The sequence below is a fragment of the Harmonia axyridis genome, chromosome 7 (assembly GCF_914767665.1).
Source record: "Harmonia axyridis chromosome 7, icHarAxyr1.1, whole genome shotgun sequence".
Lineage (NCBI taxonomy): Eukaryota > Metazoa > Arthropoda > Insecta > Coleoptera > Coccinellidae > Harmonia > Harmonia axyridis.
Window position 1 is genome coordinate 34694692 of NC_059507.1, and position 1153433 is coordinate 35848124.

General features: G+C 36.1%; 47 protein-coding genes, 1 long non-coding RNA gene, 3 other non-coding genes and 1 pseudogene across 108 annotated transcripts; 30 read left to right on the top strand and 22 right to left on the bottom strand.

Annotated features, from left to right (window-relative positions):
• The first annotated feature begins 1749 nt into the window (after positions 1 to 1749).
• On the top strand, positions 1750 to 135276 carry LOC123684830 (visual system homeobox 2-like). Its single transcript, XM_045624302.1, is given in 8 exon segments — positions 1750 to 2321; positions 8690 to 8694; positions 11647 to 11673; positions 31856 to 31912; positions 78342 to 78423; positions 78602 to 78725; positions 122951 to 123125; positions 133907 to 135276. Coding segments are annotated over 8 exon segments (1296 nt in total). The 5' UTR covers positions 1750 to 1914; the 3' UTR covers positions 134326 to 135276.
• Positions 20455 to 20853, top strand: LOC123684829 (annotated as a pseudogene).
• Positions 135277 to 156125: 20849 nt separating the features above from the next.
• LOC123684682 lies at positions 156126 to 173545 on the top strand. 4 transcript variants are annotated; one of them, XM_045624047.1, is made up of 7 exons: positions 156126 to 156220; positions 160320 to 162734; positions 163933 to 164020; positions 165997 to 166215; positions 166275 to 166501; positions 168740 to 169044; positions 170458 to 173545. In XM_045624047.1, exons 1-7 carry the CDS (start codon positions 156212 to 156214, stop codon positions 172001 to 172003), a joined length of 4809 nt encoding a protein of 1602 aa, XP_045480003.1. In that variant the 5' UTR covers positions 156126 to 156211; the 3' UTR covers positions 172004 to 173545. The 4 variants fall into 4 exon arrangements, with proteins under 4 accessions (XP_045480003.1, XP_045480004.1, XP_045480001.1 ...); XM_045624048.1 differs by lacking the exon at positions 156126 to 156220 and adding an exon at positions 158925 to 159080; XM_045624045.1 differs by lacking the exon at positions 156126 to 156220 and adding an exon at positions 159994 to 160141.
• A 607-nt stretch (positions 173546 to 174152) lies between these two features.
• LOC123684684 (malignant T-cell-amplified sequence 1 homolog) lies at positions 174153 to 175219 on the bottom strand. Its single transcript, XM_045624051.1, has 6 exons — positions 174996 to 175219; positions 174781 to 174933; positions 174627 to 174727; positions 174440 to 174573; positions 174318 to 174385; positions 174153 to 174259 (listed from the first exon to the last, which is right to left on the bottom strand). Exons 1-6 carry the CDS (start codon positions 175004 to 175006, stop codon positions 174178 to 174180), a joined length of 549 nt encoding a protein of 182 aa, XP_045480007.1. The 5' UTR covers positions 175007 to 175219; the 3' UTR covers positions 174153 to 174177.
• Positions 175220 to 175337: 118 nt separating this feature from the next.
• Positions 175338 to 254140, top strand: LOC123684683. Its single transcript, XM_045624049.1, has 12 exons — positions 175338 to 175784; positions 229059 to 229194; positions 240923 to 241118; positions 242767 to 243094; positions 243819 to 243901; positions 245279 to 245406; positions 245775 to 246044; positions 246104 to 246520; positions 248352 to 249409; positions 250405 to 250938; positions 250995 to 251193; positions 252800 to 254140. Exons 1-12 carry the CDS (start codon positions 175565 to 175567, stop codon positions 253104 to 253106), a joined length of 3876 nt encoding a protein of 1291 aa, XP_045480005.1. The 5' UTR covers positions 175338 to 175564; the 3' UTR covers positions 253107 to 254140.
• A 649-nt stretch (positions 254141 to 254789) lies between these two features.
• LOC123684137 (pre-mRNA-splicing factor 18) lies at positions 254790 to 256001 on the top strand. The gene has a single exon (XM_045623281.1). It carries the CDS (start codon positions 254900 to 254902, stop codon positions 255938 to 255940), a length of 1041 nt encoding a protein of 346 aa, XP_045479237.1. The 5' UTR covers positions 254790 to 254899; the 3' UTR covers positions 255941 to 256001.
• A 106-nt stretch (positions 256002 to 256107) lies between these two features.
• Positions 256108 to 271171, bottom strand: LOC123684136 (sarcosine dehydrogenase, mitochondrial). Its single transcript, XM_045623279.1, has 12 exons — positions 270864 to 271171; positions 268902 to 269158; positions 265629 to 265841; positions 263291 to 263617; positions 262798 to 262981; positions 261069 to 261334; positions 258777 to 258974; positions 258455 to 258703; positions 258185 to 258333; positions 257814 to 258070; positions 256421 to 256691; positions 256108 to 256365 (listed from the first exon to the last, which is right to left on the bottom strand). The coding sequence occupies exons 1-12, from the start codon at positions 270985 to 270987 to the stop codon at positions 256176 to 256178; spliced, it is 2685 nt and encodes an 894-aa protein (XP_045479235.1). The 5' UTR covers positions 270988 to 271171; the 3' UTR covers positions 256108 to 256175.
• Positions 271172 to 273819: 2648 nt separating this feature from the next.
• Positions 273820 to 279788, top strand: LOC123683942. The gene is made up of 6 exons (XM_045622952.1): positions 273820 to 273977; positions 274134 to 274277; positions 276335 to 276508; positions 276819 to 276931; positions 279198 to 279379; positions 279452 to 279788. The coding sequence occupies exons 1-6, from the start codon at positions 273936 to 273938 to the stop codon at positions 279733 to 279735; spliced, it is 939 nt and encodes a 312-aa protein (XP_045478908.1). The 5' UTR covers positions 273820 to 273935; the 3' UTR covers positions 279736 to 279788.
• LOC123683941 (targeting protein for Xklp2) lies at positions 277002 to 278966 on the bottom strand. The gene has a single exon (XM_045622951.1). The coding sequence runs from the start codon at positions 278777 to 278779 to the stop codon at positions 277157 to 277159; it is 1623 nt and encodes a 540-aa protein (XP_045478907.1). The 5' UTR covers positions 278780 to 278966; the 3' UTR covers positions 277002 to 277156.
• A 687-nt stretch (positions 279789 to 280475) lies between the features above and the next one.
• Positions 280476 to 288510, top strand: LOC123683940 (DNA topoisomerase 3-beta-1). Its single transcript, XM_045622950.1, has 11 exons — positions 280476 to 280656; positions 280715 to 281122; positions 281203 to 281551; positions 281614 to 281814; positions 281872 to 281972; positions 282289 to 282512; positions 284655 to 284927; positions 286383 to 286600; positions 286736 to 286960; positions 287338 to 287493; positions 287962 to 288510. Exons 1-11 carry the CDS (start codon positions 280566 to 280568, stop codon positions 288278 to 288280), a joined length of 2565 nt encoding a protein of 854 aa, XP_045478906.1. The 5' UTR covers positions 280476 to 280565; the 3' UTR covers positions 288281 to 288510.
• Positions 288511 to 291271: 2761 nt separating this feature from the next.
• LOC123684141 (lutropin-choriogonadotropic hormone receptor) lies at positions 291272 to 477274 on the top strand. 3 transcript variants are annotated; one of them, XM_045623286.1, is made up of 16 exons: positions 291272 to 291618; positions 408455 to 408526; positions 422469 to 422540; positions 443645 to 443716; positions 449663 to 449806; positions 450544 to 450618; positions 460194 to 460265; positions 462619 to 462687; positions 466665 to 466808; positions 469345 to 469485; positions 473047 to 473112; positions 473170 to 473313; positions 473612 to 473683; positions 473930 to 474222; positions 474282 to 474653; positions 475146 to 477274. In XM_045623286.1, exons 1-16 carry the CDS (start codon positions 291407 to 291409, stop codon positions 476732 to 476734), a joined length of 3609 nt encoding a protein of 1202 aa, XP_045479242.1. In that variant the 5' UTR covers positions 291272 to 291406; the 3' UTR covers positions 476735 to 477274. The 3 variants fall into 3 exon arrangements, with proteins under 3 accessions (XP_045479242.1, XP_045479243.1, XP_045479245.1); XM_045623289.1 differs by lacking the exon at positions 291272 to 291618 and adding an exon at positions 300721 to 300952; XM_045623287.1 differs by lacking the exon at positions 449663 to 449806.
• LOC123684142 (tigger transposable element-derived protein 4-like) lies at positions 314033 to 316270 on the top strand. The gene is made up of 2 exons (XM_045623290.1): positions 314033 to 314787; positions 314848 to 316270. The coding sequence occupies exons 1-2, from the start codon at positions 314393 to 314395 to the stop codon at positions 316067 to 316069; spliced, it is 1617 nt and encodes a 538-aa protein (XP_045479246.1). The 5' UTR covers positions 314033 to 314392; the 3' UTR covers positions 316070 to 316270.
• Positions 477275 to 480195: 2921 nt separating the features above from the next.
• Positions 480196 to 488718, bottom strand: LOC123684596. Of its 4 annotated transcripts, none has more exons than XM_045623911.1 (3): positions 488575 to 488718; positions 481460 to 481578; positions 480196 to 480692 (listed from the first exon to the last, which is right to left on the bottom strand). In XM_045623911.1, exons 1-3 carry the CDS (start codon positions 488654 to 488656, stop codon positions 480468 to 480470), a joined length of 426 nt encoding a protein of 141 aa, XP_045479867.1. In that variant the 5' UTR covers positions 488657 to 488718; the 3' UTR covers positions 480196 to 480467. The 4 variants fall into 4 exon arrangements, with proteins under 4 accessions (XP_045479867.1, XP_045479869.1, XP_045479868.1 ...); XM_045623913.1 differs by lacking the exon at positions 488575 to 488718 and adding an exon at positions 486397 to 486617; XM_045623912.1 differs by lacking the exon at positions 488575 to 488718 and adding an exon at positions 483384 to 483600.
• Positions 488719 to 490376: 1658 nt separating this feature from the next.
• LOC123683961 (uncharacterized protein CG43867) lies at positions 490377 to 743927 on the bottom strand. 17 transcript variants are annotated; one of them, XM_045622990.1, is made up of 14 exons: positions 743743 to 743927; positions 704147 to 704949; positions 513142 to 513204; positions 501206 to 501537; positions 500804 to 501113; positions 500154 to 500342; positions 499963 to 500077; positions 498502 to 498890; positions 497606 to 497944; positions 496307 to 496525; positions 496042 to 496242; positions 494364 to 494616; positions 493410 to 494302; positions 490377 to 491460 (listed from the first exon to the last, which is right to left on the bottom strand). In XM_045622990.1, exons 2-14 carry the CDS (start codon positions 704435 to 704437, stop codon positions 490993 to 490995), a joined length of 4062 nt encoding a protein of 1353 aa, XP_045478946.1. In that variant the 5' UTR covers positions 704438 to 704949; positions 743743 to 743927; the 3' UTR covers positions 490377 to 490992. The 17 variants fall into 17 exon arrangements, with proteins under 17 accessions (XP_045478946.1, XP_045478944.1, XP_045478939.1 ...); XM_045622988.1 differs by having other exon boundaries at positions 496012 to 496242; XM_045622983.1 differs by having other exon boundaries at positions 494364 to 494715; positions 496012 to 496242.
• Positions 662757 to 662830, top strand: Trnaa-agc. The gene has a single exon. It is a non-coding gene; the product is annotated as a tRNA-Ala (tRNA).
• A 1251-nt stretch (positions 743928 to 745178) lies between the features above and the next one.
• LOC123684546 lies at positions 745179 to 748448 on the bottom strand. Its single transcript, XM_045623840.1, has 2 exons — positions 747938 to 748448; positions 745179 to 746235 (listed from the first exon to the last, which is right to left on the bottom strand). Exons 1-2 carry the CDS (start codon positions 748270 to 748272, stop codon positions 745848 to 745850), a joined length of 723 nt encoding a protein of 240 aa, XP_045479796.1. The 5' UTR covers positions 748273 to 748448; the 3' UTR covers positions 745179 to 745847.
• Positions 748449 to 748800: 352 nt separating this feature from the next.
• On the top strand, positions 748801 to 750390 carry LOC123684595 (60S ribosomal protein L10a-like). Its single transcript, XM_045623910.1, has 4 exons — positions 748801 to 748920; positions 749048 to 749203; positions 749550 to 749871; positions 750182 to 750390. Exons 1-4 carry the CDS (start codon positions 748916 to 748918, stop codon positions 750350 to 750352), a joined length of 654 nt encoding a protein of 217 aa, XP_045479866.1. The 5' UTR covers positions 748801 to 748915; the 3' UTR covers positions 750353 to 750390.
• A 1922-nt stretch (positions 750391 to 752312) lies between these two features.
• On the top strand, positions 752313 to 765284 carry LOC123684114 (alpha-N-acetylglucosaminidase). The gene is made up of 16 exons (XM_045623244.1): positions 752313 to 752499; positions 754130 to 754296; positions 756350 to 756525; positions 757308 to 757526; positions 758403 to 758564; positions 759080 to 759209; positions 760562 to 760707; positions 760765 to 760849; positions 760970 to 761119; positions 761927 to 762142; positions 762325 to 762411; positions 762497 to 762690; positions 763972 to 764092; positions 764147 to 764240; positions 764846 to 765019; positions 765082 to 765284. The coding sequence occupies exons 1-16, from the start codon at positions 752439 to 752441 to the stop codon at positions 765264 to 765266; spliced, it is 2367 nt and encodes a 788-aa protein (XP_045479200.1). The 5' UTR covers positions 752313 to 752438; the 3' UTR covers positions 765267 to 765284.
• Positions 765285 to 765359: 75 nt separating this feature from the next.
• Positions 765360 to 765432, bottom strand: Trnak-uuu. Its single transcript has one exon. It is a non-coding gene; the product is annotated as a tRNA-Lys (tRNA).
• A 4909-nt stretch (positions 765433 to 770341) lies between these two features.
• LOC123684115 lies at positions 770342 to 804261 on the top strand. Its single transcript, XM_045623245.1, has 13 exons — positions 770342 to 770606; positions 792274 to 792437; positions 792933 to 793195; positions 793869 to 793886; positions 794582 to 794689; positions 795846 to 796043; positions 797610 to 797823; positions 798422 to 798842; positions 798929 to 799093; positions 800914 to 801083; positions 801859 to 802026; positions 803643 to 803840; positions 803905 to 804261. Exons 2-13 carry the CDS (start codon positions 792371 to 792373, stop codon positions 803982 to 803984), a joined length of 2070 nt encoding a protein of 689 aa, XP_045479201.1. The 5' UTR covers positions 770342 to 770606; positions 792274 to 792370; the 3' UTR covers positions 803985 to 804261.
• Positions 804262 to 804751: 490 nt separating this feature from the next.
• LOC123684303 (protein TIC 214-like) lies at positions 804752 to 815484 on the bottom strand. Of its 4 annotated transcripts, XM_045623504.1 has the most exons (6): positions 809469 to 810052; positions 808354 to 808882; positions 807750 to 808292; positions 806856 to 806994; positions 806397 to 806527; positions 804752 to 806135 (listed from the first exon to the last, which is right to left on the bottom strand). In XM_045623504.1, exons 2-6 carry the CDS (start codon positions 808759 to 808761, stop codon positions 804924 to 804926), a joined length of 2433 nt encoding a protein of 810 aa, XP_045479460.1. In that variant the 5' UTR covers positions 808762 to 808882; positions 809469 to 810052; the 3' UTR covers positions 804752 to 804923. The 4 variants fall into 4 exon arrangements, with proteins under 4 accessions (XP_045479460.1, XP_045479464.1, XP_045479463.1 ...); XM_045623508.1 differs by lacking the exons at positions 806856 to 806994; positions 807750 to 808292; positions 808354 to 808882; positions 809469 to 810052 and adding exons at positions 810960 to 811130; positions 813575 to 813728; positions 815178 to 815484; XM_045623507.1 differs by lacking the exons at positions 808354 to 808882; positions 809469 to 810052 and adding an exon at positions 813575 to 813649.
• A 3836-nt stretch (positions 815485 to 819320) lies between these two features.
• Positions 819321 to 830262, bottom strand: LOC123683775. 2 transcript variants are annotated; one of them, XM_045622663.1, is made up of 13 exons: positions 829881 to 830262; positions 828666 to 828838; positions 828547 to 828612; positions 825761 to 825820; positions 825238 to 825642; positions 825084 to 825185; positions 824942 to 825031; positions 824834 to 824890; positions 824524 to 824771; positions 824017 to 824165; positions 823657 to 823948; positions 822061 to 822256; positions 819321 to 820617 (listed from the first exon to the last, which is right to left on the bottom strand). In XM_045622663.1, exons 1-13 carry the CDS (start codon positions 829967 to 829969, stop codon positions 819482 to 819484), a joined length of 3063 nt encoding a protein of 1020 aa, XP_045478619.1. In that variant the 5' UTR covers positions 829970 to 830262; the 3' UTR covers positions 819321 to 819481. The 2 variants fall into 2 exon arrangements, with proteins under 2 accessions (XP_045478619.1, XP_045478620.1); XM_045622664.1 differs by lacking the exons at positions 828547 to 828612; positions 828666 to 828838; positions 829881 to 830262 and adding an exon at positions 825879 to 826399.
• Positions 830263 to 831410: 1148 nt separating this feature from the next.
• LOC123683779 (TBC1 domain family member 19) lies at positions 831411 to 834777 on the top strand. The gene is made up of 9 exons (XM_045622667.1): positions 831411 to 831527; positions 832081 to 832386; positions 832738 to 832832; positions 832894 to 832954; positions 833376 to 833606; positions 833711 to 833848; positions 833920 to 834079; positions 834230 to 834431; positions 834483 to 834777. The coding sequence occupies exons 1-9, from the start codon at positions 831426 to 831428 to the stop codon at positions 834742 to 834744; spliced, it is 1557 nt and encodes a 518-aa protein (XP_045478623.1). The 5' UTR covers positions 831411 to 831425; the 3' UTR covers positions 834745 to 834777.
• A 129-nt stretch (positions 834778 to 834906) lies between these two features.
• On the top strand, positions 834907 to 836090 carry LOC123683777 (protein YIPF1). Its single transcript, XM_045622665.1, has 2 exons — positions 834907 to 835208; positions 835259 to 836090. The coding sequence occupies exons 1-2, from the start codon at positions 835031 to 835033 to the stop codon at positions 836011 to 836013; spliced, it is 933 nt and encodes a 310-aa protein (XP_045478621.1). The 5' UTR covers positions 834907 to 835030; the 3' UTR covers positions 836014 to 836090.
• A 117-nt stretch (positions 836091 to 836207) lies between these two features.
• Positions 836208 to 837448, bottom strand: LOC123683778 (ragulator complex protein LAMTOR1). Its single transcript, XM_045622666.1, has 6 exons — positions 837354 to 837448; positions 837077 to 837161; positions 836941 to 837017; positions 836795 to 836884; positions 836536 to 836737; positions 836208 to 836479 (listed from the first exon to the last, which is right to left on the bottom strand). Exons 2-6 carry the CDS (start codon positions 837122 to 837124, stop codon positions 836393 to 836395), a joined length of 504 nt encoding a protein of 167 aa, XP_045478622.1. The 5' UTR covers positions 837125 to 837161; positions 837354 to 837448; the 3' UTR covers positions 836208 to 836392.
• Positions 837449 to 838643: 1195 nt separating this feature from the next.
• On the top strand, positions 838644 to 845093 carry LOC123684639 (ATP-dependent DNA helicase DDX11). Its single transcript, XM_045623961.1, has 13 exons — positions 838644 to 838770; positions 838803 to 838963; positions 839023 to 839448; positions 839536 to 839702; positions 840856 to 841145; positions 842181 to 842402; positions 843391 to 843527; positions 843585 to 843923; positions 843980 to 844180; positions 844237 to 844477; positions 844535 to 844665; positions 844728 to 844943; positions 845005 to 845093. Exons 2-13 carry the CDS (start codon positions 838814 to 838816, stop codon positions 845026 to 845028), a joined length of 2544 nt encoding a protein of 847 aa, XP_045479917.1. The 5' UTR covers positions 838644 to 838770; positions 838803 to 838813; the 3' UTR covers positions 845029 to 845093.
• Positions 845094 to 845826: 733 nt separating this feature from the next.
• Positions 845827 to 845900, top strand: Trnan-guu. The gene has a single exon. It is a non-coding gene; the product is annotated as a tRNA-Asn (tRNA).
• Positions 845901 to 846005: 105 nt separating this feature from the next.
• On the top strand, positions 846006 to 849127 carry LOC123684636 (nitrilase and fragile histidine triad fusion protein NitFhit). Its single transcript, XM_045623958.1, has 7 exons — positions 846006 to 846475; positions 846536 to 846706; positions 846765 to 846956; positions 847032 to 847244; positions 847301 to 847604; positions 847688 to 847863; positions 848913 to 849127. Exons 1-7 carry the CDS (start codon positions 846215 to 846217, stop codon positions 849090 to 849092), a joined length of 1497 nt encoding a protein of 498 aa, XP_045479914.1. The 5' UTR covers positions 846006 to 846214; the 3' UTR covers positions 849093 to 849127.
• Positions 849128 to 854339: 5212 nt separating this feature from the next.
• LOC123685389 lies at positions 854340 to 888941 on the top strand. Its single transcript, XM_045625044.1, has 24 exons — positions 854340 to 854782; positions 860700 to 860938; positions 862352 to 862569; positions 862631 to 862725; positions 863640 to 863833; positions 863905 to 864068; positions 864252 to 864420; positions 864477 to 864670; positions 869568 to 869899; positions 870664 to 870806; positions 871589 to 871712; positions 872840 to 872983; positions 877203 to 877466; positions 880427 to 880665; positions 882455 to 882672; positions 883178 to 883266; positions 883344 to 883537; positions 884091 to 884254; positions 884540 to 884708; positions 886178 to 886371; positions 886804 to 887135; positions 888234 to 888376; positions 888437 to 888548; positions 888601 to 888941. Exons 1-24 carry the CDS (start codon positions 854575 to 854577, stop codon positions 888753 to 888755), a joined length of 4497 nt encoding a protein of 1498 aa, XP_045481000.1. The 5' UTR covers positions 854340 to 854574; the 3' UTR covers positions 888756 to 888941.
• A 395-nt stretch (positions 888942 to 889336) lies between these two features.
• On the bottom strand, positions 889337 to 903648 carry LOC123684346 (tetraspanin-9). Of its 2 annotated transcripts, none has more exons than XM_045623573.1 (7): positions 903439 to 903648; positions 895290 to 895380; positions 892676 to 892867; positions 892431 to 892616; positions 890520 to 890750; positions 890080 to 890170; positions 889337 to 889567 (listed from the first exon to the last, which is right to left on the bottom strand). In XM_045623573.1, the coding sequence occupies exons 2-6, from the start codon at positions 895350 to 895352 to the stop codon at positions 890084 to 890086; spliced, it is 759 nt and encodes a 252-aa protein (XP_045479529.1). In that variant the 5' UTR covers positions 895353 to 895380; positions 903439 to 903648; the 3' UTR covers positions 889337 to 889567; positions 890080 to 890083. The 2 variants fall into 2 exon arrangements, with proteins under 2 accessions (XP_045479529.1, XP_045479530.1); XM_045623574.1 differs by lacking the exon at positions 903439 to 903648 and adding an exon at positions 897176 to 897306.
• A 2816-nt stretch (positions 903649 to 906464) lies between these two features.
• LOC123684347 (protein THEM6) lies at positions 906465 to 909412 on the bottom strand. The gene is made up of 3 exons (XM_045623575.1): positions 909111 to 909412; positions 907531 to 907745; positions 906465 to 906777 (listed from the first exon to the last, which is right to left on the bottom strand). The coding sequence occupies exons 1-3, from the start codon at positions 909292 to 909294 to the stop codon at positions 906544 to 906546; spliced, it is 633 nt and encodes a 210-aa protein (XP_045479531.1). The 5' UTR covers positions 909295 to 909412; the 3' UTR covers positions 906465 to 906543.
• Positions 909413 to 913512: 4100 nt separating this feature from the next.
• LOC123684211 (probable tyrosyl-DNA phosphodiesterase) lies at positions 913513 to 917890 on the bottom strand. Its single transcript, XM_045623381.1, has 9 exons — positions 917683 to 917890; positions 917532 to 917630; positions 917101 to 917478; positions 916947 to 917049; positions 916763 to 916888; positions 916587 to 916682; positions 916268 to 916435; positions 914367 to 914762; positions 913513 to 913909 (listed from the first exon to the last, which is right to left on the bottom strand). The coding sequence occupies exons 1-9, from the start codon at positions 917705 to 917707 to the stop codon at positions 913576 to 913578; spliced, it is 1725 nt and encodes a 574-aa protein (XP_045479337.1). The 5' UTR covers positions 917708 to 917890; the 3' UTR covers positions 913513 to 913575.
• Positions 917891 to 918999: 1109 nt separating this feature from the next.
• Positions 919000 to 944616, bottom strand: LOC123684212 (protein THEM6-like). Of its 2 annotated transcripts, none has more exons than XM_045623383.1 (4): positions 944581 to 944616; positions 940688 to 940826; positions 922016 to 922230; positions 919000 to 919489 (listed from the first exon to the last, which is right to left on the bottom strand). In XM_045623383.1, exons 1-4 carry the CDS (start codon positions 944599 to 944601, stop codon positions 919073 to 919075), a joined length of 792 nt encoding a protein of 263 aa, XP_045479339.1. In that variant the 5' UTR covers positions 944602 to 944616; the 3' UTR covers positions 919000 to 919072. The 2 variants fall into 2 exon arrangements, with proteins under 2 accessions (XP_045479339.1, XP_045479338.1); XM_045623382.1 differs by lacking the exon at positions 944581 to 944616 and adding an exon at positions 944394 to 944432.
• An 11181-nt stretch (positions 944617 to 955797) lies between these two features.
• On the top strand, positions 955798 to 973753 carry LOC123683999. The gene is made up of 3 exons (XM_045623059.1): positions 955798 to 956298; positions 969630 to 970172; positions 971966 to 973753. Exons 2-3 carry the CDS (start codon positions 969643 to 969645, stop codon positions 972639 to 972641), a joined length of 1206 nt encoding a protein of 401 aa, XP_045479015.1. The 5' UTR covers positions 955798 to 956298; positions 969630 to 969642; the 3' UTR covers positions 972642 to 973753.
• A 3991-nt stretch (positions 973754 to 977744) lies between these two features.
• On the bottom strand, positions 977745 to 991769 carry LOC123683997 (nucleoporin NSP1-like). 16 transcript variants are annotated; one of them, XM_045623042.1, is made up of 20 exons: positions 991614 to 991769; positions 985885 to 986011; positions 985581 to 985709; positions 984572 to 984748; positions 984031 to 984123; positions 983805 to 983912; positions 983648 to 983749; positions 983398 to 983505; positions 981883 to 981990; positions 981479 to 981586; positions 981317 to 981424; positions 981154 to 981261; positions 980991 to 981098; positions 980828 to 980935; positions 980665 to 980772; positions 980502 to 980609; positions 980340 to 980447; positions 980104 to 980211; positions 979391 to 979635; positions 977745 to 978039 (listed from the first exon to the last, which is right to left on the bottom strand). In XM_045623042.1, exons 2-20 carry the CDS (start codon positions 985994 to 985996, stop codon positions 977971 to 977973), a joined length of 2223 nt encoding a protein of 740 aa, XP_045478998.1. In that variant the 5' UTR covers positions 985997 to 986011; positions 991614 to 991769; the 3' UTR covers positions 977745 to 977970. The 16 variants fall into 16 exon arrangements, with proteins under 16 accessions (XP_045478998.1, XP_045479000.1, XP_045478999.1 ...); XM_045623044.1 differs by lacking the exon at positions 981883 to 981990; XM_045623043.1 differs by lacking the exon at positions 981479 to 981586.
• A 4231-nt stretch (positions 991770 to 996000) lies between these two features.
• Positions 996001 to 1000735, bottom strand: LOC123684317 (gamma-tubulin complex component 2-like). 2 transcript variants are annotated; one of them, XM_045623534.1, is made up of 14 exons: positions 1000560 to 1000735; positions 1000328 to 1000504; positions 1000137 to 1000275; positions 999832 to 1000087; positions 999539 to 999774; positions 999356 to 999484; positions 999062 to 999238; positions 998781 to 998955; positions 998325 to 998726; positions 997609 to 997955; positions 997414 to 997557; positions 997118 to 997192; positions 996415 to 996596; positions 996001 to 996185 (listed from the first exon to the last, which is right to left on the bottom strand). In XM_045623534.1, exons 1-14 carry the CDS (start codon positions 1000610 to 1000612, stop codon positions 996110 to 996112), a joined length of 2568 nt encoding a protein of 855 aa, XP_045479490.1. In that variant the 5' UTR covers positions 1000613 to 1000735; the 3' UTR covers positions 996001 to 996109. The 2 variants fall into 2 exon arrangements, with proteins under 2 accessions (XP_045479490.1, XP_045479491.1); XM_045623535.1 differs by lacking the exon at positions 997118 to 997192 and having other exon boundaries at positions 1000560 to 1000734.
• A 461-nt stretch (positions 1000736 to 1001196) lies between these two features.
• LOC123684318 (nucleic acid dioxygenase ALKBH1) lies at positions 1001197 to 1002568 on the top strand. Its single transcript, XM_045623536.1, has 4 exons — positions 1001197 to 1001449; positions 1001509 to 1001602; positions 1001658 to 1001848; positions 1001904 to 1002568. Exons 1-4 carry the CDS (start codon positions 1001345 to 1001347, stop codon positions 1002426 to 1002428), a joined length of 915 nt encoding a protein of 304 aa, XP_045479492.1. The 5' UTR covers positions 1001197 to 1001344; the 3' UTR covers positions 1002429 to 1002568.
• Positions 1002569 to 1003185: 617 nt separating this feature from the next.
• LOC123684169 (cytoplasmic dynein 2 heavy chain 1) lies at positions 1003186 to 1036618 on the top strand. The gene is made up of 62 exons (XM_045623326.1): positions 1003186 to 1003442; positions 1003545 to 1003702; positions 1003783 to 1003953; positions 1004017 to 1004134; positions 1004185 to 1004311; positions 1005385 to 1005515; positions 1006044 to 1006276; positions 1006328 to 1006427; positions 1006477 to 1006625; positions 1006990 to 1007372; positions 1007434 to 1007626; positions 1007884 to 1008111; positions 1008390 to 1008766; positions 1010445 to 1010639; positions 1010704 to 1010950; positions 1011397 to 1011546; positions 1011675 to 1011886; positions 1011981 to 1012248; positions 1012308 to 1012475; positions 1012669 to 1012827; positions 1013132 to 1013271; positions 1013327 to 1013543; positions 1013696 to 1013926; positions 1013981 to 1014181; positions 1014275 to 1014471; positions 1014528 to 1014666; positions 1014727 to 1014846; positions 1014895 to 1015077; positions 1015142 to 1015365; positions 1015823 to 1016147; positions 1016389 to 1016496; positions 1016552 to 1016708; positions 1016791 to 1017105; positions 1017172 to 1017350; positions 1017407 to 1017645; positions 1018849 to 1018951; positions 1019151 to 1019288; positions 1020611 to 1020747; positions 1021847 to 1021988; positions 1022040 to 1022174; positions 1022228 to 1022477; positions 1022844 to 1023073; positions 1023134 to 1023247; positions 1023300 to 1023408; positions 1023459 to 1023624; positions 1023695 to 1023872; positions 1023931 to 1024145; positions 1025040 to 1025483; positions 1027227 to 1027440; positions 1027953 to 1028053; positions 1028108 to 1028258; positions 1028370 to 1028506; positions 1029375 to 1029460; positions 1029637 to 1030346; positions 1031458 to 1031907; positions 1032166 to 1032553; positions 1033801 to 1034072; positions 1034128 to 1034251; positions 1034306 to 1034616; positions 1035928 to 1036124; positions 1036174 to 1036363; positions 1036418 to 1036618. The coding sequence occupies exons 1-62, from the start codon at positions 1003403 to 1003405 to the stop codon at positions 1036568 to 1036570; spliced, it is 12627 nt and encodes a 4208-aa protein (XP_045479282.1). The 5' UTR covers positions 1003186 to 1003402; the 3' UTR covers positions 1036571 to 1036618.
• Positions 1019253 to 1020621, bottom strand: LOC123684170 (cytotardin-like). Of its 2 annotated transcripts, none has more exons than XM_045623327.1 (2): positions 1020480 to 1020621; positions 1019253 to 1020313 (listed from the first exon to the last, which is right to left on the bottom strand). In XM_045623327.1, the coding sequence occupies exons 1-2, from the start codon at positions 1020492 to 1020494 to the stop codon at positions 1019312 to 1019314; spliced, it is 1017 nt and encodes a 338-aa protein (XP_045479283.1). In that variant the 5' UTR covers positions 1020495 to 1020621; the 3' UTR covers positions 1019253 to 1019311. The 2 variants fall into 2 exon arrangements, with proteins under 2 accessions (XP_045479283.1, XP_045479284.1); XM_045623328.1 differs by having other exon boundaries at positions 1019253 to 1020304; positions 1020480 to 1020619.
• A 294-nt stretch (positions 1036619 to 1036912) lies between the features above and the next one.
• On the bottom strand, positions 1036913 to 1042905 carry LOC123684403 (parathyroid hormone/parathyroid hormone-related peptide receptor-like). Of its 2 annotated transcripts, XM_045623653.1 has the most exons (9): positions 1042586 to 1042905; positions 1042262 to 1042528; positions 1040605 to 1040831; positions 1040390 to 1040552; positions 1038083 to 1038239; positions 1037906 to 1038030; positions 1037536 to 1037624; positions 1037341 to 1037485; positions 1036913 to 1037173 (listed from the first exon to the last, which is right to left on the bottom strand). In XM_045623653.1, the coding sequence occupies exons 2-9, from the start codon at positions 1042475 to 1042477 to the stop codon at positions 1036964 to 1036966; spliced, it is 1332 nt and encodes a 443-aa protein (XP_045479609.1). In that variant the 5' UTR covers positions 1042478 to 1042528; positions 1042586 to 1042905; the 3' UTR covers positions 1036913 to 1036963. The 2 variants fall into 2 exon arrangements, with proteins under 2 accessions (XP_045479609.1, XP_045479608.1); XM_045623652.1 differs by having other exon boundaries at positions 1042262 to 1042905.
• Positions 1040524 to 1040858, top strand: LOC123684405. The gene is made up of 2 exons (XR_006748145.1): positions 1040524 to 1040666; positions 1040723 to 1040858. It is a non-coding gene; the product is annotated as an uncharacterized LOC123684405 (long non-coding RNA).
• Positions 1042906 to 1043074: 169 nt separating the features above from the next.
• On the top strand, positions 1043075 to 1045793 carry LOC123684402 (DNA repair protein XRCC1). Its single transcript, XM_045623651.1, has 6 exons — positions 1043075 to 1043247; positions 1043325 to 1043871; positions 1043924 to 1044566; positions 1044622 to 1044864; positions 1045133 to 1045492; positions 1045562 to 1045793. The coding sequence occupies exons 1-6, from the start codon at positions 1043197 to 1043199 to the stop codon at positions 1045731 to 1045733; spliced, it is 2016 nt and encodes a 671-aa protein (XP_045479607.1). The 5' UTR covers positions 1043075 to 1043196; the 3' UTR covers positions 1045734 to 1045793.
• Positions 1045794 to 1047427: 1634 nt separating this feature from the next.
• LOC123683987 (calnexin) lies at positions 1047428 to 1051947 on the bottom strand. 2 transcript variants are annotated; one of them, XM_045623023.1, is made up of 7 exons: positions 1051897 to 1051947; positions 1051529 to 1051616; positions 1049369 to 1050529; positions 1048535 to 1048675; positions 1048040 to 1048174; positions 1047842 to 1047979; positions 1047428 to 1047779 (listed from the first exon to the last, which is right to left on the bottom strand). In XM_045623023.1, the coding sequence occupies exons 2-7, from the start codon at positions 1051589 to 1051591 to the stop codon at positions 1047708 to 1047710; spliced, it is 1710 nt and encodes a 569-aa protein (XP_045478979.1). In that variant the 5' UTR covers positions 1051592 to 1051616; positions 1051897 to 1051947; the 3' UTR covers positions 1047428 to 1047707. The 2 variants fall into 2 exon arrangements, with proteins under 2 accessions (XP_045478979.1, XP_045478978.1); XM_045623022.1 differs by lacking the exon at positions 1051897 to 1051947 and adding an exon at positions 1051732 to 1051890.
• A 247-nt stretch (positions 1051948 to 1052194) lies between these two features.
• LOC123683988 (arylsulfatase B) lies at positions 1052195 to 1057278 on the top strand. 2 transcript variants are annotated; one of them, XM_045623025.1, is made up of 7 exons: positions 1052195 to 1052441; positions 1052539 to 1052875; positions 1053123 to 1053422; positions 1054831 to 1055044; positions 1056558 to 1056703; positions 1056752 to 1057025; positions 1057079 to 1057278. In XM_045623025.1, exons 1-7 carry the CDS (start codon positions 1052310 to 1052312, stop codon positions 1057221 to 1057223), a joined length of 1548 nt encoding a protein of 515 aa, XP_045478981.1. In that variant the 5' UTR covers positions 1052195 to 1052309; the 3' UTR covers positions 1057224 to 1057278. The 2 variants fall into 2 exon arrangements, with proteins under 2 accessions (XP_045478981.1, XP_045478980.1); XM_045623024.1 differs by having other exon boundaries at positions 1052196 to 1052441; positions 1054735 to 1055044.
• A 146-nt stretch (positions 1057279 to 1057424) lies between these two features.
• On the top strand, positions 1057425 to 1060875 carry LOC123683989. Of its 2 annotated transcripts, none has more exons than XM_045623026.1 (5): positions 1057425 to 1058329; positions 1059244 to 1059356; positions 1059746 to 1060000; positions 1060559 to 1060686; positions 1060747 to 1060875. In XM_045623026.1, the coding sequence occupies exons 1-5, from the start codon at positions 1058083 to 1058085 to the stop codon at positions 1060766 to 1060768; spliced, it is 765 nt and encodes a 254-aa protein (XP_045478982.1). In that variant the 5' UTR covers positions 1057425 to 1058082; the 3' UTR covers positions 1060769 to 1060875. The 2 variants fall into 2 exon arrangements, with proteins under 2 accessions (XP_045478982.1, XP_045478983.1); XM_045623027.1 differs by having other exon boundaries at positions 1059247 to 1059356.
• Positions 1060876 to 1061802: 927 nt separating this feature from the next.
• Positions 1061803 to 1073899, bottom strand: LOC123684181 (uncharacterized protein KIAA0930 homolog). 5 transcript variants are annotated; one of them, XM_045623349.1, is made up of 8 exons: positions 1073765 to 1073899; positions 1069383 to 1069543; positions 1069141 to 1069323; positions 1067745 to 1067984; positions 1066804 to 1067203; positions 1063665 to 1064411; positions 1061962 to 1062111; positions 1061803 to 1061905 (listed from the first exon to the last, which is right to left on the bottom strand). In XM_045623349.1, the coding sequence occupies exons 2-8, from the start codon at positions 1069527 to 1069529 to the stop codon at positions 1061865 to 1061867; spliced, it is 1908 nt and encodes a 635-aa protein (XP_045479305.1). In that variant the 5' UTR covers positions 1069530 to 1069543; positions 1073765 to 1073899; the 3' UTR covers positions 1061803 to 1061864. The 5 variants fall into 5 exon arrangements, with proteins under 5 accessions (XP_045479305.1, XP_045479301.1, XP_045479302.1 ...); XM_045623345.1 differs by lacking the exon at positions 1073765 to 1073899 and adding an exon at positions 1070824 to 1071252; XM_045623346.1 differs by lacking the exon at positions 1073765 to 1073899 and adding an exon at positions 1070150 to 1070205.
• Positions 1073900 to 1073972: 73 nt separating this feature from the next.
• Positions 1073973 to 1080720, top strand: LOC123684180 (spondin-1). The gene is made up of 11 exons (XM_045623343.1): positions 1073973 to 1074207; positions 1074267 to 1074519; positions 1075746 to 1075881; positions 1076079 to 1076409; positions 1077828 to 1077958; positions 1078013 to 1078232; positions 1078423 to 1078597; positions 1078657 to 1078844; positions 1079795 to 1080055; positions 1080133 to 1080303; positions 1080361 to 1080720. The coding sequence occupies exons 1-11, from the start codon at positions 1074039 to 1074041 to the stop codon at positions 1080618 to 1080620; spliced, it is 2295 nt and encodes a 764-aa protein (XP_045479299.1). The 5' UTR covers positions 1073973 to 1074038; the 3' UTR covers positions 1080621 to 1080720.
• A 3422-nt stretch (positions 1080721 to 1084142) lies between these two features.
• Positions 1084143 to 1087752, top strand: LOC123684329. Its single transcript, XM_045623548.1, has 5 exons — positions 1084143 to 1084458; positions 1084546 to 1084888; positions 1084990 to 1085182; positions 1085237 to 1085518; positions 1086736 to 1087752. The coding sequence occupies exons 1-5, from the start codon at positions 1084312 to 1084314 to the stop codon at positions 1087541 to 1087543; spliced, it is 1773 nt and encodes a 590-aa protein (XP_045479504.1). The 5' UTR covers positions 1084143 to 1084311; the 3' UTR covers positions 1087544 to 1087752.
• Positions 1087753 to 1088801: 1049 nt separating this feature from the next.
• Positions 1088802 to 1092629, top strand: LOC123684328 (ER degradation-enhancing alpha-mannosidase-like protein 2). The gene is made up of 7 exons (XM_045623547.1): positions 1088802 to 1089000; positions 1089062 to 1089172; positions 1089226 to 1089411; positions 1089467 to 1089710; positions 1089861 to 1090191; positions 1090248 to 1090504; positions 1091829 to 1092629. Exons 1-7 carry the CDS (start codon positions 1088888 to 1088890, stop codon positions 1092549 to 1092551), a joined length of 1965 nt encoding a protein of 654 aa, XP_045479503.1. The 5' UTR covers positions 1088802 to 1088887; the 3' UTR covers positions 1092552 to 1092629.
• A 192-nt stretch (positions 1092630 to 1092821) lies between these two features.
• Positions 1092822 to 1102269, bottom strand: LOC123684544. 2 transcript variants are annotated; one of them, XM_045623837.1, is made up of 9 exons: positions 1101944 to 1102269; positions 1099386 to 1099570; positions 1096958 to 1097166; positions 1095570 to 1095823; positions 1094805 to 1095156; positions 1094408 to 1094662; positions 1093634 to 1093833; positions 1093389 to 1093578; positions 1092822 to 1093327 (listed from the first exon to the last, which is right to left on the bottom strand). In XM_045623837.1, exons 1-9 carry the CDS (start codon positions 1102053 to 1102055, stop codon positions 1093036 to 1093038), a joined length of 2049 nt encoding a protein of 682 aa, XP_045479793.1. In that variant the 5' UTR covers positions 1102056 to 1102269; the 3' UTR covers positions 1092822 to 1093035. The 2 variants fall into 2 exon arrangements, with proteins under 2 accessions (XP_045479793.1, XP_045479792.1); XM_045623836.1 differs by having other exon boundaries at positions 1099386 to 1099585; positions 1101944 to 1102268.
• A 7099-nt stretch (positions 1102270 to 1109368) lies between these two features.
• Positions 1109369 to 1119525, top strand: LOC123684271. Its single transcript, XM_045623457.1, has 6 exons — positions 1109369 to 1110084; positions 1113710 to 1113821; positions 1118654 to 1118677; positions 1118738 to 1118922; positions 1118975 to 1119085; positions 1119140 to 1119525. The coding sequence occupies exons 1-6, from the start codon at positions 1109731 to 1109733 to the stop codon at positions 1119380 to 1119382; spliced, it is 1029 nt and encodes a 342-aa protein (XP_045479413.1). The 5' UTR covers positions 1109369 to 1109730; the 3' UTR covers positions 1119383 to 1119525.
• Positions 1114134 to 1119898, bottom strand: LOC123684272. 2 transcript variants are annotated; one of them, XM_045623458.1, is made up of 3 exons: positions 1119675 to 1119898; positions 1118328 to 1118604; positions 1114134 to 1116097 (listed from the first exon to the last, which is right to left on the bottom strand). In XM_045623458.1, the coding sequence occupies exons 1-3, from the start codon at positions 1119748 to 1119750 to the stop codon at positions 1115632 to 1115634; spliced, it is 819 nt and encodes a 272-aa protein (XP_045479414.1). In that variant the 5' UTR covers positions 1119751 to 1119898; the 3' UTR covers positions 1114134 to 1115631. The 2 variants fall into 2 exon arrangements, with proteins under 2 accessions (XP_045479414.1, XP_045479415.1); XM_045623459.1 differs by lacking the exon at positions 1119675 to 1119898 and adding an exon at positions 1119395 to 1119528.
• Between the last annotated feature and the right edge of the window lie 33535 nt (positions 1119899 to 1153433).

Genomic DNA, 1153433 nt, shown 5'->3' on the forward strand with positions numbered 1-1153433 from the left:
AGTACTCATCTAATAAAGTACCTCCAAAAACTATTAAAACTTCAGAACTAGGTAATGCATTTCAAGGAATCGATTTCAATATTCTGTTTCATGTTTTCTATTGAGTGAAAATTTTTTGAAAGGGTTTAATTTAATTTTTGGAAATAGAGAATGATCTGCCGGAGTCATATCAAGGCAATACAGAATAGTAGGTATTCTGTTCAAAAGGAATCGTTCAGTTTTTGACGAAACATGCGTTTTCGTAGTTAAAAATTTGTATATAGGCACCTATTCTGCTCACTATTATGATATTTTTCTATAAATCATGTAGAATAAATTAAATAATTGTAAAACCAACATTCAACGTTATTAAACGTAGAAGAGAAAAGTCTACTAACTCGCTGATTCTGCAGAATATTCAGAGTTTTTTGAAATACTACATCATTAATTTTTATCTCTTCAAACACTGAACATCAACATCAATCAGTTATTATATTTTCGGAGAAATCAAAATTTCAACCAGGTTAAATCGAATCTTTTTTATACCTAAGCACAAAAATACTGATGTTAAAATCTTTAGGAGAACTTGGCGATGTGAATTTTTTTCTCAATTTTATTCTCGACTTGTAGTTATCCAACGTTAGGTATACTTATATCAATAATAATCCTTTATTTGATCCTTCACAACATACAAATAAGTCGTTTGGTAGGTCCAGTGGTTAGGATTTTTGGTAGAGAGTTCAAACCCATAATCCGAAATAAATTTTTTAGCTTTCGTTGTTGGTTAAAAATTTACAGTGTTGTGCCTTAAGTGGCATTGGACACAGTAACGAAGCCTACTCAGAACATAACTTATTCTCTTAGCTTGTAGAAACTCTTAGCTGCTGAAAGGTTTCAGAAAAGCCTAGGAAACATTCAAAATGAAACAGTGATAACCAAATAAATTTCCTAATAATCGATGCTTCAGGTAGTTACCTAAGTTATTGAACGAATTATCAAAAAAGAGAAAAAAGCTAGCGAAGTTTATACTCCTAGCTCAAATAGTTTGCAAGAAAATCGATTTGATTTGTAGAATCTGCACTATACCGAAGGAGAATTTAACACTTGCACGAATAAGCTTTATTACCAAGAATAACGAACTAAACGATCCATCACAGCTTCAAACATAAATCCAACCTCTCCAATACCCAATCAAGCCATCGATAAAATTGACTACTTAAAGAACCCCACACACCCCAACACCCCGCACCGGACTTATCGACTCCAACTTTCGACCGTCGTCCATCCTCCCAGAACTCCGCGCTGACCAACGCAACGTCCAATCAACCCCTGAAAATCGCACAACGAAAACACCATCTCATGTCAACCGTGCCCGAAATAACGCTGCGAAATTAGTCGGAGCCAATTAATCAGTCTTCCAATTACGACAGTCGAACACGTCACCACTAATTACGGCCCTAAACCCCTCCGAGCACTCGGAAAACGCGAAAAGCGCCCTTAAGACCGAGCTACATAGGGACGACACGTCGTTAGACAATCGGGCTTCGAGTCCCCACCCACCGAACGGCGGGAAACCGGCGAAACCGGCCCCTATCAAAATGGCGGTAGGGTCGAGAATCGCGCACGGGCCGGAAATCGACTTTGGGTTAGTTTATTGGACGGTACCCGGGCACGCCTCCTTCGAGGGAGCCTTTTCATCGTGGAATATTAGGGAGTATCTTGCCAAGTGAGGCCGTAGTGCGAGTTTGGGAAATTGGAGTCGTCAGTCTGTCTCCTCCACGGTCCAAGGCAACATCCGAACGGCCTACCACCGACGACACGATTTCTCCCCGGACTTGTTTGACGATTTGCCCGACGTGTGTTGGTGATAATGAGTGATTGAGTTTTACCGGTTTTTTTTTTGTTTTTGGATAATTTTCCGAGTGGCGTCGAAACATGAACAATGAGAATTTAGACACGATCCACGTGACAGCGCCCAGTATAATCAACAAGCCGTCGCAAACGATGCCGCAACGGTCGCCTTTCGCCATACAGGAGCTGTTGGGGCTGTCCGACAGCCACCACAGGTCGCCGACGGCGGCAGTGTCGGCGATCACGCCGAACATGTACCCCCAGCGACACATGCAAGGGCCTACTTGCTTCCCGACGGACCACGGCTTCAACCACCACCACATGACGATGGCGGCGAGTCGAATGGCCTACTTCAACGCCCACGCTGCGGTCGCCGCAGCGTTTCTGCCGCACAACATCGCGGCAGCGGCCGGTATGAACGCCGGTGCCGGCGGACACAATCCTGCGGCCGTTTTGGGCCTGGCGGGGCATCAGAACAATCCTGCTGGTAAGTGGACGATGGTTTTTTGGGGTTTTGTGTGGGTTAGGAGGTTTTTGGAGTCGATGGTCGATGGGGAAGTTGCCGAAGAATCGAAGCGGCGTTTAGACGGTTGAATTTTGACTGTTTTTGATGACGTGTATGCGGCGTTTGACTTAAATGCTTTGTTAAGAGTTGATAGGAGTCACAAAGAGTGCTCATTTTGTTTGGTTCTTTGATTATGGAAATTACCTTGAGAGAAATTGTAAAGAATTATAGCTGAGAATAGATAGGTATAGAGTTTCCGTTCAAATTTCAAGTACCCTATAACAAACCTAAAGAAAATGGTTGGAAACATTAGGTTTTTAATTATGGCCATTACCTACCTTGAGTTAAATTGTAAAGGATTAAGGCTTAGAATAGAGAAGAGTTATCCTTCAAATCAAGTCCCTTATGATAAACGTAAAGAAAACGGTTGAATACATTGCAAATACCTATTCCAAAACTTTCAGATGATTTGCTACTTTTCAAAGTATATACTTATTAGGCCGTTTTAGAATCTTCTGTGCATTATTATCTTCCTCTTTATTATTATTCTTCTATTTTACGTTTCCATCAATTGGTTCGAAATTCAAATATCAAATACCTACCTATAAGGAAAATGTTTTGCCTGCAGATTTGTATCTAATTTCCTTGGAAACTGATTATCTACGTGGAGATGTAATCAGTAAAAAATCTGAATTCTCTTATTGACAATATAATACCTATATCAATATGAAAAGCAGAAAGAAGATAATTCGAAAACACATACCTAGTTGAAATGTTATTTAATTTGATCAATTTTGGTTTAGTGCAGTAGGTATATAGATATCGAATGAAATTAGAAAAAGTTACTATAGATGTTGCTAGTTTTACACTCCGACATGATCATTTTCAAGACAGGAAAACAAGCGACAAAATTTGAAAGACATTAGTGTAAATAAAACTGAGTTCGAAGAACATAGGCTATTGGGTATATATTTATGAAACAATTATAAAATATCACTAATATCAGCCAGTATAACTAAATCTAAAAAGATTCTAAGTGTATCTAGTCTAGTTATTTAGGTAGGTATGAGTTGGATTAAGAAATAATGAATATTTGGGAAGAAAATAAATGCCTTATGGTGCTTCATATAACACTATAATTTTAATTTTTATGAATTTATGTGAAACACTGGTACGTTAAACTAATCAGGCTCTATATAATATTATTTAGAATAAACTCTAATGTTTCTCCTGTTGAGTCGGTATCAAAAAAGTACCATTTGAAGGCGTTTTCTATGCTAACTGTCATTTAGTGCTCATTTTTTGTAATTCATCTCAACTGTGTTTCTCGAATTTAAGAATGTACCAAACAAATAAACAATGAAGCAGTATCACATGGCAAATGAAAAAACTCATGATTTTTGCCTAAAACTGAACAAAACCCATCAAAAATTTTCAAGAGAACAGTTTTTATTCGATAGAAGACATCGAAGAAAATTAACCGAAAATACTTAGGATATCTAGGTAATGAAATAGGTTCAAGAAATAGTTATGAAATATTGGATTAGTTAACGACTTTGTAGGTACCTACTTAGAATATAGATTCAAGCCTACACAATCAGTTACGATGCTGAAGTTGTCAAAGAGGAGGTCTTGTTTAGTGATTGCTGGGTATTGGTAATTCATTTTACCGACGTATGCCTAGTCAGTAAAATGTTAATCATATTGCTTCTAGTGTGAGTGGATTGGTATTCCATAAACTCATATGTAGCAAAAATACCACTTTTATAAAAACGCCTAATTCAATTTTCAAGAATTAGATGAAAATAAATGTATTTAAATCAACGGCAAAATGATGGCATTGTATAGAAAACTCTATTGAGCATTACGAACGTTGAGACAATCGTTTTCCATCGCTAAAAAACCCCAACCGTTCTCGATACCCTCGATTTCGCGAACCGATCTGCGGAATTCAGATCTGGCCGGATTGTTGACCAAAATAAAGGGAGGACTTTTAGCGCGTCTGCAGACCGTCGTCGTCAGGTCCATTGAAAGGAAACGTAATCCAAGTTCCGGCGGGTGTAGAGGAGCGATTTCTCGCTGAATGGAATGAAAAGAAATAAGGCCCGTCGAGGCTGAGCCGGGTCATATTCAAGCCTGAATATTCTTACATAACGTACGAGATGTACTCGTGTCTATCTTCTTAGGCTCTTGAATGTGTGTGTATGTGTGTGTGTGTGTGTATGGTAAAGTGGCTGGATTGATATCATCCGAAATTCTGTCGGCGGTGATGCTGTGCCCTGAATGGTTTAATTTAGTTTTCCATTCGAGAAAGAGAGAGATTTCTTCTCGTTTTTGTGTGTGGAAAGTTGGAGTTTGGTGTGAATGGGGTTTGAGTGTTGAAATAATCTAATTTTTCTAAATTAAGCGCCTTTTTGATTACCCGCTTGATAAATTCCTTATTATTCAGATGATAAAACTAAAAATTAATTTTTTTATTAACTTCTTATTGAGTCTCCTATTCAGTTAGCCTAGTAGAAAGGTAAATATTTCATATAAAACCTACTTCAAATCTGTCGAAGTTTTGAAAACCTGAGCATTTTCTTTCACGTCTGTTGGTGTATTCATGTGTTTCTTTTTATATTACCTAATTCAATTCACTAATATTGTCGTACAATTTACTAGTCTCAACAGTTTATATATAAAAGATATCAATGATTATTTTACTTACAATACTTTTATTGTCTTCAGTTGTTATAAAATGAGCTACCAACATTAACTAAAATAGTTACTAGAAACATGTGTTTAATTATGTCCCATTGTATTTTCTGAAAATAAAACATTTTAGGTACATTAGGTATAATCAAAATTATGAGAACATTGCGCCAAAACCTTCACAATATGATAGGTATATCTTTTCGATATATACTTTTTCATCTTGAAGTACAAATCCAAATTTACGAAATATTGAAACCCAACCAAAGGAGAAATCAAAATATCCAAAACTGTACAAATTGAGTTAGCGGTTAACTAATTGAATCACTAAATTTACATAAAAATAGACGATTTTCTGTATTTTTAAAATAATTTTTCCTCATCAGTGTCTTTTAGTTCAAGAAACTCACCGAATTCACCAATTTGAAACTTGAATCTTTATTTCACAAAAATTGTAATGAATCGTAGGCCAACTGAAAGGAACTGTTTCTCTAGTACGGATTTACAGAGGAAGCAATAACAATATGTAATCATAGATTTTCTCTCTTATTCTTTTCTGTGGGATACAAATAAACATTTATAATTGAGACAACAATTTGTTAAATTTTATCTTTAGGTTGATGCTGTCTCATTCAATTTTTATAATTTACATTTTTCATTATACAAAAATAATTTACTGAATCCACAAAGTAGGTACCTACTGCTTCAATATAGTGATGATAATTTTATATACATAAAGAAGAAAGTGTGATAATCCGACAAATACGTTGGCTACATTTTTTGACAAGATAGAAAACAACGATCAGAACATATCCACAAGTCATCGTTTCAAACTACATAGGTATTTTGGATATTTTACTCTTGTAGATATTCGTTTCAATGCAAAATATTTTTTGATATCTGTTTTAATTTTCTATAGATATCTGTAGGCTATTGTTTTAATATATTCCTTAATTTAACTAAAATAACTTTCTATTCAGATTGAGAATAAAAACTGGAAGTTGATTAGAAAAAATAACCAACATCTTAGTTACAAAAATCAGAAATTTGTGAAGTATGACAACTTTTTGAGATATTGTATCTGCATTGAACGATAATATTATCGAATCCGAATTTGTTTAATTCTCGAAGATATGATTGAAATAAGCTAAGGATACAGGCTACCTATCCTCCTGTTTCCATAAATTCTAATTTTGGATTCATTGATTGAATCATTGATCGAATTTGAATTTCCCTGCTATCGTACCTATATTGTATGTAACATCTAATACGCTCATTTGAGACACAATATTGAAAAACTCTTTGAGTCTCACTACAAATTCTACGCAATGCCTAGTTCTTATTACACATAGCACAATATACATATACACAAGTTTAAACTCAAAATTGGAAATAACACAACTATTATGACTAGGAATATTAAGAATCTTTCTACTGTTACAAGTATTTGATATCACTGGATGAAATACTTATAAATACATATAAAAACGAGAAGATAGACAGAAATTTTGCATACCAACGGTCTAAATGAAAGATAACAGTACCCACTCAAAATTTCTGGATAATTTCCTTTCTTTAGTATAACTTTAAGCAAGTATAGGAGTTGGAAAATCATTGTAGCAAAGCTTAGGATTATTGTACCAAATTTCACCCAAATATCTCTCATACTTTTCGAGAAAACCACCGGACGCCAAAATGTCGTTACATGCATTCATTTTATACGATCAATATATTCGACCAATCTAAAACCGTAACTTGTAAATGAACCATCAAATCTGCAGTATACCTTCAGTGTGAATATCGAAAACAACTAACCTAAACCATTATAACCCAACTTTAAACTTTAGAACCACCTCGAACACGATATCCACGGCACGAGCTAGCAGAAGAAGACACCAGCCGCCGTCAGAAGGATCAATAGTTCATTATGGCGGCTGGTGAACATCAATACTAATTGGTAATTTGATGTGGCCCGTATAATTAGTTCGTGAAAGCGGTAGCTTGGCTGGCCTGGGAGCCGGGTATAGGCTCTGGTGCATCAATTTCCAACGCCGAGTCAGATCCGCTCAGGTCTGGAGACTTTGCACAGCCGGTTAATTCTGTTGGATTCGGATAGGAGACGACCAATCGGAGTATCTGGACGGTTCGGTGAAGGAGGCTGAACTTGGGGTTGTGTTGTTGTTTGGAAATGTGGATTCATGTTTGAAAATGTGGATTTTGGTTGTCGTTCTTTATTATCATTGTTTTCGCTAACTCTTTTAAAACTTAATTTCGGAAAATTTTTCATGTTTGTTGCCTCTATTTTAGAGAATTAAAATGCTGACCTCTGCAAAAACTATTATCGATATATCTGCAGAAAAATTACCGATGTACATAAGCGTACAACTTTGCTTCCGCAGTCCTATACCCTGCTGAACGATTCCCAAGGAATCGTCTACCACATTAGCAAATCTGGAAATAATAGCTTTGGCTATTACTTCGATAGGATTTGGAACTGGGTTGCTCATCAGAAGTGTGGTCTTTAGGCTGGCCAGTTAGAGATATTTGGGTAGTGTGCGTTCAGCATATCTACAGTACCACAATAACTTGAAGGTCAGCTGATGGAAGCTGCAGCTGCAGGAACAGATTGGGTCAGCTCTAGCTAGTTCCATCCTCTATGCCATTTGTACAAATTCTTTGGCTTGTTAATTGCCTTCATTATTGTTATGTCCTGACAAGAGTTATTTGATAGCTAGATATTTCATGATATTAGAGCATCTCTGGAAGATAGTTGTTTCCTGATCCAAGTCAGGGATGTAAATTAATTTAAAGAAATCTTTCTTTTCATTGCCTCTGGTTATGTTTTTATGTCATTTTGTAACAAGGGTTAAGTGGTAAAACACCTCAGGGTGAACTTCTCCTTTCAGAATAAAGACCTTCATTGTCATTACTATTATTATTAATTATATAAAGTTAGAGATACGCAGAATTCTTCTGAAGAAATTAGTTGCTATATCGAATTAATCTTCTCAACTAGCAATCAATATATTTTGAAGAAGGTTTTGAGATCAAATTTGAGAAAAATCTCATCCTGTTATCCTTCAAGAGATATCCAAGATTGTTTTCCTATTTATTTGAAAACTTCAAATTCGATCAGATTAAAATTTTGTATTTAGATGAGAAATGGCAATTTCAAGCAAGGTCCAAAATTGTATGTAGATGGCGTCACCAAACTCATAGAAAATTGAGGAAGAATTACCCGTGACCACGAAACTGTCGCAGATATTGATACCCTTAGATGAGAAATGGTTTTTGACTATTTTCGATAATTTATATTGATATAAACCATATGATGTTTTACATTTTTGAAATGAGTACAAATTAAGCTTTCAAAAAAGACAGCAATCTAGTGTTCCCAATTGAAAAAACATAACTTTAGGTCATATCTTCGTAATTGAAAATCCTGCTAAAGACTATCTCGCCACTGGATTATACGTAAAAAAAGTTCCTGTATAATGTTTCAACTTCAGAGCTCTATCATTAGTATTAACAGAGATATACATTTTTTCGATATTGCCGATATTTTCAATTTTCGCTTATAACTCGAAAAAAAAGGGCAACAAAAAATGAATACTACTCTTGTTAGTTCCTCAGGAATAGATAACGAGAATGGGGTATCAGATTTTGTCTATCTCCTCTAATTTTAAAGTTGTTATGCTAAAACATCGAAATTTGCGCTATGTGGTCTCCCAGCTCGTGCCTTCACGTCAGTGCTTTCCTTATTGTTTTTTTTTTGTTAAAACAGATCATGCCTGATTATACGCATAGTTAGCGAAAAACATAACTACAATATTAGGAACAAAAATTATTTAAGAGAAAAGTTTGCGAGAACATGTGTATATCAGAATTCTCTAATTTATCAGATTGTCGATGCCTTCCATTTTGTTCCAGTCTGAAATAGTTTCTAACAGAAATATCAAGGAAATGTACCCTGACCTCAAAGAGTCCCTTAAACTCCAATAGTGTATTGTTGTTTTATTTTTCGTTGAAATTGAATTATCGTCGTATAGATAGAAACTATTATGTAAACTTAGTCTCTGATACCTGCAGATTTTGCTGTTTGGGAGACTGGAATGAATGAATGAATAAATAAAAAATATAATAAAGTTGTATAACAGTTATTAAATAAATCATTAGTATAATCGCGGAGAAACAACATCGTCATCTACACATCAGTCACCAATTTAAAGACTAACAACATCCTTCCATATTAATCTCATAACTGTGAAACCCTCGAAACTGCGCCAATTTAACGATTCGATCGGAAATATACAGGGTAATCTCGTTCCTAACGCCCCTCCGTGTGTCCAAATTAACGACCAGGTAAGCCAACGGTGACTGAGCGATATTTTTTCCCGCAAGAAAATTGAGCACATGGGCGCGCGTGTTAAAGGTTCCGCTTAATTTTTGATCGCCGCTAAAATAAACAGGAAACGCTAAGTGGATAATTAATTTGTTGGCGTTATCTTGCGTTTTGATCGACCAATGATTTTAATTATAATTACACGATGATTGTGTGCTTTTTATCGGTTGGCGGGCAGGAGGGGGGGGGGGCACGGGTGGTCATTTGAATGAACCGGTAGCAGTTGCTGCGGTGTTGCAACACCTGAGTATCGATAATGCTATGGGCGTTCTTTGTGCGGTTTGAGGCGTTAATTGCTCGAGTTTGAGGTGGATATTTGAGGGGGAACGGGGGGATATGAGTGTCGTGAACAATCAATTTGAATATTAATTCTAATTTAATCAATCAAATTGAATATTAGGTTTTTTCTCGTTGAAAAATTGATTTGATGATGTCGAAATGTCGGTTGGTACGCCCTTATGCCGTAATATGCCACAGATAATGAGGTTTTGGGCATAGAATAATTTTCACGAAAGAGGTACTACGCACACTTTGTGTGCTAAATACTTTTTTGCCTTCTTCTTCTCAGTCTTGCTACCTATTTGGTGTAGATGAGTAGTGAAACCTACTAAAGGGCGTTTTTTTTAGAGCTATAGAACTTTAAATTGCAATAAAACAACGATGGATTATTCGATTGACATGAATTTTATTTATCCGCGAGATAATCTTGTGGCATTACATTTCAAATATGATTTCTGGCATATGACCGCCACGGCTGGCTCGGATGTAGTCCAATATGGACGTCCAATTTTCGATGACTTTTTCCAACATTTGTGGCTGTATATCGGCAATAACACGGCGAATGTTGTCTTCCAAATGGTCAAGGGTTTGTGGATTATCCGCATAGACCAATGACTTTACATAGCCCCACAGAAAGTAGTCAAGCGGTGTTAAATCACAAGATCTTGGAGGCCAATTCACAGGTCCAAAACGTGAAATTAGGCGGTTACCAAACGTGTCTTTCAATGAATCGATTGTGGCACGAGCTGTGTGACATGTCGCGCCGTCTTGTTGGAACCACAGCTCCTGGACATCATGGTTGTTCAATTCAGGAATGAGAAAGTTAGTAATCGTGGCTCTATACCGATCACCATTTACTGTAACGTTCTGGCCATCATCGTTTTTGAAGAAGTACGGACCAATGATTCCACCAGCCCATAAAGCGCACCAAACAGTCAGTTTTTCTGGATGTAACAGTGTTTCGACATACACTTGAGGATTAGCTTCACTCCAAATGCGGCAGTTTCGTTTGTTGACGTAGCCATTCAACCAGAAGTGCGCTTCATCGCTAAACAAAATAAAATGGACGTAGTGCGCGATAAGTATTCCGCACACAACCATTATTTTCGAAATAAAATTGCACTATTTGCAAGCGTTGTTCAGGCGTGAGTCTATTCTTGATGAATTGCCAAACCAAACTGAGAATAAATCACTTGACAGCTGTTAAATCGGTCGCCATCTTGAACAGTGATGCCAACGTAAAGTTATATACCTTGAAAAAAAAACACCCGTTACTTTAATGCCGAAGGTCGCAGCAAGATTTGAGCTTAATAGAGAATATCGACTAATATCATGATCCCAATTTCCAAAATCCAATCGGCCCAGCTCTCCAGAAATGACTAATTGACACTCGAACTTGGGACACCCTGTATAGAGATTAACATTCACGTTATGCAAAATTATTTCAATCTGACACTTGAAAGTAATATAAAATGACTATTGAAACAAAAAAAATTAATAAATACTGAAGTAATATGATTAAACAATCAGAAACGTAGAACAGTCTCAACATGACAAAATCAAAAATATCCAATCGAGAAACAGACCGGGGGCAATAAGCGAAATAATCCGTATGGATTACGGGGATTCCGGAGCACGGGGACCGTATAATTTGTAACCTCTAAGCGGATTCTGCATCTCGGAGACTTGGCGCACTGAGGAGATGACGTGAAGAGATTGGAATAATGCTCTCTTGACGTCGAGATAAGCCCTGAAAGGGGAATTGGGTTGCAGCTACGATTTTCGTCAGCCGAAATTAAAATCTTGAGACAATGGTGCAATATTTTTCGACACTTCTAGATTACTACTTCGCCTAGATTAAACATAGGACAATTGTGGGTCAACCGATCATGATGTCTGTAATTTTACTCTCAAACATCCTCAAATCCATGTTGAGTTCATTAATGTCAAAACACCACCAAGGGTTCAATAGTTACAGGGTGCAACTTGTAAAAATAATTACTATTCATGGTGTTTCCTAATTGTGGGGCAGAATTTTAGGAGGTCATAGTACTCATCAAAAAATAAGCAAAATGTTCTCATAAACATATATCCGAAAATGATTCCTCTTCGAATTACAGCCATCCAAAGTCTTCATTTGAAACATTTAGGTGTACAACTTTGCTTCCGCCGTTTTGCAATAGATGGCTGTAGCGGCAGGTGGTAGTCGAGATAAATAGAACGTAGATGGCATACAATAAGCTTAGGTATTTGTTAACATAACGCCATCGTAATATTAGTCGATATGTGTCTGCATCATAAAGTTATTCTCGATTGAACATGTCAGCTTACGAGCCAAATTCTCTTCATTTGCGGGTAGTTTTAATTTTCTGCTTTAAAATGAAGAAATCTGCGGCTGAGGCTGCTCTCAAATACCTATGGTGAGGCCGCTATTTTTGAAAGAACGTGCCGAGAGTGGTTTCAACGCTTCAAGAACGTTGATTGTGATGTGGAAGACCAGCATGGCGGTGGAAGAGAGAAGGTCTTCGAAGATGCAGAATTAGAGGCATTACTTGATCAATACTCGTGCCAAACGCAACAAGAATTGTCAGGACCATTGGGAGTGACGCAACAAGCCATTTGAAAACCTGCTTCCAATGCGAAGACGGAAGGGATTTCTGCATCGCATTGTGACTGGATACGAAAAATGTGTTCATTACGATGATCTCAAGCGCAGGAAATCATGGGGATATCCCGGTCATGCTTCCACTACGACAGCCAAACTGAATATTCATGGTTTTAAGGTCATGATCAGCATTTGGTGGGACCAGCTCGGCGTAGTGTATTATGAGACTGGAACAATCACAGGCGATCTTTAACGAAAGCAAAATAATGGTTCTGTGCGGAATACGTATCGCGCACTACGTCCATTTCATTTTGTTTAGCGACGAAGCGCACTTCTGGTTGAATGGCTACGTCAACAAACAAAACTGCCGCATTTGGAGTGAAGCTAATCCTCAATTGTATATCGAAACACCGTTACATCCGGAAAAACTGACTGCTTGGTGCGCTTTATGGGCTGGTGGAATCATTGGTCCGTACTTCTTCAAAAACGATGATGGCCAGAACGTTACAGTCAATGGTGATCGGTATAGAGCCATGATTACTAACTTTTTCATCCCTGAATTGAACAACCATGATGTCCAGGAGCTGTGGTTCCAACAAGACGGCGCAACATGTCACACAGCTCGTGCCACAATCGATTTATCGAAATACACGTTTGGTGACCGCCTAATTTCACGTTTTGGACCTGTGAATTGGCCTCCAAGATCTTGTGATTTAACACCGCTAGACTACTTTCTGTGGGGCTATGTAAAGTCATTGGTCTATGCGGATAAGCCACAAACCCTTGACCATTTGGAAGACAACAATCGCCGTATTATTGCCGATATACGGTCACAAATATTGAAAAAAGACATCGAAAATTGGACATCCAGATTGGACTACATCCGAGCCAGCCGTGGTGGTCATATGCCAGAAATCATATTTAAAATGTAATGCCACAAGATTATCTTGCGGATAAATAAAATTCATGTCAATCGAATAATCCTTCGTTGTTTTATTGCAATTTAAAGTTCTGTAGCTCTAAAAAAACACCTTTTATATTTAGGAATTTCCTGTTATGTAATGTAATTAAAAAAAACTCTTGACGACAATACATTTTAGTTTTAAAAATTCACACCACGTTTGTGCTAGCATTTATGGGCCACCCTGTAGGCGACAGGAACGTCACTTCAGGTAAATATAGGTGGTGAACCTTGAACACCTCTCATTGAGACGCGAGAGCAAAGAAATTAAATGCCATTGTGTAGTCGCACCAGGAAGTGATCCCCTTACCCCTCAATGCTTGATCGCTCTGTGTGTATTGAGCTTTTCACACGTCTTAATTCCTGGCTTAATAAGAGGCGTTCTTCGAATGTTTTTCTTCGATCGTTTGTATTTGGTTTTTTTTTGGGAATGTTAGAGTGGAATCGTCGTTGCCGAAGTTGAATTTGAAACGTTGTCATCATACGGAAATCGATATAGGTTATAAAAATCTTCCATTTGAAGGATACAGTTACATTTACATTACAGTTAGTTTGTTAGAAATTGTTTGATTTGATAAATACTCAGTTATGAAGATTTAACACAGGAATCTTTCAATAAAAAAATTTTCGATGACTTTTTCCAACATTTGTGGCCGTATATCCGCAATAACACGGCGAATGTTGTCTTCCAAATGGTCAAGGGTTTGTGGCTTATCCGCATAGACCAATGACTTTACATAGCCCCACAGAAAGTAGTCTAGTGGTGTTAAATCACAAGATCTTGGAGGACAATTCACAGGTCCAAAACGTGATATTAGGCGGTCACCAAACGTGTCTTTCAATAAATCGATTGTGGCACGAGCTGTGTGACATGTTGCGCCGTCTTGTTGGAACCACAGCTCCTGGACATCATGGTTGTTCAATTCAGGAATGAAAAAGTTAGTAATCATGGCTCTAAACCGATCATCATTGACTGTAACGTTCTGGCCATCATCGTTTTTGAAGAAGTATAGACCAATGATTCCACCAGCTCATTAACTTGAGGATTAGCTTCACTCCAAATGCGGCAGTTTTGTTTGTTGACTTAGCCATTCAACCAGAAGTGCGCTTCATCGCTAAACAAAATAAAATGGACGTGGTGCGCGATACGTATTCCGCACAGAACCATTATTTTCGAAATAAAATTGCACTATTTGCGAGCGTTGTTCAGGCGTGAGTCCATTCATGGTGAATTGCCAAACCAAACTGAAAATAAATCACTTGACAGCTGTTAATTCGGTCGTCATCTTGAATAGTAATGCCAATTTAAAGTTATATACCTCAAAAAAAAAACACCCGTTATATTCAGGTAGTTAAGATGATATTTCATTGTTCAGAAATTTAAGACATTGCACAATACATATCACCAAGAAGACCTGTTATATGAACGATATGAATTATTTCCACTCCTGAAAAATTTCTTTAAATTACCTTGTACATTCGATCTGAAATATAAAAAGATTTGTACTAGCTCTAAGACAAACTTTGACAGATCTGATGCATCCTTCCAATAAAGCGTTTATTATTATTTATTTATTTACTTCTTTATTCTTGACCTCTAATACAGTACAAGTACTGGTGACAAGGCCTATTTAACTTAATTTATTATTATTACTATCTCTAAGAAATATATTTCGTGTTGGTGCCAACCGACACTGAAAAAGTCATGTGATCTGGACTGCCTAATAAGGACAACGATTCTAACCTCACTAATATACTCGAATCCAAAATTGTCGAACAAAACTTCATATGAGCCCTGATGCCGCATCTACCGCCAGTTTCTGTCGAAACCCGTCCGTGGCATTGCTAAATAGTTGGTTCGAAATAACTGGAAATCAATAATGAACACCGAACGGGAAACACAATAGAGAGTGGTGTGATGATGGGAGAAAGGGGGGTGAGTGCCACAATGGAACTCCACCCCTTCGCAGGATCTAGAAATGATGAGATTTGGCTTAATATCATATGGTCTGGGCGGTTTGGACCCTTTCGAAAGAGCTCGATTTTCTCAATTTGTAACATGTTAAGGCACCCCAATTGATGATTAATTTGAAGAAATGAATGATAATGGCTATAAATATTGGGCGATTATTAAGCGATTCGTTTTAATATACCGTGCTAGACAACAAAGGATGACACTGGTTAAATATGAGACGTTCGGAAAGTGTTTCATTCTGCATTGTGCAGATATTTTTTCATTTTAAATTGTTTAGAAGTTTTTTTATTTTTTCGAAGGTACTTCTTTCGTTCAAGTTTATTGTATTTCCCTCTAGTTATTCTGCAATTATTTGAAATTTTTTTTTTTTTATTCTGAAACTATTTTAAATAGTCCAAGTGATTCTCATTGTATGAATTCAAAACGATTTTCACAAAGCTGAAGCTTCGACAGGGAAGAAAAAATGAGAAATTTGCAAATGTGACGTTGAAAACTTTTGTGTGTGTGTTTCAATTTTACAAAGTATATTTTTGATCGGGATATCTATAGTTTTCAAAAGGGACGTCATAAAAACATATAATTCCATAATGCTTTCAACACTTTTTGGGAACAAAGCATACAATAATTATAAATAACGGTTGTTTTTTTTAGGTATAAAACTTTAAGTTGGCATTACTGTTCAAGATAGCAACTGATTTAACAGCTGTCAAGTGATTTATTCTCAGTTTGGTTTGGCAATTCATCATGAATAGACTCACGCCTGAACAACGCATGCAAATAGTGCAATTTTATTTTGTTTAGCGATGAAGCGCACTTCTGGTTGAATGGCTACATCAACAAACAAAACTTCCGCATTTGGAGTCAAGCTAATCCTCAAGTGTATGTCGAAACACCGTTACATCCAGAAAAACTGACTGTTTGGTGCGCTATATGGGCTGGTGGAATCATTGGTCCGTACTTCTTCAAAATCGATGATGGCCAGAACGTTACAGTCAATGGTGATCGGTATAGAGCCATGATTATTAACTTTTTCATTTCGAATTGAACAACCATGATGTCCAGGAGCTGTGGTTCCAACAAGAAGGCGCAACATGTCACACAGCTCGTGCCACAATCGATTTATTGAAAGACACGTTTGGTGACCGCCTAATTTCACGTTTTGGACCTGTGAATTGGCCTCCAAGATCTTGTGATTTAACACCGCTAGACTACTTTCTGTGGGGCTATGTAAAGTCATTGGTCTATGCGGATAAGCCACAAACCCTTGACCATTTGGAAGACAACATTCGCCGTGTTATTGCCGATATACGGCCACAAATGTTGGAAAAAAGTAATCGAAAATTGTACGTCCAGATTGGACTACATCCGAGCCAGCCGTGGTGTAATGGCACAAGATTATCTTGCGGATAAATAAAATTCATGTCAATCGAATAATCCATCGTTGTTTTATTGCAATTTAAAGTTCTATAGCTCTAAAAAAACACCCTTTACGTCTCGTGACTCGGCGTATAATCGAATATTGTCTATGCTCTAGTGGTATTATAATTTATTATTCACTATCGCAATTAAATGGTAGATGTGAAGAAGAAGAATTAAACGGTAGTTATGTTTTTACCAATTTCCAATAATTAACTAAGTGAATAATGACTGTCGTTCGTATTTTTGTGCAAATACACGCTTAAAAAAATCTTATATTATAATAGTGGAACTTTTTTTGGAACGATTTCCTCACTTTATTATCGCAAATAATAAACGCGTCGCACAATATTGAAAGCGGTATTTATTCTCGCCACCTCTCTATCCATCACCTTGTGCGAGCGCCCCACCCCTTTTTCACACTTGTCCTCTTTGTGCGCGGGGTTGAAAATCCCCGTTATTTCGAAAAATCACCAGGCTCGTGTGTGTGTGCTCACTTGACTACTATAAACATGGAAAGACTTCATAGGAGCGCATATTATGCTTTTCGAGGTGAAAAGAAAAGAAGCGGAGCGGCTCGGCTCTCAAAATCGAATGGAAAGTTTTTTAATTATCAGCAGCGCGCGCGTAGCGAACGCTTTGCCGTTTCACCCTCATACCTTCCCTGAAAAGAGTCACGCTAACGATTTAATTGAGTCCAATATTAATTAATTATCCATTGTGATGGCACTGCGCGGTCCGACGACTGTGGAGGAACTTTCGAAAAATACGGCAGAGACGAAAATGTTGAAATTCCAATTACGCCGTTGTTCTTTCTACATCAGAGCCGAAGGCTTGTTCGCCCGAGGGCGGGGACTCAGGTGCGTAACGTATGCGTTGTAAAGGGTTAAAACAACAAGGAAATGTTGACGTTGTCAAAAAACGTTGATATTTCATTTTAGCTGTCCACATTTTCATTTTATCTTGAATTCAAGGACGGTTCAACCAGTACGCTTAGTACGCTGAAGACATATGGTAATAAACATAGATGGAGGAAGCATATGTCATTTTCAGTAAGCAAATTTCGTCCCCAACATGAACTATCAACTTTGACATGAAGCGCGCGGAAATGAGAACCTATCAGTGATACGATATTTCATTTCGTGTTTCTCGCGTGTTTCTCCACGAAAAAAGCACTTCTTATGTCCCATAGTGAATCAACGTTTCATATCAACTCAAAATATATTGAGATAAATACCTAAATATATGAGAAATTCAGAGAACAGACTTCAAGCGTGCCAAACGACGTGAAACAACCCTTGACACTAGGAAAGCAAAAGTTGCCAAACTTTGGATTTCAGCAGGTAGATACAGAAAATAATAAATATTCTGCATATTATAAATTCGACAATTAGGAAAAATATCGGATTCCAAATATTCAAATTTGCATATTCAATAGGGAATCAGTCAAATAAATATATTTCATTCAATATAATATACATTCTTAACGATATAGTAAAATTGTGGATTTGAAAATATATCATAATCCGACAACGTAATCTAACCATGTTGGGGACATGTGAAAATTTCTTATACTCTATCTATGTTCATTACTCTGTAATAGTACTCCATCCGATCGAATCAACTTTTCTTCAAAATGAAAATTTGTTCTGCAAGTGAAGAAGAAAAATAATGAAATAAGGAAGAATAACGCATAAATTGCCACTATCACACTAAACGCAAACAGACCCAGAGCAAAAATTCAGCAGCCATTGAGAAAATAGCATCAAATCAAAAAGGTTCAGCTTCTGCATGTTGTCTTCAATTATTTTCATCTGTCTGCAATAAATTCCCGCAACAGAGAAAATAAAGTTGTCAGCATCCCTTTGAGATCTAGGTACATGCCATCGTCGATATTTTGTGGAGGGATGCAAGACACTTGTTTGGCATTTCTTGGTTCTAAATATCTATCATATTTATTTTAACTGAACAGTGTTGGTGTGAATGAGCAATTTCTTGTCAACTTTGAACTTCTATAATAACAAGAAGTGTCGGTGGATTTGGCTCACAACATCATTGTGTCGTGAGTCCAATTTCCAATTCAAATACTTAGTTATTAGTTAAAGCAGCAGCATTTTAGTCACCGAAAGCATATAAAACCTGTCACTGTTTGGTATACGTTGCGTTCTGGAAGAATCATTGGCCTTTTTTTCTCAAGGCCAGCTAATGTAGTTATAAGTAGGAAATGGTGAGCCTTATCTCACGCCATAATTGTGGCATCATTTGACATAGCGTCTACAATGAATCGAAAATCTTCTTAAGTTTATCAATCAGTAGCATATTTCTAAAAACAACTGACAAATCGTTGAAAATAGCATAGAATAGAGCTGCGCGCCAAATGTGAACAATCCACATTGTGAATAATGTATTCAATGGTTGAGTGTTTTCGGATAGTTATAGACAGACCCATATTGTCTTGCATAAACTCGATATATTCTAGACGAAATGTAGCCACTAGAACCTCAAATTTACATCTATCTCCTCTTTTAGTGCCTCTTCTAGTGGAGATTGTCGACAATAAAAGCATATTCCTTCCTCTTTTGCGGTATGGACCAACCTTTGGTCATTTATTCCTGTCCAATCTCTTATATTCTTCACCCAGGACCTTTCTGGTCCTTGTTTTCTCTCTATTTCGTCCTTTATGGTCAACTGGAGCCATTGACACTGATAATTCCTCAATATTGATTCGAAGAAGGCCCCTTTCCGCCTTTTAATAGGTGTTAATACCTGTTTATCTGCATTAACACTGTTAATCACCCTCTCTGGCAAAAGAAGCATAGGTAAGTCGCAGATGCATTTTTTGGCTCCGAAATCTAAGATAATGTTCCAACTTATCTTCGGTACAACTTTTAAGAACCACAATAAATAAGATGAAGATAATCATGATGATTGTCAACCTTCGAAATGAGACAATAACTTGAGAAGAAGAAAAAGATCACCTTCTCATTCGATACTTTATCTTTCTAAGAAACCTTAACCATTTTCCGTAAGACCCATGTTTCAACTGCTTCAATTTGCCTGACAGTTGCCAAATTGTCCGTTCAGGCTTCCACCAAAAGAACAGGGTTTATAAAGTATTGCACCATTCGTTGACGTAGTTTCATGTACAAGAATGCGTTACTTAGAAGTCTTTGCTCAAATGCTGCTCTAGCATACTCCATTCTTGATATTATATCGATGTCTAGGTCTAGTCTAGACTGTCAGTTATCCAGCATCCCAATCATTAGATTTATTCACTTGTATAATTCATCACATTCTTGAATTAACCCAGTTTAGCAGATAGAAAAAGCCTTTATCTCCACGTGTCATGTTGTTCCCAAGCCGAGAATCCCCAAAACGAATTCCTCACCTTAATTTGCAGGCACAACACCTCGCATGCATTAAATAAGATTAGAAATTAGAAACGGATGCAGAAACGCCGGAATTCCAACGGCGTCCCTACCGCCGTATATTTCGGCCAGGAGACCGCAAGACTACTACGGAACCCCGACATTAAGTCCACGGAAGCGCGATAAGCCATCTTGAGACGAATAATTACGAATTACAAATAACGGAGAAGGCTCTCCTCTTAATTTGGAATTTCATCCGATGTACACAATGTCGCGAATCGGGGTTGAAGGGGGTAAGGGGGATTTGGACGTTTGTCGTCGTGTTCTGCGGTTTTGGAGACGCCACCGGGATGGTGGTAATTGAAAACGCATCAGAACTTGCGGTCTACCAGATACTAGGAAGTTATTTCGCGTTGTGAATGATAGGTAGTATTTCAGCATTTTTATCATTGTTTTCAAGAATTATGGCTGAGGTACGTGAGAGAACCTTCATTATGGTCAAACCTGATGGCGTCCAGAGAGGTCTCGTAGGAAAAATCATAAAAAGATTCGAAGCAAAAGGATTCAAATTGGTAGCTTTAAAATTTATGTGGCCAAGTGAAGAATTGCTAAGGAAGCACTACGCCGATTTGTCAGCGAAACTATAAGAGGAGACCTTTGCATTCAAACTGGTAGGAACATGATTCATGGATCAGATGCCGTTGAATCAGCTAAAAAAGGAATCGACTTGTGGTTCACTGAAAAAGAAGTGATTGATTGGAAACCAGCTGCAGAATCTTGGGTATATGAAAATTAATTGAATAATTTAATTCATGTATATTCAGGAGAACTAATTTAAATGAAAGTGTTAAAAACCTATTTCATGTTTTATGATACTGTTCCTCTGGATAGGGGTAAGTTGGTCAGGTCAGGTTGGTCTACTGGTTAAATCCCCGTTAATTCTAAACATGAGGTTGAGAGTTCAAGCCCTGAACTGGAAAAAGTATTCACGAGAGAATATTCAAAATATTCGTTTTTGGTAACGCATCCTTGGACACGACCTTACAAGACAAGAAATTACAACATCGAATGCCTAATGTTATGAATACCTATTCTGTTCTTTTTCGTGAGGTAGAAGCCTGGACAGTCAAATTGGAAACTCCCTAGCAAATTGGAAGATTTTATAAATGTGGGTCTTTCACAGAATGCTCAACATTTCTCTTAAAATGTTGATTGAGAGGGTGCTAGATACTGTTAATGCAGATAGAAAGCTATAAACATATAACGGGTGTTTTTTTCGAGGTATATAACTTTAAGTTGGCATTTCTGTTCGAGATGACGACCGATTTAACAGCTGTCAAGTTTGGCAATTCATCATGAATAGACTCACGCCTGAACAACGCTTGCAAATCGTGCATTTCCATTTCGAAAATAATGGTTCTGTGCGGAATACGTATCGCGCACTACGCCCATTTTATTTTGTTTAGCGATGAAGCGCACTTCTGGTTGAATGGCTACGTCAACAAACAAAACTGCCGCATTTGGAGTGAAGCTAATCCTCAACTGTATGTCGAAACACCGTTACATGCAGAAAAACTGACTGTTTGGTGCGCTTTATGGGCTGGTGGAATCATTGGTCCGTACTTCTTCAAAAACGATGATGGCCAGAACGTTACAGTCAATGGTGATCGCTATAGAGCCATGATTACTAACTCTTTAATTCCTGAATTGAACAACCATGATGTCCAGGAGCTGTGGTTCCAACAAGACGGCCCAACATGTTACACAGCTCGTGCCACAATCGATTTATTGAAAGACACGTTTGGTGATCGCCTAATTTCACGTTTTGGACCTGTGAATTGGCCTCCCAGATCTTGTGATTTAACACCGCTAGACTACTTTCTGTGGGGCTATGTAAAGTCATTGGTCTATGCGGATAAGCCACAAACCCTTGACCATTTGGAAGAGAACATTCGCCGTGTTATTGCCGATATACGGCCACAAATGTTGGAAAAAGTCATCGAAAATTGGTCGTCCAGATTGGACTACATCCGAGCCAGCCGTGGTGGTCATATGCCAGAAATCATATTTAAAATGTAATGCCACAAGATTATCTTGCGGATAAATAAAATTCATGTCAATCGAATAATCCATCGTTGTTCTATTGCAATTTGAAGTTCTATAGCTCTAAAAAAAACACCCCTTATTTTGAGTTAATATGAAACGTTGATTTACTATGGCACATAAGACGTGCTTTCTTTGTGGAGAAACTTGCGAATTGAGTGGAATATAGTATCACTGATATGTTTTCATTTTCGCGCGCTTCATGTGTAATTTGAAAGTTCATGTTGAGGACAAAATTTGCTTAGTGAAAATTACATAATATGCTCCCTCTATCTATGGTTTTTACTCTAAGCGTGGGCTCCTTATGTGACATCATCAGCTTCAATACTAATTACTAATATTTCACCACAGAAAACGCCTCAATTTCCTACCTTGAAAAAAAAAATACAACCCCGCCACTTTTTATCCAGTGCGGTACGAACAGGAGGGCCAACCGCCGACCCAATTTGCGGAGCGGCAACCACTCCTCCCCCTCTCTCCCACCAACCCCTCTACCTCACGTAATTCATCTGTTTGCCCAAAACCGGTCGGTTTTGGGAAAATCCATACTCGCGGAAAATTGAATTATACAGCAAACAATGGGGGGCCGACGGGGGCGGCAATGCCCCCCCTCGAAAGGGGTTGTCAGTTCGAGGGGGGCGGCGGGTCGGGGGAGGGCTTCGTTACGCCAGTAATTAACTGCGACTCGATAATTAATTAGTTCCAACGAGTACCGTTTGGCGTCGCCACCTCGACGCAGACAACTCGTGATGCGTTCTTGGGGCTGCTCTCGCCGGGGTGGTCAGTGGCGGACTGGCCTGATTGGCCAGCGAGGAGGCTGTTTCGTCGATTTTAATGAAATATAAGAAACATTTATTTTTTACTTTTTAATTTGTTTGAACAAAAAATTATTAAATTTACCGTCAACCACCTCTAATGGAATTTATTAAACTTAGACGTACAACTTTGCTTCCGTCGTTTTTTCCGAAATTCGAGGCTTTATTGTAAAAAACTGGTTATAACCGGTGTTTTTTTTCGAAGTATATAACTTTAAGTTGGCATTACTGTTCAAGATGGCGACCGTTTCAACACCTGTCAAGTGATTTATTCTCAGTTTGGTTCGGCAATTCATCATGAATAGAGTCACGCCTGAACAACGCTTGCAAATAGTGCAATTTTATTTCGAAAATAATGGTTCTGTGCGGAATACGTATCGCGCACTAGGTCCAATTTATTTTGTTTAGCGATGAAGCGCACTTCTGGTTGAATGGCTACGTCAACAAACAAAACTGCCGCATTTGGAGTGCAGCTAATCCTCAAGTGTATGTCGAAACACCGTTACATCCAGAAAAACTGACTGTTTGGTGCGCTTTATGGGCTGGTGGAATCATTGGTCCGTACTTCTTCAAAAACGATGATGGCCAGAACGTTACAGTCAATGGTGATCGGTATAGAGCCATGAATACTAACTTTTTCATTCCTGAATTGAACAACCATGATGTCCAGGAGCTGTGGTTCCAACAAGACGGCCCAACATGTCACACAGCTCGTGCAGCAATCGATTTATCGAAAGACACGTTTGGTGACCGCCTAATTTCACGTTTTGGCCCTGTGAATTGGTCTCCAAGATCTTTTGATTTAACACCGCTAGACCTCTTTCTGTGAGGCTATGTAAAGTCATTGGTCTATGCGGATAAGCCACAAACCCTTGACCATTTGGAAGACAACATTCGCCGTGTTATTGCCGATATACGGCCACAAATGTTGGAATAAGTCATCGAAAATTGGACGTTCAGATTGGACTACATCCGAGCCAGCCGTGGCGGTCATATGGCAGAAATCATATTTAAAATGTAATGCCACAAGATTATCTTGCGGATAAATAAAATTCATGTCAATCGAATTATCCATCGTTGTTTTATTGCAATTTAAAGTTCCATAGCTCTAAAAAAAACACCCTTTAGTATTAATTTATTCATTCATCAGAATACATTCCGAAAGATTTCTTGTAGTGAATACGGCCCTGCGCCTTCCCATGGAACCAGTAACTCTGCTGAAACCCTTTCTTTCCTTCCTATTCCCGCTTTTCTCTCTCTGTTTCGGACATTTGGCCTTAGGGGTTGTTTCGTTGGTGCTGCCGCTGTTGCAATGTTCTATTTACAAGGGCTTGAGAGAAATCGCGGAGAGCGTGAAAATTATACATTTTTCAGTGGGGAAATTCATCGAATTTCTCGCTTTGGATTCTGGGTCGCCTGGAAAAACATATAGGGTAGTTTTCGGGCGTTACAATGCCCGATTATTATCTTCGATAATGGAATTTCATTCGAGGTGTAGGAATTCTGGTAATTAATTAAATATTGGTCCAATTATTATTGAATGACAATTCAAGAAATGTACTGATTCTTCAAGTTGAGAAATTGAGCTTAATATTACGAAAATCTTCAGAATTATAATGTTTCCATAGACGCTTTCCTTTTTTTTTGTCCCCAACATGAACTATCAAACTTGACATAAAGCGCGCAGAAATGAAAACATCAAAAATACGATATTTCACTAAATTTGCGTGTTTCTCCACAAAGAACGAACTTCTTATGTCCCATTGTGAATCAGCGTTTCATATCAACTCAAAATATATTGAGATGAATACCTTAATAATTCAGAAATTCAGAAAACAAACTCCAAGCGCACCAAACGACGTGAAACAACGGATGACACTAGGAGAGCAATAGTTGCCAAACCTTGGATTTCAGCAGGTAGATGCAGAAAATAATGAATATTCTGCATACTATAAATTCGACAATTAGGAAAAATATCAGATTCAAAATATTCAAATTTGCATATTTAATTGAGAATCACTCAAATAAATATATTTCATTCAATATATGTACAGGGTGGGCAAATAAGCGAGGTAAGCGGCTATATCTCAGGATCCACTCATCGTAGAGACTTGCGGTAAAAAATTTTATGACCAAAGAGTGAAAAAAACACGCCCCGGCTAGGGGGCGTAATAGCTATCGTCGAGTAGAAATATGAATTTTACTTGAAAATGTTTCATATCAAGTTGATGACAAAATATCATCTCTAATCTAATCTTTGAAAAATTCTGTATCTATTTGAATTATCACTTTCGATTTTACGACATCAAATAAGGGTAGGGGAAGAATTTATTTATTTAATAAGAATAAGAAGTTACTTCATTAAAATCAACATTCTATTTTGGAAAGTCCAGATTTCCCATAAAGCCCATGTTTAAAAAAGTTTTCACAAAATAGTCCCATTATAATGACAACAATCAATATCCCACTAAAGACTGCTGCTATCGAACAATACTGTATTCTTCTTCTGGTCATGCAAACTCACATCGAAACATACCACTAAGTACATAATAGACAAATTTTCATGTGATTGAAATTGAATACTTTTATTCTTTTGCTATTCCATAAATTCATCATAGAGCATATGATTGACATACTTCCAAGAGTGCCATAATTATTTTAATATGAAAACAAATAGGTGAGTTGAAAGAAACAGGATATTCAATTGTGGATATTTATATTGAATACTTCTCATTTATTTTCAATGGCAAAATCAAGATAAATCAAGTGGTAGAGTTGGCTATAATGTAGGTACATATTATAGAACAAATTTGATTACAAGTGGAGTCTAACATTTTCCATTGATTACAGAGCCATAAAACTTCATTTCCATATTTCACACTGATGACTTCAAGAATATTGATGCAGATCATTATTTTTATTTTTATGAGATAGTTGGAACAAATCAAATGCTTCATTTCATAAAGGAATTACTTTCTATCAGAATGCACACTTATTTATTTTGTATTCACACAATTATTTTGGAAATTGTTTTTAAATTTCTTGAAAATATGTATGGAACTTCAATATTCTGTTGGGTTTCTTCAAATCTTGGATGATTTTCATTTTATGCAAATATAATATCAAATATCATAATAACAATAACAGTGTAAACTGTAAATGAATATTTTAGGTTAGAATATAGATTATTCGAAATGCTGTGTTTAAATTTGCAACACTCGAAATTTGAGGTTCAAACTTAAAACCACAGACTACTAGTCTGTGTTAGAACTTTCACAGATGAATATTATTCATTTGAGAATATGAGGTTAAATGGCAATTCTTGTACGAAATGAAATAAATAACGATATATTATAAATGCGATATAATAAATTTTGGATATGAATTATGAATATCAGAGCTAAGCTAATATGAGTGGTAGCGAGCTCAATTCGTTATGATTATCGAAAATGAAACAGAAAATCGAGAGAAAAATATTTAATCTTTATCGTCAATGAAATTGGAATAACTCATTTATTGTATTATAAATACTACTTTGTTCAACAAATGGAATGTTAAAAGTGAGTTTATGATGGTTTTTCCAATTTAGTAGCTTATTTCCAAGGTTCAAAAGGTATATCTTATGCTTGAGAAAACTTCAGTGTTCCGGTTTTCAGGGGTGAATTAGCTCATTTTGAAAATATATGTACAAGTCAAAGACTCACCCTGTATATGTAAAGCGAAAGTGTATACAGCTATAGTAAGAATATATACTCCAAATATCGCGTCCGCATAAGCCAGAGATCTCAGATATTCAAACAGAATGCCCGTTATCGCCCTCGAAAGCAAATCCTCTTTGATGCCAACCACATAAAGCGTTTAGTACGGTCAAAACACGTTTTAAATCGATCCAGCCGTTCTATAAAAGTGAAATAGGTGAACGCGCGCGTCAATTGTTGTTTTGGGGCACAAGATATGGCCCATTATTCTCGAATAGAGAGGACCCGGTATTCTCAGATTATCTAGGCTTTGTCAGATGACAACCACTTAACATGGGCGAGAACATAATAGAGTAATGCAGAAACTGTCTACTAGCGACCCCTGTAATTGGATACTATTATAGCTATTCGATTCTATTTTGTGAAGATTTGGGAAGTGGCTAACGGTAACCCCCCTGCTATAGTGGATTTGGGTAGATCTTTTTCGATATGCGGTATGTGAGAAAAATTGAGGAAATCACTGATGTAAAGTGAGTAGTTTTCAGTGCCAATTTTAATAAATTCATTTTATTTCATTGAAAGTAAAAGATTCAGAAATTTTATTTAAATACTCGAATGAAATTTACCTCAGTTTGTTTCGTACGTTATTTAAAAGAATTTTCTCTATTTCAGTGTGGTAACGAGTTCATTACAGTACCAAAAACAGTGCTGTAATCAACTCATTACGGCATTGTTTTCAGTTATATTTTTTGTTTTGTGGTTGTCTACACTGACTTCTGATCCTCTTGAATTTCAACACACGTCAATTGTCAGTTCAATATAATTTGGATGAAGTGGAATGATTCGCAACATTATTCGCGATTCCTCTTAATTCTGGTGGTGTTAACTCGATTTCGCTAGACATAATTCACGAATTTAATGTGTAATTATCAATTATTTCAAAATTCGAAACCTACGATTCAAAATGAAATTCCGTAATCTGTTGGTTTTCGTAACAGTTACACCAACTGTCAAGATACAATACGGAAGTCACTAGGATGTAACGGGTGTTTTTTTTCGTGGTATATAACTTTGAATTGGCATTACTGTTCAAGATGGCGACCGGTTTAACAGCTGTCAAGTGATTTATTCTCAGTTTGGTTTGGCAATTCATCATGAACAACGCTTGCAAATAGTGCAATTTTATTTCGAAAATAATGGTTCTGTGCGGAATACGTATCGCGCACTACGTCCATTTTATTTTGTTTAGCGATGGCTACGTCAACAAACAAAACTGCCGCATTTGGAGTGAAGATAATCCTCGAGTGTATGTCGAAACACCGTTACATCAAGAAAAACTGACTGTTTGGTGCGCTTTATCGGCTGGTGGAATCATTGGTCAGTACCTCTTCAAAAACGATGATGGCCAGAACGTTATAGTCAATGGTGATCGGTATAGAGACATGATTACTAACATTTTCATTCCTGAATCGAACAACCATGATGTCCAGGAGCTGTGGTTCCAACAAGACGGCGCAACATGTCACACAGCTCGTGCCACAATCGGTTTATTGAAAGACACGTTTGGTGACCGCCAAATTGCACGTTTTGAACCTATGAATTGGCCTCCAAGATCTTGTGATTTAACACCGCTAGACTACTTTCTGTGGGGCTATGTAGAGTCATTGGTCTATGCGGATAAGCCACAAATGTTGGAAAAAGTCATCGATAATTGAACGTCCAGATTGGACTACATCCGAGCCAGCCGTGGTGGTCATATGCCAGAAATTCAATTTTAAAATGTAATGCCACAAGATTATCTTGCGGATAAATAAAATTCATGTCAATCGAATAATCCATCGTTGTCTTATTGCAATTTAAAGTTATATAGCTCTAAAAAAACATGCTTTATAATTCAAAGTGCATCGTGTCCAAAGAAAAGTGCAACGAATAATCATCTTGCGAATATTTGCACTTCCTAGGAATTTCAAGAAGAAAACAGTGAAAATTTATCTCCATTTGTTATATCTGCAGTGACATATTCACAGAACGTTCACTGAAATAAATTCAAATATTTGAAATGACAAGAATCTGTCATAATTTGTTAATAGCGCTACCTACAGTTGACTTAACGAAGCTTAACTAATATTCTCAAATATGGCAAAACGAAATCTAATCAGTGCATTCACCAGGTTTTTAGACAAAAAGCACACCTCTGTGTGTGACTTTTTTCAACAGGAAACAACCGTCAACCGACCAAGTTGAAGCGAAAACTCTCAATCTAGCGAGGTCAACAGGAACGATTTCGAAATGCCTGATGCCAGAATGCTAGATTCTAATACCGCCGCCATGACACATACCTCAGCGGCGGGGTAGATATCTCATTCCGGTGGATAAATAAAAGGAATAAAGCCGGCAATTCCGGCGTACACAATGAAAGACGATGTCGAAATTAAGCCATTCGAAATAAAAGACGGCGCAAACTCAATTATGTCAAAAATGCAAAGAATTTCAACATCTTAATTAAATGCAATTTCGCGACGTACATCTTCCCACTTTGCCGCGATGAATAAGTTTAATTAAATCCTTGTGTTTTATTATGTCTTTCGCGTGCCCCCCTCTCCGCCCCCCGCCCCCGCGCTCGCGCCTCGACGCGCCCCGAGCGGCCTGGAGTGCTCGCAGATCCTCCAAATTTAAATTCATCTTCGTGATTCAACTTTGCGCGTCCCTTTCGTTCAGGTTTAGGTTTAGGTAAATATGCCTCGCTGGATCTAATTATGTTTTTCGGGGTGTGTCTTTCTCTCCCTTGTACTTGTAGGTTCGCGTTTCGGCGTTAGATGGAGTTGGGGGGATGTTTCAGGCTTTGCGACCGTGTTGGAGGGTGGCGACAGGATGAATTTTATCTTGGAAATGCGACGAGGTTCAAGTTTGGAATAGAAGTTTTGTTACATTCACCTGATATTGCTATCGTTATAATGGTTATTCATCTACGACTGTTTCGTTTTGATGTGTTTCGACCACTGAGTTTGATCTATTTGCATTACTTACCTAATGAAACTCATTACACAACTCAAATTTCATTACGTGACGTTTTTTTTTTCGGAAAAGAATTCAGACACTGAAAGAACTTATACTCAACCAATAATGCTTCTCCTATAGAGGATGGAAGCCTTTTTGAATCGCTCATTTCTACCAAACGCATCAAATACACCTACCAGTCGAAAATTTTACTTAATAGTTATTTATGCAACAAGTGCAAAAAGCAAAAAATTATTCATTGAGGTGCGGCACTAGGTGTAGGAAAATGAAAAGCGCAACTTGAATACTTTATTATTAATATCGATTTGCATTGAAACAGGAACTAATACGTTACGAACAATTTAACTCAAACTTTATTTTTACCCTCAATGTTGAAAGTGAATGAACAATTGGTGCAATTTTCAATATGAATATTTCGTAGTGAAGTACTTTTTAAATCCAGTTCTTGATTTGTTACTGCTGTGAACGTACTAGTACTTGGTAACTGTACATCGTTATTCCCTTCAGGCTTTAATATTTGACAGATATGAGTGCAATAAAAACTTTACTGAAATAGCACGAGAATAAGGAATTAAGAAAGATAATACAAATTGAAGTAAGAAAGACCGAAAAGAGGAAATACCTCTTTCAAAGAACTAGATAGAAGAAAAAAGTGACATGAAGTAGGGAGGAAAGCCTCCCGACCAGACAACAGCAGAAAATAGGAGAAATGAAATAAGAGGCGAAGGGAATGTAAATTCCGAAACTTAAACAAGAAAAAGATTTGAGCAATTATTTCAAGGTTTGTATTAAAAAAGAGGACATTTTTAGAATCCTATATTATTCTTCATGACCTCTAGTTCTTGCATTTTTTGATATTGTCGTCTAGCCTGTAATTGTGACGGATTGACTAACATTTTGTGAAATTCAAGTACATTATTGGTTTACAATAGATTGTTATCTTGCCTTCCAAAACCAGGCGATTTGTCAGGTGATGCCAAACCATTAGGAATAATAAAAGAAGTGTGCGGATATCGCCATTCACAAGGTCCAAAAATCCCTCATGAATACTCCTACAACTCCTAGACAATCGGGCGTCGTCGTCAAAACGCAATTCACACATTTCACCCTTTTTTTTTCATTCACTCCACAAATCGCGGCACAATGAGCAGGCACTTTGGATGTTCCATTCAGGCCATTCAAGGAAGGTGTGAGAGGTGAGATAGGATCGGACACCTGACCTGCCAGCTCAGGCACTCCTTCTTAAGTGGTCCCATTCTGCGGAATAAAAGACATTTGTCAAAATTTCGCGGTTTGTGGTCTCTCTCAATGGCCATACCCGTTGTGGATTGTGCTGGCGATTTCTGGTGTTTTGAGGGTTCTTTTTGCGGTTTGGGAGAATCGTCTTGGGGACCCAGGGGGTTTCAAAGGAGAATCGAGGAGGTAGATGTGTGAAATGTTATTATTATTATTATATATTATAATGTTGAACTCTTTATTTGATTTATTTTTATTTATTCATTTTAATTAATAAGGCTGACATGTTTCGCCACAATATGCCATTTTCAAAGCCATCTGAAAGATACAGAACAATGTGAAAGTTCATGTAGTTGAATCATTGTAAATACATTGACGAATTCACAATTATGTAGCATGTATTAAGTAGTAATTTCACGTTGTCTTCCCTGTTGAAATTGTGTTGGTTATCCCTAAGATGTACTCCGAATATGGACTTGTTATTGCTATTTCTGACTAAACAGATGTTCACTGATTCTGGTGTTTATGCTCCTTCCACTTCTGCCTATATACACTGTGCTACAATAATTGCAATTCAACCTATAAACTCCTGATTTATCAAGAACTCTTGTTCTATCTTTTTTATGTACTAATTGTTGGCCCAATGTGCTTGAGGATTTGAAAGTTATTTCATAATCACTATATTGTCTGAATAAATTTCCGATTTTGTGGGAGGCTAAGATACTTCTTATTCTTGATTTCATTATTTGTTGATTGATCATTTGTAACTGCTATTAGTTGTTCTATCTCCAACATATCTCCACAAAATCTGAAATTTATTCTGACAATATAGTGATTATGAAATAACTTTCAAATCCTCAAACACATCTTAATTTTCTATTACCCATTTAAATTCAGTATTTTTTGTTATTTTTTCATTTTATATTCAAACTAATATAATTTTTTTTTAGGTTTCACCCAGCTCAAGAACTCCTTCAGTTCCTCCGGACCAGGACCTTGCTTACCAGGTAAATACACGAACAAAAAATTTCCCAAATATCATTCCATTTACAATCTTCTCTATTTTTATCGATCATCATCACTAACAGAGTGTTGAAAGTTGAAACCTTCTGGTACATTTAAATACCCCAGCGTTAAGTGCTTTTAATGAACAGTTTAAAGTTAATTGAATTCTAACACTTGTTTTCATCCTGCGATTTGCATAATTCATCATTCGAAAGAGTTAATCGAATTAAAGGCCCCCTGTAACATTCTCGGTATGTTCAAAGGGATGACTATCTCGGGTGGAACACTCCAGGGATGTATCGAAAGATTGAAGAGATTAATGGGATTTGTTCCCTATATTTAATTATGTATTAACATAGACCAACGTCATCGTGGGTCTCTAATTTTTTGCATTCTGAACAAAAATTGATTGATTTTTATTTGAAAATCAACAGAAACTACCCATTGCAAAAATAGTACCAGAAACGGTAAGTAAGGGTAAGAGAAAATCCTAATTTATCGGTTCTACTTCCTTCTCAACAATTGAATCTTTCTCGAACAACAACATGAAAAAATTTGGGTTTACATCCTTATAAAATTCAATTTGTTCAAAAGCTGGTGTCATTAGGCTTCTATAAACGTCTTTTATTATCTAATTTTGCTCTTGAACAAATTGGAAATGATGCACAATTTTATAAAAAAAAATATATTCAGCGAAGAAGTTCATTTTTGGTTGAATGGTTATGTGAATAAAAAGAAATGCAGAATTTTGAGTGATGAAAATCCACATGAAACGGTTCTGACACCATTACATCCAGATGATGTTACTCTGTGGTGTGCAATTGATGCTGAGGGAGTGATTTTTTCATATTTCTTTGAAAAAGAATGGTCGGAGGGTAACATTCAATGGGAAATGATACAGAGTAGTGTTGAAAAAATTCTTATCCTGATCTTGTTGAGAATAATTCGCAGAAGTATTTTCGTAGGTAATTGCACAAGTGCATCAAAATTACCGATAATTTTGCATGACAGCGTGTTGTCATAAAAACTGCATGAGTTCATTTTCATTTTTGGAGAAAGAGCCCGACACCGAAGGTGGAGGGCTCTTTTTTTTTCGATAATTGTTCTCTAGATACATAGAATTTTTGACAGGAGGGAAATATTCATCAAAATGGTACCACCTGCCAAACAGCCACCTTAAAAATCGATTCATTGAAAACAAAATTTAAATACTTTACTTTGTGTTCCTAAATTGGGAATACAATCTGAAATGACAGATTCCTTGAATCAATTAATGAGAAAAAGGCCTATAAGATGAGGTGTTAAAGTTTGTTTTTTTTCCAAATTTTCTCCAATTTATCTTATAGCACCTTCACAATATATTTAACTTAAATTTGGCATAGATATCCAATTCAAAGTTTCTATAAAGTTATATGCTAATTTTGAATGAAAATTCAGAAGGTGATATTTTTTCTGGAACAGTGCCTGCATCTTTCTTTCAGAACTCTTTTTTGGTGAACCACTGGTAGTTTAGAAAATGTATAAACTTCGCTCTAGTATTACACTTTTTGGATTCTTGTTTGTTGTTTTCGTATCTGCTACCGATTAAAAAAAAATTCAAACAATTCTCTAGTAATCCCCAGAACAATCCAAAGTATTATGAGGATACAATGAGTGAGCTGTGATGAATAAATTAATTAGAAGTTTTCATACTTATTTACCCAATTTGCAGCGAAGATAAACGAAAATTCGCTAAACTGGTATACTAATAACAAAATTGTAGGACTACAAAAAACACCTTGTATCTTGAGAACAAAGCGTTTGCAGGATCATGTTTATAGGACTTTTTCCACTTAAAATTATTCAAGGAATCTGACATTTTCCTTTTTATTTACAAATATCCTGTATGCTGATAATCAAAAAAATAATGAGGAATTAAAAATTATAATTGAACATATTATTGATGATAAACAGCTTAAATGATGAAACCGAGGATGAAACATTAAGTTGACAGAATGCAGTACGTTGGCAGAAGTTGTGGTCATTTTTCATAGATAATGGCATAATGTAACCTTTCAAAAAAACTGTCCCATTGAATAATTTATCTGTTTCCCTTTTGTATTAATGAATTGTATAAATGCCGTTGAGAACTCTATATTTATTCTTAAAATTTTGAAAATAAAAAAAATCTTACAAAAAATTTCAAAAAGAAAGCAGAAAACCTTGATAGTTGGATGAGAATTTTAGAATTTCGACCAGAAATTGATTTTCTCCATGCAAATATGTATGATCTTTTCGACCAATTGAATTCTAGGAATTCGACACAAAAAGTCCATTTGCTATACAAAATATTCCGGTCTTCAAAAATTAGAAAGAATTGATATATATTTACTCTTTGAAATCATTATTTTAAGGAGCATATAGTGAAGTAAAAAAAAAACACTAAAACTGCCTATGTTTTTATGTACTTAGTTACATACACACATTTCAGAACATTATACAGGGTGTCCCGTAAAGACCACGTCAAACTGAGGGAGAATGTAGATCAAAGGATAACCCACCTGCTATGACAAAAAACTTGATTTTGTCAGAAACGTACCCATTTGGATAAAAACAGCCATATCTTTTTTCTTTGAATAACAAATGACTTGTGTGATACCTCTTTGAAATCACTATAAAATAGAAAATTTATTGGTGTAATGTGCAGCAGTAGCTCGGTACATTTTTTTTCCACTACGTTGGGCTAAACTTCATGAACAAAATAATCCACTACCAAAATTTCCAATAAAAATATTTCTCATAGTCCCCCTTTAAAATGTTCGGAGGATGTTTTTAATGTAAACGTTAAAATCATTCTTCAGCAATATTTTACTGAAAAAATTAACCAAAAAGATGTAAAATTGTACCAACCGTAAGGACAAAACTATTGAAAGGGGCAAAAAAATTCATTATTTTCAAAAAAAAAGAATATCTCGAAAACGGTAAGACTTTTATAATGGGAATTTTGTCATAGCAGGTGGGTTATCCTTTGATCTACATTCTCCCTCAGTTTGACGTGGTCTTTACGGGACACCCTGTATACGTGTGTTAGAAAAATTCAGAGTTCCCTAACTTTTGAAGAGCAGTATATTTGATATTTTCATCCTTTGTAGAAATCTCAAAACACACTTGAGATAAATATGGCAATGTAAATATACTTGAATGAGAGATGAAGCTCAAACTTCGTGTGAGAATGGATGAAATGTTGCCAACTTAACGACACAAAAACACTACTACAGTCCCCACAACCGTTCCTGCCACTAAATATAAATAAAAACAAATGACTCCACGATTAAGTGAACTATAATCTCGTCGATGCTTTATGCTCATTCTGCTACGGCAGATTCCCGCAAAAATAATTCGATTTCGAGGCATAAATTTGACGTTAACGTCATCGTCGAACCTCCCTTACTTCGACCCTGCACTGCGAAAACTCCGACCATTAATTCATATAAAAATGATAATGTTCGTTATTGTTGTTCGCTGGACCATTGTCTAACAAGTTTGGTAAATGGCGCAGAAAATGTACTTTGGGCCCTCTTGATGCAAACTGGTCCGCATGAAATCTGTGTCGTTTGTAAAATGCCTATTCGGTTTATATCATGCTTAATTATATTACTATCCAGATGATATATTTTCGGTTCTTATGGAGAGGTTGATGGGGGTGGGGGGAGGGGTAAATATGGAATCCGGGAATATCGAAAGGATGCTTGGTTTCCGTTATATCTGTAGATGAACGATTTCGGAATAGAGATTTTCAAAAAAGTAGTTTTGAAATACATATTCACAATTTTATCTACAAATGCAACTACGGCTTTCCAGTAAAAATTATACAATTTGAAATGGTTATAAAGGCAACACTGTGTACTATTTTTTGACATTTCTTATGTCATTTGTGTTCAGTAGGTTATGCCATTCAATCATAGAAAAATAAACGGCCCAAGAAAGTTCAGAAATTGTTCAATTGTTCAATCAAAATGAGAGTTCATTTGTGTTTACTTAGAGAAATTTAAGACAAACTCAAGGACGACGGTATTCAGTTAATCTACTGATTATTCGTCGTGTTGACAAATTTGCAAGTGAGTTCAAAAGAGTAAAGTGGATACCTACAAAAGTACCACTACCAAGTACTGAGTCGTACTTGACTGAATAATGTAATGGTGTAAAACTTCGCTTTCGCCGTTTTGCAATAGATGGCTGTAGCGTTGAGAGGTAGTCGAAGTAAATAGATCGTAGATGTCATACAATGAGCTTAGGTATTTGTAAATATAGCGCCATCGAAGTATTAGTCGATTTGTGTCTGCATCATAAAGTTATTCTCGATTAAACAACTTACGAGCCAAATTCCTGTCATTTGCGGGAGGTTTTAATTTTCTGCTTTTATATGATGAAATTTGCGGCTGACGCTCATCGAATGCTCTCAAATACCTATGGTGAGGCCGCTATTAGGGAAAGAACGCGCCGAAAGTGGTTTCAACGCTTCAAGAACGGTGATTTAGACGTCGAAGACCAGCATGGCGGTGGAAGAGAGAAGGTTTTAGAAGATGCAGAATTGCAGGCATTACTTGATCAAGACTCGTGTCAAACGTTACAAGAATTGGCAGGATCATTTGGAGTGATGCAACAAGCCATTTAAAATGCCTGAAAGTCATTGGAATGATTCAGAAACAAGGAAAATGGGTGCCGTACGAGTTGAAGCCGAGAGATGTTGAACGGCCATCTCATTGTGGAGACGGAAAGTGGGTTCATTATGATAATCCCAAGCGCAGAAAATCATGGGGATATCCCTGTCATGCTTCTACGTCGACGGCATAACCGAATATTCACGGTCCCAAGGTCATGCTCAGTATTTGGTGGGACCAGCTCGGCGTAGTGTATTATGGGTTGTTGAAACCGACTGAAAACAGGCGATGGTTATCGAATCCAATTAATGCGAATTTGGGACACACTGCATATATAACTTGTGCCTTTTTATTTCAATGCTCACTCAGTATTTGATGGAGACGAATTGATAGTCTTTATTTCCTCTTTTTCAATTACAACATTTTTCAAATTAACAGATTGACTGCATTTAATGTACAATCAGCCAGCGGTAGCAACAATATCTATCTTGATGCCATAATTAATTTATAATAAATAAATTCCAAGGAAATACCAAGGAAAGGTCAACTATTTCGTCCACTTATTTGTAAAATGTTTATGAGATCATGCACTTTTTTACGTTTTCTTGTTATAAACAGAAAAGTTCATTTCAAATGAGTGGAAATGAATGTAATCTCATTGAATATAGGCAGTTGATCATTACTGGTTAATAGAGACTTTTGGATTATTTTACATTATCTTGTTCACAACGTTCTATTGTGTGTTCTTTTCTTTTTTAAAATTTTCTTGTGGTTTGTTGGGTGGTAGAGACTCCAATCAGCTATAGTTCCGAATTTTAGTTGTCTTAATTATCGAATATTTTTTCTCGTATTTTCCGGAACCTATTCATTTTTAGAAAACCAAAGAGGTTGTTATTCAATTACTATGAAACGAAAGTCCTGAAATTTGATTGCAAAATCTCCTTCTGAACAAACGCAAGGCAGATGAAAGGCATTCAATGGAACTGCAACATGTAGTAGGCTTCTGACGTTTCTATAGTCTTATTCACTGTTCTGCTCACTGTGAATACACTGCGTAGTCATAATATAAACGATTCTGCACGTTTTGAAATTGGAGCTGAATTTGACGTTATTGCGAATGTAGAATGTGGAGTGTAAAAGGTCTTTCTAGTAGACAAATCTGTGAATTGAACGGTTCTCTATTCCTGGCATATTTCAACGGACAAACTGGAGTTTATTCATAATTGAGGAATGTCCCTTTTTATTAATTTTTTTGGAATAAGAAAAAAAATTAGATAAATTCTTCATTGAAGAATTAATAATGGGTGTTTTTTTAGAGCTATAGAACTTTAAATTGCTATAAAACAACGATGGATTATTCGATTGACATGAATTTTATTTATCCGCAAGATAATCTTGTGTCATTACATTTTAAATATGATTTCTGGCATATGACCGCCACGGCTGGCTCGGATGTAGTCCAATCTGGACGTCCAATTTTCGATGACTTTTTCCAACATTTGTGGCCGTTTATCGGCAATAACACGGCGAATGTTGTCTTCCAAATGGCCAAGGGTTCGTGGCTTATCCGCATAGACCAATGACTTTACATAGCTCCACAGAAAGTAGTCTAGCCGTGTTAAATCACAAGATCTTGGAGGCCAATTCACAGGTCCAAAACGTGAAATTAGGTGAAATTAGGTCACCAAACGTGTCTTTCAATAAATCGATTGTGGCACGAGCTGTGTGACATGTTGCGCCGTCTTGTTGGAACCACAGCTCCTGGACATCATGGTTGTTCAATTCAGGAATGAAAAAGTTAGTAATCATGGCTCTATACCGATCACCATTGACTGTAACGTTCTGGCCATCATCGTTTTTGAAGAAGTACGGACCAATGATTCCACCAGCCCATAAAGCACACCAAACAGTCAGTTTTTCTGGATGTAACGGTGTTTCGACATACACTTGAGGATTAGCATCACTCCAAATGCGGCAGTTTTGTTTGTTGACGTAGCCATTCAACCAGAAGTGCGCTTCATCGCTAAACAAAATAAAATGGACCTAGTGCGCGATACGTATTCCGCACAGAACCATTATTTTCGAAATAAAATTGCACTATTTGCAAGCGTTGTTCAGGCGTGAGTCTATTCATGATGAATTGCCAAACCAAACTGAGAATAAATCACTTGACAGCTGTTAAATAATTGGTCATCATCTTGAATAGAAATCCCAACTTTAAGTTATATACCTCGAAAAAAAACACCCCATGTAAAACTAGACGAATTTACACATCAAAATTTAGGCCAATGAAGTGTTATGGACACCCTACTCGCCAGATCTGGTACCCATCGCCTTTTTTCTATTTTCTCCATCGAAATTACCACTTTGAGTTGTCTTTTCCTCATAATTGGAAGTTGTACAGAATTTTCCATCTGAAATTGAGTGTAATAACCGCTTAGGAGACCGGAAAAACTGAACGTTTTTCCTCGAACCTCTCCAACGTTCATTATCAGGAAAAATAAAGCAGAAACGCGCAACCTGCGTCTCCGACGAAAGAATTAGAAGGTGGTAAAAGCCCGAAAGAATAATATAATGTCCAATTTGGCCTCCCATTATATATTTTCACTCGATTAGATATGCTTTGAGCGTAGCCGGGCTTCAGTAATTACTCCATAAAAAGATCGTTTTCTTTTTTTCATTTTTTCCGCGTCGGAAAATCCTTCGCCTGGCGTTTCTCTTCCGCCGAACGGGGACGATGGAGGGGGTTGGAGGCACCAGGGGGAGGGGGGGAAGCGTGCTCCAATTATAATATTATCAAGTTATCAGAGAGAAACTCTAATTGTCACTTTGGTTTGGCGCTAAGGAAGTTGTAGTAGCTCTTGAACGATCAATTATAGGGATTGGAGGAGTTGGGAGGTGATATTTTCGGGAGTAGACGTGGCTGCTGGATTGATGCGGAGAGGGGGGAAGGGTTGCTGATTGACTGTTTTCTCGCTGATCTGTCGTTTTAGCTACTCCGGGGTGTATAGGAGGGATGAGATCGATTCGATTGAATATGTTTCAACATCCGTTTTGTGCAATTTTCGGAAAAGTGGACTTACAAACTGAAAAAAGGTTTACTCAGCCCAAAAATTTCAATTACACAGCAAATTTTATATAATGGTTTATAATTTTCTTGAAGAATATCTCAAATTTTTAAGAAAGATATTAACCAATTGAAGACAGCATTGACAGAATTCAGTACATTTTTAGCGTTATTTATTGCATGCGTCTATTGCATCGTTTGGAACTCACAAAATAGTATACAGAGTGCTTCCGCGCGTTGGCTCTTTTGACGTTTATGGAAAATTGATCGAAATTTGGTGCTGACGATTTGCATGTTGGGATTTGAGACAATGATTTTTCCCTCTAAAATATTTTCAGATTTCTACAACTTCCGGTTATACCGGAAACCGACTGCTACTTCCTCATTTCAAATGGCACACCCAGTATATTATTCCATCATTAGATAGCTTTACTGATGACAATTTCAGCAATATGCCATGCCTTGGGTAAAAACTCATCGGTTCATGAGTTATATGAAAAAAATTGTGGTGACGAGAACTCGCATTTTATTGAATATTTAGCTGAAAAAGTTTTTTTCGAAAAAGGTAGGTATTCCCCATTTAAAGTTCTTGGATACCTTTCGAAATTTCCATTTTAGGTATAGGGTTTGCTTAAGTAACTTTCCGCTTTTTTTACGTAGAATTGACTGAAATAATAAAAAATATAGGTTCTTATTCTGAAATCTTGAGTTTTGATGAATTTGAGTGTCCAAGTTCATAATCTTCTCATAAACACTCTGCACATTTTTGGTCCAAACCCCAAACAGTCTTATAATAGGAGATTTTGGCAGAATCGAAAATGAAAAAAGGATTTTTCGAAAAAAAATTTTCTGCAGAAATATTTAAAAAAATGTGAGACCTCGTCGCCTCTCATAGGAATCCTATTAACTCATAAACCGTTGAGTTTTTAACCAAGGTATTGCATATCGCTGAAATTGTCATCAAATAAGCTATCCAATGATGCAATAATATACTGGGTGTGCCATTTGAAATAAGGAAGCAGCAGTCTGTTTCCGGTTTAACTGGAAGTTGTGGAGATCTGAAAATAATTTTGGGAGAAAGATCATTGTCTCAAACCACAACTTGCAAATTTTCAGCACAAAATTATGATGAGTTTTTCATAAACGTCTAAAAGGCCATCGCGGTGAATCACTCTGTATATGGTTCTAGCAGACATGCGATCACCTTGAAATATACATTGAGCTTTAAACTGTCAGTATTAATAAAAATATTATCTCCTCAGAATTCAAAGTTTCGAAATTATAAGGACAACAAAATTTTGAACGTAAGCCATTGCCAGTTTTTGTCCATTATAAAGTGTTTTTTAATTAGAATGGCAGCACTGTGTATTATTTTTTGACATTTCTTATGTCTTTTGTGTACAGTAGGTCATGTCATTTAATCATGGAGGAAATATACAAGCCTTGACAATGTTTAGATATTGTCTTTTAACGTGTATCTTTTCATGAATTAATAGCATACCCTACTGAACCATAATGTCATAATAAATGTCAAAAATAACACACAATGTTGCCATTATGATCATTTCAAATTGTATAATTCCTACTGAAAGATCCTACTGAAGACATTACGAACCTATCCTGAAAATTTCAAGGTTCTAGATCACTCCAAACAGCTTAATATCCATTTCCTTCTCATTTATCTATGTTGAATAAACATTATTATTATTATTATTATTAAATTCAAGCTCGACTACATTCGATAAACTGTAGGTACATCAAGCCCTCATATCTAGGAACCATCTCTATTCATACCACGCGACCTAGTTCTTAGCGTAGGAATTCGAAGATATTGTTTGGCAGTCCTGTTCTCTCTCAGAACAATCCAAGTTGATTGTTCTAGCGAAGAGCGAATGTATATCAAATTTCCTTCTTTTAGTGAGCTCTTCATAAAGGGTGTCACGGGAATCAAAATAGTATTAATGGCGTTCGAGAAGAGAAAGACTAGGTATAGACAATGGCGAATACCTTCACACGACACAGAATGAGAGCATTCAAATATGGAGGGTGGAATTCTTTCGTGTGGTACCTTGTATAGGATATTATGACGGTGATGGAATGTGTGAGGAATGTTGATTGTTTTTTTTTACCAGTGACCTCTGATTTACAAGTACATGGCAACATAATCCTATCTGGTCTAATCCATAGGGACACACGTGCAATCTAGCTCAGTCTTAATTTGTAATATGAAGGTTTTTTCCAATAGAAATTATGAATAGCACGCTATCTAGGCAGGTTATCACTTTTGAAGCTGACTTCTTTTGGCATTTGACAATAAGCCACTACTAAAAATGGAACGATATACGCTTCAACGACTTATTGAATTCGTTGAAAACAACTTAGAATCTTGCTATACTGTAAGCCGTACTGTTGAGAAAACTAAAGTTTGTCGATTTCTCGTCGATCTTGGGAATTAGTCATTCCACAACCGACATTTTGCATAAATGCTTTGGTCTTCTTCTTCTCAAGGTACCATCTCCACTCAATGAAGTTTGGTCACAATCTCAGCAAATCTGTCCGGTCTTTAGCAATCTGAAACAGGGAGCACTCGTTCATACCAGTCCAATCACGAATATTCTTCAGCCAGGAGTATTTTTTTCCAACCCCTCTACGAACTTCGATTTTACCTTCAATTGTCAGCTTCAAGAGGCCGCATCTGTTACTCCTCATCACATGACCAAAATAGGCGGTTTTTCTCCTCTTAACAATCGTTAGCAGCTTCTTATCTCTCTATGCCCTTCTCAATGCTTCGCAATTAGCAACATGTGCTGTCTACGGTATTTTCAGCATTCTTCTTTGGTGTTAAGACTTTCAAAATTCAGTTCACACAAGAACTCAAGCCGGTCGATCACCATCAACGTTGTATCTTCACTCTTTGGGTCCTTGAAATGCAGTAAAATGATCAGAATTTTAATCGAAAAACCATCTTTTGTGAGAAGACCAATTTTCACCTTGGAGGTTACGTTAATAAGCAGAATTTTAGAATTTTGGACTCGTAAAATCCGAGAATCATTGTTGATAACCCTCTCCTTCCTCAATGTGTCACTGTTTTGTACGGTTTTTGGGCTGTTGGCGTGATTGATCAATACTTATTCGAAAATTAGGCTGATTGAAGACTTTTTATGGTTGGAATTGAAAACATTGATGTGGACAACGTTTATTTTCAACTAGATGGCGCCACCTGTCACACAAGCAACGAAAAAATCGCAATTTAAAAGAAAGATTTCCTGTCCATGTTATTTGTCGAAGGTGATCACAATTGGCCACCGGAATCTTTTGATTAAGCATCTTCAAAATTTTTTATTTGGATCAAGTGAAAAATAAGGTCTACGCAAATGCTCCACAATCAATCCAAGGCCGTGAAGATGAGATTCGTGGAGATATCGAGGACATACAGCCGCAAATGTGCGAATTGGTAACGGAAAATTTCATGAAAAGAATATTTTGCTCCAACTATAGCTGTGACGGCCATTTGGCTGATATTTCTATCGTTGATGGCATACCTTCCTCTTGGAATAGATATACATTGATCAAAATGAAACATCTTGCACTCCATACCAGAGGCTATTAGCAACTCAGCTGAGCATAAATCATGGAGCCATACAAATCTATAACAAGATGACTAAAAAGCTAAAAAATGACTTGGAAGGAAATGAAGGAATACTATATGAAAAGTCATACTACACTTTGGATGTATTTTGGTCAAGAAATTTGGGATATTTTTTTCTTGAATTCAATGTTTGTGATTCACTTACATTTTTGTGTATTTATATTTTTATCTAGTCGATATGTATCTTTCGAGATTTTCAACATATTTTACTTGTCGCCTTCCGACGCCCCATGGAAAATGTTTATGGGTTGAAATTATTCACTTTTGGACCAATATTTCTTCGAATATTCCATGAACGAGGACAAAAAACTCAACATATTTCAATCGACCCAAACTACCCACTCGAGTCACTCCAGTTCAAACTTGATTATAATGATGACCTGTTCTCAGTGACTTAATCGAGAATTCTCGCCACCTTCACCCTCATTAAATCACCTCCACCAACCCCCCCAAAACCCTCCACTTTCTAGTGGGGTTCCTGTATGTGTGTGTGTTCAGGTCGTTGCCGGAGCGTCTTCAAGTGGCCACCAGGTCCTCGTGGTCCTCCTAATTGACCGGGCTAATAGCGGGCGTCCTCGAGGGCCGATTTTTCTCAGCTTATCGTCCTGCGGTTTGGCTACATGACTCCACGAAAAAAATTCCGGTCGAATTACGGGAAAGAATCTCGAGCATCGTACCTACCTCTTCGATCCTCGTTGGAGTGTTTGTTAAATATGGGTAACCGGGTGGAAGTTATGTGGTTCGATTGGGACACAATTTTGGCGCTGTGGAAATTGGGATCTGGGGGATGATGAGGCGGAAATAAATGCGTTTTTGGTGATGGGAGGTCGGAAATATGAAAAAAAAAGAATGAAATTAAAATGAACAATTCTTTGAAATGTTGATTTATAAAGCTAAGAATGTGAAACATAGCAGTCAACTCTGTATCAGGATTTTCGTCCATGTTATCGATGATAAAAACGAATTATTCAGGAATTTGGACCTTTAATGTGGTTGTTAAATTATTTCAAATCTTCGCCAACGTTTCGGATACAATTTTGATCCTTTATCAAGGCTAAAAATATAACAAAATCGTTATAGCAGTCAACCTTTCAGATACTGACACTGCCGAAGGCTTGCAATTGATGAAACATAAAAATCAAGGGCAAAATTACAACTATTTAAGGCTGTTCAGAACAAATTGAACACACTGATTTAACAGAGAATTTTGTGAATAGCCGAAATATTTTGCCAACATAATTTGGTATTCACGGCTTGGCTTGATTTTCAAGCTACTTGACTTGAGCTTGACTCGAAATAATGCGTTGTTGCTCTGATCAGCAGTGAAAAAACGCGTCACCCATACCCATTTCGAGCACATCTTTCTCATGGATCCATATTCACGCAAAAGAGTGAATACACTGCCTTCTGGTATCTTCAACTGCACCGTTATCTCAAGCAACTTCAATTTAGGATCGCCCAAAACACAAGACTTTTTTTGATGTTTTTTGAAATAACTGAATTTAGGGAACAGAGCGTTCAGCCAGGTTTTGTTGTAGATGGATCATCAGAGTCTGAATAACACTCATCAAGCCATTGCTTTGCTTTCACAGATCCAATTTTTACTTCTTCATAAAACCGGAAGTGCTGGTCAGTCAGACCGTGTACCATTGATCGTAACAAGTGATAGTCCGAGGAAGCAACATCTGGAGAATACAGCGGGTGGGGTTGGACTTCCCATTTCAACGTTTCCAAGTAGGTATGTCGCTTGACCACTTTCGCAACATGGGGTCGAGCATTGTCATGCTGTAAAATCACTTTATTATGTCTCTCGTTGTATGGCGGCCGTTTTTTTTTTTTCGATGTTCGGCTCAAACGCATTAATTGCGTTGGATAACGATTGCCTGTGATTGTTTTAGTCGGTTTTAACAACACATAATACACTACGCCGTGCTGGTCTCAGCCAATACTGATCATGACCTTGGGACCGTGAATATTCGGTTTGGACGTCGACTTGGAAGCATGGTCGGGATATCCTCATGATTTTCTGCGCTTCGGATTATCGTATTGAACCCATTTCTCGTCTCTAGTCACAATGCGATGCAGAAATCCCTTCCGTATTTGCCTTGCAAGCAGCCGTTCACAAGCAAACAAACGTCGTTCAACATCTCTCGTCTTCAACCCGTACGGCACCCAATTTTGTTGTTTCTGAGTCATTCCCATGACTTTCAGGCGTTTTGTAATAGCTTGTTGAGTCACTCCCGATGATCCTGCCAATTCTTGTTGCATTTACGAGTCTTGATCAAGTAAGTAAAAAAAAAAAAAAAAAAGTCTTCAATTCTGCATCTTCGTAAACCTTCTCTCTTTCACCGCCATGCTGGTCTTCGACGTCAATATCACATTTCTTGAAGCGTTGAAACCACTCTCGGCACCTTCTCTCACTAATAGAGCGACCTCAATATAGGTATTTGAGAGCATTCGATGAGCCTCATCTGAAATTTTTTCATATTGAGGCTGAAAATTAAAACCTCCCGATGAGGATTTGTCTCTTGAGTTGACATGTTTAATCGAGAACAACTTTATGACGTAGACACAAATCGACTAATATTTTGATGGCCTTATGTTCACAAATACCTAAGCTACGATCAAATTATTTCGAAAATAACGAAAAATACGAGGGGTATACCGAAATGGAATTATGCTGTACAAACATGTGGGATGCCATGGGATTCCCTGAAATTACGTGGGATTTCCATAAGAATTCATAGATCTTTCCGGGCATGCGCTGGAGTTTTTCGTCAGCATAATCTTTCAAAATACAACCATCATCTCTGCGTGTTTCGTCTTGAATTTTGCGATTTGTTTTCGTAAGAGAAAGATGTAGTATTTTATTAGAGTGCAATCGGAGTGTGATTATAGTTCAACTGGATTATTCTTCGAGATATTAGTATTTCTTCATAAGTAGCATGATCTTCTGTAACTGTTGATTTTTTTCGAAATTTATTCTTATGCTATCCGCTATATGACTCTGAAGTTATGAATTGTTTGTTCAGTTAATTCTACTAGACTGCTAATGAATTATTTACATTTATTTACTATGAATTATATATTCATTATTCAACTGCTTTTGAGCAATTAATAGTATCTATTAACACACAGTGTGAGTTATAATAACTCACTACTATAACTCACTATTCTTCTTCTTGGCGTGCCCTATCCGTTCCGGACGTTGGCAATCAACATGGCAAGTTTTATCTTGTTCGCTGCGTTTCTGAAAAGTTGTATGGATGTCTGGCCAAACCACTTCCTGAGATTGTGCAACCATGAATGTCTTCTTCTACCCATGAATGTCTTCTTCTAACTCACTATAATAAATCGAAAAATATGGATCTGTGCTTCTATACTTCTCTGCTTCTATTCCATTGGCTGAAAGGGAACATTCCATTATTGTTATTGAGGAGAGGAATGTACGAGGGAATGTCCCTTTAATAATTTTGAAGTTTTCAAATTAATTTGGTATCTAATTATAGTGAATGTTTTGCTGAAAACGATTAATTCAGATAGAGAAGATGAAATATTATATAGGTATACATTTCCGAAAGACAAACAGCTAATGTTACCATACAGAACTACTTGCCTGAAAAAATATGAAGGAGTTTGAAAAAGTTTTCAAGATTGGTGTAGCAGTAAGATCATTAAGTCATCGTTTACAGGGAATGTTTTTCGGTATATTTTAATGCATTTTATAGGCAACTATTGAGGATTTTCAATATAGTTCTATGTCTGTACTCTGTACTGGATTCGAGCTAGCCGAAGCTAGTTCGATTGTGATTGGTGACACTAAGTTTCCATCTCTCTTGTACTCGGGATCGAGCACATATGTATACTTCCCGTTCTTTCTGTCTATATTCTAAGTCTGTATTTTTTTCTTAGTATTTATTGATATAGTCGTAGATAAAGTATAGTATTCAACTTGCGGTAATGGTCATAACTCACTTGATGAATTACAGCACTCGCTTGCGGCTCGTGCTGCAAACTTCATCTACGTGAATTATGACCTACATTACCGCTCGTCGAATAATATACTATTTTCATCAGCATTCTAGTAGAATTCACTGGGATTCCGTGGGATTCTGATGGAATTCCGAGGAATTCCTTTGGATTCCATGGGATTCTTTGGAATTACGAGGGATTCTTGTGGGATTACGTGGAATTCCTACAGTAAGTGGTATTCTGGTGTACAACTTTTGGGATGCGGTTCGCCCCACGGAAAAATATAAAGCCCCTAATAAACAATATGAAACACTTTCCCAATAATTCTAATTCACCAGATTGCTTTTAAGGGCAATGCCCAATCAATCGACGTGTCCTTGTGGTTAACAAAGACTTGACTGAAACTCCCAATCTCCACCCGCTACTACAAGAATAATAATCCTCCACGAGTAGCCGCCGCAAAACGGAAGAATTAAAAGAAAAGTAAGTTTAGGGAAAATCCTCCCGCCGAGCTCATTTACCCTCAAAGGCGAGAGAGAGTAAAACCCCGAAGGAGACTTGTTGATCGAATGGAGCCTTTCATTCGGAGAAAATAGACTGCGTTAAAGAAACACCCTATTAGTCGATCGTTATTTTATTTGCGGCGTACGAACTCTCCGAGATAAAGAAGCCGTACAAGACACCCCATGTTCGCGCGTCATATTTAGGGGGGCGCGGTGCGGGGGTGGCATCCCCCCAGAAGCTCATTATCGACATACCCTCCTCGCCGCCAACCCGGACTTGTGTTCCGGAATCTACGCGGCCGTAAGGACCTGGGCGCCATTCACCGAGACCACGGTCGCCATGTTGACTCGATAATATCGCCCTCGAGTCGATATTTACCCTGGATTTATGAGAGGGGCGCGAGCGTACATCGGGGTGCGAAAAAATTGAAGACGTTTCGACGACAGGGATTTTTCAGAGAGGCGACTTCGTTTTCGGTAGTTTCAGTTGTCGTTTCAGTTTCCGTTTCTTTCTCCGTTTCAGTTTCATTCTTCGTTTCAGTCTCGCGGTATTGTTGTTGGGTGTTTTCAACTTGAAATGCCTCAGTGGCGTTTGATTTTTCCTTTCAAAGAGAGAGATCATTTGCGCTACGATAAACAATTAAGTCTTAATTGCATGTCAACCAATACCCATTAACTACATCTTGAAACCCATATAATAGTTCGTTTTTGAGAAAAACTGTAACTCCCCGTATTTCGGAATACGAAACATTTCCTTAAATATGGCCATCCGAGATGTTGTCTTCCCTATAATCGAAAGTAGGTACTATAATTCGATCGAAATGAAATGTTGCATTAAGATGTGAAATAATAATTTCTATGATTAATAAGGTGGTTTTGCTCGAAGTATATAACTTTAAGTTGGCATTACTGTTCAAGATGGCGACCGATTCAACAGCTGTCAAGTGATTTATTCTCAGTTTGGTTTGGCAATTCATCATGAATAGACTCACGCCTGAACAACGCTTGCAAATAGTGCAATTTCATTTCGAAAATAATGGTTCTGTACGGAATACGTATCGCGCACTACGTCCATTTTATTTTGTTTAGCGATGAAGCTCACTTCTGGTTGAATGGCTACGTCAACAAACAAAACTGTCGCATTTGGAGTGAAACTAATCCTCAAGTGTATGTCGAAACACCGTTACATCCAGAAAAACTTACTGTTTAGTGCGCTTTATGGGCTGGTGGAATAATTGGTCCGTACTTCTTCAAAAACGATGATGGCCAGAAGGTTACAGTCAATGGTGATCGGTATAGAGCCATGATTACTACCTTTTTCATTCCTGAATTGAACGACCATGATGTCCAGGAGTTGTGGTTCCAACAAGACGGCGCAACATGTCACACAGCTCGTGCCACAATCGATTTATTGAAAGACACGTTTGGTGAACGCCTAATTTCACGTTTTGGACCTGTGAATTGGCCTCCAAGATCTTGTGATTTAACACCGCTGGACTACTTTCTGTGGGGCTATGTAAAGTCATTGGTCTATGCGGATAAGCCACAAACCCTTGACCATTTGGAATACAACATTCGCCGTGTTATTGCCGATATACGGCCACAAATGTTGTAAAAAGTCATCGAGAGTTGGACGTCTAGATTGGACTACATCCGAGCCAGCCGTGGCGGTCATATGCCAGAAATCATATTCAAAATGTAATAATAATAATAATAATGAACTTTATTTAGCACAAGATTATCTTGCGGATAAATGAAATTCATGTCAATCGAATAATCCATCGTTGTTTTATTGCAATTTAAAGTTCTTTAGCTCTAAAAAAACACCCTTTATAACTCATTTTCTGATGAACCAATAGAATCCGTAAATTTCCCATGGTTAATTCGTATTGATAAGTGGACGACGTGCTATAATCGTTTTGGTGTATCGCTCAGAGTAATAAACATAGATAGAGGGAGCATATGTCGTTTTCAGTAAGCAAAATTTTGACCCCAACATGAACTATCGAATTTGACATGAAGCGCGCGGAAATGAAAACATATCAGTGATACGATATTTCACTCAATTCGAAAGTTTCTCCACAAAGAACGCACTTCTTATATCCCATATTGAATCAACGTTTCATATTAACTCAAAATATATTGAAATAAATACTTTAATATATCCAGGCGCGGATCCACGGGGGGGGAACTGGGGGAACGTTCCCCCCCAAATGACCCAGGCACCTCTTAAATTTTGCCGTCCCTCCTAGAATTTGACATACTTAGGCTCAAATAATTACAATATCAGCAAAAGTTTCACCTTCAATACATTTTGGGAAGATCCATATCTATGAACGGCAAGAAAAATGACGTCCCAAAATGGCGAAAGTGTCTGGGGTCCTCATTTTCAGTATCTAAAAGTTCCCCCCCCAAAAGTGGGGCCTGGATCCGCGCCTGAATATATCAGAAATTCAGTAAACAAACTTCAAGCGCGCCAAACGACGTGAAACAACCAATGACTCTAGGAGAGCAAAAGTTGCCAAACTTTGGATTTCTGCAGGTAGATTCAGGAAATAAGAAATATTCTGCTTATTATAAATTCGACAATCAGGAAAAATATCGGATTCCAAATGTTCAAATTTCCATATTCAACAGGGAATCCTTCAAATAAATATATTTCATTCAATATACTATACATTCATCATAATGATATAGTAAATTTATGGATTTGAAAATATATCACAATCCGACAACGTAATCTAACCATGTTGAGGACATGTAAAAATTGCGTATACTCCCTCTAACTATGTTTATTACTCTATGGGCAAAAGTATGTGGTCTCCAATTGGACGAATCAGTACCTAAAGCTCCTTTTGCAAAATCAGTAAGTACTTTTCCTCGAATCGTTTTCATCTTCTAACTCTATAAGTGTGTCAGTACACACAATATGTGAAATGTCGAAAGAAGGTTACAGGATCATTTGACAGGCGGCAAGCTACCCTTGTTTTAGCTCACAAGAAAATTAAAGAAAACAAAACTGAACGGAAACGCAACTCGATATTTCGATACAGCGAGGCGCCACTGTCACTCTGATGAGATGTTACGCAACTGTCACTACCTAACTAATGAGGAAAGTGCCTAATTTGTTGGCTAATTTGAACTAATTCTCTGAGTATAACGACTATGCTAGTAAAGAATTACTCAGAATGAAAATGAAAAAATTTTCTTGTTAGTATCAGAGGGATAGTAAATTTGAACGCTGTTTACTGTTTTTTTGTACCTGAGTAGAAATTTGACCTTTACAATAAACGTTTAGGTCATAGACATACTGAAATTTTCAATCTGGAAAATGAGAGTATTGCAAGAATTATAAATCATAGAGGTTAAATGAGTCTTCTTGATAAAGATAATTTAATATAAATATCAAAATTATGACATCATTGCAATAATGTCACGATGTTGATATTTATATTAAATTATGACACCGTTGTAGATATGTCATAATTTTATTATATACAGGGTGTCCCGTAGAGACCACGTCAAACCAAGGGAGAATGTAGATCAAAGGATAACCCACCTGCTATGACAAAATTCCCATAATAAAAGTCTTACCGTTTTCGAGATATTTTTTTTGAAAATAATGACTTTAGGTCCTTTCAATAGTTTTTCCCTTACGGTTGGTACAATTTTACATCTTTATGGTTAATTTTTTCAGTAAAATATTGCTGAAGAATGATTTTAACGTTTACATTAAAAACATCCTCCGAAAATTTTAAAGGGGGGCTATGAGAAATATTTTTATTGGAAATTTTGGTAGTGGATTATTTTGTTCATGAAGTTTAGCCCATCGTAGTGGAAAAAAAGTGTACTGAGCTACTGCTGCACATTACACCAATAAATTGTCTATTTCATTGTGATTTCGAAGAGGTATCACACAAGTCATTTGTTATTCGAAGAAAAAAGATATGGCTGTTTTTATACAAATGGGTACGTTTCTGACAAAATCAAGTTTGTCAATTCTGTTAAGAAATCTTCGATGTTGCATTACTTAGTGAACAATGGCAATTGTTTACGTGCGAAAATATTACTCGCATAATTATTCACCTCAACGAAATTCAATTTTGCCGCCAAATTTTGGAAAACATCATGCAGTTCCAAATTTTTTTGATAAGATCATTTGGAGCGACGAGCTTACCTGTACCAAGGATGGGTACATGAAGACCTAAATCCTCTGGATTTTTTCTTCAGCTCGCTTTCAAAAAAATAAAAACCTGATCAAAATCCAATCTGATCTAATCTAAATCCACAATTTACAAACCCCCCGATCCCAACAAAAGGCACAATTTCCGAAAACTAACGGACCGTACCCAGATTCTGCCCGAACAAAAAACCCTCCCCTTTCCTTTCTTCTCCCATAAACAACAACCCATATAATTCCCGGTTCTTCCCCGATCTTGGCCTCCCTAAAAGCTGGCCCGCTCGCCTCGTAACTAGTAAATTTCGGTTTTGTAATGTTGATAATGCGGCCATAACATCCAATCAGGCGGTATTTATGAATAGAGAGGCTTATAAATCGTGCCGAGGGAGGTCCCCAAATCCAATTGTGCCAACATAGTGGATTAAGTCGATTGATATTTTCGTCGACGGCGACCCTCGTTCATAATTCGTGGTAAACGTTGCAGTAATCGAATCCGGGCGGTTCTCTCTCATTGAAATTGATGAGTTATTTCGGTTTCGGCCAATGGAGCTGGTGACAAATCGCGCCAGTTAATGAATACACTGCACGAAAAGGATCCCTTCTTTAATAATAATAATGATAATAACATATATTCATCATCAAAGTTTACAGATACATGAATTAAACGAAAAGTACTCCCTCAAATTAAACTATCGATTTATATGAGGGACTAATGACATGAATATACAAAAAATAGAGAAAACCAAGTGAAATGGTTTTCTGTGAGTAAAATCACAAATATTACTAGTATATTATTCAACGAGCGGTAATGTAGGTCATAACTCACGCAGATGAAGTTTGCAGCACGAGCCGCAGGCGAGTGCTGTAATTCATCAAGTGAGTTATGACCATTACCGCAAGTTGAATACTATACTTTATCTACGACTATATCAATAAATACTTAGAGAGAAATACAGACTTAGAATATAGACAGAAGGAACAGGAAATAAACATATGTGCTCGATCCCGAGTACAAGAGAGATGGAAACTTAGTGTCACCAATCACAATCGAACTAGCTTCGGCTAGCTCGAATCCAGTACAGAGTACAGACATAGAACTATATTGAAAACCCTTAATAATTGCCTATAAAAATGCATTAAAATATACCAAAAAACATTTCCTGTAAACGACGACTTAATGACCTTACTGCTACAAACTCCTTTATATTGTTTTCGGGCAAGTAATTCTGTATGGTAACATTAGCTCTTTGTCTTTTGGAAATGTATACCTATATAATATTTCATCTTCACTATCTGAATTAATCGTTTTCAGCAAAACATTCACAATAATTAGATATCAACTCAACTTGAAAAAGTCAAAATTATTAAAGTGACATTCCCTCGGACTTTCCTCCCCTCAATAACAATAATGGAATGTTCCCTTTCGGCCAATCGAATAGAAGCATAGAAAAATGGAAGCACAGATCCATATTTTCCGATTTATTATAGTGAGTTATAGTAGTGAGTTATTATAACTCACGATGTTTGTTAATAGATCCTATTAATTGCTCAAAAGCAGTTGAATAATGAATATATAATTCAATAGGAGTAGATAAAAAATTTTACATTAGCCTTAGTGTGTAGGTAAATACAAAAAAATGATTATGTTACCACAGAGAGTCTACTAATACTTCTCAAATTCCACGTGAGTATAGAGGGCAGTTGTGCCAACTTAGCAACACAATTTTTTTTTTAACCAATTTCTTCCTTGAAACACGGCTAATCCCTCATCTAAGGCATCTTCTACTAGAAGGAAAACATTCTCTGCAAGCAAAGTAATGGCTATTAAATGAGTGTTATTTAGAGTTTGATGATCCATCGACAACAACGGTTAAAACGTGGCTGAACTCTCTGGTTACCTCAATTAGGTAGTTGTTTCAGATGTAAAGGGTGTTTTTTTTAGAGCTATAGAACTTTAAATTGCAATAAAACATCGATGGATTATTCGATTGACATGAATTTAATTTATCCGCAAGATAATCTTGTGGCATTACATTTTAAATATGATTTCTGGCATATGACCGCCACGGCTGGCTCGGATGTAGTCCAATCTGGACGTCCAATTTTCGATGACTTTTTCCAACATTTGTGACCGTATATCGGCAATAACACGGCGAATGTTGTCTTCCAAATGGTCAAGGGTTTGTGGCTCATCCGCATAAACCAATGACTTTACATAGACCCACAGAAAGTAGTCTAGCGGTGTCAAATCACAAGATCTTGGAGGTCAATTCACAGGTCCGAAACGTGAAATTAGGCGGCCCCAAACGTGTCTTTCAATAAATCGATAGTGGCACGAGCTGTGTGACATGTTGCGCCGTCTTGTTGGAACCACAGCTCCTGGACATCATGGTTGTTCAATTCAGGAATGAAAAAGTTAGTAATCATGGTTCTATACCGATCACCATTGACTGTAACGTTCTGGCCATCATCTTTTTTGAAGAAGTACGGACCAATGATTCCACCAGCCCATAAAGCGCACCAAACAGTCAGTTTTTCTGAATGTAACGGTGTTTCGACATACACTTGAACATTTTGAACGACTTTTATTGTCGAGGAAGGTTGATACAATCTGTCAGAGTTTGTCATAAAGAACACCCTGTATTAGTATTCTATAATTTGGAAACATTCCGATGAGACAAAAACACAGCTAGCCTAATCGTACCAACAGTTATAAAGAATTCAAACAAACGAGAGCGTTACATACCTCTATCCAGAACAAGTATACCAACATGACAAACGAAAAATCCCAACCTAGAATTTTAAATCTGTTCTCGGCTCAGTTTCCCAACCAATAGCGTCCCCAAAGAAAAACAAAGAAGGATCGCCTCCTCCATCCCGAAGTCACCTGGAGACGAGCCTGGACCGCAGGATATATGCAGGATATGTGCGCGGTTTGCGGAAAGCTCCCAGGAAGAAGTCAATTTCGGAATTGGGTGGCAATTTGCCTTGGAACAGCCATGCTTTGTTTCGAGAGCTCCTCTCTGCACGCAACTGCGGATCGATACCAACGCAAAACATTTTTATTCCACGGTCTGCGGAGCCCTGGCGTCCTCGCTGTGTAGGTGACACGGCAAGGTAGGTACGTAGATGGATTTAATGACGGCCTATGTGTGTGTGTGTCTGCTAATGAGCCAGACCGGGAGAAATTCTCTCTCAGTTTCAGCTTATCCCGTTCGGGGGGTATGTGTAATTGTTCATTTTCGATGTCGCAACAAGTAATCGCCCCCTAACGTCGGACGGGAATTATTAATGAGCGTCCTATCTGGGTCGAAGGACCATTAGGAGTGACCGCTAGGTCTTCGAGGAATAGCCTCGTTATGTTTGCTGAGTTCTCGAGATGTTTTGTGTAGTTGCGTTTCAAGAGATCAGAGCTGTCGTAAAAAAGTATCCGACTTACTATCTTAGTTTCTGAAGGGTGTTTTTTTTCGAGGTATATAACTTTAAAATGGCATTACTGTTCAAGATGGCGACCGATTCGACAGCTGTCGAGTGATTTATTCTCAGTTTGGTTTGGCAATTTACCATGAATAGACCCACGCCTGAACAACGCTTGTAAATAGTGCAATTTTATTTCGAAAATAATGATTCTGTGCGGAATACGTATCGCGCACTACGTCCATTTTATTTTGTTTAGCGATGAAGCGCACTTCTGGTTGAATGGCTACGTCAACAAACAAAACTGCCGCATTTGGAGTGAAGCTAATCCTCAAGTGTATGTCGAAACACCGTTACATTCAGAAAAACTGACTGTTTGGTACGCTTTATGGGCTGGTGGAATCATTGGTCCGTACTTCTTCAAAAACGATGATGGCCAGAACGTTACAGTCAATGGTGATCGGTATATAGCCATGATTACTAACTTTTTCATTCCTGAATTGAACAACCATGATGTCCAGGAGCTGTTGTTCTAACAAGACGGCGCAACATGTCACACAGCTCGTGCCACAATCGATTTATTGAAAGACACGTTTGGTGACCGCCTAATTTCACGTTTTGGACCTGTGAATTGTCCTCCAAGATCTTGTGATTCAACACCACTAGACTACTTTCTGTGGGGCTATGTAAAGTCATTGGTCTATGCGGTTAAGCCACAAACCCTTGACCATTTGGAAGACAACATTCGCCGTGTTATTGCCGATACACGGCCACAAATGTTGGAAAAAATCATCGAAAATTGGACGTCCAGATTGAGCCAGCCGTGGTGCTCATATGCCAGAAATCATATTTAAAATGTAATGCCACAAGATTATCTTGCGGATAAATGAAATTCATGTCAATCGAATAATCCATCGTTGTTTTATTGCAATTTGAAGTTCTATAGCTCTAAATAAAACACCCTTCACTTGTTCTCGATAGAGGTATGCAACGCTGTCGTTTGTTTAAATTCTTTCCAACTGTTGATACGATTAGGTTAGCTTTGTTTTGGTCGCATCGAAGTGTTTCCACATTATAGAATAGTAATACAAAGTGTTCTTCATGACAATCTTTGACAGATGATAGCTAAACTCATTCGGAACATTCTTTTTCCTAGGAATAATCCGAATCGTTTTCGTTTAGAAGTCACAATAATTGCAAGAAGTTCAAGTTCTTTTTTAGTCAAAGATATATTTGAACTTTAAACATTATATCAACCTTCCTCAACAATAAAAGTTGTTCGAAATGTTCATATTCGGCTTGAACGCAAGCCTCAGATCGACGAACTGAAGATTCTGTTACTCGATGGATCATATTTGGCAGATCATATGACAAGCGGAATAAATCTATTATTTTGTGCATGTTCTTGAAGTAACCATCAGCAAAAATCTAATAGTCATATCAAATGTTGTTTTCTTCAGTAGGCGTACTTTTGATTCAAAAATGAATAGAAATTATTTAATTCAAAAACGAATCGAACCTATGTTCATTGGAAAGAAAAGAATGTTCAGAATGAGCACAATTGATGTCTGTCAAAGTTTCTCAATAATTTTGTAGAAAACACCCTTCATAAAAATATCATAATTATCATCATTTATGCTTTTCGGCTGATTAGTTCACATTAAAGGACGATTGGTCAGAAAGCAGAATATAATAAACAAAATTCAAATGGAATGAGAAAAAAGAAAAAATGATAAAAGGAAAAATTAGAAAAATAAAACAGATAGGATGTATTTCGTGGAAAAAAATTATTACCTATTAATTCTTATACGCGATGAAATACTACTAACTGGTAACAAAGGTGAAGGCTAAAATTGAAGAATAAAAGAAACACAAAATCTGAAGCACCCTTCAAAAGCAAATATTTTCAAGTTATTGAATCATAACTTATTGTGGATTCATCTGTTTCAGAATTACCCATCAAGTTATCTCGAGTGCCTTGAGAACCGAAAACCCGTAAAAATAAACCAACAAAACTCATAATTGGCAACATCAGCCCTCTACGACCAATTTAAAAATCGTCAAAGTCGAGAAGTAACTTATTAAAACGACACAAAGTTGTTTCCCATCCCAGACCGACTAAAATAACACACATGTCACAGCTTTTGACAAGCTCTACCTGCTGGTCGCAAGAGGTTTTGAATAGTTTCTAATTACTTCACAAATACATAAGACAACAATGACGATAAAGTAAATATAGACGTAAAGGATTTGAGGCTGCAGTAGATCAACATATGTTCGAGTGTTATCTGGTGTTGTGATTGATCTTGAAATAGGAGAAATTGACTATCATAACCAATCTTCTAAATGGAAAAAAAATCTAGGACAGATTGTGACCAATCATTATTGAACTGATTGAAAAAAACTTGCGTAGTCATACAATGAATCGAAATATATGAAGCAATTTGTATGAGAAAAGTACAAAAATAACTTTTTAAGACAGCAAACGTGTATAAAATAAACTTACATTTAGAATAAAGACCAAATTTTCATTTCAATATAATGCTTGAACATTATTTGTGGAATACAATATCATTTATATGTATGTCCTCCGCGTGATCTCTTACTGGACTCGATCCTTATGGGATAACTTTCGATGATTTGCTGGTACATTTGGGGCAATATCTAAGCAATAACTTGACGGATGTTGATTTTCAGATCGTCAATATTCTGAGAATTATCGACTTGAAGATTCATTGCATAAACTCACCAAAAAAAAAAAAAAAACAAAGGTAAAAATCACGAGATCTTGGTGGCCAATTCACATCGTCTAAACGAGAAATTACAAGTCCTAGGAATGTTTCTTGCAATGAAGCCAAAACTGGTCTTGTGTGACCTGTTACACCATCTTGCTGGAACCATATATCTTCTAAATCCATATCATCAATTTCATGCCAAAAATATCGGTATTTTTTTGGTTATAGCGATGAGAGTTGATGGTTTGAAGGACAACTTCTTCATTTTCAAAGAAATACTGGCCAATCCTTCCACCTGACCAAATTGCACAACATATAGTGTCTTTTTGTGGATGTAATGGTCTCTTAGCAATAACATGAGGATTTTCACTGTTCCATATGCGACAATTTTGTTTGTTCACATAGTCACTGAAAAATTTGCTTTGTCGCTGAAGAAAATTCAATGCGAAAAATGTCTTCTAAACGTTGTTGTTCAAGCACCTAAGCAGCATATGTTCTAAGCATTCCATGGTCAGCTGGCTTTAGTTCTTGTGTCAACTGAACCTTATGAGGATGCATATGTAGATCCACATGCAAAATACGTCATAGCGTGCCGTAGAGAAGGCCCAAATGTTGTGCGCACTGAAGAAAGGATAAATTTGAACCTTTTTCAACACTTTCACTCTCAGCAGCTATATTTACCATCGAGAGTACCTTAAGACATCAGTAACAGATCCAGTCTCTTCGAATTTCATCACTTGTACGCTTATAAAGACGATTTTGTCTATCATAATCAAACTGTAGAACACGAAACGTACTCACTATAGAATCTTTTTTTTCACAACTTTCACATGATCAGCAGTAAATCAACGACTCATATTGTTAAATGGAAAATCTTCAACTAACCGGTTGAAGTTTCGGATAACAGTTCTGTTTGACATATGTCATTGAAACAGCGCTGTGAAATCTAGAACAGATTTTTTTTTTTTTGTGATCATTTTCATTGCTGATTCAATATATATCATTGTTCTTTTGTCATTATTGTCTCACTATATTTTGGTTTTCCTTTTTTTATTCATACTGTTTCATTATATATATATGTATCTATATATTTTTGTTTTGCAATTAAGTTAATTAAGCAATTAAGCACACTTTGAGTTTACAAATAGTGGATACTGTGTTGGGTGGTCATCACCTGTATGTATTCCTGTTTATATAAATAAATAAATAAACACGACATGGAAAACCCAGTATTCATAAATATACCACCATGGAAGGGATTCCACCTTCCAGTGGAAGCCAACAATTTTATAAAATACATGAAAACTCATATGAGGGGTTGAAATATCAAGATCACAACCTCCAAAAACACCCTCGTTCAATTTCCCGAAGACGTACGGGGGAAAATCAATAAGTAGAATTAACTTTGGTAGCGAGGGTGAGGGACGGGGTGGTTTATTAAAATTTTCAATTATATTTATTCGAATTTAACGTCTTCTGCCGATGCTGCGGGCTGTAGAGAAAGACCCAATCTCGAATTCTCCGAATTCCGCCGCACTTAATTCTGACCTCCCCGCACACCAAGTCCGGGGGTTTTGGGGGTTGATAAGAAGCTGTTGGGGCCTCAATTAGGAGCAAAACGAGGGGATCGATGGCATTCCATCGCTCCATCTGACGGTCTAGCGTGCAGATCCGTTTATCTCGTCGATTTATCGATTTCTCTCCCTGATTTTTTTTTAAATTGCCGATGTGGGAGGCGGCGAATCGAAGTATTAGAGTCCCTAACCCATTTTTATCGGTTAAAAAGTAATAAGCTCTGCTTGTGATGTAAAATTTGAGTGAACTTCTCCATGACATTTTATTGTAAAGGGTGTTTTTTTTAGAGCTATAGAACTTTAAATTGCAATTAAACAACGATGGATCATTCGATTGACATGAATTTTATTTATCCGCAGGATAATCTTGTGGCATTACATTTTATATATGATTTCTGGCATATGACCGCCACGGCTGGCTCGGATGTAGTCCAATCTGGACGTCCAATTTTCGAATAACACGGCGAATGTTGTCTTCCAAATGGTCAAGGGTTTGTGGCTTATCCGCATAGACCAATGACGTTACATAGCTCCACAGAAAGTAGTCTAGCGGTGTCAAATCACAAGATCTTGGAGGCCAATTCACAGATCCAAAACGTGAAATTAGGCGGTCACCAAACGTGTCTTTCAATAAATCGATTGTGGCACGAGCTGTGTGACATGTTGCGCCTTCTTGTTGGAACCACAGCTCCTGGACATCATGGTTGTTCAATTCAGGAATGAAAAAGTTAGTAATCATGGCTATATACCGATCACCATTGACTGTAACGTTCTGGCCATCATCGTTTTTGAAGAAGTACGGACCAATGATTCCACCAGCTCATTAAGCGCACCAAACAGTCAGTTTTTCTGGATGTAACGGTGTTTCGATATACACTTGAGGATTAGCTTCACTGCAAATGCGGTAGTTTTGTTTGTTGACGTAGCCATTCAACCAGAAGTGCGCTTCATCGCCAAACAAAATAAAATGGACGTAGTGCGCGATACGTATATCGCACAAAACCATTATTTTCGAAATGAAATTGCACTATTTGCAAGCGTTGTTCAGGCGTGAGTCTATTCATGATGAATTGCCAAAACAAACTGAGAATAAATCACTTGACAGCTGTTAAATCGGTCACCATCAGTAATGCCAACTTAAAGTTCTTTACCTCGAAAAAAAAACACCCGTTATATTGCTTATTACTGTTAAACGAAGAAAATCAAAAGAATATAATGCATTATGGTTCATGTTTCATTTTTTCGGTGGCTTGGTGACTTGTGGCATCGTCTATTGGGGACCACATGTTAGTTATATCCATAGAGTAATAAAAATAGATAGAGGGAGTATACGCAATTTTTACATGTCCCCAACATGGTTAGATTACGTTGTCGGATTGTGATATATATTCAAATCTACAATTTTACTATATCATTATGAATGTATATTATATTGAATGAAATATACTAATTTGAGTGATTCCCGATTAAATATGCAAATTTGAATATTTGAAATCCGATATTTTTCCTAATTGTCGAATTTATAACAAGCAGAATATTTATTATTTTCTGTATCTACCTGCTGAAATCAAAGGTTTGTCAACTTTTGCGCTCCTAGTGTCATCAGAAGTTTCACGTCGTTTGACGGGCTTGAAGTTTGTTTTCTGAATTTCTGATATATTTAGGTATTCATCTCAATATATTTTGAGTTAATATGAAACGTGTATTCACTATGGGACCTAAGATGTGGTTTCTTTTTGAAGAAACCAGCGAATTGTTTGAAAAATATCGTATCACTGATATGTTTTCATTTTGCGCACCTTATGTCAAATTTGATAGTTCATGTTCATGTAATTCACTTACTGAAAATGACATATGCTCCCTCTATCTAGTTTACTACTCTGAGGTTATATCCATACCATCAATATTACCAAAAAATTGAGTTTCAAACATATCCCGATTGCGTAATCCTTTCGCATTTTCAGTTTCTTGCTGTGTTTGTTCGAGAGTTTATGACTGGATGCACTGACTTCATCACTGATCCATCATCAATGTGTCAAACCTTATCGTTTAAGACCACTCCTGGCCCAAAATTGTAAATAACAATATGTCACAGCATGAAGAAATATTTGGTGCTAGACCATCCCAATATCCCCAGAAACATCGGATGTTATTCAAGACCCCGAACGATCGACGCAAAAAAAACCCCAAACACCGTCAACAGCCATCGTTGCAGGATCCCACTCGACACCCCGAGACAAAAGCCACCCATTCGCAGCTCATGGCTGATGCGATAGCACAATAAAGTCGACCATGATGTGTTTTCACACCTTGTCTAACCCTTTTTAACGAGGTGGGGCCTGCACGGATTCACACCTCGCCTCACGGCTCTCTAGACTTTTTCACATTAGCACACACATCGTGCACAATACGCCAGCAACGTCCCGTCCTGCTGCATTCTTGCAGGAAACGCGACACCACAAGCAAGCCATCGAGGCAGGCCGAGGTGTACGTCTTCCTCATTCACACCTACGTCACTGCCGAGTGGGTCCTTCAGTCATATTAGCGTGCTGGATGATGATGTGTGTGTGAGAGCAGATATCGGATTCAGCATATTTTGCAGCCTATTGTCTCTCTATGTTCTTTGGTCTTTTCGCATCCACTTACACGCTCGTTCCCGGTGTTTTGAGGTGGCGATTGGGCTTGTTGAGACTCGATTGAAGAGGCAGTTTTCGAAGAAACGCGAGGAGAGGTTGGGTTCTGAACAACTTGGAAGAGTGTTACCAGATTATCTTTTTTATCGAACTGTTTCAGTCGTTACTATTTGGTAATTGATCATGATTAAAACACGTTTTTTACTTTCTGACTGGTTTCAGAGTAGAATATATTTTAGGAGAAATCAATTTCATTTCAAAGAGGAAGGTATGTCTTCAATGATGGAAAACGGTATCAGACAAATGACAGTCACCTCTACGGTTGCTGCACCATATCCCTCTCATGAAATTTTCCATGACCAATTCGCACATTTGCAGCTGTATAAATAAAGGTCTTTATAATTATTATTATTATTATCCTCGATAACTTCACTAATTTCATCTTCAAAATCTTGACAGTGCCCAGAATGCGGTATATTCAATAAGAAACCCCTTATTGGAAAACTCTTTATACATGGTGTTTCCAAATTAGAATAAACCTTGGAGGACGTGTTAATATGACTCATTTGCTGTCGTTTGTGCCCATAGAGTCTTATACAGGGTGGGCAAATAAGCGAGGTAAGCGGCTATATCTCAGGGTCCACTCATCGTAGAGACTTGCGGTAAAAAATTTTACCACTAAAGTGTACAAGAGAACACACTGGAAATTGTTTTGAAGTTCATATCTGTACCGCTAGGGGGCGTAATAGCTACCGTCCAGTAGAAAAATGAATTTTACTCGAAAATGTTTCATATGAAGTTGAAGAAAAAATATTATCACTGTAATCCTTGGAAAATTCTCTATCTTTTTGAATTGTCACTTACAGTTACGTTACAGTCAATGGTGATCGGTATAGAGCCATGATTACTAACTTTTTCATTCCTGAATTGAACAACCGTGATGTCCAGGAGCTGTGGTTCCAACAAGACGGCGCAACATGTCACACAGCTCGTGCCACAATCGATTTATTGAAAGACACGTTTGGTGACCGCCTAATTTCACGTTTTGGACCTGTGAATTGGCCTCCAAGATCTTGTGATTTAACACCGCTAGACTACTTTCTGTGGGGATATGTAAAGTCATTGGTCTATGCGGATAAGCCACAAACCCTTGACCATTTGGAAGACAACATTCGCCTTGTTATTGCCGATATACGGCCACAAATGTTGGAAAAAGTCATCGAAAATTGGACGTCCAGATTGGACTACATCCGAGCCAGCCGTGGCGGTCATATGCCAGAAATCATATTTGAAATGTAATGCCACAAGATTAACTTGCGGATAAATAAAATTCATGTCAATCGAATAATCCATCGTTGTTTTATTGCAATTTAAAGTTCTATAGCTCTAAAAAAAAACAGCCTTTATATGATCTCAAAGTGTAACGAAGAACAATAAATTGCAGTGATGAGAGCAAAGCAATTGAATCTACCTGATTGTGCACAATTTTATAGAGAAATATCAAATCGTTAATTTCACGGAATTGAAATTTGAGAACCTGGAACATTATTATTCAGTCAAAAAATCCCAAGTCCTTTTTTATTCTACTTTCGAAGACCATTCACATCCTCAGGAATATTGATGCCCAGAGAATTCCACCACCCAATTCGAAGCCAAAAACAGTTGGCCTGTTTATGCCAGCGTCGTTCGTCGTTCGAAAATATACGTTGTCCGAAGAACGGGAAGCGAACAGAAAATAAATAATGGATGCTTCACTTTCCAAAGCCAATTTCCGGAGCGGCTATATGGCCTGCCAAGAAGAGGAAAACCATTTATTCGGTCCTGGAATTTTACAACCTTGCCCAGTTGGCGGCTGCGGAACTCCAGACTAAATACACTCCATGAGAAAAGTGAATATTTCAACAGTCTGTGTCGTGAAAAATCCATGAGGGGGGAAAGACGATACTTGCTGGGGTATTGTGGTTGTATGTCAGTTCTTATTTTGCCTGGTTGTTGTTGCTGAAACTTTCTTGTGAAATTGCAGAAGAACGATTAATTTATTCAAGAAGTATCTATATGGCTAGGTAGATGCATTTATTCATTTATTCAAGATACTAGGCCAATAATAGGTGCATTCAATAATAAATACGAAAAAAAAAGATACGTCGATGATGAATCGGATAAGAAAAAAAATTATGCATTAATCGGAAACAAAAGTGACAAAAAAGTCATATATGCCTTTAAGTTTCTCAGTGCATGGCTCACCTATCTCCTGAACTAAGATAATGTCAAGAAAAATATGTCAACAACTCTGAGGTTGTTGCAACTCTTTTACATTATTTTTAGTGACCAGAAGAAGTGATGATAGGAATTAGGTACCTTTATAAGAAATGCTGAATTGGAGTGATGAGAGCAAAGCGATTGAATATATCTAATTGTGCACAATTTTATGGAGGAATATTGATTTCACGAATTTTTTGAGTAAATTTCATTCAGAAGAGATTGATAACTGTGGTTTTATCTGGATAAGAACCATATTTTTCAACAAAAGGAATCAAACGAATTTTCTTTGTACCCTTCCTATAAAATCAACGTATTTTGTATCTATGACAAGGATTTAATACTACAGTGCTGCAATATCAGTTTACTTTTAACAAAGGCTTGATATACGGATGAAATTAGCTTTCAACGAAGAAAGAGAACTCCAATGAAATTGAAAATCAGAAAACCCAGATCTCACATGGCCCTAGAAGTTATGACTCTTATATGAGAAGTTAGTTTTTGATCGAAAAGATTTCTCAAGTCTCTCCTCTCAGGTAGGTACTCTCATCACATTCAAGTTATCAAGCTGATAATCAAAAATGACTTATGTCAATTTCCTCGTGAACGTAATCGTCTAACACTTCCTTACATTTATAAATAAATAATTCTGCACACACCTTCAACATAGTCAATTGAGATCATTTTGCAAATCAAGTAAATTCCTCATTTCTCTAAATATCTCAAAATTTTCGGCAGAATAGTTATTTGTTTTACTAGGCAGCAAAGTAGAAGATTGACTCCCGCGGCTGATAGTTCATAGCCGAGCAGAGCGAGGCTAGGAATTCAGCCAAGGCAGTCAATCTACTTTGCTGCCGAGTTGAACATATAATTTTTTCTTCGATTGTTTATAATGATCCATGTAGGATATTGTATTTGCAAATTATTACAATTCTCACAATCTTTTTATTTTTCCTGTAGTCATAAATGAAAACGAATCTTGATAGAAATCGCAATTGTTGGAATGGTTGATTGCTATGGAAAAGTATATGTCCATGATAATTTTAGTTTGACAACTTATGGAATATCTGACAGTTTTTGGAAGAATATTCATATAATGGACAGTGATAGCGACTTAGAAGTACTTACTTCTCCAGAAATAAGGAAGGTAGCAAAAATATTGATTGTCAGAAAATGTCGAATGTTTTATTCGCATTATGAATAATCACTTTGCTGCCTAAGCAGGAAATTAGTAACTTTGCTGCCTAGGCAGGAAAATTAATACTTTTTTGATTGATATGTGTCTGCAAAATCAATATTTGCTGTCAATCGGAGAAAAAGTAATTTATATCGAAAAATGATAACTGAAATATCATCAATAAACAGAATGAATCAAGTGTTCCCGAATTTGATCCCTGAGAAACGCCCTAGGTCATTTGTTTGGAAAAGACTGCAAGAGAGATATATGAACACCAGATAAACAATGTTCAGATAGCTTTCTGAGTAGTTGTTTATGATATAAACGATCGAAGGCATTGCTGAAGTCTGTGTTAACTACATCAACCTTATTTATTGAGTCCACCTTCCTTCATTGTAGATTTATCAATATTCGGTCGATCAGAAAATTAGAAAAGTTTGGCGAGTCGAGAATCTGCTCCAGAAGTGTTTTGACCTCCTTAATTGCTAGATTACATGGGATTTAACGTCTAAACAGACTAATCTAGCCTTTCGCAAAACGGACTTTCATTGACGCAAACTTTAGAACATCAAACACAAAAACTTCTCACGTAGTATAACTTTATATACATTTTAAAGCGTCACCGACGTCCAATCTTCCGAAATTGATCGACAAACGCTATATAACCACCCCATCTGGAAGGGTTGACTTCACCATCGCGTACAATCCAATAAACCCGTCATTTTAAATCCAATAACCAAATTACAGCTGCCTGTTCTGATTGGCCGATAGGAAATGCATTTACCTCTGTCGAAGTGCCAGGTTATCTGAACAAAAGATCGCGGAAATCGTTAACCCTTCTCGCTCTATACCCCCTACGGGAGGGCGTTACGGTAAATACCATATGGAGGCACAGATATAGAAGGTGAGAAGCAGAGCGATGGTCGCATATAGATATATTCGTGTAACACGACCGGTCTTTGTATACGATGAAAGGTAATGACAGGTTACCGGTAAAAAGGGAGGTCTGTTGACAGATGTTTACTCAACATTTATCCTAGGGTTTCTGTTAGGAGGGAGACGCACATGTTATTCTCGCAGAGAATGAGAGCTAGGATGCGAATCTATGAGTTTCAGGGTCATTAGCATTTGTTGGAGATCAAGTAGCTTTACAATGGGCTCGTTTTATTCGAGTAGCCAGCTCTGAAATTGGGAACGATGAATAGGGTTTTTCTATTTCAGTATCGTAATGAGTTCATTACAGTATTAAAGACAGTGCTGTAATGAATTCATTACAGCATTGTTCTCAGTTATATTTTTCGTTTTGTGGTTGTCTACACTGACTTCCGATCCTATCAAATTTCAACACACGTCAATTGTCAATATAAAATAATTTGGATATAGTGAAATGATTGGCAACATTATTCGCAATTTCTAATTCTAGTGGTGTTAAATCGATTTTGTCAGATATTATTCACGAATTTAATGTGTAATTATAAGTTATTTCTAAATACGAAACGTACGATTCAAATTGAAATTCCGTAATCTGTCAATTTTCGTAACAGTCATACCAACTGTCAAAATACAATACAAAACCATCCTCAAAGAATCATTGAATGATTTGATTGTTACCAAAATCAAAAGCAACGTATATCTCCAATCTGGATAGCATTTCCCAAAAAACTATCTGGATTTCAATGAATCAAAACAACATTTCATTCAATTAATTGGTTACAAATTCAAAACAATCGATCAAAGGAAAATTCAATAGAAAAATATAATAAATATAGTACGATTTTATGGAAAATCCAGAGAATATTTGCAACAAAATCTGAAATTCATTTATCTAAATGAAACTTGGATATTTGAAAATTGGAAATTTATTCAAAATTCAGATGTGGTGAATTCAAAACATATACCTTCTTCGAAAAGATTTCTAAAATTAGAAATTGAGTATCTCATACGAACCACTTCTTTACTTGCAGCAAATAAAATAGAACGGCCTAATGAAGACGTTTTTCAGCTTTTAAATCTTTCTCCTTAGTAATATCGTCCTCTGATGGTATCCCTGTTCATCCGCAACCCTCGTTTCCACGTTCCTTGCAAACATCCCCCTCCCCTAATTGAGAAATACCGAAAAAGTATTCATTTCACCGCAACGTCTTTATTTTTCTTTGGCTCATTTGGGGGTTTGCTTCGCTGTAATCAATATTCTTATTCGGTGTTTTTTTGAGGGGTGGTTGAAGAATGACTGGTGTTCTGCAGTTCAATGCTTCGATTGTTAGATTTTTCAAAGACTTGTTTTTGAGACGATCGTTCTCATTTTAGGCTGAAGAAGTAATTACTTCAACAGATTTTGACTGACGAAACGGGTGTTTTTTTTCGAGGTATATAACTTTAAGTTGGCATTACTGTTCAAGATGGCGACCGATTTAACAGCTGTCAAGTGATTTAGTCCCAGTTTGGTTTGGCAATTCATCATGAATAGACTCACGCCTGAACAACACTTGCAAATAGTGCAATTTTATTTCGAAAATAATGCTTCTGTGCGGAATACGTATCGCGCACTACGTCCATTTTATTTTGTTTAGCGATGAAGCGCACTTCTGGTTGAATGGCTACGTCAACAAACAAAACTGCCGCATTTGGAGTGAAGTTAATCCTCAAGTGTATGTCGAAACACCGTTACATCCAGAAAAACTGACTGTTTGGTGCGCTTTATGGGCTGGTGGAATCATTGGTCCGTACTTCTTCAAAACGATGATGGCCAGAACGTTACAGTCAATGGTGATCGGTATAGAGCCATGATTACGAACTTTTTCATTCCTGAATTGAACAACCATGATGTCCAGGAGATCTTGTGATTTAACACCGCTAGACTACTTTCTCTTATCTAGGGTCATTGGTCTATGCGGATAAGCCACAAACCCTTGACCATTTGGAAGACAACATTCGCCGTGTTATTGCCGATATACGACCACAGATGTTGGGAAAAGTCATCGAAAATTGGACGTCCAGATTGGACTACATCCGAGCCACTTCATCATATGCCAGAAATCATATTCAGAATGTAATGCCACAAGATTATCTTGCGGGTAAATAAAATTCATGTCAATCGAATAATCCATCGTTGTTTTATTGCAATTTAAAGTTCAAAAGCTCTAAAAAAAACACCCTTCAGCTGTAAATACCCCTGAAACATTGTAGGAACTCAGCATAATATGAGAATATTGCAAATCTTCTGTGTCCAATTTCCTCCAAAATTCAAACGTTCATTATCCCAAATGAAAAAAACAAGTTCCTCAGCCTTCGAAGGGATTGGTGATACTTGAAAGAAAATCTTATTGTAACTAGAACTATCACTGTATGAAGTTATGACCTGGATATTTTAATCATCTTCTTTATAGAATAACAATTTTCAGCTACGTGCAAAATATCGTGTTTATCGCACGACAGAACCATCGCACTAATATGTTCTATGTTTATCGCAACTAGAATATTTTCTTTCGGCATCTAAGCTTCATTTCATCAGTGCCGCCGAGCGCATTTGAGTAATTAGTAATGGACTCAGAGGCTCACAGGGGGGTGTAGATTTATATGAAAAGTTATTAAGTATCCTAGCTACGAAGGGGTAAACAGGACCGGCAATCGGGGATGAGGACATAAATTGTGCTAATGGCCTGCTGGTATTTCGGCTTTGGAATGTTGGCAATTCCTATCCTCATTTCTATGGTTTTTCCATTGGCCGAGTATTAAGGTTATTAATTGCGCGCTTTGGGGTTTTAGCGTTGGCGGAAGCTGGGATGATAATGGTCCAGGAATGATATGAGATCATCCGTTACCTATTTGGTTCATTGGTTTTCCGGAAAAGTCATACTTACGCGGATATACGCCTCGACTGCTTTATGTAGACCACTTTGTATGATATTTAAAGGATTTGGTCCTTGTTTGAAATTACATTGCGCAAAAAAATTAACGCACATTCTGAAAATCTCAATTTTAATGAAAGTTAACTCTACATTGACTTTATAACTTATTTTTTATGTTCTCTCGGGAAGGTTTTGAACGAAACAAGACACATTAAATGGAAGAAAAATTCAGGATTTCACCGAATCTTATGTGAAAGAAGAGAAATAAACAATTTTCAAAATACTGAAATGCTGAGAAGTGATTTAATATTTGGTATTTCCACCCCTTGCGTTAATTACAGCTCGGCAACGACGGTTCATACTCAAAATGAGTGATCTTAAAATGTTCTGATCTAATCCTTCCCAGATTTCTCTGAGTTGGATTCCTAAGTCAGTAAGAGTAGCTGGATGATTTCCTGAACTTCTCAGCCTTCTATTAAGGTTGTCCCAAACCTGCTCAATCGGATTGAGATCTGTACTACTTGCTGGCCATTCCATTCGAGAGACTTCAACCTCTTCAAGGTACTCCTGAACGATGCGCGCACGATGGGGTCTGGCATTATCGTCCATAAAAATGAAATTTTCACCAATGTATGGGGCAAATGGCACTACATGCTCTTCAAGAATGTTCCTTATATGCCTATTAGCATTCATAGGTCCGTCATCAACGACCACTAGGTATGTGCGAGCAGTCAAAGATATTCAACCCCATACCATAATCGATCCTCCCCCGAAACCATATTCCTTGAGGCGATTTCTTATTGTCTGAATGCTAATTTGCACCCCATGAGTTTGCTCAAGCTGATTTTGAAGGCGGCGAGCTGTTGCAAACCGTTGTCTCAACGAAGAAACTCTCAAGTAACGTTCTTGAATGGCAGTTGTTACCCGTGGTCTACCCTGTCCTGGTCTTCGGACATTCCTACCTATCTCCCTGAATCGCTGCAACATTCTGGACACACTTGTATGGGAAACTCCAAACCTTTCTGCAATTCTTGTGTATGTCCACCCTTCTCGCAAAACTACCGCTTGGGCACATTCCTCTTGGGTCAAATTGCGTGTTTCGCGTTGCATAGCGATCGAGTGTAGAAAATCAAACGAAAGAAAAACTATTGATCGCTAGAATTGATCGAGAACAACTGATTTCAGAATGGAGCCAATACATGCAAAATCTGATAATCTCATCTTTTTTCATTCCTGCTGGGAAAAAACATCTGTATTGAAGAAAAACGTTGAAAGTGGATAACATATGCATGCATAATTCTGATAAAAATAATTATCATTGAGAACACCTTCAGTTGTAGAATAAAATTGAGATTTCCATAATGTGCGTTAATTTTTTTGCGCAGTGTATTTCACCAAAACTGTAACAATACAACACAATCAAGAGAATCATATCGTATATGCAAAATGACAAATTGTAACAAGATAGTATATCTATACACATGATATCGTCAAATTTCGAACGCTAGAAGCTTTCAAATCACAACCTCATACATTTCTGACGACATCCACTACGTCCAAATCTAAAAATTTCGAACGATCTCCGATAAATCCGGCTCGAAGGACCAACACCAAAGCACGGACCGGATCGCGCGGGCTGCGTTAATCAATCAAGTTGCCCGGGTATCGGGGGCCCGCTTTATTTGTTTGACACATAATGTAATTCATTAAGTGAGTGTACGTCCACATGTTAGCAAGTGTATTACATTCCCTAAGCGGCTTTAATCGACCGTTAAGTCGGTCCCCGGGGATCGGGGGCCCTCGATCCTCGCCGGCAATCGAGAAAACCGTGTATCTGATGGTCCGCCCGGCTTTGTCCGCTCCCGATTCCCGTGTTGCCGGTGCTCCAGCACATGTTGCGTGGCCGTATCATAATCCTGATGGAGTGGCTCCTGAGGGAGCGACGGGTTGATTGGAATTAAGGCCCGTATCGGATCGAGGAAATTGTCTTTCGATTTTCGAAATACGGGGGGGAAGTTCGCTTGCCGGTTTGGGGTGGCGAAAGGGCTGATTTTACGCCGGGTGTCGATGATTGAAAAGTGAAAGGATCGAAACTTTCGTTTGCTCATTCGTAAAATCAGACTAGAAGAGTCTGGGCTAAAACCCAGATGGAAACGTGTCATTGAATGTGAGAAGCGATAGCGTTTTTTTTTTTTGAACATCAATATCAAGTCGTTTTATGCGGCTCTTGGCGTCCAAACACCTTAGTTTTCTGCCCAATAGTTACTAGATATCTGCGTTTTATGCTTTTCCTTGTCGAAAAACTTTTCCATGTGGTTAACTTTCAGCCTTGATTCTAGTAGCCTCATTCACTTATTGAAGTGTTATTTTCGTCTTCAACCAGTAAAAAGCATTGAACGCAAGGTGTGTTATTGCGAATCTACATTTTTGGGAAAGATGATGTATACAGGATGTTCCTTAATTAGAAGTACAAACGAAAATTAGAGTGTTGAAGTTTGATTGTTTTTTTCAAGTTTTTTCTCTTTAGCATCTGCATAAACAAGATATTCAACTGAAATTTGGCTTAGTTATTCCACTTTAGAGTTCACATCGCGTGAGATGCCAATTTCAATTGCAAATCTACTGAATGATATATTTTCTGGTACAGTGCACGCTTTTTTCCCCTAAAACTTTTTTTGGTGGACCACTGGTTGTTTTAAAAACTTAACTGTTACTGCAAACTAATATTGAAATATTTGGTTTCTTGTAGTTTTGTCCTATCTGCTACCGATTTCGAAAAAAAAAATGTCGAACAATAATTTCGAAATCCTTGGGATAATTCGAATTATCATGAAATCCAACCAGTAAGCTGTGTTGATAGTTGTAGGACTTTAGGACTTTTTTTCCGATATATAGCAATAATTCATCATAAAGATTCGATATACTACTCTTATAATCTTATAATCATCGCTTAGATATAGGATTACAAGAGACACCCTGTATCTCAAAAACAAAGCTTTTTCGGACCCATATTTATAGGACTTTTAATCAAGGAATCTATCTTTTCAATTTGTACCTCCAATTTAGGAACATTCTGTATATTGGGTTCTCCAACAGAAATTATACAATTTAAAACTCGATTCAAAATGGTTATAATAGCAACACTGCATTTATTTTTTGACATAATTTATGTAAATCATGTTCAGTATCTAATGCCATTTAATCATGAAATGTGAATTGTTTTATCAAAATCAATGCTCATTTGAGAATACTGAAAGAAATGTAAGAAGTATTCATGGAGGACATTATTCAGTTAATCGACCCATTATTCGTCGTATTATAGACAAATTTGAAAGTGATATCAAGTATGGCTCAAAACTTGGTACTAGTCGATACTCTTGTATCGTGTAAAGAAAATCCACTTTCAAATTTGCCTACAATACCAATACGACAAATAGTGAATCGTTTCACTAAATAATATCGTCCATAAATTCTTCTATCTACCGAATACAAATCACATAGGAAATGCCAAAAAAAAAACTGTTTTGCTATTGAAACCATTTCAAATTGTATAATTCCTATTGGAAAATCTTGGCTATAACTTCCTGAGTTCTAGGAGCCATATTGCTTAGTATGGTGCTTCTTAAGCACATTTGCATGGATTCATCTGTTTTCATGTCCTATTCGCAGATCCAATTTCACATGTCTACAGGTCTATGATTTACAGAAGATACTTCAGAAAATCATCTACAGTCCAACAATAATAAGACACTCAGCTAATGACAGCTACATGAGTTTCTTTGCATGTGAATTTTTTACTTGTCTGAAAGTCTGAGGCTGATTTCTAGTGTTTTATCCTAGCTCACAACCAAGTCGCTTTTAGTCTCTAACCAGGTGTTTTTTTGTTTATAACGGCACTTCCAGGTCAGTAAAAAGCTTTGGCAATGTCATTCCAAGTTCTTCAGCATTAACAGATCAAAACATATCGTGTCGAAGACTAATCAGGAATGTGTTGCATGATTTTTTGGTTACTCATAGTTCCACTCACAAATCGCTTTTCTCTTCACCAACGACCGAAAAATGATAAAACCTCCCATCTTCAGACGTCTCATCCCCAGGAAAAACAAGCACGCTCAGCATCCAGCGGCAGCTCCATCGATCAAGCGGCCAACTAGAGATAATTCCCATGTCTTCCAGTCCCTTGTCTCGTAACCGGATTCTGCCGCAATTTTCCAATTTCCCCCGCCAAGGCGTCTTTTCCGCGGAAATCGAAGTTTAGCCGAGTTTAAAATTACCCGCATATGTCGGCGATATTCCCGAAAACGAAAACGCAATAACGACTAATCGGCGCGCAATCCCCAGACCAATAATCCCTCTCTCTGGCGAAAATTCAATTATTCGAGAGTTGAAGAGTGTTGTGTCGGTCCCCCCCTGACTCTGGGGTCGGGAGGACGGGAGGAGGCGGTCTGGCCGCTCCCCGGGGGGCAGTAGCGCCATCACGGTGGAGCGGCCGGTCGGAGATACGACGCGCTGCGAGCGCCCTCTGCCGTCCCCTTGATTGAGGATAATCCACTTATCGCGGATTTTGGGGATGTATAAGGACGGTTTTTTGTTTCGGCTTTTTGGAGGGGAGGGGGGTGGTGGGGGTTGCTGTTGGTAATTAGGGGATGGGGTAGTTGTTTTGTGTTCTTTGAATAAACGCGGAGTTTTAGATTTTTCTCGAGTGGTTTTTTTGATTGGTTTATTTAATTGATTCGGTCCTCGCTTGATGGAGATTCATCTTAGATTCATCTTCAAATGAAGTCGAACTGTAAAATAAACTTGAAGAAGTCTCAGTGTAGGCAAAACAATTGTAGATAATGTTAAAATATTTGTGAAAATCGATTTTTTCATTTCTTTTGATCAATTTTAGTTACCTAGTTTTAGTAACCTCAGATTTTCTGAAGTACGCAGTTTGATGGTGATGAATGATACCTATAAGATTTCATATGATGCATTTGCTGCTTTCTAAGCTGTTGTGGTTCGGAAAGAGCTGCAGCCTTGTCAGAAGGCTCTTTGAAGTCTTGGAGATTTTTTCCTGATTTTTTTAGCTTTCTGAGTACATGTCCTTTTATGTCATTCGGGAAAATTCTTACAAATGGCGATAGCAGAGTCAACTATACCGAACCTAGAAGTTAAAATAACGTTTTTTCACGCTCATATTAAATGAACTAGTCAAAAGCTCCAGACTAGTTCAAATTATCGTAAGTAATTGCACAAGTGCATCAAAATTACCGATAATTTTGCATGACAGCGTGTTATCATAAAAACTGCATGAGTTCATTTTCATTTTTGGAGAAAGAGCCCGACACCGAAGGTGGAGGGCTCTTTCTCCAAAAATGAAAATGACCGAATGCAGTTTTTCAAAGAAACTGATGGAATGCGAAATTATCCGGTCATTTTGATGCACGAGTGTAATTCGGGGGAATATTTCCCGAATAAACCATTACATCACTTGTCAAACTGATGTAGAATGGAATTGCCATAGATTTGCACTGTGTAAGATGCATAGAAACTATGCATCTATGAACAGAACAATTATCGCAGTGCAGTTTCGCTTCCTACAATGCAATTATCGCTGTAATTTTCGATAATTGTTCTCCAGATACATAGAATTTTTGACAGGAGGGAAATATTCGCTGTAATTTTCGATAATTGTTCTCCATATACATAGAATTTTTGACAGGAGGGAAATATTCGCTGTAATTTTCGATAATTGTTCTCCAGATACATAGAATTTTTGACAGGAGGGAAATATTCGATAATTCATACTTGACTCTTGAATGAAACTGGACTGTCAAGTTCGGTATTTTCAAATGTGTGAGTGTAACAATTCGACAACCAATAGACTGATGATTTCAGGTTTTTTACCTTTCATTTTGTTTGTGTCTGAAAAATTTCTGTCATGATAGATTTGTCTTTTATTTCATAATTCAACTCACAGTTTCGTTATGAAATAAATCGAGACACTTATCCCAAAAATTCAATCATTTTTGGTATATTTCAAAACTATGTTTTCGGTCGAGATGAAATTTTTCATTCACATGTGAAAAAACAATATCATGCTTCATGCCAAATTGTGTCACCATAACCAGAGAAAGTTCAAGCAGAAATTACCCAATATTTCCGCAACAATAGGTACCTGATATTGAACTGTTTCAGTAATTGGTAGTTGATGATGATTAAAACAAGTCTTTTACTTTCTACGTTTTAACTACCTACCAAAAATTAGATATTACCACTTTGATAACAATTTGTTAACCGCGCGGTTCGAACTTCTGCTCATCAGATACAGATGATTCTGCGAATTGGTACATATATAGTAATTATTTTAGACAATTTTTCAGCTTTCCTGATTGAATATTTCTCGTATTCCTCGAAGCATCTTGATCCTCCTCTCCAATCATCCCCGAAAGAACCTGGCAATAAGACGACAATCGAATTTTCTTAATTTTTCCCAACGAACCAGTAAGCCAATCGCGAGACTCCGAACGGAAATTCGAAAAAGCTCTCCCCAAACGGGCGGAAGGGGGTCGAATCAAATTTTCCCCCTTTCTCCCCCTCCTCCTACTTAACCTGAAGGGTCCGAAGAGTGGGTACGTTCCGAAATTGCCGTTTTAAACTCGATCCAGAGCCCTCTCTATTGATCGTATCGTTCTCGGGATATGCCGGAATAAGGTTAGGCGAATTTCCCGGCATTTTTCCCAATTACGCCGGTTTGCTTGCTCTTTCTTCGATCAGGGGCGGGGGAGGGGGTGGTGAAGGGATGTCCGGACCGTTCGACGCGGACAGACGATTAGGGGCTCATCGTTAGCAGGATAGCCAACCGGAAATTCCTCCAGAAGGGAGTAAAAGGTGGGACACTTCCGGCGTGATTAAAATTATTTTTTCTACATTCATGCAAAAAGCCAAACTTTATTGAACTATATTTAATGGAAAAAAAGTTCTTTATTGCACTAGTGCAATAAAGTTTATATTGCACTCATCTGTCATTCTACTTCAAAGTGCTGTCATCATGACAAACAAATATTTCAGCCTGAAGGAAATAACGATGTACAGTTACCAAGTACTAGTACGTTTACAGCAGTAACAAATCAAGAAGTGGATTTAAAAAGTACTTCACTACGAAATATTCATATTGAAAATTGCACCAATTGTTCATTCACTTTCAACGTTGAGGGTAAAAATAAAGTTTGAGTTAAATTGTTCGTAACGTATTAGTTCCTGTTTCAATGCTTATCGATATTAATAATAAAGTATTCAAGTTGCGCTTTTCATTTTCCTACATCTAGTGCCGCACCTCAATAAATCATTTTTTGCTTTTTGCATGAACGTAGAAAAAATGTTGTATGCAACTCGTGCAAAAATTGTTTATTGCACTCGACGTGTTTTCCAACTCGGCCTAACGGCCTCGTCGGACAATTTCACGTCGAGTGCAATAAACATTCACTTTTTGCATTTGTGGCATAAATAACTATTTTTTGATTTGTAGAATATTGAATGAACCTTTTGTAAAGATATGTTTCGCTCCCATTCCCAATTCCCAAATCTAAATCTTAATATTCCAAAACTGTTAGATGCGTCATTTCGTTGTTAAAAATTTGGTCCTTCGAGACGGATTAATTAAGGATTTACGAACCTTATTTCAATCAGAGAAACCTACGCCCCTGAAGAAACTATCTGGTGTCACAGTGTCACATCCAACGCCCGGAAATAAACTTTCAAAGCCACACCCCACGAATATCAGAGGATATCTCGAGTCTGCTTGAAAGAAACCAGTACTCGAAAAAAAAAAGAAACTCCGGAAGCCAAACTACAACATTGATTTTTTTCAATCCCAGCCATGGAAGAACAGCTAGCAGAGCAATTCAAGATCGGTTAAAAACTTAAAAAAATCTCCCCAAAAAGGCGATTCCTCCCAAAATACTGAACAATATTTTAAGAAGATATCAATGAAGGCCGCATCGCCGAATTTCAAAAAATACACGATGATATCCATAGGTCACTGGTTCACATCCGGCTCGAAGGACCAAAAAATTTTGTTTTATGGTTAAACAACACTTGAGTCTAGGATGGGTTTTGTGCGACAAACTGAACAACCAGTTTCAGAAGTACAAAGGAATTATTTACTTCACAGTTTGTCGATAAGATCAAATGAACAGACATAAAGGGAATCCTCTTGAAACTCAAATCGTTATTACGTTTAAGGTACTTACCAATTCCTGTATTTCAACTGTAGTCACGGATTCCTCATTTTCAATGTTATAATAGTTATTTATAATACAAGTACAGAAGGCATTGATATTCTCCTACGAATTCAAAAACGAGCCACGAAGTGGCGAGTTTTTGAATGAACGAGTGGTAGAATGAGCCTTCTGTACGAGTATTATACATTATTTTCTCTAATTCGTTGCATTTTCATTGAAATTAATGAAATATTTCCATAAATATCATTTAGTGATTTTTGCATTGAAAAATGTTGGTTGGCAGAACTGATTTATTGAAGGCAAATTGATGAATTGACAGATAAAGCCATGGCGGAAAGTTCGGAGTACCAACATATAATAATAAAATATAACCATGAAACCTGTGTGTTTCTGATATATTCTCGCACGATTTTGTTCTAAAAGATGTGAAAGAATGAACGGAATAACCACAGAAATAGAGAAATATTTATATCATATCTTCAATATTTACAAATAATCACACCGCCAGGTACTAGTCAAGATAAGGCGAATAATTTTTAGATTTTGTTTCAGGTCAGTTAGATAGTTCCAAAGAATTCACGATAGGAGATGGTTTAGGTTTAAATAAAAAGAAGAAGAAGAAGCGGCGTCATAGGTGAGTATTTATTCCTCCTATTTCTCTAACAAAAATAGTTTTAATCTCTTTGTTAATTCATTACTTTCTCATCAAAATTTCCAATATGTTTCGGTATATCGAGTTTGAATGTCCCGTGAATAGATTTAAGGTTATACCCTCGTTGCTTTCTTGACTACCCTTAGTCGCTTTGTGGTAGGACGATCTTCACCAGCTACCAGCTGGAGGAACTGGAGAAGGCGTTCAAAGATGCCCATTATCCAGACGTTTACGCCAGAGAGATGCTCAGTCTGAAGACGGACTTGCCGGAAGATAGGATACAGGTGAGTCCCCTATAAGATAGAAACAAGCTCTGAATAGTCGAAAGGAATAAATAGTGATTCAAAAGATTCAATCTTAAGGGTAGAATTGTCTCATTTTGAGGCACTCGTTTGACGAAATACGTCTGAATTTATCTATTATTGTTTTTACTTACCACTAACCGATGGGGCCTTGACCAACAAATCCACTAATACACATGATGTTCTACAAGCTCTATTAGAAACTTTGACAGATGATAGTTGTACTCAGAGTGATTTTTATTTTCCTATGAATATAGGTTCGTTTCGTGCTTTCGTTTAGAAGTTACAAGAATTTGAAGTAACATATTTTCATGTTTCAATTAAAAGTAGGCCGATTAAAGACGATACCAGTTGTGCAACAACTAGAATTTCGTTGATGGTTAACAATTTCGTTGATGTTAACAACATGCACAAAATTTATTTCGCTTGTCACAACTGATCTGAGGAGACTTGCTTCACCATCAAGAACGTTATCAATAACACTCACAATGAACATGTATGGGCACTCCAAAATCCATAAGTCATTAGAAAAAACACTATTTCAGTAACGTTTTAGTGTCAACGTTTGAGTTGGATTTTCAACAATGATTATTAATGATTATGAATGATCGTTTGAATGTAGATTCGTATGAGCATTTTTTTAAGTTCAACCTTTTTCACTTTTCTCGGCTTGATGGCTACCACACAGAGAGAGACAAGTAGCTGTATGGTTACATAAAAATGTCCTGAATTAATGGTTAGGTCAAGGGAAACTGATACCATCAAAGCTATCTCTTCCGCTGAATCTCAATTCGTTAGAATTTTATTTACGGGAACATGAGGCAGCTTGTTTCTTATGTTGAAATGACGTTTTATCAACAATTGATAAAATTTAAGATGCAACAAACCAAATAAGAAAAGACCCAAATCTGATCTGCATCTGCATTATAACGGAATCTTCGATCTGAGGGCGAACAAGTTTCATTTTTGAAGGAGGGTGATTCAAATTTCAAACATATTTTTCACTTCAACAAGAAAAAAATTTTGTCTTAAGTTCATAGAAAAAATATTTCAAAATGAATACAGATAGAATCACTATCAAAGTTTGTCATACCTATAGCTTGTAGAACGTCCTGTATAACGTAAGTAGTAGGTATAAGTATTTGTGGTTATTACATTTTTTACTTGTCGAAATACAAACTTGTTCACTACAGTTCTTCAATTGTTCTATTATGTACCAATTATAATTTAATTTTTTTTTCAAATCTCGAATTGAAAAATCCTTCGTACCTGTAATAATAATATGACTACAATAATTGCTATTATCACCACTTCCGCGTCTTGGTTTGTAGCTATTCTTGTTTAATAATGTTTTTTATTTTTGACTCTAATATACAAGGTACACAGTGAATCCATTTATTCCAGGCATTCCATCCACTCTTTTTTATGCTTGTTCCGTTGCTAATGATTTCTACTTCTCTATCGACTTGTCTGTTATTTTCGAAAATTAGCCAAACAAAAGCTTTCAAACAAACCCGTTGTCGGCCTTTTTGTGGACGTTTTTGAAAGACACGCCGATACTACAGACCGATCAATATACTAATCTATCGTCTCCATGGATCTAACAACATTCAACAGACTTCAAGCATCTACCGGTAATGTAGATTGGATTGTTAGTTCAATTCTCGGTTCAATTAATTGAAAAATAAGGAAATTTAAGGTTATGATGAATTAGAGGCACTTCAAACTAATGACAAGTGACACTAATGACAGATATCCACGGCTACCAACGCATAAACATCAAATAAACCTCCAATGCGTACCTCCTTCAAATTCACGCAGAAATGGTGATATTCCTTCTCGGTATTGATGATGGCAGTCGTGCACGCTCGCGGGGCAAGAGAGAGGTGGGGCGGAAGGGGATGAAAAAACCGAGCGGAGGACCGGGGGCAAAAACAAAACACACGGGACCCCGCTAGACATTGTGAGCAGCCCACTAATTAAGCCAGTCGTCGCTCTCTCGCTATTCTGCCTCGGCGGAAGGTGAATAGTGCGGCGGTCTGACAGTCGGGTGCGCCACCGTCCGCGTGTCCTGATTGGTCCGGGCGAGACGCCTACCAATGGCTGCCGGTCTGGCCGGTATGAATGAAACAGTCACGAGGATTTCGCGATTCAGAGGCGGCCTGGCTTAAGGTGACAGGTGACGTTTGACAGATGTTTTGGCGCAGATATCTATGGCGTAGTATAGGTTGGTCAATTTAGGTTAGGTTGGGTTAGGATAGTATTTGTAGGTATTTAGATTCCAAAATTATTAGTGTGCGTTAGGATTGAATTAGGTTTTCGTTGTTTGAGATAAAGCGTTGATGACGAGGAATTATTTTTTCAATTATAATTATGAAATTCGCTCATTTCAAGTACAAACAGATTTTCAATGGCAATGCATAATTCAAGAGAAATTAGGTACGCCACGAATTCAAAGAACACAATTCCTTTCAAAAAAATCTGATGACTCTTACATTATGAAAATATGATTAAGTTTGTTCTTAAAAATGTTGTATTCCTTTGTATATTCAAAGTCCTTTGGTAATATAATGAGAGCTTTTATATTCATGTATGCAGGATTTTTTTTCATTAGAAGTAACCTACCTATATACATACAGGAAAAGATATATAACCTTGAGTTGTAGGTAAACATTGATATTTTCCTCAAATCAATGAAGGTTATAATTTTGTTGCGAGTCTGCTCTTCGAAACAATAAATTCCGTTAGCGATGAACATTCGATTCTCATTTTCATTCAGGTATTTACCTATTTCCCTAACTCTATTCAGATGATCTGAACAGTTGAAATTCAATCCTTGCTCGAGTATAAACGAAAGTTTTGTCAACTAAGCGATAAAAAAATTCACAAACCTTTTGAACGATCCCTTTGATTTGCCAGAACTTCCTTGACGTACTGTAAATAAATAAGTAGGTAAGTAGACCCAGATAATTCATTCTTGAATTAGACTTATCTGGCTTTCATTTAATTTATTATTCGCCAGTCGCTCATTTACATAATAGGTTGCACAATTTGCTTATTAGTTCCAAAATTTAACTTAACATCATATGAATCTCTAATTATTGAACAAGAGATTCGTCCACTCCACATTGGAAAGGCTGAATTTCTATTAACTTGTTGTCTCCAGGAATGATCAAAGGATTTCAGAAGGCGGGTTCTCTTATTATTATTGAATGTTGGTAATATGGGGAGTGGTTCCATAAGCAATCAGCATCACATTTTTATGTTCGTAGAGGATAATCCCCTAAGTCCTCAGGTCATTCCGTTTTTAATGAAGAAATATTTATGCAGAAGCACAAAGCACTTCAATATCCCCTTTTCTAACGGCCAACCAATAGTATAGTTCAGTTTTCACGGCACTTACATCCATAACAGAAATTCTGTATATTTTATAGCTGAAATCACTTCATTATACTGTAATAAATAATACGTTTATTTTTTATAATAATTATTCTCTGATAACAAATTAATTATTGAAAATATTGATGATTATCTAATCATCTATCATATCGTTGAAAAAACATTCTAATTTCTAGTTGACAGATCGAAATACTTGTAATGATTGTTGGAAATGGATATAATATGTTTTGAATAATGACTAGTATGTGAAATTTTCCATTTCTATATGTTGTTTTATCGACTTGTCCGATACGTATCTGCAATATGTCGCTATAAAAGAATAAATTAATATCTCTCTGAAAATAAGGAATAAAAATTCCTGTTCTCTGATGTGAGCCAATAGTTCGACGCTTCAATGTTGACATGATTTTGTTTCACCTCGTTGAAATGTCATCCATGTAGGGGCTTCTCCTCAGGCTAATAAACATAGATACAGGAAGCATATGTCATTTTCAGTAAGCAAATTTTGTCCGCAACATGAACTATCAAATTTGATATGAAGCGCGCGGAAATGAAAACATATCAGTGATACTATTTTTCACTCAATTCTCGAGTTTCTCCAAAAAGAACGCACTTCTTATGTCCCATAGTCAATCAACGTTCCATATTAACTCAAAATATATTGAAATAAATACCTAAATATATCAGAAATTCGGAAAAAAAACTTTAAGCGCGCCAAACGAAGTGAAACAATCGATGACACTAGAAAAGCAAGTTGTCAAACCTTGGATTTCAGCAGGTATAGATGCAGAAAATAATAAATATTCTGCTTATTATAAATTTGACTATTTGGAAAAATATTGGATTGCAAATATAATTGAGAATCACTCAAATAAATATATTTAATTGAATATAATATCATCATAACGATTTAGTTAAATTGTGGATTTGAAAATACCTATATCACAATTGGACAACGTAATCTAACCATTGAAAAAATGCGTATACTTCTTCTATCTATGTTTATTGCTCTATGAGTTTCTCTCCCCAGTTTTGCAGTTTTTCTTGGATTGTCTGGTTATTGTATGGAACTTGCTCTTTGTGCAGTTGTAAAGGTATTGACTCGTCTGCTTCAACAATGTTTGGTTATAGACCTCTGACGTATACTTGCTTGGTCTTTGAAGTGTATTCGTAGGCTTTCTATTTGCCAATGAGCAAGTTCCATGATGTCCAGCAGACCCCTGCCTTATTTATTCATTGATAATGTTGTCCTATCGATGCTACTTTTCGGATGGTGCTTGTTTACTCAAGATTTTCGATATCTGTTTTGGTCCATGGAATCTCATCGAAAGAATATACTTATTAGGATTGATGACTCTCGTAATCTTCCTACTGTCAAGGTTGGTTTTTAAAATTTTTCTGATTCTCCTAATGTTCCAAAGTCGTTGAGTAAGACAATTATATTATTATAACAGAATAATCCCTAGAATAACCCTCTAAAGGAAAATCCTCGAAACTCAACTCCGGATTTAATCCGGGAAGACTTCGAATGGAGACATCGAAGCGATCCCCGTCGAAATAACCAATTACATGTGCTCTAACTCCCCCCTCCACCCCATCCGGCTCCGGGTAGCTCATTAAAAGTGATCCAGGTCTGCCGGAGCCCCGTCCTGCACGTCTCCCGTTACGTCATTAGTCGCGTTAAACAACAGAAACGTCGGAACAAAACTTCCGCAACTCCGTGCCCGGACCATCAGCGCGCTCTATTATCAGCTACATAATTACTTCGTTAACGGGAATTCTTGCCAACTATGCTCTAGCTGCCTGGCTGACGAGCCATCTTTAAAGGTTTAATTTAATTAGAGTCTGAATCCCCCCCTGTCTCTTCATTGTGGAAAACGACGGTCGTCGTCGTTACATCTAACTGCTCCGCGAACGACGTTTTCGTTATATTCGTTTTGAGGTTGTTTTACGCTTCGTGTAGTTGCTACTGTTTGATTCGTTTTATTTATTTTTTTAAAGTTGTAGGAACGCCTGTTACTTTCGTGAAATTCTGGAATTCTGTGGCGTAGAATAACTTTCCGAAGAATTAATATAGGAGGTTGAAAATTTTTTCGATTCTTTTTCACAATTGAATGCCAATTTAATGGTGGTTGAGTGATTTCGAAGTTGTAGCCGACTGAAATTTTTGTCAACAGTAAAAACACAAGAGCTTTTTCTTCATCGGAAAAATCTCTCTCTGCAACGAAACAGTTTTGCCAATCACTAATTTTACGAGAAAAACTGACATGATAAAATCGCGACACCGATGGTGGAGCGATTTTATCTAATCAGTCAGTTTTTCGAGCAAATTTAGTGATTGGCAAAACTTTGAGAGTTACAGAGAAATTTATCTGACAGTTAGCTCGAGTTTATTTTGCCAAGATAAATTAACGATAGAATATGTGGATATAGATTTTTGTAGATTGCGGTATAGATTTCTCGATATTTGTCGTGATTTGCTCAGTCGAAACTTCACCAAAACGATTCATCTTTGGGTTTTTATATCAACAAAGTGAAATAATTACCACACCAATTCAAAATAGAAGCACTATAGATATGCTATATGTTTAAAATTCAAAAATCTGACTGACTAATTGACAGTTTTACTAGATATTGAGGAAGAGAAGTTTTTATCCGATAAAAAATGATGCACCTTTTTATCGATGTCAAAGTGACAACAACAATGCCAGGTATAAGACATTTTAACATTGGAGTTAATTTTCACTAGAAGATAAAGAATGTTTTCTTGAAAATGTTTGATTTTGTAGGAAACAAATCATAATCTCTACAACTTCCGGTTATACCGGAAACAGACTACTACTTCTTTATTTCAAATGGCACACCCAGTCTTTTGTTGCATCATTGAATAGCTTCTTTGATGATGATTTCAGAAATATGCAATACATTGGGTAAAAACTCAACGGTTCATGAGTTAATGGATTTTTATGGAAGAAATGGTGGTGATGATTACAATGTTATATATTTTTGAAATCAGGAAAAATTAAGCTTTCAAAAAATAGCACAGAAATCTAGTCCCATTCGAAAAAACATAACTTTGGGTCATAGCTTCGTAATCAAAAATCCTTTTGAAAAGACGAGCAAGCCACTAGATTCTACGTTAAAAATAGCCTCTGTGATGTTTTAATTTCAGAGCTCTATCATCAGTATTAACGGAGATATAAATGTTTTTCGATATCGCCATTTTTCCAATTCTCGCTTATAACCCGAAAACAAAAGAAGTTGGCCAAAAATGAATACTACCCTTGTTGGTGTCTCCAAAAAAAAACCGAGAAGGGGTATCAGATTTTGTCTATCTTCACTGGTTCAAAAGTTGTAGTGCTAAAACATTAAAATACGCCCACCCTGTACAGGATTTTCCAATAGGAGGTTTTATTTTGAATATCCCGCTATTTAGGCAGCTGTCAATTTTTGAAGACGTCATTTCTTCACATTTGACAAGTAAAAACTAAGCCGTTACTGAAAATGTAACAATATAGACTTCAACAACGATTTGACATTGTTGAAATTCACTACAAACATGATGAAAATTTTACAGAGTTAGATGGTACACTAACGCACTTTCAGATAATGGTGAAACACCTCCTTAGCCGGCAATGAATTTGAATTAGAGCTGTTGAGACAAGTTAGTGATGTGAAGAATCGAGATAGATTGCGTCGTTAATAGACAAGAAAGTCTAGGGTTTCAACTCAATCATAACTAGTTTCCGAGATACAGGATGTAGAATTTGGAAAATGGCATTTTTTAAAGTGATATTTCTCGTAGGGAAACATCTTGAATGAAACACATTTGCGAGACAAATATTGCTTACCCGCTTGAGATGATGGTTCAAGAAATTATAATTTAATGAAAATCATTTTTGAATGCGGGTTGAGTAAAACATTATTCGTTATAAAAATTGTTTAGTTCATAATTCACTCTGTAATTAAAAACTCGTTCGTGAAATTTTTCAATTTTTGGTATCACTCTTAGTTCGAGTACACTATTATAATGTCAAACAGTACTGGCCATTTTTAGATACACAAGGTAAAATATTGAGAGGTGCGACAGTTATTACAAAAGTTGTAAAAAAGTTGTATACCCATGAAAATTTCCTAGAGACACGTTGGCGTATACTTATTGTTATTGAAAAACAGTCTAAAATTATTACCTCATGGGTAAGCAATATTTGTCTCGCAAAGATGTTTCATTCGAAATATTTTTCTACGAGAAATGTTACTTTGAAGAAATACCATTTCTTACTTCGACACTCTGTATCTGTATGTAAAGGGTGTTTTTTTAGAGCTATAGAACTTTAAATTGCAATAAAACAACGATGGATTATTCGATTGACATGAATTTTATTTATCCGCAAGATAACCTTGTGGCATTACATTTTAAATATGATTTCTGGCATATGACCGCCACGGCTGGCTCGGATGTAGTCCAATCTGGACGTCCAATTTTCGATGACTTTTTCAAACATTTGTGGCCGTATATCGGCAATAACACGGCGAAAGTTGTCTTCCAAATGGTCAAGGGTTTGTGGCTTATCCGCATAGACCAATGACTTTACATAGCCCCACAGAAAGTAGTCTAGCGGTGTTAAATCACAAGATCTTGGAGGCCAATTCACAGGTCCAAAACGTGAAATTAGGCGGTCGCCGGTCACCAAACGTGTCTTTCAATAAATCGATTGTGGCACGAGCTGTGTGATATGTTACGCCGTCTTGTTGGAACCACAGCTCCTGGACATCATGGTTGTTCAATTCAGGAATGAAAAAGTTAGTAATCATGGCTCTTTACCGATCACCATTGACTGTAACGTTCTGGCCATCATCGTTTTTGAAGAAGTACGGACCAATGATTCCACCAGCCCATAAAGCGCACCAAACAGTCAGTTTTTCTGGATGTAACGGTGTTTCGACATACACTTGAGGATTAGCTTCACTCCAAATGCGGCAGTTTTGTTTGTTGACGTAGCTATTCAACCAGAGTGCGCTTCATCGCTAAACAAAATTCGCTCATGGAAATCGGGAACAACGGCAATTTTATTTTGCACTATTTGCAAGCGTTGTTCAGGCGTGAGTCTATTGATGATGAATTGCCAAACCAAACTGAGAATAAATCAATCGACAACTGTTGAATAGGTCGCCATCTTGAATAGTAATGCCAACTTAAAATTATATACCTCGAAAAAAAACACTTTTTAATACTAGTCATAGGATTGAGTTGGACCCATGGACTTTCTTGTTCAGGAAAAATACGAAAAATTCAGAAAAATTAACGGGAGAGAAGTTTTCCATTAGGCTGCTGCCTGGTTCTTTCAAACGACTATAGAATAAATTAATCAACCAAATGATGATCCTTCCTGTTTCATCTCCTATTTCACCAAGCATCATCTTCCCCACTCTGCCCTATCTAACAATGTCCATCCGACAATCCCGATTGATTTTTCACAGATTCATAACCGAATTCCGAATTTCACTTCGACTACAAACGTCACGCTTCTAGATCGTCCGATCGCACGTAATCTATCAATCACGCATCCCAGAAACGTGACTTAGAGCGTTCTGCTACTAAATTAATTCGATGGGGAAGTGCTAATGAAAAATTGATCCCTCCGGGGCATTCTAGGAACCCCAAGTTACATTTCCATCGACTTGCATGCAGTCAATTCTGCTCCGGGTGGTATTAAGAGCATTAGTTTTATCGATCGGATTCGGATTGTCTAGTTGTGAATTGCAGGTTCATTCTTTGTTGAGGGTAGTATCTGGTTTATGCTGAGCCTGACGAAAGCTTCTATTATCACGGTCATCGAAGAAATATTTGAACTCATTGATTTGGTTCATCCAGAATATGTCAGAAGAATCTCATGGTTGGAAGTTGGAAGTATCTAAATTATTCTATATTGATTTCTTTTATGTTACGAAATTGCCACTTATAGTTATTTATAATACAAGTGCAGAAGGCATTGATATTCTTCCACGAGTTCAAAATTCCAAAACGAGCCACGAAGTGACGAGTTTTTGAATGAACGAGTGGTAGAATGAGCCTTCTGTACGAGTATTATACATTATTTTCTCTAATTCATTGAATTTTTATTGAAATTAATGAAATAGTTCCATAAGTATCATTTAGTGATTTTTACATTGAAAAATGTTGGTTGGCAGAACTGATTTCTTTAAGGCAAATTGATGAATTGACAGATAAAGCCGTGGCGGAAAGTTCGGAGTACCAACATATAATAATAAAATATAACCATGAAAACTGTGCGTTTCTGATATATTCTCGCACGATTTTGTTCTACAAGATGTGGAAGAATGAACGGAATAACCACAGAATTAGAGAATAGTTATTTATAATACAAGTGCAGAAGGTATTGATATTCTTCCACGAGTTCAAAATTCCAAAACGAGCCACGAAGTGACGAGTTTTTGAATGAACGAGTGGTAGAATGAGCCTTCTGTACGAGTATTATACATTATTTTCTCTAATTCATTGCATTTTCATTGAAATTAATGAAATATTTCCATAAATATATTTTAGTGATTTTTGCATTGAAAAATGTTGGTTGGCAGAACTGATTTCTTTAAGGCAAATTGATGAATTGACAGATAAAGCCGTGGCGGAAAGTTCGGAGTACCAACATATAATAATAAAATATAACCATGAAAACTGTGCGTTTCTGATATATTCTCGCACGATTTTGTTCTACAAGATGTGGAAGAATGAACGGAATAACCACAGAATTAGAGAATAGTTATTTATAATACAAGTGCAGAAGGCATTGATATTCTTCCACGAGTTCAAAATTCAAAAACGAGCCACGAAGTGGCGAGTTTCTGAATGAACGAGTGGTAGAATGATCCTTCTGTACGAGTATTATACATTATTTTCTCTAATTCATTGCATTCTTATTGGAATTAATAAAATATTTCCATAAATATCATTCAGTGATTTTTCCATTGAAAAATGTTGGTTGGCAGAACTGATTTCTTCAAGGCAAATTGATGAATTGACAGATAAAACCGTGGCGGAAAGTTCGGAGTACCAACATATAATAATAAAATATAACTATGAAAACTGTGCGTTTCTGATATATTCTCGCACGATTTTGTTTTACAAGATGTGGAAGAATGAACGGAATAACCACAGAATTAGAGAAAGTATTTTATGAAACATCTAAAAACTTATGTATTTGAGTTTCTCTCTGAAAGAGTAACTAGATATCCAAACCAAAGTAAATTTAGATAGTTCCTTATCTTGTACTTTTCCAAAGTATTTTTAACAGCTCTGTATTTAATCAATTGTACGCATAGTTGTGACTTAACCTATCCCAAAAAAAAGGAATCACACGATTTGGAAGTATCATTTTTGAGAAAATGTCATCACCAAATTCTATTCCTATTTCCTTCAAAGACATTACATTTCGAAGACCAATTATTCTGCCAGTATAATTGCAGTTTATCTGGAGGTAATGTTGTCTCAACAGTGGATTTTCATCACTCCAAATTTCTATTTTTTTTCACAACCCCAAAAAATAACCTCAAAAATGAACTTTATCACTAAATACAATTTTTCATTGAAATTGTTCGTTTTGAAGTTGTTAAAGACTCAAGAGTAAGATCAGAAGATGAACAACGCTTTGTGGTCTAATGATTTCAGTTCTTCAACCAGTTGAAATTTGTAAGGATGCGAATCGAAATATTTCTAGAAATTATCCATGTTGTTGTATCTTATAAAGAAAATTTACTTTAAAATTTGTTTGCAATACGGACGCATAGTGAGTAGATTAAAATCATGACTTTGGGTCATAGCTTCGTAATTAAACACCCTTTTGAAAAGACAAGCACGCCACTGGATTCTACGTAAAAAAGTGTCTGTATAATGTTTTAATTTCAGAGCTCTATCATCAGTATTAGCGGAGATATACCTAGATGTTTTTCGATATCGCCATTTTTCCAATTTTCGCTTATAACTCGAAAACAAAAGAAGGTGGCCAAAAATGAATACTACCCTTGTTAGTTTCTCAGAAAAAGGGACCGATAATGGGGTATCAGATTTTGTCTATCTCCTCTGGTTTAAAAGTTGTAGTGCTAAAACATTGAAGTTTGCCACCCTGTACATTCGAAAGAAGATAAAATTGTGATTTTGATATGAAATATCAACCTCCATTCAATATACGTTTGACATTTAGATGAAAAATTCTCGTAGGTATCTATTTTTCATCTTAATTAGTGAAAAATATTATGGGAACAAATGCGCGAAATCTTCTGAATCGAAGTAACTAAAATGATATCAACCGAATAAAGAGCGAATTTTAGAAGTTGAATGAGTCTTCTTGATAAAGGATATTTAATATAAATCAAATAATTTGACAACTTTGTGTCTAATCCTTCACAATAATATATCTGTATAATATATTTAGTTTATTTTTGTCTTGGAATATATTCCAATTCTAAAAATGACAAATTTAATAATTAACCAAAAGAAAATTCAAAATGACTAAAACAAATTGAGCAAACGGTTAATAAATTGAACAACTAAATTAACATAAAGACAGACGTACGTTTCGGAATTTTTGTATTTAATAATACAATTTTTCCTCATCAGTGCCTTATAGTTCAATGAAATTAATTGAATTTACAAACTTACCACGTGTATATTCACCTAAACAAAATTGCAAGTAAGAAACTACAAACTAACTAAACGTATCGGTTGCTCTGGTGAGGATTCACAGAACAAGCCATTACTGAAGGTAGTCATAGATTTCTCCCTTGTTATTCTTTTGAAATAAATATACAAATCGACATTTACAATTGAATAAACAATTTCAGAAATTTTAAATTGATCAATTGGTTGATACTGACTCTCTAATCAATAAATGATTACATCAAATTATAGAAGTTTGCTCAATTTGTACAGTTTTAGTCATTTTGATTTTCTTTTGGTTGATTATTAAATTTGTCATTTTTAGAATTGGAATATATTCCAAGACAAAAATAAACTAAATATATCATACAGATATAATATTGTGAAGGATTAAAAAGACCGAATTGTTGAAATATTTATGAAATGAATAAAAAGCACACTATCATTATCGCCGAAATGGACCAAGTCCCGCAAACCGTCACTATACAGCATCCAGACAAAATAGAACAGTGGGATATTTTATGCCCCGAGAAAATAAACTTGGCGTTTTACAGCCCGTCTAGAGTCGTGTTCGAAATAACACTCCACTCCTTTATATTCTGATATTCAAAATTGAATTATCCGAGTTATTCTAGATGAAGTCGTAACCTCGACGTTTCTAGTTGTTAATTTTACATGGGGGGGACATAACTTTGAATCGTGCCACTGGCTGCCGTAAATGCTAATGTTTACTCTTGCTAGACTAACGTCGTTTTTTTTTCGACTTTTCTCTTGGCCGGATGAGATCGTGAAGAAGGGAAATAGGGAAATATGATAATGAGAAAATGGATGATAAGCAAGAGAGTGTATTAGATAGAAAAGTTTGATTCAATTTTTTTTTGATCGCTTGGATATGATTTTTTTTTTGACTTGTTCAAAAGAACAATTTCTACAATCTCTGAAAGTCATCTTCAATTTCTTAAGACTTTGATAAACTTAAAAATCGTTATAAGGCAGCACTGTGAATTATTTTTTGACGTTTCTTATGTCATTTGTGTTCAATAGGTTTAATCATGGAAAGATACAAGCTTCAACAACGTTTACAAACTATTAAATGATTGCATCAAAATCAGCGCTCATTTGTGAATACTGAAAGAGATTCAAGAAGAATTCAATCAACATAAAATTTTGAACGAATCTCATTATGATCGAATATGAAATTTTGACAAAAAACATAATTTCGAACGGCCATATTTACAGAACATTCGTTTTGGATTTTGCCCATCAACGAAATCTTTGTTATTTTAGTTGTTTTATACGTTCGCACACTACGATGTTAGGCGAGTTCTGCGATTTAAGTGTTCTGGAATTGTCGTTTCTCATTCTATCTCTTGTTCTTAGGTTATAATCATGATAGTTTTCTTCTTCTTCGTCAGCCTTTCCTTATCCACTTCTGGATGCAGGCCTCTTTCATGTTCCTCCATGCAGCCCTGTCCTGACTCCTGAGCTATCTAAAATCATCTATTTCTCGCATATTTTCTTATCATCAAGCCATCTGAAGCATGTGTTAGTCAACAGGGAATACAAATTTTTACTGACAGCGATCAAAAATGTTCTGAACTTTGTGATGAAACAGAAATCGAAGAAAATAGTGAAGAAGAACATAAAGCTACAATTATAGAAAAAAGTATTGAAACTATTGTAATTTGTGATTCACTAACAGAGAAAACTGATGAAATTAACAAGGAAGAAATCACTAAAACCACAAACATTGGCACACCAGCAATAGATGTAATTATTGCAGATAATTACTAAACAGAAATAAAAGAATTACAAGAAAAGAACGAAATATCTTCTGAAGTACGCAATAGTTATCAGGGAATAAAAATTTCTAATGAAAGCGATCAAAAATGTTCTGAACTTTGTGATGAAACAGAAATAGAAGGAAATAGTGAAGAAGAATGTAATACTACAATAATAGAAAAAAGTAAAGAAACAATTGCAGAGGAAATTAAAAGAGAAATGAGCCAAGAAGAACTGACTGAAACATATAATGCAATAGGTGAATATGTAGAAAAACTAGAAACAAAAGACTTTGATATGTTTGCTGAAATAGACATCACAGAAATGACAGAATCTCAAGAATAGAGTGAAAAATCTTCTGAAGTACATACTCAACAGGAAATAGAAATTGTGAATGAAAGTGATGAAAAAATTTCTGAACTTTTTGACGAAACAGAAATGGAAGCAAAAAGCGATCAGAACCATGTGATAATGCAATAATAGAACTGCCCCTTCAATTTTGCAATGTCAATGTTCAAGTTAGTCTTAGAGACAGAAAAAGAAATGAAGATATCCGATAAAGAACCAGAGACCCTATTCTCGACAAGTGATCTTTCAAAGCGTATACGTACTATCAGTGCTCTGAGCACTGAATGTACGTATGCGTTTTTAAAGATCACTTGTCGACAATACCGTCTCAGAGTCGTAGATAATATAATCATGATAGTAAATAACCTAATTACATTAATGAAAAAATTAAAAATGAACATTTGCTAAGACAAAATAACTTCATCATCACTACTATTGAAGGAAATTAAGCAAATATGAGATAGTGAAAAGTATTAGCATTTTTCTAAAATACTACAATAGAGCAGCAATTGATAAAAAAAATTGGTAACAACAACAAGGCGCTGCCATTGAAATCTGATAATGATGACAAACAAAATAAAAGGCCCTCCAGCCGCATAACCCCCAGCTATCTTCCCAAAAAAATCCACCAACACAACTGATGTGAGAATCATATCGTATATCTCCCCACACTCGCGCCAAACCGATCTTCCCATGCTCTAAATCCGCTCTAATCCCCGCCAAATTGGCGCCAAACGGCGAGAAACGGCCCCCAGAGGCCCCCGAAATCAAACGACCCGGTCCCCGTAATGAATCCTAAACATGTAATATTTCATAATTCGCGACAAAAAGACGCAGCGGGGCGCCACCGGTCGTTACATCAGAGGACCGCGCCCGTCCGGCAGGCCCGCGACGCGTCCCGACCCTTAGGCGACACGTGGCCGCGTGTTTGAAACAGTGTAAAACGCGCTAAAACACGCACGGAGCAAGGTCCGGACTAACGAAGCGGGGCGACGCGTGGCGAAACAACGCCCAATTACTTTGCGGTATCATTACAGGGCGATAATGGTGCGGAGGATTAGGCGACTGGGATGTTTTGGGTTGTTGTCCGAGTGATGGGTGAGTTGAGAACGTTGGGCGGCAAGTGCGGATGCGATGGTTGGAGTGGAGATGGTTTTATAGGGTTACCAAAAAAGAATCTCTGTTCACCTTCACGTCTTATACTCGTAGCATAAAATCGTGAGGGAATATGTCAATTTCACAAGGATTTCATGGTTATGAAGGGTGTTTTTTTTAGAGCTATAGAACTTTAAATTGCAATAAAACAACGATGGATTATTCGATTGACGTGAATTTTATTTATCCGCAAGATAATCTTGTGGCATTACATTTCAAATATGATTTCTGACATATGACCGCCACGGCTGGCTCGGATGTAGTCCAATCTGGACGTCCAATTTTCGATGACTTTTTCCAACATTTGTGGCCGTATATCGGCAATAACACGGCGAATGTTGTCTTCCAAATGGTCAAGGGTTTGTGGCTTATCCGCATAGACCAATGACTTTACATAGCCCCACAGAAAGTAGTCTAGCGGTGTTAAATCACAAGATCTTGGAGGCCAATTCACAGGTCCAAAACGAGAAATTAGGCGGTCACCAAACGTGTCTTTCAATAAATCGATTGTGGCACGAGCTGTGTGACATGTTGCGCCGTCTTGTTGGAACCACAGCTCCTGGACATCATGGTTGTTCAATTCAGGAATGAAAAAGTTGTTAATCATGGCTCTATACCGATCACCATTGACTGTAACGTTCTGGCCATCATCTTTTTTGAAGAAGTACGGACCAATGATTCCACCAGCCCATAAAGCGCACCAAACAGTCAGTTTTTCTGGATGTAACGGTGTTTCGACATACACTTGAGAATTAGCTTCACTCCAAATGCGGCAGTTTTGTTTGTTGACGTAGCCATTCAACCAGAAGTGCGCTTCATCGCTAAACAAAATTCGCTTATGAAAATCGGGAACAACGGCAATCTCATATTGGACCCATTCGACGAATCTACGCCTTACTTGATGATAGTTTGGCTTCAATTCTTGCACGAGTTGGATTTTGTAAGCACGCAAACCAAGATCCTTCCGCAAAATCTTCCATAAAGTGGAGGGACACAGATCTAATTTCTCTGCTCGATGGCGGATAGACTCATTCGGGTCTTCCTCATTGCTACGCCCTACAGCAGCAATAGCTTCTTTTGTACGCACCGTACGGCATCTTTGGGGATGCGAGTTTATATAAGAGTAAACGTGGTACGGAAACGTTCCATGGTTAATCGAATTAACTGCTCTGATGGACGATTTTGTCGACGATAAAATGGACGTAGTGCGCGATACGTATTCCGCACAGAACCATTATTTCGAAATAAAATTGGACTATTTGCAAGCGTTGTTCAGACATGAGTCTATTCATGATGAATTGACTAACCAAACTGAGAATAAATCACTTGACAGCTGTTAAATCGGTCGCCATCTTGAACAGTAATGCCAACCTAAAGTTCAATACCTCGAAAAAAAACACCCTTTATAATATTAGTTGTGGTATGATATACTATTATATGAAGGGAAAACATCATTCCCCGTCGTTCTAATCTCAATTTTCCGCACAATTCCACCAACTGCCATTCCAAACATTGCCGACCTCTCTCCTCATATCACAATTAGAAAATTGACCGAAGAGCAACTGAACCCTGCGTCCCACCCTCACTCCCTCAAGAATCAATTTCATCAAAACCCTTCTGGCAATTCAGTTAGTGGATGGACCAAGATGCACGATCTCATCTCCGATGTTCCATCGGGGATCTACACAACCTAGCCACAATGGTCATTGTGCATCCTGAGACCACTTTCCGAGAAGTTTTCCCAGGCTGGATGAAAATGCCGGTTTGAATGCAACGCTCCAAATTGCATTGATGGATCGGACCGTTCGGGGATGTTTTTGTTGACAAAATCGTATAGATAAAATCCGATAGAAGGAGATTACTTAAGGTTGGAAGTTTCTGCGGGATAGTTCAACTGTCCATTTAGGTTTTATCAGAGTATTTCTTAAAAACGGAACGTACTTTCAGTCATAATTTTTACATACAGGTTATTTATAACGGTTATAACATCGTAATGACGTTTGGAATATTCTTAAACGCTTTTCAGTGACGTTGGCAATGATGAAATTCTGAAATTGACAATTATGAATTAACAATTGATACTCTTATATTTTTGTACACTCCTTGTTTCCAAATGCACGATAACTGAATTAAGGAGAACCATTATTCACCAAATTGAAAAATTCCAACTGACTCTCAAAGCGTGTATAAAAAAATATCGACTTTAAAGTATATTTTGAAAGTTTGGGCTCAAATTTCTTCATACAATTTTCGAAAGAAAATATAGTTTTACGGCAATTTTTCAGAACAGTTTCACGAATCACAAAATTTCCAATTTAATTGGAATAATTCAAGGTCTTCAACAATATGATGCAGTTTTTTGGGTACATCATCTCGCATCAAGTCTTTTGGACCGTTCGAAAATGAATCTCCCAAATCTGCCATCTTAATTTTATTTCTCGTTTTCCACTTCTCAGCATGGAAGTTTTGAATGTAAATTTGACTGTTCACAGTTTCGCCTCTAACTTGTCCCACATATTTGAGGTCTGGAAACCTCACCAGTTAATATGGCGCATCAATTATTTTATCTTATAAAGGTTTAATTAGTCTACTAGATGAACTTTGTGTCTACTCCTCCACAATAATACAGGGTGTTTCCTAAACATGCGGCAAAAATTCAGGGGGTTGTTCCTTGGACTATTTTGAGCATGTTTTGTCCTTGGATGATTTTTGAAAAACCTCTTTGTTTCGAAGATACAGGGCGAACAACATTTTTCATATTTTTAAAATTGATAATAGTTTAAATAAAAATGCGTACCGCACTGTGTTTACTAAGTAGGTACAATTTATTTTTAAATTTGTTTAACAACATTCCAATTACTAAAAACGGCCAGTTTTTTGACTAAAAATTGATAAGTGCAGATGGTAAAGGAATACAGATTAAACACGGTTTTCATTTGAATTCGTGTTGTGATGTATTAGCAATTAACATTTTATCTTTGACAATGAGGAGAAGATTGGATGCTTGTATGCTGGCTAGAGGTGGTCATTTTCAACAGTTTTTGTAGGTTGAGTTGAATTTTCATGTAATTTTTCATAATAAAATGTTATTATCTGAAATTTTGTTTCCCCTAAATCTTCGAAACAAATAGGTTTTTCAAAAATCATCAAAGGACAAAATATTCTTAGAATAGTCCAAGGAACAACCCCCTGAATTTTTTCCGCATGTTTAGGAAACACCCTGTATATCTTTATGATTTATGATTTGTCGTAAGTTGGGTATAACAAATGTATAAGAACCTAAGATTTTTTTATTAATAGGTTGTGATTTATCTTTAAGAAGTATTTTATATATTTGGTTTATTTTTGTCTTTGAATATAATTCCACTTCTAAAAATGACAAAATTAATAACCAACCAAAAGACAATTCAAAATAACTAAAACTGTACAAATTTAGTGAACGGTTAACAAATCAAATAACTAAATTAACATAAAGGCAGACGTAGGTTTTGGAATTTTTGTATTTAATAATACAATTTTTCCTCATCAGTGCCATATAGTTCAACAAAATTGTATATCTACTTCACAAAAATTGCAATAGAGGAACTTCAAAGAGAATAACAAGAAAGAAATCTATGACTACCTGAAGTATTTGCTTTCTCTGTGAATCAATATTGGGGAAACAGTTACGTTTAGCTAGTATGAAGTTCCTCTATTGCAATTCTTGTGAAGTAGATATACAAGTGGTGAGTTGGTAAATTCAGTAATTTTGTTGAACTATAAGGCACTGATGAGGAAAAATTGTATTATCAAATACAAAAATTCCGAAACGTACGTCTGCCTTTATGTTAATTAAGTTATTTGATTTGTGAACCGTTTACTCAATTTGTACAGTTTTAGTTATTTTGAATTTTCTTTTGGTTGGTTATTGATTTTGTCATTTTTAGAATTGGAATTATATTCCAAGACAAAAATAAACCAAATATATCATAATAAATAATTATTATTCAACGAGCGGTAATGTAGGTCATAACTCACGCAGATGAAGTTTGCAGCACGAGCCGCAGGCGAGTGCTGTAATTCATCAAGTGAGTTATGACCATTACCGCAAGTTGAATACTATACTTTATCTACGACTATATCAATAAATACTAAGAAAAAAATACAGACTTAGAATATAGACAGAAGGAATGGGAAATAAACATATGGGCTCGATCCCGACTACAAGAGAGATGGAATCATAGTGTCACCAATCACAATCGAACTAGCTTCGGCTAGCTCGAATCCAGTATAGAGTACAGACATAGAACTATATTGAAAAACCTCAATAGTTACCTATTAAAATGCATTAAAATATACCAAAAAATATTCCCTGTAAATGACGACTTAATGACCTTACTGCTACAAACTCCTTTATATTTTTTTCGGGCAAGTAATTCTGTATGGTAACATTAGCTGTTTGTCTTTTGAAAATGTGTACCTATATAATATTTCATCTTCACTATCTGAATTAATCGTTTTCAGCAAAACATTCAGAGTGGTTAGATATCAAATTAATTTGAAAACGTCAAAATTATTAAAATGACATTCTCTCGGACATTCCTCCCCTCAATAACAATAATGGAATGTTCCCTTTCGGCCAATCGAATAGAAGCAGAGAAGTATAGAAGCACAGATCCATATTTTCCGATTTATTATAGTGAGTTATAGTAGTGAGTTATTATAACTCACGATGTTTGTTAATAGATACTATTAACTGCTCAAAATCAGTTGAATAATGAATATATAATTCAATAGGAGTAGATAAAGATATATTATTGTGGGGAGTAGACACAAAATTGTCAATTCTTTGATATTGTCATTAAAATGGCAAATCATTGAATGACTGTTTTTTCACAGTTGAAATTTATGTCAAAACGTTTGAGACGTCATCTGGCATATAGTATGTGTTTTTCAGGTCCAAATTTCAAATATCAAAAATTTTATCCTGAATTTTTTCATACAAACAGTTTCCGTTCTCAAATCTATATCAACCTCAGAAAGAAAGCCTGTAATCAAAGGCGGGCATCATCTCTATCCACGAATGGCTCATGAGCAATTAGAGCGCGGACTCAAACTGGATGCACGCAGTATAATGACAAAGCGAGTGTCTGAATGTTATCTTTTATGAGGGAAGAATGAAGAGCACCAGCTGAAAAGGACATCAAAGGATGTGGGGGGAGAATTAAGGAGGAAACTCCTGTTTCGAAAAGATCGTAATTCTTCGTTCTGATGGACATTGCGCGGCGAACCTTTTTGAGATCAAATTTTCCACATTCGTTAAGAGGCGGGACTCTCCGTTCCATTGTGACGAATTATCGTTTAATTCTGAGATGATGAAGAGGATAATAGGTTTGATATCTTGGAATATATGCTGGAGCCCTATGAAAATTTTTCTGGGCGTTTCTATTGGGAAGGGAGTGTTTTAATTCATGCAAAATTACTTATAACTGGAAAAAAATGGAGAAGCAGTGACGTAAATCCGAATTCATATTTAATTTTCGATCGAAATTACAATAACTTAATTAATCTGCAAAATGTATGAAATCATTGATATGTGATAATTTCAAGAAAATGTCATTTATAACTTTTTTTGAGGAAGAACATTCAAAAATAATGAATGCATGCTTGAAATATTCGGTGTTTTTCCTTTTCCACTTTCCACATAGTTATACCATCATAATTATATCGGCACCAAATCATCGAAGAAGAAGAATTCTGCATGCAAATTTATCTTTGGGCATATGACCGCCACGGCTGGCTCGGATGTAGTCCAATCTGGACGTCCAATTTTCAATGACTTTTTCCAACATTTGTGGCCGTATATCGGCAATAACACGGCGAATGTTGTCTTTCAAATGGTCAAGGGTTTGTGGCTTATCCGCATAGACCAATGACTTTACATAGCCCCACAGAAAGTAGTCTAGCGGTGTTAAATCACAAGACCTTCATTTTCATTTTTGGAGAAAGAGCCCGACACCGAAGGTGGAAGGCTCTTTCTCCAAAAACGAAAATGACCGAATGCAGTTTTTCAAAGAAAACACGCTGAAATGCGAAATTATCCGGTCATTTTGATGCACGAGTGTAATTCGGGGGAATATTTCCCGAATAAACTGTTACATCACTTGTCAAATTGATTTAGAATGGAATTACCATAGATTCGAACTGTGTAAGATGCATAGAAACTATGCATCTATGAACAGAACAATTATCGCAGGGCTGCTTCGCTTCCTACAATGCAATTATCGCTGTAATTTTCGATAATTGTTCTCCATATACATAGAATTTTTGACAGGAGGGAAATTTCCACATATATTGTTCTGGCAATACTGTGGCTTCGTCAGTGTACATTTTTGTCTCATAACTTTTGACTTACTGGAAATTACTTTTCCGCCACGTATAAGGACCGAAACTATTGAATATTTTAAGAACCATCAGTGTCTGAAGATCAACATTGACAAGTTCGAAACTGCGCGGTTAAAAAATGTAATCCCCAAATTGTTAATATCCAATAGTGAGCATAAAGCTTGTTTTTTTCTACGAAACTCCCAGCTAAAAAAGCATTTCCTAAACAATCCTCGCAACTTTCAACATAACAGGAGAACAGGTGGCCGGTAGGGCGTCAAAATACCGGCCATTATCATCTTTATATCGGTCCAAATTGGATTCCGCGAGCGCACAAAGGGCCAGCTCCGGTTCCTCCTCGATTTCATCATTTTCCGATAGGCGGGCATGCGGCTGACGTGCCCGGGAAATCCATTTTCCACGGCCCGAGCGTTTCGCCGCGAAAAATGCCCGATAAATTAACAATTTTCCCATATAAGTCCGTGTTGCGGGACCTCACGCTGGTTACTACGCGCGGAAATAAATTGCCGTTGACAGATCAATCCTGGTTGCTATATTTGCCGTTGCGGAAAAATGCTGAACGGTCTGACGCAGGGCCGGATTTTCCCGATTTTTCACCTTTTGCACGCTTATTTCGGGGAAAAATTGATCATAACGGGTGTTTTTTTCGAGGTATATAACTTTAAGTTGGCATTACAGTTCAAGATGGCGACCGATCTAACAGCTGTCAAGTGATTTATTCTCAGTTTGGTTTGGCAATTCATCATGAATAGACTCACGCCGGAACAACGCTTGCAAATAGTGCAATTTTATTTCGAAAATAATGGTTCTGTGCGGAATACGTATCGCGCACTACGTCCATTTTATGATTAAGCGCACTTCTGGTTGAATGGCTACGTCAACAAACAAAACTGCCGCATTTGGTTGGAGTGAAGCTAATCCTCAAGTGTATGTCGAAACACCGTTGAATCCAGAAAAACTGACTGTTTGGTGCGCTTTATGGGCTGGTGGAATCATTGGTCCGTACTTCTTCAAAAACGATGATGGCCAGAACGTTACAGTAAATAGTGATCGGTATGGAGCCATGATTACTAACTTTTTCATTCCTGAATTGAACAACCATGATGTCCAGGAGCTGTGGTTCCAACAAGACGGCGCAACATGTCACACAGCTCGTGCCACAATCGATTTATTGAAAGATACGTTTGGTGACCGCCTAATTTCACATTGTGGACCGGTGAATTGGCCTCCAAGATCTTGTGAATTAACACCGCTAGACTACTTTCTGTGAGGCTATGTAAACTCATTGGTCTATGCGGATAAGCCACAAACCCTTGACTATTTGGAAGACAACATTCGCCGTGTTATTGCCGATGTACGGCCACAAATGTTGGAAAAAGTCATCGAAAATTGGACTTCCAGATTGGACTACATCCGAGGCAGCCGTGGCGGTCATATGCCAGAAATCATATTTAAAATGTAATGCCACAAGATTATCTTGCGGATAAATAAAATTCATGTCAATCGAATAATCCATCGTTGTTTTATTGCAATTTAAAGTTCTATAGCTCTAAAAAAGAACACCCTTTACAAGGTATGGCAGATAATAGAGGAAGTATTTAAATATACATCGTTTGCAGTTGCAATTGCAAATGCTGCTGGCCACATGTGTCAAAGTCTATAGAGATTTTCTTAGAACTTTGGTATTGCACGAGGTGAAAACAATTTTTTTTATCTTTCGTTGTAATGAATAGGTAATATTATGACGTGTGAATTCCAACAGATATTATAAACTATTTTTCTCTATTTCTGTATCGTAATGAGTTCATTACAGTTCTAAAAAACAGTGCTGTAATGAACTCATTACAGCATCGTTTTCAGATATATTTTTCGTTTTGTGGTTGTCTATGCTGACTTCCAATCCTATCAAATTTCAACAAACGTCAACAATTGTCAATATAATATAATTTGGGGATATAGAGAAATTATTTGCTACATATTCGCTAATTCTCATAATTCTGGTAGTGTTCAATCGATTTTGTCAGACATAATTCCCGAATTTAATGTGTAATTGTAAATTATGTCTAAATTCGAAACATACAATTCATATTCAAAATCCGTAATCTGTCAATTTTCGTAACAGTCACACCAACTGCCAAGATACAATACAAAAGTCACTAGGATATATAATCTGAATTTTTCATTGAATTTCGACAATATTTCGCAAAACATGACTGAAATAGAGAAAATATCGTCTAATACTCGTTGCAGAAGGCAATTCCAACACTCATGCGTTCCAAAACTCGCTCCTTCGTCGCTCGTTTTCGAATTTCGCATTCGTGTTGGAATAGGAGCCCATTCTGCAACTTGTTTTAGAATATACTATTATATTTCATTCATTCATTGAGTTATCGTATGGAGCTGCTCTTTTTCGAAAATTATGCACATTCGAAAGCTCCATTTCTTCTTCTTTCAACCAATTGTGGCTCCTAACCTCTTCGTAGATCCTTCCAGAATATAATTTTAAAGTTTACCAACCTTAAATAACGAAAATCTCGACACACTCCTGTAACCCTGATGTCAGAATCCGCCGATACCTTCCAGAAAACGATAGACGAGCAACAAAACGGACGCCCTCTTCGTTATCGAGACGCCGAAGCGTCTGTTTTTGACAGACGAGCGAGGAATAAACTGGATACAATGAAAGGGAGCGCGTATGGTTAATAATTGGATAATGCGAGGAGAGAGGAAACAATTTTAGCCAGAGAAAGGCGTCGTCGGATGCCCGCTGAGCGTCGTTTTCGCCGCGGAGGCGTCTCGACGACGGCGACTGACAGCGTCTGAGGCGAGGGTTCGTTAGTCGCTTTCAGTCGGATGCTAGCCTGCCGCCTCCGGGGCCTCGGGCGGGCCCTGAAATTCGTGGAAGTTTACGTCGGTTTTTGGTTGATGAAAGTTTTTCCTCTTTCCCATTTATACACTGCGCAAAATAATTAACGCACATTCTGAAAATCTCAATTTTAATGAAAGTTAACTCTACATTGACTTTATAACTTATTTTTTATGTTCTCTCAGGAAGGTTTTGAACGAAACAAGATACATTAAATGGAAGAAAAATTCAGGATTTCACCGAATCTTATGTGAAAGAAAAGAAATAAACAATTTTCAAAATACTGGAATGCTGATAAGTGATTTAATACTTGGTATTTCCACCCCTTGCGTTAATTACAGCTCGGCAACGACGGTTCATACTCAAAATGAGTGATCTTGAAATGTTCTGATCTAATCCTTCCCAGATTTTTCTGAGTTGGATTCCTAAGTCATTAAGAGTAGCTGGATGATTTTCTGAACTTCTCAGCCTTCTATTGAGGTTGTCCCAAACCTGCTCAATCGGATTGAGATCTGGACTTCTTGCTGGCCATTCCATCCGAGAGACTTCAACCTCTTCAAGGTACTCTTGAACGATGCGCGCACGATGGGGTCTGGCATTATCGTCCATAAAAATGAAATTTTCACCAATGTATGGGGCAAATGGCACTACATGCTCTTCAAGAATGTTCCTTATATACCTATCAGCATTCATAGCTCCATTATCAACGACCACTAGGTCTTTGCGAGCAGTCAAAGATATTCCACCCCATACCATAATCGATCCTCCCCCGAAACCAGGAGTATTCAGGAAATTGCACTGAGTATATCTTTCATGTGGACGTCTGTATACAAGGGAACGTCGATCACAATGGTAGAGGCAGAATCTAGACTCATCTGTGAAGAGAACTGAGAAGAAGCGGGCACTGTTTGAGAAAAAATATCACCCTGTAGATTTGCATTCAGAATTGGCATAGCAGATGATGGAAACACTGTATCGCGAAAACAAAATTTTTCTCAAAATGATCCGAGGAATCTGCCATTTCCGTTTGTAGCTTCAATTTAGGAACACCTTGTATACAAAGGACACCGACATCTGGAATTAATATTAATATTCGCCATCTTGACGCACCAGTCATAGAAATCAACATTCTTCTTTTTTTTTTTGTACCGTATTCCACCCCTATTGACATTCGGCCAGTCTGCACATTCCCGGAATGAGGATCGTAGGATCCGGGCGATAATAAGCGGATCTCGGGAATAATGGCGGACCCGGAAGCTTCCGGTAATACGTCACGGACATAGCAATTACCCATTATGCCAGGAATTAGTTAATTAAGGCCAGACTGGACCGAGAGGCGGTATGCGAATATCTGAGGGATGACGAGTGGCTACGTGACCTGCCAGTGGCGTAGACACGGCGTCAATGGGCTGACAGTGGCGTAGACAGAATGGAAAAGCAGAGAATTCTACTCAAACAAAAAATAGGATTGTCTTCAAGCTGCTGTACAGCATCATCAAAGCCACGCTTGGATTAGATTGACTGAAGTAGTTTATTGGCTAGAGCATTTTCAGCAGTCTCACCACTTTAATTTTTGTTCTAGAGTTTTCGAGTAGATCATCTGGCAACTCACACAGCCTACTTACATGGAATAAGCCTTGGTATCACTTCGTGAAAACTGATCTGCCTTGAAAATAAGAGTGCTTCTTAGATTGGGAGGCTCAGTCTGTGGTTTGTTTTTACCATCTCCGATTTTTAGACTATGCCATTTACGATAGGTCCATGCGGTACAGAAAATAAACTGCTCGTCAAACAGTTAAGGGTGTTGATGGTTTCCGAAGATGAATTATCTCAAGATTTGTTCAATTACATAAACTTATAACGATTATAGAAACCTGTTTGAGTTCATTATGAAGCAAGTTCCATCAAGTTTAATCAGTTTTTGTCCATGTGTATCAGAAATGCAATCTGCAATATTAAGTACAAGTTGCAACATTATACAATGTTGGCCAAAAGGTGATATCACCATTACTGGGATGGTACTTCACCAATGGGCTGTTCATCGAAGACCCTAAAAGTGGTAGATCACTTGCTTCAACGCCAATAGAACACGGTCTATCGGTTTGAAAAGAGCCTCTCAGCACTTGCAGAATGGCAAGTTAACGTCTTCTAGAAGCCACAAGTACTTCAATTTCCCTAAGCACAGCCAGAAAACATCGTCATAAATTCAATTTAACATCAAGACGGGAGTTTGTTCGGATGACAGAACTGACTTATTAATAATTCCAAAAGCATGACGTCTCAGATGTTTGTTGCTGAAGTTATCAATGAAGTAGGTTCTTAATTTCACGCAGCTATTTTTGATAATTTAGTTTTTTTGAATGATAATGCATTTCCACATAGATCTAACCACATTATTATTGCTAGAGGGGAAAATTACAAGTACGAATTCAGGTTGTTCGTTAAATGTTCTACATTTTCAAAGGGGACCAAATAAAAACAGAGGCTATTTGCTTGAAAGCCAGTACATAATAGCATTCAAAGTTGTAAGATTTGATGCCTGCCTTTAACACACCTTAGTTTGCTCCCAATATTGACACAAAACTGGATACCTGCGTATAGTCTTTTTTTCCATATTAGGTTATACGATACTGATTAGCTCCAGAAGAAAAAAGTTGCTTCTTCATTTGCAATTTTTTGCCAGTTAGTTTTGAGGTTTTACAACACTCCCAGGTCAACTGGGGATTTCGAGGCTTAGTTCATCAATCTTATATAGGATCTTACACAATTTCTTCCTCCTTTTTCTTAGATAATGTTCATTAATTAGAGAAAAAACTGGTGAAGTTCAATTGCAACACCCTGGAACGAAGTAATGACGGTTCATAGTCAAAAAGAGCTTTTATTGCTAAAATGGTGAGATGAATGCGATCCCAAAGCATCAAGAGTATTATTATCAAAACATCCTGTATAGTCCATAAGAGGCTGATTCATTTTTTTCTATCTCTACGTCTTCCGAGTATTCCAAAAGCGCCTAACTCACGACGAGTAAAGCAAAATTAATTACTCGAACGTATCGTCAGGTTCTTTGAGACGCTAAAATCATTAACACCTCGCTCGCTGACGTGTCGGTCAAAGGAAGAAGAAGAAGAAACCCGCGCACCAATCAACACCCGGCCGAGTTGAAAGCGATTTATTAGTTCCTATGACGAGCCACTTCCTCCCAAGACAGGTGTCATGCATTTCCGGCCATTCACTACCTATCGAAAAGAGGCAAATAAAATTATACAATTATTATGTTATCACAGGCGATGCTTGAAATAATAAAAGACGTTTTCTGCTAATTGGACGCGGCCCGGTACGTAAGGCGTAAAATTCTATGCTCGTTCACAGACCTTTCGGCCTAACTGACAGCACAATCGAAAAAGCTGCTTGTCATCGTTCGATAGTCTCGTTGTTCCGTTTGTTCTGTGTTCTCTGTGGCGTTTCTGCTTAGTAATTTAGTCAGAATGGGTCGCGTCTTTGATACTGGTCCTTTTTTTTTCGGACTGATGGCAGTTGTTTTTCAACACGGCTAGGTGTGGTTGTTATTTTGATTGATATTATTATAAGCGTATTGCTTGAGAGAGATGGCATATTGGCTCTGATTCGTGTAACGAGGCCTTTTTGGCTTCAATTGGTACCAACATGACGGGATGAATGGTCGCTTTCTCTGTGGATGCGGAGATGTTGTTTTCTCTTCGGATGATGGATACGCTCTCGTTGCGCGTTGAGATAAATATGAGACGTCTTATTAGGGTTGACGTTTTGAATGGAAATCGTTTCTTGGCCTGTCACCGATATGACATTTGCGTATGTGATTGAGGTTGATGAAATCCGAACTTGTTCTCCATATCAATATTGTTTAGTTTTTTTAGAGTCATCGCCTAATCAAATAGGAAGTAACCTTATAATATCTTGAGATATTATTTTGAAAGCCCAGTTAAAGGAACTGTCGAAATTCTTTTGTCGCTCGGTTTGCACAACTGTCCTTTATAGCCATGCGGAGAGTTAAGAGTCATCTATAATTTAGTTCGTTCATAACTAATAGTCCATTTGATCAGTCTACCTCAAGTGAGTTTTTTCATTGACTTTAAGGATTTTACCAACACATTCGAAAATGTGAACTGAAAATTTCAAGGAATATTGAATTAATTTTTCTTTGAACGATTCCAAAGTGAATAATAATCCAAAATTGACATCAATAAGACATCAAGACATTTTTGAAGTATTACTTCGATGTTATTAATAGCAATATTAGTTCAGTATTTCTAATAATAAAGGGTGTTTTTTTAGAGCTATAGAACTTTAAATTGCAATAAAACAACGATGGATTATTCGATTGACATGAATTTTATTTATCCGCAAGATAATCTTGTGGCATTACATTTTAAATATGATTTCTGGCAAATGACCGTCACGGCTGGCTCGGATGTAGTCCAATCTGGACGTCCAATTTTCGACGACTTTTTGCAATATTTGTGGCTGTAAATCGGCAATAACACGGCGAATGTTGTCTTGCAAATGATCAAGGGTTTGTGGCTTATCCGCATAGACCAATGACTTTACATAACCCCACAGAAAGTAGTCTAGCGGTGTTAAATCACAAGATCTTGGAGGCTAATTCACAGGTCCAAAACGTGAAATTAGGTGGTCACTAAACGTGTCTTTCAATAAATCGATTGTGGCACGAGCTGTGTGACATGTTGCGCCATCTTGTTGGAACCACAGCTCCTGGACATCATGGTTGTTCAATTCAGGAATGGAAAAGTTAGTAATCATGGCTCTATACCGATCACCATTGACTGTAACGTAATGAGTAAGACTCATTCGGGTCTTCCTCAATGCTACGCTCTACAGCAGCAATAGCTTCTTCTGTACGCACCGTACGGCGTCTCTGGGGATGCGAGTTATCAATGAGAGTAAACGTGGTGCGAAAACGTTCCATGGTTAATCGAATTAATGGCTCTGATGGACGATTTTGTCGACGATAAAATGGACGTAGTGCGCGATACGTATTCCGCACAGAACCATTATTTTCGAAATGAAATTGCACTATTTGCAAGCGTTGTTCAGGCATGAGTCTATTCATGATGAATTGTCAAACCAAACTGAGAATAAATCACTTGACAGCTGTTAAATCGGTCGCCATCTTGAACAGTTATTCCAACTTAAAGTTATATACCTCGAAAAAAACACCCTTTACTTTGGCATAACCTACTGAACACAGCATAAGAAATGTGAAAAAAATAATACACAATAAAGCCATTATTATAACTAATTTAAATTGTATCCTTTCTATTGAAAAGTTCGAACAACTTTATAGAATTAAAAATGCATTAAAGAACGGAATTGAATGCTGAATCCTCCGAATAGCTACACATATTTCGAATACCCGTATCGAAACCTTCACCAAAAAGCTTACCAGGAACCAGCAATGCCTTGCAGTTGGCAGTTCGTTCACCATATGTGTAAAACCCAACTATCTATCTCGTAGCCAAATGAATATTACAAAGCTTTCCTACATAAAATCTCGTTTTATTAAACTTTCCAAACTTATCGATACTCCCTTCCAGTGAGGGAGAATCCGACTCAATATGTACTACCACCCCATTCAGCTGTACTAATCGCGACATAAAGCCACCGGCCCTAGGACAGACCCGCTGAATTATCCCAACATACCAAAGGGTCGCCGGGGCGATATAATTGACTAATCCCCGGATATTTTCCGAAACAACTAGCCCTGGCCCAATCGGCCAGAGGATCTGTCGTCGCCGCCACGACAGCACGTTCCCCAAACACCAGCCGGGCCGTCGAGGCCGCATGCCATCGGGGGCAGCTTCTGCGGACCTGGAAGGGTTATTGGAATAGCTTTCTGTAATCTTCTGCGGCTCGGGCAATCATCGCCCCGCTCGCTAATCTCCGTAGAACGAGTTGACAAATTGTTCGAATGCGCCCGGTTAGGCTGCACCGCCTCGGGGATAATCCCGTTTGTGGACCAGTTGGACTAATCCGTTTCCCGATTGCCGGAAAATTGGTCGGTGCCGTTTCTATTCGATTAGTCGCGGGAGCGGCGATTGATTCTTGTGGTTCGGAAAGATAGCAGTTGGAATTATTAGACTGTGTACAGGGTGAGCAAATTTCGATGTTTTAGCACTACAACTTTCAAACCAGAGGAGATAGACAAAATCTGATACCCCATTCTCGGTATCTTTTTCTGAGAAACTAACAAGGGTAGTATTCATTTTTGGCCACCTTCTTTTGTTTTCGAGTTATAAGCGAAAATTGGAAAAATAGCGATATCGAAAAACATTTATATCTCCGCTAATATTGATGATAGAGCTCTGAAATTAAAACATTATACAGGCACTTTTTCACGTAGAATCCAGTGGCGTGCTCGTATTTTCAAAAGGATTTTTAATTAGGAAGCTATGACGCAAAGTTATGTTTTTTTAAATAGGAACACTAGATTTCTGTGCCATGATTACTAACTTTTTCATTCCTGAATTGAACAAACATGATGTCTAGGAGCTGTGGTTCCAACAAGACCAGGCAACATGTCACACAGCTCGTGCCACAATCGATTTATTGAAAGACACGTTTGGTGACCGCCTAATTTCACGTTTTGGACCTGTGAATTGGCCTCCAAGATCTTGTGGTTTAACACCGCTAGACTACTTTCTGTGGGGCTATGTAAAGTCATTGGTCTATGCGGATAAGCCACAAACCCTTGACCATTTGGAAGACAACATTCGCCGTGTTATTGCCGATATACGGCCACAAATGTTGGAAAAAGTCATCGAAAATTGGACGTCCAGATTGGACTACATCCGAGCCAGCCGTGGCGGTCATATGCCAGAAATCATATTAAAATGTAATGCCACAAGATTATCTTGCGGATAAATAAAATTCATGTCAATCGAATAATCCATCGTTGTTTTATTGCAATTTAAAGTTCTATAGCTTTAAAAAAAACACCCTTTACTTTCGGAGCAGGTTTTTCGTGCACAGAACCTAATATCATTTTTTATGTTGGATGACATTTGAAATACGACCACCATGTCGTTATGAAAACACATCGTTCTTTTCAGAAAACCCATCACCTTTGAGTTACGTCCAACTGAAACTGGACCTCTTAAATCTTCCCTCTTCCGGAGCGCAAACATAATCGCCAATAAATATCCTCTCCCGGAGTCTGCCATCTCCGAAAATTACTTGTTTTCTCCGGAACCCGCCCCATCAGACTCACTCCCCGACCTCTCCCGCTCTCCTTCTCTTCATCCAGAAAAAAAAAAACGAAACGTTTCCGGGCGAAACACAAGGCCGGGAAACTCCCATAAATCAGATTAAAGTCCGGGGATTAGTTTTGGCCGGCTCCGGTCTCCGCCATTATGCTCCATCATCGTTCACTTACCGAGACTTTATGATGTTTCTTTTCCGGGCGATTTGATAGCCGGCAACTTAATCGGAAGTATCCGTTCGGAGCCCGGAAATCCGGAGTAGACGGCGTTTCGGCTTGATTTCTCTCCGGATCCTTCCGGCGCCTGGATGCGGATGCTGCGATAGACCAATCGCCGCTTTCTGACGCGCTGAAAATGGTTCGCATAACGGTTTGTTAATACTGCATGATCATCTCGTTTAGTTTGCTGTTATTCGGTTATTTTGTCATTACGTTATTCGGATATTCTCTTATCTGTTATTCCGTTATCCTGGTTAACTGCTATTTCGTTATTCACTGAATCTGTTATTTTCACTCTGAATTTTTTTTGACGAAAAGAGTATGGAAATTTCGTAACAATTCAATGAATGGTAACAGTTTTTCCATAGTTCTTGTAACTACAAGAGCTTCTTTTGAGATTAAATTATTAACTTCAAACGAAAAAATCATGTGTAAATGAAATCTATTTATTTATTTGCAGAGGAGATGTAACGGGTGTTTTTTTTTTCGAGGTATATAACTTTAAGTTGGCATTACTGTTCAAGATGGCGACCGATTTATCAGCTGTCAAGTGATTTATTCTCAGTTTGGTTTGGCAACTCATCATGAATAGACTCATGCCTGAACAATGCTTGCAAATAGTGCAATTTTATTTCGAAAATAATGGTTCTGTGCGGAATACGTATCGCGCACTACGTCCATTTTATTTTGTTTAGCGATGAAGCGAACTTCTGGTTGAATGGCTACGTCAACAAACAAAACTGCCGCATTTGGAGTGAAGCTAATCCTCAAGTGTATGTCGAAACACCGTTACATCCAGAAAAACTGACAGTTTGGTGCGCTTTATGGGCTGGTGGAATCATTGGTCCGTACTTATTCAAAAACAATGATGACCAGAACGTGACAGTCAATGGTGATCGGTATAGAGCCATGATTACTAACTTTTTCATTCCTGAACTGAACAATCATAATGTCCAGGAGCTGTGGTTCCAACAAACGGCGCAACATGTCACACAGCTCGTGCCACAATCGATTTATTGAAAGACACGTTCGATGACCGCCTAATTTCACGTTTTGGACCTGTGAATTGGCCTCCAAAATCTTGTGATTTAACACCGCTAGACTACTTTCTGTGGGACTATGTAAAGTCATTGATCTATGCGGATAAGCCACAAACCCTTGATCATTTGGAAGACAACATTCGCCGTGTTATTGCCGATATACAGCCACAAATGTTGGAAAAAGTCATCGAAAATTGGACGTCCAGATTGGACTACATCCGAGCCAGCCGTGGCGGTCATATGCCAGAAATCATATTTAAAATGTAATGCCACAAGATTATCTTGCGGATAAATGAAATTCATGTCAATCGAATAATCCATCGTTGTTTTATTGCAATTTAAAGTTCTATAGCTTTAAAAAAAACACCCTTTATTTCAAAATTTCCATGAATCGAGAATAATGTTCATAGACACTTTGGAAAATTTAAGAATGCAGCCATGCAAGGTAAGAAATCACGTTGGTACTAAGTTTTATTTCAATCTATGTTCATCTTTCTCATTACAATGGTTTTAATTTTGGTTCACTGCTCATAAATATATACTTCAAAATATAATCGGATTACCCACAACTTGTCCATCGAGATTAATTCGATTTAACCTTCGACTGTAACAGGCGAAATTAAATCTAATAACTGTTTCAATAAAACTCGAATTAAGAAGAATCAACCATCATCCCCTAGATATGAACCTCTCCCCGTCTCTCATCTATGTTTATCACGCGTTCTCATGAATATAATGAGGTGCCACCCCAACCAATATCACTGGTATCATTAATCACCAACGGATGCGGCACGCACAAAGCTCTCAATTATTAAATTAAAAGAGCCGTTTTCCACACTAACAAATAATTCTTTCGTTGAGATCGATCGAAGCGATCCCGAGGGATTGTCGAGAAATGGAAAAACCGTACGCAGATAGCTTTCCCCGAGGTCCTGATTTCATTATGCAAATGGAATTGTTTAATGAGCTTCGAACTGCCCTTGTTTGTGCCGCCCTGTATCATAAACGGATTATCGGGTTGTATGGGAAAGCTTAGGCGATTTCTGAATTGATTTTGTGATTTATTGTTCACTTGAATTAGTGCTGTGAATTAGTTTGCTGTTTAAGATAATATGCGGAGAAAGAAATTTTCAAGCTATGGTTTATGATATGTAATTATTTTCCTCTCGTTAAGACCAATTTCAAGTATTTTGTCTACGACTTATATAAATTATGTATGTGTGAATGTGTGTATCGAGTGTCCCAAATTCGTTGGATCTTAGATCCTTTTTCAGCTAGAAAACAATAAATGAAATTTTCGGGTTCGATTTTTGAGAGAATTAATTTGGTGAAAACCATAGAGTAATGAACATAGATAGAGGGAGTATACGCAATTTTCACAAGTCCCCAACATGGTTAGATTACGTTGTCGGATTGTAATTCATTTTCAAACCCAAAATTCAACTATATCGTTATGAAGGTATATTATATTGAATGAAATATAGGGTGTTTTTTTCGAGGTATATAACTTGTTGGCATTACTGTTCAAGATGGCGACCGATTTAACAGCTGTCAAGTGATTTATTCTCAGTTTGATTTGGCAATTCATCATGAATATACTCACGCCTGAACAACGCTTGCAAATAGTGCAATTTTATTTTGAAAATAATGGTTCTGTGCGGAATACGTATCGCGCACTACGTCCATAAGCGATGAAGCGCACTTCTGGTTGAATGGCTATGTCAACAAACAAAACTGCCGCATTTGGAATAAAGCTAATCCTCAAGTTTATGTCGAAACACCGTTACATCCAGAAAAACTGACTGTTTGGTGCGCTTTATGGGCTGGTGGAATCATTGGTCCCTATTTCTTCAAAAACGATGATGGCCAGAACATTAGTCAATGGTGATCGGTATAGAGCCATGATTACTAACTTTTTCATTCCTGAATTGAACAACCATGATGTCCAGGAGCTGTGGTTCCAACAAGACGGCGAAACATGTCACAAAGCTCGTGCCACAATCGATTTATTGAAAGACACGTTTGGTGACCGCCTAATTTCACGTTTTGGACCTGTGAATTGGCCTCCAAGATCTTGTGATTTAACACCGCTAGACTACTTTCTGTGGGGCTATGTAAAGTCATTGGTCGATAAGGTTCGATTCACTTATGAAAAGGCTTCTGAGTGTTAGGTTGACTTTACATCAACGAGTTTTCAATCACAAGATGTCCCAAACCAAACAAATATTTACTTACAATATTAAGCTTATGTGGGCGACTCTATTTGAAGCTTTTCATGCTCCCAATTATGGGCGTTTCTGAACTGTTTCTTCAAGCAATAAATAAGTTCTAGTTAGATCAGTATTAGTTAGTATTGAATATTTGAATAAACTCATTTATTATTATTATTATTATTATTATCAGATGGTTACTTTTCGAATCAGTTAGAAATACATACGTTTCAATACTGCTAAACGAAGATTGATAACCCCTTCACCAAACCCAACATCAACAATCCTAACCCTTCGAACCAGATCGCAAAAATTTCACTTCCACATCAAAAAGTAGGGGAATCTGTATTTCAGATATCGGTTACTCCGCCAGATCGTATAACCGTGTGAAAAAGACACCTGCTAAGAAAAGTGGCTGTTACTATAATAGACACTTAGTGCTCAAGCGTATTGGTTGGCAAATATTGTGTTTCACACCACTAACCTAACAATATGTAAACCTACACCCATTCGACAAACAGAGTCAAGATGATACTATCGCTGTTGTAGGGGCACTCGTTTGATAAGGTATGAGAAATTGATTTCTGGACTGAATCGGATTCAGTCATTCCTATTTCTACGTTTTTGTAGTAATTTTTTGTAGGGTTTTATTAGGTGGTCTTGTTGCGGGATGTGGTAAGATTGGCATGACCAACTAGTGCTAAAATCGTATAATCGTTCGTGTGAAATCTTGTGTATCTGGTAGTTCTAGATTATTTCTGTTTTGTTCTGATTTAACACCGTTAGATTTTTTCAACATTTGCAAAATTGTTAAATGTTTTTCTTTTAAATGTGGCCAAAAACAAAAATCTAAGGATGTGAACCTTGAAGTTCACAGATTATTATGGATAGGCATTTGGTTGATTTGCCGTGAGAAACTCAAAACTGAAGCATTTGATGATTTTTATAATTTAATAAGAAATTTATATACCTATGTATCACGTTATATATTTCTGAAAAAGGAAATAATGGACGATTTTATTACTTGTATACAAATTTTTGTACATTTCTACTATCATTTCCAAAAAGCTCGGTTCACATTTTTGACTCACCCTGTATATTACTAAAAAGGGAAAAATGAATCATTTTATTAGTTATACAAAGTCAGCTAAAGATAAAATCTAAGTATTAGCAGAGGAAATGTAAAAGGGGCATCATATATTTCAAAGTATGATACAAGAGTACCTACAGATAGAAACCTCAACAAAAACTCCGTCTCTCCGTATAGGTGTAGTGATTGGTTTGTGTATTCGTTTACAGAATAGGCTGACTTAACAAGCTGACATATTCATATTGAAGGGCTTCCTCTTAATCGAAACAAAGTTTTTTCCATCCTTCTTCTACAACAAAAGTTGATGACATATATAATATAATTGAATCTGAAATCAAAAAAGAAAAGAACCAGAAATTAGTAAAATTCAATATTTTCCATTATATTGATATAAAGTTAGTGACCCATTCTAAAAAAGAATTTGTAACTGAATGGATATCTTGGAAACCACCATGAAATTTATAAATTTGGCACGTATTCATCAAGTGTTCAATGGTTTCTTCTGTACACCACCCTCACATAGTGGGCTTGCAATAAAATGTCATTTGAAGAGCATACTATTGCAACAACCATGACCAGTCCTAAGTCCATTTAAAATACACCAATTTTGCCTAGGAATTTTCTTTTCTTTTTGTGAAGGATCAACTATTAGACCTTTGTTGAAGACAAATGATACAACGATCGGTTAGTAGAACAAACGCTGAAAAACCATATCATCATTTGAAATAACAAACCGACTCGATACATATCTGAAAATAATTAATTAAATCGACAAAGCAGAACTCCCACGCCCGAACCACCCAATTAACACCTTTTCTTAATCCAAACGTCACCTGTCAAAGTCAAGGACCTCTGATTGGCATCACCCACCACAACCGCGCCAAAAAAAAAATAACATATGAAATACGTCCAGCCTCCCATAAGTAGGTAACAAGGATCATTATACGGCCAGGGCAATGCTGAGGTGTTAATCTCTCAAGAATGTTCTAGTGGCACGGCTGACAGACACTCGAACGAGGTTTGATGAGAACACAAGGAGTCTTTGATACTCCGGCCGGTCAACAATGACTGGAACATTCAGGGATCCTGGCCGATGCCAATAGGCGTGAAAAGACCAATTTGAGATGATTAGAGATGAATGCAGATGTTTCTGTTACGTTACCTATCTGTAGGTGTGTAGGTTTGAGATGAGTGCCAGTAATTATGTCTGTTTTGAAACTGGAAATCATTCTAACGGATGATTAGGAGGAATAGATCTACATTTGGGCTTAACCAGTTAAACACATTTTTAATCTCTAATTCAACTTTATTTTTTAACAAAGTCACCTTCAAGAGTGATATATGTACTCTAAAGCTCCTTTGATACCTTTTCTTCAGAAAGATTCATCTTTGGTTTCGATGTAGGCTTCAACCTCGGCCATCACTTCTCCATAAGAGACAAATTTCTTTCCCTAGAGCATTCTTTTGAGATCTGTAAAAACCAGTAATTACCAGGGGCAAAATCTGGAGAATAAGTTGGCTGAATAAGCAGTTCGACCATTGTTTTCATCGATTTGTGTCTTGGAGGAAGAACGTTTTTTTGTTTGGCATCAGAGGACACTTTTCTTCATTGTTACACTCAATTTTACTTATAACGTTATGTAATATTCACTGTTGATGTAAGGTTGCACTTTTGTCAATATACCTACCACGTACGTCCCAAGAAGCATAAAGTGGTCTAGTTTTTTTTTAAGTAACATTTCAGGTGTTATTTCATTAAATGTCAGTACTATAATTTTACGAAGATCTTCTAGTGAAGTAAGTACCTACTGTCCTAAATAAGATATCTACTTTCTAAATGATCCTGTAGTGAAAATCTAGATGTCTTAATTTATCTTCGACAGTTTCGTGTTAACATTTAAAGCAAAAAGATCTGAAATTTTACAGAAAAAAATTGAATGATGACATCATTAATTTATTATTATTGCTAAAAATTCGATCCTTAACTTGACCACTAAATACCCGATATCACCACCAATGAGTTTATACACTGGAAGGAAGCTAAACAGGAATTTTTTAAAATTGAAGTAATTTTTACGTCCTAGAAACTATTGAGGGGGGTACTTTTTTTGCAGAAAATTCGAGTAAATCAGGAAATGGCTCTAAATAACCTTTTCCTTCATTGACGTAGAGGTTAAGGGTGACTGAAGACAAGACATCCCTGAAAACTACGCCACTGGTGCAATGTAGGAACTCAACAAAAACATTGGAAATTCTCCGAGTGAAATTTCATACAAAATTCAAATGCTAGTTATCCTAATTCGATCAGATTAATGGAAAAATAATTAAGTTCGTCGGCCTCTGTCTCCGAAGGGAGTCAAGATAGAAAAAATTTTACTTGAAAGAACTTCTTATTTTAACTAGAACTATCACTTCATAAAGTTATGACCTGGACTTTTGAAGCCCCCTGTATAGAAAAAACTTATCATTTATACCTATGAATATTAGGTATTCACATTGTTTGCGAATGAAATATCCAACATTTCAATAGAAACCTTATATCCCATTCACGCGGTGTGAATGATTTCAACGCCCCAGACAACCAGAAGTGAAACGCATACGCAGAGACGTTTTATTCGTTGCCTAAAACGCCGCACACTGGCGTTGGAATTCTATGTTATTATTCTTGGGACTTCTGCAACCCTGATTTGAAATGAGAGCAAATGAAATGGAAGTGGATTGTCGGAGACAAGTTGATACAAAATATCAATCAATATTCAATAACTAATATTTTACTGCAATTGAATTGAGTGGAATAATGACCTTGAGAAATTGAAAAAGATAAGTTCAAGATAACTCAGTCTAATAGAAAATCTTTTTATTTTCGTCCTTATCAACTGTTGGATCGCAGAGCTCCCACATTACTTTATTTTCAGACTTTTTGGACATAGAACTAGGAAACAATAGTAAATCATATGCAATATTTATTATTTTCAATATTAACAAAAATTCAAACCCCATGAAATTTAACAGTTTAGGTTTTGGAATGTGTAGAATACAAAATTCTATATTCTGTACTATACCTACATTTTGTGGTTGAAATCAAAAAATTGAATTGAAAAAAAAAATTTGGGAAACTTTCAAAACCTACAGGGTATTCTTAAATAAGAGGTTCAATGAAAAGAGAAAGAGATTCCTTGAAACAAAAAAAAAGTCCTATAGACATGGGTCCGCAAACGCTTTGTTTTCGAGATACAGGGTGTTTCTTGTAGTCCTATTTTTTTGTGATGATTATACAGTTTAGCAAATCTTCGCTACAGATTAGGTAAATAAGTACCACAACTTATAATCAATTTATTCATCACATTATACTAACTAGATATTTATAATAATTTGGATTTTCCTGGGATTATAAGAGAATTTTTGAAAGTTTCTTCTCGAAATCGGTCGCAGATACGGCAAATCTTCAAGAAATCAAAGAGTCTAGTACTGGACCAGAGTTTTGTTTCTACATTCTTCTAAACTACCAGTGGTCCACCAAAAAAAAAGTTCTGGAGGTAAGAAGCAGGCACTGTTCCTAAAAAATTATCAACCTGGTAGATTTGCATTCAAAACTAGCATACATCATGAAGAAAACTTTAAAGTGGAATATCTATTTCAAATTTAAGTAAAATATCTATTTCGAATTCAGGTTGAATCTCTTGTGAAAGGAAGGTGCAATAAGAAAAAAAATCAAACTTTAACAGTCTGTATCTCGAAAACAAAGCGTTTGCGGGCCCATGCTTATAGGACTTTTTTTCTTAAAATAATTCGAGGAATATGTTTGCACCTTCAATTCAGGAATATAATGATGAAATTGAAAAGATTTTTCGCTACGATACAATTAATACAATATTCTTCACAGCAAAATTGTAGTATTTATAGTTTCGGAATTTTCGAAAGTTTCATACGAATATCAAACAAATAACCCCGGATTCGAAAACTGCTGCTAGATATTGATTGAAAGGATTATACAGGGTGATTCACCGCGATGGCTTAATCATCTTTTTGCGCTGAAAATTGGCATATTGAGGTGATCTTTCCCCCTAAAATATTTTCAGACCTCTACAACTTCCGGTTGTACCGGAAACAGACTACTACTTTCTTATTTCGAATGGCACATCCAGTTTATTATAGTCCATGATTGGATATCTCATTTGATGATAATTTCAGTAAGATGCCATAACTTGGGTAAGAACTCAACTTACTCAACGAGTTAATGAGATTCTTATGAAATAAATTGTTTTGACGAAGTCACACATTTTTTTAAATAATTCTACGAAATAGTAATTTACGTAACAAGTCCGGAAAATAGGGTTTTTTGGACGAATAGATAAAATTCTGGAAGTCTGTGAGTCCAAAAAAACCATTTTCGGGCGTGTTGCGTACAATATTTTTTCGGCAACCGTGTAGAATAACACTATTGCTGCTACTTTCCCTATTTTATTGCGATTGCGATCAAAAAACATACAAATTGTTGACAACTGCCGTTTTCTCGGTTGGTATGCTAATGATCAACTGCATTTATTTAAAATATACCTACCAAGATTTTCATATTCACAATGACACGAACGACGTGATTCTTTTCCGGCCTAGTCCGGGAAGTACGTACTTTCCGGACTAGGCCGGGAAATGCTACTTTCTCAGAGAAAAAACGTCCGGGAAGTGAGCAATTTTCGATCCTGACAATATTTGAATTATGAGATTGTTTGCGGTTTGGATCAAAAATGTATAGGGTGTTTATCATTGGACAACTCAGATTCATAAAAACTCAAGATTTTCAAATTATAACCTATATTTTTCAATATTTCAGTCAATTCTACGTATAAAAAAAGTGGGTTACTTGAGCAAACCCCATATCTAAAATGAAAACTTTAATAGTTATCGAGAAAAACTTGAACTAAGGAAAATCGCGATTTTTAACTGAGTGGAGTAGTCTGTGACTTCCGGAAAACATAGAAAGGAAGGTATAACCGGAAGTTGTAGAGATCTGGAAATTTTTAGAGAGGAAGATCATTGTACCTCAACATGCAAATTTACAGTACCAAATCATGATTAGTCCAAAAGGCAATCTCAGTGAATCAGCCTGTATATTTCTTCCACGTGTCGAGATGCCATAGAGTAAAATTCCCAATCTTCTTTCCTTCGTGAAACTTCGCGAACGTCTTTGTCGAAACAACTCGAACAAATTTTCAAATCACAAACCCCGCTTCCAACAAATTAAGCCAGCGACGCCCCCAAAGACCTCCTGACAAACGCGCCACATAAATTAACACAAGTCAAACAGAGTAGCAGGAATGAATCGATATCACAGAGTGGAGGCGCGCCGAGCACCTCTATGGAACGAGTTAATTTCTAATTTAATTTGTTAATTAATTCTGCCAACGGCCCCTGCATGGGGGGCTAATCGCTTTTATTGTATCCGAAATTACACATTTTGGAGCACCCTCTTTATGTGTGCGGCCGCAGCTCCGAAATATGGCGTTCCTCCGTGCTGATGGGGACGCGTCGAGGGCCTGGTATTGACGTTTATTTGGTCGGGGGGATCGGTTGGATTTGGAGAGGAACGAAGGGTTCCGTACCCGAAGTGACGAGGGTAGACAATATTCGAAAAATTCAGCTCCGTTCGTCGATCGATAAAATTGAAAAATTCCTTAATTTTACGGATTTTCTGAGAAATGTTGCAACGTCGCATTTTCTCGGAGAAATTCTTAAAGGGCCAAGTTCTGATATGGATTTTAGAATTGATCGATATTTGGAAAAATCCTGAAATCTACGTACTTTCCGCAAAACGTGGCAATGTCGCAATTTTTCAGAGTAACTCTCAAAAAACTACTTACGGAATTGAACAGGTCTCGTCAGTTTAAATAATTAATACCGATTTTCATCTTCATTCATATATATCATTGATCGAAATTCTTGAAATCTACATATTTTCCGTGAAACGTGGGAACGTCGAAATTTTTCGGATTAACTTCCAAAATATAATCACAGGACTAAGCAGGTCCTTATATCGATTTCAGGATTGAACTTCCCAAAAGCTACCTATGTGATATAGCAGATCATGTCAAGTTCTGGTATCGATTTGGTCTGTCTGTTGTCGTTGATCGATTTATTGGAAATTCCTGAATTTTACATAGCTCAGCCAAAAGGGACACCTTTAGGATAAAGCAGGTTTTATCAAGTGCTGTTCTCGATTTTGTTTTTTCTGTTATCATTGACCAACACATGAAGGAAATTCCTAAATCTACATACTTTCCGCAAAACGTGGCAATGTCGCAATTTTTCGGAGTAACTCCCAAATTTACTTACAGGATAAGGAAGGTTTACTCAGGTCCAAGGCAGTACCAAGGCATAGAAATTAATGGAGGAAAAACCATTTTTCCAAAAAAAAAATTTTGCAAACTGACTGGTTTACAAAATGAGAAGGTCTAGAGACAATTTCTCACCAATTGTTTCTTCATTTGAACATCTGATTTTCTAGAAAAGAGAAAAAAATTTCTTTCCATGTACTAACAAATTGATGGCTCACTTTTCGATTTCGCTTGAGGAATAAGCCACAAAATCCAGTGACCCGTTTACGTAAAAAACACATGTACTCTCCGCAAAATGATTTTCTGGAAAAATTCTTAAAAGTAAACCTATGGGATAAAGCAGGTTTTGTCAAGTTCTGGAATCGATTTTGATCTATCTATTATAATTGAACGATAGTTAGGAAACTCCTGAAATCTACGTACTGCCGACAACACTTGGCCACGTCGCAATTTTTCGAAGAAATTCCTAAAGGGTCATCTATGGGGTAAAACAGATTTTATCAAGAGCTGTTATCAATTTTGGTTTTTCTGTTATCATTGACCAATATTTAGGAAATTCCTGAAATCTACATACTACATACAGAATTAAGCAGGTCCTTATATCGATTTCAGTATTTCTGTATAATTGGTCGATATTTGGGAAATCCTTGAAATCTACGTATTTTCCGTGAAACATCGCAACGTCACAATTTTTTGGCGGGATTCCAGTATTTATTTATATTTAGAATATTCTTGAAATTTTTGCAATTCCTGAGAAAGGTTGCAACATGGCATTATTTCAATATTATTTCCAAAAAAATATATATAGGAGAAGCATATTTAGGCAGTTTTCAGTAGGTATGAATTTGGCATTCTGTATTCTTAGACCAATATTAGGAAAATTCCTGGAGTTTTCGAATTTTCTGTGAGGTTCGGCAACATAGCATTATTTCAATAATATTTCCAAAAAAAAAACATTTTCAGGATGGAGCATATTTTGACAGTTTTCAGTAAGAATTTGACATTTCTGTATTCTTAGACCAATATTAGGGAAATAGGTATGGCAACATAGCATTATTTTGGATGAACCATCTAGAAAATAGCAGTATTTTCGAGTTCATTTGTATATTATCAGAATCCTAATTTTTAGTCAGTCAGTCGCGCCTCAGTCTCAACTCAATAATACAATTTTATTTATTCATAAAATGAATTATGTAGCGTGGTGTTGAAGAAACTAAACTCCTATTCACAGAATCTTTATGCACAACGAAACTGTGATCAACTTCGTATCAGTAACTTTTAGTTTTTGATGATAACAACATCTCATCAAATTCAAGTATTCAACCACAAATCAAGACCTGTTAACTCAATACTTGTATGCATTGCTGCACTACTCGCTGAGCCTTTTAGGATCTACCATCCATTCATACACAGATAAAATATTGTGTCCACTTCAATGGTTCTCCCTTTGCAGGTTTGGTTCCAGAACAGGAGGGCGAAATGGAGAAAAACAGAGAAATGCTGGGGCAGGAGTACAATAATGGCAGAATATGGACTGTATGGTGCAATGGTACGACACTCCCTCCCTCTACCGGACACGATACTGAAGAGTGCTAAAGAGAACGAATGTGTGGCTCCATGGCTGTTAGGTAATGACTGTATGTCCCTTTTTCACTTACAACGAAATACCAAATTCTGACCGCGAACCGGTATTCTCAAACTAGAGAGCTAAAAGTTATAAGACTGTTTTTTTGCACAGGATGCGATGTGTGAATTAATTTTCTAGGTTGGTATGACCACTGCGAATAACTAAATATGCATTTATACAGCGTCAAATAACAATTGTTCAAGTAACAATGTAACAATTAAACAAAATATTACCATTTATGCAGAACAGACAATAGTTATTGAAATGTCAGTCAAACCTCATATTTCCACGATAAATAACTCTCAGAATTGGTGAAATGGTAGTACATTAAGGTGCTTTTCGCGTAACTGTGATTTCTGATGTCTATACATGGTTTTCGAATATGAGGTTTCATTTTGAACTGCCAATTTTTGAATGTCACTTTTGACATTTGACAAGTAAAGGCTATTACTCAAAAACGGAACCATACACTCTTAAACGACTTATTGAAATTTTTAAAATTCACTACGAAAATGTTAAAAATTTTGCACTTTTGGGTTGTCGTGAAGCATCTTCTCCGGATCTTCTAGGACGGGAATAGTGAAACTGGTGGAAAAATTGGAGCTGTTGGGACAAGTTAGTTTTGTGAAGAATCGGAACCGTGTAATATTGCTTCTGTATTCCATTATTCTAGAAGTGCTCCAATGGTTTTTCTGCCCTTTGTTATTCTTTCTTGAATCTCATCTATACTACTTCCTTCTTTATTGAAGATGACTCCAAGGTCTTTGTTGACGTTTTTCGTTTTCTAGAGGTAGGTTGTTGATGTCATTTTTATAGCTACGGTTAAATATTCACATTTAGTAATATTCATTGTGAGATATGTGAAAAGGTTATCGAGGGTTTTCACATATCTTTACCAGGACTAGGTTTTCACGCAGGTAGCTATAGCTTCCCACGTGGTGATGTTTGTTGTTGCCCGAAAATCCATTGGGTCTTCCTGCGGAAACCAGAAATGGACGGCTGGCTTCTGTTGTGGACTCCGTTTGTTTGTTGCTTTTCTTCAAGTGTTGCTCATCTAACACTTTTTCACCGTACTGATGAGGGCCAAAAGCCCAAAACACGTGTCTACGGTTATTATTTCTCCTGAGGGAATATCCAATATTCTTTTTCCTTGGTGATTGTGAGACCTACCAAGGTTTACTCTTCCTTCAGTTTTCTGACCATATAATAACTCAAATCAGGCTGATTCTCTGCAATTACGATGTTACAGAAGCTGCTGATTTGTGTTAATGGCCTTGTTACTAATTAGGATGAATCAAAAAAATGTTTTCCTTGCTTGGCGCTAAGGCTTCCAACAGCAAGCTTTCTAATAGCAAAGCTGAGAAATGTCGGTATAAGGGGTATTGCTCCCAAATTAATGAAGAAGTATTTGAGAAATAGAACTCAGTATGTTAGTAGATGATTATGTTAGCGATTTATCAACGATTTTGTTGGGAGTGCCTCAGGGAGAAGTACTAGGGCCGTAGCTGTTTTCTGTTATATGAATGACAACATAAATGATATTGTTAAGCTGGAAAACATCCCTGGTAAAATTATTTCATATGCCAACGATACCGCAATTGTTATATATCATCTGAACAAAATATATGTCTTTTACTCTCTTTTAGAGTCGATTCTGAGGTATTGCATTGCATTTTGTAAGTGCTAAAAACTACTAGCAAATAACACAGAACACCTTGATCAAGATAATGCTGAAGAAATCAGGAAGGATAGTCTAAATCCAATAAGGAAATTTTATAGAATGAATCTAAATTAGTGCATGTTGAAAATCTTTTTATTTACCAGACAATGGTGTATAAATTTTTGAACAACTATCCTTTTGTTAAATATGGAAATAGGTAAATATGCGACTAGATCAGTTGGCAATGAGTCACTCCAAATAACATTATTCAAGAAAGGTCATTCTCAGCATTTCATCTTCTATCTAGGTCGGAAATTCAATAGAAGGCTTCTACTGTATGTAAGAAAAATGGGTTACAAGAGAGGATTTGAAAAGGAATTGAAAAAGCTTATGTTGGAAAGCCGACTTACCTTTGAGTCTTTGACACATGGATCTCGTAATTTAAATTAATAGTTTTGCCTGAAGATACTTCCGAAATTGAGCGAATTTCTTTTATATTATTCCTCCTTACAACCTTACAACCATACGCGCCTATTAGGTACTATTTTTTCATACTCCTAGAGTATAATGTTGTACTTCAATTTAATCAAGCATAGGCACAGTAGTTGGAATCAGTATATTTCAAAACAAATTACAGAATGGACTCCTATTCCAACATGAGTTTTGGAACTGCCTTTTGCAACGAGTATCAGACGATTTTCTCTATTTCAGTCAAGTTTTGTGAAATATTTTCGAAATTCGATGAAAGATTCAGATTATACATCCTAGTGACTTTTGTATTGTATCTTGGTAGTTGTATTCGAATCATACGTTTCGAATTTTGAAATTATTTATAATTACGCATTAAATTCGTGAATTATGTCTAAGAAATCGATTTAATACTACCAGAATTAACAGAAATTGTGTATAATCTTGCAAATCATTTCACTATATCCAAATTATATTATATTGACAATTGATGTGTATTGAATTTTGATAGGATTGAAAGTCTGTGTAGACAACCACAAAACGAAAAATATAACTGAATATTTCCCTCCTGTCAAAAATTCTATGTATATGAAGAACAATTATCGAAAATTACAGCGAATATTTCCCTCCTGTCAAAAATTCTATGTATATGGAGAACAATTATCGAAAATTACAGCGATAATTGCATTGTAGGAAGCGAAACTGCACTGCGATAATTGTTCTATTCATAGATGCATAGTTTCTATGCATCTTACACAGTTCGAATCTATGGCAATTCCATTCTAAATCAGTTTGACAAGTGATGTAACAGTTTATTCGGGAAATATTTCCCCGAATTACACTCGTGCATCAAAATGACCGGATAATTTCGCATTCCAGCATCAAAATGACCGGATAATTTCGCATTCCAGCGTGTTTTCTTTGAAAAACTGCATTCGGTCATTTTCATTTCAAAAATGAAAATGAACTCATGCAGTTTTTATGACAACACGCTGTCATGCAAAATTATCGGTAATTTTGATGCACTTGTGCAATTACTCACGATAATTGCATTGTAGGAAGCGAAACAGCACTGCGATAATTGTTCTGTTCATAGATGCATAGTTTCTATGCATCTTACACAGTTCGAATCTATGGCAATTCCATTCTACATCAGTTTGACAAGTGATATAACAGTTTATTCGGGAAATATTCCCCTGAATTACAATCGTGCATCAAAATGACCGGATAATTTCGCATTCCAGCGTGTTTTCTTTGAAAAACTGCATCATTCGGTCATTTTCATTTTTGGAGAAAGAGCCCTCCACCTTGTGTCCTCCTATGTGTCGGGCTCTTTCTCCAAAAATGAAAATGAGCTCATGCAGTTTTTATGACAACACGCTATCGTGCAAAATTATCGATAATTTTGATGCACTTGTGCAATTACTTATGAAAACAATGCTGTAATGAGGTCATTACAGCACTGTTTTTAGAACTGTAATGAACTCATTACGATACTGAAATAGAGGAAATGGTTCTGGTTATGCTATCAACATGAAATTTCGCAATAAGCGTCTAATAAAAAAAAACAAAATTCCGTATCCTAGTTTTACCCTGAAAATTTCAAGTTTCTCGGTTTCTCCAGTTTCTATTAGTGGGTCAAAATTGGACAATCATAGTCATTGTAACAAAATGATAGAGAGATCGTTGCGAACAAGAGCTCAGAAAATAACTCATTTTCCAACCCATCTATACGATAATCAGTTTCCCCAAGACCGGAAAACCCGTCGTATTTTCCGCCGTTTCAATTCCCAACCTCCTGTACATCCTGCACTTTGTGGCAGACAGAGTGAGAGAGTGAGACCCCGTTATCAACATTTATTCCGCCTAATTAGGTGCAGCGTTATTGTGGATCATTCCATTATATTTTATAAATAGCGGTTCTGAAGGAGAATCTAGCGCAATAACAGTATTTCTGGTTGGCGTCGTAGCCGCCTGATGGAGCCACAAGTCCTAGGACGAGTTATTCACGTCTGGTGCACGAGTGCAAAGTCCAGGGTACTGGACTTTTCAGCGGAGAGTGCACCTCGCTTTGTTTTTCAAGGATTCTCGATTGAAGAACGTGGGAGACTTGCGTCAATTAAGATCTATTGATTTTTTTTTATTTGGAGATAGGGAGGTATCTATGAGACGTATACGATGAAGAGGCTGTGCTCTGATACAACCAGGCACGTGGAAAACTGGATTTGATGGACTGCCAAGTCTAGTATACTAATGCCTGTTGTGTAACACTGCGAACACAACTCGTAGAATATCCAGAATCATCGAGAAGAAGAATATTGAAAAAGAAATATTTACCCAATATTTCCATGATTCTAGGTTCAATATGGTTGAAATACCTAAGTACCTAATAACCATTTCTTGATTTGTTAAAAATTTTGTATGGATAGCGTCATCAGAATCATAGAAATCTCAAGCGAAATACTGAACCAAAAATAAGAAAGCACAGAGTTTCTGGAGTTTATTCATTCATATTGCAAATTACGCCCTTGAAAAACCCAGAACTATATATACAGGGTGGTTCACCACAATGTACTATTATTAGACGTTTATGGAAAACTATCATGGTTTTGTGCTGAAAATTTGAATATTGGGGTTTGAGACAATGATCTTCCTCCCTAAAATATTTTAAGATCTCTACAACTTCCGGTTATACCGGAATTTACATTCTGAGTCTTTTATAGGTTTTACCCCAACTCTTTTCTGTAAATAAATAAATACCGGAAACAGACTGCTACTTTCCCATTCCAAATGGCACACCCAGTATGTTATTGCATCATTAGATAACTTTTTTTATGACAATTTCAGCAATTACCATAATTTGAATGAAAACTCAACGGTTCATGTGTTAAAGAGTTTCTTATGAAAAAAATGGTTGCGACGAGAATTTTCCAAAAAAATATATTTATTTTTGAAAACACCATTTGTAATTTCCGATGCTACCAATACGTAGTATTATAAGACTTTTTTCGGCTTGGACCAAAAACGTACAGGGTTTATGAGAAAATCATATTTAAGTCAATTCTACGTATAAAAAAGGTGGGTCACTCAAGCAAATCTTATACCTAAAATGAAAACTTTAAGAGTTATCGAGGAAAAACTTGAAATAAGGAAAAAACGCAATCTCTAATTGAGTGAAGTAGTCTGTGACTTCCGGAAAACACAGGAAGAAACTGAAATTCGATATTTCGATAACTAAATTTGATATTTCATTAATGAGTTTTCATTCATATTAATATGAGAGTTTATATTGACCTATCGATTCTCAACAATCCCAATGAACAATTAATTACAATTCATGAACTGTCAAATTAAGTTATCGAAAAATCGATATTTAGTTTCTTTTTGTGGTTTCCGGAAGTCACAGACTACGTCACAGTTTTTATTTTAGATCTAGAGTGTGCTTAGGTATTCCCATTTTTTTATGCGTAGATTTGATTGAAAAAACAAGAAATTTAAGTTGTAGTTTGAAAATCTTGAGTTTCGATGAATTTGAGTAGTCCAAGTTCATAATTTCTTCATGAATTCCCTGTAGGTTTTTGGTTCAAACCGCAAACAGTCTTATTGGCAGAATCGAAGATGAGAAAGTTCTTCTCGAAAAAAAAAATTTTCTGCAGAAAAATTCAAAAAAATGTGAATCCCCTTCGCCCCCATGTTTTCTTAAAAATCCCATTACCTCATGAACCGTTGAGTTTATACCCAAGTTATGGCTGAAATTGTCATCGAATATGCCATTTTGTGATCCGATAATATACTGGGTGTGCCCTTTGAAATAAGAAAGTATTAGTCTGTTTCCGTTATAACCGGAAGTTGTAGAGATCTGTAAATATTTTAGGGAGAAAGATCATTGTCTCAAACGCCAATATGCAAATTTTCAGCTCAAAATTATGATTAGTTTTGCAGTAACGTCTATTAGGCCATCGCGGTGAGTCATGCTGACTTGATTTCAAGTCAAGCCCAAGTCAAGTAATTCGAATATCAAGCCAAGTAGCCCAAGTAGTAGTTTCTCAACATTGGAATTTCGGATAGGAAACCCTATTTCTTATAACAGATCCGTATTCTACGACAAAAAAAATAAAAATTTTGTACTAACAATTTTTCTCGAAAGGTCACAGATGGATCTGTAATCAAATTTGAACGCACTTGATGTATCCGTTCCATTAATCTTTCACATGACATTTTAGTCGTAAATATCGAGCCATTTGTTGAAACGATGAAAAACTTTCTGCGCATAAATATTCTTCAATTTTTTTTTCTTTCAATGGATACCTTTCTTATTCTTCGAGTAGGTACCATCTCAAGATTAGTAATAATATTGACATGGATATATTTTCCAATTAATGGGAATCATTTCGAAACAAAAACAAATAATTTCGCCATTTCCCAATGATCAATGACATTAGATGTATACTGAAAGCAAACAGTTCAGAAGGAGAGGTCAGAATTTCATGTGAATTGTAAATGATCATAATGGAACGGATACGTTAAGATTGTTTCATTCGAAACATTTTTTCATAAGATGGTTCTTTTTCTAAAGATTTTTGAATGATTTAACTTAAAAAATTCACTCAGTATGTGGTCTCACAGGATGCAATTGGCGCATTGTTACAATTCATACACGCATTCTTAATCCAAACGCAAATTTTCTTCCCGATCGAAGATGCAGTTTTGAAATGAACAGTAGCACAAAATTAGGAGCGTCTTTTTTTCTGAATCCCTTGTTGTATTTTTCCCATCAACAATCTCAACGGCGGCATTCAAGATCTGAACCAACCCTGCAAATTTCAAGGTTCTAGGTCCTTACATTCGAAAGTTTTCGGCCAGACGGATGGACAGAATCGAATTTGAGAACGGATTCATTAGAATCCTCAGATACTGTGACGAAATGACAGGGCGATCTGTTCTGAGAACGAGCGCCCAAGAAGGGTGGCTTACAATATGGAAAAAAAATCTTATAGCATCGAAGATTCTCTCTACCACTGAGCCACTCATCCAAAAAGTTTTAAAAGCCATTACGTTGATCACTCCGGGTGATTCAGAAATACTTTGACAAACTTCAGGAGATGATCCCTCACAATAGTCTAATATGAATTGTTTCAAGAAATAGATGTCCGAAGACGCTTTGTTTCCATGAAACAAGGTGTTAAATTTTTATTTTCTTTTTATATTAACTTTCGAAATACTGACTTAATTGAAGGAAAATTGGTATTAAGAGGTTATTTGAGGTGTCGAATTGATGTTATTGTTGCTCCCATTCGTAGGGGGCGCCACTTACATCTTTTTTTATGGAGATACATATCTTCTAGTACTTCTAGCTCATTTTCCAGTAAAATAATCGATTCAAACTTATTTTAGATATTTGGATTTGAAAATTTCAAGTCTGATAATCAAGTTGAAGTTATTACCATTATTTTGCATTTTTCATAAGAATGAATTTGATATTTAAGTAAGTAGTTTTTGATTTTTTAGGGGGTGCCACCTATTATATTACTGTTTCCTCGTTTGAAGGATCATTACTTCTGGGTTAAACAATTCATTCATTTCAGAATATTGTGAGGAATCACCTCCTGATGTTTGTCAAAGTGCTTTTGAATCAACCTGTATTGGAAAAATTATATACCTAGTTGGGAATTTATGATTCCGAAAATATTGAGACTAGGACTTGTCGTTCCAAATCTTATTTTCGGAACAATCGTGACAACATATGTTTTGAATTCCGTCATAATGTGTGATATATTTATTATTCAATTCTTTTCTTCGAAAAGTGCTTCCGAACTAGTGGGATCAGTATGGTATAACAACTGTGATTTCATGCTAATAGCATTATTTCCATTGACTTTCAAGAGTTGCGACAAATTCTCTTACTTAGAACTTTCGGGAAGGATCAGAATGAGCGATGAGTTGGCATATTAAAACAAGAGAGGGGGACTTGAAATACCTATTTATAGATTAGTCCTCACACAAGGGGAGCTTCCTACCAGCATTGGTTGATGCTAGACAATTTAGCTGAAATGAAACAAGCTCCAGCCTAGCCAATATCGATCTCTCAGTAGAAGTCAATCTAGAATTGAACCTCAGAATAGTAGCTTTAACCACTTTGCGAGGATGTAACGATATCTAGTTAGCCTATATCGATTCCATAAATAAAGCCCCATCAATCAATCTCTTATAAAAAGTGAAACGTCAAACATTCAAACCGGAACTCGATCTATAACTTCAATGCACAAATTCAAGAATTGCAGTAGCGAGTCATCATCAATGTTGAGAGGAAAGCAGATTTCTGAAAATGCTCAATATAGGTACTCAACGATAAAAAATATCCTTAATATGCAACCATAAAAAATTGAATAGCAAGCTTCAAAAGAGGTGAACGTTTTCGTTCAAGATACTTTCTTTTTACAATGCTGATTGGGAATGTTTTCATTCAAGACACTTTCTTTTTACAATGATAAGGAAGGCTAGTTTTTGAAGACATTCTCAGACTATCGAATTTGGTCGGAACCAATAATATCTAAGACACTTGATATTTCATATGAAGGCAACTATCATAGAGTTCAAATTTCTGCAAAATTAATCCAAAAATGTTAGAATGGTGATCAGAACCGTGCGAAGCATACCGTTCGATTCGGGTTTGTTTAGAAGAAGATGCAGACTTCTTAAACAGTGCTGTTATTATGAATGGAACTAGATAACATTTCTACGACCCAGAAACAAAGCAACAATCGATTGAATGAAGACACTCGGGTACTCAAAGACTTGTTACTATTCAAATATCTAGGTACTGGAAAAGTTCTTGCTCCAGATTTTTGGGACTGGCATAAAATAATTATTATTCATTATCTAGATAGAAGAAAATTACTGGGAATTACTAGTTGGCATTACTGACTACGAGAAATTATTATTTGAAGAAGACTCATACACACAAGTCGGTACCAAGCGAAAAATTCGTGACGAAAATATGTTTTTGAAAAATCTAGTGGCGTTGCAGGGTCCTTACGATAAATGTATTCAATCAAGGGTGGAGTATATTGCATAATGAACCATTTTGACATTCAAGTTTTGTAGGATTATTTGGCTCAATCAATGAATAACTTTTATACGGGACTTTCCCCTATCCTCGAAGTTAAAATGAGATATGTTTCCTAAAGATGTTGTGATCTATTGACAGCCCTACCACCTTCTCGATTTCACTACTATTTAAATTTAGATTGGTCCTCCAACCAGCCTAATGTAATATAATACTGAAGGCGTTCCCATTTCAAATGAGTTATAGACAAATTCGAGCTTTCTTGCAGTGGTCAATTCTTCCACAGCAATCTTCGGTTGTGGGAAAATAAAATTCTTAAGGGAATATATCATTTTCCTATGCTAGCTGCTCAGAAAAATTCGACGAAAATACCCACTTACAGGAATTATCTTCATTAAACACTGAATTCAGATTTGAGGATTTCCGTTAACTCAAACTTCTATTCCAACCACATATTCATATCTCCTCTCTAAGTAGATATGGAGCGAGTGGAAATTTGGCTTCAGATCAAATTAATTGAGCTCCAAAAGGAAATGGTTCTAAAGCAGCTGTGTTCTGGATTACCATTGTAAGACTTTTATGTGAGGTATGTTTCTATGATATAACTGAGTTAGGCAGTATCTCTTACGCCCGCCACTCACGAGGCGGTTTTTCGAGCGTTTGGAAGCAGGCGTCCAAGTGGCTTGCGTCCAAATAGTAACTAGTCTACACTGACTGCCATCCCTTGCTGCCATCGAAATCTGCCACTCGAGAGGTTGTTTTATTGAGTACCCGGGTCGGATTTCAGATGATCACAGACAGCTAGCAATTTATCAGGTGCCGTCGAAACTTCGTAGCGTACCAAATTCTTGTGCAAAATGAAAGAATTTTTGATAGGTTTCATCGAAATACAACCTGTCGATGGAAAATAAAAAGTTCAGCATACGCAAACAGGAATATCAAAAATAAAGCCTATGGGGAACTAGTAGAATATTCCAAAGGAAAATTACAGAATGAAAGGGTAGATGTAAATTTCTATTTGGCCGATATCGTTTTCCATCGTCATTGACAAATCTTCCTCTATATTGAAATAAACATTCATTAATTTCTCTTAAAATATACTCGTTTTCTTTAATATCAAAATGACAGTTTTTTTTGGAAAACCCCTTCAGTATAACAACTGATATTTTAGCTAATTTCATTTCAAATTAGCTAATAACATTTATAGTTTTCGACATATTTTTTGATACGACTTTCGGATTCTTCATTCGATACGTAAACAGAAAATTACAGGCTAGGACAATCGCTGCTAATGCATTTTTTTGAGTTCCACAGTCGCAAGGTCGCCAGCATATTAATTTTACACACTTCTTAAGACTTGTTCTAATTGGCTCCATGCAAAGTCCTTAAAGAAGTTTCCTGGTTTCATCAGTAACTGAAAGTATCAAAAGTAAGCGGGCTATCTGCCTGGAAATAATTTCTGTAGTCCTATCCTTTCGTGTTTGTCGTCGTTATACCAGAACTGACTTACCTCTACCACCATACCACAAACCAAGCATGTTTCACTCTAACCAACCAAACCACCTCTAACCCTCCCTCCTTCTTCCAGGAATGCACCGGAAGTCCCTGGAGGCCGCCCAACACCTGAAGGAAGACTGTAACACGGCAACCAGCAGCGATCACGAAGAATCCGCCTCCATGAGGACCGAAGCCAGCGATACCAGCGTCACCTCCGGCCAGCAGCCAAACCAACCCCCCTTGGGCTCTTCCCACGCTCCCTCCGGCGGCACGGACAAGGAGCAGAAGCCAGTCGGTGGCTTCGCCGAAGACCCGGAGGCCTTCCGCAACAACTCCATAGCCTGCCTCCGGGCAAAAGCTCAGGAGCACAGCGCCAAGCTGCTGGGTCACAACCTGCTGATGCACCAGGTGAGTCAACAGGCGACGAGCAACGGCTGCGACGCCAACGCCAACAACCTGGTGCAGCACCAGGAGGCGGCGATGCAACAGGAGTCGGCGGCCATCTTCTGACAGAAGGATCATCTGGTCAAGTTAGAATAGTTATTTTTGTGATCGCGATAGGCTTCTGAAGGGTTAGAGGGGTGTGGTGTCGGCAGGGGAGCGATGGAATTCGTGACCTTGAGAACCAGGTGGTATGTAAGCAAAAATTTATAAAGGAACTCGCTTCAGCGAAGTGAAAATTCAACCATAAAATAATCGAAGAAACTTCGTTGTGTTTATTAACAGCCTTCAACTGGCTGATTTTCCATTGAAACCTAAAGACAATTGTGAAATTTTAGGAAGTTATATAAATTTCCACAGTTTTTCCATCAAAATATTGTTTCAATCAAATTTCGTTGCCAATGAAGTGACGGAAATGTTTTAAACAGTTCATAAAATAACAATTGTTTCGCCATACTGTGACTTCATCAGATCTTTTTCAACTGATACTGGATATAAATCGGGTCTAAGATAGGCTACAGTTGAAGTTGGAGGAAGTGATAAGAGTCATAATAAAAAGTGGGAGCTTTTTCTATCGGATAAAATAGATAGAGGAATTTTACGAAAACAAACGAGACTGATAAAAGACGACAACGAAACTGCATTGTTTTTATTTAGTATCGTTTGTTGGAGTCAAATTGGTAAAGGGAAATCTAATTCGAGTAGAAAAAATTAAAATTTATCTATTTTCAAAAAAATATTGATTGATTTTTAGCTTGATAAATTCAAGGAACCAAAACGATTGTGACAATATGTTGTGTTGCTTAGTAACGAAATATGTACAAAAAAATACGAAGCCAAAAGGCGTAGATTTTTTAAGGATAATTTTTCAATAATGCTAGGTATAGCAAATGGCACTAACAAATAACTTCTGATTGAATAGAGTGTAATTTCAGCAGTAGGTAACTCATCACTTATTTTTGAGTTGAAGAGGTTTTTTATCGTGAGTTATATCATAACGGCATCCTTTTTTCCGAAAAAATCGAAAAAACACGTTGCTAAATAATATTTTAACAAAAATCATGAGTGCTGGTGGCAACAAAAATCCGAGTCAAAGACGAGGATTTTTGCACCTGCACGAATGTTTTTCGTAAAAAATATATTACTTTGCATTGAGTTTTTTCGATTTTTTTCACAGGCAAAATTAAATAGCCGAATGGTATTTGACAAGTTTATTTGATGAGACCATAATTACTTGTTCTCAAATATATTGTAATTTTTCATGACAATAGCTGTCAAGTTTTGCCGCGGGTGAGATGCATAGAAAGCCTGGTGTGTCTACTCATACCTGTAAAACTTTCAGACAAAACGGGAGATTTTTCAGTTTTATACCTACTTGATTTCGAGGGATCGCGGTCTGTTTCAGATGGCGCATACATCGTTTACATTTGACATTTTTTTCAATTCTCAACTCTCGTGAACCAAGGGCGTAGGTCTTTTTTTTTGGGGGGGGGGGGGGATAATCGAAAAAAAATTTTTTGACGACAACTTCTTCCCATATCTGTAATGTTAGAAAAAGAAGTTTGATAACGAAGTTTTAACCAAATTACTGAAAATAACTTTTTTTATTACAAATTCGGTTGTTCTTACCTTATACTGGGTGTTCTCAAGTTACGAAGGAAAATGAGCAATTACTTGGATAGTTTTGAGAAAAAAAAGTTTCATGAATATGAGCCCACAAACACTTTGCTTTCAATATACAGGTTGTTTCTAGTGTGTCGTACTTTTTGTGATGCTTATATCAGTTTATCAAATATTTATTAATTTTCGCTACAGATTGGGTGAATAAATACAAAAACTTATAATTAATTCATTCATTAGAGCTCACTAGCTGCATCTTGATAATAATTTGGATTTTCCTGAGGATTACTAAAGATTTTTTTCTCGAAATCGATATCAGATACGACAAAACTATAACAAACCAAAATGTGTAGTACTGGACCAGAGTTTTTTCTACATTTTTCTAAACTAAAAGCCATTCACCAAAATATAGTTTTGGAGGAAGAAAGCAGGTATCCTTTCAGAAAAAATATCACCCTGTAGATTCAAATTCAAAATTAGCATATCACATTGTGAAAACTTTAAACTGGAATATCTATGGCGAATTCAAATTAAATATCTTGTGAAGGAAAGATTATACGAGAATAAAAATTAAACTTTAACACATGTATCTCAAAACAAAATGTTTGGGGACTCTTATTATAGGACTTTTTTTCTTAAAATGATCCGGAAATCTGTCATTTTCATTTGTATCTTCAATTTAGGAACACCGTGTAATTATCCCCAGTATCCCCCCATTACTACGTTCTTGTCGTGAACTTTACTTTGAGTATAGAACAATATTATTTTATATTCTATGGTCAGTCATTATATTCCATTCATTTGATTAAAAATTCGATATGAACTGAATTGTAATTTATTGTGAATTTTTGAAGTGTCTAAAATCAGTATTTCCTTTTTAAACGGCACCAGGCCAATGGAGGGAATTCAAAAATTTTGAAGAGCGTCACCTTACAGAACTCTGGTTAAGCTGAACACCAAAGCAACAGGTGGATCTCTCAAAAAGTCTGAAAAAAAAATCGCATCATTGCACACACCAGGTTTCCTATGCATCTTAGCCGCGGGTTAAGATGTCTAAAAACATGGTGTATGCACTCGTCAATTTTTGAATGCAATGACATTCGACCAAATTGAGAATATTAGTTTTATTTCGTGGCGGCGCCGCAATGTCATCATTGTCATTTCGATCTTTTTCTGTTGATTTTTATCAGAAATTGTATCAAATCAACAGATGAACTCCAAGGATCAGTTTCCTGTGTATAATAAACGTTTGTAATATGTATTTCATTAACTTCTCGTTATAAGAAAAATATGTAGACTGTCACTGTGGCGAAAGAAAATATAAACTCCACTAATGACAGGAAAAATACTAAAACATTAAAGGGGTTTTCATATTTTTTTTCTTTCATGTAAGGCCCTAATTCATGAAAACAAAGGTTTGTGAATTTTAATGAACTAATTGGCAAAACAAAATCTGATCAGTGCATTCACCAGGTTTTTAGACATCTTACCGCGATCAAACTCGAAAAAACTGCTGATCGGGGCTGTCGTATAGTTTTCCCATCTAGAAACCATTTTTAATTCAAAATTGAGCGTTTGTGATTAGTAGAAATCAAGACGAGGGAAATAGTCATATATGTAAATCGTCAATATTATAAGAGGATAATTTTTGCATTGAAAATGTTAGTCATTGTATTATTCCCAATTTATTTCTAATGAATAGTGCACGCTGAATGAATACCTAACTCATCTGATGTTCGTATGATCTCTTCCTCTTGTTCAAACATAAACCATAGGGTAATCATTAGGTACATTGTAGACTCCAGTTTTATTATCGTTATTTATTTTGTCTTTGTTATTTTTTCTAGATTATTCATGGTTCTGAAACAATTGAACTTTATCTTCAAATAATATTTTCGCATATTCCATGGACTAAGAATTCCTATAATATGTGATTAAAATAGCTATCACGTTCAGAGCATTTCGACAATTTGACAATCACGAAATTGTGTGTTCAGAGTACTTATAGGTTTGAAACAGAACTCGTTAAAAATTAAGATACAGAAACGAAAGGTGGACCTAGTATGGGATGAATATTTATTTTTTTTTTTACTTTATTGTTGACAAAATAATATCCAACCGTTGATCATACCAGTGTTAGCAAAAATCTGCAAAACTTCTTTTCTTATAGGGGTTCTAGGAGTTCCTCATTTATCGAGTAAATAGCATTGAATCCTATTACAACTTCGATTAATATTATTGAGCTCTGTTGTACCTGACAAATGAATTACCTACCAATAAACAACTCAATTGGTTACACCGTTAAGATCGATATTTATCTGCAGAATCATGCGGTACTCAATTGCTTAGAATAATTCTATAAATACTTCTCTTATCTTAGCAGGAACGTCCGAGATAACTGATATCGAGAAACATACATATTTCAATGATTATCGCCTTCTAGAATATTCCTCGACTATCTAAGGATACTGAAAACTTACATATACATATAAGGCATCAACAACTGTAGTGAATACTTATTATTGTTGGAATGAATTTGCCTACTAAAAACCTCAAAAATCGAATCTGATATCGTCCCTTTTTGGGTAGCAAATTGAAAATTGAATGTCAATAATCTTACAATCATTAAAATTAGACCAGTTTTAAATTTGTCGCAACTCTGAGCCAAAATATAAGTAGATACTATTTAGTCATCGAAATATAAGTATTTTGAAGCCCTATTCAAATTATTTTTGAATAGAAATCAATTCATAGTTGAATGGATTTTATTTTTTTTTATTGTACCACTATTAGCCAGCACACTGCAATCTACTACCGATATAAAGTATTCCCAAATTGATGGAAATATTTTAGTTAGAATGTCCATTTTTTTATTTCCTTCCCTGAAAATCTTTCAGGGAACTGCCTTCTTGATTCTTCAACAAATCAATCTTTAGATTTATGTGAAATGATTGTTTTGATATTTTTATTAATGTTTTGTAAGAAAAAATCAGAACAAGCAGTAACGTAATAAAACCATACTCAAATCAATTTTTTGATCGAAAAATGAGAACATTTCTTATGAAAATATTTGTGGGGTTGATTTTTTTAGCCTCTTATGTTATCATTTTGTTGATCCCTGTCCTTTTTTGCAAATAGTACAAGACAATTTTTGATATAAATGTCAAATTATTGAGTACAGTATTGTGTTAATTTCAAATATATCTTCACACAATACTGTTATATTTCGATAGTTATATTAAATAACCTTTATCGAGTGGACACCTTCGAACTTGATAATTTTTCATCCTCGACTTTGGTTGGCTAAAGTTTTCAGCTAAAATTCACGTCTATTTAAGCATCACTTGAAATGTTTTTTGTACTTTGACGTTTCCAAGACAACGTGGAAAAAACAATTCGAGAAATACACAATTTCAAGTTGCTGTCAGTACCTATCTTAAAATTGGTATAAATTGGCTTTAAATTTCAGCCATTCGAAGTTGCCAAACCTGTAAAAGTTTTCATTTCCATTATTATGGAAAAAGAGAAAAAGTCGTTTATCAATAATAACTCCTGAGGACTAGTAATATAAAATGAATGTTGACAAGGTTGTTTCTCTTTTCGATCAATTTCCAACAAATATCAAGATTTTTAAGCTTATTTATTTTAATTCAAAAACACGATACAGTTCGAAATTCACTTGAAGAAGCCATAGTATAACGAAACGAAAATAAATAAACTTTGATGTTATCCAAGAAGATTTTCTATCAAGTGAAGACCCAAATATTCAGAAAGAAAGTTCGAAATCAATCACCAAATCAATAAATTTAAAATTAACCCAGTCAGAAATCGAATCGAAATCAAAACAACGAACTTTTCGGTGCCTCAAAGCCTACTCTAAGCTCACCGATGAAGACTTTAATGAGGCATAATATTACCATTATATGAATACAACATTTCGTTCTCGTGAGAATGAATAACTCGCAGTTTAGAATGTTCGGCCTTGAAAGTTTTACATAATGAAAAATTGAGCGTACTTCAACTGCACATCGAACAGATATCCAACGAAAGTCAGCTCTGCCAACGTTAAAAAAAATATTTCTCTGACGGCCTCATTTTTATTCGAATCTAACAACGAGAGAATTTCAGAGACAACTCGATATTAGTAAATACTGAGTTGTGCCTGAAAATTATTTTTAGTTTTTCAGTTGAAAAAAACTATAAAATAGGGAAAAAAAGTAATTTAGTATATCCGAAAATAGTCGATAGATTTACATGAAATATTCAGATATTTCCTCAAAAAAGTTCACAAATAAAAATTTGATAATGACAATATTAGAACTTTCGTTATAATATAATTTCAAAGGGAAAAACTGAAAATTTGAAAGAAGACAAATACGATATTGGAGATAATCATATTGATTATATGTAGATCCTTATTTCTTCTTCATGTTCTCTCAATCTCTACATCTTGAAAACTCCAAAATTGTATTTTACCTTCCCCATAAATATTCTGTTCTCTTTCAAGTTAAATATACCACATACCAAAAATATCAATGAGTAAGTAGATCAGATCATCAAATTTGGTCAAAACAGTTGAGAAGTTCCTTCATAAGCTTTTGAGATAAGAATTTCAAAAATGTTAAATGTGTCCAAAAATGAACAGAAAAGCGTAATATCATTGCTTCTGGCGATACACACCCTGAACAACCCAAAACCTGTATATTTCAGTACTTAAAATGAATAGTTTATAATTTCGTGCAATATGGATTTTCGGAATATGAAAAATGCTTGAAAATATTCTTGAATCTCCCATTGATTTCGTATTATTCAAATTTCGAAAATGAATGATAGGTACTTTCAAGCATATTAGTTTCCTTGAGAACATCTATGTTTCTTTTGTAAATATTTGTACATTAGTTTTTGTAATTAAAATAAATTATTTTCAATATATTTTTTACTTCAAGAACGATATTTATATGAATGTTGAATATTTGAACAGTATTCGAGAAAATTTCCACGTGCAAAGTTAGAAGTTGTCTCAAATATCTTATTTCGCACATCGAAATGCAGATGTTGCCGAAAAACATTATGATCGAATTAGAATTTTAGATTCTGTAGCTCAGTGACTTGTAGATAATGCAATCATGTATAAAAAATAGAATTAAACGATGCAATTTTTTTCATATCTGTAAGTATGTGTACTCTTAAACTGATATGTATAAATAAATGAACAAATATTACTATGCAAAGTTGTGTTTTTCTATCCAAAACTTGGATAACCCCGTGTCGAATTTCTTAACAATATAGAGAGAAGATTTATTTAAAATTTCAAGAATAAAAACGCTGAGAATTCACAGAATTGATTTTTACTTGACTTCAAATACACTTGAAATGAAGTATCTTGAGTTGAAAATTAAATTTAAAAAAAATATCTATGTATAGCAAATGTTGAAATGTTGTTTTAGCACTCTCAGTAGATAATGGAGGTATTATTTTCACTGCAAAGGTAGATAAAGTGATACTTTAAGGGTGGATAAAACGTTTTAACTTTTTTATTCAAATTTACATCTCATGGCAGGTTTTCTTCTTGTTGTGTTAATTCTTTTCCATACATTTCGTATTCGCTTCGTACACAAAACGCAAAAATACTGAACACTGTAAAAATCAGAATGTAAAATTTGATTTACTTGTGTTGACATAGTAATTCATATCCCTATATAGATATGAACCAACACATCAGTTGCCATATTTGTGCCAAAAAATACAATTTTCTTTGAAATTTCATTTTTCACTTGAATTTGAAGTACCTATTGCCAAGAAAAAAATTTTTGTATTGCACACAATGATAAAATCGCATTATCTTCTGGAGCCTAATTAGCGTCACGACGCTAAAATATACTCTAAAAGATAAAGTACAAATTTATCGTCTTGTACAATAAATAACTATTAAATGATCAATTTCTTGAAATCCATTGGCTTAATATGTAGTTATTTATTATAGAAAGGGAAAAATATTATATTTCAAGTCGAGAGCTAATGTTTTTGCTGTGTATAATAGATACACTATTTTTTCTGTGACGGAAAAAACGACGTTCAAATATCACTAGGTATACATAAAACATATATAAAAAAAGAAAATTATCGATGTGCATTATGAAGTTTAAAAAGGGAAGGTTGTTGTACGACAATAATTAGACATGCGTTGCTGAGAAAACCAATGATGTAGGTAGCAAGTGATATCTGTCAAATTAATTGTGTAATTCGATTCAAAAATTGCGATCTTACTAGTTTTATAGCATCTAGTTATTTGAGTTCTGTGAAGGTAAAAAGGTCTGATTCCGAGTTTTCCCTGACTCCGCCAGAGTTGGTAGAAACAGCAAAAGTAACTTCTCAAAAATTATCACCAGCTAAATATAAAAATATATGAAATTACGAAGGTATATAAAAAGAATATGCAGTTCTTTGTCAAAAACAGTGTTATTAGCTTATTTTTCGGAACTGGCACTACAAAAAAAGCCATCAATATTATGGTCGAATAATTCAATGATTAAATCTATGTAACTATCCAATGATAATGTCGATAATACTCCAAATTATTGTTGTGGCCAAATGTTCACTATCGTTAGGAAGCTGTCTGAGTGTCTTTTAGGCAGAGATACTTCCAATAGAAAGATGTGTGGAAATTAACCTAGCAAGAAACTATCAGAATCAGATATACATTCTGATTGTTAAGCTGCAATCAAAACATTTAGCTCACATATCATCGATTCGAAGATGGTGTTGGAGTGCCGAAGAAAACTCAAAGAAATAGGCATGAATAACAAGGTCTTTCAAGCCTGGGTTCCCAGCCACTCGGGAATTAGAGGGAATGAAGAGGCCAACACACTTGCCGGAAAAGAAACACAAACTCCTTTTATCGGCCTGGAACCTTTCTGTGGTATAGACAAATGTACCTACTAAAAAGAGTCTCAGGAAAAGGAAAAATAGAAAGAAAAACACTCTGGCGGAATTTTCCTGGGTTGGATCATTTCAAAAAGTTGCTGCGAAACTTTGACACTGCGAGATTCAAGAAGTATCTTATCAAGAACCTTACTGGATTCCTCACAGGACACTGTCGCCTCAGGAAAAACCTCATAAGAATGTGTCTAGCAGAAAATGCAGTTTCTGTGGGGATCAACTGGTTATGTATTGCCTCGCCATCACTAGCCAACGCAAAATTTGCTTTGGACAAGAAATTTGTAGAAGTGAGGAAGTAGAATCCTTGAAGCCATCCCAGATATTGGAGTTCATTAGAATTCATGGGAAATCTAATAATAATAATTATTATCTTTATTTGAAGAGTCATTGCCCATTTGGACATTGAAATACAAATACGTCAATTACAAAATAGAAAAAAAAACAACTAAGCTAACAGAAAGTCCTTAACCTCATAAGCTTCCAGCTGCAACAAAAGCCGGTGAATCTCGATCTGAAAAGTGTTAAAATAAGTTATCTCATTTATATACCCAGGCACAGCATTATAAAGTCTCATGCACATGTATGTGCATTTTTTTTCATTTGATATGAGATCGTAATGTGGATAGATAAACATATCATGCCTCGTAGGACATGTCCTAGATTTCCTGAATCTCGCAAATGATTCGGAATGCTCGAACACAAACAATAAACACTTATACCGGATGTCCCAAGTTATTGTATACAGGCTTATTTGACGAGATATTAAAAAAATTAAAAATTGCTTCGATTAACATCAAAGTATCTTCCCAATGATTCATAAAATACAACGATAGCACATACTTGGTATTTTTTAGTAATAACAACAAAAAACAATAATATTTCGTGACTTCTTTTACGTTATTTAATTATCCTTATAAGAATGAAATGCCTCCACCCATGTTTATACAAACTTCACATATGAGAAGTAGATGAATTTTTTGTTTTAAAAAACCGAGAAATAATGAAATAATAAATAATTTGAAACACTTGCTTCAAATGTTTCTCCGTTTTTTGAATTGCAGGGTAGGTATTTTAGTTGCAATTCATACTCCGCAAAATGTTAATGTTATTGTTAATTGTTGTCATTAATAAAAAATATTAAGTATGTGCTATCGTTGTATCTAAATAGAATGACATGCAATTTTCATGGTCAATAACAGGAGGTGCCATTTGAAATTAAAAAGTGAGGGGTAGCTACCACAGGGCTGTCAAATGTGAAAACCTTTTTTAAAAATCATTGGGAAGATACTTTGATTTTATTCAAAGCAATTTCTTATTATTATTATTATCTCGTCAAATAAGCGAGATATTGCCTGTATAACAATAATAACAATAACAATCATATTTATTAATCTCAAAAATTATTCACAACATCAAAATCAATGCAAACGAATATAATAGAGAGAAGTCATAAAAGAGCTTATTTTCTACAAAATGAAATAAACTCATCAATTGAATAAGGTTCACAATCCAAAATAAAATTGTAAATGCACCTTCCTAAACAAGGTTATATCTCTGTAACGAATTGTATGTTTATTGACAGTTGTCTTAATAAACTTATTGATTGATTGATTGATTGATTGATCTTCAACAACCTGTAATAGCTTAGGAAGCAAATTAAATAAAGCATGGCCATATAAAGTGGTCCCCTTTCAAACCTAGCAGTACTGTGAATAGGAAGAAGGAAAGGATGAACCTGCCGAGTATTATTTTAATTAACATATGGCAAAAAATAGCTTTTACGTAACTCAAGAAAGATAAATAGGCGATAAATATAAAGACCAAAGACGGTTTAGATTCCATTGGATCTGAAAACTCCGCGGCAGGACTCACGAAATCCCAATCTACTCATTATTCTCATCACTCTTTTCTGAATGAGAAAAATTTCATCAGCACCAGACGAACTGCCCCAAAAAATAATTCCATATGCCAGCACAGACTGGAAACCAGCTAAGTAGAGAGTTCTCACCACAGCACTCTTCAATTTGTCCCTGATCATGAAAATCAAGTAAGCCGAAGAGTTGAGAGACTTTCCCAACTTAGACACTTGATGATCCCATTGCAGGTGTTTATTTAGAGCAACTCCCAGAAAATTAACAGAATCCTCCAATTTAATTCGACACAAAAAGGTGGATAGTTCTTCACCGACTGGCTGTCATAAAAGAAAATACCCTGAGTCTTGCCATGATTTAGAATGAGACCACTTTCATTACACCATCTATCAACAGACAAAACCGTATCCATTCCAGCCCTTCTACAGGACTCGACATCACCTGATATAAGCAAAAAATTGCTGTCATCAGCATAAAGAATCGACTTACAATTAGCAGAGGTCTTAATGTAACAAAGGGAATTCACGAAAACAATAAAAAGCAAAGGGCCCAATACACTTCCCTGAGGAATGCCCCTAGTAAGAGATCGTTCCCCAGAGAAGTGGACTGTACCATCTAGAGTGAGGGCAACCCTCTGACGTCGATTGCTTAGGTAGCTCTCAACAAATTTCAAAGAGATATCCCTAAACCCACATAACTCCAGTCTAGCCAATAAGGTTCTATGCTCGATGGAATCAAAAACCTTGGTCAAATCGAACATCAAAGCCAATGGAACTTCATCATTCTCAAGAGCCAAAAGAACAGAATTTAGCAACTCAAATATAGTAGTCTCGGTACCTTTATATTTCGTAAAACCATGCTGACTATCAGCAAGAACATTAAATTTTCGAAAAAAACTGATGAGTCTGACGGCAAAAACCTTCTCAAATATCTTAGAAAAACTAAATAAAATACTAATAGGTCGATAGCTACTGAGCTCACAGGTATTTCCCTTCTTGAAGAGTGGTTTGACCAGAGCACCTTCAGCTCGTCAGGAAAACAACCCTCTCGGAAAGCGCAATTAATAAGATGAGCAAGAGGGCCTACTATTATATGGATGGATTTTTTAATATAGAAATCGGAATTCCATTATGACCTGAAGAGTTAGTGCTCCATTTTACTTCTCCAGTCACAATACGATGCAGAAATCCCTTTCGTTTTTGCCTTGCAAGCAGCTGTTCACAAGCAAACAAACGTCGTTCAACATCTCGCGGCTTCAACTCGTACGGCAACCAATTTCCTTGTTTCTGAATCATTCCCATGACCATTGAAATGGTTTGTTGCATCACTCCCAATGATCCTGCCAATTCTTGTTGCGTTTGACATGAGTCTTGATCAAGTAATGCCTCCAATTCTGCATCTTCGAAAACCTTCACTCTTCCACCGCCATGCTGGTCTTCGACATCAAAAGCACCTTTTTTGAAGCGTTGAAACCACTCTCGGCACGTTCTTTCACTAATATCGGCATCACTAAAGGTATTTGAGAGCATTTGATGAGCCTCAACCGCAGATTTCTTATTATGAATGCAGAAAATTAAAATCCCCGCAAATTACGAGAATTTGGCTCGTAAGCTGACATGTTTAATCGAGAATAACTTTATAATGCAGACACAAATCGACTAATATTTAAATGGCGTTATGTTAACAAATATCTAAGCTTATTGTATAACATCTACGATCTATTTATTTCGACTACCAATTACCGCTAAAGCCATCTATTGCAAAACGGAGGAAGCAAAGTTGTATACCTAATACATCATATTTTCACGGGAAAAAAGTAATTTCTTAGAAAATGATATTTTGTGACCGGTCAACAAATTCAATTCTAAAATAAAATTTATAAGGACATGCATATTACTTCTTATTTATCAGTGAATTTTATAGATGAAGACTCCTATAGGAACTACTTCTTGTACTTGCAAAATATTCAGTGTGATCTTGTCTCTTAAGTATTGAAACAAGTTTTCAAAATTTTTGATCAATCGATACTATTCACGTGAAGGTTTTTTTTATTGATAATTAGGAAATTTTGAAAAAAATACCTAAACCTGAAAGAATCAAGAAATCGCAGATACTTCCTTATGCAGGCTCCTTCGCCAATTTGTATATTGCAATATTATACGTAGTATTTTTACAACACCATATTTTATGCATGTTTGATTATTTTCGAATGGAATTGTTAGAGTATAGAGTTTATATATAGAAAAATGTCCAAAAACATTTTTTTCATTTTTAAAAATTTTCTGCATAAAAAAATACTTAACTCAATATAAATTTAATTTGACTTGATTTTCCATTCGTAATGAATTTCTTGTTGAATTCTTTCTTATGGAATATGTCAGTTTATAATTTAAAGTACAACTTAACCCCCTTTCGAAAAACATTTAGGACTAAAACAAGTTTTTACAAGTACCTCTTTTGGTAAAATCTAAATCAATACTCTCGAACCTTTTTTTGTGGTAATTTTATTATTATCTCTGAATCAAGTAGTTTGAAAAAAAAAAGTATTTTTTTTTCTCACTTAAAAATGAAATGTTTCTGCCGATAAGAAGAAATCTTGGAAAAAATGTTTCTCCACCTGAACAAATTTTTTACTATTTCCCCAGTAGGAAGCAATATTTTAGAAGTAATTGATACTATCATTATAAAACAGGAATATGATATAGGAAATTTAGTGATGGAACAAGCTTTCGAGTTTGTACAGAAAAACACATTCGATAATTATAATTCATAAATAAATAATATTATTCATAATTCAAAAAATCTAAGAAACAGCAAATATATTTTACTCTTCAAAAAGTTTATCAGTGCTGTAAATGATGTCTTATATTATTTATTCAATTTTTAGCTTATTAAGATTGAATTCAACAAATTTCTAAATTACATAAAAGTAACTTCGAGTCCTTTGAATATATTTCGAAAAATTCGACTAGAGCACAGGAAGGCAAAAAATGAAATCAAAAATAATCTTTTCTGAAGAACTACACTATAAGCAATTACGAAATCAAAACTCATATTAATGAATCAATTATTTCAATCATAACAATTTTCGTAATTTCTAGTTGAGGAAAATTTCGATTATTTCAGACAGAATTCGAAAAATAACCCTAAGATCGCATTCATCATTATATTTCAACGACTTGAGATATATCCTGAATAGAAAAACATGGAGAAACAATTCAGCTAAAATAAAAACTGAAAAACGAGTGAATATTTTCGTTTTTATGGCTAGTTCTAGTTACTATATTTCTTTCGTTTAACGATTCATAATGTAAACAAACTAGTTTTATTTCAAAGTGATATTTAGGCGCCTATATTTAATTCAGCACTATCTATTTGTTTTTTTTTCAATCTTGCATCTATACACAGTTCCAGTAGTAGCGAAGGAATATAACATTGTTGAAAGGCCCTTCTTACTAGTTGAGATAGGGGACAGTCAGGTAGGTAATAATAGCTAACAGCTGCTTGTGCAAGCTCATCTGCAGAAGGCAAGGCACCCTCTTTGCTGAATTAAAATCTAAGATGAATCTACACACCCGATTCTGGTTTTATCAATGTTGGGATGCTTAAAACGTATATGTGACCGTTTTGAGACAGTTATCAATTTGGTAGAATGTATACCTTGAAGTTACAACTTTTCTCAGAGTATAAAAATTGATAGAAATCGAAAAAACTTGTCTACTAAAATATTCTCCGAAAAATGTGTAAGCAATTTTCGTTGGTGCTTTAAGCACTAGATGCATACTTCATTTAGCTTCACGAATGTATAACCTCGTATTAGGTTATTAAATAAAAAAATTAATTCTAAAAAAAATTAGAACGTAATATATGTAATTAAATTATGAACAAGTAAAGATCGGATGATATTGAATAATTTTCCACATTTGTTGAATAGAGATTTGAACTTTTCTTCATTTGATTATATAATGAACATTTATATTCCTATATTAAACAAGAACTAGGAATTGGTTAGTGACATACAAAATATATAGGTATTGATCCTCTGAAAATATAGTATCTAAGTTAACGTATCTTATTTTTTGGCAGAAATCTCAGATACTTTTCAAGAAGGAACTGTTTCGTGTAACTTGAAGAGTAACTATCTCAAATACTGAAAAGTATCTATCTAAGAAAAAAGTCACTGCACTAAATTTATAAAAAAAAACTAAAAATCGAGCATATAAAAAAGGGGGTAACTTATATTTTACACGCTAAAAAAAATAATCAAATCATTCTTTTCTAAACCACAGAATACTTTCGAGGAAAAGACTGAATTGTTTTTAATTTTTTCAGTTTTTTATAATAGGCATATATCGAAAGAGGAGAAATCGAACCTTTTTATCATTCTTTTTCAGCTGTATATTCATACTATGATACTCTTTTCATGGCTTGTCACACATTGAAGGTTAGTTTGAAGGTTCATGGAAAGATGGGGAAAATTTACGTGAGTACGATAAAACGAATTTGGGCAAGGGTGCAAAAGCTCCCACTATTTTTTAAACCATTTCTATAATCGTAAACTCTCTGATGTCCAATCCGTATTCAAATTCTAATCTGTCTGTCCATCCGGCCATAAACATGATATATTTCAAAAAGAAAGACCTAGAAATTTGCAGAGTAGGTTTGGACCTTGAATGTCACAGTTCAGTTCGATAATGGACAAAATCTGACTAGGGGTTCTTCAAAATATGGCCGTTAAAGATTTCGTTTTCTTGTTAATTTCAAAACTGCATATTCGATCGAAATGAAAATTTGCGTTTAGGTTTAGAATGTTAATTTATTAGCTCTTGTTAAATTGAATATTGGTCGCGTGACAAGAATCATAGAAAATTACAAAAAATATCGAAATAATTTACCCAATATTTCCGTGACTACACAACCGACGCAGTTGAAATTTCGCCTGTGGATATAGAATGACATTTTCAAGCTCCAAGCGAAATTTCAATCTGATAACCTCATCAGAACCATAGAAAATTCAAATAGAATATTGGAAAATAAATACCCGATATTTTCATGATTACATATCCGATCGGGTTAAAATTTTGCAAGTATGCATAGAATAACTATTTGAAGCTTCATGCGAAATTTCGTACGGATAGCGTCATCCTAATATCCTAATATTTCAGTGAAACCAGATCCTGATTTCACGTCAGTGTTTTCTCCATGTTATTGTCATCATTTGAATTTTTTTTACTATTCCCCTCAAAAAATTTTTGTGACGTTTCAAACCATCGAAAACATTCGGGATGATTGTTAAAGAAATTCTATTTAAATATTTGATTGATTCGGTCTTCACTTGATGGAAATTCATTTTAAATAAATAATAATACACTGCTGATTTCCACAAAATTCTATTTATTTGAATTCCAGTTAGTAATTGAACAATTGAAATTGGGTGAAATTTTTTTCAGGAAATAGGCGTAAACGAATTTTATCCAAGAAGCATTCTTCAAAAAGTTCTTCTCAATATTACACAACCATCGACACTTATTGGTATGACCAAAGAGTTTATTACTCTGGGGGTAGGTATGACAGACCTATTCATCCAAAATTAAAATTTTTTCGTTTTGTATTATTTCTTCCCTACAATTAAAATTAAGTGATTTTTTTTTCGGGAAATAGACCTTCACACCTCTCGTGCTTGGCAAATTATCGAATATTTTCCCAACTGCACGAAGTATTTGGCAAGCACTCGGGATATATCCACTGAGTATAAGTTATAAGATGCTTCTGAAGATAGCTGAAAATGAAGGAAGTTGAACAACAGAGAACGTCCATAGAATTTTCCTCGGAACCATCGAAATTCGACCGCCTCACCTCGACTCGATTCAGTGTAGACTCAGTCTGTGTTCTGTGTTAAACCGGAAGGAGGTTGGATGCCTCCTTCCTGAATCACTTCGCGTGGAGCATTGCTAAACACCAACGCCAACGTTGACCTCAAACCAGCAATCACAACAACCACGTGTGAGTGGAAAATGAAATTGTGGTTTCACTACACTGCATAGGTGTCGCCACTTCTGTTGGGTGACTGCCGGTCAAAGGATCATAATGAGCCAATCTTTCCGTCATAACTCGATGCTTTTGCTCGCGCTCACTAACAGCCAATTAAAGAAATTACAATTATTCCTTTCGACGTTTCAACACTTTATGGAAGAAGTCTATGGTTCAAGACATGTACCGGACTCTGTGTTCGAGATTCGAGATTCTTCAGGGGGTTGGTGGATTGATTCGATTCTGTGATTCACCCTTAAAATTATCTGTGAACTGGAGATTCTGTGGCTTTTACAGTTACAACTTTGCGAATTTTAGAATTCTCGTACATCGCCATTTAGTCACAGATTTTAACATCCCCTATGACAAAATTCAACTTCAAATGAAGAATTTGATGGGGTTTGTATTTGAGATCTCGATATTTCATTAGAAACTCAACTACGATTAAATGAATGCTGCGAATTTCTTCAAAATAGTCATTCTGTTCACATAAATGGAGCAAATATAAACATTTTTATGAAACTCAATTTTATGAGAACATGGTACAACTCGGTACAAACATATTATAGTTCAACAAATGTTTCCAGTTGATCAGCTGTCATATAACAGTCATGAAGGATTTCATAAAACTTTGAATGAATCATCAACTCATCGTTGATTGTAGTTTGAGATCTATGGTAGTATCAAAAATGAACTGAAATTGAACACAATAATGATTTGATCGAGAAAATCACCACGATAAAAGTTTTATGAAAACCATTAGAAGCAGTCAAAATCAGCCTATATCATCCGTTGGTCGAATATTTGCACATCCCGAAATTTATTATTCTTCTATCTTCTTATACTACTCTTCAAAAGTAATGGACTTTATTTTAAAGCCTAAGAGAATCAAATAAAAACGGATTTTCGTACTGAATTTCATGGATATAATTTGGCTCTCATGATCAAAGATCACTTTGGAATGGTTTTTAGTTGGGTAAAGTAACTTTCTGAAAGAGTAAATTTTGGAATAATTGCTGGAAAAGACATTGCTCAAAGTAGGTTCTCCTTCTTTCAAAAATTCGAGAAGTCATTTGTACCTTTATTGATTTAAAAATTGAGTACTAAGTGATATCGACTTGATAAAATCTTCTATGAAATAAAAAAAAACGATATTGACTAATAGGTCCAGTAAAAAATTTCCACTACAATATCATATCAGCGATGGATATTCATGTTTTATACAGTGAATTATATATTTATGAAAATTTGCTTCAAGAAAGTACCACATTTAAAATATATTGATAGATTAGGTACATTTCCCAGTTTTGAAATGTTATTCTTTTTTTCTGAATTTCACTTACATTTTTCCTATTCCAAGTCTTATATCCGTCTTCAAGACTTAGATATCCTTTCTGTCATGATGAAATTTGGTTTTCAATTTCTCCAATATATAGGGATAATCTAAAATCTAAATCGTACAGATCCTTCAATTGTAAATGGTTTTTCGAATTTTTTTCATCTGACAATAAATAGAAAATAATTCAATTTCCAATAACGAAAACAACGTTAATATTGTCATATCCATAAGTATGCAATGTTATGTCTTTATAACTTGGACTTCAATGGTGTTTATATCAAATTAAAACTTGAAAGCACTCGAATTAGAATCATCTATCTTTTTCATAAAACTTGCAAAAAATTCAGTACCTATTTCCATTGAACTTGATATCACCCCTCATTGAAATCACCTAGGAAACTAACAATGTAGATCACGTAGATCTTGAACAACACTTTCAGGTTTTGCAGTTGGACATTTTTTCATTTTCACTAAACAGCTCGATTGAAATCATGATAATTTTTTTTTCGAATTATTTCAAACGTACACAAAATTATGATGAAATTTTCTACTAGATATTTGAAGAATGAAAAATATACTTACACGAAGATACATCATGAAATTAGAAAAATAAACTATAAAACCACTTAAATATAAACCTTTGATCCAAAGATTCAAGGCATGAATAGAGTAGATATTTATTTATTTGTTGTAATAATTTCGAAAAGATGGAGATATTGCTAATTGAAAGGATAATAAAAACTTCTTACCCTAATTGATATTTTTAAATAGCGATCAAATTTAATTGGAGTCATAAACATAAATTCCATTGATATACAAATTATTATGATCTAGAATAAGATTGTATGGAATAACCGGAAATTTCTAGAATAAACAAAAAAATTTGCTCTATAACACAATAGATATAACTGAATAGTTTTGAAAAAAAATAGAGAAATAATCATTTCTGCTAAATGAAGATGTCAAGACTCTCCACTAAAAGAAAGAAACAAATAACAAAGTATCTAACAATAGCTCAATTTTATTCTTCAAACAATTCTGCAAATTCATAAGGGTGTGATGAACAAAAAAAAATCTGTTATCCATTTCAATTTTTTTAAGAATTCGAAAAAGAACCTACTGTTGAAAAATATCCCTCTTATTCCTGCTTTGGAATTTTCCTAAGGCTTCTTTTAGCAATATTCCCTCTAACCGACTTCTAGGAATTCAGAAATGTTACCGAAATCTGCAGGTAGATGGATTCGCCACAGCATTTCGTAAACCCAGTTGAATTGCAGATTGCCTCCATTTTCGAAAACTCGTTAGAAGTTCAAAAACATGGGTGCTTACAAATAGAGAATATTTATGTTCATTCACATTGAAGTTGTTTATAATCAAGAAATATTTATTGGAACTGATAAATAAGGTAAGTTTCTCAAATTTTTACCTAATTTTCGTTTGATTCTAATATATCTGTGATTTATACATTGAAAAATAATGGCAACGGCCAACAGTATTCATGCAAGCCGGTTTTTTTGTCAAAAAATCTCGAACTTCAGATCTTGAGATTTTTTACGACGAATTTCGAAGAAAAATACTTTCAGGTTTTGCAGGTAGACATTTTTTCATTTTCACTAAACAGCTCGATTGGAATTATGATAATTTTTTTTTCGAATTATTTCAAACGTATACAAATCATGATGAAGTTTTCTACTAGATAGAGAAATATTTATGTTTATTCACATTGAAGTTGTTCATAATCAAGAAATATTTATTGGAACTGATAAATAAGGTGAGTTTCTCAAGTTTATACCTAATTTTCGTTTGATTCTAATATATCTGTGATTTATACATTGAAAAAAAATGGCAACGACCAACAGTATTCATGCAAGCCGGTTTTTTTGTCAAAAAATCTCGAACTTCAGATCTTGAGATTTTTTACGACGAATTTCGAAGAAAAATACTTTCAGGTTTTGCAGTTAGACATTTTTTCATTTTTAATAAACAGCTCGATTGAAATTATGATAATATTTTTTTCGAATTATTTCAAACGTATACAAAATCATGATGAAGTTTTCTACTAGATAGAGAAATTTTTATGTTTATTCACATTGAAGTTGTTCATAATCAATAAATATTTTTTGGAACTGATAAATAAGGTGAGTTTCTCAAGTTTATACCTAATTTTCGTTTGATTCTAATATATCTGTGATTTATACATTGAAAAAAAATGGCAACGACCAACAGTATTCATGCAAGCCGGTTTTTTTGTCAAAAAATCTCGAACTTCAGATCTTGAGATTTTTTACGACGAATTTCGAAGAAAAATACTTTCAGGTTTTGCAGTTAGACATTTTTTCATTTTTAATAAACAGCTCGATTGAAATTATGATAATATTTTTTTCGAATTATTTCAAACGTATACAAAATCATGATGAAGTTTTCTACTAGATAGAGAAATTTTTATGTTTATTCACATTGAAGTTGTTCATAATCAATAAATATTTTTTGGAACTGATAAATAAGGTGAGTTTCTCAAGTTTATACCTAATTTTCGTTTGATTCTAATATATCTGTGATTTATACATTGAAAAAAAATGGCAACGACCAACAGTATTCATGCAAGCCGGTTTTTTTGTCAAAAAATCTCGAACTTCAGATCTTGAGATTTTTTACGACGAATTTCGAAGAAAAATACTTTCAGGTTTTGCAGTTAGACATTTTTTCATTTTTAATAAACAGCTCGATTGAAATTATGATAATATTTTTTTCGAATTATTTCAAACGTATACAAAATCATGATGAAGTTTTCTACTAGATAGAGAAATTTTTATGTTTATTCACATTGAAGTTGTTCATAATCAATAAATATTTTTTGGAACTGATAAATAAGGTAAGTTTCTCAAGTTTATACATAATTTTCGTTTGATTCTAATATAACTGTGATTGAAAAAGTATGGTAACGGCCAACAGTAATCATGTAAGTTGGTTTTTTTCGTCAAAAAATCTCGAACTTCAGATCTTGAGATTTTTTACGACGAATTTCGAAGAAAAATGTTTCGAGAACTTTATAGAAAAGTGTAAAACTGATATTGTATCGAATTAATTCTTTTTGGAAATTTCGAATAGTGAATATGCTTCCTACGAAACTTAAAAAATGAATTTTCCAGCAAATTACCACTTATTATCCTCTTGAAAATGTCACCATATATTGCTTAGTCATACAATTTGTCATATTTATCTAATTTTCCAATCGACTGCTCTCTAAAAATTGCAATGGATATAAAACAATACTATAAAATCAATCAAATCTCAAAAATCAACATCCAACCCCAAAAATTGGCAAACTTTATCATAATAACTGAAGGGGTTGAAAATGAAATTTTCAATTCAGCTGCAATATTTTTTCTATCAATTACCGAGTATCTACAGCGCCAATTCGCGATCTGGATGTGTATGATCCTTTGATTCTACCACCCAAGCAGAGGGGGCTAATAGGACCTCCATAAAAAATCAAACAATTTCCAATAAAACGCAAAGGTCCTGAAATCCAGCAAAGAACTCAATTTCAGATTCATCACGAGGATCCTGAAAGAGTAAACGATCAAAATGAACAATGGACGAACCCAAAAAGTAAATCACAAGCTGGAAAATGAATAACATAAAAGATATTAAGCAGCGATCCTGGTGTTGAACCAACGAACTAACGCATTCCTGGCGAAAGAACAGACATCCTCTTCTAATCAACGTGACAAGCCAAAATAATTGTAATAGTTTACTGATGAAACGTGTTACGCTAACAGAGTTGAAGACCCCGGAATCCCCGTAAAATATCGGGATATTTTCGAACTTCTTTGCATATTCTGTTACTATTAAGTGAACAGAACGAGAATCTTGCAGAAAACCGGAGCAATTTGGATTTCTTAGGTAGGAAATTTCATAAAATTTAGTAGCTTGTAAATCGCAACCATGCCATGTCGTTCAGCGTTCGGGTGTTGTCGGTCAGATTCGTCCGTGAATACGTGCTTTCGGTGAAATAGAGACGACGCACATAACAGCCTAGGTGGCGTTGGTGTTGTGAAACCACGATTCAGGGAAGGTAAGAGAAACCCTCGATTTTGTTGTTGTTTTTGGTGCTAATTCGAACCCCCATCGAGGATTTTCTGTTCTTTTTCATATGTGTTTGGTAGGTTTTCGCATAGATTCACTCTAGATTATAGTTTTAAAGTGTTCGGTTTAGGAATAAATTAGTTATTTGCTGTTGAAAATGGTCGGAATCGAGGAAATTCCCTAACAGGTCATTTACTTTGTTTTAAATAGTTTTAGTGATACTTCTGTCGTTTCGTACAGTGTTGCATGTTTCTGCAGTCACTTAGTATTTCGAGAATTCGCAACAAGGGTTGATTTGTTCGATTGATAGATTCTTGAGAAGGTTTTTTATAACCTGAAAATGATTACCGATAATGTCATTCTGAGAACTGTACAGATCGGCTTATTGTGAATTGATGGAGTTTCGTGATGTCGTTTATGATCTGAATGAGAAACTCCGGTTCTCGGCGGGAGACTTTACAGAGTCAATGGGGTGTTTGGGGGTTACTTTTTACTCGAGAGAGTCGTTTCTCAAGTCGTTTGAAGCGTTGGAAAGATAGTTTGTAGAGTTTATTCCTCCTTTCTAAATTTTCAAAAAGTGACGTCACGATTGATTCAGATTGCAAGGATGTGTCAGTACAGATACTTAGTCATAAGTTAAGGGGAGTGTTGGAGGGGGACAAAGAAATGACCTTTGATTTCACTGCAAAGTTGGAGGGAAATTTTATTGGCGTTGACTTCAGAAGTTCAACCCTTATAGTATAACTAACTTTGTCGCATTCATAAACTTTTTTTACTATAAGGTTTTTCGTTTTGAAGGATTGAAATAATCTAAATATGTCGAATTATTAGTGGAAGCTGATTGTTTTTGAGTAATAGTGGAAAAATTTAGGAAGTAGAAAAGAATTGCCATCAACTAATGACAACATCGTGTTTCTATATATCTCGAAACGTATTTTGATGTGCATATTCAACAGTTCCAAAATTCATTAAAATCCAATACACAATATCAAGAAGTGCTTTGAAAATATTACTATAGATGATAGTAGTCTTATCAATGAAACAAATGTATTTGCTATTTTACGAAATAAGAAAAAGTCATCGATTCTGTTTCAAAAATTGAAGGTTTCTTGTTTTTTTTTCTAAGAAATCAATGTAGAAATTAATACGTCGACTAAAATCTTTTCGAATATTTTTCGATCCGTTTACCAAAGCTTTGATTTCATTAAGCAGTGGCGTAAATTTTTTCAGTAATTTTTTGTTAGTAGGTACATGGAAGCTATTAAAAAGAAACAATTCCAGAATGCCTCGATATTGCCTTATGAATAAATATCAATGTAATAATGCAACGCCCTTATGCTTCTCATTTTCATCTAGTTAAGGGGAACTTAATTGACTATTATTTTGCATCTGGAGAGCTTGAGATGAGAGAATAATTTCTTTTTGAAGAAGTTCATTTAAGATACGAAAAATCTCTAGGTATTATTCAAGTTTTTTAAGTACAAATACTTCAAATCTTCTCATTTTATTGAATTTGTTGGAGGTTCACAGAAATTTTGAATTTGAATAACGTTAAAATGATTCAAAAATATCCTTCTTTCATATCCAAGGTTTTTACTCGAATTGAAGTAGCTGTTCCCAAAAAATTTAGAGCGAAAATTAGTCGACCCCCTGATCAAATTCTTTCCTATGAAAAAAAATTTCGATGGGGTTGTATTTTCCCCATACATTATTTCATTCTTTTTCTGGATTCCTGCTCTTATTTGGTACAAATGTACTAACATTTTTCTTATATTGTTTTTTTGAAAACACGTAATCAAATACAAAGAAAACCTAATGGGTAATGGATTATGTACTCGAAAACAAATTGAAGAGACAGAAAATTTGAAAGAAGTATTTCCAAATATTGAAATACTTCAAATAAAAATATTGATTGAAGAAATAAAACACTTGGCTATACGTTTCACCAAGTGATAAGCGAGAAATCAATTTGGATTACTTCAAATTAAATGGAAATGTTTTAATCAATTAACAAACGCATATGATAACTAAGAATTTATGCTAAAATCCCACTAAACAGCATTAAAATTGAGCCATTGACCAAAGAATATGTTTTGTTTTTATAATTTCTTTTTGAGGTGAACGCTCTCAATGTTGAAGTTTCATAAATTATCAATATATGGCCACTATAGTTGACTACAAAAGTTTGAAAAAATATTGACGAAAGAGATTATACAATTTTTGATAAAAATTGTTGCGCCTCAATGTGTCTTCTTCTGGTTCACATTTTGCCACGGTTAGAATGATTGTTTGATAATCCTCCAGGTCCCAAAAGAATTTTCACTAAATTTTGAATAATTGTTGGGAAAAAAATTATTTCTGATCTCCATATATCGAGACAGAATCATGATAGAAATCAATATTAGGCCTGAACTTTATCCATTTAATCAACTAGGTCACACCAAAATAATTGATTATAATAAATAATTTTCTTATTGCGACCAAGAAAATTTTCTACGACTTTCGATGAACTTCTATTATTCACTATTTCGAATTTTACCAACTCCATGTCATAATCATAAAGATATGATTATATTTGCATCATTGCATTTCGAAATTCAGATTAGTTCCGATATGTTTCAGATAAATGATATTGTTTGGAATAAACGGTGAATATAAAAAGCGATTCGACAGAAGAACTGAAAAACAACAGCTTAGTAAAAGGAAATTTATTCCATATGAATTATCTGCACTTGTATTCTGAAATTATGTTTACCTTATCTCACTTTTTCTCAACATCGCAAGAAAGCGTATAAACTATCAGATAAATTCAGAAATTCGACTAGTTTTTTCCAATTTTCGCTTACTATTGAAGAATAATACGAATATAAAACAATACAAATCGAGAAGATCGACATTCAAAATGGCTCCAAAGTCATTTGACGTAGGAGTTAGAGGTAAAAATATTTTATTCAGAATAATTGTACCATTACATTCCTCAAATTTAATTATTTTGTATTTGAAAATTTTATTTCTTGTATTTTTCCTTTGAAATTCTTCTTTCAGTTTCTTGGCTATCAACGGGATTAATATTGTTTACTGACTGATTTTTTCATAACGAAATTTCAAAGATGAAGGATTTTTTTGTTAAACTATTACTAATATTCAGAATTTTATTTCACCACTTTCTCTTCTATTTCCTCGTATTTTTCCACAATATTTCACCTCATAGTTGTAAAGTTACGACCTAAAAAACTGTATCTATCATCAACTGGTTGAACGAAAAAAATTTCTGAAAACTTCTATATTCATTTATTTATTCCTGGCCCTTAAACAGCTTAAAGCTGGTATCAGAGCCTACATTTACATAATATCTCTCATAAACAACAATATTTCTTAAATATAATTCATATCAGTCTTGTAAAAAAAAAACATTAATTTCCCATATATAAAGAAATAATCGAAGTTTAAGAAACTCTTTGAGGTCATGGCACATTTTTCTAATATTTCCACTGCATATAAGTTTTAAATACTCATCTAACAGTATTTTTTTTCTTGGTTTCATTTCATGATTGAGTACCTAGTTCCATCTTCTGAATTTCGACACTTATGACGCCAAGTAGAATATGGATGAATTTTCATAAAAAAATAAGAATTGCAATTTTGCTCTTTTAAGTGTCGAAATAATGTCTACAAAAATTCATCCTTTTTTTTTTCATTTTTTTTTTCACCTACCAATAAATTATTTTCCAACCGCACCCGTACATCCGATATTGAGAAATTTTCTTTAGATTTCTCTGAGATCACATCTCACTTCAATGACTTCGTTCTCTCGTATAAAGCTAGACAAGAGAGCGTGAAATTTATGTACAATAACACCATAGAAAATAACATTATGGCTTTCTGACACGAAAACATCAATTTTTCACCGTTAGTTATGTCAATATCTTATCGTAAATTAGCTTTATTTGGTTTGATTTCTTCAGAGATGCTTCTAGAACCAAGTTTCCAAAAAAGGGTGAGTTTGAGGAATAAATCCTACTACAAATCGGATTTTTCGACATTTTAAAGCGTTGGAACCAAAAAGACTTACAATTCTCGTTTCATTTGTAGATTTTTCTATCGAATACGCCATCATTTAGCAACTAGACTTTCGCATCAACTCATATTCATAAGAAATCTTTTCTCTTGCTTAGGTGGAAAAGGTGGTAAATGATATGGCAACTAAAGAAAGAAAGGTATCAATAGGAAGAAGGCAGCAAACAGCATCCCCCTCCCCAAAAGATCTCCGTTCCACCCCTGAACAAACAGTTAAGAACGACGCAACAGTAGATTCGCAAAAAGTAGCTCCCCAAAAAACAAAGACAATTACAAAAACAGCGTTGGTGCGAAAATTGACCAAGGGACAGAAAAAAAAGAACCAAAAAAAGAAACTATCGATAAAACTGACGTCGAAGGCCGCAAGGAAGGCAAAACAGAAAATAACAAAATCGTTGATCAATACTGCCAAAGTACTTGAAGCGAAAAAGTTGCTCAAAAACGGTAAAGTAGTACAGAAAAAAGAGGAAGAAGAGTTCGATTCACATATCCTAGAACCCATATTTCCAGAAGAGACCGAATTAGACAAGAAACCAAAAAATAAAAGAATTGTGAGGAACCCCGTAGCCAGAAAAGTCAAAACAGAGGTTGAAGACCCGGAAATATGCAGTGATAGTAGTACAAATTCCGTCAAATACTCTAGGAAAAGCAAAAACAGTATCAAAAACGATGAAATAGATACCATAAAAGAGACAATCGAAGGTGTTATTAGTGGTTTTACACTCAGACCGGAAGAAATAAAAAAAGAACCAGATTATTTATCCGAGAGCAGCAGAAGCGATATAATCAAACCAAAAAGGTTAACAAAGAAGCAAAAGTTATCCCTGTTACAAAAAGAAATAAAAAAAGAAAATATAGAAAATGCATTTACAATAATAGGCCAAAGTGATCAAAAAATCATTGATATGCTAGATTTGAATGTTCTAAAAGTGAAAAAGACATATCCAACACAAAAAAGAAGACATACCATAGAAAAATTCCCCATGGATTCTGATTATCCTGGCATCGAAGACTTCCCCCCCTTGATACCATTCTCAGGTATACCCCAAAGCCCTAAAAATAAAAGGAAACCTAGAAGTTGTGTGGAGACTAAAGTTTTGAATCCGTATACTATAAGACCACCAGCAAGGATGCTGAGAAATGGTAAACAAAGAAGAATGAAAGAGCATCTTTTAGAGGGTTTAGATGATAGAAGAAAAAAAAGAAGGCTGTGTTCGGAGGTGGTTGGTAGCGAAGTTTCAAAGCTCTCTGGGTATGATTCGGACAGTAGTTTCTCTGACTTGGTCCCACTCTCCGGTGCTGAGATCGATCTGAAGAGTGTCGAAGTTAAGAAAGAACAAATAGAAAATCACACTAACCTAACGCTTTCCGCAAATATCAGAAAAAGTCTTTCAGTGGAAAATCAATCCTATTGCACCGACTCCAATTCAAATCTGTGCGATGATCCTAGTGTACAAGAGAATAAGAATATCGAAAACTTAAAACAAGTCACGATGCTCAATGAGGACCTTTACCCAAATCCTAGTGCTAAAGTGCCTGAAAAACTGTTAATTTTGGACATAATGAAGCAAAACTTTAATGAAAAGGTCGATCTGATCAATGAAAATAATGCACCTAAGGTGCAACAAACTCAAAATAAACTTTCTCCGATAGTCGTAGAAGAAAAAGAATCTGGCCAGAAAAAAATGAGCGATATAATCTCGAAAATTGTAGAAACTATGGGTTCCGAAGAATTCACAGCTACAATCAACACAACTGAAGAGGGTCCAGCTGTGGTTATGCAAAATGGGGATATCAGAGAGAATATCCTGTGGGAAAACCAAAAGGATACTGTCAAAGAAGTATCTTCTCCTCCCGAACAACAACCTGTTGAGGAACAACTAAACGAAAATATCCCTGATGAGGTCATGCCACTTAATGATCAAATCACAGAAAATGTGAGTGTAATAGAGAACGATGTAGTTATGGAAGACAAAGCAATTACGGAGGAAGATAAAGAACCTCTCGAACAAAAACTAACACCTGAAGCTTCTGAAACTCTGGCCGAACCAGAAGTACCACCAGTTGTTTCTGCAAATATTCCTTTCGAAGCTGTAGCTGGACCATCGTCTGCTAAAGAATACTCCCCTCCAACATTCGAAGCTGTAGCTGGACCATCGTCTGCTAAAGAATACTCCCCTCCAGCATTGGAGCCTGATTGCTGCTTGCCATCAACCTTGAAGGTTTTGGAGCAGGTATCCGAAGAAGAAGCGGCTATCAAAGAGAGCATCTTGAACGCTCTTGGTCTTCAAAGTCTGAAGGCAGCAGAGGAGGCTAGATTAAGGGAAAAAGAGAAACCAGCGGGGGCAACAAAACCTGAATATACCGGAACCCTGAAAACTGTGATCAAGCTGAATCGTGATAGTAAGAAGAAGGGGAAGAATCACCCTCTGAAAATGACACTACAGAAGAATAAGGGTAAGAATGGAGAAGGAACTTCTGGAACTCAAGATGATTATAAGATAATGAAAGAGGTGAGAAATAACAATTTAAAAAATATTTATATATAACAACAAATCTAAAAAGTATTATGAAATTCTGTAAAGCCTTCAATTTTGATATTGGTTGATTTCAGTTGGCTAGAAATATAATTTCAGAAATAACAAACACCTTTATATCAACCAAAACAAAAAACTTAATTATCGAAATTAGAATTCAAAAATACAAGAAAATAAAACAAATATGTAAATATTAAAAGTAACGGCTTTACAGAAGTCTGCAATAATTTATTTCAAATAATCTTTATGGAGTTTACAGGCAGTCCTAGAGTATGAGTATCAGACTGATAGGCTAGATAGTCCTAATGAATATTAAAGTTTCTTACAAATTTGAAAAAAAAAATTTTTTTTTCAATTTCCGAATTGGCTGAAGAATATATTGATGAGACTCAAAACAGCTAGTATTTAAGACAATGGTGTTCATTTCAATCATAGTCTTCAATTTGCTCTTATTTTCATCACGTTGTTTTCAAGGTAATCCTTTTTTGATGAAAAATCAAATCTTAAAATTTTTCGAGTCGATTTTCTCGAAAATAATTGGGTTTAGAGCTTTCAACTAAGAGTATAACATTTTAAAGAATTCAAGAATTTAAATTCCATCACAAAAATTTACTGAATTGTCAGTGGTGTTCTGGTAGGAGACGCCATTGGAAAGTTTGAAAAAGGCAAGAAACATCAGAAGTTAACTTTTTACAAGGAATGTGGCTGTTTTGAGTCGCATTGAAATATACTCAGTTATTTGGAATTATTACAAAAACCCTTTTTTTTCCAACTTGAACACTCTGTATCTCGGTAGTGAAAAGAGTTAATGTTAATAGGAAATTTGTTGTTATATTCATTAAAACTATCTACCCTATCTGTCACATCTACTCTGGGATACTTTACATTAGTAATATATATTTATTATTCTAAAACATTAATTTTTTTCTGGAAAAAGATACTGATTTTATTAATGATTTTACTTTTTTTTATGATATCTTTTGACTTAAAGGATAATAATATAATAGATGTGACTTGGATATTTTCGATTAACGAATATTCATGAGAGTTGTAGCATTCGATATTTGCATATTGATTCAGAGTAATTGAATTATCTCAGGAATTTTTATGTTCAAGTTGAACACTTTCTCTTGCATGAAAATGTAAATTTTTAACAATGCTTTTGTTGTTGCAGGGCTCAACTTCCTGGAAAAACAGTGGACAGTCATCAGATTCGGCTGGTGCGCAAAGAAAAATACATTATTCTAACAGATCTAACCTGGGTAATTATTCGGTTTTGGGTTTTCCATATTCTCTTCCTTTTGCACTTTTTCTTTTAATCGCACTACATAGAAACACTTTCTCTTCTTCTGCTATTCCATCATAATATGGAACTTTTTGTATAATACAAAAATAATTTCACTCAAAGAGGCATAGAAAGGATAATTTTGTCATTAATGATTTTCACATTCTTTCTTCAAAACATCAAATTTCATCACTAAATTTTTCTTCGTTTATTTAATTATTCACTGATCACTTGAAATGATCGTTGCTATAACATTGGACAAAAAGTGATGACACAAAAAAATTCAATAATCGAAATGAAGAAAGTACATGAGTGAAGTTAGGAGCTTTCGAGTATTCTTATATTGCTTCTTTAGAAACATGTAATTAAATACAAAAAAAAACTTATGAGTAATGGATTATGTACTCGAAAACAAATTGAAGAGACAGAAAAATTGTAAGAAGTATTTCCAAACATTGAAATACTTCAAATAAAAATATTGATTAAAGAAATAAAACACTTGGCTATACGTTTCACCAAGTGATAAACGAGGAATCAATTTCGATTACTTCGAATTAAATGGAAATGATTTAATCGATTCACAAATGAATATGATAACAACTAAGAATATACGCTAAAATCCAAATACACAGCATTAAAATTGAGCCATTGACCAAGGAATATGTTTTGTTTTTATAATTCCTTTTTTAAGGTGAACGCTCTGAATGTGTCTTCTTCTGGTTCACATTGTGCTCGTGATTCATAGGCCATTCTGTTTTTTATTTTCCATTCTAATTATTATTTGTATTTTCTAATCATCAAAAATAAGTTTGACCAAGAAATTCAACTGTTGGCGAGTATTATTGTACGATCTTTCTTCTTGTATATAATACAAATTCAATCATAAAATTCAACTATCCCATCCAATCAGTTCACTTTCAAGATTATAAATATAATATAAGATGTTTTTGAATTTTTCGATATGATAGAATACATAGAAGGTTGAAATATACGCAGATTCAGTTCACAAAAGGTTATACTTAGTAAATTTATGAAAAGGCACAAAGGCTGAGGCCAACATAGTCTCTCAGGTGGAAGAGGACAAAAGCCTCTGCTGAGTAAATGTATAGCCGGGAAATCGAACTGAAAGATACTAGTTTCAAAGATTGTAATTGAAAAACAAGTATTTCACATACATTACTTTTATTTTGAATCCGATTAAGTCGAAACATAATCATAACACCTATCCAGTGGTAATCTTTTTGTGAAATAAATATATTCAAATCCCACTCTTTTAGTTGGGGAAAATTTCTTTCTCTAGTTCTGTGGTTATTCCGTTCATTCTTCCACATCTTGTAGAACAAAATCGTGCGAGAATATATCAGAAACGCACAGTTTTCATGGTTATATTTTATTATTCTATGTTGGTACTCCGAACTTTCCGCCACGGCTTTATCTGTCAATTCATCAATTTGCCTTAAAGAAATCAGTTCTGCCAACCAACATTTTTCAATGCAAAAATCACTAAAATATATTTATGGAAATATTTCATTAATTTCAATGAAAATGCAATGAATTAGAGAAAATAATGTATAATACTCGCACAGAAGGCTCATTCTACCACTCGTTCATTCCAAAACTCGCCACTTCGTGGCTCGTTTTTGAATTTTGAACTCGTGGAAGAATATCAATGCCTTCTGCACTTGTATTATAAATAACTATATTGGCATTTTCTTTAAGAACAGCATCTAATATAGTAATGAACCAAGATGAAGGATTTGTTTCATGTTATCCAAGACGTGAAAAGTATTGCACTTTCTGTCCAGTATTATAGTGAAAATTCAACCATACAATTGTTTGAAAAGGTTCAACTAAAATCCAAAATCAATTCTTCAATTTTCAATTATTTGTCCACTTAACGAATAGTTTTATGGTTATACAGCAATTTGATTTATATTGTTACAATCATAACAGACGTGAGCAGCGAACACACCACGGACGGTGAAGCAGCAAACCCCGAGGGACCAGCAAAAGCCTTAGTAATTCCAGAAAAAGCCAGTTCTTTCAGTATTCATCCGGAACGTTTGTGCAAAGACGAATGTTCCTTCTGTTACGGAAAATTTGGGCTTTTCGACACCCCATGTCACATAGCCTCGATCAAGACGATCGAGAGACAGGAAAAAATTTTAGCAAGTAAGTCTTGATTTCGTCTTTTGACCACTAGGCCTTCTAACCTGTTTCTCGTTTTACAGTCGAAAAAAATTTGACCAAAGACTCCTGCCTCTGCGATGCCTGCTATAGACACATCGACAGGAGGGCCAACACGCCTTCTTACACCAGTAAATCGGTGAAGAGGGGCCCGATGATTGCACCAGGTCCGAAGAAGAACCACTGTCATGTCTTGGGGTGCAAGAATGTTTCCGCGAACATCTTGCGCAGAAAGTGGATAATAAAAATGAGGCAGCAGGTCATGCAAACAGTAAGTTTGATTTGTTCTGCTAGACTTTCGGTTTTCGTTTCGGTGGCACAATAGATTTTGAAAAAGTGTAGAGCATGCCTTCATCAGGAGCAGCTATAAAACAATTGAACATTTAATATTACATACAGTTTTTTACCATTTACGTCACTTAAAAAATTGAGGGTCTTTTTTATGTTTCGAATTTGATGTACTGAACCATCATATATCAATGAAGGTTTATTATAAATATTCTTTCTCATATATATATTTTCGTATAGTTTATTGTATTCATTCATTTTAATAGTGTTGATATATATCACAAAGAATATTCATAATAAACCTTCATTGATATGTGTTGGTTCAGTACCACATCAAATTCGAAATATTAAAAAAGGCAAAAAACCTCAATTTTGTAAGTGACGTTAATAGTAAAAAACTGTATGTAATATTAAATGTTTAATTGTTTTTTTACAGCTGCTCCTGATGAAGGAATAAAATAATTTCAAAAGCTTGAGTATTAGAAAAAAGAGTTACCATTGGTCCATTGACTGCTGTTCCAATAAACCCCAAATCTTAGTGTAATTAAACAGTAAACTACACAAATATCCGAACTAATAATAGTAATTCCACTCTGTTCTTTGATCAGTTGAACTTGAATTGTTTGAATTACTCTCATTTTCTCTAAAATTCTTATCACAATTCTAGACATTCAATGTTTCAAGTAGTTTCAATATTTTCACTTATCACCTTTTTAAAATAATGATAGTAATAATATCAATTGAATATTAATAATAATAAGCTCTATTTATGATCCTAAAACTATTACAAAAACCTGCAAGAAGGCCTAGAATATTTGTTATGAAATAATGCTTCATTGTAGTGACTATTTTATCATTATTTTTGTTTTATGTATGAAGATTAACTGTATTGCTTGTTTTTCAAATCATAAAAAGCAGGTTTGATTTTCAAAGTAGAAACTGGATAGGGGATTTATCATAACTTGGGAGACCTTTTTTTATAAATGAAAAAAACTTAAAAAATGGAAATATGCAGTCATTTGTTCATTAATATCTTAAACGTGAACTGTCTATACATATTCAAAGTAGATGAATGTGAAAATGTTGCGTAACTTCTGAAATCAAGAAATATCAAGAGTTTTTCATATTATGTCGAAAATTATCAACAAAATACAACTATTTTTTATTATTTTTGACATTTTGCATTGTATTCTGCAAGGAAAATGATGATAGTGTTCTAACAAAATATTATGCTCCTTAATCAGATAATGTATGAGTATGGAGATTTAAATTCACCAAATCTATTTCATAACAATATTTTATGATGGTAGAATTGATAAGAATGGTAGTTGATGATGAAGAAGGAAATTATAGGGAATGACTTATTTTGAAACCACTCAAAAAAATTACTCTGTTTTTATAATAAATCAAGAAAATATCAAATAATTCGGAAATTACTGAAATAATTATTTTTCCATGCTGAATTCCATTCATTCATGCAAAAATAGAGTTTTAAGTTGAATTTTTTTTACAATTAGCACACAATATTTGAAACGCCCTATGATGGTATTTCCTGAATTCAAAAGTTGCACAACCCTTCCACATACTTCAACAAATCTGAAGACACATTTAGGATATTGAGAATAAGTGTAATGAAGAAATATACTATGCATATTTCCAGTATTTTATAGATATTTTGAAAACTATTCGTAATAAAGCAACAGTTGAAACAAAAAATCGTTCAGAATATCAAAGGAGAAAAAATATATATTACCTATATAACCAATAAAACTAAAGTCTTGCAACCATTTAAACTTATTACAGAAAATATAATATCAATATCCCAATTTTCAGAATTGAAATAGGTCCAGTTCTAATAGGCTCTTGAACTTAGAATACCCTGTATGATAATAGTATTAATGTATAGAAAATAACATGCAACATTATACTTCAAATTATTGTCGAATTTTTTATCTATTTTTCTCATAATTATATATACAATAATGTATTTTTGGGTTGCGTCTAGGTCTTTTAGCATTATTATTTGTGATCTTTTTGAAGTAGAGCTCTCTACTGTGTTGATTTTGACTGACTAGAATTTCTAGCTCTTTAGCACCCATTTTTTGTTGTTTATGGCCCTTTATTGAATTCCCAAAGGTAGCCATTCTTGCTGTAACTTCCAAAGTATTTTGCGTGTGAGGCTCGTTCACAATTTGGTACTAATAATTTTTATTTGTCACAGGTCAACATCGATTTGAACAACCTGGGCCTCCATTCGATTCCCATATGCAACGAACATTACTCCGCTCTGGAGCATCTGATGATCTGCTCGATGTGCAAGAGAAGACTTGCCAAGAATCACATCCACTATCTGGGACCCGAAGTCGATGATCTCAACAATGCCATGGAAGAGGAACGTATACCTCTGAAACTGAGTGAAAAACCGGTTGTTTGTAAGCTTTGCAGGTGTTTCGCCACTGTGATCTTGAAAAATCCCGAGGATAGGCCTGAGAACAGTATGCATTTCTTCGAGGAGTACAAGAAAAGGTATGCAATTTTATCGTAAACTTTTATAATTGTTTTCTGGATAAATATCTCTTTTGAATAAAATTGAAGGAAACCTTATTCCTGATTATCGACATTTTCTGATTCTGTGATGAAAATTCAGGCAGGTATTTGGTATAGAATTTTTTTCGGAAAAGTTAGACCCCTCCGAAGATTAACAAATAAAATTTTCAACAAATATTATAATTGTATTGTCGATATTCGACGGGTTTTTGTTCATTGTTCACTATTGTTTCAGTTGTAAAATTCTCAGCCTAGTTGAATCATCATAATTTGGTTGGCTCTTGTTCAATAAAATGCTATTTAACATGAGCTTGCAATACATTTATATTTTTCTCGTAAATGCTCAAGTTTTCGAAAAAACTTGTAGAGACAAAAATGTTAGTTAATAGATTGGGTTTTTCAGCCATATTTAAAAAAAAATTTGTAACAAAAAATATTTTACGGTTGACTATTTCAACCCCTTCTAAGCATACTTCTGGGTTGAAAAAATTCTGAAATGTGTAGTTGCATTGACAAATAATATTTACCAAGTTTTGTGTCTTTGGCTCAATAAACATGGAAAATAAAAAAGAAAAACAATTTTTTTGATAATTTTAGGGTTTTAGTTCAAAATTAAGGCTTCTACTTCCTTTTTCATTTCCATATCGAATTGTTTATCTGTGTCATATTGGTACGATTGATTTAGGTGATGTTCGAAAATATTAGTCTTTTCTTCCTTCTTCTATGCGTTCTTTGTTATTAGCATGGATGGAAGGAATTTTTGTCTTAAGCATGACACACTTCATATCTCCAGAGAAATTCATTTTGTGAAAAAGAACGAAAGAGAAAAAATATTTTTAGTTTTGAACTACTGTATATTTTGAATATTGTTTACTTGTAATAATGTGAATAATAACTGTAATTATTATACTCACTCTGTACCGCGAGGCGAACTGGTATGGTGACAAAAGTGCTCACTATGCCAATCGACGCGTCGATCGGGTTTGTCCAGCGTTGCGTTGCGTCGACTGTAGTATGGTTCTGCCTTAAAAGAGTAGTTACGTCAACCTTAGGAGAATAATGGGTCTAGTGTGAATTTGAATGTTTCATATTCAAATATCTCTTTATTAAACACCAACTCCTCAAATCGGTTTGTTGACATTCAAAATATGTTCAAGCCCATTATTTTCACCTCCGGTTTGCTGAATTATAACTGACAGTGTGAACCTAGCTTTCAGCTTACCTACGTTCTAGTAAACCAGTGCTGAAATGAATTGGCCTTGGTGATATTAGAAATGTCAGAGGAATCATTTTTTGGTAGTCTTCTTTTTCAAATCCTTCTGGTGTTTATTGAAAGCTACAACAAGTTAGAATATGGCAGATCAGCTGTTATCATGGTTTTTTTCCTTTCAGACTTCTGCATTTCAACAACATAGTGCCCATGGACAAAGCGGCAGCAGAAGAACCCATCATTGTGCCCACCAAGGAGAGAACCGACAAAGAACCATACAAGAAGAAACGCAAACTCTCCAAGAACCTCGTCGAAGGCGACTCCAAACCAGGATCTCCAACTGTTGAAGCGACAAACGCTTCCCACTCGAGAAGCGAACAAAACGGAAGCGCCAATTCCGGTTCCGAGTCCCCCTCGGACTACCTAGTCGATTATCAGAGCCTCATACCTTCAATAGCGATGGAATGCTCAGACACCGAAACAGACAAAGACAAGACCAGGAGGGTCATAACTTTGGAATCGCTCAAGAAGTCCGTGGAAGTAACCGCGAAGAGCCCCAGCAGTGAGCTTGCCGTCCAACGGTTAGGTTCCAATCCCTACCTTTCCGTTAGACAGCTGTTCCCTGGAGAGGAAGAGTTAGGTCTTCAGGGTCAGATAGAGTTCAACAACGTCAAAGAGAGGACCACGGAGGGTTGGGAGAAATGCAACATGTCCATTCAGTACGACAAGCCGACCAAGCAGCTGTGGCAAGAGCTGCAGAAGCCCTACGGAAACCCCAGCAGCTTCCTGAGGCACCTGGTCCTGCTGGAAAAGTATTTCAGGAACGGGGATCTCCAGCTCAAACCTAACGCCAGCAGGCAGTCGTCAAGTTACAGCGAAAGCGTTCAGAACAGACTCAGGGCTTACGATAACATACCCACCGGTGCTTCGAGGTCCATAAGTATCGTGGAATTGAACTCCCCCACCAAAAAGAGCTCAAGTGGAAGTCCAAGCAACAAAGAGACTCTGATTCCAACCGTATTGCCGGGACTGCCGATCATGTCGACACCAAGCGTTACGGTTACCTCTGTGAGACCGCCTCCCGTCACCATAACCCAACTAAACAACTCTCTACTGCCGATAACGATCACCAAGACCAAACCGCCACCGCCACCTGGTCTAATATCTCTGTTGCCGGGCACAAACAGACCTATAGCCCCCTTGACGAAACAGCCGCAGTCCCAGAAGATCAAGTTCCCGATAACGAAGAACTGGAGACCCGGTCTGATACCCATCGATCCCACCAAGCCTCCAGAGAAGAAGACCGGCCTGGTGCAGGTGATATCCGGGGGCAAACCGTTCCACATCACCCTGGAGGACTACAAGAAGATGTGCGCGATAAAGAGGAGCTTCGAGATGAAGCAGAAACAGATGGCTGAAGCGAAGAAGCCCCAATCGCCGACGGTTCCCGCTGGAACGACCTTGGTGAAGAGCAATAATAAGAGTCTGGTGATCACCAAGGGACCAATCAGCAAGGTCGAGCCGAAGATCGAGCAGGAACCCCCGGAGAGCATCTTGGACAAGCTGGATCAGCAGGTGGAGAGCTTGGAGTCGACGTTCAACGAGGGTACGACGTTGTTGAACATGCCGAGGATACCGAAATCTCTCACTGTAATACCGCAGACGGTTAGGAAACCTTCGAGACCAGCTAGTCCGGTGCTTGTGATCACTCCGAAAGGAAAATCATGATGGATTCCGCCATCGCCAGTCAAGTGCCTCAACCCCGTATCTCCCTCCTCTTTTTACACAGGAGCTTTCTTGGGGGGCGAGATTCCAGGAGCTCGTTCCAATTCTAGTTGTCTATCGATTTTTCTCGTCGAAAACCTATTTCTGTTTTCTCCGTTTAGTTCTCAATGATAGTTTTTCTCTTGCTTTTTACCAAAGCAGAATTATACATTAAAGGAGGCTGTGGTTACCTATGATGATTTTTAAAAAATTATTTACAAAGTTGAATGTGTATATGGTGCGGTATTTGATGTTTGTTGAAAATTTTGTTATGTATCGTTGGTTTTTTTCAGAGACTTTGGATATTTATTCAGATGTGTTTCCTATTTTTCGTCTGAACATACTAGGCAGTCCAACGAATATTGAGGTAGGGGTTTCAGGTGATATGACTGAAGGTATAAAAAATTGTTTGGCTACACTGACATACTGATAGTTTTTTCTTTCTTTTTTATCTTACATTACCACCTATCTATTATCACTTCAAAGATGGACTAACCGCACTCTTGTTGTAACAGACATAATGATTAAGGTGCTACCCCCGCCAGTAATTCTTATCTAGCCCGCTATTGGCTAGAACATTTAACTTTCTATGACGGGGCGTGACATATCGGAAGAGGCGTTATTAGATTCTAGAAAAACGTCGAAACGTGCGTCGAAAGCTTATTTAAAAAACCTGTGGCTATGAGTGTTGCTATTTGATCTTTGAAGTACAGCAAGTCCAAAGAAAATTGAATTAAATCTTACCTATCTATCACATTTGCTTAGGGCTAGCCTGCACTGTTGTGCTCATTAAGTTTTGAAGTTTATCTGAAAAAACTCTGAATTGAATCACGATGGAATGAAACTATGTTCGAAAGTAGACGTTTCTAAATTGAACGAAAAGTTGAATTTACAAACTGACACTTGAAGTTTATTCACTATGTTACTCAACGGCTGAAACCGTTCACTATTTTAAAATTGATTAGATCTTCACCTTTCACAAATGATTTATCAAAAAGAAAATTTGCAAGCTGTGATTTTGAACATATTGAGAAGGCTCCTGTGGTCTAAACCTCCTAGAAACACTTGTACAAGTTTACCATATTTAGAAGACATTTGTTTCTGTTATATATTGTTTAAATGGAATTGTTGAAAGCATAAATTGATTATTTGAAGAAAGAAAAAGATTGTTAAGACTATAAAACATTAAGAAGATATTTTTTTATTAAAATCTCTTAAGGAAAATTGTAAATAAAATAAATAGTGGTTATGCAACTACAGAATGTATATTGTAAAATATTTAGTATAATATTTATATAGTGAACCAACTTTTAAGAGTGGTTTGTATTTTGTAGTAACAGCAATAATTGCTTATTTGGTTCTATGATTTTCTGAATGACTTGTTTTTATTTATTTTTACATGGTGTAATTTGAATACTGATTTTCGGATATCCAAATTTTATTTACTGTACTGATTTTTATATGAAAGACTGTCTATTTTCTTAATATAATTGAATTTTTGCATTAGGTCTGCATTTCATTTCTGTATTGGAGTTCAGATTTCACCATATAAGGAAGAAACATAATGAAATGTTATTAGGATGAGGGAAATCTGGAAAACCAACAGCAATTATTCATTTATTATATATGCATGCCTTAAAAGCATTTGGCAAATTTTTAACTTCAGTTCGTTGAACATTAACCGCAGTTGGAATGGAAACAAATATGTATTTATGATGTTTTCATATTGATCAATTCAACTATACGTATTACGTTCTCCTTAAAATATTTAAATTTATATTCATAAAAATTCCTTGGTTTGAATACTTGTGGGAGCTCTTTCATATTTATTTAATATTCTCATAAGAATTTTATTTAGAAATCATTTAACTCTTATATGAATTTTATGTACCTTTATACATATTTTGTTTCATGAATCTTGATTTATTAAACAAATCAAAGTAAAATTTTTGGTCTCATATCAGCATCATAAGATACAAAACAATAAAATATTTTATAAAAAATTGAATAGGTTCAATATTTTCGCAATAAAATGTGAACCAACTTGATTTTCCATATCTAAGTGACAGAAAATTCAAATCAAGGAAAGGATAATATAAATAAAACATCGATATAAGAAATTATATTATTCTATTGAATTACTTAATAGGTTTCATTTGCCAAAGTCCATCATTCAAGTAATGGCAATTCTCAACACCTATTCCTTTGTTTACTTTTGCTCTGTAAATGAAGAAAATAAGCTTAATTCCTCAACTGAAATAATATTATTGAAACTTACATATCTTCTGTAGATAACATCGTTTTTCCAATTGCTAGAGCATGTTCTTTACCTTCCGCCATAATTGCCTAAAATAAATTATTCTACATATGGAAAGTATTTCAAATTGGAAAACATCATACCACAATGGTATCCTTGGGTACTTCAGTCATTTTAGCTCCTGGTGAAGTTAAACCAGGACACATTATATTTGCTCCACTAAGAACAAATTTGATTGCACCCTTGTCAACTTGTTGCATCGGTAAAAAGAATGGAACTGAAATAGATATAACGTTATGAAAGAACCCTCTTTCTCTTAGAGACACTCACATTTGTGATAAAGTTTCAGCGTTGGCATCCATTGCCCTTCTCTATGTCTAAAAAACAATAACTCTCCAGCAGAATTAATAATAATTTCTATGTGGTCATGGCTGAAAAAAGATCATTATAGATATGTTTAAGAGGACGTAACCCTTTGTTCTACCATTTAACTATACGCAATGTGTCTTTTTTGGGTAAAATAACATCAATATAATCTTCTAGATCCTTATAACACTCCACTAATTTAGTCCTAATACCCTTTTGAACAGAGGATTTCAGCTGTAGCATGCCAGACACGCTCTCTTTTTCGTCAAATCTGAAAAATGAGTGGAAAACATAATTGAATATTTGAAAGGTTGCGATTTTAATACAACTAACTTCTTGAACATTTTGGGGCCTAAAGTTTCACTGGGAACGCTGGACTGTGACAACTGAAAGTGAGGTTAGGCCACAGATCAGATCGGGATAAGTAAAATTATTATTTTTTGAGCGTCTAAAGAATTTATGATAACTCATGGCGAAAGAGAAAATTTGTTATAGAAACTCATGGTTTGTGTTCTATTCGAAATGTTTTAATCGGAAAAATTTGAATCGAGGTATTTGTTTAGTTGCCTACCGGATGGAATTGAAGGCGCAACCTATCGATCTTGACACTCCTACTGCGGACGCTTTGCGCAAAAGCGCGCAGGAATAGAGGCTTCAGCAGGACAAGTGTGATCCGCGAAAAGCTCACAAACACGACCGCTCTCTCAGTGAATCGAGAAGACGGCTTGGCGTGCAGAAAAACAATACGGTGTGTGTGTTTCGCGAGTTGTGCGTAAAGAAGCTGTACCTAAGGAGCGCTTTGGCGAAAAAGAGCGTTTCATGCCTGAGGGCCCACTCGACAGAACCTTGCGGGTCAGTTGACGGTTTTTCTCGGTATTTGGAGACAGTAACATGAGTGAAAAATGACTTCCACCACGACAATTCGCAAATCTTACGGCAACAGGAAACTGTACTCCCTGTATCCGGATGATTATCCCCTTAAGAACTCAAAGTTGAAGATCAGCCCAACCAGTCAGAATAGCCCGAAGAAAAGCGAGGATATCAATAAGCTCATCAAATATATCGAGGACAATGTCGTTGGAAAATCTAGTGCCTTTTTGGGACCTTTTGGACGACGAAAAGGTAACACGTTTTGTCCTTATCAACCCTTCTGATTTCCAGATTCATTCTGCGGCTAAAACATTAATTTAATAAACTTAAGTTATGGAGATTCTTCGATTTTCCTTTGGATTTTCATTTCAGTGACGTGACTTCCATTTCTATGATATTTGTGCTTCGAAACAATAAAAATCACGTAACAATGGGTATAATAAATAGCTTTCCACTTCATCAATATCCACTGCTTTCAGCCTGAAGCAGTAAAATCTGGGAAATTAATTCCAGGAGCTCAAGAAAGCCATTTTTAAACGGAAGTCATCGATGTTTCTTGAGTTTCCCTGGATTTTTTATTTCAGTGACGTGACATTCATTTCTATGATAATTCTACTTCGAAATATCAAAAAATTCACGTAACAATCGGAATGATGAATATATTTTCAAGTCGTCAATATACCTAAACTCTATGTTCTGATGTAGTAAGAACGTCTAGAACATTTATTTTAAGCGTTAAATAAGATAATGCCAGGATACTAATTTAATCAACTTGTATCTTCGAAAATTCTAGAGTTTTCCCTTGAATTTTCATTTCAGTATCGTGCCATCCATTTCCGGTATAATCCTATTTCGAGACATCGCATTATTTACGTAACAAATAGAATAACAAATATATTTTCATTTCATCAATATTAATTCTATGTTCAGAAGAAGTAAAATCGTCAGACCATTCATTCCATAGATTTTGAACAATTATTATTATTCGATGTCGTTAATTCTACCTATACATCAGTTGTGACAGCCGTCAAATATTTAAGAAAAGTTATAGTGAGTGAACAGAAATTTTCGGAACAATGTTCATTTTCACCAGGCTATCATCTCCGAGTAAGGTAAGATACGGTTTTTAAATTTGAATACCTATTTGATAGACCAATTTTTGAGCTACCCAAATTGGTTTCATTTGAGTGATCTGCGATCTATAGTTTCTTATAGAGGTCCAGTTCTTACTGATTTTTTTTTTAATTTGAGTTCAATATTTTGAAACTTGAGAAAACTAAGGGAGAACAGTGAAAGGTATCAGAATCTACTGATTTTTTTGGCGAGAAATTAAAAGTTCATTCATAAATATGATATCGCAGATTACGAAAATGCTACAAATAGTGAGATCGGTCTTTTATTTCATAATTTATAACAAGTGAACTGAAATTTTCGGAAAAGATTATTAATTTTTACCCGGCTTTCGTTTTCCAGTGGAGCAAGATACTAACTTCAAAGTTTAGTATGTTGTAGATTAACTCTTTTGCGATGAAAAAAAGTTTCATTTGATGTATAGTTTCGAAAAAATAACGTTTTTTGTAGAGGTCCAATTTTTACGATTTTTTACCAACTTTCAAGTTGTATATTTGGAAAACCACCAGGGCGCCGAAAAAACAGTGAATGGTGTTAAAATCTACGGTCCCAAATTACTAAAATTTTAACCAAATCGAAGACTCAAAATAATTTTCCCGAATTTTTCACACCTCCTTGAAAAAATGTCTTTTTCGAAAAATTAAATGTTCCAACTTCACAATTTTTTTCATTAATTGGATTAAATCACTAAAATACTATATTTAATATGGTGAGATAAATCTTTCATTCTTGAAGTCGAATTTTTCCATTTCCAAAAAAATTGTTCATTTTCACCAGGTTGTCCTTCCCAAGTTTGATAAGAAACGGATAAGAAATTTCAGTATGTTTTAGATCAAATGTTAAGCTACAAAAAACTTCTTCATTTGAGTATCCTGTAACCTACAGTTTCAGAGATATAACAACAATTCTGGTATCGAAATAAATAATTCATTTCAGAGTTTTGCTTTAATTTTCATTTCAGCGTCAGGCGATTCATTTCCGGTATAATCCTATTTTTAAACATCGAAAAAGTCACGTAACAACCTTAATAATGCATATATTCCCACTCATCACTATCGATTCTATGACGTGAATCAATAAGATCATCAGAAAAACGTAAATATTCGCTTAAATGTGGTCTTTAAGTTGATGTGCGAGACCACTTTGAAACACCTACTAGGCAACTTAAGGCTCGTCGAAAATGCAACTTTGAATAGCTCGGCGCGATAGTGCCAACAAAATACACGAGCATAACATAAACAATCGAAATTTATGATCGAATTTCGAAGTTATTCAAAGTTCATTACCGTCTAATGATGTCATGGATCGATTGAGCTCGCTACCCACCTAGCTTGTTCTCAGTCTTATCAATTCGAATAAACTGATGCTGCGATCGTGCTATACTAAAGGGTGTTTTTTTAGAGCTATAGAACTTTAAATTGCAATAAAACAACGATGGATTATTCGATTGACATGAATTTTATTTATCCGCAAGATAATCTTGTGGCATTACATTTTAAATATGATTTCTGGCATATGACCGCCACGGCTGGCTCGGATGTAGTCCAATCTGGTAGTCCAATTTTCGATGACTTTTTCCAACATTTGTGGCCGTATATCGGCAAAAACACGGCGAATGTTGTCTTCCAAATGGTCAAGGGTTTGTGGCTTATCCGCATAGACCAATGACTTTACATAACCTCACAGAAAATAGTCTAGCGGTGTTAAATCACAAGATCTTGGAGGCAAATTCACAGGTCCAAAACGTGAAATTAGGCGGTCGCCAAACGTGTCTTTCAATAAATCGATTGTGGCACGAGCTGTTTGACATGTTGCGCCGTCTTGTTGAAACCACAGCTCCTGGACATCATGGTTGTTCAATTCAGGAATGAAAAAGTTAGTAATCATGGCTCTATACCGATCACCATTGACTGTAACGTCTTGGCCATCATCGTTTTTGAAGAAGTACGGACCAATAATTCCACCATCCCATAAAGCGCACCAAACAGTCAGTTTTTCTGGATGTAACGGTGTTTCGACATACACTTGAGGATTAGCTTTACTCCAAAGTTATTGAAGTGTGTATCATTTTTACTTGTCAGCGAGCTATTCAAAATGAAACCTTTTATTGGAAACCCCTTTATTTATATTTTTGAAATTTCGGCTATGAAGGTAAATGAGGCAACAACTTGTTCTTTCCGAAAAAATTCCTTTCTGCAACATATTCTTCTTCATCAACTTCAGATATATATTGGAATAATTACTTAAGCGACGTTCAAAAGAAATTATAACATTGACATTTCCACTTGGAAGAAAGCATGTAGAATTTGATCAAGTCGGCTTCATCAATTAGTCAAGCTCATTTACAAAACCATTAAACCGAATAAAAAATTTATATTTATCGTCTCGTTTCGAATGGCCTGAAATCTAATTAACTAAATTTCACGCCTTTTAGGTAGCCGATGATGTAGATTATGAAAATAAACTTCGCTTTTATTTGAGTCGGCAAGAAATGTCAATGTCAAATTCACACTTCAACTAGAAAGTTCAATTAAATTCCGAGAAAGAGTCTAGTTAATAATATTTTCTGATAAGACAAAATCGTCTATATATTATTGAAATTAAGTATAAAATAAGTAATACTACTACTCATTCGTTATTCTAGCTTTAGAATCCGATCCATATATTTCAAAGGCTAAAATTTAGGTTTTCACCAAAATACTTCACAACATAAAGAAAACTTTCATGTAAATTTGCATCGTTTAGCTGATGGAAATTCATCATCATAAGCTTCTAGCATTCTACTGGGAAGTACTGGTATATGAGAGGAAAATTTAAAATTATTCTGTTCATGCTACGGTTAAAAAAGCAACATAACGCAGAAGTGAAACACAATGAAACCTTTAACTGTCAACATTAAACAAATCCCATGGTTTATTACTATTCAAGTCGTAAATATCATAAGCTGATTTTTCCTGTATTTCCGCGATCGATTATGTTTATCAATTTATTATATGGCAACGAACGTGTTTGTCCTCAAGGACTTTAAAACCAGCGTTAAGGTTACAGATTCATTGGCTTGAGAGTTATGGGTGTTGACCGATCAGTTTGAATAGTGAGATTAATAGCTTCTGGAATTTGAGATCTGACTGCGTGGGTCAAGTTCGTTTATAGATTAAATCCGTCCAATGGTTTCGAGGTTACAGCCATTTAATATTTTTTTCCAATAACTCAAAAATACCTATTTGATTGAATTGTAACATAGTAGTTAGTTGTGAAATATCGATATGAAGGCAATAAAGTTGCAAATCATTTAATTTTTTTCAAAACGGAAAATAGAACTGAAAACAATGCTGTAATGAGTTCCTTACAGCATTGTTTTTAGTACTAACGGTTTTTTTTTCAAGGTATATAACTTTAAGTTGGCATTACTGTTCAAGGTGGCAACCGATTTAACTGCTGTCAAGTGATTTATTCTCAGTTTGGTTTGGCAATTCATCATGAATAGACTCACGCCTGAACAACGCTTGCAAATAGTGCAATTTTATTTCGAAAATAATGGTTCTGTGCGGAATACGTATCGCGCACTTTTGTTTAGCGGTGAAGCGCACTTCTGGTTGATTGGCTACGTCAACAAACAAAACTGCCGCATTTGGAGTGAAGCTTATCCTCAAGTGTATGTCGAAACACCGTTACATCCAGAAAAACTGACTGTTTGGTGCGCTTTATGGGCTGGTGGAATCATTCATTCCGTACTTCTTCAAAAACGATGATGAGCAGAACGTTACAGTCAATGGTGATGGGTATAGAGCCATGATTACTAACTCTTTCATTCCTGAATTGAACAACCATGATGTCCAGGAGCTGTGGTTCCAACAAGACGACGCAACATGTGACACAGCTCGTGCCACAATCGATTTATTGAAAGACACGTTTGGTGACCGCCTAATTTCACGTTTTGGACCTGTGAATTGGCCTCCAAGATCTTCTGATTTAACACCGCTAGACTACTTTCTGTGGGACTATGTAAAGTCATTGGTCTATGCGGATAAGCCACAAACCCTTTACCATTTGGAAGACAACATTCGCTGTGTTATTGCCGATATACGGCCACAAATGTTGGAAAAAGTCATCGAAAATTGGACGTCCAGATTGGACTACATCCGAGCCAGCCGTGGCGGTCATATGCCAGAAATCATATTCAAAATGTAATGCCGCAAGATTATCTTGCGGATAAATAAAATTCATGTCAATCGAATAATTCATCGTTGTTTTATTGCAATTTAAAGTTCTATAGCTCTAAAAAAAACCCCTTCATAAGGAACTCATTACGATACTGAAATAGAGAAAACTGGTTTATATGAAAAGCAAGATTCATAAAGATGATTAAGATTTTTCTCAAAATTTCGTTCTATGCTAATGAATATATCTTTCGCCTTTTTCGATGAATGAATGTGACATCATCTTGACATATAAAATCAAAATTGATGGAAATAGAAGTCTATTCAAATCGGAGGCAGCGTGAGCGAAGTAATAAAAATCGAAAAATAAGCAATTATTTTGATTCGATGCACAATCTGTTCAATTCCGATCTAATTCTGTAGATTACAGATCTGAATGAACTTACATTACATTCAGTTCCAAATCTACAATGGATTGTTTTGAAACCTACTCATGAAAAATTGACTGAGATCGTAAAAAATTTAGAGAGCAGATATACGGGTTGAAGTATACTTATATATGACGCATTTAGGAACAATATGGTCCATAAAAACTCGATTGTATGTATTGATATATCGATGTTACATTTTATGAAGCTCCATCAATTTCTGGTTGTATTAGATTGAAGGTTTTGTTTTTGATTGTGAGAACTGAGGATATCTATTCCTATTCTAACACACGATGAAGAAATCTCTAGTTTACTGTTCCAATCAAGCTTCAGTTTATTGTGCTTGTTATATAGGAAGCACTCTTATATGCGGTTTCCAAGATTAGGTATATTTTTTTGATTTGATTAATTTTTTTTGTTTTTCAATTATGAATTGAGGATTTCTGATCATTTTCACAAATATTTAATGAAGAAATTGTAATTAAGCTTTGGTTTTTTGCGATTGTGATAGGACTATACATACATATAGGTTTCTTTAGTTTCCAAGAAACTATTTTTTGATTTGAATTGGCTTAAAGTTTGTTTTGTTTTTGAAATATACGAACTGACGATCTCTAATGATTTCTTCACATATGAGTGTAATGAATAAATCTTCAAGTCAATGTTTGAGTCAAGCATTGGTTTTTGCTTTTGTGTAGGACAAACATATATCGTTAGTTTCCAAAAATATATTTTTCATTCGACTCAGCCTAAAGTATGAGAGTTTTCAACAATAGGTTCTTTTGCCACTACTCAGACTCGAAACAAATCGAAAAGAAAAAATTCAAGATTTTCAAGCACTAACTTTTAATTTTCTTCTTATATTACTAGATTCAGGAATATTTTCGAAATATTGTGATATATTGCGTGTAGTGACTCATTCATTTTAGGTATTTATTTAAATGCTATCAATATCAACAACGGATGTTTCAATATGGGTCAAATCCGCCTAGTGGTTCTCAAGTTACAACCTCAGAATAATAAATATTGATAGAGGGAGTCTATGTCGTTTTCATCAGTAAGCGAATTTTGTCCCCAACATGAAATATCAAATTTGACATAAGGTGCGCAGAAATTAAAACATATCAGTGATATGATATTTCACTCATTTCGCGAGTTCATTCACAAAGAACGCAATTCTTATGTTCCATAGTGAATCGACGTTTCATATTTACTCAAAATATATTGAGAGAAATACCTAAATACAGAAATTCAGAAAACAAATTCAAGCGCGCCAAACGACGTGAAACAACCGATGACACTAGGAGAGCAACATTTGATAAACCTTGGATTTCAGCAGGTGGATTCAGAAAATAATAAATATTCTGCTTATTATAAATTCGACAATTAGGAAAAATATCGGATTCCAAATATTCAAATCTGCATATTTAATCGGGAATCAATCAAATAAATATATTTCTTTCAATATAATATACATTCATAATGATATAGTAAAATTGTGGATTTGAAAATATGTATATCACAATCCGACGACGTAATGGGGAACAAGTTAAAAATGCGTATCTATGTTTATTCCTCTATGGTCACAACCTGACTCATAGAAAATATTTCAATCAATGCATAGTCCTATTAGAAGCAGTTTTTCGAAATCCTTATCATTTTGAACTTCGGAAAAATGGCTGCGTTTTGTGCCAAGACACCGTACAAGCTGAAAGCTGGTTAATTGTCGACTTCTAAGGCCTAAAGACGTTCCGTGAGAAAACCATTGAAGAATGAAATAGCGACTACGGACAATAACCTTCCATTTCCGTATTGTCAAACAGGATGTACTATGCCACAGTAACCTGATGACTTGATTGGCTTTAATCATTCCTCACAATCTTCGTATTGACAACGCTAGGACAGGATATCCAGGATCTGGCACAAGCTCCGATCTTATAAGAGGTCTTGACGGGGCCTAAAGATTTGATTTTTCTCCTTATTTCAGTGAAAGTCTTAGAGAAAATTTTATTGTGGGTTCGTTTCATTACAAATGTTAGTTTTCATTTTGCTCCAATGTCTGGAATTTTCGGATTTTGAGCAGAAATTGTTCTTAAAAAATTGGGTTCTACTCAATGATGGAGATTTCTAGTTTAACATCGTTATTGCCCAACCGACCTTCAGCCCGTATTCATGATAACTCTCTAAGGAAATATGTCTTAACATTTTCAGGGTAGATCGAGTTTGTTGTCGCTGGATTTTGTTTTGAGTAATATTTTTTTTTTGTTTTGAGCAATATTGAAAAGTGACTCATCACAATGATAGTATTTTTCTCGGGCTATCCGCTTACGTGAAACACCCCGTTCATTTGAAGATTAATATTTTGTTGTGAAATATCGATATTTTAGAATCTATAAAAGTTTGAAATGCATCAAAAGAGTGAGTTATCCAAATATCCAGTTATGTACCCTGCATATGAGAAAGAATATTCAAGATTTTCTGATCTGAAAATTCTTCGAATCAATTTATATCTTTCGAATTGTTTTGTTTAGTATTTTTTAGCTGGTGGAAACTTTCAAGTATGCATTCATTGTTGTCATGATATACTTCTTCGTTTCGTCTAGAAAATTGTTCCAAAAAAGTGAATAATGATATCATATTGAAAATAGTAATTTGTTTAACTAGGCAGCAAAGTAGTAGATTGACTGCCGCGACTGAAAGTTCATACGAGCTCAGCGAGGCTAGGAATTCAGCCAAGGCAGTCATATATAATATAATTTTTTCTTCGATTGTTTATAATACTATTTGTAAGTTATCACAATTTCCACAATCTTTTTATTTTTCCTGTAGTGATAAAATGAAACGAAATTTGATAGAAATCGCAATTGTTGGAATGGTTAATTGCTATGGAAATGGATATGTCCATGATAATTATAGTTTGAAATATCTGACAGTTTTTTGGAAAAATATCGGATATATTTATATTATGGACAGTGATAGCGAATTAGAAGTACTTACTCCTCCAGAAATAACGAAGGTGGCATCAACAAATATTGATTGTCAGAAAATGCCGAATATTTTATTCGCATTGGGAATAATCGCTTTGCTGCCTAGATAGGAAAATTAATACTTTGCTGAAGTCTGCAAAATCAATATTTGTTATTAATCGGAGAAAAATAACACTTTATTATGACGGCTTGAAGGTTGCAGAATTTCGTGAAAAAAGCTAGATACTATTCTCAATTTTGTGTTCCTTAAAATTGTTCCTCAAATGCGATACTAGAATCTCCACGTAATGTTGAAACACCCTCTATATTAAATCAGCTGTTGCTTCAAGAATCCGAAAACAATAACGAACTTCCAAATCTCAAATAACACCCATAAAACAACGCAGCTAATAATATCCGATTCCCCCCAAAAAAGAACCATAATTCCCAAACCGAAATAAACGGGGTTTCGCATTCTCGTTTCGGAATTTTTGCACGTCATCAGGGTTCGCCAAACACAATACGGCCACGCTAAGATATTACGCCCGCAGCTGCCGTATCGCCTTCAACGTCACAACTTCGCCTTAACACTTGCTAATGGTGATTAAGATGCTGTTGACTGATCGCGGAATTTAATATTAGATTTTCGAACGGTCCCCGGACAGTTTTGGGACTGTAGCGTGTTTGGAAATTTCGTTCGGGCGGATTTTCTTTCTATTTTAAGGTGTACTTGATTAGTTTAACGTTCGAATCTCTAAATATGCGTGTGTACCATTCGTATTTTTACGGTATAATGAGTAACACAAGCTTTAGGATTTGGTTAGTCTTGATCATAGAGTAATAAACATAGATAGAGAGAGTATACGCAATTTTTAAATGTCCCCAACATGGTCAGACTACGTTGTTGGATTGTGATTTATTTTCATACCAACAATTTTACTATAATCCTTATGAATGTAAAGGGTGTTTTTTTAGAGCTATAGAACTTTAAATTGCAATAAAACAACGATGGATTATTCGATTGACATGAATTTTATTTATCCGCAAGATAATCTTGTGGCATTACATTTCAAATATGATTTCTGGCATATGACCGCCACGGCTGGCTCGGATGTAGTCCAATCTGGACGTCCAATTTTCGATGACTTTTTCTAACGTTTGTGGCTATATATCGGCAATAACACGGCGAATGTTGTCTTCAAAATGGTCAAGGGTTTGTGGCTTATCCGCATAAACCAATGACTTTACATAGCCCCACAGGAAGTAGTCTAGCGGTGTTAAATCACAAGATCTTGGAGGCCAATTCACAGGTCCAAAACGTGAAATTAGGCGGTCACCAAACGTGTCTTTCAATAAATCGATTGAGGCAGGAGCTGTGTGACATGTTGCGCCGTCTTGTTGGAACCACAGCTCCTGGACATCATGGTTGTTCAATTCAGAAATGAAAAAGTTAGTAATCATGGCTCTATACCGATCACCATTGACTGTAACGTTCTGGCCATCATCGTTTTTGAAGAAGTACGGACCAATGATTCCACCAGCTCATAAAGCGCACCAAACAGTCAGTTTTTCTGGATGTAACGGTGTTTCGACATACACTTGAGGATTAGCTTCACTCCAAATGCGGCAGTTTTGTTTGTTGACGTAGCCATTCAACCAGAAGTGCGCTTCATCGCTAAACAAAATAAAATGGACGTAGTGCGCGATACGTATTCCGCACAGAACCATTATTTTCGAAATAAAATTGCACTATTTGCAAGCGTTGTTCAGGCGTGAGTCTATTCAAGATGAATTGCCAAACCAAACTGAGAATAAATCATTTAACAGCTGTTAAATCGGTCGCCATCTTGAACAGTAATGCCACCTTAAAGTTATACAGGGTGTTTCATCATAAACTGGACAAACATATATATTCGTGTAGAGGACATCGGGAGAATCATTTTTGCCTTATACAATATATCCCGTTTTCGACGCATAAGCGAGATACAGGGTGTTAAACGTCAATTTTGAGCAAGATTCTTATGGGTGTGGTCAGTTTTGTATAACACTCAAAGAAACGGTTTTTGGTCAAATCTTAGTATTTTTGGGTCCTCTATTCAGAAAAGTTGATGAAATCCGAAAAAAGAATTACAAAATGGCGGAAAACCTGCAACGTTCCTAATTTTTTTTTCCGGTGGTCAAATTTAATTTTAGTTTCTAAATGAACACAATTTTCTAAGAATTTCTGTGCAAAAATTTTTTCAAAAATCGAACACAAATTTTTTTTTACATGTCTACAGCGATAAAAAAATTTCACCCGAAATGGATGAAATTTTGTACAATTGTACTCCTTCAATTATCAATCACGAATATGAAAACAGAATTGTAAAATGTCAAACGGTTTCGTTACTACAGCCATTCAAATGTTTCGTTCAAACCTCCAAAAAAAATTTAGAAAGGCTTCTTAGAGTCAAAATTATTAAATTGTTGCTATTTCCAAAAATTCCGGATGCTAAAATATATTTATACAAAAAAAATTCGGTGGTGAAACTTAGTTGGGAGTCGAACCCTCGATTCCAACGTAAGTATTAATGAAGAAATTAAGACAGTTCTAAGGATATTAATATTCGTTGCTAAGCAACGCAAGTTCGTAGCTCATAGAATTCTACTGGTTATTTGAATTTCACTGAATATAATTTCGCAAGTATCGTGACACGAATTTGTTTGGAAACGAAAATGAAATATTCTCTTTTGGAAAAAAATTATATTGTGCAGGCACTTGATTTTTATTTCTGGGGACATCTCAAAAGTTATCTCTTGTTTATGATAAGAGAGCTCCAGTAAACTCAAAGGAAGAACTTATTCAACGAATTGAATCAGCTGCCGAGGAGATCCGGCAAAACCCCGAAATGATACGTTCAGCGGTCGATAGTTTTGCGAAAAGGGCGAGAATGTGTATTCTTAAAAATGGAAACATCTTCGAAAACGATTCATAAATTGATTTTTCCAATAATCTGTTTTTTTTGTGTTTATAAAATGTAGAATTATTAGTAAAAAATTCAGGTTTATTCCTTGAATAATTCGTTTAATAATAAGCATGAACCATGACATTTTTTCCAAAAGAGAATATTTTATTTTCGTTTCCAAACAAATTCGTGTCACGATACTTGCGAAATTATATTCAGTGAGATTCAAATAACCAGTAGAATTCTATGAGCTACGAACTTGCGTTGCTTAGCAACGAATATTAATATCCTTAGAACTGTCTTAATTTCTTCATCAATACTTACGTTGGAATCGAGGGTTCGACTCCCAACTAAGTTTCACCGAATTTTTTTTGTATAAATACGTTTTAGCATCCGGAATTTTTGGAAATAGCAATAATTTAATAATTTCGACTCTAAAAAGTCATTTTAAATTTTTTTTGGAGGTTTGAACGAAACATTTGAATGGCTGTAGTAACGAAACCGTTTGATATTTTACAATTCTGTTTTCATATTCGTGATTGATAATTGAAGGAGTACAATTGTACAAAATTTCATCCATTTCGGGTGAAATTTTTTTATCGCTGTAGACATGTAAAAAAAAAATTGTGTTCGATTTTTGAAAAAATTTTTGCACAGAAATTCTTTGAAAATTGTGTTCATTCAGAAACTAAAATTCAATTTGACCACCGGAAAAAAAAATTAGGAACGTTGCAGGTTTTCCGCCATTTTGTAATTCTTTTTTCGGATTTCATCAACTTTTCTGAATAGAGGACCCAAAAATACTGAGATTTGACCAAAAACCGTTTCTTTGAGTGTTATACAAAACTGACCACACCCATAAGAATCTTGCTCAAAATTGACGTTTAACACCCTGTATCTCGCTTATGCGTCGAAAACGGGATATATTGTATAAGGCAAAAATGATTCTCCCGATGTCCTCTACACGAATATATATGTTTGTCCAGTTTATGATGAAACACCCTGTATACCTCGAAAAAAAACACCCTATATAACTGAAAGCAACGCTGTAATGTGTTTACAGCACTGTTTTTAGTACAAGTGAAAATATCCTCTTTATAATATTAAAAACAATCACAGATACAGATACAGGATATCAACATAAAACTTATCTTCCTTCTTCTCACTGTGCCACTACTACGTGTATCTAACCTCTCCCCTCCAGAACGTGACCCAATTTCTAGACAATAAAGTCCGCACGGCATGCCAAAACACGTCTTCGCAGTTCAGATTCCCAGAATTTCCCCAATAAAGCTCCGCCGCCCCTCGCGTTAAGAGAAGAAGAAGAAGTTGCGTTCGGCCGATGATGGCTCTTTGTCTCTCTCTCTGGGGATGGTTCCAACACGGAAGACCTTGGCTTTAACGCACTCCACGTGCCCGACTATCGATCCAGAGGTGACCTATCCCCTCAACTCGGGTTGTGTCAAATGTAAACAAAGCGACTCGGTGGTGTCATGAAAATTTGGGGGTTGGCGGTTTTTGTTTTTACGACGCGTGAAACTGATGGGGTTAGCTGCGAATTTTATGCAAATAGTCGCAGTTTTCACGCGTGGGAATTAATATACCGTGTTTTTTGGATCGATCGGGAGGTTTGATAGTAGCGCCAACTTGATTTTCGACGATTTCAATCGGTATAAAGTCGTGTTTTGTTGTCCCAATTTTTAATGCGGTGTTTTTCCAATGAGGTTTAGCTGTGTGTAGCTTTTTGGAGGTCGAATTTGAAATCCTTAATGATTGCAATCGATATTACCATTTGTTTTTTTATACCAATTTTTTTCAACATGGTATTCATTGCCCCCATAAAATTAGCCTATACAGGAGTATTCACCGCTAAAAATTGCCATGTTGGAGTTTGAGTCAATGATATTTGTCTCTATAACTTCCGGTTATACCGGAAACAGACAACTACGGAAATGATGGGTTAACGTCTGTGAATAAATATAAGAAAATAACATCATGACTTACAGACAATTTTTCAATTCTGGAAAAAAGAACCTCCTCGAGCGGAAATCGAACCCACAACCTCCGAATCAGTAGTTCAACGCTCTGACCAAAAGATTAACCATCTTCCGCTCCCTCGGTGGCTTGATTGGTCAGGACGTCGGACTAGAGATTCGGAGGTTACGAGTTCGAGTCCCGCTCGAAGAGGTACTTTTTCCAGAATTGAAATATTGCCTGCATGATGTTATTTTCTTACAGACTGCAACTTTCTCATTTCAAATCGTACACCCCGTATATTATTGCATCAGTAGATAACTTTTTCGATGAAATTATCATCAATATGCCATAACTTGTGTACAAACTCAACGGTTCATGAGTTAATGGAGTTCTTATGAAAAAATTGTTGCGATAAGGACTCAAAGTTTTTTTAATATTACTGGATATTTTTTTCGGATAAAACTTTTTTCATTTCCGATTCTGCCAATACGTAGTATTATAAAACTGCTTGCGATTTGGACCGAGAATATACAGGGTGATTATGAGAAGTTCATGAAATAGAACAACTCATATTAATCAAAACTCAAGATTCTCAACCTATATCTTTCATTCTTTTTTTTTTAAAGGAAGTGAAAAACGCAAAAAACTTTTTCTGCAGAAATATTCAGAAAAATGTCCTCGTCGCCACTATTTTTTTTTATAAGAATCCCATTATCTCATGAACCTTTGAGTTCTTACCTAAGGTATGGCTATTTGCTGAAATTTTCATCAAAAAACCTATTTAATGATGCAATAATATGCTGGATGAGCCAGTCGAAATAGGAAATTAGGAGTCCGTTGCCGTTATAACCAGGAGTTATAGAGATCTGAAAATTTTTTGAGAGAAAGATCATTGTCTCAAACCACAACATACGAATTTTCAGCACAAAATTGTGATTAGTTTTCCAAAAACGTCTTATAGGCCATCGCGGTGAATCACCCTGTATATGAATATCTTCAGGCTTCATGAAGCCATATTCTAAATGGCAGAAATGCTGTTACTTGTGTTTGACGATTCATTATCGCGGATTAGATGCCAAAAAAATATTGGCAGGCTATACTTTTTCAATAGTGGGAAGCACATACATGTGACAAGTCGATAGTAGCAATTGAAATAATCAAGTTTTCTTGATATTTCGTAGGAATAAAACGTGTAATTATTTTCATCACGTGATACGTAACGCGAATCATAATTGACGTCACAGTTTATATATAACGGGTTTCCCAATGAAAATGATACAATTTAAAATGATTTATAAAGGCAAGGTACTATTTTTTACATTTGTTGATATGAAATTCTGGCATTTCCACATTCAAAAGAAAAATTCACTATTCTTTTGTGAATTCAACTGAAAATAAGAATCATTAACTATGTAAATTTTTTCAATAATGCTAATCCAATTATGGAAATCAATTTTACTACCAAAAGCCGAAATTGTGCAAAAACAAAGTCTACGGAATTCACTTATAAACAGTTTTCCAAAAATTACAGATTATTGTATCACCTGACAATTGATTGTTTAAAAAATATCTTTGGTAGTACCTAATGAGCACAGGTACGTTAATATAACGTTGTGAAATGGTTAATGTCTAATCGTCATAAGAATTTTCTCAAATTTCTAATGCAGCAACATCTCGCTTCTGTCAAGGAGGAACACAGAATCACACAAAGAGCCCCCCCCCAAGGAAATCAATTAAAGCGTTCCACACAATGCCCATCAACTCTGTTGTTTTGACCAACCTGTTCAACATTTCTTCGGATACGTCACTGAATAATTCATGAATTATTCAACGATGGGTCGAGTGACGAAATCGTTACGAGAGAGCGTATATATCTGTATATAGTGGCAGAGAAGATTGTAATTTGCGGGCAGCAGACGCGTTTATGAAAATTCCAGATGCGTTCAAATTATATGACGGACGATAAATAATGCGTGGATTCGAGGCTTTGAGTCAAGGTCGATTTTCGGTAGATTTTCCGATGGGTCCGGACGAAAGACATTTTGCGTCCCATTATGGTTTCTCAAGAGAATAGCATCGCTGTTGATGTTTCGAAATATGGCTTTCGTAACTGCTTGTTTGATTAATGAACGGGAGTGTACATATAATTGGACGTCACAGACGAGCTGTCTAGCAGTGAAAAGAGAATGTTAGATAAGTCTAAGCATATTTGTTTCACTCGTTTTTGTTTGCGCTTTTCAAATAGCGTTTAGTATTTTTTTTAAACGTCCCATTCTGTTGGAATAGTTTATTTTGGTTTAATGCGACTTCGTCCTATTAGTGTTTTGAATTGTGTAAAACCGTTCGTAGAGCATTATGACTTTTGTTTTTATCGCAAAATAAAAAACCATTCCTTGTTGAGAATAATCTGCTATCGATTAATGAAAACAAAATTGGTTAATGCATAATTATTTCCAATTATTGCAATTATTTCTTCCCAGGTACGCTACGAGATCATTGATTTAAATGAGGTTTTTACATGGAGTAATAAACATAGATAGAGGAAGTATATGCAATTTTTATATGTCCCCAACATGGTTAGATTACGTTGTCGGATTCTGATATATTTTCAAATTCACAATTTCATTATATCAATGACTTTACATAGCCCCACAGAAAGTAGTCTAGCGGTATTAAATCACAAGATCTTGGAGGCCAATTCACAGGTCGAAAACGTGAAATTAGGCGGTCACCAAACGTGTCTTTCAATAAATCGATTGTGGCACGAGCTGTGTGACATGTTGCGCCGTCTTGTTGGAACCACATCTCCTGGACATCATGGTTGTTCAATTCAGGAATGAAAAAGTTAGTAATCATGGCTCTATACCGATCACCATTGACTGTAACGTTCTGGCCATCATCGTTTTTGAAGATTTACGGACCAATGATTCCACCAGCCCATAAAGCGCACCAAACAGTCAGTTTTTCTGGATGTAACGGTGTTTCGACATACACTTGAGGATTAGCTCCACTCCAAATGCGGCAGTTTTGTTTGTTGACGTAACCATTCAACCAGAAGTGCGCTTCATCGCTAAACAAAATAAAATGGACGTAGTGCGCGATACGTATTCCGCACAGAACCATTATTTTCGAAATAAAATTGCACTATTTGCAAGCGTTGTTCAGACGTGAGTCTATTCATGATGAATTGCCAAACCCCAAACCAAACTGAGAATAAATCACTTGACAGCTGTCAAATCGGTCGCCATCTTGAACAGTAATGCCAACTTAAAGTTATATACCTCGAAAAAAAAAACCCTATAGAAGAAAATGATGATGCGAAATTTGTGATGATTTTTATCGGATTACCCAGAAAATGAAAATTCGGAAAGCCCATTTTATACAAGAACTGAATACAATACAATATATGAGCTAATACCAAAATGAGGGACGTAGTCTTGATTCTTTTATCATCTCAGAAAATTCCAAATCGCGTTCTGAGAAACAACAAACCCAGCATGAACTTTGGGAACCACTGCCAACAATACAATGAAACAGACAACAAAAAGTTCGGAAATTTCGTTTTTGCCAGACCAGAGCCAAATCGAGCATCATACAACAACGTCTTATGACTCACTAAAAGGTGGAAATCGGGAATATACCAGAATCTGGTGAAAGCCGGTTGAGATCCTAATATTAGGAGTAACTCAATACAGACTATACATACGTACAATTGAATCATATCGAGTTTTTGATGCCATGTGCTCTCTCAAAGTTATTAGATCGACAACTGTTGGCTAGAAGCCAGAGAATGAAATCTGGCAAGGTGGTTTGAGTGGAAAACCGCCGTGAACATGTTTCAACTATCATAAATTTCTAGTTATTTATCAACAATCAAATGGAGTTTTCTACGAGTGGATGGAAAATTTCCGTTACGTAAAAATTTGGATGGTGTTTTTGATCGTTACTTTGCTGAACAGATCGCTCGATAATATCCCAATATCTGTTCTACTCACTGATGATGAATTATGTAGTGGTCAAATTCAAAAATGTACAGGGTGGGCAAAATTTTTCCAAATTTCCAATGGGTTTTCTGGAGAATTCACTCAACATGAGTGTTTTCCAGATGGAAATAGATGCAAAACTGCCGCATTTGGAGTGAAGCTAATCCTCAAGTGTATGTCGAAACACCGTTACATCCAGAAAAACTGACTGTTTGGTGCGCTTTATGGGCTGGTGGAATCATTGGTCCGTACTTCTTCAGAAACGATGATGGCCAGAACGTTACAGTCAATGGTGATCGGTATAGAGCCATGATTACTAACTTTTTCATTCCTGAATTGAACAACCATGATGTCCAGGAGCTGTGGTTCCAACAAGACGGCGCAACATGTCACACAGCTCGTGCCACAATCGATTTATTGAAAGACACGTTTGTGACCGCCTAATTTCACGTTTTGGACCTGTGAATTGGCCTCCAAGATCTCGTGATTTAACACCGCTAGACTACTTTCTCTGTGGTCTATGTAAACTAATTGGTCTATGCGGATAAGACACAAACCCTTGACCATTTGGAAGACAACATTCGCCGTGTTATTGCCGATATACGGCCACAAATGTTGGAAAAAGTCATCGAAAATTGGACTACATCCGAGCCAGCCGTGGCGGTCATATGCCAGAAATCATATTTAAAATGTAATGCCACAAGATTATTCTGCGGATAAATAAAATTCATGTCAATCGAATAATCCATCGTTGTTTTATTGCAATTTAAAGTTCTATAGCTCTAAAAAAAACACCCTTTACATATGACGCTACCGATTACAGTTCTATGTGACAAATGTCATTGGAACAGGGCTGTGAAATCCGGGCCATAACTTGGATTACCCAGAATAATAACAAATAGATTGATAATGACTCTTATATATAATTTTTTTTCAATAACTATACAAAAAAACATTGAATTTATAAATATTTTACTTAACTTATTAACTATCCAAGTCGTTTCATTTTTTGAACAACGTGGTTCATTGAAAAGATAATGAGGAAGCTGAAATACACATGATATTTTCAGATATAAATTTTTTTTGCAATAGCTGTTGTCAATTGGAACTATTCAAACAAGCATTGAATTGTTGAAAAATCTCAACTTATTTACAATACAAGCCGTTCCATTTTTCGAACAACGTGGTTCATTGAAAAGTTAATGAGGAAGCTGAAACACACATGAAATAGATATTATTACCAGACAATAAAATTGAAGGTTGCGTCCCATTTGAACAAGATATAAAAGCAATACATTCACGTCATAGCGTTGGACGTGAACAATTTTTTCTCTCAAACTATCCCATTATAAGAATGAAAAAACATAATTCAGTACCTATAATCGTATATGGAATCCGTAAACAGTTAACAACATTCGAGATGTGATAAATTCCTGTGCATGAACAATAACATTTAATTATAAGCTTCATTCGAACTAATGGGTCAATTGTTAGCGTATCACTTTCATTCATTACAACACTGGAATATTAATATGTTTGACTTTGTCAAACAAACTCCAAGTTTATTTGGCAATTCCTTTGATAATAATCTTGTGGTGGACAAATCGGCAAGGAAAACAAATGCGAGCGATAGTGTGTATCAATAACTACTCGAATAAATTAACAAACATATGATTTCGTTTCATGATTTATTATTTTGACAACAAACGAGAAATTGAGTATTCGACTTTATAAAGGTCTCCATGATGTTGTCATCCACCTAAAGTTGGCTGTTTCAACATTTCAACAAAATGAAAACCAATTTTTGGACTACCCCTTAAACATAAGGCAAAATCTCTAGTGTGGCCCCTCCCTTAGTGCCAAAAATTTGAAAACGAAAAACTTGGACAGTGATGGATTCTTCGAGATAGGAGATAAAATACGGACTAGAAGTCGACAGGTAAACATAATACGAATGCAAAAATGAAAGGTGGCCCCGAAACTACTTTTTTTTTCATCGACCCAAAAGAACACGACTTTGTCGAACTTCGAAACCTGCTAGCGAAATCAAGTTAGCGGTACTTTTTGAAGAATAATGGAGAATTCATTAGATCAATTGAGTAGGCAGACTCACATCTCTAGGCCTATTTCACATCTCTCTTCTTCTGACGTAGGAATTTGATTATATTATGTTGCTTGCTATTGAAAACTTTTGTTGCTAGATGGCTGTAGGTTATTGATTCACATTGTACGCAAATGATGGAAGGCATACAACTTTGCTTCCGCAGTTTTTTTCCGAAATTCGAGGCTTTATTGTCCATCGCTGGCCACTACTTTCTCCCATCTTTCGGGCAGCGTACGAATCCCGCGTTCAAAAAATTGGTCTTCTGAAGCGATCTACGAATCGATCCAAGATCCAGACCATGTGCCATTGATCGAAACAAGTGATTCGAGGGAGCAACGTCTGAAGAATACGACAGGTGGAGTAAGACTTCCCTTTTCAACGTTTCCAAGTATGTCTTGACTACTTTCGCAACATGGGGTAAAATCACTTCATCATGTTGTATTGTGGCCATTTTTCTTTCAATGCTCGGCTCAAACGCATTATTTGCGTTTGATAAAGATCTCCTGTGATTGTTTCAGTCGGTATTAACAACTCATGATACACTACGCCGAGCCGGTCCCTCCAAATACTGAGCATGACTTTGGAACCGTGAATATTTGGTTTGGCCGTCGACGTGGAAGCGTGGCCGGGATATCCCCATTATTTTCTGCTCTTGGGATTATCGTATTGAACCCATTTTTCGTCTCCAGTCGCAATGCGATGCAGAAATTCCTTCCGTATTCGCCTTGCAAGCAGCTATTCACAAGTAAACAAACGCCGTTCAACATCTTTCGGCTTCAACTCGTACGACACCCAATTTCCTTGTTTCTGAATCATTCCCATGATTTAGGCGTTGCGAAATGGCTTGTTGCGTCACTCCCAATGATCCTGCCAATTCTTGTTGCGTTTGACACGAGTCTTGATCAATTAATGCCTCCAATTCCGTCTACGACTTCAAAATCACCGTTCTTGAAGCGTTGAAACCACTCTCGGTGCGTTCTTTCACTAATAGCGGCCTCACCATAGGCATTTGAGAGCATTCTTTGAGCCTCAGCCGCAGATTTCTTCATATTAGAGTAGAGAATTAAAACCTCTCGCGAATGACGAGGATTTGGTTCGTAAGCTGACATGTTTAATTGAGAATAACTTTATGATGCAGACCCAAATCGACTAATATTTCGATGGCGTTATATTTACATATACCATATAATCGTTGAGTACATAAAATAGCTATAAATTTTTGTTAAAACACTAAAACTAATCATGAAGTATTGGTTCTGGACAGTAAAAATTACAGATAATAAAAACACCAAAGAGAGAGGAGTTTTTCACTCGAAAAAAGTTCTTTACAAACCGATGATTATATCTCTGAGAGTTCGTTGAAGATGATGTAAACCAAGACGGACAATAACTCTGAGTTTTTATAGCTTTTCCTCCACACATCGAACAGGAAAACGATACGAATTTTTTTGGCGCGACCCCCGATATTTCCGTATTTTTCCATCCAAAAATATCAACAAACCGCGTGAAGTAGAGTGATATAATTTTCTACGACATGGTTATTCACGATTGATGATATTGTTATTCTGTCTGATGTTTTATCTGTAGAGAAATTGAATTTACGATCTCCAGACTAGCGCAACCTTGAAAAACCTTGTTTTTTGGGAGTAGTGTCGTGGGAGAATCAAAATGCAATTTATTCGCCACATTTACATCGGAATAATAAAACTATAACACGTGTGGAGTGGATGATGTGACGTTGGAACATTTCTTGAATGAATTATGTTCTTTCATTTGGCCAACTGCAAACACGATAACTTCAGAAAGAAAACACCTAGAGACTTGAAATTTTCGGGGTACGTTCAAAAATTTTGGTATCTATTTGAAATTTTGTTTTTCCAATAACTTGAAAAATAGCATCTCGATTGAATTGAAACTTGGTAGCTAGCTTATTATTTTAAACAAATCGAATAAAGAGTTTTATCTAGGTACTCCTATTGAATTATATACTCATTATTCAACTGCTTTTGAGCACTTAATAGTATCTATCAACAAACAGCGTGAGTTATAATAACTCACTACTATAACTCACTATAATAAATCGGAAAATATGGATTTGTGCTTCTATTCGATTGGCCGAAAGGAAACATTTCATTATTGTTATTGAGGGGAGGAATGTCCGAGGGAATGTCACTTTAATAATTTTGACGTTTTCAAATTAAGTTGATATCTAATTATTGTGAATGTTTTGCTGAAAACGATCAATTTCGATAGTGAAGATAAAATATTATATAGGTATACATTTCCAAAAAACAAACAGCTAATGTTACCATACAGAATTACTTGCCCGAAAAAAATATAAAGGAGTTTGAAAAAATTTTCAAGATTGGTGTAGCAGTAAGATCATTAAGTCATCGTTTACAGGGAATGTTTTTTGTTATATTTTAATGCATTTTTATGGGCAACTATTAAGAGGTTTTTCAATAAAGTTCTATGTCTGTACTCTGCACTGGATTCGAGCTAGCCGAAGCTGATTCGATTGTGATTGGTGATACTAAGTTTCCATCTCTCTTGTACTCGGGATCGAGCACATATGTTTATTTCCCGTTCCTTCTGTCTATATTTTAAGTCTGTATTTTTTTCTTAGTATTTATTGATATAGTCGTAGATAAAGTATAGTATTCAACTTGCGGTAATGGTCATAACTCACTTGATGAATTACCGCACTCGCCTGCGGCTCGTGCTGCAAACTTCATCTGCGTGAGTTATTACCTACATTACCGCTCGTTGAATAATATACTATTATTTTTCTTTGGGCAATTCTTTTTTCGTTACCATTTCAGAAATTTCATGATTCTCATCTAAATTCTAAGTGAGAAAGGTATTTGAACAGTATCTAATGATCAGATGACCCCTTTTTCTGCTTGCCAGTTTATTCAAAAAATATCTTTTCTGAATATTTCTAGTGTGATCTCAGAAATTGTTCGCCACTTGGAACATAGAGTTGGTGTTCTCTGAAAACCTTATCCATATTTCAGAAGATTATCATGAACTTTGACCCGGAGTCAGTGCTCGATAGATTTTTTTGGAGGAGTGTTGAAATCGTCATGGGTGACCAAAAATGCAACTAATTCGCCACATTCACACTGGTATAATAAAACTGTAACACGTGTCTACCGAATGATCAGTCGGATCCTATCTTGAATGAATTGATTCGTTATTTTGTTTACATCGTTGGAATTCGAGATGGTCTGTTTTATAAAATGATCTGGTGTATCGGTGGAAGAGGACACGCTATATAGGCATCGAGTATCTGAAAATTTCCACAGATCTCGATCTTATCGGAAATAAACGAAGTTGGAGGTCACGGATTATTTAGATAAACAGTTGTGGCGAAAAATTCAAGATCGATCTGAACAAATAAAGAAACGTTTCTGTGAAAAGAAAACATTGTGCACGGCCTCCGCTGATCGGCCGATCTTTTTGTCCGAGTTCCTGCTGATATGAATTTAAAAAAAAAAAATAAAAATTCGATGCCTCTATCTAAACTCAACAAATGCAGATAAACAGTTTGACATCGATGTTTTTGCGTTATCTTGAGAGTGTCTGGGAGGAAAGTACCTTGACGCACTTATGACCTCAAGAAGATTTGCATTCGATTTGATGATTGGTATCGAAAAGATCCTGAAAGTGCCTCCTTCATTTTTTTTCCGTTAATATGCTTGAATTTTCTTTGGTTCTGACAAAGCTATTGACACGAAATTTTGCACGAAGCTTGGAATGGAACATATGATATATGTAATCAAATTTTGTTTACAAATTTCGACACAATATTTGAAACTCTCTGTAATGTAACTCCTTAAATTGAACGACAATTTCATGTTCTAAATGGATGGATTCTTCGATTGACATGAATTTTATTTATCCGCAAGATAATCTTGTGGCATTACATTTTAAATATGATTTCTGTCATATGACCGCCACGGCTGGCTAGGATGTAGTCCAATCTGGACGTCCAATTTTCGATGACTTTTCCAACATTTGTGGCCGTATATCGGCAATAACACGGCGAATGTTGTCTTCCAAATGGTCAAGGGTTTGTGGCTTATCCGCATAGACCAATGACTTTACATAGCCCCACAGAAAGTAGTCTAGCGGTGTTAAATCACAAGATCTTGCAGGCCAATTCACAAGTCCAAAACGAGAAATTAGGCGGTCATCAAACGTGTCTTTCAATAAATCGATTGTGGCACGAGCTGTGTGACATGTTGCGCCGTCTTGTTGGAAACACAGCTGCTGGACATCATGGTTGTTCAATTCAGGAATGAAAAAGTTAGTAATCATGGCTCTATACCGATCACCATTGACTGTAACGTTCTGGCCATCTTCGTTTTTGAAGAAGTACGATGATTCCACCAGCCCATAAAGCGCACCAAACAGTCAGTTTATCTGGATGTAACGGTGTTTCGACATACACTTGACGATTAGCTTCACTCCAAATGCGGCAGTTTTGTTTGTTGACGTAGCCATTCAACCAGAAGGGGCGCTTCATCGATAAACAGAATAAAATGGACGTAGTGCGCGATTCGTATTCCGCACAGAACCATTATTTTCGAAATAAAATTGCACTATTTGCAAGCGTTGTTCAGGCGTGAGTCTATTCATGATGACTTGTCAAACCAAATTGAGAATAATCACTTGACGGCTGTTAAATCGGTCGCCATTTTGAACAGTAATGCCAACTTAAAGTAATATACCTCGAAAAAAAAAAACACCCGTTACTTCGAAAATATAACGACATTAGCACTAGGCTTCATTTCCATTAGATCCACATTCTCAAATTGTTTGAAAATACACATCATTTTTTCAATATTCTTCCCGATTGTTCTATAGTTCTGACGATGTAATCATCTTGAAATTTTGCACGAAGTTTTATTTTAATTCATATAAACATCCCAAATTTCAACAGTTTCGGTTTTGTGACAAAACGGATCATTTTTTTTCTATATTCTTATTGAATTTTCTTCGGTTCCAATTACGCGTACGATATGAAATCGTGCAAGAAGCTTAAAATTCGCATCCTACATCGGAATGCAGATTTTCATCTCGATCGAATTTGCAGTTTTGAAATTAACAGGAAAACAAAAGTTCGAACGACCATATTTATGGAACCCCTAGCTGTATAACATTGACGAACTGCACTGTGGCATTTGGGATCCAAACTTCCTCGAAAATTTCAATTTTCCAAGAGACCATTCCCGGTTCAAAATTTGAAACTAACAGACATTGTGAGGAAATGATAAAGCTCAAAACTTTTGTTAAGACAGATATCGTTAAAACTAAAACTGACGTCAAATCGCAATTCTAGCAATACGAAAAACCACATATCGCTATAAAAAAAAAACATCAGCCGATACCATAAACACAATTGTTTTAATTGCAAACTACCAATTAAGTTCAGTCTCCGCCTCACTACCGTATCATTACGAAATCAAAACATTTATATTCAAGGAAAACCGACCACCGCTTGCCTTTTGTTCGGTCCAATTCATCATATTATTCGAAATAGTTGACACAGATTCTGAAAATCATACGATACGATCGTATACGACGTCCAGCGCCGATACGTCTGGCCCAAACGTATAATTATCTATCGAAATACGTCATGCCAATTAGTATTGACCAATTCTACGAACGGTGATTATGAACAGTAGCGGGACAGGCCTACTTGTCTTTCCGAGAACAAGTCACGTTATGAGAAATGCGAAAGGTTGGCTTCTTTCGTCAAATGAACGCATTTTCTGTATGCATCCTATTCGTAGGTCTTCTTGGAAGTAGTATCAGGCGATATGCTGACTAATTAAGATTGTGAAAACCCATAATTTTCAAGACAAAAAATGAAAAAAATTAGAAGTGACTTCGTAATGAATAATGATCACTCCTGATATAAAATAGAATGTATAAGGAGTGACTTATATGTGGATATATGTGGATTATAACGAGTAGTTACTCTTTATTTATTTATTTAATAATTTTTGAGAATATATAAATGGTGATCACTTTTCATTCACAAGGAGATATTTTAAAATAAATATTTCTTCATATGAATATAAGAATTAATAAATGGTGTTTTTTTTAGAGCTACAAAACTTTAAATTGCAATAAAACAACGATGGATTATTCGATTGACATGGATTTTATTTATCCGCAAGATAATCTCGTGGCATTACATTTTAAATATGATTTCTGGCATATGACCGCCACGGCTGGCTCGGATGTAGTCCAATCTGGACGTCCAATTTTCGATGACTTTTTCCAACATTTGTGGCCGTATATCGGCAATAACACGGCGAATGTTGTCTTTCAAATGGTCAAGGGTTTGTGGCTTATCCGCATAGACCAATGACTTTACATAGCCCCACAGAAAGTAGTCTAGCGGTGTTAAATCACAAGATCTTGGAGGCCAATTCACAGGTCCAAAACGTGAAATTAGGTGGTCATCAAACTTGTCTTTCAATAAATCGATTGTGGCACGAGCTGTGTGACATGTTGCGCCGTCTTGTTTGAACCACAGCTCCTGAACATCATGGTTGTTCAATTCAGGAATGAAAAAGTTAGTAATCATGGCTCTATACCGATCACCAATGACTGTAACGTTCTGGTCATCGTCGTTTTTGAAGAGGAACGGACCAATGATTCCACCAGCCCATAAAGCGCACCGAACATTCAGTTTTTCTGGATGTAACGGTGTTTCGACATACACTTGAGGGTTAGCTTCACTCCAAATGCGGCAGTTTTGTTTGTTGACGTAGCCATTCAACCAGAAGTGCGCTTCATCGCTAAACAAAATTAAATGGACGTAGTGCGCGATACGTATTCCGCACAGAACCATTATTTTCGAAATGAAATTGCACTATTTGCAAGCGTTGTTCAGTCGTGAGTCTATTCATGATGAATTGCCAAACCAAACTGGGAATAAATCATTGGACAGCTGTTAAATCGGTCGCCATCTCGAACAGTAATGCCAACTCAAAGTTATATACCTCGAAAAAAAACACCCGTTAGTTGTGGTTTAAAGTCAATGGATTTCGAAAATAACTAGCGATTTCGGTGATAAATCTTTGAAATATTAGTGACAATTTTTTAAATTATTGATATAAAATACTAGTCATTCTACAATTACACCATGTAAATGACTTTTGTGATTTGAATGAAAAAATGTCATAAATATGAGGAGTAATATTCTTCTCGATTTTTAGAAAATGAAAAATCGTGAATCTATTTTTCAATTAATCGAGTTTATTTCAGTTAAGATCCAGATGTAAGCTGCTAGAAGATTGTGAAGAAATTTTTTTAAATTGAAAAACGGTATGGTGAAACCTAATAAAATATTTCTTATTAAGAGTTGAGAATTTTTGCGAAAAATAATTTACGCATAAATGTATTCGTTTATAATTTTTTTGTTGATAAAATAAAATATTCCATAAAAAAAGGAAATAATAAATTTCTGTCTGAAATTTCAGTCGTTTTTTTTTTTAATTCCGTAACACCAACCTCGACCAGCGATTCGAAATATGACGGAAATCATTATTTAGCGCTTTCACGGGCTCATTAACTATTTCAGTTTCCTTACAATGAATCACCTTATTTTGATTTTTCCAGTCATATCTGCACAATGGCAGTTTCCATTGTTTCGATTCATTCGCGTTCTACGTTATGTGTAAACAAACTATGTAAAAATATTCAAATTTAGGTCTGAAGGTTTAACTGCTAATTTATGAGGTGGCTAACGATATTTTCCATTCTAGTCCTTTGAATCTCTCTCTCTCTCTCTCACTTTTATTTATCTTTTCCGTCCTATAGCGGTGAATCCAGACCGTTTTTTATTTGTTAATTGTATCAGTTAGATGGCTCAGTTTACATAACAGATTATTATTTCCTATGTCTTTCGAAATAGCTCTACTCATCTGAAGAATATCTGAAATAAATATCATTAGTTCTTAGAATAACTTATCAAATTTTCAGAATTTTTCTGAAAAATATTGACAATTCTACATATAATATAATTATAACGGGTATTTTTTTCGAGGTATATAACTTTAAGTTGGCATTATTGATCAAGATGGCGACCGATTTAACAGCTGTCAAGTGATTTATTCTCAGTTTGGTTTGGAAATTCATCATGAATAGACTCACGCCTGAACAACGCTTGCAAATAGTGCAATTTTATTTCGAAAATAATGGTTTTGTGCGGAATACGTATATCTCGCACTACGTCCATTTTATTTTGTTTAGCGATGAAGCGCACTTCTGGTTGAATGGCTACGTCAACAAACAAAACTGCCGCATTTGGAGTGAAGCTTATCCTCAAGTGTATGTCGAAACACCGTTACATCCAGAAAAACTGACTGTTTGGTGTGCTTTATGGGCTGGTGGAATCATTGGTCCGTACTTCTTCAAAACGATGATGGCCAGAACGTTACAGTCAATGGTGATCGGTATAGAGCCATGATTACTAACTTTTTCATTCCTGAATTGAACAACCATAATGTCCAGGAGCTGTGGTTCCAACAAACGGCGCAACATGTCACACAGCTCGTGCCACAATCGATTTATTAAAAGACTCGTTTGGTGAACGCCTTATTTTAAGTTTTGGACCTGTGAATTGGCCTCCAAGATCTTGTGATTTAACACCGCTAGACTACTTTCTGTGGGGCTATGTAAAGACATTGGTCTATGCGGATAAGCCACAAACCCTTGACCATTTGGAAGACAACATTCGCCGTGTTATTGCCGATATACGGCCACAAATGTTGAAAAAAGTAATCGAAAATTGGACGTCCAGATTGGACTACATCCGAGCCAGCCGTGGCGGTCATATGCCAGAAATCATATTGAAAATGTAATGCCACAAGATGATCTTGCGGATAAATGAAATTCATGTCAATCGAACAATCCATCGTTGTTTTATTGCCATTTTAAGTTCCATAGCTCTAAAAACACCCTTTATAATATCATGGACTCCGTCAGGAATAATTATTTTCAATCATAATTTAATAATTTTGAATTCCATACAGAGCTTGATTTCACGTTGAGGCGATCATAAATTCAATTTCAGTGTCAAATTGATGGCATCTAACTCTCGTAGTCGACGCTATCTGGACAAATTCCAACTATCAATAATCAAAATACCTTACAATCGTGTAACTCGATCCAATAATAAAATACCATCATCTTGCTTAGATCTCAGGAAACCTAAGACCATCATCCTGGGTAAGACGTTATTCTCTTCTTACTGAACAAAAAAAATTGATGCCTGTTGGTGTATTGTTTCCGTTCATGAAGCTATCAAATTGACGGAGTAGAATATGAAAATCTATCGGATGTTTATAGCGACAACGCGTTTTTTGAATGATCAATAGACTATTTTACAGTATGAAAAATATCGTCATCCTCATACATTAGACTTTTGACAACGATATACATTAATAAAGCGGAATACATGTGTTATTGAATACGCAAAAACAGCTGCAAAAACTTAAATATAATACAAACTTTCTTTTATCATGTAATCAAGAAAGATGATGATTTGGCGAACACGTGTTATTTAGATATTTTTTTGTTTTTTTTTTGCTGTTAGTAATTTGTAAATCTGTACAAAATATTATGTTGTTCAAACAGATGCATTTCGCTTATAAGGGCATTCAAAACAGCATTAAATTCTAACCTCAAACTGATTACTACAAGAATGTAATGAATCAAAGTTATTCTTTCAACGATATGCTTTACTTAGGAATAAATTCATTACATAAAAATCTTTACAGAAAAAAATGGAGGCTTCTTTACAAGAATAAAAATGGAGGCTTTCGTATATGTGACATTTGATTGTTGTACTTCCAAGTGACGTCACTTGTAATGTGGTGGACTCCGAATTTAATATTTCTTATCGTTATTTTCTTGAGGAATATTTGCGAAAATTGAAAATACCTATGCATTTTTTATGTGCTGAGTGATCTGAATAATTTGAAAAGATTTTGAAATTCTTGTAATTGCCTCTTCCAAGTATTGAAATCGTATGATCAAATTATTAGAAATCATAAATAACAGAATCAAGAAAATCTGTTCTAATGCTTATACGTCCTTTTATTTTTATGTGAAACTATAAACCTCTTTGTGAAGAATAAAAAAAATGAGAAATCTCGTATTTTAAGAAAAGTGAGAACACTGTCTGCTTGTTATCAAGTGTGTCAGAGACTGATCTCATTGCGGTTTTAGATAAAATCTTGATGCTCCGTTAACCCGCAGTGCTGATAAGTCTTGAAATACATTCTTTGATCTTTGCCGATTTTATAAGAATACTTCTTATGAGGGGTTTTACAAAGAGGTTTGTTTCAAGAATTGAACAAAATAGTAGATAATAAATAAAGGGTGTTTTTTTTTAGAGCTATAGAACTTTAAATTGCAATAAAACAACGATGGATTATTCGATTGACATGAATTTTATTTATCCGCAAGATAATCTTTTGGCATTACATTTTAAATATGATTTCTGGCATATGACCGCCACGGCTGGCTCGGATGTAGTCCAATCTGGACGTCCAATTTTCGATGACTTCTTCCAACATTTGTGGCCGTATATCGGCAATAACACGGCGAATGTTGTCTTCCAAATGGTCAAGGATTTGTGGCTTATCCGCATAGACCAATGACTTTACCTAGCCCCACAGAAAGTAGTCTAGCGGTGTTAAATCACAAGATCTTGGAGGCCAATTCACAGGTCCAAAACGTGAAATTAGGCGGTCACCAAACGTGTCTTTCAATAAATCGATTGTGGCACGAGCTGTGTGACATGTTGCGCCGTCTTGTTGGAACCACAGCTCCTGGACATCATGGTTGTTCAATTCAGGAAAGAAAAAGTTAGTAATTATGGCTCCATACCGATCACCATTGACTGTAACGTTCTGGCCATCATCGTTTTTGAAGAAGTACGGTCCAAAGATTCCACCAGCCCATAAAGCGCACCAAACAGTCAGTTTTTCTGGATGTAACGGTGTTTCGACATACACTTGAGGATTAGCTTCACTCCAAATGCGGCAGTTTTGTTTGTTGACGTAGCTATTCAACCAGAAGTGCGCTTCATCGCTAAACAACGTAGTGCGCGATACGTATTCCGCACAGAACCATTATTTCCGAAATCAAGTTGCACTATTTGCAAGCGTTGTTCAGGCGTGAGTCTATTCATGATGAATTGCCAAATTAAACTGAGAATAAATCATTTGACAGCTGTTAAATCGGTCGCCATCTTGAACAGTAATGCCAACTTAAAGTTATATACCTCGAAAAAAAAAACACCCGTTTGAAAGCCCCGCAATTCTATCGAAAGGGCCTTAAAATATCTAGTTTTGCAATATTTTACAGGCCTTTCAGTTTTCAAGGTTGTTCTAGTCACAAAAGACGCAGAAATCAAGTGGTATTATCGAAAACAAAATCGTAAAGAATTATGCGAAACTAATGTCCACTTTTACGATACGACCAGCTCGAAAAAAAAAATAACGACCGTACAATTCTCAAAAGTCCGGAAAATTCATTTTCCAAATTTCTTTTTACGATCGTATTCATCCAACTTGCGTTTTTTAATCTGGTTATGTTGTTGTCGCTAAAACGTTCTAGTTCTGAATATATCGAGTTGTTTTCATGTTTTTTACGACGGTGTTATCGTTCTCGCCGGGTATATTTCCGCGATCGGACATATACATATCGTCATCGCTGTATCCAGCCATGTTGATGTAAAGTGGGTCACGTTATTGTGATTCTATTTATCTGCTCGGACCGGGGACGTTTTTATCTGCGATTTTGTGGATGATATAAATATGGTGCAGAGTACGTTGTGTTGTGAAACGTCCGGTTTTGTCTGAGCCAAATTTGTAGATTCGCTGAAACTTGTTTCGCGACCCGTGTATGAATATTTTACACATATAATAATAATTATTATTTTATATTTTAGTTATTGTTATATTATATTTTATTATAATAAAGGGTGTTTTTTTTAGAGCTATAGAAATTTAAATTGCAATAAAACAACGATGGATTATTCGATTGACATGAATTTTATGTATCCGCAAGATTATCTTGTTGCATTACATTTTAAATATGATTTCTGGCATATGACCGCCACGGCTGGCTCGGATGTAGTCCAATCTGGACGTCCAATTTTCGATGACTTTTTCCAACATTTGTGGCCGTATATCGGCAATAACAAGGCGAATGTTGTCTTCCAAATGATCAAGGGTTTGTGGCTTATCCGCATAGACCAATGACTTTACATAGCTCTACAGAAAGTAGTCTAGCAGTGTTAAATCACAAGATCTTGGAGGCCAATTCACAGGTCCAAAACGTGAAATTAAGCGGTCACCAAACGTGTCTGGGTGTACAAACTAAAGGAGTGTTTGTTTGGATAATATCAAAAAAATAAGTGTCGTAATAATTTGTTGTTACAATTTGAATTTTTTCTATTATGGAATCTGTATTTCTCGAGATAATCAGCTGAAATTTGGTGAAGGGTTTATATTTTTAATGTTCATATCAGATAAATATGCCAATGAAATTATCGTGTTGATATTTATTTTTAGAGTGGAAATCTACAGGTTATTTCATATTCTTTTTTGGAGCTTCCTGTTATGTAATATAATACTAATCTGAAAAAGAACGTGTTTCATTTAAAAACTTTTTGTTATTGTGCAAATGTTCTTGATCTGCTACAATTTACCCAAATATACCATAGCTTACCGAATTTCTTCTAAAAATTTCAATTTGTCTGACGACTTAAAATTGTTTACTTATGATAATTTGCGGATATAAATTTATTTTACTTTTATTCATTTCAAGATGAATTTCTATCATGTAGAGACCAAAACAATCGAACAAACGAGTGTTTACAATTTTGTCATGATCAAAAAGTTGTCAAATGAAACAAAGATTCTTTTTTAAGCGACCATTAGCGTATTACGAATATTCTGTGGCTATTCACATTACATGTCATACGATCTGAACTTTGAGGGGTCAAATGTTATTTAAATAGAAATGCAGATACTAGAACAAAAAAGCCTCGAAAAATTCCATCTTCAAAACTTGTACCTCCAATTTAAAATGCTCCATAAGAAAAGGCATATGTTTGGTAATAAACACTTTCTTGGTACACCTTGTGTATTTCCAAATAATTTGAAAATGTAGCTCAAAAGGAGCCTATTGAAATTGTGTCCAAAAAAATTTGATAATTTCAACGCTTAACCGTAATAGAGCGTCGAGTCAATGGTAGACCACCTGTATATTACGATGCTAGACTGTTGAAAAACTTCTTATGAGTATAGAGAAGGGAAATTCTCTTCTTATGATCAATTTCGGATACAATAGTCACAGTGTAGGTATATGTTTATATTTATGTTAAATGTTTTTTCCATGATGATAATAATCCGAATGCAAACTTCGAGAAAGAGATGAAGATACTGTCCCATATTTCGATAAACATAACGTTTGTTCGTACAACAAATCCTTTCATCCCAAAAGCGTAAAAATGTTGGGTCAACACTGAAAGAATTGTGTTGCTCCAAAAAAAGATGTTGATTAAATTTTGATGTGGAATTTTGTTTTCACATGTTATCCTTATTTAATTGCTACTAATTCCCTATCTGATGAATTCCCCGAAGAGTTCACGGGTTACATCTCCAATTAATTCGACAATAATAGAAGGTCCTTGCCCTCATATACAATTATTTTGGTGTAGTAGGCATTCACGAAGACGTGTCAGGATCAAGGAACAAAAGTAGGACAAAAGTGGTAGTGCGATAGGCGGAGACTCGCGTGCCCAGCTTGGAGCATTGTCCTGTGAAAACTAAGGGTAATTTGCCCTGATCAATATCCAATTTTCCTGGAAAATCGTGAAGTCAGCTTCGACGAACATCACGAAAGCGGTTGAAGGTGTAGCAGGATATGCTGCTTTAGACGGGACCAATTATGGTAATTCGAAGTTTGAAATGTTTTATAGAAGTTTTAAACAGAAGTTTTAAAGTTTTAAAAAAAATGCGGATTCAATATCGAAACTTTTTGAATCCTATTCCACCTTTTGGCAACGTCGATTTCAGATTTCTTAAATACCAGCAGGAATATTAATATGATTAAAAATAACACAGTTTTTATCACTCATTTTGAAAACTGCTCTCGACAAATGGTTACAACAACGTCTTCATCTACAGGGTGGCCACTTTTTCAATGGGATTGTATTGGTAACTTTTAAACCATAAGAGTTAGAAGGTCAGTCAAATGGAGAAAAAGTTGCATGCATAGAAGCATTATCAAGCAGTCCAAACAAATCGAGATTATCAGAGCCGGTTATTGAGATATCATAAAAAAAGTAAATTCTGTCATAAGGATCAAAATCACCTGAAAATTAAATTTGAATGACATTGTATGATATGTCGTTGAATTCAGCGTTAAAAGTTATTTCGAAAAGTGTCATAAAATATACAGGTCCGTATTGAAAAAAATGAGGTTGAGGGTGGCCCAGAGAGCACGAAACGTTGGATACGAAATCTGATTACATCAAATTGAGAACAATTTACTGTCGAATAAAAAATTCCTGTAACATTTTTTGATAATATTTGAAATAAAGTGGGAAAAAAAGAAAAATCAAAATGACAGAATTTACTTTTCTTATAATATCTCAATAACCGGCCCTGATAATCTCGATTTGTTTGAACTGCTTGATAATGCTTCTATGCATGCAACTTTTTCTCCATTTGACCGACCTTCTAACTCTTATGGTTTAAAAGTTTTGCTACATTTAGCATTTTCTATCTTTAATAACTCAAACTGAAATTATTCCAGGGAAAAAATTCAATTGGTAATGTTTTAATGTTCAACAGAAATATTAAATAAAAAAAAAACATATTTGGCTTTTTTCAATATTTCGTATGTCCACCTCTACGTTTCGTTTATTTCAATACCAAAGAATTTATCTTCAATTTGGTGTAGGAACAATTGAAAACGACGAAAAATTACGAAAGTTCTTGGTCAACGAACTTCAGAAAAATTTTAGGTGGCCGAGTTTTTTTTGCTGGTGAGTGTAATTTTAATATCCTGATGGAATGTTTCCCCTGTTACTGTCGCTCAAATCATCCAAGTTTTCTAAAAAGTAGTCTAGGTAGCTGTGGAAGAAGTGGACTTGTTCATCTTTCAACCGTGAATTTTGAAATTTGAAAGCTTATTTTTCCATTAATTCTACGCAATTCGTTCATTGATGTGATGAATTGCGAATCTAACATGTTGCTTTATTTTAGAACATCAAACATACTGGCTTTTAAGTTTTAGTCCATCTTTGCTAACCTGACAAGTATCCAAAACAATTCCTATCTCGTTTAAAAGCATTCACAAAGTGCTCATCAGCCTCGACTAATAAGCAAAGCGGAAGTAATATTTTCTTTCTCGTAACCAAAGCGTTTTGTTTTCCTTGAATCATGACATCTCTTGAAGGCCAATTTCTGTTAATCCAGTGTTCATTTTTTGCTCTGCTATCCCAAAGGCATAAAAACAAGGAATTTTTCCACTTTGCTGTCCAAGAAGGGAATTTACCATTTTTAAATCATATAGTGCCTCTTCGAAATTTATTTTTTGGATTTTGGATAGTATTCGCAATTTTTACATGTTCCTAACATGGTTTAATTACGTTTTCGGATTTTGATATATTTACAAATCCACAAATTTACTATATCGTTAAGAATGTATCTTATATTGAATGAAATATATTTATTTGAGTGATTCTCAATTAAATATGCTAATTTGAATATTTGGAATCCGATATTTCTCCTAATTGTCGAATTTATAATAAGCAGAATATTTATTATTTTCTGTATCTACCTGCTGGAATCCTAGGTTTGACAGCTTGTGCTCTCCAAGTGTCATCGGTTGTTTCACGTCGTTTGGCGCGCTTGAAGTTTGTTTTCTGAATTTCTGATATATTGAGGTATCCATTTCAATATATTTTGAGTTAATATGAAACGTTGATTCACTATGGGACATAAGAAGTGAAGTTTGTGAAGAAACTCACGAATTGAATGAAATATCATATCACTGATTTGTTTTCATTTCCGCGCGCTTCTTGTCAAATTTGATAGTTCATGTTGTGGACAAAATTTGCTTATTGAAAATTATATATGCTCTATCTATCTATGTTTATTACTTTGAGGTCCATATCGTAACATAAAATCAAATGATTCCTTAGACCTGTAGATGGCATTGACGTAACATGTGATGATTCTTAATTTTAATTCGCTCGACAATTAGTATTTTCATCGAATGTCGACCGAAACCCTTGACTCGTCATTCCCACAAACAAGCCAAGTGGATCGTGGAAGGCTCCGAAGCTCGAAGGCGTGTGAAAACAAAGCCGGTATGTTATTACGTTGATCGTTCTCGGTACGCTAGACAGAATGGTGCCGATCTACTCAGATCATCGTTACTATGCGCACTGCTCACTCAAGGACTAATTTTATCAGTGTTTGTTTCTCAGCTATCGCTCAACGCACAAACAGCGGCTCCTCTAAAACCCACACAGAAAGCCGAATCGAAAAAAAAATCGTCGACGGATCAGCTGTCAAGAAGGCATCTCCCCCTGGGACGAATTTAGCACCGACGAAGAGCTATTTGCGTGCGAAATTTAGGTTAATTGAATAGTTTCGATTGATACGCCAAGCCGCTGCTAATGGACCGAAACTACTCTTCCTGATGCCTGGATGACACAGTACGTTCGGTTGTTTTTTTTTTAGGGAAACTGAGATATCCAGACATCTGGTCGGTAAATGGGTACCTTGACCCGGGAACAAGCGTTACTATGGTTGGCAACACTGTGGGATCGAGCTTGGCCTGCGTCGGGATTGTTGCTAGGAAGACGCTTTTGAAGGTTCGGGAATGAATCATAAATGTAATGAGACTGTTTTTTTTTAAATACTAGCGCTATGAATATCAATGAGTACCTTTATTTGTTTGTTTGGTTGGTGTTTGTGGCCGACATGACATTTGCCTTGTGAGTTTAGGGACGGCAGCGTGTTTCGCGTTAGCTTTATTTTAGATGGCGGTATGGGTTGCGAAGATCATGACTTCGAGATGAAGGATGAATTTTTTATCTGGTTGAATGGTTTGGCTGAGAAGCTTGACCTACTCGATGTGTTCTGACTGCTTCTTACAAATGCAAATGTCAATTTTAAAACTGCTAGTGAACCCCGCATAAATATTCTTATGACTACTCTATAGTGTTAATTACACTGCGCAAAAGAATTGGCGCACATTCTGAAAATCTCAATTTTAATGGAAGTTAACTCTACACTGACTTTATAACTTATTTTTATGTTCTCTCGGGAAGGTTTTGAACGAAACAAGACACATTAAATGAAAGAAAAATTCAGGATTTCACCGAATCTTATGTGAAAGAAGAGAAATAAACAATTTTCAAAATACTGGAATGCTGATAAGTGATTTAATACTTGGTATTTCCACCCCTTGCGTTAATTACAGCTCGGCAACGACGGTTCATACTCAAAATGAGTGATCTTAAAATGTTCTGATCTAATCCTTCCCAGATTTCTCTGAGTTGGATTCCTTAGTCATTAAGATTAGCTGGATGATTTTCTGAACTTCTCAGCCTTCTATTGAGGTTGTCCCAAACCTGCTCAATCGGATTGAGATCTGGACTTCTTGCTGGCCATTCCATTCGAGAGACTTCAAAACTTTCTCAAGGTACGACCACTAGGTCTGTGCGAGCAGTCGAAGATATTCCACCCCATACCATAATCGATCCTCCCCCGAAACCAGTAGTATTCAGGAAATTGCACTGAGCATATCTTTCATGTGGACGTCTGTATACAAGGGAACGTCGATCACAATGGTAAAGGCAGAATCTAGACTCATCTGTGAAGAGAACTCTTTCCCAATCAGCCTCTTCCCAATGGATAGGCTCTCTCGCAAAATCCAAACGCGCCCTTCGATGGGCTGGGGTAAGAGCTGGGCCTCTTGCCGCGACACGAGGCCTTAAATCATATTCTCTGAGGCGATTTCTTATTGTCTGAGTGCTAATTTGCACCCCATGAGTTTGCTCAAGCTGATTTTGAAGGAGGCGAGCGGTTGCAAACCGTTGTCTCAACGAAGAAACTTTCAAGTAACGATCTTGAATGGCAGTTGTTACCCGTGGTCTACCCTGTCCTGGTCTTCGGACAGAAGCTAAATCAACTCTCAGAAGCTAAACCAACCAATAATTCAAAACATAGCATATTTGGAGGCATCAACATATCAACAATCCATTGTTCCCCGCGCTCTTTGTTCGTGAAACTTAGATGAAACCTCAAGTGAATCAGTTAGCTCATTTTACACGTTTTTTCAAGCTATAGCACGTGATATACAACTTGATGAAATCGTCATTGTTTTAGAATTCTCATTTCATATTTGGAGTAGTGTAAAGTGAAAGACGAATCTCTCAATTTATAGCTGCTTAAATTATTTGGGCAAAATATGGTCTTACATTGGTATGACATAGATCTGAAAGATATACCAATAAAAATGCAAGATTCAAAGATTGAATGAAACCAGGGTTCTTTGACATGGTCTTCATTAGGTTATAAGGTAACGAGATTCGGAAATTATCTAGCAGTAAAACATTTGATGGATCCACCTACTTCGGTTGATTCGAAAATAAAAAAGTTTTTAAAACTCTTCTTCTGTATCGTCGTTATCGAAGTCTAGACAACAGAGTCGCAAATACCAAGTCGATAAGTTTGCCTCATCACCAGCTGACTCAGATGTGTTCAAAATATTTCAGATACGTCGACTGCGTCCAAGAGAAAACATATGATCGAATATCGAATATTCAGGTGATAATGAGCTGGGTAAATCGTCGTCATAAATATTTTTAAAGCTTTCTCATGGGCGTATGCTCGTCATTTGAATACAAAACAAGATTGTGGCGCTCAGTAAAAGTTTTATTATACGCCTGCTGGCTAAATCATAAAAATTTGATGGTATCGACTGGTTTCCAGTGAAAACAACATTGAAAAGTAACACTCCGTGAACTTCAGGAGAGGATTGTGTAAATAATAAGGTTTCTCGTAAAGAAACTGATGTTTGAAAATGTTTAAACATTTTGCTCGATCCAGGGGTCTATGGGAATATGATTTTGCCTAAATATCTGCAATTTTTGGTCTTAAATGATTAGATTTGACTCACCAATATAGGATTCAAGGTCAAAATTGATTGTGTCCGTCCATCTGCCGTGTACACGATAACTCTCGAATGAAATTGAAGTCAAGGAATAATTTTCTTTAAAAATTCATAGGGTGCTGATGCCAGCACTATTTGTATGCTTTGGCCTTGGTTTTTTGTTCTGTTGAAATTTAAAAGGTTCAGAAATATCTCAATAATACACAAACACTTCAACATTCAGATTTTTGAGTAACTTCTCCGCTCAAATTTATAAAAATAAGAGCATAAAATTTAGGAAACACCAAACAAATATCTGATAGTAACCGAAATTTTCCACCCATTATAATTATGATATAACAAATATCGCATTATAAGTAATCTAAATTGAAATCGATTTCCGCCAAAATGCAAACGCAAATAATCCAAAATAGATAAATTGACAGAATATACGTTGTGTAAACACTCATCACACGTGTAAAAATGAATATAACCTTCTGATAAGATAAACGCTATTAAGTTTCATGTTCGAATAGAGTTTTTAATCTTGTTTTCAAACAGGACTTAATATCTCTACAGACGGTTCCATGTGATGACAAAATATTTACTTTTTCAACGACACCTGCAATGTGTTGTTTGGAAAATAGAGTTTTCGGATTGAAAACTAAGTGTTTTTGTGAGATTTCCTGGAAAAAAGTTGCATACAACAAAAATTGAAAAATAAAAGGTTTTCCAATAAGAAGTTTTTTTATATTGAAAAACGAGTAAAGGGTGTTTTTTTTAGAGCTATAGAACTTTGAATTGCAATAAAACAACGATGGATTATTCGATTGACATGAATTTTATTTATCCGTAAGATAATCTTGTGGCATTACATTTCAAATATGATTTCTGGCATATGACCGCCACGGCTGGCTCGGATGTAGTCCAATCTGGACGTCCAATTTTCGATGACTTTTTCCAACATTCGTGGCCGTATATCGGCAATAACACGGCGAATGTTGTCTTCCAAATGGTCAAGGGTTTGTGGCTTATCCGCATAGACCAATGATTTTACATAGCCCCACAGAAAGTAGTCTAGCGGTGTTGAATCACAAGATCTTGGAGGCCAATTCACAGGTCCAAAACGTGAAATTAGGCGGTCACCAAACGTGTCTTTCAATAAATCGATTGTGGCACGAGCTGTGTGACATGTTGCGCCGTCTTGTTGGAACCACAGCTCCTGAACATCATGGTTGTTCAATCAGGAATGAAAAAGTTAGTAATCATGGCTCTTACCGATCACCATTGACTGTAACGTTCTGGCCATCATCGTTTTTGAGGAAGTACGGACCAATGATTCCACCAGCCCATTAAGCGCACCAAACAGTCAGTTTTTCTGGATGTAACGGTGTTTCGACATACCCTTGAGGATTAGCTTCACTCCAAATGCGGCAGTTGTTTGTTGACGTAGCCATTCAACCAGAAGTGCGCTTCATCGCTAAACAAAATCAAATGGACGTAGTGCGCGATATTTATTCCGCACAGAACCATTATTTTCGAAATAAAATTGCACTATTTGCAAGCGTTGTTCAGGCGTGAGTCTATTCATGATGAATTGCCAAACCAAATTGAGAATAAATCACTTGACAGCTGTTAAATCGGTCCCCATCTTGAACAGTAATGCCAACTTAAAGTTATATACCTCGCATAAAACACCCTATACAATGTTCCTCACGAAATTTCAAATATTTCTTCTTATGATTTTACAAATAATGTTAATAAGTTTCAAATCGATCGAATTTAGACAGAATTTCAGATGTAATAACTCTATAAGTTATAAGTAAAACTCTAAACCATTTTTAGGACTACTTCTTACTACTGAATGGAGAGGACCACAAAACAAGCGTACAAAACGACAAATCTAACTATGAACACGATGAATATGATTTCCAAAATTCTCGTTTCAATTACACAGACGCCCAGTGTCACAAGCGACCTCTTCACCAACTTTTTAATTGGTTTTTTATGCTCATAAACTTGGAATAGTCCCTAATTATAACCATTAGAACTTCCAAATATGATATATTATGATAGCAGAATTATAAGAGCGGTCAGAACAGGTGCATGGGCACGAATAGAGCATAGAGGTATGATCTAATTTAATGCGATCAGATTTATCTTACGACAGACATGAATCTGCATCGTGTGACCTTAACCTAATATGTTAATGGATCCAATTGAATGAAAGTAACCAATCTCCGATATCTCTCCATAGCCCACGTTATCTGATCTCGATGTTCAAACTCTATAATTATGTCCCTCTGAATAAACGACCCATTCTATGCTGAATTAATTCAATACAGCCGGTCTGAAAAACAGGGACAAACGAATCTCGAAAGAACTTAACTCTTGAAGAAAAAATCTAAAAATGCCAAGTTACTACCTACTAGAGGTTGGAATAATGCTTTTTAACGTATGTCTCAAAAGTTTTGGCACAAACATCAACTGAGTATATGAAAACATTTCATAAATTCAAAATGTCGACAAATTGAAAAGAAAAATCTTTCAATGATTTGTCATTTTAAAGACAGTTCAGTTTACGAAATCGATCGCTTATATGTTTTATAAATTGGAGCTTAAAATAAGTGTTTATAATTTAGTTGGGTAGATGCCTAAAGCTCAAATAACGGGTGTTTTTTTTTTCGAGGTATATAACTTTAAGTTGGCATTACTGTTCAAGATGGCGACCGATTTAACAGCTGTCAAGTGATTTATTCTCAGTTTGGTTTGGCAATTCATCATGAATAGACTCACGCCTGAACAACACTTGCAAACAGTGCAATTTTATTTCGAAAATAATGGTTCTGTGCGGAATACGTATCGCGCACTACGTCCATTAACGATGAAGCGCACTTCTGGTTGAATGGCTACGTTAACAAACAAAACTGCCACATTTGGAGTGAAGCTAATCCTCAAGTGTCGAAACACCGTTACATCCAGAAAAACTGACTGTTTGGTGCGCTTTATGGGCTGGTGAAATCATTGGTCCGTACTTCTTCAAAAACGATGATGACCAGAACGTCACAGTCAATGGTGATCGGTATAGAGCCATGATTACTAACTTTTTCATTCCTGAATTGAACAACCACGATGTCCAGGAGCTGTGGTTCCAACAAGACGGCGCAACATGTCACACAGCTCGTGCCACAATCGATTTATTGAAAGACACGTTTGGTGACCGCCTAATTTCACGTTTTGGACCTGTGAATTGGCCTCCAAGATCTTGTGATTTAACACCGCTAGATTACTTTCTGTGGGGCTATGTAAAGTCATTGGTCTATGCAGATAAGCCACAAACCCTTGACCATTTGGAAGACAACATTCGCCGTGTTATTGCCGATATACGGCCACAAATGTTGGAAAAAGTCATCGAAAATTGGACGTCCATATTGGACTACATCCGAGCCAGCCGTGGTGGTCATATGCCAGAAATCATATTTGAAATGTAATGCTACAAGATTATCTTGCGGATAAATAAAATTCATGTCAATCGAATAATCCATCGTTGTTTTATTGCAATTTAATGTTCTATAGCTCTAAAAAAAAACACCCTTTAGATAGAATGAGGCAGGACTTTTGATGATGTGTGTATATGCTCGAATACCGAGATCTTACTATGAAAAGTGTAAAATACTTTACTGGGAGTGATTCCGAAATTAAAGGAAACGAATGATTTTACACCTACATTATCAAAAATTGACTAGAAAATGTGAAATTTAAGTGAAAGGCAAAAGGACAAGGTAGCATATAATAGAAAAATTGTCACTGGTTAATTTTTCTGAATGTTGTAGAATATGAGATATCAAAATAGAACATCGTGGTCTAAGGCCAGTCGGAACATCTTGTATATAACCTAAACGACTCGGGCGCGTAGTTCTATACTGAGTAACGGTGTCTCGAGGATATCCTTGTAGTAAACTACTTCTGCGGCAGTTGTAGGTCTTTTAAACAGACTATTATCGTACGTAGGGTAAGAAGTTATGCAGTCTGGTGTTTCTTATATGGAAACGTTTATTGACTCGTTCTACGGGTCAATCCATGTAATGGATTTGATTTACTGACGGCAACTTACTGAAGAATTGGGTTTGACATGATGGACGTGGATCGATGTGATTCCATTTAATTAGTTGTCTGTCAGTGGGACATGGGATACTGGAGCAGCACTTCTTATGTGTTTACTTGAGGATTTAAGAAGAGCAGACGTTTTTCTACCAGACTGGGCTTTTGTTTCTGTTGCACAATCAATCGAGAAAATATGAAAAGTATGTCACCATCACAGATATCAAATTAAATTCACGGCGTTCAGACAATTTTTCAATTCTGGAAAAAGTACCTGCCCGAGCGGGGCTCGAACCCGCAACCTCCGAATTACATGTCCGATGCTCTCGCCGTTGAGCTACCGCAACGAGGAACCACTAATCCCATAATTGAGTGTAAATACACTTTGCGAACTAAATATATAATCAAGGGTTTTGGAAAGATGAAATTGATGGAAAATAACATAATAACAATCATTAAGATTCATCTAATCTTTCTTCTCGCACGACATGAATTTAATTTGATTTTTATTTTTATACAGACGTGAAATTTACCATCACAAATTACATTTGCATTTTTGATAAAATCTGTACAATGTTTATTTTCAATAGAAATCTGAAACTTATATTAAATTCTGACGGATGCATATAGAAATCCTGGAAATTTTTCGAGATTTCGAGAATTAAAATTCAAACAATTCTCAAGTAATCCTCAGGAAACTCCAAATTATTATAATCCAGTTACATAGGCGTACAACTTTTCTTCCGCCGTTTTTTTCCGAAATTGGAGGCTTTATTGTAAGAAACTAGTAATACATTTATGATTCAAAGTATTGTCCATGGCTGGCCACTACTTTCTCCCATCTTTCGGGCAGCGCACGAATCCCGCGTTGAAAAAACTGGTCATCTTTTGAAGCGATCCAATTCTTTATTTCTCCATAACACCGGACTGCTGGTCAGCCAGGCCGTGTGACATTGATCGAAACAAGTGGTAGTCCGAAGGAGCAATATCAGTAGAATACGGCGGATGGTGTAGGACTTCCCATTTCAATGGTTCCATATATGTCTTGATCACTTTCTCAACATGGGGTCCAGCATTGTCATGCTGTAAAATCACTTTATCATCTCTCTCATTGTATTGCGGTCGTTTGTCCCTCAATGCTCGGCTCAAACGCATTAATTGCGTTCGATGACGATCGTCTGTGATTGTTTCTGTCGGTTTCAACAACTCATGATACGCTACGCCGAACTGGACCCACCAAATACTGAGCATGACCCTTGAACTGCGAATATTCGGTTTGGCCGTCGACGTGGAAGCATGGCCGGGATATCCCCATGATTTTCTGCGCTTGGATGTAATGTAATGACCCATTTTTCGTCTCCAGTTACAATGCGATATAGAAATCCCTTCCGTCTTTGCCTTGCAAGCAGCTGTTCATAAGCAAACAAACGCCGTTCAACATCTTCTGGCTTTAACTCGTACGGCACACTATTTGCCTATTTCTGAATCATTTTCAAGACTTTCAGGCGTTTTGAAATGGCTTGTTGCGTCTTTGCCTTGCAAGCAGCTGTTCATAAGCAAACAAACGCCGTTCAACATCTTCTGGCTTTAACTCGTACGGCACACTATTTGCCTATTTCTGAATCATTTTCAAGACTTTCAGGCGTTTTGAAATGGCTTGTTGCGTCACTCCCAATGATCCTGCTGATTCTTGTTGCGTTTGACACGAGTCTTGATCAAGTAATGCCTCCAATTTGGCATCTTCGAAAACATTATCTCTTCCACGGCCATACTGGTCTTCAACGTTAAAATCACCGTTCATGAAGCGTTGAAACCACTCTCGGCACGTTCTTAAACTAATAGCGGCCTCACCATGGGTATTTGAGAGCATTCGATGAGCCTCAGCCGCAGATATTCTTAATATTAAAGAAGAAAATTAAAACCTTCCTTTGTAATTTGACATGTTTAATCGAGAATAACTATATGATGCAGACACAAATCGGCTAATATTTCGATGACGTTATGTTTACGAATACCAAAGCTTATTGTATGACATCTACGATCTATTTATTTTGACTACCACTTACCGCTACAGCCATCTATTGCAAAACGGCGGAAGCAAAGTTGCACACCATAGTAAGCTGTGGTGAATAATTTAATGCTGTGTTTGGTACTTATTTACCCAATTAAATTAATACGAGTAAAGATTCGATAAACTGGTGCAATCATCACAAAAGTAAGCCTAGAAGAAACATCCTGTACCTCGAAAAAAAAGCGTTGGCGATCCAATATTCAAAGACCTTTTTTCTTAAAATTATACAAGGAATCTTTTATTTTCCTTTCTTCCTCCAACTTAGGAACACCTGTATGTTCCCCAAAAGTGCAATTGGCGCAAGAATGAACTAGCGCTAAAAAGATCCTCACTTCACGTCAGTGCTTACCTCGTTTAAAACATTTTTTTCGTGGATTTGATGTTATATTACTTGATTTTCGAAGACCTACATACATCAACGTAGACCTACATACGTAGAAACGTAGTATCTCATTTCGACAATAACATCGATCAGCATTTTCAATAAGTGTTGCGAAACGATATGGCGGTATAAATGTTGAACCTTCAGTCGAAATGATCCTAGAAACACAGTAAACAAAGTCGTTTTCATTTACGATATCTCCTATGTAATGACTGTAATGGCGATTTGATTGGATATTCAGTTTCTACAACGTTTCTGTTTGTTGTTGGAAGTTTCGTTGGTCAATGCCTAACGTTGTTTTTTCGTGTTTAATTCGACCAGTTTTATTTTAGGGATCGTTATATGGATCATTGATTTTGAGAATTTGGTAAACAATCGTGTGGGAGGAGGTTTTTTACGTTGAAACTTTATAGGATTACCATACATTTCGATGGGGAACTAGAATGTCAACTTATTTTCTACGTGCTCGTTTCGATCATTTGGATTCGATGTATGTTTTTTTTTATCTATTTCAGTATCGTAATGAGTTCCTTACAGTACTAAAAATAGTGCAGTCATGAACTCATTACAGCATTGTTTTCAGTTATATTTTTCGTTTTGTGGTTGTCTACACTGATCACTATCAAATTTAAACACACTTCAATTGTCAATATAATATAATTTGGTTATAGTGAAATGATTTGCAACTTTATTTGCAATTTCTCTTGATTCTGGTGGTGTTAAATCGGTTTCGTCAGACATGAATCACGAATTAAGTGCGTAATTATAAATTATTTCAAAATTCGAAACGTACAATTCAAATTCCGTTAATTGTCAATTTTCGTAACAGTCACACCAACTCCAAAGATTCAAAAGCCACTAGGATGTATAATCTGAATTTTTCATTGAATTTCGACAATATTTCACAGAATTTGACTGAAATAGAGAAAATACCGTCTAATACTCGTTGCAGAAGGCAATTTCAACACTTATGCGTTCGAACACTCGCTTGTTTTCTAATTTCGCATTCGTGTTGGAATAGGAACCCATACTGCAACTGAAATAACTTATGTTTTTTTTTCGAGGTATATAACTTTAAGGTGTCATTACTGTTCAAGATGGCGACCGATTTAACAGTTGTCAAGTGATTTATTCTCAGTTTGGTTTGGCAATTCATCATGAATAGACTCACGCCTGAACAACGCTTGCAAATAGTGCAATTTTATTTCGAAAATAATGGTTCTGTGCGGAATACGTATCGAGCACTACGTCCATTTTATTTTGTGCGATGAAGCGCACTTCTGGTTGAATGGCTACGTGAACAAACAAAACTACCGCATTTGGAGTGAAGCTAATCCTCAAGTGTATGTCGAAGCACCGTTACATACAGAAAAACTGACTGTTTGGTGCGCTTTATGGGCTGGTCGAATCATTGGTCCGTACTTCTTCAAAAACGATGATGGCCAGAACGTTACAGTCAATGGTTATCGGTATAGAGCCATGATTACTAACTTTTTCATTCCTGAAGTGAACAACCACGATGTCCAGGAGCTGTGGTTCCAACAAGACGGCGCAACATGTCACACAGCTCGTGCCACAATCGATTTATTGAAAGACACGTTTGTTGACCGCCTAATTTCACGTTTTGGACCTGTGAATTGGCCTCCAAGATCTTGTGATTTAACACCGCTAGACTACTTTCTGTGGGGCTATGTAAAGTCATTGGTCTATGCGGATAAGCCACAAACCCTTGACCATTTGGAAGACAACATTCGCCGTGTTATTGCCGATATACGGCCACAAATGTTGGAAAAAGTCATCGAAAATTGGACGTCCAGATTGGACTACATCCGAGCCAGCCGTGGCGGTCATATGCCAGAAACCATATTTAAAATGTAATGCCACAAGATTATCTTGCGGATAAATAAAATTAATGTCAATCGAATGATCCATCGTTGTTTTATTGCAATTTAAAGTTCTATAGCTCTAAAAAAAACACCCTTTATTAGTTTTTTTACAATATCTTGCTTGAATCCTCTATGGTTCTGATGATGTTATCCACGCGAAGCTTAAAATGGCTATACAGGGTGTTCTTGAATTGGACATAATAATAAGTCTTTATTTTCCAACAGGTGAAAATACCCAATTACAGGAAAATATAATTCAAGAATACCAACATAATATTGAGAACTAGAAATTACCAAAAACCTTAATTAACGAATGCTTGTATTGTCCATGTCTTATAACAATATTTTCAAATAATACGCAGAGCGCCCTCTTTCAAGATATACCATAAATATCGCTCACATTTAGAACCGACTACGTCGCATTTAAAATATGGTCCGATCGCGATTTTTTTCTTGAATAATCTTAAACGACCGGTTCATGGAAATGGCCCAGCTCCAGTCGTTTCCGAATCAGGAAAAACAAACCTTGTATCGTCAGCCACAATTTCTCCATTCATAAATCAAACACAGCATCATGAAAGCGAGTTTTGAGTTTGGTCTCTCCTCGAACGAGAGAGCGCGAAAAGTCGCCGATTGGTGGTTGTTCAAAACCAGTTCAGGTCAATAAACAATACACATTGGTGGTACACCCAAATAAAAGTTAGTTCCAAGGTCGACCGGGTCGAAGAGCAAAAATGTACCAAAACCTAAAGGCGATCAGGCCACGTAGAACGACGTCATTTTCGAAGAATCAAGATCGATAAAATAAAATTATTGTCATTAAGGTTTTGGACGTGATCCGAGACGAAAAATTCGACGTAGGTATTTGCGCAGATAGGATTTTTTAGGGGAATTATTGAAGTGGTCCTACGACTCGGATTTTTGTCAGATTTGCAGCTTCCAGCTCTGCAATTACATAATAAAGGGTGTTTTTTTGGAGCTATAGAACTTTAAATTGCAATAAAACAACGATGGATTATTCGATTGACGTGAATTTTATTTATCCGCAAGATAATCTTATGGCATTACATTTTAAATATGATTTCTGGCATTTGACCGCCACGGCTGGCTCGGATGTAGTCCAATCTGGACGTCCAATTTTCGATGACTTTTTCCAACATTTGTGGCCGTATATCGGCAATAACACGCCGAATGTTGTCTTCCAAATGGTCAAGGGTTAGTGGCTTATCCGCATAGACTAATGACTACATAGCCCCACAGAAAGTAGTCTAGCGGTGTTAAATCACAAGATCTGGGAGGCCAATTCACAGGTCCAAAACGTGAAATTAGGCGGTCACCAAACGTGCCTTTCAAAAAATCGATTGTGGCACGAGCTGTGTGACATGTTGCGCCGTCTTGTTGGAACCACAGCTCGTGGACATCATGGTTGTTCAATTCAGGAATGAAAAAGTTAGTAATCATGGCTCTATACCGATCACCATTGACTGTAACGTTCTGGCCATCATCGTTTTTGAAGAAGTACGGACCAATGATTCCACCAGCCCATAAAGCGCACCAAACAGTCAGTTTTTCTGGATGTAGCGGTGTTTCGACATACACTTGAGGATTAGCTTCACTCCAAATTCGGCAGTTTTATTTGTTGACGTAGCCATTCAACCAGAAGTGCGCTTCATCGCTAAACAAAATAAAATGGACGTAGTGCGCGATACGTATTCCGCACAGAACCATTATTTTCGAAATAAAATTGCTCTATTTGCAAGCGTTGTTTAGGCGTGAGTCTATTCATGATGAATTGCCAAACCAAACTGAGAATAAATCACTTGACAGCTGTTACATCGGTCGCATCTTGAACAGTAATGCCAACTTAAAGTTATATACCTCGAAAAAAACACCCTTTATAAAGGAATTCATTTTCTGTTCTTCTTCTTCCACTCAATTTAGGGCTTGATTGATTTTCCGAGCGTGCATCTTTTCAGTTTTAGTAACGACGTAGTTTTCACTTGTCAAATGTCAAAAAGGTTATTCAAAATGAAACCTCTTATTAGTAAACTCTTTATATGGCGTTCAGAAGGTGCTGCTTTAGGTTCAGTGCTTTCCAATTTTTTTTTTTCATAATGTAGATATATATCCACATTTTACACATCTATATTATTCAGAATTTTGGTAATAACGTTGTTCTCTGTAAGAAAAATAATAACAAAATGAAAATATTGTCGTATTTATTGGGATTCATAAATGACACGTTTGATTTGTTAAAAAAAAGTCGAAATGAAAACTCAAAAGCGCTAGAATAATTCATACCTATCATTACGAGAATGGAACTGGATTGGACGAACCTACGATGACTTCAGTTTGAAGAAAGCACGTGTGTTAATTGCTTTTTCGTTCTTCTGCCTTTAAAGGATCATTTCAATAATAGGAAGAAACGCAAGATTGTTGCTAATCAGAAAGCATGTTTTTCGGTAATCATAAAACAGAAAATTGGGGAATAAACGTTGGATTTATGCTTTTCGGCAATGAGTTTTTTGATAATGATATAATAAACGTAACATTCATTCAATAATCGATTTAATAAAACAAACACATCCTTGAGACGAATCGCCGAATGTCATCTTGTATCATTGCCGAGATCAAAAACATCTCAGAAAGTTGAAAAATTTTCCAAAGTTTCGTTGTTCCGCGTCCTAAACGCTTCGTAAACAATAACATTTTCGTAAACCTTGTTTGACATACATATCACATGAAAGTCATAACTTCTATCGTCTAATTACCATAATTATGCATAATTTCTTCGATTATTGTTTTGTTGTATTGAAACCCGCGAACTCGAAACGACCTCAAGCTATCTTGCTTATGTAAGAGGTGCCCAGATATGCAAATGATGTGGTACGGACCTTTATCTAGCGATATGATAATATGTGATTTGAAGCTGGAAGGAGCTATGTTGAAATCCAGACTGATAAATCGGTGTTTTGATACAATGGACTGAGATATAATCAATTACTTTCCTGAGGCGTTTTGTATTACAGATCTCATTATTTTCCTCTTTCTGTGTTTTATGTAGGTATCCTATTGAACCGGCAGCGGTCGGGATCAGTGTCTGGATAGGTGACCAATTGAATTTTATTTAGAATAATTGAGAGGCTGGATATTTTCTTCATTCGAAAAAAGTAACAAATTATTCAAGATGTTGGAAATATTTCAGTTTGCTGTTTCGTTTTTTCGCGTTGAGTGTTTTTCTGCCAATTTCGATATTTCATCCAATAAAATATCCTAGTTATTTTTAGAGCATCAACAAATTCATTTTCTTTAAGCAAACTCATTGAAAAAGCATTTAATTGAAATCTAAAACGGATTACTCTGATGAAATGTAATAAATCAAAGCAATACAATAAATAAATAAATACATATTTAAAAGGAAATACTCTCAAATAATCATAAGTTCATTATTTGCATGAAAATGATGTTCATAAAAGGGTTGTATCATTGATGAAAATAAACGCTTTCAAAAATGACAATTATGTACAGGGTGTCCCAAATGCGATGTTCACTGAAAGCATTTCGAGAACTATAGGGTGTTTTTTTTCGAGGTATATAACTTTAAGTTGGCATTACTGTTCAAGATGGCGACCGATTCAACAGCTGTCGAGTGATTTAGGTATTCTCAGTTTGGTTTGGCAATTCATCATGAATAGACTCACGCCTGAACAACCCTTGCAAAGAGTGCAATTTCATTTGGAAAATAATGGTTCTGTGCGGAATACGTATCGCGCACTACGTCCATTTTATTTTGTTGAGCGATGAAGCGCACTTCTGGTTGAATGGCTACGTCAACAAACAAAACTGCCGCATTTTGAGTGAAGCTAATCCTCAAGTGTATGTTGAAACACCGTTACATCCAGAAAAACTGACTGTTTGGTGCGCTTTATGGGCTGGTGGAATCATTGGTCCGTACTTCTTCAAAAACGATGATGAGCAGAACGTTACAGTCAATGGTGATCGGTATAGAGCCATGATTACTAACTTTTCCATTCCTGAATTGAACAACCATGATGTCCAGGAGCTGTGGTTCCAAAAGACGGCGCAACATGTCACACAGCTCATGCCACAATCGATTTATTGAAAGACACGTTTGGTGACCGCCTTATTTCACGTTTTGGACCTGTGAATTGGCCTCCAAGATCTTGTGATATAACACCGCTAGACTACTTTCTGTGGGGCTATGTAAAGTCATTGGTCTATGTCTATGCGGATAAGCCACAAATCCTTGACCATTTTTAAGACAACATTCGCCGTGTTATTGCCGATATACGGCCACAAATGTTGGAAAAAGTCATCGAAAATTGGACGTCCAGATTGGACTACATCCGAGCCAGCCGTGGCGGTCATATGCCAGAAATCATTTTTAAAATGTAATGCCATAAGATTATCTTGCGGATAAATAAAATTCATGTCAATCGAATAATCCATCGTTGTTTTATTGCAATTTAAAGTTCTATAGCTCTAAAAAAAAAATCGTTTATATCGAAATATTTGAAACGGTAATTTTTCAGAAACGAATCAAGATATCTATGACCTGCTTTCTGATATTTCATTATTTGGAATGAGAAATTGGGGTTTCTTAAATTTTTTTTCTCTAAGTCTTATGGTTCTCGCGATACTTTCAGTGAGCATCAAATTTGGGACATCCTGTGCATAGTGACGTATTAAATAAAATTGCTTCTGCGAATTTCATTATTTTGAGTGCCATTTCTTCGAGAAACATTTATGCTAATTGAAAATATCCACTTTTCATGTGCTCAATGAACTGAATAACTTGAAAAGATTTATGTAAAATCGTTTTGTACAACTTTTTACGTTCCACATTTAAATTTACTGTTGTCTGCTATCTTCCTTCTACGACATCTCAGAAAGGATAATAAAATTTCGATAAGACACGTGTCGAGTCCATAATTATGTGGTTTTGATAAACAGAACTGGTGTTAAACAGAACATATTCATTACAACGCATCAAACTCGGTTTTAAGCATGACTAAAAGCTGTTTTTAGCGTTCTAAATTATTGTATTTATACTTCATTTGGATTTTGGAATGGATACAAAATATCTCATCACGAACATCTTTGTTCTCCACGAATTCCTTTTCTTTCAGGTTAGCACATGGGGATTTCTGGTTATCAGAATGATAAGTGGATATTTTACAGTGATCCGTCTGTAATCCTTGTAGGAATTAAGTGTAATTTCGGAAAGGAATTCAAAACAAAATTTTTCTGGATATATGTATATCTGCACGTAAACCTTGTCCGTGTTGATGTCTACGAAAGAGAGTTTCGGGGCCACTCTGTAGGTCTTTTTTCAGATATTTCTCCATACAAGATTGTTCTTAAACTTTTCATACACAAAGAGATACAATTCATAAAATTCTATGGATTCATTCTTAATGAAGGCGATTTGTAAATGTAAATTCATTTATTGTATTTGTTTGCTGTTTTCTTGAATTTGTAGTTTTGAAAATTATATTTTTTCTTTCGATTGATATAAAAATTATAGTATACTTATTCTAAAACAAATTGCACAATGGGCTTCTATTCCAACACGAATGCGAAATTCGAAAACGAGCGAGTTTTCGAACGCATGAGTGTTGGAATTGCCTTCTGCAACCAGTATTTGACGATATTTTCTCTATTTCAGTGTAGATTTGTGAAATATTGTCGAAATTCAATGAAAAATTCAGATTATACATCCTGGTGACTTTTGTATTGTATCTTGGCAGTTGGTGTGACAGTTACGAAAATTGACAGATTACGGAATTTGAATTTGAATCGTACGTTTTGAAATTAGAAATAATTTATAATTACGCATTAAATTCGAGATTTATGTGTGACGAAATCGATTTAATACCCCCAGAATCAAGAGAAATTGCGAATTAAGTTGCAAATCATTTCACTACATTCAAATTATATTATATTGACAATTGAAGTGTGTAGAAATTTGATCGGATCGGAAGTCGAAAAATATAACTGGAAGCAATGTTGTGATGAGTTCATTACAGCACTGATTTTAGTAATTTAAAGAACTCATTATGATACTGAAATAGAGAAAAGAAATGATACCTCGAGGCAAATAAATAAATATAGGTCAATCAAAATATGGTTTTTTCAATTATTTTTTTCTTTCAGTTGTGTATTGTGACTATGCTGCTGCTGGTAGATCGCTCCAATTCATAGAAGAATACATCCTGAGGGAAGTTCTTCCCTGCTATGGCAACACACATTCTACAACCAGCATAACCTCATTACAGTCAACCTCTTTCAGGTAATACATATGAAGTTCATATAGTTTTATTTCAGTGATTCCCATGATTTTCATCACTGCAAATTCTGCACTTCTTTTTTTTTATATAACCACTTAACCAAATAAGTGCTTCATGACTAAATACAATGTTTCTGTAATTTCAGAAACTGTTTTTCGTTGTATTTTTTCTGCTTCAATAAACTCATTTATTTATTAATTGTTGATCATTTTCAAGTTGTTCAAAAGCAAAATAAAGAAATAACGACCTTAATGGGGATCTACTCGCTTCAGTTGTTCAACTAGTTGAATTTTGTGAGGATCTAAACCAAAATCTTCCTTTGCTGCAATATTCTTTTGTGTGCGTTCATTTCTTTATCATTCTGGTACTTTTGTATCGTGTTTAGAAAATTCACTTTCAAATTTGTCTACAATACGACGAATAGTATGTCAATTAACTGAATAATGTCGTCTAGAAATTCTTGAATTTCACCCAGTATTCACTAAGGACTAATGATTTCAATAAACGTTTCTAAATAATCTAAACGTTGTTGCGCGTATCTTTCTATGATAAAATTGCATAACCTACTGAGCACAAATGACATAAGAAATGTCAAAATAATATACAGTGTTGCCATTATGACCATTTTAATTTGTATCGTTCCTTTTAGAAACCCCGTTATAATTTAATACAAGTTATTATCGCATAAAGCTTCCAAAACCATGATTCTCTTTTCCGAATGAAGTAGAATGCGATAAAATCCAAAAATATCTTATCGCTTATCTCATCTCAAAGTAGTACGGGTACTGAACGATCTAGATCTAGACAATACCGGAATATTTCCATTAAAATATGATGTGCATTTTATTATCCAGAATACACTGATTTCTATTAGTTTTTATCGCCTTGAAAATATCAGAAGTTGCCACTGAATCTTCCGAAGGTCTTAATTCAATTAGATAAGTGCTTGAATGGATTTGGTATTGAAATTATCGCGTATGATGTACTAAGTTTCCAAGAAACACAGCTTTTAATTCAGTCAATTACATTCGAATATCTTTTGAAAGCTATCTAAGAATTAATTTCGAAATGATGATTGATTATCGCTTTGTTTTACTTCTTTGGAATGTATGTAATAGAAAATCACGACTTAATTTTGAATTGCATTGCATAGGACTAGGATTTCACTCAGTATGGGGAGTTAGTGAATAAATGCAAGAAATTTGGGGAGGGGTGATTCTGCGTGCAAATATTATGACAGTTCGCTATAGAGATTCATCAAGCCAAATGGCTTGACATTTTAACCAACTACTTGACTTGAAAATCAAGGTGGCGAAAAATTACATACTTGAGTTTGACTTGCTTGGATTATTATCAAGCTGCTTGATATTACTTGAGCTTGATTTCCACCTGTCGCACGGAATATGAAGGGTGTTTTTTTAAGAGCTATAGAACTTTGAATTTCAATAAAACAACGATGGATTATTCGATTGACATGAATTTTATTTATCCGCAAGATAATCTTGTGGCATTACATTTTAAATATGATTTCTGGCATATGACCGCCACGGCTGGCTCGGATGTAGTCCAATCTGAACGTCCAATTTTCGATGACTTTTTCCAACATTTGTGGCCGAATATCGGCAATAACACGGCGAATGTTGTCTTCCAAATGGTCAAGGGTTTGTGGCTTATCCGCATAGACCAATGACTTTACATAGCCCCACAGAAAGTAGTCTAGCGGTGTTAAATCACAAGATCTTGGAGGCCAATTCACAGGTCCAAAACGTGGAATTAGGCGGTCACCAAACGTGTCTTCCAATAAATCGATTGTGGCACGAGCTGTGTGATATGTTGCGCCGTCTTGTTGGAACCACAGCTCCTGGACATCATGGTTGTTCAATTCAGGAATGAAAAAGTTAGTAATCATGGCTCTATACCGATCACCTTTGACTGTAACGTTCTGGCCATCATCGTTTTTATAGAAGTACAGACCAATGATTCCACCAGCCCATAAAGCGCACCAAACAGTATTTTTTTCTGGATGTAACGGTGTTTCGACATACACTTGAGAATTAGCTTCACTCCAAATGCGGCAGTTTTGTTTGTTGACGTAGCCATTCAACCGGAAGTGCACTTCATTGCTTAACAAAATTCTTTTATGAATATCGGGAACAACGGCAATCTCATTTTGGGCCCATTCGACGAATCTACGCCTTACTTGATGATTTTTTTTTTTGTTATTCATGATGAATTGCCAAACCAAACTGAGAATAAATCACTTGACAGCTGTTAAATCGGTCGCCATCTCGAACAGTAATGCCAACTTAAAGTTATATGCCTCGAAAAAAAAAAAACACCCGTTATATATCAAGAAAACAAAGTAACTGAATACATAATTTTAAGAGCTATGTTCTCTAGGGATCAACCTACAAAAAAAATAGCTTAAGAAGAATTGAAGAGAAAATTAACAAATTTTTTCTAGATTTTGTCCGTTCCCCAAATTTTGCCGGTGCGTATATATTTTTTTTTATAATTCTTCAACCTTTTTAGCGCTTGATTGAATTTAGAATTACATTCACAAAATATTTGAAAGTTAATAATACCCATTAAATAGAAATAGGTTTCTGTGTTTCATCATAACCTAACCTACTTTCAACCACTGAATCACAAGTCGAAAGCAAACATCGAGTCTTCTGTTTTAAGGGGAAAAACCCCAAAGTAATTGGTGAAATTACCGTTCCAGCGTTCGGTATTATCATTGAGACATCGCTCGCTCAAAAACGAGCATCGAATCCACTTAAATTCCAGGTATCAGGTACTTGCATCAGACATTATTATTTCGTTCGGACGGACTTAAGGAAATTTCCCAGAAAATCAGACATGGGCGGCATTTCAGCAGGGGTAAACGCACTGCTCGCCAAGTGCGCCTCCCAAAATGAATCGTAATTAGGCATTATAAATCTCGAGACTATCGACAACCAGAACGCCTGGCTTCTTCTTTTTCTACATCGTCTTTTTCGAGCCATCGAAGAATTATTGCAACAATATTTTAGGTTGGATAGTTTTTTTTGGTTAAGAAACATTATTCAGCTGTCGAAAAATATGTAGTGATTATAATGTCAGATTCAAGAAGACATCGCTTAGACAGTTTTATTCATTCAAAATACACTGCGCAAAAAAATTAACGCACATTCTGAAAATCTCAATTTTAATGGAAGAAAAATTCAGGATTTCACCGAATCTTATGTGAAAGAAGAGAAATAAACAATTTTCAAAATACTGGAATGCTGATAAGTGATTTAATACTTGGTATTTCCACCCCTTGCGTTAATTACAGATCGGAAACGACGGTTTATACTCAAAATGAGTGATCTTAAAATGTTCTGATCTAATCCTTCCCAGATTTCTCTGAGTGGGATTTCTGAGTCATTAAGAGTAGCTGGATGATTTTCTGAACTTCTCAGCCTTCTATTGAGGTTGTCCCAAACCTGCTCAATCGGATTGAGATCTGGACTTTTTGCTGGCCATTCCATTCGAGAGACTTCAACCTCTTCAAGGTACTCCTGAACGATGCGCGCACGATGGGGTCTGGCATTATCGTCCATAAAAATGAAATTTTCACCAACGTATGGGGCAAATGGCACTACATGCTCTTCAAGAATGTTCCTTATATACCTATCAGCATTCATAGCTCCATTATCAACGACCACTAGGTCTGTGCGAGCAGTCAAAGATATTCCACCCTATACCATATTTGTATTCCAAAGATTCCAAATTTTCTAAATTACGAAGGGGCGCATACAGTCATGATTTCATAAAATGGAATTCAGGTTTTATTATGTGAAAATATAGTGGAATGCTATCACATTTCAAGGAAATCCAATGAAGAAATATCAATTCCTTAAAGAATCGCCGATGGAAGATCCTATTTGAATATCATTAAAATAGGTATATTTCACTGAAGGCTCTTCAATAATTGTTGCATTCTTGATGGACACTGGATACCAACCTGCTTGCAAAATTCTAAACTCTTATGGATCATTTTAACTATCAGTCTGCAATATGTCAGTTTACTTTTAACAAGAGTTTTATAGAAGCATGAAATTGCTTTCAACGGAGAAAACTTTCCTACAGTTGCGTATCACAAAACCCATACTTTTCATGGCACTAGAAGTTATACTCGTATTTTTCATATGAGAAAAAACGTTAGTTTCTGATCGAAAAGTAACTCTCATCATATCATCCCAAGTCATTTAGTTGATAATCAAAAATAATTGTCAATTCACTCGTGAAGTTTATCTTCTTACACTTCCCTACATTTAGAAATAATTCATTCTCAACAAACCAACTACAAAGGGCAAAGTCTATTGAAATCATTTTTCAGAAAACTAAATCATGTAAACTCATTATTTCTCTCAAAATCTTAAAATCATCGTCAAAAAGTTATTTACATATGCGAACAAATGAAATCTAAATGTCATTAATAAAATAAAAGTGAGAAATTAGAACCCTCAGGACCACTTGGGGTCGCCTAGTTCTCAAATGGTTTCAACCCTTCATATTTTATGTAGTGCTCCCTATCAGTCAGAAAGATTTCCAAGGGAGATATGACATCACCAGGCAAACCATATCCACATAGCTTTCAGAGTACCTAGTTGTTTATGATCGATGGTCTATATGAAGTCGAAGTCACTACAGAAACTTGATTTCTTGAGTTGATATTTCAAAATAACCAATCGTCAACCAATTTTTTGATGATCAGATTATTCGTCTGAGTACTTAAAATAATGTTGAACTAGAATCCGATTTCTAGATGTTTACTCTGTACATTCTTACATTGAAAAGATAAAGGGAGTAGAATTCAATGGAACATTCGTTGTTAGTACTGCCCTTGGCACGAATAACTCTGTGATTGTGCCATAAAATTGATATTTTATTCACAACTATGAGCAGTAATAAAATTTATTACAATTTCAACTTATCCCACACTGCGGTTTGCAGCATTGAGGATGTGAATATGTAGTTAGTTACCGGTCGATTAGATATTCTGAGATTTCGAATTTTTACAAAAAATTAGACCGATTACAGGGATTTGAAATACTGGAAATGTCATCTTACTATTGGATTATCATTTCTGAAGATGAATCTCAAGAATTAAGTGGAGACAAAAAATTCAAACACCTCTCGGAATTTTCACGTTATGGCCGTTGGAAAATATGTGTTCCTTTTTATTTTGAAAACTGTAGATTTGATCAAGATTAAAATTTTTATGTAAAATGGCAATTTGAAGCGTAACGAAAAATTTTAATTTTTTTAAATCTTTATTCGCGTACCCGGAAACATAGAAAATACAAGAAGAATATCGAGGTGTTTCATGAAACAACAATTTCAAGCTGATAACATCATCAGAACTATAAAAATTCAAGAATAATATTGGAAAAAGAAATGCCCAATATAATCATGATTACAGATCCTATCGAGTTTAAGATTTTGCGTGCATATACCGGGTGAATTTTTAGAGTTGAAGATCTCGAAAATGAAACATCTTACAAAAAAATGTTTCGAATAAACATAAACATGATGTTGACGATTTTGAGGGGGAAGCCTACTTTTGATAAAACCTCCTCCATTTTTTTCACTCTTGTTGCGGGAATGGAGTCAACTTTGGAATTCAAAATATGAATCCCTGTTTCGATTGCAGATTCGTATTCTACGGCAAAAAATACAAGTTTTATACGATCGGTTTTTCATTCGTGATGCAGATTCCGTCTAAATTACCTTAACGTATCCGTTCCATTAATTTTTTTCTTTCTGCTGAACTGTTTGTTTTCAGTACATCTCCTGTCATTGACTATTTGGAAAAATTGAAATTTTCGTTCTTTTGAAGAAGTTTCAATAATAATAAGCAAAATATTTATTATTTTCTGTATCTACCTGAGGAAATACAAGGTTTGGTAACTTTTGCTCTCCTAGTGTCATCGGTTATTATTATTATTATTATTATTATTTGAACTGGGGTCGTTTTGCTTCGGTGAGCCTTCCGGGAACTGCGACCATGCAGATCTTTTGTTCACTACCCTACTCATTCATAGAAACCCAGGGAGGTCGTCAACGACGTTAATAAAATTGACAACCTCCCTAGGGGCCTTGTCATCGGTTGTTTCACGTCGTTTGGCGATGAAGTTTGTTTTTTAAAATATTAAGGTATTTATCTCAATATACTTTGAGTTAATATGAAATGTCGATTCACTATGGAACATATGAAGTGCGTTCTTTGTGAAGAAACTAGCGAATTGAGTGAAATATCTTATCACTTATATGTTTTCATTTCCGCGCGCTTCATGTCAAATTTGATAGTTTATGTTGGGGACAAAATTTGCTTACCTACTGAAAATAACATCTGCTCCCTCTATCTATGTATGTTTATTGCTCTGAGCAATTAATAAATGAAAATGAAGGAGAATATCAAATAATACATAGAATATAAGTCATGAAAAATTGTGGTTACGCCAATTGTAATAATCGATTTTATGTCCAACAAAAATAGAAATAACGAGTATACAGCTAGGGTTTTCACACGTCTCTGTGCCGACAAAAAAAACCATCGCTCAATTTTTCTTCATTCTTTGAACACCCTGGCTGTCACGCTCTTTGCTTCCTAAGCTAAGGTCGAATCGAGGCTATCTGTGACAAACCATTCATCTCTTCATTTTGCAATGGTCACCATTGTTGAGCTTTCCGATAAAGAACACGCCAAACCGCGTAGGTGTTGAAATATGGCCGTTCTTCGAAGCTTGAGGTTGCTCTGCCGTGGCCGCCTTTGAATATACTAACTGTCGAAGAAACTGCAACACCCAGAAGGAGCTGTTTAATTTTAATTTTTTTTTGTGAAACAGATATTATTGCAAGGAGTAAATGATTGAATTTGGAGAAAAATTCGTGAAGGTTTTTTTCATGTAAAAATTTTTGTTACTTAAATATTGTAGTCGTTTTTTGCAAGTTTTTTAAATTTTACAACAAACCAGCTGTTCGAGAAGATCGAAAGTCGATTTTTAGTTATTGTTAAAATGTCTAGAGCAAGTGTAAGCAGAATTTATCGACAGCTGAAGGAATTTAAAAGAGGTCGAATTATTGGTCTACAGGAAGCGGGATTGTCATTTAGAGAAATCGCTAACCGTACGAACAGAAATACAACTACTGTTATGAGATGTTGTGAAGCGTGGTTTGATAAAGCCCAAAATCAAAGAAGAGTAGGCACCGGACGTCGAAGGGGCACAAATGAAGTTCAGGATCGTCGTCTAAGACTTATGGCCATTAGAGACCGATTTGCGACAACTCGATCTTTGGCTGATGAGTGGTTAGGAGAACAAGGCCATCCTGTATCTGTGCGAAAAGTTTACCGCCGGATAAGGTCTTTTGGACTGCAGCATTATCGACCCCATCTTGTGTTACCTCTGACGGTTGAGCATAGCCGGCAACGATTACAGTGGTGCAGAAAAAGTCGACATTGGAATGTGGAATGGCATCAGATCGTCTTTTATGATTAGTCTCGATTTTTCTTGGGTACACATGATGGCCAAAGAAGGGTTAGACGACGTCGGGGAGAAATACGTGAACCTCAGTTTGATGTTGAGCATCATGTACACCCGACAGTAGGCGTTATGGTATGGGGTGCTATTGCACATGCAAGTAGGTCACCTTTAATCTTAATTCGAGGTAACATGACAGCGCTGCTTTACCTTCAAGAAATAGTAGAGCCATATGTTCTCCCTTACCTTAACTGGCTCGAGAATCCAATATTTCAGCAAGATAATGCCCGACCTCATGTTACCAGAGTTAGTTTAAACTTTTTCAAAGTGACCCATTGAATATTTTGCCATGGCCGCCCAAATCCCCAGATATTTCGCCCATAGAGCATGTTAGGGACATCATGGGTAGAAGACTTGGAAATTTACCCCAGCTCCCATGGACTTTGGCAGCTCTGAGACATGAAGTACAGGTAGCTTAGGTTAGGATATAATGCCTCAAGAAGAAATAGACCATCTTATTGCATCAATGCCGAGACGTGTTGGGGGAGTGTATAGATAATCGCGGTGGACAAACACATTACTTACAAATTTATTAAAGAAAAAATTGTAAACCCTTCGTTTTTTTCTCTAAATTTCAATCATTTACTCCTCGCTATACTATATCTATGTTTTACCGAAAAAAAATTAAATTTAAACAGCTCCTTCTGGGTGTTGCAGTTTATTTGTCGGTTAGTATAATTCCCCTCTTTACCTTCGATGCGAAACAACACCAAGAAATTGTGGCAGAAGACTATGAGGTCGATTATTTTACTACTCTTTGTTGCCTCCACTTCCGGTATTAAAAGAACTCTCGGCGTGTGCGACAGATTCGAGGTTTTAACGTCGACCTTGACGTTATTTTCGTTTTTGTGGAGATAGTTATAGCTGGCCACGTGGGTGAAGGAAGCTTTTTATGGTCGTTCGTGCTGTTTGCCTATCGGTATTTTATTGGGGGATTGTAACGAGCGAAAAATATAAGTTCACCATACACTGGCGAAAAATAATGTTTTTTTTTGTTGTTGAAACTACACGTTCCGAAAATATCAGTCTGTATATTTGGGTATTATTTGGTTGGCTGATTCGACGGTCTGCTTTGTTAGGTTATATTGAGAGCATATTGGCGGGGATTTTGTTGTGTGACTTAAAACGACGTCAAGAGAATACATCATACTAGTGAGGTTAGAATCTTTCTCTTGATGGAATATGGATTATGCGAATATTTTAAAAGATCTTATGAAGATTCAACATGCGTCTGAATCAAAAGTTTCAGTTTCCATCAGTAAATGGAAATATAATTGCCCAGATAGGCCACGAAATTCAAGATAGCTTAAGGAATAAATATTTGTCAAATAATGTATTGTAGATTGTTCATGGACGTATTTGCCTTTCATTCATTTGAAAAATGAGCCACCAAGAAGGGGATAAAATTGAAAATATATCTTCGAAAGAAAATCAAAATTGCCAAATTGTGTAGAATCAGTTTGCGCAATTCTTGCTGAAAAGAAACTAACCTTTAGATCTATAAAAACTTCAAAAAAACTCAATTGCAGAATTTTAGAAAACTACGTTTTTAATATGAAGGACAAAAACGGCGAAGATCATGAAGAATCCAGTTTAAAACCTTTGAATTTCAAGGTCCACTTGGAAAATTTGCGTATGAAATTGAAGTCGAAGAATAATATTCTTCCAAAATTAGCTGGTTCTTTATGGAGTGCTGATGCCAGCACTCTTCGTAAGGCAGCTTTAGCTTTGGTTTTTCCTGTTAATGAATACTGTTGTTCTGTTTGGTTCAATAGTGCTCATGTTTATAAAATTGATTTACAGCTTATGGTTTCTATGAGAATTATCAGTGGAACTATTAAATCTGCAGCTTTACATTGGTTACCAGTGCTATCATCAGGTTGCAGTCAAGAAATCTTGGAATAAATTTCAATTCTACCCGAACTTATTCCCAATAGATTTCCTGAGATTTATCAACACATACTCTTTTGTTAATGATTAATTGTTAATAATTTCTTTATATTGCTCTATCTCAAAACAAAAATGTCCATACCTATACTCCTACAAATTGGCTTGGCGTGGCAATGAAGCAGCTAATTGCTCAATTTATTACTTCCAAGAAGAGTGTGATCTTCTAGAATATTTTCCAAAACTTCCAAAGGTGCTTCGAAAATCTTATCTAATAGTAAATGGTTGGTGAATGATTACTTTAATTTTCAACCGAATAAAACAATTATTTCTGTCCTTATCATCTACCTTAACACACCTGTAAATACAATTTTAATTTACCTCGCAGCTTCAGTTTTTAACGTATTATATTTAAATTTCTCCTTATAGATATTTTGACTCACAGACGTGTGAGGCAACGGCTCAATAAAATTTGATTTTGTCGGGAATATAAAGTTGTTCATATAATAACATGCTATTTATGTTTTCATTGCCACCGTCCAACTATTTATAACGTTTATTCTAAATTGAATCAATGGAACATCAAAGATGCGTGCATATATAACATACATATTTCATTTATAAATAGTACGAGAGCCACATCTGAGAGAGGTTTGAAGAGGACTTATAGGTGTTCAGAAAAGATCCCATTTGTAATTCTCCAAAGTAAATATTGAATGAATAGAATATATGGAATTATGACTACTTGATGAATAATTGACAAAAAAAAAAACATCAAATACTCAAAGTAGTCGAAAATGCTTGTAAATTAATGTGTTTAACATCTCATCCCACATTCGAAATATGTATAATCATCTCATTTTCTTGGAATGTACACAAATGATTCTGCCAAAAATATAGATACCGTATTTTTTGTGTAGACAAACAAGTTATGGTTGAACTTGAACCATCAGAACTATAATGATGCATAACGATTTAGCTTCTTATATTTCAATTATACGATTATCATAACCATTCGCGTAAACAATGCTTTAAACATATTTGCACATACGTGAGTTGCATGATACCCACTTTATTATGAAAGTACGGGGATACGTCTAGTACATTTCAGACTTGCATGACATGCATAACTTGATCTTCACGTTAGACTAATGCTGAATAAATTATTGAGGATTAAAAAAATGCATGATCAAATATTTACTTGGATTGAAGAATGAATTCGTTAGTCTTCTTATTCTGAAAGTTAAACTGCAATTTCAAGGGAGTGTAGTAGAGTCTAACAAATGAGCTAAAACAATTAAGTTCATCTAATTGCATATTATACCTCAACTCAATATTTAGAGCCATATTTTTTTCAATATAATATTTTTTTCGAGATTCTACTTTATCTACGACTAATTTATTTTCATGAGATTTTTAATGAACAATTTCATTTGTCAACAACATTGAAACTAGTAATTTTACAATTAATAAATTGTCCTATTTTGACCATTGAATGATTTCCTTGGAATTAAAAGGTAAAAACCACAAGTGTAATGTGTAGGTAAAGTCGTAGACAAATGTCTAGTATGATTTGAGTTCAAATAAAATTGAATACAGCGTTGAGAATCCTAGTTTGTAAAAATATATGTACATACTTAGAATAGCAACGATTTTGCATACTTCAATTCATATTACTCTACTGGAGTTTGCAAAGACAAAGAAGTAATTTGTCAATTCATTGTACGTGATTGGTTCCCGATGAAGCAATGGTAATAGAAGTACTGTGGTTCCACCCCCCCTTTCCAAAATCTGGTATTTTAAAGGCTGAAAATAGTCTGCTGAAGAGGTTTCATCCTAGTCATCATGAAAGCTCAGTCAATCGGTGAAACCTGATTCATATATGTTAAGTTTTTTTCATTTCAAGTTTGTATAGAGTAAAAAAGGTCGACGTTTGTGAACTTTGATTTAATTAAATTCGTACAAATCTGGGTAGGAGTTTTGTTGCCAAATAAGCCAAACCAACCCTAGAAATCTGCCTTAGAGTTTCATCTCGACAATTTTTGCCAAGTGGCCAATTGTAACGTTACAGAATAAATAAATGTGTTCTGAAGAATATCGAGAATCTTAAAAGAAAAGCAGCAACGTTAAGAGATTCTCATAAGGTCTCACAAGTTTCAATATCCACTAGCTTCCATCCAGGTTTCATCTCATTCAGCGGTCCCCAATCAACTTCGATTGTGGGGCTTTACATCAATAATTCAGCGTTTCTAAGGGCTTCTTTCTGTTTCAGGCAAGAAGCCAGAGAACTTATAAAGAATGCCGTGAACGCAAACGATGAGGACGCTGTAATATTCACGGGACATGGCTGTTCTGACGCCATAAAGAAGATAATAGGCGCTTTGGACCTCAGGGAACAACCTGTAGTCTTCACCGGTCCCAGTGAACATCAAGATAACATACTTTTATGGCAGGAAGCAGGTGCCGAAGTAAGTTGAAATAATACGTTTGGTTTGAGTGGAAAACATTTGAGGGGAATGATAATAATCACCCACATTTTGGTTACTACTGTTTATGAATTTATTTATTTCTTATTTATTCATTTTATTGAATTTTTGTTTCTACTCCGCTAAATGTAGATACAATGAAAGAATGAGGTCATCATTAAATTTGGATTTTTTAGATTTGTGTAGTTTCTTTCCTAGTTCAACTTGGCAACAATGTCTAAAAGAACTTATCATGCCACTCTTACAAATATTCTGATATGTCAAAAAAAAAGCATTTTACTCGATCGTTCCTTATAAAGGGTGTTTTTTTAGAGCTATAGAACTTTAAATTGCAATAAAACAACGATGGATTATTCGATCGACATGAATTTTATTTATCCGCAAGATAATCTTGTGGCATTACATTTTAAATATGATTTCTGGCATATGACCGCCACGGCTGGCTCGGATGTAGTCCAATCTGGACGTCCAATTTTCGATGACTTTTTTCAACGTTTCTGGCCGTATATCGGCAATAACACAGTGAATGTTATCTTCCAAACGGTCAAGGGTTTGTGGCTTATCCGCATAGACCAATGACTTTACATAGCCCCACAGAAAGTAGTCTAGCGGTGTTAAATCACAAGATCTTGGAGGCCAATTCATAGGCCCAAAACGTGAAATTAGGCGATCACCAAACGTGTCTTTCAATAGATCGATTGTGGCACGAGCTGTGTGACATGTTGCGCCGTCTTGTTGAAACCACAGCTCCTGGACATCATGGTTGTTCAATTCAGGAATGGAAAAGTTAGTAATCATGGCTCTATACCGATCACCATTGACTGTAACGTTCTGGCCATCATCGTTCTTGAAGAAGTACGGACCAATGATTCCACCAGCCCATAAAGCGCACCAGTCAGTTTTTTCTGGATGTAACGGTGTTTCGACATACACTTGAGGATTAGCTTCACTCCAAATGCGGCAGTTTTGTTTGTTGACGTAGCCATTCAACCAGAAGTGCGCTTCATCGCTAAACAAAATAAAATGGACATAGTGCGCGATACGTATTCCGCACAGAACCATTATTTTCGAAATGAAATTGCACTATATGCAAGCGTTGTTCAGGCGTGAGTCTATTCATGATGAATTGCCAAACCAAACTGAGAATAAATCACTTGACAGCTGTTAAAGCGGTCGCCATCTTGAACAGTAATGCCAATTTAAAGTTATATACTCGAAAAAAAACACCCGTTATTAGATCTAATCTAATGAATCTATCAAACGATGCATCAGAAAGAACTACTCAATCTATAAATCCCATCTATTTAAAAGTTTTTCCAATAGGGATGAGTTCGAAATGGTTGCAATGGCAACACTGTGCATTATTTTTCGACATTTTCATGTCATTTGTGTTCAATATGTAATGCCATTCAATCATGGAAAGATACATGCTTCCACGAGGTTTAGTCCAAGACACTGTTCTTGGACTAAACCATTATAACCATTTCAATTTATATCATTTCTATTGGGAAGACCTCTATATTTCTTCATTGAGCATACCTATAGGTACTTTTATATGATTTTTCAAAAAGTTCAATAATGCAACACTTTGAAGGTCTATTCATTGATCTTTTCCTTCTATTTTGCGCAGATGATAAGGATAAGAGAAACGAAGGAAGGTTTCCTGGACCTGCAGTACTTAGAGAACCAGCTCAAATTCCACCAGAACTTCAACAGACTGATGATCGGCTGTTTTTCTGTAGCATCGAACGTAACGGGTATCATCACAGATGACGTTGCCTGTACAATCCTGTTGCACCAATACGGAGCTTTGGCATTTTGGGACTACAACAATGCAGCGCCTTCCATCAGTGTGGACATGAACCCGGTGGTACCCGGCGTAGAAGAGGGTACCAACGCAAACAAAGATGCCATATACTTCTCCGGTCATAAGTTTATCGGTGGAATCCAAACTCCAGGTAAGATTTTTTCATTTTTTTTTCTACATTCATGCAAAAAGCAAAACTTTATGGAAATATATTTAGTGGAAAAAGAAGTTCTTTATTGCACTAGTGCAATAAAGTTTTTATTGCACTCATCTGTCATTCTACTTCAACGTGCTGTCATCATGACAAACAAATATTTCAGCCTGAAGGAAATAACGATGTACAGTTACCAAGTATTAGTACGTTTACAGCAGTAACAAATCAAGAAGTGGATTCAAAAAGTACTTCACTACGAAATATTCATGTTGAAAATTGCACCAATTGTTCATTCACTTTCAACATTGAGGGTAAAAATAAAGTTTGAGTTGAATTGTTCGTAACGTATCAGTTACTGTTTCAATGCAAATCGATATTAATAATAAAGTATTCAAGTTGCGCTTTTCATTTTCCTACACCTAGTGCCGCACCTCAATAAATCATTTTTTGCTTTTTGCATGAACGTAGAAAAAATGTTGTATGCAACTCGTGCAAAAATTGTTTATTGCACTCGACGAGTTGTCGACAATTTCACGTCGAGTGCAATAAACAATTTTTGCACGAGTTGCATACAACATTTTTTCTACGTTCATGCAAAAAGCAAAAAATGATTTATTGAAACAATCACTTTTTGCACTTGTTGCATAAATAACTATTTTACTTTGTGTTTGTTGTTTTGTATATTATAATTTTATTGTTATTTCATTATTATTTCCCACAGGTATACTTATTGCGAAGAAAAGTCTCTTCCGTAGAATGAACAGATGCGAAGGAGATGGTTTCTTCGTAAACGAACAAAATAAGGTGAGTAATGTAGATCAAACAACAAATTTGAAAACCATTTTTAGTACTGAGCTTTCAAATATTAGGCCAATTGAAAAATCCCCGGTCTAATGCACAGATGACGTTGCTAGTATCGAATCCATATGATTTTTAGTTAGTACCAATCTTCAAACGATACGTGTCAAAATTTGACAGCAGTCCGACCATTAGTTTGTGAGATATTGCGTTGTGAGTGTAGCTACTTTTGTCATTTGAAAAAAGATAGAAGAAAAAAAATTCGTGATAAAATATTGCTTTTCGAAGGGAAAAAATACAGTTGCAGCAAAATCTTAGCTTGATGAAGAGTTTCCGGGGTCTGCACCAGGAAAATCAACCATCATTGATTGGTATGCTAAGTTTAAACGTGGTTAAATGAGCACCAAAAACGGCGATCGCAGTGGACGCCTAAAAAATCGTCACCGACGAAAAAATCAAGAAAGTTCACAAAATAATTTTGAATGATCGTGAAGTGAAGTTGATCGAGATAGCAGACATTGTGAAGATTTCATCTGAACGCGTACACCATATCATTTACGAATATTTGTACATGAGAAAGCTGTGTGCACAATGGGTGCCGCGCGAGCTCACAATCGATCAAAAGCAACAACGTTTTAATGATTCTGAACAGTGTTTGAAGCTGTTTAAGTGCAATAAACCTGAATTGTTGCGCCGATATGTGACAATGGCTCCATCATTTCACTCCGGAGTCCAATCGACAGTCAGCTGAGTGGACTGCACACGATGAACCGAATCCAATGCTAGGAAAAACACAACAGCTGGCAAGGTTATGGCATCAGTATTCTGGGATGCGGAAGGTATAATATTCATTTATTACCTCCAAAAGGGCCAGACCATCAACAACGATTATTATGTAGCGTTATTGGATCGTTTAAAGGATGAAATCGTTAAAAAACGGGCCCATTTGAAGGAGAAAAGGTGCTGTTTCATCAAGACAATGCGCCGTGTCACAAATCAATGAAAATAATGGCAAAAATGCATAAATTGGTCTTCGAATTGCTTCTGCATCCACAGTATTCGCCAGATCTGGCTCCCAGCGACTTTTTCCTGTTCTCAGACCTCAAAAGAATGCTCGCTGGTAAGAAATTTAGCGTCAATGAAGAAACCGAGGCCTATTTTGAAGCGAAAAACAAATCGTATTACAAAATGGTATCGAAAAATTTGAAGATCGCTATACCGCTGTATCGCCCTTGAAGATAACTATGTTCGATAATAAAAAATTTGTTTTAACTATATTAGACCGGGGACTTTTCAATTGGCCTGTTAGAGACCTTATTATCTGAGCCATTATATTACATCTATTCGAAGTAAACTAAGTACCTAATTTTTTTGAATTCACAGACTTTAGAATTGCAAGAAGAGGGAAGCTGTGCTGCCATGGTGGAATCCATAAGGGCCGGACTTGTGATACAACTCAAGGAAGCTGTCACCTCTACAGTTATCATGCAACGTCAAGAAAAAATCAACAAGTATGTACCTATATTCGCCTGTGAAATGTTCCACACATAAATAAAATTGTTGGCAGAAAACAAACAACTGAAATGTCTTATCTATCTCGATGATTCATTTTAACGTCATAATCTCATTTTTAATTATCTATTTGAGGTTGATAAATTAACCGGTTTTGTGCAAACGATTTATTTTTAAAAATTCGTCGTTATGTAATCCACATGAATGATAGTAATTTCATTAAAATTGTAGGTGTTTTTCTTGGCAATACTAATTGGCTACTTCATCAAATATGCATCGGACTATATCATCATATTAATATAATTTAATGTTATGAAGTTGTTGGCGGAAATAAACATCTGTAACGTATATTGCAATTTCTTTTCAGACAAATGTTGCAACACATTCGCACAATACCTGAACTAATATTACTAGGAAACAATTCTTCGAATCTAAAAAGACTGCCACTGTTCTCCTTCATGGTCAGACATCCTAGAGGATTGTACTTACATCATAACTTCGTCTGCGCCGTCCTAAATGATATCTTCGGCATCCAAGCTAGAGCTGGCTGCCCTTGTTCTGGACCTTATGCCCAAGAGCTTCTAGGAATCGACCACAGCCTGGCAGACCAATACGAAAACATTATTTTGGAAGACAGGTAATGACCATCGAAATAAACTAAGCCACCAAATAAGTCCATAAATCTGATTCTTGCAGACGTCTCAGCAGCTTGAACCTAGGCACCGATAACTCGACATTAGAACTCCTGAGGCCTGGTTTCACAAGAATCAGCCTTCCTTATTTCATCAACGACAACGAGTTGGCTTACATCATGGAAGCGGTAAAGATGGTTGCTACGGAGGGCTGGAAGCTGCTACCCCAGTACATGGTTGACCTGGAGACCGGAGAATGGCGTCATTACACCAACGCCATCACCAAAGACAGGAAGTGGCTATCCTCAATCCGTTACGTGGACGGTAAGATGACCATGAACGAGAGAAGGATATCTGGTCCTGGTCTGTTCCCCCAGAACTACTCGGAATGTCTTCAGACTGCCAGAAACCTCTTCAACAGGGCTAGGAAGTCGGCTAACAGGAAATCTTTGATAGAACAGGAGATAAATTTCGATTCGAGGTTAGTTTTGGTTGTCCTGACAGATTATCTACTCAGAGACTCAGAGACAGTGGTGAAAATCGACTACCTTCCCCTACAAACTCCTATTACTTTGCTTCTTTTCACCTTGAAATATTGAAGTACACTGCTCAACAATTGATAGGGATCACTTACTTGTTCTAAATTTATTTCTGAAATATTCGCTCCAAGATTATAAATTTAGTCAGCTATCAGAGTATTTTCAGTTGATAATATGGTTCACTTGAGAAAAGAATGAAAAAATGGAAAGTTGGAGAGAAAAAAAGACTTTATTAGGACCACTCAAAATTCTGTGTTTGAATAACATAAAAATTTTATGATGAAACCACAAGAAGGCTGAAGTTTCGGTTAAGCTAGTACCTAGTTGGTCCCCCACGAGCTCGTCTCAAGCATTCTACCCTATGAGGCATACTTTCGATCAAACGATTTATAAAATTTTGGGGCAAATTCGTCCAAATATCCCGTAAAGCGTTAGAAAGGTCCTCCAGGTTATTGATCGGTTGTTCTAAGGTTGACAATTGTCTAGACATCTCAGACCAGACATGTTCGATGCAATTCATGTCTGGAGACTTCATTAACCAGACGACTACGGTGTGGACGGGCATTATCGTCAATTAAAATGAAATTCTCGCCCACGGCAGCCGCAAACGGAACAATTATGGGTTCAATAATCATATCGTGATATCTCTGGCTGGTCATGGTGGTGTTCTGCAGAACAACCAACTCTGTGCGTTGGTTCAAACAAATGCCTCCCCATACACATATTGAACCTCCGCCAAAAGCTGTTGTGGGTACCATAAACTGTTCTGCATACCTTCGACCTCTTTCCCTCCAAGCAAGAATACGTCCATCGGAGTTGACCAAACGAAATCTAGACTCATCCGTAAATAAACATCGGCTCCAATCTTCAAGTGTCCAATTGCGGACTCCTCAGCCCATTGCCGTCGATGAACCCGGTGTTCCCTATTCAAACGGGGATATTGTACCCTCCTACGTGCTCTCAAACCACGAACATGTAGTCGTCGTCTTACAGTCTGGTTCGAAATTAGAACTCCTGTTGCAACTCTCAGTGATCTATTGAGCCGCGACGCCGGGTAAGTGGGATTTCTCCTAGCATTGAGGATCAAAAGACGATCTTGGGCAGCTGTTGTACTGCGCTGCCGACTTCCCCCATAAACATAAGCTACTGAGTCGTTTTGGATGAACCTATTCCAAGCCCGACTCACGACACTTTGCGAAACATTCAACCGCCGGGACACTTCTCGCTGGGACAAACCTTCTTGTATCCACCGTATGATTTGGTCCAGTTGCACAGGAGCCAAACGTCTTCTCGGCATGACTGATAAGCTGATATTGTTCTCATTTCTTCAATCATTGTCACCTTATGTGTTTGAACGAGAGAAAAAAACAGATTTAATAACAAATACCACATTGCTTTTCCCTCCACCTGTAACAGCCTACAGATAATAATCGATTTTGTGAACAAGAGCCGATGAAGTGAGGAAGACTTTGATATAATCAACTCAAAACATCTTACTTTTTCCTTAGAGGACATATAATGTACAGATATTCACGAGATAACTTGAAAAAAATACAAATGAAGAGAAGTTCATAAGTGATCCCTAGCAATTGTTGATCAGTGTATATTAAAAACTTCTATACAAAGAAAATGAGGCAATAACTCTAAAATGGTCTATCAATTCTATCTGACCAACATGGAGATATTACTTGACCCCAGAGTTTGCTCTCTTCTGCCCCTTATTTAAAAATGGCAGCATATCTGGCTATCTTTATCATTATTTTTCCATTCAAGGTGCGAGAAGATCAGATGGTTCATGCTGCAGCAAGAGGCCCAAGACCTGCTGACTAGCAACGCTCAGAACGTCAAGCAAAACGTCCCGTTCGACCCGTCGGCAAACTTCAAACAGTCGCCGGGAAGGGAGGATCAATCGCAATGCTCCAAAGTTCCCACTGCCAGCAACGGTTCTCCGCGCCACTACAGCTTCCCCTCCATCGAAGACCCCAACCTCCTCACCTGTTCGTCTCCAGTGCCATATTTCTTACGCGACGTCAACGGGGGTCTATACTACCCCCAAATCACACAAGCGCCTATGAACTTCGCCATAGGTGAAGCTGTGAACTCGGCCAACTTGAATCAGCTCCACCAGAACTTCGTCCGGGAGAGGTGTTTGAGTTTAGGGGCTCCGAACATGTCTTCTCCGGTGTTGAGCCCCTCTACTAGGGTTAGTCTAGGTATGGGACACTTCAGGACGAGAAACATGAGTTGTGGGAGTCAGAACGATAACTCTTTAGAATCCGACGCTAACATTTCACCCACCCATAGCTTAACAGTCTTGTCCAATGGAGGTTACGACGTGCACTCGCTAGGAAGGGCTTCGCCAGCTCCCGATCTTCAGACCTACGTCACGGAGATGACCAAAGAGCTGGCCACAAACATAAAATCCGAAATTCGGGAGGTTATAAATAAGGTGGAAGACGTGTTGGAGAACACGGACAGTCTGACATCTTACAACAATGAGAGACATGGCAGTGGCAGCGAAGATGGAAGGAGCGACTCTATATCGGCCATAGAGGTGGCGGAATACCTGGAGAAGGTGTCCATAGAGATGGCCAACGAGGTTAAGTCGGAGATAAGGGACGTAGTCAGTGCAGTTGATGTGTTTATAGCTCCGGACAGTCAGCATTCGTATTCCAGGGCTTCCAGTTACGGTGACGACTGTTCCGGAAACAAACATCAGTTCTACACGCCCGGTTCCAGTAGTGACACAGTGATCCAAGTGATGAGCAAGTCGTGTTCGAGTCAGACTACTGCCGAGGACGTCCAGGATGCTGACAAATACAAGATGAAGGGTGAGTATATATTCAATTTTCATTCTGATCTGAAATTTTTCGTGCTTAAATGGATGTTTTCGGGAACAAAACCTTCTCCAGCAGATGTTGGAAAAGGTTTTGAAGAATCTTCGAGATCAAAGATTCTTGTAGCTAGAACCCCATGAAAAGATGGTCCTGAATAAGTTTTTTCTGTGGATAAATTAATGAATTATGACTATTTGATAACCTTCTGATCATTCGCATTACCCCGATGTTTCATTATACATAGTGGCCATTTGAAAACGAAACAGACGAGATTACAGACGAAATAAAGTTTTTCGATAGAAATGCTCGGACAGGTCGATTTCTGTTTCGAGGGGGACAACTTAAGATGTAGGTTACGGACGCATAGCGCTTCAACCCTTGCTGCTACAACCCCCACCCCCAATTTTTGAATAGGGAAGATGGGGTGAGTGATACCTCAATTTAAAGGTATTTTTATACTGATTTCAGCACAGTAGTTATTTTTTCATTTTATGCATTAGTTCTCGAAATATTCATGCGTTAGTTAGTTAGGAAGGAAGCCACAGTCATGGTTGTTTTGAAGCTCAAAATGTCGATTTTTCACAAAACACTACAAGTGCCATGAAAACACCACTTCATTTTCGAATACTTTGTTAAGAATATTTCGAGAACTAATGCATAAAATGAAAAAACAAATACTGTGCTGAAATCAGTATAAAAATACCTTTCTAATGAGGTATCACTCACCCCATCTTCCCTATTCAAAATTTGGGGGTGAGGGTTGTAGTAGCAAGGGTTGAAGCGCTATGCGTCCGTAACCTACATCTTAAGTTGTCCCCCTCGAAACAGAAATCGACCTGTCCGAGCATTTCTATCGAAAAACTTTATTTCGTCTGTAATCTCGTCTGTTTCGTTTTCAAATGGCCACCCTGTATATGTTTTCGTTCAAAGTCTATTCATCACGAAAACAAGAGCCTGTACCAAATGATAATGAATTATTTTCATTTCAGTCCTTCCCAACTCCGTTACTAGCGTCAGTTCTCAAGACAGCGGCATCAACCTGTCCTTCCAAGAGGCGGATCCAACAAACCACGCCTACACCAAGGAGAGAAGCAGCTCCGAATCCCTGGGACACAGAAAGACCGACAAGTGCGAGATCAAGTTCTCCACCCTCCAAAAACAGAGACCCTTCAGGGAGAGTCAGGAGGACCCTGATTGTGGCAAGCCAAACAACGGCCTGAAGTGCCACTCCAAGAACATCTGGGAACCGTCCCTGGAGGCGTTGCAGGAGTTCAAGATGATCAAGGATGGCGATAAGGTGATGGTGTGTCTGTCCGGAGGCAAGGACTCTTTGAGTCTGCTGCATATCTTGCTGCAGTACCAAAATTACTGCACCAGCAAGGGACTTTTGTTCAGCCTGGGGGCTGTCACTGTGGATCCCATAAACTCCGGCTGCGATCCTTGTCTCCTTATGTCCCACTTGAGGAAGCTGGGGGTCCATTACATCATAGACGACAAGAAGAGCGACTTGGATGACATATCAGGTTAGTTGGTCTTGGTGGTGATTTTTTTAGGAGATTTTGAACCGTTTCGTTTGCAGAATCGATGGAGGAAGCTAAAGAGAGCGTTTGTACCTTTTCTTCGTCTTCGGTTAGACATAGGCTGTATGCGTCTGCCAGAAGTTCTGGTTATAACGTCCTCGCCATTGGTCAACACCTGGACGATCTCTGTGAGAGTTTCCTCCTATCTGTTTTCCATACTGGCAAGCTGCAAACCATGAAGAGTCATTATTATATCAAGTAAGTTGCAAGCAGATACTTTTTATTGTGATTTATTCTTGAGAAGGTGGGAACATTGATATTTTTCACAGAAATTGCATAGATCCTTATATTGCTATATACTTATAACCGACAAAGGAACAGCAACACCCAGAAGGAGCTGTTTAAATTTTATTTTTTTTTTGTGAAAAATAGATGGTAAAGCAAGGAGTAAATGATTGAATTTGGAAAAAAACCCTGACAGTTTTTCATGTAAAAAATTTTTGGTACTTAAATATTGTAGTCGTTTTTTGCAAGTTTTTTGAATTCCACAACAAACCAGCTGTTCGAGGAGATCCAAAGTCGATGTTTAGTTGTTGTTAATATGCCTAGTGCACTTGTACGCGAAATTTATCTCCTGCTAAGTGAGTTTGAGAAAGGTCGAATTATTGGTCTTGTGGGGTTGTCATTTCAAGAAATCGCTAAACGTACGAACAGAAATCCAACTACTGCTATGAGATGTTGTCAAGCGTGGTTTGATATTGCCAAAATCGAAGAAGAGTAGGCACAGGAAGTTCAAGATCGACGCCTAAGACTTATGGCCATTAGAGACCGATTTGTGACAACTCGATCTATGGCTGATAAGTGGTTAGGAGAACAGGGTCATCCTGTAACTGTCCGAACAGTTTACCACCGGATAAGGTCTTTTGGACTGCAGCATTATCGACCCCATCTTGTGTTATCTCTGACGGTTGAGCATCGCCTGCAACGATTACAATGGTGCAAGGAAAGTCAACATTGGAATGTGGAATGGCATCAGGTCGTCTTTTCTGATGAATCTCGATTCTCTTTGGGTGCACATGATGGCCGAAGAAGGGTAGACGACGTCGGGGAGAAAGACGCGAACCTCAATTTGATGTTGAGCGTCATCTACACCGGATAGTAGGCGTTATGGTATAGGTGTTATTGCACATGCAAGTAGGTCACCTTTAAACTTTTTTCGAGGTAACATGACAGCGCTACATTACCTTCAAGAAATAGTGGAGCCATATGTTCTCCCTTACTTTAACCGGCTCGAAAATCCAATATTTCAGCTAGATAATGCCCGACCTCATGTTACCAGAGTTAGTTTAAACTTTTTCGAAGTGACTCATGTGAATATTTTGCCATGGCCGCCCAAATCCCCCGATCTTTCGTCCATAGAGCATGTTTGGGACATCATGGGTAGAAGGCTTGGAAATTTACCCCAGCCCCCATGGACTTTGGCGGCTCTGTGACATGAAGTACAGGTAGCTTGGGATAGTATACTTCAAGAAGAAATAAACAATCTTATGGCATCAATGCCGAGACGTGTTGGGGAGTGTATAGATAATCGCGGTGGACAAACACATTATTAACAAATTCATTAAAAAAAGGTGAACTCTTCGTTTTTTTCTTCAAATTTCGATCATTTACTCCTTGCAATAATATCTGTTTTAACAAAAAAAAATTTAAATATTAAACAGCTCCTTATTCCGAGTGTTGTAATGTTTTTAACAGTTAGTATATTTATTTGGCATTTCATCAATGACAAAAATCATTGTGTCAATCAAAAGGAAGTTGGTACAAATTTTCCCACCAAATCTAAATGAATGCCTCGATGTTTCAGGGAACACGATCTCAGAATCATCAGGCCCTTCGTGTACGTTCGGGAAAAGGCAATCAGGCAATTCTCCAACGACCATAACCTGCCCGTGATGATGAGTCCATCCACTCTAGAAATAACCAAAGAGAAACAGCGCATCCGCCAACTTCTAGCTCAGCAGGAGATCATGTACCCGAAGCTGTTCAACTGTTTCAGATCCGCTCTGCACCCCCTTCTTATCCGTTCGGTGCAGGAGGAGAACAAGAAGAAAAAAGAGGAGGACAGCGATAGTGTCGACTACGAGACGGAGGAGGAGCCTGTTTCAAACTGAATTCAATTAAAAAAAAAAAGGAAATGTTTAGAGTCTGAAGAAGTGATATGTGAAAGGTGAAGATGAATCCTTTTCGCGGTTTTATTTATTTTAAGCTTGGGTCCCAGGGTCAGTGAAGAGAAGAAAAAGCAAAAGAAAATATCAAATTAGTGTTACAAAGTAGATTTTTTCTAACAAATTCTGGAGTTGCAAAAATGAACATTCCTCTAACTAGGGCTAAATTTCTGCGATCTGCACCCTGGACGTATGTTACATAAAAATAGACATTTCAAATTCTCCATGAAAAAACAATTAAACTAACCCAAAAAACTTATAGATATATGAATTTCTTTCTTAAAGTGTCATACAAAGAAATAACAGCATAAGAAATAAAAACAATGTTCTTTTGGTTTAATAAGCAGGTAAAATAGGTTAATGGAATGAATAAAAATGGCAACAGTTCTAACATTAATCGCCATTTATCAAATTACAGAAAAATACAAATAATCACTACATAACAAAAAAATAATAAAACTTCACAACTTTTGTTATACGTTGTGTTGTTTCTTATATTGCGTATCTCTTTATATGAATTCGGCTTAACAGATGGGCATAACCTTCAATATTCAAACGTTGTTTTATTTTATAACTTTGAAAATGTGTATATAAGCTTCCTACTTACTATTGAAAATTGTTTGTCATTGTCTCATTTAATTTTATTGTTTGAGAAATACTGAGCGTATTTCGATATTTTTTCCATTAAATGGAAACTTTTTTCTCGACTGAGTTAGGTTTTTAAAATTTTTATTATCGCATATAGCAAAAAATCGTATTTATAGTTATATCGACAGTTTAAGTTTTAATTTGTGATATTGACTTGATTTTTGAGCAATTTGAAATTATTGTTAATTTTAATTAAAAGAAAGATTTGGTCCTTTGTAATCTCGAAACTAAGGATGGTATATAATATTGTTGAAGGTGAGATAAGATATATTTAATAATGTTATGGATAAAATGTATTTTTTTCTTATTACATAATAAAATTGTAAAATCGATCTTTCGCAATTTTTTTCTAAACCTTTCACTTTACAACCTGAGTACACTTCACAAAAGTCCCAGGCGTAAAAGCACATTTCTTCGCCAACTCAGTCAACATATTTCAAGAGTTATACCTATACATGTATTCCTTTAACTTTTCAATGCCTTTTCTGTAGAAAGATTCGTCATTGCTTTAAAATAGGCTTCAACCTCGACAATCACTTCCCCTTTAAAGCAAAATTTTGAACTTTTAATTGTTGTTGTTAATGGGGCACAGTTTGAGCTAAACTTATCAGGCCATTGCTTTGCTTGCAATTTTTTTCCATCATAAAAGAGGGTTTTATCAAAACACAAAACTCATTTTTGTCCATTTTTTAAATAACAACGAATGTAGCGTCCCTTAACCTTCAATATATCGATCCAGACTTTACTCTATGTTCCGAAAATTTGACAAAAATTTTTTGGTAGTAACAAAAAAAATGTGGTATGGCATTGGCAGTGCCATCTGTGAACCAAGCCCGTGACTTATCTCCTCAAAAAATGATGTACTTCAATTTCCTCATTACGCTATTCGAAAAATTCGCCCATAATATAGTTTTTTGATTCGAAACGATATAATTATAATTAATTTGATATCAGACTAGAGAAGGGAAACTCTTTATTCCTCTATGGAAAAAACATAACCTAATCAGTTTCTGTCAACCTCAAAGATATTGTAAACATTAAGTTTTTCTCCCATATTTTACAAACTAAAACAATATAAAAGAAGTTTTACAATGGAGGCCCTTAAGGCAGAAATAGCCCGAAAACGCAAAATTATAGAAGAATTGACCGTAGTAGAACCTGCCAAGAAATATTTCAGCAAAGGCGATTTTATCGCGAAGGAACGAGAGGAATATATCAAAAAATTCGGACTCCCGCTGCAAGGAGAGGAGAAAACCTCGGTGGAAAATAAAAGTGATTCAGCAGAAAGTAACGTAGACGATCATCTTCTTCCACGTCAAGAAGTTATCACTAGATTAAGAGACAGAGAAGAACCAATTTTACTTTTTGGAGAAACGGAATTGGATGCATTCAAACGGTTACGTAAAGATGAATTATTGGAACCAGAAGCTAGAGGTTTCCGAAACGACTTCCAGGAAGCTATGGAGAAAGTTGACCAAGATTATTTACAGGATTTGCTCAAAAATGCTAAAGATGAGGACCAGAAAAAACCCTCTGGAAGTAAAGAACAGAAATGTTTGAGCCATGAAGAAATAGTTGAATTATCAAAAAAAATGGGCAGAGGAAACAGAGAGCATGATATGACAACAATTGTTCATTTCATAAATTTAATATTGAAGTTATGGAATGACCAACTACAGAATAGGATGACTGAAGAAAAGATGGGAACAAAAGGGAAACTTCAAAGAGCCACTTATACACAAACTCAAGTATATCTTAAACCTCTTCTGAGGAAATTGAAGTCATTTTCCTTACCTGATGATATTTTGGATAGTTTAACTGAAATTGTTGTACATTTACTGAACAGAAATTATCTGAAAGCAAGTGGTGCCTATCTCCAAATGGCAATTGGCAATGCTCCTTGGCCCATTGGTGTAACTATGGTGGGTATACACGCAAGAACAGGAAGAGAAAAGATTTTTTCCAAAAACGTGGCTCATGTGATGAACGATGAAACTCAAAGGAAATATATACAAGCATTGAAAAGACTCATGACCAAATGCCAAGAATATTTCCCTACCGATCCATCAAAATGTGTGGAATATGCTGCTTTCGGAGAGACTCAAGCTGAACCATCGACCTCACAATCTTGAATTGCTATTTCATCAATAGATAAGGTTTGTAAATAATTTGTTAATAAAGGTACAAAATATACTATTGTCGTATCATTTGACTGATCATGTTGCTTAATTAAAAGATACGTTTTTTGGTTTTAAACAACAAAAAGTATTTACTCTGCTGTTAAAATAAGTAGAGTATCTGATTGTAAAATGATTCAATTTATTTTAATTTAAATCCCACAATTTTAAATGTTCACATGTCAAAATATCAGTCTTCGAAATGGTCTTGTTCCTGCACTTCAAACTCGTAATCTCCTAAAATCCTATTGTGAGTTGGATCAAACGGGCTCTTCAAAAATAAGGTGGCAGGGTATCTTCTATTCGATACTTCTATTTCATATTTTCCACTCTTGAGGAATTCATCATCTACTACTTTACCTTTGGGATGTTGAACATATCTGCAAAGGGTTACAATATTGTATTATATAACTTCATAATATTAGATGTTCTTACCCAATACCAATGCTACAGTCTAAGCTGTAACCATAGTTGCCTCTTCTTAAGTACCCAACTATATGATCGTCTCTCCAAATGGTTTCATTGCCATGAACACATACATCATTTTGCAAGGTAAAGAAAGCTCTCCTTTTGTGGCATCCATGTTTCTTCAATTTATCTACATGCTGTTTGCCTAAGTATTGACCATTTTCTCTGCAGATACCTCTAAGGTCTGCCTCTACAGGGTTGTCATCTAATCTTATGTCGTGATTCCATAAGTGATAACCTGAAAGTTAATATCTACATAATTTAACTATTCATATCTAAATAATTTAACTATTTTCATAATATCTACATAGCTAAATATCTACCTTGTATCTATATGATTTAATAACATTTATATCATACTGTATATCACTTCATGTCTATTATACTAAAGGGTGTTTTTTTAGAGCTATAGAACTTTAAATTGCAATAAAAAAAACGATGGCTAATTCGATTGACATGAATTTTATTTATCCGCAAGATAATCTTGTGGCATTACATTTTAAATATGATTTCTGGCATATGACCGCCACGGCTGGCTCAGATGTAGTCCAATCTGGACGTCCAATTTTCGATGACTTTCTCCAACATTTGTGGCCGTATATCGGCAATAACACGGCGAATGTTGTCTCCCAAATGGTCAAGGGTTTGTGGCTTATCCGCATAGACCAATGACTTTACATAGCCCCACAGAAAGTAGTCTAGCGGTGTTAAATCACAAGATCTTGGAGGCCAATTCACAGGTCCAAAAAGTGAAATTAGGCGGTCACCAAACGTGTCTTTCAATAAATCAATTGTGGCACGAGCTGTGTGACATGTTGCGCCGTCTTGTTGGAACCACAGCTTCTGGACATCATGGTTGTTCAATTCAGGAATAAAAAAGTTAGTAATCATGGCTCTATACCGATCACCATTGACTGTAACGTTCTGGCCATCATCGTTTTTAAAGAAGTACGGACCAATGATTCCGCCAGCCCATAAAGCGCACCAAACAGTCAGTTTTTCTGCATGAAACGGTGTTTCGACATACACTTGAGGATTAGCTCCACTCCAAATGCGGCAGTTTTGTTTGTTGACGTAGATATTCAACCAGAAGTGCGCTTCATCGCTAAACAAAATAAAATGGACGTAGTGCGCGATACGTATTCCGCACAGAACCATTACTTTGGAAATGAAATTTCACTATTTGCAAGCGTTGTTCAGGCATGTGTCTATTCATGATGAATTGCCAAACCAAACTGAGAATAAATCACTTGACAGCTGATAAATCGGTCGCCATCTTGAACAGTAATGCCAATTTAAAATTATATACCTCGAAAAAAACACCCATTACAAGTAAAAAATAGGTGTTAAGGTTTCATACCTTTTTCACATTGTAAAGAATAGAACGCCCTGAAACCAATGTGTTGGAGGTCAAAACCTTTTCCAGCATCTGAAAGCTTGTTGTAGATAGGGATACAGAAGGCTACAGGTATATGTAGTTGATATCCTAATTCTCCTACAAAACTTATTCTCATAGCTCTGCAAATATGGCCATTTATTTTAATCAGTTGGGACATTCCCAAAGGAAACCTATCATCTGTTATAGGGAAATCTGTGACAGATTGTAGTAATTGCCGACTGAAAGTAAATAACAAATTTATATTTAAAATAACTATTATCAAATAAGCAACACATATAGATTGATTTTTTCATTCAACCAATATTAGTTGGATTAAAATGCAAGAAGTTTACCTTTTAGGTCCTTGAAGAGAAAGGATTCCCATTCTATCTGTAGTGTCTGTAATAACGGCCTTGAAATTTTTCTTTATCAATTCTTTCCTTATGTGATTTACTGCTTGTGGTCCACTTTCTCCGCAAGCTACTACATAATAGCCCTTGCCCTAGAATTAAAAAAAAATAAGAATAAAAGCTTTAATATGGAATAAACTCATGAAAATCTAATAGACGTCAGCTGACTCCAAGTTGTAGTTAATGATGACAAGTTTTACATAAGTTACAAACCTTCATAATTGGACCGACAAGGGTACCAACTCCTTCACTGAGTTGTGTTACAGTACAATCAGCTTCAATACCACCTTTGCTGTTCAAAAGACACGAGTAAGCAACCCTGCCTGTACCAAGATCTGTATCAACAGTGAACAGCCAGTCTGCAGCCTCTTGCGCGTCTGGACCAGTTAGGTACATCTTGGTGAAGTGGGAGAGGTTGAAGAGACCAACACTGTTTCTGATCGACAGAGCCTCTTCGCCGATCTGTAAAACAAGTTATTGAATTATCTAGTATTTGTTTTGAAAAGTTGGAGTTACAAAAATTTAACATTCTTACGGCATGATGGTGTGCAGAGAATCCAAAGGTCCTGTCTCCTTCAAGTTCTTTTTCGTATCTGTTATCCGGATTCTTGACATGATCGTAGGCTCCATACCAATCGTAACTCCTAACAGGAACTGTACGGTCTTTAACGTAGTAGGAAGGTCTCTCAACGCCCTGTACTTGCTCCATAACAGCTCCCCTAGCCACTAGAGCCTGTGAAAATAATGAATTATTAATATATTACCAGTTAGAGTGCTCTAGGAAGTTGTTGAGACATCAGTGAACCTTTTTATGGTATTTTATCTGCAAGCTCTGGTGATGGTACACCTTTCCCATTAGTGTTAAATCTATATACACGGTGTCCCGTAGAAACCACGTCAAACCGAGAGAGAATGTAGATCGAAGGATAACCCACCTACTATGACAAAATTCCCATTATAAAAGTCTTACCGTTTTCGAGATATTTTTTTTTTGTTTGGAAAATAATGAATTTTTGCCCCTTTCAATAGTTTTGTCCTTACGGTTGGTACAATTTAACACCTTTTTGGTTAATTTTTTTCGGTAAAATATTACTGAAGAATGATTTTAACGTTAACATTAAAAACATCCTCCGAACATTTTGAAGGGGGCTATGAGAAATATTTTCATTGGAAATTTTGGTAGTGAATTATTTTGTTCATGAGGTTTAGCCCATCGTAGTGGAACCAAAATGTACCAAGCTACTGCTGCACATTAAACCAATAAATTGTCTATTTTATAGTGATTTCAAAAAGGTATCGAACAAGTCATTTCTTATTCAAAGAAAAAAGATATGGCTGTTTTTATTCAAATGGGTACGTCTGACAAAATCAAGTTTGTCAATTCTGTTAAGAAATCTTCGATGTTGCATTACTTAGTGAACGATGGCAATTGTGCACGTGCGAAAATATTACTCGCATAATTATTCACCTCAACGAAATTCAATTTTGCCGGCAAATTTTGCGAAAACATCATGCAGATCCAGATTTTTTTAATAAGATCATTTGGAGTGACGAGTCTTTCTGTACCAAAGATGGGTTCATGAATCTCCACAATTTGCATAGCTGGAATATCATAAATCCACACGAGGTGAGGGAAGATATCGATTCAAGATCATTTTATGGACTGGAATATTTAATGGTGCAATTTTGGGCCCGATCGAACTGCCCCCATCACTGAACGCAAACAATTATTTGGAATTTTTAACCAATTTTATTGGAAGATGTGCCACTGACGCTGCGACGTAGTCTGTGGTTTCAACATGATGGATGCCCAGCACATTACGGACTCGAAGTTACCGCACATTTGAATAGAACTGATTCCTACCGGTGGATTGGAAGAGGAGGTGAAATTTTGTGGCCTCCTTGTTCACCTGACCTAAATCCTATGGACTTTTATTATTGGGGCTGCCTGAAAAACAAAATATACGCCACACCCATACGTGATGATGCCGAATTGAGAGAACGCATCCGCAATTCGGCTTCATCACGTATGGGTGTTGCGTATACTTTGTCTTTTAGGCAGCCCCAATATTACAAGTCCAGAGGATTTAGGTCTTCATGTACCCATCCTTAGTACAGGATGACTCGTCGCTCCAAATGATCTTATTAAAAAAATCTGGATCTGCATGATATTTTCGCAAAATTTGCCGGAAAAATTGAATTTCGAGGTGAATAATAATGCGAGTAATATTTTCGCACGTAAACAATTGCCATTGTTCACTAAGTAATGCAATATCGAAGATTTCTTAACAGAATTGACAAACTTGATTTTGTCAGAAACATACCCATTTGGATAAATACAGCCATATCTTTTTTCTTCGAATAACAAATGACTTGGGTGATACCTTTATGAAATCACTATAAAATAGACAATTTATTGGTGTAATGTGCAGCAGTAGCTCGGTACATTTTGGTTCCACTACGATGGGCTAAACTTCATGAACAAAATAACCCACTACCAAAATTTCCAATAAAAATATTTCTCATAGCCTCCCTTTAAAATGTTCGGAGGATGTTTTTGATGTAAACGTTGAAATCATTTTTCAGCAATATTTTACTGAAAAAATTAGCCAAAAAGGTGTAAACTTGTGCCAACCGTAAGGACAAAACTATTGAAAGGGGCAAAAATTCATTATTTTCTAAAAAAAAAAAATATATCTCGAAAACGGTAAGACTTTTATAATGGGAATTTTGTCATAGCAGGTGGGTTATCCTTTGATCTTTATTCCCCCTCGGTTTGACGTGGTCTTTACGGGAGACCCTGTATGTTGATATGGATGATTCTTACCTCGTGGAACATGTCTATCTTGTGATTTCTTCCAGCCAATTTCTGATCATTTGGGAAGACGATGTTATATTTTGTTACATAAGCTTCGTGACTACTTTCTGTAACCCAAGCTCTGTCGGATCTTTGCAGTAGACTGAATCTCTTGATGTCATAATTGAACATATGAACTTCAGGCCTTCCTGTTGCTATCCAGATGGCAAGTTGTTCGGTAACGCCTCCACTCAGCTGTATGCCTCCAGAGTTGTAACCGCAGTTGTGGAACATGCCTGGAAAAATATAGTCATAATGTGTTGCTTTAGACTCTACCGAAAGAACATGAAGTTTTGAGATGAAAAAACTTTCGGTCTTCGGGTATGTCTTTCTGTGTGTCCGCAAATCCTTATAACAGCGTTAAAGTTGAAGTTCCAAAATTGTCGTTACGGTGAGATGACTACTTTTCCTCACGTCGCGTTTTGGAACTCCATAGTTTGAAAGAGTCTTTGTGGCAGATTGTTTCAATGTGTCAATGGCGACCAGCTAAGCACATTGTTAAAAGATTGATGATGACGATAACAACGTTAATTTCTACAATACTTATCCTATTTCGATAGAATTTGGAATAGGTAGCATTGTTGAGCAATAGATTATACCATACGTAAAGGGTGTTTTTTAGAGCTATAGAACTTTAAATTGCAATAAAACAACGATGGATTATTCGATTGACATGCATTTTATTTGACCGCAAGATAATCTTGTGGCATTACATTTTAAATATGATTTCTGGCATATGACCGCCACGCCTGGCTCGGATGTAGTCCAATCTGGACGTCCAATTTTCGATGACTTTTTCCAACATTTGTCGCCGTATATCGGCAATAACACGGCGAATGTTGTCTTCCAAATGGTCAAGGGTTTGTGGCTTATCCGCATAGACCAATGACTTTACATAGCCCCACAGAAAGTAGTCTAGCGGTGTTAAATCACAAGATCTTGGAGGCCAATTCACAGGTCCAAAACGGGAAATTAGGCGGTCACCAAACGTGTCTTTCAATAAATCGATTGTGGCACGAGCTGTGTGACATGTTGCGCCGTCTTGTTGGAACCACAGCTCCTGGACATCATGGTTGTTCAATTCAGGAATTAAAAAGTTAGTAATCATGGCTCTATACCGATCACCATTGACTGTAACGTTCTGGCAATCATCGTTTTGGAAGAAGTACGGACCAATGATTCCACCAGCCCATAAAGTGCACCAAACAGTCAGTTTTTCTGGATGTAACGGTGTTTCGACATACACTTGAGGATTAGCTTAGTATTGTTTTTTGACGTAGCCATTCAACCAGGAAGTGCGCTTCATCGGTAAACAAAATAAAATGGACGTAGTGCGCGATACGTATTCCGCACAGAACCATTATTTTCGAAATAAAATTGCACTATTTGCAAGCGTTGTTCAGGCGTGAGTCTATTCATGATGAATTGCCAAACCAAACTGAGGATAAATCACTTGACAGCTGTTGAATCGGTCGTCATCTTGAACATTAATGCCAACTTAAAGTTATATACCTCGAAAAAAACACCCTATATTTGTCCGATTTCGATGCAAATCAGTACGGGTATTCAAGTTGGGAAATAATCATAGTTAAACCCTTTCGAATATAAGGTGTGCCTGCTACATGCACATGATGTCATTCTGTGTTTTCTTGAATGGTTTTTCTTCGAATTAGTCGAAAATATGGAATATGCTTCTTACCTAAAACTCTCGGATCTTCGCCAATCAGTGGTTTATGATCAGGGGTGAAGGATTCAGGTCCACATATATCAGATTTAATGCCAATCCTTTCGAATATTGGGCAGATTTCTCTTGCTCTTTCCATGTGGACATGGAATATGGATTTGTCCAATTCGTAAAGTCCAAAATTGAAATCAGATGGTACCTACATTAGATTGAGCTTCCAAAAGTTAATTATTTTTGTACAGTGTGGCCAGGTTTGAATAATCCAGTACTAAAACTCCTAAATAAAAAGATTTATAGGAAAAATAAAATACATTTCATAAAGGTACTCTTCTTTGGAAATTTTTTTTGAGAGTCACCCTGTATTAACCAATAAACCAGATGCTGTAGCAACTTTCTGCTTTCGGCTATTTCTGTAAGTCGCAGAAAGAGTACATGACAAGTATATTACTTTACCCCTATATCTCATAATTTAGGAGTTTTAGTACCCTGGTCTCCTGTTGAAATTTACCTCTTTCACTATTTCAGGATTCCTCTCATAACCTCCCAAATGGAAAGTATCCCCTTGCACTTTTAGATAAGTGTCGCCATCCAGATCTCTTAAATTTGGCGTACCCTTCAGGTCTGGTATACTGTCAGTGATAACATACGAGTGTTTGATGGCAGTCAAAGGTATATCAACCCCTACCATCTGACTGACGTTTCTAGACCAAACACCAGCAGAATTGACCACACAGTTCGTTTTGATGGTACCGTTGGTCGTCTCAACGGCTGTTACCTTTCTCAGATTGGCCACGGGTTCCGTAACGATGCTTGTGACTGCACAGTTCTCGAAAAGCTGCAAAATAGAGGAATTTTTGAAAGACTATAGGCATTATCTAATCTAATCTAATTAAATTTAAGAATGTCACATTTTTTTCTAATAAGTCTAGAAATGCAATTGCTGTAGCAATTTTTTAGAATTCAATTGTTGTCTAATGTTAAAAGTTTCAGTATTTAGGGTAACCTAATGAGGAGTCCGGGATTGGACATATGGGGATATTGAATCAATTAGATTTAAAGCTCTTGGCAAAACCCTCCGATGTGATGCCAACTAAAGGGTGTTTTTTAGAACTATAGAACTTTAAATTGCAATAAAACAACGATGGATTATTCAATTGACATGAATTTTATTTATCCGCAAGATAATCTTGTGGCATTACATTTTGAATATGATTTCTGGCATATGACCGCCACGGCTGGCTCGGATGTAGTCCAATCTGGACGATTACTTTTTCCATTATTTGTGGCCGTATATCGGCAATAACACGGCGAATATTGTCTTCAAAATGGTCAAGGGTTTGTGGCTTATCCGCATAGACCAATGACTTTACATAGCCCCACAGAAAGTAGTCTAGCGGTGTTAAATCACAAGATCTTGGAGGCCAATTCACAGGTCTAAAACGTGAAATTAGGCGGTCATCAATCGTGTCTTTCAATAAATCGATTGTGGCACGAGCTGTGTGACATGTTGCGCCGTCTTGTGGAAACCACAGCTCCTGGACATCATGGTTGTTCAATTCAGGAATGAAAAAGTTAGTAATCATGGCTCTATACCGATCACCATTGACTGTAACGTTCTGGCCATCATCGTTTTTGAAGAAGTACGGACCAATGATTCCACCAGCTCATAAAGCGCACCAAACAGTCAGTTTTTCTGGATGTAACGGTGTTTCGACATACACTTGAGTATTAGCTTCACTCCAAATGCGGCAGTTTTGTTTGTTGACGTAGCCATTCAACCAGAAGTGCGCTTCATCGCTAAACAACGTTCGCTTATGAATGGTTAGCAGTACCTTTTGAAACGGTCATTGATGACCGTCTCAGTTCAATGAACTTCGTAAATCGCTTAGACAAAAAGTCCTCCATATGGTATACCGATTGATCAAAATCAGAAAGAGGCTGAGGTATTGGAGTATATGGGCCTAAAATGAGAATCTCTAAATCCCTGGGAAGTGAGCCCTCTATCTTGCGAACCGAGACACTAGCTGTCTATACTTGCGCCCAAGAGTGTCTCAAAAGAAATCTCAAAGGGGCGCGTATTTCCATCACTATCGACAGCCAGGCCACGCTGAGATCCCTGGAATCATATAGCCAGGGGTCTCTTATGACATGGTAATATGCCGTAATACCATAAAGCAACTGGCCAGAGGGATTGAAGTAACTTTACTATGGGTACCGTGGCGCAATTGTGGTATTAAAGGAAACGAAAAAGCCGATGAACTTGCATCAAGATTTATACCTGTTGGTCCTGAGTCTTTCTGTGGGCTTGGAAAAGCCCAATATAAGACTGCGGTCCAACAATATGAGTGGGACAGTAAAAAACCCTCTGGGGAAACACTCCGGGTCTTGCTCAGGCAAAGAAATTTGTGGTGCTTTCATCGACCTATACCACTAGCTGAGTTTCGGGTAATGAGGAAACTGCTGAGAGGACACTGTCGGTGCAAAAAATACCTTTTGTACCACATGGATAAGTCAGCAGATGAGATCTGTAGGCTTTGTGGAAAAGAAGTAGAAACAGCATAACATAACACTAAGAATTACTCACATGGGAAAGTCAGTTCTGGGTACTCACGAAACAATAGCCAAGGCTGCTAAGGATGTCGTCGATTTCGTTAACCGTATCGACGGCCTCCTTGGGTTTGTATGAATAGGTAGGATTAAGAACAAATGATCAAATTGTTCCCGGAAGACTAACAAAGCCACAACAACCCCGATTCAGAGATTAATAATAACCTGGAGAACATTTCTAGCGATGAATAGAATTCCATTTTTCATAAAAATTGGTAGAATGTCTTGTGAATATTTACCTGTGCACCACGCTTAGTAGCTCCTTTCATCAAGGACGAACAAAGCATGCTGGGATCCATATGACCATCCCCTGGACAATACAAGGCAGCTTTGAAGGTCTTGGGGTTCAGAACTGGAGATAACTTTGCTGCCTCGGAGGGTGTTATCATCTGGGTCTCGATGTTGAAGTAGTGCCCTAGCGAATGGGCCCTTTTGTATTCTTCGATTCTTTCCTGAAAAAAAGAAAACCTGGGAACCACGAAAATAATTTTTTTTTATATTTATCTATACTCTGGTGGCAAGTCGGTATCTTGGGATGTAATATACAGGGTGGCCACTTTTTCAATGGGATTGTATTGGTAACTTTTAAACCATAAAAGTTAGAAGGTCGGTCAAATGGAGAAAAAATTGCATTCATAGGAGCATTGTCAAGCAGTTCAAACAAATCGAGATTATCAGGGCCGGTTATTGAGATATCATAGAAAAAGTAAATTCTGTCATTTTGATTTTTCGTTTTTTCCCACTTTATTTCAAATATTATCAAAAAATGTTTCAGAAAATTTTTATTCGGCAGTAAATTATCCTCAATTTGACGTAATCAGATTTCGTATCCAACGTTTCGTACTCCCTGGGCCACCCTCAACCTCATTATTTTCAATACGGACCTGCATATTTTATGACACTTTTCGAAATAACTTTTAACGCTGAATTCAACGATGTATCATACGTTGTCATTCAAAGTTGATTTTCAGGTGATTTTGACCCTTATCCAAATTTCTTTGGGTCGGATCTGTATTACATTTAGGTACTTTTAGTTTAATTAACAACATGCAATACATTTCGATAAGAAAATCAACTAACTCATCTTGAACTGAATGGAACATATTAGAATCAAAGCAAGAAACAAGTAAAAATTATTTACATATTTCAGTTCATACTAATTAAACGGAACTATCATTCAATCAAAGAAAATCTAATGATTATTCGGAAGTAAATGAAAATTAATGAAGTAATTGTCCGAAGTGCCCATCATTTTGTAAAATGCAATTTAAGGTTCTGGAAACCATACTCCTTATACATTTGCTTATTTCATCTCCTTGAATACCTTCCAATACATTCTCAATCTTCTCGCGGAGAATCTCGGTTTCGTAGTATCATGAATTTTATTTTTGAGATATCATTAATTTTCATTTAGGTAGTTACGAATAAAAATTTGATTTATCTTTGATTAAATGATAGTTTCGTTTAATTAGTATGAACTGAAATATGTAGTTAATTTTTACTAGTTTCTTTCTTTGATTCTAATATATTCAATTCTGTTCAAGATGAGTTAATTGATTTTCTTATCGAAATGTATTGCATGTTGTTAATTAAACTAAAAGTACCTAAATGTTATACAGATCCGACCCAAAGAAATTTGAATAAGGGTCAATATCACCTGAAAATCAACTTTGAATGACATCGTATGATATATCGTTGAATTCAGCGTTAAAAGTTATCTCGAAAAGTGTCATAAAATATGCAGGTCCGTATTGAAAATAATGAGGTTGAAGGTGGCCCAGGGAGTACGAAACGTTGGATACAAAATCTGATTACGTCAAATTGAGGATAATTTGCTGTCGAATAAAAAATTCCTGAAACATTTTTTGATAATATTTGAAATAAAGTGGGAAAAAAAGAAAAATCAAAATGACAGAATTTACTTTTTCTATGATATCTCAATAACCGGCCCTGATAATCTCGATTTGTTTGAACTGCTTGACAATGCTCCTATGAATGCAACTTTTTCTCCATTTGACCGACCTTCTAACTTTTATGGTTTAAAAGTTACCAATACAATCCCATTGAAAAAGTGGCCACCCTGTATACGTGTTAGAAAGAAATGCATAAAGAATTCCAATAGTCAAAGGAGAGCGAGAACGTTTTTACTTCCACAAACAGTGATAGTCCAATTAGAAAGAAGGCAGGAGGAGAGTACATCTCTCTATCTCACTAATGGTCTAATGTGCCCACCATCAGAGCTATTCTCACCATAACGTGATCTACAGCTCGCCTTCCACTTCCTGAGTTGTAATGAACTCCAGTATCTGGGATTGCTTCAAGGAAGCTAATTCCTCACTTCTACAATTTTCGTGTTCAAAGCAGGTTTTGAATTGGCAAGTGATGGCAAGGCATTCTGTACCAGGTCATCCGGAGTTTCTTTCTCCTCCCCACAGAATCTCCACTCGTCATTCTCTGTTAGACCCATTCTCATGAGGTGTTTCCTAAGGCCTCAATGCCCTGTGAGGAATCCAGTGAGGAGGTGTAGTACATTTTCACTAAGATCCAGATACTTCTTGGATCTCGCAGAGTCGAATTTTCGAAGAACTTTTTGAAGTGATCCAAACCAGAAATATTCCGCCAGAGTGTTTGACTTTTGGTTTTTTCCTTCTCCTGAAACTCTTTCTTGTGGGTACATTTGTCTACACCACAGCGAGGTTCCGGGTCGATGAAAGGAGTTTGTGCTCCTTTTCTGGCAAGTGTTTGGCCTGTTCATTCCCTCTAATTCTCGAGTGGCCGGGAACCCAGACAAAAAGACCTTGTTAGAATTGATGATATATGAGCTGAGTGCTTTAATTGCAGCCTGACTATCAGAATGTATCGTTATATCACATTTCTTGCAAGGTCAATTCCTACGCATCTTTCTATTGCCTGAAAGGCATCTAGACAGCGGCCTAATGATATTGAGCTTTTGGTAGCAGTCCCGAATACTCCAGCGCCAGTGGCTGTCATGGTTTTGGAACCATCTGTGTACCACTTGATCGTATTCTTTTTAAGAACTGATATTCCTTTTCTCAATATTCTTTTCTACTCAGTATCGTAATAAAGGTTTTTTTGGTGCAAATATTATTTATCATTTCGTCACTATAATATATAAGGTTATAATTACTTAGACCTCAATGAAAACAAATAATTCTTGTTATATACAGGGTTTCCCACTAGCAATGAATAATTTCTTTATAATGGCAACAGTGCTAATTATTTTTTGACATTTCTTATGTCATTTATGTTCAGTAGAGTAGGTTAAGTTAGGTTAGGTATAGCAAAATATACTCTTTAACAACACAATTGTTAAATTGTGTTATCAAAATTAGTGCTCGTTTGTGAGTTCTGGTAGAAATTTAAGATGTATGATATTATTCAAGTCAAAAAATAATATACAGTTTTGCCATTGTAACCTTTTTAAACTGTATAAGTCCTATTTGAAAAACCCTTTATATGTCATTTTATGTATTACAACCCTGTATACTTACATCAGTTCTGGCAATGAACAATCCCCCGTTCATAACATGACCTGGATTCACCCCTGTGTCTTGCTCCAGACCCATGTAAATGTTTCTGCTTGCCTCCAAAAGTTGGATATCCACATCTCCCGGGTTGCTGAGTCTCCACAACAAGCCACCTGTGTGCCATGTTGTGCCGTTTGTGACTTTTCCTCTTTCCAATAGCACTGCTTGTATTCCTCTTTTGGACAGTTGGTACAACAAGTTACACCCGGCAGTGCCGCCACCTTAAAAAAATAAAAGTCGTTATTTGTAAAGGTTGCTCAAGGAGAAATATGTGAATAAATATGTTTTATATATTTTTCGTGTTTTTATTCCGATAAAAAGGCATAGAGAGGCTTTTTTCCAAGCAAATAAGTAAAGGGCAGCACTGTATGACGACTTCCACGAAATCATAGTTTTAAGTCTTTTGTAATGATTTTTGGTAGCTTTTTTCACGAATATTTTAAAAATATATCAGTGCTTTGTACAAATTACATATTTTTCAATTTTTTTTGCGAAAAACAGGAATTTTTTCATTCCCAAATTGAAAATATTTACTTTCTCCCATGTAGATTATTGTTTAAGGAAATTATGTGAAAACCCCATAAAAAACGGTGATTTGTAAGAAGAAATATCTGTATATTCATTTTGAACTGAGCAGCCAAGTGATGGTGTTCCCTTTTAAGTATTCAAACTAAATAGGAGATTGTAAGTTTTACACAAATCTTCATAACTTCCATACTAATTACTCAGAACTTTTTATTGAGTACAGAAAAATATGAAGTTTGCTATATTTTTCGAATGTTAATTTTCAGCTCTATAAAAATATATAGAAATAAACGGAGTGTCCCATTTAAAAAAAATTCATGGCGATATCTCATGAAATATCAGTTTGCGGAAAATTCTATTAACGTGTTTAAATTTTACGTAAAAAGTTGCTACGAGACGGTTAAAACAGAAATGAAAAATTCCAAACAGAAAAAAGTTACAACAATAATTCGAAAAGTGAACATTTCCGAAAAACACCCTGTAACTATGTAACGGTGAAAGCTATGGAGTTGCGGTTTTCGCCAATGAGTTTCTCATAAACCCTCAAACTCCTACATCAGTTTTCGTCTATCTAGAATAGAAATAAAACTTCCCATTCAAAAGTGTCCAATTGGCCCAGCCTGTACATGCAAATATTTTTTATTTTGATTTCATGCCGATTTCAAGCAAAATATTTCATCGAAATCTCAGACAATAGTTTAAAATTTTACTCTTCATCGGGCATATTTTCGTGACATAATGAAACTTTGTGTGTATATTGAACTCAATTAGATAAATATAGCAGCTGATACGAGTTGTTTTGAACATATTCTTCATTATCCTTGCATAACTTGGAGGTTATCAATCTCGTATAAAACTCTTCCAAATAAAACATTTTTTCACTCCGAATTTGCCACAAAATTTAACAAGCATTTTGTCGTTAAAAGATGTTTACAAAAAATGTATATAAATACGAAGAAATTCACAACTCATAAACATATTATTTATATTTTACACAACATTGTTTTCACCGTAATATTTTTCAGTGAAGAAAGATATTCGATAAAATAATTGAAAATTTTAATATACCTAGTTATTCTACTTGTTGTTGAATATATTTCTTTCGTCCGTTCTTATATTGAATATTTATGGATATATTTTAAGTAGTTTTAATTATTTCACTGAAACAACCGTTTTCATTAAAGTATAAAATAATAAGAATAAAGAAGGAAGAGTTTTTTAAAAGATAAAGTGGGTAAAACGAATATAATTTAGAAATATATCATTTGCTCAATGTTAAATCAATTGGATTACTTACTTCTTTACGTTTTTATTCAGTATTCTCAATAATAATCGAAAAAACTTATTGCTTTCAATTTCCTATAATAACTATATAAAACACATTGTTTTTCTTTCCCTTACCTATGATCACGACATCGGCTTGTGAAGGAACCTGTGAACCAGTGCTAAAGTCACAAAAACCTAATTTTTTCAACAGTCTTTTCCTGGACTGTTTTCTCACGATGTTACCGGAGACTCGCAACATTTTAACCGGCTTTAAATGTGTTTATACGATACAAAAAATATTCAGAACATTATACGACCAACGACTATCGTACCTCTCGAATGAAAAGTTAAATTAGAAATGATTAGCTGCACTCATTCAATCAACAACTTTGACCCCTGGTTCGTCCATCCATTTTCTGATTATTATTGATTGTGTTTGAAAGACACTGATGTCAGTCGGCTGAAGAAATTCATCGGAATTTCGAGATTGAGAGTTAATATTATACAGGGTGATTCACCGCGATGGCCTATTAGACGTTTATGGAAAACTAATCGAAATTTTGTGATGAAAATTTGCATATCGGGGTTTGAAACAATGATCTTTTTCCCTAAAATATTTTCAGATCTCTACAACGTTTATACCGTATACTACTTCAAATGGTACACCTAGTATATTATCGCATCGCATTAGATAGATTTTTTGATGACAATTTAAGCAATATGCCATACTTTGGGTGAAAACTCAACGGTTCATGAGTTGATGAGATTTTTATGAAAAAAATGATGGCGACGAGGGCTCACTTTTTTTTTAATATTTCTGCAGAAAATGTTTTTTCGAAAAAACATTTTTCATTTGCGATTCTGCAAATACGTGGTATTATAAGACTGTTTGCGGTTTGGACCAAAAATGTACAGGATGTTTATCAGAAGATCCTGAACTTGGGGAATACATTTAAAAGTTATCGACTAAGAACTTTAAATGAAGAAAAACCGCAATGTCTGTGTGAAGTCTGTATAACTTTCGGAAAACACAGAAAGAAACTAAAACTCGATAACTTCATTGTCATTTCATGAATTGTCGTTGATTGTTCGTAGAGATTATTTGAAATCCATAAACCAATAAAATTTTCAATTACAAATAATTGATCACAATTCATGAAATGTCAAATTTAATCTGATATTCTTTTGGTGCATTTTCAATGGACGAATTTCCAAACTTTACATACTCATTTGAGACATTTTCCGCCTCAAAAATTTGTTTATTAATTTCAGAATTGAGATCTTTCATCTGAGCTGGCTACTTAAACGGGAATTGTTAGAAAGAGGATAAAAGCACACCAAACTTCTTTAAAATGAGCTGAAATCATGAAATCATTTTATCGCATATTACAAGTTCTGTCTAATCATTCACGGAGACATCTATATATTGATTTTATCTCCAAGTGTGTGCCTAAATTAAACTTTTCTTGGCGATGAGAGTCCGAAAGGTCAGAAAAATAAAATTTGGTCAGTAACTTTTCAGAGTCGATGGAAAGATGACTTGAAATATTTGTACGATTGTATCAATTCCCCTGAATCGAAGAATCACATCTACTGTTGGAATGAACACTGACACCCGAAAGTTATCTTTAGGATTGTTAATACGTTCGTCACATTGTTTTGTCACTTTTCTCTTATTTTTGAAATTGTGATCAAGGGCGTAGATCTTTTTTTTTCTTAGGAGGGGTAATCGAAAAAAATTTTTTTGACGACTACGTTTACCAATATATGTAATACCTTTGAGAAAGAAAGGTTTGATAACGAAGTTTGAACCAAAAATAATAGCATTTTTTTGATTCGATTGCTCATATCATTCGATTTTTTTCTGAATTGAAGGTACGCAGAAAAAAGAAAATTCCTTGAATAATTTCAAGTATAGAATGTTCTATTCATGGGCACGTAAATACTTTGTTTTCGAGATACAGGGTGTTTCTTGTAGTCCTACTTTTTTGTGATGCATATAACAGTTTATCGAATCTTTATTGATCTTCTCTACAGATTGGGTAAATAAGTAGGTACTAAAACTTAGAATTAATTATTTAGTCATCACAGCTCACTGGATCTTATAATAATTTGAATTTTCCTGAGGATTACTGAAGAATTGTTTGATAAGAAACCATAAAGTGCAGTACTGGACCAAAGATTTTTTTTACATTGTTCTAAACTACCAGCTGGTGAAGTTTTTTCAGATTTTTCTGATACGTTTGCACTCTGAAGAACAGAGTTTTATCTAAACTCTGGTGATATTTAGAATGTTATATTACAATACTATTATGAATACTTACTGTTTAAACTTTAAAATTCTTACAACTTTTTCTTGAGAGATTATTATTTACTGTCGTACCGATTTCAAAGAAAAATAAAATTATTATTGGTTCATTTTTATGTAGAAATTTTTGTTCTTCGTCTTGATTATCCAAAAAGCCTCCGAAATCCCTTTTTCATCAACTTTTCAAATAAATGTAGAGAACGAAAAGAAATTTTTTCCGAAAATCCAATAGCTACTTCTTGTAGAGAATTCATTCAAAATTCCAAAATATCCCTTAAATTTTCTGTGCAATCATTGATTGGGGAGATATTGATGGTTAAAGACAAAAAGATCCTTTTCAATTCAAAATTCGATATTTCAGCGAGAAGTGCTCGCATCGAAATTTTGAAAAAAGGAAATTGAAGCTAAATGAACAAGTTATCTCATCCATATAGTGGTTAAGTTGGAAACAAAATTTCCAAGTCTGTATGCAAAAAATGAAAACTGAAAAGATTTCGCAAAAATTTTAGATACTATATTCATTAGGATTGAGCGGTACACGTTGCTTGAAAAAATTTTTCATCATGAGATCTCTAAACTATAAACTTCAAGCTTCAAAATTTTTTTTTCAAATTGAGATACGACCATTGTTATCGAAAATACAGCCATTTGAAAAACCGCAAAAAATTTCGAAGTTTATTTTGATCCTTTAATTTATTCCACTAGTATATTCGAATTCATCATAACTACATGAATTGATTTAATATTGAAATTCCTTTCATTTACTTATATGTATTCCATTATACAGATTTCATTATTACTGAAATAACGTCAACCTTCTGACAAAAGTTGTTTAAATTCTCGTCTGACATATCTGAACCAAACTTCTAGCCGAATTCCAGGCTCTTTCAATTCGAAACATGAACACAAATGGAGGAGGTTGCAGCCCAAAATGTCCATCCGTATGTATAATCCCATAAATGTCTAATCTTTTATTTCTATCAGAGGTGTTTTCTTCTTTCCTTTATCATTGCGTCCTTCCACTTATTTCTGACTTCCTGCTGAGTATGGCTCTCACGAGACAGTCTAGAGGATCTTACTGTATATTGTGTTTTCAGAAGAAAGACACTGGAAGATCAAGAACTAGGACTACAACCAGAACAAATGTCGCTTCTGTTTCGAAAAGCCCCTTATATGTTGATGGCGCAACCCTGAACGCCATGATGGCAAACTTGGAAACATTTGGTCATGGTCTTGGACAGGTAAATCTAATGGGTGTTTTTTTTTAGAGCTATAGAACTTTAAATTGCAATAAAACAACGATGGATTATTCGATTGACATGAATTTTATTTATCCGCAAGATAATCTTGTGGCATTACATTTTAAATATGATTTCTGGCATATGACCGCCACGGCTGGCTCGGATGTAGTCCAATCTGGACGTCCAATTTTCGATTACTTCTTCCAACATTTGTGGCCGTATATCGGCAATAACACGGCGAATGTTGTCTTCCAAATGGTCAAGGGTTTGTGGCTTATCCGCATAGACCAATGACTTTACATAGCCCCACAGAGAGTAGTCTAGCGGTGTTAAATCACAAGATCTTGGAGGCCAATTCACAGGTACCAAACGTGAAATTAGGCGGTCACCAAATGTGTCTTTCAATAAATCGATTGTGGTACGAGCTGTGTGACATGTTGCGCCGTCTTGTTGGAACCACAGCTCCTGGACATCATGGTTGTTCAATTCAGGAATGAAAAAGTTAGTAATCATGGCTCTATACCGATCACCATTGACTGTAAAGTTCTGGCCATCATAGTTTTTGAAGAAGTACGGACCAATGATTCCATCAGCCCATAAAGCGCACCAAACAGTCAGTTTTTCTGGATGTAACGGTGTTTCGACATACACTTGAGGATTAGCTTCCCTCCAAATGCCGCAGTTTTGTTTGTTGACGTAGCCATTCAACCAGAAGTGCGCTTCATCTCTAAACAAAATAAAATGGACGTAGTGCGCGATACGTATTCCGCACAGAACCATTATTTTCGAAATAAAATTGCACTATTTGCAAGCGTTGTTCAGGCGTGAGTCTATTCATGATGAATTGCCAAACCAAACTGAGGATAAATCACTCGACAGCTGTTAAATCGGTCGCCATCTTGAACATTAATGCCAACTTAAAGTTATATACCTCGAAAAAAACACCCGTTAGAAATTATGTTGATAGGTATCGCTATTCACTTCTAATAAAAACAGCCCCTCACAATTTTCTATCTATAACACTTTAATACACCCCTAATTTATACAGGGTGATCAAGATTTTAGTTCAATAACATATTGGTGTCGGATAGAAAAACTCTCTTTATGAACTTTTTTATTTATACCTAACTCCAATATTATATTACATTCATTGTTTCAATTTTTAGGTACTCAAGTCTAGACAGTATAGTGTTTCGAATTAGGTAAGTGTCTCCTGCCAAAATTATCCAGTGGCTTAGATAGGGGTACTGATTCTTTTCCCATTGAAAATCTACACCACTGTCTTTTTTTCGAGACAAATTATTTCATTTCTGGAATCAACAGGTTTTTATCAAAAAAAAGGCAGTTAATTTCAGAAATGAAATAATTTTCCCAAAAAAGACAGTGGTGTAGATTTTCAATAGGAAAAGGATCATCGCACTTCTATATCTACGCCACTGGATAGTTTTGGAAGAAGACTTACCTTATTCGAAACAATACATTATCTATACTTCGATACCTAAAAATTAAAGCAATGAATGTAATAATACTAGAATTATAAGTAAAAACTCTTGTTAGTATACATGTTTATATGAACTTTTTTCATGAAAGAGTTGTTCTATCCGACGCCAAAGTTATTGAACTAAAATCTGGACCATCCTGTATATAAGAAAGAGGTGAAATTTCTATAGAACCATTTATGAGTTATGACCCAAACTGAATTTCTTCAAAATTTGATTAGTAGAACATACAATTAGCGAGTTTCCGAGAATTTCATGTTTGCGCCTGCTAAACACGCACTTTATATCTGGGAAATCTGGAATTCATAAGAGAATATCTAATTTCATTGAAATGGGAGAGAAATTGTAGAAGTTAATTTAAGGCAGTTATGATGATGTACGGACTCAGACCGACAGACAGACACGGTACTAAAGTTGCTCAGAATAATATCAAAGAAATTTTGTGGATGTTTTTCTCATTCCACTTTTTCTCCAAACGGATACGGAATTTTCTAACAAGATATAAAAACAATAATTCAGTATTTTTCCTTAATATCGAATTTTTTGCACACTATTTAGTTTTCACCCCAAAGAAGTGGAGAACGGTATGGCACTGGAAGAGTTCCCTATTCATCTCTTTCCTCCCCTCAAGGTATGAGCACTCTTCATAGTCACCATGAAGCTTTTGGGCCCCAAATGGATTATAACCTTAACTGGGCACCCAGGGATGCTGAATCAGAATTAGCTGATAAGGTATAAAAAATCGAGAAAAACTAAAGCTTTTCATCTTCATTCAGAAACTTTTTCCTTATTCATGTCGATCCCTTGATCTTGCATTGAATATTTGATACTAATTTTATCCATTAAAGTTTATAGAGTGTATCCATGCAATTAATTCTTGTACCAAATTTTTCATATTATTTGGATTAATTCTCTCACAAGATTACCTAAGAATTATTTTAAGAAATGAAAGTAAAAATAATTAGAGGTCGATAGACTAAACCAAAACTTGCAACTGATAATAGATATAAAAAGGTCCTTACTGAACAAAGTGATATTTTAGACTACTACTTCACAAGATGATACGAACAGGTTACTTTTGACGGAAGAAGAACTAGCTGCAGATGTAGGAGACGAATCAATAGACTCCAAGAGAAGAGAGTCCATTATAGAATGGTAAGTTATTATATCATTTGAGTAGTATTTGAGTATTCGACTGAAAAATTGGAAATAAAAACAATAGAAATAAAAATATATGGTAAATTTTATTCTGAAACCATCACAAATTCCATTGTTCATATTTGAAACAAAACAGTCATCAAAAGATATAAAGAAAGCTATATTATACATACATAATAGATAAAATTAATATTAATAGATTATCTTTAAAGAAAATAAATCTCAATGTTGCTCGTTTTCCTTATTTTTTCTACTTTTACCGGATAAGAATACGGGACTGATTGGTTCTGTCACTTTGCCGGAAGGTTTCAAAATAACCCCTTTGAATTTATGGACTGGCTGAGCTTTGAATTTCGTCTCTTCTCGTATTCTTCGTCTTTCCTCCTCCTCTTGTCTCAATTTCTCTTCTTCATCTTCCTTGATCAGCCTTGCAGCTAATTCCTCCTGTTCTCTTTTCTTCTGTTCAAACTTGTGTCTTTCCATTGCACGAACATCGCTGTTGAAATTGAATGGTTGTATTTCTGTTAATGGATGTTCTAATTTCTTCGGTTCAAATGGTTTCTGATAGAGAACAGTTGGCGGTCTGGCCTTGAAATGATCCTCATGCTCAGCCTTAACGTTATCACCCTGATTCAACGAAGAAGCACTGCCGTTATGAGATTTTTGCTTTATTTTGGTAATCATAGATATGATAGGTTTTGGGATTGGTCTGGCATGGAATTGACGGGCCTGCTTTTCCTCCTCAAGTGTTTTTTTGACCAACTCCTCCCTTTTCTTCATCAATTTCATATCACGTTTCTCGAAACTGAATGGTTCAGGTCTTGTAGTCTTAAGTGTGACTGTGTTTGGTTTATCGGTATTCTTCTTGACAGGAGATGCTTTTGGAATTTTTTTTATGAACGATGGTGTAACAGGTTGCGTTACCTTTATTTCTTGTTTTTTTGGTAATTTTGGTGGTTCAATTACTGATTTTGGTATTGGTCTTGCATGAAAATGATACTCGGCTTTTTTTGGAGATGAAATCTTTTTATGTTCAACTTCTGTCAATTTGAATGGTTCAACTACTGTAGGTTGTTTCTTTTCTTTAGGTAGAGCTTTCATAGGTTGAAGAATTCTTTTATTAACTGGATGAGCTTTAATCTTGAACTTCTGTTGTTCCTGAAATTCTTTCTGTAATTTTTCCTCATGAGACATGACGTGTTCATTCATTTTGACCCTCTTCTTTGTTAATAATCGGGGTGATATTGGTATCGTAGCTTTCAATTTAACCGGCATAACATTTTTAGGAGCTGAACTATTCTTATTTTGAGAATGATATCGATTAGGAGTTTTTTCATGAAACTTTCTGACAGCCTCAGCTACACTCACATATTCTTGTGATCCGTGAGCAAGGTTTCCATTAGAAGAATACATTTTTTTTGGAGCCGCCAGACGATTCAAACTCTCTTGCGAACAAAATTTTAATTTAGATTGACTTGCTGTATTTCCCTTCCTTAATTTACCATATTCAAAATCATCTTTCACTTTTGGTTTCTCTTCCTCCAAACGTAGGTTAGCCAAATTTTCAACTGGAATTTCAATATTGCCTGAGCTCAAAGATCGTTTTACTTTTCTACTTCTCAGCTCTAAAATATTTGTTGAAGATGTTTCCTCCGATGAATTCGTGTTCCTACATAAAGGTGAATAAAAACATTCCTCCACAGATGTATCCATGGGTTCATTATCTTCCATTGTTTTCATTCTTTCACTTTCGTGATCAATCTCGAAATATTGCTCTGCATTTTCTTGTTCAAAGTCTTCAAATGTCGAGAATTGGGGAGCATCCAAATCGTCAAATGAAGTCATCACTATTGAATTGTCCACATAAAAACACAGTCTCAATGTTTCGTGAAGTTTTTTAGATAAAATTTCAGCAGATTGTACCACAAATACCCAGTTAAACTTACAAATACAATGTGATAACTTAAAGTTCACTGTAGTCTGGAAACAGTCAAGTCAAACGGTCGTTTCTTATTTGAATCGAGAGTTGAAAACCTTGAAACTTCAAATTGGAGCACAGAGTTTTATAGATGTTTGGATTAGATGTCTTATTAACTATTGTGGTCAATTGGCCTCCTTTCAATTCAAATTGAATAACGTTAATGAAATCGATTGGAATCTTGAAAATTCTTATAAGAACATAATAATTATTTTCTGTTGAAGTTTATTTATCAGTCAGGAAATTTATTACATGCTTTAATAACAATCTAATTTTTCCTTTTAGGTTTGATCGTTCGGTAGAAAACGAATTAGAAAAACGTCGAGATAAAGATACCAGTGTAATAAAAAAATCGCCATGTGCGGAAAAAATAGAAGAAGCTGCTGCTGCAGCAGCTGCATCTCCTAAAAGTCCAAATGCTATGAGAGGACTTGCAGAAGCTACTGCAAGTGGAGTGGAGATAATAGGTCTTACTTAATTTTTTTCTAAACAAAAAGGTGATTTTCTCATGTGGATAAATTTATTTCTGGTTCTTACAGGAGAACTGTTGCGAGAGAAGGATGCCGACCTTATTGAAGCAGTAGAGAAGTTAGCCACAGCAGAGGCTATGTGTAATTTTGCTGGAGCAGTGGAAGCTGCGGAGGAAGCATGCAAAAGTGTTCCAGCAGAGTGTGCAGAAGAAGCTGCCGCTGCAGGAGTCAGGGGTTATCAAAGAGAGATTACAAATATCGTACAACAAACGATCCCCGGCGAACATCCCATTGAAGTTGTTGGCTATGTTGGTGTTACAAGACCAAAGAATCCTAGGAAACCTACGCACTAATTTTTGAAATTATATGTATATCTAAATAGATCAAATCATTTATTTTGATCCAATTTATGTTTTTATTAACCCATTTTCTACTTACTAAAAAGAGTCATGGAAACAATACGAATAATTGTTATTAATTGCAAGAAATTTGTCTTTTAAGAGAATGATGCAAAACTAGATTTTTTTGAAATTTTTGTGACGCCATCTATTCATAGGCTCTTGAACTATGGCCTAGTTGGTAAATTCATTGAAAGACGGCTTTTGAAGCATTACAGATATCTTTGAAAGGAAAGTCGAACTAAGTTACAATTCCATACAAATTATGTAGATGTCATTACAATACGTTATTTAGGTTTCTATAATATTTGAAAAATGGAGTAAATTAGTTCAATGCCACAATATTTCTCTGGAATATAATCGTTATTCAGTATATTTCATACCTTTTTGAAGAAATTTAGAAACATTTATGACAAATTAGGTATCAGAAGTAAGATTCGATTAGAGGTTGAGTAACTTTCGAGGTATTAAGATGGTATCGAGGATTAGAGCATACTACATCTCTAGATTCCAAATTCAGAATATTTTGAAAATGTCTTCTTCCAGAAATTAGTTTAAGATTTGTTTATATGAAAATACTATATTTAAATTTTTTCTATTCATCCATAGAAATTATTGTTATTGTTAATTAATTAATCACCTAGTAGTTTTTATTTCGATCTTTCGAAGAAAATCCGCTAGATAGCACCTCCTTGTCAAATTTTGATGATTGATTCGATTTCGAACAGTCTACAATATTAATAATTTAATTTTGGTTCATCAAATGGATAGCTTTTAATGAAATCATGCCATCTGTTTTTATGGTGGCTGAAAAGCCTTCTTTGGCTGCTTCGTTAGCAAATATATTAAGCAATGAAAAATCTTCAACAAGAAAAGGTATCCGGTTTTGTTCTCTTTACTTCTTTTTGGTTATTTATAATGTTATATATTTTAGGATTCAATGGAGCTTGTTCTGTACATGAATGGTATGGAACTTTCCAAAATGTTTCCTGTATGTTTAAAATGACTTCAGTTTGTGGTCATGTCATGGGTGTTGATTTCATCAGTAAATATAATAACTGGGACCGTGTTGACCCTGTGGAGCTTTTCTCATGTCCCATAGAGAAGAAGGAAGCAACTCCAAAGCTGAAAATGCCTGCTTTTCTAGCTGCAGAAGCTAGGGGATGTGATTATCTCGTTCTTTGGTTGGATTGTGATAAAGAAGGAGAAAATATTTGTTTTGAAGTGATGAACGCAGTGTCTACCTCAATAAAAGGAAATGTTTATTCCAACAGTGTAACCTACAGAGCCAAATTTTCGGCAATAACACAGAAGGACATCAAGGAAGCATTCAATAATTTATGTAGGTTCTTCCAGTCAAGAAAATTGAATTTTGAGATTTGTATAATGCACATTCGTTTTTATTATAATCAAAGATTTCAGCTCATCCGAATGAAAATGAGGCAAGAAGTGTTGATGCTCGGCAAGAACTTGATCTAAGGATCGGTTGTGCTTTCACGAGATTTCAGACCAAATTTTTTCAAGGAAGATATGGTGATTTGGATTCTTCATTAATATCTTATGGACCCTGTCAGACTCCCACTTTAGGATTTTGTGTTCAGAGGCATGATCAAATTCAAACATTCAAACCAGAGACCTATTGGGTTGTACAAGTCAATGTGGTTACAAAGGATAACTTTAAAGTTTCCTTAGACTGGTCTAGGGTTAGAAGTTTCGACAAAGAGGTTGCAAATATGTTTTTGCAGTTGGTCAAAGACCAAAAGGAAGCCAAGTGAGTGAAGATTTTCAAGTGTGCATGAATATATGAATATGCTCGTTACTCTTTTATTTAAGGGTGGTGAGTGTTGTGTCTAAGGAAAAATCTAAAGCTAGACCAGTAGCTTTAAATACAGTGGAACTTATGAGAATTGCAAGTTCGGGTTTGGGAATGGGCCCCCATCACGCAATGCAAATTGCAGAAAGATTATACACACAAGGTTACATAAGTTACCCTAGGACAGAAACAACCAGCTATCCCCCAAATTTTGATTTGATGTGAGTTATGGGTGAAATATATTAGAATTTTTTTTATTTGAATATTTGGACTTTCAGGGGAGTTTTGAAACAGCAACAGCATAGTGACGAATGGGGATCAGATGTGAAAGAGTTATTAAAAAGTGGGATGAATAAGCCTAAGCAAGGGAAAGATGTTGGTAAATATTTTTTATAATTGATTAATAGCTATTTTCAAATCCTCTCAAATTATTGTGGATACTTGCAATTTGCATGAATGTTCATTTATTTGATTTTTATCGAGGTTTTGGAGCTTTTTTCTGAATACTTTTATAGCATATTTTCTTGTTGAATTACATAATTAAGTTTATAGTACAATATTTTTCACAATGCCAATTAGTCCATTTAGTGATATTTTTCTTTGGGTTCAAAATTTCGAAAAATAAAATATAAAAAAAAAACAACTTAATATTGTTTTTGGTACAAGAAACAACAATCACTTGATTATTTATTTAGGCGACCATCCTCCGATTACACCGATGAGACTAGCTTCGAGAAAGGAACTTGAAGGAGATGCTTGGCGATTGTACGATTACATAACTCGTCATTTCATAGCAACAGTATCTAAAGATTGTAAATACATGTCAACTACAATTACTTTATCCATAAACGATGAAGTTTTCTCAGTAACTGGCAAAACTTTGATTGATCCTGGTTATACTGGAGTGATGACTTGGCAAGTAAGTATATTGTTGATCCCCAACATTTTCAAGTGTATTAATTCTTTAAAAAATATAGAATTTATTGGTTCAGTCAATAAATACCAAAAATAAAAACAATATAAATGAAAATAATGGAAAGTTTTACTCTAAAATGATTATCTTCATAACAAATTAAATCATTCATATTCTGAACAAAAAAGACATGAATAGTTATGATGAAAGCTATAATATACATACATAAAATAAATAATAAATTATTTTTGAAGGAAACGAATTTCAATGTTGCTTCTTCTACTTGTTTTTTCTGGTTTTACCAGATAAGAACAAAGGATTGATCAGTTCTATCACTTTGCCAGAAGGTTTCAAAATAACACTTTCAAATTTATAGAATGGCTGCACTTTGAATTTTGTCTCTTCTCGAATATCTCCTTTTTTATGCCCCTGTCTCAATTAGTCTTCTTCATCTTCTTTGATCAGCCTTGCAGCTAACTCTTCCTGTTTTCTTTTCTTCTGTTAGAACTTGTGTCTTTCCATTGCAAGAATATCTCTGTTAAAATTGAATGGTTGTATTCTGTTAATGGATGTTTTAATTTTTTTGGTTCAAATGGTTTCTGATTCTATCAAGATTTTATTTTTTACTTCTAATAAGGCCTTCAAGTAACTTATTTCCATTTTCATTAGTTTGTTCTCTACCTCAACGTTACTAGTATCTTCCCTCCCTTTTCTTCATCAATTTCATATCACTTTTCTCAAAACTGAATGGTTCAGGTCTTGAAGTCTTAAGTGTGACAATGTTTGGTTCATCGGTATTCTTCTTGACAAGAATTTTGACTGATTGGTTCTTTCACTTTGCCGGAAGGTTTCAAAATAACCCCTTTGAATTTATGGACTGGCTGAGCTTTGAATTTCGTCTCTTCTCGAATTCTTCGTCTTTCCTCCTCCTCCTGCCTCAATTTCTCTTCTTCATCTTCCTTGATCAGCCTTGCAGCTAATTCCTCCTGTTCTCTTTTCTTCTGTTCAAACTTGTGTCTTTCCATTGCACGAACATCGCTGTTGAAATTGAATGGTTGTATTTCTGTTAATGGATGTTCTAATTTCTTCGGTTCAAATGGTTTCTGATAGAGAACAGTTGGCGGTCTGGCCTTGAAATGATCCTCATGCTCAGCCTTAACGTTATCACCCTGATTCAACGAAGAAGCACTGCCGTTATGAGATTTTTGCTTTATTTTGGTAATCATAGATATGATAGGTTTTGGGATTGGTCTGGCATGGAATTGACGGGCCTGCTTTTCCTCCTCAAGTGTTTTTTTGACCAACTCCTCCCTTTTCTTCTTCAATTTCATATCACGTTTCTCGAAACTGAATGGTTTAGGTCTTGTAGTCTTAAGTGTGACGGTGTTTGGTTTATCGGTATTCTTCTTGACAGGAGATGCTTTTGGAATTTTTTTTATGAACGATGGTGTAACAGGTTGCGTTACCTTTATTTCTTGTTTTTTTTGGTAATTTTGGTGCTTCAATTACTGATTTTGGAATTGGTCTTGCATGAAAATGATACTCGGCTTTTTTTGGAGATGAAATCTTTTTATGTTCAACTTCTGTCAATTTAAATGGTTCAACTATTGTAGGTTGTTTCTTTTCTTTAGGTAGAGCTTTCATAGGTTGAAGAATTCTTTTATTAACTGGATGAGCTTTAATCCTGAACTTCTGTTGTTCCTGAAATTCTTTCTGTAATTTGTCCTCATGAGACATGACGTGTTCATTCATTTTGACCCTCTTCTTCGTTAATAATCGGGGTGATATTGGTATTGTAGCTTTCAATTTAACCTGCATAACATTTTTAGGAGCCGAACTATTCTTATTTTGAGAATGATATCGATTAGGAGTTTTTTCATGAAACTTTCTGACAGCCTCAGCTACACTCACATATTCTTGTGATCCGTGAGCAAGGTTTCCATTAGAAGAATAAATTTTTTTTGGAGGTGCCAGACGATTCAAACTCTCTTGCGAACAAAATTTTATTTTAGACTGACTTGCTGTATTTCCCTCCCTTTATTTACCATGTTTCACTTTTGGTTTCTCTTCTTTCAAACACAGGTTAGCTGAACTTCCAATCCAAATCTTAATATCACCATCATTTTCAAGTGTTTTATTTCTTCATAGGCTTTTGGGAAGAACGAATTTGTGCCAAATTTCACCGTCAACGAGATGGTTACCATAAGCGACGTCAAACTGGGCGAATACCAGACTAACCCACCGGATTATCTCACAGAATCGGAGCTTATCACCCTTATGGAGAAACATGGCATAGGAACGGATGCTTCGATTCCGGTCCACATCAACAACATTTGCCAGAGAAATTACGTGCAAGTTATAGCTGGAAGGAAATTGAAACCGACAACTCTAGGGATAGTTTTGGTGCATGGTTATCAAAAGGTATGTTATTAAGATTCAAAAATATTTTGTTTATTTCTTATTAATTTTGTTTTTTCGGCATCTACTATTTGAGTCACTTAAGCCAATTTTTAATGATATGTATATTATTTAATATAACGGCTGTTTTTTTTCGAGATAACTTTAAGTTGGCATTACTGTTCAAGATGGCGACCGATTTAACAGCTGTCAAATGATTTATTCTCAGTTTGGTTTGGCAATTCATCATGAATAGAATCAAGTCTGAACAACGCTTGCAAATAGTGCAATTTTATTTCGAAAATAATAATGGTTCTGTGCGGAATACGTATCGCGCACTACGTCCATTAGCGATGAAGCGCACTTCTGGTTGAATGGCTACGTCAACAAACAAAACTGCCGCATCTGGAGTGAAGCTAATCCTCAAGTGTATGTCGAAACACCGTTACATCCAGAAAAACTGACTGTTTGGTGCGCTTTATGGGCTGGTGGAATCATTGGTCCGTACTTCTTCAAAAACGATGATGGCCCTGAGAAGTATCTATCGAGTTCCATGGAATACTAGCTGCAGAAACTTATTCATTGAATCCAGAATATTGACCCTGTATGCAGTAATTATATACAAGAGAGTAACACAAATAAGAAAAAAATTCTAAACATGTATTTGAAACATTCAGAGCAACACAATTACAACACTAAAAACAAGGAAAATATCATACAGCCTAGTTAGAGACTGAGGAAAACTCATAATATTGGAGTGCAACTCTATAACCTACTGCCAGTGCAAATGCCTAACCTCCAATATACAACATTTAAGAGAAAACTAAGAACATTGCTATGTGGATATACCATATACAGCCTCACGAAATTTGAGGCCATTATTAGAGATCACTCTTCATTTTTATAAAGTTATAATTTGGAGCTTCATTAATTTATTTGGCAACTTTTTTGTTTTATGACTGTTCCCATACAAATTGTATTTGTCAATGAGGAAATTATACTATAATATATAATACTATACCGATCTATCGTATCACTGATATTTTTTCATTTCCGCGCGCTTAAATTTTATAGTTCATGTTGGGGACAAAATTTGCTTACTAAAAATGACATATGCTCCCTCTATCTATGTTTAGTACTCTGAGGTTTGGATAAACGTTGCCAGATCCACGAATCATGACGTTAAATTTACAGTAGATCATATTTTGCATATTATTTTAAAATTAAAAGGTGCATATGCTCAATCAGCTGTGGTCACATTTTATTGTTTGCCTTAAAGTAAAATACTGACTGAAAAAAAATGCGGGAAATGGCTTCAGCCGCATTGAAGGCATTTTCCCTGCTCAGGGGTGAGTCCATATTTGGGGCGTAGTTGTCTGTATCAATTTCTTTGATAAACTTGTATTTTCAGTTTTTAATTGTGCACATGAATCGTCTCACAATTCTGGTTCGATAAACCATTGTTAAAATTTTTTTCAGATAGATCCCGAGTTGGTTTTACCTACCATGCGTACAGCCGTTGAAGAACAACTGAACTTGATAGCCGCAGGAAAGGCCAACTTCAACGCTGTATTGAAGCACACTGTTGATATCTTCCGACTGAAATTTCAATACTTTGTTAAGAATATCGACGGGATGGATCAGCTCTTTGAGGTATCTTTCTCTCCACTGAGCGCCACCGGAAAGGCACATTCTAGGTAAGGAGTTTCTTAACTCGGCTTAGTTACGAGTAAACTGACAGAAATCGTCAAGTAAGGAAAAAGCCTAATACCTTTACTCAATCTTTTATTCCACTTTTTGTCGTAATAGAGTGTTGTTGCTTGTGTTTGCAGATGTGGAAAATGCAGGAGATACATGAAATATATACAGGCTAAACCGCAAAGGTTGCACTGTTCTCAATGTGACGAGACCTACAGTTTACCTCAAAACGGTACTGTGAAACTGTTTAGAGAACTGAAATGTCCCCTGGATGAATTCGAACTGTTGTGTTGGACAATGGGCAATAAAGGAAAGAGTTTCGTGTTTTGTCCATATTGCTACAACCATCCACCATTCAAGTAAGTAGGAATTATTTCAGCTCAATACTTATTTTAATAATAAATAAAAATGGGTTGAGTTATGCGGTGCTGATGATCCCTAACAAGGGTGAAACCGGTATATCGCTACTCTCCTTTGATGACGTGCATTCTCCTTGGGTTACGTTCGATTATGATTCTTACGTAACAGCGTGGAAATCTTCTGTTTGACAATGGTTATGTGGATGGTATTTTGCCGAAACATTAACCAGATAGTAAATTGATATCTTATGATATTACATACTTGGAAATCGTGCTTCTTTTTTCTTTTTGTATTTCTTCACTTATTTTAATGCCTGTTATCGTATATAACCATGAATGGTTTTTGTTCATTGAAACAAAAAAATTGATATTTTCAGAGACATGAAGAAGGGAACAGGATGTAATTCCTGCACTCATCCTACCTGCCCGTACAGCTTGAATTCCAACGGGATCTGCAATTGCTCCAACTGCGATTTCGGAGTGTTGGTTTTAGATCCATCGTCAGGTCCTAAATGGAAAATAGGTTGCAATCGGTAAGAATACTGAAAACTGCGAAAAGCAATATTAGTTATTTATAATACAAGTGCAGAAGGCATTGATATTCTTCCACGAGTTCAAAATTCAAAAACGAGCCACGAAGTGGCGAGTTTTGGAATGAACGAGTGGTAGAATGAGCCTTCTGAACGAGTATTATACATTATTTTCTCTAATTCATTGCATTTTCATTGAAATTAATGAAATATTTCCATAAATATAATTTAGTGATTTTAGCATTGAAAAATGTTGGTTGGCAGAACTGATTTCTTTAAGGCAAATTGATGAATTGACAGATAGAGCCGTGGCGGAAAGTTCGGAGTACCAACATATAATAATAAAATATAACCATGAAAACTGTGCGTTTCTGATATATTCTCGCACGATTTTGTTCTACAACATGTGGAAGAATGAACGGAATAACCACAGAATTAGAGAAAATAATTATTAAAATTAAATTTTTTCAGGTGCGATACTATCATCAATTTATTCGACGATGCACAGAAGATATCGGTTCAGGAAGAGTGCTGCGATGAGTGCGGGTCGCAGACTGTCAATGTCGAGTACAAACAAGAAAAAACCAAACTCCCAAACAGTGCTTTAAGCATGAAAGGATGCGTGTTTTGCAGTACTGAGTTTGGAAGATTAGTAGATAAGCCCAAAACTGCCGTTGCTTCGAGACCTAGAGTATTCAGGGGTGGTAAAACGGCTGGAAGAGGAAGGGGTAAAGGAAGACCTAAACAACCAAAAGACAAAATGGCGCAACTTGCAGCTTATTTCGTATAGCACGAGTGATGATCCTTGAGTGTAATGTTCGATGAAGATGATTAAAGTAAATAGTCTTAATGTTAAATGGGAAGTTTTTTAACCTACTATTTGGTGTAGTAGTTAACATAACCTAAACAACTAAAAGGCAAAGTGGTGCAACTTGCCGTTTATTCCCTGTAGCATGAAGTGATGATCATTGAATTTAATGTTCGATAAGGATGATTAAATGAAAGATATTCAATGTTAAATAAGTAGTTTTTTTTTACCTTCCACTTTGGTGTAACCTAACCTAAACAATTTGTGGACATAATTTGTTGCTTATTTGGTCTAGCAGCAAGGAATCTGATGATCATAAAGATGATTAAAATAAGTTTAATGTTAAACTGTTCGTTTTTTATCCTTTTTCTACACTTTGATGTATGAGTTGTGTTTGTTGATGCTAGATGGCGTAATTCATAGGAGTTGAGGTTTGAGAGAATGAATTTTCTCCCTAAAACATTTTCATTTCTCTACAGCTTCCGGTTATACCGGAAAGTAGGCTACTACTTCCTTATTTCAAATGACACACCCAGTATATTATTGCATCATTTAATAGCTTTTTTAATAAAAATTTGAGCAATATACCATACCTTGGTAAAAACTCAACAGTTCATGAGTTAATGGGATTCTTATGAAAAAAATGGTTGCGATGGGGACTCACATTTTTTTTTTTTATTATTCCGGCAGAAAATGTTTTTTCGAAAACTCCTTTTTCATTTTCGATTCTTCAAATACGGTAGAGTAGTGTGGCTTTGCCTACGGAGGTGACTTTGTCGAACTGCCTAATATTTTAAGTTTTCATTTTGTTGGTGTGCTACGGTATGTTATGTGAGCGGGAAATTTTTCAACGTGCGTATACATATATGTGAAATACTAGGAGTAGTGCAGAAAATATGCCGAACGGTACTTCAAAATATATTTAGCAGCTTACTTTACATTAATTTAGAGTCACGTTGAAAAAAACTGAGAACATTTGGTTGAGAGGATTTCGATATTTCGGGAAATTTTTCTATTGTGGCTCTTTGGCGGGAGACTTTGCCACATATCAGATTTGTTTCACCTGTTTTATTTTTAGGCGCAATTAGGGGTCGTCAATACAAAAATAAGAAGTTGGATGCAAGGAGATATAGTAATTACACGGAAGAAACACTAATCCGAGTTCGAAATGAAAACGTTTCAATACAGACAGCTTCCGAAGTGTACAGCATTCTCCAAAGAACTCTTTGGAATAAAATTAACAAAAGATATATGGGCGAACCCGGAGGCATTATCTATTGCACTAACATATACCGCCTGCACTTCATTAAATAGCCAAAAAACGCATTTTTAATGCATTGGCAAACTCGCACCGATTTGCGTGTCACTATGCCAAATTTTTAAAAATTAAAAAAAAAAGAAGTGGACACCTTTTCTTATGATTCTAACCACAGCAGTCGACAACTAAAATGTTCAAATTGAACATACTTTGCACAGAACTCATTTTACAAAAAAACGAAAAAGTTACACCAAGAATACTATAAAAAGTGGTGCAAACTCGCACCGCTCTACGGTACGTGGTATTATAAGACTGTTTGCGGTTCGGACCAAAAATATAAAGGGTGTTTTTTTTTAGAGCTATAGAACTTTAAATTGCAAAAAAACAACGATGGATTATTCGATTGACATGAATTTTATTTATCCGCAAGATAATCTTGTGGCATTACATTTTAAATATGATTTCTGGCATATGACCGCCACGGCTGGCTCGGATGTAGTCCAATCTGGACGTCCAATTTTCGATGACTTTTTCCAACATTTGTGGCCGTATATCGGCAATAACACGGCGAATGTTGTCTTCCAAATGGTCAAGGGTTTGTGGCTTATCCGCATAGACCAATGACTTTACATAGCCCCACTGAAAATAGTCTAGCGGTGTTTAATCACAAGATCTTGGAGGCCAATTCACAGGTCGAAAACGCGAAATTAGGCGGTCACCGAACGAGTCTTTCAATAAATCGATTGTGGCACGAGCTGTGTGACATGTTGCGCTGTCTTGTTGGAACCACAGCTCCTGGACATCATGGTTGTTCAATTCAGGAATGAAAAAGTTAGTAATCATGGCTCTATACCGATCACCATTGACTGTAACGTTCTGGCCATCATCGTTTTTGAAGAAGTACGGACCAATGATTCCACCAGCCCATAAAGCGCACCAAACACTCAGTTTTTCTGGATGTAACGGTGTTTCGACATACACTTGAGGATTAGCTTCACTCCAAATGCGGCAGTTTTGTTTGTTGACGTAGCCATTCAACCAGAAGTGCGCTTCATCGCTAAACAAAATAAAATGGACGTAGTGCGCGATACGTATTTCGCACAGAACCATTATTTTCGAAATGAAATTGCACTATTTGCAAGCGTTGTTTAGGCGTGAGTCTATTCATGATGAATTGCCAAACCAAACTGAGAATAAACCACTGGACAGCTGTTAAATCGGTCGCCATCTTGAACAGTAATGCCAACTTAAAGTTATATACCTCGAAAAAAACACCCGTTATAAAAAGTGGTGAAAAGTCACACCGCTCTACGTACGTGGTACTATAAGACTGTTGTGCGGTTCGGATCAAAAATGTATAAAGTGTTTATGAGAAGATCATGAACTTGGACAACTCAAATTCATCAAAACTCAATATTTTTGAATTAGAACCTATAAAAAAATGGAGTGGTAAGGGGTTAAGCTAGACTTCGCTCCTATATTACGTATAATATTTTTCAGGAATAAAGACACCATTATAATCATTATTATAAAAGAGCGCGCAAAATGTAATATTCACCGCATCAACATCCCGTAAAAGCGGATCAACCAGATGCTCGTCTTCGGGATCGTCTTCAGCGTGGCCGTTTCGCCACCGGCTATGATCCCGACCTGTGCCAACGCCGTCGCAAACCACGAGAAGAGCAGAATGTTTTCGCTCGTCGAGAGAGAACCGGTCCGTCAGCAGGCGGGCCAACAGCAGGAGCGCGGTGGCGATCCATCGCAGCAGGACGGCCACGGCAGTTTTCCTGCGAGCGCTGTCGAAGCACGTCCAGTGCATACAGTGGCGTGCGCCCACCACGCGCTACACCATGCTCGTAGTGCCCCCTTGTCTCGTGACGTTTCTAGTTATTGTTATTGGCAGTCTGATCTGTGGTGTTATGGGGGCGGAAGGCCCCACTCAACCTCCCTGTCCGGTCTTGGGACACTTATGCAAGTGTTCGGCCGATCTGCAGGAGTTTCAGTGCAAAGGTGCGGGATTGGAGGAGGTGCCCAGGAATTTGCCGTTTTCTATTAGCAAATTGTGAGTTTCTCAATGAAAAAGTCTCAGCGAAAATTTAAGAAGTCCTGGAGATAAATTCGAGAAGTTTTTTTTCTGATAGGTGCAGGAAAAGTTGGCGAAATCTTAGTTTCAATAAGACTGCAGAATGATGAGGAATAAGTTTTTAAACAAATAAATACCCTTGTCGAAAACAGCCAAAATTGAAACATCTGCATCGATTGTTACTCTCTGAGAAATCAAAAAATTTCTTCGACAATCAAGGAATTCGTTTTACAAGCTTCTTCTTATTTTCTTGATGATAATCAATAACAATATCATCAATTAAAAACAAATACATTTAACCCAAACAAAAATTTATGATATTCTATTCATAGAAATTACTAATTATTTCGAATGAAAATTTGTAGAATCTACATAACTATCTGTAAAAAAAACTGAAGTTGAATATAACTTTGGATAGTTGTAATATCCGAATTCTGAATTGAAATTCAAAAATTATCCACAATTAAACCATACTTGCTGGTTGAAAATCTATTAATTAAATTTTCTTTTGGATTTTAGTCTTTGAACTCCTCTAATAGACGAAACGTTTCTTTTATGTGATTTTAAAATTTTACAATCTCTGAAATTCGGAAAACTTTCGAACAGTTCTATTTATAAGTAGGAACGAAAATCTATTTGCTAATATATTTAATTAGAAAGTACAAGTTCTTAAAGATATTTTTTCGTCAAAGTGTAAGTACCTACTAAACGATTAAAACAATAAATCATCAGGTTGATACAACACGAATGTAATGAGGTAGCAGTCGAGGAATAATAAAAATTGGATACACTTACTTGGTTCGAAGATCGCAATCAATCTTCATGCGAATACATCCAACAAATGTTTAGTTTTTTTGGTTGTCCTAGTCTGCAACTTTTCAACAAACAATATATCTATGAAGGCATTTCTTGATAAAATAGTTGATGAGTGAAATATTGAAACAGGTCTGCGTTAATGCAAAGTTTCCATTGATAAAATGATGATTTATTTTTAGACACAACTCATTTGATATTCATAATTTTGAAATAACAATTTTGTTGTTGTTACAAATCTTGAGAATCAAACTTTTTTCTGATAGGTGCTGGAAAAGTTGGTGAAATCTTAGTTACACTAAGACTGCAGAATGATTAGGAATAAGTTATTGAACAATTCAATATCCTTGTTGGAAACAGTCAAAATTGAAACATCTGGATTAAAAGATACCCTGAAAAATCAAAAAGTTTCTAAGAATATCAAATAACTAGTTTTTCAAAGATCCTTCTTATTTTCTTGAAGCTAATCAATAAAAATATCATCGATGAAAAACAAATAGGTTACATGCAGACAAAAATGTATGATTTTCTATTTATAAATGCTGCTAAAAATGTCAGAATTAAAATGTGTGACTATCTAAAAAAAATTGACGCTAAATATCAACACCGAGATCAACACTCTCACTATACGAATTCCGAATTGAAATTCAAAATTTATATACAACAGAACAATTAAAGGAATGTTTTTGCGTTTTGAAATATTTATTGATCGGAACAAACTTCAACCGAATTTTGTCTTGGATTTCAGCTTTTGAAATACTCTGATCGGAAAAAACGTTTATTTATTCGATTTTTAAACTCTACAATCCCCTAAATTTGGGAAATTTTCAAACAGTCCCATTGGATTATTAAAAGGAACATAAAGAACGAAAATCTATTTGCGAAAATATTTAATTGAAAAACAAGCCCTTGAAAATATTATTTCGTCAAAGTGTAAGTACCTACTTAAATGAGTAAGACAATAAATCATCAGGTTGATATAACGCGAATGTTATGAGGTAGCAGTCGAGGAATAATAAAAATTGGATACACTCACTTGGTTCAAAGATCGCAATGAATCTTCATTCGAATACAACCAACAAATGTTTAGTTTTTTTTTTGGTTGTCCTAGTCTGCAACTTTTCAACAATTTATATATGTAGGCATTTGAAAATTTCTCTCTTGATGAAATAGTTGTTGAGTGAAATATTGAAACAGGTTTGCGTTAATGCAAAGTTTCCATTAATAAAACGATAGATTTATTTTTAGACACGACTCATTTGATATTCATAATTTTGAAAAAACAATTTTTCGGAATCAAACTGTGCGCTTTGAAATCCAAAAATCAAAGGATTTCCTCCAAAATCATTACATACTTGTGAAATAACCCAATAACATGTAGGTAATTTCATGAATCTGAAGGTACCTACTAGTAATTAATATAAAACATTCATTCCTAAGAATCTGAGGGGCGTTATTTTATCTGTTAAATTTGGTGTGCAGCTCAAAGATAAAAATTAATGTTCTAGCGGAAATGAAACAGATTATACACTCTGAATTGCCCAACACGATTAATCACTTCAAATTTCATATGCAGCATCCAAAATAATTCAGTTCACCTATATTCTTTCTATTAATAAAGTACTGTTGTAGTAACAATCTTTTCGATTGATTAAATTGTTTTTATTCAACATATGGTCCTATACTTTCAACACATTTTGCAACGTTTTGCAATTCAATTAAACCAATTGGATTAGAATGAGCAGTTGCAATTATTATTATTCATACAAAATATTTCTGAAGTTATAAAAAGAAAAAATCAGAAATATCAGACTGATATCGAGGTATCGAATATTACGACTAAAATATAAAATAGGAATTGTCCCATATATTAAATTCATTTCAACTTAATGAATTTCTTAACGTAATTTACAAGCTCGTTGTAAAGACGCGAAAAACTGAAAACAAATCAATATAAGATTGCAAACATCGGAATTAAATCTTCTCATTACGTATTAACATCTCATCGACATCTAATAAAGTACTTTGTATGACTCGAATGGAACTGCTTTTGATGTAACTATCGAAGAGAAAACGTTTGTAAAATGAATTCAATAGCCTAGTTCTGCGTCTATTGATAATCTCTTGCTTTATACGAGATGTCTCCTTAACACGACGATGAAAAAAATTAACTTTCACAGTTATCTACTTATAGCCGGTCGTTGAATGTTCCTGTTTGGGATTTTGGTTGGTTTTTCGTTACGATATATTTGAGGAGAGGGTCAAATGCACAATATATTTGACACTTTGTTCGTTTGTTATTTTTGCGTGCTTTCATTTTGTCAAAATATCTGTAATTTTTTAATTTTGAGCCAAAATGGTTGGAAATGATTGGATTCGACTCAATGCTGAAAAATTTGAGGTCAAATTCAATTTTCTCTATTTAAATATCGTAATGCGTTTAGTACTAAAAACAGAGCTGTAATGAATTCATTACAGCATTGTTTTCAGTTAAATTTTTCGTTTTGTGGTTGTCTTCACTGACTTTCGATCCAATAAAATTTCAACACACGTCAATTGTCAATATTATACAGGGTGATTCACCGGGATGGCCTGTTAGACGTTTATGGAAAACTAATCATAATTTTGAGCTGAAAATTTGCATATTTGGGTTTGAGACAATGATCTTTCTCCCTATAATATTTTCAGATCTCTACAACTTCCGGTTATACCGGAAACAGACTACTACTTCCTTATTTCAAATGGCTCACTCAGTATATTATTGCATCATTAGATAACTTTTTTATGGCAATTTCGGTAATATGCCATACCTTGGGTAAAATTCAACGGTTCATGAGTTATTGGAATTCTTATGAAAAAAAAAAGTGGCGATGAGTATTCACATTTTTTTGAATATTTCAGCAGAAAAAGCTTTTTTCGAAAAAATTTTTTCTTTTTCAATTCCGCAAATACGTAGTATTATAAGACTGTTTTTGGCTTGGACCAAAAATGTACAGGGTGTTTATAAGAAGATCTTGGACAACTCAAATTCATCAAAACTCAAGATTTTCAAATTAGAACCTATATTTTTATTATTTCAGTCGTTACTACGTCGAAAAATAGTGGGGGTTACTTAAGCAAACCCTATACCTAAAATGAATACTTTAAGAGTTATCGAGGAAGGCGTAATTATAAATTATTTCAGAATTCGAAAAGAACGATTCAAATTCAATTTCCGTAATCTGTCAATCTTCGTAACAGTCACACCAACTGCCAAGATACAATACAAAAGTCACAAGGATGTATAATCTGTATTTTTCATTGAATTTCGAACAATATTTCACAAAACTTTACTGAAATAGAGAAAATATCGTCTAATACTAGTTGCAGAAGACAATTCCAACACTCATGCGTTCGAAAACTCGCTCCTTCGTAGCTCGTTCTCGAATTTCGCATTCGTGTTGGAATAGGAGCCCATTCTGCAACTTGTTTTAAAATAATCTATTATGCGCTGATTACTGAAGATTCCGTCAAAATTCCAATTATTCTCCTACCCCAAAATTTACAAGAGTTATCGACCGATCGAGCATTATTGTCTCACCCTGTATACGAATGACAATCAAAATAATTTATTGACAACATTTGAACTGATAAGAAAACCTTTGAAATGCTTTCGCTTCAAGCATATATTTGAAATGAAATACTATAAAATACAAATGATAAATTCAGCTTCACCCTCTTACCTTTTTCGATTCAATTTTCATGTTTTATCTCCTTTTTATATGAAAATCAACGGAAGCCATATCAAGGATATACATATATCTACTTTTTACGATACGAAATCCAATACTCTGGAGAATCTCAATAGGCCGATTGCATGCTGCTTTGGCGTGGTATGCACTAGACATGCGAGTTTCCGAGCTTCACTCAATGCACATTTCGCTATCAACAATTAAAACGATAGTGAAATCATAGGCGGTTCCTTTTCGGGAGGATTTAAGAACCTTGGCGGGAGTATCGGATACATAATGTATGTTTGCGAACCGTTATTCTATCGGGACTCGGATAATCGGATCCAGACCAGCCAAAGTTCGGAATTTCTAGAAAGTATTATCCTTTTATCAGCCAGTTTGGTCTTTGAAAAATCAATTTTTAATTTTTTCTCTCTTGAATTCGATATTAGGGTTTCCAAAAGGAAGGATGGCAACACTGTGATTAGTTTTTGACATTTATTATGTCATTTGTGTTCAGTAGGTTATGTCATTCAATCATGGGAAAAAACAAGCTTCAACAACGTTTAATTCAGAAATTGCATGATTTTTTTAACAAAGTCAGTACCTATTATTGAATACTAAGAGAAATTTAAGAATAATTTATGGACGAAATACTAAAGGGTGTTTTTTTAGAGCTATAGAATTATAAATTGCAATCCAAAACGATGGATTATTCGATTGATATGAATTTTATTTATCCGCAAGATAATCTTGTGGCATTACATTTTAAATATGATTTCTGGCATATGACCGACACGGCTGGCTCGGATGTAGTCCAATCTGGATGTCCAATTTTCGATGACTTTTTTCAACATTTGTGGCCGTATATCGGCAATAACACGGCGAATGTTGTCTTCCAAATGATCAAGGGTTTGTGGCTTATCCGCATAGACCAATGACTTTACATAGCCCCACAGAAAGTAGTCTAGCGGTGTTAAATCACAAGATCTTGGAGGCCAATTCACAGGTCCAGAACGTGAAATTAGGCGGTCACCAAACGTGTCTTTCAATAAATCGATTGTGGCACGAGCTGTGTGACATGTTGCGCCGTCTTGTTGGAACCACAGCCCCTGGACATCATGGTTGTTCAATTCAGGAATGAAAAAGTTAGTAATCATGGCTCTATACCGATCACTATTGACTGTAACGTTCTGGCCATCATCGTTTTTGAAGAAGTACGGACCAATGATTCCACCAGCCCATAAAGCGCACCAAACAGTCAGTTTTTCTGGATGTAACAGTGTTTCGGCATACACTTGAGGATAAGCTTCACTCCAAATGCGGCAGTTTTGTTTGTTGACATAGCCATTCAACCAGAAGTGCGCTTCATCGCTAAAAAAAATAAAATGGACGTAGTGCGCGATACGTATTCCGCACAGAACTATTATTTTCGAAATAAAATTGCACTATTTGCAAGCGTTGTTCAGGCGTGAGTCTATTCATGATGAATTGCCAAACCAAACTGAGAATAAATCACTTGACAGCTGTTGAATCGGTCGCCATCTTGAACAGTAATGCCAACTTAAAGTTATATACCTCGAAAAAAATCACCCTTTATATTGAGGCGGTCAATTGTATTCTCAAACCGAAAATGTAACCGAAGTGTTGTAGGTCGATGAGAATGTTGCGTGTGCAAACGCATTTTTTCCTGGACAGAACATAAATAACAATTATACTCTCCATATCAGCTTAATGAAAGCTGAAACTTAAGCTTTTATGAAGATTTAGGACCCCTCAAGTGAAACCCAGTCCCAGAGAAGTTCGTGATTATTTCTTTTCATGGAACAGTCGATCTTATAATCCAGTAGGCGTTTTTCTAGAATTAATTTCATGTGGAGTTGGTAGGTAACTTCTTATCATGATTACGAATAGTAATACTTTTCTCATTGGTTTCTTAATATATAAATAAAGCAACTTCCACCAAATAACTGAAAATTCAAAAGTGGCGTTCACATAAAAGTAATATTTCAGCTATATCAGATTCAGGTTAGTCCAGACATTAATCATAAACAATAATTGTATTTACTAAACGTTGATATTCAATGTGTCTCTGTCGTTTCGTTAATAATTAAAGGGTTTTCCAATAGGAGATATCATTTTGAATATCCCGCTATCTGGGCAGCTGTCACTTTTGTAGCTGTCATATTTTGACATTTGATAAGTGAAAACTATACCTCAATGGAAAGCTCCTACCTGGAAACTGGGTTGGACATATGAGGATATTGAATCAACTAGATTCAAACCTCTTACAAAACTATCGGATATTATGCCAACCATGGTTCACAGAAAACTGTTATTCCTGTAAAAGCTACATTGCTAAACTTTTCTCAATTTATACAACTACACCAGTTAGAGAAAAATGAATGACACATTTTTAGCTCTTTTGCAGAAATGAAAGAAAATGATTACCTCTGTTGATATTATCTTATTTAATCGAGATACGAACGAAAATTCTAATAAACAAAAACATTATTTGATTGGAATTTTCCATAGAGTTTGAGGGTAATGCTGAAAAAATTTGTTTTTGACAAATTTCCCAGTTTCAATGTTACAAATTCTTTGCTTTTCATTGTGGATCCTAGTTTATCGAAAGCCGTTGACTTCTTCAAGAAACACCAGATATAGCACTGGAAACATCCACGTCCGAGGCAGTACAATAAAAATCCTCTTGGTACACGGTAATTCCACGACGACAGTGGCGTATAAATAGGCGGGCGCAAGAGTCTAACGTCCCACACCTGTCCAGGAAGTCGAATAACTCTATAAATCAAGGAAAACGCGAAAGGCTAATCTTAATTTCCATCACTTACTGGGATGGGATGAGTAACCAGTAAGTGTTTGATGTTTTACACGGCTTGTTTATAGTGTGTTTGTTAACCGATATATATGATGAAGAGGCTTATCTTGCACTCAACTGGCTTTGCCTCCTCATTTCAGCCTGACATGTGGATTAACAGCCAATTATATATGATACTTTGAGCAGGCTAGATCCTAATCCAAAATTATCGCGGTTTCTACGAAATACGAAGCAACATTCTGTGTTCACTTAGGTTTCTCAGTAGGGATCAAAAGTTGTCACAACGTCATGGCAGCCATATTTGACGTGGTACAAATGTCACTGCTTGTCTCCCATATTTGACGTTTATGTGACAACCTTCTCTACAATACTTTCATTTCATTTTTCTCAGCTTGATTGATATCAAATTAAAATGATCTTTCAATGGGCTCGTTCAGCAGAAAGATCGGTAGCCTAAGTAGCTGCGCTACTGATAGGTATCAGTTTGGTAACGTCAGTATTCTCTGCTGGACGGGTTGCTCCTGAGATGCATAGAAAACCTGGTGTGTGCAATGATTCGATTTTGTTTCAGACTTTTCTAGAGATCCACCTGTTGCTTTGGTGTTCAGCTTAACCAGAGTTCTGTAAGGTGGCGCTCTTCAAAATTTTTCGAATTCCCGCTATCTGCCTGGTGCCGTTTAAAAGGGAAATACTGATTTTAGACACTGCAAACATTCACAATAAATTACAATTTAGTTCGTATCAAATTTTCAATCAAATGAATGGAATATAATGACAGACCATAGAATATTAAATATTATTGTTCTCTACTCAAAGTTCACGACAAGAACGTAGAAATGGGGGGATACTGGGGGTAATGACACGGTGTTCCTAAATTGGAGATACAAATGAAAATGACATATTTAATCCTGAGGATTACCAGAGATTTTTTCTCGAAATCGGTAGCAGATACGACAAAACTATAACAAACCGAAAAGTGTAGTACTGGACCAGAGTTTTTCTCTACATTTTTCTAAACTAACAGCCATTCACCAAAATATAGTTTTGGAGGAAGGAAGCAGGCATCCTTCCAGAAAATATATCACCCTGTAGATTTGCATTCAAAATTAGCATATCACATAGTGAAAACTTCAAACTGGAATATCTATGGCCAATTCAAATTAAATATCTTGTGAAGGGAAGGTTATACGAGAAAAAAACTTAAACTTTAACACATGTATCTCAAAACAAAATGTTTGGGGACTCATGTTATAGGACTTTTTTTCTTAAAATGATCCGGAAATCTATCATTTTGATTTGTATCTCCAATTTAGGAACACCGTGTATTTACCCCCAGTATCCCCCCATTTCTACGCTCTTGTCGTGAACTTTGAGTAGAGAACAATAATATTTTATATTCTATGGTCTGTCATTATATTCCATTCATTTGAGTAGAAATTCGATATGAACTGAATTGTAATTTATTGTGAATGTTTGCAGTGTCTAAAATCAGTATTTCCTTTTTGAACGGCAACTGGCAGATAGCGGGAATTCGAAAAATTTTGAAGAGCGCCACCTTACAGAACTCTGGTTAAGCCGAACACCAAAGCAACAGGTGGATCTCTCAAAAAGTCTGAAACAAAATCGAATCAGTAAACACACCAGGTATTCTATCCATCTTAGTTGTGATCACATACCCTGTTTCAGTGACATAATTTGTCAAACAGAACTGTCATCCGAAGCGTTTTATGTTTTTTTGAACGTTAAACATTTAATAATATGAAAAGTTTATCTTTTGCTGAATGTGTGAAAATTGTGAAAACTCCGTCGGGCAGATTATGGTCAACATGATCGTCCATCTGAGCGTACAATTGGTATAACATTGAAAATATTCGAAGAGATTGGATCTGATACTGATGTCTTGAGGCCCATACATCATCGAAATGAACGCTGGACCAAAAATATTGTTGCTGTAAGTGAAACTCCAAATTTATTCATACCTTGGTGCGCCCAACATTTGGGCCTCTCTTACAGCATGATATGGCGTATTTTGAATCTGAATTTGCATCTTCACCCTTATAAGGTTCAGACCTAAAGCTAACTGACCATAGAATGCGTCGAATATATGCCGATTGGTGTTTGAACAACAACATTTGGATGATGATTTTTGCATCGAATTTTCTTCAGCAATGATTACCGAATTTTTCGGCTCGAAATTAATGATATCGAATTCGAAGAGATGTGGTTACATCAAGATTGTCGAACAAGCCACACAAAATTTATCGTTTCGGCGATGTGAATTGGCCAACAACATCTTGTGATCATTCGTTTTGTGATTTTTTTTGCGAGGTTTTGCGAGGGAATTTGTTCATGCCAATAAACCTTTCGAAAATTTCATTCTTCTTGTATATTTTGCAAATTAGCATTTGTCCCACCTTCCTGCAAATAACCGGAAAAATTCAATTATCAGATGCAAAAAAAATCGATTATTTTTTCCCATGTAAGATCTCTATTGTTTTATAACCATTACACACATAAAATTCAAGAGTGATTGGAAATCAATCTTAGTTTCGTTGCTTTAAAACTGGTTTATAAATTTCATTTTGATTAAATGGCTCCTTTTGCAATTATCGGAAAAACTAAATTTTAGATATCTATAACTTCATGATCATAGCGGATTTCTACTGTTCACCAATCCAACTGGTGCATTTAGATCTGCTACCTAGAAAATTTTGCATAATATTAATAAACATAGATAGAGGGAATATACGCAATTTTTACATGTCCCCAACATGGTTAGATTATGTTGTCAGATTGTGATATAAAGGGTGTTTTTTTAGAACTATAGAACATTAAATTGCAATAAAACAACGATGGATTATTCGATTGACATGAATTTCATTTATCCGCAAGATAATCTTGTGGCATTACATTTTAAATATGATTTCCGGCATATGACCGCCACGGCTGGCTCGGATGTAGTCCAATCTGGACGTCCAATTTTCGATGACTTTCTCCAACATTTGTGGCCGTATATCGGCAATAACACGGCGAATGTTGTCTTCCAAATGGTCAAGAGTTTGTGGCTTATCCGCATAAACCAATGACTTTACATAGCCCCACAGAAAGTAGTCTAGCGGTGTTAAATCACAAGATCTTGGAAGCCAATTCACAGGTCCAAAACGTGAAATTAGGCGGTCATCAAACGTGTCTTTCAATAAATCGATTGTGGCACGAGCTGTGTGACATGTTGCGCCGTCTTGTTGGAACCACAGCTCCTGGACATCACGGTTGTTCAATTCAGGAATGAAAAAGTTAGTAATCACGGCTCTATACCGATCATCATTGATTGTTACGTTCTGGCCATCATCGTTCTTGAAGAATTACGGACCAATGATTCCACCAGTCCATAAAGCGCACCAAACAGTCAGTTTTTCTGGATGTAACGGTGTTTCGACATACACTTGAGGATCAGCTTCACTCCAAATGCGGCAGTTTTGTTTGTTGCCGTAGCCATTCAACCAGAAGTGCGCTTCATCGCTAAACAAAATAAAATGGACGTAGTGCGCGATACGTATTCCGCACAGAACCATTATTTTCGAAATAAAATTGCACTATTTGCAAGCGTTGTTCAGGCGTGAGTCTATTCATGATGAATTACCAAATCAAACTGAGAATAAATCACTTGACAGCTGTTAAATCGGTGGTCATCTTGAACAGTTATGCCAACTTAAAGTTATATACCTCAAAAAAAACACCCGTTATTTACTTACGAACCCAACAGTCAAAAAATATATTTGTTTCGATAGATCCACTGTCCTTCCACCTCTTCAGAAAGCCATATTATATTCAATCAGATCGAAAGTGATAGTTCCAACTGATTCATACCTCCATTTTTGCAATCGCGTTTTAATACCATTGATTATAAATCTAATTGATATTACAGCCAGCTAATCATCGGGTATTTTACTCATTAACAACGTGGTAAAACCTAGATTAACTCCTGCTGATTGACAGCCGTTGGATCCATTGATGAATATTCAAATGAGAACGTACGTTTCTCTGTAATTAAATTAGCATTATTTTCATTTGGGGCAAGTACGTATAGGCGGAATGCGAATTATTATCTCGATGAATCTGCACTTTTAAAACGGTGGATCATGATGAAAAATGAAAAATGGGAAATGTTCAATCACGCACAGGGCACCTATATCGGATTATATCATCTGGAACATGACATAAATGCATTTTTTTTAACCTTTAGGCTCCGAATATAAAAACACTGGGAATATTACATAATGGTTTATTATTTCTGTTGGGAAAATATTCCGAATTCAAAGATTATTCAAGAAAAAGCAAATTGTGAATCTTAGGGTTCTCTCCTTTGCTGTGAGATGGCTCTTGGTTGGGCATAATGTAAACAGAGAAATGAAATTATATGAGTTTTATCATCAAAATTATAATATATTATGAAAACTATCAATACTGTTTTTATTCTAACGGGTGTTTTTTTCGAGGTATATAACTTTAAGTTGACATTTTTGTTCAAAAAGGCGACCGATTTAACAGCTGTCAAGTGATTTATTCTCAGTTTGGTTAGGCAATTCATCATGAATAGACTCACGCCTCAAAAACGCTTGCAAATAGTGCAAATGGGCCCAAAATGAGATTGCCGTTGATCCCGATTTTCATAAGCGAATTTTGTTTAGCGATGAAGCGCACTTCTGGTTGAATGGCTACGTCAACAAACAAAACTGCCGCATTTGGAGTGCAGCTAATCCTCAAGTATATGTTGAAACACCGTTACATCCAGAAAAACTGACTGTTTGGTGCGCTTTACGGGCTGGTGGAATCATTGGTCCGTACTTCTTCAAAAACGATGATGGCCAGAACGTTACAGTCAATGGCGATCGGTATAGAGCCATGATAACTAACTTTTTCATTCCTGAATTGAACAACCATGATGCCCAGGAGCTGTGGTTCCAACAAGACGGCGCAACATGTCACACAGCTCGTGCCACAATCGATTTATTGAAGGACATGTTTGGTGACTGCCTAATTTCACGTTTTGGACCTCTGAATTGGCTCCAATATCTTGTGATTTAACACCGCTAGACTACTTTCTGTGGGGCTATGTAAAATCATTGGTCTATGCGGATAAGCCTCAAACCCTTGACCATTTGGAAGACAACATTCGCCGTGTTAATGTCGATATACGGCCACAAATGTTGGAAAAAGTAATCAAGAATTGGACGTCCAGATTTAACTACATCCGAGCCAGCCGTGGCGGTCATATGCCAGAAATCATATTCAAAATGTAATGCCACAAGATTATCTTGCGGATAAATAAAATTCATGTCAATCGAATAATCCCTCGTTTGTAATTTAAAGTTCTATAGCTCTAAAAAAAACACCCTTTAATATAACGTCCTTCTCTATAGGTCAGAAAAAGCCTTTTTCCTGGAAAATCCCGTGGTCATAAAGATATATTATTATTCTCTTATCACTTTTGAACCATTTGTTATGTCTTCTTCAACAATTGTGACAACGAGCTTTATATCGGCTTTTGTCTCTGATACATTTACCAATACCAAAAGAATTCACTTTCAACCTTCTACGTGAGTAGCTAGCATATTTATAAGTTCTTGCTGTCGGCATCTACCAAATACTTACACCGAATATCAATGCAATTTTGTACATTGAAAAATCTGATTCGTTGATTTCTAGCCAGAACTTGTGAAAATCTTTGTCATAAGAATTTCGTGACTTTTTCTTTTCGGTAATGATAATATAATGAAACTGCCTTTTTTGCTTTTCCGGAAATTTTACAATTTCCTTCCATTTCTTCAATGTTTAAAATTGAATTTGGGCAGTCGATAGTCTTATAAAAAATCAATATATTTTCTCTATGAGCAAATTGAATTTCAAAATCTGTGGATGTAGTAATTAACTAGTAGATATAACAAAAAAGATTCTATTGTATTAAGAGGTGATCTCTCAATACCTAAACGGCTTGGTACTTAATACCCTTGGTACAAAAAAACTATTACATGCATTTTCTGTTCTTGAAGAATATTCTTTCGAAAAAGTGATAAATGACATTGTGTTGGAAATATTACGGCATTCTGTTTCCATGAAATGTCATAGAGCAAGAAGTTTCAGATTTGTGCTTAGAAAATTGAATTGATTACATCGAAGCAAAAAGTTACATGCGAAATTCAGTGATGAAATTCATTGAATACGAATTCCAAAAAAAAGCGCTAAAAAGCACCTGCTTTCACATTTCCCACAATTCCATCCTTTTCTTCGATCTAACATCCCCCCAAAGAGCCAGACTCGCCACCACCAGTCCGTCACCGCGCAGAATTCTCGAACAATCATATCAAGACTTCGAAACATTTAATTCATCGTCGATTTTTGTTACGCAAATGAGCTGTGTTCGGAAAGCGGGCCAAGGCGAAATTTCGGATATTCGAAATACGGTTATTGAACCTTTCTCTCTCGAAAGAGACGCACTCCACATGAGAGTGCACCTACTGGGCACGGTGCCGTTCCACAGCCTCTGGACCGGCATATAGCCCCGAAATTGATCGAATGTTTGGTGCTTTTTATTACGAAAGGTTAACCGAAGCGGAATGTTGACAATTTCAGTTGGTTAGAACACGGGCATTTATTGTTGCTTGGAAATTACGCGTTATTGGTTCTTCAAGGTGAAGGTTCTCGATTTTTGCGGTACGATTTGTGTTGTCGATCAAGGTTTTTCGATGGATTTTTCACGTGGTTTCCATACCGACGTGCAGTTTTCAATTAATTTTCTATGAGGTTGTAGTTAGAAGGACGGTATTTTTCTCTAAAAAAAAAGGTATATAATTTCAGTTGTCCTGGATTTAATGAATTCAATGGTACAGGAAGGTATGGTAGTGTATGTAACTAAAGGGTGTTTTTTTGAGCTATAATACTTTAAATTGCGATGAAACAACGATGGATTATTCGATTGACATGGATTTTATTTATCCGCAAGATAATCTTGTGGCATTACATTTTAAATATGATTTCTGGCATATGACCGCCACGGCTGGCTCGGATGTAGTCCAATCTGGACGTCCAATTTTCGATTACTTTTTCCTACATTTGTGGCCGTATATCGGCAATAACACGGCGAATGTTGTCTTCCAAATGGTCAAGGGTTTGTGGCTTATCCGCATAGACCAATGACTCTACATAGCCCCACAGAAAGTAGTCTAGCGGTGTTAAATCACAAGATCTTGGAGGCCAATTCACAGGTCCAAAACGTGAAATTAGGCGGTCACCAAACGTGTCTTTCAATAAATCGATTGTGGCACGAGCTGTGTGACATGTTGCGCCGTCTTGTTGGAACCACAACTCCTGGACATCATGGCTGTTCAATTCAGGAATGAAAAAGTTAGTAATCATGGCTCTATACCGATCACCATTGACTGTAACGTTATGGCCATCATCGTTTTTGAAGAAGTACGGACCAATGATTCCACCAGCTCATAAAGCGCACCAAACAGTCAGTTTTTCTGGATGTAAGGGTGTTTCGAAATACACTTGAGGATTAGCTTCACTCCACATGCGGCAGTTTTGTTTGTTGACGTAGCCATTCAACCAGAAGTGCGCTTCATCGCTAAACAAAATATAATGGACGTAGGGCGCGATACGTATTTCGTACAGAATCATTATTTTCGAAATAAAATTGCACTATTTGCAAGCGTTGTTCAGGCGTGAGTCTATTCATGATGAATTGCCAAACCAAACTGAGCATAAATCACTTGACAGCTGTTAAATCGGTCGCCATCTTGAACAGTAATGCCAACTTAAAGTTATATACCTCAAAAAAACACCCTTTACAAAGCTCATTATGATGACACAATCTCACGAAATCCAATCCAGTTCAGCTTCCGGTAAAAAATATAGGACATACACCATCCAAAGTTCCTCGACCTGTGTTTACAACTCACCTCGATTCGGGAATCATCTTTCATCCCGTCAAGGAACAAACTCCATCGAGTCCAAATCCCCATCCCGCGCTTCTCCCTTACTGACCCAATTGGAACCATCCAAAAATCCGGAACTACGTTATCCTTATCGTCCTCCGGTCTGTAAATCATACGAACGGATTGACGTGCATCCAGGAAAATAATATTGTTTACAGACGGATCAGACAACGTGCCAAGTTTTTGATACGCGCCAGGTCCTGTTTTATAGGAGTTCTTCAACTTGGCGTTATTCGGCAGCGCCAATAAAATAAAGGGATATAAAATAAGGGATGCAACTGCAGCGAGCACGCTTCGACTGACTTCGAAAACAAATTTCGTACGGGACTTAGAGCCCCTCGTTATTTATCTTGCACAGAGGCGGGTTGGAGCTGGTATCTTGAAGGATCGCCTTCCCTCTTTGACCTATTAAACCCAAGTAGGTGTTTGGAGAAAGAAGGTCTTCGTGATAAGTGGATGGTAACGAAGATATTACTGACTATCGTTTAGACGCTGAATACGTTGATTTTGAAAGAGTATATGCAACAATTTTGGGTATTTTTTATCAGATGAATTGCAGAAAGGTTTGGAGTGTCCCATACAAGTGTGTCTAGAATGTTGCAGCGATTCAGGGAGACAGGTATGAATGTCCGAAGACCAGGACAGGGTAGACCACGGGTAACAACTGCCATTCAAGAACGTTACTTGAGAGTTTCTTCGTGGAGACAACGGTTTGCAACCGCTCGCCTCCTTCAAAATCAGCTTGAGCAAACTCATGGGGTGCAAATTAGCACTCAGACAATAAGAAATCGCCTCAGAGAATATTTAAGGCCTCGTGTCGCGGCAAGAGGCCCAGCTCTTACCCCAGCCCATCGAAGGGCGCGTTTGGATTTTGCGAGAGAGCATATCCATTGGGAAGAGGCTGATTGGGAAAGAGTTCTCTTCACAGATGAGTCTAGATTCTGCGTCTACCATTGTGATCGACGTTCCCTTGTATACAGACGTCCACATGAAAGATATGCTCAGTGCAATTTCCTGAATACTACTGGTTTCGGGGGAGGATCGATTATGGTATGGGGTGGAATATCTTTGGCTGCTCGCACAGACCTAGTGTTTGTTGATAATGGAGCTATGAATGATGATAGGTATATGAGAAACATTCTTGAAGAGCATGTAGTGCCATTTGCCCCAAACATTGTTGAAAATTTCATATTTATGGACGATAATGCCAGACCCCATCGTGCGCGCATCGTTCAGGAGTACCTTGAAGAGGTTGAAGTCTCTCGAATGGAATGGCCAGCAAGAAGTCCAGATCTCAATCCGATTAAGCAGGTTTGGACAACCTCAATAGAAGGCTGAGAAGTCCAGAAAATCATCTAGCTACTCTTAATGACTTAGGAATCCAACTCAGAGAAATCTGGGAAGGATTAGATCAGAACATTTTGAGTATGAGCCGTCGTTGCCGAGCTGTAATTAACGCAAGGAGTGGAAAAACCAAGTATTAAATCACTTATCAGCATTCCAGTATTTTGAAAATTGTTTATTTCTCTTCTTTCACATAAGATTCGGTGAAATCATGAATTTTTCTTCCATTTAATGTGAACATAAAAAATTAGTTATAAAGTCAATGTAGAGTTAACTTTCATTAAAATTGAGATTTTCAGAATGTGCGTTAATTTCCTGCGCAGTGTATAAAATTTGAAACCAGGACGGTTTCAATTTGACTTCTCGCCTGTGGTTGTGGGTTAATAATTAACTTTCTTCGCCAATCACTTACTTAACCTTAAAATGTCAGCGATTAGTTCAGTACTGTCTCAGAACCGTTTCGAACAGACTCCAGCAGCCCACTTCTTACCCGAATTACAACACTCCCAAACACTCCAGCATGCGAAAACGATTACGGCAAAGCCAGTCGCTCCAAGATAACCCCAGAATAGAGCAGAATCCCACCCTTACGAAGCTCAAGCCCGGCAGACGCGATAATCTCTGTACGAAAACAATCCAGCCTTCTCCTTCTCTGAGCCCTGGCTCGAGCTCACGTCGTCCAATTCCACCTAAAAATTATCTGTCGACACTGTTGAAGCGAAACCGTCTGAAAACTGGAACACCAATTCGGATAAACTCTTTTTTATTGATATCGACGTTCCGGAATCTGGAAAATATACACCCTAATCCGAGGAAGTGGCTTCCGTCTCCGAGTGGTAGTGGTGGGGAGGCTTGGAACGCAATTTCGCCTCTCGCCAGAGGCGCTGTTTTAATTGAGTTAATTTTTTTTTGTGGGGTGCAGGGGAGATGGGAGGTTTGGATTTTCGATCGTCTGGATAGTAGTGGAGGTTCTTATCTTTCAATTCGTAGGAGTGCATGCATCGGTAGTTTTATCCAGATGCAGTTTCGTTTCGATGGGGATTTGAGAAGGGTTTGCATCGAAATTGTTTCGGTTTGTTGGAAACGATGGCCGAAAACGTATGAACTGTTTCGATTGAGTTTTCCAATATATGATAATTTTGACAAACAGATACACCTTCTAAGAAGGGGGTAGACGAACATCTAAAGCGTTTGACAGTGTGAAGCATGAAAAGCTCCTCCGAAAATTATATTTGTATGGCATTCGAGACTCCCAACTTGAATCAATACGAAGTTATCTAAAGAGTAGAAAACAAAGAGTTTCATTCTGGCGATAGTTTTCATATAAAGGGTGTTCACAAGATCTTGGAGGCCAATTCACAGGTCCAAAACGTGAAATAAGGTAGTCACCTAAGGTGTCTTTCAATAAATCGATTGTGGCACGAGCTGTGTGACATGTCCACAGCTCCTGGACATCGTGGTTGTTCAATTCAGGAATGAAAAAGTTAGTAATCATGGCTCTATACCGATCACCATTGACTGTAATGTTCTGGCCATCATCGTTTTTGAAGAAATACGGACCAATGATTCCATCAGCCCATAAAGCGCACCAAACTTTTCTGGATGTAACGGTGTTTCGACATACACTTGAGGATTAGCTTCACTCCAAATGCGGCAGTTTTGTTTGTTGACGTAGCCATTCAACCAGAAGTGCGCTTCATCGCTAAACAAAATTCGCTTATGAAAATCGGGAACAACGGCAATCTCATTTTGGGCCCATTCGACGAATCTACGCCTTACTTGATGATTGTTTGGCTTCAATTCTTGCAGGAGTTGGATTTTGTAAGCACGTAAACCAAGATCCTTCCGCAAAATCTTCCATAAAGTGGATAGACACAGATCCAATTCCTGTGCTCGATGGCGGATAGACTCATTCGGGTCTTCCTCAATGCTACGCTCTACAGCAGCAATAGCTTCTTCTGTACGCACCGTACGGCGTCTCTGGGGATGCGAGTTATCAATTAGAGTAAACGTGGTGCGAAAACGTTCCATGGTTAATCGAATTAACTGATCTGATGGACGCTTTTGTCGACGATAAAATTGACGTAGTGCGCAATACGTATTCCGCACAGAACCATTACTTTGGAAATAAAATTGAACTATTTGCAAGCGTTGTTCAGGCGTGAGTCTATTCATGATGAATTGCCAAACCAAACTGAGAATAAATCACATTACGGCTGTTAAATCGGTCTCCATCTTGAACAGTTATGCCAACTTAAAGTTATATACCTCGAAAAAAAACACCAGAACAATAAAGGGACCATTGGAAATTAAGAATTCAGAAATTCCTATTTAAAGGAAGATATGAATCAGCCAAATAATCTGTGTGCCAAAGTAATCGACCAGCTCATTAAACTTCGATTTTTTTTTAACATTGAGTATTATGTTGTGGTTTTGGCTTGATAATATAATTGAAACGTCTACATTAGTTAAAGGACTAATTGACTTCTAGATTAACTCAAAATTGAACCTGATTCAAGAAAAAAATTGTGGAATAAATTTCACCGATCAAATTGAAGAATACTGTTAATACGATTAAATACTGGTAACTCTTGATAAAGTTTATCTGGCGAATTTAGTAGTGACTAGCCCCTTGGATTCAAATGTGATTGAGCAAACATCATTTGATTACCGCCAATGGAGAAAAAAAGGGAGATTGGCTAATCATTAGTTTGCGTCATATATAATTTCTAAAGAAAAAGTGCACACTCCAGTTTCTCTAGACTTCTCAGTTATCCATATCACAGCCCTATTTCAATGAGATATATCAAGCAGAAATGTCATCCAAAGCGCCATACTTATGTTTCGTTGAAGGTTAGCCTATTAACAATATGGATCGCTCAGCTATAGCTGAACGTGTGAAAATTGTGAAAAATAATGATTCTGCAGTGAAGTACTTTTTGTTCATTACGCACAGATTGAGTTCGATAAAAGCGTACAATTGGTAAGACAGTGAAAAAACTCATAGTGGTTATTATTGGCTTAAGATCCATACATCTCCGAAATGCACGCTCGATCGAAAATATTATTGCTGTGAGTAAAAGTGTTGAAGTCAATGTAGAGTTAACTTTCTTTAAAATTGAGATTTTCAGAATGTGCGTTGATTTTTTTGCGCAGTGTATTTTGATCTCAAAGATTTTCCTTTATAAGAACATAAATATCCCTTTTTTCGTGAAGAAAATCAAAGAATTGAAGTGCTTGAAAAAGCTCAGTTCTAAACGAAAAAGATAAATTGAAATTTATTTCATATCGTATTGTTATTCTTTATTGCTGGAGAATGATAAATTTTTCACAAGCTACCTTCAAGATTAAAAACGTGGAAAAACCGAACCTTCATCTTTACAGCCTCCCTCCCAAGAATACCTGTCAAATTTGACTAATCCCCCAAGGTCCAACAGATCAATATCCCCAAAATGAAAATTCCTACGTTCCCCCTTGACCCTTCACCTTGGGAATTAACATATCGATATATCCGATAGATGGCCGAGAACCTTCATTTTTCACGGAAACGACCTTAGCGCCCATAAAAATTCGGGATGAGGGGCAAAAACGGATGCAAAAAATATATTTCTACGACCCGCCCGCTACGTTCTTAGTATTAGTAATAGGATATAGACCCTAGCGATTCTAGTTTCCTGCCTGCCCACGTGATTAATGGCGTCCAGTTATCTGGCGCGGGAAGATATTAAATTGACCCCGATACAATTCCGTGGGCCCCTTGATCTGCAAGGAGTCAGAGCAGGAAGAGATGGAATTCAATTCTTTTTTTTTGCAAAGGTGAGATTTTCGAGGGTTTGCTGTTCGGTGAGTCTCGATTAGGGGGGTTGTATTTGCTTGGTTGACCCTTTTGAATTCTCCTGATTTTACTACCTTTTTGACGGTTTTTCAATACCTGTCCTGGTCTTCGGACATTCATACCTGTCTCCCTGAATCGCTGCAACATTCTGGACACACTTGTATGGAAAACTCCAAACCTTTCTGCAATTCTTGTGTATGTCCACCCTTCTTCTCGCAAAACTACCGCTTGGGCACATTCCTCTTGGGTCAAATTGCATGTTTCGCGTTGCATAGCGATCGAGTGTAAAAATCAAACGAAAGAAAAACTATCGATCACTAGAATTGATCGAGAACAACTGATTTCAGAATGGAGCCAATACATTCAAAATCTGATAATATCATTTTCTCTATTCCTGCTGGAAATAAACATCTGTATTGAAGAAAAACGTTGAAAGTGAATAACATATGCATGCATAATTCTGATAAAAATAATTATCATTGAGAACACCTTCAGCTGTAGAATAAATTTGAGATTTCCATAATGTGCGTTACTTTTTTTGCGCAGTGTATTTTGGTTCTCATTTTAATACTCACACTAGGTCTATAGGTATCAAATAGAAGTAAGTATATGTGGATAAAGCAACTGACCAGAGGCAATAAAGTAACTCTACTATGGATACCGGGGCATTGTGGTATTGAAGGAAATGAAAAAGCCGATGGATTTGCAAAAAAGGCATCAAGGTTGGCACCTGTAGGTCCTGAGCTATTCTAAGGGCTTGGAAAATACCAATATAAGACTACGGTCCAACTATGGGAGTAGGACAATAGAAAAATCCTCTGGAGAAATACTGCGGGTCTTACTCAGGCAAAGAAATTTGTTACCTATATCAGAAAGCTCTTGAAGCTACCACGAGCAGAACTTAACAACTTAACAAAATACCGCTAAATAAAACGTTGTTGACTGTTTGGATTCGAAAGTAAAAGTAAAAAAAAAACACTTTCATTAAGACTATCGATCATAAGTTTATGTCAATATAAAGCTGGGAAATTATTCATTAATGATTTGAATATTCTCCGCGTGTTTCTGACAAGACTCGATTGTTGTAATGTAATTTTTTATGACTCGCCGGGACATTTCGGGCAATATCTCACCGATAACTTGACGGATGTTGGTTGTCATTGGAACAAGGCTCAGAAATCCAGACCACGCATGGATAAACCGGTATATGCAAAATCGTAATCAGAAAAGATTATATTATAACCCATTATCAATTAATCTTCAAATTTATTTAAATGAGATATGATTACTTCAAACATTATATTGATATTTCATTGAACCTTCCATTATTTGACTGAATTATACACTCTCTAATTAGAAGTCAATTTATCCAGAAATCTTCACAAAATACATATATAAAATTCACCAAATACCACCCTTATAAATTCTGAATTTTCCATAGAAACTTCCCAACAAAATCCAATCCAAATAAACTGCCCTAGATTTACATAACTCGGACGTTTAGAAAATTGGGTATGAAGAAAACTAGAATAACATAAAGGGCGAAACAAATTGAATTTTCACCACTCTTTTATTGGGTGAAGAACAAAGCTTCATTGCATGCGGATAATAAAGACTTCGGAGTCTTTCTTTTAGTGACGCTAAAAAAGATTCAAATTGACTTATTGACAACGGCAATTGCAGGCTTGAACTTTGATATACTCGTAATAAGACACTATCAAAATCTCTATAGCTGTTATTATTATCATCTAGTGTTGTCAGTGTCACAATGAATGTGTCTTAGTTACTTTTTCAAATGCTTGATATTTTCTTATTTTTTATATCTATTTTTATCAAGTTAAACTTTTTGATTATACAGTCGAACCTCTATAACTCGAACCTCTATAACTCGAACCCCTCTTCAACTCGTACTCTCTGAGCGTTCCCTTCACATTCTCGAAAATTCCCTGTATTTCGACCTCTATAACTCGAATTTCTATAACTCGAACACCTCTTCAACTCGAACTCAATGATGCGTCCGTTCAGAGTAAAGATCTCTTTAAGTCGAACATTCGAAAACAATCAAATCGGAGTTTTGGCTTCTTGCCACAAGGTGTCAGCGTAGCTGGCTGAGATGCTCGCGTTACCGACATTTTAGGGTATTCCCCCAACCAAGTGTGAAATACCGCGAATGAAACATCATAACAATAACACCAATCTGATTCTGGAATGAAATATGTTTGGAGTTGGTGAGATGTCGAAGCCGCGTAAACTGAAGTCTTTAACGATCGGAAAGAAGTTAGAAATTTTAAAAAAAGTGGAAAATCGTGTCAACAGAAAAATCATTTGCCAAGAATATGATATTCCGAAAAGTACATTATGCACTATAATAAAAAACAAAGATACAATAGCTAAGTTTGGTGCAGAAGTGAATAACCCTTGTGTAGTGAAGCGAAATAAGCCTAAGAAGAAAGTGAACACTGCATTGATCAAGTGGTTCGAAGCTTCAAGAAAAGCAAATTTGCCAATCTCAGGGCCCATTTTGCAACAGAAGGCATTAGATTTTTCCAGAAAATTGGGAGATGAAAATTTCAAGGCTAGCTCGGGATGGCTTGAAAAATTCAAAAAAAGGTAATGATTCTTATTGTTTCTGTTCGATACATGAGTACATGTTTATTTTTCCCGTTTTAGACATGGTGTATTGCAAAAAAAAGCGTGTGGGGAAAGTGCTGCTGTTAATCAAGAAGAGTGTGATAACTGGATTCGAGATGTTCTTCCTACAATTTTAGCTCCTTACGAAGCTGACGATATTTTCAACGCAGATGAGACTGGGTTGTTCTTCAAATGCTTACCAGATAAAACCTTAACTTTCAAAAATGAAAAATGTTACGGAGGCAAATTATCCAAGGAAAGGGTGACTCTTTTATTAGCAGCAAATATGAGTGGCAGTGAGAAATTGAAACCTGTAATAATAGGGAAAAGCGCAAAGCCACGATGTTTCGCAGGAGTGAAATGTTTACCCCTTACTTATTACAGTAACAAAAAGGCCTGGATGACGAGTGAGATATTTGAAAAGTGGTTGTTGAATCTAGACAAACATTTCCAACTTCAAAATCGTAGAGTTCTATTACTGATTGACAACTGCCCTGCTCATCCAAATATCGATCATCGATTGAAGGCAATAAAGTTGATTTTTTTTCCACCCAATACGACATCAAAATTACAGCCTCTTGATCAGGGAATTATAAAAAGTTTCAAATTTCATTATAAACGCAGGATCTTACAAACAGTACTAGATGGATTTGAGTCCAATGGCACTATCCCCAAAATTGATCTCTTGGATTGCATTCATACGTCGGCGGCAGTGTGGAGAGTAGATTTAACCCAGGAGACTATTCAAAACTGCTTCAGAAAGGCTGGTTTTGGGACACATAACTTCTATGACTATGAAGACGAACTGCCGCTATCAGAATTGAAAAAAATTATGACCAGTGAACAAAAGGTAGCTTTAGATCTCCAAGAGTCTGTTTTTAAATGTTTGGAGGTATTGAATGCTGATGATAAGGTTTCTTTGGAGGAATATATAAATGTGGACGTGGATCTTATAACAAGTGAAAATCCTTCAGAGGATGAGATCTTGGAATATGTGAACAATAAACAAGAAGACTTGGAAAATTTTTCAGAGACCATACCTGAAGATGACGATGAAGATGACAGTGTAGGAGCTGCAAGACAAAAGCCTTCTGACGCTGAAGTTGCTAAAGCAATTGAAACCATTCGGCTTGCGTTTTCAATGAATGAGGCTGCAACTGATGACGATTTAACTCTCATATTCGAAATAAGCAAGAAATTTGAAGCCTATCGTCTAAACAATAAAACATTTAGGCAAACTTTAATAACTGATTTTTTTTAATTCGTTATTGTTTTAAGATCATATTCTAGTTTGGATGATTCAAGTTATCAGAAATGAATTTTAGTTTGTTATATTATTATTATGAGGTAATAAATTTTTTTTGGAAAGTATGTGTTGGATATTTCTCTAAGTTGAACTCTCCATAACTCGAACTTTTTTCGCTTTCCCTTCAAGTTTGAGTTATAGAGGTTCGACTGTATTTGGTATAAGATAATTTTTCAAGTTCGTTTTGAAAAAATATATTGCATATTTGTTACTATCTAGCAAAAAATGAAATCCACGAAATGATTTTGGGTATTGCAAATTGAAGTAAATAATTGTCAATGAGGAAGCTTTTTGAAGCTTCGCCGGAAAAATAAGATTTTTTGCATTAATATGGATTCACTTCTGACTAGAAGAAAGCAGTTGAGTGAAAAACAGTCGGCGAAAGCCTTCCAAAGTGATCAAAATCTCAGATGAAGTTCTGTTGTTTTCAGAAATGAAAAAATTTTTTTTTCGAAAGAAGATAGTGGTGTAGGTTTCCAATAAGAAAAGGTTCCTCGCACCCCTATATCTACGCCACTGAGTAATTTTGGCCCTTACCTAATTCGAAATATCACATTATCAAGACTTCAATACCTAAAAATTAAAACAATGAATGCTAGTTTTTTTCAAACTTTAACAATCTGTATCTCGAAAACGAAGTTTGTTAGGATATAATATAGGATTTTTTCTCATGGAAGGAGTTGTTTTATATGACGCTGAAGTTATTGCACTGAAATCTGTATCACCCTGTATATTTACATGGAGAGTTAGATCATGGTGAGTAACTTGGAATCATCTAGCTACAGCTTTTTCTGTTAAATCATGAAGCATCTTGCTAAGAAGAGATAAAAACAAAACGATGAACATCCAAAAAGGGCATGAGAGTGATACCTAGCTGGACAGGCTGGACCTGACTCCTTCTTTGGGCTAGGAAAAGAACACAACATGGTAGTAGTTCAGCAATGAGTACATAGGATTGAAAGATCTTTCTGGAGGAATACTTGCGTTGATGAAAAATTTTCTCTGTTCTACACAAAGAAATTCATGTAGCTAACACAAGCTGAGCTTCGATATCTTGAGGGACTGCTGACAGAGCTTTGCAACCATAAGGTCTGTACTTTATGGGTCTGTGGAAGCATCGCCGCCTTAGGAAGCACCTCATGAGGTTGAGTCTACCAGAAAACGACCACTGCAGATGTTGTGAAGAGAAGGAAGAAACTCCGGATCACCTGGTGACGGAATGCCTTGCCATTGTTAGTCAATTTAAAAAATGCTTTAGACAAGAGACATGTTGAAGTGAGGAAGGAACGTTTTATGAAGCCATCCCAGATACTAGATTTCATTAGAACTATGCAACTGCAGGGCGAGATGTAAACTTAGATGAAGAGATCAGCTCTGATGAAGGGCATAATAGACCTTGAGGTCCCGGTGCGATGAAACTTCCTCCACTAAAGTCTAAAATGGGTCTATCGACAAATGAAATTTTGAAATTTTTCCTTGACATACGAAGAAATAAAAGGCTATCGAAACTTTCAAATACCTGATTAGAATCGTTAATGTCCTCGCAAAACCCCTATCCAACTTTGCCGGTCTCACTACAAAAACCTCATAAATACAGCACCACTTGAAGTTGCCAGATTGAGTGCCAACACAAAATTCGTATCGACTGCAAGCCGTAACAAGGCGTCCAATTCGGCCACTGCCGGGTCATAGAGGACGACGGGAATTCATAGAAGTGAATGGGCCGGAACCACTGGTGCAATTGATGATATCTCTCCCCAATTGCGCCAGTTAAAATACGCGCGCTGATGAAAATTTGAATATGGAATCGTTGAAATCCGTGGACTACGGGAGTTGCAGTGGTAATGCCGTTGGGAATATTGTGTTTTGTCGAATTAACGCTGACCTACATGAAGTCGACGGAGGACACTGGCCTCTATGCTCGAGTCTATGTGCAACCGCGGCCAGTGGCGTAGGGACGATGACCGATATATCGCTATATTAGCACTTCGTTAGTCCAGAACCCAACCAGCAACAAGACATATATTCTTTAAAATTCGAATTTATTCGTCAACAAAGTCACCTTCAAGAGTGAGTAGTATAGGGTGTTCTTTTTAGAGCTATAGAACTTTAAATTGCAATAAAACAATGATGGATTATTCGATTGACATGAATTTTATTTATCCGCAAGATAATCTTGTGGCATTACATTTTATATATGATTTCTGGCATATGACCGCCACGGCTGGCTCGGATGTAGTCCAATCTGGACGTCCAATTTTCGATGACTTTTTCCAACATTTGTGGCCGTATATCGGCAATAACACGGCGTATGTTGTCTTCCAAATGGTCAAGGGTTTGTGGCTTATCCGCATAGACCAATGACATTAGATAGCCCCACAGAAAGTAGTCTAGCGGAGTTAAATCACAAGATCTTGGAGGCCAATTCACAGGTCCAAAACGTGAAATTAGGCGGTCACCAAACGTGTCTTTCAATAAATCGATTGTGGCACGAGTTGTGTGACATGTTGCGCCGTCTTGTTGGAACCACAGCTCCTGGACATCATGGTTGTTCAATTCAGGAATGAAAAAGTTAGTAATCATGGCTCTATACCGATCACCATTGACTGTAACGTTCTGGCCATCATCGTTTTTGAAGAAGTACGGACCAATGATTCCACCAGCCCATAAAGCGCACCAAACAGTCAGTTTTTCTGGATGTTTAGGTGTTTCGACAAACACTTGAGGATTAGCTTCACTCCAAATGCGGCAGTTTTGTTTGTTGACGTAGCCATTCAACCAGAAGTGCGCTTCATCGTTGAACAAAATAAAATGGACGTAGTGCGCGATACGTATTCCGCACAGAACCATTATTTTCGAAATAAAATTGCACTATTTGCAAGCGTTGTTCGGGCGTGAGTCTATTCATGATCAATTGCCAAACCAAACTGAGAATAAATCACTTGACAGCTGTTAAATCGGTCGCCATCTTGAACAGTAATGCCAACTTAAAGTTATATACCTCGAAAAAAAACACCCGTTACATTTCTGCACTAACACGTTTTGTCAAGATAATAAATGAACAATATACCATGCACTCCAAAAATACGAAAACCATTACCTTTCTAGTTGATGTTTGAGATGTTGGTCGCTTTAGATGGCTTTCACAGACTGCTTTTCATACTTAGCTGACGCTCTCTTTGACTCAAAAATATATTGATGAATTCATGTTTTCTTCTCAGTTACCTATAAACGCAATATTGAGATTAAGCAATTTTAAGAATCGACGATTCATTCATTCACTGATGCTTTTGATCAGCGGTGAGCAAGCGGGACTAGGGATTCATCAAGCCAAGTAGCTTGACATTTTAACCAACCACTTGATTTGAAAATCAAGCTAGTGAAAATTTACATACTTCAGCTTGACTTGATTTTAGATATTCATTGCTTGACTTGATATCAAGCCACTTGATATTACTTGAGCTTGATATGCACTGGTCGCACGGCATATATTTCTGTAATCTCGTGCGCACTTAGACTAAATAAGAGGATTCCTCGAGCGCCGAGAGACTGAAGCATTCGCCAGTTTGACTTTATTAGTAGTTTTTTCACATTTCTATGAATTCTATTGATAGATTTTGGTAGTTTCAGAAATATCTTTCCAAACTTGGCCAAGGATTTTCATCAACGCTAGCATCTTCAACTCCTGTTGAAAAAAAATTTCTACAGCTGCTCTTACAGTTACAAAAAGCCGCAATAGCTTAGGCGATAAATCTATAAGATGCCTCATGTGTCTTAGATCCTGAATGGAAAATTATGAAATCAAACAAGGCCTGGAGGTTTTTCAATATTAAGAAACTTATTTTTTATTTTGTTATGATTTATAGTGATTTACTTGTTTCTATTTCCAAAACATTCATATCTCTGGTTTTTTCAGACTAGGGATCAAAAAGTACCATATAGTGGCTAGAACAATACACGAAACTCGTTTTTATCTATTTTCCATGCAACCAATGTAAAGCCACTTATCCATCAATATCTCGATACAGACTTATATCTTTTTTCTGAAAATTTGACAGGCATCTTTTAAAGCTTGACACAAACGAGGAATGAAGTGGTATCTGTGTGCCATGCTCGGAACTTATTGAGTGACTAGTTATGTTTGACCAAAGCCAGATATTGAACAGAATGTTGTAAAATTATTAAAATTTCTATTCAGATCGTTCCCAGAAAAGGAAGATCATCTTTAGCCTCTTAGCTGAGAATAAATCCAACAGCTATAAATTCACATTTGTCTCACATAACCCGCCACTGCGGGAGCAGTCTCGCCAGCCATATTACATAAATTAGAAAAATGTTGAGTAGGACTTGCACATGTACGATTGTCACGTTCAAGATATTTACAATACCAGAAACCGACGAGGATAATCGTCCAAGGCGAAGGATCTATGGATTCCTTGCTGTTCTAACACTGAATCAGATCTGAGAACAGGAATTTTTGTGGAAATCTCGAAGAAGATCTATGTTTTTGCGCGCCTATTGTTTCAACACAATATAGGCGATCTTTGGTGAACTCGATAACTTTTGAAATGAAGGACTTAGAGTCTTGTAATTTTTAGAAAAATTTTGAATTTGAATGCGCATGTTGAGTATAAGATTATGGGTCAAATATGTTTAGTGGTTTCGGAATAAGTCCCTTCAGAAATGTTCTTCTGCGATTGAATCGAAAACAATCGATGAGTTTGAATTGAAACTTTGTAGATAGTTGTATCGTTGATTCCTTCAAATGATCACAACATAAAAAAAATTCATAAATAGCTTTTACATAAGGGGTGTTTTTTTTAGAGCTATAGAACTTCAAATTGCAATAAAACAACGATGGATTATTCGATTGACATGAATTTTATTTATCCGCAAGAAAATTTTGTGGCATTACATTTTGAATATGATTTCTGGCATATAACCGCCACGGCTGGCTCGAATGCAGTCCAATCTGGACGTCCAATTTTCGATGACTTTTTCCAACATTTGTGGCCGTATATCGGCAATAACACGGCGAATGTTGTCTTTCAAATGGTCAAGGGTTTGTGGCTCATCCCCTTAGACCAATGACTTTACATAGCCCCACAGAAGGTAGTCTAGCGGTGTTAAATCACAAAATCTTGGAGGCCAATTCACAGGTCTAAAACGTGAAATTAGGCGGTCACCAAACGTGTCTTGCAATAAATCGATTGTGGCACGAGCTGTGTGACATGTTGCGCCGTCTTCTTGGAACCACAGCTCCTGAACATCATGGTTGTTCAATTCAGGAATGAAAAAGTTAGTAATCATGGCTCTATACCGATCGCCATTGACTGTAACGTTCTAGCCATCATCGTTTTTGAAGAAGTACGGACCAATGATTTCACCAGCCCATAAAGCGCACCAAACAGTCAGTTTTTCTGGATGTAACGGTGTTTCGACATACACTTGAGGATTAGCTTCACTCCAAATGCGGCAGTTTTGTTTGTTGACGTAGCCATTCAACCAGAAGTGCGCTTCATCGCTAAAATGGACGTAGTGCGCGATACGTATTACGCACAGAACCATTATTTTCGAAATGAAATTGCACTATTTGCAAGCGTTGTTCACGCGTGAGTCTATTCGTGATGAATTGCCAAACCAAACTGAGAATAAATCACTTGACAGCTGTTAAATCGGTCGTCATCTTGAACAGTAATGCCAACTTAAAGTTATATACCTCAAAAATAACATCCGTTAGATACAGAAAATAATGAACATTCTGCTTATTATAAATTTGACAATTAGGAGAAATATCGCATTTCAAATATTCAAATTTGCATATTTAATCGGAATTCACTCAGATAAATATATTTCATTCAATATAATATACATTCATAACGATGTAGTAAAATTGTGGATTTGAAAATGTATCACAATTCGACAACGTTATCTAACATGTGAAAACTGCATATACTTCTTTTATTTATATTTATCACTCTATGATTAAATCAAACGTCAATTTGACATCAAACACAGAAATGAGGGAAATATTGAACCATAACGTAAAATTAACCACATTTTTTTCTTTTTCAATGGTTTATGGCGTTTCAACCAGCGACCGCCATTATCTGGATTATACAGAGCCCCATTGAACGGCAAAGAAGAAAAGACAAGTTGATAGATGAGCCGCATTAAAACCTTATTAATCATCATTAACAACACCACTGATCTTCACACCTATACAAGAACTAATGAGCAGATTTACATCGACGATATTCGCACTATCAATGAAAGATTACATCTGTAGCAGCTCGGTAATAATCGAATAAAATTTCGATATTACTGTGGCGGTCAGTTTCAAAGGCGGCTAGATCGTACACAAGTTGTCCATGGGGCTTCATTATAAATAGAGTGGTTTTAATTAAATGAAATTGTTCAATTACTGCGCTATCAGTGTAGCCAACTTGCTAGAAGTGCAGGCTGATAATGAATATGGAAAATTGTCGTCGTTGCAAAACGTTCAGAGTCGTTTTTAGAGAAAAAAATTAATTAATGCAGTCCTTTGCGTATTCGTAAATGGATAACTGAGTGTTGCCATCTTCTTATACCTATGTATTAATCCAATGGAGTGGATATTATTGGTCTATGAAAGTTGATACTTGAGATTGATAATAACTGATAAAGGACGAATGAAAATTTAATTCAATCGCGATAGAAAGGCCTTGTACCGTATGTTACTTATCTAATTGTAATGGGTGTTTTTTTTCGTGGTATATAACTTAAGTTGGCATAAATGTTCAAGATGGCGACCGATTTAACAGCTGTCAAGTGATTTATTCTCAGTTTGGTTTGGCAATTTATCATGAATAGACTCACGACTGAACAACGCTTGCAAATAGTGCAATTTTATTTCGAAAATAATGGTTCTGTGCGGAATACGTATCGCGCACTACGTCCATTTTATTTTGTTTAGCGATGAAGCGCACTTCTGGTTGAATGGCTACGTCAATAAACAAAACTGCCGCATTTGGAGTGAAGCTAATCCTCAATTGTATGTCGAAACACCGTCACATCCTGAAAATGCGCTTTATGGGCTTGTGGAATCATTGGTCCGTAAATCTTCAAAAACGATGGAACGTTACAGTCAATGGTGATCGGTATAGAGCCATGATTACTAACTTTTTCATTCCTGAATTGAACAACCATGATGTCCAGGAGATGTGGTTCCAACAAGACGGCGCAACATGTTACACAGCTCGTGCCACAATCGAGTTATTGAAAGACACGTTTGGTGACCGCCTAATTTCACGTTTTGGACCTGTGAATTGGCCTCCAAGATCTTGTGATTTAACACCGCTAGACTACTTTCAGTGGGGCTATGTTGAGTCATTGGTCTATGCGGATAAGCCACAAACCCTTAACCATTTGGAAGACAACATTCGCCGTGTTATTGCCGATATACGGCCACAAATGTTGGAAAAAGTCATCGAAAATTGGACGTCCAGATTGGACTACATCCGAGCCAGCCGTGGCGGTCATATTCCAGAAATCATATTTAAAATGTAATGCCACAAGATTATCTTGCGGATAACTGAAATTCATGTCAATCGAATAATCCATCGTTGTTTTATTGCAATTTAAAGTTCTATAGCTCTAAAAAAACACCCTTCATATCTTTACCCCAAATTTTAACTTTATTGCATTTGTGCTCATAAAAATATTGGGTCTTCTTCTTTCGATATTCCTTCAGAATATATTATGAAGATCGCGTAGCTAGAAATCTAGCTACGCGGTCCTCATAAAATTTCGCACAAAGCTAGAAATGAACATTCTACATCCAAATTCGAATTTTCATCTCGATCTAATGAGCTGTATTGAAATGAATAGAAAATAAAGTATCCCCTATTATACTCATTAACGAACCTGCTCGCAGCATTCGATATCCACATCTACCTTGAAAATTTCAAGTTTCTATGTCTTTTCGTTCAGGAGTTATCGTGTTTACAGGCGGATGGACCGAAAAATACCTAGTGACGAAATGATGAAGCCACTGCTCAATAAAAAAATTCTTCCTAAATTTCTAATTCTCGTGTTAGATTGAATTGTAACTATTGCAATCTTCCAATGTACCAGGGTTCGATGTACGCCGCTCAGTCCGATATGGAAATAAGTAAAGTAGTCGATTTCCTGAATTGAATACCAATGATTTATATGCATTCTCCATACGAGTTCATTTGCATACCCCCAACCGAACGTATCTGTTCTTAAATAACTCCTATAGAAATTAATTATTCCAGATGAAATATTTGGATTGCCATTAAACGAATGTCAAATCGAGTTAAACGAGTGTGGGAATGATTTCGCAAGCTGTTCCGCTGATGATAAAGAAGTAAACTCGAGATGGCGCTATGGTCTACACCGGAAATGTACTACACTGAACGAGAATTTATTAGACGATTTTTTTTCGGGAATAAGATAGAAATGGCCGCACTTCTTGTGTAAAGGGTGTTTTTTTTAGAGCTTTAGAACTTTAAATTGCAATAAAACAACGATGGATTATTCGATTGACATGAATTTCATTCATCCGCAAGATAATTTTGTGGCATTACATTTTAAATATGATTTCTGGCGTATGACCTCCATGGCTAGCTCGGATGTAGTCCAATCTGGACGTCCAATTTTCGATGACTTTTTTCAACATTTGTGGCCGTATATCGGTAATAACACGGCGAATGTTGTCTTTCAAATGGTCAAGGGTTTGTGGCTTATCCGCATAGACCAATGACTTTACATAGCCCCACAGAAAGTAGTCTAGCGGTGTTAAATCACAAGATATTGGAGCTCAATTCACAGGTCCAAAACGTGAAATTAGGCGGTCACCAAACGTGTCTTTCAATAAATCGATTGTGGCACGAGCTGTGAGATGTGTTGTTACATTTTTTTTTTCATCTCGAACAGAAATCAATAGGTATATAGCGAAATATTTGAAACAGTCATTTGTCAGAAACTTGAAAACGAATCATAATATATATGACCTGCTTTTTGATCTTATAATCTTGAAAAAGAAATCAGGGTCCTTGAAGAATTTTTCTCCAAGTCGTATAGTTCCCGATATGCTTTCAGTGAGCATTGATATTGGGACAGCTGTAGATTTTTTGAATTGAAAATTAATAATCATCAAGTTAATTAATGAACTAAAATAATATATCAAGAAAGATGATTGTTCTGTCCGAAAACTCAACTGATTTCGAATTTTCAACGTACACCTTGCGAATCAATCATTTTTGATTGATTTCCAAGCTACCACTTCCATCCAAATCTCACTCAACCTAAAAGTCATATGTCATGTTATTTATCAATACAACAGATTTATTTTCCTACTGAATTACATAGATACGGATCGGTATTAATTGAAAAAGAAATCTCATTAATTTTTGTCCAGTATGGCAAAGAACTCCAATGTGTTTTAATTATTTCAGATGAATTATTTAGATTGCCATCGAAACGAATGTCAAACAGAGTTAAAGGAGTGTGGGAACAGTTTCGCAAACGGTTTCGTTAATTACTGAGAAAACTTGCGTTGGAGGGTAAATCTTGGTAGATATACATAATATTGATAGGATTTGGGAGGTGCTCGAATATTTGCATATAAAAGGCTTACTGAATTATGAATGACTTCGCGCTGTATCGTAAACACTGGAAATATTGGATTTATGCTAGGGAATTTAGACGTGGCTCGCAGAATGATGCAGCCATTCATCGTTTCTTACTTTAGGGAATATGAAATATTCTCATTTTTATTTTATTTTATCATCTTCATCATAATACACAGTAAGAGAGTAAAAAACACGTAGATGAGTATTTATTTTGAAAATTTCACAATAATTTGCCTGAAAAGACACATAAAAAAGTTGTGCGATGTGTGCCTGAACATATAAGGGATGTTTTTTTTCGAGGTATATAACTTTACTTTGGCATTACTGTTCGAGATGGCGACCGATTTATAAGCTGTCAAGTGATTTATTCTCAGTTTGGTTTGGCAATTCATCATGAATAGACTCACGCTTGAACAACGTTTGCAAATAGTGTAATTTTATTTCGAAAATAATGGCTCTGTGCGGAATACGTATCGCGCACTACGTCCATTAGCGATGAAGCGCATTTCTGGTTGAATGGCTACGTCAACAAACAAAACTGCCGCATTTGGAGTGAAGCTAATCCTCAAGTGTATGTCGAAACACCGTTACATCCAGAAAAACTGACTGTTTGGTGCGCTTTATGGGCTGGTGGAATCATTGCTCCGTACTTCTTCAAAAACGATGATGGCCAGAACGTTACAGTCAATGGTGATCGGTATAGAGCCATGATTACTAACTTTTTCATTCCTGAATTGAACAACCATGATGTCCAGGAGCTGTGGTTCCAACAAGACGGCGCAACATGTCACACAGCTCGTGCCACAATCGATTTATTGAAAGACACGTTTGGTGACCGCCTAATTTCACGTTTTGGACCTGTGAATTGGCCTCCAAGATCTTGTGATTTAACACCGCTAGACTACTTTCTGTGGGGCTATGTAAAGTCATTGGTCTATGCGGATAAGCCACAAACCCTTGACCATTTGGAAGACAATATTCGCCGTGTTATTGCCTATATACGGCCACAAATGTTGGAAAAAGTAATCGAAAATTGGACGTCCAGATTGGACTACATCCGAGCCAGCCATGGCGGTCATATGCCAGAAATCATATTCAAAATGTAATGCCACAAGATTATTTTGCGGATAAATGAAATTTATGTCAATCGAATAATCCACCGTTGTTTTGTTGCAGTTTAAAGTTCTATAGCTCTAAAAAAAACACCCTTTATAATATATACTTCATTTGCATTCATTGAAGAATTCTTATTCTATTTTTCAAAATAGCAGAATTTCTCGGTGAATGGAGAAACTACTAATAATCCAAAAACTCAAAAACACCCAACCTTGGAACGAAATCGATTCGTATTAAAAAGATATCGATCGATGATTAAAAAGCCTCCACACGAACAATGAAAACGAATCGTTGATTACCAATCAAAATCCCACATTTGAAATGTTTTGTATAGCCATTCTAACCTTTACCCACATACATACTAATCGAAGATCGGAGATTTATTTCTTCGATTGATACATCAACTCTACTTATTAGGGAATGACAAAATTCCAAACTAGAGACAACGGTTTTAACTACTACTTTCTTCAGATCATCTCTGTTGTATACACAGAAGTTTGCAACGTTATAGAATACCATAGAGTTATAAACATGTTTATTAATCATTCGAAATGTTTTGTTATTCGAGAAGCCGAAATAGGATATTTGACAGATTTTTTAAATGGTATGGAATTCTTTGATAATGTTGATTGAGAAGTGGATAATTGAAAGTCACATACATATTTTCCAAAAAAAAACATCTTTGCTTCCGCCGTTTTTTCCGCAATTCGAAGCATTATTGTAAAAAACTGGTTATACATTTATGATTCAAAGTATTGTCCATCGCTGGCCACTACTTAATTATCTATCTGGTTAATGAATCAACAAAAATGCCATCAACATAACCATTGTCAAACAGAAGATTTCCACGCTATTTCATAGGCATCATAATCGAAAGTAAACCGGTATATCGCTACTCTCCCTTGATGACATGCATTCTCTTTGGTTTACTTTCGATTATAATTCCTATGAAATAGCGTGGAAATCTTCTGTTTGACAATGGTTATGTTGATGCATTTTTGTTGATACATTAACCAGATAGATAATTAATATCGAATGTTATGATACACACTTGGAAATCGTACTCCTTTTTCTTTTTGTATTTTCTTAATTCTACATTATCAAATGGCCCATCCCTATCAATTGGACTTAAATTCCGAACTTCATAACTCGATAAACCGAAAGATAAATATTAAATTAAAATGATTTGTTGGAAGTGATAAGAAACTGAATGGTTTATATTCAGACAAGAATCTTTTGCTATCTCATCAAAACTTGAAGTTTCAAAAGGGATGCTGTGGACATTCTACACATAACCCATTTCAAGTCACATCAAACTTGAACGATTTAATCGAGTTTCAACAACTTGGTTAGTTTCCACACAAGATTGAATGTTGACATGGAAAATGAAGATGAACAGTAGAATAACCTACATTTTTGATATTCAACATTTCTCTTCTCATAGATTAAGCATGAAAAAAAATCCGAGTCAGAAAGACAAAACAAGTGATTTGTGAGAAAAATTGTTCGAGGCAACATCTGGAATTTAATTTATAATCACCTGGAATATTAAGGATTTATAACGTTACCTTAATCTTGCCTGGCGTCTTTATTTAATTACTTCCGTTTTGCGTGGGCCTTGATTAATAATATTACTGTGTTGAATTTAGCTTAATTGGATGCTGTTTCTGCTCATACTGAAACACGATTGTGTTTTGTGTGTCCCCTTGATGGATTATATACATTATAATTCGTTGTTTATATCCGATAAATGGATTTCAATTAAGAATGCTCCGGAATTATACCTCTCCAAGTTGATTGAAATAATATGAGAAATTTTCGTGATGAAGGTTGAGAATATGAACGAGTTCTACATATATTTCTGAAAAGATTAACTTCAATGGAAGGAAACTTATCAGTAGCGCATAGCTTGTGAATAGCGAATTTTTTCAAAAATAACTTTCATTCCTTTGCTGATAAAATGAGAAAACATTCTCTTTAAAAATTCTATGGGTCGGTGTTCACTCTTGAACGTTATACATAAACATTCACATGGAAACATGGAATAAATCATTATACTTTCAATTATATTAGCGACAATCTTTAGATAGTGGTAGCATTGAGCTAAATTTCTAGAGGCGTGTTGGAACAAGAAAAATTTTGAAGGTATAGAATGGATGTGATATTTGCTTAGTGCTTTTATAATTTTCTAGGAAGAAAAAACTGATTTTTTGAATCCTTTCACGATTGTCGAATTGATGAACATGCACTCAGAAGCTTCTGGCTTCACTCCAATGTTTTCTTCATTTCTTTCTTCGATTTCTTCTAAAGAGTGTTTTTTTTTTAGAGCTATAGAACCTTAAATTGCAATAAAACAACGATGGATTATTCGATTGACATGAATTTAATTTATCCGCAAGATAATCTTGTGGCATTACATTTTAAATATGATTTCTGGCATATGACCGCCACGGCTGGCTCGGATGTAGTCCAATCTGGACGTCCAATTTTCGATGACTTTTTTAAACATTTGTGGCCGTATATCGGCAATAACACGGCGAATGTTGTCTTCCAAATGGTCAAGGGTTTCTGCCCCACAGAAAGTAGTCTAGCGGTGTTAAATTACAAGATCTTGGAGGCCAATTCACAGATCTAAAACGTGAAACTAAGCGGTCACCAAACGTGTCTTTCAATAAATCGATTGTGGTACGAGCTGTGTGACATGTTGCGCCGTCTTGTTGGAACCACAGCTCCTGGACATCATGGTTGTTCAATTCAGGAATGGAAAAGTTAGTAATCATGGCTCTATACCGATCACCATTGACTGTAACGTTCTGGCCATCATCGTTTTTGAAGAAGGACGGACCAATGATTCCACCAGCCCATAAAGCGCACCAAACAGTCAGTTTTTCTGAATGTAACGGTGTTTCGACATACACTTGAGGATTAGCTTCACTCCAAATGCGGCAGTTTTGTTTGTTGACGTAGCCATTCAACCAGAAGTGCGCTTCATCGCTAAACAAAATAAAATGGACGTAGTGCGTGATACGTATCCGCACAGAACCATTATGTTCGAAATAAAATTGCACTATTTGCAAGCGTTGTTCAGGCGTTAGTCTATTCATGATAAATTGCCAAACCAAACAGAGAATAAATCACTTGACAGCTGTTAAATCGGTCGCCATTTCCAACAGTAATGCCAACTTAAAGTTATATACCTCGAAAAAAAACACCCTATACTTACTCCACTTTGAGCATGGATTTTCTCTTCAATTTATTATTTGAAGTTCCCAAGCCCTCAAAAAAACTCACATTACAAAAAAAAAATCCGAGAGAAAAGCAACAACACCAACTTTTTTCAGCGATTAACCCGAATTTCGGCGTCCGAAATGTTTCAGATGACGCCGCGACAAAGGGCCCGAGTTTGCGGCCCGTAACGACCTGTTATCGCCGTTCCGTTACCGTTACCGGAGCGAGGGGAAGTCGGGAACACGGCACAAAGTCCAGAACAACAAGACCGTGCCTAGTTCGCAGTCCGGCCGTTTGTCAAACAGCACGTGTGCGATCCCGTAACTTTCGACGATGTTACACACGCCATAAAACATTTCCCTTTCACGCAACTGAGGGTCCTAAATGCGGAGAACGACAAGGCCGTGTTTGCTTTACGATTCCGAATGGGTTCCAGAGAGGCCGTTTCGATTTCTGATGGTGTGGGAATTCCGGTCCGGCTGTATATGAGGATGTAACCGGACTTTTGGATGGGATAGGAACGGTTGAGTTATGGTTGTATTGTGGTGAATGGGCCTAAGGAAGATCGGTTGGGTTTTGACAGCGGTTGAGGAATATTGTGATGTCCAAAGTCTTCCTGAATTGCGATTCCTGGGATACTTTCAAGAAAATAAAGATAACATGAGCTCTTAATCGCTCTGTTTTCGAGATATATGGTGTAAAAGTTTGTTTTTTCCTCGAGTGTTTTCTTATAACGGATGTTTTTTTTCAAGGTATATAACTTCAAGTTGGCATTACTGTTCAAGATGGCGACCGATTTAACAGCTGTCAAGTGATTTATTCTCAGTTTGGTTTGGCAATTCATCATGAATAGACTCACGCCTGAACAACGCTTGCATATAGTGCAATTTTATTTCGAAAATAATGGTTCTGTGCGGAGTACGTATCGCGCACTACGTCCATTTTATTTTGGTTAGCGATGAAGCGCACTTCTGGTTGAATGGCTTCGTCAACAAACAAAACTGGCGCATTTGGAGTGGAGCTTATCCTCAAGTGTATGTCGAAACACCGTTACATCCAGAAAAACTAACTGTTTGGTGCGCTTTATGGGCTGGTGGAATCATTGGTCCGCACTTCTTCAAAAACTGTGATGGCCAGAACGTTACAGTCAATGGTGATCGGTATAGATCCATGATTACTAACTTTTTCATTCCTGAATTGAACAACCATGATGTCCAGGAGCTGTGGTTCCAACAAGACGGCGCAACATGTCACACAGCTCGTGCCACAATCGATTTATTGAAAGACACGTTTGCTGACCGCCTAATTTCACGTTTTGGACCTGTGAATTGGCCTCCAAGATCTTGTGATTTAACACCGCTAGACTACTTTCTGTTGGGTTATGTAAATTCATTGGTCTATGCGGATAAGCCACAAACCCTTGACCATTTGGAAGACAACATTCGCCGTTTTACTGCCGATATACGGCCACAAATGTTGGAAAAAGTAATCGAAAATTGGACGTCCAGATTGGACTACATCCGAGCCAGCCGTGGCGGTCATATGCCAGAAATCATATTTAAAATATAATGCCACAAGATTATCTTGCGGATAAATAAAATTCATGTCGATCGAATAATCCATCGATGTTTTATTGCAATTTAAAGTTCTATAGCTCTAAAAAAAACACCCTTTAAAATTGACAACCACCCACTTCAGCATTTCTATACATGTTTAATCAATTGCTACCTAAGAAACTTACCAAAAACTTGATACCAATATCTCTGAAATCTTAATTATCACTCACGTGCGTTCGATCCAATTTCTCCACAATAAAAAATGCCAAAAAAAGAAAAAACTCATGAAATGTACACGCCATCAAGGATGATGAGGTTGTCAAGAAGCAGAACAGGCTTAATTTCAAAATTATCGCTTTCTCGCACAAAATAACAGCCTGTCCGAGAAATTACGTAATAACACAGCCATTCGGATTGACCACAGTTATTGCTATGGCAATCGATACTTGTCACATCTCCTGACAATAATTGGAGGGAACGGTGAAAAGATGATTGACGTATCTTCGACAATCTTGACAGGTGAGAAGCGATCATAATTCTGGAAATTGTACACGGTTGGAATGATACAGAAACGTTGGACGGAGTTTTTGGCAGTTTTTTTTATCAGAAAACGGAATCTTTACTATACCGGTGGAGAATATCAAATATTCAGCTATATGAATAAATTGATACTGTATTTAGTTTAGAAGAACGCATTCGCCATTTTGTAACATTTCCCGAGTTTGGAAGATTAGAAATACTTTATTAGTTATTTGAATACATTCTATCAAAGCGTGATGTTTCAAAAATATCAAACATGTATTCCAAAGTGATTCAATCAAGTTCAAGTTCATTTTATAATTTTACAGGTTGGGTCAATAGTGCTCGATCGGTCGATAAGTAGATATTGGAAATTTTGGGTTGATAGAATGATTCAAAGTTTGACAAGATCCACAGTACTCAGTGCATAAGCTTTAATTATTTTTAACTCGTCAGGCTGGTCCGAAAGTGGCGAAACACGACACCACCCAGTTTTTCCTTTTAAATTAGAATGCCCAATTTGATATACTCATAATCATGAAATTCTGATTTCGAAATACCATACTTGTTTAAAGGACCCCGTACGTTTCTTATGGGAAATGGCTTTCCGTGAATTCGGCTGAATTTTTGATATGTTGTAGTTCTTGATAAACTGATCAGAAGTGTCCATAGCCACAAAGCTCAAAAATTGATAGTTTTCGACATATGGAGCTTTGAAAATGGATTTTTTGCAATTTTCGGGGTTTTTGCTCATCAATCGGGGAGCTCTCATTTCTGGTTGGGATGGAATTTGGATGTTCGACGGCCAGAACCCGACTGAGAAATGATCTTCCTTGGTTATATTAGGCACCGCCATCGATAATTTTTTATACACTGCTCCACATTGGCTATGAAATGAGATACAAAATCCAAGATCTTCCATACATCTTTTCATGCCACAAGATAACGCCAAAATAATTCACATGACCGAGAAACGACATATTGTGAGATTTTTTTAAGAGAGACCATAACAACTGAATCCTCATTTATCTGATGTCCAATAATATCAAATATGTTAGCCAAAATGTTCATAACCAGGCATCGCGAGCTGTAATGGGGGAAAATGGGAAAATCAAAATAATATATTCTCAGGGATAACAATTGTCATCACTATTGATGTCATTTACATATGATACGTGATTTGTTTCTCACAAATCTCGATAATCTGACATTGGGGTGCCAAGACATTTTCCTCAGAATGTCTCGAAATTGATGATAGCATCTCACAGACAAACGAATCCGTGAAAATGTCTGCAGTTTTGATACAATATAGTACTATCCGGGTAGAATATAGAAGTCCAAGTGTTGGAAGCTAACTATGAATGGAACTTCCGATATTGACCAACGACTTCTTGAAAATACAATTTTTTTTTAAATGAACTTTTTGAACTTCACACATACATCAAAAAGTACTACAGATAGATGACAAGTTAGGTATTTCGAAATAAAAACCTCATGGAGATTATAAGTATGAGATTTTCAATCGATTTCCAAATTGTTTCTTCGTATTTTCGTCGAATGATGTCGAAAAACCGACATATGTATAATTAAACAATCACTATCTTCAATGATCTCCTATTACTCATTCGATTATTATGTATCTGCCTGCAAGATCTCATTCGACAACCTTCGGAAAAGCTATTGATGACGAAAATTCAACCCAAATCGAAATTACCATGAATATTCGACAATTATACCACATGTGGCAACATTGTTCAGATAATTAATGTTCTGGGTTTGTCATTTTTGAACCGGCATCTTTTCGTGTTCCTCCTTATGCAACAAGAACGATGGAACCTTTTATGGTAGAAGTGTTGGAGCCAGCGTGATTATTATTATTATCCGAGACGATAATAGGCCCAATTCCAGTCGATTTCACGAGAAAAATCGCTCCAATTGGTCGTTTTTTTTAATCGCGCAGCCTTTTTGGAAATGATTTGTTGTGAGAATTGGAGTCTCTGATTGAGCAATCATCGGAAAGTGGAATATTTATTCTACGATTGCCTGCAGTCGTGGGAAGCTGTAGAATTTATGGGATTTTGTGAACTTTTGCACGAACGAGGGGAGAAAATCGTGAAAACGCTTGAGGAAATATTTGGAATTTCTACTTTTCGATGCTGTTTTATGTTCGGATCGTTGTTTGAATATTTATTATGTTTTGATGATTTGTAAAATTTCTCTAGAATGGCTGTAACATTTGCTTTTCACATTGATGTTATTTATTGGTGGACATCCATTCAAATGATTCGAATAAGAATCATTCTAATACGCATTACTTTATTATGTGAATAGCAATGGACTACTTTTCATTTTTTTGTTAAGGATTAATTCTAAAAATTTAAGTGAAATGAAACAAAAATGTGGAAGAATCATTGAAATATCTCTAGAAATGAAAAAGTTATGGGACTTTGAAGTTGCGCTTGGAAGAATAATTCCATAGTACGTGTAAGTGTCGTGACGTCACACACTAGACGACTGGTATTCGCAGAGTGCTTACGAATTCATTGGTGTACAATCACTTGTGCCGTTCGTGTCGTGTTTTGTTCTTTACACGATGGCTGAAATAACTTACTATATACATAGATATAAATTACTTTTTTCTATTTTTACTTTTTACTACTCACATAAGTATGTTTTGCCATTGAAAGACTTCAACAACCAGTACTCAACTACAAACTGTTTATGAAACGTTTTTTAAATAAATCATCGTTATAAGTTGAACCATGATGAAGCAAACTCAAAAGTAGATACTTACTCGAAAAGTTTAACTCCTTTTATTTCAGCACTGACATAAGATGGATTTGAAGAAAAAAACTCTATCACTGAGAATATATCTATTTTAGGCAAATTGTCACTTTGTCCTTTCACGAAGTCTTCTTCCATTATGGTGACATAAAAACAAAACTCGAGTTAAAACTACACTGTACAACTACAAACGGCGCGAGAGCCTTGGCGCGGCTAAGTATTTAAACGTAATTTATGGTGTAGCGATCACAGGAAAGTGCCGTGACGTCACAAACCAAAGACGTTCCGCGCTGAAATACGTAAATTTAAATAATCTATTTCTCAGTCATTTATTGATGGATTTTCAAAATTTTTTCACTGATTTATCAGTTTTGCTCTATACTTTAATTCTATCGTGTCAAATATAGTAGATATTATCAACATCACTAAACTAGTCCATTGTTTTGAAGTTTTTCGAAATATCAGAACTATAAAGAAACTAGTGTATACTGAAAAAGTTATTATTATTATTTTCTTATTCATTATTTTTATGGAAATTGGAATAAAATCGAAGTGGAATATTAAAACGCGTCTTTATACAGGATGATTCACCCCGATGGCCTATTAGACGTTTATGGAAAATGAATCATAATTGTGTGCTGAAAATTTGCATGTTCGGATTTGAGACAATGATCTTTTCCCCTAAAATATTTTCAGATATCTACAACTTCCGGTTGTACCGGAAACAGACTACTACTTCCTTATTTCAAATGGCATACCCAGTACATATATTATTGCATCATTAGATAGCTTTTTTGATGAAAATTTCAGCAATATGCCATACTTTGGGTAAAAACCCAACGGTTCATGAGTTAATGGAATTCTTATGAATAAAATGGTGGCGACAGGGAATCACATTTTTTTGGATATTTCTGCAGAAATTTTTTTTTCGGACAAACTTTTATCATTTTCGGTTCTGCAAATACGTACTATTCTGAAACACTTTGTGCAATTATCAAGGTGGAGAATTTTCTCGAATTTGAAAATTTTAACTTCAATAATTTTCGACGTATTCACTTCAGAGTATGGCTTGTGGTCTGTTTATTTACATTGTTACATATCATTTGGTAACCTACCGTTTCCGTAGTACCAATTTCACTGAATTACGAGGACGTAAATGTTCTCTCCACACTAAATAGACTATAAACATATCGATTAAGTCCAGATCACAGACAGATAGGTGAGTAAACATAGTAGACAGCTGTAAAGCGCGTACAGTTGAATGGAATAAATAAAGATTATTTTTATGGTTCTGACAATGGTAAGTTAATGTTCGTGAATGTCTCGGAGAATTATATAGTAAAATTACTCAACTCCACCCGTTGATGAAGAATTCATGGTTTAATCCAATTGTGTCAGTACTTTATCTGCCGTCAGATGATGCTGGCCAAATGCTCTATTTCCATGTAGTTTTATTATTTATGTTTCACAAGAAGTAGTTTCTATTCAGTATTGGTTGAAATTGAAAATAGGTATTTCGAAAAATGAGAGCACTCAAGTGAAATCATGAGATTTCGAACGCTCATTCATTCATCAATATATGGCCGTAATTGGCTCATGAATGACGAGCGGTCAAAAGCTCATTTTCTCGTTTCTTTCGATATTCTGTTTACTTTTGTTTTGGTTATGATGACGATGTTATCACAAAATTACGGACAAGGCTGGAAATGGTTATTCTATACTAGGTGTTTCCGAACTACGGAAATTTCACAGGGTGTTTCATTAGGTCGTTAAAAAAAGATCCTATGAACATATGTTCGGAGTTGTTCATTTTTGAGGGCGTCGAAGTTTAAAAAAAATCCTATTCAAATATCTTTTATTTTCATTTTTAATTTAGAACGAAATAAGGAAAAAATATAATTTAGATATGGATCATAATGGTGGCCATATACATATAACATATGATTTGGAATGTTCTGTTTGCTTTCAAAAAAATTATCTATTGTTATTGAAATATATCGTTTATTGAAAATAATATTAAAAAAAATGTTTGTTCCAAACCTCCTAGATTTTGAGAAACAAAATCTACAATATCTAAATTTTTGAATCAAGGCGCACTGTAAATGCAGAAAAAAAATGGAAACAAGAGAATTATCATAAAATACACTGCGGAATGATAAGGGTTCAAAACAAAAAAATGGCATTTGGAAAAGAAATGAAATAATCGAATTACAAAATGAAAAAGATGTACCTGGGAAAAAAAACTGACAGCGTCGCGACGCCTGGCATATTTATTTTTTCGCCAATTTTTACACCAATCTCGAGTTAACTTTGACCTGTACTTAAACTAAAAATGTCGTTCAAGAGGAAAAAACGGGTTACCATGATAACTTAATCACCCTGTACTTACAATTTCATTCTGACACATATGTAGGTATCTTCGAAATGTTATAAAATTATTTCTCTATTTCAGTATCGTAATGAGTTCATTACAGTACTGTAATGAACTCAATACAGAATTGTTTTCAGTTATATTTTTCGTTTTGTAGTTTCGTTTTGGATAAAGTGCAATGATTCGCAACATTATTCGTAATTTATCTTCATTCTGATGGTATCGAATCTATTTCGTCGTACATAATTCACAAATTCAATACGTAATTATAAATTATTTCGAAATTCGAAAGGTACAATTCAAATTGAAATTTCGTAATCTGTCACTTTTCGTACCAGTCACACAAATAGAGTAGAATCTAAATTTTTCACTGAGTTTCGACAATATTCCACAAAACTTGACTGAAATAGAGAATAGTTATTTAAAATACAAGTGCAGAAGGCATTGATATTCTTCCATGAGTTCAAAATTCAAAAACGAGCCACGAAGTGGCGAGTTTTGGAATGAACGAGTGGTAGAATGAGCCTTCTGTACGAGTATTATACATTATTTTCTCTAATTCATTGCATTTTCATTGAAATTAATGAAATATTTCCATAAATATAATTTAGTGATTTTTGCATTGAAAAATGTTGGTTGGCAGAACTGATTTCTTTAAGGCAAATTGATGAATTGACAGATAAAGCCGTGGCGGAAAGTTCGGAGTACCAACATAAAATAACAAAATATAACCATGAAAACTGTGCGTTTCTGATATATTCTCGCACGTTTTTGTTCTACAAGATGTGGAAGAATGAACGGAATAACCACAGAATTAGAGAAAATATCGTCTAATACTCGTTGCAGAAGGCAATTCCAACACTCATGCTCTCGAAAGGATTCTGCAACTTGTTTCAGAATATACTATTTTATGATTATCACATATGCGTTTAGTATTTGGGATACTTCCAATCAGATCAAGAAGAAATTTTTTTTTAGAGATACCTCCGTTTGTTGGCGCACAGCATCAGAATAACTGTTTAGTCATCATCCCAATGAAAATTACCACGGATTGAATGGCCTCTCTTACGACAGAATATTATCAGTCGAGTTGCCCAATTAAAATGTTACTTTATAAGGCAACCGACTTCGAATAAAACCCAATTTGATTCTTGGCGATCCGGTGTTCTCGTTATTTATTGCATAATCGGCTATTCCAATTATAATTTTCTACCTTGAAATGGCGGATAAACAGGTCTAAACACGCGGAGGAAATCTTCATTTGCTCCGGCTGCCGCCTTGGATAGTTTCTATTGTCGCTCGATTCATCTTCAGGTCATTGTTGGTTGTGATTGAATTCTCTTCAATTTGAGTTATCACATGGTATTAAAGTTTGATCTTAATCTCAATGAGTTTATTCGTAATAATGGGTTTTAAATTCTAAATTATATTTCGGCTAATTCACAAATAAATGGCGATACCCTCAGAGTAATAAACGTAGAAAGAGGGAGCATTTGACATTTTTGACATTTTCAGTAAGCAACATGAACTATCAAATTTGGCATTGAGCGCGCGGTAATGAAAACATACCTATCATTGATACGATATTTCACTCAATTCGCGAGTTTCTCCACAAAGAGCGCACTTCTTATGCCTATAGTGAATCAACATTTCATATCAACTCAAAATATATAAATATATCAGAAATTCAGAAAATGATATTCAAGCGCGCCAAACGACGTGAAACAACCGATGACACTAAGAGAGCAATAGTTTCCAAACCTTAGATTTCAGCATCAGGTAGATAAAGAAAATAATAAATATTCTGCATACTATAAATTCGAAAATTAGGAAAAATATCGGATTCCAAATATTCACATTTGAATTTTTAATCGAAAATCACTCGAATAAATATATTTCGATCAATACAATATAACGGGTGTTTTTTTTTCGAGGTATATAACTTTAAAATGGCATTACTGTTCAAGATGACGACCGATTTAACAGCTGTCAAGTGATTTATTCTCAGTTTGGTATGGCAATTCATCATGAATAGACTCACGCCTGAACAAAGCTTGCAAATACTGCAATTTCATTTGGAAAATAATGGTTCTGTGCGGAATACGTATCGCGTCCATTTTATTTTGTTTATCGATGAAGCGCACTTCTGGTTGAATGGCTACGTCAACAAACAAAACTGCCGTATTTGGAGTGAAGCTAATCCTCAAGTGTATGTCGAAACACCGTTACATCCAGAAAAACTGACTGTTTGGTGCGCTTTATGGGCTGGTGGAATCATTGATCCGTACTTCTTCAAAAACGATGATGGCCAGAACGTTAAAGTCAATGGTGATCGGTATAGAGTCATGATTACTAACTTTTTCATTCCTGAATTGAACAACTATGATGTCCAGGAGCTGTGGTTCCAATAAGACGGCGCAACATGTCATACAGCTCGTGCCACAATCGATTTATTGGAAGACACGTTTGGTGACCGCCTAATTTCACGTTTTGAACCTGTGAATTGGCCTCCAAGATCTTGTGATTTAACTCCGCTAGACTACTTTCTGTGGGGCTATGTAAAGTCATTGATCTATGCGGATAAGCCACAAACCCTTGACCATTTGGAAGACAACATTCGCCGTGTTATTGCCGATATACGGCCACAAATGTTGTAGAGAGTCATCGAAAATTGGACGTCCAGATTGGACTACATCCGAGCCAGCCGTGGCGGTCATATGCCAGAAATCATATTTAAAATGTAATGCCACAAGATTGTCTTGCGGATAAATGAAATTCATGTCAATCGAATATTCCATTGTTGTTTTATTGCAATTTAAAGTTCTGTAGCCCTAAAAAAACACCCTTTATGAATGAATAAGGCTGATAATTCCTTTGTCAATTTCTTCGATTCATACTGTAGACATTTGGAATTCATTAAAACTGAAATATGACTGATACGATGAACTTTACAGAAACAGCCTTCTGGATGATGCTTAATCTGAATTGAGGGCCATCAAAAGCTAAAAATACCCGCGATCTCCATAAGCGACGAAACAGCGAGAGTATACAGTCTCCAAACTTTCCCAAATTTTTTCCCTCCCATATTTCAAAACTGTCTCGTAAAGCATCGTAGAAAATCCGAGTCTCGAGTCAACGGATATTCTTGCCGGTCTGAATCGCACCCCCCCACCCTTATAATTCATTTCGACCCCGCCACTAATTTGCGATGAGCCTCGAATGTGGAAAGTTCGTGCACACTCCAGCAGCCCGAATGGACCATACATCTCGCCTTAATGTCCGATATAGCTTCCGGGATACTTCGACGATGCAGAAAAACCACAGATCCGAATATTTTATGTTATTAGTCCTTCCGGTATCGCCGTAGACGATCTCCGCGGAGTCACTGATTTCGGGATGGATGCCGTGGAAAAATCACCACTTTCCGAGATGAATCGGGGAGATTAGAAGGAGGTTATCGGCTGAATTATTGGTTTGGAGGGACGTGCCTCGAAGAAGAAGAAGATCTGACGTGAATGTCGATCGGAAATTCTTCTTTTTCTTCTAGGATGGCCATTAGTGATCATATTTGTTGATTCTAGGATATTTTGCGCCCCTTGAAGGTAATTACAAAGGTTGTTTAGTAAGTTTTGCGCTTCGATGAGATAGGGCGCTGCTACTAGCCTAAATTCTTTTTTCGTTATATTGGTACATTCAAATGAACTTGTGTGAAGTTTCATTTCAATCTGCCAATTCATTATTTGTTTACAAGCTATTTAGTTAGTATCGACGTGTCACAGTATTTTTTTTACTGAAAAATAAATCAAAAGCAAAGGAAATTTATTAACGAATAATGAAAGTGTATAAGAAGGACTTTTTGCCCACAATTATAAAGGGTGTTTTTTTTTCGAGGTATATAACTTTAAGTTGGCATTACTGTTCAAGATGGCGACCGATTTAACAGCTGTCAAGTGATTTATTCTCAGTATGGTTTGGCAATTCATCATGAATAGACTCACGCCTGAACAACGCTTGCAAATAGTGCAATTTCATTTCGAAAATAATGGTTCTGTGCGGAATACGTATCGCGCACTACGTCCATTTTATTTTGTTTAGCGATGAAGCGCACTTGTGGTTGAATGGCTACGTCAACAAACAAAACTGCCGCATTTGGAGTGGAGCTTATCCTCAAGTGTATGTCGAAACACCGTTACATCCAGAAAAACTTACTGTTTGGTCCAAAAAGCACTGATGTATTTCAAGAATATTCATGAAAAAATCCTGCAAACAATACTTATAAAAAGTGCAAAATACTAATTTTGAGAAAATTAAAAAAAAACACAATTTTTCAATGAAAGTTGGAACTGTTGTGATATTCCAAACTTTAACTTATCATGCAATCGTTCTGGCAATACCGCACATTATTTACGTCCTTTCTTTTCTGGAAAAATATCGACAAAATGACATATCACGAGAATGTTCCCTCTTAACTGCTAGCACTGATGTAGCGCGGCAGTAGATCATTTCCCGATCAACCCGCGTATATCACGGCAGAAAATGTGCCACGAGCAACATGTTTTCATTTCCTCGGCCGAATTTATGGCCTGTAATCCGAGTGTTTGTTCGCCACAGGAAGAGTCACTCATTCCAGAAACACATCACGTCGTCACTTCGGCAAGCCGAATTCGACCGAGATCGATGGGAGGCAGCATCCCTCCGTTTATTTATGGATCAGGAGGACGATATGCAAATTTTTCCCGGAGACACACGTGGGCCACGCAACTTTCTCCTTCGTTGAAAAGGAAAAAGTGAATTTTTTTCGGTTTGGGTCTGTTTCAATTTCGTGGAATCGGGGATTGGGATAGAGTTCGCAGATAGGGGTATTTTTGTGATGAAAAATAAAGATTAGGCTTCATTCCTCTGAAAATTTCCATAGTTATGTGGAAGAAATTATAAAGGGTGTTTTTTTAGAGCTATAGAACTTCAAATTGCAATAAAACAACGATGGATTATTCGATTGACATGAATTTTATTTATCCGCAAGATAATCTTGTGGCATTACCTTTTAAATATGATTTCTGGCATATGACCTCCACGGCTGGCTCGGATATAGTCCAATCTGGACGTCCAATTTTCGATGACTTTTTCCAACATTTGTGGCAGTATATCGGCAATAACACGCGAATGTTGTCTTCCAAATGGTCAAGGGTTTGTGGATTATCCGCAAAGACCAATGACTTTACATAGCCCCACAGAAAGAAGTCTAGCGGTGTTAGATCACAAGATCTTGGAGGCCAATTCACAGGTCCAAAACGTGAAATTAGGCGGTCACCAAACGTGTCTTTCAATAAATCGATTGTGGCACGAGCTGTATGACATGTTGCGCTGTCTTGTTGGAACCACAGATCCTGGACATCATGGTTGTTCAATTCAGGAATGAAAAAGTTAGTAATCATGGCTCTATACTGATCACCATTGACTGTAACTTTCTGGCCATCATCGTTTTTGAAAAAGTAAGGACCAATGATTCCACCAGCCCATAAAGCGCACCAAACAGTCATTTTTCTGGATGTAACGGTGTTTCGACATACACTTGAGGATTAGCTTCACTCCAAATGCGGCAGTTTTGTTTGTTGACGTAGCCATTCAACCAGAAGTGCGCTTCATCGCTAAACAAAATAAATGCGCGATACGTATTCCGCACAGAACCATTATTTTCGAAATAAAATTGCACTATTTGCAAACGTTGTTCAGGCGTGAGTCTATTCGTGATGAATTGCCAAACCAAACTGAGAATAAACTACTTGACAGCTGTTAAATCGGTTCGCCATCTCGAACAGTAATGCCAACTTAAAGTTATATACCTCGAAAAAAAAAACACCCGTTAGCTGAAAATTATGGGGGAGTCAGGAGAGCCAACTGCATCCGTAGAGACCTTAAAACTGTGTATAGGTCAATAGAATGTATTAATGATCTCTCAGCCTTCAGGACAGTATTTCCTCTTTTTTTTCGATATACGACTCTTCCAGGCTTGAAATAGTTATTCCATATTAACACAAAAAATCAGTAGCTGATCGCTTCTGGAGTCACGGAAAATAGTATATTATTTCACAAGGAGGAGAAGTGTCACTTTTCATGAAAAGTCACTTCAACTCCGAATGAAATATGCTATTTTTTTTTCAAACGTTTTGTAATTCATACAATCAAATTCTGAACAAAATCGTACGAGAATATATCAGATTTGCACAGCTCTCATGGTTACATTTCATCATTTCATGTTGGTACTTCCAACTCTCCGTCAGCCGTCGCGGATTTATCTGTCACTTCATCGTTTATTTTCATTTCTGCTCAGAAGTCAAGTCGTGAACAATAACAAATACAATATCTACTGTACACCTAGTAATATCGAAATTCCTGGAACTTTCCTAAATAGAAATATATCAAGTAGATCCTGTGTTATCTCGAACTTATCTAATAGTATAGAAGAAGTTGTTTCATGAAATGGAAGGTAGAATCAAGCAAAATTATTACATCTCGTATGGCTACTATTTACATTTATTTTGCAGAATTGTTGATCTCTCCAGGGTGAAAAGATTCGAAAATACTATTATGTACAATCCACACATAAGTATTTATATATTTAAGAACTGCATTTGATATCCAAAAGGATTGAAATAACTAAAAATATTTTTGATGAAGAATATTGTACACTATGTTTTCTTTACGGATAAGTTATCGTAAAGCATTGATGAAATATATTGTAACATAACTAACCTAACAATTTTAGCAGATATATCATTAGTGTTCAAAATAAATGATTGAGACAATTATAATTCTCATCAACAATATTAATGCACTTATATTTTTGATTACTAAAGAAGAATTACTGCAATTGTGTTAATATGTGATTTTATGAAAATAAATGAGATTTGTTTTGATATATTCTATTCATTCTATAATAATTTGAAAATTGAATGAACTCTCAGTCCATATTTTTTAAAGTAAAATTATTGAAAACTTTGATTGTTACATTAGAATGCATAATATATCCCTGCATTGAATGATAATCCAGGTATGAAGTGGTTACGTTTGTAGTACCTTTGTCAATTGTATTTATAATGGGAACGTTCAAAATTTGACTACTCGATGCAAGAATATAGCTAGCCAAAATTTTAGCAATATCCAGTTTTTTCTGTGCTGCTGTTCTACATAACTTTCAGCAACAGAAGAGCTCTTCCATCCTCCAAGTCATTTCAAGGATATTATATTTTCTCCTTTATTTAGCAGGTGAGAGGTAGATAATTATTTATTGTTATACTGCTCAGCTCGATTCTTCTGAATGCACCAGAATATCTGATAATTAATATTATCTGCAATTTTGTCCCAAAATTATGATCATGTCCTGCCAAACTTCAGATAAGATAATATTGAGGATGATATACATATCTTGACATCGAGGAATTCAAAAACTTTTCTGTCTTCAAATTCTAAAACCTCAGATTTTTTTGGAATATATTTTCTTGACAAAGATTTTAATAAAGGTTGTCATTTCGAATAATTCGATTTCGAAAATCAATATTATGTTATCGGTTGAGTACCTATACAACAATACAACGAATGGGTTTTCTCTTCCACAAATTTGACCACATTGAGCCATCAACTTTTGAACATAATTCTAACCGTCCATTAGTATGATATATGGTTTCAATTTTCATAATGCAACATTAATCAATTGTACAATATAACTTTGGTCAATAAAAATGAATTAGAATTATTCATTCTTGTCCTTAGTAACCAATTAATCATTTCCTTAGCAACCACTTTTCCCTCCGCCGGAGGGAAAAGTATTTTTCCCTCCGGCGGAGGAAAAGTAGAACTTTTCGATGATCCTGTCAGTCGAGAAAAGACGTTGTTATTGTACGTTTGAAAAAAAAAGATTTTTCGATATTCTCCTTGAATTTTCCATGGTTCCATGGTGATATGATCAGCTTGAAATTTCGAATGAAGATAAGAATTGTTGTTATAATCACAATAATATGATTTTTTTTCCATATTCATCTTCAATTCTGTATGGTTTTGGTAATGCAATCAACATGAATTTTTGTTAGAAGCTTGGAATTTTCATTGAACATTCAAATCTGCATTTTTTTAATTACCGAGAAAACAAAATTTGAAACCGCCAAATTTTCGAAACCCCTGGATTAATTTAGCTGATAAGCTAACTTTACTGCCGGCATTCGAGATTGGAATCTACCTTGATAATTTCAAAAGTCTAGTTCTTTCAGTTAGAGATTTATCGTATTTACGGATGAACAATGAAATAAAATCGAATTTGATGACAGATCAGTCATCAGCTAGTCTAACCTCTAGTCTCTAAGTTTAAAAAAACTTTTATCGAAAAATGTCATTGCTTTGTTATGTACCACATAGCGCTGTCATAGAGCAATAAACATAGATAGAGTAAATATACGCAATTTTATATGTCCCCAACATGGGTAGATTACGTTGTCGGATTGTGATATATTTTCAAATCCATAATTTCACTATATCGTTATGAATATATTTTATATCGAAGGAAATATATTTATTTGAGTGATCATCAATTAAATATGTAAATTTGAATATTTGGAATCCGATATTTTTCCTAATTGTCACATATTCAATAAGCAGAATAATTATTATTTTCAGTATCCACCTGCTGAAATCCAGGATTGGAAACTTTTGCTCTTCTAGTGTTGTCGGTTGTTTCACATCGCTCGTGGCGAGTTTGAAGTTTGTTTTTTGAATTCCTGATATATTTTTCTCAATATATTTTGAGTTAATATGAAACTTTGATTCACTATGGGAGATAAGAAGTTCGTTTTTTGTGGAGAAACTCGCGAATTGAGTGAAATATCGTATCACTGATATGTTTTCATTTCCGCACCCCTTATGTCACATTTGATAGATCATATTTGGAAAAAACTTCGCTTACTGAAAATGACGTATTTCCTCTATCTTCAGATATATTAATTGATAAATAAATAATTGTAGAAGGTACAGAACCTCTTCAAAGTCTCTAATATTTTTCAGGATGATAAATTCCTGTTTGAACCCTTGAGCGTCGCCTCATCGGATTCTCAAAATCGTAACACTATTCCTTTTAAATTCCCCATCTCCAAACATTTCCAAAGCTCCATTATCCGAAACAACAAACGGGAATACCGGAAGCAAGCAAAAACAATACAGGAAGCGTCCTCTCTATCACTCCACCCTATCTCATCTTCGTCCAGAATGAAAGTTTACTCGCAGCCTCCTCAATCGGTCCATAGAAAGCGTGTCGACTCATCCTAGAAAGGGATTAAAGCAACCCTCGGAAACCTCCGCACAGCATGCTGTTTAATTTATTATCCTGAATATTATGCAAATTATACGCTTCTTCGATAAACAGCGTTCCACATTTTCATCCTCACTCTAGACTCGTTTTCTGCTATTATTTCTATTTCGGGATTCTTCTTTTCGGTACTCGGAAGGCGTGATGGATCGCTTTGGCGAAAAAAATAGAATGATGGGTCTGTTTACGAGGAAATTTTCCGTTTCTTAGGCAGGAATAAACGTTGAGTTACTTTCGCAGGGTTATGATAGTTCTTTGAACTTCGTCAGATGAAATAGATGAGTACGAAATGAATAAAAAATAAATAATAATAATAATAATAATAATTTATTCACCACCAAATAGATTACATATTTCATATAAGTTCATTATCTCAAAATTAACATTACCTCGATTTAAAATGTTGTATATATGTGATCTCGAAGTTAAACGAGGAACACCGAAATACAGTGATGAGAGCAAACCCATTGAATCTACCTGATCGTTCACAATTTAATAAATTAAATCATTGATACCATGTTTTTTCCAAGTGAAGCGTTCTCAAACTCATGCAGATTACTGTAGTTTTTATCTGGATAAGAAGCAAGTTTTTTCAGGAAGAGGTTCTCAATGATATTTCTTTATACCCTTTCAATACAATCAACGTATTTTTTATTCCATACTACACTGCAATATGTCAGTTTACTTTTAACAAATTGTGGCAAACAAGAGTCAATAAACCGACGATCAAAGGATTATCTTCTCCCATGAAAACGTAGAATACGTGGTTTCCTTGACGACAATTTTTATCTCCGGAACAATAAAACAGATGACCATCACAATAGGATGGCCAATAAGTCCAGTTGAGCTTATTTTAACGAGAGGTTGCACATAAAAAAGCTATAACGATAATTGGCGCATTATTCGATCATAAAATTTAATGTTCACATTTGAATTCCAACGAAATTCCATTGGGGAAATGAATTGAGATCAAATGAGTTCAAATACAGACATTTTATATTCAACGTCATCCGAAGAAAGCGCATTCAAGTGATAGCCATATGTTTTTCTGTTTATTTTATATCATCAGAAAGACGTAAGCTTTGCCTTTGATAAAGAAGCACTCAAAATTTTCCGACTTCAAATTTCATATTCATAGCGTTTTTAGAATTCGTATGCTGATTCCGAAAATGTATCACATGTTGATTCCAATTGGTACAGGGTGGACAAAAATATAATAGTTTTGTGTGTGCTCATAAAGTAACGCATAACATTCTTCATCAGTTAAATTAACAATATTATCGAAAATACTTATTGTCTAGCGGCAATTGGTTTGAATGTAACACCTTGTAGTTTGTTTCATTTCCAGATTAATAAAAATGTATAAAAATAAGAAACGATTTCTTTCATATTCTGCCTGCTAGATCACAAGTACCAAACATGTTTGGAAACAGCTCATTTTTATTAATCTGAAAATGTAACAAACTACAGAGTGTTACATTCAAACCAATTGCCGCTAGACAATAAGTATTTTTGATAATATTGTTAATTTAACTAATAAAGAATGTTACGCGTTACTTTATGGTCACATACAAAACTATTGTATTTTTGTCCACCTGTACCAATTGAAATGAACACGTGAGACATTTTTGGAATCAGCTCAGCTAGAGTAATCGGAAAATTGAGACAAAATGGGGGTGTTCCGTTTGAAAAAAATTTCGGAAGTTCCATTCATAGTTAGCTTCCAACACTTGGACTTCTATATTTTACCCGGATAGTACTATATTGTATCAAAACTGCAGACATTTTCACGGATTCGTTTGTCTGTGAGATGCTATCATCAATTTCGAGACATTCTGAGGAAAATATCTTGGCACCCCATTGTCAGATTATCGAGATTTGTGAGAAACAAATCACATATCATATGTAAATGACATCAATAGTGATCACAATTGTGATCCCTGAAGATACCTATATGATTATGATTTTTCCATATTCCCCCATTACAGCTCGCGGTGCCTGGTTATGAACATTTTGGCTAACATATTTGATATTATTGGACATCAGATATATGAGGATTCAGTTATTATGGTCTCTCCTAAAAATTCTCACAATATGTCGTTTCACGGTCATGTGAATTATTCTGGCGTTATCTTGTGGCATGAAGAGATGTATCGAAGATCTTGGATTTTGTATCTCATTTCATAGCCAATGTGGAGCAGTGTATAAAAAATTATCGATGGCGGTGCCTAATATAACCAAGGAAGATCATTTCTCAGTCGGGTTCTGGCCGCCGAACATCCAAATTCCATCCCAACCAGAAATGAGAGCTCCCTGATTGATGAGCAAAAACCCCAAAAATTGCAAAAAATCCATTTTCAAAGCTCCATATCTCGAAAACTGTCCATTTTCGAGCTTTGTGTCTATAGACACTTCTGATCAGTTTATCAAGAACTACAACATATCAAAAATTCAGCCAAATTCACGGAAAGCCATTTCCCATAAGAAACGTGCGGGGTCCTTTGTCTCACTTATTCACTAACACCCTATATACTCTGTGTTCTCTGTGTCGCTATAAAAATTTCTGTTTCGCCCTCGATTACAAACCCTGATGGCTTTGCCGGTTCCAATCCAGCCCGATCGAACAAAAATCCCTGTTATCAATCGCCGATTCCAGAATCCCGGGAGAAAACAATCGAGGGAAAAACACGATATTAATGTTGGACGACCGAGCCTTCAATTCGGTTTTTTCTGGTCGTTGGAAGGCTCTGATTGAGTGCCGGAACCCTTGCCAGCCAGTGAATTATACAATCGCTGACTTAACTGCAGGATCCGGATATCCGATTTGTCCCGACGAATGTTTACTCTCTACGTTCTTTACGGGGTGGTTATTTATGCCTAGGGAAATGGAAAAGTTACGCGTTTAGCGCTGCACGAGAAGTTTCTTTTCGAATTGGGGCGGGGGTGAGTTTTGAAAGAGGGTAGGTATGGAATGTTCCGATTTCGTGAAAACAAGATTACAAGATGAGGGAATATTTAATGGTGTTTATCTTGACGCGATAAATGGAAATAGGGACATTTCTATGAAATAATATAAGGTTTTTTTTTTCGAGGTATATAACTTTAAGTTGACATTACTGTTCAAGATGGCGACCAATCTAACAGCTGTCAAGTGATTTATTCTCAGTTTGTTTTGGAAATTCATCATGAATAGACTCACGCCTAAACAACGCTTGCAAATAGTGCAATTTCATTTCGAAAATAATGGTTCTGTGCGGAATACGTATCGCGCACTACGTCCATTTTATTTTGTTTAGCGATGAAGCGCACTTCTGGTTGAAAGGCTACGTCAACAAACAAAACTGTCGCATTTGGAGTGAAGCTAATCCTCAAGTGTATGTCGAAACACCGTTACATCCAGAAAAACTGACTGTTTGGTGCGCTTTATGGGCTGCTGGAATCGTTGGTCCGTACTTCTTCGAAAACGATGTTGGCCAGAACGTTACAGTCAATGGTGATCGGTATAGAGCCATGATTATTAACTTTTTCATTCCTGAATTGAACAACCATGATGTCCAGGAGCTGTGGTTCCAACAAGACGGCGCAACATGTCACACAGCTCGTGCCACAATCGATTCATTGAAAGACACGTTTGGTGGCCGTCTAATTTCACGTTCTGGACCTGTGAATTGGCCTTCAAGATCTTGTGATTTAACACCGCTAGACTACTTTCTGTGGGGCTATGTAAATTCATTGGCCTATGCAGATAAGCCACAAACCCTTGACCATTTGGAAGACAACATTCGCCGTGTTATTGCCGATATACGGCCACAAATGTTGGAAAAATTCATCGAAAATTGGACGTCCAGATTGGACTACATCCGAGCCAGCTATGGCGGTCATATGCCAGAAATCATATTTAAAATGTAATGGCACAAGATTATCTTGCGGATAAATAAAATTCATGTCAATCGAATAATCCATCGTTGTTTTATTGCTATTTAAAGCTCTATAGCTCTAAAAAACACCCTTTAGTTGGTTAAAATGCCAAGCTACTTAGCTTGATGAATCCCTAATCGGGTGGTCCAACGAAGACCTATCACCTCGATTTTCCGACATTAAAATGAAAATGTGGAAAATCGCTCAGACCCATCAATTGCTGATTCGAGAGAAAATAACTTTTCCGCTCTTCGCATACCTGTAATTTCAACCCCCGGAGCGGAAAAACTGTTTTACTCTTCGAATCAGAAATTGACGTGTTCGAGCGATTTTCTACCTTTTCATATTAAAGCCAGAAAATCAAGGTGTAAAATTTTCATTGGACGATGTATATTGTTTCACCTAAGCATGTCACTGGATATTGTAACTTATTCATTAAGCAAAATTGAAAAATGAAGCGTTAATATGATATTGGTTCTTTCAACACTCCAAGATAGTATTAGGGTGCTTTAGATAACTTAACAAAATAGGTGGGAATAACAAGGTCTGTTTAGTCTAGATTCCCGGTTACTCGGGAATTAAAGAAAATGAAGAGCAATAAATAAAGGAATTGGAATTGGAAAATTGACAACACATTAACATGAAATTGAGAATATATAGGGTTAGAACTATATATAAGGGCACTCCCGGGAAAGTTTGAATGAGTATTCGGAGGGTACTCATAACTCCTGAAACATCTGACGGATTTTCCCACTATCTGAAACCAGTATGCGGAAAATCAAATCAATTTCCATCCCCTTTCCCCATCTCAGAGTCCGTCTCTGTCGCCGTTTTCTCATTATATTAACAAATTTCCCGGAGACCCGTTTTTCACCCTCTTAGGAAAATCACAAATCACCTATGAAAACCGTAAAGTTATCAGACCGGATACCCCATAAAATTTATTATTGTCATCGATAAAATAATAAACTACTGAAAATTTTACGACCGGCTATTGAAACTCTGATCCCCCTCCCCCCCACCAAGATCCCTTAGACAACGTGGTAGTCGATCGTAAAATTTTAATCAAATCGTAAAACCGAATTCTTTATTAATTCGGTCTCGTCTGTTCCCGCTGTACGGCCGAGGCGCGGTCGTGTGTGTGCCGGAAAAGTCGATTTTCCCGCCATAATTATGATTTTTATGTGCCGCCGCTTTGATGTTGCCGCTCGTACATTGTGAGCAGGCAGTTTTCGGGCCGGCAACGACGAGTTTGCGAAATTTTACGGTCGATTTGATTTCCTCGACGGCGGTTTCGGTTTTTCCGCGGTCGTCTTGAGATTTTCCGGGTTTTACGAGCCGCACGAGGGGTCAGGGTTTCGCCAGCTAGGTTTTTCTGGGTTTTTTTGCTTTGATACTGGACTGGATTGAAGGAATTTAGACCGATCCTTCATTTGATAGAAGAGAGCAATTTTGTTCCTCTAAAAGTGATGCCATTTTCTAATGGCAGTTGCCTGAATAGCTCCGTGCAGACCGGAGAAAATTCCTATGAATTTTTCCACTTCTGCTAGTCCAGGTGAACTCCTTCAGGGGAATCCTTTTTTCTGGGCTCCTATTGTTAAGGAGCTTGCCTGAAATATTATTCTTCAAACCTACAGAAGGTTTCAAGTCTGCCAGGTGTAACCCTTGATGCCAGTGATGCCACCTTGGGAAAATGATATCCTTCTGGTGGAGTGAATTTTTGAGGGAAACAAACTACGATTTTGAGTAGAAAAGACACATACCATCGATTCTGAGATGTATTGGACTGCAAAAGAAATAGGCAAGAATTAGAAGATTTGCTTAGTCTATAGGTTCCCGGTCACTTGGGAATTAAACGGAATGAAGAGACTTGCTAGAAAAGGAGCACAAAACAGTAAGTAATCATCCTGGATTGGATGATTTCAAAAAGTTTCTTCGAAACATACTTTGATACTCAGAGATTTAAAGTATCAGGAATTTAGTATCTGCTGCACCTATCACTGGGTGCCTCAGGAAGCACCTCATGAGAATGAGTTGAGCAGAAAACGAAGAGTGAAGATTCTGTGGCGAAGAGAAAGAAACTCCGGATAACCAGATGATGGAATTCCTCGCTAGCCAATGAAATGTTTTAGAAAAGAGACTTGAAGAAGTGAGGAAGTAATCTTCTTGAAGCCATCCCACATACTGGATCTCTGGAACTGGAGGGCGAGCTGTAGACTACGTCGATTAAAAGCGAAAGCAGCTCTGTTGGGGGAACAAGAGACTATCAAGTCGTGGTGCTTTGAAACCCCCTCAAATCTACATAAACATCTCACCCTTAATGCTATTTTGCATTCCTTAAAGAAATATATTCCATAAATTGTAATACTGAAAACTTTCCTTTTCCGTCCTAGCTACCCTTCTAATCACTCAAAATCGTACATCATGCATTCCTTTAAATCACGCCCATAAATAAAAAAAAAGGGGATGCTAGTGAGAAAAATTATGTTCGAAGTGTCATGACTCGTTATTGATGGATATGGGAGATGCATTTGCCGAAAGAACCTACAGTCTCCCCTCTAGGGTCCATAAAATCCCTCGAGTCTTGTTTTTCCGTACGTTGTCGTTTGTCTCTAGTCGGTTTAAGATGAAGTTAATTCCAATCGTGGATGGCCTCTTTAGCTGTCTCATATTTCGATAAATATTGTGGTAACTAGACTTTCTTTCTATGGAGTTGTAGAAGAACTTGATCCTCATAAGGTATTCCACAGAGAAGTTGGTTCAATTTCAATTGTATTTTAACTCTTTTAGGGTCTAGATTATTTTGAAGTTTACAGTGTACAAATACTTTCCTTCAACAATTATAACTCTTTATTGCATGTTGATTTTGCAAACTTCGTGATAAATAACAAACAAAATTATCAGCTGTATTGGGAGCGTCAAACCCGAAAGTAATGAAGTAGACGACGGGTAACTCTTTTCTATAAACTTGGAAAATAACACTACAAAGCAGCAAATCACCAATGGAAGTTCAGGAATGAGAAACCGTTCTGGAAGAATACACCAGGAATAGTACAAGTGAAAAATTCGTGCCTCTATTTCTGTAGTCTTTTTACCAAGCTCACAGAAGCTTTTTTACAAATTCTTTGGCTTCTATACCACTATGTCGTGGCATTCATGGCTGAGTCACTTGCGTGCCTCTTGTCAGATGTTTCAAGATGTGACTACACTGCCAGGTCGAAAAAAAGTTTTAGCTACGGGATTCCAAGTTCCACAGCGTGATCAGTAGAGGAAGTATAGTTTCTGCCTGTAAGACAAAGGGTCTCAGAAGTCTCTTAAATAGAGGCTATACTGATTCTCAGGCGAGGATAAGTAAAGCGTCAATTAGAACCCATAACCTTCTATGACTTATGCCACCAATGGATAACTTGCTGCCTAGTTGATTGCTGAAATCACTAACTACATGGAGTATTCTCTGCAAAAGACAATGTTGCCAATCCCAGCTAAAGTTCTTTTTGCTTTCTTCTGCTTGAGAAAAATTGATTTTGCTCCTTTGCATTATCCTAAAGGATATGGAACTGTGGAACCTAGCAAGGTAGAATTTTTATCAGAATGCCTTAATTGCTCAATTTTTTCAGCCTGTCTATGAAAAATATGACAAATAACAACTTTGGTTACATTACTTTCTGTTAGTTTCGAAATAATAAGAAAAACCTCGTTAATTTGTTCCAATTAAATTAAATTATTCGAGAACACGTACAAAAGCAAAAAATACATAAATTCTATTAATATTGATACTCCTATTCCCTCTAGGGCCGTTTACGGCCAAAACCTCCGTATGACCTTGAAACGTCCTCCACCCCGCTGCCAAACTCATTCCAACCTCTCCCAACCCCCCTCGAAACAAGCGGCGTATTTCCGCGTAAAAACCGGAATCTATTACCAGTCGTACGATCCCAAATTTTCCAGTTCCGGGACGTTTCACCCGATCCCGCCGGTTTTTCCAGTTTTGCGCCAGAAAGCGCCGTTGCCGCATATATCATAAAGTACCCCCCCGCTCCGCCCGACGACCGCCTGACAGATATCTGGGGGTCTGTCATTACGGGATGGCGTCGAGACACGTTTATGCCGTTTTTATGCTAAACAGGCAGGACGGAAAATTCGCCGGCATCCGCAACAATCGCCGAAACGTCGCTGGATTACGGCCTCGAGTTTTCCGGAATCGCCTTAATTTTCCCCTCGGACGGCATCGGTGTCGTCGTCAGCGCATCGACTTGGTTTATTTGGCCGGTTCTGTTTTCGATAGTTCGTTTGCGTTTCGGAGATTTTGAGGTTATTATCGCGTAGCCGTTTTTACGGATTTAACGTTTGTGGCAATTTCCAAAAAAATGAGGAGATAAAGGGTGTTTTTTTTTTAGAGCTATAGAACTTTAAATCGCAATAAAACAACGATGTATTATTCGATTGACATGAATTTTATTTATCCGCAAGATAATCTTGTGGCATTACATTTTAAATATGATTTCTGGCATATGACCGCCACGGCTGGCTCGGATGTAGTTCAATCTGGACGTCTAACTTTCGATGACTTTTTCCAACATTTGTGGCCGTATATCGGCAATAACACGGCGAATGTTGTCTTCCAAATGGTCAAGGGTTTGTGGCTTATCCGCATAGACCAGTGACTTTACATAGCCCCACAGAAAGTAGTCTGGCGGTGTTAAATCACACGATCTTGGAGGCCAATTCACAGGTCCAAAACGTGAAATTAGGCGGTCACCAAACGTGTCTTTCAATAAATCGATTGTGGCACGAGCTGTGTGACATGTCGCGCCGTCTTGTTGGAACCACAGCTCCAGGACATCAAGGTTATTCAATTCAGGAATAAAAAAGTTAGTAATCATGGCTCTATACCAATAACCATTGACTGTAACGTTCTGGCCATCATCGTTTTTGAAGAAGTACGAACCAATGATTCCACCAGCCCATAAAGCGCACCAAACAGTCAGTTTTTCTGGATGTAACGGTGTTTCGACGTACACTTGAGGATTAGCTTCACTCCAAATGCGGCAGTTTTGTTTGTTGACGTAGCCATTCAACCAGAAGTGCGCTTCATCACTAAGCAAAATAAAATGGACGTAGTGCGCGTTACGTATTCCGCACAGAACCATTATTTTCGAAATGAAATTGCACTATTTGTAAGCGTTGTTCAGGCTTGAGTCTATTCATGATGAATTGCCAAACCAAACTGAGAATAAATCACTTGATAGCTGTTAAATCGGTCGCCATCTTGAACAGTAATGCCAACTTAAAGTTATATACCTCGAAAAAATACACCCATGTTTCACAAAAAAAAATTGAAATTGAACAGCTCCTTCTGCGTCAAATATCGAACTGTCAAAGTTCCAGAGAGGGCACTCCTCTTTTTTCTCGTCGAACGATTCCGTTACAATTGAAAATAACAAACCAAAAGTTGAAATGTGACATTCCATGGATTATAAAGCTTTAATATCCCGTCCCAAAACTTTCCGGAACCGCAATCACATAAGAAACCGAACAGCCAACCAGTCCGTCGTAGATCACAAGAAAACGGCCCTCCGCGCGTCTCACCGAAGGATCGTGTTTTACAAATCACGTCCTGTTCGTTGAACGCCAAATCTTCCATCCTGATTCGACCCCGAACATGGATATGATCCCCCTTCCGAAATTATGAAACCGGAGAGAGGAGCTACCTCGTAAAAATGAGAAACGGGTTGATCCCGGACTTTTCCGGGAAATATGTCAGTGGCGCGCATCTGATAAATACGAATGGACCCCCGGGATCGTTGATCGAACGTCATATTAGAATTTTATCGGTTCCCCGCCTTGTCCCCCCTAGCATCGGATAACTTTATTGGAGTCGGCAAGTTTTCTAGCAGAAATGTACAGAGTCGGGGGGACGCCTATTTATGGGACGAGTTTTGGAGTTATTGAAAGGATTTGAGGAGGGGGTTGTACCCCCCCTCAATGTTGGTGGATTTGGGGATTCGATTGGAGTTTATGGGATGATATTGCTGTTTGGATGCTGTTAGGGGGGGAGGTTTGGTTGGTTAAATCAGGATGGTTTGATGAAGAAAATATAGATGAAGAGGGGGAGTTTACTTGAATGAAGGGTTTTTCGTTTGTTATTTTCATAGAGTAATTAACATAGATAGAGGGATTATACCCAATTTTTACATGTCCCCAACATGGTTAGATTACGTTGTCGGATTGTGATATATTTTCAAATTCACAATTTTACTATATCGTTATGAATGTTTTTTATGTTGAATGAAATATAGTTATTTGAGTGCTTCGCGATTAAATATACAAATTTGAATATTTGGAATACGATATTTTTCCTAATTGTCGAATTTATAAAAAGCAGAATATTTATTATTTTCTGTATATGCCTGCTGAAATCCAAGATTTGGCAACTTTTGCTCTCCTAATGTCATCGATTGTTTCACGTCGTTTCGAGCGCTTGAAATTTGTTTTCCTTATTTCTGATAAATTTAAGTATTTTTTTCAAAATATTTTGCGTTGATATGAAACGTTGATTCACTATGGGACATGAGAAGTGCATCCTTTGTGGAGAAACTCGCGAATTGAGTGAAATAACGAATCACTGATATGTTTTCATTTCCGCGCGCTTCATGTCAAATTAAATTTGATAGTTCATATTGGGGACAAAATTTGCTTACTGAAAATGACATATGCTCCCTCTATCTATGTTTATTACTCTGAGGTTATTTTCAAATAAAAAGCTTGGAAATCATTCGAGGAAAGAATTCGATCCCTACCCCTTTCATATCGATTTTTGACAATTTCTAAGATTGCAGAAGAGCCGAAATGAAAAACTGGCCACAGTTTTGATCTTATGGATAAGCATCTTCAGCGATTTTTAGGTTAGCAGTTTTCATGACAACACGCTGTCATGCAAAATTTTCGGTAATTTTGATGCACTTGTGCAATTACTTATGAATATTTTCCTCCTGTCAAAAATTCTATGTATATGGAAAACAATTATCGAAAATTACAGCGATAATTGCATTGTAGGAAGCGAAACAGCATAATTGTTCTGTTCATAGATGCATAGTTTCTATGCATCTTACACAGTTCGAATCTATGGCAATTCCAATCTACATCAGTTTGACAAGTGATGTAACAGTTTATTCGGGAAATATTCCCCCGAATTACACTCGTGCATCAAAATGACCGGATAATTTCGCATTCCAGCGTGTTTTCTTTGAAAAACTGCATTCGGTCTTTTTCATTTTTGGAGAAAGAGCCCTCCACCTTCGGTGTCGGGCTCTTTCTCCAAAAATGAAAATGAACTCATGCAGTTTTTATGACAACACGCTGTCATGCAAAATTATCGGTAATTTTGATGCACTTGTGCAATTACTTATGATACCATGCTCTCCATTTCCTCGAAATCAATACGACTGTAGCGAAAGCCGAGTTTTCAAAGAAAATTAGTAATAAAAATGCGATCCATTGATCAATTCCTACTATTCTTTTCACAGAACTAAGGCATTAATTTGTTGTTTGCATTAACTTGTCAACAGCGTGATATGTAAATATTTGTTTTGGCACTACCTAACAAATTAACATCAACGTGAATGTCAACATCTATAATTGGTAGTTAGACCATTATTTGTTGAGTAAATACTGTGTTTCAGGTTCAGCTCAAGTAACTTCATCGAAAGATGGATTGAGCATGAAATATTTCATAACAATTTAATACAAAGATTTTCCCATTTGATACACCTCATAAAAAATCCAACGAAAAAATATCATTTTAATCTCTATGAGTAATTTTTCGGTTTTATTTTCACGATTTGTTATTGTTCATTGTTCCGAGTAGAAATCATATATCTCTGCAGTTTTTTGTGAAGAACAACAATGTTTTTCTTGTGTTGATACTTGAAGCATCATTGCTGCCGATGTTTTGTCTGAAAATAAGGAATAAGGGAAGAACCCCAAATGGTGAGAAAACAGTGCCATATAGATACATGAACGTCAACATTTCCTTCAAACTGTAGAATTTATCTCATCAATATTCTGGTGACAAACAAGGCAATTTATAGCGATCCTCTTCTTCAGCTACGTCACATTCTGATTTGCATACAGAAATATCGGGATAGAAAAAGATGCATAGAATTGGTATTCGAATCCTTCACGTCAGAGATCTCGTAGACAGATAAGACAACTACCTTTCCACAGCATGAACCAACATTAACAAACGCCATAGAGGATAACAGTAAAATCACAGAAATGCAAAAAAAAACGTCAAATCCTGGCACGACAGTCCAAATTAGGTAGACGAGATTTTAATCGGATCTTCCATCTAGAGATCCAAGGCAAGAGATCAGCGAATCGCAGTCACTTCAAATTCTTCAGGCATCGGTACAAGCTGAATGCTATCCGATTACCTTGATGTTGCGACAGGTCACTTTTGGGAAATACGGATAGAAATAATCTAATCTCATTGAAATCCGATTCCTCGATATCGATCCCGATCTAAAGGTCCCCATAGCGTCACGATTTAAAAATAACTCGGTTTTATCGAAATTTACTTACCCAAAAAAATTTGAATCTCGATAAAAATCTAAAGGTTCCCATAAGTGTCAGAGTCGACACGATTATTTTAAGGGTAATGAACTCGGAGGACTTGAAAGAACCCGCATATGTCGTCGCTTCGATGGTAACCCGTTTCATTTGAACCTAGAGCTTCATTGAAATTCGCGAATCATCCTCGTATTCATTGTTTGATGGAAATGTATTCCGATCATGTCATAATGTTGAGCTGTCATTTTATGGCATCATGGTCTCGATACTACACAAAGTCGTCCGATATATTTCCGCATAATGCGAAGGTTGTGGTTTTTATCAAGGTGTAATGGTAAAAAATGGTGTTAAGGACTGCATTGAAAACTGAATTAAAGGGTTCAAAGAAGGAAAAAACTTTTGTTGATGATTTCTGATGATTAATGCATTTTTAACCTATTTATATACCATTTTACGCTTGGCGCGTAAAAGGTAGAAGATTATTTTTGAACGCTTGTTCTCCGAACAGATCGCTCTTTCATTTCGTCACAATGTTTGTAATTTTCGAATTTTGAGCAAATCATTTTCCAAATTGGTCGAGAACCTTGAGGGGGGTGAGCCATTTTTATTGATAACCGATTATGTTTCCGAGATATTTGAGTTCAAAAAGAATTCTCAACTTACTTAATTTTTCGTAAATTTTTTCTATGTAGACTTGGTTTTATTCAAATTTTAGATAATGTTCATCAGAAAAGGATATGATTAAAACTAGTTTTTATTACCACTAAGTTTTACTACCAATTGAATTAATTGGTAGTAAAACTTAGTAGTTAGTAATAAAAAAAATAAAAATGGCCACGAAAATAATTCAAAATTAAAACCAAATTTGGTCAACGTAGAAAAATTGACGAAAATGAAGTAGGATGAGAAACCTTTTGAAAATCACAAGAACTCAAATATCTCGTAAACTGTTAATTTTTAGTTATCACTAACTATGACTCAAACGACAGCAAAGGAGTCATACCCACACGTTCTCCAAGGTTTACGTCTGATTTGGAAACACCCTGTATAGGAGTCATATTCTGGCGTATATGTTACAAAATTGCGATATTTTGCGTGTAAATCATAACCTACATAAAGGTACACATAGATGCCTGAAAAAGTTTAACGGCAAAATGGTTAGGTTAGGAGGTAGACGAACTGTGTTGGCAACATAAACTTCGACATTTATAGCTTACAGAAAATGTTCAGTTGCAACTTTTTCCATAAAGCATTCCGCATTACCGGAGTTGGCATGTTCCTGAACTGTTAAATATGAAACTAGGCCGAAGTATGAATATTTAGTCATATTGGAATACTGTTCTAGTTGTTTCTTCGACAACAAAAGCTTCTGGATGGCAAAGCAAACAACAGCAATGAAAGTCGATGAGCATAAGACCGACTCGAATAATTTCCGAGAGAATTGGACCAGAAATAAAGGCTGGGGAGAACTCACGTTAAAGAGATTCTCTTGCATTATGCAATCGAATCAGCAAGATTCGTTCCAGCAGGGTTTTTGTAGTGCAATTATTCAAGTTGACCCTATCACAATAGCACAACCATTTTCCATCTAAAGGCAGCCACAAACTGGCATAGATGCGTGAAATGTATGATATCTCTGATATCCATTCGTGTCATTGATGGTCAACACACAGATCAGACTTCTCATGTCTATCTGAATGAGAACGATGAATGAAAAAGAGCAGTCATTTTGAAACTCGTTTAGGCTGTATATCGTGTTTTACAGCATTCATTCCTTCATTCTCTCATTGAAACTTTCGATATCATCGGGCAATTTTTAATAATTTTATACATGTGAAATTTGGGCCTTGCTGGGTTTTCTTAAGTCTGACATATAGAAGAGCAAAGTAGTGTTTCTCGAAAGTGTTATATTCATGGAATTGATAGTTGGTTGAAAATTTGTCTTTATTCTGATGAACATATTTCACTGAGGTAAGTATGAAACATGATAACACAGTGAGAATCTTCTCACTTTTAGAAACACCTCGGCAGCTTTCAGTTTGTTTCGGACCAAAGAGTGCTCTTATTGCCCTTTTTTCTTTCAGTAGAACCTTTTCGATTCAAGTACCTATATTGTCCCCACATAATGATTCCATATAACAGTGGAAAGACAAATAACATGTTAGTTTTGTAGTTTCCACATTTGAAATTTGTTTTATTCTTCTTATAATAAATATTACCGTCGAAAGCCGTTCACATAAAACATAATTCATCAACATATTATTTGTTCCAGACGAGTGAAGACTAGAAGTATTTTTTGACATCTTCTAGGGATTTTGCTGTCTTGTTTTTCAGGGTGTTTTTGGATATGTTGAGAACTGCTATATCGGCTTCATAGCTGCAGATTTCGTCAGCTTCTATGTTCACGTATAATTCATTCGCGAAGAGAATAAACAAGATAGGTCCCAATATAGAACCTTGTGGTACTCCGGTCTCGACATTCTTTGTGTTTGAAAATGAATAAGTCTACTTGACTTTTTGGGATTGATTTGTCAAGTTTGATGCGCATATTTCATAGACCTTTCCTCTTATGCCATAATATCGAAACAGCCGACTCTCATGTGGAATGCTATCAAAAGTCTAACTTAGATCGATGCCGGATAGCTCAATATCGTCACCACTTTTATATTCCTCAATGGTCTTCTCGAATACAGCGTCTGAAGCTATGTTGGGAGGGATGAATGAAACGATTATTTTCCAGGAACTCAATCAAACAGTTTTTCAAGATTGACTCGAAAACTTCAGATACAGCTGGTAGGATGGATACTGGTCTATAGTTCTCGTAACAATCTGGATCTTGCTTTGTTCTATTGATTTTGTTTACCACAGGCATGGGAAACAAAATGTTCCAAATCAGCCATTATGATAATTAGTAATTATGTATTGAACGTGAAATTGCAAGAAACTGATTTATCAGAAATATATATAAACTTCGTTTACAATTGGCCCATTCACCAACATTGAAGCGTGTTTCAACATTTGAGAAATAAAAAATAACTCATTACTGAAAATAGGACGATACTACAAAAATTGTGGAAATTTTGCAGGCACAGTTCCTTAAACTAAAGCACGTTTAGGTCGTCGTGAAGCATCTTCTCGACCGGCAATATTGAAACTGGCGGAAAAAATTGAGCTGTTGGGGCAAGATAGTGTTGTTGAAAATCGAAACCGTGTGCGTAGCTCAAGAATAACTAAGAATATTGCTGCTATAGGCGGTAGTGTTGAAACCCCAGGGTTGTCGATTCCTCGTCGAACTTAGGAATCAGGCATTCTACAAAACGACATAACACCGCATACTGCCTAAAGCCTTAGGTCTTAAGGCTTCAAAACTTCAGTTGAAACAAGAACTCAAGCCGGTCGATCACCAGCAATGTATCTGCACTGATTGGGGTCCTTGAAATAAATCAAAATGATCCGGATTTTCATCGAGAAATCATATTTAGCGATGAGGCCTATTTTCACAATGGAGGTTACTTTAATAAACAGAATGGTTTGGGGCTCGGAAAATCCAAGAATGATTGTTGAAATGCCTCTCCATCCTAAACGTGTCACTGTTTGGTGCGGTTTTTGGGATGGTGGAGTGATTAGACCTCAATTACCCGAAAATGAAACAGCTGAAAATGTTATGGTGGATGGCTTGCGTTACCGCGATATGAGTAATCATTTTTTATGCTCGAAATTGGAAGATATTGATCTGGATGGCTTTTATGTACAATAACAAGTTGCTTCGTACCACACAAGCAATGAAGCAATAGCAATTTTACAAGAAAAATTTCCTGGTCATGTTATTTCTTTGAAGAGATTATTTTACCAAGATGTTGTGATTAAACACCTTTTTACTTTTTTCTTTTGATGGAAGATGAGGTCTATACTAATGCTCCAAAATCGATTCGAGATCTAAAAGACGGAATTTGTGAAGTTATCGAGAACCTACAATCGCAAATGTGAGAATTGATCATGGAAAACTCTATGAAAAAGATTTAGTGATGCAACCGTAGCCGTGGCAGCCATTTTTCGTTAATGGCATACCTTCCTCTTAACTTCGAAGTAAACGGTCATTGATTTCTCCCAAAATGAAAAACCTCTTCTCTGAAAACCCTTTAGTGCAATCATCAAACTTGACCATATCACAACCATTATTCCATCTACATAACATAACGGTAAGAGAATCTTCGATGGAATTGCTACACCGAAGATGAGCTTGACAAGGTTGTAAAACTCGTTATGGCCATACGAGAAGAGCTAGTTTCTCGCAGTCTAAATCATTTATAGAATCTACATCCATAATAATAGAACTCCTCCTCTTGCAGATACCCGTACGAAAGAAAACACCGATTCTTATATTCCTATATACATGCAACATGTCGTAACGAACAAACACGTTCCGTAATCAATTCAGACCATCAATAGATTCTTTTCCAATTCGAACGCTCTATTGTGATAAGTTATGTTAATAACGAGGTGTTTTATGAATCGGGTAATTGGTGTGCTTTGGAACGCTGATTGGCAATAACTGTAACATTTTATATTCGGCGTAATCTAACACGACATCGTTAGTTATGGTAATTCCGACAAAGTATTTGCTTTACACGGATTGATAGCGATACTTGTGTTAGTGGGTGGTTGGGGCATTTGCATATGAGGTTCACGCGGTATCTATTATTGCTTGGTATATTCTGGTTTCCTCGGATTGGAGTTGGTTAAAACAAGCCCATTCCCGGCTTATCTGAGCCGACAAGTTCCTTTCTGAAGAATTTTAGTTCTAACGGAGTGGGTTCTTGCGAAAATTTACGGTCTTTAATCTTGATACTGACCCAGCCCGATCCTGACCTCAAGAAGAACTTCAGAGAATCAAGAAATTGGGTTTGAATATTCATTCTTCGAGGAATATAAAACATAAAATATCAAATTTGAAACGAGTATTCAAAGGATGAATGAAATATTTTTTCCGTGTATAGTAGGTACTATATCTGGTTGATTTTTTTGACATTTCTGGAAAACATACCTAGTCTTAATTCCAAAATTCCTCTAGATATTTCTCTGCATACTTTTGATATATAATTTCCCCCCGTCTTTTTCCTACATTATCTAGAGGAATTTTGGAATTAAGACTAGGTATGTGGTGAAAATGTTTGTATGAATCTTGATAATACACCTTCGGTGTCGGGCTCTTTCTCCAAAAATGAAAATGACCGAATGCAGTTTTTCAAAGAAAACACGCTGGAATGCAAAATTATCCGGTCATTTTGATGCACGAGTGTAATTCGGGGGAATATTTCCCGAATAAACTGTTACATCACTTGTCAAACTGATGTAGAATGGAATTGCCATAGATTCGAACTGTGTAAGATGCATAGAAACTATGCATTTATGAACAGAACAATTATCGCAGTGCTGTTTCGCTTCCTACAATGCAATAATCGCTGTAATTTTCGATAATTGTTCTCCATATACATAGAATTTTTGACAGGAGGGAAATATTCATCCCAAATTTAATTCTAATGGAGTCCCATACAATGTTTCCTTTCACTTTATGTTTATTTCTGTCAAAATTTCAAACTATTATTGAATTCTGAAGCAGCTTTTTTTTTGCAATTTGACATCGATTGTCGAAAAGAATATCATATTCTAATTTTTCGGAAAAAACTCGAAAAACCACTTTGCTAAGAAATATTTCAACAAGAAGCATGAGTACTGGTGGCAACAAAAATCCGAGTCGGAGACGATGAACTTTTGCACCTGCACGAATGCTTTTTGTTGAAAAAATACAGGGTGTTTCATTGGGAAACGGAAATACTTCACAGGTGCATAGGTGGCACCAAGGTGGTTCTGGAGATACCCCATTTATTGGGTCTTACTGTCTTCGTAGCCGAGATACAGGGTGTTTTATGAATTTTGTCCGTTTCTTTCTGAGGCCATATCGAACGAACCACCCGGTATATTTTCTTCATATATGGCAAATATGTTCCTAATTGAGAGCCGAAACGTATCATGCAACAACCACCCTGAAAATCCAGGTCCGGGTTAACAAAAAATTATGAATCGTTTGAATCCTTGTAACAACACCCTGTACATCGGAATTTTGAAAATCTGTTTTAATATTCGAAAACACCACTAAAAACTAAACTGAGACGTGTACTTCAAATTTTCGCGCAGACAGTTTTACTGCACAAATTTTCAACGTAAAAGTGAAGTTTTTAAGAACTTGGATACATGAAAGTGGTTTGAAGTGACTTTTAACAATGAATTATCAAAAATATTGAATCCATAATTATTTCAACATTACTTTGTAATTCATTTTTACATTGGTTTTCCTTTTTATAGCTGTACACCATTTCAGTTACTCCAAAAGTAACGTCTGTGCAGAGAGTGGGTTCTTCAAAATGTAACCTCTTATTCGAAAACCCTATATAATCCAAATTAATCATAAAGTTCAACTACTCAATATAATCCAAGTAGGTCACTTTCAATTCAAGATTATAAATATTATGAAAAATATTTCAAAATCTTTATTCATAATAGAATACACAGAAGATGGGGATATATGCAGGTTATTTCAATCAGAAGGTAATACTTTGCGATTACAAAAAAAAAAACATTAAAAGACACTTGCGTTTCAGGGAAATCACCTATCAGTATTTACTTCGAAAATCAAGAACCTTCATCAAGTGAGTTATGACTATTACCGCAAGTTGAATACTTTACTTTATCTACGACTATATCAATAAATATTAAAAAAAAAAGAAACAGACTTAGAATATAGACAGTAGGAACGGGAAATAAACATATGTGCTCGATCCCGAGTATAAGAGAGATGGAAACTTAGTGTCACCAATCACAATCGAACTAGCTTCGGCTAGCTTGAATCCAGTATAGATTACAGACATAGAACTTTATTGAAAAACCTTAATAGTTGCCTATAAAAATGCATTGAAATATACCGAAAAGCATTCCCTGTAAACGATGACTTAATGATCTTACTGCTACACCAATCTTGAAAATTTTTTCAAACTCCTTTATATTTTTTTCGGGCAAATAATTCTGTATGGTAAAATTAGCTGTTTTTCTTTTGGAAATGTATACCTATGTAATATTTCATCTTCACTATCTGAATTAATCGTTTTCAGCAAAACATTCAAAATAATTAGATATCAACTTAATTTGAGAACGTCAAAATTATTAAAGTGACATTCTCTCGGGCATTCCTCCCCTCAATAACAATAATGGAATGTTCCCTTTCGGCCAATCGAATAGGAGCACAGAAGTAAAGAAGCACAGATCCATATTTTCCGATTTATTGTAGTGAGTTATACTAGTGAGTTTTTATAATTCACGCTGTTTGTTAATACTTACTATTAATTGCCCAAAAGCAGTTGAATAATGAATATATAATTCAATAGGAGGAGATAAAAAAAATATATCCCCTTCGAAGGAAAAAACTGATTCCAGACTGCATCAAGTTGCTCTTCATTTTATCCAATAAAAAAGTGCAACAGTCTCTTGAAAACCGTTTACCATCCAAAAATACAGCTACAATATTTCCCCACACCAAAACCGTAAAAACTGCCGTAACATCAGCCGCCTCCAAAACTTTTATTCCGCGATGTTTCTCGCTGCAAACGCGCCTTCCGAATTTCATTACCGCTCCAATTACTTTTCTCTGGTCAAAGTACAAGCGAGCTCCGACTCCGGCAGCGCCCCATGGGAGCCCTAATGAAAATTAACGCTGTATCTCGGAATGAAAATGCCTCCGAATCTCGTTACTCCTTCAACCACTTCTTCGGAGGTTAAAGTACACACTATTTCGCCTATCAAATGCGCATAAAGGAATGCAACGACGCCCTCTTTGATGGCAATGGCTTTGTCTGGTCTCTTTTCGGGGAATCTGCGAAAGAACGATGTTTAATGGGGAAAACCTCGAGTGGGGAAAGACCTTTAAATAGATATCGTCGTGTGTGGCCATCTTTAGATCGGGAGAAATTTTTCGTTTCACGTGATTAATAGCTTTAGAATTATTATTCCACTATTAACTGCACTGCGCAAAAAAATTAACGCACATTGTGAAAATCTCAATTTTAATGAAAGTTAACTCTACATTGACTTTACAACTTATTTTTTATGTTCTCTCGGGAAGGTTTTGAACGAAACAAGACACATTAAATGGAAAAAAATTCAGGATTTCACCGAATCTTATGTGAAAAAAGAGATATAAACAATTTTCAAAATACTGGAATGCTGATAAGTGATTTAATACTTGGTATTTCCACCCCTTGCGTTAATTACAGCTCAGCAACGATGGTTCATACTCAAAATGAGTAATCTTAAAATGTTCTGATCTAATCCTTCCCAGATTTCTCTGAGTTGGATTCCTAAGTCATTAAGAGTAGCTGGATGATTTTCTGAACTTCTCAGCCTTCTATTGAGGTTGTCCCAAACCTGCTCAATCGGATTGAGATGTGGACTTCTTGTTGGCCATTCCATTCGAGAGACTTCTCAAGGTACTCCTGAACGATGCGCGCACGATGGGGTCTGGCATTATCGTCCATAAAAATGAAATTTTCACCAATGTATGGGGCAAATGGCATTACATGCTCTTCAAGAATGTTCCTTATATACCCATCAGCATTCATAGCTCCATTATCAACGACCACTAGGTCTGTGCGAGCAGTCAAAGATATTCCACCCCATACCATAATCGATCCTCCCCCGAAACCAGTAGTATTCAGGAAATTGCACTGAGCATATCTTTCATGTGGACGTCTTTATACAAGGGAACGTCGATCACAGTGGTAGAGGCAGAATCTAGACTCATCTGTGAAGAAAACCCTTTCCCAATCAGCCTCTTTCCAATGGATATGCTCTCTCGCAAAATCCAAACGCGCCCTTCGATAGGCTGGGGTAAGAGCTGGGCCTCTTGCCGCGACACGAGGCCTTAAATCATATTCTCTGAGGCGATTTCTTATTGTCTGAGTGCTAATTTGCAACCCATGAGTTTGCTCAAGCTGATTTTGAAGGAGGCGAGCGGTTGCAAACCGTTGTTTCAACAAAGGAACTCTCAAGTAACGTTCTTGAATGGCAGTTGTTTCCCGTGGTCTACCGTGTCCTGGTTTTTGGACATTCATACCTGTCTCCCTGAATCGCTGCAACATTCTGGACACACTTGTATGTGACACTCCAAACCTTTCTGCAATTCTTGTGTATGTCCACCCTTCTTCTCGCAAAACTACCGCTTGGACACATTCCTCTTGGGTCAAATTGCGTGTTTCGCGTTGCATAGCGATCGAGTGTAGAAAATCAAACGAAAGAAAAACTATTGATCATTAGAATTGATCGAGAACAACTGATTTCAGAATGGAGCCAATACATTAAAAATCTGATAATCTCATCTTTTTTTATTCCTGCTGGGAAAAACATCTGTATTGAAGAAAAACGTTGAAAGTGGATAACATATGCATGCATAATTCTGATAAAAATAATTATCATAAGTAATTGCACAAGTGCATCAAAATTACCGATAATTTTGCATGACAGCGTGTTGTCATAAAAACTGCATGAGTTCATTTTCATTTTTGGAGAAAGAGCCCGACACCGAAGGTGGAGGGCTCTTTCTCCAAAAATGAAAATGACCGAATGCAGTTTTTCAAGGAAAACACGCTGGAATGCGAAATTATCCGGTCATTTTGATGCACGAGTGTAATTCGGGGGAATATTTCCCGAATAAACTCTTACATCACTTGTCAAACTGATGTAGAATGGAATTGCCATAGATTCGAACTGTGTAAGATGCATAGAAACTATGCATCTATGAACAGAACAATTATCGCAGTGCAGTTTCGCTTCCTACAATGCAATTATCGCTGTAATTTTCGATAATTGTTCTCCAGATACATAGAATTTTTGACAGGAGGGAAATATTCATTGAGAACACCTTCAGTTTTAGAGTAAATTTGAGATTTCCATAATGTGCGTTAATTTTTGTGCGCAGTGTATAATAAATCTCAGAAAATCAGAAATTGTTTTTATCTGTCTTGAAAAAGTTCTGAAAATTCCCCCTCTCTCCCCATCAGTAACAATAAACAAATTTATACCCCTGCTGGAAACGAGCAGCTTTCACAGTAGTAAAATTCGAATGGAAGGTTCAAGTTCAAGTTTCTGTAATTTATTCGAAACGATGGACGCCAACATTTCTTCCAGTAATATCCACCTCGTTTATGACCAATACGTGAAAATGGCCCTATAAATATGCTTTATTTCCAAAGCGTAACATGTGATGGTTTCACCCCTAAGGTCGCACAGTGGCGGAATGTTGGGGAATTCGATTCTTCACCTTGAAGTAAAAATATCGAGAATCTGATTGTTCCGGTCTTGATCTTGAAATAATGATTAGAAATTATTGGCGTACAACTTTGTTTTCGCGGTTTTGCAATAGATGGCTGTAGCGGTAAGTGGTAGTCGAAATCAATAGATCGCAGATGTCATACAATAATAATTATTGTATGACATCTGCGATCTATTGATTTCGACTACCACTTACCGCTACAGCCATCTATTGCAAAACCGCGAAAACAAAGTTGTACGCCAATAATTTCTAATCATTATTTCATTATCATTATTATCATTATTAGTCTATTTGCATCATAAAGTTATTCTAGGTTAAACATGTCATTCTGGTCATTTGTAAGAGGTTCAAATTACTGCTTCAATATGAATAAATCTGTGGCTGGGGCTCATCGAATGCTCTCAAATGAGATAAGGTTTTCGAATATGCTGAATTGGAGTGGAGGCATTACTTGATCAAGACTCGTGTCAAACGCAACAAAAATTGTCAGGATCATTGGGAGTGACGCAACAAGTGATTTGAAAATACCTGAATGTCATGAAAATGATTCAGAAACAAGGAAATTGACTGCAGTACGAGTTGAAGACGAGAGATGTTGAACGGCGTTTGTTTGCTTGTGAACGGCTGCTTGCAAGGCAAAGAGGAAAGGGATTTCTGCATCGTATTGTGACTGGAGAGAAATGGGTTCATTACGATTATCCCAAGCGACATGGTTCCACGTCGAAGGCCAAACAGATTATTCAACGTTCCATAGTCATGCTCAGTATTTGGTGGGACCAGCTCGGCGTAGAGTATTATGAGTTGTTAAAACTGACTGAAACAATCACAGGCGATCGTTATAGAACGCAATAAATTCCGTGCATTGAAAGAAAAACGGCCCCCATACAACGAGAGTAATGATAAAGTGATTTTACAGCATAACAATGCTCGACCCCATGTTTCAAAAGTGGTCAAGACATACTTGGAAACGTTGAAATGGGATGTCCTACCCCAGCCGTTGTATTCTCCAGACGTTGATCCCTCGGACTGTCACTTGCTTCGATCAATGACACACGGTCTGGCTGACCAGCATTTCCGGTCTCATGAATAAGTAAAAAATTGGATTGATTCGTGTTTCAAAAGATGATCAGTTTTTTCAACGTGGGATTCGTACGCTGCCCGAAATATGGAAGAAAGTAGTGGCCAGCGATTGACAATACATTGAATCATAAATGTATAACCAGTTTTTTAAAATAAACCCTCGAATTTCTGAAGAAAACGGCGTAAGCAAAGTTGTATGCTTATATATATTCTACTTCCTATATTTCCTCATTTCACGCACGACAATTATTCGGTCATAATAAGATTTCTTCTGGTGAGTATTACTTGATACTTTTGTGAAAATATTAGTTGGTTATATCTGCAAAACCATTTGGCGGATTTTGAAAAAAAAATTTATCTGAAATTTTTGTTTCAAAAAACTCATTATAAATGGTTTTTCAATAAGGTTTCATTTTGATATTAAAAAAAGATTCCATTTAAAGCGAATTAAATGGATGTTTATTTCATTGTAAAGAGGACGGTATGTCATTTGAATGAAAAACGATAGTAGCCAATGGGCCGTCAAGTCAGATTTCAGCACTATAGCCTTTTCATGAAATTTTTCACACATTTGATGCTGTACATCCTTCATAACTTGACGAATTTCATCTTTGAGGTCTTAAATCGATTCTAAAGCATTGGCGCAGACCTCATCTTCCACGTGTCCTCAAACAAAAAGTCTAAAGGAAATTTTTTTTGTAAAACTGGTTAAACTGGTTAAAGTTCTGAAACACCAGAAATGATAAAACAATCGCTTTGGATAATGAGTTCACGAGTTCAACAAGATTTCGGAAAATAATTAAATTACAGAAGGCAACATAAACAGAATCTTCCAACTAGACAAGATCCAACATTGACTTTCAATTTCGGGAAAGTATGAGATGGGAGCGGAGAAAAAAAAATTAAAACGGAGAAATATCGTTTTCATAAAAGCGAAGGGCAGCGTTAACGTTTCCAGTTACAAGAAGTCAATATTGTCGATCAGGCTCAATTTTCAGAATAAGCGGCTTCGTCTGGTGATTCCCCTATTTACTTTTATGTTTATATCGTCTCGGCTCGGGGCAGAAAGTGAATCGGTTTCGAACTAACGGCCTTCTCTTTTGGCGGGGGAATGGACGTCGACTCCTTGGAGACGCCGCTACAGCCTCCTTTCTAGAGCCGGCGTTTTCTCAAACGATGATTCCAGGTGGTGGGCTCGATATTTATCATAAACTCTCATTTTTCCTTTTATTACTACTTTTTTTACCCTAGAATGCTCAACTGAGAGAGGTGATTCTGTTATCGATCTGTTTTGAAGTCTTACGTTGTAGGATAATTGGTTTAAACCAAGACTACAGATTCATTAACGAAATATTGCCTGACTTTAAGACTGACTCAAAAAAAAATATTAGGTGTAAAACTTTGCTTCCGCCGTTTTGCAATGGATGGCTGCAACGGTAAGTGGTAGTAGAGATAAATAGATCGTGAATGTCATACAAGAAGTTTAGGTATCTGTAAACATATCGAAAAGTTATTCTCGATTAAACATGTCAGCTTACGAGCCAAATTCTTGTCATTTGCGGGAGGTTTTAATTTTCTGCTTTAATATGAAGAAATCTTCGGCTGAGGCTCATCGAATGCTTTCAAGTACCAATGGTTAGGCAGCTAGTTAGTGAAATAATGTGCAGAGAGTGGTTTCAACGCTTCAAGAACGGTGATTTTGACCAATATGGCGGTGGAAGAGTGAAGGTTCTCAAAGATGCAGAATTGGAGGCATTACTTGATTAAGACTCGTGTCAAACGCAACAAGAATTGCCAGGATCATTGGAAGTAAAGCACCAAGCCATTTCAAAACGCTGAAATTCATGGGAATGATTCAGAAATTGAGTGTTGTACAAGTTGAGATCTAGAGATGTTGAACGGCGTTTGTTTGTTTGTGAACAACTGCTTGCAAAGCAAAGACGAAATTGATTTCTGCATCGTATTGTAACTGAAGACGAGGAATGGGTTCATTAGGATAATCTCAAGCGCAGAAAATCATGGGGATATCCCAGCCATGCTTCCACGTCGACGGCCAAACCGAATATTCACTGTTCTAAGGACATGCTCAGTATCTGGTGGCACCAGCTCGGCGTAGTGAATTATCAGTCGTTAAAAGTGACTGGAACAATCACAGGCGATCGTTATCGAACGCATTTTAAGCGTTCGAGCTGAGCATTGAAAGACAAACCGCCGCAATACAAAGAGAGACATGATAAAGTGATTTCACAGCATGACAATGCTCGACCCCATGTTACGAAAGTGACATGCTTGGAAACGTTGGAATGGTAAGTCCTACCCCACCCGCCGTATTCTCCAGACATTGCTCCCTCGGACTATCACTAGTTTCGATCAATTGCACATGGCTTCGTGGATCGCTTCAAAAGATGACCAGTTTTTTCAACGCGGGATTCGTACGCTGCCTGAAAGATGGAAGAAAATAGTGACCAGCGATGGACAATACTTTGAATCATAGTAATACAACCAGTTTTCTTCAATGAAGTCTCGAATTTCTTAAAAAAAACAGCGGAAGCAAAGTTGTAAACCTGCAAAAAATGCTAGCAGTACATATTACCGAATACGTAATAAAAATATCTCATTTTCCAACGAGGCTACACATTTCATAAAATATCTCTTGAAATTATCTCAGCAATAGACAAGACTACAGCAGTTCAATATTTCAAAAGATATGTGGAGGAGGTAACTTTTGTCAAGCCCTGTTCCCCCCAGTTCATGTAAGAATTTTATACGCAAACTTTCAACAGAGAACCCTACTCTAGCTCTAGATACAGAAATATTAATGCGCACCCTTCTCAATATTCAACGTCAGGGACACGCCAAAGACCAATTTGTAAAAATCCCTGGAGTGCACTTCCTAAACTCTTCCCGCTTCAAGGGGTAAGTGGAGTGACCCAGATGAGACGTATGCGAGAAGAATATGTCGTTAAGGATAAATAAATAAACAGATTAGGATTGATGATGGACCAGTGAGATGAAAATAAATTACGTGAGGCAGCAAAAATGATCCGGGCCTATTAGTTAGGATTCTAGAAGATTCTTAGGGCAAAATATACATTAAGGACTGTATTTATCCATCTCGAACTATATATTATTAATGGTAATAAGAGGAAGAGCTAACACTAAACACACAGGGATGAAATTCATCGATTTCAAAAGAGATATTCTCGCGTCCATACTGCAGAGGACGCCTCTGTTCTCTCACTTATGCACCAGCTAACTCGGTTATGATAATATCTTCGGGACATGATTGTTGCCTTGTTGTATGCAATTTCAGATCGGAATTGTAGCCTGGTGTTTGACACTTTGCTCCCTAGTGGAATATTATTAGGTAGCAACGGTGTCCCGTTATCATGCTTTGTTATGCGCAGTATATGCGATAGAGAGTCGAATTGGCCGAGTCTGATATCGCATCTTTGTGGCTTCTGATTCCGAATGGCTTTTGCCGGACCTATCCAATTCGATTCGTGGAGTTTCAGAATAGGAAACAGTTGTTCTACAATTTTGGCCGTGTATAAGTGAACGACATTCCATCCATTCATCTCAATACGAATACACAAACATCACTTGTCACTAACGATCTTGATATAGATAATTTTGTTTTCGAGGGAATATTAATAATAATGATAATAAAGGCTTTCTTTTATAGAAAGTATGATACAAAAAAATGCACAGATTTGAGACCGATATTTAGTTGATAATGAAACCGTTCCGAGATTTTGCGTCTATTCTTCCACCTAACTCTGAATAATTGAATCAGAAATAAGAACAGAAAAAGATTAGCTACTAATTTAAATCAAATGAGCTCACCAATGCCGCAAAACACCCAAATGGAATATCTATTTGGTACAGCCAAAGCACAAAAAAAAAATTAACAAGATCAAGATGGTGAGTTTAAAAGAACATAATGTATCAGTCAGTAGGAATAATCAAATTGCTTTTTCATATATACATGTAGGATCCAGTTATTGTTCCCTGTAAATAATTGAGATGGTCAACAGAATGCTTGGAGATCTATTGGTTTCTTCAAGTGTCGAGGGCATGACAGTTTCAATGAATTTACAATAACGAATTGTTATTGTACATATAATGTAAAAAGGATGTGTAATTCTTCGGGATGTCGAAAATGTGTCATGTCGGTTGTAAATCTTAAGAGACTTACTGGGGTTGGGAAAGGTCGAGAACAAGACGGTTGTACCAGATGTGTCACATCTGTGTATCAGGTTCTAGTTCGATTTCCAGGAATCCGCGAAGATCTTTGTGGGCGGTACGGCAAAACTATTATTGGACTAGAGGATGGTACTTTCCCTAAGGGTGTGGTCAAGCCAGAAGGAGGGAAGGATATTCAGAGTAGACGAAGTAAGTTCGGGTTGAGAGTCAGTTCAAGTTAAGTCGAAGACGAGTAAAGCCTTCTCTTTAGAGAAGGAGAAGAAAAGGAAGAGGAGGTGAAGAGGTTGGAGAACAAGCAGGAAAAGGAGAAGAAGGGGAAGAAGAAGAAGGAAAAGAAGAAGGAGAAGAAGTAGAAGGAAAAGAAGAAGGAGAAAAAGAAGGAGAAGAAGAAGAAGGAGACGGGGGAGGAGGAGTAGAAGGAGAAGAAGGAGAAGGTTAAAGAGGAGGTGATTAAGAAGGAAGAGAAGGAGAGGAAATAGGTAAGGAAGCAGAAAAAGGAGAGGGAGGTGGATAAAAAGAAAGTGGAGGAAAATAAGTAGAGTTCTACTTCGATAACTGAACATATCCTGCATTCACCGAGAAACAAAAAATGTTGAATGTATTTCTGTTTTAATCCACCAGCCTGATTCAACAATTTTCGAGTCAGTTCCGCCCATTTAATTGGCATTAATTTCCAGTCGAAAAGGAATTTCCATTATAACAGTTGACATGGCTCTGCTTTTAATTGGCGAAAAGCGTTTCAAACCGTTGTAACTCTTCCGCGAGGAAAAATTAATTGAAATTCAGGACGCGATCTATCTTTCCGCAGAGGAAGAGGGAATCAAATAATGAGAAAAATTGGGTTTGCGGCTGTTTCATTGATGAGGAGCAATAACTGAAACCGATAGAGACGTGTATTGGTTTTTTTTTTGTTGAGTTTCAGGCCGAAGTTGAAAGCATTTTTTTCTGTTTTACTCGAATAAATGATAACTCAACCCTTCGAAATTTGAATTATTGTTGATAATTGCAAATTGCTGCTACATATATTTCGTTTCGTTCAATATTTATCATTCGAAACCTTTGATTCGCTTCATGATATGAGATTTCACCTGTGCATTCAGAGAAATTGGCCGATACTCCTGGCTTGTCTACTGGCTGGAGTTTTCCTGTTTACATTTTAAATATAGACTCTTTCATTTATGACTGTCACGTGTACCTTCCATACTTCTAGCCGCTCGTTCGTTTGAGTGAGGATAATTCGAAAAATAAAGTCGGTAACTTGTTTTCTATATCAATGACTTTCATCATAATTTTATATGAAAACACTGCAAATGGTATAGTTCAAATCCAATTATTTTTCAATGAGGCAACGATATTTTCGACGTTAGACTTATAGCAAAGTATGTTAACCACTAGGTCATTAGAACGTGTTGATTGAAGATGTTATATTCAGAGGAAACCACTTACAAATTCATAACTCTTTCTTTTTGAATAGCCCGCTATCTGGGCAGCTGTCACTTTTGAAGCTGTCATCCTCTGACATTTGGAAAGTCAAAACTACGCCATTAATAAAAATGGGACGATATTCGCTTCAACATCATGAATTTTTTCCCCTTTCAATAGTTTTGTCCTTACGGTTGGTACAATTTTACACCTTTTTGGTTAATTTTTCCAGTAAAATATTGCTGAAGAATGACTTTAACGTTTACATTAAAAACATCCTCCGAACATTTTAAAGGGGGGCAATGAGAAATATTTTTATTGGAAATTTTGTTAGTGGATTATTTTGTTCATGAAGTTTAGCCCATCGTAGTGGAACCAAAATGTACCGAGCTACTGCTGCACATTACAACAATACATTGTCTATTTTATAGTGATTTCAAAAAGATATCACACAAGTCATTTGTTATTCAAAGAAAAAAGATATGGCTGTTTGTCAATTCTGTTAAGAAATCTTCGATGTTGCATTATTTAGTGAACAATTTTTGTTTTGATGTTTTCGCAAAATTTGCCGGCAAAATTGAATTTCGTTGAGGTGAATAATTATGCGAGTAATATTTTCACACATAAACAATTGCCATTGTTCACTAAGTAATGCAACATCGAAGATTTCTTAGCAGAATTGTCAAACTTGATTTTGTCAGAAACATACCCATTTTGATAAAAACAGCCATATCTTTTTTCTTTGAATAACAAATGACTTGTGTGATACCTTTTTGAAATCACTATAAAATAGACAATTTATTGGTGTTATGTGCAGCAGTACATTTTGGTTCCACTACGATGGGCCAAACTTCATGAACAAAATAATACACCACCAAAATTTCTGATAAAAATATTTCTCATAGCCCCCCTTTAAAATGTTCGGAGGATGTTTTTAATGTAAACGTTGAAGTCATTCTTCAGCAATATTTTATTGAAAAATTAACCAGAAAGGTGTAAAATTGTACCAACCATAAGGACAAAACTATTGAAAGAGGCAAAAATTCATTATTTTCCAACAAAAAAAAAATATCTCGAAAACGGCAAGACTTTTATTATGGGAATTTTGTCATAGCAGGTGGGTTATCCTATGATCTACATTCTCCCTCGGTTTGACGTGGTCTTTACGGAACACCCTGTATAATTGAAATAGGATTTCCCCTTAAAAAGTGTCCAATTTGGCTTTACTTAATTCCTCTATAGGCATCAGAACTCTTCAAAATTTGAGTTCCTGATTTCTTGCCTTCAAAATTTATTAGTTGGATTATCGAGCTATGCGGGTCAATTACATAATTTCTGAGAACAGCGGAGAGGTTGAAGTTTTCTCTCGAGTGATTCCAAAGGTGTGCTTGCGAAAAAATGTACTAAAAACCAAACAATCTCGTAGATGAGGTCCCTTTTTCCAGCCAGCTCTCCCATCTCGAAGCTATTGAAGTTGCTGCATAAAAGAGATACTACACCGGCCCCAATACAGAAAACACTAACCGAACAGGAAGCTCGGCACGAAACGAAAAACCCACCGATACCAAACGATATCTCCTGACCCATTTCGGGCTACAACAACATCGTAGCTCCGCCGCTCGCCGTTTTATCTATAACGCTGGAAAATCGCAGAAATATATGTGACAAACTATCGCAATAAACGCCGTCGATCCCAACAACAATGCCGCTGAAATGTTCATTAAACGCTGGCCGAATCCGATTTTCAACAACTTCCTGTCCCGCCATCGGTCATAAATCTTCCAACGGCGGGGAGGGGGGTGGGGAGAGAAACATTGTCTGCGCGCAAACAATAGACTGCCGAGCGGTCAATCAAACGAAAGCCGATAGTAGGCGCGATACATAATTCAATTACACTGCTACTTCGCTACTATCAATCGCTCCGAACCACGGCTATTAACAACTAGCCGGACTACGCAGCCTTTAACGCTGTTTCTGGCTGGGTAGGTGATAATGGTTGAGTCTGACTCATTCCACGTCTGCAGGATGGAATGGTTCCGTGAAGTAGCAACTGAACAGCCTTATATTCGTCATTAACTAGGTATAATGATTTGAAACATTCAATCAAGTGATTGAGTTGTAGACATAATTTAAGAAAAAGGGTATCCTCAATTCATCTATTTGCACGTGAGGATTGATGATTAAGTATGTCATTATGATTAGTTGACTCAATCATCAATATCACCACTGAGCTATTGATAATCAGAATAGTCTTTCCACCATTCATTAATAGTTTATATAGACATTAACACTATGAAAATGACAGCTTGATAGTCACAAAAAGATTAATATCCAATAATCTCAATACGGTTATTATGGACTGAGTAGTCTGTAATAGTATGTAATTGTCACAGTTCAATCATTGATAGTCAGAAAAGAGTAATTTATAGTCACAATAGAGTAACATATAGTGAAAATAGAGTCATTAATGACCACAGTAAGGAAATGATTTGAAAAGTCCTTGAAAAAACGTAACAGGTTCATCAATAGTCACTACCTGATTTTTGATAGCCATAAATATGTTTTTGATAGTCAAAAAAGTGTTTCTCAATAGCCACCATTAGGCAAAGTGATAAATAGCCACAAAAATATCAATAGTAACCATAGTGCCACTTATAATCACAATTGAATAATTAATACTCTCAGTAGAGTCATTATGCACTAAATGGTATGTAATTGTCACAATTGAATCACTAATAGTCAGAATAGAGTAATCTATAGTAAAAATAGAGTCAATGATAGCCATAGAAGGGTTCAATTATCATTTGAATAGTCTTTAAAGGTCACAATATGTTAATTAATAGTCACTATAAAATTTTCGACAGTCGTAAATAGGTTTTTGCTAGTGACAATAGTTTTGTAATATTTGCTATTAGGCAGAGTGTTAATATAAAGATCAATAGGAACAATCGTGCATTTATAATAACAATCGAATAATTATTAATCTCAATAGAGTCATTATGGTCTAAATAGTATGTAATTGTCACATTTGAATCCTTTCTAGTCAGGAAAGAGTCAGAATAGACTAATAATGATTTAAACAGTCCCGAAAAGTCACAATAGGTTTTGATTGTCACTATTAGACAGAGTGCTGAAAAACCACAAAAAGATTAATAGTATTTAATCAATTGAACAATTAATAATCTTCATAGAGTAATTATATTCTAAATAGTATGTATGTATGTCACAATTGAATCATCAATAGTTAGAAAAGAGTAATTTATAGGTACAATTGAGTGATTTATCGTAATAATAAAGTCATTAAGAGTCACAAAAGAGTCTAAGAATGATTTGAATGAACCTTTAAAGTCACAATAGGTTCATTAATAGTCACTACAAGATTTTTGATAGTCACGGATAGGCTTGTGATTGTCACAATAAGTTTTTCAATAGTCACTATTAGACAGAGTGTTAAATAACCACAGAAAGATTAATAGTAACCATCGTGCCATTTATAAACACAAATAAACAATCATTCCTGATAGTACTCAATGTTGACAATATGAATAATAAAAGTCAGAATAGCGTCATTATAGTCATAAAAGAGTGGATTAATATATTGATTGATTGATATAAATAAATGTCAAAATGGTACCATTTATATCCACAATAATCGTTTGAACTCAGAATCAAATGTGTGATTTTTAATAGTCAGAAATAACTAAGACCTTACCACTATCGTGTCATCAATAGCCTCGATACAAATTAATACGAGTAATCAAAAGCGATAGGACTAAAAGTCTCAGATCTGCTTAACCTAGATTTAGATTTTCCCTTTGAAAACTCTTTTTACCTCTGTAGTAATGGAAAATATAAGAATAATATTTTCATATAAAATATTCATATTTGAATATTTCAATCTTCAATCAAACTATGACAATCCCGAAAATTCCCCCACTGATTTCGTAAACTACTTTCGAGAAGTGTTTGAGATATTTCTAATTTTTTTTTCAATATATATTTACTACTGTTACAATTGAAGTTGATTGTGCAAGCTCCGTTCGACTTGAAGACAATCTACAAATAAACATGAAGGATTGTGTTCGTGCAGATCACAGACGAAAGATTGACGAAGGACAACCTAATCGATTATTTAAACATTTCGTCTCCATATGGAAAACGTAAATAACTCTTAAGTACCTCCGTTACTGCACAAACTCGACGCAACGTGACTGTTCAAGATAGACCACTATTCAATTATTCATCTATTCATCAATTTTAGTTTGCCACTGACGTGATTTATATCCGATAGGTATACAATAATGTCAGATGGAAATTATATATTTGTAACGTGATAGATATGTCTTCATATGATAGAAATACGATGCGGGGTTTAAGTGAGATATTTTTTGTTAGAGAAGTTCAGCCGCTTGATCTACTTTCGAAGCGTACCATTTTCTTTCAACGGATAAACTGGCTGAAGTTTTTGAGGCTAAGCTTCAAAAGACGCGTAGCTGAATTTTGGAACAGAGTGAGGTGTGGATATATTGAAAATCAAGTGACGGTTCATTTGTTGTTTTTTTGAGTGAATAAGAACTAATTTCGTGTAATGATAAAACTATGTTTTTTGCTGGAGAAAAAAACTGTGAAAGCAAAGTGATAGCTTGATTTATATTTTTAAATAAATCAATGGATGTTTAATTAATTGCAAAAGAAAAGTATGCAATTAACGACGGCAAATTTTATCATCCTAATGATCGCCACAGCTACGGTTGCAGCACCCACCCCTTTTCATAGAATTTTATATGACCAATTTGCATATTTGCGGCTGTGGAATTCCATCCATAAAGTCTTGAAGCGATTTGGGAGCTTTGGAATAGGTCTTATTCTTCACGTGGTCAATAAGAGAAAAGTCTAAATGTGTTAAATCACAAAATCTTGGTTGCAAGATTCATATTTAGTTAGGGAGGTTCTTTTTCATTGTGACCTAATGGTCTATTGTGCCCCCATCAGAGCTGTTCCCTTCATAACGTGATCTACAGCTCGCCTTTCAGTTCCAGAGTTCTAATGAACTCCAGTATCTAGGATGGCTTCAAGGAGGCTAATTCCTTACTTCTAAGATTCGGATCCAAAACAGATTTTGCGTTGTCTAGTGATGGCGAGGCATTCCATCACCAGGTGATCCGGAGTTTCTTCCTCCTCCCCACAGAATCTGCTCTCGTCGTTTTCTGCTAGACCCATTCTCATGAGGTATTTCCTAAGTCGACAATGCCCTGTAAGGAATCCAGTGAGGAGGTGTAGTATAGTTTTGTTGAGATCCAGATACTTCTTGGATCTCGCAGTTTCGAAGTTTCGAAGAAACATTTTGGAGTGATCCAAACCAGGAAGATTCCGCCAGAGTGTTTCTCTTTTGGTTTTTTTCTTCTCCTGAAACTCTTTCTTGTAGGTAAACTTGTCTACTCCATAGACTGATTCCCGGCCGATGAAAGGAGATTGTGCTCCTTTTCTGGCTCCTCGGTGGCTAATTGTGAGAACCTAGATATAACACGTCGAGGAGACTTTTCTTGCAACTTCTCATTTTCGAATAAGTGAGGTACAATCACACAACCAGACCAAAAACAGCACCAAATAGTGACATGTTGAAAATGGATGGGCTTCTCAGTAATCATTATGGGCTTTTCCGAGCTCCAAATGCGACAATTTTGCATATTAACGTAGCCTCTGAGGTAAAAATGGGCCTCATCACTGAAGATGATTTTCCGATGAAAACCCGGATCATTTTGATGCATTTTAAGGACTCAAGCAACGAAGATACGACTTTGCTGGTGATCAACCGGTTTGTGTTCTGGTGTTAACTGAACTTCAAAATCTTTAAAACTTAAGTCTTTATGCACAGAACGGTGTAATGTTTTTTGTGGAATGCCTAATTCACAAGATCGACGAGCAATTGACAAACCTGGGGTTTCGTCAACACTACGGGCTACAATAGCAATATGTTCTTAAGCGACGCCCAACAGCTCAAAGCTTTCACTATTGCCGACAGAGAAGGTGCTTCACGACGACCCAAAAGTGCTTCAGTTCTGCGAATTTTCACTGCAAAATTTTCACCATTGTTATAGAGAATTTTCAATGAGCTGTTGAAGCGGGTATCGTTCCATCTTTAGTGATGGTGTGGTTTTACTGGTCAAATGGCAAAAGAAGACAGCTGCCCAGAGAGTAGGTTTCTCAAAGCGATACCTCTTTAAGGAAAATCCTTTATCACTCTTGAGGGTGACTACTATATTGACGAACAAATTGGAATTTGTAGAAAAAAATGTTTTTTTCTTTGTTTGGCCCGAACCTCAGTGAATAAAATATTATAACTAATTAATCGGTGGTCTCTAACAGGTGCATGAATGATCTAACCTTCAAAAACTTCTGATACCAGATTAATGTTTCCTCCAATTAAATTTTTTTCTATAAATTGTAAAGAAATCCTTTTTTTTATTGTAGTTTAATATTGTTGGAATGTTCACAAAGAAATTTCAACACTTTTTTTACGCCACCGAGTGAGTTCTTTCCCGAGAATATCGGAAATAGATTAGAACCAAGCGATGACGGCTCCTTCGCGGATTCAAATTCAAATTTCTGCCAAGACAACATTAGAATACCGATAGGCCATAACCGTATGTAGATTCGCGCACACTTTGAAGCCTATATCTACCCTAACAATCCCCCTGAGTAAAAAACACCATAAATAAAGAGATTCCCCCCTCCATCCCTACCCGGACCACACAATATCCAGATTCGCCGCGTGGAACGCAGTAGTAGGCCGTTGAAAGAGGTATCGGAAAAAAGATCTGCCATACGCATCTAAAGGACGCGAAGATTTATTAGAGGCATTAAACTGAAGCGCCGCCCGGACAGGTGACGAAGTAGACCGCGCGATCTCTGGATTGAGGTATTGAAATGAAAGTGATACGGCAACATAAATCATCCGGATGCTGACACGGTGGCGGCGTTATCCAAGGACGGAGGACCAAACAAGGGTTCGATAACCCCTCCGCGATGTCGGATATCCGGCCTGTTCGGATCGGACGACTAGCTCATCGCTTTTTTCGATAGATAGGAAGTTATGTCTGAAATGGCGCTATGGATAGATTCGTTTTTGAGTTTCCGGTAGGATGTACAGGGTGTTCCGTAGATGGAGCACGGATGATTTGAATGAGAGTGAGAATGAGAATAGACAGTCGTGAAAACTGTGAATGGGTATACATAACGGGTGTTTTTTTTCGAGATATACAACTTTAAGTTGGCATTACTGTTCAAGATTGCGATCTATTTAACAGCTATCAGGTGACTTATTCTCAGTTTGATTTGGCAATTCATCATTAACAGACTCACGCCTAAACAACGCTTGCAAAAAGTGCGCTTTTATTTCGAAAATAATGGTTCTGTGCTGAATACGGATCGCGCACTACGTCCATTTTATTTTGTTTAGCGATGAAGCGCACTTCTGGTTGAATGGCTACGTCAACAAACAAAACTGCCGCACTAGGAGTGAAGCTAATCCTCAAGTGTATGTCGAAACACCGTTACATCCAGAAAAGCTGACTGTTTGGTGCGCTTTATGGGCTGGTGGAATCATTGGTCCGTACTTCTTCAAAAACGATGATGGCCAGAACGGTACAGTCAATGGTGATCGGTATAGAGCCATGATTACTAACTTTTCCATTCCTGAATTGAACAACAATGATGTCCAGGAGCTGTGGTTCCAACAAGACGGCGCAACATGTCACATAGCTCGTGCCACAATCGATTTATTGAAAGACACGTTTGGTGACCGCCTAATTTCCCGTTTTGGACCTGTGAATTGGCCTCCAAGATCTTGTGGTTTAACACTGCTAGACTACTTTCTGTGGAGCTATGTAAAGTCATTGGTCTATGCGGATAAGACACAAACCCTTGACCATTTGGAAGACAACATTCGCCGTGTTATTGCCGATATACGGCCACAAATGTTGGAAAAAGTCATCGAGAATTGGACGTCCACATTGGACTACATCCGAGCCAGCCGTGGCGGTCATATGCCAGAAATCATATTTAAAATGTAATGCCACAAGATTATCTTGCGGATAAATAAAATTCATGTCAATCGAATAATCCATCGTTGTTTTATTGCAATTTAAAGTTCTATAGCTCTTAAAAAGACACCCTTTACTTGCAAAATATTAACCCCACTAAGATCATGGAACGAGTTCAGAAAACTACCAACAGTGTTGCGTATTTTCAAAATGACCCTCCCATTACTTCCTGTCAGGCGAAGCACTCACAATATTTCACAAGACAAAAAACCCAGATCCTTCAGCGCAAACCCCTCTCTCTTAGTCAGACCGATAATTTGATTGCTCTTAACGCGAGAATTCCATATTTCACCTCATCTTTTAGTGCCTTCGGAAGATGGTGCTGCGATTAGATGAAGGGTATCGGATAGCCGCTGGAAACGACGTCGTAAAACGTCGCTGCTCCAAGGATGCTGTGAGCGGAACTGGATCTACCGACGAACTCTCTGGATCGTTCCAAGAGAAAAGCGGGGCAGATAAGAAGGCAAGTTTGGGTTCGCTGATGGCTCGAGACTCGCCTTAGATTAATTATTGTTAACTCAGCTGAGTTTATGATGGATTACGACCAGATTTGTGTTCCGGAAAGGTCTTGGGAGTTGGGGAACTCCATCTGAGATTGTTACTGGGTTAAATTGTTTTCTTGTGGTGGCTTCCACTTATGCTGTTAGAGCTTCTTATTAACTGAAGGAAAGATATGTATCAGAAGAAATGAGACTGCTTTTCTGGGGAATTTGAATCACTGATTAACTATTTCAAGCTTCAAACTGAATTTCAAGATCCATGCAGAATTTGAAGCTGCTCGCATCTTCAATAAAACGCAAATATGGATCAGAAGGAATAAAACTGATTATATAAAATTGAATGAGAGGATTGTCGTATGAGGACAAATTATATAGAATGTTGAGGTTGAAGGACCATTGAAATCACACAACAAATTGGACTAACCCAACGCTCCCACATTATCAAGGCTACAGGGAAAACAAACAAAATAGGTTTGAGTTCTAGTGAAAAAATTGGTAGAGGGTGGTTCAATAAAAGGTTTCATTCTGAAAAGCCCGCTATCTGGGCTCCTGTCACTTTAGAGGCTGTCATTTTTCGATATTTTACAAGTAAAACTACGCCATTATAAAATGCAATGATAAACACTTTTAACAAATGGTTGTAAATCGCTACAAAATTGTGAATATTTTTGCAGACACAGTTCGTAAAGTAACAGCACTTTTGGGTAGTTGTGACGCAACAGTGAAACTGGTGGGTTATTGGGACAAGTCAGTGATGTGAAGCATCGAATCCTTGTGGCAAAAAACAACTGAGAATATTGCTGTTGTAGACCGTAGGGTTGACGAAAATCTAGGTTTGTTGATTCCTCGTCGATCTTGGGAATGGACTAGTTTTCATTTTTTTGTTAAGGATTAATTCTAAAAATTTAAGTAAAATGAAACAAAAATGTGGAAGAATCATTGAAATATCTCTAGAAATGAAAAAGTTATAGGACTTTGAAGTTGCGCTCGGAAGAATAATTTCATAGTACGCAGCGCCTAGTGTGTGACGTCACGCCACTTACACGAGGCGACTGGTATTCGCAGAGTGCTTACGAATTCTATCTCCCTCATGTTTTAAAACAGTAACAAGACGATATGACGCCAGTCAATATTAAGTCCACTTAGATAGAATTGATTCATACCGGATTTTATACAGGCAGTAAACATTACTTTTTTCTCTTTTTACTTTTTACTCCTCACATAAATATGTTTTGCCATTGATAATGGATAGACTTCAACAACCAGTACTCAACTACAAACTGTTTATGAAACGTTTTTTAAATAAATCATCGTTATAAGTTGAACCATGATGAAGCGAACTCAAAAGTAGATACTTACTTGAAAAGTTTAACTCCTTTTATTTAAGCACTGACATAAGATGGATTTGAAGAAAAAAACTCCATCACTGCGAATATATCTATTTTAGGCAAATTGTCACTTTGTCCTTTCACGAAGCCTTCTTCCATTATGGTGACATAAAAACAAAACTCGAGTTAAAACTACACTGTACAACTACAAACGGAGCCTTGGCGCGGCTAAGTATTTAAACGTAATTTATGGTGTAGCGATCACAGGAGACCAAAGACGTTCCGCGCTAAAATACGTAAATTTAAATAATCTATTTCTCAGTCATTTATTGATGGATTTTCAAAATTTTTTCACTGATTCATCAGTTTTGCTCTATATTTTAATTCTATCGTGTCAAATATAGTATTATCAACATCACTAAACTAGTCCATTATGTATTTGAGAGTTCCTTAACCGCATTCATCGACTTTGCTACATTCCAAACTTCCAAAATCCACCAGATTCTTTTAACACCGACGAAAATCCCCAAATGCCAGAAGGAAAAACGCCCGCTTCTTCCAATAAGCAATAATCATCAGTGACAGAAAACAAAATTCGTATACGTCCAACGTTCAATCTAAGTCTCTCCCACAACCTGGTCCATTCCATCACACAGCAACCCTCTCCAGATTGTCTGGAGTAAAACTTGCCATCGAAAGTAAAAGTAATCGAACGTAGTATAGATAGCGAAGGTCTCTCAGACTAATGTCGGATCCCCAACGGTAATCCACGAATGGCGCAAGTTGCTCGAAAAACATCGCTGATCTACAAGATCGCATTAGGAATTTCGTCAATAATAAATTTGGTCGGCAACTTCTCTCATATCGGGTCCCCACGGGGGTGGGAGCGCCTTTCTTCATCTTAATGTGGAAAGTTAGAGACGCTGGTGTCTTCGTCCTTTCAATTACAGACCAGGACGTATTTTTTTTGCTACGGACGCCTGGTCTGGCTGGATTATTTCATTATCTTCGCGTTTTGGGCGAGGCAATGGAATAGGGGTTTTGCATTTTGATGAGTGGAAAATAATTGTAGGTTGGATAAAACAAGTAAACGCCAGAGTCATATCACTTTAGTTTTAGTACCGAGATTCAAAAGATGCCTGTCAAAATTGAGGACCTTGAGTAAACTCTGGTACCTTACATCTGTTGTTGTTGTTTCAAAAATGGATAAAAACTAGTTTCATGTATTCAAAAAAAACTGTTTTTTCATGGGAAAAATAGCAAAGCAAAACAAATGACTTGGTAAATGTTATCCAGACTTTGCTGCATCGATAACAATGGTTAAAAGGTGATATACTGACTTTAAATGTGGTCTCGAATTCAGCAGTTATTTCAGAAAACATAAAAAAAAGAACATGATATGGTGGCTATACATTGAAGCTATACGAAAAATTATTCACTTCAAACACTAAAGCAGGTGTAGATAAATCTCAGTATTAGTGAAGGAACTGTACACATTTCATCTTATAAGAGTACAGATAAAAACCTTATCAAAAACTTTGTCTTCCCGTATAGGTGTAGATTATTGGTTGGTGTATTTGTTTACAGAAAAAGCTGAAATATTTATATTGAAGGGCCTCCTCTTCATCCATATAAAATCCCTCCGTCCTTCCCCTTCACCAAAATTTGACGACATATATACACTGCGCAAAAGAATTAACGCACATTATGGAAATCTCAAATTTATTCTACAACTGAAGGTGTTCTCAATGATAATTATTTTTATCAGAATTATGCATGCATATGTTATCCACTTTCAACGTTTTTCAGCATGAATAAAAAAAGATGAGATTATCAGATTTTGAATGTATTGGCTCCATTCTGAAATAAGTTGTTCTCGATCAATTCTAGTGATCAATAGTTTTTCTTTCGTTTGATTTTCTACACTCGATCGCTATGCAGCGCGAAACACGCAATTTGACCCAAGGAGGAATGTGCCCAAGCGGTAGTTTTGCGAGAAGAAGAGTGGACATACACAAGAATTGCAGAAATTTGGAGTTTCCCATACCAGTATGTCCAGAATGTGGCAGCGATTCAGGGAGACGGGTATGAATGTCCGAAGACCAGGACAGGGTAGACCACGTGTGACAACTGCCATTCAAAACGTTACTTGAGACTTTCTTCGTTGAGACAACGGTTTGCAACCGCTCGCCTCCTTCAAAATCAGCTTGAGCAAACTCATGGGGTGCAAATTAGCACTCAGACAATAAGAAATCGCCTCAGAGAATATGATTTAAGGCCTCGTGTCGCGGCAAGAGGCCCAGCTCTTACCCCAGCCCATCGAAGGGCGCGTTTGGATTTTGCGAGAGAGCATATCCATTGGGAAGATGCTGATTGGGCTTATATTTTGGCGACACATAACGTAGAAATATTAAGGTTTCCATTTGATAACTAGAACTACATTTTGGCCGTTAAGAAGTTGAATTCTGAACACCTTCGGATTCTCCTAATTTGCTTTTATCTGAATATGCTCCAAAATTATACATTGGATGATTGGATGCCATAATAATCGAATAACACCTGATTCAAATGAAGATAATTCGAAAAACTGTAATTCTTCTGAATTAGATCGTTTTATAAGTCATTCTTCAAAATTGAAGAAAAGTTCAACTTCTCGTTAGAAATTCCTTCAACTGACGCAGGCTAAAATTGAGACGAAAAAAAAGTCCGCAGAAACCAGCACATCTTAATCTACTCCTCAACACTCCGGATAATTCTTTCCACAGTTTCATCCGAAATTCATCTGTTAATCGTTTTTTTTTTTACGAGAAAAAATCGAGCCTTAGGGGACAGCAAGGAATTTTTTATTCGCCCTTATTAACAACCTCTCTCCCGGCGTCACGTGATTGATGATTTCTCCCGTGACCCGCTCCTAATTTGGCTGATGTAATTTCAAACACGCCCACTCGATAACGTCGCGCTTTTGGGGACCAAACTACCATCCATCTGGATTTTACGAAATGAGAAATGCCGTAGACCGAACACCGAACCGACCCAGCAGTTTTGTTCGTGGCGCGGATGACACAATACAGGATTAATCCGTGAGACGACATCTTGAATCGATCATCCTCTCTCGTTCCTGTGCAACATTAGGTCTGGAATTAATAACGACACTCCCGATTTACAACACTGAATAAACAATTTGGGAACGGGGATTTATTTTCGAGATACCGATGCTATGAATATTCGGTGCGTCTGTTACTGGAACAACTCACGTGGAATTTACGCTGTTTGTTTTGTTAGGTTAGGATTTAAGGTGTGCCTTGGGTGAAAAGAGGATTTTTGTTGTTATTGTCGCCGCTAACGCAGCCCCCCAAAAATACCAACAATTCAGATAAAGTTTATCAATGGAAAGAACATTATGTCTCGAATGGATTTTCGTGTATTATTTATAACCCTGCTTCGATCGGCGACTTCAATATCTGAAAATTTTCTTGAGGATTGCTTCTCGAAAATAACCATAAAATTCGAATTTTATTGCCACCAGGTAGTAGTTTCGTAGTTGATCATCATCATTAGGTTATCCAATCCCTGATTCAGATTACCTAATCATGCTACAAAGAAATATTATCATTTCATTGTACAAAGAAATATTATTATTTCTTCGTATCACTATCATGGTTGAACATGTCCTACAAAAATACTTCTAAAGCCGACGAACTTGTTGACAGATGTTGGGATTGCTCGTTCATAAAAAATTATTCTACTCGGAAAAGGTTTCAAAGCAATGGAAACAAAACATCTGGCTGCAAAATTTCCGACTAAGTAACAAATTTCTCAAACGTTAATCTGTTATCATCATTCACGTGTTTGATTGATGGAAGTAATGAATATTCGATTGATTTAAAAAATCAACAGAATTACATGTAATGTGGGTATTTAGAAACAGCCAATGAAATAATCCTAAAATGTGTGGAAGAAGGAATTGCCGATTCGAAAATTAGTGCAATATCGATACTTTCTTAATATGATGTGCAGTTATTTCCTTACATATTTATAATGCAAAATATTCAGTACTTCACCAGTATCGATAGCCTTGCCATAAAGAACATATTTTACCATCATCAGTCATCATGAGACTGAAAATGTATTCAAAAAATACAATGGGAAGTGATATATTCACTTGGCTACATGATTCCCTAGATACTCCTAGATTGGCTGAAGAGCTTACATCAATGTCAAAAATATTGTTTGCTTTCATTAAATCCATACAAGGGATGTCATTGAACAATCTGACTTTTTTCCAACTATGATTGTGACTTGATATACTAACAATTTCTTCAAAAAACTGGTTAAGCAAAGTTTGCATGTGATTCTGAGGTATTTTCAAAGTCATGTCCAAATATTCATGTGATTATATAACTTATGTTCTGATGAACCAATAGAATCTGTAAATTTCCTATAGTTACGGCGTATTGATAAGTGGATACATCCTCGACGACGTGGTATAATCGTTTTGATGTTTCGCCTCCTGCCATATTGGGATCATTTCCATAGTAACATTATTGGACGTTCGCCAAAAAATAAAAGTCAAGCTCAGTGAAATGTCATTGAATTATCCAAACGCAGTGTTTTGGTTATGGTCATAGAAATTATTCGTTATATAAGCGTAACGAATACCACTCGAGCATAGACTATTGTCTATGCTCGAGTGGTATTCGTATGACAACACTCGAGCTGGGCTCTCGTGATGTTTCGCGAACTACATCTCGTGAATCGGCGAATAATCGAATATTGTCTATGCTCTTGTGATGTAAGAACTGAAAATTTGATCGATTTTGGTATTTCCGAAGGTAAATATTTTAATCATACCATTGATCAAGAATTGTATATTTTTCATGAAATGTTACGGAGGATAATGAGAATAACTGATAAATGACAAAAAAGTCTTTAATATTATGGACAATTAAAAAAATAAAGTGAATAAAAGGTATCGTAAACGGTTGAACAATAGAAAAATAATTATTTAAAACGGCAACACTGTATTATTTGATGACAGTTCTTAAATAATTTTTGTTCAGTTGCTTATGTCTTTCAACCATGGAAAGATACAAGCACAACAACGTTAAGTAATTATTGAATTGTTTAATCAAAATCAGTGTTCAGTATTCACAAAATAAAAATGAGTACTGATTTTGATATTATAATTCAAAAATTTCTGAACGTTGTTGAAGCTTGTATCTTTCCTTGATTGACATAAGAACTGTTAAAAAATAGTAGTAATTGCACAAGTGCATCAAAATTACCGATAATTTTGCATGACAGCGTGTTGTCATAAACACTGCATGAGTTCATTTTCATTTTTGGAGAAAGAGACCTCCACCTTCGGTGTCGGGCTCTTTCTCCAAAAATGAAAATGACCCAATGCAGTTTTTCAAAGAAAACACGCTGGAATGCGAAATTATTCGGTCATTTTGATGCACGAGTGTAATTCGGGGGAATATTTCCCTCCTGTCAAAAATTCTATGTATACGGAGAACAATTATCGAAAATTACAGCGATAATTGCATTGTAGGAAGCGAAACAGCACTGCGATAATTGTTCTGTTCATAGATGCATAGTTTATATGCATCTCACACAGTTCGAATCTATGGAAATTCCATTCTAAATCAGTTTGACAAGTGATGTAACAGTTTATTCGGGAAATATTCCCCCAAATTACACTCGTGCATCAAAATGACCGGATAATTTCGCATTCCAGCGTGTTTTCTTTGAAAAACTGCATTCGGTCATTTTCATTTTTGGAGAAAGAGCCCTCCACCTTCGGTGTCCGGCTCTTTCTCCAAAAATGAAAATGAACTCATGCAGTGTTTATGACAACACGCTGTCATGCAAAATTATCGGTAATTTTGATGCACTTGTGCAATTACTTATGAATATTTCCTGAATAAACTGTTACACTACTTGTTAAACTGATGTAGAATGGAATCGACATAGATTCGAACTGTGTACGATGCATAGAAACTATGAATCTATGAACAGAACAATTATCGCAGTGCTATTTCGCTTCCTACAATGCAATTATCGCTGTAATTTTCGATAATTGTTCTCCATATACATAGAATTTTTGACAGGAGGGAAATATTCATAGAAAATCGTTTGTGACCATTCCCGGCACAAAATTCGAAAATAACAGACGTTGTGAAAAAACGATCGGTCTGAAGAGGAGCGCTCAAAAACTCTTACTATCTATTATGTCCGTGTAGCGACGCCTACAACAACAACAAAAAAAAAATTGGCAGATACCTATCTCCCGATATAAGATATCTGGCATTTTTCGCTCGGAATCAGACCATTCGTTCCCGTATTCTTGGCTACCGCTCCCATTTGATTGAAAATAAAGACCCTAAGAGCGCCATAATTATGTCATCAAAGACGTAAAATATTTCTACGCGCGTTGAGAAATTCTAGAGTTTGGCTAGGATGGCTCTCTTTCAACTAGGAATGCATCTGGATTCCGGCCTTTTATTTTACGACCGATATAAAGGATGCGATGACACACCGGTTTTATTTCCTGGCGCTCTCGGACGGATGTCAAAAATGCTCGAGGGTTAGATTTTGCAATTTTCAGGCATTCCGTCCGTGCCGGAGGCTGTTATTCATCTCGGATTTTACGTTCCGTAGATGAGTGATGATCGACGTTGTCACATTAATTATTCTCGCGTTGCATCAACTCTGCATAAAACTCTATGTTTTGGAAATGTAGGTGTTGTCAAGTTCTATGTAGCTATATATCAGCCAACCAGAAGAGTTGTGGCGCTTTTATATAAAGGGTGTTTTTTTTAGAGCTATAGAACTTTAAATTGCAATAAAACAACGATGGATTATTCGATTGACATGAATTTTATTTATCCGCAAGATAATCTTGTGGCATTACATTTCAAATATGATTTTTGGCATATGACCGCCACGGCTGGCTCGGATGTAGTCCAATCTGGACGTCCAATTTTCGATGACATTTACCAACATTCGTGGCCGTATATCGGCAATAACACTGCGAATGTTGTCTTCCAAATGGTCAAGGGTTTGTGGCTTATCCGCATAGACCAATGACTTTAGATTGCCCCACAGAAAGTAGTCTAGCGGTGTGAAATCACAAGATCTTGGAGGCCAATTCACAGGTCCAAAACGTGAAATTAGGCGGTCACCAAACGTGTCTTTTAATAAATCGATTGTGGCACGAGCTGTGTGACATGTTGCGCCGTCTTGTTGGAACAACAGCTCCTGGACATCATGGTTGTTCAATTCAGGAATGAAAAAGTTAGTAATCATGGCTCTATACCGATCACCATTGACTGTAACGTTCTGGCCATCATCGTTTTTGAAGAAGTACGGACCAATGATTCCACCAGCCCATAAAGCGCACCAAACTGTCAGTTTTTCTGGATGTAACGGTGTTTCGACAAACACTTGAGGATAAGCTTCACTCCAAATGCGGCAGTTTTGTTTGTTGACCTAGCCATTCAACCAGAAGTGCGCTTCATCGCTAAACAAAATAAAATGGACGTAGTGCGCGATACGTATTCCGCACAGAACCATTATTTTCGAAATAAAATTGCACTACTTGCAAACGTTGTTCAGGCGTGAGTCTATTCATGATGAATTGCCAAACCAAACTTAGAATAAATCACTTGACAGCTGTTAAATCGGTCGCCATCTTGAACAGTAACGCCAACTTAAAGTTATATACCTCGAAAAAAAAAAAACACCCTTTATTTCTTAATTGAGCACGAGGTCTTGTTCGCAACTATTCGCAAAAATCTCGAGAGTAATAAAAGTTTTTCCAATAAAAAGATTCACCAAGAATATAAAAAAATGAGAAACGCATCTATCTGTCTTGAAGTCAGAAGCTTTCGAGTTCTCGTCTTTTATTCGCCAGTTGCACCTTTTGAGAACACATAACTGGAGCCTCCAATAACTATGAAGATAAATAAATTGTTTCTTTCTTGTTCTTCATAATATTTTCGGGTACAGAATGGTTATTTCAAAATGTTCTCCAACCAAGGAAAGTGAGAAGAAATTGAAAGCTCCGGTTAATCTGACAGAATACTTCCAATATTCCACAAAATTCCCACTAAAGGCACCCATACCCACCAGACCCAAAACCTCCATACTTACCTCATCCCGCAAATCGCGTCGTCTGTCCGCCTGTCCGTCCCAATTATTTTCACCGGGTAGCAAAACACATGTCGAAATTAGCGTGGGTCCGTGTTAGTTGGTCCCGCGCCTCTTAATTATGTTGTCGCCTTTCCAGATTCCTCTGGAAAGCCATCCGTCACCCGGATCGGCCAATAGGAAAGCGGAAATCGGCGGCGACACGTGGAAAGCGGGTCCCCGTAATAATTTCACAATGAAATAATTGGGATAACCTGAGTCGATCCCGTTTATAACGCGATCCCGTCTCGGGAGAGTTAATTCTGGTGTTTGGGAGGATGCTGCGAGTTTTCATTGAAAAATTTATGGCACGCTCGATTGGCGACAGATCTGAATAATCGGGAGATTCATTTATAATCGCGGCGGGTCGTTGTTTAGTCACTTCCAGTGGCGTGCGGTATAGCGGGATTCAAAGGGTGTTTGGTAAATATATCTCAAAAATTCAGGAGATGATTCCCAGATTGAAAAGTTTGTTTATTATTTTTTTCTTTTTTTATCAGCAAAATATTACTTTTCCTGCCTAGGCAGCAAAGTAATTATTCTCAACGCGGATAAAACATTCGAAATTTTCTGACAATCAATATTTTTTTCCAATTTCTTTATTTCTGGAGGACCTAGTAACGGGTGTTTTTTTTCGAGGTATATAACTTTAAGTTGGCATTTCTGTTCAAGATGGAGACCGATTTAACAGCTGTCAAGTGATTTATTCTCAATTTGGTTTGTCAATTCATCATGAATAGACTCATGCCTGAACAACGCTTGCAAATAGTGCAATTTTATTTCGAAAATAATGGTTCTGTGCGGAATACGTATCGCGCACTACGTCCATTTTATTTTCTTTAGCGATGAAGCGCACTTCTGGTTGAATGGCTACGTCAACAAACAAAACTGCCGCATTTGGAGTGAAGTTAATCCTCACGTGTATGTCGAAACACCGTTACATTCAGAAAAACTGACTGTTTGGTGCGCTTTAGGGGCTGGTGGAATCATTGGTCCGTACTTCTTCAAAAACGATGATGGCCAGAACGTTACAGTCAATGGTGATCAGTATAGAGCCATGATTACAAACTTTTTCATTCCTGAATTGAACAACCATGATGTCCAGGAGCTGCGGTTCCAACAAGACGGCGCAACATGTCACACAGCTCGTGCCACAATCGATTTATTGAAAGACACGTTTGGTGACCGCCTAATTTCACGTTTTGGGGCTGTGAATTGGCCTCCAAGATCTTGTGATTTAACACCGCTAGAGTACTTTCTGTGGGGCTATGTAAAGTCATTGGTCATTGCGGATAAGCCACAAACCCTTGACCATTTGGAAGATAATATTCGCCGTGTTATTGCCGATATACGGCCACAAATGTTGGAAAAAGTCATCGAAAATTGGACGTCCAGATTGGACTTCACCCGAGCCCGCCGTGGCGGTCATATGCCAGAAAATATTTAAAATGTAATGCCACAAGATTATCTTGCTGATAAATAAAATTCATGTCAATCGAATAATCCATCGTTGTTTGTTTGCAATTTAAAGTTCTATAGCTCTAAAAAAATCACCCTTTATATATATAAGGACGTTAAATTTGTATTGATAAGAATAATCAGGTTTTTTTCTGTAAAATGGAGATATATTAGCTATCATTTAAACTTTTTTTACATTAATTACAAAGTTACAAGTAAAACGAAAGAAACAACAATTAAAGTTTATTATTATCACTCTTTGCTTCACTTAATAAACAATCTTAACTGCTAGACTAATTATTCTCAAAACTTCGAAATCTGTTAGTCATCTTATCTGTTCTTCCATCTGGAGGGGTTAATTTGAAAGACGCACGTAATATGAAGCGCGACAAAATCAAATGAAGAAAGTACTTTGTTTACATACATATCAAATATGATCGCACTTTCGGTTACGTTTTATTGAAAGTGGACAAAAACCCGAAATCTACGCTACTGCTTTATTCTTTTTCGGTTTGCAGTTTCAATATATTTGTTGCAGGCTGTATTACTGTCACTGTTACATGCTTACTCACAATCTCGATAATTATGTTGTTGTTTCCTCAGGGTGTCGAAATTTTCATAGCTCATTGAAGCCATTTCTTCTTGGCAGTCGACTCGATATTGTCCGTATCTCAACACATTTTTTTGTCTGTCTACTTTGTATCGCATATACCGGATTCGGGCAGACTAAACAGATAATATTGAGTAAAACAGTTGTAAAGGGTGTTTTTTTAGAGCTATAGAACTTTAAATTGCAATAAAACAACGATGGATTATTCGATTGACATGAATTTTATTTATCCGCAAGATAATCTTGTAGCATTACATTTTAAATATGATTTCTGGCATATGACCGCCACGGCTGGCTCGGATGTAGTCCAATCTGGACGTCCAATTTTCGATGACTTTTTCCAACATTTGTCACACAGCTCGTGCCACAATCGATTTATTGAAAGACACGTTTGGTGACCGCCTAATTTCACGTTTTGGACCTGTGAATTGGCCTCCAAGATCTTGTGATTTAAAACCGCTAGACTACTTTCTGTGGGGCTATGTAAAGTCATTGGTCTATGCGGATAAGCCACAAACCCTTGACCATTTGGAAGACAACATTCGCCGTGTTATTGCCGATATACGGCCACAAATGTTGAAAAAAGTCATTGAAAATTGGACGTCCAGATTGGACTACATCCGAGCCAGCCGGCCGGTCATATGCCAGAAATCATATTTAAAATGTAATGCCACAAGATTATCTTGCGGATAAATAAAATTCATGTCAATCGAATAATCCATCATTGTTTTATTGCAATTTAAAGTTCTATAGCTCTAAAAAAGACACCCTTTAGTTATAATACTTATAACTCTAGTATTATTACTTGTTCATTGTTTTAATTTTTAGGTGTTGAATATTTCAATAATATGTAATGTTCCAAATTAGGTGAGTATCTCCTGCCACTTATCCAGTGGCGTATAATTTTATAATATAAATGATAGTACAAATATTGACGTAGTGTTTTATAATGCTTTCAGATGGCATTTGATTGAACATTTCTGAAAGGCACTCAAAAAATACAACATTTTTGTGAATATTTTTTATTGTTCAAGTGTCTGATGAATTTTCTGTCCACAATTTTCAATTAAATGGCATCTGAAAGCTTTATGATATAATACATCAATTTTTACCTTCATTTAATATTTTAAACCAAAAATATTTACAACAAGACCTGAAATCCAAAGAGAGAAAACTTTGGAAAAAAATTATATAAAAAAGGCTGCTACAATGTGAATAACTTCATGGCTGAGAGAGACTTAAGAGATATTTTCGGATTAAATAAAGAGCTATTATCATTATTATTATTATTAAAACAAAATTCTGTAAATTTCCGCTACGTTCTCGACATAGCATAAAGAAGAAATAATATTTATCTTCGCGATTTTTCCAGGCTTTTCACTGCACCGACTTCTGAGCGAGAAAGATGGAAAGATAAACCGAGCGATTCCTTTTGTTTGGACGCGCGATTTTTAGGTTGTTGGACCCGATAAAAATAATTTCGAGAGGCATGAATGATGCCGACTTGGGTCTGTATTGGAAAGACAATTCTTCACGTGCCGAGCGAATATTGCCGAAGATTTCGCGAAAACTGTTTCGTAGATCGTAAAGGGGCCCGTAAATATCAATTCGGCGAATCTGTGCAAGAAAGAGACAATAAACGGTTTATATTCAGCGTGGAAATTTTGCCAAAGGAAAATGCTGATCAATATATTGGGAATGAATAATCTCATCTTCATCATCAGCATTTTTTCAACTGCAACAACATAGTCATTTTATCTTTTGATTTGTTATATTCTCTCATTCAACTTTCATAGTAAAACAGGCCAATTGGAGAGTCCCCGGTCTACCATAGTCAAACACATTTTTTTGGCAAAATTCGATTTTATTATTCAACATAGTTGCCTTCAAGGGCGATACAGCGGATAAAGCGATCTTCCAACTTTTCGATACCAAAATAGGCCTCAGTTTCTTTGGCGCTAATTTTTTTTCCAGCGAGAATTCTTTTGAGGGGCAAAAGTTCAGGTTTGTTGCACACACTCCACTGCGTTCGCCGTCTTCGGTGCTTATTCCAGCACTTTTTAACTTTTTGCTTCAACTGTAATTTTTACCTACAAAAAGCAATATCAGCACACGAAATGTTTTTTTTCGAATAACAAAAGAAGCTAGGAAGCTACACTCACAAAGCAATATCTCACAAACTAATGGTCAGACATTTTTTCGTAACATCAGGAGATATTGAGGATATGATGCGTGTATAGGTGAACAGAAATATACACAATTCTTAATTTGATCTAGAGCAGAGAAATGTATCCAACAAACTTTTTGGTATAAATGCCATAGGTAGGTTTCCAAGACTTACCTATTTTCTCCATTTACCTTATCCAAAGGAATATAATGGGTACTGATTTCAGCGGTCTTCAACCTATCTCTTGACTGATTATGGAGTTAATCTTTAAACCGTGAAAACACATGGTATCAAGAAACCTAATTCGGTCGCTGAGGGATACATTGAAATTGAACGGCTATGGTAATTCTAGATGTCTTCCTTACAGCGGAAAATATTGCCTTAATATTTATAGATATTAATCACTTGAACGTGTATTCTGTAGGTCTTTCTTGTTAGGGAACTTTAAATATTTGCTAATCTTGATCAGTGTCCAATCTTTATCATTATGTGATAGTTTTGGATAAAATAATTCACCGACGCCTTTGACCTGGAATCCAGGAAACGAAACCTTTTGTCTTGGCAACAGATATCGTAAGTAATCCAGAAATCTGGATCGTGCAAAATAAGTTTTTTTTTAAGGCTTCAGCTACAACGGACAGTCTGAAGCAATGGAAATTCTCGTTGATCAACTTTCTGGCTACGTGGCTATCCAGAATCTTCATTGCATGCCGTCTCGTATCCAAAAAAACCGAGCAATCCAAATCGCCAATGCAATCTCATGTCAAACCAACAATCCATACACATCAAGGACTTCCGTCCCGTTCACAAAACAAGCTCATATTTCACAGAATCGAGAGATTGGAATCGAGAAAGACAGAGAGGTGGATAGAGAACGAACTCCTTTCATCACTCCACCATACCACCGCCATCACGTATATAGCTGGAGAAATACTGTAGCGCCATAAAGTATCGGGCCGAGGTGTAAATTACCTCTCGGCCCATTAATCATAATGGTAGAATGTTTGTTTCGGAATCTGTCGTGCAGTTTCCAATTTCTATCACTCCCGCACACGGCTCGAAGGAACTGGATCAATCGGAAAGGAGATGGCGAATTAGGGATGTGCCGTTATTCAAGATACGAACACGATAAAGGTGTTTCGAAAAACAGATTTATGCGATCGGGGTATTTTGGAATTTATGCGAGAGGTGGTATTTTTTTTTTTGGGTCGGAACATGTGTTTGTCGCGTCCGATACCGAGATTAACGGGTTCGGTTTTAGAAATTTGAGTTATGGTGCGAGTTACATTCGCGCCGGCTTGTTCTTGGAAACGGCTTTGGTGTTATTATGCACGAAAGTGTGTAATTTTCGGATTTTGGGATCTTGAAAGATCGGGATGCAGATCGTCGACCTTTCGAAGTTTGCGCTCATTATGGCGACGCGTCGCAAAGAGGAGATGCGTCATACTAAGCGAGTATACAGGATGACCTCGTAAAACAATCCTGCCGGATATTTATTTCCCTAATTATGAGATTTTCCGGAATACTCATGTTTTATTTGGAGATGTCATCTTGTGATTCCAAATTCATGATTCTATGATTACCCCTCAAACAGAGTGACAATCCCCAGACTCTAGTGAACTATATTCTGGACGAATTTCGATGTTCAAATTCAAATGTTCAAATTGCCATTCACTCATTCATTGAAAAATTATTGACTTTGTTCAACATGTTCTTTCACAAATAAAGAAAAATTATCTGCCAAGGAGAAGCGGTAACCGTAGACCTGTCTTTAGGGCCTTTGGACCTCTTTGGAATAGTGAAGGTGTTGGGATGGGCAACACTGGTTTAAAACAACAAACAAACGAAGTCAACAACAGAAGCCAGCCGCTCATTTGTGGTTTTGGTGGGAATACCCTATAGGTTTTGGGGTAACAACCAATAGTTGGCTCCTGTTGTCGACTTCAATTGTTTGTTGTTTCCCACAAAGGGTTACATCTCAATACTTTTTCATCGTACAGAAGAGGGCCGAAAGCCGAAATAACGTGTCTACGGTTAAGAAGGAGCACTACCACGTAGCTGCTCAGTTCAAAACGAAATTAGAGATATTTCTTTTTACAAATCTCTGATTTTTATAGTTTTCACATAATTTCCTCAAACACTAATTCTACATGGAAGAAAATGAATATTTTCAATGTGCGAATGACAAAAAAAATTCAGTAACTTTTCATTTTTCGAGAAGAAATTGATGATTTGTACGAAGCACTGACATATTTTTGAAATATCCGTGAAAAAATCTACCAAAAATCATTAAAAAAGAAATAAAATTACAATTTCGTGAAAGTCATCGTACAGTGCTGCCCTCTTCTCATTCGCTTCGAAGAAAAAAAGATGAAGTGAATATACAACTTCGTTCACCGTACAAAGTTTGGTCATCGCAGGAAATCCAGAAGAGGAAATACAAAGAGAAAATGAATGATATTTGACTGATGCGCGAAAAACCACGTGGTGTCAATCCCTCTCAACACTTCCGCTTGGGTGTATCTTTATTCTTTTTCTTTATTTTCAAACAATTCCTCTCAATAATTATGAAAGACACGGATATCCTCCTAAAAATTCGACTCTCTTCGTCAACAAATTAACCTTCAAGAGTGATAAATTTACTCCAAGGCTCTTTTAATTTTTCAATACTTTTTTTGTAGAAACATGCTTAAAACACGGCAATTACTTTATAGTTAGAGCTAAATTTCTTTTTCTGAAGCACTCCTTTCAGGTCCACAAAAAAACAGTAATCACTGGTGGTTCGATCTGGTGAGTAAGCTGGCTATTCAAGCAGTTGGAAACACAATTTGGAACAAGACGCATTGATGTCTGGATGAAAGAGAATTTTCGTCTTTGAATTTGAGGAAGGTTTTTCTTCATTTCTGCACTGAATCTACCCAAAAACGTTATGTAATATGCACTGTTGATAGTTCTACCTTTGTCGAAATGGTTTACGAACAATATAACATGTACGGCCCAATATACGGATGCCATAAACTTGTCAGTTGTATTAAAGATTTTGGTTGGTTTTGACGGCCTAACTAACTGCTTGTACACTCCTTGACTCAGAGGTGTTGTGATGGAACCATATTCCATCCTCTGTCACATAATGATATGAAAAAAATCCCATTCATTGCGATACGTTGTTGCCTTTTATCAAGTGCAAAAGCGCAGCACCTACATCGAGAAAAACTTTATAAAGGACAAATGTAAATCGAAACTTGCATAAGAGTAACTGCAGTTCACCAGCTGTTTCTCCCAGATTTCAATATCGTGTTCAGCCCATATTCGAAACGTCTTGTTCTGCATTCGTTCTTCCTCGAGAAGGGATACTTGACACTTACAATTGAATTCTAGAGGGATTTATTATCTGGAAACTTAACGTAGAAGTTGGGATTCGGGAATAGATTGATGCATTGGATTTTCGACATGAACATGTGATGGAAATGTAGACGCTTTTCTTTCGTTTTTGGTTTGAAGACATAAAAGTTCACCTATATCAGAAAATATCTTGATATTTTGGAAATTAGTACTATTTCGTTCTCTTTTCAAGTTTTTAATAAAAATTTGGCACTAGACTCTGATTGGCCTGTCAAGTTCGGTGTTTCCAGATTTGTGTATGTGACAGTTCACCGTCACATATAATAATTCTACTGAATGTCAGATGTTTATCTTTCACTTCGTTCACATAAAGTAGTCTAATGAAATTATTATTTCATTACTGAACTGAGTTACTTGAAGAAATAATCATCCTGCGGACTAGGGTGTTTCTAAGAAACTCAGTTGAGTGGTATTAATACAGATTATTTCGGAAAATGCCTAGTTTGTAAGCGATAAAATAAATTTGTACGAATTATACTGATTTTGTACAATTCGAGAATGACGTTTTGTCATAGTACTTAATACCTATCTAGAAATTTGTGATTTCAACTTGTTTGGCAATATTAAAAGTTAACTTTCATGGTTTCGAAACTGTATTTAATTCATTTTGCCTATGTTTCAATTCCAAATAGGATTATCCCCAAAATGAGAATTATTATACCTAAAATGAATACATTGTGAGTTATCGAGGAAGACCTTCCAATGAGGAAAGACCGCAATTTCTAACTGTGTGAAGTACTTTGTGACTACCGGAAAACATAAAAAAAACTAAAACTCGATGTTTCGATAACTAAATTCGAAATTTCATGAATTGTAATTAATTGTTCATTGGGATTGTTGATGAATCTGATGATGCAATAATGTACTGGGTGTACCATTCGAAATAAGGAAATTTCTGTACAAGCGAAAGTTCTTACAATATTTTAGGGAGAGAGATCATTGTCTCAAAACACCAACATGCAAATTTTTAGCACAAAATTATAATTAGTTTTCCATTAACGTCTTTGATAGGTCATCGCCACCCTGTATACAATTCTTCTGTATAAACCACAGTTCAGTTTCAATTGAAAGTTTTTCGTTGGAAACAAATCTCTCAACCTTCCAATAAATAATTCAACTATTCAGACGTGCTGTCCAAGAGATATCCTCGAACGTACCATGTATCTCGCTAACCGCGTTCGTACGAATAAGAATAATTGTAATTTCTGTGATTTATCTCTATGGATGGCCATTTATTTCGCGTTTGATGCATGTTGTCTGCCACAGAAGAACGTGAACTTTCTTCGAACTGGTATTCTCGAAAAACGTCGTCGATTTTTGAGAGACGGCGGTCTTATTTCTTCGGCAGACTTCGACAAGGTTCGACATTTTTCCGCGAATTAACGAATGCTATCAATGCGCATACCTAAGTAATTATTTCCAGATAAGGCATTTTGGAGAGAATTTATCTACTCTTGATCAGGTCTTCAAGGATCGACCTAAATCTCAACTGTTTGAGTGACAACGAGTTGTTGATTCGGTGATTGTTCTTCAGAATCTCGTGTTTATCGTTCTTTTCACGGCTTTGAAATCGTTCAGAAAAACAATGATCCAATTCTTTCCTTGAAAGGTCATTTCAGGGCAGCAACCTAAAGGAAAAATTGTCACCGGTTAATTTTTCTGAACCGTATGTTGTAAAATATGAACTCCTGAAGAAAAAAGTCTATGGGTCCAACGCAATCCTATGACTAGTTTTCGAGATACAGGGTGTCGAAATTGGAAAATGGCATTTCTTTAAAGTAAGATTTGTCTTAGGAAAACATCATGAATGGGTTAATTTTGCAAGACAAATATTGCTTATCCATAAAGTAATAATTTTAGACTGGTTTTTAATGAAAATTATGGTTAGATACGGAGTCTCTCAATTTGAGTACACTATTATATTGTCAAATAAAGGGTGTTTTTTTAGAGTTATAGAACTTTAAATTGCAATAAAACAATGATGGATTGTTCGATTGATATTTATTTAATTTATCCGCAAGATAATCTTGTGGCATTACATTTTATATATGATTTCTGGCATATGACCACCACGGCTGGATCAGATGTAGTCCAATCTGGACGTCCAATTTTCGATGACTTTTTTCAACATTTGTGGCCGTATATCGGCAATAACACGGCGAATGTTATTTTCCAAATGGTCAAGGGTTTGTGGCTTATCCGCATAGACCAATGACTTTACATAGCCCCACAGAAAGTAGTCTAGCGGTGTAAAATCAAAAGATCTTGGTGGCCAATTCACAGGTCCAAAACGTGAAATTAGGCGGACACCAAACGTGACTTTCAATAAATCGATTGTGGCACGAGCTGTGTGACATGTTGCGCCGTCTTGTTGGAACCACAGCTCCTGGACATCATGGTTGTTCAATTCAGGAATGAAAAAGTTAGTAATCATGGCTCTATACCTATCACCATTGACTGAAACGTTCTGGCCATCATCGTTTTTGAAGAAGTACGGACCAATGATTCCACCAGTCCATAAAGCGCACCAAACAGTCAGTTTTTCTGGATGTAACGGTGTTTCGACATACACTTGAGGATGAGCTTCACTCCAAATGCGGCAGTTTTGTTTGTTGACTAGCCATTCAACTAGAAGTGCTCTTCATCACTAAACAAAATAAAATGGACGTAGTGCGCGATACGTATTCCGCACAGAAACATTATTTTCGAAATGAAATTGGACTATTTGCAAGAGTTGTTCAGGCGTGAGTCTATTCATGATGAACTGCCAACCAAACTGAGAATAAATCACTTGACAGCTGTTGAATCGGTCGTCATCTTGAACAGTAATGCCAACTTAAAGTTATATACCTCGAAAAAGAACACCCTATATTATATGTTTTTTTTTTCAAACTTTAACACTCCTGGAAACGAAGCTTGTTAGGATATATGTTTGAAGGAATTTTTTTACATAAAAAGAATTTTTCTATTTAATTTTTTTTTCCATAAAAAGAGTTGTTCTATCCGAGGCCGCAGTTGCATTAAAATCAGGACCACCCTATTGAAATAAGAATTTGATTGATATTCTAAATGAAAGTGTATTTTATTAACGTTTACTTTCAGAACCATGATTTTTTATAGTTCATTTTATCAATCTGAAGGTACCACTTCTCTATGTAAATTTAACGGGTAGAAAATTTCAACTCTTGACATTCCTGCTAAAAATTTATATTTTGAGAAAAATGTTTACTTATCGTATTTTCTTGGATAATTGAAACAGATTAGCAAGCAATTCGTGAAAATACTGCAGGAAAGACAACACTCAGCAAAACGTAAATTTCAGGAACTATAATTTTTTTTATTTCAAAGGTTTATTTTCGTAAATAACGAACCGAAACCCCTCGTTATTTGAGATACATAGTGACCATCGAAATGATAGACGCCTCCATTAATTGCCCTGTTTTGAAATAATTCAACGATATAAATCGAGCAGGACAAATCGGCGATCATTAGGAGAGTGTTTATGTTTGCAGGAAACCTTGCAGGAATTTCAGATTCCGCAGGATCGTCGGATTTCTCTCCGATCGATCCGTGAAAAAGAGGAGAGAACACGGGCAGGTCTTGTTAGAACGGATAAAAGCGGCTCATATTGGTTTTTTTCTGCTGTCGGATACGAAACAGAAGTAATGAGAGACGTGATTAGTTGTCGCAGGAATTAACTAATTGAATGCTTGAGTTCTTCTAGAAATCCACGAGGAATCTCCGTTGCTTCTTGCCTTTCTTCGTTGTTCACGGTAGATCTTTAAGTGACAGGCCTCAGGATGAGGTCGATGTTTTTCTATTGTGTCTTTATCTTTTTTGGGAGAGATACTGTCTGAACGTTTCGGACGTATGTATTTCAACGTGTGAGGTTTTGTTAGAAAGGGTGTTTTTTTTTAGAGCTATAGAACTTTAAATTGCAATAAAACAACGATGGATTATTCGATTGACATGAATTTTATTTATCCGCAAGATAATCTTGTGGCATTACATTTTAAATATGATTTCTGGCATATGACCGCCACGGCTGGCTCGGATGTAGTCCAATCTGGACGTCCAGTTTTCGATGACTTTTTCCAACATTTGTGGCCGTATATCGGCAATGACACGGCGAATGTTGTTTTCCAAATGGTCAAGGGTTTGTGGCTTATCCGTATAGACCAGTGACTTTACATAGCCCCACAGAAAGTAGTCTAGCGGTGTTAAATCACAAGATCTTGGAGGCCAATTCACAGGTCCAAAACGTGAAGTTAGGCGGTCACCAAACGTGTCTTTCAATAAATCGATTGTGGCACGAGCTGTGTGACATGTTGCACCGTTTTGTTGGAACCACAGCTCCTGGACATCAAGGTTGTTCAATTCAGGAATGAAAAAGTTAGTAATCATGGCTCTATACCGATCACCATTGACTGTAACGTTCTGGCCATCATCGTTTTTGAAGAAATACGGACCAATGATTCCACCAGCCCATAAAGCGCACCAAACAGTCAGTTTTTCTGGATGAAACGTTGTTTCGACATACACTTGAGGATTAGCTTCACTTCAAATGCGGCAGTTTTGTTTGTCGACGTAGCCATTCAATCAGAATTGCGCTTCATCGCTAAACAAAATAAAATGGACGTAGTGCGCGATACGTATATCACTTGACAGCTGTTAAATCGGTCGCCATCTTGAACAGTAATGCCAACTTAAAGTTATATACCTCGAAAAAAAAACACCCGTTACTTATCTCAGGGTAATTGTAGAGTTTGCACAAAAAATATACAGGGTGTTTCTGATTTATAAGTATGAATTGAAGTGAGCGATTTCTCAGATGATTTCAAGAAAAAATTCTTTGAAGTTGAGTTTAATTTTTCCAAGATTTTTGTATGATCTACAGTCAACTTAATTCTGACATAGATATTCCAACTAAGGGTTTGCATATTGCAGTTATAAATAGGCCAATTTCGTTTGCAAATTCACTGGAAGGAAGTCCGTATCTCACAACAACAAAAAAGAGTTTGTAGGCCCATGCTTTCAGAAATATTTTTTATTATCCATTTCATTCGTTTGTACCTCTAATTTAGGAACACCCTGTATATTTTTTTCTAAGAACGTTTCTTGAAAAAAAATTCGATACTTCAATCAACTGGAAAGTGACTGGTTCATTTCTTTCAGTTGAGAGTTTTTCACCCATACGAAAATTCCTGTGTGCTGTTATAACAAATTGATAATATTTATAAGTCCCACTCAATTCGTTTAAAAGTAACTGTATAACTCATCACTGAACTAAATAAAGAAATCAAAAAGCGACATCAAAGAGTCTACGATCCTTTTCATCATATTCCAAATCTACCGAAACTCTTGGCGACCTTCATTCTAAATCCAAATATTTCATGAATATAGACTCCGATGTTTTGAACAGAACCTCCATCGTTTATGTTCGAATCTCAACAATTCTTTGTTCATTTCCAGATGAGGAATGATTCACCTAATAAACAAAATTGTTAGGAACAAGAAACTGTATCGTATAAATTTAGATATCCAGAGTTTATTGAATTTATTTCGATAGATGCATTCCTTGGCTCATCCTATATGTTTCTTCTTCGATATAGGTTTCGAAATAATCATCTATTCTGAGATTTGGTTCAAATTGTAATTATTACAAACAAAAATGTTCAAGTAGAGGTAATTAATGTGAAAGGTTTTTCAATAAGAGGTTTCATTTTGAATAGCCCACTATCTGGGTAGCTGTCACTTTTGAAGCTGTCATCTTTTGACATTTGACAAGTCAAAACTACAAAAATTGAACGAACACAAAAAATACTTTTTTCTACATTCATGCAGAAAGCAAAACTTTATTGAACTATATTTAGTGGAAAAAAAGTTCTTTAGTGCACTAGTGCAATAAAGTTTTTATTGCACTCATTTGTCATTTTACTTCAACGTGCTGTCATCATGACAAACAAATATTTCAGCCTGAAGGAAATAACGATGTACAGTTACCAAGTACTAGTACGTTTACAGCAGTAACAAATCAAGAAGTGGATTTAAAAAGTACTTCACTACGAAATATTCATATTGAAAATTGCACCAATTGTTCATTCACTTCCAACATTGAGGGTAAAAATAAAGTTTGAGTTAAATTGTTCGTAACGTATTAGTTCCTGTTTCAATGCAAATCGATATTAATAATAAAGTATTCAAGTTGCGCTTTTCATTTTCTTACACCTAGTGCCGCACCTCAATAAATCATTTTTTGCTTTTTGCATGAACGTTGAAAAAATGCAACTCGTGCAAAAATTGTTTATTGCACTTGTTGCATAAATAACTATTTAAGATCAAAATGGAACGTTTTATCGGAAAACTCTTTAATAACTTTTTTTTTAAATCGTTTTTTTTCGTATGTGTTGGCAATGATTTTGATGATATCTTTTTTTTCAGGGATTTATCCAACAACAACATAACGGTGTTGAATGAAACATCATTCTCAAACTACCCCAACCTAGAAGAACTGTAAGTAGCAACAATATAAATCCCCAATGAATTTTAATTTAGCAAAAGTTTCAATTTTAAGTCTTGAAGTTTCGGAATGAGCAGACATGATTTCCATTAAGTTCCATCTAACAAACCGAAAGGTCATCGTATTTAAATCCTGAGTAGTTCTGCTCGAGATGATGCAATCCATGAGATCGAAATAAATATTTCATACTTGTACTCAGCTTCTGAGACTCATTTCTCGTGAAAAATGGAGTTTAAACGAGGATGAAATTAAATTTTTCCATTACATCAACCTATTCATCCAGATATTCCGTTGTACGTCATATTAATACCAAATGAGAAAAAGATTCATCTCTAGACATTCTTCTAATATTCCTCGTTCCGGGAAAATCGAGAAAATTAAGACGGAATTAACCTCAACCGTACCGGCGGTGAATGTCCTTGCGGGAAAATCCACCCACGCGAGGATAGAACAGCGTCAGGAAGATCTTATTAAAAGTTTCTAGTGGTCCGATTGAACGACGAATGTTGAAAATTTCCCGGAAACCGGATGCATATTTCCGGAAGTAACGGATTAAAACTCTGTTGGCTTTGTGGGGAGGAAATTGCGGATATTTCATTATAACTTCAAAATTCGTGTTCGGAATTGCGAGAACGTTTTTATCGGAGTTTTCGGTAATGGCCGGATTTTTAAGTTGAAGAAGTTAATTCCATTTTCTTTTTATACAGTTTTCAACGGACTAGTATTCAGTTTTTTGTTAAGGATTATTTCTTAAAATTTAAGTAAAATGAAACAAAAATGTGGAAGAATCATTGAAATATCTCTAGAAACGAAAAAGTTATGGGACTTTGAAGTTGCGCTTGGAAGAATAATTTCATAGTACGTGTAAGTGGCGTGACGTCACACACTAGACGACTGGTATTTGCAGAGTGCTTACGAATTCATTGGTGTACAATCACTTGTGCCGTTCGTGTCGGGTTATGTTCTTTAAACGATGGCTGAAATAACTTACTATATACATACATATAAATTATTTTTTTTTCTTCTTACGTTTTACTCCTCACATAAATATGTTTTGCCATTGATAGACTTCAACAACCAGTACTCAACCACAAACTGTTTATGAAACGTTTTTTTAAATAAATCATCGTTATAAGTTGAACCATGATGAAGCAAACTCAAAAGTAGATACTTACTTGAAAAGTTTAACTCCTTTTATTTCAGCACTGACATAAGATCGATTTGAAGAAAAAACTCCATCACTGCGAATATATCTATTTTAGGCAAATTATCACTTTGTCCTTTCACGAAGCCTTCTTCCATTATGGTGAACTAAAAACAAAACTCGAGTTAAAACTACACTGTATAGGTACAACTACAAACGGCGCGAGAGCCTTGGCGCGGCTAAGTATTTAAACGTAATTTATGGTGTAGCGATCACAGGCAAGTGGCGTGACGTCACAGACGAGTCGGACACCAAAGACGTTCCGCGCTAAAATACGTAAATTTAAATAATCTATTTCTTAGTCATTTATTGATGAATTTTCAAAATTTTTTCACTGATTTATCAGTTTTGCTCTATATTTTAATTCTATCGTGTCAAAAATAGTATTATCAATATCACTAAACTGGTCCATTATTGAAAGATAATAAACTTTAGGGTGATCAAGTAAGTACCTGCTGTTTTTTTTTTACGAAAATGCATTTTTTGTACAAAAAAATAGTTCCCCATTGTTAGCTACAACTTTTTTCATATTTTTGGTAGAGCTCGAATCTTTTGGGGCTATCCACGAATCAAGCCATTTTTTGATGTCTTGGAGTCGCTTGGAGATGGCTTGGTGTGTAACTCTTGATGTCCTAATGCTGAAGAAAGCTCTTCTTGCGCTTGGCATGGATCTTAACCGATTCAATTCAGCATCTTAGAGAGTTTTTGGCCTTTCTTCACGCGGACGATGTTCAACATCGAAATCACCGTCTTTGAAGCGACGGAACCAATCACGCCACGTTGTTTTACGTAAACTTTTTGGAGCTCTCGATGCGCTTCAGCCACCGTTCTCTTCGAATGAAAGGAGAAAATCAACACCCCTCGCAAATGACAATTATCAGACAACCAAAATTATATCAAGCCAAAAAATAACTTACTGATGTGTTAAAACAGTTTGTTTACCATTTTCTAAGCATTGTTCATGACGTTAAAGATATGTCAAAAGCGACCAGAACTTACTACTGGAGCGATCTATTGATAAAAACCGGGAACTAAATTGCGCACCTCATTAATACATTCTTTCAACATAAATTTGAAGAAACCAGGAAATATCTGCGCATTCGCCATTTTGCAACTAAGCCCTGCTAAGGGTAATCAAGATGCAAGATTATCTTTCATTTAACATGTATATAGTTCTTTCCGGATCGAGATATTGAATTCCAATCAACGATACATTTGTTGTTGATGAAACAATGATTTTTATAGGACAAAATACTGTGCAATTCAAACAATAGTGTTATTCAGACGCTGCTATATTGGCAACATCGGTTAAAATATGGTATTTTGACTATAAACGTGGGCGAAGAATCACCTACGATGCTGAAGACTCTGATAGCCCGAATTTAGTAGTTGTTTCAGAAACGGAATGGTTATGAGCGATCTTAAAGTTGCTTGAGATAGCGGTGGGGTTGAAGATATCATAAAGCAGCGTTTCTACTATTTTGTGTCAACATTTGTCCATTACAAAACTTTGCTAGAGGAGCAACAACGCTGGCGAACACTGAGAGAACGATTATAGGAAGCATGGATTCATTACTACACTCCTAAAGAGCACCAGCTGAATGAAAAGCAATTAGTGAAAGTAGTCCAAAGCGACCAAAATCTTAAATATCTACTGGCAAGGTTATGGCATTCCTACTTTAGGACGTGCATGGTTTATTTTTCATCGACTATCATGGCAAAGGTAACCCATCAACAGTGAATATTACATAATTGTATTAGATAGATTAAGTGCAGAAATTAAGAAATTACGTCCTCGAATTCAAAGAAAAAATTCTCTTCCCCCCAGGACAATGTTCCTTGTCACGAATTGATGAAAACTAAATCAAATTGAACGAATTGCCCTTCTTAGTGCTTGACCACCCAACTCATTTTCCTGATCTGGCATCTAGTGATTATTGGCTTTTTGAAGACATCAAAAAAATGCCCAAGGGAAAGAAATATTGATCTGATAAAGATCAGATTAACTGATTGAGCCCCTAAAATTTGGCGTCCCCGTAAAATATCCTGTTTGCCGGTCCTGGCGGCGGCTCTGAATGGTAGTAGTTGTCTATGTTGAAAGTCAAATTTTTAATGAAAATTTTGCCGGTAGTGCATATCTATAGTGGATATCTTGTACTTTCACGATCCAAAGATCGAATATTGACACATAAAATTCTTTACTATCTACGATTCTTGTCTTCAAATGAGTTATTTTGCATTTTAAATTTAGGATAGAATTTATGATCCCCAGTTACAGAACACCCTGTAGAACGAAATGTCCCCATCACCCCCTAGTCTTCAAATCCCCAGGACCCCAGCTTGGAGTAAATACCAGAATAAACGAAGCAGTATATGCGATAGTCTGAATAACTCCCCATTCTATTCCTTCAGGGACTTTGATTACTGTTTACTCCTACCCTGATTGATTCTCCGTTTAAGCCAAGGATAACGAAACATTTCTTCGGAAGCTGAACAAATTCCGAGTTTTTCTGCAGTAAATTCTTCACATCTTGTTCGAACTGTATGGCAGAATATTCATCATTTTTTATATTTATATTCATTAGGCTTCAATATTTGTTCAAACGAATTCTGTTAGTTTTTGATAGTATAGTAGAAGCTTTAGCTGACCTGGGATTGCTGTATAGTATATCCACAGTCACTTGGAGGAAGCCTGAATATTTCAATTATACAAGGGTTGTCCAAGTTTTCAGAAATTCCTTTGGAATTTATGAAAATATTGCTATCAATACTCTCAAATAAACCCCGGTATTTAGCAAATCGTCTTGGAAACAAGAATGTCCCAATTTGATTGATCTTATTGGCTGAATATTTCCCCTTGTATTCCCCTTTCCAGTTTGAGAGCGTTTTTGGTTACACTCATTGGCTGCATCTATCACTTCTTAATTACTTTCTAATAATTCGCATAGACCAGTGTGATCCATAGGGGTATTATTGAAATGCATTTTTACGTAGTTTTAGTTCGTTGTGTGATGCTCTTAATGATTTCGACTATGATGTTTGGCATAATTCTATGGCTTATGTAAAAAAAGATGAATATTTCGCAATCAAATCTATTCCTCCATTTACTTTCAAAGTCAGAATTGATATATGACGGGTTCTGAAGAAATTAATTTGGCATCCTAAATATCTTCATTCCACTGAAAGAAGAATTGATTAAAACTAGATTAACCAACAAAATTTTAAGTATATTTTCTGATTTTGGCAATCTTATTACTGGTTTGAGAAACCATGCAGAATGGGCTCTTGGTACGTCAAATTAGCAGCTCCGTAGCCAGATCGAAAATTCGATCAAGTATTTTATAGAAAATAGAAATATGTCACCATTTCATGCCATCAATCGGGACAGTTTTAATAATAGGTTACATATATCTTTGAATATTTATTCTGAATACGAAAAATTTAAGAGTTATCGAGGAAAAACTTGAACTGAGGAAATACTACAATTTTTAACTGAGTGGAGTAGTCTATGACTCGGCCTATGACTTCCGGAAAACATAGAAATTTAGATAACTAAATTTGACATTTCATGAAATGTCATTAATTATTCGTAATTAAAGATTTTATTGCTTTATGGATTTTCAATCATCTTGACGAATAATTTATTACAATTCATGAAATTTCGACTTTTTTGTTTCTTTTTTTATGTTTTCTGGAAGTCATAGACTACTCCATTCAATGAGAAATTGCAGTTTTCCTTAGTTCAAGTTTTTCCTCGATAACTCATTAAGCATAGGATCTGCTCGAGACCCCTCTCTTTTTATACCTACGTAAAATTGACTGAATGAATAAAAAATATAGTATCTTGGCTAGCTAGTTCTAAAACCTCATGTAGTGATAGTCATTGCTCCTTTGGATGTTGTCAGGTCTATTTATTGGGTAGACGATCTTCTTGAAAACTGTTGAGCAGAGTATAGAACAAAAGTTGAGAAATAGTTGCAGCTTTTAATTATTAATGCCAATATAATCCCACATTCACACTAATCTAATATTCTGCAATGAAACGACAAATGATAGCACAAAGTACAACATTTAATTTCCTGTTTTCCTTCTTTATTCTGTCGAGTACCACATCCAGAAAAATAAGCAGGAAATATCCGGGATACGGTACAGTTCTGACGTAATTGGAAGAGCGAACGATCCTGACAAGTCGAAAAATACGGGCGCTATAATTTAAGACATGAGCTACGTACAGAGGTCTTCGTTGCATTCTGTTGACCTATACCCCCATTTTCGACGTTATGAAATCCGAGGATTCTGTGCCAACGATGAATCAATACACGATGTGGATTTTATTATCTTCGAAACAATCAACTGGTAAGGCTTCGTTGTGGATATATCTCATTCTTGACGGATTTAGATTTACGCGATTCTGGTGTAGTCATCTTTTATAAGCTTCGCTGGAACGGTACACGACGTTGAGTCTTCTTTTTCTATCGAGAAGAATGACTTCTGAGTTTGTTATTTCTCTGAATACTTACATTTAAGTAGAAGAGCTTTGGAATATTATTGAGTTGATGTTATAAAGTAGATATTTCACGGTTAGTTATGGAACAACAAGATATTCTTTATAATATTTATACCATAATCTTTGTTATAATGGGTGTTTTTTTTCGAGGTATATAACTTTAAATTGGCATTACTTTTCAAGATAGCGACCGATTTAACAGTTGTCAAGTGATTTATTCTCAGTTTGGTTTGGCAATTCATCATGAATAGACTCACGCCTGAACAACGCTTGCAAATAGTGCAATTTCATTTCGAAAATAATGGTTCTGTGCGGAATATGTATCGCGCACTACGTCCTTATTATTTTGTTTAGCGATGAAGCGCACTTCTGGTTGAATGGCTACGTCAACAAACGAAACTGCCGCATTTGGAATGAAGCTAATCCTCAAGTGTATGTCGTAACACTGTTACTTCCAGAAAAACTGCCTGTTTGGTGCGCTTTATGGGCTGGTGGAATTATTGATCCGTACTTCTTCAAAAACGATGATGGCCAGAACGTTACAGTCAATGGTGATTGGAATAGAGCCATGATTACTAACTTTTTCATTCCTGAATTGAACAACCATGATGTCCAGGAGCTGTGGTTCCAACAAGACGGCGCAACATGTCACACAGCTCGTGCCACAATCGATTTATTGAAAGACACGTTTGGTGACCGCCTAATTTCATGTTTTGGACCTGTGAATTGGCCTTCAAGATCTTGTGATTTAACACCGCTAGACTACTTTCTGTGGGGCTATGTAAAGTCATTGGTTTATGCGGATAAGCCTGCACAAACCCTTGACCATTTGGAATACAACATTCGCCGTGTTATTGCCGATATACGGCCACAAATGTTGGAAAAAGTCATCGAAAATTGGACTTGCAGATTGGACTACATCCGAGCCAGCCGTGGCGGTCATATGCCAGAAATCATATTTAAAATGTAATGCCACAAGATTATCTTGTGGATAAATAAAATGCATGTCAATCGAATAATCCATCGTTGTTTTATTGCAATTTAAAGTTCTATAGCTCTAAAAAAAACACCATTTATAATGTCATTTATGAAAAAAATTGTGCTCATTGTTTGGCGACAGATTAATTTGCTTTGTGAAATCTTGCAATTGCATATTAAATTTAGAAAACAAGCAGATACAAAATAAATTTTTTATGAGGGATGAGTTGAAGAATATACAAGTAATCAGGCCTTTGAAAAACATGTGCTGAGTGTATACCGATAACGAATGTAAAAATCATATATCGCAAAACAAGAGACGACAAACCAGATGAATAAAGAAAGATAATAAACCTCGGACGTAAACGTGTTCGTAGTGCATTGAAAATAATAATCTTGGAAGTGATAATAAGGTCAAATCGTAAAAAAATTTTTTTTTTTTTACCGTCGTGCCGATTTCAATGAAAAGTAAAATGATTATTGGTTCTTTTTTATGGAAAAATTTTCGTTCTCCGTCTTTACGAAAATTCTGAAAATTTATATTTTGGGGTTCAATTACCCCAGATTTCTCTCAAAATAAACTCTTACTTTTTTCAAAATCAAAGTGGAACCTCTTATTGAAGAACTTTTTAAGTGATAGTCAGAATCCTCAAGAAACTGGACAAACCATCTGAAATCGTAATTTTCAGATCCATAAGTAAATGATTTGTTGGTCGAATCCATAATGAATCGTACATTTGAATCATTACCTAACCGAACCGGTATGAATGAGAATTGAAAAAAAATCCGATCGAACCCTAATTTTCCAAAATGCACCTCAGAATCGCTGATTCGAGGATTCACGTCCAAATCACTTCAGCTGCGGTGATTGAGCCTTTCAGTTCGAATTGAAACCGAATGCAGAAATTGTGGTTTTCCCGGTCGAACGTAGATTTCTCGGCTTTTCTGCTTCGAATGGGTGGTGATTTCCAGTCTGCCCAATTTCAAACGTCCTGACACTAAAGAAATTGGTCTAGACCCATACTTTCACCGTTCCATAATGTTCTGTTTCTGTGTGTTTCAGTCGCCGTTTGCAGAAAAGTGGAAATGAAATTCGAGTTCTGAATTTTCATCGTTGGAATTCACCTGCTGCCTTGCCACGTGAATTACAATTCATATACAGGGTGATTAACCGGGATGGCCTATTAAACGTTTATGGAAAACTAATCATAATTATGAGCTGAAAATTTGCATATCGGCATTTGAGACAATGATCTTTCTCCCTAAAATATTTTCAGATCTCTACAACTTCCGGTTATACCGGAAACAGACTTTTACTGCATTATTTCAAATGGCACACCTAGTATATTATTGTATCATTAAATAACTTGTTTGATGGCAATTTTGGCAATATGCCATACCTTCGGAAAAACTCAATGATTCATGTGTTATTGGGATTCTTATAAAAAAAAATGGTAAAAATACGTAGTATTATAAGACTATTTGCGGTTTGGGCCAAAAATGTACAGGGTGTTTATAAGAGGATCATGAACTTGGACAACTCAAATTCATCAAAACTCAAGATTTTCAAATTAGAACCTATATTTTTCATTATTTCAGTCGATTCGACGTACAAAAATAGTGGGGGTTACTTAAGCAAACCCTATAGCTAAAATGAATACTTCAAGAGTTATCGGGGAAGAACTTCAAATGAGGAAAAACCTGTGTTTTTCGGAAATCGCAGACTACTCCACACAGTTATAAATAGCGGTTTTTCCTCATTTGAAGTTCTTCCTTGATAACTCTTGAAGTATTCATTTTAGATATAGGGTTTGCTTAAGTAACCCCCACTATTTTGAGCGTAGTATCGACTGAAATAATAAAAAATATAGGTTCTAATTTGAAAATCTTGAGTTTTGATTAATTAAAGTTGTCCAAGTTCATGATCCTCCTATGAACACCCTGTACATTTTTGGCCCAAACCGCGAACAGTTTTATGATACTACGTATTTGCGGAATCGAAAAAGATAAAAAATTTTTTGGAAAAAGCTCTTTCTGCGGTAATATTAAAAAAAATGTGAGTCCTCGTCGCCACCATTTTTTTCATGAGAATCCCAATAACTCATGAACCGTTGAGTTTTTTCCCAAGTATGGCATATTGCCGGAATTGCCATCAAAAAAGCTATCTAATGATGCAATAATATACTGGGTGTGCCATTTGAAATAAAGAAGTAATAGTCTGTTTCCGGTATAACCGGAAGTTGTAGAGATCTGAAAATATTTTAGGTAGAAAGATCATTGCCTCAAACCCTAATATGCAAATTTTCAGCTCAAAGTTATGATTAGTTTTCCATGAACCCCTAATAGGCCATCCCGGTGAATCACCCTGTATTTAATCATAATAATTTATATTTAATTGAAATATAGGGCGAAGAATGAATTAGCACTCATTAGAGTCGACATTTCAAACCAGTTTCACCTGAAATCTCCTGATTGACATTTAACGCAGAAACAATGAATATCTGCAGAGGGTCCACGGTCTTAGACGAATTGGAAAACAAAGGAAATTCGGATGACTTCATTTTGGTAATTAGGAACGCAGCCTGTAGTATGGAAAGCTATGATTAATTGCCATGAAAAAGCACTTTTCGTCGCTGAGCTAACCCCCAGATAAGTCACAGAAAAAAGTGCCTTTCTAAGGGGATTATTGTTTGTACAAGGGACGTCCACAAAAAATTAGTTGGAGGAAAAAAAAATTGGGCCAATAACTTTGAAGTTATTGAATTCTGAAGAATTATTTGAGTTAATGAAGCAATGGACTAGTTTAGTGATGTTGATAATACTATATTTGACACGATAGAATTAAAATATACAGCAAAACTGATAAATCAGTGAAAAAATTTAGAAAATCCATCAATAAATGACTGAGAAATAGATTCAGCGCGGAACGTCTTTGGTCTCCGACTTGTCTGTGACGTCACACCACTTGCCTGTGATCGCTACACCATAAATTACGTTTAAATACTTGTCCGCGCCAAGGCTCTCGCGCCGTTTGTAGTTGTACAGTGTAGTTTTAACTCGAGTTTTGTTTTTATGTCACCATAATATGGAAGAAGGCTTCGTGAAAGGACAACGTTATTTTTACTCAATAACTTATTTTAAACCAACTTACATCTTAGTATTTTTATTATCAGAAATAGACAGCTAGTACTGATAGATACTTACATCGAAATGATCTTCACACACATATGAAGTAGTTTTAGGTCCAATTAAGTCACGCCTCATTAATTTGCACCACTTCTTCCTTCGATTCATGTCATTTGGTACATGAAAAAACAATTTATTGGGGTTTTTAATTGTCGTGCTTGCACACATAGGCACAATACAATATTTGTAGGATTTTTTTTTATTTCAGCCATCGTGTAACGAACAAAACACGACACGAACGGCACAAGTGATTGTACACCAATGAATTCGTAAGCACTCTGCGAATACCAGTCGCCTCGTGTAAGCGGCGTGCCGTCACACACTAGACTATGAAATTATTCTTCCAAGCGCAACTTCAAAGTCCCACAACTTTTTCATTTCTAGAGATATTTCAATGATTCTTCCACATTTTTGTTTCATTTTACTTAAATTTTTAGAATTAATCCTTAACAAAAAAATGAAAACTGGTCCATTGTTGGAATAATAACTGAAAGAAACCTTCTTCAATGACTCAATTTTTACCAATCGATTCCGGAGTGGTTATTTTCCTCACTACCCTCGTACATTCCTACCAATCCATTTATGCCGTTATTCCGGGACTCCACCAAACTCGAAGGTCCACGCAGGAGGGGATGATGGAACAGCTGCTGCTAACAGTTTCCAGATCATGTCTCTCAGCGTTAATGAAAACTCCCCATTACTAAGACGTGATAGCCTACTCCGATAAGCCTTGGCACTTTTAAATGAGGTTCTGAAATCATTCCGCATCTCAGAAGAATATTACTTTGGAAAATAACCGGTTATTCTCAGCCCTCAAAATTTGCATCTTTTTCTCGGTTGCCTAGCAGTAGATTGAATTTTTGCAGGGTATTGATTACGTTTGTGTGGAAATGAAAAATATTTGAATTTACGCTATACTCTATAAAAAGAATGCTTCAAATATGGAGGAACCATAAACATCTTGTTAAAAACAAAGTAACTCTGCTATGAGTGGCAAGACTAAGTGATATTGAACAAGTCGAAGAACTTGCACAAAAGGCATCAAGTTGCTTCTTTCCAAATGTTTCAATATACGACACTCTCACATCAGCTAACAGCTTTTTGCTTTTGTGTTTTTTTATCACAAAGTTAGCAGTCTCAACACATGACAAAGAAAAATAATTCATAAAAGGATTTATCTGTATAGTATACCCAAAGTCACTTGGAGGAAACTATAGAATGAATTTAAAATCAATTGGAATATGCCAGTATATTTCTGATATACAAGGGTTTTCCAAGTTCCCAGAAATTGATTAGGAACCAAGGAGTATATTGTTACACCAGTTCTTTTGCATAAATTTCAGTCGATTTGGTCACTTTCATTGCTCGAAATAGTGCACGTACCTACTGCAGCTTGGCCATTCGGTCGCTCTCATTGTTGGGAGTTGTGCTCATCTCCAACATCTCATCAATAGAACTGATTACTTTCAAAGTCGATAATGATACGTCGAGTTTTGAAGAAAATTATTTCGCATACTACTGAAGAAAATATTTTTCGTTATCATCAGACAGAATATTTCCATGTTCATCTAAAATAATTTTGTGCGCTTATACTTTTATGCAACTATCATGTATGTCAGCATAGTTGATAATATTCGTTCCTAGTATAATACAGGTCTGAAATATAAGATAATCAAATTAAAACGCAATAGAATAACACAGTATTAATGACGTGACAACGAAAGCTATTCACATCGTGAATTATATGAAAGATTCGACAGCAGAGTTCAATAAAATCGTATAAATATTATTTTCAACTCTAGGGTGATCAAACGAACATCTAGACAAGCATTTTGGTGGAGTAGTTTTTTTTTTTAAATCATCTATACCCTGAAAGAGCTAAGATACGATTGAACTTGAAGCAAATTCTCCTTCAAATAATTCTGGAGGATCAAGTTCATCTTCCTCCCTATGGAATGAGAGTCAAGTTGCCATATTATTTATCGAAATATGAGACAGCTAAAGAGAACATCCACCGTTGGAATTAACTTCATCTTAAATCGACTAGAGACAAACGACAACGTACGGAAAAACAAGACTCGAGGGAGATTAGGGACCCTAGAGGGGAGACTGTAGGTTCTGTCAGCTTCTGCATCTTCCACATCCATCAATAACGGACTCACGACACTTCGGAAATAATTTTTCTCACTAGCATCCCTTTTTTTAGGATTTATAAGCGTGATTTATAGAAATCCATGATGCACGAATTTGAGAGATTAGAAGAGTAGCTGGGACAAGTTTTCAGTAATCCAATTTATAAAATATAGATTTCTTTGAGGAATGCTCGAAGAAGACAAAAAAACTGCATCACCCAACAGGAGCTGTTAAAATTTTAATTTTTTTTGGTTAGTAATGTGTTTGTCCACCGCTATTATTTATACACTCCCCAACACGTCTCGGCATTGATGCAATAAGATGGTCTATTTCTTCTTGAGGGATACTATTCCAATCACTTCAATTCTCAGAGCCGCCAAAGTTCGTGGGAACTGTGGTAAATTTCCAAGCCTTCTACCCATGATGTTCCAAACATGCTCTATGGGCGAAAGATCGGGGGATCTGGGCGGCCATTGTAAAATATTCAAATGGATCGCTTCGAAAAACTAACTCTGGTGACATGAGGTCGGGCATTATCTCGTTGAAATATTGGATTTTCGGACCGGTTAAGATAAGGGGGAACATAAGGCTCTACTATTTCTTGAAAGCGCTGTCATGTTACCTCGAATAAAGACTAAAGGTGGCCTACTTGCATGTGTAATAGCACTCCATACCATAACGCTTACTGTTCGGTGTTCAAGACGCTCAACATCAAACTGAGGTTCACATTTTTCTCCCCGACGTCGTCTAACCCTTTTTCGACCATCATGTGCACCCAAGGGAATCGAGATTCATCAGAAAAGACGACCTGATGCCATTCCACATTCTAATGTTGACGTTCTCTGCACCACTGTAATCGTTGCCGGCGATGCTCAACCGTCAGAGTTAACACAAGATGGTGTCGATAATGCTGCAGTCCAAGAAACCTTATCCGGCGGTAAACCGTTCGGACAGTTATAGGATGGCCTATTTCTCCTAACTACTCATCAGCCAAAGATCGAGTTGTCGCAAATCGGTCTCTAATGGCCAGAAGTTTTAGACGTCGATCTTGAACTTCATTTGTGCCTCTTAGACGTCCGGTGTCTACTCTTCTTCGATTTTCGGCATTAACAAACCACGCTTTACCACATCTCTTAACAGTAGTTGGATTTCTGTTCGTACTGTAAGCGATTTCTCGTAATGACAACCCTGCCTCCCGTAGACCAATAATTGGACCTCTTTCAAATTCTTTAGCTGGCGATAAATTCCGCGTACACGTGCTCTAGGCATTTTAGCAGCAACTCAACATCAACTATGAACCTCCTCGAACAGCTGGTCTGTTGTAAAATTTAAAAAACTTGCAAAAAATGACTCCAATATTTAAGTAACAAAAATTGTTTACATGAAAAAACCTTAACGATTTTTTTCTCCAAATTCATTTACTACTTGTATATTATTTATATTTTACCAAAAAAATTAAAATTTAAACAGTTCCTTTTGGGTGTTGCAGTTTCTTTATCAGTTGACAGTTAGTATATCTCTCAGAAAAAAGTTTCGAGGAAAGCTCTATCAGAATAGACTACATAACTGTTGTGAATATATGATGAAATTGTTATTTATTATGATGTAGTTGCCGCCGTTTATTTTATTCGATGATGCCACTAAGATGAACCTTGCTCTTATTACAGAGCGATCAAAAAGTTGAAATTTCAGCTCAGTACAAAGTGAAAACTGTCATTATGTCTTCCTTTTCTTTTCCGATCCCACCCTCAAAACCCAAATACTCGAAGATGCAAACCCAGCTCCCAGCATTGACGTAGTTGATCCGTTCACGTCCCAACCGAAAATGGAGTAATCCAGGTTACCCTCCTCACGTCCCACTAATAAACTGGGGCATTTATGTGTAGACTGTATTAACTTGAAACTGATGCCAGGCCATTTGTTGCAGGATCTTGTCGGATAACAAATTGGACTTCATCCATCCCAGGACTTTCATCAAGAACACCCTACTGAAGCGCCTGTAAGTATTTTAGGTTACGTACGCCGGTCTGATGCGTTCTACAGGACATTCTTTTCTCATGATGATAAAGCAGTGACGACGCCAGTTCTCAAGAATGAGAGGGCTCAGGCGGCTGGGATTTTTCAATGGAGACCAAGATTTTTGGGAGAGAATTGAAGCATGAAAGGAAAATAATAGTATATTATTCAACGAGTGGTAATGTAGGTCATAACTCACGCTGATGAAGTTTGTAATTCATCAAGTGAGTTATGACCATTACCGCAAGTTGAATGCTATATTTAACCTACGACTATAACAATAAATACTAAAATACAAGAATAGAGAATGAACGTTATTGGCAAACCCCAAAAGTTATCTATGAACGTCAAAATTGAAGTTCATAGTGACATTCCTCCCCTCAATAACAATAATAGAATGTTCCTTTTCGTCCAATCGAATAGAAGCACAGAAGTATAGAAGCACAGAGCCATCTTTTTCGATTTATTATAGTGAGTTATAGCAGTGAGTTATTATAACTCACGCTGTTTGTTAATAGATACTATTAATTGCTCAAAAGCAGTTGAATAAGGAAAATATAATTCAATATGAGTAGATAAAAATTATTATATCAATGAATTTGTGCTCACAATATGGCAGCTCTGAAATTTTTCATTAGAATTAGTACTTTTTCCCTCATTTTCCATTGAATTTCTATTCATTTCTATTTGAATGTCTACATTATACATTTCGACAAATTGAGATCAAGTAACCTTTTCTTCAAGGTCCATCAAGTTTACCAAAATCATGTTGTATTTTCTTTTATTTCATGCGATTTCAGCAAAAATTTAGAGGGGGCCCAGGGTTCTCTGGTGCTGATTTCTGAGTTTCGAACCGTTCTGAGCATAAGCAACTAAGCAAGCTCAATTCCAAGGTTGTTCCAAGATTGTTACACAGAATTGAAAAATTCCAGAATTTTCAGCCGTGATCTGGTCAATTTTTCACATGATGTCTCGCTAACTATTACGAAAAGCATCTTCGAAGGTTTCTTGGAGGTCGATGATTGTAACTCGACGCTGGATTTCTCCTATATGAATGAGAGTTCCGAATCTACTTTCTTAGAAGTGGAGGGGATGAGCCTTATAGCTTCGCCCTCTCCGGCGAAGAGAGTATAATAGTTATTTATAATACAAGTGCAGAAGGCATTGATATTCTTCCACGAGTTCAAAATTCAAAAACGAGCCACGAAGTGGCGAGTTTTGGAATGAACGAGTGGTAGAATGAGCCTTCTGTACGAGTATTATACATTATTTTCTCTAATTCATTGCATTTTCATTGAAATTAATGAAATATTTCCATAAATATAATTTAGTGATTTTTGCATTGAAAAATGTTGGTTGGCAGAACTAATTTCTTTAAGACAATTTGATGAATTGACAGATAAAGCCGTAGCGGAAAGTTCGGAGTGCCAACATAGAATAATAAAATATAACCATGAAAACTGTGCGTTTCTGATATATTCTCGCACGATTTTGTTCTACAAGATGTGGAAGAATGAACGGAATAACCACAGAATTAGAGAAAGATACATCCAGAGAAAACCTTCATTTATATTGAAGAAATCCAGCGTCGAGTTTCAATCACTGACATTCTGAAGACGCTTATCACAGTTGTAAGCGAATCATCAAATGAAAAATAGGCGATTCTCCGATTAATAGAAATACTATTTCTGTGACCTATGTTTGTAACATTTTTCACAAGAAAAAAGGATAAGGACATACCTTCAAGGAGAAGTAAACAAGTGTTTCAAAAAGTATTAGGATGAGCAACACTTGAAGGAAACAACAAACAAACGGAGACAAAAACAGGAACCAGCCACCCATTTGTGTTTTCCGTAGGCAAACAACCAACATCATCATGTCATAACAACCAACATCACCACGTGGGAAGCTAAAGCTACCTGCGTGACATCCGAGTCCGAATCTTCCAAAAGATTTAAAGCATTCTGGTTTGGAAAAGGCAGAAAAACCACATCTCGTGATTATACAGGTTGTTCCCAAATTGTAGGTACAGTGTGTTCCACGTAAGCGGGTCATTGGATTTTGTGGCTTATCCTTTGAGCAATATTGAAAAGTACAAAAAACCAAAAAGTGTAGTACTCGATCAAAGTTTCTTTTTACATTTTTCTAAACTGACAGTGGTCCACCAAAATAAATTTTGGAGGAAAGAAGCGGGAACTGTTCCAAAAAATCACCCTGTATATTTACATTCAAAATTAGCATCAAATGACAAAAACTTGTAATTGTAATATCTATGCCATATTTGAGTTCAATATCTCATCAAGGGAAGGTGCCAGGAGAAAAAACTTGGAAAAAATAAAACTGTAACACTCTTCACCTTGAAAAAAATGATCTGAGAAATCTGTCATTTTGTTCGTACCTCCAATTTAGGAAGACCCTGCATAAAATTGAGAGAAATACAGTAAAACATGTTTTAGATATTCGAGAAAAAATACACAATAAGTAGATTAACATTAGATGGTCTACAGAAAAGGAAACAATGAGAATAAAATTAAATGAAAAAAATGATAGATAATCAGAAATAATTAAAGAAGGAGAAAATAATACGAAAAAGAAGATCAATGTAAAAATAGGGATATCGAAGATTTTCGAAGAAAGTTACGAGGAGGGCTGTGCCACCCCTTGAGGTCGATGAAACAGGGTTGCAACGCCATTTCCGCCGGAAGTGCATAAGTCCCCTTATCAGAGGCAGCGCACGTAAATGGGCCAGAGCTGAAATACGTCGTGGGTCGTGTGTTTACATCAAGCGAGCGGAATATAAATTCGTTGACATATAAACTTGATACCGGTTCAGATTATTACGGATAGCTATTTTGCCACGGGCGTGATTGGCTATGTTGCGCAGCTGGATGGAGAGGGGATATTTCCCTTTCCAGGGTCCGGTACGAATCCAGTTTTGAATTTCGCTCGAAGTACGACAAGTAGAATCGTCTTGATGGAACAAAACACTTAATAATGTTTTGAGCTTTCATGATGTCTTATGCTGCCGTGTGAATTGAAAATGGCGTATCTGCAAAAAAGCACTTTGGAGATATTTGACTTTCCAGACAAAATGAAAGTCTGTAAAGTCAAATATCTCAAAAGTGTTTTTTTGCAGCTGCGCCCTTTTCAATTAACAAGGCATTATGCATTCAAAAACATATCTGGGCGTATTTCTAATGAGATGACCGATTTCCTCTTGCTCATCCCAGGTTATTTGTAAATGGTGTTTTTTTAGGGCTATAGAGCTTTAAATTGCAATAAACAACGATGGATTATTCGATTGACATGAATTTAATTTATCCACAAGATAATCTGGTGGCATTACATTTTAAATATGATTTCTCTAATTCTGTGGTTATTCCGTTCATTCTTCCACATCTTGTAGAACAAAATCGTGCGAGAATATATCAGAAACGCACAGTTTTCATGGTTATATTTTATTATTCTATGTTGGCACTCCGAACTTTCCGCCACGGCTTTATCTGTCAATTCATCAATTTGCCTTAAAGAAATCAGTTCTGCCAACCAACAATTTTCAATGCAAAAATCACTAAAATATATTTATGGAAATATTTCATTAATGCCAATGAAAATGCAATGAATTAGAGAAAATAATGTATAATACTCGTACAGAAGGCTCATTCTACCACTCGTTCATTCCAAAACTCGCCACTTCGTGGCTCGTTTTTGAATTTTGAACTCGTGGAAGAATATCAATGCCTTCTGCACTTGTATTATAAATAACTATTCTGGCATATGACCGCCACGGCTGGCTCGGATGTAGTCCAATCTGGACGTCCAATTTTCGATGACTTTTTCCAACATTTGTGGCCGTATATCGGCAATAACACGGCGAATGTTGTCTTCAAAATGGTCAAGGGTTTGTGGCTTATCCGCATAGACCAATGACTTTACATAGCCCCACATAAAGTAGTCTAGCGGTGTTAAATCACAAGATCTTGGAGGCCAATTCACAGGTCCAAAACGTGTAATTAGGCGGTCACCAAACGTGTCTTTCAATGAATCGATTGTGGCACGAGCTGCGTGACATGTAAACCACAGCTCCTGGACATCAAGGTTGTTCAATTCAGGAAGATCTTGGTTTGCGTGCTTACAAAATCCAACTCGTGCAAGAATTGAAGCCAAACGATCATCAAGTAAGGCGTAGATTCGTCGAATGGGCCCAAAATGAGATTGTCGTTGTTCCCGATTTCCATAAGCGAATTTCGTTTAGCGATGAAGCGCACTTCTGGTTTAATGGCTATGTCAACAAACAAAACTGTCGCATTTGGAGTGAAGCTAATCCTCAAGTGTATGTCGAAACACCGTTACATCCAGAAAAACTGACTGTTTGGTGCGCTTTATAGGCTGGTGGATTCATTGGTCTGTACTTCTTCAAAAACGATGATGGCCAGAACGTTTCAGTCAATGGTGATCGGTATAGAGACATGATTACTAACTTTTTCATTCCTGAATTGAACAACCATAATGTCCAGGAGCTGTGGTTCCAACAAGACGGTGCAACATGTCACACAGCTCGTGCCACAATCGATTTATTGAAAGACACGTTTGGTGACCGCCTAATTTCACGTTTTGGACCTGTGAATTGGCCTCCAAGATCTTGTGATTTAACACCGCTAGACTACTTTCTGTGGGGCTATGTAAAGTCATTGGTCTATGCGGATAAGCCACAAACCCTTGACCATTTGGAAGACAACATTCGCCTTGTTATTGCCGATATACGCCCACAAATGTTGGAAAAAGTCATCGAAAATTGGACGTCAAGATTGGACTACATCCGAGCCAGCCGTGGCGGTCATATGCCAGAAATCATATTTAAAATGTAATGCCACAAGATTATCTTGCGGATAAATAAAATTCATGTCAATCGAATAATCCATCGTTGTTTTATTGCAATTTAAAGTTCTATAGCTCTAAAAAAAACACCCTTTGTATTACAGGTCTAGAATATAGGATTAGGAAATTATAACTGAGTGGAATAAAATAGTAACATCAATGATTTTGCGGCATGAGATCAAACGAACATCTGGACAAGCGATAGCCATAGAGTAGTTTAAGTAAAATTGGAAAAAATATGAAAACTTCATGGGGTAGTAATAGAAAAATTGAAATATCTCTGGTGTGACAAGCATCAAAAAACGATGAATACCTCCGAAAAGCGGGTCGTAAACGTAACCCACATTTCAAAGTTGATCTGGGAACGAGTTCAAACACCTCTTTGTAGGAAACGGAACGCGGAGAAACAAGAATTGAAAAAAAGGCGCCACAATTTCCATCGAAATAAGTTTTGTGCCATCCGAGGCTGCAGCAGTTTAGCATCTTATTAGGTGTCAGAGCGAGTGCGCCACATAAATTCAGGCCAGCATCCCGGCGCGCGTAAAAATGGACCCTATTAGAGTCCGGAAACTTTTTAATTCTCTCCGTGATTTCAATTTATTCCGAACGGATCTAGTCGGTGCATCTGACTTACGGATTCCAACATGGCGGGATTAAGACGGTGGATTCCGGTCCTTTTGGATTCGTTTTTTGCGACTAGTCCGACTCTGTAAAGGAGGCAGCAGGAGATTGGATTTTTGAGCGGTTTTTTCCCAAATTGATCGCTCTATCATTTCGTCACTTGATATGTTAGTTTCGATGTATGGATCTGAATGTATCTGCTTATGTGTATAGTTATTAATAACAAAATAGGGTTTATAAATAATCATTGAAGGATGATTAACCAGGGCCGGCGCGAGCAATTTTGACGCCTGAATGAAATAATTTTCGGCGTCTCTATTTCAAAAGTATCAATAAGAACATGATCTTCCTCATAAACACCTCTCCCCCCTAAAAAAAAAAAAACTCTTGCTCCGATCATATAATATACAGGGTGTCCCGTAAAGACCACGTCAAACCGAGGGAGAATGTAGATCAAAGGATAACCCACCTGCTATGACAAAATTCCCATTATGAAAGTCTTACCGTTTTCGAGATAATTTTTTTTTTTGAAAATAATAAATTTTTGCCCTTTCAATAGTTTTGTCCTTGCGGTTGGTACAATTTTACACCTTTTTGGTTGATTTTTTCTATAAACTATTGATGAAGAATGATTTTAACGTTCACATTGAAAACATCCTCCATCCCTTAAAGGGTGGCCATGAGAAATATTTTTATTGGAAATTTTGGTAGTGGATTATTTTGTTCATGAAGTTTAGCCCATCGTAGTGGAACCAAAATGTACTGAGCTACTGCTGAACATTACACCAATAAATTGTCTATTTGATAGTGGTTTCAAGAAGGTATCACACAAGTCATTTGTTATTCAAAGAAAAAAGATATGATTGTTTTTATCCAAATGGGTACGTTCCTGGCAAAATCAAGTTTGTCAATTTCTTAAATAATAATAATTTCTTACATAACCTGATTTTGTCAGAAATGTACCCATTTGGATAAAAACAGCCATATCTTTTTTCTTTAAATAACTAATGACTTGTGTGATACCTTTTTGAAATCACTATAAAATAGACAATTTATTGGTGTAATGTGCAGCAGAAGTTCGGTACATTTTGGTTCCACTACGATGGGCTAAACTTCATTAACAAAATAATCCACTACCAAAATTTCCAATAAAAATATTTCTCATAGCCCCCCTTAAAATATTCGTAGGATGTTTTTAATGTAAAGGTTAAAATCATTCTTCAGCAATATTTTACTGCAAAAATTAACCAAAAAGGTGTAAAATTGTACCAACCGTAAGGACACAACTATTGAAAGGGGCAAAAATTCATTATTTTCCAAAAAAAAAAAAATTTCATAATGGGAATTTTGTCAAAGCAGGTGGTTTATCCTTTGATCTACATTCTCCCTCGGTTTGACGTGGTCTTTACGGGACACCCTGTATATCATATCATATATAACATATAATATCCAACCAAATATATAATAACAAGGTCAAGACCTATGGAAATAATCTTCTGATGCATCTTCCTTATTACAACTATCTCGATCGAAAAAGTCGTTATTTCCAAATCCATTTTAGAATCAAAAATTATAAAATATATCCTAATTCGAATTTTAGAGTAATTAGTAAGGACCAGTGGCGAACCCAAGGGATAAGGGGGATATATCCCACCCCAGGAAGAATATCCAGTATATGTAACAACACTTTATATCACAATCTTATTATAAGTAAGCAAACTTCTTCGGAAAACTTCTTCAAAAGAAGGAAAATTTGAAAATTTTTTTCTTTATCCCCCTCAATACTTATGTCTGGATACGCCAATGGTAAGGACCATAGAAATAATCCGATTGACGAAAGGACACTGCTCTTGTTATAGGAAGCTCTTTTTTTCTGTGCTCATCAACTGTTAAACCCATAGAAATATTGAGACCCTTAGATGAAAAAAGGTTTTTCACCATTTTCTATTATTCATATTGATACAAACCATACGATGTTATTTATTTTTGAAATCAGGAAAAATTAAGCTTTCAAAAAATGGCACAGAAATCTAGTGTTCCTATTTGAAAAAACATAATTTCGGGTCATTTCTTCTTATTTGGAACCCTAGTGAAGTGACTAGCACACCACTGGATTCTACATAATATAATAGTGCCTGAATGATGTTTTAATTTCAGAGCTCTATCATCAGTATTAGCGGAGATAGACCTACATTTTTTTCGATATCGCCATTTTTCCAATTTTCGATTATAACTCGAAAACAAAAGAAGGTGGCCAAAAATGAATACTAGTCTTGTTGGTTTCTCAGAAAAAATAAACGAGATGGGGTATCAGATTTTGTCTATCTCCTTTGGTTTAAAAGTTGTATACCTGGCTTAACCATCAAAATTTGCCTACCTTGTAAATTTTCCGGAGATAGAACAGTGTTGAATTCCTCTGCATAAATCATCGAAATCTTCTCATATCACTCTTCACCTCTATTTTATATAGCCTCTCTTATAAATATATATATTTTTGTTCATAGTCGAATACTGAAAAGACATCGATTGTTTAGAAACAAATCAAATGTGGATCGACAAAATACAAGCAGAACATAAGCGATTTAGGTGACTCACCATTACATAATCGTCTCATCTTATCAATTATTATCTGAGAGAATTCTTCAGTCCGGAAATATTTGAACCCAGTGATAATTCAGTAAAAAGATTATTTCTATCAATGTAATAATCAGATCACAATTTATACCGATTCTCTCAAGCACATAAACAAAGAAGTGAGAATTTTCGTAAGTAATTGCACAAGTGCATCAAAATTACCGATAATTTTGCATGACAGCGTGTTGTCATAAAAACTGCATGAGTTCATTTTCATTTTTGGAGAAAGAGCCCGACACCGAAGGTGGAGAACAATTATCGAAAATTACAGCGATAATTGCATTGTAGGAAGCGAAACTGAACTGCGATAATTGTTCTGTTCATAGATGCATAGTTTCTATGCATCTTATACAGTTCGAATCTATGGCAATTCCATTCAACATCAGTTTGACAAGTAATGTAACAGTTCATTCGGGAAATATTCCCCCGAATTACACTCGTGCATCAAAATGACCGGATAATTTCGCATTCCAGCGTGTTTTCTTTGAAAAACTGCATTCGGTCATTTTCATTTTTGGAGAAAGAGCCCTCCACCTTCGGTGTCGGGCTCTTTCTCCAAAAATGAAAATGAACTCATGCAGTTTTTATGACAACACGCTGTCATGCAAAATTATCGGTAATTTTGATGCACTTGTGCAATTACTTACGAAAACAATTGTTCGTTGTAAACAGGAAATGTCGCGGAAACAGATTCTGTTGAGAAATATAGGAAGCTATGACTACAAAATTATGATGATATCGAAATGTTTCTTACTTCGATACAGTTAAATGGTTTTCTCAATGAGATCAATATTACTTACATGATCATTCGAAAATCCAAATTCACTTGAATCCAATAACACTTTTGGCACTTATAACGATATATCATCACCCAGAAATCACTTTTCTATTCCTTATGTAAGAGTCGATTTTCTTAAGCATCCATCCATCCACTTCTTCAAGATGAATAAATAAATAAACATTTCAAATGAAATGTGCTTTTGATTATTTCCAAACCAACAACCCAAATACTTCACTTTGTCATTTATTTATATTAACTGATCATGAATTTTCATGCTAAATCTGCTGATAACAATGACTTACAATTTCTTCATGCAAGTTTCAAGACCATAGACCCAGCTAATTTCATTCGGTAGATTTATCACATCATGACAATTTTCCTTTTCAATTATATTTGTTGTAATTCGGTGGATTTCCTCAATTGAATACCGTCATAATTTCGATGTTTTATATTCCTGTGCTTCATAATATTCATTTTCAGGAAATATTTAAGTTATGGAAGATTTCTGTAATATCAATCGAGGCCACGATGCGTCAATTTCGAAGGTATTTTTGTATGTCTATGCTTCAGGTGTTTATTGTGCTGATTTGCTCGATAAAATAATTTCTGTGTTCAATTTCGGTTCATTTTTGAAACTTCCATAGATTTAAAACTAAAATAAACGAGTTTATCGGTCCATTCAAAGTCTTATGAAACCCGTTGTTAGAAATACCGGCCCGCAAGCAACTAAATCAATTGAAAAGATAGAAGAATAGATCTATAGGCTAGAACAACCATGCATAAAATTATTTTATGGCAGGGTTCCTATACACTTATCGTTTTTTCGCATTTCTACATCAAAATATGTTCTAACGGTAAACACGATAATTTTCCAACGATATCTCCTAGTGACTTGAAATTTTCAGGGTGGGCTCAGGGTCCAAATAGAAATATGAACAAATAATGCACAATTACTCTGATATTTCAAAATGAAACTTCATGGAAGAAAAATCTTCTAAGCTTTCTATAAATTTGCTCCAATTTTTTTAAATTGTAGAACTCATTATGCTGATCTAAATTGCATCACCCCTCTAAATTCAACTGTTTAGATTATATAACTTTTCTAAAATTTCAAATGGCCATGTCGAAAAAAATTTTTGATATACATGAACCAAATGTAGTATGCATTATTCCTGCACGCACAGAAGGTATACAGGATGAATCCAAAGATTCTGAAAGATCTTCAGTGATTTCTAAAAAATTGATCGGTGGAATTTCATTTATTTTCAAACATGATCTTATAATTATATAAAAATTCTGCCCTTTCATTGAGACATATCGTTTATCAATGCAATTCTACCAAGGAAAAAGTACAGCTCTGTACAGAGATCCTAGTTCTTTCAGAATTGTTTTTCTCCATCAGTAAACCTCGTTGCGCTTGTTTCGCAACACAAAGGAATAGGTTCCGTTAGAGGTATTAAGCGGAAAATGAGAATCCTTGATAGAGGATGCCAACTAATTAATTAATGCAAGAGAAAAGTTTTCGGTCATTCCGTTTTGGTTCTTTTGCTTTCGACGCTGGCTAACAAAGGAGAAAGGGTTGAACAATTACGTTACTTTTTAGTTTTTTAGTTTGCAGGTTGTAATGCATCCGACTCCAATGACGTCTTTCATTATTATTATTATTATTACCATCAGATCTTTTTCTGTTTAGACTGGGTTATCCATGCCGTGTTCCAGATTCCACATCCCTGTTTCAATGACATATGTCAAACAGAACTGTCATCCGAAGCGTCATATGTTTAGTTGAGTCTTTTAACAATATGGATGACTTATCTAATGCTGAAAGTGTGAACATTGAGAAAACTCACCACAAAAATGATGGTTTTGTAGTTATTAGGTACGTTTCGTGCACAATTGATCAGACAATGAAAACATTCTAAAATGCTGGATCTGTAACTGATGTTTTTGCCGTTATCGAAATGCACGCTAGAAGAAAATTTTGCTGCTATAAATGAAAGTATCCAGAACTAACGTTCCCATGCGAGTGGTTCTTATGCCAGTGAGCCTATTCAGGACATTTGCACACTATGTGTTCGGCTGTTTTGCCTCCTTTCGACAGACCCTGCAGATCTCATCTGATGACTTACCAATGCGGTGCAGAAGGAATGTGCACCGACATTGTCCTATCATCAGCCCCACCATTATACGAAGCTCAATGTGGTAGCTTCAGGATCTCCCTGGTATAGGTTGGTGAAACCACCACACATTTTTTTGCCAAGCAACCCGGAGTGTTTCTCGAGAGGATTTTTCTATTGTTGGACCGCTGTCTTTTCCAAGCCCATAGAAAGCCTCAGGATCAACAGGTCTTAACCTTGATGCCCTTCTTGCAAGTCCATCGGCTTTTTCGTTTCCTTCAATAGCACAATGCCCTGGTACCCATAGTAGAGTTACTTTATATTGGATATTAAGGGGTTTTAAATACAGAGTATTCACCAATACACAGATGATGATTTTAATAGTTTATTCTCGAACACTCTAGTAAGTCTAACTCTATCTCTAAGCAAGCATAGTTCAGAAGGCAGAACAGAAGGAAGTGCTTTCTCAGGTTATGTCCCTGACGTTTGCTCTCCATCATCGAAGGTCTTTCTTGTTCTTTCTCTCGATGGCCACGTAACTCGCTTAAGCGCTAGCAGCGCTACGGTCGTGAGATGAAGTAACAAGAATAGGTAGTGAGTAATGTTGGTTGCCTCTCTCGTAATTTGTTCAGATGAAGTAATACTCTTTATTTCCCAGAGAGAATAAAATGGTATTACGAAACACAAGAGAGTAGAGTAGAGTATATGATTCCAAGAAACTAAGCTAGACCTGGCTGTCCGTAGCGATGTGAATACGCCGCTGCTTCGAGGTTTCTTTGAAGACAACCTTGAGCGCAAGTATAGACAGCTATTGTCTCGGTTTGCAAGATAGAGGGCTTACTTCCCAGGGATCTAGAGAACCTTGTTTTAGGCACATATACCTCAATACCTGTGCGTTTTTCTTATTGTGATCCATCTGTATACCATATCGGGGACTTTTATCCAAGCAATTTACTAAGTTCATTGCACTGAGGCGGTCATCAATGACCGTTTCAAAGAGTACTTCGAAATCGAATATAGTTGACATCATATCCGACGGTTTTAATTTGATTCAATATCCCCATATGGCCAATCCTCATAGGCATATCAAGTATAACCTCATGCACTGTTGTAGGAGTTGTGTGTAGAGCTCCCGTAACACCAATAAAGGCCAGCCTCTGCAGTTTCTGCAGCCGGCTGCGTGTGATGACCTCTTCGGTTTTTGTCCACCATGTTGAAGACGCATAGGTGACAATGGGGCGCACTGTGGTGCCAGCGAGAAGGTACACCAAGCTTCACAACAAGACCCGTTTTGGCTTTATTGCAAGAAAATCCCAGAATTCGTAATTTCTCGTTTTGTTGATGAGAATTAGCCACCAAGATCCTGTGATTATTCGCCTTTAGATTGGATTTTGAGGGGTTATGCTGATAATCCTCGGACTATTCGCGGTTTGAAAACCAACAACCGTCAAGTTATTGATGAGATATTGCCCAAAAAGTGCCAGCTAGTCGATCGAGGAGAGACCAAATCCAAATGTAGGACTCTTAAATGATGTTGTTTTTTACACATAATAGCAAGGTCCAAGCATAATATTGAAATGAAAATTTGATCCAATGAGAATTTTAACTGGATCTTGAAACATCTCTCGAATTTGTTGAATTTTTTGTTAAAGCAGAGTTAATAACGTTGGTTTTCTCTTGGAGTGTTGCGATGAACTGAATAAGAAAATCCATGTAGATTTCACAAGAAAATTGCAACGATTTTGCACGCTTCATTTCATGTTACGCTACTGGAATTTTTGAAGACGCGGTAATTTGTCAATTAATCGTATCATATCGTGTACTATCGGTCGGAACGCAGATGCCCGTTTCTGGAGAGAACCTTCTGAAAGATTTTTAATGATTATTGAGACTTCAGCAAGAATACGTACCTAAGATTTAGATTTCAGTCATTAATAATTTAATTTGAGACTCGGAATCTTATTTATCGGCGAGAATTGTGTCGGGATTCTCGCACCTCCCGTGGGATTGGAACGAAGAAACCTCCCGTGGGATTAGAACAGAGAAAACCTTTCTTGGGATTGATAGATATCAAGAACTACTTCCTTGAGATACAGAATTTGGAATACTACGTATGTTAGACCACTTTAGTTCCTGAATCTGAGAGAACACCTGCGAAATACCTGGCATTATCACATCAACTTCGTTGAATAGGGATTGGAGTACTATAGCTTCCTGATAAGAATTGGTGTTCAGAAGGCTGAAGATAATTTACAGAAGAGGTTCCATCCTAGTAGCAGAGTAACTCATTTAAAATCGTTTTAAGTTAAGTTTCTATTTTATTATTTGTTTGGAGTGAAAAGGATCGATCATTGTATATTTTAATTTTATTAAATTTGTAAAAACCTGGGTAGGAGTTTTGTTGCCAAATAAGCCAAACCACCCCTAGAAATTAGTCCTTAGAGTCTTATGGGCAATTGTAACGTTACAAAATATATACTGAAATATAGCAGTTTGTCCAAAATCTTGCAGAATGGAATGAAATAAAAATGTAAGGAATATAAATCGCTAACTAATATCTATTCCGTATTCTACAAGACGATATGAAGCTTCGGATAAAACGTACAGATCAGTTCTGAACGTCTCGATACAAGAGGGAATAAAACAAGACACTAAGGGTAGAGAATGTAGCCTTCCCCTTACAGCACCCTTAAGATACATCAATTTCGGAATCATGACACTCTTGGCATAATTTTTTCGCACGCCTTCAGCATTATCCGTTGATTTATGAGCGATTCCACTTCATTGGAGTTTCCCATAAATCGGAAAAACTTCCTTTTTTCCTGTTGATGGATAGATGGAGCCACTTTTTGTGAAGCGATCTGTTTTGATGTGATTAGTCGAATCACACCTCATTTTATATTTGTTGGGGTTTAGTGATCAATTGAACTATTAAAGTAACACCATCAAGTGCATATAGGAGGTCTCTTCAATTTGTTACTTTACACAGAGTTTGATGGTAGATTATATTTTGAGCCAATAATGAAAGATATTACTATCTGAATTTTGGCAGGACGTGATCATAATTTTGGGACAAAATTGCAGGTAATATTAATTATCAGATATTCTGGTGCATTCAGAAGAATCGAGTTGAGCATCATAACAATAAATAATTATCTACCTCTCACCTGCTAAATAAAGGAGAAAATATAATATCCTTAGAATGACATGGAGGATGAAAGAGCTCTTCTGTTGCTGAAAGTTATGTAGAACTGCAGCACAGAAAAAACTGGATATTGCTAAAATTTTGGCTAGCTATATTCCTGCATCGAGTAGTCAAATTTTAAACGTTCCCATTATAAATACAATTGACAAAGGTACTACAAACGTAACCAATTCATACCTGGATTATCATTCAATGCAGGGATGTATTATGCATTTTAATGTAACAATCAAAGTTTTCAATAATTGTACTTTCAAAAATATGGACTGAGAGTTCATTCAATCTTCAAATTATTATGAAATGAATAGAATATATCAAAACAAATCTCATTTATTTTCATAAAATCACAAATTAGCACAATTGCAGTAATTCTTCTTTAGTAATAAAAAATATAAGTGCATTAATATTGTTGATGAGAAAAATAATTCTCCCAATCATTTATTCTGAACACTAATGATATTTGTGCTTAAATTGTTAGGTTAGTTATATTACAATATATTTCATCAATGCTTTTCGATAACTTATCCGTAAAGAAAACATTGTAAACAATATTCTTCATCAAAAATATTTCTAGTTATTTCAATCCTTTTGGTTATCCAATGCAGTTATTAAATATATAAATACGTATGTGTGGATTGTATATTTTAGTATCTTCGATTTTTTTCACCCTGGAGAGTTCAACAATTCTGCAAGATAAATGTTAATAGTAGCCATACGAGATGTAATAATTTTGCTTGATTCTACCTTCAATTTTATGAAACAACTTCTTCTATACTATTAGATAAGTTCGAGATAACACAAGATATACTTGATATATTTCTATTGAGGCAAGTTCCAGGAATTTCGATATTACTAGGTGTAGAGTCGATATTGTATTTGTTATTGTTCATGACTTGACTTCTAAGCAGAAATGAAAATAAACGATGAAGTGACTGATAAATCCGTGACGGCTGACGGAGAGTTCGAAGTACCAACATACAATAATAAAATGTAACCATGAAAGCTGTGCAAATCTGATGTATTCTCGTACGATTTTGTTCAGAATTTGATTGTATGAATTACAAAACGTTTGAAAAAAAAAAGCATATTTCATTCCGAGTTGAAGTGACTTTTCATGGCTTGCTTATATTACCTTATATTTATTTATATTAGCTTATGAAAATTCACACTTCTCCTCCTTATGAAATAATATACTATTATTTTTTGAAGTAATGATAACGATTATTTACAGGGAACGGAATTGAAACATCTCAGTCTGAACTGCAGCCAGCATCAATCATCCAGATGAGAACAGACGATTAAATTTGAACGACCAATGTAGCATTGTCGAGATTTTGATGGTCGTAATAATTATTATTTCACATATTTCTGGTTTTATGCTCATATAATGGCAACGTGGTCTTCAGTAAGCGAAGAAAGTTGATATATGAGGGTTATATACGACCTTTGTCTTGAATGCGGATGACATTGTCCTCGGTTTTATGCTGGTGTATTGCCCCTCACCAAATATATGTTTTCGTATACGAGAAACGAGCTTTTATTAGGGTTTATTGGTATCTGGGGGTTTTTATGTCGTTCTCCCGTTTCTCCAACCGATTTCACTCTCATTCTACTCGAGATCATCACTCATCTTGACATGATAACATCGACAAATCAAAGCGTGATATCATAGTTCTTTATTGAAGTAGGTACACTGCGCAAAAAAATTAACGCACATTCTGAATATCTCAATTTTAATGAAAGTTAACTCTACATTGACTTTATAACTTATTTTTTATGTTCTCTCGGGAAGGTTTTGAACGAAACAAGACAAATTAAATGGAAGAAAAATTCAGGATTTCACCGAATCTTATGTGAAAGAAGAGAAATAAACAATTTTCAAAATACTGGAATGCTGATAAGTGATTTAATACTTGGTATTTCCACCCCTTGCGTTAATTACAGCTCGGCAACGAGAGTTCATACTCAAAATGAGTGATCTTAAAAGGTTCTGATCTAATCCTTCCCAGATTACTCTGAGTTGGATTCCTAAGTCATTAAGAGTAGCTGGATGATTTTCTGAACTTCTCAGCCTTCTATTGAGGTTGTCCCAAACCTGCTCAATCGGATTGAGATCTGGATTTCTTGCTAGCCATTCCATTCGAGAGACTTCAACTTCTTCAAGGTACTCCTGAACGATGCGCGCACGATAGGGTGTGGCATTATCGTCCATAAAAATGAAATTTTCACCAATGTATGGGGCAAATGGCACTACATGCTCATAAATATCCAGATGTGGCGTGATCCCCTCATAGTTTACGATTGACGCTAAAAAAACATATGCACTCATCAGGATTCTCGGCGTTCCCTTTACGTTGCCGAATTTGATGGCCACTTGGGGTTCTGGATTATTTTCTTTTCAATTCCCTAATCAGAATGTTGATTCCTCAGAATGGAATGCAAGATATAAGAAAACGATTCCATTTCATCACTTCCAACCGATACTTCTCAAGAAATATAAGAAAATTTATTATTTCAGGTGATCACAATTGGCCACCGAGATCTTGTGATTTAACTAAAACCTGTAGACATTTTTCTTTGAGACCACGTGATAGATAAGCTCTATGCCAACGCTCCACAATCGATTCAAGACCTTGAAGATTATATTTGTGAAGTTGTCAAGGACCTACCTTCTTCTTCACGATGAAATAAACATCGGAATCCATTGATTTCTCTCAAATGTACTCGTTTCATATTTTTATGATTTTTTCATTACAAACCCAACGAATTTTTTAGCTAAGTCATGTAGTCCGGGAGCCAGTAACAGATATACGTGACCAAGTTCCTCTCAAACGGTAATTAGTAGAATGCATCAGGTAATAGTGATAAAAAGCCTCGTGAACGTCAGCTGCGACTCTGCTGGGGGGGAAAACGGCGGCAGCCCCCCAAACACGAAGAAAAAAAAATAAATTCAGTCATGGTGCCTCAAACAAAAAAAAAATATTTTCAATGACAGCTCTGACAGCGACTCTGTTAATGAATCAGAGAGTGCCACACTCGCTAGAAAAGGACTTTCTCCACATGTTGCACAAAAATATTTAGTTACTTCCACTCTCTGATTCAGTATCATAGTCGCTGTCAGAGCTGTCATTGAAAATATAATTTTTTTTTTCATGTTTGGGGCACCAGCTGACGTATAATCCACCATGCTATAGCCAGCTGATTGTATTTTTTCGTCTAGATATTGGGTTAGCTACAATTTGACAAATTTTCAGTTGGGAGGAAATGACTGAATTTTTTTTTTCGTGCCGCCGCTCTACCCCCCAACCGAGTCGTAGCTGACGTTCACGAGGCTCTTTATTACTATTATCTGATATATCTCACAAGTATCTCTCGAGAGGAAATAATCAACCAAATTTGCACCTGGCTCCCGGACTAATGCATATTTATGAAATTCATAAAGATGATAAATGAATCAATCGAACATATTCTATAATACTATGACGTTTCTGTCTAAAATGACATACGTGAAAAACGGTTCAACATGCGGTCGAAAATCGTCTATTTTATCCATTTATTGACTCTTTTTCTTCACCAAATCACCAGTACCCCTCTGCAAGAATGCAAAAACCGCGAATTCGACAAATACCTAGTCTCAATCCAAACCGACTTCAAGCACAGATGCACCGGGGTCATCGTTAATAAAAATACCGTCTTAACAACTGCGACATGCGTAACAGACCACATTTACAGAACCGGGGCGATAGGTTCCTGCGATTGCTCGATGAACATTTCAATCATTTACAGAGTATCTGCCAGCAACATGCAAGGTGGAAGCTGCGCTAGAGAAATACAGGTGGTGATGACCAAAATACATCATAAGTTGACAAAACTCGATTGGGGTCCTCGTAATAATGTAGCCATTTTGAAGACCAAAGGTGACATGGATTTGGATAGTAACTGGAGAGCGCCAGAGTTGTCTAAAGAACCTAACATGGTAGTGGACAACTGTGAAGCTGAGGCAGTGGTGACTGGCTACTGGATGAACAAGACCCAGAAAGAGCCATTGGTGGTAGCACCTTGCATAGACGTGTTGCTGTACAAAAACTTATGTGATGTTACTGGAAGTTATTCCAGTAATTCTAGTACTTCCAAACCACCGACAAGGGTGGATCTAGAACCAAGAGTCATATGTCAAGTTGCAAAGAATGTGAAGATTGCTTCTATCTGTAAGGCTTTTTATGGTTCCCCTGTCTTCTGCAGGGAGTGGAAGACTAATAGGACGGTGTTGTATGGTCTTTTGTCTCATCGCCCATATGAACGTGAGTGTGAAGTAGATGTGGAGTTACATTTTACAAGGATGCAGACCTTCACTGGTTTCTTGTACCCCGACCTGTAAAATCGTAGTTAAATAAAATCTACTGTGAAGAGGCTTGATTTTTTTAATTATCTCATACCAGTTTGTTAGTTTGATTGATACTTATGTATCAATTTCGTCATATTATGCGTTTCTGCAACATAGTCTATAGCTCAGGAAAAGTACTTTTTCTGGTCAATCTCGTGGGTAATAAGATTTCAGCTAAAGACTATTCATTTCATCTTCTTCAAAAATTGCTAGAACGCACTTTTTTTTTGTATTTGTCTTTGGTACATTTACCAAAAGGACATTCTTTTCATCAATAAACTCTATGATGATATAAATGAAGGTAAATGCATGGATTTGAGTAAAGCTTATGATTTTGTTTCACATGATTCGCTTCTCGAAAAAAAGGATAGATTTGGCCTTCGTGGTAAAATAAATCAACTTTCAAAATCTTACCCAAGTAAAAGAAAGCAATTAGTGGATGTCAATGGTTCCAAGTCTTCCATTCTGAACATGTCTTCGGGTGTTCCTCAAGGCCCGGTTGCTTTTTCATTATATATCAACGACCTGTCAGATATTGTTGAGGATACTGAGGATCTAACATTATTCGCAGATGACATAACATATTTATGCTCTGAAACCTCGCTTACTGACGTTTTATGTAAAGCACAGAGGTTTATCAATTTATGTTGTGATCAGCTTGAATCGAACAAGTTGTTTTTAAATTCCTCTACAAGGCTCTTTGTTTGTTTAAGGCTTCAGAACTTCGTAGAACAGAAAAATAGAAATTTTCTATTAAGGGCGATAGGTCAATTGAGCATGCTACCATCATACAATTTCTAGGTATAATCATTGATGATAGCCTCAACTGGCATCGGCATATTGAATGTTTATGTAAGCAGTTGTATTCTGTTTGTTATGCTCATCATATAGGTTAAAATCTATAATCAATATAGATATCTGCTTGGCTAATTACAATGGTCAATTCAAGTCAAGGATAATTTCTGACCTTGTATTCTGGGGGACCACTCCTGCGCGGAATCGAGTCTTTCTCCTTCAAAAGAGAGCATTACGACACATGGCTGGAGTTCCCATGAGACTATCTTTTAGAGAGCTTCACAAAAATTTAATGTTTTGCCTGTAGTATCTCAATTCATTTTGCAAGTTGTAACATATGTTGAAACTAATGATCATTCATTTCTGCGTATGAATTACATTCATAATTACAAACCAACACACTCCTCGTCATACTCATACCACGTCACACTCTGGTGGGATATGAGAGGTCTCCAAGATACAGGGTGATTCACCGCGATGGCCTATTAGACGTTTATGGAAAACTAATCATAATTTTGTGCTGAAAATTTGCATGTTGTGGTTTGAGGCAATGATCTTTCTTCCTATAATATTTTCAGATCTCTACAATTTTTGGTTATACCGGAAGCACACTACTACCTCCTTATTTCAAAAAACACACCCAGTATATTGCATCATTAGATAGCTGTTTTGATGACAAACTCAACAATATGCCATATCTTGGGTATAAACTCCATAGTTCATGAGTTAATGGGATTCTTACGAGGATTCTTATGAAAAAAAAATGGTGGCGACGAGGAATCACATTTTCTTTGAATATTTCTACAGAAAAAGTTTTCTTCGGAAAAACCTTTTTCATTTTTGATTATGAAAAAACGTAGTTTTATAAGATGGTTTGGACCAAAAATGTACAGAGTGTTCATCAGAAGATCATGAATTTGGTCATCGAAAATTCATCAAAACTCAAGATTTTCAAATTAAAACCTATATTTTTTAATATTTCAGTCAATTCTACGTATCAAAAGAGAAGGGGTTACCTAAACATACCCTATACCAAGCCCTATACTTAAAATGAGTTCTTTGAGAGTTATCGAGGAAGAACTCTAAATGAGGAAAAATCACAATTTCTAACTGTGTGGAGTAGTCTGTGACTTCCGGAAAACACAGAAAGTAACTAAATTCGATGTTTCGATAACTAAATTTGGCACTTCATGAATTATTCATTGGGATTGTTGAGAAATCGATAAACAAATAAAATTTTCAATTACGAATAATTGAATTGATAACAATTCATAGACTCCACACAGTTAGAAATTGCGGTTTTTCCTCAAAAGTTCTTCCTCGATAACTTTCGAAGTATTCTTTTTAGGTTAGGGTATGTTTGAGTAACCGCCCCTTTTTTTGGACGTAGAATTGAGTGAAATAATAAAAAATATGGGTTCTTATTTGAAAATCTTTGAATTTAGATCTTTGTTGTTGCCAAATATTTTTCTATTTGTTCTTTATGTAATATTTGTACTTGTTACTCAAATCGTGATTTGTCATGATGGAAATTTCTCTACAGAGATAGTATCCTTTGCTGCCTGATCAGCTTTTTTATTTCCTTTTATACCAATATGTTTCAACCGTTATGTAATGTTATCATCTTCGAATTGAATATTCAAATTAATATTCAAAACTGTTGTTTTTGTTGCAGGCTTCTTCAAAACTGTGATCTTTCTGAAATTCCAAAGGAAGCCCTTAAACCATTAAAGAAATTACAGACAATGTAAGTATGGATTTCATTGATTATAAGTTGAAAATGAGGCGCATCTATTGAGGTTCACCAGTCGGATGTCTTTGGAAGGTTATACTTATACAGTTGAGCACTTTCAAGGACATTTTATTTTTTATATTCAACAAAAAGGAATATCATCGCTCATGGGATTAAACTCGAGCCACAATTGTTTTACTTGAAATAATGTGAATTCGAGTATTATTTTTCAAGAGCCACCCTGATTTTTATTGCGAAAACGTAAACGTTCAACGCATAAGGACACAAGCCACATTCTTCAAATTGTATTCGATATTGGTATTGTTTGAACTGCATGAATTCTGCTCATACTGACGAATTCATAGAAACAGCAGGTATATAAGGCCAATCGAAAAGTCCCCGGTCTGATGCACAGATGGCGGTGCTAGTACTAAATCCATATGATTTTTAGTTAGTTCCAACCTTCAAACGATACGTGTCAAAATTTGACAGCAGTCCGACCATTAGTTTGTGAGATATTGCGTTGTGGATGTAGCTACTTTTGTTAATTGAAAAAAAAAGAATTTCGTGTGCTGATAAAATATTGCTTTTTGATGGGAAAAATACAGTTGAAGCAGAATCTTGGCTTGATGAAGAGTTTCCGGGGTCTGCATCAGGAAATTCAACCATCATTGATTGGTATGCTAAGTTTATACGTGGTGAAATAAGCACCGAAGTCGGGAACGCAGTGAACACCCAAGAAGAGGCTGTCACCGACGAAAAAATCAAAAAAGTTCACAAAATAATTTTGAATGACCGTAAAGTGAAGTTGATCGAGATAGTGTGGGGCAAATGGCACTACATGCTCTTCAAGAATGTTCCTTATATACCTATCAGCATTCATAGCTCCATTATCAACGACCACTAAGTCTGTGCGAGTAGTCAAAGATATTCCACCCCATACCATAATCGATCCTCCCCCGAAACCAGTAATATTCAGGAAATTGCACTGAGCATATATTTTATGTGGACGTCTGTATACAAGGGAACGTCGATCACAATGATAGAGGCAGAATCTAGACTCATCTGTGAAGAGAACTCTTTCCCAATCAGCCTCTTCCCAATAGATATACTCTCTCGCAAAATCCAAACGCGCCCTTCGATGGGCTGGGGTAAGAGCTGGGCCTCTTGCCGCGACACGAGGCCTTAAATCATGTTCTCTGAGGCGATTTCTTATTGTCTGAGTGCTAATTTGCACCCCAAGAGTTTGCTCAAGCTGATTTTGAAGGAGGCGATCGGTTGCAAACCGTTGTCTCAACGAAGAAACTCTCAAGTAACGTTCTTGAATGGCAGTTGTTACCCGTGGTCTACCCTGTCCTGGTCTTCAGACATTCATTCTTGTCTCCCTGGAACACTGCAGAATTCTGGACAAACTTGTATGGAAAACTCCAAACCTTTCTGCAATTCTTGTGTATGTCCACCCTTCTTCTCGCAAAACTACCGGTTGGGCACATTCCTCTTGGGTCAAATTGCGTGTTTCGCGTTGCATAGCGATCGAGTGTAGAAAATCAAACGTAAGAAAAACTATTGATCACTAGAATTGATCGAGAACAACTGATTTCAGAATGGAGCCAACACATTCTAAATCAGATAATCTGATCTTTTTTTATTCCTGCTGGGAAAAAACATCTGTATCGAAGAAAAACGTTGAAAGTGGATAACATATGCATGCATAATTCTGATAAAAATAATTATCATTGAGAACACCTTCAGTTGTAGAATAAATTTGAGATTTTCATAATGTGCGTTAATTTTTTTGCGCAGTGTATCTACTGGACTATCCGCGAGAATTCTGAAATTTTATATTTTGGAAATCTTGGGGGGGGGGGGGGTTAATTACACCCAACCCCCCCCCCCCCAATTTCTACGCCCTTGGATTATTTAGGAATCGTTGACCCACTCCGTCACTGTTTGTTTATCTGACCTCGACAAACATCAACCCCCTCCTTCAATAAAACTCCAAAACACATCGGAACCTTTGAACTCTGTTCTTTCGATGCCGAACCCCGTCGAAACTTTCCTAATTATCCTGCACAGGTTCCGACATCGGGAAATAACGTGAGTTATGTATCCTGGCGAACCCTTGGTCGGGTCCAAGGCCTGGAAATTTCCATGGCGTCCACGTTTTCGACCCGTCAAATTGTTCACAAACGTATCCTGATTTATGCGCTCATCAGGTCCGACTTTACTCCAAAGGCAATATCCGTCACGGGACCCTTTGGGGTGAAGGGGGAAGAAGGCAGGGGTGATCGAACGTTTGGCAATGTCAAGGTTGCCTATTCTTGTGGGAAATTGTGGTCTTCCTTTCGATTTTTGCGGTTGGGAGATTGGATTCGTGTGATTTGTCGTTGATTGGTATGTCTCTCAGAGTAATAAACATAGATAATGTCAACACGTCAACAAACAAAACTGCCGCATTTGGAGTGAAGCTAATACTCAAGTGTATGTCTAAACACCGTTACATCCAGAAAAACTGACTGTTTGATGCGCTTTATGGGCTGGTGGAATCATTGGTCTGTCCTTCTTCGAAAACGATGATGGCCAGAACGTTACAGTCAATGGTGATCGGTATAGAGTCATGATTACTGACTTTTTCATTCCTGAATTGAACAACCATGATGTCCAGGAGCTGTGGTTCCAACAAGACGGCGCAACATGTCACACAGCTCGTGCCACAATCGATTTATTGAAAGACACGTTTGGTGACCGCCTAATTTCACTATTTGAACCTGTGAATTGGCCTCCAAGATCTTGTGATTTAACACCGCTAGACTACTTTCTGTGGGGCTATGTAAAGTCATTGGTCTATGCGGATAAGCCACAAACCCTTGACCATTTGGAAGACAACATTCGCCGTGTTATTGCCGATATACGGCCACAAAAAGTCATCGAAAATTGGACGTCCAGATTGGACTACATCCGAGCCAGCCGTGGCGGTGATATGCCAGAAATCATATTTAAAATGTAATGCCACAAGATTGTCTTGCGGATAAATAAAATTCATGTCAATCGAATAATTCATCGTTGTTTTATTGCAATTTAAAGTTCTATAGCTCTAAAAAAAACACCCTATATAAGAACACCTGGAAGAAGATCCAAGAGAATGTGATTGGAACTCAAAAGATATGGAGCTACTAAGATACTGAAAGCAGATAAATAGAGCCAGGTTTAAAGTTGTAATTGTCACCAATATTAACAATGGTACACATGGTGATGATGAGGAATGGCTCCAAGTGACATTTTACTAGTTAAAGTTAAAATCCTCCATTTTAATGATACAATTTTCTTATCAGGTCATCACCTTAGTCTTTCCGCAATTGCAAGCTAGCACAAACAATGACCATTGTATTATTCGTAACTGGCATTATTCCACACTAAAAAAAAAAGTGTCCACACGAAAGCATCAACCCGGAAAACTGCCGAAATTTCAGATCAACTTTCACAAACGATCCTATTCACATCTTGCCAAGGAAAGCGCATTATCGCGCTTATATTTAGCACACAGGAAGTAACCCATTCATGAATCCGACAAATTTGAACAATGTGGCTTGAGGTCCTGCACGCTTCAGCGGGATTGGATATTTCAATTAGCCGTGCACACGTGGTTCCTTGAACGGTTTCCAAAAAAAAAAGACCGCCCGTCAATCTGTACAAGTTGAAAAATCTAATCTCTGCCAGTTTAACCGCAGATCGTTGTTTTCATTTTCGATTTATCCGTAACTAATTCCACAATCCATCATAACTCTCACCATATCATCTCACACATTGGCCCATTATCGTTTTTGAAGCGGTTTGAGGTTCAGCCAAAATGCATGATACGGTTAATGGTTGGGACGCGCTGTGGAAAGACCTGATAGCGGGATGATGAATCGTTGGATTGTTTTCAATTTGGGAATAATTCGAGGTTTCATTCCAGTATACAGAGTGGCCACTTTTTTAATCGGATTGTATTGGTAACTTTAAAACCATAAGAGTTAGAAGGTCGGTCAAATGGAGAAAAAGTTGCATTCATAGAAGCATTGTCAAGCAGTACAAACAAATCGAGATTATCAGGGCCGGTTATTGAGATATCATAAGAAAAGTAAATTTTGTCATTTTGATTTTTCTTTTTTTCCCAACTTATTTCAAATTTTATCAAAAAATGTTACAGGAATTTTTTTTCGACAGTAAATTATCCTCAATTTGACGTTATCAGATTTCGTATCCAACGTTTCGTACTCTCTGGGCCACCCTCAACCTCATTTTTTTCAATACGGACCTGCATATTTTATGACACTTTTCGAAATAACTTTTAACGCTGAATTCAACGATATATTATACAATGTCATTCAAAGTTGATTTTTAGGCGATTTTGACTGTTACCCAAATTTACTGGTGTGTATGTAAGAAAAAAACAAGTCTATCAACGATATCAATGTTCTGAACCAAATTCAAATGATACCAGAAAAAAAATCGAGAACTGTGACCAGTGAATGGAATTTATCAAAAACTACTGTTAATTAAATAGTCAAGAGACGCGAATACAATGATTTTAAATTTGAATACCAAGCCTTGCAAAAATTATATCGTAATGATGTCAAAATAAAATTCGATTCAGTAATTTGTTTCAACGGAACAAATGACAAATCCAACAATAGTGATTCCTCGCGAGAAGATTGAGAATGTATTGGAAGATATTCAAGGAGACGAAACAAGCAAATGTATAAGAAGTATGGATTCCAGAACCGTGAAGTGCATTTTACCAAATGGTGGACATTTCGAACACTTACTTCATTAATTTTCATTTACTTTCGATTAATCATTTGATTTTTCTTATATTAAATTATACTTTCGTTAAATTATTATGAATTGAAATATGTAAATAATTATTACTGGTTTCTTGATTTGATTCTGATATGTTCCATTCAGTTCAAGATGAGTAAGTTGATTTTCTCATCGAAATGTATTGCATGTTGTTAATTAAAGTAAAGGTACCTAAATGTAATACAGATCCGACCCAAAGAAAATTGGATAAGGGTCAAAATCACCTGAAAACCAACATTGAATGACATTGTATGATATATCGTTGAATTCAGCGTTAGAAGTTATTTCGAAAAGTGTCATAAAATATGCAGGTCCGTATTGAAAAAAATGAGGTTGAGGGTGGCCCAGAGTTTTTTACACCTGAATTCATAAATAAAATCTGTACCAGCCTTCAGTTTTTAAATACAAACATGAAATAAGTTCTAAACCTAAGCTGCGCGGTTACACAATATAATCCCCAAATTGTTAGTATTCATTTTTTGGTACTAAAAATGAGTATGAAACTATTTTTAATCAAGATATTTCATTGGTCGAAGAGGACATTCATGGGTATCCCTAGAAGAAAATTTGGAAACAAAATTGCATTTAGCAGTCAGTTCTTGACTCAACACCTTTTAGTCCATATTTCAACCTCAATAATGTTTGAATATACGCCAAGATGTCAATTCTCGGAAATTCTATTAGTCAATTGATATTTTTGGCAGTTATACTTTCTTCTGAGATTTCACAACTACCATCCAATAAAACGCACAAAACGGAAATGAGTTAAACAATAATTTTAATTAATATCACATAGTTTCATGATTTTTTCAAAAATCACTATACTTGATACGAATAGTAGACTTGTAACATAACTTATGTTTCAAAGATAAATCGCCTGTATTGGAAAGTCATTTCCCTCGAAAACCGGTCGCATCCGACAACTTGTCCAAGGAATTTTTCCGTCCTAATATCAATCCTCCGAAAATACACATCGGCCCCATGTTCCCCTGATCTTTATGCGATGTTTTTACAAATAATGTGAGAAATTTATACGTACCAACTGACAATCTGAACGAGCTCTGATAATTCCCTCGTAATTTCAACACCAAATGTTATGATTCCTCTTGGGTCGAACAGATTCGTGGGTGGTAACAGCATCTGGCACGTGGGACCAGAGACATTTCAAGATTTGAAATCTCTACGCAATCTGAGAATGGATAACAACAATTTGCGAGACGTGCCCGCTAAAGCTCTGGAGGCTGTGCCCCACTTGGAGGTCCTGTAAGTATCAGGATGTCTGCATTCCCGTAGATTTGGGCCTTGTAGATACCCCCCCTCGAGTTCTGGAGGAGTTAGTGACCAGTCTGAGTCCAAATTTGGTTTGGCGAACTAGGAGATATACGCAAAATTGTCTATTAGGCGTTTGGATGAAAATTTGTTTTAGAAATGGGGGATGTTCGGGGACAAAACACTCTTTCATTGCTACTACACATTGGTCATTGAACATTTTTAACAACTTTCGTTATTAACATTGAAATTTCATTACAACCATCAGTACTAACGCTTGATAACAAAAAGGCAAAAAGTGAGGATGTATTTCTATAAACGTTGTGTTTATCCGATTGGTTTGCTTGTTCATAATAGCTGCCTTGCTAGGTTAGAATATTCAGCTTTTTTTTTCATTGCTTACAACAAAAAAATCGAGTAATTCGAATAAAACAAGGCACAAAAAACAAAGCAACCGATCAAATGTATTTTAGAAATGCAATCATAACTTTTGTCCAATGTAGTATTTATTTATGCTAATTGAATTGTAGTGAAGTTTTCAGGAAGGTAGTCACCTTAAATTGATTCTTTTGTCTTACCAAAATACTCTTCAAACCAAATACTCATTTGAGATTTCAGCTTGATAGCCTTCTTGATGACACATCTGAGATATAAAGTCCCAGGCTTATTTTTGCATGATGGTCGTGGCTAAGCTGAAGTAATTGCAATAGCTCATTATCTTCATATTTCAGGAATATCGGCCACAATACGATCACTGTGCTGCAGAAAGATGCGTTTCCAGATGAAATGAAGAATCTTCTTGTTCTGTGAGTATATAATTTTTGTACCTTATCTTTTGATTTATTCATATCGATTATTATCGGTGATCCTTGTATCTAACAGTTTCAGTTCATTCATTTGTAATTTCTAACTAAAATCTCAATATTCTTTGAATCCCATTATGTCTTTTTGTTTTGGCTTTTTTCGGTAATACTTCTAAGTTTTTCTGAGCTCATATTTTATTTCATGTTACTTTCCATCGTTTGTTTTCCTGAAAGATATTTCCACCTTGTGTTCTATTGATTTTTCTATCTAGATTAAATTTATTATTTTATTTCATACCGATATTTTCATGTTATTAATTTTTTTAGTTTTTCTTGGTACTATTCCAGCTCAGATGTTCTTGTCAAATGTGCGTTTTTCTATACTACATTCTCTTTTTCTAGTATAAATTATGAACTTTTCTGACCTTTGCGACATTCTCAAACATTATATTATATGTTCCAAATTCAATGCTCACTGAAAGCATCTCGAGAACTAAAGGGTGTTTTTTTTTAGAGCTATAGAACTTTAAATTGCAATAAAACAACGATGGATTATTCGATTGACATGAATTTTATTTATCGCTGAAGATAATCTTGTGGCATTACATTTTAAATATGATTTCTGGCATATGACTGCCACGGCTGGTTCGGATGTAGTCCAATCTGGACGTCCAATTTTCGATGACTTTTTCCAACATTTGTGGCCGTATATCGGCAATAACACGGCAAATGGTCAAGGGTTTGTAGCTTATCCGCATAGACCAATGACTTCACATAGCCCCACAGAAAGTAGTCTAGCGGTGTTAAATCACAAGATCTTGGAGGCCAATTCACAGGTCCAAAACGTAAAAGTATGCGGTCACCAAACGTGTCTTTCAATAAATCGATTGTGGCACGAGCTGTGTGACATGTTGCGCCGTCTTGTTGGAACCACAGCTCCTGGACATCATGGTTGTTCAATTCAGGAATGAAAAAGTTAGTAATCATGGCTCTATACCGATCACCATTGACTGTAACGTTCTGGCCATCATCGTTTTTGAAGAAGTACGGACCAATGATTCCACCAGCCCATAAAGCGCACCAAACAGTCAGTTTTTCTGGATGTAACGGTGTTTCGACATACACTTGAGGATTAGCTGCACTCCAAATGCGGCAGTTTTGTTTGTTGACGTAGCCATTCAACCAGAAGTGCGCTTCATCGCTAATGGACGTAGTGCGCGATACGTATTCCGCACAGAACCATTATTTCCGAAATAAAATTGCACTATTTGCAAGCGTTGTTCAGGCGTGAGTCTATTCATGATGAATTGCCAAACCAAACTGAGAATAAATCACTTGACAGATGTTAAATCGGTGGCCATCTTGAACAGTAATGCCAACTTAAAGTTATATACCTCGAAAAATAACACGCTTTATAAGACTTAAAGGAAAAATCTTTGAGGAGCCCTCTCTTTTTTCGAAATATGAGATATCAGAAAGCAGATCGAACATAAATATTGATCGTTCTCAAGTTACTGGGCGTTTCCTCGAACATTTTTCTCTAAGTTTATAGTTTTTGAGATGATTGTAGTGAGCATTGAATTTGGGATACCCTGTACTGTACAATTTGTTTTTTATCAGGTATTGCATTATTATCTCAGCTGCATTTAGCAGACAATCAAAACTTTAAAACAGGCACATAAAAATCTCAAACTTAAAAAGCACATTACTCAAAAACGCTGCACCTCATTTGTCCGTGATTTCCACAGCTTAGTAACTTCTGATTCCGCCTTCGAACTTTGCCACTATTTCAAAGTTGCTCACGCAGCATCCAACCCATCATATTTCATCTCACTACCGAGGAATATTTGCGAAAACCGGCAGATCCCTGGTTATCTGTTTCAATTTTTAACGTTGGTATCGCTTTGAACCATGCCTGTTAGATGGCAGTATTTCATCTCGGTGCCACACGGTTCACTGGACGCCTTAATGTTTTTCCGGTGAAATCGCAGAGATCGGTTACATCAGGGAGGCTGTGGAAACCCGGAAATAGTCCAGGAGGATATTCCTACTTTTTGAGCTGTCGTTACTCGCATAGAGTGCATCACTTTGATCCAGGGATGGTGGACAAGGTTCAACGAAGTGATGACAAATTCAAGGTGAAATTCAATTCTGTCCGTCCAGTCGTGAAAAGGATAACTCTCGAAGGTGAAGAACTAGAAACTTGAAATTTTCAGGTTTGGGTCCTGAATACCACGTTTGAGTTCGTTAATAGGTGAAACACAATGAAACAAACATCAATTGATTACTTTCAAAATATACCCGTTTTTTTAATATCAAAATTAAACCTCCTATTGGAAAAACCTGCAGTTGTAGTTTGATTGTTGATTTATGCTTTGAATTATGAAAGTTAGTCTACATGATTGAATACCATCAAGTAGGACTGGCATAACCTACGGAACAAAAATTATATATGAAATGTCATAAAATAAGCATCGTGTAGCATTTCAAATTGTTTGATTTTTATTCTCAAACCCTAAAAAAACATTAATAAGAGGAATGGAAACCGCCTTGTAACTGCATTTGTTTTGATGCCAACATTCGTCACTCCTTGTCTGACGGGACACAATAGCAGTGGCGTAACATAATTTGATTGATTTCGAAATTATGAAGTGATGGTCAAAAATGGTTTACAATGTGATTTATTAATGAAAAGTCTTTCGTGTTTCAAAAGAGTCAATGTTTTTATCAGTTTAATGATTTAGCTATTGTGAAGTTATAAAAAAAGAATTCCTGATAGAGCATTCAACAATCAAATCAGGATTATCCACGCCTATGGCTCGCACACACAATCTGCTAGCCAATTGTAATTAGTGACACTAAACTTCGATCTCTTTTGTATTCGGGATCGAGCACACATGTTTAATTTCCGTTCCTTCTATCTATTTTCTAAGCTGAAACCCTATATTTAAAAAAAAAACCTAGAAATCAATTGAAACAAGAAGTAGACAAAATCTGTCTCTTTGCCATTTAATCTTGCAAACCATTCGAATTTGTAAAATCTTTTTGTTTGGAAAATATGTTTCTGTGAAATTACTTTCCAAGCCAATGTTGGATAGTGTTTTTTATAGGATATTTGGATAACACTATCATCTTGTTGGTTCATTTTTTATTTCGTTCAATGAGTGAGTCACAAAATCCGATGACCAGCTTACATGAAACGCATAGTCAAAAACAAGTCAAACAAACTTCAACATGAGAAAATATCACTGATATAGTCGAAATTTTCCGACGTTTGCGAAAAAACAACATTCCCCGTCCATAATTTACCCCCTCATCGCCGAAACTCAACGACACAATTATCCCATCCAACGATCTCAGTTCGGGACGTTCAGACGGCTAAGTTATCGCCCGACAATTCCACCATCCGCATTAATATTTCCAATGTGTTCTCCGCGCGGCAACGTCGCCGCACAGATTTCCATTTCTTCCGAATAAACAGCGTTATGAAGTGGGGAATACGAGGGGGATGACAGCGACAACCCCGCTCATTCCCGGGATATTGGAGTCCCGGAACGATCCCACTGACTGTGTAACTATTGCCCAGTCGGACGTTGCTTCGAAATTGGGGATTTTCCGAAGCTGGAATGGCCGGATGGGAATTTGTTTGTTTTTCTCGATTGTACGGGGATGGGGGTGTTATGCCTGGATAGGAATGGAGGTTCTGGGAGCCACGTTGGAATGGTGTGTGCGCTGGCATGTCGCTAAAAGTTGGACGATACACTGCTTCTCTGATTTTGAGGCTAATCGGTTCATTCTGCCTCACCCTGCGAGAATAACTTGTAACGTTAAAATTGCCCATGAGACTCTGAAGACTAATTTCTAGGGGTGGTTTGGCTTATTTGGCAACAAAACTCCTACTTAGGTTTTTACAAATTTAATAAAATTGAAATATACAATGATCGATCCTTTTCACTCTAAACAAACAATGAAATAAAAACTTAACTTAAATCGGTTTTAAATGAGTTACTCTGCTATTAGGATAGAACCTCTCCTGTAGATTATTATCAGCCTTTTAAACACCAGATCTTATCAGGAAGCTATAGTACTCCAATCCCCATTCAACGAAGTTGATATGATAATGCCGGGTATTACGCAGGTATTCTTTCAGATTCAGGAACTGAAGTGGTTTAACATACGTATTATTCCTAATTCTGTATCTTAAGGAAGTACTTCTTGATATTTTTCAATCCCAAGAAAGATTTCTGTTGTTCCAATTCCACGGTAGGTTTCTTTGTTCCAATCCCACGGTAGGTGCAAGAATCCCGACACAATTCTCGCCGATAAATTTGATTCCAAATCTCAAATTAAATTAATAATGACTACAATCGAAATCTTAAGTACGTATCCTTGCTGAAGTCTCAATAATCATTGAAAATCTTTCAGAAGATTCTATCTAGTTCCGCTCATCTGCGTTCCGACCGATGGTATACGATGATATACGATTAATTGACAAATTACCGCGTCTTCGAAAATTCCATTAGCGTAACAAGGAATGAATCGTGCAAAATCGTTGCAAACTCAGATTCACTGATATTTCATAGTTATATTTCATTATTATATGTTGGTTCTTGGAAGTCTTCTACCACGGATTTAACTATTATCTGTCAAAATTTTGATACAGAAAACAGTTTTACCAATCAACATTTTCCAATGCAAGAATCACTTAATAATATTTATGTAAATATTCCATTGAATTCAATAAAAACTCAGTGAATTAGAGAAAATAATGTATAATACTCGCGAAGAAAGCTCATTCCAACATATGTTTATTGAAAAACTGGCAAATTTGTGGCTCATTTTTGAATTTTGAACTAAAGAAAAAAAGAATATCGATGATTTTTGTACTTTTATTATGAAAGTTATTCAGATACAAGTGCAGAAGGCATTGATATTTTTCCACGATTTCAAAAATCAAAATCGAGCCTATAAGCGGCCCGTTTTTGAATGAACGAATCTGAGAATGTGCCTTCTGTACAAGTAAAGGGTGTTTTTTTTCGAGGTATATAACTCTAAGTTGGCATTACTGTTCGAGATGGCGATCGATTTAACAACTGTTAACAGTTTGTTTTGGCAATTCATATGAATAGACTCACGCCTGAACAATGCTTGCAAATAGTGCAATTTAATTTTGAAAATAATGGTTCTCTGCGGAATACGTATCGCGCACTACGTCCATTTTAGCGATGAAGCGCACTTCTGGTTGAATGGCTACGTCAACAAACAAAACTGCCACATTTGGAGTGAAGCTAATCCTCAAGTGTATCTCGAAACACCGTTACATCCAGAAAAACTGACTGTTTGGTGCGCTTTATGGGCTGGTGGAATCATTGGTCCGTACTTCTTCAAAAACGATGATGGCCAGAACGTTACAGTCAATGGTGATCGGTATAGTGCCATGATTACTAACTTTTTCATTCCTGAATTGAACAACCATGATGTCCAGGAGCTGTGGTTCCAACAAGACGGCGCACCATGTCACACAGCTCGTGCTACAATCGATTTATTGAAAGACACGTTTGGTGACCGCCTAATTACACGTTTTGGACCTGTGAATTGGCCTCCAAGATCTTGTGATTTAACACCGCTAGACTACTTTCTGTGAGGCTATGTAGAGTCATTGGTCTATGCGGATAAGCCACAAACCCTTGACCATTTGGAAGATAACATTCGCCGTGTTATTGCCGATATACGGCCACAAATGTTGGAGAAATTCATCGAAAATTGGACGTCCAGATTGGACTACATCCGAGCCAGCCGTGGCGGTCATATGCCAGATATCATATTTAAAATGTAAGGCCACAAGATTATCTTGCGGATAAATAAAATTCATGTCAATCGAATTATCCATCGTTGTTTTATTGAAATTAAAATATCTATAGCTCTAAAAAAAAACTCCCTCTGTTATACCTTATTTTCTTCAATTCACTCAATTTTTATTCCAATTTTGTAGAAATTAGTGAAAAGCATAGAAATATTCAGATTGACGGAAGGACATTGCTCTTGTTATAGAAAGCTCAATTTTTATGTGCTCATCAACAGTTGAAACCATAGAAATATTGAGACTCTTATGTAAAAAAGGTTTTTGACCATTTTCTGTTATTTATTTTAATACAAACCATACGATGTTATATATTTTTGAAATCAGGAAAAATTAAGCTTTCAAAAAATGGCACAGAAATCTAGTGTTTCCATTTGAAAAAACATAACTTTGGGTCACAGCTTCGTAATTAAAAACCCTTTTGAAAATACGAGCACACCAGTGGATTCTACGTAAAAAAGTGCCTGTATAATGTTTTAATTTCAGAGCTCTATCATCAGTATTAGGGAAGATATAAATGTTTTTCGATATCGCCATTTGTCCAATTTTCGCTTATAACTCGAAAACAAAAGAAGGTGGCCAAAAATGAATACTACCGTTGTTAGTTTCTCAGGAAAACGACCGAGAATGGGGTATCAGATTTTGTTTATCTCCTCTGGTTCAAAAGTTGTAGTGCTAAAACATCGAAATTTGCCCACCCTGTACATAGAGCTGTGTCACTTCTTTTCACTAAAAATAAGATAATTGTGGAAGATTCAAAAAAATTACTGACGTTAGGATCGTTCATATATTCGGATAATATCGATAAATTTCTCTTGATATTCTGCTTAAATTTTCTATGAAGCAATCGACAAAATTTAGTGGTGATAGCCAAAATCATAAATAATTCAAGAAGAATTTCGGAAAAAAATGAAGAAAGTTGCGCATCTATGTAGAACGTAGGAATATCCAAGAGTGCAATTAGGGTAGAATAACCGAGCACCGAAAGCTCCTGATTTCGCTTTATTTATTTTTCACGTCTTTTTGAAATGTCGCTTCTTGCAAGAATACATCCAAACAAATCCGCATCCACTTAACCTTATTATTCGCCCAGTCCCATGAAAAGAAAGGTAATGCCTTTCCTCCCCCAGTTTCAGCAATGTTGACCGTATATCTCGAGATGTGTGGCCTTGCAGGGTTCAAACCCACGCATAAGCGTATATGTCTGTTGAGGGAAAAGTGATTTTGAAAAGTGAACTCATATTCCCCCTCTCTCTCCCCCCGGAATAACGCTTCCCCATCCACCCTCCTATTCAGAATTTTTTCGTCGGTTGAATTTAAGAAGGCACTCAGGAAACATGGTCATTTTTCACCGAGCTAACTGGATATAATACAAATAGTTTGGAGGCAGAAGGGGGGCCTTGAACTTTGAAGAAAGGATGGCGGTATTGAGGGATTCGGAGGCAGTGGCGTGCTGGGGTTCTTTGGGATTATTTTTTGTTTGTGAACGAATATTTTGTCGATTTTTTGGATTGAACATTTGATAGCTATTAATTTCCATTAACTTCATAATGCTAAGATACCGGCTAGTTTCAACTCAATAATTATTGAAATATTTTATTTTCATAGTGAGTTTTCACAATTTTCATACTTTCAGCATTAACTAAACGATTCATATTGTCAAATTACTGATCATTAACTGAACGTATGATGCATCGGAAATACACTGCGCAAAAAATTAACGCACATTATGCAAATCTCAAAATTATTCTACCACTGAAGGTGTTCTCAATGATAATTATTTTTATCAGAATTATGCATGCATATTTTATCCACTTTCAACGTTTTTCTTCAATACAGATGTTTTTTCCCAGCAGGAAGAAAAAAAGATGAGATCATCAGATTTTGAATGTATTGGCTCCATTCTGAAATCAGTTGTTCTCGATCAATTCTAGTGATCAATAGTTTTTCTTTCGTTTGATTTTCTACACTCGATCGCTATGCAACGCGAAACACGCAATTTGACCCAAGGGGAATGTGTCCAACCGGTAGTTTTGCGAGAAGAAGGGTGGACATACACAAGAATTGCAGAAAGGTTTGGAGTTTCCCATACAAGTGTGTCCAGAATGTTACAGCGATTCAGGCAGACAGGTATCAATGTCCGAAGACCAGGACAGGGTAGACCACGGGTAACAACTGCCATTCAAGAAGGTTACTTGAGAGTTTCTTCGTTAAGATAACGGTTTGCAACCGCTCGCCTCCTTCAAAATCAGCTTGAGCAAACTCATGGAGTGCAAATTAGCACTCAGACAATAATAAATCGCCTCAGAGAATATGATTTAAGGCCTTGAGTAATGACAAGAGGCCCAGCTCTTACCCCAGCCCATCGAAGGGCGCGTTTGGATTTTGCGAGAGAGCATATCCATTGGGAAGAGGCAGATTGGAGAAGAGTTCTCTTCACAGATGAGTCTAGATTCTGCCTCTACCATTGTGATCGATGTTCCCTTATATACAGACGTCAACATGAAAGATATGCTCAGTGCAATTTCCTGAATACTACTGGTTTCGGGGGAGGATCGATTATGGTATGGGGTGGAATATCTTTGACTGCTTGCACAGACCTAGTGGTCATTGATAATGGAGCTATGAATGCTGATAGGTATATAAGGAACATTCTCGAAGTGCCATTTGCCCCATACATTGGTGAAAATTTCATTTTTATGGACGATAATGCCAGACCCCATCGTGCGCGCATCGTTCAGGAGTACCTTGAAGAGGTTGAAGTCTCTCGAATGAAATAGCCAGCAAGAAGTCCAGATCTCAATCCGATTGAGCAGGTTTGGGACAACCTCAATAGAAGGCTGAGAAGTTCAGAAAATCATCCAGCTACTCTTAATGACTTAGGTATCCAACAAAATTAGATCAGAACATTTTAAGATCACTCATTTTGAGTATGAACCGTCGTTGCCGAGCTGTAATTAACGCAAGGGGTGGAAATACCAAGTATTAAATCACTTATCAGCATTCCAGTATTTTGAAAATTGTTCATTTCTCTTCTTTCACATAAGATTCGGTGAAATCCTGAATTTTACTTCCATTTAATGTGTCTTGTTTCGTTCAAAACCTTCCCGAGAGAACATAAAAAATAAGTTATAAAGTCAATGTAGAGTTAACTTTCATCAAAATTGAGATTTTCAGAATGTGCGTTAATTTTTTTGCGCAGTGTATGTTGTATTTCACACATTATATTGTAAGGTCTAAGCATTTTATTAAAATGAAACCAGATTTTGCACCTGATTTACAAATCTCAGTACGATGATACGGAATCAGAGTAAGGATTTAGCATATCAATGAATTCGATTGAAAAATCGGATTCTGAACTTATACTGAAAAACTTCTTGCACATTCTGTTATTGTTTACACTGCTGTCGGGTAGAATTGATTTTGACTACATATTCTCCAACGTTGTTTCCCTAAATCATGCATGCAAAAACACTGATTTTATGTACCTACCCATAAACTGCTTCCACTCTATTGTATTTGACATAGAAATGGAGTTGAAATTTTCGAATCATCATTTCAGCAGAATAAGCAGGTTTCTGGACTATTGAACTGAAATAAAAGTGATCTATCATAAATACCTAATTTCAAGTTTATCTGAAGTATTCACGCACATGATATTTTCCATCACTTTTAATATCTTTACGACTGACCTAACACGCTTTTGATGTATTTTCAGGCTCCTGAAACGCAACCAGATAGCAGAAATATCGGAAAATGCATTCGTCAAGCTGACGTCACTTAAAGTTCTGTAAGTACACAATCGGGGTCATCATCCCGACCTATTCTCATTTAATGAATTTGCCATGTTTTGACTCCCCTCATCTCCCCCCACCCCCTCCAATTGAATTTCCGGAGTAAACACAATTTTCTCGATCTCTGCGTACGGGCCTTTTCACTTTAAGGGCCGCACTGATGCAATTTAAAAAAGTTTGAACGAATCCGCCCCTTTATCTCTCTAACTCATATAAGAATGGGCTCATCATTTGAGGCTATAAAAGTGTGAGGAGCCGACTTTGACGGAAATAAATATCAGGTTTTGGTGAGGAATTCCCCTGTGGATTTATTCGAACAGGGTCGGACTTGATATTGCGCCGCTGTGTTATTTATACCTGGGGGGTTTTAAGCTTGATTCCCCTAAATGCTTTCGTTTTGAATGTGAAATATTTCCCAAATTAGGCTATTATTCGACCGTTACCTGGCTAAGGCCTAAAATGAATTCCGGTAGGGGCAAGCATATTTTACGAGTAAAGTTTAACAAGAAAAAAAGAGGATTAGTTAAATCTTTTAAAGCTTCTGTTTGCCTCTACTAATATCTCTTATCTTAGGTACTTTATATTCCCCTCTAATAAAACGTTCAGTAATGGCTAGATTTTTCCTTGATAAAAAACACAATGGTAGATAATTATATCTTGTCTTATTAGCGGTAAAATGAGACTTCTTTTGTAAGGTTGAATGTTCGAAGAGCCACCAAAAAGGTTTTTTCTGAATTTAACTAGTCTATTTTGCAGAAAACGGCATTGAAAATGGAATCTACATGGTACTTGAAAAAAATGGAGGAGAGCCTATAAATTGGAAAAAATGTGAAACTGCATTTCTGTGATTGACAGTTTTGAGGTTGTAAAGAAGTAAAACTATTGACAATTCGAGAATATAATTGCAAAAATCATTTGAAACCGAACAGTTCTTTTTGAAAATTGGGTTGAGCGTTTTTGTTTTATTCAATATTATACACTAATCACTAGTCGTCGTATTCTAGGCAAATTTGAAACTCAAAATTCTATCTCTATTTCAGTATCGTAATGTGTCCATTACAGTTCTAAAAACAGTGCAGTAATGAACTCATCACATTATGTTTCGAAAAATTATACACGGTTTTGCCATTATCGCCATTATGGTTCTCACGATGTTCCTTGAACATTACAAGATATCTCCTTTCCTGGGAACCAGAACATAAAAAAAAAATTTAAATTCTTCTTTTCAAAAAATGTCCAACTATGGGCCATAGTCCCCTTGTCAGTCACCACAGCTGTAATTAGGCTAAGCAATAATGCTATGTACCCAAAATCAGTTTGACAGGATCCAGTACAGTATTAGAATTCATCCAGTAGAATAATTTCAGTGACTGTGGAGTCTAGATTTTAAATTCAATCATTATTTCTGCTTGAAGGTGAATTTTCAGATGGGTTTGTTCTCTTGAAAGGGAGGTTGAAGTCTCAAGTAGGAAATCATGAGAGGGTTTATACTAAAATATCTGCTTTTCGAAATTCCTTATATTCCGTATAACCTTTTATAAAACACCATATTAGATCTGAACCTGAAATTTATGTTATATTGGTTATGTTGTAATTGCGATTTTCCAAATCTATTTATCTAAAATCTAATATTTGTAAAAGCAAAAAATTTGACAAATGTATTCTGCATACTGTCTAGAATCCTCACATAACAATTATATTGAGGGTTCTCTATCACAGATGCAAAATTGAACATATATATGAATAGAATAAAGTGAAAACATTTTTGAATTCTCTGAAAAAATGGCTATATTGGAGTATATAGCCAAGCATCTTATAGCTGTTCCATATATCAACTCATCTATTTACATAAAGATGAAACAACAGTTCACGGTCCATAACAACACCAAAACCCTTACGCGTTGATGAATTTTCTCTTGAATAGAATATGAGAAATTGACAATTTTGAATTATTGGTAAAGATCATTGCAAGAAAACCTGAAAGCTACGATTAAATATAAACAAATTTGAATTCAATATTCATCGAAATAAATGAGAAACGAAAGTGCAATTATTTTATGGAACCTCTCCAAAATAACTTTCAAATTGCAATTTTCAAATCTGTATCAATCGAAAAGCTATTAATATTTCATCGGATTCTCCTTTATTTCTGAAAAGGCGCCCAGTATAGATTCTGTATCCCGAAAATAAAACCAGAAAGCTATCGATTACTCCCACATCAGGGAAATTATCGAGAGGGGAAAAATCATCTACCCCTAATCTTTTCCCCGATCCCCCTCTGATCCTCCCCTATCAAAAAACACTCCACTCAGGGAACAGCAGCAACTGTAACGTACTAATTTGTTCCAGAGAACTGGATGACAATTATTTGACACACATTCCACTGGCTGTAACGAAATTACCCCAACTACAAGAGCTGTAAGTATACACACGCGGGACTTTCCTCTATTTATCTACAATTTACCGGGACGTCTTTGCTAAACTTCCTGGAAGAAATAGAATGGGGGAATTTCAATGGATTCAACCCACCTGACTGAATCGTTCCTTTGTTGGGAAATAAAGTTTGGATCTACATAAGAAATAGAGTATTATTGGATTATGTCAATTGAATGGATAACGTGTTATGAATGTTTTATTTTGAGTGGAATGACTAGAAATTCACGAAAAGACGGAAAAAGTTAGTCGAGAAAATTTCATTTTAAAAGTTTCCCCATTTGACCTCGATGTTAAATGAAGAAATTGGAAAAACATCAAAGACTCTGATAACAGGTCAATTGAAAAGTCCCCGGTCTACCATAGTAAAATAATTTTTTTTGTCAAAATTCGATTTTATTATTCAACATTGTTGCCTTCGAGGGTGATACAGCGATTATAGCGATTTTCCAACTTTTCGATACCATTTTTGTAGCACTATTTGTCTTTCGCTTCAAAATAGGCCTCAGTTTCGGCGATTACTTCTTCATTGGCGCTAAATTTCTTTCCAGCGAGCATTCTTATGAGGTCTGAGAACAGGAAAACATCGCTGGGGGCCAGATCTGGGAATACGGTGGATGCAGAAGCAATTCATTCAATTTTGCCATTGTTTTCATTGATTTATGACACGGCGCATTGTCTTGATGAAACAGCACATTTTTTTCTTCAAATGGGGCCGTTTTTTAACGATTTCATCCTTTAAACGATCCAATAACGCTATATAATAATAGCTGTTGATGGTATGCCCCTTTTGGAGATAATCAATGAATATTATACCTTGCGCATCTTCGAATACTGATGCCATAACTTTGCCAGCTGACTGTTGTGTTTTTCCTCGCTTTGGATTCGGTTCATCGTGTGCTGTCCACTCAGCTGACTGTCGATTGAACTCCGGAGTGAAATGATGGAGCCATGTTTCATCCATTGTCACATATCGACGCAAAAATCCAGGTTCATTGTACTTAAACAGTTTCAAACACTGCTTAGAATCATTAACACTTTGTTGCTTCTGATCCATTGTGAGCTCGCTCGGCACCCATTTTGCACACAGCTTTTTCATGTACAAATATTCATGCAGGATATGATGTACATGGTCAGATGATATCTTCACAATGTCTGCTATCTCGATCAACTTCACTTCACGGTCTTTCAAAATCATTTTGGAACTATATGGATTTTTTTCGTCGGTGACAACCTTTTTTGGGCGTCCACTACGTTCACCGTCTTCGGTGCTCATTTCACCAAGTTAAATCTTGGCATACCAATCAACCGTATTTTTCCCTTCAAAAAGCAATATTTTATCAGCACACAAAATTTATTTCCATCTTTTCCAAACAACAAAAGAAACTACACTCACAACTCAATATCTCACAAACTGATAGTCGGACTGCTGTCAAAATTTGACACGTATCGTTTGAAGGTTGGTACTACTTAAAAATCGTATGTATTTGATACTAGCACCGCCATCTGTGCATCAGAGCGGGGACTTTTCAATTGGCCTAATACAGAGCACAGCATTTAAAAAAAATTTCATAATGTAAATGAAATTCTTCCTGATGTATCTTGATCTTGATGTATCGACTCGTGTGAACCAAGATTCTCAAAGTGACACACAGTCTGCACATTCATCCAGTTGACATAGTATCAAGAGTGAAAAATGTTCGGTCGTTAAGAAGTTATATAATTGAAACTTTTTTTCTAATTAGTGCCAATAAGCCTGTATATTTATCTAAGCTGTATGCTGAATTTACCCGTAATGAGATTGTTCTAATTAATTAGATGTATGAGAATCAATTGAGACTTGAGACCAAATACGACGTTGCATAATTAGTCCGTTGTATACGTTGAACATTGAATACCTTTTTTGGGAATATTTATCATTCGTTCCCCTATATACGAGCAAATTTTAATTTAATGTAGGGATTTTGTATTCAGAAGTCATAACACTCTCCCTCTCTCAGAAGTTATTATTTTATGTTCATTAATTGACGTCATTCAGATTCAACATTATGATGAATAATTTTACATTATAATCGAGTCTATGTTCATCGGTTGAAAATGACTGAATTCATCGATACAATTAATTTCATGGAATTTATGTACAGGGTGGGCAAATTTCGATGTTTTAGCACTACAACTTTTAAACCAGAAATCTGATAACCCATTCTCGGTCTCTTTTTCTGAGAAACTAACAAGGGTAGTATTCATTTTTGGCCACCTTCTTTTGTTTCCGAGTTATAAGCGAAAATTGGAAAAATGGCGATATCGAAAAACATTTATATCTCCGCTAATACTGATGATAGAGCTTTGAAATTAAAACATTATACAGGCACTTTTTTACGTATTTTTCGAATTTTGTAGAAATAAGTGAAAAGCATAGAAATAATCAGATTGACGGAAGGACACTGCTCTTGTTATAGAAAGCTCAATTTTTCTGTGTTCATCAACAGTTGAAACCATAGACATATTGAGACTTTCAGGTGAAAAGAGGTTTTTGGCCATTTTCTATTATTTATATTGATCCGAATCATACGATGTTATACAGGGTGTTTCCTAAACATGCGGCACAAATTCAGGGGGTTGTTCCTTGGACTATTTTAAGCATGTTTTGTCCTTGGATGATTTTTGAAAAACCTCTTTGTTTCGAAGATACAGGGCGAACAACATTTTTCATATTTTTAAAATTAATAATAGTTTAAATAAAAATGCGTACCGCACTGTGTTTACTAAGTAGGTACAATTTATTTTTAAATTTGTTTAACAACATTCCAATTACTAAAAACGGCCAGTTTTTTGACTAAAAATTACCACTCCAGTAGAAAATGTGGAAGACTTGCGAAATCGGATGATTGCTGGGTGTAACTTAATAAGAAATGATCCTGGTGTTTTTGAAAGGGTTCGGCAGTCAATGAGGAGAAGATTGGATGCTTGTATGCTGGCTAGAGGTGGTCATTTTCAACAGTTTTTGTAGGTTGAGTTGAATTTTCATGTAATTTTTCATAATAAAATGTTATTATCTGAAATTTTGTTTCCCCTATATCTTCGAAACAAATAGGTTTTTCAAAAATCATCAAAGGACAAAATATTCTTAGAATAGTCCAAGGAACAACCCCCTGAATTTTTGCCGCATGTTTAGGAAACACCCTGTATATTCTTGAAATCAGGAAAAATTAATCTTTCAGAAAATGGCACAAAAATCTAGTGTTCCCATTTGAAAGAACATAACTTTGGGTCATAGCTTCTTAATTAAAAACCCTTTTGAAAATACGAGCACGCCAATGGATTCTACGTGAAAAAGTGCCTGTATAATGTTTTAATTTCAGACCTCTATCATCAGTATTAGCGGAGATCTAAATGTTTTTCGATATCGCCATTTCTCCAATTTTCGCTTATAACTCGAGAACAAAAGAAGGTGGCCAAAAATGAATACTACCCTTGTTAGTTTCTCAGAAAAAGAGACCAAGAATGGGGTATCAGATTTCGTCTATCTCATCTGGTTTAAAAGTTGTAGTGCTAAAACATCGAAATTTGCCCACCCTGTACACTTTTGGTTCAGTGTATACATATTTGAATTAACTTTAAGAGTTTTGTGATTGAAAACATTAATTTCTCTTTCAACAATGATGGTGCCAAATGAAGTGATGATATTTCTCTCAAAATTAAGACATCGCAATTAGTAAAAAGAAGTTATGTTTAGAAAAGATTATGCAACATTTGAGCGATCAAAAACGTTCTCGGCTGTCAATAACTTTTAACTCTTTCTGTTCGCCCCTGTATATCTAAAAAATGAAGGAACTGGCGCCCTGGGCGACACCAGCAAACAATAAAAGCAACAAACGTACGAAAATACCGTAAAATCGTCCCAAGCCCCATACAGGGCGATCCGGCTTGTTCATTACATCTAATTTCTATCCCGTTTCTAGGTCTATCTCAGGAAACCGCATCAAGTACATCCCGGGGGGCCTTTTACAGCAGACCCCCGCCCTGGCCCTGTTGGAGCTCAAGGGGAACTCGCTGGAGGGTGTCGACTTCTACGCCTTCTCCCACCTGCCCCGTCTTCGAAAGCTGCAAGTATTATTTCTGTTTTCTCTCTGAACCATAAATATTTCCTTTTGATCGGGGGTTAGTCGGCTTAGGGGTGGATCAAACGAAATCGAGCGGGGTTATGAACGATTGGAGAGTTGTTTTTGTGAGGGGGGCAGGGGTTGAAATTGCTTTCGGGATCGGGATTATCGGGGGTTAAGGGTTGTTTTTCCGGAGTTTTGGGGAAATACTTTATATATATTTTTTTTTGTTGAAATATACGTTACGGATATCTAGGTGTTCTTTTTCTATTACCTTCATAGAGTAATAAACATAGATAGAGGGAGTATACGCAATTTTTACATGTCCCCAACATGGTTAGATTACGTTGTCGGATTGTAATATATACTCTGCGCAAAAAAATTAATGCATATTCTGAAAATCTCAATTTTAATGGAAGTTAACTCTACATTGACTTTATAACTTATTTTTTATGTTCTCTCGGGAAGGTTTTGAATGAAACAAGACACATTAAATAGAAGAAAAATTCAGGATTTCACCGAATCTTATGTGAAAGAAGAGAAATAAACAATTTTCGAAATACTGGAATGCTGATAAGTGATTTAATACTTGGTATTTCCACCCCTTGCGTTAATTACAGCTCGGCAACGACGGTTCATACTCAAAATGAGTGATCTTAAAATGTTCTGATCTAATTTTGTTGGATTCCTAAGTCATTAAGAGTAGCTGGATGATTTTCTGAACTTCTCAGCCTTCTATTGAGGTTGTCCCAAACCTGCTCAATCGGATTGAGATCTGGACTTCTTGCTCGCCATTCCATTCGAGAGACTTCAACCTCTTCAAGGTACTCCTGAACGATACGCGCACCATGGGGTCTGGCGTTATCGTTCATAAAAATGAAATTTTCACCAATGTATGGAGCAAATGGCACTACATGCTCTTCAAGAATGTTCCTTATATACCTATCAGCATTCATAGCTCCATTATCAACGACCACTAGGTCTGTGCGAACAGTCAAAGATATTCCATCCCATACCTTAATCGATCCTCCTCTGAAACCAGTAGTATTCAGGAAATTGCCCTGAGCATATCTGTCATGTGAACGCCTGTATACAAGAAAACATCGATCACAATGGTAGAGGCAGAATTTAGACTCATCTGTGAAAAGAACTCTTTCCCAATCAGCCTCTTCCCAATGGATATGCTCTCTCGCAAAATCCAAACGCGCCCTTCGATGGGCTGGGGTAAGATCTGGGCCTCTTGCCGCGACACGAGGCCTTAAATCATATTCTCTGAGGCTATTTCTTATTGTCTGAGTGCTAATTTGCACCCCATGAGTTTGCTCAAGCTGATTTTGAAGGAGGCGAGCGGTTGCAAACCATTGTCTCAACGAAGAAACTCTCAAGTAACGTTCTTGAATGGAAGTTGTTACCCGTGATATACCCTGTCCTGGTCTTCGGACATTCATACCTGTCTTCCTGAATCGCTGCAACATTCTGGACACACTTGTATGGGAAACTCCAAACCTTTATGCAATTCTTGTGTATGTCCACCCTTCTTCTCGCAAAACTACCGCTTGGGCACATTCCTCTTGGGCCAAATTGCGTGTTTCGCGTTGCATAGCGATCGAGTGTAGAAAATCAAACGAAAGAAAAACTATTGATCACTAGAATTGATCGAGAACAACTGATTTCAGAATGGAGCCAATACATTCAAAATCTGATAATCTCATCTTTATTCCTGCTGGGAAAAAACATCTGTATTGAAGAAAAACGTTGAAAGTGGATAACATATGCCTGCATAATTCTGAAAAAAATAATTATCATTGAGAACACCTTCAGTTGTAGAATAAATTTGAGATTTCCATAATGTGCGCTAATCTTTTTGCGCAGTGTATTTCATATATTTTGAGTTGATATGAAACGTTGATTGACTATGGGACATAAGATGTGCGTTCTTTGAAATATCGTTTCACTGATATATTTTCATTTCCACGCGCTTCATGTCAAATTTGATAGTTCATATTGGGGATAAAAATGACATTTGCTCCCTCTATCTATGTTTGTTACTCTGAGGTTACCTTACTATGAAAGTTGTGAACTATTGTACTATTTCAGCAGTTACTAAGAGTCAGTTCCATTCGATAAGTCTACTTTTGGTAAAAAGTGCTTCATTAGTTTTCGTTAAATTGGAAATTGCATCAATTTTTTCCTCGAAATTACCAGAAAAATGCAATCCTAGCACATCGAAACAGAGTTCTTTAACACCTCGAATCGTTTGCTAGTAATAACTTCTTTTTCTCAACTCGAAGTTTCAGGAATTTGATGCCAGACAGCACTTTATTTGACTCATGTAATGAGGAGTTATGTTTAAAAATCTCCGACTGTAGCCCAACCTTTAATCTAGAAGGCAGGGGGGGTAGTTTCTTCTCTCCAAACGTTTCTGAAAAAAATACTATTCAACGAACAAATTTATTGTTTCTAACCAAAAATGATTTAGCCACAAAAATATTACAAAATCCCAGTTTAAAGCCCTACATGGAACCCACGACTTTTGCAGGATCCTCTCAGACGCCAAGAACCTGTCAACCTTCCCGAACCTCAACGGCACATCGGCCTTGGAGGTCCTGCGGCTGGACAGGGCGAGCCTGGGCGACGTACCCTCGAATTTATGTACATTCTGCCCCAAACTTAAAAGTCTGTAAGTGAATTATTACGATTCAAACTGCCCGATAGATCGTTTCCCTTCTCGTTTTGTTCTCATGTCTACGAAGTTCGATACCGCCCGCCGTACTCGAACTCTCCGAAAACAATATTGCTTTAAGATATGCCAGAAGTAATGGCAGTCTCGGAAACTTTCAAATTGAAACTTAAAAATAATAGATAGATGGTGGTCCGGATGTTGATTTATTGTTTGGCTGGGATCATTTCGAGGAGTTTGTGCTGGTCTTTCGATTTCGGATTTTACGAGTGATGCTTTATTAATCATGTCTTGAGAGTCTGTGTTTGCGTATCGGAGAATGATAGGGCAAGACGTGAATAACGTAGCCAGCTGTTTTTGATGTGAGAACGAAGACAATTGAACATCGATATGAAGTTTTTCTTGACTTAGACTCATTTGTTATTCATTACCTAAAATAAAATCCAATGGAACCCTGAACTCCACTGTCCTTCGTTTTACGTGAGGACACGATATTTTGATTAAGTCTTTCAGAAAGTCTATCAAGCTCTAGATAAGAACCCTTTATGGTTACATTTTTGAAGTTTTTTGTAAATCAACAGTTAGAGATTGGACACCTTTTTCTTGAATGATTGATTTCGTTCACAGTTTGAAGGCCAATTCATTTTAAATAATTCCTTCTGATATTTTCCTACATGATGTAGTATGAGGTGTATTTGTTTGAAATCTAACTTGTTCTTACTTCTCGTTTCGACGCCCCCTCTCTAGGGATAACAATGTTCCATTCCGAGATCGCTGCTTGGGACACCCTCTTACACCATCGTGGAGAGGTCACTCTGCTGTAACGCGGCGACTTCCTTAAACTCACCGGGCCCGTAGTAGAATGAGGCGCTGCGCCCATAACTCCACCTCTCGGGCAGATAAAGTCACCACAACATGTTTTAACTGAAAATTAGCCCTGAAAATGATTTTTGAATGAAATCAGAATGTGTCAGCGATGTTTGACGATTTAGTTTTTATTTCAATAAATTCGCCTTCATCCTGTCAACAAAATCAATCATTCAAACTGAATATGTTCAAGAACAAACTACTATCTATACCTTTAGGAAGGGGAACCCTCTGTCTTGTAATCAGATACACTAGCTGTTGATATTAGGTGCTCGGTAACCTCAGAGGGTAGCAGATATAAATAACTCTGGATAGTCGCGTCACGCTGAAGAAGCCAAAAGCCATTGCTAATCTGACATACCGTCAAGCATCTAGCCAGAGGCACCAAATTGGCCTATAAAGGGTTTTCCAATAAGAGGTTTCATTTTTATATGAAAAAGAGATTATTTTAAGAGAAATCAGTGGATGTTTATTTCATTGTGAAGAGGAATGTATCAACGATGCAAAACGATATCAGCTGAATGGCCGCCAAGGCAACGTTTGCAGCACTATATATCCTTTTCATTGAATTTCCATGACCAATTCTCCCAAAAACTAATTCCATTTTTGAGGTCTAAAATTTATTGTGGATCATTAGAAGATGAGTTATCTTTCACGGAGGTGATCAATTATGATCACCATTTCGAGAAATAACACACCCAGGAAACTCCCTTGCAAAATTGAGCATAGCTCGATAGAGCAATTCAGTCAGCGTAACAGTTCTCATTTTTGAATAAGTGAGTAAGATCCAATCAAACCACCAGCCCAAAAATCCCACCAAACAGAGACTAGTTGAGGATGAAGGAGCTTTCCAACAATCATTCTTGGATTCTCCGAGCCTCAAATGCAACAATTCTGCTTATTAACGTAGCCTCCTTTGTAAAAATGGGCCTCGTTGCTGAAGATAATTTTTCGATGAAAATCCGGATTGCCGCCGAGAAGTTTTCACAATTTTTATGGTTTTAACAATTTCATTACGTTGTTGAAGCGTATCTCATTCCATTTTCAGTAATGGCGTAGTTTTAACTTATCAAATATCAAAGAATGAAAGCTTTAAAATTGATAGCTCAGATAGCGGATTATTCAAAATGAAATCTCTTATTGGCAACCCTATAGTTGGCAATTTTTTGCTTGCTTTTCGCTCAGTTAAAGTTTTTTCTTCAAATACAAACGCCGAGTTTTTCATGTGATGTACGTCAAATGTATGTATAATTTATTAGCGTGCACTTTGAAAATCGTTCACGTTACTATGAAAAATCAGTTAGTGAAGTTACCAATGGTCTTTTATGAGTATTAATAATTTCTATCGGTCGCGGTTATCCTCAACTCTCGTATCGAGAAACGAAAAGCAACCGATCTGGAATTCTCTCTCAAACTATGTGTGAAAATTAATCTACCGCAATCAGATCAGAAGAAATCGAGCCTGCGCAAGCGACATAGCGTTCCATGTCTCGAAAGATTAATTCCCGACCTTTAAAAGCCAGTTAGTGACTTATAATTAATGTTAGGGGGCTGAAACAGCAACTTTCCCGGAATTTGTGGCCTTTTTGGCCTCGAATCAAGGTCGTTCTAAACCGGATCATTACAAGCTTTTATACTAAATCAGCCCTAGGAAATCCTTCGAGATTATCTGCAACCGTCTCAGTAGGATAACTGGCTCCCGTAGGATTCGGATTTTTCTGACAGAATATTCGTAAAATGACAAATAACGGGTGTTTTTTTTCGAGGTATACAACTTTAAGTTGGCATTACTGTTCAAGATGGCAACCGATTTAACAGCTGTCAAGTGATTTATTCTCAGCTTGGTTTGGCAGTTCATCACGAATAGACTCACGTCTGAACAACGCTTGCAAATAGTGCAATTTTATTTCGAAAATAATAGTACGGATCGCGCACTACGTCCATTAGCGATGAAGCGCACTTCTGGTTGAATGGCTACGTCAACAAACAAAAGTGCCGCATTTGGCGTGAAGTTAATCCTCAAGTGTATGTCGAAACACCGTTACATCCAGAAAAACTGACTGTTTGGTGCGCTTTATGGGCTGGTGGAATCATTGGTCCGTACTTCTTCAAAAACCATGATGGCCAGAACGTTACAGTCAATGGTGTTCGGTATAGAGTCATGATTATTGACTTTTTCATTCCTGAATTGAACAACCATGATGTCCAGGAGCTGTGGTTCCAACAAGACGGCGCAACATGTCACACAACTCGTGCCACAATCGATTTATTGAAAGACACATTTGGTGACCGCCTAATTTCACGTTTTGGACCTGTGAATTGGCCTCCAAGATCTTGGGATTTAACACCGCTAGACTACTTTCTGTGGGGCTATGTAAAGTCATTGGTCTATGCGGATAAGCCACAAACCCTTGACCATTTGGAAGACAACATTCGCCGTGTTATTGCCGATATACGGCCACAAATGTTGGAAAAAGTAATCGAAAATTGGACGTCCAGATTGGACTACATCCGAGCCAGCCGTGGCGGTCATATGCCAGAAATCATATTTGAAATGTAATGCCACATATTTATCTTGCGGATAAATAAAATTCATGTCAATCAATAATCCATCGTTGTTTTATTGCATTTTAAAGTTCTATAGCTCTAAAAAAAACACCCTTTCCATATTCTCCTGTATGGCTTATTTTTTAGGGACCTGAAATCCAATCAACTCGAGAAGATCCCGGATATCAACGACTGCAAAGAGATGCGGGTATTGTAAGTTCGAAACCTGAAAGCCCTTACCGCTGAATCTAGTTTGCATTTGTTTTTCAGGGATCTGGCGAATAACAAAATAAGATCGGTGGAAGGGAAGGTTTTCCGTGGAATGTACCAGATGCACGATCTCCTGCTTTCTCACAATGAAATACAGTACATTCCTCAAGAGGCCTTTCACAATCTATCGAAACTACAAGTGTTGTGAGTATTCGTTTGGTTTCTTATTGTTTTTATTTTCCTTTCTTGATATGTTGTGTTGCAATGGATAAATCAAATTAGGCACTGTAAATAAACTGAATGATATAATTTGAATCTCAAATTCCACCTGTATACAGAGAGCAGTAAAAATTTTTTAAGATAATCTTCTATACATCATAGTCTTTTGATGAAATGATTGTCTACTAACTTCTTGTTTAATTGAAAAAACTAAAATGAATACTAGTCCTAATGTTAGAATTCTATCTCAGCTCTAAACTGACAATATTTATTATATTTTCAGAGATTTAGAGAGCAACCAGATCTCTTTCATCCATCCAGATGCTTTTTTATCGATCTCCAAAATAGAAGACTTGTAAGTATATAGGCATTCAACTTTGCCTCCGCTGTTTTTTTTTCCGAAATTCGAGGCTTTATTGTTGAAAACTAGTTATACAGGAATTTTTCAAATACCTAAGCTTATTGTATGGCATCTACAAACTATTTATTTCGAATACCGCTTACCGCTACAGGCATCCATTGCAAAACGGTGGATGCAAAGTTGTACACCTAATACATAAGCTCTTTCTGCTTCCAATATCATACCAATTATTTCTTCAAGGAACCTCGGAAACAACGTTTTTCCACACCTTCCTTCGGCTGGCCTAGAACGTCTGCTGCATTTGAAGACTTTCAACAACCCTCAACTCAAGGAATTTCCACCTCCAGAAGACTTTCCAAGGATCCAGACGCTTGTCCTTTCCTACGCCTACCATTGTTGTGCGTTCTTACCACTTATCCCGTCCAACCCTCCACCTAGAGCCAAAGATATCATCTACTTTCCGGACATAGACGACATAGATTTGAACATATGGAATTCCAATTCGAGTCCGATCGATCTGTGGCCTTCTCAACGTAAGTATCAATGTTTTTCAACTTCTTGAGAAATAATAATTTGCATAACTCATCCTCAGAGAACATCACTCACAAATTCGGAAAGAAGTTTGAAGCCATCTGGGAGACTATAGGGTCAGAATACACCTATCCCAACAATTTCCCTGCCTATATGGAGGAGTATGCCGAAGAAGAAGGTATACGCACTTACGCCAACGATTTCGCTCCTGGAAGGATACAATGCCTACCTCTACCTGGTCCTTTTCTTCCCTGTCAGGACTTGTTCGACTGGTGGACCTTAAGATGCGGCGTTTGGATCGTTTTTTTATGTGCTATGCTGGGAAATGGTATCGTGGTTTTCGTTCTGATCTTCTCCAGGAGTAAGATGGACGTTCCTAGGTTTTTGGTTTGCAATTTGGCGGCAGCTGACTTCTTTATGGGAGTTTATTTGGGTAAGTCAAGAAAGATTATAGTTAGGAAGAATTTTCCTTTTGTCATACTAATCTAGAAGAAATAAGTAGAGGTGAAAATAAGTATTAAGCTTTTGATTCTAAAGTTGTAGCTGTTACGAAAATATTTAATATCAGTTTATCAAATACTGATAGAAAAAAATCTCTTTTCAAGTGATACTTGTTGATAAGTTGGGAAATATCGTCCTCAGGAACAAAAAATTCTGAGAAGTCTAATTTCCTTCACAACATTTCGGCCTTCATTAGGCCTTTTTCAGGCGTTACGCCTCCTAAAGAAGAGGAGTAATTAAAACTTCAATATCTACAGAATAGTCATTCCAGAATGCAACAGGAAAACGGGTTCCAATGAACTTAAGCATCGATGTTTGTTGATTATTTGAGGTCATGACACATCACACATAAAATGAGAATAAATTTATCAAATACATGGACAAATATTGTTTGAGTGCCTACTCATCCACCTCTTGTTTTCAGGGTTTTTAGCTCTGGTAGACGCCTCAACGCTGGGCGAGTTCAGAATGTACGCCATACCCTGGCAGATGTCAGCTGGATGTCAACTTGCAGGCTTCCTTGGTGTCCTCAGCTCGGAACTCTCAGTCTACACCTTGGCTGTGATCACCTTGGAGAGGAACTATGCCATCACCCATGCAATGCACCTGAACAAAAGGCTATCCTTGAAACACGCAGGCTACATCATGCTTCTAGGCTGGACCTTCGCCATAGTCATGGCTACCTTGCCCTTGTTCAACGTCTCAGACTACAGAAAGTTCGCCATTTGTCTTCCTTTCGAAACTAAAGACACGGCCAGCTTAACCTACGTTGTATTCCTAATGTTCATCAACGGTGTCGCCTTCTTGATCCTGATGGGCTGCTACCTCAAGATGTACTGCGCTATTCGCGGTTCCCAAGCTTGGAACTCGAACGATTCTCGCATAGCCAAAAGGATGGCCTTGTTGGTGTTCACGGACTTCTTGTGTTGGTCGCCGATAGCTTTCTTCTCGTTGACGGCCGCTTTCGGTCTCCAGCTGATCAGTCTGGAACAGGCTAAAGTGTTTACCGTGTTCGTGCTGCCTTTGAACTCTTGCTGCAACCCTTTCTTGTACGCCATCCTAACCAAACAATTCAAGAAAGACTGCGTGATGATCTGTAAGGCCATAGAGGAGAGTCGCGTTACCAGAGGCATCGGAAGGTGTCGCCACAGTTCCAATTTTAGTAACAGGCAGACTCCAGCCAACACCAACAGTTTAGCCGATAGGTCTTCCAGGGAAAATCAGAACCATCACGTTCCAACATGTACGTGTAACACCAAACTGTTGAGCGACAAGAGCGTGACTCCAACTCCAATCAAAAGTGAGGCGAGGAAGAGCGCTACCAGGGACTGGTGGTTGAGCAAGGCAAGGTGGCTTCTGTGCGTGAAAAAGCAGAAAAGAAACAGGACGAGGAATGACCAGTACACGTACCAGATAGCGGAGATCCAGCAGAAGCAGCACAAGCGAGCTTCCTCTGTGTCCTCTAGTGAAAATTTCAGTTCCTCGCGATCGGACTCTTGGCGGCACCAGCACCATTGCGGCATTCCCTTAAGACTGTTAGATCCTAAGCGTAGGGCGTCGTCTTGGTTGGTGACGCGGAAGACTTCTCAAGACTCTAACCTCTCGAGTTCGCGTAACGATTCCAGCGGTTCCGCAACAACCGCATCCACGTCAACCTGGCGGATTTCGAGGTCCAGTGGTTCCAGCGAGCCTTCCAGGAACCGGTCCAAGCCTAGGTTGACGCGCCAGGCTGCCGTGTTGGACGACGAGCCACCCGGGTCGCCTGGTAGGTTGACGGTCAGGTTCCTGACCACCATACCTTCCGCTGCTGAGACCAGCATGCAGTTGGACGACGAACAGCCGTCCGCCATCTTAGTTAGTCCGACGAAGGAGTGCAACGGACCTATTTACGCGATCTTGCACACCCATCCTGTGACTCCGACGAGGAGGCAGAGCATCGTAACTCTGCATCCGATCGAGAGCGAGAAGAATTCGTCATCTAGTCAGAATGCTGAACCGGGTTCCTCAAGATAATTTATACGGATTGTTTCGTTGTGTGTTCGTGTGTTGTATTTATTGAGAATGAGAGTGTGAATATGTTGCTTTGTTGGGCGAGGAGCATTCGGAGAAATATTTTTCATTTGAGTCATTCCTTCGGATCATTTGATTAACACAGCGCAACGAATCATAAGATTCTCAAAAAAAGCCAATCTTCTTTAAATTTTGAAACGATTTTGTTCACTTTGACAAAATCTCGTCAAAAAAAAAGATATTCTCCTTAAGATTTCGAAAACAAACAATCACTTCTGATCAGATGATGCAAGATCCATTTCAGGTCACGTCAAATAACTATGGTTTCGAGATCTGATTTCGATGAGATTTGGTACAATGGTTATGGTACAAACATTGAAACAATAAAAAATTATTGCGACACAAGTAAATCGAATATTATTCTCATCCAAAATTTCAAGCTGAATTTCCTTCAAGTGAAGATCATGACAATCAAATAAATTTTATTATTCTCTTTCAGTATTCGTATTCATTTCAACTTGAGAGGAATGTCTATACTGAAGAACCATTTTTTTGGCATCTATGGCGTTTTGAAATAGTAAATTGTGCAACAAGTGGGGAAAGTCCAACTTTTCTTAAGAGTGTGGAAGTTTGTGGCTCGAGCCTGAAAGGCGAGTGCCGCAAACACACGAGTCAAAAAAGGACTTTTTCCACATGTTGCACACTATAATTTTCCTACAACTGCACAAATTTCAATAATTCAAGTGATGTACCTAATTCAATTTAAAATCTGGTGTGTCTACTCATACCTGTAAAACTTTCAGACAAAACGGGAGATTTTTCGGATTTATACCTACTTGATTTCGAGGGATCGCATCTTCTATACTCATTATATTCCATTAATTTCATTAAAAATTCGATAGGAACTGAATAGTAATCTATTGTTTAAGTTTGTAAAGTCTAAAATCAGTATTTCATTTTTAAACGACGCCAGGAAGATAGCGGAAATTCGAAAAGAGCGCCACCTTACCGAAATCTAGTGAAGCAAAACACCAAAGCAACAGGTGGATATCTTAAAAAGTCTGAAACAAAATCGAATCAGTGCACACACCAAGGATTCTATACATCTTACAGTATCTATGCATTTTTTGTGTTTCCATAGAAACGAGTTCTCAAAAACCTAATTTCATTGGTCTACCAAGCAATATGGGCAAAGTGCCGCGTGAAATAATATTTCTCACAATAAGAGCAATACATAGATTTGAAATTGAGTAGGCTATGAAGAATTAGGTACTTTCCATAGCAGTTGCAGGAAAACATATTTTTCAATGAGGAAAAATAGCGTTTGAAATATCTTTATGACATAAATATTTTTCCAGTTTGTCTACGTCTGTCAAAAGTATGCAGAATTCCCAGTATTATTAGTTTCATTTATTTAATTCAAACACTCGTAAATCAGTGAAAAATTTTTCAGAATGCTCTTCGCCACGTATCTCGATTTTATATTGAATATAGTTAAGTAATTTATTTCTACAAAATAATGTAATTAACAATTTTTTGGATGAAATATTGTGGAATCTTTTCCTACAAACACATTAGATTTTTTCTTCCTAGATATGTTTGCCACGAGAAGTATTCTTCACAAAATTCCAGGTTTGTCAATTTTATATTAACATCAAAATGTTATTATTTTTCAAATTTTTCTGAAATCTCAATGCATTTTCTCTGTTCAAACTTTTCACTTTTCATAATCTGCGAATTATTTGGTGTTGATGGCTGAAACATCTATGAATTTTAACATTGATAGGGGAAGAACTTCTCTGGGCTACATTCTATTTCGAAATTCTTCTTCATGAATTTTCGGCTTGAATCTGTCCACAATTCAGCTTTTGAATTTTCTCGAATTTTGGATAATCTTCGAAAGCATAAAATCCTAAAATATGGATAACTCAATATAGTTGTTAATGTATATAACAAACTGTGATTCTGTTACTGGCCAATAATGTTAAGGATTTTAGAATTAAGACTTTTGTAGATGATGCGTCATCGGCGGTGCTCTATTTTCATATGAATTTCTTAGTTTTACGTGTAGTCTGAGAGACCTGAAAAAAAAAATGGTGGAGATGATAAGAAGGTGTAATCGAATCGACTGATTAGAACTGATGGAATTGTATGATATTTCCCGCCGATCTGTGTTTGGAAAATAACGATTTTTTTTATACTGAAGGTAGTGAGGATTGGATAATGAAATAACCGGAATTTGAAAATTTCTATTATACATGAATAAAAAATGTTATTTACAATAAAATTATACGTTCCATGTTACTTTTAGGTGAATAAATTACACTCTACCTTGATGTTTTTGTTATTTCTTATTGATTTTTTTTTATTCGACAAATTTACAATACATTCCTTTCAGAGAGAATTGACCATTGAGTAACAAATATTATCATAGAAAAAATAGGAAAACATTAAATCTTACATATAAAAGTCCAACCAAATCTAGACTGAACGTAATATCTAAACTGCAATTCAATTTTCGAAAATACGTGCGCTATGAAAGTGATATTCCTTAGTTGAGGTGGGTTTGAACATTTCTAAACTTGCATCACAAATGTCATCAATAGTTATTCATAATACAATTGCAGAAGGCATTGATATCCTGCTACAAGTTCAAAATTCAAAAAGGAACTACAAAATTGTCGAGTTCTTGAATGAACGAGGTTAGAATGAGCCTTCTGTAAGAATATTATAAATTAATTTCTCTAATTCATTGAATTTTGATTGGAATTAATGAGATATATATTTCCGTGAATGTCGTTAAGTAGTTTTTGCATTGAAAAAAGATGGTTAGCTTGACTGTTTTCGGTATTACAAATTTGACAGATAATAATGAAATAAACTTATAATCTCTGTGTAAAACTGAAAAAATCCTAACAATATTAGGTTCTACAAGGTATGACAGAATGAACGTATATGCCACGGAATTAGAGAAATCACTATTCTCTAATTCTGTGGTTATTCCGTTCATTCTTCCACATCTTGTAGAACAAAATCGTGCGAGAATATATCAGAAACGCACAGTTTTCATGGTTATATTTTATTATTATATGTTGGTACTCCGAACTTTCCGCCACGGCTTTATCTGTCAATTCATCAATTTGCCTTGAAGAAATCAGTTCTGCCAACCAACATTTTTCAATGCCAAAATCACTAAATGATATTTATGGAAATATTTCATTAATTTCAATAAAAATACAATGAATTAGAGAAAATAATGTATAATACTCGTACAGAAGGCTCATTCTACCACTCGTTCATTCCAAAACTCGCCACTTCGTGGCTCGTTTTTGAATTTTGAACTCGCGGAAGAATATCAATGCCTTCTGCACTTGTATTATAAATAACTATGTTGACATTCGTTAACACTATACGTACCTAACAAAGTATCAAATATTCATAGTGCACATTGTTTCAAAAACGACAGGTACTGTTCTCTTAGTATCAACTAAAAAGGATCACTATTTCAAATCTACTGGCACTCTGATAGCATGGCTTGGATACTGGAGATGTTTGCATGGTAGCTGAGTTCTTTAAAACCTCTACACCAAACTGACAACCATAAACAATTCCTTAACCGATTGTAGAATTCAATATAAACTATAATAAATGCTGTTTTCTGTTCATCCATGAATTATCTAAGTGTGTATTTATTGCTTCGACGTCCTACAAAATTGAAACACTGAACTTGATTCTATCAGAATGACGTCCTAGTCGTCAATTTTGCATTTGGTCTTGTGTTAGTCAGGATTTTGGCTGCTTCGCTTATTCTATCGTCCAAGTCAGATTTTTCCAACTTTCCAAGGTCGACTGCGCGTTTGAACTCTTCGAATTTCTTGTTTAGGATGTTAAGTTCTATCTCTGACTTGGAGGAGCAACATGGTTGAGGAGTTGGGTCTTCAATATTATCCTCGTCCACTTCCTAAAAATAAATAAAATTATTCGTCACTTTCTGGAATGTAAACTGTTAATTACTCTAGGGATTAGAATTTGTATGGCCTCGAGCCAATGTGAAGGTTTTCCTATAATAATTATTAAACAATCAGCTGAAATATATACCTATTTGCGAGAGAACTTGATGAAAAGGCAATTTTCAAAACCTCACAATGCAATCCATAAATACCGATGTAAAATTAAAGCATCACTCAATATATCGATTGGAATAATAATCTTATGTTGATTGAAAGGATTCTACTATATATAACTTCAAAAACTTCAACGCGTGCATAGTTTTAATGCTGATTGTGATAAGCGAGGAATCAATTTCGGTTTCAATGCTGTTAGCAAATTTTAGAGAACCCATTGTTGGAATATACAATTTAGTTAATATGAATTTCACAAGAAACTCTAGGCAAGTGAGAGTGAAATTGAAAGATAGAAATTAATAACCTACCTTAGGAACGATAAGTGCTTTTATTAATAACCTACTTTCAATTTACAAGGTATACTGAATGGAAAGTAGGCTCTTGCTTCCAAAATATTATTGATAATTGGAATGAGGTGATTCAATTCTTACTGCTGTAAGGAATGACTCATAAAAGGCTTTTCAACTCAAAGGTCATCGAACAGAAGACAACATGATTCATCATCTCAAAAAGATCCACTCGAACTCTAAGAAGTGCGATGAATAGCAGAAGCTTCCCAAAATACAACCAAGAATGACTCAAATGAGAGAAGTGTGATACTCACTTGTATTTCTGAGAATGTTACAGGTTGTGTTCTGTATCTGAAAGAACCACCTCTTCGTTTCTTTGGTATAACTCTTCTATGTAGTCTAGACATTGGTTCTGGATACATGGTGTCCATTGCTGAAAGATTTCATCAATGAGTAAATAGTCTTTTTTTTAGCGCGTGGTAATGCTTCAAGGGGAAGTTTTATGTTATCTTTTTCATAGAGATATTTGAACAAAAATTCAAGCAATGATGGCCTACATCTAGAATACTAATGATAAATTCTAATGAAAGCACCCAAAGACCTTTTCACATAAACAAATGTTTAAAAATTTGAACGATGACGTAGAGTTATAATAGTATAGTATTCAACTTGCGGTAATGTAGGTCATAACTCACTTGATGAATTACAGCACTCGCCTGCGGCTCGTGCTGCAAACTTCATCTGCGTGAGTTATGACCTACATTACCGCAAGTTGAATACTATACTTTATCTACGACTTCATCAATAAATACTAAGAAAAAAATACAGACTTAGAATATAGACAAAAGGAACGGGAAATAAACATATGTGCTCGATCCCGTACAAGAGAGATGGAAACTTAGTGTCACCAATCACAATCGAACTAGTTTCGGCTAGCTCGAATCCAGTACAGAGTACCACAACTTTATTGAAAAATCTTAATAGTTGCCTATAAAAATGCATTAAAATATATCAAAAAACATTCCCTGTAAACGAGCACTTAATGATCTTACTGCTACACCAATCTTGAAAATGTTTTCAAACTCCTTTATAATTTTTTGGTCAAGTAATTTTGTATGGTAACATTAGCTGCTTGTCTTTTGGACATGTATGCCTATATAATATTTCATCTTCATCATCTGAATTAATCGTTTTCAGCAAAACATTCACAATAATTAGATATCAACTTAATTTGAAAACGTCAAAATTATTAAAGTGACATCCCCTCGGACATTCCTCCCCTCAATAACAATAATGGAATGTTCCCTTTCGGCCAATCGAATAGAAGCCGAGAAGTATAGAAGCACAGATCCATATTTTCCTATTTATTATAGTGAGTTATGGCAGTGAGTTATTATAACTCACGGTGTTTGTTAATAGATACTATTAATTGCTCAAAAGCAGTTGAATAATGAATATATAATTCAATAGGAGTAGATAAAGATTTTTATCTATTCAGTTAGAATTTGGTAAGCTACATCGAAACTTAACTAAAAGAGAAAATTGAAATAGAATAGAAGAACACAAAATTTACTGCAATTTTCCAATACTTGAGATATCTGTTTGAGGAATTCTTAATCCTCAAACTGTTTCAGCAGATCCCATTCAAAATAACATCAAGGAGGGTAGATTTGAAGTTATCTCTATCTAAGTATTAAAAATAAATATGACAAATCTACATCTAGATCAAATATGAAATTTTCATGTAATGCATGCAGGGAAATTTCAGTATGGCCACGAAAAGGTAAAAGGTGACTGTTCTTATATGGAAAGAGTGTTCCAGCTGATTCTAGCATTGAAGTATTAACTAGAGATATATTTCATTAGGAATGGATTGAATTAACTAGAGAAAATAACTTCAAAAAAGAGAAGATTTCGAATGAACTCGAATTGAATATTTGAAATAGATGTAACAAAAATAGAGATCAAATTTTTACGAGATGCCGATTGGGAAATTTGGGTACGTCATCTTGGACTTACAGATAATCAATTTCAGCAGGTAGTTCAGCTGAAATAAGGTAATAGAAAAAAGATTTCGACCTAGCACAATCCCAACAAACAAGTTTACATCTGAAACGTAGGTAGATCTAAGTTATTTATAATCCAAATGACTTGTGTTTTCGCCCTACATATCGTCGATCTGAATATCTATAAATCCGAAGGCCTAATCTAAATATATTCGACGGATTTTCTACTCACACTGTGTGGGAGACGACAAAGAAGGCATAACGGAGAAAAACACTAAACAATATATCACAGATTGACGACCAAGAGCACCGCGAAATTCGCACTTCTTATTTACAAAGATATTTGACGCGATTTTCTAATTTTGGACGACGTCGTGTCGTGACTGAGACAGCGTCGAAGTCTGAGCGTCTTTTCAGCTTTTCAGGTCGCGTGCGTTTTCCATTCTACGAAACGGCAGTAGTTGGGAAATACGCGTGTGTAGGTATTTTTAGCGATTTCTGTTTGTTTTGTAACGAGATGGAAAAATTTTATTGGGAAAATGTGTGCGAGATGTTTTGGGGGTAGGAAGGAGTGAATGAGCTCCTATTCTTGGATTAGTGTCTTGGTGTATACAGGTGTCCTCGAACTTTGTTCGCGAAAAACGGCAACATCATTTTGAGTGGATCACTTTACTTAGAAGTGACTGGGAATACCAGCACTTTTTAGAGCTATGTTTTTGGTTTTTTGACTGCTTGTCAGAAGTTAAATTTATTGAATTTATAAATTTGTGTCTCCTTACCGAAAAACCTCAATTTCCTTTTGAAATATATTTATGTAAAGTAGGTATTTCAGAAAGACCAGAATTCTACAATTTCATACTTGTATTTTCCCTCAATACAAAGTAGAGGGCTTTCCAATAAGAGGCTCCATTTTGAGAAGCCAGCTTCCTGGGCAGCTGTCAATTTTTGACATTTGACAACTACGTCAATACTAAAAATAAAAGGATCCACGCTTCAACAACGCAATGAAATTGTTACAATTCACTACGAAAATGATGAAAATTTTGCAGTCACAGTTTGCAAAACTATGAGAACAACTGATAATATTGATGCTGTAGTGTTGATGAAAACTCGGGTTTGTCGAGATCGATATTCTTCATTATCTTCAGTGATGAGGTCCATTTTTATATTGGAGTCTACGTTGATAAGCACAATTGTCACATTCAGGGCTAGAAAAATCCAAGATTGATTATTGGAGGTTTTCCAACAATCATTCATTGATGGAGAGGTTTTTCCATCATCAACATGTCTCTGTTGGTCTGTTTCGAACGAGTTTTGTGCTACTGGTGTGGTCGGAATTGGAAATTATTGATGTGGACGACATTTATTTCAACAAGACGGCGCTATGTGCCAACAAACAACGAACCAATCCCAATTTTGCAAGACGTTCCCTGACCGTCTTATTCCTCGAAGGGGTGATCAAAATTAGCCACTGAAATCTTATGATTTAACACCGTTAGTTCCTTTTCTTTGTTATCTTTTTCATAGAGATATTTGAACAAAAATTCAAGCAATGATGGCCTACATCTAGAATACTAATGATAAATTCTAATGAAAGCACCCAAAGACCTTTTCACATAAACAAATGTTTAAAAATTTGAACGATGACGTAGAGTTATAATAGTATAGTATTCAACTTGCGGTAATGTAGGTCATAACTCACTTGATGAATTACAGCACTCGCCTGCGGCTCGTGCTGCAAACTTCATCTGCGTGAGTTATGACCTACATTACCGCAAGTTGAATACTATACTTTATCTACGACTTCATCAATAAATACTAAGAAAAAAATACAGACTTAGAATATAGACAAAAGGAACGGGAAATAAACATATGTGCTCGATCCCGTACAAGAGAGATGGAAACTTAGTGTCACCAATCACAATCGAACTAGTTTCGGCTAGCTCGAATCCAGTACAGAGTACCACAACTTTATTGAAAAATCTTAATAGTTGCCTATAAAAATGCATTAAAATATATCAAAAAACATTCCCTGTAAACGAGCACTTAATGATCTTACTGCTACACCAATCTTGAAAATGTTTTCAAACTCCTTTATAATTTTTTGGTCAAGTAATTTTGTATGGTAACATTAGCTGCTTGTCTTTTGGACATGTATGCCTATATAATATTTCATCTTCATCATCTGAATTAATCGTTTTCAGCAAAACATTCACAATAATTAGATATCAACTTAATTTGAAAACGTCAAAATTATTAAAGTGACATCCCCTCGGACATTCCTCCCCTCAATAACAATAATGGAATGTTCCCTTTCGGCCAATCGAATAGAAGCCGAGAAGTATAGAAGCACAGATCCATATTTTCCTATTTATTATAGTGAGTTATGGCAGTGAGTTATTATAACTCACGGTGTTTGTTAATAGATACTATTAATTGCTCAAAAGCAGTTGAATAATGAATATATAATTCAATAGGAGTAGATAAAGATTTTTATCTATTCAGTTAGAATTTGGTAAGCTACATCGAAACTTAACTAAAAGAGAAAATTGAAATAGAATAGAAGAACACAAAATTTACTGCAATTTTCCAATACTTGAGATATCTGTTTGAGGAATTCTTAATCCTCAAACTGTTTCAGCAGATCCCATTCAAAATAACATCAAGGAGGGTAGATTTGAAGTTATCTCTATCTAAGTATTAAAAATAAATATGACAAATCTACATCTAGATCAAATATGAAATTTTCATGTAATGCATGCAGGGAAATTTCAGTATGGCCACGAAAAGGTAAAAGGTGACTGTTCTTATATGGAAAGAGTGTTCCAGCTGATTCTAGCATTGAAGTATTAACTAGAGATATATTTCATTAGGAATGGATTGAATTAACTAGAGAAAATAACTTCAAAAAAGAGAAGATTTCGAATGAACTCGAATTGAATATTTGAAATAGATGTAACAAAAATAGAGATCAAATTTTTACGAGATGCCGATTGGGAAATTTGGGTACGTCATCTTGGACTTACAGATAATCAATTTCAGCAGGTAGTTCAGCTGAAATAAGGTAATAGAAAAAAGATTTCGACCTAGCACAATCCCAACAAACAAGTTTACATCTGAAACGTAGGTAGATCTAAGTTATTTATAATCCAAATGACTTGTGTTTTCGCCCTACATATCGTCGATCTGAATATCTATAAATCCGAAGGCCTAATCTAAATATATTCGACGGATTTTCTACTCACACTGTGTGGGAGACGACAAAGAAGGCATAACGGAGAAAAACACTAAACAATATATCACAGATTGACGACCAAGAGCACCGCGAAATTCGCACTTCTTATTTACAAAGATATTTGACGCGATTTTCTAATTTTGGACGACGTCGTGTCGTGACTGAGACAGCGTCGAAGTCTGAGCGTCTTTTCAGCTTTTCAGGTCGCGTGCGTTTTCCATTCTACGAAACGGCAGTAGTTGGGAAATACGCGTGTGTAGGTATTTTTAGCGATTTCTGTTTGTTTTGTAACGAGATGGAAAAATTTTATTGGGAAAATGTGTGCGAGATGTTTTGGGGGTAGGAAGGAGTGAATGAGCTCCTATTCTTGGATTAGTGTCTTGGTGTATACAGGTGTCCTCGAACTTTGTTCGCGAAAAACGGCAACATCATTTTGAGTGGATCACTTTACTTAGAAGTGACTGGGAATACCAGCACTTTTTAGAGCTATGTTTTTGGTTTTTTGACTGCTTGTCAGAAGTTAAATTTATTGAATTTATAAATTTGTGTCTCCTTACCGAAAAACCTCAATTTCCTTTTGAAATATATTTATGTAAAGTAGGTATTTCAGAAAGACCAGAATTCTACAATTTCATACTTGTATTTTCCCTCAATACAAAGTAGAGGGCTTTCCAATAAGAGGCTCCATTTTGAGAAGCCAGCTTCCTGGGCAGCTGTCAATTTTTGACATTTGACAACTACGTCAATACTAAAAATAAAAGGATCCACGCTTCAACAACGCAATGAAATTGTTACAATTCACTACGAAAATGATGAAAATTTTGCAGTCACAGTTTGCAAAACTATGAGAACAACTGATAATATTGATGCTGTAGTGTTGATGAAAACTCGGGTTTGTCGAGATCGATATTCTTCATTATCTTCAGTGATGAGGTCCATTTTTATATTGGAGTCTACGTTGATAAGCACAATTGTCACATTCAGGGCTAGAAAAATCCAAGATTGATTATTGGAGGTTTTCCAACAATCATTCATTGATGGAGAGGTTTTTCCATCATCAACATGTCTCTGTTGGTCTGTTTCGAACGAGTTTTGTGCTACTGGTGTGGTCGGAATTGGAAATTATTGATGTGGACGACATTTATTTCAACAAGACGGCGCTATGTGCCAACAAACAACGAACCAATCCCAATTTTGCAAGACGTTCCCTGACCGTCTTATTCCTCGAAGGGGTGATCAAAATTAGCCACTGAAATCTTATGATTTAACACCGTTAGTTCCTTTTCTTTGGATCCACGTGAAATGTAATATCTATGGTAATGATCCACAATCAATTCAAGATCTTAAAGATGGAATTCGTAAAGTTAGCAAGGATATACAACTGCAAATGAACGAATTAGTCATGAAAAATTTCATGAAGAGGATGCTGCAACTGTATTCGTAGCGACCATTTGGCTGATAGCGTTTTCCATCATTAATACCTTCTAGGAATATTATTTGAAAAACTTTAATGATCACCACGTGCAACTGCTTGGCATTTTTTTCATGATTTCCTCCCAGTTATTAGATGTATTTTGCTAAATTCGTTGCTCAAAATTGTGGCTAAAGGTCCTGGAGCTGTTGAAGCGATTCCAGCTATAATATTTAGACTTCAAGGGTACTTTATAACTGGTACTAAGTGTTGTCGATTGACACAGAACTTCTTGTGCGATAAATTTGCTTCTTTTGAAGATGGCATTATTGTTTTATTTTAATTTCTGCTACTTCAAATCCATCAGTGTAATTTCGATATTGGCGAAATATGGATATGTTTTTTTTTTCTCGTGAAGAATAGATGGTCTTTTTCGAGAGAAAATGCTTTGGGAGATCTTTTTTACAGTCCATTTTTAGTTATCGAATCCAGATGACTCGAAAAAGAAATTGAAGAAGTAATTGCTGTGGGAATTTGAAAAGAATTGAAAAGTGAAAAGATTCATTGTTAACCAAAAGAGGGAAGATGACTACGGCAGAATTTTGAGAAATGAATTCTAAATGTTCTCTGAATATCTTTTTATAGATTAAGATTATGACTGAAAAGATACAATACTTCAATTCCTATAGATTTACCTTATGAAAAAGTAATCAAATTCGAAACTACGTAGGTATGAATGAAATGCAAGAATTACCATGGTAATCAAAATTCACTTACTCAGAGATTGGGTTTCATTTTCCAGAGGAATTTGTTTTTCTTCGAAAATATTTCTAAATCGAAATAGTTTAATTGACAACATTTGAATGATTTTATATTAACTACTACACACGAAACCATGCGAAAAACATTTCGATAGTTCCATTCCGTGTAATTCACATGACTGAATTATGTACTGCACAGCTTGAATTAATGCCAACAACATTCTTTGTTGATTTTTTATTGATGCTAAATTTCACATTTCTATTGTTAAATCCATTCAAAAGATGTTTTCGAATAAATGAGGCTTTGACAGTTATGTAAATGCATTAATCACTCATCTGAAAAATAATATTCGAAAAATGCTTGTCTCTTCATCAATTTCATTATCAAGGAAATAATTACCTGGATAGAAGATAATAAATTCCATGAAACATATACATAGGTAATATGTTTTGGCGGAATTACCAATATGTATAATCCTCTTTCAGTGCAGAACTACACTGCACATTATAGAAATCTCAAATTTATTCTGAAGCTGAAGGTGTTCTCAATGATAATTATTTTTATCAGAATTATGCATGCATATGCTATCCACATTCAACGTTTTTCTTCAATACAGATGTTTTTTCCCAGCAGGAATAAAAAAAGGTGAGATTATCAGATTTTGAATGTATTGGCTCCATTCTGAAATCAGTTGTTCTCGATCAATTCTAGTGATCAATAGTTTTTCTTTCGTTTGATTTTCTACACTCGATCGCTATGCAATGCGAAACACGCAATTTGACCCAAGAGGAATGTGCCCAAGCGGTAGTTTTGCGAGAAGAAGGGTGGACATACACAAGAATTGCAGAAAGGTTTGGAGTTTCCCATACAAGTGTGTCCAGAATGTTGCAGCGATTCAGGGAGACAGGTATGAATGTCCGAAGACCAGGACAGGGTAGACCACGGGTAACAACTGCCATTCAAGAACGTTACTTGAGAGTTTCTTCGTTGAGACAACGGTTTGCAACCGCTCGCCTCCTTCAAAATCAGCTTGAGCAAACTCATGGGGTGCAAATGAGTACTCAGACAATAAGAAATCGCCTCAGAGAATATGATTTAAGGCCTCGTGTCGCGGCAAGAGGCCCAGCTCTTACCCCAGCCCATCGAAGGGCGCGTTTGGATTTTGCGAGAGAGCATATCCATTGTGAAGAGGCTGATTGGGAAAGAGTGCACTGAGCATATCTTTCATGTGGACGTCTGTATACAAGGGAACGTCGATCACAATGGTAGAGATGGTATTGAATCTAGACTCATCTGTGAAGAGAACTCTTTCCCAACCAGCCTCTTCCCAATGGATATGCTCTCTCACAAAATCCAAACGCGAAAGATCACTACAATTGATCGAGAACAACTGATTTCAGAATGGAGCCAATACATTCAAAATCTGATAATCTCATCTTTTTTTATTCCTGCTGGGAAAAAACCTCTATATAGAAGAATAACGTTGAAAGTGGATAACATATGCATGCATAATTCTGATAAAAATAATTATCATTGTGAACACCTTCAGTTGTAGAATAAATTATAATTTCCATAATGTGCGTTAATTCTTTTGCGCAGTGTAATTTTGAGTGAGAATAAAAAAACCTTCGAAAATAATCTCTTTTACAGTGTGGTTAGACTTTTCAAATGAGGATATGCATCCAGGGCAGAAAATGCAAGAAATAGATTAACAATTTCGTCTTGAAATCTTGACACTCATCTATTGAAATCAAGTTCACCATTTCACTATTTCAAAAAAATATTACAAAATGCAGGTAAAAACGGAAGAAAAAACCTTAATATAAATGGGCATTTATTCGAATAAATTAATAATATCATAAGATGAAAATGAACAAATCATATCACTCATTGAATCTAATTCAACGTGGACTACTGTATAAGGTAAAAAAAATACAGTTCACATCTTCCAAAGTAGATAAAATTCTTATTGTGGTAACTATTGTCAAAACATGCATACATTACAAAATATGGACTAGATGGTGTTTTTCTTCACTTAATCTCGTACAAAATTCAATTGAACATCGATAATCAGCTATACAAAAGTTTGCATAATGACTTCCTGGAGGTTTGAAGGAAATTCTTTGCAATTCCTCCAAACCGCCTTCTATTTTAATTAGGAGTGATGTTGACAACACCAGTATTAGTTGGTTTGTTAGCTTGAGAGTTCCTAGAGGTATTCATTCATTATATAAAAATTATATTCATCTAAATAATGGCTAATACGATAAATCGAGTGTTAAATACAAAGTCCCTTCGGAATCAGCTGCACCTCTATCTTTATATATACATTTGCGATCTTAACTATTTACAATAAGGAAAGAACCTGCACATTGGCTTCACTTCGACTAAGGAAACGCATCAGTCCTATTTTTTGACGCAGGGATGTCTGTATCATGCCAAGCCAGAATCAACGTGCGTTCTCCTCTTGGAATCAGTCCTTTGCAGCCCACCGTGGTCAGGAGTCGACTTAAGGATGTCTGGTTGACTATGATTCGCCACAGTTTGACTCATAACAGACTGATTCACCATGGACTGGTTCACAGAGACGATGGTACCCCTACTGAGTGTACCAAGCAAGGGTGTACCAGGGTTGTTGATCAGCAAGTTCATGTAGTCGGCGATTAGAAGGGTCAGCTCCAATATCTTGGGTTTGCTAAGGTTGAAGATGAGTTTTTGGGAAGGCTGTTGGTCGTTTTGGGTCACGACGAGCATGAAGTCTTCTTGGCATCCTCCGAAAGTCAGGACGTTGGTGTAGGGGTACCTGGTGCGTTGCTGCATGGTCGCCAAGTCGAGGATTGTGATAGAATCCTCGTTGACGGCCATCCATGTCATTGGGGAGTCTGGTTGTTTTAGCTTCGCCTGGAAATGAAGAAAAGTCATAGAACAAAAGAAAAAGACAAAAAGTATTTGTTTACACAACTGTCGACACAATACTAGGTGTAGTAAAAAATAAATCCATTATTTTTCCAATATGACTTTAGTTATCTGTATCTCGCGTTGTATAAGTCCGATTGGGTTCCACTAGATGGCGTTAGAAAGATGAGATTTGGTACTACAGAATATTTGGTGAGAATTTTGTGATTACACGACTCAGTTTAGATGGAGCGCGCGTCAAAAATGGACACTAGCAAAGAGAATAAAGTCAAAAAGGGAAGCCAGGCGGCTGAAAATCTAAATAGTGCTTATGGTCTTGATACTATAATAGCCAATCAACCCCAATTTTTGTTTCGTCGGTTCTGTTCCGGTGATTTCGATGTCAAAGATGCACCACGCACTGGAGGGCAAATTGTCGAAAATATCGATAAAATGTGGTCCCACCATCATGTAAGCACTCTTTCGATTACCCAAGAGCTAAAGATTGAACAAAAGCCGTTTGAAACTATTTACACTCAAGAAGAACTTCGTATATGAGTACCACACGAGTTAACACAAAAAAACCTCATGGGCCGAGTTTCCATCTGAGAATAGCAGCTGAATCGCAACAATATCAACTTATTTTTGAAGCAGTTGGTGACTAGTGTTAAAAAGTGGATCTTACGATAACGTCAAGAAAAAACGGTTGGGGTCGGAACGCGGTGAGCAGGCGGAAACGTTGGTCAAGCTAGGATTGACGGCCAGAAAGGTTTTGCTGTGTGTTTGATGAGATTAACAGGGAATTATCTACTATGAGCTGCTCTCCTACGGCACAACTGTTAATTCGGAACTATACTGCCAACATTTGGACCGTCAGAGGGGCGCAATCGCCCAGAAGTGACCAAATTTGGGCAATAAGAGAAAAATTGTGTTCCATCAGGACAAAGCCAGGGCACACACATCGATAGTGGCTCGCCAGAAGCTCCAGGAGATTAGTTGGTAGGTTCTTATGAATTCACCTCATAGTACAGATATGGCATCAAGTGATTACTATCTGCTCCTGTCCATGGCGACCAATTTTTAAGGTGAAAAATTTGCTTCCACAGAGGCTTGTGAAAATCGACTGTCTCAATTTTTTGCCAAAATGACCAAGGACTTCTATGAGAGAGGCATAATGATATTACCTTGAAAATGGCGACAAGTTATCGAACAAAACGGCGCATATTTGACTAAATCAGATCATTTCAACTGTGGTAATTAAAGCCTTGTTTTTCATGCAAAAACAATGGATTTCTTTTGACTACACCTTATATTTGAAACACCCTGTCATGAAATTTATTGAATTCAAAGGTTATTCGACATTTCCGCATTATTCTTCTTGGAAAATGTGTAGTTGTGAAGACGGTTTACGTTTAGGATATTAAGAATAAGTGCAAGGAATGTTTTTTTAGTCTCATTGTTAATATTCGGAATAATGCAACAGTTGAAACAATAAATCGTTCAGAATTGAATACTCAATTATATCAGAGAGGAAAAAATAAAATGAATTGTATTTAAAACAAATATCTCCCGGAAGTATTCAAGTTCCAAAAATATTTTAGCTTGGTGGAGTATATCTGAGTTTTCAGATTTCAAATCGACCCCAGTTCTGCAGAAACGTCTAATAGGCACTTGAATTAAGGACACCCTGTATATTGAGCGAAGGCTCGTTTATTGGCAAGACAGTGCTGAAATAGCTGCACAAATTATTATGCTAGGTATAAAAATAAACAAACTGGCACAGTTTTGAAAGGTTTTTTTTTATCCCTGAAGAGTTTATATGAATAAACGAAACTTCGGCAATTTATTGAATTGGTTCTCGTCATCCTATTTCGCCAATAACCTGTAAAGAGACCCTACCACTCTTTTCTAACTATTCAGGTGGTTCAGGAAATAATTTAATTGAAGAAAGTTACCTGGAAGAGCGTTGCTCCGAAGAAGGGCCACTTCCTCGTGCACGTCAAGAAAATCCGAACGCAGTCCAGCTGGGTCCTCCCCTTCAATCCCCTCCATTTCTCCAGAAGTTTCGCCTGCAGATCGGCCAGACCCTCTTGGTTCAGCTGATCCCTGTACCTGTAGGGATAGAACTTATCTATGGCAGTCAGAGCTTGGTTGGAATGAGCGGCGAGGATGCTCTGCACGTTGCTCAAGGCATTCAAGGTGTTGGAGCAGGTGTTTTGGGGGCTGAAAGTACCCCTGATGGATTTGGGGCTCTGGTGTTTGTTGGAAGTAGTACCCGGGTGACTCTGGGAGATGTTGGTGGCCATCTGTTTGGTGCCCAGAGCGCACTCTCCTAAATCTAATTGAGCCATCAGAGCCGCCAGTTCTAAGGCTAGTTCTCTACTCAATGGGAACCTTCCAGCCACTATTTGCTTGTTGACCTGGTAGCAAAGTAGGATTCTCTCTTTATCCGTCTCCAATCTGGCACTGTTTTTCCACCAAAGTCTGTTCTTGTACGTCAGTCGTATCACCTTGGTGTTTTCGAACTTCCCTAGACCTTTCTCTCTAAGAGCAATCTCCCATTTGGAGATGATATCACATAGTTTGGCGTTGGGGTCTAGAGTGTGTTCCAGGTCTTTCTCTATAGGGTCGTCACTGAAAATAGCGAAACCGTTGTTTATCCTACAACCTATCTCTGTTGCCAGACTCTCTTGGAATTCCTTGATGGTCGTAGAGCCGTCGAAGCTGGTAATGTGGTAGGTGCCGTTGAGAAGATGGATAGGCATAGAATGTGGGAGAGAGTGGTGTTGCGGATTCTTCAGCAGTATGCTAAGGACTTCCATCCTAGATGGCTTCAGTTCTCTACCACCTATAAGACATCAAAAATGGTTAGAGAACTCGACTTTCCTGTTAGATAAAGATAGACAAACCTGTTAAAATAGTCCTCTCTAGAGCCCTCTCACAGTAAGAAGCATACTTTCCACACTCCGTCCTATTATCAGCGTTCTTCTGCAGATGCTGCTTCAAGAACCACAACAGTCTAGAAGACTTTGGCACGAATAGACTGACTGCCAAGGCTAATAATTGCCAGCCCTGCAAAAATGTGAAGCTGGGAGGTCCTTTGGTGTCCTTGTGCTCCTTGAAACACTCTTTGTGCTCTTTGTACTTTTCCTCCTGCGAGGCCTGTATTGCGGAAGAGGCAATTTGTTGGTCAGATGTGCTATTTATACTGGGCGTTGTTTCGCAAGTGAATAGGCTTTGAGTGGCGCAAAGGAGCAATTGCTGAAAAGAATTTTGGTGTTTCCATGTACAGTTCAACTTTCTCATGAGTGTGCGTGGCTAGCAGAAACGTACCAAGCAAGAATAGTTCACAGATGGGTGCCATAAAAATGTGTTTTGAGTGTCTGTGTCTATTTGATCAGTGTAAGTGAAATTTTATACCAATATTATTTCATCGATGTGTGTTATTTATATGCGTGTAAATATTCGAATTCGAATAGACTAAAAACTAATAGATAAATTAAAATAATGAACTAAAACTAGATATGACCACGAATGAATTTCTAATAGTTAATGTGAAATGTTCATGAATGAAAGAATTCAAGATAGTGTTCATGATTTATGTATTGTAGAATTTTTCAAGCAACTAACATGTAAGAACTAGACGTTACAAAAGATCTCAACAGACAACACATAATATGTACAGGCAATCTATTCTAGATCAGAGAACTGAAACATAAAAGAAGTAGACGAAAGAAAAACAAGAGAAACACCAACATTCTTGAAAATGAATAAATAACCTCCACTGGAGGATTGCTGTTCCTACATCTAGATGTATGTTGAAATTTTTACAGCGGCATGCTCAATAAGAAATGAATATACGAAACTATAAAATTATGTACAAAATGTACAACTAATACAGAATATATTTTTGTTTGTCTATCTATTAATTGTACTCAAAAAGTAAAACTAAACCCTTGCAGATTTATTCCATCTTGATTTGAATGATAATATATTTTCGATCGATTAGAAAAATACTAAGCCTTCGGGAACTTCTCGAAGTTGAATGTTTCTAAAACTAAAGGTTTTAATGCGAAAAACTACTTCTAAAATTTTTTTTGATGCTGAAGAATTGTTATGTGTAATATTTTTCGTTTTTGATAATGAATTCGTTGTTTCTCTAAATATTCTTCAGAGAGACCATCGGAAGAAATTATTTAATACCTGATATGAATCTTACTACTATAAATGAATCTGATTATTGTTTAATCCCAATAAATTTGACAAATTTGCCTAATATAAATGAAACAAATGAAAAAGATGAATGAAAATTGAAGAAGGATTTATATACAGAAATACTTTTATGTGTTCTTTCGATACAAATTCGCATAAAATAAAATGAAAGATGCTGCTAAAGCCATAAAAAATAAAGCAATCTGAAAGCAGGAATGAAATTTACAAAAGCGAATTTATTATATGAATTTACCTCGCCCGATTTTTTCGTAATGATACATGAGCACCTATGATCCCTTCTCCGAAAAGAATATAATAAAAACCAAATATAAAAAGCACACTTACACTTTTCTTAAGCAACTTAGAAGTTGATACCTGAACTCCAAGCTTAGGAAGGGGTGAACTCTTGCTGGTTTGCTTGATGAGGGCGCAGATCAGCTCTGCCTGCAACTCGGGCATGTCGAGGCATTGCTGAAGGGCATTTTGAGCTAGTATCACGTGATAATCTATACCGGCTTGGTCTACTTGAGCAGACATGAAGAGCTGGAGACACTTGAAGAGTTTAATGGCCTCGGACTGAGAAACAGAAGAGGATTCAATGTAGAAACGTCTATGAAATTGGAGAGGTGGTACTGCTTACCTGAAGAGCTTCTGTTGGTAACTTAGTGAGAGGGAAGTAGGAAGGAATTGCCCCGTCTTTGTTGCAAGGCACGTGGAGGAGCACCGGATGCCTCCATAGTACGCAATTCGGGTCTCCGTCCACTTCCATGAGCTTGTGGATGAGCTGTTCGTACTGCGTTCCCGTGCTTGGACCTCCACCGCTGGCCACAGTCAGGTGGTACAGCCAAGAATCCTTTTCCTGTAACCGAGATTAACATAAGTCTTCTACTCTCAACGCAGTTGAGCCTCAAGGGTGGAGATTCACAGCTTGACTTGATATTCAAGCAACTTGACTTGGCTTGACTTGAAAAGAAGTAAAGTAGTAGTTTTTCAATGTCAACTCAAGTCAAGTATTTAAATTATATCAAGCTACTTGATTTTTAGCATTGTGTAGTCATATTAATAAAAAAATTATGAAATGAGAAGAAACTTTGCAAAAAGCACTTCTATTTGTTGAACTAAAAATATCAACTATTATAAAATGGGAACCCAAATTAAGTCACTAAAAATAATAACAAAAATAAAAATATAAAAATAGCACTGTTTGATTACATGATTAGGCTTATAGGTTGTGCTAGGTTAACGTTGAGCCAGCAAGAGCTGCGATTTCTTCGACAAATTCAGGAAAAAAAAATGTTCAATGGGATAATAAATTAGCTGAAATTATGGCCAAAATTAAAGATCCAAAAGGGATTTTGCTAGCTTCACTGGGATAAAGTTCTCCCTTCCAAAACCTCTGAATATTCACAAAAGCAACGTATTGCTGGAAAAGATGTACAAGAGAAAATAATCAAATACAGAATTCTTTGAACACGAGTGTTCGAGGTACTAGATACAAAATACTGGATCTGAAATACTGAATAAAAAATACATATCTTATGGAAACGTCTTTTCAATTTTCAGATTTATAATTATCAATATTTTTTATGTTATTTTCAGATTTTGTGATTATTTCTTGCCCAAAAATTCAGAAATTGAACATATGCGCCTATATCTGCGTCTCATATTACGATCAATATTCTTCAATCTAGCTACTTGACTTGATAAATCTCTACTCAAGGATCCATTCTTTGGGTGTCTGTTTGGTAAAGATATACCAAAATCTCAATGACATATTTTTACCAGTACATAGAAATCAATATTTATATTCAACGAAAATCAACAAACTCCTTCATTTAAAAAAGTTGTTACAATTTAATGCTTAATGATGAATTAGTTCATCCTCTTTTGGGGTTATTACAGAACACAATATACAAAAATAATTCGCCGAGGTACTCACTTGTTTTCCAGGACACAGCAAATAGGTAGGCCCCTGATTGGTCGGGAATATGCCGATGGTGAGATCCGGCTGTTCTTGGTCCTTTTCTTCGGAATCCGAATCGGACATGTGTTCCACCTCTTCTACCCTGGCATCTCTCATGTTTATCTGACCTGCCGGTGTCTGATCGGAAGGAGCCTTGAAATATAGGAACATCTTGCCGATCAGCATGCACCAGCACTTCTTCGCGTGTCCATTCTTCACTTTGGTTAGCCACCCCTGCACGGCAGGCTTATTTTCTTCCCTGCTCAATAGTATCTTTGTTGCGTTTCTTCTTTGTACGTTCTGGAGGACTCTCACCTGAGGAAATTTGGGTTAGATTACTTATGATGCTCAGCAAAGTCAAACCAACAAAAGGCCACATAACTCTTAAAGAACACCAAACCATAAGTATCCTCAATGACTACAAATTATAATAATAACAATAACTTCCTAAGAAGATGAAGGAAATGCAATAGTGAAAATAGAGCTTATGGACCTATAAGGACCCCAAATAATCCATAACTACTTTATAAAACTGAAACCTTTCGTGAGTAACACTGACTCTTTCATATATGATCAGGCCAAAGCGTTAGCATCAATGCTGAAGCCACATAAAAAGAGATTCGGAAAGCTTCGTTAAGGATTTAGCTCACTTTGGTTGAAAACCATTAAATAAAGCTAGATACAAATGATATGCTTGTTTGTAAGTTCCTTCATTTTGTCCCTTTGCAGTAGGTACATATCGGTAATAGTTCTGAAAACTTTGCAAGCTTTGTCCAGCTATTTCCAGTGGAAAGTCCAACCAGAAATATCTCAACAATAATCAGACATCAAAAATGGATAGCGTATGAAGAGAAGAATCTAGGAGAACTTACCCAATCCTCCATAGCCGTTAAGGAGTCAGCAGTCAAGTAGTACGTCTTCTTGCCAGTATCGATCTCGAAGGTGTTTGATCCATCCGCTCTTGTTATCTTACAGATATCGTCCAAGATGATCTGACCCTGGGGTTTCCTATTCGTATCGTTCTGTCCCTTGTAGTACGTCAGTGTGCCGTTCTTCAGTACGAACCACCTCTTTCGCCACGTCTTCAACTTTCCTCCTAACTTGGCCAAAGATCCGGACTTCTCCAAGCTCTCCAGCCTCTTGGGACTGTCCAGGTAGGATGTTCTGAGTAACATGGAAGATTCCAAACTGGCAGTATCACAGCTCAGGGCGTCTGGTGGTACGGCGTAGTCATCGGACATACCAGACTCGAAGGATGTATCTGAAACACCTTTGCGTGAAGGTTGATTAAATGAAAAGCTAAGCGAAGCTGGAGTCATATGGTGGATGGTTCAAAAGATCCAGAGAGTCATTTAAGACATTATTTACAATCAATGGACTAGTTTAGTGATGTTGATAATATTATATTTGACACGATAGAATTAAAATATAGAGCAAAACTGATAAATCAGTGAAAAAATTTTGAAAATCCATCAATAAATGACTGAGAAATAGATTATCTAAATTTACGTATTTTAGCGCGGAACGTCTTTTGTCTGTGACGTCACGGCACTTGCCTGTGATCGGTACACCATAAATTACGTTTAAATACTTAGCCGCGCCAAGGCTCTCGCGCCGTTTGTAGTTGTACAGTGTAGTTTTAACTCGAGTTTTGTTTTTATGTCACCATAATGGAAGAAGGCTTCGTGAAAGAACAAAGTGACAATTTGCCTAAAATAGATATATTCGCAGTGATGGAGTTTTTTTCTCCCAATCCATCTTATGTCAGTGCTGAAATAAAAGGAGTTAAACTTTTCAAGTAAGTATCTACTTTTCATCATGGTTCAACTTAAAACGATGATTTATTTAAAAAACGTTTCATAAACAGTTTGTAGTTGAGTACTGGTTGTTGAAGTCTATCAATGGCAAAACATATTCATGTGAGGAGTGAAAAGTAAAAAGAGAAAAAAGTAATGTATAGGTATGTATATAGTAAGTTATTTCAGCCATCGTGTAACGAACAAAACACGACACGAACGGTACAAGTGATTGTACACCAATGCATTCGTAAGCACTCTGCGAATACCAGTCGTCTACTGTGTGACGTCACGCCACTTACACCTACTATGGAATTATTCTTCCAAGCGCAACTTCAAAGTCCCATAACTTTTTCATTTCTAGAGATATTTCAATGATTCTTCCACATTTTTGTTTCATTTTACTTGAATTTTCAGAATTAATCCTTAACAAAAAAATGAAAACTAGTCCATTCCTGGTATCTTTTGAACCATACAAAAGGTGTGGCACAGTGCACAGCTCTAAATGATATTGGTATAAAGGCTATGATAATTTACCTCTTGTTTTGCTCTTACTAGGAGAACCACTACTACTCGAGGCCGTTCTTTTGCCAGGACTTGATCCTGAGGTGTCTCCAGAGCTTCTGCTATTTGTATTGGTGCCATCCACAGCCTAAACAAAGCAAAAATATTAATTTCATCATCCTAAATATGGATATCGAATATCGATTGAAGATAATGACCCTTACCGTAGTGTTATTGCCTTCACCGTCACTGGAATCGTCCGATGAGTCGCCGGTGAAAGGCATTGAGCGAATTTGACTGGCCCTTCCTTTTACAGTGGCGTAGACCGGAACAGGAATGTCTTGGTAGCCGGCTTGTTCAGGCCCTAGGTCGCTTGGGGTTGTGCCTGTTAGTGTTAGGCCATCTGCGGCTACCTGGAAGGCATAAAATAGTATCAAGATGAAAATTCTAAGGCTTAAGTGTATGACCACCTCTCTCCGATTCAGGTAGTATATTCGAATTAGCTTTCTTGCTTTTTAAGCAGGAAGATATTCAGCTCTTCAACAATGATTACTATCACATTATAAACATTTTTTGAAGGATATACCTTTGAATGGTATATTTATAATGGGCTGAGAGTAACAAAGTCTTCTAGACTAAGATAAACTAGTCGGTAACTCTAGGTTATATCTCCCTAGTTGAATGAGAACCTTTTTGGGACATAAGGAAACAGCTATTGAGCAGAAATTTCTTTGATAGAGAAATGAGTGACATACTTCTTTGCTTGTACCTAGCTCAGTTTCAAAGCAAAATTTCAAAAACCTATTTGGATCTGAACAAGAACATGGTTAACCCACCAAAGAGCTAAAATTCTATATCAGCTCAGAGAAATTACCTGGTATATCCTATCTTCCCAGCTGGGAAACCTATGCAGAGGTGGTGTAGGTGCTCTAGGCCATGGAACTTTCTCTCTGCTTGGTGTATATATCTCGGCATAGTCATGAGCTAAATCAGGGTCGGAAGCACTACTGCTCGGCACCCTTCCTAGACTTAAGTTGTCAACGGCTGCCCTGAGGTCGTCCGTTAGAGGGTCCATACTGGATGTGCTGGTGCCGAAATTAACACTACTAACTAGGGCACTTGGAACCGCTGGTTCGAAGTTGCTGGAAAGGCACACCGATTGGTGTCTTCTGTGTTTGGAACTTCTGGGGAAGAGACTAGGAATTACTCTACATTTGGAAACTATAAATGCTTTCTTTCGTGTTGGATTTTTTTCCATTGGGTCAAGACTACTTACTTGTTACTGAGGCTACTGGTGGGCAGTTTGTGCCTATCTGGAGAGCAACTCTCCGACCTTCTCCTGTCGGCAGAAGCCAAGTGGTTTCTGAGTAGTTCCAACTGTTGATTGCACTTGATGTTCTGTTCTCTTAACGTCTGATTCTGCTGCTCCAGTTCCCTGAGCTTATTGGTAACCCATTCTTTGATGCGGGCAGCCTTGGCTTCCACCTGTCGCGCGTCGTGCAGTCTCAACTGGCGTTGCTCCTCAATCTCGCCCTCTAAACGGTGGATCTGTACGTTATTGGGGTCGCTTTTCTGAGACCATGCCAGTTTCTGTTCCATTATTCGGACCTGGAAAAGTGGAATACGATTAGTGGAAATCTACCAAAGGGTGGTTTAGATTCATTATTTTTGATAGAATATCCTTACGAAATGAAAGAGTCAAATATTCTTGCCGAGTTTGACTTGATGAAGTCATTCGATAAGATGTCAAAACATTGTTTGGGTAATCAACAAGCGAATTCGCTGAAATTGGCAAAGAAAAAACCGGATTTCTGTCGAGGAGGTACCGGGACATGCTTATTTCAAAATCTCTTATATTATCTGATTATCATGATTGAAGAAAACATATTAAAAAAAAAACAGAAGGATTATATACCATAATGAAACCCCATTCACAAGGCTATTATCATAACCATATTTTCGGATATAAATCAACAAATCTCATCGAACAACCACCACATTCTCCAGATATAGTTCCAGTCGACTCTATTCACATTATCTCTTCGAAGTACTTGCGTTTAGAAAATGTTTTGATGATAGATTTATTCGTTGAGATGGGTGAATGATTTGTGATATAACGGGTGTTTTTTTCGAGGTATATAACTTTAAGTTGACATTACTGTTCAAGATGGCGACCGCTTTAACAGCTGTTAAGTAATTTATTTTCAGTTTGGTTTGGCAATTCATCATGAATGGACTCACGCCTGAACAACGCTTGCAAATGGTGCAATTTTATTTCGAAAATAATAGTTCTGTGCGGAATACATATCGCGCACTACGTCTATTTTATTTTGTTTAGCGATGAAGCGCACTTCTGGTTGAATGGCTACGTCAACAAACAAAACTGCCGCATTTGGAGTGAAGCTAAACCTCAAGTGTATGTCGAAATACCGTTTCATCCAGAAAAACTGACTGTTTGGTGCGCTTTATGGGCTGGTGGAATCATTGGTCCGTACTTCTTCAAAAACGATGATGTCCAGAACGTTACAGTAAATGGTGATCGGTATAGAGCCATGATTTCTAACTTTTTCATTCCTGAATTGAACAGCCATGATGTCCAGGAGCTGTGGTTCCAACAAGACGGCGCAACATGTCACACAGCTCGTGCCACAATCGATTTATTGAAAGACACGTTTGGTGACCGCCTAATTTCACGTTGTAGACCTGTGAATTGGCCTCCAAGATCTTGTGATTTAACACCGCTAGTCTACTTTCTGTGGGGCTATGTAAAGTCATTGGTCTATGCGGATAAGCCACAAACCCTTGACCATTTGGAAGACAACATTCGCCATGTTATTGCCGATATACGGCCACAAATGTTGGAAAAAGTAATCGAAAATTGGACGTCCAGATTGGACTACATCCGAGTCAGCCGTGGCGGTCATATGCCAGAAATCATATTTAAAATGTAATGCCACAAGATTATCTTGCGGATAAATAAAATTCATGTCAATCGAATAATCCATCGTTGTTTTATTGCAATTCAAAGTTCTATAGCTCTAAAAAAACACCCTTTATATGGATAAATAATAATACAAATCATTGTGTATTTTATTCACAATTTTTGTTACCCCTTTAACAAAGTCATGGAATAAAAAAACATGGAAAATTATATTGAAGTGTTAAGTTTTTGAGAGTTTGATGTACAAAATTATGCAGAATTACAGGAAAATAAAGATCCTACCTCCAATATAATTGTATGCAATTGATATGAAAAGGTTTTTTTCAAGAACTTCGAACTGTTTGATCTTTGATCCTCTATTGACACATTTGAAGAAGTAACTAATCGTAAAGCGTTTGCTCAAGCGGTTAGAAGTTAGAAAATTATCCCACTCATCAATTCATAAAAATCAAGACCGGAAACGCTAAAGTTATTAATACACGAGCGGACAAATCTCAGGTACAAAAATAAAAACAAAATATTACCCATCTCGAAGAATGTTAGCGGGATCATCCACAAAGAGCACGAACCGACTAGACTAATCCTTCTCCACCTCCTTTCCCTGTCCACCCGAAGATACCGCTGAAGAGATTTTAGATTTCTAAAATTAAATGTCGCGCACTTCAGAATTAGATCGCACCTCGAAAACTTCGACCAAACAGAAGAACAACGACATCCTCTTCAGGGGCGCCGGATACGGACAAACGCGACAACTCGGCAACTTGTAAACAAAAACGACACTGGCCGTTGTCGGGACGGCGGAGGCAACTTTGAGCACCGCGATGACTAATAAAAAGCGGGGGGCGCCTGGACGTCCCGACGTTCAATTGTTCGGCTCACAGAACTTCCCCAAACGGCGGTTCGGTGCAGGGGTTGGTCTGGTGCATTGTTGCCGATTTGTTGTTGTGTCGCGGATTGCGGGGAAATTTGACACGATCGGCAATCGTGCATGCAAATGAACTCAGTTTTCTGGGATGGTAATTTATTTATTTCATTTTATGAAATATCCGAAGTAATTCCAAAAACACTGCTAATGATGAATTATTAACAATTTTGGAAAATTCTCAAATCGACAAATGTTTTAATTTTTAATATCTGTCTATCTCTAATATACCTCTATTTTAATCGATTAGTTCCTTCTGGTTACACATTTTTTGAGTCATCTTACAATAGGTTTTTGATAGTTTTCGAAAGAAATTATTGAAACAAAAAACAGAATAAAAATCAATATGGAATAAAAAATGTATGCATATCACAGGTGTATTTGACTGAAAAATCTAAATGAAAATTTTAAAACTCCAAGACTACAATCTTTCCGGTGAAATAAGAACATTATCAATATCACCCTGTATATTCGTATATTTCATGTTTTATCATTTTTGTGAGAAATAATTTTCTTCAAATTTGATTGCTTGAAATTGTTTTCTTAAAAATTCATCAAACGTGTTCTCGAACTGGAAACATCAGTATGATGTAGAGACTGACAGTTGTTTCAAACTTCCAAGTGTTTTTCTGCTCCATACGATTCCAAAGATTTTCATGGGAAATAATTAACTAAAATGAGAATCTTTCTACTACATTTTTAATAATATCTATCTAGAAAGGAATGAACACCCTCCCTTTGCAAATTTGTTGCTAAATGAGATAAAACAAAATTACGTTCCACATTTCTTGCCTAATGAGAAAAAACAAAATTTATTTCCACAAACATTTCAACATCACAATGAAAAATGTTTGATGAGATTTTGATTAACAACAACGAAAAGAATCATTACATTCATCATATCCCAACGTAAAACATAATGACATTAAAAAATGTTTCCAATAATATGTTGACAAAAATTTTTGAACCTTTAAAAGGAAAATTTAGTGGTTTGATATCTTTTATGATAATTAATAATTAGGAAATTTTTATCAAAACAATAAGGAAAAAACTGGAGAAGTGAATAAATCTGGAGTATACTAATATATTTGTAATTATTGACTTATGGTTAGGAATAGGAATAGAACAATATTATTAATAATACTTTCGAAATTCTTCATATGGAAATTAAGTACAAGATTGACACTCTCCGAATCTCCCGAAAAAAATAGTTATAATTCCCAAAAAATTTTTTTGAATCAACACACATTTTAAGACATCTTCATTTTTGAATATCTCTCAATAGTTTGAATATCCTACGGAGCAAACATCTAGTTTACCTATGAAGTTAATAAGGTTTTCTATTTTGGTTTTCAATGATTTTTCGGTCAACGTACAAAATTTGTTACTTCTAACGGGTGTTTTTTTTCGAGGTATATAACTTCAAGTTGGCATTTCTGTTCAAGATGGCGACCGATTTAACAGCTGTCAAATGATTCATTCTCAGTTTAGTTTGGCAATTCATCATGAATAGACTCACACCTGAACAACGCTTGCAAATAGTGAAATTTCATTTCGAAAATAATGGTTCTGTGCGGAATACGTATCACGCACTACGTCCATTTTATTTTGTTTAGCGATGAAGCGCACTTCTGGTTGAATAGCTACGTCAACAAATAAAACTGCCGCATTTGGAGTGAAGCTAATCCTCAAGTGTATGTCGAAACACCGTTACATCTAGAAAAACTGCCTGTTTGTTGCGCTTTATGGGCTGGTGGAATCATTGGTCCGTACTTCTTCAAAAATGATGATGGCCAGAACGTTACAGTCAATGGTGATCGGTATAGAGCCATGATTACTAACTCTTTCATTCCTGAATTGAACAACCATGATGTCCAGGAGCTGTGGTTCCAACAAGACGGCGCAACATGTCACACAGCTCGTGCCACAATCGATTTATTGAAAAACACGTTTGGTGACCGCCTAATTTCACGTTTTGGACCTGTGAATTGGCCTCCAAGATTTTGTGATTTGACACCGCTAGACTACTTTCTGTGGAGCTATGTAAAGTCATTGGTCTATGCGGATAAGCCACAAACCCTTGACCATTTGGAAGACAACATTCGCCGTGTTATTGCCGATATACGGCCACAAAAGTCATCGAAAATTGGACGTCCAGATTGGACTACATCCGAGCCAGCCGTGGCGGTCATATGCCAGAAATCATATTTAAAATGTAAATCGAATAATCCATTGTTGTTTTATTGCAATTTAAAGTTCTATAGCTCTAAAATAACACCTTTTATTTTCTTGCATTTTAGCATTTATTTAACATCCTTCATAATCAGAAATATTCGAAAGGAATCAGTGCGTTTTCAAAAAGATAATATGTGTTTATGAAGTAGAAATGTAATTATTTCTTTCGTAAAAGCTTCATAAGAAAATCTACTGTTTTCTCCGAAGACCCAAAGCCTCGGAGTGAACCCCCAAACTCCAGAACAATAACAGTAAAACGATAAAAAGGCTAAGTGAAAGGTCAAAAGTGAAGAATGCCTCCACTTCAAAGCTCCACCCAACTCGAATTTCCGTAAATCGGACACGGATTGATAATAAAACCTTCGAATCTCGGGCGAGTTATGGAAACTCCGAGAAAAAATCTCCTCTAACGTTCCCATAACGACGTCTGCCTTATAATTCATCCTTTTTTTCGACACGTCTAAAGGAAATCGCGACATAAATCCTGGAAGCATCTTCAGAAGTTCGGCGCCCTCTCTTTATCACTGTTTGCGACGTTCAATCCTCTGGACGGTCGCCAATCTGACTCTAAAGGGGTGGAGAACGCATGAACCCCTGGAACAAATGATCGGGGGGTGGAACGACTCCAGCGGAAGAGTAATCATCGCCGCCAATGGCAGGATGCCCGTATTTTATTCGGAGAGGTCTTGATGAACAGTCGTCCAGATGATTCTTGTTCGGGGATTATCGAAATGGCACTTAGTCATCGAGGTTTAAACAGGCGAAGGGAAGTGAAGAGATATGTCATGTTCCTTTTGAAAGATTGTGCCTGTATAGAACACTCAACTTGTCAGATGTGAAACAGACATTTTTTATCATCATTACACGTTCTTACTTCACTGATGATTTTTGTTGGAAATCAGATGTCACTGAGTGAAAAATATAGATAGATGGAGTATACGCAATTTTTACATGTCTCTAACATGGTTAGATTACGTTGTCGAATTGTGATATATTTTCAAATCCATGATTTTACTATATCATTATGAATGTATATCATATTAAATTAAATATATTTCTTTGAGTAATCCCCGATTGAATATGCAAATTTGAATATTTAGAATTCAATATAATTCCTAATTGTTATTGTTATAATAAGCAGAATATTTATTATTTGCTGTATCTACCTGCTGATATTCAAGGTTTGGCAACTTTCGCTCTCCTAGTGTCATTGGTTGTTTCACGTCGTTTGTAGCGCTTGAAGTTTGTTTTCTGAATTTCTGATATGTTTAGGTATTTATCCCAATATATTTTATGTTATATACTGATATATCCCGTAACAATCCTCATATATCTTAAGATAATACATAACTCATTAACAACGATAGTTTCGGCTGACATCCTCTCAAAGTCCTCACATAAACCATCTTTAAAAATCTAAATTAAGCTCGAACACCTTGAGGCAAGCCTACAAAAGGAACGTCGCGGGCCAATTGAAACCATCATCACGTAGAGTGTACTTCCTGGTAAGCGACTCACGTCACTTCACCAGCTGGCTGTTTCTCGGAAACACTTTCGTTTTTAAACGAAGGGTTGAGGGCCCACTCATACCGAATGAATCACATGGGTGCCCCGCTTCGCTTCCTCGTTGAAATGTATGTCGTTCATGCGTGCACCCCTCTGTATATAATCCGCACAGGGGTCGTTCGCAGTCTTACGCACTCTGTACACATGTGACGCGGAGGGGGGAAAGACCGGTTTGCTTTTAATTTGAATCTGATATTAATTTCGATTGAAAGGAGAGGGTGGTGAATGGTAGTGAAAGTAGTGGTCAGGGTTGGAGATTTTCATTTATGTTTTAGGGGGTGCAGTAGATACGATGAGAAATCATAGTTTTTTTAGAGTCGTCTCTCAACAGATCGCCGTATGATTCCGTCCTCAGAATAATAAACATAGATAGAGGGAGCGTATGTCATTTTCAGTATGCCAATTTTTTCTTCAACATGAACTATCAAATTTGACATGAAGCGCGCGGAAATGAAAACATATCAGTGATACGATATTTCACTCAATTCGCGAGTTTCTCCACAAAGAACGCACTTCTTATGTCCCATAGTGAATCAACGTTTCATATCAACTCAAAATACATTGAAATAAATACCCAGATATATCACAACTTCAGAAAACAAACTTCAAGCGCGCCAAATGACTTGAAACATCCAATGAGACTAGGAGAGCAAAAGTTGCCAAACCTTAGTTTTCAGCGAGTAGATACAGAAAATAATAAATATTCTGCTCATTATAAATTCGACAATTAGAAAAAATATCGGATTCCAAATATTCAAATTTGAATATTTAATGGGGAATCACTCAAATAAACATATATTTCATTCAATATAATATACATTGATGAAGACATAGTAAAATTGTGGATTTTTAATATTTATCACAATCCGACAACTTAATCTAACAATGTTGGGGACATGTAAGAATTGCGTATAATCCGTCTATCTATGTGAAGGGTGTTTTTTTTTAGAGCTATAGAACTTTAAATTGCAATAAAACAACGATGGATTATTCGATTGACATGAATTTTATTTATCCGCAATATAATCTTGTGGCATTATATTTTAAATATGATTTCTGGCATATGACCGTCATGGCTGGCTCGGATGTACTCCAATCTTGACGTCCAATTTTCGATGACTTTTTCCAACATTTGTGGCCGTATATCGGCAGTAACACGGCGAATGTTGTCTTCCAAATGGTCAAGGGTTTGTGGCTTATCCGCATAGACCAATGACTTTACATAGCCCCACAGAAAGTAGTCTAGCGGTGTAAAATCACAAGATCTTGGAGGCCAATTCACAGGTCCAAAACGTGAAATTAAGCGGTCACCAAACATGTCTTTCAATAAATCGATTGTGGCACGAGCTGTGTGACATGTTGCGCCGTCTTGTTGGAACCACAGCTCCTGGACATCATGAATGTTCAATTCAGGAATGAAAAAGTTAGTAATCATGTTTCTATACTGATCATCATTGACTGTAGCGTTCTGGATATCATCGTTTTTGAAGAAGTACGGACCAATGATTCCACCAGCCCATAAAGTGCACCAAACAGTCAGTTTTTCTGGATTTAACGGTGTTTCGACATACACTTGAGGATTAGCTTCACTCCAAATGTGGCAGTTTTGTTTGTTAATGTAGCCATTCCAGGGTGTTCCTTTATCGGATGTACAAAGGAAAATGAGAGAATTCTCCAGATTGGGAAAATGAATAGCAAAGTTTCTTTTTACATTTTTCTTAACTAACAGTGGTGGAACAAAAATAAATTCTAGAGGAAATAAATAGTACTGTCAACCTCTAGATTTATATTCAAAATTAGCATATCACATGATGAAAACTTTCAATTTGAATATCTATCCCGAATTTATGTCGAATATGTTGTGAAGAAAGGTTGTATGAAAAAAAATCAAAATCACCCTTCATCTCTAAAATACAATTTTTGCGGGTCCTTCTTATAGAACTTCTCTTCTTAAAATGATCCTGGGAATCTTTCATGTTCATTTGCACCCCCAATTTACTTTTATCAGCTTTTATACATCAACAAGTGAAACTAAATTTGCGCGAAACAATTTTTGTTTTTTTCTTCATTGAGAATATGTTAGAATAGACATTTGTCATTATGTTATTTACAGAGAATGCTCTCATCATATAACAACATTAAAAAAATTACTTGTAATAATTGTTCAATGAAATGAAATATATAATTATACATTCAAATTTATCACACAGCTCAAATAGCTCGAAGAGGAATTTTAAATTAAGGAAAGAAAGAAAGTCAACCGGGGTGATATCATTGTAACTCGGAGGATGTTCTACTAGATCTGTTGGCAATAAATAAATATTAAGAAAGTTCCTTAAAAACAAATATCGGGCTGGCTACTTCAATTATTATCAGAGGCAGTTTCAAAATTAGAAATACTCAGAGAATTCATAGAAAGGGCATAAGAGTATTGATTCTTGGTAATAAAAATTTCATCTCGATACAAAATAATTCTGAAAGAATCGATTTCTTCCTATGAACCAGATAAACCCAAATCGTTCAACCCCTATTTCTATCAAATACGTACTCAACAATTCTCATCCCTGGCAGCACAAAATTCCCCTACCAACTTCCACCGACTCAAAACTTTCCACAAAAACTCCACAACTATCACTCCAAACCGAAACTGCAACAGACATTTTTGGCCGATGGCACGGCCAACCTTGACCCTAATAGAACAACGTGCTCAAAACACTATCCCATCGCCCTACTCAGGGCTGGCAATCCTATTATCTTTACATATCAAAAACGCCGTACACAATTTCAAGATAATCCCCTGTCTTTGGTTACATCCCTTCTAAAAATAGAAAAATTGACCGAACCAATGTTTATGAATAAGTTAAAACCAAACGGGAAAAATCGAACGGTTCGCGCATACACGGTACGTCAAGTGTCAGACGTCAAACGTCAAAATTGGCAATAAAAAGAATAAACAACTTTCGGGAGCTCGAATATGAAAAATTGATAGGGGTAAGCAAAAAGAGAAATATGAAAGGATTCGAGACTTCAGCAATATAGTTTTTGTTGGATTAAACACAAGGTTTCAAAGACAAACCAAGCAAGAACTAAAAAACTCACATAATTCTACAAAAACTACAGATATTCAAGCCAAATCAAACTGTTTAAAAACGGCATAAATTAATCCTAAAACCAAACCTTCTACTACAAGCTAGGGTTACATTGACGCCAAAAATTGTCCGCCGACATCGAATCTGCAAAACTACACGGACTTACATGTTTCCAATGCGTGTCCCGCACTCGGTCGCCCTGCCACTCACAATTTAACGAAACCAAAACGACAACGAAAAAAACTAAGCAAGAACAAAAACCGTTCCTGTTATTCCCGTGTTGTTCCGTCAGCTGAAGACGCCATTACCGGCGCTGAGCGTCCCGACGACGAGAAATAATCAATATACTTATGATAGCGAAAGTAACGCGGTTGCTAAGCGACCGGGGCTCGTCTCTCTCTCGGATCCAGTGTGTGGTGAATCGGGAGGGCAGTGGCGTGGACGGTAACGGGGATTGACTCGTTCATTATATTTATAAAGGATGTTTTTTTTAGAGCTATAGAACTTTAAATTGCAATAAAACAACGATGGATTATTCGATTGACAAGAATAATCTTATGGCATTACATTTTAAATATGATTTCTGGCATATGACCGCCACAGCTGGCTCGGATGTAGTCCAATCTGGACGTCCAATTTTCGATGACTTTTTCCAACATTTGTGGCCGTATATCGGCAATAACACGGTGAATGTTGTCTTCCAAATGGTCAAGGGTTTGTGGCTTATCCGCATAGACCAATGACTTTACATAGCCCCACAGAAAGTAGTCTAGCGGTGTTAAATCACAAGATCTTGGAGGCCAATTCACAGGTCCAAAACGTGAAATTAGGCGGTCATCAAACGTGTCTTTCAATAAATCGATTGTGGCACGAGCTGTGTGACATGTTGCGCCGTCTTGTTGGAACCACAGCTCGTGAACATCATGGTTGTTCAATTCAGGAATGAAAAAGTTAGTAATCATGGCTCTATACCGATCACCATTGACTGTAACGTTCTGGCCATCCTCGTTTTTGAAGAAGTACGGACCAAGAATTACAGAAAGGTTTGGAGTTTCCCATACAAGTGTGTCCAGAATGTTGCAGTGATTCAGGGAGACAGGTATGAATGTCCGAAGACCAGGACAGGGTAGACCACGGGTAACAACTGCCATTCAAGAACGTTACTTGAGTGTTTCTTCGTTGAGACAACGGTTTGCAACCGCTCGCTTCATGGGGTGCAAATTAGCACTCAGACAATAAGAAATCACCTCAGAGAATATGATTTAAGGCCTCGCGTCGCGGCAAGAGGCCTAGCTCTTATCCCCGCCCCTCGAAGGGTGCGTTTGGATTTCGCAAGAGAGCATATCCATTGGGAAGAGGCTGATTGGGAAAGAGTTCTCTTCACAGATGAGTCTAGATTCTGCCTCTACCATTGTGATCGACGTTCCCTTGTATATAGACGTCCACATGAAAGATATGCTCAGTGCAATTTTCTGAATACTACTGGTTTCGGGGGAGGATCGATTATGGTATGGGGTGGAATATCTTTGACTGTTCGCACAGACCTAGTGGTCGTTGATAATAGAGCTTTGAATGCTGATAGGTATATAAGGAACATTCTTGAAGAGCATGTAGTGCCATTTGTCCCATAGATTGGTGAAAATTTCATATTTATGGACGATAATGCCAGACCCCATCGTGCGCGCATCGTTCAGGAGTACGAGTACCTTGAAGAGGTTGAAGTCTCTCGAATGGAATGGCCAGCAAGAAGTCCAGATCTCAATCCGATTGAGCAGGTTTGGGACAACCTCAATAGAAGGCTGAGAAGTTCAGAAAATCATCCAGCTACTCTTAATGACTTAGGAATCCAACTCAGAGAAATCTGGGAAGGATTAGATCAGAACATTTTAAGATCACTCATTTTGAGTATGAACCGTCGTTGCCGAGCTGTAATTAACGCAAGGGATGGAAATACCAAGTATTTAATCACTTATCAGCATTCCAGTATTTTGAAAACTGTTTATTTTTTTCTTTCACATAAGATTCAGTGAAATCCTGAATTTTTCTTCCATTTAATGTGTCTTGTTTCGTTCAAAACCTTCCCGAGAGAACATAAAAAATAAGTTATAAAGTCAAAGTAGAGTTTAACTTTCATTAAAATTGAGATTTTCAGAATGTGCGTTAATTTTTTTGCGCAGTGTATATTCTTCATACAAAATGTGATAAAAAGAGTAAGGAGACTCCTTGAAACGAAAAATATAACGTTGCCACTTGGACGGAATTCCTAAAAATTCATAACTTCTACGCTTTCTCATGGAAACGTTTGGTCCAATCCCTCAATCTTCTCGACTTCATATCCGTTCCCGAGAATCACACTCGATCAAATAACGAATATACCTAACGTAATACTTTCTTGTTCGGGTATTCCACCCCCAAAGTTTCATATAGCAGACTCAATCCGGACTTGGATATTAACTCACCTTATCCTCTGCCTCTTCGGCCCGTCCCTCCGCCTCCAACACCCTCTGCTCCAGTTCGGAAAGCTGCAACAAAAAATTTCATTAGTTCTGGAATCGCCTCGAAAATCAAATATTGGCCTTTTCAAAGGCTCGCATCGGCATTGAACGATGTGGAGACGCGGATGCCCTCTAGCGTCGAAAAAAGGTAGTAACGTAGTTCGCCTCAGGGTGTACAGATGGCGAAACCTACCGCGATTGGGCCGATTGGGTTCACTCATGTTTGGTCTAGGTGGCGCTATTGTCGTTACAGGTGTTCGAGAGAGCTTGTCGATGACGATAGGGCTTTATCACCCCTTTCAGCTTTCGGTATGGCCTTTTGGGGATGCTGATTTGAATGAGGAATACATAAATTATTCATTTGAAAGTATGAGCGCCCCTTTGTTTTTATTGAAAACACCTGGAAGGGCCTGTTTTATCGCCGGGAGCTTTGGTGTTTCGTATACCAGAATAATTTGCTTCTGTATTTGCAACCATTTTGAAGTTTACAGTCCTATGAACTCTCATATAATACTATCAACACTAATTGTTATTAGTTATTATAATTTATGGGGTTTTCCAAAAGGATTGATACAATTTAAAATGGTTATAATGGCAACACTGTAGGTATACTATTTTTCGACATTACATATGTCATTCGTTTTCAGAAGGTTATGTCATTTAATGTTCAAAAGTTTTGGAAATTGATTGATTATTTTATCGAAACCAGTAGTCATCAAGTGCAGATCGAGGTTATTTCACGACTTCCACATGTTCTGAACACTATTAGCTACTTCTGTCCTGTGTACTACACTACCGATTCATCAACATAAACCCTTCAGCAACAGTAAATGACTTCCAACCGCCATGTTTCTTTAGTTATGTATCAAATCTTCGAAATGCATGACCTTTATATCAGTCAGCATCATTATCGAATAGTAAGATAGTTTTAATCATTGAATAATTCGACATACTGTTGATGGCTTTTCTTGTTAGACCAGTTCCGAAAAAGAAGAGCAGGTCTTTTTCATTTTCTATTCAATGAACCTTGAATACGCGGTTTTTCAATTTGCCGCGATTTAGTTGATGATTATTTTTGAGAAGGTGATTTCGCTGCTACAACTAACCTTGGTGGAGTCAGGAAAAACTCGGAATCAGAAAATTTTTAACTTTATAGTACTCAAAATAACTAAATACTAGAGAACCACTAAGATCACAGTTTTCGAATCGAATTACAGAATTGAATTGAAAGATATCACTGCTTACTTCAAAAATGTCTTTAGCAATGCATGTCTTATTGCTGTACAACCTCCTACCATGCCAAAATTCATATTTCACGTTAAAAATTTTCTGACTTCAATATATTTCTATTGAGAAATTTGATTATTTAGACTTTTTCCAGTCACAGAAAAAAAATTGAGTTATATACACGGAAAAAATATTAGATTTTAGCTCTCTGTTTTTGAAAACTTCGAGCTGAAATTTAATACTTTTTTCTCTTGTATAATAAATAACAAAAAATTTCAATATTGGTGTAGCAGTAAGAACAAAGGTATCATTCACATAGAATATTCGTTGGGATATTTTAGTGAAATTAGCAATAAATACTTTCTACTTCATGCAAAGAAGCACACTCAATATAAATAATGTAATCGATATAGATGATTATTCGAAATTACGTGCGTTTTTGAACGTCAATCAGAGAAACATGTAGCTAAAAAGGGAAAACCTTTAAGTGGTTGTTCCAACTTCACCTTCAATTTTATTAATAAACAAAATAAGTAATTACAACTAAAATTTGTATAGCATTGTTATAGAGGTAACTATTAAGCTTTGTCAATGAAATTATTTCTCTGTACTTGAATCTTAGTATTTATTGTTATAGTCGTAGATAAAGTTTAGTATTCAACTTGTGGTAATGGTCATAACTCACTTGATGAATTACAAAACTTCATCTGCATGAGTTATGACCTACATTACCGCTAGCTGAATAATATAGGTATGTACTTTTCATCTTTCAATAAATGAATACGAATAAATAATAAAGATTTTTCCCAATTTCACCTTTATTTAATTTGAATAGGAGTATCATGCAGATATGAGTTGCTGTATCATTTTTCTTTTTTTTCTACCTTTCTCATTCCAATGTTTACCCAAGTGAAATGCGGTGATCTTGAATCTGATCAACTGAGGCATTTCAATTTATATCCTGAATCTGATAGGGGAAAACACATTTGCCACATATACAATGGATTTAATTTTCTCGAGCAAACGCCTCGGGTTACAGGGGTGGCTTTACCCCTCGTATACAAAGGCTCGAGAGTGGAATGTTTGTTGTTTGAGAATTGCTCACTGGGAAATTACAGCGGATAATGCCGATATTGATTGCGTTGAGTGGCGTTACCTTGGCGTGTATTGAGATGTTGATTGAAGGAACCAACTATTGGATCAATATGGGGTTTGAACAGGAGAGAATGAGCTGTAAATTACATTTAGATTTTCCGACTATTTCGAAGAAATTCATCGGAAAGCTGCTTTAAATGAAAGGACTCCTAGGAAAGTTATTCTTTGTTATACCGTTTGAACCTGAATAATAAGGAGTTTTCCATTAAAAGGTTTCATTTTCAATAACCATTACTGAAAATTAAACGACACACACTTCAACAACGCATTGAAAATGTTGAAATTCACAACAAAAAAGGTGAAAATCTAGCACTCTTTGTTCTCAAAACTAAGCAACTTTTGGGTTGTCGAGAAGTAGAAGGTGTTTTTTTTTCGAGGTATATAAATTTAAGTAGGCATTACTGTTCAAGATGGTGACCGATTCAACAGCTGTCAAGTGATTTATTCTCGGTTTGGTTTGGCAATTCATCCTGAATAGACTCATGCCTGAACAACGCTTGCAAATAGTGCAATTTTATTTCGAAAATAATGGTTCTGTGCGGAATACGTATCGCGATTTTCATGAGCGAATTTTGTTTAACGATGAAACGCACTTCTGGTGAAATGGCTACGTCAACAAAAAAAAATGCCGCATTTGGAGTGAAGCTAATACTCAAGTGTATGTCGAAACACCGTTACATCCAGAAAAACTGACTGTTTGGTGCGCTTTATGGACTGGTGGAATCATTGGTCCGTACTTCTTCAAAAACGATGATGGCCAGAACGTTACAGTCAATGGTGATCGGTATAGAGCCATGATTACTAACTTTTTCATTCCTGAATTGAACAACCATGATGTCCAGGAGCTGTGGTTCCAACAAGACGGCGCAACATGTCACACAGCTCGTGCCACAATCGATTTATTGAAAGACACGTTTGGTGACCGCCTAATTTCACGTTTTGGACCTGTGAATTGGCCTCCAAGATCTTGTGATTTAACACCGCTAGACTACTTTCTGTGGGGCTATGTAAAGTCATTGGTCTATGCGGATAAGCCACAAACCCTTGACCATTTGGAAGACAACATTCGCCGTGTTATTGCCGATATACGGCCACAAATGTTGGAAAAAGTAATCGAAAATTGGACGTCCAGATTGGACTACATCCGAGCCAGCCGTGGCGGTCATATGCCAAAAATCATATTTGAAATGTAATGCCACAAGATTATCTTGCGGATAAATAAAATTCATGTCAATCGAATAATCCATCGTTGTTTTATAGCAATTTGAAGTTCTATAGCTCTAAAAAAAACACCCTTTATCACCAACGATTTGAGGTGGACAGCTGATATCCCCGATTTGACACCATTTGGCCATTTTCTTTAGGTAAGTACTAGGCTAGGGTTCACAAAATACTCATTTCCAAGCTTTCAGAAAACCACATTTCCAGTTCCAATCCCAACAACTCCAAAGTGACAGAAAATGAATTTTCATTAAAGCAGGTGAATCGTTTTCCCTAGCTGAATACGCCACACCATTAAACTGGCACCATTGTGTTGACTGTAGTTTAATCAAAACCTTCCGTAATAGTCTGGCAAGCGTATGTGCATCGTAACAGTGAATTTTACATGCGAATAGCCAAATTAACTGCTTACCCGTATGACCTCGTGTACGAATACGCAAACAGGGGTGTCTAGTTTGATTAAAAATAAACAATGACCGATTTCGTTCACGCTTCCAAGTACAATAATGCAAATCCTGGTATGGATATCGTCACCGTGAGGGTGAATTCAAAGGAATTACTTTCAGATATATGGGATATTTCCATCGGATTTTCATCCAATTCGAATTAGATAGTGACTGTTCTAGAGTGGATACATATTTTCAATAACAATGTACAACAAGAATGCTCTGTTTTAAATACTCGATATTCACAAAATATAGGTCTATAAAAAATATAAAGGGTGTTTTCTTTAGAGCTATAGAACTTTAAATTGCAATAAAACAACGATGGATTATTCGATTGACATGAATTTTATTTATCCGCAAGATAATCTTGTGGCATTACATTTTAAATATGATTTCTGGCATATGACCACCACGGCTGGCTCGGATGTAGTCCAATCTGGAAGTCCAATTTTCGATGACTTTTTGCAACATTTGTGCCCGTATATCGGCAATAACACGGCGAATGTTGTCTTCCAAATGGTCAAGGGTTTGTGGCTTATCCGCATAGACCAATGACTTTACATAGCCCCCAAGAAAGTAGTCTAGCGGTGTTAAACCACAAGATCTTGGAGGCCAATTCACATGTCCAAAACGTGAAATTAGGCGGTCACCAAACGTGTCTTTCAATAAATCGATTGTGGCACGAGCTGTGTGACATGTTGCGCCGTCTTGTTGGAACCACAGCTTCTGGATATCATGGTTGTTCAATTTAGGAATGAAAAAGTTAGTAATCATGGCTCTATACCGATCACCATTGACTGTACCGTTCTGGCCATAATCGCCTTTGAAGAAGTACGGACCAATGATTCCACCAGCCTATAAAGCGCACCAAACAGTCAGTTTTTCTGGATGTAACGGTCTTTCGACATACACTTGAGGATTAGCTTCACTTCAAATGCGGCAGTTTTGTTTGTTGACGTAGCCATTCAACCAGAAGTGCGCTTCCGCACAGAAGTATTATTTTCGAAATAAAATTGCACTATTTGCAAGCGTTGTTCAGGCGTGAGTCTAGTCATGATGAATTGCCAAACCAAACTGAGAATAAATCACTTGACAGTTGTTAAATCGGTCGGCATCTTGAGGAGTAATGCCAACTTAAAGTTATATACTTCGAGAAATGATCCGAAGCATCTCTCATTTTCCTATTCACCTTCAATTTAGAAGCACCCTGATGCGTAAAAAGCGATATTTCGACAGATCATCCTCAAACCTCCAAGTCGTATCCCTACCACATCCCATTTCGAAAGAACAAAAAACCCACTGAACTCAACCTCTCCACATCCACACCTCCGAAAATCCCATCCGGAATTCGCCCACCATAAAAATCATTCCCACCGCTGTCGCTCAACAATTTCGCCGGAGAAGAAGGATCCGACGCCGCGCGTCTCGACGCCAGCGTAATACATTCCGGTTTTTGGCGTTCGCACCCTCGTCAGTTTCCCGTCGTGTCCGACCGATATTTGTGCGTGTATTTGTATTCACGAAGGACCATAAATAATCGTAGAAAGCGACAATTCCACGGGGATTCGCGTGCTATAGAACATGTCAATTGGCGAAAACGTTGAGGAAACCGCCAAAGAACACGTTCACGATATATGATCTACAGGAATACCTACGTGGAAATAACGATTGACGTCTTCTTGAAGTGAGACATCGATTTCGGGGATTTCCCGACATGGGGCGACAGAATAGTGACATATTTTTGGAGGGATTACCACCACGTGGATTTTCACGTATCAGTCAAACATTAGGTATCCATTTATTTACGCTCTGGCGGACCTGCGATGACCAAACACTGATATGGTGTACGAAGTTGTACCGGGTTTTTCACCATAATTTGACCCCCCCTTTAACTTTGTTACTAAAAGAGCTGCAAAAAAATGTTTTCTACAAAAGTTTCACAAAACCGACTAGTGTTTTTCAAAATGATTTCACAAAACGAAATATATACAGAGTGAGCAACATATTGATAGCAACTTCATTTTTTCAAATGGAATACCCTGTATATTTTTCTATAATTGACTAGCTCTTTTTCCCCTGATTTCAAATATATAACATATGTTTGGCCTATCTGTCTTATTCTGAGTACCACAGAGTTTCTAATTAAGAACCACCTAACATGCTCAGTAATCAGTTTTCTAGTGGTAGGCTGCGATAATTCAAAATGCCTTCTTTTGAGTTATCTCATTGGCAACGATATATAACATAAGTTTGTCATTGAATGAAAATATTCATCGCATATGCACTACACAAAAGCGGAAAAATTTGAAATATTTTCACTTTATGTGAAGAACAATAAAAATAAGAAGGCTACAAGGAGAGAAGAATATATGGAGTTGCATCCAAATTATCGAATTCCAATTAATAGTGAAAAAAGTATGTCATATCGTTGACAACGAGATAACTCAAAAAAGGGGATTTTGAGTTATCGCATTACTGAGCATGCTAGGTGGTTCTTAAAATTTGAAACTCTATGGTACTCAGAATAAGAGAAATAGACCAAACATATGTTATATATTCGAAGTCAGGGCAAAAAGGGCTAGTCAAATATAGAAAAATATACAGGGTGTTCCATTTGAAAAAATGAAGTTGCAATCAATATGTTGCCCACTCTGTATATATTTCATTTTGTGAAATCATTTTAAAAAACACTAGTCGATTTCGTGAAACTTTTGTAGAAAACATTTTTTTGTACCTCTTTCAGTAACACAGTTAAAGGGGGGGTCAAATTATGGTGAAAAACCCGTTACATTCACTTCATCTTCATTATACACGAAATGATGGTTTAACCTCTTTTGTAATGATTTTAGGTAGGGTTTTCTCAAGAATATTTTCAAAATTTCGATATTTTAGCACTACAACTTTTAAACCAGAGGTGATAGACAAAATCTCGGTCTCTTTTTCTGAGAAACTAACAAGGGTAGTAATCATTTTTGGCCACCTTCTATTGTTTTCGAGTTATAAGCGAAAATTGCTCGACATGTCAAGTAGAAGTCGATTTCGTCTGCCGACGCCTCAAGAAAATTGCCAAAAAACAGGTGAAGATCAGAGTTCATTGATCATCTTTGTCAAATAACCCAGATGAAAGATCCCTTGAATGAATACCCGACACATATTTCGCGAAATTCAAGTTATATAAATGTCAACTTTTAATTTCCTGAATGTTCAGAACTATCAACTCAACCGTTGAGGAATATTTCTTCCATCCTTATATTCCTATGCAACGTTTATTGGTGGAAACGAAGTAACAATACTATTTTATCCAAATCGATTACTCAACGGAATGGTGTTTTTTTTAAAGCTATGGAACTTTAAATTGCAATAAAACAACGATGGATTATTCGATTCACAAGAATTTTATTTATCCGCAAGATAATCTTATGGCATAACATTATAAATATGATTTCTGGCATATGACCGCCACGGCTGGCTCGGATGTAGTCCAATCTGGACGTCCAATTTTCGATGACTTTTTCCAACATTTGTGTTCGTATATCGGCGAATGTTGTCTTCCAAATGGTCTAGGGTTTGTGGCTTATCCGCATAGACCAATGACTTTACATAGCCCCACAGAAAGTAGTCTAGCGGTGTTAAATCACAAGATCTTGGAGGCCAATTCACAGGTTCAAAACGTGAAATTAGGCGGTCGCCAAACGTGTCTTTCAATAAATAGATTGTGGCACGAGCTGTGTGACATGTTGCGCCGTCTTGTTGGAACCTCAGCTCCTGGACATCATAGTTGTTCGATTCAGGAATGAAAAAGTTAGTAATCATGGCTCTATACCGATCACCATTGACTGTAACGTTCTGGCCACCATCGTTTTTGAAGAAGTACGGACCAATGATTCCACCAGCCCATAAAGCGTACCAAACAGTCAGTTTCTGGATGTAACGGTGTTTCGACATACACTTGAGGATTAGCTTCACTCCAAATGCGGCAGTTTTGTTTGTTGACGTAGCCATTCAACCAGAAGTGCGCTTCATCGCTAAATAAAATAAAATGGACGTAGTGCTCGATACGTATTCCGCACAGAACCATTATCTTCGAAATAAAATTGCACTATTTGCGAGCGTTGTTCAGGCGTGAGTCTATTCATGATGAATTGCCAAACCAAACCGAGAATAAATCATGTGACAACTGTTAAATCGGTCGCCATCTTGAATAGTATTGCCAACTTAAAGTTATATACCTCTTAAAAAAATACCCGATATAATAAAACCAAATTACATCCCTAAAATCATCTGCATTCACCTTACGACCCCATTGTAATGTTCAAATGCGTCAATTCCACTAATCGAAAAGCAAAAACTGACAGTCAGACGATAACACACCAAGTTGCACAAAAACACAGGGTTCTCGTGCTTCGGAATCGACATTTCACGCGATTGACAAAAAAAAACCGGGCGCGATAACGTAATAATTTTCACGCCACCGGTTAAAAGAACTGGGCGTTCCAGAGACTTGTAGAAGTCAACAGAAAAACATGGGACATTGAACAGGCCGCCAGGTGGAATGTCACGCAGCCAATTAAATAGCGTACTCAGAAGTATTTCGGTCGTTTTCGAGGCCTAAAGGAGCCACACACGATCGGTTCAACTCGTATTGTAAGTTCGTAGATGTCAGCGGCACTTTTCGTATCATAGAGCTCACGATGGAGAAGATAAATTATATTGCTACTTCTTGTTGTACCATATGTAATTAGATAATATCGACAGGAGCTTTTGAGAGCTAGAATTTGGAGGTTGTTATAAGCTCTGACTCTCTCGACTAAGAATTTCGAAATTTCACCTAGTTATGAAAGATTGAAGTTGTTCAACTTTGATGTTAGATAACAAGTTGATCCGCTTTGATGTTAAATAACTAAGGTTTTTTTTTCATTTTTTCGTTTCAAATTTTCACTTTGTGTTGTCATCATTCATGTTATCATTTTGAAGCACATAAAATTCGGTTTCTCCATGTTCATGTGTCACTGATTGTAACTTATTGGTTTTAGCCTGAGGAAGGCCTTATAAAGGCCAAAGCGTTGTGAAAGAATGGAGTGAAACTTGTTCACTTTTTGACTTTCTGAGACCAATATTTCCCAACTTTAGTTGTTCAACAGTTCCTGAATCAATAACATTTTCAGATCGTATAAGTTCCAAAAAGAGAATGAAGTCCTTATTACATACAAAATGTTTCAATAGCATAAACGATATTTCTATGATACCTTTCCTAATTGTTTGTTATTTGTTCTATTATTGTTGTTATTCTCTATAATAAATTATAAGTTTTTTTCTCTATGATGTGACTTGTCTCATGCATTTATAGTGTCTGAAGCGGTCAATAAATGTTATTTTAATATTTTTCTGTGGTGTCTCAAACTCAAAAAATTTCAAATATAATTTTCCTTCGATTTCTTCCAAAGAATCCGTTGAACTAGGTCACCTCGAATTTATTCTTCGACCTCTTCCGTATGAGAGAATTTTTATGTTTCTCTTTGAGACCTTTTCAGGTTTGAATCGAGCCACATGTTGCATTTCAACCCGCGGTTGTTACAAGAAGTTGTTACACGTATGTCTTAAAAGTGCCGTATAACCAGTGCAGTAAAAACTCGAGATGTTTTAGTGTTGGAGTAAAATGAGGTTTTCTAGCGTATAGTTAAGAGTGGGTAGTTTGGAAGTATGTGGATACATAAGTGGAGCTCAACTTGAAATTGTTATTCGGTTTCAAGAATGAAGTTTCTTAATCTTTCTAGAGTAACTAGAGTAGTAAAATTAAAGAATTAGCTCCAATTAGATGGATCAAACATAAAAGTAATTTCTTTTTGAGCAGATGTTCCCCGAACCGATCGCTTCATCATTTCGTTACAATGCCTATGTTTTTCGAATTTTTGAAATGATCTCAAACGATAATGATCGACTCACTGATGTCAAATCTGTCTTCACATTCAATTTCGTCCGTCCGCTTGGCCGTAAACACGATGACTCTAGAATTTAAAATCATAGAAAAATTGAATGGATAAAACCAAGTGTTTTTTCCACATATATATCCGTGGATGTTTAAAATTTGTTATCCTGTTAAATTCCAAACTGAAGATTCGATCTTTAGAAGAGTAATAACAATCACAATTAATGCGAAATATCGTGTTGATTGCGTGATCAAAACCATAAAAAATTACAGAAGAATATCGAAAAACGTAATGTAATGTAAATTCGCAGCTCATTCGAATAAGAAATCTCGAAAATGGTACTTCGTTTCCAATTTTTTTTTATTTTCTATGGTTCTGGTGAAGTGATCACCTTGAGATTTTGCGAGGAGCTTTCAATTATTATTTCATATCAACACCGAAAATTCCAATTTCCTCATTAGTGCGGTCACAGAAATATTCGGTAATTTTTTCTACTTTTCATTCCGACCATCAGTTACCAATATTTTAGGTTTTCCACTTCAACATCCAATTCAATTTTCGAAATTGGCACTTCCTAGAACAATCGTGCAAAAACCCAACCCTTCCAGCGGCGTAGAACTCGACGGTACCGCAATTGTCGACCGGATTTCCGGGTCCGAAACATCCGGTTTTGCCCCCTCTTTATCTGTTGCGGCACGTCGCGGTCGTCTGGAAATTGAAAACAATTCGCAATGGCACGTTAATGGATTCGATTCTGCAATTGTATTTTGCGGCAGATTCGGTTATTACGGGTCTACGTGATGAAACGAACCAGCGCAATATTTCGGAATCGATACGAGCGCTCTGCTCTGTTGTTGTGCCACGGTTCTGGCGGATAGACCTGCATGTTCAAGTGGGAATATCTGTTGGTCAAGGTATGGCGCTAATGAGATGTTATTGAGGATTCGAATTCTTCGATTCTATCAGAAAATAATAAAATTGTAGTTGTAACTATCAAGTCACAAAATGGCGAATGCGCTGCATGTTCAAGTGAGAATTTCTGTTGGTCAAGCTATAGCACTAATAAGATGTTATTGAGGATTCGAATTCTTCGATTATATCATAAAATAATTGTAGTAGGGAATTGGAATTCAATACCCAAAAACCGTAACAAACCTAAAATGACGTGCCTACTAAAATTGTAAGTGTAACTTTCAGGGCACAAAATGGCGAATGCGTTGCATGTTCAATTGGAGATTCCTATTAGTCAAACTATAGCGCTAATGAGATGTTATTGAGGATTAGAATTCTTCGATTATATCATAAAATAATCGTGGTAGGGTTGGAATTGGAAATTCGAATTCAATATCCAATAATCGCAACAAACCAACAATGAATGTCTACTAAAATTGTAAGTGTAACTTTCAAGAAACAAAATGAAGAATGCGCTGCGTGTTCAATTGGAGATTTCTGTTAGTCAAACTATAGCGCTAATGAGATGTTATTGAGGATTCGAATTCTTCGATTATATCATAAAATAATCGTGGTAGGATTGGAATTGAAAATTCGAATTCAATATCCAATAATAGTAACAAACCTACAATGAACGTCTACTAAAATTGTAAGTGTAATGTTCAAGTCACAAAATGGCGAATGCGCTGCATGTTCAATTGGGGATTTCTGTTGGTCAAGCTATAGCGCTAATGAGATGTTATTGAGGATTCGAATTATTCGATTTTATCAGAGATTAATTAATGTAGAGTTGGAATTGGAAATTGGAATTCAATTCCCAAAATCACGACAAACTTGAAATGACGTGTGTAAGAGTAACTTTGAAGCTACAAAATGGCGAATGCGTTATTTGTTCAACCCATCATACATCAACTGAAAATATGTTTCATACAGGGTGTAACTAAATAAGGGCTACAAACTTGAGGGGGTAATTCTGCATAAAAAAAATAATGACAGTTTGTATAATAATTTTTCAATACAAATTCTTTATACTCCTAGATGCGGTTGTTAAAGTTTTTCTTAAAAACCGACTATTTATTTATTGCTCAGAAAGCAGTCGAGATATTCTAATGAAATTTGATGGTTTTCAAGAGGTAGCTAATGCGCAATGTATTGAACATGCAATTGATAGTTTTATGTTCATCATTGCGCACATACGGGTACTGATCTCTTTGAAAAAAGCTACGGCATTGAAATATTCCAAGCTAAAAAACATTCTTGAATATATGAATAATTATAATTATATAATTATGACATGCCAAGTCCTTCACAATATGACATATCTTAATGAAATATTCGATTTTTGTCTTAAAATGCAATTCCGAAAATGACGATATATCAGTAACAAACCAAGAAAATTCAAAGTATCCAAAAGTGTACAAATTGAGTAAAAGGTTAACAAATTGTATAACAAAATTCACATGAAGACAGACGTATCTTCCATTGTACATATTTATATTTCACATAGAAGAGTAAGAGAGAAAATCTATAACTACTTGTCGTAATTGTTTTCTCTGTGAATTATTACTAGAGAAACAGTTCCTCTCAGTTAGCTCACGATTCCTTGATTGCAATTTTTTTGAAATAGATATACCTACGAGTTGTAAATTCAGTAAATTTTTGAACTAATGAGGAGACACCAATGAGGAAAAATTGTATTAAAAATACAATGATTCCAAAACGTAAATCTGTCTTTATGTTAATTTAATTGCTCAATTTATTAATTTTTTTTTCTGAATTTGTACAGTTTTGAATATTTTTTGATTTTATTTAGGTTGGTTATTGATATTTTGTCATTTTTGGTATTGTATTTCAATACAATGCATGATGCAGGGAACATATATCGCTCGGTGAAACTTCGATTTGTTTGCTTCTTTTAAAAATTACCTTTCCAAAGGTATAAATTTTCAAAATTCATTCAATTTCCCATAGGGAGTCACGGACATCAATATTTTTCAACCTCTTATTCATTTCATAATTTATTCGGATTGATTCATTTCAATTCGGAGGGAATAATCACATGAATCTCATAGCAAGAATGGTAACTTTACACCAAGCAACTTCCCAATTCATAGGTCTCCAGAAACCTTCAGAGAAAAGTGGTAGTTGTAGGACGACGCAAACAGATGGCATTCAGAGGGAAATATAACTTCTAGCTCCGCATCCGTTCACGACATGCAGAGAACTAAAAAAAATCGTATCTAAAATAGTAAAAGTTTCAATCTTCAACCCATCATTACCTTCCTGAGCATGTCCTCCAACGAGTCCATGTCGGAGCCTCCGTTGTTGTTGTTGCCGCTCGGCTGCACCATGGAAAATTGACAGTTGACGTAGACGACGACACCAGCCGGCACGTCGCAGCAAACAGTCCCTATCTGGTATTCCACCGACGAAGGGACGTTTCTCGATCACATATCACTGGGGGGCACACTTTCGCGCACGGGATCTCCTAGTCACGTGGATTCCGGGGGTGGGTGTTAGATTTCACCACGTACTATCACTCCTTCTTCTTCTTCGACGACGACGACGGGCGAAACTGAAACGTGCGATCTCACGTTGAGATTGGAGGGAAAAGACCGCACTGACACCATAGGGATGATTTTTGCGTGTGTGGTAGGTTTGGGGTTCGTCCCAATTGGTGAACTTGGGTAAGAATGGGTTGGATGGGCGACGATGCATAATTTGTTGTGGAGATTTGCCGAATTTTGAGATCATTGAATTTTCGTAGTTAATTAATATAAATTCAATCCCTAAGAAGAATTTTACTTGGGAGCTCTACTACTATTGTGAATATACTATAAAACTTTAAATCAGGTGCACCTCAAACTAGGTGTTTGAAGGATGAATATTTCATCAACTTTTCGTAACCTCAAATAAAATAAACTATTTTCTTTTCTTGAATGGATGCACCGTTTTCGAGAGTAATGTATTCATAGAATACATTGCATAAAAATTGGAAAATATCGAGGTGAGAAAATGTTGTTTGTTTTGAACTTTGCCCTCCAGTTTGAGAAGCATCTAATTGAAATTTTTATAGTATGTACATAATAGTAACTACATGTCCTAAGGAATTAGAGTCATACTGAATTCCATAATTTTTCTGCGTTAGTTCCGAAAAAAATAAATGAAGGTTTTACCTTTGAGAGGCAGTTTCTTCATCAAGAAACTTTTAAAGAAAAAATTATTTAAAATTGTCTCATATTTTTGTAGAAAACGCCGGAGAATTAAAGAAAGCTTATTCTGGAACACCCCATATCAATATTGTGGGTGGCTGAGTGGTGTAAAAATAAAGACGACTAATAATTTAAGATGTTAATACGGGAGCATAGAGATCAACAGTGGCAATAATTATATTCGACAATACTTTTATTTATTCATCTTATTCTTCTTTCAGCGGCGTCTCTAAATATAAAGTAGATATTCGAAATTATTAATCATAGAATGAAACACGAGTTTTAATGATCAGATTCTTTCATTAATTCAATTTTCCTACTAGTGATTCGAAAGTGATACTACACAAAAAGTACTAAAAACATACAAGGATTCTCAATCAATAAATCTAAGTTTTCACTAGTCGAAGATATAAAATGTATAAAATTAGGTTAAATATTTATTGACTGGATGACAGACGTAGAAATAACACAGGCATGTGTCAACCCGTATAGAAATATACATTTCTATTGATTGAGAATCCTTGTATGTTTGTAATACTTTTTGTGTTTTGTAGCTTGTTGCTGTGTTTAATGACAGTAAGATTTTGTTTTGTATATATATCTTTTCTTATTATACATGAGTGTCATTTCAGGACAACCTGATGATGGTGTGAGTTCTAACCGAAATCGATGGCTGAATAAATATAATATATATAACCAGTGTGTTTTTCTTCATTTCATATTAAATTATATGTACACACTGATGGAGAAATACATCAATTTCAATCACTCATGCCTTTTTGATGTATGGGGAGCCGTTTTTATGCAAGAGAATGAAACATACCTCAGTGGCGTTATTTGTTGCAATAAGTTGAGTGCAATAAATAATAGGTTTTTCAAGAAAATCTTCAAAACCCCATATCTCGGAATATGAAACATTTGCGTACAAAAATTATATAGCAAACTGTCAATATTATTCTCATGTAGAATCACCCCTGAAGATTATCGCACTTGTTCACTGACACCCTGTATAAGCAAAGCTCGTTTGTTAATTTTAGCGGTAAAAGCTTTATTTATACATGGATACTTTTCAAACCACCCTCTTCCATTACATTTCTAATTAAAAAGGGATAATCCATGATTAGACAACATTCAACCAACGAAACGAATCATTCAATTTGCAGCTAATCATCTCGATTCAACGAATCAGGGTCAACCGAATCATCCCCCTCATCAACTCTTTAACGAGTCCATCTGAAGAAATCGCGGATCGCAACCACACCGAATCATCCCCTTGATTTTACGACGGAACAGGGGGTTGAAACAGCAATCCGGTCTGTTTCTATCCCCCCCTCTCTTTCTCTCTCCGAATCAAATTAAGAGCAACAAGTAGCCGGGTCGATTTCATTTTCCGGCGTTCACTGAACAAATAAAGGATGTAAATGTTCTTGAAGAAGGTCGGTAAACATCTCACCTACAAGGGTCGCCACGCCGCGGCGTGATTTGGCCCGTATCCAACGCCGAGGCGGGGGAGATGGATCGACTTAGGTGAATTAAGAGATGCAATTAGCTATCCTTGCTAAAAAGCTCACGAGTCAGTAGATTATTGTGGTTTTCATGTTAATTTCGTGAATTACACTGCGCAAAAAAATTAACGCACATTATAGAAATCTCAAATTTATTCTACAACTGAAGGTGTTTTCAATGATGATTATTTTTATCAGAATTATGCATGCATATGTTATCCACTTTCAACGTTTCTCTTCAATACAGATGTTTTTTCCCAGCAGGAATAAAAAAAGATGAGATTATCAGATTTTGAATGTATTGGCTCCATTCTGAAATCAGTTTTTCTCGATCAATTCTAGTGATCAATAGTTTTTCTTTGGTTTGATTTTCTACACTTGATCGCTATGCAACGCGAAACACGCAATTTGACCCAAGAGGAATGTGCCCAAGCGGTAGTTTCGTGAGAAGAAGGGTGGACATACACAAGAATTGCAGAAAGGTTTGGAGTTTCCCATACAAGTGTGTCCAGAATGTTGCAGCGATTCAGGGAGACAGGTATGAATGTCCGAAGACCAGGACAGGGTAGACCACGGGTAACAACTGCCATTCAAGATCGTTACTTGAGAGTTTCTTCGTTGACAGAATGGTTTGCAACCGCTCGCCTCCTTCAAAATCAGCTTGAGCAAACTCATGGGGTGCAAATTAGCACTCAGACAATAAGAAATCGCCTCAGAGAATATGATTTGAGGCCTCGTGTCGCGGCAAGAGGCCCAGCTCTTACCCCAGCCCATCGAAGGGCGCGTTTGGATTTTGGGAGAGAGCATATCCTTTGAGAAGAGGCAGATTGGGAAAGAGTTCTATTCACAGATGAGTCTAGATTCTGCCTCTACCATTGTGATCGACGTTCCCTTGTTTACAGACGTCCACATGAAAGATATGCTCAGTGCAATTTCCTGAATACTACTGGTTTCGGGGGAGGATCGATTATGGTATGGGGTGGAATATCTTTGACTGCTCGCACAGACCTAGTGGTCGTTTATAATGGAGCTATGAATGCTGATAGGTATATAAGGAACATTCTTGAAAAGCATGTAGTGCCATTTGCCCTATATATTGGTGAAAATTTCCTTTTTATGGACGATAATGCCAGACCCCATCGTGCGCGCATCGTTCAGGAGTACCTTGAAGAAGTTGAAGTCTCTCGAATGGAATGGCCAGCAAGAAGTCCAGGTCTCAATCCGATTGTGCAGGTTTGGGACAACCTCAATAGAAGGCTGAGAAGTTCAGAAAATCATCCAGCTACTCTTAATAACTTAGGAATCTAACTCAGACAAATCTGAGAAGGATTAGATCAGAACATTTCAAGATCACTCATTTTGAGTATGAACCGTCGTTGCCGAGCTGTTATTAACCCAAGGGGTGGAAATGCCAAGTATTAAATCACTTATCAACATTCCAGTATTTTGAAAATTGTTTATTTCTCTTCTTTCACATAAGATTCGGTGAAATCCTGAAATTTTCTTTCATTTAATGTGTCTTGTTTCATTCGAAACCTTCCCGAGAGAACATAAAAAATAAGTTATAAAGTCAATGTAGAGTCAACTTTCATTAAAATTGAGATTTTCAGAATGTGCGTTAATTGTTTTGCTCAGTGTATATATCACAATCCGACAACGTAATCTAACCATGTATGGGACATGTAAAAAGCGTATACTCTTTCTATCTATGTTTATTACTCTATGATTCTAACTAAACGAAGAGCAACAACAGAAAAATCACCGAACACTATTCCGCGTGAGTTGGCACGGACCCAACGCCCAGGGCGGGGGATCGACCCCGACAAATTAAAAGCTGTCCGATAACGACGTTTGTTATCTTTTCATGAGGCCCCATAAATCGGGAAAGGCACTTCCGTAAGTCTGGCTTCTTCGGATTTATGTGCCCTCATGAATTTTTCGTCATAACGTATAGTGGGCGGAATTTATATTTCATTAGTGCCTTTATTATGTTGCTAATGAAATTCCCGTCGTGGACCGAATTGGCCCAGGGAGTGGAGCTCTTAAACTTTTTGCAATCTCACGCAAAGAGAACATCTGTAACGCGGAGATGTTGCCGTTGTTAATCTAGGTCTCGGGGACGGCAGGATTTATGGTTGCTTTTAAGGGAGAAAGTGTTTTCGAAGTTTTCTACGGTATCTCTTTCGTGTTGGCCGTTTTGAGGGTCTTCATTTCTTCGAGATCTACAAATTATTCTGTTGATTTTTTTTATTCAACCATCAAAAAATATTGCATGATAAGTTAAAATGAACATATGTATACTAACTGACAATTCTTTACTATTTCTTGAAAGTAATGCAGCGCTGTCATGTAACCCCGAATAAAGACTAAAGGTGATCTACTTGCATTTGCAATAGCACCCCATACCATAACGCCTACTGTCCGGTGTACATGACGCTCAACATTAAACTGAGGTTCACGTCTTTCTCCCCGACGTCATCTAACCCTTTTTCGGCCATAATGTGCACCCAAGGAGAATCGAGATTCATCAGAAAAGACGACCTGATGCCATTCCACATTCCAATGTTGACGTTCTCTGTACCACTGTAATCGTTGCCGGCAATGCCCAACCGTCAGAGGTAACACAAGATGGGGTCGACAATGCTGCAGTCCAAAAGACCTTATCCGGCAGTAAACCGTTCGGACAAATACAGAATGGCCTTGTTCTCATAACCACTCATCAGCCAAAGATCGAGTTGTCGCAAATCGCTCTCCAATGGCCATAAGTCTTAGACGTCTATCTTGAACTTCGTATGTGCCCCTTCGACGTCCGGTGCCAACTCTCCTTCGATTTTGGACGTTATCAAACCACGCTTGACATCATCTCATAACAGTAGTTGGATTCAATCATTCACTTGTTGCTATGCAATCTATGTTTTACCAAAAAAAAAAACACTCCTTCTGGGTGTTTCAGTTTTTTTGTCAGTTATTATATTTAACAGAAATTCGCAGAGCCCCTTAGATTATTGAAAAGTCAACAATAAAAACAATGACACATTAAAATTTTCAAAACTGAAATGCGATAAACTCATCAACAGAATAAACGTTTTTATCAATGAGAATCTCTTTCATTACTTTTACAAATTGATTTTTAAATAAAATTTACAGATATTACGAAATCTTGATGTATAACTTAATGCACATATCTCTACCTGAGTTCTTTTAATACGGCTATGTGGAATAAGCAAGTTAAATTGCAATGAAACAACGATGGATTATTCGATTGACATGAATTTTCAATTTTCGATTACTTTTTCTAACATTTGTTGCCGTATATCGGCAATAACACGGCGAATGTTGTCTTCCAAATGATCAAGAGTTTGTGGCTTATCCGCATAGACCAATGACTTTACATAGCCCCACAGAAAGTAGTTTAGCGGTGTTAAATCACAAGATCTTGGAGGCCAATTCACAGGTCCAAAACGTGAAATTAGGCGGTCACCAAACGTGTCTTTCAATAAGTCGATTGTGGCACGAGCTGTGTGACATGCTGCGCCGTCTTGTTGGAACCACAGCTCCTGGACATCATGGTTGTTCAATTCAAGACTGAAAAATATAGTAATCATGGCTCTATACCGATTACCATTGACTGTAACGTTCTGGCCATCGTCGTTTTTGAAGAAGTACGGACCAATGATTCCACCAGCCCATAAAGCGCACCAAACAGTCAGTTTTTCTGGATGTAACGGTGTTTCGACATACACTTGAGGATTAGCTTCACTCCAAATGCGGCAGTTTTGTTTGTTGACGTAGCCATTTAACCAGAAGTGCGCTTCATGGCTAATGGACGTAGTGCGCGATACGTATTCCGCACAGAACCATTATTTTCGGAATGAAATTGCACTATTTGCAAGCGTTGTTCAGGCATGAGTCTATTTATGATGAATTGCCAAACCAAACTGAGAATGAATCACTTGATAGCTGTTAAATCGGTCGCCATCTTGAACAGTAATGCCAACTTAAAGTTATATATCTTGAAAAAAACACCCATTACTTCAATTAGTGAAAAATTCCTTTTTTAATTCATTGCGTTATTTCAAATGTAGGAGCTACCAATGACAAACAACGTATAAAAATTTAACTTCATTTCCTCCTCCTCCATCAGAATCCTGTCTCATTTTCTTCGCCAAACAACCCCCCTCCAAGTATCGATGACATAATCTGCGAACACGCAGTGAAAAATCAACGTTTCAGCTCCTACGTATCATTTTCCAAGCCGGAAAATTGCGTTGGTCGTTATTCGGTTAGTTCGATGGAAATGGCGAAATGCGATTTTCGCGATTTTCTCTTTCCCCGTATCGTACGTTCTTCCCCCTTCTCCCCCGTACTCGAAAAGGGCATCTCGCTTCATAATTCCTTCGGTAATCCGAGGCAGATGTTATATATATCGTGACAGCCCCTTGAAGGGCAATTATTTGGGAATCAGCGGCGGAAATATTTTCATTACTCGCTGACGAGAACAGGTTATCGATGTTTCTGAAGGTTCTCGGGAGTTGTTAAGAGTAGAGGAACGGTCTGTTTTCTCTTTTTTGGCTGGATAAGGATAAAAGGGAGAATTTATCTTCATTCTATGTGAGGTATAGATGGTTTTTGGGCGTTCATCTCTGAACCGATCAGTCTATAATTTCGTCACAATTGCTGTAATTTTCCATACCTATACAAGATTAATTTTGAACGGAAGAACTTGGAAATTTGGACGTTTATGATTTTGTATTCTTGTTAATTTCAAAAGTGCTCGTTCGATAGATATGAATATTTTCATTAGGGTGCTAAATTTCATGTTGAATTATAAATAATGTGACTAACCCAATTTCATCTTATATAAGTTCAGGGTGGGCCAAATTGAATACTTTTGAATGGGGATTCCTATTTCTATACTAGATAGGTGAAAACTGATGTCGTTTTCATGAGAAACTGATTGGCGGAAACCGCAACTCCAGAGCTATTACTGTAGGATCCAGTTATTGTTCCCTGTAAATAATTGCGATGGTCAACCGGATGCTTGGAGACCTATTAGTTTCTTCGAGTGTCGAGGGCATGACACTTTCAATGAATTTACAGGGAACAAATTGTTATTGTACATATAATGTAGAAAGGATGTGAAATTCTTCGAGGTGTCGAAGATATGTCATGGAGTTGTAAATCTTGAAGAGATTTATTGGGGGGTTGAGAAAGTTCCAAGACAACACGGTCGTACCAGATGTGTCACATCTGTGTATCAGGTTCTAGTCCTTCGAGAATATTCGATTTCCAGGAATCCGCGAAGATCTTTGTGGGCGGTACGGCAAAATTCTTATTGGACTAGCGGATGGTACTTTCCCTAAGGGTGTGGTCAAGCCGAAAGAAGGGAGGTCGATATTCGAGACAGGGTAAGTTCCAATCGGCAGAGGATCAGTTCAAGTTAAGACGAAGACGAGTAAAGTTTAAGGCAAGTCTAAGACGAGTCAAGTTCGGTCGGTCAACTTGAGACGTAAGACGAAAAGACGGTTCGCGGACTAGATTAAGACGAGTCGCGAACGAGTTTAAGACGAGACGACCGAAACTTGTAATAAGACGAAGACGTGACATATCGAAGACGCTTCGAGTAATTAAAACTGGAGTTAAAGACGAAATTCAGTACCGTAGTGAGAAACTTGTAATTAGGACGTTATTTGGATCTTCTCAATACTGAGTTTGTACTGTATAATTGTGGCTTTGTAAATAGATGTAAATAATTCAAAAGAATTTAATTATTACAAATCCAACAGAGTCACGGAGAAAAAGACGAAAGGCCAGGTAATCGAATCATACCTCTAGACGATCGATTTACCAAGCCTACATTACATAGTTACAGGTGTTCTTCGAAAATGTTCATTCTCGAAATATTGCTGTTTTTTACAGAAATAAAAAATTCTCAACAGAAAAAACACAGCAATATTCCGAAAAAAACTCTGTAACAATGTAACGGTGATAGCTATGGAACTGAGGTTTTCGCCAATGAGTTTCTCATGAAAATTGGCCCCCAAACACCGACAATAATTGTCATCTATCTAGTATGGACACTATCAGATTGAGGTTTATATTTATTGTTGATATAAACGTATTACTTTCGAAATAATTTTAGGCATGTGTGTGATCATCATGTGTGTCATCTATTTCGACTCTTCTGGCCGCTGTCTAAGTGTCTTTCAAAGAGATACACATGCAATCGAAAGACATCTCATTGGTCTAGAACATTTTTTTGGAAATGTACCTACAAGAAAGAGTTTCAAGAGGAGGAAAAAACCGAAAGAGAACGAGCGAAATCTTCTTCTCTTCAGAAAGTTTCCTCGAAATTCTGATACTGCAAGTGCTATGAAGTATCTGAATCTTAGCAAGAATATGCTACACCTTCTCACTGGATTCTTCACAGGGCATTACTGCCTCAGGAAGCACCTCATGAGAATGGGTCTAACAGAAAACGACGAGTGCATATTCTGCGACGAGGAGGAAGAAACTCCGGATCACCTAGTGACGGAATGCCTCGCCATCTCTAGCCAACGCAAAGGGTGGTTTGGATAAGAGACTGATAGAAGTAAGGAAGTAACCTCCTTGGAGTCATCTTGAAACTGGAGGACGAGCTCTAGTCTTCCGTATATCTACAATCTATAATCGCTTAATCCTGGGTTGGATCCTCGGTTGGATCGTTCCAGACAGTTTCTTCGAAACTTTATACTTCAAGATCTAAGAAGTATCTGAATCTTAGCAAGAATATGATACACCTCCTCGTCTCCTTTTATGAAGTGAACAAACTCACAAAATTTCAATAAAACCTGACTGCTGATTTCCTTGTTATGGATATCAGATATTAAGTTGTATCTCCGAGTGTTTTTATTTATTTTTTTTATTAATATTAAAAAAAAATGTTTCACCAAGGGATATGCGAGGAATCCATTTCGAGTATCTCCGAAACTTAAAGTCTTGGGATACACAACCAGCCATTTTTCTGGATAACCTGCAGTCACTACTAGGCTATGACCAACCACTCATGTTACACCCGGTATATGTAATTCAATAATATTTTTCCGTCTAATATCAGGGCCGGATTTCGTTTCCAGGGTCGTACGAAAAGAAGAACGCACCCGAAACAGCGAAACAAACGAGGCCGATAACGGAATGTGGGTCGGCCTTTCGTCGTGTTTTAATCAATATTTGGCCACCTCGTCACGTCTTCCTCCTCTCCCGACACCGTGGAGACGTGGGAGGACCCTCCAACGACCTCCAAACGGTCCCTCGTATCTTTATTTCGGGAATAATGTCGGGCGAGATTGTAGACACGGAGAGGAGGGCAAAGGGAAAACTTTCTGTGCATCTGCAACAGCGCATCTCCAATGTACTGCCAAAATAACATTCACTTTTTTAGAACAACATTTAATGAAATTATTTTTAATTTAAATGTGAGGAATCCTTACAAAAAAAAATTGATGCGATCTGCGAGATTTCGGAGTATTAATTAATCTAAAAAAGACAAAGGTCATTGTTGCGTCAAGTGAATTTCACGCAAACTTTACGGGCAGTTGAATATTCAGAAAGACGCATTTAGGTCGAGAAACCAACCCCAGCAGGTACAGCGAGGGCTAAAAATAGAACAGGAACATCCTTGCCGCCACATTGGCGCTACATATGGTCATCCTGAAGTCACATCTAAGGGCAAGGAACGAAGACGTGGACCAATCAGGAACGTGGATTGCGCTTTGGTATGCAAAATCCAAAGCGATGCATAACATCCCCAGGAAATCGGAGTACAATATTCAGTACGCAATATATTAGTTAAGAAATCCAGTGTTTCATTATCCCAATTTAATAGAATTACAGTTGATCGATTCACATACAAAAACAGTCATGGTAATCTCGGAGACCAATAATATAACATCCAACATGGATCTATAAGGCCAGTGCCTAGAAAAAGTGGAATAAATCAAATACTTGGGATGCTGAATAACTGACATTCCAGACCCAGACATCGAATTAAGATCGAATGAACAGACTTTAAAGGAATGAGGGAATGCTAGACAGTGTTAGTGCAGAAAGATCATTCCAAAAAGGTTTTTAGAAACTTCGGCACTGCGAGATCTAAGAAGTGTCTGAATCTTAGCAAGAATACACTACACCTCCTAACTGAATTCCTTGCAGGACGCCTCAGGAAGCACTTGATGAGAATAGGTTCAGCAGAAAATGAGTGCAGGGAGGAAGGAGAAACTCCGGATCACCTGGTGACGGAATGCCTCGCCATCACTAGTCAACTTAAAATCTGCTTTGTACAAGATAATGAAGTTTATTAGAACTGTGAGACTGTAAGAAGAACTGTAGATCACGTTATGACCAGAATAGCTCTTATGATGGTACAATAGACCATTAGGTCGCAGTGCAATGGAGTCCCCTCAAATCTAAATCTAAAGCTCTGTTTTTTTGGACTATTTAATGAGCGGATCATTTTTTCAGATGTCGTTTGCTGAAAGGACCCCGCATGTGTGAAGTTCAAAAAGTTCATAAAAAAAAATTGTATTTTCAAGAATTCATGGGTTAATTTCGGAAGTTCCATTCATAGTTAGCTTCCAACACTTGGACTTCTATATTCTACCCGGATAGTACTATTTTGTATCAAAACTGCAGACATTTTCACGGTTTCGTTTGTCTGTGAGATGCTATCATCAATTTCGAGACATTCTGAGGAAAATGTCTTGGCACCCCATTGTCAGATTATCGAGATTTGTGAGAAACAAATCACATATCATATGTAAATGACATCAATAGTGATCACAATTGTTATCCCTGAGGATATATGATAATGATTTTCCCATTTTCCCCCATTACAGCTCGCGGTGCCTGGTTATGAACATTTTTGCTAACATATTTGATATTATTGGACATCAGATATATGAGGATTCAGTTATTATGTATGGTCCCTCTTAAAAAAATCTCACAATATGTCGTTTCTCGGTCATGTGAATTATTCTGGCGTCATCTTGTGGCATAAAAAGATGTATAGAAGATCTTGGATTTTGTATCTTATTTCATAGCCAATGTGGAGCAGTGTATAATAAATTATCGATGGCGGTGCCCAATATAACCAAGGAAGATCATTTGTCATTCGGGTTCTGGCCGCCGAACATCCAAATTCCATCCCAACCAGAAATGAGAGCTCCTCGATTGATGAGCAAAAACCCCGAAAATTGCAAAAAATCCATTTTCAAAGCTCCATATCTCGAAAACTGTCCATTTTTTAACTTTGTATCTATGGACACTTCTGATCAGTTTATGAAGAACTACAACATATCAAAAATTCAGCCAAATTCACGGAAAGCAATTTCCCATATAAAACGTGCGGGGTCCTTTGTTAAGAATACTAAAATTTCCAGAAAATAGAGTAATCTTAAAATTCTAAACTATTGAGAACGTTAATTACATCTCAAACGATTAGGAAGCTTTATCAGTGAGAACAATAAACCAAAACGAGTCCAGAAAGTGATTTTCACCCCAATTAGCTCTTAATCCATATCACAACAAACTTCAACCTCTCCATTTTCTCGCCAAACTTTTTCATACCGACTCTCCCAATTAATTCCCTAATACAACTACTCCGACCAATAATCCTGTCAAGTACACAAGTTCCCGGTGAAATTGTTGCATTAATTGAAAGGTCAGTCTGCATCCTGCGCAGTCTAGGGGGGGCAGAATTCGTATAATAAAACGGAAATTATAGCTTTCCCTAATTGGCCTCCGTAATTGAGTTCTTTAGGTGGACTAAAGCCTTACGGCCAGATTTATAGACAGTTTTATTAATTAGGGGTGCGGAGTTTGCTTCCACCCGGATATATGATCTTGAGGGAGGGGGATCCAATCACGTTTAGATATGGATTTTATGCTCATTGGAGAACCGATGAAAGCGTAAATGTTTTTTAATTGTCGCAAACTAGTTTAAAGGGGTACCAACAATTAGTCAATAAAGCATAAAATACGTATTATTTATACAAGTATATTGTATCTCCTCCAAAATAATACAGTCACGGAATCAACAAAAATCAACTAATAAGATCAAGAATAGTAAACATCTTTTTTACACTATAGAACGAATTTTGTAAATTACCTACCGCCTTTGTTGCTAGATCGGTGAATTATTTTTACTGGTTGCTAAGATAAACAGAACAGTAAGTGGATCACTCACCGTTCAGCGAACGGAATGCTCACATATTCATTGAAATAATGAAATAATTCACAAATATTGAACGTGAAAGTGCAATTATAAATTTTTCATTGATTTGGCTGCCTTTTCAAAGGACCCCGCACGTTTTATATGGGAAATGGCTTTCCGTGAATTTGGCTGAATTTTTGATATGTTGTAGTTCTTGATAAACCGATCAGAAGTGTCCACAGCCACAAAGCTCAAAAATGGACAGTTTTCGAGATATGGAGCTTTGAAAAGGGATTTTTTGCAATCGGGGAGCTCTCATTTCTGGTTGGGATGGAATTTGGATGTTCGGCGGCCAGAACCCGACTGAGAAATTATCTTCCTTGGTTATATTAGGCACCGCCATCGATAATTTTTTATACACTGCTCCACATTGGCTATGAAATGAGATACAAAATCCAAGATCTTCCATTCATCTTTTCATGCCACAAGATGACGCCAGAATAATTCACATGACCGAAAAACGACATATTGTGAGATTTTTTAAGAGAGACCATAATAACTGAATCCTCATATATCTGATGTCCAATAATATCAAAAATGTTAGCCAAAATGTTCATAACCAGGCATCGCGAGCTGTAATGGGGGAAAATGGGAAAATCATTATCATATATCCTCAGGGATAACAATTGTGATCACTATTGATGTCATTTACATATGATAGGTGATTTGTTTCTCACAAATCTCGATAATCTGACAATGGGGTGCCAAGACATTTTCCTCAGAATGTCTCGAAATTGATGATAGCATCTCACAGACAAACGAATCCGTGAAAATGTCTGCAGTTTTGATACAATATAGTACTATCCGGGTAGAATATAGAAGTCAAAGTGTTGGAAGCAAACTATGAATGGAACTTCCGATATTAACCCACGAATTCTTGAAAATACAATTTTTACAATGTGTTAGTATGATCCAGGGTTTAGGGTGTCGAATATCGAAGCTCCAAGAGTGAGCCTCGCTCTCCGCGGCAACCACCTTGTCACATATGCAGGGACCGGGCCTGTCTCTATGACGACCGCATCCCATCTCGCTCTCGCATACGTTATCAGATAAATGTATTGAAGGGCGCTAAAACAAATTGGGAGCAGATGCGACGCTCTGAGATATGGCGACAGCCGTCCTACATATTAATGATGCTGACCACCGACGGCGTCGCTGCCACATGGGCATATTCAATTGAGGACCGGTATTTGCACACAAACAGGCAACGATGTGTACGCTGGAAAAAGGGGGTCGAGGGTTTTTTTTCGCGTCCGGTTGAAAATAACGGCAATTCATGCGAATGGGATTAATTCAATCCTGCCGGGCAGCCGGCATCGATTTTTACGGGATATAAATCGCCGCAGGGGGTTGGGTAATGAGAAGACAGAGGGGGAGAGGGTTGTCGGCGATTTGTTTAACTTTTTTTTTAACTTCGGTCGTTGTTTGGATGGTGCTGGTATGGAGCTGTGGTCGAAGGAGAAAACGGTCAATATAATATTAAAAAAAATTTGATTTCTCTATCAAAATTTGATGAAAGTCGTGAAAAACATATCCTTTCCAAATCATACCTGAATATTGCCTTCAAACCAATAGATAAAATATCATCGTTGTTATTCAATGCTAAGGATTCAACCTCAAATAAATAAGGAGTATATGAGTTAACGTGTTCAACTAGCAATATATTTTAAATATAACTGGGTTTTTTTTCGAGGTATATAACTTTAAGTTGGCATTACTGTTCAAGATGGCGACCGATTTAACAGCTGTCCAGTTATTTATTCTCAGTTTGGTTTGGCAATTCATCATGATTAGACTCACGCCTGAACAACGCTTGCAAATAGTGCAATTTTATTTCGAAAATAATGGTTCTGTGCGGAATACGTATCGCGCACTACGTCCATTTTATTTTGTTTAGCGATGAAGCGCACTTCTGGTTGAATGGCTACGTCAACAAACAGAACTGCCGCATTTGGAGTGGAGCTAATCCTCAAGTGTATGTCGAAACACCGTTACATCCCGAAAAACTGACTGTTTGGTGCGCTTTATGGACTGGTGGAACCATAGGTCCGTACTTCTTCAAAAACGATGATGGTCAGAACGTTACAGTCCATGGTGATCGGTATAGAGCCATGATTACTAACTTTTTCATTCCTGAATTGAACAACCACAATGTCCAGGAGCTGTGGTTCCAACAAGCCGGCGCAACATGTCACACAGCTCGTGCCACAATCAATTTATTGAAAGACACGTTTGGTGACCGCCTAATTTCACGTTTTGGATCTGTCAATTGGCCTCCAAGATCTTGTGATTTAACACCGCTAGACTACTTTCTGCGGGGCTATGTGAAGTCATTGATCTATGCGGATAAGCCATAAACCCTTGACCATTTGGAAGACAACATTCGCCGTGTTATTGCCGATATACAGCCACAAATGTTGGAAAAAGTCATCGAAAATTGGACGTCCAGATTGGACTACATCCGAGCCAGCCGAGGTTGTCATATGCCAGAAATCATATTTAAAATGTAATGCCACAAGATTATTTTGCGGATAAATGAAATGCATGTCAATCGAATAATCCATCGTTGTTTTATTGCAATTTAAAGTTCTATACAGATGCCCATATAGGGGCTATTCAAAATGAAACCCTGTATTGGATAATCCTGTAAAAAATAAACGCAATTGACAAAAAACTACGTAGGCTCCAACTCTCACAAAACCCGAACTTTCACCGGTCAACTACCTCCGAACTTCCGGTTTCCCAAATGAGAAAATCCCGGAAATAAACCCCGAGACGAAGTGAATGAAAAATGAAACAGCCTCAACCCTTTCTCGACCTTATTCTCAGGAAAAGTTCTCCGATTCGAAGAAAATTCCGGTTAACCGAGACACGCACGAGATTGCTTTTATTAATGATGTTTGCCCGGCTCAAACTTCCACGATTTTCTATGACTTTCCGAACGGTTCTCGATGGCTTCTCATGCAGCGGATGAATTAATTACGTGGTCCTTGCGGTTTGGAAATGTCGTGAAAGATGGAGGAATCGTTCCTTTTTTTTTTACTTTGAGGTTTCTTACTGATGGAAGAGGGGAAAAATTCAAGAAGACCACCTGCTCGTTCAGTAGTAGTTGCACTGATTAATTTGACAAATTCTTCTCAATTATAAGGTACACACATAGAGTAATAAACAAATATAGGGGGATTATACGCAACTTTTACATGTCCCCAACATGGTTAGATGACGTTGTCGGATTGTGATGTATTTTCAAATCCACAATTTTACTATATCGTTATGAATGTATATTATATTAAATGAAATATATTCATTTGAGTGATGCCCTCAACCTCAGAGTCATTAACGAAGATAGAGGGAGCATATGTTATTCTCAGTAAGCAAATTTTGTTCCCAACATGAACTATCAAATTTGACATGAAGCGCGCGGAAATGAAAATATATCAGTGATGCGATATTTCACTCGAATCGCGAGTTTCTCCACAATGAACGCACTTCTCATGTCCCATTGTGAATCAACGTTTCATATCAACACAAAATATATTGGAATAAATACCTCAATATATCAGAAATTCAGAAAACAACTTTCAGGCGCGCCAAACGACGTGAAACAATCGATGACACTAAGAGAGCAAAATATACCAAACCTTGGATTTCAACAGTCATATACAGAAAATAATGAATATTGTGCTTATTATGAGTTCGGCAATCAGAAAAAATATCGGATTCCAGATATTCAAATTTGCATATTTAATCGGGAATCACTAAAATAAATATATGTCATTCAATATGCTATAAATTCATAACGATATGGTAAAATTGTGGATTTGAAAATAAATCACAATCCGACAACGTAATCTAATCATGTTGGGAATGTTAAATTGTACTCTCCTGATCTACTAGTATGTTCATTACTCTATGATTTTCACGGTAATACGACCTGAGACCTCATAGAACAAATAAGCGAATCGTGCTCTTTTTTTCCCAAAAACAAACTTTCATCATATTCCGTCCAGTATTCTGTAAACATAACGCAATCACACTCCTCTAATACCTTGGGACCGAAGTCGACGCGACGTGCAAAGTTGCACGGATTGCACCGCGTGGAATTATGCGTATGTGTCCAGGATACATCAATCAGCGTATCCACCTGATGATAATTCGAAATCACAGATCATTCCATGCATATTGATGAGTGGGATTGTTGTCGGTCTATGCCGATCAAATGACCAATCGGTTCGAATCCTCGTGTGGCACATCTAGAGGCTCATTCGTTGGGAATTGGTTTTATATTTCGGATTAGACTGGGAATAAAAAGCTAAAAATAGGAAATGGGTAAACAACGATTTGGGTTGTACGTAATTACAAACGAGCTGAATTGGATTGTAATCTGGAAAAAAATACATTTTTTCGGCAACCGTCCGGAAAGTGCTCACTTCCCGGACGCTTTTTCTCTGAGAAAGTAGCATTTCCCGGCCTAGTCCGGAAAGTACGTACTTCCCGGACTAGGCCGGAAAAGAATCAATGAATCCATAGCAACCGAGATAACGGCTGACAGTTCATATGAAATTAGTTGTCAAAAATTTGCATGTTTTTTGATCGCAATCCCAATAAAATATGGAAAGCAGCAACGAAAGTGTTATTTTACATGGTTTCCGAAAAAATATTGTACGCAACACGCCCGAAAATGGTTTTTTTGGACTCACAGACTTCCTGGACTCGCTTACGCTCGTCCTGGAATTTTGTCTATTCGTCCAAAAAAACCCTATTTTCCGGACTTGTTACGTAAATTACTATTTTATTAGTTACAGGTTAGGAAACACAAGTTGAATATACATAGGCGTACAACATTGCTTCCGCCTTTTTTCCCGGAATAACAGGCTTTATTGCTTATACGTTTATGATTCAAAGAATTGTCCATCGCTGGCTACTACATTCTCCCATCTTTCACACAGCGTACGAATCCCGCGTTGAAAAATCTGGTCATCTTTTGAAGACATCCACGAATCGATCCAATTTTTTACTTCTTCATAAGACCGGAAGTGCTGGTCAACCAAGCTGTGTGTCATCTATCGAAACAAGTGATAGTCAGAGGGAGCAATGTCTGGAGAATTCGGCGAATGGGGTTCGACGTTTCCAAGTATGTCTTCGCAACATGGGGTCGAGCATTGTCATGCTGTAAAATCACCTTATCATGTCTCTCGTTGTATTGCGACCGTTTATCTTTCAATGCTCAGTTCAAACGCATTAATTCAGTTCGAGAACGATCGCCTGTGATTGTTTCAGTCGGTTTTAACAACTCATAATACACTACGCCGAGTTGGCCCCACCAAATACTGAGCATGACCTTGTAACCGTGAACATTTGGTTTGGGCGTCGACGTGGAAGCATGGCCGGAAAATCTCCATGATTCTCTGAGCTTGGAATTATCGTAATGAACTCATTTTTCATCTCCAGTCACAATGCAATGTAGAAATCACTTACGTAAGTGCCTTGCAAGTGGCTGTTCACAAGCAAACAAACACCGTTCAACATCTCTCGGCTTCAACTCGTACGGTACCCAATTTCGTGATTTCTGAATCATTCCCATGAATTTCAGGCGTTTCGAAATGGCTTGTTGCGTCACTTTCAATGATCAGGTTAAAAAAGACTGATGGATATATTCTGAGAGTTAGTTCTTTCGGATTCAGCACCCAAAAATTAACCAGGAACAGTTGAAAAATCGTTTGTGTTGGCCTGTGTTTTGTATTTTGACACATCAAGTTATATTCGTGGTGACAAGAGTTGGGTCTACAAGGACTAACTCTTGGCGTCGTGTCCCCACTCTAACCCACCAGACTTTGACTATCATCTCTTTCTCGGCCTAAAACGGTTTTTCTCCAATTAGAGCTGATATATATTCATAATGCCTGCAGATTCGTTGTAATAAATTGAAGCTATTAAGAGCAAAGCATATTTAGTAATAAAATATTTTGACATTCAAATTTTGTATGCTTTCACAGTAGGCGTATCTCTTCGACCCTCATCTCTTGTTCTGAGGAGCAATCTGGTAAGGGAAATATTTATCGTGCACAAGGTTTACGAAATGAACCCTGGGTAATCTCATTCGGGCTCAATCAGGAAAATTCAGCCCGAGTGGGGTCTGTTTATTCATGCCGGAGTTGACGTTATTAACGTTAGCAATTCTCTGTAATGTCACCCCGATGACACGATTTCGACAACCCTCCATCTAGTTAGTATATTATACATGCAAGGTCATATTCGTTGGTGCAGGGTACATTATCGTGATAATTGAATATTTGATGGTGAATTTGTGAATTCTGGTGTGCAAGAGGGATAAGTTATTGCTGAATTTAGATAACACTCTGTTTATCGGGTTACCAAAATTGCATATGGCAGAAATTCAATTCAATTTTAATTCTATTATTAACAATTGCAAATTAAGACTGTCAGGGAAGCCAAAAATAAATTTTGATCGATCCATCTTTTTGGATTACTCACTTCATTCAATAATAAAGTCTTGTTTAAGAGTTGCTAAGCCAAAGGCGTCGGAAATGGGTGTATCAAGTCGGTAAGATTAAGATCCGAAAATAAGAAAATCTCTATACAGTGGGGTCCAACGAAAACTCAACTCCTCGATTTTCCGGCTTTGAAATGAAAATGTGGACAATCGCTCGGACCCGTCAATTTCTGATTGGAGGGGGAACAAATTTTCTGGTCTTCGCATATCCTTAAAGAGGTAAGTACAACCAGACGTTTATGGAAAACTAATCATAATTTTGAGCAGAAAATTTGCATATTGGGGTTTGAGGCAATGATCTTTCTCCCCGGAGGCAGACTCCTACTTCCTTATTTTGAATGGCACACCCAGTATATTATTGCATCATTAGATAGCTTTTTGACGACAATTTCGGTAATATACCATACCTTTGGTAAAAACTCAACAACTCATGAGTTAATGGGACTCTTATGAAAAAAATGTAATGTTATTTGTAATGAATTATTCGTAATTGAAAATTGTATTGGTTTATGGATTTCTCAATAATCCCAACGAAAAATTAATTATAATTCATGAAATGTAAAAAAAGTCACAGACTACTCCACACAGTGAGGAATTGCTGTTTTTCCTCATTTAAGGTTAAAAAAAAACAACGATGGATTATTCGGTTGACATGAATTTTATTTATCCGCAAGATAATCTTGTGGCATTACATTTTAAATATGATTTCTGGCATATGACCGCCACGGCTGGCTCGGATGTAGTCCAATCCGGACGTCCAATTCTCGATGACTTTTTCCAACATTTGTGGCCGTATATCGGCAATAACACGGCGAATGTTGTCTTCCAAATGGTCAAGGGTTTGTGGCTTATCCGCATAGACCAATGACTTTACATAGCCCCACAGAAAGTAGTCTAGCGGTGTTAAATCACAAGATCTTGAAGGCCAATTCACAGGTCCAAAACGTGCAATTAGGCGGTCACCAAACGTGCCTTTCACTAAATCGATTGTGGCACGAGCTGTGTGACATGTTGCGCCGTCTTGTTGGAACCACAGCTCCTGGACATCATGGTTGTTCAATTCAGGAATGAAGATGTTAGTAATCGTGGCTCTATACTGATCACCATTGACTGTAACGTTCTGGCCATCATCGTTTTTGAAGAAGTACGGACCAATGATTCCACCAGCCCATAAAGCGCACCAAACAGTCAGTTTTTCTGGATGTAACGGTGTAGCTTCACTCCAAATGCGGCAGTTTTGTTTGTTGACGTAGCCATTCAACCAGAAGTGCGCTCCATCGCTAAACAAAATAAAAAGGACGTAGTGTGCGATACGTATTCCGCACAGAACCATTATTTTCGAAATAGAATTGCACTATTTGCAAGCGTTGTTCAGGCGTGCGTCTATTCATGATGAATTGCCAAACCAAACTGAGAATAAATCACTTGACAGCTGTTAAATCGGTCGCCATCTTGAACACCCTTCATAACTCGAATGGTCTATAGCTTAAGAAGACCATCTAAACGAAGAGCTCTTGAGCACCATTTTTTAAAAAGCGTAAGATGTTCACCTCTCATAAACGAAACGAAAGAATAGAAAGAGAGGAGTTGACAAACCAAGTCACTTTCTGGGAAATCTCCAAACCAAAAAGAGCGATAAATCCTACCCCTCCCATCCCCTTCAACCCTCATCTGAATACCGGCGAAGATCAAAACGCTCCCGACTGGAAACATCCCGCAACTCCTTCCCCTAATTGAAATCGTACAAAAGCCACGCCGCCTAGCAGATAAATCACGCGAAACTTTCTGCCTCGTAAGGTAAAGGCCGGTATGAAGTATTTCCATTGCAGATTTGCGCCAACCTCTCTTCCACTCCATAAGTCACCGGGAGAACTTCCCCGGAACATAATATTCCGGGCTGGCCCGCTGCCAGCCCGAGGAGGGCCGGTCCGGTAATCCGAGACGGGGGAGAGAGAGCGTCCTGGAAATTGCCAGAGATTCAATTCGGGACAATCGGCGACGATTCTGGATAAGGTGGCATGGATGTAAAGGGAATGAGTGTCGGGAGACGTTACGATTTGTTAGGAAGCCGGATTTCCAGATTCGATGTGCAGGTTTCGTCGCCCGGCTCCGTCTGGATTAGGCGGGGTCACCCAGGGGCGCCTTCGGGGGCCACTTTTTTTAACGATGTAGATATCATGATGTTACGGAGGCTGTGTTATAGTTAAAGTCTGTGGTTGAAAGGTATTTAAGGGACTAAGGGAAATTCATTAGCTAGGAAGCCTAAATTGTGGAATGATAATAATATTGAGCCATTTGTAGAAATAGACTTTCTCGAAGGTGATAATAGTTATTTCGGCGATTTCTACATCAACTCCAACCTTCAGGTCATCCAGAATCCTTGAAAGATGTTTGAAAACCTCACCTGTGATGTCATCCTAACAATAAAATCACATGTTCTTGAATTTGGTTAGCGCCAGAGTAACTGGAGCTGCATATGTTAACACCAGAAACATTATATATGATATAATATCCTATAAAATAGTCAGAAACACACAGGCGAGGTAGTGACTTCAATAAGTAAATAACGGGTGTTTTTTTTCAAGGTATATAACTTTAAGTTGGCATTTCTGTTCAAGATGGCGACCGATTTAACAGCTGTCGAGTGATTTATTCTTAGTTTGGTTTGGCAATTTATCATGAATAGACTCATGCCTGAACAACGCTTGCAAATAGTGCAATTTTATTTCGAAAATAATGGTTCTGTGCGGAATACGTATCGCGCACTACGTCCATTTTATTTTGTTTAGCGATGAAGCGCACTTCTGGTTGAATGGCTACGTCAACAAACAAAACTGCCGCATTTGGAGTGAAGCTAATCCTCAAGTGTATGTCGAAACACCGTTACATCCAGAAAAACTGACTGTTTGGTGCGCTTTATGGGCTGGTGGAATCATTGGTCAGTACTTCTTCAAAAACGATGATGGCCAGAACGTTACAGTCAATGGTGATCGGTATAGAGCCATGATTACTAACTTTTTCATTCCTGAATTGAACAACCATGATGTCCAGGAGCTGTGGTTCCAACAAGACGGCGCAACATGTCACACAGCTCGTTCCACAATCGATTTATTGAAAGACACGTTTGGTGACCGCCTAATTTCACGTTTTGGACCTGTGAATTGGCCTCCAAGATCTTGTGATTTAACACCGCTAAACTACTTTCTGTGGAGCTATGTAAAGTCATTGGTCTATGCGGATAAGCCACAAACCCTTGACCATTTGGAAGACAACATTCGCCGTGTTATTGCCGATATACGGCCACAAATGATGGAAAAAGTCATCGAAATTGAACGTCCAGATTGGACTACATCCGAGCCAGCCGTGGCGGTCATATGCCAGAAATCATATTTAAAATTTAATGCCACAAGATTATCTTGCGGATAAATAAAATTCATGTCAATCGAATATTCCATCGTTGTTTTATTGCAATTTAATGTTCAATAGCTCTAAAAAAAAGCACCCTTCACATGTCTATCCATTTATGGAAGAAACTTCCAACCCACGATTCAAATCTCCTGGTGCTGAATACTTGAAAGAATCGGTTCGGTACAATTCGGTCTAATCAGCGATGCCGTCTCCGACCGGGCGTAAAATGTCGCTGATGACCTCTCAATTGAGGGATCCATTAGGCCCAGGCGTCCCCCAGTCTACGGAATATTAATCGGAAATCGGGTCGCTCCTGTCCCAGACGGTTAATTTCCAATCCTCGGGTCCAGAGGAGGCTGTACCGCCGGTGCAGGTCGAGGAGGAAGCTCAGAAGGCAGGAAACGGAAACGTGGAAAGGGCCGCGGATGGACCGTGGCGCCAAAAATTGGCCGGTTCTGAATGGGGCCTAATGCGGATTCTTCCGGACAAATCGCTTTATAATTATTTTCTCGCTGGAGTTCTGTGCTTTTATGTCGGTGGATTTTCCGCCTAATTTGACGGGGATTTTTGGGTTTATCTGTTGTCGGTTGCAGCCGTATGAGCATTGGGGATGGGCCGTGAAAGGTATTGTTAGGCCGAGAGTCGGCAATCGAAAAATGTTTCAATATTGCAGAAAAACGCAATTCAGCTGATACGAGAATGTGTTGATATTCTTGTTTAGAATGTAAGAATGAGTTGTTCAGTTTTATTGATGTCATGACTTTTTAATAAAAACGTGATGGTTGTTCAGGTATTGGAAAGACTGAGAGTGGCGTTTTGAAAATGATATTTTGTGGACACGCGATAAGGTTCTCATCCATTTCTCAAGGACTGTTAAAGAGTCGATTTTGGGTAGATGACAACCTTCTAGTACTCCATCGAAAACTCATCTACAACCCAATAATCGAAATTGTATGTTCTATCTCATCTATAGACATCATTCAGCCAAGAGTGAACATTCTGGCAACATTTTTATCACACAATTGTCGAAAATTCTGTGAAAACAATTATTCAGATAGATTCTGATTCCAGGAAAATTATTGAATAATATAGACACATTTCTTCAGGAAATATACTCTTGCAAGAGCAGCTCCAGTGGACCTTGATCTCCACAGATTTGAGCCCTTCTGATGGTTATTTGTGGGGTAACCTCGAAGTCAAGATTGAGGATATAATCATCACAATATCCCTGCCACAAAACTCAGTCAGGCCACCCCAAAAACGTTGGAATCATATAGCTAGAGTTATCCATTGTCCTGGGAATTCCGTAATACCATCAAGGCAACAACATGACTCTCTTATGACTGCCAATACAATATGGCTATGAAAATGGCGATGATCTTGCGAAAAAGGCAATAAGGGTAACACATGCCGGACCAGACCCTTCTGTGGACTTGGAAAATAACACTACAGGGCTGAGATCTGGCAAAGAGACTCTGGAGACACTCATCCAGACTTGCTCAAACGAAAAAATTGGTGGAATTCAGGCTGTTTTACACCAAAAATATGGCCACGAGCTGAGCTTCAGATCATTGTGTGACTGTTGACAGGACAATGATGTTACAAATACCATTTGTGCCGAATTGACCTATCTATCATCAAATCAAAGGTTGGTCTGAAGAGTACACCTAGGCAGGACAGTTCTTAATGTGATAGCTCAAGCTCCCAAGGATGTTGTTAGATTTGCCACCAACACTACAGAAGATCTCCTCATGATTGCTCAGATCGAGCATGTTACCTAACGAGAGATTAACAGTTTTGGGAGGCTTAGCTCTAGCCAATAGACATCAATAATAATATTATCTTATCTCAGAGTAATAAAGGGAGCATATCTCATTTTCAGTATGCAAATTTTGTCCCCAACATGAATTATCAAATGTAACATGAAGCGCGCGGAAATGAAAACATATCAGTGATACGATATTTCACTCAATTCGAGAGTTTTTCCACAAAGATCGCACTTCTTATGTCCCATAGTGAATCAACGTTTCATAACAACTCAAAATATATTGAGATGAATACCTAAGTATATCAGAAATTCAGAAAACAAACTTCAAGCGCGCCAAACGACGTGAAAAAACGGATGATAGTAGGAGAGCAATAGTTGCCAAACCTTGGAATTTAGCAGATAGATACAGAACATAGTAAATATTCTGCTTATTATAAATTCGACACTCTATCTATGTTAATTACTCTATGGATTTAATCTAAGATAGCAGAAAGTTATTCCTTAATAATATAGTCTTTCCAAAATATGGTGAATAATGCTTATTGTAATCCTTACAATATAAAAAGGGCTTTTCTGGGTTCGTAGCGTCTCTATTGAAGTTGAGCGTGGGTTTTTTCACCTCGAGAAAAAATGCTTACATTTAATCACAAATTGTTTTTTGATGAATTAAGTATGTATCTTCAGTTGGGGTCTTTAGTTATTGTAACATTTTTCTCATTTTTTTAAATGGCCTCGGCTGTTGAATGGTCTAGAATTAATAAATGAATAAATATCACATTGAGGTTAATATGATTACAATAATGACATAAAACAGAATAATGGATATACCTAACCCTTCACCTTTAGGCAATCTGCATAATTTCCCAGATATCCGTCAAAATAAAAAAAAATCGCAAACGATCTGTCCGCGCTGATCGATGCGCCGCATTTCCATCAAAATTTCATTACGGAACGCGGCCGCAGAGGGGGCGCGCATAAACGGAACATCGAAAATTTGAATTATCGCCCGATGTTTCCATAATTAATTCGGAACATTTGACAACGCCGCACTGATTTATATTCATGTTTTTCTGAACGCATTATGCGCCCATTATTCAACCGGGCGCGAATAAAGCCCGAATGCGAATTTTAACGTTTCGAATGTTTGCCGATTGATGGGCCGTCCATTTACGGCCGAATTTTCGTTGTTATACGACTGCGACGCGTACAAATTCTAATTTCGCTCGTTATGACGACGTGCAGTTACGGATGATGTGAAGGGTTGTGTATATGTTGTTTTAGCGTGTGGTTTTTGATGGTTATGACGATGCGAAAATTCAATATGACAGTCTATGAATCTCGTAGTCTGGTTGAATATTACAATAACAGCACTATTGGGAATTTCAACTGAACTGTAATTTGGTTTTTTTTTGCAAAGCCATTTAAAAAATTAAAATAGTTTTCAAACAAGATATGGCAAGTATGAAAACTGACTAACTGCAGATTCCAACGTCTTTTGCCATATTCGTAAGTAATTGCACAAGTGCAATATATTTTATTTGTTTCTCATTTGTAAACGTCAGTTTCCAAAAACACAATATTAATCAAGAAAGTTTATTTTATCAAGTCACTAACTTGTAAAACTGACAGTTAACTTACAAAATTTTTACAAGTTAGTAGTATTATTTACATTAGAAAATTTTGTTTTATCGCCATATATGTTGAAAATCATGGTACAATTGTTATTTCCAGTAACACAGATTTTGATGATGAAAGAGTTGATACTGATGATGATGAACCATCAGTTGTTAAAGTTTTTGTTTGCCGCAATGTCACAATAACGTATTTTCCCATATCTTCTACATCATTCATGTTCAAGGAGAGAATTTCGTCACATCGACAACATCCAAAAATCCAAAATATTGTTACAATTTTCGCCAGCAACCACTGGTCATCAGAAGCATGTAAAAGAAATTGTTCAGCCTCTTCTTTACTTAATACCTTGGCCTTTTTTGGCGTATAACGATCATTTTTTCGTTTCAGAAACGCTATTACCTTTTGAAATCTGCAAATGACAACTAAACGTCATATTTTTCAATAAATTTTTTAAGGAAAACAAACCTGCGAACAGGGGCATATTCTTTCATTTCCAAGCAGCTTTTCAGCATAGACCATTTTGCCCATAAAGTATTAGGGCTGAATCTAGCTGATAATTGATTCAAGAAGACCAACAAAACATCTTCAGTTACCCCAATCACACTATTTTTGTTTTGTCACTTTTTGAAGTCGTCGTATTCTCGCTCGTACCTTGAAGCTGATTTTGCAGGTAATAAACTTGAAGCTACACTTCTGGCTGCCTCAATAATTTCTTTTGGTACATTCATTCTCGCTTTCGGCGAAACAAATGTAAAGAAAAATAAACAGACATGTTCATGGCAACGCTTCCATAGCTTACATAGACTTATATATATGTCTATGATAGCTTACGACATTTGAAACAAATTATTGAGATTTTTTTGGAATTTATCTAACATTTTTACAAAAGAGAAACAAATAAAATATAAAACAATACACGCAAGGTAACGGGTTTTACTGGCTCAAGGAGGTAACTGACTCGCCTGCGGCTCGTCAATTATATCCTCCATTCGCCAGTAAAAACCCTCTTACCTTGCTAGTAATGTTATATACTATATTTGAATATTTGGAGTCCGATACTTTTCCTAATAGTCGAATTTATAATAAGCAGAATATTCATTATTTTCTGTATCTACCTGCTGAAATCCGAGGTCATCGGTTGTTACACGTCGTTTGGCGCACTTGAAGTTTATTTTCTGAATATCTGATATATTTAGGTATTTATTTCAATTTACATATTTCAAGTTAATGTGAAACGTTGATTCTCTATGGTACATAAGAAGTGCGTTATTTGTGGAGAAACTTGCGAATTGAGTGAAATATCATATTACTGATATGTTTTCATATCCACGCGTTTCATGTCAAATTTGATAGTTCATGTTGGAGACAAAATTTTCTTACTGAACATGACATATGCCCCCTCTATCTTTGTTTATTACTCTGAGCTATCAACTATTATACTCCATTTATGTTAAAATCAATTCAGCATCACCACCGTAACTAGGCAAATTTTCCATTGATCAATTATAGCGATCGTTGATATAAATTAAGGTCGATCTCCAGATTTTATGAATTTCAAAATATTTAAAAAGAAATAACATTTTCCATTCGAAAAGTGACTTTTCATGGTTTGCCTTCAATTATGAACACAGGCTCGTCATGAAAGGAGTTTCTCCTTTTGAAATTATATATTATTATTGGACATTCAAGTGGTCTTTATACGTTCACCCAATTTTTTCACGAATCAGATTCCCTTGTCAGCTAAAAGGTATATCGGAGTAATTCACACCAATCCACAGTAATTTCCGAGAAAAACCCTATCTTTCATTCAATCCATTTTCCTAATGCGTTTCCCGCCATTCACGTGAATTATTAACACTATCCCTACCTCTTTCAACGAGTCAAATTGATTTTTGATTAATTGATCATCAATAATGCATCAAGGTATGATGCCAAGTTTCCATTCTTGTCGCGCTGGTCATCACTTATTCAACTCGGCGAAACGGTTAGTTATTGAAAGTCAATTTGGACTTGGAAACAGCTTGGGAAGTTGAGACTGCAGTTATTACGGAAAAATTTTCTCGTGTTTCCGGTTACAGTTGTGATCTATAGCACTTATAAGATATTTTTAGAGACTGAATTATTACAGTCGTTAGTAATGAGTTGATCACCTTTAGACACATACAGGGTGATTCACCGCGATGGCCTATTAGATGTTTACTCTAATATTTCAAATGGCACAACCAGTATATCATTGCATCATTAGATAGCTTATTTCATGACAATTCCAGCAATATGCCATACCTTGCAACCATATGTTTGCAGAAAAAGTTTTTTTCGAGAAAACCTTTTGGATTTTCGACAAATACTATCTATCATAATACTGTTTGTAGTTTGTATCAAAAATGTACAGGGTGTTTATCAGAAGATCATGATGTTGGACAACTCGAATTCATCAAAACTAAAGATTTGAAATTAGAACCTATATTTTTCATTCAGTCAACTCTACGAATAAAAAAAGTTATTGAGTAACTTGTCAAACATTAATATGTATAATTGATTGCCTATATTCCGAGTTGCTCAGTAGCTGAAATCCCCTCTCCCATATTGGGGTTAGGAACCGCCATTAGGTGGCGCGGTACCGGCAGTTAAGAGACAACATTATAGTGCTGAAGTTAGCAGATTATAAATAAAGAGTAAAATAAAATAAAACGTGGTCTAATTCAATAAATATTGTTTCATACCTATTATAAGAAGGTACTGAACGTTACAAAAGGAAGAGTTACTCAAACATACCCTATACCTAAAATTAATACTTCAAAAGTATTCGAGGATGAACTTCAAATGAGGAAAAATGCGTATACTCCCACTATGCTTATCACTCTATTGTTGATAGTTATCATTGCTAGGCAACACTTTTCTCAATGAGCATATTTTACGAGAAATACATGGATGTTTCTTTCATAGTAAAGATCTTGGTACGTCATAAGCGATGAGAAGTGATATCAACGAAATGACAGCCATGGATCCATCGGTAATAGTTTCACCATTACAGGTTGAGAACGTGCTTCACGACGACTTAAAATGCTTTAGTTCTGCAAACTGTAAGCACAAAATTTTTGTAGTGAATTTTAACAATTTCAATCCGTTGTTGAAGCGTATATCCTGCCATTTTTAGTAATATCGTAGTTGTTACTTGACAAATGTCAAAGGATGACAGCTTTAAAAATTATAGCTGCTCAGCTAACGGGCAATTCAAAATTAAACCTCTTCAAGCATAACACTTTATTATATGTCAAACTGACATCAATTGTAACCCTTTCTCCTCTTTTGAGTTGAAATTTGATAATCAATGACTAAATACAGCAATAAATCTCCTTTATCTCCAGCCATCTATCTCACTTCCAAACTACCTCAAGACCCGAAACTATCCGGACTTGTCCGTGAGACAAATCGCGTAGGCGGATGTTGAAAGTTTTCCCGAGGGTGGGAGAGGTTAGCGTCTCGCGAAACTCATCAATTTCCCCGGTATTCCGGGATAATTTTTCCCGGTAGTTTCGCACACAAGGAGGATATCCAGACGGATCGCTCGAATCAATGGGATTGATGTCGGAGTTCAAACAGGACCCGATAACTCACCTTTATGGCGGCCCAATAAAGAACCTCTTTTAAATCTGCAGTTTTGGGCCCGCTCTCGACCTGAAGTTACGACAGGAGAGGTTTTATTACGGGCCCAGTTTGATTGGATAGGCGTCGAGTAGGCTTTGGTCGTTATTGAAGACGTCGCTCGTCAAATTCTGCCTCACTGACCACGAAGTCGATTCTGTTTTTTTGAGCGCTCGTTCTCCGGAACCATCGCACTATAATTTCGTCACAATGTCTAATATTCTTCTTCTTCTACATATTTTAAGCCGGTGGCTTGTATTTACCAATTCTTTATGCCTCTTGGGAGATTGACGTCCACGAGTCCTTCCACCGTTTAGGCGATCTTCCCAGCGGTCGACGTGTTCCTGGATTTCCATCCCTTACTATTCTGGCAATTCTTTCTTCATCCATCATTTCCACATGGGCATTCCAAAATCTTCTTCTATTGCGTCCCCATCGAACTATATCTGGAACTTCACACTCGTTGCGGATGTCTTCATTTCTCTTTTTATCTCGTAGTGTGAAGCCTAGGATGTTTCTGAGCACTTTCATTTCGGTAGTTCGCAGTGCATTCTTCATCACCTTGGTGTCGGCTCTCGTTTCTATTGCGTACATCACCATTGGTCTCACAATAGTTTTATATATTCTGGATTTAGAATCTTTCCGCATGTGTTTATTGTTCCATACAATGTCTCTGAGAGCACCCGATATCCTTGCCGCCTTGTTTGTTTGGTCTTTAATTTCTCTGGTTCTGTCCTGATTAGCTGTTATTTGCACGCCCAAGTAAGCAACCGACATCACCTGTTCAATTGGTCGATCCTTCAACACAAGTTTACATCTTATTGTTTCTTTTGAAGCCACGAGTGATTTCGTTTTCGCAGTCGATATTTCCATGTTTAATGTTTTGGCTTTTATGTAAAATTTAAATAGGAGCCGTTGTAAATCCTCCTCGCTCAGCTACAATTACTGCATCATCGGCATAACAAATTATCTTGATCTCACCGGTTGTCAGCCTGTAACCTCTTGATGTCTTCTTCAGTTCTTCTATTATATCGTCCATTATTAAATTGAATATTCGGTGTAGTGAAGAGAAATCAGATGATTCCACTCCCAGAGTAATAAAGGGAGCATATTATGTCATTTTCAGTAGACAAATTTTGTCCCCAACATGAACCATCAAATTTGACATGAAGCTCGCGGAAATGAAAACATATCAGTAATACGATATTTTACTCAATTCGTAAGTTTCTCCATAAAGAACGCACTTCGCATGAACCAAAGTGAATCAACGTTTCATACTAACTCAAAATATATCGAAATAAATACCTAAATATATCAGAAATTCGGAAAACAAACTTCAAGCTCGCCAAACAACTTGAAACAACCGATGACACTAAGAAAGCAATAGTTGCCAAACTTTGGATTTCAGCAGATAGATACAGAAAATAATAAATATCCTGCTTATTATAAATTCGACAATTAGAGAAAATATCCTATTTTGGGTGAGACAGCCAGGTTTCTCGCTTGTTATTTAAGATAGAGCCTTGCGGTTTTCACGTTCCTGTCCTTCTTTTTCATGAAACTCAAGTTGGTCTAATCAGATTTTTTTTTTCGGAGTATGGTTTTGAAGATTCAACACAAACTTATATTTTTTTAATGGAACACCATGTATATTATTACTTCGTTGAATTCGTTATTTTTTTCCCTTCAGAATGATGTCTAATACTATGTAGGAAGGATGTTCAGAAATGTTGAAAAAAACACTAAAACATCAAATATCTCTAATGATGATTTTTCGTTAATGGGCAATGGATTTTCTATGTTTCAATAAGAGGATTATTACTCTCGATTTTTAAAAGTAGTAGGCAATAAAGCACAATAAGTGTGGAAATTACAAACCCTCATATGAAATATTCAAAGTTCCTACAATATATCTGACCGTGACATAGTCAACACTGCAAAACAACGCTGTGAATCCCTACAATGTTCAATACTTTCCGCCCTTCAAGGAAAACAGGTGTTGATTACTGAAGGTCGAATGGTGTGGAAAATAGGTCGAATGAGCATTGAATTTCAACACCACCCACAGTGTCATAATATACCCTCACAGGAATTAAAAATCCGCAATACCATGGGAACAAAATGAACTCACTCAAATCACTTTCAAACGTTTAATGTTTGTGCGAAATTATATTGAGATGAATGGAAATACTTGTGACCTTACAAAAATTTCTCGACTGGATGCAGCAGCAATATCTACGAGAAACATCGAAATCCATTTCTAATGAAAAGTGCGTAATTTTTAACAAATATTATCAACACAAAAACACCTTTTGGATCGATTCGGTCCTTACTTGATAGAAATTCATTTGGATTGAAATCAAATGATAATTATTCTATTTCCCTTTTCGATTATATAAAAACAATTGTTCCGCTACATTCTTGATTTTTTTGGATGATTCTATTCAAAATGTCAAATCTGAAGCAGCTACTGATGTGACACGAAATAATTGATCTTTATACAATGTATTTCAAAAGACCAAATCAAAACTTTAGGCAGTGATAATTTTGGTTAAGAATTTTTTCAAAGTGATTTTTTTTTATATAGAATCATTTCGGAGAAACAGCCTGTTAAACTTATAGTTTTTTCAATGAACGAGTTGGAATAATAAGTCTTCGAATTTTGGAGGATATTGTACTCCGTGCTTTTCCAATTTTTTCCATGTTTTTGTTGAGTTCTTACAATACCTCAGTGGCGTAGTTTTTCGGGAATCGTGTCTTTACTTGCCACAACCTCTATTTAATGATGTTAGGAGGAATTAAGAGCTATTTCCTGGATTTCCCGACTTCTCTTCAAACTATTCTTGAAAGTCGCTAGGATGTACTATTTTCGAGAAAAACAATTTCAGTATTATCGAGACATCATTTTGTTCACTTTGATCAACACCTTTTTTCGAGCTCTTTTTTGGCAACATATGAAATGTTCCCTTTCAAACTACTGGTAGCTCGACAACACGGAAGTCATTTTCCTGGAAAACGGTACATTCTGGCAGATTCTAAGAAGGGTACCATTTTTGTGAATAAAAGTGAGAAAATTGGGAAATGACTCTAAATAGCCGCTATACCAGCTATCCCCATTGGGGTGAAAGTTAAGGGCGATTGAAGATACGATAACCCCGAAAACTATGCCACTGGGGCATTGGAGGAACTCAACAAAAACATGAAAAATATTGAAAATACTTCGAGAATATTATCCTTCAGAATTCAAACTCCTTTAGAATTTTTTTATCAAATGAAAAAAATAGGTTTAAAGGCATTATCTTCGAAAGGATTCGATATAAGAAGAAGAAAAAAGTTCATTTTATACCTAATAAACTAATTACATCGCTGAGGTATATAATATTATAACCAGTGCGCGATATAAAAAAATATATTTGAAAAACTTCTTATTTCCATTGAAACTATCACTTCCTAAAGTAACAACATGGTATTTTGAATCAAACTAAAAAAATATATGAATTGTTTCGTTACACAGTAGCTACTTCAGATTTTACATTTAGAACAACAGTTATTCAAAATGTATAATTTGTTACTGCGTAGCGAAAACAATTTTTGTTTATACAATCGAAAAGCAGAAATAGAATAACTGTTATTTGATTCCGTTACAACGCAATCTTATTGAATGCTTTCAGTTCTTACTTGATGGAAATTCATATTGATTTGGTGAAAATAAATAGAAGCACTTATTTTGCGAAAATGTTTTGCTGCTCTATTTCTCTGATTCTATTATACTGTTAGCTATCATTAATTGTTGTATAATACAGGGTGATTCACCGGGATGGCCTATTAGACGTTTAAGAAAAACTAAGCATAATTTTGAGCTGAAAATTTGCATATCGGGGTTTGAGACAATGATCTTTCTCCCTAAAATATTTTCAGATCTCTACAACTTACGGTTATACCGGAAACAGACCACTACTTCCTTATTGCAAATGGCACACCCAGTATATTATTGCATCATTAGATAGCTTTTTTGATGGCAATTTCGGCAATATATGCCATACCTTGGGTAAAAATTCAACGGTTCATGAGTTATTGGGATTCTTATGAAAAAAAGGTGGCGATGAGAACTCACATTTTTTGAATATTTCAGCAGAAAAAGCTTTATTCGAAAAAATTTTCTTTTTTTTAGATTTCGCAAATACGTAGTGTTATGAGACTGTTTTCGGCTTGGACCAAAAATGTACAGGGTGTTTATAAGAGGATCATGAACTTGGACAACTCAAATTCATCAAAACTCAAGATTTTCAAATTAGGACCTATATTTTTTTTATTTCAGTCGATACTACGTTCAAAAATAATGGGGCTTACTTAAGCAAACCCTATACCTAAAATGAATATTTTAAGAGTTATCGAGGAAGAACTTTAAATGAGGAAAAACAGCTATTTATAACTGTGTGGAGTAGTCTGCGATTTCCGAAAAACACAGAAAGAAACTAAAATTCGATGTTTTCATAACCTAATTTGACATATCAAGAATTGTAATGAATTATTCGTAATTGAAAATTGTATTGGTTTATGGATTTCTCAACAATCCCAACGAAAAATTAATTAAAATTCATGAAATTTAAAATTCAGTTATCCAAACTTCGAATTTTAGTTTCTTTCTGTGTTTTCCGGAAGTAACAGACAGCTATTAACACAGTTATAAATAGCGGTTTTTCCTCATTTAAAGTTCTTCCCCGATAACTCTCGAAGTATTCATTTTAGGTATAGGGTTTACTTAAGTAACCCCCATTATTTTTGTACGTAGAATCGACTGAAATAATGAAAAATATAGGTTCTAATTTGACAATCTTGAGTTTTGATGAATCTAATAGGCTATCCCGGTGAATCACCCTGTAAATTATCCCCTTCCAAATATTTTATGAGATTTTAAAATGCATTTCACGATACTTCAAGTTGATGTAAAAAAAAAGGAATTAATGAGATCAATGTCACCAAATCACAATTTGATTGTATAAATCATCACCATCTTCAGCCGATCCTAAAAAAACCTTATCTTCAGCGCTAACCACATCATTGATTTCATCATCATCAAACCAAACCGCTTTAAACGAATCCAACCACAAATCTCCGAATCACCGTCACCCATCATCCTAAAGGACGGACCCCACCAACAAACCACCTTCTAAAAATTACCCATCGTGTCAACAAAAACGTGAAAACACCCGCGCAAATTGACGTACAAAACTACGGACACCCGGTCGTGAGGCGCTCTTGCATCTCCTGCGCCCGCTACGGAACCCGCCGGAAGACTGAGCCGCGACTCGCCCGTGCGCTCGCTAAAGCGGCGGCCGGACGGCGCGACGTGCCGCGCGCTTAGCATGCGCGCGCTCTCGCAACGTCTAATCTATAATGTTACAGACGTCCCTTATTATTGGGAGAGATAAAGTGTTACCGGAGTGCAGAACATCGATTCCCCATAATTTGGGGGTGGGGCAGTGGGGTGAGTAGGGGGGTGGAGGACGATGCGGCGGCGACGGCTGGATCTGGACCGTAGCCGGAAAGAGTTACGCGGATTTGGGAGATCGTGGCCGGATGCTGGGAGCTCCGTGAGAATCGTGCCAGTTGGAGGTGGGCCTCGTGGTTTTTGGCGGTGTTTCAGGGGGTGTGGGAGGGAGGTTGAGGTTTGGGGGTTTGGTGTTTGATTAAGGCGATATCCAATTATTGATAAAGCACAAAAACGTATTCAGTGATCATACCTTTTATCTAGATGGATTATTGCGATATAATACATTGGACATTTACACTGTTTGTGTCAAGCTGGTGAAAAGTAGGTGTTCAGTAAAAGATTCTTCACGATACAGCTCAGAAAAACACACATCGTCAAAAGTCTTGGTTTCTCAAGAAATAAACAATCTATGTTTTGGAAATGAGATAAATATTTCCCTTTATTACAACTGCAATATATTTGATAGAGAATCCTATTGAATTATATATTCATTATTCAACTGCTTTTGAGCAATTAATAGTATCTAATAACAAACATCGTGAGTTATAATAACTCACTATAATAAATCGGAAAATATGAATCTGTGCTTCTATACTTCTCTGCTTCTATTCGATTGGCCGAAAGGGAACATTCCATTATTGTTATTGAGGGGAGGAATGTCCGAGAGAATGTCACTTTAATAATTTTGACGTTTTCAAATTAAGTTGAAATCTAATTATTATGAATGTTTTGCTGAAAACGATTAATTCATATAGTGAAAATGAAATATTATATGGGTATACATTTCCAAAAGACAAACAGCTAATGTTACCATACAGAATTTTAAAGGAGTTTGTAGCAGTAAGGTCATTAAGTCGTCGTTCACAGGGAATGTTTTTGGTATATTTTAATGCATTTTTATAGGCAACTATTAAGGATTTCAATACAGTTCTATGTCTGTACGGATTCCAGCTAGCCGAAGCTAGTTCGATTGTCATTGGTGACACTAAGTATCCATCTCTCTTGTAGTCGGGATCGAGCACATATGTTTATTTCCCGTTCCTTCTGTCTATATTCTAAGTCTGTATTTTTTTCTTAGTATTTATTGATATAGTCGTAGATGAAGTATAGTATTCAACTTGCGCTAATGGTCATATCTCACTTGATGAATTACAGCACTCGCCTGCGGTTCGTGCTGTTAACTTCATCTGCGTGACTTATGACCTATATTACTGCTCGTTGAATAATATACTATGTTTGTGACTCTCTACTTTATGCAGGATCAGACAAAATAGGAAAAATGAGAAAAAATCAGAATTTATCGATCATTTACTTTTGATTAATTATAGTTATTCCACAACTAAATCCAAAGTCAATAGTCCGTAGTACCACCTCTTCTTCTAATCAACTGCCGGATACGCCTAGGCATCCCACGAACCAAGTCATCAATGAAATTTTCAGGCATATCGTTCCATTCTTCCTGAAGGGCTAAATTCAATTCGTGAAAAGTTGAAAGTGGGTTTTGGCGATTGGATATTACTCTCTCTCTAAGTAATCCAATACGTACTCAATTGGATTCATGTTTGGTGTGTTTGCTAGCCAGTTCATCCTCTGGATATTGTTCTCTTTGAGAATGTTTTGAACCCTTCGTGCATTATCATCCTGATAAATGAAATTATCCCCAAATTCGTTGTTGAGAAGAACAATGATTGGTTCAATGATGTTTTCTACGTAGATGGTACCAATCATTGGCGACCGAACATATACCCCCCAAGCACCTTGTTGATCTACTTTAAAAGTGCACAACTTGAAGTTGAATCGCTCTAGTCTTCCTGTACTTTCCCAAACCTTTTTTCGTCGACTATCACTCTGTGTACCGAATCGTGACTCGTCCAATTACGTTGCGCCATTGTGGTAAAAGCCAGTCTTGGTGGTGTTCTGCCCATTGCCGACGGGTAGCTCTATGTCCAGGTGATAGCCGAAGTACTCTCAAAAGTCTTTTTGACCTTGAATTTTAGGAATGCAACCGTGTCCTCATGGTACTGGTTGAGACTACCAGTCTATAGGTCCTCAAAAATGACTTCGAAGGGCTGTTACAGATACCGTTCGATTCTTCCCAGAAAAATTTTCTATATAATGGTCTTTCCTTGCAGACGTAACTCTGGGTCGACCAGGCACTGGTCTCCGGGCAACGCTGTCGGTTTCCAGGAAAAGGGCCACTATGCGCCTTATTGAAGTCCGTGGAATGTGTCCCGGAATTTTCCTCGCAATCTTCACAATATTACAACTCCCGTTATTCCCTGAAAACTGATTAAATTCAAATATACTTGTATTTTCCCGAACAAGAAACATTCCGTGCTAGTTTATTGTTTTCATATAAATAATAAGACGACATTTTCACACACAATAAATTATCATGTCACATTCAACGAATTGGGAGTTGATATGGGGGGGGCCAAGACTTTTGACGATGTGTGCACATGATTGCGTTCATTTGGCTGCTGGAAGATGGCTGCCAACTTCACGCCGGTAGTTTAACTTCAAGTATATGGTTTTTTCAATAGAAATTATGCAATGGTTATAATGGCAACAAAGTGTGTTATTTTTTCACATTTCTCATATCATTTGTCCTAATTAATCCTTAGCTTTCTCAACTGAAATATACAAAGAAAAAAGAGAAAAGCAATGACGTGAAGTCAGAATATTTCGGTGCTCGTTAATTCATACACCAAATAAGTCCTTGGAGACCAGAGAGCTATATACAAATAGGTTTAAGGTGTGTGCGCCATCAGAGCATGAATAAACGAGCGCTCGAAAGCCTTTGACTTCACGTCAGTTCATTTTTTTTCGATATTCTGGTTGAACTTTTTGCGGTTCTTATGAAACTTAAAATATTGCATCAAGTTGGATTGGTTATTTAAGAAAATCATCCGCGGCTTTATAGCCAATTGACACCTAAATTTCAGATTTTCCAATCTGACAATACGTTCATTGACAATATTTACCAAAATCTTTCATGTATATTGAGTATTTCAAATATGACATGTGTGTGAACAAACATTCTTTGAAAATTTACAGAATGTAAGTAGACTTGAATTTAACTACGAAACGTTCACTCAACATAGCTTGATAACATTTTGACCACGAATTTCGTAAATTACAGACATCTGGACGAAATGGTAGATTTTTCGTAACATAACTAATGTCACGGTCGTATACAAAAGGCCGAACACTCGCAATACCGACATTTTTCTTCCAGACCGAAAAACCGCCCCTAATCTAGAAGCCGGGGGCAGGAATTCTAACATACGTAATTCGAACTAACGTTCGGTCTTTTCAGCGAGCCTCAAATCGACGTCGTTTGACCGACTTTTCCAGGCGGTGTGATTATTGGTGAAAAATGACTGGAAATAAGGAAGAAGGGAAAGTGAAAGCCCGTTTTCCCCGAGGAAGGGAATAAATCAACCCCGGCAGGTTTCTACGTGTTTCTTGTGATACACGTTTGACTCGGTTCACGGGCAGATATACGACAAGAGAACTTAAATTTGGTACAAGAACGCCTTGTTTTACGTTTGAGAACGTTTTATGGCAAAACAGTCATTCGATCATTTGGCGCCTCTTTGATGTTCTCTAATTTCGTTTGTATATAAAAGATACCGATAGAAAGGTAGTTTATTCCAACCAAACTTACGAGATTAATACAATCGTACCTGGCAAATAAAAATTCAGAGGGAACATCGATAGTACCAGGTCGACGACCAGAGAAATTGAAGCCGGAGTTCCCCAAGGATCGGTGATAGGACCGCTGCTGTTCAACTCATACATGGCAGACATACCGAAAATGAATAGATGCAAGATGACACCGCTTTTTACTATCACAGTAGAATGCGGAAAACAGTTACTAGGCAGAAACAGATAGACCTAGATAAACTGATGGAATGGAGCTTCAAAGTGAATACATCGAAAACAGTTGCAATCCACTTCGGAGGAGCAACAGTAAAGAAAGAAAAAGCAGGAAACGTTAAAATAGAAAATCAGAGCATAGAATGGAAAATGGAATTAATATCTGGGAGTAACACTAGATGAAAGAATGAACTTTAACAAACAGATAGAAGAAAGCAGAAAAAAGGCAAGGCAATTGCACGGGAGAATGTATCCTCTAATCAATCTTTCCTTAAAAAACAAGCTGAAGAAAATAAAAAGAGTAATGCGAAGAATTCCGTATGCAGAAGTAACCTGGTATAACATGAAAAATAATAATAAAGATCAGTTGCAAACTGTTAGAATATTACTTCATCCGAAAAAAATTACGAGAGAGACAACCAACATTACATCCTACCCTACACTTGTAGTATTACATCATATCGTCACCGTGGCGCTGCAAGTGTTAACGAACGATGGATATTTTGTTACTTTTTATCATTATTACTACTGCGCCTCTTTGGTGTTTACCGTCTGCATAATAGAAAATTGGGTCTACACCTTGTTAAATTTTTCATTTCTGTTTTGGTTGCCAATCCACAAAAATAAACCGTTTCATCATAATCAGGATAGTTTGTTATTTTTTTTCTGATTGCACCAAGAACTTAAAGTTCTTCTGCGAATTATATTATTGAATTTACAATTCAACTAGTAGCAACAGAAAATGGTCCAATGATGCGCAATGGACTAGTTTTCATTTTTTTGTTAAGGATTTATTCTAAAAATTCAAGTAAAACGAAACAAAAATGTGGAAGAATCATTGAAATATCTCTAGAAATGAAAAAGTTATGGGGCTTTGAAGTTGCGCTTGAAAGAATAATTTCTACTGTGTGACGTCACGCCACTTACACGAGGCGACTGGTATTCGCAGAGTGCTTACGAATTCATTGGTGTACAATCACTTGTGCCGTTCGTGTCGTGTTTTGTTCGTTACACGATGGCTGAAATAAAAAAAAATCCTACAAATATTGTGCCTATGTGTGCAAGCACGACAATCAAAAACCCCAATATATTGTTTTTTCATGTACCAAATGACATGAATCAAAGGAAGAAGTGGTGCAAATTAATGAGGCGTGACTTAATTGGACCTAAAACAACTTCATATGTGTGTGAAGATCATTTTGATGTAAGTATCTATCAGTACTAGCTGTCTATTTCTGATAACAAAATCTAAGGTGTAAGTTGGTTTGAAATAAGTTATTGAGTGAAAATAACTACAAACGGCGCGAGAGCCTCGGCGCGGCTAAGTATTTAAACGTAATTTATGGTGTAGCGATCACAGGCAAGTGGCGTGACGTCACAGACGAGTCGGAGACCAAAGACGTTCCGCGCTAAAATACATAAATTTAAATAATCTATTTCTCAGTCATTTATAGATGGATTTTTAAAATGTTTTCACTGATTTATCAGTTTTGCTCTATATTTTAATTCTATCGTGTCAAATATATAGTATTATCAACATCACTAAACTTGTCCATTGAATTCTCATCGCTTTCGTTGATAAAAGCATTAAGTGGTAGTTGAAAAGTCCAAAACTCATACCAACTTGGCAGAAAATTCCGAAACCCCACCCGTAAACGAAGCCGACGACCCACACCTTCCAATAACGAAACAGGAGAACCAGAAAAACCTGGCGAAAACCCTCGAAAAGTACAGCGGCGAAATACGATGTTATTCCAGATTATAACTTGGAGTTATTCCTGCGGAAACTCAGAGCAAAAACTCAATTATTTATTGCTCCAACGAACATCCCTGTGTTTTTGCCTGAAACGTTCGCAATCCCGATACTCCAGAAAAAAAAACGGGGAGATAATTCCTCTCAGGATGAAAATTCACGACCGGCGAAGATCAAAAGAATGCTCTGGCCGTTTGACGGCCCGACTAGGGTTAGTGAGGTTTTGATGTGGTGTGAGGGGGTGCAATAGTTATTTTTGTGAGTAGTTCGAAGAATTGAACTTACGTTATCTCCACAAATAACATTAATTCATTATCAACAAATTTTCAACTGGTAGTTAACGAACATTTGCTATATATAAATAAACTCTTACAAGAATTCAATAATTTATTCACTCAGAATATAGGATTTATTAATAATTAACAAACTAACATAATTCTAGCGATTCAATCTGTGGAAAAGTTAAAGGACACATCCCTCAAAGAGAAGCGCATCTCCTTGAAGGATTAGTCCTAGAACTTTTCCTTTGATTCGACTTTCCTTTTTAAACATAAAATCTGTGTTACTAAGAGCTTATTGAACGCCGCTTAGCACATCTGTACTGAATTTTGGGTTTAGATCGTTTGTACCTGCTTTGTTATTAGTGATGTTGGCAGAACAGTGGTTAGAGGGGATGGATGCGATCAAGATGACTTGGGTTCAAACCCGGATACCCTCAATATGAGCTATGAAAAATTACCTAATTTGGCAAACAGTTCTTTTAAGACCCTAACAATCGGATAATAGAAACAACCAAAATAATTATCTAAGAAATACGTTAACCATTACTGAATTGAATTACGTATGAATAAGGTTTATTAATTATTACTCAATGATATATTAACCTCAACTATATTTATTTCCTTCAAATGTATATTTCTTCAGCATAATTAATATAAGTTATGAGTAAAAAATGAAGTGTAATAATGAATGGGTTATTGGTGAGATTTCAAATAAATTATTTATTTCCATGAAACTTATATTTGTTTGTCCATATATCCAATAAATGATTTATTAACTATAATGCATTTTCGATAATATCAAATAAACACTTCTTTCAGTGTAGTACAACTTCACTTCCTTTTTTTTTACGAAATTCCAGGCTTCAATGTAATATAATATACATACATTTATGATTCAAAGTATTGTCCATTGCTGGCCACTACTTTCTCCCATCTTTGGGGCAGCGTGCGAATCCCGCGTTGAAAAAAACTGTCATCTTTTGAAGTGATCCACGAATCGATCCAATTTCTCACTTCTCCATGAGACCGGAAGTGCTGGTCAGCCAGGCCGTGTGTCATTGATTGAAACAAGTGATAGTCTGAAGAGCAACGTCTGAAGAATACGGCTAGTGGGGTAGGACTTTTTTTTCTACATTTCCAAGTATGTCTTCACCATTTTCTCAACATGGGGTCAATCATTCTCAGTCAGTCAGTCAGTTTCAATAACGCATAATACATTACGCCGAGCTGGTCCCACCAAAAACTGAGCATGACCTTGGAACCGTGAATATTCGGTTTGTCCGTCGACGTGGAAGCATGGCCGGGATATCCACATGATTTCCTGGGTTTGGCAGTATCGTTATAAACCCAGTTTTCGTCTCCAGTCTGTTCACAAGCAAACAAACGCCGTTCAACATTTCTCGGCTTCAACTCGTACGGCACCCATTTTCCTTGTTTCTGAGTCATGCCTGCCAATTCTTGTTGCGTTTGACACGAGTCTTGATAAAGTAATGCCACCAATTCTTTATCTTTGAAAACCTCCTCTCTTCCACCGCCATGCTTGTGTTCGACGTCAAATTTACCTTTCTTGAAGCGTTGAAACCACTCTCGGTACGTTCTCACTAATAGCGGCCTCACCATAAGTATTTGAGAGCATTCGTTGAGGCTCAGTCGCAGATTTTTTCATATTGAAGTAGAGAATTAAAACCTTTCGCAAATGACGAGAATTTGGATCGTGAGCTAACATGTAGATCGAGAATAACTTTATGATGCAGACACAAATCGACTAATATTTCGACAACATAATCTTCACAAATACTTAAGCTTATTGTATAACATCTACGATCTTTTTTTTCGACTACCACTTACCGCTACAGCCATCTATTACAAAACGGCTGAAGCAAAGTTGTACACCTAATAGTAATCTGTAACCGGAAGTTGTAGAGTTTTGAAAATATTTTAGGGAGAAAGATCATTGTCTCAAACCCCAAAGTGCACATTTTCAGCACAAAATTATTATTAGTTTCCCATGAACGTCTAATAGACTATCGCTGCGAAACACCCTGTATCTTTCAGAAGCCTACAAGACTGCAGTTAATTTTTCTTGAAGTAAATTTTCATCCCGTTCATTCCGGGAACAATCCACCCAAAGTCCCTACAATAATCCCAAAACAAAGCGGCGCACTTTTAGTTCTATACCGGGGGGATCGGAGAAAACAGCAATAGATATTAAAATTTAATTTAAAGATATGTCCTGAGACCGGCCCAACTTTCAAGTAAGGTATTCCCGGTAGGAGAGGCACTTTCTTCTGGAGAACACGGGAACTTTCCGGGGGTATAAATATCCTTTTGATGAAAAAGGTAGGGAGAGCCTCGCTGTTTTCCCTCCCGCGCGTTCATTTGAATATTGCTTTCGAATGATTTCAGTTTTCCCTTTTTCCCCGACTTGAATAAATTAAACTCGATACTCTTTGATCGTTGAGTCTCCGACGGCCAGGGGCAGGGAACGAGAGGGGGGATGAGGGGGACTTAATTGAATGGGAAATAATTTGTTTTCCAGCGAAAATTGGAATTAGATCGGGAACAAAAGAGTACGTCTTCGCTGAAAATTGAATTTCCGGGTGGGAAAAACAAGGGATTACCAACCCGGGGCATTGTGCGCTTTTCACTGGATGAATATGTTGAATTTCAATTCGGTCATGATATCCCAAATTGTTGACGGTTGAAAATTGAAGTTTAACATTCATTCATCATTTATTTCAATATATTACATCCAAAGGAGAAATACCTAATAACAGGTGTAAATAATATAAGAATTAACGAATAACAAAAAATAGAATTGAATAGCCATCGGCTAAAAATTAACACCAAAACTTGATCAAGCAATAAAGTTGCCTTCTGAACCCATAATCATTATAGTGGCTATATTAATTCAATGAGAGTAAAAGTGACGTATCTTTTTTTTACTTTACTCCTAAGAAACATCTACTTCTTCTGCGAACGGCATTCATCCTTAGAATACTAGTTATTGGAATGTTTTTAAAACATCTGATGTTTCGAAAAATGCAACACTAAATTTATGTGGTAACAGTTTTGTGACGTAGTACCACCATGAGAAAAAAACTTTTGAGAATTCAATAACATAACACCTCACGTGACGTCACCTAATTAATCCTATGTCTTGACAGTAAAAACACTTTTTTAAATTCGAATTTATCCGTTACAAAGTCTCCTTCTAGCGTGATACATATACTAGAACGCTCCTCTAACTTTTCAATAAATTTTCTGTAGAATGATTCGTCTTTGTTTTCGAAACAGGCTTCAACCTCGGCAATCACTTCTTCATTATTCATCATTCAATTGGATCATGGTTTTTATTGATTTGAGGCAAGGAGCATTCGCTAGATGAAAGAAAATATTTTTTTTTTGGATTTGAGAACATTTTTTCTTAATTTTGTCACAACCTTACCAGCTGCTATTTGGACGGTTTTAACATATTTCTTTCTTCTCAGCTGTTCCTCTCGCTCTCTTTGACTCAGAAATGCAGTAGAGAATCCACTTTCATCCACTAATACATATCGACTTGAAAAACCCTGTTTATTCTGATTCAACAGCTACGAATTGCATTCGAATTCGACGATGCGTTGTTGTTTTTGATCAGCGGTGAGCAACTGCAACACCAATGTAGCGTCATCCTGATTCAAACAAGTTTTGGACCTGTGAATTGGCCTCCAAGATCTTGTGATTTAACACCGCTAGACTACTTTCTGTGAGGCTATGTAAAGTCATTGGTCTATGCGGATAAGCCACAAACCCTTGACCATTTGGAAGACAACATTCGCCGTGTTATTGCCGATATACGGCCACAAATGTTGGAAAAAGTCATCGAAAATTGGACGTCCAGATTGGACTAAATCCGAGCCAGCAGTGGCGGTCATATGCCAGAAATCGTATTTAAAATGTAATGCCACAAGATAATCTTGTGGATAAATAAAATTCATGTCAATCGAATAATCCATCGTTGTTTTATTGCAATTTAAAGTTCTATAGCTCTAAAAAAAAACACCCTTCATATCATCCACAACATAAACTGTATGAACTTCATTTGAAAAAAAATGCCAAAAATAAAGGATTATATATGAATGTCATCAGAGTAAAACGAACCCCATTAGCGTAAAAATGAACCCCCATAACCGAGCCCCGCTGTCCCCGCCCCTGAAACTCGCAACCGAAGGTGAAAACGACCCCGCTGAATACGAATGAAAATTAACGAAACAACACAGCCGCCCTCTGCATTCAATATCCTGAATACAAAGCGCGAAATTCATTTTCGCCACTCCGTTTTCTAATCGAATGAAAACCTAAGCGGCCGGAAAAATCTAACGTGCAGAATTCTGAAGAGCACGAACCCTTCGAATTGTAATGTAAATCCCCCCCGATGCCTCCGGGGACTCCCCCACCTGTTGTATGCTAATTTCGAATTGTCTTCCGTTGGTAGGCGGATTTTTCAACTTTCGCGGAGTTGTGGGCATGCGATTCGGGGCGTTTGGGGCTCGAAAGTTTGAATTTTTCGATTGAAAACCTGATCGGGTATCGATGGGGGTCATCTTTTAGCAATTATGAGAGATTTAGAGCGGATTCAATTTAATGTTGAGATCGATTGGCAAAAAAGCAGCTTTTCAGAACTGTGAGTTGTTTGGTGTTCTGTTCTATACCATGCTTAGTAGTCTCTATGAAATCGTCTACCCTATTGACAAATTTGATAACGTCCTTGGACACTTCATGAGGTTTTGAAACTAATTTGTCCATAATAGATCATTTTGAGCACATGACCCTCCCCCCTCAACAACTTCCAACTTGTTGAATGTAACATGACATTTTTTTGGATGAGGAACTTCACTACCTTATCACTTAAATAACAACAATAAAGCAGCAAAAAAAAATGTTTCTTATTCGGGAGAATACAGGTGTATTCGATGTTAATCAGTTTTCAGCGAATATCACGAGTTGTAATATTGAGAATATTCCGTGGAAAATTCCAGGACATTCAATTTCTTAGTTTGACCGGGCAAGACTAGTAGCCCCACATCAAGAAGCATTGTCGAACCACCAGATTGCGCCACGTTTGAATATTAAACGGATTTCAGTAAGGTGCATAGTGGCCTTTTTCCTAGAAACCGACAGCGTTGCCTGGTCGACATAGTTCCTAGAGTAACATCTGCAAGGGAAGATCATCATATTGAAAATTTTACTCGAAGGAATCAAACAGCCCTTCTAAGTCATTTTTTAAGGACCTATAGATTGGTAGTCTCAACTAGTACGATAAGGGGACGGTTGCACTCCTAAAATTTAAGTGCAAGAAGACCTTTAAGAGTAGCTATCACCTGGACATAGAGCTACCCGTCGGCAAAAGGCAGAACACCACCAAGACTGGCTTTCACCACAATGACGCAACGTAGAAAGATTTTGGAGAGCTCCAGGTAGACTAGAGTGTCCTAATTTCGCCCAGGAAGTTGTTCCTCTGCACAATCAATTTGGGGATAATTTCATTTATCAGGATGATAACGCTCAACCTCACCGCACACGAAGATTCAAAGCATTCTTCAAGAGAACAATATCCGGAGAATTAAGTGGAGAGAAAATTCATCAGACATGGATCCAATTGAGCACGTATGGGATTACTTAGGGAGAGCAATATCCAATCGCCAAAACTCACCTTCAACTTTTCAGGAATTGAGTTTAGCCTTTCAGGAAGAATAATTAATAACAATAATAATTGAAATGTTAATTTGACCCACATACAATCTTTCTCACAATCTGTACAACATTAGGTACTAATTAGACTTTTAAACTAACAAGAGTTCCTTTTAACCCTCAGAATGTCAAAAAAAACATTAGAAAAAATATATATTTTTCCCGAAGGCACATCCAATGGCAAGCCACTGGATCTGCCTTGTGTGGGAAATATTGTTTCATCTACTCGAAAACAAAAAGACACTCAAATAATAACTAATCTAGACGATATAGAAAAAGAAAAACATTTCATCTTCAAAGGAAAGAAAAACTGAGCGAGCAGGCACATTATCTAAACATGAACAAATTAATTTTTTATACAGAACATTTCTTCGACCACTCCTGCCGACATCATTTTCAACCAATTTTTGATTTTCCTCTTGAATTCATTAAGAGTTGCAAAATTTTTTATTGTTGTTGGAACTATATTGTAAATAAAGGGGGCTAGGTAGAATGTGATCTCTGACCTATCGTTTTTATTGTTCTCGGAGAAATAATCCAATTTCCTCTATCTCTGGTACTATATTGATGTTCATTGAAGCTTACTGACATTAAGTTCGTTCTCTGGTGAATTGTCAGAGCCAAAAATAGTTTTCGCAGGTCCATAATTCCACTATCAGCGAATGAGAGTTCAGTCGAAAATAAAAAAGGCTTTCGAAAATTTATCTTATGGAACGATATGCCTGAAAATCTCATTATTGAGTTGATTCGGGGGATGCCTACGCGTATTGGACAGTTGATTGAAAGAAGAGGAAAGATACGGACCATTGAATTTGGATTCAGTTGGGGAATAACCTCGGGAATAAATATAGTTAATCAAGAATAAATGATCGATAATTTTAGATTTTTTTCTCATTTTTTTTATTTAGTCTCATCCTGCATAAAGCAAAGAGTAACAAACAAAGATTTTCTGCCAAATATAATGCAGTTGAATTAGAGGAAAATATTTTTCTCATTTTCAGAATATAGATTGTTTATTTCTTGAGAAACCTAGGTGGGCCAAGGCTTTTGACGATGTGTGTATTTCTGCAATATTTCCTCATTATTAATTTACCTCACCTCTCTTACGGAAATGAAGGGTAGTAAAAACACACGAACCTCTCCTATTCTTGTATTCGCTATACACCTACGTTATTCAAATCATAAGCAACGACCTATGCAAATGACCCTAATCAACTCATAACCTGTCCAGGGTCCAAATTATGGCCTCATTAAATCTTTACTACGGTACGTATTTCAACATGACCTATTCATTTATAATGCTCACGTGGAACCACACCAAGATCTCTGATTAACCTCCCCGACATCGAAATGGTTTGTTCCATATGTCGGATCTTTCGTTATTCATGCTAAATACATATCGAATGTGCCGCACTATCGAGACTTTTGATCTAACGGTTTGCGTAATTCTGTGACAGTTGCACGAAACTTTGGTATTTATGGAAACTATAACTATTTATTTTGTTGATTTTTTTTTTCGATTCAACAATGTTGATGTTTTATGTTAATAACGAAACTGCAGATTCGATGATTTGAGTCTTAGCCAAATTAACAACCAGAGTATTACGATAGTATAGTATATTCAAAGTCACTTGAACTAGTCCATAAAAACGCTTGGTCATAGATAACTCTTTGAAGTGGATATCGCGATCCGCTAAATACCGGGGTTTACTTGAGAGTATTGTTAGGCAATAAATCCACTGGATCCAAAGAAATTTCTGGAAACTTGGACAGCCCTTGTATAATCGAAATATTCAGCTTCCTCCAAGTGACTTTGGATATAAAGAGTGTTTTTTTAGGGCTATAGAACTTTAAATCGCAATAAAACAACGATGGATTATTCGATTGACATGAATTTCATTTATCCGCAAGATAATCTTGTGGCATTGCATTTTAAATATGATTTCTGGCATATGACCGCCACGGCTGGCTCGGATGTAGTCCAATCTGGACGTCCAATTTTGAATGACTTTTTTCAACATTTGCGGCCGTATATCGTCATAACACGGCGAATATTGTCTTCCAAAAGGTCAAGGGTTTGTGGCTCATCCGAAGAGACCAATGACTTTACATAGCTCCACAGAAAGTAGTCTAGCGGTGTTAAATCACAAGATCTTGGAGGCCAATTCACAGGTTCAAAACGTGAAATTAGGCGGTCACCAAACGTGTCTTTCAATAAATCGATTGTGGCACGAGCTGTGTGACATGTTGCGCCGTCTTGTTGGAACCACAGCTCCTGGACATCATGGTTGTTCAATTCAGGAATGAAAAAGTTAGTAATCATGGCTCTACACCGATCACCATTGACTGTAACGTTCTGGCCATCATCGTTTTTGAAGAAGTACGGACCAATGATTCCACCAGCCCATAAAGCCCACCAAACAGTCGGTTTTTCTGGATGTAACGATGTTTCGACATACACTTGAGGATTAGTTTCACTCCAAATGCGGCAGTTTTGTTTGTTGACGTAGCCATTCAACCAGAAGTGCCCTTCATCGCTAAACAAAATAAAATGGACGTAGTGCGCGATACGTATTCCGCACAGAACCATTATTTTCGAAATAAAATTGCACTATTTTCAAGCGTTGTTCAGGCTTGAGTCTATTTATGATGAATTGCCAAACCCAACTGAGAATAAATCACTTGACAGCTGTTAAATCGGTCGCCATCTTGAACAGTAATGTCAACTTAAAGTTATATACCTCGAAAAAAAACACCAGTTATAATACTATGTTGGAGACAATGAAAAATTGAGCTGACGAAAATACTGATGGAAAGCTACAAATAAAAATTCTTCTTAATCTTATAATGCTGCAGAAACACTCGTCAGAAAATATATAATTTAAAATAAGTTGGTAAGTTTTTTTATTAACTTTAAAACCTCGAGAAATATCAACTGAAACTTCATCTCATAACGACACATTTCAGCCATAACCGAAAATAATAGAAATAAATAACTATATTCAACGTATCTTTCGCAGAACTTTCCGAAAATAATTCCAGCAAAAGCCATCTTTATCTCCACCCTTTCAAACTTTCTTCCAGTTCCCGAACTGACATCTCATTCAATCTCTCCCCATTTTTATATTAATCGGCGAGATGAAGTTGTATAGCTCAACGACTGGCCTTCTCGTACAAAGTCTGGAAAAGTTCTTCCTGGACCAAGGATCCCTCCTCCTCCTTCTCCAACTCCGTTTACGTTTGGATCGTTCCGTCGGGTATTTTGGAGGATTATGAAAAGGGGAGAAATTACAGGAAATATCCTTCACGCAGAAGTGAACGAGGATACAGAAAGGGAACTGGGTTTTAGTGTCTCAACGAAAATAATAACGACTGTTTTTCTATTTATGAACCTTGTATTGTCCGGATAACGAGAAATCGTTCGTAGATTGCTTCCGTTTTTAGATTCGGTTCTGAGGATAGGTTAAGTGGAAGATGACAGATTCATTTCGGTATTTTCGGAATTAATAGGAAAGATGCTTTCGAAGAATCAAGTGATGTAGCATTATTTTTTTTTCTAGGTCGATACTTGCTTTGAGACGATTCTAGCATTGTTTATAAAATATTTCTTTCCATAATTTTTGATTGAGTATACTCGTTCATGATTTCATATATCAGGAGTTAATTTTTGTATTTTTTCATATAATTACTGAATTGATCTGCGACACAACATGCCATGAGAACGCAATATTTTGAACACAATGTCATTTATCGCCGTTTTGGAGCAATGTTATCTAGGAAACGAAAAGTATATAAAAATAATATGTGCATAAAGGTTCGATTTCTACCCTTTCAATATATTCTGGAGAAAAACATTCTGCATTCAAATTTTTCTAATCTAGAAATTTAATTTTCTCTTTAAATAAATGCAGTCTTCTTGCCATGACTTTCATTCTGGTGAATAATCGAAAAAATTGGAGACCTTCATGATGTGATTCTGCGAGAAAAAAAAGTATGCTATATAATTTATGCTCTGAAACCAGGCGAGATTTTGAACTTGATGGATTTCATACGGGTAATGATCTCTTTTTTTTTAGGAAAGTTTTCCGCCACTGAGAACTTTCAACCTGAAAATCACTTTTGAATTATTTATTCAATTTGTAATAACGAATGACTCATGCTGTTTTTTCGTATGGGGTGCCATTTTTATGGAAAAATTTAAAACATTTTAACATTTATTTTTAATCTCTTTAATGAATGATCTATTATTGAATAGTTCTTCTTTTATGTTTATGTTAAGATTATTTTTTCGCATAAAAAAGGCATGAGAGATTATTTGTCACAAACTGAATTAGCAATTCAAAAACAGAAATTATTTTTATTTCGAAATACCTCAGTGGCGCACATTTATGATTAAGAGCAATGAATGAATAGTCAGTAACCTAAAATCACCGTATTCTGGAGAATGATGCATTTGGGAACAAAAATTATATAGCTAACTCATTTCATCATCCAGAATCATCTTCTGAAGATTATCACATTTATGCACTAACCTACAAAAACATTCTGTAGCTGCATTGTTAGATGCACCGATGCATTCTGCATCGATGAAATTTATACAAGGTGCCCCGTAAACCAAGGTCAACACTGTGCATGCTGATAGCTTAGGTCATGTCCGACCAAAATATCCAAATTTGATTTCGATAAAAGTGTCTTAGTTTTCGAGATATCGACAGTTTTATGGATATCGTCGAATTCATTGTTCTGAGTGCCACAGATACAAATGTTAGTATTTTGAGGTTTTTTTTTATAGAAATTTACAGACGGATCAGCCTATTCAACATGATCAAAGATTTTCCCAAGGTGCCTATAGTATTCTCAGAATAACGGAATGGTTCTCACTTTTTCATTTTTTTATATTTCGTCATCCAACTTTGATCGTTTCTGCTATAAAAAAATTATATCACACCTACCCGGCCCATTACACCAAAATTTAGCCTTTTAAGTGGAATTTTCGATAAAACATACTTCTAGGCTTGACACAATGAGAAGAAAGGAAGATATTGACATTTTAATGAAGAAGGTAGGTAGGTTGATCCGCCTGTAATTTTCAATCGAAAGAAGAATAACAAAATACCAACATTTGTATCTATGGCAGTCAGAACAATGATGATTTTTATAAAACTGTAGATATCTCGAACACTAAGACACTTTAAATAAAATCAAATTTGGACATTCTAGTCGGGGATTACCTAAGCTATCAACATGCACCGGGTTGACGTCGGTTTACGGCACACTCGGTATACACACTGAATTTCAGTGAAATGTAATGAATAGATTAAGAATTTACAAGTTGTTAAAAAAATTAATCCCAACATTCACCATTTTGCAACCAATTGTTGTATGTCAGTTCTAACGGATGGTATTTTCTTCAATTATCTAGAAACAAAACCTCACATGGGTGTAACTGCAGAACCATAGAAAGGATTTTAGCCATTAACGATCCAAAACTCACACTGAAATTCTTCCTAGTACGTTTGTTCGAGAGTTATCCTACGATCGGCCGGAGAAGAGCGAGTTTGACCTCGAATTCATGATTTTAGAGTTGAACACTCGGAATTTACAGATATTTGGGCATAATAACATCCCACTGTTGCCCTATAGCAAGTTCGCAAAAATAACTCGCTGAATAAAAAAAAACATATGCTACAAACTCTAAAGTCTCCAATTTCTCTTGAGAATTCCAAGTTCTGACTAATATTCCACCACCCACAGAAAAATCAACATGGACCAAAGAACAGACTGGAAACGAGAAAATTGAAATGTCGAGCACTAATTCCGAAACCCCTACCCCGAACCATTCTCAAACACTGCAAAACAAAGCCGATTGGCTAACCTCGATTCCTTGACATCCTGAGAATTTCAGAATTACCTCTCTAAATTGGATCTGCAACGTTCCTTCAGCGCCGTCAAGAATTTCCATCGTCGAAAAGAAACGAAGAGATTGAATGATCAAATTACTTCGGTCCCTCTCGAAAAGCAAGTTTTAATGAGGCCTGATTCGATTCGAAATGAATATCTCAAGTCGATGTCGGGGTCTCCGCCGAGTATCTTCATACTTTTTGCGAATGCCGTTTCAAGAATTATTCGGGAAGATTCATTAATGCTGGTTCTTGGAGTTGTTTGAGTTGTCTCAAACATGCGATTGCGTAAAACATCAATTATGTTGTGTATTTGATTTGGAATCATACAATTTTTCATAAAGAGTATTTCTTACCAGATGATATCTTCATATTACTGGAACTTTGCAACTGACCTGAAAAAGAAAATTAAGATTAGACGTGGAATAAGAAACACAAAAGTTGTGAGTTCGACGATGTAATCATAAAAAAATAATATTACAATGGAAAATTAGATTTGGGTTTGTGGACATTCATTGTAAGAATCCCAAAATTGTATTCAATTCTGACAGATGAAACTTCTTAATTTCGAAATCCCGGAATTGCATATCAAAATTATAATTTTTCATCATCTTTCGAATGACAAGCAACCTTTGTGAACAAATTTAACTCCCACTCGTTCTATGATCAACAGCCACCAAACGTCTGCAACTTGACATAGATGGTCAAAACCATTGAAAATTGTCATATATTGATGTCATTACTGTTGGTAGGTCGGTCGTATTGGTGGTAAATTATATGGTTTCTGGAATTCCCGCTATAAGTTACCCCCTCTATAGTACTCTTATTTTTTTATTTCCAATATTTTTTCGTATTCTAATAGTTATTCTGCCACTCTGAACAGCGATATAAAATGACAAAACTATAAGAAAGAAAGGAGGTTTTCCGAAGAATATGACAATTTCAGAAACCAATCCTTTATGACAATAGGCGTCAGGGTAAATGAGGTTATGAGAGTCTGACAATCTATGCCGAGTACCAAGTTAGAATATCGGTCGTTACTTTTTGGTAGTTGATCATGATTGAAATAAGTTTTGTACTAACTATGTTTTTGGTACCAAAAATTGGATATTAACAATATGAGGATTACATTGTGTAACCGTACAATTTCGAACTCATTTCAAGTTCATCATCAAACCCTGAAGATCCTACAAATGGTACATGAATTGAGTATACAAAGGTATATAAATTAAGTATCATAAAAGTGATAAGAAAAACCAATAAAGGTCTATCAAATTTTGTAAGAAAGGAAGTTATGCGAATGTCTAGGATTTCAGATATAATTTGAAAGCTATTTGTAAATCGTTGACTCTCCTGCCTTTTGATTCCGTATGTCTAATTTTCTGTTGTTCATTGTGGGGAAACGGTAATTCATTATCTGATGATTCTGCCCAAATTGAAAGCACATTTTTAGCAGTACAACTAGCCCGCTAATATGTCAGATACACCCTGTATATCGATCTGCCCCGCAAAAATACACCACCAACGCGGTCAGCGAAGAAAGCATTTCTCCCCCCATCAGAATCTGATAAATCCGAGAGAAAAAAGCACAAAAAAACGCCCTGCGGACCGTTCCATTTCCCCTTTTAGCGGGGAGCCAGAACGGACACAATGGATAATCAGGGTGGACACACACGTGCGGGCGGCGAAAGGCGCATTTTAAACCGGAACGCGATTACCGGCCCTTATCGGCTGCTTTGGCGAGGGTGCGAAAGGGCCGCCGAGATGAGTCTACCGGAAGGAAGATACACATTTTCGGCGCTACGGCTCGTCACGTAGAGAGAGGCGGCGGCGGCCGAGTTATGAGATTAGGTTGTGGTGGGCGCGCTAGATTTCTTTACTCTCTATATCGGATTCTATTAATTCGATTTAATTCCGGATCCGATTCGGTTCGGATATCGGACTCGATTTCCTGTACGGCCAGAGATGGACGGCGGCCGGAGATTGCAAGGATGCTGGCGGCGATAGATTTGGAGGAGGTTAGATGATAATTTTACAGGATAAAGGTAGTTGATGATAGTCACCATTTCTATGTCCAAAATAATGTAATGACCCTTGACCCCTCGTAGGCTACGCCTATGCTATGCTTTATCTCACAACTTTCACAACCCAAGTTATCATAGTGTAGTTTCATCATGCATATAGATATGTAAGTTAATATTATGTGAATTCTTAATCTCTTGAACTACGCCAATAAACTTAATTTGCCTAGATAACTCAAATCAACCCTAATGTTAATATTACTCATAAAGTATTTGTGTCAACTTTGATTTCTCTCAAAGTTTACTATTTTATTTGTATTCCTTGAAAGCAATAAAGGTTGATAATTTATATAATCAAGACAGGTCAAACCATCCCTCTGTACGAGTAAGTCTTTTCTAAATCTGTATATTTTATAAACTACTCAAGTTCAATCATAAAGTCGCCATTGTGTTGTCGAAGTATAATATCTCACTTTATACTCTAAAAATACCTCATCTTTCCGATCCATCACAATACGATATTTATGATTGATCCAGGCAATCGGTTGTACAACTTCAATACTTTATAAGTAGGTGAACTTTTGAATTTGAAAATTCTGTGCTTAGGCAGAGAGGATAAAGCAGTGTTTTCGAAGCATAGCTGTGATAACTAGAAAGTTTTTCGAATGATGCATGATGTTCCTTGATATGTGGAAGACACCTTTAAATATAGATGCAAGGATCGATCAAAATGCCATTTTCTATGAAGAATGGTTCGAAGGATGAACGTGGTTCCATACCAAAATCAGTCGAAGGACCCTGTTTTGCAGTACAAATAAAGAAATTCATTTTTGACGATAGCATATAGTAAAATATTACCAGATATGTGACTGAATATAATACAATAGTACAATTCCAGAAGTGATTCGAGTGGAAACGAGCACCTCAGTGTATATGCCCAGAAACCTGAAATTCTCCTCAGACTTGACTTGTCCATCACAACAATCAACTGTCATGCTTGTCACACTCGGGGTTATAGTATGGGGTACTATTGTTTATGGTAGTAGATTTCACTTGGTATTCACACGAGCTACATATGCCCCATTTCTTCAGCATCTGGAGGTTTTTCAGGAAAACAATTCTGATCATACAAATGTTGCCTTAAAATTGGATGATATATCGTTAGGTAACCTAGGAAGGTGTACGAAGACTTGTGGAGTGGAGACCTAGACATGAAGCATATGGAAGTAGAGGACGACCTCCTAGTCGGTGGACAGACGATATAAAAAGAACAGCTGGAAACTGGATTCAGACAGCACAAAACCGAAAAAGATGGCTAGAATTAAGAGAGGCTTGCGTTCAGCAGTAGACGGGATAAGCTTTATGATGATGATGATGCTGAACCTAGGTTTTGGAAATTATAATTGTAGTCTCTAGTTTGATACATACCTAATTGTAATTTACAGTTTGTTGAATGAATTACCAAATTTCATGATTCTTGTTCCAGTTGTTCAGGATAAAATGGCCAAAATGAATCTTGAGGATCATAACTTTGAAAGGGCTGTTGCTCAGAAAGGTAATATTTTTCCAAAACAAATGATACCGTTCCCCCCGTATTTTTTCATCGAAGAATTATTTTGACAAAGCCTGTATGCTGTTTGCATTATTCTTCAGGTATTTTATACATAATCCAAAACATAACTCTAGTCATATCTCTATAGAAAATCAAACCCTGCTATGAGAAAAATTTTTGTAATCAATGCGAGTGCAATAAACGCTTTCATTTTCCACTCATATCCGACCCTCGATCCTCCCTAATTAAAAATACCAACACACGACAACCCCTCTAAGCTCGTCAAACCCGCAAAAAACGCAGTTGGTAATACCGTCACTCTTTTCATCCTCCGACAACGAATCTAAAAATAAAACCGGGATGGCGTAGACTAAGCCTCCAGAGATTGCCAATTCCGAATGAATTATCAAACTCATCTCCTCCCTTAATTCCTCCATTAACATTATTCTTTCGTAGACCATTTTTTTTTTTTGCGCCGGCTAGGAAATAGGAAAACTCCTAGGCGAACCCCGCAAACGGAGAGACCTGGAAATGTAAATGGAGTCCAATAATGGAGAGAATGGGACACGTCCAACTTAATTCGATCCAATTTTAAATAACCCCCGATGGAGATTGGGGGCTTTGGAGTCGTAGCATATCTATTTTTGCTTTTTTTTTTCGTTGCACTGTTTTCCTATTGATGCTGGAAAAATGGAAACTGATTTTTTAAGTGCCTTCGATATTGGGGATGGTGATTAAAATCTTTGTGTACATATTTGTTTTTCTTTTAGAAAGAGGTGGCCATTTATTGTTGGTTTGGTGATAAATTGGTAAACTAGAAATAGGTGCCTGTCTTGTTTCTAAGTATTTATGAGACTCGATCTTGTCCAATTAAGGAATTGTGATGTTGTTCATGAGTATTTTCTCTCTTTACGTCGAGCACTGCATACTTCCCAATCCCCTACAGCAGCGAGATATAGTCACTGAATGTTGAAACAATTTCTAGCTGTCTTCTCAGTTGTTTCATCCATACATAGAGGATAGATACATTCTTTCGAGATAGAGCAATACAAAAAATTATCTACTTCAAACAATAAAGCATGTGTAGATGTAATCTCAGTATTAGCAGAGGAAATGTAAATGGGGCATCATATATTTCAACGTATGATATAAGAGCCCACATAAAAACCTCAGCAAAAACTATGTCTTCCTGTATAGGTGTAGTGGCTGGTTTTTATATTTGTGTGAAGAATGAGCTGAGATATTCATATTGAAGGACTTTCTCTTCGTCCAAACAAAATCTTCTCCATTCATCAACTGTTGACGACCTTAAAATTAAATCTGAAAACGAAAAAGAAAAGAACCAGAAAGAGGTAATATATGTTAGTTTCCAAATGAAAACTGCTGGTTTGAAGTAAGCAACTCATTCTAAAAAGAATCTGAAACTGAATCTTGGACACCACTATGAAATTTATAAATTGGACAAGTATAGACCAAGTGATCAATGGTTTCTTCTACACCACATTCACATAGTGGGCTATCAATAGAATGCCATTTAAAGAGCTTTTTATTGCAACGACCATCACCACTCCTAAGTTGATTCAAAATACACCAAATTATTCTAGGAAGGTAGAAACCTAGAACTTTTTCTGAAGGATCAACGCTTAGACTTTTGTTGAAGACATTACAAGAACTCCATTCCACATGACAAATTTCCTTGTCACTTTCATAAGATTGAAGGGAGGGATTAATCCATGAAGGTTTGCGTGACTTTAATCTGGCAGTTTTAGTATCTGGAAGGAGAGATACAATTGGAAATTTCTTGACTGGGACCTGTCTACGAATATGAGGCGGAAGTATATGTGATAGCACTGATAATCAATGTGAAGACGTAGATCTAATAGTTTCACTGATAATTCTCATAGAAACATTAAGAGGTGCATCAATTTTATGGACATGAGCACTATATTGAACCAAACAGAACAACACTATTCAGATGATAAGTTATACGTATATTTCTCTGCTTATTAATAATGTAGCCGTAGTAGGTGTTCTGTAACAGCATGCTTAGGGTATTGAGGGCCAGACAAAACCAAATTGGCTTTAAGGTGTTCCCTTGAAATATTCCTCGTTTAATCTCATCTTGGCCTCCTGATTGTATCATGAGGGTAGTTCTCCATGACCTTATGGATGCTCTAGGACAGGAGATTAGTGATTTGTTGACATATTCAATCAATTATAAGCATCATCAAAGGCCAAGAGTGGGGAGCGTTGTCGAAAGCCTTTCGATAGTTACTAAGAAAGAGTATGATGTTGGGAAGTTAGCTCGACGTATATATGAGCGGAAATATCTTTAGTTGAGAAAGTCTTCTAGTGCAGTGGCCTATAGCCTACTGATAGGAATGGAAAGCCAATGCGTCATGCAGCCATGAAAACAATGCAAATCAACACTTTTTCATTTCAGTTTTATGGTCACGAAAAAATTGTTTATGTTTTTTCTTATTCTTCTTGAATTTTCTATGATACCGCTGTCGGCTGAAAATTCGAAAAATACATACATAATCACATACATTGTGACGAAATGGTAGAGTTGAACGAGAGTTAAAAATCAAGAGTCCTAGCACTCACAGTTGTGATGATTTTGAATATTTTATTTTCCATTCTATGTCGATTTTCGATGATTATTTGATGATAAGATTTTATATTTGACGAGGAACTGATGAGTCATTGCAAACCCTGCAGTGATTCCATTCGATGTTTTGATTATTTACATTCGAAAATGGTAATCCAAAACTGATCTCATTTACCCAAATACCCTCACCGGATGTATAAAAGAACCAAGAAACTACAAGTTTTCTATTTTCTCGCTGCACAACGCCCCTCCTTCGACAGCCAAACGAAATTAATACCCCCAGGTCGAAATCTAAAAAAATTCACCCCTAAAATATAGGTCAGTGGGGAGGAGGTTGATACACCCCGCGGTGAACAACCGCAACCCTCAGAACCTCCAGTTACCTACAGAACCCTAGGCGTACATTCCAAACTTTGCACCTCTAATATTCAGGCCTAACTTCTCCTAATTAACAAGGAGTTGATCTCGTAATTTCAGACAACAATTTCTAGGTTATCCCCCAGTTGTTACTCAGATGAAGAATTGTGGCAGTGTTGCAATAACCGAATTTATACTGAATCAGAAGCTCATCATTTTCGAATCAACATAAAACTTCATGGCTGCTCTCCGGGAAATGTTCTCGAGCAGTTTTATGGAAGAGAATGAAGAAATTCTACATTTATTCTATTAGATTCAGTCAGATCCTTATCTAACACACCATAGTTGAATAATTCCGACTTTTCTTTAAGCATTGCCTTATTCGATTCTATCTGATGTTTTGCCTGTAATTACCGTAGTTCTAATTTGAGCTTTTTCTTCGTTTTCACCGAGATGAGTGGATTTCATAAATCCTTTTATTTCAATGGTTTGGGTATTTTATGGAAAAGATGAGTTTTAATATAAAATCACGATTTCAAACCCCATACCGGATATCAAGCTGATCTTAATCCGAATCATAGAAAATTCAAGAAAAGTTTGGAAAAATTACCTTTCTAATCTTTGTGCTTGAGAATTTGAACCACATTTGTTGTTTGTTTGTTTGTTCCTTCATTATTAATATTTGTAATATTCAATCTTATCCAGGATTCTAGTACATCCAAACATTACACAATATTTCATTTTCCATAAGACTCTTATTAACTTATCCATCACCACCAGACATATATCGGGTGTCCCAAGGTGAGTGGCCTATTAGATTATTATGGAAACTATTGATGGTAAAGATTTCAAATTTTGTGGATAGATATTTGGCCATGTAAGGTACATTTTTGAAATAATTTCACATTTCTATTGTTACCGGATGTACGACAATTTGGCAACAACTTTGTTATTTTAAATATGACATCCGGTATTTCTATTTTTTTATGATACTTCATAAAATATCAAATCTATTCACTCCTACTTTTCCATCCCTATCTTCAATGGTTTTTGAGTTATCAATTATTTTTCGAAATTTCAGATCAAATTGGCGTATTACGAAAATCACTCTAGTTCGCTCAATATTTGAGATTTGAGTCAGAAATTTTGCATGTCGTTAGATATTGATCTGATCTGTGTCACTGCTTTTGAATTATGGTTGTCAATAATACAGGACGGACCAAAAAAAATCATCATTTGCCAAGTTACAAAATTGTAAAAAAGTCTATTTTTTCAAATTAGACACCTAGTATATTTTTCAATTTTTGGAATCAGTACAACACACTCTACCATTTTTCTATTCAAGTCCCTATACCTATCTCAACTGGATTCCGAGTTATATGCGTTTATTAGATTTCACATTGATTCAATAAGCGTTAATTTCTTTTGTATTGTTATTATCTCTATGTCGTTCATAGATCGATATATCAATGAATCAGTTCAATCCATAAATGTCAAAATAAACAATTATTGCCTAACAGGTGTTTTGTTCCGAGGTTTTTCTATAAATAATGGCTCAAGAAAGATATACACATGAAGCTTTAATGAATTCATTTGAAATTTTTGACGAATGTGACAAAGTTGTCGAGCTAAATAAATAAAACGACTATTGCAACTGCCGACCATTGGTTTCCAAACATTTCAGGATTCGGTTTCGCACCCCCCTCGTCGTAGCCTTTCGGATTTCATGTACCACACGATGCTGTAGCTCCTCTTTGGTGTTGACTGGAGTTGCATAAACGATATCTTTGATCCTAGGCCAAATATAAAAATCGAGGGGGGTGAGATCTGGTGATCTTGCTGGCCGATCCCAGAGGCCCATACGTCCAAACCATCGATCATTAAAAATTCTTCTCAATTCTGCGGAAACCTGGGCAGTTGAATGGGCACCTGCCCCATCTTGCTGATACCAGATTTGACTGTAATTTTGAAGAGGCAAACGATCAACAAACTCTTCTACAACACGTCTTATTATACTGATATATCTCTCAGAATTTAGATTAGAATGAAATATTCTAGTTTATTATCCATCAACACAGCAAAAACACTAAACCCAAAATTAACTTGTTGCCCAGATTCTCGTTTAACATGTGGATTTCCTGACGCCCAAAAATGACGATTTCTTGTATTAAACATTCCCCCTCTAGTAAATTTTGACTCATCACTCCAGATGATTTTAGATAAAAATATTTGGATCTTCCAGGATGTGGGTATTAATTCTTTCGCAAAATACCATTCTCCTCTGAAAATCTTCTGGCCTTAATTCCTGAACCCTAACATATTGGAAATCATGCATTCTATGTTCTGATAAAATCCTTTGCACTGACGATTTACTTATTCCCAATTCTCTTGAGGCGTATCTTATAGATGCTTCAGAATAAACTTCGAAAAACGTTAAAACAATTATTTGGTTATCTTCAGTGTTAACTTCTCTGGGTAAAACTTTATTTTGTTCTCGTAATTTTGATCCAAATTGTAAGAAATTTCTTCTCAATCTTGAAAACTTTTTTCGATTCATTCGAGGTAATTGTGGATATCTTTTATTGAATTTTCGACATGTTCTGTCGTCAACTTTGTCACATTCGCCAAAAATTTCAAATAAATTCATTAAAGCTTCATGTGTATATCTTTCTTGAGCCATTATTTATAGAAAAACCTCGGAACAAAACACCTGTTAGGCAATAATTGTTTATTTTGACATTTATGGATTGAACTGATTCATTGATATATCGATCTATGAACGACATAGAGAAAATAACAATACAAAAGAAATTAACGCTTATTGAATCAATGTGAAATCTAATAAACGCATATAACTCGGAATCCAGTTGAGATAGGTATAGGGACGTGAATAGAAAAATTGTAGAGTGTGTTGTACTGATTCCAAAAATTGAAAAATATACTAAGTGTCTAATTTGAAAAAATAGACTTTTTACAATTTTGTAACTTGGCAAATGATGATTTTTTTTGGTCCGTCCTGTATTATTGACAACCATAATTCGAAAGCAGTGACACAGATCAGATCAATATCTAACGATATGCAAAATTTCTGACTTAAATCTCAAATATTGAGCGAACTAGAGTCATTTTCGTAATACGTCAATTTGATCTAAAATTTCGAAAAATAATTAACAACTAAAAAACCGTTAAAGATAGGGATGGAAAAGTAGGAGTGAATAGATTTAATATTTTATGGAGTATCATAAAACAAATAGAAATACCGGATGTCCCATTCAAAATAACAAAGTTGTTGCCAAATTGTCGTACATCCGGCAACACTGGAAATGTGAAATTATTTTAAAAATGTACCTTACATGGCCAAATATCTATACACAAAATTTGAAAACTTTACCATCAATAGTTTCCATAATAATCTAATAGGCCACTCACCTTGGGACACCCGATATAACATCCATGACCTGCTAGGATTCGAACCCATTACCTTCAGCACCACAGTCCACTCTTCAGTCCACCTTACTACCAAGGCAGTCTGAACCACATTTACCTATATGAAGTTGTGTGATCTCCAAGACTGCAATTGGCGCACTATTGGACGAGCGCTCAAAGGCTCCTGATTTAACGTCGATACTCGCCTCGTTTTTTCATTCAAAATTCATTAATCCATTTCTCTGGTTGAAAAAATCATGTCATATTTCAATTGGAGGAAACAGGGGAAGAACTTTTTGTCTGTATCTCGAAAACAAAGCGTTTGCGTACCCATACTTATAAAACATTTCTTTCTTTAAATTAATCAGAGAATCTCCATTTTTTGTTTGTATCTCCAATTAAGCAACACCCTGAACAAAGCATCTTCAGACTCTTTCCAAAATCAATTAATTTTGTACTTAGGTATTTTCCGTCAAAACTATCTTCGACAGATCTGAAGACGTCCATTCAAATTCTCAATGAACGACTGACGTCACTTTATGTGTATATCAAAAACAATGAACAATTGCGAAAATAACCTTTACGTCATTTCTAAGCAGAAAAATAACTGAATATCACCTCCTCCCCCCACCATCAATTTCAATCACGCGTCTACCTAAACGCGACCGTGTAGCCGCCTTGGGAAAATCCTCGAAGGATGAATCCAATCACACTAACAGATTTCCGGTGGTTTTATTAGGGAAAAGTCACGAGGTGTTTTCCCGGCGAAAATTCATCCAATATTTATCCGGACGAGTCCGCAGCGTGCGATACACTCTTATCTCGGCGCCCATTTGAATAATGTAGTGGGCCGCCACCTCGTCTTTATGTCGGAGAATCTTTCCACGGTTTTCCGCACTTTTTCCTCCAGACCTGTTCTCTCTCGGAAAAGTTCCGATCTAATTTAAGTTTGCCGGGGAACGAGTTATTGGCCAATTTTTCAATTTCAAACGGTCTGAGGAGGAGGGAACGCTTTATGGAAAAGGTGAGGGGTTCGAGATGTTCGTTTTGCAGATGAGATGAACAAGTTGGGACGAAATTGAATGATTGATCGTGTGATCTTCGAAAGGAGAGAGGATGAACGTCTGTTCATTGAACCATTCTAACAGTATGATATACACAGCGCAAAAAAATTAACGCACATTATGGCAATCTCAAATTTATTCTACAACTGAAGGTGTTCTCAATGATAATTATTTTTATCAGAATTATGCATGCCTATGTTTCCACTTTCAACGTTTCTCTTCAATACAGATGTTTTTTCCCAGCAGGAATAAAACAAGATGAGATTATCAGATTTTGAATGTATTGGCTCCATTCTGAAATCAGTTGTTCTCGATCAATTCTAGTGATCAATAGTTTTTCTTTCGTTTGATTTTCTACACTCGATCGCTATGCAACGCGAAACACGCAATTTGACCCAAGAGGAATGTGCCCAAGCGATAGTTTTGCGAGAAGAAGGGTGGAAACTGGACATACACAAGAATTGCAGAAAGGTTTAGAGTTTCCCATACAAGTGTGTCCAGAATGTTGCAGCGATTCAGGGAGACAGGTATGAATGTCCGAAGACCAGGACAGGGTAGACCACGGGTAACAACTGCCATTCAAGAACGTTACTTGAGAGTTCCTTCGTTGAGACAACGGTTTGCAACCGCTCGCCTCCTTCAAAATCAGCTTGAGCCAACTCATGGGGTGCGAATTAGCACTCAGACAATAAGAAATCGCCTCAGAGAATATGATTTGAGGCCTCGTGTCGCGGCAAGAGGCCGAGCTCTTACCACAGCCCATCGAAGGGCGCGTTTGGATTTTGCGAGAGAGCATATCTATTAGGAAGAGGCTGATTGTGGAAGAGTTCTCTTCGCAGATGCCTCTACCATTGTGATCGACGTTCCCTTGTATACAGACGTCCACATGAAAGATATGCTCAGTGCAATTTCCTGAATACTACTGGTTTCGGGGGAGGATCGATTAGGGTATGGGGTGGAATATCTCTGACTGCTCACACAGACCTAGTGGTCGATGATAATGAAGCTATAAATGCTGATAGGTATATAAGGAACATTCTTGAAGAGCATGTAGTGCCATCTGCCCCATACACTGGTGAAAATTTCTTTTTTATGGACGATAATGCCAGACCCCATCGTGCGCGAATCGTTCAGGAGTACCTTGAAGAGGTTGAAGTATCTCGAATGGAATGGCCAGCAAGAAGTTCAGATCTCATTCCGATTGAGCAGGTTTGGGACAACCTCAATAGAGAGCTGAGAAGTTCGGAAAATCATCCAGCTACTCTTAATGACTTAGGAGTCCAACTCAGAGAAATCTGGGAAGGATTAGATCGGAACATTTCAAGATCACTCATTTTGATTGTGAACCGTCGTTGCCCAGCTGTAATTAACGCAAGGGGTGGAAATACCAAGTTTTAAATCACTTATCAGCATTTATGTATTTTAAAAATTGTTTATTTCTCTTCTTTCACATAAGATTCGGTGAAATCCTGAATTTTTCTTCCATTAATGTGTCTTGTTTCGTTCAAATGTAACCCAAGTTGCCCACTGACATTTTTTCTAATATTTTGGACAAGATTGGTAATATACTGATAGGCCCTTAGGATCGGTAACATGATGATGGTATAACACGTAGTTGTAGAAGAAAAAGGGTATCGTAGATTTAGTTGCCTCAGTATTGAACAGTTTACAAATTCACAAAATACCATCAAGAACCCATCTAGGCGTACCTTCTGAAAGAGTCAATCTATTTTCCTCCCCCTCTCCCTGCCTCTTCCACAATACGAGTCTACGAATCCCATTCAACCTATTGAAACCCCGCCGCCGAAGTTTTGATAAGCTGATGTAATTTTAATTAGCGCCCAGCACTGAATGGTGTTTCATATTCCCGTAATTCGACTATCGCGCTGTTGCCTGCGCGTAATTTTATTACGGTTAGTGTACTCGGATCCAATCCCCGCGTTTATAGAGTATAGACTACCGAAGTCGGCTTCGAAAGCTTGCGCGCGATATGCTTTCACGTACTAAAACTCCCGAGATCGAGTTAAATATTTGACCGGGCTTTATATCAACTTCGCGAAAGGAGATCCATGTCTGAAATTTTACTAGGGGTAATTGTTGGTGAATTAAATGCAAATTTGCTCGTGAAACCTGATGGGGAGATGGTTCTCGTCTCTCTGCATTTATCGAGGTAAGAAACGTTTCGTGGATACGGAAAAGTTTTTAGGGAGGGTTTTGTTTGAGGAGAAGATGAAGTGGGGATATTGCTCTAGGTTGAAAAGGGGGAGTCTGTTGCTTGGGTATTAATAAACTTGGCTATATAATGAACCGTCAAGGATACGTGTTATGAAGTTTACGATATAGTTTTCAGGAGATCATCAATATACAGTTTGTCATATTAACTTCAAAATTATTAACGATTTCGACAGGGTTACAGCTGTCCGTTTGAGCTATCGTTAATATTAATGATGATAACTGGTGTTTTTTTTTCGAGGTATATAACTTTAAGTTGGCATAACTGTTCGAGATGGCGACCGATTTAACAGCTGTCAATTCATTTATTCTCAGTTTGGTTTGGCAATTCATCATGAATAGACTCAAGCCTGAAGAACGCTTGCAAATAGTGCAATTTTATTTCGAAAATAATGGTTCTGTGCGGAATACGTATCGCGCACTACGTCCATTTTATTTTATTCAGCGATGAAGTGCACTTCTGGTTGAATTGCTACGTCAACAAACAAAACTGCCGCATTTGGAGTGAAGCTGATCTTCAAGTGTATGTCGAAACACCGTTACATCCAGAAAAACTGACTGTTTGGTGCGCTTTATGGGCTGGTGGAATCATTGGTCCGAACTTCTTCAAAAATGATGATGGCCAGAACGTTACAGTCAATGGTGATCGGAATAGACCCATGATTACTAACTTTTTCAGTCCTGAATTGAACAACCATGATGTCCAGGAGCTGTGGTTTCAACAAGACGGCGCAAAATGTCACACAGCTCGTGCAATAAACGATTTATTGAAAGACACGTTTGGTGACCGCCTAATTTCACGTTTTGGACCTGTGAATTGGCCTCCAAGATCTTGTGATTTAACACCGCTAGACTACTTTCTGTGGGGCTATGTAAAGTCATTGGTCTATGCGGATAAGCCACAAACCCTTGACCATTTGGAAGACAACATTCGCCGTGTTATTGGCGATATACGGCCACAAATGTTGGAAAAAGTCAGCGAAAATTGGACGTCCAGATTGGACTACATCCGAGCCAGCCGTGGCGGTCATATGCCAGAAATCATATTCAAAATGTAATGCCACAAAATTCTCTTGCGGATAAATGAAATTCATGTCAATCGAATAATCCATCGTTGTTTTATTGCACTTTAAAGTTCTATAGCTCTAAAAAAAACATTCTTCATTTGTTCACTTTTCCGTTGAAGTGAAAAAACGAGCATTATCGCTTGTGGAGATGAAAACGTTTTCAATCTCCTCCAAAATAAGTTGTATGCATACTGCGTACAGAAGAATCTTTCCATTTCGGCTGAAGCTTTTGAGAGAAGAACTTCATATTATATCGTACGATACTGCCGTCGTCATTCTGGACATTCAGGGTTTCTAATTAAAGCTTTTCTCAATTGAAGATGCTTTTTATGTGTCGCAACAAGTCGAGGAGATCCTTTTTCATAATGCTTTCAGACTTTCCGAGATTTGCAACCCATTTCAGAATTGCATTACGACTTTGAAAATCTAATTTTCGACGTAAAAGTCAAGTCGTTACGACGTTGCATGATCCATTGTGAGTTCTATTGATACTGAGATGGCCATGATCCTATTCTTCCCTTCTTTACGCTACCTTTACCTACTTTCCCTTTCAAAATCGTCAGATTCTTGTTTTTTCTCCTCAAAATAATCACGTGAATAATTCCTGGGAGTTATGATACTGAAAAGTTTTTCAATAAGAGGTTACATTTTGATATTAAAAGAACGAGTATATCGATGGATGATTACTTTCATTACATTTCAAAAAGAAGTAGAGAGTAAAGAGGAGTACATCAATGGATGTTCATTGTGATCACCTTTAAAAGAAATAACGCGTCATGAAATTTACTTATTTACCTATTTTGTTTGTTTTTCTCTGAAACCTTGATAAATTCAAAATATATTGACAAAACGTTGGCTTGGTCCAAATTGGACCAATTTTTACACCATTGTACACCAGTACACTCCAGTCTAAGACCTTGCCAGTATTGAGCGCACGACCAACAAAAGCATCTCGACGCCAACCCTTAAAAACAAGAAATATGTATTTCATCAGCGGCAGGAATGCGCGTTATTGCCACATCTCCCATAAATCCGGCAGATAATCGTTTCTTCAAACGCGCCATCCATATTTCCCGGATATATTTCAGCAATTTCCTGCCGTTGCCACAACGAACGGTCCCCCCTCACCCCGTTATCCTCCGGGGGAGGAATAAACCACAGATGGCCACGATTCCGGACCCGGAGAATATACGGGCGTCTCTAATCTGAGAACGCATTACGGCAAACAATATTTCCCCGTATTGCAGCCGGAAACGGAAAAAATGGGACGGAGAAGTGCAGTTTTCAAGGGTGGCCGATACATAAACGGATCCCGCTAATTGAAAAGAGTCCTTCTCTTCGTTCTCCCCACCCCCGTCCGTGTCCGTTGATGGCCTTGGGTCGGGGAGTGGGAGGCAATCAAGGACGACGGCGGAGCAACAGCATCTTTCCGAAGGTGTTCGGAGGAGATAGGGACGATAAGTATGATTGAAGAGGAGATAGGGAGGTGGATGTGGCCGGAGGGAGCATTTTTCGGGGATTCTCTATTACCTGATTAATTTTGTACGGGAGGAGCGTCTTCTATTCAACAAACTATGCTGTACGAAGACGCATCTAGGTAGTATCTATAGGTCATCTCGAACGATTGGAGGATAATACCGAGATACCAAAGCAACGAATGACTAAAGATCAGAAGTACTAGAATATATATTCATGCCCAAGCAGAACTGAGCAATTAATGTAGGATCCAGTTATTATTCCGTGTAAATAATTGAGATGGTCAACTGGATGCTTGGAAACCTATTAGTTTCTTCAAGTGTCGAGGGCATGACAGTTTCAATGAATTTACAGGGAACGAATTGTTTTTGTACATATAATGTAAAAAGGATGTGTTATTCTTCGAGGTGTCGAAGATATGTCATAGAGTTCTAAATCTTGAAGAGATTTACTGGGGGGTTGTGAAAGTTCGAAGACAATACGGTCGTACCAGATGTGTCACATCTGTGTATCAGGTTCTAGTCCTTCGAGAATATTCGATTTCCAGGAATCCGCGAAGATCTTTGTGGGCGGTACGGCAAAGCTCTTATTGGACTAGGGGATGGTACTTTCCCTAAGGGTGTGGTCAAGCCGAAAGAAGAGAGCTCCTTTGCTCTCCTCGTTTTTTTGACATTCTTCTTGGATTTTCATATGATTCAGATGACTCTATCAAAACAAAAATCTGAGAGAGGTTTGAAATTGTTTTTTTTACATACATGCAAAATGTAATTTAGGTTGTTCTGTTGTCACTGAAATATTATGCATTCGAAGGGCTGTTTGATATTCATGGCGGTCAATGTTCTTCATGAAAAATGTATTGCTAGCTTGGACCAGTTGCTGTGCCTGTCCCCTCAAATAACTTATGTTCATTCTGGGCGTCTTCTTCAACACTTCGCGATACTGCAGTAATATAATTTTCGGTATGCACTTTTTTTTGTCCTGTGGATGGTTTTGAGTGATGAAGAGGAAATTATTACGAACACGATCCATAACTGCACGAATGGCTTGCTTAGGCCAATTATATTGATCGTAAAATGGACAAAGTGATCTATGAACTTCGCGAACAGATTCATTTTTCTCAAAGTGAATTTCCTCAATTTGGAAGCATTATTCTGGTTACTGAACAGAAATGTTAACACAATTTGACATTATCAACTGTCAAACCATAGACAAGAACCATCAAAACTTCCCATGCAGCTAAATAAAACACCCGTTAGTAACAAATACATCGTAGCTACATACTTGTCCAAAAAGTTCTCCAAATGGTTGTAAAAAGACTAGAAGCAAAGTTTTGCGTTCGATATGTTTTAGTACACTCCAATAATGGTTACTATCAAGAGAAGAAGCTGCAAACACTTCAGTTTTCCAAGGCCTAGTAGGTTTTGTGTGCATAAAATGCTGGAAAAGTTCTGGCTGTGATATTCCATGGTGCAATGTATGCACATGAGCTATCGTAGCCAACTGGAATACATTCACTTTCATGCTTATTGCCTTCGATAAATACTGAACTTACAACCTCGACCTCATGCAATTCATTTCTACGGTTGTCTAGGGTTCGCGACATGAATCAGGATTACAGCCGAACAGGACAAAATGAATATAAATTTGTCTGAACTGCGGTGCGGTACATTCAGAACACACATGACATAAAATTCAGGGAGGCTGATACTTTACCGCAAAATACTATCTGCAGCAGTATATACCGAATATGTGTTCTAGCTAAACCAGCAGCGCAGTGATTTGTTAGGATCAGTGGGTACTCTGAGCGGTATAAGTTTTTATTACATACTATACAGAATGTAATAGGATATAATTTTTTTTATTTGTTGCTATGAATATCGGTTTGAATTAATTTGGTTCCTGTACTACTGACACAAATGAAATTTGTCTCGTTTGCGTGCTGTTCTGCATGGCAAACTAATTAATAAAATGAATTCGTACACTGATATCTAGCAAACCCGATCCACCTAAAAAAAATCACTTTGTGGCTCTTTTTGATCTAGTGGAGAATATCAATGCCTTATGCACGTATGATAGTTATTTAATAATACAAGTGAAGAAGGCATTGATATTCTTCCACGAGTTTAAAATTCCAAAAACGAGCCACGAAGCGGTGAGGTTTCGATTGAACGAGTTGCCTTCTGTACGAGTGTTATTGGCTATTTTCTCTAATTCGCTGAATTTTTTTGGGAATTAATGTAATAACGGGTGTTTTTTTTTCGAGGTATATAACTTTAAGTTGGCATTAGTGTTCAAGATGACGACTGATTTAACATCTGTCAAGTGATTTATTCTCGGTTTGGTTTGGCAATTTATCATGGATAGACTCACGCCTGAACAACGCCTGCAAATAGTGCAATTTTATTTCTGAAATAATGGTTCTGTGCGGAATACGTATCGCGCACTACGTCCATTTTATTTTGTTTAGCGATGAAGCGCACTTCTGGTTGAATGGCTACGTCAACAAACAAAACAACATGTCACACACATGTCGAAACACCGTTACATCCAGAAAAACTGAATTTTTGGTGCGCTTAATGGGCTGGTGGAATCATTCAAAAAACTTCTTCAAAAACGATGATGGCCAGAACGTTACAGTCAATGGTGATCGGTATAGAGTCATGATTAGTAACTTTTTCATTCCTGAATTGAACAACTATGATGTCCAGGAGCTGTGGTTCCAACAAGACGGCGCAACATATCACACAGCTCGTGCCACAATCGATTTATTGAAAGACACGTTTAGTAACCGCCTAATTTCACGTTTTGGACCTGTAAATTGGCCGCCAAGATCTTGTGATTTAACACCGCTAGACTACTTTCTGTGGGGCTATGTAAAGTTATTGGTCTATGCGAATAAGCCACAAACCCTTGACCATTTGGAAGACAACATTCGCCGTGTTATTGCCGATATACGGCCACAAATGTTGGAAAAAGTAATTGAAAATTGGACGTCCAGATTGGACTACATCCGAGCCAACCGTGGCGGTCATATACCAGAAATCATATTTAAAATGTAATGCCACAAGATTATCTTGCGGATAAATAAAATTCATGTCAATCGAATAATCCCTCGTTGTTTTATTGCAATTTAAAGTTCTATAGCTCTAAAAAAAACACCCTTTATGATTTCCCGGAATTATTTCTGGCACAGAATTCGATAAGTTCCAACATTTAGAGGAAATGATGAAGCGATCTTTTTAGTGAACGATGTTGCTAAATCGAATGTGATGAACTGACATCAATAAAGCCGACATTTTCCGAAGTCAGCAGAAAAACCTTGTCCATCCTTCCAGCCAATAAGGAAAAACATTCAAAACAAGCCCGTCCAGCTCTCGGAACATACAGACCGATCATAAACAATCCGCCAAATGGCTCATATACGTACGCCCGCCGTACCGTAAATAACTTAAACAAATGGTTATGGGGTGGAAACATAAATAATTCTTCTCGCATCAATCCATCTATCTAATGCGTCCCCCAGGGTCGGGCGCCACCGCAGATAAATCCAATAACCCACCCGCACACGTCAAAATCACTGTTTGTCAATCGCTTAGCGGTCCATAGAGCGGCGATAGTGCACGACACATTAACGTTATTGACTCTGTGTCTGACGCATGGGGCGCCGACTGGCGGCAAGACGGGTAACTCTCGTGTTTGGCAACGTCTGCCGCGGTCCCGGCGATTTGTAACAATTTCCCCCGGGATTGAGGCGACTCCTGCGGGACGGAGGATGAATAATGGGCGCATATACATATTTCGGTGACTTTCGTCTGCTACTGCTGCTCCCGGAGGAGATCGAACACGGTTTCGTGATGTTGGCGCAGTTTCAGATCGGCCGGATTTATTCGAACAGGCAGATCCGGGAATCGTCGTGTGTGGCGATCTTTAGCGAAACCTATAAAATAATAAGAATAGAGATTTACGAGGTCGGGCTCAGATGTGACTCGGTGCAGATAGAAATGCGTATCCTTTGGGAAGCTGCGTGGAGTTAATGTAACGATGCTTGTAGACTAGCAAATCGGACGAATGGATTGGTGTTTTTCTTGGCAAATGTCAATTTTATTGAGGCCAGTTTATAATAGTAGGTATTATTATAATTTCCCTCGAGTCCTTGCGTCCTTATTTTTGACTTTAGAATTCTGGTAATCACAAGCTGCTATTCAGATTCAGCAAAGAAGAATATGACCCCAATTTTTGCAGTTTCTTCCATTCGTTTGAATGACTATGAGGTCTTTACTCTGGGTAAAGGTCTAAGACAAGGAGACTCCTTAAGTCTACTTCTTTCTAGCATCATCATGGACGAAATTATAAGAAGAGTGTGCGAACTGAGAGGATACCGAATGGAAAATCAAGATCTTCTGTTACGCAGTTGGTGCGACGCTGATCGCAAACATGAAGGCGATCTACAGAGACTCTTAAAAATGTTCAATCGCGCAGCTAAATCACTCAATATGCACCAAATGCATGACAACATCAAAAATACCCAAATCATCGAACAAGTAAATAATGAAGTTTAAATATCTGGGTGTAGAATATGTCATGATATGACGATATAGAAGCAGAGGTAAAAACACAGACCAATATAGCCACTAGAATAACAGCATGCTATAACTACTCAATTTGGCAGAACAAACATCTCCGAACAGAAAGTCAAGAATTATGGGTTGATAGGAATTTACAGTAAGGTGATAATATGCCACGATAACATTGAAATATCTACTCTTCACATAAACATAGGCTTTTAGTCAAAGCTACCTCCCCATCTTCAATATGTCGATATTGATGAGTAATTACTATAATTACCATAGAACGGCTGGTACTTGTTAGTTAGAGGGTCAAAACCTTTGGTTTTTGCCAATTTTTGACATTTTGAGAAAATTCCTCCAATTTTGATTGGCTGTATCTCGGTTGATATAAGGTTTAGAAAAAAGTTCAAAGAAACAAAATTATAAGGAATTCAATTATCTACAGCTTTGGGAATGAACAAATTAAGTTGAAAGTTATAAGCAAAAAACCGAAAAAAGTCCGGAATGTTGAGGTTCTTCAGCACCTCCTCAAATTACCACAGGGTCCTCGTGTTGGATAACTTGACAGAGTCATGCCACAACACCCCCGAACAACCTATAGAAGTTTCATTAAGTTCGGAATTTTTTCCAGGTAAAATGAATGAACTATCTGCTCAATAATGAAGTGTACTTCAAACCATAGAATGTTTTTTGTTAAGGATTAATTCTGAAAATTTAAGTAAAATGAAACAAAAATGTGGAATAATCATTGAAATATCTCTAGAAATGAAAAAGTTATGGGACTTTGAAGTTGCGCTTGAAAGAATAATTTCATAGTCTAGTGTGTGACGTCACGCCACTTACACGAGGCGACTGGTATTCGCAGAGTGCTTACGAATTCATTGGTGTACAATCACTTGTGCCATTCGTGTCGTGTTTTGTTCGTTACACGATGGCTGAAATAAAAAAAAATCCTACAAATATTGTATTGTGCCTATTTGTCAAGCACGAAAAATCAAAACCCCAATAAATTGTTTTTTCATTTACCAAATTACATGAATCAAAGGAAGAAGTGGTGCAAATTAATGAGGCGTGACTTAATTGGACCTAAAACTACTTCATATATATGTATGAAGATCATTTTGATGTAAGTACCTATCAGTACTAGTTATCTATTTCTGATAATAAAAATACTAAGGTGTAAGTTGGTTTGAAACAAGTCATTGAGTAAAAATAACTTTGTCCTTTCACGAAGCCTTCTTCCATTATGGTGACATAAAAAAAAAACTTGAGTTGAAACTACACTGTACAACTACAAACGGTGCGAGAGCCTTGGCGCTGCTAAGTATTTAAACGTAATTTATGGTGTAGCGATCACAGGCAAGTGCAGTGACGACAAAGATCAAAGACGTTCCGCGCTAAAATACGTAAATTTAAATAATCTATTTCTCAGTCATTTATTAATGGATTTTCAAAATGTTTTCACTGATTTATCAGTTTTACTCTAAATTTTAGTTCTATCGTGTCAAATATAGTATTATCAACATCACTAAACTAGTCCTTCTTATACCGCAAAACTTATTGAACAACCTGGTATGATTTTCAGGAATGCTCCTGCCGGATGCGGTTGAATGCAACGACGACGCCCGGAATAATATTTGCGTCTCCTCTGTTAATAAATTAAACGGCGTGACGTGCTGGTCGTTGTCGGGTACGTGCTAAAGCATGTTATGTCGTTACGTATGCATTTCTACGTTCGGCAACCCTTTGGAAGCCTGCTGTGCGACATCGGGGGGAGATTTATCGGGAGGGGGCGAGGATATAATTAATCTGAACGGCGGAAACAGCACGTGTGCGGAGATTCGAGTCGATTTGCGGAAATGCCACCTATGTCTTCTATGTCGCTGCTAGTTTGTTCCGTAAGGCGCGTTCAGACGATGCGAATCTGAGTCGCGAGTATGATGAGATTAGATTCCATAATTGTTCTCACCTCCGGTTCGGTTGATTCCAGTGATAACTGAATTTGGCAGCCGGCTGCTCGTTGCCTGGAATTATTTCGTATTTATGACGGCGCACCACTGCAGCTAAGTTCACATCTTTAGTTAATGTTATAAACCGGAGGTGAAAATAATGTGCTTGAGATTAGACTCGGGATTAGAGATCTACGATTCCATTCGCTGTTCGAGCGCAATAAATAGGATTTTTTTGTAACGATATCTGACAGTGGATGAAACATGGATTCATTACTACACTCTTGAGTCGAAGAGTGCGTCAACTGAGTAAAAACAGGCGATGAAAGCCGTCCAAAGCAACTAAAACTCAACCAGTTGTTGGAAAGGTTTTGAGATCCTTGTTTTAAGACGTGCATGGTACATTGTTCATTTACTACCTTGAAAGAGGTTAAACCATCAACACTCAATATAACATAACGTTATGGGATCGATTGAGTGTAGAAATGAAGAAAAAACATTCTCAAATGTAAAACAAAAAAAAATATTTTACCAAGGTAATGCTCCTTGTTTTAAATCCATGGTTGAATGAATATGAACGAATTGCTTTTTTCAACAGTTTGACCACCCAGTTTTTTCTCCAGGTCTGACCTTCAGTGATTACTGTCTTTCTGTAGACCTCAAAAGAATGATCTAGAAAGAAAGATTTGGCTCTAATGCAAAAGTGATTACCAAGCTTTTTCGAAAGAAGAATTATTGAGGAAAAGCCTCTCACCTGTCGATTTTTAATTTTTAACTTTCAATTTATCGTTTGCTTCTTTGAATTTGATATTGCTCACCTCCCTACGCCCCGTACCCCCAACTTAATTTTTATCAAATGGAAATACAGGATTATGAAACAGCAGATGAAAGGTAATTCGATTACCAATTCAACGGTGCGAATAAAAGGGAAATTGGTTGCGCCATTATTTTCATTAAAAAAGAGTTAGATGGTACGTCTGTGGTAGCATTGTTACACACTGAAATATTTTAATTCTGCTAGTGCTAGCACCATCCCGAGTCTCGAGGTAGAATGGCCAATAATTTCAATCGAGTCATAGCTAAACCATTTCTTTTTATTTATTCTTTTTTTCTTCATTAACGTTTTTTGGAGACTAAGATTCTGCATATTGATGGGCATTCGGCATTTCTAGCGAAGCTGAGGCAGGAGCAATCCCGTTTGAAAAAACACCGGCGCTTCCACCATTTCGCAACCGTTGGTGCATTCGCCAATTTGCAACTTCGCATTCGCCATTTAGCAACCGATGTCTCTTGAACCCAGGCGAAACGAACGAATCTAACCGCAACGTGAAAATTCTCTAGGGGGGTTGAGCGGCATTCCTCCCAGACATCCATCCCGTCTGAACATCCTCGAAGAAGTCGTCGTACCAAGACAACGGATAATATAAGCCGAGAGAAGATAATGGATCGAATTAGGAACGTCGCTCAAACGAGGCCTAATTATGAGATACACGAGACACAAACGTTTTACGTCCCCCGAAGGTCGGAGGTTATGAGGCGTGCGACGAAACTTACGATGATGGCGTATAGCGGCGGTCCGCACTCCCGATGTTGATCACACGCGCGCCTGGTTTATTGGGCAATTAGGTGTGGACGGAATCGCGTAGCGTATGAGACGGCCGGTCTGGTTTCCCCTAATGGAAGAGGTGAGCGGGGGTTATTGCTAATGGCGTGGACAAGAGCGTGCATTCAAGTTGCAACGCTAAAGGGAGAGAGAAAGAAGGTAAACCTCTAGCTTTGCTGATGAGAGTGTAATTTTCGTCTGAGATGGAACTTCGCTAATGTTGCTCCTCCATTCGCTGCACTGATGCCGCTACTTTGTGTTACTTGGTTGCGAATGTTTCAAGAACAGATAAGACAAAACAGCGGATTTCGGAATGATTGTTGTTTCAACTTGATGGAATTATCTCTTACCAGTTACCAGACTTCATTCTCCTCGACTAATGGTATTTTGGGACTGACCTGAAAATAGAAAACAGTATGAGTTAAATGAAAGAAAATATTCGATTTCAAGTTAAAATTACAGACAGGTTTTGGTACCAATGTATATTTAGCAAGTGTTATTTCATAATTCGAGCCTAGATGGAAACTCATTATTAAATGAAATGAAACAAAATTAATTTCCACATATTCGTGAAATTAATTAATAATAACAATAATGATAATAAAGGTATTCATTCAATTAATTTCATGAAAAATAATAACGAAAACTATAGAAATAATTGAAAGGGCGAGATCCAGCACACTGCATTGATCGTACTGTTCAATCTAACCGCCAAACTTTATTTCATTTCAAACAGTGTGCGTCGAATTAAAGAATTTTCCCAAATTTCTGATATTTCTGCAATTCCAATAGATGTGCATATTGAACATTCATGAGTTTCAGCAGTTTGATCACAATGAAAAATGTCAGAAAATCGAGAAAAACTTGGAAACCGTTTGTCTGGTTCCCACCATTTTTGAATGATTTCTTCGGTGGTCCCGCAAAATTTGCTGCGAATTTGATTTCGATAAGTTTGAAATTAAGGCCTGTAGCGTGTTAGAAAGAAAGCATCACAAACATTGCGAATTTTTTGATGATTTTAAAAGAATTTTAATTTTCAGAGACGAATGCAATAAACGCCTATAACCTTTACTCAAGAAGTTGTAAACAAGGGTTACATTGTAGATATGATTAAATAACTATTGATAGGTATCTTAGAGAGAGAGAGAACTTTATTGATTACATATCAATTGGCTATCGACCGAAGTCTTTCAGCCAAAGGTATCTTATATGGTCTTCAAAAATGAAATGGGCTATTGAATTAATGAGCGCTCTATTGTTCTATTGCTTCAGACTTCGCGTCAATGTTTGCCTCATAATTTTTCGATATTCTTCTTGGATTTTTATAATTTTGAACATTCTATCAGCACGAAATTCAGCAAGAGGCTTAAAATTATTATTATTTGTTTGTTGAACTTAAATTGTTATTTTTTAGATACAAGCAATATTCAATTGGAATTCGAAGGCGGATTCGTCATCAGCAACTCGAACTTTATTGTTTGGGACAATTTCCGGCTTGAAATTAAAAAAATACAGATTTTTTGACGAAATAATAGCAATTATTGCAATTATTTATTGCTTTTTATATATCCATGATCAATTTCGACACCGAAACAGAATCCAAATTTTTGGTTAGGTCCCCTAGATTAATATCAAAAAGCGAAAATATAATATTTCTTCAAAAAGCCACAGAAACACTACTTTGAAAACTTTTAGCTTCAGGGAATTATCCGCAATACAAATATTCAGTCCACTGTTCTCAAATTGAACAAGTACAGTAATTCATTTTTCGAATTGCCGTAACGTTAAATTGCACAGAAATTATTATCTTATTAGTTTTGTTCTGCTGCATGAGATTTGAACTATTGTCTGTTGCATGTTCTTCAGTCCCAACGGTATAATTTTGCATTTATTTTCGATATATTTTCACATATTGCAGTAGTTTATGAAGTAGCTCCCAGACACTAAATAATCAGATGGTATCTTGGGGCTTAATTGGGGATAATTAGGTATCTTTCATTTTCAGAACTATTCTATCGACATTCAGATAGAATACCTGTTCTTTTCCATAAAGGCACCTAATAATATATCATCTTGAAAAGGACATAAGAATATTGAATCCAAAATATCTCAAACCATCTGACCAAATAAAGATCTATTAGTTTATTTTCTGCTTTCAAGTCGAAAAAAAAGGTCAGAACTCACTCGTCGATCCCATATCCAACAATTTCAAAGATCCTTATCGATGAGAAGGATGGAAAAATAAATTATTCCATCTAGATAGACCAATCGAGAGAAGTCAGTGTAAGTGAGTGAATAAATAAATAGTCAATGTAGTATCACCCTTGATTCTTAAGATTACTCAACAAAAAATCACATTTCAATAAATCTTCATATAATCTTGAAAAAAGACAAGACGAATGGTGACTCGAGGTACATCTGCACAATTTATAACCTCAATAAGTTGATTTATCTATTAGGCGACCCCCTGAACCAAATCACTCACCCAAATCGATTTCCGCCCCCAAAATACCGAAACAATTCGTAACCGCCGTCACAGCCGCTCATACAACAATATACTTCTTCTGGTACACATCCCCTGAATCTCGTAAATAATGTTTATGCCGAACTGATCACCCCCTAATCCGCCAAAACACAGAATAAACAAGAGCGGACTCGCCCCCGCACTAAGACGGATGATGGCAATCGGAACTCGCCCCTCTTAGCGTCATCAGTCTAGCCCACGAAACTATTAGAGGGTCCAAAAGAAGGTCTACCTTTCTCAGCATCCTTAAGAAGGAATGTATTGTATATTCTATTGGGATAAAGCAATACAAAAAAATATTAACTTCAAACAATAAATTATGTTTAGATGAAATCTCAGTATAAGCAGAGGAGATGTAAACGGCGGATCATACATTTCAGCGTATGATACAAGAGAACAGACGAAAACCTCATCAAAAAATTTGTCTCCCCGTATAGGTGTAATAATTAGTTTAGGTATTTGTTTACAAAATGAGCTGAAATATTTATATTGAAGGGACTTCTCTTCTTCCAAACAAAATCCTCTCCATCCATCCTCATCACCAAAACTTGACGATATATATATTAGAATTAAATCTGAAATCAAAAAAGAAAAGAACCAGAAAGAAGTAATAAATATAATAATTCCCATTGATTTGAAGTTAGCGACCCATTCTAAAAAAGAATCTGAAACTGAATAGTAAGCTTGGAAACCACCATGAAATTTATAAATTAGACAAGTATTCACCAAGTGGTCAATGGTTTCTTCTACACCACACTCACATATTGGGCTATCAATAGAATGCCATTTGAAAAGCATACTATTATGACGACCATGGCCAGTCCTAAGCCGATTTAAACTACACCAAATTTTACTAGGTAGGTTGAAACCTAGAACTTCCTCTGGAGGATCAACGATTAGACTTTTGTTGAAGACATTACAAGAACTCCATTCCGAAAGCCAAATTTCTTCGTAACTTTCATTAGACTGAAGGAAGGTGTTAATCCATAAAGGTTTGCGTGACTTTTGTCTGTCAGTTCTAGCATCTGGGAGGTAAGTTACAATTGGAAATAAGATGGGTAGAAATGAAATTTTTCCCAAAATTTCTTGATTGCAACCTGTCTACGAATATGAGTCGGAAGTATATGGGATAGCACTGGTAATCAAAGTTAAGTTGTAGATCTAATAGTTCCACTGATAATTCTCATAGAAATATTAGAAACGTTAAGCTGTGCAACAGTTTCATGAACATGAGCACTATTGAACCAAACAGAAATTCAGTATTCAGCAGCAAAAATAGACAAGGCCAAAGCTGTCGTAGGAAGAGTGCTGCATGAAGAGGAAATACTCCCACGAGATTGCTCAGTTCAAAACGAAATTATAGATTTTTCCTCTTACAACCACCACTTTTTATGGTGTTTTCACCTAATTTCTCAATATAATAATAATCTACATTGTAGAATGACAATATTTTTGATTTTCGAACGAACAAAGAAAATGTTGTTAACCATTTTAATAGAATTGATATGTTCAATGTACAGGTTGTTTCACGTAAGCGGGTCACTGGATTTTGTGGCGTATCCTTTGCGCAATATTGAAAAGTGACCCAATGATTTTTCATGGGCTATACAAATAAGTTATCGGAAAAACTATCAATCTAAGGCATGGAAAGTTATTGAGGAAAATACGTTATTCCAAAAAAAATGTGTTTGCAAATTTGACTGATTTTCAAAATAAGAAGGTCTAGAGACTATTTCTCACAAATTGTTTCTCCATTTGTGAAGATTATAATCGGAAATGAAATCTTGAAAATTCGACAATCAAATATTTATAGAACCATAGACTACATGGATATATTTTCCGAATATGAATTTCCTCAGGTTGATTTTAAATGGAATAGCTTGAAATAAATATAGAACTACCACTTTATTTACATATTTGGATTCAAAATCGATTAGGCATTCAGAAAATTTGAAAGATTATTATGAAGAATATTGTGTAAAAAAAATTTTCCGTTTTCTTGAAAACCGGGAGTTCGAATGAAGAAACGATTAGTGAGAAATTGTCTAGAGACCTTCTCATTTTGAAAACCAGTAAAATTTGCAACAAATTTTTCTTTGGAAAAACGGTTTTTCCTCAATAACTTTCCATTCCTTAGTTCAATAGTTTTTCCAATAATATATTTGGATATCCCGTGAAAATTTCATCATATTGATGTGTCATTTTTCAATTTTGCTTGAGGTATAAGCCACAAAATCCAGTGACCCACTTATGTGAAACATCCTGTACAAAAGACTGATATATTTTTACGATTTGCGAGGAAAAAGACCCCACAAAAAATCATTACAAATAAGGTAAGACTACAATTTTGTGGAAAAAATAATCGACCATCGAACAGTGCTGCCCTCTACGTACATGCTTCAAAAAGAGGAAGAAGAAGAAGTGAATGCACAACTTCGTACATCGTCCAAAGTTTGGTCATCGCAAGAGCACCAGAGGAGCAATAAATAGCTACCTAATGTTTGACTGATACGCGGAAAGCCATGTAGTGATAATCCCTCTTAAGGTCATCAGTCTATCCCACGAAACTATTACAGTGCCCAAACCTTTACCCAGCATCCTTAACAGATTCGGACGCCACTTATCATGGCGACGTCGGTCGGTTAGAGGGGGGTGGAAGGTGGAATACTAATTTCGGACAACACAGGTGGTCGACGTCGTTGTCGGATAAGGATTTGCATGATTATGACCTAAACCCCGCTATCATTGAATTGCGGACCGCACTGTGCTGACCTCTGCGTCCGGAACTGCCTTGTTCCGGCAGATTCCGGTCGTTTTGCGGCTTGGTGAAGGGGTAAAGAGGGTGGAGGGTAGAAAAGGGTCTGGTCTAAGGTGCTGATGCAGTTGTAGAACATTCAAAGTTTCTAGTTTATGATCGTTGAGAATTGACAGAGAATACAAAAATGGAGGGAAAATATTGTGTGCTCATTTTTTCCATTCGAAGGAGTGAAGGTGTATAAGGCAGGGATCACTGAGAATCCCCATTGACCACTTCCATCTGTAGTGCCGGGATAATAAATCTCAATCCTCCAAAATTCGATCGAGATGAAAAGTTGCACTTATATGTAGAATGAGAATTGAAGAACTCGTGCGACATTTCTTTTTCATCGCGTTACCAAAATTATAGAAAATTAGGAAAGAATATTGAAAAAATATTTCCGTAACCAATATTTCCGCTACCATACTAACAGTTGAGATTCTGAGTGTTTATATGATTTGACAATTTTAACCTCCATACAGAACATCTTGCTGATCACATTATCAGAACCATTTAAAATAGACCATAGATACTCGGGAAAAATATTCAAAAAGAAACATGAAATATTTCCAGAATTACAAATTCGATCGAGATTTGTATTTTATCTTTGTTTGCTCACTCTACTATTCATAAAAATCACAAATTAAAATGATCCAATTGAACCTTTTTTTATATGGGAAATCCATTGCTCATTAACAAAAAATCATCATTATTTGATGTTTTCGTGTTTTTTTTAACATTTCTGACCATTCTACCTATAGAGTATCATACATCATTTTGAAGGTAAAAAAATAACGAATTCAACGAAGTAATGATATATAGGGTGTTCCATTAAAAAAAATATAGGTTTGTGTTGAATCTTCAAAACCATACCCCGAAAAAAAAATTTAGGAAGCCACTGGATTCTATGCAGAATTCTGATTCAGACGTAGTTTTCACCTCAGCATTATTTCTAATAACTTCGGAGATAAAGGAGGGGTCCGAAAAGTATCAATTTCCAAAATCGCCCTGTATCTCTTGAACGGAAACAGTTATGCAAAATCCGATTAGACCAACTTGAGTTTCACGAAAAAGTAGGACAGGAACGTGAAAACCGCAAGGCTCTATCTTAAATAACAAGCGAGAAACCTGACAGTCTCACCCAAAATGGGATGCACTGTACATACTTATTGCACACAATCCTATAGTGTTGGACTTGACATAAAAATGTGACTCCTTATGTCTTGATTGGAATTGTTCAATTCCGCAACAAAAGAATTCATTTTATTCTTAATAAAATAAAACGATCTTTCATGAATATTTCACGTCTGGTGTTGTGACCCTTGAATTTAATTCCTCTAGTTTTAATTGCGTTGTTTGGCTTCATGTTTCTTTCCCAACAGTTTATTTTTATGCTTTCTGTAACTAAAACACCACTAGCATTTCCCATAAAATTGAAAACCCCCATCTTTAAAACCTAAGAATCCAGAATACCATCTCTAAGATTCCAATTCCACTCAACATTCAAGGGATACTTCGTTCGCCAAAAAATAAAAGACCAGAATCGTAAAAAAGTTCCTGGTTATCGGAGACAGCTAAAATCTCCGGAACGTTAGAATCAGTGCACTAATGAAGGTTATTCGCAGTACGAAACCAGCTCTCTATGGTTCCGTCTGGGAGCAGAATTAACAACAGAAATTTCAATAACGAACTGCCATTAGTTCCCGTTAAACAAATCCGCCAGCAGCGCTAATGCTCCCATACACGATACGATTTCAACACGCCGAGAATTGTAAGCTTCGGACAAAACCACGTAGACGGATTTCTGCTGTATTGGAACCACATTATTGTATTCCTCAATAATGAATTCAAAACCGACGTATAATATGGTAGATTCGCAGACGATAACGACGGCAATATTATTGCATCTACAAGTCTTAACCTGTGTGTATCCTTAAGCTGCACAGCCTCGGTCATGTGATCGTTGCATAACAATGGAACGGCCGAATAGTTGAAAGCTTCCTGTTTAATATTTATTCCTTATTGCTTGGTCTGCGTGCAATAAAATAGAATTACGAGCCGCTTAGTCTGGAAAGCATAACGGTTATTACAGGGAAAAAGTTTCATTAAACTGTTTCATTGGTCATAATCGAAAACTATCAGTTGGCGTATGTGAGGGTAATCTGGGAAATTCTATTGTAATCACGACTGGGAAATGATGCTGTAAAAAAGAGCCATTGTATCTATGGAAGAGAAATCATTAAGACGAGAGGACCTTTAGTGGAGTATTCTAGGGCATTTGTGATTCTGTCATTTCAACATTTGGAGGTAGTGTTCGTCAATGTTGAATATAAAGAGATTTTAATTGATAATAAACATTGAATAATTGTTTGCTGCCCCATCTATATAAGATTTTTTACCTGAAATGATCCAATGAATCTATCCTTTTTATTCGTTTCTTCAATTCAGGAACACCTTGTATAATATTTCCTCAATAAGCCACGGAAACACTAGTATGAAAACTTTTGGCTTCAGGGAATTAATCTGCAATACAAATATTTAGTGCACTCTTCCCAAAGTACAGCAATTCATTTCTCGAACTGCCGTAACGATAAATTGCACAGAAATTATGACCTTATTAGTTTTGTTCTGCTGCATGAGATTTGAACTATTGTCTGTTGCATGTTCTTTAGTTCTCGACGGTATAATTTTGCATTTATTTTCGATGTATTTTCACATATTGCAGTAGTTTGTAAAGTTTCCCTTAGGTACTATTTAAACAGATTGTATTATTTTATAAGTGTCTTGTCCTGTGATGAAATATTAGGTATCTTTCATTTTCAGCACTATTCTATCGACTTTCGCATAGAATACCTGTTCTTTTCCATAAAGGCACCTAATAATATATCATTTTGAAAAGGGCATAAGATTACTGAATCCGAAATATCTCAAACCATCTGACCAAATAAAGGTTATTCTCCGCTTTCGAGACAGAAAAAGGGTCTGGACCCATTTGTCGATCCTATATCCAACAATTTTCAACTTATAAGAGATCCTTATCGATAACAAGGTAACTCCAGAAGGACCTTTGTTTGAAAAACGAAATTATTCCATCTAGATAGACCGATCGAAAGAAGTTACGGTTGCTGTTTCTGACGTGTTCATTTAGATTCAATTAAATGATATCGAAAATTCAACAGAGATAAAAGCGGGTATCTTGTTAAAATATAGAGTCCAGAAAAAAATTAATTTATTGCAGGTGAACTGGGTACTTTTGCGAACAATAAAAATCGTAATTGTCTACTCTATGTATACCTTCATTGTTACCTAGTTCTTCTTGGCATATTGAAACAAGTTAAACTGATACATGGCATCACGAACAATTATAACGGGTGTGTTTTTTGAGGTATATAACTTTAAGTTGGCATTACTGTTCAAGATGGCGACCGATTTAACTGCTGTCAAATGATTTATTCTCAGTTTGGTTTGACAATTCATCATGAATATACTCACGCCTGAACAACGCTTGCAAATAGTGCAATTTTATTTCGAAAATAATAGTTCTGTGCGGAATACGTATCGCGCACTACGTCCATTTTATTTTGTTTAGCGATGAAGCGCACTTCTGGTTGAATGGCTACGTCAACAAACACTACTGCCGCATTTGGAGTGAAGCTAATCCTCAAGTGGATGTCGAAACATCGTTATATCCAGAAAAACTGACTGTTTGGTGCGCTTTATGGGCTGGTGGAATCATTTGTCCCTACTTCTTCAAAAACGATGATGACCAGAACGTTACAGTCAATGGTGATCGGTATAGAGCCTATCTTTTTCATTCCTGAATTGAACAACCATGATGTTCAGGAGCTGTGGTTCCAACAAGACGGCGCAACATGTCATACAGCTCGTGCCACAATCGATTTATTGAAAGACACGTTTGGTGACCACCTAATTTCACGTTTTGGACCTGTGAATTGGCCTCCAAGATCTTGTGATTCAACACAGCTAGACTACTTTCTGTGGAGCTATGTAAAGTCATTGGTCTATGCGGATAAGCCACAAACCCTTGACCATTTGGAAGACAACATTCGCCTTGTTATTGCCGAAATACGGCCACAAATGTTGGAAAAAGTCATCGACAATTGGACGTCCAGATTGAACTACATCCGAGCCAGCCGTGGCGGTCATATGCCAGAAATCATATTCAAAATGTAATGCCACAAGATTATCTTGCGGATAAATAAAATTCATGTCAATCGAATAATCCATTGTTGTTTCATTGCAATTTAAAGTTCTATAGTTTCAAAAAAAAACACCCTTTACAAAGCAATCTGAAATTCATCCCCTAGAATTAAAATGAAATAGATAGACGGCTATAAAATGAAACTCACAATAGTTCAAAATGAAATTGCATTTACCATGAAAACCTCATGTGTTTAGAATAACGAAGAAGCCCCAGTTTTCCGCTAGGAATGTTTATTGTGTAAAAAGAGAAAACAATCGTACGGAAACAATTGTCTTTCCAAATTCCGACAAACTGCGAGGAAGCTCCCAAACAGCTCAATATTTCATCCGCAATTTTACTGGCGAATCTACGCCGGCTTTATTAGAAATAAACTGAAAACGTATAAAATCGGAAATTCTCAGTGTCCGATCCGTTGAGAAAAGCGCCCTCTGTCGTGTATATATCACTGAAATTTCATTTTATTATGTGAAAATAAAACGCGACCGTTAAACTGACAATGCTATCGTCGGAGATATGGGCAATAACTTCCGTAAGGGTCATCGTATAACTTGCGAGATATACGTGAGATGGCGTTGGGAAAATGAGCGTCCAGATATGTAGCTTGGATTTTAATGGCGGGGCGATCGCTCTCGGAGGCGTCAGCTTTATTTTATTGCGACAACTCCGTAATATTGTTCTTTGGGAGATTGCCCCGGATGATAGCTCATGAGGGGAATGCTTTTATATGAAACTGTACTGTTGAGTAATTCAGGAAGTTAAATTTTCACTGAAATAAATGCCATCTCTGTCTGTTCTACTATCATCTGAATATATCAGCAATTTTGTGAACAAATACACAAATCAATCACTACACCTATACAGGGAGACAGAGTTTTTGCTGAGGTTTTTTTCTGTGGTGTAAGTAGGTATAAAAATGTATTTTGGATTGCTGCACAATGTAAAGGGTGTTTTTTAGAGCTATAGAACATTAAATTGCAATAAAACAACGATGGATTATTCGATTGACATGAATTCTATTTATCCGCAAGATAATCTTGTGACATTACATTTTAAATAAGATTTCTGGTATATGACCGCCACGGCTGGCTCGGATGTAGTCCAATCTGGACGTCCAATTTTCGATGACTTTTTCCAACGTTTGTGGCCGTATATCGGCAATTACACGGCGAATGTTGTCTTCCAAATGATCAAGGGTTTGTGGCTTATCCGCATAGACCAATGACTTTACATAGCCCCACAGATAGTTGTCTAGCGGTGTTAAATCACAAGACATTGGAGGCCAATTCACAGGTCCAAAACGTGAAATTATAGGAGGTCGCCAAATGTGTCTTTCAATAAATCGATTGTGGCACGAGCTGTGTGACATGTCTTGTTGGAACCACAGCTCCTGGACATCATGGTTGTTCAATTCAGGAATGGAAAAGTTAGTAATCATGGCTCTATACCGATCACTATTGACTGTTACGTTCTGGCCATCATCGTTTTTGAAGAAGTACGGACCAATGATTCCACCAGCCCATAAAACGCACCAAACAATCAGTTTTTCTGGATGTTACGGTGTTTCGATAGCGAAGATACGACGTTGCTAGTAACGAACCTGCTTGAGTTCTTGTGTTAACTGAGCTTTGAAAGCCTGAAGCCTAAATATTTATGCAAAATACGGTGTAATGTCGTCTGTAGAATTCCTAATTCTCAAGATCGACAAACCTGGGATTTCGTCAACTCTAGGAGCTACAGCATCGATATACTCAGTTGTTCTTGAGTGACGCTCACGTATCCAATTCTTCACATCAGTTACTTATCTCAAAAGTTCAAATTTTTCCACCAGTTTCACTATCGCCAGCCATGAAGGTGCTTCACGATAACCATAAAATGCTTTGCAAACTGTGTCTGTAAAATGTTCACCATTCTATAGTGAATTTCAAAATTTACAGCTGCCCAGATAGCGGGCTCTCCAAAATGAAACATCTTATTGGAAAACCCTTTATCTTCCAATCTATCTCTTATAATTCAGTCTCTACCATCTAAAGGAAAATTATTACTAAACTGGGCGAAGTTCAGAAAGTCTGCGACTCCAGCATCTCATATAAATCTATCTGCAACTTGTAGGGCGAAATTACCTCACCCCGACAAACTGAACACTCGAGCCAGTCTAACAACCCTCCAAGAACAACGTGAGATGGCCACCGACTCATAAATATTTACATTCGTTCTAGTCGGGTCCCGAAATTAAAACTTCTGAGTTATGAATTTCCTGATTAAGGGAAATGACATGGAAAACTCGGGCAACGACGACATTCAGAGAGCACGGGGTTAACTCAGCCCCCCGGCGGCGGGGAGAGGAGAGGAGGAGGAGGAGGGATCGCAAGAGAGAGGCGAAGTTGAACAGTCATAATAACAATAAATACGGGGAGGAATAAATTAAGCAGGTGTTCGGTTACTTCTTGCAGAAGTTACGTTGGATGTTTGCAATTTGCTCACTTGAATTCGAGCCGTTTTTGCTGATGTGGAAAAACGGGGGAAGATGGCGGATGCAGTTGCCGGTTTCATTTCGTTCGTTTCTCAAGAATTTATACCGTGAAGTATATTGAATTGGTGTTTTTCCAATCCTACTCTTTTGTGTGGAGAAATGGAGCTCAAAAAGTTGTCATTATAATAACATAACATAATATAATCTTGAATGATCGTGCTTCACCCGGCCTTTTCCTGGCAATTATGGCTTAGCGTAAATAATATTGTATAATTTCCTCAGCAAGTCCAGCTCTTAAATAAAGCCGTTCTTGTTGCGCAGTGATGTTTTTCAATTAGTTTCTGTTCAAAGTTATGCTTCCAAAAATCTGGAATCTAATTCTGTTTTCTGCCAAATCTGCTGAAGTAATCTCAGAATCTTCCAAGTACATACTATATTTTGAGCAAATGAGCTCTCAGACTGCAATAACCTATCAGAACTCTTGTGAGAACCATAATTCTTGACTCTTTCAACCCTAGAACTAGGTTTTTATCATTAACTTAAGATATATCTCTAAGAGAGATATTTGAATATTTCAAGCCTGGTTGGCTAAGCCAGAATAAACGTTATTTGTCTCGCCTTGTGCGTGTGATCACTTGTTTTTTGTTTCATGTGATACCTCTAAAAGGTTCAGGTCCCACTAGCAGCGTAGTTGCACAAATGGATACTGATTTATCTGCTTATTCATTTCCTAAAAAGAGGAATTACTGGATCTCCAGACAAGGGCGAGTCTTTTATCTGCACCGAGTGTTTTGAGGGTCATTTGGCATTTCTATACTATTTTGATTCACAGTGATTCGCTTGCTCTTAGTGCAGCATAACTATCGCTGAAAAATTTGAATCGATTGGCTCTTCTTTTAATAGCAGGAGCTCCTCAGTCGATCACATGAAGTTCTACCTGAAATATGATTGCACTTATACCAAGACTCAGCGATTCCTAATGTAGGTTCCAGTGTACAGAGCAATATGTTCATACAGATTAACTTGAACTTAAGATTCACTTAATTGACACATGCAATCATTAATTTTTTTCTTCAATATGAGGCAAAAAAGCAACAGTTGTGGTTCAGAGATTCACGGTTCATCGATGAGGAAATTCAGTAACTATAGGCAGAAAAAAGCACTCTTTGGTATGCAATGTGGAATATACCAATCACTGATTGAAAAAAAGCCAGATATTGCACACTATTGTGTTCGGCATACGATTTCCGAGGGCCAATTAGAAGATTTCATTTCGGACAAGAAATTTGATCAGATCAGTCTTCATTTGCTATTGAACCTGCTAATCATTTACTGTCTCGCATTCGTTTTTCTGATAGTACTATCTGAGATCGACAGGTTGAGAAATTTGTTTAGAAACCATCACATATCTAATACTCAACACCAAAATGAGAATCCTGCGGTGTTATGATTTTTCCGTTTTGTTCTACGGTGTAGAATCATGGACAATTACTCAAGCCAGAACAAGGAAGCTTGAGGCATTCGAGAGGTGGTTGTACCAGAGTATCTTGAAAATATCGTGGATCGAACACATCACAAACAATGAAGTTCTCAGAAGGTTAGGTAAGAACATGGTGGAAACTATAAAATTCGGAAACTCCAATACCTCTGGCACATAATGAGAAATGACAACAGGTTGCAGACCATATTGCAGGGTAAAATTATGGGAAAGCGTAGTGTTGGAAGGAGACGAATTTATGGGTGAATAATCTAAGAACCTGGTAATTAAAACTAGCATGTATGATAGCCAATATCCGGAACAGATAGAAATCGGACGTAGAAGAACCATCTGAAAAAAAAATAACCATAATCATCTCATAAAGCATTCGGACTTTTGGCAATAGAGCTATTCAAAGACACAAGTTGATGGCACAAATCTGCAATCACCTAATTATCGAAGGTTGAAATTAAATCCTACAAGAGTGATTCTAAACAACAAATACACATTCATGTAACCCAAAATCAACTGGGAGATCCAAATCAATTAAATTTCGTTTGGATTCACCCACAATTACGATAGTCATCTTCAGAGATTTCTAGGTCATCATAGATTGTTACTCGAAGTAGCAAGCCTCGAATTTCTCAATTCCGGTGATCCGTGAGAGCCTCCAGCATAAAAAAATCTATAAAAGGTTTCGAGCAGATGAAGACTTGCTGACAATCATCCAAGAAGGCGATTCGCGAATCGAGAGGGACTAAAACGGCGAAAAGACGAGTCTGATCCAGAGACAAACGACCCTAATCATCATTTAGCGTCAGAATTCTCCCTAATAAAATTGTCCGTTCTCCTAAGGACGTAGATCCTCTCCAAATTCCAGGACGAGGATGCTCGTGAAGAAAATTAATTTACTCGTTCGACCTGGATAATGAAGCCACTTTGTATATCTGGCCGCTGGGTTAATCGGACCGGGGGAATATCGAGAATATTCAATTCGGTCGCGCACAGCTAGACAAAGTGACACTCTGCTGTTATGTGTGGAGAGAACGGAGAGAGACCCATTTGGATGCAAATTTTCCCAACGGGGACCCGCGGCGAGATGCAGATATAACTCGTACGGCTTACGGGAAAAAATTGCACATTTACGATAGAGAACGAGGGATATTTTTTGCCGCCCTGACGGTATAAAGACTTATCATCAGGAAGGGAATGAAAAAAAAGCACACATTGCATCGGAGGTGGTTTTTTGCGGACGCTAAACTTGTGTGAATTATGTACCTTTTATTCGCTCGCATATCCAATTCTCTGGACAACTGGAATGCAATATTGCACTCATTCGGATGCAAATTCAAGTGAACTATTTCAAAAACTTGTATCACGCTGGAAAAGCTCAAATGGATAAGTTATTCTGTTGATTAAATGAATTCAACCTTCTGATGCACATTGCTCGATGTGTTTGTTATTCAGAACATTTAGTGGAACAGAACAGGTGCGTAAGATTGTGTAAGTGATCTAAAACACTACGTCGTAGAAATACTGAGTTATTGTTTCTAAGTTATACTGATGTACAGTGCATCCCATTTTGGGTGAGACAGCCAGGTTTTTCGCTTGATATTTAAGATAGAGCCTTGCGGTTTTCACGTTCCTGTCCTACTTTTTTTTAAACTAAAGTTGGTTTAATCAGATTTTGCATAACTGTTTCCGTTCAAGAGATACAGGGCGATTTTGGAAATCGATACTTTTCGAACCCCTCCTTTATCTCCGAAGTTATTAGAAATAGTGCTGAGGTAAAAACTACGTCTGAATCAACATTCTGCGTAGAATCCAGTGACGTACTCAATTTTTTTTTTCGGGGTATGCTTTTGAAGTCTCAACACAAACCTATATTTTTTTTAATGGAACACCATGTATATCATTACTTCGTTGATATCGTTATTTTTTCCCTTCAAAATGATGTATGATACTATGTAGGAAGGATGTTCAAAAATGTTAAAAAACACTAAAACATCAAATAATGATGATTTTTTGGTAATGGACGATGGATTTCCCATTAAAAAAAAGAATCAATAATAATAACAATAATTCATAGCGATGACAGCTAGATCAGTTTGGTTTTTTTCCCTCCAATGCCTACTTGATAAAACAATGCTCCCACATGCATAGTAGCCATAATAACAACAAGGATGTTTGTATCATCAATGACCTACTACTTTTAAAAATCGAAAGTAATAACCCTCTTATCGAAACATAGAAAATTCATAGCCCATTTACAAAAAATCATCATTATTTGATGTTTTAGTGTTTTTTTTTAACATTTCTGAACATCCTACCTACATGGTTTCATACATCATTTTGAAGGAAAAAAAATAACGAATTCAACGAATTAATGATATACATGGTATTCCATTGAAAAAAATAAAGGTTTGTGTTGAATCTTCAAAACCATACCCCGAAAAAAAAAATTGAGTACGCCACTGGATTCTACGCAGAATTCTGATTCAGACGTAGTTTTTACCTCAGCATTATTTCTTATAACTTCGGAAATAAAGGAGGGGTCCGAAAAGTATCAGTTTCCAAAATCGCCCTGTATCTTTTGAACGGAAACAGTTATGCAAAATCTGATGAGACCAACTTGAGTTTCACGAAAAAGTAGGAAAGGAACGTGAAAACCGCAAGGCTCTATCTTAAATAACAAGCGAGAAACCTGACAGTCTCACCCAAAATGGGATGCACTGTACAGCAATAATGAAAGATTTCATAATTTAGGCCAAATATAACGGTGACAAAAGACACAATTCCTGAGAGTCGAATACGTTCCATCCGAACGCCTCTCATAATAAAGAAGGTCTCGGAATTCGCGGATATTACGTGAAGAGTGGGGGGAAATCCCCGGAGACGAACGGAGAATATGTCAGCATACTCCGCCATTGCATAACTCATAAGAATGAATTTCCAATCTTCCATGTTCCATTTCCCTTTACGGGAAAATACCGAGAGGAGTAAAAAGAGATCTGCTATATAACTCAGCCTCCTTTATGGAGCCATCGAAGATGCTCATAAAATTTAAGTGATACCGTAGGGTTCCGCTCATATTCGACGCTATGGTTATCCGGATTCATCATTCAGCGGGAATAATGTCAGCGGAGAACGACGCAGAATTTACGATTTAGAATTTCACCAGAAACGGAATGAGGATAATGATGGTTAATCAAGTCTACTGGATCTTTGTGTCAATCGAACCAATCAATATTTTTCTTTGTTAACTATCTTTATCTTCTCCTATTAAATTATATATTCATTATTCAACTGCTTTTGAGCAATTAATAGTATCTATTAACAAACAGCGTGAGTTATAATAACTCACTGCCATAACTCACTATAATAAATAGGAAAATATGGATCTATGCTTCTATACTTCTCTGCTTCTATTCGATTGGCCGAAAGAAAACATACCATTATTGTTATTGTGGGGAGGAATGTCCGAGGGGATGTCACTTTAATAATTTTGACGTTTTCAAATTAAGTTGATATCTAATTATTGTGAATGTTTTGCTGAAAACGATTAATTCAGATGGTGAAAATGAAATATTATATAGGCATACATTTCCAAAAGACAAACAGCTAATGTTACCATACAGAATTACATGACCAAAAAATTATAAAGGAGTTTGAAAACATTTTCAAGATTGGTGTAGCAGTAAGATCATTAATTCATCGTTTACAGGGAATGTTTTTTGGTATATTTTAATGCATTTTTATAGGCAACTATTAAGGTTTTTCAATAAAGTTGTCGTACTCTGTACTGGATTCGAGCTAGCCGAAACTAGTTCGATTGTGATTGGTGACACTAAGTTTCCATCTCTCTTGTACGGGATCGAGCACATATGTTTATTTCCCGTTCCTTCTGTCTATATTCTAAGTCTGTATTTTTTTCTTAGTATTTATTGATGAAGTCGTAGATAAAGTATAGTATTCAACTTGCAGTAATGGTCATAACTCACTTGATGAATTACAGCACTCGCCACTTGATGAATTACAGCACTCGCCTGCGGCTCGTGCTGTAAACTTCATCTGCGTGAGTTGAGTTGAATAATATACTATTATCAACAACGCTAATCAATTATCAATGAAACAGAAGGAAGTTTCCATACAAGAGCAAGATTTAAGTTTCATTGAAATATAAAGCTGACTTCTTTAGTCATCTGAAATGTATCATGTTATCATGTCAAAGAAAATTCAGGAAAATGTTGAACGGTTTTATACTGATTCGTGAACTCTATAATCTGAATGAATTCAGAGAATATTGAAGAAAATCTTTCGATGTTTCTTAATGTTTTTTGTGTTATTGATTTGACTTATTCTGTCTTGACTTTTTGTAATTTCTTGGAACCAATGAATATATTGTATTCTACAGGGTGGTAAGCGGCTATATCTCAGGATCCACTCAACGTAGAGACTTGCAGTAAAAAATTTTAGCACTACAGTGTACAAGAAAACATACTGGAAATTGTTTTGAAGTCCATACCATTACCGCTAGGGGGCGTAATAGCTACAGTCGAGTAGAAAAATGAATTTTACTCGAAAATGTTTCATATGAAGTTGAAGAAAAAATATCATCACTGTAATCCTTGTAAAATTTTCTATCTTTTTGAATTGTCACTTCCGATTTTACGACATCAATTAAGGTTAGGTGAAAGGGAGAAATCTGCCTGTAACTTCAGTTTGGCCCAACATTTTTGAGCAAATTAGATCTCGTCTGGAAGATAATATCTTGTTGATTGAGGACAAAATATATTCATGATAAATTTGTTTTTGCTGCTTTCGAAAGGGGGCGCTAAGTCAGAAGTTCATTGTTTTGTTCATTTTTCTCTGAAATTTCAAATGTAATGATAGGATTTTCATAACAGAAACAAAAATTTCATTGAATTTGCATGAAGAAACCTGAAGGTCGCAAAGCGATAATTTCAGGCGTTCTGAAGTTATGGACGAAAAATATATTCTTCAACTGATGCACTGAAAAACTAAATTGTGTCCTCTTTCGGCCATAACTCCAGAACGCCTAAAGCTATCGCTTTGCGACCTTTAGGTTTTTTCATACAAATTTGATGGGATTTCTGTTTCTGTTAGAACTTGAAGACTCAATTTGGTTTTTCGCAGTGCATCAGTTGAAGAATATCTTCTTTCGGCCATAACTTCAGAACGCCTGAAATTATCGCTTTGCGACCTTCAGGTTTTTTTATGCGAATTCAATGAAATTTTTGTTTCTGTTATGAAAATCCTATCATTACAGTTGAAATTTCAGAGAAAAATGAACAAAACAATGAACTTCTGACTTAGCGCTCCCTATCGGAAGCAGCTGAATCAAATTCATCATAAGTATATTTTTTCCTTAATCAACAAGATGTTGTCTCTCGAATAAGATCTTATTTGCTCAACAATGTTGAGCCAAACTGAAGTTACAGACATTTCAATCAGTCAGATTTCTATCTTTCCCCCACCCTTATTTGGAAAAGTGACAATTCAAACAGATAGAGAATTTTACAAGGATTACAGTGATGATATTTTTTCTTCAACTTCATATGAAACATTTTCGAGTAAAATTCATTTTTCTACTCGACTGTAGCTATTACACCCCCTAGCGGTGGAGGTATGAACTTCAAAACAATTGCCAGTGTGTTCTTTTTATCACTTTAGTGGTAAAATTTTTTGCCGCAACTTTCTACGATGAGTGGATCCTGAGATATAGCCGCTTACCTCGCTTATTTGCCCACCCTGTACAGTGCCCTCTGAAGAGGTAAGTTATACAAAAACGACATCAACTCATAAAGGTCATTATTCTCGGTTTTTATCCGACTCGAAGAACCAAATATAAAATTCCTATTGTTCGAAAACTTGAAAGTCCATATTCGCCCGAAACTTCCAGAGGTGCTCAACAATCAACCTGCGGAAAGTTCTTCCGAAATCGTTTTTTTTTTTTTTTTAATTTCTCCTCCGGCGGATTTCCACACCGGTAATTAATCGACTACAACAAGCGCCTGATGTAGCAGCAACTCCTCCATTTCCAACCAATGTTCGTCAATTCGCTCTAGGTCATGTAACAAAATAATAAAGCAACAGGAAAATTTCAGCAAGATTTAAAAAATATATTAATTTAAATCTTTACGCCCCACCTTGATTCCTCAATGAAAATGAAGAATGAGTGAGATCTTAGACTCGAATTGAAGTAACTGATCTCCAAGAAAAAAATTGCCGTATTTTCACTAAATATCAATTCTTTCCACGAAAATATAAATTTTATAAATTCATCATGGCAAAGTATCGAAAAACTGAAAGGGATTCATTTATTCCAACTATTCTCTCACAACTGTGCCAAATATATTTTAAAAGCTGAATATTTTCCCTGAACAAAATTCTCCTCTTTGGCAGAATTTGACTGAGGAGATTTTTTCGAGTTTTATTTCTACTCTTTCTAATGTTGCACCGGGTATATTATCCGTGATTTTGATAATTGATGCTGAAATAACCAACAAACCCATAGTATTTCATAAGGCTACCGAAAAACCATTCCACTCCGGGCAAGTCAGCAGTCCAAACACCCTCCAAACCTCCAAAAGGAGGGGCGCAATCCCCCCAGCGAGACATATCGTTACTCCGACCGGTGTTCCTTCCGTTTTCCGGTATCGTATAACCCTCACAATTACAAGGAAAGTCCATTACATTTTTGGACGGGAATTATATCCAGGGATTATGTTTTACGGTATCATTTTCATCCCCGTAATGAAAAACACTTACAATAAATTCCCCACGATAAGCAGTTATAGGTATAAAGCCCACGGGGACGACCGTAACTCAAGGCGTAGTGGCGCGCGGCACAAAAGGAAAACGACAGCAGAAAAAAAAAAGATTTGGCTGCGTTCCGGTCGACCCCAGTCAACGTCTCGGACGTGAAATATGCGCCAGCCGGATCACTTGGTATTCCGCGGAAAATTCCGAAATAACGAACGTCCCGGGGGCGTATTTACCGACGGGGGCCACGACAGGATAATTACCGGCGTGGAAATCCGCCGGAGGAGAAATGTAAAAAAAAAAACGATTTCGGAAGAACTTTCCGCAGGTTGATTGTTGAGCACCTCTGGAAGTTTCGGGCGAATATGGACTTTCAAGTTTTCGAATAATAGGAATTTAATATTTGGTCCTTCGAGTCGGATAAAAACCGAGAATAATGACCTTTATCTACTCCTATTGAATTATAAACTCATTATTCAACTGCTTTTGAGCAATTAATAGTATCTATTAACAAACAGCGTGATTTATAATAACTCACTACTATAACTCACTATTATAAATCGGAAAATATGGCTCTGTGCTTCTATACTTCTCTGCTTCTATTCGCTTGGCCGAAAGGGAACATTCCATTATTGTTATTGAGGGGAGGAATGTCCGAGGGAATGTCACTTTTGACGTTTTCAGATTAAGTTGATATCTAATTATTGTGAATGTTTTGCTGAAAACGATTAATTCAGATAGTGAAGATGAAATATTATAAAGGTATACATTTCCAAAAGACAAACAGCTAATGTTACCATACAGAATTAATTGCCCGAAAAAATATAAAGAAGTTTGAAAAAATTTTCAAGATTGGTGTAGCAGTAAGATCATTAAGTAATCGTTTACAGGGAATATTTTTTGGTATATTTTAATGCATTTTTATAGGCAATTATTAAGGTTTTTCAATAAATTTCTATGTCTGTACTCTGTACTGGATTCGAGCTAGCCGAAGCTAGTTCGATTGTGATTGGTAGCACTAAGTTTCCATCTCTCTTGTACGGGATCGAGCACATTATGTTTATTTCCCGTTCCTTCTGTCTTTATTCTAAGTCTGTATTTTTTTCTTAGTATTTATTGACATAGTCGTAGATAAAGTATAGTATTCAACTTGCGGTAATGGTCATAACTCACTTGATGAATCTGCGTGAGTTATGACCTACATTACCGCTCGTTGAATAATATACTATTATGAGTTGATGTCGTTTTTTTGGCTCCGGAACTCCACTTGGAAGGTTATGAGAACTGAGTCCAGTCAGAGCAGTTTGAGGCCACTCGAAATCAGTATTTTATTTTTATTTTTTCAACTTTAATATTTCAAACCCACAGTTTTTGGTAAAAATTCATCGTTTAATTTTCAGCAGCTATTATTATTATTATTATTTGAACTGGGGTCGTTTTGGTTCGGTAAGCCTTCCGGGAACTGCGACCATGCAGATCTTTTGTTCTCTTCCCTACTTATTCATAGAAACCCAGGTAGGTCGTCAACGACGTTAATAAAATTGACAACCTCCTTAGGGGCCTTGGCCGTTACCTCTCTGGTATCCAGGACCGGCTTACCCATGTGAATGGTTCTTAGGTCAGCCAGCTCCGGACACTTGCATATCAAGTGTTCGGCTGTTTCTGCTTCCAATCCACAGAGCCTGCAAATCTCGTCTGCTGACTTTCCCATACGGTACAAATGATGTTTGTACCGACAGTGCCCCGTCAGCAGTCCCACCATCACCCGAAACTCGGCTCGCGACAGCTTCAGGAGCTTTTTGGCGTAGGTAGGTGAAATCTTCACGAATTTCTTTGCCTGAACAGGTCTAGGAGTGTTAGTCCAGTGGATTGTCCTGCTGTCCAACTCCCATAGCTGGACCGCAGCTTTATATTGGTCATTTCCTATCCCACAGAAAGGCTCAGGTCCAGCAGATCTTAACCTTGATGCACTTTTTGCAAGTTCATCAGCTCTTTCATTTCCTTCAACCCCACAGTGCCCTGGTACCCATAGTAGAGTCACCTTATTTCCTCTGGCCAGTTGCTTTATGATGTTACGGCACTCCCAAGTCAGCAGAGTTCTATGTGATGGAAATTTATCAAATTTAGCATTAGTTTCATCTCTCTTCGAATGAATTGAAATCGAAGCTATAAATTTAAAAATTGCATAACAGAATATAGATCTGCAAATGCTGGCCTATGCTTGTTCTTTCATGCGCCAATTTACCCTTAGAGATCATATAACAGTATATCCTTACGTATGTTCATTCTTTCTCCTTGAAATTCAATTTTAGAATATCAGAAAAATAAATAAAACCAACCCTTTGAATTCATTCGAACCATAGATGAGTACCCAGATAGTTACGCGATCTACAAAATCCCAGCATGAATATTCACACGACCTCATCACCGGAGCCTCCGATACCCCCCGACGAAAGGTGGGGCGTAAATCGAGCCCACAGGAAACCGACGACGCGCAATAAGCCTTCCAACTCCCATACCGGACTAAATTAAATCACGAAATTTAAAGACACGCACCGACAGAGAGAGAGGAAGCTCCCGCTCTCGCTGCAAATGAACATCGTTCACTTTGACGACGTCGCCGCGTCCCAGAGGTATATACGGCCATCGACGGAGTTAATATCCACTCGGAGGGGACGCACTCCGTAGCCGTAACCGTAATTAACAAATGGGTTACGCGAGGGGGCAAATGGAGCGGGGCGAAACTGCGGTGCGCGACATCGGGCGTACTTGTCCTCTCGGGGGGCCGCCCCCTTAAGTGCCTTGTAGAAGTACACGTTAATGAAGGCGTGGGATTTATTGCTTCATTTATAGGGTCGGAAGCGTGGGGCCTATTGAAAAAAATCGAGAAATTATCGTGGTCGTTGGGTCTTTAAGAGTCGGAATGGCTTCTTTGGGGTGTTTATACGGGGTTTTATTGAGGTTCTTATGGTTAGTCAAGTGGGTGAAGGAGACGAAGTGGTGGTTTTTTGCACGAGGTTTTTAAGAATAAGTAAGGTTGGTTTTGGTCCTCGAATTTTATATCTAGGGCGGAAATGTTTTATGTGTTCATGGAAACGCCCTTTAAATTATGGAATCTCTTCATAAAGTGGTAGATCATCAGAATTGCTTGATAATTTTCTAGGGGGTTGTTCACCATACACTGCGCAAAAGAATTAACGCACATTATGGAAATCTCAAATTTATTCTACAACTGAAGGTGTTCTCAATGATAATTATTTTTATCAGAATTATGCATGCATATGTTATCCACTTTCAACGTTTTTCTTCAATACAGGTGTTTTTTCCCAGCAGGACTAAAAAAAGATGAGATTATCAGATTTTGAATATATTGGCTCCATTCTGAAATCAGTTGTTCCCAATGGATATGCTCTCTCGCAAAATCCAAACGCGCCCTTCGATGGGATGGGGTAAGAGCTGGGCCTCTTGCGCGACACGAGGCCTTAAATCATATTCTCTGAGGCGATTTCTTATTGTCTGAGTGTTAATTTGCACCCCATGAGTTTGCTCAAGCTGATTTTGAAGGAGGTGAGCAGTTGCAAACCGTTGTCTCAACGAAGAAACTCTCAAGTAACGTTCTTGAATGGCAGTTGTTACCCGTGGTCTACCCTGTCCTGGTCTTCGAACATCTATACCTGTCTCCCTGAATCGCTGCAACATTCTGGACACACTTGTATGGGAAACTCCAAACCTTTCTGCAATTCTTGTGTATGTCCACCCTTCTTCTCGCAAAACTACCGCTTGGGCACATTCCTCTTGGGTCAAATTGCGTGTTTCGCGTTGCATAGCAATCGAGTGTAGAAAATGAAACGAAAGAAAAACTATTGATCACTAGAATTGATCGATTTCAGAATGGAGCCAATACATTCAAAATCTGATAATCTCATCTTTTTTTATTCCTGCTGGGAAAAAACTTCTGTATTGAAGAAAAACGTTGAAAGTGGATAACATATGCATGCATAATTCTGATAAAAATAATTATCATTGAGAACACCTTCAGTTGTAGAATACATTTGAGATTTCCATAATGTGCGTTAATTCTTTTGCGCAGTGTATTTCAATTTGCATTTTTTCCTCTCGTCATATCTCAACAAGGGATGAGCACAGAACAATATCACAACAAACAAGTGCCCCTATGGTATCATTTACATCACCAACGACCGCCAATCCTCGTACAGCAATTCAGATTACCGCTCACGTTGATATCACTAATTACTCCAGCGGAAATTCCCTCATCTCCGCATCTTATCGCCGTGCAGTGCGCATAGTTGCAAATATCCGCCCGTGGGCCGAAATCAACCTAATCGACTGGCGTAGTTCATCAGCGCGCGGGCAGGACAATTACGTTCCGGTCGGAGATCGCGAAACGTACGATCGTCTCGACGAACACACGGTTGTATCGGCGTCGAAATGTGGCGTCTCCGCGACAAACGGATGGGCCAGATCGGGCGAGATTAGAAACGAGCCAATTTAACGGTCCCGTAATCGAGTCTAGCGGTATAATTAACTCGAGGAGCCCCTGGTTGTTCTTTCGAGGCTGTTTCTTGATCTTCTCGAAGTTGAGGACTCTCGGGCGGTAACGTATTGAGCTGGAGGAGATGTATTCGGGAGTTGATACGTAACGCAGCTTCGCTTTCAAGAGCCAATTCAATTCTGCATGCCGGTAACCGCCTTATCTATGATTACTATCAGTTACAATTTTGAATGGGAGTCATCATTTTCTGCTTGCGTCGCTTTATCATCGCTGAAACAATAGATCTCTGTCACTGGTAGCACTCTTCGACTCTTTTGATTTGTAGTCTGATCAAATTGATCAGAATATAGAATTTATAAAACCTTCTCCATCAATACATAACTTAGGTATTAAAGTGGACAATAGAGCTAATTTACGACTCCATGCCAACAATATGAAAAAGAAAGCTATCAGCAGAGCAAAACATTTTAGATGCTTAACTTACAAAGACCAGGGAATTGACATGAAAACTGCTGAACCGTCTTGAGTTTTTAAACTAAAGTATGTATATGCAAATTATAAGGAATCAGTGTTGAAAATACTACAAGTAGTTGAAACATCATGTCTGAGAACAGTCACCAGGCTGAGACATCCATGAAACCGACTGTTCGGTACTGTGCGATTGGCAACATCGCATCGAATATATCGCTGAAGTACCACTTGAGGAGGTTCGACCCAAAGCAACAAACACTTCATGCGAGAGACATATTCTACCAGAATCTCGAGTCAACCACCCACAGTCTAACGAAACAAAACCAATTACTCAATTCTATCCATACATATAAGCGTCAGGCTGGTGCAACTTGTATGTGATCTGTGCATCAATAAACACCTATTCATAAAATTAGAATTTGTGTTTCAAACAACCACACCACAATTCACCGACTACACAACCCGCCCAATAATCTCTTATATGAGTTAACCGAAGTACAACCAATCAAACAACGTATGGAAAAACTAAATAAGAAATTCATGAAGAGACGACGCAACCGATTCACGAAGAAACCCCAATCATCGATCGGGTTGGGATATTTGGTCCGTTTTAGCTTATCCTGGTCAAAGGCTAAAAGCTGACGCCACTAGCGACGCCATGACACTTTCACGCGTTTTGGTGCGAATTTTAAATCAGAAAACTCAAATGTCATTCTTGCCTTCTAAAACTTTACTATATTATGCAGAAAGATGTTATTCGTTTTTGAACATTATGAGATAGTTTTCAGAAATTTGTCATCTTGCCTAATTCATCCTATTCGACATTTCTCTCTATCCTATAAGTAGTTGTTACATCGGTTATCCATTCAAAGTAATGTAATTTGAGACATATTAGGTTTCAGCATTACAATTTTGCCAAATTTGTCAAATTTTTGGCAGGTAAATATTTTGTTCTGTTTTCTGCATTTATTCGATGTTCTCAATTGACTTCATAGAATGTAAAGTGTATAACATGATTTATTACAAATATTGTCTTAATCTCGTCGAACATTCACTACCTGAAATAATAAAAACGCATTCACATATTAATCAGAAGAGACTCTCACACCAGAATCTCACACCCAACCACGTACATATCCGGACGTCGAATCCCACCCTTAGTTCTGGCAATCTACCTAGCTGCATACACGTTAGCATTGCGGCAGTTTGAATACAAAATACTCCTTCTATCCGATTTATACGACCTGCGGAGTTTACCCTGCAACTTGTATTCCGCTTAAACAGATTACGTAAGACGCTTGATAGCCGAAAGTTCGGCTGTTCGGAGCTGACGAGGTGCAGTTGGTATTTCTGGAGATGTATTCGCCACTTCGAAAGGGAAGAGAGGGGTTTGAATAAGCGGCAGATTTCCGAGGCTTTCGCGTTTTCTACAGATGAGGAAAAGGCAGATGATGAAGGGCGATGAAATTGCAAGATTCGGGAGGTTTATAAATCCTAGATTCAAGGAATTGACGGTTCAAGATGGCATATTTATTAGGTTGGGATAGGAGATAGATACTACATCGTGGTCCGGATTTCACACACTCTGTTTCAATGAGGTATTTTAAACAGAAATGTCACCCGAAGCGTCATATGTTTAGTTAAAGGTTAGCCATTTAACGATATGGATTGTTTATCTACAGCTAAATGTGTGAAACCTACAAAAATAATGGTTTTGTAATGTGTTTCGTGCATAATGGACAGGTTATAATCTACATTAGCGTCCATTCGAGCGTACAAATGGTAAGATATTGAAGAAATTCGAGAATGTATATCCGTTACTGATGTCTCAAGGCCCATGCGTCATCGAATTGCAGGCTCTACTATTGCTGCTCAAAGTGAAAGTGTTGAAAAAGATTTAAATATATCCATTACTAGGCGCGCACAACATTTGAGCCTCTCTTACGGCACGCTATGACGTATTTTGCATCTGGATTTGCATGGCCAACGTCACGAGATTCAGATGAGATAGAAATGAAGCCATCTGACCATGAAACTGAACATATGCTGAATGGGTGCTTGAACAGCAACGTTTTGGATGACGATTTTTTGCATCGAATGTTCTTCAGCAACGAAATCCATTTTTCACTCGGTGACTGTGTAAACAAGCAAAATTGTCACGTATGAAGCAGTGAAAATTCTCATGTAACAGCTGAGATACCTTTACAACCACAAAAAATCATTGCCTGGTGTGCAATTTGGTATAGTAGAGTGATTGGCTCGTACTCCTTTGTAAATGAAGGTGCCGCTCTAACCGTCAGTTCTCATCGCTATAGCCAAATGATTACAGATTTCTTTAAGCCTGAAATTAATTATCCACGAAATGGATAACCCCATACCATCTACTATGGGTACTAGGCAAAATAACATTGAAGCCAATTAACTTGCAGAGACGACACCGTGAGATGTATATCTGATCGGCTGAACCTTTTCCTTAGCTAGGAAAAAATATTGTATAGCAGCAATTCAGCACTGAAGACTCGGGAATAATAGATAACTCTGGTTTTATTCATCCACATTTTCTCAAGCGAAATAATTCGTGGAAGTTTTTACACGAAAAATCACATGCAGCTGCAGCGAGTGTTTGCGGAACTTTTGACAGGAAACTGTCGCCATGAGTACCTTCTATGATGCATAGATCTGTTGATAGATCAAGCACCATTTGCCTAAACATTGATAAAAAATTTAAACATTGATTACTCTCTGATTTCTTAAGATAAATCAGAAATTAATCGATGTTTAAATTTTAATCAATGTTTAGGCAAATGGTGCAACTGGCCACAAACATCTTGACAGCTGCAGACATAGTGTGCAAATATCCAGAAGTATCCGACCTAATAAGCAAACTTCTAGGCAAGCCAGTTCTGAATCCTCATGAACAGTCATATGGTCGACTGGTGGCAAGTTGTTAAAGCTTCCAACCGTTCAGACTTGTTAGAAGAAACCTATGACATTAAAGCTCCTCACAGCTAAGAGATTCATAATCAAATATGCACCTAAGCATACTGAAATTGTCTTGAAATTTCATATATGATCCACATAATCGTCCTGTTATAATAGGATCACTATGAACTTCAGCATATTTTAGAAAACCAGGATCAGTAAATCTTGATTTTCCGCTTGAGCTCGAAAGCGCTACTGGCGCTATAAATTCCGCGGAAATGGAAGAAAGAGTTAATGATAGTTCGAAAGCCAATTATAAAATTTACTCCCCTGGACCGGACCGCACTGTTTTACGACCTCTCGATTTTTATGTTTTGTTAATCCGAACCGCGCCAGAAATGAGAGACGCCATTTTAACCCCCCCCCCCCCGTACTTTTATGAGCGTTTTTTACGCCAGTTTATTGTTATCCGACCAATTAAATTGGCTCGCAGCGTGGTTTACGATGCCGCAATTGGAAAAATTCCGAATTTATTCGACAGCTGCTATCGGAGTGTTTCGAATTATGATTACTTTTTTTTCGGTAACGAACGTCGTTATTCTTGGAAGATTGAGGATCGGTTGGAGGTTTCCAGGAAACTATTTTTCGGAGAAGATGTCGATTAGTTTCTGACATTCGATGAAACACAATAGAAGCTTATAGTATCATCACTTGTAACCAATGAGCATAGCTATTATTCCAGAGTATTGTTAGGAGGTAATAATATTGTCATAATTTCATAATAATTCTGAGTAGTTTCCTCTATTTACTGATTTGAGATTTTTATAGAGGATTTTGTTTATAATGACAAATAAATATTCCTAATAATTCCTAATATTCCCTATGAATAAGAATCAGAAATTCTCCATATATGTATCGAGTAAAGTCAAACTCCACTGTTCACTTCAGGATGGTCGTGGTGGAGTAACCATATCTTTCTTCTTGGAGAATAACGATCTGAGTGAGAGTGGTTTATAACCAGATGTAGGTATCCGTTATCCGCATCTCGATTATCACTCCTTCCAGCTCCAATTCCTGAACGATCCTCCCGTAGGATCATTGCGGGCCTTAATAAACCAGAAGCATGACGGTTTTCCGCGTCTGCAGCCTGTATATCATTGTCTCCGCTCTGCGCGGTAACCAAACAAAGCAGACCGCAGAAAGTTTCCTGCGGAAACAGAAGTTTCGAATGACTGATTCTTACAATGGAACAGTTGATAAACGTCCCAGTCAAATTCGGCAACGGGGAGAAATCGATGTTGGCGCGGGCGTGGGGGGAGTGCGCGTCGTAACTACCAGTCCCGTATTCGCTTATTTATGAGATTCTGTATGACAGTGGGGAACATTATTCCCAAATGTTGGCCCGAAACTTGACTAATTCCCGCCACGTGCATTTCGGATTCGGTGTCGACTGGTTTCTTGGAGGACTTAAGGGGGGACATGGACGCGACGGATTTCCGGCCAGTCTTTGTTCAAGACGATCGTTGAGGAAAAGAAATATTTTTTCCGTCCAAAATATTCGTTTCTTTTTTAAACAATTAGTAAAGGGTGTATTTTTAGAGCTATAGAACTTTAAATTGCAATAAAACAACGATGGATCATTTGATTGACATGAATTATATTTATCCGCAAGATAATCTTGTGGCATTACATTTTAAATATGATTTCTGGCATATGACCGCCACGGCTGGCTCGGATGTAGTCCAATTTTCGATGACTTTTTCCAACATTTCTTGCCGTATATCGGCAATAACACGGCGAATGTTGTCTTCCAAATGGTCAAGGGTTTGTGGCTTATCCGCATAGACCGATGACTTCACATAGCCCCACAGAAAGTAGTCTAGCGGTATTACATCACAAGATCTTGGAGGCCAATTCACAGGTCCAAAACGTGAAATCAGGCGGTCACCAAACGTGTCTTTCAATAAATCGATTGTGGCACGAGCTGTGTGACATGTTGCGCCGTCTTGTTGGAACCACAGCTCCTGGACATCTTGGTTGTTCAATTCAGGAATGAAAAAGTTAGCAAGCATGGCTGTAACGTTCTGGCCATCATCGTTTTTGAACAAGTAGGAACCAATTATTCCACCAGCCCATAAAGCGCACCAAACAGTCAGTTTTTCTGGATGTGACGGTGATTCGACATACATTTGAGGATTAGCTTCACTGCAAATGCGGCAGTTTTGTTTGTTGACGTAGCCATTCAACCAGAAGTGCGCTTCATCGCTAAACAAAATAAAATGGACGTAGTGTGCGATATGTATTTCGCACAGAACCATTATTTTCGAAACAAAATTGCACTATTTGCAAGCGTTGTTCAGGCGTGAGTCAATTCATGATGAATTGACAAACCAAACTGCGAATAAATCACTGGACAGCTGTTAAATCGGTAACCACCTTGAACAGTAATGCCAACTTAAAATTATATACCTCGAAAAAAAACACCCGTTATAACTCTTCATTTGATGTTCATTAAAGTTTGGTGTAATCCTTGATCCGTTTTTTGTCAACAAGCCAAGCAGTGTAGTAAAGATGAATAAGGTCATTTAAGGATATCATTCCCGACAAGTTATTCAAGCAAGATGTTTACATTGGCGGTTTTGAATACTACTTTTAGAAGTAAAATTTAACCAAGCACTGTATATAGGAACAAGCACATTAATGACTGAGTTACCAAATATGTACCTATTTGAAGTGACTATACTATCAGTAAGTCTAAAGAGCTCAGTTTGATATCGAATTTGCAGTCTAATGTTATGCTCGCCACTTACGAAGCGTTTCTTCCAGCGTTTGATAGCTAGCGTCGAAGAGATTCCAGTCGGGCAGTCAAGTTCATACTCTGATTTACAATCGTACGGCCGTGTCCCGAGCTGTCTGACTGGAATCTCTTCGACGCTAGCTACCAAACGCTGGAAGAAACGCTTCGTGAGTGGCGGGCATTAGAGAAGACGAATATTGATCTACGGTAAAAATAACCTCATCAATAGGGTATATTGTTCCACCCACTCTCCGTGAAAACTAACTGCGAAAAGCGCACATTATAAAGAATCCCGGTTTTCCATGAGATACCCCATTCATAACTGAATGAACGTTTGATTGATTCCTTCATTTCCCACAAACCCAACTTGACCCATCGCCCTTCAGGACAAACAAGCAACAATCGAAATGCATTCTTCCGAATTGAGAACCTGATTGAAACAGCAATCAGAGTGAAAAGATTGCCTCGTTATTCCGAATGATCGAGATTATTGGATCGTCGAATAGAGCAGCTGATTGGATTCTATAACTGGCGGATTTATGAAGTTTGTGGTCGGTAACAATGGTTACAATCGGAGTGGAGGATGGGAAGCAGATGATGGAATAACCTACTCGGAATAGGCCATCGGGACATCTAGATATTGACGGATTAAAAGATTGAAACCCAATCAGAACCTCATCGAGTATCGTTATCGTTGGAAACATGAACAAAAATAGATGTTTGGGTAGAGAAATACCTAGAACAGCTGTTCGAAGACACACGTTCACAACTGCCACCATTGAAAGATGATTCAGGACCTTCAATTACTATTGATGACGTCCGAGCTATCATGAGACAAATGAAAACGGTAAAGCTGCAGGTCCTGGTGTGCCTCAAAAAGGAAAAAACAGGGAACATCCCGAAGAAATGGTTAAGATCTGAATCGACTGGTTTAGTGATGCTGATAATACTATATTTGACATGACAGAATTAAAATATAGAGCAAAACTGATAAATCGGTGAAAAAAATTTTGAAAATCCATCAATAAATGACTGAGAAATAGATTATTTAAATTTACGTATTTTAGCGCGGAACGTCTTTGGTCTGTGACGTCACGGCACTTGCCTGTGATCGCTACACCATAAATTACGTTTAAATACTTAGCCGCGCCAAGGCTCTCGCGCCGTTTGTAGTTGTACAGTGTAGTTTTAACTCGAGTTTTGTTTTTATGTCACCATAATGGAAGAAGGTTTCGTGAAAGGACAAAGTGACAATTTGCCTAAAATAGAAATATTCGCAGTGATGGAGTTTTTTTCTTCGAATCCATCTTATGTCAGTGCTGAAATAAAAGGAGTTAAACTCTTCAAGTAAGTATCTACTTTTGAGTTTGCTTCATCATGGTTCAACTTATAACGATGATTTATTTAAAAAACGTTTCATAAACAGTTTGTAGTTGAGTACTGGTTGTTGAAGTCTATCATGGCAAAACATATTTATGTGAGGAGTAAAAAGTAGAAAGAGAAAAAAGTAATTGATATGTAAATATAAATGGAAGGATCTATCAAGTTTGTGGAGGGCCCATGTCGGATTCTCAATTTGGGTTGGGGTGAAATGAAGAAAGCACTTTTCAGTATCCAAGTGATACCAGCTTTTAGCTGTTTAAGGGTCAGGAATAAATAAATAAATAAATTTCAAAGATGTCGCGATGTTAATTATGATCACCTATTTCGTGGACTATTCCAAAGCCTTTGATAGAGTACAACACCAAAATCTCATAGAAATTTTAAAAGAGGTAGGAATCGATGACCGAGAAATATAGCAAATTCAAATTGAAATCAATGGGCATATATAAACGTTAATGAGGACAAGTCAGAAGCAATAAAGATACTTCAAGGTGCAAGGCAGGAATGCGTTTTGTAATCCCTATTGTTCAATATCTATTCCGAATATCTATTATTTGGAAGAAAAACGTTCCGAGAGTGGTTTCAACGCTTCGAGAATGGAGATTTTGAAGTCAAAGACCAGCGTGGCAGTGGAAGAGAGTAGGTTTTTGAAGATGCAGAATTGGAGGCATTGCTTGATCAAGGCTCGTGTCAAACGCAACAAGAATTGGCAGGATCATTGGGAGTGTCGCAACAAGCCATTTCAAAACGCCTGAAAGTCATTGGAATGGTTCAAAAACAAAAGGTAGTGGCTCGATATAACAATAGAAAAACTAAATACGTGGTGATTAGTAAACATAGAATCCCTGATGAAGATCAGATAGTCTCGACAAATGAACATATGAATCAAGTCAATAAATTTTCATACCTAGGATATGTGTCGTTGATCATAACAACTAAAGTTCGCCTCCTTCGTTGTTTTGTGTTTTCTGTATTACTACATATTTGAGGCAGACTTTGATTTAAGCCTTAATAAAAAAAAACCGACAACATTTGAGGTGTAGCTATACATAGGGATCCTAAGGATTTTATGAATGGATCATAAAACCAACAAGGAAGATCTTCTTAGGATGAATAAGTCTCGCAGATAAGAGTACCTGGGTCATATGATGTGAAACCAAATGATGCAGAGACTATTACAAGAGATTCTTCAAGGAGAAATTCCGGGTAAACGCAGCCCAGGTCGAAAGAGAATGTCATGGTTGAAAAACCTTGAGACATGGAAGTCTACAACGACCATATCGCTTTTCAGATCAGTCGATAATATCAAAATAGTAAGGATGGTTGCCAACATCCAGACTGGATAGGCACTGGAAAAAGGAGAAGAAGCTGCGGGAGTTTGCTCTCAATGAAAACTACCTGAATCATCATCAGAAATTACAAGGAAGGTACTAAGTTGTTGTACTCTGTACTTTCTGACTTTCAATCTATAATTTGTAAACCTGTGATGATGTCTACCCGACTACCCCACTCTGTTGATTAAAATTAACCTTTTTTCTACCTTCCTAAATTAAACCCGATCAACCAAACTCCCCCCATTGATAAACCCTAAACGTTAAAGGTAATTAACAAGGCAACATCATTCACCCTATACTCCGATCTGCATAGGACATTTCCTCCTAGCGGGGTGGCCATCCGGTCGGACAATCGGAGCATCCATTTCCGGCCAAATATTTATCGATGACGGTTGATTGTTTCCCCCACACTGCCCTTTAGTACAAGCCCGGATTAATTAAAAGCAGTCTCTGGCATCGGGACAGATCAATGAGGGAGTGTTTGGAGCGTATCGATGGAAGATGACGCTTACAACTACTAACAGTCGGTTCGACGTTGAATGGTCCCGATTATTCCAGGAAATGGAACCGGAAGCGTCGGTAGTGCAGATGACAGGAGAGGAGCGAGGGTAGTTTGGATACAGCCTCCGATCGAGGAATTAATAGTGGGGGTAATAAGTATTCGGTGAACTGTCAAACACGATATCGGTTGATTTGTTCTGGTAGTGGCAGGATTTGATTGGCGAATTTGAAGAGTGAAGTTTTCAATGGGCGCTTTAGAAAGGCGAAAAATTGTCACATGTAGAGACAATACCAAATACGAAAGCTGAGCATTTCTAGAAGGATAATTTCGTATATTTTGGAGAAATGTAGGTTTGAATCAGCATGCGAAATAGTTGATTTCAAAAGAATCCAGGGATCTGCGAACTGAAACTCAAAGTGTTTTTATGATAACTAAGGGATTTGAGGCTGTTCATTTTGTCTTCGTGGTATCATCCTTATAATATGTCTAATTTATCTTGATATTCTATTTCCAATAAGAGATTCTCTTCTTGTATGTTTTCGATGACTTCAAGAATCGGATTGTGAGGCATTCGCATAGACCTTATCTTTCATGTGGTCCCAAAAAAACGAGTACAAAGGTTCCAAATCATAAGATCTCAGTGGCCAACATTGATCCCCCCTTAGAGATATAACACAACCAGAAAACTTTTCTTGCAAAATTGCGATTGTTTCGTTCCTTGTGCGGCACGTAGCGCCGCCTTGTTGAAAATAAACTTCGTCCACATCAATATCTTCAAAATTCAGTAATGAAAAATTAATCATCATAGCTCGGTGGCGCAATCCATTCACTCTAACAGTTGCACAAGCCTCATTTTCGAATAAGTAATTTTTGGAAGATGATTTTCAAATGGAAATCCAGATCCTTCTGATGCATTTCAAGAACCCAATCAACGAAAATACGACGTTGCTTGTCGGGCTTGAGTTCTTGTGTTAACTAAACTTTAAAAGCCTTAAGACTTTAAGCAAAATACGGTGTGATGTAGTCTATGGAATGCCTAATTACCAAGATCGACGAGGAATTCATTATATTTGATCATAGAATTTCAACAACATCACCTACTTTACAACTCGATGGTAAATCTATCCATCCAGCGCCTTCAATAAAATACTTGGAAGTACGAATCGATCATAAATTGAATATTCACAATAAGAACATGAAGAAGAAAGTTATTTCTAGGGCAAAACATTTCAGAAAATTAGTCTACCGGAAATAAGGTATACAATAGCAAAAATGTACAAGACATTATGCCGCCCACTACTAGAGTATGCACACCCAATATACAACAACTGTAAAAGACCAGCGTTGAGAAATATAGAAATAGCAGAAACAACAGCGCTTAAAACCATTACAAAAATGAGGCACCCGAATAATATACTCCACAATCCACTAAACGTTTTACTCCATTCAAACTCAAGCACCAAGATTGAAGATAGAGATGGTGTACCACGGACACGACGTCCCTGAGAAAAACCTCCAATGAGATGGAGAGATTCGTGTTCTTCAATATCTCAGGGGAACTGAGAGTTAGAAAACAGACCTAAGGCCTACAATACGAGGAAGAAGAACCAGATTTGTTGAAAAATTCAGAAAACAAGACGGTGTACCAGCCCTCTTCCAAGATGATAATTACCACAGCTCCTCAAGAAAACACCTAATACAGACCTTATCAAATATATTTAGAATTTGACATGAAAATTATTTTTAATTGTAAATGTAAGAAAAATGTTTATAAAAGAACAAGCTAAAGGACCCAAGGTCGGTGGCCATTTCCTCCGCAATAGTTATCTATCTATCTTCATGAAAACATGTTGAGACTTCCACACAAACTCCTCAGCATATTAATGCTTCGATGAATGTTCACAGACATCTGTCATAAATGAATTATGGTATGAATAAAAGAGCAAGTCTACCAGTCCCCACCAGAACTCCCAATAAATCTCCCTGCAGCTCCCGAAAGTCTGGAAAAATATCGCCATCAAAATATTTTATGCGTCAAAGTTCGCGACAAAGAAATAAATAAGAGATGAGAGGATGGAAGTGCATTATCGACGAGGGGGCGGTGGCAACAACCACCACCTCTCCGCCGCCTCCCCTGCTGAATTTGTTCGATATATCCTTGGCTGGCTCCGAATCGGAGAAATCCTCCTCGAGAGAGAGTCGAATATTTTTGCTCGCACGGTTTCTATTTATCGATGTGAATGGAAGCGTCGAGTGGAACGTATACAGGACGTATGTACGTCCGTATATTTGAATCCCGCTTGAAGGGCAATCGAAAAGATGTAGGGAAGGGTATATGTCTACAAGGAAAAAAAAAATATGAGAAATTTTTATATCCCCATCTTGTTTACTCAAGGAATGCCTCAGTGGATAACAAATAAATATAGGAAAAATACAATGTTGGAAGTCCTGGAAGATACTCGACTACTCGGAGCATCTCATATTCTATTGAAAGTCTACGACAAGAAACTTCTGTTCTCGTAGACCAAAACTCAAAAATATCCAATTGATCCTCGAATGCACACGAATTGAATAATATTTTTCGTACTAGCATTTCGAAAGAATTACTTTTCACACACTTTGACGTTTGGAAAGTAGTACTTTTCCATATTCGTCCGAAAAAAAGCCCTGCTATCCACTTTCCGCACGCATATGAGTGCCACAATACGAGCAGACGCACAATAATAATAATAATAATAATATCGTTTATTCATAAAAAGCATACAATAGTACAAGAATAAACGCGGCATCACTGAAGCAATATAATTGCTCGTGCGTGATATTGCCAAAGAGTACATCAATTTTACTTCGTACATTATAATTAAAACACCACAATGAAATGAATCTTCAGCTTCAGCATTACAACACTGGGCCTTAAGTTTTTAAACCTATAGGTTTTTCGTCTTCCTTGTAGTTGCACTAACTCAGTAGTCCAAAAAATGGATTCGAACAGTACGAAAAAAGATGCGACAATGAACTTCATATTGAAGTTTCACTTATCTTACTTTTTACCTTAACCCGTGAGAGTACAAAAGAGTAAATAAATAGGTAAAATTTCCAATAGAGTAATTATATCATACGATATTAACTATTTATCTGGTCAATGTATCAGCAATAGGAAAATGCCATCAACACAACCATTGTCAGACAGAAGGTCTCCACGCCATTACGTAGGATTCATAATCGAAAGTAACCCAAGGAGAATGCATGTCGTCAAGGGAGGATAGCGATATACCGGTTTCACCCTTATTAGGGATCATCAGTACCGCATAACCCTAGCAAAGATGACAAACAAACGAAATAGCAGGCATCTAATTGAACGCTGGCAGACGCTAGTCAGTATGAATTACTGCAGAGCGCCACCCAGCGGACAAATAACCTAACTACCTCCTCCATGGATACCTCGAAAAAGCAGAATCCCACGTCAACAAGGAAAATCTTCCGTATTTAGCCTAAGCGACATTCATCGTGAATAATATCTTACAAAAGAGTACTTTTACTAATGTTCTTGCATGAGGTAAAAAACATCTGTGAAATAATTGAAAAAAAAAGATATTGATAAAATTTGGAACTTTTATGACAATAATTATTATATGATGTTGCGATATCGTGTATTTGCTGATATCTTATCAAAGTTCATCTACACACTCAGATCACGTTCAATATTCGACCAGCACTGTAGAATACTAACATTGTGTCCGATATTCTAGGTGCAACAGAGTGTTATTATTCGAATCCTTGAAGGCTTGGCACTACCGGTCCAGCTTACGGCAGCCTCCCGGCATCTACCCGCCGACCTAATCTGATTTTCTAAGACGGATCAACCGTACGGTCTTTCACCTTCGCCGCCGACGCAATTTTTCAACGTCTCGTCTTAGATAATTTCATCCAGCCCCTCTACTATCTTCCCCACCCCTGCGCAAGCATTCATCTTCGATAAAAATACACGATGCTGACGTGGCAAATTTCCACCTCATTTTTTTACGTGTCGTCAATCAATCACGGCCCTCTCGCGGGGAGGCGGGGAAGCATCTTCTGTCACGTCTAATCACTTAGCGTGTTAGCTTAAACCACCTCCGATGCGGGAGGAGATCGATCCGGTTCCGCGATCCGGATTCGAGTACGTTGAACCAGGAGAATCTGGATAATCTCCAGGTGGGAGATTACGGGAGCAGTTTTCCAAGGATTCTGAATTAACTATGAGTTGCCCAAATAATTTCCCGCTGTTTTTCGATGAAATTGCGTCACTATTGTGAATTTTTTTTTGAGGCTATCCACAAATCAAGCCATTTTTTTTATGTCTGCATATGAGTGGAACTGATGATGAGACAGATAATGTGTCATCGACCGGAACAAGTGATACATTGGCGTACAATTTTGCTTCCGCCGTTGTTTTCCCAAATTCGAGGCTTCATTGTAAAAAACTGGTTATACATTTATGATTGAAATTATTGTTCATCGCGGGCCACTACTTTCTCCCATCTTTCGGGCAGCGTACGAATTCCGCGTTGAAAAGACTGGTCATCTGTTGAAGCGATCCATGAATCGATAAAATTTTTTACTTCTTCATGAGACCGGAAGTGCTGGTCAGCCTGGCCGTGTGCCATTGATCGAAACAAGTGTTAGTCCGAGGAAGCAACGTCTGGAGAATACGACAGGTGGAGCAGTACTTTTTCAACGTTTCCAAGTATGTCTTTATCACTTTCGCAACATGGGGTCCAGCATTGTCATGCTGTAAAATCACTTTATTATATATCTCGTTGTATTGCGGTAGTTTGTCTTTCAATGCTCGGCTCAAAGAATTAATTACGTTCGATAACGATCATCTGTGATTGTTTCAGTCGGTTTTAACAACTCATTATAGCTGGTCTCTCCAAATACAAAACATGACCTTGGATTGATGAATATTCGGTTTGGCCGTCAACGTGGAAGCATGGCCGGGATATCCCCATATTTTCTGAGTTAAGGATTATCGTAATGAACCAATTTTTCGGCTACAGTCGAAATGCAATGCAGAAATCCCTTCCGTTTTTGCCTTGCAACCCAATTTCCTTGTTACTGAATCATTTCCATGACTTTCAGACGTTTTGAAATGGCTAGATGCGTCACTTCCAATAATCCTGCCAATTCTTGTAGCGTTGGACACGAGTTTTGATCAAGAAAAAACCTCCAATTCTGCTTGTTGGAAAAACCTTCTCTCTTCCACCGCCATACTAGACTTCGACGTCAAAATCACCGTTCTCGAAGCGATTAAACCACTCTCGGCACGTTTTTTCACTGATACCGGCCTCACCATATGTATTTGACAGCATTCGACAAGCCTTAGCCGCTGATCTCTTCATATTGAAGTAGAAAATTGAAACCTCCCGCAAATGACGAGAATTTGGTTCGTAAGCTGACAAGTTTAATCGAGAATAACCTCATGATGCAGACACAAATCGACTAATATTTCGATAGCGTTATGTTTACAAATACCTGAGCTTATGGTATGACATCTTCGATCTATTCCTTTCACTACCACTTACTGCTACGTCCATCTTTTGCAAAACGGCGGAAGCAAAGTTGCACACTAATAATATTGAGTTTCTAGAAAAACACCTTTTTAAAATTGTCTTTCTTCTGAAGCCACATTTTTGTAAAACTGTAAGTGAACAAGAGTTACTGATTGATAACTCAAAAATTGTAGGGTGAAGGTTCGCAGTTCAGGAATAAAAATTCTCCACCACAAGAAAAACTTTTTCTGTAAAAATAGGGAATATTTCACAGGAATCTGTTATGAACTTGATTACACAAAATGTTCATTATAGTCTCTCAGTCAGCACAAAACTCCAGGGACTCGTTTGGCTACCCGATGATTATGATGCTCCTTGAGCCACAGACAATGAGTCAAAGTCCGAAATTTTCATTCATTGACCCTCATTGCACTAGTCCTACATACATATATAGCATTCCACACTCCCAGAACAGTTATCAATCGAAAGATCATCCGAGCATCAAAACACCAACTTTTGCGCGTGGCAAACAAAGTTGAATATTCCGCCCACGTAGTAATTTTGACGCCCGCGCGCGTTCCATAAAAGCCATCAGCTTTCGAACTAATTCAACTCGAAATAGATTGGCGGAGGCCGTAATTGAAAATAAATATTTGTACAGAAGAGCGTTCGTGATTTTCGAAGGGAGCGATGAAGATGGCCCGGATTGATTTGCATCCTGAACAAATATGGGCCAGGCGGAGGAAAGTTGAACGAGATAGCTGATAAGACATACGTCCGATAACGGGGAGAAGGGGGATTGGGAACGAAGTCTGCCGAAAGCGCGAAGAGAGGTTAGAAACGCATACACTGAAGCGTCCCTCTGAAACTTATAAATATCCGAGTTATTCTTCAGAAAAACGTGGTAGTACGGTCACCCATACAGACAACAACCCTGTCAGGCATTGCTAATAAAGGGTGTTTTTTTTAGAGCTATAGAACTTTAAATTGCAATAAAACAACGATGGATTATTCGATTGGCATGAATTTTATGTATCCGCAAGATAATCTTGTGGCATTACATTTCGAATATGATTTCTGGCATATGACAGCCAAGGCTGGCTCGGATGTAGTCAAATTTTCGATTAGTTTTTCCTACATTTGTGGCCGTATATCGGCAATAACACGGCGAATGTTGTCTTCCAAATGGTCAAGGGATTGTGGCTTATCCGTATAGACCAATGACTTTATATAGCCCCACAGAAAGTAGTCTAGCGGTGTTGAATCACAAGATCTTGGAGGCCAATTCACAGGTCCAAAACGTGGAATTAGGCGGTCACCAAACGTGTCTTTCAATAAATCGATTGTGGCACGAGCTTTGTGACATGTTGCGCCGTCTTGTTGGAACCACAGCTCCTGTACATCATAGTTGTTCAATTCAGGAATGAAAAAGTTAGTAATCATGGCTCTATACCGATCACCATTGACTGTAACGTTCTGGCCATCATCGTTTTTGAAGAAGTACGAACCAATGATTCCACCAGCCCATAAAGCGCACCAAACAGTCAGTTTTTCTGGATGTAACGGTGTTTCGACATACACTTGAGGATTAGCTTCACTCCAAATGCGGCAGTTTTGTTTGTTGACGTAGCCATTCAACCAGAAGTGCGCTTCATCGCTAAACAAAATAAAATGGACGTATTCCGCACAGAACCATTATTTTCGAAATTAATTGCACTATTTGCGAGCATTGCTTAGGCGTGAGTCTATTCATGATGAATTGCCAAACCTAACTGAGAATAAATCACTTGACAGCTGTTAAATCGGTCGCCATCTTGAACAGAAATGCCAACTTAAAGTTATATACCTTGAAAAAAACACTCTATATGTGTAATGCCTGATTTCCAATATAGACAAGTAATCGACAACCCTGGGTGTTCTTCAACACTACGAGCTGCAGCAGCAGTATTCTCAATTTTTCTTGAGCGATGCACATATTCCATCAAGATCACTTTGGAATGTGGCAGCTGGACTTCAGGTCTTTCGGGAACTACAAATATTTCATATTGAATGTATATGTTTCCTCTCTCCTTTTCCTCTGCAATAATAACGAATCCACACTACAAACACATCCTTGAAATTTTAATCGCCAGATAACCCATCTCAAAGTCTCTTAAGACACACGTCCATCATCTTCCACTGCGGCCAAAACTCCGAAATCCATCTCCACATCATCCTGCCACTCGACCATACCATTCCCGATTCATAAAAAATGAATTAAACATCTTCGTATCCCCTCCGGAAGAGGCGCAAAACCTTACAGACTCGGCCGTCGGAACAGATGAGACGTAAAAAGGATAACGTTGCAACTCCAGACTCTCCAGATATAAATAATAAATTCATCTCGGGGCGTCCCCGGGGACCTGTCAGTTGGGCGCTTGTTTTACAAGGGATTCGGTACGAGTCTTTCCCGCGTAAAACATCATTTTAATATATCAAATGATGCCTTTCACTTAGGACGTTCCGCACGAAGAATCGGAAATTTCGCCGCTGAAATATGCAGGTGAAGAGAGACCTGGAGTTTTGGAGGACTTATGGAGGTTGTTTTCGGGTGTTGGTTTATCGCGGAGGTGGAAAATGGACGGGAACGAAAGGTTTTCGCTTGGAGAATGGTTCGGAAAGCTTGGAAATACATGTGCTGCAACACTTTCAGTCAAGAAGGGACTGATTATTGAAAACATGTACCTAAAAATATTACCACAGAGTCTGCTGAATGAGTTTCACTATTTTGGCATAAGAGGAGAAGACTATGAAATATTTGCATCATACTTGACAAATCGATCCCCAAAAGTCAAGTGGCTAAATTCATTTACGAAAGAACTCAAGGAAAGCCGAGACCGGAGTACCACAAGGTTCTATATTGGGATCTACCTTTTTCGTTCTCTTCACTAATGAGTTATATGTGAACGTTTAGGATCTGACAAAATCTGCTGCTATGCAGACGATACAGCAGTTCTCAACATATCCGAAAACAACCTGTTAACAAAAGTTAATTTTTACGAGCAAAAAGCCAATTAATGCATCTTTAACATACTTATGGATAACTTTACAGTCTCCACTCGTCTGCAATGAATATTTGATGAATAATGTGGACGGCTCTCGATGACGATATTTATGATAGGAAGAGTAAAACAGACTTCAAGTATGGAAACTACAAAACTGGCATATTATTCGGCCAATGTCAGATGTTATATGGAATCATTGTGTATGGACAAAATACTTGAATCGAAATGGTTCTACTGAAACAAAAAAGGGCAATAAGAACCCTCCTTGGTCTGAAACAAATTGAAAGCTGCAGAAGTGTCTTCAAAAGTGATAAGATTCTCACTGCGGTATCATATTTCATATTATTGTCATCAAGAAACGCAAGAAGAAGAATTACTTCACTCCCAAAAAAATCAAACATAAGAAGAAGAAGGTCAAGATGCCCGTTCTTAACTTTTACAAAGTTGACGACAGTCGAAAGATTCACAGACTTAGACGTGAATATCCTAGTGAACAGTGTGGAGCTGGAGTCTTCATGGCAGCCATGGAAGACAGGCACTATTGTGGCAAATGTCGATACACCCTGGTTTTCTCTAAACCAGAATAGTTCTTATCGCTATGATCCAATATTCATCTGCGTGAAATTGTTCACGCATAGGTTTATCAGAATAAAGACAAATTTTTAACCTACTCTCACTTCCATGAATATAACACTCGAGAAAAATATAACTTTGCTCTTCCATATGTCAGACTGAAGAAGACCCAGCAAGGCCCAAATTTTACATGTATAAAATTTTAAAATCAATTGCCCGATAATATCGAAAGATTGAATAAAAAAGTGTCAATAAAATAGTGAAAGAATTAATGCTGCAGAACACAATATACAGCCTAAACAAGTTCTAAAAGGTTTGTGTATGTAATTTATTTTTAAAATTCAATTGAATTTGTATGATGAACCGTGAAAATTATTGACGGTGAAAATCTATAGTGTACAATGTGACGTGCAAACAGAACATTTTCAAAGCAGTTTGGTGCAACAGAATCTTGGTTCCGACTGTATTAGCTATGTAATCTTCAGAAGTTTCAAAATGCAGAATTTAGGATGACGTCTGTTAAGCCCGAATTACAGTAAGATTGCTCTAGCCAGGCTGGTGACGCCTGAATATGAAATTCATTGCAATATGCACAAATCAGGCTTACAGAAAAGTTTGTAACCGCTCGTTTGTTGTCAATATATTTTGTCCAGCCGATCTGGACCAGCCTCAGTGTAATGCGGACTTTAGACAGTCATCTTGATGTCTGGCAATCATAGATCGGTGTGGAATTACAGTTGACCCACATTGACTTTTTTTTCATGAAATTTTCCATGATTAACTAGCACATTCGCGGCTGTCCTCGATAAATTCACGAATTTCTTGGACTTGAGTCTATTGTGGAACATTAGCATAGAATTTATCTTTCACGTGACTCCAAAGAAAAAAACTGAAGGTGTCAAATCACAAGATCTCGGTGGCCAATTCTGATGATCTCTTCTAATGTCCCGTTGCTTCTGTGGCACGAAGCACCGTTTCGTTGAAAATTAACGTCGTCCACATCAAAATCTTCTATTCCGGCCATGAAAAATCACTAATTATTCGTTTACTCTACGAGCTACAACAGCAATTCTCAGTTGTTCTTGATGCATACAGTTTCGATTCTTAACATAAATAACTTATTCCAAAAGCTCAAATTGTTCCACCAGCTTCACAATATCCTCTCGAGAAGGTGCTTCACTACGACTCAAAAGTACTTAAGCTTTTGACACTGTGCTGCAAAATCTACACCATTTTTGTAGTGGTTCTCGAAATTTTGACGATTATGGCACAGAAACAAAATCCCAATTTTGAGCAAGATATATTCAGTTGATTCATCATACTCATCAATCAGAATCACGTTCGTCTTGAGTGTTAAACTCCACCCTCGTGAATAGAGCAGTCATAATTTGCCTGATTTGTAATAAACTCTCACATCGTCCTCAAGGACCTCGAGAAAAACTATGGACAAAGCAAATTCATCGAACACTCAGCGAAATTCATTACAACCCCATCCAAAAGTTACAAGCACCAGGTCCCCCCCAACTCATCTAATCTCCTCAAACTCCATCTCCTTCAGCATCAAGTTATCGAAGCCGACATCCTCCTAATCCATTATCGCGTCAATAGCTCATCTTGTCACCCCCCGTTCCGCTACACAGCCCCGGAGAGGACCCACCCTTGACCCGCGCGCACCTGGTGCTGCACCCCCGGAGACAAATTCGACCACTTAGCCGATGTGACATTTCACTTTACGTCGTCATCTATCCGAGAGATAACAGAGCGTTGGTAACAAGCTCCAAAGGATCCACCGGGGATTTCAAAGGGATGGCGCAGGGGTAGGTGAACACCGATCGGATTTTTGCTACTTTTCCTTCCCGCGTGTGCAACTAATGGGGCGTCAAACACGAATGCGTCGGTTATAAACGAGGCCTATCGCGCCGATTTGCGGTGTCGAATGTTTGTTTTGTCACGGGAGCAAACATGTGACAGTTCCGAGAGGGGGCTAAGGATTGTTTTAGCGTTATTCTTCCCATTCCCCACAATAGGGATTTTGCTATTTCGATACATGTTGAGCCATTGTAAACATGTAATTATCGGAGTTTCAATATCTCGAATCCTCATCTTCACACATAAAAATGTAGTCCAGAGCAAATAAGAAGAGTAACTCAAAATTAAATTCATTGATGCCATCCAGAACGAGTCATTGTTCGATAAACATTCTGAGCCTGGATCCATAGTGACTATGGTGAGAGGCAGAGGGAGGTACCACTTATTAACGAATCAATCGATAATATATAGGGTGTTTTTTTTTCGAGGTATATAACTTTAAGTTGGCATTACTGTTCAAGATGGCGACCGATTTAACAGCTGCCAAGTGATTTAATCTCAGTTTGGTTTGGCAATTCATCATGAATAGACACACGCCTGAACAACGCTTGCAAATAGTGCAATTTTATTTCGAAAATAATGGTTCTGTGCGGAATACGTATCGCGCACTACGTCCATTTTATAGTCGACAAAATCGTCCAACAGAGCAGTTAATTCGATTAACCATGGAACGTTTTCGCACCACGTTTACTCTTATTGATAACTCGCATTCCCAGAGACGCCGTACGGTACGTACAGAAGAAGCTATTGCTGCTGTAAAGCGTAGAATTGAGGAAGACCCGAATGAGTCTATCCGCCATCGAGCACAGGAATTGGATCTGTGTCCATCCACTTTATGGAAGATTTTGCGGAAGGATCTTGGTTTGTGTACTTACAAAATCCAACTTGTGCAAGAATTGAAGCAAAACGATCATCAAGTAAGGTATGGATTCATCGAATGAGCCCAAACTGAGATTGACGTTGTTCCCGATTTTCATAAGCGAATTTTGTTTAGCGATGAAGCGCACTTCTGGTTGAATGGCTACGTCAACAAACAAAACTGCCGCATTTGGAGTGAAGCTAATCCTCAAGTGTATGTCGAAACACCGTTACATCCAGAAAAACTGACTGTTTGGTGCGCTTTATGGGCTGGTAGAATCATTGGTCCGTACTTCTTCAAAAACGATGATGGCCAGAACGTTACAGTCAATGGTGATCGGTATAGAGCCATGATAACTAACGTTTTAATTCCTGAATTGAACAACCATGATGTCCAGGAGCTGTGGTTCCAACAAGACGGCGCAACATGTCACACAGCTCGTGCCACAATCGATTTATTGGAAGACACGTTTGGTGACCGCCTAATTTCACGTTTTGGACCCGTGAATTGGCCTCCAAGATCTTGTGATTTAATACTGCTAGACTACTTTCTGTGGGGCTATGTAAAGTCATTGCTCTATGCGGATAAGCCACAAAACATTGACCATTTGGAAGACAACATTCGCCGTGTTATTGCCGATATACGGCCACAAATGTTGGAAAAAGTCATCGAAAATTGGACGTCCAGATTGGACTACATCCGAGCCAGCCGTGGCGGTCATATGCCAGAAATCATATTTAAAATGTAATGCCACAAGATTATCTTGCGGATAAATAAAATTCATGTCAATCGAATAATCCATCGTTGTTTTATTGCAATTTAAAGTTCCATAGCTCTAAAAAAAACACCCTTTAGAACATCACAACACCTGGTATGTTATACCAAAGAAAAAACAGTTCATCAACGGCTTCAAACTGAGTTCCACGTCATCTCCTGAACATTAACTATTCAATATCCCCAAATCCCCCTTTCACACAAACCCCAAAACACCGCACACACCTTCAACTCCACTCAGCAACATTGTAAAATCCCTCCTCGACCCAGATCTCCGGATCCTAAATCGCCTCAGCATCCTCATCCCGCTCGCATATACGGCCCGGTCGTAAAAGAATCCTCTTCAACTTAGGGACCTTTCGGCACGACGCGACGCTCTCTGGACATAAACCACTGTCCGCCATTTACACTTGTAAGCGACGTTCTCGACGCCTGGCGCGATTAGAGCAAACTTTACTGCCTCGATATACTCCGGGGCACTTCAATTCCCTCGGTCGTGATGTGGACGACGACGACACCGTAGTAAATTCCTCGGACGATCTTCTCGATCTGCGATGCTGGGACGGATAGTGTGTCCTCTGGTTTTAATTTCAATAGGGCCGAAGAATTCAAGTGACGACCGAAGAAGGAGTTTCTAGGGACAGTTGTGGATGTTAGTGTGACCATTGTTTTTTCTAGGAATTTACCAAACCCTTCATCAATTGTGTGAGATAATTTAGGAGGTCGTTTTCGATATTCGCCACAGTGTTTGCGGATTGATTGAAAAATATTAAGAAGTTTTTCCCTCATCATCATGAACGTCCTTTTTGCTTGACCTGTTTTTTTGTAGTATCGATATGTCTTCTCATAATCACAAGAACCCTATAAACACCTTGGAAAGCGTATCAATTTTCTGAGTTCAGTTAACACAAGAACTTTTCGGCAACTGTCCGGGAAGTGCTCACTTCCCGGACGCTTTTTCTCTGAGAAAGTAGCATTTCCAGGCCTAGTCCGGAAAGTACGTACTTCCCGGACTAGGCCGGAAAAAAATCATAGAATCCATAGCAACCGAGATAACGGCTGACAGTTCATATGAAATTAGTTGTCAAAAATTTGCATGTTTTTTTATCGCAATCGCAATAAAATATGGAAAGCAGCAGCGATAGTGTTATTTTACATGGTTGCCGAAAAAATATTGTACGCAACACGCCCGAAAATGGTTTTTTTTTTGACTCACAGACTTCCACAGACTGTTACGTAATAGTAATTTACGTAACAAGTCCGGATAATATGGTTTGTTTTGGACGAATAGACAAAATTCCAGGACGAGCGTAAGCGAGTCCTGGAAGTCTGTGAGTCCAAAAAAACCATTTTCGGGCGTGTTGCGTACAATATTTTTTCGGCAACCATGTAAAATAACACTATCGCTGCTGCTTTCCATATTTTATTGCGATTGCGATAAAAAAACATGCAAATTTTTGACAACTAATTTCATATGAACTGTCAGCCGTTATCTCGGTTGCTATGGATTCTATGATTCTTTTCCGGCCTAGTCCGGGAAGTACGTACTTTCCGGACTAGGCCGGGAAATGCTACTTTCTCAGAGAAGAAGCGTCCGGGAAGTGAGCACTTCCCGGACGGTTGGCGAAAAATTACTATTTCAGTGATGAGGCTAGGTAAATAAACAGAATTGTCGCATTAGGAGCTCGTAAAATCCAAGAATCATTATTGTAAAACCTCTTCATCCATCTTTGGTGCGGTTTTAAGGCTTCTGGACATTACTTGATCGAAAATGAGGTTTGTGCAAATGTTACGATAAATGGTTTGCGGGTATTGATGTGGACAACGTTCATTTTCAGCAAAGCACAAAACGAAACAATTGCAATTTTGCAAGAAAAGTTTCTTGGCCGAGTTATCTCTCGAAGAGATTTATCCCAAGAAGCCACCGACATTTTGTGATTCAACACCTTCAGAACTTTCATTCTTCGCGACGTCGTAAAAGATAAGGTCTATGACAATGCTGCAGGATCAATACAAAACCTTAAAAATGTTAGAGTACATACAACCGCAAATATGCGAATTGATCATGGAACATTCCATGATAATATGGTGCTGCAACCGTATCCGTGGCGGTCATTTGATTGATATCGTTTTCCATCGTTAGTGGCATACCTTTCTCTTTACGATGAAATAAACAACCACTGATTCCTCGAAATAAACCTTTTTTTAGGTCAAAATGAAACCTCTTATTGTAAAACCTTTTTTTTATCCGAGAATGGATATGGAAGTCATCAAAATATGAAAGCATTTCATTAACCTCTCCACATGGGAGAAGAGACACCAATCGTTTACAGCCCCAGGTTAACTGCAATAGATAGGCGAAACATAAGTCTCAAACCAACTAGATGCTACTAGAAAACCCGAAATTTTCGAAAAGTCCTACCGCAAAAATCTTTTACATTATAGTTATCAGTTTAACATCTAACACAGGAAAATAGAGATTCGATCATAATGATTCAATGACATCTTTTGAATGAAAAGAAAATCTTACCAATCAACATCTCCAAGCAAAAGATTGTTACTGACCTGAAACAAAAATTTGGATGAAAACACATTGAATCATGCAAAATAAACTCATTTCAAAGAAATTTATATACAGATATCACCCATATGAACACAAATAGGACTTCAATATCCAATTTAATAGCATTGTATTTCTGGGCAAATAAATACGTAATAATTGTTTTTGAATGAAAACCACGTTTTTGTTAGGAATACAGGTGAAGCGTTTATAATTTTAGTACATCGTATTAAATTGAGATTTAATGAATTGCTTCAATTAAACCAACAGGAACATTATCGTATCTCTATAATATGTGGCTTGATGCAAATATAAGCAGTTCAGTGAAGTCAAGCATTTAATCACAATGTAATTGCAATATGGAAATATACCAACCGACAAAGAAACTACAACACCCAAAGGGAGCTGTTTAAATTTTTTTTTTTTCTTGTGAAACTTAAATAGTACAGCAAGGAGTGAATAATTGATATTTGGAGAAAAAACGAAGGATTTACAATTTTCCTTATTATATATTTCTTCTTGAGGAATAGATACTATCCCAAGCTACCTGTACTTCATGTCTCAGAGACGCCAAATTCCGTGGGGGCTGGGGTAAATTACCCAGCCTTCTACCCATGATGTCCAAACATACTCTATGGGCGAAATAACAGAGGATCTAGGCGGCAATGGCAAAAGATTCACATGGGTCTCTTCGAAAAAGTTTAAGCTAATCTTTGCCGGTGATGATCCACCGTCAGAGGTAACACAAGATGGGGTCGTTAATGCAGCAGTCCAAAAGACCTTATCCTGCAGTAAACCGTTCGGACACTTACAAGATGGCCTTGTTCTCCTAACAATCATCAGCCAAAGAGTTGTCGCAAATCGGTCTAAGACGACGATCTTGAACTTCATTTGTGCCCCTTCGATGTCCGGTGCCTACTCTTCTTCGATTTTGGGCATTATCAAACCACGCTCATAGCAGTAGTTGGATTTCTATTCGTACGGTTAGCGATTTCTTGAAATAACAACCCCGCCTCCCGTAGACCAATAATTCGACCTCTTTCAAATTCACTGGCCATAAATTCCGCGTACATATGCTCTAAGCATTTTAACTTTGGATCTCTTAGAACAGCTGGTTTGTTGTAAGATTTGAAAATACGACTACAATATTTAAGTAACAAAAATTGTTCACATGGAACAACCCTCACGATTTTTTTCTCCAAATTCAATCATTTACTCCTTGCTATACTATCTATGTTTCACCAAAAAAAAAAAAAAAATGTAAACAGCTCTTTCTGGTTGTTGCAGTTATTATATAATGTAATGATATTTCTTAAGTAAGAATTTCTGTATCGTCTCAAGTATGACCAAAGTCACGGTCATATACAATACGAGTACGCTACCAACTTTCCAACTTAAGACCCAATCCTCAACTGCAGAATCGACCATACCCCACGTCACAACTAAGCATAACCGAATCCCCGCCCTATCAGAGTAGCCCGATAGCCGGATACAGACCAGAAATTACATCTACCAACTGCGATAATAATAATAATAATAACACTAAAAACCTCCCCGTTCACAAATCCGGAGATTCCGAGGGAATATGCATATTCTGCAGGCGAGGTCGTCACGTTTCGCGCGAACGGCGATAAGATTTTATTTCGAATTGAAAACGGTCCAGAGATCCGACTCGAATTCGAATATATAATTGTGTGTTTAATGGCGAAGGCCGTCGAAAAACAATAGACTCGTCGATAAAGGGGTTAGGGAGGGGTGAAGGAGATACGGTGTGCAGCAGTCTCGGGACGTTTTTCGAATAATGAAATCGCGGGAAATATGCCGGAAAACGACAGAGAAGGGTGGAGATATCGGTAAACAAGTCGGGTGTTGAATGAATGAGAGATTGTCGAGAGGAATTTTTTCGTTAGTTTCGAATGTTCAGTTCGTTTTTGGCCTCATCGAAATTTATGATCAAATTCAATATACGATATAATAATGGGTTTTTCAATGAAATGTTTCATTTAGAATATCCCGCTCTCTGAGCAGCTGTCACTTCTGAAGCTGTCAACTTCTGACATTGACAAGCAAAAACTACGCCATTACTGAAAATGGAACAAAACACGCTTCAACAATGATATAAAATTGTTAAAATTCACTACAATAATGGTGAAAATTATGCAGTCACAGTTCGCAAAATAAAAGCACTTTTGCGTCGTTGAAGCACCATCATAGTCAGCAATAGTGACATTTGAATGACAATTTAAGATTTTCAGAGAAGTTAGTGATGTGAACAATTGAAAACGTGGTTTTTTTAATATCTCATCGAAAAACATTTCTCAAAGTTTAAGAAACTAAAGGAGTATGGAATTCATGGCTTAAACATTATTTTCCTTCACGGAACTTGCATATTTCCAATTCCCCATACAATTCGTAGAAACATGTTGGATCTGCTTGATATCTTAAAAAAATTGTAATCACTGCTTCCAGACAAATTTTGAGCAATAATTTCTACCAGACGTATTTCATTGCGATTTGTTGATTGTAAAAGGTATTTTTTTAGAGCTATAGAACTTTAAATTGCAATAAAACAACGATGGATTATTCGACTGACATGGATTTTATTCATCCTCAAGATATTCTTGTGGCATTACATTTTGAATATGATTTCCGGCATATGACAGCCACGGCTGGCTCAGATGTAGTCCAATCTGGACGTCCAATTTTCGATGACTTTTTCCAACATTTGTGGCCGTATGTCGGCAATACCACGGCGAATGTTGTCTTCCAAATGGTCAAGGGTTTGTGGCTTATCCGTAAAGGCCAATGACTTTACATAGCCTCACAGAAAGTAGTCTAGCGGTGTTAAATCTTGGAGGCCAATTCACAGGTCCAAAACGTGAAATTAGGCGGTCACCAAACGTGTCTTTCGATAAATCTATTGTGGCACGAACTGTGTGACATGTTACGCCGTCTTGTTGGAACCACAGCTCCTGAACATCATGGTTGTTCAATTCAGGAATGAAAAAGTTAGTAATCATGGCTCTATACCGATCACTATTGACTGTAACGTTCTGGCCATCATCGTTTTTGAAGGAGTATGGACCAATGATTCCACCAGCCCATAAAGCGCACTAAACAGTCAGTTTTTCTGGATGTAACGGTGTTTCGACATATACTTGAGGATTAGCTTCACTCCAAATGCGGCAGTTTTGTTTGTTGACGTAGCCATTCAACCAGAAGTGCGCTTCATCGCTAAACAAAATAAAATGGACGTAGTCCGCGATACGTATTCCGCACAGAACCATTATTTTCGAAATAAAATTGCACTATTTGCAAGCGTTGTTCAGGCGTGAGTCTATCCATGATGAATTGCCAAATCAAACTGAGAATAAATCACTTGACAGCCCTCAAATCTGTCGCCATCTTGAACAGTAATGCCAACTTAAAGTGATATACTTCGAAAAAAAACACCCGTTAGTTTCAAATCTATAAAGAATTCAAAAATGAACTAAAATTGAAATGATTATTAAAGTTGAAAATATATTTAAACACCAATACGATGTGAGTACACAAACGATATAAGGAATATAACGTAAGTCTTCCGATCATAGCCTGTTTTACTATCTACAACTAGGAATATTGAATTATTTCCATAGAAATACCTGCCTACCATCCGACAGAGAACAGAATTCCTGGTCCATTAACAGCCGCCCCTCTTCCATAGTTATCACATGTTCTGAGCCGGTATCGAACACGGTAAACATCCGACTCAACCCCTATCCCAAATTGAACATTCTCCCCTGTAATTGATGGGACCTTCCGCGAGATCAACATACATTCCAGACACGTAATAACCGAAACTGCCCTCAAATACCGCCCTGCGTGGTACCCACTCCGGCTATCGGGACTAATTGCGGCCGAAAGGGTGGACGGAGGGGGTAATCGATTATGAAGGCTCCTTCTGGACGACCTTTGAACGGACGAGGACGAAATTTGAGGTTATGTCGGGTTGGGGTTACCGGGTTTGAGTAGTCGATTCCTAAATTATACCTGTATTCGGTGGGAATAATGGGATGAATTATAGGAACTTTTGGTAAGAATAGATCGACTAAAGTATATTATTTCTATCTAGTTTCATCTGAAATTAAAATTTTTCAATTCAAACAAGGCAGTGAATACAAAAAAGAGATCATTTTCTGAATCATTACAATTTGATTGGAAACTATTTTCCGATTTCCTGACAAAAATAATGGTGAAACCCATAAAACTAGGGTCTTATGATAATTTCTCTGTCAAGGAATCATTTGCTGCCTCAAGAACTGTAAAATGACTGTAAAATTTTCACCAATTTGTATCGAATTTTAACAATTTGAATACGTTTTCGAAGCGTGTATCGTTCCATTTTTAGTGATGGCGTAGTTTTTGCTTATCAAATATCAAAACGTGACAGCTTCAATAGTGACAACTGTCCAGGAGCGGGCTATTCAAATTGAAACCTCTTATTGCAAAATCTTTTATACAAGGTGAGTCAATACTGCTTGATCGCTCGATAACTCTTATGAACTTTGGGCTATTAGAATGATTCTTGACGCAAGCGACAGCATTCAGCCCTAAGCTTGAACTGCACAGGGCAACAAAAAAAATTTTTTTTTTGGTGCCTGGGGTTTTAGAACTAATTTTTAACTATATTTGCGATTAAATTCCAGGTAAATCTATAAAAAGTGGAACCATAGCCTATCAGGTACCTTAACTCCTTTTTAATCCTTTTTATCTCCCAACTCGGGTAAGTAAGAGATCAAGTCACACTCGTTACATACAAAATTGGGCTTAATGAAGCAATTTGTAAAGGCTCTTGATAAGAATGGGTCATGTTTTGCATAAATGTAGGATCCAGTTATTGTTCCCTGTAAATAATTGAGATGTTCAACGGGATGCTTGGAGACCTATTAGTTTTTCAAGTGTCGAAGGCATGACGGTTTCAATGAATTTACAGGGAACGAATTGTTATTGTACATATAATGTAAAAAGGATGTGTAATTCTTCGGGGTGTCGAAGATGTGTCATGTCGGTTGTAAAACTTAAGAGATTTACTGGGGTTGGGAAAGTTCGAGAACAAGACGGTTGTACCAGATGTGTTACATCTGTGTATTAGGTACTAGTTCTTCGAGAATATTCGATTTCCAGGAATCCGCGAAGATCTTTGTTGCGACATGTTGTGCCTAAAATGAATAGTTTTTTCGATGATTCGCACTCATGTTTTATATACTTGAAATAACCTTGAAGTCAAGGTCAAGGTTAAAGAATTATATTCATTTTCTGTCCCCCTTGATACCTTACAATTTTTATTTCGAACATTTTCTCTAAAATATATAGTTTTTCAGAAAATTTACTGTCTCAAGTTAAAATCCACACCTTCTAAGATTGACTCAGTTATTTGAGAAATTAACATTATTGCCAAATTGTTGTTATCAAAAATTATTTGTCATGAATTAATTTGTATTTCGGAATGAATAAATGAATATTTTCTACACTTTACCTATAGTAATATATCAACATAGGGATTCCCACAAAATAACTTATTCTAACATTTTTTATATTAAATAGAACTCATTCAAACGGATTGACTAATTTGAATTTCACATGAGATGGATTCAATTGAGCTGATGAAAGGGGAAAGAAAATCCAGTCAAGTAAGTCTCTATCACTGCGGGAAGCAAATGCTCCAAGCATATTCACAACGAAACCGTATAAAATAATGGCCAGTCCCTAATGCCAACGTTGCAAAAAAAAAAGTATCAAGCATAAATTCGTGCTGACTGAAACTTCAGCCTAAAGGGAGAATCCTGTATGATTGGAAACTTGTCGAGACGGTTACACGAGAAGATTGTTTGAAATAAGTAAGACTGGAGAACATTCGTGGACCCCTGGGGTCCCCCAGACGCTTAAGGCGTCCCGCTGACTGCGACGGCTGTCGTCGCGATGCCCTAATAAAGACGCAGTAGCCTATGATTCCTGCAGGCGGTTCTGGGCGGCATTTGGCTTGGGGAAGTAGAAGAAATGTCGTATTCTCGAGGACTGGGTGGAATATTCATGATTCGTTGGAAAAAGAACAAATTTCGCGAATATACCCTGAAGAAGAATGAGAAGAATGAAGTCACGAGGTTTTGCGCGTTTGTTCAAATTCATACGCATGTATTTTCTTCACTGAAATAACTCAACTAACCAACAAAGTTGCGCCAAATATATAATATTATGACTACTGTCAACATATTCCTGTTCAAGAAAAATAATTAAAATTTCCAAAAGGGTAATTACATCATACGATATTAATTATTTATCTGGTCAATGTATCAGCAATAGGAAACTGCCATCAACACAACCATTGTCAGACAAAGGTCTCCACGCCATTACGTAGGATTCATAATCGAAAGTAACCAAAGGAGAATGCATGTCATCAAGGGAGGATATCGATGTACCGGTTTCACCCTTATTAGGGATCATCAGTACCGCATAACCCTACCCAAGATGACAAACAAACGAAATAGCAGGCACCTTATTGCCTTATTTTTCTTGATCAATTATTTCCAAATATTAGCCGTTTATTTGTTAATATTCTTATTCATCATTTAGTGATTTTGATAAATTTATATAAATATACTAACTGACAGAGAAACTGCTACACCCAGAAGGAGCTGTATAAAATTTGATATTTTTTTGGGAAACATTGATAGTATAGCAAGGAGTGAATGATTGAAATTTGAAAACAAAAGAAACGAAAGGTTTACAATTTCTTTTAATAAATTTGTTAATAATGTGTTCGTCCACTGCGATTATCACTCCCCAACATGTCTCGACATTGATGCGATAAGATGGACTATTTCTTCTTGAGGGATCCTACCCCAACCTTCCTGTACTTCATGTCTCAAAGAAGCCAAAGTCCGTGGGGGCTGGGATAAATTTTCAAGCATTCTACCTATAATGTCCCTAACATGCTCTATGGGCGAAAGATCGGGGCGGCCATAGCAAAAAGATTCACATGGGTCGCTTCGAAAAAGTTTAAACTAACTCTGGCGACATGAGGTCGGGCATTATCATTATCAATAGCTGAAATATTGTGTTCTCGAGCCGGTTAAGGTAAGAGAGAACATATGGCTCCAATATTTCTTGAAGGTAACGCAGCGCTGTCATGTTACCTCGAATAAAGACTAAAGGTGCTCTTCTTGCATGTACAATAGCACCTCATACCATAATGCCTATTGTCCGGTGTACACGACGCCCAACATAAAATTGAGGTTCACGTCTTTCTCCCCGACGTCGTCCAACGCTTCTTCGGTCATCCTGTGCACCCAAGGAGAATCGAGATTCGTCAGAAAAGACGACCAGATGCCTTTCCACATTCCAATGTTGACGTTCTTTGCACCACTGTAATGGTTGCTGGCAATGCTCAACCGTCAGAGGTAACACAAGATGGGGTCGATAATGCTGCAGTCCAAAAGACCTCATCCGGCGGTAAACCGTTCGGACACTTACAGGATGGTCTTGTTCTCCTAACCACTCATCAGCCAAAGATCGAGTTGTCGTAAATCGGTGTCTAATGGCCATAAGTCTAAGACGTCGATCTTGAATTTCACCCCATCAACGTCCGCTTCGATTTTGAGCATTATCAAACCCCGCTTGACAACATCTCATAACTGTAAGTTGGATTTCTGTCCGTACGGTTAGCGATTTCTCGCTACCCCGCCTCCCGTAGATCAATAATTCGACCTCTTTCAAATTCACTTAGCTGGCGATAAATTCCCCGTACACCTGCTCTAGGCATTTACACAACAACTAAACATCAACTTTGGATCTCCTCGAACAGCTGGTTTGTTGTAAAATTTAAAAAACTTGCAAAAAACGACTAAAATATTCGAATAACAAAAATTGTTAACATGAAAAAACCTTAACGATTTTTTTGTCCAAATTAAATCATTGGCTCCTTGCTATAGTATTTATGTTTCACCAAAAAAAAAATTAAAATTTAAACAGCTCTTTCTGGGTGTTGCAGTTTATTTGTCAGTAAGTATACCAAATACAGTGAAATCTGACTTGTAGATTCTGAGATATCGAAATTTGGTGAAAAATTGGTATCCTATCGATGTAATGATCATTTAGTTATTTATTTCATTCATATTTTTCTTTTTTTCTTGCAGAAAAAAAAAACATTTCTGAGTGTTCTCTAACGGTACCGAATTTAGTAAGTAAAAATTTCGTGTCTGTAAGTGTATTCATAACATAAAATATTCCTTCCACCATTTCCTCTTTTTACTTACATTTGATAGCGGTGTTGTTGAATTTGATTATTTTGATTCGAGTTGGGGTCCTAGAATTTTAATTGGAATGAATAAAATACGATATACAGTGCCGTTTTAATGGGTCATATCATGCGAAACCATAAACAACAACTTTATTATGCCGATTCTTTTATTGTGTCCATATTTCAAGCTTTGCCCAGATAAGAGAACATTTTGCGTTTTCTCACGCAAAATTTTTATGTAGAACTCTTAGGGGGACAACTCAATTCGGCAACTCGATATTACACTGAAATATTTCGTTATTTCCCCTGAAAGAATTTCTTATTACTCGAATATCTGAATATGCAGGTTTGTGAATGTGAATTTTTAGACATACTCGTACCTATGTAATATGTAAAGGGTGTTTTTTTTTAGAGCTATAGGACTTTAAATTGCAATAAAACAACGATGGATTATTCGATTGACATGAATTTTATTTATCCGCAAGATAATCTTGCGGCATTACATTTTAAATATGACTTCTGGCATATGACCGCCACGGCTGGCTCGGATGTAGTCCAATCTGGACGTCCAATTTTCGATGACTTTTTCCAACATTTGTGGCCGTTTATCGGCAATAACACGTCGAATGTTGTCTTCCAAATGGTCAAGGGTTTGTGGCTTATCCGCATATACCAATGACTTCACATAGCTCCACAGAAAGTAGTCTAGCGGTGTTAAAGCACAAGATCTTGGAGGAAAATTCACAGGTCCAAAACGTAAAATTAGGCGGTCACCAAACGTGTCTTTCAATAAATCGATTGTGGCACGAGCTGTGTGACATGTTGCGCCGTCTTGTTGGAACCACAGCTCCTGGACATCATGGTTGTTCAATTCAGGAATGAAAAAGTTAGTAATCATGGCTCTATACCGATCACCAGTGACTGTAACGTTCTGGCCATCATCGTTTTTGAAGAAGTACGGACCAATGATTCCACCAGCCCATAAAGCGCACCAAACAGTCAGTTTTTCTGGATGTAACGGTGTTTTGACATACACTTGAGGATTAGTTTCACTCCAAATGCGGTAGTTTTGTTTGTTGACGTAGCCATTCAATCAGAAGTGCGCTTCATCGCTAAACAAAATAAAATGGACGTAGTGCGCGATTCGTATTCCGCACAGAACCATTATTTTCGAAATAAAATTGCACTATTTGCAAGCGTTGTTCAGGCGTGAGTATATTCATGATGAATTTCCAAAATAAACTTGACAGCTCTTAAATCGGTCGCCATCTTGAACAGTAATGCCAACTTAATGTTATATACCTCGAAAAAAAACACCCGTTACAACCCAAACAGAATCGAAGGGGTTCATCTCTGGATGGATGACTGCTCATACGTTAATTTCTCAAAGCTTACAACCTCCAAAGACAATTTTTTTCAAACAAATTCATTTCTGTATATTACTCTGCCATTCGTAGCCCGAACAGCACAACTTCCAGTAGATAATCTCGCCCCCAAACAGCCCCTTGTCGGACCCCATCCACCCTCAACGATCCCCACCCCCAACCATCAACAACACAAAGAAAGAAAAAATCAAAGCTCTCCAACACGCGATCCCGACATTTCGCCGAACGTCGAAGAATTCCTTTTTCCGACCGTCGCGACGCGGAAAACGGCGTCTAATGGAGCGTCGGGGCCACGGTTACTCGCCAACTCCAGAACTACAACTTAATAGTGGCTCATTACGATGCGAGAATGGCCCGAGGTCCGGACAGCATTCTTCCACGATTTTAATTAAAACGGATCGTTCTTTGATGTTGCCGAAAGAATGGTTTAGTAGCTCTTTCGACGAGGGGAGGGGGAGGACAGGGAAATTCCTTGATGTGTTTCGAACGAGGGCATTATGAAAATTTCCCCGGGGAGCTCGGTTCGCGTTATATTTTTCCACGGTTGGATAGGTAAGAAGTGGGCCAAATGATGACCTGCATTTGATTGCAGCTGTTTGTTATGGCTATGAAATACAGGGTGTTTATAAATTGTTATAATGGGAGAAAGAATTCCTCATATGATTTTGGAACTTCCTCGGTGGCTCAGTTGGTTAGAGAGCTGGACTAGCGATTCGGAGGTTGCGGGTTCGAGTCTCGCTCGAGAAGGTACTTTTTTCAGAATTGAAAAATTCCGTATTGAACAAAATTAGGTTGAGGGTGGCCCAGGGAGACCGGTGTGAATTTGGCAGACCGTTTCCAGCAGACTGTTTGACGGAAACACCCGAAGGCGGTGACCAGTGGCGTGCGGCAAAAAGACGATTTATTATGGAACTATTCACTAGATCGGATAGAAATTCAGGAAGTGGGTTCCGTATAGTATTCAGAGTATCCGTTGGAGAAAATATTGATTTTCTATAGATCTCGGGATATTTTAGCAACGTTTTTATTCAAAATATCATCAGACTAACTTGAAAAATTCATATCCACGGAAGTACGCGTCGGAGCACAACCATATTTGGAATGTAGATAACTATTAGCGATGTGAATAAACTGTGAAAAGTTGATTGACTTCCCTTGGGGTAGTTTTTCCAACCCTTATATTTCGAAAATTCGTAACTCTGAAAGTACGCTTCGGAGCATAACCATATTTGGAATGTAAATTACTATTGGCGATGTGAATAAACTGTGAGAAGATAATTGACTTCCCCTACTTTCGTAACTCTGAAAGTACGCTTCGGAGCATAACCATATTTGAAATGTAAATTACTATTGGCGATGTGAATAAACTGTGAGAAGATAATTGACTTCCCTAGGGATCCAGGGGTAGTTTTTCCAACCCTTATATTTCGAAAATTCGTATCTCCGAAAGTACGCGTTGGAGCAGAACCATATTTGGAATGTAGATTACTATTGGCGATGTAAATAAACTGTGAAAAGATGATTGACTTCCCTAGGGATCCAGGGGTAGTTTTTTCAACCCTTATATTTCGAAAATTCTCAACTTCGGAAATACGCGTCGGAGCACAACCATATTTGGAATGTAGATTACTATTAACGATGTGAATAAACTGTGAAAAGATGATTGACTTCCCTTGGGATCCAGGGGTAGTTTTTCCAACCCTTATATTTCGAAAATTCGTAACTCTGAAAGTACGCTTCGGAGCATAACCATATTTGGAATGTAAATTACTATTGGCGATGTGAATAAACTGTGAGAAGATAATTGACTTCCCTAGGGATCCAGGGGTAGTTTTTCCAACCCTTATATTTCGAAAATTCGTAACTCTGAAAGTACGCTTCGGAGCATAACCATATTTGGAATGTAAATTACTATTGGCGATGTGAATAAACTGTGAGAAGATAATTGACTTCCCTAGGGATCCAGGGGTAGTTTTTCCAACCCTTATATTTCGAAAATTCGTAACTCTGAAAGTACGCTTCGGAGCATAACCATATTTGAAATGTAAATTACTATTGGCGATGTGAATAAACTGTGAGAAGATAATTGACTTCCCTAGGGATCCAGGGGTAGTTTTTCCAACCCTTATATTTCGAAAATTCGTATCTCCGAAAGTACGCGTTGGAGCAGAACCATATTTGGAATGTAGATTACTATTGGCGATGTAGATAAACTGTGAAAAGATGATTGACTTCCCTAGGGATCCAGGGGTAGTTTTTTCAACCCTTATATTTCGAAAATTCTCAACTTCGGAAATACGCGTCGGAGCACAACCATATTTGGAATGTAGATTACTATTAACGATGTGAATAAACTGTGAAAAGATGATTGACTTCCCTTGGGATCCAGGGGTAGTTTTTCCAACCCTTATATTTCGAAAATTCATATCTTCGGAAATACGCGTCGGAGCACAACCATATTTGGAATGTAGATTTCTATTGGCGATGTCAATGAACTGTGAAAAGATGATTGACTTCCCTAGGGATCCAGAGGTAGTTTTTCCAACCCTTATATTTCGAAAATTCGTAACTTCGTAAATACGCGTCGGAGCATAACCATATTTGGAATATATATTACTATTAACGATGTGAATAAACTGTGGAAAGATGATTGACTTCCCTAGGGATCCAGGGGTAGTTTTTCCAACCCTTATATTTCGAAAATTCGTATCTCCGAAAGTACGCGTCGGAGCACAACCATATTTGGAATGTAGATTTCTATTGGCGATGTAAATCTACGTTCCAAATATGGTTATGCTCCGACGCGTTCTTTCGGAGATACGAATTTTCGAAATATAAGGGTTGGAAAAACTACCCCTGGATCCCTAGGGAAGTCAATCATCTTTTTACAGTTTATTCACATCGTTAATAGTAATCTACATTCCAAATATGGTTGTGCTCCGACGCGTATTTCCGAAGTTATGAATTTTCGAAATATAAGGGTTGGAAAAACTACCCCTGGATCCCAAGGGAAGTCAATCATCTTTTCACAGTTTATTCACATCGTTAATAGTAATCTACATTCCAAATATGGTCCTGCTCCGACTCGTACTTTCGGAGATACGAATTCTCGAAATATAAGGGTTGGAAAAACTACCCCTGGATCCCTAGGGAAGTCAATCATCTTTTCACAGTTTATTCACATCGTTAATAGTAATCTACATTACAAATATGGTTGTGCTCCGACGCGTATTTCCGAAGTTATGAATTTTCGAAATATAAGGGTTGGAAAAACTACCCCTGGATCCCAAGGGAAGTCAATCATCTTTTCACAGTTTATTCACATCGTTAATAGTAATCTACATTCCAAATATGGTCCTGCTCCGACTCGTACTTTCGGAGATACGAATTCTCGAAATATAAGGGTTGGAAAAACTACCCCTGGATCCCTAGGGAAGTCAATCATCTTTTCACAGTTTATTCACATCGTTAATAGTAATCTACATTCCAAATATGGTTGTGCTCCGACGCGTATTTCCGAAGTTACAAATTTTCGAAATACAAGGGTTGGAAAAAATACCCCTGGATCCCTAGAGAAGTCAATCATCTTTTCACAGTTTATTCACATCGTTAATAGTAATCTACATTCCAAATATGATTATGCTCCGACGCGTATTTACGAAGATACGAATTTTCGAAATATAAGGGTTGGAAAAACTACCCCTGGATCCCTAGGGAAGTCAATCATATTTTCACAGTTTATTCACATCGTTAATAGTAATCTACATTCCAAATATGGTTATGCTCCGACGCGTACTTTCGGAGATACGAATTTTCGAAATATAAGGGTTGGAAAAACTACCCCTGGATCCCTAGGGAAGTCAATCATCTTTTCACAGTTTATTCACATCGTTAATAGTAATATATATTCCAAATATGGTTATGCTCCGACGCGTATTTACGAAGTTACGAATTTTCGAAATATAAGGGTTGGAAAAACTACCCCTGGATCCCAAGGGAAGTCAATCATCTTTTCACAGTTTATTCAAATCGTTAATAGTAATCTACATTCCAAATATGATTATGCTCCGACGCGTATTTACGAAGATACGAATTTTCGAAATATAAGGGTTGGAAAAACTACCCCTGGATCCCTAGGGAAGTCAATCATATTTTCACAGTTTATTCACATCGTTAATAGTAATCTACATTCCAAATATGGTTATGCTCCGACGCGTACTTTCGGAGATACGAATTTTCGAAATATAAGGGTTGGAAAAACTACCCCTGGATCCCTAGGGAAGTCAATCATCTTTTCACAGTTTATTCACATCGTTAATAGTAATATATATTCCAAATATGGTTATGCTCCGACGCGTATTTACGAAGTTACGAATTTTCGAAATATAAGGGTTGGAAAAACTACCCCTGGATCCCTAGGGAAGTCAATCATCTTTTCACAGTTTATTTACTTCGCCAATAGAAATCTACATTCCAAATATGGTTGTGCTCCGACGCGTATTTCCGAAGTTATGAATTTTCGAAATATAAGGGTTGGAAAAACTACCCCTGGATCCCTAGGGAAGTCCATCATCTTTTCACAGTTTATTCACATCGTTAATAGTAATATACATTCCAAATATGGTTATGCTCCGACGCGTATTTACGAAGTTACGAATTTTCGAAATATAAGGGTTGGAAAAACTACCCCTGGATCCCTAGGGAAGTCAATCATCTTTTCACAGTTTATTTACATCGCCAATAGTAATCTACATTCCAAATATGGTTCTGCTCCAACGCGTACTTTCGGAGATACGAATTTTCGAAATATAAGGGTTGGAAAAACTACCCCTGGATCCCTAGGGAAGTCAATTATCTTCTCACAGTTTATTCACATCGCCAATAGTAATTTACATTCCAAATATGGTTATGCTCCGAAGCGTACTTTCAGAGTTACGAATTTTCGAAATATAAGGGTTACAAAAACTACCCCTGGATCCCAAGGGAAGTCAATCAACTTTTCACAGTTTATTCACATCGCTAATAGTTATCTACATTCCAAATATGGTTGTGCTCCGACGCGTACTTCCGTGGATATGAATTTTTCAAGTTAGTCTGATGATATTTTGAATAAAAACGTTGCTAAAATATCCCGAGATCTATAGAAAATCAATATTTTCTCCAACGGATACTCTGAATACTATACATAACCCACTTCCTGAATTTCTATCCGATCTAGTGAATAGTTCCATAATAAATCGTCTTTTTGCCGCACGCCACTGGTCACCGCCTTCGGGTGTTTCCGTCAAACAGTCTGCTGGAAACGGTCTGCCAAATTCACACCGGTCCCAGGGAGTACGAAACGTTGGATACGAAATCTGATTGAGTCAAATTGAGGATAATTTACTGTCGAATGAAAAATTCCTGTAACATTTTTTGATAATATTCGAAATAAAGTGGGGAAAACTTCCTCGGTGGCTCAGTTGGTTAGAGAGCTGGACTAGCGATTCGGAGGTTGCGGCTTCGAGTCTCGCTCGAGAAGGTACTTTTTTCAGAATTGAAAAATTCCGTATTGAAAAAAATTAGGTTGAGGGTGGCCCAGGGAGTACGAAACGTTGGATACGAAATCTGATTGAGTCAAATTGAGGATAATTTACTGTCGAATGAAAAATTCCTGTAACATTTTTTGATAATATTCGAAATAAAGTGGGGAAAAAGGAAAAATCAAAATGACAAAATTTACTCTTCTTTTGATATCTCAATAACCGGCCCTGATAATCTCGATTTGTTTGAACTGCTTGATAATGCTCCTATGAATGCAACTTTTTCTCCATTTGACCGACCTCCTTACTCTTATCGTTTAAAGGTTACCAATACAATCCCATTGAAAAAGTGGCCATCCTGTATAACAACATCCATACCAGCAACCAAGAAGCAAAATGAGAAAGAAGTCTTTGACCTCGAAAAAACAATCGCGTATTCCAAGTCCCATGACCTTCAAACACCAGACGACATCGAATTCCTTCCAAATATGAAAATTATTCACGTCTTCGACCGGATTCGCACCCCTAATTTCTCCCACCGAACGTGTCACGGCCTCCCGCGATCGACCGTCCGACGAATTGTTTCCCGATCCGATCTATCAGAAGAGCGGCAACGGTCTCCTCAGCCTCCCAACTCTGTATCATCGCCGTCCTGAGGGAGAAACTGGAACGTTTGTGATGAATCCGAACCGTCGTAATTTCCGAGATTGAAGAACGAATTGTGGCTAGGGATTCATCAAGCCAAGTAGCTTGACATTTTAACCAACTACTTGACTTAAAAATCAAGCTCGTGAAAAATTACATACTTGAGCTTGACTTGCATTTAGATATTTGTTGCTTGACTTGATATCAAGATACTAGATGTTACTAGAGCTTGATATGCACGCGTCGCACGGCTTATAAAGGGTGTTTTTTTAGAGCTATAGAACTTTAAATTCCAATAAAACAACGATGGATAATTCGATTGACATGAATTTTATTTATCCGCAAGATAATCTTGTGGCATTACATTTTAAATAAGGTTTCTGGCATATGACCGCCACAGCTGGCTCGGATGTAGTCCAATCTGGACGTCCAATTTTCGATGACTTTTTCCTACATTTGTGGCCGTATATCGGCAATAACACGGCGAATGTTGTCTTCCAAATGGTCAAGGGTTTGTGGCTTATCCGCATAGACCAATGACTTTACATAGGTCCACAGAAAGTAGTCTAGCTGTGTTAAATCACAAGATCTTAGAGGCCAATTCACAGGTCCAAAACGTGAAATTAGGCGGTCACCAAACGTGTCTTTCAATAAATTGATTGTGGCACGAGCTGTGTGACATGTTGCGCCGTCTTGTTGGAACTACAGCTCCTGGACATCATGGTTGTTCAATTCAGGAATGGAAAAGTTAGTAATCATAGCTCTATACCGATCACCATTGACTGTAACGTTCTGGCCATCATCGTTTTTGAAGAAGTACGGACCAATGATTTCACCAGCCCATAAAGCGCACCAAACAGTCAGTTTTTCTGGATGTAACGGTGTTTCGACATACACTTGAGGATTAGCTTCACTCCAAATGCGGCAGTTTTTTTTGTTGACGTAGCCATTCAACCAGAAGTGCGCTTCATCCCTAAACAAAATAAAATGGAAGTAGTGCGCGATACGTATTCCGCACAGAACCATTATTTTCGAAATAAAATTGCACTATTTGCAAGCGTTGTTCTATGCGTGAGTCTATGCATGATGCATTGCCAAACCAAACTGAGAATAAATCACTTGACAGCTGTCAAATCGGTCGCCATCTTGAACAGTAATGCCAACTTAAAGTTATATACCTCGAAAAAAAAACACCCGTTAGCTTGATATGATTTAAGTACTTGATAAATAAATACTTGACTTGAGATTGAAAAACTTCTACTACTACTTGACTTGAAATCAAGTAAACTCAAGCCAAGTAGCTTGACAATCGAGTCAATCCGTGAATCCCTAGGTCTCCTCAGCCTCCCAACTATGTATCAACGCCGTCCTGAGGGAGAACCGGGAACGTTTGTGATGAATCCGAACCGTCGTAATTTCCGAGATTGAAGAACGAATTGTGACGCTACACTCTCGCATAAAAACCGACGTTAGTGTCGATAAATCTGATGCACATCAGATTCGGGATCGTTTCGCCGGAAGACGGATCTGAGATCCGGAACCGGACGTAAAATGGGGATGGAATTAGAGATAGGGTGCCGGACATGGCACGTTCTCGATTTAATTGAATATCGATCGCGTTGGGAGGTGGGAATCGAGTCTGTATACAGGGTATTCCAATAAAACGTTGATTTGGTTCGAGTTGTTCTAGAGATCAGTTGCATATGAAAAAACTCCTCTTTATTATCTTTCTCTTTCTTTTTTCAATTGGCTAGTATCCTGTATCTTCGGCCTTCTTGTTGTTATTGTTCTATGTCTCCTATAACGTCGAGCTCCAACTTTCTTTCTATAGCTTTAAGGAATTCCGAATGATCTGCCGCGCGTACAGAAAATTATACTATGTAATTACCTCTGTGGCTTATTTATTTTTATTCAAATTAAACATATTATATCTATCTTAAAATCCTCATTTTAGTTGATCTTGTAATTTTCTTGGTTATCAATATTTCTGCCATCGTTTCGGTAGCGTATGTAAGCACTGGTTTCACACCGGGTGAGTCAATAGTGCTCGATCGGTCGATAACTCTTGTAGATTTCGGCTAGGAAAATTTTGAAGAAATCGAAAGCACATTATATCGCATAATCTTAAATCATTGTTACTCTACAAGCTTGTCCGAAAATTGTGAAACACGGTACCACCCTGTATTTTGATGGGAATGTCCATACTCACAATCTTCATGACATTGTCATCATTTCTCTGTGGTACTTTTTGACGTAGGCCACTTTTTTGGAAAAACTTCATGATAATAATGCTTTATTTATAACTAAATATCATAGCTTGAAAATCGTTCAAGATAATTTACGATTTATTTTTTACTGAATTCCCGAAAAGTCTTCTGAAAATTTACGGATCACTCTACAGGTGGTTCTATTTTGAAGAAATAGACTTTTAAAAATGTCAATTAGTCTATTTAGTCCAGTAGATATGAACATTTTACCTGGAAAAAATTCCGAACTCAATGAAACTTCTAGAGGTTGTTTGAGGGTGATGACTCTGTCAAGTTATCCAACACTAGGACCCTGTGCTAACTTGAGGAGGGCGAAAAACCTCAACATTTTCGAAATTTTTTCTGTTTTTTGCTGATAACTTCTAACCTAATGCGTTTTCTACCAAAACGTTCATTTTTAAAGTTTTAGAATATTAAATTCTCCACAATGCTGTATTCACAAACTTTTTCTTAAACCCAATATCAATTGAGATACAGTCGATCAAAATAATAGTCCAGTAGACAAAGCAAAACAAGCAAAACAGCTTTGTATTGGTCTTTTCCTATCCCACAGAAAGGCTCAAGTCCAGCAGGTCTTAAACCTTGATGCACTTTTTGCAAGTTCATCCGCTCTTTCATTTCCTTCAACCCCACAGTGCCCTGGTACCCATAATAGAGTCACCTTATTTCCTCTGGCCAATTGCTTTATGGTGTTACGGCACTCCCAAGTCAGCAAATACCCCTGACAACACGATTCCAGGGATCTCAGCGTGGTTTGGCTGTCCGTGGTGATGTAAGGACAAACCCTAAAAAGGTTAATTTTCAGAATCTCCAGAATAGCCTCAAAATAATTTGCACCATATGACTCTTAGAAAGAGATAAAGTGGAACTTTTACAGCATACTCCTCAGAAAAATTAACAAGTATGTCATTCCCCCACCACCCAGCCTCCTATACTCTATTCACCATCAACCGGCGATGATACCGTCAATGTTTGCCGTCCCAGAGTTAATCCCTTCCCTTTCCGTTTAATCTCCCCCGAATCCATGTTTCCGCAATGTTGCGTCCTCTAGACATTTCTAGTTGGCGTCCGATATACGCTCCGACGTGCCCGCGGCCTCCCGAACCACGTACGTCCGCCCACCCGAAAACTTACAAGGGATAATGAAGGCAACGTATGCGTGAAAACGTCCAGCATTCGGGAAGGGATCTAATACGCTTCCGGTATGCAATAAACAGCGAAACGTTCAAAGGGCGAGCGAGCGCTCATGGGTATGCACTTTCTATATTCGTTTAATTCTACATTGGGTCTCTCCCCCGCCGCTCTGTGTGCGGCGGGAGAGATGAAAAGAGGATCCGGTAATATCCGGATATTCCACACTTTGGATAATGCGAATAGTGCTCGAATGCTTTGAAATGTCAACGGCGGCGAGACTTGTTGAATAGAATATGCCGGAAGTGAAATTGCCATGCAATTTGCTTCCGTTAGGATGAATATACATATTTTTTGATAATGCTGAATGAAGGTTTAACGGAGAGCGACCGAAGATAAATGAATAATAATAATTAAGAGTATCAGACTAACTGGAATCTAGATTAACCACAGAGAAACGTGCTGTCATCGAAGGTTGGTAGCAATAGACCGGTTCCTATATTTTTGGCCGATACTACTGTTTAAAAACCAAAACATCCCTTAGGGAGAAGCGCCATCTTTATACACGTATTTCGGACTTTCGGCCCTCTTCAATACGGAGTCAACAAAAAAAACAGCAACTCATTTGTGGTTTCAGTAGGCAGACCCTATATGGGTTTAGGGTAACAACCAAAGTCACCTCGTATGTAACCTTATCCTTTTCTTTGTATTTAAACAATGCCCCTCATTATTTCTTCTACATGTTTATTGTCCTGGACTCAGATGTCTCAGATCACAGGTAAATATAGCTGCCTACGTGGTGACGTTGGTTGTTACCCTGAAATCCATAGGGTCTGTCTACCGAAACCACAATTGAGCGGCTAGCGATTGACTACGTTTGTTTGTTGTTTCCCATCAAATGTATATATATATATATGTATATGGTATACGGATAGCGCTTCACCTTGAGAGACGTGTCCTTTTACTATAGAGGACAGATTGTGCAGAATATTAGATCGCAGTTCTGAGAAACTGACCTAATAAACTCCTAACAACAAGCTAATCCAACACTAACTAATATTTACATAAGACAGTGTAGCCTAAATAACGGGTGTTTTTTTCTTCGAGGTATATAGCTTTAAGTTGGCATTACTGTTCAAGATGGCGACCGATTTAACAGCTGTCAAGTGATTTATTCTCAGTTTGGTTTGGCAATTCATCATGAATAGACTCACGCCTGAAAGACGCTTGCGTCCACGTCCACTTTATTTTGTTTAGCGATGAAGCGCATTTCTGGTTGAATGGCTACGTAAACAAACAGAACTGCCGCATTCGGAGTGAAGCTAATCCTCAAGTGTATGTCGAAACACCGTTACATCCAGAAAAACTGACTGTTTGGTGCGCTTTATGGGCTGGTGGAATCATTGGTCCGTACTTCTTCAAAAACGATGATGGCCAGAATGTTACAGTCAATGGTGATCGGTATAGAGCCATGATTACTAACTTTTTCATTCCTGAATTGAACAAGCATGATGTCCAGGAGCTGTGGTTCCAACAAGACGGCGCAACATGTCACACAGCTCGTGCCACAATCGATTTATTGAAAGACACGTTTGGTGACCGCCTAATTTCACGTTTTGGACCTGTGAATTGGCCTCCAAGATCTTGTGATTTAAAACCGCTAGACTACTTTCTGTGGGGCTATGTAAAGTCATTGGTCTATGCGGATAAGCCACAAACTCTTGACCATTTGGAAGACAACATTCGCCGTGTTATTGTCGATATACGGCCCCAAATGTTGGAAAAAGTCATCGAAAATTGGACGTCCAGATTGGACTACATCCGAGCCAGCCGTGGCGGTCATATGCCAGAAATCATATTTAAAATGTAATACCACAAGATTATCTTGCTGATAAATAAAATTCATGTCAATCGAATAACACATCGTTGTTTTATTGCAATTTAAAGTTCTATAGCTCTAAAAAAAACACCCTTTATATTCATTCAAAATCCTAAATCTTCATCTGGATCGCCTTCATAAGAGTAGTCATCTGTCCATCAACTTTCAATCTTCCCAATCCCCGCAAGGCATCCCATCTAGAGCGCTCAGGCGCATACGTACACTTCATTATCCTCCCTCCACCCCTTCGCAGACGATCAGGGGAGATTCATAAGATTTCGTCTATAAGCATTTAAGCCATCGTTTCTGCCTCGCTGATGGTCTCGGTTTATTAACAGTCGGTCACGTATCCGGGATATTTCCTCCAAATGACCTTACATCGCCCTCGCTGATGCCGCACTTTATTAGATGCTTCATTGTTGATGAAGTCAGAAATTAAGGGTATCTCGCTGAAATCCACTGTTGCGTCAGGGGATGAGTCGATCCTTTCTTCCTGTTGGTGGAACCTAGACCTCCATAAAGGGTTGTTGTTGTTGATGTTGTTTGTTCAGTTATCAATTTCCACGATGGAACTTATACATTTCGCCAAAAAATTAACGCACCACGAAAATAAGGCAAAAGTTTGAGATACATTTTCGTCGTTACTAAAGGATGTTTTTTTTAGAGCTATAGAACTTTAAATTGCCATAAAACAACGATGGATTATTCGATTGACATGAATTTTATTTATCCGCAAGATAATCTTGTGGAAGTACATTTTAAATATGATTTCTGGCATATGACCGCCACGGCTAGCTCGGATGTAGTCCAATCGGGACGTCCAATTTTCGATGACTTTTTCCAACATTTGTGGCCGTATATCGGCAATAACACGGCGAATGTTGTCTTCCAAATGGTCAAGGGTTTGTGGCTTATCCGCATAGACTAATGACTTTACATATCCCAACAGAAAGTAGTCTAGCGGTGTTAAATCACAAGATCTTCGAGGCCAATTCACAGGTCCAAAACGTGAAATTAGGCGGTCACCAAACGTGTCTTTCAATAAATCGATTCTGGCAGGAGCTGTGCGACATGTTGCGCCGTCTTGTTGGAACCACAGCTCCTGGACATCATGGTTGTTCAATTCAGGAATGAAAAAGTCAGTAATCATGGCTCTATACCAATCACCATTGACTGTAACGTTCTGGCCCTCATCGTTTTTGGAGAAGTACGGACCAATGATTCCACCAGCCTATAAAGCGCACCAAACAGTCAGTTTTTCTGGATGTAACGGTGTTTCGACATACACTTGAGGATTAGCTTCACTCCAAATGCGGCACTTTTCTTCGTTGACGTAGCCATTCAACCAGAAGTGCGCTTCATCGCTAAACAAAATTCGCTTATGAAAATCGGGAACAACGGCAATCTCATTTTGGGCCCATTCGACGATCGATTGGCTTCAATTCTTGCACGAATTGGATTTTGTAAGCACGCAAACCAAGATCCTTCCGCTAAATCTTCCATAAAGTGGATGGACACAGATCCAATTCCTGTGCTCGATGGCGGATAGACTCATTCGGGTCTTCCTCAATGCTACGCTCTACATCAGCAATAGCTTCTTCTGTACGCACCGTACGGCGTCTCTGGGGATGCGAGTTATCAATAAGAGTAAACGTGGTGCGGAAACATTCCATGGTTAATCGAATTAACTGCTCTGATGGACGATTTTGTCGACGATAAAATGGACGTAGTGCGCGATACGTATTCCGCACAGAACCATTATTTTCGAAATAAAATTGCACTATTTGCTAGCGTTGTTCAGGCATGAGTCTATTCATGATGAATTGCCAAACCAAACTGAGAATAAATCACTTGACAGCTGTTAAATCGGTCTCCATCTTGAACAGAAATGCCAACTTAAAGTTATATACCTCGAAAAAAAACATCCTTTATTTCCTAATGAATTCTCTGAATTCAATGGTTTGGACGCCGATGCCGAGTTTACAAAAAAAAGAAAATGTGTGTTCTATTAGGTGAAAGGCTCAATTGAAATTTTCAATCGTATTTTGCAACTCAATCGTTGAAATTTATCCAACTATTATAACTAACTGAGCTCAGCAAAGCTTCCGACACAACGGCGGAGCTTCTCCATCTCGCCCACGATAAAAATCGAGCTATTCCTCTAGAAATTCTCTCGTCCGTTAGCCAAACGGTCGGAGAACATTGATTCGGAAGAGATAAAGGGGAAAACAATCCTGGAGACGGCCACGAAAAATATTCGTGATACGTGACTGGCCCTTAATGAAGTGGGAAATCCCCGGACACGAACAGGATGAAATAAATGTTTATAGATGAAAGGTAATGAATCTTTCTGAAATCTCACCATCTCCACGGTCGAAAACAAGATTAATGGGCTCAGAAACTGATATTACGAGCCGAGAATTCGATGCAGGTTTCTTCATACGAGGGATCAAAGAATAATCTTGAGGAAAAGGGAAATATTGCACACAAAAAGCATTGCAAACTTTGCACAATATGGGTCATTATTCTCTTCTATCACGTAGAATATATCATTTGAAACATTGCAAAGGACCAATGTTAGTATTGCATTTTTCATACACTGCGCAAAAAAATTAACGCACATTCTGGAAATCTCAATTTTAATGAAAGTTAACTCTACATTGACTTTATAACTTATTCTTTATGTTCTCTCGGGAAGGTTTTGAACGAAACAAGACACATTAAATGGAAGAAAAATTCAGGATTTCACCGAATCTTATGTGAAAGAAAAGAAATAAACAATTTTCAAAATACTGGAATGCTGATAAGTGATTTAATACTTGGTATTTCCACCCCTTGCGTTAATTACAGCTCGGCAACGACGGTTCATACTCAAAATGAGTGATCTTAAAATGTTCTGATCTAATCCTTCCCAGATTTATCTGAGTTGGATTCCTAAGTCATTAAGAGTAGCTGGATGATTTTCTGAACTTCTCAGCTTTCTATTGAGGTTGTCCCAAACCTGCTCAATCGGATTGAGATCTAGACTCATCTGTGAAGAGAACTCTTTCCCAATCAGCCTCTTCCCAATGGATATGCTCTCTCGCAAAATCCAAACGCGCCCTTCGATGGGCTGGGGTAAGAGCTGGGCCTCTTGCCGCGACACGAGGCTTTGAATCATATTCTCTGAGGCGATTTCTTATTGTCTGAGTGCTAATTTGCACCCCATGAGTTTTCTCAAGCTGATTTTGAAGGAGCCGAGCGGTTGCAAACCGTTGTCTCAACGAAGAAACTCCCAAGTAACGTTCTTGAATGGCAGTTGTTACCCCTGGTCTACCCTGTCCTGGTCTTCGGACATTCATATCTGTCTCCCTGAATCGCTGCAACATTCTGGACACACTTGTATGGGAAACTCCAAACCTTTCTGCAATTCTTGTGTATGTCCACCCTTCTTCTCGCAAAACTACCGCTTGGGCACATTCCTCTTGGGTCAAATTGCGTGTTTCGCGTTGCATAGCGATCGAGTGTAGAAAATCAAACGAAAGAAAAACTATTGATCACTAGAATTGATCGAGAACAACTGATTTCAGAATGGAGCCAATACATTCAAAATCTGATAATCTCATCTTTTTTTTATTCCTGCTGGGAAAAAATATCTGTATTGAAGAAAAACGTTGTGAGTGGATAACATATGCATGCATAATTCTGATAAAAATAATTATCATTGGGAACACCTTCAGTTGTAGAATAAATTTGAGATTTCCATAATGTGCGTTAATTTTTTTGCGCAGTGTACATTTATGTGCCTGATCTTTTTACGGTATTATTCGTTTTCTTCACTGACAGAAACATTGAAAAAAATGTTAACAAAATATCTTCATTTCTCTATTAAATCCCTAAAATGCAATCAAACTCGCTCCATTCAAAACGAGGAATAAGACTAATTGAAGCCAACGAACCAATAAACCGAAAAGCCCTATAAAACGAACTAATAACAAATTTCCGAAGGAAACAGCACCCTACTCCGAAAATAATTCGTTTCTCAAATAGGACTGACGAAGCGAAGTCAAATCAAACCTAAAAAGTCAAACAGGGAAACCAACAAAGCGAGTCAATATGAATCGAACGAAGTTGCAAGCCTTTGAGTCGTCGACAGATGTAGAGTTTCGTGTTGTTTATTCATCTTCGGGCAAATTCCAACTCCTAGGGATTTCGATGCATCTTTGCGACTCAATAATGTCGAAATTTCATCTCATATTTAATTTAGGTTTTGCCTGGAATATAATTAATGACTTTTACCCTTGGAAATATCACAACCAGGCTATTCAGAAATCTGCTTCAGATTGACTTGGATAGATGCACTGTTTTGAATCATTTACTGCGCACTACTTGGATTGCAACAGAACAAAGGTTCTGAAATTTATCAACCCTAGTTAACATTCTAATCGAGAGTATGCAAAGGCGTTGAAAGGCTGTTGTTGATGTTCGTGGATGCAATACTCTTTACTGATCATTATTTTCTCAATTTTTTTGGGGGAACCAATTTTCTCCTGAGACTGAGGAACTTATAAAAATGGACAAAAGAATGAATTAGATAGGTAAATGAACATTTAGATTTCTCATATTGAAAAAAATTGGTGAGAAATTTTTTCTCACCAATTTTTTTCAATATCCGAAATTTTGTGGAGCAGTATATGTTATATTTCTGCGATTCAAAAGTTGCTTGACAAAAGTAGCTAATGTGCGGGTGGTTTAATGGATGTTTTCGATTCACAACAGAGGCGCCTGTTTGTGTACAAAACCGCGCAAAATACACGAGTCCGCAACACTTTCATCCTAAAATAACATGAGAATTGAAATGAAAAAAAAAAGATGTAGTTCAAACGAAAACACACACTCAAGCTACTGTAATTCGGTAAACGAGTGATTCGCAAAAACGACAACTTGGCAACTACGATGACACGTTTGTCCAAATATGTGCGTTTGAGGGAGACAGGGAGGAGGGGAAGTTCACAGAGTTCATTTCCGGGGTTATAACACGGAGTGTTGACGCCGATAGTGGAGATAAACAATTTCGCGGGGAATATCGAGGCTTCTCTGAACATTGACCCCAAAGGAAAATTTCATTTGGCTGAAATTATTCATGCAGAGTCCTGCAACAATGTACAGGGTGTGCAAATAAGCGAGGTAAGTGGCTATATCTCGGGATCCACTCATCATAAAGACTTGCGGTGAAAAAATTTACCACTAAAATGTACAAGAAAACACACTGGAAATTGTTTTGAAGTTCATTCAGTATTGAAAAAAAGTATTGGAAAACTGATTTTTCTGTCAGTAATTCAGGATAGGTATTTTTTGAGGTTATGGTCAATGTCAAGTGCCAGCCGTTGCTGGCAACGAAGGTGTTGGGGAAATTGTATCATTAGGTCCTAATGTCACCGAATTTAAATTACAAGATCGTGTTATACCACTTCAAATTGGGTTGGGGACATGGAGAACTTATATGAGTCTCTGTAAAGAAAATATACTCAAAATACCGAAAGAAGCTACTCTAACTGTAAATCCATGCACAGCATATAGAATGCTGAAAGATTATGAGTATCTCAAACCTGGATATACTGTCATTCAGAACGGAGCAAATTCAGCTTGTGGACAAAATTTAATTCAAATTTGTAGGGCTTGGGGTGTAAGAACAGTAAATATTGTGAGGAATAGACCAAATTTAACCGAATTAGTGAATTGTCTGAAAGATCTTGGTGCAACTCATGTGTTAACTGAAGAAGAGCTAAGAACCACCTCGATTTTTAAAAATTGTGATAATCTTGCCAAACCAAAACTTGCTCTAAATTGTGTTGGTGGAAAGAATGCCTTAGAAATGCTACGACACTTGGAAAACAATGGTACAATGGTTACTTATGGAAGAATGTCCAGGGAACCAGTTACAATCCCAACATCTGCTCTGATTTTCAAAGATCTCAAAATTAGAGGATTTTGGATGACTAAGTGGTCGAAAGAAAATTCAGCTAATATAGACAGGTATGAAATATTCGAAGCACTTATTTCCATGATGACAAATAATGAACTTCGTAGGCCTTCTCACAAAATGGTTGATTTTAACAATTATGAAGAAGCTCTAATGAATACAATGACAGTAAAGGAATGATAGTCAAAAAATATATTCTTAGTTTTGTAAGTAACTAAAAATATGGATAAGTATACATTTTTTTTCAAAGCCATCTGAATATGTTTGCCTTCAAATTGTTGTGGAACTTTTTATTTTATTCTTGTATCGCTAAGTTATAGATAGATTGTTTATTTTTTATTTGTTGCTCACAGTCCTCTAATGAGAATGAAGATTGACGTCAGTTTGATATAGACATTTTGTATCTGACGAGTATAGAAAAAGGAGCTGAATTCTAAAATGGTTCCGAAAGGTAGAACCAAAATGAAAATTATAATTTCCATCTGAAAAATTTCGAGAGTTCAGCTGAAAACAAACATAATGTAAATTTATTCTGAAATTCCATCGGAATTAATTCATAATGCTAGCATGCTTTTCATATCATCGAAATTCATATTACCACGAGAAATTTCTGCCGAATTTTTGGCAGGACAACAACATCTACTAAGTCAACTGAATTTTAAATAAACGAAGATTAACAGAACCGTCAATCCCCTACATAAATTTCATATCTTTGCATCTGCCTACCTCGATGAGGATGAGTGAATACACCTACACAACCACCAACCCTTCCAAACACCCTCAAAACTACCCTCATCCCCCTTATTCCGCGAATACAACCCACTACTCGCGTATTTTTCATCTCCGCCACGTCCTCATCTCTCAAACGTCCACACGACCTGCTCGGAAAGTGCGCAAATTTCATCGGGCCCGATGAGAGCCGTCAATTTCCCGTTCGCAATCCGCCTCCAGGAGGCAATAAGGCCCCCCTCAGACATTATCGTAGGGGCCGCCGCCAGCCGGTAACAGGTGTGATGCATTCCTCTCCAAACGTACCTGAGTGCTATGAATAAGTGATGGCATTAAGCTTGGTGTTCGTCAGGTCTGCTTTCTACGGCCCAAATCGGGTTTGGAGGACGGTGATGCATTGGAGGCATTTGCGAACGGGATGCTTTTCAGTCTTCTCTCGCCCTCTACGAGTCTGTTTTGGTTTTGGAGGCGCTTTTCCAGAGAGACTGTAGATTTGGATGCAATGAAATTACAACGGGTTTTCCGATAAAGAATATACAATAAAAAACATAATGATAATAATAATGAATCGTCATTTGGAAAAAGTGTATTGTAGCATGCTACATTGCAAATTGAATAATATTCAATTTGCAATGTAGCATGCTACACAATGAATACTATTCAATTTGCAATGTAGCATGCCACACACTCCTCTTTTCCCCCGAAAAAAAACAAATAATTTTGGCGCCCAACGTGGGGCAGTTAAGATCTTTTTGGCCATTCGATCAATAGATCTCCCAGTTTTCCTGGTGAAGGTGACTGTTGATTCGGGGTTGATCATTATCCTCGTTCCAGTTAGTTCGAATTATCATTTTTGGGATCATCTCTCGGCAATTATATCTGATTTTTCAGTCGGGATTTATTTTTTTTTCGTTTTTTTTTTTCAATAGGTTTTCAATTTTTCCTTTTACCTTATTTAATTTCTTTGAATTTATCTAAAACAGAATGAACTCGCTTATAAGATTGCGATTCGAGGTATTGAGATCCCGTCATCAGTGTATGACAATCATGACTCTCAAATTTTGAGAGGTTTACTTTCGAAAGAATCCTCAGATCATGATTTCACTCTTTTATCGAATCCTTTTTCTTTCAAAGAAAATGTCGAAGGCATCAAAGAGAATTTGACAGATTTGCACTAAGTTCAATTCAAATTCCCCACAAGTTGATCTCAAGCGTAAACTCACTGGTTTAACTCATGTAACTGGTAGAATTCAACGGCTATCGGTTGATAAAGATGATGAATCTGCTATCAGACAGAATCTTTATAAAGAAGACTTTATGTTGGAGTCTGATATAGCGGAAAAGGTGTCCCCTTCTGAAACTCATTTTCCTTCTACCTCAATTCCTGAGAAATCGACAGGTTTGCATCATCCTCTGTATCCTGTTAATGCTCGAAGTAATTCTAAGTGTATCTCGTTGATTTGTCTGGTAGAGACCCTTGGAATTTTCATATCAAGGACATTAAACCCGATTTAAGTAGAGAAGATGATCCTGATAATTTCTCAGATGTTCAATCTGCATGACCTGAATGTTTTGTGTTTTGTTTGTATTAGGTATTGGTTTGTATCGCCTTAAATGACAAATGCTGTTTTTCATTCCTCCTTTCCTTTTATCCTTTCCTTTTTAGTATTCGATTGACTTGAATTGAGACAAAAATTATAAATAGAAGCATTTAAGGCACTTATCTTTATCTCTATCTCTCATTTATCTCTATCTCTTATTTATCTCTCTTTGTACTACGAGCAATTATCTTCTTGTAATAAAAAGTAGTCTTTGCCATTGCAATTACCTTTATCTTCTGCTTTAGTATAATTCCTTTTCAGCCTTTATTGTATGCTTCTAAACCTCTGTTCGAATCAACGTGCAGTTATACGGTATCTAATGTGCATTGCATAAATCTTTTGTGTAACTGTTAATTGATTATTATTCAATTTGCAATGCAGCATGCTACAGTATACAGACACAGACAACAAAGTGAGTTATTAGACCAACCAAACCGAGGCGGAGTTTAGTCGTAGACTACTCTCACACTAAACCCCGTTTGGATGTCTCTTCTTAAGTATTCACACAAAAAAAATTCAGTACATAAAAGATACAGAAAGAAAAATATATAAACAAGAAATGCAATAATCTCAGAGAGAGCTTTTCGTATGTCGCTTGTATTGCTGGTAGGTAAGATTTAGCAGTAAGGTATTCAAGAAATGTAATTGATCGATATTTAACGAATCCATCGCACTTCTAGGGATGAGCTGTCCATAAAGAACAGGACAATATTGAGTCACAAGGAGTCTATAAACGAAACAGCGGAAATGCAGCATCTTCTATCATACATCCTCAACCAACCCAACTCACGAATTTTATGAGAAACCATGATCAAACTTCCTAAAGCCGAAAATGAAGTGGCAACACCAGTTTTGAACAAACTGAATACGATTACTATAATAAGCACTGATGAAGAGTCCATAGCTGAAAGTAAAGTAAGCACAACCCAAAAACCTAATCATATAATCAAACAGTGCTTGGAAGTTCCTCAATATTACGAAACTGTTTTTTTTGTGATTATTTTTAGTGATTCAATTTGGGTTCCCATACCGAAACAGCTGATATTTCTGGTTCTTTTATATATGATAATATAGATAGTTTAATGAATAAAAGTGCTTGATGAAAGGTTCCTTCTGATTTCATCATTTTTTTATTGATGTGACACTACACAATGCAAAAAGTAGCTTAATAAAATGCAAGTACTTGTTAAATTAATACTTGACTTGACTTGAGATTGAAAAACTACTACTAGACTTGAATATCAAGTCAAGCCGTGAATCACTACTCTCAATTGGTAGGTAATCTATGGATTACTAACCTTCAAAGCAGTCAAGAAGCGAATCATTACAAACTTCATACTTTTCCAGCTAGCAGATTTCCAGACTTGCAAGTTTCACTTTCCCGTAAACGAGTAATAAATTGAATAACTTAATTAACACAAAGACAAACGTACGTTTCGTAATTTTTGTTTTTTCTTTTCAATAAAATTCTCCCTCATCAGTGTCTGAAGTAATTATATATTGATAAGAGTAAATATCAACCGAAACATGAAATTAAATTCTCTCGAATATCATTTCAATTGTGAATATTGATTTGCATATCCGTTTCACAGGAGAGTAAAAGAGAAGATCTATGACTACCGGTTGATATTGCTCACTCTGTAAATCTCACCTGAAAAATTTTCCTTTCAGTTAGCCTGCGATGTTCTCTAAGGCAAGTAAGTGGAATGAATATCCAAGTTGTAAGTTAGTTTTTTGAGCTATAAGTGATAGTATAAAATTGAATTGAAAATACAAAAATTTCGAAACGTAGATACGTCTGTCTTTATGTTAATTCAGGTATTAAATTCATTAGCTGTTCAGTCAATTATTGTACAATTGTACTTCAATATTTTGTCAGTTCTATTTCAAAACAAAAAAATATATAACAAAAAGATACATCAGATTAGATTACCTAACAAGACTCAATTGACTTTTATTATTCATCAATATATCATTATTATGATATAAAATAAACCAAAATATGTTTTTCAGGTAGAACAGAATCGATTTCGATCACGATCAAACACTGCCCCAACAATATTCTGTTGTTTTTGAGAAACTCACGGCTACGATCCAAGGCAAGATTTGATTTATCGCATCTCGGAGGATCCGTTTGATGAATGTATAAATTCAACGAATTCCCTTTTCGGCATTCCTTCTAAATTGGGTTTAGCAGGAAGACCAGCAGGACGATGTTCTTTTTATATCAAGGCGAAATCAACACATTACTCCTTGTCAGGTCGGCCATATTTCATTTTTAATTCCCCTCTGGGCTGTTCATTGATTTAGACGCTAGTCTTCGCGTTCAGCCCCCCTACCTCTTCACCTTCCCTTCTCTACGATGGTCGTACAACAAAGAATTTCTTGGAAAAATTAATGATTGTTAGGGAAAGTCCGCAGCTATCGTTTTCTTTTGTCTGTGAGTTTTCTTTGTGAGCGGAGATGAATGAGCGGAGCTTCTGGCGTGTTTTCAGGCGGGATACTCGAGCGTTGGAAGTTTGTTCGTTCATTACTTAATTAACGCAAATGGATCTAACCCTTTAGAGATTATGTCCGAACTTAGGACAGCCAAAACAACGATTTCTACCGATTCTACATTTGTAAGCACATGGCAACAATGTTTTATACTTGCGAAGTTGCCGCGTCTACAAAATTATCGGACTTCTCACACCGTTGCCACGTCTATAAAAAACACCAAAATATCAGAAGATCGGGATATCTCCATTCCATGCGATTTTCTCATCATCCTCTTCCATCTCCTCCGTTTCATTTTAATCGCAAAACATGCTCTAACGCATTAGACTTTTTTCAACTAAAATTGAATAAAGTTTACCAAGAGAAATTCAAAGAAAGATTCAAAATGATTTCATGGCCACACTACCTATTATTTTCTGAAATTATTGATATAATTTGGCGAAGGAAACTTAATGGAGGACATTGTTCAGTAGATCGACTGACAAGTACGAACGTAACATTTTCAAATTTGTCTACAATATGATGAATTTCGAATAGTGAGTGATTTACTGAATAACGTCAACTATGAAATCTTCTTGAATTCTTCTAATTTATATCAAATAATTCACCAATTTCTAAGCGTTATCGAAGCGAGTATATTTCTAAAGGGTGTTTTTTTCTAGAACTATAGAACTTTGAATTGCAATAAAACAACGGTGGATTTTTCGATTGACATGAATTTTATTTATCCGCATGATAATCTAGTGGCATTACATTTTAAATATGATTTCTGGCATATGGCTCGGATGTAATCCAATCTGGACGTCCAATTTTTGATTACTTTTTCCAACATTTGTGGCCGTATATCGGCAATAACACGGCGAATGTTGTTTTCCAAATGGTCAAGGGTTTGTGGCTTATCCGCATAGACCAATGACTTTACATAGCCACACAGAAATTAGTCTAGCGGTGTTAAATCACAAGATCTTGGAGGCCAATTCACAGGTCCAAAACGTGAAATTAGGCGGTCACCAAACGTGTCTTTCAATAAATCTATTGTGGCAAGAGCTGTGTGACATGTTGCGTCGTCTTGTTGGAACCACAGCTCCTGGGCATCATGGTTGTTCAATTCAGGAATGAAAAAGTTAGTAATCATGGCTCTTCACCGATCACCATTGACTGTAATGTTCTGGCCATCATCGTTTTTGAAAAAGTACGGACCAATGATTCCACCAGCCCATAAAGCGCACCAAACAGTCAGTTTTTCTGGATGTAACGGTGTTTCGACTTACACTTGAAGATTAGCTTCACTCCAAATGCGGCAGTTTTGTTTGCTGACGCAGCCATTCAACCAGAAGTGCGCTTCATCGCTAATCAAAATAAAATGGACGTAGTGCGCGACAATTATTTACGAAATAAAATTGCACTATTTGCAAGCGTTGTTCAGGCGTGAGTCTATTCAAGATGAATTGCCAAACCAAACTGAGAATAAATCACTTGACAGCTGTTAAATCAGTAGCCATCTTGAACAGTAATGCCAACTCAAAGTGATATACCTCGAAAAAAACACCCGTTATAAAATCATGGGCAATATTCACAGAATGGCGAATGCGCCGGTTTGCCAATTTTATAACTTCTAAAACCTAAACCTTAATCATCATCATTTCCATCTCGTCGGGTAAATTTCGACAAAAAAGGCCTGAATTTTGCATTTGGGGCGCACAAGACTCGACCCCCACCCCTCGACCGTCGCCCCACCTTAATTACTTAATGAGAGCACCGGACTCGAGTAAACGGGTCGAAGTAAATTTGCATCGAGTTAATTCAATCCCAATTCCTCCCTTTCATGAATTATTTAGGAGGAGGAGACGAGAGTCCCGCCAAAGCGATGATACCCCACCGGAAACCTGATCCACTATCTGTTTCTGAAAGTTTCGAATCACTGAAGTTGCGACCCCGATAGGAATTTCATTATACGGTACGTATATTTTTTTTCGCCCGTTCCTTCCCTCCGGGTCCCGGACCATAAAGCGTACGGGGGAGGGGGAGGTCTTTATTGGCGCGTTTCACGGAATCGAACTGGACGCGAACGATTTTTCTCCTGACCCGGAGTTCGACACACGTGTAACTCGGACTTAGCGTCCTTTTGGCAGTGCTGTGGACGCCGAAGAGTATCGAGAACGTATTCTTCGGAAAATGTATATTTGATGTTTTGGTTTGGTGCAACGTTGAACAATACTTGACATTAATTTCGAGATATGCGCTTTATTAGGTTTTAAATTGCATTGTTTTTGTCTCTGAATTTGAAGTTATACAGGGTGTTCCACCATTCACACGATGCCTTATTACGGTTCAGCGCTAAAATTTTCGAATTTTTTTGACACAGTGTTATTAGACTCCATTAAAGCTACATTCTCAAATTGTTTGGAAATACACAGGGTATAACAAAAGAGTGTAAAGGGACCAAACATATGTTTTTTGTTATAGAACATCCTGTTTTTATTGAATTTTCAGATTGCATGGAATGAATGAAACCAAGTTTGTCAGAAGTTTCTTATGTTTAAGAGAGAACACCACCACGTGGCTGCTCAGTTTGAAATGAAATTATAGATATTCCTTCTTACTTATCACCGATTTTATGAGGATTCCGAATAATTTCCTCAACAGAAATCTTCATTGTAGAAAGTGAATATTTTTAATTTGCGAATGAAAAAACATTTGGTAACTTTTCGTTTTTCGTAAAACAATCAATGATATGTTCATTGTGAGCAATGTTAGCACTAAACCAATTAAACTAGAGGAGATAGACATAATCTGATACCATATTCTCGTTTTCTTTTCCTGAGAAATTAACAAGAGTAGTATTCATATTTTGACCACTTTCTTTTTTTCGAGTTCTAAGCAGCAATTGGAAAATGTCGATATCGAAAATTCTCAATTATATTATACCTTCGCTAATACTGATGATAGAGTTCTGAAGTTGTAACATTATAGGGGCAATATAATTTGGTTATCATTGTAACAAACAAAAATTTACCTAAGGGTATTTATCCATTAGAATTTTGTAGAAATTAGAAAAAAAAATAGAAATAATGAGACGGAAGGAGACTACGCTTGTTATAGGAAGCGCAATTTTTTCTATGCTCATCAAGAGTTTAAACCATAGAAATATTGAAACTTATAGATAATAATGGATTTTGACTATTATTTTTTTCTATTATTCATATTGATAAAAACCATATGATGTTCTGTATTTTAGAAATCAGTAAAAATCAAGTTTTCATAAAATGGCACAGAAATGTGGTGTTACCATTCAAAAAACATAACTTTGGGTCAAAGCTTCGTAATTACAAATCTTGCCCAAAAGACGAGCACGTCACTGGATTCTACGTGAAAAAATGCCTCTATAATGTTTTCATTTCAGAGCTCTATCATGAGTATTAGCGGAGGTATACATTTTTTTCGATATCGGCATTTTTTCAATTTTTACTTATAACCCGAAAACAAAAGAAGATGACCAATAATGAATACTACTCTTATTTGTTTCTCAAAAAAGGGAACGAGAATGGGGAATCAGATTTTGTCTCCTGCAGATTAATAGATGTAGTGCTAAAACATTCAAATTTTCCCAATCTGTACAAAGCATTGATATATTTTCAAAATGTCCGTGAGAAAAAATTAACAAAAATCATTACAAAAGAGGCAAAAAACAATAATTTTTTTTAAAATAATCGAACCTCCTACAGTGCTGCCCTCTACTTATTTACTTCGAGAAGAGAAAGAAGATAAGGTGAATAAACAACTTCGTATAGCGTTCAAAGTTTGATCATCGCAGGAGCGTCAGAGGGGTACCAAATTTTGACTGATATTCGGGAAGCCACATGGTGGTAATCCCTCTCAAAACTGTTTCTTTTCGTTCATTGGAGGGTTTTTCGAAGAACCCAAGTGTATACTAGAAGAACGGAGGTAAGTACCAACTTTTTGATAATCATTGGAAACTCTACTGAGTGTTCAAAGTGAGGCATTTTCCCCGAAATGTGTGAAAAAATGACTTTTTGCTTGCGGAAAAAGGGTTGAAAGAGCACCCTTGTATAAAAATAATTAATAAATCGATTGTATTATTTTACGACATCAAGTTTCCACATTTGTTAGCACAAGGCAACGTTTTTATACACTTACAACGTTGCCGCGTCTATAAAAATTATTTAAATATCGGGAAATAATTGTGAAACTTCTTACAGTGTTGCCATTTCTACAAAAAACTACCGAAATATCGGAAAATCGTAAAATCCCGATTCCCGGCGATTTTCTCATCATCCTCTTCCATCTCCTGCGTCTTTCACACCCGAACACCCCCGTGTTCCCTTCTTCCCGGTACGCGGGCCGGCGATCGTCCAAATCTCATTACAGCGGCGACGCACGGAGGCTGGACAGGCAGCGAACCGTTAAATTGTTCTTATAAACATTCACCTTCTTAGCGGGCGTCCCCCGGGGGTACGAGAAACGGGCCACTAAGCAGAAGACGTAATTTGTTGTTGGGGGGATCCCCGAGCTTGGAAAAAAACGGCCGGCCGGGGGGAAGAATAAACTCGGCCATTATCCGGCCGTGCATGAGGGAGGTCCCTGCGAGGAGGGGGAGGGGGTGACAAGTCCGGGGGGGAGGGAATCTGTGCCGGGGTATAAGAGGAGGAGGATGAATTGGTGTCTTTCGTCAAGAAGGATCTGGATGTGATGTTCGGCTTTTCTCCGGGGAAATTCGCATTTTTTATTTATTTGGTGATGTCCTCTGCGAAAAAGGGCACTTTATTGTTTTTAAGTGCTGGTTTCCAGAACAGATCGCTCTATCATTTCGTCACAATGTCTCTAATTCAGTAATTTTGTTCTGGAAATGATCCCAAATAATGAACTTCAAGTCAATGATGACGAACAGGTACATTCTAAAATTTTATTCTGTCCATCCGAAAATACTATAACTCTCGAACGAAAATACTTGAAAATTTCAGGATAGATTCGGATCTCGATTGTGTTCTCGAAAAAAAAAATTCAGCGCCGCGACGCCATTTGTTCTAATTTTTTTCGCTACAACTTGTACAAAACTCCGTTTACAGAATAAAAAACATTTGGCCGTTTTCGAGTTATTTGGTGTTACCAAGATAAGTGAATCTCCCCGTACACACACTATTTCAACTCGGTCAGATCTGTTATCATAAGTAATTGCACAAGGAAAGGACCCCGCACGTTTAGTATGGGAAATGGCTTTCCGTGAATTTGGCTGAATTTTTGATATGTTGTAGTTCTTGATGAACTGATCAGAAAAGTCCTTAGCCACAAAGCTCAAAAATGGACAGTTTTCGAGATATGGAGCTTTGAAAATGGATTTTTCGCAATTTTCGGGGTTTTTGCTCATCAATCGGGGAGCTCTCATTTCTGGTTTTGATGGAATTTGGATGTTCGGCGGCCAGAACCCGACTGAGAAATGATCTTCCTTGGTTATATTAGGCTCCGCCATCGATAATTTTTTATACACTGCTCCACATTGGCTATGAAATGAGATACAAAATCCAAGATCTTCCATACATCTTTTCATGCCACACAGAATAATTCACATGACCGAGAAACGACATATTGTGAGATTTTTTTAAGAGAAACCATAATAACTAAATCCTCATATATCTGATGTCCAATAATATCAAATATGTTAGCCGAAATGTTCATAACCAGGCATCGCGAGCTGTAATGGGGGAAAATGCGAAAATCATAATCATATATCCTCAGGGATAACAATTGTGATCACTATTGATGTCATTTACATATGATATGTGATTTGTTTCTCACAAATCTCGATAATCTGACAATGGGGTGCCAAGACATTTTCCTCAGAATGCCTTGAAATTGATGATAGCATCTCACAGACAAACGAATCCGTGAAAATGTCTGCAGTTTTGATACAATATAGTACTATCCTGGTAGAATATAGAAGTCCAAGTGTTGGAAGCAAACTATGAATGGAACTTCCGATATTAACCCACGAATTCTTGATAATAATTTTTTTTTTCTATGAACTTTTTGAACTTCACACATACGAATGAATACAATCTAATAATATGATCGTTGGCAAAATGAATGAGTAGATCAATCAAATACAATATAATAATGAGAGTTACATTCATAATAATAATAACAATAATGATAATAAACAAAAAACAATTCAAAATTATATTAGCAATCGCAAGAAATCTAATATAATTTTAAATTGATTTTTGTTCATTATCATTATTGTTATTATTATTATTATGAATGTTACCCTCATTATTATATTGTATTTGATTGATCTACTCATTCATTTTGCCAACGATCATATTTTTAGATAGTATTCATTCGTATGTGTGAAGTTAAAAAAGTTCATAGAAAAAAAAAATTATTATCAAGAATTCGTGGGTTAATATCGGAAGTTCCATTCATAGTTTGCTTCCAACACTTGGACTTCTATATTCTACCAGGATAGTACTATATTGTATCAAAACTGCAGACATTTTCACGGATTCGTTTGTCTGTGAGATGCTATCATCAATTTCGAGACATTCTGAGGAAAATGTCTTGGCACCCCATTGTCAGATTATCGAGATTTGTGAGAAACAAATCACATATCATATGTAAATGACATCAATAGTGATCACAATTGTTATCCCTGAGGATATATGATAATGATTTTCCCATTTTCCCCCATTACAGCTCGCGATGCCTGGTTATGAACATTTCGGCTAACATATTTGATATTATTGGCCATCAGATATATGAGGATTCAGTTATTATGGTCTCTCTTAAAAAAAATCTCACAATATGTCGTTTCTCAGTCATGTGAATTATTCTGGCGTCATCTTGTGGCATGAAAAGATGTATGGAAGATCTTGGATTTTGTATCTCATTTCATAGCCAATGGGGAGCAGTGTATAGAAAATTATCGATGGCGGAGCCTAATATAACCAAGGAAGATCATTTCTCAGTCGGGTTCTGGCCGCCGAACATCCAAATTCCATCAAAACCAAAAATGAGAGCTCCCCGATTGATGAGCAAAAACCCCGAAAATTGCGAAAAATCCATTTTCAAAGCTCCATATCTCGAAAACTGTCCATTTCTGAGCTTTGTGGCTAAGGACTTTTCTGATCAGTTCATCAAGAACTACAACATATCAAAAATTCAGCCAAATTCACGGAAAGCCATTTCCCGTACTAAACGTGCGGGGTCCTTTTTTGGCGTTCAGAATGGACTTCTTCTAACAAAAGTCTTATCATTGATCCTTCAGGAAAAGTTCTAGGTTTCAATCTTCCTAGGAAAATTTGGTGTATTTTAAATCGACTTAGAACTGGTCATGGTCGTTGTAATTGTATTTTTTTTTTGAATTATCTCATGGAACATTTATTTCAGAAATCTTAATTAAGTTAATATCACATACAGGTCATACCTCATGTACCTCCGTGATGTAAAGTGTTTATTTATGAAATAAACTTTATTATTATTGATAGCCCACTATGTGAGTGTGGTGTAGAAGAAACTATTGACCACTTGGTGAATAATTGTCCGATTTATAAATTTCATGGTGGTTTCCAAGCTATCCATTCAGTTTCAGATTCTTTTTTAAAATGGGTCGCTAACTTCAAATCGATATAATGAAAACTAATATTTAGTACTCCTTTCTGCTCCTTTTTTTTTTGTTTTAGAATCCAATTGGAAATTATAGAGTCGTCAACCGTTGATGAAAAGAGAGGATGAAGAAAATTTTGTTTTTGGTTGAAGAGGAAGTCCTTCAATATAAATTATGTCAGCTAATTCTGTAAACGTTTACACAAACCAGTCACTACACCGATACGGGGAGACAGTTTCTTTTTTTTTTTTTTTTGAGGGCACATTCTTCAAAAATGAAAATGGAATGCGAAATTATCCGGTCATTTTGATGCACGAGTGTAATTCGGGGGAATATTTCCTGAATAAACTGTTACATCACTTGTCAAACTGATGTATAATGGAATTGTCATAGATTCGAACTATGTTAGATGCATAGAAACTATGCATCTATGAACAGGGCAATTATCGCAGGGCTGTTTTGCTTCCTACAATGCAATTATCGTAAGTAATTGCACAAGTGCATCAAAATTACCGATAATTTTGCATGACAGCGTGTTGTCATAAAAACTGCATGAGTTCATTTTCATTTTTGGAGAAAGAGCCCGACACCGAAGGTGGAGGGCTCTTTCTCCAAAAATGAAAATGACCGAATGCAGTTTTTCAAAGAAAACACGCTGGAATGCGAAATTATCAGGTAATTTTGATGCACGAGTGTAATTCGGGGGAATATTTCCCGAATAAACTGTTACATTACCTGTCAAACTGATGTAGAATGGAATTGCCATAGATTCGAACTGAGTAAGATGCATAGAAACTATGCATCTATGAACAGAACAATTATCGCAGTGCAGTTTCGCTTCCTACAATGCAATTATCGCTGTAATTTTCGATAATTGTTCTCCAGATACATAGAATTTTTGACAGGAGGGAAATATTCGTAAGTAATTGCACAAGCGCATCAAAATTACCGATAATTTTTCATGACAGCGTGTTTTCATAAAAACTGCATGAGTTCATTTTCATTTTTGGAGAAAGAGACCGACACCGAAGTATAACTAAGGAAAAATTTGTATTTTTTTCGAAATCGGTAGCAGCTACGACAAAGCTACAAGAAACCAAAAAATATAGTACTGGACCAAAATTCCTTTTCACATCTCTCTAAACTACCAGTGATCTACAAAAAAAAAGTGCTGGAAACAAGAAGCGGGCACTGTTCCGAAAAGAATATCACCCTTTAGATTTGCATTCAAAATTAGCATATCCCACGAAGAAAACAAGATTGAATAACTATGCCAAATTTGAGATAAATATCTTGTGAGGGGAAAATGAGAATAATATTAAAAAAACAACAAATTTTAACAGCCTATATATCGAAAACAAACCGTTTGCGGGCACATGTTCATGTATTTTCCTTCTTTAAAATGATCCGAAACATGTGTACTTCCATTTAAGAAGACCCTGTAAAAGAAACAGTAATGACAATTTTATTGTCACGAATCGTAGAAACTTTCATACTTCGGACATGTTATGCGAAACCAGAAATATAGCCTACTTCAGCTTATTATGCAGGGCAAGCTTCACGGCAGAAGGGTTCCTGGAAGACAGCGGATATCATGGCTGCGAAATCTAAGACAATGGACAGGGATGACATCTATGGAGCTGTTTCGGGCTGCAGCAAATAAGGTCAGATGGGCCATAGTAATCGACAACGTCCAATGAGGATACGGCACGAGAAGAAGAAGAAGAAATCGTAGAAAGAATGAAAAGGATATTGAAAACCCAAACATTGCTGAAAATTGATTTAAGTACACATGAAAAATTCGAATGGCTAATGAAGAGATCTAACTCTGGACTTTCATGCCCTATTTTCTGAGACACCCTGTATACGACGTTCCAACCAACCTCAAACATCATAAATTTCCCCATAACAAATTCCAATTCGACCCAATCCACCACAATCCCTCGAATCGGCCAAAGCCGGCCAACCCGAGTCCCCCAAAGTGGACCCGATGCACGTCCGGAAAAAGGGCCGCGGAGGCAGGTAGAATTGGCCGCCGCGCGGGATAAATCGACCACCCCCCCCCCTTCCCAACCCTCCTTAACGGTCGCGGCCGAAATCGACGTAATAGGTCGTAAAAAAAACATCTGCATAATCCGGAATCCGGGTCGTAATCGCGATCGAGTTCCGGCGAACTTTATACCTACGGCCGCTAACGACCCGGATCGGGGCCACTTTTGGCCCGAGATGGGCCCCGGGAACGGACGGCGCCGTTAAAGGTAGGGCCGCACGGGCGGATCAGGTGTGCGGATGGAAAAACGTCGCGAAATTTATACAAGACGTTTATGTAAGTCGTTTTCGGGATTTTTTAAGAATTGGAGAAAGTCGGGAGTAATATACTACTATTGATACCTAACGTCGATAGCGTTCTCCAATATTAAAGGAATAAATTTCTAAAAGTTGGAATAGACTTCAGCTCGCTCATTAGTTAATAGTAGTCAATGATTTAGGAACACGATAATCTTCTGAATTAATTGGGTTTCAGAAAATGGGGCTCATCTTCACTGCGCAAAAGAATTAACGCACATTATGGAAATCTCAAATTTGTTCTCAATGATAATTATTTTTATCAGAATTATGCATGCATATGTTATCCACTTTCAACGTTTTTCTTCAATACAGATGTTTTTTCCCAGCAGGAATGAAAAAAGATGAGATTATCAGATTTTGAATGTATTGGCGCAATTTGACCCAAGAGGAATGTGCCCAAACGGTAGTTTTGCGAGAAGAAGGGTGGACATACACAAGAATTGCAGAAAGGTTTGGAGTTTCCATACAAGTGTGTCTAGAATGTTGCAGCGATTCAGGGAGACAGGTATGAATGTCCGAAGACCAGGACAGGGTAGACCACGGGTAACAAACTGCCATTCAAGAACGTTACTTGAGAGTTTCTTCGTTGAGACAACGATTTGCAACCGCTCGCCTCCTTCAAAATCAGCTTGTGCAAACTCATGGGGTGCAAATTAGCACTCAGACAATAAAAAATCGTCTCAGAGAATATGATTTGAGGCCTCGTGTCGCGGCAAGAGGCCCAGCTCTTACCCCAGCCCATCGAAGGGCGCGTTTGGATTTTGCGAGAGAGCATATCCATTGGGAAGAGGCTGATTGGGAAAGAGTTCTCTTCACAGATGAGTCTAGATTCTGCCTCTACCATTGTGATCGATGTTCCCTTGTATACAGACGTCCACATGAAACATATGCTCAGTGCACTCTTTCCCAATCAACCTCTTCCCAATGGATATGCCGTCTCGCAAAATCCAAACGCGCCCTTCGATGGGCTGGGGTGAGAGCTGGGCCTCTTGCCCATGCATACTAGAGCGACTCAATTTCGCCTAGGAAGTTGTGCTGGAGGGAGTATAATGTTCGGTCGCCGTAACCCTCTTATTATCGTTGAACGAACAATGACTAGAGCCATCTACAAAGAAAACATCATTGAACCTATCATTGTTCTCCAGAATTACGGGAATAATTTATTTTATCAGGATGATAACACCCCACCACACCACACACGAAGGGTTCAAAACATTCTTCAAGAGAAGACTATCCAGGGAATGAACTGGTCAGTAAAATCACCAGACATGAATCCAATCGAGCACGTATAGGATTACTTAGAAACAACAAAGCACTGATGTATTTTAAAAATCTTCGTGAGAAAAATTTTGCGAAAAAAATTATAACAAAAAAGGGAAAACTCTAATTTTGTGAAAATTTATAGAAAGACTCGTAAAGAACAACCTTCGAACGAAAGTAGGAACTCTTGCAATATTCCTAAATTCTACTGATCATTAAAGCGTTCTGGCAACACCGCACATTTTTTTTATCTTGACAGATCACGAGAATATCACGTTGTGGTGATCCCTCTTAAGGTGATCAGTACAAGTGGAGCTATGGAAATTCATCTTCCTGAATCTAGCATTGTTCGATAGTTTCTGCTAATCTCCCAGGTTCCCTCCTCTCCCTCCATACCCCTTCGATTTGGCGGGATATAATTTAATCCATTTATAAAGGGCCGGCCTTCGGTCCGAATGTTTGGTTACGCCTCGAATTAAGGGATCCATTTTACCCACTACAGAGGATTAACACTGAGCTCATTTATATTAATAGGATGCCAATGCTCTAAATCTTACACTAGCCGACGGCAAGTGGGCTGGGATTATTTCTCTTGACAAATTGGTATCGGGGGGTGCAAAAGGTCCATCTGCATTGTCGTTGAGATTTCCATTCGGTGGTCGCATTTATGTAAATGTGGATGGCATTTAGAGTTCTCACGTAAAAGATAAAGTTTTGGGAAGTGCACCGATTTGAATTCGGTTTGCGCTCTTGTATTGTTCCTATTGCAACTTCGAATTTCAGCAATCTCATCTGAATACTTGAAATAATAACATTTAACTCAAAAAATCTTGGGTCTAACTAGTATAAAATATATTTCATTTATTCGTCAACATAGTCACACATACTTGTACAGGGTGGGCAAATAAGAGAGGTAAGCGGCTATATCTCAGGATCCATCTCATCGTAGAGACTTGCGGGAAAAAATGTTACCACTAAAGTGAACAAGGAAACACACTGGAAATTGTTTTGAAGTTCATACCTCTACCGCTAGGGGGCGTAACAGCTACCGTCGAGTAGAAAAATGAATTTCACTCGAAAATGTTTCATATGACGTTGAAGAAAAAATATCATCAGTGTGATCCATGGAAAATTCTGTATCTTTTTGAATTGTCACTTTCGATTTTACGACATCAAATAAGGGTAGGGGAAAGGGAGAAATCTGACTGATTGAAATGCCTGTAACTTCAGTTTGGCTCAATATTTTTAAGCAAATTAGATCTCGTCTGAAAGATAATATCTTGTTGATTGAGGACAAAATATACTCATGATAAATTTGTTTTTGCTGCTTTCCATAGGGGGCGCTAAGTCAGAAGTTCATCGTTTTGTTCATTTCACTTCGGAATTTCAAATGTAATGATTTTCTTAACAAAAACAGAAATTTCATCAGATTTGCATGAAAAAATCTGGAGGTCGCAGAGCGATAGTTTCATGCGTTCTGGAGTTATGGCCGAAAGAAGATATTCTTCAACTGATGCACGGCGAAAAACCAAATTGTGTCTTTAACTTCTGACAGAAACAGAAATCCCATCAAATTTGTATGAAAAACCTCAAAAGGTCGCAAAGCGATAGCTTCAGGCGTTCTGGAGTTATGGCCGAAAAAAGATATTCTTCAACTGATGCACTGAAAAACTAAATTGTGTCTTCTTTCGGCCACAAGGTTTTTGTTAAAACCTTAAGACACAATTTGGTTTTTCGCAGTGCATCAGTTGAAGAATATCTTCTTTCGGTCATAACTTCAGAACGCCTGAAACTATCGCTCTGCGACCTGCAGGTTTTTTTATGGAAATTTGATGAAATTTCTGTTTCTGTTAAGAAAATCCTATCATTACATTTGAAATTTCGGAGTGAAATGAACAAAAGAATGAACTTCTGACGTAGCGCCCCCTATCGAAAGCAGCAAAAACAAATTTATCATGAGTATATTTTGTCCTCAATCAACAAGATATTATCTTTCAGACGAGATCTAACTTGCCAAAAAATGTTGAGCCAAACTGAAGTTACAGGCATTTCAATCAGTCATATTTCTCCCTTTCACCTAAACTTATTTGATGTCGTAAAATCGAAAGTGACAATTCAAAAATATACAGAATTTTCCAAGCATTACAGTGATGATATTTTTTCTTCAACTTCATATGAAACATTTTCGAGTAAAATTCATTTTTCTACTGGACGATAGCTATTACGCCCCCTAGCGGTAAAAGTATGAACTTCAAAACAATTTCCAGTGTATTTTCTTGTACAGGGTGGGCAAATTTCGATGTTTTAGCATTACAACTTTTGAACCAGAGGAGATAGACAAAATCTGATACCCCCTTCTCGGTCTCTTTTTCTGAGAAACTAACGAGGGTAGTATTAAATTTTGGCCACCTTCTTTTGTTTTCGAGTTATAAGCGAAAATTGGAAAAATGGCGATATCGAAAAACATTTATAACTCCGTTAATACTGATGATAGAGCTCTGAAATTAAAACATCATATAGGCACTTTCTAACGTAGAATCCAGTGGCGTACTCTTCTTTTCAAAAGGGTTTTTAAATACGAAGCTATTACCCAAAGTTATGTTTCCTCAAATGAGAACACTAGATTTCTGTGCTATTTTTTTAATGCTTAATTTTTCCTGATTTCAAAAATATATGAAATGGTATAGTTTGTATCAATATAAATAATAGAAAATGGTTTAAAACCCACGACACAGCTCTATGGTCTTCAAGGGTGAAATTGCCGCATTACTGAAAAAGCGCTTAAAAGCTCCTAACTTCACGTCATTGATCTTCTAATTTTTTCATCAATAATAAAAAACAAAATCGTCTTAACTATATATCACATTGTCAGTCTCCTTATTATTCGCACTGTCTAGTCAAGATCGCCATCTCTCTGTCAGTCTTTGAACCTTTCGAATCACACCTCGTGGTCATCGTGTTGCGCAATAACCATAAATTTTCAGATTAGTATATTCCATTGAATTTAATTAAACGAGACAAGAAGAGGACGACCGCCGAAATAACGTGGCTACCGGAAGAGCATATTTGTGTTGATTCTAATTGAGTGCAGTGTTGGCAAGATTGAAGCCGGTGGATTGTTAATCAAGATTTACTCCCGGTTCCTATTGTTATACCCGCCTCATAAACAACGTGTTAATCTGGCATTATCACACATCATTGAATGGAATGCCTCTCCACGTTATAATTACGTTCTGAAAAAAAAAATATTTTACCATATTTTCTTATCTACCTCATCTAATATACAGGGTGCTTCCAAATTAGGCGTGAACTTTGAAGGAGGAGTATGACTTATGACTACTTAGATAGAATTGATTCATACCGGATTTTATACGGGCAGTAAACATTTTTTCTCTTTTTACTCCTCACATAAATATGTTTTGCCATTGATAATGGATAGACTTCAACATCCAGTACTCAACTACAAACTGTTAATGAAACGTTTCTTAAATAAATCATCGTTATAAGTTGAACCATGATGAAGCAAACTCAAAAGTAGATACTTACTTGATAAGTTTAACTCCTTTTATTTCTGCACTGACATATAATGGATTTGAAGAAATAAACTCCATCACTGCGAATATATCTATTTTAGGCAAATTGTCACTTTGTCCTTTCACGAAGCCTTCTTCCATTATGGTGACATAAAAACAAAACTCGAGTTGAAACTACACTGTACAACTACAAACGGCGCGAGAGCCTTGGCGCGGCTAAGTATTCAAACGTAATTTATGGTGTAGCGATCACAGGCAAGTGGCGTGACGTCACAGACGAGTCGGAGACCAAAGACGTTCCGCGCTAAAATACGTAAATTTAAATAATCTATTTCTCAGTCATTTATTGATGGATTTTCAAAATTTTTTTCACTGATTTATCAGTTTTGCTCTATATTTTGATTCTATCGTGTCAAATATAGTATTATCAACATCAATAAACTAGTCCATTCTCCAGACGTTACTCTAGAGGTAAAAGGAAGTCGTAGCCAACGATGGACAATACTTTGAATGAAAAATGTATAACCAGTTGTTCACAATTAAGCCTAGAATTTCAGAAAAAAAAAACGGCGGATGCAAAGTTGTACGCCTATGTTTATAAATAATTTTCAAAAATGTATCCAAATACAAATTTGGCACGAAAGACCCTGACTGAAGCCAGAATAATTTTTTAAACATTCGACTAAGGCTAAATACGAAACTCGGGCATTTTATTATAAGCTCAGGAAATAACGATCAGGTTTACAACCTGCATAATATCAGAAATAGCCCCTGCTTTTTACGATAAATAGAGACCGGGGAGCGATATGGCTTTTCTTTATCGCCCTACCTACACTTACGTCAACATGCATATGCTTAACAGTTTTCTTCGGTGGAATTTCACGAGGAAATATGAGTATGAGGCCTACTTAAGATTCAAAGTTACGACGTGGTAAATTACGGCCATTCTCAAAGAAACCACGTCGGGGGAAAAAGATGCTCGTAGTTTTTCTCCGCAATCATATTTAAACTTTCCACTTTACACACTCTGCGCTCTTTGAAATGTGTCAGTTTGTTTTTCATATGAGAAAGCGTTGACAAGAAGTTTTGTACCGAAATCGATTTGTTTTTTGGGGTGTGATGATGATTTGTGCTATACTTTCATAATATGTACCTCGAAAACATACGACATCATCTCAATTATTTCATATCGATTGGAAGTTATTTATGATTAATCTGTGGTTGGAGAAACTATCTTGCCACTTCGATCTCTCGTATTTTATGATCGAACTTTGAATATTTTGATAGTACCGATAGATTTCTCTTCAACACTTCCCCCTTCGAATCATTATATCTGCAGTGACCACTTTTGAAAGATTATATCCCAGGGCAACTGTTGAGGATTTCATCCCCTATGCCTCTTTAAAGTAATTAAATCTGCCTAATCGTTTACCAAAATTGTTGCAGATGACAGATGGAAACAATGTCCTGTGTATTAGGTAAATTAAAAAAATGTACAATATTTTGCGCAACTTTTCCAAACTGATATACAGGGTGGGCCATGGTCGATGGTACCCTGGATTTTCACGGAGAACGAAAGGTACGATTTTATTGAATATTTAGTTTCTTGGCCCTTGGATAGGAACCAATGTTCTATCAATATAAAATATTTTCAGCGCAGCGGTGTTTCCGCTTATATCAAAAAGTACTAACAACCTGTAAATTAGGTACTTCTTTTATCGGTTTGCCGAGGCCTATTCATTTCTTATGTATTAACTTCCTTGTCCCTTTATTTAGCGGTTTTCGAGTAATTGATTAATTAACTTTTTTTTATGCATGATATAGCTCACTACGTTCGGCGGTTAAACATAGGCTGAACAAGTGACCAACACCAAATTTTAATGCCACCTAAAAGTAAACTACATAAATACCTATGTACGTATATTGAAAATTCTCAGATTCTAAACGAACCTTATTCATTAAGTAAAGGACGTTTTTTTTAGAGCTATAGAAGTTTAAATTGCAATAAAACAACGATGGATTATTCGATTGACATGAATTTTATTTATCCGCAAGATAATCTTGTGGCATTACATTTTAAATATGATTTCTGGCATATGACCGCCACGGCTGGCTCGAATGTAGTCCAATCTGGACGTCCAATTTTCGATGACTTTTTCAAACATTTGTGGCCGTATATCGGCAATAACACGGCGAATGTTGTCTTCCAAATGGTCAAGGGTTTGTGGCTTATCCGCATAGACCAATGACTTTACATAGCCCCACAGAAAGTAGTCTAGCGGTGTTAAATCACAAGATCTTGGAGGCCAATTCACAGGTCCAAAACGTGACATTAAGCGGTCACCAAACGTGTCTTTCAATGAATCGATTGTGGCACGAGCTGTGTGACATGTTGCGTCGTCTTGTTGGAACCACAGCTCCTGGACATCATGGTTGTTCAATTCAGGAATGAAAAAGTTAGTAATCATGGCTCTATACCGATCACCATCGACTGTAACGTTCTGGCCATTATCGTTTTTGACGAAGTACGGACCAATGATTCCACCAGCCCATAAAGCGCACCAAACAGTCAGTTTTTCTGGATGTAACGGTGTTTCGACATACACTTGAGGATTATCTTCACTCCAAATGCGGCAGTTCTGTTTGTTGACGTAGCTATTCAACCAGAAGTGCGCTTCATCGCTAATGGACGTAGTGCGCAATACGTATTCCGCACAGAACCATTATTTTCGAAATAAAATTGCACTATTTGCAAGCGTTGTTCAAGCGTGAGTCTATTCATGATGAATTGCCAAACCAAACTGAGAATAAATCACTTGACAGCTGTTAAATCGGTCGCCATCTTGAACAGTAATGCCAACTTAAAGTTATATACCTCGAAAAAAAACACACTATACATACACAATCCACTCTTATATGGTTTGTTTCTGGATGCGTTTCCCCAATTCTTTTCAAGGTAAAAAATATAAATCAATTGAAATTATGTGAATTCTGTCAACTACGTCAATTCATCCGTCAAAAATTGAACACCAGTACAAGCCCCATAAGGAATTCCTGCTTCGAGCAATTGCTCCGTTAGAAAAAGTTATTTTCTGCAAGATCGACCTTCGGACCCCGAAATTTGTGTTTTCACCCCTCGAAATATGGTCGCAACTTTGTACAAACTCCATGCATAATATCCTGGGGCGGTGGTGGTTCGGATGGCAACCCAAAGCCATTACATATTTAAAGAGCTTATGTCCCACACATGACGGCAATATCGGAATCGGGGGTTTATTTCAAATATATCAACTTCGAGTATTGCACGAACATGAATATTTGAATTCGCCTCCTTATTATTTATGAATTCCGGTGTATACGAAATGTGTGTCTGTTTTTAGATGGCTGTCGGGCTTTTGTTTGGTTTGGTGATATTTCAGACCATCATGATTTTTATGGTGGAGGGCAATTGGAACGATTGAATTGTCCAAAGTGGAAAAAAAAAGCGAGTATACAATCATTCCGATGGATGTGCGGCTATTTGTAAATATTGGATAAAAGCAGGCGCAGTATTCAGGAATGTGTTCCTGGAATAACAACAGAAATACGAGAGGATGGAGAAAAGCATTGTTGATTTTAGATGTAGGAAAATGTAACGAAATCGAAAACAAACAATAAATAAGGAAAGCACTTACGTCCATAGATTTCGAACGCTCGTTTTAGTCGAGCGAATATTGCGTCCTTGGAGGTTGTATGTAGGTACATATACATATAAAACATGTGCTTGATTTATATCTAGTTATACAGGGTGTTTCATTGGGAAACGGAAATACTTCACAGGTGCATAGGTGGCACCAAGGCGGTTCTGGAGATCCCCATTTATTGGGTCTTACTGTCTTCGTAGCCGAGATAGAGGGTGTTTTATGAATTTTGCTCGTTTCTTTCTGAGGCCATATCAAACGAACCACCCGGTATATTTTCTTCATATTTGGTAAATATGTTTCTAATTGAGAGCCCAAACGTATCATGCAATAGCCGCCTTGAAAATCCAGGTCCGGGTTAACAAAAAATTATGAATCTTCGAAACAACACCCTGTATATCGGAATTTTGAAAATCGGTTTTTATATGCAGAAACACCACTAAGACCAAACTGAGACGTGTACTTCAAATTTTCGCGCAGACAGTTTTATTGCACAAATTTTCAACGTGAAAGTGAAGTTTTTGAAAACTGATACCTGAACTTGATACCTGAAAATGTTTGAAGTGACTTTTAACAATGAATTATCAAAAATATTGAATCCATAATTATTTCAACATTACTTTGTAATTCATTTTCACATTGGTTTAAGTTGAATATCTAGTGAAGAAAAAGTGATATGGGAAAAACTTAAGAACACTGTATATAAAAAAAAGCTTTTGTGGGCTCATGTTCATAAGAATTTTATCTAAAAATGATCCAAGGAATTGTCATTTTCGTTTGTACCTCCAATTTAGGAACAGCTCGTATAAAGAATAACAATCAAGAATATTGTAAAATTTTGTAAGGAAACGGTTATCAGAATCAGAGAAATCCAAGAAGAATGCCGAAAAATGAGGAAATCACTGACATGAAATCAAGAGCTTTTGGACGCCCGTTCATTCATGAGCAATTGCAACCTTGAAGATCATATATATGTATATCATACAGTTCTATGGTTTCCAAGGGTGCATAAAAAAACGAGCGCCCAAAATCTTCAGAGTTCACAAAATTACTAATCGACAACAATGATACCAATATAAATTACATTGGATATACGTGGTAATAATGTTTTCATGGGCGCAATAGGTTATTGATGAACAAGAGCTGAGAATCTCTTGATTGACGCCAAGACAATGTTTTTTCGTTCATTTTTCGAGATCGAATAAACTTTTTATATCTGTTTAGCAATTCAATTCAAAGAAACAGTTTAATTTCTAAGCCCTTTAGATATTTAAAAAAAAATAGAAATTTATCCGTTGAAAAACTCTTGTGCTTCTAAGAAAAAATTACTGAATTCGATATTGTCAAAAAATCAAAGCAACTACGGATCACTCCATTCATCAACCTACCTTTTCTCTCAGCATATCCCTACTCCTAGTAGCCTGCGCCCTACTCCTCTGCAACTCCAGCTGCAACTCGAAGCACCTATCCCTCCAATTCACCCCACCACTACCTTCGACCCCCCTACCGCTAGGTCCCGACTCCAAAACGTCAAACGAAGCCCCGCCCCCATCCCTATGCCTCCTAGGCGTCAACCTAGGCGACGAAGGGGTAGAATGCGACAGCTTGGTCAACTCCCCCAACCTGGAGAGGGGGTCGAACACCTGGCTCAGCCTCCTGGAGGGGTTGTCCTCCTCCATTTTCCACGAACTGTCAAAACTTCATCACGTTACCATTATAAATCACTAAAAAAACTCTCGAAGTCGATTGTCCACTAGGTGTAAATCTGGAAAACTGGATGGAAGACGATCACAACCGTCGGTTTGAGTAGTGTTAAGGTTAAGACTGCTTAGGTTAAGTCGCGATCGTAAGTCGAAGTCTCGCAAACGCGCTCACGTGGTACAACTGGGGACGGTAGGCGAGTAGTTCTCTATTCCACATGTCGAACGTTGCCGCGTTGATGTTTCTAAACGGGGAAATGCATGGTCGATGACCTTATGTCATGCTGTTAAGGTCGCGTAACATCTTTCTGATGGGCGGCGGGTGTAAGTTGAATAATTCATTGATTGTATATTGTCTTGAGGGGATCAATGGAGTCCTTTGTGGTGTTTCGGGAGACCGAGATGTCCGATCGGGAATGTGGGCCAGATTAGATAATTGGTGCTTTTTTTTTGCCGGTTTGTCGTCGAGTGTTGACTGGATGACTGGGTATCTAGAACAGAAATGTATTATTGGTAGATGGTCGGTTGATTGAGAGTATTCAATGCAATAATGAAATAACTGGCCAATAATCTATTGTAAGTCTGTCGACTTATTGCATTATTCAACTGAGGTGCATTGAGAAAACGCGGTTGTCAAGCAACTCAGTTTCGTTAAGAAAAAGTCGATAGAATTGGCGCGAAAATTAAATTACAAGTGGTATTTTATTAGACTATTTCACAAATGAAGTGAAAGTTCAAAAACTTTAAATTCGTGAGAATCGTATGAAAGACATTCAATAATAATGAATTTAATTCGGGAATGTACCCCAAATCTCTGTTTCTTATATTTAATTCATTATAAAATTAAAATAATTTGTTGCAATTAATATTTGCTACCTATAACACAATGAACAATTTTTCATGAACACGAACCTTATTCTCTACTATGATTACAAGAAAATGTACTATATTGTGAAAGAATTTCAATATTAAGACAGGTATCAGGCAGATCAGGGCACAATAGACCATTGGGCAAATGAACTACCCCTAAATCTAAAACCTATTAAGTAAATCCATGTTATTTTTTCTTAAAGCAATTCTAAGAGTACAGGGTTCTCCAATAAGACGTTTCATTCTGATAGAATAAACTAGTGTATTAAAGAAGAAAAAAGGAAGTAAGGTGTGCCATTAACTATGAAAACATCATCTTTCATGTGGCCTCAACCAAAAAGTCTATACTTAAATATTAAGTCTCAAGATCTCGGTGTCACAATCAATTTATTGAAAGACACGTTTGGTGACCCCCTAATTTCACGTTTTGGACCTGTGAATTGGCCTCCAAGATCTTGTGATTTAACACCGCTAGACTACTTTCTGTGGGGCTATGTAAAGTCATTGGTCTATGCGGATAAGCCACAAACCCTTGACCATTTGGAAGACAACATTCGCCGTGTTATTGCCGATATACGGCCACAATGTTGGAAAAAATCATCGAAAATTGGACGTCCAGATTGGACTACATCCGAGCCAGCCGTGGCGGTCATATGCCAGAAATCATATTTAAAATGTAATGCCACAAGATCATCTTGCGGATAAATAAAATACATGTCAATCGAATAATCCATCGTTGTTTTATTGCAATTTATAATTCTATGGCTCTAAAAAAAACACCCTTTATAATCAGCAATACATATCAATCTGTCCCCATTTTAACATTCTCAATACCTCAAATCTCAATACTCCCAATTCTCTATAAAGTGAATCAATTTGTACCTTAAGAACATCGTGGTCTGGTATTATTTCCATCAACTACGTCTCAGATGGAGAAAACGACTTGTTTACAGCAATACAATTTCCATCGGAACGATCTGCCTGGGGCGGTCATGTACGAACGATCGAATAAAATAACACCTACAAACATTCAATAAAGACTAATAGAATTATTTTTTACAACAGATACGACCATTATGAAATTTACATAATGATATCATTATCTAAGGTTTTTCCTTTATATTGCCGTTGAATATAAACGGTGATGTCACATAGAAATTCAACAGGAGATAATATAAACGATATGATTCAAAGAAAATATACTACTATGTGATTCGTCGAAAGATACCAGATTTTTCAGATCAAGGATAACGAATTTCCAGTCGAAAATGGATAACGAATTTCCAGTTGTCTTATCTAACAACTAACATCTTATCCCGATATGACTTCGCCCAATTTTTGTTGTGAAACTCAATTTATAACATGCAAAGTTCCAAACCACTACGCTATTCAATTCTGTAATGAATTTCTTGCTTCTTCTTGAAATGATGAGTCTATTAGAAAACAACCCTTCAAAACTGCAGTCAATTTGATCATTTTTCTATTCTCTGGTTAACAGTTTTCAGTGAGATCGTCTGCCATATTAGTAAAACTGACAACGTCATAGTGAAAAGTGAAGTGAAAAATTGGATAGATTCGTGGATCGCTTCAACAGATGACCAGTTCTTTCAACGCGGTATTCGTACGCTGCCCGAAAGATGGGAGAAAGTAGTGGCCAGCGATGGAGAATACTTTGAATCCTGAATGTATAAATAGTTTTTTTTCTACATTCATGCAAAAAGCAAAGCTTTATTGAACGATATTTAGTGGAAAAAAAGGTTTTTATTGCACTAGTGCAATAAAGTTTTATTGCACTCATCTGTCATTTTACTTCAACGTGCTGATGGAAATCGTCGACAGTAGCGGAGGGATACGTAGAGATATCACATGCAAAGAAACTCTGTGTTGCAAAACAAATATTTCAGCCTGAAGGAAATAATGATGTACAGTTACCAAGTACTAGTACGTTTAGAGCAGTAACAAATCAAGAAGTGGATTTAAAAAGTACTTCACTACGAAATATTCATTCATATTGAAAATTGCACCAATTGTTCATTCACTTTCAACATTGAGGGTAAAAATAAAGTTTGAGTTGAATTGTTCGTAACGTATTAGATCCTGTTTCAATGCAAATCGATATTAATAATAAAGTATTCAAGTTGCGCTTTTCATTTTCTTCCACCTAGTGCCGCATCTCAATAAATCATTTTTTGCTTTTTGCATGAACGTAGAAAAAATGTTGTATGCAACTCGTGCAAAAATTGTTTATTGCACTCGACGTGAAATTGTCCGACGAGGCCGTTAGGCCGAGTTGGACAACACGTCGACAATAAACGACAATAAACATTCACTTTTTGCACTTGTTGCATAAATAACTATTACAATGAAGCCTCGAATTTCTGGAAAAAACGGCGGAGGCAATGTTGTACGCCTATGTATTCTAAAGTTATTCTATCAAAATCATTTCACACCAGCCTGTTCTATGTTTATCACTGATTGTTACCGTTGAAACATCGTACAGACCACCATAACCAAACATTGTCCTCAACTCCAATCCAAGAAAGTCATCACGACCGTATACCCGTAAAATTGGACGGTCATCGAGGTAAAATAGCAATTTACGCCATCGCCTCCGGAGGCTATAACACTAAAACATCTCTCCGAAACCCAAATATTTCTGTCGATCATCTCGAAATCCCATCATCGGATATTTCGACGTCTTCTTCTGCGGAAGGCCATCAAATCTCAGATGGGGGGAAAAGACAGGAAAAAGCTGGCACAGTCACCCTGGACGGCCGTGGATAAGAAAAGAGTGCATAGATCCGTAGGTTAAGGGAGAACGACACGCTGAAATATTTCCAGGATTATATGGAAATGGGAAGGAATCCTCCGATCATATTCGAGGGATGAAATGTTTAGGGGAAGAAGTTGAAACGAACGTCGGCTTTCAGGCTGAAGGAAATATTGTATGCAAAATAGGACCGTTTGTTATTTTTTCTTCGGGGTATTTTAGGGAGGAAGGCGAGACTTATAACGCTTTTTCAAGCGCGTCGAGTTAAGTTTGAAATCGACTGAATAATATTGCTGTAAATTAATTTCTATTTCATTGCAGATTTACACATAAATACAGATTTAAGTATCCCAAAAGCAGCCTCAGTGAAGTACCTAGGCATAGTAATCGACCAACATTTAAAATGGGACCAGCACATGATTTATTTAACTAAGAAACTGCGCGGAATCTTATATAAGTTCAAATATCTAAGAAAAAACATAAATAGTTTGAAACATCTGAACATATTATATAATGCGCTCGTGCAATCCCAGCTATCCTATGGTAATTGGTTGGGGTGGAGTACTGGCCTGTCACAAAAGAAGATTGGATGTACTACAGAAGTATTTCCTCAAAATAATACACCGGAAAAAAATTACGTTCCCCAGTAAAGAACTTTATGAACTGGCCAAAGTACCCGATATAAGACAGGTTTATGCACTGAAAATCGTTCTGAACATCTACGAACGAAAAATTAATGTCAAAGCGAAAGACCATCAATATCGTACAAGAACTGCCGAAAAAAACTTTGAACGCCCAAGATCAGTAAAGAGGATAGGCCAAAGATGTTGCACCTACATAGCCCCGAGACTTTTTCCCCTAGTACCACAAGAAATAAAAAATGTGAAGAACAAAATATCATTTGAAAGAAAATTGAAAAAATGGATAATAGACTTTGATAAAACAAAATTACATAAAATAATAAATCAGAACTATTAATGTACACACGAATATGACAAAGAGAAATACAGAATATGACACACAAAAATCACGATTTCGACAGATATACTACAGGATTTTCGACAAATATAATACAGGATTTCGACCATTATCTGTGATGAAGCACACGATTGTTCCACTTAATTAGAAGATAATATATTTTGCGGTGTATAAAGAGTAAATTTTATGTTCATTACTGTGGACAGTTTATATTTTTATAAAACTCTACAGTATTATAGAGTTTATTGAATGTATTTTCATGAATAAACTCTCTTATTATTACTATTATATTATTCAAGCGCAAGATGATGTTGAGTAAACACGTGGATGCAGATCGCTGTGGAGGTGCCACTATTTTCGCGGAAATAAGTGCATTTATTGTACTAAGAAAGTGACGGAATATTTGAAATGCATAAAATGCAAAGATCTATTCCACCCATCATGTTCGAGTAAAGCTGCAAGAAAAAAAATCACCCGTTGCCAGCACGGAACATTGGATGAAAAGCAGCAGGTAGAAGAAACGTCCTACAAAACTGATAACAGAAATCTCAAAATTGAGATAGCATATCTGAACTTTCTCCTTGAAGAATCTAAGAGCAAAAATCTAATCCTCATTGAAAACAATAGATTGCTAAAAGAAAAGAATCAGGAAACTAAAGGGTTTTTTTTTTAGAGCTATAGAACTTTAAATTGCCATAAAACAACGATGGATTATTCGATTGACATGAATTTCATTTATCCGCAAGATAATCTTGTGGCATTACATTTTAAATATGATTTCTAGCATCTGACCGCCACGGCTGGCTCGGATGTAGTCCAATCTGGACGTCCAATTTTCGATGACTTTTTCCAACATTTGTGGCCGTATATCGGCAATAACACGGCGAATGTTGTCTTCCAAATGGTCAAGGGTTTGTGGCTTATCCGCATAGACCAATGACTTTACAAAGCCCCACAGAAAGTAGTCTAGCGGTGTTAAATCACAAGATCTTGGAGGCCAATTTACAGCTCCAAAACGTGAAATTAGGCGGTCACCAAACGTGTCTTTCAATAAATCAATTGTGGCAGGAGCTGTGTGACATGTTGCGCCGTCTTGTTGGAACCACAGCTCCTGGACATCATGGTTGTTCAATTCAGGAATGAAAAAGTTAGTAATCATGGCTCTAAACCGATTACCATCGACTGTAACGTTCTGGCTATCATCGTTTTTGAAGAAGTACGGACCAATGATTCCACCAGCCCATAAAGCGCACCAAACAATCTGTTTTTCTGGATGTAACGGTGTTTCGACATACACTTGAGGATTAGCTTCCCTCAAAATGCGGCAGTTTTGTTTGTTGACTTAGCCATTCAACCAGAAGTGCGCTTCATCGCTAATGGACGTAGGGCGCGATACGTATCCCACACAGAACCATTATTTTCGAAATGAAATTGCACTATTTGCAAGCGTTGTTCAGGCGTGAGTCTATTCATGATGAATTTCCAAATCAAACTGAGAATAAATCACTTGACAGCTGTTAGATCGGTCGCCATCTTGAACAGTAATGCCAACTTAAAGTTATATACCTCGAAAAGAAACACCCGTTATATCTGGCCACAGGGGGGTTGTGTTTCGAGAATTTACATTCAACAGAAGGATTTTTTTTAGAAAAACAAGAACTCAAAATTCAACATGAATAGAATCATGTAATCTGAGTGAATTTAGAGAATATTGTGGACATTCTTTTCATATTTACTGAAGATTTTTGCAATTGATTTTTTTTGGTGTTTAGGTTAGATTGAACAGTAAACGATTGGTGGATCTCGCCATGAAATATTAAACATTTTACTGAATGCATTTTTTTGGAATAAAGACCTTTAATAATAAAGTTTAATAATACTGGGCGAAATACAGGATGGTTCCTGTTATATTCGAACAGGACACAAACGAGAAATAATGAGATTCACAAGTTAACAGTTTGAACATAATTTCCTAAGGGAGGAGAGTGTGTTGGAAGGGCCTGATGAAATCTATGCGCGTACATCAGAGGGAAAGATTGACCCTATTTCCTGTATGATCATCATATCCGTTCTGTAGCGGCTGACCTCCCAGCCAAAATTGCCTAGACCTTGCTATGCATTCACGTTCGAAAGACCATCAGCACGCCTCTATTAGGTGTTTACTTTGTTCGCGCACAGGCACATAGAAAACGTAGAATATTCCAAATCACGGAGACAAGTGATTGAAGGAAGCAGTTAGCAGAAAAACTTATAACACAACGTTTGTTGGATAATATTACAACTGTTCCAAAACTTTCACTTTTCAGTCGAGAACAAATAAGAAATAATTTAATAAATTGTAATAATAAATTTTCTTGAACAACTCTGACATTTACAGAAATTAGCATAATTTATAATAATTCGATATTTTGTACTTAACTACCCGAAGGCTCTTGTTGTGCACTGTGTCTTTATTGTGGAAACACATCTCATTCATAGTGTGTTCATAAAAGATATATGTCCACAATTATTAAAGGAAATCAATATCAAATGAGATTTTAGATCAGTAGCAATAGTAAAATACACTGCGCAAAAAAATTAACGCACATTATGGAAATCTCAACTTTATTCTACAACTGAATGTGTTCTCTATGATAATTATTTTTATCAGAATTATGCATGCATATCTTATCTACTTTCAACGTTTTTCTTCAATACAGATGTTTTTTCCTAGCAGGAATAAAAAAAGATGAGATTATCAGATTTTGAATGTATTGGCTCCATTCTGAAATCAGTTGTTCTCGATCAATTCTAGTGATCAATAGTTTTTCTTTCGTTTGATTTTCTACACTCGATCGCTATGCAATGCGAAACATGCAATTTGACCCAAGAGGAATGTGCCCAAGCGGTAGTTTTGCGAGAAGAAGGGTGGACATACACAAGAATTGCAGAAAGGTTTGGAGTTTCCCAAACAAGTGTGTCCAGAATGTTGCAGCGATTCAGGGAGACAGGTATGAATGTCCGAAGACCAGGACAGGGTAAACCACGGATAACAACTGCCATTCAAGAACGTTACTTAAGAGTTTTTTCGTTGAGACAACGCTCGCCTAATTCAAAATCATCTTGAACAAACTCATGAGGTGCAAATTAGAGGCTGATTGGGAAAGAGTTCTCTTCACAGATGAGTCTAGATTCTGCCTCTACCATTGTGATCGACGTTCCCTTGTATACAGACGACCACATGAAAGATATGCTCAGTGCAATTTCCTGAATACTACTGGTTTCGGGGGAGGATCGATTATGGTATGGGGTGGAATATCTTTGACTGCTCGCACAGACCTAGTGGTCGTTGATAATGGAGCTATGAATGCTGATAGGTATATAAGGAACATTCTTGAAGAGCATGTAGTGCCATTTGCCCCATACATTGGTGAAAATTTCATTTTTATGGACGATAATGCCAGATCCCATTGTGCGCGCATCGTTCAGGAGTACCTTGAAGGGGTTTAAGTTTCTCGAATGGAATGGCCAGCAAGAAGTCCAGATCTCAATCCGATTGAGCAGGTTTGGGACAACCTCAATAGAAGGCTGAGAAGTTCAGAAAATCATCCAGCTACTCTTAATGACTTAAGAATCCAACTCAGAGAAATCTGGGAAGGATTAGATCAGAACATTTTGAGATCACTCATTTTGAGTATGAACCGTCGTTGCCGAGCTGTAATTAACGCAAGGGTGGAAATACCAAGTATTAAATCACTTATCAGCATTCCAGTATTTTGAAAATTGTTTATTTCTCTTCTTAAAAAATAAGTTATAAAGTCAATGTAGAGTTAACTTTCATTAAAATTGAGATTTTCAGAATGTGCGTTAATTTTTTTGCGCAGTGTATTTCAAGTCAAGTGCGGATTTCACAGAGAACTCGAATATTCCTCTCGTCTCATCAAATTCCACATGGTTGACCATCGACGCAGTCAGCCCACGTTGGTGTACATAAAGTCCTTATCTCCGTAGCCGTCATCGCGGCAGGCTCGTATTTTATTAAGGAAAATACATAATGATAAAACTAATTTGAGCGTGAGTGCTTTACGAGAAGAGCCCAAATGGGATGTAGAGCATCGTATCACATCATACACGTTCGTTCAAGTATCGATTCACGTTCAGACAAAGGCTCGTCAAAGTTGGCTGTTTTGATAGCGCCATTGTGTGTGTGCGTATGGGTTATTTTTCTCTCTTCTTTTTCTCTCCGGTTTTGTTTATAATGCGAGTAGAGATCGGATTGAAATACGATAGTCTTTTTACGAGGGCGTGGTTGATCGGTTTGCGTTTGTACGATTTTCGTCTATTTTTTTCGAGTTTGGAAACGGATAAATCCACCCACCGTTGGTTGTGGATATTTAACTTATCTCAGTAGCTAAATATATGATTTTCCAGTAAGAGGTCTAATTTTGATATAAAAACGTGTATATTTTGAGAGAAATCAATGGATGTTTAATTTATCGTACAGGGTGGGGAAATTTCGATGATTTAGTATTGTACAGGGTGAGCAAATTTTGATATTTTAGTACTACATCTTTTACACCAGAGGAGATGGACAAAATCTAATACCACATTTCCGTTTTCTTTTTCTGATAAACTAACTGGACTGGAGTAGTATTCATTTTTGACCACCTTTTTTTGTTTTTGAGTTATAAGCGAAAATTGGAAAAATGGCTATATCTACAAAAAATTATATCTTTTCACGTAGAATCCAGTGGCGTGCGCCTCTTTCCAGCAGGATTTTCAATTACGAAGCTATGACCTAATGTTATTTTTTTTTTTGGAAACACTAGATGTCTGTGCAATTTTTTGCAAGCTTAATTTTTTACAAATTTCAAAAATAAGCAATATCGTATGGTATGAATCAATATCAATAATATAAAAGGATCAAAAGCCTTTTTTTATTCAAAAGCCTCAATATTTCCATAAAAGTAATTAGTGGAAAGCATAAAAATAATGAGATTGGCGGAAGGAGACCATGTTCCTTCATTTATATTGATACAATCAGGTTTATGTCCATAGAGAAATAATGTTTATGGTTATGTAATAAGTCATATGTTTCGAGTTGCGCAGAACCACAGACCCAATCTCGGACCCAATATCAAATTGATATAAGGTCTATGCGCAGAACCCTGTTTAAAACTAATCGGGAAGATAAACGTCAAAATTTTCCTGTTTAGTTTAATCGGTGATAAGGCCACATTAAACGTCATTTGACAGATGGTACAAGAGAAATCATAATAGTTATTTATGCAACAAGTGCAAAAAGTGAATGTTTATTGCACTCGACGTGAAATTGTCAACTCGTTGTTGGACAACACGTCGAGTGCAATAAACAATTTTTGCACGAGTTGCATACAACATTTTTTTTACGTTCATGCAAAAAGCAAAAAATGATTTATTGAGGTGCGGCACTAGGTGTAGGAAAATGAAAAGCGCAACTTGAATACTTTATATTAATATCGATTTGCATTGAAACAGGAACTAATACGTTACGAACAATTCAACTCAAACTTTATTTTTACCCTCAATGTTGAAAGTGAATGAACAATTGGTGCAATTTTCAATATGAATATTTCGTAGTGGAGTACTTTTTTAATCCACTTCTTGATTTGTTACTGCTGTAAACGTACTAGTACTTGGTAACTGTACATCGTTATTTCCTTCAGGCTGAAATATTTGTTTTGCAACACTGAGTTTGTTTGCATGTGATTCCTCTACGTATCCCTCCGCTACTGTCGACAATTTCCATCAGCACGTTGAAGTAGAATGACAGATGAGTGCAATAAAAACTTTATTTCACTAGTGCAATAAGGAACTTCTTTTTCCACTAAATATAGTTCAATAAAGTTTTGCTTTTTGCATGAATGTAGAAAAAGTAATAAATGTTCAAATTTTCATCAATGTTTTGGCAAACGATGCAACTGGCCATAAGACTACTAGGACTAGTGCAGAAATCAACCAAACTCGATTCACGTCTCCACCAAACTCCCTAAAAACAAACCCAACTGCGTATCATCGAAAATAATAAACACAAACCCTTTCATCTCATCACAATCCCAAAGCGCACCGTCGGTCTCGGCACTTCAAAGCCCATCAACGGCAATCCCCAGACTGAAAATAAATAAACTCTCTTTCGTTCTTGAAGTTTTTCATTTCCCCCCGGAAAACAATGCCTCCCATAATCCTCTTCCACGATACGCGAAGAGCAAATAAACAATTCATTGCCTCTAAAGAACGCGGACTTCTGCCGTTCTTTTCCGAACATCCCTTGGAAAAAAAAAACAGCAGTGGTCGTTCGTTTTTAGATCCGATTGTCGGACCTTGGATTTCCCGGCGGTGGGAGGGGGGGAAGTCCATTCGGCATTGTTTTTAAGCTGTCATAAGCATTTTCCGAGCAGCGTCTCTGTTTTTGTGAGGCAGGGGTCTGTGTCGGGGCCGTGGAAATGAATGATTTCTCTTGGAAAAAGTTGGGTTCGAGGATCCCTTCGGTGTACGATGTTCTGGTCGCAAAAAAGGAGGTAAAAGAGGAAGTTTCCCAGGGGTTATTTCCGGGATGGAGGGAAATCGGGTAGATGACGAGTTTAGGAAGTTCGTCTGTTGTTGATTCGATGTCTTTGATGAACGTGGAGTTGATGAGAGTAAGTTTCCAATGTTGTGGAATGGAAAAAGGAAACTGCGAATGCTTAAGAATGTTTGAGAAGTTTCAACTTACATTCTTTGTTTCCTATCCGATTTCGATAAAGAACTAAGTTACGGTGATATGAAATAATGGTTCTGTGCGGAATACGTATCGCGCACTACGTCCATTTCTTTTTGTTTAGCGATGAAGCGCACTTCTGGTTGAATGGCTACGTCAACAAACAAAACTGCCGCATTTGGAGTGAAGCTAATCCTCAAGTGTATGTCGAAACGCCGTTACATCCAGAAAAACTTACTGTTTGGTGTGCTTTATGGGCTAATGGAATCATTGGTCCGTACTTTTTCAAAAACGATGATGGCCAGAACGTTACAGTCAATGGTTGCTTTATGGGCTAGTGGAATCATTGGTCCGTACTTTTTCAAAAACGATGATGGCCAGAACGTTACAGTCAATGGTATAGAGCCATGATTACTAACTTTTTCATTCCTGAATTGAACAACCATGATGTTCAGGAGCTGTGGTTCCAAAAAGACGGCGCAACATGTCACACAGCTCGAGCCACAATCGATTTATTGAAAGACACGTTTGGTGACCGCCTAATTTCACGTTTTGGACCTGTGAATTGGCCTCCAAGATCTTGTGATTTAACACCGCTAGACTACTTTCTGTGGGGCTATGTAAAGTCATTGGTCTATGCGGATAAGCCACAAACCCTTGACCATTTGGAAGACAACATTCGCCGTGTTATTGCCGATATACGGCCACAAATGTTGGAAAAAGTCATCGAAAATTGGACGTCTAGATTGGACTACATCCGAGCTAGCCGTGGCGGTCATATGCCAGAAATCACATTCAAAATGTAATGCCACAAGATTATCTTGCGGCTAAATGAAATTCATGTCAATCGAATAATCCATCGTTGTTCTATTGCAATTTAAAGTTCTATAGCTCTAAAAAAACACCCTTTACAAGCGAAATCTCAACCCAATCTAATGTGTAATCAAGGATATATTGGGTGTTTCTTCTTCAATATTTTTCCTGAATTTTCTAAGGTTTTTTTCTTTGATTTTTATGATGCGAAATACGATTAATAGAATAAGATGTTTTCCATCGGACATTTCCAAAGGTTCATTATATCGAATATATCAAACCAAAACTAATGTTTCAACTAGAGAGACACAAAATCTTCTCCTCTTAAATCACCTTCACACAGACCTTAACAAACTTCCAAGTTCCCATCCAACTGATAATAGTCGTTCCACCCGCAACCCATTCGAAAGAATATCACCGTTCCTCTCTATTCATTAGGCAAACACAGCGGGGGACGTGATATATCTTCCAACTTCCCGAAACAAAAAAACCAGAGAAGTCTCTCTCGAAGTCAAACCACTTGTGAACACTTCGGATTAATACATTCCTCCAAGTGCCCAGAGGGACTGCATGCGGACTGGTTGATATGCATTACACGTGGTCGACGATTCCTATCTTGCCTCCTGTATGACAGATCGTGAATCACTAATGATGAACATCCTTTTTTATTGCATAAACGGGATGTTTGCCACCCCGCGTGGTCGGTGTAAGACGAGGAGCTTTCTGTAATGTAATTGCTGCGTCGAGAGGACATGTTAAACGGTTAAACCTGCCTGGGACGTTTGGAAACCCAAACTTAAAAGGTTGGAATCATTTTTTTTTTCACCTAGTAACCCTTAAAACAAGTTGCGTTTCAATCTTCAGATTTTCTAATAAAGGGTGTTTTTTTAGAGCTATAGAACTTTAAATTGCAATAAAACAACGATGGATTATTCGATTGACATGAATTTTATTTATCCGCAAGATTATCTGGTGGAATTACATTTTAAATATGATTTCTGGCATATGGCCGCCACGGCTGGCTCGGATGTAGTCCAATCTGGACGTCCAATTTTCGATGACTTTTTCCAACATTTGTGGCCGTATATCGGCAATAACACGGCGAATGTTGTCTTCCAAATGATCAAGGGTTTGTGGTTTATCCGCATAGACCAATGACTTTACATAGCCCCACAGAAGGTAGTCTAGCGGTGTTAAATCACAAGATCTTGGAGGCAAATTCACAGGTCCAAAACGTGAAATTAGGCGGTCACCAAACGTGTCTTTCAATAAATCGATTGTGGCACGAGCTGTGTAACATGTTGCGCCGTCTTGTTGGAACTACAGCTCCTGGACATAATGGTCGTTCAATTCAGGAATGAAAAAGTTAGTAATCATGGCTCTATACCGATCACCATTGACTGTAACCTTCTGGCCATCATCGTTTTTGAAGAAGTACGGACCAATGATTCCACCAGCCCATAAAGCGCACCAGTCAGTTTTTCTGGATGTAACGGTGTTTCGACATACACTTGAGGATAAGCTTCACTCCAAATGCGGCAGTTTTGTTTGTTGACGTAGCCATTCAACCATATTTTGTCGACGATAAAATGGACGTAGTGCGCGATACGTATTCCGCACAGAACCATTATTTTCGAAATAAAATTGCACTATTTGCAAGCGTTGTTCAGGCGTGAGTCTATTCATGATGAATTGCCAAACCAAACTGAGAATAAATCACTTGACAGCTGTTAAATCGGTCGCCATATTGAACAGTAATGCCAACTTAAAGTTATATACCTCGAAAAAAAACACCCGTTATCTTTAAGCCCCATTTTCGTTATTTCCGAAACTAACAGTCATAGGATACACAACAAGCTAATTTTTCGATCGGCCTAGATGACCAGCATTCCCCACTAGGCTATGGCCAACCACTCATGTTACACCCTGTATAGCAAATCAACAAACACGAAGTTACAATTTCATCATCATATCCAGCTAGTCAAAAACGTCCAAAGTTAAAACCGGAACGGAATCCGATAAAGAACAAACACAGCGATAAATTATTCTTCTATGGTCTCAGTTTCGAAAGAATAATCCGTTTAAAAGTTACTAGAACGGCGCAAATAGATCGTTGCAAGTCCCGATCTTATTTCAGATTCCAAAAATATACCCGATGCCATATCGTGATGCGATACAGATAGTCTCAAGGGTTCTCGAAAGCGGCCAGTTTAATCGATATTCTCCAATTCGATAAAACTTCCAGGGTGAACGTTTCCATTCCGATATAACTTATAACTCTAGCTTTGTTTCCGACAGTTCGAATGGAAGTTATATGTCGGGAATATGCGTGATTTGTGAATAGATATATACGTAGTCTTTTTCACGTGTTCGTGACTATTGATGGTGATATATGTGGAAAGTGGGAACGGGAAATTTTCGGAAAATTAGTTTTGAGATAGTGGCATGAGAATAATATGGAATTGATGTGTCTTAGACGAATCCAAACTGAGTTATAAGGTATAGGGGTGTTTTTTTTTTAGAGCTATAGAACTTTAAATTGCAATAAAACAACGATGGATTATTCGATTGACATGATATTTAAAATGTAATGCCACAAGATTATCTTGCGGATAAATAAAATTCATGTCAATCGAATAATCCATCGTTGTTTTATTGCAATTTAAAGTTCTATAGCTCTAAAAAAAACACCCTTTATATAAACTATAGATTCCGAAACTGCATCGACCCTATTACAAAATCCATCATTTCGTTTTTCCTCCACTCTACGAACCAACCAAACTCGCGTTTCATCTTCCACCTATATACAAAAAAAAAACTAATAAACTGAACTCCAGAAGAGTGGAGTCTCACCAAGAGCGCCATAAACCCCATATGCACAATTCCGTAAACGGAATAAAAACTTTTTATCCCGCCGTAAAACGGAAGAAAGCGAACGCCAAACTTCTAATTTACCGGAACAATAGATAACGGGAACAGGAAAAGTGAATACAGACTTTACGAGCGATAACAGGAAAATTTTACGATTAATAAGTGAAATTCCACGGATAAGACGGATAGGGGGGACCGAGCCTGAGTTTGTTCAGAATCCGCCATAAAAAATGCAATTTCAGTTTTGGCCAAGGCCGCCCTCGGGCGTAATTAAATTTAATTAGGGGATGGAGTGTAAAAAACGTTTCCCTATAAATTTTTAATTCGCCCCCGGCACTTTGAAGAATTTCTGGGAGTCTGGCGTGAGCTCCTTTTGTTGAGGAGGAGGAATTGGAGTGATCGTTTCAGATGTCCATCTGCAATGAGGGGAGCGCCGTGTCTAGATCGTTTTTCTCCTGTAATTCTGGAATGAGGAATAGGAGACGGTGGAATATTTCACTGTTCGAGAAGTGAAAAATAATAGTGAAGGGATTTTCAATAAGAGGGGTCATGTTTATATTAAAAAAAGGGAATATTTCAAGAGAAATCAATGAATGTTAATTTCTTTGTAAAGAGGAAGGTATCCCATTAACGATGAAAAACCATATCAGCCAAATGGCAGCCACGGCTACGGTTGCAGTACCAAAACTTTTTCATGGAATTTTCCATGAACGATTCGATTTACGACTTTGAGTACTCGATAACACAAATTCCATCTTCAAGGTCCAGCCCAAAAACTGAACCAAACAGAGACACGTTGAGAATGAAGAGGCTTTTCAACAATCATTCTTGCGATTTTTCGAGACTGTAAGTAAAGGGTGCTTTTTTAGAGCTATAGAACTTTAAATTGCAATAAACAACGATGGATTATTCGATTGACATGAATTTTTGTTATCCGCAAGATAATCTTGTGGCATTACATTTTAAATATGATTTCTGGCATATGACCGCCACGGCTGGCTCGGATGTAGTCCAATCTGGACGTCCAATTTTCGATTACTTTTTCCAACATTTGTGGCTGTATATCGGCAATAACACGGCGAATGTTGTCTTCCAAATGGTCAAGGGTTTGTGGCTTATCTGCATAGACCAATGACTTTACATAGCCCCACAGAAAGTAGTCTAGCGGTGTTAAATCACAAGTTCTTGGAGGCCAATTCACAGGTCCAAAACGTGAAATTAGGCGGTCACCAAACGTGTCTTTCAATAAATCGATTGTGGCACGAGCTGTGTGACATGTTGCGCCGTCTTGTTGGAACCACAGCTCCTGGACATCAATTTCAGGACTGAAAAAGATAGTAATCATGGCTCTATACCGATCACCATTGACTGTAACGTTCTGGCCATCATCGTTTTTGAAGAAGTACGGACCAATGATTCCACCAGCCCATAAAGCGCACCAAACAGTCAGTTTTTCTGGATGTAACGGTGTTCCGACATATACTTGAGGATTAGCTTCACTCCAAATGCGGCAGTTTTGTTTGTTGACGTAGCCATTCAACCAGAAGTGCGCTTCATCGCTAAACAAAATAAAATGGACGTAGTGCGCGATACGCATTCCGCACAGAACCATTATTTTCGAAATAAAATTGCACTATTTGCAAGCGTTGTTCAGGCGTGAGCCTATTCATGATGAATTGCCAAACCAAACTGAGAATAAATCACTTGACAGCTGTTAAATCGGTCGCCATCTTGAACAGTAATGCCAATTTAAAGTTATATAGGTATATAACTTTAAAATGCCAATTTAAAGTTATATAGGTATATAACTTTAAATTGGCATTTAATTGCATAAGAACTGTCAACAAAGTTATTTGACAATTCTTATGTGAATTTTATGTAATTTTTATAGAGAATAATTTCTACAGATATTGCCAGTTGGACGCTATGTAGAGTGTTGGTATCATCATGATTATTTAATTGATAGAACGTATCCAGCTAGACTCGATATTTTTGTAGAGTGCGATACATTGTTGAATTCATAATTTTTTCTTTATCACCTCATAAGGAGAACTAATATGGCGTTCATGGGAAGAAAAATTGACTATCACGTCTCTGGAACAATGGAAAACAGAAAAAACTGAAGACACCATTAGAATCTCTATATTGGATAATGGCTAAAAACCGAATTTCGTGAAGTTATCTCCAAAAACAAATGAGTTATACAGAAAAAAAGAAGATCTCGATTTAAGTTTTTTTGGAGATGTCTCGTGAACTATTAGGGATATTTTGGATATGTTCACATCAACACACTCATCCCTAAATAACGCAACTTTTTTGTAAATTAAGCCACCCTGTGTTTTTAACGGTTTTCGATATCCCTGTAGTGTCCCTCCAAATAGTTCTAACCATGTATAACAATAAATACTTTTACTTACTGTAATGCCGTAGTTTCAATAACTTCATACTAGTGAACATTTTAAAATTAACGATATTCAGACCGATATAATGTAGGTAAATTTTATTGACGTAACCGAATTGGGGAAAAATCAATCATAGAAGTTTTTTTCGGATCTTAGATTCTCAGTCGTTAATTATGTATATTTCAGGCTGGGTTGACAAAAATCACCTCATGACTTAATAAAAAACCTTATGACAATAGGAATTGTAGGAGTAATATTTAATCAGCATAACATCAAATATGCCAACATTTCATTACCTATTTCATTTTCTTTCGAAAACGTTATGTGGAATTTGATTGAACTATCTTGTAGATGTTTTTTACGAAAATGACGAAACAAAAATTAGTCACCTTCAATGAAGAAGTTTCTCACCTTATGAGTTCCTTCCATAAACCTATACATTTTCTGGAGATGGAACTATGTTGAATTCCTCTTCATAAATCATCAAAAACTTCTGACTCTCAACATATCACTGTTCACCTCAAAATTTGATATGCCATATAGGTATCCATAATATATGGATTTTTTATTAAAATAATTATTTTTGTTCACGGCCAATGAAATACTGAAAAAACATTGATTACTTAGAACCAACAAATCAAATGTGGATCAACAAAAAATAAGCAGAAAAAAAGGATTTAGGCAACTCACCATCACGATATGGTGCCATCTGAGAGAATTCATGAATCATTCAATCCATAACGATTTGGAAACAGTGAGGAATCAGTATAAAAAATCAATTAGAGCACCTATCACCTATCAAACATAATAAGAACACAATTAATACCGATTCTCTCAATTACGTAAACAAATAACTGGGAATATTCTCGAAAACAATTGATTCGGGTAAACAGGAAATGGCGCGGAAACAGATTTTGTTGAGAAATGTAGGAAGCTATGACTTGAGAATTATGACGATATCTAATATGCGCAAATCTAAATCTGACAAAAGCCACTCTGATATTAGGTATCAAAATGATTTTATTATTGGCCTCTGTTCGAGATTAGGGAAATGTATGAATCTTTATTATGAGAGAAAAGCAATTTTGCCACAAATTTATCTGATACTCATATCACTATATTCCTTACTTCGATACAGTACAATAATAATAATAATAATAATAATAATATTTATTTATCCTTCAGAACCATATTTACATGTATGAATACAAAAAAAATATAAAAGTTATAGGATATGTCCAAAATGATTATATACAATCAAGTAGCATCTGAAAAGTATTCCTGAAGAGAGTAGAAACACTTAGACAATAAAAATTTTTTAACTAACCTATTGAACTCACGAATATTTTCAATTCTTTTTAATTCTAAGGGGAGTGCATTATAAATTTTGATTCCCATATATCTTGGTGATTTTTCGAATCTTGATAAGTTATGATTTGGAATTACCAAATCGTGCAATTGTCGTGTAAAATAGTCATGATTAAAATTCAGAGGCAGGAATGTATTGATGTTCTTTTTGACGTGTTTTACAATTTCAAAAATATATACACAGACCAAGGGTAATAGCCTCAGTTTTTCAAAGAGTAGTCTGCAAGAAGTTCTATGAGATACCCCACAAATTGACCTTACTGCTCTCTTTTGGAGTTTGAAAACTCTTTCAGTATATGAGGAACAGCCCCAAAGTATAATTCCATATTTTATCCTAGATAAAAAGTGGCTGAAATAGTACGAGAGACATATTTCCCTATTGGTGATATCCATGAGTCTATACAGAGCAAAGCATACAGATGATAAAATGGAACAGAGTCTGGTAACATGATCTTGCCAATTCAAATTTGAATCAATGATTACTCCCAAAAATCTAACCGAATGAACTTGTTCTATTGAACTCTTTCCAACTCTTAGTAAGAGGCTCTTATTTCTGTGGTCTTCAGTATTTATCAAAGAGTACTTCATAAAAAATGTCTTTTCCGTATTCAGAAACAATTTGTTATCAACAAACCATTCAGAAAATCGTGTCATGTTATTACTGGCACTCAACAATGCATTCTGCACTGATCCCTCCGAACACAGTAGTGTATTATCATCAGCAAACATTATCAGCTTAGATGGATCATCAGCAGCATCAGAAAGATCGTTCACAAATATCAGGAATAGTAATGGCCCCAATATGGAACCCTGAGGTACGCCACACCTAATCTCAATGAAAGATGAACGCACTCCTGCTACCTCGACTAACTGCATTCTTCCACAAAAATATGATTTTATTAAATCATTTATATGGCCTCTGAGACCTATCGAGTTCATTTTCTCCAGTAACAAATCATGCGCAACAAGGTCAAATGCTTTACTGAGATCCATAAAAATTGACAAGCATTTCTCCTTTTTTTCAATACTTTCATAAAGTTTAGTAATGAAAGACTCTAATGCAGACTGAGTTGACCTTCCTTGTCTGAATCCGTGTTGACAATTGGATATTAAATTATGTTTATTCAGGAACGAAATAACTCTCTCAAATATTACTCTCTCTAGAATTTTCGAAATTGATGACAACAGTGAAATGGGTCTATAGTTTTCAACATTTGTATGGTTTACTCAAAGAGATATTTATGAGAAGTATCAATATTACTTACTATATCATTCGAAAATCCAAATTTACTTAAATCCATTTAAGCTTCATTTTAAATGAATATGATTTCGATTATTTCTTCTCAAAAGAACCAATTCTCATTAAACCAGCAAACCAAATACTTCACCTTGTTTATTATTTCCATTCACTGATCATGAATTTTTATGCTAAATCTCTGCACTGAATATCTGCTGATACCATGACTTTCAATTTCTTTATGTTAGTCCATAGACGCAGCTAACATCATTCAGTAGATTCAACACATCATGAAAATCTTCCTTTCCAATCAGTTTTGTCGTAATTCTGTGGATTTTCTCAATTGATTACCGCCATAATTTCAATGTTTTATATTCCCTTGCTTCATTATATTCATTTTCAAGAAATATTCAAGTGAAAATATACACGTGATGTAAGATGTCTAAAAACATCTTAGATGATATCATCTAAGATGGCATTACAGAAAACTGCCATATGGCAGTTTTCTGTAATGCCAGTCGAGATCACAAAAGTTCGATGCATCAACTTCGAAGGTATTTTTGTCTATGTCTATGCTTCAGGTGTTCCACTGACTTAGAGATATAGACATAGAGTCGCGTAATCCACTAAACCTAAAGAAAACATAGAAGGACAGATTTATAGGCTGGAAGAACCCTGCATGAAGTTATTTCAATGCAGAGTTCGTATACACTAATTCTCCAACGGCAAATTACTTGAATGATGTGGTCTGTGACTACTTCCGCTACTTGTTAATTTTACCCCCGTATAATGTAACAGAAATACTGAAAAAATACCCGTGGTTAGTCTAACTTTACTGAATTTTAGTCACCACCTTTTGAGGGTGATATCTCGGAAAGGGGTGGGCTGAGGAAATTTTGTTACAAGAAAGATAATTAATTCCATACGACTGATGGAATACTTCAAGAAATGGAGATTCAAAGTGAACACATCGAAAACAGTTGCAATCTACTTCGGAGGATCAACAGTAAAGAAAGAGGAAGCAGGAAACGTCAAAATAGAAAACCAGACGATAGAATGGAAAAAGGAAACAAAATATCTGGAAATAATACTGGATGAAAGAATGAATTTCAACAAACAGAGAGAAGAAAACAGAAAAAAGACAAGGCAATTGCATGGCAGACTGTACCCGTTGCTCAACCCTCAAAGTAAACTTTCCTCAGAAAACAAGCTGAAGATAATAAAAATAGTGCTAATACCAAGCATTACGTATGCAGGAGTTACCTGGTACAATACGAAAGACAATAATAATGATCAGTTGCAGAGTACGCTAAATTCAGTAATAAGAACAGCGGTTGGCGCCCCATGGTATATAACTAACCAACAAATCAGAGAAGAACTGAAAATTGAAACTATTGAAGAAATAGTCAATGAACAAAGAAAGAAGACAATAGAGACGCTAAAAAAGCACGAGAATAAGGAATTAAGAAAGATAATACAAATCGAAATAAGAAAGACAGATAAGAGGAAATACCTCTTTCAAAGAACTAAATAAAATAATAAAGTGACATGAAGTAGGGAGGAAAGCCTTCCGATCAGACAACAGCAGAAAATAGGAGAAATGAAATAAGAGGCGAGGGGAATGTAAATTCCGGACCTTAAACAAAAAGAAGATCTGAATTTCATACGAGCATTCACCTCCTGAACTTTGTCGCATGATTATAGGAACATCCTGTCTGTTTGACGATATACAAAAACGATATCATTGTTATAGGTAAATTGATTGAATAATGGCGCATAAGAAGTCCATCTCAGACATTAAAAATGAGGAAATCACTGACCTGATATCAGAAGCTTTCGAGGACATTCTCGTCACAAAATTCTAAAATTACAGACCTCAAGAAAGAATGCAAGATCTGTTTGGAAAAGGAGAGCCCAAAAATTCCAACACCAGGCCAGGTAAAAACCGTCAGCAAATTCCTGTCCTTTCATAAAAGCAAATCTTCTCGTCACTCCCGAATTTACGACACCTCCTGCCCCTCCAACCCCCCGGGAGGGGGCCTAGCACCTGAGCCCCTGAAATAAAAAAAGCGCCGACCCCACCCTCTTCCCCCCTGCAGGGGGGGGGTGAGTAATGGCCCGATTACGGCTATCGCTTATCTCAGTTAAAAAGGGTCTCCAGACCTCCACTTGTTTATGTCCTCCTTATCGCTTTCCCTGCGCCGGTTTTCCTCGGAAAAATCGCAGAATGCCCCGGCCGCTGAGAGTCCGACTCCTTCGTCGGTTTTCCCCACCAGAAATTAGGGGGAGTTTATAAAAATAATTTCAATGGAGGGAGGTTATCGGAGTGCTTATCTGATGATGGAACAGGGAGGGAGTGGGGTGGAAACGTCGGCGGTATCATTCTGTCTGTCGGTGAGTTTCGAACCTCGTGCTTTTGAATTTGGTCCACCCTATATATCATCCGGAATAATGGCGAGATATGAAGTCGCAATTTTGCTGATAAAGTTTTGCCTTTTTGAAGGCTATATTCTCAGAGAAGAGTGCCGAAATTGTTGAAGATGTGCAAGTTTTAAGTGTTGTCGATAATAATTTTTATACAGGGTGAGGTCAAAAATGTGTACCGAGCTTTCTGGGAGTGATAGAACATTGAAAAATAAGTATATTATGATGAATAAACTTATGGCCCAAAATACATATTGAGGAAGATATATCCTTCCAAAGTTGATAAATTAAAAAATTTCTCCGCATTATTTCTAAACGGTGAATGCCAACAGATTGAAATTTCTTTTACTATGATACAAGGTATTTCTAACTACGAAACTTCAGAGGGTGAGTCGCAATGCCTTTCAAACATATGTCCGAAGTTGCTTCGTTTTCGATATACATGTCGTTCAAGTTTAAAAAATTGATAGGCATTTATAAATTATCATAAATATTCTTAGACCAATTTGGTTGCAATTTGGTAAAGTTGTTTGAAGTAATAAGACTCTTATTCAGCCCTAACTAGATTGAAATTATTAGGTCAAGTAGGGTCTCAGTGGGCACAATAGCCAATAATAATGAGGAAAAAAGTACGCTACTGCCTTTTTTGTGTTTTTTAATTTTTTTAAGATTGGGCAACTAAGAATACGAATTTTTTGTATAGCTTTGTTTTCGAGAAACAGAATTGAAGCCACCCTATTGCATATCATGAATACCTGCTTTGGAGACAAACCATAATACGGTGTTTTTCGTCTAGAAAACGAAGCTTCATATGAAGAAAACACAAAAAAACAGAAAATTAGTAGATATTTTTCAATTTGAAAAAATTAAAAAGAATTTTTACGATAATTTATAAATACCTACTTTTTTTCAACATAAACGCCCTGCTCTGTATCTCGGAAAGTCGGAAACGAAGCAACTCCGGACCTTCTTTTTTTAAAACGGCCTAACGAATCGCTCTCTGGAGTTCGGTAGCGTAGTAAGTAATCACCATGTATGTGAGGCCTTTGAGGGCTCTTGTTAAAGACTCTGTAGATAGCTAGAGTTTCTGCTTTAGTTCGTGACCCAAAGGCATAGATAGTCTCAATATGGGCACCCTATGCCTTCTTTTAATTTTGATCCATTTGCGTACTGAATGACGAAAATCCATAGCACCTCGCTGGCACTTATGACTGTGTTGAGGCTGTTAGTCGATATTATATTCAGTTATAATATCAAAAGAGCATAGACAATATTCAATTATACACCGATTCACGAGACGTAGTTCGCGAAACATCACGAGAGCGCAGCTCGAGTTGTGTTTCGCGAACTACGATGAGTGAAGAGGTTGGTACGGGTATAATCGAAATATATTATCTACGCTCGAGTGGTATTCGTTACCAATTTCAACAACTATAACCAAAGCACTGCATATTGATAATTCAATGACATTTCACAGATCTTGACTTTTATTTTTCAGCGAACGTCCAAGATAGTTACTATGGAAATGATCACAATATGGCAGGAGGCGAAACACCAAAACGATTATACCTCGTCGTCAAGTTGTATATTCATTATCATTTCTCTAATTCTGTGGTTATTCCGTTCATTCTTCCACATCTTGTAGAACAAAATCGTGCGAGAATATATCAGAAACGCACAGTTTTTATGGTTATATTTTATTATTATATGTTGGTACTCCGAACTTTCCGCCACGGCTTTATCTGTCAATTCATCAATTTGCTTAAAGAAATCAGTTCTGCCAACCAACATTTTTCAATTCAAAAATCACTAAATGATATTTATGGAAATATTTCATTAATTTCAATAAAAATGAAATGAATTAGAGAAAATAATGTATAATACTCGTACAGAAGGCTCATTCTACCACTCGTTCATTCAAAAACTCGCCACTTCGTGGCTCGTTTTTGAATTTTGAACTCGTGGAAGAATATCAATGTCTTCGGTACTTGTATTACAAATAACTATTATCAATACGTCGTAACTATGAGAAATTTACGGATTCTATTGGTTCATCAAAACGTGAGTTGTATAATCTAAAAATGTCAATCTTTATTGCATCACGAGTTAAAGGAATGAAACAACTCAATCCTTCACATCTGCACCAATAGAATTAATTCGAAGCGCACTCTCCCAAAACTCAGAATTATTCTTTCCGCCATTATATCCCTTTATACACTTAATCCACTTTCCTCCATTGTGTTACCGACAACAAAGTTACATCCACTCAAAAAGCCCATCCATCTCCCTCAATCAAGAATAGAATTTGGATTAAAATACGCGAGGCTTCATTTCAAATTCAATTTGGCGGGCAGAAACACCAGACTCATAGTTGGAAAGTTTGGTAATCGCCCTTATTTAATCGGCCCTCTGGCGGGAACGGGCAACAAAGCCATTTTTCCGATTTTCCCTCCCTTCCTCACTCGCAAAATAATTTAATGTGCCCAAAATCTGTCCGGAACTTCGTTAGACTTCTCTACCGACTTTTTGCCTTCGAAACTTCTTAAACGACGCCCGACGTCGCGCATATTAAACGACGCCGGCCCGGAAGCCAGAGTTGTATCGGAAACGGATTTCCGAGATTCCGGATCAATTAGGGGAAGTTTCCATGCTGATGATGCTGGACCACAATTCTGCAACATTAGGAAAATTCCGGAAATTTGTAGTTTGAAAGTCCTGTTGAATATCCAACATGATTTTGGTTGCTAAGTTGGCAGTCCTTTATATTCGATCACAGTTTGAACGACGTCTGTCAGTTTGTCTGTTTCCAGTGCTTTCATATGAAGTTGAAGAAAAAATATCATCACTGTAATCCTTGGAAAATTCTCTATCTTTTTGAATTGTCACTTTCGATTTTACGACATCAAATAAGGGTAGGTGAAAGGGAGAAATCTGACTGATTGAAACGCCTGTAACTTCAGTTTGGCTCAACATTTTTAAGCAAATTAGATCTCGTCTAAGAGGTAATATCTTGTTGATTGAGGACAAAATTTACTCATGATAAATTTGTTTTTGCTGCTTTCGATAGGGGGCGCTAAGTCGAAAGTTCATTGTTTTGTTCATTTTTCTCCGAAATTTCAAATGTAATGATAGGATTTTCTTAACAGAAACAGAAGTTCCATCAAATTTGCATGAAAAGACCTGAAGGTCGGAAAGCGATAGTTTCAGGCGTTCTGGAGTTATGGCCGAAAGAAGATATTCTTCAACTGATGCACTCAAAAACCAAACTGTGTCTTTAGGTTTCAACTGAAACAGAAATCCCATCAAATTTGCATGAAAAAACCTGAAGGTCGCAAAGCGATAGCTTCAGGCTTTCTGGAGTTATGGTCGAAAAGAGATATACTTCAACTCATGCACTGAAAAACCAAATGGTGTCTTCTTTCGGCCATAACTCCAGAACGCCTGAAGCTATCGCTTTGCGACCTTCAGGATTTTTCATGCAAATTTGATGGAATTTCTGTTTCTGTGGAGAAATAAGAGAGGTTTTTCTGTAATTTCAAGTAGCGCTTAGTGGAGAAATTAGAGATGCTTTTCTTTAATTAAAAGTAGCGCTTACCATATAATTCCCAGATTCGAAGTAAAAATATGTAAATAAATGTTAGTGATATGATACGAGCTGAGCGATACTTGTAATCACAGAAAATCCACTCTTGCCTTGTTAAATTATAAAAAGACTCTCCTTGTAGATATAATGAATAGTATCAACTATTTTATGCTTTATTCAACAACCTAAAAATGTCCGGGTAACTCTCTATAGGTATATGACTACTGTTTGTGAATACTCTTTGGACGATTTCTTGCCGGTATATTCCTCACTACTGAAAAATAATTAAAAAAAAATCAATACCCAATAAAGTTTATGCTCATTTCTATTCGATTAAATTCAATTAATGTAAAAAAAATCTTTTGTTCTCAAAGCAGATCCTCTGGCTTACTAGGAAGGAAAAACTCCTGAAAAAACCCTGGTTCATCCCTGTCCCCTTATCCCAAGAATTCTAGCATTAGGGTGGCATTTTCTAACAAATAAATTCTCGCCTTTGTACATCGTGTCACTGGAGCGATTGTTTTTTCACCCCAATGGTCAACAATTGTTCTTAATTCCTCCGTCCTTCCTTTGAACTACCTTCGCTGCTTTGTGGAGGAAAAGAGGCATTTTTTTTGGCTTATCGGGGAGTTGTAATTAAATCTTCCTTTTTAGATTTCATTAACGAACGGAAAAAATTTAATTCTTTAAAATTGCAGCATCCGAAATTGATAGATGTGCCTGTTATAGTGATAGGACACAGTAACAAAACCTACACATAACCTTTTTTTTATCGAACCGCAAAACTTATTGAACAACCTAGTAGGTATATATCTATGTGGTCTCCAAGTCTGCGATTGACGCAAGAGTAAACCAAAAATCAAAAGCTCCCAACTTTCAGCACTTAAAAGAGCTAACGGCATCCTTATTCATCTTCTAGACACCTGAAAACATTCAGGATCCTATGAAAAAATCAGACAAAGCGAATATTGAAATTCCTGCATAAATTTTTGAGCATCATCCAAATATTTATCCCCCCCATAACTTCACGTTGCACAAACGGTCCTGCCGGAGTTATATCTCGTGGTAAATTCCCCCCCCCACCACCACGTCGGTCCTTAATGGATTAAAGTTTTCCGCTTCCTTCGCGTCGTTTTTCCTCTCAACCCTTTCGCTTGCTTTTAATTTTCTCCCTAGATTTATTCTCGTCGCCCCGAAAAAAAGACCTCGAGAATTTATGTGTGCGGTTTAGACGTCGAGTTGTTTTTTGATCGTTTTTCAGGGATTTTATTTATTTTATCGCTAATCCCCCGCGGCGGCTCTCTGCGAAATTGAATGCAAACATACGGTTTTTCAGTTGCGCCCTTCCTGTCACAGTTAGGTATACGTTCTGTCAAGAATACATTTTCTCTATTTCAGTATCGTAATGGGTTCATTACAGTACTAAAAACTGTGCTGTAATGAACTCATTATACAGAATTGTTTTCAGTTATATTTTTCGTTTTGTGGTTGTCTAAACTGACCTCCGATCCTATCAAATTTCAATTTGGATATAGTGGAATGATTTGCAACATTATTAACATTTCTCTCAATTCTAGTGGTGTTAAATCGATTTCGTCAGACATAATTCACGAATTTAATGAGTAATTGTATATTATTTCAAAATTCGAAACGTACGATTCAAATTCAAATTCCGTAATCTGTCAATTTTCGTAACAGTCACATCAACTGCCAAGATACAATACAAAAGTCACTAGGATGTATAATCTGAAATTTTCATTGAATTTTGATAATTTTTCACAAAATTTGACTGAAATAGAGAAATTATCGTCTAATACTCGTTGCAGAAGGCAATTCCAACACTGTATAATCTGAATTTTTCATTGAAAAACTATAATTGGTTTTGAAAAAGCCGTTATTATAATAACATCTGTGAAAAATTCGTATAATCTCAAGGGTAATAAGAGACCCATCTGCATTTCACGCAGAGAAGGCAGACAGGGGCCATTCAAAACGTTGAAAAACGCTGGCAGATCCATCAAATCCCCATTTCGCGAGGGGGGGGGAGGATGAAAGCAGAAACGGGAGAATTGGAGTGGCATCACCCTCCAAAATGTATTCGAATAATCGAGTTTGAGGCTTCAGAAATACAAGAGAAAATCAACAGAGACGAACGTCTGCGCTATAAAGGACCAGATAGATAGTTCCATATTGATCAAAATTTTAAATGCCTTCACAGGATGGTCCAGGAGACGATAAAGAATTGAATAATAGTATGAATTTGCTTAATGAAATATATAGGGCAAATGTTTACAAAGTACGAACAAACAAGGCATATATTCCACAGTGAGGCGAACAATTTGGACAGAGCCAACATTTCATCTATATATTTAAACTTTATTAAGGTTAAGTATGGAGAAAACAAACAAAACAATTATAAGTTGAAGTAATAAATATATATAAAAAAAAGGTAACAACAAAGTGAAGTTCAAGATATTTGCGCTTACCCAGTCCATCTAGTAGTATAAAGAGAATTACAGGGTACAGGGAATATTGGAAATTAAAACCACTACTTTATTGAAAAATAAAATCTTGGAGAGAACGAACACATTGAAAAGTCTATGTATGAAATTGCATTCACTGTCATAATAAAGTGTTGAATGAGTGACATTTTCATACAGCTGTCATGTACAAATGAAATAAAACAAAGTAATTTCCACAAAATATAGTATAGGTATTATGTTTCATTTTATTTGATAATGAATTTCCAACAAGTAAGGACTGAAGTTGAAATTTGAATACATTTTATTTAATGATTATACGAGTTTATCGAATATTTATGAATCATTGCTACAGATCGGGAAAATAAACATAAAAACTTATAATGAATTCATTCACCACAGCTTACTAACTGGATTTTTCATGACAATTTGGATTTTTCTAAGAATTTCGAGAGAATCGTTCAAAATTTTTTCCTCTTAATCGGTAACAGATACGACAAAACTACAAAATACCATGAAGTTTAGTGTATCAACAAAGATTCTTTTTACATTTTTTCAAATTCACAGTGGCTCACCAAAAAAAAAAAGTTCTAGAGGAACACAGTGGACAATGTTCCAAAGAAAATATCACCCTGTGGATTTGCTATCGAAATTGGCATGTCACATGGTGTGAACTATCATCAATGATAATATTTATGTCAAATTTAACTTGAAAAAAAAACTCTCCCGACTAACCCTGCATATGTATATGTAGTTACACAAAAATATCTGAATACAATTTTCCCGATTTTGAACAGTATCCAGAAGCAAAACACCGTTGGACGAGATCAACATCTGGATAGATGGCCGCTGTGATATGCAAACGCAGCTTTATTAAAGTACTTTTCTCGAATTTTTCCGTGAAAATGATCTTCGATTTCCCCAGACTTAGCAACATCTGGTTCCCCATTCATAGCCATAATACAGCGAGGGATTCGAAGTCTATGCAGATAGTGCAAGGCCATTTTCCTCTTGGATGCACGAGTCGAACCATCCCGGAAAATATGCCAGACAACTGCAACCGAGCGTTGTCACATTCTGAGTGAATTTACACCTAAAGCTGACTCTGGAGCATTTGCCTTATTCAATATGGCCGACTTGGGAGTCTGTTCATTTATCCGCCAGTCTTGTTGTGGAAATTTAGAGACTCGGTCCGTTGGCCGGATGGAAATCAATGGGAAGATCATGCAAATGGATGCTGTGGAGATGCGAACTCAGTGGCCTGGATAGAAGCTATGAGATTGGCTGACACAGTTTGCAGAAAAATTTTATGCATGCAGATCCATTGAATCTCTTCAATGTTCTGGTTTCACTATAAACTATAAAGCTTTTATGACTATTCTAGAATATCAGCCTCGAAAGGGTTGAAAAGAGGCCTATGCAAAATTTCGTGAATAATACTCCACTAGGAAATTTCATAAAAAAAGATAAATATAAAGGGTTTTTCAATCAGAGGTTTCAATTTGAATAGCCCGCTAATCTGGACAGCTGTCACTTTCGAAGCTGTCATTTTTTGACATTTGACAGGTAAATACTACGCCATTACTAAAAATGGAAGATACACACTTTAACAACAAAATGAAATATTCAAAATCCTCTACAAAATTGGTGGAACTTTTGCAGTCACAGTTCACAAAGCTGAAGAACTTTTGGGGCGTCTTGGAGCACCTTTTCAGTCAGTAATAGTGAAACTTGTGGAAAAATTTGAGCTGTTGGTACAAATTAGCAATTTAAAGAATCGAAACCGTGTGCATCGCTCAAAAACAACTGAGAATAATGCTGATGTATCCACGTAGCGTTGACGAAAACCCAGGTTTGTTGATCTTAGAAATAAGTTATTCCACAAACGGAATTACACCATCCTTTTGCAAGAATAATAAGGAGAGACTGAGTTTCATAATCCATGCAAAAAAGCTCCTCTTGTTAAGACCGCTTCATTAGAAAGTCGTCTTCATATGGAGCTTGAAAGTGGCTCCGGTTTCATGAACATATTCCGACCGTCTTTTAGAGAAATCTTCCTTTTATTCGTAAATATTAAATTTCCCAAGGTTGGCTTCTGTGGGAACTAATGATTTATTGCCTATTTCTTATCAACAGAAGAATAGGCTTAAAGGTGCACACAGACGTTAGGACCATATATTAAGGGTGTTTTTTTTCGAGGTATATAACTTTAAGTTGGCATTACTGTTCAAGATGGCGACCGATTTAACAGCTGTCAAGTGATTTATTCCCAGTTCGGTTTGGCAATTCATCATGAATAGACTCCCGCCTGAACAACGCTTGCAAATAGTGCAATTTTATTTCGAAAATAATGGTTCTGTGCGGAATACATATCGCGCATAGCGATGAAGCGCACTTCTGGTTGAATGACTACGTCGACAAACAAAACTGCCGCATTTGGAGTGAAGCTAATCCTCGAGTGTATGTCGGAACACGTTTGGTGACCGCCTAATTTCACGTTTTGGACCTGTGAATTGGCCTCCAAGATCTTGTGATTTAACACCGCTAGATTACTTTCTGTGGGGCTATGTAAAGTCATTGGTCTATGCGGATAAGCCACAAACCATTGACCATTTGGAAGACAACATTCGCCGTGTTATTGCCGATATACGGTCACAAATGTTGGAAAAAGTCATCGAAAATTGGAGGTCCAGATTGGGCTACATCCGAGCCAGCTGTGGCGGTCATATGCCAGAAATCATATTTAAAATGTAATGCCACAAGATTATCTTGCGGATAAATAAAGGTCATGTCAATCGAATAATCCATCGTTGTTTTATTGCAATTTAAAGTTCTATAGCTCTAAAAAAAACACCCTTTAGATCGTAGTCATAACATTCCAAAATTAACAAATCGTCGACGGTTTTTCCATCGCACCCCGTACATTTCCGTCCTATCTTCGTCGTACCATCAAGACAAAGCTGAACGAATAGAGCAGCCTTTGTCTCTCCATTTATCAAGTCGCCCTGAATGGTCCATTGTTCGTCCCATATCCAAATTTCAATGGCTCTTTCAACGTGCTCGTCATAACATTGAACGCGTCACTTCGGCGATTGTGTTGCTCTAGGTGCCTAATGGATAATGATGGAACACTCTTGTCAGTCGATATTAATGCGGAGGAAATTTATTTTCCGACTCCACCTAAATTAATTTTCGGCAAAAACTGGGATTAACTTGACGTCGCTAGCGCATTTTGGAAAGGGTTCTGTGGAGAAAGGGGGAGCTTCTAACGAAGGGAAATGATGGATATTTCGATTGGATACGGCAGGTACACGCTGAATTTTCTATAGTGAAAACACTTTTAAAAAATCCAAATAATATAACATTATGGTGGATGCGCCGGGTTTCGGTTTTCTAAAACTTTTATTGCTATTCATAGAAATGAATATCCAAGGAAATAATCGCTCCAAACGTCAACTAAAACCTCTTGTCGTGAAATTCCATGATGCCTCAAGCTATTCTTGTGGGTTTCGTTGTTTTGAGTAGATACTCAAAAGTCAAAAATGAAAAAACCTGAAACCTACACTCTGTGATTACGAAATGGCGGATGAGCTGTGAAATAGTCATAAGCTCAGTGAAGAAATTATGAATTTTCGATTGGAACTAGGTATTCATGGGTGATATTGCCTGAAATTGAACTGTTGTTATTTGTTCACTTAAAAAGTCGGAGATATGGGAAATAAAATATACCTATCTGTTTGGACCTCAGGAATTTTCTTATCAAATATAGAGAATAAAAACAATAAATACAATCGAACTGAAATTTGGAAATCAGTAATAGAGAAACGTAAATTCAAAGAAACTCCAACTTGAATGCGATCGGTAGATTTCGTCCTCAAAAATCTGTAGGTATATTACGGTAGATTCTGATTGCTCCAATAATTTTGGTTTGAATCTGGTGTCAGTATTTAGGTGAAAAATTCGACTTTTTTAAGTTTTCAAAGGTAATTATAGATCGAATAGTTTCTATTATTTATCAATTAAAACTAAAAATGTTATTATCAGAAAGTAGTAGTGGAATTTTACTAGGGAGTATTTAAAACAGATCTAAAAACATGTATTTCAGTAACAAAATATTTATTTTATGAAAATAAAACTTCGGAACATTTTTTAGTTACAGATTTCCAAAGTATATAATTTTGAGTGCAAGTCTACAGGGTGATATTTTTTCTGGAAAATGTCCGCTTCTTTTCACCAGAACTTCTTTTGGTGAACCACTGATAATTTAGAAAATTCTAAAAAGTATCTCTGGTTCAGTAGTTCTACACTTTCTGGTTTCTTGTCGGTTCTTGTTTGAAACAATTCTTCAGTATTCCTCAGGAAAATTGAAATTATTATAACATCCAGTAAGCTGTGATGAATAAAATTGATTATAATTTTTGTTACTTATTTACCCAATCTCTAGAGAAGATTAATAAAGATTCGATAAAGCGTCACAACAAAGTAGGACTACAAAAAACACCCTGTATTTCGAAAACAAAGCGTTTGCGGGCCCATGTATGGACATTCTATTCTTAAAATTATTCAAGGAATTATTCATTTTTCTTCGTATCTCCAATTTAGGAATACCCTGTATAAGGTGAAAACAATCAAATCGGTAATCGAAAAATGCCATTATTTCGAATACTTTTTGGTTCAAACTTCGTTTTCTAACTTTTTTTCTCACATTACATCAGATATGAGTAAACGTTGTCGTCAAAAGAGAAAAAGATCTAAAGGGTGTTTTTTTTAGAGCTATAGAACTTTAAATTGCAATAAAATAACGATGGATTATTCGATTGACATGAATTTTATTTATCCGCAAGATAATCTTGCGGCATTACATTTTAAATATGATTTCTGACATATGACCTCCACGGCTGGCTCGGATGTAGTCCAATTTTTGATGACTTTTTCCAACATTTGTGGCCGTATATCGGCAATAACACGGCGAATGTTGTCTTCCAAATGGTCAAGGGTTTGTGGCTTATCCGCATAGACCAATGACTTTACATAGCCCCACAGAAAGTAGTCTAGCGGTATTAAATCACAAGATCTTGGAGGCCAATTCACAGGTCCAAAACGTGAAATTATGCGGTCACCAAACGTGTCTTTCAATAAATCGATTGTGGCACAAGCTGTGTGACACGTTGCGCCGTCTTGTTGGAACCACAGCTTCTGGACATCATGGACCATGGTTGTTCAATTCAGGAATGAAAAAATTAGTAATCATGGCTCTATACCGATCACCTTTGACTGTAACGTTCTGGCCATCATCGTTTTTGAAGAAGTACGGACCAATGATTCCACCGGCCCATAAAGCGCACCAAACAGTCAGTTTTTCTGGATGTAACGGTGTTTCGGCATACACTTGAGGATTAGCTTCACTCCAAATGCGGCAGTTTTGTTTGTTGACGTAGCCATTCAACCAGAAGTGCGCTTCATCGCTAATGGACGTAGTGCGCGATACGTATTCCGCACAGAACCATTATTTTCGAAATAAAATTGCACTATTTGCAAGTGTTGTTCAGGCGTGAGTCTATTCATGATGAATTGCCAAACCAAACTGAGAATAAATCACTTGACAGCTGTTAAATCGGTCGCCATCTCGGACAGTAATGCCAACTTAAAGTTATATACCTCGAAAAAAAACACCCTTTACGTCGTTGATGAAATTTTTCTAAAAACGGATTAATTGACATTGTGATCAAATTAATACGCAACCCTGTTGTCATGGCGTCACTTTGCAGTTTAATTGAGTAGCAAGCAAAGAATTTTTGCGGCTGGAATGTCTGCAATAATACGAAAAATAAATCCGCATAATAACTGTAGCCAAAAAAAAAAGCCCCACACGTTGCACGTTTCGCGTCATTTGGCTTTCTCCATCTTCCTAATTTTCCCTTCATTTCATCTAAAAACGTCCGCTCTATTTCGAACGTCACACGTTAATGAAACCCTCATAAAACCTGGAATCTCTCGTCCGCCGAGGTGAAAAAGGAAGGCATCAGATTCATAATCACTTCCTTTCTTTGCTACCGAAATAAAAGCCGCGTTCTCGAAATATATTTCTATTTTCGTACGATCAAAGCAACTGCGAGAAAACTCTGACAAATTGAATGGGATGTAGATGGAATAAGTAAAGTATGATCTAGGCCCGTTGAAGATACACTTGACGTTTTTATGGTTTCACATCTTGAGGGCCAGGAGTTTTACACTTGAATCTGATCTTGTATCGTTTGTTTTATTGAGAAAGTTTACGGATTTTTTTTTGTTTCGTTGGCATTGTCTGAATTAATTGCTTTCTTGTTGGTACACGTGTTCTTAACTCTTGTTGATATATGCAGCTGTCACTTATTCGTTGACAGTCGAACAAGTTTTGTTATAACTGTTTTAAAGGCCTGTTTCACCACTTTCTGATTAAGTTCTGATTATTCATTCATAATTTCGGAACTATTCCTGTCCACTAGCTTATAAATTTCAATGAATTCTAAATATAATCGAGTCTCCTGCCTTTTGATTCCACATGTATAACTTTCATGTTGTCAATTATGTGTTGCAAAGATGGAGAATCGCACATTTTTGGTTACATCAAATCGATGTTCGTCAAATCTAGTTTTGAACGAACGTTCTGTCTGTACTATACACATATTTCATGTTGCAAGTTGAACATGTTCACCCATAAACTCCTAATTTACTTGTGCTCGGGGTTGAATGTTTTGCAATGAATAAAAACGATATTTTATTTTTTGGTTTGAAGGCAATATCCATGCTAAGTTTGGAAAAACTATTAAGGGGGATTTATATCACGTAGCATTTTCGTGATCTGTCAAAGTTCAAGTACTCCTTTCTCCTCAACTTTTTTAAGATCTCACCACATTTCAGGATGAGTGAAACAATCTCAAACGTTCCTCTGATTTACGGTTTTTTTCCACCAAATGCAAAAATTCAAAATACGGTTTTAATTTAATTTTTAGTTTTAGACGAATCGCATTTTTAGCCTTTGACAAGACTTTTTGCATGATATTTTTCCTTAAAAATTCATAAAAAAATATTTGTTCGGAAAGTTATATTATGCATATATTTATTCTTCGATAAAAATTCATCTAATTCTTTTTTTTCATTCCAAAAACACTAATAAATAAGGACTATCATCGAAGTACAAGAGAGAAATGAATTTTTTGTTCTTATGATGTGGTGTATTCAATTTGAGGTCATTTGTGATATTTTCTGATTATTAAATTTCCTATAATGACATGTTTGAACCCATTATTTACAGCTATTCTTTTTATAGTTATAGTAGAATATCTTTATTGGATAATGGCTACAAACCGAATTTCATGAAGTTATCTCCAGAAACAAATGAGTTGTACAGAAAAAAGAAAATCTCGATTTTCAGTATTATCGAGATATCTCGGGAACCATTGGAGATATTTTGGATCTGTTAACACCAACACACTAATCCCTAAATAAAGCAATTTTTTTATAATTTAAGCCACCCTGTATCTCTAACGGTTTTCGATATCCCTGTAGTGCCCCCCTAAATAGTTCTAACTCTGTCTTAGAATAAACGGAAGAACTCTATCGAAAGATTTTGTCTAGATGAAAAAAACTTTCATCCCATTAATTAACATGTTTGATCTCAATTTCTATCAATCTTTTTCCATTTTATTTCTTATTCTATTGACATTTTTTCGATCCTTTGTCGGTAATCCTCATTGTCATTAGGTACTTAGACTCAGACTTAAAGTAATAATTTTATATTACACTCAATAAGTAGTTATAATTCAAGAAAATGGAATCAACATCAAATATATGAATCATTTTTATTAAGGATACAAAAATATCAATTAATAAAAAAATTATAGTATTGTAGTATTTGGCATTTAGTTGTTTTTATGTCGTCTTCTATTAAAGATAGTACATAATTAAATCGATTAGTCGAAATCTAGAACTAAATTCTTCAGTCATATCATATTCAACAAAATGAGGTCTAATTTCACGACGTCTTCTCCTCGGTCTTCTCGGATATGATATACGTGCAGAGAAATCGTTGTTGAACAAAAACAGTTCCAGAAATAATGAAATACCTAACCTATCCTCATTCTCACTTACTCAAAATAAACTGACACTTGACAAATGACAATAACGCCTGTCATGACTCATGAAGAATGTTGGGTTAATTAATGGATAAAAATATGTTAGCCATTTGAACTAGGTGTTAAATTATTATGAAGATTACCGGCCAATTTCACCTATTCGACACTAGGTAAAACACAATTTTTACGGATATCTGTTGGATAAATTATGACTCCCGTCTGATTTTTACAGTGAAACTACCCGACTGTCAAAGTCGAGAAAAAAACAGGAACGCCAAGTTGAACGAATGGCAGGCAAATAAAAGGAAATAAATCTACGGGAATTAGAGATAACGGAAAAAATATGCGACCGAATACAAAGAAAAGAATGAGAAATGTAGGTTTTCGGAATTGTGACTTCGTCTATGAACAACCTATCGGTCACCGATTTTTCTCAGTGCAAAATAGAGATATAATAGTTTCTCCTGTACAGATCTTAATAAGAATCAGTAATATTTTGAATTCTCAGAATTTTTAGGTATTAGACTGAAGTTGTTCATTTGAAAATACATATCAGGTGACTCAATTTCTTTTCAATAGAAGTTCTCGATGGTTGATCATAAACGGAGCGAACGAAAGATGCTCTCAAGAGAAAGGAACAAGATGTGTGATCGAATAAATAGTTCCATTTATTCGGAAAAAGATACGTTTTGCAAACGACAACCGATTTTCTGTTTTACAAGAGATAACTTCCACATTTGAGTCGAACAACGTTCTGTATAGGATTTGGGCTGATAAATGGTGGCAATTTTTCCATAAGTTTTTTTGTTTGTTCCCCAATTGATCAAACGGTTTCCTTTGGCAAGAGAAATCGTTACCGGAAAGGTAGAACAATCAATTCTGGTTGAGATTTGGTTTCAAGAGATCTGCAGATTCAATTTAGTTTTTATTTTTACGTAGGTAGGTAGGGTAAATGCACTGGTTAGCCGACCGGCACTGGTTCTCGACCATTCCGTGATTTGAGATGAAATAATAATAAAAATATATCATGTAGTGCAAAATATTTTCGCGGTACGTGTTCTCGACCATTCTACCCTTCCAAGATAGTTTGCATAGTAGTGGTCAGAGTTTTCGCGCTAAAAATTAGTTTATAATCGTCTATCATAAAAAAGGGTTCTTTCTCGTCCTCTCTTAGAAAAGTGCTTTATGATATATGACCAGAAAATAGTAATTATTTCTTATTTTAAATGAATTATGTGTGTATATTATGTTCCATGTCAACTATAAGATATATTTTTGAGTGTATTTCAATCAAGAAGCCAATAAATGTATATTTTTTTGTTCATTATTCGGCGGTCGCGAACTGGTATTTGTATCTTTTATTTCTTGACCAAAGTGGTCGAGAACCAATATGTTACTTCAATAATTGTTTATTTCAACCGATATATTTCTGTTGGATCATTTTCGTTTTTTTCGATACCCTGATTCATTTATATATCTACTTTCTGAATATTAGTTTGCGACCACCGAATTAACGTTGAAACATTTATTTCTACCCTTTATTTATTCGCGGTCGAGAACCAATTTGATTGTACTTAATTCTCGACCACTGGTGGTCGGTATTTTATATTTTATTTACTCATTAGTTTCTAAATAGATATTAAGAGCAAAATAACCAAATAATGTTGTATGAGTTGCTATTTTGAAAAATTTATAGAAAGTGGAAACTTTTGCAAAATAATTTTTTCTTACGTTCCGAGTGTTTCTTATTTGATTACCTTATCTGAAACCCATCTGAGTGATAGGTAGTGATGTCGATGGTACGGTACGAAAATAAGTACTAATCACTCATCTCGCTCTAAAGATTTTTATAAAATTTTTAAAATTATATGACAAACCATTTAAAACTCGCCAAAGAATCGATGAACACCAACACCATTAAAATTTGATAAGTTTATGTGTGAAAAAATCGTGCTCGAAATCGATGTTTCTGTTAACTGGTCGAGAACCAGTGCATTTACCCTATTTATATTTGAATGATTTTTAATTCATATTATTCAATGATAATTTACTTGAATCTTGAATAACACGAAGTAAAAAAGTTATGAAATTCCAACCAATATCAATCATAATTCTTTATGAGATAACAATTGAGAAAGTCAGAATCCTAAGTCGCTCTCATAGCTTTCAATGAAATACTTACCAAGAATCAGGGAGCTAGATTGTATTACCTGTGTAATAATTAATCAATAATTGTCACCTTGTATGAAATAATAGCAATGTTCTATGATAATAGAAGAATACAGCATATGAATCAACTTCGTATCACTCTTAAAGAAACAAGGAAAACTTTGAAAATTTCGTCGGTTATGCAGCTGTAAATTACTAGCTACCTATCACACGCAAAGTGTGGGAGTGTTAAAAATAGCCGGTAACAACAATAAAGACCAGAATGAGTAGGTACCATCTTAATATGCAATTATCAACCCACTCCCTGATAAGTAGGTCAAATCTAACTGCAGTATGTTCGCCCCAGGGGCCTCCAAAAAAAAATTAAAAAACAACAGAGTTTTCCAAAAATTTTAATCACCATTCTTCAGAAAAAAATTAATAATAACATAATAGTGACATAAAAAAGCATGAACAATTATGTAGTTAATTCAACAATTGAAGAACTCACCAGTATAGGTTAAACAGGGGAACCTGGAAGAATTTTACTACCTAAAAACTGTTCAGGAATGTTCTGTTCACATTAAACTACTGGGATAGTTTGTCATTGTCTTTGATTCCTTTGAAATCATTTCGAAAAACGAAACTAAACAACACCCTTACGTTCTACGTTCATGCCAACTACGGAATGAAGTTGCGCATGTGTCAAGCTCGATCAGCTGGTAAATTTATGGATTGTGGGAAAGTTTCAGTTTGAATCGTTCAGACATAAAAGAGCATTAAAAATTTGTGAAATAGTTCCGTTTTTTGAACAAAATGTAATAAAACACGTTTTCTAGGTCTCGAATGAAAGTTCTCTCAATGTTATAATCATTTAGGGCTCCAAATTCAATTCGGAATCTTATAGCACTGTACCATAGATCAATATATCAAAAATCCTAATTAAAAAAAAAAACTATCGAAACTTCAGTTCTAATTGCTTTGAATCTACAATGAATTCGTTTGAACAACATTAAATATTTTATGCTCATAAAATTTTTTCATTCCTCCTCAAGAGGCGTCATCTAGAGGTGAAGGATAGGAGAAAGCGGGTAACTAAAGTTATCTTCATCACTTGATTCGATTCGTGCAATTGGTTGATTGGTTGTATCATAGATGGCGCCGAAGCAAGTAGTACAAAAAAGGGAAAACTAACATACCATCAAGATTTTTTTCATGCTTATAATTATTCATATAATTTTCAATTGAAATATTGAATTCATCTTTTATGTTGAATGCCTAAAAACCCAAATAAAGTGATACAACAATTTGTCATTCATCACGTTTTTGGAACAATTTTCATGAGGCAACAAAAAAATAACTACATAAAAATAATAAAAAATTTCTTGGAATGTTCGATATAAAGCTTCATACCATTTTTCTTTTCCATTCCAGTTCATATACAGTAACTCAAAAGTAAACAATTCAGAAATATAAAAACTCTACACAAACATTTGTCATCTCCCAATGATAGGATTCTCAAGAAATTCTAAACACCCCATCTTTTCACTATTTTGCAAGTGATTTCTAAATTACACTTCGATTGGATAAATATTTCTTCAATTATTGAGAAAACGAAATTTGTTTAGGGTGTAACTCTGAAACCATTGGGCGGATTTTACCCATTAATGAACTTAACTGAGAAATTCAAAATCTCTATCAGATTTCGTTGAGAATTATAGTCAGCACGTCAGAAGGCTAGACAGAATCGATTTTGACCATTAATTCTTTATAAATTCAATAGAACTAAGACCAGTTTTTCATTTTAGTTGTCATGCAATCTCAAATATGAAACAAATCATCAAGAATAAATATTTTGAAAATCAGCGAGTCAAATTCAATCTTCGAAGACCTCTTCCAATTGAAAATTCAAAATTCATCCACAAAAATCATAAGGAAAAACAAAAATTTGAGTCAATAATTTTATTAAACAGCACAATAAATGCAGTTACAAATAATGTGCATTTTGTTAACACTCTGCACTTTTAATATAAATCAAAAATGAAAATAAAAACAATAATTTTGACAAACTACAATACTCTAGAAAATGTTACTTAAAATGCAAAATCGAACAAAACAGACAGCATAAATTTTGAAGAACAAGAGACAGAGAACACTTACTTAAAATTATTTGTACATTTAAAATGTCAATTGATATAATCTCCAGCTGAATTCACTTCCAATATTGAGGCTAATTCAGTTTATTGGAATTTATTCATGATCAATTTGATCTGGGTTGAAAAGTATGAATTTCTTCGGACCAAATACAAACCGATTCCTTTTAAATATCACACGGTGATTAACAAAAATTTGTTCGAAAATAAATTTCTCCACAAAACCAAAAATTAATCTTCATTCATTCGATTTTGAGAAAAATCCAACTTACAATTTTCGAGAAGTCATCAGATTTTGAATCTCCAAGATAAAAATACAGCCTTACAAAATATAGAAAATTTATAGTCTGAAATATGTAAACGAGGGATTTTAACAGCTTCGATTCTCGAAATATCACATATTCTTGTCACATGAAAATATGGAAGTGAACAAACAATCTTCAGTCTTAGTCGAATTGAGATTTTAAAGTTCTTCAAACTCCACGTCATCCACTAGATCTGCATTGTTATCTGGTTGTTCAGGACTGTTGTAGTTGTCATCGTTATTATTATTATTTTCAATGTTTTCACTATCTTCTTCCCTATAATTGAATATTGATGGAGCTAGTATACTTTCCGGGGGCTTCCACAGCACTAATGCAGTGCATGGTCTACTCATATGGGTAAGAAGTGATTCGGGAATGATTGGTTCATTTTGCGCCTGGAACCTTTTCATTTCTTCGCACATGTAGAGTCTTTGTTCTTTAACCTCCTCACTTTCCATTTCAGTTGGTGTTTCTGAACTGATGCGCAGGTTTGCTAAATGTTCGGACATTTTCTCTTCTGTTATAAATTGCTTTGCTGGCTGTAGACTGAAAATATATCAAGATATTGTTGAGTTATCGATGTAATAATTTTTCACATTAGAGTCTAACTTAACCTTACTAATATGGAAAGGTGAGAAAAGCACTGATGTGAGGTCGGTAGCTTATGAGCGCTTGTCATTCATGCGCCAGTTGCACCCTTGAAGATCACAAATAAATCAAATTTATTCAATTGATATCACATATATTTGTCGGAATGAGACACCTAAGATAAAAAAGTGTTGCGTGGCATCATTCCATCATTTACATTAACCAAAACTATCAAACGAGTAACTCTAACAATTAGCGTTTCTACTAGTATTAGTATTACATAAACATGAAATCGTATTACGAATCTAAGTTGTATCCTACAGTATATTTAAAATATTTGAAGACAATATCTGATTGAAAAACTACTTACAGAATTTAAAGTAACTATTCAAATCAAAATATTACAAAAAAGCATCATGGAAGATATTATTTCAGTAAAGCGAACAACATCCTTAGATTCAGTTATTTTAGAGTATATTCCCTTCATTTTAGCATGGATAACACTATTAAAAGTCTGCCTAAAATTCTGTTGCTCGAAAGCTTTCGACTTCAGTGCTATTCTCATTATTTTTTCGATATTCTGCTCAGATTTTTTATGGTTCTGACGTCGCTATTAACACAAAACTTTGCTTGAAGCTTCAAATTTTTTATTCTACATAAACACGCAAAATTTTATATCTGTCGGATTTGTTCTTAGTGAAATATCAGATCTTTTCTTCGATATTCTGCTTGGACTTTTTATGGTTCTGATAAGGCTATCCACACAAAATTTATTTTTTATATTGTTATTATTTATTATATATACTCAAAATCACAACCCGATCAAATCTGTGTCACAGAGATATTGGGTATTTTTTCCAATATTCTTCTTGAATTTTAATGGTTCTTATGATTGGCTATTTCATATGAACACTGAAAATTTATCTGGGTTGGTTTTGTGGTCATGAAAATATTGAGTAGTTTTTTTTAATATACTTCTTGAATTTTCTATTGTTTAACAGATATTTCTGCATCAGGCTTTGAATTGCTTTTTTGCATCCAACAGGGAAAAAAATTCGTACCACCATATTTACAGAACTCGTCAGATTTTGTCTAACCTGAAAATTTCAACTTTCTCTTCTTTCAATTCGTGAGATATTGTATTTACAGACAGAATCGAATTTGAGGACAGAACCTAACCGTTTGTAATCTTTCCCATTCCCAAATTTTGAAAATACAGAGATTGTGAGAACAAAAGTTCAATAATTATGGATTTCATCAGTAGACTCTAATGCTTTACTGGTTATAAATACCTAAATAAAATAGTGCCATGGAAATTTAGAAATTACTTGGATTTTTAACGAAAAAATGCATTAAACAAATACCTCAAGAAATATCCTTATAAATGAAATCAAGAATGTTCATTATCACTTTCATTCATATTAACAGCTTCGATTCTCAAAAAATAAATTGTTTCACCGTGTAACATTCAAGATGCTACAGTAAAATTCAATTTATAATCATTTTGCCAAGTGATAATGACCATGTCTCGGGAAAAGATGTCCTATCCTATGTGTCCTAAAAACAAAAATTTAGTAATTTAATGTCAAATTTTATAAGATTTTGAATAATTGTGTTCTCTGAGCGATGAACAAAAATATTTGGTCCTTTCATCACTTACGATGGTGAGTCAGTTTTCCTCTTGCATGGCATAAAAGAAATATGTCTTTCCAGGGCATTTCTCTGACGCATATTTGGAAAAGGAAACTGAACAGTCGGTCCAAAATTTTCTCTGTTATTGCTAAATTGAAAGTTTGGCTGAACTGGAAATCCTAGTGGCTGCATGTTGAAACCAACATTAGGAGGTATTCCAAAATTCATAGCAGTCTGAGAAGTTCCAGGTATATCATTCCAATTTAAAGGGGGCCTTGCAGGAGGAGGATACTGGTCGGTGAATACTGATGGCCTATTTTGGTCATCGTAGTTACCTGTGGCCATTCTTCCCATAGGATTCATTATTTTGACACTATTTTCCACGAACAATAATATAATCGACGTAATAATACGTGTAGAATGTATCAATATGTTTATTTAAATAAATATCCTTTTGTTAATATGTTTGAATCATGCACAGAATATTATTGCTTCGGTTCGGTTACTGAATCAACAATAAACATCTGTTTTTGACGTTTTATAATTGAAGGTTAAATTTTCTCGACATTTCTAGAATTCTTCCAGACTTTTCTTTCTCTTATTAGTAGTAGTTTCACATCAGGACTTATATGAAATGAAATATTCATCATATTCATATTCATGCAATTATTTCATTACCAAATGAGAAGCATTGAAAAAAAACTAGAGAAGAGAAAATATTTTTTTTATTTTTCTACACAAGAATGTGGCCTTCATTCAAGAATCAAGACTTCTTCTTCTAGAATGTTAGGGATTGATGGAAAATATTAGGAAATTCATTTTAATTCACTTCTTGATATATTACAAATTAACACTCTTATTAGGTTTTTTATGATAAGAAGAATATCTCTATGACCATTGATTTGTCAAACTTCAACACATATCTCATTTCTATCGTCCTCTCGGCTGAAATCATTCTTTCTCTTAATAAACGTGCTCGCGGGTGTAATTCGTCACCACATCAAAGATGTCGTAAGTTGAAATATTTCTATCTTGATTTTTTTATTCAATCTTATCCATGTTTCTGACCGTTCTTTTATTTTCTTATAAGTTTCGACTAAAGTTCTAGTATTGAAATAATATTTTCATGATTTTTTAGGTCGAAAGTATCCCGTGATACCTTGTACGAATGCGTGCAGGCAGTTTTGGACAAATCAAAGGAAAAGAAGAGGAACTTTTTGGAAACTGTTGAAATCCAAATCGGTTTGAAGAATTATGACCCTCAGAAGGACAAACGTTTCAGTGGAACCGTCAAGTAGGTATTCAGAACTTCTCGCCAAATCGTAATGGCACGAAGGGCTATGAAGTCGCGGTCAATTGAATTGGCGGACCTTTACCCAGGGTCTCAAAACAATTGGGGAGATAATGCTCTTACAGGCATTATCGACCATTTAGTTTTTAGTTAATTAGAACTTTTTTAAACTGAATGGGTAATTGCCGGTAAGTTCTGAGAGGTTTAACGAAAGTTGACTGCTTCTCAGTATGGAACTTTGTACATAGCATTCCTAGTGTCCCATCAGTTCTTAATTATTTAGATTTGGTATAAATTATATTCGAATACTTGTATGTATTCAATTTATCATATCCAAATTTTTTCCCAGACTTAAGAATATCCCAAGACCTAAAATGCAAGTGTGCGTGTTGGGAGACCAGCAACATTGCGATGAAGCAAATGCCAACAATGTTCCTTTCATGGATGTTGAAGCTTTGAAAAAACTTAACAAGAACAAAAAACTTGTTAAAAAATTGGCAAAGAAGTACGACGCTTTCTTGGCTTCTGAAGCCTTGATCAAACAGATTCCAAGGCTATTGGGTCCCGGTTTAAACAAAGCCGGTAAATTCCCTGGTCTTTTGTCTCACCAGGAATCTATGACTCAGAAAATTGATGAAGTCAAGGCAACCATCAAATTCCAGATGAAGAAGGTATGTTGAAAGTTTGCGTTTGAAATAATTCTCTATTCACATTTCATATTTAGTTATCTGTCTGTTCAAATTGGTAGATAATTGAAATTTTTCTTATGTATATGTTTGAATAGCACCAATAAGCCATCAAGATGAATTCTAACCATAATTATTTTGTACGGAAATGTGGTGCTACAAAAAATTGCAATTATAACTACCGTTTTCATGTTTATTGTGAATGTGGCTTTAAAATTGCAGACATTTGATTCATGGCGATAACTGATGTTTTTTCCATGTGAACTCTTTGTGAATAATTCTTTTCTTTTTTCAGGTATTGTGCCTTTCTGTTGCTGTGGGACACGTTGATATGACCACTGATGAATTGGTGCAAAATGTCCATTTGGCCGTCAACTTCTTGGTTTCTCTTTTGAAGAAACATTGGCAAAACGTCAGGTCTCTCCATGTGAAATCATCCATGGGACCACCACAAAGATTATACTAGATTTTAATCTTGTTTAAATAAAATGTGAAAACCTCAAATTGATTTTCATTTCAATTAATTTCTTGATTGAAAGTATATTTTGAATAGTTCTCTTCTACAATGTTAGGAACCATCAAGTTTGAATTTTTAGGCTTAGCATCATGTAAAAGAATATTTTTCAGGAAAATTTTTGTTTTACCATATTGACTTCAAATAAATTTAGTCTTCGAAACGAATGTTTGAGGTCCCAATTTTTTGGAATTGTTTTAACACTTCTTCAAAAGCAGATTTCTTGGGGAACATATTATATTCTAAAATGTTAGCTTGAAAGATGCTTTTTGATGTGTCTTGTGTACAAAAAATTAAAGTTTATTCTGTATTGAAACTTTTCGGGAAATGAAAAATTATTCTCACTTGTATCCATAAACGAAGGATATTCATTTTTCTACGCTATATCTATTCGGACATTCATGGATCTAAGCAGATGGTTGATAGATCAGGAAAACTTGATTAGTTTTTCCCATAGATGTTGGGAAGTTTTCCCGTATAAAAACTACGTAGTTGAATTTTTGGACTAACTTTTATATCCGTGAACATTAAGTAAGTGAAATGTGAAGCTTTGATGTCGAAACTAATGAAAAAAATCCCCCTTCTAATGATTCGATTATTGCTTCTAGTTTATATAATACAAAACGAAATTTAACGTGAATATTCATTCTGCTCTTATGCAACGCCTTTCTGATTATCTGATTTTTTCAGTTATCTAGAAAACAAATTTTCATATGAAAATGGCAAAACTTTTGGCGACAAAATTAAAACATAGACCTATAATTATCAGAGAATCTTGTTTCAATTGAACTGATATTCAGTTGAGGAATTCAGTCATAGATGGCACAATCAGAACCTATCAAAGGAAACTGTAATACAGTAAATGAATTATGGGAACGCGATAATTTTATAAATAAAAAGTTCCTAACTGAGCGACGTTTCGACTATAACGTTGATTGAAGGTATTTAGTCATCTTCAATTTATTTATTTTTTTTGTTGACAAAGTAGGCTGATAAGTTCATAGGTAGTGCCACTAAAAATTTTCCATGTAATAGAAATACTTTGAATTTCAATTCAAAATTTATTGATCTGAGGATGGAATGTTTAATTGTAAACGCCAATAGTATCAATTCAATGTTGACATCTGCTCATTGAATCACCAGGCAAGTTCTCAGAAAAATTCAAACTGAGAAAGTAAATAACTGATTCCATTTCTGCAAAGCTTATTGTATTATAAAGACTAGTCTTCATACAATGGTATTATTATCTGAGAAATTGATGAATATAAATACTTCTAATTGATTATCGGAGTTGGAGGTAAACATCATATCAATAGAATATATTCAAGATTGTAATTTAAGTTCAAAGTTTATACCAAGTGAGGATGAAAATTATGGATAAGGCAAAAATAAACTCATTGATTTGTTTCGATTTTTTTATTGAATATTTGTAGGCTCGGTGGAAGATGTAAAGAGATACAATTTAAATTCGTAAATTTCAACAAAACATCGATTTCCTTTGAAATAGACTAATTTGAATGCATTTTTTTTCATGATTTTGGAAATTGTCATAAGATTGAAATGCATTGATCAAAGATAATTCGCATTCATCAAAAATAATTCGCATTAATACATAGGATACTATACATGATATTATGAATTGGTTAATTTATTTTTTTTATTAGAAACTTAAGAAATTTTTCATTTCTTGCTTCAATATTATGTTCCCTTAATTATGAATGAAGTAGAAACATAAAAGGATCATAATAATTGATGGTGCGATAAAAAATATCATACTCATTTAAAGCAAATATTTTTACTCTTTACGTTTATGAAGCTCTGTTATCCACGCTGAATTCCATCAATTGATGAATGCGCTCGTCATATTTTTATCTCAATGGTTAACCATTCTCACTTCCCTAATTGAAACAGATTGAAATCGAGTATTGAATAGAAGTCATTGCAGTAGGTAATGTACTTTGAATCATTCTGTAGTGGTCTAGGTCAAGGGTAACTTCCGCTGTTGATATTATGGTGTCAATAAAATAGTTTTAAAAACATGATGAAGTTTTTTATAGTTTTGGCTTTAGTGAGTTTCATGAATGGATGTACAGGTGATAGTAAGTAGGAATCTGTTACTGGTCACATTTCATCCATAGTATGTTCAAAAATTCTAAAGTGAAACCAAATTAGTATCTCTTCATATTGTTATAGTTTGCACGTCTGTTAAACAAAATATTTAATGGATGCCTTTCAAAAATTTTATCTTTCCGATTGATACTTACATAGACAGTAACAATTTGAATTTCATAACTGAAAAATCATTCAGATGACTACTAAAGGGTGTTTTTTTTAGAGCTATAGAACTTTAAATTGCAATAAAACAACGATGGATTATTCGATTGACATGAATTTTATTTATCCGCAAGATAATCTTGTGGCATTACATTTTAAATATGATTTCTGGCATATGATCTCCACGGCTGGCTCGGATGTAGTCCAATCTGGACGTCCAATTTTCGATGACTTTTTCCAACATTTGTGGCCGTATATCGGCAATAACACGGCGAATGTTGTCTTCCAAATGGTCAAGGGTTTGTGGCTTATCCGCATAGACCAATGACTTTACATAGCCCCACAAAAAATAGTCTAGCGGTGTTACATCACAAGATCTTGGAGGCCAATTCACAGGTCCAAAACGTGAAATTAGTCGGTCACCAAACGTGTATTTCAATAAATCGATTGTGGCACGTTCTGTGTGACATGTTGCGCCGTCTTGTTGGAACCACAGCTCCTGGACATCATGGTTGTTCAATTCAGGAATGAAAAATTTAGTAATCATGGCTCTATACCGATCACCATTGACTGTAACGTTCTGGCCATCATCGTTTTTGAAGGAGTACCAATGATTCCACCAGCCCATAAAGCGCACCAAACAGTCAGTTTTTCTGGATGTAACGGTGTTTCGACATACGCTTGAGGATTAGCTTCACTCCAAATGTGGCAGTTTTGTTTGTTGACGTAGTCATTCAACCAGAAGTGCGCTTTATCGCTAAATAAAATAAAATGGACGTAGTGCGCGATACGTATTCCGCACAGAACAATTATGTTCGAAATAAAATTGCACTATTTGCAAGCGTTGTTCAGGCGTGAGTCTATTCATGATGAATTGCCAAACTGAGAATATTTCTCTTGACAGCTGTTAAATCGGTTGCCATCTTGAACAGTAATGCCAACTTAAAGTTATATACCTCGAAAAAAAACACCCTATATAATCTCAGTATTTTCTGGCATTAAAATTTATTGATCACGTTTTGAAGCTTGAATGTTGAATGCAGTTAAATGCAAATACTACTGTAGAGTGTAGAGTTAATTTTTTACATTAAATGTGCACAGTGCTAATATAAAATATTTTTTAATTCTGCCAGATAAAGAAATTCTAAAATTTTGAATGTTCTATGATGATGCTTCATTGAAACTTTCTTACTTTGCCTATTATTTTTGTATTTGAAATATTCTAGGAATTCTGGAAGATTTATCCCAGTAGTTTAAGTAGTAATAAAAGGCATTTTTAGTTATTACTTCGCTTTTACCGGTATCATATTTCATTTGATATGCCATAACCAATTCCATATCCAATGGAAAATTTTAAAGACATTTTCAACCGATTCATTGAAATAAATTAATTATGAATCAAACCTTATTCTAAATATAGTTTTGTTCATAAAAAAATTAAACTGAATTTTTCAGATTTTGAGTCTACCTTAGGTCACCTAACAAGAAACAGTCGACGTAACAGCGAAAAACAAACGAAAGCGGTTACAGATCTCATAGAGAGAATTCTTCCACAGCATGCTAAATATTTCAGAGTGGTGGTGAATTCGAGTCAAGCGGAAAATGAAAAGGAGTTTTTCAGGGTAAGTGGAGGGAGGGCGTTCTTGAATAGATACCAATCCACGCTTTACAAGTGGTTAGAGGGTCCTTCACGAAAACGTGCTTAAAAATGCTTATCGCGCTTGCTAGAACGTTTTCCTTCAAAGTATTTTTTGCATACATAGATCACAGCTGAAAACATTTTTGCTAATTAATATTAGCTGAAATGAAGAAATTTTATGAAAAAATTACTTAGAAGGGAATTTGACGAGCGCGCCAAAGCTCCTGTCTTCGAATAAACGCTTTTAGTTAATTATTTTCAGGAATGAACCTTCTCTGAATTGTTCACAGTTTACGTTTTGCAATGTATAGAAGAAAAACTTCAATAAGAACACCATCCAAAAATTATTTTTGATACCAGATTCATCTTTAATGTTCAATACTATCCATTGATTTTCAATGCAATAAGTTAGGTGATCAAATTTTGAAATATTCATATTTACAGAAATTGATTACGTAGAACTATCAAATTTTAGTAATGAAATGTCATTTTTGTTATGACTATAGTTACTGACAGAGAAACTGCAACACCCAGGAGAAGATGTTTAAATTTTAATTTTTTTTTGGTAAAACATAGATAGTATAGCAAATGATTAAAATTTGTAGAAAAAAACGAGTGGTTTACAATTTTTTTATGAATTTGTTGATAATGTGTTTGGCCACCGCGATTATCTATACACTCCCCAACACGTTTCGACATTGATGCTATAAGATGGTCTATTTCTTCTCGAGGGATACTATCCCAAGCTACCTGATGTACTTTATGTCTCAGAGCCGCCAAAGTCCGTGGGGGCCGCGGTAAATTTCCAAGCCTTCTATCCATGATCTCCCAAACATGCTCTATGGGCAAATGATCGGGGGATCTGGGCGGCCATGGCAAAAGTTTCACATAGGTCGCTTCGAAAAAGTTTAAACTAACTCTGGCAACATGAGGTCGGGCATTATCTTGCCGAAATTTGGATTCTCAAGCCGGTTAAGGTAAGGGAGGACATATGGCTCAACTATTTCTTGAAGGTAACGCAGCACTGTCATGATACCTCAAATTAAGACTAAAGGTGACCTACTTGCATGTGCGATAGTACTCCATACCATTACGCATACTGTCCGGTGTACATGACGCTCAACATCAAACTGAGTTTCACGTCTTTCTCCCCGACGTGTTCTAACCCTTCTTCAGCCATCATGTGCACCCAAGGAGAATCGAGATTCATCAGAAAAGACGACCTGATGCCATTCCACATTCCAATGTTGACGTTCTCTGCATCACTGTAATCGTTGCCGGCGATGTTCAACCGTCAGATGTAACACAAGATGGAGTCGATAATGCTGCAGTCCAAAAGAACTTATCCGGCGGTAAACCGTTCGGACAGTTACAGGATGGCCTTGTTCTCCTAACCACCCATTAGCCAAAGATCGAGTTGTTGCAAATCGGCCTCTAATGACCATTGAACCTCATTTGTGCGTCTTTGACGTCTAGTCCCTACTCTTCTTCGATTTTGGGAATTATTAAACCACGCTTGACAACATCCCATAGCAGTAGTTGGATTTCTGTTCGTACGGTTAACGATTTCTCGAAATGACAACCCCGCCTCCCGTAGACCAATAATTCGACCTCTTTCAAATTCACTTAGCTGGCGATAAATTCCGCGTACACGTGCTCTAGGCATTTTTACAACAACTAAACATCGACTTTGGATCTCCTCGAACAGCTGGTTTATTGTAAAATTTAAAAAACTTGCAAAAAACGATTTTTTTCTCCAAATTAAATCATTTACTCTTTGCTATACTATCTCTGTTTTATACAAAAAAAAAAAAATTTAATTTAAACAGCTCCTTCTGGGAGTTTCAGTCTTTGTCAGTTAGTATATAATGTTTTTCACCGCAAGGATCTAACTCAATTAGTTTGGGAGGTTGACTCTTTTTCAAACCTGTTTTTTCCCTTTTCATGGAATAATCTCCGCATTTGGAATATTCTTCAAGATAGAAGGAAATAAAAACCATTTTGTAAAATTTGCAATGTTTTTTTCATTTTTTCAGCTAAAATCTGACAACGGCACCATCAACATATACGCTACAACTGGTGTAGCTGCAGCTTCTGGTTTCAACCACTACCTTAAATATTTCTGTAATTGTCATATAAGTTGGCGAACGTCACAATTGAATCTGCCGAAGACTTTGCCATCTGTTGATATTGAGATAAAATTCAATGATAGGCAAGTATTAAATTTCTTTTAAATGTTTAGTAAATAAAATAGTACTCTTTTTGAGCGCTTGTTCACCGTGTTCTAACTAGCCAAAACAGGTCAGAACATCACGAGTAGAGCCCTCGATAGAATACGAACGTTAGTCAGTGTTTGTATTACTGGAGTTATGAAAAACCTGCCCAACTAGAGCATTGGAGATCATTACAAATTTTATATTCCTTGATCTTGTGCTAGATAGATTAGAGCATGAGATAATTCAGGGAAGGTACCGGCAATGAGGGAATTAATAATCAGATAGCCTGGTCCTCTCTGACCAATTACAGACCATCAGCGAACCTTTCCAGTGACAAGATGATAAAGAAAACTAGCATCGAGAAAAGTACGATGCTAAATAGAAAAAAAGATTGAGAAAGGGAGTCCACAATCCTCTTCTTCTTCCTCTTCTCAATAGGACTGTGTCCTGTTTTTTTTTCTGTACGGTCTCTCCAGAACTTCCTGCGTGCTCTGATCCATCTAACTAAAGCCTGCGTCTCCAGTTCCTCCTTTATATCTGTTCTCTTTACATGATCTCTGAGCGTCTAACAATCCTCATTTTTGTTGTTTTTGCCATTCTCTTGGTTGTAGATGTTTCTGACCTTGTTTCAGCGGCGTATGTGAGTACTTTATAACGGGTGTTTTTTTCGAGGTATATAACTTTAAGTTGGCATTACTGTTCAAGATGGCGACTGATTTAACAGCTGTTGTCTTCAGATGCCAACAAGTTTTTTTTCAATTTTTTTTTTCATTTTCAGGTTCAGATACTACCAGAACGTTTGCACGACTAGCTACAGTTTTGTTTGGTGGAACTGGAAAAAATGGGAAGAACATATCGATTGGATGGTTATGAATTCTTTCAATTTGGTATTGGCTTTCAACGGTCAAGAAGCCATATGGACAAAAGTCTACCAAGAGTTTGGATTGAGCCAAGACGATATTGATGAGTTTTTCACGGGACCTGCATTTCTATCTTGGTAAAATGGATATTCAGTCATAAAGATATTAACATCAATCGAATGCTTCACTTTGAAATTGATGCTTTTGAATTCGAAAAAGTTCTATTGATTTTCGTTAATTTTTTTCAATAATAAACCTTAGGAATCATTCCTGAAAAACAGAAGCTCTGGTCGGCATTTTTGGGTTTTTTCCATTCCAAAACGTAAATTGTGAAAATTTCAGGGGGGTTGATATTTTTCTCCCACGATTTCAAAGCATGTAGTAGTAGCCTTTTGAAATAACGGTTTAAGGTTCATTTATACACTTATATCTCAAGAGGGAACGCTACCACATGACTTTCCCATGATCTGTCTATATTTTTCAGAGGAAGAGGGACAAAAATAATATGTGGTGTTGCCGGAACGATTGAATGATCAGTAGAAGTTAGGAATATTACAATAGTTTCAATTTTCGTCGAAAACGAGTGTTCTCGAAAATGTTCACTAAATTAGAGCTTTGCCTCTTTAGTAATGATTTATTAAAGGATTTTTTTGAAAATATTTTCGAAATGCTTAAATTATTTTGCGAAAAAAGGAAAGTTACCAAAATTAATAATTTTTCTCATTCGCGAATTAAAAATATTGAAATACTACAATGTAAATTATTGTTTAAAGAAATTATGTAAAATCTCATAAAAATCGGTGATTGGTAAAATGAAATATCTCTAATTTTGTTTTGAACTGAGCAGTCAGATCGTGGTGTTCCCTCTTTAAACACTATTCTATGGTGGGTTGCAACTGGAAAGATTGAGGTAGTCGAAACCTTGGATGTACTTTCAATATTCTGTCACAAAGTTGTTGAGATTTTCGTTATTGCAAGAACTAGCAAACCTTTTGCATCCTTTTCTTTTTCAGGCTGAGAATGGGAAATGTTAGAAAATGGGGTGGACCACTATCCAAATCATGGCATGAAAGAAGCTTAACTTTACAAAAACAGATCGTTACACGCTTGAGAAGTTTTGGTGTTGTCACTGTCTTACCAGCTTTTGCTGGACATTTGCCAAGAGCCTTTAAAAGGTATGAAAAACATTTTGATAAGCTTTGAACAATGATCTGATAGAAAGGTGAAATGCAGGATGTTTACACCTGGTGATTGGTTGAACATATTTCAACGTACTTATCTAGGGGAAATACAATTTTGTTTTCAAACACGACCATTTTAGACCACGTGAATTGGCTTTCCTTATCATTGGTCGAAAATCTACATTTTTATCCTCTCCTTCGTTAAACAATAATGTTATTCAATGCTCTTCATTGCACTATCACTCAAGAGCGCACATATATATTATTAGATCATTGGCCTTGAACCACCCTTCATTCATAAATTCTAATTAGTTTAAATATATGTCATTACCTAGCCAATATGTCATTACAGCAATAATGGCGCGAAATCTCTCATATCTAGGTACTACAATTGCTGGCTTCTATATATTTTTTCATGACTTGTCCTATACATTTTTATGTCTTAAGGGATCAATAAATAATTATTTTTATTATCTGTAAATATGTTTTCATAATTGACTTATTTTTAGGTTATACCCGAAAGCCAATATGGTGAAACTTGGATCATGGAATGGCTTCAACGACACCTACTGCTGTCCATACTTCCTAGATCCAACTGAAGAGCTCTTCCAGCAGATCGGTAAAAGCTTCATACAGAAGGTCCATCTCTCAGTTAATTTTTTGAGCGTTCATTCGACAAATTGTCAATTTCCTCAGCCAAATTCAAGATTAATATCGAAAAAATATTTTTCAATATTTCCGTGACAACAAAACCGGAAATTTGAAAATAACGGGTGTTTTTTTTCGAGGTATATAACTTTAAGTTGGCATTACTGTTCAAGATGGTGACCGATTTAACAGCTGTCAAATGATTTATTCTCAGTTTGGTTTGGCAATTTATCATGAATAGACTCACGCCTGAACAACGCTTGCAAATAGTGCAATTTTATTTCGAAAATAATGGTTCTGTGCGGAATACGTATCGCGCACTACGTCCATTTTAGCGATGAAGCGCACTTCTGATTGAATGGCTACGTCAACAAACAAAACTGCCGGATTTGGAGTCAAGCTAATCCTTAAGTGTATGTCGAAACACCGTTACATCCAGAAAAACTGACTGTTTGGTGCGCTTTATGTGCTGGTGGAATCATCGGTATAGAGCTATGATTACTAACTTTTTCATTCCTGAATCGAACAACCATGATGTCCAGGAGCTGTGGTTCCAACAAGACGGCGCAACATGTCACAGAGCTCGTGCCACAATCGATTTATTGAAAGACACGTTTGGTGACCGCCTCTTTTCACGTTTTGGACCTGTGAATTGGCCTCCAAGATCTTGTGATTTAACACCGCTAGACTACTTTCTGTGGGGCTATGTAAAGTCATTGGTCTATGCGGATAAGCCACAAACCCTTGACCATTTGGAAGACAACATTCGCCGTGTTATTGCCGATATACGGCCACAAATGTTGGAAAAAGTAATCGAAAATTGGACGTCCAGATTGGACTACATCCGAGCCAGCCGTGGCGGTCATGCCAGAAATCATATTTAAAATGTAATGCCACAAGATTATCTTGCGGATAAATAAAATTCATGTCAATCGAATAATCCATCGTTTTATTGCAATTTAAAGTTCTATAGCTCTAAAAAAACACCCTTCAGATATAAAAACAACACTTTGAAGCTTCTTGTTTAATTTCAAACTGATCATATCCCCAGAACCTTCAAAATTCGAGTAGAATATTCTAATGAAAATAACTAATAAATCCTCAACAATAGATCATATCGGGTTTCAAATTTTGTGTGTATGATATGTAGGATAACATTATCAAGCTTCGTGGAAAAGTTTTGTGTCTATAGCATCATCAAAACTATAATATCGAAAAAAATGAGGAAATCAGTCTGGTGGAAACTAGATTTACAACGTTCGTTCTTAGAGCTCCTCATTTAAACTTAGTGTTTTTCTTTAATTTTTTCCAATGTTCGCTAAAATTTACAAAACGTATTACAGCAAGTGGCAGAGTATGGAACGGACAACATCTACAGCTGTGACAGTTTCAACGAAAACACACCTCCTTCTACAGACCTCCACTATTTGGCCAATGTGAGCAGTTCAATATATAGGGCGATGACCAGTGCAGATCCTAAGGCTGTTTGGTTAGGATAGACCTTCATCTTCGAGAAGATGTGGATATTAATTTTGATTGTTTTCAGGCTGATGCAGAACTGGCTGTTTGTCCACGATGCGCCATACTGGACCAAAGATAGGGCTAAAGCCTTGCTCACGTCTGTACCCAAGGTAAGTGAGACTTAAAATATCTGTTCGACAATCTGTTCAATGATTAAAAAGAAAAATCTATTATGAAGGCTTGTGTTTTTTTTGATATTTTTCACCTTATAAATGGAAAAATCTTTACAGGGAAAAATGATAGTTCTGGACCTCCAATCTGAGCAGTTCCCTCAATACGCCTCACTAGATCAATATTTTGGACAACCCTACATCTGGTGCATGCTTCATAACTTCGGAGGAACTCTGGGCATTTTTGGAAACTCTGATATAATAAATGAGGTAATCCCATACATCCATAATCCAAAGCCATGGCATTTTTTATCATTAGTACCAAGCTGCAACATTTTGGAACAGATAGTTGAGTCTGGATCGAGATTTTAAAGATGAGTGACGCTACATTTGTTATTGTTTGAAAAATTGATGAAAGCGAGTTTCATGTATTGATAAAACATTTTTTTATGCGCAAAAATACTGTGCAAGCAAAGCAATGATTGAATGGTTGAAGAATATTTCAAAAACAAAAACGAATCTATCTACTGCTAAGCTAGAGGAGCGTTGAAGCACATGTATCATTCTTGAAGGTAATTATGTTGACGAATACTTAAATTCGAATTTTCAAAAAAAAAAGTGTTTTTACTGGTTATACCCAAGATTTATTAAGTGAAATGTTGAACTTTTACCTCATAAATTGTATAACAGGGTGAGTCATTGATTTCTACATATATTTCAACCGATGATTCCTTTACCATTCTATCCGATTTGGCTCATACACCAGGCTGTTGAAAATCGATAAAAAAAAAGTAATTTTCGGCTATATCTCGTAAATGGTTCCATTGAAGGAGATGATTTTCGGAATATAGCTTTTCCTTGATGTTATGAATTTTCTCCGAACACAATATCCGATCCACATCATCCAATTTCTTAATTATGACCAATACATTCCATAAAATAACAGAAATTTGAAGAACCCAAAAATATTCTGAAAATATCTTCATTCATTCCCTCAAAATGAGATCCGCATCTAGGTTGGGCCACCCGGTATTCTATTGTTGTATTAAGTTTCACATTAAATCTACTGGATTATAGAGACCCATCGAAGCCAGAACGGCAGCGAACAGCACCATGATAGGAACAGGATTGACCATGGAAGGCATAAATCAGAACTACGTTGTCTATGAACTGATGACAGAAGCTGCTTGGAGGAAGGAACCCGCAAATCTAACGAAATGGTTTGGAGACTACTCAACCAGGAGATATGGCTACAGAGTAGACAGTGTTGTCAAATCCTGGCAGTATTTTCAGGTAAAACTGGTATAGAAATCGGTAGATAGATTTTTTTATGGGCGTATACATGACAGTGCAAAAAAAGGGTTGATTGAGCAAACCTTGCACTCTAATTGATATATCCCATTTTGAAAATCATACGACAATATGTTTGCAAACATTGAAAGGTCTTCATTAAAATGAAAAAATTAATTTTCCAGAAAACTATTTACAACCTGAAGTCCTTGAGACGTATGAGGGGACAATATACCTTAACTAGGACACCTAGTTGGTCTATCAAACCTTGGGTGAGCAATTGAGTTACACTTTGAGCTAAAGTCAACAAAAATTTAGGATAAGTGTCTTCAAAAATGTAACTTTCTTTGGTTTTAGGCATGGTATGACACCAAGGAGTACATGTTAACCATAGGTGACTTCCTAGATGGCCACTACGTTATGCCAAACATCAACTATGCCTTCTGTCACGATTCTATAGATTTACTTCGACAAGCACATCAAATAATGTTTGACGTGGTCTACAATCAAATGAAAACCAGCTTTAAGAAGAAGGATTTGACTTTGTTTGAGTAGGTTATCGTTTTATTAATGAAAAATAATAGGAGTTTACTCTATCTGCGAATCATTTATTAATCATTTATTTGTTAATTATTATATAATTTACAGGGTGGTCCAATTTTTAGTGCAATTACTTTGGCGACGGATAGAAAAAATCTTTTCATGAAAAAAAATCCCATAAATATATATCCTTACAAGCTTCGTTTTCGAGATACAGGGTGTTGAAGTTTGAAAAAAATCAGTTTTTTACTTATAACTCTAGTATGAATAATTGTTTTAATTTTTTGTTATTGAAGCCTTGATAACGTAATGATTCGGTTAGATAAGTGTATCTTGCCAAATTCATCCAGTGGCGTAGATATGGGGGTGCGATGATCCTTTTCTTATGGAAAATTTACACCACTCATTTTTTCGAAAATATTGTTTCATTTTTTTTGAATGATCATTTCATTGAAAGAAGATCTGTTGAATTTTTTTCATAGAATTCACATTTTCCGATATAATCGAGTACAAAGCAAATACTATTGAAAGAAATCTAAGAAAAATTCAATTTTCGAATTTTCCCACTAGTGATGAATGAAAATTCAAAAATTGTGATTGAATATTTCAGAAAGAAAATTTATCAGAGACTCAAATAATAAAAAATATTCACCAAACTGTTTTATTGTTTGAGTGTCTCTCTGACATGTTCGATTAAATGCATTATTAATAAACTACATCAATATTTGTACTTTCGTTTATCACTAATGGTAAAATTTGAAAAATTAATTCTTGTAGAGTTTTATTGTTAGTACTTATTTGCATTGTAATCGATTATATCAAAAATGATAAATTCTATGAAAATAATTCAAGAGATCTTTTTTCTAATGAATCTCTAATGATTTCAGAAATGAAATAAATTTTTAGAAAAAAACCCAGTGGTTTACATTTTCAATAAGAGGATCGTCGCACACCCTTCATCTACGCCACTGGAGAAGTTCGACAGGAGACACTTACCTAATTCGAAACAATACATTATCAAGACTTCAATACCTAAAAATTAAAATAATTAATGTGATAATACCAGAGTTATAGGTAAAAAACTGATTTTTTTTCTTCAAAATTCAACACCCCTGTATCTCGAAAACGAAGCTTGTTAGGATATATGTTTATAGGATTTTTTTTTCATGAAAAGAGTTGATCTAACCGATGCCAAAGTTATTTCACTAAAATTTGGACCACCTTGTATATTAGTCGTAGATGAAAGAATGATTACATCTCATTCCAAAATAACTATAAACTGGTCCTTTCAGGATACAAACGAATTCGTCCTTGTTCCTGCTGATCAACGTCAACAACTTTCTGAAGTTAGATACAGCTTTCAGCTTGGATGAGTGGGTTAAATCTGCTAGAGATGCTGGAGATACACCTGAAGTAAATTCTCTAGATCAGTGTGGAGGAATGTTTATATATCTGTTTTTTTTCCAGGAGAAAGATTGGTTTGAGTATAATGCGAGGAATCAAATCACTTTGTGGGGACCTAAGGGAGAAATAATGAACTATGCCATAAAACAATGGTCTGGTAAGTACTTCTCCATTCGTCAAAAAAGTAACGGGACATTTTCAAGATCGAAGATGTGGAAGACAAATTGCAACATAATCATTTGGGGTTGCCCGCATCTTTTCTTCAGAACCTTTTTTTGTGGACACTGGTAGTTTAGAAAAATATGAATGATGATATAATCATCACAAAAAAAGGCTGCAAGAAACACCCTGTATCTCAAAAACAAAGCGTTTGAGGGCCCATGTTAATTGGACTTTTTTTTCTTAAAATTATCCAAGGAATTGTCCCTCCAATTTAGGAACACCCTGTATAATACAAATGAGCACTATTTTTACAAAACAATTCAACAATTTCTAACTGTTGATGAAGCGTAATATCCATGATTAAATGGCATAACCTATGAGCAAAAACGACATAAGAAATGTCAAAAAATAATACAGTGTTGCCATTATAACCATTTAAAAAAATTGTATCATTCCTAATGGAAAACCTTTTATAATTATAACGAACTAAAACTGAAAACTGAAAGTAGTGAATGTGTGTTACAATATTTTACTACAGAAAATAAGGTCTTTTTGAAACTTTGAATCTTGCATCTTTATTGATACACCTCTCTATTTCAGGTGTGGTCTCTGATTTCATTTATCCCAGATGGAAAGTATTCTTAGATTATTCTCACGATATCCTCGTTACAAATGGGACCTTCAATGATACATACATAAAACAGAAAATGTTTGAAACGGCCGAAGAACCATTCACTTTCAAAAAAACTAAAACCTACGAAGAATCTAAAGAAGGTAAGCAATTTAGTACCTATAAAGCAAAGAACCATTAACTTGATAATCGATTGATTTTGCAGAATGTAATTACTTTTGGACTGAACTGAAACAAAAGAAATGGTGGAGAATATTTGAGACCTATGGTAGGGAGAAAAGGAAGAGTCGGAATAATATTTACAAATTGGACTGGAGGGCTATGCAAGAATTTTCTGCAGAATCCTCGTTCGTAGATGATGATATAGAAGTTAAAATGATTAGGAAATAATAAATATACTGAAACTTACTGGCTTTCAATTTTATCATACCTTCCTACTATGAGCCAATAATAAAAGAAATGATTTCGCGACATAAAAATAACCGCCCGAGCAGGGACTTGAACCCTGGACCCTTGGATTAAAAGTCCAATGCTCTACCGACTGAGCTACCCGGGCTCGTGCCAAATTGTTGTCAATAAGAACAATATAAAGCAAAAAGAGAAGCATTCCACTTTGTACTGATTCCCAACAAGCTGAATATTTGCATATTGCTCAAATACGTTTTTACAAACACTTTGTCGAGAATTCCCATCGATCCTGCTTGTTCGTTGTTTTTATCAGAAGTCAAATTTTTGTTTTTTACTCATATCTTTGAATCTGTGAGAGCTTAAATGGGACAGCCTGTATTTTTCAACATAGTTTTTCAGCCGAAGATTTGTCGAAAAGCATTCTGTTATCGGTTTTTCAAAAAAGTCATCCGTTTCAAAGATATTGAGTTTTTCGACTCAATTTTTTTTTATGGAACTCTTTATACAGGGTGTTTCAAGTTCGATGGCCTATTAGACGTTTCTGGAGAACGAGGCCGATTTGAAATCTGAAAATTCGAAATATGAAATTGTTCATGATGCTCTATTCAGCTAAAATATTTTCGAAGTTCCGGCACTTCCGGTTCAAGATTTCCATTTTCAATTACTCTCTTCTGAAATTATTGCGTTAGTCCTCATAGTTTTCAAAATATTAAGGAAAAACCGATAAAAAGAGAGAATTTCCATAGTCACTATTACGTGAATTATTTTTACTGTGAATATCTTATGCGTATACTCAGTTCACTTTCTCAAACTAGAATGATGTAGGAATATCGTGCATATTTTGAACTTGAGAAATATCATCACAGGGTGTTTCAAATATTGTGCCAAAAATTGTGAACAAAATTTAGTACCTTTTTCCTTTTTATTTTACTGGACGATCACTTTCTAAATTAACGAAATACGAAAGGAAAATGAGGCATGCTCATTAATAATCCAACATAGGGCTTGTGGGTGTTGAACCGAGAAACAACAATGCCCAAGCAGTCCGTGACCCAAAGAGAAGATTGAAAATAATGGAGGAACATAAGCTTTGGCGTGGGGTTCTTTTCATTGCGTGACAATATGTGATTATTTTCAACGTAGAGGCAGTGAACTCCATCTAATATCCATTTGATATGCTCTAATTTTTTTCTGTTGCGGTGTATAACATAACCAATTTCTGCAGGTATACTTTGGAAAAACGAAAATGTCGATATGTCCATAATGTCTGTTGAAATATGTTGCTCATCAAAGAACGGATAGTTCTTTTCTTGGTATGAACCTGGATATTCATGATTTACCTTTTTAAAATTATATTTTTTTCGAGACAGGATTTCACATTTTAAAATTTGTGAAAATTCAATTCTATTTATATTTGTACTCATTAATCATTTTGAAAATAAATACTGTTAATTGTGTGCATAGCTCAGATGTTCACTGAATGTGTAGTTGTTTACCTATTGATTGCTAGGCGTAAATTATATTTTGTTTCACAAAGATAAAGAACAGAGGAAAAGAGATATAAAGGGTGTTTTTTTTTAGAGCTATAGAACTTTAAATTGCAATAAAACAACGATGGATTATTCGATTGACATGAATTTTATTTATCCGCAAGATAATCTTGTGGCATTACATTTTAAATATGATTTCTGTCATATGACCGCCACGGCTGGCTCGGATGTAGTTCAATCTGGACGTCCAATTTTCGATGACTTTTTCCAACATTTGTGGCCGTATATCGGCAATAACACGGCGAATGTTGTCTTCCAAATGGTCAAGGGTTTGTGGCTTATCCGCATAGACCAATGACTTTACATAGCCCCACAGAAAGTAGTCTAGCGGTGTTAAATCACAAGATCTTGGAGGCCAATTCACAGGTCCAAAACGTGAAATTAGGCGGTCACCAAACGTGTCTTTCAATATATCGATTGTGGCACGAGCTGTGTGACATTTTGCGCCGTCTTGTTGGAACCACAGCTCCTGGACATCATGGTTGTTCAATTCAGGAATGAAAAAGTTAGTAATCATGGCTCTATACCGATCACCATTGACTGTAACGTTCTGGCCATCATCGTTTTTGAAGAAGAACGGACCAATGATTCCACCAGCCCATAAAGCGCACCAAACAGTCAGTTTTTCTGGATGTAACGGTGTTTCGACGTACACTTGAGGATTAGCTTCACTCCAAATGCGGCAGTTTTGTTTGTTGACGTAGCCATTCAACCAGAAGTGCGCTTCATCGCTAAACAAAATGAAATGGACGTAGTGCTCGATACGTATTCCGCACAGAACCATTATTTTCGAAATAAAATTGCACTATTTGCAAGCGTTGTTCAGACGTGAATCTATTCATGATGAATTGCCAAACCAAACTGAGAATAAATCACTTGACAGACGGTCACCATCTTGAACAGTAATGCCAGCTTAAAGTTATATACCTCGAAAAAAAACACCCGTTATAATCTAAATTTCTCAGGGAATTTAGACAATATTTCACAAAACTTGTCTGAAATAGAGAGAATATCGTCTAATACTCGTTTCAGAAATCAATTCCAACACCTATGCGTTCGAAAACTAGCAAAAACTTCGCATTCGTGTTGGAATAGGATCCCATTCTGCAACTTGTTTTAGAATATACTATTGCGAGCGGTAATTTCGAAACCGGAGTACAAAAAATAATATTCACCACAAAAATAATCTCAGCCCTTCCACTAGGTACCTTCGGTAAGCTCAGGAGCAAAAACGTATTTTCGTTTAGGATTAAACGCTTCCTTGGTGCAAACGGTGCACACCAACAAGATTCCCATCAATGGTTGTTGATGCGGTCAACAGGCCGGCGCACAGGAATACGTTCAGGTAAGTTGGTCTCACCTGTACCTTTGTGATTTCTCATCTTGGTCTGTCTGCTCCCCTATGTTCCATTCTACTCGTTTTCGACAATGGAAACTAGAATCGGAGATTTCTGGTCTGGGTCATAGGTGCATATGGTATGTCACCACAAGCATATAGATGCATTGTTCTAGTGAAAGTTTCTACTTGAAAACCACTGAATATACCGTCTTGAAAAATATTAAGTACGTCTCGAAATTTGAGTGTGAATTATTTTTCCAGAGGAACAGAGGCTTATAATTTTCACTAAAAATGCCTGTAATTTGCGAATTTTGGCTGAGAGTGGTCTCAAACAATTGGATTCGATTCACGATCGAAATCAAGTCTGTCCGTCCGGCCGTAGTGTACACGGCAATTTCTGAACGAGATGTGGTAGAGACTTGAAATTTTCAAGGTAGGTTCTGAGTCCGAATAAACACTGCGCAAAAAATTTAACGCACATTATGGAAATCTCAAATTTATTCTACAACTGAAGGTGTTCTCAATGATAATTATTTTTACCAGAATTATGCATGCATATGTTATCCACTTTCAATGTTTTTCTTCAATACAGATGTTTTTTCCCAGCAGGAATAAAAAAAGATGAGATTATCAGATTTTGAATGTATTGGCTCCATTCTGAAACCAATTGTTCTCGATCAATTCTAGTGATCAATAGGTTTTCTTTCGTTTGATTTTCTACACACGATAGCTATGCAACGCGAAACACGCAATTTGACCCAAGAGGAATGTGCCCAAGCGGTAGTTTTGCGAGAAGAAGGGTGGACATACACAAGAATTGCAGAAAGGTTTGGAGTTTCCCATACAAGTGTGTCCAGAATGTTGCAGCGATTCAGGGAGACAGGTATGAATGTCCGAAGACCAGGACAGGGTAGACCATGGGTAACCACTGCCATTCAAGAATGTTACTTGAGAGTTTCTTCGTTGAGACAACGGTTTGCAACCGCTCGCCTCCATCAAAATCAGCTTGAGCAAACTCATGGGGTGCAAATTAGCACCCAGACAATAAGAAATCGCCTCAGAGAATATGGTTTAAGGCCTCGTGTCGCGGCAAGAGGCCCAGCTCTTACCCCAGCCCATCGAAGGGCGCGTTTAAATTTTGCAAAAGAGCATATCCATTGGTAAGATGCTGATTGGGAAAGAGTTCTCTTCACAAATGAGTCTAGATTCTGCCTCTACCATTGTGATCGACATTCCCTTGTATACAGACGTCCACATGAAAGATATGCTCAGTGCAATTTCCTGAATACTACTGGTTTCGGGGAAGAATCGATTGAGGTATGGGGTGGAATATCTTTGACTGCTCGCACAGACCTAGTGGTCGTTGATAATGGAGCTATGAATGCTGATAGGTATATAAGGAACATTCTTGAAGAGCATGTAGTGCCATTTGCCCCATACATTGGTGAAAATTTCATTTTTATGGACGATAATGCCAGACCCCATCGTGCGCGCATCGTTCAGGAGTACCTTGAAGAGGTTGAAGTCTCGAATGAAATGGCCAGCAAGAAGTCCAGATCTCAATCCGTTTGAGCAGGTTTGGGACAACCTCAATAGAAGACTGAGGAGTTTAGAAAATCATCCAGCTACTCTTAATGACTTAGGAATCCAACTCAGAGAAATCTGGGAAGGATTAGATCAGAACATTTTAAGATCACTCATTTTGAGTATGAACCGTCGTTGCCGAGCTGTAATTAAAGCAAGGGTTGGAAATACCAAGTATTAAATCACTTATCAGCATTCCATTATTTTGAAAATTGTTTATTTCTCTTCTTTCACATAAGATTCGGTGAAATCTTGAAATTTTCTTCCATTTAATGTGTCTTGTTTCGTTCAAAACCTTCCCGAGAGAACATAAAAAATAAGTTATAAAGTCAATGTAGAGTTAACTTTCATTAAAATTGAGATTTTCAGAATGTGCGTAAATTTTTTCGCGCAGTTTAGATATTTTCATACCCTGCAATTAATTCTATCTTTTAGATAATTTTACATAATTCGTAAGGACTATTGAAATAATCAAAAATAATTATTAATAGGAAATAATTGCTGTTTAATTTACTGGGAGAGAACGAATGAAAGATAAAGATAATGTAAAACGCGCAGATCAACATCATACGCGTCGAGATTAAGGACATCAATGGTTCAAATGAATCTCTCCTGGTCGCGAGTACAACGAAAAGTGGTCGTAAGAGAATTCAATCCAGTTGGCAGCGCAACAGCTATGGGAAAAGTTATACGAAAATAGTTCTGAACACGAGTTGCGAACTTTATACGAAAAATTGTGTGTTTTGGTGTGGATTTTCGAAGAATTTTTGTGATAAAGTGTGTTTTTTTTTCTTAATTTTTTTTTCGAGGATTATTTTGTGTTTCGCCGTTTTATGGGAGTTTTTTTGTGAGTAGTTTTGACTATTCTTGAAATAACTTTGAAAAAACTGCGGCAAATGATCGCATACTGCAAAAAATATGGGTTCAAACAAAATTGATAACGATAAAACAAAAATAGCACAACTAATTGGTGTTTATAATTCTGGATAAATAACAAAATGATGATGATTATAATTCTTGCATCGAAAAATCGCGTTAATGCTGTATATTTCAAAAATCTAATAAGAATTTATCTGTCTGCTAATAGAAGTTTATTGAAAACTTAAAAATTTATTGTTTTGAAGTTTAACATCAAGGAATTAAATAGAGAATGTGTCACTTACATTTACAATACGACCTGAAACTATAGAATTGATAGTAACCATGCACATAATAGATTTTTCAAACTTCTAATGGTTTTGTATTTTGATTAATGTAGAAAGTTTTCAGTAATTGAACCAATCCATTATTTTTTGAATTTGCTTCAGAATTAAATTACCACCTGATGATGGAAAATGAAGATTAGAAAGTTAATAACTAATCGAGTATATTGGTTAACCTCGTTGGGTGGTGTTATCAAGAGATCTGTTATTAAATTCTGATGGAATCATACATAAAGAGTACCCTTTTTAACTTTGCAAATATCCAATAAACGGTATATTCTTCTCAGCTCCTATAACAAAATTCCATAAATTATGACAAAATAAACGGGCTGTGAAACTTGAATTCATAATTTGGGATTTGAGGTTGCCATGGTGACAAAACAATAAACAAAACATTTAGAATTCTAGAAGACAGGAATATGATAGCTTTATGAAGAATATCGTTCTGTGACGATCACGTTATAGAATGTTCTTTCGAAAATCCGATTAAAATGTCATTTTCTATGAAAAAATTAGGTATAATTAAGGATTCGAACCATAGAATATTTGTTCTGAAATTCGAATGCAATGTTCAAATAGGTACTTCATAACCATTGAACCTCAGGTTATGTGGTAAGAAACAATCGGTATTATCATAATTCGATATCATCATAATTTTTTGTTAGTGATTTCGTGATTTTGTGTTCTATAATTTTTGAGATATATTTTAGGTTTAGGTTTTTAGCCTTCGTAATCAAGGGATCTAGTTCTCGTGAAAGGTGGATCAATGAGGTATACAAAACGATTTTTGTACTGAATTTTATGCGAATATCTTGAATAATTCTCGAGAAATGCTTTTAAGTAGTAATGGACGAATTTTCGAACATGGAATATTCTTAAACGATAAGGTTTGTCTTACTGATGACTAATTTGCGGTCAAATTCAATTATGTTCGTCCGTTCAGTCACAAACACGATAACTGTCGAGTGTCGAACGGAAAGACCTAGAGCTTTGAAATTTTCATATTGGATTTGGATCTAGAATGTCGCAGTAATGTTCATCATTGGGCAAAATCCAACCAGGGTTTCCATAAAGATGGAATTTTGCATTCAAATGTAAAATAACAATTTCAAACATTCTACAAAAATTCCAAAATCATAATATCGAAAATAAAAATGACAACCAATTTGAAAATTTGCATGTTTCAATAATTTCATAATTGATTCAAAATTTCATGTTTAGTGCTCAACTGTGCTATTCTTGATATTTTTTTCAATTTTTGCATTATTGTACACATTCCAAAAAGATAACTGTGAAAATTCAAGAAGAGGTTGGAAAAAATTTCTATCTCAATTAATTCGTAGGTTTATTATTGGAAATAATAAACAGAAATCAAAGGCAGACGTGCCGAATTTGTTTTAAACGATGCTGTTATACTTTGTATACAGCTTCTCGAATCCCATTAATTATAATGTGCCAGGAGATATATTAACAGTATCCGTCCTGGCATATTGAATAACCCATTTTAATTGAATTATAAAAATACCTGACATGATATCGATTCAAAAGGAGGCAAATAAAATTTTTAATGGTGGTCTGACGCCAGTACCTACAAGTGTGTTATTTGAATGATCAACAAATGACGTATGTTTTCATTATGCTCAGTAACTTCCAACCATTTTCCACAATAATTATGACCATTATCGATATACAATTTTCCGACGGAAAAATAAAATGTACATGGGTTGTTCAATAAGTTTTACGGTTTGATAAAAGAGGGCGTTGCTACTAGCCAATTTTTGTTGTTGTTATATTGGTACACTCTTCATATGGACGTGTGTGGAATTTCATTTCAATCTAATTCATCCTTCATTTAAAGCGACGTGACACAATGTTTTTTACAATGGAAAAAATAAAGTATCATGCAGTGATTGAATTTTTATTTTTGGAAGGTTTAAAAAACAAAGGAAAGTTATTACCGAATGTTGAAGGGGTATAAACTCTTCAATTAGTACAGAAGAAAGAAGGGTTTTTGAATTTAAACGTAGTTGTACAAGCCTTAAAGACGATTCACACCAAGGACTTCCAAAAGCTGGCAGAACACCAGAAATTGTGTTTCGGGGGAGGATCGATTATGGTATGGGGTGGAATATCTTTGACTGATCGCACAGACCTAGTGGTCGTTGATAATGGAGCTATGAATGCTGATAGTTATATAAGGAACATTCTTGAAGAGCATGTAGTGCCATTTGCCCCATACATTGGTGAAAATTTCATTTTTATGGACGATAATGCCAGGCCCCATCGTGCGCGCATCGTTCAGGAGTACTTTGAAGAGGTTGAAGTCCCTCGAATGGAATGGTCAGCAAGAAGTCCAGATCTCAATTCGATTGAGCAGGTTTGCGGCAACCTCAATAGAAGGCTGAGAAGTTCAGAAAATCATCCAGCTACTCTTAATGACTTAGGGAATCCAACTCAGAGAAATCTGGGAAGGATTAGATTAGAATATTTTAAGATCACTCATTTTGAGTATGAACCGTCGTTGCCGAGCTGTAATTAACGCAAGGGGTGGAAATACCAAGTATTAAATCACTTATCAGCATTCCGGTATTTTGAAAATTGTTTATTTCTCTTCTTTCACATAAGATTCGTTGAAATCCTGAATTTTTCTTCCATTTAATGTGTCTTGTTTCGTTCAAAACCTTCCCGAGAGAACATAAAAAATAAGTTATAAAGTCAATGTAGAGTTAACTTTCATTAAAATTTAGATTTTCAGAATGTGCGTTAATTTTTTTGCGCAGTGTAATTTATCCTATTTCTCAACTGAAATTTAATCAGTTAATACCTACTGATGGAAAGCACAAAAACTCTTCTGACCCACCATCGATGCTCTCCTGGAATTTTGAAACATGACACTTGTCAGTATCAATCGATACCAACGATGGATGAAATTGAGATGGACGTAATCTTCGGAGGTTTTAGGTTTTCCCGGCTCCACCTAGGGCACTCAAGGAAAGTCAGATGCTGCATTTCCCAGACGCTGTGTGTCGAGCTGTGTGTATTCACCAATTGAATTTGGCATTTTGTCTGAACTTCCGTAGGAAATTTAACGATCGAGAAAGGCGGTGCAAAACACATCATCCGAAAAGAGAATAAAAGAAAATTTTCATCCCTCTATTTATCAATTTGTGAGAGATCCTTATCCAGTTATTGCGATGGATACATCTGTTCAGGCGTACCAACTTTTATAAGCGCTTCAAAAACACAGAAAAGCAATAACGAAGGTTCGGAAGCTTTCTCGATATCGTTCATCTGATTATACACGTTGTTACAGACACCTTTGAGTTGAGAGTGAAATTTCTTAGGTGTTTTGAAGGAGGAAAATTTTAGAAGGTTTCTCAATATGAAGTTTGAATAGCCCGCTCTCTGGATAGTTGGCACTTTTGAAGCTCTCATCTTTTGATATTTGAAAACTAAAAAAATGGAACGATTCACACTTCAACAATGCATTCGAACTGCTAAAAAATTGATGTAAGGATTTGAAACCGTATGAGTCGCTCAAGAATATAATTTTCCATCATCAATGGTGTACCTTACTCTTAACAATGAAATAAGCATCCATTGACTTCTCCTAAAATATATTAGTTTTTTTAATTTCAAAATGAAGTCCCTCATTTGTTTCTTATGTCTGGTATGATATTCAGAACATTTTAACATTGAATTTGAATTTCTATGTATATACAGAAGATATTTTAAAATGTTTATGCAATGTACAGTAAGATTTATATAATTGATAAATACGAGTCTACAAGACTCCCTTGGTTTAAAATTGAAAATGAGACGAATTATTTTTTTCGTCCTACAAAGATTGAATAGATGTCAGGCGATTCACCTCACATTGTAATTCAGGTGAGATTACACTAGCGAATAGTATACTCCCAATAACGAATTCAAAGGCAATATATTTTTTAAAGCTCTTATGGCATAATAATAACTGCATGACTTTCTACAAACATTATCAACATGATTCCTCCAATCAAGAGTGATATCGACATGTAGACCAAGAAACCTCAAAGAGTCAAATGTTTGCAAGTCTCCAAAAGGGACATTTGAAATAAGTCGTTGACCTGAATCACCAGTTTGAAAATAAATTAGATCAGTTTTATTAACATTCAATATGAGAGAGTTCCTGTAGCACTAATGAGAAACTAACAACTCGCACCTCATCTTGAGTTCCGTCAGTTTCCGCGGTGTGGTGAGAACTGAGGTATCATGCGCAGCGAGAAAAATCTTGATGGAAATATAAAGCCACAGGTAATACTTAATTATATGATTGGGTAGATTATTCTCAAATAAAATGAATAATAAGGGCCCTAGAACAGATCCCTGCGGGACACCCATCTCCACAGGATATCTACTGGAATCATGTTGATCCACGCTCAAATAAAGGCATCGACTGGTTAGGAAACTCTAGAAAAACACCCCTGAATCCAAGTTATCATTGTCCTATGTCCTAAACCACCGAACTTTTGAACCACAGAGCGTTTTAAGAAAAGTATTTTTTTATTCATCAGATAAATATCTGTTATTCATTGTAGTAACTACGTTTATGGCCTCTCTGCTATTTTGAAGTCATAGCAAAACAGCGTTGCACCTACTCATTTAATGATCTTACTTATTTTATCGGACACTGTTTGTCGTATAAAAAATATGAAGTATAAGAATTAGGTTTCTGAAAAACCTTATTATATCAGATCGTGAAATGACTGATGTGATGGTTTTTATCGTAACATTCTCAAATCTCCTAGGCATCTGTGAGCCTCTCCCATAAGCTCATATACATCCTAAAAATTCGGATATTATTCGTTACGAAAGCAACACATGTAATACGAATCAGCCACCAATCTAGATACCAACCCCGCCCCTCGCTGCTTGGCTTCCAAATCGCTTCCAAATTACGATTACGAGATGAATTAGGTAATTCCAATAATTTTACAAATTCCAAACTGGGCAGTGACGGAGGAAGTAAGGTTGCAAATGGGCAACGCAGATGTCCATTATGAGCAATCGCTCACGGTCGGTTTATTTTTAGACACATCACGTAATGAATGGAAAACTGTACTTTTGTATTCGCCTGCGACACGTATGTGGGTCATCGCCGGACACAAGTCTATCAAAACTGGCACGAATACGATGATGAACAGCGAATCATGCTGCGCCCTTATCTCACAATTCGCACCCTCTCATTACGCGATGGAAATTATAAAGTGGGGTTGTTCAACGTTCACTTATCTGATGACCTCTTTCTAATGACTAATTTTCATTTCATCAACTATCAAGGTTGCTGATTTAATTTGAATTGGAGGTGTTTGAGCAGGTGTTATTTTTGTTAACAATCGATGTCTGGAATTGATTTTCACGTGTTATTTCCCATTGGGGTGGAAATTGTTTTAGGGGAATTGCTGGAGATCACGGATTCGGGTTGAGAATCTGGGAAACAAATCATTTCCTGAAAACGAAATACATTAGTTAACCTCAAATTAAATCTAATGTTAATATGATAACACAAAAAACGAGGAGAGATTTACGTGAAGTTAGGAACTTTTAAGCTTTCATTATTCATGTGCCAATTGGGGCCTTGGATACCACAGAAATTGTTAAGTGATTTTTCGAGGTATATAACTTTAAGTTGGCATTACTGTTGAAGATGGCGACCGATTTAACAGCTGTCAAGTGATTTATTCTCAGTTTGGTTTGGCAATTCATCATGAATAGACTCACGCCTGAACAACGCTTGCAAATAGTGCAATTTCATTTCGAAAATAATGGTTCTGTGCGTGAATGGCTACGTCAACAAACAAAACTACCGCATTTGGAGTGAAGCCAATCCTCAAGTGTATGTCGAAACACCGTTACATCCAGAAAAACTGACTGTTTGGTGCGCTTTATGGCCTGGTGGAATCATTGGTCCGTACTTCTTCAAAAACGATGATGGCCAGAACGTTCCAGTCAATGGTGATCGGTAAAGAGCCATGATTACTAACTTTTTCATTCCTGAATTGAAGAACCATGATGTCCAGGAGCTGTGGTTCCTACAAGACGGCGCAACATGTCACACAGCTCGTGCCACAATCGATTTATTGAAAGACACGTTTGGTGACCGCCCAATTTCACGTTTTGGACCTGTGAAATTGGCCTCCAAGATCTTGTGATTTAACACCGCTAGACTACTTTCTGTGGGGCTATGTAAAGTCATTGGTCTATGAGGATAAGCCACAAACCCTTGACCATTTGGAAGACAACATTCGCCGTGTTATTGCCGATATACGGCCACAAATGTTGGAAAAAGTCATCGAAAATTGGACGTCCAGATTGGACTACATCCGAGCCAGCCGTGGCGGTCATATGCCAGAAATCATATTTAAAATGTAATGCCACAAGATTATCTTGCGGATAATTAGAATTCATGTCAATCGAATAATCCATCGTTGTTTTATTGCAATTTAAAGTTCTTTAGCTCTAAAAAAACACTCTTTATAACAGCCACACAAGTGCGAATCGTTAATGGAAAATTTCATGGAAAAGATACGGTGTTGTTCTCTTAATAATAACTGTTTGAAAGTTGGTACGAAATTTCGTGAAAAAATACATTTATATGCATAATTGAATTATGCCCGATCTGCTAGGTTCACATCCATGCTTTCCTCAATTTATACTTCAGACGATAAACTTCTCTAACAAGATATGTCGCAGCCAAGCCCTCATTTTGAACCACTTTCCCTACAAAAAATTACGATGCCTATATATCTACTATTGCTCGTAACTTTGGCAAGCAGTCGTATAAAATCACAAATAAATTACCGGTCGTTCATTTTTACAGCTCCAATTATGACGTAACAATCGCCATAGAAGGATATCTAGAAGAGTTTCTATGGCATATGACAGTTAAGATTAATTCTTCATTAGGAACGGCTTGCAACATAGTATACGCGTCTGTGGTTACTCCGCTTTGGTTTTTTCTGTGATCGCGTCTTGCGATACGAGTATCGATTTTTGACGGAAATGGATCTGTTATGACCCAGTTGCATAAGGCCGCCATAGTGGCAGTCGTTACTTTCTGGATTTTCATTGCAGTGTAATAAAAACGTCGTAAAGAGTGTTATTTCTGTGGAGCACTGCAGATTTTTCGTAAACGTCAGTTTGTGTTGAGATTTCATAATGGGATTCTACTCTACATACTTATTTCGTGAGAACATTTCGCGTTAGAAGCGAAATCAGAACAGAATCATACAAAATTTTCAAAAACTATCGAAAAAAATTAAGACGACACCCATTTTGTTTCGATATTTTTCTTGAATCATTTAAGATTCTCTTGACCTTATCAATACGAAATTTTGCAAGAGGCTTGTAAATGTTATTCTTAATAAAGGCTGTTTGTTTTAGAGCTATAGAACTTTAAATTGCAATAAAACAACGATGGATTATTCGATTGACATGAATTTTATTTATCCGCAAGATGATCTTGTGGCATTACATTTTAAATATGATTTCTGGCATATGACCGCCACGGCTGGCTCGGATGTAGTCCAATCTGGACGTCCAATTTTCGATGACTTTTTCCAACATTTGTGGCCGTATATCGGCAATAACACGGCGAATGTTGTCTTCCAAATGGTCAAGGGTCAGTGGCTTCTCCGTATAGACCAATGACTTTACATAGCCCCACAGAAAGTAGTCTAGCGGTGTTAAATCACAAGATCTTGGAGGCCAATTCACAGGTCCAAAACGTAAAATTAGGCGGTCACCAAACGTGTCTTTCAATAAATCGATTGTGGCACGAGCTGTGTGACATGTTGCGCCGTCTTGTTGGAACCACAGCTCCTGGACATCATGGCTGTTCAATTCAGGAATGAAAAAATTAGTAATCATGGCTTTATACCGATCACCATTAACTGTAACGTTCTGGCCATCATCGTTTTTGAAGAAGTACGGACCAATGATTCCACCAGCCCATAAAGCGCACCAAACAGTCAGTTTTTCTGGATGTAACGGTGTTTCGATATACACTTGAGGATTAGCTTCACTCCAAATGCGGCAGTTCTGTTTGGTGACGTAGCCATTCAACCAGAAGTGCGCTTCATCACTAAACAAAATTGCGCGATACGTATTCCGCACAGAACCATTATTTTGAAATTGCACTATTTGTAAGCGTTGTTCAGGCGTGAGTCTTTTCATGATGAATTGCTAAACCAAACTGAAAAACTTGACAGCTGTTAAATCGGTCGCCATCTTGAACAGTAATACCAACTTAAAGTTATATACCTCGAAAAAAAACACCCTATAGTTCTCCATTGTTGATGGCATACCTTGCTCTTTGATATAAAATAAACATCCATTGATTTCTCTTAAAATATACACTTTTTTATATCAAAATGATACCACTTATTGGAGAACATTCTGTCACTAAAAGTGATACTTTTATTGCTTATAAAACAACAGAATAGGTTTTTAAGATATTCCGTCAAGAACTAGTTCATAATCGGTCATAAATCAATGAAAAACTTCATTTGACTGAAATGTGAAGTAGGTACCTACCTAAATCGAAAACATAATAATAAAACAACTGCTTCAGCAAAAACCGCAGATTACCTCAAATATATCAAACACAAAACGAAATTGAAAATTATACAGTCCTTGAATGTCAATTTGCTAATTCATATGCCACCTACCTACTATTAGTTTAAATGAAATAAACTTATGTCTATATCCCATATTATTACCAAGATTGGTAATGATCATTCTTCCACAGAGCCAATGAACCCAAAGATATTATCTGGTCTGACAGTTTCAACAAAATAATGAGACGAATTTTCATTAGACTGCGAAAAAAAAATCATTCTCACACAGGAAGAATAAATCTTATTTTAGTAGATTAATATTCATATTTAACCATAAAGCTGTCTCTAGAATTCGCTAGCTCACTTCCTATAAAGGTAGACGTAATCAATATGGATTTGTGTCATCTGAAGTGGTTCTACTATATTGCTAGACTCCGTTATGTCTTCGATTGGATGCATTTCCTTCGATGTAGTTCTATAATAGAAATCGTTCAGTTTTCTTAGTAAGACGAGACAATCGATGGGAATACATTTTCCAATTTCTATTTTCAATTAGAATAAATGTGAAAAGTTGAATTTCTGTCACTATTCTGTGCTATTTGTTGGGTTTGTTTATTCAAAAGAGTAAGATGATCTATCAGTCCTCATTTTTCACTTGTGAGCCTTGTGGCTCCCAAAAGTTCGGTTTTTGTTTCGATGATTAATTTCGATTGTGGTTCAGAAAGTAAACATAAATATAACACACTTCCATTTGGAATATTGCTCAAATTTTTATTTCAATGCAATGCTTGGACCTTGTCATTATAAATGTCCTCCACGTGATCTCTTACAGCCTGTAAGTTACAGGACTTGTGGGGTAATTTTCGATGACTCGCCGGCACATTTCAGGCAATATCTCACTGATAACTTCACGGATGTTGGTTTACACATCGTCAATAGTCTGAGGATTATCGGTATGAGCACAATCTTCCGCATAATACCAAGAAAAATCGAAAGGCGATAAATCACAAGATATTGGTGGCCAAGTCATATCGTCTAAACAATGAATTATGCGTCCTGGAAATTTTTCTTGCAATAAAACCAAAATGGGTGTTCTTGTGTGGCTTGTTGTACCATCTTTCTGGACCAAATCTTCTCCAATTCCATATCATTAATTTCAGGCCAAAAAAAATTGTTAATGTTAAATTTTTCAAAGTTATAAGATCATAACAATCGATCCAGCCGTTATAACAGTGTAACCAAACCGACATGTTTCTCAATTTTTTTTAATTTAATCTATTTGCATCACTTTGGAGAAAATATTTGAAAAATATAAAAGACTTAGGTTAGTTCAAAGACGTAAAACCAAATAAATCAATTACTATTCCACATTGATCTTGCTAGCTCAAAAATCTAATTCATGTGTTTTGACGGCCAAAAATAATATGAAAACACTGAAAAAATTTGTCAAATTCGATAAAATATTGACGGTACCAAATGTTCGTAAAATGACCATTGTTATTCCATCTGTTATGAAGTTGTAGAAGGCGATTCCATTAGAAACAATGGCGTTCCACCTACCTAGCTAGGTTCAGCATCAGTAACTACTCAAAACACGGTCTACCAACTTTGAATCTTATCTCTGGAGCATATCAAATGCAAATCATCCTTAATGTAAGCATTCTTCATCATGCCACACAAGTGTGAAACATTAGCACCGCTACAACACCCCCTCTGATCGATTCTGAAGAGGGATTATTTGAATTTTCAAGATGGGTGGGAGGTCAATCAGAAAGTTTGAGGACCGCTTAATGCGAGGTCGATCACAAAGTTTGAGGACCGCTGATGCTGCGAGTTTTTTCTCATCCAGCGGTACGTTCTTTCTAGATTCTCGTTCAAGAATCAATCACTGTTAATGCCGTTCGTGCTGAATCGAATGAAGCTCATATTTTTATTCCATACATTTAGAACTGGTTTCGGCTCTCGAACTTTTTACATTTGTCGTGAAGGAGTGTTCTTACTCGTCTTCAACGTTGGTTGGAAGAAAATTGTGCATGCTTAGGGTTTTCAATAGGAACAATATGTTCTTGAAGCTTCTAAACAATCAATTTTCAATTATAAAGGGTGTTCTTTTTAGAGCTATAGAACTTTAAATTGCAATAAAACAACGATGGATTATTCGATTGACATGGATTTCATTTATCCGCAAGATAATCTTGTGGCATTACATTTCAAATATGATTTCTGGCATATGACCGCCACGGCTGGCTCGGATGTAGTCCAATCTGGACGTCCAATTTTCTATGACTTTTTCCAACATTTGTGGTTGTATATCGGCAATAACACGGCGAATGTTGTCTTCCAAATGGTCAAGGGTTTGTGGCTTATCCGCATAAACCAATGACTTTACATAGCACCACAGAAAGTAGTCTAGCGGTGTTGAATCACAAGATCTTGGAGGCCAATTCACAGGTCCAAAACGTGAAATTAGGCGGTCACCAAACGTGTCTTTCACTAAATCGATTGTGGCACGAGCTGTGTGACATGTTGCGCCCTCTTGTTGGAACCACAGCTCCTGGACATCATGGTTGTTCAATTCAGGAATGAAAAAGTTAGTAATCATGGCTCCATACCGGAACGCTCTCCATATACAGGGTGCAACATGAGTAATTGGAAGTACATATCTCAAGTATAGGATCTTGAGCCAAGAATATTTAACCCAAATCAACTACTCTCTTGATGGGTTGAAAAGTAAATTGTATAATTGTGTTTCCTTTTTTTTATTTCTCTTATTTTGGATAAAAAGTACATCAACCCGTACGATGGCTTATTCTACATATTTATAAATCTCAAATTCATTATTCGACGAGCTAACATCATCTTATTCTTTTCATCAGCTGATACCTGAAAAATTAAACTAGTAATTGGTTCAAAACAATGCCAATTTCTTGCAAAACAACTGCAAACACTTTCCTTCTTCTTCGAAGTAACAAGAATGCCTTGTGGCAATTCTTGGAACTTAAATATCTCGACAACGGTTCAGCCTTATTTGCCTTTGCTGGAGTTTCAAGAAACGGTGATGATCTCATCATTACTCATTGAAATTCAGTGTTCCTCGTGAACAAATTTATAACCTTATGGCCATTTAGTCAACTTCCGAATCAACGTATGCTGAATTATTCACAGGCACATGTGTTGGCAGGATACCGAAAAAAATTTCATTTTGTGTTTCCTTGTTTTTTTTTTTCATTGGGATCTTGCGTATTAACCTGATGGGCAAATAAAAGATCGCTTTTAAAAAGATTATTTTTCACTCGATTTTTCATGGTCGAATATGAATATGTATTTCAGTTTGTATGGGAAACAATTCCCTTCCAAAGAGTAATTATCATAGATAGAGGGAGTATACACAATTTTTACATGCCCCTAACATGGTTAGATGACGTTGTCGGATTATGATATATTTTTAAATGCACAATTTTACTATATCATTATGAATGTATATTATATTGAATGAAATATATTTATTTGAGTGATTCGCAATTGAATATGCAAATTTGAATATTTGGAATCCGATATTTTTCGTTATTGTCGAATTTTTAATTAGAAGAATATTTATTATTTTCTGTATCTACCTGCTGAAATCCAAGGTTTGGCAATTGTTGCTCTCCTAGTGTCATCGGTTGTTTCAGGTCGTTTGGCAAGCGTTTGATTGCTTCATTTTTCAACACAACACCCTCAATATTACTTTCTCAATCCAAAGGGAAAAAAGGAAGGTAATAGATTCACAACTATTTTCCGGTTTTCAATGGAATTACATACTATACATATAATCCATAATCGGCAGAGGTATTTTTTGAATTGAAAACCTTTTTTAAGCGCGTTGAGCACTTCTTGGGTGAAGAAAAATCATGGAACCGAAAGCACTCCATGCGTGTCAATTTGTTTATAAATTCATTTTATACACTGTGTCCGTATCCGTTAAATATGGAACAAATTTATTTTTAGCTAAACAGACCATTTTAAGAAATAATCCTGAAACACGTCGATTTTTTATTTTAATTTACAGTATTTTAACATAATAATCTAATATACAGGGTGAATTACTTTCGAGTAATGACGTCACCGTCATTTTCTTTAAATGGAACACCCCCATTTTGTCCCAATTTTCCGATTACTCTGGCTGAGCAGATTCCAAAAATGTATCACATTTTGATTCCAATTGGTATAGGACTCGGTATAGGATGGACAAAAATAAATAATAATAATAGTTTTGTGTGTGCTCATAAAGTAACGCGTAACATTCTTTATTAGTTAAATTAACAATATTATCAAAAATACGGCAATTGGTTTGTATATAACACCCTGTAGTTTGACACATTTTTAGATCATTAAAAATGTATAAAAAAAAGAAATAATTTCTTTCATATTCTGTCTGCTAGACCACAAGTACCAAACATGTTTGGAAACAGCTCATTCTTATTAATCTTAAAATGTAACAAACTACAGGGTGTTACATTAAAACCAATTAGCGCTAGACAATAAGTATTTTTGATAATATTGTTAATTTTACTAATAAAGAATGTTATGAGTTATTTTATGAGCACACACGAAACTATTGTATTTTTGTCCACCCTGTACCACTTTTAGTGATCTTTTGAAATTCAGAGGAGACGCTGGTGATAAATATAAATACAGAAATAGAAAGAAACGGAATACTGATGTCGCCTACGACAATCATGGACGCCTTATCGTTTTTCAATAATTTTCATTTTGCCCCCCCCTGAGAAAAATTTCTGCGGGCGCCCATGCTCGGATTTCACCCATCAACTAACTCGAGCACGGTATTCGGGATCCGAACCTACTCTGAAAATTTAAAGATTCTAGTTCTTTTCGTTCGTGAGTTATCTTCATGTTTATGGACCGACTCCACCTACTTCAATATCGCTAAAAATTGTTAGCATTATGCACATTGTTTTGCCACCGATTCTATTTTCATCTCAGGTTCCCCGCAGTTCTGTCAACAATGGTCCGATCCTAACAATATCCCACTTTTAGCAGCCGACTTGGTTTAATGCAATTCCCTCGTTCCAAAAAATGCGCGACCTCTGTTAGACTCCTCCACCAACTTTCTCGATGGACTTTGGAGAGGTTGCGAAGTTGAGAAACTTCTCTGAAGTAATGGTCTATTCTTGTCCACCGTGTTTTATTTATTTAAACGCGGTGACATCACCCCGCTCTCTGTGTTTTCGTTTTCTTTATAGTTTTGGCATTTCGCGTTGTTGGTCTCGCTAAATTTAAACTCGTATAAAACTAGTGGTCATCGGTTGTAAAATATTTCTTAGGTCATTCGAGATGGCACTTGTTCGAAGTGTTATGTCGATATTTCTGGTTCTGTTGTTATGTTTTGAACGATTCTTTACTGATGTGTTAGTTTTGCAATTTCAATTTTTGAACCTTCGGAATCAAATAAAAACATTTTTAACTCGTTTTTAGAATGTACATAATCCAAAAACACTGAAAATTTCACAATATGAAGTATGATTTCCTTCTAAAGGGAGTTTTTTTTAGAGCTATAGAACTTTAAATTGCAATAAAACGACGATGGATTATTCGATTGACATGAATTTTATTTATCCGCAAGATAATCTTGTGGCATTACATTTTGAATATGATTTCTGGCATATAACAGTCACGACTGGCTCGGATGTAGTCCAATCTGGACTTCCAATTTTCGATAACTTTTTCCAACATTTGTGGCCGTATATCGGCAATAACACGGCGAATGTTGCCTTCCAAATGGTCAAGGGTTTGTGGCTTATCCGCATAGACCAATGACTTTACATAGCCCCACAGAAAGTAGTCTAGAGATGTTAAATCACAAGATCTTGAAGGCCAATTCACAGGTCCAAAACGTGAAATTAGGCCTTAACCAAACGTGTCTTTCAATAAATCGATTGTGGCACGAGCTGTGTGACATGTTGCGCCGTCTTGTTGGAACCGCAGCTCCTGGACATCATGGTTGTTCAATTCAGGAATGAAAAAGTTAGTAATCAGGGCTCTATACCGATCACCATTGACTGTGACGTTCTGGCCATCATCGTTTTTGAAGAAGTACGGACCAATGATTCCACCAGCCGATAAAGCGTACCAAACAGTCAGTTTTTCTGGATGTAACGGTGTTTCGACATACATTTGAGGATTAGCTTCACTCCAAATGCGGCAGTTTTGTTTGTTGACGTAGCCATTCAACCAAAAGTGCGCTTCATCGCTAAACAAAATAAAATGGACGTAGTGCGCGAAACGTATTAGAGTTATTGAACTCGGAGAAGGTGCTTCACAAAAGTACTTCAGCTTTGCGAACTCTTACTGCAAAATTTTCTCAATTTTTTGTAGTGGATTTTAAAAATATCAATGCGTAGTTGAAGAGTGTATCGTTCCCTTTTTAGTAGTGGCGTATTTTTCAGTTGTCAAATGCCAGATGCTGGCAGCTGCTTCATAATCAGGAAATCAAGAAATGTGTTGTTATTGTTACCACAAAGTCCTAGCTTGTTTGATTTCGGAGTTAAATTTTTTATATTCTTCATCAAAAACCGCAAATTTATTATTAATCTCCTGAAAATTTTGAAACGTATCGTTAACGAGGAAATATTTTCATTACACTCCTGGATTCACGCAGAATCTGCGGAGAAATCTCAATAAATTTATTTCCGAGCAGTTTATAAATAGAAAACAGAAAATAATGTCATAGTGTCAACGTTTTAAAAGAGTTCCTTATTTATGGATATTTTATCTTCAATTTGATTTCTGTCACGTGAACAATAAATTCAAAGAAGGCGCAGCCTATAAATAATTTTTCGTAAACAAGATTTCATGTCGGTTTATTGTTATTGTAGTTTGTCATTCTTGTTAGACTATTTCAGGATAGGTAGGAATATTCTATTCAGTACTTTCATAGCATAAGTCTTCAATTCAATGATTGAACGTAATTTGGTATAGTTTTTAACAGTTAATTTATTTCTTCAGTAATTCGAGAAAACGGCGAATTGGCCTTTGAGCGCTCATTCATTTATACCTACCCCTTTTGTGGCATTATATACGTATACTTTATACTTTTATAGGAAGGCTATTGAGTCAAATCTTATCGTTTGAGACGGTACCTACAAGAATCAAAAATTCGAAAATTACAGTCTCGAAACGAAATGAACAAGCTCTCAGAAACAATCATCGATAGATTCATCGACAATACTCATAGAATTATCACAGAGAAGCATAAATCATATTTGCGGTTTTGAAACGAATTCAAGAAATCCATACAAAATTTACGGGATTCACATATGAATCACTGTCTCTGCTGCAGATGAAATTAGACATTATATCACAGAGGAAGTCTCATCTTATTCAGATATAATCAATCATCAATTTCCAGGATATAACCTCTCAAGTTTACCCAATCTTTTACTCATGTTGTTTTCGAATTTGATTTTGTAATTATTGTGTAATATTTAGCTATCGAGCTATGATTGATAATTTTTTACGGTTGAAATAAGATGATATTGATGTGGACGACGTTTATTTTCAACAAGACGGCGCTACTTACCACACAAGTGGCGAAAAAATTACAAAAAAAGTTTTCTAGCCGTATCACAATTGGCAAGTGAGATCTTGTGATTCAACATCTTCAGACTTTATTAATGGCATAACTTCTTCTTTACAATGAAATGAACATCCATTGATTTCTCTTAAATATACTCGTTTTTTTCAATATCAATATGAAACCTTTTATTGAAAAATCTTTTACGAGAATCAATTGAACAAATTCAAACAGACACCGCCAGACAGTTTATCTCTTTCTTCAACATCATTGCTGTCTGCAAGGGTGAAATATTTAGCTGATAGATCCCCTTCTGTTTGCACTTCACCCTCCATTTGTTCTTCTCAGAGTATCGAAGGATAAAATCCATACCTTCCAAGGACAATTGCAGAAAGAAGAGATTAAAGGTATTGGAGCTTCAGGAAGTGAACTCCACTGATAACTTATTTTTCAATTTTGATGTGTCCAAGAAGGAAGGATTTGATATTATGAAATTTAAAATGTCTTATATCATTGAGTTTTTACCACCAAAGTGAATATTTGTTTCAGTTTCGAAATTCTAAACTACAAATTCGACCAAGATGAAATTTTGCATTTTGATGTGAAATAATCATTTGAAGTTCATGCAAAAATGTTATGTTGATCACGTTACCAAAACCAGAGAAAATTCAGGGACATTATAAAAAAAAGTACCTACCTGACATTTCCTTAACAACATATAGACTTTTTCAATAGATATGATACTGTTAGAATATTACTTCATCCGAACAGATTACGAGAGAGACAACCAACCCTACACTTGATAGTGTTATTGCATGTCGTGCGGTGGCGCTACGAGTCTGCGCGTGGCGAGGCCATCGGGAGAGAAAACAAGAATGGACCTTCGATGGTCGAGAGCGAACGTCAGGGACAAAACTTCAGAGTGACAGCCTCTTCCAACCTGCCTTCTGTCAGGTCCTTCCGTTCTGCCTTGTGAACTGTACTTGCTTTTGAGATAGAGTTAGACTTACGAGTGTCTTGAGAATAAACGATTAATATCACCATCTGTGTATTAGTGAATACTCTGTATTTTATATAACCCAAATATATAATCCAATAGATACAATTTGAAATGATTTTAATGGCAACACTTTGTGTTATTTTTGACATTTGTGTTCAGTCAACTTTTAGGAATACTTAGTTAAATTGTTTTATCGAAATTTTTGATTGATTCAACTCAAATAATTCACCCGGTATAATAGTGTGAATAAAACCAATAAAATATGTCAATATATAATTAATAAAATCAAAAACACTTAGTACAAGTATTTATTTATTTATTTATTTATTACAATATTATTATTATTATGTATTGTTACTATTTTTCAATAATAATTTGAAATAGATGAGCAATGAATTCAAGTCAGGTAGTTAGCAACCATAACAATTTCCTGCAGATACAAAACAATTTCTTCTCATATTTTTACAGTTACCGAGACTCCGGAAATTACCTTCATTTTTTTTCAATCCGTTATCTAGTGAGCTTAATGAGGATATCCGATCTAACAAGTTCTCATCTACCTAATTTTTCATATCACGTTAATCACCTTAAGCGTTCAGATCAAAGATGGAAAAAATCTATGACCGACATTTCTATGCGCGAATGTAAATTAGCGGTAAATTCATTTTGCGATCATTAAACAGCGAGAACGATAACCTTTGTAGTGGTCATACTTTTAAAAACAACGATGATCTAACTCTACATACCTATAAAATATTGTCAGGAATGAATGTTACAACGAAATGTTAAAATCAAGGACGGCTCCCATATGTTACGTCACTAATTTAAAATTCTAATTGCTTCACCTACCTACCTTTTTCAAGCGTATCTATGCAGTTGCCGGCTGCTTCAATATTTGAACATGACAGAATTGCAAAAAATAAAGGGTGTTTGAACGTTTGGTGATCGATTTTTGTTTGTAGGTAGCTTAGCGTTACTATTCAAGGCATACTTTTTATTTTTATAACGGGTGTTTTTTTTCGAGGTATATAACTTTAAGTTGGCATTACTATTCAAGATGGCGACCGATTTAACAGCTGTCAAGTGATTTATTCTCAGTTTGGTTTGGCAATTCATCATGAATAGACTCACGCCTGAACAACGCTTGCAAATAGTGCAATTTCATTTCGAAAATAATGGTTCTGTGCGGAATACGTATCGCGCACTACGTCCATTCTATTTTGTTTAGCGATGAAGCGCACTTCTGGTTGAATGGCTACGTCAACAAACAAAACTGCCCCATTTGGAGTGAAGCTAATCCTCAAGTGTATGTCGAAACACCGTTACATCCAGAAAAACTGACTGTTTGGTGCGCTTTATGGGCTGGTGGAATCATTGGTCCGTACTTCTTCAAAAACGATGATGGCCAGAACGTAACAGCCAATGGTGATCGGTATAGACATAGAGCCATGATTACTAACTTTTTCATTCCTGAATTGAACAACCATGATGTCCAGGAGCTGTGCTTTCAACAAGACGGCGCAACATGTCACACAGCTCGTGCCACAATCGATTCATTGAAAGACACGTTTCGTGACCGCCTAATTTCACGTTTTGGACATGTGAATTGGCCTCCGAGATCTTGTGATTTAACACCGCTAGACTACTTTCTGTGGGGCTATGTAAAGTCATTGATCTAAGCGGATAAGCCACAAACCCTTGACCATTTGGAAGACAACACTCGCAGTGTTATTGCGGATATACGCCCACAAATGTTGGAAAAATTCATCGAAAATTGGACGTCCAGATTGGACCACATCCGAGCCAGCCGTGGCGGTCATATGCCAGAAATCATATTTAAAATGTAATGCCACAAGATTATCTTGCGGATAAATAAAATTCATGTCAATCGAAAAATCCATCGTTGTTTTATTGCAATTTAAAGTTCTATAGCTCTAAAAAAAACACCCTTTATGTACCTCATAAATTTGAATTTGATTAGAATTCGGAAAATTATTCTCTCTGACTGGCCAATTCCAATTTCCCATCATTAATATGCATTAATTGGATAAAAACCAACCCCTAAGATATTGCGCAATCCAGAATTCAAAATAATGAGAAAGATTCTGTTTGAAATTGACAGCTGTTGCGATAAAATCTGAATATTCTTTCGCTCAACAATAATATCGCCATCTATTTTTCTCTGATGACTCAGATATTGTAGGGTTATCTTTAGTTCAAGCTATACAAGATAGCTTGCATCTGTACATGACTTATGTTGTCATTTCGCAACATTCTCAAAAGCAATAAGAGATTGTATTTCACCGCGCTGTCTTCCTGACAGCATCTTGGATTTCGTCCCAGTTATTTCAGATTGATAAATCATTATTCCGTATATTTTTCGAGTGCTAGAAAAAAGTAGGTCACAATTGCTGGGAACTAGTCTTGGTTAATTATAGAAATTATAACATGATATTTAACGATATTGGTTGAGGTGGGGATGAAATTCATCATTACTCTTATTATTACAAGGGCGTAGATCTTTTTTTTTTCAAATTACTCGAAATTATTTTTTTATTACCAATTCTGTTGTTCTTACCTTATACTGGATGTTTCCAAATTAGATTTACGGAGGAAAATGGAGACACTTTGGATAATTTTAAGAATAAAAGTCCCATGAATATGAGCCCGCAAACGCTTTGTTCTCGAGATACAGGGTGTTTCTAGTGTGTCGTACTCTTAAGTGATGCTTATTTCAGTTTATCAAATCTTTATTAATCTTCGCAACAGAGTGGGTGAATAAGTACCAAAACATATAATTAATTCATTCATTACAGCTTACAAGCTGGATATTTATAATAATTTGTATTTTCCAATTTTCCTGAGGATTACTAGAGAGCTGTATCTTTTCATGATTAAATGGCATAACCTACTGATCACAAATGTCATAAGAAATGTCAAAAAATAATACACTGTGCTGCCAACTCCCATTATAACCATTTTAAATAACATATGTATATAATTTCAATTATAAAACCCTTTTACTATATCAAAAAAGTTAAGTATCACACATTGTAATAGTTAGATGCACTTCTCATTAACCTTAGCAAATGTCATATTTAATTATCAATGAAACAACAACAAATAATGTTTTGGCATTAATTTTCAAGCAATTCAATAAATAATCTAGTTGTACATCACCCAAACTATAATCTCAAAAGGATTAAACTATCAACTCTATTCCTATTGCTCATTATTGATTGCATTAATAATACATTCAACTAATTTCCAACAGAAATAATGCTCAAAATATTATGATATATTAATCGATCCATTTTATTGATATTCGGATATATAAAGTATGATATAATTCCTTTCTCGGATCTTTGATTGTTGGTAAACATACTACATAAAACATTTGCGTCTTGAACTTTTATTGATACAAACATGGAGGCACTTCAGTGATGTCTAGAAGAATTCAAAAAATGTCACTGCTTGTCTTGTTTATCGAATGAACACACTTGAACTCTCTTTGTCTACTGTTTAGTATGACATACATACAATGATTTTGCATTAATAATCACTCAATTACATTGTTTTTATTGAAATCGTTTCCTCTAATTAACCACAGTCCTTCTTCTTGCTCAGGAAACGTGGTTGCAATGACACAAGAACAGGATGTTCATAGATTCTCGAAATTTGGTGAAGAACCTTTGAAAAATGTCATATTCATTGACGTCCTCATAGATTTCATTTCAAAGAACGATATACTTTTATTTAACCAAAATAATATGTTAATAAAATATGCAGAATTCAGAAAAAAAATTACAATACCAATTTCTGAACGTTGTTGAACCGTGAACCATGATTGAAAGGCATAACTGAACACAGATGTCATAAGAAAAAATATACAGAATTGCCTTTATAACCATTCCTAATGAAAACTACTTAACTTTTCGTGAAATTGCGTTATAGCAACCTTTTTTATTTTTTGTCTGATATTTATTTGAAAAATATTTATGCGAACTTAAATATATCCACTTTTAGGGTGAATAAACAGATCATTTAATAGGTATTACTAACTAATTTTGAAATTTTTTAAAAATCCATCAAATACCCTATTGATTATTATTGAACACTGAAGATTTCTCTTTATTTTCAGGTTTTGAGTAAACAAATCAACTATGAGGTGACAAAACTGGCATCAAACATGACTTGTTACGGAGTGAATCGATGACCAAAATATAAAATAATCAACCATCATGAAGAAACCAAAGTTCAACCCCAATTTGATATCACTGAAATGTGTCATCTTCCTATTTTTTGGGGGTGAGTTCTTAGAGAGAATATTTTTAATAGATTTTTTTTATTATAGCTGTATCATAATCCTTATTATTCTCTCAACTAAAAAGCATGCGAGATATTAAGATTAAATTATATAGTATTTTTAAGGATAATAAGTAACAAAAACTGTTCCAAAAAAAGTTCAACTCTTTATTTTGAGAATTTTTCTTTCTAACTTTTTGCTTTCCGCCATTTTCATGTTCTATACGAGTTTGAGGATTTCTTTGGTGCCGATTTCGATTCGGAAACTTCGGCTAACTTTGTAGGAAAATGTTTCTAAACCATTTTGTAATTATCAATTATGAGAACAGTAAAATATGTAAACTTGTCAACAACAGAAATAATAAAAAAATAACATATGATACTCGTGTAGGTATAAGTGCCATTAAAGCACTCCTCTCCCCGTTATGACTTAAAACTCGTTGCTCGTGCTTTAAAGATTCATTTATGCACTTGTTTCATAAAATACTATTTTTTCAGCTCTTGGAAGTCTTTTTCCCTTTCTTCCTCTGCATATGAACGACATAGGTTTATCGAAAGATGAGGCAGTCACAATTACAGCTGTGGCAGCCCTGGTTGCCACACTAGGTCCACTTGTTGTGGCACCCTTGTCTGATAGATTGGCTGGAACATCTACAGGAGGTACAAGAAGTAAATCGGGAAAATACCTGAAGATGATGATCGCCGTTTGTTTGATTCTTTCTGTTATTTTTTATTGGTTGTTGGCAACGATACCAAGAATTGTAAGTAGGAATTTTTATATGCCTTACAATCGATTGTAATCTTAAATGGGTGTGGGGATAGTGATTCAATGAAATTAGGTTGAATAATGGTTGTTGGGATAATTAGTGAAAATAATCTTGTTTTCAAGTTCCAGCTGTAAATTTAATAGGCTACAATACTATAGAAAAAAATAGATCTTCTAACCGTTTTTGTAACGTCTCATTTTTCTATTGTTATTACAATTAAAAAAAAGTGCAAGCGAAGATTTCTCACTACCAAAAGCGTGTCAAAATTTGTGCAAATCGAACTTTTCTGGTTCTTCTACAATCATTTGTTTAACTAATTCTCCAAACGCAAAAAACCACAATTTTCGAGTTAACGATTTGAAATGTATAGGGTTACCCTTGCTCTCAAAGTTTCGAAGAAAATTAACTGATGATTTCCCAAAATTTGAGTTTCATTATGATATTCCTTATATCAAACAATTTTTTTTTAGTTTAAATTTCCTTTTCGATAAATTTCAAATCTGTTATTAAAATAAATCGAAAGCTAGAATAGACACAAAAAAACAATAGTATTAGTTATAATTCCCTATTATTTGAATCAACTGCAATGGGTTGTAGTCACTAAATAAAAATTTCTATGAATTAAATCGATAAAAATAAAAAATTCTAATTTTTTGTTACTTCACAGCCTACAGCACTTTTAACTGTAAGTTATTGGAATGACTGGCTTCGAAAATTCTATATATTTGAAAAAAAAAAATTATCTGCGAATAACCTAACCACACTAGCACAGATTTTTTATGCACAACTCACAAATTTTAGATGGAGCGAGAAAATTACAATACTAAAATTCAATAAGCAATAAAAAAATGGCCTTCAATAACTTAGTAGTACCTAATTTTCTCGTTTCAAAGCAAATTGAAAATTATTAATAAGCACCAAATAAGCAATAAGCTGCAGCACACTTGACTATTGATATTTCTAAATTAACTCACCGCAATAACTTTTTATTTCAATATAGCATCTACCGTGTGTCAATAACAAAAATTCAGTTTTGAAAAATGGCTCAAATAAATCTTCTTAAAAGAATATTTCTCTTAACAATAGAATCGACCTCTCACTACCATTTTCCAAAAGTTTATTTTTGTTTTTCTATTCAATTTCTATTCTTGTTCATTTGTTACTTCTTCAATAGGTATACAAATGAGATATCATTTTCTACCTATCAATCATATTATGCTGAACAAAAAGTAATGCAATTTCTAACCTCAAAATAAACGTCATGAAATCTATGACAGGTATACCAACCTCAAAATAAAAATCTAAAAGCCACGTTCCCATTACTTTTTGTTTTGTACCTGTTTGAATAATTCTTAAGGAAATAGTATTTATTATTTCCAGAAAAGAGGACCCTTGAATGTAAGTTTTATGTGTAATGAACAAGGTGGATACGTACTTCAAGACCGATGTGATAACGAAGAAACCTGCTATAACTGGGACAGTGAAATCGTAAGTAACTGGAGTTTTTTTTCGAGGTATATAACTTTAAGTTGGCATTACTGTTCAAAATGGCGACCGATTCAACAGCTGTCAAGTGATTTATTCTCAGTTTGGTTTGGCCATTCATCATGAATAGACTCACGCCTGAACAACGCTTGCAAATAGTGCAATTTTATTTCGAAAATAATGGTTCTGTGCGGAATACGTATCGCGCACTACATCCATTTTATTTTGTTTAGCGATGAAGAGCACTTCTGGTTGAATGGCTACGTCAACAAACAAAACTGCCGCATTTGGAGTGAAGCTAATCCTCAAGTGTGTGTCGAAACACCATTACATCCAGAAAAACTGACTGTTTGGTGCGCTCTATGGGCTGGTGGAATCATTGGTCCGTACTTCTTCAAAAACGATGATGGCCAGAACGTTACAGTCAATGGTGATCGATATAGAGCCATGATTACTAACTTTTTCATTCCTGAATTGAACAACCATGATGTCCAGGAGCTGTGGTTCCAACAAGACGGCGCAACGTGTCACACAGCTCGTGCCACAATCGATTTATTGAAAGACACGTTTGGTGACCGCCTAATTTCACGTTTTGAACTAGTGAATTGGCCTCCAAGATCTTGTGATTTAACGCCACTAGACTACTTTCTGTGGGGCTATGTAAAGTCATTGGTCTATGCGGATAAGCCACAAACCCTTGACCATTTGGAAGACAACATTCGCCGTGTTATTGCCGATATACGGCCACAAATGTTGGAAAAAGTCATCGAAAATTGGACGTCCGGATTGGACTACATCCGAGCCAGCCGTGGCGGTCATATGCCAGAAATCATATTTAAAATGTAATGCCAGAAGATTATCTTGCGGATCAATAAAATTCATGTCAATCGAATAACCCATCGTTGTTTTATTGCAATTTAAAGTTCTATAGTTCTAAAAAGCACCCTTTATTAATGAAAAACTGCAATTCCTCTCAATCTCGCGTTCATAAAGATAAATAACTATAAACAAATCATAAAATAGTACATCTACCATAATGGACATCTACCACAAAAAATTATCAGAAAACACAATTATCACGTGGTGAAACTCAAATATTGAAAAACCTTTCGAATTCAACGGAAAATATCTCAACTACATATTCGTTTTTTTTTTTCAGGAAGGTACAGTGCTATTAAAAAATTGCGATTTCACTTGTCAAGTAAAGCCGTCCTGGACCAAGAAGATCGACGAGATTTCTACGGAACCTTCGGCCATCTTGAGCAGCACTGCCGATTCAAGAAGTGATGCTTACAGTGAAGCAGTTTACGAGGAGAATGCTGAAGACTTTATTGGTCCACCAATAGAGGCGGATATTGTAAGTCGCTCCAATGTACCCAAATTGCTATCGAACCATGAACCGCGTGCCTTAGTGCCTTGAACTTTTGAAGAAATAAAAGGAAATATAGGGTGTTCCACGTGCGACGGAATGATCACTTTGCGCGAGTAGCTTCAGTAGCCCCCACGCCCTCCAGATTTAAACTCTGGTGATTTATACACTTCCTTTATCACAATGTCATTCATCACTTCATTGGAACAATTTATTGAGGAAAATAAAAAGCTTATAATGAAAATTCCAAAAGCGCATGGTCATCTGGTCATATTTCTTCTGTTTCGTTGAGCAATCACATACATTCAAGAAATAATCAGCTCTCTAACTATCATGGTTCAGATTTTGTATCGGAACATTTCAATCGAAACCGGGGAGATAATCACTACTTGATCACTTTTCACTAAAACGCTAAAACTAAACGAAATTTTGCACGAAGCTTGCTGTATACACGAAAAATTTTAACTCGGTCGGATCTGTTACTTCAAAGGTTTTCGAAGATCGTCCAAGACCCTAGGCGACCTGAAGATTGCAATGGACTAGTTTAGTAATGTTGATAATACTATATTTGACACGATAGAATTAAAATATAGAGCAAAACTGATAAATCAGTGAAAACATTTTGAAAATCCATCAATAAATGACTGAGAAATAGATTATTTAAATTTACGTATTTTAACGCGGAACGTCTTTGGTCTCCGACTCGTCTGTGACGTCACACCACTTGCCTGTGATCGCTACACCATAAATAACGTTTAAATACTTAGCCGCGCCAAGGCTCTCGCGCCGTTTGTAGTTGTACAGTGTAGTTTTAACTCGAGTTTTGTTTTTATGTCACCATAATGGAAGAAGGCTTCATAAAAGGACAAAGTGACAATTTGCCTAAAATAGATATATTCGCAGTGATGATTCCTTTGATTCATGTCATTTGGTACATGAAAAAACAATTTATTGGGGTTTTTAATTGTCGTGCTTGCACACATGGGCACAATACAATATTTGTAGGATTTTTTTTTATTTCAGTCATCGTGTAACGAACAAAACACGACACGAATGGCACAAGTGATTGTACCCCAATGAATTCGTAAGCACTCTGCGAATACCAGTCGCCTCGTGTAAGTGGCGTGACGTCACACACTAGACTATGAAATTATTCTTCCAAGCGCAACTTCAAAGTCCCATAACTTTTTCATTTCTAAAGATATTTCAATGATTCTTCCACATTTTTGTTTCATTTTACTTAAATTTTTAGAATTAATCCTTAACAAAAAAATAAAAACTTGTCCATCGAATTAGGAATCAACCTAATAAACCCCACCACTCTCAAGACATGAGAGGCTCCTTCTTCGAGAGGCTCAATATGTCTTTTCTCCATCCTGGCTAGCTTTTGGTGATGTAATTTTCAAAACATAGTTTCAAAAAAAGTAAATTAGACTGGAAAATATTTTTTCAATATCATTTAGATTTCACTTAGGAGCCTCTTGAATGTAGGAATCAGCCGTGGCACACCTTATATAATAGAGAAACATTCTTCTTACCTCTTGTAATTTTCAGCCTGAAGCAGAATCAACAACACCTAGGACTATTGTCCTCGGGTTAGATCCAATCCCTCACATGTGTCATATGACAGGACCGGCCGATGACAGGATTCAGATTTGCGATGTCTACACCCCTTATTCTGACCCTATCCCCTTTGAAATCAGTCTGAAGCCGAATGAAAATGACACTACGTCTAACGAGACTGACAGTTATTGCAGATATCCCATAGGTGAGCAATTTCATCAAAATTTAGACAATACACTTCACTACAAAGGCCCGGGTCTAACCAATATTTTATTTTATTCGTGTAAACATAGTCATTCTCAAGAGTGATACATACACACATCGTCAAAAGTCTTATAGCCCCCTATTGACCTCCAAGATCTTGTGATTTAACACCGCTAGACTAATTTCTGTGGGGCTATCTAAAGTCATCGGTCTATGCGGATAAGCCACCTTGTCATTTGGAAGACAACATTCGCCGTGTTATTGCCGATATACGGCCGCAAATGTTGGAAAAGTCATCGAAAATTGGACGTCCAGATTGGACTACATCCGAGCCAGCCGTGGCGGTCATATGCCAGAAATCATATTTAAAATGTAATGCCACAAGATTATCTTGCGGATAAATAGAATTCGTGTCAATCGAATAATCCATCGTTGTTTTATTGCAATTTAAAGTTCTATAACTCTAAAAAAACACCCTTTAGTTGTTAAGATCGGAAAAACATCGTTACCGCACTAGACACTCTTTTGTAGTTCATCGTTCATTCCCACCATACAAGTTCACATTTTTTCTTCTAATGAAACAATTCACCATTTTCCAGCTACCGACTTGAAGTGTAGGTTGCCACCAGAGGTGGTACAACAGCTGAAAGAAGAAGACATAGACTGCCGTCCAGTAATAGGCTGTGAAATCCACTGGCCTTACAACAACACAAACAGCTTACTCAAGAGATCTCAGTGTGGTTACGATAACATCAGCTACTACCTTTACATCCTCGTAAGATGTCTTGGAGATATCTTCCCAGCTGCTGCATTGGTCCTCATTGATGCTGCTATCGTCATAGCGACCAGAGAGACTTCCACCGGAAGAGGTGATGTTGGTAAACAGTTCGCGTTGGGTGCTCTTGGTCTAGCCATTTTTCCACCATTGATAGGATGGTTGGGTAATGGTAGTTTCTTGGTTGCAATTATTACCTTCACGGTATTGATGGTGATAGCTGCTCTGATTCTCATCTTTGATACGTAAGTTGCTTTTGTCTGCTCTTTCAGTACCTTGAGATGATTGCACATCTTCACTTTACAAATTCCGAAATTTTGATTGTTTTTAGGACGATGCCTCTGAGTCCTCCAGAATGGTGGTGGCACACTAGATGTGGGATGTTGGCCCTGCCCATGTCTTCTGTAAGGAAGTATGGTATTGAAGTGATTGCATTAGGAATAGTGTTCTTCTGTCTGGGAATATTCTGGAACGCTATAGATGCCTTTTTGCCATGGTAAATATCTTCATTATTTACAATTAATTGATAAACCAACAAATATACTAACTGACTAAGAAACTGCAACGCCCAGAAGATGCTGTTTTTTGGTATAACATAGATTTGATAACTGCAAGGAGTAAATGATTGAAATTTGGAGAAAAAAACGTTTACAATTTTTTTTAATAAATTTGTAAATAATGTGTTTGTCCACCGCGATTATCTATACATTCCCCAAAACGTCTCGACATTGATGCAATAAGATGGTCTATATTTTCTTGAGGGATACTATCCCAAGTTACCTGTACTTCATGTCTCAGAGCCGCCAAAGTCCGTGGGGGCAGCAGTAAATTTCCAAGCCCTCTAGCCATTATGTTCCAAACGTGCACTATGGGCGAAAGATCAGGGGTTCTGAGAGGCCATGGCAAAAGATTCACATGGGTCGCTTCGAAAAAGTTTAAACTAACTCTGGCAACATGAGGTCGGGCATTATCTCGCAGAAATTTTGTATTCTCGAGCTGGTTAAGGTAAGGGAGAACATGTGGCTCCAATATTTTAGAAGGTAACGCAGCGCTGTCATGTTACCTCGAATAAAGACTAAAGGTGACCTACTTGCATGTGCAATAACACCCCATACCAGAACGCCTACTGTCCGGTGTACATGACGCTCAACATCGAACTGAGGTTAACGTCTAACCCTACTGCTGCCATTATGTGCACCCAAGGAGAATCGAGATTCATCAGAAACGACGACCTGATGCCATTACACATTCCAATGTTGACATTCTCTGCACCACTGTAATCGTTGCCGGCGATGCTCAACCGTCAGAGGTAACACAAGATGGGGTACATAATGCTGCAGTCCAAAAGACCTTATCCGGTGGTAAACCGTTCGGACAGTTACAGGATGGTCTTGTTCTCCTAACCACTCATCAGCCAAAGATCGAGTTGTTGCAAATCGGTCTCTAATGGCCATAAGTCTTAGACGTCGAACTGGAACTTCATTTGTGCGCCTTCGACGTCCAGTGCTTTCTCTTCTTCGATTTTGGGCATTATCAAACCACTTTTCACAACATCTCATAACAGTAGTTGGATTTCTGTTCGTACGGTTAGCGATTTCTCGAAATGACAACCCCGCTTCCCGTAGACCAATAATTCAACCTCTTTCACTTAGCTGGGCGCTAAATTGCGCGTACACGTGCTCTAAGCATTTTAATAACACCTAAATATCGACTTTTAATCTCCTCGAACAGCTGGTTTTGTTATAAAATTTAAAAAACTTGCAAAAAATGACTATAATATTTAAGTAACAAAAATTGTTTACATGAATATACATTCACGATTTTTTCTCCAAATTCAATCATTTAGGTACTCCTTGCTATACTATCTATGTTTTAGCAAAAAAAAAGATGAAATTTAGACAGTTCCTTCTGGATGTTGCATTTTCTTCGTCAGTTAGTATATTTTCTGTGGTCTATTCGCTGACGAGCGCTCAAAAAAGTCTGTAATAATGTAGGATTTCCATCTATCTGTCAGAAGAGCTTTTGCAGGCTCATTTAGTAATAGTTAAATAAATATTACTAATTAAGTGAAAGATCTTCTGAATTATAAAATTTTGAGAAAGCGTGAATTCAATCACAATAACTCCAAGACGATTGGGTAGATGTTGCTGATACTCAGTAGCGTGCGAAATAATTTTAAAACAACCTATAGTGAAACCATTTTCATTTAAATTCCTGTGTACCAGTAATTATACCTGATTTTTCAAATACTTGTAAACTATCACAGCGGAAACCTCCCTTTGAAATGACCATATCGAACAAACTGTCTATTTTCAGGCACATTGTAAAGCTGAATAACCCCTCAGCTGCAATCATTGGACTGACATACGCTATAGGTGCTATACCTGCAATAGCTTATCTAACATTTGCAGAAAAAATTGTGGACTACTGTGGACACTCCAATATTTTGATACTCTGCTTCGTCAATTACATAGTGCATCACTTAGGTACGTATATCCAACTGCGGTTTGGCCTTAAATCCATATACGGGTGTCCCGAAAGAACTAAATATAAGAATATTGAGTTATTTTTTTTTCGATATTATTCTGAAATTTTTATTGTTCTGATTATGCGAATAATATGAGATTTCGCACGAGGCTGTAAATTGCCTTTTTCTATCCAAATGCATTTTTTTCATGCCGATCGAATCAGTTTTGAAATTAACGAAGAAACAAAGATTCACACTAGTCGAATTTTCCTAATTTATGAACTCATTCAAGATTCGAACCTACCCCGAAAATTTTAACGGCCCTTCCGTTAGAAAGTTATCGTATATACAGTCGGATAGCCGTACGGACGAACAGAATTGAATTTGAGGACGGTTTCGTCATCATTGAGTCGAACCTTATCGTTTGGAATCATTTCTGGCGCAAAATTCGAAAACTATAGACATTTTGACGAAATTATGAAAGAAATAAAAAATTACTGTTTCCAATTTTTCACTCTATCTCAATTTCTGTTTGAAAATTTTCAAGAATTCCAAAATGCTTCTTTCAGAAATTTTCTTAACTTCAGTAATAATGCTAGTAGTTTTTCGAAAATGTCATATGTTTAAAAAAAAAAAAGTTTTCAATCTCATTCTTGAAATGGGACACCTTATATATGAATATTTCTTATAATTATAATTTCTTATGGCGATATTTGAAATAGAACGTTTAGAACCGTATAATGATCGATATGACTCGAAATATATTCATTTTTTTTGTATATTTTTTGTTTTAGCTCTTGTTCTAATTCAAGAAGCATCGTTAATATTGGTCTGTGAAATTCTGGAAATCATTTCTCTACACTTTATGTGGGTAACAGCCGTTCTATATCTAAGACATCTGGTTCCAAGAAAATTCACTACATGTGGTCAGGCATTACCAGTTATTGCCCATTTCTGTCTTGGTAAGTTTTCCATGTCATTTCCAATACTCTTTGAAGGAATTTCTAATATCTTATTTTCATCAAAGATTCATATATTTCGAAAAAATCCACTTTGGTGTCATTCAAAATTTCATAAATCCGAAACTTAATGATTTCCAAATTGCATAATTCAAAATTTTTGTTTTATCGTTTTTTTATTTTCTCAGATTCGATATATGTACCTATGTATGTATATTTCAATTCTTTGGAATTATTTCATTAAAATCCCAAGCTACAGATGCATCAATGCTGATACAACGTATATTCATTCAAAACATTTTATTGCTCATTAATTTTTTGAATATTCGTATTTTTTATTATTCATTCTTTATGATTTATTATTTCCATTAATAAAACTATGAGATTGATCAGAAAAAAAAATTTATTTCTCTAAAATTTTCTCAGTTTACGTTCATTAACGTGTTAAATCGAAAAAAATAATGTGTCCTTCCGCCGTCAATAATTTTACTGGAAAATTTTAGCGTGAAATTCGATCCAAAAATAGGTTGTTATACAGGGTGTTTCATTTGGAAACTGAAATACTTCACAGGTGGCACCAAGGCGGTTCTGGAGATACCCCATTTATTGGGTCTTACTGTCTTCGTAGCCGAGATACAGGGTGTTTAATGAATTTTGACCGTTTCTTTCTGAGGCCATATCAAACGAACCACCCGGTATATTTTCTTCATATTTGCCAAATATGTTCCTAATTGAGAGCCCAAATGTATCATGCAATAACGGCCTTGAAAATCCAAGTCCGGGTTAACAAAAAAATTATGAATCGTTTGAATCCTCGTAACAACACCCTGTACATCGGAATTTTGAAAATCTGTTTTAATATTCGGAAACACCGCTAAAAACTAAACTGAGACGTGTACTTCAAATTTTTGCGCAGATAGTTTTACTGCACAAATTTTCAACGTAAATGTCTTGAAATAATTATGGATTCAATATTTCTGATAATTCATTGTTAAAAGTCACTTCAAACCACTTTCAGGTATCCAAGTTCTCAAAAACTTCACTTTTACATTGAAAATTTGTGCAGTAAAACTGTCTGCGCGAAAATTTGAAGTGCGCGTCTCAGTTTAGTTTTTAGTGGTGTTTCCGAATATAAAAACAGATTTTCAAAATTCCGATGTAGAGTGTGTTGTTTCGAGTATTCAAACGATTCATAATTTTTTGTTAACCCGGACCTGGATTTTCAAGGCGGTTATTGCATGATACGTTTGGGCTCTCAATTAGGAACATATTTACCAAATATGAAGAAAATATACCGGGTGGTTCGTTTGATATGGCCTCAGAAAGAAACGGGCAAAATTCATAAAACACCCTGTATCTCGGCTACGAAGACAGTCATCATCATTCAGCCCTAAACCGTCCACTGCTGGAAGAACATTAAGACCCAATAAATGGGGTATCTCCAGAACCGCCTTCGTGCCACCTATGCACCTGTGAAGTATTTCCGTTTCCCAATGAAACACCCTGTATCGCATTGATCCATGAATTTTCAAGGCAAAATATCAAAGAAATAACTGAATCATAGTGTAAAATATCCAGTAGGTACTTATATTTTTAATTTATTTCATGATTTTTTTTAGGGAGATTCGTGGGTGCTCTACTTGGCGGTTTAGCGTATTCCGAGTACCCAGATAACTTCAAAACGGTCCACAAATGGTTCGCAATTGCAGCAGCCATAATAGCTACCATTTATTTCTTCGCGTACCATTTCTACCTAAAATTTTACTGTATTCCTCCGACTCAACTTCCACCAGACCCGGCGCCATCTACCGTTCAACGTAAGTACCACATATAGAAAACTGTGGAAGTACATTTTTTTATCTATAAAATACCTTTTTTTAGATATGAATGGCAACGGAAACTATACACCTCTAAGAGTTTATCACAACAGCAGCTCCAAAAAAGGTCACTTCCGATATTAGGAAGAACTCCATTCAACCTATCTGTGTTCTTGCATCTGTATATACAGAACTGATAAATAACTTTTTTATACTTTTATTCACTGTATATAGAAAATACAATTTGATGAAAATTTATGCATTACGAGTAAATTTATTATGAGCTTCAATCGGATTATATTGCTTTTTGCCAATCGAAGTTTTGTTGTGTTTCGACTATTTTTTTTAATATTCTTATCGTTTTATATTTTATATATTTAATGTATTTATATCTGATTAAAATTGTATGATAAGAAATGTATATATGTTCCACGTTTTTCTCAATTTCTGAGAATTCTTGTTAATTGTACCTATTAATTTGAAAACAGCATACATTTATTCGAACTGATCAAAATACAGAAATAAAAAAAAACAGACTCATCACGATTTTTAAATTATATTGAAATTCTTTCAGTTGAAAGCAAGAAAATCATTTCATTTTTTTTTTTCATACGTGTCCTACTTTTTAGTTTTCTGTGACATTAGAAAAAACGCTTTTAAATTTTTTATGTTTTTTTTCATAGTTACTCAAAATACATAATTTTAATCCAACTGGAGAAAATTCACGAAAAAAAATCATACTACCTTTAGTTTTAATTCTTTTGGTTGAAAGTCTTTCTAACTTTTTGTTTCTGCAAATGGATCTCACTCACTTTCAAGAAGCAATTTTCATACTATTGATAATTAAAATTTCAAGGTAAGTAAACCTTCCACTATCTATGTTATGTTTGATAGAAATTGAATATTCTGTATTTATTTGAAATTTTTATTGTCATTTATATATTTTAATAATGAATTAATATAAAACTTTCAATATTAACAAAATATATAATTTTCATTGTGGGGTTTTTTTTGGAAGACACAGTTTCTACCATCTTCAACAAGTGTATTTTCAATGATCTTTGAATCTATAATTATTTTTTCTCAACTTTCTTCAGAAAGGTTTCTTAGGGTAGAACGATCATCATCACTACATATTTCTTCTTTGGGTTCTACCTTCACTTCAACTTCACCCTCCAAAATTTCACTACACTCACTAAAAAGTCCGTTTTGTTCACTGTAACTTCCTACTTTTTCTTCACTTATACTAGTCCTTCGAATTTGGTTTTGCTCTATCTCTATGTCATTTTTGTCATCACTCATTTCTTCATCTTCACAACCTTCTTGTTCTACTTGCGATGTCTCTATCGTATAAATTTGTTCAACTCCATCTGTAAACATATCAGCAATCATTTCGCTTGGAGGCTTTTCTGGTACGTAAACTTTATCTTCGCTATTTCCACTTTTGTCTTCAGCTATGTTGTTTTCATCTTTGAGAGGATCTGTTCCCGTTTTGTTCAGTACTTCGGGCAAACTTATGGAAGAAGAAGGAACAGTTAGTAACTGTCGAAAACTTCTTACTTTCAAATAACCTTTAGTTGAAGTATGAGGTTTTGCTGGGATAGTATGAGATGTTGTTGGGATAGTATGAGATGTTGTTGGGATAGTATGAGATGTTGTTGGGATAATATGAGATCTTGTTGGGATAGTATGAGATGTTGCTTGTACAGTTTGAGATGTTGCTGGTATAGTATGAGATGTTGCTGGAGTGGTATGAGATGTTGTTGCCTTACTCTTGTCTAGAACTAGTCTGATTGGTGTGGGTGGTTTTTGAGACATCCATTTCTTTGCTATACTTTCAGAAAACTTAGGAAGTTTTCTTTTTAGGGTAGAATTAGCAGTTGCTAGATTTAAAACTAATACATTTTGTCCTTTTGTATCAGTGGCGCTATTTGGAGGAAACTTGGTCGTTTTGATGTCCAAAATGAAGTCAGATCTCAAATTTTTCCTGATCTGGATCAAGGAATTGATAGAACTGCTCAAGATCTCTTGTAGCTTGTTGTGGACCACTGCAAGTTGTTCAGCGTTAGTAGCGCTGGATTGTGCCTTATCCAACTGGGTCATTGCGTAGGATAAATTTGTGTTGATTCCTGAAATTGCAGTTGCAGCCTTGTTAAACCATGAATTATTCGGTTTTGAAGACTTCCCGGGAATTTCCAAGGTCTTTACAGCTTGGAGGAGTGTGCTTGAATTTTTAATATTAACAGGTGTGTTTAAAATACGAACAGTAGAAGCCCTTTGATCCGGAACAATTATCTGAAAATAAAACAGCATTAGAAAAACAGCATAGAAAAATCAATTTTATTTTGAATTCCTGTTTTAGAAGAATACCAAACTTATTTTTCTACAAGACTGATAAAGAATTGTAGGTCAAAATCATCATCATCTAAAAGTTTTCAATATCATTGACAACTATTTCAGAACTTTGAAGGTAATATAATAAATTTAAATGAATAATCTAATTTTTCGTTTCATGGATCAATTTCTTGGAATAGGAAATAACCAATCTTCACTTACCTTTTGAGGTGGTTGAATCAGGATGGCTTCACCATCTTGGATGCCAGGTTCAACAATTTCGCTCTTTATTATTTTCTCCACTTTTTCTGATTCTCCGATATCTGTTTCTTTATATTCAGTGTCAAATTCATCTGAAATACAAATAGATATCTTATGGCAAACATTCAGATAATATATTGTAGCAATTAACCTTAAAAAAAAATTAATAGATAACTGCAGATCTATAAATATCCATTCGAAAAATGAAGAGGGAGGTATTCTAGAAAAATTTTGGTGCATAACAAATGCATGATTCAAAAACAAATTATTTAGAAGAGAAATTCTTTATTAGTGTAAAATTTTTCAAACAATCCCTGAAATACATAATTACAGTAGCGGATGATGAAACTTGAAGCACTAGGAACATCAACACATCTGTTTATAATTACAGGCATTATTCAAATTCAAATTATGACTAACCTTCCCCAAAATTTAATTGTTCATCTGATATTGCTTCAGTACTATGGTCGAAAGAAAAAGTTGTAGCAACAGAGTTGGGTGTGAACTTTCTTTTTCCATCAACACTTACTTTTGCACAAGTATCAGGATCAAAGTGAACCTACAATGTTAAATGCATAATAATCCTAGTATTCCATTCAATAAAAGTAAAAATATATTTCATGGTCTCAATGATGAGTTTCAACTCACTGATAACAAATCCGTTGTGAAATTCTATTATGTCCATCCGTCTGGCCGTAAACACGGATCTCAAATGCTGAGGTTAAGTTTGGACAAAATCTAATTGGGGGTTCTGTAAATATCGCCTTTCGGAATTCTGTTTTCCTGAATAATTTCGAAACAATGGATTTGATCGAGATAAAATTCTGCAATGATATGTAGAATGACAATTTCAAGCTTCATGCACAATTTTATGTTGATTGCATTCCCAAGAACAGAGGAAATTAAAGAAGAATATTGAAAATAGTTTTTCATCGGGAATAATATATCAAAAATATACAGGATGTTCCTGAATGACATTGCAAAATTTTAAGTTATTCCTGAAATTACTTATTTAAAAAAAAAGTTTAAGGTATGCCGAAAAATGTCAAAAACCATGGTGATGGAAGTCTTAATTTCTGAATATAAATCGCTTTTCATATGATATCGTATTAAAAAGACTATGTTTATTTCAACACTAGTTTGTAGATTCTGAAAAGTTATGACAATGCTTCAAAAGGATAGATGGACAGACAAATGCATGGATGGATGGAACCAAAAATTTCAATACATTCACAAAGTTACTAACGACACATTCAATTTAAACAGACAATTATTAGTAGCAATTCTTTATGCATCAGTGACACTGGTACTCACTGAAACTGATCTAGCATCGGTCAAAGCACTATCATGCAGAACTTCCTCAGCAAATTCTATTTTTGTTAAAGAATCTTCCACATAGCTTCCAGCAACTTCAGAAGATTTCAATCCAGTATGTGGCTTGAAGCTCAAGATGTCCACACCTTTATTTGCTATTAATGTTGCTGATGTCCTTCTGAAGGAATGTCCAGTGTAAACCTGAGAATCCTCTAATCCCAGATATTTAGCAATTCTTGCAGGCCAACTACCAATAGTTCCTCTTCCCACCACTTGTATACTACATCTTCCATTACGGTAATTTAAAAATAAATTTTTGCTTTTTGTATGTATTGGTCGCAACGCAATGTACTTCCTCAAGATATCTATATAATGAATTTCTTCATCAAGTTCATTTGTTACTGTGAAAGAGCGTTGTATATTGTTTTCAGTGTTTGGAATTTTCACAACTACGAATTTTTCATGATCTTCTATATCATCTATCCTCATATTATACAATTCATCCCTTCTGCAAGCTCCTGCTATTCCCAAGATCAGACCTACCTAAAAATACAAAGGTATTCAAGTGTTGCTCTCATGCAACAATCTATTCAGATTTAAATACCTTGAGTATAAGAAATTCATTGTCAGGTGCTTCATTTAAAAATTTTTTAATGTGTTCTCTGTTAAATGCACCAGACTTTTTAGGCCTGTGTCCAACACTCTTTTTTTTCAGATAGCCAATTAATGTAAAAAATGTTGAAATATCAATAGCATCTTTTAGAAATATTGTACTTTTCAGCATAGAATATTCTGCCCAAAGACTACCAGGTGCTTTTAACGTATCATTACGCCTAACAAAATAATCCAATAACATCTTTTCATCTATTCTTCCACCATATTTTTCGTCGCACCAATTTTTGAAATGCTTGTATGTTTTTTCATATCGAAGTTTGGACTTTTCTGGTATTATTGAGCTACAACTAATCTCCAAGGTATTTTCTATTTCACTTATATCATCAAAGGCACTCATATTTGATACATTCGTCAACACAACGAAATAATATTCAAAATGAATTGAACAACTGGTTATGTTTCTCGTTTGTCATAAAATATTGTCATGGAAACATCAGTCTTTAATGAAAATACTATTTCTCTATTTCTGTATCGTAATGAGTTCATTACAGTTCTAAAAAACAGTGCTGTAATGAACTCATTACAGCATCATTTTCAGATATATTTTTCGTTTTGTGGTTGTCTATGCTGACTTCCAATCCTATCAAATTTCAACAAACGTCAATAATTGTCAATATAATATAATTTGGGGATATAGAGAAATGATTCGCTACATATTCGCAAATTCTCATAATTCTGGTAGTGTTCAATCGATTTCGTCAGACATAATTCACGAATTTAATGTGTAATTGTAAATTATGTCTAAATTCGAAACATACGATTCATATTCAAATTCCGTAATCTGTCAATTTTCGTAACAGTCACACCAACTGCCAAGATACAATACAAAAGTCACTAGGATATATAATCTGAATTTTTCATTGAATTTCGACAATATTTCGCAAAACTTGACTGAAATAGAGAAAATATCGTCTAATACTCGTTGCAGAAGGCAATTCCAACACTCATGCGTTCCAAAACTCGCTCCTTCGTCGCTCGTTTTTGAATTTCGCATTCGTGTTGGAATAGGAGCCCATTCTGCAACTTGTTTTAGAATATACTATTGTACAGCGAAAAATATTGGAAGAAGTAAATATAAATATTACTTATATGAACGTCAATTGTGTTTTGACGTCTATATCTGACAGATGTCAGATCATAGATAACAATATTCGTTCTTGACGTTTTTTTCTGCGTTGCCAACCTTGAAGTTATTTTCGTTCATAAATAATTTTGAATGCACAAAAAAAATTGTGTTATTATACAGGGTAACTGCTGACGTAAGCATAAGATTTTCACAAATTTCTGTCGAAGCACATTTTTCACCAGCGAAATTGTTTGCCATGGACAGGAACAGATAGGTAATCACTTGGTGTCAGGTCTGGAGTATGAGGTGGATGCATAAAAACCTCCCAACCAAGCTCAAAAATGGATCGATTTTGTTGACTTGGCCAACAAATCACAAAACTGTCAGAAAAGTTTTTCTAGTACGAATTCTCATCTTTCTAACGATATCTAGTGGAACACAATCGGACTTATACAATGCGGGATACAGATAACTAGAGCCATTTATTGGAAAAATAATGGATTTATTTTTACAACACCTAATATTAATATTGTAATGGGTGTTTTTTTTAGAGCTATAGAACTTTAAATTGCAATAAAACAACGATGATTCGATTGACATGAATTTTATTTATCCGCAAGATAATCTTGTGGCATTATATTTTAGATATGATTTCTGGCATATGACCGCCACGGCTGGCTCGGATGTAATCCAATCTGGACGTCCAATTTTCGATGACTTTTTCCAACATTTTTGGTCGTATATCGGCAATAACACGGCGAATGTTGTCTTCCAAATGGTCAAGGGTTCGTGGCTTATCCGCATAGACCAATGACTTTACATAGCCCCACAGAAAGTAGTCTTATTATTATTATTATTATTAAATCACAAGATCTTGGAGACCAATTCACAGGTCCAAAACGTGAAATTAGGCGGTCACCAAACGTGTCTTTCAATAAATTGTGGCACGAGATGTGTGACATGTTGCGCCGTCTTGTTGGAACCACAGCTCCTGGAAATCATGGTTGTTCAATTCAGGAATGAAAAAATTAGTAATCATGGCTTTATACCGATCACCATTGACTGTAACGTTCTGGCCATCATCGTTTTTGAAGAAGTACGGACCAATGATTCCACCAGCCCATAAAGCGCACCAAACAGTCAGTTTTTCTGGATGTAACGGTGTTTCGACATACACTTGAGGATTAGCTTCACTCCAAATGCGGCAGTTTTGTTTGTTGACGTAGCCATTCAACCAGAAGTGCGCTTCATCACTAAACAAAATTGCGCGATACGTATTCCGCACAGAACCATTATTTTGAAATTGCACTATTTGCAAGCGTTGTTCAGGCGTGAATCTATTCATGATGAATTGCTAAACCAAACTGAGAATAAATCACTTAACAGCTGTTAAATCGGTCGCCATCTCGAACAGTAATGCCAACTTAAAGTTATATACCTCGAAAAAAAACACCCGTTATAAAAAATACCTGAAATCCTGGAATGTGTACTACTTGAATCTGAATCATCAGATATATATTTTATAGGAACAGCCTGGGGAGGTAATCTGGCCGTTTCTATTTGATGAGGGGCGAAATGCTTGCAACATATGGCTTTATTTCCAAGATCCTTGGGGCTCAAATTCATCAGTTTAGGATTGCCTGCAACAAAAATCTCATTAGAGTTATTCAAAAGTCATAAGATTGAATCAAAGAATGATATTATCTAGAAAACAGTATGCTCATTTTGCCCAAATATCTGTAATTTTCGAATTTCGGTCCAAGAATGGTATCAAACGACTCACCCAGTACCGTATCTAGGGCGTGGCAAAGGTGGCACTTGCCACGGGCGCAAGGTCTGAAGGGGCGCTCAAAAATATCAAGAGAAAAAAGAGCACCAGACAGAATAATTTTTTCTCGAAATCGAAAGCAGATACGACAAAACTAAAAGAAACCAAAAAGTGTTGTACTAGACCAGAGTTTCTTTTCACATTCTTCTAAGTACCAGTGCTTCATCAAAAAATAGTTCTGGTGGAAAGAAGCAGGTACCCTTCCAGAAAAAATATTACCCTGTAGATTTGCATACAAAATGAGCATATCACAAGATGAAAACTTTGAATCGGACGATCTATGCCAATTCAAGTTGAATATCTTGTGAAGGGAAGGTGCTATGAGAAAAAAACTTGAACTTTAATACCGGTATCTCAAAACCAAAGCGTTTGCGGATTCATATTATAGGACTTTTTTCTTAAAATGATCCGAGAAATCTTCATTTCATTTTCATTTGTACACATTAGGAACACCGTTTAGATATAATCAATTCAAAACTGATATCTGCACAATCAAATTGCAATTTGAATGAATCACAATAAATTGTATAACACGGCCTAGACAATTGACGATGCGAATTACTTAGTTCGGTATTTTGATAACTACAGTATTGAAATTTTGTGACTAAAATGAAACAAAAAACCGAAAACAACGAGTAAGTGTATGCCGATTACGAATGGAAAAAAAATTACACATGGCAAATAAGGGACGACGACGACAAAGCGGATAGATAAAGGAAAATAATAAACCTCGGACATAGATGTGCTAGTAGTGCAGTAAAAGTACTCATCTTGAAAGCGATAATTTACTCATTAACCTTAAAAGGGTCCGATTTTGTAGTCCGTGTCGATTTCAGAGGAAAGTAAAATGTTTATTGGTTCTTTTTATGGAGAAATTTTCTTTTTTCGTTTATGCGAGAATTCTGAAATATTATATTTTGGAAATATTGGGGGGGAGGGGGATAATTACCCCCCATTTCTACGCCCTTGCTGGAAACATTGAAAATATTGCTAGCCTTCCCTAGAATTTGAGTACTGAGCATAAAAAAATCACAAAATATATGACTTGAGTTATGTCCAAAAAAATACTATGAGAAAATATAATCGATGAAAAAAAAATCTTCGAAAATGGGGGGCGCTGTCTAAGATATTGCCACAGGCGCTATAGTACCTAGATACGGCCCTGGACTCACCGATGAAGAATTCGAGGTCAAATTCAATTATGTTTGGCCGGTTGTTTCCACGATAACTTTCGAACGTGAAGAGATAGCGACTTGAAATTTTCAAGATTGAGCGAAGGAACGCGAAAATTTGTTGTTTTTTCGTCAAAAATACACAAATCCGATCCAGTTTACACTTGATAATCAGTTTTAGAATATCATCGTCGCACTAGAGGAAGGATTGGTTCCGAAATATAAAATTTTCGAGAAAAAAAAGTGCAGCGATCCTCACGAAATTTGACAAAAATGAATCGAATTTGTATGTTTTGAGTTATTCAGGAAATAACAAAAGCACCAGGCAGCAGCCTGAATAAAAAAAATTGTCACCGGTTAATTTTTCTGAATTTTTCGTATATTGTAGAATGAGACCTCCTGAACATTAAAGTCTATGGGCTCAACTCGATCATATGACTTGTTTTCAAAATTTCATACAGAGATACGTTGGCGTTTAGGTACTAATTGTTATTTTGTCATTGAAAAATTAAAACAACATTCTAAAAGTATCCCAAATTCGATACAAATGATCATTGACAGTACATGTACTGAAAACAAACAGTTCAGCAGAAAACTGCATGTGAATGATTAATGGAATAGGTACGCTGAGGCTGTTCAGAAGGAAAATTCAAATTTCAATAGGAGCCATCTTTGACGAATCGTCAAAAATCAAAATATGCTGAAACAAAACCGGTGTCTGCATTCTAACGAAAACTTTTTTTAGGAAATAAAGAAGATATTTGGCAAATTTCTTAAAAAATTTTATCATACATAAATTGAGGAATTCGAAAGTTGCAGGCAAATTTATATCAGAAATTTACTATTCTTTTCTTCATCTACCAACTTTCGAATCATACTGAATCTTTTTCAACATCTAATACAGCATAGTTTTACTTTTTTCATACATATCAAATCCTTTTCTGATGAAAATAATCCAAAATTTAAATCAAACTAGTTCAACGTAGAAAATTTTGACGAAAAAGTAAGAAATGTTTTAAAAACACAAGAGCTCAGAAACTGATGATTCAGTGAATATCCAGGTATAATCAAATGATGAGCTTACCACAATTTAAAAGCCATTTTTCACATCTGTCAGGATCTTTAACAGGGAATTTGTACAACCTCAATGTTGGATCTTTTCTAAGAGTTAATCCACATTTGTAGAATTGGCATTTATTTCCAGCAGGCATATGATAGCATATATTTCTAGCAGACATCTGAAACATTCAAGTTTTGTGAATTTTAGGACCGGTGTGAACTTACCAGATCGTTTGATGGAAACACCTGAAGGCAAAATTTATATTAAAATAACATTACAGCAAGCAATAGAAAACATGGGGATTTCGAAGTCATGAAATTGAAGCGAAACAAGAGAATGCGATACAGAAAAATTATCGAATTTATTTCTGTGAATCGAATTCTTTTTTCAAAAGTTCATATGAACATATATCCTAACAAGCTTCGTTTTATAAATTATTTCATTTCTGAAATCAACAGTATTTCATTAAGAAAAATAGCTGTACAGTTTTCGAGATAATTGAGTACAAAGCAAACCCTATACACAAAAATTAAATTTTCCGATTAGTGATATAAGAAAGTACAAAAATGGCGTAGTTTATTGAATCGCTTTCAGATGCCATTTAATTGAACATCTCAGTAGGAACATTCATCAGATATACTTTCATGAACTAGGCCAATTTTGGTACTTTCATTTATCACTAATGGGTGAGTTTGAAACATCAATTTTTGTGGATAGCATTTGATTTGTACTCGATTTTCAATAGGAAAAGGATCATCGCACCCCTATATCTACGCTACTGGATCGATTTTACAGGACACACTTACCAAATTCGAAACATTACCTTATCTAGACTTCAATACCAAAAAATTTAAAACAATGAATGTAACAATACTGAAGGTATAAGTAAAATACTGTTATTTTGTCAAATTTTAACACCCTCTATCTCGAAAACGAAGCTTGTTAGGATATATGTTTTTTTCATGAAACAAGGTGTTCTTCCAATCCGACGCCAAGTTATTGAACTAAAATCTATAATTCTATATCTATAATTATCTATAATTCATTTTTCATAATTAATTCCATTCCATAATTTCACTTCAATTTCATCAACTCGGAAATCCCCATATTCTCTATTACATGCTGCACCGTTATTCCAATATAAATCTTGGCTTTCGTCAGTGCGCCACTGGTCACCGCTTTGGCTGTTTCAATCGAACACTCAAACGGTCGGTTGGGAAAGCTTGATTTGATTGTTTTCTATTGGCCCAAAAAATGGCATGAACGCCACTAACAATCATACCAAACTCTCAATGAAACAGCTTCAATGAATATAAATATATAACAGGTATAAATTTCATGATATTTCTATAGAAATTTTTCTGGTATTGAAAAATGAGAAATATAAATTTAATTTGCATTTGCTGAACTCTTCAATCGAGTATAATTCTAGGTAACCGTAGGCCTATGTATCAAAAATATCTACACAATAATTTGTAAAACAAATTAATAAGTATTTCAAAAGGGTGGTTGATATTGACAAGCAATTAACAAAAACAAAAGCGCCAAAAATTACGTTGGCAAAGGAAGAATGCATAATTAAATTCGTGAATTGTATCAAAGTAATTATATGATTAATTCTACTTACGTTCGAGATCCCAGTTATACTAGGGACAACAACAGCTTGAAATATCGCTTAGCGATTCTTATAATAATGCAGCAAATATATGCCACTAACTACACATCAACCGTCACTATTGAACTTAATAAAAAGCCATTTTTTCACAGAATGCAAACTCACAATTTCACATCACGGGATACTGCCACAGCAAAACACAAGAAATCCACAAACAAAGACATACAATTAACGTAACCTACAAAAAAACGATCCTACACACGGTCGAGGTAAAAAGACAAGCGACTTTCGACCCAAATGCAACCAATGAAATGCTCTGCATCCTTTGGATGCCACCGCCATCTACATGATGTTTCCTTTTGTCTCTAACGAAATATCCGTAAGGTGAGACCAGTGGCGTAACTAGAGCTGAGTTGAGGGGGTTTGCTCTCACTTTGAAAAAGCAATATCAATTTTTCTTAATTTTTTTTTAATTGTTACAACGGAACGGAAGGGAAGGTACCATTTTATGACAATTTGGTTTCTTGGGTGGGAACCACTGCTCTATCGATCTAAAATATTTTCAGCGCTGCGTTTTTGCTGCTTATATCAAAAAGTACTAACAACTTCGATATTTCAAATCAAACACCCTGTATATATTATTACTTTTACGGTTTGCCGTAGCCTCTTGCTTGTTGATGTGTTGACTTCCTTGTCCTTATCCTTAGCGGTTTAAGAGTAATTCGGTACTTGGAATCATAGATTTATCATAATTAACAAATACTATGACATTTCATGAATATATCTACAAAATGTACAGGGTGGGCAAATTTCGATGTTTTAGCACTACAACTTATAAACCAGAGAAGATAGACAAAATCTGATACCCTATTCTCGGTCTCTTTTTCTGAAAAACCAACAAGGGTAGTATTCATTTTTGGTCACCTTCTTTTGTTTTCGAGTTATAAGCGAAAATTGGAAAAATGGCGATATCGAAAAACATTTATATCTCCGCTAATACTGATGATAGAGCTCTGAAATTAAAACGTCATACAGGCACTTTTTTACGTAGAATCCAGTGGCGTGCTCGACTTTTCAAAAGGGTTTTTAAATACGAAGCTATGAACTAAAGTTATGTTTTTTCAAATGGGAATACTATATTTCTGTGCCATTTTTTGAAAGCTCAATTTTTCCTGATTTCAAAAATATATAACATCGTATGGTTTGTATCAATATAAATAATAGAAAATGGTCAAAAACCTTTTTTTATCTAAGAGTCTCAATATTTCTATGGTTTCAACTATTGATGAACACAGAAAAATTGAGCTTCCTATAACAAGAGAAGTGACCTACCATCAATCTGATTATTTTTATGCTTTTTACTAATTTCTACAAAATTTGAATTTAAATAAGGAATAAAGTAATAATATACAGGGTGTTCTATTTGAAATATCAAAGTTTCAAGTACTTTTTGATATAAGCGACAACATCGCAGCGCTGACAATATTTTAGATGGATGGAACAGAACAAGAAACCAAATTTTCAATAGAAGCGTACTTTCCGTTCTCCGTTAAAGTCCAGGGTACCATCCAGTGTTAAATCCAGGGGGGTGACCAGGTGGGGTTAATACCTCCCGGAGCATGACTGATACCCCTCCGAAGACAAAAACTCTCCCTCAAAATCAAAACGAATTTTTGACGATGTTGAAATTTCCTCCCGGAGAAAATGTTCTGGTTTCAACACTGCTACCTTCGACCGTGACCCACCCTGTATAGGTATAGATGATCATTACACAACGGAATTTTTTGTAAAGATAACCGGCATCGATGACACGATCATTATCCGTACAATGATGTAGAATCTAGTGAACTGACAAACATATTATTTTAAATACCTACCAATATGAAATTACTTTCAGAATTGTTCGATTGAAGTAAGACTCACCCGTTGTTTTTGCAGAAACATTGCGACGCAATTTTTTTCTAGCAGAATAAGGCGGGTTCCCTGGAAATATTGAGGGAATTGCATCTGGCTTGAGCTTAGGATATCTCATAGGAGCAGTTAATGTAATGCCAGTTCTTGAATCGGTCGCTGTTATTGAGTTTAAAATATCGTCTTTATGAAAATGCTGTTCGCACACCCTGGTACTCTTTGTAGGTATGAAATCATCACGTGGGATAGCTTCTAGCCACTTGCGTATTAGGTCAGGATCTTGGGGAAATTTAAAAACGTGTACTTTCGGTCCATTCCTGTAGTTACCAAAGCAACCGGGAACACAACAACAGAACGGCATTCTTATTCCCAATAAAAACAACACGGTGTCAGCGAATTGATTTGACAATTAGTGGCCGTTCAAGAATAGGTTAACCTACTTAAGGCGCGTCACCAATTTTGACAGACTTCAGAGCCACCTGACCTTGAGTTTAGGTAGTAACGGTTATTTCATAGAATATTATTTCAATCTAGTAAAAATTCATGTATAAATTCACCTAACAGGAATTCAAAATCAAATTGAATAGAGAATGTGAGTTGTTTATTAAAATATCAACTCTTCTCTTTTTAATGTCACACTCAATTCAGCACAGCACATGTTTATCTCTCTAGTTCAAACAATCTTGACTTATCCTAGAGAGATTTGACAATCTTATTTGTTGTCTTGAGGAGATAATTACTTGAATATGCTTAAATAATTGCTTACATATAACTGACGGTGACTTGATAATGCAACGAATTGATTTGTCAAGCAGTATTGAACGTGAAATTTAGCTACGATGGAAATGTTCATTCGGTTGATACCCACCTAATTGATGCATAAGCACATTTCCTTCACAGTCGTTGAATTTCAACGGTACAGCTGAGAGACTCAACAATTTCCTTCTTCCCTAGTCTAAAATGGATTCTGTCAACTATTCTTTTTACAACGGATCGCATCGTTCCAATAAGGAAAAGCGAAAAACGTTAAATTCTTATTTTTGAACCTATTGTTCCATTTATTGTAAACACAATAGCAACCAGGTGGAGGCGTTTTTTTACTAGTACAAACGTAGTTTTGGGGTTTAAATTGAAATTATGGAAAAATTAGTCGAATACTGTCAACTGTCATGACGGTAGGACATCTGTTTGTCAAATTAGGAACTGATGTAAATTTTGCTATATGGTTTATTATTTCCTCTATTATCACAAAATATCCTAATACATAATAAAATCATATAATAATCATTAATACTGAAAAGCATACAAGGCATTATCGCCTCAGGGAGCATCTCATGAGAATGGGTCTAGCAAAAAACGACGACTGCATATTCCGTAAAAAAAAAATGGACAAGGGACTTGTAGAAGTGATAAAGTAACTTTCTTGATGTCATCCCTGATACTGGAGTTCATTAGAACCACAGGCTACTAGTCTTTGTTAGAACCCTGGAACTGGAGAGCGAGCTGAAGATTTCGACGACCAATGGCGAGGGAAGATCGAAGGACGAAGAGGCGTCGGGCGTAAAAGATTCTCTTGGCTGCGAAATCTACGCCAGTGGTTTGATATAAGAGAGGCCAGTACGATCATCCATTTGGCACGAGACAGAGAGGAATTCCAGTTGATGGTCGCCAACCTCCGTTGAGGAGACGGCACTTAAAGAAGAAGAATGGCGAGAACATCTCTGATGGAGGCACAATAAACCATAAGGTCACGGTGCAATGAAACCTAGAGCCGCGCAGCCCTAACCTAAGTTATTAGGTATATACATAGGAATAACTAATTTTTCCGTCCTCGTTACAAATAAACTGGAGTTGTTTTAAAATTCAAAAAGGACTTCTGTGAAGATTCTTAAGAAACTGAGGCATGTAAAGCATTGGAAAATTTGAGTGAATATTTAATAATGTACTGATCCGATAAAGGCTCCTTGGATTAGCTTGTTGAAGAAGTAGCTCTGACAATCAGGGGGCAAATTGGCAGCAAAACGCATAGAAACGAAAATGCAAATAATGCGTATGCAATATATAATCACATAATTGGAAAAATGTTGTAATTTTTTTATAGCCAATTCTGCCAATGTTCAGCATTCACTTCAATAATATCTCAAACTTGGCATTTTATAAACGAAAATCCCCACTGAAAACGAGAAGATTATAAAGAAACAAAATTTATTAGCATCTTTTTTACACACCAAATAAAATATCAAATAATATGAACACCTATATTTAAAGCAATATGCATACAGCAGTCAATAATAAATATGTACATTTCATAAAGGAATGTAATCCATCATTAATAACGATAGGGATTCTCCAACTAATTACACAATTTTAAAAATCAGGAAACTCAAAGTCTTTCCACAATATCTTCAATTATCACCGTTTTCCACTGGTTCCTTTTTGACCAAATTTTCAATAACTGGCGTTTTCTTAAGATTTACTTTCACAGAAAGCATTCTTCGTATTTTCGGGGTAGGATTATCGTTAACATTGTAACAATGTTCCTCGGGTTCTGTCTTCACTTTCACTTCACCGTTACACTTTTCCGAATCATTACTATCTTTTTCTTTACCATTACTTTCACAATTGTTAGTCTTTGAATTCTCTTCCTTCTCTGTTTTATCTTTGTCTGTTTTTTCTCCATTTTGAACACATTCATCTTCATTTTCTTTATCTTTAGTATTATTTTCTTCATCTTTAGTATTATTTCCTTCTTCTTGTGATGTTTCTATCGAACTTTTTTTCTTGACTTTGTCCTTATCTCCAACGTCTTTGCTCTTATCTTTTTCTTGTCTTGCTTCATTCTTATCTTTCTCGTCAGTTTTTTTCTCTGTTTCTTTAACTGCCTCCTTGTCGTTGTTGTCTTTTCTTGCACTTTCCTGAAGCACATCCTCGCTAACCTCAACAACTATAGGTTCTGGGTTCGGAGGAGGATCATCATCTGGTATTGTAATGCATTCGGAAGAAACAGACTGGAGTTGAGAAAAGCTTCTTACTTTCAAGTACCCTTTACTCGGTGTGTTGTTGGCAGTTGTTGTAGGAGTGCTACTGTTGACTGTAGATTTTTGTTTCATCAACCTCTTGGCGGTATTTTGAGAGGGCGCTGGCATCGACATTTTGTTGTTCTGGGTAGAATTAGAAGTTGATGTTTCGGTATTTACAATAATAACATCATCATCATTGGGATCCACTGCTTGTTTTGGTGGAAATCTGATGGTTTTGATGCCGGCAATGAACTCGGTCCTCAAATTTTTCCTGATCTGTATCAGCGAGTTGATGGAACTGCTCAAGATCTCTTGTAGTTTGTTGTGGACCACTGCGAGCTGCTCGACGCTGCTGGCGCTCGATTGCGCCTTGTTCAGCTGGGTTAGAGTGTAGGACAAATTCGAGTTGACCCTTGCCGCTGCACGAACAGTCTTCTCGAACCATTCGTGTTTCATGAGGGGTGGTTTGACAGGCGTCCTGATATGTACATTTGGTGTAACGGCTGGCCTCGGATTTGGAGCTGGAGACAAAAAAAAATAGAGTTTTAATTCGCGAGGAATCGACATAAAACGTTACAACTTCGTAAAAACATATAATTAAATAATTCATCACAGCTTACTAACTGGATCTTTAAAATAATTTGGATTTTCCTGAGGATTACTAGAGAATAGTTTGAAATATTTTTCTTGAATTCGGTAGCAAGTTGGTAAAAGTTGGCCAAGTATATTCAAGGGTAAAGGTAGAAGGTTCACTACTCATTGAAGAACAAAAAACAGATATAACAATACTTAATTTCAATATAGACTATAAATAAACTATAGATGCAATGCCAAGACTTTGTTTAGCAACCCAATCATAAAATAATTCTCCCTTCATAGATTTATATAATCCTCATAATGACCACTGTCAAAACAAAACATCCAGGTAAAAATCCAAATATCCAGAATTCAAAATAGTGCTCCTTCTACTTTTACCCTTGAATATACTTGAAAAAAATGTTTTTCTTTTTAGAGTCCACTGTTGAATAATGCTGCCATTTTCAAATAACCAAGTTTCCTCCAGATGAATGAATTTCACATTTTGTTGCAAATATTCTCTGTATTCACCATAAAATCGTACTCAACTTATTATATTTTTCTGTTCATCAATAAGAGTTTTCCTCTTATTAACTGTTTTGAACTTGTTACCAATTAAGTTTATGTAATGTTGACTTTGATTGATTAAAATCCAGATGCTTTTTGGTCAAATTTTATCCAGACTGATATATTGGATGCTTTTGGTAACAATCAAATCATTCAATGATTCTTTGAAGGTGAAATCGTATTGCACAGGTTTTCTTCCACTAATAATCCAGGTTGTAAGGACTTGCCTTCTTCTTTTTTCAAACAGTACTGTGAGAAATACTCAAATAAACTAATCAATGTGTATTTGAAATTGATACAACTTTTAAGTTTCAAAATTTCTTCGATCAAAACCAATAACACAAACAAACTGAAATCTAACCTCCTCTCAATGACATTTCCAATGCCAACCCGAAATCTGCAATTCAAAATGTTACTGAATGAACCAGTACCAACTTAATTTTCCAAAGCCACCCGGGATGTCAATAATTCCTGAATGGACTTTACATAAGTTAGTGAACATAGATCTTCATAAAAACATATTGAAATCGAATGTCAGTTTGACATTTACTTAAATAAACTGAAACATACAGTAACCACGTTTTTCGAAAACCTTATAAATCAGAAGTGTAACAAACTCTTCATTTCTCTGGATTCTGAAATAGCCATATTTTCATTTTGTTTATAGTTTCCCGATTTTTTCATTTGCCGTGGATTTTTTCGATGTTTTGACAGTTATTCTGCCATTAGAGACAGAGACGAATTCAACAGATCGAAGATCATGAGAGTCAGTGCAGATGTTCTCGAGTGATAAAGGGTGTGGCTAAACTCAAGATACTTACTTTGTGGATGAGACGACCTGGGTGTGAACGCAGGTTTGGGTTTTATGTAGGTTTGTTGTACAGGCGTTCGGATCGCTGTATTTCTGGATACCAGAGGAGGCATATTGACTGGTGACAGTGTTCCCAAGCCCTTAACATTCAAAACGGTATTTCCGATACGAACTGTGGGTGGTGGACTCTGATTGGAAAATTTCATCTGAAAATAAAAAAAAGAAAAAATGAGAAAAGCAGTGACTACATTTTACCGATGGACAAAATTAATTTCAATGGAATCTGATAGTTTCTGAGATATTGAAATTTCATGATTTCTTATTTTTACTAATCCAATGATACAATCCTCAATCTTTTTCGAGGAGCAAACACTCAATAATATTGGAGGTTTTCATTTCAAGTCTTTCGGTATGGTCAATATAGAGTTCTTCTGGATGAATTATATCCGATGGGTTTTAGGTGTCTGTTATAAACTACTGAAATCATACTCATAAAATTGGAGAACTCCTAACCTAACCTACGGAAGAGGTACTCAGCAAATAGAAGTGACCTAATCTAACCTACTGAAGACGTACTCAGAAAAGTGTAAAACATCCTGCTGTACATCAACCTTTCCAAAAACGCATTCATCTTCAAAAACTACATTAAAAACCCTATTAAACAAGCCTATTGGCAATACTGCCAATGTCCATTTTAAGTGGTAATTGAATTTCTCAGAAGTTCATAGGAATGTGCGGAGATATACAAATTTTTGTCTTTCACTAAAATAAATAAAACATCGATGGTAGCAAAGCCAAAGATTTCTTGGAAAACAAAATAGAATCAAATATTAGAAAGAACAATTGAAGATCATATTATGTATTTTATTCAAGCCCATTACACAAAAACCTCATCTGAAAACCCGAATTTAAGGACAAGAAAAATAATATCACGGCATGCAGACAAATTTTCAATTCCGGAAAAAGAACCTCCTCGAGCGGGACTCGAACCCGCAACCTCCGATTCACTAGTCCGGTGCTCCACCAATTGAGCACCTGAGGAAGTTGAAAGTTGGCATGCGACGTTAAAAACTATTATATTTCAGGACAAGCTGATATTTTTGTCATGAAAAACCGCTTCATTCGGAGATTTTCGCAGGTTCTTGTTTATTATGAATTGAAATTTACCCCATATTCAATGGTGGATAAAATATTGCTACAAAGTGTGTCAGTTTTTTTTAATAGACTTGTTTAATATGGTTTTTAATGCAGTTTTGAGGATAAATTCGAAGGGTAGGATAATCCAAACGTATTCGGATTATAGATATCATTCAATTTGATTTCTATAATACCAATGATTACTTCCTGATACAACTTCCTGTTCGGATTATCCATACATTACTGTACAAGGTGTTTTGCAAGAAATAACGTAACAATATAAATTTCTCAGTCCAGACCTGAGCTATCCACAAGTCACTAAAAGTTAATATTGGACTTTATGCTTCCTGAAACTTTCATGAAAATCCATAAAGGCGTTCGAGGGATATGACGACTGAAATATTTTGTTAAAATAGAAATATATTTGGGACATATCTTGAAAACTGATTCGTAGAAATAAAGCACCTACCTCATTCTGAATTTTCGCAGCATCACCATGGATTAAGATGGGTTTTGAGACATTCGCGGCGGCTTTCACACCTGACGTGCTCGGGAGAGACGAAGAAGCAACGTCATCGTCTTCCTTCACGTAAGGGTTATAGTCGGGATCCTCCTCTTCGTTCCTTCTTCTTTTCGGTCGCCTAACCACTTCTTTCTCAGTCTCCTTGTCCGATTCCAAGGAGCGTTTTTTGTTTTGCCCCTGACAACAGTTGGTATGGTCTTTATTCACGATATCGGTATCCGTATAACTGGCAGCTCGACTGAAGAAACAATTCAATTAGAGCGTGTTCGACAAACTGTCGAAAAGGAGAAACGAAATTAAACTTACGCTGTCTCCCGGCGTATATATTCGAAGAATTCTACGCACATGGCCCTCAGAGCCTTGAGCTGGGACATGTCGCATCTGAAACATTTCCAGTCATCGCTGTCCCTAACCTGGGTCAACTTTTTTCTGCCGAAATTGATCCTGATACATTTCTGAAAATGAAAGTAAGAATTTTTCTTATCCTCTTCAATCGTTCAGCCATGTTTATCCAGCACATTAAAAGTGAATATTTTCAGTTCATCTCCAAAAAATTGAAAGAATTAAATTGAAAGAGACCACCAAAACGTCAATCTTCACTTGAACATATAAACAATCAAGGAACTGAATGAAACACATCATCATTCTTAAAACCCTAATCTATAAAAATTGGCAAAAAATTACCTATTTTTTCTCATTAATACAACAGAAGACTATTAGAAAATATAAATGTCGCAGGTATTCAAGAATATTAACTTGAAAAATCGAACCAACACCAGAACGCTTATTATGAACAACTAGTATTCCTCTTACCTTGCAAAATACAAATTCGCACATTGTACAACACAGAACTTGTCCTCCTTGGCCGCACCATCTGCAATAAAGTTCACTACCATCTTCGTCTTTTTCAAACTCTCCACTGGTATAGAAATGGTAGCACTCTTTGCAGATCAGCACTTTGAGAAGAGGGTGAACGAAACGATTGGTCTGACCTGCTAAAGCGCTACCCAAATGGACATTGCACGCAGTACAATGAATTTTAGTGAACTGAATTGGATTATCTATAAGAAAATAACGTGATTAATTCCAAAATTGACCCATAAAATTTCAAGTCGAAACCTACTAGGCCCATAGAGTCTTCCTCTCAGTTGCTGTTCCTCTGTTGTCAAATTGAATGAAACTGAAAAACACGATAAATTAGTGGAGTCTTAACACTACATTTAAATCTTACTTTCAGCTCCAGTCATTTCATCTACAAATGTTGAGAACAAGGGAGCAAATAAAGAATTAGAATCTGCTGTGTCAGTCATTTGTGAGGTTTCTAAAAAATAATTGTCAGAAAAGAGTAATAACTATGAATTTTCTGAAATAACCTGTTGATCCAGTCAGCACTGGAGATTCTTCCACATCCATTGAAATATCAGGACAAAGCAGAAGAGGGTTGAAGTCATCATCTTCATCTTCTTCATTTTCATCTAAAATTTAAACATTAGAAATGTTCAGAAATCCTATTTCGGTAATATTTACCTATTTGCATTTTTTCACTATTATCTTCTGTATTTGCTACAGCTATGCCATTTTCTGTTTCTTTACTTTGCGAATTTTCTGCTTCATTATTTGCACAATCCCCTGAAGTTTCCTTTGAAATACCATCTTCTGATGTTTTCTGTGAAGAACCATCTTCCACCAATTTTTCAGAATCAACCTGCTCATTTGATTTTAATGGATCTTCCATTTTATTTTCTGTCTTTTCAGGTTCAATCCGTTCATTATTTTCTGCTTCTACATGTTCTCCTTTCTCCATTTCAGTATGTTTTTCTGAATCAATCTCTTTTCCAGCTTCCGATTCCATTTCTTGGTCTTTTTCTATTTCTTCTTGTTCATCAGAATTTGTTGTGACTTCATTTTCAGATTCTTTTTGGTGCTCATCACCTAAAAATAGTAAAAAATCAGTGGTGGTAAATTTGATGGAATAATTTTATAAACAATTAATGAAAAACTGAAAAGATTTAGTATGAGAATTATTATTGAATATGCAAGATATTCTCACCACTTTTATCATCAGGTTGGTCCTTATTTACACTGTCTACTTTATTTTCCACATTACTTTCTGAAAATAAAACAAATGTAAATACCATAAAAATTGAAACCTCGAGTTGAAATTGTACCTTTTGTAGGTTCCATATTTTCAACAATTTAATTTCTTTAAAATAATCACAGAAATAAAACAAATTGAAAACTCAATTATATTCAAATTTTTCTTGATGTATATCGACAAGGTTAACCGCGAACACGACTGCCACAACCTCGGTAGTCTTCGTGAATTTACCCACAAAGATTATTGACAAGCGCCAAAATTCTATATGCAATTACACATTTCAAAATTTGTGACACACAGGCGCAAATAGCAAATATTCAAAATTTGTAAAATTTACAATTTACGTATATTCCAAATATGGTTGAACTTCAATGACAGAATGACAATCATGGCAATGGCGACTAGTATTTTAATGTTACACACGAAAAATTAAGGTTAAAATGCTTGATACTTGACTAAATGTGATAAGTCCTACTCTCTATACTTATGTGCGATGAAATTAATAATTACTACGTAAAAGAGATTCTGTAACACAAAAACACTTCACTGGGGTTTGATGCCATTCCGCATAGAAAGAAGTTTGATATAAAACCAAGTACAAGACATAGGTCGGGGATTGAAACAAGCTGCTCAGTAGTTCTATCTCTTTTCAATAAAACGTCATCACTGTAGTATCCAATCACATTAAAAGAAAAATTAATCTCTGATGAGTCCTAATAATTCCACAACGTTGTATAGTGACATTAATATCTTCCAAAAATTGTTTTTAAAAGAAATTAAGGGTCCTAACAGCGTTTTACTGTGACTTTAATACATACCAAAATTATGACTTTGCTAAAAACTTCCAATTTGACGGGGGTTTATACTTTAATTGTTTTTAATCCGAAACATACCTAGAGAATCTATGAGCATATTATGAATATCAAAACAAGTAAAAATCTTTTATGGGTAATGCTTATCGTTTAGATGAATAAAAACGAATAATCTTTTATACCGTGGGAAACACGGCTAGTAGAATGTTAGAATAATGATAATAAAATTCGGAAACTAATCCTCATAAAAGAACTGCAATCCGAAAATAAATAAATATATATAGTGAAATGTATAAAATTTGAATAGGATACCTTTTTCAATTAAATTTTTACATGAATCCCTATAACACCTTGCATTTTCTATGGTTGAAAATTTAGAGGATAATATTAGTTCTTTCCGTTTAAAATATTATGGTAGTATATCATATTTATATAATTCAAGCATGAAGATGATCATATAAATAAAAGATAGGTTGTCTTAATCGTGCAAATACGATTCAAAAATTCCGTTCAATGTTTCATTCCATTCTATGCCTGCGAAAACGATTTACCGTATTCTATGGTTTCGAATGAATCGTAAATGTAAAATGAAAAGTATATTTTGATAAATTGCAGTACATATGTATTCGATTGAGACCGAAGATTTTTTCGAAATGAACTTTATTCTCCATGAAACCATTACCGGTTTTGTGGATATCAGCAGGATGGAATCATACAAATAACGCTACGACATACGTCCAGTTAACCCGGCTCATTCTGTTGCCAAGAGACGGAAATAAGTATTGAGTCGATAATTCTCGTAGCGGCTCGGTAGTAGGCTACGATAAAATAGCCGTGAGCCGGTCTAAGTGCAGCCATCTCTCTCTCTCGGGATCGACGCAGCGGTTGTACTTTCAAGGTCACCGCGTTTTTGTTTGTAACACGGCGTTTCGCTTGCCGACAAGCCGGACACGTAATTCCCAAAAAATTGAAAATGACACATGCGCAGTAAATAATATCCCGTCTGAAGGCTTGGGCTCGTAGTGGTTGATTGACGTTTGACAAATGACAAATCTTGAGATGGGAATTTTAACGGAACGTCCTTGAACTTTTTATCTACACCATTGTGACTGATAGCTTGATTTGAATATGACCTTGACACATTAAATGTCAACAATTTTTATAGGGTTTAGGTAAATTTACTCTTGCCAGAAAATTTTTAATAACGCCGTTTCGACAACGATGTTGTCATCGTCAGAAACTGAAGGTCACAGTGACCTTTAGTGTCTAGGTCACAGTGACCTTTAGTGTCTAGACAAGAGCATGGTTCGTTGAACCTCAATTAAAACTCGAAATATCCCAAAAAAATTTTGGGCGTTGAATTTTACGTAGTATCATTCAATGAAATAATTTTGTAAGTTTGAAATTCAAGCATACTTATAAAATGTCATTGTTGTCGGTTAGGTTATCTAGATCATAGGTTTTGATAATACGATTCTCCTGAAATAAGTCATAAACATTCAAGTTGTTATTTTACATAAAAATATTAAATTTCAACCTCGTCCTGATATTTTGGTTTATATTCATCTTGAATTTTCTATGGTTCTCATAGGCGCATCAATAATCTATGATGGTTCTAGCGACGCGATCAATATGAAAGTTTGACAATCTCATTTTACAACTAAAATCAGAATGTCATCACGATATATCCGCACTTTGGAAATAGTCAGAATAACTAAATTTCGAATGGACATATTTACGAAACCCTAGTCTAACAATACTTAAATGAATTTAACCTCGGCATTCGATATCCGAACCTGATAATTTCAAATTCATAGGTTTTTACGTTCGAGATTTACATTGTTTACGGACGGACATGATTAAATCTTATTCGTACGTCATCAGTGACGAAATGATATATCGCTCGGAATATTCCTGGTAACTCACCATAATCTGGCATCATTTTTTGAAAATCGTCGGGATCCAGTTCAAAATAAGGCCCAGGTATCGCTTCTGAAAAAAGATCATTCAATCGTGCGTACGAAGTGAAACAAATTACTATTTACCAAAAGGAAATTTCACTGGTATGGCCTCCTTCTTCAATCGGTTCAACAGCATGGACGAAAAACTGTTGGGATGAAAATGTACAGCGCACACCCTGTATTTAGACTGGTGGAACTTGTCAGTGTCAATCCCTAGAAGGTCTGGCCGACCCACTGCTTTCATCCATTCATCACACCTGAATTAAAAAGAAAAGTTATGAAAGAGAATAGTTATTTATGCAATAAGTGCAAAAAATTTCACTCGACGTGAAATTCACGTCGAGTGCAATAAACAATTTTTGCACGAGTTGCATACAACATTTTTTCAACGTTCATGCAAAAAGCAAAAAATGATTTATTGAGGTGCGGCACTAGGTGTAGGAAAATGAAAAGCGCAACTTGAATACTTTTTTATTAATATCGATTTGCATTGAAACAGGAACTAATACGTTACGAACAATTTAACTCAAACTTTATTTTTACCCTCAATGTTGAAAGTGAATGAACAATTGGTGCAATTTTCAATATGAATATTTCGTAGTGAAGTACTTTTTAAATCCACTTCTTGATTTGTTACTGCTGTAAACGTACTAGTACTTGGTAACTGTATATCGTTATTTCCTTCAGGCTGAATTGTTTGTCATGATGACAGCACGTTAAAGTAGAATGACAGATGAGTGCAATAAAAACTTGATTGCACTAGTGCAATAAAGAACTTCTTTTTCCACTAAATATAGTTCAATAAAGTTTTGCATTTTGCATGAATGTAGAAAAAATAATAAAACGCCCAGTAAATTGAATCAAATAGTTAAAATAATTAACTAGAAAATAAATATTATTGTCAAATAATTCGCGAGAAACACTGACTTGAAGTCAGGAGCCTTTGAGCGCACATTATTCATTCAAGCAGTGCACAGAATTGATCATTCACAAAATCTTAATTATTAGGTTTCTGAAGAACCAACTGGAATTTAGTTCTAAAGATTTACATGAGATTCCTACTTTCAATTTTTTCACGTAGATTCATAAGTCCAAAAAAAATTCGGTTACCTTTGGAAAAAGTCGAGTAACACGTTATTTTAAGGGTAACATTTTCAGAAATTTCAAAGTTCCTAAGTATCAGAATCAGAATCAAAATTTAGAACGGATTCTTCATCAGTGAGTCATTTCCGGCTCAAAATTCGAAAAAAATAGAAATCGTTGCAGAACTCCACTTAAACAACTCAATTAAATTCTCACCTAGCCGGTTCAGCCGGAAACCTGAAGAAACTCACTCCAATGTCTTTTTTCGCATCTCTAACGCAACACTTTATCGAACACTTAACCATTTTTGTCAGAATCTAAAATAACGATAAACCACCCTGAAATTTCACTGGATGCGGCCCTGACCGAACCTGCCGTAAAAGGAGTAATGTAATGGCGTCGTCAGGTTGTGTCGATGCTTCCCTACTCTACCTCAACTTCGATGTATTTGTATCGAGACAAAATGTGTAATGATATTGTTAGTTTTAATTGAGAGGTGTAGAAAATCTGAATTAATACCTATAATTAAAAATATTAATATATTCTGGTGCAGTACACCGTTTTTGTAACATTAACTGCGAGTATGAACGACTACTGAGTCTGGCATATGCGCAGTTCTATGTGAGTTTCAAACATCTGAGAGTTGGTGAAGGGCGTACATCGATGACAACGAACACTGAGCAGATGGAGGGGGAACATGCACAGCCAGAACTTAGCAGTTTAAACAGAAACCTCTGCAAATTTTTAGTTGTGGTTTATTGTATCCTCTTTTATCGTGAAATATCTCAACAAACATGGAAAAAATCATATCATTTTTCGACCGAATGTAATCTTAAATAATTCATAACTCGTTAACCATACAAGCTAAAACTTTTCGGTAAAATATGGTACCTATTGAATGTTCTCAATTTCGTGATTATATGTTGTCAAGTTTCTAAGTAATTTTTTTGCGCGTTTGATTTAGGACCATAGTAGGATATCATCATTTCATCACAATTTATGTAATTTTGGAATTTTGAACCGAGAATAGTTTTGAATAAATGGGGTTTGAAGAAATTGCAGTCAACATCAATTCTGTCCGTCCTTCCGAACGCCATATATCGGGTGTCCCAAATTCGTTGTCTAGAGAGGGGATCTCATAACCCTCTTTAGCTAGAAACAAATGAATGGCACATTTTTGTTGCTCGGTTTTCGAGGAAATCAATTTGGTGAAAACCACAAACTTATGAGTTTTCCGAGCTATTTATAAGCGAAAATTGGAAAATGGCGTCAAATGAAAAGTTGTTATAACTTATATTCATTACTTATGAACATGAAAAAAACATTCTACAGGCGCTGTTTTCAGTAGATTCCATTCGTGTAATCATTTGTTTTTTATATCCATCAGTTAGGAAGATTTAATAGAAACTTGTGTTTTTTAAATGTAAACCACAAAAGTTTTCAAGATAAAAAGTCGATTTTTTCCCTTAAGAATATCTTAAATTTTGTATTGAAATTAAAATTTTTCGTGTCGTAAACCCAAAAACATTAAAACCTCGAAAAAAATGCATATGCACTGAATTCCTGTAAATAAAAATTTCATTTATCGATTTTTTTTTTGATATACTGAGTTTAAAATATAATAGTTATCTAATGGTTTTGAGTGTTCTCCAAAATAAGAAGATACACCAAATCTGATTTTTATGTTTGATCTATAAACTCGGTTGCTAGGTGAGTTAACCACTGGCAATTTCATCAACGACTCAGCATTTCCTGGTGAAAATGGAAGAATCTAAGGAAAATAGCATACACCATATGACTGAAAAGATTTGTGAAGAAATGAAAAATGCTCCTTTTTATCCAGAATTTTATAGTAATCTTCAGGTATTGTCTATATTATATTAAGCACAAAAACTCTAAATGCATTGTACTATAATAACACAATCTTATTCATAGTGAGGAACATTACATTCATGTTTAATAAAGAAATAAGTATATTCGGAATCAATTTATTCTCCATGATGAATAAGAATTTTTTTAAAAGGAAAAATAAAACTGGAGCTTTGTTTGAGATGAAGAAAGATATTTCAAATGAGACTGTATTTTTGTGAACTTAGCAGTTTTTTGCCTTCAATAACTGTTTATTCCCCCCAGAAAAATGTAGAAATTTGTTTTAGCCTCGTAAATACTCTTAAAATTTGTATCGAAAAAAATTGTGGGTTGCACAAAACTCAAATTGTGGTGATATCATGTTCCATTAATTTCTGTGTTCAATTTTAGTTTGTCTTTGATCGCACCACAGACGTCGAAAAAATCAAAGAGTTTAGTTAAACCCGATTTTATGGACGAAAAAAGTCTGATTTGACAAACATTTCGCAAATTCTATGAATTTCTCACGTCAAAATTTATCTATCGAGTTCTTAACGTATTCTTTCAGAAATTGGTAGCCTCGCCTACTGTTAAGTACGAAAATTTCAAGGAAACTCTACTGAAGTCGATGAAAATGAACGGTCTCGAATCGGAGATTAAAAACAACATCTACCACTGGCTGAAGTACAAGAAGAGGGAGGTACTATCCCCCTATGATGCCTTTTTTAGGAAATCACAGATCCACTGGGACCGCAGGATTCACAAGTCCTTAAACTCTATGAGTAATGAACTGGGTATAAGTCTGGTGAAATTGAGGACCCAGACTGACATGGACGAACTCTTGAATAAGTGGAACGAATTGAGTAACTACGAGGTTTGTAGCGATCATTTTTTCGAAGACCGCTTTTATAGTTGAAATGCGTTTTCGTCAAAAAACTACCCGGAAATAGATAATATTGATTATTCATCCGAATTTATTATACAGCTTTTCGATATGCAAAATTCATGATTTTTCTTTCTATAAATGTCTGTTTTTTTTTCGACAATTTGTTTTATCATTTTCAACTTCTCGACGCGCAGAATTCCATTCTGAAAATTCAAAAGGCTTTTTTTAACGATATTATTATCCTTTGAAAATATTGCAAAAATAGGTACTTGGGGAGATTTTATGCTTTACTTTTTTGGAAAATACGAACAGTTTCAAATTGAAACTGAAAATTTCTAGGTGAATATTTCGAAATACAGGCCTGTATATGCCCCGAAAGATTTTCTAGAGGTTCTGCTGAATTTGAAAGGTCCAGTTTCAAATACATTTGAGACGTGAGTATTTTTAACGAGTAGATATTTTTTTGTCGGGAAATAACGTAGTTTTTATTTTCAGATTAGAGGAGTATTGGGAATTTGCTCAGATTCCATTGAATGTGAAAAACTTGGAGGAATTGGTGAGTATAGAAATAAAGTAAATTTCAAGATTCTATGCATCTACATAGAATATGTATGCTTTTTTGTGAATTCTATTTCTCGATACCATATAATTAAAGTAATATCTTAGAACATAGAAAACTTATTTGAATATCGTTATCCGTTTATGATGTTTGAAAGAATTCAGGTTGAATTTTTTGATCTGAAACTTTAATATTAAACTCTTGAAGATCTTAAGGCTCATTATTAGAATCTTTATTTCTTTTCTTCAGTTACTATGGTGTTTTTAATGGAACTTTGGATGAATACTAAACCATAGAACTCTATAAGAATAAATCAGTCACTCTGGGTTTTACCAATAAAGAAAATTATTATATTATAAAAAAAATTGTTTATAACGATACTTTTTTAAATATTAAAATAGGAAAATTCAATTTGCAGAGAAATGTTTTTGTTGAGTTGGCCAGAGGGGATCCCATTTTAGGGGTGAACTTCCCTCTGAATTCTATCAGCAACTACGCGTCTTTCGAAATGGAGAGGATCCTGATAGGAGAGAAGGTTCTGGAGAAAAACTACGCCCCTGTTGCTCAAGAGTACCTGAAAAAAGGGTGCCCCCGATGCCTGAGGGATAAAATTTGGGCACTCATTTTGGGTTCCGAAGTGAAGCAACCTGTAAGATTTCATGAAATTTTTTAATATGCGAATTATTTAACCTCAACTAACCTAACCTTTCCAAACTCCAATCTCATCTTTCCTGATTTCGTCCACTGTTTCAGCAAAAAGAATATTTTCAAAAATTGAAGGATCACGTGTTGGAATACGACCTGATGATCGATAAACTGATCATAAAGGACATCAATTTGACTGCCTCCAATGATGATCAATATTTCGTTTTTGAGGACGTCCTTTATCAGGTAAGTTCGTTACTCTAATCTACAACTTCACATAATTTCAATTCAAAGTAATTCGTTACGTCGACTATCAGGTTATGTTATGCTTCTCGCGAGATGGCGAAATACTCAAAGACCTTCCTACACAACCAGGTTTCATGCAAGTCGTGATCAAAGGGAGACAAAACACTGCCGAGAACACGTTGATTTTTCCACCGAGTGGAGTCATCCCATTTCACGGTTTCACCATGTACGGTAAGACAAAATATTGAAATTTAGTAGTTTTTCTGATAGCCATGAATTCATCCAACTGCATAACGCGTCTTATTTCCACTAAAAAGTCAAATACAAGCAGATTATGGAGTGACATCTATCTAACCTAACATAACCTCATTATTTTGACAGCTGCTCCATTCTGCTACCTCTACGAGGACCCCGTACAACTCTACTTCACGTTTCGAGCCTTCTACTTGAGGTTTTGGCATCGTCTTCACAGGGTTTGCGGTCATCCCCAAGGAATAGTATCCTTGTGTCTTCAGTTTGAAAGGATGCTGCAATGCTACGAACCCAATCTATGGCATCATTTCAAGAAATGCCACATTCATCCGTAGGTAACTCGAAATTAGGTGGAATGAAGCTGAATAAGTCATCTTTGCAGTTTGAGGATCGTCATTAAATGGATTATGAGGGCTTTCAGTGGACATTTGAACCCTGAACAACTCCTGACTTTATGGGACATAATACTGGCTTACGACTCCATGGAAATTATACCCATGCTGGCTGTTGTTATATTGATTTTTCGCAAGGAGAATCTTTATAAAGTCACGACATTGCAGAATTTGGAGGCTGTTTTAGCTGATCTGTCCTCGATTGCAGTTATACCATTGCTACAAATCGCGTTTTCGAAAGAATATCAATGAGTTGTATAAATAAAGATTATTTTACGACTCTTACACTTATTTTTGTTATCTATTATTGAGTATATCGCAAAAAATAGCTTTGCTTATTGTTCTTCTTGGGGAGGTCATTTAAAGATATAACATAAAAACTCAGTGATCGTACCATAGAAATAGATATGGGTGTTTGACAGATCGAATCGGTCGAAAAACGACACGTCAAATTATCAAAACAAGTCAAGTTCACTTAGAAATGTTGATAAAACTGAATGGAAAACCATAATTTTTTAATCTGATTTGATTAAAAACAATGGCAAATCTTCAAGAAGTTCCTACGGAGGAACTGCTTTCATTTCAGGACTACCCTGTCGTACATCAAAACGCTACTGTTGAAAATAATTCGGATCAAGCACAAATTAATGTTACAATCAGTAATGATGATTTTCGAATAAATAACGTCGAAGATCCTTTAGAAAGAGAATCGGAAGGTAACATTTGACCTTTTTCGGTAATTATTTAATAAACAAGCTTTTTCCAGCTTCTCAAAATAAATTATACTCAATATGGTCGATTGAATATTATCAGAAGTTTTTCAACGTTGACACCAAAGATGTTACAGACAGATTGATAGCTTCAATTACGCCTCTACCAAATTATTCGTTAAGACATCATATGTTGGAAAAACCGGACTTATATGGACCTTTTTGGATATCTATGACGTTAATTTTTACCATAGCAATTAGTGGAAATATATCAAATTATCTACAGCATGATGAGAACCGTCATTGGAGATATGATTTTAAACTAGTTTCTTACGCCGCAACTGTAATATGGATATATGTGATGCTAATCCCAATATCTTTGTGGGCTTTTCTTAAATGGACAGTTGAAAGTCCTTTTAATGATGAGGTATCATCCAAAACTCCCAGTTTATTACAACTTATTTGTATTTACGGGTATTCTTTGTTTATATACATTCCAGTATCAATACTATGGTCTATACAAATATTGTACCTTCAATGGTTACTAGGTCTATCCTCAGCGGCTTTGTCTGGATCTGTATTAATGTTAACATTATTGCCATCTCTTAGGGCGTCTAAACATAATTTATTTCTAATACTTAGTGTGATATCTTGCCACTTATTATTAGCTACCGGGTTGATGTTGTACTTTTTCCAAGCACATGAAAATAAAGTAGTTCAACAAAATATAACCCAAAATGTAACTGCAGTTGTTTCTGAAGTTGTAACTGAAATTATCAAGAAAACACAAACAGTAAAAGGAAACCGATAATAAAAAATATATTTATAATAGAATAAAAGTGTTATATGTAAAAACTTAAGGTATTTGAAATATATATGTCCTAACTACGAATGGGATTTTATTCTACAATTTCATTCTGAACTATTTTTGTGGAGAAGATAGATCCAATTTTTTTTCATGAAAAAATCAGGACATGGAGTTCCATTTATGACAAAACAATAAAATTTAGCTTATATGTATATTTGTAGACAAATATTTATCCAATTCTTCGAATCACAGTGGGATACAAATTATTTACATGTTTTTTATACAATTTAAAATATGAAAGAATTAGAAATTTGTTGAATTTAAAATACAATTGAGAAAACAAGTGAATATTAAGATTAAAATAAAAAATATCTATGCAATGTTAACACAATTCAACAACAAGGTCTTCTTTATGTTCTACTTTGATTACTTTAACTGCTTCCCCTCCGTTATTCATTATTGTGTTAATCTGAAATCAAGTATATTTTTTTGGTTTCCATAAAGATAAGTATTAATTATCCTCACCATTTGAACATCATCACGGGAAAGTGGATCAACGGACATCATTTTATCTGTTAGAGGAATATCTTGCAATAAACACTTTCTCTTAGTCATCAGCTTAGATTTGTTACAATGTTGCACCTTAACATCATAGTGCCTCATCCTCTCCAGGTATTCATTTTGTTGAAGATTATGGGAATCTAAGGCACCTACATCGATAACATTTCTAAAAAACAAAGGGATAATGTGGATATAACATAAATTACAGTATAATACTCCTTACACTGCAAATTCTTGCAGTATCTTATTCAATGCAGATTGTTCATCAGTCTTTTTCTGAAGATTATTAGAGTTTCTTGAAAGAATATCCTCGCTAAAACATAATTGTTAATAAAATTCTGATAGGAAATATCCAAAATGATATCTGACCTGTTTGCCCTTTGCACGTTACAATTACTTGATACGGGGTCAATTAATAAATGTGTACGTTCGTTTATGTCGCCTCCCTGAAAATAATAGAATAGATGAAAACACAATACACCGCTTACGATGATAAGATACTAACGTGAGATGATCGGTCATCGTTGCAAAAATAACTGTAGCAACAACCCATATTTACTCCTTTTTTTATTAGGTCTTTACATCGAAAACTGAAATGTTTTTTTAAAAATGATAGAGAGAAACATAAATAAACGATTCAGTTTGACTAGAATGAGTAGATGAATTGGTCAGCGCCATTCGTTTATCATTTAATCGGAACTAATTCCTCCTCTTTACCACTATCAACATTTACAAGAGCATATCGCGGGGTGTCAGTTTAATTATTTTGAGTTTATATTTACCATTATCATTACATTCAGTAATATTCGATCAACGTTTCAAAAGAAATTGTTCTCGGATATATATTGCTAAAATATTTCATTTAATTACCCAAACAATTTTATCTATCTTTCTATGAAATCATAGAAAATGGTAAAATTAACCTCAATCTAATTTTACCCAAAAATTACGTCAATTTCTACATTTCTGAAGAACAGTTATAAAACACAACATAAGTTGTGGAGTTTCAAGCTACAGGGTAATGGTAACAGTTTGGAGGATGTCCTTTAATATTTTCGGAACTATGCACAAAATAAGACCATTCTCAAGTTCTAAAAGGGCATTCACAGCAGGAAAAATAATTTTCAACAAATCAACTACACCTTCAAGCAGTCAAATTGTTGATGTTCCAGGTTTGAGCTCTAAGTGTCTCAATGTTCCAGATACTCCAGTCGGTCCCGGAGCTGCCAAAAATACTAATTATAAAAATCCTGAGTATTTCTGCTATGATAAGAATAGTTACTTTGAGGCAGAAATTGAGATGTTGAAATACAGATGTGAACAACCATCAACAAAAGTACCTTATTTCCAAGAAAAGAAATAATTATCAACAATATATATTACGTAATACCTCTGCTTGTACTGAATGTAGATAAAATAATAGATTCTTAAGTGATTCCTCATAATTTTCTGCTAATTCCTTTTGTATATTGGTTGAAAGTAAGTTATATAACATAATTTCAACAATTTATTATATTTGCTCATATTCTATATGAACAAACATGATTTATTTTTCTACTTATATGAGAACTTGTAATCATTGTATTTTAATTCATCTGCCTATTTTCAACCTTGAAAAAGTACATACTTGTAATTTCTAACTTAGATCAGCAACATTCAACAGGGGTAATAAATTTCAATTCAACCTCTGAATATTGTTTTGATATTGAGCAGATTTTTCCAAAAACAATTTATATTATGCCTCAACTCAATGTCTAATATTGTTCAATTAAATAAAATGGAAAAAAATTTAAAAGCATGAATCTAGAAAAGAAATTTTGAACTATGTGTAAATCACAGAATACTAATAATATGTGTAAATCATATGTTGAAAGATCTTACAGTTACTATTAACCATCTGTAAATGAATTTCTAAATCTCTTAATTCTGAGTCTTCATTTTAGATGGCACTAGAATCAGATTTCTACAGAGTTCTAATTTTATTTTACTGCCATCTATGACGTTAGTATTGTAAATGTTATTATAGGTCTATGAGACAGCAGCAAAATTATATTGAAAACTGTGTAGTAGTGGTCGCACCATCTATAAATGAAAAACCCTACTTTCACTTCTTAAATTAATTCCCAGCTAGAGATACAGAAATTTTTGGAGAATTGAAAATTGAGGTTATTGTTACTTGGCGGGAATTTAATGTTTTACATAGACCTAATATTAGGTCTATGATGTTTTACTACTTTCAAAAATGGAAACATTGGAGGAAGAATCATTACCATGCCCAGAGAAATTCGATTTTCCTTTTCCCGCTTATGATATTCAAAATGATTTTATGAGAGCATTGTATAAAACTATAGATGAAAGAAATTTTGGAATCTTCGAGAGTCCAACTGGAACTGTAAGAAATTGAAAACTGTTGCCAATATTTGACTAATGATATTTCGAATTATTTTTAAGGGAAAATCCCTCAGCATTATTTGTGGAAGTATTCGTTGGCTGAAAGATCATAATGAACATAGAAGAAAAATCTTAACAAAAGCCGTAGAAAAATATCAGGCCGAAAAAGAGAAGTTATCTGAAGGAACTTCAGATTGGTTGATTTCACAATCGAAGGAAATTGAAATAAACCAAAAATTAGATCAAATAAGATTGCAATTAAATAAAATTATAGAATATGAGGAACGTATTGAGAAAATCATACAGTCAGTTAAAATTAAAGATGTTAATTATAAACAATTCCGACTGAAAGGTATAAAAGTCGCTACTGATGAACCAAAAACATCTGAAAATGTAGATGATGATCTATTGGTGTGTGATGTTGAAGTTGAAGATGAAGCTGAGGAAGAGGAGGATGAAAATGATGATAAATATGAACCAGTAAAGGTGATATTTTTGAATTTAATTTCCTCAAAATATATATTTTAATTATAAGAGATATATTTATGTTCCCATTGAATTATATATTTCCAGATTTATATTTGTAGCAGAACTCACTCTCAATTGGCGCAATTTGTAGGAGAAATAGTTAAATCTCCTTTTGGCAATAATGTAAGATCAATATCTTTAGCTTCAAGACAAGTATATTGTATAAATCCAGAGGTTAAGAAGTTGAAGAGTATGGCTCTCATCAATGAAAGGTACATATATTAATCTGAGCGAGTACATATGTAATTGTAATTGATATTTTCATTTTTATGTAATAATAATAATATAAACTCTATTCATGATATGCAAGCAGTACAATCTAACACTGGTAACAAGGCTTAAATATGTACAAGTGTTCCTAAATTGGAGGTACAATGGAATGTGAAAGATTCCTTGGACAATTTTATAAATAAAAGTCCTATAAAGGATGTTTCTTGTAGTCCTACTTTTTTGTGATGATTAAGCAGTTTATTGAATCTTTAATTATCTGCGCTACAGATTGGGTAAGTTCCATAACTCATAATTAATTAATTCATCACAACTAACTAACTAAAGCATTATAATATTTCCAATTTTGCTGAGGATCAAAGAGAATAGTTTTAAATTTTTTTCTCTTAATCGTTAGAAGATATGATGAAACTTCAAGAAATCAAAAAGTGTATTACTTTACCAAAGTTTCGTTTTACATTTTTCTGAACAACCAGTAGTCCACCAAAAAAATTTCCGTAGAAAAGAATCGGGCACTGTTCCAGAAGAAATATCACCCAGTAGATTGGCATTCAAAATTAGCAAATCATATATGGGAGAACTTCAAATTGGAATGTCTATACCAAATAGAAAAGAAAGTTGAATATCTTATGGAGTGAAGGTGCTATAAGCAAAAAAATCATATTTTAAAACCCTGTGTCTTGAAAACAAAGCATTTGCAGGCTCATGTTTGAAGTAATTTATTTTTCCTAAATTGATGCGAGGAATCTGTCATTTTTGTTTGTACATCCAATTTAGGAACACTCTGAATATTCAAATATGAAAAAATAGTAGATTATACACCAAGAGAATAAAATGTATGAGTTTTTCCAAGGTAAATTTGTAGAAGTTTCTGCAAAAAATAGTGAAGGATTTATTGCCACAAAAATCCTGGAAAATGTACGAAAACTCCTTTTTTTTTAAGACTTCCACCAACAACTACCTAGACAGTCAAACTCCATGATTTGATTGAGTAATTTCACTAAGATCTCTTTAATTATTGGAGAGCCTTGAAGGATATCTTGTTTTGTAAAAGCATCTGCTCCTGTGGCAGCTTTATTTCGCAGATCATTAATTTCATTAAATATTTTATATACACATACTATATTACTGTTTCAGATGTTTGGATATGCAAAAAAACAAGAATAAAATAAAAAAAGATGAAAATGGCAAAGTTTTGAAAAAACAACGTACAGAATCGAAGCAATGTCCTTATTATAAAACACAAAATATAGAAGATCTTAGGGACGTTGCTCTCTCTGAAATTTTAGATGTAGAAGATTTAGTTGTCGCTGGTAGAGAGCTGAAGGCATGTCCTTATTATGCAAGTCGAAAAGCTGCAGATGACGCTGAGATAGTTCTCATACCCTACAACACACTCCTGCATAAAGCAACTCGGGAAGCTAACGGTAATCTAATGATTCATTTATTTATGTAATGATCCAAAGTTGTTTGTTTATAAAGGGTGTTTTTTTTCGAGGTATATAACTTTAAGTTGGCATTACTGTTCAATATGGCGACCGATTTAACAGCTGTCAAGTGATTTATTCTCAGTTTGGTTCGGCAATTCATCATGAATAGACTCACGCCTGAACAACGCTTGCAAATAGTGCAATTTCATTTCGAAAATAATGGTTCTGTGCGGAATACGTATCGCGCACTACGTCCATTTTATTTTGTTTAGCGATGAAGCGCACTTCTGGTTGAATGGCTACGTCAACAAACAAAACTGTCGCATTTGGAGTGAAGCTAATCCTCATTGTATGTCGAAACACCGTTACATCCAGAAAAACTGACTGTTTGGTGCGCTTTATGGGCTGGCGGAATCATTGGTCCGTACTTCTTCAAAAACGATGATGGCCAGAACGTTACAGTCAATGGTGATCGGTATAGAGCCATGATTACTAACTTTTTCATTCCTGAATTGAACAGCCATGATGTCCAGGAGCTGTGGTTCCAACAAGACGGCGCAACATGTCACACAGCTCGTGCCACAATCGATTTATTGAAAGACACGTTTGGTGGCCGCCTAATTTCACGTTTTGGACCTGTGAATTGGCCTCCAAGATCTTGTGATCTAACACCGCTAGACTACTTTTTGTGAGGCTATGTAAAGTCATTGGTCTATGCGGATAAGCCACAAACCCTTGACCATTTGGAAGACAACTTTCGCCGTGTTATTGCCGATATACGGCCACAAATGTTGGAAAAAGTCATCGAAAATTGGACGTCCAGATTGGACTACATCCGAGCCACCCGTGGCGGTCATATGCCAGAAATCATATTCAAAATGTAATGCCCCAAGATTATCTTGCGGATCAATAAAATTCATGTCAATCGAATAATCCATCGTTGTTTTATTGCAATTCAAAGTTCTTTACCTCTAAAAAAAAACACCCTTTATGTAATTAATCTAAATTCAGGGCTGATTTCTATGATTTTAGGAATAAATTTGAAAAACAATGTTGTTATAATTGATGAGGCACACAATCTACTTGAATCTTTGGCGCAGATGTATAACAGTGAACTGAACTTGCTTCAAATTGATTATGCTTTGAAGCAGTTAATGGGTTATAAGGCCAGATTCGGTACAAGATTTTCATCAGCAAATCTTTTAATGATTAACCAACTCGTTTTCATCATTAAGAAGCTCAAAAATGTTTTAGGTAAACTTAGTTATTTATATTCAGAGAGAATCTTAAAATTACACATTGAATTTAAGATTCCTCTCACCAAATGAAATATTTTTCATTTATCATTTTTCCAGATTCTCAAGGAAAACCAATGTAAAAATGAATTACAAAGTGATCTTGAAATAATTATGGATTCAATATTTTTGATAATTCATTGTTAAAAGTCACTTCAAACCACTTTCAGGTATCCAAGTTCTTAAAAACTTCACTTTTATGTTGAAAATTTGTGCAGTAAAACTGTCTGCGCGAAAATTTGAAGTAAACGTCTCAGTTTAGTTTTTAGTGGTGTTTCCTAATATTGAAACAGAAATTCAAAATTCCGATGTACAGGGTGTTGTTACGAGGATTCAAACGATTCATAATTTTTCGTTAACCCGGACCTGGATTTTCGAGGCGTTTATTGCATAATACGTTTGGGCTCTCAATTAGGAACATATTTGCCAAATATGAAGAAAATATACCAGGTGGTTCGTTTGATATGGCCTCAGAAAAAAACGGGCAAAATTCATAAAACACCCTGTATCTCGGTTAAGAAGACAGTAGACCCAATAAATGGGGTATCTCCAGAATTGCCCTGGTGCCACCTACGCACCTGTGAAGTATTTCCGTTTCCCAATCAAACACCCTGTATAATTATTATTAATTGGATTATCTAATTGTTTTTTTCTTCCAATTCCAAACAATTTTATGGTTCTGCGAAGCTATAATTTAGAAAAAAATATAATTGGAGAATTAAAAAATCACATTAAAATTAATTTCATTCTGAATGATCATTTTAAAGCTACAGAAGAACAACAAATTTTTCTCTTGAATTTTAACAACCTGCATCTTTGCACCTGAGCCGATTCTGAAAAAATGGTAAATGAAAAGTGTTTCATTTTAAGAGAGGAATTTATGGTTGAATTTAATTTACAAATTTAAGACTCACCTCATAATATGAAACAATAATTTTATTTTGTAGATAGCAATAAGGAGACTTTGAAAGAAACAAAGACTGATATTTTTACACTTGGAAACTTCGTTTTGATGGCAGAAATCGATAATTTCAATATGTTTAAACTCATACAATTTGTAAGGAATACCAAACTATCGCAGAAGGTAATGTTAACATTTCAAGTTCGAATATTTCCAAACACTATAATTGATATTTCTCAGATTCACCATTACGCTCTGAAGTATCCTGATGATGAAAAAGCATCGCAAAAACCTGCGAAAGGACTGAAAACCTTTTTAACGAGTCTGAGCAACAGTAAAACCAAAGCCAAATCTACAAATGACACTCCCGAGCCTGAAACCTCCGAAAAAAAACCTCAAGAACAAGCCCCAGTGAATCCATTATTATCTGTGGTTTCATTTTTAGAATCTCTCACCTCTTTTTATGAAGATGGAAGAGTCTTGATGGTTAAAAATCCGGAACCTAAACTCAGTAAATTCCAATTCTTATTACTCAATCCGTCTTCACAATTCACAGATATTGTGAAAGATGCAAGATCGGTAAGTTTTCCATTTTAATTCTCCCTTTCTTAAGAAATTCTTATGGAGTTTTGTAGGTTATTGTAGCAGGTGGTACCATGAAACCTATAGGGGAATTCAAAAACCGACTATTCATATCGTCCGGTGTTGAACCGAATAAAATTGTTGAATTCTCTTGTGACCACATTATCTCCCCAGATAATATTTTACCGATTATCGTAACTAATGGTCTACAAGGCCAAAACCTCTATTTTAATTTCGAGAACAGAATGAAACTGGTGAGTTTTTAACGATTTTTATGGAGAAAACTCTGAGGAATCAATATTTATTCCAGGGACCAAATATTAAACACATCTTGCTAGAAGCTTGTAGAACTGTCATTGGAGGAATCGTTGTATTTTTTCCATCTTACCATTATGAAAATTGGGTATGGGAACAACTGAAGGATGTCTCCTTCGGAAGGTTGGTCTTTAGGGAACCTAAAGAAGCAGGGTCAGTTGATGCTGTACTTGAAAAATATGCTGCAACGATCAAGAAATCGAAAAAGACAGGAGCTTTGTTATTCAGCGTTGTAGGTGAGAAAATGTCTCTCCCCGAAAATCACTATAATGCTGATTTTAGATTTATTTCAGGCGGAAAGCTAAGTGAAGGACTGAACTTTTCCGATGACTTAGGAAGGTGTGTTATTGTTATAGGTTTACCTTATGCCAACATCAAAGCAGCTGATTTGAAGGAGAAAATGAAATATTTAGATACTCTAGAGGTATGTTAGGTTAGGTGAGGTTAGGATAATAGCGAAATTGTAAATTTTATCTTTGTTCATAGGGCTCTGGAGCTGGAAATGAATTTTACGATAATCTCTGCATGAAAGCTGTCAATCAATGTATTGGAAGAGCGGTTAGGCATAAAAATGATTACGCTGTAGTTTTGTTGGTGGACGAAAGATACAACAGAAGTTCAACAAAGACTGCTTTGCCGGGATGGATAAAGAGAAGTTTGAGAGCCAATAATTCTAATGGTGCTTTCGAATTGATCGAAAAGGTATGCTGGCATTACAATTATCAAAAAAAATATAGGTACTAATTAAAACGATTTTTTACAGTTTTTCCAGTCAAGAAATAATTGAAGAAGAAAGTATAAGAGATATTTTAGTTTTGTATAAAAGAGTCAATAAAATTTAGTTTGTTTTAATGTTTTTCTCAATACATCCACAAAGTGAAAGTAGTATGAAGTTAATGAAAATATGAGATAATAGTTATTTATGCAACAAGTGCAATAAACAATTTTTGCACGAGTTGCATACAACATTTTTTCTACGTTCATGCAAAAAGCAAAAAATGATTTATTGAGGTGTGGCACTAGGTGTAGGAAAATGAAAAGCGCAACTTGAATACTTTATTATTAATATCGATAAGCATTGAAACAGGAACTAATACGTTACGAACAATTAAACTCAAACTTTATTTTTACCCTCAATGTTGAAAGTGAATGAACAATTGGTGACAGCATGTTGAAGTAGAATGACAGATGAGTGCAATAAAAACTTTATTGCACTAGAGTAATAAAGAACTTCTTTTTCCACTAAATATAGTTCAATAAAGTTTTGCTTTTTGCATGAATGTAGAAAAATAATATTTCATCTCGCTCCTTGAGTTCGTTTCGAAGGAAATTATTTTCCTATAGAATTGAAAAAATGTAATTTTTATGCCGCGCCATCTATGAACCGGTGTTCAAGTTAATAGATAGTTCAATTTAGATGAGATGAACTGTCTGAAGATATTTAGGAGTTCAATTCAATTGTGCAAAATAATTAGTATTGTTTTTCAGATTTTTTTTTACAATTATATGACATTATTATGGTAATCAAGTTGCTTTTTTTTCTATTTTGAGAGATATAAAAAAAAATTCTACAAATGTCACCAGAGCCTCCGTGGCGCAATCGGCTAGCGCGTTCGGCTGTTAACCGAAAGGTTGGTGGTTCGAGCCCACCCGGGGGCGATATTTTTTTAATTGAAAATTGAGAAAATGATTTTTTTCAACCGTAAAGTTCTTCGCTGTATCTACACTTTTTGTGATACGACAAAAAAAGCTTAAGGAAAAATACTGTTTTTCAGAAATCAATTTTCTGAGGTCCGTTGATGCAGAAATTTGAAGATTGATTTTTTTTAAGCTTTTCCAAAAAATATACAATAAGTGCATGAATAGAAATATAACTAATATTAGGAATGTGTGCTGAGAATAGTGAACGAATTTTTTAATCCTTATTTGTTTTATCCAATTTTATCTCACGAATAGCAGCTAAGCTAACCTTAATGTTAATATTTGACAGATTTTCCTTTTATCACAGCACAGATAACATTCATTCTGTTGTCTGTAATTTTTCACGTTTTGCAAGCCCACCTATGATTTTTTCACGAAAAATCACTAGTACCATTCAAAGCAAGATTTTTCAATTTATTAAATGCAACATGTGCGATATTGCTGTATGTCAGTTCACTGCTACAAATAATAAGGCGGAAAATTTAAAAGCAGTAACAAGATTAGTATGTCAAGCTTCTTCGCAGGGAGCTAAGGTAAAACTACAGTTTATTTTGTTTATTAGATGACCTATGCATTATTTGAATTTTCCAAAGGTAGCCTTTTTACCAGAAGGATGTGATTATATAGCTGAAAACGCAGATGAAATCCGTAATCTAGCAGAAACATTAGATGGTCCAACGGTAAAAGAATACAAAAACCTAGCTTCAACTTTAAAGATATGGTTATCAATTGGCGGAATACATGAACTACAATCTACAAATGGAGTATGTTATAAAAACTTGTCACGATTAACCAGAGTTAATACTGATAATTGGATTTCAGGATAAAATAAGCAATTCCCACATTTTGATCAACAATTGTGGGGAAATAGTATCAGTTTATAGAAAACTGCATTTATTCGATGTCCACATTCCTGAAAAGAACCTAGAACTTACTGAGTCTAAATACACTAGCAGAGGTGAAGAAATAGTTCCTCCAGTCAACACACCAGCAGGACCTTTAGCATTATTCAGTGTATCCTTTTATCTTGGTTACTTTGAAGTTACAAATGGATTTTTCACTTGGAACATTTTCCTTAGTTGAATTAAGTGTTACGATCTGAGATTTCCTGAATTGAGTGTCCTTCAAAGGGAAAATGGAGCTTCGATTCTGAGTTACCCGTCTGCCTTCACTTATACCACTGGAAAAGCTCATTGGGAAATTTTACTTCGAGCTAGAGCAATCGAAAATCAGTGCTTTGTTGTTGCGGCAGCTCAATATGGAAGACATAATGAGAAACGAATATCATATGGTAATTCATTGGTGAGCTTCAACATCTTCAAACTTTTGGTGTTGTGAAAAATAGAATATATTTTTAGATAGTAAATCCATGGGGAGAAATTATTGCACAATGTCCAGCGTACGATGATAGTGAGGAAAGAAACGAAAGAATAGCTATGGCAGAAATCGATCCCTCAATTGTTCAGAAAGTAAGGGAGGAAATGCCAGTGTTTTCTCATAGACGAAAGGATGTTTATCAGCTCAAAGCGATGGAAAAGGGTCTGCCTATCTTGAAAACAGATCAATTTAAGTTTTCCCACATTGATATCCCAGAGCCTACAGTATTTTACAAAACGAAGCTTTGTTATGGATTCACAAATTTACGGTGTGTTGTTCCTGGGCGTATCCTTCAAAAAATTTCCGGTTTAGGGTCCCCACTTTTATTTCCATGAATTTCGTTGATTTCTTCCCTTAATGTGTAATAGATGTTCTTGTGACTACGAGAAGAGTTATTAGAAGACTTGCAGATTGTGAACCAGATGAAATTTCCGATCTGTTCCAAACTGTGGTAACGATTCAGAAGCAACTAGAGAAGCATTTTTCAGCCTCATCTTCTACAATTTGCTGTCAGGATGGGAAAGAAGCGGGGCAGACTGTTTCTGTAAGTGAAACAACTACTTTTCTGTTTGCTGGTTTTCTATCATCTTTATAACTATTCTTGCTATTTTGATTTCCTTTTGTGATCATTAAAACTATTAGGTTTGCTTCCGTCGTTTTGCAATAGATGGCTGTAGCGGTAAGTGGTAGCCGAAATAAATAGATCATAGATGTCATACTATAAGCTAAGGTATTTGTAAACATATCTCCATTGAAATATTAGTCGATTTGTTGCTTGGCACTTTTGCGGTCCTCAAAAGTTCATTGACGATTATGTATAGGTTTATTTCTTTGTTGTGTTAATATGGGTTAATGAACATTATTATTATTATTAAACAGCTTACGAACCAAATTCGCCTCATTTGCGGAAGGTTTTAATTTTCTGCTTCAATATGAGAAAATATGGGGCTGAGACACATCGAATGCTCTCTAATATTTAAGGTGAGGCTGCTATTAGTGAAAGAAAGTGGTTTCAACGGTGATTTTGAGGTCGAAGACCAGCATGGTGGTGGAAGAGAGAAGGTTCTCGAAGATACAGAGTTGGAGGAATTACTTGATCGAGACTCCTGTCAAACACAACAAGAATCGGCAGGATCATTGGGAGTGACGCAACAAGCCATTTCAAAACGCCTGAAAGTCATGCGAATGATTCAGAAACAAAGAAATTGGGTACCCTACAAGTTCATGCTCAGTATTTTGTGGGACCAGCTTGGCGTAGTGTATTATGAGTTGTTAAAACCGATTGAAACAATGATAGGTGATCGTTATCGAACGCAATTAATTCGTTTGAGCCTAGCATTGAAAGACAAACAGCCGCAATACAACGAGAGACATGATAAAGTGTTTTTACAACATGACAATGCTCAACCCAATGTTGCTAAAGTGGTCAAGACATACTTGGAAACGTTGAAATTGGAAGTAGTGGCCAGCGATGGACAATACTTTGGATCATAAATAAATAATAAAATTAATAAAAATAATTATAAAAGTTCAAAAATTAATTAAATAAAAATAAGTATTTGAAAATTCTTCATATTTGTTTATTTTTTTCAGCATGTCCATGTCCACATTTTACCGAGAAGAGCCAATGATTTCAAGAGAAACGATGATATATATGAAAGGTTAGCTTCTCATGATAGGGACGATAGTACAGTGAAGGATAGAGATCTTTCCGAAATGACCGCAGAAGCCCAAGAGTTGAGAAAATATTTTTATGAAAATAGTAAATTGTAAAATCATTATAATAATAAAATATACAGGAAAACTGATTTAATTCATTTAATTCATAAACAAGTTACAAACGGTTTGGTACATCAACAAAATTTCGATTATACATGAAAAAACCAGTGGAGTAATTAATAGTTATAAAAATTTATGCTGATCTTACTTCACTTAAATATAATAGAAAGAATATTATACTATACTTGGGCTAAATGTAATGAGACCATATTATCTGATGCAAGTCAAACTGTCGCCCTAAGATGAGACACAATTTGTTCCACTAACAGAAGAACTTTGCAGAATGCAAAGTATAAGGAATCCTTTCCTTATACTATGATGAAAAAGTAAAAAGCATCTTTTTGAAAGATTTTAATAATATTTTTCTTCAATAGAATATAATATTCCATCCAAAATTGCGAAATATGAACTAATTTTAAGTTTTTGGTTTGGATCATTTTGTATTGAAGATTCTTCGTAATAGCAAATTTTGAAGCTCACCTGATCAGTAACTCTTTTCGTCAGGTATTCATCAAATTATCATACGTCTTTTGGGCGAATGCGCTTAAATATAGCACATCCACCTTTTTTTAAGGATTCGACTATATGACGACATCTAGGAAAAGTAGCTCAAACTTTGGTAGTGACGTAAACGTTACAGGATTTTATTCCTGGTTGGTTGCGGCAAGAATAATTTCAGTAAGTTGTGTATAGATGACCTACAGGTAAATTCTCTACTATAGTAACTTAATTAAACATAGTGGCGACATAGACCTATAGTCCTATAATAACATTATTATAGGTATATGAGTGGACACGTGACAATTCGTTCAAATTGAGCCTAAAAATGGCATAGAACCATTAAATTTAAGAATACAATTCATTGAACTGACACATGTCAAAATTAAAATTATTACCGCATTTGAAGTGAAGCTAATCCTCAAGTGTATGTCGAAACACCGTTACATCCAGAAAAACTGACTGTTTGGTGCGCTTTATGGGCTGGTGGAATCATTGGTCCGTACTTCTTCAAAAACGATGATGGCCAGAACGTTACAGTCAATGGTGATCGGTATAGAGCCATGATTACTAACTTTTTCATTCCTGAATTGAACAACCATGATGTCCAGGAGCTGTTTTACAAAAAGACCGCGCAACATGTCACACAGCTCGTGCCACAATCGCCTAATTTCACGTTTTGGACCTGTGAATTGGCCTCCAAGATCTTGTGATTTAACACCGCTAGACTACTTTCTGTGGGGCTATGTAAAGTCATTGGTCTATGCGGATAAGCCACAATCCCTTGATTATTTGGAAGACAACATTCGCCGTGTTATTGCCGATATACGGCCACAAATGTAGGAAAAACTAATCGAAAATTTGACTACATCCGAGACAGCCTTGGCTGTCATATGCCAGAAATCATATTTAAAATGTAATGCCACAAGATTATCTTGCGGATAAATAAAATTCATGTCAATCGAATAATCCATCGTTGTTTTATTGCAATTTAAAGTACTATAGCTCTAAAAAAAACATCCTTTAGAAGTAAAAGAGATTCTTTGCAGGACGACAATATAAATTGTTGGACTAGGCCAATAAACGTTGGAAGTGCAAGGATATGCTTTTACTACGAGTACACATGCTAGTTTTTCTGAAACCGCAATTAACATTATCATAAATTAACAATTTTTTAAAAGTATTTTCGATCACAATATCATTACCTATGAAATCGCTCTCTTAACAACCGATTCATTTATCGTTGTTACAAAAGTTTGATAATCATTGCTTATTTCGGATTAATATCTACTTACTTCAAAAAATATTTGGAATGGACAGTGATGATGATGTTCAGATGACAAAGTATGTCCCTATCTGAAAATATAATAATTGCATAAAGTCTCCCATTTGTCTACGAAATTGGAAGTATCATATATTATGGTAAAATTACTGAAATATATATTTCAATGTATAGAAAAAAATCCCTAAAAAGTACCCAAATTTGTCGCGAGTTTTATGAGTATTAATTTTTGGAAGTATCAGTTTAGAAATTTAGTTTGATTGTAAACATTTTATGCAAATAGATCAATCGTTATAAAATTCATATAGATAAAATTGTAGTAAGACATCAATCTACTACAAAAATTAATATAGTTTTTATTTATTGGTGGGTAAATACTGTAAGTAATGCTTTAATGGCTCATTCCTTGTCGTATCCAGGCCTATAATCTTCCCAAAAACTTGTTGACTGAGCAAGAAGCAACAAGGCAGATGGCTGGATGTTGAAAAAATACAACGAACCCGAATATTGACCTCATGTATCAATGTTACCAACCTTAGTAGGGGCGAGTATAAATATGTATTCTGGTTCGTAAGTCAAGGTCGGTTATGAGATTTTTTCTGATTTGTGCACATTCCCTGCTGCCGCAATGAATAATAAGCAGAAAGAACGATTGGAATTTGAGAAATGCTTTTGAAGTTCAGATTGGAATTTGAGAAATGCTTTTGAAGTTCAAACTTATAGAGATGTAGGTAGTCTTGTAAATTTTACAGCATAAATACTTTCTGAAACGAACATTTAAAGTTGTATTTCGTAAATAAGGTACTTAAAAACAATAGTTTTCGTTATTTTGCAATTTAAAATATTGAATTCATTTCATGTGATGTATCAGGTATTCCAAATTCGTTAAATTTTGCTCAGTAACGAACTAGACTGAGATATTTGAACCCTAAATCTACCCTGAAAATTTCAAATCTCTAGCATATTCCATTCAAGAGTTCATGTAGGTATCGGATGTCCCAAATTCGTTGTCTAGTGAGAGGATCTCTGAATCCCTTAGAGCTAGAAAAAAATTAATGGCACATTTTCGAGTTTTGTTTTTGAGAGAATTAATTTGGTGAAAACTGCAACAATCAACTGTAAGCTATAAACGAAAATTGGAAAAGGCGTGAAATGTAATATTCTTCATCATTGATCTAATATTTTTTTTATTGCAATTAAATTTGAAGTTATAATACAAACTTGTGTTTTTTCTTAATGTAAACCATACAAATTTCTGTCACAAATAATGTTTTTTTTCTATTTTCAAAATATATAACATTATATTTAACTTTCTAATGCAACTATAAAGTCTTCAAATGTTTCTGTTTTACATGGAAAATCAACTGAATGCCTACCTATATATGATAATATGTGAAATTCAAATATTTAATTAAAATATTCGGTGGCACCAACATCTCTAGATATAACACTCTTACATTTCTTCAAAATTCTCAAATTGTAAAATGCTGTTCTTCAAATGTGACCATAGAAAAAAATCGATCGGAGTTAAATCCGGAGACCTTGGTGGACACAAAATATTCTAATTATTCGAAGTTCACAGATAATCATAGATAGTCACTTCGAATCTCTAGTTGGGAAATAGATAGAATTAAATAATTAATGTTTGTGTATTACGTAATGAATCAGTAGTGAACCCAAGGGGGGATAAGGGGAATATATCCCCCCTCAGGAGGAATGTCCATTGTATGTAACAAACTTATTATAAGTAAGCAAATTTCTTTGGAAATCTTCTTCAAAAGAAGGATAATTTGAAATTTTTTCTTCTTTGTCCCCCAAGGCTTATATGTGGGTACGCCACTGTAATGAATACATTAATACTATTAGACGTTTATGGAAAACTAATCATGTAATTTTGTGCTGAAAATTTGCAAGTTGGGGTTTGAGACAATGATCTTTCTCCCTAAAATATTTTCAGATCACTACAATTTCCGATTATATCGAAAACATACTACTGCCCTATTTCAAATGGTACACTCAGTTAAATATTGCTAATTAGATAGCTTATTTTTTTTACTATTTCAGCAATATGCCATATCTTCGGTATAAACTCAATAGTTCTCTTTTTTCTTAATATTTCTGCAGAAAAAGTTTTTTCGAACAAACCTTTTCAATTTTCGATGTAATACGCAGTATTATAATAAGACTGTTTTCGGTTTAGACCAAAAATGTACAGGGTGTATATGAGAAGATCATGAACTTGAACAACTCAAATTCAACAACACTCAATATTTTCAAATTAAAACTTATATTTTATATTTTTTTAGTTAATCCTATAGAAGTAGGCAAGTAACTGCAAACCCTAAACCTAAAATGATAACTTTGAGAGTTATCGAGAAAGGACTTGAAATGAGACAAAACTGCAATATCTAACTGAGTAGAAATAGTCTGTGACTTCCGGAGAACACAGAAAGAGACTAAAATTCGGTGTTTCGATAACTAAATCGAAAAATTTTCAAATTAATATGAAAAGTCATTCATGAAATGTCCAATTGAGTTATCGAAACTAAGGCGTCCCATTTCAAGAATGAAGTCGTAGAATTCAAAATCTTTGAAAACGGATGACATTTTTGGAAAACTGGTAAAGGAACGCTTTTAGACAAATCTGCTGTTAAAAAACTGCATTGAAAAATATAGGATGTCCCATTTAAATAACTCTTATCTCCCTCCTATATCCTGAAGGGGTAATTAATTTCTATGATATGTTATGAGTATCATATAAACCATAAAAATCAGTGAAGAGTAATTTTTCATTAACGCCCTGTAACTAGAGAACTAATCAAGATATCTATGATCTGCTTTCTGATATATTATTATTTCGAAAAAAGAGAACGGAGATTCTTAAAAATATCTCTGAGTCTTATAGTTCTCTAGATGTTTTCAGTGACCATCGAATATAACATAACATAACATAACAATAACAATAATCTTTATTTTGAGGAATAACCTGAGTACATAAATAAGCAAATTATTAAACAAAATTGATGTCATAAATATAGGACATCCTGTAGATCGAAAACTGTACAATAAGAATCATAATAAGAAATTTTTGCCGTAGTGCCTTTCGATGAAAGTGTTATATTCAGTATCATCGTATAGCCAATTATCGTCTGAATTTCTTGATTTTCTGTGAATAGCTTTCCGAGAATTTTTTTTAAATTTGTTTTCTTGTTTTAAAATTCTTTTCGAGCTAGAAGAATCCAAAACGCGAACTATTTGAAATTCTGGATGTATTAATTTTTTTCTATTTTCGAAGAATATAACAAACCAAAATTTGCATCTAACAAGCTCGTAGTCTTAGATAACACTTCCATTTTTCTTTCAGGAAATGGGATTAATGTTCCACCATGATTTACATAAGACGAAACCTCAGCAAAGCGGTTTAAACCACTTGCAGTTCAAGTATAAAGAGCAACCCTCGTTATAACGCATTTAGTTGATGCTTAATCGCTGAAAAAATCGAATTTTAAAGTATAATAGCCCATTAGTATCATACCGTTCATTAACAGCTTATGCGGAAGGCAGTAAAAGATAAATATTAACGATTTCCTAAAAGCGACACCTTCAAAACAATCAGCGAAGAATGAAATGGTAAAAAGAACTCTCACGCACAGTTTAGCTATTCCAGTGTTGTAGTAGCGATCAGAGCAAACAAAGATGAAGAGCTCGATACCGGGGCTGCTCCTTTTTGGATTGTGTTTTCAAAACGCTGTGGCTCTGGACTTGCAGTTACTTTTGAATAATGCCACCATCAACCCTTTGGATTTTCTTATACCAACGGCCGATTCGGAAAATAGGAAATGCAGGGAGCACAGCTTGCTGTACAAGGAGGAGCTTTCCAAGTTTACAGTTTGGGCCACAGATAGTATGTAGAAAATTTTTGAAATTTTTTTGAAATTTTTTATTTTTGTTGATTTTTTGTTGTTTCTTCAATTTTTGATTCAAATTTCGGAGATTCATAAACTCTTTTATTTTCAAATGATAACGCAAGTTTTCTTTTGAAATTTTATTTATTACTTTGGCAGATAAGATTAATAAGTACTACTAGGTATGCCAAATCAATACTTGAAGAACGTAAAATATATTTAATCACAACAAAACTTACATTTTTCTTTTCATTTGGACTAACATTCATAATCCTGTATCTTGTGGAATATTAAGGATATACAACTATATTTACCGATTAAAAAAACTAAGCCATACGTACAAATCGAATTTTGGTAATTTTCAACTATAAATAAAAAAATTGGAGGGTTCAGCACAAATTTTTTTCATTATCATTTTGGAACCCCTCTTTTTTTGTCTTGAATTTAATTGAGTTTCATAGAAATCGGTGTGAACGAATTTACATATATTTGATATTAAATGAAATTTTGGGACAAAAATTCAATTCTGTTTTATTATAAATGAAATTTCAAGAATCAAAGTTTTCTATTTTTTATCACTTTTTAACTCGTGAAGTAAATCAATAAGATTCAACATTTTTTCTGAAATTTCAGCTATTTCAACTATTCAACATTTTTTTTTCCCACATTTTTGATTTGTTATATATTCAGCTAACGGATTTAATATAAAATTAAACAAAGTTATTTCCACAAATATATTTAAGGAACATTTGTTTTTATTGCAATTACGAGGTGCTTATTAATTTTGAGAACACAAGATTTGAAGTCGTTCTAGTAGAAACAAATTGAAATTTTTATTATGAATTGTTTTTTTGTAATTTGACGATCTGAAAAACTGTATTTTTGGTTTATTATATTATAAAAGTTCGAGTAGAAAACATAAAGAAATTTTCAATTATTTTACTTTTTTGGGTTATTTTTATATTTATTATTTTCTTTGAGTCATAAGTAAAATAGATATAAAACAAACGGAACGTTGCCTGATATTTTTTGAGTTCCTCAGGAACTCCCAGAGAACTTATATATCTAGAAGAATCAACGCAGTATGGCAATTTTGAACCGAATTTCTAGAAATTTTACTCATAATTTTTGAAAAAAACTAAGAAACAGCTGCCGTTTTTTTTTCAAATTAAGATTCCACTGATTTTTAAAAGTATTTTATGGAAATAACAAGAAAAATTCGAGAAGAATTTAGATTCCTAAATTGGAGATACAAATGAAAATAGGAGATACCTTGGATAATTTTAGGAAAAAATGTTCTATGAATATGGACCCGAAAACGATTTGTTTTCGAGATACAGAATGTTTCTTGTAGTTATCCTTGTCATACGATCATACGAGTTAGTCAAATCTTTGTGAATCATGCTACAGATCGGTAAAATAAACACCAAAAGTAATTTATTCATCACAGTTCACTTACTGGATTGTTATGATATTTTATGAGATAAGTGTTTGATTTTTTTCTCGAAATCAGTAGCAGATACTAACTATAGTACACAAAACAGTTTAGTATCGAACCAAAGTTTTTTTTACATTTCAACCAAAAAAAGTTCTGGAGTAAAAAAAAAGGACACTGCCCCAAAAAAATATCACTCTCTAGGTTCGGATTTGAAATTGACTTATCACGTGATGTAAACTCTAATTTGCAGTATCCATTCCAAATTTCAGTCAATTAGTAGTCTAGATGCTATCAGAAAAAAACAGTCCATGATTATAGGACTTTTTTTTTCAATTATTTGAGGAATCTCTCAATTTCTTTTGTACCTTCAATTTAGGAATACCTGTTGACAATTATTATATCACTTTTGATTTATAACTACTTATAACGATAAGTAATTGGTAAGGAAAATCTTAAGTACAAAGATTTCGGTGTCATAAATTTTCAATATCATTTGAATCAATTAGAAATCAATAAAATTTCACACGTTTTTTTGAAGAATGATAGGAAAGGTCCATTAGTCATCAAAGGAATGATGTGATCTTATGAATTCGATTCTGGAAAATTATAAATGTCCCTATATGATCTATAAATGTGAAAAGTAATAATAGACATTGTACGATTGCAATTAGCACCTAAAAGTTGATCTGAACTTTATGTTAATTGTCATTTCCACAATATTCCCATAAAGCAATATCATATGAGTAATTTTCAGGTTCCCGAAATTTTTAAGATCTGACAACAGAAAAAGTTCCGTTGATTCCAAACTAGTCTTACAACTTTTCAAATTTTAACTCTCAATGATAGCATCTGAAACCTTAACCGGCTTTTCAGTTATGATACCCATTAACTTCAAATTTCTTACAGTGTATTCCAGCCTTATTAAATTGGCATGTTTTCCTAATGAATAATCCAAATATCTTGTTCACGTTTCGCCATCACCTGATAATGACTTCGATAAATTATTAATAAAATTTTTACATCCTGTTACAATTTTTCATTTCGATAATTTTCGATGATACAAAATATTTTTCTATGGCTGTTTCGTGAAGGTAAAGAATCGCGCTTAATTATGCAAGGTTTATTATAATAATATTCAACTTTATGGCATAATCCAATTTATTTTGAATACAATTTGCTTATTGAATTGGGCAACGGAATTCTTTTCGAGAAGAATCAATATATATTCTTCCTGTTCGGCGTGCTGCTGCAAAATTCAAGGCTCATACTAGAATACAAATCTTGTTTTGATTTTGCATGATTTATTGAGGAATCGGTAATTTATTTACACAATGCGTGTTTTATTTTGAATATTGTTCGACTAGTTAGTTCATTATACGTATCGTGTTATTCGAAAAAAAAAATCATGATGAGGGCATTGAAGCAGGGCCGCGCCTAGCCCAAGATGCGCCCATGGGCAAATATTTTAATTACGCCCCTTCTTGTTTTTCCTTATGGTGATTCAAATTCAAAATTAAATAATGGTAAATTAAAATTTACTCCTACATCATTATTGTGCAGAGGCTCTAACAATCTTATTTCACTTAGTAATTCTTTGATGAAACAACAATTTCAAACTCTTATATTTATATATTCATTATATAGAGTGATTCACCGCGATGGCCTATTTAATGTTTATGGAAAACTAATCATAATTTTGCTGAAACTTTGCATGTTGGGGATTGAGACAAAAATCTTTCTCTCTAAAATATTTTCAGATCTTTACAACTTTCGGTTATACGAAACACACTACTACTTCCTTATTTCAAATGGCACACCCAGTATATTATTGCATCATGAGATAGCTTTTTTGATGGCAATATCAGCAATATGCCATCTTGGGTAAAAATTCAACGGTTCATGAGTTAATGGGATTCTTTTGAAAAAAATGGTGACAACAAGGATTCACATTTTTTGAATATTCCTGCAGAACATATTTTTTCGGAAATGCCTTTTTATTTTCGATTCTGCAAATATGTACTATTATAAAACTGTTGCGGCTTAGATAAAAAATTGCATGGTGTTCATTAGAAGTTCATGAACTTGGACAACTCAAATTCAACATAATTCAAGATTCTCAAATTATAACCTATATTTATTATTATTTTAGTCGATTCCACGTATAAAAAGAGGAGGGTTACTTGATCAAACCCTATACCTTAAATGAACACTTCAAAAGTTATCGAGGAAGAATTTTAAATGAGGAAAAACCGCCAATTCTGAGTGGAGTGTTCTGTGTATTCCGGAAACCACAAAAAGAAACTGAAATTCGATGTTTCGATAACTAAATTTGACATTTCATGAATTGTAATTAATTCTTCGTTGGGATTGTTGAGAAATCCATGAACCAATAAAATTTTCAGTTACGAATAATCGATCACAATTCATGAAATGTGATATTTAGTTATCGAAACATCGAATTTCAGATAGTTTCTGTGGTTTCCGGAAGTCACAGACTACTCCACACATAAATTGTGGTTTTTTCTCATTTAAAGTTCTTCCTCTATAACTTTTAAGGTATTCATTTTACGTATAGGGTTTGCTCAAGTAACCCTCTCCTCTTTTCATTCAGATTCAGATAAATAGTTCGTAGAATTTGTGTCGTTTCAAAAATGACCCAATTTTTTCAAATAGTTCAGTGAAAGAGTATCTATGAATCTATTGTTTTCTGATTGATTTTTATGTAACTGATTATGTAATTTTGTAGAAAATGCAATTGCAATTCAATTATATGGATTAACATCGGTGAAATATTTGCTAAATAAGCCGCAGAGAATTATTTCAAATTCCATAATTATTTTGTGATAGATGCTTCTGCAAATTGTTGTCTATTTTCAGTTTGATAAAAGTGTTCCTGATCAAATGGCGAAAGTTGACCTGCAGTTCCTGATATTTCAGACAGAAACACTTCATTTTTACGGGTTCTATTGATAGGAACTAGAAATACCGGATTTTGTTATTTGAACTTCAAAATATGGATACAGGATTTTGTATTTCTTAAGATATTTTTACTCAATATGTTTGACCATGCAGTTTTAGTTGATCATTTCCTTCAATAAACCATATGAATTTTTAATGAAGAAAAATCTAAAATATGTCCTCAGGTTCACATATTGAAATTACTAGAAACATTATTAGGCTTTCCGTTTTATAGTTAAGTTTTGAAAATTTTATTTAGATTTTAGAACGGATGATCATGAATTTCAACAACGATATGGATTCCTGAATTTATCTAGCCAAAAAGCTTTGTTATAGATCTAATGAACTTTCAATTTTTCAACATAAACTAGATTTCGATTTAAAAATATAATTGACATATAAAGGGCGTTTTTTTTAGAGCTATAGAACTTTAAATTTCAATAAATCAACGATGAATTATTCGATTGACATTAATTTTATTTATCCGCAAGATAATCTTGTGGCATTACATTTTGAATATGATTTCTGGCATATGACCGCCACGGCTGGCTCGGATGTAGTCCAATCTGGACGTCCAATTTTCGATGACTTTTTCCAACATTTGTGGCCGTATATCGGCAATAACACGGCGAATGTTGTCTTCCAAATGGTCAAGGGTTTGTGGCTTATCCGCATAGACCAATGACTTTATATAACCCCATAGAAAGTAGTCTAGCGGTGTTAAATCACAAGATTTTGGAGGCCAATTCACAGGTCCAAAACGTGAAATTAGGCGGTCACCAAACGTGTCTTTCAATAAATCGATTATGGCACGAGCTGTGTGACATGTTGCGCCGTCTTGTTGGAACCACAGCTCCTGGACATCATGGTTGTTCAATTCAGGAATGAAAAAGTTAGTAATCATGGCTCTATACCGATCACCATTGACTGTAACGTTCTGACCATCATCGTTTTTTAAGAAGTACGGACCAAACAGTCAGTTTTTCTGGATGTAACGGTGTTTCGACATACACTTGAGGATTAGCTTCACTCCAAATGCGGCAGTTTTGTTTGTTGACGGAGCCATTCAACCAGAAGTGCGCTTCATCGCTAAACAAAATAAAATGGACGAAGTGCGCGATACGTATTCCGCACAGAACCATTATTTTCTAAATAAAATTGCACTATTTGCAAGCGTTGTTCAGGCGTGAGTCTATTCATGATGAATTGCCAAACCAAACTGAGAATAAATAACTTGACAGCTGTTAAATCGGTTGCCATCTTGAACAGTAATTCCAACTTAAAGTTATATACCTCGAAAAAAAACACCCGTTATTTAATTTACGAATTCAATATTGGATATGAACAAGTATAGATACGTGAATTTACCTATCTAGCCAAAAAGTTATGTTGGAGATCTGATAAACTTTCAATTCTTCAACAAATACTAGATTTCCACTTGAAAGAATAATTGACATCTAGGTATCAAAATATATGTATATGCATTCTGTAGTCCATCTAAATTGCTCTTCTTCTTTCAGTGTTCGATTCCTCTACCAAATTCCCTAGTGGAATTTTCTTTGGATCCATATTTGACACAGGTAACTTTGACGAATGTGTAAAAGTTCACCTTCCAAAAGAGGTTGGTTTTTCTGGACAACATTGTATGGCCCATTTCAAGATAAAACCTCTCAATCCAGTACAAGTGAGGTCAGGTCATGTTCTTGAGTACGATTTGTACGAAAATATATTCAACATTACGACATGGCATAAAATCAAAGTAAGTATTTTGCCCTTCAAAAATATCAAAAGTTTTATCTACACTGCGCAAAAGAATTAACGCACATTATGGAAATCTCAAATTTATTCTACAACTGAAGGCGTTCTCAATGATAATTATTTTTATCAGAATTATGCATGCATATGTTATCCACTTTCAACGTTTTTCTTCAATACAGATGTTTTTTCCCAGCAGGAATAAAAAAAGATGAGATTATCAGATTTTGAATGTATTGGCTTCATTCTGAAATCAGTTGTTCTCGATCAATTCTAGTGATCAATAGTTTTTCTTTCGTTTGATTTTCTACACTCGATAGCTATGCAACGCGAAACACGCAATTTGACCCCAGAGGAATGTGCCCAAGCGGTAGTTTTGTGAGAAGAAGGGTGGACATACACAAGAATTGCAGAAAGGTTTGGATTTTCCCATACAAATGTGTCCAGAATGTTGCAGCGATTCAGGGAGACAGGTATGAATGTCCGAAGACCAGGACAGGGCGCGTTTGGATTTTGCGAGAGAGCATATCCATTGGGAAGAGGCTGATTGGGAAAGAGTGCACTGAGCATATCTGCATACTGTATACAAGGGAACGTCGATCACAATGGTAGAGGCCGAATCTAGACTCATCTGTGAAGAGAACTCTTTCCCAATCAGCCTCTTCCCAATGGATATGCTCTCTCGCAAAATCCAAACGCGCCCTTCGATGGGCTGGAGTAAGAGCTGGGCCTCTTGCCGCGACACGAGGCCTTAAATCATATCCTCTGAGGCGATTTCTTATTGTCTGAGTGCTAATTTGCACCCCATGAGTTTGCTTAAGCTGATTTTGAAGGAGGCAAGCGGTTGCAAACCGTTGTCTCAACGAAGAAACTCTCAAGTAACGTTCTTGAATGGCAGTTGTTACCCGTGGTCTACCCTGTCCTGGTCTTCGGACAATCATACCTATCTCCCTGAACCGCTGCAACATTCTGGACACATTTGTATGGGAAAATCCAAACCTTTCTGCAATTCTTGTGTATGTCCACCCTTCTTCTCGCGAAACTACCGCTTGGGCATAGCGATCAAGTGTAGAAAATCAAACGAAAGAAAAACTATTGATCACTAGAATTGATCGAGAACAACTGATTTCAGAATGGAGCCAATACATTCAAAATCTGATAATCTCATCTTTTTTTATTCCTGCTGGGAAAAAACATCTGTATTGAAGAAAATAGTTGAAAGTGGATAACATATGCATGCATAATTCTGATAAAAATAATTATCATTGAGAACACCTTCAGTTGTAGAATTAATTTGAGATTTCCATAATGTGCGTTAATTCTTTTGCGCAGTGTATTTAAATGGAATCATCATTTGGTGGTTTCCAGAATCAGATTATTTTGTACGTTTAAAGGTAAATAAACATTTCTTTCCCAGAAATATTCTCAAGATGGGTCCAAGCAATCCAGAGACGAAGTGTACTTCACTTTTTGCATCCCTTCATCTTGTACGTACAAGGACTTGGAGGACTCTCTAAAAGCCAAAATTAACCTTGTTAAGGATTTTCTTCCTTTCACCTTAGAAGCAGATGTGAATTCCATGAATTGTCAAGTGGAAAGAGACTTTAATTTCGGCACTGCAGATTTCTTATTCATGTAAGTGGTGGAAATGAGTACCTTTAAAACTGTGAGGCCTGAAATTTATTCTGTTTTGTAGGGGTATTGTAGGAGCTTTTATCACATTTGGCGCCGTTGCCACGTTGTACCATCTGATTACGAAGTTGGAAGGAATGAATGGTTATAGGTTAGCAGGTATGTATGTTCGTATTTAGCGTGAAAATGGAAATATACAGGGTGTCCCGTAAAGACTACGTCAAACCGAGAGAGAATGTAGATCAAAGGATAATCCATCTGCTATGACAAAATTCCCATAATAAAAGTATTACCGTTTTCGAGATATTTTTTTTTAGAAAATAATGAATTTTTGCCCCTTTCAATAGTTTTGTCCTTACGATTGGTACAATTTTACATATTTTTGGTTAATTTTTTCAGTAAAATATTGCTGAAGAATGATTTTAACGTTTGCGTGACACTAAGTAATGCAACATAGAAGATTTCTTAACAGAATTGACAAACTGGATTCTGTCAGAAACATACCCATTTGGATAAAAACAGCCATATATTTTTCTTTGAATAACAAATGACTTGTGTGATACCTTTTTGAAATCACTATAAAATAGACAATTTATTGTTGTAATGTGCAGCAGTAGCTCGGTACATTTTGGTTCCACTACGATGGGCTAAACTTCATGAACAAAATAATCCACTACCAATATTTCCAATAAAAATATTTCTCATATCCCCCCTTCCAAATGTTCGGAGGATGTTTTTAATGTAAACGTTAAATCATTCTTCAGCAATATTTTATTGAAAAAATTAACCAAAAAGGTGTAAAATTGTACCAACCGTAAGGAAAAAACTATTGAAGGGGCAAAAATTAATTATTTTCCAAAAAAAAAAAAATTTTCTCGAAAACGGTAAGACTTTTATAATGGGAATTTTGTCATAGCAGGTGGGTTATCCTTTGATCTACATTCTCTCTCGGTTTGACGTGGTCTTTACGAGACACCCTGAATAACTACCCCTTTTAATTTGGGGAAAATTGGAAGATTTTAAGATTCTTGTTTCCGTTGGGCATTTTTAGTTATTTCTCGATCATATTACAGGGAAAAGCCACGATATTCTACAAGCGTTTTCCTACTCTCACACCATAAAGAAGATGGCATCTGAGTCGAATTCTGACGATGGTATGGAATGTATGCATGGTATGAAGACAATTTCAATGTTTTTGATTATTATGGGACACAGGATTATGTTTGCTGTTAGTTCACCTGTAGAAAATCCGGTCTTTGTTGAAAGTGTAAGTATTTCTTGTTTTTTTATCGAATAAACTATTATCTTTTCATATTTTATGTTTTTGTTCGTTTTCAGATATATAGGAAAGCAGAATTCTCAGCGCTTCTCAATGGACCAATCGTTGTTGATACTTTCTTCACAATTTCTGGGTTTTTAGCATGTTATCTAATCTTGCTTGAGATAGAAAAGAGGCAGCAAATGGTCAACGTTTTAATGATCTATTTACATCGTTTTATTAGGTATGTCTTTTTTTCATTTCTTCTTACTTTAAAAATAAAAATAAATATTTGAAAAAATATAATTTAATTGAACAGACTTATCCTGCATCTACTACATTTTTTTACTTTTTTGTTTTGTAGTTCTTTATGCTATATTTTTCCTCACTTTCTTCGTATTAGATTAATTGATTTCTTTTGATTTAGATTGACTCCAGCATACGCTGTGGTACTTGCCTTCTACTGTACCATCTTCATACAGATGGGCGATGGTCCTTTTTGGCAAGAAAGAATAGGCGTTGAGCAAGAACGTTGTCTTGAAACCTGGTGGGCCAATCTCCTTTACCTGAATAATTACATAATGAATGAAAAAATGGTGAGTTTGAAAAAAAAATCAGAAAGACCACAATACCATTGAAAATTTTTTTGCAGTGTATGTTCCAATCTTGGTACCTAACCTGTGACACCCATTATTTCTTGTTGGTGCCCTTTGCTGCGTACTTGCTGTGGAAGAAGCCTAAGGTTGGGGTGTTTTTCTGTTCCATTATAATCTTGGTGGCCGTTGTGGTGCCATTCATTGTTATCTACAAGAACAAGGAGGAGCCTTTCTTGCTGCTATATATGAAGTGAGTATCCGATCCGTAAATTTTGAAGGTTAAAAATAAGGAAATCTAATAGGAGAATTTGAGTTTTTGGAAATTTGACTATAAACTTTCAGGAAATTGAAAATTTGCAATGGTGAAATGAAATATTCATTCAAAATAAAGGGTGTTATTTTTAGAGCTATAGAACTTTAAATTGCAATAAAATGGATTATTCGATTGATATGAATTTTTTTTATCTGTAAGATAATCTTGTGACCTTACATTTTAAATATGATTTCTGGTATATGACCGCCACGGCTGGCTCGGATGTAGTCCAATCTGGACGTCCAATTTTCGATGACTTTTTCCAACATTTGTGGCCGTATATCGGCAATAACACGGCGAATGTTGTCTTCCAAATGGTCAAGGGTTTGTGGCTTATCCGCTTAGACCAATGATTTTACATAGCCCCACAGAAAGTGGTCTAGCGGTGTTAAATCACAAAATCTTGAAGTCCAATACACAGCTCCAAAACGTGAAATTAGGCGGCCATCAAACGTGTCTTTCAATAAATCGATTGTGGCACGAGCTGTGTGATATATTGCGCCGTCTTGTTGGAACCACAGCTCCTGGACATCGTGGTTGTTCATTTCAGGAATGAAAAAGTTAGTAATCATGGCTCTATACCGATCACCATTGACTGTAACGTTCTGGCCATAATAGTTTTTGAAGAAGTACAGACCAATGGTTCCACCAGCCCATAAAGCACACCAAACAGTCAGTTTTTCTGGATGTAACGGTGTTTCGACATACACTTGAGGATTAGCTTCACTCCAAATGCGGCAGTTTTGTTTGTTGACGTAGCCATTCAACCAGAAGTGCGCTATATCGCTAATGGACGTAGTGCGCGATACGTATTCCGCACAGAACCATTATTTTCGAAATAAAATTGCACTATTTGCAAGCGTTGTTCAGGCGTGAGTCTACTCATGATGAATTGCCAAACCAAACTGAGAATAAATCACTTGACAGCTGTTAAATCGGTCGCCATCTTGAACAATAATGCCAACTTAAAGTTTTATACCTCGAAAAAAACACCATATATATGTACACGATTTTACCGGCCGGACGGACAAAATCAATTTTGACCTCGAATTCCTCATAAGTGAACATAATGCAATCGCTTGAGACCATGCTCAGGTCAAAATTCTAAAGAACGCATAAAATGTAGAGTATATAAATTTTCATTTTAAGTTTCGAGAATGTTTTTCGAAACTCAAAAAGAAAAATCCCGTATTCAAATCTCTCAGAGTGAATTTAACAGTTCTTTCGAGTAAAAAAAATATAATTTATAATTGATGATAATATTTCAGGAACAAACCTTCGAAATGCTATTCTGCATAGTTGAATTTTAACCCGTCCGAATCTTTAAACATGAAATCATAAAATATTAGTCATTTAGCACAATCTTCAGCATAAAATACCGGAAAAATACTTACACTTCTCAGAATTCGCGTCGAGGACATTATTCTACCATTTAACGATCTTTCAACGACAGAATATATTTTTCAAAATTTATTATTCTTGAATAATCCTGTAATTTATATAGGTACAAATGGTGCATATATATTCCTACATTATGAGCTCGTTTTGAATAGAATTCTCAAGAAGATCGGCTCTCAGACAGATATTTGATTCTTTATTCTCGATTTTATGGCTTAAAACAGATATTTTCAATTTTCTCATTTATTTGATGATGAAGACTGTAATTTCCTTTCAAAATGAAATTGTTTTTCTAATACGAGTTCGTCAATAAAATTAATTAATATTTTTGCAGGCTTTTTCCAGAGCTACATTTTGTCCGAATATCTCGGTTCAGTTAGTTAATGGACAAAATCCGTGCAATGATTCCGAAGTTTAATCCATGAGAAATGTTTTTGGAGAATAAATCACTTGACAGCTGTTAAATCGGTCGCCATCTTGAACAGTAATGCCAACTTAAAGTTATCTACCTCGAAAAAAACACCCTTTACTTTAATTTACTGAATACAACCAAGCGTAACTAGAGTTCTCTTTTAGCAATGTTATATTAGAAACCAAATTGGTAATATTCATACCCAAAAATGTAACATTGCCAATTTTCAAAGAAGAATTGTAAATACATAAAAAACTATTGCGGTATTCAATATTTTTCTAAGGATTTTCGGACAGAATCATAATATTTCGAGGTCTAGAATCTACAATTGGAGATTCTTAATGAATTACTTCATATAATGTATTGTTGTATCTTCATAGAAATAAAGCTGAATTCCTTCAGAATAATACAAATTTCACCTACAATACAAGAACAGCCAATATCAATGTTCCCATGCACAGGTTGACTATATCCGAAAAGTGCCCTTCTTATATGTGCATACGAATTTTCAATAATTTGCCCCAAAATATTAAATATATACAGAATTATAGACAATTCAAATCAAAAACTAAGAAGTTCTTGATAGATCTTGAGGTGTATGGTTTAAATGATTATTTTGAACGGAAATTGTAAAATATTTAGTTATAGGTTGAGTTTATTTGAGTAGAGTTAAGTTATGTATTATTGACACTATTTCATTTCTTCTTTATGTATTATCAGGGAATATTTGAAATAAAGTTATCTATCTATCTATCTATCTATCTATCTATAATGGCATAAATCGCAAAAGGAAAAAAATTGAACTTTTCAAGCATACATTCATTATTTTTATATGCGTTTTCGTTTCCTACAGGAAATTGTTCACAACAACGTGATAAAAAATGATGTACCACCTAATTATATGTTTTCATTACTTGTGTCTCTGGAGGTTAAGTGAGCAATTGTTATTTCGTTGAAAAATTACACAAATCCGATTTCAACAAGCTTCAAAAAATCTTCTGATTTTCAACCAGTTTTGAGATATGAATCAAAGGTTCATCACCTTCTGGATGTTTAACGATATACCATAAACTCTTTTTGAACCTTGATCGGTGTTTTTAATAAAACACTCGATCTGTTAAGAATTCATAAATTATTCGAGCGTGGGATCTGTAACAGGACAAGTGTTAAATTTTCCACCCAAATTTATTTTCTTTTGTTTTCATTTCCGCCATTTATTATTTACGATGATTTCGATTAAGGTACACAACTTTGGAAGAACAAGAAATTCGTATTCATCGTTTTTTTCAAATGTCAAGAGATTTTTTACTGGAAAACACGAATGATTCAAAAGAGAACTTTCATGAATGCAGGGAATGCACTGAACTTGAACATGGAATGTAGGTACTTATGTATATGCAATCCGTTTTGGTATATAGTCAATTATTTGTAATTGTAGGAAACCAGAATTATCTCGAGTTGGGGTGGTTGATACAACTTTCAATCCATTCATTTTTACGGTTTCAATGTCAGCTGAGTGTCTCAATTCGAAACCAGTTCCAGATGAAGATGATGTTTCGAGTTCATTTTTAATTGGGCTATAAAAAGATGACATTTCTGAAAAATTTAACCATTTCTTGTTTTGGTTAGTCTAGATTATGGTAATCAAGAAAGGACGAGATAATGACTTATAGTCGAATTCAAGTCTCAGGGTGAAGTCGCAAAAAAAAAAACAGTGGACAAAAGATTGTACCAAAACTCAGAAATTTTTTTTTTGCAAGTATAAAGGTTGTTAGGGTCTTTATTTCTTCATAATAATGGATACATATAGAGGATGTTACATAAGTAGTTGGCCATAACTCAGTGGAGAATGCAAATCATCAAGGACTTCCAGAAAAGTTGCTTGTTGTGTATCCTAAGACTGTCAGTTTCGGAGAACAGAGGCTAAATTTCTGATAACCATCACTTGGGAATGAGCAGTCCGATTTTGTTCAAATTTTGTGGTCTGTTCACTTCATATATAACGAGTGTTTTTTTTCGAGGTATATAACTTTAAGTTGGCATTACTGTTCAAGATGGCGACCGATTTAACAGCTGTTAAGTGATTTATTCTCAGTTTGGTTTGGCAATTCATCATGAATAGACTCACGCCTGAACAACGCTTTCAAATAGTGCAATTTTATTTTGAAAATAATGGTTCTGTGCGGAATACGTATCGCGCACTACGTCCATTTTATTTTGTTTAGCGATGAAGCGCACTTCTGGTTGAATGGTTACGTCAAAAAACAAAACTGCCGCATTTGGATTGAAGCTTATCCTCAAGTGTATGTCGAAACCCCGTTACATCTAGAAAAACTGACTATTTGGTGCGCTTTATGGGCTGGTGAAATCATTGGTCCGTACTTCTTCAAAAACAATGATGGCCAGAACGTTACAGTCAATGGTGATCGGCATAGAGCCATGATTACTAACTTTTTCATTCCTGAATTGAACAACCATGATGTCCAGGAGCTGTGGTTCCAACAGACCGGCGCGAGATATCACACAGCTCGTGCCACAAACGATTTATTGAAAGACACGTTTGGTGACCGCCTAATTTCACGTATGGACCTGTGAATTGGCCTCCAAGATCTCGTGATTTAACACCGCTAGACTACTTTCTGTGGGGCTATGTGAAGTCATTGGTCTATGCGGATAAGCCACAAACCTTTGACCATTTGGAAGACAACATTCGCCGTGTTATTGCCGATATACGGCCACAAATGTTGGAAAAAGTAATCGAAAATTGGACGTCCAGATTGGACTACATCCGAGCCAGCCGTGGCGGTCATATGCCAGAAATCATATTTAAAATGTAATGCCACAAGATTATCTTGCGGATAAATAAAATTTATGTCAATGGAATAATCCATCGTTGTTTTATTGAAATTTAAAGTTCTTTACCTCTAAAAAAACACCCTTATTCAGATGTTCATTTTTAATTTCAGTTTGTTACCTACACTTATTCACACTTCTCATCTGAACCGAATTAATCCATAATTTCAGGTTGCTGAGGGACCCAGTGGCCAACAAGACTTTCCAGTCCATTTACACTCCCAGTCACATGAGGATGAGCCCATACTTTATTGGAGTCCTCGGAGGCTACGCCAAGTTCAGAATGAGGAAATCTGGAGCCAAAATCCCGAACAAAATCGTCTACCCCACCTGGGTGGCGGGTTTCATAATAGCCTTTGGAATCATCTTCACAGGGTTCTTATTCTACGTCCCTACGGAACATAGAGACTACGTGGTGTCTGGATTGTATGGTTCTTTGCATCACTTTTTGTGGAGTTCTTGCATGGCTATGTTGATCATTTTTGTATCGGAAGGATACGGAGGTAGGTTCGAATTCAGATCACAAAATACGCTAATTTTATTTATCCCTTCTGGTTTTCATATAGGGTAAAATATGATATTGTGAATAGGGAAAATTGTATATTGAAAAAATTATGCATTTATGTCATTCACCTCATAAAAAATGATAACAAAAATTGGTTTTATCTATAGGAGCCTTCAATTTACATGCGAAAAAAATTTTCCTGCATAAGCTGTTAAAATTTACCCTTTTTTTATAGGGGTATACTATAGATTTTAGGTAATATCACATTTGAAAGCTACTTACATCAAGAACATACATTTAATGAATATTATACAGGGCGGTTCAAAATAAAGTCCCGTATTTGCGAGGCTATAAGCCACTTTCTTGTCGAAAATTCAAATTTTCCTATAGATTTCTTGTGAGATGAAGCTTATCTTTCATCTCAGAAGAAACTTGAGGATATAAGGAATATTATGCAAAAAGTTTGAGCACTCTATGGCTCTCCCATCAACAGTTATAAGCCTCGAAAATACAGGAAGTTTTTGTGACCCGCTCTGTATTATTAGATACATACAGTGTGTGTCCCAATATATATTTCCCAATATATTTCTGCTGATTTATTAGACAACTTACCTAATTGATGGTGAAAAAAAATTGTACCGTAGATAACAATTTTTTGAGAAAATAATACAATAATCAACATTGTCGCTTTTACTGCTAGATACCTAATGTACTATTTTTCAATTGTTGAGAAATATACTTCTAATTTGATTTTTTTCGCAGCTTGGTTTGCACCTTTCCTAAATTGGAGACCGTGGGCACTTTTAGGAAGAATCACTTATACAGCTTATCTTTGCCAAGGTGCAATACTGCTCTATAATGCTGCAATCACTAGGTCACCAGTTTACACTGGAATGTTCAACTTGGTAAGTAAAATCTTCTACGTCTTCTTCATAATTAAGGAAAATTACAATTTGTACAGGGTTTTCCAATAAGAGGTTTCATTTTGAATAGGCCAATATCTGAGCAGTTGTCACCTTTGGAGCTGTTATCTTTTGACATTTGACAAGTAAAAACTACGCCATTTCTAAAAATGTATCGATACAAGCTGCAACAATGCATTTAAATTGTTAAAATTAATAAAATTCACTACAAATATGCTGGAAAATTTGTAATCACAGTTCGAAAAACTAAAGCACTATCTCAGCCGAGAATAGTGAAACTGGTGAAAAAATTTGAGCTGATAGGACAAGTTAGTAATGTGAAGAACTGAAACCGTTTGCGTCCATCAATGACAATATTGTTGCTGTAGCCCGTAATGTTGACCAAAACCAGGTTTATCGATTCTTCGTCGATCTTGGGAATTATAGGAATTTCACAATTAATGATTTTTTATGTCCGGAATAGGAAGATATTGATGTGGAGGATGTTTATATTCGACAAGACGGCGTTACATCCTACACAAGCAACGAAAAAATTGCAATTATCGAGGTTATCGAGTTATCGAGGATATACAGCCACAAATTTGCGAATTGGTCATTTAAAATAATCATTTAAAATTTTATTGAAAGGATATGTTGTTACAACCTTCATTGTGGCCGCCATTTGGTTGATATAGTTTTTTTTATTATCAAAATGGGAACGCTCATTGGAAAACCTTCAAATCAAATTTTGGAGAGAATATTCATTCAAATATTTTTTTTTTCAGTTCAGCTTCACTTCTTCAGATATCGTTTTATCATATGTTGCTGGATTCTGCCTGAGTTTAGTTTTTGAATCTCCCATCATACAATTGGAGAAAATAATCCTGAGAGGAACTCCTAAAAATGATGGTGAGTATAATGCAATTTCTCATTTTGAAAATTTACAGTTGTGGAAAATTTCCAATAATAACGGTAACTTTGAAATATAGGGTGTTTTTTTTCGAGGTATATAACTTTAAGTTGGCATTACTGTTCAAGATGGCGACCGATTTAACAGCTGTCAAGTGATTTATTTTCAGTTTGGTTTGGCAATTCATCATGAATAGACTTACGCCTGAACAACGCTTGCAAATAGTGCAATTTTATTTCGAAAATAATGATTCTGTGTGGAATACGTATCGCGCACTACGTTCATTTTATTTTGTTTAGCGATGAAGGGCACTTCTGGTTGAATGGCTACGCCAACAAACAAAACTGCCGCATTTGGAGTGAAGCTAATCCTCAAGTGTATGTCGAAACACCGTTTTACATCCAGAAAAACTGACTGTTTGGTGCGCTTTATGGGCTGGTAGAATCATTGGTCCGTACTTCTTCAAAAACGATGATGGCCAGAACGTTACAGTCAATGGTGATTGGTATAGAGCCATGATTACTAACTTTTTCAACAACCATGATGTCCAGGAGCTGTGGTTCCAACAAGACGGCGCAACATGTCACACAGCTCGTGCCACTATCGATTTATTGAAAGACACGTTTGGTGACCGCCTAATTTCACGTTTTGGACCTGTGAATTGGCCTCCAAGATCTTGTGATTTAACACCGCTAGACTACTTTCTGTGGGGCTATGTAAAGTCATTGGTCTATGCGGATAAGTCACAAACCCTTGACCATTTGGAAGACAACATTCGCCGTGTTATTGCCGATATACGGCCACAAATGTTGGAAAAAGTCATCGAAAATTGGACGTCCAGATTGGACTACATCCGAGCCAGCCGTGGCGGTCATATGCCAGTTATCATATTTAAAATGTAATGCCACAAGATTATCTTGCGGATAAATAAAATTCATGTCAATCGAATAATCCATCGTTGTTTTATTGCAATTTAAAGTTCTATAGCTCTAAAAAAAACACCCTTTATAATTTCGTTTTCTGTACTTGTACACAAAAGTAGAAGTTCATATGAATTATGTAGTTTCAAAATGACCTGAAAGATTCCCTTACTATATTCTCAATTTTCAAGTAATTTTTTTCACAGATGAACAAGCGGAGAAAAAGAAAATGAAAAAGAAAGGAGTGAGGAATGAGGGTTTCGTAGACATATACATCCCTAAAATAACCACGTTATACCATCCTGACAAGGAAATGGAGATAACAAGAAAAACTCATTTTCAGGAAGGATTCTGAGAAGTATTGATGAGACTTATAATGTGTTAAAAAGTTCCAATTTTGTATATATTAGTGTTAACTTATTTGTGAGAGACTGTTTTGTATTGAATAAAATTTTCGATATTTGGATGATTTGAATTTTGAATATTTCGAAGTTTTTCAGTTTTATCTTGGTATTTTTCATCCCAGTTTTGTATAATTTATTGCTCAAATATGTAGAGCATTTATGATGTGAAGTTCAGAGTTCAAAAGACCACAGAAGTGTGAAAGTGTACAGAGCCGTATCTCCGAAGATTTTTTTCATTCATTATATTTTCTTATATATTTTTTCGTTCATGATTTGAGTCATATACAGGGTGATTCACCGGGATGGCCTATTAGACGTTTATGGAAAACTAATCATAATTTTGAGCTGAAAATTTGCATATTGGGGTTTGAGACAATGATCTTTCTCTCTAAAATATTTTCAGATCTCTGCAACTTCCGGTTATACCGGAAACAGACTACTACTTCCTTATTTCAAATGGCACACCCAGTATATTATTGCATCATTAGATGGTTTTTTTGATGGCAATATGCCATACCTTGGGTAAAAATTCAACGGTTCATGGGTTATTGGGATTCTTATGAAAAAAAAGGTGGCGATGAGGACTCACATTTTTTTGAATATTTCAGCAGAAAAAGCTTTTTTCGAAAAATTTTTTCCTTTTTCGATTCCGCAAATACGTAGTATTATAAGACTGTTTTCGGCTTGAACCAAAAATGTACAGGGTGTTCATAAGAGGATCATGAACTTGGACAACTCAAATTCATCAAAACTCAAGATTTTCAAATTAGAACCTATATTTTTTATTATTTCAGTCGATTCTACGTACAAAAATAGTGGGGGTTACAAACCATATACCTAAAATGAATACTTCAAGAGTTATCGGGGAAGAACTTCAAATGAGGAAAAACCGTGAATCACCCTGTATTTAAGTTTAGCTGATCTTGTGATTATTTCAGGCTTAGTTACTACACAAATTCTAGGGAAGGCTAGCAGTATTTTAAATACTTCCAGATTCCTCGGCATCGTTGCGATGAAAACTGAGTTGTGATCTTTCAGATTATTTCGCCTGTATTTTTTTTTTTTTTATATTTTTGGGCGCCCTTGCGGATCTTGCGCCCGTGGCAAGTGCCACCTTTGCCACGCCTTAGATACGGCCCTGTAAGTGTATATGAGAGGTAATTCATTAGTAAGTATGTCATTGTTGTCGGTTAGGTTATCTCGATGAGAGGTCTCATGATGAGATTCAGCATGAACATTCGTGATTCATGATTATTTTACATGCACATACTAAATGTCAACTTCGTCGGATTTGTTGTTACGGGAATATTCGGTAATTTTTTTTTATATTCTGGTTGAAATTTCTGGTGACACAATTAACGCAAAATTTGTATAGAGCTTGAAATTTTTATTACATTGCCGAGGGAGCTAGCCACGAAAAATATTACGATTCTTTTTTGTTGTTGGAAAAAAAACTACCGCGCATCCACCATTTTGTTGCTTTAGAAATTAGAGGAATGCAATAGAGTCTTCGTGTAACAAATAGAAAGTGAAGTTAACAACTTTTTGTTATTGTAATTAAGGAACCTTCATTAATCTACATATTGATGCTTCTATAGTCAATTTGTTTCTTTAGGGAAATTTCTGCATTAATTCCTAGAATAATACCGAATTCATTTACTGAGGATGGATTAACAATTCCGAAACCATGGGTTGCCGTTCTTTGAACAACTCATTCTTTGAACAGAGCGCTAAATCATTTCTTCAAAATGTTTGTTATTTTCGAATTTTGAGGGAAAAATTCAAAATGAATCGAAAATTTCTTATTCAACTCCCGGATCCCAATATTTACATAACTGGAAAAAATTAAGGTATCAAAACAAATTGCAAATTTTAAGTGATTATTCAAATGGCTCTATTATCGTTAAAAATTTACGTATTGGAAAAGAAGATCATTTTAAAGCTTGTAGTTTCTATGATAGTTTTGAAATCTTATGAAGAAGACACAAAAATTCATATGTCCTATCTAATAAAGATATGTAAGTATTAGAAAAAACAAAAATTTGAATATTATCGAGTCACAAAAACAAAGAAGAACCTCTATACGCTCTATTAGTGATGACGTCACACACCACCGTTTTTGGTTCTCCTGTCAGTGTTCGGAATCCAAACAAACAAATTGTCATCACCATGGGTACCAGGGCACTGTGGGGTTGAAGGAAATGAAAGAGCTGATGAGCTTGCAAAAAGTGCATCAAGGTTAACACCTGCTGGACCTGAGCCTTTCTGTGGGATAGAAAAGACCAATATAAAGCTGCGGTCCAGCTATGGGAGTTGAACAGTAGGACAATCCACTGGACTAACACTCCTAGACTTGTTCAGGCAAAGAAATTCGTGAAGATTTCACCTACCTACGCCAAAAAGCTCCTGAAGCTGTCGCGAGCCGAGCTTCGGGTGATGGTGGGACTGCTGACGGGGCACTGTCGGTACGAACATCATTTGTACCGTATGGGAAAGTCAGCAGACGAGATTTGCAGGCTCTGTGGATCGGAAGCAGAAACAGCCGAACACTTGATATGCAAGTGTCCAGAGCTGACTGGACTAAGAACCATTCACATGGGTAAGCCGGTTCTGGATACCAGAAAGGTAACGGCCAAGGCCCCTAAGGAGGTGGTCAATTTTATAACATCGTTGACGACCTCCCTGGGTTTCTATGAATGAGTAGGGTAGAGAACAAAAGATCTGCATGGTCGCAGTTCCCGGAAGGCTTACCGAACCAAAACGACCCCAGTTCAAATAATAATGATAATGATACATACATACTTGATATTGAAAGTATCCTCCTTGTTACAAACGAACTCCTACAGCTGTTTCTGCCTTGAAGGCCACAAAGTGTTTTAGTTACCCTCTTTTGTAGCCAAAAAACTCTAAATGCCTCTGATGTTTCCCTCCAAAAAATTATTACATATGAGGCTAAAGAATGAAAATTAGAGAAATACGCTAACCTAGCGATATCGTCTGAAGTGCACATTTCTATTCTTCATATCGAAAAAACCGCCGCTGACAACTTTCTGTTTTAGACATCTATACCTATGGGTTCTACAACCCAACTTAGTTTGTAGATGTTGCCCGAGTAACTTTATAGAGAATACTTGTTGAGTTGCATGTGAAAGCAAAACTTGATGAGTTTTTGAATCATTTAATTTCAACCTATTTGCCCGAAACTATTCATTTATCTGCTCCAGCACAATTTTCACTCCATCACGAATCTCTTCCGGGTCCGAACCTTCAACCAACACAGAAGTATCATCAGCATTCAAGGTGATCCCATAACATTCCATACTATCCAGGATGTCATTGATGAAAATGAGGAATAGTATCGGACCCAGGACAGAACCCTGCGGCAATCCCTTACCAATGTCTTCGACAGCCGACCTTCGATCCTTCCACGCAACTTGTTGCTTTCTGTCAGCCAACTACGATGATATCAGATCGAGGTATATCCCTCTAACAATATAATATTCCAGCTTCTCCATGATCGACGGTGTCAAAAGCCTTTGTCCAGTCGAGGAAGATACGGTGCTGCAACCGTAACCGTTTGGCTGATTTTGTTTTCCATCATTAATGGCATACCTTCCTTTTCACAATGAAATGACCATCCATTGATTTCTCCTAAAATATACTAATTTTTATATCGAAATGAAAACCCTTCAGATCGATCGACTAAAATGACATCATAATAACGATAACAAAGTTTCATTTTCAAAATTGAACCATTCAAGAATTCATGGCTTTATAATTTAACGATAGATATGTTCTGCGTCATTGAACCTTCTGCGGGTCAAATATTCGATCCATAAATTTTGAAGGTAAAAAAATCAAGGAACAATCAATTTTTAAAATTGCACCCCATAAAATTGAAAAATTAAAAATTGGTAATGATACCATCATAGACTAATTCTCGACTACGACAAAAAGCACTTCAACTGCCTCACAATCCAGAATATTACACCACTCCATTGTTTTTATTACAACCACTTCATATTAACGTAATTACACCTCAGTTTTCAAAAAAGAGATCAATAAAACGCATTGTAACAAATCAGGCAGTTTAACGAACTTCTTTAGTTTAGATAGAATCAACCTCGACTCGAAGTCGAATATTAAAACAATCATGTCTAACCAGTTCACATCACACTGTTATATTTTCATTATCTTCATTCGTCTATCAGAACTCGAAAAATGATGTTCTCCCATATAGGGGTGCTTTTCGTATTTTTGTTTTTCGGGGGTACGGTGTGTCATAAGTTTGAAGTTGTTGTTGACAATACGACTGTTAATCTCTTGGATTTTCTTATTCCTACTGTTAATTCGAAAAATGAGAGGTGTAGGAATGATAGCCTTTTTTACCGGCAAGAACTTTCGAGATTCACTGTTTGGGCAACTGACAGTACGTATTTTTTGTATATTTTATTAATTTTTTTTATTTCCTCTTGTAGTTTTAATTCAGGAAAACTTTGTTTTTTGCTTAAGAGATTATTATGGAACTGAAGAATAATATGCTTAAAACTTTCTCATTAGAAATATGTGGCGAATATTGAATTGAGTATCTTATTACCCTTATTTGATTTGAAATTTATTTTATTTTGTATTGAAGAATAGGTATTTCTGAAAAAAAAATAAAATAAATTTCTTTTACCGGCAAATGTTTTGAATTCACTGAGTACCTAAGTATTTTTGTGTAAGTGCAATAGGGCCTTTGATTTTTTAGTTCTGATTATTTTTTTCGTTGATAAAATCAAGGACAGAATTATAAAACATAATATGGTGTAACTTCTAGCATTGAAATTTGTAAAAAAACATTTCATTTTTAAAATTCTCATGATATATTTCTTCTATACGAATTTTTGTGTAGAGTGGTTTTTCAAAATATATGTATATTCCAACATATTTCCGAATTTCATCTCTTAGTTCTTTAATAATACTATAATTTCATCAATTCCAATGAACAATATTTTTCCATCTCGTTCAAACAAAGAAAGAAGAGAATCACAGCAAAGGTTCTATTAAAATAGGATTTTAAAAACATGATCTTTTCGAACGATGTAAAAGATTTACCACTAGAAAGAATAAATCAAAATTAAAGTTTTTTCAACTTTATCCTGAATATTCTTTCAATTCCCGAATTGCATTGTATCTTAAATTACGAGTGAACACACAAGTTTTTTAAAAGGAAAATGGTAGACGTAATTCTGATATCAACCTGTTTAGCCAGTTTTGATTACAAAAAAGCACAATGTTTGCATCTGAAAGATTGAGCATGAGGCACAACAGACGATTTCAACTAGTATGAAATAGTCTTCAAAACACTAAAAAGAAGAATTTCCGGTAAATTATATATGATATTGACTGAAAGCTCTTCTTCCTTCAAGGATTTTGAGTTTAGTATTGAATCGAATAAGAATTCTAGAATTTCGGAGATTATTCTGACAAAAGAATGAGAAGTAATGCAAATCAATCTTTTTAATAATGAATGGCTTTGGTTTACCATAAACCTATTTGTTCAATAAGTTGATGAAAATATCATTTTATAACGAATTATGCATAATGTATTGAGCAAGCTTCAGATGGCGTAAATAACTCTAATTGTCCTGAATTCATACCAATACGACACTACATTGGTCTATTACAGTTTAATACAGAATAGATAGAACTATTGAATAATTTGTTTGAATTCGAAGAAGAAATACGTATAAGAATGGAATTTTACATCAGAACTTGAACAAGATCCGGATCTTGACTAATTGATATGATGACTGATAATTTGAATCCTAAAAATCCAGATCTTGTTATCGCTTATTCATTATACAGGATTGGCATTTTATCCTTCAGCTTCATATAATGGTGAATGCTAAATAGATGCAAAAAACCTCTGGTCGAATGATTTACTACTAAAATTCTGCGTGGTTAATATTGTAGGCGGAGAAAATAAAAAAAGTATAAGTCGTTTTTTTGTTTGAACTTTGAACAATTATTTTTTTATAGATTCTAACATTCTGAATTCTTCTTCGAATGTCTTGCTCATGAAATGGGTTGAGAATTCAATTTCTTCATATGGATATACAATATAAATGGAAATTTTAACAATTTGTTTTGGTTCGGAAAAATAAAAAATATAAAGGCTAATTGCATGAAATTTGATAGATGATACAGTTTTCAGTTCCAGTTGTATGAAATTAATGGCGTATTCGACTGGTTGCACCAGTTCGAATTAATTCGAACTGATTATGTCATTTAGCTCTACAAAAATTCAAATTTATTCGCACTGGTGCTGCCAGTCGAATACGCTATAAGACATAAGTGACAAATTAGTCATGATGATGATGATAATATTAAAACTAAAATATGACTCCATGAAGAATGTCATTTTTTTTTCAGGATCAATAGATATTTGCTATATATCTTTATTATTATCCAGGCTACTCCATAATGATATACGTTTTTGTAGACATTTGAAGAAAAAACTTAATATGAACGTACGTCGTAAAAATGCCAACTTTTTAGATATAGGGTGGCAAATTTTCCAGAAAAAAATCTTTTTTTTATAACCACAATTATGTTTTTTGGTACACTTCATTTCTTTTATATTTTGATTGTGAATTAATTATCATTTAATATTAAACTTGAATACCTTCAAAGAAACACGATTTCCATACAAAAATCACACCATAACACTCTTAGTAATTTCTCTATGAAGTAAAACGATTTTCATTTCCTTAAGCGAAAACCATGCGCAAAAAATCAAGTGATCAAATTTGTTTAGAAATGAATGAAAATTTCAAAAATGATTTTCAATTTGAAAAAAATTACAAAAATCGCCCGCTTAATTGGTAGCAAATCATTAAGGAACACCCTGTAAAGATAAAGTTTTCAATTAGAATATAAAAAATTTCAACCATCTGAAGGAAATGTTGGTTAAAATCCAACAGTGTAAAGCTTGGAAGATTTTGAGTAGACGTAGCTGTAAAATCATCGTTTTTCATATTCTGAGATGAATTAGTAAAAAATATTACAAATTCTTCAGTTGCATGACCAAATCTCAATGAAACCGGTTGAATATTTTAATGTGCTTTTATTATATCTAATCCAAAACTTTTGCAACAAAACTGCAATTTACATTTTACTGATTGAATCTCGTCAAATTACATTCCAGTCACTATATATTTCCAGTTTTATTCGAATATAATTATTACCTACTAATTAAATGCTTTTTAAATTTCATTGCAGTTTTTGCAACAATTTTTAGATAACATTGTGAAAATTTTTCCGGATAATTTACATTACAACTCTTTCTTGTATTTGCGATAATTATTTCATTAAATATTTAATGACTCTCACACTTTTTTTCAGTGTTTGATGCAAGTTCAAAGTTTCCATCAGGAATTTTCATAGGGTCAATTTATGATACTGGAAACTTCGATGAATGCGTGAAGGTCAGACTCCCCAAGGAAATTGGTTTTTCTGGGCAACACTGTATGGCCCATTTCAAGTTGAAACCTTTGGAACCAATCTCCGTCAAAAAGACTTACTCCTTGAAGTACGACGAGTACGAGAACATCTTCAATATTTCCACCTGGCTCAAAATAGCTGTGAGTTTCATGATTGATTTTTAAGAGTTTCTCTAAAAAACAAAAAAATGATTTTTTCGTCATTATATTGGGTTATCCATGTCGTGGTCTAGATTTCACAGCCCTCTTTCAATGATATATCAGAAACAGATCTGTAATTCAAAGAGTCATATGTTTAGATGAAGTTTAGCTATTGAACAATATCTACAGCTTGGCTTGTGAAGATTGTGACAACTTACTACAAAAATAATGATACTGTAGTAAGTACTTTTAGTGCATTACGGGCAGATTATGGTTAATATTATTTTCAATCTGACAGTACACTTGGTAAGACAGTGAAAAAATTCGAAGAGACTGAATCTGTTACTGATTTACATAATCGAAATGCACGCTCGACCGAAAATATGGCTGCTGTAAGATAAAGTGTCGAAGAAGATCCAAATTTATCCATTCCTCGGCGCGTACAACATTTGGGCCTTTCTTACGGCACGCTTTGGCGTATTTTGAATCTTGATTTGCATCTCTATCCTTATAAGGTTCAGTTGTCACAAGAACTAAAGCCAGCTGGTCATGGTAAACTCTACAATAGACGAACGAAGCCTTCCAAAGCTCCTGATTTGACATCAGTGTTTTCCCCAAATTTTCGCGTTGTTAACATTTTTGAAAATTATTTGATAGAGAGAAAATTTTCCGTTTTCTAGAAAACCGGAAGTTCGAATGAAGAAACAATTGTTGGAAAATTGTCTCTAGACTTCCTTATTTTGAAAACTAGTCAAATTTGGAAAAATTTTTTTTTTTGAGAAACGGTTTTTTCTCAATAACTTTCTATGCCTTGATTGAATAGTTTTTCCAATAACATATTTGGATAACCCATGGAAAATACTATCATATTGATGGGTCACTTTTCAATTCTGCTCAGAAGATAAGTCACAGTGACCCGCTTACGTGAAACACCCTGTATGTATATTACAGCAGATCAGTTGAAAGAACTTGTATCATTATGAAGCATATTATGACTGAAGCATGCTTAAAGTTACGTTATTATTTCGTCTGTCATGGTCAAACACCTCAAATAAATGCAAACAATTATCAGATATAGGTGTACTTCTTCAAAATAAATATTACGATTTTTCCATCAGTGAAAATCTTATTCTTTCATCGAATTGAATTCATCTGAATAAAATTATATATGGAAGTTCCTGTTTGCGTTGATATATCTCAGCTTTGTGAATTCATTATTTTAATTAAAAAAAATTATCATATACCTATACTCTATTTGTATTTTTTGTGAACACCCATGACTTAAAAAATTGAACATCTTTTTTAGCTAATGACTTTTTTCGAGTTACGATGAATCGTTAAGTTTTAATTGTTTCCGAGCATTAACACAGATATTTCGTGAAATACAAGAAAAAGGATCAAGTGTTTGTTTTGACTTGGTAATTAATTGATTCAAGGCTATCATATTATTTGACCAGTCTTTGCCTTTTAAATTATTTAGCTGAGAGACCACAAGGAATTTGACAGGAATTTCTAGAATATTACAATAATTAATTCCACGAATATGGTTTTTATTTAAGCCAGGGTTGACTTTTCGGTTGAACTATACATGTTTAGAAAATTTGTTATTTTTCGTGTCTTCGATAACCTTCAAAGTTAAGGAAGTTGAACAATGATTGCAAAATATACGATTTCCTATAAATAATATATTACTCATTTGCGTATTCATAACTCTGAATAGTCATTTAAATATTTTAAATTTACCAAAATTAATGATGGTGATTTACCCATTCTTCTTTTTTTGCCATAGAATTATGCTCAGGATGGATCAAAGCATTCAAGGGATGAGAATTTTTTTTCGTTTTGTCTACCATCGACTTGTAGTCATACTGATGTGGAGGAAGTATTGAAAGAAATGATTGAGGATACGAAAGATTATTTTCCATTCTCCTTAGACGTTCATGTGGATCAAAAAAACTGCCAAGTTTGGAGAAATTTCGATTTTTCGTTTGCAGATCAAATTTATATGTGAGTTAAGAGAGTTACTACAATAAGGTCGTAAAATAAAATGAAATAAATATTGAATCATCAGAAATGTGTAAAAAATTTACTCCATTCAAATTGGACTATAATTTTAATATCGACTATGACAAAAATTACCAAAAGAAAAAATAAAATCATCCAAAATTACAATTCGAAAAAATAGCTCAAGAATTGAATAAATAAATCATTATACGAACTGATGTACCTACTTCATTGATCATACTTTAGTGAAATAAACAAGCAAATTAATATTTTCGATTGAAAGAATAATTTTCGGAAATTAAATTCAATTTTTTGGATGACGCAGTCTAATGAACATTTTAATTCAATGAGTCTATACTCTTTAGGTTATCCAATATGAATATTAATTTACAGAACTATACGAAGCTTGTACTTAGTTCTGTAATAACTTGATATTCATATTAAATATAATTATCAACAAGTTGGTGTAGGGTAGTTTGAATATTTTGAATGAAATTTCTATTTTTAGGGCTATTGTTGGCTCCCTGATTCTTATTGGTATCCTAAGTACAGTTTACGATCTAAATAACAAAGGAGAAAGTGACAACAAATCCCCAGGTAATTAAAATTATAAAATTTTCGAGGAACCGTTATCAATGTCATTAAATTACTAACTCAAATTTTTGTATTCACAGGTACCTTACATAATATTTTGAAATCATTTTCGTTCTCAAATACTTGTGAAAAACTAACTACTTTCAAAATAAACGAAGATGGATTCAATTGTCTGAATGGGATGAAGGTTTTGACGATGTGTTTGATCATAATGGGACACAGAATTATGTTTTACATCAGTTCACCATTGTCAGATCCATCTCATTTCGAAGTTGTAAGTATATATTCTTTTTGACCGCTCGTGAACCGATCAGATATCCCTCTATAATTTCGTCACAATGTTTCAATTTTTCGAATTGTGAGCTGGTAATGTTCTTAAACGATGAGGTTTGGCACCAGAATAAGAAAAAAACCAAGCAGAATATTAAAAGAATGATGAAAGTACTGAAGTGTAGTGAAGACAGGTATCGTCTATCTCCCTAGTCTCGGCTTATTTATTAATAGTTATTTCCCTATTTTTTTACCTTCAATGGATGCTCTTGGATACTGTATAATATATACCTATATATCGTATTATCACCAAAGGCGCAATTGGCGCATAATTAGCGTTTAAAACTCCTGACTTCACGTCAGTGCTTCTCTAATATTTTCAATAACTGCCAAACTTTATAAATTTTTCTTATATTCTAAAATGCCTTCAGTAAAAGAAAAAACGGTGTGATTTTAATGTAACATGATATAAATTATAGGAAATTAGCTGTACTGTTAATACCTGAACTTCGTTTGTATTTTACACTTCTACTATGAATGAATATTTTTTTTCATAGTACTACAGAGTGTTTCCTTTCATCTTATTGCTGAATGGACCAATCGTAGTGGACACATTCTTCACTATTTCTGGATTTCTGGGATGTTACATGATGCTACTAGAATTTGATAAAAGGAAGAAAATGATGAACGTTGGATTAGTATACATTCACAGATTTTTGAGGTATTTACAACTAACATATGATTTTTTTCTAAAAACAATATTAGCATCTGAAAATTATTTAAGATTCAAAAATGTTTTCGATAATTGTATTATTTGTTGACTTTGGCGATACAATAAATTCAGAAGAATAATTAAATCATCAATTCCTTGTACAGGTTTTTCCAGTCTTATAGTCCTAGAGATGCTCTCAGTGTGCATCGAATTTGGGACATACTGTATTTTTTGAAAAAGCTTATAGGGTGTGATGGTATCTGGAAGGCTTAAAAATGAAATTATTTTTTCAAGATTGACGCCAGCTTATGCTGTTGTTCTTGGATTTTATTGCACAATTTTTGTTCAACTTGGTGATGGACCATTTTGGGAGGAAAGAATTGGCGTTGAACACGAAAGGTGCCTTGCAAGTTGGTGGGCGAACTTGCTGTATGTAAACAACTATATAAATGTGGATAGAATTGTGAGTCTCTTGATGAATGCAAAATAAATTGAATATTCCCTATAAAAATATCACAATCAAATTATCATTGATGAATTCTATTTGATATACCAACTTACAAAGAAACTGCAACACCCAGAAGGAGCTGTTTAAATTTTAATTTATTTTTGGTACAACATAGTAAAGCAAGGAGTAAATGATTGAATTTGGGGAAGAAAATCGTGAAGGTTTTCCATGTAAACGATTTTTATTACTCAAAAAAACTTTTGCAAGTTTTTTGAATTTTACAACAAACCAGCTATCGGAGAAGATCCAAAGTCGATGTTTTGTTGTTTTTAAAATGCCTAGAGCACGTGTACGCGGAATTTATTGCCAGATAAGTGAATTTGAAAGAGGTCGAATTATTAGTCTACGGGAGGCGGGGTTGTCATTTCGCTTGATGTTGATCGCTTGATGTTGTCAAGCGTGGTTTGATAATGCCCAAAACCGAAGTAGGCACCGGACGTCGAAGGGTCACAAATGAAGTTCAAGATCGACGTCCAAGACTTACGGCCATTAGAGACCGATTTGCGACAACTCAATCTTTGGCTAATGAGTGGTTAGGAGAACAAGACCATCCTTAAACTGTCCTAACAGTTTACCGCAGCATAAGGTCTTTTGGACTGCAGCATTATCAAAACCATCTTGTGCACCTCTGACGGTTTAGCATCGCCGGCAACGATTACAGTGGTGCAGAGAACGTCAACATTGGAATGTGGATTGGCATCAGGTCGTCTTTGCTGATGAATCTCAATTCTACTTGGGTGCACATGATGGCCGAAGAAGGGTTAGACGACGTCGGGGAGAAAGACGTGAACCTCAGTGTGATGTTGAGTGTCATGTACACCGGACAGTAGGCGTTATGGTATGAGGTGCTATTGCACATGCAAGTAGGTCACCTTTATTCTTTTTTCGAGGTAACATGACAGCGCTACGTTGCCTTCAAGAAATAGTGGAGCCATATGTTCTCCCCTACCTTAACCGGCTCGATAATCCAATATTTCAGCAAGATAATGCCCGACCTCATTTTGCCAGAGTTAGTTCAAACTCTTTAGAAGCTACCCAAGTGAATCTTTCGCTTAGGATAGCATCCCTCAAGAAGAAATAGACAATCTTATTGCAAAAAATGTCGAGACGTGTTGAGGTGTGTGTAGATAATCGCGGTGGGCAAACACATTATTGACAAATTTATAAAAAAAATTGTAAACCCTTCTTTTTTTCTCCAAATTTCAATAATTCACTCCTTGCAATGTATACTATCTAGGTTTTATAAAAAAAAACATTCAATTTAAACAGCTCCTTCTGGGTGTTGCAGTTTCCTTGTCAGTTAGTATACATTCATAGAAAACTATAAAATATTTGTTTTTTCTCATTTTTCTCTTCATTGCTTTTCCAAAATATATATGCAACACGAAAAATTGTTTTAAATTATACATTTGAATTTTTTTCAGTGTATGTTCCAATCATGGTACCTAACATGTGAAATTCATTTCTTTTTGACATTGCCATTTTTGTCTTATCTTATATGGAAGAAGCCGAAAGCAGGGATATTTATGATGATTGTTCTAATAATAATCTCAGCAATTATACCATTCGTCATCATTTTGACGGAAAAAGAAGAACCTATTCTTCATTTATATATGAAGTAAGTATCAAGTATCGATATCTATTAATACAATAGAACAGTATATATCTTTGTTTAATAGCTTTGTTTGCACAGTATATTTTCTCATAAAAAGAGTGTTTCATAAATAATGATACACGAAGCTCGTTTTTATCCATTTCTCAAATAATAACAAATGTATCGTCACATAATCTTCAATATCTCGATAGAGATTGAACCGAAATTTTGACGGAGATTTTTTAAAACTTGGTACTACTAGAAAATAAGTGGTGTGACAATAACGGTGCCATTTATGCGTCAGGCCCGGAACTTATTGAGTGATTTATTAGCCTGAAAATTTCTTGACTTTAGATATTCTCTTTCTATAAAGTTATGCTGTTCATCGCCGGCATTAAGCAAAAACTGACAAAATATCGAAAAACCGAAACAATAAGTATTCTGAAAAAATTCCAGGTTCCTCCGAGACCCAGTTACAAACCACACATTCCAGATAACGTACATCCCTAGTCACATGAGATTAGGTCCTTATTTCATCGGAATAATCGCTGGTTACTTGAAATACAAAATCAAGAAGTCAGATTATAAACTACCGAAGACATTGACTGCTTTCACGTGGATGCTGTTTATGTTGATAATCACCTCGATCTATGTTGCGGCATACACATTTTATCTACCCATAGAGGACAAAGATTATGTTTTCTATGGCACCTATGGATCACTCCACCATTTACTCTGGAGTTTCTGCATCAGTTGGATTATAATTGCAGTATCTGAAGGAGCTGGTTGTAAGTGTAGTTTGATTTAAGCTATTAAGCTTTTACAGAGTTAGGAATATCTCGAGCGGTAGGCATCTGTAGAGGCTTCTAGGTGGATTGTAACTTGATAATTGACTCCTGCCACCTGGGATCCAAAAGATATAAAGGGTGTTTTTTTTCGAGGTATATAACTTTAAGTTGGTATTACTGTTCAAGATGGCGATCGATTTAACAGCTGTCAACTGATTTATTTTCAGTTTGGTTTGGCAATTCATCATAAATAGAATAATAAGGCGTAGATTTGTCGAATGGGCCCAAAATGAGATTGCCGTTGTTCCCGATTTTCATAAGCGAATTTTGTTTAGCGATGAAGCGCACTTCTGGTTGAATGGCTACGTCAACAAACAAAACTGCCACATTTGGAGTGAAGCCAATCCTCAAGTGTATGTCGAAACACCGTTACATCCAGAAAAACTGACTGTTTGGTGCGCTTTATGGGCTGGTGGAATCATTAGTCCGTACTTCTTCAAAAACGATGATGGCCAGAACGTTACAGTCAATGGTGATCGGTATAGCGCCATGATTACTAACTTTTTCATTCCTGAATTGAACAACCATGATGTCCAGGAGCTGTGGTTCCAACAAGACGGCGCAACATGTCACACAGCTCGTGCCACAATCGATTTATTGAAATACATGTTTGGTGACCGCCTAATTTCACGTTTTGGACCTGTGAATTGGCCTCCAAGATCTTGTGTTTTAACACCGCCAGACTACTTTCTGTGGGACTATGTAAAGTCATTGGTCTATGCGGATAAGCCACAAACCCTTGACCATTTGGAAGACAACATTCGCCGTGTTATTGCCGATATACGGCCACAAATGTTGGAAAAAGTCATCGAAAATTGGACGTCCAGATTGGACTACATCCGAGCCAGCCGTGGCGGTCATATGCCAGAAATCATATTCAAAATGTAATGCCACAAGATTATCTTGCGGATAAATAAAATTCATGTCAATCGAATAATCCATCGTTGTTTTATTGCAATTTAAAGTTCTATAGCTCTATATAAGTTCTATAGCTTTACTTGTTGATTTCTGCTTTAAATTGACGAATTTTTATTCAAGCATGGATAGCACCAATTTTGGAATGGAAACCCTTCAGTTTCTTTGGCAGAATCACCTACACCACCTATCTCTGCCATGGCGCTGTACAATTATATTCTGCAGGAATCAATAGAGGCCCAGTTGCTACAGCTTTTTATTCCATGGTGAGTTTATTAACCTTAAATTCAATTTAAAAATTAATAACAACTGTCTTATTTTTCCAGGCTACTTTGTCAGCTTCAGATATCGTGGAATCGTTTTTGTTAGGCTTTCTATTGACTCTTGTTGTAGAAGGTCCTGCCCTGGCCTTGGAAAACATGATATTCAGGAGACACTGTGAGTTTTCATTAAAATGAATTGTATTTTTCTGAAAATTTGTCTATTCCAGATCCAAAAACTAAGAAAGAAGAAGCGAATATTGAAGAAAATGACGTACAAAATGGAAATGAATCTATGAAAAGAAGTAATTTTTCGAAAAAATCGCAATTGAATATTAGGTTTACTGATGCTTATATATCAAGAACGCCAATGAATGATAAGTGAATGAATGACTTTTATAATAATTGCAGATTAGAATTAAATATAATTTAATATAAATAAGGATTCAAGGTGATCCATATACTTGGAATCTGTATCTATATCCAGACTTTTGTAAATATTCACACGGAGTAGGTATACCAAATAATTATTTTGTAAAAGTACGTTACTTATTACCTAATTTGTATATACATTGAAAATATAAACGAAGAGAAAGTTAATTGATTTTTTTCCATTATACCTACATGTCTTCCACAGTTGTATATTCAAGTTAATATCAACGTTAAAAGTGCTTCAAATGGTCATAGGCTATTTTTTATTATATCTACATCTTGATTTCGATGAAATTCTTTAAATTGATGTGAAAAAAATAATTGTTCATTGTGGATCGGTACAAAATACAAATTTGAACTTATTATTGTTACCTATAGCAAACTTCAAAATAATGTGTACTTCTTGAGTTTATTTTTAATTCTCCATGATATATGTGATGAGAAATATTAATTAAATTGAATTAAATTATAAAACGTCTTTGACTTGATTAAAAAAAACTTTTTGATCAGATACGAGGTTCTTGAAACGAAATATAATAAAAACAAGGAACATTTATTAATAAACATCAATCGATTCGATTTAGTATAAAACATTGAAGTAGAATAAAATATGCATTATAAACAACTGGAAAACACAATTATATAGAATATTTTCCTCTATTTGTAATCTTGGCATATATCTTTGGCCTTCTGTACCTCTTCTTGATTATTTGATTCGATTAACACAGAAGCATCAGACCGATCAGACTTCCTGAATATGATTACCTGAAAAAAATCAACATTAATCCAATTCAAATAGTAAAGGTACTAGATATTTTAGAATAAGCATTTTTTCACAATCAGATACATTCAATCTACATTCCAAGGAATAAACACATAAGTAAACCGGAAAAAACAGGCTATGTGCCTCATAAAAGAAGAAGAAGAGAAAGATAAATCTGTTAAGAGAGTAGGTACCGAGAATTGATCATATGAAACACCTACTCGAAGTTAATGTGACTGTAATCAGTGTAATCCATAGTAATGCGGAGTTTAAGTATCATTTGTTATATTGTTTCATGTTGACAGTTCCTTTCTAGTAGGGATGTTTCGCTGTTCCTGTATAAAATAATAAGGAATAAAGAATCTGTCATTGCAAATAAAATTTCGATTGAGGAAGGACATAAAACAATATTTATTTGTTTGGGTTTTATTGACCAATTGTCGGTACTATAGTAAAGATATTTAGATACAATTTCACAATGATTTCTCCATGCATATTTTAGTATTGAACTTACAGTGTTATGTTTTATAAGACTTATATTTCCTCGTCAATATTTTATGTTTGATGGTACAAAATAGCAGCATCGCTGATATCATTCCATATAGCTGGAAACACAAATTATTTTTACCAATGATCTAAGAAAACATTCAACACTTTATTGTCGCAAAATCATGCCATCTATTTGCAACGTGAAAATCTTCAAAATCTTACATTAACTATTATAATAACTATTCGTTATTTTTAGATACACTTTTCTTCTAGAATGATTCGCAATAATATCATTGAAAATATTGAAAGATTATCTTTTTGAAGAAGCAATGAGTAAACCTATCCTGGCGTCTATGGTTTCGTACTTATCCTCCATACTCTACTTGTTAAGTTAAAACTGGATATTTTTGCTAATCTATTAGCAAAAATAGCGATCTCTAGATCGTCTAAAAAAATAATATTTACCTGTAGGAAAGTCACAATCAATCCAACAACCCCCAAAGTGGTCAGTCTGTTCAAAAACCAGGCATAGATAGGCTGATAACAGCCACCTTCGTACCAGTTATCGGCATCAGTTCTTCCACAACCTTTTTCTCTAACTGCAGGCAGACAACAGGAGTCTGGAACCCATCTTTCTTTTGGCCATGCACCTATGAGGTACCAATCCTCGTAGCTGTCAACTCCACAACATCTGAACTGGAAAATGTTATGTTGAGAAGATTGAGTTTGCTGACAAGTTGTTGTACATTTGATGGAAATACTAGAAAAACATTGATGCCGAATCATGAGCATTCACACGTTCATTCAGTACCTAATAACTTTACTGATGGTGGTAAATAACACGTAATATTCGTAAATGGTGTTTTTTTAGAGCTATAGAAATTTAATTTGCAATAAAACAACGATGGATTATTCGATTTACATGAATTTTATTTATCCGCAAGATAATCTTGTGGAATTACATTTTGAATATGATTTCTGGCATATGACCGCCATGGCTGGCTCGGATGTAGTCCAATCTGGACGTCCAATTTTCGATGACTTTTTCCAACATTTATGGCCGTATATCGGCAATAACACGGCAAATGTTGTTTTTCAAATGGTCTTGGGTTTGTGGCTTATCCGCATAGACCAATGACTTTACATAGCCCCACAGAACGTAGTCTAGCGGTGTTAAATCACAAGATCTTGGAGGCCAAATCACAGGTCTAAAACGTGAAATTAGGCGGTCACCAAGAGTGTCTTTCAATAAATCGATTGTGGCACGTGCTGTGTGACATGTTGCGCCCTCTTGTTGGAACCACAGCTCCTGGACATCATGGTTGTTCAATTCAGGAATGAAAAAGTTAGTAATCATGGCTCTATACCGATCAGCATTGACTGTAACGTTCTGGCCATCATCGTTTTTGAAGAAGTACGGACCAATGATTCCACCAGCCCATAAAGCGCACCAAACAGTCAGTTTTTCTGGATGTAACAGTGTTTCGACATACACTTGAGGATTAGCTTCACTCCAATTGCGGCAGTTTTGTTTGTTGACGTAGCCATTCAACCAGAAGTGCGCTTCATGGCTAAACAAAATAAAATGGACGTAGTGCGCGATACGTATTCCGCACAGAACAATTATTTTCGAAATAAAATTGCACTATTTGCAAGCGTTGTTCAGGCGTGAGTCTATTCATGATGAATTGCCAAACCAAACTGAGAATAAATCACCTGACAGCTGTTGAATCGGTCGCCATCTTGAACAGTAATGCCATCTTAAAGTTATATACCAAAAAAAAAACACCAGTTAGTTGCAAATTATTATTAATTATGAAAACTGACAGTTTTCTGGAGAAATATCGGATATATTTATACTATGGACAGTAATAGTGACTTAGAAGTACTTACTCTTCCAGAAAAAAGGAAGGTAGCAAAAAATATGGATTGTCAGAAAATGTTTTATGTTTTATTCGCATTGAGAATAATCACTTTGCTGCTTAGGCAGTAAAGTAGTTACTTTACTACCTAGGCAGTGAAAGTAATACTTTGCTGATTGATATGTGTCTGCAAAATCAATATTTGCTGTCAATCGGAAAAAAATATGTTTATGATGTGAGTTGTTTTTAAGCATGAATACTATTCAAAGTATACCTATATAAAAAAAAAACAGAGGAGATAGATTTTGACAGCCCAGCGGAAAAATTTTTATCAGTGAATAATTAAAAATATTTCGCATATAATTTGAAGGCACCTATAGATAAAACCCTCTTTATGTTATCGGCTTCTATGAGTTGAATGACATAAATGCATAATTTATTTAATTCTCAATGTCCTCCATTCACAATAATATATTCAGCAGAAAATCGCTGTTTGAAATTGATAAACACTTGCCTGTAATTGAATACGGTCCCAAATTTTAGGTAAACTAAATGGCCCACCAGTACTAGCGTTATAGTGAAGCATTATTCCATTCTTCAAATCCTCCCTCACAAAATGGTTCAGTCCTTCTCTGAACACAAAAATTGTGGTACCACATATTATTTCGGCTACAAGAAGTAAAATCACCAAGACAAAATACTGAAAACATTATCGATTAGATATTGAATTGTCAGGTTCGTATTCGTATATTTAATTACCATGATGAGCATGCATCTGTTCTGGAACAAAGAACCACAGCATCCTAAAAATGTTAAGGAGAAGGCTAGAGTTCCAATGCCCATGAAGATGATGTCCAAACTTAGGTAATCATATTGAGGGACAAGGGTTACTAAGCCTTCGTGTGATAGTCTTAACCAAACGCCAAGGCCCAGTAAAATGCAAGCTGTAACCTGTAGGAGTTAAAGACATTAATTGAAACAAAATAAAGGTAACTTCATTCAGTCGTTTAAACAAAAATCTTCATAATTGAGGTGATACATTTTCATTTGATATTTTTCGGAAAAATTTCTTATGTTATGAAAAATCATATGAAAATAATGTGATACGTACAAGATACAACGTAAACACCAAAATGAACGATTTCTCGGCTAATTTTGAGAAAAAAAGTCCGATACCCGCAAACGTTTGCTTTTCGAGATACAAAATGTTGAAGTTTGCTTTGTTTCAAGTCTTTTCTTATAGTATTTGCACTTCACAAGATATTCAACTGAAATTTGGCATATACAGGGTGATTCACCGGGATGGCCTATTAGACGTTTATGAGAAACTAATCATAATTTTGAGCTGAAAATTTGCATATTGGGGTTTGAGACAATGATCTTTCTCCCTAAAATATTTTCAGAACTCTACAACTTCCGGTCATACCTAAAACAGACTACTACTTCCTCATTTCAAATAGCACACCCAGGATATTATTGCATCATTAGCTTTTTTGACGACAATTTCGACAATATACCAAACCTTGAGGTTGAGGTAAAAACTCGACGGTTCATGAGTTAATGGGATTCTTCTGAAAAAAATGGTGGCGATGGTTACTTTCATTTTTTTGAATTTTTAGGCAGAAAAACCTTTTTTCGAAAATATTCTTTTTTTTTTCGATTCTACGAATACGTAGTTTTATAAGACTGTTAGCGGTTTCAATAAAAATGTATAGGATGTTCATAAGAAGATCATGAACTTGGACAACTCAAATTCATCAAAACTCAAGCTTTTTAAATGAGAATCTATATTTTTTATTATCGCAGTCGATTCTACGTCCAAAAATAGTGGGGGTTACTTAAGCAAACCCTATACCTAAATTGAATACTTTGAGAGTTATCGAGAAAGAACTTTAAATGGGGAAAAACCGCAATTTCTGACTGTGTGAAGTAGTCTGTGACTTCCGGAAAACAAAGAAAGAAACTTAAATTCGATGTTTCCATAACTATGTTTGACATATTTACGCTATGTGCCAATTTCGTTCGAAAATCTACAGGTTGGTACTTTGTTCAAATTTAAAAAAAATTGATCCAATACCTACTCGTCCTTTTGTATGTAAAGAAAATTCACTTTCAAATTTTTAAACATTGTTGAAGCGTGTATCTTTTTTGATATAATGGCATAAACTACTGAATACAAATGAGATAAGAAATGCCAGAAAATAATACATATTGTATTCATTATAACCATTTATTCAACATTTGCTTCGCTATTTGCCAACTGATCTGTCCATTCCAGGTCCATCAAAAAGAGTTTTTCGTAACAAATAAATTGAATCCAATACGACGGGAAGGAAAATTATGGAGAATAATAATCAATGGGACTATTCATTCTATATTTGATTGACATTCAGGATGATTCACCATCAGAAAGATTCTCCTGTTTCCTTATTTCCTGATGATGTAAACAGGAGAGGCATTTTCCAGCTGAACCTTTCCTGCAATTAATATATCGATCAGATTTGACTCAGTGACTGACCTAAATCAATGGCCCAGATTAAGACTAAACCTTTGTCGAACTATTCAATAAATCCTTCGTTTTATATCTGAACTTGGTCCGATAACCTTTTGAAAAGAATGGAAATCATATTTTGTACCCTGCAAAAATATTGATAGACGTTCGTTTTGAATGATTAAACAGTATCTCGCTGAAGTTTTGCTTTATTACATATTCCCATTAAAAAATTCTTTGGGATCTTCAAGAAAAAATAACCTCCCTGCAATTTTAATGTTTATAGATTGCGTGAGTGTCGTGAAAGCAATTCCCAAATAGAGCATTTTTCTTAATCCTTTTTTGAGACACCTTGTACCGGGTTTTTCACCATATATGTAACATGTAACATATATGTTACATGTTCGAAGTCAGGGGAAAAAGAGCTAGTCAAATATAGATAAATATACAGGGTGTTCCATTTGAAAAAATGATGTTGCAATCAATATATCGCCCACTCTGTAAATATTTCATTTTTTGAAATCATTTTAAAAAAGACTGGTCGATTTCGTGAAACTTTTGTAGAAAACATTTCTTTGTACCTCTTTTAGTAACAAAGTTAAAGGGGGGGGGGGGGGGGGCAAATTATGGTGAAAAACCCGGTACCTCAAATTGATCAATCAATAAAACTGTTTCATGTGAATTCATTTCCTTAACCAATAATGGAAGGAATTCCCAGAAATGAACCTTATTAACTCGAGCATTTTTCATGATTATAGCAGCAGAAACCACAAGTGCACTTAATATTATGTCAGTCGACCTTGAGAGGTCGCTTGATGGTAAGTAAATTCATACCAATTGTCAGCATATTTCAGCGTCGATAATTATGTACACTTAACTTACCCATAAGAACACGTTTAACCAGCAAAATACCAGTCTGACACAGGTGTACCCGCTTTTAGACATCTTCGATTGGAATGGTCTCAAAGATCACCTGTAAAAAATAAAGTATTGACGTCATGGACGCAGAAAAACACCATATGGTTTATTATATCGAACAATTAGGAAAACTTCGTAAAGTTTAATATGATTGTGATGAATTGCATTGTTTGTAATTGTTGTTGTTGGTGGTTAGGTTGAATGCTTTGAACTCTTGAGAATTGAGTTGTTTGATTCGATGTGGTTTATGGATTATTCAATAAGCGATGCAACATCTTTCTGTGATTTAATATCTCCTTAAAAAGTTATGGTTTTCGCAATAAGCCTGCTATTGAAATGCATCATGTTTGGGATCACAACGAAATAATAAAATGCTGCAAATTTTACACAATCTATGAAATAGAGTTAAACTGCGATTTCAATAATAATTTTCGATAAGTAAAAAAAATAAAATTATTGATTTGTTAAAAATTATTTTGGAAATTGGAAATTTCATTATTTTCGGCAATGTACAGGAAGTTCCTTAATAATAATAAGAGAGTTTATTCATGAAAATACATTCAGCAATGATATTTTTTAAGGGGGCCATTCTTGGGCCTTTTTCCAAAAAAAAACTTCATATGAATGTACGAGTATGTCGTAAGATTTTTGATACACGGTGGTAAAATTTCCAGAAAAAAATAATTTATTTTATAACCACTATGATGTTTTTGCAGATATTTCTATGAAATTTGGTACACGTTTTACTGGATCAAGATACATTTCCTGATGTACAAAAAATGTTATTATTTTTACAAGTGGCGTATGTATGGGTGTTGCATTGAAAATTTTTGGAGAAAAAATTCATACGAACCTGCAATTTTTCAAATTAAAAAATAAGAATTCTGAAAATACATCGTTTCATATCAAACAAAACTGAGAACCTTTAAAAAAACACGATTTCTATAGAAAAATCTTCCAATGACAATTTGTCTCTGAAGTTATTTTTTTGAGTGAAAACCATGCGCGGACAAAGTAAAACCAAGATATAAAATTTGTTTAAAAATGAATGAGACTTTCAAAAAATTTTTTATTTTGGAAACAAGCAATTTCGCATAAATATTCAATGCAAATCCCATACAGACGCCACTGGTAAAATTAATAAAATATATCTTGATAAAGTTGATACGTGTAACAAATTTCATAAACATTTCTGCAATATTATTTAGTTTTATTAGCAATAGTTTTATTCAGCAAAAAATATTGGAATGAGCATGATAATAGCGAAAATTAATTTAAATGAATAAGGTTCGGTAAAAAAAATCAAGATCAAAGAGATCGCAATGAACACTCCAGTAGTTTTCTCTGTAAAACTTTTTGCGGATGTTTGCATCATTATTAATTAGGCAGACCCTTCTTTCAGAAGCTTAATGGACCCTAAATAAACAATTGTGGTTTGAATGAAACGATACCTCGGTGGATATTATCATTTTAGCAGGCACAAATCTGCAACATCAAAATGTTGAAGATAAAGATCACTGAAAAAATTCAATACGTGATTCCTCTATGTTTAAAATTTGACGTGATTTTTATGTGTCAGATGTCAAAACTGACATTTAATTGAAACTCATCGGTCTTTTTTGATATAACATTGCGTTAGTCATTGAAAATTTTGTCATTACTTGTGCACAAAACTATATCGAAATTTTTAAAAAATATTCAATTTCTTTTTTAACAAAGAAACTATTAATCTTAAATCAAAGAATGCAATATGACACAACCATTGTGATCAAATTATAGCCAGAGTCAACGCGATAAGATAAAGCAAAAATCAAAAACAAATATTCCTAAAAATTATGAATTGTATTTACCTTATCCACTTAATGTCGTGAATAAGTGGGAAGCAAACTTGTCCACTTTTACAGTTAACGGAAGTTTTCTTGACTGGTCAATCGATGAAGTAGAAAAGTAGGTTTCTTGTACTGCTAACCGTTGAGACTCTAATTGATGCGACACATATAGAAACTGATGGTTGAATGTGAAAACGTTTGTTTTCGATATTTCCTCTTCGTGTAAATTCAATTATAGGGTTTAGTTTGTTTATTTCGCGTATCTATGCCTCCGCTACCTGTACCTATTTCATGAAGTAGGTTAATAAGTATTCATTTCTATGTTTTACGGTACTCATGATATTGTTCGTCTATTCAGATTGGAAATTACAAGATTATTAGGAATTTATTCTTTTTTCAGGTATTTGAGGGTGAAAGAAAATGACGAAATGAGGTTTTGCGCGATGGCTCGAATTTGAATATGTGATTTTTTTCATGAAATTCCGTATTTGGATTTTTAATTATTTTTCAATAACTAATCAAGTTCTCTGAACACAAATCTGAATTTGAAACTCGCTGGTCTTTGACGAGCAATACAAACATTGAATGAACTGGTATTTCACACACAATGTCACTTAGGTATCACGAAAAAGCATATAATAAAAAATGTAAGCTTGGAAGGTTTCGATATAAGCCATTATAGGGGGTGTTTTTTTCGAGGTATATAACTTTAAGTTGGCATTACGGTTCAAGATGGCGACCGATTCAACAGCTGTCAAGTGATTTATTCTCAGTTTGGTTTGGCAATTCATCATGAATACAATCACGCCTGAACAACCCTTGCAATTAGTGCAATTTTATTTCGAAAATAATGGTTCTGTGCGGAATACGTATCGCGCACTACGTCCATTTTATTTTGTTTAGCGATGAAGCGCACTTCTGGTTGAATGGCTACGTCAACAAACAAAACTGCCGCATTTGGAGTGAAGCTAATCCTCAAGTGTATGTCGAAACACCGTTACATCCAGAAAAACTGACTGTTTGGTGTGCTTTATGGGCTGGTGGAATCATTGGTCCTTACTTCTTCAAAAACGATGATGGCCAGAACGTTACAGTCAAGGGTGATCGGTATAGAGCCATGATTACTAACTTTTTCATTCCTGAATTGAACAACCATGATGTCCAGGAGCTGTGGTTCCAACAAGACGGCGCAACATATCACACAGCTCCTGCCACAATCGATTTATTGAAAGACACGTTTGGTGACCGCCTAATTTCACGTTTTGGACCTGTGAATTGGCCTCCAAGATCTTGTGATTTAACACCGCTAGACTACTTTCTGTGGGGCTATGTAAGGTCATTGGTCTATGCGGATAAGCCACAAACCCTTGACCATTTGGAAGACAACATTCTCCGTGTTATTGCCGATATACGGCCACAAATGTTGGAAAAAGTCATCGAAAATTGGACGTCCAGATTGGACTACATCCGAACCAGCCGTGGCGGTAATATGCCAGAAAACATATTTAAAATGTAATGCCACAAGATTATCTTGCGGATAAATAAAATTCATGTCAATCCAATAATCCATCGTTGTTTTATTGCAATTTAAAGCTCTATTGTTCTAAAAAAAACACCCTTTATATAACTCTGCAATAGATATCTAGTTGGGAAGAAGTAACAATTTCACTTTTTATAAAGTTACCTTTTTGCTTGAACACTACGTAATAGAAACATTTTCGGTAACACAGGGTGTTCATTTTTTCCTGGACAGGTGTGTTTTAAATGGGAAACCAGCTTTCAAAAATAGGGGTGGCCAAGAGGAGGCCAGATTTTTTTGGGGGGCAAACTAAAGCGAAATTATAGTTGTGCTAATCTTTTAGCCTTGAATCCCAGATTTAGGGGGGACAGCAGAATTTTAGGGAGGGTCCGGGCCCCTCGTGGCCCCTCTAGCGCCGCCACTTCCTGTTTATAACTGTTCCATTTCAGATATACTGTTTAAGAGAGTATAATATTCCAATTGGATTCTCCATAACTTACTAATATCTATTATTTGGAGTAACTGATATCGAAAAAATATTGTTATGCTAATTATTTCCAAACCATCAATATTTTCGAAGAAAGTGTTGGTATAAAGTATCTCTCAATTACGTAGAAAAAAAAATTAGAAAACAAGTTGGCTTTTCATTGAACTTGGGACCCGTCCAGGAAAAACCAAAATCGTAAATTAATTATTTCTTATGATTTTCGCATTAGATCGTAATATTTTTAAATACATTCAACATATTTCAATATTTGTTTTATTTCCATTCTATTCAATAATTTGATAGCTTCCAATCATTTGATGATCAATAATAGATTTGAAAGTGCATAATTACTTCTAATAAACGAAGTGACCCAGAACTGCTTGCGTAAATGAGGAAACTAATGAAATGAAGAGTCTTGATTGGAAAGTGCTAATCTTAAATGCACTTTAGTACACATAAACTACCTCTGCTACTTTCATTGTAAAGTATATAGGTCATTTGTGATTTATTTTGTTGCTTGACGTTCGTGATGTTGAATCCAATCCGTCAAATCAATATCTAAACACAATTTATTGAAGATTCTATTTGATAGAAGTAAGAGTTGAACTGAGAAAGTGAAGGTCTTGACTGTTGATAAAATATTGATAAGTCAAAAAATATGAATTAAAATGCATGTATTTTAATCAATCCTCTATTTGTTGAATAAAAACATCCCATATATTTTTATGTGAATTCTAATTATACATAAGGTGTAATATGTGTAATTACACATTGATATAGTCGTTTCCCTGAATGATAGCCAATAAACCTATGCAATAAAACCATCTTCAAATAAACATGTCTTTTACTACCATAGTTACTACTGTAGGTTTTCATTCATAAAAGATAAAGAAACAATCGAAAAATGCATCTCTTGCATAGAGATGTAAGATGTAAGTTCATGGAAAAAGATCAAATTGGCAATTATGAGTTTAATCTGAACATTACATACATGAATAACTATGTTATTACAGATTGATTAATATTTATTAGATTGTACGGTTTCAAATACGTTCCAAGATAACACAATTTGATTCGCTACAGTATTCAAATTGTAACAAAAATTTAATTCATATCGAATCAGACGAATCTGCAGAAAATGAAGTTATATTTATATCGAAATATTAAATGTTTATTTATACGTTTTGATGGACTTCATTGAATGATACTTGAATGCAATAAAACTGATAATATGGTTCTGTTCTTTCTGATACTGTTGACATCATAACGCCTCCTAAAACATACTTAATTGTGACTATATAAGTACTAAAAAGACAAGCAATTGAAGATGGTACTTGAGATAATATAAAAAAATGTCAGGGAAAATTGAAGGAAACTTAGACACTTTAGCTTTTAAAATGGTCGAGCAATATTCTAAAATGAACTAGTTTTAGTACCGCATCATTTCGAGATTGAATGAGAAGATCAACTGATGGTATTGCAGACTGTATCTAGAGAAACCAATCAAATACTGAATTCATCTGGTTTAGGACCATTATTAGGTTATTTATCTATGCCAGATCCAGTTCTTCAATTACGTATAATTTGTGTGGGATACCATCTAGTTGGAACAATGAAAGGAGTGTAAAAATAACAGAAAGAGTTCAACTTTTTCCCAAGGAAAGAAGCCAAAGATGAAATCTTTCACCTTTTCATCACAATCATGTCATCATAGTTTGGCGATGGTGCTCATTTCTCTGTTATTAGCAACAACACGCGGATATTCACAGTTATACAAAGAAAATAAAGATTAAGATTAGTACAAAAAAAAATTAAGGATTGAATCCACTGTATATTCTTGACGAGCTCTCAATTAATTCTTAAACATTCTGCATGACAAATAACTAAATACTTGTATAAATTAGTATATGACATCATAGATAAACTGTTTGAATATTGATTACATTGTAGGTTGGCATTTTAAATATAGGTTTTTTTATGGATGCGGTTTCAAAGATGACGAACAACATCTAATTTTATTATTTTTTTCTTATTCATTTTCGAACTCCCACGATTGGAAGAGTTAGGTTACTGCATGGATTTCTGGTATAAATCTGTTCCTAGAAAAAAACAATATGTTTTCTAACCTTGAGCTTATCGCGATGGAGTGGTAGACTCGTAAATTTGATTTATGAGTGGTTTTTGAGTTATATATTTATGAAATTCAAAATTATCCATTGAATAAGTGAACTAGAGTTATGTGTGCTTTTTTCTAGGAGTGTGGTTTGACTATATCAGGAAGTTTAATTTTTTTGAGGGATTTCTTTCCAGCAGTCAGGTAATTCCTCAGGAGTTTCTAGGCTCTTGTTCATGCGAAATAATTGAGCACTCTGTTAAGGAGAAGAGCGCATTGGAATGGCCTTTTGAAGGGATTGTTGCTTTTTTTGGAGGTAAACAAAATTATCCTTGTTCGCGAATCATTTTGTTGACATATTCACAGTCAATGTTAGGAATAGCCCAAACATTGAAGAAAAACATCGGTTTGTTAATGTATACACAGCTTTTCGGTTGCTGAACTACATTGATTTTTAGCTTTTGCATTCTTATCCATGAAAATTGAATGCTAAAAAACGGTAAATCGAACATAATACGCACATTTGTAGCTGTATATTTTCGATAACTTCACGCATTCCATCTATTAAGGTCTTATTATTATTATTATTGAAAATATTGTAGAACATTGGCATAAGACTCATCTTTCACGTGGCCCCACCGAAAAAACTCGAAAGGTGTTGAATCACAAGATCTAGGTGGCCAATTATTATCACCTCTTCAAAAAATAAAACGGCCAGGAAACTTTTCTTGCAAAATTACCATTATTTCGTTGCTTGCTAGCACGTAACACACATAAATATCTTAAAATTTCGGCCATAAAAAAATCATTGATGATAGCTCGGTAGCGCAATCCATTCATCGTCACAGTTGTACCAGCCTCATTTTCGAATAGTATGGTCCAATCACACCACCAGCCCACAAAGCGCACCAAACAGTGACACGTTGAAAATGGAGAGAATTTTCAACAATTATTCTTGGATTTTTCGAACCCCAAATGCGGCAATTCTTTTTATTAACGCCCCCTCAGAATTGATGAAGTTTTGCGAACTGTTACTGAAAAATTTTCACCATTTTTGTAGAGAATTTTCACAATTTCAATGCTTTGTTGAAACGTGTTTCCTCCCATTTTCCGTATAGCGTAGTTTTTCTTGTCAAATGTCAAAAGATGATAGCTTCCAAATTGACAGCTGCCCAAAAACGGGCTATTCAAAATGAAACTTTATTGGAAAACCCTCTATAATGAATTGGCAAAATGCTTTCGATTGCGTGTCTAATAGTTATGAAGTTATAGAAATTGAAATATTGATTAGACTGATTCAGTAATAATTTCAACAAATCAATTACACATGAATTCTACATATACAGGGTGTTTCATTGTAGGTGCAATCAAACCAATTTCCATGTGTCGCTGAAGAAATTTTTATGCAATTCAAAACAGCCACACCGCTTGTTTGAAGTAATCTTTAATGCTGTATATTTCAAAAATTTTTAGTGACGTTCATAAGAAAGTTACTTGATATTAAGACGTCCTTGACATTTTCGCGAATTATTTGAAGGAATCCAATTTATTTTTGGAAAATGGTAGGTACACTTGGTCGAAAGCTTTAAACTCTATATCTTTCCTTGAAAAATCTAATATTTGATTTTTCATAAAAAAGGAATATTAGGAAATTGATTTTTGATGAAAAATTAAGGAAGTTGCTACAGAAACTGAATTAGTGCTGATTTTCAATTTGTTATATTCATAAGTACTATATGACCAATCAGTATGTTATACCTACTATTGGGCAACACCCTGTATATTACTCGAAGAGTTATTCTAATTTCCATTATTTTATTAGGTTAATAAAATTTTTTGTCGCACAGTATTATCTATCTACTTCAGATTTCTTACATTTTGAATAACCGAAGTTTCATTTTAAAAATTTCAGTTCTAAAAAATGTAAAATCTGAAGAATCTTTTGTGCAGCGACACGTTCATTATTTACATGATAAAATAGAGGAATACAGAACAACTCGTATTTAATATCTGAAATTTATGTAAAGAGGATAATGTCTTGAATGTTACCCTAGAAAGAAACAGGTCCCTTCACCCACGCAGCAACAAATGTCTCATTCCTACACCTCAGAGCGATGTAAAACCGGGCGAGGAAAAACAAACAGTTTTCCTCCGCCTCGACTCACCTTATCACCAAGTGAATAGCATGTTTTTCCAGGGCAAACCGAATCCAAGCAGCTTCCTCTTCTCAGTGCACCTCTCTGTACAAACAAATTCTATTCCCGAATTAGAACATAATTGAATTTCATTGTAAACAACTATAAAAGCGCTTTTAAGAAATCGAGCGGCACGATAGGACACACGAAAGGTCAGATTTGCACTGGTAAGCGGAACGAAAACAAGAAATCCATGCTTCAAGTTTGAATTGAACTTCCCACCTAAAGTTAATCGGGTACGTTCGTGGGATCTCGTCGTGTGTGCGCTCTTTAATTGGAACTAGGGGATTTTCACTTTGGTTTGGACGATTTTGATTCGTTAGATCTGATTTAGAGCCTTCTGGGGGTTTTAGGGGATCGATTTTTAGCCTTTTAAATCGGCGGATTGTATTTTTCAATGGATCAATGCCTGAGTTTACGTTGAATTCGAAAAAAGTTAAAATATAGAGTTTCGTGGATCAGTAGGTACAAGAGATCACAGCTGAAATGAAATAAGGAAAATACTGATCTGAAGTCAGGAGCTTTTGTGAGCTTGTAACTTGTAACTTTCCTCGCAATTTTCTATGAAAATGTTTTATTTTGATAAACTAAATTAAATCTTCTGTGAACAAATTTCGAGAAAAATCATAGAATGACATGATAGTTAAAATTAAATTTCATTTAATCGTAATTCTCTAACACTCCTATTTTTAATATAAGGTGAGTCCTTGGTGCTCGATCAGTGGATAACTCTTGGAATGTTGGGTTTGGAGAATGATTCAAATTTTGAAGCAATTGACAGCATAATCTTAAATTATTTTCGACTCAACAGGCTAGTCCGAAAGTGGTGAAGCACGATGTTCTTTTGAATAAAAATGCCCAATTCAAGGGCATAGAAATAGGGGGTACTGGGAGTAATTCACACCCCCCCTCCTCAAGATTCCCAAATTATAAAATTTCAGATTTCTCGCAAAGACGAAGAACTAAAATTTTTCCATAAAATGAATCAATAATCATTTTACTTTCCTTTGAAATCGACACGTCAGTTAAAAATTGGAAATCACGGTTTATGAGTTTATAATCGCTTTGAAAATGATTACTCTTATAGAAATACGAGCACGTCTATGTCCGAGGTTTATTATTTTCTTTTATCTATCCGCTTTATCGGCTCCGCCCCTTATTTGCCATCTTTTATTTTTGAATTCGCCATCGGTATACACTTACCGGTTGTTTTCGGTTTTTTTGTATCATTCTCGTTACAAAATTTCAATTCTGCAGTTATCAAAGAACTAAAAGAGTAATTCGCATCGAAAAATTGTCTGCGCTGTGTGGTACAATTTATTGTATTTCGTTCAAATTACAATTTATATTTGAAGACATCAATTTTGAATTTACTATTTCTACAGGGTGTTCCTAAATCATTTCAAGAAAAAAAAGCAAACGCTTCGTTTTTGAGAGACAGGTGTTAAAGCTCAAGTTTTCACACCTTCCCTTCACAAAATATTCAACTTGAATTCGCATAGATATTCCAGTTTAAAGTTTTCATCTTGTTTTTGAATGCAAATCTACAGGGTGATCTTTCCTGGAAGGGTGCCCGCTTCTTTCCTCCACAACTATTTTTTTGTGAACCACTAGAACTTGTAAAAATGTAAAAAGAAACTCTGATTGGATTTTTTTTATTTTTCAATGAGTTTTACGTGGATAAGTGCGACAAACTTTAGGTGGTGATTCGATATGGAAAAATAATTACAGTTTGTTGTATGACTTTTGATCGAAAATGCTCCGTATTCCGAGATACGGGGTGTTGAAGTTTTTCAAAAGAAAAAGGTAGGTATGACCCTGAGATATTTCAAACTGAAAATCATATTTAAAAAAATCTCTGATGCCTCTTTTTCCGTATGGGGGTACCATATACATGTCTATGTATAATTTTCTATTTTTCTAGTAAAAAAATTGATTACTTAGTGACATTGATGTTATCCAAACTTCAAATTTTGAAGGCTTATAAATGGAAAAATGCTAATTTGTCATTTCGTTGAAATATTCGTATTTGAAAATGTTGACAGCAGCCCAATAACCTCACTACTAGAAAATGTATTGAAGAATAAAAAAATTCAAATTGTCTAAAAAAGGCAATCATAGGAAAAAAGACATAAGAGATTTAATGTCACAAATGGAAAGAATATTTCAGAAGTGAAAATATGCGTTTTTTTGACATTAACTCGAAAATTCTATCTTTTTTGCTTCTCCATAAAATAAATAAACCAAATTTTTTTTATTCTCGAGGAGAACAAAAAAGTAGTGAGAAATATTTAAAAATTATATAATTGAAAAAACAGAATGTTCGATTATAAAATGCAACTGGAGCTAGTCCAAGTCGATATTTATAGTTCTCAGAGCTGATTAGATTAGGAAAACTCAATTATTCCTCTGGAACTGTTGCGGAAAAATCTTTCTGATCAATTAAAATTGGGAAGTGGATAAAATATAAAATAATTCGAATATTGTTTAACGATGTCAGCGAAAATTATTTTCAGTTGTATCCACAACTCGAGTGTTGAATGAAATTTCCGGAATTCTGCACCCGAAAATTATAGGTTTTTGAATTGTTGATGAGTTATCCTACGTAAGAGGATCATAAAATTAAGAATTGATGAGTATTGAGTACCTGAGGTCAGATTATGTTATGCTACTGGATATTGATTACACAGTTATTGGTTTTGGATTTGTTTTTAATTAAATTGTAGAAAGTTCTCATTACAGTTGGTTTTCCAATTATATTTTTAATTCAGGCGAGAAAAATTTTAATTTGATCCTTATATATAATTTGGTATGACTATTGGTATGTATCGATAATTTGTTATACTTATTTTTCGTTCAAGAGAGAGTTTTTTGATTTTAACTTTCCTAATTCATTTATTGACCTCGGTCTATAGTTTTTCACCAATATACTCTTTATCTTTGATCAAACGCCTAAAAAATAAAAAGTACATTCTTAGACAATAAATAAAACAAAATAATCGAAACCAATGTATTTCCATCTCACCAAAATCAACAAACTTTTGTTACACACATTCGAATAATAATTTCGAAAATTCAGTCTTTTTTCTTTAACCTTTTGCTGGATTTTTCTATCGATTTGAGCCAGTCTTCTAGTTCTGGTGGTGGTACTGGCCTATAGGAGACGTCTTTGCCAGTAAGTTTAGCCATAACCTCAGGTACATTTAGTCCGATTGTTCCTTGTCTGCTGAGTACGATCGCCCTGATGAAGCCATCGAACGTGACGAAACGTTGCTCGATGAACATGGCCTTTTCTTCCCAGGCGATTATCTGGAAATGGATCAAATAACTTGAAATAACGGTTAACGGTTGAATATAAGTGGATTTTTAATGAAAACAGGAAAAAAATTGAGGAAAATATTGTCGTCATGATCTTTTGTGCGGTTTGTCATCTGCCTGTGTGTTTGAAATTTGCACAGATTATTTCATATCTTTGATTAGTTTTTGCAGAAACCTATAAAACTGTATAAATTGTTCTAACAACTTGATGAATTACATCAGTACCACGTAATTTTGTTTCATGGTATGTCACTCTGAAAATTATAGATTAGGATCGATCAGAAATCTATTTAGAAAAAAAAAAGTGGTTTGAAGGTATTAACCTTCAAATTTCGCATTAGCGCAATTTGAGCCATATCCATATATCAAAAGATCACTCCATTAATATTCCCATTTATATTTGATTGTTTTTTGATTAAAAAAATTGTACTAGGGATAAATAGGTACTCAAGAAATTGCCTGTTCCACTGTTTTTATAATTAATGTGACACTAACTTGCATAACATCAATAAAACATATTCATTAAACAAAGAGTTTACAATTGAAAAAGTTCAACATTGAAATTTGAATATTCAAAATTTTCGATGGAATTTGTTAATGAATTAGGTACTTGAGGTTGAAGTAACCAAAGTAGAGTCCACGGATGGATATATTGTAGTATGTATTTTCTATTCTTCGACAAATAAAGTATATACAAATTATTATTATAGATCGATGACAATGTATATAAGTAATATACATTACCTGTGTTGTGATTCTATAAGGAGTGAACGTTGGAATTGTTCTTCTATATCTTATATTTGAGGCAGTTTGTAGAATATGAGCTTTCGATCTTTTGATTTCATCGTAAAGACCTGTTCTGTCGTAAAAATGAAACCTTGCAAAGTCCAATTCTCTGACATATCTAGCGTTGTTCATGTGTTGGAAGAAGATGTCCACATCAGTTGTTGTGGCGATACCTACAAAATAAATTTGAAAGATTGTATATTAAAAAAAGTGCGAATTGGTTCGAAATATTCGTTCCTAAAGTTAATCAAACTTTTCAAAACTTTCTTAATATAAAATGTCAAGAAGTATACAGAATGTTCCTTGATTGGGGGACAAACGAAAATGACAGATTTCTCAGATCATTTTGAGAAAAGAAGTCTTATGAACGCTTTGTTATCGAGAAACAGGATGTTCAAGTTTGATTTTATTTCAATTTTTTTCTCATAGCACCTTCCCTATATAATATCTGTAACTTAAATTTGGTATAGATATTCCCATTTAAAGTTTTCATCATGCGATTTTGAATGCAAATCTACAGGGTGATATTTTTCTGGAGCAGTGACCGCTTCCTTCCCCCAGAACTTTTTTTTGGTGTACCACTGGTAGATTAGAAAAAAAAAACTTTGGTCCAGTACTACACTTCTTTGTTTCTTATAGTTTTGTCGTATCTGCTACCGATTTCGACGAAAAAATTTCAAAATATTCTCTGGTAATCCCTAGGAAAATCCAAATTATTATAAAGATCCAGTTAGTAAACTATAATGAATAAATTTAATTAAAAATTTTGGTACTTATTTACCCAATTTGTAGCGAAGATTAACATTGAAACATGAAACACCCTGTATCTCGAAAACAAAGCGTTTGTGGTCCCATATTTATAGGATTTTTTTCTCAAAATTATACAAGGAATCTCTCATTTACCTTCGTATCAATTTAGGAATACCCTGTATATACAATTTTGCGTGATTACTAATATCTTCTAAATATGCAATAAATATTGCGGAATTCCTTCCTTTTCTTTGAAAGAGAAATTTCAGACAACAGTTTTTCTTGAAATGTGACATATTGCTATTTTCATTGAAAAGCTATAAATTAATTATCAAGGCTGATTTTTTTTTGTTATTTGAATGAGCCACAAAAAGCATAAGTTCAAGCTCATTGATTACGCAGATAAGTTGGTCTATGACAATTTTTTCTTGAATATAAAAACGTCACTCGGAGCTCCATACAAATTAAGTCAAGGAAAAATGAAAAAAAAAACAAAACTATCATCTCGTATCAATACCTATATCGCATTCACACCTCTATGACAAGTATAAGGAATATTTTCTACCTATTTGATATGTAATGAAGGTGAATCGAAAATACAATGAATCAATATTACATGAAAAATGTTGTCACGAATATTTCCTTGTTTATATGGACAAATTGATGAATTATTAGAACCATTTTGCTCTTATAGGTAACATTTCATTTTGGTTCAAATGATATAAAGTGGGTTTTTATTTTTTTTTTATTACATCAAACTTTTCTCATTTATTGAAAAGTGGACTTACCTAAAATTTCAGTGGTATCTTCGACATTCCTCCTCTTTTGAAAAAGCCTACCCCATAAAATTGTGGCTCCTAATCTAATGAAATAATTAACGTCGAAGAAAATGTACGCGAGGGCAATCGTTGTGATTATAACTGACCAACAGGAAAAAAATCCATTGATTAGGAGTTCAATGGAACCGACCATAGTGGCAGACGGTTGAATTCTGTTTTATATTTGCCGCTGGTAACGCGATATTATTTTTGATACTAAATCTATCTGCCGGCAATGCTTAAGTTGAACCACAGGTGAGTGAAGTTCAACGATTGACCAAAGTTATATAAAGTGGGGGATAGTACTTTCTTGACGCTCAAGATGCCTCATTTCTAATCAACAGTCAGTGGCGACTCGTAAAATATTCATTATGAGGCGGCTCATAGTTTATGCCGCGATTTCAACATAACTTTGAGGTATTTTTTCATAGTGGAAATCCGATGAATTCGTTTTGTATTTTTAATAACTGAAATAATTTGTACAATATAATTCATACCTACCTACAAAAAATAAACATTTCTTCATACAAAATGTTCGAAGCGCACTTCTGGTTGAATGGCTACGTCAACAAACAAAACTGCCGCATTTGGAGTGAAGCTAATCCTCAAGTGTATGTCGAAACACCGTTACATCCAGAAAAAGTGACTGTTTGGTGCGCTTTATGGGCTGGTGGAATCATTGGTCCGTACTTCTTCAAAAACGATGATGGCCAGAACGTTACAGTCAATGGTGATCGGTATAGAGCCATGATTACTAACTTTTTCATTCCTGAATTGAACAACCATGATGTCCAGGAGTTGTGGTTCCAACAAGACGGCGCAACATGTCACACAGCTCGTGCCACAATCGATTTATTGAAGGACACGTTTGGTGACCGCCTAATTTCACGTTTTGGACCTGTGAATTGGCCTCCAAGATCTTGTGATTTAACACCGCTAGACTACTTTCACCGCCTAATTTCACGTTTTGGACCTGTGAATTGGCCTCCAAGATCTTGTGATTTAACACCGCTAGACTACTTTCTGTGGAGCTATGTAAAGTCATTGGTCTATGCGGATAAGCCACAAACCTTTGACTATTTGGAAGACAACATTCGCCGTGTTATTGCCGATATACGGCCACAAATGTTGGAAAAGGTCATCGAAAATTGGACGTCCAGATTGGACTACATCCGAGCCAGCCGTGGCGGTCATATGCCAGAAATCATATTTAAAATGTAATGCCACAAGATTATCTTGCGGATAAATAAAATTCATGTCAATCGAATAATCCATCGTTGTTTTATTGCAATTTAAAGTTCTATAGCTCTAAAAAAAACACCCTTTATAACTCTGCTCTGATTATATTTTTTTGTCGAATTTTGTTGGGTTCTTAAGGTGGGGACATGTCTCATAGTCTTAATCATATTATATGTGGTTGTAATATGTGAAATAATTGGATTATTATTATTATCGAAGTTTTATGCGTCGATTTGTGTCGTGAGTTTCTAAAGGTGTCCATTCTCAATGAATAATGTTACACTTACCTCAATAATTTTTGAATGAGACCATTAAAAATTATGTTATTATTTCTATTGGTTAACTATTTGTAGGAGACTTTTGAGGAAAAAGGAAAAAGGCATAGTATTTTTCAGTTTTCTTTATTTTCGGAGGCTGTATGATGGTATAAGACGGATGGTATGTTCAACAGATATTTGTGTCCATTCCTAGTTCTTCTTTTCATCTTTTTCAAGCGCAGTAGTCTTCTTTGATGAAGTAATAGTAGATTAAAATCGCACCAATAATTAAAAAAACAAATAATCCAATGTAGGTCCAACCATACTGCTCAATAATGGCATTTATAGGATTACTTGCAGCTGCTTTCCCCATTTAGCCTTATTCACTTGAAATTTTCCGAAAATATACGGGAATTTTGAGAACGAAAAGTGAGATTTTGTTAAATGATTTTACGTCAAAGTGACATTACTGCAAATTGTTGTTTAAGGTTGGCTGTTTGGATCATAGCTCGTCTACGATCAATACTTCGAAAAGTTTGTACTTGTAGACCAGGTAGAGCAACGTTCCAGCGATAAAAAAGCTCAAAGGGATACACAGAGGTAGGGGACAATTGCAATTTTTGAACTCTTTGAGGAACATCACATAGATTTGATTATTTTAGTGTATGTTGAGGTTTAGGTGTTCATTATTTGATGAATATTTCGTGAATTTTCGTACTGTCAACGAAAACTGTCATTTTTTTAAATTTATTCGAATAACCTCGAATCGAAGTTGAAATTCAGTGGTTATAATGGCAGAATTTTATTATTTTTACATTGTGTTATTTCAAGTATACTATAGTTAGATATATCACTACGAATGCTACAATCACGCAGACGATGCCTACCATAAATCCTGGATCGCAAAAGTCTCCACACATTCTTGATTTTTTTCTGATTAGTGCAGAATTAGTGATACTGTTGAAAGCATTGTAGAACTTTTTTTGATGATCACAGGAATTTTGTTCTTTGTAGTTCAATGGGGTATACTGGAAATTTTCTGTATGAAGAAGGAGTTATTTTTTTAGATGTTTGATGATGACATTTTCTCTTGGTGATTTGACAAAAAAATGTCAGTGGGGACTTTATGAAGTTATTGACGTTGATTACCTATACATATTAAAATATCTGGAAAAATTTGAATACCAATCGAAAAGAAATGCATAAAATACGATAACTCTTCCTCAATAATATTATGAAAATATTTTCAGTTTCTTTAGATGTTCTTATTTTTACTACACATGCACAACGCGTACCTTTCTTAGGGTATTCCAATAGAAATGAATCCCCTAAATCCCCCCTGGGTACGTCCGTGGATTCTGAAGTAATTTGCTCTTTCGTGAGTATGGTGCGCAATAAGCCAATAGATGAAAATCACAGGATCTCAATATTTTGCCCTCTATTGGTCTGATTTTGTTGAAATTTGGTTGGCACGAAATCGTAGAGGAAAACAAATCAGATCAATTAATCAAGAATTAATTCAAACAAGAGACAGATAAATTTGATATGTCCTCATATAGGAATTTTAGCGAGTCAGATGGCATTATAATACATAAAGAGTGTTTTTTTTAGAGCTATAGAACTTTAAATTGCAATAAAACAACGATGGATAATTCGATTGACATGAATTTCATTTATCCGCAAGATAATCTTGTGGCATTACATTTTAAATATGATTTCTGGCATATGACCGCCACTCGGCTGGCTCGGATGTAGTCCAATCTAAACGTCCAATTTTCGATGACTTTTTCCAACATTTGTGGCCGTATATCGGCAATAACACGGCGAATGTTGTCTTCCAAATGGTCAAGGGTTTGTGGCTTATCCGCATAGACCAATGACTTTACGTAGCCCCACAGAAAGTAGTCTAGCGGTGTTAAATCACAAGATCTTGGAGGCCAATTCACAGGTCCAAAACATGAAATTAGGCGGTCACCAAACGTGTATTTCAATAAATCGATTGTGGCACGAGCTGTGTGACATGTTGCGCCGTCTTGTTGGAACCACAGCTCCTGGACATCATGGTTGTTCAATTCAGGAATGAAAAAGTTAGTAATCATGGCTCTATACCGATCACCATTGACTGTAACGTTCTGGCCATCATCGTTTTTGAAGAAGTACGGACCAATGATTCCACCAGCCCATGAAGCGCACCAAACAACAAGTTTTCTAGATGTAACGGTGTTTCGACATACACTCGAAGATTAGCTTCACTCCAAATGCGGCAGTTTTGTTTGTTGACGTAGCCATTCAACCAGAAGTGCGCTTCATCGCTAAACAAAATGAAATGGACGTAGTGCGCGATGCGTATTCTGCACGGAACCTTTATTTTCGAAATAAAATAGCACTATTTGCAAGCGTTGTTCAGGCTTGAGTCTATTCATGATGAATTGCCAAACCAAACTGAGAATAAAACCCTTGAGCTGTTAAATCGGTCGCCATATTGAACCGTAATGCCAACTTAAAGTTATATACCTCGAAAAAAAACACCCGTTATATTTGCAATGTATCCTTCGTTTTTAATGATAACACTTTTTAATAGTTCAAGAAAAAAAATTCTAATATTTCGGAATTCGTAGAATAGACAAATCGAATGGAAAAATCTGACTGTCCAGAATTTCGGCGATGAATTATAAGAAATAATGATGAACGTTGTATGCCATGGATTAAATCAGAATGGAATAAAAAAAAAAAACTAAATTTAATGTGATATTCTTTCATAATTTCCAAGAAATAGGCGGACAGCCAGATTTCTTCAAATTATATTGTGTATGGACTATGACTATACAATAGAACTTGAAATTAACGAGAAATATCTTTGAAATAAAACACCTTACTATAGAAAAGATAATGTATTGTATAAAAATAGAACAAACCAGAAATAAATAATAAACAAATGTCTAATTACACCACGGATAGTCATCAGCCTTGTAAGGCGTCAAAGGTAAATCATACATAAAAGGAAATATTACATTTGAACTGTTGTTGCTCAAAGTCTGCGCTATATTGAAATAATCCATTTCGAAAAGTTCAGGAAGAAACATCACTCCAACCTCGTACGATCTCACATATACACCCTGATCCCTTTGTATGATGCCACCCCATGCAGATTTAGAAAGATTGGCGCTGGTGAGCAGATAATAAGCCAGCTTGGTAAGACATGGTGACACTCTTGTGTAGGATTTGATGTGAGGCATCGCTCGACTTCTTTGCAGTAATTCAGCTTTCCACTGACTGAAATGGAAGAAGAACTTTCTAGGACGATTTTGAAAATGGCAGAAATAAAAAAAAATACAATAAAGAAAACAATAATACAATTTATAAATATGCACAGTGTTACATTAAAAAAGAAACAAAGTCTTCTCAGGTAGAGAGATCCCTTGTCTCGATAAACAAGATCAAATTCATGAATATGGAAAGTTTTGAGTTGGTTCTACTTCTTATAATTATGTGGTAATACCTAACACCACCTAACCTAATACATGGTGTTACATTGAAGAGGAAACAAAGGTATTTTCGGGTAGATGTGATATGTTGTTAAAAAGTATGTATTAGGTTAGGTAAGGTTAGGTTAGGTCTTTTCATATTTGAATCAAAGATATAACAGTAATAAACCTACTAAAAGATTTCAATATTTATCTTGTTAATCAAGACAAGAAGTGAATCAAATAGAGACAAATCTTCAACTTACTGCAGATAATCCTGGAACCATTTCTGCTTCTCATTCACATTTTTAGCATAAGGCAAGCAACCACCACTTTCGGGCCCAAAATGACCAGTCATGACGTTATCAACAGTGGGGTAGACAAAACTCAAAGTTGCGTTAGGATTAGAGGTCAAAGAGGCAGCTTTATGAGCAGCCAGAGACCTCAAGAAAGTACTTCTGAGCCATTCCCCTGCGTTTTTACCCAAACTTCCAATGCTCGAAGATTGCCCTATAACTCCCCAAGAAGAGGGTCCTTCGCTTTCCGGCGTTGTTTTGGCTGGTAAATTGCAGTGTTTTTTGAGCAATCTGGCAACGGTGTGTACGTGGGAGCCTGCGTCATTCGGGTAATGCTTACCTGGAGTGGAGGTTACTAGAAAAACCCTGAAAATGTTCCTCTTTTGATTATTTGATTTTCAAAACGAACAGGTCACTTGACAGACTTTAAAATCCACTCAAATTATTTAACAATATTTATTGGGCACATCAAAAGTGGATACCTTCAATTCAAACAAATATTTCTTGAAAAATAGCAATAATTTAGTTTTTATCTCATGAACCACACCTATGTGATATCATTAAAATTAAAAAACAACAGTCTACGCCATTGAAAGTTGATAGAGTATGTAATTGGTCTGACTTAGAGACTTTATCTCAATCTTGTTTTAAATGACCGGTCTATAGAGAAAGAAATAGAATATTTTATTGTAAAAGATGCACTCATTCGCTGCAAAACACTCAGCACAAAGGAACAAAAATGCAAACAACACATGTGTGCTTGAAATTAACTTGATGGTTATTTTAGCCAATCCAATTAATTTCTCATCACTTGATAATAAAGGGTGTTTTTTTTAGAGCTATAGGACTTTGAATTGCAATAAAACAACGATGGATTATTCGATTGACATGAATTTCATTTATCCACAAGAAAAACTTGTGCATTACATTTTAAATATAATTTCTGGCATATGACCGCCACGGCTGGCTCGGATGTAGTCCAATCTGGACGTCCAATTTTCGATGACTTTTTCCAACATTTGTGGCCGTATATCGGCAATAACACGGCAAATGTTGTTTTCCAAATGGTCAAGGGTTTGTGGCTTCTCCGCATAGACCAATGACTTTACATAGCCCCACAGAAAGTAGTCTAGCGGTGTAAAATCACAAGATCTTGATGGCCAATTCACAGGTCCAAAACGTGTCTTTCAATAAATCGATTGTGGCACGAGCTGTGTGACATGTTGCGCCGTCTTGTTGGAACCACAGCTCCTGGACATCATGGTTGTTCAATTCAGGAATGAAAAAGTTAGTAATCATGGCTCTATACCGATCAACATCGACTGTAACGTTCTGGCCATCATCGTTTTTGAAGAAGTACGGACCAATGATTCCACCAGCCCATAAAGCGCACCAAACAGTCAGTTTTTCTGGATGTAACGGTGTTTCGACATACACTTGAGGATTAACTTCACTCCAAATGCGGCAGTTTCGTTTGTTGACGTAGCCATTCAACCAGAAGTGCGCTTCATCGCTAAACAAAATGAAATGGACGTAGTGCGCGATACGTATTCCGCACAGAACCATTATTTTCGAAATAAAATTGCACTATTTGCAAGGGTTGTTCAGGCGTGTGTCTATTCATAATGAATTGCCAAACCAAACTGAGAATAAATCATTTAACAGCTGTTAAATCGGTCTCCATCTTGAACAGTAATGCCAACTTGAAGTTATATACCTCGAAAAGAAACACCCGTTAGTTATGGAGTTCATGGAGCTTTTGTATGGATATTCAATGACAATTTTTTTTGTCAAATTAATGCAATAAAAAGAATGTCAATAAATAGGACTGTTTTTCATACTTTGAAATGGCCTATAGTTATAAAAATTACCTTATATGACTAAAATCCGTCTTTTCAACTCTTTCTATCCAAGGTTTCAAACAAGGGACATTGTAAGTCTTCAAGTACCACAGGAGATCGGATTTGAATCTTGTTGGAGAGTCTCCATTGTTCGGAGTGTCTTCTGTCATCGGAGGGCAACTAGGGCTTAGCCAGAGACTGCAAGAATTCAGAGAAATCCTGTTACACACATCTCAATAGAAGATAATTCAACTTCTTATTCTCACCTAACCTAAGGGTTCATAGTTTTTCAAATGATATTTAACGTTATTCGACAAGTTTGACTACTAGTAATCTAATTCAACCTTACCCCTGATTGTAATGATTCCAGTCCTCGTAATACAAATTAGCAGTGGACACAACCACCCTTATGCTGTCATCATCATAAACGTAAATACCAACTTTCCTGAAAGAAATCGAATACACATTTTGCTTTGATCGTTTAAATTAAAAATTTGCTTGTTGAATTGAAATACTCATACTTACGAGTGGTGAATTCCAAAGGGATCCCTCATTTTCATTTGGTGATAGGTGACTTGTTTGAGGAATTTATTCATGAATTCTTCCATTTGCGGGAATTCATAGCCATACAAAATGGTCATAGGTAACGAACTGAAAAAATTAGTAGGTACAACACACAATTTTTCATAATTCAGCATTAACAACGTACCTTACATTTCTGGCTTTGTATTGTTCCATTAGCCACATGATATCAATCATAAAATTCACTTGTAAACTACATTTCAATTTTCCAAAACTAGGACAGAGTATATCTAAAATACATAGCTATTGAAAGCAATTTGAAAATGTCTGCAATTCATTACCTGTAAAAGTTATAGAATTTTTTTGCTTGAGTGTAGCTGGAGATTTTGGAATGGTTGTGTAAAATACAAAATATGGGGCATTCTGTTCCCATTTTTTGAGCATGCCTGTGGCTTCTGATGTAGAAGCAGTACTAGATTCCCCTTTAACTGATTGATAAATAGTCTTCTTCTCTTTCTTTTCTGGGAATTTTTTCGATTTTTCTAATTTTGAGGAATTATCAGCTTTAATTTTTTTTTGAGGTATACCTTCACTTGGCCCTGCAGTTGCATTGTCTATTTTAAGAAGATCCTTTAAAACTTTCAGCTGTTCTAAATAAACACTCTTTGGTTGAGGAAGACTTTCTGGAATGTTATCCCCATTTAGTAGATATTTTAATACTGAAAACATAAGGTTTATATTCTTTTACTTGTGAATAATGTAGAATAATTACAATGCGGATGTTGATATTCCTTGAAATGGTGTATATTTCTCCTGTAACATTTTTCTCCATGCGGACATTTCTGTTTTTCGGAATCATCATCTATATCAGCTGAAAAAATTGATTTTTGCAATAACACAAATTATTGAAAATTTTTATAGACCTTTTCTCTTCAAATAAGATTCCATTTTTCTATTGATTCAGCAGCTTTTTCCGAAAACGGAATTTTTATATGTGAAGAAAACCGATAGAAATTTCGATTACTTTCATCCAGTACAACTGAACACCTTTCTATTCATAAGAGAAGGAAATTTCCCGCAAAACTTCAAGTTATTTTGACCATGTTTTGAATAGAAACAGCTGTTGTTTGATCGAAATCAGCTGATGGTTTTGTGAGGTTATAATGGTGCAGCGTTTTTTAGCGACCAATTTTATGTTTATCGTTTTGGACATATGTGACGTTATGGTTAATAATGAAAAGATCCATCCACTATATGAGGTTTTTTCCTACTATGAATAATTGCATCAGAATAACTCCAATTTCAAGCTAGAGTGAATATATTTTATACATAGGTATCTGCATTTTTGGAGGAATATTGTAAGTAATAATAAACTTCCCAAAAGTGGAATTTTCATGAATTCTTTATATTGTATCTATTTATTCTATTTCGATTTTTCATTTTGCATCGATGCATCAGATGAAAATCCAAATCTATAAAACTTGAAGTCTGAAAGCCGGGTCAACGGATTAATATGTGCTAATTAAAAAATAACGGCAGATGCATGATAGTTTGACCTGTTTTATATTCCTCAGTATTATATTATTTGAAAAAAACAATAATATGTTATTGTAAATGAGAAAAACAAATTTGAACAAAATGGTTTTATTCGTCACATTTAACATAATAAAGTCTTAAGTACATAATGCAAACAAATATTCCATTGGAAAATGTGCATAGAAATGAAAAAATATGTATCACAACTATTTAAACTTACATAAATAACCAAGTTTTTAGAGTGAAAAATTATATATATACAGGTCTATATACACTGAATACACTAAGAGTTTGAATAATTTATTTTGATCCGTCAATACAATATTCAAGAGCTAATCAATATGTATCGTTGGAAATGAGATAAATTAATTCCCTTACGGGTTCTGGGAATTGTTTTTAGTATAATTTAATAGCACTTCTTGAATCGTACGATAAAACTTTTAACAATCAACTTCCTCTTCAATCCAAACATTTTTCTAGATAGGTTATCTAATATCGTTTTCATCTATTGTATATTGGACTAATGAAATTTATCGATAGGTAGCTTATTCTATTATCCCAATCGAGTATATTTTTTATGAGGTAATAAAGGACCTAAGTAAACACTCTAAACACCTAATAATATTACGTAGGAAAGTGAGTTTTACATTGGACGAAAAGTGATCGCCTTTTGGTTACGTAAAAAGATTAAGTACTATAATGAGTGCATAGATTAGGAACTTTAATGAGAAAATGATCTAAAATCCACATCGACAACTCAAGAACGGAAGGAAAATCTTAAATTTGTTCACTGAAAGTGGGGTTAGTACAGCCCACAATTTCCACAGCCTTGCAATTGCTTTGGTCGACGCTTTCTTTTAGGATATCTGTATTTCCATTAACTTCTATGGTGCTAGTGACATTTCCGTTCATTTCGGTGGTATCACTGGCAGTCGTTTTGACGTTGCGTAGCAACGCGCTTGACATCTCGTTGTGCTCTATCCATTTTTTGAGCAGTGGTGTCAGCTGGGGCCTTTCTCTCTTGGCATTTTCTATATCGCCATTTTCAGGTATCAACAGGGCCTCGTTCATCATGTCCTCTACATTGCAGTTGGCTATGCGGGTCTTGCAGAGTACAACTGCGCTTACGAAGTTGTCTGCAGAGGCTATGAAACGGTGCTCCATGTAGAAACTGCAATCATCCCAGTAGATGATCTGGAATGGAAAAAGGGGGTTTGAGAATATAGTTTTTACAATTTACAACAAGAAATGGCTGAGAAACTGAGAGAATTGGCTTGGAACTTGTTTTGGCAAGTGTAGATCGCGTACAGGCTCTAAAGCCTTTGCGGTTAATGTTTGAGCTACAATTATCATTACATTATGTGAACAACTTGGCAACTCTGTTTTGGTTTTAATTTTTTGCTTTAATATGGAGAAATCTGCGGCTGAGGCTCATCGAATGCTCTCATATACTTATGGAGAGGCCGCTATAAGTGAAAGAACGTGCCGAGAGTAGTTTCAACGGTTCAAGAACGGTGATTTTGACGTCGAAGATCAGCATGGTTTTCGACTATGCAGAATTGGAGATATTACTTGATTAAGACTCGTGTCAAACGCAACAAGAAATGGCAGGATCATTGGAAGTGATGCAACAAGACTTTTCAAACTGCCTGAAAGTCATGGAAATGATTCAGAAGTAAGCAGAAATTGCTACGTACGAGTTAAAGCCAAGAGATGTTGAACGGCGGAAGGTATTTCTGCATCGCATTGTGACTGGAGACGAAAAATGGGTTTATTAAGATAATCCAAAGTGCAAAAAGTAGGGATATCCCGGCCATCGTTCCACGTTGACGGCCAAACCGAATATTCACGGTTCTGAGGTTATGCTCGGTATTTGGTTGGACCAGCTCGGCAGAGTGTATAATGAGTTGTAATAACCGACTGAAACAATCACGGGCGATCGTTATCGAACGCAGTTTATGCGTTTGAGACGAGCATTGAAAGACAAACGGCTACAATACAAGGAGAGACATGATAAAGTGATTTCACAACATGACAATGCTCGACCCCATGTTGCGAAAGTGGTCAAGACATACTTGGAAACGCTGAAATGGAAAGGTCTACCCACCCGCCATATTCTCCAAACGTTGCTCCCTGGGACTATCACTTGTTTCGATCAATGGCACACGGCCTGGCTGACCAGCACTTCCGGTCTTATAAAGAAGTGAAGTTTCTTCAACGCGGGATTCGAACGCTACCCGAAAGATGGGAGAAAGTTTTGACCAGCGATGGACAATGCTTTGAATCATAAATGTATAACCAGGTTTTCACAATAAAGCCTCGAATTTCGGAAAAAAACCGCGAAAGCAAAGTCGTACGCCTATGTAACATATTATTTCAGGTTTGCTCAAATCTGTTGTTTTGAGGCCCAGAATATTTCTTCATGATGTCTACAATTTCCGAATTTTGAGCAAGAAATGGTCACAAACGATAAGATCCTGATCTTGAATGCTTCGGTTAGATTAGTCTAGAGGTTCCAACGCTTCAAATATGCTTTGCTCAGAGTGCCCAATGACAACGAGTAAATGACATCTTTCATTTGAGTGGATATTTCCTGAATAATAATCGTATGTGAGCGCGAAGCAGCAAAAATGGAAGATGAAAATGATTGCAAGCGCCCCTTAAGTCGCGACATTAAACCTATTGCCAGAAAACGTAATAATGGCTTACTTAGTGAAAAAGCTAAAACTATAAACTCTGGTAAACTTTGGTCGTTGTATCTCGAAGCTACGATCTGTAACTGTTGACTGTAAGAAACGCATATCTAAAAATCGCCAATCTCTATTCATTATTCTATAAATATTAATGAGCTATTTTTTTTTCAAACGAACAAATACAAAGTCATATTTTTACTGACAGGATCATCGAAAAGTTTCTTCGCCATAGGGAAAAGTGTTGCTATGTGTTGCTATGAATTACTTTTCCGTCCACCGGAGAGAAAAGTGTTGCCTAGCAAAGATAACTATCAACTATTATAGTTCATGTCTGTCAAAATTAATGTAGCATGAGAACCATAACTATGCAAATTTATTTTCTATTTGATCACTCAATTATAACTATCGTAAATATAAATCTAATTTAAAGGACGATATCCAGATTTTTTTGCATTTCGAAAAAAATTTAAGTACGAGATGAAATAATTTTTTTTCATTCAATTTAATTTGGAGGGGAAAGTGATTTTTCATGGCTCACTGCGTTCGGTGGGAAAACAAGCCTGCTATGAAAAGTGACGACTCTCCTCCTTATGGAATAACATTATGCTATTATTATCAGGTAGTATTACCAAATTAATAATGGAGTTTTCGGTGCATTTCAGTATCACAGTCGCTGTCAGAGCTGTCATTGAAAATATAATTTTTTTTTCATGTTTGAGGCACCAGCTGACGTATAATCCACCATGCTATAGCCAGCTGATTGTATTTTTTCGTCTAGATATTGGGTTAGCTACAATTTGACAAATTTTCAGTTGGGAGGAAATGACTGAATGTATATTTTTTTCTTCGTGTTTGGGGGGCTGCCGCCGCTCTCCCCCCCAACCGAGTCGTAGCTGACGTTCACGAGGCTTTTTATTACTATTATCTGATGCATCTCACCAAGTATCTCTCGAGAGGAAATAATCAACCAAATTTGCACCTGGCTCCCGGACTATAAACTTCGAGTAAGAGTTATTCACAAACCTACCTTCGAAGTAATCCTATAACAAGAGAATAACTTGATGAATCTTCTATATCTAACAGTAGTGGCTCCAAGACATATCGATCCCTTGTGCTTCCTGATCAGGTAGAACAGGCCAGTCCTCTCCAGAAAATCGATCTTGGCAAAGTCCAACTCTCTCAGAAACCTGGCGTTGTTCATATGTGTCAGCAGGGTGTCTATGTCCGAAGTGAGACATATCCCTAGAAAAAAAAACCGCTGTGAATTTCACACTATGGTCTGTTGTATTTTAATCGCGAAATATTTGAACACCAAAAAACCAAACATGAAATATCGATATCGAAAAATCTTCATGGGAATGTAATAGAGGGATTCGAACCTGGGATAGTTTGTAAGACAATCCAAAATGGAATATTCAGAAATTCATAAATCATGTCATAAATTATACATGCTATAACTTTTGCGATGTGAAAAATGGTTACAGTGTCATCGTAACAATATACAGTATGTTTCCAAATTAGACTTGAACCTTGGAGGACGTATTAGTTAAATCATTTGCTGTCGTATGAGCCATATTTAGTGATAACCAAAAATCAACTGTTTACGATATATTTGAGGTCTTGGGAATCTTAAAAGATTTCTCACCGTATTTCATGTTTCGTCAATTTTTGCAACTTTGACTATATTTGATTATAATTTTGGATTATTTTCGTGGCCAGCTAGAAGTCCGGATCTAACACCGTTAGAATAGACGAAGCAACGAGAAGATTGAGAGTAAATTTCAAGCGGAAAGTAACAATAATAAGAATAAGAAATGAGGAAGAGGGCACGTGCTTGTATCGGGTGTTTTTTTTTGAGTTATATAACTTTAAGTTGGCATTACTGTTCAAGATGGCGACCGATTTAACAGCTGTCAAGTGATTTATTCTCAGTATGGTTTGGCAATTCATCATGAATCATCATGAATAGACTCACGCCTGAACAACGCTTGCAAATAGTGCAATTTTATTTCGAAATAATGGTTCTGTGCGGAATACGTATCGCGCACTACGTCCATTTTATCGTCGACAAAATCGTCCATCAGAGCAGTTAATTCGATTAACCATGGAACGCATTTGGAGTGAAGCTTATCTCAAGTGTATGTCGAAACACCGTTACATCCAGAAAAACTGACTGTTTGGTGCGCTTTATGGGCTAGTGGAATCATTGGTCCGTACTTCTTCAAAAACGATGATGGCCAGACGTTACAGTCAATGGCGATCGGTATAGAGCCATGATTACTAACTTTTTCATTCCTGAATTGAACAACCATGATGTCCAGGAGCTGTGGTTCCAACAAGACGGCGCAACATGTCACACAGCTCGTGCCACAATCGATTTATTGAAAGACACGTTTGTTGACCGCCTAATTTCACGTTTTGGACCTGTGAATTGGCCTCCAAGATCTTCTGATTTAACACCGCTAGACTACTTTCTGTGGGGCTATGTAAAGTCATTGGTCTATGAAGATAAGCCACAAACCCTTGACCATTTGGAAGACAACATTCGCCGTGTTATTGCCGATATACGGCCACAAATGTTGGAAAAATGAATCGAAAATTGGATGTCCAGATTGGACAACATCCGAGCCAGCTGTGGCGGTCATATGCCAGAAATCATATTTAAAATGTAATGCCACAAGATTATCTTGCGGATAAATGAAATTCATGTCAATCGAATAATCCATCGTTGTTTTATTGCAATTTAAAGTTCTATAGCTCTAAAAAAACACCCTTCAGATCTAGAGGTTTGTCATTCAAAATAATGAACCAAAAGCACAGTTAATTTCAACCTTCGGTGTTCAACTCTGAAAATTTCCATCTTCACATGTAAGAGTACAGTCAAGGATTTCCGTTCGGTTGGTTTTGTTTACATCAGTGCAATAAACAAATGCCTACCAACTATTAGGCAGATGAGAACAAACGGGCTATAAATTCTTTTTATATCTTGTCCATATAATGAACTGAAAACTTGTTTTATCCTTGAACGGTGTTAAGAAGAAAACATAAAAGGACAATGGTACGAATCCTGGGAATGTTCAATTATCTTATTAGTCATATCAAAGATTTGTAGTGACTATAAAATAACGGAAAAGTTTATCAACAAAGAGGTTATAGAATCAGCAATAACATCATTAAAAATTCTTATAGTTTTAACATCAGGTAGATACTTCCTATATCTCATTGAAATTCTTATATCTTTGTAGAATTACGCGGGAACTGCATAATTGATCATAAAAAATTTTGTGAATCGAACTATAAGGATTGAGAATTTACGCAAAAATATTGATTACATAATTATTTCATTAATTTATGAGTTATAAATTCAAATAAATTACTCGTATCTATATTCCATAATGGTTATCTATTTGATATTTTATAAAGAAAATTTGAGAAGAGTTCTGAATTGACGTTGGTCACTTCTACAATCATCAACTAAGTACATTTTTAATTTCGTCCTAGTCGGTGTTGTTTGCCTAATTGAAATGTGAAATTTTTTGATTTCGAAGATCGCATCTTTGATTTATTAATTGAGCATTAATTTATTTTTATTGAAAATGAAATTATGCTTCAGACAAGGAAGTATATCAGAATTTCTATGAACATTTTCAATGTATCTATAACAGGTATTGTACGGTTCATAAAAAAATAGATTTTGAAATGTCCGGTCTATGAAATAAACAATCATGATCAATCAGTTATATCAACCCATTTTGTAGATTACAAACATACAAATTCCACCAGTATAGTTGAAAATGATGAAGTTCTGCCAGTAATAAATTCGAACACTGTTTGATGCGCTTTATGGGCTGGTGGAATCATTGGTCCGTATTTCTTCAAAAACGATGAAGGCCAGAACGTTACAGTCAATGGTGATCGGTATAGAGCCATGATTACTAACTTTTTCATTCCTGAATTGAACAACCATGATGTCCAGGAGCTGTGGTTCCAACAAGACGGCGCAACATGTCACACAGCTCGTGCCACAATCGATTTATTGAAAGACACGTTTGGTGACCGCCTAATTCCACGTTTTGGACCTGTGAATTGGCCTCCAAGATCTTGTGATTTAACACCGCTAGACTACTTTCTGTGGGGCTATGTAAAGTCATTGGTCTATGAGGATAAGCCACAAACCCTTGACCATTTGTAAGACAACATTCGCCGTGTTATTGCCGATATACGGCCACAAATGTTGGAAAAAGTCATCGAAAATTGGACGTCCAGATTGGACTACATCCGAGCCAGCCGTGGTGGTCATATGCCAGAAATCATATTTAAAATGTAATGGCCACAAGAAGATTATCTTGCGGATAAATAAAATTCATGTCAATCGAATAATACATCGTTGTTTTATTGCAATTTAAAGTTCTATAGCTCTAAAAAAACACCCTTTAGAAAACGGTTGCTTATAACGACTTGTAAAAAGGGTAGTTTTTTTACGTAGACAGTGGAATATATTTTTTACTGAATATGTGCTAGAAGTACGCTCTTCTTCTTCTCCTTTTTCTTCAGACCTTTTTCATCCAGTGTCGGATATAGGCATCCTCTAGTTTTTTTCATTCTTCTCGGTCTTTTGCTGTTTTCATCCATTGCTTACCGGCTACAGCGACTATGTCGTCTATTCATCTTTTTCTCGGTCTTCCTATGCTTCTTTTTGTCTCTCGAGGTCTCCAAAACATCACTTTGTGTGACCATCTCTCCACACTCTGCCTTTTAACATGTGCCAACCACTGCCACCTAAGTTTCGCTATTCTACTCATGATGTCAGTTACCCTGATCTTTTTTCGAATTTTGTGCCTTAAGCTTATAGCCAGCATAATCCTTTCCATGGCCCTTTGAGTTACTCTCAGTTGTTCTACCACTTTTTTCGTTATCGCCATAGTTTCTAGACCATAAGTTGCCACTGGTAATATACAGCTGTTGTAGGTTTTGCGTTTTAAGTGTAGAGGAATATTATTGTCCTTAATAATGAAACTCAGTTTGCCGAAGGCTGTCCATGCTAAGCGTATTCTAAGCTCATAAAAGAAAAATAAGTGTAGGTGGCGCCCCCTACGAATGAGAGCATTAATAACCAGGTTCAAATTCGACACCTAAAAAAACATTCCAATACCAATTTTCGTTTAATTCATGTCAATATTTTGAAAGCTATTTGAAAAAAAACGAAAATAAAAATAAAACTTTGACACCTTGTAACTTAGAAACGAAGCGTTTCTCGACATTTATTTATTTGAGCATTTCATATCAGAATATTGTGAGGAATCACCTCCTGAAGTTTGTCAAAGTACTTTTGAATCACCATTCAACGTTTGTCCGTCCATGGCCATTATTGATTATGTCGATGATATTGGATAAACATAAAAATTAATAGATTTAATCGGATCATACCCGGTTCAATCCAATTAATACGGAAGTTCTCGTGACTTCGACCATTGTCGTTCTTCCCCAAACAGGATATCGAATTAATATCGTATTGGGTTCTCTCGAACATTAGACGATCGGAAAATACCCACGTTGTGATTTAATCAATCGAGAGATCGCTCGGAAAACAAGTAGGGATGACCGTCTGTCCTGAATTCTGTTGTTCTCTTGAAAAGGTGTCCTTCAAGGTTCGTCGTTAGGTCCGAACTATTTCAATACTATTCGATACCAAAGGAGCTATACGTTTTATTCTATTCAGTTTGAATTCTTCTGATGACTATAATGATCCATATTCATGAAAGAAAGGTTGCAAAAAAATGAAGGAAAATCTTCAGCTGGGATGAAGAAATTCCGAGTAAAACCCGGTAAAACCTTATACAGGGTGTTTCCTAATTGAACGTCAATATTTATGGAGGTGATTTTTGGGCCTATTTTAAGAAAAAATCTTCATATGAACATCTGACCTAAACGTCTTACCTTTTCAGGTATAGGGTAGTAAAGTTTTCATAAATGGATAATTTTGTTATCAATATCTACAATACCACTTCAGATATTTCAATGAAATTTGTCATACATGTACTATGAATCAAGAGGCATTTTTTAATGTATTCCTTTTTTTTAATTTCCACCAGTGGCGTTCGTACGTAATTTGACCTGCCTATTTTGGCAGACATTGATGGTACGCCACAGATTTTTCCTGAAATAAAAATTATTTTTTAAATTCCCAATCATTTCTTACCAAAGTTGATCACTTGACTTGAAAAAATAAAAACCGTTTCCATGCTTTATCATAACAATATCGTCAATACATACATACACACATCGGAAAAGTCTAAGGATATTTCAGTATATCTCGCATGGTAAATCGCATATTGCTTTTATCTCAAGTTTTTTGCAGACTATCAATTGAAATCATCATGCGGAATGAATTTTGGTTGTATACATATGCTAGCCAAGAAAATATGGGAGATATGATAAAAATAAAAAAAATGAATGTCGCAGTTAAAATTTCTGTATTTGATTTTAATCATTTCATGCATTCGTTAGATCGATTTTGGGTTATAACATCGACAATATTTTTCTATCAACTTCTTTTTATTATGGAACGACATCATTTAACTTTGGAAGAGATGAATCGAGTGGTTGGTTTACTTGAAGGGGGCATGAGACAAGTCGATGCAGCTGAGCGAATGGGTGTTTCACAAAGTGTTATAAGTCGTTTGTGGAGGCGTTTCAGAACAACTGGAAATCCTGCCGAAAATCATCCAGGATGTGGACGTTGTACAACTGCTATTCAAGACAGATTTTTGGTTTTGACCGCCCGAAGGCAACCCACTATAACGGCTCCTGAGTTGGTTATGGAATTTCAACGGGCTCATAATTTGACCATTGGGCGAGATACTGTGAGGAATCGTCTTCATGAAGCCGATCTTCATTCCCGACGGCCAATTAGGTGTCCACCACTTTCCAGAGGAAATCGCGCTGCAAGATTGAATTGGTGTCGTGAGTTTCAAAATTGGGGTGTTAATGAGTGGTCCACAGTTTTATTCACAGATGAATCAAGATTCGGATATCATCCAGATTCTCGTCGAATAAGACTATGGAGACGATCTGGTAATTTAGAACGCTTGAGACACGTCCAGGAAGTACACCGTTATAGAGGTGGTACAATTATGGTGTGGGGAGGAATTTCCATTGGACGTAGAACAGAGCTCGTTTTTCCTGATGGTTTTCTAAGAGCTCAGCAATATTTGGAAAATATTCTGCAACCAATTGTACAACCTTATGCAGAAGCTGTTGGTGAAAACTTCCATTTGATGCATGACAATGCTCGTCCCCATACCGCTCGTATTGTGACACAATGGTTGGATAATGAGGGAATTGATGTTTTGCCATGGCCAGCACAATCTCCGGACCTGAATCCGATAGAACATGTATGGGACATGCTTCAAAGAAGGATTACGCCAAATATGGGAAACGTCCAAAATGTTTTAGAATTCAGGGAGCTTCTGACAGCTGAATGAACAAATTTGAATCAGGAAGACCTAAACAATCTGATTTTGTCTATGAATCGTAGGTGTAGAGCCGTAATTAATCAACGAGGAGGCCACACATTGTATTGAATGCCAAACTTGAATTGATTTTCGATAAAAAATTACTAAGAATAATTACTATGTTTTTCGCAATTTAGAGACTTCGATTTTTTTCAGTTTTTCACTTTTTCATTATAAAAATTTCGGTTTATTTGAAGTATATAAACAATTATTGGATACATCTATACATAATTTCCTCGAATTTTCTTTCATTTAACTCAAAACCAATCATTTCGAAGAATATCCTTAGACTTTTCCGATGTGTGTATATACATTATATTATATGACAATATCACCATGCAGAGACATACGTAGATTTTATTTTTTTAGATGAAACCCGTGTGTCGGACCAAAAAAATTCAAGAGATCAAATTTGCTCATAATTGAATACAGATTTTATTTTTTTTTATTTTTGAAAACTTTACCACACTGTATCTCAAAAGATGAGACGTTTAGGACATATGTTCATATAAAGTTTTTTTCTCTAAATGGGCCCGAAAATCACCCCCACAAATATTGACATTCAATAAGGAAACATCCTGTATTATTATTATGTTTGTCATAAAAAAGTATTTGGTTATACATGAACGTTTTCCTTTACTCTGAATAAGAAGGATATTCTTCAATAATTCTGAGTTTGGTCAGTAGCAGACTAAGCTGTGTAGACTGTAGAGATCAGTTGTAGCGATGGCAAATATTTTGGAACTGAGAGTGATTAAACACTACAAGCAGATTCGACAGTATTGACACTGCTAGATTATGGTTTGATGGCTGATTCAGTCTCTTCTTGTGTACTAGAAGCTTCACTCATCCTATATTGAGTACATCCATCATCAATACCTATGTGCTTTGCGCCTTGGATTTTTTCTTCCATGGTCTTCATTACCTCAACTTTTTCCCATTCCAACAGTTTGATTGCTTTATTTCCAGTTTTTTCAAGTCTGTTTTTTCAACTTTACATTCATATTATTTATTTTCTTTTAAAAGCCTTCCACATCCATTGCTTTACAAAATGTCACCTCTTACTTCCTGGTAACATTTGTTTAATAGCCTCTCACGCTCTAGCTTTTATTTTGGTGTTTCGGATTGTTCCAAAATCATCGTGACATTAGTAATTTCATCTGCTATTTACTGCAGTTCGGTTGTAAAATTATCTTTTTCTGTACTTTCACGATCGCTGCTTTTAGAATACATTCTCTGAACGAAGTAAGACGCTCAAATAACAACGATAAGAAAAAAAAAACTGTTAATAAATAAACCATCCCTTTACTTATTTTTGGAGGATATCCCTGCAAGTATAAGATAATCATTATAAATACGAAAAAAAGAAAATGCTTATGCTGCTTCCTTTTTCTTCAACTCAAAACTTTATAGGTACTTGCAAGGATATCCTTCGGTTTTATGATTACAGTTGAATATCTTGCCAACTCAAACTTCGTGGAAATACGCAATTTACTATGAAAAATGAAAACACTAATAAATCCATGTGTGTTACCTTCTTCTTTCTGAATTACCATATCTCTATACTCGAGCAGACAATACAGGATAGAAAAATTCGATAATTCACATAAATTCAGCCGATAAAAACCAGTTATTATTCTCAGAGCTGCAATAGAAATAGAAAATGGGAGAACCACAATAATTATCGGATTTAAATATATGCAACCATCCTCATCACCTTCAATTGTTTTTTTTTAGTAGCCGGAAATTATCATATTGAAAATATTTTATGATAAAAAATTTTATTATGGATTTGGCTAACATTTCGCTATGAGGCGTGACTAATTTGAAATTTGAATTTTTATCGCATGAATTAATCATTTTGATAGATTGATTGGCGAGGAGTTCCCAACCTCTCTGCGGATTACATCCCGAGAAAACTGATGGAATTATCAGGAAAGCATTCAGTGTTCCCTGCCTTATACAATCCATCTCCGTAGTGGAGCAAGGTGACTTTGCCGTAGAACGGTTGGGATTATACCCCAAGCGATTACGATCTTCCGTGAGGTTCGCAGACCACAACGCCACCTCTCGGGCAAGCAAAGAGTCATTACAATATACTTGGGTTTTGCTAAAATTAGAGAATTATAAGATCAGAAAAGTTACAAGAATTGGTCATTCAAATGACCAAACTAAAGAATATGTTAGCCACAACCCGGCTAGCAGAAGTACAATCAAAAAATGGAAATTGAAAAAAAAAACAATCGTTTCCGGCAACCTAATGATTCGATTATTGGTATTCTTTTCAATTCTTTCAATAGTAATTTATAATTTTAGTACAAAAGGCATTGATATCCTTCCTCGAGTTGACAAGAGAATTTCGAGTAGCAACATAATATAATAATTGAATATAACCATGAAATCTGAGTGACACTGGCATAATACCGCATGATTTTGCTCTAAAAGGTATGGCAGAATGAAGGGATTTGCCAAAGCATAAGAGAAAAAAAATGTTGTTTCCAAAATGTAACATCTAGTTTTTACAAGCCTTTGCTCAATGGAAAATATTGCTTTGATTTGTAATAATAATAAATCAAATTGGTTGCAGTTCTTAAAGTCTGTATGAAATTTTTTTTCCAAGTTGTCAGAGTTTCGATAAAAATAAAAATTTATCGTTGCAAGTTACTCATACCTGCGTCCTGCTTCATATCACAGCCAATCCACTATTCCGTTTATCAAACTGCAATAATATTATTTATAGTGTTGTCCCGTTGTGAACAATCGACCAACATGATGTTAATCAATATTTTAAGGTGTTGTTTTACAAATTGTATAATATACTGCTTTTCACCTATACTGGCTACTAATTATTCTATATCAACAAATTTCGTAATTGAAAAACATAAATTGTGTGTTATCAATTCTTATTCAAATTTCCTGAACTCTCTATTCCTAAACTTGCATATGAGATAAGAAAATTCAAAATAATTCAACATGTACTATAAAATAACGATAATTTATAACAACTCTGTATTATCTACGATCGTTTCGTTTTATGAGGAATATCGAAAGAATGATTAAATGACATAGCTTTACTGACTGAAATAATCAGAAATTTATTGCAGGACTCGTTTCTGATTTTACTTGTTTTTATAAAGTTTATAAAGTCCTCAAATAATTTTGAATTTCAATTCTGGTGAAAAATCGCCAAACCCGAGGCCAACATCTATTCGAAAAAAATATCTTAATGCCCTTAATGGAAAACGCACGAACTTCACTGTTCCAAGGCATGACTGACGGTGACTGCAATTAACAGAGTAGAATATTTCTGAAGCAATTGATTTTTTATGATATGTTATGAGTATCATATAAATCATAAAAATTACTGAAAAAAACGTTATAGATTTTTTTTTAAATAGCTCGATGAGAAAACAAGATATACCGGAATATTTGAAACATATATTTTTCAGAAACACCCTGTAACTCGAGAACGAATCAATATATCTATGATCTGATTGCAGGGACGTTGAAGATTTTTTATCTAAATCTAATAGTTCTCGGGATTCATTCAATGAGCATTGAATTTGGAACACCCTGTATATGTACCAGCGGCATATCACAAAAAAGTTAATGGGTCGAAAAAAGACTGGACCCCTCAAAAATTATTTCCCTGAAATGAGAACCCCAAAACGTATTTCAAATTTGATCCTTATATCTCAAAAACTGAAACAGCTATGAAGAAAAAACGAAAAAAATCTTAAAACTTCAACGCTCAGTAGTTCGTCATTGAAGCGTTTTTGGACACATGTTTATGGAAAAAAAGTTTTATTTTGACCACGAACCCACCGACTATCAATACTCACAAGAAATAAAGATTTAAAAGGATCTGAATCAGCGCCAAGCCTACTTAAAATGCGGAAGGAATTGTTGATTTTACAAGGTGTTTACTGTATGAATTTCTTAGCAGAACTCGGAGATCCCTATAGACTGCAACTGAATGCGAAAACGAGAATCAACGGGTATTATGAATAATTCGGCAATTTCGCATTTAAACTAGCTACAGTTTAGTTGTTTACATCGACAAACAAAGCAGATGATCTCAAAGCATGTCAGGAATCTAAATGGTTTCCTTATTTGTCATTTACAATGGAAAACACAATTGCCATAAAATGAATATTTCTTCGTTATAAATGTATATATAGATATACTCGTGACGTAAGGGAGAAGGGCTCAGTGGAGATAGAGGACCTCAAACTGAATGAGTTGAAATGTCCCATTAGGATATTGGTTTCAAAGATTCATGAGAAAATGCTGAAAATATGAACTCCCATATCTCCGTTAAAATGGCAAATTTCTAGCTGATATTTCACAGGATTTTGACTATAAGCATTCTCCATCAGCTCACAAAAAAATTTTTAAAAATATTGCAGGTTCGTATCGAAAAATTTCAATTTTTCAGGTGAAAAATTATACTCGGTATATGAGTTGAAGAAAAAATTAATAGAAATTTGAAAAGAGCGAAAAATACTGAGTGAAGTAGTGAAGATCAGGTTTATATTTGAATGGCTAAAATTTTGTAAGGTTTGCATTATATGTGGAAAGCGGAATATTAAAAATTTTTCATATCCACTATTTGAAAGGTATTTCAGATATGTCTAACTCATTTCAATAACTCCCGGAACTCCTGGATACTTTACTGAACTGATCATCCATGTTTTCAACAATCGATTTATTGAAAGACACGTTTGGTGACCGCCTAATTTCACGTTTTGGACCTGTGAATTGGCCTCCAAGATCTTGTGATTTAACACCGCTAGACTACTTTCTGTGGGGCTATGTAAAGTCATTGGTCTATGCGGATAAGCCACAAACCCTTGACAATTTGGAAGACAATATTCGCCGTGTTGTTGCCGATATACGGCCACAAATGTTGGAAAAAGTCATCGAAAGTTGGACGTCCAGATTGGATTACATCCGAGCCAGCCGTGGCGGTCATATGCCAGAAATCATATTTAAAATGTAATGCCACAATATTATCTTGCGGATAAATAAAATTCATGTCAATCGAATAATCCATTGTTGTTTTATTGCAATTTAAAGTTCTATAGCTCTAAAAAAACACACTTCATATGCAGTCATTACATTTTCAGATCGGGAGATCTCTTTTTATCTTTGCAATAATCCAAAAATGTTTGTGAGCATAGGTATTCATATTATTCTTTGGATTTATTCGGCAACGAATTCAAGATGACATTTTCAGCAGCATTCACCATCTCAGGTAGTTTCTGCTGGGTCACTAGTTAAGAATATAATGATCATGTGAAAAACATATTAATCATAAACCATAACTTCAAGAGGTCCACAGATTCCACACAAATATTAGTCATTTGCTCATTATTTAAGAGATATTTGAATTTTTTTTTGTCACTCAAGGAATTGAATCAAATTCCAAGCTTTGTTTATACATACTCTCAATGATCATGTACCATATATATTAATTATTCAAATCAGTCCAAGGCGATCTACTCCCAGAAAGTTTTTTTTTCTGAGTAAGAACGAATTCGTTCACAAATTGAACTATTATTATCTCAATTGAACCATTTCATTCATTGAGATTGATCCTCATTATCTGCGAAAAATAGAACTGGTAGTTTCCTATTCAGGTTGATCATTTTAAAAGGTTATAATTAGTTGAACATCTGTCTCCTCAGGTGTTAGGACGAATTCTTATCATGTTTGCCTGAACAACAACATATTTTGTACCAAGAAACAGTGTTTCAGGATTATGGGATCTATTATTTTATGTATTATATATTACATTATTTTGTTGAAGTTTATACCAAAGTATAAGGAATTCCTTATACTATGGCTATACCTTGTTGAAAACATGGATGATCAGTTCAGTAAAGTATCCAGGAACAGTAATGCCAACTTAAAGTTATATACCTCGAAAAAAAACACCCGTTATGTAGCTACCCCCATTACGAATTTTCGTTTTCCCGGGAATACATGCAGAATAGCCGATTTCCCAAGATTTTTGGTTTTTTTTCTTCAGAAGAGTCGATATTCCTCATTTTTTAATTAAATATATTATAAGTAAATTCAGTTAATTATTGACGCTTTAACAATTTACAATCAATAAGCTTTCATCACCTAGACAACCGCGCCTTCTATTATATTCCTACACAGCACTTTCATTGAAGCCTTGAATAACTATTTTGATTTATTGGGTAATTATTTTGTAGTTTAAGTAAAAAGTTTGTCTATCGAGCAAAAAACGCTATAAGTATCTCAGATTGTGTACGATCGGTAAAATATCTTTACCGTTCTCGATACTTGTAGCTACTACTACTACTGTTGTAGCTTTCAACGCTGTTTATGTCTACTTTGAACATCCTTCAACTTGGGAACCAGCTTTGACCAGAGCCTTTTCTTATTGAAGGCACCAAGGTTCAAAAAAACAATTCTAACATTTGAAATTAACCGTTAACCATTTTTTATACCTTCAAGTGCCTGGTCCTTTTCTTCAAGTTCCGTATTCAAATCACAGATTACAGATATCTGTAATCTGTGATTCAAATGATTCAAATATCTCGCCTTCTTCAATAAATGAAAGAGATGTCTCTTTGACATATGACCACAAATTTAGCGGATATTGATATCCATAGAAGCATATTTAAATTAGATGTCATTGCTTCTCTGGAAATTTTCTATTTCAAGTTCAGATTACGCACCTAATATCAAACTGGTCGAAAATTATAATATCTAAATTGATATCGGTTTCGAAAAGAGGGAGTAATCAGGCCAAGATTAAATTATCGTTATTGATGGATAACTTTTCGGAATAACGGAAGAAAAACCTGTCTAAACCTGACCCCTTTACATAAGAAACGATTGTAAACGAAAAGTAAGATGTTTTGCGAAAACAGTAGTAGAGTTGTGTGCACCGAGGATAGAGTATGATCGAGAAAGGTATATGATTAAGTTCAGCGACATTGCTCTCATGGTTTATTGAGGTGAACTTGTTTCATTTCCCTATTGGAATCGTTAACAAAACAAGGATATGGGAAAATACGATAACGAAAACATGAAGAATAGTACAAAATTCAGACGGATATTTGTTGTTTGTTCAATCTGATGAAATGAATCGTGGAAAAAAGACTATAAAATTTGCACAACAGCTCATTGTTCTCTCTGTCTCCCAAATAAACCTGGGGATAAATACACGATAATAATTGATAAGCTGTAAATTAGCATTCATTAATTTTTTATCGATAGAAGTGGAAATTTCAACTCGACACAGCGTTGGTATTGCAAATTTTTTACTATGGTTTATTATGTCCCCCTAGAATATCTCAAATCTTGAAAAAACGGTTGACAAAATTAAAAAAAGGCAAGTTATATACGCCATATAAAGGGTGTTTTTTCTAGAGCTATAGAACTTTAAATTGCAATAAAACAACGATGGATTATTCGATTGACATAAATTTTATTTATCCGCAAGATAATCTTGTGGCATTACATTTTAAATATGATTTCTGGCATATGACCGCCACGGCTGGCTCGGATGTAGTCCAATCTGGACGTCCAATTTTCGATGATTTTTTCCAACATTTGTGGCCATTATATCGGCAATAACACGGCGAATGTTGTCTTCCAAATGGTCAAGGGTTTGTGACGTATCCGCATAGACCAATGACTTTACATACCCCCACAGAAAGAAGTCTAGTGTTAAATCACAAGATCTTGGAGGCCAATTCACAGGTCCAAAACGTGAAATTAGGCGGTCACCAAACGTGTCTTTCAATAAATCGATTGTGGCACGAGCTGTGTGACATTTTGCTCCGTCTTGTTGGAACCACAGTACCTGGACATCATGGTTGTTCAATTCAGGAATGAAAAAGTTAGTAATCATGGCTCTATACCGATCACCATTGACTGTAACGTTCTGGCCATCATCGTTTTTGAAGAAGTACGGACCAATGATTCCACCAGCCCATGAAGCGCACCGAACAGTCAGTTTTTCTGGATATAACGGTGTTTCGACATACACTTGAGGATTAGCTTCACTCCAAATGCGGCAGTTTTGTTTGTTGACGTAGCCATTCAACCAGAAGTGCGCTTCATCGCTGAACAAAATGAAATGGACGTAGTGCGCGATACGTATTCCGCACAGAACCATTATTTTCGAAATAAAATAGCACTATTTGCAAGCGTTGTTCAGTCGTGAGTCTATTCATGATGAATTGCCAAACCGAACTGAGAATAAATCACTTGATAGCTGTTGAATCGGTCGCCATCTTGAACAGTAATGCCAACTTGAAGTTTATTCCTCGAAAAAAAAAACACTATTACTTATAATTAACTATGTGAAAAAATGCAAATAAACAAATTTAATAAGTAATATTTAGTTCTTAGAATTTTATTTTTTCATTTGTTCGATATAACAAGTGACAACCAATAATTTTTTTCAATCGAAATGAATAATCGAAAAACATAGAAGAGATGAACTAACAAGATGGAGCTTTGTAAACACATTAAACGACAGTTAAAGCTTAAGTTTCGCGTGAGCTTGAACAGTTATACCAACTCAGCGGCAAAAAAAATCAGAGTAATTTTAGACGAAAAAAAATTGAAATTAGTTAAATAAAAACGAGGCTTGAAACGGTAAATCACAGCAGTAATGAACACTCCTTCTCTCCTTTTCGTCATATCACATTTCATAATTGAATTCGTCACAGATGAAAGCGCGTATATCATTTTCTCGAGAGGAAAATTAATATCATACGTACTCCAACATACCTGCATATAATTCGCCACATATTTCGCTGTTATCGATTTACATAATTGCGTTGAAAAAATAGAATTGAGTACGTAACCCTCTGTAATGAGCGAGAAATATAATTAATTAGTGATTTTTCGGCACAGTTTCATAGGTATATTTCATTTCTTGGTGTCGGAAATCGAAGCGTTATATAAATTATCAGTAGAAAAATTTTCTATTAGAAGTAAAAGGTTGCATCTGGTTCCTAATGAAATATTCAATCTATTTCACATTCATTCGAGGTCCGAGTACTTCCTGAAAACCTACTCGATAACCTATGTTAGAAGAAGTCAAGGATAGATTCATCATGAAGAAAGTTTCAGTAGGCAAGTAATACACATACTACAGGAGAATGCTGCAAATCTTTAACAATCAAAAGCCTCTTAATTTACTAACTATTATGATCAAATCGAGAATGTGGTTTTAATACCTAATTTTTTTCGATGTTTTACATCGTCCAACGAAAAAAATAAGTGATAGTCGAATAACCAGCAATGATTATGATGAATTATAATACTGCTAGAATACGTGCTATTTCGATGGATTTCGATTTTCGATTGATTCAAATATACAGGGTGTTCTTAATTGGAAAACGATAGATTCTTCGGATCATTTTAAGAATAAAAGTCATATAAAAATGGGCACTCGAACGCTTTTTTTTCGAGATACTGGGTATTAAGGTCAGATTTTTTTCTCATAGCACCTTCCCTTCACAAGATGTTTACCTTAAATTTGAAATGAATATTCCAATTCAAAATTTTCATCATGTGATATGCTAATTTCGAATGCAATTCTACAGGGTGATACAGTGCCCGCTTCTTTCCTCCAGACTTTTTTTTTGGTGGATCACTGGTAGTTTAGAAAAATACGAAAAGAAATTTTGGTCTATAGGTAGTACTATAATTTTTTGTTTCTTGTAGTTTTGTCGTATCTGCTTCCGATTTCGAGAAAAATTTCATAAATTTTTCTAGTAATCCTCAAAAGAATCCAAATTAGTATAAAGATCCAGTCAGTAAGCAGTGAATGTGATGAATTAATTAATTATAAGTTTTGATACTTATTAAACCCAATCTGTAGCGAAAATTTGACAAACTGGCATAATCACCACAAAAGAGTAGGACTACAAGAGACACCCTGTATCTCAAAAACAAAGCGTTTGCGGACCCATGTTTATAGGATTTTTTCTTTTGAAATCATCTAAGGAATATCATTTTCCTTCGAATCTCTAATTTAGGAACACCTGTATTTCAATGATTATCTATGTTCATCAATTTTGGGGTTACTTATCAAAGTGACATATCATTAGTTCATCGAAAAAAGTAAGTTATCAATAACAGATATTCGCTCAGCAGAAGTATATGACTTGCCTTTTTTTAATTTAAGATTTTCGTTAATACTACGGTAGCAGCAATATTCCTAGATATTCTTGAGCGGCGCACACGTTTTCGATTCTTCACAGCACAAACTTGTTTCAACAGCTCGAATATTTCCACCAGTTTCACAATTGCTGATCACGAAGGTGCTTCACGACTACCTTAGTTTTGCGAATTTCACAATTTTTGTTGTGAATTTTAATAACTTCAACACGTTATTGAAACGTGTATTGTTCTATTTTCAGTAATGGCGTAATTTTTACATGTCAAATGTTAAACAATGACAGTTACAAAAGTGACAGATGCTTAGATAGCGATAGTTGATGTTGATTGTTGAAAAAAATCAAGGACAGAATAATGATAAAATAGAATATTATTAACTGATGTCTGTTTTATTCTTTACCAAATATAAATATTTGAATTCAATAAAACATCATGACGAAGCCAAATATTTATTTCCATTTGAGCATGCAATTTTCCAAGAAAACGATCATTTCTACGATTCAGCTATACCTGTGGTGTATCATTCTAAGTTTGAATAATGACTTCAATAATAATACAACGATCAGTTACTTACTTGTTGTTAGATTTCATTGCATACATATTTTATTTTTTTCAGAATCTCTCTGATGTCCAGTCGATTTTTCTAGAATTGTAATGAGGTCCAAAGATAGAAAAATGGAACAAACAAATTATAGCTTTTGATAAATAGCGAATTAGTATATGTATATTGACGGACATCGATAATAATTCGAGTGGAGTTCTACCTTTTTAGCCTTGAAGTGCATACAGTATTTTGTATATCGAAATTTTTCAACATTGTTAATTATTAATTTTTCAAAATTGTTAATTACTTTAATTTTTTCGCATTTTGAAGACTCAAATACATGAAGAAATTTACGAATTTTGGAGCCTGAAAATATTAGAAATATGTGTATCGTGTATCTGTACATATATTATAAGTTTTGCATTCTTCGAAATTCATACGATAATGAAGATGTATGTATTTGGAAAAACTTGACAAGAATCATTTGAATAGGTCATATTACATATATGATATTGAACACCTATTTATGACATTTCGAATATGATTTTCGTAATCAATAAAACCTTCTTGGTACCAAGGAGTTCAAAATTTTACTGTGAACATATTAATTTTCAAACTGGTGGCTTCAAGGGTGAAACTCATGAGAACTTTTACGAATCTTTTCTTATTTTCAGGCGAAGTTTCGATGATGAGACGTTTCAAATCCAGTATTTTTTTTTTGTGCATAATATTTGGTTGCCCCAAAATTGAAGAATATCGGAAGGGTGTATTTTTTTCGAAAAAGAATCTTTTTGAACTTTCCCAATATTTTTTTGATTGTAAAATACTCATCGACCAATCATTCTGGAGCACTCCGTATATCGAACCTAACAATTTCCTGTTCTATCTTTGAATATTCATTGGTTTTGTTTACAACTTTCCTATGAATAGGTTCATCCTCTCTAAAAAAGAAACAATCATCAATTTGAAAGAATCTTAATAAGAAATCATTTTTGTATCTATATGAATATTCAAGCGCTTTCCTGAAGCTAAATAACTTGGAATTTTTTTAATGAATGGTGCTTTTAACGAGGACTAAATACAATAGGTAATTTTTGTTGAAACCGAATTTCACACGTAGGTTCGTTGGTACCCTCGTTTTACATAATGTGTCAATACATAAAAAATTTAAAAGATTCGATTATTCCACATTTTAAGCCTTCAAAATTCAAGGTGTATAAGAGAGATGTGAAACAAATTGAATGCATTCAAATTTGGTTTAAGAAAAAAAGGCCAAGCTGCCGATTAAGTTTACTGTTTGATATTCTAATTCTTCCCTATTCCTAATAGTAAATAATCGGAATTGCAGGTTTGGATTACAATTTTTTCGACCGCAAACGATAGTAAACATTCCAACGAGGAAGTAATTCTGATATGACGGTATTTGAAGTGCCGCAATTTTTTTCTAAATAGATTCACATACCTTTAATGCTCGTCTCGTCCAGCACGTGCACTTTTTTCTTGCATTTGGCCAGCAAAACACAGAGCAGGGATCGCCCGAAGTAGTGCAGTTCGAAAAACAGATAACCAAAAATCACAAGGCATGCTAATCCGAAACCAATCTGAAAAAATAGGTCCATCATTTTGACAGGAAGCACAGATTCACATCTTGGTCATGTTGACACGGAAAACGACGATTTTACCGCGTTGATTTTTTTTTCATGGGCTGCATCATTTCGACGATCGATCGGAACGTGCTTAAAGTTTGATTGTTGGCGACAATTCTAGCTGACTCATGTGTTAATTTTCGAAGAACGAGAATGTTAGCTGTTGAGAAGGCGGCGTGCAATTCTTGGTCGTGTTGGAAAGCACTGTTTTGTTTGGGTAGGTTTGTTGAAGCGCGAGTTCTAACTATTGAACCGATAGCCGCGCATGCTCGCTAGCTTGAATTTTCGCGAGTGTTGCTCCATTTTCATCTGGATGTTTTCCATCTTCGATCACTCTAGGGGATGCTAGGTGGAAAGTTAACGAGCTGGTGTTTTTCCATGATGATTTGGATGAACTTAATTACGTGATGGAATTCTTTGTGAAATATACGGAAAATTATTATTTCATTATCAATGTGAATTTATTTTAATGAATGGCCAGCACCGAGGTTTGAACCCGGGGTCATTTACTCCGAATGACTAGGACTGGGGGAAAATTATTGTTTACACTATCATGGTAGATATATACAGAATGTTAGTAAATAACTACGACAAACTGAAGGGAATAATTCTCCTAAAAAAAAAAAATTGTTTGCTTTATAGGGTGATTAACCCCGATGGCCAATTAGACGTTTATGGAAAAATAATCATAATTTAGTTGTGAAAATTTACAAGTTGGGGTTTGAGACAATGATCTTTCGCCCTAAAATATTTTCAGATCTCTACAACTTCTGGTTATAACAGAAACATACTAACGGGTGTTTTTTTTTCTAGGTATATAACTTTAAGTTGGCATTACTGTGCGAGATGGCGACCGATTTAACAGCTGTCAAGTGATTTATTCTCAGTTTGGTTTGGCAATTCATCATGAATTGACTCACGCCTGAACAACGCTTGCAAATAGTGCAATTTTATTTCGAAAATAATGGTTCTGTGCGGAATACGTATCGCGCACTACGTCCATTTTATTCTGTTTAGCGATGAAGCGCACTTCTGGTTGAATGGCTACGTCAACAAACAAAACTGCCGCATTTGGAGTGAAGCTAATCCTCAAGTGTATGTCGAAACACCGTTACATCCAGAAAAACTGACTGTTTGGTGCGCTTTATGGGCTGGTGGAATCATTGGTCTGTACTTCTTCAAAAACGATGATGGCCAAAACGTTACAGTCAATGGTGATCGGTATAGAGCCATAATTACTAACCTTTTCATTCCTGAATTGAACAACCATGATGTCCAGGAGCTGTGGTTCCAACAAGACGGCGCAACATGTCACACAGCTCGTGCCACAATCGATTTATTGAAAGACACGTTTGGTGACCGTCTAATTTCACGTTTTGGACCTGTGAATTGGCCTCTAAGATCTTGTGATTTAACACCGCTAGACTACTTTCTGTGTGGCTATGTAAAGTCATTCGTCTATGCGGATAAGCCACAAACCCTTGACCATTTGGAAGACAACATTCGCCGTGTTATTGCCGATTTACGGCCACAAATGTTGGAAAAAGTCATCGAAAATTGGACGTCCAGATTTGACTACAACCGAGCCAGCCGTGGCGGTCATATGACAGAAATCATATTTGAAATATAATGCCACAAGATTATCTTGCGGATAAATAAAATTCATGTTAATCGAATAATCCATCGTTGTTTTATTGCAATTCAAACTTCTATAGTTCTAAAAAAAACACCCTTTACTACTTTCATATTTCAATTGGACACCCAGTATTTCATTGCATCATTAGATAGCTCTTTTGATAATAATTTTAGTAATATGCCAACCCTTGGAAAAAACCCAACGGCTTATGAGTTAATAGGATTCTTATGAAAAAAATGGAGACGACGACGGCATGTTTTTTGAATATTTCTGCAGAAAAAGTTTTCCTTCCTTTTCATTTTTGATTCTGCAAATAAGTACGTAGTATTTTAACACAAGTCGTGCTTTAGACCGAAAATGTACAGGGTTTATCAGAATCATCAAATTCATCAAAAATCATCGAAGTATAACCTACACTTTTTATTATTTCAGTCAATTCTAATAATAAAAAGAGGAGATTTACCCAAGCAAACCTAAAATAAATACTTCAAGTATGAGCGAGGAAGAACTTAAAATGCGGTAAAGCCGCAATCGTGGATTAGGTACTCTGTGACTTCCGGAAAACAGAAAAAAAATTAAATTCGATGTTTCGATAACTAAATTTGACATTTCATGAATTGTAGTCACAGATTACAGATAATATGGTATTTGTAATCTGTTATTGTAATTAATAATTGTTCGTTGGGATTGTTTACAAATCCATAAACCAATTAAATTTTCAATTACGAATAATTTATTACTATTCATGAAATGTCAAATTTAGTTATCGAAACATCGAATTTTAATTTTTCTTTGTGTTTTCCGGAAGTCAAACACTACTCAACACAGTTAGAAATGACGGTCTTTTCTGTTTCAAGTTCTTCCTCATTAAATCTTAGGGTATTAATTTTAGGTATACCTAGAGTTTGCTTAAATATCCATCCTCTTTTCATACAGTAAATTGACAGAAATAATAAGAAATATAGGTTCTTATTTTAAAATCTTGAATCTTGAATTTGAGTTTTGATAAACACCCTGTACATATTTGGTCGGTCCAAACCGCAAACAGTGTTATAATACTACATATTTGCAGAATCGAAAATGAAGAAGGTTTTATCGAAAAATAACTCTTCTACAGAAATATTCAAAAAAATGATGTGAATTCTCGTCGCCAACCTTTTTTCAAAAGAATCCCATTAACTCCTGAATCGTTGAGGTTATACCCAAGGAATGGCATATTGCTGAAATTGTCATCAAAAGAGCTAATAATATACTGGGTGTGCCATTTGAAATAAGGAAGTAGTAGTCTGTTTCCGGTATAACCGAATATGGGAGAGATTTATTAAATATTTTAGGGAGAAAGATCATTGCCATGATTAGTTTTCCAAGAACGTATAATAGGCTATCGCGGTGAATCCCTCAGTATATATTTCATCCTCAAATGATGTACAATATACGGAGTCTTCAAATTTTGCTCAAAAACTAAAAATTCATCTACTGCTCTCAATTTAAAAGAAATTGTACGCCACTGAGATATTTCAAACTAAAAATCACATTTGGTTTCCTCGTCCAATTGCTGACAGAAAATCTATCATCATTTTTTTTATATGGGGTGCCGTTTTTATTAATAAAAATAAAACATCTCAATTTTAACAAATCATCAAGAACTATAAACTATAGTAATAGATGATTTTAAAGGAATGAAAAATACGCTTCAAGATGTTTTATTGTTTTGCATAATAACAGCGTATCATACAAATTGAACGAGAAATTCAAAAATAATTATTAGCCTGAAATATCTAGGTTGTGTATAATTATTTTAAATTAAAAGGGATCATTACCCATATGCGTTCCAATTTGAATTTTCAATTTACATATCATTAAATGCGCAATAACTAGGTATGTACCTCTTGAAACCCACTAAATTCCATTAGAATATCTCCAACGATTTCAGAGCAATAAATAAATCGAAAGTTTTCAAGAAAAACACCCTGTATAATTTCAATTTCGTTATTAGGTGTTGTTAATTTTCTGAAAATGATTTCTTTTTTAATTTGTTGCCATTATTTTTTCTTCAAAAATTCATACCTTTACCATTACATGCCAATAGCTCATAGACTTCCTGAGAAATGCTCTGGACGGCGATTTTGATTTTTATTCTCTCCAAAATGTAAATTTCAGGAGGGTGCTACAAGGAGAGTTCAAAATCATCTTAGCTTAGCTGTTCTCATTGAATATTTTTGGTTCTAGTTACATTATGAACATGAAATTTTGTACGAAAACTGAAATTGTTATGTCTAAATATGACATTTCGAAATGTAATTATGCAACCAAAGAAAAATATTCCATAGAGTTGAAATTTAGTTTCAAAAGTTCAGTGAGTATCGTAAAAGAATCAAATATTAATTTCAAAGATCCGATATCTCTAAAAAACCTTCCATTCAAATAAACGTGATATTCATACGATCTAATTTCAAGATTCCTTGGTTCAATCTAAGAATTAAAATAAATCAATGAAATTGATTAGGTAATCAAATTTTTTCTTGAGAACAACTCACTCAAGAAACACTCGATGAATTAATGAAAGATCCATTTTCTCGCTGTCTGAACTTCTCACAGACAAAAAATCCGTTAGTAGTAAACTGGTAGTGTAACAATGTGTGTTAAATGACTTCGAATTGAATAGGATTGGATATAATTGAATATAATTAGATGTTCTGAATTTAATGCGCTCTTTCAAATTGGATGATTATATCTTTTTCTTTTTTTTTAACAGTTGTACGATTTGAATATTTGATCAACACAATAAAAACAATCACAACACGCTGAGGATATGTTTATGATCTAGAATCTGCTTCATCAAATAAGGTTTCGTCATCTACTTATAATGATTTTCTTCCACAATTCTAGGATTTTATTCTGTATTCAGACCTAAAACAACCAAGAATTTGGAGAACTGTGACAGGCCAAATGTCATTAAGAAACATCATGAGCTATTTTCTTAAAAAAGGATATGCTTATATAAAGGGTGTTTTTTTTAGAGCTATAGAACTTCAAATTGCAATAAAACAACGATGGATTATTCGATTGACAAGAAATTTATTTATCCGTAAGATAATCTTGTGGCATTACATTTTGAATATGATTTCTGGCATATGACCGCCACGGCTGGCTTGGATGTAGTCCAATCTGGACGTCCAATTTTCGATGACTTTTTCCAACATTTGTGGCCGTATATCGACAATAACACGGCGAATGTTGTCTTCAAAATGGTCAAGGGTTTGTGGATTATCCGCATAGACCAATGACTTTACATAGCCCCACAGAAAGTAGTCTAGCGGTGTTGAATCACAATATCTTGGAGGCCAATTCACAGGTCCAAAACTTGATATTAGGCGGTCACCAAACGTGCCTTTCAATAAATCGATTGTGGCACGAGCTGTGTGACATGTTGCGCCGTCTTGTTGGAACCACAGCTCCTGGACATCATGGTTGTTCAATTCAGGAATGAAAAAGTTAGTAATCATGGCTCTATACCGATCACCATTGACTGTAACGTTCTGGCCATCATCGTTTTTGAAGAAGTACGGACCAATGATTCCACCAGCCCATAAAGCGCACCAAACAGTCAGTTTTTCTGGATGTAACGGTGTTTCGACATACACTTGAGGATTAGCTTCACTCCAAATGCGGCAGTTTTGTTTGTTGACGTAGCCATTCAAGCAGAAGTGCGCTTCATCGCTAAACAAAATAAAATGGAAGTAGTTCGCGATACGTATTCCGCACAGAACCATTATTTTCGAAATAAAATTGCACTATTTTCAAGCGTTGTTCAGGCGTGAGTCTTTTCATGATGAATTGCCAAACCAAACTGAGAATAAATCAGTTTCACATCCAGTGCTTTACAAAATGTCACCTCTTATTTTTTGCAAAAATTTCCTGATCACATAGCCTCATCCTTTCTTGCTTTTATTTTTGATGTTTGGTTTCATAATGAAACAGTCCTAGATAAAACTTTTATTGCGGTGATTTGATCGATTAAATGATTCGGCTGAACTGTTTTGTGTGGTTCACCCTGTATTGTAATTCGAACGAACAATCAAGGAAGAATCGTTAACGCAGTAATAAAAAACATTATCTCAATTAACGCAGATACATCACCTCTTTCTTCTTTTCCCACCAATTCTTTGTAATTTTCCACTACAAAATCTTCCACTGCCACCTGCTTGAGAAAGAAGCTGAATCATTCATTAATTCTTATTCAAAGAGACATGTTTATCGACTAATGGGAAACCCGACGGTTTTAAACAAATTCAAACGTTTAGAAGTCGATGTTCTTTTTGGTATTGCGTCTAGCACTCCATATTCGAGGTCGTTGGAGAATTCTAGAAGGAATTTCTGTTAGAGCTTGAGGCTGCTCTTTACCGTGAACTTGAGTCGAACTTCCTGGAAATACTGTTATGTTTACGCGAAAAAAGAGGAGAGTCCGAATGAAGACTTTAGTTGTTATTGTTACAGCTATCAGTGAATGCCGAGTGGTTTTTTTTTGCGATTACACTACACTATTTCATAGGAATAATTAGAGGATAAATCTGGTGGTCCATATTTTAATTCAATAACTTTGACGTCGGATAGAACGACTTTCTTCTTGAAAAAAAGTTCATATAAACATAATCTAACAAGCTTCGTTTTCGACTTTTCGAGATAGGAGTTGTAAAAGTTTAAAAAAAACCGTTTCTCATTTATAAGTTTAATGTTATTACCTTCATTGTTTTAATTTTTAGTTATTGAAGTCGAGATAATGTATAATGTTTCGAATTAGGTAAGTGTCTCATCCTTCCAAAATTATCCAGTGGTGTAGATACAGAGGTGCGATGACTCTTTTTCTTGAATTTTTCCATAAAATGTACCGTTTTCGAGAAAATCGAGTACAAAGTAGGTATAAATTATTAAAATAAATTATTCAAATTAGGAATGCTTGCGATGAATGACCTCATTCAGCAAATTTGAATCTTTCAATAAGGCGTCGGTCGGTGAGAAATGTGTGTGTTTTTATTGTTGAGGGTCAGATAAATGTTCTTTCTGAAATGTTGAATTGAATGCCATTGAAAAGCGAATTTGAGAAATTTATTTTAGTAGATTTTTTGCTTAGTGTTTGCTTTGAGCTCGATTATCTCGAAAACGGTGAATACTATGAAAAAAATTAATGAAACTGTATTGTTTTCGGAAATGCTAAAATTTTCTCAAAAAAAAAAAAAAACAGTGGCCTAGATTTTCAATAGGAAAATGATCATCGCATCCCTGTATCTAAGCCAGGAGATTATAACCTAATTCGAAACACTACTTTACCTAGACTTCAATACCTGAAAATTAAAACAATGAATGTAATAATACTAGAGTTATACTTAAGTACTTAAGTAGAAAACTGATTTTTTTTCACAAACTTTATCCCCCTGTATCTTGGAAACGAAGCGATAAATGTTCATATGAACATAAAAACGTGCCTATATAATGTTTTAATTTCAGAGCTTTAGTATCAGTATTAGTGGAGATATTAAAGTTTTTCGATATCGCCATTTTTCCAATTTTCGCTTATAACTCGAAAACAAAAGAAGGTGGCCAAAAATGAATACTACCCTTGTGAGTTTCTCAGAAAAAGAAATCGAGAAGGGGTATCAGATTTTGTCTATCTCCTCTGGTTTAAAAGTTGAAGTGCTAAAACATCGAAATTTGCCCACCCTGTACAAAAACGGTTGGAGGAAGAATGTAAATCAATGTTTGCGATATTCAATGGATTCGGTCCTTACCTGAATGGACTTCATTATCAAATAAAATCATACAAAACTAATTTTCACAAATATTTTAATATCAACAATAATTGTAACGTAAACACTAAGGTTTCTCTAGGTAAATTTCGACTAATACAAAACAGAGCTGGTAGGCCGACTAGGAGAAAAAATTTGAACTTTGACCGAAAAATCCATGAATACTGAAAAGGGCATAATAAAGTTTACTCCGGTACAATGGACATTTGCCGCCTGGGATTTCCAAACTATCGAAAGATATTCAATAATGTTGATGAGTTCATGTTTGTTCATTCAAAAGAATATTTTGGGAATTATATTTTGAGAGAGTGTTAATCTAATGTAAGGCCCCATTCTTTTAAATGATTTGCATATGTCGAAAATTCACTACCAGAAGTATATGAAAAATAAAAGTACAATATTGAAGCTTTTGAAATCTCTCGAAATAACTAGGTACCTATGATTCCGAAAATATTATTTTTATTGAACAAATGGATGTAAACTCATCTTTGGTCCTTTCAAGTTTTCATGAATTTTTCAGTCAACGTTTAACTTTTGGTATACCTATAACAGCTAGAAGGCTGTAGATAATATAAATTTTGTGCCTTATTATGATACAGAGAAATATTCTGGTTGAAGAAAATGTTGCGAAATTTCTAGAATTGTTAGCAGACTTGTCTAAAAATTTCAAATGTTAAATTTTGGAAGTATCCCAGTTCTTTTTATTTTTTCACAAAAACTGTCATTATAGGTGCAAAATACTAAAATGAAAAATAGTCCCCCTATTTGCTGGTAGCAAATTGCTCTTGCATGTTCTATTGAGGAATCAGCGTCTATGAAAACACAAATTGACGCCCATCTATTTTTTAATCTACTTTTGGTAAAGTGATCATACAAGAAACATTGCATCATTCTTGAAATCATTCACACGAAAAATTTTATTCTGGTCAGAAGGAAATAGTGATTGTTTTTTTATCGATCGATTGAATTTACTATTATCTTTTTACGCTATGAACACGAAATTTCTCGTTCAGCTTATTTATATAAAAGTGCAGAAGGCATTGAAATTCTTCAACCAGTCGAAAATTAAAAAAAGCCAAACGAGCCTCGAAGTGTTGAATGAACGAGTGTCAGAAAGAGCTTTCTGTATGAGTATTATATTTTATTTTCTTTAATTCACCGTTTTTATTTCAAAATAATGGAATATTTTCATTCAAATTGTTTGGTGATTTTTTCATTGAAAAATGTTGATTGGCAGAACTGTTTTGGTACCAAAAAATTGACAAATAATATGAAAATGGATAAATCCATGACAGGAACAGTACAGTCCGACTACTAAAATCTTATAATGAAATATAACCATGAAATTGTCTGAAACTGAAATATTCCAGCATATCTTGTTCTACAAGGTATGGCAGAATGAACGGATTTGCCACAGAATTAGAGAAATGATTATTTTACGCAAAATTATTGTACGCAAAATGTCAACTCAATCGGACCGGTTATTATAAAGAGTGCCTAACACTCCCAAATATTCTTCTGGCTAATAAACGTTATCTTCGTAGTTCAAGAGGACCGACTGATCTATTAAACTCAAATCCGACGTGAAATATTCAACGTTGATTGGTTTGAAAAATAGTATTGTTTGAATATTTTTTCCTCTATTATTGGAATACCGGGGCCCCCTGTACGTTTCGAGAATACTGAAATCGTTCTCTAGCTGCAACGCCACTGAAATGACAACTCGAAATTCGGTGAACATACAATTATTAGGTGTAATTAAAGGAAGTCCAATATTTCTCCAATAGGTGGCTTTAGAAATGTGTATCTCGCGTTGTATGAGTCCGATTGGGTTCCCCTAGATGGCGTTAGAGAGAGATGAGATTTCGTACTACAAAAACTTACCTGACAGTCTTGTGATTAGTTGACTCAGTTTAGTTTGAGCTTTGAGCACTCGTTAAAGATGGACACAAGCAAAGAGGAAATACGCTGTATTTGAAAGTTTTTCTTTGATTCTCCCTCATCACTCCCATGTCACTAGAGAACTATTTTACCACGGAGTCGCTTGTGTCGCATGTGAGCACTGTTTCGATTGCGCAAGAGCTAGATTCCACAAAAAAAACGTTTGGAATCATTCGCTAAAGCTGGTCCCTAGAAGAAGCGAAAAACCTCATGGATCGAATTTCTATCTGCGAATCGCAGCTAAATCGACGATTGGTGATTAAAAGTGTTACGACAACGTCAAGCGAAAACGGTCGTGGTCGAAACGCGGTGAGCCGGCGGAAACGGTGGAAAAGCTAGGATTGTGGGCTTGGAAAAGACCAATTTGAGGCAGCGGTCCAACAATGGGAGTCGCACAATAGAAAAACCCTCGGGAGAAACACACCGCGTTTTGCTCAGGCAAAGAAATTTGTGTTGCTTTCACCGACCTGTACCATGAGTAAGTCAGCAGATGAGATCTGCAAGCTCGGTGGCAAGGGGGTAAAATCAGCTGAACACATAGTGTGCGAATGTCCATCAGGGCTGACTGGCCTATAGGAACCAGTCACAAGTGAAAGTCAGTTCTGGATACTCACGAAGTAATAGCCAAGGCTCCTTAGGATGTTGTCGGTTTCGTTAACCGTATCGACGGCTTCCCTTTGTTTGTAAGGAAAGTTAGGTTTAAAAACAAAAAACAAATTGGTCGCACTTCCCGGAAGGCTAACAGAGCCGCACCTATCCCGATTCGGTGAATAATAATATAGGATTGACGGTCAGGAAGGTTTTGCTCTGTGTTTGGTGGAATTGACAGGGACTTATCTACTATGAGCTGCTTTCTTAGAGCACAACTGTTAACTCGGAATTGTACTGTTCAACAATTGGACCGTCTGAAAGAAGCAATCGCCAATAATCTGCTAGCTTTGGCCAATAGGAGAGGAATTGTGTTCTATTAGGACAACACCAGACCACACACATTGATAGTGACTCGTCAGAAGCTCCGGGAGCTTGGTTGGAAGTTATGCATCCACCTTATAGTCCGGACCTGGTACCAAGTGATTACCATCTGATCCTGTCCATGGCTAACAATATGGCTGGTGAAAAATCCGCTTCAACAGAGGCTAGTGAAAATCAACTGTCTCAATTTTTAGCCAATAGGAACGAGGGATTCTATGAGAGAAGCATAATATTACCTTCAAAATGGCAACAAGTTATCGAACAATTCGGCGCATATTTGACCTAAATCGAATCACCCCTATGGTAATTGAAGCCTTGTTTTTCATGCACAAATAATGGATTTCTCTTTACTACATCTTATATACATATTGAAATCAGATGTCCGTTTGACAATTTATTCAACCTGTACCTTCTCAACGAGCTCGCAAGAGCTTCAGTGCGTCAATACTTTTTCGGAAACCTATAAATATTCGACGGGTTTTTCAGAGTAGGTATTTTTATGAGGAAACTTTTATATGACTAACCCGATACGTTGGAATTTCAAGTTTATTATCATCATCGGAATACGTATTGGCGAAATTTCGTTACAAATGTCAGCCGAAAGCGTAGTGAACGTCGCTTTGTCCTTAATCTCCGATAAATCTTCTTTAGAGTCCATATTATAAAATCGATAAAATACCTATCATCTTACTTCAGACTACCACATAAAGTTGACAACCGAGCGGCAAAGCCCGACTATATTTGCTATTGAAGTCGAGAGAGCGTTTATCGATTCAGGAATTGAGGTTCAAGAGGAGGATGGATGTTGCTGGAAGTGGGACGGGGGATGCAACAAAAGGGCAGAATTAAGTGATGTTTTATTCAGCCAGCGAAATTTACAACGATGATGAACGAAAAAATTTTTCTTCTTGGTGATGTATTTTCAGTGCTTCGAAACATCGGGTGAAGAATGTGGAGGAAAGTCCGGGAGAAGAATTGATAATATTCATTTTAGTAGGTGCTTTTGTTGGGTAATAAATTGAAAGGGATATGAATACGCAGAATTACAGCTTTGGGAGTAAGCACATTCTGATTTCTAGAACAGTGGCAAAAAAAATTTATAAAAGGTGTTTTTTTAGAGCTATAGAACTTTAAATTGCAATAAAACAACGATGGATTATTCGATTGACACGAATTTTATTTATCCGCAAGATCATCTTCTGGCATTACATTTTAAATATGATTTCTGGCATATGACCGCCACGGCTGGCTCGGATGTAGTCCAATCTGGACGTCCAATTTTCGATGACTTTTTCCAACATTTGTGGCCGTATATCGGCAATAACACGGCGAATGTTGTCTTCCAAATGGTCAAGGGTTTGTGGCTTATCCGCATAGACCAATGACTTTATGTAGCCCCACAGAAAGTAGTCTAGCGGTGTTGAATCACAAGATCTTGGAGGCCAATTCACATGTCCAAAACGTGAAATTAGGCGGTCACCAAACGTAGCTTTCAATAAATCGATTGTGGCACGAGCTGTGTGACATGTTGCGCCGTCTTGTTGGAACCACAGCTCCTGGACATCATGGTTGTTCAATTCAGGAATGAAAAAGTTAGTAATCATGGCTCTATACGGATCACCATTGACTGTAACGTTCTGGCCATCATCGTTTTTGAAGAAGTACGGACCAATGATTCCACCAACCCATAAAACGCACCAAACAGTCAGTTTTTCTGGATGTAACGGTGTTTCGACATACACTTGAGGATTAGCTTCACTCTAAATGCGGCAGTTTTGTTTGTTGACGTAGCCATTCAACCAGAAGTGCGCTTCATCGCTAAAAAAAATTCGCTTATGAAAATCGGGAACAAAGTTAAAGGGGGGGTCAAATTATAGTGAAAAACCCGGTACATTTGAATTACCATCTTGGTATAAAACTTATTGGATTTCACGGGAAAACAAAAATGAGAATATTAACCAAAAAAACCTCAGATTGAGACCACAAATATTGCAATCTACAGGGTGCGATTAAGCGATTAAAAGCAAACATTTTCTCTCCATTTTCACCTAAATCATGGTGCTTCGGGATATCATGGATCATGGATGTTCCTATATAGTTTTCAGAATTTAACATCAATATCTCAAATGATACGACTTGTAGCTAATTAAGAACCAGTTGACTGGGAAAATCATTTAAAACCGAAAATATGCGGGATCTATCGAAATTAATAGGCTTCCAAAAAACGTGGGAGTGGTATTTTTGTCATTTTCAACATATACGCGGCACGCACTCAATTTCCATATGATGTCCTTTAAATCAAGACTCTTATCTCTTCGATTGGAAAATGTATTCATCAATCATTTTCTATTATTTCGTCAAGATGTCAATTTCGAATTTTGCACGTGGAATGGTTTTAAAGGATAAGGACCGACCCGCTGATGACGTCCGTCCATTTGTATACTTGATAACTAACGAAAGGAAGGAACTAGAATTGTTCAAGGATAGTTTTGGATCTCGAATGCCGCAGTGAAATACGTTAATAGCCATTCGAAATTTTCCTATTACTGCAGATTTGATCGAGATGAAAATTCTCATTTAGATGTAACGGGTGTTTTTTTTCGAGGTATATAACTTTAAGTTGGCATTACTGTTCAAGATGGCGACCGATTTGACAGCTGTCAAGTGATTTATTCTCAGTTTGGTTTGGCAATTCATCATGAATAGACTCACGCCTGAACAACGCCTGCAAATAGTGCTATTTTATTTCGAAAATAATGGTTCTGTGCGGAATACGTATCGCGCACTACGTCCATTTTATTTTGTTTAACGATGAAGCGCACTTCTGGTTGAATGGCTATGTCAACAAACAAGACTGCCACATTTGGAGTGAAGTTAATCCTGAAGTGTATGTCGAAACACCCTTACATCCAGAAAACTGACTGTTTGGTGTGCTTTATGGGCTGGTGGAATCATTGGTCCGTACTTCTTCAAAAACGATGATGGCCAGAACGTTACAGTCAATGGTGATCGGTATAGAACCATTATTACTAACTAGTTCATTCCTGAATTGAACAACCATGATGTCCAGGAGCTGTGGTTCCAACAAGACGGCGCAACATGTCACACAGCTCGTGCCACAATCGATTTATTGAAAGACACGTTTGGTGACCGCTTAATTTCACGTTTTGGACCTGTGAATGGCCTCCAAGATCTTGTGATTTAACACCGCTAGACAACTTTCTTTGGGGCTATGTAAAGTCATTGGTCTTTGCGGATAAGCCACAAACCCTTGACCATTCGACGTGTTATTGCCGATATACGGCCACAAATGTTGGAAAAAGTCATCTAAAATTGGACATCCAGATTGGACTACATCCGAGCGAGCCGTGGCGGTCTTATGCCAGAAATCATATTTAAAATGTAATGCCACAAGATTATCTTGCGGATAAATAAAATTCATGTCAATCGAATAATCCATCGTTGTTTTATTGCAATTTAAAGTTATATAGCTCTAAAAAAAACACCCTTCTGTAACCCTCGTATTCCTGATATCGAAAAAAATGTGGAATGTCAGGAGCTTTTGGGCGCTCGTTCATTCATTTGCACTATTACTTTCCTGATTATTTTTGAGAATTCTCTTCCCTAAAACATATTTCAGTATTCATAAAGACTGCCCTAACTTATCATGTGTTCAGTGGTGGTCATAATTTCAACTTTGAAGATGTGGAAATACTAGATGTGGAGAACAATGGTTACAAGAGAAATATAAGTGAGATGATTTCCATCAGGAGAAACAACACTGTAAACTTTAGAGAAGATGTAAACAACCTCAGCTATATTTATGATATCTTGTTGGATGTTAAGTGATACACAACAAAGAAATACACGTAGAATATAATTTAACAAAAAGAAAAAGACCTATCTATGGTTGTAACAATTTACATTTGAAATTTCATGTTTGTCTATGTTTTTGTGTTTGACATTTTTGCTTTGATTCTGGTGACGTTATATCTGTTATTATTTAATCCAACAAATAATTTATGAAATATTTCTTGATTGCTGTTTTCTCGAACACTTGATATTCTTGAGGTTAGTTTCAGGATCTGTCCTTGTTATTGTTTGTTAAATGTCCTTTTGTTTTTTAGCCCTGAAGAAGAAGAAAATCGCCTCCGAAACGTTGGCAAAAGTAAACTTGTGAGAATAAAATAAAGCATTGTCCACATTCCTGAAACGTTTTTATATTATATTGTATATCATGGACGAATACCAAACTGAAGTATTCATAACTTTTCATTTCGAAAAATAAAGAGTCTCAAAAAAAGCGTTCCTCATCCTTGTCCGAAGCAACCGATATGAGAAACCCACCAGTTGCACCACGTTCACGTTTCCCCTAACAAAAACATCCGGCCCAACTGTCCGAGGCCGTAGCAGGATGAACAAAACAGAGAGCAGAGGAACCGAATTGCCCCGTCCATGGCGAGGAAACTCCTGAAAGGTATCTATTTGTAGAAGGAATCTAGTGAGCAATTGAAAAAGCACGTACATTGGGCGGGATCCCTCGCTCCAAGACATGACGTACGGGCGCTGAAACCAGCTGAAACGCACGCGCAGTGCCCGCTTGGATCCTTTCAGTAGTGCCTGTCATATCGAACAAGCCAACATCAATTCCCCCTTCAGGTTCCAATAAACACACTCCGATTTTTCCAACCGATCGAAAACGACCCGAAAAGATCGCATCCAGAAGGCCCAGACGGTGATGGATGCACCTATCCAGCTCGAAGGACCAAACCTGGTCGAAATCCCGATTTTAATTAAATTAAGGTGTCCGGCGATTGAGACCGAACATCAAACATGAAACGCTCTGTGTTTTCGTATCGTTTTTCGTGATCCGTTGGAGTTTACTGTGCGAAAAATTTGAATTTTTCAAAAGGATATTTTAGATGCCGGGTGCGTTTGAATTTTTCCGGAATGCATGGTGAGAATCTTGTCCTGTGCCAGCACACGAGTCCTGGATGATGTTTTCCGGTATGATCCTTTGAGATGTATCAGTGAGAAGATGATACAGACTTTCCTGATAGAAATATTATGAAAAGTGAGTACTTGGATGTTTGTCTTGCAGAGTCTTCGAAATAGCTGTTATTTTATCACTTTGAAGGAATGTCTATTTCTATAGAAATTCCGTTATGTATTCAAGATACTTTTCTTCACCTTCCGAATTAAAATTGTATAAAATTACCCTATTTCTATAATATCTAGTAAAATTGTGGTGGATGCGCACAGTTGGAAATTCGCGAATTATCGTTTTGATATTAAAATATTTCATATTTTAATATCAAAATACGAAATATTAACGAAGTTTTCGTACATACATAGTCTAAAGTCAAGTTTCTAGAAGTACTCAGTTTTGATATGGATGGAAAGTTTTCAACTGTTATATGATCCATATTTCTCATATTTCATTGCCTGTGCTAAAATATTCGAGTTATATTCACAAACCCAAAATTTAATAACTTGACTGAGAGAGGAATTTTGCGATGAAAAGTAATCTATTCGGGATGATTGTTTCAAATTTAATTTCATATTAAGCAATATTTTCTTTCAATACAACTTATTGCACTCAGACTTCGAGAATCATTATTGGATTATCTCAGAAAATGTTGAACGAAACAGCTCTCAGAATTTTCTAAAGAAAGCTGTGAATTCAGAAACAAATTTTGTATCCATTCTATACTAAAGGGTGTTTTTAGAGCTATAGAACCTTAAATTGCAATAAAACAACGATAGATTATTCGATTGACATGAATTTTATTTATCCGCAAGATAATCTTGTGGCATTACATTTTAAATATGATCTCAGGCATATGACCGCCACGGCTGGCTCGGATGTAGTTCAATCTGGACGTCTAATTTTCGATGAATTTTTCCAACATGTGTGGCCGTATATCGGCAATATCACGGTGAATGTTGTCTTCCAAATTGTCAAGGGTTTGTGGCTTATCCGTATAGACCAATGACTTTACATAGCCCCACAGAAAGTAGTCTAGCGGTGTTAAACCACAAGATCTTGGAGGCCAATTCAAACGTGGAATTAGACGGTCACCAAACGTGTCTTTCAATAAATCGATTGTGGTACGAGCTGTGTGACATGTTGCTCCGTCTTGTTGGAACCACAGCTCCTGGACATTTTGGTTGTTCAATTCAGGAATGAAAAAGTTAGTAATCATGGCTCTATACCGATCACCATTGACTGTAACGTTCTGGCCATCATCGTTTTTGAAGAAGTACGGACCAATGATTCCACCAGCCCATAAAGCTCCCAAACAGTCAGTTTTTCTAGATGTAACGGAGTTTCGACATACACTAGAGGATTAGCTTCACTCCAAATGCGGCAGTTTTGTTTGTTGACGTAGCCATTCAACCAGAAGTGCGCTTCATCGCTAAACAAAATAAAATGGACCATTATTTTCGAAATAAAATTGCACTATTTGCAAGCGTTGTTCAGGCGTGAGTCTATTCATGATGAATTGCCCAACCAAACTGAGAATAAATCACTTGACAGCTGTTAAATCGGTCGCTATCTTGAACAGTAATTCCAACTTAAAGTTATATACCTCGAAAAAAAACACCCGTTAGATAAAACATCATGAAATATTGAAATAACACTCCAAATCTACAGTTATCAAAAAAGCTTGATATTGTAGATTAGTGATTAATTGAAATGTTATGTTGAATAGAGTAGATACAGAGTTAATAGAGATATTACTTCTAATTAAGATCGTTCTTTTGTGTCCTGGATCAAGAGACGATTCAATTTCTTACATTACATTAATTTCCATGCAAATTCATCACGAAATTCTGCTGGAAACTCGAAGGAGTTACATTATAAACTTTAGCTTAATTTTGAAAGCGCAGAGTCATTCATCTGGAAGCATTCAATTTGATATAATGTGAAGCTTCGATTACTCAAGATTAAGAGGAACCATTATTCTCACTGATCTCTCAATACATGCAAATAAAGGGTGTTTTTTTAGAGCTCTAGAACTTTAAATTGCAATAAAACAACGATGAATTATTCGATTGACATGAATTTTAATTATCTACAAGATAATCTTGTGGCATTACAGTTTAAACATGATTTCTGGCATATGACCGCCACGGCTGGCTCGGATGTAGTCCAATCTGGACGTCCAATTTTCGATGACTTTTTCCAACATTTGTGGCCGTATATCGGCAATAACACGGCGAATGTTGTCTTCCAAATGGTCAAGGGTTTGTGGCTTATCCGCATAGACCAATGACTTTACAGAGCCCCACAGAAAGTAGTCTAGCGGTGTTAAATCACAAGATCTTGAAGGTCAATCCACAGGTCCAAAACGTGAAATTAGGCGGTTACCAAACGTGTCTTTCAATAAATCGATTGTGGCACGAGGTGTCTGACATGTTGCGCCGTCTTGTTGGAACCACAGCTCCTGTACATCATGGTTGTTCAATTCAGGAATGAAAAAGTTAGTAATCATGGCTCTATACCGATCACCATTGACTGTAACGTTCTGGCCATCATCGTTTTTGAAGAAGTACGGACCAATGATTCCACCAGCACATAAAGCGCACCAAACAGTCAGTTTTTCTGGATGTAACGGTGTTTCGACATACACTTGAGGATTATCTTCACTCCAAATGCGGCAGTTTTGTTTGTTGACGTAGCCATTCAACCAGAAGTGCGCTTCATCGCTAAACAAAATAAAATGGACGTAGTGCGAGATACGTATTCCGCACAGAACCATTATTTTCGAAATAAAATTGCACTATTTGCAAGCGTTGTTCAGGCGTGAGTCTATTCATGATGAATTGCCAAACCAAACAAAACTGAGAATAAATCACTTGACAGCTGTTAAATCGGTCGCCATCTTGATCAGTAATGCCAACTTAAAGTTATATACCTCGAAAAAAAACACCCTATAGTAATGACAGTATGGGCTACAGCATCAATATTCTCAGTTGGTCTTGACTCTCGAGCAACGCACATATGCTTCCGATTGTTCACATCCCTGACTTGTCGCAACAGCTCAAATTTTTCCGTAAGTTTCACTATTGCTTCACGACGACCCAAGGGGCTTTACTTTTGTGAACTTCAGAACATCTTCAAGAGTGACAGCTGCCCAAATTACAGACCATTCAAAATGATACCTCTTATTGGAAAACCCTATACCACAAAATAATGTATAAACCACCGATAACTTATCTTCAAGTATGGTTTGGTATTTTACCAAAGTGGTTACTTTGTTTCAAATGACTTCTCTTAGGTTGGGAGTTATAAAATTTTGAATATTGGAGATCATTAACATTCCTGAAAAAACTTTAACCGTTTGATAGTCAATTGAAAGTAATCGAACACTGCATCTTTGGAAATAACACAACGGAAACTCTCAAAATGCTAACGTACTCGGCTTTGGCATTCTGAACATTCGCAAAACGATCCAAATATTTATAAATAACGGCAAAAGAAAATAATCGATCGAAGTTCGAACATTGCTCGGTGTATTTTCACTGGTAATGACCCAGAAATAAGAGATTCTATTAATAGAGCTACTTGCAAAACATTTCTCCGAAATGTTCCTCAGACTTGAAGAGGCACTTAGGTGTTAAATCTTGAGCCTACGTCGATTTGAATTCTAGCCATCAATTTCAAGGTATTCTCGAGATATCGGTTGAAAGATCGAAAATATTGAGTATTTGCATTCTAACCATACCAAAGTAATAACTGTTTGCGTTAAAAGAATCAAAACATGTGGGAATGGCGGAGTTGCTTCTTGCACGATGATTTATCTATCCAGTTCTATATTCAATCCATTGGGATTCGCTTCGAAAATTGCTCGTTAATATCAGAACGGTATCCAGCAACATTAGGGAATTTTACGATCGCTCTCGACATCCTGTTTATCGAAAAAATTGGTTTTGGTTTAATAATAAGGATGATTGATCAAGGTTTCGTCTCAGCGTAGACGCCGACCGGGATGAAAATTGAGGGCAAACTGCGAACTTGAACAGGAATCTGTATTAGAGTTCATTCCTTATTATTTTATTGATTTCAAGCCTTCCTTTCATCGGCAGGAATTTTCATCAGAATGTACAGAACAATCGTTGGTTTTGTTTTGTCTATTTTCTTTATATTCTTTGGATCATATCAATCTTTACTTTGTCCTCAATCCTAATTAAAGCACTATTATATATTTTTAAGGAGAAGTCGACATCGACAGTCTTTTATCGTTGTGTTGGCTTAACGTCTGTTGAGTACTGGGCTATTCATGTCGTGGTTCGGTTTTCACAGCCCTGTTTCAATGACATATGTCAAACAGAACTATCATCCGAAGAGTCATATGTGATTCGTTGAAGGTTAGAAAGTGTGAAAATAGTGAAAACTTACTAGAAAAAATAGAATATTCTGCAACAAGTGGGGAAAATCCAACTTTTCTCGCGAGTGTGGAAGTTTGTGATACGAGCCTGAAAGGCGAGTGCCGCAAACACAAGAGCGAGAAAAGGACTTTCTCCACATGTTGCACACTATACTTTTCCTACAACTGCACAAATTTCAGTAAATCAAGTAATGGACTCGGTTCAAATCAAAGTGGCCTTCGTTGACAGTATGTGCTAATTTATTGCGTTTTCATAGAAACGACTCAGAAGCCCAATTTCATTGGTCTACCAAGCGAGGTATCACAAACTTCCACACTCGCGAGAAAAGTTGGACTTTCCCCACTTGTTGCACAATATACTATTTTTGGCAAAATTCGATTTTATTGTTCAACATAGTTGCCTTCGAGGGCGATACAGCGAATATAGTGATCTTCCAACTTTTCGATGCCATTTTTGTAGTAGGATTTGTTTTTCGCTTCAAAATAGGCCTCAGTTTCGGGGATAACTTCTTCAATGGCGCTAAATTTCTTTCCAGGCAGCATTTTTTTGAGGGCTGAGAACAGGAAAAAGTCGCTGGGTGCCAGATCTTGCGAATACGCTGGATGCAGAAGCAATTCGAAGCCCAATTCATGCAATTTTGCTATTGTTTTCATTGATTTGTGGCGCATTGTCTTGATGAAATAGCATCTTTTTGTTAGGCAGTTTCTAACGATTCAATCCTTTAACGATCCAATAACGCTATATAATGATGGCTGTTGATGGTCTGGCCCTTTTGGAGGTAATCAATGAATATTAGACCTTGCGCATTCAGGTTTATTGCACTTAAACAGCTTCAAATACTGCTCAAAATCATTAACACGTTGTTGTTTTTGATCGATTGTGAGCTCGCGCAGAACCCATTTTGCACACACCTTTCTCATGTACTAATAGTCGTGAATGATATGATGTATACGTCCAGATGATATCTTCATAATGTCTTGTATCTCGATGAACTTGACTTTACGGTCATTCAAAATTATTTTGTGAACTTTTTTGATTTTTTCCACTGCGTTCGCCGTCTTCGGTGCTCATTTCAACACGTTTTAACTTAGCATACCAGTCAATTATGGTTTATTTTTCTGGTGCAGACCCCGGAAACTCTTCATCAAGCCAAGATTTTGCTTAAACTGTATTTTTCCCTTCTAAAAGCACACGAAACTTTTCAAATAACAAAAGTAGCTTCACTTACAACGCAATATCTCACAAACTTATGGTCGTACTACTTTCAAATTTTGATATGTATCCTTCGAAGGTTGGTACTGACTAAAAATCATATGGATTCAATACTAGCTCCGCCATCTGTGCATCAGACCGGGGACTTTTCAATTGGCCTAATATATATTGGATCCAAACTTGAGTCTCGATTGGATGTTTGAATGAAAACGCATGTCGTTCAGCGACGAGCTCAATTTTCACTTGGTGGCTATATAAATTTGTCGTATAGGTGGCAGTGAAAATCCTTATGAAACTGCTGAGAGACCATTACATCCACAAAAGGTCACTGTATGGTCTGAAATTTGGTCTGATGGAGTAATTGTCCCGTACTTCTTTAGAAATGAAGAAGTTGTCACTCAAAGCGTCAATTCTGATCGCTATATCCAAATGATAACCAATTGTTTTGGCCTGAAATTAATGATATCGAATTGGAAGAGTTGTGATACCTGCAAAATGGTGGAACAAGCCAAACATGATGAACCGTTTGACTTCATTATACGAAAAATTCCAAGGACGCATAATTCGTCGATGTGAATGTGATGGCCACCAAGATCTTGTGATCTGTTGCCTATATTTTTTTTGTGAGATTAGGCGAATGACCGTGTTCATGCCGATAATTCTCAGAATATCTGAGAACCAACATCTGTCAAGTTATTGGTGAGGTATTGCTCGTAATGTGCCGACGAGTCATCGAAAATTATCCCAAAAGGATCAAGTCCTATAAGAGATCACGCGGAGGAAATTCAAATTGTTTTGTATTCCACACATTATAGCAAAATCCAAGCATTATATTATTGAAATGAAAATTTGATCGATATTCTGAATGAAAGTGTGTTCTATTTACGTTTATTTTCGGATACCCCTTTAGTTTGTTTGCAGCATTTGAATTCATCAGCATCTCAAGCATCTTTTGCGATTACAATGGCTAAAAATATCGAACAAAGAATCTTGCTTAAAGTTACAACAGGATTAAAAGGCAAATGGGTCAAGATTTGTTGAGTGTTCCGAACTATGAGGCTCTGATGGAGAAAAATTGTTAAGAATAGGAAATTTCCGGAACATATGTCAATGTTTATATCGATTTAGTTATTTGTTTTGTAAGCTATTTTCTCAAATTATTGTTTTATGATTATTATTCCTTTGTTCATATTTCTTTTAAAACGGGTGTTTTTTTCCGAAGTATATAACTTTAAGTTGGCATTACTGTTCAAGATGGCGACCGATTTAACAGCTGTCAAGTGATTTATTCTCAGTTTGGTTTGGCAATTCATCATGAATAGACTCACGCTTGAACAACGCTTGCTAATAGTGCAATTTCATTTCGAAAATAATGGTTCTGTGCGGAATACGTATCGCGCACTACGTCCATTTTATTTTGTTTATGTATATTCAGTGGAGTTTATAAAAATCGCTGAATCAGGTGTTCAATAATAGTATCGAGGAAGTTTCAAGGCTTGATATGAATAAACATTGAGTTTGATGATAATGGTTAATAATTTGTAACATGAAAGAAGATTTCATTCAGTCTGGATTTTATTCAAAGCTCTAGTGTTTACTGTTTTTTTTTAATAATAAATAGATTGAATTAAAGGAACATTCCAGAAAAGCACAGACTCTGAGTCATAAGGACTGTTGTATTTTTTTGCATCTTAGCATTTCGTCGATCCTATACTTGCAAATAACCGGAAATATTCAAAACAAATCGAAGAACGAACTTCAAAAGATATTCTGTGGCTCACAGTGTTATAGGACCAGAAAAACTTGATTATTTTTCCCCATATGCAAGCTGAATAATTCCTTGATACTATTATTCAGCGATTTTTATAAACTCCACTCAGAATTTCTGAAGTTAATAAATGTATAATATTTAATATAGTCTATTCAATCGAATTCTCTTCTTTCATTCTTCCTTCTTGAATCAAATGTAAGGCTAATCTTTTTATTAGATTTTATAGTTTTTTTTCACCAGATTTTTTCTCCAAGGCATTGGACAATTCGGAAAGGCAACTCACAAAACTAGCGACCTTAGGGCTTTTGGATAATTTCAGTCTAAGATGAAATTTGGTGAAAAAATCTATAAAACTTAATAAATAACCCAGTAAATAACTGAATAACTTAATGAAAGAAGATAATGTCGATTGTGTAAAAAAATAAAATAGATTACATTAAATATTTTACTTTACATTATTATTTTGAATTCTTTAGGCAGCTTTCATCTTCGCGTTTTTTATTTTTTTTATTGTGTCATTTTCATTCTCAAAAATACTTCATGTTGAGATTTCTTTGATGTACGAGTGTTTTGTTGAAGTTTTTTGTGGTTATAGTATGTTCCTATAATGAGGTGTGTCATCAATTTTAGTCTTTTTTTTCATTTTTTGTAGCCCTGATGAAGATTCAATGAAGATTCGAAAGGTTGACAAATTTAATGAAGGTTTTTTTCGTTTTTTTTTGCTGGTTCAAGCTGTGATTGTCTATTGTTGAAAACGATACTAACAATCGAAATTATCAGGTGTGTGAATAAGTCTTTCCCGTTTTTTGTAAGAGATGGCGCCACCAATACTGTGCGAGTATTTAATGGTTACATATGTCATAATCAAAGCTTATTCATCTGTCAACAATTCCACACTAACACATTAGTTGAAATTTTTTCGCATCATAAATTTTTGAAATCGTGAAAATGTCGAAATTTGAGCCGAGTCGACGTCATTTGCGGGAAGTTTCACTTTATTGGTTCAATTTGAAGAAATCTGCTGCCGAGGCGCATCGGTTGCTTCAGGAAGCTTATGGAGAAGGTTGTGTCGATGATTCAAGTGTTCGCGGATGGTTTCGACGCTTCAAAAGTGGCGATTTCGACGTGGAAGACAAGGAGCGTTCCGGGCGGCCGCAAATCTTTGAAGATCAAGAATTGGCGACTTTGCTTGATGAAGATTCGTGTCAAACGCAAGAAGAACTTGCTGAAGCATTGGGAGTTGACCGAACAACCATTTCCAAGCGTTTGAAAGCCATGGGAATGATCCAAAAGCAAGGAAATTGGGTGCCGTACGAACTGAAGCTGAGAGACGTCGAACGGCGTTTTTTCACTTGCGAACAGCTGCTTCAGCGACATAAAAGAAAGGGTTTTTTGCATCGTATCGTGACTGGCGATGAAAAGTGGATCCGTTACGATAATCAGAAGCGAAGAAAATCATGGGGACTACCCGGCCATGCATCATCATCGACGGCCAAGCCAAATATTCATGGCGCCAAGCTCATGCTCTGTATATGGTGGGACCAGCTAGGTGTGGTTTACTATGAGCTTCTGAAACCGAATGAAAGAATCACAGGCGAGGTCTATCGACGACAATTGATGCGTTTGAGCCGCGCACTGCGAGAAAAACGGCCACAATACTCCGACAGGCACGACAAAGTTATTTTGCAACATGACAATGCTCGCCCACAAGTTGCACAGCCGGTGAAAACATACTTAGAAACGCTCAAATGGGAAGTCCTACCCCACCCGCCGTATAGTCCAGACATTGCTCCGTCTGATTACCATCTCTTCAGATCGATGACGCATGGCCTGGCTGACCAGCACTTCCATTCCTACGAGGAAGCCAAAAAATGGGTGGATGACTGGATAGAGGCCAAACCGGTCGAACTTTTTCGCAACGGGATTCGTATGTTGCCAGAAAGATGGGGAAAAGTTGTAGCTAGCGATGGCCAATACTTTCAATAATTCATTTGTAACCATTTTTTCACAATAAAGGCTCAAAATTTGAAAAAAAAACGGGAAAGACTTATTCACACACCTTATAACCAGTAACCATTCTTCAAACATCCAGATGCCTGAAAGAATCGCGCAAACAGAAGACGGCGTAAAAGGTAAACTACCAAGTTCATCCAACAGCTTTCGCTTGTATCAACAAAACAAAAGCGAACACACGCACACACACCATAGTTGACAATAAAACGCGGAAGTCAAAAAGGAACCAGATCCAGATTGAAGATCGTTATCCCGACAAACAGACTGTTATTCCGCGTCTCGGATGATAAAACAGCGCTAAAGGTAACTTTTCCGCAGAATAATTCCGTACAGAAGAGAAGGGGAGAAACGGAGGAAGGCAGGAAAATAAAGAGGACTACTTCGTAATACACACAAAGTAGGCGACCTCTGCCAGAAAGCGTAATAAAAGAGTGGCCAACCAGCCTTCTGTGCTCTGGCTCGAATCGATTTCAATTCGGGAAAACTGAATCTCAAGACGATATTGTTATGGATGCGGTTCGCCGCTGGCACAGGCTGGAATTCCGGCCGAAATTAGGCACTATCGAAGATTGAAATTGAATAGGGAACGAGGTATTGAAGTTGTTCGACAAATTTCGATTAAAAACAAACTCAAAGTTATTCCGATTCGGTTAGTTTGATGGTTTTCTTCGAGACTTATGTAGAGAGAATTTTCGCGTTGCAGAGGAGATTCCTCAATATAGTTTTCATTTCATTTATTTAACAAAGTATTACAAACAGAAGGCAATACTTAATAGTCGATATATAAAAATAGATATAACGGTAATCTTAAAAAAATTTCGATGTATACAACACAATAAAAGAAACATATCTTAATAGGGATAAAACCAACACCATGATATCATTGAGTGGACTGGATCAATCCGTGACGTTCATAGGAAGAATTTATCGAAACTATGATAGACTCCTTGGATTAAATATTCTCGAAGACTCCTCTTGAAAAATTTGTCATTTTTTAAACTATCTGGCAAATGGTAATAAAACAGAACCTCCCAATAATTGAAACTTTTCCTGGTAATTCAATCTCTTATAGATAAGTTGAAGCAAAGAATTAGGATTACATTTTTAATATGATTTCTGGCAAATGACCGCCACGACTGGCTCGGATGTAGTCCAATCTGGACGTCCAATTTTCGATGACTTTTTCCATCATTTCTGGCCGTATATCGGCAATAACACGGCGAATATTGTCTTCCAAATGTTCAAGGGTTTGTGGCTTATCCGCATAGACCAATGACTTTACATAGCCCCACAGAAAGTAGTCTAGCGGTGTTAAAACATAAGATCTTTGAGGCCAATTCACAGGTACAAAACGTGAAATTAGGCGGTCACCAAACGTGTCTTTCAATAATTCGATTGTGGCACGAGCTGTGTGACATGTTGCGCCGTCTTGTTGGAACCACAGCTCCTGGACATCATGGTTGTTCAATTAAGGAATGAAAAAGTTAGTAATCATGGCTCTATACCGATCACCATTGACTGTAACGTTCTGGTCATCATCGTTTTTGAAGAAGTACGGACCAATGATTCCACCAGCCCATAAAGCACACCAAACAGTCAGTTTTTCCGGATGTAACGGTATTTCGACATACACTTGAGGATAAGCTTCACTCCAAATGCGGCAGTTTTGTTTGTTGACGTAGCAATTCAACCAGAAGTGCGCTTCATCGCTAAACAAAATAAAATGGAGGTAGTGCGCGATACGTATTCCGCACAGAACCATTATTTTCGAAATGAAATTGTACTATTTGCAAGCGTTGTTCAGGCATGAGTCTATTCATGATGAATTGCCAAACCAAACTGAGAATAAATCACTTGACAGCTGTTACATCGGTCGCCATCTTGAACAGTAATGCCAACTTAAAGTTATATACCTCGAAAAAAAACACCCGTTATTTGGATTCGAAGCAAATATTTTATGTTTTCCATTGGTGGAATTCCTGACAATTGCAAACAAGTACGAATTGTAAGGCGTCATATTAGTGAATCGATAAATATAGGGTTTTCCAATGAGAGATTTCATTTTTAATAGCTGGCTATCTGGGAGTTGCTTTCATGCTGCTAAACAAATATAAATTTCTTTTGAGACACCAAGAAAACGACTATTCAAAATTTCATTAAAAAAAACCACATTAATAAATCAATTCTTCACAAGTAACTATGAAAAGAAGATATCAAATTATAAAGTAAAACCCAGTCAAGGTGTTTTTACAGCGAGAATATATCCCAAAGTCTCATTTCTCCTTTTCTCCACCATAACCTCACCTAACCTCAGCTTCACGTTCTTCCAGGAATAAAGCATTCAACGCGCCCATTAAGAGAGCGTATCAACGTGTGCCATGAACCATGAACGATTGAAATTTATCACCGTTTAGCTCGGACCATAAACAACCCCTATATAAGCTTTCACCCTCAATAAATCCACGATCTCATACTTTCGGATTAATTTATTTCCTTGAGTTCGCCTTGTCGCTTCAAGATGGAGTTAATTTCGTATCTATTGGCGTAGAAATCTATTTCAGCCAGTTAATTAGCACCCGATCAGCTCGGGAAGGAGCCGTAGATTATGGAACGCACTTGATGCATATCTTAATTAGCGTATAAAGCTATCTGTTCGAGATCGGAGGGTAATTTGATGCGGAAGATATTAATTGGTGGAAACAATCGGGATTTTTGGTCCTTTGGGCGGGATAACAAACTGAACTTGACAGAATTGGAATATTCCAGGCTTCGCAGCATTGGTCTAGTCGGTTTTTCACCTTTTGTTTTCGCTCACTGCTGCCGTGAACATCTTCAGAGGTTTCTATTGAGTTGGTTGTGACTCGACGCCAGAACAAAAACGATTAGTAATCAATTCACTTGTATAGGGTGTTTTTTTTAGAGCTATAGAACTTTAAATTGCAATAAAACAACGATGGATTATTCGATTGACATGAATTTTATTTATCCGCAAGATAATCTTGTGGCATTACATTTTGAATATGATTTCTGCCATATGACCGCCACGGCTGGCTCGGATGTAGTCCAATCTGGACGTCCAATTTTCAATGACTTTTTCCAACATTTGTGGCCGTATATCGGCAATAACACGGCGAATGTTGTCTTCTAAATGGTCAAGGGTTTGTGGCTTATCCGCATAGACCAATGAATTTACATAGCCCCACAGAAAGTAGTCTAGCGGTATTAAATCACAAGATCTTGGATGCCAATTCACAGGTCCAAAACGTGAAATTAGGCGGTCACCAAAGGTGTCTTTCAATAAATCGATTGTGGCACGAGCTGTGTGACATGTTGTGCCGTCTTGTTGGAACCACAGCTCCTGGACATAACGGTTGTTCAATTCAGGAATGAAAAATGTAGTAATCATGGCTCTATACCGATCACCATTGACTGTAACGTTCTGGCCATCATCGTTTTTGGAGAAGTACAGACCAATGATTCCACCAGCCCATAAAGCGCACAAAACAGTCAGTTTTTCTGGATGTAACGGTGTTTTTACATACACTTGAGGATTAGCTTCACTCCAAATGCGGCAGTTTTGTTTGTTGACGTAGCCATTCAACCAGAAGTGCGCTTCATCGTTAAACAAAATAAAATAGACGTAGTGCGCGATACGTTTTCCGCACAGAACCATTATTTTCGAAATAAAATTGCACTATTTGCAAGCGTTGTTCAGGCGTGAGTATATTCATGCTGAATTGCCAAACCAAACTGAGAATAAATTACTTGATAGCTGTTAAATCGGTCGCCATCTTGAATAGTAATGCCAACTTAAAGTTATATACCTCGAAAAAAAACACCCTATACAATGGTTGTATTCAACCACAAGAAAACAGGGCTCCAAAGATAATTTCCAATGAGAAAGCGTACTCTCCATTCATACCATCATTCCTATTAAAAATCCCTATTCAAAGGTCATGTCATTCACTCTTCTATGAATATTATCACAGAATCCTGTACGAATTTCTTTCCAGAACTAACCGAGTGATGGGGGTGGGATCAAATGGGTCGTCAACAGAAGCCACCTACACGTTCCTACCTCCCGAAACCACAATCGACCCCATCGAGTTGAACAAGACCCGAATAGCCGAAGAGTTCTACAGCACCTACGATGTCATGACTGGTATCCGCATAGCGATGACCTTGGGCGGTTTCTTCGCCTTCATGGTGATCCTGGTTCTCTACAAGTCCAAGTCGGAGACGGAGAAGGCGTTGGAAGACCCAGCCTTCACGGCTGCAGCAGTGGCGGATGCGGAGGAAGAAGAAGAACGACAGCTGGCGGCTGTCATAGAGGCTGAGGTGTTCCAGAAGCTGAACCCTAGGAGGAGCAGGCAGTCTATCGATAATTCTAGCCTTTCCAAGAGATGGGTTACTTCGACGAGGAAGTATTCGCTTGGTGGGTACAGCAGCCTTATGGACCCGCCATTGAGGATAGGGATGCATTCTCAGCTTGCTAGTTTCGATGAAGATTCCACTGAGGATGATCCTTCTGTGTTTGATGAAGTGATACACAATAGGTGAGTTTACAATTTGGGTCTTGGGAGTTTTTGAGATATTTCAAATTAACAGCACACTTAGAATAAGTACAATATTTTTATATTCTACGCGGTGCGCCTGGCTAGTATCCATATTTCAAAATCTCGTCTCGAACAATATGGAACCATAGAAGATCATAGTAATCGAAGAATTATATCCAAGCTCAGTGTAATAAACATAGATAGAGGGAGCATATGTCATTTTCAGTAAGCAAATTTTGTCCCCAACATGAACTATCAAATTTAACTAGGAGAGCAAACCTTGGATTTCAGCAAGAGATACAGAAAATGATAAATATACTCCTTATTATAAATTCGACAATTAGGAAAAATATCCGATTCCAAATATTGAAATTTGCATATTTATTCGGGAATCACTCAAATGAATATATTTCATTCAATCTAATATAAATTCATAATGATATAGTAAAATTGTGGATTTTAAAATATAACCAGACAACGCAATCTAACCATGTTGGGGACATGTGAACATTGTGTATTCACCCTCTATCTATGTTTATTAAAATATATATCCAAGATACTAGGGGCAGCACATAGAGTAATAAACACAGAGTTACTCTGAGCTGAGGGGCAGTATATTGATGTTGTCAGATGTTCCTTCATCAAATTTCTCTGACTGTGATTGTGTGGATGAGTGATGGAGTCATTTTCATCTCTTAGGGTATGGATACCAAAATTGCCTTTATTAGTAACTAACAACCCCTTTACAACTCCAAAGTCATTGTCTGTTGTGATGTCTTGTTCATAGGCATTGGTCATTGGTCCCCACTTTTTTGCAGAAGGCATAATCACTATTGTTGGAGAAATCGAGGAATTCCTGAAAAGCACGATCCAGAGAGCTTCTGGTATTAGCTAGATGGGGCTACTGCATACAAACAGTCCATCGTCCATGCAATATTATCTAGAGATTAACCCAGATCAAGTATTATCTTTGCACCAGTAACTGCAGCGGTCTCTGCATTCTCTTATCTGCGATCTTATTTCAAAATCGAGGTTTTCAAGCGCTCCAAGGACCTTGAACGACATGTAGTTTGCATTGTAGAGGAAATCTCCCAAAAAACCTCTACCACTTTCGAGAAACCGCAATATGCGGGCAATATTGCTCACTGAGGCTAACATTTGGGCCATGTATTCCTTTAAAACCTCTTTGAGATGTGGGGGCAAGCTGAGGCACACCCTGTACAAAACACACATACCTAATATGGCCTAGAATTCATCTCTGGATATTCCAATGAATAACAGGTCCTTGTTCTGAATTTAAAAGAAAAACTCCTTATGATATCGAATTGATTTTTTCCTACAACTGCTATGAAAAGTAGCGTTTTCTGCATAGTTTACTCAATTGCAAAACTATGTATTGCGCATACTGTGGGAAATATTATTCCCCACGGCACTTTGCCCACACCTCCCTTGGTAGACCAATGAAATTGGGCTTTCGAGTCGTTTCTATGGAAACGCAATAAATTAGCACATACTCTCAACGAAGGTCATTTTGATTTGAATCAAGTTCATTACTTGAATTATTGAAATTTGTACAGTTGTAGGAAAAGTATAGTGTGCAACATGTGGAGAAAGTCCTTTTCTCGCTCGTGTTTTTGCGGCACTCGCCTTTCAGGCTCGTGCCACAAACTTCCACACTCGCGAGAAAAGTTGGACTTTCCCCACTTGTTGCACAATATACTATTAATGTTTGATGCTCAGATTAACAGAGCAATCGATAAAACATAAATTAATAGCTTTCTCTTTGCTTCCAGGCACCTCAACGTCCCACGCAGATGCAGCAACATAACCTGCTCATCCTCCGGCAGCTCCTACCTGGAAAGGCGAGACTCCGCCTTTCTTCTAGGCATGCCAGCCATCCCCGCCCACAAATCCAGGTCTAGAAGACGTCAATCATCTCCCCTCCCCGAAATCTACGATTTCTACTACCCCATAGACATCAGGGTGATCCAACCGACCCCAGGAGGTTCGCCATGCGGCAGTGACCGTGCCCTCTACGACCAGGTGCAGGACTCCTTGAACCTGAAGCCTAGGCTGGCCCCTCTGGCTTCCATCAGCAGCTGCAACAGCTCGCTGGAGACGGACTATCCGGAGGTGGAGGAGGACCAGCCTTCGTGCGGTGCTAGTGATTCGATCTTCGGGAACCAATGTGACGACACAGACAACGAAGTAGACGAGTTCTCGACTGACAGTGACGTGAACGATGAGCAGGGTGCCTGCTGCAGCAGGCAGCAGGTCGGTGTGCCGCGAGACTTCACAGATAGGAGCCTGAGTTCTTCTTTTGTGTCGTTGGGCACCACGGTGAGGCCTAGTTCGAAATCTTCGCTGACGATCATGGAGAGTCCTGAGGAGGAATTTGGAATGGGGCAGGTGTCAACGCCTTCTAGTAATGGTGAAGATAAATCTTGGGTGCAGGAGATCCTTTTTTAGCGACTGTATTTTTGTAATCTTGTTTCTTTGTGGGGTTCTACAAGGGTTTTGCTTGTGTGAAACGTTCGGGGTGTTTTGACTGATATTTTGTGAGGTTGGTTTGGTTACGGATGTTTTTGTATTTGGATTGAACGATTTCATGAAGTAAAACCTGAATATGCATGGGAACCCTGGTGGTTTATTCTCGCTTTTAATCGGGCTGTAGTCTGAATTTGAAAAGTTCATTTAAATAAAGATCCGTTTTCATTTTCTGATAAATATTGTATTAAAATTTGTTTGAAGTGATGTACTTCTTTGATCAGGTATTATTCTTAGTTTTTATTCTTTAAATCTATAAATTTAAAAAGTTGTCTCCTCAGTATGCTACGCTATAAATAAATTCTTCACTTGAAGACGGTTCAGAATACAGATTTACAAGATCTGTTGGAAAGTTACTTATAATGGACTGGTTTCATTTTTTTGTTAAGGATTAATTCTAAAAATTTAAGTAAAATGAAACAAAAATGTGGAAGCTATGGGACTTTGAAGTTGCGCTTGGAAGAATATTTTCATAGTCTAGTATGTGACGTCACGCCACTTACACGAGGCGACTGGTATTCACAGAGTGCTTACGAATTCATTGGTGTACAATCACTTGTGCCGTTCGTGTCGTGTTTTGTTCGTTACACGATGGCTGAAATAAAAAAAAATCCTACAAATATTGTATTGTGCCTATGTGTGCAAGCACGACAATTAAAAACCCCAATAAATTGTTTTTTCATGTACCAAATGACATGAATCAAAGGAAGAAGTGGTGCAAATTAATGAGGCGTGACTTAATTGGACCTAAAACTACTTCATATGTGTGTGAAGATCATTTTGATGTGAGTACCTATCAGTACTAGCTGTCTATTTCTGATAATAAAAACACTAAGGTGTAAGTTGGTTTGAAATAAGTTATTGAGTAAGAATAACTTTGTTTTTTCACGAAGTCTTCTTCCATTATGGTGACATAAAAACAAATCTCGAGTAAAAACTACACTTTACAACTACAAACGGCGCGAGAGCCTTGGCGCGGCTAAGTATTTAAACGTAATTTATGGTGTAGCGATCACAGGTGAGTGGCGTGACGTCACAGACGAGTCGGAGACCAAAGACGTTCCGCGCTAAAATACGTAAATTTAAATAATCTATTTCTCAGTCATTTATTGATGGATTTTCAAAATTTGTTCACTGATTTATCAGTTTTGCTCTATATTTTAATTCTATCGGGCCAAATATAGTATTATCAACATCATTAAACTAGTCCATTATAGTAACTCAGTTACATTTGAGTATCCGAATTATTGTTGCTGTGTTACTTAGTTCCTCACGATAAATATTCAAGTTCCTTCTTTGAAATAGTAACTGAATGCTCGAAGCACAGGCGTAGCCAGGGAAGGGGGTTTAGGGGGTTCAGAGCCCCCTCGGAATGAGAAGATGTCATTACAAAATTGCATAAATGTCATAGAGAAAAAACCGTGCCGATTTTGTTAACAAGTATCTCGACTTTCATCATTATTCTGAGCTCAATTCCTGATTAAAATTAGTTAAAAATTTTTTCACAAATTCCTTCTTATGTTTGGAATGTGTATTTTGACGTTTCTCAAAAGTTTTGATGAGATATTTGAGGTGATGTGAAAGAGGATCCGGTATGTTCTGTTTAGGTTTAGTTACTGTTTCCTCACGTCACTGTTGAAATTTTGGACAGTAAAGCATAATAATTATAAAAAGAAATAAGAATAAAGAAAATTAAATGAAAAAAGTCATCTAGGTGAATTTTATTCTCCACATTGAAGGCTGAAATTATTGGAGTCATGTGGTGTAATGAAATTTTCTATTCTAATTTTCTTCTCCTTCTTTTTCTTAAAGAGCCATCTTCTTATAGAAGGTTGGCTACAATTTGGGAAAATCCTTCTCATCTTGTGTCACCCTCAGCAATGCTTTTGAACTCTATTTTTATTATCAGTTATAAAACTATAATTCGAGATACGAACGAACATAAAAGCTACCAACACCAGGGTTTCTATGCACCTCAGGCACCCTTATCTTTTTAAAGAAAAATACGAATTTATCGCCCTTAAACTTCATATCTGGGTGGAAAAACCACCCGTTTGAAACTATAGAAAGATGTAATTCAGGGCCTCAGTCTCAGTCTCCCCCTCTAAAATTGTTTACTCTGTAAAATTGGGCAGTGTTCACATGAAAAGGACAAATTGAACGTGCAAAAAGGAAAACAGACGTTCAAAAGGGAAGCCATTTATGTTTTTATGGAAGTTCGGACGCTCAGAGCAGAATTCAGACGGTGCGGCGTTTCGTTCTCTCAACATCCTCAGGGTATAAAGCGGCAGGTTTTCATTTCGACCTTTTAAGAATTATAATAGGTGGACGTATGGGACAAATGAGTTCCCTGTAAGATTTCAATGGGTTGGGACACTTCAAGTTTTTGAAAGAAAAACGGGAAAGATACGTCGCATCTTCGGTATTAAGATTGAAAAGGGTCATAGAATTGTAACAGTAAAGATCAGTTCTTTTGAAAAGGTATGCGCACTGCGTAGTCGACAAAAAATTGTTAGTTCAATTTTTATCATGAAAAACATTATGAATTGATTATACTACTCTATAATATGACGAATGTTCTAATAGTATATTCTAAAACAAGTTGTAGAATGGGCTCCTATTCCAACACGAATGCGAAATTCGAAAACGAGTGACGAAGGAGCGAGTTTTGGAACGCATGAGTGTTGGAATTGCCTTCTGCAACGAGTATTATACGATATTTTCAGTCAAGTTTTGTGAAATATTTTCGAAATTCAATGAAAAATTCAGATTATACATCCTAGTGACATTTGTATTGTATCTTGGCAGTTGGTGTGATTGTTACGAAAATTGACAGATTACGGAATTTGAATTTGAATCGTACGTGTCGAATTTTGAAATAATTTATGATTACGCATTAAATTCCTGAATTATTCCTGACGAAATCGATTTAACACCACCAGAATCAAGAGAAATTTCGAATGAAGTTGCAAATCATTTCACTATATCCAAATTATATTATATTGACAATTTGACGTGTATTGAATTTTGATAGGATTGGAAGTCTGTGTAGACAACCACAGAACGAACAATATAACTGAAAACAATGCTGTAATGAGTTCATTACAGCAGCTGTAATGAGTTCATTACAGCACTGTTTTTAGAACTGTAATGAACTCATTACGATACTGAAATAGAGATAATTAATATTCTTGAAAAATTTTAAAAAACAAATCATGAACTCAGTGAAAAATTTAAAATGCTTTCATAATACCGGCCGACCTGAATTTGAGGTATATTCGACATTTCTGAAGAACTGGGCTTATTTGCAATCTTAAATGTGGGACATTGACATCATTCGGTATTCCACTAAGAAAAAATGTTTTTTCTCCGGTTGACAGCAAATATTGATGTTGCAAACACATATCAATCAGCAAATTATTACTTTTCCTGCCTAGGCAGCTAAATGATTATTCTTAATGCGAATAAAACATTCGACATTTTCTGACAATCAATATTTTTTGCCACCACACTTATTTCTGGAGGAATAAGTACTTAGAGTCGCTATCACTGACCATAATATAAATATATCCGATATTTTTCCGAAAAACTGTCAGATATTTCATAAGTTGTCAAGCTAACATAATTATGGACATATACATTTCCATAGCAACCAACCATTCCAACAATTGCGATTTCTATCAAGTTTCTTTTCAATTTATCAGTACAAAAAATATTGTGGGAATTGTAATGATATGCAAATACAATATCCTAAATGTATCATTATGAACAATCGTAGAAAAAAAAATATATTCAACTCGGCAGCAAAGTAGATTGACTGCCTTGGCTGAAATCTTAGCCTCGCTATGCTACATAATGAACATGTATGGGCACTGCAAAATTCATAAGCCGTTGAACCAAGCCATTGATAAAGAAAAATAATGAACCTCGGACATAGACGTGCACGTAGTGCAATAAAAGTAATTTCCTTGAAAGCGTTAATAAACTCATAAACTGAAATATTATATTTTGGAAATCTTCGCGGGAAGGGCAATAACCCTAGTACCCCCCTATTTCTACGCCCTTGGGGAGATAAGTAGCTGCTTGTTTAAATGAGAATTTCCAGAATAAATGGATAGGTCAAAGCGGATAATGCCATGGATAGATTTTTTATGGGGACATATGAAGCAGGTTATCTATCATAATGCTATCAGATCTTATCAACAATTACTTCATAGAATTCAAAATGCAGCAAACCAAATAAGAAATGACCCAAATCTAATCCGCCAAGTAAAGGCATCTTCAATTCGTCGATGTGACACTTGAGTTCAAGCCTAAGGTAGACATTTCGAACAATCTTCATTGTTGAGGAAGGTTCAAGTTCAATCATATATCTGACTTCAATAAGAAAATATATTTTTTTCAACTCTTGTAACTTTCAAACGAAAACGAATAGGACCTATGATCATTGGGAAAAATATTCAAAATGAGTGCAGCTATTACCTGTCAAAGTTTGTACTAGAGCTGAAAAAAAAAACGATATCTGGCTTCCCGTTTGGACATTTCTGGATATCTGAGGAGCAAAGAGACTTATCAGAAATTTGGATACACATTGTTATAGATTTATAAAAAGATGAAAATCAGTATCTTCCAAGAAGAGGTATGGTTCTTGAAAAAACTATCGAACAAGAATTGATCGGACTAAATATTTGTTATCATAATCGTATTATTAATCTGTTGTTGAACGTAATTTTTCAAAATTGATTTCTTGTCATACTTGCGTTCCACTTGTAAAACTAAACTGGCACAAAACGGTGTTTATTTTTTGATGCATCTGCCAAAAACAATTTCTTGGTAAGTCAACCTAACCCCAGTTTCAACGAATTAGTAGCCTCTTGCGTCAAAACATGAACATCTAGTGAGTTTACTTTGATAAAACCAAAAACCTGCAATATTTCATTTTGTGTTAGAATAAATATATATGTATGATTGTTTCTGTGTGTTTTTGAATACGAATAACAGGGTAGTTGAAAAAAAAACAACAACAAATGTTTATAGTTTTATTCGAAAACAGTATATATAAGTAGATAAATATATTAACAATAAAAGTATGAGCATTAACTATGCTATAGTCTGAACAAATTGGCTTTCTTGTCATCACAATATTTGGTAACCCATTATTAGAGAAGCAAGAGTTAATGTCATTCTAAGCGTTACTGTTTTTAGTGATTAGACCTTACACATATTGAAAAAAAAATTAAAATGAACGATTTCAGTAGTGAGTCGAGTATGGTGAGTGCCTTATTCCAAAGCTGTGGGCTGGTGAGCTCTTCACTTCAACCTAAAATAAAAAAAAAAAATAAATAAAAAAAATCTCCAAGTCTCTAAGTCTGAAGCTTTTGAACACTCGTTCTGTAATAAATTTCACAGATTGAGCTAAGGAATACGATAATCTTCTGAATCATAAGGTTTCCAGAAAACGTTTTTAATCTGTAAAAATACTCCATAAATTTTTGTGATATCGAATATCCTTGCTGATAGAGGAGGATCAAATCGGTATTTTTCAACTTATTCAGTTGATTTAGCTAATTAAAGAGTCTTCAGTCTAGGTCATTTTTTCAAAAGTTATCTTATTTACGGGTGGTTCAACAGAATCAATCGAACAAGAACGAGCGTACAAAGATAAAGAAGAAAAAAATTTCAACATTGGAATATAAGGTAAGAAATATAAAACTAAACTAAAATAAACAAAAATTCGTGCATTGATCATTGAGTGCTTTTCCAAACTTTCTACTTCTTTTACCTCAGAAAAGCATTGAAGTAGAGCCTGGTCTCTGAAAGATCATCTCTGATCCTAAATACGGGGAATGTTTTATACCGAAAGAGTATTTTGGAGCTTGTCTCAGATGATCAGTTACCTGAGTAAGAAAATTGTTGAACAACAGCACAGAAGATCTGTTCAATAAAACTACAGACAATTAATTGATCAATCTATCAATTTTTTAACGAGAATCAATCGATTCTATTAAATTTATGGTTAGCTGATAATCTTCTCATAATCAATAGATGATTAATATATAGTAATAGGTAATCAATTCAAATTTCAAATTTATTCTGATTCCAATTACATGGTGCCTATGTATCAATTCATCATTTATTTCCAATAAATTTTGAAATGATTGTTTGATAAATTTATAATCGATTTATAGTTAATCGATAATTACTTTATAATACTCATGAACATAGACTATTAATTTAATCTTTTAAAAACCATTAATTAGATCAATCAAAAATGAATTATCACATAACATCAATTAATTAATAATTGATCAGTTAATTGATACTCGATTCAAATATTTCAACCAACAACAATAAAAAAACATCGTGGCAAGCAGACAAATCTTCAATTCCGGAAAAAGAACCACCTCGAGTGGGACTCGAACCCGCAACCTCCGAATCACTAGTCCAGTGCTCTACCAACCGAGCTACCGAGGAAGTTGAAAGTTCCAACCACATACGGTAGCTCGGTTGGTAGAGCCCTGGACTAGTGATTCGGAGGTGGTTGGTTCGAGCCTCGCTCGAGGAGGTTGTTTTTCCGGAATGAAGAAATTTTCTGCATGCCACGATGTTATTTTCATGTAATTAATTCACAGACGTTATAAATCCACTATGTATTTCGAATTTCAACCAACCTTTTCTGGGCAGTAAACTCCAGGTCCGGGTATGTTAATTTTGTCTCCAGGAATGTTGGTCCTCACACTTATGGTGTAGACTGGTGAATTGGATTTGTAGGTATCAGGGTCGACGTTGTTGTATTGTCCTGGACCAGGATTCTTCACGCGTTCATCTACCAGTTCCTTGTTCCTTCCCGATATCGTGTAGGAGGGAGCAGAACGAAGGTCTCCAACCACTGAAGGGATGTTGTAAACATTTGGGGCTGGAAATATCACAAGAAGTTGAAGTGATGAATTAAAATGATCTGAGTCATTGCTTTTGACGTTCATCAACAGTAGTTCATATTATAAGAGATATTGATTATGGTTATAATATTGTGCAAATGTGCCTTGAAGCTTGCGTGTCATTGTGCAGATGTAGTACTATTTTGAACAGTTATAAACTTTTCAAAACTCAAAAAAAAAATTTCTCTTTAATTAAATATCAATGGCAACACAATTGAAAAATGAATAACTAACAAATTCACAGTTTCAAAACATAATTAAAAGAAGTTCAAAGTATTTTCAAACATAATTTACATGAATATTTTGATGTTATCGTATTTTCCTTTTTTTGAATTTTACTTCTTTGAAAAATTTTGCAATATTCACAGTCATTGGCTTCCCGATAAGATGATCTTGAATGAATTATCCCGAAAAGTATGAAAATGTAATAAAATAAATAAACAAACCGGGAACGTCAGACGGTTTTTCCAATTGTGGTTTGCTTCCAAAACTGTATTTTGGAGCATGTTCATGAAGAATCTGATCACAACGGGGAACATCATATACATTAGGAGCTAAAATATAACATATATAAAATCATGAGAAAGAACAAACAACACCTGAAAAATTCATCATAACCAAAAATTATAAAATAAAGTTGAACTAAATACAATGTCAAACAAAAAAGAAAAATAAAACTAACCAGGAGTTTCTGATGGTTTCTCCAAGTTAACCCTATGTCCAAAAGAATATTGGGGTGAGTGGTCATGTATCAGTTTTTCACTCTTAGACGCGTCATATACATTTGGACCTAAAAGACAAGTTGACTTAAAAATCCACAAAAAGAAATAAATTTAAAACTAACCAGGGGTATCAGACGGTTTCTCCAAATTAACTCTATGTCCAAAAGAATATTGTGGTGAGTGGTCATGTATCAGTTTTTCACTCTTAGACGCGTCATATACATTTGGAGCTAAAAGATAAGTTGACTTGAAAATCCACAAAAAGAAATAAAATTTAAAACTAACCAGGGGTATCAGACGGTTTCTCCAAATTAACTCGATGTCCAAAAGAATATTGTGGTGAGTGGTCATGTATCAGTTTTTCACTCTTAGACGCGTCATATACATTTGGACCTAAAAGACAAGTTGACTTAAAAATCCACAAAAAGAAATAAAATTCAAAACTAACCAGGGGTATCAGACGGTTTCTCCAAATTAACTCTATGTCCGAAAGAATATTGGGGTGAGTGGTCATGAATCAGTTTTTCACTCTTAGACGCGTCATATACATTTGGACCTAAAAGACAAGTTGACTTAAAAATCCACAAAAAGAAATAAAATTTAAAACTAACCAGGGGTATCAGACGGTTTCTCCAAATTAACTCTATGTCCGAAAGAATATTGGGGTGAGTGGTCATGAATCAGTTTTTCACTCTTAGACGCGTCATATACATTTGGACCTAAAAGACAAGTTGACTTAAAAATCCACAAAAAGAAATAAAATTTAAAACTAACCAGGGGTATCAGACGGTTTCTCCAAATTAACTCTATGTCCGAAAGAATATTGGGGTGAGTGGTCATGAATCAGTTTTTCACTCTTAGACGCGTCATATACATTTGGAGCTAAAAGATAAGTTGACTTGAAAATCCACAAAAAGAAATAAAATTTAAAACTAACCAGGGGTATCAGACGGTTTCTCCAAATTGACCCTATGTCCAAAAGAATATTGGGGTGAGTGGTCATGAATCAGTTTTTCACTCTTAGACGCGTCATATACATTTGGAGCTAAAAGATACGTAAAATTTAAAAACTCGTCAAAAAGCAAAATGTTAAACTAACCAGGTGTGTCAGATGGTTTTTCTAGATTCACTTTCACGCCGAAGGAATATTGAGGAGAGTGTTCGTGGATCAATTTTTCGGATTTTGGAATGTTGTATACATTAGGAGCTGAAAAAATAAGACTCAAATGATCTATTTTAGGTTCCAATAAAGCACGGAGTTGAAAAAAATATCCTGTCACAGATTTCTTTTGCTTCGCTAAGCTTGGAGTAAAACTCCTCACAGTTTGCTCCAACAAAAAGATACAGGGTGTTCCATGGTTACCTCCTACATTTCGAAGGAATGTCAGTTGTCCAATAACGGCTATTTTGCTCACTGAGAGATGTAAATGAGGATTTTTTAAATGTAGGAGTTATCCATGACGCAACCTGCATAAAAAGGTCAATCTCAAGTTTAGAACCCACCAGGTGTATCTAATGGTTTTTCTGTGTTCGTTTTCAATCCGAAAGAGTATTTTGGTGCGTGGTCATTGATTAGTTTTTCAGATTTTGGTACATCGTAAACGTTGGGTGCTGAAATTAGATGGAATTTGTTAATAAAATTCTACAGTTATGAAACGTGATTCAATAAGGACACTCAATATTATGAAGGTTTTGATGGCCAGGTCAAATTTATAATGCAAGGTGCCTCAAAAGAAAATTATATTTGTTTATTTTAATCGTTAACATGGCTCTTGGGAATTTCTCGAGAGCGGATCGCGAGTTGTGCTTCGTTGAATTTAAAAAAATGGTAATTTTGGGGTGAATATACGAAGTTTTCATCACTTAAATGAAGAGAACGTAGAACAGGTTAGTCGATCTGTTCGTGATGATCCCTACCTCTCCATTCAGAAGCGTGAAAGTACTTTGAATTTGCAAAGTTCATCAGGAAACCACATTTTTCACAAAGATCTAAAGCTGCAATCCTCAAAAAATAATTCAGAGGTTGGAATTCGAAAAGCAGGCAATATTTCCAGGCAAAATCTCCAAGATAATTGACATTCGTTGCCCCCCCTGTCCTCCTGATTTTACACCTATAAACTTATACTTTTAGGGGTTTCTTGAATCTGAAGTTTCATCAACTTCCCTGGCCCTAGTGAAAAAAAATATTTGCCCTGAAATAGGGAAATCACAAAGCATATTTGCCAAGCCGTCTTCAGAAATTTTAGTGTTAAATCTACTCTGCTGCTAACGCTCATCGAATGCTCTCAAATACCTATGGTGAGGCCGCTATTAATAGAGACCCTTCAAGAATGGTGATTTTGATGTCGAAGACCAGCATGATGGAAAAGAGAAGGTTTTCGAAGATGCAGAATTGTAGGCATTACTTGATCAAGACACATGTCATACGCAACAAGAATTGGCAGAATCATTGGGAGTGACGCAATTAACCATTTCAAAAGCCTGAAAGTCATGGGAATGATTCAGAAATAAGGAAATTGGGGGCCGTACGAGTTGAAGCCGAGAGATGTTGAACGACGTTTGTTTGTTTGTGAACAGTTGCTTGCAAGGCAAAGGCAGAAGGGATTTCTGAATCGCATTGTGTTTGGAAAGGAAAAATCACTTCATAACTCATTTGAAACGACCAATCTATTGAGAGTCTCTAATATTACTAGAAAAATCATTGTTTCATTACATGATGCAGTTTATTTTATATTTATATTATTTATATTTTCATTTTAAAAAATGTTCCATATTCTTGATGGAGATCATTTAATATAGGAAATATTAAAATGTTCGATGTTCCTTATATTTAACATTCTTTATCAAAAATGGTTCATTTGAAATGACCAATCTATTTAGAATCTCTAGTATTTCTTGACCAATCACTATTTCATGACATGATACAGTTTATCAATAGACACACATGCAATAATGACTTGATTTTAGCTTGAAATCCGAGTGTCCTCATTGAAGGGTGGATTAAAACATTAAACTAACCAGGTGTATCCGAAGGTTTCTCTGTATTAACTTTTATCCCAAACGAGTATTTAGGTGCATGATCATTAATCAACCTCTCAGACTTGGGTACATCATATACATTAGGTGCTGAAACATGTTACACTAACTAATTATGAATTTAAAGTGAAATAAATCGATTAGAATTGAAGCGTACTGTTAGGAGTTTAGTTTTGTTCAATCCTGCTGGAGATATTAGCAAACTTCTTCATTATAAATCAGTTAGACTAACCCGGTGTGTTAAAGGATCTGCCCATTTCACCCTTTATACCAAATGAGTATCTGGGAGAATGCACTTTGGTTAGTTTTTCAGAGATTTCGTAGGAGTTAGGTGCTGAAAAAAATCCATTTAAATTGTCTTATTTCATTCTTCGATTTGTAGAACTAACCAGGTGTTTCAGACACTTTATCCAAGTGAGTCTTAGATCCAAAACTGAACCTTGGCGAACTGTTACGAAGCATTTTATCACATACAGGAATGTTATAAGAGTTTGGTGCTGCAAACATTTCGAAATCATCGATTGAAATAGGGTGAAATTTCTAGTGGATACCTGATTTTTAGGGTTGAGTTGAACTGAGTGAAAGAAAGAAAAATTAAAAATAAATTGAACGAACCAGGTGTGTCTAAAGGCAATTCTAGCCTTGTTCTTCGTCCAAAGGAGTATCTTGCGCTGCTGCATCTTCGGAATGGGCTATATGTGTTAGGAGCTGTGTTAAAAAATAACCATCTGTTACGAAAAAGCTAAAAATATTAATACATTAATAGCAATATTAGGTGAATTCATCTTTGCTTCACAAAGAAAATTTTGTTCTTCAATTATTATTTTATTTTTTATGAGAATTCTTTTAAAGAATGGTTAAGTAATCTTTATTTTCATAGATAAAGCGAAATGGTTCTGGAATTTCATTACAGTATTCTCAAAAATTATTCTACATATTCAATATGAAAATCATATGCAAAAAAAATACTAATAACTTAGTAGTAAAATTAATGAGCAAGCAAAGCCTAAGTTTAGCGGAGCACTACAAGTAGGTTTAAAAATTTTCTCCTTATTCTTCTTAGTTTTTTAAGAAATTTTTTGACATAGGAGAAATTTCCGACAATTTCTCTACAATGGATTCTAAGAAGCATATTATCTTTTCTTTTCACACTTACCAGGTGTGTCCACTGGTTTGTCAACGTTTGTCTTGAGACCAAAGGAAAATTTGGGCGAGGCATCATGTATCACTTTTTCTGCTTTATCTGGATCATAGTCTCCGGGGGCTGGGAAATTTTCAGGTTTGTGGTCTTTAGGACGGCTGTGAAGACTTAGTGCTGGTGGTGTATCTTTGCCTAGGATGAATCATAACATCAGAACTGTTATTTAAGATTATAATTGTGAAGAGATCTCAAACAAGAGGTTTCATTTTAAATAACACGCTATCTGGTCAGCTGGAACTTTTAAAGCTGTCATATTTTGACATTTCACAAGTAAAACTACGCCATTACTAAAAATGAAACGATACATGCTTCAACAACACATTAAAATCTCCTCAGCCGGCAATAGTGAAACTGATGGACAAATTCGAAGAAATTTTGGCTATTAGAAGTAACTGGTAAATATTGCTAGAGATGGTGCCCCTCCAAAAAGATGGAAAGATTCGTGGTCTTCAATATCTCAGGAGAACTGAGAGTTAGAAAATACAGGCCTAAAGACTACAATACGTGGAAGAAGAAGTGTTGCCGAGGTTGAAGCCTATTTGGAAGCTATTTCTACAGAAAAAGTGGAAAAAAGTAAAAAGAGCGTTGGAGAACATGTATGACTCTTGAAGGTGACTATGTTGAGCAATACATATAGTCGTATTTTTAAGATGAAATGTGTTTTACTGATTAGGTCCGGCACATATTGAATGAAGTATTATAACTTCCTACTCTGTTTTCAAAAAGGATTAATTCTTTTGAATTTTCAATAAGAGCTAAACATATCGATGCCTAGCACTAAATTTCAACTACAAACTTCTTTGCTTTAAATTTATCACTTTTGAGCAATATTGAATCTGCTTTTCTTCATATAGCAGTAAATTTTTTAATTATCAATAAGATCTAAACATATCGATGCCTAGCACTAAATTTTTTCACTTTTGAGTGATATTGAATTCTTGAATTAATGGTAATAAAACCTCACCTTTCGAGCTCAATCCTGTGATGTTGTACTGTCCAGGACCTGGTCCTAAACTTTCTAATTTTCCATTGGTCCTAGATCCAAAACTGAAGGCGGGGGCCCTTCCACTCTTAGCTTCGAAAGTTTTCTTGCCTGGTAAAAAGAAGAATTCTTCGGAATCAGTCTATATTTTATGATGATGGGCTTTTAAATGAATAATTCAAAATCTGGATATCTTTCTGGCCACAGAATATGGGAAATAGCCCAAGTAACCATGAAGACAAATGCAGCAAGGGTTTACCTACATATAGAATGATTGTTCATTTACCTATATAGGATGGTAAAGCTACGCAGGCCGGTCCTGGACTGTTGTATTCTGCAGCAATGGGTCCTCTTCTTTTCGTTGGGGTCCATGGTCTTTGCGTGAAACCTCCCATCATTTATAAATTGGTTAACTGCAAAGGTAACACTTGTATTAGCTGATGTTCTAATCTAATTGATTCAAATGTGTGATTTTCTCTTCTAACAGATCATTCAATTCCATTTAAAGAAGAATGTTGCTAGTCAATCTTTCAATTCTCAAGGATGGTGAGTTTCAGATGTCTCAACTTTATATGGCGATCAATGAAAGAATTAACATGTGTATCTTCTATTGGTTTATTATTTTCAATAAGGAAATCCGTTGTAAGGAAATTGTTGAATTATTTGTTGCTATATTAGCACAACTGTCATCTCTACTTAAGCGTGTTCTGTTCTTATCAAACAAAAAATTTGTATTCAATTTTGCGTTACAACTATTTTGAACTAAATATAAGAATTCTGATGAATATTTTGTGTTGCATTAGCCAATAATCGGTAATTTTTGTTTAAGAAGTATGTTATCTTTTATTTAATGGGTTCAGTCCTTAAACTTGATGGGAATTCATATTGATTTGATGAAAATAAATGTGAGCACTTATTTTTAGAAATTGAATGACAATTATTCTATTCTCACTTCTGATTATTTTACTTTATTTAACACTTTTTTTATGTTATATTTTCTAATATGATCGAAAAAGAAGAGAAAAAACTTCATAAAAGAATTCATTCAATGGAAAATTCAACAGACAATAACTGACAAAACCACTAATGGAATACTTCGTTCGAATGTCGTTTTAAAACTATTTCATGTAAACACAGCAATCCATCCAAATATATATATAGTTATTGCCGTTGTTTGATTAGATAATAAAATTTACACGAGGTTTAATGTTTCCATTCTTGACTAGGTAATTCTTAGGATTCTCCAGAGTTATATTCATTTTCGTTTATATACAGGATATTAAAACATTGAGTAGGTATCTATGAAATTAAAATATACACCGATGCGGTTCTTTAGGTATATTTGTTAATATCCGTGAGGTGAACAACTTTATTCCATCATCGTTAATAATAATCATTACACCTACGTATTGGAGTTTCTCACAACCTGTTCGACAACCTTTTTTTATGAAAGAATTGGAGATTTATAGCAGTGTTTTGTCCAGTAGAAAAATTTTATGTTCAGTTGAAATTTGTGGTTTATTATTTCAAATTAAAAAATTCTTGAACTAAGTACCTGAAACTTGTTTTAGTTTCTTCTACTCTGTTATCTGTGGTTGCTTCATAATATACAAAAAGACTATGAGTAAACTGTACATTCTGTTCCATTATTATTTTCTATCTTGAGAATATCTCAAATCATTAAAAAGAGCGTCTTATAAAAATGAAAAATCTTGATATATCGTAGATTTGAACCTAGGATTTGTGCATCAAATATTTTATAACAGCAATTAGCAATAACGATTATTATAAAGTGTGTTTTTTTTAGAGCTATAGAACTTTAAACTGCAATAAAACAACGATGGATTGTTCGATTGACATGAATTTTATTTATCCGCAAGATAATCTTGTGACATTACATTTTAAATATGATTTCTGGCATATGACCGCCACGGCTGGCTCGGATGTAGTCCAATCTGGACGTCCAATTTTCTATGACTTTTTCGAACATTTGTGGCCATATATCGGCAATAACACGGCGAATGTTGTCTTCCAAATGGTCAAGGGTTTGGGGCGTATCCGCATAGACCAATGACTTTACATAGCCCCAACAGAAAGTAGTCTAGCGGTGTTAAATCACAAGATCTTGGAGGCCAATTCACAGGTCCAAAACGTGAAATTAGGCGGTCACCAAACGTGTCTTTCAATAAATAGATTGTGGCACGAGCTGTGTGACATGTTGCGCCTTCTTGTTGGAACCGCACAGCTCCTGGACATCATGGTTGTTCAATTCAGGAATGAAAAAGTTAGTAATCATGGCTCTATACCGATCACCATTGACTGTAACATTCTGGACATCATCGTTTTTGAAGAAGTACGGACCAATGATTCCACCAGCCCATAAAGCGCACCAAACAGTCAGTTTTTCTGGATGTAACGGTGTTTCGACATACTCTTGAGGATTAGCTTCACTCCAAATGCGGCAGTTTTGTTTGTTGACGTAGCCATTCAACCAGAAGTGCGCTTCATCGCTAATGGACGTAGTGCGCGATACGTATTCCGCACAGAACCATTATTTTCGAAATAAAATTGTACTATTTGCAAGCGTTGTTCAGGCGTGAGTCTATTCATGATAAATTGCCAAACTAAACTGAGAATAAATCACTTGACAGCTGTTAAATCGGTCGCCATCTTGAACAGTAATGCCAACTTAAAGTTATATACCTAGAAAAAACCACCCGTTACAATCACTAAATTCAAATCGTGTAGGCCTATGATCATTTGTATAAACTCTTCACCGCGAAATTCTAATCTTCATTATACATTATAGAAATTTAAAAAAATTATGTCTGATTTTCGATGGAATGAGGCTGGGTTAAAACCTGTGCTCTTTAAAGCAAAAAAAAAATATATTTGCAGTGTTTCTTTCGAAGAATTCAACAGATTGGACTTTTTTATTCAGTAAAGTCTTCATTCTCGCGTGAATGAGATTAAGCAAGACATTCCGATGCATTCTGCTCTGAATTATAGTAATTTGTAAATTCGCAAACATCTCATTAATGGAATTACATTTACATGTACCAGGTACCGCTATCAGCTTTTTTAGGACGAAAATAGAACAGTTGAGGATGCAACACGCCAAGCATATTCTGGAAAATCTAATATTGATTATTCTGTGTCTGGTTCGAGAAGTCAGTCCTTGGAAATAAGAACTGCACAAATCATCTCTAATAGCATTTAGAATTAAAATGTGGCTTCAACCTGAACAATACCCATTATTTGTTGAACTTTATGTATCATAGAGCAATTAGCTTATTAAAAATGAATGTAGAAGACTGAATGTTGTGTAAAAAACTCTGGTAGATGTGAAGGAATTTTTATATCTGATAAAGATTACAAGCTCTCATGAATTTTCTCTTTTTTGCATAGAAAGTTTCCTCTCCTGGTTAATTATTATTCTCGAATCTAGCTTGCAATATCGAATAACAGGAAAACAACATAAAATCGAGACAAACCAGTTTGAATCGACTTGTTTTTTGTGTTCTTCCATTTACAGCAGAGTAATTGATACTTAATATACATGCTCTGGAATTTGTTGCATATTTCTTCCTCCAACGCCATATTTAGAGTACTTGAACGACTTTACAATCTGAATGGAAGGCCTTGTGGCGTAATAAAACGTTATCTTAGTGTGTGATTTCATTTTGATTCAATAAAAACCTATGCGAATGACAGAATACTCTGATTCGGTTTAATATTCAACTTGTGTGAAGTTACCTTGTCGATATTTGTTTTGGTAATGAATCTAACTTTATTTCTGCTGGTTTGGATATCGGAAGAAAGCATTTATGAATATAACAACAACATATCATCATCACTAATTTAAATACAAGGGCATTATTATCATCATTATTTGTACATTTGAATTTTTGAACGAATTTACGTAATGTTCATTTTCAGTTGAAAACTCAAACCTATAATAAAATCTAACGCAAAGGTATCGAGTTTTAGCTCTTTAAATCGCAGAATTTTATATTTAAATTATAATTTTCCCTTCCTTTCGAATTCGGAACAACCATTGTGCTTGTGCACCAATTTGACTCCCGTCCATAGAGTAATATAAACTTAGGTAGAGTATCCACAATTTTTACATGTCCCTAACAAGGTTAGATTACGTCGTCGGATTGTGATAAATTTTCAAATTCACAATTTTGCTATATCATTATAAATGTATTTTTTTTATTGATTGAAATCTATTTACTTATTTGAGTGATTCCCGATTAAATATGCAAATTTGAATATTTGGAATCCGATATTTTTCCTAATTGTCGAATTTATAATAAGCAGAATATTTATTATTTTCTGTATTTATCTGCTGAAATCCAAGGTTTCGCAACTTTTGCTCTCCAAGTGTCATCCGTTGTTTCACGTCGTTTGGCGCGCTTGAAGTTTGTTTTATGAATTTCTGATATATTTAGGTATTTATTACAATATATTTTGAGTTGATATGAAACATTGAATCACTATGGGACATAAGAAGTGCGTTCTTTGTGGAGAAACTCGCGAATTGAGTGAAATATTGTATCACTGATATGTTTTCATTTCCGCGCGCTTCATGTCAAATTTGATAGTTCGTGTTGGGGTCAAAATTTGCTTACTGAAAATGACATATGCTTCCTCTTTCTATGTTTATTACTTTGAGTATCATGGGATAAATTCTCTTTTTTCTAAAATTGTCAGGATTTTCCAAAAACTTACCTCCTCTATAATTTTTTCAATTTTCGAATTTCCGATTGATAAATTCGACAAACCATCATAAAATTGATAGTTGAATTTTTGTCAGAATGAAATCTTAAAATGATTTCGATTGTTCTTCTCAAGAATCATAGGTATCGCACCAATTTTCGAGAAAAACAACCTTTTTTAGACTTCAGACTAATAAAAATTCAACTGCAAATATTGATATCTTCATAACCTTTTAGTCTTTTAGTATAGTAAATATTATTTCATAAGTAGAAGTACCACTTCATAAAAACTGTAGATCCAAATTTAAATAAGATTTATATTAACGATCGTTATAATTCATGGATCAATGGAAAATTTGCCTAGTTACGGTTGTCATGCTAAATTAATTTTGACATGAAGTATAATACATAGTTGACAGTTATCATTGCTAGGCTACACTTTTCCCTCCAGTGGACGAAAAAGTTATTCATCGTTGATATAGTAACACTTTTTCCTACGGCGGAGAAAAGTTAAAACTTGTCAGTCAAAATATGACGTTATAATACGTTTGAAAGAAAAAATTACTCGAGAAATTGATAGCAATCGTAACGAATACATGGAATTGAAAAAGTGTTAGATAGTTTCTATACTCAATGCAGTATTTTTTAATGCAAAGTTCTTGTTATTGTTATTTATGATTTTATTCGGATTGCAGTAGATACATTTTCAATTTTGACACAATATTTCGATTAATGATTGTCTTCATAATATATTCCTGAAAAAATAGAAAATAATAATGCATATTGTGAAATTCACAGTGATTTCAGATTTTATTGGCAATAAGTAATTCAAAAAAGGGCCGGTTTTTACTACTATTTGTATACCATTGGAAATAATGAGTTCAAAGAGTCAAGATTACTAAGAAAACAACAAACCCTGATCTAGATATACAGCATTTTTAATTCAGTGAAAAGAGACCGATTATATCAATGTTTATTTTCAATTTAATCACTTCGCGGTTTAAATTCGAACATTATTCAAATCCTAAAAAGAGAATGAAACTAATCTGGTAAACTACGAGAGGTATTTGCATGAAAATTGGAAAAAGGAAAGTACGTGAAACTGCAATCATCATGAATAAAATTCGACTGAACCACGGTTGAAAATTGGGCAAAACTAATTTCCCCAAAACGAAATAAAAGCACCATCAGCAGGACAGGCCGAACAGAGCCACTCTGCGAAAATCGAATTGAATGCGCGAACTTCAAAAGCCCTCTTTGTGGAGTAAATCCAAGCTGATCCAATACTCACTCTAATTAGTTATCCCAGAAACCGATGAATGAAATTCACCACAGTTAAAACGCACGATTACGCGCACCTAGACAGATAGTTCGAAATATAATGAATTTCTCTTGAAGTTTTCGAAATCGCCAACTCCGAAAGCTCCTCCTCCTCCTCCCCTCCAAGACGCTGTCCGCAATGTCGGTCTCTTTCACAGTGCCCTAGATGGTGTATCGATCTAAGGATAACTTGTTGATCTGCATTACCTTGTTTGTTGGGAGGCAATTACCGTATTTTGGTGTGCCATTGTTGGATTACCTCAGGACTTGGGGAAGTCGGATATACACTGCTCGTCGCATCAAAATAAACAACTTTTTATCAAATAAAGGGTGTTTTTTTAGAGCTATAGAACTTTAAATTGCAATAAAACAATGATGGATTATTCGATTGACATGAATTTTATTTATCCGCAAGATTATCTTGTGGCATTACATTTTAAATATGATTTCTGGCATATGACCGCCACGGCTGGCTCGGATGTAGTCCAATCTGGACGTCCAATTTTCGATGACTTTTTCCAACATTTGTGGCCGTATATCGGCAATAACACGGCGAATGTTGTCTTCCAAATGGTCAAGGGTTTGTGGCTTATCCGCATAGACCGATGACTTTACATAGCCCCACAGAAAGTAGTCTAGCGGTGTTAAATCACAAGATCTTGGAGGCCAATTCACAGGTCCAAAACGTGAAATTAGGCGGTCACCAAACGTGTCTTTCAATAAATCGATTGTGGCACGAGCTGTGTGACATGTTGCGCCGTCTTGTTGGAACCACAGCTCCTGGACATCATGGTTGTTCAATTCAGGAATGGAAAATTTAGTAATCATGGCTCTATACCGATCACCATTGACTGTAACGTTCTGGCCATCATCGTTTTTGAAAAAGTACGGACCAATGATTCCACCAGCCCATGAAGCGCACCAAACAGTCAGTTTTTCTGGATGTAACGGTGTTTCGACATACACTTGAGGATTAGCTTCACTCCAAATGCGGCAGTTTTGTTTGTTGACGTAGCCATTCAACCAGAAGTGCGCTTCATCGCTAAACAAAATAAAATGGACGTAGTGCGCGATACATATTCCGCACAGAACCATTATTTTCGAAAGAAAATTGCACTATTTGCGAGCGTTGTTCAGGCGTGAGTCTATTCATGATGAATTGTCAAACCAAACTGAGAATAAATCATTTGACAGTTGTTAAATCGGTCGCCATCTTGAACAGTAATGCCAACTTAAAGTTATATACCTCGAAAAAAACACCCGTTATAACAACATATATTATATTACAACCAAACTGAGAATAAATCACTTGACAGCTGTTAAATCGGTCGTCATCTTGAGCAGTAATGCCAACTTAAAGTTATATACCTCGAAAAAAACACCCGTTGATTGAGTAATCATATAACGGTTCATCAAAATTTCCTAAAAAAATCTTCACATCAGTTTTTTTCCATGCCACATATATTGTCATAAAATGTCTGCACAATATGTAGAATAATTTTAACGTCGAACTGGTAAAGGTAATGTTTTCAATAGCATATAAAACCATAGTATATTCCTTATACTATGATAAAACCAAAGACTAAGTAGTCTGTGATAAAACACTGTTAACTCTCACAATTTTTTTCACCTAGATAAATATTCTGAATGAATAGGTTGGGCAGTATACTTGAAACGAATCAATTAAAAGCTACCATCTGAACATTAATTGAATCATAACTCCTTAAAACAACTAAATCTAGTTTTTCCATCCATTACAGACAATTTCTTCTTGTTTTCTTCAACTGGTAAATTATCTAATTGCTGAAATTATGTCGAGCCCATCGATAATTAATTGATAGATCTCACACTTTTTCAGGTGGTATGAACAATTAAGCAATTAATAAAATTCCCATTTCGGTTCATTATTTTTAATAATTCTGAAATTTCCAGAGTCTAACTTTTGAATAGGTGTCGTATCTCAATTGAAAAAATTAATTGAAATAATGATGAAGTCCTAATACGTATAACTAAGAATAAATAATCAGCGACTATACTTAATAGATTCTACCATCAGGAGGAAAGCCAGATGCATTTAATCAAAAGCCTACAAATCAGATCTCAAAAAATTGTCTAGGTATACAGGTGTTCCTAAATTAGAGGTGTAAACAAAAATGAAAGATGCCTTGGATAATTTTAAGAGAAAAATGTCCTCTAAACATGGGACCCAAAACGCTTTGTTTTCGAGATATAGGGTGTTTCTTGTTGTCCTACTTTTTTGTGATGATTATACGACTTTATCGTATCTTTATGAATCAATGCTACTTATCGTAAATATAAACACCAAAACTAATGATTCATTTATTCATCAAAGCTTACTGAATGGATTTTTGTGATAATTTGAATTTTCCCGAGAGAATCGTTTCAAATTTTTTGTGCATATATACGACAAAACTACAAAACACCAAAAAGTTTAGTACAGTTTCTTTTTAAATCTTTTCTTACTAGCAGTGGTCCACCAACAAAAAAGTTCTGTGGGAAGCAAGAGGACCTTTCCCAAAAATATCACCCTATAGATTGGCATCTCACAGATGTGAACTCTAAATTGGAATAACTATGCCAAATTTCAGTTGAATTTCTTGTGTTGTAAAAAAACTTGGAAAAAAAAACAAATTTGAACACCCTGTATCCCGAAAACGAGGCGATTGCAGGCTCATGTTTATATAGGACTTCTTATTGTTAAATTTTTTTCGGGGAATCACTCATTTTCGTTTTTACCTCTTATTTAGAAACACCTCTATACAATTATGAAATTTAAAACATATGTATATGCCAGTATGACATTGAATATAATTATTTTCTATCAAAAAGTTCTATCATCAGTTGATTCGATTGAGTTATAGATTTTTAAATTAAAGAAACCAGAAACCTTTGTGAAATTAATAATATACTTTTTCTCATGCGAATGAAAACATCAAACTTTTTTTTTTTAATTGTATATATACATTATTTTCAATTTCATTATTAGGTACTCTATTAATAGCTATACAAAAGACAAAAGTAATTGAATTGAGATGGACAAAAATAAAGCGTCTTCCTATTGTTAGATGATAGCTGCAACACAAAACAAAATCATCTCTTCTTCAATTCCTAACTAAAGAAAAAGTTGGCTGGGCATTTTTGGGGTCATTTCGTAGGTGTCTAGATTTTCGGTTAACAGTAGTGTTGGTCGGACATGGGTAGCGTACCGGCAAATCATGGTAGGCCATGAATGACTCATGTCCCAGGTTTTGTCCATATACGACTTGACAAAGTTATCTCGTTCGCCTTGAATTTCACGGCTTGTAAACGTCCTACATTTGATGGCTACGTGGACTGTACGACACGTTTAAACGCGATGTGGGGAGCTATTGTCAGGGTCGCGTCTTGATTAGCACCATCTGTCGACTGGGAAGAAGAAACTGAGCTGGTATTTCTTGCAAATTCTTGTGGCAGTTTTAATATTCGAAATTCGTGTGCGATTATAATATGATCTGGTATGATTATTCTATTTGGGCTTTAGCTAGTATCATAGGAATTTGAGCCTTTTCAGAAAAAAGGTGCGCTTTGAACCCTCGTAAATTCTCGGGATCTTCATAACTCGGGTTCTACCAGTCCGATTTTAATGGACCTTGTTATTGATATTTGAAATTGGTCTTGAGGGTTTCCATAGCAGTTTACATAACCTACAGTCCGTAATTTGATTCATACAAATAAGGAATTCTCCGCAATTTGGAATTACTTTTTATTTATGTGAGTTTACACTGATATAAACAACAATTCTTTCGCCACGAAGCAAACATCTTTAGGTTAATATTTCAACTGATTCTGCATAGAATATGTTTCCTAATTGACGGCCAAAACTTCAGGAGTTGAGTGTACAAATCAAAATAAAAAAAAATCCTATAAATATGTATGTCCGAAAATGCTTCCTCTTCAAATGATCTTCATTTTAATCAAACGTTTGAACATTTTGATGGAAACCCCCCCAAGGGTCAACTCTAGTTACGCCACTGATGCCCCAAGCGGTGCCGTTCTTCTGAGAATTGTGCAGCCTTCGACGCCATCTCTCGGCCTATCAAAAAACCACCACAAGTCTATTAAACTCGTACCAGTTTATTTGGGGGAATTTTTTGGGAAATATACCCATACCCACCTTTATGCGAAAAAAAATTGTATAACCCCAACAAAGACTCACATCTACATCAAAACTTCCTATTTTACATTTATTATGTAATTTCTTAACCTAAAAATATGACATCAAGACAACTGAAACATCACCTCTTCGAACTCTTTGTGTATAAAGATAATATCACTAGTATTTAAAAAAAAACTTCGCCTTTGATCTAATCAATTCAATTTATTATAAAAAAGCACAGTAACAATTTCAAAGATTAACTTAGATCTTCCTATTAAATATCTTGTTAAAATGGCACAAACACAACAATTTCATCCAGAAGATTCTTTGATATGGGTAAAACCATTAACAACACGGTGACTGGAGTAATAAGCATTGAAATCCATCCTGCAAACACACAACGGAATGAAAATCGTGAAAATACAAAATGCATTCTTACCGATGGGTTCGACAGGACTACAGGATTAAAGGGAGGGGAGGGATTGGGTATTTCAGATCAAATAATTAGAGGGATCAATACCGCCGGGACATACATAGGCGATTCTATAAATGAATATATAATTTAAAATAAAAAATCTAATTAACGAAGAATATAATATGAAATATTAACAAATACCTGTATAACAAATTGAAAAGCCTGTCGTGTTCCCTTGTATCCTTATTCAAATCATTGATTTGATCCAGCAAAGTGAGTAGAGCAGATGTAAATTCTACATCATATTCCGATATTTTTTCTTTGAAACTTGGTGCAGACTGCCCATTTGTCGTCTGACTCGGATATTGAAGCACCAGTTCTGTCTACATGAAGAATAATTCAAACTCATAAAGTAAATTCAAAACAGGAATAACAATCACAAAAACAAGAATATGAAAGACCATATTTACGATCAAGCAATTCACATTCCTTTGAAGGTTATCTGAAGATGCATATCAAGAATGGAAGAATGTAATTATATATCTCTCATTTAGTAACACAGTCCAACGGTTTTTATCTAAGAGGACTTTTTTCAATATATTTGGTTTTATAAAAATTGTATCCATTTAAGGTAAGACATCCAAAAATTTTGTAAAATGCAAAAGGTTAAGAAATGATCTGGTGCTACAGCTACTGATTCCAGTGTATTATAATGATTCTATTATAACATACAACTTTGACCTTCTCTTAAGGATACTTATAATCGAAGCAAATTAGCGAAAATAATGAAATAATCAAGACAACAAATGAACACATAGATGACACTTATGGTAAAAATAAAAGCATGCCCTTAAAGCGCAAGCCAGTGTGGCCATGATTGATGTATAAATGACTTCGAAAATACCTGTGCAGTGTAGGACTCAAACATTGAGTTTGGTAATGACCCCAGTTCGGCCTCCACAAAGTAGCGTTGCGTCCTCTTTGGCATTGTGCAAGTTAAAAAAATCGCAAATATACACATAATCTTCACGATGGAAATAAACTTAGTGAATAAGCGTTGAGAACATTTTACTTGAAATTTTTGCCAAGAATTCAGTGAATTCCATTGATTTATACAATATTTACATTCTTCTTGGAAGTTTTCGAATTTAAGCATATGCCAAGTAACAATTTCTTTTTGAATACTAATGTAATAATTACCTGAATGAATTTACAGAAGTTCACACATATCGTCAGTATTTTGACAATAGTTGCCAATATATGCGGAATGGTCAACATGCAATCCTTCAAACAGCTATCCAGAAAGTCCGAATGGCAAAACAGTATTTCGTCCACATTATTGACCTGGAATTGAAGCTCAAATTATTCCCAAAATAAAAAAAATTATCCACCAACCTTGGCTATCTTCTGCATGAAAGAACACCAATGTGGCTCTATCACTTCAACCATCATGTGGTATTCCAAATTTTGAACGCAGTGCAACATTTTTTGCCTCAAAGCGAAAGCTGCCCTATACTGTTGTGCATCTTCAAATGGAAACTTCTTGGCCACTTTATTAGCTCTCCATACTTGACAAATCATTCGGTCTACGTGTTTGCAGTAAAAGAGATGTCTGAAGATCATCTGATAGCATGTTAGAGATTTCTTGTTGAGAATCAGAGATAATGGCCAATGAACTTTATAGCTGAACGCAAAGGTTTCTATGACTTGTAGAGTGTTCTGTTCCTGAATTGACCTATATTCTGAAATAAGACCCAAAAGAACATGAATGATTTTTTCTATGCTTTTCATAACATTAGCTTAAACAGCAGCAGTTATCACCGACAGTTGCCATAACAACAACTACGGTTGCCATATCAACTAAGGTTGCCATAACAACTAAGGTTGCTATAGTAATTGGCAATGTTGCTATAACAACAAAGGCCATAACAACTAAGGTTGCCATAACAACTAAGGTTGCTATGGTAATTGGCAATGTTGCTATAACAACAAAGGTTGCCATGGTAAATAACAGTTAATGAGGTAATATTGCATGTTACTATAACAACAAGGGTTTCCATAGTAAATGGCGTTGCTTAGGTAACTGAAAATGATTGAAAATATCAATTTACCTTGTTCTGCAGATGTCTGTATGCTCAGAATTTTAAACATTTGAAACTGGAGTCCATGCTGTAAAAGATCTGTTGTGAGGTCATCTTTATAAGGATCGTTTACAGCACTGGATAATCTCAAAGACAGATCCATGAGCGCTTCCAATCTTCCTTGGATGACATCGCCAACATTCTTGCTCATTTCTTTCTCGGTTAAATTCAAAAATGTTATAATGAAGTCTCCTTTCTCTAGCAGGAAATAATTCTTCACAGATTTTAACCTTCCCATCAGGTCTTTCTCTTTTATGACCAGATCTAGTAGTGTTTGACTGGCAGATACATAAGCTTTCTCGATGGCTTCAATGTAGTGCTTTTCTTCAATCTTATACTGAATTTGAATAATTTTTGTTTTGTGTGGTTTTCCTTAAATATATAAGTTATACGGTAATTATTTAAGATGATGCAGTAAATATTTACCACACTGTCTGATGACATTAAGATATTTTCCAGCCTTGAGAATCTTGTCAGCCATTGGTTCAAGAAATTTAGGTATTCTTTCCCTTCTTATGGCATATTTTTTATCCCAATAATCTGACGAATAATCTAATGGCATTTCTTCCTTTTGGACTACCTCATTATCTTCTATCAGAAACTGTAATTTAAATCATAGAATCAGTTCACAGATACAGGGAATTCAGTATTCAAAATAATTTTGACTAGGAAAATTTATTTTAGTATCATAAAGATTTTTTACCAACCTCTTTTATAGGATCAGTAATTATTCCATGATATATCCACATACTCAACATTTTCATGTAAGGAACACAAGCTGCCTCCATGAGACGAACACATAAGTTCTGTGTTTTATCATCTCCTATGAAACTAGTTATACGATCATGTAATAAACTGAGAACTTTTCCTCCCTTAGCATCAGACTAGAAAGTTATGATTATAATATTAAAACCGCAATAAGCCTTTCTAACAAACCATTTGCCTTTCAAGGCATATGATAGTGAGAAGTAGATCATAAGTGTTTTGTAAACTAAACTAACCTTACTTATTGTAGATGCAATGTTAGCTGTTACAGCGAGAGTTTGCATATTCCTCTGGACGAAAAACCATAATTTTTGAAGATCTAAATTTTCAGATCTGTATTCACTCTCTAATTGAACAACGAATAACTGAAAAGAAATTAACAATGTTATACTATCTCATCAAACAAATACAAGACATACTGTGTGTTCCTTGATGATTGAAGCCATTTTTTCAGCTAAAGCATTGTTGACTTGGCCGAATTCAAACTGCATCTTTTCTTCAATGAATCTTTGGATTATGGAATAATGACTGGCTATTGGTAGGATTTGTTTCACCAATTCTTTAAGATGTAATGGTACATTATCGTTTATTTTGAATGTTCTTGGGCCATAAGAATCTTTTAGTTCTTCTGGTTCTATATAACAACCAGGAAGCCCTAAAGAAGAGTAGGGGTTACGACAATTTCTCCTATTGACTGAACTGATTTACTAACCTATCATGATATTCAAAAGATCATCGATTAAAATGTTTTCTTGTGAAATTACTGGTACTGTAGCGGTGTAAGAGCCTAGGTTTATACATGAAAAATCCCATGACATAGTTGGTCTTCTCTGTACCCATGGCACAACAGAGGGAGTGCTGGCAACTGGTAAAGTAGAAGTATTCAATCCAGATATAGATGACGGATTATTAATGTGTGCATCTAGTTTGGATGATTTAGTAATGGCATTTTTTAGCCTGGATCGAACCTACATCATTCAACTGATTAAGATTTCAAGATAAATGAATATATATTACCTGTGGTAGGTCATCTTTTGTAATAGGAGTTTTTATTTTAGAGGTCTCTTGTTTGTTGCTTCTATTCAAAAAACATTTCAATCTTGAATCTTGTGAAAAGAGGTGGATCAAACTGACAAAAGGTCCTAAATTATCAACACTGAAAGAGTTAAAAATTACATACGGAATAATCAATTTTAACTAGATTGTACTTCTTTTGCTTTAAATCCTCAAACATTGATAGAAACAACTGGGGATCTTCTAAATTTTCTACAATTTGTTGAACTTGCGTTTGAACAGCAATTTGGGAGGAGCTATATGTATGTCCATAATTTTTATTAATGCTTTTTTGAAGTATTTCTAAAACCTTATCAGGAGGATGCTTGCCACTAAAAAAATTTAAGATATCCGTTAAATTAATACATTAATTGGATAAGAACTTACCCCAATATTTCCACCAGTTCTGACACTAAATGTTGTAAAGCGAATTCACTCATTTTTCAGGAGAATTGGAATCTTCAGCAGCATTTATATTTTAAATTCCCTATTTTTATTTGAAATTTCAACATAAATAAACGAAATGTCTTATGTTAAATTTGACATATAAACATAACCTCAAGGGTCTGAAGTTCGCTGTCTGCATTGACATGTTGAAAAATATACCCAGTGGCGTGCATCACTTTTCTCTCAGAAATTAGAATGTCAAATAACGTCTGATTAGGAGCTGATAGCAAGCACGAATGAAAATAGAGGTATTGAAGAAGTCTACAGAATTACAAGAACATTTTTTTATTGGATATGATTCTCGAGATGTATCATCCACATTATAGTTGATATTCGTGAATAAATATGTGTGAATGACTTCAGGAACCCCATGTTAGGACCGATCATATGCGAATTAGTATGAAATAAAGAATTGAATAGGCTAAACGGGTTTAAGATGGAATAATGAGTTTTCACGTAAAATTAATTTTGAAGTTTTTCCACTCATTATCCAACTTCTTTGCCCTCCACTGGATCTGTGCTCTCGTTCGGGTAGTTTCGGAAACTCTGCTGAAGATTTTGACAGCTTTTCGCAAGGGTCATAACCTCAATTTCGAAACTGAAAGTTTCAAAATTTCTTGATAAAAAATATGGAAATTATAAACTAAACTTGTGATATTTTTTGATGTGTATCATTACATATGAATAGTCAGAATAGCTATTATTTTTTCAACGGATAAACAAAAATGTTTAAAGAGTCCTTCAAGTATTATAAATCTAGAAAACCTCCTCCATCTCTGAAGGATGTTATAGATTTTGAAAATATTTCTAATTGGAATCTGAATGTGAAGGTATAGTATTCGCCTATGTTTAACATGCTGGAATTTGTTACTTTAAAATCTTTTTTAAGGAAATACGTTGTGCTTCCAGAGTAAGCACGTCAATTTTTTATGGACTGAAGGAACCTAGTACCTGGAAAATTTATGAATTAGTTGATAATCCTGGTAATACATGCTTTCTATTATGAAAATAAAATTTTAAAATTCATAATTGTTCTAGGCCTTATCTTCATTGAGAATCCATTTACTGCACTTGGACAAAGATATTGGACTGTACGATGCTTAAGAGACTTTCCTTTCGCCCCAAATAGAACTAATTTAAAGGAAAACTTTGACTTGAAACATTATCAGCAGATGGAGAATCAGCTGAGATGGACAACATTAGGATACCATCACAACTGGGATACTAAAGTATTGTATACCTCGTTCTATAGTTACACCAATATTAACTCATGATTTTTTCCAGAAATACTCTGAAGATGAAAAAAATGATTTCCCAAAAGATCTAGCAGAACTATCCAAACTGATATCTGAAATTCTAGGGTTCAACAATTTCAAAGCAGAAGCAGCAATTGTAAATTATTATTACTTCAATTCTACCTTATCTGGCCACACTGATCATTCAGAACAAAACTTAGAAGCACCGCTATTCTCATTCAGCTTGGGCCAGTCTGCTATATTTCTTATTGGAACCGATTCCCTAGAAGATAAGCCAACTCCAATCATGTTAAGAAGCGGGGACATAGTAGTTATGACTAAAAAGTCAAGGCTGTGTTACCATGGTGTACCAAAAATTTTAGAAGAAAATAGGACTCCAAAATGGAATGGTGCAGATACTTTGGAGGATTTTGATGATCGAAATAACATATTAGAAACTTGCTTGAACGAGAACTCATGGATTTTGTATGGAAACTTCTTGAAACGGTGTAGAATTAATATGAATGTGAGGCAGGTTTTGAAAGAATCACAACAATCTTTGAGTAACGGCTGAGAAATGCATCTGTAATCTTGGTCTTAGTTGAAGGAAAAGTGGAAGACTGCCTGAAAAGGTGTTATAGGTGGATCTGAGTTTTTTGGCCTAAATGCAATGATTGAACTAATAATGAAAAGTCAATAAAGAATATATGGATTAATTGAATTTTTTTTCTACCTCTACCTAAGACTAATAGAATCTTTTGAATACCAAATCAAGCTTTTTTGTATGATAATAAAACGTTTCATATTTGCTCCTTCTGTTAGAAATGCACCTAGGTAATCGCAATTAAGACTAATAGAATCTTTTGAATACCAAATTAAGCTTTTTTCGAATGATTTCAAAAAGATTAAAAACAGTTTTCAGGAAAAATGTCGTTTTTGTATACACTCTTCTTGCCATAGAAACGCATCAAAAAGTTACCAAACCAATTCCGATTTGAATTTTGTTTTTGTAATATGGTTCAAGAGTACCTCTATCTTCTCGGGAAAAATTCAGACAACTAAATACGCTAATTCACCATTTTTATCCGTCACTATGCAACTAATTTTCCGGCCTATGCCTTCAAAATTTATCCATACCTACTGGTTTTTTATATAGGTGCAGCTTGGAAATTCACGCTTTAAATTAAACTAAAAAGACAATAAATACATTTCGCAAATGTATTAATATAAAGTCAAGTTTTCCGTGAAATATGCACGATAAATTAAAACAAAATATGCGAAGGTACAGGTCGTTACCATGGAAACGCCACCATACAAATAATGGAGTAGAAGACAGTTGCCAATTTATTATTGTGATTGGAAATTTACTATATAAGAATAAGTTTTCCATGAACGTCTCGAATAAACTAAAATGCTACATAGATTTTCTCATTGCTTTTAAAGTTGAACGTACTGCAGCTGTAAAAGTTTACGATAGAAACTAAAATATTTACAAACCATGGAATAGAAGAAAGTACCTATTCAATTTTATTTTTTTTTTGGACTGCAATGAACGATTCAAGGATTGGTTTTTTCATAAATATCTCGGGTGAGTCACACAGCTACTTGATTTTTGTACCATTTTAGTTTTAGGCATTGAAAAAACTATAGAAATCCGAATTCGTGAAATATAGGAACTTGATTCTTTCAGGTTGTTATTTAGGTTCCAGTTTTCAGGAAGAAACCTGGGAAAAAGATGTCGTAGGTCAAACAGTATTGCTAGATTTTCTGGACAACATCAACATAAATATAATTTATTCTCTTATTGAAGAAAAAGATCTTTCCAAGAAGTTGAAGTTTTGTATAGAAGTAAGTAAATAGGTATTTTTCAATTTATTGGTGACATATCTATTTTTGTTGTGATCTGAATGCATATTTTATGATTGAAGATACCAAGAAAGGAAGTGAAAAAGTTCGTCACTTTTACAAAGTTGCTTCCTTCAACTATAACTGCTGAAAATGTGACAGATTTGGTGCAAGTAACTTCTGTAACAGGATCGCCAACTTTGGCATTGTATAACACCTTAAGTAATGTATTTTTTCCAATACTTGAAGAAGATGTGAGTGGATCAACTGTTATACCTAGTACGAAATTATTTTTAATTCCTGTTACTTATGTCTAGGACACTGGCCTTTTAAAGAAGCAAATTCTGACTTTGCAAGCAGATCTCCGTTCAGTATTATCATCGGAAGTAAACAGTTCGGACTTTTTGAATAAAACGGACGAAAATTCACTTCTAGGTAATTGTTAATTCGCGGTTTTTCGTTTTGTACAGTTGTTGGGTTTTCAGTTGTGCGTTCGTTGGATCATGAGGTGGAATTTTGGAATAACGCCCTCCGGTTTTCCAAAGGTGGAATCAACAAGAGCACCAGCGCTGCTTTCAAGGATATTTTAGAGCCTTTTTCGAAAGATTTCAGGTAAGTCTTCTCTCAATATTCTGAAAATTTTTTCTTAGTCTTATGAAGATTGAGCAGAAATAATTTTAACTTTGTCCAACTTGGAATGAACATAAACTATTTTTTCTTAAATATCAATTAATTATATCACAAAACAAATGTGCGCAACTAAGCTCCTGCTGTTTTGTTGATGAAAATGACATTTCATCATTTCATTACAATGTGATGCAGATATCCATTCCGTATTTGCCTTGAAAGCAGCTGTTCACAAGAAACAAACGCCGTTCAACATCTATGTGCTTCAACTCGTACGGCATCCAGTTTCTTTGTTTCTGAATCAGACTTTCAGACGTTTTGAAATGGCTTGTTGCATTCCTCCCAATGATCCTGCCAATTCTTGTTGCGTTTGACACCAGTCTTGATCAAGTAATGCCTCCAATTCTGTATCTTCGAAAACCTTCTCTCTTCCACCGCCATGTTGGGTAACTGCTAATGCTTTTCTTGTGTTTGGTACGTATACTCATCGAGCAATATCTCCAATACAGCGTCTTCGAAGGTTTTTGGTCTTCCTTCACACCAACGGTTGTTAACAATCAAAATATCGAAATCACCGTCTTCGAAGCGACCAACCAATCACGGCAAGTTGTTTCAATTTGAGCAGCAATAGCAGCATCCTTGGTGAACTTTTTGGAGCTCTCGTTTTCTTCGAATGAAAGAAGAAAATCAACACTACCCACAAAAGACAATTATTTGCCACAAAATCAGAGATCATATTCACACAACCAAAAGTATCTGTGCTATGTATGTGTTAAAACAGTTTGTTGTCTAAGCTTGGTTCCATGACGTTTCTATTAGCTGATTATACTGCTGAAGTCATATCTATTGACAAAAAACGGAAACTCAGTTTCCACCTAAAAGGAATTTCTATAAAGATATAAATATATTGTCCTCCTAAAATCAACTTGGAAAATTTTGGAAATAACAAGAAAAAATGTGACAGTTATAGAACCGTGCGATTCTCAAAAAAAAAATGATGTGCATCCTTTCTTCGTTTGAAAGATTTTTTTATGAATATCTCAAAATTTGTCCTACAGACTTATAGAAACTTTTGCACCCAAAGAAGTTGAAGACGTATTAGAATTAGGTCACAATGTTTTGGATGACCTTTGGCGTCATAAGCCTCCGTACCATAAGGACAGGATGAAGAACCTCATGGACATTGTAGGTGAGCCAAATGACCTACTTGATGTTGTTCTAGTCTAACCTAACCTCACGTTACCTTCATCAGATCCAAAAACAAATTGATTTTGAACAAGAGGAATTCCACTTTTTCTTGTTACATTTTCAGTTTATTTTGACAATTTTCCAATTTCAATTTATTTTTATTCATGTGGTTATATTTTTGCGAGGATTGTTTTTCTTAGCTGTTCATCAAATATTCGAAATAATAATATTTTTACCGAAGATTTATTTTCATGAGTCGAAAACTTAAAATAAAATTTCAATTCAATATTAAATTATTATATAATTTATTCTACCAAGTTCAAATGATGACAGAAATAAGTATCAATAAGATTTACCTTGAAAATTTGAGGTTCACTTGTTCCTTCAGAAAAAGTTAATCCAGCGGTCACCCATCCAGATGGAGGCCCAGTCTCACGTTGCTTAACATTTAAATGAGAAAAATTCATCTCTTTTCAAAACAACCCAAATTTCAGAGATTAATTGTCGTTTCTTTCTATCAATTCTCCAGGTAACGGCATTTACGCATATTCCGTGAAGAAGCTGAAAACCACAGACGTACTAACTGAAGAATACGCCACCGTATCTGATCTCTTGTCTCAGCATATCTCCCTTGGAGACAAATGGCTCTCATCTTGTTCCCATCTCACTCGTATCTTCTGGTCTAACTATGCCGATCATCTTTGGGAGGAACCGCCTTACGAAGTTGTAGATCTCAAAAACTTCGTGCAGAGGCTAAAAGAGGTATTGGGTCTGACAGATCGACTTGGCGAAGATAAAAGCATGATTTTTCAGATACTGAGCATACGGACCATTCACAAGCAGCTGTTCAGGCTGTTGACGACACAGGAGCAACAGAATATAGACGCCGAAACTATTTTTTCTCCGTTTAAAGGTATGAATGAGGCTGTTTAGGTTTTCGTTTTACAATTGAGAATTTCCAGATTTGAATCTTTATTCTTGTGGGCCCCAAACTGAGCTGGAATGGATTAAATCTAAGAAGGAGTTCGAGCAGTTGCTGCAGCCGGCTGAAGAACGAGTTGGTTATAAATTGAAGAAGCAGTTGTCCAGCATTGATGCCAACACCAGACAGGTATTTAATCATTAACAACTTCAGGGGGTATGATAGAAGTTGAATTCCCCGAAACTCAGATTAAGTTGACTTTCGATGCGTTCAATACATAAATATTTAAGAAAAAACCCTGACTATAGTTGTGGTACCATGCTTCCTCGTCTTTTACTTCTGAATACACAGCTATTAGAACGCGAAATATTCAAGTCCCGGGAATTTCATATTTGTGAAATCAGCCAAAGAGCTGAAAATCCTATGAAGTCACCAACCACTACCCAATACGAATAACCAAACCAAATTTAATCCTAATCGGGCAAATAGAACATGAATTAGGTATGGAGTCCCCCGGATTTCCACGTAGACAGATTAAAATCCTGTTTTTCAGCTTCTGTACGAGTTCAGCAGATACTCCGAGCTCATAAGCAGACCTCTCCTGAAGCAGACCCTCCTAGCAGAACGTCAGTACCTTCTAACGGCCTTGCAAGACTACGTGAGGCAGCTCCAGACCCAAACTTCGGCAGATCTCAACTACCTGAGTCACTTGGAGACTCCGATGATCGTCAAAGAGCTCATGATGACCAGGCAGCTGGAATCTAGAGCCAAGGAGGTGCAAACCACCTCGGCTCTCCTCTTAGACGACCTGCAGGACTACGAGAACCTCAACCTGACGGTGGTGGAGCTGCTGAAGGAACTGAAGAAGCAGCACTCGGAACTTTTCGATTCCTGGACCAGCGAGATCACCAGGAGGATAAACGACAACACGTTGAGGTAGGAGAGAGAGCATCCTGGTTTTGTCTGTCGATGGAGAAAAACAAGTTTTTGGTTTCAGTTTGAGGGAGTCTGATCCGGTCATCCAGTTCTCGAAGGATAAGTTGATGAAGGTGAATTACTCGCCTAGGTTGGTACTTCTGATCAACGAGGTCAGGCAGCTGAAGGCTCTGGGCTACAACGTACCAGGTAACATCTGCGATACTGCGGACCACGCTAAGAAGTTTATGCATTTTGCAAAAGTGCTAGAACAGGCAAGTACTACTCAATAAGTTTCATCTTGCTATCTTTTGCGAAAAGAGATTTTTATAATTTCAATCTGGTTCTTCGTTATTTTGTTATTCCCTCACATTTTCGTACTCGCATTATGTTGTTTCGGTATTCTGTGTTATTCTTTTCTCCTGGTAGATAATGCGTGATCCTCTTATTTTGTTGTGAACTTATTGGCACTCGATGGTATGTTTTACTGCCGAATCCAATTCTTAGTTTGAAAGTTGGCTACAATTTGCAGATAGCAACATTCCACAACACGATAGGAGATAGGATGATAGCTTCTCAGAGGCCGATGATGCTGAAAGGAGCCATGGATCTTTGGAAATTGGTCGAAGAACAAGAGGTGGTATCTTGGGGCGAAACCAGGTCTATAGAGAACTACGTGGAAACGCTGAAGAAAGTTGTCGAGGATTTGTCCTTGCAAAATAACCTACTCACTTCCTATCACTACCAGATTATGGAAAAGGTATTTCAATTATATTTGGCTTGATTTCAGCAAAATTTTTCTTGAATTTAAAATACCTCATGGAGTTATGCCAAAACGTCTTTGAATTAAAGATACAAACAAAAGGGGTGAAGCTTTGAAGACAGGTACACCCTTTACCTCGAAAATGAAGCGTTCAAGAAGACTAATGATGAAAGATTTTGGTTTTCAAAATTATTGAAGCAGTCATTCTTTTTTGTTTGTATCAGTGATTCGAGACAATCATGAAATCGTGAAGATATCCAAAAAATTCTCTACAGATTAACCAGCTGATCGAGGTAGATCTGATCACGAAATACAGCAAGTGGAAGGACACAGTGAAAGAGGTGAAAAAGATCATCCTACAAGTGGAGGAAAAGGGTTTCCAAAACATGCACACCTGGATCGACGACATTTCCAAACAACTGGCCAAGATCCTGGAGAAGCAGTACATCCTCAGTCTGGACAAACTGCATCTCTACCTCCCTGAAATCCATGCCGATTTGGTATATAGGAACTCCAAGCTGCAGTTCTCGCCAGAAGAAGACGAGCTGAAGAACAAGTACCAACAGCAGATGCAGAGGTTTCTGGACATACCTAAAGGGTTCTACGCCATCTTCGAGTTCGGGACGAACGTATTTCACGAGATTGTGGAAAAGTAAGGCTCGATTTGATTAAGTCTGTAATTTAATTTCTCTAATTCTGTGGTTATTCCGTTCATTCTTCCACATCTTGTAGAACAAAATCGTGCGAGAATATATCAGAAACGCACAGTTTTCATGGTTATATTTTATTATTCTATGTTGGCACTCCGAACTTTCCGCTACGGCTTTATCTGTCAATTCATCAATTTGCCTTAAAGAAATCAGTTCTGCCAACCAACATTTTTCAATGCAAAAATCACTAAATTATATTTATGGAAATATTTCATTAATTTCAATGAAAATGCAATGAATTAGAGAAAATAATGTATAATACTCGTACAGAAGGCTCATTCTACCACTCGTTCATTCCAAAACTCGCCACTTCGTGGCTCGTTTTTGAATTTTGAACTCGTGGAAGAATATCAATGCCTTCTGCACTTGTATTATAAATAACTATTCTTCTCGAATTAGATTCTGGTCATCCGATAACTACCGAATGGCAGGATCTACACCCTTTCTGATAAACAGTTCTTTGAATGATGAGCGCTCAAATGCTCCTGACTTCATGTCAGTGCTATTTTTTTAATTTTGAAAAAAATAAGATGTTTTGAAATGATCTGAGCACACACGGTCTTCTTGAGAAAATGTCACAATCCAAGGCAAGGTCGACGGTTGCCCTCTTTTTAATAAGATCCCAATAACATGGTGATAATACAGGGTTTTTCAATAACATGTTTCATTTGGAAGAGCCCATTATCTGTTGCGGCTGTAACTTTTGAAGCTGTCATCTTTTGACGAGTAAAAACTACGCAATTACTGAAAATGGAACGATATAGGCTTCAACAACGCAATGAAATTATTAAAATCAACTTCGAAAATGGTGAAAATTTTGCAGTCACAACTCACAGTTCGCAGAAGTAATGAATTTCTTGGGTTCAATAGTGAAAATGGTGAAAAAAAAAATTGAGCTTTTGAGGTAAGCTATTTATACGAAGAACCGAAACCGTGTGCGTCACTCAAGAAGTTCCAATTTTGTCGATTCCTCATCGATTTTGGTAATTTGGCTAGGATTAATGACTTTTTATAGGCGGAATTTGAAGATTTTGTGTTATTATCACAATTAACCACCGATATCTCATGATGCTTTGGTTGGGTTGCCATGTGCTATTTATTGAACTACGGCCTAGTAAAGACGGTTTGGAGATTTTTATTGCAGGGAATGTTGATAAACACGGCAAAGCGAACTAACCTCATGTTGTTTTCAAGAATCAAGACTATATTCTTTCAGAAATATGAAAGGGCGGCCGCAAACTGGGCTAAATTGCCACCCATCGAGAAGAGGCGCCTGAAACAGTCGCTTCACTGTTTCACCCCTAACGCCGGCCCTGGCCTTGGCTATCACTTCGTGGTTATTTGGTTAGCCTAGAAGTTTGGTTCTTAAGTTGGCCAGTTCTGGACATTCGCAGCTTTCCAACTGTTTATATGTCCCATTTGCAGAGTCTGAAAATTTCATTTTTCCGATTCCCATGCGGTGTAGGATATATTTTTACCAACAGTGTCCCATCAGCAGTCCTACAATAACTAGCAGTTTAGCTCGTGGTAGCTAAATGAGCTTCTTTGTGTGGGACTACTGAAATACTGAATAACTGAACAAAAAAGTGTCAGTCTTGAACAATTAACCACCAATTTCAGAAATAAGAATCACCTGGATAAAACCACCTACCACACGGCAGAACTCTTCAACCAGCTCCAAGAGGTCATCAAGTACTGGCAGAGCTGGCTCCAAATCGGAGACTTGGACGTGTCCAAGCTGACCATGTGGCAACACTGGGACCTCCACTTCAAGCTGTCAAAAACCTTTGGGCAGGAGATCGCCAAGTTACCCAGGTAATCCAATTTAGGGAAGGTCCTTTCCAAAAACTGACCTTATTATTATCTTTTTAACGTACAGTACTGAAGAGAAGGTGGGATGTTTCGTCATAGGCCTATCAAGGTTGCGTTCCGACCTGGAATCTCACAATAGGAGCTACTGGGATCAGCTAGCCTCATCCCTGAAGAATTCGGTAGCTCAGGACGTGGTGGTGCTGCAGAATTTCATCGATCCAGCTACCGCGACCTTGACAAAGCAGTCGGTGACCTTGGAGGAGATTGCGGAGTCTGGGGCCATGCATTTGCAAGTTTTGAAGCAAGTGCCTGAGGTAAGTTGGATGAAGAAATAGACTATCTTGTTTAAGGAGCCAAAATTTAGCTAGAAAAATATAAAAAAATCAATTTAAATGTAAGAAATTGAAGGTGAGAATGAAGTCTGTCCATTCGGAAACACGATTAATTTAGAGGCAAAAAGACCTAGACACGTGAAATATTTAGAGTATATATGAGGTTATGGTCCGCCTTAATGTGCCAAATGGTGGTCAAAAATAACGATGCTAGTAGAAACAAGCTTTGTATCCCAGATTATGTCCTCCTCTCATAAAAAATTGACCTGTCTTAGTGTTTTCACAAATTCTGATTCGTTCTTGAGTTATTGAGGTTGGACACTTTCAAAATATAGAAACTGAAGTTTTTCAATTCACAATGGCTATTCCTGAACCCTATATATTACATGATTGTATATCTTTGTCAATGCGTGGGAAACTATTCACAGATGGACAAGACGTATACAGAGATGATCATGAAATCTCAAGTTTTGTCTAGCTGGACCAGAGAGCAGGTGGATTCTGTGAACAGACTGAAAGGAGCATGGGAACGTCTTCAGAGCTTACTGGAGAATCATCAGCATATAGTAGCCAAACAAGTAAGAAGCATACCTACACCGATCTATTGGGAAAAGTAGTTTTTTAAGATTTGACGTATTACTTCAGATTCTCAACTCACTTTTCCATGCTAGGCGTTTTTCGTGCAGTTTTCTATCTCAATTTTCAGATGGAAACCATAAAGACAACACTCCATATAGAAAGCGAAAACATGGATAAAGAGATGGAACGTTTTGCTGCAAAATGGGAGCAGTCTAAACCCAAAGTACTAAGTGGCGAGATAGCAGAAAAAGGAACCGAAGATTTGTACAAGCAACTCCAGAACATGAAAGAGAAAAAAACCCAATGGGAAGACATCGTCCAGTCGAAAAATAAACTGATGTGAGTGGATTTATTTTTCTCATTTCCACTGTATCCCACGAATTTCGACAAAATAGTCAAAATTTTCCCTGAATTTTCTTAAAATTCATTTCAGCACCGAATACGAAAAATATAGCCTAACACCCAAAGAATTCCCAATGGCAAACGAGATTGAAGAGGACATAAAAAAAGTTTTCGAGACCTGGAAGCTCTTCGAAGAGTTTTACCAAGGTCTCTCAAGTTTCTACCAAGAAGAATGGATAGTCTTCCGCAGGAAGATGTACAGGTTCGAGGAATTCCTGCAGGAATGGCAGAGTAGATTGTCCGGTTCTGAGCAGGACGACATTGTGGTGAAGATCATAAGGGAATGCGTGAAATTTGGGGTAAGTGAAAAGTTTTAGTGGTTAGGTTTTTTATTTAGACTGAATCGGAATTTTGTTAGGAGACCTACCCTGTCTTGAAATACGTTAGGGGTGATGATTTTACCGAGAAACATTGGATGGACGTGTTCAATATTTTGGGGATGACACCGAAATCTGTTGAGGAGTTGACACTCAAAGATTTCTTGGATGTTTCTGATGGTATAAGGGAAAAAAGTACAGAACTGCAGGTGAGATTATAAGAAAATTGGCCAATGAAACACAAAATATAAATGTTTTATATGAATTTATTGTTTTACCAAAACTTTTTCGAACGCATGTTCTGGTATGGACTTGAGTAATCACCGCAATTTTTTTTTTAATCTTCCATCAACTTAAAAGGATTGTCTCAAGATTCTTGAATCTTCGATATTTTTTTCTTAGGTTGTCTCAAAGAAGGCTGCCAGCGAAATAGTTGTTAGACAAGCCCTAGCAGAGTTGGATTCTTGGGAAGTTCAAGCCAAATTTGTTTTGGTTCAACAACAGGATTCCCTTGGCAAGAGTATAACCGTAATAAAAGACTTCAAAGATTTATTGAACAAGGTAATTTTGTCTGACATCATTGACTACATTTGCAGACAAATTTTATATAAACTTGCTAAATGATATCTACAGCTCAAAAAAACATCTCTAAGAAGGCGGAATTGCCTTATTTGGCACGAGTTGAGGGGTGATCTATATCAATTGCTCTAATTGACCTTCAAGTTCAAGGACAAAACAGAGGGTAAACGCTGATAAAATTCAACAGCTGAAGATCTGCGATGATTTTATACTGATTTTTACTAATAATCCATCATTGAATATTCAAAAAACGACTGCTAGATACAATTCAGCAACCTGTTTTCAGATTGGCGATCATCAGAGTCTACTGCAATCTGTCAAAAATTCTGCAGATTATGACAGTTTTTCAGAAAGAGCGGCCATATGGGAAACAAAATTGGTCGATTTGGACTTTTATCTTACTTCTCTTGTGCATATTCAAAGAAAGTGAGTGAACAATCGGTTCATAATCATCAATTTTCGAAAATGAAATTCCTTTCAGGTGGTTATATTTGGAGCCAATATTCGGTAGCGGCACATTAGATTCGGAAAAATCTAGGTTCGAGAAGGCAAACAAAGACATCCGGTATCTATACAGCTACATCGGGAAAGATCCAAGAGTTTCTTCGCTGTTCAGATTCCCAAATCTGCGATCTCTCTTGGAAAACTTAAGAGATCAATTCTCGAGATGTCAGCAGAGTCTGGATCAATTTTTGGCGGTAAGAAAGAGAATCTACTCTTTACAAATATTTCAAGTTCCATTTTGAACTAACGACTGCAGCTTTAGCTTTTTGTATTCGAGTTACAGCAAATATTTTTATAATAAATTCAAAACCTCTATAGTATCAATCCCAACCGCGCAATCTTTCAGGAAAAAAGGAACAAGTTCTCCAGGTTTTACTTCCTTGGAGACGACGATCTCTTGGAAGTAGTGGGACAATCCTCCAAGGAGCAGATCATACAGACCCATCTCAAGAAAATTTTCTCCGGGATCAACAGCATCAGATTGAACGAAAACGGCGACGCTATAGTCGCCATGTGTTCTTTGGAGGGGGAGGTGGTGAACCTAACCAACAGCGTTAACGTCACCAAACCGGTGGAGGTAACCTTGATTGAATCAGACGATGAAACATCGTTAATTTTTTCTTGTGTTTAGGAGTGGCTGAACGAGCTGGTGCGAGAGATGAATGTCACCATCAAAAATCTGCTGGTGCAGTGTCTGGAAGACGGGCAGGCTTTGGATCCCTCCAAGTACCCTTCACAAGTGTTGTGTCTGGCCAATAGTATCAATTTCTCGCTGCAGTGCGAACAGGCCATAGCTAGTATGACACTGCCCCCTCTTCTGGCCAAATATAAGGTGAGATTAGGGATTTTGTGAGGCTAGAAAGCACTGACCAATTTTTTTGGAATACCTTCAAAATAAAGTTCTGCTTTCATCTTCTCTTCTCAGACAAAACTGAACCAATACAACTCAATGGCTCTAGACTTCGATAAAGATGGTGAAAAGGCTGACAAAGAATCTCACGTGCTAGAGCTCAAACTTAAGGCTCTAATCCTGGACACCATTCACCAAATCTCTATCTTAGAAGAGCTCTTGGATGCTAACTTAACAAGAGTCACCGAATGGTCTTGGCAGAAACAGCTGAGGTAGAGCCGTTGGACATCAATTGAAGTTCATTCTCATAAAACTAGATTTTTTTCAGATTTTACTCCAATTCTCTTGGAGAGGTTACAGTTAAAATGGCAAACGCGAGGATGGAGTACGCCTATGAATATTTGGGCAACGCTGCTCAACTTGTCAGAACACCTTTGACGGAACAATGTTTCATTACCTTAACCCAAGTAAGTTGACTAAGTTGAACATGAGGTAACGCGACTTTTCATTCTTCTGTTTTTTTGTAGGGTATGCATCTGGGCATGGGTGGAAACCCTTACGGACCTGCCGGTACGGGAAAAACTGAGTCTGTGAAAGCCTTAGGAGCGCTCTTGGGCAGACAAGTGCTGGTGTTCAACTGTGACGAGGTGAGATTGAACTGTGCTTCATTTTCTTGCTTAAACTTATGATTGCAGGGTATCGATGCCACCTCCATGGCTAGGATCCTTTCGGGCTTGGTGAGGTGCGGTGCTTGGGGTTGTTTCGACGAATTCAACAGACTGGACGAAGCCACCCTCTCTGCCATATCCACCTACATCCAATCCATCCAGATCGCTCTCAAGGGAAGCAGCTCCACCTTCAAACTGCTAGACCAAGAGGTGAGTGTTCTTCTGCTTTTTTCCAAGCTGAATCTTAGGTGTGGTTGGTATTATCTATTTACAGGTCAAACTGAACAGGCACTGCGGTATATTCGTGACTTTGAATCCTGCTGGAGGCGGTTACGGTGGTAGGAATAAGCTTCCGGACAATTTGAAGCAGTTATTCAGGCCTGTGGTGATGACCCATCCTAACCATGAGTTGATTGCGAGGTCTCTTTTGTTTTGCGAGGGCTACCAATCGGCCAATGTCCTAGGGAAGAAGTTGATTGAGGTGTTCTCCCTAGCCAGGTTGGTGCAGACGCTGATTATATTTCTAGTCGATTTCATCTCATGTTATTCTTTGGTGGAACACTTTATTTAATATTTCTTATTCGATCTTTCGGTTTTAAACTGGAGGCTATTTTGTTTCTTGTTTGTGTTGATTCTTCATAAATCCAAATGCTCAAATCAAGCAGCTTCATCCAGAATAAAAAGCTCAGAAGTATTATTGCAGATTGCCTGATTGACCGAACCACCGAAAAACCCTTTTGGATGCAAAACACCTAGTGAAAAACAGACTAGACTAGAGTTCAAAAGCTCAAAATTTTTCATTTATATTAAGGATTCGGACTTAAGCATGATAATTTCTTCTGATTTGAAAACTATAAAATATATAAAAACCACCAATTAGAGTGTTCAGCACATACTCAACAGCTATATCGCACCTACATTGCAAATAAATGTATGATTTCAATCGACCTTCTAGCAAACTTCTGAGCAAACAACAACACTATGACTGGGGCCTTAGGGCTATAAAAACCATCTTGACAGGTTGCGGCAGGACCAGAAGAACTTTTCTCAAGAACTCGAAACACGCGACTATTGACACCACTATCGAAATAAGCCTAGTAGTCAGCGTCCTGAGAGCAGACACCCTTTCCAAACTAACCTTTGGCGACAGTAAAAAGTTCGAGAACATCATCCAGCAAGTCTTCAGGGAGGTAGAGATCCAGGATATCGTCGACGAGAAGCTGGTGAAGGCTCTGGAAGAGAGTTTCGTCGAACTGGGTCTGGTGGTCAATAAAAGACAGGTGAGTGAGATTCCGTTTTTTATTACACTGGACAAAGTTGAACTTAACTGATAACTGTTCATCATTTAAATCGTTTTATTCCTTACAATAAAACGATTAAAATGATATCAGTGCAACAAGGTTTGAATATGAACTAAATTTTGTCAGTGCTCCCTTGGACTTTTGTGTATTCTAGTTAGTCAGGCTCATTACTTATTATCCAGAGAAGTATAAGCATCAATATCAAACTCGATTCTTCCAGCTAAACAAATGTTTGGAGTTGTACGGCCAACTGAGCCAGAGGATGGGAGTGGCCATAGTCGGACCTCCTAGTTCTGGAAAGTCCACCATAAGAAACCTGCTCAGAAAGGTTGCCTCCACTACTTTTGGTACCTCTTTTATCTTGCTAATTCTCCAATTTCCAGGCACTTTTGAAAATGGGTAAAAATATCAGTCAGAACGTCTTCAATCCGAAAAGTGTGACTAAAAATCAGTTGCTAGGTCAGATCGATGTCAACACGAGACAATGGAACGATGGTATCCTAACCAAGTACAGTTTGCAGGTGGTTTCAGAGTCACAAGGTGAGGAAAAGAAAAAATCAAGATGGGATAGCTGATCACAATATCTAAACTTTTGCTGAGTGACAAGACGCCTTGTTTCCAGATATCTGGTCCTGGATAGTATGCGATGGAGATGTTGATCCAGAATGGGTAGAATCACTTAATTCAGTCCTGGATGACAACAGGCTGCTAACGTTACCGTCAGGCTGGAGGATCCAGTTTGGTCCAAACGTGAATTTTTTCTTCGAAACCCACAATTTAGATCAAGCCTCGCCTGCTACCATCTCGAGGATTGGCATCGTTCTTCTAAGCGGAGAAGATCTGAATGCAGAGGAGTACGTCAGGAATTTCTTGGAGTCCCAACCTGAAGGTTTCAGGAGGGAGATAGGACCTCTAGTTGATGAACACTTTATGAGATGTAAGTTGGTTCAGTTGATTCTTCAAAAATTTGTCCAATGAATCCTTATATGATATTTTGAAATAGGTGTTAATTGGCTGGAGAAAAAAGGTGAAATTACTGTTCCTTGTTCCAAACTTGCCATATTAAAGGTTGGTCTATCTCAACTGCAATACGTCAAGGTTAAGCAAGAATTCATTGTGGCTTTGGTGAATGGTTTAGGCCAGTTGCTCCAGAACGATTTCAGAGAACTGTTCGCACAACAGGTAGGTAGGACTGCATATCTTTTATAGAACAACGGAATTTTTGAATTATTTCGTAGGTGTTCGACTGGTTTAAGGAAACACCCCCTCCCTTCATCTTGAGATGCAGATACAACCAAGAAAGAGACATGATCGACGCTTACGTTACGAATTCATCTATTATCATTGAGGACAACTCTCCCGTCTTACCTTTGGTAGAGACTGGACAAATCTGTCAGTCTTTGGATGTGCTAAGGATATGGATGGAGCAAGAGGACAATCATGTGATTTTGATGGGTCCTCATGGCTCTGCAAAATCGTAAGTGAACCTAACGATTGATTTGTCTAGCTTGCTCTTGGCCTCGTAGATCTACCTATGGAGGTAGATCTACCTATTAGATTGATCCAAGGTGCTTTCTGAAGGGTGTTTTTTTTTAGAGCTATAGAACTTTAAATTGCAATAAAACAACGATGGATTATTCGATTGACATGAATTTTATTTATCCGCAAGATCATCTTGTGGTATTACATTTTAAATATATTTAAATATCTGGACGTCCAATTTTCGATGACTTTTTCCAACATTTGTGGCCGTATATCGGCAATATCACGGCGAATGTTGTCTTCCAAATGGTCAAGGGTTTGTAGCTTATCCGCATAGACCAATGACTTTACATAGCCCCACAGAAAGTAGTCAAGCGGTGTTAAATCACAAGATCTTGGAGGCCAATTCACAGGTCCAAAACGTGAAATTAGGCGGTCACCAAACGTGTCTTTCAATAAATCGATTGTGGCATAGCTGTGTGACATGTTGCGCTGTCTTGTTGGAACCACAGCTCCTGGACATCATGGTTGTTCAATTCAGGAATGAATAAGTTAGTAATCATGGCTCTTTACCGATCACCATTGACTGTAACGTTCTGGCCATCATCGTTTTTGAAGAAGTACGGACCAATGATTCCACCAGCCCATAAAGCGCACCAGTCAGTTTTTCTGGATGTAACGGTGTTTCGACATACACTTGAGGATTAGCTTCACTCCAAATGCGGCAGTTTTGTTTTGTTGACGTAGCCATTCAACCAGAAGTGCGCTTCATCGCTAAACAAGACAAAATGGACGTAGTGCGCGATACGTATTCCGCACAGAATCATTATTTTCGAAATAAAATTGCACTATTTGCAAGCGTTCTTCAGGCGTGAGTCTATTTATGATAAAATGCCAAACCAAACCGAGAAGAAATCAATTGACAGCTGTTAAATCGGTCGCCATCTTGAACAGTAATGCCAAATCAAAGTTATATACCTCGAAAAAAAAACACCCGTTAGTTGATGGAACTCTATAAAGCTTGAAAATGCTGCTTTATGGAGAAAAGATTAGAAGATAAATTGGCACTTAAGATAATTTCACTGGTTTTTGTTTTCTTTTGTTTGAAGATTTTTGTCCCGTAAAAATATAAGACTGCTACCATAATTTATAGAATGGATGTGAACAAAGAAAAAATTTCGAGTCATTATCTTTTCAGGATGATGATAAAGAAGTTAACTGAGACATTAGATGCTGATCTGATACAAATTCATTGTGGCATGAAATTACAGCCAAGCCACGTCATCAATAAAATATCTGAGGTGAGTACCTTCTACATGCAAAATATTTATTCAGAATTGTCTCTTTAGTGTCATCATTGTGATGTTTTCGTTCTTTTAAAATTTCCAATGCAGTATATTTTAATCTTTAAATCTTTTAACTCGTTAAATTTCTGCCAAGTCCTTTTATTTTAATTTATAATCTGCATGCGAAGGGAAATTATTAATATATTTGTTTCAGTACTGTTTATCCGTGAACACCAACAAAGGAAAAGTGTTCAGGCCCAAGAAAGGCAGACTTTTCCTCCACTTCAAAAACATGCAACAACTAAAGTCTGACAAGTGGGGTACAAACATTCTAATAGAATTCTTACATCAGGTAAATATAAAACGTACATCATATCAATGTTTCTTCTTAAGATTGGCTTTCAATGGAGCGAACAGAGACATGTTGTTATCCAACTCATTCGGCTTGACGTGCTTCTCCAATTCGTTTATCTTTGCTTGACTCTGTAATATCTTCGCTTTCAGTTTTGCTACCTCCTCTATATTTCCTCTATCTTTGTTCATTATCGCTGTATTAGCTTCTGAGATTTTTTTCTCTGCATACGCCTTCAGGTCGTTGTACTTCTTATTGAACATGTTCAGCATTTTGTTCCAATCGCTCATTTGCTTTTTTAGCACATCTTCGTTGTTCTTGAAGCCTTCAACCACCTTTTTCGCCCTCTCGTATTTTTGCAGAAGATCATTGAATGCTGTTTCCAGGTTTGCGAGATGATTTTGAGCTGTGTTTTTCTCGTCGATTAAAGTTTGTCTCTCTGATAGAACTTTTCTCAAGAAGTTGTCATATTCATGCATGACTTTCTGGAATTCCATCTCCTTTTCGTTAAAACCTGCGTCACCGATTTTATCGATTATACAGGGAGTTTTAGGCTTGCTTCTCAACATTTCTTCTAGCTCGTTTATTTTAGCTTTTTGCATCTCTATGATGTGTTGTTTTTCATTTTGTATGCGCATCTCTTCCTCGTATCTCTTAACTTTATCTTCGAGTATGCGATTCTTGCTTTCTAGACTTTGTATTTTTTGCTCCAAAGATATCACGTCTTTTTTCGCCTTGGTCGGACTCCAAGGTTTGTACTGTTCTTGTTTCTTCTCGAGTTCCTTCAGCTTCTTTGTCAGTTCGGCTATTTTTTCTCTCTTTTCCGTGTCTTCCTTCATAGAAGCGGACAGTTCATGTTGTAACGACAAGTTCTCGCCACGTGACAGAAACAGTTGTTTCTTCATTTTTTCCACTTCCGATTGTTGTTGGTTCGACTTGTTGCCGACAAGAGAAGAGTCCAAACTTCTCGAATTGTTGTTCGACGTCAGAAATTTTTTGGATATCGGCTCGTCCATCTGAAAAATCTTGGAAATGAACGTTTTATTAATGGAGCTGGCAATTTTTCGCAGACAAAAAGAAGTGTCGGCTTTTAGTTCCATTCGGTTAGAAAAAAATTGAGCGTAATAGGCAAAAGTCACTTGGACAACGATATGGATCGAAAATTGTCAACGCAATATCGAGTTTACTCACTTTTAAAACTTCCATGCTGTTTTTTCGTTCGGAATTTGGATTGGGGAGGTATTGAAAACGGTATTTATTTTTTTTTTTTTTCGATTACATGGAATGAAAATTGTGACTCATTTATGTGTCAAACTTTTCAGTTGATCACCTATAAGGCTTTCTTCGATGCAAATTTGGAATCGGTTACTTTGGAGAACACTACGATAGTTGGATCTTTAACAGGAACTGGAGCGTTGTCTTCAAGATTCATCTCTATCGTTCACATTTATAACGTTGAGTAAGTTTATTTACAATATTTATTGCAAAAGTGAGCTTGACTCATGCAAGTAAATCATTCGATGTTTTCGAGTGAAAATTACGAACTGTATCGTTAGATTTGTGAAATTTGCAAAGCACGGTTGTGAATACGCTTTTGATCACATTCTGAAAAGAATACAATAAGAAAATTTATTTTTCAGATCTGGAAACATAGAATTAAATATTCATTCCTGTGTCAAAATAAAAAATCTGTCAAAGGATCAAAACGTGCATTATTAATTAAAAATTTTTTGTTCAGACACCAAAGAAAAATTCAACTATGTTACAACTACACTGCGCAAAAAAAATTAACGCACATTCTGAAAATCTCAATTTTAATGAAAGTTAACTCTACATTAACTTTATAACTTATTTTTTATGTTCTCTCGGGAAGGTTTTGAACGAAACAAGACACATTAAATGGAAGAAAAATTCAGGATTTCACCGAATCTTATGTGAAAGAAGAGAAAAAAACAATTTTCAAAATACTGGAGTGCTGATAAGTGATTTCATACTTGGTATTTCCACCCCTTGCGTTAATTACAGCTCGGCAACGACGGTTCATACTCAAGATGAGTGATCTTAAAATGTTCTGATCTAATTTTGTTGGATTCCTAAGTCATTAAGAGTAGCTGGATGATTTTCTGAACTTCTCAGCCTTCTATTGAGGTTGTCCCAAACCTGCTCAATCGGATTGAGATCTGGACTTCTTGCTGGCCATTCCATTCGAGAGACTTCAACCTCTTCAAGGTACTCCTGAACGATGTGCGCATGATGGGGTCTGGCATTATCGTCCATAAAAATGAAATTTTCACCAATGTATGGGGCAAATGGCACTACATGCTCTTCAAGAATGTTCCTTATATACCTATCAGCATTCATAGCTCCTTTATCAATGACCACTAGGTCTGTGCGAGCAGTCAAAGATATTCCACCCCATACCATAATCGATCCTCCCCGAAACCAGTAGTATTCAGGAAATTGCACTGAGCATATCTATGTTTATCTATGTTTCCTTTCGGAAGATTAAATTGAATACCCTTTTTTTTGTTTTTAATTCTTCAACTTCTTCAATTCAGTCCACCAGCACAAGAAGACTTGGCAGTTATTATTACCACATATCTTCAGACCATCTTGAAGAGAACCTTTCAAAATGAAAATGCCTGGCCTAAAGTGAAAGTTTCGAAGTTGGCAAGCGTGGTTCAGACCATTTACAACGAGGTATACTATCAAAAAATAAAAATTAGTACCCCACTTACGTTTTTTCTATAGATACGCACGACATTCACCAACGTACATCATAAGCACTACGAATTTGGTCCCGAAGACCTGAAGAGATGGTGCTGTGGCGTTTTGAGATACCAAGTGGATCAAAGCGAGGATAGCGACGAGATTTTCGTCGTTAAGGTTAGTCTCCAGGCCGTTGATTCCGCCCCAATTTAAGATTTTTTCGATTGCAGGTATTTTATTATGAGGCTATCAAATTGTTTGGAGAAAAATTGGTAGGACAGAAAAGCCTAGGTAGGTTCAAGGAAATATTGAGCGCCAATTTCCAGAAGGTCTATGACATCTCGAGTATTTTGAAGAATTTCCAAAAATATGTGTATGTTCCGTTGACACACAGTTCAAAATCGAAGTTTGAGAAAGATCTTTCGATGTTGCCCCTGAATGAATGGGCAGCAGTGATCGAAAAGGGCAGAATACAGTTTGGTAAGTACCAATCTCAATATTTATATGCGAATTGAAAATTTCAAACTATCAGATACTATTGTGGTCAGAGGAATCTCAATTGTTTTGGTGCCTCATCATCTCTTTGTCTGTACTCTGCATTATTTTTCGTAGAATTTGCCCTTATTCCACTTGGTCCAAATGAACTTCTACCTAATTACTCTGCGTTTCATATTTTCATTATGTTGCTGTCTTCAGATGCCCATCGATGAAACCTCTCATTTATCTTACTCCTTTGTTAATTTCCAATCCACCAAACACTCACCCATTTTTAAACAACCCCTATGTGATAACCTCAGTTGAGAGAGATTCTATGATATAATCTATTTTGCTACTTTTTTTTGGCAGAGCGAGAAGGTGGTCACAATATGGATATCATCATGACAGAAGACTTGCTCCTTCTCATGAGCAGCGTAACCAAGGCCTTAACCACAGCTGGTGGTCATGTGATGTTAGTTGGACAGAGTGGCATCGGTAGGAGAACAGCAGTTAAGATAACTTCTGCTCTTTATTCCGCCAAACTTGTAACACCAACATCCGCTATTACAAGAAATCACATGAGCAATGATCTCAAATACGTGAGTATCTGGCGAATTATGGAAAAGTATCCGAAAACCAACTTTGCAATTTTTTTGAAGGCTCTTCAGCAGGCTGGTGTTGAGGGAGAAGAAGTCTACTTGCTTCTGGAGGATCATGTGTTGAAAAGAGAGGATATTCTGAGTGATATTGACACTTTGATAGCGTCTGGAGAGGTAGAAAAAACTGACTGCTCTTGATTCGAGCTCTTAACATATTTTTTTTTAGGTTCCAGGACTGTTCAATCCTACCGAATTAAACTCCATGGTCTTGGCTTTAGGAGACGAGAAATCCAGAGAAAACTTCGAAGGAAGTCTCACGCAATTCTTCATTCAGAGTAAATAGAAACGAATTATGCTGTGTTCGATACTAATAGAAGAATTTCAGGGGTTAGACGGCATCTTCACGTCGTGGCTTGTGTAGATCTAGATAACGAGAACATACAGGATATCTTCGACAACTGTCCTAGTTTGATCCACAACAGTACAATAATTTGGAAGGATCAGATGAGTCAAGAAAGTCTATTGAGTCTGCCTAATTTGATCATAGACAGGTAAGGATATATAAATCGAACTCAAATCGAGCCTAGATGAAATCCTTACGAGTCTTACTATGCAATCTAGATACAACTCGAGAGAAAATAACGTGGAAATCAAATCGACCGAGCACTTCTCCAGTATCTTCAACATTCTCGATGCTGCAATAAAGAACCCGAGGAAATACATCCATCTGATACAGATCTACATCGAGCTCTACGCCAAGAACATCTCAGTCATCTCTTCCAAACGCGCCAAACTGAAGGTACAAGACCTGCAGTCATCTTGATGAACGGAGAACCTCCTAACTCTCTTTTTTGCAGGCAGGGGTGGCCAAATTGACAGAAGCAAAGCAGCTGGTGTCGGAATTGAAACAGAAAGCTACGGTGCAAGAAGGAAGGCTGGCCGAGAAACAGAAGAAGGCGAACGCGGCCTTAGATATGATAAGCAGCACTATGCAGAACGCCAACGTGCATAAGGAGAAGATGGAGACCTTAAAGATGAAAAGAGAGGAGGAGAATCAGCAGCTGGTCAAAAGGTGAGCAATAGGTGAAGATTGGAGGAGACATAAGGGGATTCAGAGTATCTCGTTCTTCCAACCTTCAAGTATCGCCTGTTGAAAAATGTGAAACTCTGCAAATTAATAATTGAAACAGCTTTACATGTCCACAAATGTCCATGGTATGCAGACAATTTTTCAATTCTGGAAAAAGTATCCTCCTCGATCGGGACTTGAACCAACAACCTCCGAATCACCAGTCCTGCACTCCACCAAGTGAGCCACCGAGGAAGTTGAAAGTTACAGCGGCATACGAGGAACCCCTTCTCCCAAAATCAAATGTTGTCTGTATGCCAATATATTAGTTTTCTTGTGATCTCAATAATATTTAAATAGGGTGTCACAATCCTGAGCTCTTTGTTGGCCTGCAGTAATATCATAAAACATCTGGCTAGAGTCAATACAGTATATAAAGCTTTCATGGACTTTGTCAGGTTTACCAATATGATATTGAAATTGGTAATTAGGATATTGATCAAACTGCTATCAATTCTGAAAGACTGCTGTTTTACCAATCGAATCTACATTTGATCTCCTATAGATCAATTTTTTGGATGACGTCCTAATGAATTGAAGATTGGTTTTCCATTGCTGCTAGGTTAATTCTAGATAAGACTATTCCAGCAATTCTTTCTGAGATTTCCCATGCTTTTCACAGATATTCCCCATGCTTTTCACAGATATTCCCCATGCTTTTCACAGATATTCCCCATGCTTTCCACATATATTCCCCTTGCTTTTCATAGATATTCCCTATTATAGTTTTCAGAATTTATTTTGAATGCTTGTTTTAGGGAACAAGGTGCCTAATATGTCATCATAAGTCTCTGAAATAATTGTGTATTCTCTAATTTAATAGTTACATTTCCACAGGAAGAAGGAAATAGAGCAGGAACTTCTCGAGGTGGAACCCCTTATCCAAGAAGCAAGAGCAGCAGTTGGGAAAATTAAAACCGAATCTCTTTCGGAGATTCGTTCCCTCCGCGCCCCTCCAGAGATAATCAGGGACATCCTGGAAGGCGTGCTGCGTCTTATGGGCATCCAGGACACGTCCTGGAACAGCATGAAGAACTTTCTGTCCAAGAGGGGCGTCAAGGAGGACATCAGGTCGTTCGATGCTAGCAGAATAAATCCGGAGAACCGGCAGGCCGTGGAACGTCTGATGGCGACCAGGAGCGACTCGTTTAATCCAGTGTCGGCGAAGAGGGCTTCCGTGGCCGCGGTGCCTCTGGCTGCTTGGGTGTCGGCCAACGTTAAGTATTCACACGTGGTGGAGAAGATCAAGCCGTTGGAGAAGGAGCAGTACAAGTTGAAACAGTGAGTTATCTTCGAAAAATAAACTGCTCCACATGAGTTAGGGATATTGACTTAAATTGCAAAAAAATATAGTTTGAATGAAATTTTTGTGATGAAAATTCAGATTTATAAGATTTCAAGTTGCAGGAAATAAAATTAATTTTAGCCTATAGGTCTGCAGCGTATACATGGTGGTTAAAAAAAATCGAGTAAAATAACGAAATTTTATTCTCAGAGAATTTGAGCATTTTAAGACTATCAATACAATGTATGACCTCCACGGGCATCAATAACAGCTTGACATCTTCTTTGTATACTACACACACGAGGTTGTTGAACATTTCTTGAGGAATTTGATTCCATAAACGGTCAGAAGTTCTCTCAGATCATTCAAGGATTCTGGGGTAGGTTGATGATTATCTAATCTTCTTTGGAGCATATCCCATGCATGTTCTATGCAATTCAAATCTGGTGAGTGCGGAAGTATTGGTAAATGTGGAATACCGAGCTCCTCGCGCGCATTCTCAACTATGGCTGCACGGTGCGGTCTAGCGTTATCGTCTAGAAATTGAAAAGTTTCACCAAAAGCAGCGTGAAAATTTGGCACAACATTGTCAATGACATGCTCCCTATAGTGTAAGACAGTCATATTTCCAGGACAAATGTGTGTGCGCCCGTTGAAACATATCCCGGCCCATACCATAACACTACCCCCTCGGAATGGATGGACTTCTTGGACATAGCGACGATTACGGGGTATGCGTGGGATTGTCCATACCCTTATTCTTTGAGAATCTGCAAATCGTCCATATCTGGATTCATCAATGAAAAGGACACTACGCCAATGATCGTTCCAATTGATATGTTCCTTCGCCCATTCCAGACTTTGACGCTTATGGTTACGTGATAATGGAACTCCTCTTAATAGACGTCTAAAACCTAGATTCACCTCTCTCAAACGTCGTCTGATGGTTTCGATGGAAACTTGGACCCCATCTGCATTTTGAAGAGTATTCCGTAGCATTCTACACGTAGATGTAGGGTTTCTTCTCGGCGAAACGGTGATGAAACGATCCTGAGCAGGTGTTGTTTTTCGTCGCCCACCAAGCCTTGGTCTTTCCAACACGGAACCTGTCTTCCTGAACCTATTCCAAAGTCGAAATATCACACTTTGGCTGACTTGGAGCCTTTCCGCTACAACAACCTGAGTTAGGCCATCCTGTAGCATTCCGATAGCCCTATTAGCCTCAGCGTTTGTTAATTTACGTCTTGGCATTTTCAGAAAACTCGTTTCAAATCGAAGCCGTTGATAAACTGACTCCATTTCAAAATGAGAACATTCATGAAGCAAATGCAAAGAACCAAACTTCAGAAAAAAGGCGACCAGATTTACGAAATGTCTCATACTGATTTTTATTGGATCGATTCAAGTTGTTATTGAGTTTTGAATGATTTTACAGCGATTTTCTCGAAGATTACATACTTTTCAAAACGATTGAATACGATATCCCCAACTCTTGTGGAGCAGTATATTTATGAAAATATGAAAATTGAGGATGGAAGGTTAAAATTAGTTGAACTTTTGATCTTTAGGTAAGGTTAGGTTATGTTAGATCTTCCCCTCATGCGAAATTATTTTATCTCCATGTTTCGGACAAAGGACCTCTTACGAAATGCAAATACTTCACTTCTAGATGCGGTGGATTTTTTTTTGAGTTTTTTTTGTCTTTTATGAATCTATGAAGTGAAGGTTGTTTTTTCTAGGAATCTGAGCTCAGCCGAAGCTCAACTAGGAGAATTGAACGCGGATCTATCCGACGTCGACGACACTGTGGCCAAGTTGAAGGCTCAACTGTCGGCTTACACCAAAGAGGCCGCAGAAATCGAAATCGACCTGAACAGAGCCAGAGAAACACTCTCAAAAGCTGAGACCATGGTCGATAAGTTGAACGATGAGTTCCAAAGATGGCAGGAACAGGTTAGTTCGATATTCATTCTGATTGACTGATATTTGCAGTAAGTTCGCTACAGCTCTGAAAATAATAGAGATAATTCAATGGAGAAAATAATAAAAGTCAAACTACTACAATGGTTTTGAAAATGGTTGCAAAATCTACTAAATTGCTTGTGATATATATTGACCCACTTTAACTGCGTAGAAATAAGTGCATTCTTAATAACAGCCAATATCAAAACGAACGAATGTGAAACTACGTTGCTTATTCATACATAGAAATTGGTAACGACGAAATACACTTCGCATTTGAACCACTCAAAGATTTCTACAGCCAAGACTTTTTGTGAAACGGTTTTCTGTAGAGGTCTGTTGAAGATGTGTCCTTTGAAAAATTGTAATATTTGTTTTGTGAGTTGAAGGCCACTTGAAATGTAAATATTCTGCCGTGTTTGAAATTGCCTTGTTTTTAACTGGTAACGTTAAGCTTTCCACTATTTTTCCCGGAAAAACATAAACATTCTTTAATTTCCTAGTTGGAAGAGCTTCTAGTCGAGATACAAAAGCTCCCAGTTGGATGTCTTTTATCATCGGCAGTCATAACCTACCTCACTGCCAAATCTGAAAACGATAGAAGGTAAATATGGTGCAGAATTTTTCGAACAAGACATTGACTTCCATCAAATTACAGAGTATTCTTGAGGAAATTCATGGAAGTTGTTGAAGAAGACAAATACGATTTCGAGGAGTTCATGTCGACCAAACGAGAGCTTTTGCAATGGCAAGGAGAAGGATTGCCTAACGACAAACTCTCGATACAGAACGCCATCATGATGACAAAGGTGATCAAAATTTGAATGAACGAAAAAAATTATTCGATTATTTTTTCAGACCAATATAATATAATAATAATTTAAATGAACGAAAAAAATATATTCGATTATTTTTTTCAGACCAATATCATACCGCTTCTGATTGATCCAACATCTAACGCTACTAATTGGGTGAAGAAACATCTGAAACAAAGGCAGATCGAGTGTGTAACTCAGGATTCTGCGAACTTCGCCAGCGTCTTGGAATTATCTGTAAGGTTAGATAAAAATCGAATTATTTATCAGAAAGGTGGAAATATTTGTAAATCCATTTAATTGAAGGTAGATGAATATCACACTATAGGTACCTCATAAAATTTTAGTTCAAATGTGAGGCAAGCAAATTCGACAATTATTTAAATAGAAGGTGTAGTGACTCTTCGCATGCTCAAGAGATGGCGTTTTGGGCTTCGCGTCACACTCTAATTTGGCACTGTTGGTGATATTACCAAGCCCCACTAGATACGACTCACCGCCCCCACATGTTGGGGCTTCGCAGTTACAAAGTCGATGACACGCCAAGCTTTGCTTTTCCGCCTTCAAAACGCGCTTGCGTTCTCTCTCCTCGACTATAGCTTCGTACCTCCTCCTCAGGGGCGACGTCGATACTGGCAGAGAAGTGTGTAGTGATTCTGTGATTGCCCGAGAGATGGCGTTATAGGCTACGTGTCACACTCTGAATCGGCACCGGTGGATATACACCAATCGAACAACGGCAAAGATCACCATACTCCACGATGAATATGGAAGGTGTATTTGGTAGAGACCACTGAGCGTCAAACTAATGATTCCATCAGTGATCTCTGGATGAAAAACCACAATCCTCATAGAGAGAACGCACCTTAAAAATTGGCTCGAGAACGCGTCGTCAAAAAGGAAAAGTAAAGAAAGATAACGGAAAGTTTTCATATTTGAATAAATCTGCCTTGAATAATGCAATGTTAATATTAATTAATTAATTCAAGAAATATTCAAACTTAATGAGATAGGAGAAGTAAAAGTTAAATTTGCAGTAATTTTATATTTATAATTGAGCGGCTTTTTTTTCAAGTTGTGACTCTCTTTCTATAATCTTTGCTATTTCAGATTCGGAAAAGTTCTTTTCGTAGAAGAAATCGACGATATTTCACCACTTCTGCTGATTGTATGTCGAAAACATTTCATACATCAAGGTGAGTGTCTACTCAGTAAAAATTGAATAGAAATAAGGAATTAACGAACTTTAAAGGATAATATTGAAGAAATTAAGTATCAGTTTCATTGTTGATTGTTGATTTTGTTTCCTTGATAAAACGAATCTCCGAGTAAATTAGCAGTGATCAAGTTGTCATTAGCAGACTGTTTTCAGGAGAGAGACGTTTGATTTCTCTGAACGGAAAACTGGTCGATTACCACGTCGACTTCAAACTCATCCTGAGCAGCAGAGACGAGCACCTAAAGGTTCCCTCCCACTGTGCCTCCTACATCTCCCCGATGAACTTCTCCCTCACCCACGCGGGATTCACCGAACAGCTTATCTCCTCCACCATCAGGCAGGAGAACCCGAGCTTGGAGGAGCGCAAGAAGGAGCTGGTGCGGAAGACCGAAGAGCTTCAAGACCAACAGTACCAACTCCAAGAACGTCTTCTGGAGGACATGGCCAACTCCAAAGGTGACATCCTGCAGGACGCCAAGCTGATAGAAGCCCTAAACGAGACCAAGGCTAGTTACTCTGCCGTCTCCAAGTCCATAGAGGAGCAGAAGGAGATCGAGGGTAAGCTGGAGGAGGAGTACAATACCTACAGGGGGTTATCATCTTTTGGCAGCGCTTCTTTCTTCGCCGTCAACGAGTTCTCCAAGTACAACGTGCTGTATACTTTGTCATCTTCGGCGTATTTGAGGATCTTCCTAAAGACGGTGGCTTCTTTTCAGTCGATGTTGGAGGATTTGGAGATGCGGAAGAGCCATCTGATTAACGCTACTTACTCGTTCGTGGCCAGGGGTGTGTTCAAGGAGGATAGAATCAAGTTCGGATTGCATTTGGTGCAGAAGATGTTTCCTGAGAAGATATCGCAAGATGTAAGTACAAAACGCTGCCAGATATTTCGGGAAAGTAGTTGTGGGACTGCATGTTTTGTACATTTACAATGTATAGGGTGTTTTTTTTCGAGGTATATAACTTTAAGTTGGCATTACTGTTCAAGATGGCGACCGATTTAACAGCTGTCAAGTGATTTATTCCCAGTTTGGTTTGGCAATTCATCATTAATAGACTCACGCCTGAACAACGCTTGCAAATAGTCCAATTTTATTTCGAAAATAATGGTTCTGTGCGGAATACGTATCGCGCACTACGTCCATTTTATTTTGTTTAGCGATGAAGCGCACTTCTGGTTGAATAACCACATCAACAAACAAAACTGCCGCATTTGGAGTGAAGCTAATCCTCAAGTGTATGTCGAAACCCCGTTGCATCCAGAAAAACTGACTGTTTGGTGCGATTTATGGTCTGGTGGAATCATTGGTCCGTACTTCTTCAAAAACGATGATGGCCAGAACGTTACAGTCAATGGTGATTGGTATAGAACCATGAGCACTAACTTTTTCTTTCCTGAATTGAACAACCATGATGTCCAGGAGCTGTGGTTCCAACAAGACGGCGCAACATGTCACACAGCTCGTGCCACAATCGATTTATTGAAAGACACGTTTGGTGACCGCCTAATTTCACGTTTTGGACCTGTGAATTGGCCTCCAAGATCTTGTGATTTAACACCGCTACACTACTTTCTGTGGGGCTATGTAAAATCATTGGTCTATGCGGATAAGCCACAAACCCTTGACCATTTGGAAGACAACATTCGCCGTGTTATTGCCGATATACGGCCACAAATGTTGGAAAGAGTCATCGAAAATTGGACGTCCAGATTGGACTACATCCGAGCCAGCCGTGGCGGTCATATGCCAGAAATCATATTCAAAATGTAATGCCACAAGATTATCTTGCGGATAAATAAAATTCATGTCAATCGAATAATACATCGTTGTTTTATTGCAATTTAAAGTTCTATAGCTCTAAAAAAAACAGCCTTTATAAGTTACTATAATCTCAAATTCATTCAACTATGTATTACCAAACGAGCGCAAAATCTCGAAGCAAAAACAAGACTTTCTCATGGTAAATTTCCAGGAATGGAAAATCTTCTTGCAACACTCGGTACACGAATCCAAGACCAATCAGCCGACCCTTCCGCAATGGATACCACAGAAGCTCTCCTACAACTTGCAAAATCTACAGAATGGCATGCCAGACTTATTCAACGCCTTGAGGCTTAACGAACAAGACCTTTGGAAAGAGTACATGGCAGCCGAAAATTGCGAGCTTCGCTTTCCAAATCATTGCAAGTTGACTGATTTCCAAAAAGTTCTTTTGGTACAAGCGCTCAGACCCGATCGACTGTACTCTTCGATTTCGAATTTCCTGAGTCATTTCACCGACACGTCGGTGTTTGATTTTCAGCAGATCTACAAAGAATCGGTATGTTCAGAGCCCATCTTGGTAATAACTACATCTGGAAATGACCCCAGCAATGAGATCGGAAACTTGGCAACATCCCTGGGGAAGCAGGAATATAAAGAGGTTAGTATCCATTCAATCTTTGTGCATCCATCCATTCTGAAAGTTCTTTATCATATGTCAGTCGCGTTTTGAGGAATACATTTTTAGTCAGAATCTCCTCGTGCTTCTAGAAAGCTTTCTCTTTCAGAACGAATATCTTTCTATCTTAGCATCATTGAACATTATTCGGTAAAAACCATACAAGAAAGGAAAGCATCAAATAAAGCCTTCAAACATGACAATTTCTGGCCTAACAGAGTTCTTTTATCCTTTATCCAGATAGCAATGGGCGAAGGTCAAGAAAGCGAAGCTCTTACATCCTTAAGAAGTGCGATCAAAACTGGACAGTGGCTGATACTCAAGAACCTCCACCTTGTAACAGGCTGGCTGCCAATCCTCAGCCAGAACTTGCAAACCACCCATCATCAAGACTTCAGACTGTGGTTGATCACTGAACCAAACGATGGCTTCAACTCAGTGCTGGCTCAGAACAGCTTTAAGGTAGTCTACGAGGTTCCGAAAGGACTGAAGTATAACATCCAGAGAACCTATCAGAACTGGGGTCCGGAATACGTGGAGAAGCTGCCTACGAATTCGGCCAAGATATTCTTCGTCATGGTTCTTTTGCACGCCATATTGCAGGAGAGGAGGATGTATATTCCTCAAGGTGAGCGGAAACATTTTTTTCCATATTTAGGAGGAATTAGTTCCAAGGCAGTTCAGATGATGCAGTGAGTGTATTTTTGCAATGATTAGCCTTGTTTCAGGTCTTCTCTTCTTGGAAACAATTTTCAGAGGCTTTTGTATTAGTAATTGCTTGTATTTTATCGACCTGTATGATTCTTGAAGCCTGTTTGGTGTCATATTAACTGGATTTAAAACATTAGTAGTGGACCTATATCGGTTCTTAGAGATACGTTTTTTTTGTGGGATTGAAACAATGTTGTTGAGTAAATTACCAACCTGCTAGGTTCGTGAAATATGGCATCATAAGAACCAGTTTTTAACATGGACTAGTTTAGTGATGTTGATAATACTATATTTGACACGATAGAATTAAAATATAGAGCAAAACTGGTAAATCAGTGAAAAAAATTTGAAAATCCATCAAAAAATGACTGAGAAATAGATTATTTAAATTTACGACTCGTCTGTGACGTCACGCCACTTGCCTGTGATCGCTACACCATAAATTACGTTTAAATACTTAGCCGCGCCAAGGCTCTCGCGCCGTTTGTAGTTGTACAGTGTAGTTTTAATTCGAATTTTGTTTTTATGTCACCATAATAGAAGAAGGCTTCGTGGAAGGACAAAGTTATTTCTACTCAATAACTTATTTCAAACTAACTTACACCTTAGTATTTTTATTATACAGCTAGTACTGATAGGTACTTACATCAAAATGATCTTCACACACATATGAAGTAGTTTTAGGTCCAATTAAGTCACGCCTCATTAATTTGCACCACTTCTTCCTTTGATTCATATCATTTGGTACATGAAAAAACAATTTATTGGGGTTTTTAATTGTTGTGCTTGCACACATAGGCACAATACAATATTTGTAGGATTTTTTTTTATTTCAGCCATCGTGTAACGAACAAAACACGACACGTACGGCACAAGTGATTGTACAACAATGAATTCGTAAGCACTCTGCGAATACCAGTCGCCTCGTGTAAGTGGCGTGACGTCACACACTAGACTATTAAATTATTCTTCCAAGCGCAACTTCAAAGTCTCATAACTTTTTCATTTCTAGAGATATTTCAATAATTCTTCCATATTTTTGTTTCATTTCACTTAAATTTTTAGAATTAATCCTTAACAAAAAAATGAAAACTAGTCCATTGTTATAAGAATATGGAAGTACCTGTTGCAGATTCGTCTTCACCCTTTCATTGTTGTATTTAGGTTGGTCCAAATGGTACGAATTTTCGGACATAGACTTTTCCACCTGCGTGAAGTTGCTGGAGGACATTTGGCAATCCAACTCCCACCAGGTACCCTGGAATATCATCAGGGGAATATGCAGTTCTGCCGTCTACGGAGGTCGCATCGAAAACATAGACGACTTTGCAATTCTAGAATCCTACCTCAGGCAATATTGCAACGATGAGGTCCTGAGTCACAGATGGAGACCCTTTGGAATGAAGATGTCTTTGCCAAGCTCTTCCAGCTTTGATGTGAGTTCTCTAGAATTTCGATGAAAATCACTGCTGATTCTTATGACTTCCTCAGGATTATCTGAAGTTAATTGGAGAAATCCCAACCAAAATATCCCCGTCTCTCTACGGGCTACCTAAAAACATTGACAGATCCTGGCAGATGCAGAAATCCTCTGAGATAATAAGCGATTCCAAAAGTAAGCAGCCCACTCTTCGACTCTACCCATCTCTATAATAGCAACATATTTCAGAACTCTACATTTCGAAGGCCATCTCTACCAGGTTCGAGTTGGAGTCCTGGTGCAAAGGGCTGAATCCGTTCCTGAACCTGTGGAAGAAACTGAACCAAGGCCACGATTTCATCAAGATGCAAATACCTGAGTCGAATCAAGAGATGGAGGAATCTCCAATCTCTGCAGTTTTGAAAGAGGAGTTTCGATGTATGATCGAACTCATTCGAACGATCCACAAATGTTTCGGTGCGCTGAATCGAACCTGTAAGAAGGTGTCTCTGCCGAGTAATGCGGTCCTGGAGATCGGAGATTCCCTTTTGAGCAACAAGGTAAGTTGATGAAAATCCAAATTTTTAGACTTTTTCGGTTTGTTCTTTTTTCACTTCAATGTCGATGTTTTACCTGAAAATACTTTAGCCTTTCGTACATAGGCGTACAACTTTGCTTCCGCCGTTTATTTCCGATTCGAGGATTCATTGTAAAAAAACTGGCTATACATTTATTATTCAAAGTATTTTTCCCATATTTCGGGCAGCGTACGAATCCCGCGTCATCTTTTGAAGCGATACACGAATCGATCCAATTTTTTACTTCTTCATAAGACCGGAAGTGCCGGTCAGCCAGACCGTGTGCCATTGATTGAAACAAGTGATAGTCCGAGGGAGCAACGTCTGGAGAATACGGCGGGTGGGTGGTGACATTTCAACGTTGCCAAGTATGTCTTGACCACTTTCGCAACATGGTCGAGGATTGTCATGCACTAAAATCACTTTATCATGTCTCTCGTTGTATTTCAGCCGATTGTCTTTCAATGCTAGGCTTAAACGCATTGATTGCGTTCGATAATGATCGCCCGTGATTGTTTCAGTCGGTTTTAACATCTCATAATACACTACTTCGAGCTGGTCCCACCAAATACTGAGCATTACCTTGCAACCGTGAATATTCGGATTTGCCGTCGACGTGGAAGCATGGCCGGGATATACCCATGGTTTTATGCACTTAGTATTAGATCACAATGCGATGCAGAAATCCCTTGCGTCTTTGCCTTGCAAACTGCTGTACACAATCAAACAAACGCCGTTCAACATCTCTCGTTCTTGTTTCAGAAACGCTTTTAGGCGTTTTGAAATGGCTTGATGCGTCACTCCCAATGATCCTTCCAATTCTTGTTGCGTTTGACTCGAGTCTTGATCAAATAATACCTCCAATTCTGCATCTTCGAAAACATTCTCTCTTTCACCGCCATGCTGATCTTCGACGTTCAAAATCTTGAAGCGTTGAAACCACTCTGGGCACGTTCTTTCACTAAAAGCGCACTCATCATAGGTGTTTGAGAGCATTAGATGAGCCTCAGCCAGATTTCTTCATAATAATGTTCAAAATTAAAACCTCCCGCAAATGACGAGAAGTTGACATGTTTAATAACTTTATGATTCAGACACAAATCGACTAATATTTCGATGGCGCTATCTAAACAAATACCTAAGCTTATTGTTGACATTTACGATCTATTTATTTCGACTACCGCTTCAGTCATTTATTGCAAAACTGCGGAAGCAAAGTTGTACACCAATATTTGTACAATATTTGTGGTTGGGGATTTTTGAGATGGACTTTACATATCCTTTATTTGACAGACTCCAAAACAGTGGCAGCATATCTGGGAAGGGCCTAACGAACCAACTAAATACCTGAGAAGTTTATTTTCCAAAGTTGTCGACTTCTCCAGTTGGCATAAGAAAGATCTAGATGTTCTCTTACGAGAACCATTAACTCTATCATCTTTATTACATCCAGAAACGTTCCTGGCTTCTCATAAACTAGATTTTTCAAGGTAACTCGAAAAATTCACAAAAACCCCGAATTCAAATTCGAAATTTCAGCAAACATAATGTGGCCTTGGATCAGTTGACTTTGGAAACTTCTTGGAGGCCTGGAACTGCAAACTGCTTGGTTTTGTCTGATTTGCTGTTAGAGGGCGCTATTTTCGATGGAAGTGTTTTGCAAAGTGGACATTCCGACTCTGACAACATGAATAAGGTTCCACTTTGTTATATCACATGGAAAGATGAGGTGAAATTTTTAATATTTTTGATAATTTAGAGATCATAGTAAGAATTTTTTCAGTCCCTTTCTGTCGATCAAAGCAGTAGTATTATGGTTCCACTTTATTCGAATTCATCGAGAAAAAGTAAGCTGGCAACACTGAGGGTGTTTTGCGATGTCAAGGAAAAAGACAAGTGGGTTCAAAGTGGTGTCGCATTCTTTTTGGAGATTTAGTTATTAGTTTTTTGTTAGTTGCTGAAATAATAAACATCGTGTAGATTTTTTCGGCTTACTTTACTTGAAAGATCATTTTCCACCTTCAGGAAATATGTCAAACTGCTCCTTTATTGGAGAAAATATTTATGAAAATTACTCCAAGTTGAAATTCCAAAACCATTTCTATCCAGACGTACGAATATAAAAAGTATTTGGTTTTTCTTTCATCACCTAGTCATAAAATTTTCACACCAAAATAGTTTTTCAAACTGTTTAGAAAGTTTTCTATTGGTAAATATGGAAAACAACATTTAGATATTCAAAAATGAGAAAAGATAAAATATAGAGAAGATAATGAAATGAACGTCAAGTATTTATTGTTAACAGTAGAAATTCCACAAAAAAATCACATCAAAAGTACGTTTCAAATTTTCCATTTTCCCCGGAAAATTTTCTCATTTCAGTCATTTCCTCTCCGTTGGGAAGATAAGATTGTAAAGTATGGGAAATTGTCCTGCATCTCCTGATTTGGCTCCTCTCCCTGACTGAATAATATCTCCTTTTAATTTCCGTTTGGACGTCACCATTCAACAAGCAGTAGAATAAAGCTGCTAGGAATCCCTGCAAAAATTAATATAGGAAATCAGAAAAGCATTGACGTGAACTTGGCAGCTTTTTTCGCTTGTTCGAATTTGTATTCAATAAACTTATTTATTTATTCATTTATAATTCCAATTTTCTCACGAATTTTGATCTGAACTTAAAACTTTCTGGTCTGTCTATTTTACCTGAAAAGCCGAGAAGCTCTGGTCGAAAAAGAGCCAGATGAGTTCCAAAGTGACATCTTCAGAAACATAAAAGTACAGAACGATTGAAATTGTATAAGGAACACCAAAAAGAGGAAGGAGAATAAGGGTTGCTTTGACCAATTTCCTGGAAAAAACTTTATTATTCAATAGTTCGATTTTTTTCGGGAGAAATACCTATACTTCACCCTTCTTTGTTGAACAAACATCGAGTTCAATTTCAGACAGAGAATTCTCACTATCAGCAGAAAAAGAATGAAGTTTATCTGGAAGAGAAAGTAAGAATTTTATTAATGAAATCTACGAAAAGCCTGTGTTACAAACTTAAGTTTTGCTCGATTATTATTTTGTAAATTAACAAACCTTAAATTTTCCCTGACAAATTGAAGAAATTGAATTAATAAATTTATTAATTTCAATCGATCGAACAAAATATTTAACTCACAAAAAAAATTATATAGATAGGTACCTATCTCAAAATGAAAAATTAATAAACTGAATAAATAAAACATAAATTAATTATCTATATGATATAAACTCAACTTACTATAACTGTTAGACCTGTAGGAATCTCCAACAGTAAAGTAGTTTTGTCTTCTCGAGTCCAGCAACCGATACTCTTATTTTGAATTCTCAAAATTGCCCAAGGTATAACAAACAGAAGAGGGATGACTAGAAAGGTAAGAAAATAACACCTAAACGAAAAAATATAAAAAACACTTACACCACCCGGACATAGCATATAACTTCACGCTGGTTTTCTCAGAAAAAGGTTTCAAGAATATCAAATTGTGCAAATAAATGCCTTCCATCAAAATCATCATGTAATTCGTCAAAATGAAATATTGCCTCAGACTGATAACTGCTTTACAAAGCCAATACTACAAAATATGAAAAGCTTTCAAAGAAATAGCTGAAAGAATAGATCGTCAGATAATATAATTCTGAAGATAATTACATTGGACAAAAAGTAACGTGTTTGAAAAACGCCCACGCTTAAAATCAAATGGTTTGGAATGCCTTTCATATGAAATTTGTCTTATTACATTGTATATAAAATGTCTAGAAATACTGGTGTGTCCACTTTTGTTTAGGGCAATTTAGGAGATGTTTACTCAAGATTGGCAAAACTTCCCTTTTAAAACATTGGTGGCGCTAGATAATTAAATGAATGAATCCATATAACGAGAGTTCATTTGAATTCGTGGTCAAAAGTGCTGTGGAAAAATAAGAGTTGATTTTCTGTGATTACAAGTAGCGCTTAGCTTGTACCATATTGTTTTATGAATTTTGTCCGTTTCTTTCTGAGGCCATTTCAAACGAACAACCCGGTATATTTTCTTCATATTTGGCAAATATGTTCCTAATTGAGAGCCCAAACGTATAATTCAATAACCGCCTTGGAAATCCAGGTCCGGGTTAACAAAAAATTATGAATCGTTTGAATCCTTGAAACAACATGGGAATTTTGAAAATCTGTTTTAATATTCGGAAACACCACTAAAAACTAAACTGAGACGTGTACTTGAAATTTTCGCGCAGACAGTTTTACTGCACAAATTTTCAACGTAAAAGTGAAGTTTTCAAGAACTTGGATACCTGAAAGTGGTTTGAAGTGACTTTCAACAATGAATTATCAAAAATATTGAATCCATAATTATTTCGAGATCCCTTTTAATTCATTTTCACATTGGTTTTCCTTTTTATAGCTGTATACTATTTCAGTTTCTATTTATTGAGAATTGAGTTGCATTAGGTTGATATCGTATATTTTGAAACAATTATGAACAAAAAAATATAATAACAAAATGATTAATCAATTTGAATTATTCTAAACATCAATGGTCTTCTGTCAAAGTGATGGTTGTCAACTTACTTGATTGAATACGAAATTTTATGATTATTCGCAGTAGTGAAAAGCTCTGCTGAAAGAAACAATAGACTTCACACAGGAAAGAGGACTATGATCTCAATAACTAACTCATAGATTAATCACTAAAAGATACTTTAAACCACTTTCAGCAAACGAGCAAACCAAATTCTTAAAAAATTCACGTTTTCGTTGGAAATTTGTGCAGTAATGAGAAACGACCAGAGACTGAGAGAGTAACCCAAAAATAAAAACTGAAATGGTATACAGCTATAAAAAGGAAAACCAATGTAAAAATGAATTACAAAATAATCTTGAAATAATTATGGATTCAATATTTTTGATAATTCGTTGTTGAAAAGTCACTTCAAACCACTTTCAGGTATCCAAGTTCTTAGAAACTTCACTTTTACGTTGAAAATTTGTGCAGTAAAACTGTCTGCGCGAAAATTTGAAGTACACATTTCAGTTTAGTTTTTAGTGGTGTTTCCGAATATTAAAACAGATTTTCAAAATTCCGATGTATAGGGTGTTGTTACAAGGATTCAAACAATTCATAATTTTTGTTAACCCGGACCTGGATTTTCAAGGCGGTTTTTGCATGATACTTTTGGGCTCTCAATTAGGAACATATTTGCCAAATATGAAGAAAATATAACAGGTGGTTCGTTTGATATGGCCTCAGAAAGAAACGGGAAAAATTCATAAAATACCCTGTATCTCGGCTACGAAGACAGTAGGACCCAATAAATGGGGTATCTCCAGAACCGCCTTGGTTCCACCTATGCACCTGTGAAGTATTTCCGTTTCCCAATGAAACACCCTTTATATGATCTTCATATTTTCAAAATACGAAAATCGAATTTCTGCTGTTTCCAATGTAGTATTTCTATGGAGACGACATCGAAATTTGATGTGAGCGCCACAGGAAACGATGCGAAAATCAAGTTAAGTTTCGCCAATCTCCTTCAAATCCAAGATGGCTGGTCAATGGTCACTATAAAGGACGTCAATCTAGTCTTAAACTTTTTCAGTATATCTAGGCATCTTAGTTGTAAATCACAGCGTTTCTTTGTGCTTTGTTCTTTTTTGTCTAATGTAGAATGATTGCAAATAAAAAAAACGTGATATATATGTTGAATTATTCATTCCATTTCTTACTGTTGACATTTGAAAGTGTACGCCTTGAGCCTCTACCGAAGTATCTATAAACAAATGTCTAGCATTCAAATAAAGCGCATCTTTCAAAATTGACATCAAACATCTCATAATGGAAGAAACAAACAGATGCATGTGCAAGTAGTTTCTAGAGCAGTGGAGTCTCCTAGAAAAAAAAAACCATTACATATTATCGTAAAAATGATATGTATTTTTACTTCAAATAGAAGAAAATTAATAGAGAAAGTAATAGGGTTGAAATGGAGAATCCATAGCCAACGTGAGTACATATTCTCAATATAGGTATCCATTTATGGTAAATCAGTTCGCTTTCAGATATTTTGCTATATAGATGGAATGGACCGCATTCACTGTAATTTGCTGCCACGTAGTTTTGAAATTTGAACCATTCTCCTGTTTTTTCACATAGTAAAGTTGCTAGTCCCTGAAATAACAAAAAAGTTAAAATAAAGGGTGTTTTTTAGAGCTATAGAGCTTTTAATTGCAATAAAACAACGATGGATTATTCGATTGACATGAATTTTATTTATCCGCAAGATAATCTTGTGGCATTACATTTTAAATATTATGATTTCTGGCATATGACCGCCACGGCTGGCTCGGATGTAGTCCAATCTGGACGTCCAATTTTCGATGACTTTTTCCAACATTTGTGGCCGTATATCGGCAATAACACGGCGAATGTTGTCTTCCAATTGGTCAAGGGTTTGTGGCTTATCCGCATAGACCAATGACTTTACATAGCCCCACAGAAAGTAGTCTAGCGGTGTTAAATAACAAGATCTTGGAGGCCAATTCGCGGGTCCAAAACGTGAAATTAGGCGGTCAACAAACGTGTCTTTCAATAAATCGATTGTGGCACGAGTTGTGTGACATGTTGCGCCTTCTTGTTGGAACCACAGGTCCTGGACATCATGGTTGTTCAATTCAGGAATGAAAAAGTTGGTAATAATGGCTCTATACCGATCACCATTGACTGTAACGTTCTGGCCATCATCGTTTTTGAAGAAGTACGGACCAATGATTCCACCAGCCCATAAAGCGTAACAAACAGTCAGTTTTTCTGGATGTAACGGTGTTTCGACATACACTTGAGGATTAGCTTCACTCCAAATGCGGCAGTTTTGTTTGTTGACGTAGCCATTCAACCAGAAGTGCGCTTCATCGCTAAACAAAATAGTTGCAATTTCTTGTGAAAAAGGAGGGTTGATTTTTTTTGAGCCTCCCTGCTTAATTACAGCCCCCTGAAGATGGCGTCCGAAAAGTAGTTTTCAATATGTGAAAAGTTTATAATTTCTTTTTTTTTTGTTACATTCATTTTAAATTTGTACCAGTTCTCAATAAAAATATCGTTATTGGATAATTTTGAGGCCGAAAATAATCCAACCTCCACAACTCAGGCGTATTATCTTTTGATATTTTTTTTTTCTCAAACACTGTGAATTTTAGCAAAAAATTACAAGAGACCTTGTGCGGCCTTGCCTATTGATGAACTTATTTCTTTTGCAATTGAGTTTGTATGTTTTTTATATTTCGTTTTTTTTTTAATATTCAAGCAAAAAAAAAACAAAATCCTGCACAAGATTATTTTCTATGTATAGGTACAATTTACAAAAGTGTCTTATTATCTTTAGTAATCACATATTTTCATATAATATGTAAATATAGGTACCTTATATATTTATACGCAACTGTTAGTTATGATTAGTATGAATCTGCGAAGAAATTGGTAAGGTGAAGTGTATACGTAACTGAGTTAGCCGGCACATTTAAACTCAAAAAGTCTGCAAATGTTTTATTTGCAAAGTTTTCTTGTGTACTTTTTCCTCATTTTTCTCAAAAATTAGTACTCACATCAGAAGTCGGTCGATACAAGCTCAAAGAGCAAGATTGCACAGCCAGATTTCCTGCGTCCGTTCTACTCCAACACATAATTCCATCGTAGACGGACGGACAAAATTTCGATTGGCCAAACTGGACATCATCAGGCACATTCGTCAAATTCCTCAAGCACTCCTCCTCAATTTTTCTTCCTGAATTAAGAGTTTCGTTCCAGATAGAAGAAGCCATGGTCACCGCACAGCACAGATTTTGGTATTATTTAGCGATGTAAAATGATACCTAAGCAGAGGCGTATGTCAATATATTTCACATTCTAATATTTCTGATGGTGTTTACCAAGGAAGCGACAACAAGCGGAGTGCTTGGACTGATGAGATAGACACGGGGCTGCGGTTTAAGGGGCGTATCACTCAACGTAAACATAATAAAATTATCGAAATTTGTAATTTTCCTATATGGAATGTTGTTTTTCATATAATGCTAAACCGATCACCAATGTTCAGTCTTTTGTTCGTCTTTTCCACGGATAAAATGCATAAATGAGATTATATTGTTAAGTGAATACTGCTGAATCATAATCAGGCATAATGAATTTAAAGTAGGTAGGTACCAATAAAAATGATTTCAAATGGAATAATCGAAAATATAAACAATCTCTATCCTTTCTGATTTAATTTTGTTCTAATATCAATTATTTTCTGAATAATAACAAGACCACTTCATTTAATCAACGCATTTTTAATTCAAAAGAAAATTAGAACAAAAATTAAAGTAATTTCCTCCTGATAAACTTGAATTTAGCGCGAAGATATGAAATATTTAAATTATTACCTAACCTAAAACTTTCTGTCAACTCAATGGCGCGCAAATAAACAAGAATTAAAAATACGATAAATCTTATCATTTGACTGAGAATAAAGGGACAGTGAAAACTAATATCTTCCACAATGCCACCTTTAAAAATAGATCATATAGTAAGCTTTAGTAGCGAGGACAAGGTAAAAATTCTATTTCCAAACAATAACAGTAATTCTTGCTGCATATATCTCTTGATTACCACCGGTTTTTCCTGAAGGTACACATTGCCAATAACCTCCTTGGAAATATCACATCTATGAAATGGAAGTGCGCTACACCAGGTGAAAAGAATGCAATCATATGCTTCCAACTTGAGAAAGCCTGTGTGATCACTGGTATTGATATTGGAAATGAACACTCAGCTTATATTGAAGTATTGGTTTCACGTTCCGTTGAATCTAATGGTGACTTTAAATCATTCCTTGTTATGTCCTCTTTTATGTCTGCCTCAGAGTCTCGACAAAGCACCAATATAAATAGGGTGAGGATGTTCAAAAAGGATGATTTTTCAAAGCCTGTATGTGATGAAAAATGGGATAGGATTAAGGTGGTTTGTACGCAACCTTTCAACAAGCATGTTAAGTATGGACTTTCATTTATCAAATTTCATTCGTCAGAGATAGGTAGCAAGGATAAGGCTAATAATGGTGAGATAAAGTTGGGCAAATTCACACTAAGGCCAGAGTCGCCAGTTGATTTTGGAAATGGTTCTCTATTTGCAAGACGAAAAGAGCTAGAAGCTGATAAAGACAAACCTCTGACAGGTAATAAGACTTGATCAATTTTTTGTTCATTTGATATAAAAAATAATTTCAGCTGCTGCTGCTATTAGAGCAGCCAGTTCAAGCCTCCTAAATGGGTCCACTAGTTCACCAGTTCGAAGTCCTAAGTTATTACCTAATTCTTTGAGAAATTCAACTTCCAAGACAAAAAATGCAACTTCAACAGAGTGTACTCCTAAGCCTCGAAATAGAAATGAGTTATTCTACACTGAAGATGAAGAAAAAGCAGATGATAAAATTGACAAACTGATCGAACAGAGGAATGCAGAAAAACAAAAACCTTTAGAAGAACCTAAGAATACTCCAATATTAAAAAATAAAATGAAAAAAGAAAAAGAGGAAAAATCCAAAATTAATACACCTTCAAAGGATCAAGCTAGTAGCAGTAGACAAGAAAAAGAGGAAAAAACCAAAGTTAATACACCTTTAAAGGATCAAGCTGGTAGCAGTAGGCAAGAAAAAGATTCTAATAAAAGAAAACTACCAAATACACCTGAAAAGTCACCAAAAAGAATGAAACCTACAAAAATAACTAAACCATTCGGGAAGTTACTAGAAGATGTTGTCTTAGTGATTAGCGGTATTCAAAATCCAGATAGAGCTACACTTAGAAGTGAAATACTTGAAATGGGGGCTAGATATAAGCCAGATTGGGATAACACCTGCACTCATTTGGTGTATGTTCGATATATAAATTTTGTATGATAAAAATACAAAAACTTTGATTTTTAGATGTGCCTTCATGAACACTCCGAAATTCAACCAGGTTAAAGGTAAAGGAAAAATTGTGACTCGCAATTGGGTCGAAGAGTGTTACTCTCAAAGGAAAAAATTACCCTGGAGGAGGTATGCTTTGGACAAACATGAGAAGAATAAAGATGAGAGTGAGGATGAAATCTGGGAAAAAATTGAAGAAGTTAGGCCTGAATCGCCAGAAGTAGAAAATGCGAAAAACCCATATTTTGATGATGTAATGTAGGTGAACACTAAATAAGAAGAAACAGACAGGCAGTCAGAAGATTTGCACCCTCGTTCAAATTAGTGTGTAAATCTTTGCCTTGTCCAAATTTGAAACTTCTTTCAATACAAAATCAATTATTAAAGTCTTCAAAAACTATTTTATAGTTAATCAGATCAGAAAAACTTGATTATTTGTTCTCATAGCTGAATATAACTCGTTTTACCAATGAACTTTATATAAGCACAAATATGCAGTAAAATTTAATCAATATTTAATTTTCAGGGAACAAGCTTCGGATACAGAAGAAATAATTGAACAAATAAAGAAAGCAACGCCACAATCTCCAATAAGAAAACAGGTTTTATCACCAGCAAAAATACAAAAAGAAGTTTCACCAGAACCAACTGCACATTGTTCTAAGCAAATATCGGAAGACTCTGACGTAAAAATTTTGACAGAAGTAAAGGAAGAAGACAATGCATATTCTGCAGAAACTGACCCCGAGGAAGAAACTGTTGAACGAAAAGAGCAGCTCAAAAAAAAACCTTACGACTTTTTCAAGCAGAAAAATTTCTTTTTGGATAGTAATTTTGAAGATTATATAGAGGAAATGTTGAAGAACTACATCTTTATTCACGAAGGGTAAGTTATTTGTTTCATTATTTTTATTACATCAATATTTTGAGAATTAGCATTTTAATTTTCTTTTAGGTCTTTGTTTGAGGATCCTTCAGAAGATATAGACTACATAATTTGCGGTCAGAAAGAAGCTCCTAAACTAAGTGGGCTTAATACAAAAGCCATCTGTGTTTTACCTGATTGGGTTGTAGATTGCCATAAGTGTCGACAATTTATACCGCCAGATGAATATTTTGTTTTGTAAATTATGTTTTATCTGAAAATATCGTTTTTATATTTATAAATAAATTTATGTCCATAATTATCTATCGACCTCTTAGAATATAGATAGAAGGAATGGAAAGTAAACATTTGTGCTCGATCCCGAATACAAGAGAGATGGGAGTTTAGTGTCGCCAATCACAATCGAGCTAGTCATGAGCATGGAAAATCCTTACTTAATTGTTGAATGCTTTATCAGGAATCCTTTTGTCATAACTCCACAATAGCTCAATTATCAAATTGAGAAAAACATTAACCCTTTTGAAACACGAAAGAATTTTTATAAATAAATCACATTGTCAACTATTTTTGAGCATGATTGAATAATTTAAAAATGAATCAAATTATGTTACGCTATTGCTATAGTATCACGTTAGACAAGGAGTTACGAATGTTAGCATCAAAACAAATGCGTTTGTAACAAGGCCATTCTTTTCCTCTTATTAATGTTCTAAGACCGACCTACTTATAGAGATTACATTGATCTCACTTATTTTTTTTATATTTAATATACAGGGTGTCCCGTAAAGACCACGTCAAACCGACGAAGAATGTATATCAAAGGATAACCCACCTGCTATGACAAAATTCCCATTGAATTTAAGTCTAACCGTTCTTGAGATATTTTTTTTTGGAAAATAATGAATTTTTGCCCTTTTCAATAGTTTTGTCCTTGCAGTTGGTACGATTTTACAATTTTTTGGGTAATTTTTTCAGTAAAATATTGCTGAAGAATGATTTTAACGTTTACATTAAAAACATCCTCCGAACATTTTAAAGGGGGGCTATGAGAAATATTCTTATTGGAAATTTTGGTAGTGGATTATTTTGTTCATGAAGTTTAGCCTATCGTAGTGGAAGCAAAATGTACCGAGCTACTGCTGCACATTACACCAATAAATTGTCTATTTCATAGTGATTTCAAAGAAGTATCTCAAAGGTCATTTGTTATTCAAAGAAAAAAGATATGGCTGTTTTTATCGAAATGGGTACGTTTCTGACAAAATCAAGTTTGTCAATTCTGTTGAGAAATCTTCGATGTTGCATTACTTATCGAACAAGGGCAATAGTTTATGTGCGAAAATATTACTCGCATAATTATTCACCTCAACGAAATTCAATTTTGCCGGCAAATTTTTTGTTTTATTTTTTTTTTCCGAAAAAAAAAAAATATCTCGAAAACGGTAAGACTTTTATAATGGGAATTTTGTCATAGCAGGTAGGTTATCCTTTGATCTACATTCTCCCTCGGTTTGACGTGGTCTTTACGGGACACCCTGTATAGTTATATATATAATATACTTTAATATTTTTTTACTTTCATTCAAAAATTTTTGAACTTCAGCAAGTTTTAGCTCTTATGAACAGAGGTGTCTCTAATATAGTGAGGTAAAAAAAATGCTCGCTTAATCCATAGGGTATTCATTTAATGGAAAAAAATTAAAAGCAACCAAGCAAAGAACTTGTTGAAATTGAAATTTTCAATAAAATCACATAATAAGAAAATAAATATAAGTGGTTGGTCAGATAGAACTGGTTTTGACCTCGAATTCGTCATCAAAGAGTCAAACCAGATGGCTTGAGTTCAAAATTTGATACATTCGGACAAAATGATATTCTGCTAAAATAATTAGAAATTTATGTTTGAAAAAGGGGTGAGAAAAGAAAACTCCAAAATTGAATACGTATTTTGATATTTCATATGCAAACAACTAATTCATTTTGGTCGTTACAAATTGCAAACCAGACAAAATACATCTACATACAAAAAATATGTACAAAATTTACGTAAATACGACAAGCCAAAGTGAACATAACCCATCAATTTATTATCCTGCCATTCTCTTCGAGTGTTATAATACTTATAATTATCTATCATTTTATAGATTTATAAAAATCCTGAATTAAATAATTTAACTAGAATAACTATGGTGGATGATCTCAAAATTAATCATTCTTATTCTTTCCTAACTTTTCGTTTTCTGGCATTTTCTTCCTGAGGTTTCTCTGAAGTTGAGGAAGATTCATCCTGAAAAAGTTTGATTTATATAATAACAAAACTTCAAGAAACTAAGTATTAGGATGCATTACCTCTACTTCCTCTTCTGCATCTTGTTCTCCTTCTTCTTGTTCTGCAGCAGCGCCTACTTCTTCATTTTCTTCTTCTACATCTTCAGTCAATTCATCAGTCTTTTTCTTTTCAGCTTGACGCTGTAAATCTTCTTTTTCCTAAGAAAAGAAGCAGGATAAAAAAAAAACTGATTTTCTTAGTTGACAGTTTTCTTTTACCTTTTTAGCAGTTGTACTTGGTTTAAACAAGCAGTATAAGATTAAAACTACAGGGATACCTAAAGCCAGTATGTAAACACCCCATAAAATTGGGTAATCCACTGTAAGACTAGCAAGCTTGTCTATTACGCTCTCCTAAAGAAAAAAGCAAAAAATTACAAGGGCAATAATAATTTCTTAAAACAAAAAATAACATCGATAATTTTAAAATAAATATTGTGGAAAATATACAAAAACAACTATGGGGAATAAAATGATCCAATTCCAACTTGGTTAGCCTATGAATGAATCAACAATCATTAAAATACCTCTTTGACACAAAAATATAAGTAACTTATGTACATTATGATGGGGATCAGGCAGTAAATAAAATACAGACCCCACCATCCTGGTTTATAATTGGTCGCTTTCAAAAAACGACCCCATAGAGAAACCTTGTAATTAAAATGATCGTAAGAAATTTATATAAAAGGAAAAAAATTTCGGTTTACTTACAGAATCTTTAGCGATCTTTTGACGTTTTTTCTCAAACGTTTCTGCGGCCCATTCTTGAGCTATACTAAGCTCCTCGGTGATGATGATATTATCGAAAAGGATGTCTCTGGACATTGACCACAATTCAAAACCTACTGCTTCCTGAAAAAAAAGTGGAATAATTGAAATTAATTCATTATATCTCAAGAACTGATTTTTTTTGTCCCTAAGAGCAGAATAACTATCAAAATAGAATAAATAAAATGCGAAAAAAGTTCAAGAATGAGAGAACTATAGAGGTGCAACGTTTTCTGGACCAACATGGCTGACACAAGTCAGATGATATTATCTGACAGTAGATAGGTAAGGATAGGTAATTTTTTAAAGGTTATGAAACTTTGATGTCAAGTTGCAGAATATAAGTTGATATAAGTTTGATGGATAGTAGGTAAGCTGCCAATCATACAATGGGATGGAATTAAAATTTGTAGACATGTTGTTCAGCATTAAAAACAGATAAAAATTTCAATTTTGATAAGAAATTCTGGTATTTCGACATTTAAATAATGCCTCAGATATCAATAAGAGATTGAGATTTCAACTAATAACAAATATTATTTGAATTTGTTGAAAAACACAAATGTAATAATGAGAGTTCATGGGAATTACATTTTTTATGATTATATCCTCTTAATGTTTTCAAAATTAATTGACCCATCGAAATGAAAATTTGATTTTTGGTAAGACAATGTCTGCAAGGGCCACTAATAAGAAATATAACAAATTTTAGTACCTCGGCTTGTTCAAGAGAAAAGTAGATTTGAATACAAAAAAAAGTAGCAATTTTTAACTCACCACGGTGGTCATCTTGAACGGATTCTTATCCTCAAAGAAATCAGGGTTGGGGATAAGTTTAGGCCTCCACTTGCCCTTATAGTTGGGGTTATCGATAAGTGGAGCCTTCCACTTACCCTTGAACAAGGGGTTGTTGATCATCGGAGGCTCCCAGGCCCCACATCCAGGAGCTGAGGTACAAGCAGGATTATCGATAAGTGGGGGTTCCCATTCCCCATCCATTTCTGTATCCCAATCGGATGGTTTTTTCGCATCAGGATCGGGAATGTGTGGTTGTTCGTTATCCAACCATCCGGATGGTTTGGTAGCTGACTCATCTATTATCTGAGCAGGCGCTTCTTCGTCCCAATCATCAGGTTTAGTAGCGGTGGGGTCAGGAATTTTTTCCCTCTCATCCCAGTCCTCGGGTTTTTTATCCGTTACATCGTCGATTTCAGCAGGGGGGTTTACGGCAGGTGTGAAATCGTCCAAAAGGTGTCCAGAGTTGACAACCTTGTTATCGATGAGGATCTCGAAGGTATTGTCCGGTTTCAATATCAAGGTGTACAAGTGGGGGTTCTTATCGTTAATGATATCTTCAAGACGTTGGTCGGGTTTCTTACAATGCTTTTCTTCTAAGGAACCGTTCAGAGGGTTGCGATGGTTGAAGATAAAGTGCAACTTAAAGTCCCCACCACACTTATCTGGACCGAACATGATTGTATAAGGAGTCTTGTCGTGGAATTGCTTAAGATTGGGAGACTGCGAAGTTTTACTCAACAATTTGAGATAGGCACCTCCACACTGCTGTCCATCTTGTAAAGTTACCTCATACTGAACAATCAAAGGTTTATCTTTGAAAACGAACGGCCTACTCAATACTGATGATATTGCAGCGTGTTTTGCGTGTGTTTTCAGAACCAATCCCAAATCCCCAACCAGTCCTTCTCTCTGGGGTTTCTCTACTTTCCATACTCCATCATACTTTGCTATGTCCTCGGAGATGTCTTCTTTCTTGGCTTCGGACCGGACCCATGTTTTGTCTACTTTTGCTGGATCGTCGAAGTGTTCCGCAAAATATACTTTGTTCTTTTGTTGGATTTCAGGGCTTTTGTATGGTATGTCCACTGAAGGTTTTGGAGATTCATCCTGAACTGTTTCTACAATAGCTTCATCATCATCCTGTTGAATAAAAGAGTCTATTATATAAAAATTCCAGTCCTTCATCACCTAGTCAAATAATTAATAAAAAATGAGGTGTAAAATTATTATTGTAACTCCCATTCATTTTTCAAGAAAAAATTAAATATTTGAAAGAATTTTGTTATTTCATATGGTGGTCTTGATATCTAAAAATCAATTTAAATTAAATTAATTCTGAATATAGTTACTATCAAATTTCAATTATTTGAAATTTATAGTTACATCAAATATTATGTAAATTCTCTCTTGTAACTTTTATATATTTATTTTGGGGCTTCTAGCAGCATTGTTGCTGATTGCATTAAAAAATAATATATTATTGATTAATAATATTAGAGTCATTTAATTATTTTCCTCTTGAAATTGCATTGAATTACATTGAATAAATAAATAAATAAATTGCAAAAATAAAAATGATAGAAATACAAGATTCTTATGGACTCCATAAAAATAGTGATTAACTATGATCAATAAAAACTTACATTGAAATTGCAGAAAGAATTTCATAACATCCAACTCATAAATTAGAAATATAAACAAAGGAACACTTCCCATTTAATTTAATTACCAAAATAGGGTGACTCACTCAGGTTTTGACATATAGGCCAGTTGGACCATTAGCTCAATATTTAATATCGAAATTACCGCCATTAAAACTCAATTAAGTTATAAATGAAATGGGATAAAAGTTGAATTAAAACTTAAATTTGAATGTAATGAGTTCTAACATTACCAGCAATGTCTATAATTCAATTACCTTGATTTTTGAATATGTGGTAACAAAATTATACTCTTGGTATGCATTTCTGATAAGAAATAAAACAAATCTCAGATAAAGACAAGAGATTAGATAACACTAAATTAATATAGGGAAGATCTCAAGAATTAATTTAACTATTCAAACAGGAAAATGTGCTGCATTTATTAAAAATGTATAAATTAAAAAAATTCTTTCATAAAATCTGAGAATGTACTTACTGTATTAGCGGAAGTGCTGCTTAATACTAATAACAATCCTAATATTATACTAAGCGTTTTCATCTTATTGCCTCCAGTAGCATATAGCCTGTGAAAAAATATTTATATGTGAATAGATATTATCATTATGATCACATCACGATACCGCTAGAAAAAATATCGAACGGTTTTAATATGATGAAAAACAGTAATAATTCTCTAACCTCGAAGATTCTCTTTCAGATCTGAATCTGGAAAATTCGAGGAAAAGCGAAAAACACCAACCAAATGAAAATACACGACCTAAATATCTGTTAATTCAATTGATTTCGATTGTAATCCAATTTTTCCGAACAGAATTGTTTGACGAATCAAAATTGGATACGTACGTGCTCTGTGCCTATCACAGAATTCCGTATAATAATCCACTGACAGTTAGACACAGAACACTCAATCAAACATAGAAATACGGTTTTATTTTACCGTGGCGGGGCAAGATTTATAATTATTGAAATAATTTTGATTTCTCATTTGATTCTACATCGTAGACAATATATAATAAAACGCATTCAATTTATATTAATGTACTGCTTCAGTTGAGCGAATGATTTTATATTCGGACTAGATTCTTTTCATGTAACCCACGTAGACTAATAAAGTCGATAAAAATTTTAATAGTTTACATCATGGACAAATCTATATGCATTTGTCCTTTTGCCCTGCATATCAAAGAATGGAGATATTATAAACAAATAATCTCAAAAATCTCAGAATGATCATCATTATGAATTGATTCTTTACAATGAACATAATATTGTATATTTTTTATAATATTCTTGTGCTATGTGCAATACAAAATTTGAATATTTTAGTAACATCAGAAATTGCAAGGCCTGCCAAACCGAATATCATTCTCATAGTGGCTGATGATTTAGTAAGTGAATAAAGTTTATTAATTATTTCATTAATGAAAATCATCAACTTGAATTCAATGTGTACAATACAAAAATGATAAGAGTTTGTTTCAACAGGGTTGGAATGATTTAAGTTTCCACGGTTCTGCACAAATACCTACACCCAATATAGACAGTCTAGCATTTTCTGGTATAATATTGAACAATTATTACGTCAATCCAATATGCACTCCATCCAGGAGCGCTTTGATGACTGGAAAATATCCAATTCATACTGGAATGCAACATTCTGTTTTAACCGAAACTGAACCAAGAGGTCTTCCATTAACTGAACATATTCTGCCGGAATACCTGAGAAGCCTCGGATATCAAAATCACATCGTTGGAAAATGGCATCTTGGCTCTTACAAGAAAATTTTCACTCCCATCTTTAGAGGCTTCGACAGTCATTTAGGTGAGAGAATTCTGTGGTGTGCAGATGAATTTTTTTCAAGCATAGAAAACGCAGCAATATTTAACCTAACATATATCATATATGTCAGCTGTCACAACATTTATACCAACCATACTTCGGTAATCTATGATACCAACTTGACAAATAAATAGAAAAATGTTTGATTGATTTTTGGCTTGAGTAGTGAGATATACCATCAATTATTTTTATGCAGAATCTTGCATTGTTTGAATTATTGATTCTAAAGGATTCTGGAATGGCCATCAAGATTACTTCGACCACACCATCGAAACCTTTGGCACCTGGGGTTTGGACATGAGGAGGAATATGGAGTTGGCTAAGAATCTGCACGGCAAATATTCCACTGATGTCTTCACTGCAGAAGCAGTACGACTGATCAAAGACCACGACGTAGACAAACCTTTGTTCTTGTATCTTGCTCACGCTGCTGTGCACTCTGGAAACCCTTACAATCCTCTTCCGGCTCCAGATTCCTACGTATCAAGGTTTTCTCACATCAAAGATTATCCTAGGCAAAGGTTTGCTGGTAAGTCAAGGATTTGGAGGTTGCGGGTAGTCAACTGCTGAAAAATTGGAATTCGCAATTGAAAATAGCAGATGTGAATGCCAACACTTCAGCTGACTATCATTAACCCTTCATTATTTTACAATATACACTGCGCAAAAAAATTAACACAAATTATGGAAATCTCAAATTTATTCTACAACTGAAGGTGTTCTCAATGATAATTATTTTATCAGAATTATGCATGCATATGTTATCCACTTTCAACGTTTTTCTTCAATACAGATGTTTTTTCCCAGCAGGAATAAAAAAAAATGAGATTATCAGATTTTGACTGTATTGGCTCCATTCTGAAATCAGTTGTTCTCGATCAATTCTAGTGATCAATAGTTTTTCTTTCGTTTGATTTTCTACACTCGATCGCTATGCAACGCGGAACACGCAATTTGACCCAAGAGGAATGTGCCCAAGCGGTAGTTTTGCGAGAAGAAGGGTGGACATACACAAGAATTGCAGAAAGGTTTGGAGTTTCCCATACAAGTGTGTCCAGAATGTTGCAGCGATTCAGTGAGACAGGTACCAGGACAGGGTAGACCACGGGTAACAACTGCCATTCAAGAACGTTACTTGAGAGTTTCTTCGTTAAGACAACGGTTTGCAACCGCTCGCCTCCTTCAAAATCAGCTTGAGCAAACTCATGGGGTGCAAATTAGCACTCAGACAATAAGAAATCGCCTCAGAGAATATGATTTAAGGCCTCGTGTCGCGGCAATAGGCCCAGCTCTTACCCCAGCCCATCGTAAGGCGAGTTGGATTTTGGGAGAAAGCATATCCATTGGGAAAAGGCTGATTGGGAAAGAGTTCTCTTCACAGATGAGTCTAGATTCTGCCTCTACCATTGTGATCGACGTCCACATGAAAGATATGCTCAGAGCTTTTTCCTGAATACTACTGGTTTCGGGAGAGGATCGATTATACCTCAACCTCAATAGAAGGCTGAGAAGTTCAGAAAATCATCCAGCTACTCTTAATGACTTAGGAATCCAACTCAGAGAAATCTGGGAAGGATTAGATCAGAACATTTTAAGATCACTCATTTTGAGTATGAACCGTCGTTGCCGAAAATTGTTTATTTCTCTTCTTTCACATAAGATTCGGTGAAATCCTGAATTTTTCTTCCATTTATGTGTTTTGTTTCGTTCAAAACCTTCCCGAGAGAACATAAAAAATAAGTAATAAAGTCAATGAAGAGTTAACTTTCATTAAAATTGAGATTTTCAGAATGTGAGTTAATTTTTTTGCGCAGTGTAGATTACCAACAGAATTACTTTAGGTATGTTGACTAAGCTGGACGAGTCTACAGGAGAAGTGGTAGAAGCTCTACACAAAAAGAATATGTTAAATAACAGCATCATCATTTTCACAACAGATAACGGAGGACCAGCTGCTGGTTTCAACCAAAATGCTGCTTCTAATTTTCCTCTGAGAGGTGTGAAAGACACTCTTTGGGAAGGAGGTGTTAGAGGGTGTGGCCTAGTTTGGAGTTCATCATTTAAGCCTAAATATTCACAAAGGGTTTCTGAGGATTTGATGCACATTACTGACTGGTTACCAACAATCTTAGATGCCGTAGGAAATGACAGGTAAACATAATTTTTTTGTGTTCCAGTTTGCTTGATTGGGTATTTACGGTATTTATTGCCAAGACGGTAAGTCTTATTTACCGGTTCCCAAGCCAAAAGCATTGGCCTAGATTACTTATCCATGTCTTCATGATAATATACAGAGTTAGAACTATTTTGAGAAACACTACATCAGGGATATCGAAAGCCGTTAGAAATACTGGGTGGCTTGAATTATACAAAAGTTGCGTTATTTAGGGATGAGTGTATTGGTGTAAATAAAGGGTGTTTTTTTTTAGAGCTATAGAACTTTAAATTGCAATAAAACATCGATGGATTATTCGATTGACATGAATTTTATTTATCCGCAAGATAATCTTGTGGCATTTCATTTTAAATATGATTTCTGGCATATGACCGCCATGGCTGGCTCGGATGTAGTCCAATCTGGACGTCCAATTTTCGATGACTTTTTCCAACATTTGTGGCCGTATATCGGCAATAACACGGCGAATGTTGTCTTCCAAATGGTCAAGGGTTTGTGGCTTATCCGCATAGACCAATGACTTTACATAGCCCCACAGAAAGTAGTCTAGCGGTGCTGAATAACAAGATCTTGGAGGCCAATTCACAGGTCCAAAACGTGAAATTAGGCGGTCACCAAACTTGGCTTTCAATAAATCGATTGTGACACGAGCTGTGTGACATGTTGCGCCGTCTTGTTGGAACCACAGCTCCTGGACATCATGGTTGTTCAATTCAGGAATGAAAAAGTTAGTAATCATGGCTCTATACCGATCACCATTCACTGTAACGTTCTGGCCATCATCGTTTTTGAAGAAGTACGGACGAATGATTCCACCAGCCCATAAAGCGCACCAAACAGTCAGTTTTTCTGGATGTAACGGTGTTTCGACATACACTAGAGGATTAGCTTCACTCCAAATGCAGCAGTTTCGTTTGTTGACGTAGCCATTCAACCAGAAGTACGCTTCATCGCTAAACAAAATAAAATGGACGTAGTGCGCGATAGGTATTCCGCACAGAATCTTTATTTTCGAAATAAAATTGCACTATTTGCAAGTGTTGTTCAAGCGTGAGTCTATTCATGATAAATTGCCAAACCAAACTGAGAATAAATCACTTGACAGCTGTTAAATTGGTCGCCATCTTGAACAGAAATGCCAACTTGAAGTATATACCTGAAAAAAACACCCGTTACCTGTAGTGCCCCTTCTAAATAGTTCTAACCGAGGTTCTAACCCTGTATATAGCCTTCCGCAAAAATTGAGAACCGAAGATAAAAAAATGTCGATATGGTTTTACCTAATTGAACTTTTGAGTAAATATAAGTGAATATTAATTCTATCAAATTAAGAAAAAATATATATGGGCACGTGCAAAGCGCATCACGAACGTTGGGAACTACCAATCTGTAACAAAAATTATCTTCTATCGGTAAAAAATGCTTACCGTTCTGAATACTCAATAATATACTATTGTATCCCAAATACTCAGATACTGATTTTACCAGTGTTTTCAACCAGACAATAGATGGCGTAAGTTTATGGAAAACTCTAACAGAGGGCACACCTTCACCTAGAAAAGGAGTACTGCATAACATCGATGACATACTTGGAATTTCCTCCTTAATGGAGGGTTCCTATAAATTTCTGAAAGGTAAAAAGAAAAAAAAATTAATGATATAATTTAAATATTTTATTGTAGGCGAATCATACGAAGGCAAATGGAGTGGTTGGTTTGGTCCATCTGGAAGAGATTACAAATATAATCTTACCACTTTGAAAGTATCGAAAACTTATAAAATATTGAAATCTATCGGTAAAATTCCTGATGATAGCACAGTGAAAAATATCAGGGGAAAAGCCACAATTTTGTGTACTTCAAACTCAACCATTTTTTCCGACTGTAAACCAGGAAAAAAGTCCTGCTTATTCAATATCAAATTGGACCCTTGCGAGAAATACAATATAGCAGAAATGTGAGCAGATACCATTTTTTCAGAGAGAAAATATACCGCAATATTTTTTTCAGTGAACCAGGAATTCTAGCTGATATGGAAAAAACATTGCGAAGTTACAATAAAACTGCTTGGCCCCCTGGTAACTTGCCCAGAGATCCAAGAGGAGATCCAAAATATTGGGACTATTCATTTGTCAATTTTGGAGATTATAATTGAGTTTTGTTTGAGTGAAATTTTTTAGGAAAAAATATTGCGTCTTCTTGCTGTCTTACATTTTGAACTCGATTACCTACGAAAATTCCTTTCTTCTAGTACCTTCTTGCATCTTGGTATTTCTTAGATCCTCCCTGGAAATAACCGAAAAAATATAAACAAATGAGTTCTTTCTCGTAAAGATAAAAAAACTTGATATTTTTGTTGCTGATTTCTCAATTTCAGTTAGAACGATTTTTTTTTCGATTATTGAGAAAACAATATTTCATTGAGTGTAACTTCGCAAGCATAGAACGGATTTTGCTTATTAACGAACTGAACTGAGATATTTGGACACTGAACTTATCAAGAAAATTTCAATTTTTAACATATTCCGTTCGAGAATTATCGTATATAGGTCGAACGGACAGAATTGATTTCAACCTCAAATTCTTCATCATCGTCATTAATCGAACCCAATCATCAAAGACCATTTTCAGCTCAAAATTCGTGAATTCTGGAACAAGCTTGCAAAAATAAAAAAACAAAAATAAGAATTTGCCAATCATCAAAGACCATTGTCGGTTCAAAATTCGTGATTTCAGGAACAAACTTTCATAAATAAAATAAAATAATAAAAATAAAAATGTAGTATTTCGCAGACTTGAACCTTGGACTGCACTGCGACCAAATCGATAGTGCATCCAAGTGCACACACGAGTCATCCTATACCTACCACAAAAAGACGAACCACAAAGAATATCTTGCTCAAGTTCGAACAACATAGCTACCTATTACACATTTCCGAATCTCAAAAGTTAGTCATTCACTTCAACCATAATTGCTACCGATATCTCAGTTTGTTGACGGTAAAGAACACGCCATGAAGAAAATTCAGTTACTTTTATTTATCACCTTGTTTTTTACCGAGGCCGTGAGTGCTAAAAGAAAGAACCCCCTCAGGAAAAGGTTGGAAAGTTACAGTGTTCCCAAAATCAGTTACAGGTTCCAAAGGAACGAATTTGACATACCAGATTTCTTTGATCAAAATTCCGTATTTCTTAATGGACCTGGTTTTGATTTGACACCCACATTTAGGAGTGGTGTGGCCAATGTTAATCCTTTGCAAGGTTTGTATTCCAAATATAATATTTTTTATTGTTTTCCTCATCGTAAAATGCATCAAACAGAATTTCGAATGAATTCTGTTAAGTGAATAATAGACAATACCTTTTTAATCGCTCTTAAATTTCTTTCAGCCCCCATACTGAATTTCATTTTGTCGTTTATCAGTTATTCTCATTCTCATAATTCTTACCAACAGTTTAGGAGAAACAAGAATTTAAAAGGAATTTTCACTCCAATTTAAATTATTCACATAAATATTTTGATATAAGATCAAAATTTTGCTCGAGCCTTTTGAATAAATTGCTTCAATCATAAACCAATGAAATCTAGACACAAACATAACTAAGGAAAAAGCATTTCTTGTATGGATTCGAAGTTAAAAAATTTCATTATAAATAAAGTAATGTCATGAATTCATAGGTCTTGTGATAGGATTATTTATGATAGGTATTATTGTTGCTTTTTCATACTAACGTCAACGTTTGAAGCTGTAAATATTTAACTTGTCTCTTGTCAGGTATGATTAAACATTTGTTACAAGTAAGATAATATTCTCTTTCCATCAACACAACAATTGTATTGTTATTCTTATTGTTTTTTTTTCGAGGGAATGGGAAAGAATCAATTATCATTATAATGGGTTTTCCAATAAGAGGGTTCGTTTTGACAAAAAAAGAGTATATTTATTTCATTGTTGAAAGAGCAAACGATTGCAGCACCATATAGAAACCATTTTCATAAAATTTTCCATGACCAATTCAAAATGAAACTCTTATTGGAAAACCCTTTATTGCAAATTAAAATCTTTTGAGGATTTTGTCACGAATTTTGGAAGGATAACCATAACTTTCATATTTATTCATACTTTGTTGTGTTTTTGACATTAATTGACGATTTTTTTTATCTATGGTTAAAGCAGTTTCTTGCGAATCTTCTAACGTGAGCAGTGCACTGAAGGAGCTGAGCAAACGGGTCAAATGTATTCCAAGAGATGGGATTGTCAACTTGAAGGCACCTGAACGCTTTATGGTGAGCTTTTCTCTGCTTTTAGCTTTTACCACAAATGTTGTCAGTAGTTAATCCAGTTTTATAAAAGTTAATTGAGTCTACTTGATGAAGGTTTTTTAATATAAATATATAATGAAAAAAATGTATTATCCAACACAAAAATTCCGAAACGTACGTATGTCTTTATGTTATTTTAGTTATTTAATTTGTTAACCGTTAACTTTTTACTATTTGTACGGTTTTGTTTATTTTGAATTTTCTTTTAATTGGTTATTAATATTTTGTCACTATTGCAATTTTATTTCAAGACAAAAAATCGAATATATCATAAAGATATATTATGTTGTGAAGAAAAAACGACTAAATGGTGTCAATTTTTTTCAATATATTTAATCGAGTTTTACTTATAGGTATCACCAAATACAGTGATGGTCAAGAAGTGCGGAGGTATGTGCAACGGAGCAAGAAGCTGCATTTCCAAAACTACTAGAGATGCCACTTTTTTTGTGAGAGCTGTAAACTTACAAACCAATGAGGTGCTGTGCAGCTCAATTTTGGTGCCTGAAGATACCTCTTGCTCCTGCGGCTGTGAGACTAAAATGACCGACTGTTTACCCACTCAAAAATACGACAAGAACATGTGCGTCTGCAAATGCATCAACATGGTGAGTTGAATCTACGCTAAAATATCCAACCAAATACAGGGTTTTCCGATAAAAGGATTAATTTTGAATAACCCGCTAACTTTTGCAGCTGTGATATTTTGACATATGACAATAACATAGGCGTATAACTTTCTCTCGTTATATTGCGGCCGTTTGTCTTTCAATGCTCGGCTCAAATGCATTAATCGGGAACGATAACGATCACCTGTGATTGTTTCAGTCGATTTTAACAACTCATAATACACTACGCTGACCTGGTCCCACCAAATAATGAGCATGTCCTTGGAACCATGAGTCCATGAATATTCGGTTTCGCCGTCGACGTGGAAGCATGACCAGGATATCCCCAAGATTTTCTGTGCTTGGGGTTATTTTAATGAAACCATTTGCCTCCAGTCACAATGCGATGCAAAAATCCCTTCCGTTTTTGTCTTGCAAGCAGTGGTTCACAAGCAAACAAACGCCGTTCAAGAACTCTCGGCTTCAACTCGTGCGGCACCCAATTTCCTTGTTTCTAAATCATTACCATGACCTTCAATATTTTTGTTGTTTTTACAGCAAGATTACCGAAACTGTGTCAAAAAGAGCAGTATGAACTTCAGATGGGATGAAAAAACATGTAGTTGCATTTGCGCGGTGACAAAAATATGCACTACAGGATCTCATTGGATACCCAGTGAGTGCAGGTAAGATAAGATGAATAAAGTGTAAAAAATGAAAATTATATTTACATAACCTAATTTCAGATGTGCCAAGCTGAAGGATTAACGCCAAATGAAGATGACTCCTCAGTTTTCATCCATTGTGATAAAATATTCCATTGATTACTCAAAATACTAATGTTCCTTACATGAATAAATAAATTTTGGAAATTATTGAAAAATCTTTTCGTTTGAGACCATTACCGGCTATGAAATTCGAAAATCACATGCATTGTTATGATATGGGGACTCGAGAATAATATATGAAAATGATAATTTCACAACATGTTTTCTTATACGGAAAGTTATGGTATGCTGGGAAGAATCCACGCTGTTTTGTATAGAAACTACGTCATTCCTCTAAAATATCCGCAGATTTCAAAAACCGTAGCCACTTCCCTATCAGAAGTTGATATAACGGATGAAGATAACACGGAATAGAAAATTTCAGCTCAAAAAATGCCATATCTCCCAATGAATATTTCCATTATATAATCAATGATCTTCCGGAACGTACTTGAAGAAAAGAGGATCCTGCGCTAAAAATAATTGGACGCCACAAACTTACTATCAAACACAAAATTCAATACTCAAATAATCGCTTTGAATAATTTCGGTAAATAAACAGATTACTGAGGTATAAAACATTATTACCTGTATGTGATATGAAAAACAATATAAATTCTTAAATTAGTTCCATGCAGAAATTATTGGGCAAAAAAACAAAAGAGTTCATTCATTAACAAAATCACAAAATAACCAATCATATTGTCCATGAAGGCAGAGTTTGAAAAAAAAGATAAATAATAACTAAAGAACAAAAAACAGAAAAAAGAACAGAAACAGGGCGGAAGTTTTTGCACTGATAAAATTTGTTGGAGTGTTCTTTATTATTGTATGAAATTATTGAATAATATAAAATTCAACACTTCTTGAAAACCTCAAGGGTTTTCCAATAAAAGGTTCCATTTAGATATTGAAATAAAATCAATATTTTTAAATCTTTAGATTGAAAACATTCAAAATAGGTACTAGAGATTCTGTTGAGGAACCTGTGTATTATGTGTTGGGTAATTTATTGATCAATGATGAAACACCATGAATAATATAAATATTTAATTTTTATAAATAGATACAACAAACAATCTCATTTGGAATAAATATTAAAAAGTTAGAATTGGACCTTCCCTGTGGTCGAGTAAATCTGTAGAAAAAAAAAGGGTTAGATTTCGAAAAAAATAAGACAATAAAAAAATATACCTTTCGCTATACTCCACCATGGCAATGTAACGTAAGTAAGGAAGGCATTTAGAGGGACTGATTGTGCGCGTTTGTTTTCTTTCCAAAAATGGAAGGTTTGGGTGAATCCCCTCATCGTCCACAGAGGATTGTACGCACCGTCATCTAGCTCTGTAACAATGGAAATTTATCTGAACAAACCTACAGTTCGAGAAAGCTGACGGTATGTACTAGAAAGCTTTTCTTTAAGCATATAGACATTCTTCGTAGAAGAAAAATTGCGGGGTTGTCGCATATCTATAATATTTATTTTTGCTCGAGAGATGCAAAAATTACGCAGAGTAGAGCAGGATGTAGCATGTAGCACTGTTTGAGTTGAAAAAAAAAGATAAGCTATTAAGACAAATTTTTATGTCATTCATTTTTTCGATGTTCCATTAAATGGTCACAAAAGATAGAAGCGAAGAATCATTTCTGAGATATCATATTTGAAAAAAAAATACATAGGCGTACAACTTTGCTTCTGCCGATTTTTCCCGAAATTCGAGGCTTTATTGTAAAAAACTGGTTATAAAAGGTGTTTTTTTTTTGAGCTATAGAACTTAAAATTGCAATAAAACAACGATGGATTATTCGATTGACATGAATTTTATTTATCCGCAAGATAATCTTGTGGCATTACATTTTAAATATGATTTCTGGCATATGACCGCCACGGCTGGTTCGGATGTAGTCCAATCTGGACGTCCAGTTTCCGATGACTTTTTCCAACATTTGTGGCCGTATATCGGCAATAACACGGCGAATGTTGTCTTCCAAGTGGTAAGGGTTTGTGGCTTATCCGCATAGACCAATGACTTTACATAGCCCCACAGAAAGTAGTCTAGCGGTGTTAAATCACAAGATCTTGGAGGCCAATTCACAGGTCCAAAACGTGATATTAGGCGGTCACCAAACGTGTCTTTCAATAAATCGATTGTGGCACGAGCTGTGTGACATGTTGCGCCGTCTTGTTGGAACCACAGCTCCTGGACATCATGGTTGTTCAATTCAGGAATGAAAAAGTTAGTAATCATGGCTCTATAGCGATCACTATTGACTGTAACGTTCTGGCCATCATCGTTTTTGAAGAAGATTCCACCAGCCCATAAAGCGCACCAAACAGTCAGTTTTTCTGGATGTAACGGTGTTTCGACATACACTTGAGGATTAGCTTCACTCCAAATGCGGCAGTTTTGTTTGTTGACGTAGGCATTCAACCAGAAGTGCGCTTCATCGCTAAGCAAAATAAAATGGACGTAGTGCGCGATACGTTTTCCGCACAGAACCATTATTTTCGAAATGAAATTGCACTGTTTGCAAGCGTTGTTCAGGCGTGAGTCTATTCATGATGAATTGCCAAACCAAACTGAGAATAAATCACTTGACATCTGTTAAATCGGTCGCCATCTTGAACAGTAATGCCAACTTGAAGTTATATACCTCGAAAAAAAACACCCATTATGTTTGATTTAAATAAAAGATTCTCATTGCAATTTGAATTCTTTGGAACTTTTAATCCACCCTATATTTCTCGTTTATCGTGCGATTAATATTTTGAATCGTTTTTTTAGTTGCAATAATAATGGTAACTCGATCTCAACCTTCCCAAAAGTAAAAAGTACCCGCTTTCAAAAAAACTACTATTTTCCACCTGAATTTTTTTTAATTTACATGCTTCTTACCAGAAGGTCCCCTCTTATGGATATCGCACCAATAATAAATATGCGTTCCATCAGGTGTCACCCTTTTGGGCGGAACTGAAGGTCGATAAACAGCCTTAGGAACGGTATCAGTCGACACCTTTTTATTCTTTGGTAAAGTGCAGTAACTGTAGATCTTCTTCAGCACTAGTTTATTTTCATTTTTGTCAAGGTTTTTATCGTCCTTAAGTCTGTTTACCACGTCTTGGATATGTTCTGTTCTCGCGTTTGAATTAGTTGCATCATCTTTATCAATCGAAGTTACGTTATTGGTTTTCAAAGAGGACTCTTTGGGGTAGAACCTCTCGTTCAAGGTCGTCAAAGGTACTTCGACCTTGCCGTTAACGTTCAAGTAGGGGTTTTCCGTCAAGGCCTTGTTGATAACCGGAGGATCATCGTCAAAGGTTTCGTTGTTCAAACTGATGGCATCATCAGCGAACTCAAACTCCTTGGTGCTCTTCTGCTGGGGTTTCTTAGCCTTCCTCCGTATCTTCAGGTATTTCTCCTTCCCCACCTCGTACTCCGATTGGTTGATTAGCTTGGTGATCTGTGGGACCGACTCGCAGGTGCAGTTGTATTCGGGAGGCCCAAGAGGCGCCCTTGCGGAACACCTGGAAGGCTCTTGACACGCGGTTCTGTACATTTCGAGCAGGACAAGAGAGTCTCGCTTTTTGCGTAGAAAACAGCCACAGCAAGCCGGCTTTGTAGAAGAAGTAGGACCAGATTTATCTACAACCAAAGCTCAGTATTAGAATCGGATGATTATTGAGTATTTTGGGGAGTCATGAACTATTTTTGTGACAACTCTAGTCCTACTTCTTTGGCGATTTATGAATGATTGTGGTGATGGGTGAAGGAGAGGTGTTAGGTAGCTAAAAGGCGAACGAAATCTCTAGATTTGAACATATCATATTTTGAAAGTTACTAGGGCTAAAAAACAAATTCGTTTTGATTCTACTTCTTTCCGGTTTATAGCATTTAACTCTTCTTAATCTCTATAATATGACATTTAGGGATTTTTCTGGTTTCAATGTTGCTTCGACATCTTCCGCTAACTTCCAAAATTTTGTATGAGATTTCTCTTTGGTACACAACAGAGTAATAAACATCATAGATAGAGGGAGTATACGCAATTTTTACATGTCCCCAACATGGTTAGATTACGTTGTCGGATTGTGATATATTTTCAAATCCACAATTTTTCTATATCGTTATGGATGTATAATTGAATGAAATATATTTATTTGTGTGATTCTCGATTAAATATGCAAATTTGAATATTTGGAATCCGATATTTCTCCCAATTGTCGAATTTATAATAAACAGAATATTTAATATTTTCTGTATCTACCTGCTGAAATCCAAGGTTTGGCAACTTTTGCTCTCTTAGTGTCATCGGTTGTTTCACGTCGTTTGGCACCCTTGAAGTTTGTTTTCTGAATTTCTGATATATTGAGGTATTTATTTCAATATATTTTTAGGTAATATGAAACGTTGATTCACTATGGGACATATGAAGTGCGTTCTTTGAGGAGAAACTCATGAATTTAGTGAAATATCGTATCACTGATATGTTTTAATTTCCGCGCGCTTCATGTCAAATTTGATAGTTCATGTTGGGGACAAAATTTGCTTACTGAAAATTACATATGTTCTCTCTATCTATGTTTATCACAATGAGGTACACAACCATTTCAAAATTATCAATATTATGAACTGTCAAGTAAGCTTGTCAACAACAATTGAAGAGCAAGACAATGTTATCTTGCTCAAAATTTAATTTCCGGCATTGTTATAGAAAAGCTTTTAAAGCACTTGCAATGTGGTTTAAATATTCAATTTGACACTTTTTTCCTAATTTACTATCTTCCTTATTGAATGAGAACTAAATACCTATATTTTAGTTCCAAATTTTAATTGTTGGTATGCCATCTATAACTTGTTTACACATATGTATGTTTGGGTTATCAGTGAGTGTTATGTGTTTTGCACATAATATGCATTCAAAGGTTTATACTCTTTGAATTAGCTTGATAAAATCATGAAAATACAGAAGTTTTTGTTAAGCCTAGAGCAAAAATTTTTTTGCATGATTTCAAAACAATGGTTTCTCTAGGTTCATGCCAAAATCTAGATTGTTTTTAACTACTCTCTCAAAAGTTATACAATGAAGTTTTTGGTAATTCAGGAAATATTCTACGGAAACCTGTCATGATTGCCTATGATAAAAAAGATATGGAGTATGCTTTAATATTTTAGATTCATTTTTCCAAGTATAACTAGAGATTTCATTCTTATCCAACTAAATTATGAGAAACGTGCTTTATCAGTGAATGTAATAAATTGTAGACGTGTTTTTAAAGGGAAAATGAGGGAATTAAAAGGATCTGAGTGGGGAATTCTGAAACCATACGGGGTCCAAAAACACATAATGCACATGTGTATAGCCTTCGTGATGAGGTGCATCGATAAAATGAAAAGAGCAAGTGCACAGTGTTTAACTTTTTAGCGGTACCACTGAAACTACATACACAGTAGGATAACGCAGTAGGAATTCGATCCAATGCTCATCAGCCTTGGAAGGCTCAGGATATTATCCATCCAGGAGGAATTCTGTTAACTACCTAAGAAATAACAGGGCGTATGGAACAAAATACACCTTACTGTGTCTGCGATTTCCATATGTTGTATCGTAAGATCTATTCATTGAACTATCAAAATATTTTGATTAAAACATCTTGAAATATAGTTGAATGTCGTATCAATATGATAATTAAGTACTTCTACTGAATTTCCTTTCTGGTGAGGCTCTAGGGAATATTTACTGAGATGTTGTTGTTTTTTGTGTTATCGTTAAAAGTTTCACCTATTACTTTTTCTTTTGGTAATCGTCTTTTATTAAGGAGAAAGTAAGATGAATTGTCCCAAGTTTTTACGTTAAGCTTTAGATAATTTTTCTGAAAGATATTGTATGACTTTAAGTATAATAATAGTTGAAACATCAACTAGAATTAACTAATTCCACGAAAAAAAAATAGTTCCACGATTCTGCGTTGTCCTACTATGTAGTATTAACAAAACGGCAATACTTATAACCTACAGAATAAAAATTCAAACCCACCGTCTCTCAAATCTCCAGCTTCGATCTCGCTAACACCGTTATTGATGGTGTCCAACCCTTCCTGCTCAGATCTGCTCTTGGAGTCGACCTTGGACTTCCAACTGCCCCTGACGAAGTTGTTGAGGTTGGCACTTGGATCGCTGAGACGCCTCTGGTTCCTGTACACGAAGAAGTCCTCAGGATCGTCTTCCCAGTCTGAGTCCCACATGTCAGTGGCGCAGAACCCCGGCTCAGAAGTGGGGGTTTCTACCCCCGAGCCTTTGGGTTTGGTGACTGCCATTTCAGCGTGTCCTTTTCCCTGGGGTCCTTTCATGCGCACGAATTCGCAACGTTGCGAGTTGGCGTTGGAGAAGAGGCCAAAAGTCATTCGTTGGGCCATTTTTGTTCCCAGACTAGATTGCTGAACAGAAAAGTCAAATATTAATAATAATGTTAGGTGTACTTATAAATGGTATTTTTTTTAGAGCTATAGAACGTTAAATTGCAATAAAACAACGATGGATTATTCGATTGACATGAATTTTATTTATCCGCAAGATAATCTTGTGGCATTACATTTTAAATATGATTTCTGGCATATGACCGCCACGGCTGGCTCGGATGTTGTCCAATCTGGACGTCCAATTTTCGATGCATTTTTCCAACATTTGTGGCCGTATATCGGCAATAACACGGCGAATGTTGTCTTCCAAATGGTCAAGGCTTTGTGGCTTATCCGCATAGACCAATGACTTTACATAGCCCCACAGAAAGTAGTCTAGCAGTGTTAAATCACAAGATCTTGGAGGCCAATTCACAGGTCCAAAACGTGAAATTAGGTGGTCACCAAACGTGTCTTTCAATAAATCGATTGTGGCACGAGCTGTGTGACATAGATTATCTCCAATACCCCAATAACATTCAAATAGGTCGTTTATTCTATATAATCCAATATAACTTACCCTGGCATCGTATACTTTTTTGAGTGCGTCGTATCTAATCGACCCCAAAAAAATAACTCCTTGGACGGCTCCTGATCTATCTGCAGCTACTAATTCTACACATACCATTTCACCATCTCTCACCAAGATGTCGTGGAATACCTCGTCAAAATTGTCTACCATGAAACAGATGTGGGGGTAGGTCATCTCTTCCACTTCACCTTTGGTGTCCATTCTCCTTCTTGAAGGTGAAGCGTATACCTGTAAAAGTTTTCGTGTTCAAGATACAGTTTCTAGAGTGCGAAGAAATTTTTTCGAACGAACCCGATTCACTCAGTCTTAGTCAGATCAGAAAGAGATATTTCAGAAAAAAGAAAAGCAAAGGTTTGCAACCGCTTGCCTCCTTCAAAATCAGCTTGAGTAAACTCACGGGGTGCAAATTAGCACTCAGACTATAAGAAATCGCCTCAGAGAATATGATTTAAGGCCTCGTGTTGCGGCAAGAGGCCCAGCTCTTACCCCAGCCCATCGAAGGGCGCGTTTGGATTTTGCGAGAGAGCACATCCATTGGGAAAAGGCTGATTGGGAAAGAGTTCTCTTCACAGATGAGTATAGATTCTGCCTCTACCATTGCGATCGATGTTCCCTTGTATACAGACGTCCACATGAAAGATATGCTCAGTTCAATTTCCTGAATACTACTGGTTTCGGGGGAGGATCGATTATGGTATGGGGTAGAATATCTTTGACTGCTCGCACAGACCTAGTGGTCGTTGATAATGGAGCTATGAATGCTGATAGGTATATAAGGAACATTCTTGAAGAACATGTAGTACCATCTGCCCCATACATTGGTGAAAATTTCATTTTTATGGACGATAATGCCAGACCCCATCGTGCGCGCATCGTTTAGTGGACGTTGAAGAGGTTGAAGTCTCTCGAATGGAATGGCCAGCAAGAAGTTCAGATCTCAATCCGATTGAGCAGGTTTGGGACAACCTCAATAGAAGGCTGAGAAGTTCAGAAAATCATCCAGCTACTCTTAATGACTTAGGAATCCAACTCAGAGAAATCTGGAAAGGACTAGATCAGAACATTTCAAGATCACTCATTTTGAGTATGAACCGTCGTTGCCGAGCTGTAATTAACGCAAGGAGTGGAAATACCAAGTATTAAATTACTTATCAGCATTCCAGTATTTTGAAAATTGTTTATTTCTCTTCTTTCACATAAGACTCGGTGAAATCCTGAATTTTTCTTCCATTTAATGTGTCTTGTTTCGTTCAAAACCTTCCCGAGAGAACATAAAAAATAAGTTATAAAGTCAATGTAGAGTTAACTTTCATTAAAATTGAGATTTTCAGAATGTGCGTTAGTTTTTTTGCGCAGTGTATTTGTATGTTCGAAACATATTTACCTTCTGCGAGTGCCTCTTCAAAACCTGCAGCTCTTTTGGACTGGTCCTTGTGCAAATGGCAAGGGTTAGAGTGTACTCAAATTGGTGTATGATCAAATTCAAATAGACAGTCTCTTCCCAATCGATATCCGGATCACCAATCGGCAGTTTTCTACTGTCTTTTCGAAACACGTCGACTTCAGTCTGTAAAAATCATCAAATTGTACCTTATCTTCTCGATTTCACCCTTGGAAATGTATCACCTCAAATTTCGGCAGGTATCTGGGTGATCCCTTGACATGTTTCTTCCTAACGAAGAAGAGAAGATCATCACAGTCTATGGTGGCTTCGTTTTGAAACAAAAAATGCCTGACGAACAGGTCAGTCCAATAGGTTGTTCCTTGGAGCATGACAAACCCAGAATCTGAAAATAAAGAAAGCAACAATTTATTATCGAAATATTCATCGATTCAAAACCGATATTTACCATGAGAATTTTCAATATTAAAAAAAAAATAATTATTGGATATTGTTAAAAATGAATTTTCATCAAATACTGATTCAAAAAAATTGATGAACATCTGTTGAAGAATCTTTTCTTTAAGCATTTTTGTTTTTTGTGCGTCTTTTCCTGACCCCTCATTATTTCGACATCATTGTTTTATTCGAGTTGAATAACCATGTGAAATTTGGTTTTCTCAATAACTCCAAAAATACCAATTCGATCGATCTATCGATTCGAAACTTAGTTCACTTACGATGTTGTAATGACTGCTTTTGCTAAAATGTGCAACGATTTGGACTGAGCAGGCGTTTCATCTATATGTTCAGAATTTATCAAGGTTACATAGAAAACAAACAAAATAGGTTTAAGTCAAAGTAACTAATACTAAAAAGTAAAAAAATCGAAGTTTGAAATACTAGCGTATACCTACCATATAATCGAGTGAAGATGATTTGTTTGAGACAAAAAATACTGTAAAATAACAGTAACACTTTGATGAATTAAATCTAGAAAAGAGGGACATACACATATAAACGTATATTTTAAAATTGTAATCACTGTAGGAACAAACTGCTGAATGAGAAATATTTTGATTTTCATACAGATGTCATCTGTTAACAACATACGGGTTGTGGAATTCTCGATATCTATTCAATAAATTAGCGGTGATTGCGATTTTATAGAAGACTTTTTACTGTGTATGTTGTTTCTTAATTTTTTTCTTTTAACAAAATGTTACTGTTAATATTCAGTATTATCTGTACCGAAACAAATCATCTCATTCGACTAAATGAACTTGCTAAGCAAATATTTCAAACTTCGGCTTTTGTTACCTTTTATTTATACATATTTGTTACTTCAACTTTTTAATCTATTTCGTTTGTTTTCTCTGTGGTTTAGATAAAGTCTAAATATATATACGAAACGACCAAATTGGTCCTAACCCTGTAGTTTGAACTTCAAAGGTTTAATGAAAAGCGTGAAAATACTGAATCCATTTTTCGGAAAATTCAGTTCAAGTTATGTGCCCACTATCTTATTTTTTGAGACGTCATATTTAACATCAGAATAAGATGTTAGTTTAAAATCTTAACATTCATTGTGGTGAAAACCAACAATATAAAAACATAGAGTATCATTTAAAATCATTCAACCATTGATTTCCATGCATCTGGTGTAAAAATAGTGTTTTATCTTACCATCTTTGAGCAACTGGCGCATTTCCTTCGTTCTCTGGAAATTGATCTCCTCTAACAGTTGCTCCAGCACACTGGGACTCTTGGACGTGTTACTATGAAAATACGCCATAATGATTTCGACTTTGTCAGCTTGATTCGAGGAGAAAACCTCTCATGAATGCCCGTTTTCGAAACCATGCAACGAGCACTGTTTTCACTTGGAGTTTTTATGAGTCAGAAGAAAACTGAGAGGGTGCAACCAACCCCTGACAGATCGATGGATGAACGCGCATGCTTATTGATCGTTTGAATGGCATTTCACGTATTTCCATTGATGGAGTTCGTCAGGGGCGTATTTAGGGGTTATAGGCGATATATTAAATGTGCAGGACCAATCAGAAACAACTGCATCCGAAGTCTTCCGAAATAGTTCGAAAGATCTTTGACTGTCAATTTCGAACCGATTAGATTATCCCAGGGGCGCGAAATCAACATAATGTTCCCTTTGCCTCCTTGATTTTATAAATCCTGGAATGCTGTTATAATAATAATAATAATAATAATAATAAAACTTTATTTAGCACTCGGCTATTGAAAACAATACAAATGTAATCCACTAACTAAATTAAATTCTTCATAAATATAACTCATTAAACATTTTTTGAATTCTCTATAATTATTTGATCTTTTCAGGTAGTTTATTGGAGATAACTAATCCCCTGCTAAATGTGGATTTATTCATTAATGTAGTATTAACTTTTTCTATGTAAAAATCATCTCGACGTCGTGTATTATAATTATGTATCTCATTAGCAAATTTTAGGTTTTCACTCAAATATTCAGGTAACATTTCATTCCTTGCTTTGAATATTAAATCTAATGTTCTATAAATAATCCTTTGATTGACACTCATCAATTTCAAACAATTTAACATATTTCTTATGGGAGTTCTTTTATTACATTTCAAAATAATTCTCATACCTCTATTTTGTACTTTTTGTAACTTATCTATGCTACCTTTATTTAAATTGAACATAACTGACGAGCAATAATCCACATGAGGAGTACCAATGATCTAAACAACATCAGTGAGGTATTCATATCAATTTTACCCCTTATTCTAGATATGAAACCAACCTTTTTGGACATTTTATTTGCGATATAATCCACGTGAAACTGAAACTTTAAATTCTCGTCTAAAATCAATCCTAAGTATTTCATTCTAGTAACCCTCTCTATTTCATCTTTATCAATATTAATTCTGAAATTACTTATGTCGGTACTACGTGTCCTATATTCACTACCTATTAACATATACTTCGATTTTTTATTGTTGTATTGTTTATGATTAATGTTAACATGACGAATCCCTTGCAATCTTACATTTGTTATGACATATTTCGAGGGAATTATAAATTGAAGAAGAGAAGCAATTTATACAGTGCGCGTCAAAGTTATGGAACAAATTCATTTTTTCAGAGGAAAAATATTTGGCGACAAAATCCTGAAACAGGTCAATTTTGTTTCACTTTTACCAAATTTGAATGCATTTTTGAAGGATTTTTGTCACACCCTGTGCCATCCCCATCAAAATTCTAAATTTTTTGAAAAGGGAAAGTGTGTCATGTTGTACTTTTTTGGCAAGTTCTTCGTATCTTCTTTACAGGTGTGCAGAAATTTTATTTTTTGAAAAATTAGTTAGTTCAAAGTGGTTTTCAGTATGTGCACTTTGTCATGGCTCATTTACTTTGAGACGATGGTACCTGATGAAATTGGTCACCGAATGAAAGTCGACCATTACAGTTTTGTTCATGATGCACAACGCTTCAGTTAAGATCTTAAGTAGGTATACTATTAGTACGTTTCTACTGAAGTTGAAACTTTTCGATAAAATGTTTCAATTCAAAGAAAGATTTCTGACAACGCAATGTCATCAATGTTATGAATGCGTTCTTGAATATTTCTGCACGCCTGTGAAAAAGATACGAAGACCTTGCCAAAAAAGTACCATATGACCCACTTTTTCTATTCAAAAAATTTAGGAGGGTTGATGGGGATGGCACAGGGTGCAACAAAAATCCTTCAAAAATACATAAAAATTTGGTAGAAGTGAAACAAAAATTGATCTGTTGCCAAATATTTTTCTTCTGAGAAAATTAATTTATTCCATAATTTTTAAGAACCACCTGGCATGCTCAGTAATCAGTTTTCAAGTGGTAGGCTGCAATAACTCAAAATGCCCTGGTGATTATGAGTACCCACATATTTAATTAACTAGTCAGAAAAAATGATAAATTCGAACATATTTCCATAATCTTTTGAGGAATAAATATCAATAAGACTTACCATAAACTTGTAATATCAAATATTCCGGGTAACTATAATATTGAAAACCTCTTCCTATTTTGCTAAATATTTCGATAACTACAAATATTTCTTTAGTGTAGAATGGTATGAAATATCTTTACCGTTATGTTGAAACTGAAAAAATAAGAAATTGAAAAAACCAAGTTGGGAGCCTTTCATGAAAAACTGGACACCCCGTGTAACTGAAAATATTTTTATTACATAGTGCTCAAGCAATAAGGTAATACTATAAAAAGTTCTTGAACTAGAGAGAACTCTGCGATACATGGATTTTATACCATGATAAAAAACCTTAATTAATTGTAATTTTCTGATGTTTCTTATAATGTTATCTTGCACTAACAAAGAAATGATAAAACGAAGTGTACAATTTGTAGCAAGTATTTCTTACTATATTTCCAACAGCGCCTAGTTTGGAATCGATGTAATGAATTTGGAATAAATAATACATATTTTGAGTTACATTGGCCTATTCCCGATAAATTTTGACCTAGTTCGAATTATTTCAATTGCAATCAACTGTTGAAGCACAATTTTTCTAGTTTCAAGCGAAATACGCTATAATAAGAAGATTGTTAAAAGTAGACGTGATTACCTTAAGATCAATGTATGAATCTATAGTTTAGATGAATCTAAGCAAAAACCCATATTTTGAAATGATGAGTTAAATATAGAAATTTCTAGATTCGAATCAATTAAAAACTAGGTACAATGAGACACCACAATAATACAAGAACTTGCTTATCGCTTATCAACAGGGTTCAGCAAAGTTCAAGAGAACGAAAGTGATCATTTCAAAATAGAGCTAGTCTCTTTATTAGTACAGACTGTTGAGATGTGTTCGACTGACTGAAAATTCATTCCGAAAAATGTTTTTCAAAGTTATCGCATTTCTCTTTATCCTGGGCATCTGCACTGCGTGTAGAAGAGAACCCAGTATCTATCATTCAAAAGCAGATAAATCTCCAGGTGACAATGGAGTACAAATCAAAATCAGCGAAAATCCAAAAAGTTATATCCCAGGGAAACTGTACGCACGTAAGTAAATTCTTATTTTTATAAATAATTTACTCCGAATCCTATATGGTATTTTTTAGTTAATCTTATGGCTTCAAACCCTCTGGATCAAAGTCGACGCTTCAAGAAGTTCATTCTAACGGCAGAAGCTTCAGATGAAGCAGGAAATTTTTCTCCCCAAAGAGTAGGCAATTTTCAACTCCTGCAATCCAGTTTGGCGAAGTTTAACTTTGAGTGTATCAACACACTCAAAGAACTGAACGATAGCGCCAAAACTGAGGTCTTCTTTATGTGGAATGCACCTCCACCAGGCTCTGGATGCGTTACATTCAAGTAAGAAAAAATATATTTTCGCTCATTATTTCAAACCAAGTCTTTTTGGGATTTTCACAGCAAATACACTGCGCAAAAAAATTAACGCACATTCTGAAAATCTCAATTTTAATGAAAGTTAACTCTACATTGACTTTATAACTTATTTTTCATGTTCTCTCGGGAAGGTTTTGAACGAAACAAGACACATTAAATGGAAGAAAAATTCAGGATTTCACCGAATCTTATGTGGAAGAGGAGAAATAAACAATTTTCAAAATACTGGAATGCTGATAAGTGATTTAATACTTGGTATTTCCACCCCTTGCGTTAATTACATCTCGGCAACGACGGTTCATAATCAAAATGAGTAATCATAAAATGTTCTGATCTAATCCTTCCCAGATTTCTCTGAGTTGGATTCCTAAGTCATTAAGAGTAGCTGGATGATTTTCTGAACTTCTCAGCCTTCTATTGAGGTTGTCCCAAACCTGCTCAATCGGATTAAGATCTGGACTTCTTGCTGGTCATTCCATTCGAGAGACTTCAACCTCTTCAAGGTACTCCTGAACGATGCGCGCACGATGGGGTCTGGCATTATTGTTCATAAAAATGAAATTTTCACCAATGAATGGTGCAAATGGCACTACATGCTCTTCAAGAACCTATCAGCATTCATAGCTCCATTATCAACGACCACTAGGTCTGTGCGAGCAGTCAAAGATATTCCACCCCATTCCATAATCGATCCTCCCCCGAAACCAGTAGTATTCAGGAAATTGCACTGAGCATATCTTTCATGTGGACGTCTGTACACAAGGGAACGTCGATCACAATGGTAGAGGCAAAATCTAGACCCATCTGTGAAGATAACTCTTTCCCAATCTGCCTTTTCCCAATGGATATGCTCTCTCGCAAAATCCAATCGCACCCTTCGATGGGCTGGGGTAAGAGCTGGGCCTCTTGCCGCGACACGAGGCCTTAAATCATATTCTCTGAGGCGATTTCTTATTGTCTGAGTGCTAATTTGCACCCCATGAGTTTGCTCAAGCTGATTTTGAAGGAGGCGAGCGGTTGCAAACCGTTGTCTCAACGAAAAAACTCTCAAGTAACGTTCTTGAATGGCAGTTGGTTACCCGTGGTCTACCCTGCAACATTTACAAAATTTCGACAATCTTTTTTAGCGGGCATTTAAATTATTAATTGAAGTACTTTCAGGACAGTTAAAATTAATGAATTTTTTTCAGAGCAATGGTTTTAAGGGATTCTCTAAATTGGTTTGCAGACGAAGGAGGTTTACAAAAAACAATTTGTGAACAATCTGAAAAAGACAAGATGGCAGATCCAGAAGAATGCTGTGCTTGTGATGAAGCAACCTATAATGTAAGGAATTAATCTAAAAATAGATGTCCTGGGAGTTATTTTATTATTTGGGATGGAAACAAAATCAAAGGTCATAAAATCAGTCCAGTCGTTCTTGAGCAATGAAAGAGTACAACTAACTCGACTTTGACCATAAGAAATATGTCCAATTATTGTCATGTTTTCGCTTGAATTTGTACCTTTTTTCTTTCCCACAGCTTATATTCGAAGGGATCTGGTCTAGCAAAACTCACCCCAAAGACTATCCTACCCTTTTGTGGCTGACTCACTTCTCTGACGTCATTGGTGCCTCACACGAGAGGAACTTTTCCTTCTGGGGTGAAGGAATGATAGCATCTGAAGGTTTCAGAAGCTTGGCAGAGTGGGGTTCAGTAAGATTGATGGAAACTGAACTTAGGGCCAAGAGCAAATACCTCAGAACCATCATCAAGGCTGCTGGGCTTTGGTATCCCAGCGTGAACACAAACACCTCCGCCAGATTCAAGGTGGACAGGAAGCATCATCTTATTTCCTTGGCTTCCATGTTTGGTGAGCTTTTTTCTCATTATAAGAAGTTGAACTTGGATGGAATCTATAAAAATTTGAAAATAGAAGATAAGCTAGGATCGAGATCAACAAGATCCAAGATTTTTAATTTGATAATTCCAAGAATTTACCTAGTTGGAACTTCATCTAGAATTAACTATTAGGTATACAACTTTGCTTTCGCTGTTCTCCAAGGAAAGGCTGTAGCGGTAAATTGTAGATGAAATAAATAGATCGTAGATGTCACACAATAAGCTTAGGTTTTTCTAAACATAACGCCATCAAAATTTTAGTCGATTTGTGTCTGCGTCATAAAGTTAATCTCGATTAAACATGTCAGCTTACGAGCCAAATTCTCATCATTTGCGGAAGGTTTCAATTTTCTGCTTAAATATGAAGAAATCTGCGACTAAGATTCATCGAATACTCTCAAATGTTAGGCCGCTATCAGCGAGAGAACGTGTCGAGAGGGGTTTCAACGCTTCAAGAACGGTGATTTTGTCGTCGAAGACTATCATGGTGTGGTAGAAGAGAGAAGATTTTCGAAGATGCAGAATTAGAGGCATAATTTGATCAAGACTCATGTCAAACGCAACAAGAATTAGAAGGATCATTGGGAGTGCCGCAACAAGCCATTTCAAAACGCCTGAAAGTCATGGAAATGATCCAGAACCAAGAAAAGTGTCCTACCCCACCCACCATATTCTCCAGACTATCACTTGTTTCGATCAATGACCCACGGCCTGGCTGACCAGCAATTTTGGTCTAATGCAGAAGTAGCATCGATTCGTGGATCGCTTCAAAAGATGACCAGATTTTTTCAACTCGGGATTCGTACGCTGCCCGATGGTAGAAAGTAAAGGGTGTTTTTTTCAGAGCTATAGAACTTCAAATTGCAATAAAACAACGATGGATTATTCGATTGACATATTTCGACATACACTTGAGGAAAAGCTTCACTGCAAATGCGGCAGGTTTGTTTGTTGACGTAGTCATTCAACCAGAAGTGCGCTTCATCGCTAAACAAAATGAAATGGACGTAGTGCTCGATACGTATTTCGCACAGAACCATTATTTTCGAAATAAAATTGCACTTTTTGCAAGCGTTGTTCAGGCGTGAGTCTATTCATGATGAATTGCCAAAGTAAACTGATAATAAATCACTTGACAACTGTTAAATCGGTCGCCATCTTGAACAGTAATGCCAACTTAAAGTTATATATCTCGAAAAAACACCCTATAGTTGCCAACGATGTACCATACTTTGAATCATAAATGTATAACCAGATTTTTACAATAAAGCCTCAAATTTCGGAAAAAAACAGCGGAACAAAGTTGTACGCCTATGTATAAAAGTTTATTCTTCTAGCCTTTACATCATATGATTCAAATTTTAAAACTAATGATTTTTTTTTGCATAGGTCCAACGCCCGATTGGGTCGTAGGTGTAAGTGGCTTGAATTTGTGTCTGAAGAACTGCACATGGCAAGAAAATGCTGTTATAGACTTGTACCCTTACGACGCAGGTGTAGACAGTGGTATCACTTATATGGTAACCTAAAACTTTTTTAGCATCTTAACTGTTGAAAACTAATTAATTTTGTAGTCACCAAATGCAGAAACTGTACCTAGGGAAAGGATATACAGGATTACAACAACATACCCGGAAGATCCGAGAGCACCTTTCTATAATCCAAGCGAAAGCGAAATACCTCCTTTGGCTAGGCTGTACATCAAAAGAAACTCAGTAACGCCCAGAAATTGTGATGATAATTTCCTCAATGCACAGTTAGATATCAGTGAAAATTCTGAAGACACTTCAAGAGGTAAATATCATTACCTAAAGGAATCATACACGTACAAAATTGTCGTTAGTCTAACTCGCACAAACTCTAAACTTCTCAGAGGTCTCACAGAGGCCTAGGGGAGTAGGGGTAGAAAACATAAAAATATGAACAAAAATCTTTAAAGAGTCACATATACACTTATTGAGCCAATTATACAATTTTGTTGCAGTGGAATGTGCGGTAACAGACTATTCGAATTGGAGCAACTGTTCCGTCAGCTGTGGTAAAGGCTTGAGGATGAGATCTAGAGTGTACAGAGAACCAGAGAAAGCCGCAACAGCTAACTGCAACAGACAACTGGTATCAAAGGAAATGTGCGTGGCAGCCATACCTGAATGTCCCAAGTGAGTTTAAAACCCGAAAGAGATGTAAAATAGATTCCAATGTGTTGCATTTCTTCCAGAGGAGCTAACAAAGAAGACGACCTTTCGATAGAAGCGCCCTTACCTGAAGATACCAGTGGAGTTTGTGAGGTAACAGACTGGGAAAACTGGTCTAGCTGTTCAGTCACCTGCGGTCTAGGTTTCGAAATGAGAACTAGACATTTCACCAACAAGATGGGACGCAAGAAATGCCTTCATATTCCAACAGGTACAGCAATATCCTTGTTCTTTGGATGAACATCGTAATAGCTTTAAAGAGTATGGTTTTTTGTAAGTAAAGGGTGTTTTTTTAGAGCTATAGAACTTTAAATTGCAATAAAACAACGATGGATTATTCGATTGACATGAATTTTATTCATCCACAAGATAATTATGTGGCATTACATTTTAAATATGATTTCTGGCATATGACCGCCACGGCTGGCTCGGATGTAGTCCAATCTGGACGTCCAATTTTCGATTACTTTTTCCAACATTTGTGGCCGTATATCGGCAATAACAAGGCGAATGTTATCTTCCAAATGGTCAAGGGTTTGTAGCTTATCCGCATAGACCAATGACTTTACATAGCCCCACGAAAGTAGTCTAGCGGTGTTAAATCACTAGATCTTGGAGGCCAATTCACAGGTCCAAAACGTGATATTAGGCGGTCACCAAACGTGTCTTTCAATAAATCGATTGTGGCACGAGCTGTGTGACATGTTGCGCCGTCTTGTTGGAACCACAGCTCCTGGACATCATGGTTGTTCAATTCAGGAATGAAAAAGTTAGTAATCAAAAAAACCGTACAGTACAGTGTTATAATAATAATAATAAGAGAGTTTATTCATGAAAATACATTCAATAAACTCTATTGAATGTATTTTCATGAATAAACTCTCTTATTATTATTATTATAACACTGTACTGTACGGTTTTTTTGGTCTCCTGTGAAATTGTTCAAAATGGACTTAGCAGATTTACACTCTTAGCCGACGATATTTAAAATGTAATGCCACAAGATTATCTTGCGGATAAATAAAATTCATATCAATCGAATAGTCCATCGTTGTTTTATTGCAATTTAAAGTTATATAGCTCTAAAAAAAACCCTTTATATGAAACTGATTTAACAAAATCATGGTAGATAGTACATCCTAAAATTCGTGAATTTTCCAGTGGAAAAGCGAAAATGTATGAGACCTGCCTGCGTTGGTGGTTCTGCTAAAGTAGAATCAGAAGATTCAATGTGCCCAACAACAGAATGGAGTGAATGGAGTCCCTGCAGTACATCTTGTGGCAAAGGGGTCAGGACAAGAACTAGACTTCTTCTGGTAGAACCCAGCTTGCAACAGCTCTGTAACTCCAGGATCAAAATGATAGAACACGCTGTTTGCACGGAGGTCCCAGATTGCACTCTAAACACTGAAGCAGCAAAAGGTAAATCAGATGGCTTTACATATGATTATATTCTAATTCGTATTCAGTAGAATTAAGAAATTTTAATCTTCTTTCAGTTGTGTGTCTACAAGAGAACGATGTTGGGGAGTGCCAAGGCAGCTTCAATCGATGGTACTTTGACAATAGAAAGTTCATGTGTCTACCCTTCATTTACAGCGGATGTAGAGGCAACAAGAATAATTTCATAACCTTGGAAGATTGCCATCAGTCCTGTGGTGTCATCAAAGGCAAGTTAATCAAAAGTTGGGTTATGTGAGGTTAGATTGTAAGGAACAAGTTTTCAGATTTCGCCAATGGAAGATTGCCAACTAGAACAAACTCTGTTGGAGACTTCCCATCCGGTGCCTCTAATATGACAACTATAGGTGGCCCTAAAATAGACTGTGTTGTTTCCAAATTCTCAAGTTGGTCACCCTGTAGCGTCACATGTGGTAGAGGGGTAACTGAAAGTACCAGAACTATTTTGACCCGACCTCAGAATGGGGGAAAAGTTTGTCCTACCAGATTGGTGAAGAGGAGAAGATGTGCTGGACCACCATGTTGATTTGGCGGCGTTGTGATTTTAATTATAGAAGTGTGATAGTGTGTAGTTCACGATTAGAGTTGTCAATTTTATGTTTACCTAATAAATTTAATGATTTTGATATGATTGGTACTATTTTTCTTCGTGGTTTACTACAGAAGGGTGAAACTGTGGGTTCTATGATCACATTCCAACCAAAAATGGATGATTTCCGGTTGCTGATTGGACAGTCGGAGATTTGGAATGAATTATGTCATTCATCTTTCTCGTTTGTGTTTTCTCTTAGCGGATTGATAATGAACAGAGCTAAAAATTTTTTGAACCACCTATTATATACTTTTCGTCGTAAAAATTTCACGAATATTAAATCCCGAGAGAGTTTCAATTGTTTTTCTAATAGTAATCTATAAATTAATAAATATCTCTCCAATTTCGTATAAATATTTTCGAAGTTATTAATATAGAGGGTGTCCCGTAAAGACCACGTCAAACCGAGGAAGAATGTAGATCAAAGGATAACCCACCTGCTATGATAAAATTCTTACTGTTTTCGAGATATTTTTTTTTTCGGAAAATAATGAATTTATGCCCCTTTCAATAGTTTCGTCCTTACGGTTGGTACAATTTTACATCTTTTTGGTTAATTTTTTCAGTAAAATATTGCTGAAGAATGATTTTAACGTTTACATTAAAAACATCCTCCGAACATTTTAAAGGGGGGCTATAAGAAATATTTTTATTGGAAATTTTGGTAGTGGATTATTTTGTTCATGAAGTTTAGCCTATCGTAGTGGAACCAAAATGTACCAAGCTACTGCTGCACATTACACCAATAAGTTATCTATTTTATAGTGATTTCAAAAAGGTATGACACAAGTCATTTGTTATTCAAAGAAAAAAGATATGGCTGTTTTTATCCAATTGGGTACGTTTCTGACAAAATCAAGTTTGTCAATTCAGTTGAGAAATCTTCGATGTTGCATTACTTAGTGAACAATGGCAATTGTTTACGTGCAAAAATATTACTCACATAACTATTCACCTCAACGAAATTCAATTTTGCCGGCAAATTTTGAGAAAACATCATGCAGATCCAGATTTTTTTTAATAAGATCATTTGAAGCGACTAGTATTCCTGTACCAATTTTTCCAACGACACCGTACTAATTTGAATGACAATTTATTTGTTTGGATTCCGAACACTGACAGGAGAACCAAAAATGGCGGTGTGTGACGTCATACTAATAGAGCGTATTTGTGAAAGGAATCGTCAGCTAGGGTAATATTGTCTGGCAGATTTAAATTTGAAATGTCGAAAGAATTTTGAAGCATATATATATATATGGTTAGTAATTTTATTATTAACTAAAAATGTGTCTTTAGTTTTATATTTTTGATTATTTTAAATAAATTATGTCTCCAATAACTGGGAAATAAATTTTAGAAACTTCGAGATTGAGTTTCTTCACTAAAGATAATGATATAAAATTGCTTTGTGGCCCAGTATCTGAAATTGGTCTACACGATATTAATTTTCCCTTTGAGTCAAAAATATTAATTTTATCTGTTGGTAATATTACCTGAGAACCTTTTGAAAATAAAGAATTAATTGGATTATTTTCTAGTATTGAAGTAAAAGTCGAGTTTGGTTGATGAATTTGTGCATAGGTAATTGTTTTCTTGTACCTGAGTAGGTGAAGAATAATTACCGGAAGCGTCAGTCACAGAAAAATTCGGACTTTTTTCATTGTTATGGAGTGACGTATTGTGCCCTTTCTTTCAAATTCGGCAATTATAAAGTGATTTGCAATATGATAATAAATCATTATTTCTTAAGCAATTAGTGCAAAGCTTGTTTCTTCTATCTTCTTCTAATCGTTCGTTTCTAGACATTTCTAAGAATTTATGACATTCATAATTGAAATGATTTGCCTTAACAAATTTGCTTTGCTAAATTTGAATGTAGGTATTTTGTGTTCTCGCTAGGAATTAGTTGTAATTTTGTTTTTGTTTTCTATTGTTTCTAAAAGTTGACACCTTTTTGACAAAAAATCGGTTAACTCTGGTATTGTGGGTAGTGTTTTGTCATCTAAATTTGTGTTTACGAACTCTTCCATTCTCTTTTGGTAACTGAATCTAATTTTGATGGAAATATATAAACTTAAAGAGTATCCCAGCTTTCAATGGGTTGACTAAGTGCTTTTAATGATCTAATATTCATATTAAAATTGTGTAAAAATTCGTTTTCAACAGGAAGTAGTTCAAATATTAATTTTACATGCGTATGAATGATTAATCTTTTGTTTTCATATCTTTCTTTCAATATGATGTGACCATACTATAAAATAGTTATCTGAGGTGATATCTATTGATCGTATTAACTCTGCAGCTTTCGCTTTCAAACAAGATTTCAGATAATAGAATTTTAACCGTTGAGGAATTGAATCACAGAGGTCTTCTTCTTCCTTTGTAAGCCTTAACATCGTCGCCAGCTTGAAAGGTTCCACTTTCAATTAAGGATTTTCATGACCTTCCTATTGTCAGGCGACAGGTAATGACTTGATTTTATTGGAAGATTTGAAAGTCGTACCTTTCAAGGTGAACGGGATGTTAAGGCTTACACAGGAAGAAAAAGAATTCCTTTTGCTTCAACTCTATGCTTACTCGCATTATGCTCTCACCTCTAGTGAGTGCTTCCATAATTCAGAATCATTCTCTCATTCCTTGAGCCACGATCAACATATACAGTGCTTCGAACAAGAAACAACAGTGAAACAGTGAATTCAGTGAAATCAGTGAAATCAGTGAAATCAAGAAAACAAGTGATTAAATACAACATCAAGAATCAAACAGTAAGTCAACCACTATCCTTTACACGCATTCATTATATATTATTATCGATATTTATTTGTTTTATTTGTTAATCTGACAAAGTATAGTGTATATATTGGCATATAACTAAATCAATATGGTTGAAGCATTAAAACTCAGAAGAGTAGATATAAATCAAAGGTCAATTAACAACAATTTTCTATCAAGTCTTTCGGATGTAAGTTGTAAAATGGACATTCATAAAATCAACAGTAGAGTAGGAAATATTAAAATACTTTACGACAATTTCGTTCAAATATAAGGCAGTATTGAGTTAGAAACCGGAAAGATAGAAGATGACGAGCGAGCATATCTTTTATGACAATCAATCATATATTCTGTTAACAGAAATCAGGGTTTATGATGAAAGCTGAATTTAAAAACACAACAAATTTTAGAACAATATACGAAAAGTGTCAAAATTCCCGCCTTCAGATAAAGTTTAAATTTCCCGCCGTTCAAATATTGCTTCAACCAAAAATGGCGGAATATATGCCGCCAAATTTGTTGCCTCGGATTAGTTAGGAGTTTTCATTTCTTTGATATAAGTGTTCTGTGGTTTGCAATATAAATCAGTTGTGCAGAATTAAAACTAAATACTTTTCCAATTAATTTCCATAAATTGAAAAATTTGACTCTGTGCGATTAATCTAATTCTATGGTCCGGATTTGTATTCTATAACCTCAAAAATGGATTTTAATGTTTGTATATTGTTTATCAACATTTTTTACTATTTAAAAATCTGTTGATACACGATTTAAGCTCTACAGATGCTTACTAAAAAATTCTATGAGAAAATCAAATTGAGGACCCTGTCCAGAAACATCTAACAATAAAATAATGGACAAGCTTTCTAAGAAATTTCTGGCATCTAGTTGCCTGTTTTGCGCAAATTCTTCCACTAGCGTGAGAAAATTTAAAATAACAGAAGATTATGGAGGAGGCAATACAATACGATATGACCTAACTAGTTTTCTCGGCCACCAGGTATCAGATATTATAGAGTTCAAACTTTTTTATATATTAACAAACTTGGTTTAAATGATGATAACATCTACTTTTAATTCATTTTAGATCGAACCCTACTTGAAAGACGACGATCTTTTATGCAGTAACTGCATGAATTTCTTCGAAAATATGGCATACACCAAACGAAGGCTTATAGATTTTTTACGGAATAGGGATGAATCTGAGGATATAAAAATGCAGGGTTTCAACGATATATGGAAGGGTTTTAAAAAATTTGCTGTGAATTTGGTGAAATTCAACCCAAACGAATCTGAGGAAACGTGGGATTCACCTGATATGCACAGCCGAAGTGCAACTCCAAATCCTTTGGTACATACATACTCTGAACCATACAATCAAGCTTATGAGAGGGAAATTTCAGAAATTGAGAGAGCTAGAAGTAGAACAGGTAAATCATTTATTATTATTTTCATTCAGATGAAATATAACATAAATATGTTATATTTAAATGATTGTAACATTTTATTCACTTTAATATTTTTTTTGAAGCATTCTCCGAAGGCAACTCTGAAACAGATCTGGAGGTGAGAAATTTGTTCTTGAAAAGCGGTAGACGTAAAAAAAGAGGTCATAATTGGACAAGAAGAAGAGGTGAACAGAAATCTAGAGCCTTATCCAGAACATATCCAGCCATTTATGATAATTATGATAGAAACTGTTATTCTTCTATAACTAGAATTAGGTAAGCTGTTTGTATCTAACAATTTCTATCACTAGCTAATAAAAAATTTTTCAGTCAAGCATCAACAAACAAATCACCAGACAAAAGATCAACACATTCTTCGAGAAAAAGGAGAACAGTAGAAGGAACACCTTTAAAAACACGGTCTGTAAGTCGTCTAGAAAACTACCTGGCAGTTGTCACAGCAAAAAGAGAATCAAATAAATTTTATTGCGAGGAGGTCAAATGTTCCTTGTTCTTTGATAAGCTGGAGAATTTTGTTTTACATAAAAGATATGATCATAGGATAATAGCAAGATTTCCTTGTCAGCAGTGTCGTTTCAAAGGCACAACCAGGTTTGTACATTTTTCATATAGAACATTAGTTAGGTTAGATTTTGGTTTTGGCGGGAAAACGATATTCAAAATTTTTCAACGAATCTTGAAGTTGTACATTAAATTTAATCATAGATTCCTCTGATAAAATAAAACAAATTTTGTTTGTCCCTTATGTCTTTAACACAATCATTTATTAATTTTAATATGAAGTTTTCTTAACCATAGTAAAGGGAGTTTTTTTTAGAGCTATAGAACTTTAAATTGCAATAAAACAACGATGGATTATTCGATTGACATGAATTTCATTTATCCGCAAGATAATTTTGTGGCATTACATTTTAAAATATTATTTCTTGGATATGACCGCCACTGCTGGCTCGGATGTAGTCCAATCTGGACGTCCAATTTTCGATGACTTTTTCCAACATTTGTGGCCGTATATCGGCAATAACACGGCGAATGTTGTCTTCCAAATGGTCAAGGGTTTGTGGCTTATCCGCATATACCAATGACTTTACACAGCCCCACAGAAAGTAGTCTAGCCGTGTTAAATCACAAGATCTTTGAGGCCAATTCACAGGTCCAAAACGTGAAATTAGGCGGTCACCAAACGTGTCTTTCAATAAATCGATTGTGGCACGAGCTGTGTGACATGTTGCGCCGTCTTGTTGGAACCACAGCTCCTGGACATCATGGTTGTTCAATTCAGGAATGAAAAGCGCACCAGTCAGTTTTTCTGGATGTAACGTTGTTTCGACATACACTTGAGGATTAGCTTCACTCCAAATGCGGCAGTTTTGTTTGTTGACGTAGCCATTCAACCAGAAGTGCGCTTCATCGCTAATGGACGTAGTGCGCGATACGTATTCCGCACAGAACCATTATTTTCGAAATAAAATTGCACTATTTGCAAGCGTTGTTCAGGCGTGAGTCTATTCATGATGAATTGCCAAACCAAACTGAGAATAAATCACTCGACAGCTGTTAAATCGGTCGCCATCTTGAACAGTAATGCCAACTTAAAGTTATATACTTCGAAAAAAAACACCCCATAGAATCAAAGTCATAGTTAATTTGATTCCTAACGAATATCAAAATTGATTATCATAAATTTATGCAGTTATTAGAAATATTACAATCCATTGTTAACTTGAATGTACAACTTTGAGGTACAGCCTGTACATATTGTTTCTAAGTTATATTTTAAATATTAAATTTATTTTAATTATTTTTAGGAAAGAACTGGAAATGCATCACTCTAGATTGCATGACAACGAAATCATATTGTGCTCCCAATGTCGGGCTGAAATTGAGGGATCTCAGAAATTGCAAGAGCACCTTAAAAAACATCAGGAGTACTCTATAGGATGCAAATTTTGTTACCTGAATTTTCTCTCTAAAGCAGATTTGGTGGAACATGTCACATTGGAACATCAAGGAAAAAAGACAAAGAAAGTTCATGAGAAGCCTAGAGCCGTATTCCAGGCTATCATAAACACAGAAAAGACTTCCGTCAATAATAATTACAACAATCTCAGGACGAATAGAAAAACATACAAATCTATAGTGCTCAATGTGGAAAAATCGCCTTCTCCCGAAATGATATTTACCCCACTGATAGCCAAATCCAGTTCCCCCCTCCCTGTAGATTCCGAACCTCAAACTATTCGTATTATAGATAAGTCCCTTTCTATATCTGTGATAAATGTTTGTTCAGTGCCTGGCGATTCTTGCAGCAATAATGAAAATGTGAATAGTAGAACAGAAGACGGTGAGGTGTCGGTAGAAGTCACATCAACTAAACTTGGAATTCTATCAAAGCAACCAAACACTAGTACGGAACTAGCAGAAGAAACAAATCGCTCAAACATAGATCCTAGTACAGCTGCTCCTCAAGAACTTTCAACAGAGTCTGAATCGTCACGAGAGGAGAGTAATTCGACACCCCCGGCACATTTGAAGTTGAATTTATTGGAGAGTAATCTTCAGTTGACTACTTTATTCCCTATTGTAATATTGGAAAGGATGGATTTCGAGGATTGAATTTCATTCATTTTAACTTTTCTAAATAATGTAAAAAGAAACCAATGTTCATTTTGTTACTAGTGAAAGTTTATTTATTTATGACTAAATTATTGTTAATATGATGGATTTCAATTTTTTTGGAAACTTGTACATAGATGTGTAAATATTGTATGAACAGCTTAGAAACAATCTTTTGTCCAAATCTTGCAATAAATTTTATAATAGTTTTATAATAGAAAAATCAGTTATAAACATGAATCGCTGAGGCGCAAGCCAGTAAGCGATATTCCCCTATAAAAAAATATATACAGTAATTTCTACTAATTCCAAATTGCAATGTAACTAAATAATAAATTGAATATTAAATTGAAGAACAGATAAATGTGGGTGATTCATCTTTGAATTTGGAGAAAAAAACCTTATTGAAAATCCTATAGCATCTTATACAGTTATTTTGCCTAAATGAAGTACATATTTTGAATTCTTAAAATTCATATCTGAAAACATGATTACCCTCTAAATCATAAAAAAATATTTTTTAGTTTGTGAGAATGTATTTTATGTTCAAGTAAAGAGAAAAATCATCTATAAGGGGTCCGACCTTTGTATTTACCTATGAGAGAAATATATAATTTAGATTTGAAATACATTTTTAATCACAAATTTTAAGTTTTCTACCGAAGAAAACTATATAAGCCTCTTTCAGAGCGTCATCTACAACAAATTCAATGAACTAATATTTAGTGTAAGCTTGAGTCATAGATGTCGCTGTCAGATAATAGCGAAAACTAAATCTTCTCATTGCGTCATCTATGGATGAATTTCTAAATTATTTCTAGTTCGGTAATTCACAACTTTGCCCAATACAGAAAACTATAACAGATCGATTTTTTCATACTATTTTGACAGGTTTATAGATTAGGAGGATTAATCCAAATAGAAATACTTGAAAAGTTTTTCAACAATTTCACGATATGTGCAAAAAAAACTATGAGAAAAATATATAATTTAGATTTGAAATACATTTTTAATCAGTTTTCTACCGAAGAAAACTATAATCCTCTTTCAGAGCGTCATCTATAACAAATTCAATGAACTAATATTTAGTGTCAGCATTGAGTCCTAGATGTCGCTGTTAGATAATAGCGAAAACTATAATTTTCTCATTGCGCCATCTATGGACGAGTTTCTAAATTATTTTTAGTTCAGTAATTCACAACTTCGCCCAATATAGAAAACTATAACAGATCGATTTTTTATACTATTTTGACAGGTTTATAGGTTAGGAGGATTAATCCAAATAGAAATACTTGAAAAGTTTTTCAACAATTTTACGATATGTGCAAAAAAAACTAATAAGAAATGATAATATTTAAAAATATTTACCTACTTCCTTCTTTATTTTTCTTCCTTCTTCATACAGAAAGAGTAGTTAGTATACGTTCTTACAATAAGAAGGATCTGAATAAATTGAGGTAATATATTTGTTTACTCAATTCGTATTCAACAATCTCAACGTTTAAATTATGCTTTTAGAGATGAGGTGAAAGAGATGTTCTATCATGCTTATAATAGCTATTTGAAATTTGCATATCCATATGATGAACTGAGGCCTCTAAGCTGTGATGGTATTGATACGTATGGAAGGTGAGCCCTCGAAAGCTTATTGAGAATGTGTTGAAAATCTCATTTCTTTTCAGCTATTCCCTAACATTAATCGATGCATTAGATACATTAGCTATAATGGGAAATTATACAGAATTTCAAAGGGTTGTTGATCTTATAACTTCCAAATCAAAATTCGATGCTAATATTAATGTATCTGTATTTGAAACCAATATACGTATTATCGGTGGACTCTTAAGTGCTCATCTATTATCTTACAGGTTAGTATCACCTGCATCCTATAGAAAATAGTAAATATCGCTGGCTTGATTTCAGAGCAGGTGTCAAAGTTGAACCAGGTTGGCCATGTAATGGACCACTTTTGAGGCTAGCAGAAGATGTGGCCCAAAGATTAATAGTAGCTTTCGACACAAAAACTGGTATGCCTTATGGTACAGTAAATCTCAAGCATGGTGTCCCTAAGGGTGAGACTACTATCACTTGTACTGCTGGAATTGGAACTTTTATTGTTGAATTTGGAACACTCAGTAGACTCACAGGAAATTCTCTTTATGAAGAAGTAAGAAGTTCTTGTTCAAATGTTACATAAAATTTGTGTTAATTTTCCTTATTACTGCTATTTGAAAAGTTGCTTCAGTAACATATTAATACATAAACTTTTTACCACTTCTTTTTATACAAGAAATTGAAAAAAAATAATCAATTTCAGGTTGCTATGAATGCTCTTTACGCTTTGTTCAATCATAAATCTCAACTTGGCCTATTCGGCAACCATATAGATATTGAAACAGGTCGTTGGACAGCCCAAGATGCAGGAATAGGGTCCGGAGTAGACTCGTATTTCGAATATTTGGTCAAAGGTTCCATTCTTTTACAAAGACCTGAGCTCATGGAAATGTTCCACGAAGCAAGAAAAGCTTTTGACAAACACATGAAGAAAGACGATTGGTACATGTGGGTTTCGATGACAAAGGGACAAATAACTCTGCCCGTTTTTCAATCTTTGGAAGCGTTTTGGCCAGGTGTTTTGAGTTTGATAGGTTAGTTCCAATTTTTTTCAAATTTTTTTATTGCTGAAGGTGCTGTGAATTTCTAGGTGATACCTCCTCCGCTATGCGAACTCTGCATAATTATCATCAAGTTTGGCAACAGTATGGCTTCACTCCAGAATTTTATCACATCCCACAAACTGAAGCTGGATTGAACAAAGAGAGCTGGCCATTAAGACCTGAATTAATCGAATCGATCATGCTGTTGTACCGATCTACAGGTGATCCTTTCTTACTGCAGGCTGGTGAAGATATCTTGCGAAGTATACAGCACAGTTCTAGAACACCATGTGGATACGCTACTGTTAGTAATAATACTTTATTATCATAATTGCTTTCACAGTTCCTTTTCTATTAACGCCTCAACAAATTCAGGAAGAACTTTTCTTTTGAAATTATAACCATTTCGATAACATGGAATTATTTATTTTGAAAGGGACCACACAAACATAGGGACAAATATCAATTAATGAATCAAACTAAATGAAGAAAGTTAAATAACATCACCTGATAATGGACTAGTTTAGTGATGTCGATAATACTATATTTGACACGATAGAATTAAAATATAGAGCAAAACTGATAAATCAGTGAAAAAATTTTGAAAATCCATCAATAAATGACTGAGAAATAGATTATTTAAATTTACGTATTTTAGCGCGGAACGTCTTTCGTCTCCGACTCGTCTGTGACGTCACGCCACTTGCCTGTGATCGCTACACCATAAATTATGTTTAAATACTTAGCCGCGCCAAGGCTCTCGCGCCGTTTGTAGTTGTACAGTGTAGTTTTATCTCGAGTTTTGTTTTTATGTCACCATAATGGAAGAAGGCTTCGTGAAAGGACAAAGTTATTTTTACTCAATAACTTATTTCAAACCAACTTATACCTTAGTATTTTTATTATCAGAAATAGACAGCTAGTACTGATAGGTACTAACATCAAAATGATCTTCACACACATATGAAGTAGTTTTAGGTCCAATTAAGTCACGCCTCATTAATTTGCACCACTTCTTCCTTTGATTCATATCATTTGGTACATGAAAAAACAATTCATTGGGGTTTTTAATTGTCGTGCTTGCACACATAGGCACAATACAATATTTGTAGGATTTTTTTTTATTTCAGCCATCGTGTAACGAACAAAACACGGCACGAACGGCACAAATGATTGTACACCAATGAATTCGTAAGCACTCTGCGAATACCAGTCAGTCGCCTCGTGTAAGTGGCGTGACGTCACACACTAGACTATGAAATTATTCTTCCAAGCGCAACTTCAAAGTCCCATAACTTTTTCATTTCTAGAGATATTTCAATGATTCTTCCACATTTTTGTTTCATTTTACTTAAATTTTTAGAATTAATCCTTAACAAAAAAATGAAAACTAGTCCATTGTACAACTTTTTCTTCCCTCAGATAATATTATCAAGTAAAAATGTTAATAGACGCAAATTGTGCAAAAAAAAGCGAAATTGTGACTGAAGAACAGATGATGAGATGAATTTTAAAATATTCCATAAATACACGTTTAATTTTCCAAATTTATTGGTGAGGCACTTCCTTAAACAAACCAATGCTGCCAACACAAAAGAAAACATTAATTCAAAAAGAGTTCTTTACAGATTAAGGATGTGAGAGACCACAGGAAAGAAGATCGAATGGAATCGTTCTTCTTATCCGAAACCACCAAATATCTTTATTTGCTCTTCGACACAGACAATTTCATCCACAATCAAGGCCAGCATGGGACGGTAATAGATACCCCAAATGGAGAATGCATAATCGAAACTGGTGGATACATTTTCAACACCGAGGCACATCCGGTGGATCCCAGTGCTTTGCATTGCTGCTACGATCTACCAAAACAAAATATTTTCAACTTTACAGACTTTTCAGCAAAGAAGCACATTTTCAGGGGTGAGACCATCAATGGAAGGAAGAAGAAATTAAAGGAAACTATTAACTCCGATTCTACGGAAGAGACAACAAGTAATCCGCAGAAAGAGACGCAGAACTCCAACAATGATATTCGAAGTGAGGATTCTTCGGAAATTTCAAACGATTCCTTAAAAATAGAGGATATTGATTTTAAAGTAGGAGATGGAACAGATGGGGAAGGAAGTGCTAGTGGGGACACACTAGATTTATCGATTTTAGATTATACAGTGAAGGTTATACAAAGTGAGGAAAAAACTTTTGATCCTAATGAAATGCTGGCAAGGTTTAAACTGCAAAATAAATTCCCAAAAAATACGACTTGGGAGAATAAATACGAACTTTTGAGTTGCAAAGCTCAACCATTTTTACAGAAACTTTCTATTTTTGGAGAGTTTTTCAATAGGTAACTAAATTTTATTTTCTATAGATAAGTTTATATTTTATGTTGAATGTATTTATTTACCGCAAAATATATTTGAAAGTTATTTTAGTTTTTTCTTTAAATAAATCAAATAATGAGTTATAAAACTTTTATTTTCTCTATTTAAATATTTATTTGGTGTAAAACTCACAATAAGTTCAGCATAAATAATATTTACACTAAAGTCAACTACTTCATCATTACCACAACAACAGATAAATAGATCTTATAGTCATTTCATGAAATGATGCATAACAACAATTGAGGAAACTCATATTCGCAAAGAAAATAATGCCCAATATAAAATGAATTTTTCAAAAACACTTCTGCAAAATTATTCTTAGAGGTGGTTACAATCCAACAGAAACAAACTATAAAATTATCAAAAAAAAGAACAAGATAAAACTTATTTCAGTCGCACTCTAAATAGTGAAAAAGCTATCATATAAGTATTTATATGGTATTAACTGTCACTTGTCATTTAGATCAGTTGTGCTTCCAGGTAACGAACACTTCTCTAGTTCTGTTTTGATTGCAGCAATAAGTGGTATGGCTGGATCGCTTTCTCTAAATTTCCCTTCGGCTTGTATGTGTTCAACATTTACTTTCGGTGCTACTATTCCAGCACTCATTGGTCTCACTAGAGGGGATGCTGTAGAGCTGGTCCATGCTCCTTTAGGTTTGGCACCTGCTCTTTCTGGTTTTCGTCCAACTGAAGTCTTTGGTCTAGGTTTCAGATCAGGAAAGAAACCTTCTGCGTTGCTAAAAATAACACTAAAATAAAAACCCTGTTTTAAGGTTATAAATAGGAAATTTCACCTACCGTTGCGCATCTGCGTTTGCAGATTTACTCTTAACTTCTATGACATTCTTCTTGGTCTCCTCTGGAATCTCCAATCTACTGCCAAAGAGACTAAAAGTGTCGTCCAACAATTCGTTGAATCTCTTCCTCATTCTGGTGACATTTCTTGGGGTCTTCGTCAGATCATCGATGCCTTCATCAACACTTACACCTTAAAAGAAAATTGGTGTGAGATATGAAGGAAATCTTCAAGTTTTCTTTCATACCATGCTTCATTTTTTTGCAGTGGATGTCCCAAACTACTGGTCCTATCACACCTGGATCTGCATTCGTTCCTACACTTCCATGTCTGGCGAATGTTGGGTAAGGATGATGTCTTATTTCTATCTCAGCATCTTCAGGCATGTCCAAGTGCAGCATACTTACAGGCTCCAGTACCTTGTTCAGCGGTTCAGGGTTGTTCATTCTAAAAAGCTAAGTAATTATAACACCGAAATAAGAAGATTAGCATATTATAAATGACTTCGACCAAAGCTCAAATTCTGAGAGGAGCAGGACGAAACTGTTGTTAAGAGACCATCTGGTTCCATGGTGGCTCCAGGTGGTACTACATCACACATAGCCAGAGGACAATGTAGGCCTGTGGCAATGTATTAGACAGCGCCCCCTATTTTCGAGGATATTTTTTTCATCCATTATATTTTCTTATAGTATATTTAGGTCATAATTCAAGTCATATATTTTCGTTTTGTTGATTTTGTTATTATTTTAAGCTTAGTAAGCATATTTTAGGGAAGGTTAGCAATATTTTAAATGTTTCCAGATTTCTCGACATCGCTCGTTGCGAGGAGTATACATGAAAGCCGAGTTGCGATCTTTCGAATTATGTTGTTTATTGATACTTCTTCATCAGGAAGCCAAAAAATAATTTGCTTCAGGCGCCAAAATTGCTTAACAGGAGGAGCTTCAGTAATCAATTGCCACTATGCTCTCCAGATTCGATGTTTCACACCTTACAAATTAAATATATTAAAACTCACCGTGGAAAAGATTTGATTGAAGGCATGGACAAATAAGATTTGGGACTCGCAACTCCAGGATCGTTGTTTTCGACGAAGATCGTATCTACAGAGTTCCTTCTACTGGGGTTGCTGTCTGAATCGTAAACATCTTGAGGAATCTTCACCGCATTCACAGGTACAGTCTTATTCAAAGCTGCTCTTGGTCTAGGAGGTTTTTTAGGAGGCGTTTTCTTTCTGACTGTCATCAGTGGAGATATATCCAAACTGGTGGAGCTACAAAGAATTAATAATAACAACAAACAATAGCTCGCCTTATGAAACCAAGAAATGATGTAGATGAAACTCGTAAGTTGAATATTTGATAAAGAATTGAAGAGTTTTAATTCAGTTATACTATGGAGGTAGTAATTATTACCTTGAGGTAGAAGGACTCAAATAAGCTGCAGATTTAGCGGAAAGGCCACTCCTCAAGCTTTCAGTAGAGGCTTGGTTTTGAAAGTTGATGTAGGTAGGAGATTGTTCAGCACGTTTTCGTACAAAACTGTTGGACTTTTGCCTGCCTGTGTCAGGCTCTTCTACGGATCTTTCAAAAATCTGCCTCCTGTTATCAATTCCAGCCTGCTGTGACCTTTTGCTTTTAGTACATCCTAGAGTCAGGAAGGCCACAAGAAGAAGAAGAACCAACAAGGATATTATGGAACCTCCGATGACTATCCAAGTGTTTTTTGCCCTACTCAAGCTCTGTGCTTTTGAAGGCTTCAAATATGCTGAGAGAAAAGAATGGATGAGAACAAAATATGTACGAAATTTTACACTTTAATCTTACTAGTAAACTGAGTTATAGGTTGAATAAAGCAAATGCTGAGCTTGATTTTTTGCTTCTGATTCGATCTCTGATTTCAAAATTTCCTCTCTTAACTTTAGCTTTGCTGATTTCATTGAAATTGGATATGGTTACCTTGTTTGGATCGTAGATGGCTTCATATGAACCTGTGCTTTTCCAAATATAGAAACCCAAAATAACATACTGTGAATGGCTAATTGTTCAGAGATAGGAAACATAATACAACACCCATTAGCAGAGTATTATGTTTTTGTAACAGCAAAACTAAAGACTAAATTGAATTGATCTCAGATTGCAGCATCATAATGTGTTGTACAATGACGTCATCCTACTCACGTTCGGCTTTGATCAGGGTGGGAAACCCAAGTTCTTGCCTGACTTCTTCGTCGGAGATCAAGCTCATGTCTGCAACAGCTGTAGCTGCAGATACCGGCTTTCCGGAAACTGCAACATGGTACAAAACCTCGATTTCTCTGTCTCCATCTAGGTTCTTAGGGTCAACCTGGTGGATGTACACGTTGACTGGCTTATCTACCACTGCTTTTCTTCGCCTTCGTTTGTAGCCCAAGCCCAGATGACGGTCCTGTTGTCTTTAAAAGAGAAAAATAGGGAAATTAATAGTAGGCGTAAGGAAGGATGATATTTTTAACGTAGCTCAATATTAATTGGTGTTAATCCAAATTTCTCATATCTCAATTTTTTGAAATGAAGAGTAAGCCATGGTGCACCCTGTAAATTGCTATTGCGTGAACTTCTTTATGATATCTGAAACATGCGCATTCACCATTTAGTAAAGTGAACTAATTCTTATCAAAAACTTTTCCGATTTCTCTATACTTTGTTATCATTATCAACGAAGTGCATTTTTGTACTATTTTAGATATGTAAAATTCCAAAATTATAGTTGAAATTATGATTTTTCTCCAATAAATATACAGCCTGACCTAGAATTAGTGGTCAGTAATTCGCGTATTCTACGATCAAGAATATGGGGGGGAAGTTCAATTTTTTTTTCGAGAAAAGTTCTTCGAAGAAGCACCATACTCTTTCCATGAAATTTTCCATGACCAATTCCCACATTTGCGCACGAAATACTGACACGTTGAGGTTGGAGAGGCTTTCAATTCCTCACATTGTTAAGCTCAAATTTTTCCACCAGTTTCTCTATTGCCAACCGAGAAGGTGCTTCACGATGACCCAAAAGTGCTTTAGCGAATTTTAACAATTTCCTTGCGTTATTGAAGAGTGTATCGTTCTATTTTTAGTACATAATGGCGCAGTTTTCACTTGTCAAATGTCAAAAGATGACATCTTCAAAAGTGGCATCTACCCAGCTATTCAATATGAAATCTTTTATTGGAAAAACCTATATCATTTCTATTGATGGAAAAATCCTAAATCTGACAATAAACACAATCTTCCGATTTAGCACTCTTATGTGTAGCATCTTTATTGTTTTTAATGCATAACTTCATTTAATAATCATTCTACTGAATAAAGTGCTCCCCAATTTAAAATTATGTAGATATACTTAGTAGGAATGTTATCTTTGCGATCAAGTATAGAAACTTCAATTGAAAATTACACCTAACAATCTATGTAATAAAAAAAAGATTTCCAATTCGAAGATAATTTTCTGAAAACTATGAAAAAAAATATCCGAAAATTTCTTATAATATTAACAAGTTTCTTAATGCTAAAATATATTTCAAAACATTTTTTACCTCTGAAATGCTTTCTTGTAAAGTTTCACCAATCTGTTCTTCAGATCCGTAAGCTCAGGGTCTTTTCCATCTGTCTTGATGACTGTAACAATCCAGAATTCTTTATCTGCGTCTATCAAGTTATCAGTATCTGATGGTTTTGAATTCTCCGAAGTGTTCTCCTTTGGCCCACACTCGCCCAAACATTTTGGAGTCGGGGAAACGCTTTTCTAGAAGAAAAAGAAATCGAGAAAATGTTTATAGGTGACCGAAATGAGTACGAGAAATCAATAAGTTCATTGAACAGATAATGGCATAAGTCATGTGTGTTGTCAGGTGACGAGGATGAATAACCTGTAGTAACTCTTTGTACAATGCGTGCAACAAAAACAGAGCTGATTATTTTACCATCGTTTTTCCCAATATGGAAATTCAAACCTGTACGAGTTTTTATTTGAGGAATCATTCGGTTCAGCCGAACGTGAAATTACTAAGCTAATGAGATTTATTATAATATGGGACAAATATGAATCATTTTTGGATGAAATTTTGCCATAAAAACAGACAACACTTAACAAAATATTGAATTGTAGTGTGATTCATTCAGGTATTACCTACTATAATTTTGATGCTATTTGCATTGAAACTTTGTGATGAGAAATATCGAATTCATTACATTTTTAAATTGTACCTATGTAGGTACAGACAGGTGGGCCAAATTGGGCACTTTTGAAATGGAAATCCTATTCCTATACTTGATATACGAAAACTGAAAAGACCAATTTTCATAAGAAACTCATTGGCGAAAACCACAATTGCATAGTTATCACATATTCATTTTCGAAATATTGCTGTAACTTCTTTCTATTGAAAATTCTCTGTAAAAACTATCGCTATGGAAATTTCTTTCAAATATGACACCCCTTATATTGTTACATATTTCGATAGAGCTGAAAGTTACCATACCAAAAATATAGTATGTACTTATACTTGATATTTTTCTGAAGTCATGTTCGAGGTCCAAACAAGTGGCCGGCTAGGTTGCCAGACCTAACGTCTATGGACTTTTACCTTTGGAGAACATTAAAGGATAAAATCTTTCCATAGACATTAGATCAGGCGACCTAGCCGGCCACCTGTTGGGACTTCGAACATGTCTGAAAATATCTCAAGTAAAGTATATTTTTTGAATGGTAATTTTCAGCTCTATCGAAATATGAAGAAATATACGGGGTGTCCCATTTGAATAAAATATTTTCATAGCGATATCTCAAGAAATATCAGTTTGCAGAAAATTCAATTTACGTCATCGTATTCCACATAAAAAGTTCCCACAAGAATGCTTTAACAGAAATGGAAAATTTTCACAAAAAAAGTTACAACAATATTTCGAAAACTCGAAAAACACCCTGTAACTATGTAATGGTGATAGCTATGGAGTTACGGTTTTCACGAATGAGTTTCTCATGAAAATGGCCCTCAGACATCAGTTTTCGTCTATCTGGTATAGAAATAGGAGTTTCCATTCAAAAGTGTCCTTTTTGGCCCACCCTGTTCATTACTAGTAATATTCATCAGTAGGTAATTATTCACATATAGAAGGTGTCTTTAAAATGGAGGTACAAAGAAAAATGAGAGATTCCTTATATAATTAAAACAAGTCCTATGAATATGGGCGCGCAAACGCTTTGTTTTCGAGATGCAGGGTGTTTCTTGTATAGTACTACTTTTCGTGATGATTATACTAGTTTATTGAATCTTTATTAATTTTCGCTACATATTGGGCAAATAAGTACCAAAGCTTATAATTAATTTACCCATCACGGCTAACTAACTGGATCTTCATAAAATTTGAATTTTCCTGAGGATTACTGAAGAAATATTTGAAAATATTTCTCGAAATTGGTAGCAGATTCAAGAAAACTACAAGAAATCAGAAAGTGTAGTGGACCAAAGTTTTTTTAAAGCTACCAGTGGTCCACCGAAAAAGTTCAAAAGGAAAGCAGCGCACACTGTTCCAAAAAAATATTACACTGTATATTTGCATTCAAAATTAGTATATCACATGATGAAATATTTAAATCTATGCCAAATTCATTTACAGACAGGTGGAGACGCTAGCTTTGAAAAACAGGGGTGGCCAAGAGGGGGCCAGATTTTTTTAGGGGGGCCAAAGTAAAGTGGACTTATAGTTCTGCTAATCTTTTAGCCTCAGTATGTCAAATTTTAGGGGGGGCCAGCAGAATTTTAGGCCAAATTTTAACACCCTCGAAAACGTTTACGGCCCATGTCTATAGGACTTTTTTTCTTGAAATGATTTGAAGAATCTGTAATTTTCATTGGTACCTCCAATTCAGGATCATCCTGTATGTCATAACTGAGACTTATGTTAGTAATTTAGGAGTCGGTAAAACCACAACTTTGTTGTCCATAAACAAGATCAAATTACCTTATCATTGCCATCTTTAGACCCAGAATATATGGTGGTAGTAACAGTGGCAGTGGTGGTGTAAAACACAGTGGTAGGAGGCTCAATCACCCAGGGTTCTTCATCCTTATCATAGGGACCATCACCAGAACCGGTCCAAAAGAAATCTTCGAATTTGTAGCTGTTATTCTTACGATTGATCTGGTCTAGAAAAATTAAATCTGTAAAAAGACAGAGATATCCAAACAACCCGCTGAAATTGTAGAAGTTGTTTTGATAGATAAAATAAAGGACAAAGGATCTATCTTGAATATTGCATAGTAAACGAAATTTCGTGTGCCGCAACATTGAAAATATCACATCAGGCTTACGATAAATCAATTTAATGAAAAACACGTTCAGGTGAGAGGTACAGTGCATATAAAAAAGCATGTCAAAGGCAATCAAAAGTGAAAGTGATGTAGGTAGATCTTTTTTTATTTTCTACTTGGTATTATTATTTCCGTCGAAAAAGCTATCTAATGATGCAATAATATACTGGCTGTGCCATTTGAAATAAGGATGTAGTAGTCTGTTTCCGGTATAACCGGAAGTTGTAGAGATCTGAAAATATTTTAGGGAGGAAGATCATAGTCTCAAACCCCAATATGCAAATCTCAGCTCAAAATTATGATTAGTTTTCCAAAAATGTCTAATAGGCTATCCCGGTGAATCACCCTGTATTTCGCCGATATGGCTCCAGTTGTCTTTTTTCTCTTTCCAAAACTCGAATTATCACATCAAGTCAAGTAATTTGTTTTCAGTTCATAGAAAACTTGAGAGAGAATTTGCACAAATAACCGGTTTTTTTTTCGAGGTATACAATAACTTTAAGTTGGCACTCTACTGTTCAAGATGGCGACCGATTTAACAGCTGTCAAGTGATTTATTCTCAGTTTGGTTTGGCAATTCATCATGAATAGACTCACGCCTGAACAACGCTTGCAAATAGTGCAATTTTATTTCGAAAATAATGGTTCTGTGCGGAATACGTATCGTGCACTACGTCCATTTTATTTTGTTTAGCGATGAAGCGCACTTCTGGTTGAATGGCTACGTCAACAAACAAAACTGCCGCATTTGGAGTGAAGCAAATCCTCAAGTGTATGTCGAAACACCGTTACATCCAGAAAAACTGACTCTTTGGTGCGCTTTATGGGCAGGTGGAATCATTGGTCCGTACTTCTTCAAAAACGATGATGGCCAGAATAATACAGTCAATGGTGATCGATATAGAGCCACGATTACTAACTTTTTCATTCCTGAATTGAACAACCATGATGACCAGGAGCTGTGGTTCCAATAAGACGGCGCAACATGTCACACAGCTCGTGCCACAATCGATTTATTGAAAGACACGTTTGGTGACCGCCTAATTTCACGTTTTGGACCTGTGAATTGGCCTCCAAGATCTTGTGATTTAACACCGCTATACTACTTTCTGTGGGGCTATGTAAAGTCATTGGTCTATGCGGATAAGCCACAAACCCTTGACCATTTGGAAGACAACATTCGCCGTGTTATTGCCGATATACGGCCACAAATGTTGGAAAAAGTCATCGAAAATTGGACTTCCAGATTGGACTACGTCCGAGCCAGCCGTGGCGATCATTAGCCAGAAATCATATTTAAAATGTAATGCCACAAGATTATCTTGCGGAAAATAAAATTCATGTCAATCGAATAATTCATCGTTGTTTTATTGCAATTTAAAGTTCTATAGCTCTAAAAAAACACCCTTTTCTAGAGTAGATTGTAGTAAATACGTTAAATTCGTGTTTTATGATTAGTATAAAAAAAATTGGTACATATTGCAATAATAAAACTCCTAGAATCCAATACAAGGAAATCCTTGAGCAAATTCCTATCCAGTGCATCAATTCCTGCATTCTATTGTGAAATGACATCTGGTGCGTGGTACGGTCGTTTCAAAATCGATGGAAGTAAACAATTTTCCAGATTCCTGAAAGGGTTTGCGAAAACAATTGATTTCAGATGGCATGTCTTCCTTTTAATTTTTTTTAGGAGTTCTGTGATTCCTTTAAACTATATTTAGGGATAATACAAATTTATTACGTTAGTGAATTTCTATTTATTGTTATTATTTCACTATAATATTACCATTAAAATAGTTAAGGATATTAGTATAGAGTAGAAAAATAGGAATATCATCGAATAGATTTTTGCGGAAATTATTACAATGAAGAGATTTTGGGAATTCCAGTTTTTCAGAAAACATTAAAAAACTATAAGTCGTTAAGATTTATTTGTTCCATAAGTAAATATTCCTATCCATTGTTATTTTTTATCTTTAGTGATTGCAATATAATGTAATTAAATAATCAGTTGTTATGAAATATTACTTCCATTGTCGTCAATTTCCTTGTTGAGAAATAAAAAAAAAACTATTGATAAAGAGGGATTTCAAAACAACATCGAAATACAAGATACAACCACGTAAAAAACTCACAACAAAAACACGAAACTAACCTTCCACTTCCGGATTAACAAACAAGGACAAACAAACAAACGAAACTAACCTGTTTGGATGGTGGACTGCAATTCAGCAAAATCAAGAATTGTACCGTTATTTCTCGCGTTGAAACAGATCGGTATGACCGAAACCAGCACTACAAATCCTCCCCATGTCATCACGTAGAAAGAAGAGCATGAAGAGAGTGCGTACAGACGGACATTCGGGCAGCCTCACATCCGGTCTATCTTTTCTGCTCTATTTTTTGAGCCGAGCCGAAGAAGTCGCGAACGTTTTGACGGGCGTCATTGATCAAACTGACGGATGGCGCAAGTCTACCTTTGAGGCTGATGGTATTGCCATGGTGAACACCATGCGGAACAATCAAAACAATGTGTGCTTCTTATTTGGGATGGCGATGTGTTCAGTCGAGCGCAGGAATGATATAACTTTGAACTTTGATGTTACGTCCGGTGGGTCTAGTTGAAATTGTGTTTTCTTGGTCGAATAAATGATGGTACATAATGGTAAATGAAATACACAAAATTAATTTCTACGAATATTTCGATATTAACAACAGTTGTTTCGCTACAAAGTCTCGGCTAGCCAATCTCCCGCTCTAGGCTGAGACCCAATTTGTCGCTCTAACAGAAGTAATCTCTGCAGAATGCAAAGAATTAATATTAGGTAATCAGGGTCTTCTACCGAGAGAAGAAAAAAAATTAAAGGCATGTCTTTGACAAATTTTGATAATGTATATTCTTTTGAGATAAAGCAATACAAAAAATTATCAACTCCAAACAACAAAGCATGTGTAAATGTAATCTCAGTATTAGCAGAGGAAATGTAAACGGGCATCATACATATCATCGTATGATACAAGAGCACAGATGAAAACCTCAGCAAAAACTCTGTTTCCCCATATAGATGCAGTGATTGGTTTGTGTATTTGTAGAATTTTTTTACAGAATAAGCTGACATAAAGGGTGTTTTTTTCGAGGTATATAACTTTAAGTTGGCATTACTGTTCAAGATGGCTACCGATTTAACAGCTGTCAAGTGATTTATTCTCAGTTTGGTTTGGCAATTCATCATGAATAGACTCACGCCTGAACAACGCTTGCAAATAGTGCAATTTCATTTCGAAAATAATGGTTCTGTGCGGAATACGTATCACGCACTACGTCCATTTTATCGTCGACAAAATCGTCCATCAGAGCAGTCAATTCGATTAACCATTGAACGTTTTCGTACCACGTTTAGTCTTATTGATAACTCGCATCCCCAGAGACGCCGTACGGTGCGTACAGAAGAAGCTATTGCTGCTGTAGAGCGTAGCATTGAGGAAGACCCGAATGAGTCTATCCGCCATCGAGCACAGGAATTGGATCTGTGTCCATCCACTTTATGTAAGATTTTGCGGAAGGATCTTGGTTTGCGTGCTTACAAAATCCAACTCGTGCAAGAATTGAAGCCAAACAATCATCAAGTAAGGCGTAGATTCGTCGAATGGGCCCAAAATGAGATTACCGTTGTTCCCGATTTTCATAAGCGAATTTTGTTTAGCGATGAAGCGCATTTCTGGTTGAATGGCTACGTCAACAAACAAAACTGCCGCATTTGGAGTGAAGCTAATCCTCAAGTGCATGTCGAAACACCGTTACATCCAGAAAAACTGACTGTTTGGTGCGCTTTATGGGCTGGTGGAATCATTGTTCCGTACTTCTTCAAAAACGACGATGGCCAGAACGTTACAGTCAATGGTGATCGGTATAGAGCCATGATTACTAACTTTTTCATTCCTGAATTGAACAACCATGATGTCCAGGAGCTGTGGTTCCAACAAGATGGCGCAACATGTCACACAGCTCGTGCCACAATCGATTTATTGAAAGACACGTTTGGTGACCACCTAATTTCACGTTTTGAACCTGTGAATTGGCCTCCAAGATTTTGTGATTTAACACCGCTAGACTACTTTCTGTGGGGCTATGTAAAGTCATTGGTCTATGCGGATAAGCCACAAACCCTTGACCATTTGGAAGACAACATTCGCCGTGTTATTGCCGATATACGGCCACAAATGTTGGAAAAAGTCATCGAAAATTGGACGTCCAGATTGGACTACATCCGAGCCAGCCGTGGCGGTCATATGCCAGAAATCATATTTAAAATGTAATGCCACAAGATTATCTTGCGGATAAATAAAATTCATGTCAATCGAATAATCCATCGTTATTTTATTGCAATTTAAAGTTCTATAGCTCTAAAAAAAACACCCTTTAGTAGATACCTACTTATTTTTTGAACTATAGTAAGTTTACTTTTTGTGCCATGTAACGAATGATTCAATATGCTCTGTTTGTGTCCAGACAATTAAAATTCCTTTAATTTCAAATGTGATAATTCTATGAGTCAATCTCGTTCGATTTGATCACTGATAAATCGCAATTCCTTACAAATAAGCAATGCATTTACCACATGAACATGTTTATACCATTATGATGTGATGATCTCTAAAAAACCCACAATTGTTATTTCAAGGTGTTATCATCAGTTATGCAACGTGATAGGTTGAGAACAAAATAGCAATGAGTCATAACATATTGAATAGAAATTAAAGCACGATTCTGGATTGTTATTACACGTTTTAATTGTTTTTGCTCCTATATTTATTTGAGATTAGTTTTTCTAATTGAAGCAGTCGATCTGTAAAAACCACTAAGGATCTTTATCTCTGAGGAATATTTCAATATTGTATTCTTCTAATTCACCAGTTGAATCAATATAAATTGAATTATAAATTATAACAACTTTTGCCGCTACTTCGTGTGAAAACTTCTTATGAATAATACATTTTTTCATTTCATAAAGCTTAAATGTTGCGCTGAGCTGAACTTTAAATTTTCTGGAGTTTTATATGTGTATTATCAATAAGAAGTTTTTATATTAAAAAAAAACTAGTACTTAGGTTCTTATAGGTTGAGAGAATTTGTTCTCAACAACTTCATGAATTCCATCTTTAAGATCTTGAATCGTTAATTGAATATTGTCATTGTCATATAAAGGGTGTTTTTTTAGAGCTATAGAACTTTAAATTGCAATGAAACAACGATGGATTATTCGATTGACATGAATTTTATTTATCCGCAAGATAATCTTGTGGCATTACATTTTAAATATGATTTCTGGCATATGACTGCCACGGCCGGCTCGGATGTAGTCTAATCTGAACGTCCAATTTTCGATGACTTTTTCCAACATTTGTGGCCGTATATCGGCAATAACACGGCGAATGTTGTCTTCCAAATGGTCAAGGGTTTGTGGCTTATCCGCATAGACCAATGACTTTACATAGCCCCACAGAAAGTAGTCTAGCGGTGTTAAATCACAAGATCTTGGAGGCCAATTCACAGGTCCAAAACGTGAAATTAGGCGGTCACCAAACGTGTCTTTTAATGAATCGATTGTGGACTGACCTGTGTGACATGTTGCGCCGTCTTGTTGGAACCACAGCTCCTGGACATCATGGTTGTTCAATTCAGAAATGAAAAAGTTAGTAATCATGGCTCTATACCGATCACCATTGACTGTAACGTTCTGGCCATCATCGTTTTTGAAGAAGTACGGAACAATGATGCCCATAGCGCACCAAACAGTCAATTTTTCTGGATGTAACGGTGTTTCGACATACACTCGAGGATTAGCTTCACTCCAAATGCGGCAGTTTTGTTTGTTGACGTAACCATTCAACCAGAAGTGCGCTTCATCGCTAATGGACGTAGTGCGCGATACGTATACCGCACAGTACCATTATTTTCGAAATAAAATTGCACTATTTGCAAGCGTTGTTCAGGCGTGATTCTATTCATGATGAATTGCCAAACCAAACTGAGAATAAATCACTTGACAGCTGTTAAATCGGTCGCCATCTTGAACAGTAATGCCAACTTAAAGTTATATACCTCGAAACAAAACACCCGTTCCTTGTTTTCTAGGTAGGCCTCAAAAAAAGGTCTAAAGGTGTCAAATCATTGGATCTCGGCGGTCAATTGTGATCACCTCTTAGATGAATAACAATTTTCTTGCAAAATTGCGATATTGTTTCTTTGCTTTTGTGGCACGCATCGTAAAACTATTTTGTTGAAAATAAACTGCACGTTGAGGATGTAGAGGCTTTTCAATACTGAAGATGAATTTTCGAAGAAAATCCGGATCTTTTTTAAGCTTTTCAAGGACTCAATCAACTAATCATTTTCTCTCAACATACAAACAATTTATTTCCTTACATTAACGAACCAAGTGACAAAAAGAATTTTATGGTTCTCACGACCACAAAATCACAAAAAAAAATAATTACATAGTACTGATATATCAACAAAGGTGTCTATACGCTATTCCAGGGAAATGATTACATCTTCTTGAAACATAGACAATAATAGTTATAATTAGTTGTGAAAGGATAGCAATAAATCTACTTGTTTTGGTATTATCGAGTTTAATGACATAAGAAAAACTAGGATGTGAGCAATCTATCCTAAAAACTACGACAATTTAGGATGGATGATTCAATCTTAGGTATTTCCCCGTATCTACCTGTTTAAGCCAATTCTGGGAAAAGCATAAGGATCTCCAATAAAGAAAAATCGTTTTCAGTTGATTCATCTCCAAGTTTGTTGGGAAAGACTTTCTTCTCCCATCTTAGCGCCACGTTTCTTCGAATTTTCAACCAGTCTTTAATGAAATGCGCCTTGACTCACGGCACTAATGAACTTGCAACTCTTGCAATTTATTTTTATCGCAAAGATGATTCATTTGACAGTGTCCAAGTGGTTATAGACGCATTTTTGTCTCCGATCTCATGTTTTATGGTTTTTTAAATGTTTAAATGCACGTTGAAAGCTTAGTATTGCTGTTTGGTTATAAACCGCGTAGAGAATCATAAATATGGAAAACAAGAGAATGATTCACAGTCAAAATGTTCCTATTCACCGCAAATTTCCATAAAATTATCGAATTATTAGAATATCGGAAAAAATACTGTGAGAACACCTATTTAATCGGAAAAAATTATTGACACATTTATCAAGTATGTAATTAGTGTTCAGCACAGAAGCTTTTACGCGCTTTTGAATGAATTCCACTATAAAAAATAGGATTTCCACAAATCGTGTATACTCTTTGTTTCCAGTTGCAACTGTGATGTTTTTAACTCCATTTATAAGTTAAATGCATAGAATAATAAACATACCTAGATAGATATAGGAAGTTTATACAATTTTTACATGTCCCCAGATTATGTTGTTTTCAAATCCACAATTCTACTATATCATTATGAATGTATATTAAATTGAATGAAATATATTTATTTGATTGATTCCCGATTGAATATGCGAATTTGAATATTTGGAATTCGATATTTTTCCTAATTGTCGAATCTATAATAAGCAGAACATTTATTTATTTTCTGTATCTACCTGCTGAAATCCAAGGTCTGGCAACTTTTGCTCTCCTAGTGCCATCGGTTGTTTCACGTCATTTGGCGCGCTTTGTTTTCTGAATTTATTCTGATATATTTAGGTATTTATTTCTATATTATATTTTGAGTTATTATGAAACGTTGATTCACTATGGCGTATAAGAAGTGTGTTCTTTGTTGAGAAACTCGCGAATTGAGTGAAATATCGTCTCACTGAAATGTTTTCATTTCCGCGCGCTTCATGTCGAACTTAGTTAATGTTGGAGACAAAATTTGCTCACTGAAAATGACATATATGCTCTCTCTATCTATGTTTATTACTCTGAGGAAATCATCAGTATTCAGAAGCCTTTGGAAGCCTTTGAATAAATTCCAGTATGAAAAATAGGGTTTCCAGATATTGTGTTTACTTCAACTGTGATGTTTTTCACTCTATTTGTAAGTTAAATATTTAAATATGTACAGGATATCCCAAATTCGATCCTCACTGAAAGCATTTCAAGAGACTTCGAGAAAAAAATCTTCATCAGGGACTCCATATCTCTTTTTTCGGAATAATAACATCAGAACATCAGAAAGCAGATCATAGATATTCTTATTCGTTCTCGAGTTACAGGGTGGTTCTGAGAAATGACCATTTCGAATATATCGCTAAATTTTAGTTTCTGTTCGAGATATTCAAATAATTCCAGAACGTTTTTTTCAGTAATTTTATGGTTTATATGACACTCATAACAGATCAAAGAAATCAATTACCGTTTTATGATTTCCCTTATACGCAATACAAATAAAATAAATAAATACTACAATGAAGAAAATAATAAACCAAAAAAAAAAAAAAAAATAAGTCAGAAACTTTTGGGCGCTCAATCATTCTTGCACCCTTGGGGAGCGCAAAGCTCTATACGTATATGTATATGTGGTCTTCAAGGACGAAATTAACGCATTAATGGACAACGCTTGCAAATAGTGCAATTTTATTTCGAAAATCATGGATCTGTGTGGAATACGTATCGCGCACTACGTCCATTTTATTTTGTTTAGCGATGAAGCGCACTTCTGGTTGAATGGCTACGTCAACAAACAAAACTGCCGCATTTGGAGTGAAGCTAATCCTCAAGTGTATGTCGAAACACCGTTACATCCAGAAAAACTGACTGTTTGGTGCGCTTTATGGGCTGGTGGAATCATTAGTCCGTACTTCTTCAAAAACGATGATGGCCAGAACGTTACAATCAATGGTGATCGGTATAGAGCCATGATTACTAACTTTTTCATTCCTGAATTGAACAACCATGATGTCCAGGAGCTGTGGTTCCAACAAGACGGCGCAACATGTCACACAGCTCAGGCCACAATCGATTTATTGAAAGACACGTTTGGTGACCGCCTAATTTCACGTTTTGGACCTGTGAATTGGCCTCCAAGATCTTGTGATTTAACACCGGTCGACTACTTTCTGTGGGGCTTTGTAAAATCATTGGTCTATGCGGATAAGCCACAAACCCTTGACCATTTGGAAGACAACATTCGCCGTGTTATTGCCGATATACGGCCACAAATGTTGGAAAAAGTAATGGAAAATTGGACTTCTAGATTGGACTACATCCGAGCCAGCCGTGGCGGTCATATGCCAGAAATCATTATCTTGCGGATAAATAAAATTCATGTCAATCGAATAATCTATCGTTGTTTTATTGCAATTTAAAGTTTTAAAGCTCTAAAAAAACACCCTTTACAATTTTATTTTAACGACCTACAAGAATAAACAAAACGAAGTCATAAGTATGAAAATTTGTTGACCCAAAATAATGCATTGATTACACTGTTAAATATCATCATTCGATTGAGAACACTTGGAATATCGAAGATATTTTTAAATTCATGTTACAACAGGTCGTTAAGCCGAAAAAACCCAATATTTACTTAATAATACCTGTGTTACATCTCCAATTACAAAATTAGAATTCAAAGTAAATCAACCCGTTACTCGATGAGAAGTAGATCTAGACACCTATCTATAGACGTTCGTAAATATCTAGTGCAGCCTTGATCGCTCCCAAATTTCACATCTCTCTTCCCACACCTCCTTCAGATACTGATAAGTTTCGATGAATCTCTCCAGACGTCGCAAATTCTCAGAATCGGAAATCAGCTTCAAACTTCCGATTTCAAAACACCTCCACTTAAAATTCAGTGCGCAACCTAAGAACGTAGTCATCGTACGTTTCACATTCATGCGGTACCTTCAGGCTGCCACTATCACCACACAATCCTCCAGATCATAAGTCTCCATTAACTGTTAAACACAACACGACTTAAGTCAGTCGAGGTCGTCCAAACAACTTTTTAAAATTTGGTGTTAGATTGTTGCAATGTCAACTACGAGGATAATGTGTTCTTTAACCAGGTGTTTCGATGTTGTTCTGTGGTGCATTCTGGTGTTGATTGTTGCCGTTTGTGTCAGTTCGACGGAGTCTGCACGGAAAAATCAAGTAAGGTTTTCCGAGGATGTTATAGTTTTTCCGAAGGAAGATGACATGGGTGGAAAGGAGAGAAGGATGGAGGAGTTTAGGATGCCAGGGTTTTTCGGGCATACTGTGGAGTTTCATAAGATGCATCCAGAGTTTGGCGTTAGAAGAATAGGTGGTAGAGGGAGGAATCCAGAAATTCAGGGGATTGATAATGATAAAAGAAATGTTGAAGATGTGATATCAACAAATATGACGGTAAGTGCTGCTTCATTTCTTATGTTTTTCTTAGTAAGTACCTGCTTCCAGAAGCTTTCAAATATATACAGGGTGGAGCGCATAACTCTATATAGGAGTTGTGTCGGATATCCCAAATTCGTAGTCTTCTGAGAGGATCTAAAAATCCCTTCGAGCTAGAATAGTTATTTATGCAACAAATGCAATAAACTATTTTTGCACGAGTTTCATACAACATTTTTTCTACGTTCATGCAAAAAGCAAAAAATGATTTATTGAGGTGCGGCACTAGGTGTAGGAAAATGAAAAACGCAACTTGAATACTTTATTATTGATATCGATTTGCATTGAAACAGGAACTAATACGTTACGAATAATTTAACTCAAACTTTATTTTTACTCTCTATGTTGAAAGTGAATGAACAATTGGTGCAATTTTCAATATGAATATTTCGTAGTGAATTACTTTTTAAATCCACTTCTTGATTTGTTACTGCTGTAAACGTACTAGTACTTGGTAACTGTACATCGTTATTTCCTTCAGGCTGAAATATTTGTTTGTCATGATGACAGCACGTTGAAGTAGAATGACAGATGAGTGCAATAAAAACTTTATTGCACTAGTGCAATAAAGAACTTCTTTTTCCAGTAAATATAGTTCAATAAAGTTTTGCTTTTTGCATGAATGTAGAAAAAAAATTATAAGCATATTTTCGTGCTCGATATTTGAGAGAATTAGTTTGTTGAAAACCGCAACCTCATGAATTCAACTGTTTTTAAGCCATAAAAGAAAATTTGAAAATAGCGTGAAATGAAAAGTTCCCATATAACTTTTTATTGTGCAGTTGCTGTAGACAGGAAACAAAAATATTCTACAGGCACTTTTTCCAGTGGAATCCATTTGTGTAATCATTTTTTCTATATTGCAATTAATTTTGAAGTTGAAATTACAGACTTGTGTTATTTTAAATGCAAACCATGAAAATTTTCGTAACAAATAAGATCGCTTTTTTTTCTTTTTCAAAAATATATAAATTTTCACCAAAAATAAAAAATCATCAAGAGATTTCAGTTTCAGACAACAAATCAACCAAGTGCCGATATATGATAAACAGTAGGTAAACTTCAGATAATTAAAATATTCGATGGCCATCGAGGTCTCCGGATTCAACACTGTTAGATTTCCTTTGATCACATTTAACGATCCAAATTTATCAATTTGAAAATGTGAAAGAAATCTAACGATATTAAATCCGGAGACATGGGTGGCCACCGAATATTTTAATTATCTGCGATTCACACAGTATCACAGATACGCAAGTGGTCAATTTGTCATGTGAAACTGAAACTTTTGATGATTTTTATAGTTTGATGAAAAATACAGGGTTAGAACTATTTAGAGGGACACTACAGGGATATCGAAAACCGTTAGAAATACAGCGTGGCTTAAATTACAAAAAAGTAAACAGGGAGAAATTTTTACAAAAACCAAAAACCTCCAAAATGTCTAGAACCGGACCTGGATTTTCAGAATTCGGAATTTGTTCATTTTTTAAGGTACTGAAAGACAATATTCCCTTAAAATTTCAATTGAAGCGCGATGAGCTTTCAGAAGTTATGACGGATCGAAATTTTCGGTCAAAACCGAAAATCGTCCTGTAAAAAATCAATATTTGATATTACAAAAGTATGGTCAGTGCTATTGGAATTTATATCTGGTCAAATATTATACATGAGTTACTCTCTCGAATGGTATATCTGAAATAGACGTGTGATATACATGGTATATGTAAAGAAACTTGCCAAATATCTTGAAAATTTGCAGAATCTTTCAAATATCAAATAGAAAATTTAAATCGCAACAGCTTTGAAGTTATGAGCATATATGTCATCTTCAGTAAGCAAATTTTGACCCCAACAAATTTGACATGAAGCGCGCGGAATTGAAAACATATCAGTGATACGATATTTCACTCAATTCGCGAGTTTCTCCACCAAGAACGCACTTCTTATGTCCCATAGTGAATCAACGTGTCATATCAACTCAAAATATATTGAAATAAATACCTATAAATATATCAGAAATTCAGAAAACAAACTTCAAGCGCGCCAAACGACCTGAAACGACACGATGACACTAGGAGAGCAAATTTAATCGGGAACCATTAAAATAAATATATCCCATTCAATATAATATACATTCATACCGATATGGTAAAATTGTGGATTTGAAAATATAACACAATACGACAACGAAATTTAACCATGTTGGAGACATTTAAAAATTGCGCATACTCCCTCTATCGATGTTTATTTCTACTCACCTATGATTAAAACTGGCGTCAAACTCTGCCACTTGATATAGGTAGATACATTAAAAGTTTTATATTGATATTTATGCTAGATTTTTTTCATCTGAGTCAAGATTTTTGACAATAAATGAGAAAATAATTAATTATATAGTGTATAATTTGCATTTGTTTTGTTGAGTATCTTTCATACGCAATAAACTTATTCATTTGATCTTTGATCTTCAAAATCACTTTACTGGAATGAAGTTCAATGTTATAAATATTTCTGTACGAAATTCTTCGATTTAATACTTCTGTAAGATAACCTTTGGGTTTATTACTATTTTCAGTTTCTAAAAAAAACATAATGAAAATGTTTTAAGTTAATCTTCTTCGCAGGTTCCAGAAAGTTTTTTAATCATAATTTGGAATAATTGACTCAAAAAACCGGTACCTACATACCTAAATGCTATCCAAACAATAAACAGCAGTTTTACCTAACTGTAGCTTGAGGAATGTCAAACAAAATCTATTCAAATGACTTCGACATCATTTCCGGTAGTCATTTAAATTAAATAATTGAACTCAAAATTCTTATTTTCATTCCAACGATTCAATTTCAAATTACGCCATTTCGCGCTAACACAGTGTACCCAACCTAATAATTCTATTCCCTATTGTTCTGAACAAAGAAACGTGTTACATATACTTTGTAACATTTCAAATATCAATTCCTAGACAATTGCCTGAATAGAATTGCTGTGAAATTGATTGCTAATTCATTTTCAAAATGACTAATCAAAAGAATTATATAAAGTGCGATCTCTCATTAGTAAAAAATATTGCGAATTTATAGATGTGCATAATTTTCAAACTATTTGTTTCCCGATAGGTAGAAGATTTCCCAAATGATTCACAGTTTTTCACGCGAAAATTTGTCTATAAACAGGTGAACAAAACGTGAGCCAATTGGAATGTTATCTACGTGAACCCACAATCGTAAAAACACTATTATTCACGACGAACCGATAAAATCAATAAAACTGAAATCGTAATCGGGGATTTTTACAATTTTTTCATCGTTATCCAACCACCAATCGGCCAATGACTCAAAACCTGGCAGAGAGACTATTCACCTGTTTCAAAATCTACGTTGGCGATCCTGATTTTCCTTTGGCGCGTAAAAGTGAATCACGTTGAAAGTTGAAGTTTCTTGACGACTTGTTCCTATTCTATTTTGTTCCTAATTCAATTATTAGAAAAATGAACGAAAAATCAACTTTTGAAAATATTAGACGTGTGATTGATCTAGTGTTTAAGGTGTGCCCCCCAGTAATTGAGCTCACCTTTTCCAGATTCCCCTCGACTTGATTCAAGAGATCAATGAAGTCGGTGATCTGAATGAAATAACTAGGAGGTTTGTCGAAGGAGATGGACAGGTGTATCCTGATTCTTCAATATTGACAGGTAGTTATAAAATTCTGATTAATGTTATTTATTATTATTAACTATGAATAGGAGCTGAGGCAAGGCTTTAATATGAGAAATATTGAAATTTATAGAATTTAAATCTTTCGTTGATATAAATACCTTTTAATTTGTCTAATGACAAAAATTAGTCAACCTAAAAAAAGTAGAATTTTATATTCTGGAATTATAGTTTTAAGAATTTTTCTTTCTTTCTGATGAAGCAGAAATTTTTGTTTTTAATGAACATTTCGAGCCAAATTGGGTTTTCAGAGAATTTCTTGTAATGACAGGTAGAAAAATAGTCTTCGATCTACTTGAACCTTTATTTCATCTAACATTCTATTATATAAAAATCTAACGGTATCTCAGTTCTCTTACCACGTGGCACATCCAATCACAGTTGAATTTTTCGGTAATGGTATTTGGGGTTGAGAAAAAATTAGAATTTTTTTCCATATCTTACACTTTTTACACCTTTTTCTTAATTTACAAAAAACGTCATCGTAAAATTACATCTTTCAAGTTGTACTCTTAATACTTAAGATTTAAATGGTAAAAGTTGAAAAAAATCAGATACATCACAATCTCCAGGAATATTATGTCACTAAAAAATGTACAATAAATGTCGAAACTACCCTACAATACAAACTATATTCTCAATATCATAACAAATTACTATTGAAAAAAATTATGGTACCATATAAACCGTAAAAGGGATTCCGTATAAACTTTAAAAAACCTCAACAATTGCACTAGGCTAAATTTGAAAAATAAAAAAAGAAAAGGTCAACAATCGTTGCATACCAGAAGTTGCAAAAGGGAGAAAATATCACATCGGGGTCAGGGTTCTTTCTGTTATTGTTATAAATATTTTCCGTTTCAAAAAATTAATGTACTTGGTCTCTTTGAAGAATAGGTTCAAACGTAAATTTTAATTGAACCACTTTGTTTCAATTATGATTTGTTGCCATAGATTTCTAATGAAAAATTTCAATTCATTAAAATAATGGAAAATCTATTTGAAATTTTGAAAATAATCGGTGATAATACTTAACCACAAAAAATAAATTTATTACAATAGGTCGATTTTGTGTAGAAAAATGGATAGAGATTCAAACTTTCCTATTAAAATTCTAGAACTTGAATGAATGCGTTTCATTTCAAAATCTTTTTCGAAATAATTCCTGTTGTCATAGTTTTTTGATACGAAGGTTAAATTCAATGTTATTATTGAATAGCTTATTGAAATTTTGGAAATAATCAGGAATAATTCTTTCACATCAATAAAATGTATTTGAAGAGGTCAAATTAATGCAGAAAAATGGATAGAATTGGAACATTTTGAAAATTCTTCATTTCAAAGTCTGTTTTGAAATTCTTGTTATGAATATTTAGTAAAAAAAATTGAGATGAATAAAATCGAATTTTAAATATAATTTAAAATAAAGAAGAATAATTTTCCTCAAAACATAAGAACTTATTTGAAGAGGTCAAAAATTCTCGTTGGAGATTTCAACTTTAATATTTCTCTTTGTAAATTAGGTTTGAACGTTTTAAATTTCAATTGAAGTTTGTTAAGAAATAGCTAATTTTTATCACCAAATCTTTTCAGAGGAAAGATAAATTGGATTCCGAAACTCCCCAAATAAAAACAGTGTATCAATTTCAAAGTGGAACCACCAATAGGATGCTCGATCCATTCCAAAACGATTCAAAGAATTCCAACAAACGCCCTTATAAAAACGGGGTACATTAATTTTTCAAAAAAATTCCACTAGACTGCAACGATCTAAAACCTGGAAGACTCTCAATCCTTTGGTTCCGCCTCGTCGAACTCCTTCATCAGGTTCCTTCGACACTTGACGTTCCCCTCGTAAATGATCAGGTAGATGCTGCAGTCCTGGTTGGACGTGGAGGAATAGGCTACGCTCAACTTGCACGGCCTCCTCCACCTGCACTCCGTCTGTAGCTTCTTCATGCTGGGTTTTCGAAACTCAACGTGTCCCTCCGACACCATGTACTTGACTCGGAGGGGCTCCGATTCGCACTCCACCAGCTCTGTCCCGCTCGAGGACTCCCCCAGTTCGTCTCCTCCGCCGTTTTTTTTCAATCGTTTGGCTGGCGAGCACCCTTCGAGGCGCTTCTTCACTCCCCTTCTCTCTTCCTGCTTGACCGCAGATGATGTCGAAGGTTGCGATACAGATTTGGTGGGCGTTTTTGCCTCGTTGGATTTTGGCGGACTGAAAAACGGCATCGCTACCTTTTTGGGCTCCCTGGAACAATCGAGATCAACTTAGTTTCGATATTTTTTTTTAAGGATACTCAAGATACTAAGCAAACTTATAGCATTGTATGAAGATTACAGTATGCAGTCTTTAAACTATGGAGGTTAGAGATAAGGAGAATACTTTCTTATGGTATAACTGTTGCGAAAGTGTCCAGCAGATCCATTCTCCACAATGGCGCTAGAATAGCCAAAGGGTAACCAATCCATATTCATCTTTCTTTACTTCTTACTCCTTGACGTTTCTTATGAAATTCACCCTCTAGCTACACTAGCGCCACTAATTTAGGTCAATTCAACGGACTCTTTTGAAATGGGAAGATTATTCTCCTTGCTTTTACCCTTCATAATTGATACTATATTTGTTGTATATAAATTGGGTTATTAGGTTATAAAAGGCTATTTTGTAGTATGAGAAATATTGACCTGTTTATTGACATTCTCATTTAGTCTTTCAAAAGTCATTTAAATTGACAAAATAATATACAGAGTGATCTATCAGCTCACCGACAAACTTTACCATATTGAAGGCCATGTGATTTTAACAAACAACAATGTGTCTGATTTCAATTATTTAAGGAAATGTATGGCTTCAAGAGTTTCATTCATGTCTATTGATATGATTTATTGATAAAAAAAAGAAGTATGCTTAGAAACAAGCGTAAATACATGTGTTAGTTCACTGTCAATGGGTATTCTAATTGGCATACTCTTCTATGCTTTAAGTGTACTTTTTAAGGTCTAAATTAGTACCAAGTCTTAACTTTCTGCTATAATTTTAATGTAACAAAACACAACAATTAGAATACCTACTGACAATGTATTGACAAGTGTTTTTAGGTTTGATCCTAAGCATATTTCTTGTCTTATAAATAAATCATATCAATGAAAACTTTTGAAGCTATCTATTTGATAATAATAATAATAAATCAATTAATTGTTATGTCCCACATAACTTATCGAGACTACAAAAGGCCTCAATTAATCAGAGTTCCAGTAACCCGGACTCTGCTTAGGCCTCAAATTAAATGACAAAAAAAGAGATACAATGCAACCAATTACAAGAAATATTAACATTACTATAAAACAGAAAAAAACAAATTTAAAATACAGCATGAAAAACAAAATTTCAAATTCCAGAAACAGTCCATAACAGAGATATTTTTTTCTTTTTGAAAATTTTGAAGGAGAAAAACAACAAATTCCGATGAAAAAACAATATTTCCACTTCAAAAGTTTTCGTGGAGTTGAATTTAAGGAATAAGGAGGCAAAGGAGATAACTGGTACAAAATGGCATCGTTCAACTAATGGTGTTCAAAGAGATTTTGTTTATACTTGATTTTGACAGTTCGAACTGACCAAGATCATTAAAAGCATTGATAGTGTTTGCTATGTTATAGGAAAAGGATCTCTTAAAAATATCTTTTCTATGCATAGACTCTAAATCACCCTGTTTATTATTGAATATCCAGAAAGCTCTAAGAATTAGAATAATTCATGATTATTACGTGATGAGAAAAAACATAGATTGGGCGATCTTACGATGACGCCAATTTGGGATAAACACTTATGTTTTAGTGTTTTGCTGAAAATTCTGACATTTTCTACTATATTTTTTAAAGCTTGAAAAATTAATTTACCCAAAAAAGAAGTAATTCAAAACATAGGGCATTCAAACAACATTGAATTCAAAAAGGGATTTAAGTTTAGTAATTATGGCTGCCATGGTTTTTCACAATGCTTCATGTTTTAATGTCGAAATTATTTTTATTTGGTTTTCTAAGTACCAATTAAATTGTTTGTTTTGTTTTATTTCAAATCGATAAGGAAAAGACCTCATATTTTGGTAAGGGAATATTTGCGAACCTACATTCATAGGAATTGCCTTCTTTAAAATAGTGTCAGGAATATCCTCTTCAAATATTCCGACGTTAAATAAAATAAAAATAGTCTTCCACAAATTATTTGTGGAAATTGTTTTGTTTCATTTGATATTGAATTAACAACAAGAAACAACAAAATCTATTAAATATTCTGACCTTATTCCGGAACACTTGCATATCCTATTGACGCCAAGTTGAATAAAATTGTGTTTTGGAGTCCTCTTCAAATTTCCTTTTTTTTTAATGTTATTTGAGAGGATTGAAAAATTTGTTAAATAGCCTATCGTTTGAATTCTCTCAATAAATGAGCTTAGGTTATGTGTGGTACAACTCACGTGGGCAAATTTACAACATGGGTGTCTCTGAATCCAATCTCTTTCATTGGTTTGGCTTCCTCGAATAAATGTCCAACATTGACCAAATTGCTCTTTATGTAACTGGTCACATTTTTTTGTCCTTTTATCGTACGTCCAAAGTAGTCCAAAACAACGTTCTCGGACAAGAAATATTTTGTCTTATCGTTAAAACTATGTATTAGGTCTAGGTAGAAGTTGCAAAACGTTGATGCATCTTTTATTTGATCGTCTGTGAATTCCATCTCGTCTGTTTTCTCTGAAAAAATGAATATACTGGTTATTCTCATATTTATTTTAATTTTCAGATCGTTTTGCCGATGGAGAGAGAAGTAAGTTTATCCTTGCAAAACCTTAACTGCCTTCGATTCTAATTGGTTCAAATCTTTCAGATGCAGCTATCAGACCAAAATCTGCAGCCTGTATGCCCGAATTGCAGACTGTGAAGTTGGCAAGCTCGTTAGACGCGAGCATCTTGTACATTCCCCAATGCACAAGAATAGAAAGATGCGGAGGATGTTGCAGTCACCATTTACTAAGCTGTCAGCCCATTGAAACAGAACCTGTCAGTTTTTCAGTGAGTTTAGATCAAACCTAGTTGGAATCTATTTCTAACACGAATTTTCTAGGTGCTGAAAACTCAATATGTAGGCGGAAAAAATTTGAAACTTGTAGGTAAAGAAATCGTTGTCTTAGAGAAACATACCAAGTGTAAATGTGACTGCAAAGTGAGACCAGAGGTAAATCAAAGTTATTGAAATCATTTGACAACATAAACATACATTATTTTACAGGATTGCAACATCTATCAAGTATATAAAAAGCCAGAATGTCGTTGTGCTTGTACTAACACTGATGAAGAGAAAAAATGCTATAGAAAAAATCAAACTAAACTATGGGACCCACAGCTGTGTAGTTGTGTTTGTAGAGAAGTGGCTGATTGTTCCACTGGCTTTCAATTCGATCCAATTGAATGCAGATGTGCTCCAGTTCCGATTAGGAGTAGATACACTGAAGCAGAACCAAGATTAGACTGATTAACAACTCACCAATTGAGAAACTGTATCATTTCATAATTCATAACCAAATATTCTCCTTGATTGTGATATTTTCTATGTATATTGTCATAAATTATTATTATATTATCCAAAAAAGCAATAAACTGTTGACTTAAAATGTATTTAAAGGCCAAATAGGGTGTTGGTCAATTTCTTATAAGAATATCTCGCTCGTGATTCTTCGGGATTTAAAGAGCGTGCGAGAGTAGACCTACTTTCTCCTCCAAAACTCGATTTAAATGTCCAAACAAAAACAAAGGATAACACTCACCCATTCTTGAATTAAAGGTCTTCTCCAATCTATTCAACCTTTTTGACAGCCTTTGTTTTTTTACTGGAAGAAGCATTTTCAAAGGATCCTGGATTCTTACGTTGTCCAATCATCATCTATTCGAAATTTTCATGATGAATTTGAATAATTGAAATACTAGGAAACCAGGGTTTTGTTTACGCATCGACAGATTTCAAACTAATTTTGTTGGTTCTCCAAAATGGCGGCTGTAGCGTCATATTAAGTTCGCTGGTTGATTCACAGGTGGCGACGCGTTGAGGAAGATTCGGAAATATGGTTTCGTTAGTATGCAATAGGTGTCACTATGTGGTGTAGAAAATTATATTTTGAAAGAGTCATGGAATACTTTTTTGATTTGAATTCTGATGAACGGAATGCTTCAAACAATCACCACTCCCAAAATTTTCAAATAGGGATCAATTGTACATGGTGAGTTCACAAAAATAACATCTGGAATATGATTCCAGGAAAAATATTCTGACTTGATTTTTACAGTTAACGATTATGGTAGTGTAATTTCTAAAATATATCTCATTCAGAGCCGTATCTAGGTACTATTGCGCCTGTGGCAATATCTTACACAGCGTCCCCCATTTTCGAAGATTTTTTTCATCGATTTCTCATAGTATTTTTTTGTTCGCTTTGTCGGTGTCGCCCCTTATTTGCCATCTGTAATTTTTGAATTCGTAATCGGTATGCACTTACCCGTTGTTTTCGGTTTTTTGTTTCATTCTCGTCACAAAATTTCAATACTGTAGTTATCAAAGTACTGAACTGAGTAATTCCCATCGAAAAATTTTCTGGGCCGTGTTATACAACTTATTGTGATTCATTCAAATTGCAATTTAATTGTGCAGATATCAGTTTTGAATTGATTATATCTAAACGGTGTACAAATGAAAATGACAGATTTCTCGGATCATTTTGAGAAAAAAGTCCTATAATATGAATCTGCAAACGCTTTGGGTTTGAGATACCGGTTTTGAAGATTTTTTTTTCATAGCACCTTCCCTTCAGAAGATATTTAACTTGAATTGGCATAAATATTCCGATTTAACGTTCTCATCTTGTGATATGCTCAATTTGTATGTAAATCTACAGGGTAATATTCTTTCTGGAAGGGTACCTGCTTCTTTCCACCAGAACTATTTTTTGGTGAAGCACTGGTTCTATAGAAAAATGTGAAAAGAAACTCTGGTCTAGTACAACACTTTTTGGTTTGTTGTAGTTTTGTCGTATCTGCTATCGATTTCGAAAAAAAAATTCAAACAGCTCTCTGGTAATCCTCAGGAAAATCCAAATTATTTTAAAAACCCAGTTAGTAAGCTGTGATGAATAAATTAAATATAACTTATGATACTTATCAACAAATTCTCTAGCGTGGATTAATAAAGATTCGATGAACTAATAAATATAAGCATCACTAAAAAGTATGACTATACAAGAAACACCCTGTATCTAGAAAACAAAGCGTTTGCGGGCTCATGTTTATGGGACTTTTTTTTCTTAAAATTATCCAAGGAATATTTTCCTTCGAAAACCCAGTATGAGGTGAGAACAATCGAATCGGTAATCAAAAAAATCTATTATTTCTAGTAATTTTTGTTCAAACTAACTTCATTATCAAACCTTTCTTTCTCACATTACAGATATGAGTAAACGTTGTCGTCAAAAATTTCTTTTCGATTTTTTAAAATGGAATGACCTGCTTATCATAAGATGTACTGAAAGAAAATAAAATTTCCTTTCAAACGATATAACATCTTCTTAAACTTAAATTGTAAGGTTTCCTAATAAAAAGCATGTTTTCATCTCAATGCCAATATTAAGATACATTCGTAAGATATTCATGAACTGTCATAGAACTTTCAAATTATGATTAATGTTTTGTGGTCACGAAAATATTGGGTAATTTTTTTTTTAATATTCTTCAATTATGTATATCTCGAAACAAGTGTTCAACACTTTTCGATAGTTTGAGTTTATTCAATCTATGATGATATAAAAATGTATTTTTCCTCTTTACAAATGAATGTATGGTTCTGTTTGACTGTTTATGCGATTAATACGAAATTTTACTCGAGGCGTCAAATTTTCATCTGAATCCAAATGCAAATTTTCAACTCGATCGAATCAGCAGTTTCGAAAGAAATTGTGACGAAATAAATAATAGTGCTATCGATTCGAAGAATGAACGCTCAAAAAGTTGCATATCGAGTCAATCTATTCGAATAATTTTCTCAAATCACAGAATGTGAACGCATTTCAAATTCCTACAACCACTTCAAACAGGTTTCTCATTAAAAACAATAAATAAAAAAAAAACAGTCAATTGTATATAACATCTTTATTGTTCTCGTTTCAAAACATTTCAAGCATCCCGTTGAAAACATAAATTATGTACAAAACGACATTCTCCAATTATTGAATTGAAATAACCTGAATAAATCTGTCATCGCAATCGCTAATTGAAGAAAAAAACGACAAATTACAAAGTGGAAGGAGCGGAAATTATAGAAAACAAGCGCGCTGCATCCTGCGCCTTTGATCTCGCCGCCGTTGCTCACGATTCTTTAACAAGCGTGCCGAAAATTTAATCCAGTTTCTAGGTTTAGAGCGAAATTGAAAATCAGCGTAAAATAGTAATAATTCACGTTTCACTTTGTCGGCAATACAGAAAGCTTGTAGCACATCACAGATTATGCTCTCTTATCGTTTCCTCCGATGTTGTCTTAGGTTATGGAAGGTAAACGCGAGCTTGGAAGTTCATTACTCCCGCGTTTTGATCCTAAAACTGTACAGATTCCGTTGGTTTACAATTTTTGTTTAGTGTGTTCAACATACCGTGCCAATTCCCATTCATTAGAATTCACGTGTTAGGCGCGGAAGTCTTTGGTAATTCATGCATAGAGTTCACACACACTCAGCCTTATTACCTTTTCTATGCCATCGTTAACCTGGAAGTTGGCGAACATCTGATCTTGACGAGTTCCGGTGAAAAATTTTTTAATTGTTGTTTAACCAACAGCTGTGTTTATCAGAGGCGTGCTTGGAATCATTGCATCTTCTGAGATTTTTTCGAAAAATTAATTATTGAAGACCTTAAATCAGTTCTAGAACATGTACACTTGATTAAAAGATAATTCAAAAATTGATATTTTTGTGTCTCAACAGTTTTGTGTGAATTTTGATTACTCCAAATTCTGGAATTTTGTTCGTTTATGTAACCGCTCTAAAAATGAGCTCCATCACTGAATAAAATTGTTCATAATTTTCGAGTTGTTCAAGAGCAAAATCAGAAGATAAACGACTTTTATTGTGGTCTAATAGTTTAACTTCTTGAACCAGTTGAATTTGTGAAAATGTAAACCCAAATATTTTCTTTAATTTTTCTATGTTGTTGTTTGAGACAGATTTAATTGTTGAAAACGGCGTGAAACCTATAAATACAGGTTGATTCACCGGGATGGCCTATTAGACGTTTATAGAAAACTAATCATAATTTTGAGCTGAAAATTTGCATATTGGTATTTGAGACAATGCTATTTCTCCCTGAAATATTTTCAGATCTCTACAACTTCCGGTTATACCGGAAACAGACTGCTACTTCCTTATTTCAAATGGCACACCCAGTATATTATTGCATCATTAGATACCTTTTTTGATGGCAATTTCGGCAATATGCCATATCTTGGGTAAAAACTCGACAATTCATGAGTTATTGGGATTCTTATAAAAAAATGGTGGAGATGAGGACTCACATTTTTTTGAATATTTCAGCAGAAAAAGCTTTTTTCGAGAAAATAATTTTCTTTTTCGATTCTGCAAATACGTAGTATTATAAGACTGTTTGCGGTTGGAACCAAAAATGTACATGGTGTTCATAAGAAGATCATGAACTTGGACAACACAAATTCATCAAAACTCAAGATTTTCAAATTAGAACCTATATTTTTATTTTTTCAGTCGATTCTACATACAAAAATAGTAGGGGTTACTTAAGCAAACCCTTTACCTAAAATGAATACTTTGAGAGTTATTTTCAAGCTTAAAATAGTAATTTACGTAACAAGTCCGGAAAATAGGGTTTTTTTGGACGAATAGACAAAATTCCAGGACGAGCGTAAGCGAGTCCTGGAAGTCTGTGAGTCCATTTTCGGGCGTGTTGCGTACAATATTTTTTCGGCAACCATGTAAAATAACAATATCGCTGCTGCTTTCCATATTTTATTGGGTTTGCGATCAAAAAACATGCAAATTTTTGACAACTAATTTCATATGAACTGTCAGCCGTTATCTCGGTTACTATGGATTCTATGATTCTTTTCCGGCCTAGTCCGGGAAGTACGTACTTTCCGGACTAGGCCGGGAAATGCTACTTTCTCAGAGAAAAAGCGTCCGGGAAGTGAGCACTTCCCGGACGGTTGCCGAAAAAAAGCTTTTTTTCTAATTGAGATACGACCATTGTTATGGAAAATACAGCAATTTTAAAAACCGCTAAAAATTTCCAATTTTATTTTGATCCTTCAATTTATTCAACTAGTATATTATTGTACCTATGGAAGTCAATGGAGAAAAATTCGAATATTTGATTAAAAAACGTAGTTTTAATTTTTTTCATTGTAAGCTTGATGAAACAATTCAATTTTTTTAAGAATGTGATTTTTTTGAGATTTTTCAAGTTTGTGAATAGGCTTGTAAATTGCAGAAATGACCAAAATATTCTAAGTCGCTCATTTGAGCTAAAAAATTGTTTTCTGGCGGAAACGGTTCATCAAAATTACGTTTTCCATACACCGTTGTGATGAGGCTTCCAAAACCTTTCAAGTAGTAGTAGCAGTATCACTCATTCCCTCTTCCCTTTTCAATTTTGAGGAGTTGAAGCGCCCCCTCTTAGGGGGTTGCTCGTTTAAGCCTCAAATATACTTCAAAAAATGTTCCCTAAACAAAATCATTCAACGTATTTCGGGATATTTTTCTAATCACTATATGGGATAAGAAATATACGGAGTGGCTCGTCTGAGATGGAAAACCCTGTGTATAATTTTTTTTATTTCGAGGATAGGGGATGTTGACTTGATCAATCTCGCATCTGGCTATGGCTTTGATTGGCAGCCAAACAAAACGAAGAGTTCAATAATGTTGTCTAAATGCCATAATATTGAATGAATAAATAATGAAATAATTACTTATTATCAAAAAATGGATTAGCTATTAGCAAATTTATGAAGCTTCGAACTCATTTGGAGAAGTCGAATGAAAGCCTCACCACCGAAAACTCAAACCTAGTCATCACAAAGACATAGCAAAAAATCTTGATGGATTTCAAAATTCTAATGTCACGTGATGTCGGCAATATTAATAAAGTCAAAGTTTGCGGAAAAATATTGCAACTCGAGCAAAAACCACTGGACCTGACAATTTCAAGTCGCGTGCGATAAACACTCAATTATTCCTCTAGTCACATCAAAATTCATATATTATTCCAATAATTTTGTAACGGTTTTGAACTCATTAAAATTTCGGAGCGTCAATCATCCAGATTTGGAAGCTATCTTCCTTCTCCGTCCCTCTCTGTCTCATTCTCTCTTCAGAGAACATTAAACTCTTGAACCCACAACAAACCTCTGATCCATTTTCGTGTAAACCAAACACGCTGCTCTATTTTCGGCAGATCTCTCGCCAGCAGATGCATCGGAAGCATAGAGAAGCTGATAACGCGAGGAGCATCGGGAGATAGAACAAACGAATGCACGAGATGATGCTGTTTATGCATCTTTGGAAATTTATCTCCTTGAACCTCACGAGCGGTGTCAGTGACTCGCTGTAATCACGTAGCTGCCACCTTCCCCCCCTCCTCGTACCCCCCTGGCGTTCAGCTATCATCTAGAAGGAAGCCCGCGGCCAGCCTCCTTGATTGTTCCGTATGATATACTTTATTCTCTTCGTCCGAGCCAGGAGAAAGATGCTGCCCGTTTTGTGTGCTTTATTTCTTTTTTTGGTCCGTCGAATGGAGATTGCCACTGGTATCGACTGTTCGTTTGTAGGGTGGGCGATTATATGAAAATTTGTGGATGATTGTATCTACTTTTTTGCTGGTGGAACGTTTAACTAATTAAAATAGTTTATTTTTGGCAGCTCACAAGAATAAGCCTATTTGTGTGTATTATGATTATTAATACATTTTCAAAATTTCAGGTTTTGCTGATATACCTAGTCCAATTATTATCAATCCATTCCATTTTTGCAGTTTTTTATTTACATATTACACCTTTTTTTTTTTCAAATTGAGATATAATGGCAACAAAATTTTGAAACGTTAGTTTTCATATAAATACCAGGTGGTACTAAATTGGATGTACAAACAATGTACAAACAAAAATGACAGGTTCCTCGGATCATTTCAAGAAAAAAAAATTCTATGAACAAACGCAAACGTTTTGTTTTCGAGATACAGGTTGTTGAAGTTTGAGTTTTTTTTTTCAAGTTTTCGCATAGCACCTTTTACCTTCATAAGATATTCAACTTAAATTTGGCATAGATATACCAATTTAAAATTTTCATCATGTGATATGATAATTTTCAATGCAAATTTAAAGGGTGTTTTTTTAGAGCTATAGAACTTTAAATTGCAATAAAACAACGATGGATTATTCGATTGACATGAATTTTATTCATCCGCAAGATAATCTTGTGGCATTACATTTTAAATATGATTTCTGGCATATGACCGCCACGGCTGGCTCGGATGTAGTCCAATCTGGACGTCCAATTTTCGATGACTTTTTCCAACATTTGTGGCCGTATATCGGCAATAACACGGCGAATGTTGTCTTCCAAATGGTCAATGGTTTGTGGCTTATCCGCATAGACCAATGACTTTACATAGCCCCACAGAAAGTAGTCTAGCGGTTTTAAATCACAAGATCTTGGAGGCCAATTCACAGGTCCAAAACGTGAAATTAGGCGGTCACCAAACGTGTCTTTCAATAAAAATTGTGGTACGAGCTGTGTGACATGTTGCGCCGTCTTGTTGGAACCACAGCTCCTGGACATCATGGTTGTTCAATTCAGGAAAGAAAAAGTTAGTAATCATGTCTCTATACCGATCACCATTGACTGTTGGGTCTTCGAACATGACAAATATCAAGTATGATATATTTTTGGAATTCTTGTACAGGGATTAAAAATATCTATGAATGTAATTGATTCATTGTATTAAAGAATGACTATAGTCAACTTGATGATGAACTTGATTTGATAGATGGATTTTTATCAATATAATGAAATTTCCTCATTTACGTATACTAGTACCCAAAGTATACATGTACTTTTTCATTAATACCTAAAAAGAAATTTCATTCCTTAACGTATACCCCTACATTAAAGAATGAAATTTTATTATATTGATAAATATCAATCCATGAAATCGAGTTCATCATCAAGTTGATTATTATCATTCTTTAATACAATGAACCAATTTTTTTCAGTGTACCGAAATCACTTAAAGTGTTGGAATTTCTCTCAAAATTAATATATCGCTTCGTAAACATTATCATCTGGCAACGAATCACCCTACAGGGTGTTATGAATAAAACCTTACTTTTCACTTTTTTTTGTTCATCCCTGCATATAACAAAAAAAAGAAATAACTGAGGACGGCATCTGAATAGTAACGTTCACGAGGAATCAAGCTACAATTGAAAAACTAATTGCTAAAATCAACCAAAGGGTTCAAAAGAAAATGAATCACCAACTTTGTTGAGATTTTGTTCGTTCCCCTGATTCTGCTGGTGTGTACTTATCATTTTTATTTCCCGTATTACGCTGGCGTCTCAAAAAAATTCAACATCATTTAAGCGGACTCAATTAAAAGGCTGTCAGTTCCAAATCTACCGTGGAGTAAAATAACCCTTCAGCTGTCTCCGTTGATGAAGAACATTTAGTGGTTAGATTGTTAGAACACAGGACGCTCTCTCATGAACCAGACACGCAGATAAAGATAAACGCTAGGCGTACAACATTTCCGTTTTGAAACATCTATTATGAGATTTTTTCCTATGGTAAGTATGGCTATAATCTGGGAGAATGGTAGGTTAAGCCGTGCATCTTAGTTAGCTCGAGCTAGTCCCAGATAAATGCACCACAATTATTGAGGAACGGTATCAGAGTGAGAGTGTGCGTGACTCTAAACATTCTTGGAAGCTTGGAACATCCACCTCGATCGTGTTTTATCTTTCTTTCCTTTATATTACAAACGTTGGAATTACGTGGTATTATCACCATTATATCGAGGGTCACGTATCACTGTAATTGGTGTTTCTTTAGGTTGATGAGGTGTTTTCAAGAAAAATCTGGTGAAGTTCGTTTCACTTTCGTTTGTTTAGAAGCAATTAGCACTTGAGCTGTTAGGACGGTGCAAATTATTGTACAATTAGAGATTCAACGCTTGGCTTGATTTTCAAGCTAGTTTTTCAATTTCTGGTCAAGTATTCATTTATCAAGTATTGAATCCTATCAAGCTACTTCATTTTTATCAGTTTTATTGTGTGGTGTCACATCAATAGAAAAAAATAATGAAATGAGAAGGAACCTTGCAGAAAATACTTTTATTTATTAAACTTATTGTTTGAAAGAACCGAAAATATGCACATTTTTGAAATAGAAACATAGATATATAACGGGTGTTTTTTTTCGAGGTATATAACTTTAAGTTGGCATTACTGTTCAAGATGGCGACCGATTTAACAGCTGTCAAGTGATTTATTCTCAGTTTGGTTTGGCATTCATCAAACATAGACTCACGCCTGAACAACGCTTGCAAGTAGTGCAATTTTATTTCGAGAATAATGGATCTGTGCGTCATACGTATCGCGCACTACGTCCATTTTATTTTGTTTAACGATGAAGCGCACTTCTGGTTGAATGGCTACGTCAACAAACAAAACTGCCGCATTTGGAGTGAAGCTAATCCTCAAGTGTATGTCGAAACACCGTTACATCCAGAAAAACTGACTGTTTGGTGCGCTTTATGGGCTGGTGGAATCATTGGTCCGTACTTCTTCAAAAACGATGATGGCCAGAACGTTACAGTCAATGGTGATCGGTATAGAGCCATGATTACTAACTTTTTCATTCTTGAATTGAACAACCATGATGTCCAGGAGCTGTGGTTCCAACAAGACGGCGCAACATGTCACACCGCTCGTGCCACAATCGATTTATTGAAAGACACGTTTGGTGACCGCCTAATTTCACGTTTTGGACCTGTGAATTGGCCTCCAAGATCTTGTGATTTAACACCGATAGACTACTTTCTGTGGGGCAATGTAAAGTCATTGGTCTATGCGGATAAGCCACAAACCCTTGACCATTTGGAAGACAACATTCGCCGTGTTATTGTCGATATACGGCCACAAATGTTGGAAAAAGTCATCGAAAATTGGACGTCCAGATTGGACTACAACCGAGCCAGCCGTGGCGGTCATATGCCAGAAATCATATTTAAAATGTAATGCCACAAGATTATCTTGCGGATAAATAAAATTCATGTCAATCGAATAATCCATCGTTGTTTTATTGTAATTCAAAGTTCTATAGCTCTAAAAAAAACACCCTTTATATGCCGTGCATATCAAGCTTGTATTATATCTAGTAGCTTGATATCAAGTCAAGCAATAAATATCTAAAATCAAGTCAAGCTCAACTATGTAATTTTTCACGAGCTTGATTTTCAAGTCAAGTAGTTGGTTAAAATGCCAAACTACTTGGCTTGATGAATCCCTACTGTAATTGGTGGTAGAACGGTGTTTTCAAGAGAAATCTAGTAAAGTTCATTTCACTTTCGTTTGTTTAGAAGCAATTAGCACTTGAGCTGTTAGGATGGTGCAAATTATTATACAATGTCCTATAGATAACTTTATCAGCTTATCTAATGCACTTTGAGGTTGTTCAGAATGATTTTGTGGTTTATGCTTTTCAGTAATCTATTTTTATAATTGCTCGAGGAAAAAACTGGAATTTAAATGATAAAATTTCAGATGTAGATATGTAGATTTCCAGAGTAAAATGAATAAAAAGAAATAAGGAAAGCACTGGACAGTCTGGAGCTTTTACGGGTTTGTTTAAATTAGTACCTACTGACATGATTTTTGTATGAAAACTTGTTTGAAACCGTTATACTGAAGGGTTTTCCAACTAGCGGTTTTATTCTGATATGAAAAAAAAACAGAATATTTCAAGAGGAATCAATGAATGTTTATTTCATTCTAACTAAGAAGGTATTCAATTTCAATGAATCAAATAAAGGGCTTAATTTTGATATTAAAAAAACGAGTAGGTATATTTTAAGAATAATCGATGGATATTCATTTCATTTTAAAAGGGAAAGTATGCCATTAATGATGGAAAACGATATCAGCCAATGACCGTCACGGCTACTGTTGCAACATCATCTTTTTCATGAAATTTTCAATGAGCCATTCACACATTTGCAGCTGTATGTCCTCGATAACTTCAAGAATTCCATCTTTAAGGTCTTTAAGTAAACCATTAACATAAATTTCTTTTTGATATCATTTGTGGTTTCCAAGATATTAAGGAAAAACGATATTTTTTTTCTAACTTCAACACTCTTTAATTAGATGAAGTATTTTTTCATAAAATAGTGTCAGGAACTCAGAGTTATAAACATAGGCAGAGAGAGCATATTATGTCACATTCAGGAAACAAATTTTGTCCTCAACATGAATTATCAAATTTGACATGAAGCGCGCGAAAATGAAAACATATCAGTGATATGACATTTCACTCAATTCGCGAGTTTCTCCACAAAGAACGCACTTCTTATGTCCCATAGTGAATCTACATTTCATATTAACTCAAAATATATTGAAATAAATAGTAAATACCTAAATATATCATAAATTCATAAGACAAACTTCAAGCGCGCCAAACAACGTGAATCAACCGATGACACAAGAAGATCAAAAGTTGTCAAACCTAGGATTTCAGCAGGTAGATACAAAAAATAATAAATATTCTGCTCATTATAATTTCGACAATTAGGAAAAGTATCTGATTCCAAATCTCGAAATTTGCATATTTAAATGGGAATCACTCAAATAAAAATATTTCATTGAATATAATATACATTCATAACGATATAGTAAAATTGTGGATTTGAAAATATAACACAATCCGACAACGTAATCTAACCATGTTGGGGACATGTAAAAATTGCGTATACTTCCTCTACCTATGTTTATTACTTTATATATGGTCAGGAATAACCCCTTGAAATTTTCTTAGATTATTCAGGAACACCCAGTATATCGGTACCAAATTATGGAAAAGTACATTCTGCATTCAAATTTCTTTATTTTGGATGGAATCGATAATATTATTGTAATTTACAATTTTTTTTCAAATTAATGATTTTTTTTATGATTAATGATTTTACTATCATACGAAAATTGCGTTCCTGTTCTATCATGTTGCATTTCATTATTTCTTCGATTCCCCCTGCAAATAACCGAAGACATTCTAAATGTATCAGTGCGAAAGATATTCTGTAATTCATATGGTTATCAGATCAGAAAGACTTTTTTTCGATGTAAAATCTATACTCGTATATCCGAATTTTTAGATATATGATTTTATTGATATCTCAGAGAAATATGATGGATAGATCCTGAGAATTCTCAGATATCGATATATACACAAAATATTTTTTTTTAACATTCAATGATATCTACGAACGATTCTTTCAAATTTCGCAAATGAATTCGACTCATTATTTTGTATCTGCTTTCTGAGTTCTACTTCGAGCAAATGGATATTAATTCATCAATCAGGACAAAATGACAGCACTCTCTTCCACTGAAACAAACTCGCAAAAATAAGACAAAAAAATTGATCGAAAAATCATAAATCGCATCAATTCGTTAAAAACCCATTAAATATATAATCGTTTCCATTACCAAACTGTCCAACGGACAAAAATAACCAACGTGCAATACCCCGTTAAGAGCCCAACCCCAATTTATAGCCAGTGAAATTTGTTTTCCAATTATCCTCGCACACAATTAAGAGTTATTCCATGTTCCAACGAATTTTCTCGTCACACCCTCTAAACGCACATCCTTCACACCCAATCGAGCATCGAAATAAATTTGAACATAAAAAGCTACAGAGAACAATGCTCGGATATGGCAGTTCCGTAGTACGTTAGCACTAAATGGTTGTTTATGTTCCATCCTGTAGGTGAAAACAATCGACGAATTCGGTAACACTTCTTAATTGCATTTTCGCCGTTAGGTACAACAATTTATTTTGGTATTGAAACTTTTGAAAATGGATCGATTTTATTCATTTTGTTAGCATTTTCGTATCAGAAAAATTATGAATTTTCTACTTAGGTGGGATTGGATTTTTGAAAGGATGACAATGTTTTCTAATCAAACAAAACTATAATGATAAAAATCTTCAAAAAGACACTATTATAGTGTGTTTTTTTTCGAGGTATATAACTTTAAGTTTTCATTACTATTCGAGATGGCGACCGATTCAACAACTGTCAAGTGATTTATTCTCAGTTTGGTTTGGCAATTCATCATGAATAGACTCACGCCTGAACAACGCTTGCAAATAGTGCAATTTTATTTCGAAATTATGGTTCTGTCCGGAATACGTATCGCGCACTACGTCCATTTTATCGTCGACAAAATAGTCCACCAGAGCAGTTAATTCGATTAACCATGGAACGTTTTCTCACCACGTTTACTCTTATTGATAACTCGCATCCCCAAAGGCGTGCGTACAGAAGAAGCTATTGCTGCTGTAGAACTTAGCATTGAAGAAGACCCGAATGAGTCTATCCGCCATCGAGCACAGGGATTGGATCTGTGTCCATCCACTTTATGGAAGATTTTGCGGAAGGATTTTGGTTTGCGTGCTTACAAAATCCAACTCGTACAAGAATTGAAGCCAAACGATCATCAAGTAAGGCGTAGATTCGTCGAATGGGCCCAAAATGAGATTGCCGTTGTTCCCGATTTTCATAAGCGAATTTTGTTTAGCGATGAAACGCACTTCTGGTTGAATGGCTAAGTCAACAAACAAAACTGCCGCATTCGAAGTGAAGCTAATCCTCAAGTGTATGTCGAAACACCGTTACATCCAGGAAAACTGACTCTTTGGTGCGCTTTATGGGATGGTGGAATCATTGGTCCGTACTTCTTCAAAAACGATGATGGCCAGAATGTTACAGTCAATGGTGATCGGTATAGAGCCATGATTACCAACTCTTTCATTCATGAATTGAACAACCATGATGTCCAGGAGCTGTGGTTCCAACAAGACGGCGCAACATGTCACACAGCTCGTGCCACAATCGATTTATTGAAAGACACGTTTGGTGACCACCTAATTTCACGTTTTGGACCTGTGAATTGGCCTCCATGACCATGTAATTTAACACCGCTAGACTACTTTCTGTGGGGCAATGTAAAGTCATTGATCTATGCGGATAAGCCACAAACCCTTGACCATTTGGAAGATAACATTCGCCGTGTTATTGCCGATATACGGCCACAAATGTTGGAAAAAGTAATCGAAAATTGGACGTCCAGATTGGACTACATCCGAGCCAGCCGTGGCCGTCATATGCCAGAAATCATATTTAAAATGTGATGCCACAAGATTATCTTGCGGATAAATAAAATTCATGTCAATCGAATAATCCATCGTTGTTTTATTGCAATTTAAAGTTCTATAGCTCTAAAAAAAACACCCTTTATATTTGGATAGCCCGTGAATAATACTATCATTGTGATGGGTCACTTTTCAATATTGCTTCGAGGATAAGCCACAAAATCCAGTGACCTTCTTACGTGAAACACCCTGTACATGATATCAACTGCGCAATTTGAAATAATATTTCAAATGCCAAAATGAATGTTAGTAAGAATTTCTAGCTTCCGATTCTTCATTACAAAGTTCTACCCCAAATTTGGCCAGACTTTACCACCTTATTTTCATAAATCGCTTCGCTTCCACAGATTCAAGGAACCATAGCAACCGAAATGGACCGCAATAAACGATGGTAACTGTAGACGTATTCCGGGAACAGTCCCGAAAAAAAATCGACCATCACTTAACCCAAACGATCAAAAGGCAATTTCCACCCGATGTCATTATTTTTGCGTCGATCTTTATAGCCTCGTGGTTGGTGAATAATATTCCCCGCCAAACAAGGCAATAAAGCTTCTGTTTATTCTCGCACCATAAAAAGAGCAAACGGACCAAACCGAGTCATCACCTACTGCCTAGTTCGGACATTCGGAGTACTGGAAGAGCGCACGCTTGACTCAGCTCGCTCGGATTTCTCGATAAAGCCTGCCGCACACGGTAGATGTTATTCAATCAATCTATGAGTCACAGAATCCCTCAACTACGACGAATCTTCTACTAAATACAAACAAGTGTCCAAAACTTGTACTGCAAATCGAATTTTTCGATGAAGGTCTTACTTGATCAAGACTCGTGTCAAACGCAACAAGAATTTACAGGATCATTGGGAGTGACGCAAGAAACCATTTCAAAACGCCTAAAAGTCATGGGAATGATTCGAAAATAAGGAAATTGGATACCGTAGGACTTGAAGCCGAAAGATGTTGAACGGCGTTTATTTGCTAGTGAACAGGGATTTTTGCATTGTGACTGGAGACGAAAAATGGGTTCATTACGATAATCTCAAGCGTAGAAACTCATGGAGATGCCATGTTCCACGTCAACGATCAAACCGAACATGCTCTGTTCCAAGGTCATGCTCAGTATTTGGTGGGACCAACTCGTCGTAGTATTATGAGTTGTTAAAACCGACTGAAACAATCACAGGTGTTCTTCATCGAACTCAATTAATACGTTTGAGCCGAGAAAGACAAACGGCCACAATAAAACGAGATACATGATAGTGTGATTTTACAGCATGGCAATGCTCGACCCATGTTGCGAAAGTGGTCAAGACATACTTGGAAACGTTGAAACTGTGAATCCTATCCCACCCGCCGTATTCTCCAGCTGTGCTCCCTCAGACTATCACTCGTTTCGATCAATGGGTCACGGCCTAACTGACCAGCTCTTCTGATCTTATGAAGAAGTAAAAAATTGGATCGATTCCTGGATCGCTTCAAAAGATGCCCAGTTTTTTCAACGTGGGATTCGTACTCTGGGAGAAAGAAGTGGCCAACGAGCGACAATACTTTGAATCATAAATGTATTACCAGTTTTTCACAAAACGAGGGGTAGGGGTACAAAGTTGTACTCCTATGTAGATCACCGTTGCCACATATTTCTAGGCCAAAATAATTGAACTTCATCACTTGTTGTATGATGGTCCCATTCACGCCTAACTTACATCTAAGAGGTGTTTTAGATATGGTCATGCACCTAGCCTTGGATGATATTATCATCCCAGGAGATTGAGCAACTGTGCTGAATACATGTAGAAGCCTCTGCAAGTCATCTTCACTCTCTGCCGAATGAAATGCATCATCCGATTAGCATATAACTTTAATTTCCCTATTTCCCATCTTGTAATCTTTCTGTCTAGATGCTATTTTTATAATTCCATCCATGATAATGTTGAACGAACAACAGAGAGCTCAATATGTAGCCTTGTCTTATGTCTCTTCCCAGTGGTATGGAATTATGGATTCAGTAATTCTATTTCCTTTATCTGTATGTGTTGTTCAGGATTTGTCTGTTTAGAAGAGACAGATCGGGATGAAGGAGTCTCTTTGAAATTCTATTTTTGCCAACAAATTCTGTGCATAAAGATTTGTTCATGATTTCCTGTTAAAATATTCAAAGTCAAGGAAAATTGGAGTTTTTAAAGTTAAATATCAATATATTCGGAGTTTTCACGACCTTGAGTAAACATGTTGAAGTTCAAATTGAAGATTAGGAGCATTCAAGCCAATTCGTCTATACAATATTTAGACTCTGTCAAGGCAAGTTGATTTAATCGAATGATAGCAATTTTATTATTATTATTGCTTCAGAAAGACTGACCGTGTATGGACCACTTTAGATACGGTAGCCTTGTCTGATTGTGGTGACGCCCCGTATGGCAATACGTCGGATTTTTTTTGGATTTACCCCGAGGTTACTTTCCGAAATGGAATTCGCTGAGATTGCCGTGTATGGGCCTGGATTAGACGTCTAGGCGATATTGTCTTTCTTCGGTATGATTGGCAACACTGGTCTGTCGCGCGTTGGCATCAAGAAAAAAAAATTATGGTTCGTTATTTCCTCTTTGAGAGTTTCATCAACACATATGGAACACGTACCGTTGTTATTAAAGTATAAATTATCCAATCAAAATGAGGACGGCGCGGACGTGAAATTAGGAACTTTTGGGCACTCGACTATTCATGCGCCAATTGCGCACTTGGATACCACAAACCTGCATAAAGGTATTGATACGGTTTTTTCAGAATCAATATGAAGGGTGTTTTTTTTAGAGCTATAGAACTTTAAATTGCAATCAAACAACGATGGATTATTCGATTGACATGAATTTTATTTATCTGCAAGATAATCTTGTGGCATTACATTTGATTTCTGGCTAATGACTCCCACGGCTGGCTCGGATGTAATTCAATCTGGACGTCCAATTTTCGATGACTTTTTCCAACATTTGTGGCCGTATATCGGCAATAACACTGCGAATGTTGTCTTCCAAATGATCAAGGGTTTGTGGCTTATCCGCATAGACCATTGACTTTACATAGCCCCACAGAAATTTGTCTAGAGGTGTTAAATCACAAGATCTTGGAGGCCAATTCACAGGTCAAAAACGTGAAATTAGGCGGTTACCAAACGTGTCTTTCAATAAATCGATTGTGGCACGAGCTGTGTGACATGTTGCGCCATCTTGTTGGAACCACAGCTCCTGGACATCATGGTTGTTCAATTATGGAATGAAAAAGTTAGTAATCATGGTTCTATACCGATCACCATTGACTGTAACGTTCTGGCCATCATCGTTTTTGATTCCACCAGCCCATAAAGCGCACCAAACAGTCAGTTTTTCTGGATGTGACGGTGTTTCGACATACACTTGAGGATTAGCTTCACTCCAAATGTGGCAGTTTTGTTTGTTGACGTAGCCATTCAACCAGAAGTGCGCTTCATCGCTAAACAAAATAAAATGGACGTAGTGCGTGATACGTATTCCGCACAGAACCATTATTTTCGAAATGAAATTGCACTATTTGCAAGTGTTGTTCAGGCGTGAGTCTATTCATGATGAATTGCCAAACCAAACTCAGAATAAATCACTTGACAGCTGTTGAATCGGTCGCCATCTTGAACAGTAATGCCAATTTAAAGTTATATACCTCGAAAAAAACCCCCGTTATATACTTCATTGAGGTTATCTTTGCCAGTTTTCGAAACCAGTTCACATCAAAATGCTTTTTTGCATTTCCTTGTACTGAATTTTGGATCCTCATAAAAATACTTCATATTTACCCATTTAAACTTTTTCGTTAAACCAATATTAACTGAGACAGCTATTGAGTAAAATATAAACAATCACCCTATACATATAAAATATTTTGAGTCTAAAATTTGTTTACTCCTACAAAAGGCTTAGCAATTCCGAATACATTGAACCATCCAACCTGAACAAATTGAACGTGGCAACATAAACCTTGTGAAACGGTCCTAATAATCCTTACATCGTATTAAACCTCAGTTTTGTCTTCACACATCCGTCTCGAGCTCACAAAAAACACAAAGGGATCTTATTTTTCACGGTACGAACTAAACTACACCAGCTATAATTCATAAAAGTCGTAAAAATCAGTTCGAAAGGTTTTATTGGGGTGAAATATTAGTACCATATTTATACGGTTCTATGCTCGACTCGCTAGTGAAAGGGTTCACAGTAGTTTAAGGCCTTTTGAATTCGTGTATGGAACTGTTTAGAGGTTGTGGGTAGAATCCATAACGGGTTATTGATGAGGTTGTAAAAGTGGGAACTGGAAAACATTCTGGACCAATAATGAAACGGGTCCAATATGCTTGAGTTGGAGGTCTTATTCTTCTTCAGCTGGAGGTCACGGTACCGAAATAAACTAATAAACGTACAGTATGAAGATGTAACATATGGAGATGTCACTGTGATATTACTACAATATGTGGAACAGGCAGTGCATTTGAAGGAATTTCCCAGATATGTTGTTTGGAAATAGAACTGGAATTTCAAAGTGAAGAATTTTAAATCGAATAATTCCGATTTTGGATTTTTAGTTATTTAAAACATATAACGGGTGTTTTTTTCGAGGTATATAACTTTAAGTTGGCATTACTGTTCAAGATGGCGACCGATTCAACAGCTGTCAAGTGATTTATTCTCAGTTTGGTTTGGCAATTCATCATGAATTGACTCACGCCTGAACAACGCTTGCAAATAGTGCAATTTTATTTCGAAAATAATGGTTATTTTGTTGAGCGATGAAGCGCACTTCTGGTTGAATGGCTACGTCAACAAACAAAACTGTCGCATTTGGAGTGAAGCTAATCCTCAAGTGTATGTCGAAACACCGTTACATCCAGAAAAACTGACTGTTTGGTGCGCTTTATAGGCTGGTGGAATCATTGGTCCGTACTTCTTCAAAAACGATGATGGCCAGAACGTTACAGTCAATGGTGATCGGTATAGAGCCATGATTACTAACTTTTTCATTCCTGAATTGAACAACCATGATGTCCAGGAGCTGTGGTTCCAACAAGACGGCGCAACATGTCACACAGCTCGTGCCACAATCGATTTATTGAAAGGCACGTTTGGTGACCGCCTAATATCACGTTTTGGACCTGTGAATTGGCCTCCAAGATCTAGTGATTTAACACCGCTAGACTACTTTCTGTGAGGCTATGTAAAGTGATTGGTCTATGCGGATAAGCCACAAACCCTTGACCATTTGGACGACAACATTCGCCGTGTTATTGCCGATATACGGCCACAAATGTGCTTCAAAAGTCATCTATACAAAATTCTTCTTGGAAAACCCTTTTCCATAAAAATCGGTCCAGCTGACTGTAACTGATTCGACATTTTTTCACACTCTGCCACAAATTGACTCATCAAATTGAAGACTTTTGACCATTAGATAAAAGCAGTATAAATTCATATTTAATTCCAATATGCAATGGACTCTCAGAATATAAAAATAATCAATACAGTCCACTAGACCGACCTAATGAAGTTCAAGGAATCAATAAAGCATATTCGTTATTGTTTACAGAAATGCAAATTTTATATAGTAGCAATTAAAAACCAAATGGCGTAATTGTTATTTAAATGTTTTTGTTTTGAGTTAGAGATAAGTAAAAAATACGGGCGTATTTTATGATCGCACTCATTCTGCAGTGAAACATAAATAATTACTTAGTCCAGATACAACCTCTGATAATTTTTTTTTTTTAATTTGTTGACTCGAGATAATTCTGATTATGAGTGCCTTTTGTTCTAGGTTTAATATTTTCGAATTCAAAATAGCTCTATGAATAATAATAATGCTCCATTATCTACATCGTAGACAATCTAGAATTGTGAAAGAACTGTCAAAACCAATTCAACATTTTTTTACCCCTACAATGACCTAAGGTAATTCGAGGAATGTTGGAAGACACCCTGAAAGCTTACTTTAGTGAAAAAGCTCATTTTCAGAGAAAAATGTTCTATAACATCTACAGGGTGATATTTTTTCTGAAAGGGTACGCTTCTTTCCTCCAGAACTATTTTTTGGAGAACAACTGGTAGTTTAAAAAAACGTAATAAGAAACTCTGGTCCAGTACTATACTTATAACTTTTTAGTTTGTTGTAGTTTTGTCGTATCTGTTATCAATTTCGAGAAAAAAAATTAAAGTAGATCTGTAGTAATCCTCAGGAAAATCCAAATTATCATAAACATCCAGTTAGTATGCATTACTAAAAAGTACGACTATACAAAAAACACCTTGTATCATTTGCGAGCTCATGTTAAAAAAAAATATTTTCAGTAATTTGGTTCAAACTTCGTTATCAAACCTCATTTTTTCACCTTACAGATATGAGAAACGTTGTTGTAAGAAATTTTTTTTTCGATTACCCCCCAAAAAAAAAATCTTCCATAACAGAATGAATGTTATGTCAGCCAAAATAGGGGGCAATTCAAATATTGCACTCTTTATTATATTAAATGGTATTAAAGGTATACGAAATAAGTAAATCGAGCCTTTTGTAAAATAAAATTAAGATTTTTACGAGTGCATACACAAATTGTTATGCTTCAATCCACTTAATATTACTCCACACTTTTATTATTCCTCAAAAAAATCTCAAGTTCATTGAGTTTGAAACTCCTCTATAAAACCGACTGGCACATATATCTTTCAACAAAGACAACTTTAATCAACTGGAAGATCGTTAAGATACTGCACTCGCTGGCTTGCCCAATAAAAGGCAAAATTTCTATAATTACAATATTGCTCTCAAGCACCCATATAATATCTTAATGGCCCTGTGTATTGGAAACTGCCATAAATAAAAGATTTCTGGCTTAGCACAGGTGTGTTTTTACCTGTGTAAGACAGGTAGCCACGGCGGTGCTCTTCAAGAGACCCCTCAGTTCTTGAACATTCGGTCTGTTTGCTTTTTTTATAGCTGACTTGTCGGTTGTATTTCATGCTCTAATCTTATCAAAACGAAAGGTTTTTTAAGCCTTTTCGGTGTGTTTTTTTTATAACAGGAGTCTTGGATGGATTTGTTGCAGGCGAAAATAAATTTATACAGTGTTTACCAATTTTATTGATTCTGAGATAAGAAGATTTTTGGGTTCTTGGAAAAGATGACTGGTTGTGATAACTTTTGTTCAGGCCATTAATTTTATCGAACAAGGATCTACCAATTTATTTTTCTATTTTAGAAGAAAATAATATTCACAACATTTTTCAATAGCAGATTTGAAGAAGTTGAAGCAAAATTTATCTGCGTGTGAAGAAAATCAATTGCAATTTTAAGACGTTTAAAATTATTCATAATTATCTCATCTTATTGTAGAGTAAGATTGAAGTTTTTACAAATCTTTTTCTAGGTAAGGCGTTGACTTGATATAAATTATAAATTGGAAATATTGAATTAAGTTTTTTTAATTTATTTATATTTTTTGAAATTGGTAATAATCATTCTTCTAATAAAACATTGACTCTGTCAGATATTGTGGATTATATAGATCTCATATATAAGAGAGTTCAAGTATATATTTCTTTCTCATATCAAAATAAGAAGAAAATAATCACCTCAAAATCTGAGTACGAATTTAATGGATTGAACTATAAGAATTTGTCGAGCATAATTTTGCTTGAACAATAATTCACAATTAAAAAAATATTTCGAATTTTCAGCCAAATTTATCGCACATACATAATTATTTTCCGAAAAGCAAAATCATCAACAAAATGATGAATATTAAACGAGAAGGTGTGGGCCATTGAAATCAGATGACCAATTCAGACTGAGCCAATGTTTTGTCCATACAGGGTGTTCCTAAATTGGAAGTACAAAGGAAAATATTAATGATTTCAACTTATATCTATTAATTAACTATTTTGTTCGTTTTTTCTGTACCCTTAATGTCTAAATTATTAGACGAAACGCTGGCTTAGTTCAAATTGGTTTATTCGAAACGTGAAAGCACAGAATCCATCAAAAAAATATTTTGATAGCTCAATTCATTTAAATTCATGGGTCGAAAAATTTAGATTATTTCCCGAATAGCTTGGACTAAAGGCAATCATTTTTTTTTATTGTTGTTTTATGGATAATAAAATTTTACAATTTTCCCTATAAAAATGTTTATGTGAAAATTCTATCGATATTTCAAATCAGACTATCAATACGAGGTCATTTGAACAAAAAGGAAATTTATGTTTCCATAAATTTTGCGAGAATGGCAATTAAAAATTTCTTGTGCATTATTGGTTATTTTATATCTGAAAACAATTTATTCAAAAAATGGTTGGCTCTGATTTCGGAACGAGCGATATAAATTATATGAATTAGAGTAGAGTAGGTTCATAATTCAACCGAGAACTAAAGGAATTCCAACAAAAAAGGGTCTCCGGAAATACCAGTTTAATGTTAAATGTTAATTATTCTTGGTTGATGGGGTGATTTGATTTATTACGGCATTTAATTTATTATCAAATCAAGAAAATTAATACAGTGGTTACATCCAATTCATTCAGTGATTTCGTGAATGCATTATTCAAGGAGAACACTTCGAATCAGGAACATTTGAGCGCTGATTCATTAATACGCCTATTGCGCCCTCGAAGACGGTACTCCTGAAATATACAATGTCATATATCTACACGGAAAATTTTCACATGTATGTGTTGCCTGAAATAAATGATTTTTCAATAAAAGGTTTCATTCTGATATCGAAAAAACGAGTATACAAGGTTAGAACTATTCAGAGGGCCATTACAGGGATATCAAAAACCGTTAGAAAGACAAGGTGGCTTAAATTACAAAGAAATTACAGATCCGAAATATCTCCAATGGTTCCCGAGATATCTCGAAAAAACTGAAAATCGAGATTTTCTTTTTTTCTGTATAACTTATTTGTTTTAGGAGATAATTTCACGAAATTTGGTTTATAACCATTATCCAATATAGAGATACTAATGGTGTCTTCAGATTTTTTCTGTCTGATAGTCAAATGATTATTTCACATAACAACTCTTCAAAGGACCACGCACGTTTCTTATGGGAAATGGCTTTCCGTGAATTTTTGATATGTTGTAGTTCTTGATAAACTGATCAGAAGAGTCCATAGCTACAAAGCTCAAAAATGGACAGTTTTCGAGATATGGAGCTTTGAAAATGCATTTTTTGCAATTTTCGTGAATAATTCACATGACTGAGAAACGACATATTGTGAGATTTTCTTAAGAGAGACCATAATAACTGAATACTCATATATCTGATGTCCAATAATATCAAATATGTTAGCAAAAATGTTCATAACCAGGCACCGCGAGCTGTAATGGAGGAAAATGGGAAAATCCAAATCATATATCCTCAGGGATAACAATTGTGATCACTATTGATGTCATTTACATATGATATGTGATTTGTTTCTCACAAATCTCGATAATCTGACAATGGGGTGCCAAGACATTTTCCTCAGAATGTCTCGAAATTGATGATAGCATCTCACAGACAAACGAATCCGTGAAAATGTCTGCAGTTTTTATACACTATCCGGGTAGAATATAGAAGTCCAAGTGTTGGAAGCAAACTATGAATGGAACTTCCGATATTAACCCACGAATTTTTGAAAATACTATTTTTTTTTAATGAACTTTTTGAACTTCACACATACGAATGAATACTATCTAATAATATGATCGTTGGCAAAATGAATGAGTAGATCAATCAAAAACAATATAATAATGAGAGTAACATTCATATTATTAGATAGTATTCATTCGTATGTGTGAAGTTGAAAAAGTTCATTAAAAAAAAATAGTATTTTCAAGAATTTGTGGGTTAATATCGATATTTTTGTAGAGGGTGATAAATTGTTGATTTCGTAATTTTTTCTTTATCACCTCATAAGGAAAACCAATATGGCGTCCATAAGAAAAAAAATTGACTATCGCATCTCTGAAACAATGGAAAACAGAAAAAATGTGACAACACCATTAGAATAGAGATTCTAATGTTGTTGTTTTTCAATATTTTGGATGAGCTATCACATCCTGAAGTCCTCCGAATATATTTTGAAACTCTCTGTAAAATGAATGGAATCTACAGGGTGATTTGTTATCTCTGACAAACTTTGCCATATCTATATATAAGTTCATGAAATTTTAAAAAATATTATGGAAAGATATGTCCGATTTCAGTTATGGTTATCAACTCCAATAAAACTTCAATGAACATTAAAAGGTACTTTATTAATATAAACATATATGTTTATCGACATAACAAGACATCCTCACGTGTTGAAACTTCTTATTATACATTTTCGAATCACGCTTCATAATCACGCGAGTATTAAGGTCCGGATAGACCTTGTCAATTGGACAATATCGTTTTCAACGTTCAGAACGTGGTCCGAAACTGGTCCAGATCTCAACCCTATTTCTATTTCGCAAATTGAACTCTTCTAACCGTGTAAACGTTATAGAAGGGTTAGGTCCTTTGTGTACCCGTTCTTTTCGCACATACATTATTGTAATTCTAGTGCTAGGAATCTTTTGATGAAATTCGGCACCCAAAGTATCGTGTGAAATTACCCTTGCGGTGGTAATAAGCGATCCTTTGTTTGCTTGTTTCGGACACAGTCGAGAAGTCAGTGCAGAAGGTTTTCTTTGTCTTTTTTCAATCATGACAACTATTAAGTCGCAAAAAAATATATAATTCTTTAAGCAACAATTCATTAGCTAATATATATTTAAACAATAGAAATATAGAAAAACCTTGAGGAGGGATTTTCAAGAGCGCGTTCTTTGAAAATAATTACACCTAATGAGGTCGAGTGATTAATTTACATATTGGAAAAATCTCCAATCTAATCTGATCTGTTGTTACGGTAATGTTGGGAGTTTTCTTATATTTTTCTTCAAGTAGTGGTGTGTCGAAAACTTCCATCTCTAATATCAAAAAAATATCGGTTACCTATTCTTTTATTTCCGCTTGAACTATATGTAATCCTTATTATATTATTATTTTGCATAAAAAAATTATTTCGATAATAGAGGTACGTTGAAATTATAACCGAAAAAAAAAATTCGTATCTAACGGGTGTTTTTTTTCGAGGTATATAACTTTAAGTTGGCATTACTGTTCAAGATGGCGACCGATTTGACAGCTGTCAAGTGATTTATTTTCAGTTTGGTTTGGCAATTCATTGTGAATAGACTCACGGTTGAACAACGCTTGCAAATAGTGAAATTTCATTTCGAAAATAATGGTTCTGTGCGGAATACGTATCGCGCACTACGTCCATTTTATTTTGTTTAGCGATGAAGCGCACTTCTGGTTGAATGGCTATGTCAACAAGTTCCTCAAGTTTATGTCGAAACACCGTTACATCCAGAAAAACTGACTGTTTGGTGCGCTTTATGGGCTGGCGGAATCATTGGTCCGTACTTCTTCAAAAACGATGATGGCCAGAACGTTACAGTCAATGGTGATCGGTATAGAGCCATGATTACTAACTTTTTCATTCCTGAATTGAACAACCCTGATGTCCAGGAGCTGTGGTTCCAACAAGACGGCGCAACATGTCACACAGCTCGTACCACAATCGATTTATTGAAAGACACGTTTGGTGACCGCCTAATTTCACGTTTTGGACCTGTGAATTGGCCCCCAAGATCTTGTGATTTAACACCGCTAGACTACTTTCGGTAGAGCTATGTAAAGTCTTGGTCTATGCGGATAAGCCACAAAACCTTGACCATTTGGAAGACAACATTCGCCGTGTTATTGCCGATATACGGCCACAAATGTTGGAAAAAGTAATCGAAAATTGGACGTCCAGATTGGACTACATCCGAGCCAGCCGTGGCGGTCATATGCCAGAAATCATATTTAAAATGTAATGCCACAAGATTATCTTGCGGATAAATAAAATTCATGTCAATCGAATAATCCATCGTTGTTGTATTGCAATTTAAAGTTCTATAGCTCTAAAAAAACACCCTCTAAAAAAAAATTTCAAAGTTTCTGATATTTTTCATTTCGTCATGTACATTTCAACTAACTGTTTTCTATTTCAATAGATACGATCTTAATTCTTACAGCCTCTCACACATCCACCCTATATGACGTTAAAAACAAGTAGCAAAGAAACGTTGAGAAAAGTTATTTAAAACTGCTCTCGTATACCTTCAAGCAAAAAACCTGGCAGTAGTACAACATTTGAATACGGAATTATAGGTTTGCAGAATTTGCGAACGGAAAAGTGGTCCAATAAATGTCAGAAGGAATTACAAAGGACTTTCTCAGAAGGTAGAGGTCTATGATTTAAACATCAAAAAGGAGATCACAAAGGGCTCATACACGTTTTCTTGGCCGTGTCAACAATAGATAATAACACGGGACGTCAAATGGAGCGTAAATCCCTCACGTGATATCCCCCGAAACTATTAGCAGTAATAACTTCTAGTTGGTCGTAGAGAAGATCTAGGATAGGGGTTGAGATCGAGAGAATGAAGGGAGAGGTGCATAATAATTCGAGTAAAACACCTTAATCACTTTCGAGTGTTTTCAGGTGTATTTTTAACACTTCTTAGCCAACAATGGATACGACTGAAGAGACTTTTGCCAGTTGACAAACACACCTAGTTCCTTTGTTGTCCGGTCTTTTCGCAACCCTTCTGAAAGGATTAGCGGAATAGAAAACGGACATGTCTTTTCATTCGGGAGACGTTGTATGCCGATTTTTTTTTTTTGATGTTGTTCGGTTGGAGATGTGTGAAAATTGTCTTTGTTGTCGTGTCTTGAGAGTTACAATCGGTCAGAGTTGGAATTTGAATCAATTCTTTAAAAGTTATTCCCGAATTGACTATTTGAAAAGTTTCAAATCTTATCAAATTTTTCATGGATGTTGATTGGTCACAGAGAAAGTGGTTGAAAAAATTTCAGAGTTCTCCTCTAAACCAATGCTTTTCTCGTGTTTGTTATGGCAGATTTATAAATGTGATTCAAAGAAAATATTGAATATTCACATATCTGTATGAAGAGGAAAATTTGTCATCAAACGAATCAAAATATCCAGTTATGAAAAAATCAGTTCAAATCTAGGAATTGTTAAAATAAGATTAGTTCAAATTGTATTCTCAAAAAAGTTCCTGGTTGTCTAATCATACATACAGGTTGGTCCAGATTTTAGTGCAATAACTTTGGCGTCGGATAGAATAACTATTTTCATGAAAAAGAGTTTTTATGAACATATATCTCAACAATCTTCATTATCGAGATACATCAGGGTGTAAAGAGTTTGGAAAGAAATATGATTTTTAATTATAACTCTAGTATTATTACATTCATTGTTTGAATTTTTAGGCATTGAAGTCTAGATAATGTAATGTTTCGAATTAGGCAAGTGTTTCCTGCCAAAATTATCCAATGGTGTAGATATAGGGGCGCAATTGAAAATCTGCACCACTATCTTTTTTTCGACAAAATTATTCCATTTTTTAAATGAACAAAGCTTCACTGAAAACGGAGCTCCCTTGAAATTTAGTTCATAGATGTACCATTTTAGAATTCCAGAAAATTGGAGATAGGTACTGAATTTCCGATAATAATTGGTAACTGTACTAGGTATTCAAAATGACATTATTTATTGATGACTCATTCAAACTTTAATATTGGGCATGAACCAAATGGCACAATTAAAAAGGTATGTTCCTTGGAAAAAAATTGACAGCGCCGCGACGTCTGGCTTCTATATTTTTTTCGCCGACTTTTACGCGCATCTCAAGTCAACATTGACTTGTACAAAATGCCGTTTGAAAATTAAAAAATTATTCGGTGTTTAAGAGAAAAGGGATTACCGAGAAAGGTTAATCGCCCTGTACAGTGTAAATATAAGTTTCCGTGTTGTTCACAACTAATCTATTGTCATTCAACTTTTTAATCGAAAGTTATCCAGACTGAAATCTAACGTACTATCCCAGGAATAAAATATAAGTGGCAATTAGGTGAGGCCTTATAATGAATTTAATGTTGGGTTCTAACAAATTATGATATGGGAGAACCATTAACCACTTCAAATCCATTAGGCTACCTGTATTTTTATCTTTCACCAGCTGAGCAATTGGAAAACAGAAAATCTCGGTTATTATCAGAAAAAAAAATCTTAAATATTTATGATTTTTTATTGCATGCTTGTTTAGGGAGAAGAGTGTTATAATTTCATCGAAATATCTATAATTTGCGATTTTTTGCCTGAAAAGGTTTGAAACAGTATTGAATTTCCATTAATAAATCTTTGAAAAATTCAATATTTCCTGATATTTTTAGTTTCGTTTAGGAATTTATACCTAGTAAAAATTCAAGAGTAAATCCCTTCAAAAACTATTTATATTATGCATGAACAAAAATACCAGGAACCAAATTCAATTCTCTGAACCTAGGCCAACACATTACGTACCATGAAATTGGGAACATATGTAACGCTACAATGACACTGATTATATTTTTACACCAAAATCTTAAGTCTTGTATATAATTTTGTCGTATAGTATAATTGTGTATATAATATTGGTAGATATTTATTACTTATTTTGTTTTGAGTGTTTTTATATTTTACTACCAAACAGAAAATAATAAATTATAAGGTGAAATTTGCTAATTAAGAGATTGCCAGAAAAATATAGCTTGGGCAGAAAACCAATCCATATGGTGTCCTTTTTTGATAACCTAGAAGAAAAACGGACCAACCTTTCCACATAATATGGTACTGCATCCAGATGTGAGAAATGGAAACAGAAAAAAATTTCACAATATGAAGCAGGGGAAAACAATATTAACTGGAAAGGGTTAATCTTCTGGTGCTCATTTGGAGCTGGCCCATAGCTGAGGCAAAAAACGATCCTATATGGTGTCCGTTTTCGCAGAACTCTGGAGAGTTATCATTCATTCAGTTTCCCATAATTTCCTGGATGTCGAACATATCACGAAAAATTTCACGACATGAAACAGGAAACAGCTATGAAAACTTCTCTTCCCCTTGATATTTGACCACGTTAGATCTTTTTGTGCCCTTTTACAGATTGCCGATAGCTGAGGCAAAAAATCAATCCATATGGTGGGCAATTTCATAAACAACTTGATGGATTTCGATCAAGAAGAAAAGAGAAATGAACGATGAATATATGTTTTACATATTCGTGCAAAAAACATAGCAGAACATACCTTTGAATTTAAAATGACAAAAAATTCGAACGAGGCAACAAATCAACCATTTAGCGGTTTAAATTCAATTAATGAAATATTGGTGATTTAATTCAGTTTATAATTCAGTGAACCTGATTTCATTTCATTTATCAAATTGTTTCATATATCACCTTTATCTGACTATTCTTTTGGAAAATATTATCATATTACATGAATATAAACTAATATATAAACAATATATATATATATATAATATATAAACTAATATTCTTTAAAATTAAATGTTGTTAATTATTCTTATTGTTTCCACTTTTCTGTTGAAGAATAATATAATGTTTTTTTATTCGATTCCAGATATTTTATGAATATTATTAAGTATAAATATATATATATCTATAACAGTTGAGATAAATTCACACTGAGAAAAAATAGGAATAGAATTTCATTTTCATATGTTCTGGTCAAACTTTGTTCCCAACATGCAATATTTCAGCTGGGACTTTGAAGATTTCGAAACAAAATCGAAATATTCAGTGAATTCGATCCTTACTAAATGATAATTAATTATAAATGAAATAGATTTTATTTGCTAGGCCTAAGGGATTTTTGGAAAAAACCTCAAATATTTTATTTTATTAGGTACTCACCTCAAATGAAATTGAGTTTCAAAAAATTAATTATTTGTAATGTTCGTATAAATTCTAAATTTTAAAAATCCTGTACCACCTATCTATTGCAGACCATTTTCCTCTTAAAATTCGAACATTGAAACGAAGGCGCAAGAATTTAACAGGACTATTGACAAAATCCGAAAATTCTTCACCTGTAATTGTTGCCAAAATTCCCAACTGCCAAAACACCTGACACAAAAGGCCCAAACAAGTCCCGTAGATCCGTTAGGTTTGAGTACGTGAACCGTATCTTATAACCTCCAAAACATCCCCTGCCAAATCGAAAATTTACAATGCAAATAAATCCGCACATTTAAAATTGCCCAGTGTTTGTGTAACTTCTTAATTCCACGGGTCCAGAACATCCCCTAGAGGCCTTTATCTGAACATTTTATCTCCATTCGATAGATATGCTAATTCGGGATGGACTTGATGGGAATACCACCAGTGGACAGGGCTACCAACCCCCTGCGACGTTGATGATAACGAGATCTATGGGAATCTTCGGTGAGGTTTTAATAGATGTCCGGTTTCAGGATTGACCAGAGAGTTATGATTGACCCCTTTTTATTGTAAGCGGGTCGTTTTTGGTGTGAGATATTCTAATGGTGCCGAATTTGACACCACTCTTGAGGGTTGTTCTTTCATCCCATTCATAGAAAGTGGGCTGGTACTTCACTTGCCCTTGTGCTATTTTATTGTTCTATGATTTATATGTGTCGTCGGTGGATTTCTATGATTGTACTGGTATTTGATGATCTCCTAGAAGTGTGGTTGAATGGAGATGGTTTAATATTTTAGGTTTGATGATACTGTGATACCATAGAGTATTAAACATAGATCGAGTAAGTATAAGCAATTTTTATATGTCCCCTACATGGTAAGGTTCCACAATTTTATTATATCATTATGAATGTATATTACATTGAATGAAATATATTTATATGCAAATTTGAATATTTGGAATCCGATATCCTCACTAATTGTCGAATTTATAATAAACAAAATATACATTATTTTCTGAACACACTGAATATTTTATTCATTCATTATTTCAAAAAAACTTCATTTCCAATCGCTAGTTTATAAATTTCGATGGATTCTGCACATAAATTTCTGTTACCTAAATAAAGACAGTATCGTGAAATATGATATATTTTCAACTGAAATAATTTAAAGGTTTCAAATAGGTATTATTTATAAAGGATGTTTTTTTTTAGAGCTATAGAACTTCAAATTGCAAAAAAACAACGATGGATTATTCGATTGACATGAATTTTATTTATCCGCAAGATAATCTTGTGGCATTACATTTTAAAAATGATTTCTGGCATATGACCGCCACGGCTGGCTCGTATGTAGTCCAATCTGGACGTCCAATTTTCGATGACTTTTTCCAACATTTGTGGCCGTATATCGGCAATAACACGGCGAATGTTGTCTTCCAAAAGGTCAAGGGTTTGTAGCTTATCCGCATAGAACAATGACTATACATAGCCCCACAGAAAGTAGTCTAGCGGTGTTAAATCACAAGATCTTGGAGTCCAATTCACAGGTCCAAAACGTGAAATTAGGCGGTCACCAAATGTGTCTTTCAATAAATCGATTGTGGCACGAGCTGTGTGACATGTTGCGCCGTCTTGTTGGAACCACAGCTCCTGGACATAATGCTTTTTCAATTTAGGAATGAAAAAGTTGGTAATCATGGCTCTAAACCGATCACCATTGACTGTAACGTTCTGGCCATCATCTTTTTTGAAGAAGTACGGACCAATGATTCCACCAGCCCATAAAGCGCACCAAACAGTCAGTTTTTCTGGATGTAACGGTGTTTCGACATACACTTGAGGATTAGCTTCACTCCAAATGCGGCAGTTTTGTTTGTTGACGTAGCCATTCAACCAGAAGTGCGCTTCATCGCTAAACAAAATAAAATGGACGTAGTGCGCGATACGTATTCCGCACAGAACCATTATTTTCGAAATAAAATTGCACTATTTGCAAGCGTTGTTCAGGCGTGAGTCTATTCATGATGAATTGCCTAACCAAACTGAGAATAAATCACTTGACAGCTGTTAAATCGGTCGCCGTCTTGAACAGTAACGCCAACTCAAAGTTATATACCTCGAAAAAAAAAACCCTATACAAACAAATAAGACCTAGGTAACTTGAGTCTGAATGGTTGAAATTTTCAGACGAATCAAATTTTCCTTTCTAATAAAATAACTGAGAAGCTGAATTTCACCAGATATTCAACTGAAATATTGGATAGAAATTCCTATTTCAAATTTTCATCATGTGATGATTTTGAATGATTTGAATGAAGTTGATATTTTTCTTATAGAGTACCCAGTTTTTTCCTCAGAATTTTTTTTAGGTCCACTGGTATATAAGAAAAATGTATAAAGAAACTTTTTGGTTTCTAGTAGTTCTGTCATATCTATAACCGATTTCGAGAAAAAATCAAACTATTTTCTAATAATCTTCAGGAACATTCAAATTATTGTAAAGATCCAGTTAATAAGCTGTGACAAATAAATTAATTATGAGTTTTGCTACTTATTTACTCAATTGTAGCGAAGATTTATAAAGATTCGTAGATTTTCTAAAGGTTGAGAGTACTGAAACTATCAATAAAATGAAAATCGGTGGTTCAGAAAATTTCTCGAAAAATGCTTAGGTAATTTCCATATTGTAACTGAACTGCAGCAATTCTGAAAACAAATTAACACCAAAAATGTATATCAAGAAAATCTTCTTGTTATTACAGCAATTACTACTACTACTCGGCTATGAGCAACACCTAATTATCGTATTTACCATAAGTTGTAAAATTACAGCAGATATCTATCTGACAGCAAAGTGAAAACAACAAACAACCTCATAAATATTCATAGAACCAGTGGCGCAGCCAGGATTATTCTTCAAGATGAAACGAAAAATTGAGAAATGAAAAAATATTACTAACCAATATCATATTCAGAATCATAAAATAAATAAGAAAAAACATAATATATTGGGAAAGATTAAAACTGGATACGCCAGTGCATAGAATACCTCATTTCTTGGAAAGGCTAGTAAGATCAAAACTTTGCACCATAAACGTGTTATAACACGTATTTTAAAATATAATGTGACCAGAAAAATGGATAGGTAGCAATACTCGTCTATTAATAACAATAATCCACACCTTCCTACCGTATTTGCAAACAGGTTATAAAATTAAAACAAGTATCGAATCCACTTGTGGGAAAGGAGAAAACAATATAGGTACAACTTCATCAATATTCAAAGAGAAGCCTATTTCTTGAAAACGACCTTCCACATTTTCCCGCGCAAAATTGTGCTAGACGCATTGCTCATATAGGTTCTCGTATGTAGTCACCACATTGTGTGACCTTCGACTGTTATTATCTGTTTTCCTTGTCTTTAATTCATGCATTTTTTTTTTGGTGTGTGTGTGTGTGTGGTTGACTAGAATATATTTGTTTGAAGAGTGGTTTTGAAACGAAGATCTTCAAACGATTAGGCACTTTTATGGACAAGCTAAAAATATGAGTGTTCATCTTTTGTTAGCAGTATTTAATTTATGTTATTGTTACGGTGGCACAATTGATTTCGAGAATATGAACAGCACGTAATCATCATTCATCAAATTTAATTCCAATAGACACCCATAATTATACATTTGCTTTTTTTAACGAATTTACATAATGTTCACTTTCAGCTGAAATCTGAAATTAGAATTTTGATGCATGCAATACAGGAATGTCGAAATATGAGAACTTCATATGAAAAATACAATTTGCATTTTTTTTAGTACAGCACAATCTCTGGTTCAATTATGATCCCACGCTATTCTGTGATTGGTAGCTAACTTAATGTCTATCACATGGTCGGCGTTAGAGGTAAAACAGTAAAGCGACTGTTTCAGGCGCCTCTTTTCGATGGCGGCAATTTAGCCCAGTTTGTGGCCGCCATTTCATATTCCTGAAAAAATAAAGTCTTGATTCCTAAAAACAACATGGGGTTGGTCCGCTTTGCTGCGTTCATCAACATTCTCTGCAATAAAAATCTTCAAATTGTCT

Excerpts from the sequence above, each read along its gene's own strand:
- LOC123684212 (XM_045623382.1), bottom strand. The coding sequence starts at position 944,417 with ATGGAATTTAGTGGGTTTCAAGAG. Across the intron at positions 940,827-944,393 it reads AATTTAGTGGGTTTCAAGAG|ATTGGTTTCGGATTAGCATG; the intron begins GTACATACCTAG and ends CTATTTTTTCAG. Across the intron at positions 919,490-922,015 it reads GTTATAGGATTACTTCGAAG|ATCATCTACTGGGATGATTG; the intron begins GTAGGTTTGTGA and ends TTTCCATTCCAG.
- LOC123684271 (XM_045623457.1), top strand. The coding sequence starts at position 1,109,731 with ATGTCAACTACGAGGATAATGTGTTCTTTAACCAGGTGTTTCGATGTT. Across the intron at positions 1,110,085-1,113,709 it reads TGATATCAACAAATATGACG|ATTCCCCTCGACTTGATTCA; the intron begins GTAAGTGCTGCT and ends CACCTTTTCCAG. Across the intron at positions 1,118,923-1,118,974 it reads CAGAACCTGTCAGTTTTTCA|GTGCTGAAAACTCAATATGT; the intron begins GTGAGTTTAGAT and ends CGAATTTTCTAG.
- LOC123684169 (XM_045623326.1), top strand. The coding sequence starts at position 1,003,403 with ATGAACGATTCAAGGATTGGTTTTTTCATAAATATCTCGG. Across the intron at positions 1,019,289-1,020,610 it reads TAATAGAATTCTTACATCAG|TTGATCACCTATAAGGCTTT; the intron begins GTAAATATAAAA and ends CAAACTTTTCAG. Across the intron at positions 1,023,625-1,023,694 it reads CCTAATTTGATCATAGACAG|ATACAACTCGAGAGAAAATA; the intron begins GTAAGGATATAT and ends TATGCAATCTAG.
- LOC123684115 (XM_045623245.1), top strand. The coding sequence starts at position 792,371 with ATGAAGAAACCAAAGTTCAACCCCAATTTGATATCACTGAAATGTGTC. Across the intron at positions 792,438-792,932 it reads CATCTTCCTATTTTTTGGGG|CTCTTGGAAGTCTTTTTCCC; the intron begins GTGAGTTCTTAG and ends CTATTTTTTCAG. Across the intron at positions 798,843-798,928 it reads CTGATTCTCATCTTTGATAC|GACGATGCCTCTGAGTCCTC; the intron begins GTAAGTTGCTTT and ends GATTGTTTTTAG.
- LOC123683778 (XM_045622666.1), bottom strand. The coding sequence starts at position 837,124 with ATGGGTTGTTGCTACAGTTATTTTTGCAACGATGACCGATCATCTCAC. Across the intron at positions 837,018-837,076 it reads ACGATGACCGATCATCTCAC|GGAGGCGACATAAACGAACG; the intron begins GTTAGTATCTTA and ends TATTATTTTCAG. Across the intron at positions 836,738-836,794 it reads ATACTGCAAGAATTTGCAGT|AAATGTTATCGATGTAGGTG; the intron begins GTAAGGAGTATT and ends TTTGTTTTTTAG.
- LOC123683775 (XM_045622663.1), bottom strand. The coding sequence starts at position 829,969 with ATGGTTAAGTGTTCGATAAAGTGTTGCGTTAGAGATGCGAAAAAAGAC. Across the intron at positions 825,186-825,237 it reads TAGTGAAAAAATGCAAATAG|ATGAAAATGAAGAAGATGAA; the intron begins GTAAATATTACC and ends TTTAAATTTTAG. Across the intron at positions 824,772-824,833 it reads AGGAAGACTCTATGGGCCTA|ATAATCCAATTCAGTTCACT; the intron begins GTAGGTTTCGAC and ends ATTTTCTTATAG.
- LOC123684180 (XM_045623343.1), top strand. The coding sequence starts at position 1,074,039 with ATGTTTTTCAAAGTTATCGCATTTCTCTTTATCCTGGGCATCTGCACT. Across the intron at positions 1,076,410-1,077,827 it reads TTCCTTGGCTTCCATGTTTG|GTCCAACGCCCGATTGGGTC; the intron begins GTGAGCTTTTTT and ends TTTTTTGCATAG. Across the intron at positions 1,080,056-1,080,132 it reads AAACACTGAAGCAGCAAAAG|TTGTGTGTCTACAAGAGAAC; the intron begins GTAAATCAGATG and ends ATCTTCTTTCAG.
- LOC123683988 (XM_045623024.1), top strand. The coding sequence starts at position 1,052,310 with ATGAACATAATATTGTATATTTTTTATAATATTCTTGTGCTATGTGCA. Across the intron at positions 1,052,442-1,052,538 it reads TCATAGTGGCTGATGATTTA|GGTTGGAATGATTTAAGTTT; the intron begins GTAAGTGAATAA and ends TTGTTTCAACAG. Across the intron at positions 1,056,704-1,056,751 it reads TTCCTATAAATTTCTGAAAG|GCGAATCATACGAAGGCAAA; the intron begins GTAAAAAGAAAA and ends ATTTTATTGTAG.
- LOC123683999 (XM_045623059.1), top strand. The coding sequence starts at position 969,643 with ATGGGGGTGGGATCAAATGGGTCGTCAACAGAAGCCACCTACACGTTC. Across the intron at positions 970,173-971,965 it reads GATGAAGTGATACACAATAG|GCACCTCAACGTCCCACGCA; the intron begins GTGAGTTTACAA and ends CTTTGCTTCCAG.
- LOC123683997 (XM_045623042.1), bottom strand. The coding sequence starts at position 985,996 with ATGATGGGAGGTTTCACGCAAAGACCATGGACCCCAACGAAAAGAAGA. Across the intron at positions 980,773-980,827 it reads GAAACCGTCTGATACCCCTG|GTCCAAATGTATATGACGCG; the intron begins GTTAGTTTTGAA and ends CTTGTCTTTTAG. Across the intron at positions 980,610-980,664 it reads GAAACCGTCTGATACCCCTG|CTCCAAATGTATATGACGCG; the intron begins GTTAGTTTTAAA and ends CTTATCTTTTAG.
- LOC123684403 (XM_045623653.1), bottom strand. The coding sequence starts at position 1,042,477 with ATGGCTTCTTCTATCTGGAACGAAACTCTTAATTCAGGAAGAAAAATT. Across the intron at positions 1,040,832-1,042,261 it reads TGTATCGACCGACTTCTGAT|GGACTAGCAACTTTACTATG; the intron begins GTGAGTACTAAT and ends TTGTTATTTCAG. Across the intron at positions 1,038,031-1,038,082 it reads ATATGCTATGTCCGGGTGGT|TCATCCCTCTTCTGTTTGTT; the intron begins GTAAGTGTTTTT and ends TTACCTTTCTAG.
- LOC123684636 (XM_045623958.1), top strand. The coding sequence starts at position 846,215 with ATGTTAATATTTGACAGATTTTCCTTTTATCACAGCACAGATAACATT. Across the intron at positions 846,957-847,031 it reads GACCTTTAGCATTATTCAGT|TGTTACGATCTGAGATTTCC; the intron begins GTATCCTTTTAT and ends AGTTGAATTAAG. Across the intron at positions 847,605-847,687 it reads ACGGTGTGTTGTTCCTGGGC|ATGTTCTTGTGACTACGAGA; the intron begins GTATCCTTCAAA and ends AATGTGTAATAG.
- LOC123684272 (XM_045623458.1), bottom strand. The coding sequence starts at position 1,119,750 with ATGCTTCTTCCAGTAAAAAAACAAAGGCTGTCAAAAAGGTTGAATAGA. Across the intron at positions 1,118,605-1,119,674 it reads GACCTTTAATTCAAGAATGG|AGAAAACAGACGAGATGGAA; the intron begins GTGAGTGTTATC and ends TCATTTTTTCAG. Across the intron at positions 1,116,098-1,118,327 it reads CATGTTGTAAATTTGCCCAC|GGAGCCCAAAAAGGTAGCGA; the intron begins GTGAGTTGTACC and ends CGATTGTTCCAG.
- LOC123684137 (XM_045623281.1), top strand. The coding sequence starts at position 254,900 with ATGGAGGCCCTTAAGGCAGAAATAGCCCGAAAACGCAAAATTATAGAA.
- LOC123683941 (XM_045622951.1), bottom strand. The coding sequence starts at position 278,779 with ATGACTTCATTTGACGATTTGGATGCTCCCCAATTCTCGACATTTGAA.
- LOC123683777 (XM_045622665.1), top strand. The coding sequence starts at position 835,031 with ATGGCAAATCTTCAAGAAGTTCCTACGGAGGAACTGCTTTCATTTCAG. Across the intron at positions 835,209-835,258 it reads TTTAGAAAGAGAATCGGAAG|CTTCTCAAAATAAATTATAC; the intron begins GTAACATTTGAC and ends AGCTTTTTCCAG.
- LOC123684347 (XM_045623575.1), bottom strand. The coding sequence starts at position 909,294 with ATGGTCGGTTCCATTGAACTCCTAATCAATGGATTTTTTTCCTGTTGG. Across the intron at positions 907,746-909,110 it reads AGATACCACTGAAATTTTAG|GTATCGCCACAACAACTGAT; the intron begins GTAAGTCCACTT and ends TTTATTTTGTAG. Across the intron at positions 906,778-907,530 it reads CTTATAGAATCACAACACAG|ATAATCGCCTGGGAAGAAAA; the intron begins GTAATGTATATT and ends ATCCATTTCCAG.
- LOC123685389 (XM_045625044.1), top strand. The coding sequence starts at position 854,575 with ATGAAGAGCTCGATACCGGGGCTGCTCCTTTTTGGATTGTGTTTTCAA. Across the intron at positions 860,939-862,351 it reads CGACATGGCATAAAATCAAA|AAATATTCTCAAGATGGGTC; the intron begins GTAAGTATTTTG and ends TTTCTTTCCCAG. Across the intron at positions 864,671-869,567 it reads TTCTTGCTGCTATATATGAA|GTTGCTGAGGGACCCAGTGG; the intron begins GTGAGTATCCGA and ends CCATAATTTCAG.
- LOC123684141 (XM_045623286.1), top strand. The coding sequence starts at position 291,407 with ATGCTCGTAGTGCCCCCTTGTCTCGTGACGTTTCTAGTTATTGTTATT. Across the intron at positions 408,527-422,468 it reads TACCCCAACCTAGAAGAACT|GATCTTGTCGGATAACAAAT; the intron begins GTAAGTAGCAAC and ends CATTTGTTGCAG. Across the intron at positions 473,684-473,929 it reads ATCTCCAAAATAGAAGACTT|GAACCTCGGAAACAACGTTT; the intron begins GTAAGTATATAG and ends TATTTCTTCAAG.
- LOC123684682 (XM_045624045.1), top strand. The coding sequence starts at position 160,061 with ATGTCAATATCTTATCGTAAATTAGCTTTATTTGGTTTGATTTCTTCA. Across the intron at positions 166,216-166,274 it reads ACAGGAAAAAATTTTAGCAA|TCGAAAAAAATTTGACCAAA; the intron begins GTAAGTCTTGAT and ends CTCGTTTTACAG. Across the intron at positions 166,502-168,739 it reads GGCAGCAGGTCATGCAAACA|GTCAACATCGATTTGAACAA; the intron begins GTAAGTTTGATT and ends TATTTGTCACAG.
- LOC123684329 (XM_045623548.1), top strand. The coding sequence starts at position 1,084,312 with ATGGACAAGCTTTCTAAGAAATTTCTGGCATCTAGTTGCCTGTTTTGC. Across the intron at positions 1,084,459-1,084,545 it reads CTAGTTTTCTCGGCCACCAG|ATCGAACCCTACTTGAAAGA; the intron begins GTATCAGATATT and ends AATTCATTTTAG. Across the intron at positions 1,084,889-1,084,989 it reads GAGAGCTAGAAGTAGAACAG|CATTCTCCGAAGGCAACTCT; the intron begins GTAAATCATTTA and ends TTTTTTTTGAAG.
- LOC123683942 (XM_045622952.1), top strand. The coding sequence starts at position 273,936 with ATGAACACAAATGGAGGAGGTTGCAGCCCAAAATGTCCATCC. Across the intron at positions 273,978-274,133 it reads GCAGCCCAAAATGTCCATCC|AAGAAAGACACTGGAAGATC; the intron begins GTATGTATAATC and ends TTGTGTTTTCAG. Across the intron at positions 276,509-276,818 it reads AATCAGAATTAGCTGATAAG|ACTACTACTTCACAAGATGA; the intron begins GTATAAAAAATC and ends GTGATATTTTAG.
- LOC123684211 (XM_045623381.1), bottom strand. The coding sequence starts at position 917,707 with ATGGAATCTTATTTGAAGAGAAAAG. Across the intron at positions 917,631-917,682 it reads ATCTTATTTGAAGAGAAAAG|CTGATATAGATGATGATTCC; the intron begins GTCTATAAAAAT and ends CAATTTTTTCAG. Across the intron at positions 916,436-916,586 it reads TGGAATCATTACAATCAGGG|TCTCTGGCTAAGCCCTAGTT; the intron begins GTAAGGTTGAAT and ends GAATTCTTGCAG.
- LOC123684595 (XM_045623910.1), top strand. Across the intron at positions 749,204-749,549 it reads CGTTTCAGTGGAACCGTCAA|ACTTAAGAATATCCCAAGAC; the intron begins GTAGGTATTCAG and ends ATTTTTTCCCAG. Across the intron at positions 749,872-750,181 it reads TCAAATTCCAGATGAAGAAG|GTATTGTGCCTTTCTGTTGC; the intron begins GTATGTTGAAAG and ends TTCTTTTTTCAG.
- LOC123684328 (XM_045623547.1), top strand. The coding sequence starts at position 1,088,888 with ATGATAATATTTAAAAATATTTACCTACTTCCTTCTTTATTTTTCTTC. Across the intron at positions 1,089,173-1,089,225 it reads GGTATTGATACGTATGGAAG|CTATTCCCTAACATTAATCG; the intron begins GTGAGCCCTCGA and ends ATTTCTTTTCAG. Across the intron at positions 1,090,192-1,090,247 it reads AGGTGTTTTGAGTTTGATAG|GTGATACCTCCTCCGCTATG; the intron begins GTTAGTTCCAAT and ends GTGAATTTCTAG.
- LOC123684317 (XM_045623534.1), bottom strand. The coding sequence starts at position 1,000,612 with ATGAGTGAATTCGCTTTACAACATTTAGTGTCAGAACTGGTGGAAATA. Across the intron at positions 999,485-999,538 it reads CAATCATCAAGGAACACACA|TTATTCGTTGTTCAATTAGA; the intron begins GTATGTCTTGTA and ends ATTTCTTTTCAG. Across the intron at positions 997,558-997,608 it reads TCATGCAGAAGATAGCCAAG|GTCAATAATGTGGACGAAAT; the intron begins GTTGGTGGATAA and ends CTTCAATTCCAG.
- LOC123683940 (XM_045622950.1), top strand. The coding sequence starts at position 280,566 with ATGCCATCTGTTTTTATGGTGGCTGAAAAGCCTTCTTTGGCTGCTTCG. Across the intron at positions 281,815-281,871 it reads CCCCCAAATTTTGATTTGAT|GGGAGTTTTGAAACAGCAAC; the intron begins GTGAGTTATGGG and ends TTGGACTTTCAG. Across the intron at positions 286,601-286,735 it reads ACCGGAAAGGCACATTCTAG|ATGTGGAAAATGCAGGAGAT; the intron begins GTAAGGAGTTTC and ends TTGTGTTTGCAG.
- LOC123684303 (XM_045623504.1), bottom strand. The coding sequence starts at position 808,761 with ATGAGTGCCTTTGATGATATAAGTGAAATAGAAAATACCTTGGAGATT. Across the intron at positions 806,995-807,749 it reads CCGATGCTAGATCAGTTTCA|GTTCACTTTGATCCTGATAC; the intron begins GTGAGTACCAGT and ends TTAACATTGTAG. Across the intron at positions 806,136-806,396 it reads TGATTCAACCACCTCAAAAG|ATAATTGTTCCGGATCAAAG; the intron begins GTAAGTGAAGAT and ends TTTTATTTTCAG.
- LOC123684114 (XM_045623244.1), top strand. The coding sequence starts at position 752,439 with ATGATGAAGTTTTTTATAGTTTTGGCTTTAGTGAGTTTCATGAATGGA. Across the intron at positions 752,500-754,129 it reads GAATGGATGTACAGGTGATA|ATTTTGAGTCTACCTTAGGT; the intron begins GTAAGTAGGAAT and ends TGAATTTTTCAG. Across the intron at positions 760,850-760,969 it reads TGCTCACGTCTGTACCCAAG|GGAAAAATGATAGTTCTGGA; the intron begins GTAAGTGAGACT and ends AAATCTTTACAG.
- LOC123684318 (XM_045623536.1), top strand. The coding sequence starts at position 1,001,345 with ATGTTTAAAGAGTCCTTCAAGTATTATAAATCTAGAAAACCTCCTCCA. Across the intron at positions 1,001,450-1,001,508 it reads ATTGGAATCTGAATGTGAAG|GAAATACGTTGTGCTTCCAG; the intron begins GTATAGTATTCG and ends ATCTTTTTTAAG. Across the intron at positions 1,001,849-1,001,903 it reads ATCACAACTGGGATACTAAA|AAATACTCTGAAGATGAAAA; the intron begins GTATTGTATACC and ends GATTTTTTCCAG.
- LOC123684684 (XM_045624051.1), bottom strand. Across the intron at positions 174,386-174,439 it reads TACCCAAGGATACCATTGTG|GCAATTATGGCGGAAGGTAA; the intron begins GTATGATGTTTT and ends AATTTATTTTAG. Across the intron at positions 174,260-174,317 it reads ATGTTATCTACAGAAGATAT|AGCAAAAGTAAACAAAGGAA; the intron begins GTAAGTTTCAAT and ends CTTCATTTACAG.
- LOC123684346 (XM_045623573.1), bottom strand. The coding sequence starts at position 895,352 with ATGTCTAAAAGCGGGTACACCTGTGTCAGACTGGTATTTTGCTGGTTA. Across the intron at positions 892,868-895,289 it reads GGTTAAACGTGTTCTTATGG|GTTACAGCTTGCATTTTACT; the intron begins GTAAGTTAAGTG and ends TAACTCCTACAG. Across the intron at positions 890,751-892,430 it reads GGGACCGTATTCAATTACAG|TTCAGATGTTGTGGAGTTGA; the intron begins GCAAGTGTTTAT and ends AACATTTTCCAG.
- LOC123684596 (XM_045623911.1), bottom strand. The coding sequence starts at position 488,656 with ATGTTGTCAATTAAACTATTTCGATTTAGAAATATTTTCGAAGAAAAA. Across the intron at positions 481,579-488,574 it reads AAATGAAACCCAATCTCTGA|CAATGGACACCATGTATCCA; the intron begins GTAAGTGAATTT and ends GAAATCTTTCAG. Across the intron at positions 480,693-481,459 it reads TAACATTCTCAGAAATACAA|GAAGTGGACGAGGATAATAT; the intron begins GTGAGTATCACA and ends ATTTATTTTTAG.
- LOC123684181 (XM_045623345.1), bottom strand. The coding sequence starts at position 1,070,932 with ATGGCGTATTTTCATAGTAACACGTCCAAGAGTCCCAGTGTGCTGGAG. Across the intron at positions 1,069,544-1,070,823 it reads GCGCCAGTTGCTCAAAGATG|ATTCTGGGTTTGTCATGCTC; the intron begins GTAAGATAAAAC and ends CTTTATTTTCAG. Across the intron at positions 1,067,985-1,069,140 it reads TGAAGAGGCACTCGCAGAAG|GTATACGCTTCACCTTCAAG; the intron begins GTAAATATGTTT and ends AAACTTTTACAG.
- LOC123684136 (XM_045623279.1), bottom strand. The coding sequence starts at position 270,987 with ATGTTGCGAGTCTCCGGTAACATCGTGAGAAAACAGTCCAGGAAAAGA. Across the intron at positions 262,982-263,290 it reads ATCCTGAAATAGTGAAAGAG|GTACCATCTGATTTCAATTT; the intron begins GTAAATTTCAAC and ends AATCTAATGTAG. Across the intron at positions 258,071-258,184 it reads TCTCTTCAAGGACCTAAAAG|TCGGCAATTACTACAATCTG; the intron begins GTAAACTTCTTG and ends ATTTACTTTCAG.
- LOC123684683 (XM_045624049.1), top strand. The coding sequence starts at position 175,565 with ATGACTTCCACCACGACAATTCGCAAATCTTACGGCAACAGGAAACTG. Across the intron at positions 243,095-243,818 it reads CGGTGGAATCCAAACTCCAG|GTATACTTATTGCGAAGAAA; the intron begins GTAAGATTTTTT and ends TATTTCCCACAG. Across the intron at positions 245,407-245,774 it reads CGTCAAGAAAAAATCAACAA|ACAAATGTTGCAACACATTC; the intron begins GTATGTACCTAT and ends ATTTCTTTTCAG.
- LOC123683987 (XM_045623023.1), bottom strand. The coding sequence starts at position 1,051,591 with ATGAAAACGCTTAGTATAATATTAGGATTGTTATTAGTATTAAGCAGC. Across the intron at positions 1,048,676-1,049,368 it reads CGTTCAAGATGACCACCGTG|GAAGCAGTAGGTTTTGAATT; the intron begins GTGAGTTAAAAA and ends CTTTTTTTTCAG. Across the intron at positions 1,048,175-1,048,534 it reads AAAAGATCGCTAAAGATTCT|GAGAGCGTAATAGACAAGCT; the intron begins GTAAGTAAACCG and ends TTTTTTCTTTAG.
- LOC123684402 (XM_045623651.1), top strand. The coding sequence starts at position 1,043,197 with ATGCCACCTTTAAAAATAGATCATATAGTAAGCTTTAGTAGCGAGGAC. Across the intron at positions 1,044,567-1,044,621 it reads AACACCTGCACTCATTTGGT|ATGTGCCTTCATGAACACTC; the intron begins GTATGTTCGATA and ends TTTGATTTTTAG. Across the intron at positions 1,044,865-1,045,132 it reads CCATATTTTGATGATGTAAT|GGAACAAGCTTCGGATACAG; the intron begins GTAGGTGAACAC and ends TTTAATTTTCAG.
- LOC123684546 (XM_045623840.1), bottom strand. The coding sequence starts at position 748,272 with ATGAATCCTATGGGAAGAATGGCCACAGGTAACTACGATGACCAAAAT. Across the intron at positions 746,236-747,937 it reads AGGAAAACTGACTCACCATC|TCTACAGCCAGCAAAGCAAT; the intron begins GTAAGTGATGAA and ends ATATATTTTCAG.
- LOC123684544 (XM_045623836.1), bottom strand. The coding sequence starts at position 1,102,055 with ATGACATGGGGAGGATTTGTAGTGCTGGTTTCGGTCATACCGATCTGT. Across the intron at positions 1,099,586-1,101,943 it reads GCAGTCCACCATCCAAACAG|ATTTAATTTTTCTAGACCAG; the intron begins GTTAGTTTCGTT and ends GTCTTTTTACAG. Across the intron at positions 1,093,328-1,093,388 it reads GCAAACGCAGATGCGCAACG|CAACGCAGAAGGTTTCTTTC; the intron begins GTAGGTGAAATT and ends TGTTATTTTTAG.
- LOC123683779 (XM_045622667.1), top strand. The coding sequence starts at position 831,426 with ATGGAAGAATCTAAGGAAAATAGCATACACCATATGACTGAAAAGATT. Across the intron at positions 831,528-832,080 it reads AATTTTATAGTAATCTTCAG|AAATTGGTAGCCTCGCCTAC; the intron begins GTATTGTCTATA and ends GTATTCTTTCAG. Across the intron at positions 834,432-834,482 it reads AAGAAATGCCACATTCATCC|TTTGAGGATCGTCATTAAAT; the intron begins GTAGGTAACTCG and ends TCATCTTTGCAG.
- LOC123683989 (XM_045623026.1), top strand. The coding sequence starts at position 1,058,083 with ATGAAGAAAATTCAGTTACTTTTATTTATCACCTTGTTTTTTACCGAG. Across the intron at positions 1,059,357-1,059,745 it reads AGGCACCTGAACGCTTTATG|GTATCACCAAATACAGTGAT; the intron begins GTGAGCTTTTCT and ends TTTTACTTATAG. Across the intron at positions 1,060,687-1,060,746 it reads TGGATACCCAGTGAGTGCAG|ATGTGCCAAGCTGAAGGATT; the intron begins GTAAGATAAGAT and ends ACCTAATTTCAG.
- LOC123684142 (XM_045623290.1), top strand. The coding sequence starts at position 314,393 with ATGTTTGGAGTTGGTGAGATGTCGAAGCCGCGTAAACTGAAGTCTTTA. Across the intron at positions 314,788-314,847 it reads CTTGAAAAATTCAAAAAAAG|ACATGGTGTATTGCAAAAAA; the intron begins GTAATGATTCTT and ends TTCCCGTTTTAG.
- LOC123683961 (XM_045622976.1), bottom strand. The coding sequence starts at position 704,437 with ATGGAGGAGGACAACCCCTCCAGGAGGCTGAGCCAGGTGTTCGACCCC. Across the intron at positions 497,945-498,501 it reads TAACGGCTATGGAGGATTGG|GTGAGAGTCCTCCAGAACGT; the intron begins GTAAGTTCTCCT and ends AAATTTCCTCAG. Across the intron at positions 491,461-493,409 it reads TCGGAGCAACGCTCTTCCAG|GCGAAGCTAAAACAACCAGA; the intron begins GTAACTTTCTTC and ends CTTCATTTCCAG.
- LOC123684639 (XM_045623961.1), top strand. The coding sequence starts at position 838,814 with ATGGAAACATTGGAGGAAGAATCATTACCATGCCCAGAGAAATTCGAT. Across the intron at positions 842,403-843,390 it reads GAAGCTCAAAAATGTTTTAG|ATAGCAATAAGGAGACTTTG; the intron begins GTAAACTTAGTT and ends TTTATTTTGTAG. Across the intron at positions 843,528-843,584 it reads ATACCAAACTATCGCAGAAG|ATTCACCATTACGCTCTGAA; the intron begins GTAATGTTAACA and ends GATATTTCTCAG.